The following is a 977,666-nucleotide window of genomic DNA, read 5'->3' on the forward strand; positions in this document are numbered from 1 at the left end:
CATATAACTTGCAAATTTAGAAAAGCACTTATTTCTGAAATACCAGATATTTTAAATTGGGCCCTTGCTAGCTATTATTATACTATGTTACAAATTTACAAATATACATTGATCAGCTTTATTAAACTGGTTAGACTAGTTTAATAAAAATGCTATGTAAACTATATAGTTATATAATTTCTATATAAAATGCTATATTTTTCCCTATAAATTTCTCAATTAAATTAAATTTTTATATTTTTCTAGATTCATAAAGAAAAAAAGTACCTATTCATTGGTGTTGGTTGGTGTGAACAAATAATGCATTTTAAAATAAATAATTTCTAGTTAGTTCAGACTTTGAGGAACCAAGGGATACTTCCAATTCAACTGTCCTTGTTCTTATAGGGGATCTCAGCTTGATAAAATCAACTGGGAGTATCCCATAGTTGTCACAACCCAGGCAAGTGGATTCCTAAAAAATTAGATGACAGCTTGATGGAAGGTTCTAATGAACCTGACTCAGAAGGATGCACTCGTTGATCTTTTTGTCAATAGAGAGGATCTTGTGGGTGAAGTGGAGTTTGGTGGCCATCTTGGCCACAGCGACCATGGAGTGATCAAGTTTCAAATCCCTGTTTATAGAAAGAAAAATGCAGCAAACCCTCAGCTCTGGAGAGGAGGAAAAGAAACTTCAGGCTGTTCATGGAATTAGTAAGTGAAGCCCCCTGAGATAATATTTTTGCATATGCCTATCAGCGCTGGTCACTCTTTAGTTACCTCATAAGGGAACGGGAGCAGAAAATTACTAAAAGTTGGAAATCATGCAGACAAGGCAGAAGGTTAGCTTGGCTGAGCAGATATTTTCTCTTAGAAATAAGGTAGAAAAGGAAGGGATAGGCCAGATGAAAACAAGGTTGGGTGACATGGGAACAATACAGAGATGTTGCTTGCCAGTGTAGGGAGAAAATTTGTGTGAACAAAGCTCATTTGGAGCTGAAGCTGGAAAGAACTGTGGGGAAAAAAAAAAAAAAGAGGTTTTTTTTTTTAAATATATTAATTGCATTGGAGAAATAACATCAGTCCATCACAGAATGGGGTTAGACATGTCACAAACATGAAAAAGGCAGAGATGAAATCTTTGCCTCCATCTTTGACATGAAGGGTCAAGGGAGTCTCAGTGCCCTGAGTTAGAGGACCAAGACTGTGGCATTGATCAACTTCCAGCTGACCCTGAACTTTTGTAGGATCTGCTCCTTCAGTTAGATCCCTACAATCTATGGCATCTGATGGAATTCACCCAAGACTCATCAAAGAGCTGCTGATCTCATCATAAAACCTCTCGGTCATTTTTGAGTGGCTTCAGGAATTCATAGACTTTCCAGCTAACTGGAAGCTGGTGAACATCCCAAGTTTCAAGAAGGTCAGGAAAGAGGACCCCAGAAACTACAGGCCTGTCAGTCTCGTTCAGTGCCCAGTAAAGTCATGAATAAAAATTGTTCTGGGAGGTATTGAAAAACACCTGGACAGCAACTCAGCCATTAGTCACAGCCAGTGTGGCACTGTGAAAGTACTGCTTGTTGAACCTAATTCCCTTTCATGACAGGCTAACTTACCTAGCTGATCCAGGAAAGCCAGCAGGTGTAATCTTTTTGGACTCCAGCAAAGCTTTTGGTGCTGTCTCTCACAGGATTCTTCGGGAGCAAATGCCCAGACACCAAGTGGGTAACTGTGTTATGCGATGGACATCATACAAATATCTCAACTTCATCTAATGAGTGTTCCACTGGATTTTGTGCTTGGGAACTGTTTTTTTATGATGTTAAACCCAAAAATTTTATTCCACTCTATATAATGTTTTATATTTCACTTAAGGTTGTTCAAAATATTTGACTAGAAACTAGAACTGAAATGCCAAAATATCAGTCATATTTTATAATTACTAAAATGTGTACTGAACTTGGTGTGAAATGCTTAGTGATTTCACCTGTTTGCATGCAAATCAATTACACAATTAAAGTAAGCTAATTCCTTTAGGGGTATAAATATTCCTTTAGGGGTATAAATATATTACTCCTCACAGCATTTTAAATTTTTAATTTATATTTTTAATTTATATTCAGCATTTTTTTAACAGCCATTAGTACCCTGGGAAAAACATTTTTATTAAAAGACTTTTTAAGAAATTGCTTAAATGTTAGTTACTAGTTGGCCTGAAATAACCATTTAATATATGATGTACTATTCTAGTTTACAATTGCATTAGGAGTGGGATGCTGAACATCTTTAAGTATTGTTTTCAAACCAATTTTAATTTTCTTGTTGTTGGCAGATATTTACTTTTTACATCTTGCTATGCACATTCTGTGTAATGTACTACAGAAATGGAGTGTTTATTTTGCTGAAGGATAGAAAGAGGTGTGTAGAAAGTAATTTTTTATTTCACATTATGATTCACGTGTGTTATTGATGCTATTTTTTTAATACTGGTATTGACTTTACCATTAGATGACTATACAAATACTTTTTTCTCTTCTGGAATTATTGGTGATTTATTTTATTTTGAAATACTAAAAGAATTTATAAAGGCCATAATAATGCTTTTGTCAGTTGGATTCAGATGATAGTAGAGACAAAACTCAGAGAAGACAAAAAAATTTTTAAGATGTTACAGCAATTAAAGTTATATGTGCCAAAGAATATTTCTAGGCATCAAATGTCAGAAAAAGTCTCAAAAAAGTGTACCGAAAATTTTCAAAAGAAGTTTTCAAATTATCCAATCTATGGATTGATTTTTTTTTACTTTGTAATTCTCAAGAGACATCTGGGAGATGTACTCTGCCTCAACAGCTTTTCCTTCAAAGTAAAAACCCACTTAAATCTGTTGTTTTCAATATGCCAGGATATACTGTGACACTGAACCATTTGTGCAACACTCATTCAAAAGAGTGAAGTCCCAATGTCAAGCAATTTAATTTAGTGAGTCCTGGTGACCTGACTGATGCTTGTATCTACTGTGTTCACAAAAATCTTGCAAGGCAGAGACAATTTTCAAGCAACACCTCTATCTTTTGCACATTATTAGCATGTAGAAGCCTCAGTCAGGGCAGTGGCCCTGCATCTGATTGATGACTAAACTCACAATAAATTATAATCCTCATCTAAGAGGACAGCAAAAATCAGTCCTGTGTAACACGTGGGATAAAAGGCTTCCTGATGTTTTTCTAACAAACTACCAGATGTTTCACTGATCATCAGTGGTATTTAATTTTCTAGTCATCAGTAGGACTCCATAGCTGTGGTGTTGCACTCCACAGTCACCCTGACCTCTTTCCAGTTTGGTGCCAAAATCTTCCCTGCACATGGATCTGCAGGGAGGAGGGTGTAGCAGAAAGAGAAATTAAACAATTCCTCTTGGCCTTTTGCTCTGTGTGGGTATGATTTCCATCCCCAGTGCAGCACTGCAGCTGTTCTGTAATGGGAACAATTTGCTATCAGGACAGCAGCAGGGGATAACAGACAAATGACAATAATAACAGCATGGTATCCTCCCACCTCTGTAGAATAGATAAGAAGGCAGGTTTTTTTCCAGCCCCTTTCTGTTTGGGGCAGTTTATTCAGACAGCTTGTACTGCTTGCAGACAGTTTGAAAGCAGGAGCGACCCAGCTAAAAGTAGGAAGTAATTATTGGATGGTACAGTCAGTAGACTTTAAGGAAGAATGAACTACTGTGATAAATACTAACGTGTTTCCCTAAGTCCATTATAGCACACAAAACATGTTTACCCTCTAGGAAGTTGTCACTTAGGTAGGGATGGGTCAGCATCAACACATCCTCAGTGTTGCTTAGTTGCAGCCTTCCAGATCCCTGCTTTATTTCCTTAGTGCTATAAATATTTTCTGGTAGTACTTACCCTGTTGAATAAGAGAATGGCCCTGTCTTGAGAACGGCCTTATTTTCAATAGTCAGGATTCTGCCTGCCACTCTCACTGTTTTTCTTAACCTTTCCTTGCTCCACTCTGCAGATTTTCTTACAGTTTTTTTTTTTTTTGTTTGTTTGTTTGTTTTTTTGTTTTTTGGATTTTTTTTTTTTTTTTTTTTGTTATTTTTTTTAGCCACCCTACAAACAGTCTCAGGAGTTTAAGTCATGGCTGCACAGATATGCTTCATGGAAGCCAGGCCTTGGTCTCTGGCCCTTCATGAAAGGAAATGTTGAGATTTCAATGAGGATCAATTTGGCAAGCTTTAGTCCTTTTCCCTGCGCTCCATGTCACCCCGTGCCATTTTATAGTTTTCCCTTCAGTGCAATTCTTTTTTTTTAAGCATTTCATTTCATCAATTTCTTCTCCCGTGTTTTCATTTGACTTCGTTCCCTGATTTGGGGATTTTGGTAAATATAATTTTGCAAGATTTTGTCCAGTTCACTTCACACCCCATTGCTCAAAGACTGCTCTCTTCATACCTTTCTACCTCACACCACCCATGTGCTGGGCACTCTGTAAAAGGCTGCATTTCCTGTTCCACTCGGGATTTACAGTCACACGCTTGGAGTTAGGCTTGAAATAAGCACAAAGCCTAGAGTTCCAGGGACACTGCAACTACAAAAGTCATGCCAAAAGGAGCAAGTACTCCAAGTGCCAAGTACTTTTTTCAAAAAAAACAGAGATTGTGGCAACCAGATTTGCAAATAGGAAAGAGTTAACTGCTTCATACCATCTTAAATAAGCAATGGGACATTAGTTCTAATCGACTGCTCACAGGGCTCAGAGGCTGTCCAGTAAAATCAAAACACCATAAGCACAGACCTGAAGTTTCTGGTCGTCCTGGTGCGTTTTCTGATTTATTTCAGACCTCAGTAATGCAAGTTCCTGAGTAATAATCTTGTGTGTTTATTGTTACTTTCTACTTATTTCTGAACAGGTTTTTCTGCAGCCTTAACTGTTTAGGAGTTCCTATGGTAGTTTGTCCAATTGTCCTTGAAAACAGCTTTTCAGGAATTACGTTTGACCGTGGTTTATAAAAAGAAAAGATTTGTAGGAGTAGATAATAGTTTTTATGGCACCATCTGAAGTGACTGGAGAAAACAACAGTCACACAAGTTTGCTTCCATGTTGAAAAGATTGCTTGTTGTATATCTCTTCGAAAACATCAATTTGTTGCAGTAAAGATATAGTCTTCTACTATAAACCTAGTTTTGTTTGTATCCATTAACCTATCATTTCCACATCAAAACAGAGCGTAAAAATTGTTTATGAGTTTTAATTCTGTCTTTTTCTGGTTGACTCCATATTACCTCTTAACCAGAGATATAGTTTATGATATTATTGATGAAGATATAGAGACTATACTTTTTAAATATCCTTGAAATGTTGATATTTTTTAGCAATATTCTTCCATTATATGGGGTTGTTTCCTCATATTCTGAAGGACTCCAAGTAGGAAAACACAGCATTCTTATTTATAGCCCAGGCAGTTATATCAAAAAGAAGCTAAATTACTTTCCCAAGATCCCAGAGTAGACCTTTGGCAAAGCAAGTTTTTATTATTGGTAGTTTTTTTCCATCTTAAAATCACAAAATTATTCTTCCTTTGTAATGGAAACTGACTCAAAAGAAAGATGACATTTTAGAGAAAAGTTGGGAGAGAGGGGAGCAGGGTTTTTAATAATTGCATTGTGTTTTCAGTTTTTTATTTTCTTTTTTTCTCATTTGCAAAACCATTAGATGCCTTTCACTTTTTCTACAATTCCAGTAAAATGCTCCTTTTTCCTGATCAATATTCCCACTCTTTTTTTTCCATTAGCATCATTTTTTAAGATATTTATTTTTATTTTGTCATGATGGTTACAATTAAGACAGTAATTTATCTAGTTGCTTTGATCTATTATACAACTTCTTTTCCTCTGTCTCTGTCTTTTCTAATAAATAATACAGCCCATTTAACACATTTTTCTTGATATTCAAATTTTAATAGGAGTATGCCTATCTTTTAAAAATATTGCAGTTCTTGATGTATTATATACTGGTTTCTTTATATGGTCATTGATTTATAGAAGGGCTTCGTCAAGAACTATATGTAGGTATATTTTGTAACTTTAAAAATTAAAAAAAAAAGAGAAATTCTGTGAAATTATTTTATAGAACTTAACTGAAAAAGGCCCCTAAATATTCTACTCAATATTAAATAATTCAGGCCAAGTAACTTTCTCATTGCTTTTGTTTTGCAAGCTTGTCTGACATCACTGCTACAAATTTTTTGGTCTCTGTAAGCCTTATTTCTTTGATCGCTGACATTTCATCATGCCAGCTTCCTGTTTCAGGACTACAGTTCCTCTCAGTCTATGTTTTTGGTACCCCTATTTTGGAGCATGTGCAACTGTAGTCCGGGAGGGATGGTACAAGGAGGCTGTGCTGTCCGGCAGGTAACGTTGCCCAGGAGGACCTTTCTCAGATCTTCTACTTCCAAGACTTTGAGCAAGTCATTTTATCTCTGTTTTCCAGTCCCATTTGCCTCTCATTTCTTGGCTATATTTGCCTTGGGAAAGGTATTTGTGTCTCATAGTGTGTGATGTAAAGGTACCAATCACAAGTGGGTTTTCTGATGCTGTAATTCCAGTATCAAAAAACACCAATGCTGCACAGAATGAAAGTTTCCCATTCCTTTAGTGGGTGTCTGTGTGCTCCTCAGCTTGTTCTGCACTCCTGGAGCCAGAAAGGGGCTTCCCATTGACTTTAGTGGGAATGATAGTAAAAGGTTTTAAAATCATAGAAAATTCGGGAAGTTAGAAAGAAAAGCTAGCCTTAGTGAGCCCTGGGAAAATGTTAAAAATAGGCCCTGGGAAATGCAGGCTTTGTGTTTGCCAGATCATGTGGAGTTGCACCTGCGTAACCAGTATATGATAAATGATATAATTGTTAGATGTGATGATTGTTTAGTAATTAAATATAATTATAGTTTAATCGTAAGAAGAATCATGAGAAAACTATGTTAGAAGTTTGAGGGGGACCATGAGAAGCCCATGCTTGGACGAAATCAATGTATACAATAGAACAATGTAAGTTTAATAATTCATATGAAAGTTACATAACGATAGAATATAAAAACATGTTCATCCCAAACCCATGTCGGAGTCAGACTTGGGTTTGTACCCCTGACACCCAGAGCTCTTCAATAAAAGCACCTGCATATAATCATTCCATGATTATGTGTTCCTGAACGCCAACAGGAACACATTGAAATGTGTACCAATCCCTGGTAATCACTGTTCAAAAGCAAAAATGCAATGTTAAGAACGGGAATTTTACCCTCTTTTTTTTAATATGCATATTTTTTATTACCTAGTTTTGAATTGTATGTCTGTATGTTAACTAGGTTTAGTCCCATTAATTTGCTGTTTCATAATTTAAAAGGAAACAATTTCATACAAGTTGAAAAATCAAAACTTTTACTGTAAGAAACTCCTCATTCAAAAAGTAAATTGTCCTGTGGTATATGAAGGGATCAATATTGATATGGCGTGGTTTTCTTAATTTCTGATTCACTAAAAAAAACCCCTAATTTTTTCCTCTTTAGTTAGAATTTTTAACCTTCCCTACCTTGTCTTTTGATTGTTGTATTTGAACAGTCTAATTCTGCTGGGAGAGTATTCCTCATTAGCATTTGGAAACTTTCCTCTAGGATCAATAAAGCTCCATTATTTTGATGTTTCACACTGAATTTATGTCTTTAAAGAAATGTGACCAGGGATACATTTGTAAGTCTATCTTTTTGTTTCATTTAGTTCTTTTACCTCTGAGTATTTTAATTCTTTGCTATAGCTTCAAAAAATTCTCTTCAAGTAGGGAGATAGTAGTTACTGTAACATATTTCAAATTTAAAAATAAGTTGATGGAGGCTTTAAGGGTGTCTAGCAACGCTGGTCAATTGACAGCTGATGAACAACCTTGGAGCCCCCTGTTTCAGGCTCTATTTAGCCATACTTACTAGAACATTTCAGGTTTTAGTTTACAATGGGATGAAAACACTTTTTAAACAGCTTAACCAACTATTTATTTATGAAAAAGTATCAAATGGTTTGGAGTTTTTTGCTTTCCAGTACACAGGTCGGCTGTTAGTTCTTAAAAACTGTTGCTGTTATCAGGACCATAATTCAAGTTTTTTGTCACTATGCATGTAAAATTAAGTACCTCTGTACTTGCAAAGTGAGGCAACAAGTGAGGAGTGATCCCGAGGAGTGATCCATGTAATACTGTCTCAAACTGATTAGCTAAGGAGACAGCACTGCACTGCCTTTTACATGTTCATTGGGGGAATGATGGGTTCTGTTTGCTCTAATAACCCACAGGGTCATTTCTAATCAGACTCCTGTGTTGCCTTTGACCAGTGGTTGGTTACCCAGCAGAAGGGACATTCAAATTAAAACAGATTTCAGAATGGGAATACAGCACATCACCTGTACCAAATTCTTATTTTCCTCTTTCTTGTTCCCTTGTCTTTACTTGTGAGTCAACAGATGTGTGTCTGAAGGGAAAGAAGAGCATGACTATTTAATAACTGTTCTGAAACACAGATGGAACCTGAAGGTTTTTATTTTTACCAAGCCAGAGAAGGAAAACATATCAGGTATACTGCATGTGCAATCTCCACTGCAATGAACCCATAATGGATCCTAGCTGTAAACTCTGAATATGCCTAATGGAAGCAATAGTTGGAATCTTAAATAATAAAACAAAGAATTCTTCACTGCTCTTTAATCCCCTCTGGGAAACACAGTTAATTAAAGCTGTTTATTACAACTTGATCAAAAAGCCTAAATTCTATGTGTCCTACATCTAGCTACTACAATATTCTCTGTCATTGAACCCTCACGAGGCCCTGAAGACTTTGACTTGGTAATGCAGCCATCAAAGAGATAGACTAAGTTACTCTTTAGTCAAGCTCTTTGTTTCAAGGTGCAGTACAAAACATGCTCTAGGCTTCCCAAGGCTGCAGTCTATTTCCTCCTTAACATTATTCCAAAAACCTCCTTGCCATACTTAATTTAGCATTTGAATCAAATTAATTATTTTATAACAAGACTGGTGTGGAGGATGTAGGTTTCTTACTGAGCATGGAACATTAATTGAGGCAGTGGAATGCTCTCTTTGAGCAGCTGCTGTTAGCAGTCCTGTGTTCCAAACAGCTGACACAGGCGCACACATGCACACAGATAACTCACAAAACATCAAGATGAAGCAGTTAATTAAGGAGGGGAATGCACAAGCCAAAAAGAAAAGGAAAAAAAAATGAGCTCTTACAGCTGCATTTCTGTCTTAATCATGAAGAAAAAAACATTGCACTACAACAGCTTAACTATCACTACTTTTTTTAAAGAGAAGTGTGATCACTGATGAGTATTTTCTTACTGTACTTGTTAAGTTTTAGCTGTAACCATGATCATTATGAGATTAAGCTTATAAAAACCAAACAAAAAACTCATTTGCCTAGATTTTCTTTGGCTGTACTGACAGTTCATGCTGGAAACAGTAATGATTCAAATCTAATCATATAAAATAAAATAATCGGTGAGTAATTTTAAAATCTTTTGCTGTAAGTTCTCTACAGTGTAAGAAAAGCCTCTATTGAATAATAAACTGGGGCAGGGAGCATCTTACCCGGTGTTACCCTTTTATCTCATAAAATACAATAAAAAATATAAAATACCTAACCCCTAAGCAACTGTTTTTGAAATTCAAGCTAAGAGAATGAGCACATTTCTTAAACCCTTTTTAGTTTTGGCTGAAAGAATAAGTTTTCATTCCACCTAAGAGATTCTTGTGGCTTCTGCTTCTCTCATACAGGGCATTTTATCAGACAGTTTTAAATATCACTTGCTGCCATTTTGCATTGAAGATAAAGCTTGCAAATGATGTCTTAATGTCTTTTCTGATTCACTTTGCCTTTGTTTGAGTCACTGAAAAAGCCAGATGATTTAAGCCATCTTAAATATTTCCCATAGTACCCTTTCTCTTTGGAAAGGGTAAGTGGATTTAATTTCCCATTTTCACAAAAGTGTAAACCTCCCTTGTGAAACAGAAAGTCCTGTTCATATGTTGAAGGCTCTGTAACTGATTTTTTCTATCATGAAATTCCTCCAAAATACAAGCAAGTAAATGGCATAACTGCACGGAAGCAAAAGCAAATATCCCGCTTTTGAAAATAAAGTAACCCCTGAATTCAAGAAGAGCAGACACTAGAATAGCTGTTTCATGCTCTTACATAAGAGTTCCATTTTCTCCCTAACAGCAGCACGATCCCTGACATCTCCACAAAAATGGTTAAGGGACTGCAGGTATGCATCAAACACCATCAGCCCTAATCCACAGCTCTCAGGAAGCTTTCTGCCACCTGGCCAGAAGTGTTTCAGCACCAGAGCTGAGGTCCTCCTTGACACTATTCTCTCACAGTACTGTTTTGAAACATCGAAAGATAAGAAAAGCCTGATTGTAGGGGCAATTGATCTGTCTGCATCTGCCACTCAGAGGGTCTTGTGCAAAAGGCTCAGTAATACACCAGGACTTTCCAAAGAGCAGCAGCCCCTATCCTTCTGCTTCTCTGGAACCAGTGTTACTCCCCTGAGGCTTTTCATGCAATCCAGCTGAAGTGCTTGCTTTGATCCTTCACCCAAGAGCACCTGTGGCTACCTTGGTGCAGATGTTGTGCCTCCTTTGGAAATAAGGCAGTGTTCAATTTTCTCCCCAGTTTGACACCATCCTTCTGTAAGTGCCAGCGACAGGCTGCGAAGTAGAGCCATTCACTTCCTCACTGGGGCTCAGCTGTGTGTTTCAACACACAGGGAAGATGATGTTTGTGGACCAAAACAAACAGATCAGCATCTTAGGGTGAACAGACAGGAAGGGTGGGTTTATATTATCTTTATTTTTAACTTCACTTTACAAGTGTGTTTATCACATTAGCCACAGATTTTATTTTTTTTTTGTTGGCATATATTTGTACCATGATCTGCTAAGACAAATCTCCTAAAATTGCTGTGGTGTAAGTGACTTCTGTGTTGTAAATTATTTTTCATCCCCTCATTTTATTCATATGTAAATACATAGTGTTAGATTATTTAGTGAATTCATATAATCCCTAGGAGACCATAAATGTCTTGTTCTATCCCTGAAGGACATCCAGTAGATATCCTGATTTACTAATATGTCCCCTGACGAAGGGCATTTTAGTTTCAGAGATGTCTTTCTAACTGAATACTTCTTTTACAGATTCATTCCCTTGACATTGCTTACATACAGCAGTTAAACAACAAAGATTTAATCTATATCAAACTATTAAATCCCAGGTAAAAAAAGCAATAAAATAAGAGATTCTACACAATAAATTACAATGAACACAATGAAGAATGTTATAATTCATGATTTTACCTTTACTGAAACACACTTCAGGGTAACTCGATCAGCAAATATTTTGACAATTGCCATCCTCATATAGGACATTCATGCTGGAATGATTAGAGATGGGTAAGAAAGTGAAGATCTTCACCAAAGCCATGAAAGAAAGAAATTCTTCCCAGCAGTTATCATTGGAAAGACTGCTGTGGATGGTCTATGAATCCATATTTAAATTGATCTAGAAAACATATTGGAATTTGTGCTCAGACATCAGATATTTGTAGGTTTATTTCAAGACAATGTGTTATTAATTCTCAATGATTATTGTTATTTTGTGTTATCTTAAGAGCTGGAGAAGTAGAATATAAATTGAAAAAAAAAAGTTTAAAAAAAAAAGAAATGAACATAAGGAAAAAATTTCTCAGGACGGCTTTTCTGGTTTTCTGCTGTTGAGTGCAAATATGTCTGCTCAGAATTAATAATGTAGGCCTAGGTAAGGGATCAAATGCCATCTGCTCCTAGGAATGACTAGAACATGTCAGAAAAACTTGTCAAGAGATTCTCTCTGATCCTCTCCTTTTTTCTCCCAACTCTTTTCTTTTCTTGGTTCCCATCTACTCTATTTTATTTTTCACCACCTTCTATTGCTTGTATATAGGAGCTTATAATAAATGTAGGTAATTTTTTTCTGCTCTATGACAGAGTAAGAAAAGAACACACTCTAATTTCTTCTAAAACAAAGCCCCAATGTGATAAGTTTCTCTGAAAATTATTTTTCTCTACTTCTGTCAATCTTTTCCATAGACTGTAATAGTGTTATTAATGCTAACAGCAATAGTAATGATACTTGTTATTTATCCTACAAAAATGTTGACTGAGTTAGACATAGTTCAAATATTTGCCAACAACTCAGGAAGGGACTAACTTACAATTTCAGTATGAAGGGATGGGCAACAATTTGCTATAGCAAAGAAATTAAAATACGGCAAAGTACAATAAACTGTCAGAGGAGAATCTTATTATTCTCTGTCTATGGCTGTTATCATGGAACAGTCCATATAGACAGCACAGCAAGAGAGAGAATTCAGACACAATATAAGTCAGGGAAGCGATTATCTGAGTATTTAAAAGGAAAATTTCACTAATATACTTGTCTGAACATCCGAAAGGCAGGAAAGCAGCTGGGCATTGATTGACTGCTCACAATTGATATATTGCTCTAGGTGCAATTAAACTTCTCTCAGGCAAGAGCAGAGAGAATGTAAATTGTAATGCAAGATAATAAAGGCCTGAAAAGGCAAGAGAGATGACAATGAAAATACACATATTATTAATGATATGTAGGAAAATTGCAGTCCCTGAAGAAATAACACATAACATCTCAGCAGTAATCTCAGATTGACAAGATGTTGGTGGTGTTCACAGTATCTGTGAAATGAGGGAGAAGAGCTTTCATCAAATGAAATTTAGGAACTTGGTTTGACCACACATGCAAATTTAATCTCAGACTCAGTGAGTCAGACCCAGAAAAGGAGAGGAACTGAATTAATTTCTTCAAGTGAAAAGAATGATGGAAAGGAATCCAGGATTCCAGAAAAAAAAACTCAGTGACCTATTGCAGGCATTTTGGGGATACCTTGAGTAGAATTTAAAGATGTACTTGAAAGCAGATTTAGGATAGGAAGGAAATATGGAACCTAATAGAAAGACAAAATTAACAATAAAATACTGTCTCATGGGCTCAAGGTCATCTAATAGACTAAGGAAAGCAAGGGTGGAATATTGATTCTGAACCTTGCCCAAGAGAAAGTTATGAAAGACATTGAAGACAGACACAGGTTTTGTAATAGGATAAGTTAGCCTATGAAATTTTTTTCCTGACATAAAAGGAAAAAAAAGAGCTTACAAGTTTTCAAATTTACCCACAGGCAGCCAGAAACTATGATTTAAGTCAAAGAAAGAAGGAAACATCATGAAAAAAAAAATAATGCCATTATATATAATCTAATTCTACTGGAATAAAATTTCTACCCATTGTTCCTCCTGCTCCTGACCTTATCTTGTGCCATTCCACAGACACACTCCGTGGTCTATCCTTTACTGAAGATTTTCATGTCCTCTAAAAGAAATAAAGTCATTAGAACAGTTTATAAAGTATGAATCTCAAAAATGTTACCATTTGAAGTAAAAGATATTGTATTTCAATGAGTTTACTATCTCAAATTAAGATGATGTGTCCAATAAATTGCTATTGAAAGCTAAATATTTATTCAACGTCAAGGATGAAGCTGTGAACTTCTGTTTCTAAAAGAGGGTGGTATATATGTATGTCTTCATCTCCCAGTTTTTTCATTATCTTGGAATCTGAAGGGCTAGAAATAGCTTTGTTGATGATTCTGACTTGCTTGCCAAGCCCTACAATGATTATGGCTGCTGAATACCTGGTCTTGTAATATTTCTGGGCAAAATGACTCTATTTCCTGATTATTATTGCAAAGTGTACATTACCTGCAAGTGCTCCAGCCCCATCAACCTTTGTGATCTCCAAAGAACTATCTCTGGTTTAATGATGCTGTTCATGTACTGGGGGACCTAAACCAGATGCAACAGTCAGATGAGGTCTCAAGACTGCTGAGTAGGGTGATCCAATCCCTTTGTTTGCTCTGCTGGCCACACTGCTCCTATTGGTGTTGGTCACCTCAGCTTCCCAGCCTTGGTGATCCAGGGCCTTTTCTGGCTTCCCAGCTGCTCAGTGCCCAACCTGCAGCACGGCCAGGGAGTCTGCATCATCCTTGGGGACTTGCTTGGAGTTCCTTTTGGAACACCTGTTTTGGTCATCCTTAACAGCAGACGTCCTTTCAGTTTGGAGTAGTCTGCAAAACTTTTTAACAGGGGATCATTGCCCCCATGTCCTTCTTAAAAATGTTTGAAACAGGACAGGCCCCAGGACAGAGCATGGTAGTATTCAACTTGCTCCTCACCTCCGGAGTATGTCCCATTAACCTCTACCCTTAAAGCTCAATCATTCCATTTCCTCTATGAGAAGCATTTATAATTTTTTTTTAAACTTACATTCAGTGGTTAAAGACCATTATGCATCCAAACATTTACAAGGTAGGTATCAAGAGATTGGGGTTAGACTCTTTTCAATGGTGTTCAGTGACAGGACTTGGGGCAATGCACACAAACTGAAACATCAGATGTTAATTTGAATATGAGGTAAAAAATCTTTACTTTGGAAGTGACAGAGCACTGGAACAGGCTGAGTTGCTATCCTTTGCAAACTCCTCTAAGTGAATTTGCTTTAGCTGGGGGATTGGGTCAGACGAACTCCAGAGTTTCCTTCTGACTCCAGCCTTTCTGTAATTCTGTGATTTGTCTCATCTTCATTACACCTGTTGGCACTTTTGTCTTCACTTGCATTTTGCTCCAGTTCTTTTTTCCTTAGAGATGTACCAGTGAATCTATTTTTTTTTTTTTCATTTGCAATCTTTTGTCTTCCCTTCTATTCCCACAGCACGTTGTTTTCACTCTTAGGAGACTACATGTTTCTATGTCCCTTGAACAACCTCACAAATGCACAGTGCCAGCAATGAGCTCTGAAGTATCTGTGGCTGAAAAAGTAACTGGGTCTTATAGGACCATGACTACCTCCCCCTTTCCCTACTCCCTTCTCATTGTCTCCTCTTCAAATACATTGGCTGCAAAAGCTTTTCTATTTCTCTTCAAGCCAATCTCTCTGAATGCCTTTAAGCTTGTAGAAGCCCCCAGAATCTTTTCATTCAACGGGTATGATTTGCAGTGATGTGAAAGTAACTCCCCAGACTGTTTCCATCCCTAGTACAGAATGGCCCCAAGCGATGCTGGGCTCTGCTCCCCTGGCTGCTCTGCAGCTCCCAGCCTGAGCGACACTTCCCAGCCATTTACCAGGCCCTCCGTGACCTCGGACATGGGTGTGGTAGCAGATCTTCTTTTAAGTACATCACTGCTACATTGACATTTCCTTAAAGCTATCGGCCTTCTCTCTTTGATGTGGAGATTCAGGATTTCCTTATGTAGCAACTCTAAATCTGTATTGTAAGCAGAGGGCATTAAAGATGCTCTCATGCTCTGTGCATTGAGTTAACAAGGCAGAAGGAAGGGAGGAGGGAAGGGAGGGAAGGAAAAATGGATTTTATATTTTTTCAGCATACTGTGAAAATGCATCCTGGAAATTTTAAGGAAATGAAAATCAGAAGCATCAAACCCCACTTTGGTTAAGGGCTGCATCTCTGCAGTACAGCAAACCAGGCTTATTTGAGCCATAAAAGGTACCTTGGTGAATTCCACTGCTTGCAACATTTTAAACATTTCATATTCAGAGACAAATCTTTTTTGCAAAGGAAACAAATATATTTTTAAGTAACTGTACTTTCAAGCTTGAGAGTATTGTTCAGGGCATTTGAGGAAGAGAAATTACAGCACTAGCAGCAGCTCACGAGAATCACAACAGGCAGTAATGCTAGGATAGCTAGAGCTGTCTCGTTGCTAGGTAGAGGCTGACCATCTTTGTGAAATTGTAAGACATGCCACTTTTAGTTTATATTATTCTAGGCTGCTCATTTCTTCAGGCAATTATAGGGAGAAAATGTCTTAAAAGTAATTGGCTACAAAATTGCTATAGTAAATCCTTTACATAACATTTAATGTTATATCCAACAGGGAAAAGACGGTAAATGTGAAAAAAATTCTGTTATAACAACTACTCCAAATATTTATTTAGACATCACTCATTTAAAGTGTGCATGGAACACAGTGTATAAACCTTTGAAGTTTTCTATTTTTTTTTCTATCAGTCTCATGCACCGGGTAAATGAGCACTGCAAAGATAACCAATTTTAAGACAACAACATTAAAGCCTTAAGACTTTATTCATCGCATAAAAGCAATATAGAAGCAGTCTTTAGTATATTTAGGGAGTTTTTGTTTTAGTTTTTCCTTCAGGCTTTTTTAATTGAAAAGATAATCACACCAATCAATACTTTTTCCTCTATAAACTACTGAGAGCTCTCTATGTTTTCATCAGTGCTACGTTTGCACAGAGAACAGGGAACACAAACAGAAGACACTGCATGTTTACATCACATTGCTTTTTGTGTAATTATTTTTACCTAAGGAAAAAGCTTTTCTGGCAGAAATGCATACATGTGGCTGTAGGTGGCATAGTAGTATAATTCAATGCATTACCTCATGTTACATACTTTGAAGTATATTGTCTTCTCTTTAGAGACAATGGGGGCAACATTTAAAAATGCAAGAGAAATAGGATTCCAGAGTCATTTCCTGCAAGCTCTGTCACAGCTAGCAGAGGACTGGCTGTTTTGCAAACAGTACAAGGGTAGTAGAGGCAGCACATTCTATAGCATGGTCATCACCTTATTATAAATAGTCAATTTCAAAATGTTTTCTTTCAAAAATTAAAGTCAACAAAAGAAGGGACAATTCCATAAGCTACATGCTGAAGGAAGAGCCACCCATGAAAAGTACTTAAAAGAGCAGAAGAAAAGGATGAAGAGTGAAAGGGAGAAACCACTACATTCTGACCATAACATTCTCCTCTCCTGTGCTGTGCACTGGCTGTTGGAAAGGCCTGAGTGTAAACTGCCACAATAGCAAGAGGGAAGAAGAGTCTGGAACTAAGTCAAGTGTGGGAAAGGGGAAGAAAAGGCGTCTCCCATACTTTTTAATATTTGGGTCTTTTGGAATTTTTCAATAAATATGGATTTTTTTTTTTTTTTTTTTTTTTTTTTTTTTTTTTTTTTACTGTTCTTTCTGTTTCCTGCCCCAAACCTTCTGAGGTCAGCCAGAGAGAATGAGTGGCTGGGTGGAGTTTTGGCTGCTACTTGGGGCCAACCCAGGAGGAGAAGGCAGAATGGCCCAAAGCCTGAGCTATGGCAGCTGCAGAGGCATAAAAGAGTGGATGGGAAAATGACAGCTTCTGGCAGTTCCTGATAAGGAAATTCATAGTTGTCATAAGTTTTCTCATGCTGTATCAATGGTAAGGTTTCCTTATAGATATCCTTTGTCCTTAAAATGATGCAGCCCTTTGGACTTAGGTCTCTTCTGTAATTAATCATTGATGACCTAGCAGCCTATTTTGACTTAAATAACTTTGGTTACAGTTATCAATTTTAACTCAGCCTATTAGGTATGCTTTGGACTCACAAACTGTGATTTTCAGCTCCTGGACAGAGGCATATAAAATGACACTTTGTAGCAGTATTTTTGTAGCAGTAAGTATAAAGCTGAATATAATATAGAGAGAGGCCTTGCTGATTGTCATTTGTTGCATCAGATGGCCCTGGTACTCTTCGTGCAGCCACTGCCAGAGGGGGTTTGACTATATGACCTTTAAAAGTCCCTTCCAACCTAAACTATTCTATGATTCTAAAATACCAATAGTAGGATCTGACTGACAACTCTACTAGTAGTGGAAACTGTCTAACAAAAGTATGTGGAAGCAAACCACATCCTTTATGTATTAGTGGATTTTTTTTTAGTTGTCCATTAAAACTATTTTGACCCACAAAAAGAAAGATGTACATATTTTTAAAAGGACATTTAGAACTAGAAGTATTCTTAATTTGCATTTATTTTCAAATAATTTGGAAACTATGGTTATAAACAAACAGAAAAAATGAGCCCAAACCAAAGTATGAACCAAAAAACACAACCTACATATTAATACAAATCAAATTATATTAGTAACCAGACATTTTGATTCCAAAGAAATTTAGAGGAAACAATAAATATTGCTAGAAAAATAGCTGAGTGCAACCAGCATGAATAATCATGCAGAAAACAGTAATAGGTAATGGAAACCAGCTCTCTCGTGCTTATTCTAGAATATCTAAAGAATATTGAGATTATCTACAGCAAATCCCTTATCTGAACATTATAGCAAAATGTATAGAGTGAGATGTGAAAAATGTTCTTCAAATGGTATAAACTCTCAGCAGCCAATAACTATTTGTATCTGTCATAATAATTGAAAGCAGAATCAGCCAGAAAGTCAGCACAAAATCCAGCTGCCACTGCTAGAAAAAAAAAAAAATTGAATACATTATTTTTTCTTGTGCCTGCCAAGTTCAACTCTTTAGCAGTGACCACATCAGTCTTGGAATAGAAAGAGGACTATATAGATTCGAGAGCCTTATAATGTTCTTTCTTATTGACACCTACATAAAGATATTGTCCTAAGCATTCAATATTGTTTCCTGATATTGAAAAGTTGTCTGGAAAATCCCTTATTTTTTACATTTATACACAGTATCCATGTGCATGCTGGGTAGCATTCAGGTATAATAGATTTTGAGTTTTGCAAGTTACATATGATCCTGAGCAATGAAAAATTGTCAGTGCTGTTACTTTCTCTACCTCAACAACTTTTCTACTGCAAAATATGAACAAAACTAAACAAAAATGCAGGTGCATATTTTTCAATCTGATTTAGTTTATAAGGAAAGACTTGGTTTGTTTTTTTTTTCTCTGATTAATCAGTTCCATGTGATTTCTTATGCAGGGTCAGTAACAACATCTGTAGTTGAGGTTGCATACAGGTTCTCATTCCAATGATCACTTTTCAGTGGCTTCTAGTCTTACACAACCATTACCTTTTCTTTTAAAATATGAGTTTCTACTCTCTTTGAAAGGAAACTATCCTGTAGGTGTTGGAAAAGCAGTTCAGCCATTTTTGAGAAACAAGAATACTTTTCTCACATGTTAAAGTAAATGTTTTAAAGAAATTTTCAGCAACTATTTGAGTTTAAAAAAAAAAGTTTACCTTTAATGGCATACCTTCATAAGACTGCATTATGTTCAGGAGCATAGTAGGAATAAAAATAAAGCTTGTTGACTGAATTTTTATGAGACTATGAAAATAGCATTTGCTGAAAAATGAATTGTAATAAACAAATTTCATAAGTTGTTATTTTGTCTATCTCAGCTATCTTGTAGAAACATACAGAATCTACTAATGGGTGAAGGAAAAATTCATATTTTTAAACCCATGCATTCTTCATCTTTCAATAAATTCATCAAGCTCTCAAAGGATGTTGTAATTTACTCATATTGCACCCCAGCCAGCATCTATTCGAGGAATTCTGTGCTAGGAAGACATAAATAGTATTCCTTAGTTTCTGTAAGAGCAGAGATACCCACACCCACTAAAAGATCTAGGCTGGGGAAGACAGGAAGAGCTGTGAGGGAAAAAAATATTGAAAAAAAAGCCCGAACCATAAGCAGTATGCTGTAATTATCTAAAAATTATATATAAACTCAAGGTTATCAGGGTATCATTCTGCCATGCAATTTATTTTAAGACTATATGCCAATGAATATTACTTTGACTGTGATATTTCATGAATCCAGAATAACCAGGACAGTCTCTTGATGCATTTCTTTAAAAGTTTTTCCATATTTTCCAAAACTTTTAAAGGGACTTACAAACCTTACTTAAGCACGGCATTATCTTTTTTAGGAAGACAATAATTTGATCAAAAGTAGTATTTGTCACTCCACCACTGAGAGAAAGCAGAAATATACAGAAGACTGCTTAAGAAGGTAAATGCAATTTATAGACTTCACTCAATAATTACCATTTTTATCCACACATGCTGCAGGAACTATCTGCTTCCTATAAAAATGCACGTTTAGAGATTTCAAGTCAACAAAGTCAACTGCAGTTTATCAAAGTACAGGAATGCATTTGTTCAACCCAAAGTCAACTGAAAGTATTTGTGAAGAAGAAGGAATGGTAGAATGCCTAAGGATGGGGCTCACCTGCTCTGTGGTGGAGGCATGGTCCCAGGTGTGATGGGAATGTGCCTGACAGGTCATGGGACTGCTTTGTGCCCAGCAGATAAACAATCCCTCTTCCTCTGGCTGCTGAATCCAGACCCCATTTTTCCTTGTCAGTTCAAGGTTGTGGTCAAATGGTCCTGTTAAAAAAACTCCAAACACATACACACACCCCCTAAACCACACCAAACCAAACCAAACCAAACCAAACCAAACCAAACCACACCAAACCAAACCAAACCAAACCACACCAAACCAAACCAAACCAAACCACACCAAACCAAACCACACCAAATCACCTCTCTCAGCTTTCTCAGAATGCGTTTTTCCAGATTTTGGTCAGTGTACTGAGCAAAAGTGTAAACAGGAAAGTTTTCATATGTGTGGGACCAGGCATCCAAAAAAAATATATTGATAATGAAGGCCACAGTATTGGGAGCATTTTGCAATCACCATTTGATTATATTAACTTTATTTAAAATGTTCGGGTTCCTTAAATAAAAGTTTTCCTTGCTCAAAATATGTGTCTGTCATATTCATTTCCAAAACAGCTTTCTATTTGCCTGTACATTCTTAAAAAAACCCTATTTTCTCCCAGAAATACATATAATTTATTATATATATATATAATTTAATTTATTTTATTTTATCATACATTGGTATTTATGGAATATATTTGTCAGAAGATAAATAGAGTGAGAGTATTTTGATAATTTATGCAAAGCCTCAGAAACATTCTGTGCCTGCCATGATGACAGAAACACCATCTTTGCCTTTATCTGGACTGCGCATAAACAAATATTATGTGAAGAAATAAACTCCAAGACCACCAGTATTTTAGGAGATGCATATATCTTTTCTTTTAACAGTTGGTAGTTGGGGTAGGCCTTTTTTTAACTGCTTTATTGGGAAGAAAGGGTTAAAAAGTGGAAGACTGGCGAGTCACTTAAGTGACACTGCAGCTGAGAAAAATTCTTGACAAGCCCATGTGAACAGCGGGCCAGTGACCCTCTGGCATGGACAGAGTTTAACAGTGCCACTGTTTTATTCCTCTGCCCAGGTGTTGCTTTGGGGATCCCTCAGCTGTCTTGGTAATGGAATAAATTTACTCTTCACGTTCCAGCCACCAGTTTGTTCTTGTTCCACCTGCCTGTCCCAACTCACCCATGTGGCTCACTAGCCACAGCTCTGCTTGTTTGTTGCTATAAAATATCTTTTTAATGAATCAGAGCTTAGGAATGACAAAGAATAGCCAGTAGCATATCCATTTTCATGCCATTTATCCTGAACAGTACTCTACAGACACTTCAATAACTTTTTCTGCTGGTGATCCATTTGGTTTTGGACTTGAGAAGTGCCATTTGCAGGAGTTCTCAGACTCCATCATGATTATGTTGTCTACGTTTCACACAATAAACAAATCAACAGCATGTAGAAAATGTGCTGCCACTTTTCACAGTCATTTTGAACCCTAACTCTTCACTTTGCTCTTGGAAAAAGTCATGTTCAGCTTCTGAATTTTTGTGGGAATGTCATCAAAATAGCAATTTTTAATGGTGTCTTTTAAATTATTTCAGTGAAAAATCAAGAATGCAGATAGTGCAATAGCTCATGTCTTATTTATTTAGCAATGAAGCTAAGCTGGTTTTTCACTGTTCACATATTCTCACCTCTTACAGAAAAATATTTTCACAGTGAAAGCTAACCTGATTTTTTTCCAGTGATTTGTGTATTCATAAAAAATAATCTCATCATAAAAATACTGTGAATTTGAAACACTAATGTAATGAAGGAGTTTCAGTTGAAACCTTTCTCAGTAGATGCAGCCGTGGTCTGGAGGTCACATACAAAGATCAGTGTCTTTTTGCTCTGAAGGACTTGCATAAGAGCTGGTGTCGCAGTACAAAAGTGTTTTGGAGGAAAGTGTCTCCATTTGTCCTGTGCATTTCAGAACACAAAGCATGAATCACAGCACCTTGAGACCTTGCTTAGTCATGGCAGGTCTGTAACCAGAAGCAACGTAACCGTGTCAGCGTGCCAAACACCGCAGAGAGTGACCTGTGACCCACCTCGGGCAGGCCAATGTCCATCACATTTACAGGGTGTCTGCTGTGGGGCATGAGACCAGACCCCAGGCAGTGACAGTGTGACAGTGACACGACCCTGTGTGAGCAATGCTCAGATCTGGTTCTGCTGGAACCCTGCTGGAGCAGGGGGGCACCTGGGTCTGCCTCCTCAGAGCAGTGCATCTGAAGCTGGGGTCTCTCCCCACGGGCTGGGATGTTGCCTAAGGCAACTCCTGGAGAGCCCAGACCTGACTGGGTGGGTGGTTGTGCATTCTGGGTTACACTTTCTGAAACTCTGGGGGTTGTTAAGTCAATTGGGCAGTACCAGCTCCATTTGTCATCATGAATTCACAGCCAATTGCTGGCAGAGCTTTAATTGGTTTATCTGGTTAAACTGGTTTATAAAATAGATCTCATTTGAGTATATTATTTGTCAGAATTATCTAAGATTTCACAACAGTCAGACAAGACAGACTTTTTAAAATGTTCCAGAAAATGCTGGAAGTGGTCATTTCATTTCCTCTCACAGAACACCTTAACAACACAGTCCTAAATTCTCATGGCAATGCAAGTATACAGATGTCTGTAAAAGCAAAGAACAATGGGAATAAACTCATTCAGAAGAAAATAAGAAAAAAATTGCTAATTTTCTTTCAGCAAGATTATAGTGTGCCAGCCTTGTGGAACTTGTTCTGTATTCACCACCTGAACAGTGGGTACATTGCAAATTGAGTGACTTATTACTTCGGAAAGAAAACTCTAGCCTGTATAATTGTGTTTTTATGAACAGATCTGGGGGTTTTGTTTGCTTTGTTGTTTAAGTTTTTGGTGTTGTGTCCAGATGGAAGTGTGGATTTAACAATGTACACAGTTACTGTCTGAGTGTGGTTAGGCTGGACACAGCTTACAGCATTCATGTTGCTGGCCTGGCAAGTTTGCCATTGAAGAGCCATGACCTTCTGTTTTCTCCTAAGTGCACTTCATAGCCCAGTAGAACTGTGTTCCTCTGCAATTATGCCTGGATTCCTATTATACCCAGCAGGAACTAAAATAAAATTAAATTAGTCATAAAAAATCCCAGAGTTCTTGATGTTTCTTTATTGATTTTTCTCTCCATTCTTCACTTCCTCTGTTCCCACTGCTGATGTGTCCTGACCCCATTTATTTATTAAATATGCCTGATTGTCATGACTAAAATAATATTACTTGAATTTACCCATGTCTCCCTGATGTACTGACATTCATGCTCTACTTCCCCTGTATGGATTCCTTTAATGGGAGATAAAGATTCCATTTTAAGTACTGGTATCTATTACTGTTTTGCCCTTGGCATTGTAAGTCACTAGGTCTCAAGTTTAGTAAAGAAAAATTATGTGAATTTCTGCACACAGATCTTCTGTGTATACAAAACCACAGTGTAGGTGAGTGGGCAACCTAGCCGCCACTGAATCAGCCCAGTTAACATCTCCTGGACCCCTGGCCAAGGGAGGGCTATTCAGTGACTTGGCTTCAAACAAGAACCTGATATCAATTTTGTTTCAACAAGAGGAGACAAGTAACAATGGTGACAGTTTGAACCTGGAGTTTCAGGGGAGAGGATGTAAGTTCACCCTTTTAGAAAGCCAGCTGACAGAAGTCATCTGTTTTCTAATCAGTTTCCTTGAAGGGCTGTGAATGTTGTCTATTTGGACTTCAGCAAGGCCTTTGACACTGTCTCCCGTGGCACACTCCTGGAGAAGCTGGCAGCCCACGGCTTGGACAGGAGCACTCTGTGCTGGGTTAGGAACTGGCTGGATGGGGATGGCCGGGCCCAGAGAGTGATGGAGAATGGTGCTGCATCCAGCTGGGGCAGTCACCAGTGGTGTCCCTCAGGGCTCTGTGCTGGGGCCAGATCTGTTCAGTGTTTTTATTGATGACATGGATGAGGTATTGAGTCTTCCATTAGTAAATTTGCAGACAAGACTAAGCTGGGAGCGTGTGTCCATCTGTTGGAAGGTAGGAGGGCTCTGCAGAGAGACCTGGAATGGTTGGATGGGTGGGCAGAGTCCAGTAAGATGAAGTTTAATAATTCCAAGTGCAGAGTCCTGCATTTTGATCACAATAACCCCTGCAGCGTTACAGGCTGGGGACGGTGTGGCTGGACAGTGCTCAGGTAGAAAGGGACCTGGGAGTGCTGGTCGACAGCCAGCTGAGCATGAGCCAGCAGTGTGCCCTGGTGGCCAAGAAGGCCAATGGCATCCTGGCCTGGATCAGGAATGGTGTGGCCAGCAGGAGCAGGGAGGTCATTCTTCCCCTCTACCTGGCACTGGTGAGGCCACACCTTGAGTGCTGTGTCCAGCTCTGGCCCCTCAGTTTGGGAAGGACATTGAGACACTTGAGCACAGCCAGAGGAGGGCAACAAGGCTGGATGAGGGGCTTGGAACACAAACCCTGTGAGGAACGACTGAGGGAACTGGGGGTGTTTAGCCTGGAGAAAAGGAGACTCAGAGGTGACCTTATCACTCTCCACAACTTCCTGAAAGGTGGCTGTAGTCAGGTGGGGTTGTTCTCTTTCTACAGGCAGCAACTGACAGAACTAGAGAACACAGCTTTAAGTTGCGCCAAGGGAAATATAGGTTGGGTATTACAGAAAGAGCAACAAAGTACTGGAATTGTCTGCCCAGGGAGCTGGTGGAGTCACCATCCCTGGATGTGTTTAAAAAAAAGACTGGAAGTTGCACTCAGTGCCATGGTTTAGTTGAGGTATTAAGGCATGGGTTGGACTCGATGATCTTGAAGCTCTCTAATGATTCTGTGATTCAGTGATCTTTTGTTTCTCTCACTTCATGTTTACCATTCACAGTCATAATGTATTTTTATGATAGTCTCTACGTAATATGAAAGAACTGGCTAAAGGCTATTTTTAATTTTGTTGACTTTTGCCATAATTTTTACAAAGATTTCAAAGAACTTTGAAAGCTTTTTGCAAAGCTTTTCGAGAGCTGAACACAACAGCCTTTTGCCTTTTCAGACAGAGAAATGGGACAACTGTGCCTTTCACTTTGCTTTCTAACTGCAGCATTAACTTTTTGAAGGAAATATCTAGGTTCATGAATCTCCTATCAGGTCCAGAGACAGGATTCTACCTCATATGTCTATCTTTACTAGTCAGATCCCACTGGGTTGTAAAGCTTGCTTTGTGTTTTTCTCAGACCCTTCAGTGGGAGCTGTTTAATTTTCATATGTAACTAAATCAGTAAGACAAAGGGAAAAAATTGTGCATTTGGGGCAAGGGTGGGATGAGGGGAAGGAAGATTTCTACTCTCTGGTTGTTAAGGCATTTACTTATAATGGAGTAGAGAGGGTTTCCAGTACTTATTGCAACAATATGTGATTGCTTTTTGCTAGATATAAATTGCTTAAACAGGAAGTATGGAGGGTACAATTTCATCCACTCTATCATGAAACTGAAGAATGAAAGGGACATACATCTCAGAACAAATAACTTAGTGCTTAAGATATTCTCTTGATCACTTGGAATTAACCACCCCCCTCTAGACAACATAAAGTAAGCTGCTGGGATAATAAAGCCCTAGAACAACAAGCCCCAAGGGAATGCTCATTACCTGTGATTGGAAGACAGTCCAATAAGACAGTGAAGAGAATGCCTCTTCAAGGACTTGCATAATTCAAATAATTGAGTAAGCTGCGATAGCACCATATTTTTTATTATCCTGACTGTTTCACACTTATGTTGGACAGACATTCACAAATAGCAGTTGTTAAAATTTAAAAAAAAAAAAATCTTGAGATCAAATAAATTTTTGTTAACAGGATGGTTAATTAGTGCCCAGATCACAATAAGAGTCTGCATCTTCATCTGGTTTGTATGACACTCCCCAAGCTGCTGTTCTGATAAGTTCTTATAATCCAGTTTGCCCATGGTCCTCCAGTACATGCAATATTTATTTCTACTAATTATCTGAACTAAGTACAAAATACTTCTTAAATGTCCCTTAACTATCTGGAAAAGATGTGACCTTTACTGCCTCCTCAGGAATGGGTTTGTGTGGAAAAGTCTAGGGAGGAGAGAGGGCTACAAGGGTGGCTTCTGTAAGAAGCTGCTGAAAGTTTGCCCCTTACCCAAGAGAGTTAATGCCAGCTGGCTACAAGATGGAACCACTGCTGGCCAGGATTCAACCAATCAGCAAAACATGATGTGTTTAAGAAAGGTAAAACATTTCTGCACAAAAACAATGGCAGCCAGGGAAGAGAGGAGTGAGAATGTGAGAGAGCAACAGCCTTGCAGACACCAAGGTCAGTGAAGCAGGAGGGGCAGGAGGTGCTCCAGGAGCAGGAGCTGGGATTCCTCTGCAGCCCTTGGTGCAGACCACGGTGAGGATGGCTGGCCCCCTGCATCTCATGGAGATCCCTGCTGGAGGAGAGTGTATCCAACTGCAGCCTGGGGTGGACACACAAAAGAGCCTGTGGCCCCATGGAAGAGCTGTGCTGGAGCAGGCTCTGTGGATTAACAGAATAAATAGCCCACACTGGAGTGGGTTTTCTGGCAGGACTTGTGATCCCAGGAGACCCATGGTGGAGCCGGCTGTTCCTGAAAGACTGCACCTCATGGGTGGGATCCACACTGGAGGTGTTAATGAGGAACTGCTGCCCAGGGGAAAGATTCATGTTGGGGAAGATTGTGGAGGACTGTCTCCTGTGGGAGGAGCCCTACAGTGGAGCATGGAAAGATTTGAGGAGTCCTCTCCTAGGGGGCAGGAGCAGAATTATAAGCTTAATTGATCATATCTCCCATTCCTCATCACTCTGTACTGGTGTGAAGGAGTCAGTAGGGAAATCATGAGTGAAACTGAGCTCAGAAGAAGGGAGATGTGGAGAGAATGTGTTTCTTCAATTTGGTTTTTATTTCTCATTTTCCTAGCCTAATTTGATTGGTAATAAGTTCAATTAATTTTCCTGAGTGAGATTTATTTTGCTTGTGGTGGTAACTGGGGAGTGACCTCCCACTGTCCTTACCCATAAGAGTAGCTTGGGTGGGCACCTGTCATCCAGCCACAATCTACAAGATTTTATTGGGTCACTACCTGAGTCTTATTTCTATACAGTTTGATCAATTTTACAGGAGGAAATGCCTAGGAGAGTGTCCAGAGGGAATTGCCATATTCATTACCCAGGGTGCTAAACAATGCATTTAAAAATGCATCCACAAACTCGCTTTGGACAGTCTTGGGAGATTCTCTACACTCTTCATAATTCCAAGATGGAGCGCTTCTTGAAATAATCAGTCAAATACTTCATTTTGTATGTCTTGGAGTTCAGTCAGTGACCTGGTTTCACATCTATCAGCTGTTTCAAGCCAGTCCATTTGCACATCTGTGCACAGAATCTTTGGCATATTCCTGGGCTCCCTAGGGAACTAATGACTTGATACACTGGGTATGAGTATAGTCATAACTCTGATAAAGAGCTACACTTCAGTTCTAACTGTAGAATAACTTGATTTCCATACTCAAGTGTCTCTTAGAACTTAAAGCTTATAAATCTCAAAGCTTTTGCTTCACTAAACTTGCTAGCTTTGGAAACAGAGCAATGACCCTCTGTCAGGGAGAGGATTTAAGCCTAAAAGGCATCCAGTTATATTATGAAACATAAAATTCCATCACTTGTCCTTCAAAACATCTCTCAGAGGTATTTGACTGTGTATTTCTTATAAATGCAGTAAGTACTAGCTGTGATTTTAGTTACCTTTTAGGTAACTTCAAATGTCACTGACACTTTTTTATATCCTTGGCAGGACTCAGTGACACCCTTTTTATAGTAGTTCTGTCAACAAATAGCTTCCTTTTTATCACCATGATATGTTCTTTTGGGTGTCACTTGTTGATAGTTTTCCACTCATCTTCTTGGACACTTTTGAATGGAATAATCAAGCTCACCTTTTTTCTCAGTAACAGGTACATCTTTGAAGATGCAGTTTATTTCCTTTCACCGTTCTTTGCTCTACCAGGGAGCATAGGACCTCAAAAAGGATGCCTGTCTTTGTTTCTCTTGTTCTTGTTTTGTTCTTGTTCAGTGACATGAACAAATAATAGTATGAAAGCCCTAAGGGATAGACACAATCAACAGTATTCAATCTGCAGAGAAAAATCAGTTCAAGAGGACCACAATTGAATTAATGATGCTGCTTACATGATGTACCTAAAGAATCCAGAAGATTTAAAACTTTCAATATCTTCCAATGCATATAAGCCATCAATAGTTGATGTAGCTGACTTCCTTCATAAGGCAATCTGAATGCTACTTCTGAATTCTGAATTAAGTAACCATCAATAAGTGAAACCTGTACTTTTCCTTTCTTACACATTGGATTGTATCATACAGACCTCCTTCCAAAAGGTCCCAAACAAAACACCTTGAATTCTGGTTTAGTAGCTTTGCTAACAGACTTTGTTTTTGTTTTGGGGTTTTTTTTTTGTTTTTTTTGTTTTTTTTTTTTTTTTGCTGTACCACTTTTTATATAGATTTTCTTCTTATATATGAGACAAAAATTTACTCATCTAATTTTACATATGAGACAAAATCTTACTCTGTTTTGATTTTCTTGTATTTCTTCTTTTTTTTTATTATTTCTTGTGGTCTCTTTTCCCTTTAAGTGCCCCCCAGAGATTAGCTGAGTTGGTTAGAGCATGGTGCTAATAATATCAAGGGGGTGAGCTCAATTCCTGTTACAGGCCATTTATTTAAGAACTTGATTATCCTTGTGGGTCTCTTCTAACTCAGAATAATCTGCGAATCCTTATCAACACTTTCTGTGAATGTTTACTTTGCCCATCTCCTGCTTTCTCATATCTGCATTTTCATTTAAAATACCACAGCCATTTATGAAACAAAACTAATTCCATTTGACTGTAGCAGCTTGTATCTGGGATATGTTGGAATTTTTTTTTAATTGGACAATACTGGTATTATTGATTTTCTAATCTGTTTTCTGCAAGAATTTTGCTAACTCTGTCCTCCAAATTTGTATTTGACAGTGTAAGATCACCCCACTGAAAGAGATCTATTGGAACCCAAAGACTCTTAGCACAGATAACCAGGTAGCCATGTCAGGCAATCCTTCTCATAAACTTCTTTTCTGTCCTTCTCATATAGCCATTTTCATTTTGTTCATAATAAGTTTAATTGCCTCCTGTTTGAAAAAGTAACAACACACATGTAGTACTTGTTCTTTATTTTTATTACATTTCTTCTTAGGGCAAAAAAGTAACAAAGCCTGAGGGATTTTAGGATGCATTTATTGGACATTAAAAAGCCAATAGAAAACCAGCACCTGCTTGTGAGTTTTAATTTTCAGTAATTTTGTCTGCCAATTTTCTTTTCTACAAGATGTCATAGCTATTAGGTTTGGCCCAATGCTAATTTAAAGTGTATTATATCCCATTTATTTTTTGAGTTTCATTATACAAATACTGTCTTTAATTTTCTTTTTCTTTTCATAATTCCATTCTGATGGCACCTGCTAACACAGCATTTTCCATTTACAAGACATTCAAAAACATGCAAAAGTGTGTAAAAGTGAAAATATTGCAATTGACATTTGCCATATCAGACATCAACATTTCAATGAAAACTTGTTCACTACCTCAGTAACCATCTTGAATTCATTCTTTTCTCAAGTTTTGTATTGGTGGTTGTTTTATGGTATTATTTTCCTATGATTAATACTAATACATTTTAATTTTGAACAGTATTTAGAAAGCCTCTTCATTTAAATTTTTATTTATTTGAATGATTCATAACAGTTTATCCATAAAAATAATATAATTTGCCACACACTTTACAGCTTTTTCCCTTTCCAAAGCCCAAGGGGATTTCCTTGTAAACATTTGGCTCAAAATGTTTCCTAAGCCATGGAAATTTAATAACTCGTTCATTTTGAGAAAGAGTTCTTGTATTATAAAGTTTCTATCTCTCTCAGACACATCTCTTTTTGCACACTGAGAATTATAACCAAGTGGACTGGTAGAGTTAGAGAAGGAGATTTTTTGGAGGTGATACAAATGAACAGCTGGATTGAAGAGCTGTATTTTCAAATACATGATTCACTTGACTAAGATAAAAGGGCATTTTGGAATTTAAGAATTGAAATTACAAAGAGTTCTGTTACTTACTGTGAGATAGTAATTTTTTAGTGTTTTGTTGGAAAATATGGTGAAATGCTCATACTACATTAAATAGTGCACACTATGCACACTGAAAAAATGTACTACTGTAAAAGATAGACAAGAAAATAAGTTTCAAAAATATGTTGTTTACAAGTTGCTTTAAGGGCTCTTTTAGGGATTATCTGGGGAATTTTTTTGAGATTCAAGAAAAAATTTTAAAAGTTCTTCATCTCCAAATCCTCTAGTTGCTTCCCTTAGTTCAACATTTCAAGGCATCAAAATCACATTATTCAAAGAGCATTTTCTCCTTTATTTGTACTTTTCTGCTGCAGCAGTTAAAAAATCTGATCCCTATTTAGTTCCTACATTAAATTACATAATGTCAGGGAGGTCATTATAAATTGTCTCTGAAACTCCATTTTTCACTGCTTTTCTTAAGAATGGGGTTGTTTTCTTCAAGAACGAATGGAAACAGAGAGTAAAATCAGAACCGAAGAAGGACAGGGAAAGTCAGCTAATTTCCCCTATAGACCCACGATTTAAATGTCTTGAGGAAGTCATGTTGAAAGCTGAAAGAGTCAAAGAACTGATATAATCAGAATATCCTGTAGAACAGGAGCCCAGAGGACTATAAAAGCTGGAAAAAAAAGAAAGTTGCTGGAAAAGAAAATAAGAATGTCAGATCAAGTTTGTATTATTCTTTCTGAAGTGTAGTTACATGATGTGAATCAAATTAATGACAGTTTAAATCTGCAGCATGAAATAAAGATTTCTGAAGGCAGTGAAGCAAACTGAGTGCAATGCTATTATTTCTTGAATTTCTGCACAGAAATATGAGGCACCATAAGACAGATTTAAAACTTCAGAGACTAATTAGATATTCTGTAGAACTTCTCATGCTGCGCTTATTTTTAAAGCATCAGTGTTATACATCTAAGGAATAAAGCAATATCTTTTTTTGTTTGTTTGTTTGAGCTAGGTACACCAATAGCTTTAAACCATCTGGGAAGCAGAAGCACTTGAAGCTAAGATTTCATTGATTCTATGTTTAACCCAGCTTAACTGTTTTCTAATTTTAATGCCAGTAAGAACATTAAGGTTGCAAAATCAAGCACTCAGATTTAGAAAATGTCAGAATTAAGATTGCCCATGCAAATTTTATCTGCTAGACTTTGTGAGCATATAATATAATATATATATACATGTTATAATATAATCTTTAATTTTTTTGATACAATCTTTAGTTCTTCCACAGGACACCTGTCTCACTCAAGGCACATGCTTATACCTTAGAAATTTTTTCAATATTTCTCTTTTCGCTTATCACTCAATATGTGGCTCTGGAGTTTATTTACCACATACTATCTTAACTCTGCATTGAAACATGATTATTAGCATCTTGATTTTTTATGGATTTTATTACCAGAACAGCTGGTACTTATAAAGCATTAATCAATTTGTCTTCACAACTGTATTTTCACAGATTTTTCAGGGTGCGTCCATCTCATTTTGTCCCTTACCTTCTTGTCCTGCCCAGTCATCCAAGCTTTTTTTGCTCTGATTCTCCCCCACACTTAATCCCTTCTGCTCCAGTTTTCTTATCTGCCTCCTCACCACAGTACACTCTCAAGCTACTCGTTCTCCATTCCTTACTCTCTGAGCATCAGCTTGTTTTCTTCTTCCTCTCCAGGCCACACAGCTCTCCTTTGTTCACTGCTTTCTTCTCCATTCCACAGACAACACTCCTCACAGTAGCTCTCCTGGTTCTCTTTGTGAACGTTGTCTTCTGTCGTGGCAGTTTGAAAGCCAGATTCACATTTGGAAAGAAATGTCTTGGCCAAATTCCGCAATGTGAAACAGAAACCATTTTCAGCGAATTTCATTGGCAAATTTTTACCAGACCTCTACAGTTTTTTTAAACACGCATAAGGCAATTTTAGGAAGTGAGAAAATCAGGAAAAAAAAATGAGGACAGCAAAAGACATAATCTGCTGGATGATGGAAGGTGTTCCTGAAATAGCATTAGTACAAACACATACTGTGAGTAGTCCCCTGTCTCAAGACTCACTTGTAGCCCGGCACTTTATGCAGCCCTTCTTCTTTCAGGCTCAGACTGCTTCCAGACATCCAGTGAAACTCAAAGACATTGCCACAAGGAAAGGTAGAATTCCTCAGGTAAGCAGCAATAATTTGTAAAAAAATGTAGCAGTCCTTCAAGCTTTTTCTCAGAAAAATGCACAGGCTTTGATGGATAAATTTTGAATAATTGAATATAGAATAGTTCAGGTTAATGTTGTTAAATTTTGGTGAGTTTATGGCAAGCATAAATACTGAAAATTTTCTAGAAATTTAAACATAGGTGTTATTTCCAAGCCTGCATCTCATGTAAGTCTTAATATGATTTAATGTGTGGAAATATATTAGTTATATAAATCCTTTATAATAAATTCCTGTCAACCATGAATTCTAAGCATTTATGCAGTGGTTTTCTACAGTAGGACCTGTTACAGAAACTGAATAGAATTGAGAGACCAGGACTAGAGAGAAAGTGTGGGAGAGGAAAAAAACAAAAGGAAAAAGAAGAAAGAAAGGGAAGGGAGGGGGGAAGGAAGGAAGGAAGGAAGGAAGGAAGGAAGGAAGGAAGGAAGGAAGGAAGGAAGGAAGGAAGGAAGGAAGGAAGGAAGGAAGGAAGGAAGGAAGGAAGGAAGGAATTAGAAATACAACTGAAATGGTTTTTACCTGTTCTTCCAGTGTTCCCTGAGCATCTACATTGAGCTGACAGGGACAGTACAGATCATGATCAGCCTTGAGTCTGACCCAGTCAGAAATATTTCAGGTGTTACTCAGAAGGTGGGAGGCATGCTATTATTTAGATTCACCAAGGAGTGTTTTGCTGAATAAAAGTCTGGAAGGAACATTAAGCTTTGCAATCAGCCCAGAATGAATTAAATAGCCTTTGCACTGCAGCACCAGACATTGCACATGTGGTTTTTCAGTGATAGGCTCACAAACCAGCGCATTTCAGTTATATGTCTGAATACTTATTTTGTTTAAAAAAAAAAAAAAGGTGAAAGGAAGGATACCATATACTGGCAGTGTTGTTTTCTCTTAGTTCTAATTAGTGGTTGTTTGAGAGCTTCCATCTTAGTCAAAGCTTGGAAGAAGAGCAGGCACATATCACTGGATTATGTGTACAGTACAGAAATTGCAAACTGTAGACTGGATGCTTTAACCCTACCTTGTCATCTGGATGATATTGTCATCTTTACCTGTCCTTCTCTTTTTATTCCAGTGATTTCAAAATGTATTTCTTAGACTGAAAATATTTATACAGGATTAGTGACCTAGGAATCTAAAAAAAACATAGTATAAGAATTATAACACAATTATAAGAACACAATTATAAGCATTTAAAAATAGCTTTACTGTAATAGAAAGATGACTACAGAACAAGAACATAAGACAAGAAGAAGGGAAAAGGTCAGTGTTACCCCCAATATCCAACCTGAGAAATTGGTCATCTTGGAAATTTCAGTCCTTTGTAACTCTGCGAGCAATATGGGAAGGTTTTATTGACGTTTTAAATCTCACAGATATCTTATGAATATAGAATTAACTAAAGATTCATAAGTAATATGCATCTAAATTAATCAAATGAAACTTCTAGAAATTCTTTACTGGCTGACAAAATAATCAAATTCCACCACTATAAATGGCTATTTATCTTTATGGGACAGGACATTACCTGAAAGGGCTCTCTTAGAAAATGAGTGACACTCAGATTAGTAACATTCTCCCTAAGACTTGTCCTGCACTGGGAAAGTTTTTCTTTTCTTTCATGTTTTTGGCCACTGGGTACAGGAAAAGTCTTCCACAAAATTTGCTTGAAACTGACATGATATATTAAAGCTGAACAGTCTTAAAAACATATTACAGGACCACTACAGATCATATCTAAATAATACACCAAAAGAATTTTTCTCTTTACCAATTGAACATATAGATAATCAATGCTCTACATACAAATAATTTTAGTATGAAAACCTGATAGAAAAATATATTTACTGTACACTAAAACTGTGCACTTTAGGAGATCTTGACTGAATTTCTAACCCTTTAACAGAATTTCAATAAAAACTTCTGTGAATTCCCCATTCCAATCTTTTGCTCATTAACTCTGAGCAAATGACACAGAGATCAGAAGAGAATATTAAATTATAAAGGAAGCCACTCTTACAACTTTGTAGTGCCTTATGGAACATGAATAACATTTCAACCGAGTCAGATCTATGAAAGTCACCTTGCACAGGCTAAGCAGCAGGAATAAAACATGAACTACAACCTTTAAAATATAGAGTATCGTTGAAAAATAGCATCCTCTAAGTAATATTTTTGTATTAATATACTTTCCGATATAGGCAGAATGATACTGTTTTAATGTAGCCTTTAAAATTGCAAAGTAATGTGCATAGATATGTCTCAAAGTCTTAAATTTCTTAGTAAAGTTAGACTTAGACTCCTCCCACAGCCTTATGCTGGAAGGAAGTCATGTTAACCAGAACAGTACTTCTGCAAAATTTCTGATGGTCCAAAGTGAGACTGATCCAAGATGTTCTTAATTTCAAAATCAACAAATTTGGGGAAAATATTTTTTTATTCTTCTATAGTAAACCTCAACAATCAATTTAACTATTTAAATAGAAAAAAATATATTGCTTTCTTTGTATTTGCTATGAATTTCACTGTGGTGTTCATTAAGTAGGACTAGCAAAATAAAACCCATTTGCCAAAATAATAATAAAAAACCTCTTTATTGCTAAATGGGCATTAAACATTTCTCCACTTCATTGCTGTGATTTAGATATTCCTTATCTTGTTGCCCTTTCTCACAACACCTTGTCAAGAATGTTTCAGGAATTCCCAATAAATTATTCTTTTTCTTTCCATTTTTCTTTTGAATGCTTCAACTGCTTCCACATTCTCATTGAAGATAAAATAAAAAAGAACAACTTTTTCACCATTAGAGTTAATCATAATAAATAAGCTCAGTTTAGGAACATCAAAAGCATTTTCCCCCAAATTATCAGTCTTATAAACTCTACAGAGTCAAATATATTTTTTCCTTTTGTCCAGTCCTTCATTCTCTAATTTTTATTGCTATTAAGATAGAGTTTATGCAAGCTAAATTAGATCCTAATTTGCACATTCCAAAATTCTATTTTGAAAGACAACCACAAGTTGATATTGCTTCCAATAATAAATAATGTTTACTTTATTTTGGTTTTCAAATATAAATAAATTTGGAACAAATTTCCATTTTTAAATCAAAGTGCATTTGACCAATTTAGTATTAGATTATTTTTTAACACGTTGTATTACATTAGAATCATTTGGCTGACCTTGGAAGTTTTTAGATAAACATATTGCATAAATCTAATAAACTCTGTCAGTAATTTTATCATCAAGAATTATCAATTTTAACAGAAAATCTGAGAGCATCTAAATAAGCATTTTAATTCTGTGCTTCAACTTCTCATTTTAGATCTGGTATTAAATTTTAGATTGTTTTGTAAGTAATATTCTAATCTCATCATATATGGTCTTTAAGTTATTTTCATTAATATTAGGTGGTTTTTTTTGTGTTTTGGAGAAGTTCTTTTCAGTTACTTTGAAACGAAAAAAAAAAAAAAGATGTCCTCAGTTATTCACATTTCCAGTTATCAGCCTTCCAGGACATTTAGAATTATCAACCCCCCAAATCACTAACAAATGTCACCTACATGAAAAATGAAGTAAAATGGAAACAAAAGAAACCAAAATTTTACTGTAAAACATGAAAATCAGCATTTTGTCTTTTTACCTCCTATATGTCATATGTATAAAAAAATGTGTGAAGGGCACTGCTCATCAAGTCTGTTGTTACATTATGATATAGAGTAGGTGTGTTTGTGAAACACTCCAGGGTAGAGATATCTCACATTTGGACAAGAGGAAGAGAGTTTGGACATAATATACACATTGAAAAAAAAAATGATTTATGTAAGACGTTTTATCAGTACAACATGTCTCTGTAAAAATCTTACCTTTAATTTTCTTTCATTTATTCATATCAACAAAACATGTCTGAAGGACAAGTATAATTGTTTTTTCCCTGTCTTAATGGTAACACCGACCAGTTGCTGCTGATTTAAACAGTGTGTCAAGTCCAACACCAGCACAGAAAGAAAAGTCTGTCCTTTCCACAAAGGTTTACACTCGCACTTTAAAACAGAAGATAATCTGTGAAATACTGCTACAAAGTACTTTGTCGAGAATTGCAGAATATTTTTTTTTCCCTACAAATAAATGGTGAAATAAAAGGTTAATAATGAGACGTCTGTTATTATTGGTGATGCTAATTATTTTTATTTTCGTTATATCCACTGCTACTCCTATTGCTACTGCTACTACTATTTAAGCCTATATGTAGCAGCTCACTAAAATAGGCACTAATTGGAGGCAAGGAAATGTTGCACATCCATAGTAACACATTAGCAATAATTTGTGTCCACCTGACCTACAGAAGGAAATGGACTTCTTATATATGGTGTGTCTGTTCTGATGCTAATAGGAAAAACAGAGATTCTGGGTTCTTCAGAAGGAGCAGTATGGCATGAATTGGTCAGTATGCCATGGTTTAAATGTTGACAAAAGGTTTAAATGTTTTGAATATGTAAGTCCATGCTGCTAGTGAGACAGTTTTAGTATCAAGGAGGTTGTATATTTGCACTCAGAGGAGGTAAATTGACATTTATGAAGGTATCTCTTTGTAAAACTGGAGCATACTCACTGGAATAATTTCTGTGGGCAGTAACATTTTAAGTGGACTTTACTCCCTCTGGGTCAGGCAGAGACTTTAATTATCCAGCTGTTAACTTTTCTAGCAGTTATAAACAGACTTCAATTAAATTGTTAGTCAACCTGATAGTGTCTGTCCAGATACATGAGGATAATTTGTTCTCTTTTCTTACTCTGTTCTTCCAGACTTGAGGTCATGAACTGAACCTCATCAACATGAATCCCAGAAGCAGAAAGACTTGTCCTGTGGTAGTGAGTTTCTTTGCTATGGAGGTGTGGTATTGTAAGTTCAAAGTGTCATTGTCCTCATGCCATTATCTAATAAAATTATTGTTTAACCTACAAATTGCTCCTGCTTTTACCTACTTTAAAATAGCATGATTACCTGACTGCTTTATTTGATTTGTTCCTTCTTTTTGTCTGACCTTCACTATAGTAAGCTACAGGAAATACTAATTGCTGTTTAAATAAAAAAAAAAAAAAAACTAATATTTGCTTTTACCCATCTTTCAAACTTGGAAATCTTCTTGAATCTGCAGAGAGTTTATGCAGCTTGGTCTGATGGATTCCAACTGCTGATGACAGAAATTGAGTTATTCCTCAATTTATTGTGAAACCTCTTGCAATACCTGTGTACCTACTGAGCAAAGCTAAGGAATGCTGCTTAAAGAGGTTACTGGTGACTGTGGTGATGCCACTGATATTTCTGGACTGAGAATTTGCAAGCTTACAAACTCCTGCAGGAATAAGTTGGAGAAAGAATAGGTTCTCAAAGAAGGGACTGTTGCAGTCAAAGGAAAGATTATGGATTTATTTCTTCTTTTACGGAAAAACTATTTAACTTTTTTTCGGACATGATTTAGACAATGAACAAGAGCATAAGGAGCAGTAGTGTTTGAAAGAGTAATTTTGTAATTGGTTGAGAAAGGGCTATAATCTTCCAGATCACACCAAATGACAAGAGGTAAAACCCAAGCAGATCTTTCACGGGCTACATCTGACCGAACCAGGGAAACTTCCTGGTCAGGAACAGGTAATAATTAAAAGGTGGGCAAACCCACAGAATCTTATCAGATCTTATGCTGGAGTACATCTATTGCTCTTCAGTCTCCTGGAACCAAGATGAAAGCTCACAGCAGACAGGCAGAAAGGATCTAGGAGAGCAGGAGAAGTGTATGGGCTTTCATGGCAGGCAAAAGTGTAAAGACTTCAAAGGTTTGGGCATGACACAAGCTGAGACAGAAACAGGAGGTGGTCCCCACAGTGGTGGGACAGTCTTTGAGAATCCGATTGTGGAGTGAAACAAGGAAAAAGTGTGTATGATGGATAAAAGCCTGAACGAGCACACCAATTTCTGTGCAAGAGATGCTGATTTGAAGATGAGCACAGCTGCCAGCTTTTGTGCATGTGAACAGTACTCAGAAATTCATTCCTGTGTTAGATATAAGAATTACTGCGTGTATTAGGAAGCACAGTACTAAAAAGGGAAACAAAGTACTCTATTTGAGGTCATAAGTGGATGGGGAAAAAAACATCAAATGAAAATAAATAGGATAAAAATGTCTGAAAACAATCTGAAATGGAAAACGTCTTAACCTTCCTATGGATACATGCAAATAACCAAGAGGTTAATGTTAATTAAGCTTTGTTATAAATTTGGAATATGATAACCTTGTTTAGAATGTCTCAGTAATTACTATGGGACCAATTCTTACTTTCCTAATTGGAGGGAACAATGCTTTTCTCTTGGTTAGGCTAGGTCCTTCACCGTTCTATTTTAACTCAATTATATTTTATTCCAGCTAAAGCAATATATCTGCACTTTTGAATATTTTCATGCAATATTCCTTTGAACATGGGTTTAAGATTAATTGAGATTCATATATACACAAGTAGTCTTGCAGAGACTGAAAAGTGAAGGAAAGTCTACACTATTAAATAATAGAAAGGAAAAGGTATTAAAATTATGAAGCTACATGACACAAAATGCAAGGGACAAGGATTGATCACAGCCTTTATTAATTATGTTCAAGAGAATATTCACCAGCGGCAGCTACTCTTTCCAGCAATATAACTAGCATGGAGAAGAAACAGCAGCTTGAAGTAAAACAGAAATGTTTCTTTCTCTTCTTATTGGGTACCTGTGTTAAGTCACTGCATGAAGAAAACCTTCCAAGAAACCAGAAATGGCAGGAACCTTAAATAAATTAGAAAACTAAGATAACTTAAATCAACTGAAGTAATCCATATTTGTGTATGTTAAATAAAGCACTTTAGAACAAAAGGTGTATAATAGAAAACCACAGTGTTACTTTATGGAAATGCAAAAGTTTGGCTGGCAGTGCTGCTGTAATAAATACATTCCATTCCTCTTCTGGCTGTGGAGCTGTCTTCCTGTGGAGTCTGAGGCACAAATGGGGCAAGGAGGCTGGGGGGAACAATCAGGCCATGAATAAAGGCTGCAGAGTTTGAATCTTCTTTTCTTCCCCCTCAAGGCATCTATTTTTATTTCTCATTTACTTGTCTAGTGCCTCAGAGAAGGTGCAGACAGTATGCTTAGTATATCAAAGCACGATCTGTCTGTGTTTTAATAATTACACTGTCTCTTGTAAAATAACTTTACAGTCGATTGCCGAATTCTGCCTTCAGACAGCTCTGCTTTGCTCCTCCGTGCAGAACCTTCACAGCTTGGTGGGAATGGCTCCAGATCACAGCCATGCCCCTCACTCACTGCAAGAGGGAGCATTAACAACTTCGGAGGTCAAACATGTAATACTTTCTCAGTCTGCTTTAAATGTGAAATCTCAAATAAGGCATTGATCCCGACTCCAAAGAGCATTTTGCAGTCTGAGGGCCAAATTTAATGTAATCTTTCTAATCATTTAGGCACCAGGTTCTCTGACAACAGCAGGGCCCACAACAAATGACAAAGGAGCAAGGGATATTCCCAGTCAAGAAAAAATAATCATTTATTTATGATAAAATAAATAAAAATTAAAAATACATGATGCTCCTATATGCTGGCAGTGTCTTCTTTAGAGCAAACTCTACAGATCCATACTTACAGCAAGAATTTTATCATCATGAGGGCATTGTTTCATTGCTTTCTATATGACGTGTCTACACTAGTTTTTTGCTACCTAAGTAGGGAAAATCAAGGAATTTAGTCGCTGAATTATGATAGCAGATTGTCTCCCAGAGCACTACTCTACAAATGCTGAACAAATTCACTCTGCTATAAAAGCAAGTTATCTTATTTAAATGTATTATCTTTGATGCTGCAGTATTTCAGGAATACAGTCACAGGGAAAGAATTATCATATTGCATTTTTTTGTCAATTTGCAATCTAAGTATTTATGGAAAAGCACGATTTATGCATCATTTGCTCATAAATGTGAAAATAGGAATGAACATTCTTCAAATTAAAAAAAAATGTAGGCAAATTTTCACAGGGCTAGATCATTTCAGTGACATATGCAATGTAAGAAGCAGTTTACATTACTCACAGGACTGAACACTGTGAAGACTGTATAGATTTAGGAAATATCAGGAACATTAATCAACATAATTTTTTTAGGTCTGTTCTTAAGAAAAATAGAGCTAAAATATATTACTTCAGCACTAAGAGCAGATATTATAAGGCACATTAAAAACATTTAAAGAAAAGAATAAAGCAGATTAAAAACTACCCAAACTAACCAAACCCACAAAACAGTGATTTGCTTAAGTCTTTCATCACCTGTCACAGAACAAAAAGATGTTTTTGTGACCAAAACATTAAAAGACAAGAATGCTACCCACATATACTTAATCAGGATAAAACATGGACTTCTTAGAAGCACACGAAGCCTCTTTCTTGTACACTTTTGATTGGGAATATATTAATTATATTACTACAAGCAGAAAGAAGGTGGCTGCTCTGTACTAAGTGCAGAGCATGTTGCATTTTTTCCCTCCAAAAATGCTCATGTGTCACTTTTAGCTCCTAGAGTGATGATCCTCCTTTTTGTCTTCTTAGTGTCACCATAAATTGGTGACAGGATAGTACTAAAAGCTAATAGTAGTCTTTTGAAGTGACACCTGTCACATTTTCTGCATAGCTGTTCCTCTGATTTTTCCCCTAAGGACTGGATTTGACCAACGTAAGCTTTTTGTTCCTCTTTAAATATTCCTAAGATTACTTAGCTTCCTGTATTTGAATGAGTATCTTATATTTGCAGGGTAAGTACCAAATTAGAAAACAGATTGATTTGGATAAAGCCAGTGAAGATAATGTTGCTGAGAACACAGATCCTCAAAAATACCTGTTCTGGGAACAAGAGAGCAGCACAGGAGTCTTGCTGTTCTTTGGGTATTTATAGCAAGTTATTCACAGAGTGTCTTACCAGGGCCCTTTCTCTGTGTTTCTCAAATCCCAGCCGCCAAGGCACTTTCCTGGCTAGCACCAGCCATGCCAGCATTAACTTCCAAACTCTATGACAGCTGGAGCACACACCCAGCATGGTTTTATGTAACCCTACATAACACTGGAAATATATCTAAAGATACAATTTCTGTATCAGTTAAAGACATCAATTCTTGATGTCGTATTTTAGTGTCCCATTAACCTTAACTGCCTTAGTTTCTTTGGGAATTTCCTCTTTGGAGGGGGAAGAAATTTACTGTTAGCTTACATAGATAAGTTCCTGGTATGAGATCTTCAATTTTTTTTGGAGAAGAATCAGCAGAAAACTGGCTGCCAGTTACCTGCCTGCTTTCTCTGTTTCCAGCTTTTCTTCTGTTTCAGCTTTTGCTATTTGTCAGACAATTTTAAAAATCAGGTTACAATTTTAATGTAGTCCAATAAAAGTCATTACATACACACTTTCCTTATGTCAAAAAGCACTATGAAAAATTTTGTACTTGGGAAAAAATTTAGAAAAGACAAAAGAAACAGCAAAAGGAATCAAAATTCAGCCTTTACATTAGACATGCAGAGAAACTGTTGTGAGTGCTCTATGCCAGAGAAAAATGGAACCACGTAAAAAATTTAAAAAAAATTTCTCTAATGATTTTCCCTAATAGTGCTGCAGACTTGCACCTTGCCTTAAACAAGACCTAAGTAGATTTCAGTTGACTAAATCTGACATTATTATTCAAAAACAATGCTAAATGCAAATGACATCTGAATTCTTCCAGCACTTTTGGCTACAGACTTTGTTCTGCACCCCTACGTCCAAGTGCCCTAACCAAGGCATCTTAATTAAGAGGTTAGTGGCTCTAGGCTCCTTTGCAGCCTAGAGAGACAAAGATAGACTTTTCTGGGACAAATTACACCATAGGCAGATGCTATTTTTTATAGTAGACTTTCTTCTATATAAGTTCATTTTGGAAGAGATTCAGATTTTACCACCTGCTAGGTCTTACTAAGCAGGTGGATGTGGATGTCACTGTTGCTTGCTGCTTCTTATTCTGGTCTCAAACACAACTGCTTAGCAATGCTATTGTGGGGGTCTATGCTACAGAGGAGGCAGAAATTTGTATAAAGATAGGATTAAGACTTGAAGGCTTCCTATTAGGTAACTTCAGTAAATTCTCTTTTTTCCTTTCACCTTTTTGAGACAGTCTAATATTTCCCACAATATGGGAGACCACAAGCTCATCTTTAATATTCCCTGGAGGCCAGGTGGGATTGGGCTATTCCAGCACTTAAGGTCTGGATATCCAATCAGAATGTCTAGATATCCAATCAGAGTGTTGATGTCCAATCTTGATACAATCAGCATCAGTGCTTGTCAGGATGAAGGGGAAGGGAATTCTAACCACCAGAAATACTTTTCTTTTTTTTTTTTTTTTTTTTTTTTTTTTTCTGGTGAGATTAACATATTTCAGTGGGGGAGCAGAAAGCACATGTGATTTCTTATGGGACTAGTTTAGTACTCAGTATAGTAGCATGCCAGTCAGTCAATCAGTCTTCTCTTGATGGAAATGAACTTCCTTGGAAGGTTCTGGCTGGGATTGTTTGTGGTGTTTGTTTGCTTTTTAAAATATAATTTTACATAAATATTTTCTATCATTTCATATGAACATGAATTCCACCAGTAATAACTAAACACTCTCTTTAGACTCAGTTTCCTGAGGAGAGGGGAGAGATAAAGGAAAAAGAAGGGCCTCTGTATGACTTCAGTAGTGACACTATCCTCGACAATGGGCAAGGGAAGGGCCGCAAATGTCATTTATCTGGGCTTCTTTAAAGCCTTAGACATGATAGGACATACAACATCCTTCTCTCTAAAATGGATGGTTCAATGATTGGACTGTTAGATGAATAGGAAAATGGTGGACAGCCATTCCAGAGGGTCATGGTCAACAGCTCAGCATCCCAATGGACATCAGTGATAAGTGGTGTCCCTCAGGGGTCTGTACTGGGACCAGTGACATTTCCTATCCTCATTAATGACACAGATGGAAACATTGAGTGCACCCTCAGCGAGTTAGCAAATTACATCAAACTGGGGGTGCAGTTGACACACCTGGATGATGGGATACAATCTGGAGGGCCTGGACAAGCTTGAGAACTGGCCCATGGGAATCTCATGTTGAAAAAAATAAAGGGTAAGGCACTGCACCTGGGTTGGGGCAACCCCTGGTGTAAATTCAGGATGAACAGATCAAGCATAGCCCTGCCCACAAGGACCTGGGGGTGCTGGTGGATTAGAGGCTGCACATGAGCTGGGAATGGGCATTTGCAGCCCAGAATACCAAAGCCATCTTTGGCTGCACCCAAAGCACTGAGGGCAGCAGGGTGAGGAAGGGAATTTTCCCCCTCTGCTCTGTTGGGATTCCACCTGCAGTGCTGCCTCCAGCTCTGGGATCTCTGACTCAGGAAGAACCCAGAGTTGTTGGAGCCAGTCCAGAGGAGGCCAGCAAGATGATCAGAGGGATGGATCACATCTTGGAGAAAAGGCTGAGAGAATTGAGATTGCTCAGCCTGGAGAAGAAAAGGCTTATGGATGACCTGATTATGGCCTTCCAGCATCTGAAGGGAGCCTACAAGAGAAATGGGGCAAAACTCTTTACAAGAGTGGCAGTACAAGGGGGAATGGGTTCAAACTGAAAGGGAGTGGGTTTAGATTAAATATTAGAAAGAAATTCTTTCTTGTGAGGATGGTGAGGCACTGAAACAGTTTACTCACAGAGATTGTGGATGCCCCATCCCTGTAAAATGTTCAAGGCCATGTTCCATGGAGCTTTGAGCAAGTTGGTCTAGCAAAAAGTGTCCCTGCCCATGATTGGAAGTAGATATTTAATATATTAAAGGGATATTTAAGATCCATTCCAACCCAAGCCATTTTAAAATTCAATATTTCTATTATTCTATTTCAGTGTTTGAGCTATATGACTTCTCCTTATGTCCATATCTCTGTAAGCAAGCTGGGTAGAAACCAAGATTGTTTAAAATGTGGTATCAGAATATTCCTTTCTAAGAATTAGAGCACGACTCTCAGAGTTTAAGTTTCAGTACTTATTTGTCAGATAAAAAGTTCTGTTTTAAAGGGTCTGCTTAAAATGAAAAGAAATGAAAATATTAGTAGAAATTTGTAAAAAGTCATGGATATACTGGATGGTAGGATCCGATTATGCCTGGTTTGTTGTGTAGGGTTTTTTTTGTAAATAATTACTGTAATTAATGCTTATTAAGAATCTTTCACATACCTATAAGTTATGCTTTCCTCCTGCTGAAGTACATCAGAGAACCTGAAATGACATTATTTCTTGTGCATCTAAACTAATGGGTATCAAGATATTTTTGGATTCATCTGTATTCAGGGGGATGCAACACTCTCCTCTGTCTGTCTTCCTTTTATAACTGCTATTATAAACTCCTCCACTTTCTTCCTATTTTGAAAAGTTATTAAGGAAAAAAAAGGTTGAGAAGATATTTTCTCTCTTTTTCTCTTTCTTTCTTTCTTTCTTTCTTTCTTTCTTTCTTTCTTTCTTTCTTTCTTTCTTTCTTTCTTTCTTTCTTTCTTTCTTTCTTTCTTTCTTTCTTTCTTTCTTTCTTTCTTTCTTTCTTTCTTTCTTTCTTTCTTTCTTTCTTTCTTTCTTCTTTCTTCTTTCTTTCTTTCTTCTTTCTTTCTTTCTATTCCCCCCCCCCCCCCCACTTCTCTTTCTGTTCCCCCCTTCACTTGTTCATTCATTAATTTTTATCATAGATTAACCAGTCTCTTGAAGGTTTTGGTGCAGTCAGGTAGATTTCTTATATGAAAATACAAAACTGTCTCAATCACTTCACACAGAGCTGCAGCAGTTTGCAGAGCCCTTTGTAAGATCTGGTCTCATTACCCAGAACTCAAACAGCTCATGAGAAAGTCACAGAGGCTTCAGACTCCAGGTTGATGCATAGTGCTGAAAATGAACTTCAGACTTTGTTCTGGTGAATGGTCCCAGGCCAGCAGCTCAACATGCCCACTGACTGAAGAGTTGAACATGTTGCTCTTCTACAGCCAGCTGAGGTAGGTAAATATCGTTTCTGTCCTAAGCAAACAGGGTGAACAGTCAAATTTAATATTCTCCCAGAGCATTTTAATATTAGGGTTTAGCTACAGTGTTAATTGTCAGACTTGTGGGTCACTCTTTCGAGTTGTCTCCTGTCTCATTCCACCCCTGATTCAAGTTCTTCTGTCGCCCAGTAGTGCTTCTGGCCACAGGTAAAAGGCCAGAATTGTCTCATCCTCACAAGCATCTAGAAGTCACAGCCAGGTGAGAGCAAAACCAGGGAGGCTGATGTTTCCCCCATAGCTGAGCATCAGTGCAAGACACTAAGAAAACCTTACCTGAAAATAAATACAAGGTCAAATCTGAAAATCTGAGGCTTCAAAGAGGCAGGAAAGAGATGCAGGAGAAAGAAACGTAGTGTCCTTGTCTAATTCTTTAGGCAATACTCCATACCTTGTCCACTGAAAATCATTCCTACTTCAGTAAATGAGTGGCTGTTCTCCCTTGCATGCACACTTCAGTCCTGAGCTGCTGTTACTTTCCAAGAATATTATAAGAGGTGATCCTTGTGTAGCCTTTACATCAACTAGGAAATGAAAACCTAGAAACCCCTTGGAAACCAAATGTATCACCCTTCAAACACTGGTAACTGCTTGCTATTTAATTATTTTTAGAAGAAAAATCATTATTTATTAAAAGAAGAGGGTAAGAGGAATGATCCCAGATCAGATACTGTAATTCTAATCTGATTTTGATGGGTTTATTTGAATGCATAAATAAAATAGAACTTGCTGAGAAGTGCTTGTAAAATTGTGTTTGTGTTTTTTTCAAAAGGTCAGAAGTCATTAAAAAGAAGAGAGGGAAACTATAACTTATCAAATACTTCACTGAATACAAATCCTTTTAATGTGTTACCTAATAATAAACTGAGAAACAAAAATAGTATAACATGCTAACCTGTAAATCAATTAGTCTTGTTGTGGGGAAAAATAAACAACAGGTATTTTCTTTAAAAAAAAGATAGAAATCAACATTTTGGTGCATTGTGAGAATTATTAAACCCCTTTTTTCTTCCATAATGGAATTCACCTATAGGCGACTTTTCAGGAACTGATTGGCTTCAATTATTCTTTTGAACATCTAAGAAAGACAAACCATAGACATAAAAAGCTTCTGATATTTTGCATATTCATAATACCTTAGTGAATCACCAGGTATGGCAATACTGCTCTCTGAATGCTAATGCAGAGGCAGCAGACAAGTAGAAGGGAAAAGAACATAGAAATAAACCAGATTTTCCCATTTGAATTCACCACTTATTAGTGAACACTTGTATTTTTCTTTTTCCAGTGTTACCACATCCTCTCTTATTTTTTTTATTAAAAAATCTAATTACTTTATCTGCAACACATATATGATAATGTGCCTAATTTCATAGGGTTTTGCATCAACAACGGTCACTACAAAAGTTGTCATTTTAAGTGAAAAAATCAAAGATCTTCCATGATTGCAGACTGATGCTTATGTCTTAAGGGTTACTAGGTATGCATAATAGCATGGTACAACATCCCTTTTTACTCAGTCTAGCAAAGAATGCATGCTCACAGCAGGAAATCTTAATCATCGTTTATCAGAGTAGCAGGTAGCTCTGTTTTCAAAATGTTACCTTCAAAGGACATATATCCAAAACTTTTCTCAGAACCTGTTTCTATTCTACCAAAAAATTAATTAGCCTTTTAGTTTCACTGGATATATTTCAGAATTTTACATGAAAAAGATGAAAAATGTACTTGATCTCTAATAGAGCAACATTTTTACACACAGATGGAAAAGAAAGCCAAGACCTCAAAACAACTCTAAAACAATTGAAATATATTTTTCTGTATATCTGACTGCAGCTGTTGTTTCTGTGATGTTTTGGAGGGACACATGTAAATTCAGGGTCACAGTGTTCACAATTCATGCCCTCAAATAACCTTGCAATTTACTAAGGCTTATTTAGAAGAATTCTCTGGAAGGGCACTGAGTTCCCAGAAGAATATATGTGATGGGTGATGTCAGTGCTATGCTGGGCACTAATTGTGCCATTCTAACACAGGAAGGAGCTATCTCAGCCTCCATATAAACGTGAGGATCCCAGCCAGCACCTGCCTTAAATAGAAAACTCATTTAATATACAACTCAGGCTGCAAAGCTGTTTACTGAAAAGGGTTGTGTTGATGAGCAGGCACTAAGAGCTGTGTAGTTTAATGGAGAAGAGTTTCAACAAGGGTTTAAGGTCTCATTTGCCAGCTGTGGAGCACAAGCCTCTTCCTAACACACATAAGAGTCCTGTAGGTTTGATGGCCCAGTCTTTGCAAGTTCAGATTCCTCACATTCTCCATTCCACAGGGCATCATGAAATGTAATACCCAGCACTTGCACCACAGAAAATTGTGGAATGCTTTACCCAAGATTGTTACTAAAGTGATTAACATGATTCTTTGAGGTGCTGGGAGTCTCCCTGGAAATTTAATCAGAAGCAGAACTAAATTAATGTGTTCTGGTGCTTTGTGTCCTGAGGCTCAGTCATCTCAAGCTGCTCCTGCTGCCCATCTTAGAGCTACTCAGAAATTGATTGTTCTATACGTTAAGTTATGCTTCTTTCTTGGACTTAGAGGAAATTTTGTTCATCCTTTCTAAGTATCTGAGTGACATGATCAAAGAAGTTTATATGAGTGAGGTTTTATATCTGTAAGAAGTTAAGAAGAATTCCACCAAGCTGGATCAGCAGAGCCCTGTGCTCTCAATGCTTCTGGCAATAACAGAAGGAGAAGAAGGGTGGGAAGAGCACTTCCTGCTACTGATTGTGTTTGCATTTCATTTCTCATTGCATTCCCCAGCATCTAGAGTGATTTTAGGGGGTTGAAATGGTAGATCCCTGCCTAGTCCCTTTATTGTCTATTTATTGCTCTGTCTTTCAATGAGTTTATCTAATCCCTTTTGCAACTAGTGATGTTTGCCTTTGCAGCAGCCTACAGCACCAAATAACAGAGATTTATTACATGCTGTGAAAAGAAGTGCCATCTTTTCCATGTCTGAACCTGAATTTCTGCCAGTTTCAGCAGGTGCCTTCAGTCCAAGTTTTGTGAGAATTGACAAATGAATGGTCCAGGACAAACTTTTAAACCTCCACTATATTGCTTCTCAGTTTTGTCCTATATAAACTGAGCACTCTCATTCCTGAGAGTCACTTTGTAAGTCACTGGGTCCCTTTGTGAGGCACTTGCTCCATCCACATGACATTTTTGTCACCATCTTTTGCACTTTATTAATTTCAGATTTAGGTACTACTTCACTGCAAGCAATAGTGTTATCACAGCATCATTTTTGGTAAAATAAGACACTTCCTGGGAATCCCCAGTTATATTTTGAGATTTGTTAACTTTATGTATTTGCGAACTCCAAAGTAGATTTACTGGTTTTGCTACTCAAAGAGTTCTTATTTCAGCTTTCTGTTGGAGAAATGTCAGCTTAGGACAAATCAAATTTTTCTGTGGCAGTATATTACAACTATGCCAGCCATGAAAGTGAACTTACTCCCCAGCCTTTTTCATGCACTAGGAAGGTACAAGCCACTCTGTGTGGGATTCACTGCAGCTAACTTTAGACATCTATAGTTTAGTCGTCTACATCTGAATTAGTCACTTTGGGTTCTCTTTATAGCTGTCAGAGAGAAAAGGCCCTTTAGAGTATGATTCATCTGACCTATTTAGATATCTACTTAAGAATAAGATGAATCATGTCCTATAACTTTTTTCTGCTCCCTTGACTTCAGAGGGAATTAAAATATTGACTTCTGCAAATAGAGTTCATTGCATATATTCCCATCTATGTTATTTTGACACCATTTTTCTAGCAGAAAGTTAGCCTGGGTATCACAGGATGACTCAATTGTTTTAACAAATTTTCAGCTGAGTTCCTGCTAAACTGGAAGCTGCTGCCGCAGCTGCTGTTGCAAGTATGATGCAATCAAGGACCTTCATATCTTTCTTAAGTGGTGGGTCCCAGAGCTGCACAATACTACAGGTGAGGCTGCACAAACACTGAACAGAGCAGGATAATCAACTCTTTGATTAGCTCTTTGATGCATTATATATATATATATATATATATATATATATATATATATATATATATATATATATAGGTAGGGTTTATTCTAGAAAAATTTGGTTGCAATGGAAAGAAGATATGTAGACATTTTGGTTATTATTATCTATAGTAATACAACAAGAGGAAAGTATAAATATAACACTTAAGAAAATATATAAAGAAAAGAAAAAAAAAAACCTCAGGAAATTCTAAGAGATGACACTGGAGATGAAAAGTTATAACTACCTGTGGATCCACAGTGATCCTAGAGATGATGCTATATTTTTGTTGTCCACTGAAGTGGTGGTCTTGATCAGTCATGGGTGGAGGAAGCCAACAAAACATAGATTTTAATGAGTTAGTAAATGTTTGGGCATAGGTGAGAACACCGAGGTGCCTTTATGAACTAGAAACAGAAATAAAAGCTGGTTTATTTTTTCATTTGAATGGAGAATCAGATAATATCCAACTTTGATGAGTTTCAGTGAGTTATATAAAGGATCTTTAGAGCTGGTGGTGATACTGTAATCTGCTAGTACTGGTGCCTACAGAGTGTTGTAGTGCAGCATAATTCTTGCATGTCTTTTCCAAACACTGTATTTTCTCTTCACTCTTGTTATTTAATCTTAAACTGTAAAGTACATTTTATTCTGTTTGTGTACTGCAGCACAGGTCCTGAAAAATCTTTCTATTCAAGGTATCTTCTTCTAAAAAATTTCAGACTCTTCACCCTGGCAAGACAATCTAACAATTCACGTACTTAAATATGCTACGCCTTTGCTTGTCAAATTTTATTCTTTGTTAAATGCTACACCTGAATTTCTTGATCATTTACAGGCTTTATGTTTTTCATTATCTCATTCACAATAGATCTTTTAGGTCCAAACCTTGAAGATCAGTCTGAAGACTTTCTGGTTCTTTCCTTTTCTATGACATGTATTGTTTTTAAATGCATCCTTCCTTTTTATGCATTGGGTGCTGTGCTTCACATTTCTGTACAGGAAATTTCAAGGCTAGCTTTCTCTGCCTGACACAACTGAACACTGCTTAAAAATCATGAATGGCTTCAGAGCCAGCTCATATCTGGATTGAAGCTTAATTCTGACTACCTTCTCTGTTACTTTCGTTCATTTCCTGCAGTAACTGTTTAAAGAACTGTTTCAATCTTCTGTACTTGTCCTCATATTTCCAGAATTATAGTGCTGGTGAGACTTATATTCTTATTTTCAGAATGTCTTAATAGTTTGCTCTATTTATCATTGTTAAGAAATTAGTCAGAAGTGTAATTCCCACCCTTCCTGTTTGGCTCCAATTCTTAGGACAACCTTTGGTTTGGCAATGTGACCTGTAGACTCCCTGGCTAATTTTTGCCCCTTTGTGTTACCTTTAACAATCAGTTTCATGCCCTCTTTTTTCTTGGTTACTTCATGCCTTTTCTATTTCTTGCTTTTTCAGATACAAAGCCTGCAGAATTTGGCCCTAAATCTATATTGAGGATTCCTCTCCCATTCACTCTCATTAAAATCAGTGTTCTGAATGGGTCTATTTATTCACTAGTGTCCTAATTTACTTTTTCCCTCGTTCTCTCTTGTTTAACATTTTCTCCTTTCTTTCGTCACCCCTGTATCTCTAAAAGTTGATTTTCTGTTATTAAGGGACTTGATTTTTCCTAATTTGTCAATGAACTAAAAGATTGTTCAATACTTTCAGATTTCCATTAAATGGAACTCTTTTAAGTTTATATATATAGCACCTAGCACAAAGATTTCCTGCTACATGAAAATATTTCCTAAATACAAAAGAAATAAAAATTTCTTTTTAAATATAAATATAATGTATACAACATTATAAATATAATTTAAATACCAATAACTTTATATTTAAAACAATTTAAATTAAATATTTACACATTAATGTTTCATTATCTGTTATTAACCACAGTAATAATGCGGTATTGCAACTGTTGCAGTCTTTTCTGTCATATATTGTCCTTTATCTATTATTTTGATAATCAGCTCAGAAATTAGCATGAAAGACCAGTGATGTGCAGACAGGTTTATGAACTATGGAACTCTTTTCCCCACCTTCAAGGAAGCTTTTCCAATTATTAACTAGAATAAATGGATATTAATTTTTTCACATTCCCTGTGGAATTCTTGTACAAATTAAGAGTAAACAAAGAAGGAAACTGCCCCTCATCAAAAATATTTAATGTGTCTAACATGTTAGCATGCTCATATACAAGAATCTGGGAGTTCTAAAGTGTAAAATATTGCTCCTCAATAACTGATATTGTATTTCACTGAACAGTAAATGCTAGCCATATTCAAATCATGGCTAACATTTCTCCTTCATCTTTTATCATGATTCAATGAAATGACAATTATCTATGTGTCAGAAATTTCTGCAGATTTAGACTCATGCCAGTATTTAGAGTTTTGCATTCTAATATGGATGAATTTAAGGTAATGCAATGAAACAATGGGGTCAGGCAGAAAGTAACACTTATAGTGAAATAGCATAATAACATTTAACTTGGATTAGACTGGAGTGTCATATCTTGCACCCAAAAGGAGCCTCCTTCAATACTTTTACCAGATTTTGAAGGACAACACACTGTTTTATTTAGCATCCCATCTTTGCTAGTCAGCCAGGGCACTCAGTTATAAATAAATGGAATTAATTCTGGTGAGGAACACATGACACCACCAATTGGAAGATATCAAGAAAATATGAGCTGAACGGCAGCTCTGCTCACTTCACCAGGTTGTCTAGCATTTCAGCAACTTTCAGTGTTTGAAATCTGCTTACAGTCAGGGGAATCTAAGCAAATGTGATACCAGATCTACCAACATTGTGCTATCTCTGATGCTTTCTTCCTGTGGTTTTATTGGAAACTCATTTTACTAAACCTAGATTCAGTTGGGCTGTTTTAATTTGAAGAAAAACCACCCCAATAGAAAACTCACTTGAAAAGATAACATTAAAATATGCTCGGAATTTGGGTTGGAGGTTAGTTACCTATGAAGACTCCCTGGTTTCCTGAATGACCTTTCTTCAACAAGGTTGTGACTGTAAAATGTTTCACTAGTTACTTTTACAATTAAGAATTCCTCTGAAACATGGAGCATGATGAAATTATATTTGGGTAAAACCCACTTCAGTGCTTGTCCCAGTAAAGTCAGAATACTTTAACAATCTTTGTTTGACAAAAATATTTCCACATATGTGCAGTCAAAACAATTGAGAAAGGCATTATGAGGAGATAGCTGTCATGCTGCGCTGTTCCAAGGATGCACTCTGTGAGCAGCGTGCAGTGTGTCCTTAGCCAACTGAAAAAGAATCTCAGCAAGACATCTCCATTGCCTTGATACCAGTGACTAGCATTATATTATGTAACTTTGTCAGTCAAAAGGCATTGTCCATATTCAGTGGAAATGAACTTATTCCTTCATGAGGTGGATTGGGTTCCACTCCAGCTGTCGGGCCATGCAGTGTCCTCTGAGATCCACCCCATGTGTCAATGAGATCTGTGAAAGTTCAGTGAACTACTTTGAAGTCTCATCACTTTCTCCTGTCTAAATACACTTTAGATATTACTGCAGAGATTTTTAATTTACTGACATTATCTGTTTAATTCTCCTGTGTGGCAGTCATGTATGTCAGTGGTACTATCTGATTGTCATATTGATTTGATTTTCAGGTTTGGTGGAACAGCTAGCTGAAAAGATCCTGGTTTTGGTTTCCAGTCATTAAAAATGTGAAAGTACTGCCATGATTCCCTTAAACAGTAACTGATGTTCTGGGGCTTTATCTTTGGAATACTTTTTTTCCCCTTTATTTTCACTGTAACTGTGCTAAAACACTTAACATCAGAAAAAGAAAGCATGGAATATAGGACAAGAACAACACCTACTATCAAGAAACAGTTGCTACCAGCTTTCACAACTTAGAACACAGAATCATTAAAGTTGGAAAATACCTCTAAGATCACCGAGTTCAACCATTAACTGACTCTGACAGGTCCCCCACTAAATTATGTCTCTAAGCACTGCAGGTTTTTTGAACAATTCCCCGGATGATGATTCCACCATTTCCCTGGGCAGCCTGTTCCAATACCTGACCATCCTTTCAGAGGAGAAATTTTTGCTTACATTCAATCTATACATCTCCTGTCACAACTTGAACTATTTTTTCCTTCCCTATCCCTTGCAACTGTCACCCTGTCAAAGAAGGATATCAAACTGATCAAGCAGGACCTGCCTTCCACAAAGCCATGCTGGCTGGGCTGGTGCACATGTCCACGTCTGCCACAAGCAGTTGGGAAGGTTCCTTGAATGTGTCAAAAAACTTTCTTACAAGTGATTGATGAGCCAACAAAGAGACACAATACTGGACCTCATGCTCAGCAACAGGGAAGAGCTGGGTGGAATGTACTGCCCCAAGGCAGCAGTGGCTGCAGTGACTGTGAGATGGTAGAGTTGGAGTTCCTCAGAACATTGAGGAGGGCCCACAGTAAGCTCATTGCCCTGGAATTTAGGAAAGCAGACTATGGGCTTTCCGAGGATCTGCCTGGTAAAGTCCCACGGGATAGGGGTCTGGAAGACAGAGGGCTGCTTGAATTGCAAGGATCATCTCTTCCAAGGTCAAGAACAATGCAAAGCAACAAGGAGGAAATCCGGCAAAAGTGCCAGAAAGCCACCATGGATGGAGAAGGAGCTGCTGTGCAAACTCAGAGTGAAAAGAGTAGCTTACAGGAAACTGGGCATAAAATCCTATCAGGCTTTTCAGAAAACTTGAAACCACACTGGTAGTGCCAAGTGCACTTACCTATGTTAATTGCATGTGAAAGAGGACTTTGCAAATTTATGTTTCCCAAAGTTCCCTCCACAAACCCACTTTCATTTTCCTACCGACTTCATATCCCTTAAAGAATCCCAACCCTTACATGCAAGTGCATCTGGGAGTAAGGCCTGTTGGGATTTTCATTTCCTAGTTTACTGTGACAGGATACATCTTTTTGAATTACACATCCTCCAGGCTAATAAATTTTGATTGCTCTGCATTGTTAGCCATCTGCTCCCAACCCTTGGGATCCCAGTTCAAGATGGAAGTTAAAAGACAACAAACAACCCCCCAGCAGACATAGGGCAACAGAGCTTGTACAGAAAATTAGCAAGCAAGGGAGCTGGTGAAAAGTGTTTGATTGAGACATGCATAGATGTGCACTGGCTTTTCACAAAGTCTGCTGATTTATTAGAAGTAATATAATAGCTATAATTAAAGTTTTATTTCTCTTCTTATTGTAATACACTGTTATCAGACTTTTGTGTATTTACCAATGTATTTTCTATTTCTATTATGAATTTTAAACAGTGGAAAAAAAGGCAAGGAGTGAACCTTAAAACCCAGAAGAGAGAAACATATGGTAAGCTGAACCGTAAAAGGAAACTCTCATATATAATGCCAGCAGTCTCAAAGATCTATATTCCACTGCTTCCAGGAAATAAATTGATCTAAGCAGCAAAATAAAGACATAAATAAACATTGCCAGTGACCAGCCAACTGGATTTAACTCCATTCCCCACCACTCTCCAGGCCCAGCCATGCAGACAGTTTTTGACCCAGCAAACAGTGTGCCTGTTCAAGCTGTGAACAGTCAGTTTCTCTAGGAGAATGCTGCAGGAAATTATGTCAAAAGCTTTTCTGAAGTCCACGTGTACAATATCCACAGCCTTTCCTCATTGACTAAGAGGGTCACTTTGGCACAGAAGGAGATCAGGGTGGTCAAGCAGGACTTGCCTTTTGTAAACTCATCTTGACTGTGCCTGGTCCCCTTGCTGTCCCATATGTGGTAACTAAAAATTGTTTATTTGCTAGATGAGAAATAGCTTTTTGGGAAACATAGGATATTTCATGATGTACCTGTTATGTATTTGCTCATAAGTGAGAGACCTGTAGGAATTTAGTTTGTCAGATATTTTTTATGACTCTAAAAGAATCCCCAGGTGACACTATCTTTTATAAAGAGTAGTTATTACAGTTTTAGCATACTCTCGAGTTTAAAGGAAGTAAGATAATTTTAAAGATATTAAAAGATCATTGTATAGGGTTTATTGTTTGATTATCTAATGTATTCCTTAACCATTTTTGCTCACATTATCCTGCCTAAAATGAAAGAAATGAATAAGGGGCCATGTTTTGCTAGTATACTGCTTGCTAAATAAATAAATAAAAAAATGCAAAAATAAGAGTAGTGATGAGCTATCATTTTTTTTATCACCATGCTCAAGAAAAAAAATCTCTGAAATTGTGTTTTGGTGGTGCCTTTTCTCTCATTGTCAAGAAAACCTATGCCATATAGCAGTGTAGTAGGTTTTAGTAGTTAAGTGATATCTGAAATTTGGGAAGGCTGCCTTTATGATACTTATTTGATTACTTAGATCAAGGAGAAATTTATATGGAATAGGTAAAATTAAGTCTTTAATAAATAAGGCAAAATTCATTTCACAGGTTTCACATTAATAGAAAAATCAGTAATTTAAAACCTGTTTTCTTTTTGGGAGACAACAGTAGCAATTTAAAGAGGAATTGAGGTATGAGTTTTAATAAAACATAGAATTGTATCTGAGAACTGAGTAATAACAAGCCAAAACAAAAATATTTTGATGAATTGATTCAATAGGAAAACCCAATTTGTTTTACAATTGGACACTTTGTTGGGCAATCATATGTAACAACAATGTTCAAGGACACCTCACAAACGCTACTTTTCTTCCATGTTTTGTGTCTTACCTCCCAAAACAGAACAAAACAAAGCAAAACAAACAACTACAGCAAAAAAATCTAAAAAGCAAAAAGCCCAAAAACCTAAAACCCCAAACCCCCCAAAATCCAAAATCAATAAAAAATCCCAAACCCCCCAAAATCCAAAATCAATAAAAAATCCCAAACCCCCCAAAACCACACATACACAAAAAAAAAATAACCAAACAAACAACAAAACCAAAAAGAAACACTTCAAGAGTGTTGTCTAATATTTTTCATGTGGTATAGAAGAGTTAGAGAAATTCATAAATAATTGCTGTAAGCTTTTTCTCAGGATATATTCTTCCTTTGTCCAAAATATTCATACTGTATTTTTTGAGGGTTTTTTCTATTTTTGTCCTCAAAATTTCTGATATCTTCTACCAAACTTTTAAATTATGAATTAGTTAAAAGTAAAATCTTCAGAAAAGAGAGAAAAATTTTCAAATTAACAAGTAGGTTGTTACAAATTTATTTTGTTTTAGAGTGGAACACAGATTCTTGGCTTCTTTTTGTTCTTTCAATCACTTCTGCTGGAAGACTGAAAACAAAAGAAAACAAGAAAATGTGACTGAAAGGCCAATTAAGTAGTTACCAGAGTGATTATTTGGCTGCTTACATTTGATCTACACTGGGTAATCCAAATTACAAGTTATGCCCTTATTCAAGACTATACACATTTAATTGCATTATAACACAGCAGATTTTACTCCCTTTCTATGTTATATAACCAAAAAAAGGCAAAAGAGATGATCTTTCCCTAGGAATCACACTAAACTTTGATCTATGCCCCGAATTGAAAGTCTTAATTAACACTCCTGAAATGGCTTTCCTGCATCTCAGATCCAGAGGACCTTCAGTACACCTGAAGCCTATAACAACAGATAGAACACATTTCTCCTGTGGTCAATATATGGTGCAACTATGAGAAAAAGCAGGATCAAAAATGATAAATGTTACCAAAAAAAAAAAAGAAAGGCAAGAAAATGAATGAGAATGAAATTGAACTTGTCACCTATTATTTAAATATGGATTTTCAGGTCCCATTGAACTATTAATCCTCTCCCCTCCCTCACAACAACGTCAACAATGTCAACAATAACAACAACAACAACAAAAGCCATTTAAGACATTTGAATATCTTATAGAGGATCCGTAGGACACTGGGCATTGCACTATGATCCTATCCCAGCAACAGGGATTTTGAATGTAATGTTATTTTGTGTACATAAAGATGCAAATGCACAACAAAAATGTAATGTGAATGTTTGTTCATCTGCAGGAATATCATTCCATGGAGGGGGTAAAAAAGGGTATGTGAGAAAGTTTCAGGTTTAGCAGCAAAACTGAGCTACATTTCAAACTGTGGACTTCTGCTGAGTTAAAACACAAAAAAAAAAAAAAAAAAAAAAAAAAAAAAAAAAAAAAAAAAAAGAAGACTAAATCTTATTCAACACTAGGAAAAAGTGGGGAATGGTGTCCCAAACATGGATGGACCTTCTTTATATTCTACTGCTGGAGAGGAAGGGCTGGTCCCAGAACAGATGGTTACATTGACCTCATCCTATGGAGGGATCAGTGCCCTCATGTCCATTTAAAAAGCAGTTCAGGCAATCAGACCTCTGCTGGAGTCAGACCTCAAATGCCTGTTTCCATTTGGTGTTTCAGATTAAAAAATGAGATGGGGTCATGAGCATATTCCCTTCTTGCAATGGCCTGTGGAACTGAAACAGCAGTTGATGGCCTTGCAGAAAGTAGAAATTGAATCTTCTTTTTTTTCTCACTCTTCTCAGGACATGCCATAAAAAGAAACAGTGCCAGTGACTTCATAAAATCTCAGAGGAGAGTTTGTTGTTGTCATTTACTTTCTCATGAAAATCTGCACATATATTGTTTGTAGATGACAGCAGAAAAGCTCAGGACAGAATGTCTGATACATAGCTGCTATAAAAACTCTGTCTGCGTCAGCAAGAATGCTTCATGACACTTGGAGAAGTGGAATTTTTGCACATTTTTGTGGATACCACCATAAAATAATCTGATTTTAAAGAATTTGGGAATTTTTCATTATAAATTTTACTCCTGTTATTAAAGAAACAGCAGAGAGAGTGGCTGCACTGTAATAAAAAGAACATAGTATATTTTACACTGTTTTTCTACACTGATAGTTTTATTACATATATTATTGATTCTTTATCTTTCTAAAATGACTCCTTTTTTGGAGAAGCATGTAATGCTTATATTTACTGTTCATGTCCTGTGTCACATTACATGATTTTCTGATTATTCCGTTTTGCTTACAGATGACTTTGAAACCCAGACTGCTCTTTGCTCCTCTGATGTCTGGTTAGCATATATCATAAATACTTGAAAGATCTACACCATTTGCATTTTAGTTTGATATTTTATATTCACATTTACTTAACTAAAGGTCCTATTAATGTTTAAAATCTCAAAGATTTAGACAAGTGGAACAGTTTCATAATACCCACAGATTTATCTTAAATCTTTTCAGTGAAGAACTCAGACATCTTTTTTTATAATATTTGCCCATATTCAGAGACGTTGTATCAAAATTTATTGATCTACTGATATAAGCTAATCTATTCAGACATGATGCTTTTAAATAACAGTAAAGGCAAGTTCAGGACTTGTTTGTTTATTGGCCTAATAGGATAAGTAAATTGCATTATATCTGTATAATTACCACAATATCTTTCAAAAACAAGAAATGCAAAGCATCCAGGTTTAGATGAAGATGATTTGCTAAAGGATTTTGGAGAATGTTCATAGGAGCATGCTGAGCAATCACTATCTGGATGAAAATGTTTTAGTTCAATTATAATTTGCCCAAAATCAACAGACACAAACCCAGACAGAAAATTTGAAGAGCCTGGAAAAGATTTTGAGAAACATGACTTCATGGAATCATATAATGGTTTGTGTTGGGAGGGACCTTAAAGTCTCTGTAGTCAAGCTCCTCCTGCCACGGTCAAGGACAGCTTTCCCTAGATCAGGTTTCACAAACTTTGTCCAGTCTGACTTTGAACACTACCAGGATTCAAGGGGCCACCTCATATTCAGCCTCTCATCCACCAGCTCCCCCAGGTCATTCTTCCAGGGCTGTTTTCCATCTGTTCATCTCCCAGTGCATCCTCATCCATAAGAAACTGGTTTTCTGTTTAATGATCCTTTAGCACATCATATAGATTTCTGTCCATGCTGAAAAAAGTAAAAGCGTGTGTACAAAGAAGATACTTCATACCTGGAACTAACACAGGAGAACTTGAGTCTTTTTGACTAAAACTTCAGTTATATTACCTACATCCATAAGTTCTTGGAAGATCACTGCCTTTTTTAAAAAAAAATTATTTTGCTTGTTCCAAAAAATAAGTAAAATCCACCAGGAGTTGCTGTCTCACTTAAATATACAGTGTTTCATGTTTTTTCAAGGCACATTTGGAGACCTCCATTGAAAGGCTCAGAATCATAACCCGATATTTTATATTGGAGTTAAAGTTTACTGAGAATGAGCTCAAATTTTATATTTCTTGCCTACAGTTATTTTTCAGTTATAAAAGAAGAAATCCTGTGATTACATGTTGTTTGATTTTGCTTTCTTTCTATTTATGTTTTCAAAGAGCTCTGGTGCCAAAACAATTATAAGCAGAAAGTTGAAGTTTGACCTTCATTGAGAAGTACCTTTGCTCCTGTGAAAATTGATTTTGCTTTGACAAAGGGTTTCTACAAATTGCAGTTCTGAAGAGTGAGCAGTTCTTTGTGTAAAACTTTAATATTTTTTGTCTGACATTTGTAGTTAAAGAAATTAATGACAATTATGACATGTGTGCTAAAAGAGTGATGCATTTCCATGTAGCCTTCTCTATTTCAGCCTGTGGTTTCATTGACAGTTTTCTTACAATTCTAGAATCAGATAGTTTTTTTGCTTCTTTATGGCACAAATATAAAATGAGGATGTCAGTTCCTCTCACCTTTGATCTACAGATTTCTAGTCATGCAAGAAAGGTAGAATTTTAGATCTGGAATGTACCACACAAAGTTTCATACAGGTTTTGAGTTTCAAAAAGATTTTCAAAGTCTGTTGCAAGGTTATTTAAATATAACTATCAGTTACACAGGAGTTCAGTACAAATGTACAAAATAAAAATATTTTATCCTCTGAATTACATAATTTTCTAAAATTTATTTTATATATCTTTTAAATAATTCAATTCCTTATCTGCTCCATGAGTGGCAACAAAAATACCTCTGTGAATAAGGAAAAAAATGCCTTCTGGCCTTCTGTTCTTCTGGCCTTCTGTTCTTTCATATGTGTGTAATTGTCATAATAACTAGCATGCTAATGAGTGCCAAAGAGAATATAGATCTGTCTGGGTCTGAAGTGATAGTACTACTTTCACTTGTAAATTTGATATTGAACACTGATATAGAGAATGTGTTTATAGAAACAAATGCCATATATAAATATTAATGAAGAATAGTTCAGCATGAACAGCAGAAAAACAAAATTCACCCTGCCTGCCTTTCTCCCTGACTGACACTAAGAAATGAGAGCTGTAATATTGAAATAGGCTGTCGGAAAGACTAAGGTGTCTTTAATGCTACTTAAAACAGTAGAAAAAAAAAGAAAAAGAGGCAAACACCTGAAGATTGTATTTCAATGAGCTTCACTAAATAATTTTAGTGAATGAAGACTTTATCTGTTTGTTGAGGCTCTACTTATTCAAAGAATCATAGAACCATTGAGTTTGGAAAAAGCTTATAAAATAATGTAGGACAACTCTTAATCCAGCACTACCATGTTCAGCACTAAACCAAATCCCCAAGTTTCACATCCACACATCTTTTGAATACTTCCAGGAATGGTGAATCTGCCACTTCCCTGGACAGCCCATTTCACAGACCATCCTTTAAGTGAAGAAGTGTTTCCTAAGATCCAATCTAAACCTCCCCTGTCACTTGTTACCTGGGAGAAGAGACCAACCCCCACCTGGCCACATCCTCCTTTCGGGTAATTGTAGAGAATGATAAGGTCTCTTCTCATCCTCCTTTTCTCTTGGTTAAACAATCCCAGCTCCATCACCTGATCCTCTTAGGGCTTCTGCTCTAGGCTCTTCTCTGGCCCCATTGTCCTCTTCTGGACATGCCCTAGCCCCTCAATGCCTTTCTTGTAATGAGGGACCCAAAACTGAACACAGGATTTGAGGTGTGGCCTCCTCAGTGCCAAGTACAAGAGATTAAGTTTTGATTTTCAACTACAAAGATCAGTTTTGATTTTCTGAATAAATATCTATTCCAATTTGCAGGAAACAAGCCAGCCCAAGATCCTAAGCTCTAAACATGGTAGGTTTGATCATCAGTGGTTTGGATTAGATTGAAACAGGTAATCATGCAAGACAAACACATAGCAAAAGCTTGATAATTTCAGTGTGTGTAAGTTGTACTTATACTTTTGATTTTCCATATTTTGATGCTCTTGACTTGCCTACATGTATTTTCGAAAAGTAATTTCCTCAGAATCTGATATGGATGTTTATTTAAACAGCTGATAATCTATTTTGCTCAACAAAAGAACAGTCACAGCAGCCTCCAAAAGAAGCTGATTCATTTCTAATAACATGTCAAGAGAAAGCAAAATTCAGTAATAATGCTTGCATATGACTAATACTCATCCAAGAGATATTATTGCAGAATGTTATTCTGAAATACTCTGAATAGCACCACTGACACTACTACTCAGCATTGAGAGCTCAATCAGCTGATGATGGAATAGTAATTCCTTTGATCTGATTAGCACTTAGAGATATGTCTTCCCACCTATGTTTACAAGTAACTCCCTTCTTTTTCATTGATGGGGAAATAAGCCATTAAAAAGTCAAACAGCTAGCTGAAGAACATAGAGGAAAATGCTGCTGGAAGAGGGAGCAGGATCATGAACTGGCTGACTTTGGATGTTCAGACTGCAGCAATTAATTGTGTCCTATTTGATGCACTTTTTTACAAAAAGCCTTGAATACCTGTGTCCAAATATGCACAGTTTAATATTATATAAACTTCCCAGAGCTATTTACTCCATGTGCAGAGAAAAATTCTTCATGGCTTAATCAATGAACCCACTGAGAGAACATGAGAAATTATTAATTGACTTGGTATGTTATATAAAAAATTTTTCAAGGTACATAAAACACAGATTTTTCTTTTTAAAAAAGTTTAAAGACCAGGATGAATTTAGGACAATCAGTTCTAAACAGTAGTGTAGATCTTCCCAAGAGCAAAAATGTTCTCCCATATTCAAGACATCATGTCCTATTATCTTCAAACTTGGAAATAATGTTTCCTGAGGACAGAAACCATGTGCAATCATTAGAAAAAAAAATCACAATGTGAGTGAAAAAGAAAAAAATATTATTTGTTGAGCTTCTGCCACAACCTTTCACAGAATTAGGGCTTCAGGGGCTGCAAGTTTTTATAGGAACTTCTTTTAGACAAGGAAGGCCCTTATTGAAAGTTTAAATTAGAAAATAAATAATTAGAAGAACAAAAAAATTCTAAAAAGGCTACATGCCCTCTACTCAAAAAAAGAACCCAAAAAAACCCCAAAAAAAACCCAAAACACCAAATTAGATATTTCATATTTTATAAGTCTTATACAGATTTCTTCTCTTGGTTTGTCAAGGCATTTTTCTGTCTAAAAATCAATTTGCAAATACTATAACAGCTCCAATGGAATTTTCCTATGGCTGATCTTTCTGATTTGTTGGAATTCAGCAAACATTCACTTGGAAAGCTCCCTCTGAGGCATCTTGCTGTGCAATACTGGAGCTGCTTGCTCAAGGAACCCTGGCAGGTTTCTCTTAGAACAACACAAATTCCCATTGCAAATTCCTTCTCTAATTGGCGCAAAGGAAGAGGACACTGGTGATGTCCTGTGATTTCCTTGCAGTCCTTATGGAAGGCTGGGTCATATCACACAAGATTTACTTACATCAAACAATAACTTCATAGTATCAAGAATATAAAAGTCCATTGAGTGGTGCAGACTTTGTCAACACATGTCACAGCAAGATAAGATAAGATAAGGCTAGGGAACCTAACTTTTTGTGATTTACAATAAATCATTGCTTTTTTTCACTAAATCTTGGAGTGTTTCCAAAAAAAAAAAAAAAAAAATCATTGTCCTGAAAACTCTCAGAATTATTTTAGACATGTAGACTTACCTGAGAATAGCAGATGCACCCTGAGCAGCTTTTTAACAGCAGCACAGACTTTGTGACTGTTTCAAAATTAATTTCAGAAAATCCATGTGAATATCACTGTACTGACAATTTTTGTCCCATCATTGCTCTTTCAACCTTCTCATTCTTTGAGATCTGTGTATCCCAGTAAAATATAGTGAAATATCTAGTCACACTATGTACTTTCCTTTTTGCGATTAATTTGGTTTCTACAGATGAATGACTAAAAGAATGACTAATCTGTCCTTTTACTCTGTTATAATGCAATATTTTTTCTCTCTTAATATGAATTTCTTTGTGATTATTCCATATTTTCATCAATGTAATGGACAGTTACAGTTTGTCCAAGACACATACTTTTTTTTTCACCAAATCCTTTTTAATACTTCTAGTCTTTAATGCTACACCAGCATTTTCTCCCATTCTCTCTCTCTCTCTCTGTCTATTTTATTAAAGCATCCGCATTTTTAATAAGCTTTCTGCAGACTTAACTACCTCTTCCCCCAGGAAATAATTCCTGTTCTTATGCCCCAATGATTTATTTTAGTGTTTCCATGGAATAATCTTGTAGACATTTATTCATGGCCAGTGAAGTCAGTAATGTGTTTTTAACTGCTCCATCCACCCCCATATCAGTGCAGAATATTATTAACACCTGTATTTCTAGTTATGTACATATTTCTTCCACATCAGTTCCACTGCATTGCTCCCTTAGGAACACACTAATAAAGGTAGGGTAGTGTTTACAAATTCTAAGAGGCTTTTCTCATATGAGCTTCCTAGTGATAAGCTAAATAATAAATGGGCATGACCTTTATGAATTTGACTTGGCTGCATTTCCTGAAGAACTCCTATGCTCTTTATTGTGTCCTGATCCTCCATGTCACTCCAACCTGAGCTCCAGCAGATAAAGCAAAGTCGTATGAACTACAAGAGCAGCACCAGACATTGCCTTTCTTACAAATGCCAGACAGAGAAGGTGAGTGAGGTTAATGCCTCCAACTGCAGATTTGAATGAGGCCTTTTAAATAAGTTTGAGCCTGTGATGAACAGCTTGTTGGAATTATTTTTTTTCCTTTGGAAGAAATTTTGATGCAAAACAGAGGGGAGACTTGAAATTTCTGTATTGAAATTTTTCACTTGAGAGAATTCATAAAAATCAGACTACAAACCATTGACTCAGTTGTGATCTTTGCCACAAGACCAGCTCACAGTCCCTTATTCCCCACAAAGTTTTGTACAGGTGTAGTGAATTAATAAATGCAATCCCATCATACATACAATTCTATATCTATCTAACTAAAAACTATAAACTGTTTTTAACCAACATCTATGTATAAAGATATTTTCTACTTACATAATTTCTGTCTACCATATGTTTCATCTTGGCAGTCTTATTTAATTTTAGACTGTGTAGTTTCATAGTTATTGACAAGAAATGATATATATACCTCTTTTTGACTATTTGTTTTTCAAACACACAAATAGCAGAAAACCAAGAAATGTAATAATAATTTGCCTTACCTTTCTGATATTCCTGACAGATAAGAACTTGGGTAGTGTAACCCAGATACCCTACATATAATGCTATAACATTAGTAGAAGTCAGCATTTTGTGAAGACTGATGCATCTCTCAGGGAAGCAACTGACAGACTGTAAACTTGGCTTTTTTTATTATTTAACATACTGTACCTTTGCAGACACATGTCATGTAACAAAGTGTGCTATGCCTTTAACTTCCATCAATAATCAGTCATACACCAAAAATGCCTTTGCTCCTGTCTATATTTCATTAAGCAAGAATCCATTTAACTACAACCGCCTGACAATTATTACAACCCCACAGAACTAGTGCAATAGTCCTTAAAATAACAGGAGTCCTAAATTACTTTTTCCCAGTTTTTTTTTTTTTTTAGTATCTGATGCAGTGTTGTTTTTTGAACTTAATACAAGAATAATGTCAATAACCTGTTGATACTCTAGTTGTGGCTGGGCAATACTTTTCATCAAGGACTTCTCAGATTTCCGTGCTCTGCCCATGCAGGTGCACAAGAAAGCAGGACACAGCACAGCCAGGCCGGGGGACCTGAGCTAGCCAAGGGGACATTCCACACCACAGAACATCGCGCTCACAAACACACTAGCAGGATTGTCTGGGGGTGGTCAGAGATGGACTGGAGATTGGTCAGCAAGAGGTGAGCAGCTGTTTCTCTGGGTGTTTGTTCACCATCATCACCTTTTCATTACAATTTGTATTATTACTATTGTTATTTTGTTGTTTCATTGGTGTATTGGTTTTGTTCCTGTTTTTCTTATCATTACTGTTAGAAATATTATCATTATATTTTATATTATCGTTATATTTTATTTTAAAAATATTATTAGCCCCTCTTAAATCAAGCCACAAGTTTGAATTTTTCTTCTCCAAATCTCTTCCCCACCTGTAATTCATTGCTGGCTCAAATTAAGCCATGAAAAACTTGATTAAGCTAAGAAAGTATATTGATGGTTGAAGAAAAATGAGGAAAATACAAGTGAAATATTCACTTTAAGACTTTTTTCCTCTTTTGCATAGTTTGATACAGAACTGCAAAAGAATAACAATAAATAAATACATAAATAAATGAATAAATAAATAAATTCTGTATGTTTTTTACTTTCCTCTATGTACTCCCTGATAACTCAGTTTTATGCTCTCTTCTCACAGATAGTAGATCTTATACCACCTAGGTTTTTGAGTTCAGGAATAATGTCTATACAATCAAGCTTGACTCAAAAAATAAAGTCCAGATGAGATAAACTTGATGTATTAAAAAGTTCGCTGAGTAATATTTTAAAGAAAATGTCCTTTAGAAGGCAGCATTAAGAAAAATTATCTCAGCTGACAGTTTCCATGGAAGTTTTCAAAATTTGATCAATTGCTAGACTGAAAAAAAAATCTTTGAAAATTGCTTTCTCTTTTATATATATATATATATATATATATATATATATAGTGATTTGAGGAAAATAAAGCCTTTTTCTTAATTTCAAATTTGAATAATTAAATGTTTACAATTAATTAACTCCTTTTAATTAGTATTAAAATGTGTTCTCATTATTAAAAGTAATTTCTTACTGCAAGAAGTTCTGACATGGGGGCAGGGTCGAAAAGAAATGCTGTTACCTATCAGTGACTGGTTTGAGGCTTGTAATAGTATAGACACCTTTTAGTTTCCTCTTTGTTCTGTATGAATCAAGGCAAAAGTACTGATGCCAGTGGTTATACATGGATTTAGAGATGCTGAATATCCCTGCTCTTTTGCAATCAAAAGTCAATACATTTAAAAAGAGCTTCTGAACAGTACAAGCCATAGAACATCATGCAATAATTGTGTTAGTTACCTCAACAATTGATTTGTGGTTCCTCTTTTAAGATGTCAGTGCATTCAGTCCCATTCTATTTTATTCCATCCTTTCTGCCCCATTCTGTTCTGTTCTGGGTTTTTCAGACTGAAAATACATAAAATACCACATACGTTGAGTACTGTTCAGCCCTGATCTGGATGAGTATTTTTTTCCTGGTGTCTTATTTCTCAGAGTAAACTTCACTGATGAGTTTTCAGTCCATTTCTTGCTGCAAAGGCACACAAATCGTAGAAACTAAAACCACCTTTTACACTCCAGGAGGTTGTCTCAGTTTGAAGCTAGTATTTTTACTGAAAATCAAATCTTGGAAAAAGTTTATCACCAAAACAAATATAGTTGCTTGTTCTTTTTGCATGGCAAAACCCTCTGTAATGCAGTTAAAACAGCAAAAGAATGCTTTTGTCAGAACTCAGCACCAGTTTCTTAAGACAATTAATGTACATACATCAAATTAATTCCTTTTATCAGCATGCACATCATACCACATTCTACTACCCCAAATGCAGGAAAAAGTCTCTCTTGTAACAAGTTTAACAAGCACTTGAATAAAGTAGAAAACTTTTCAGTCTAATCTATGTTGGCAGAGAGGCAATGCTCTGACAATGATCAGTTCCTTTCTATGCCAGAAATGTTCAGGAAGAAAATGTGACATTTAGCAACAGAATAATAACCATGGAAATAAAAACTGCATTCACAATTGCATTGCTACTAGAAACTGATCTTCAAAATTATTATAATGTGAAAATAAAGCTAAAACAATAGCCAGCAATTTTATGCAGTATGTCAGCATTCGTCACATATTTTACAACAGTGAATTATTTGAAGTTTAATATTTAAAGTTTCCATAGACTTTTTTGGAAAAAAATAGAAAATTACTCAATAGCAGAAAATTGTTAAATATAATAGTGAAAGAGATTGCAAATCCCAAGAAAAGTTGAAGAATAATTACACTCCAACAAATATTAATTGTGGGTTTTTTTCTTTTAATCAATTAACAATTAGATATCAACTTACAATTCTGGAGCACTGAGTAAATAGTTTAGGCTTTTAAAAATACCAGCAATTTTTGATAGAACTACATCATTTCAAGACATTTACTATGGAAAATAAACACCTAAATAACTGCTAACTTTGGGTGTCTCAATTTTTCCTCATTTTTTTTTTCTAAATCCACCTTATACCAGCAAAAATTAGTAATATTAGTTCCACCATCATAATGTCTCAACTCTTTCATTCTGCTCTGTTCCTGAGAAATCCACATTAAGCAGGGATAACTAAGGTTTCAGCAGCACATGTGAAATCTTGGAGTGTTTTCTTAGAAAGAACGTTCACACCTAATTTCTGCTTTTCCTTCCACCCAGCTTACAAATTAATTCCAATTACAGCTCTGGAGAAGAGATTGCAACACATGACTCATCAATTCAAGAGGTACTGGCAGGCCAACAGAGACATGTCAGGGGTGCTTCTTCTTACAAAAGGGATCCACATGCAAGTGCATAATAAAACAACAGAAAGATTGTAAATGATCCAAAGAATAGCAGAAATATTTTTGAGAATTTCATCTTCACCATGTTTGTCCCCATGACAGCTGAGTAGTCTGTCATGTTAACTGTGTTGATGACCCTTGGGCAAATGTCCCCATTGTATTTAACAGATTGGTTCCCCAATAAACAACCTGAGGTCAGAGGTCTGTTTTCATATCCTACAAATCTGCTCTTGAATTTGTGCTTAATTTTCATTTTCATGGCCAAAACCACAGGACAAATAACAGAGATTAAATTGAAGCAAGTAGATTAATAAAACCAGCTTCATCTCAACAGTATTTATACAAACTGCAAATGCCTATGAATAATTAAGATGTTTTTGAAATCATGTCTAACCAAAATGAAAACAAATCAGCACGAACCGGACTACAGTTCAAGAACATTTAGGGTGTAATCTTTTGGGACTCTGGTCTGTTCCAGAGCACTTTAAACTCTGTTACCTTCGTTCTTTCCTGCTGAGGATAAATCTGATCTCTGACACCAACAGCTGCTCAAAACATTCTGAGCTCATTATTTGCCAGTTTAATCAGTAACATCAATGCGCCACTGGACTCTGTGCAGCCCCACATGTCATGATCCTTTCTTTGTCCCAACCCAAGTCTCTCTAAATGATGCCTTCATCTTCTTCATGTTGTTTTACCACAGGGCTCAATGGGTACAGAGGTCCTCACACTGGCCTTCACAGCACTGACAAATGCTGCCTCAAGGATTAAGGCATTTTTCACAGCAGACTGCAAAGCATTGTCATTCTTTAACCTTCAATCTCTTTTCATGCTTACTCTTCAACTTTTTAGAGCAGTAGGTCATAAAAAAGCTTGAAGCTGAAATACTGCCTTAAGCTGTTTAATTGTGATTTTAATGGGTCATTGTGTTTCAAATTTGCCATGTACATGGACTACAAAAAAGAAGAAAAAAATTCCAGAAATCTCCTCTTGAAAAAAGTTTGCTGTTTCATATGAGGCTATGGTTGGAAGATCTAGCTAGAGAATGGTGGGAAGGAAGTGGCTGAGGAAGTGAGAGACAAAAATGCTCCAATTGGCATAAAGGGTGGCTTTACTCTGGAGAGCACAAGTGGCTCACATGGGGAACCTTTCCTAGGGGAAGAAGAGTGGTTTTTGTCCTAAGCAGAGGATTTCTACATAGTCCTATCAAGAAGCCAAGTTGCTTATATTCTGCTAAGTTGTTACTATGCATCTTGAATAAATTATTCTCTAAAGCACGGAAAAGTATCCCTTGATGCTATTACACAACTCAGAGCTTTTTTCCTTCTATTTCAAAGAAAGGTTTATGAGTCACTCGCATGAAACCACGTTTTTCCAGCTTATTAAGGCTTCATATAAGGAAACTACCGCAAAACAACTAACTGAAAATAGTTAATCTGAATTTACAGGAGAAAAGATACATTTATTTGCCTTCAAGGCTTTACACATTCATCCCAACAAACAATACTTTTTTCAATTGCATATTTCTCATAAAAAATCCATCTAACCAAAACATTTAAATTTCTTCTTCAGCTTTTAATGTTTTATTATATTTACTTAAATACATTTATTTAAATGCATTTCTGTGTATATAAATTGCTTTAATATTGTCTTCCATTCCTATTAATACTTGTGTACTGACAGTACAGCAAGGAAATTATAAGAAAGAAAAAGGGAGGAGTTTGGGTTCTTTTCAGATCAATTTATCACCCAGTCCAAGAAGCAGGAGTTTGGCATGTAGCCTCAATTTCTGTAGAGCCTCACGGATTTCTACATTTTTCTGTGAATACAGAAAATATTTCATTATTCTAGTTAAAACAGCCTTTTTCCCAGAAAGAGGAAGGTTTTCTGTTGAAAATAAACAAAATATTTAACTGATTTTAATTATTATTGGGTGAATGTTATATATTTTTCACCACATAAAAATTATTAATATTCATCATAGTTTATTTTTTCTGTTACTGTAATATAATTTGGCATGGATTGCAGGAAAAAGCCTCATGTTATACTATACGGTGTTATTCCAGATTGAGGATGGGTACAACTCCAAAGGAGTGTCAAAATTACATACTGGAATCAAAATTTGCCTTTTTGGCATTCACAGCTGGATGGATCTTGAAAAGCTTTCACAGCTGACTGAATTCAAGGGCATCCTAACACACAACTTTTTTTTTTTTAAGGGAGATGTTTAGTAACCAATTCTGTAGGTTGAATCAATCTCCCTTTACTGGACACACACTGTGTGATCCTGTTTGGACACTGCATAATGACCTGGGTGCTCTTTTGCCTTTATTGAATGAAATAAACTGCAATTTTCAAGAGCTGTTTCTTCTCTCTCTCCCTCCCTCTTTCCCTCCCTCTCTTTCCATCTTTTCCTTTTGTTCTCATCCAAACAAGCATAATAAGAATGTTGGTCTCTCCGAACACTCTCCATGGTTTGTTGAACTTCTCTTGTAAATACTAAACCCTTTTGTCTTTCTCTATGGGGATTTCCTTGCCTCTAAATTTCTTTCTGCACTTTGAAGTAGTCAAATTATTTTGCAGAAAATTTTTGCCAATGTGCTCTCCCAGTTTACGTATCAAATGTAAAATGCAATTTCCTTTCTTCCATGTAAGTTGTTTGAAGAATCTATTTTGAGGTAAAAATCCAAGTAAATTATATATTTTCTCCAAAACAAAGAAGTAAGAAAATGCCAGCAATTTCTTTATAGCCATTCTTCTAGTCCTAGATTCTGCACGTATATTGGTGTCCCAAAATTTTAGCTGAAGAAACACAAAAATATAAGCAACTCTCCATTTTGTTGTCTCCCAGAAGGACAACAAAAAATATCTTGACATGCCTTTCTTTTTATACACCATCTACTCAGGAGAGACAGGGGAAAAAAGTTCTACTTCCTTTAAAGAGAATTTACAAACTAATGCATGGAGATCCCTGGAAGTTTTCAAGGCCAGATTGGATGGGATTTTGAGCAAACTGACCTAGTGGAAGATGTCTCTGCCCAGGCAGAGGCGTTTAAACTAGATGGTCTTTAAGATTCCATGAAACCCAAATCATCCTGTGATTCCATGATCAGTGGTTGAGGAACGTAAAGGTGTCACCATGTCATTTTTATGAAAATCCTTTGCTAGGATTTTTCTTTCTCCTGAGAAGCTGAGGAGCCTCAGGAAAGAAATGTAAGCAATAACTATCTGCTGCTGTGGAATGCAACAGATGCATCTTTGACTGGTCCATGCTAGGTGTTTCTCCTTAATAACCAATCAAAGATCCAGCTGCATCGACTCTCTGAGCAGTCACAAGCTTTTGTTATTCATACCTTGCTATTCCTCTCCAGCCTTCTGATGAATCCTTTCTCTCTATTCCTTTAGTATAGTTTTAATATAGCATTTTAATGTAATATATGTAATAATATAATAAATAAGCCTTCTGAAAAATGGAGTCAAGATTCTTGTCTCTTCCCTCATCCTGGGACCCTGCACATCCCACTAAAGGAACTGGCTTCTACAAAACTGTGTATAAGAGGTGTCCTTGTAAATTTAAATTCTAGAAGACATGCAGGTGTTTCACAAATAAGAAAGAGCAATAGTAATGCTTCGGTGTATTTGGATAACAGCAGTTGATTGTGTAAGAACTAAAACAAAAGTTAAATTTTGTATGATAAAAAGTATATTAGAAAGTAAAAGTAAGGAAGACAACATCAAACAGTGAAATCTGATGGATGTGTATGGAATTAGCATGGTACATGTCAGAATGTCAGATTCTGTCTTCTAGCATCTCTTTCACCTGGTTCAGGTTTAACAAAGGATTAAATAGATCTTAATTTTATGACCTCCTGACCACAATTTTGTTATGAATCCTTTTATGACACTTTTGGAGTTTTGTTTGGTTGATTGGTTTGTTGGATTCTTTTGCCATCCTACAAGATTGCTTCTGTCATTCCGTTTCTTCTTCCAGACTTCCTACTTTCCACAACAAAGTCTCAGCTTGTCATTTCTGATCAGATTTGTTTTCAATTCACTTCCTTTTGTTCTCCAACACTCAGGCTTGTCCTTCTAAGTGCTCACCAGTCTGATCTTTTGTCTTTTTCTTGGCTGATTCTATGTTCAATTTAATTTGAACTATTACCTTCCTGGTCAGTCCAATTGCTCATTATAGGTCAAAACTATAAACTGGTGGATGGGAAGTTGTAGTGATGCTTTAATACCAGCAACCATGAGTCCATTAAGAAGACCTTGATGGTAAAAAAATAGGCTAAGTGAGAAAGTGCAAGTCTCTGAAGTGGATGTGATGATTTTAGCATTTGACTCAGAAAATTGAACAGAAAATACAATAGAAATATTTCCTCGATTTTGCATTTTTTAAAAAAGCATTATCTCTCTATAATGGGAGATCCAGCCTCCAAATGGGACTAACAGCTCATTCATCAATGTTTCTGTGACACCTGAAAGAAGTTAGCCAAGCAATAATGGCTTAGTGTGGAAACAGCAAGAAAATGTCTGATGGCTATATATCAACAAAACAGAAAAGGTGTATATATATAACTCACTGTTTTCTGTCATTACAGTGAATGGTAGAAAAGCATAAACTTATTTTTAATTAATATTTTTCTTGCTATCTGTGTTTTTATTGATATATAGAATCCAGTTCCAAGATTTCAGTGCAATTTTGTTTTAGTAAATTTTATGAAAAATGTTAACAATTTTTTTTTTGCCTAAATGATGGCATTCTAAAAGCCATTGGGAAAATGTTGGTTCATACTCACTCAAAATTGTGACATTGTTTAATTTTCTGCTGCAAAGAACAGAAAAAAATACTTCTGTTTGCTCCAGTAATAATAAAAAAATAAATTCAATAGGGAACTTGTCTACTGATGCTGCAAGCTTACTTCAAGCTCCTCATCCACGAGAAAGAAAGGCAATAAAAATGCCTTTCACTAGGTCAACACCTTTAACACAAAACAGATAAACACATTCATTTTCTGTCTACCACAGAGCATTTTCTGATGGATCTTTAAACACTGGCGTGTAACATCTTCATGTCCTTAAAACTGTTAAACATTTGGCAGCATGCTATTAGCCCTATGCACGCCAAAAATAGACCTTGTTCTTTCCTTCCTGCTTTCATGCTCACATATTTCAAACAATCAAAGCATATGTAATAATGTTTCAAAGGTTTAGAGTTTAACATAGGATTTTTTTGTTAGCATCCTTCCTTGTATATATTCCTTTCCTCATTTTGCATCCTAAATACAGCAAGAGATGGGTTTGCATTCTGAAAGAACAAAAAAATTACAAAGTTAAGACCAAGCAATATTTTATATTGCTCTTTGGTGACATTTTTCTGTATAAGGACTTAAAACTTCACACTGAAAATGTGCATGTGCATTTATTTTTCGTTTTTACTCTCCATATTTTAGTCTGTATGAGCATTGCTCAGCAATAACTAAAACATCCCCGTGTTCCTAACACTGTTTTGGTCACAAACCCAAGCCATAGCCCCATACAAAGTACTACAGAGAAAATTAACTCTATTATAGTCAACATCAAACAATAGGTTTTAGTTAAATTTTAATGACTGTACAGTAATGTTGCTTTGCTGTGACTCAGACTGTGGGGAGTCACTGCAGTACAAACAAGTCATTGAAGCAGCTGTACAGACCAGAGGATTGTGGGACACTTTAATGCTGAGGACAGTGGACATGCATGGTATCTTTCTGTACTTTCTGAGATCATCTCTATAAAATCCTTTTTCTGATAGGAGAATCTGCTCCCAGGCTGTTTATTTTCCCACCTTGGAAAGTAAGCCTGAGACTGATTTCTATTTTTCAGACATTGAAAGGAAATGCTCAAGAAACTAATTGAGAATATTTGCTACCCCTTGCAACATCTTAAGGTATTGTTTGATTATGCACAAATAATTATTTATCAAGGTAACAGCTAGTAAATTGGCCTTTTAGTATGAGTGTTGGCAGCAAAACACTCCTTCAACATTCACATTTAATTTTCATTTTTATTTCTATTGCCTCTAATAATGGTGAGCTGGTAACAAAAGAGAAAAAAATATTAGTTGTAAAATCAATGCTGTAGAAAATGGATTTCAAGGGACAATCTAAATGCAGTTTTAGATGCAGTTAACATTTGAATGCTGAATTTTCATTACTAAGTGTGATAAAAGTGTGTTAGCTCATACTATCCTATATATAATTAGCCTAGCAGATTATTGAGAAATTGTACAGAGTCTTGTCATCTTTTTTTTTTTTTAAGCTATTGCACTTTAAGTGTAATCTGTCACTCTGTGAGTCTTTCAGTTCTTTAGAATATCCTGATAATCTTGCTATTCTATTCCACATACCTTTGTCATAAATGTCTGTGTGTGTCTGTGCTTATGACAGACCAGAACATCTTCATTGTTATATACCTGATAATCCCAGATTCTTAATGTTTCAGAACTGCTTTGCAGATCTCCTCATAGTTTGTAGTTCCCATATTCTCCACATGTACTCAGTTGGTTCCTTACTCATCTGCTACATCTTTCACACAAAAGGTTGCTAAGAAATTGCTGGAGGGAACACAGCCTTTTCAATTTGCTTTCAGATATGCTTGCAACAAAATCATTGCTAACAATGATCAAGTCTAATATTGACTCCTATCAATATCAAGCGAGGAATCACTATTAGAGGGAATTATGTGTGTGTTTATTAGGAGTAAGTATTCTAAGATTTTAAGACATCTACAAAAAAAATAGTAGGAATTTTATAGTTGTAAGATCACATGTACATTAAGAATGGAAAATCACAGACTTCATGTTTAGGAAAAGGACATTGCCAGGTAGCACTACCACCTCTTGGCTGAGTTCCCCACTGATTTGCTGAAGCTTGAAGTTTTCTTATCCTTAGTCAATGAGGTGATGTCTAAACAACTTTCCAGACGTGACTAAGAGTGAGTTGGGAATAGGGATGTATGATAATACTGGACTTGGACAAATTTTTATTGGGTCTTTTCTTTGTTGGTTTTGTTTGATGTTTGTTTTGTTGTTTTTAGATTTTTTTTATTTGCTTACTAATAAAAAGAGCAAAGTAAGCCATCATCAATATCACACGTAAATGTTGATAACTGATCTGAGACAGGTTACATTAACACATTAGCAATAAAACTACCCACATTTAGGGCATTTACTGAAGTGAAATAAATGACCAAAATAGAAAATAAGTTGGATGCTGTGCAGACAATGTTAATCAATAGGAAGTTAACCAAAGCAGGACTATGATCATACAAAGTCAAATTCAGTAATATAAAAATAATATAATCATAAAATAATATCTTCTTATGATAAAGCACATCCTTTAAAATGGAATCCTACATTTTTATAAACAAGAGAGGTGAGAAATTGTCAAAAATGTGATGGTGTGCCAGGCTGATGTTGGCTGGATATCAGGTGTCAACCAAACTGTTCTATCATTCAGCAGAAAAATGGGAGGGAGAAAATAAGAAAAGAACCCAGCCCTCATAGGTGAAGATAAAGACAGCTTTAAAAACAAAAAGAAAAGTCATGCATGGAAGGAAAGGAAAATTCTGTACCTCCCATCAGCCGGCGATGCCCAGCCACATCCTGAGAAGCAGGACTTCAGCTCTGTAGTGGTTGCTATTTATTGCCGTGGGTCTTCAGGGCAGTCAGGACTTGGTGAAGGGAAGGAGAGATCTTGACTCCATTTCAGAAGGCTGGTTTATTATATTATGATATATATTACATTTAAAAAAAAACACACTATAACTATACTACAAAGAACAGAGAGAGAGATTCATCAGAAGGCGAGACAGGAATAGAAAGGAATGAATAACAAAGTTCTGTGACTCCCAGAGAGTCCAAGAGCTGCTGCCTCCTGGATTGGCCACCAAGTAGAAACATCCCACACTGACCAATGGAGGAAGCACCTGCTGCATTCCACAGCAGCAGATCACAAATTGTTTACACTTGAAGCTGAGGCCCTTCAGCTTCTCAGGAGAAGAAAACCCTAGCAAAGGGATTTTCATAAAATATCATACCTACAGCTATAGAAGGCAAATATCATTGCAGCAAATTTGCACCCCTCTCCTCCTCTTTTCTCAGCATTTGTATCTGAGCAGACATCACATAGTATGGAATACCTCTCTGGTCAGATTGGGCCAGTTTCCCTGGCTGTGTTCACTCCTAGGATCTTTCCCACCCTCAGGTTTTCCCACCCCCTGATGAGGGGGAATGTTGGGGAGCCATTCTTGGTGCTGTGTGAGCCCTGCTCAGCAGTAGCCTAAGCTCTGGTGTGTTATCAACACCCTTCTAGCCACTGATGCAGAGCACAGCACTCTGAGGGCTGCTGTGGGGAAAATCAAGTCCATCTCAGACAGACTCAGTACAGATGAATCCTAATTTTAACAATTATTTTTGTATACATAATGAAGACAATTTCTGTTAAGAGAATGAGGACTCAGAGAAGTAAATCAAAATTCTGAGACGTGATCCCCTCCCAGTTTACAGCTCTGAAACATCTCAGCATAACAATGCCTCACAACAATATTTTCAGAATGAAGTAGAGAATTTTTAGAGAAGCAGTTGAGAGAAATTTGCTCTGAATGCTTCTTCCTAGGCAGGTGTTCCTTCTCCACCCTGTAGAGACAGAAAGAAAACAAACAAAAAAACTTTAAATGAAATCCAAACAAGATAATGATTACTTATTAGCTGCTGTTTACTCACCCTGCAGATAGATGCTTCTATAATCAAAGTCGTTCAGTCCTCATGAGATAATAACAATTAACATTCCTACAGCAGATTAAAAATTTAATTAATTTTTTTTTAAAAGCTGAAATGGTCAAATGGAAAAAGCAAGCTAAACACAAGCACTAAGTACTGCTTTCTGTGATTCAAACTTGGACCCACTGTTTGCCAATCTTTGTTGCTGTGAGATTTGTGGGAAAAAAAGCATGACTGTTTACTTCCTAAATTAACTGTAATTCAATAATTGCCTGGATTAAATGTCTTTTTCTATCACTACTTTATTTCAAACTCAAGATCAAAATAAGCATAATTTTTCTGTTAGGAAAACAGTGAAAGCACTTAAAGTTTTCATCTCTGTAAGTAAAAATACTTTCAAAAATATTAATCTTATTTTATCTTTACAAAATAAACAAATATGTGATATCTAATGTATGTTTTACTTTTTTTCACTATACACAAATGAACCAGAAATAGAGTACAGTTTATTAGGTATGTTATTTGCTTTTTCTTCTTTTTCTCATAATTATTTCCTTTATAATGCTGAGAATAATTTAAGATAATGACATGAATCTCTTGTTTGAGTTGTTCTTCTCTTCTTTCATCTAACCATTTATGTATTCCTGTTTTACGAGCGGATAATGAGAAATAACAAGTAAAGATTTGCAAAGATGTGCAAATACATGAAACACTGTACTGTCAGCCTGCTCAGATACAAGAGGAATATTTTCAAAATTGTAGCTGAAAATATTCAATCTATAATTTTGTATCTGCACAAAAAAATTTGCACATTTTCTTAAGAAAGACTATTTAAAAAAAATGTTGGGGATGAGCACAGAAATGGTATAGAGAGGAATCCTTTAGGTACTCTGCATACTCAGCTGCTGAAGAATTCTCTGTGACTGAAGGATGTTCAGGATTTGAGTGATCAGGTGTGAAGTATGTATGCTTAATTTTGAAGGAAATATTTATGCTTCTGTTTTTTGTTCCAATTTTCCTTTCTCCACTGTGTTAAGCAAGACTTATTTACAGTTTGTCCATGAGGTATATTGAATATTTTCAAATAAGGAAAAAAATTAAATAAAAATACCACGTTTCCTTTTCAAAGTGTCCCATTATTGTCATCTGTGAGATTGGCAGATGCTCCTCAGGTTGTAGAATTTGTATGTAAGGCTCTGTGGGAAAAATCAGATCAGAATAATAAAATAAAATATTTTGTATGTGTTTTTAGTTGTGATAAATTTAATTTTTTCATGGTAGCTGCTTTGGTGCTGTGTTTTGTGAAATAAGGAGGAACATCAGTAAGACTTTTACATTAGACTTCCAGAGGACAGACTTTGGCCTATTCAGGAGACTTTTTCAGAGAATTCCTCGGGAAGCAGCCCTTGAAAACAAAGGAGTCCAGGAAAGTGGGTGTGCTTCAAAACAGAGCTCCTGAAGGCACAGGAACAGACTGTCCCTGTGTGCCAAAAGATGAGCCGACGAGGCAAACATCCAGCCTGGATGGGCAACAAGGTTCTGAAGGAACTTGAGAATAAAAAGAGGATGTATCATCTTTGGAAGGAGGGTCAGGTCTCTCAGGAAGTTTTTAAGGGGCTTGCTAAGGCATGTAGGAAAAAAAATTAGAGAGGCCAAAGGTCAGTTCAAACTCAATTTGGCAACTTTTGTAAAGGATAATAAAAAATGTTTTTACAAATATATTAACAGCAAAAGGAAGGGTAATACCAACCTTTGCTCTCCACTGGATGTAGGAGAGAACTGCAGTATCTGCAGATGAGGAGAAGGCAGAAGTGCTTAACACCTTCTTTGCCTCAGTCTTTAGTGGGAAGATGGCTTGTCCTCAGGACAGCTGTTCTGCTGGGTTGGCAGAGGGTGTCAGGGAGCAGAATGGTCCTTTTTATCTAGGAGAAGGCAGTCAGAGAACTGCTGAGCTGCTTGGATGTTCACAAATCTATGGGACCAGAAGGGATGTCACTGCAAGGGTCTCCAGCCTGGTAATAAGTTACATAGACTCCATGCATTTACAGAAGGCTGATCATTTATTTTTATTAAGAAACCCATTCTTTATGTCTTAGTTTGCTACAGGTAGACCTCTAATTAAAACATCATCACCATTGGCTAATACAGAAACCACCCTTTGGTAAACAAATCTCCATAACACATTCCACATGTTCACAGTACCAGGTGCAGCAAGTTAAGATAAGAATTGTTTCTCATTCTTTTCTCTGCTCTTCTCGCAGACGTTTCTCAGAACAATGCCTGGAAAAGTTGTCTGTTTCTCTCTGTGGCCAGAGAGCTGCTGCCACAATGGGATCCATCCCAGGGTGATGAGGGAGCTGGCAGATGAGCTTGCGAAGCTGCTCCCCATTATTTACCAACAGTCCTGGCTCACTGGTGAGATTCCAAATGACTGGAAGCTGGCCAATGTGACACCCATTCACAAAAAGGGTGGGAAGGAGGATCCTGGTAATGATAGGCCAGTTAGCCTGACCTCAGTACACCTTACCAGGTGATGGAACAGTTCATCTTGAGTGTCATCACACAGCCCTTACAGGATGGCAGGGGTGCCAGATCCAGCCAGCATGGGTTTAGGAGGGGTAGATTATGTTTGACCAACCTGATCTCCTTTTATGACCAAGTAACCTGCCTGGTGGATGCAGGAAAGGCTGTGGATGTTGTGTACCTGGGCTTCAGCAAGGCCTTTGACACTGTCTCCCATGGCACACTCCTGGAGAAGCTGGCAGCCCACGGCTTGGACAGGAGCACTCAGTGCTGGGTTTGGAACTGGCTGGATGGGGATGGCCAGGCCCAGAGAGTGATGGAGAATGGTGCTGCATCCAGCTGGGGCAGTCACCAGTGGTGTCCCTCAGGGCTCTGTGCTGGGGCCAGATCTGTTCAGTATTTTTATTGATGACAGGGATGAGGGTATTGAGTCTTCCATTAGTAAATTTGCAGATGACACTGAGCTGGGAGCGTGTGTCCATCTGTTGGAAGGTTGGAGGGCTCTGCAGAGAGACCTGGAATGGTTGGATGGGTGGGCAGAGTCCAGTAAAATGAAGTTTAATAAGTCCAAGTGCAGAGTCCTGCATTTTGGCCACAATAACCCCTGCAACTCTACAGGCTAGGAACAGTATGGCTGGACAGTGCCCAGGCAGAAAGGGACCTGGGGGATACTGGTTGACAGTCGGCTGAACATGAGCCAGCAGTGTGCCCTGGTGGCCAAGAAGGCCAATGGCATCCTGGCCTGTGTCAGGAATGGTGTGGCCAGCAGGAGCAGGGGGGTCATTCTTCCCCTGTACCCAGCACTGGTGAGGCCACACCTTGAGTGCTGTGTCCAGCTCTGGCCCCTCAGTTTGGGAAGGACATTGAGACACTTGAGCACAGCCAGAGGAGGGCAACAAGGCTGGATGAGGGGCTTGGAACATAAGCCCTGTGAGGAACGACTGAGGGAACTGGGGGTGTTTAGCCTGGAGAAAAGGAGACTCAGAGGTGACCTTATCACTCTCCACAACTTCCTGAAAGGTGGCTGTAGTCAGGTGGGGTTGGTCTCCTTCTGCAGGCAACACTGACAGAACTAGAGGACAGTCTTAAGCTGCACCAAGGGAAATATAGGCTGGATATTAAGAAAAGGTTTTTTACAGAAAGAATGATAAAGTATTGGAATTGTCTGCCCAGGGAGGTGGTGGAGTCACCATCCCTGGATGTGTTTAAGAAAAGACTGGATGTGGCACTGGGTGCCACTGTTTAGTTGAGGTGTTAGGGCTGGATTGGACTTGATAATCTTTAAGGTCTCTTCCAACCTTGATTCTGTGATTATAATTTGATAACATGGATGTTTTAGGTTCTGCTCATGCAGGGTCAAGGCCTTTTCCACTTTTCACACCACCCACAAGTGATCTGGGAGTGCCCAAGAAGCTGGGAGGGTGCAGTGCCAGGTGAGCTGACCCTAGCAGTCCAGCAGGGTATCCCAGACCATACGGCATCATGTTCAACAATAAAAGCTGGGGGAAGGAGAAGAAAGAGGGAGACACATTTGGAATGATGGTGTTTATCTTGCCAAGTCACTCTTTTGCAGGATAGAGCCCAACTTTCCTGGAGATTGTTTAACTGCCTGCCTTTGGGAAGCGGTGAATGAATTGCTGATTTTTCTTTGCTTGTGTGCACAGCTTTTGCTTTACCTGTTAATCTGTCTTTTACGCCACTCATGAATTTTCTCACTTTAATCTTTTCTCTCCTCATCCCACTGAAGAGCAAGCATTGAGCAGCTCTTCTCTGGGGCTGAGCTGCGTACCTGGGGTTAAAACACAAAATATGGTAGGTAAAAATAGCCATTTCACAGGGGACTCCAGAAGAAAATTAAGTACATTTTTAAAATTTTAAGTAAAACTAGAGTATTCCTTTTGGGTATATATAGTTTTTTTAATTGATGGAAAGTTCTGTTATCATAAAATGCCTTATCTATTTTTTATTTCTCTGTTCTTTTTTCTAAAGGAGAAGATAAATCTATCAAACTGTTCCATTATACCTGATTTCTTTTGACTTTTTCTAGGTATATTCTGACATTGATTCTCATGATTAATATCTTTGTCAGGAGCATCACTGCTGTTTTTCTTTGTGTTGCCATCCCTTTCAGCTTTGGCTGTTTATTCTCAACATGCCCCCACTGGTGTGGGGCTCTGAGGAGGCACTCATAGCCGATGTCTAGAAGTTGCTGAGGTGCAAGTGACCTTATCAGCGAGTCAGACTTCACTTGGGAAGTGTTAGGCACCACACTGATTTTTGAAACAGATGTTCAATCACACAGACATGTCGACTGAGATGGAAGATGGAATTGATAATAGATGACTGTCTACCCCTGTGGCATTTCCACTGTGAGAAGATGGCCTGCTTATAACAATATACTGTCTGCATCAGAGCATGATGAAACCAAGAGCACTGAGACACACTCTTATGGTAAAGCTTTACAATTCTTTAAGCCAGAGCTTGCCTCTGTAACACACTATTGAATTTGTACATAAGCACACAGATGACAGAGGCAGAAAGAAATAGAAGGAAACAAATAGATTAATGGAAGAAAATATAACAGGCCATAAAGAAAGCAAAAGCTGAGGTGTTTTGCTGCCGGTATCTCACTTGGTTTTGTTTTGTAATATGATAGGAAGAAGGTTAAGAGTCAGAGAGCTTCAGAGCAGAGGATGGTTGGGGATGGACAACTCCTTAAAGTTTTGTGTGGTTACTGTCTGCAGGAGCAACAAACCTTGCTTCATTTTTGGCACTGAGGGCAGATGGGAATATCAGTGATTTGAGACTGTACACCCTTGTGTAGGTTCTTGCCCTCCTCACCTGCGCGACCCACAAAGGGTCTGCACTCCACAACCTGCTCAGAGAGACTCACTCAGGATGCCAGTTTTGACTGTGCCTGGTCCATGAGATGCTGAGGGAGGCAGTGACCATGGACATGGCTAACAGTGTTTTTGTTCCTACTTTATTAGTAGGAAGATTCCAAGGGCAAACACATGAGGAAGAATTAATTGATCAGTTTTGTCTATGGTATATGTGCTTATCTGTAAAATATGAGGATTGCCTAAATCCATTGAAATAATGGCATTCATGTATTTCTCACACGCACACACGCTGCCCTTACACACCTCCAGAAGAATTGTATTAGTCACTTCATTTATTTCTCAGAAATCTTAATTTCTTTCTGTCTGATTTACAATATTGCCTCAGAGATTGCTCACAGTAAATTTTATACTTCTGTGAAATTCCATGGAGAGAGATTCATTGGAGTACACTCATTCCAATATATTCCCCTGAGAAGAAGCAGACGAATATTTTATTGTGACATCAGTGCCAATTCAGAGTATCCCGCTTTTTCCAAAATACAAGTCAGCTGAATATATGGCTATTTTTTATTTTCTCTATGCAATGTATCAGTTAAATTGTACCATTGGTACTTTCCAAGTGTAACATCTAAGTTCAACCACAAAACCTCACAGCTTTTTAGAAAAGCCCAGCATTGGGAACAACCACTTCCAGAAACCTGGAGCAGTTTTCCTGTCCTGGTTTGAGACTGATGGAAAAGTGTTCTCTGAGTACTAATGTAAGAAGCTCAGGTTAGATGTCACCACTGGTGTTACCTCAAGGAGACTTTGATATGGTTGCTAACAAGATCTAGTTGACTTATGGCTTTACTTTGAAAATTTGGGGTAAATTAATGACAGGATCAAGCATTTAAAAATATAGAGAAAAACTGCTAATTTCCTTTTTCAGAGGAAATTGAAGAAAAATGTTACAAGATCATTTGGATCTTGACGTCACACGAATTGAAGCAAAATTCTTATGCCAAACATGTCAATTTATTTAAGGAAAAAAAGATGACATAACAAGATAATAGTGATAAATGAGAAGCAAAGCCAAGTTAAAAGGCAAGTAAAGATTTTAAGTAAGATAGTGTAATGCCATCTTCAGTTAATCAGTAATATTTCAAAACTGGAATTTTTTTTTATTCAAAGCGAGAAAGACAAAAGTGGAATTATATTAAGTTTGCATATTTTAATTACCTGGTAAATATAACCTTGTCTATACCAGTGCAAGAACAGCATCATTACACCAGAACCCAAATTACTTTTTTTTTTTTTGTTGTTGTTGTTGTTGTTCAAACATTTTACTTATTTCAGGACACCAAATTCTGATTTCAGATATAACACTGTGACTTCAGCAGCTTACTCAAAACAAAAAAAAATTAAAAAGTAAATTATAGTTATTTCTTATTATTCTTTAGCTATGCCATATTAGTCATTGCATGATGATAATTCATATAAATTTAGTCAGATATGCTTTATCAGTACTTTTATACTATGCTTTATCAGTACTTTTATACTTTTTAGCTGGGGATCTATATGTTCTCAGCAGTTAAGGTTAATCTCTGTTCCCTCATCTTTGTTTCTATTAAATATTTATTTTGAATTTCCGAGGCCACGCAGGTGTGGTGGCTAGAATTTATTCAGATTAGTTCATATAAAATATCTTAGTCACTGGGATCACAGAATAATGTAGATTGCAAATGGCATATGATTCAATAGTTTTGTGATGGGTGGATGCCAACCAGTAGTTGAGTTTCTACAGAGCCATTTGCTCTCTCCCTGATCCTTAGCGGGATCAGGGAAGAAAACAGAAAAACAAAAATGAGAAAACTCATGATTTGAGATAAAGATAGATTAATATGTGAAAGGGGGAGACTGAAGGGTAGAGACACCAAACAGATGAAACAAAAGAAATCGGACCAACATCTAGCCAGTCTCCAAGCAATGGCCTCCTTGAAAGTCAAAAAGTCTTTGCTCCAACTCTTTGTGAAGGTGATATCACATGATAGTAAGTGTTCCTTTGGTCAGTTTGGGTTATTTCTCCCAGCTATGTTTCCTGCCAACCTTTTACACACTCATGCTTGATAGGCAGGGAGAAGAGTAAGGAAAAGAGAAAGCCTTGACACTGTGTAAGTACTGTTTGCAAGCATCAAAACACTGATGTGTTACCAACACGGGTTTAGCTGCAAATCCAAAGCATCACAGAGGCTGCTATGAAAGACAACGAGCCCAGCCAGACATAGACCGTGTTTCAGATCCAACAGATTTAATTAAAAACAAATTCATTTTCCATTAATTTATTCAGCTTTAGTGCTCATTTGGCTTTGAGTTTTATATATTGACTCATATCTTTCCACGGGTATATCAAGCCTCTTTCTAAATAGGGCCTATGCAAAGTCATCACAGTCTCTGCTTTGAAGACTGCTTTCAGTTAAAACTAGTCTCATGTTAAAAAAAAAAAAGGTGTGTTGTAAGATTTTGGATTTATCACCAGTTTTTAGAAGGTTCCAAGTACAGCAAAGTGATACAAAGCTTGTCTCTTGGTTATCTAATGGCTGTACTAGCAGAATGTTTAATAAGTACAATTACAACACATAATTGCATAAGAATAGCTGTGTGGGATTAGACAAAAATCTTATATCAGAAACAATACTGAAATGAATAGAATGGAAATAATATTCTATTCTTGCCATATATCCATGAGGGACAAAGAAGAGTTATTAAAAGTGTGGCAATAATTATATGGCATTATTTTCTTTCTACTTGTGTGAACATAATCTTAACAATGTACCCTGCTTAACCAGCATAAGGCAAAAGAATAATGAAGTTTTGTTGATTAATGTGTAGCGTAATCATGGCAATCAACATGAGGTTCCGTTTGTAAGGCATTGCTACTGTCACCATAGTTTCTACTTTTCTGCTTCAGAAGGCAAGATATTAATATTTTTCCATTGTGACTGACAGAGCAACATGTAAATCACATGACTGACACAGAATCTGTTCCAAAAATATTTTTTAAAATTACATTTTCTGTAATCAAATGCACCCAAGCATGGCATGGAGGGTGATTTTTTGTTCATATAAATGCATTTGTCACATAAATGCAAATTGCAGCTATGACTTTCCTAGCTGTGGGATAGTGCACGGCTAGACTTTCCTCACTTAAGTAAATTTTGTTTCCTCTTGTTTAGTGGGAAGCACTACAGGTGTATTGTGTGCAATAACATGGATTTATGCCGATACTTTTTCTTCTAAATGCAAATGTTTCATTCAAAGGGTTCCACTCAAAATAGCCTTTCACCTTTCTCCAGATTTCCAAACCCAGATTGTAATCTCCTCTGATTTAATATTTAAAGGCAAACATATCTTCTACCGTCTCCAAACAAACAAACAGACAGACAAACAACTATTACCATATACAAATTGCTCATTTTCTTCTTTTTTTTTTTTTTCTAGAGGAGATAACATCTGCTTCAAAGATCCTGCAAAAATACCTGCATAGGGTGTTCCCTTTTATTTATAAAACAAATCTTTATCATTCATTGAACTAGGAGAAAGAGATAGTAGTGCTCTTTAGTGTTATTTCAATAGTATTGAATAATATTCTTGGCTTTTTAAATTTGGAAAGCAGTACGATCTTGCAGTGAGTAAACCATTAGCAAAAAGTGCCTAAAAGTAGACATGCAAAGATGATTTGGCAATTCAGTGTTGACAACTCTGATTTATATGTTGCTGTAGAAGCTGGAGGAGGCTAGATATCTCTTTTAAAATCAGAAAAAGAAAATATAAAGGTAGATGACATTTCAAGATGTTATCTAAAGAGATATAATATTTCCTCTTAATTTCCTATAGGGATTATCTTCCAAATCAGATCTTGCTGCACAGCCTTCAGCCTTCCTCTCATCCCATCCTTAAAGTGGTTAAAGCATAAGATGCTTCAAATAGAGGGAGAGCATAACTGGGAAAACTTACTTACATATGAAGCTTGATCTAAACTGGATAAAATCTATTCTTCTGATCATAAATGAATGACTTTTAATTATTTTTTTTACCTAAATATTTATCGGACATGTTCATGTCCTGTCTGAACTACTTGTGAGCTACTGGCTTCAATACCACATTGAGTTAAAAATAATGTAAAGTTGTATTTATTTTCACAACTTTTATTTTTCTGTTTCTTTTTCCTTCGGTTTCAGAACTGCAGAATGAAAAAGGAGGCATTTTTAAATCAATTTTGAAAATATATGCCTGTATATTGAACTGTGTAAATTTGTTTTAAAAGTACTGTGTTACTTTCTATATTTCTAACATTTATCACCAAACTTTTGATCTCATCCACTGCAATATAAAGGCATTCTTATAATTGCATCCATCATTAGAAAAGCGTGATTGTTAATTTTATTTTTTTCTTATACAGTCTAACATGGATTCTTTTCTGACCACTGATGGTCACTGGATTACATGATAACAGTATGGACTTGATAATTTCTCTTATTTGATTCAGCTAATTTAACATTATCAATGTTTACAATTTTTTATGTCATCTCTTGTTATGCATGCTGCTGTGTTTTTACCCCTAGAGAATTTTGACTACCATCCTATTTCTATCTGATTACCATTAGGTCCCCTAGGAGTCTTCATAGCTTTCAATGACTAATCTATATTTTTGTGGTATGCCATCAACTCTTTCTCTAGATTGTCAGCTGTACATTCAACACAATTCTACAATCCTATGTAATTCTTCTTCTAAGGAAAGATTTACTGACTGATGTTTGGGGCTTAGGCACTGCTCTGCTTAACAAAGCCAGAAGTATTCTCGCTGTCACTCATACCAAGTTTCCAGACTAAGTGAAAACCTCTGGAGGCCCTTCCAAAAGCCTCTACCTCACTTGTTTGCTACTTGTCTGCAGCTCTGTGTGAAGCATAACAGTTTCAGGTCTGAGACATGTTCCTTGGCAGCATTCCAGTGACAATTCCATTCCCTACCTCTCCATTCTCAAGACCAGAAGCAGCAAGCAAGTCCTTCACAAACTCTTTATGCTCCCAGTGTATGGGGTGCATCACAACATAAATTATAGGACTGGCCATGGCACCAGACCTTAGAAACCAATTTCATTGCTTTGTTTGACCACAACACTGAACAAGAACTTGTTCTTGAAAAAATAACGTGCTAGAAAGGGATTTTAATTTTGTCCAAACCTTTTTACTCAAAAAAAATTTCAGCCTTAGCAAACAGCAATCATAATTATAATTGAAGACAGAAATGAAATCAAATGCAAGGGTGCAAGGTGTTGCTAAAATGAGTCTCTTTCCTGCATTTAATGAATGATATAGGAAGAACTGCTGTAAGAACCCAAATCACTAAATGCAAATGACTGTACTTGACTGAAAATACTGTAATTTAACTGTAGTCTGATTTCAGTGTTAGTTAAAAAGAATCATATGTTGGTGTGTACATTTTCAACACCCTCATCAATATAAATATGAATGAAGAAAAGCTATGTAATGCCTGTGAAAATCTCTTATTTTACATTCTCCAAAATCCATATTTTCCTCTTATTTCTTATTTGCACATTTCTTGCTTCTGATATAATCCACTGATTTCTTTATTATTTGAGTGTCTATAGACAGTTATTTCTATTCTGATTCTCCCTCCACTGTTTCAAGAGACATTCACTCTTTTTTTTGCTGTTCTGCAAAGGTTTTTTCCTCCTCTTTTTTTTTCCCTGCCATCAATGTATTTGGGGATCTCTTAGTTTCATTTATAAAATATTTTTTCTTATTTAAAAAGATATCAGATTGGATCAGAACCCCCTAATTACTTTCCTTTGCTCTTGCTTCCTTCCTATTTTATTTTTTGTTTAAGGATATGCAATTCTGTTCCAACTTAATTTTTTCTATATACATCTTTAATTAGCTGGTGTTCCAAGTCCAAGAAATTAAATTACCTCATGTTTCATTAAGAAATTTTAATTTGCATTGTTACTTGTCATTCATTATCTTCTGTTGTTTTAAATTCCCCTTTGGAATTGTTATCTCACAAAGTTAAATTTTGCCATGTCTTGTCTCCATACAACACTGAACTCAATACTCAAACCCAGTACTTGACTACATACTCCCAAAATCTACATAACTTGTATTTAAGGACACTCTCCTTTGTGCTCTAAATTATAATAATTCAAGAGGCCTAAGAAACCTGGTCCATGAGCCCCACTCCTCTGTGTATTCTTAAAAATGCAAAGAATAGTAGGCAAAATAAATTGGTTTTGTACATAAGTGGAATGAAAAGGATACAAATAAAAATATATTATGGAAATTTTGGAAAGGGATATGAACAATCAGAATTTGTCTTCTACACAACTGAGCAAAACCTTTTCTATCTTCTCATTATACTTGTAATTGTTCTTCTGTATGAAATAGATCAGTCACACACCCTTCTATGGAAAAAAAAGTTCTTTCCTGTTTTCAGTTTTTTAGTAAAGCAAAATTAATTGTTAAGTACAAGCACTTTTTTTTTCAAGGTTTAAAGAAAAAGAGTATAGCTTGTACATTTTCATCCTATCTAATTTAACTTAAAAACATCTCAGATTTTTTGTAAACACTTTTACCTTAATGATACCTTGAGAGAAACTATGTTGATTATAAACTAAGTAAATCTTTCACTTTATTCAAATCAAGCAGCAATTGATTACACTGCCTTTCTTTTTATAATATAGAAATTTTATCACTTCTGCATGTTTTTCTGCTTTTAAAAATGCTTCTCATTACTTACTTTTAATCAAATACACACTAGTAATAATTTAATGGCTACTGTAGCATTAATGTAACATTAGAGTTGCTGATATTCATGTCAAGACATGGAAATTGAGATTAAGTCTTGTGTTCCCAAATAATCACAGAGACTTCCTGAGATTTCTGACAAAGCCTAATCTAAAATACATAAAACTGGGGTCAAAAAAGCTCGGTTACACAGTTTCAATTTCCACCATATAAAACCTGAGTCTCTTCAAAAATATTAAAACACATCCATTGTTTCCCTGTGCTTTTACCTGGAGTAAGAGTGGCCACCATCTTCAAAAACTAAGCCATAATAGATAGCCAGATAAATATTTCTGATTATCTTGGTTATATGTGTTATATATGATCAATATATTGATTATATTGCTGATATGCATTCTGAAATCCTATCAGCACTGCTGGTTCACATCAGGACTTCTGCTTTTGCTTTAGTGCATCTTGAGACAGAAATATGATCATTTCAGGTAACATGAAACAAAACTTTCCCTGGCTATTAAGATATCTTTTGTAAGTGTTGTGCACCTACATTTCTCCTCTCAAATCCTGTGCAAAAGCTCCACCTAGACCAACAAAATCTAAGGTAAATCACTATGAAATAAATGCACCATATACTTACTTTCTCAGTTTTTCTTGGACCTTTTATAAATATCTCAGCAATACCTGAGCAAATGATTCTCTGAATTCCTGTTTATTTGAAATTTTTGTCAGATTTTTAATTTTTTAAACAAATCCAAGCAAAAATCCAAACTAAAGAAGGCTGCAAATCCTATTTGTCCTATTTCCCTCGACCAAGGTTATCAACAATAGATACCATCAGCAGCTAAAACTGAGAGCATTAACACTGATACCCACATCACTCTGTAGAATGTCAGTATCGCAGAAAGAATCAAAAGACAAATTTGAATGGCTGTGTAAGTGAACTCCCTCTTCAGTAAATGTGGAGCCCAAAGTGTGTTTCAATGTTCAGAAGATAAGCACCAAAGTGTTTATTCACATTTCATAATAGTTTTCCTGCATTCATTAGTGTAAATACATGCAGGGTTGAATTCTCTAATATAAATATTACATTTTTTCATGGATTGCATCAGCCATTGCTCATGTATGTAGTCTTAGCAACATCAGTTAATCAATTGCCTGTATAAACACCCATATGCCCAGCTCTAAACAATTCTGAATGCTCAAAAGAAATGCTTCTACATGAAAAGTTTCGATATTTGATTTTTAAAAATGTAAAAGATTTTTCACAAAAATAAAGGTCTGCTATTAAACAGATGAATTTTGCTGCTGTTATTTATTTCATATCAAGTTTATTAGCTGTCAAAACTGAATTAATTACCCCATAATACCTCTATATGTCTTTTATTGATATTCTAGAATCTGAACAGGGTTTAATAAATGGACCAGAATATATCCAGTAAAAGATATTAACTTTATTTTATTAAATGATAAAAATGTTAGCATTTATTATGCCTCTTGTAAAATCCTATGCATTTTATTCATTCAAATGGAAAAGAAAATCAATATGATTGGAAAATATCTCTAAGTTATGTAATAATATATTTGTTTCTATTTCACATAATATTCTCCTGGTAGATATGTCAATCCATTACAACTTCTAACATTAAGGAAGGTTAAACACCACTTAAATCAGCAGAATGTCAAGGGATGCTCTGGAGTCTCTATCACTGTTTTTTAAGAATATCTTTGACAAACCTGTTAAGAACAGTTTAGGTAGAATTTATCTTGCCTTAGAGCAGAAGGTAGGATGAGATGATCCCTTGAATTTCCTTCCAGTCCTATTTTGGTAATTCCTAGCCAATTCAGCAACATTATTTCTTGCAACAGTAAGTATATTCCAGGAAGTGGAATGACCTATATCAACGATTTCCAAGATCCTTTCCAAAGTCTTTTCTCTTTACTAGGGTTTCATTTGCTTGGAACTGCAGCAAATTAATTTGAAGAACATTTTTATATATGTACATATCCTTGTGTAGCTGTTGGCATTAATTTATTGTTCTCTATACGTTTAGTCTTCCCCTTTGTCTTTCAGATACGGGGAGGACCCACTAGAAAAGAATGTCCACTTACCCCCCTGCGACTTGTCTATGCTCTGGTGCTCAGACTGAAGGTCTGATTGCACTGGGGGTAAGATTTGGTGAGACAGATGCAGTCTCAAAGGAAGGAGGCAACTGGCCCAAGGCTCAATGGCCACTGCTCTTCCCAGGATGTGCTGTTTAAGCTCAGCCATCAGCCTCTCCCCACCTCGGTGGCCCTGATCCCCCATGCAGGGCCTCTCATCGCCTGGAGCTGCAGCATCTGCTCCCCAACACCCAAAATGCCAGGTCATCATTCTATTTTTCATGCAGTGCAGAGAAGTGGGAGGGGAGAAGCAGCTCTAACTCCATTATCTTGCTCTTCGCATAAAAGCTCTAGCACAGTTTGCTGCTCAGTGACAGATTTCTAATCAACCAGAAACTTCAACTGCTCCATTTCTTTTCTATTTTATTCTGCACTAGCATGTTCTTCTCTTCATCTGCCTTACAGAAATGTTTTAATGACACGGTTGCAGTCTAAACATTTCAGACTCACAGAAGTCTACTTTCAACTCGAATGTGGTCTCCTCCTCCCATTTTTTTGGCTTTTTAAAAAAAAATTCATTCCTCTATCAATTAAATGATACTTTGAAACTCTGAGCGGTACTTAGTCATTAAGCTCCACTGACTTTTAATTAAAGGTGGGTGTCTAATTGTCCAGAGTGCAACTGAAAATTGCCCAGAAGCCTTTCTTATATATACACTCATTCCTTTATCACTATCAAATGCCTTCTCCTCGTACAGTAAGTGCGGAACATAATTTTCTCTGAAAAATCCTTAATAATTTTCATCAAAACTAAACAAAAGGCACAAGAGCACAGAGGTCAATGAGACCTTCACACCTCTCCAAATTTCTCTGTCAGTGTACTTTGACATTCATAGAGGGGGTGTGCTCTGCTCATGTATATATCATTGAAAACACTAATTTGATTTGAAGAACGTATATTCAGTCCCATAAAGGGTATAAATCCTCTCAGAAATTATAATAATAATGACTTCAATAGTTTTTTTCCCTACTATCTCAGATCTTCCATTAACCTTAGTAGAAGTACTGTATTTTTATTAAAAGGAAGAAGTGTACCTAAATTCATCATGGACTTTTGAGAAATTATGTTCAGTTCTGTCTTACAGATGATGTTGGAAATATACACTTATTTAGTATGAACATGAAATGACACAAACAAGTTTGGATGAACAGAAAATTGTCTATATTCCTACAAAAAAAAAGAGAAAGAACTAATTTTCTATGCAAAGCTTGAAGGTTTACAGATTATAGAATCCTAGAATCATTTAGATCCAGCCAAGTTGGATCCAGCTTTGGTACCAAGTCCACCCCTAAATTATGTCTCTAAAGTGCACATCTACAGGTTTTTAAAATGCTTCCAGGATGGTGACCCCAACACTCCCCTGGGCAGCCTCTTCCAGTTTTTGCTAATCCTTTTGGTGAATAACTTTTTTCCTAATATCCAGTTTAAATCTCCCCTGGTGCAACATGAGGGTGTTTTTACTTATCCTATCTCTTGCTCCTTGGGAAAAGAGGCTTTCATCCACCTCACAATAACCTCATTTCAAGTAGTTGTAGAGAATAACTTTTCCTTTTTTCCTCAGCTTTCTCAGTGACCCCTCACAGGGCTGCTTCTCTAGATCCTTCACCAGCTTCATTTCTCATCTTTGGATACAATGATAGACCACAGAAAATGAAATTGCTTTATTCAGCAAGGATCACCTAAATGTTTGGAAAAGATCACTGGCAGCTTCTGCAGAGAGTTCCTCCAGTCTTTGAAGAAACCTGTCATTTTCTAATTGCAGCCAAAATAAAGCTGGAGTAGCAATGAAATTCTCAGTGCTCTCTGAGTTCTTTGAGAGACACCAACCAATTCTTCTGTCAGTTATCAAGCTTTGCTTCATATAACCATGATGAAACACAGTTCCTGCAGGAAATAATTACGAAATAAATGCCATGAAGGAAAGGAAGGAAGACTTGTAGAGAAATATCAAAAAGTGTTCCCTGAGTTCAAGATTTAAAAAGATGTCTTGCAAAGAAAGAAACACAACTGTAACCCCAAAAAACCAACTCAAAGCACCACAGGTGCAGTGCCAGGAGTTTATTTATTAGACAATTATTTTTTGCCTGAAATGATTGTAAGAAGCTAATACCACACTAAGCAGTATTAATATTTATTTAATAGCTGTTGTTAGGAAACTTGTTTTTACTGTCGTATATTAGCTTTTCTGCTGCAAGTTGTTGCTTTTCAATGAGAAAAAAAAAAAGTGTTTTCATTAAATTGAGACGGTGGAAAAAATTAAATGTCAAAGAGAAGCAGTAATTGGGAAGACTAAATGATCAAAACAGCCCAAATGTATTAGTGTTTTAATTTTTCTGACAATAGTTTTTCAATGGAATATTTGCCAAATTTCACATAGTCACATATAAGCTTGTTAAGTTAATATTGCAGAAGTTGTGGGGGTTTTGTAAGGGAAAACTGATTTCTGAAAATTTAAATTCTGTGTTCATCATAGTCAAAATAGTGGAAAAAAAATTGCAAAATCCAATTAGTATTAAAAGAACCCAGTATACCTCCTGATCTGTTATTTGCCTATGATGGATTTTACTAGGCATTTATTAATTCTATTCTTCATTTAATTTCCATCTCATCTTACATAAAAATGATGGCTTCTTCATTAACTATTCATTTTTATTTTTATTTTTTTATAAATAAGTGTAGCATTTTTTTTATTAAAAAAGTAGTTTGATAGGTGAAAACAATTGTGATGACCATCTTGAGAATTTCTCTAACCGCATCACTTCCATTGCTGATTTCTTCAGGGCCTACAGACTTCCTGTTTTAAAACTGCTCCCTGAAGCACAAAATCCTTACTTTGTTTTACTGTACAAAGTAAGGTTTTTTGGTTTATTGTACCAAAAGTAATGTCTTGCAATTAAAAGGATGAAAAAAATCAACTGACAGAGCTGCTTTCTTTTGGTGAACAATTTTGTTTGAAACATCTATTTCCCTATAATATAACTGTGAAAACTTACTTCAGTCTAGATAAATATGTATAAAGTAATCAGTCCCCACACTCTATAGAATGTAAAATTAATGGAAAATCTTATGTATTTAAGGGTTTCTTAGAACTTTTTACACTAATATTAAAACGGGATGAATTAAAGTTTAAATTTTTGCAGTACTTCATTTAATTCCTCCCAGATGCCTGGGATTTAACCTTGGTAGGCAGCTCAGCCTCACACCACTCACTTCCTTATGTTGAGACTGGGGAGAGTATTTGAAGCACAGATTTGAGAAAACTTGTGGTTGGAATAAAGACAATTCAATGTGTAAAGCAAGCACTGTATGCACAAGCAAAGCAAAACAGGGATTCATTAAAGTTTCCCATGGGCAGGCAGGTGTTCAGCCATCTCCAGGGAATCCAGGATCCCTGACATATAACTTGGCAAGACAAAACACGGTAACTCTAAACCTCCCCTTTTATATTTCCCTCAGCTTTTATTGTGGAGCACGAGGCCATAGGGTATGGGATGTCCCTTGGGTGTGCAGGGGTCAGCTGTCTCAGCTGTGTCCCCTCCCAGCTCCTTGTGCACCCCAGCCTGCTCTCTGGTGGGTGGGGTGAGGATCAGAAAAAGGCTTTGACTTTTCAGTCAAAATCTGAAAGTACAAGTGCTGTTCAGCAAAAACTGAAACATCCCTGTGAGGTCAACACATCACAAACCCAAAACATAGCACCCCATCAGCTACTATTGAAGAAAAACAGCTCCTTCTTAGCCATAACAATCTACTGCAGCAAATGCAAATATGATTTTTAGCAATTTGTTATCTATTCAGACCTTCCAAAGTTATTTATTTCTTACTGAAATTAATGTACTTCCCGATAGATCTCATCATTTAAAAGAACCACTGTGTGCTTTTCACTTTCCTGGTTTTAGTATGGTTTTGAGCAATGCAAAATGATCTCCTTCTATTTAGAGTATATAATTAAACCCCAGATCAGGTTGTTATGCAGGGTGTTAATGCACAATAAAATTTTCTGCTTATCACTATATTGGGCTAAAATTGTATTGTGGGGAGGTGCACATTTTATTTTGCTTTGAAATCTTGTGTTTTTTAATTTCTACTAATATCCATAAGGTGATCATGCAGCACATGATGTTGGTGTATACTCTTAACAACATAAATTGTGATATTTTTTTAAATTTGTCTTTATCTTAAATAATTAAATTATTAAGTACAGTTTTGAATTTCTTTCTAGAGCTCCTCTTTACCATCCCACTGTATTGGCTCTGTTTTCTACTGCACTTGCCTCTTCCTGTATCTTTTTATTCATTTGAAAGGGGAGAAAAGGCCCACTAAAGGTGGAAGTCAGTAGAGCTGTGCCAGCATTCAAAAGTTTCTATTTCTGATTACAATACGTCTAATTATGTAACAGTGAATCTGCAAAGAAACAATTATTGCTGTTGTTATCATCTATAATGCCTCACATGCTTCTGGTTTTAAGTGATAGCTCTTGACATCCCTGCTTCCACTCCTAATTAGTGTTCCAGATATAATTGAAAAGCTTCATTTCTCTATCAGCACAATATGGAGAGGTTATTGTGAGTAAAAATACTGTTAAATACATTATTGTGTATAATGTACATTTTCACTTTTCTTAGGGCTTGCCGGTAGATTATTTTTTATTCCATTCCTCAATTCTAATGTGCGGGGTGGGATTAACAAAATCATTCTAACCTAACACACTGGTGTAGATCAGAACAAAATACAAAAATACCTCTACTGGGTTTGGTTCTGCTCTCCTCTGCTGGACCCACATCCTGATTCATCTGTTCAGAGCACAGGAAAGGTACAATATGAGCTGGGATATTTAACATGCATACTTTTAAGAAAGCCAAAGTTGCTGCTGACAACTTCATCATGCTTTGGATATTGATGAAACCTGCTTGTACTAGGAGTGTGAAATTAGTTTTCAATTCCTATAGCAAAGTGCCAAAGCAACACAGATGTTCTGTTCAGGAGTCTGGGCTTAATTTTTTTTTTCAGAGAAGTACAGTGTTAATTCTAGTTTACACAATGAAGAGGAAACATCTGTCATATTACACATTTGTTTTAAAGTATATGCTGCGTTTTTTCTTAATGTATTTCCTATAGAACTTGAGATCCAAGGTTTAAGAGAATATACACAAATAATTTTATTGGGTAAGGGTAACATCATAATTTACTGAAGATGAATCCCTAAATATAACTCCTTCCAAGAATTTAGGTGCTAATGGGAAGTACAAGTTTTCTCAGTGGCATCTTAATACATTCCTGTGCACTCTTTTTTTTGTTTTAAATATCACAGCTTTAAAATATTGCTACTGTTTTTCTACTATCATATTTAAAAATTCATTCCCCATTTTCAATACTATGAATAGTTCCTGATCTAAATATTAACCTACTTCCAATTTCTGAATTGCCTGTACCTGTTGCAGGTGTTAGAATTACTTATGAATGCTGTTTTCAAAGGAGACAGCTTATTGGTCAATATTACCTAAATGGCCTGTTATTTCTGGGTCTTAATATCTTTTTTTTTTTTGGTAAGGGGTACTGTGTAAGTAAGAGGGCCTTTAATGTAAAGGCACCATTAGGTGGAGGTGCTGCTCATAATGTGCTGAGTCTGTTAGTTGGAGTGCATCTTAGAAAGGAAATAAATAACTTGATCTGAATATTCTGACCAATTTCCTGCCCGACAGTCTGGACATCTGGGAAAGGTTTCTGTTTCTGAATAAGACTGTTAACAAAACACTACAAAACACAATCTGTCTGTTGGAAATATTCCAATCTCCTTGACTTTTGTCTGTCTACGTTGACCCAGTAGCTCTTCACTCATTCTGATTTTCCTCAAAATAAACATTGAGCATAAGTTAGAATGTAATTTGATCTACCGAGAAACTTTGATGTCAATGACTCCCAGGCACTGCTGATAATCTTTAGTGCTTTAATATGAGTAACAGCTGTGTTACCAAGACTTTGTCTTTTCTTGGGCTTTTGAAGAGTCTGGGAAATAATCAGAACAGATTCTTTTCCACAAGGCAGAGCAGCTTCTTTAAAAAAAAAAAAAGTCATCCTTTTTGTACAATGTTTTTAGGCAGAATAGCTCACAGGAATAGTGTAAAACATGAGTTTATTCTACAGTGCTACTGTTTCATCTATTGTTTCCTCTGACTTCAATGGCTGGGGACGACATAGCTGTCAAAAAATAGCTATGAAAGAAATGCTATTACCAAGCAGCTCAATAGGAAAAGTAATGGTGATCATTTTAACTAAATGGCAATTGTTGACCATTAGTTACCAAAGTCTACGGTGAAAGGATATTATTGATTTAAAATGTATTAAATTACAGGAGTTCAAAATGTTTCTTTTCGTGTCTGCGCTTTGTTCTCCTTGATGTTCTTTGCTCCCTATTTTTTTTTTCCCCTTAAGAAAATCTGAGCTGCCTTTTCACAGAAAGAATGGTAGGGATGGACACAGCAGACCTATTTAATGAGGTAGGTGATACAGTGCATGACATAGTGAGTGTATGAACACTGGAATGCTGTGGATTGCATTTGCTTTTTCTCATTTTCCACTCAGATATCAAACTGAGAAATTTTGATGTCTCAAAGTTTATTCTTTTCCAGTCTGATATAATTAGAGATCCAATTGTTGGAGGTGCAGGGGGAGAGCATCTTTCCAGGAGAGTCATCCTCTGCAATTTGCTTTCATAATTTTAGTGTGATTTTGCTGATATTTGAGTTTCTGTCTGTTTGGGAAGAGGAGTACTCAAGTGTGGGCACGTGAATTTTCCTGCACTAGAGTATTTATCAGGCAGTCAACTGTGGCACACCATGGCTTTGAGTTCTTTATTTGGGATATTAAAATTCAAAAAGCTCATAATGTAGCAGTCCACTTTTTAAGGTGGGCTGGTTCTTTGGAATAGATGGAATCTCCTTTCACTGCAATTCCCATACAGACAGGTCCCATCGAATAGTCTGGCACCCTTTCACCTCCAGTTTGTTCTCTCTTGTGCTAACAAAAGCAGACACTAGTAGACAAATCAATGTAGTTTTGAGTAAAACCTATTTATCATGAGAACTTTTTTTTCTTCAGCCTTTTCTTTGGTCAAAAGTTTTATTGTATTCAAACATATCTCTCTACTGCTCAAAATCTGAGAAGCAGCAGGACAATAAACTGAAAAAATATGGTTCAGCAATTTACCAAAAAAAAAGTAGGAAGTAAAAAGCAGATTTTTTTATATCAATCAAACACATTACAAAGAATTTAATTAAAAGAATTAATTTAGTTAATCTGGCATCTTTCAGCTTTCACATATTTCTCTATATTTATTATGACTTTTAAATGCTTATTTTCTGCCAAATGATTCATAACAGGTTTAGAGAACAAGTTCTGTCATTTTTAATGTAAAATGTTTAGAGAGAAAGTAGTGAAGAAGTACTAAGGGAATGTAAATGGACTTGCTTGTTTGGAGAGTTGTTTAACTAATGAAAGAATCATGTTTTAAATTGGTTGAGTTGAAACAGGCACAAAACATATTGCAGATCTTCTCTGTTCCCAGAAATTTATATTTCCAAGGTAAAATCTCTACATTTTCTTGCCCTACATTTGAAACCCACACAGACATATGAGTAGTGACCTCCAGAGACTCCAGTCATGCTGCAGGACAGAAGATCCTTGATAATGCCACATCATAAGGGTTTGGCACTGTCTGACAACTCAGCCAAGCAGTGTCTGCCTCCCAGTTGGGCAACCACTATAGAGGGTGGCATCCTTACCTGGTTTACTGAAATCTGGGAGTTCATTTCTGATTAGAGTTGACAAAAGCTTGACACAATCAGCAGCACTGGGAATGGAAAAGCAGTTTCTTGAGCATAACAAAGCCTCCAGTTCTTTCCTTTTAACATCATTAAGAGCCCTGAGGATAAATACAGAATGTGAGGGAAGGATAATAAGATCAAAAAGATGGAATCCTCTGCCATCTTTTTCTCTGGCATGAAGCAGGTTTTAACAAAAATAAATTTCAATTACTGATACCAGTACCAGTAGAAATGAGTACGCTTCCATAAAACTGAGAAAATTCACTAAACAGAATGTTCCAAATGCAATCTTCTATTTTAAAAGGACTAATTTTTAAAATATTTTAGAAACATAATGGAGAGAAATCAATATATAGTTGCAGTTTGGATGAAGCCAATACACAATTTCTTTAGAATTATTCATAAAAACATGCAAAATATACAGATAGTCATGTATTTATGGTAGGTGTAAATTTTCAGTCAACTTTTCCAAGACTTTGGCTTAGTGCTGCAAAATGAAATACTTTTCAATCAGTATTTTTTTAAATGAAAACTACTGTGCCAACAATGTCCTTGTCAGTAGGCACTGGCTGACCCTGCTTGAGCAGAAGATTGCAGCAGATGATCTCAAAAGATGCCTTCCAGCCTCAGCAATTCTGCAAATAAATTAACAAGTGCAGTGAAAGGAGATCAAGGAGTTAAAGAACTAATCCTTAAACTCAGCATTATGCCCCTGGATTTGATCTAAAATGAAAGTGCATTTGATATTCACGTACTTGTACTGCTGCCCGTGAAGTAAAACCAACAGACACAGCTGGATGCATAATGAGCATGTGGTGTTTTGCTTCTCCTGACAGGAGCTGGGGCAGTCAATGGTTGAAGCCTTCTGGAGAGCTCTATGTGGATTGATAAGCTGAAGGAAAGGTCAGGGCATATCACGGACTCGCTGCCATGAGTATGCAAATGGACGTGTTTGTTACTAGTGGTGTTTTAGTACGGGCGCCCAAAGATTTCAAGATGTCAGTATTAATCTGTAAAATCATTTGAGTCAAGTTTGTTGCCAGTAAGGATATGATGGAGTAGGGAAGAAATGGCTGGAAGACATTTCCAAGCTAGTACTCTTTAGTACTTGTACTAAAGGTACAGGTGATTGAACCCGATTCTATCTCTAAATACATAGATAGAAGCTTAAGGTAAACCTGTTTGATAAATTCTGCAGGGTACTCTTGCTGGACTACAACCTGCCAAAATTAGTGTGCATTGGTTTTGGAAAAATACGCAATTTAAAAAGGAAATGTCAATAACAATCTTAAAAACAAGCAGTTTTCATTTATACATGTGTGACATGACCAAAAGTCAGATATGAGGCACATGCTTCCAATATCATTGCATATGTGGTTTAATAAAGGATTAGAGAAGAAAACACAGGCCAGAAGAAACTCTTGAACATTAAAGTTAAGTCTCTGTAATAGCAAGCAGCGATAAAATATACATCAATTCAGAATGGTCCATGGTACTAGATTACTTGTGGGGTTTTTTTCAGACATGTCTTCTGTATTATTCACAGACTTGAACAATTAGTTCAGTGTTTGGATTGATGCAGTGAGAAGTAATGTTTTTGACATCCTCCGTGAAAGACTTTTACCTCTGGAGTCCTTTGCTGAAGGAAAACAGAAACTATTCTCTAAGTACAACTCCAAACATTCTTTTTTTTTCAGCAGGCAAAAATACAACCATTTAACAGATGGATATAGTAACCATAATAGGATTTACTCCATGGAGAAAGCAGAATGTCCTATTCTGCAAGCCAATTAGTCTATCTTCACTTATTCTGTGTCTCAGAGGAAGACTTGATTCAGGAATCCAGTTCCCACTTGAGTTTATTTAACTTTGGGCCGTTTTCTAAGGTTTGACCATTCCAGCCTTTAAGATTAACTGATATTATAGGATTATATACCATTGAGGGAAATTTATTATTTCTATCTGTACGCAACTGTTCTATTCCAATTGCAAATGTACTTCATGACAGTAACAAAAAAACCAAAAAAACCCAAACAAATAAAAAACCCAAAAACCTAAGCCCATAGAATTTGCATGGAAAGTGAATGTATTGTTTCTCTAACCAACTGGAGGGAAAAGAGCCCCTCACATTGTTATAGTTTTGAATTTGTGAAAACAGAATAAATAGCTTAGGAGAAAGGGTGGGAACATGAGGGAGTTTAGGATGATAGAATAAAGGCACCTCACCAAAATTCTCACCCCATGACCTGTAGGTCTGTGTCAGGTGAATCTTTGTCAGTGTCTCTTCCCAGTGGACAGAGAGTGAGAATCCAGTCTGAATCAATATTTAAAAGTACACAACACTAAAATGAAGCAAAGTCAGTGCTCACAGGTACTGAAGGATAAACACACACACAAAGCTGTTAAAAAGTATTCCCTAATAATTTTCTTGTCTTAATTCCCTGCCCACCCTTCCACCCCCACCCCACCCCAAACCGTGATGCTTCACTTTCCAGCTTGGGGTCTTAGCCATGCTCTTGCCAAGCTTTTCTTTTCCTTCTCCATTTTAAACCTTTATCTGGTAGCTCTGGGCTTGCCTAGGATTTAACTTTGTCAATGACTTTGATTTAGGGTGGACAAATCTTTGCAGAACCTTCATCATGACAACTTAGATTTTCAGATTGTGGCTCTTTTTTCAGAAGTAAATGGAAGATTTTTTTCTCCCTCAAAATAAATTTTCATGGTCAAAATATAAATGCAGAACCATATATATTCTAAAAAAAAAAAAACAAAAAAACCCCAAACAAAACCAAAATAAACAAACCCCAAAGAAAAATGTGTGGTAACTCTAAGGATAGTGTTTTTATTGATAAGAAATGGTGTGATGCCATTCAAGTGTGGGCATAATATTTTTGAATATCTTTTAATTGGAAAATGTTTGGGGCTTCTTCAGTACATTAAATATTTTGTCATTCCATAAAATTGAATTCTTCATCATAATAACTTATTAATTTTTTCCAACATACAAGCTGCTAAGAAATGTAGGCACTTAAAAGATAAAAGGGGAGATTAATTATTAATACAATGCGTCATCAATATTTGACATTCTACTTAGCATGACTATTATCTACTACAATCTACAGAAAATATTCTCCATGCTCCCACTGCATTGCTTGAGTGCCATATGGCCATGCTTGTTTTTCTTCAAATAATTTTTACATAAACAGCTGGTGAGCTGTTTTCTTTGTAACATGCCACATATTTTTCAAGACAGTTAGGAAGGACTGATGTAACACCAGTGTCTGCAGTGCTTTTGTGTCAGGGTTGTAAGGAACCTCCCATTTATTATTCAAAAATTCCGAGCTCATTCTGTGTTTTGGTTGCTTTTGTGGGAGCCTTTTTTTTTTTTAAGTGACTGCTGAGCAATGTGACTACATTTTCCCACTTTCTGCTGATATAATCTTTGAAATAAGACTGAGTGTAAATGAATGCTTAATCACACAATAGACAGTCAAATTATAAAGTCTTGTGGAAGCTCTTTAATATCCATTTAATTAAAAGTGGTGTTCAGCTAGCCTAGAATTTGACCTCTATCACCTTAGATAAAGGTAAATCTGAGCTGACTGGCAGCACTGGGATTATATCATTTACGTGGTACTCAATTTATCCAATTTACTGTTTTATCCTATGCAATTCTGAGGGAACACTACCATATAAACAATAATAAAAACTAAGAAAAAGATGGATTTTAAATCTTTTCCGTGGGTATCAGCAATGTTTTTTCAAGACTATACGTCAAAGTCTGTTTCACCTAATGATATTAGTTTGCAACAAGCTTTATATGAAATTTAATTTTCCCAATGTATTCTCCTGAAAAGCTTTTCAGCAATCCTTTCTTTCACTTGTAAAGACAAAGTATAAGACTTTTTATTTTATAAGAACATATATGTATAAAAAGAAAATCAAAAATTTTAGAGGCAGGACTAAAGGATAAGAAAATGCCTTACAGATTTTCTTCTAAAGGCTTTCCATTGTTTTCACAAATATAAGGACTGATAAATATTTCATATCTTTTACTAGTGGCCAAAGCAACCATTTGTGAAGAAAACACCACGTGGTAGCCGACAACTGTTGGAAACACTTTATTGAGATTTATGGAGAATATAAAACCTCAGGTGACTCAACTGCTGTCAGAAATGAAGGGTAAGTTTCCCTGCCCCATTCCACAATGTCACAGTGGTTCACATGGCACCAGAAAGATTTCTGGAGGATTACAGAGGGGTAGGACTACACTGAAATGGTTTCTCAATACCAGGGGAAAAAATTAGTTCCTGACAGCAAGGACCTGCAATAAATTCCTCAGTTTGAGGATCTGGTACTTGATTTAGCACTTGTGTAGGTTTTCCTGCATGTTTCTGCAGGAAACATTATCTGCAGATTATCTACATTATCTGCAGATTAAAGCAGTAAACTGATGGATAAATTTGCATGCTCCCAAATTTTACAGGGAATTGCAAGCACTCGGAAACATAAAATAAAATAAAATACTTACCAATAGCAAACAGTTAAAATAAAAAAAGAAGGTACGCTTTGTGGAATGATCAGAAATTCTTGTTTGGGCTTATCTTGTTGGTTTTTTTTCTTTTTTTCTTGGCTGGTAGATTTTTTTGTGTTTTTTTAGGGGTGTGGGTAGGTTGGTTGGTTTGGTTTGGCTTGGTTTTGGTTTGGGGTTTTTTTCCCTATGGACAAGCTGTTGCTCTTACTTGAAAAAGTTTCAATAAAAATATAAATTTATTTCAAGAATTAAAAGTCAATTAGTTAATTTTACCTAAATTTAATAATTTTTAGTTATCATCAGTGACAGATTAAGAAAGTGTCAGACCTGTTTAGGCAGATATTCAACAGCTAGAAGTTATTATTAGGCAGAAGTCATTCAACAGCTAGCTAAAATGAATGAAAGAATGACATATTTATCAATTCCAGAGAGGAAAAATAAATGTCCCCACTGCTATTCTTATTCATCCTGTTCCAAATCCAACATTCCCTGGTAAACACTCTGCACAGAGATCTATATCACTTTTTGCTTATCAAAGAAACTGATTTTCTCTAGACTGGGGCCTGAAGCAGTCCACTATCTCTGCCACCAGATGCTGAACAACTGGTAGACAAAAAGAAGAAAATCTCCTGGATTTCTGTCAAAAAAAAATCTACCAAATAAAAGGAAAAACTGAGTGTATAAATGGCTCATCTCTCCAACTGCATGCATTCCCAAGCAAGTAGAGGAATACCAAAGAGAGGCATGAACACCAGGAAAGACAGGGAATGTCACCATCAGGATGTGACACAGACCCAAATGGACCTTCTGCTCAGTGGGTAAGTGTTTGCAAGTTCAGAGCATAAGGGGGTTGAAGATGCCAACTGCATACTCAACACACATGTTCCAATTTCCTGTATTGTGTAGAACATTGTCATAACAACTCAGTGTAATTATTTTGTCCCATAAAACCGAATATATTCGATAATCTGTTGGCCTATTTCTTTTTTTTTTCATTCCCAAATTACTTACTGCATGTTTGCTATATTTTCTTATTTTTCTTATTGCAATTGTGCAGTAATACTGCCTTAGAGTAGTAATAATGTTTATATGGGAGACCACTTTGCATTTTTGAAATTGCTTTTTATGAGACTGTAACTGTTTTAATCTGGTATTTATATTCTGCTGTTTAACTTGTGTTTGCAAAACGTAGCAGCTTATACCATACCTGTTATAAAGGAATTAGCACTCAAGGGATCAAAAGTCAGTCAAACTCTTTCTTATAGCAGTAATAATAATATTAATAATAGTAATAATAATATTAATAATAAATAAACTTACAATATTTCTTAAGTAATGGAAAATTATGACAAGAAATGTTTGTAGAGGGAATTAGTACAAAAGCACTGAAGAAGTCTCAAAATACTGAGTTTTAGACTGGATGTGATTTGCATCACAAGAAGTAAAGAAATTTATTTATTTAAATTTCATAAAAAAATTTATTTTGGAAAATAAAGAATACTTAAACTTTGAATGTCTGCTGCACCTATACAAGATGTTATATTTTAACAGCTAAGAAGTATTTTGTTTCCTTGAGTCTTTTAGTGAAAACCTAGTTACTCCTGTAAAAAGCAGAAAAAAATGGGGAGGGCATCCTTTAGCTTCAGTTTTAATCAGGGAATATATATTTTAAATGAACCTTTGAATGTACTACTTTTACAAGCCTGTAAACATTCACCTTTTAAACAAGATGTATTCACTTGAATAAATATTTTGACACATCAGTCAGACATTGATTAAATTAGTTCTCTAAATCATCATCTAAATACTTCACTGAAACAGGGTAAAGTGATTACATCTTCCACACAGTAAATTCCCATTTAGTTCCAATACTAAAGGGAAAAAAAATATGTCTTTGAGCTGCAGAATTTGAAGTTAAGGTAAAGATTAAAGGACTCATCACTGAGCTAATCTTCTCTAACCTTGTACTGGCAGGCATTGGAATTGCCCCTATTTAATATTGTTTGAAAAGAGCTCTGGCTTTGATAAGGAACAGCCCATGGTTGTGGGAAAAAAAATATATATTTTCAGAAACAAATAAAAAGGTTCCCTCAATATATCATTGAGTCATTTGTTTGCATTTTTTGTAGTGTGACAGTACTTCAGGACAAGGAGAAGTGCATGTGCACACAAACACCAACACAGAGGTATATATAAGTTCCTCTTTCATTATATGATCAATTTAAATCGTAATATTAGATCACATGACTCAAGATATCTCACTATTTTGCCTCTAAGGATCTTTCATGAAGGTAATTTATAGTTTCCTTGATATTCATGGGACAACTGTTTGTCACAGGCCTTTACACTTGGTCAAAGGCCAGAATAAGTCTCTGAAGGAACATGTCCCATGTCCCTAAGACATTTCAGAATATCTAAGACACATGATTCCATCTAGGATGGCTTTTTAGATCTGATCTTGATAGGAGAGTTCTCCTGTCCAGTAACTTTAAAAATTAATTAATAAATATATAAAATAATTTAATTTCTATTGTAAAGAAAACTGAAGTTGAAAAAAGTAGCAATGATCTTATTTTAAAAAGCTAAAATAATTTTTATTCTGAAAAATTATATCAGATTTAATAATTTAAATCCAAATTTAAATGTTGCTGATGTTCAAAAAATGAGTTAACCAATTTTGCCTCAGAAATGTTTCAATCTGTGCATGTTTTACTTACACCATATGTTTTTGTAGCTGAGAGATATTCAAAATTTAATCAATGTTATAACAGAAAATGAAGTTCTACCAGCTTGTTAGGCAGTAGGAAGTTAAGTTTCTAAAATCTACTCAAAGAAAAGTTTCACATTAAAAAGGTCATATCATGCTATTTGGCTACATTTAATACAAATTCATTTGCGTGCTTTAGGGAAAATCACTGGGTATTCTAAACTTTGCAGAAGCGGGGATTTGACAAAGTAACTGAAGTAATGGCACAGGAAGATTCTCTGATCTGTTGTGCAAGTTGCGATGCTCACTTTTTCATACCCCTTGACCAAAACATTTTTATCCACAATTTCTACTGCAGCAGAGGGTGTTTTGCTGTCTTTTGTGCAGACCACACCAAACAGGCCCCAGGTGACGCCTTCAGGTACCGGTGACTGCCTCTTTGGCTCTCACATGAACTGCTGGAGGAGCAGCTCTGAGGGCAAGGGCTCTGTGCCTGGACCAGGAGTGAACATCCCCAGGCTTCTTGAAGGAAAAAAAAAAAGACAAAACCCACATGGAAATGCTAGACTGTTCTTTTCTATAAACATTTGATTCTTGCAAGGGGGCTTAGGATCATATACATTTTTGACATTGGTGGCAGAAGAAGGCAGCTCTCTTTATCTCAAGATAAAGAGAGGATCTTTGAAAATTAGATGAAATAGGCAAGAAACACCTTGTGATAGGCTCATGAAAACCAAGAGAAGAGAGGCTCTTTTTCTCCTTAGTGAGTAGCACTCCTTCTCAGTCACCTTGTGAGCAAGATGTGTGGAGAGAAAGGCTTGATGGATCAGCTTAGGGCGCCATTATGTGGAGACAAGGCAGGACTGGCCCATCTGTCCTACTATGGCTTTCACAGATTCCTGGAAAATCTTATTTTTAATTTACTCTGTTAGTACCTGTGTATAAAAGAGTTCAGGGAATCAGTCTCTGAACTTAGGGATTTTATGTTTGCAAGGTCATCTCATCAGTGCAGTCAAGAGTCAAAACAGCTGGATAAGCTTTTCTTTATGAGTATTGATCCAACTGATTTAAACGGTCAAAGAAGATGGAAACAACTGCAGCAGAAACCAACAGAAGTTATATGATTAGTGCTATTTTGGACACAAATTGTTCCCTTTTCACAGACCTTCAATACTTCTAGATAGTGCTTTGGGACAATCCCATAGGGCTTACTGTAGAAAAAACAACATCGAACTATATTTCATTTATTTACACTCTTTTAAGTCTAGAGCAATATGCCAGTTGATTTAAGTCTATTTGAGAATCTAGAATTATGCTGTGGTTTTTTATTGGACAAAGGGGCTACTTAATTTTTAAAAAAATCATCTCAGAATTAGCATATCAAAAAACAACAACAACAACAACAAAAAGACCAGGAATTAAATGAATAAAAATTAAAATACAAGACAATATAAACTGTATAAGAATAGAAATTACAGAATCAACTAGGTTGGAAAAGAGCTTTGTGAAGTCTTTTAGCTGTCCTAGAAGGAAAAATAAAGTTTTTAATTAAAATGTCAAATTTATTTTTATTTTTAAGATTGGTTTACATTTTGTGAGTAGTGGAATTTTTTATTTCTGTCTCCAAATATTTTGAGTTCATTCCGAGACAACTAAGAAAAATAACAAAAGTTAAGCACCAGGCTTTTACAAAAAATAAATAGAATAAACAAATAAATAAATACACAAAAATATAAATATAAATATAAATATAAATATAAATATAAATATAAATATAAATATAAATATAAATATAAATATAAATACAAATACAAATATAAATATAAATATAAATATAAATATAAATAAATATAATAAATATATAGAAATATATTTTTAGGGCTATCCTTCATATTCAGAATAAAACAAACACCCATATTCAGAATAAAACAGTTGATTGTCATCTATTCTTTCTGAAGTAATTAGGAGTTTGATTGCTTTTTCCCTGGCCAAAGCCTTGCCAATGGCTGCACTTCTTGTGCAGAAAGATGATTAGAGGGATGGAGCACCTTTCTTATGAGAAAAGGCCCAGAGAGTTGGGGTGGTTGTTCATCCTGGAACATAAAGGAGAGTCTCTTCAAGGAGACTTTATAGCTTCTTACTGTAAGTAAAGTGAGCTGGAGAGGGACTTACAAGGGCATTGGTGACAGGACAAAGAACAATGGCTTTAAGCTGGAAGAAGGCATTCTTAGATTGGATGTAAGGAAGAAGTTTTTACAATGAGGGTGGTAAAACACTGGAGCAGGTTGTCCAGAGTGGTGGATGCCCTGTGCCATGAAACGTGGAAGGTCAGGCTGGACGGGGCTCCAAGCAATCTGACCTAGCTGAAGATGCAGCAATGCTCATTGCAGGGGTGGTGTACTGAGTGACCTCTAAAGATCCCTTCCAACCCAAACTATTCCATGATCCTATGATTGATGGAAGCATTCTCAAGGGTAGTGAGTTAAATATATAAAAACTGGTTTTGTTGTGGCTGAAAGGGAAGATCTATCTTCTTCCTATTTTCTCACTTTTTGAAACATGAGAGATGGAAAGTAATTAATCTAATTGTGAATGTCTACACAGAGACATTCAGTTTTGAACCAGACACCTCAGCTCTGTTATCCATCCTTTTAAAGTCAATGGAGAGACACGATGCTTTTACAGCACAAAACACACAGAGTCATTTAAATACCTATTTTAGATGAAAATAGTCATGCATTATGTCTCTCCACTGCTTACAAAGGGAACCTGAGGAGATTCTTGTAGGTCTTAGCCCCACTTATTCAAATTAGATCAATTATCTATGTGCTAAGTGTGTGCACATGAAATAATATCTTCATGAAGAAACTTTATGGGTAAAAAGAAAGAACCAAGTTGTTATTTCCTTTGAAAAATTCAAACTACTCAGTCGTGTGTGTTAGTTATGACATCAAGAAAGAACTTTTATTATCCTGAATTGTCTTCACTCATTGATGAATATAAATAATCTTAGACGCTGAAGTTGAATTATCACTGTTACTTGCTGGGGCAGCAGGAAGATATGGTGTAAAATGAAATGGGATGTCCTAATGTCCTATTGAGGTAGCAGGAAGAGAACATGATCCCTACTGATATCACAGGCAAGGATTGGTGTGTACACAACTGATACAAGAGGGAACAGGAGAGAGCCTAGCTGAGTTCTTCTTTGTTTCTCTTTTAAGACAGTACTTTATTTTTTCCATTTTCCCTATATCCTTTTCCTTTTTTCATAGGTACATAAATAAGTTTAGCTCTAGTTTAAAAGTAGAGGCTGCAAAGATGTTGGAGGGCTCTATAAACAAGCCAAAGGGAATTGTAGGGATATGGCAAGAGTTCCTGCTGAAATAGGTATATCATCATTTTGGGGTGCATGCTGAAACCCTCACAGAAACAAGACAGAAATAATATCTTCATTCTGACTTCAACTTGTGGGTCATGGGCACAAACTACCTAACAACTGCTCTAGGGAAAAAGAATACTCTAACTGCAGCAGAATGTCATGCAATACATATGCAAATACTTTAATGCTTCCAAAAACCATCATCATCTGTGCCAGTTTCTGTCACTATTCTATATTCCACGCATTTATATTGCCAACACTGCCCCAGGCATCAATGAAAAAACCTTTATTTTGTATGGATAGGGCAAGCTTACCTATATATAGCTAACTTATATATAATTGCAGAGAATGCATACAGCAGTAAATACATATTTTTGTGTTCTAAGATTTAGATAGTTTTTAGTTTCTATTGAAAATCTGAGTAATGTTATTCAGAATAAACAGTGTATATCTTTAACATAAACATATATACACAAACTGACAGATCCCCTTTAATTTAAAAACTGGCACAAGTTGTATTTTCCACCAAAGAGAAAGTTTAAAGTTCTGGGTGGGTTTTGACCCACCACCCACTCAGAGTGGCAAAAACCATGCAGACTTGTAGAAAACATGTAGAATGTTAGGATCTACATAGAACAAATATTTTGCCGTGAACCAGGGAGGTGGGGCTGTATGATGAATAATTAACTTATTCATTTTTTGTCAAATATGAACACTTTATTGTAATTAGAAGAGTAGACGGCAAGATAAACAGTTTTCAGCACATTTTTCATGTTGGATGGGGACTGAATGAGTAGAATTTGACCACAAAGTGAACAACAACAAAAAAGAAATATCAATACTATGACTAAAACTGTGTGAATTGTTTTCTTAAGACAATAAACAACTTCCCCTACAGGTGTGGGAAAGGGGAATATTTCAAACTGAGGCTTAGCAATGACAGGCTATCTACAAAGCTCAAGGAAATCTTGACTAGGAAAAATTTGGTACTTCAGGAGGACAAAATTGCTCTTTAGGGAAAAGAAATTTCAGGCAGGATTTCGTGTACAGATGCTTCTTAGCCAAAGGTGGGATATTGGTTTTATTGCCCAAATTGCAGGGGGACTTTTGTTGTTGTTGCTTACAACATCCTCTAAAAATCAATTTTCTCCATTCCAGTGGAAAGGAAAAATCTGCAGAAATAAGCCACAAGACATGTTTGATACTCCAGGATTTGAATGAAGATACCGTGGAGATATCAGTGGTGATCTTTGCAGGTCAACTGCAGTTGGCACACAGGGGCCCTTTGCTATTAAGGGAATTAAGACACAAATCAATGCCTAAAAATGGTGCCAGTGAAATTACAAAAGAAGGAGAAAAGCTTAGATCCAGAAAACCTCACAGAGAGGTGGAATGTTATGTACCACAAGCAAATCTGGTAATGCTCCAGCAGAAAAGGCTAAGCCACCACTTAAAAGTGACATTTGTGGTTAGTTTATTTAGTCTGAAGGAAGGGAGGGGTGGCCAGCACTTTGCATAATTAGATGTATTTTAAATAGTCCATCTGCAGTCCTTTAAAACTGTGAGAAATATTTGTACGCACAGTCAGCTTCTGACGAATTTCAGGTTGAAATATTTGTTCTTGGGAAAACCACTGTGCTCCTATCTTGGCAATTTATCTGATACAGGCTCTTTGCAATTCATCCATGTAATCGCAGTATAACAGGTGAGAATTAGTGGATCAAAGTGAATTTTTCAAGAACACACAACATATCTTTTGAGAGACATAAAAACAAATTGCCTCTCAGCTTACCACTAGCAGAGATAGCTGCTCTTTATTAACTGCCCAGTGAACCACGTGCAGTATTTAGCAAAGAAAATAAGTTTTTAAAAAATCTCGTTCTTTGAAGCATGAATTAACTATTGTTTGATTTTAATTTCCTGAAACAAATAATTAAATATTGAAATTAAATCTTGAAAAATTCTTACCAGTTTCTGCTGATGTCTTTGTAGTGCAAGCTTAAAAAAAAAAAAAAAAAAAAAAAAAAAAAGAAAAGAAAAGAAAAGAAGAAAGCTTTCCTGGAGTGAATTTTGCATCAAATTTGCTACATAGAAATGCACTTCTAGAAAATTAACATCTCATAGATTTTCTATTGAGAGAAGGACTTTATCTCCAAATAGAACGCCAAACCCCTAAAACCTAAATAAAGAGCAAAACAAATCGACACACAAAAACCCAAACCAAACCAAAATAACCAACCCTCATTTTAACTAAAGACAGGAAAGGAAAACAATCCTAAGGCATATGTCTGTTGATGAAAAAGGAAAAGTAAATAATTCAAAATATCATTTAGAGTTTCCAGTATATGTTCAGTATATATTCAGCATCTGATTTATGGTTTAAATGTTTAATGTGGTATAGTAAGAGTCGAGAGAAAGCTCTGACAACTTCCACATATTTTCAGAGTCTCTGCAGGTATATAAAATAATATGCACGTTCATGTAAAAATATTTTACATTTTCTATGAATTCCTTTGATAATTAAGTGTGGTATGTATTCCTGGGAACAGAAGTTTTAAATCTCTGTCCTTTTAGCTTCAAACCAGCTCTTTATGCTAACAAATGCTAATGGCTTTTAAAAGTGTAAGCTGTAACACTGGATAGAAAATATGTATTTGAAAATTCTCTGGTAGAAAATACCTTACTTGAAAACTGAAATATTTCAGAGAAAAGAAAAAAAATTTTATCAATTTGAAATGAGAAGCATTTTGAAAATTATAATACTTCCTGTAAGATGTACATTTTTAGCCTATTAAATAATATAATATAATAAAAGCATGTAACTGCACAAATGAAGCATAGAAATAATCCTTCTCCTGCCCACAGTCTTCCCCAGAAACAGACCTCCTTTTCCTAACATCTGAAATACAAATGAGAAAAAATAGTTTTTTAAGTCCATCAAGAAGGTCTTCACCAAACCACACTAAGTTAACCATCACAGACATGATTTTTAATGTTACTTATATCCTTCTCTGCTTTTCTTTAATTCTTTTGTGCTGAAATTAAGAAGAAACAAATAAATCATAATGCTATCTTAAAATAAAAGTCCAAACAACAATGAATTTTTTAAAAAGTTTAAAAATTACCCCTGTTCCTGGAGTCATGAATGTGTCAACCTCTGTGTAGATTTCCTATTTCTTCTACTTATCATCATCCCCCTTCCCTGCTGTGCACCCTCACAGATACAACTTCATCAACTGCTCTTTACACCCAAGCTCCTTTCAGAATGCTTCTTTCTATACATCTAAATCAGAAAGATGAGGAAAAAATATATGCAGAGGGCTTTATGGCATGAAAGTGTAATGCTGGAGCCATGCTCAGTACCCAGCATAAGAAGGGCTCAGGAATTCCCTTCTTCCTTCATAGCTGTCACTGGAGGTGAGGTTATCTCCTAGAGAGACATTTCCTCTCTGATTTAAACACTTGAGAAAGTGAGGATCTATTCAACTAGCCAGCATTCCAATCTCAGATTGCTAGATTTAAGGTTTAACTCAAGTCTTCCCTTGCATCTCATCCTATACTCAATATACAGAATCCTGTTATTTCCCTGCTTGTATAGGATGGTGTCAAACCATCAGCCATAAGTGCAAAATACGTATGAGAGGAGAATATAATTTTAAGAGGAGATCGATCTTTAGATCAAGCCTTTTGGGTTTTTTTTCTTCTATCAAAATATCAGAAAGTGCCTGATGGCTTTGCCCTAGAAAGAAGTAGTCTCATGCTGGTATCATGACTACCAGACCATCACCTCCAAATCCTATCTGCATAAAATGTATTCAGGCTTCACTAACCCCATCCTGCATCTCCCCAGGACTTATTTTCTAAATTTCTTCTGAAATTACCTGGTTTTGCATCTCTGCAGTATTAAAGGGTGGAGGAAGGAATACTTGCTAATTCAATGGACTGCAGCTATTATCACGTGCTATTGCAAGGCATACAATGAAATCCTATTTTGGAAGAGCCCATGGATGTCGTTATGATATAATGGAAGGGTGCCAAATGTGTACCTTTAATCCCAATAACTTCTTGGTAAAGAACTGAACACCTGTAAATAGAATTTTATATGAAAAGGAAAAGAAGAAGTAAAAAGGCTTGGTGTAACTTTGCATTAGGATTCAATGAAGCAGTAGATTACAAAAACTCAGAACAAATTAAGGTTATTTAATTACTTCCAAAATTTAAGAAATCTTTAGATATTGAGAAAAATTTTGCAGTATCTTCAGCTGGGACTTAAGAAATTGCAGGACATTTAAAATAAATGAACTGTTTAAATTTTCTGTGCATTCATGTGGAAATCATTACAGTGCTATTTTTGTGATGCAAGACAGTGGAAATTAGGGAAAAGAATTTAAATACAGAAAGAAGATTCAACCAATGCAGTTAAACAAAAAAGAGTTCAAGAGAACGTCCCACGTTACCTTAAAATCAAAGTATGTTTGCTAATTATTAGAAATATAAAGAAGGTGGGATTTGTTTATATCTTGGTTTATATCTGGGTTTTATTTGTGCTTCTTACACTCTGCACTGAGCTAGCAATTAGTACCAGAAGTCAACACAAGTGCTTGAAAATCTACTAATGTTGACTAAAAATGGAAACTGCAACTTTGCGTTTTTAGTGATATTTAGAAATTTCTGGTAATAATGCTAGAAGCTGGGATAGAGAATGAAAATTCCTAGGGGAAAAAAAAGTTACTTGAGAAGAAAATAGGAAAGACACAATTAGTCTTCAAAGAATGCTGTAACGATGGTGATGTGACAGCGAGAGTTTGTTTTCCCTTATTGCCTTCTCTGTGCAAAAAAAATCTAGACTTACCCCTTCTGAACAACTGACCAAAATCATCAGTCTCTGATGTTAATTCCAATTAATTCTGAAGTAAAAACTTTGTCATTGCCTGTTATTAAAAATCTTGGCAGTTTTTTGCAGAATCAGGGTTTTTCTAGTCCTCGCTACACCTGCAAGAAGCTAAGTGCACGAAATCCGCAATGCATCGCTTGCTCATTCTGAAGTGACATCACTTTCTTTTTACTCAGAACAGATGGATAGATAGATAGATAGATAGATAGATAGATAGATAGATAGATAGATAAATGTATATCTTAGGTATTAAAATACCATGGGTTTCAGTTGTTTTCTCTCCTCTGAGATAGCCTGGCATCAGGAATTTTGGCGCCTGCGTTTGGCAAAACAATTCAATGTCTATTTTAGATTTTAAACTAGGTTTTATATTTCATTAATCTTGGGGAAATGAGTTTCTGTCTTTCTCATTCCTAAAATTTGACCAAATCTCCATGCTTCTCTTCCAAGGTAACACTTATCCTCTCTTAAGGAAGCTGAATAAGCCTGGGAAAAAAAGGAGATTTCAAACAAAGTGTAAGGAGTCCGACTCTATCCCAGCTCTCAACATAATTCCTTATGCTGAGTTCTGCTTCTATGCTAATAGCTAGATAGTTACATGCATTTTAAATGCCTTTTTTCTTGAAGAAAAAATCTCTTATCCTGGGTTTGAATTTAAATATGAGCAGAATTAGGTAAGTCAGGTAATTGAGGAGAAATATTTCCCAGGACAGAATGCGTTTTAGGAATGTAGTTTCCAATTTATAAAAATGTGGGATGCAAGAGTTTCCACTTCATAGATTTTAGTGAGTGAATTGAGTCTTTTTTTTTTCTACTTTATTGCCTAAAAATTAATAACCACTTTTCTAAAAAATTGTAATTATTTCCAAATGTGAGGAATTAAAGAGTTTATCTTATGTTTCACTGTTTCAGGTAATGTATATTTAATGTTGAAAAAAAAGTGAGTTAAAAATGCTATTAAAAATTTTTTTTCTGTGATTTGTATCAATTTATATCTGAAAGGAAACTGTATTTTAATTAACATTGTGGAAAAATGATCTAATATTTGATTGTTGATTTTTTTCAATAGAATTTAAAAATATTGTAGAGAAACAAAATGCAAAATACATGTTTTCAAAAAACCTGGAGTACTTAAAATAAAATATTAATGAACTAATTTCTTTTTGAGGTAGCTGGGTTATTTCCACTTTCATCAAAACATAATTCTACAAACATCATGTCTCAGCATTTCTAACCTACTTTTTATTCATGGATCAGGAAAGGAAAGCAAGCTTTCATATTTTGTTTCTTAACAAGATGGTTTAAAGCTAAAAGGAAGCAAAGATCATGTCTTTATCTGCAGAACAGTCTACAGCTTTCAAAGACTGGGTTGTTGTCAAAGACTGGGGTGTTGTCAATGATATTCTTAATTTACACAGTTTATTTTTTCAAAACTACAGTTGCTTAAATGCATTTCTTGAATAATATTTTTATTCAATTTAAAATTTTATCAAGGACATTAGAATAATTTTATACCAAAATACACTTGGCTTGTCATTTCCTTTTTATCTTGACATTTTTAGGGTTTTTTTAAACAAGGAAGTGTGTGTTTAATCGAACAAAAAAAAATATCAGAGGGTTTTCTTTGTATTTCTCTCCACCATGTATATTTCAAACTTTTAATTAGGAATGTTCGCATCGATGAACATGCTGCTTTTTATAATCTGTTATCTTCACTTTTCTATTCTAAAACGGTTCTGTGAATCATTTTCTATTGAATGGAAATTATAGAAAAAAATCCAGAGGATAAAACATGAATTTAACTCCTTGTGTAATAAAGAAAATACTCTGAATTTGCAGGAATACGTTTGCTATTTCATCACAGCAGTGAATAACCCTAATTTCTCTGAAAATATGTCATCTGGATCAAAATAAATGAACGTAAGTTAAAAAAAAAAGTATAAAATTATAGACACCATGTAAATCCATATTGCATCTGAGTGCCAGTCTGGCTATAAATGTGGAGATGGGTAACACTGGAGAACTTCAGGTTTGAGCCCTGCTGTTCACTACCAAGTCCTGCCATCTGTGCTGCAAATGTTGGAGTGAAGCGTGTACGACTCCTCCTGGATGTGCAGAGATGCAGCTGACTGTGGGAGCAGCGCGCAGAGATGTGGCCCAACTCTGTGACATGACGTGTGCCAAAGCAATCCCCACTCCACAGAGCAGCAAGCCACAGATTTGAGGGCTGGAACAGCTTCAGAGCTGCGCACAGGTTTTATCTACTAGGTTCTGGATGCTGGAGTTTTCCAAGATTTTGAAATGCTTTTGACCCACTCACACATCTTGAGTTTTTAGACAGAACATGCATTATCACCACTAGCTCCAGAAACTAATTTACTTCTATGTGTTGTGAAAAAGGAGAATCAGAAATGTACATTTCTGTTTCCCTTTGCATACCTTCATGATAGCACAGATGAATTATCAGCTAAGCTTGAGTCCTGTGCCTGACTAATACTAAAATGTCAGGGATTCATGGAAATGCCAGTGTTCTTTACTCTATTCTTCTGTGCCTCTGTGGTTTAAACATCCTTCTTGCTTTCACACCAAGGATCGTGCGTCTTGACAACAAGAAGACGTAGAAAGGTGGTGAGGTCCTGGAATAGGCATTCCAGAGTCTATCCAGGTCAGGGTACAGGACTAATAAAATCTTGGTGGTTTGTGGTCTGCCATATCCATATGTAGGCCCCACAACTCGTGAAAACACCAGTAATGTTCAAGGAGAAAGACAAGACAGTGCAGACCCTCGTGAAATTAGTCTTCAAAAGCGGAATGTGATATTTACAAAATGTTATAAAATGACTGCAATTTTTTGCATCCCATTCTTTTTAATTCACAGAACTGTCATTTAAATGTAGGTTGATTAGTTCTGACAATTAAATTGCAGCAACACCTTTGGCCAGAAAAACAACTAGGTAAATGCTTACTTGTTTGGCTTTGTTTTTTAGCTCCTGCAACTCTTGTAATGTCTTTAATGGGTAAAAGTATAAAACACAGGTATGTAGTGAATAGTTCTAATAAATCTCATTGGTGAGTAATAGGGATTTAATGTCTTTATAGTGGAATAATTTTTTTCTGCTATTATAATAAATAGGATACAATACAATTGGAATTGTAATCATAGTTTCATTAGCATGATTATAGTTTAGATCTGTCAGTTTTTCCATTTAATAAATAAGTATATATTCATACACATACCTTTATTTTTACCAGTCTACAATTAAGCTCATGAAAATAGCTTCAGATACAAATTTCAGCTGAGTTTTTTTCCTCTGTCTTTTATTGTTGTTCTTGAAATATCATAATTTTGAGCTTACTTTCAGACATTCTGGCAATTTCTATTATGTATAATACAATCTTTAAAATTAAATTAAAACCTCCACATTTTCATTCTGTTCAAGTGATTTGTGTCATTCCAGAACAGTTTTTTAATCTAATTATTGGAAAGTAATTTTTATTGAAAAAGTATTTTCTCATTCTATTAAAAACTTGGTAAAAAAAAAGTAAAATTCACTCCAAGCAATCAACACATGACTTCATTTTGAAAACTTTGTCATGGTTATTAGTGAATCAGATGAATGCTTGTGGATAACACTGACCTTGAATGAGGTGTCATTATAGGACCATAAAGAATAGAAAAAAAATCCCTTATGTGGAAAAACTTCCAAAGAGACTTTGTGGTTATTACATGAGAAAGAAAAAGCCCAAATAATGAATCAAAATTTAAAAAATAAAAAACAAACATTATTAAGAACATGTTTGAAATCATTGTTGTTCACTAGTAGTGTCACTCATCACTGCCAGTGAATGTACAAGTTTTCTCACATGATATCACTAGGCAAAATAATTTGCTGAATTAGAAGTAAATATAATGGAGTCACAATACAGAAAGGGGATTCCTTCTTAAATTTAAGGTAAAAATATATCTGATAATAAAAATGTCTTTTTTATTATTATTATATTTTTATTTTTTAATTTGGAAGCTGGGAAGATTCTTGAGTAAATGCTATATTCAGCACTCCTCTGATATATATTATGAAAGGTGACAACCTCAAAAGCTGTAGGTGGAATGTAATTAGGCTGTATTATCCTCATTTTACAGATGGCAATCTGAGACATATAGCAATCAAAAGCTACATAATGCAGAGATTACAACACAGAACCTTTTTTTTTTTTTTTTCTGGCATACAAGAACTTCCAGCGATTTTATTAAGCATTATTTGTATCTCACTGGGAAAAAAAAAAAAAAAAAGAAGAAAAAGAAACCCCAAAAATAAAACAACAAAAACAAACAAAAAGAACTCTCAATTTTCCCAGTCCTCAGTCCTACACTAAATCCTCCAGCAGTTTATACCGCCTTCAGGTAAGTAGCCTTGTTGCAACCAAACCGCTTTAGGGACACTTTACAGGGGTTTTATGTGTTACACTGTAAATGAGATGATCAACGGGAGTTCCCTCTGGGGTCTGGGTATCCCACAGAGCTGAATTCCTGAGGAGTGAGTAATTGCAGGCTCTTTTCTGTCTGGAGAATCTAGGTGTGAAAAAAGGCAGCTGAAGTGCTTTGTGATTCAGTCAGTAGGGGCAGATGCATTCTGCAGCCTTAATGAGCCGATTGAGGAGGTCTGAAAAGGCCGAGGGGGTATTTCCAGCTGCATTTTTAAGGAAAGAGGGTGCTACAGAACACATGGAACACGAAGTTGTAGTGGACAGCTACACATAGCAGGATTTTGGTTGGAACAGGGTCTTACTTGTTTAAAAAAATCCCAACAAATTAAACACATTTTAAATTCTGGAGGATGCATCTGTGGTTATCGACATCTAAGTCTGGCATTCTGTATGGGGAAGAAAGAATTCTAAAAACATTGAGATAATCTTTCTTAGAATTTCACTGCTAAAGACTTGTGTACGTCCACCCATATTTTTCCTTGTTGTCCAAAGTACATGTTTTTTAGGGTCTTTACAGGAAGGAGAGAAAAAAGGACATAAAAATGCTAAATCTGGTGAATCTGCAGAAGACACTAAGTGTTGCAGATGCTGCTCATAAGTTCATTTCTAAATTCTTCTGACATTCAATCTCCCTAGGTTTTGGATTTTTTTGGTTTTACAAGGAAGGGTTTCCCAGTTTATACAATATTTTGTGGGCAGACAGTTACTGTTCTTTGCTCCATTTCACTCAGAAATATAAATTTGTGCCTGAGCTGCCATTAGAAAGTGTTGCACCCATTAAAAAACACACTTCAAACTCTGTGGTGAATATGTTTTTGCATAGTTCTTTAGAGTTACAGTCCCCATAAATGGCATTTCCTATGTAAATGAAGTATAATAACAGGTTTTCTGCATTCACTGCTGAAATGCAGCCACACTTAGAAGGGAGATGTGGTTCAGCAGCGCACAGCAGAACAGTTCCCATCAGCTGGAATTCAAGGTAGGCTGTGTGTAATTACTTACATTGAAATTTGGTCGACACTGCAGACCTTTTACACCTCTTGTTCTGTAGGACTCACATTATGAAGAGTGCCTGAAGATGATATTAGCACTTCTTTCTTCTTATTGCTAAAAAAGCCAAACAAACAAAAACAAAAAACCAAAGAAACAAACAAAAAACCCAACCCAAACCCAAAAGGTACTAAACTCTTTTTACTCATAGCATAAACTGCCCAATCTAAGAAAAAGCATCATTCTGGCTGCAGCAGGTCCTCTCTGTTCTGCTGAACTGCCACAGAAATTCTGGTATTAACATTGCTCAGTCATAACATTTATGGGAAGAAATACTTTGTTACCATTGGATTATTCTTGAGAAAGTTTTGAGAAGATGAGCAGCGTTTAATGGCAGTCACCTAAAAATGCCTTTTTTGTGCAGTCACACTCAAATCAGTCTGGATCAACTAAAAAAAATTAAAGACGTTTCAAAATCATATCAAAAAGTTTCCTTTTCTTCTAGATTTACTTGAACCTTCATTAGGTATTTAATTTAAATGACATTAATTCAGTCTTCTTACAGTTTGACTGGTGAGCCTACATGTCTGAAGAGGATTGTACAATTCCTAACTCAAAGATTTAGGAGTGCTCCTACATTTTGGGGGTGCTCAGACAAAAGGTCTAATCCACTATTCCAGGTTTTTTTCTCTTTAGCTCCCAAAGTTGTTTTCCCCTCTTTTTTCCTAATTCATCTTTATATATTCCTGGTGCCAAGTTGGCCCTTTTCTAAGCTATCCAGCAGAACCTTTGGGACTGACATGGCCTTACAGTGCTCCTTCAGGCTCAACATCCCACTCAATGATGTCAATCTGAATGTCAAATCTGAACAGGTTTTGGCTATTTTGGGTCCTCCCATGAAAATTTTAGATGATGGCAAGTATACGTTCACAGTCATCCCCAGTGATTGCCCCTTAAACTGGCATTTGTTGTCTGAAAGACAATTGCCTTGGATACTGAACAATAAAAATACTTCTCTCTTTTCCCCTGTCCAACCTATGCCTGCATATGCTTTATTCTTCCATCCCAAAAAAAAGGAAAAAAAACCCCAAGCTTTGCTTATTTCAGTGTTTTTCTTGATTTCTTATAGTCATTTGTATGTACATTAAATCGCACAGTCTTAGCTGAAATTAAATTTTGGTATCGGTAGTAAATTCCCACAAAGAAAAATGTGTGGATACACATTTCTGCTTAGGTGTGTTTATAAATACAGTTAATTATCTTTTTCTGTGTATGAGCATTGTAGTGTCACCAATGGCAGCATAACCTAGAACCAGTGCTGCCAAAATCTGGGGCTACCCTGCACAGATGATGAGACTTCTGTAAGAATTAAACATTTTATGGAAAATATAGGTAAGTAAAGAAATTTTAGAGAGAAGCTTCCAGCAGCTTTTGTGATTCATAATGGACGTTTATATAGTTTTGATTCTAATTTTCAATTTAAAATCTTTGTCTTTTTGAGTTTTTTGATTTGATTTTTTGTTCGTTTTCTTTTATTGCTATTTTAATTTATTAGTTTGAAACATATTTCAGTATGTGGATATAGAATTTGAGTAACATTTGGTAAACACTTATGATCAAACCAGGGGAAAAAACTACATCACTTTTCATTTGTTTTAAAAAATCTCATTTTTAGCCTCTTTTTTAAATTCAGACAGGTCATCCTTAAAGTTTGTCTATTATATTATTGGTATTACCTTCCAAGTGGAGTAATTGCTCCTATGGTGTCATCTTTTTACATCCATTTTCTATCAATGGTAATAAACTGATTTTCGTTCTTTCATATATGTGTTCAGTTTCTAGTCTAAATTTGGTCTTCACAGCTTCCAGCTGGCTTAATTCAGGACCTTAAATAGATGACAAATTAAACTATGCAACTTCAAAAATTACCATTGTTTACTCCATGAATATTTCTGTGACTAATCAAACATTTGATTAAGCTTGATTCAAAACTAACTGTGTTCTGCAGTCCCTGGACAGGGAATGCTATGTCTGTCTTGTATGTTCCTTGCTTTCAGAATTGCCTTTTTTTCTCATTTGAAACCCTACTGGTTTTATGTATTTAAGGTTCCTGCCACAGTTATTCTTCAAAAACAAATAGAAAGAAAATAAGTAATGTTATATTATATATGTAATTAGCATATGTTAATAATATTAATAATTTCTTGCTAATAAATTTTAACAAATGTTGAGTTTCCAGTATGAATTGTGGTTACATATATGATTTTGGGAGATAGAACAGATAATATCCCATTACTAGATTACGTGAATAGTATCCAGATGAATATGTTCTACCAAAATGTCTCTCTTTCATTGGTTTTCTAGCTCAGTAGAATTAAAAATATTAGTCAATGAAATCCAATAATTCCTTCAAAGTTTTTTTTTTTCTGATGCATGTATAAACTGAGACTGTAAGGATATATAAATACTGAAATATGAGAAAGGTGCCCAAATATACCAGTCTGAAGCTGAAAGAAGGTAGCTTTTGTTTTGGTTTTGATGAGGTCAGGAAGAGCCATTGGAAGATTCTTCAAATATTCTTATGACAAGAAATTGATAAAATAAAGTGATTGATGAACACTACAATGTCGATGATCATGTCAACAGTTATTTTTGGTGAAGTGTCTAAGTCTATAAATTATATGTTAGATGCTTGAACTGGGGCTAGAGATGGAGAGAGAAACCTGCACAGTATTTTCTCTCCTTTATAATACATTTTAGATCAGGAACACACAGCTGACTGGCATCAGATTTTGGAGAGCAGGGTGTTCCTTGAGGACTGACTGCAGTATTCATCACAGAGTCCTTGAAACATTCCTCCAAGTGTTTTGTTACAATACTTTGCCTTGAACAGCTTATCTACTCTTTTTTTGTGATGCCTCTTCCACGTTGAATTCTTTTTTCTCTGGAAGTAATTTATAACATTCTGTCAATTTTCTGTCAGACATGATGAAAATGTATTTATTGAGTGTGAACCAAGCTCTACAGACACCACTCTTCAGCAGTCATGTTCATACTGCTCTGAGGTCTTTGACTGGAAAATAAATTGCAGCTATGAAATCCAAATAGATATGTGTGAAAAAGCGTATTTCTGCAACACAGATATTTAGATTAATTTTTGTAGCATTTTAAAAATAAAAATCGGTTTGCTGATACAATATTGAGTAAAGATTTTTTAATCTTCAAATTAATGGAAAATTATAAATAAAGAGGTGCTTACATTTTAATTTGAGATGAGGCAAAATTTCAAATTACATTATCATATTTCTGATATGCATGCAAAATTAATATAGAGTAATTGGGCAAAGAAGTAGGCAGATTTAGAATAAAACTGTGATGAGTTTGAAAGGTCGTTGTATTGTCTTAATTACCAGAGATTTTTTTTCAGATTCAAGAACAATAAATCACAATCCATATATTAAAACAAACAATGAAACAAAGAGACCAACAATCCAGCTGAAAATGTAACAATTCCTTGATTCCTTTATACAGGATGCATAAAAGGGAATGAAGCTACATTCTGTGACTTCAGGCATCTTACTTTACTTCTTTTGACATTCTGCAGTTTATCTGTAACCCAGTGTAACAAGACTGCAATGGAGAAAAAGATGCCTTATCCCCATTATCATTCATGGATATAGAAAATAAAGTGTGTGAATGGTAATGATTATGTATTGCCTAAATATGAAAGAGCTACACTAAAAACTAACTGTATTGATGTATGTAATGCTTATATAAGCATTAAGCTATTTACTCCAAATAATGGTAGATAAGCTTCGTGTCATCAAGGACATAAAGGAATTTTTAGCCATTGCAAAATTAAATAGACCAAGTATAGAAATATTTTCATGACAGTTCTGGGAATCCTGTGTAAGAATTTCCAAACAATGATTTTTATATTAATAGGAAAATTAATAGTGAGTATTGAGAGAAACTTTGTCCTTTCATTGGAGCAGTGAATTAGGCAATTAGAGCTGTTAAAAATTACATAAGATTAACCTCAGAGGAACAGCATCCCAAATCTCAGGTAGAAAGAATAGAAAATATAAGGTATTCTTAAGAACAATTTTTAGTTACCTCTTCGAATATCAGATTAGTTCGTCTGTCACCATAGCTCCTGCATTAACTGCTGCTTAGTGAGTACATCAATAATTGAACCAACACACAGTTTAAAATTCTGAAATACCACTTATATATGCTGTCAATATGATTTCATAATATTTCTATTTTGTGGAGAAATACTCAATTTGCTTTCAGGACTCCTTCGTCCCATTAGATGAAATTTTAGAAACTCTAAATGCAAGACTGATGACATCCTCCTCCCTATGGGTGAAGAGGATGCTCTCAAGGAGGATATTTCTAATGATTGTTGTTCCTACTTGTTTGTAAAGGATTGTATTCTCCTGACTCTGACCTGTTAAGGATTCTCAAAGCAGCTGAATAAATGTGATTAACTGCCTTTATCATTATTTTAAAATCAAGTTCATACTTGTGCTAACACCCCAAAGCACCCAATCAAATGTGATGTTCATAAGATATCATATCTAGAGCTACCTAATATATATTCTTATCTATTTTAAGACAGATCCACTTTAAAGTAAGCAGCAAGTACTCACCTTACACCCACTTACCAGAAGTGGGATCTTGCAGTGAGCATACTGTGTACTGTATAAAATTTTAGTGTAAAAAGTCCTAATTTGTTTTGTTGTTGTAGAAATTCAGTCATTTTCTCAGTGTGAGCATAGTAGATATGTAATGTATGCATCAACTGTTTAATGCTAACAAATGAAGGTAATAATCACTTTGGCTAGTCCTTAAAACTTATTATGTACATTTATTTTTCCTCCTAAATGTAGGCTATTACTGTAAACAGTAATGACCATCTTTTTGGCATTCTGTTATCAATGTACACTATTTAATAAGTACAGATCTACTAAACATGATACATTAAATGGAGACTGTGACTTCATAGCTTCTCAGAATACACCAATAATTCCATTGAAAATAAACATATGCACCTGATTTTTTAAACTCCTGGAAATCTGAGTCTTTTAATAAAATCCCCAATAAGGACAGCGCACAAAAGACAGAGAGAAGTGTTGGACAGGTGCCACTCAACATCCAGGGCTACTACACTACCTAATTAAAGAACAAGAGTTTACAACCAGAAGTTTAAACAAGATCTATTCTCCATACATTTGAGAAGTTGTACCCAGATGCTGCTTGGAGTACAGAGCACACTATTAACAGAGTGTGTTCCAGCTGCAGAACTTAGAAGCGTGCTTATCAGTTTGAAACAGACACTTTTGTAGAAAAGTGAATGCACAAATATTTCTGGTACCTAGCTTATTAGAATTATAATAAAACTAGTCTGTCAGTATTTAATAAGAAAGTGTTTATTTAAAATTCCTATCTTCAAATGCTACAAGTACAAACCAGTGAATCTTCATGAATCTTATGATACAGCTAGCTAAGCATGACTACTATCTTTTATGCCTCAAGTAATGCTGCTGGTGAAATTCAGTGGCTTGACATGGGCCACCCCAAAAGAATCAGTTTTGGAGCTGATGAGATTAAAAATGGTCTCTTGGTTTTGTTCATGCTTCAGAACAATTTTGTGCTTTCCTTGCCATTGTTTTTTAACAATTTTTACCCATGTCTAGCTGAAAGCCGTGAATTTCTGTATAGCTGCTGCTTGACTTGCAGTGTTCTATATCCAAATACCATCCTGGATGAAGGGAGAATGGCAAAATCTCTGCATGGGAGCACTATCACAGAAACATTATGTTTTCCTTTTGTGGTGGTCTAGGACTAAGTTCTATAAACACGGCTTTTCTCTCTGTCATGAGAGACTATAAGTGTTTGGAACACAAGCCGTATGAAGAACGACTTTGGAACACAAGCCGTATGAAGAACGACTGAGGGAGCTGGGGTTGCTCAGCCTGGAGAAAAGGAGACTCAGAGGTGACCTCATCACTCTCTTCAGCTTCCTGAAGGGTGGCTGTGCTGAGCTGGGGTCGCTCTCCTTCTCCGGGCAACAACAGACAGAACAAGAGGACACAGTCTCCAGCTGCACCAAGGGAGATCCAGGCTGGAATTAAGGAGGAAGTTTTTCACAGAAAGAGTGGTCAAAGACTGGAATCATCTACCCAGGGAGGTGGTGGAGTCACCATCCCTGGATGTGCTTAAAAACAGACTGGATGTGGCACTTGCTGCCATGATCTAGTTGAGGTGTTAGAACATGGGTTGGACTCGATGATCTTAAAGGTCTCTTCCAACCTAGAGATTCTGTGATTCTGTGATTCTGTAAAGACTTTTTATTCTTTAGTGGCTGAGGGGTGTTGAGTGTATCATGGCCAAAAGGAAAGAGCTTCCACAGTCTTTTATTAAACTGGGAATGCCAAATTTTCAAAAGTACACAGAAGCAAAATATAGTTTTCTTGGGTAAATATTTATTTGTCTTGGAAGAGATATCTTTCACCATCTAGTAAAGAAGCACGTTCTGGAAAATACAATCCTTTGCTTGTATTGATTTATTTCATGAAGTCTGAGAACAGACTTAAAAATGACTTGATGCTGTTGACTGAAATAAGTAAGTTGCAACTGGTATTACAAATACTGGTGGAACTCAGAAAAATGAAATAACACTGAGGAATCATAAATATGTCATTCAGCCAAGGATGGATATTTCTGGAATTGTGTTGAGTGGGGATTGCTTCATCGTAAAGAAAATGGTTCCTTTTGGAACACTGCCCAGACTCACCTAACTGTATTAACTCCAAGCAGATATTGCTGCATAAATGTCAAGGCAAAATGAGCAATGGTAGACTAGACAGGCCTCTGAGACAACTGTTTTAAATATGAAGTGTTTCCATATCACCACCAAATCTGACTTAAGAGAGAAAATTAGATACTAGGATATCACAGGAAAAAAATTTCATAAATAAAAGTTCAATCAGAAGCATTATCTTGTGTGATTTATAAAAAGGAGCAAGATTGTTTTCCCAAAAATGGACATTTCAAGGGGTTTTCCAAAACATGTAAATGCAATTTAAAATATTAGAAACGTTTTGGAATTTGAACGTCTTCTCTTAAAGTAACTTATGATATATTTTTGAAAGAGACCAAAAACAATATACAGTAAATATGGTTTTCATTTGGGACTTTTTTGTGTTAAATCTGATGGAATGTATCATTCAATTGCAAGGTAGTGAGGGCAGAAATCCCTGCAAAAATCTGTATTCTATCACATACCTTCTAATAATGGAAATCTTTCACACCAATTCCTTCCACAGGGTTTTCCTCAGGTGATGTTTAATGTAGTTTAAGTTATAAGAAAAGTGGTTTTCTTGGTGGACTTCATCTCTGTTCCACTCTATATCCAGGATTGATACAAATATTCAATGTAAGTTACTCTTGCTTCAGATACTTCCATTGATGCAAAACTACACTTTTTGACTCAGGTACAGGAATACAAATCCAAGTTTTTCAACACATTTTGGTTTAGTACGGATTTTACCATAAGTTCTCCTATTTCTCACTTATTGTCATGGTTTAACCCCATCCAGCCACAAAATACCATGCAGCCACTTGTTCACTCTCCTACCAGCAGGATTAGGGAAAGAACTGAAAGAGTAAAAGCTGGAAAACTTGTGGGTTGAGATAAAGACAGCTCAGTAGGAAAAGAAATAGCTGCACACACAAGCAAAGCAAAACAAGAAATTCAGTCACTGCTTCCCATGGGCAGGCAGGTGCTCAGGAAAGCCAGGATCCAACCGTGTAACAGTGACTTGGAAAGACAAAACACCACCCACTCCAAAAGTCCTCCCCTTTCCTCCTTCTTTCCCCACTTTACACACTGAGCATGATGGCCTGGAATATCCATTTGGTCATTGGAGATCACTTGTCCTGGCTGTGTCTCCTCCCAGTTTCCCACCAGCTTGGCAGTACAAAAAGCAGGGAAGGCCTTGGGTCGGTGTAAGCCCTGCTCAGCAGGAACAAAACCATCTTGAATTATCAACCCTGTGTATTGTGTGTACTATCACAAATGCAAAACACACCCCCACGCCAGACACTGAGAAGAAAATTAACTCTACCCCAACCAAAACCAGCACCCTTGTCATGTAGAAAAAGCAGTTCTGTAAAAAGACTGAACAAGAAGAGTAAAAACAAAAAAATTTTGTTCAATTCATCTTAGCTATGTTTTGTTTTAACTTTTTTTCTTAATTTCAAATGAAGGTTGGAATGCAAAAAAAAAACCAACAAAAAACCAAACAAACAAAAAAACCAAACAAACAAAACCAGAAAAAACCCACAACAAACAAAACCAAATATTTATATTTCTGTGTGCATGTATACCTAATTTTTATGTTTATTGGTGTGATATGTACTCTATTACTATGAAAGACAGAAACCTTCTTTAACCTTTATAAACTTTAGTAAAGTAGCAGATCTATATTTTTGTATCACACTCCACACCTATTGCAAATATGGAAAATTAACCACTTAAATTGATTTATTAAATACAATATTCTAAAGTTTAGAAAGTACTGAGATGGCTATTTTTAGGATTGATTTATTAAATATGTCATACTTTTCCATGGTACATAGACTGAATCTTTAGCACCTTAATCTAAAATACTAAGGACACATCAAAAGGAGAGAACATACTGTATAACTATTCATGTGTGTGAAGAAAAATTATTTGTGAAAGTATTTCTTCATGAGACAGGAGAATGTTCTAAGAATAGAAGCAAGAGGTTTATCAGAGCAGAAGCAAGGTCTGAATGCAAAAGTTGCAAACTACCGTAAAACTTCTGAGAATTATAAAAAGTAAAAGGTGTGGGAAAACATGGCACAGAGGGGAAATAAATGTAATAAGAATGGAGGGACAGTTTGATTTATGTCTCTGATGATCAAAAACCTTGCAAGGCAAGAAACCAATTTAATGAATGATGTAGGACTGACAAAGAGCAAATTCACATATAGCAGTAACTAAGGATAAAAGCCTTCTGAAAGAGGAAAAGCTGGTACTAAAGTGGAAACTGAAGGCAACATTGTTTTCTTTTCAATTGAATCTTAAACTGAAGACATTCTCCAGCAGCAAACCCTAACTAATGCTTCAGCTTAGCTATAAACTACAGCATTTCTGGCCAATTTGTTTGGTAATCAATAAGGACAAACCACAAATAAGTAAATCCACTGAACTGCCAGACATTGTTGGTACTAACCACTACTTGCACTCTGTGTTTTGCCATATACCCACAGGTCATTGACTCAAATAGGAGCTTTCATCAAAACTCGGGCATTCTGGTCATGTTGAAGAATTTCCAAGTATTTTAGCATTGCTGAAACATTTCCCAAAACCCCACTTTAAATAATCTTGTCTAAAACTACTTATAATTCATTCTCCAAGATATAGAAAGGAGTTTTGTTGATCTCTGGGAATCTCTCTTCTGCAAGTGTAGAAAACAAGGCCTTTTTTCCTGACTAGTAGCTCTGTCTGGTTTCACCAAGAGCTTTACATGACTAATTGCCTCATCATCAGTCACACCAGTAGCCAAGAGCACAAACCAATGAAAGGAACTCTGTCATATTATTTTCTCTGTCAAACAGTGCATGCCAGGGTAAAATAATAAGATACAATGAGAAGTTACCCTACTCAGATAGCAATTAAATCATATCTCTGCAACTTAGTGAAAAAAAAAATTAAAATAAAACAAATAAGTAACAAAAGTAACAAAAGTAAGTGGTGTGTAGCTAGAGAATAGGTCTACTGACCTCAAAGCTGAGGAGGAGCCAGATGTGGATTCCAGTGAAACATCTGGATCAAGTGACCCTAACCCATGGTACTCCACCAGCAGTAAAAGGTGAGGGATAATTGTGGGTGACTCCCTGCTGCAAAGCACAGAGGAACCTGTCTGCCAGCCTGACCTGTTGTCTAAAGTTTGCTGCTTATGGGTGCCTGGGTCCAAGATGTTGCAGGGAGACTGCTGAAGTGTGTCCAACCCTCTGAATATTATCCCCAGAAGTTTTCTCTTGTGGGCAACAATGGAAAAATCTGGAGAGTTTCCGTAGTGACTGCAGAGCTCTAGGGGCCTAGGTGGTGTTCTCAATCCTGAGGCTGAAGTGGCAAAGCTGATACGGTAGGCCAAAAAATGTTTGTAGACTCTGGAAATTATTTAATAATGAGCATCTGCTTAGGATAAAAATCATTCTATGGCACATGAAGCAGAAGAAGGTCATCAGGAGTAGTCAGCATCATCGGGAGAAGTCATGACTTACCAACCTGAGAAAGTATAACAATGAAATGCCTTGGTGAATATCAGGAGAGCAGTGGATTTGTTCATCTTGATTTCAGTAAGAAATTTGACAGTGTCTCCAAGAAGATCCTCATGGACAGCCTGTTGATGTATGGACTGGCCAAAAAGACAGTGAGGGGGATTGGAAATTAATGGTAGGGCCTAGAGGGTGATGTTCAGTGGCACTAAGTCCAGTTGGAGGCCAGAAATTAGCAATATAGATTGTAGTTCAATCTGGTTCAGCATCTTCCTAAATGATCTGTGTGAGGGCCAGAATGCACCTGCAGTATATTTGCTGCAGACACTAAACTAGGAGGAGTAGATGATATGTCAGAGGGTTGTGCTGCCATCCAGAGGGACCTTGACAGACTGGAGAAATGAGCTGGGCTGTTGGGAACCTCATGCCATTCAACATGGGGAAGTGTAGAGTCCCAAACCTGGGAAGAAAAGAGCCCATACACCAGTATGTGCTGGAGGACAACCAGCTGGAAAGCAATTTTGTACTCCTTTTAACTCTCCTGACTGTTATTTTTTTGTACATCAGAAAAAGAGTATCTAGTAAATTTTAGAAGTACCAAGTCTGGTACACATATTAAGTTCTAAATATCATGTGTGTGGGTCTCTCAATGACAGTTATAGTGTCACAGTAGATCTGAGATTATTTGTAATGCAAAATATTATTATTGTTCAGTATTTGAGAAACAAGCTTGTAGGCTTGAGAAGTGACTTGCAGAATTTCTACAGAGCTATACCCACTACTTTCCTCTATCTTTGCCCTGTCAGCACTCAGTTGTCATGCTTGGATAACCTAAATCTAAATGAAAAGGTCCTCCAATGATCTTGAAAATGTGTCCTGCCAGGCTCTCTTCTGCCTGTTCTATCTCTGTTAGTAGCAGACGAGCATGAAGACAGCACACAGACAGGAAACACTACTGTAACTCTGTTTCTTTGACCAAAGAAAGAGATCTGATACCCTTTGGACCTTGTTCCTATATCTGAGTAAATAAATCTTTATCACTGTTAGCCGTGTCCTCAGTACAGCACTTGCACATGTAGTATCTGATTGCTGAATTTCTCTGCAGAAATCTCATTCAGATCCTTCTTTATGATTCATTTCTGCATACTCACAGTTATAGAATTGCTGTAATTATTCAGGGTGGGCTCTAGGATTTCTGGGGACAGGAGTCACTGTTCAACTACCCTCATTCTCTCTCCGTGGGAAAATGTGCCAGTTATACCAGAGCTCGGCACAGACCCACAGACAAATCTTCACTGCAATGCTCTCACTGCCTCTGTGTGCAACCTCCCCCAAGTTTCCAGTTTTCAAAAGCTGAGTTTTTGATAACTGCTACTTCCAAGAAATTTTATCACAATCTTCCTCTTCAGTTAAGCTCTGCACTTAACAACTTTCATGTAACTGCAATCTGAAAATTGTAACACATCTACTCTAATTCAGTTTATGAATAGGTTTTTCAATGCTTGGCATAACTTATGTCTTCCTAGAGGCAGCAATCCTCTTATTTTTTTATTTTTTTTAATCTAAACTAGGATTTTTACCCTAGAACTAAGACATTTTACTGTAAGAGAGAAAAAGCACTGTCTTTTTTCCCCCTTTCCCCTCAGTCTAGCTGTGGTGTCACTTGTGTCTGCCTAAAGTGACAACAAATTCACTTCATCATACAGTAAGGGTAGCTGCCTTTCTCTATGTTGTGCTATCAGTTTCTGTTAGAGACATGGAATTAGATTCAGTTTTCTAACTAAAAGCACCAGGTACCATTTTAGGTGTCCTATGACCTTCATTTACTGGTCTAGAAATATTATACTTTCTAGAAAATAGTATTTTATGGGTGTTCTGTGACAAAAACAGCAGCTACATGTGCATGCCCCAGGCATTTTGAAGCTTTCAAAATATCGATTGATATGTGCATTTAAGGAACAAGATATTGCCCAATGAGTCATACTCATGATCTCACTCATGGAATTTGCCTTTATGGGACCCCTTGAAATTCCCAATTTCTTTTCAGGTACGGTTACACACCACCTCATCTTCTGTAAGACCAAATTTAAAATTACTAGCCTTGCTCTGCTGGTATTAGTGTGTAATTCTAAGAAATGTATACCTAACTCCACAGAGTTTTAATTTATTTTTAAAAAAATATTTTTCATACTGTTTCCTCCCAACTCATTGAATTGAATATGACAGTGACAAGTTGGTACATGTCTTAATCTGTAGTTCTTTGAAAAATTTTTGAACCTAAAATTCTAAATGTTCTATTCAGATATTATCTGCTTCAGTATAGCACTTCTAGGGAAAAAAAAAACCCACCCTCAAACAAGCAATAGTAGAAAACCCCAAATAAATGCACAATCTCCCCTATTTTGTATGTACAGTATTGTGTTTAGTTCTAGTATCCTGCAGTTAAGAACTTTTTGGAAGGTGAAAACGTAATTGGGAAGTAGCATGCTTCCCTTGCAGTCAACAAAAACAAAGCTACCCTATTCTGCGACAGGCTGACATCTTTGACTTGCTGCTCATTGATTGCATGTGTACAACCTCATTTCAGTTCCACTCAAAATATCTCTACCGTTCACTTGATCTTTCTAATTGCTAAGATGACCTTCATTTTGCTGCTTTTATATACATTATCCACTTCAGCTGGTCTCCTCATTTGAGTTGGTTTTGAGGGTAGGGAGCATGTTCTGTCTCTCATGCATCTGGTGCACTCAATGCTTAAGCAGGAGAAGTTTATTCTTGAAGATAGTATAAATGTGCGTAATTTTTAAAAGATGTTTCTTCACTGCATATTTTTCCACTGTTTTGTGAGGTTTTTCAAAGTCAGTCTGTCTCTCCTAAATTTTTTATGACATTTGTCATATGAAACAAATTTCTTGATAGTCAGTAAATTAATGAAGTCGAGTTTTCTATTAACTTTTGATTCTCTGCTTGTTCTCTTTCCATGCACAGCCACAACACAGCACAAGACACCAAGAGCCAAGGCTAATCCAGGCTGCAAGTCTGTGACTGACTAACATTGAAAATGAACTGATCTTGTACTGTTGGTTGCCATCTTCGTGGCTGAAGACTTTTGCACTGATTCTTACCCACAGATGATTGTTAGTCTAAAATATATATTAGCATATTTTTAATCAGATTAACAGAAATTCTAGACTGAGCAAGACCTTTACTAGTCTTGTCTTTCAGATCTTCCCTTGAGGGCTAAGAAATACCAGTGATGTCATCTTTCTCCACACACCAGCAGATATTGATGCAAAGACATTCACAGTGTTTCTGAATCACTTCCTCTAGCTTCATGTCATCTAAATATTGCAAGGTTCTTTTGTGACATAGGTGGTAAAAAAAGTCAATTCCCTCATTTCCATGATAAATCACAGCTATTTAAACAACAATTACATCTAGCTTTAAAGACTGCAAAAGCTTTTTAAACTTTTTAAACAAGCATTTTTAAACAAGGCTTTTTCAATCAAGAACTGGCTTAGTGAGAACTCTTCCATGTGAAACAAATCTGTGCATAATAATAGTTAAAAATATTAATAATTTTATAAATGAACTGGCTGTTTAAATCTTTCCTGGATATCAGTCTTTTAACCACAATTATTCTTATCAGAGCTATCTGTCTATCTGCTATAAGTGTCTCGTGCCTCAAGAGCAAAGCATCCATACTTCTTCCTTGATATGGGAGCTCTTCCACAGCCATCACCAGAGGGCAATACCCACCAAAGCTCTCACACAGAGGTTGAATGAGGGACCTTCTATGTGTTACCCATGATGTCTGAGTCCATTAGCATGTACATATATAAATATATATCTGTTCCTCCTCACCTGTATGGCCCGGGATGTTGAAGCCCCACTGAGTCCTGTAAACTTACAGGAGGTAATTTCCAGACTGTCTCAATGGGAGTTTGGTCAGTAGCTGGAAGTTCTGACTGAAAGGGATGACATACAATGTCTGAAAACCTTTATACTTGGATTGAACAAATGCAAATAACTGTGGATCAGGAAAGAGAACTCACTGGTTTTGGAGTTCCATAGGACACCTGAGGGCAACGCATGTGGGGTTTTTTTATCCCCCCCACTGCAGAATTAACCTATATCTTTTCTATACTCGCTCATGGAGGATGACAGTGATGAAATCATATCACTGAGATGCTGGTCTGGAGCCAGTGAGACTTATAACTAAAATCCAGAAAATAATAGGAGCAGGAAGTACAAAAGGGAAATGTTTTGTAGAATACAAGAACCAGATAATAATTTTATTCTCAGTTGAGCACTAGGCTTGGCTCTCTCAGGTCTTGCCTAGGCCAAAAACTGAACTTGCAGTATGTGGAAGAGGAAGAGGCACTCTGAGTGTAAAGATGATTGGAGAAATTTGCAGATTTTTTTCTATAAAGATCTCTGTAAAGAGCTCTACCCAAGATACAAGGAAATTTTTATCAGAACTGAATGTCCCAGACACTATGGTGGGGAGGTTGTCATCCATATAATGGAGACAAACCCCTCTATCTGCAAGAGGACAGTGAGAGATGAAGAAATGTGTTTTGAAGGGGAAAGGGCCCTTGTGGGCAGAGGTTCATGGAGAGCTGTGCTGTGGAATGAATTGAAGAAAAAAGTGTGAAAAAAAACAAGTGGGATGGACTTTGCAGTGTGTATGTGGATGGTGTCAGATAGAGCTGTCACTTCATAGAAATCACAGTAACACTCCCAGCAACTTTATTTTGGGAGTGTTCAGGGGTCCTTTCTTGCACAGCTTCATGAAGTGATTCTGCTCATTATGTACATTTATGTTGATAAGAAAAATGGTACCTAGGTACTAGGTTATGTGATAAAAGTCTGATCTCTGTCACACCAAGGCATAAAGGGTACCCCCAGTCACATGTGGGATTATGGATCCTCAGCAACCCCACCTCAGCTAGGCTACCAGATCTGGCAGCTCCTAACAATGAGAATCTGCAGCTGACTCTCATATGTCCAATTATTAATTTAATTTCATCAACTGGTGATGCATGAGATCTACTTCTAGGAATACTAAGGATGATAGGATAGAGCATTATCACCAGTACTGCAAGTAATTAGACACCTCCTAATCTCAGAGTTTGATAAAATTTTGTAGAATATTGACCTCAAACATTAACATTGTATCTTTGAAACCACTGTCAATCCAAAAGACATTTTAGCCAGCACTGGAAAGAACAAATGGATGCTACTGACTGACAAAATACTGAAGCCCAGTAGAGTGCAGCCTATAAAGCCATTTAAAATTAAAAAAAATTGCTGGCCTGCTCCTGTATATTATGTATTGATGGTTTTAAAGTGGATTTACTGAGGCTAAACCATTGTCTCACAAACCCGTAAATGTCTAATGAATCTGGCTTTCAGAAGGCACTGATTGCTGTTTCCAAGGCTACAATAAGACAACAGAAAGAAGTGTACTGCCCTGCTTGAGCCAGTTCTACCTCTGACACCTGACTTCATCTGTCCTTCCACACCCTGAAATTAATTGTAGGATGTTGCTCATCTCACCTGGGTCAAAAGCAAATACAGGCTGTGATGCATGACCTGAACTGTGAAGGCGTGTCAGTCTAAGCTGTGTCAGCTGCATCCCACAACTTGGCACAGAACCTACTAAAAAGTTGAAGAATAGAGAAGTGCTGCTTTTTATTATGGCAAAACTAATTGCAATTGGTAGAAGAAGAGCATGATGAGCAAGGCAAAAATTTAATTAGAAGGTGCTGTATGCCAGATTTACTTTCTTGTCCAGAGTTCCCTTTTCCCATCTTCCTATTTTCTCAACCTTGTGAGGTTTTTCAAGGACACTGACATATGGGGCCCATTTTGCAGGACTGTGAGTCAAAGCTAAAGGCATAAATGAAGTTAGAATTCTGTCAAGTAAATCTTCCAGCTCAGCTAAGGCAGTGGGAAAGCCTCTTGTGCACATCTCTGAATGCTCCAGCATGAGGAAGCAGTTTTGTGGAGAACACAGATTAGATCATGAGATTTCTAATGCTATAGCCTGTGATATTAGGCAATTAAATTTGCTAAAAGCTGACAGTTTCACAAGCTATGAATAAGAAATTCCACTTGCCCACACTGCCACAATATCTGAACAGCCTGTTCTATATATTTCTTGAGTCCTTTGTACTACCAGATGCCATACATATATTATTTTTGAAAAAAATGCATTCTTTTTATAGAGGTGTTTCCCATATTTTGAGTTAATTGCAACACAGCATTCAGCATTTATTTAGAACTTGGTTTAATGTGTTTCCATGCTTTTTATGTATATTGGTTGCTGATTTTTTTAAGGTGTGATAAAGTCTGGGAATATTTTCTTTCTTCATCATGTTGGTTTTAGTACTTTTATTTCTGTATGTATGCAATTAACATGAGATTTGACATATTTTCTTATGTGATGGTTATAACAGACAATGCATGTATCAGCAGAACTAAAATAAGTTTCTGTGAAAAGATATCATAAAATAATAGCATGATATGGCAAAAAATATTCAAAGTTATTGGAAATAAGATGTACTTACCAACCTTTTATTTAAATGCTTCACAAAGGAGGATCCTGTAGCTTAAGAGATGAAATATTTTTTAATATCTTCCTTTGACTCATTTAACCAGATTTTTTTCTCTTATAAAAAGGTTTAATTTTACTCTTCCTGTCTTGATGTAGATATACATTTTCCACCATGCTGCCTAAACTGAGTCAATAGAAATTTTATTAATCTGTTTTAAGTATCACACTTTTGCCTTTCGGCAGCTTTTCCTACAAAAGTATTTATTTTCCCACATAGCACGATTTCATAATTTGATATATGTTAATTGTATCTTCTCCAATTAATTTCTTGGCAGGAATGTGATTTAAGCTAGCAGCATCCATTTTCACTTTATATCTGTGCCATTAGTATAGAATTAATTCAAGAAAAAGCTGTAGACAATGCACAAGTATTTGTATAAAAACAGTTACAATTTTCTAACATTCAAACTCAGAGCTATTTCAATATAATTTTCCTAGAACACTAAAACAGTATTAATAAATTAAATAGCATCATAAATTTCAGTTTTATAAGGATTGAAGTTTAATATAAAATATTAGTATACTATTTAGTATACTATTTATTAATTTGCAGATAATGATTTGGTAAATCATGGAAAAGGAGACTTTTTTCCTTATTTATATGATCATATATTTTTACATTTGAGAAAATAAAATTATATTTATATAATACTGTCGCTTATTTTTACAGTTTAGGCCCTGAAAGCTTTTAATTTGACTCCGTTTAATGCCTTTTGCTTATTTTTTCCCATGACTTTGACACACAATCTGAATTCCTAATAAGGCAATATTATCTAACCAGTAGAACAGAAATACTAAATACAAATATTACTGAGATCTGGTGACTGAACCAACCACTCTTTTCGGAGAATGGAGCCAGGTTCAGTGTTGCCCAGTGACAGAAATGAGAGGAAATAGACTGAAACTAAAAAAAATAAACTGATAATAAGTAAAATAAATAAACTGAAATAAACTGAAACACAGGAGGCTCCACCTAGACATCAGGAAACTCTTTTTGACCGTGAGGATGATCCAACCCTGGCACAGACTGCCCAAGAAGACCGTGAAAGTTGTAGATACCCAAAGATTTTGGGGTATTAAAAAGCATCTGGACACGGCTGTGTGTTGCTGTTGGGTAGTCTTGTTTGGGCTGGGGGATTGCACAACACGACCTCCAGGGATGCTTTTCCAACTCAGCTGTTCCGTGACTCTGTGAGTATGTTGACAGGACATTTTCTTCAAGTGAGATGCAGCATTAGCTTGAATTTGGAGGTCAGTGCCCTCAGACCCTACTTTTCTTACTCTAAAACTGCTGCAAATGTTTTTCTAAAGAAGACAAACTGAATAGAAGTAATTTATAATGGACAAGGAAAATTTAAGGAGTCATTGTGTCTGTCATCAGTTTCGAGGACAGAAAAGGGTAATGTAAAAGCCAGGTGGCTTCTTCTACCTGCAGAGTGCTACATCTTTGTTAAAACCTGCATATCAAAAAGACCAAACTAGTACTGACAAAAAAAACACTTAATACCAATATTAAGGCAAAATTTTTGAGTGTCTAGCTTTGCTGGTTTTGTTTTTTTTTTTTTTTTTTTCTTCTTTTTTCTCCTATGGTAAAGCTCAAGGTTTTAATATTTTGTTACATGGCCAAGAGAATTGAAGGTTTTTGAAAGTATAGGATGCTTCATAATTCCTAACCTAAAAATCTGTTCCAGGTTTCTCTGAGAAACTCAGTAACGAGAGGGCTAGGATGAACTAGTCACAGCCACTTACGTGATTTTCTGTCCTTCAGCACTTTGCAAACTGAGGTAGGTCTTAAAACCATCCCTCAGCTGATATATCCCAAAAATCTCAGTGCTTCCAGGTACTTATCCACTTGCCTTTCCTTTAGTATTCATCATCCTAGCTTAACTGCTTCCTCTTGCTCTCTTTCCTTGTCAGAAATTTCCTGCTAACAATGCAAACATTTTGCTGTAGTATCTTGCCTTTCTCCAAAACATTTAATGATTATTTCTATATTTGAAAGTTTTAAATAATCATTTATAAAACCTTCTGTTCAGCTGAAATCAATTTAATTTGATCTACTTTTTTATGTCAAGCTCATAGCATTTACATTTTCCAGGCAAAAATGGGTCTGGAGTCAGTCTGCAGAGGTTCAATTCTACACATTTGTCCACATCCTTTATTCAGCTTTTTGTTATACTAAGGACTAGGTGGCACAGGCCAACTGTTAAGTTGGCCTTTTCATCCTCATATGAGATGTGAACAAAATTCTCTCTAAACAACTGCAAGAAAAGTTGAGAAACTAAGTAGAAGTTCCAGTGCATGACACTGGAACAGAGGACAGAGAACAGCAAGCTTTTTTGAAGCAATGAGGGGAGACAATGTCATTAACAGAATTCTGTTTAAATAAAAGGCATTGACAAAAACTGAATCTCCATCAGTGGGAACAATGGGAAATCTCCACAAGAGGGGAAACTAATCAGAATTTCCTGCTAATTATAGACTGCATGAAAAAAATGCAGCATAGGCAAATATTTCAGATGATGCGCTAATATGAAATAATATTAAATAAATGAAAATAGTTATTAATTATAATTATAATTATTTATTATTATTAATAAATAACAATGAACTATTATTAGAATGATAAATAAATATTATTATTTATGTTATGTTATAATTAATTATTAATTAAATGAATTTAACAATATTAAATAATATGAAATAATATTAAACTCCTAGGTTTAACAAAAAAATGAGGTGTTGAATTAACACATAGTGGTCCTCTAGAGCTGGATAAAATGACTGTGACTGAAACCTTTGAATTCAGTTTCATCCAACTTGAAACTTAGACTACCCCTACAACATTCATTTACTCCCTTGGAACCATTATACCTTATAAGTCAGGCACATCATTTGGCATAAGAGCCGTTTCAGTTTTAGCTCCCTTTTCCCCTGGTTATAATGACAAGAATATGTGCTAATTGGTGTTAGAGTTTTATTTAAGCTTCACATATTTTAAGATGTCAGTAGAGCCAGTAGTGTTCAAACAAACCCATTATTTTAGAATAATTACCTTCTGTGGTCTCCTATTTGAGATAAAACAGAAGAGAGCACAGCAGGTTATTTTGTGTTTGCAGAGCTTAAGTTAAACAATTAGCTGTTATTGTTGATTGCTCCCTTGGAAATAGCCAGGTACTGTTATCTTATGACACATTTCTACAGTTGTTTTCATGTAGAATGTACCCCATGGCTTCACACCTTGGATAGAGAAAACCTGGTTTTCCACCCGCTCCAATATCATTCCTATTTCAGACTGTAATAGAGAGGCAACATGTGCCAGTACCTGATGTTGTGATGAGCTTTGGAGCAGTTTGTGCATGCCTTCAGGACCTGGAAGATGTAGACATGTAGAGCCAAGAGCCAAAAAGTCTCTCTCTGAAAGCTCTTGTGTGACTGGTCCTGGTGCCATAAGGTACCATGTACATGAAATTGTGGAAATGTTTTCCAATCCTCTCTTTCGTTAGCACTGAAGAGCAGTAAATCTTCACTAAATCATCACAAAATCCTGTGGCTCTGCCTAGAAGGTCTGAAATGGCAAAAAAAGGAAAAAGCCATATTTTCACTGAAATTGTGGTTATATATTTAAATAAAGACAGATCAGAATGCCTTACATATAAAATCAAGTAATTATGTTCATTTGAGGTGGAAAAGGGAAATCTGAAGATGCCTTTAAAAATTTCTGTATGCTAAAGATTTTTCATCATTCTTTGATAAACTTGGGCCTCTTGTGAGGACACCTGTCCCCCACAAAATAACAGACTATATTGTCCTTATATGTATGGAGACATTAATAGAGTTATAGTTACAGAATTACCAAATAATGAAATAATAGACTTTTACCTTCATCAGTTCCTGCCTCTGATGTGGTCATTGTTATTGTTTTTGATGCAGAAAGCTTTATGCTTATGCATATAAATATATATTTTTTTTTCCTAATTGTTTCATATCTCTACAGGAATCTCTGTGGCAGTAACCACCATAGTAGCTGACTCTATCACATTTAATAAAAGATATATCAATTACTACTTTCAATGAAAATCTTGAAAATCAAGAAAATTTCCCATTAAAAAAATATTTTTGCAAAATGTATGTTGAACAAAATAATTCCTTATTAAAAACAATTGGTAAATATTTTTTTTCCTGAAAATAAATGCTGAAACATAAAACACTTTCAGATTCTTGACACATATCCTAAAGAAACAAAACCAAAAAAAAAAAAAAAAAACCAACCCCCTCCCCAAAATTAAAAAGGGTTAAAATTAATCAAATTTTTTAAAAATCCCAACTGGGTCTCAGCTGGTTCTCCTTTCACTTGCTCAGAGTCACAGAAGTTCTGGTAATAGTTAAATTGATTTCCAGGTAAATCTGAAAGGAGACTTTATTTTGCTACTGTTTTTAATTCTGAATGCTGACCTCAGTAGGATAACCATTATTCTTCGCAGCAGTTTCAAGTGGTACTTTCCAGAAGTGAAAGCCTTACACTCTTAACCAATGACATATGACACACCTTATTCAAAGACATTTCTTTGTTTGTTTGCTTGCTTTCAGCATTTTAACACTCCACATCTCTGACAGTTGATGCCGACTTTAGTCCTGCCACGTATTGTCAGAGGAAGACAAACTGTTAGAACACAGATGTCTTCCTCAGATAAGAAGAAAAAAGAGAAAGTAAGAGAAGAAAGATGAAAGGCAGAATTTGCATTTGAATGTTTAATATTTGACAAATCAAAATCACTTTTTTCTTCACTTCTGCCATTTCCCTTCAGATAAGGTTGGACAATTTCCTCTTATTCCCTACCTCAGGTCACTTGTATACATTTTCTTTGAAATGATTGGTAGAATCATTTAATACTACTTAATTTATTTGCTTTGGAATGAAGAAAAACAAAACATAAAATGAAAAAAGGGCATAAAACATGTTATTTTACTAAAAAAAAAAAAAGAACAGCAATTCCAATGTTGTTCCAATTTATTATGCTTTATTACTTCCCCAGCTTTTTAATCTCTGTTATGCTTTATCAAAAGGTAGCACATCTCTACATTTCCTTCTGAGTGATTGAGTCAATTGCAATCTTTCTGCTGACCTCACTTGTGAAAGCTGTAACATTATTTCCTAGTGATCACTTTTATGAGATAAAGAACTTAAATTAAAAATAAAGAGCAGAGGGACAAAATAGCAAACACAAACTTTGATTATTGAATAATTCAAGCTGAAAGGTTTAGAATTTCATGGTCATTTAGAACAGTTTTGGTTCTGTCATAAAACAATTGCGCAGTAAATTTGAAACTATTTTTCTCTTAATATGGATCACATAATAGGTTAGTTGTGGTTTATTTCCTCTTTCTATTTGAAAATGACATTTTGGAAAACATTTGCATATTTTGAAAACAAATGTCATGCTCCCTCTCTGTCACTTTCTCTCTTTTTCTGTCACAATAAACATTTTATAATCACACAAGATATTATTGTATTTCCTGGTGTGTTACTATCACTGCTGGAGTTATTCTCATTTGTCCTTATAAACTCTGCTTGCAAAGTCAAAACAACTGAGAAAAACTCTTATTAATACTGCATCATCTTTACCAATTTTAGTATGAAACTAGTTTTAAAATTTGATTAGGAATCAGTCTAATTACTCATGGTAGAATTGCTCACTTAAAGTGGTTATTTTTGAGCCAATGTGTGTAAGTTCCATTTTCTAGCCTAGGGCTGCCAAATATATCTGGCTGAAGCCAGAAAGCAGGACACTTATGCCTTTGGTTAGTCCAATATTGATAATTCATTCATGTATGCAAAAAAAATGGACAGAAGAAAAGTCTGTTTTCATTTTGGGTTGGTCCTACCAAGAAGTGACTTCTGAGAAATCAAAATGCCACCAAGTAATATAATGGTGTTACAGCTGACTAGCATGAATAATAGCATTTTTTAAATGGTATTTCCAGAAGGCTAATATTTCACAAGTAATTTCCGCAGGAGTTCATGCTGTCACAAAGTGAACTCTAAAATCCATTCTACAAGTGGAAACACACCAGTGATTTCCAGAGTGGTAGGTCAGCCACCACCCTTCATGATAATTCCTTGACCAAGTAATGACTTGTGTACACATTCTTCTTGCACATAAAAACGAAGAGTTTAGATTTCTAAACAACAACAGGACTTTTTTTCTAGCTTTGTTCCGTGCCTCCATATCAAGAAAATATCTCCTTCGTTCCATATTCAAATTTAATTTGTGATACTATGGAGCATTAAAATCCTCTCTGTACTGTGAAAACATTATCCTTTTTTCTTTTTAGCAGGCTTTAAAACAAAATAAAGTGCTAGCATTATGCAGCCAACATGCCCCTTTTCTGCTACCCTAAAATTTCTCTAGTTTATCGAATAGTTCAAAGACTTTAGTTTCATTGATGTCTTGGAATGGTTACCTAGAACAGGGGCTAGACAGAGAATAAAGTAGATATTTATTAAAGGCCTTCACCTTAGGCAGTGCAAAAGCCTCGCAAGGGCTACACCCAAGATAGAGATGGTCACGAGTTTTTCAGACAGGTACAAATTTGGTCTATTTGTATACCAGGGGTTAATTGTCCAACTACAGCTTCAGCTAAGGAAGTCATGTTCCCAAAGTTTGCTCTTCCCCCCATTCACTTTTGTTTCTACTTTTTGGGGCCTGAGGCCGAGGATGTGCTTGGTTGTCAGGCTTAGAAGGGTTGTTTAGTCTGATCAAACCATGAAGAGAGCTTACTGACACTCTCAGTGGAGTTCAGAGTTATACACTAATGCAGTACAGGATCTGAAAAATATACAAGCTAGAAACTTAAGGCATCGTTATAAAATTTTAGGTTTGTAGTAAAACCTCATAACACCTGTATTCCCTGTTTGTGATCTCTTGTCCCTCCAATTCTTTTAATACCAACCACAGAAAAATTATAAAATAGCATGTATGGGTCTGTTCTGCACTTTAGCAGAAGTGGGCTACCACAAAATCACCACTAACAAGTACTTCTGTGATTATACTGATCTGTATCAACCTATTACAAATTAATACGGCATTCAATTATGTAGTCTCAATCAATATTATCCATTAATGAATGACAGCAAAACCAAGGAGGTGTAGACTTTTCTACGACAGCAAAACCCAGAAGGTATATCACAGGTTACCACAAACTTATAATTTGTGAATCCACTTTATCAACAACATAACAGCACATATCCTCATGTGTGTACAGCATGGGAAGTTCCCAGAGACAGAGGCTCAACTTTGGATAAAAATTTAGTCCTTTTCAAATCATTGATATACAAAATGACACAGGACAACAGCACTTGGAACAGTCAATATATGCTGTCCATTTTTATTTTACGCCTGTCATGATGTGTTTTATTCTTTCAGGCCCATTTTATATTCCCAGATTATTTCCACCTTTTCAGAGAAAAAGTTATTATTACAATTTCTGATTTTACACTTTTAGTGGCATCTGAGGGAATCTCTGGTTTCTAGGTTACCCAGCTATATTTTAGAGAGTTCAGTTGTACTATTCAAGTTTCCAGCTCTCAGGCCTAGTCCTGGGCTCACACCATCCAGGTTGGGAGATGACTTCTCTGATGCTGTTTTTCAGTTTACAGTTCCTTCTGTCCAGTACATTTGTCCTTCTGACAGGCCAAATTTAAGGCTGTTTACATCCATCTTACTTTACATATTTAGTGACACCTTCCTATAAGTACATCATTGACCTTCAGTTCAACATTTAAATCAGCATTTTTCACTTCCATGACCTAACATGCAACCTTAGAAAGTCTTGGCAAATAGTGCAAAAACCAATTATTTGAAAATTTAGACCCAAATTTAGTATTTAAATGGTATAATTTATCGCTTTTTTTTTTTGTACTGAAATCTAATTTTTAAAATACAGCATTTCAAAACATATTCCAAGAGTTTTTAATACCTTGTTGTGCAAAAGAGTAGTGTGATTCATTCAGTGTATTCCTTCCTGATATTTGAAGGGTAGGAGGTTGATTACTTGTTTAATGGATCTTCAATCATTCTGCATAGAAAACTTGAGGACATGTTCACTTTGTTGCTATATTAATGTCTTTCAAATGCATCTACTGCTTGTTCTGCACACACCTCCTCCCTGTTCCTTTCAACAAAATTCTGGGTAAACAGGAATTGTTGAGTATATAAAGCCTGTAGCATATTAACAATAAAATGTCTTGCACTGGATGTGAGTGAAAAGGTTCCTCAGAACACCTGAATAATAAGTTTGCTATATTCTATATTCTCTTACATGTGCATGACAGCATCTAACTTCAATTTTTGGTGGAACAATGACTCATGCCAATGATTGTTCTATATTCTTCTCTTACATGTGTTAATGATAAAAAATGTGAGAAGTAACAACACAAAATGTTACTCTTCTATTTCTAATTTGATGACAGGGAAACTAGGTTGGGATTAGAGCCGCAGCCAGAAAAAAATTTGCATTTGGGACAGGGAGAAAAATCTGTCTGGATTAGCAGCAGGGTTATGATGAGGGAAAGCCTCTATTTTTAAGTGTCTATACCTTCCAGCAGCTGAGGTTTTATGAGGACTGGTTTTTTTTATGAGGACCAGTAAGTGGTAGCTTGTCTCCAAAGAGCATGAGTGGTTGAAATGCTTTTGTCATGAACAGAGCTCAGAGAAGCAGGCTGCCAGAGTATCCGTGCTTGAGGGTTTTGAATTATCAAGTCAAGAAAGATGCTGGAATGTCTACTGATGTCTACTGATACACCTGCTCCAGGTTCACCTCAAAAACCATGAAGCTGGGACAATGTGAAGTCAGACAAGGACAGTAGGAAGACACCACAATTAGTGACAACTAATCAATCCTGTGAACTAGAAAGAGAAAGAACTTGAATTTAGCTCTCATAAGGGAGTGATTTTACCATTTGAAGCTATTGCTCTCTGGAATTGCTGTCCAGGTTTGACCAGAAATCCTATTCCTGTGAAGAAAACCTATTAGGAGTGTCAAGCAGACATGCTCGTTGTCAGCAGCTTCTCCTTTGAAAAGACAACACAATCTTAAAAAGAGACATTTCTGTTTTCAAATATCAATAAACTCCCTGCAATTTTCCCCCAAACAAAAAGGAGCATGCAGAATTACAGGGAATGAATGCTCAAGATGGCAGTGTGGTTTTCTTTTCTGAAGAATTTTTTCCCCAGTAGTCACAGAGAATGATGTGGAACATATTTCTCACAAGGTCTACCTGATAATTATACTGCATCCATAACAGTACACACAAATGGTATTGCATTATTCATGTGAAAAGCACATTTCTTGTCTTGCAGAGTACTAGCATTTATTTTAAAATACTATTATTTAAATTATTTATCTCCTGTTGTTATGCTTCATCCTTATTAGTCCACAGAAATAAATCCAAGGACTGTCAGTGACAGTAGCAACACAGCAGCTGAAGAATCAGGAGGCTCATTTTTGATTCAAAAGTATCTTGTCAAACTACTGAATCAATGGAAAAAAAGTCCATGTTTTCATTAATGTCCCTGTTGAACAGAAGGTACCTTGGAACTGAAATTATCTGGCTAGAATTTGACATAAACCTGTGAGTAGACATTTCATTCAGGATTTAAGATCACTAACTAATCTTTTTCCTGCTGAGTCTGGCCCTAATCTTGCATTCTAGGGGTGATGAAGAAGGCTGTTACTCTTCATGTCCTCCCTGGGCAGCTTACACTCTGTAGTTGCCTAAGAAGTTAATAACACGTTGTGCTCTGTCCCAGGGCTGATGCAGAAATTTAACTCTTAGTCACTTGGATCAGAATCCTAGCTGCAGCAATTCAGCACATTTTAATTACACTCAAGCAGCTTTTTATGAGCTATTGACCCAGCATGGATGGGTGTCAAGAGCATAGCGTAGCTAGGTGTCAAGAAAGAGTGATCACACAGAATTAGCCTCTTTATGCTACACATTGGCAGTCTGGGCTAAACATTTATTTATTCTTCTTTTCTATAGTACATTTTGCTCTCTGACGTTTTCACACGTGGACATAACACCGAGAAACTTCAGCCAGCCCACTGATGGAGAATTTTGCAAGCTTTGATTTCTGCCTGCTATGAAGTAAACAATAAGGTCATAACCTGATTCTTATCAGTCTCTTTCTTTTCTTAAGAGATAAAAATCCCACACATTTCCTATCTCATTCATAAAATGTATATTGGAAATTCCCACAAAAATTATCAGAAATATGATTGCATTTGAAAATTAAAAGAAATATATAAAGAAGGCAAAACCTAGCAATGGGAGTAGCATGAAAGACCAACAAACACTTTGTCTGATATTTTGCCCTTTAGAGTTACCGGAGTAAAAGCTAAGCAAAACTTTAAAATTTTATTTCTGTAGTTGATCCTTGTTTAATTAGAGCATGAATTCCAAAATGGCTGAAGATGACAGTGAGACCATGTGTTATTTCATTATATAGTTAGGGATAGTTACAAATTTTATTCCTTTAAAGTTGATTCTACCCTGGAGGAAGACAGAGAATGGCATATTTGTTGCATAGGCAATGTAATTATGGCTACAGCAAATTGCTTGTTTTATAGGTCATGTTTTAAAAAACTATTTCTACCAATTTAGACAATATTTCTGAGAAGTATACTTTTTAATAAGAGCTGGAAATGCTCTAAATGAGAAAGGTTCATCTACGTTAGTATTTTGTCTTGTATCAAATGTACTATTTAAAGCAAATAACTTGGATTTTGCACTCATTTTAGCACATATCACAGAGTAGACTCAGAATGCACTTTTTGGATTTCCTTGGGACACAAGTAAATCAGATGTTTTCCAACAGCCCACATAGAGCAATTCCACTACTCATATCTGTCAAAAGAAGACTAGAAATAGTAGTAAAACACTCTTTAATTGTGATAACATGAATGTCATGTCGTGTCATTAGCACTAACATTTTGTTCTCCAGACAGTTTTATTGGTTGGCACAAATTTTCTTCATTGCCAGATCAGAAGTAAAGCAGACATGCAATTTCTTAATAGACCAGTCTAACTTCAAGGGAAGACTATTGTGTCTTTTGTATGAATACATGTAAGTTTTAGCTATGGTCATCTCCCAGTAACAAAATGGAAAATGTTGATCACTTTTTTTTTCTCTTTATGAGAAATTTGTATATTTGGATAGTAGAGTACTTTGAAATAACTCCCCAGGTTCACTCTAGTGGACTAACCTCCTTTCAAATAATTTCACATTATTTCTCAAAAAAAACCCCCAAACCAAAAACAAACCAACGAGAATAGTGCTGTTGCTATTGCTGGAAGAAATTATTCTTGCTTCTGTAGTCGTAATTCAAACATGTTCATGTAATGGCCAAATTCTTGAAATGTTCCATGCTGATTATGTGTATAAGCATTTCTTTTTTTCTTTTTTTTTTTTTTTTTGAAGAAGAGAAAAGGTTGTGTTGGGTTGAGTTGATCTGGGTTTTTTGTTTGCCTTTCTCGTTTTGGTAATTTTTATTTTCCTGATTTTTATTCTGATTGCTCCATGAATATTCTTTTCTCTCTGTCTTTAAGAAAATATACCTGAAGTCACCAGTCACTGCCAAAAACTGGCATGTCTTTATTTTTAAAAATTCTATTGCTAAGTCCTTTATACTGCTGAGCACAAATGCATCCATCCTTTTGCGCAAACCTTTTATCACTCACACAGTTTCAGACAAAGCCTGGCTAATCCTATAATGTATCTTCTAGTGCTAAACCTAACCTTCTCAAGTTGTAAAAATAATAGTGTTTACTTCTTTTGTAGAATGACGCTTGGAATAGTTTGTTATCCTTAAGAAATTAGGTTTTCCAAAACACCTATTTTGTTATTACTTACAAGAACTAGAGGTCTATTTTTCAGTAATCAAATGCTATTCACACAGAACTGACTTTGAAGTGTTTTGACAGAAAGATAATTGTAAGGGTTTGGCCCACTTGACACCTTGCAGTAATCTGGGCTCTTTTTTTTTAAAGCTGTACTTAATCCAGTCAAAATCCTCTTTGTGTTTTTCAAAATCAAGAAAGAAACATGGAGAAGTCTTTCTCAGGTTTTTTCATCACTCAGAGAATGAGGTTTTCTTCTCAGTAGAAGAGAAGCAATAGCAGATTACCAGCACAAGTGGAAGAATGCTTGAAGAAATGCCTTTTCATCAAAATATGCTGAGGATAAAATATTGAGCTTCAAAAACATGATCCTTAATAAGGTTTAAGAGAGAAAGTGTCTGATGCCCAAACCAAAATCCCTGTGTCACTTCTCATGAAAGAACTGAGTGACAACACTGGGTTTTGGTTGTTTGTTTTTATTAATCTGGGGGTGCACACTTCAAGTATATTCCATTTTTTGAAACATAGCAAAGTTAGTTTGTGTTGGTTTGGTTTATTCTGGGGGGAGGGCAGGGATCAAAACAAAACAAAATATAAAATACTTCTAAACACAAAAGTGTCACACTTTCTTGAAATGGTGAAAGGAAACACAGTTTTCATTCTCCTGCTAGTTCTAATATATGTAATTTATTTAGTGATGTTTTTGATCCATAAATGAAATTTCCATATAAGGATTGGACCATTGGATCAATTTAGATTGCTATCATTTGTTATTCTGCTCCTTAAAATAAGCCATCCTTCACATAAAAAACAAAAAAGAAGAAAGTTTTAGGAGAAAACCAGAGCCTACAGCTGTCCAAAAAACTACAGCAGAGCAAAGCTGAATAACAGACTCTAAACACAAAGGATGGTTAAATTTTCTCTTTCTTTCAGACCTTCAGAAATAAATAAGCATAGTACTAGAGACAATTGCACTGTGATGATTTCATCTGAGTAGCAGACATTTAAGGTTGATATTGCAACAGTAACTCAAAAGATTTAACTCTAATATGATATTGCTGATATGTTATTGCTTTTTTTAAGAAAAGGAAAAATGGTATTGCTTGCTAATAAATATACTTAACAATCACCACAATAGAAATGGTCAGAGTAAATAAAAATGTGATTATCTTTCAACAGATGCAACAACAGACAAACACATAAAACACAGTTCATTGGAGAAAAGTACATTTTCTTCATTGCCAAATCACCTGCAAAACCACAAAACATATTATAAAACAGTTTGTTAAGGTTTTTTTCCAAGGGAAAATTATGATAGCTACTTCTACACCAGCTGTTTGATACCTTCCCTTCTTGCAAATTGATTTAACTGCTCATATGGCTAAATCCTTCTCTTTCCCAAATTTACATATGTAAATTATGAACTTCCCACCCTCAAGTGGCAGCTCTATTTACTTATTATTGTCTTTATAGCATTCAGAGATTGACACAAAAGTGAAGACTCTTCTGGATTTGGTTTCGTAGCGATAAAAAAGAAAATATTTTTTTTCTACTTAAAAGGGCACAGCAACACATGTTGGAAGAACAGAAAGTAACAAAATAAGAGCAGGTTTGAACAGGGAATTGCATTGGCTGTGTAATCATGGGCATTTTTGTCGGCTACTTAAACACACGTACATACATACATATATATATATATATATACGTAGGTGTATGTACATATTTCATTCTTTTTTTGTGATAACTATAATTACATATCATTCATAAGGGCCAAACACGAGCAGAATAATGAGTGGAGATCTCTCTGCAAACAGGGTTTCTCGCAAAATTCACTTTGCACTGAGGAGGTAAGATCATGTGATTCGGGCAGACAGCATTCACCAGAACATTCATTCTAACAAACCTATTTAGGAGACCACATAAACTAGCATTAGAAGCAGAGTTATGATGGATACTACTCGACAGCAAAATTATAGAAGCCAAGATTGTGTAAACCTGTACCTAAGGTTAGCAGGGAAATGGAAGATATAAGTTTAGAGTACTGTGTCCAGTTCTGGGCACCTCACTACAAGAAAGGCATTGAGGGGCTGGAACATGTCCAGAGAAGGGCAGCAGGGCTGAGGAAGTGTCTGGAGCACAGGTCTGATGAGGAGAAACTGAGGGAGCTGCTCATCCTGGAGAAGAGGAGACTCAGGGGAGACTTTATTGCTCTCTGCAACTACCTGGAAAGGTGCTGTGGAGAGATTGGCCTCTCTTTCCAGACAAAAAGAGACAGAGCAAGGGGAAATGGCCTCATGGTAAGACAGTGGAGGTTTAGGTTGGATACATGGGAAAAATTCTACCCTGAAAGAGCGGTTAAGTTTTGGAACAGGCTGCCCACGGTGGTGGTGGAGCCACCACCACTGAAGTGTTAAAAAAATGAGTAGACGTGGCACGTCATGCTATGGTTTAGTGAGTATGATGGTATTCAATCAAAAGTTTGACTTGATGATTTTGGAGGTCTTTTCCAGCCTCAGTGATTCTATGTGGACAGGTGTGAATTGTTCACATGGCTGTTACTGTTTACTGCAAATAAAAACATTCAACTTGCAGAATTACTGTCTTCATGTCTTCATAGTATTCCAGACTTCTGAAGAGTGTATGTGAACCAATGGAGCAGGAGCCAAAAAGATGGATTATCAGGGAAAATTAAGGTGTCAGTAAAGACAAAAGGTACCCTACAAAAATTGTAATCTGATAACTTTTTTTAATAAATACCAACAGTGTTTTCTTTTTTGCAATGTTAAATTTAACTTCCTGAAGAAGTCTCTAGGAGTAGATGTGAAAAGGGAGGGGATGGCTGGGAGGCTTGAGGTTAGGAAGCTAGAGGGTTGGGAGGATTCAAACAGCTGCAGAAACAATATTGAAAGAAATGATCACAACAATATTAGCCTTCTGCTAGCATCAGAGAGAAAGACTGGAGGGAGGACTTATATCAGACATGCAAACGAGACACATATATTAATTAATGAGGACTTTCCTTTTATTTATGAAAATAAAATTATGACATACAGTTGCATTAAGGCAGAAACTACTTCTGATGAAGGCTATGTGGAATTCTCTGTTGTGAAACCAAAGGTTAAGGCTACCTTGTGTGTGTGTAGGAATGCACACAGGCATGTGTACTTCTTTAGTGATCCCATAAATACTTTTTGACTCCAATCTGAGAGTTAGAATGCATGCATTAGCATTTACAGCTGACTGGTTGAAATTTACTGAGATAACTCTAATTATATTTTGTTTAATAACACTTCAGACATGACCTGGGTGTAAACAAATTAGTTCAATTACTTTTACATCTGCACATCCTAGTCCAAAACTGAACACATGAAACAATTGTAATTGGTAGTTTCCCATGCCACTTGGCACAAAAATCTTCTGACAGCTGTATCAGTCAAAAATGCTTTATGGAAGATGTCATTTATTGCCAGTTAAGTATTCTAGGCTTTGTAAAATATTTAGAAGAGCCAAGTAGATGCACTGCAGCATTCACCCACCAGGTCCCTTTTGTTCAAGCATGCAGAGAGAAACTTCCCAAGCAGAGAATACCTAAGTAAGAGCACACAAAAATACACAGAGCTAACGAGACAGTAAACTAAAGATTAATATTGTTTCCCACTGCCAGTGAGATTGCCATGGAGCCTTTGACAGCCAGGAAGTCAGCTGGGAAAGAATTCCCCTGGAGTTCAGAGACTTGGTGATGCCAAACTGCCAACTTTGAATTCTACCTATTTTTTCCACAATATATTTTATGTCTGTATTTTTCCTCTTGAGTCTGTAAGGATTGAAATACATTCTCAGCAACTGGATGTACTTATATTTCTGTGTTTTTCTATTATGCCAGGCTTCAGCATGCACATCTCACACTGCAACTATAATTTTATCACCAAAACTTAGCCACGGTCAAAGAGCCATGTGGCATCAAACGAAACCTTTGATCACCCTGGCCTGAATTATGGGGATAAGGATTGCATCAAGGTTTTTAAGACATCCAGAAAATGGATTTTTGCTGAAAACAATATTTTCTTTAAAAAGAAATTTCCTTTTCTGATATTCTTTGTTGTTTTTACTCGAATTCCAACAAAAACCACCAATTTCCCACTCCTCTCTAAGCAGTAGCTTCTCCATTTCTCAAAAACTTAATACATAAATTTGGAGCACTTTAGCAAGAAACAAGTGAAAAAAAAGTCAATGTTTTTCTGTAGCTGCAAGTTCATTCTGCCTGATATAAAACTTTTACAACTTCCAATCTTTTCCTTCATTTCTAAATTTTTCTGCTAATGTATTTTAAATCCATTAAATCCATCACATTCTGTGTTATGAATAGATTTATGATCTCTTCTACTTTTCATTCTGATTCAATTCTAAGCAGCACATGATGAAAAACATTTAGACAAACCTGTCCACAATCATAGTTTCCTAAACAGGTTAAATGAACTTATGGGCTACATCCTTGTATTTCATCACTTATCTAGACACTTCTGGCCTCTTCTAGCAGTGTTGTCCTGCTATATTGCAATTTACTTTGCTTTATTTCAAATGCTCTTCCCTGGTGTTTTGTGTTTTACTCTTAAAAAAAAAACCAAAACAAAAAACCTGCCTCCCCCAAAAAGCCTCAACAAACCAAAACCAATAAAACAAACAAACAAAGACAGGAAAAAAACAATCACTTCTATGTTCCATTTTCTCTAAATGAAAATATAAAGTTATGTGCACTACAGGGTCAATAAACAAACAAACAAGAAAACCACTTGGATAAAGTAAATTGTTCTTCACTAAAAAAATGAGAAAAAAAGCGTAAAAATTAATATTAAAAGTATATTTACTGCTTCTTTATCAGTAGCAAGTGGTGAGATAAGAGAAACAGGGAAATAGGGAAATACAATGTGAGCCTGTGCATTTTGCCTTCCAAGTGTTGTAAGTAAATGATCTGAAGGAGCAGTTTGTTCTCTCTTGCTGTTTCCCACCTGTGTAGATCTGCATTTCAGCAACAAGTGGACAGTCACAAAGACAACTCACTGAAATATCCCAGGGGAATTTTAAGAAGACTATGACTTCCACAATGACAGAAATGAGAAGCAGTAGAGAAGGAAATGGAACTCCGTGAAAATTAAAATAGACCATCCAAATCTGATTTGTCAAAGTAAGGAAGAATAACGAACTGCCCTCTGTCACTTTTCTAGAAATGTTCTTTCAATGACACAGAGTTTCACAGTCAAAGCATTTGTTCTTTGCTTTAGTCACTTCTTTTAATAATAGTTTTTTGGTGGTTTTTTTAACCAGTCATGAGATACCATCCTCTATCCCAAAAGGTGATTGAAAACAAACAGAAAATTACACAATGCAAAGAAGAGTTTTAGTACCTATGCCAGCTGGAATTATACCATTTTCTCATAGGAAGCTATTTTTCCATCAATTTCTGTTTCAAAATTAATCTACAGGATGCCTTGAGCTATGCTATTAAAATAGTATAAATTATGTCTTGTATGAACACATACACTTATGTATTCATAAGTAAAATTAAAAATTATAAAAATGGGGCACATCATAGTATTAAAAATATTTCCAGACTGAGACTTTGAGGGGTAATTAGGAATGCCTTCATGCTGCTTTTTGACCGCAAACTGGGATGGAGTGAATTCTGACAGTTAAATCCCACAGTGCCAAAGGCTCCAGTAACTTCTGGCTATCTTACAGACAGGCATGAGCATGCACGAAAAGTGTTTTACATATACCCTGCATGCCTGCTGCCTTATTTAAATTTAATTCAGTTCCATTAAATTGAATTAAACACAAATTGCTTACTTTATAAAAGATAATTTATAAGTTGGCTTAAGGATGGGATGAGATGGAAGAGGATTGGTAGGAGAACAGAAACAGGAGGAAAATCAGAACATTCTACTGGCTTTTTGCTGTTCAAAAATTGGCTGCTGGAGACGTAAATGTGTTGGTTTTTTGTATCCTACCTTCAAGCAGAAAAGAAAATAAGTTGTATTCAAAGTAATTTCCACAATGCTTTCTAAAAAAATATTTTATCACAAGTGTATTTTACAGGTTGGTGTGAGTTAGAATGCATTTCATTCATCAACAATAAATCTCAAGGGAATACACTTGCCCACTTTATTCTTGTTTTAAAGTTGTACTGATTTTTGGGTTTTTATTTGTTAGTGGTGGGTTTGAGTTGTTTTTTTTTTTTGTTTCTTTTCATAATATTTTGGCATGGTTTGTATTGTAAAAACAACATTAAAATTAATGGTATATTCTCTCAATTCTTTTTCTTGCACAAAATGCATAATTAGCACTAAACTGAAATTCTTCCAGCTCTGTCAGTAATGTGAAGAATGAGTCTCTCATCACCTGTGTGTTCAATGGCAGGCTGAACAATGAATGTGCTGTGTTTTATTGCTGTTCCAAAAATGGAGTTTGTTAGGGAACTACAAAAGAATTTCAGAGAAACCACATAACTTCTTTTCAAGACTAAGTCCATTGATTGCTTGAGTTTGATTGTGTGTATGCAGCTTAAATTCTTAAATATATTGTTGAGCAGAACAGCAATTCAGAGACATTACATATCATACGTGTTCAGTTTGAAAATGATTAACTGCTTGCAGGTTTTGTAAGAGGCAGCCAATGCAGTTGAACTCTGCTTGGCAAGGGAGAAAACAAAAAAACCTTAATTCAATTATGTTATATTTAGACATTAGAGTAGACTCAAGAAGAGTATCTCCCAAAAGACTCTTTTAACATCTGTGTCCAGGTAGCCCTAGCAGAGAAAATTGCATTGAGAGAGATGTAGTCATTTGAACATTGTCTTAAAGGTTATTCCTGCTGTTTACAGAGTCTCATGGTACCTCTGAGTCTCCAAAAATGTTCCATTCCTTTATTAATGCAATTAAACAGCAAAGGGCTCATTTTACATTTAGGCACTAAGTTTGGATAAAAGGTGGAATTGTTGGCCTGTATTGAAGTGTGAGTAGGAGGGGTGCAGGCCATCATGGGTACCTGCCATTTGCAGCTGTCCAACATCTGCTCACACCATCCAGCCTGCAATCCTTGTGGCACACTCACATTCTCCTCTCTAAATACAAATCTGCGGGTAATTTAAAGAAGCAAGGTTCATTATGACAGATTTCTTGTCCTGGTTTGTCACTGGATCTCACAAAATCAGGTATTTCCATGTGTCAGAATTGATTTTCAGTACAGATAGAGAGTTTGAATATTGTAATTTTCAAATGCTTACAAAAGATATCTGGGAAAAAACAAAGTTTCATTTGCAGCAATATTTAGCGTTAGAAAAGCAAAATTTTATTGCTGATTTCAAAGCAAGTCTCCAAGACCCAACATAAGAACAGAATTTTTCTGACTTTTCTGCTGCTTCATATAATTTACATAACAAATATTTCATAATATAAATTGCTTAACATAGTCACTTATGATATAGACAAAATTTGAGGACAGTTCTTATCACTCGGAGCAAAATAAATCAGTATTAAGCTGTTGGCATGTGACTTATTAATGATGGCAGAGAGATTTTGCAACAATTTATTACTTAGAAAGATTGAGCTGCTTATAAAAAATAATTTTCTAATATAAGGATGCATATTTACATTCCTAAAACCAGTTCTACCTGGGTATCTTCAAATTTTCACTACTTTAAATGTACCTTTTCTATGAGGTGGCCAGTTTTTTGTAAAAGATAGCACAGATCATGAATACTATCTTTGTAAACCTGGTTGAAAAGTTGAACAATGTTCATGACTTGTTTCCAATATTTCACATTTATAGAAACAAAGCAATGTGCCAAACTTACTTACTTCTTACACCTACCCTCCAAACTACTCCTGTAGTCAAATCATTCACATTTTCTCTTCTATAGAAAAGCATTATGGGAGAGAAAAAAGAATCATCAGGATTACAGGAATAAGAGCAGGATAAGATAAAAAGACCCCTTTCCAAATGCTGTGAATGTCCCAGTAGAACACTTCATTAGATTAAATTATTTTTTGGAGGACAATAATTACTTCTGGAAACCTGATTATCTATTAGGCATAATGAGCTTTACATTTTTCTGCCCAGTGTCCAATCACTAAAACTTGGGAACATTTGCTGTGACTTGCTACTCCTGGCAGTATAAGGGACCATATAAAGCTATAAAGGACCACATAAAATGTATTTTCACATCAGGCCATTAAATAATAAATTCTGTTTTTTCCTTGGGTATTCTTAAATTGCTTGTGAGAGAAATAATCAGCTGTTAGAGTATTAATTTGTTGAAGCAATCTCTGAATTATTTGCCTTATTTATTTAATTTGAGCATGGTTAAAATAACAGCATTTAAAAATTAGGATCCAGTATACACAGATTTATAGCTGTCTTCTAATAAATGCACAATTTGCATACAAGATTGTGTATTCTCTAAGCAACTGAGATTCATATTCACTCAGACAAGAACTAAAATACCAGCCTCTTTAAATATGCCACATTAAAAGAAAATGCTGTTGACAGCAATTCCTCCTGTAGCTCAGTATGTGAAATTGTGAAAAGTGACAAAAAAATGATCTCTATGGTGGGCAAAAATTAAATAAAAATGAAATTACATTAAAAAATAAATCCAAGGGAATATTTTAATGAATGTCCTATGAAAACACCAGATCTCTATTTCTTCAATTACGTAAAAGGTTTATCTATTTATGTCTGAGCAATTCTGCAATCACTGAAAACAAGTGGTTTGGCTAATAAAACAATCACCCTTTCTAGATGAGATTTATTCAGTAGTTGTCACTTAATCTGCAAATAAAGCTCCTAGATAGTTATGACGTTGTATCCAATGATATTGAATTACTTCAATAATGATTTTTATCTCCACATCCTTACAGATATTAAAGCTCTTCTCTTTAAACCTTCTCTCCATTATTAGGGGAATAACACTGTGACTGTGATAGTGCACTTTTCAAACTGGGAGCTAGCCATTCAACTATTAATTTTTTGAAAGTGTTCAACATTCTGATTTAGAAAACAATAGATTAGTTTAAAGTGGCTCTTTTTCAAAGCGTAGTTGGGTGATGAAAATCCAACAAACTCATGGTAACACTATGACTTGGAACAAGGCAATGAAGGACAGTTAATTTATTTTCAGATGTTTACTCTGATGCTGGGACCAGGTGCATTTTATTGACATAAAGAGTTATTACACATTTGGGGTTTTTTTTTGTTTGTTTTTGTTTGTTTGTTCATTTTTCAGCAGGGAGGTTAATAAATATTGCACAGCCAGGGTTGAGGGGACTACAATAATTTTCTTCTCAATCAGATTTACTGAGGTTCTGCACCTTGTGTTTAGGTTTCTAGGTGGAAATATCCTGCATATCAATACTCTCCTTACTCCCAGCAGAGATCTAATCATGGTTGTCAATAGATCCTAGAGGAAAATATTCATCTATATACAGGTGGATATCTGAAAAGCCACTTAGCCAAAGGCCTTTTGGATAAACTAGGTACCTCTTTCACTGATAATATCAGAGGCAAAAGGACTGTACCCACTTGTACCCACAAGTGACAATACCTAAATCTAACTTTTCACATGTGAAGGTGAAAGTCAAAGATGAAAGAACTCTGTAATCAGAGGAACCCTTCCTTGTATGAATACCTGAACATCTACAAAGTTTACTCATCACTAATCTAGTGATGGTGCCAGTTAGGATGATACTTCAGTTTTCAGTGGCATTTACATCATTAAACCCTGCAGAAGCAATTTAGAACAAAATTTTGTTTACTACATGTATCTAGAATGTATTATTATGCAATAAGTTATGACACTCAACACAAAGCAAATTGTTTAAAACATTTATCAGTGTGTCATTCACTGTTAAACAAACTAAAAGTATTTGAATATGTAAACACATTATATGATCCATGTTTCACATCTGTCATAGTCAATGATATTTTATTTCCAGTAAAAAATGTGTATTTCCTTTTATGTTTTAATACATGGCAGTAATAATCTTCATAGTCTAGGTAGTTAATTCCCATACATATTTTCGTTCAAATTAATTATGTTGATTTACATTTAGATAATTTCTTTACTTTGGCTGCAATAAACTTTCAATCTAAATTTCAGCATTCTAAATTCTGTTTTGGCAAGTGATAAGGATCTAACACACAGTTTGGTCTGATATTTTTAATCAAGTAATTTAGGACTAAAAATGTACATATTTATAGATAAACTGCTAGTAAATATCTGTTCTTCACAGATGCAACTTCAACACAGGAGATGTTTAGTTTTTTTACTAAAGTTTTTATCCAGCATTTCAGAGCAAGTACTAGAGATTGCTTTTATTATACAAGTGCATCTATTGTTTTGATACAATGTAAGCATTTTAATGAAAATTTATGTATCTTTACCTAGTATATCTTTGTTATTCTTAAAAAGAAATGGAAAATATATTGGAAAGGTTACAGTCAAAAAAAAAGGTCACCGATTTTTCAATTCTAACATGGAATCAATATGAAGTTGAAATCAGGCTGCTATAAAATTTCCTGAGAAACTGTTTTAAGACCTGAAAACATCTGTCTAGAAAAAAAAAGAATTTTGCTCATATAAATTTTTACATGTGTATGTATAATCCTGGAATAGTAGAAGAGGTCATACAAGTAATTTACGTTAACTTAACTCTGCAATTGATGTGTATATGAGGAAAGGAAAAAATAATTTTAATAATTTCATGAAGTTATTATAGAGGGTTTTCTTGCCTGTATTTATTAACAGCTTTGAATAATCAAGGTTTTTCTCAAAATATGGTTTCAAAAGGTTTTTAAAAGTAGATATCAAAATAATGTGCTGGCTTCACTTTAAAAGTTACACAAATGGATTCCTTTCAATATCTTAAGTTTACATTTCATATGTCATGATGCCCACCTCTGTAATTCTCTGAAAACCTCATTATTTTCAAATTAAGCGCACAAAAGAAATGGAGGATTGCTAAATTGGCACGTCTGTGGAAAATCTTGCTTTGAGACCTTATATAGTCAATACATGAGTTATATTTTTTAGTAGTAATGCATGTCTCTTAAAAAAAATAAAGGAAAAGTATTCTTATGTACATATGCCAATATTTATTTTAAACATTTAAAGTATTAGCTGTGACTGTATTCTGAAAATGCCATTCCTGATCAGCCCTCCTTAGCCATGAAGATGTGAAAATTTTGGCAGTCAGATATCTTATTTGTTTGTTTTTCCCTTGCTTTGTGCATTGAGAGAATCCAGTGACCATACAAAGGTGCTTTAAGTCTGTTTTGCTTCATTTCACATTTACCTTATGAAAATCATAAGCTTATGTTTCCATGTGCATGAGTCAGAAGAATATGTAATATGTAGTGCTGCAAATAGTGTAATCTCATGACCAGTATTAGAAGGAAATGTAGTAGAAGGGACCTGAAACTATTATGAATCTTGTGTGTGTGTGTGTGTATGTCTCTGTGTGAGATTATTTTAATATTCTATTTAAAACTAAAGGTAAGTGTTAAAAGACAAAATATGTTGGGATTTTCAAATAATTTTTGGGCTAGTACATGGTAGGAAGGGCTTCTGTTAATACTTAAAATGAAAAGACATCACCTTGAGATATCCATCTTTTCAGTAAGTACTGAATTGCAAGCATTTCTCTTCTACACAAGAATATTATAAGTAATATACATATATATTAGAAGAAATATGCATTTCTATTTCTACTTTTATTCGACAGAATGCATGCCAGTTTTTGCTCTGGAATACCTCATATTTATGCATAAGTCTATTGAATTTTTGAAATTTCTGTATTACATATTCTTATTGTAATATGGCTTCAGATGGAGGAAGATATGATACATTTCTTTTCCCTGATGACGTAATTCACCCAGATGACCAGGCTCTTCAGGCAATATTTTGGTGCCTGACTGAAGTTTACACCTTTTCTTATTCACCACTGGAAGAGATTCAGATGCAATACAGACTACTTTGGTTGTACATCATTGACTATATTGACTTTTCCTTCACCATCCTGTGCAAATGAGTTTAATTTCTAAACATGAATGTTAAATTTGCATTGTAAAATTCTCTGTTCAACAAAAAAAAATCATGTCTCCTTCCTAATCAACAGATTATTAAAATAAATCTTCTCTATAAACTACTTCTTAACTATTTATATTTCTGCTGGAGTTAACTGTTTTCATAAACCTGTCTGAATATTTTCTTAAATCTAAATTCCAAAGACGTGGTCATATAGTCAATATTTTAAATCTTAAATACCACTTGTATCTTGTTCGAACTACATGTTTTTCTCCTTTTTCAGCAAGCTGTTGCAGACTACCAAGCACTTTGAAAATAGCCTATTGCCCTTTGTACTGATCAAGGATATGAAAGAAAAAAAATAAAACCTAAGCTCCCTCAGTTAGTTATGTAAATTTGGATCCCTAGACATGTCAAGTTGATTTAGATAATTATGAAAGTTGATCCCACTTGAGTCACTCAAATATGGTGTAACATTTCAAATTATAAAGCATATGTGAAATACAGTTTATTAAAACAAGAGTTATACTGTATCTTTCTTTCTAATTATGTTTTCCCTGAGATAAAAATATGACTGCAAGTTTAAACCAAGTATTTGCTCTTGGTTTTACAAAGCCATAAGCTTCTGTTTCAAACTTACATCACTTGTCTGTACTTCCATCCAATTATACTTCTAAAATAAATGCATAAGGCAGGGGGTTACTTTTTCACACAGCTCTGGCTGATACAGCTCTGAGAATAGGAATAGACTCGATGTTAGGAAGAATTTCTTACTGTAGGGTTGGTGAGGCTCTGGAACAGCTTTCCCAGAGAAGCTGTGAATGGCCCATTCCTGGAAGTGTTTGAGGCCAGGTTGGACGGGGCTCTGAGCAAGCTGGACTAATGGAGAATTTCTCTGTCCATGTCAGGGCAGTTGAAATTAGATGATCATGGAGGTCTCTTCCACCCCAAACCATTCTGTGATTCTAACCCAGGGGAATTTTTCAATAGTCTGTTCAATACTGAGCTCATTTGAACAGAAAGCGATGCAAAGAGTGAGGGAGCTGAGGCTCTCTCAGCTGGGTGTATCCAGCTCTTGCCACATCCAGCTGGTCTGAGTTGATTTGTCTCTGTTTTAGGCATCTTGCACTGATGAGAAGCACTTTCATCTGTGAAACTCCCTTTCAGCAGGATGCTCCTAGTCCCTTTCCTCCCAATGGCCTCCCTCTGGGAAAGAGTCGGTATAATCATAGAACCATTAAGGTTTGAAAACCCAGCCATCAATGTAATATCAATGACATCCTCACCACTAAATCATGTTCCCAAGTGCCATATTCAAACATTTTTGAACGTTTTCAGGAATGGTGACCCAACCACATCTCTGGGCACTCTGCTCCCATGCTTAACTACTCTTTTAGTGAAGAAATTGTCCCTGATATCCATCCTGAATCTCCTGTAGCACTCCTTGACAACCTTTTGGCTTACTTAGAGTTAAGAGATTTGCACATGGTTTGGTTACTAAATCTAAGTCTATGAGGTTCACCTTAATGACAAAACCATCCTCCTCTCCACAATAATAACCACATTTTCTTTGCTCTAGTTTCTATCAGCTTATGCAGGGGGCAGAAGGTGGTGGCTTATTACACGATATCCAGCTGGCAAAAAGTCAATTATGTGATAGTCAAAACAAATGTGAGTGTTGCAATTGAGACTGAGAAGCACAGAATGGCAGTAAAAATGTTGAGCCCTGCTCTAAAAGGTGACCAACAGGAAAATCCTGTTAAACCTCACTGCAGCAGATAGACCTCACTCTTCTGACTGTGACAGCCATGGGTCTCAGAAATTAACTTTCCACTGGGAACTCACAGGTGACTGGTAGCAGGGTGCATGTCTTTGTAAGGACACTGGCAGGCTGTGCTCTGGACAGCTTGAGCCCAAGGTCTCTGGATTAAATGTTGCTTCAAGACACTCAGTGGAGAAAATCAGCCATACTTACTAGTGAAAACATTATTGTGACAGTTACTGTTGGAGACGTGAAATAATAAGGTAGGACAAGGTACATAATCTGAATATTCCAAATACTAGCATTTCAGCATCTCTCTTCAGTCAAGTTTTCCATATAACTCCTCAGAATATGCTTTCCTTTTCGCTTGCTCAGCAGAGCATTTATTGCTCTCCTTCCTAACTTTCCGTCATATACATATATCAAGAAACTGATAGCTGGTAATTTTCAAAATGGCTTTATTTGGTAAATAATAGTCCTATATTGGAAAAGAAATAAAATTATTCATTTTGCATTAAAAAAATGATGTCAATGGAGATGAGTAGTAAACAATATGTGGCTTGTTTGGATATTATAGCTATTGAGCTTTAAGAATGAAAGGTTTCACATTTTAATTTTATAAAATCTACCCCTCCATATAGAAATGACTTTTTGAATGTATTATGAATTTATGAATGTATATGAATTTATGTACGTATTGCATTGCTGCAATATTCACTCAACACATAGTTTCTATCTTTTTGTTTTCTACATCTCCCTTTCCATTTTGCACTAAGAAAGTTCTATTAATAGATTTGTTAAACATTTGTTGTATATACTAAAATAAACAAGGTACTATTATTAGCACTACTACAATTATGACTAATATATATAAACTTGTCAGATACTTTTTTAACTATGGTGTTAAATTTTATCTACTAAATTGATTATTTAGTTAAGTTATATTATTTATTTATTATTATATGATTATATATTATATTATTGATTATTATTTATTCTTATTTTTGATATATCTTCTTTGAATTGTTGTATGCTTTTATAAATAGATTTTGAGTGATTAGATTACTTAGTGATTAGTTGGCTGGCTTCTTTCAGAAATCTAAACAAAAAAAGGTCTAGAGGAAAGATTGTGTTGCAGTGAAGAGGGAGGTCAACTGAAAGAGGAACGGCAGATTGGTGAACTCAAGATAACCTTGATAGCATTTTTATGTCTACTTTATCAAGTACACCACATTGTAGCAGCTAAATGAAACACGATTTTTCAAAGTAATGCCAGCTGTAAGAAAGACCTCTCCAGGCAGTGTAAGTTTCCATACACACATCTCTCAAAACAGTGCTGTTGCTAAGCTCTTCACATATATTACAGAGTTTTTGTTCTCGGTAAATATGCTTAAGGACACAGTGAAGTGTTTTCATTCCTTGATTATATATAATACAGAAAAACTGTTAAGAAAGAAAAAAAGGAGAGGAGAGAGGAGAGGAGAGGAGAGGAGAGGAGAGGAGAGGAGAGGAGAGGAGAGGAGAGGAGAGGAGAGGAGAGGAGAGGAGAGGAGAGGAGAGGAGAGGAGAGGAGAGGAGAGGAGAGGAGAGGAGAGGAGAGGAGAGACATTTAGATGTTGCAAGAATTGGACAGAAAGTTCAAACTGAATGTCTTGAAAATGCCTTGTGTCCTACCTCCCAGTTGTGGAGATCCTGAAAGCCACATTTTTTCACCTTAATACTCTCAAAAAAAGAAGAAAGTTTTGCTTTTGCTTTTCAGTTAGGATAAAAGAACTTCAGATTTGATAAATTATAGCTAACACACAGAACCTAAATGGATGTTTTGGGGTGCGTGATTAGAAATCAGTGAATTTCAATCTTTTTATACTTTCAGGTAAATTCAAGTAATCCTGACAGCCACATTCATCATCCTGCAGAGCTAGTCTGCAAATGAAGTACATGGGAATGCTTTGTGTAAAGTTCCAGTGTTAGATAGGTACACATTTTTGTAGCCCAGAAATCATATGCCTACATTAGTGTGTAGTGCCGAATAATCATGCCCTGCTTTTTCATGCTGCAAAATTTTCAAACCAAATCCAGTCTGGATCCAGGCAGAGCAATCTCAGATATTTGCAGCATTTCTATGTGGAAGCAACTAAGAAAATGCTTATATACAAATGTCATTTGTAGAACACCTTCCCCACATAAAAAACCCCTTACGTTCCATATTAAAGAAATGCAAAACTCTGAGGAGCAAACCATGGCATCCCTGAATATTAAACTTGAAGCTGAAAGATGTGTATGTGAACCATTTCATCTGTTCCCCAGATTTACTGTTAATTGACATTGAGGATGATGGGCTAGTATTTTAGCCATTCCACTGTTTTCAAAGGCTATCTCAGATTTTGTTTTCTTCCAGAAATATCTCAAATAAACTGAAAGCTCGGGTTGCTGGAAAGAAATTGTGCAGGTGTTTTTCAAAGGATGCACCTTGAATGACACAAGCAAGAGTTGGCTGAGGGAGAATCAGACTTAGGTCTAAGTTTGCCCATCCTGTCTGCTGTCAGTTATTCTGCTGCCCTTCAGTCTTGATGCTCTTTTGGACTGATTTAGCATTTGATAACTGAGTTTATGTTCCAGTTCTGTTATTCTGTCACCTGTTTTTTTAGCTTTGTCCTCTGTTTCTTGATCTTTTTTCCCTGTGTAATCATCTTTGCAAACTTCTGAGCAATCCTTTCCTGCATGACTCCAATATTTTGACAATATTTGTTTCCTCTGAGGATTTCTTGATGGTTTCACTATAGCAAGGAAAAAAAGCAGCCTATGTTACCACACCAGTAGTCTTGCAATCTGCACCATAAAGCTCCTGCAACAATTGTATAGTTAGAAAACTCAAATGTGAAGCCCTAAGTTTTTCTTCTAAATAATCAATGGATAGAGACACTAAGTGAAAGAATGATGACCACAGAATTTATTTTTGGGTGTAGCATTCTAATTCTGGTCAGAATTCTTAAGTAGAAAGAAAAGAAGAAAAAGAAAGATATAATAAATAGAGGAATCCTTTATTGATTTGAACTTCCACTCCCCATAAATATTATTTGCAATAATTACTAGTTCATCCCTGTGAGGTTTTCTCCAAGGTCATTAAAACAGTAATCAAAATAATTTACATGTGTGGCTACAGTGGAGTATCTCATTGCTCCCAGCATTATTAGATGAATGCCCTTTATCTCATTTGAAACCCAAGAAACAGAAAAAGATTTTCCAATTTACTCATTTTTTTTCATGTAAAGGAACTTATATTTGTGATTTTATGGGAAAATACATCAACTGACCCCTACATGGTTCTTATGGAAAGAGGGTATTACTTACCATCTATATGACTACTACTGTTAATGTCTGAGACTGTTGGAGCCTTAAAAATGCACAGTTCATTCTGCAGATGGTGATAGCTCTACTAACACTTCTATTGTTAGTTTGAAAGTCAAGTGATGATATGTGTAGGCGTATGTGTGGGAGCAGTGCAAAGAATTACAAGGATTTTCTCCCACACTAACGATCCACATGGAAAAGAGGGCCTTATGAAACAATGTTCTGTTCCCCTGGTATTTTTAATCAGTCTGATATTTTGTTAGAATAGCATTTTATTACACAGCTTGTCATTTTTCTATCTATGGACTATCTTTTTAAATTAAAAAAAAATCCTCTATGGTTTTTCTTCACAGTTTTATATGTCACGATTTAAAAAAAAAAAAAAAAAAAAAGCTGTGTCAAAGCAGAAAAAATAGCTGGGAAATTCATGATTTATTCTGACACACATGTAATTTACTCTTCTAGTTTTTTTTCATAATTATGCATTTGTTGTACCTGCTAGTAATTGGAATTTCCTTAAAAGACAGTGCCTGTCAGTTTTGCCATCTCTGCAAATTCAGTGGTGGCTGCAAAAGAGGAAATGCATCAGTATTTGATTGTAAACACATCCTTCATGGGACTGTCAGATGAGGATAAGGCAGTTGACCTGGATAACCCAGATGCATACTTTAGCCCCCACAGTTTGATTCCTACAGGGCAATTCCTTTTGATTCCTACAACTCATCCAGGATATTTATTATTAGTTTGGATTTTTATTCTTTCTGGTTACCCACCCAAATTACCTGTTCATTCTCAGGAAAAATTATTTTCTTCCAAGTAGGATATGAATTGTTTCTGTACCATTGTCTTTTTTGTTTTGGTTTTGGTGGTTTTCTGTTTTCTTTTGGTTTTGTTTGTTTGTTTGTTTTGAATTTTTGTTTGGTTTTATACACATGTAGATAAACATATATGTAAGAGTATGTGTTCATATATGCATAAACAAATATTTTGTACACAGACAAGCATATCTATGCACATTCATATCCATGTCTAAATTTTGCATATCTTTTGGCTCTTCTTCAGATATTATATAAACTCAGGCAACAGAAAAAACTACTCCATCCAAATATTTCCTTTTCTTCCTCCTCTGCTTCATTCTTCTACTTTCCTTCCTGGGTCAGGCTGTTTTTTTCTCAACACTCAGAAAAAAAACACCTTATCTGTGCATTTTGAATAATGAGGGCTCAGAAAATCACCCTTGGCTTATCTGTAGTACTCTAATTATTTTGTTCTTTCGATGGCAACTGTGATTATACCTGCTGATAAATGTCCAGCAAAAACTTATGCTCTATTAGAATTAAATAATCCAACTACATACCCCCATGTAAATATATCTATTTTAGATTTATTGAGTCTTTGATTGAAAGGTTTAGTTCAAGTCCATTCAAAATAGTCTTGTCCACACCCCTTACTCTGACATGAAATACATGCTTTACTCCTTTATATGGGAATGTTTTTTGATTTTATTTTTTTCTGAAATCAATGTTCTGTCATTAAAAATAGTTTTCTTTACATTGGTGTTTCTGTTGGAAAACTTTCTGTAGGAAATGTATTGCTCATTTAACCACAAACTTAAAAAATGCAGACAGCTTGCAAATTGCCTTTTACTTGAATGGCCAGAACAAGAGCAGGGTAGGGATCCTCTCCTGGTGCACACCCTAAGTGGCAAAAAGTAACACAGTACTTCAAAATGATGATACACCTCTAAATAATTCACTGTATATTGCATATCCACCCATTTTGTAGACTTTACTGAATCAGGTTTCTGCTGGTACATAGAGATTCTTGGGAATTTTGAATGTGATAAGGGAATTATTTCCCATAAGGGTATTATTTAATTTATTCTCTATACATTTTATTCCCCTACCTGTCTCATTCAGTAGAACTAAATGTCTTTGCATTTTCATAATTAATTTACTACACAATAAAATATATCCACAAGGTTCTATATATTTTCTGACTGAAAAACTTAACCATAATTTTCATTTGCTCCTGCCAATTATAACTTCTAACTTTGCATTTAAATTCACAGTTTGAGTCTTATTTTACATTATTAGTTTTTGTACTGCTATTGACTTGCTGTGTGGATTTGGGAAGGGCTTAGGAAAAAAGAAAAACTGATAGGAAATAATTTTGGGTAGCAGGTTAATAATGCATATATATAAATGATGTGTAGAGGATATGTGGAGACAAGTTAAAATGTGGTCCTACCTGACTATTAGATTAGAATTATATCTAGGCATAGTGTTTGTGGCTTCAAGGTTTTTTTGTGTATGGTTTATTGGATTTTTTAAAATTATTATTGGGAGGGGGATTTTTAAAATGTTTTTTTGGGGGGGAGGTTGTGTTGGGGTTTTTTTGGTTTTTTTTTTTTTTTTTTTTTTTTTTAGTATTTAATTGTAAGGAAAAGAATGCAGTAGAAAAAACAGTGGAATTAAATCTAACTTAAATAATACTTATCAGTTAAATCTGTATTAAAAAGAGTTCCTAAGGGTGCCCATCCTTCAACAATATTCTTGTCAGTAATGTGACAAGACAACCCAACCCAACCTGCATGCTTTGTCTTTTACTGCACAGTGCTGTATTTTTACAGAGGGTGACCAGAGAATAATAACTATTGTGTTTTCTAATCACTTATGAAATTTTGATTGACTTTCTGTTTTCCCCTTTTGTTGATCTAAAAGTAAAGGCATTCAGGGAAAGAGGACCAAAGGACAACGGTGTATGTTCTGAGACATAATTTTATAATTGTCTTCAATCTCCCAATAGTCCACAGCTCAAGTGTTGTAAATAAAACATTTTCATAAGTACTGAGTTATATTTTAGTGTTAAGTTTTAAGGAGAAATAAAAACAAGCAAGTAAAAATCTAAAAAGAAAAATTTTTAAGAAATGTAAAATAGAAGTCATTTCACAAAAAAGATCAACATTCAGGAATATGATATCTTAATAGATCAGAATCCCCTTACAATTAGCATCTTGATTTATTATTCATTATACATTATATATACTTTAGAGATTCTATTGAGGTTCTGTCTCCTGGCACTAAGCACTACTTAAATGCACAGTCATATTAAATTGATTTCTCAGTCTGAAAGTGAGAGTTTAGTCCTCTACATGTACCTGGCTAGAGAGGTGAGAGATGGAAAACATCATCCCCTTCTGCCACTTGCCAGCTGCATGCCAGACTGAAGTGAGAGAGAAACCACTCACAGACTGTGAACAAAGAAAGAGAAGACCAGGCAATAACCCAGTGAAGGCTCAGACACTCTGTTTGAAGGTCTAACCTACATCAGGTAATGGTCTGAGACAGATAATTCAGAATAGCAGAGAGGAACGTGACTGATGTTAGTAAAATTGTTGTTTATCCCTCTGTCTGGCCCAGTGCAAAAGCCAGAATATGAACACTGAAACATGATCCAGACAAAATTGGGGAAATATAGTTGTCTTCTCCTATTTTTCCCACTGCGAAGCAAGGCTTTCTGAGTGTGGGGATTTGAGTAAAAGAAGCCTGTGACACCTCTGAAAAAGTTCAACTACAAGACATTCAATTATTTTTATTCCTGAACCTTGAAGTATTTAACATCTCCTCTGGCTTCAGATGTTTGTCACCTTGTCAAAAATTCCAGAATAAGCAGATAAGGAAAAAGTGTACAATGTTCATCAGATACTTCCTTATGCTATATTAGTTTGTCTGAATTATTTCCAGCTAATATCATACAATTTTTGCCAAATTTTTTATTGATATGCATTTTTTTTCAACTTAAAAGTAGTAGGAAAAGAACTCAGAAAGAAATTACAGGGTTCAGAAAAGTGGCTCAGAAATTCTTGCCAGAAACATCTGGACTTTTTTTTTGTTTTGCCTTGGTTTGATATTCACATATCCTGCAGGTAAAGCAGAACTCAGTTTCATCTCCACTCTTGTGTTTTCTGTTTCTTTGTATTGGTTACAGTTGTTACTTGCTGTTCCTTTGTGAAATGAAAGGGAGTTCTAATACAACAAGTTACAGATGATAAAGCTGTAAAGGCTTAGAACATCAGTTATGGAATACTGCCCTTGATCACAGTTCATTGAAGTTGTCTGATTTTTGATTTTTAGGAAAGAAATATTGAAGAAATTTCACTATTGAATTCTCAGTGAGTTTTGTGATCTGAGTAAAATCGAGTTCTGTTGGTGGTCCTGTTGCCTTCATTTTTGCTTTGCAAATTAGAGTCTCAATACATCAATACATCCTTCTACATTATTCAGTATGATGAGAAAGACAATTTTAATGCTTACACCACCCCATGATTCTGCGTGTAACCTTTACAAATCCTGCCCTTGCCTGCAAAGCAGAGAAGTAAGCTGGGGCCATTGTTTGCATGATTTAGTAATTCTGCTAGTGGCAAATGAGATAGGTAGAGACTTGGTTATTCTGTGAGAGTTGTTTTGTTTCTACAGTTCTAAGAGGAGTGAGAAGATTAAAACAATTTTATTTATTCGATCAGCTGTGAAAATGTTGGATCTTTTGATAATAAAATAATGTGGTGTTTCCACGATTTAGTAAGAACTGTCTTTTGAGATCTAATGCAGAATGCATGTTGGAGATAAAGGTGCAGATGTTCCTATGCTTTTGTTTGGTGTTTGTGTCAGGTTTAGGGATTCCTTTGGTGAGCGAGGACCTTAAGTAACAAAACAATTACAGCAAAGAATTAAAATGTGAACAAGTCTTAGAAGTGCAATGAACAGAGTGAGGGTGTGGATAATGAAGCTTGATTTCTTCCAGTATTTGATCTCCAGATGAGTTCGGTTTTCTTTTCATAAGAGATACAGATGACTTTCATTTCTTTATAATATTTTAATAATTTTTGTTCTATATGTCTGCATTATGATACTTTTAGGACTTGATAGGTAGACACTATGATACAGTTTGATTTTATTTAAATAACTTTGACCTGTTCAAGAGAACCATCAGTCAAAACAAAGCTTTCATGAATGGTTCCGTTTGGAAATACTGTGAATAGACTGAAAATATCAGGGATGCAAATCATATTCTTGTGTGTGTATTTGAGAGCTTTGTGCCAACAGTTACATATAGAAATAATTCTAGCAAGTAGTAAAAGGTGAAAAAGACACCAAAGATCACTCTTTGGTCTTTTGCTTGAATAATAATTACATGTCCTAACAAAGTTCTCCGTTTTCTTCCAACTTAAAGAACAAGTTATGTAAGAGAGTTACACTGGTAAAATACTAGAAAATTTTCTGTCTACTTGAATACCTAGGCTATTACTTGCTGCTGTAGATATTACATATTTTTTTCAATGTATACTTTTATATTAATTCAATTTATGCTTTTAAAAAGTAAATATTTGACAATTATACAAATCTCTGTTTATTACTAATATTCTTGGACATCCAAAAAGTCAAGAAGTAAGGTTTGAGATTTTTTCTAAGTTGAAATCTATAAAAAAATTCCTCTTGTTAAGGTCCAAGACTATAAAAATATCCAGGACATTCTAGGTAATAGGCACAGAACCAACCTCACTCCCTGTGGCATATTAAATTACGAATCTATTAAACTGCAAACTGCCTCCCAAATTCATAACAAATTAACTCTCAATGATATGTCCATTGGCCAACATAAAGGGCATATTTTGCAAGTGAGATGAGACTTTGAAAATATGCTTTTAATTTTTTGTGATGTTGCTTACCTTATAGACAAGATTAGCATAACTTAGCAAAAACATATTGCATAGTCAGTTCAGGGGAGAAAATAGGATACTGAGATGCTAAGTGGAAACAGGTCTTCAAATTCTGTTAGGAATTAAACAAAAAAAACCTAGTATTTTTCACTGCCACATATTTTGCAGTTTCTTGTGATTTTTTTTTTTTTTTTCCCCATTCCCCTGAAGTATCCCTCAAAGTTTTGACTGGATAAGAAAAACAACAAAAAAAACCCCCAAAACCAAACAAATAATAATTAAAAAAAAAAAAAACAAAAAACCTGACCCTGAGTTTATTTTGAAATGAGAAAATATAGTTTTAAATTAGTTCTAAATGCTTAAGAGAAGACTTCAAATTTTGACAAGACCAAAGGCCTATTTTCTGTCTTCCTTAGGCAAGTCAAGGATAATTCCACAAGTGTTAACCAGTATGTACACAGTGTGAGGGAAAAGCATGTCCCTAATCTCCTAAAGGTTCCTGTGAGATTATGAATATAATTTTCTTTAGCCATTACATTTTGTCCCACCCACTATCTGAGTTCTCTGTGGAACTGAGTATGAGGTCCATTTACTCCCCAGTGTATAATTTTAGATGATTAGTTACTCAGGAAAAATATTCAGAAGAAAGAAATCTCAATTTATTTTAGGCAATCAGAGGGGAAAAAAAAAGCTAGAAAGACCAGACAGAATATGAGATATTAGCAGGTGATATAATCAGGTCATCTCTCCCGAGCTTTGGAAATGTTTTTTGAAGCTAATTTTGATTGTAGACACCTTTTTTCCACAACTCTGCTCTTACTGAAGTGCAACAGGCCCTTTCCTTAATGGCTGACATAAACATGGGTTTCTGTCTGATTGGTACAAACACTGTCTGCCTTTTGCTGCACTCACACATGCATGTTCTTTCTTCCTGAGAAGAACACATGCTGAACGCAACATTTTCATACTGCCTTGCTTCACATAAATACCATCAATTTTATACATTACTACTAATTTCATCTAACAATGCATTTTAAAAATTTTGGTTGTTTATTTAAATTGTACGGCTACACTTCTGGGGTTGATTAAAACACACCTGTTCTCAAAAAAGGCAAAGAATCGTAATTACATTTTTCATTGGCAACGCCTGTTCAGCCTCATCAAACAAGCCTAGAAGGGAGATTGTGCTGTATTTTACCTCCTTTTAACAAAGAGATATAGAAGTATTTTGGCATTAGAAAAATGGGAGTTGAATCATTCAAGTAGTGGAATGGTCTTTTAATTGAAATGGTAGGAGCAAGGCATTAAATACATTTTAAGATGTAACTTGGCAAATTCAGGGAGAACAGCGCACATACTTTAGAAGAGATTTTCTGAATGTGGGATATTTCTACTGTGTTGTTACCTTGGACTAGTCCTTAAGTAGTCTCCATTGCATTCACAAGCTATTCAAACTGTTCTTCAGAGTTTTGGTGGTTTTTTGTTGCCTTCTGACAAAGAAGGAATCCTGCTATTATTGATATATGGTGAGGTTTCTTCTTTTCTTGATTTCTTTTTTTTTTTTAAGCTCTTCTTAGGCCTTCACTATTGACTACATTTATATAAGCTGTGAAAAGTTGCTTCTAAAGGGGGTAATTCTCACTAGATCACTTCCATCCTACTCACAAATTTGAATTGGAAGCTAATATCAAATTTGTAGAGTTGAGGTGGACTTTTTTCCTTTTCTCATATTCTTGTCATAGTTCAGGATTTTTCCCATCATTTGGGCATTAAAAATTACCCTTCTCTTAGAAAATATATGTGTGGAAATGTTTGGGTTTTCACCTTTTCACTTTTTCACACCTGTGGCTTTTATAGGTGTGGGGGTTTTTTGTCTTTTATTGGTTATTTTACCTAACTGCTGGTTCTAGAATTTAGTTGCCATTGCTTTAGCTATTTTTACTGCCAAGAATGTTGTATCAAAAACAAACTATGAGCTGTACAGTGGAAATAAACAAAATACTCAAATTTGAACCTATCATCTTCCTTTTTTTCCTTCTAATTCCATATTTAGGAAAAAAAGCTTTTTCTTTTTCAAGAAAGTTAGTAATATGGCTGAGAATGGAAATCTTCACAGAGTGCTGAGAACCTACCACGTTAACATCAACAGGTATTTTATAAAAGCTTTCAATTTAATTTGAAATGGGACTGCAAAGTGGCTCAGATGCTGACATATCCAAATGAATAATTTATTACTCAGTAGGAGAAAGTATTTCAATGGTAGGATGCCAACATGCTGGTATTCACCCAGGAAATCTTTAGCTTAAGCAGTAGATATGTTTAGGCAGGTAAAAAATTATTAATGCAGTTGTAGGAGAGAGAATCCTAGAAATACTTTTTACATTATGCATTTACTTCCAATGGAAGAAACAGAAAGGTTTTTTCAGACCTAAAATAAAGACAGTGAACAAAGAGCATCAAAAATTCTATTGTATTCCTCTAGCAAAATCAACATTTCCTTCATAAAATCTTCTAGGCTTTCTTCCATTTGCAGTGCCTTGACTGACACAGCCAAACAGTATGATTTCAAAACATATCCAAAATTTAGAAAGCTTTTTTTCCGTTGGTGCTAATTAAAAATTTTATAGACACACCTGCATTTAGAATGGAATGGAATGGAATGGAATGGATTGGAATGGAATGGAATGGAAAGGAATAGAATAGAATAGAATAGAATAGAATAGAATAGAATAGAATAGAATAGAATAGAATAGAATAGCTCAGCTGGAAGTGGTCTGCAAGGAACATCTATTCTTGTCCATCTATTCCTGTCCAATCACTTCAGGCACCAAAAGTTAACACATGTTGATGAAGGCATTGCCCAAATGTCTCTTAATCACTGAGAACCATGGGGCATCAAACACCTTCACCAGGAGGCCTGTCACTACTTAACCACTCTCTTCTTGGTAAAGAAATGATTCCTAATGTCCAATCTAAGCATCCTATGATGATGCAGCTTTGAACTAATCCCACATATTCCATCTCTGGAACCCAGGGGAAATAAATCAGCATCTCACTCTCCACTTCCCCTCCTCAGAAAGCTGTAGAGTGCAATGAGGTTACCTCTCAGCCTCCTTTTCCCCAAACTAGGCAACCCCAAAGTCCTTAGCCATGTCTCCTAAGACAAGCCTTCTAAGTCTTCAGCTGCTTCATTCCTTCCCTCCCTCGCTGGGAGGGAAGGATGTAAAAACTTTACATCCTTCTTAAATGCTAGGGCCTGGAACTGCACACAACACTCAAGGTGAGGCCACACCAATGCTGAATACAGCAGAATGTTCCCCTCTTTTGAGCCAGCTGTCAAACAGCACCCATACATCCCTTTTGCAAACTGGAGAAAAAATTAGTTCTTCTTATCTTGATAAGTTTTTTATCTTCTTAACCTGCATGTGTTATAACTAAGCAAATAAGCTAACTCCGGTTATCTAACATCACTTTTGGTTAATAATTCAATCTGTTTGCTGTCAGGATAGAAAGTTCAGATGGGGTTTGCATTTAAAGTTCTGTTAGCTTTTTTTCCCTTCATGTTGCTTAATAAGCTCCAAATTCAAAAAGAAGCCTTATCTGGAATTAGTGGCCTTTGTGGTTTAAAAATAATCCCACTGCACTGAGGGTAGTATATTGATTGCCCTAAGGGAAGATGGAGTGTATGTGCACAGTATAGTCAGATCATTGTACCAAAAGACATAGTTCTTCAGGTCAGGCATACTAGACTGGGAAGCTTAGAAAGATATGGAATTAACACCAGGAAATCTTTCAGAAGCTATAAAGCAGTCTGAAATCAAACAGTACCTTCATCTTGTCAGATCCTCATATCTCAACACAAAAACTGCCATACTAAACTGGCCAGAAAGTTCATTTAAAACTACAAAGGGCTGAAGCAACTGTTTACAAAAAGAAGATGGAAATATTACTGTCCTTCTTGTGTACTGCAGCAATATAAAGCCTGACTACATTTCCCTGGTTTTCATGATTTTATATGCAGCTCTATCCTGTGATAGTCCTTTATTTTGTAAACTGGAGAGCTCTTATCTTTTTTGTCTCTTCTCAGTCAAAACCCATTTCACACTTGATTCTCTTTCCTGTACTATGTCTAGCTGTACTATATCCTTGCTGATATAGAAGAATAATAAATGCCTGGAGAAGAACTGCACAAGGAATGTGATGAATGGATTTATGCAGTGAAACACATAATGGTGGCTTTTATTTCTTCCTTTCCTATTAATTTTTGAGCATCTATCTGTTATTTTGCAAATCTAAGCACAACTGTTCAAACCTTTCCCAACGCAAATAGCTAGTATAGAACCCCTGATTTCACATTACTTTGTTTTAATTACTTCAGGCATTTCATCCCTCACTCAATCACTATTAAAATATCTTTCATAAACTTTCATACTGAATTATTGTTCCTGCTTCCTTGAAAAACACTGTGTCAATTAACTGGGTAACCATCATACTTTTTCCCAGATCACTTAGGGATATGTTGGATAGCACCAACCTCCAAGGATCTCTCCATAAAGTAACCATCTTTTCCAACAGCTTATTTTTCTTCTTTAACCACATATTAATGACTACAGGAAAACTTTATCCCTTCTACCAGAACACCCTCTTTTGCAGAGGTGCTTTTTCAAAATTATTTTTGAAAACCAAGTAGATATATCAACAGTTATCTCTATCTACTTTATCACCTTCTTTATCTAAATTTGCACCATATTTGTGCAGCATAACTCCAGAATCTGTGTTGACTTTCTGCTACATCATACTTAGTCATTTGTTCTCTGTTATAAGTTCAACAGTTTGCTAAGTGCAGATATAGACTTTCCATTTTATAGTTCTCCAAAGCCCTTTTAAAAAATTTGTATCACATTTGCCATTTTCTACTCCTCCAGTACAAAGGACATTTTAAGTGATAAATTACATGCTATAGTTAATAACTCAGCACTTTCATATTTCATTTTCCTTAGAACTCTATGTGAATGCCATCTGGTTCTGGAAGTTTGTTGTTGGTATTCATGTTATTAATTTATTTGAAAACTCTTTTTATTAAAATTTCATATGAGACAGTTCCTGAGCACTGACAACTGCTACAATAAACTTTAATGTGTGATGCTCCTAAACTTTTGTACAGTGAAGTGATTAATTAATTTTAATTTTGTCCTACGGCTTCTTTTTACTCAAACATCCATTATATCAATTTTTGGCCATACAGAATCTTGGAAGATTTCTTGGTTTTGGTATTGGAATTTCTTTGAATACATTATTACAGGTGTTAAATATTTTCCTGACAGAATGTTTCTTAGAGTCCCATTTTCCCTGTTTTAATAAAACACAGTTTAGAGTTAAGTTACAGTTACAGTATTTGTATCCAGTTCCTTTTGCTTAAATAAGCCTTTGTATTTTCAAATGGTCTTTCTCAAATTTGCTTAGGCATGACAGCTTTTTGGTGTCAGTTATAAAAGATTTTTTTTTCAAGAAGAAATACAATTTTAGAATAAAATTCTTATACAGGAGTAGTATTTTCAATACAAGAATTTTATTTCACTAGAATTTCATCCTTCTGGCTGCTTGTTCTATTTTCTTCAGCTTTACAAGCCTATTGTTTTTAACACATTCTTGTATTTCATTTTTTAATATGTTCTTGCATTTCATTTTTTTACCCCTATTTTTTACTTCTTTATTCATATACATATACATAATACATTATGGTATTTTCTCAGGTTAGCTTTTCGCTAATTATTAATTTCTGAGGCATATAAATAAGTAACAAAAGTAAAAACTGAGTGTTGATTCAATACAAACAAAACAAATAAAGGAGAAAAAAAGCTTACAGAAAGCAAAGAACAGACATGTTAGAAAAGACAAACACCCACCAGGATGAAAACAAAGCCAAAATAGAAAGAGATAAACTGCTCCCACATCATAGTCCCAGCCCACACACGATGCTGCGTCTCATCAATTCCTTAACTTAGTGCTTGTCATGCCACATCTGGAGTGCTGCGTTCAGTTTTGGTCCCCACTACACAAAAGAGATGTGGACAGGCTGCAGAGGGTTCAGAGAAGGGCCACAAAGATCCTTGTATCAACATTATACATATTTTCTAATATCCGTTTGCACACTGCCATTGTGATAGCTTCATTCACATGCCAATTATGTGGGGTTTTTTTTAATTACATTTTTCATGTAAATATAGCAGCGAATCATTCATCTGGGAAGCATCCTAGTCTTGCTTGTGATGCAATAAATCCAGTACAGGAACTGCAACATAGACCAAGAACAAACAGCAATCAATAGTCTCACAAAAGCAGTAGGCTGCCTCTTCCTTGTCTTTTTCTGTGACTTTATTTGTCACATACCCTGAGAAGATCGTAGGCAGTAATATGCATTATGCACAAAAAAAAAATTGGAAACAATTGTGAAATAATATTTTAATTTCAACAAAATTAACATAAAATAAAACATAACATGGCTGTAAGATTATGCACTCACATATGCAGATCTGAAAGACCGCTGAACTGAGATTGAGCTTTGTGCCCTAGTTCCTACTTATGTATATATTAAAAAAATATATAGGAAGTGTAATGAATTGCAGACCTCTGTGAATATGACATCTACAGTGTCTTATCTTACCAAGCGATTTGGCATTTTCAAAATTAGAAATATGAAACATGAGTTTTACAGGATTTTAGCATTGTTTGTATTGGTACTCTATTACTTAAAAATCTTCAGCAATTTTATTAGACTGTGCTTTCAAGAGTTAGAAAAAGCATTGAATTAAAAGTCTTTATTTCTGTATTTCTTACTTTTTAAATTATATATTTTTAATTATATTTATTTATTTCAATTACATTATTTTTGCTGGGGTCCATGGTGTGGCACAAAATGTTTGACCATACTGTTTCAAGTACTTGCATACAAAAATGTTTGGGTTACTGGTAAAAAAAAGTGACAAAGTCTGAGTCACCAGTAGTTTGTACAGCAGCTGATGCTGGCCTGCCTTTATCTCCTCAGTCTTTGTGGCACTTGGTTAGCTCCTTCTAACTCTTTCATACCAAGGTATATTGAAATATCACAACTTCAATACTGCACTATTCGAACCTCCTGTCTCAAGCATTCAGTCTACTGAGATTTCTTGCCATTCATGTTTCCAAGGCTGCATCTGTGCCAAAGTTTTCATCCTCTAAGAGAAAAAAAAGCATCTCTTTTGCAATGCCATGGAGTTCAAGTGCCTTCAGAGACTTTTCATGAAGATCTACAGTTTGTAGTACCTAAAGATACTATACTTTTCCCTTTCTTTCTAAACACCTACAAAAAATCTATATGTTCCAAATACACCTTGCCAAATATTCATTTTTAAGAGAGAACTGCTTTATACATTTTTTTTCTGTAAGGTAAAGAAATACCTTTTGTTTGCAAAATGTCATCCCTTTAAAGTATTGCAACTGTACTTTGAGGCAAAACAAACCTAACACTGTCCCTACAAGATTCTTGGATTTGAAAGAGAAAAAATATGCTATTTTTAGGGCAAAGAAATTACATTGCACCATGAAATGTACTATTCTGCTTGCTACCTAGTAGGGTGCCTTTGTAAATGCTGATAAAATGTATTTATTCCAAACATTACTGTTAACAGCTCATTGCCTAACTGAAAATAGTTCTCCACAATAGGTGTCTTTCTGCCCAAATTAAATTCAAGCAATTCATCTGATAAATTCAAAGATAGCACTCCAACCACCTAATGCTAAATTGTATATCAAAGCTATAAGTAGTCTGAATCCATAATGTGCAAGCTGTGAATACTTAATAAAATTATTAGAAGTGAGGAAAGCAACTGCCTTTAACTCATCACATGATAACATACTTGCTATTTAAAGAAAACATATTTACATAATTGCAAGGTAATTAGGGTATTCTTCTTAAATCTGAATGGCCATTGACACATCACAATAATATTTTGGTGGCAGCAATAGGAATCCAAAATTGTGCACCTTGTTATACTGATTATACTATTGTATGAAGGATTCTGTTCTGCAATATGATTATTTTTAACTAAATTGATCTACTTATGAATGAAATAGACAAAACAAAAACCTAATGATTTTTTCATCAGTACCTCTAGGTTTTAAATTTTTATTGCTTTTTTAATTTTATTTTTAAAGAAAAAAAAAAACAACTGTTTTATAAAGCCACAGACTAGCTTTTTCTACTAAAAACTTACAGTTCTACGGCACGTAATGCAGTAGCTAAGTACATATTCCTTACCAGGCTATGTGATTGAAATGTATTTTGTTTTCTTTTCCATAGCATTATTCTGCCCAAAAAATGCTGAACAAAATGTCACATCTCCTAAGGATGAAGTGTGATAGATTTTCCTGGAAATATATATGGTATATGGAAGACACATACAAGTCTTAGAAGATAAAAGTGAGTTACAGTTTTGACACTGTCGTGTCTATGAGACTGAATACTTTGTTAGACTTCTGACAAGCAGAGATATCCTCCCTTGAAAATACAAACCGAGAAGCAGCTGCCACATCAAGTCCCGTGGTGCTAATTTTTTTGAGCAGCAAATGTTTGGAATGTGTTCTTTGACCTTGTCTTTTTTTTTTTTTTTAATTGTCATTATTACTTATTAACTTTGTCACGACTTCACAAGTATATGAAGTTGGTAAAAACTCTGAGACTCATGTTGGAGTCGTATGTGCCTCCACAGTTCTGAGCTCTCCACAAAGTCGTGAAGAGCTACTTAGAGATTTAACAGTCTGTAGCATATTTTAGCTCACACTAAAGGAGATAGCTGGGTCTGGTCTACAATAAAATTATCTGTTTACTGCATCAAAAACATCTCCATTGAACTCTACAGGACCTAGACCACATGAAGACTCTCAGATTGCAAATCAGCTGCCTAGAGGAATTTAATGTTTTCTGAAAGACCCTTGGGAATCCAAGAACTTAATGTGACCCTGACTGGTGTGACTCAGAAACTGAATGAATTTGTACTCTGCTCTAGGGGTAGCTGAATTAGGGCGTGTGAAAAAGGGCACCAGGCACACGAAGACCACACATGCATGGAAGCACACACAGACATCCTGATCTGAGATCTGTGAAACCTAAGTTGTGCCTTCCAGAACCACTCTAGATGCCTTAGATTCTCCCATCTTATTTCCACATGCCACTCCAAAACCAGGTGAAACACTTAGTGATCTGCTAGGGACTCTGTTATCTCCAGGAAAATGCCTTGGACAGCGATGGACTGGGAGTGTCCCTCCAGGCAGCATCAGATCATAGGTGTCCATGCCTAAGTGGACATACGCCGTGGGCTGATTCCCTCTCAACATTGTAGCACCAAGTTCTCCTTATTTTCTCCTTTCTGATAACGTGGTTGAACAGCTTCTGAAAGAATAACTTGTTGGAGAATCTCCTTCACATTGAACATGTATTAAAAGCAAAAAAATCTTTGCTTTTTAATTCTTCCTGTTATCTAGGGTTGTTCTTTCCCAAAAATGACCAAAGTGACATTTAGAAATATTTTCTCAGTTTTTCAGAAGTCAATAACTACAGTGTGCAAACACTCTTCAAATATGCATTTATAGCATGCTAGCAGAAGTCCCTTCAAGTATATAACCCTATGCTTTTCCAAGGTTTTCCTAAACAAAATAGACTGGCTCATTCCCAGGTTGTTGATTTCTCTGTCCTGCACTGGCCGATGCAGGTTCCTGGCTGCATAATTGCAGCTGACAGCAGCTGACCTCTCTGAAGAGTCTGAGCTCTAGAGATAGAAACCTGAACAGTTTCATGAACCTCATCTTGGTTTCTGTGCTAAACAGAAATGTTCATCTTCCATCAACTTGCAGCCAAAATCAGGGCATTAACTAATAATAAGCAATTTGTATGGCTAAGACTCTCAGACATGTTTGAGAGACTTCCATGAAAGTGTAAAAGATTAAATTTTATATTTTGAATAATAGATTTATAGAACAATATTTATAATCTCCTTTTAGAAATCATGCGAAAACATTTGTGTGATTCTTTCCTACAAGAAGCAGAGGAGAAATGCTTTTGACGTAATCTGTGAGTAGGACAGTCCAGTATGCAGAAAATTCTGCTGTGGAGCAGAAAGTCTCCGTACTACTCACTAAATGGCAGACAGAATTCCACTGGTTTTGAGTTACGTTTTTCCATTTAGCTGCTTAAGAGAAAAGCAAATAAGCACAAAACCAAAAGGAAACCAAAATAAAACTGACTTCATTTCAGTCCTCTAGGTAGGGAAAAAAAAAAGGCTTATCCAAGTCCATGAAGCTGCACTGCAGACATTTGGACACATCCTGCATGATGTGCAGAAGTGGCTCTGCAACAGTGAAAATTCCTGGAGTCTTTCCTATTTATTCTGCCAACACTCCTCTAGGACTAATGAGGTAGGACGCAGCAGGGCATGGAATGCTAAGCAGTCTGAGGTATCCATTCACAGGAGAAATACTAAGAGAAATACTTAGACTTTGCAGGCTACATAAACACTAGCTCTGCTTCTAGATAATGTGTAAACTCCATAAATAATTGAGACTGCCCTGAAGAAATCTGTGCGATGCAGGACAGGAGCTACACATATTTAAAAAAAATAAGTCTTCCTGTCTCATGTATTTCACAGTCTTGGTAAAGATAATAGAGATGGGCAAGGGCAGCATGAGTGTGATACATATCTGGCAGGACCTGAAGCATGGAGAATTAAAAAGACCTGGCCAAAATCCACGATGCAGACCAAATGTGTGTACTACAAAGTAGCTAAATCCCATCCTAAAATTTTATTTTCCCTCAGTGATGAAAAATATTCTCCCTCAACCCTTTTCTCATCAGAATTTTTGATACCCTTAGAATTGCTAAAAGGAGCCTTTTGATGGTATTTTAGGCATCTTTGTCTTTTGAGGAAGGTTTGGGATCTGGCGGTTTTGACAGTTTTGTGGTTTTTTTTAAACTTCTCTTGAAGTCCTATGTATGACCATTAACTAAGTCAAAGAGTATCTGGCTTTCAGTGTGAGCTTTGATTTGGGTGGCCAGAGCAACAGGGAACACTGTGCAGCTAAATAAATACCTTTTAGGTTATACTACATTTCATTCATCTGTCTGTAAGTGCTGTGCCTCCATTGTTAATGTAGATGATCATGTTAAATGCAAGAGGTTTTTTCAGAGTATGAACTGATCTTCTACACAAAAAATGCCATTCTTTTGATGACTATTACCACCAAAAATTTCCTTTTACACAATCCTCTACAAAGAATAAAAACTCCTATCATGTTATTTTACAGAATAAGTTTGGCAACAATTTTGCTATGCTGTAACTTGTAATGACCTCGGCTATAATCAAGCTTACAAATTTATAACAAAGTTCAGTGATAAACACTGAAACATTTTCTAAATGCCCCATGCATGAGTTTGAGTGAATAGAATTGAGACTCCTGCTTAGAATCTTTCAATCTCAAATTACTCCCTAATTTAGGCTATCACAGGAAAACAATATTTTACTATTCGTTCCATTGAATAATTATTAATTAACTGCTCTAAACCACTAATATTTCAGCTAATCCACAAAACAGCTTATACTGTTTGTGTGCTTTTACCAGAAATGAACTGGGAATGTCAGTCAAGTCTAGAAAAAACCTACAAAGCTGAATAACCTGCAACAAATCCTTATTTTTCATATTTAATATCATGTAGGCAACATTATTTTGCATGATGTTCTCTACTCAAAGATTGACAAAAGCCTCAGAACAGCACTATAAGAAACCTGCAGAGGATTGTCCATCTATGTTAAAACCCTGACACCATAAAGTAGAATGGCTAAAATCTATATTCTGTTATAAATGTATAGTTAAATACTATAGTACTCCTTTATTTTTAGTATCATTTTATAATAATACCTTTAGCAACAAGTAATAGAAAAAAAGGAAATAAATTGTAGCTTATGAGTGGTTCCAAACCAAATTACTCTGGGAATTAAATGGCACCCAAATATTCAGATCCAAGAGAACACATTTCTCTGGATGTTTTACTGCTTTCATCTTCCTATCCCTTGAAAGTATATGTTGCTCTTATCAGGCAAGGACCTTTTTTCTTCATCTTGAGAAGGTGATGGTTTTTCATCTCAGAAATGGAGCAACTGACCTCTTCTTTATAAAAAAAAAAATTTAAAAAGATTATGAGAATCCATCTCTTAAAAGACACATTTTAAGACTCATTGTTTTCTTAATAGGGCAAGTTATTTTGTCTCAGTCTGCAACTCTCCTTTGAAACATTTTATTGCTGTAAGAAGAGCTGTTGGATAGCATAGGCCAATGAAATTGAAAGGTTCATTCCTGAAAACACTAATTATTAATTAACTTCACACAGAATCATGGAATCCTTGGAAAATACTTCTGAGAACAATGAGTCCAGCCTATAGACCAGACACCAACCTGAAAATTAGAACCATGGCTCTGAGTGCTGCATCCAACCTTTCCTTAAACACCTCCAGGGACGGTGACTCCATCACCTCACTGGCAGCCCAATCCAGTGTCTAAATCACCCTTTCTGTGAAAGAAATGTTTCTAATGTCCAATCTAAACCTCCTCTGGTCCACTTGGAGATTAAGTTCTGTTGCTGCTTGTCTGGGAATATAAACCAGCCCCCACCTGGCTAGAACCTCCTCTTAGGGAGCTGGAGAGACTGAAAAGGTCTCCCTCGAGCTGTCTTTTATTCCAGGCTAAACAAACCCAGCCTCTACAGCCACTCCTCACAGGACTTGTGCTCAAGAATTTTCACCAGCTTCATCATCCTTCTCTGGACTCGCTCCAGCCCTTCAATGTCCTTCCAGAATCCAGGGACCCAGAACAGGACACAGGACTCCAGGTGTGGCCTCAGCAGTACTGAGTACAGGGGGGTGAATCACTTCCCTGGTCCTGCTGGAAACACAATTACTGATACAGCCCAGGATACCAAGCCTGCTACATTTGGAAGAATAGCATTTTTTCTCCTTTTCTTAAAGGGGAAAAAACCAAACAAACAAACCAAAACTAGATGACTATAAGCATGATCAGACTTTTCTTTTAACATTACTTAATTTTCTTCTTTAGTCAAACAACAATCACAATGTTGCAGACAATGATGAAAATTTCCAGCCCAAATTACTCAAAAATTAAGAATTGAATTGTATTCTAAATGTGCATACAGACCAAGAATAAAATTTAGAATAGAACACAATTCAGTTTTGTTCTATTTATTTTATGATCCTCAGATGATCCATGAACTTGTTTTTTTCTCCTCCAGCAGAGTTTCTCCTAACATAAATTCCCAGCTAACAAAAGGTGATGGGAGTGGGCACCATGCCACAGAGTCTTCTGCAAGACATGTGCTGTAAATCAAGATGGGTGTCACTGGCTCCCCACTGAACCTATTTTCAGCTGCAAAGCTGGTCCCATTTCCTCTAATAAAGTAGAACTATGCTAAAACTTGATTGAGGACACCTCGTCTCAAGCTGCACACCACAGACATTGTCTGCAGTTCTGCATCTGGACAATCGTCTCGATACTTACAGCCCCAGGGAAATGTAAATTTAAAATGCAGTCCTAAAATGGCGGAAACGTTAAATGTCCTGTGGGAAATTAGCACCATTTCTACAGATATTGCAATGTATTTTGCAAGGGAGGACATGCCAGGTTAGATAAATGGGAAGACAATACAGTAGAATATAATCAGAGAAATACAATGAAAGTGTAATTGTCAAGATCCACGGGATTTGATTTGTTTTCACTTTTATTTCATTTTTCTGAACAAGATGGTTGGATGTCATTTGCTTGTTTGTTTGTTTCCTGCCATCCTCCAACATTTGAGATGTGACTATCTGCAAAGTATAAATTCAAAACTGTTTCTTGATGCACAACTGTATATTTTGGATACATTTCATTAAAGCTACTGTTCTTAGTTTATTGTATTCAAGTGTCATTTTTTATTAGATTTCACTGGCTTTAGAATTGTTTTTATAGCATAACTTTATTCCAAGTATGCCACAGATGATACAATCATTAAAATGTTTGGCCAAATGCTCTGCTGCCATAAGTATTTTCATGTTTTTGCTCAAGCATATTTGACACAAGTACTTTTTTTTTACATAGTAGAGGAAAATAGTTTAAGGCACTTCTGAGGTAAGAGATAAATTAAACTATTCAAATGCTCCAGAATTAAAATAAGTATGGAAATTTAGTAACCCAGGGTCAACTGATCCATTGTTTTATCAGACAGAAAGAAGGTAAATCATTTGTTAGGAAGAAAAATTAAATGTACATACAGTTGACCAAAATGATAGTGAGATGGATTGTTATTAAAGTGATCCCTTTTAGCCCAATGACATCTTCTAAGGTATTAAATAGTTTAGAACTCCTTCTGAGATCAGGCTGACATAAAATATTCAACATCCATCCACTTCATGCCAAAAATATTTCACTATAATTAGAGTCAGACATATTTAAAATAATTGGTAATATCAGCTTTGCCCAGGAAGGCAAGAGGGCTGGGAGATTTAATAATACTTTCATTGATCTTTGCATATGAGAGTAATCCTCTTTGGAAATGAGGCTGCTAATGCAGGAACGAGCCTTCCTTTTTTCTGGCTGTACACAGATTAACGATTAAATGCTTCTTCACAAAGTACTTCTGGTAAAAAAGAAACTTATGCACTGTGTATGAGTGAGGTAAAAAGAAGCTATCCAGTTAAAAAAAAAAACCCAGGTATATCTGAATACTCACAGGAAAATGCCTATTCCATATGCCTTTTTAATTTTTTTTTTTTTATTTAATGGCACAGGAAAGTTAGTTCAGACAATGTTAAAATTCAGGAAACAGCTGAAAACTGTAATTTCTGAATGAACAAAGTATTCTGGAAAAACAATTTAAATTAAATCAAAACTTTGTTTAAGATAAAAAGCCATTGAAAATTTGATATGCTATTTATTCCTTCATTTGATAAAGATCTGGGTGCCTCCAACATGAATTCTTGAAACTGTCAGAGATTGACACTGGCTTTTTTAGACAATTAAAACTCATGAGATTCTAAGTAGCATTTGAAAGACATCAGACATTCAGTATTTCTTCAAGCAGTAGTTCTAAACCCTGCCAACATGGTGTCTGACTATTTAAAATGTTATGTTTGTAAGAGTAAGTGTAATTTATGAACAAACAACACATCTTGATCTGAGAAATGACAGCACTTCATACACTCACACAAAGACCTGCAGAAAAGCAATTTCAGAATCCAAATGGTGCTGTTGAATAATCACAGACTTATAGAATGGTTTGGGCTATATGGAGCCTTGAAGACCATTTTTTCCAACCTCCCTGCTATGGGCAGGGCCACCTTTCACTAGACCAGGTTGCTCAAACCCCTGTAACCTGGCCTTGAACCCTTCCAGGTCTGGGGCACCAATCACTTCTCTGGGTAACCTGTGCCAGTGTCTCACCACCCTTACAAATTAAGATTTCCTCTCTAACATCCAACGTTAAACTGTCCCCTCTCAGTTCAGAGCCGTCCCCCCTTGTCTATCACTACATGCTCTTGCAAACAATCCCTCTCCAGCCTTTTTGGAAGATCCCTTGTTACTGGAAGGCTGCTAAGAAGTCTCCCTGGAGCCTTCTCTTTTCCAGGCTGAGCAGGGCCCAGAGTCCCAAACTTACAAGAGAGGTGCTCCAGTCCCCAGATTGTCTTCATGGCCCTTCTCTGGACTTGCTGCAGTAAGTCCACATCCTTCTTATGTTGTTAATCTCAGTCATATTAGCCAAATATAGCAAGGAATCAATAGGACAGAGTTTGCAGGAGTCCAACTAGATATGTGAATTCCCATGTATTTACTGTATTTTTTTTTTTAATCTACTAGCAAACACAGTACAACATTTCAACATGTGTATTTTGGAATGGGGTCTAAACTACATTTTAATCATAACTCCTTGAGAGCTGTGGTTTTCTATCTGTACTTTAAACAATAGTATTTCAGTATGCTGTGTAAAGGAAGAAGCGGAAATTTTGGTGTGATCCTTTTGGCTAGCAAAGTGAGAGTTTGAAAATGGAAAGAAAACCAGCCAACCAACCAAGAGAAAATCAAAAAAACCACCCCAAACTAAATAACAAAAAACCCTTATGTATGGAGGTGAAAAGATAAAAATGGTCCTCATTTCAGAAGACACAGACTTCATAAGAGATGCCAAGATGACCTCAAATCTGATCAAAGAAATAAGACTTTGGACTGGGAAAAGTGTGAAACAAGAGAAAAAGGAAATTTCCACAGTCGTGAAGTTCTTATGCTGGCTATGGTTTAGTCATACTGACTTGGATCTGAAGTTCATCACACTCATTGAATATATATTTTCTGAACTTTAAACAGTTTTAATAGAGTTTAAAGTAACTTTTGGCATAAAGAAACAAAATTTAAAGAAACAAGCAAGCACTGACATACACAAGCATTGTTCAGCAAATGCAAAAAAAAAAAAAAATCAATTAAAAATAATGTAAAAATTCCTGATGCAGAGGAGGGGGAAAACACAAAAGTGAAAGAAAACCAATGCTTAATAGAGTTAAGAAAAACCAAAATGCATTTTCAGAGGGAATAAAATCAAATAGAGATTTGGTCCTGTTAGAGAACTAGCAAGCTGTAGATCATAAAATTGAAAGAAGTAAAGCAAAAATCCCTCACTTGTAGTTGAATGAAAATGTGAGTATACATCCATTACAGTTGAAATTATTAATCGCATAAGAAGCTCAGAGTACATATGATGGAAATCCCCTTAGAAAAATGTTAAACATCTATTCTCCATCCAGATTAGGATATAGACTCTGTCAGAAATGAGGCAGTATTGTTACAAAATTTATTACAATTTTTATAGACCTAATATTATAATTAATTAAAATATTTCAAATTAATATTAATTACTTCCAATTTAAACATAGCTAAACCAATAAAGTGTTTTATTATCTAAACCAGCACAGATATGTTGCATAGCCTGGGTGTTTTTAGCTTTTGTAATGGCAGATCTGTACAACTATATGTCAATTGTTTTAATACATATGAAAAATTTTATAAAACAATCAGAAAAATTTGAAAATAGTGGTTGAAAGGCTAAGAATATAAAGCTTGGGATGTCAGATTTAAGAAAATCAACTTATTCTGACTGTTTGAGAGAATATTTGAAGGTGACTTCATTGTGAAAATTACATCTACTTATGAGAAAAATATTCAACCCTTCTGACAAATGCATAGAAATATCTGGACACTGAAATTAGATTAATTGGTCTTGAAAATAAGGCCAAATCATCTTCTTAGCATGGAAAATTTTCTTTACAACCATGTTATTGGAGAATGTGTTAATTACGATAGTTTAAGTTGGCAAGATTTTTTTTAACTATATCTTTTCAGTATATACATATATGACGCAGCCCAGCAGTGAGATATTTATCTTCAGTTCACTACCAGCAATATCCTGATCTTTAGCACTCTTTAGCACATGTACTCATTTTCTTAATTCTATATTTTTATACGTAGTAAATTACTACAAATAAAGCTGCTCTGTCCCTCCCCTCCTCAGCTGGACATGGATGAGAAAATATATTGAAACAATCATATGTCTAGATAAGCACAGGGAGAAATCACTCACCCAGTTACTGTCACAGGCAGTACAAGCCTGCCTTAGAGATATAAAATTAGTTTATTACCAACCAAAATCAGAGCAAGATAATGAGAAGTAAAAGAAATCTTATAACAATTCCCCCCTTTCCCAGCTCTAACTCGTCCCCCAGCAGTGCAGGGAGATGGGAATGGGGGTTATCATCAGTTCATCACAGGTTGTTCCTGCCACTGCTCAAGGAGAAGGGTTCTTCCTCTTCCCCAGTGTGGGGTCCCTCCCACAGTTCTCCATGAACTTCTCCAGCATGAATCCTTCCCACAGGCTGCAGTTCCTCATGAGTAGCTCCAGCTTCCACAGGATGACAAGTCCCACCAGGAAACCTGCTCCAGTGTGGGCTTCTCTCTGCACAGGTCTGCAGATCCCTCTCAGGACCCTGCTCCAGCACGAGTTTCCCATGGATTCATAACCCTCCTTCAGGCGCGCATGTACTCCTGCATGGATCTCCTCCATGGGCTGCCTGTGGATGTCTCCTTCCCTGCAGGAACTCCACAGGCTGCAGGGACAGCTGCTTCACCCTATCCTGCACCACAGCCTGCAGAGGAATCTCTCCCCTGGGCCTGGGCCCCTCCTTGGTGACTGACCTTGGTGTCTGCTGAGTTGAATCTCTCATATATTCTCACTCCACTCTTCTCTGGATGCAATTACTTCTGCACAATAATTTTTTTCACCTTCTTAAATATGTTATTGCAGAGGTGTTACCACCATTGCTGATTGGTCCAGGGTTGGCAGCAGCAGGTTGGTCCATCCTGGATTCATCTGGCCTTGGCTTTCTCCAGCACAGAGGAAGCTTTTGGCAGCTGCTTACAGATGCCACCCCTGTAGTCCCCCTCCTGCTACCAAAAACCTGCCAGACAAACCCAATGCACAATGTAAGAATAAAACTGATGTTTGGATTAGAAGAAGATAATAGTTTTGTGGCTGGCTACCTTGGAAGGCTTTGTCTCCATCAGCAGCACAGACATGATCTGTGCAGATCACCAACTGGAATAATCTGTGCACACCTTATCTCATTTCTTCCTTCTCTCTGTTCTGGTGCCTTTTAAGATTGCAACACTTTATTCTCCCCTGTGCTTCAGAAGTTAAAATTTTTATCTTCTCAAAGACTTTGATTTACCCTAAATTATCATGGATAGCACTGTTATGTGATAAAGAATTCATTGCCATACAAACAAAGCAGGGCAGAGGTTGGAGGGTAACCTGTCACAGCTACAGAAAGTGATCAGCCTCATGGCCAGACACCCTTACCTTGAGGCCAGAGGAAAACCTGCAAATACCTTTAGGATTTAGAGTTGCTGGAGAAGGAACAAGGGAAGTAGATAAGGGGATGAAAGAGATTAGCCGTGTAAGCAGCAGCTGGTTACAGCACTTGAATGGCTGCGCCTTGTGCCTGATCTGTCGTTTCTTCCATTAAATATTAAAAAAAAGGTTTTCTCCTGACATTTCAGTCCGTCATTTCTTCTCATTAAACTTAATTTCTGACTATTTTTCTGGGTGAGCACAGGCTCTCTACCTGTGTGCACAAGACCATGGGAATTTCTGAGTGAAAGCAGCCAGAGTAGTGCCCGAGCTCTCAAGGGCTGTGTGTGATGGGCCACCACTGCATTGTATGACGGTGCAAGATCTAGCTAGTGTCGTTCCTAGAGGAACATTTCCCAAAAGAATTTGAGATAATTTGTCATCAGTCATTCAGTTTGATGAGAAATGTTTGATTGTTATGCATAGGTTCTGTATTTTGCTGAATTAGGACCTGCAAGAGAAATGGCTCATGTTTAAAAAAAAATGCCCTTGATGGAAAAAAGAGAAAAGTATTTGTATTGCCTGCATAAGTTATCAGGCACGGTACAGATGGTGAGGGACTTTGCAGTGCAGATGGGAATGATTCAGAAGATGATAAAAGTGCTAAATCCAAAGCCTAACTCCATCACGGTCTAGGGATAGACATTGTTTCAGGAAAGTTTACATATAAAGTTTACTTTCAGCAAATATGCATACTTGTGGGAGTGAAAGTTAGAGGACAAGAAAATGAAAGCTTTTCCAATGGTAATGGGAATCTTTCTGGTACTAAAATAATAAGTAAGTTAAACATAGTATACAGTTCTTGAGATGCTGTGAAGATGATAATATCAGCAAATGAAACTGCTTTGGGGAACTGTAACCTCAGCAGTGAGTAGTTTAAGGACATCAGGATGAAACTCTACTCAGATCATTAACATGTAAAATCTTCACAACCTGTACCGAGCTGGACAAATCTGCAAGCTAAACACAAAGGTATAATACAGGTATTTCTGAAGCAACAGCTATATCATGTAAAATAATCCTCAAAACAACTAGCAAACTAACACCATCACTTACCTGCAATTTATCAACTGTTTGATTTCTATGACAGTTTATACGAAGGAAAACAACCACACATATTTCATGCCATCAATGTCTTCTAAGATGGCATGCTATTGAAAAAAGCAATACGTGTCTTTTCTTTTCTAAAATCAAAATGAGATCTTTATATAGAAAAGGAAAATACTCTTTCTTAGGTGTTTTTTTAGCCAAGACATACAGCTGCTCTAAGAGAACTAGAAACTTGTAGTTACAAAAATTCTTTCCTAAATTAATTTCCTTTTCTAAACTTTTTTTCCCAGATGTATGGTAATATTACTAGATTTTGGAAAGTTGTGATGACCGTTTTGAATAGTGAAGGTGAAAAATAGGCCAAATACCTTATTCTGGTCAATTCAGTTTTCTTTGGGATGTTCTAAATAGTCAATAAGTAAATATGGCAATATATAAGTAATATTTAATAGCATTATTAAACTCTGCATGGGGATAATAGGAGTGATTAGATTTTCACTATTTTTCTTAAATTTGGTAGCGTGATATGTCTTAGAATTTCTGCTTTATGCACACTTTAAAATTTCCTTGGGTTCTAGTTGATATTTCATTTTGTGCACGAATCTACACTTAGAAAAGGAAGAGCATTTAATTTTCTGGAAACAGGCTTGCAGGTTTTTCTAAATGGCATTCATGTCTAGACAAGGATTTTGCCAAGTTTTTCGTGAGGTTAAAGATTCAGCACTGTGCTGGTTTTGGCTGGTAGAGTTAATTCCCTTCCCAGTGGCTGGTAAGGGGCTGTGTATTGGATTTGTGTTGAGCACAGGGTTGATGATACAGAGATGTTTTTCTTATTGCTGGCAGGGCTTACACAGAGCCAAGGCCTTTTCTGCTTTTCCCACAGCCACGCTGGTGAGGGACTGGGAGTGCCTGGGAGGCTGGGAGGAGACACAGCTGGGACAGGAGACCCCAGCTGAGCACAGGGATATCCCAGACCGTTTGACATCGTGGCTCGGTGTGTAAAGTGGTGAGAAGAAGGAGGAAGGGGGTTATGTTTGGAGTGATGGTGTTTGTCTTCCCAGGTAACTGTCAGGCGTGATGGGGCCCTGCTCTCCCAGGATGGCTGAACCCCTGCCTGCCCTTGGGAAGCAGCTAATGAATTCCTTGTTTCACTTTGCTAGTGACCACAGGTGCTTCTTTCCCTATTTAACTGTCTTTATCTCAACCCACAAGTTTTCCAGCTTTTATGATTCTGATTCTCTCCCTGATCCTGCTGGAGGGGAGTGAGTAAGCAGCTGCCTGGGACTTGGCTGTTGGCTGGGGTTAAACTACAAACACTACAAAGTGCTTCTTATAAATCCTCTCTGCTATTATGGATAAAAATGTTCTGCAGGCAAAACTATCAGTTCTTACAGTAGAATGTCTCCTAGTATTTTTTTTTTTTTTTTTTGGCAAGTAGTGTTTTCTCTGTCAAATTGCTTAGAATTTCTGGTGCACAAATGTCTACTTCTTTCTGGGAACAAGGAGCTATCTCTAAAGTTTATTAGCTCCGGCTCATATATTAATCTCATTTTGAATTATTGAGAAGTGAGAACTAGATATGCAAGCAGAAAATTAAGATAAAAAATAACATTCAACTACAGCATTCTAGGGACTAACACAAAATGTTTTTTTCTTAGAAGCAAATTGTTTTCTATTTGTGGAGATACTTAGAAATCTCTTAAGACAGGAGTTTACATAATCAAAGTGGCTACTTACACAGGCTTAAGTGTATTTAGCACTTACTCATATTCAAAGTGCTTTGAAACATAAAGTAAAAAGCATAGAAAATAGTCCCACAAAATAAAGAAAGACACCATTTACAGTACAGAACTGTAAAAAAGTGGTGTGTAAGGTCAGCTGATGGGCAGAAATTTGACAGTGTCTTTGAAACCTTTTGTTTGAGTATCCTGCCCATGCAGACTCTGTACAAAGCTTTACTCAAGATACAGAGAGAAATTCAAGAATCATATTTTTTCAGAAAGAGTTCAAATATCTTTTAGTTTCATGCTCTTGAAAGTTACAAGTTTCTTACAAGGGTATGGGTGAAAGCCAAAGACTGTGTTAGATTCTTACTCTGTTCTTGTAACCCCATGGAAACCCATGACTGCATAATGCAAAACTGAGAATGGCTGTTTTGTGCTCCTACCCATAAACGCCTTATGAGAAGGCACTGAGGAGCAGAATAAATGAGCTTGCACAGATTTGTGCCAGGCAGGTCTATGGGATTGCCTCGCTGGGACATTTAAGAACCATTGATAATTCACTGGTGGTTTAGCAGTTCTCAGAGCCCACTCTGAGCCCAGGACTTTTCCATGCCTCATGCTCAGCCACTGAGGGGTTGCATGAGCAGCTGGGGGGAAGGAGCGTGGGCAGGGTAGCTGACCCAAACTGGCCAAAGGAATATTCCACACCAGAGAACATGATGCCAAAATCAATCAACAGGAGGAAGTTGTCTGGGAGGGGTTTATTGCTGCTGGGGAATCGGCTGAGCATTAGTCAGTGTGTGGTGAGAAATTGCATTGTTCACCACATGTTTTTCATGGGTTTTAGAAGGGTTTTATTCCTTTCTTTTTCTCTTTTCCATTACAATTATAATTTCACATAAAATAATAATAATTATATTTATTATATTTTAGCTCATTTCAACTATTAAACTGCTCTTAATTCAAGCCATTAGTATTTACTTTTATTTCCACTCAGTATTGGGAATTACTGAGTGGTATCCAGTTGCTGGGTGGGGTTAAACCAACAATGAAATTGGCCCTCTTTGGTGCAGGTTGATGTTTACCTGGTCTTTTTTTGGCAAAACTAATTCTTAGTCAGTCTGCCTTGGGTTTTACTAGTGAATGAGGCTATTTGCCCTATTGAGCTTTGCATTCTCCTTTGCTTGTATTTTTTATGCCTTTTTTTATTTTAATTTTTTTTATTATTTTGTTGAGGTCACTTCAGGTAGCAATGAACCACTTCCCCCATTTTGATATGATCTGTAAGCTGGGTGAGGGTGCACACCATTCTATCACCTAGCTTCTTAACAAACAGCATTTGCTGCAATACATACCCATGATGAAAATAAGCTTTCAACCTGAGCGTTTAGCCAGTTTTGCACCCATTTGTCAGCCTATATTTCACTGAATTGGCCATGAGAATGCTAGTGAAGATCATGCTTAAAGCCTGGCTAAAGGCCTTTTGGTGCAGAGCTCTCAGGCAGGGCCTTTGGAGAAAAAGCTTATTACAATAATATAGATGACAGTGACCCAGACCATCCTTTACTGGAACTGACCTTTATAAAATTATGTGTATGTATTGTGGACAGACCATCTTCACTGTGGAAAATAAATAGAAAATGCATATAAAGATACTTAGAATAATAAAAATAAATATTTCCAGTATCGCAAACTGCACAAGAACCTCCTGTTCATAGCTATGCCAAATTACTAAGAAACAATATACTTGACTATACAAAGAAAAACAGAAGCCTTATTATGCTACTTTTCTTTTAGTAGTGATTCAAAGTTAGAATATATGTTGATAATCTGCTGTTAGAAATTTCATCAGTCAAAAATATTCTCAAAGGGTTAAAGGCAACCATTTGTAGCTATTCTGCAATGCTAGAGTCACAAAGAGGAGACAAAACAGAACAGACTATATATTCCAATAAAAAATGTTTCAGACATTAAGTGTTAAATATGTAGCCCACATCTTTTCTCTGCAATCACGCTGTATTTTATGTCTGCTACATGAAAAACACAGTGGCAAATGTACTAAATGTCTTTATATTCCAAGTAGGTAAATGGTCTGCTTTGTAAGTGAAAATGTGTGTTCATGCTTCACTTACTACAAAATACTGTGCCAGTAGAAAATGAAAGAGGAAATCAAAGAGAAAAGAAATAAAAAACACGGAGAGAAATCATAGAGCTTATGTTGATGAAATAGTCCTGCTAGTTCAAGTTAATGTTATCTTTATGACTGGCAACTTAATAGAAGCAATCAACTCGTTAAATAGCATTTCATTATGTATAACTCATTATCAATGAAACTTTCAATTTCTATTTAAAAAAAATTGGGGCCCCTCTTTGGACTACTGCAAACACTATATTTTCATTTAAGTAGCCTGCATACATGGAAATAGGTCAGTTTATCTCAGTTAGAAATTTCTCTCACATACCTTTAGATTGTTTTAGATTTGTTCTCCTCCCCCTCCCCCCCCAAAAAAAAAAGACAAAACAGTTACACCTGAGCTAGAATAAATAAGAAACAAAATCTGTTTGGTTGGTTATTTTTTTCAAAAATTGAATTTTCCATGGTTACATTAATAATAGAGAGTGAATATAAATAACAGTTACAGGTCATCTTTGCATTATTTCTCTTTGAAAAATAAATTAATACTTTGCAATAAAACACCTAGTAAGAGTTTTGACATAAATCACTCAAACAGCCTGACTCAGGACAAGAAAGATTACACTGGCAAGAAAAGGTTGGGTAAAGCCTGAAATTTCCCCCAAAATGGTGTTTGTGACAGTCAAAGAAAGATAAACCATTAGAGCAAGCAAAAAGACCTCCACAACATCACATGAGAGCAAATAAAGCCAGGACATAGAAATAGAAATAGTCTGAAATAGAAGTACTTGTCTGATAAATCTGAAAAAGAAGAAAAACAACAAACCAACAAACTACAACCATCGGGTTATAGTCAGACTGAAATTTGATTATGGCATATATTAAGTAAGACTGCCCATCATAATCTGTATATAGAAAATTAAAAGCTTGCATGAAATCAAACTTAGAAAAAATATAGCATCTCTGACACTGAAAATCTCTTAAGGCTTTTTTTAATATGGAGAGAAGCCAATGAGATAGGAAACTAATCAGTTGAAAGAGTAAAAATGCATTTATTTATGTTCCAGACTGTCACTGAGAAAACAGAATCTACAAAGCTTATCCGGGATCTATGTGTGTGTAACTCAAGTAATATCAGAAATTCTTTGGAGGACCTTTTCAGATCTTAAAAGGGGATATATAGAATGGAGACAGATTAGAAACCTTGTAAAAGACAGCTGGCACGAGGCATTAAACAAACACTAATGGGAAACACTTTTTCTGCCTTCCAAGTGAACATTAAATAAGGCGAGTTCCGAAATGCCACTTTTGCAATGGACTGGAAACCATTTGCATTGATTCTACAATAGACTGGGAGTATCGAAAAGCTTGCAGTGTTTTAATGATTGTCAGAGGGTTTTACAGAAAAATGTTTTCTCGTGTGTTTGATCGATGGATAGGCCCCTCAAATTCACCATTGCAAGTAGCCATAATTGGCAAATTCAGAGCAGAGTTTATAAAAAAACTGAGTTCCACTGAGCCTAGGAAAATCAGAGCATTTTTGTGTTTGGGTCACTAGTCTAGGAGTGGAAAGAATTCCTGACCTGCTTGGTTTCCTTCTGTGACCTTACCAAATTCACTCAGACCAAATCCATGCAAGGCTATGGGTGGAACTTAAGCATCAAAAGTTTAAATTCTCAAAAATTCTGCTTATTTGATGGCCAAAGACACAAAAAATTTACATAAAACATACTCGAATACCTAAGTTATTCCCTTTTACCTCTGGATACACTCCAAAGTGTCTTAGCTTGGAGAACATTTGAGCTATTTTAGGTACCTAATTTATTTCCTGCTGGAAAAAAAAATTCTCTGAATGACAATACAAAAAAAAAGAGGGGGCTTATGACCTGTTAGGAATTATCAATAATGCAATATGGCAGATACAGAGACTTATGTTAAAAAAGGATTATTTTACATGAAATTCATGCTTGTGCAATGTAACCTTTTACTTATGTTATCCATTCAGCAGATAAACATGAGAAGTCAATGTTTGCAACAGCATTAAATAGTTAATATTTGTCTAGAAAAATAAATGAGGTACACCTGCTGCACCTCACCTCTCACCTCTGAAGACAATTAGGAAATGCACATACAGCACAGAAAAATGGTCCGGTGTTAGCAGTCTTTATGCCAACACATACCAGAAATAACATCAAAAGTTAAAGGCATTTCCAAAGAGAAATTGTAGAGAAATAGGAAGAAAGACTGTTATCCAGTCTGCTTCTGTTTCAGAACCTTGAATTCCCCAACTTTATTTTACCTTCAAAAGGCATCTGCTGCTTGTATGACACATTTATAATAGCAAGAACTTAGCATATCTATTAATCAGTGTCAGTTTTTAGGGAGAAAACTTATCAATGTGTACCACAAATCATCCTTATCAGAAACTATTCTAACAACACTCAGCTATTAAGCAAGATTTAAAGTTATATATATACATGTGTGTGTATATATAAATATATATCTCACATATATATCTATCTATCTTGCATATATATAGAGTTAGGCACGGAATGTCAAGCAGATCAATGATAATTAATTTGCACAGTCTAGGAAATTATATCTATCTACCTCAGCAATCAAAGATTTCTTTAATAATTGCACTGGAACCTGTTTTTCAAGCAATTAGAATTTAGTTGCCAGCAAACATCTTAGATTAAAAGAAATGGCATTTTAAAATTACATGAATAAAAATTAAATGGAAATTAAGACTACCGTTGTCTAATAGGCAATCAGAAACACAGGAAGATACAAATTCCCAGGACTACTAGAATAAGTTTAGTTCTGTATTTCCCAAGTTTTTGCAGTAATTTGAAGTGATATCATGGGAGTGATCTTGTATGTACTAATTACCAGGATTTCCAGTGCCTTCAGTGGAGATGCTGCATGTCCTGTACCTAGGGAGGTGAGTCTATGGGACAAAAAGTTTCCTGTCAATTCCTAGAAGTGTACAAACCAGAGAAGGGACACAAAACCTTTTTCATTCTGATGTTATTTACTGCTGGGGATTTGCAATGCTAGTAGTCAGTGTTGGAAATTTATAATGTGTTGCAATATGTTATCAACGGGTAATTGAGCTTCAATATTATTTATTGATATTAAACTTGACAGTCAAAAGGATAAGCCTCAGATATTATGTTTAATACATTGTCCCACAGGATGCTTTGAAATTTTTTTTAATTTCATGTGCTGTTATTATTAATGCAGCAGACATAAAATTAATAAAAAATCCTAATGAGAATTGGGTGGATTTAGATAATTCTCCAGTGGATTTATTATCTTAGAAAAGTGATGTTCTAAGGCATTTTGATGACTCAAGGGATCATCAACAAAACAGAGTTTCTCTCATATCTTGGTTTCCAAACCATTTCATGTTAGTGCCTGAAGTTAGCATACAATGACTATTCCAGGCCCATAAGAATTGAGCAGTATCCCTGACCCCATTTGAAAAAATATGTCCCCTGAAAAAATGAGAGGTATTAGAAATTTAAGAGTTAGTCTGAGCTCTAAATGAACTATAGTGTTCTGAGGACAAATCTGACTGACAAAAAACAGTCAAGTGATAAGGCAATTTGATTTTCCCAGGCTTTAGTTCCTCTAGATAGCAATTGATCTGCTGCAGGATTTTATTATGAATTAAATTAATTCTGACATTGGATAGACTGATGCTCATTAAGCTTTTATATTTCTATAATTCCCAGTTATGAATTAGAATCTGTATGGAAAAAAAGGCAAAACACTATACATGTTGTAGGAACAAGAAAAATTACCTGCTTTTAGAAGAACTAATTTTACATCATGCTGAACACTTATGCACGTGGCTAACACCAAACACAAAAGAATTAGTCACACACTTAAAAGTTTAGCTGTGAGAAAAGGTTTCCATTGGTGTAGATAGGAAAATAAGTAATTCACAAACATTTAAGGAGAAAAAAATCAAAGTCCTTTATGGATAAGACTGAGATTTTTTTATAGATATAGGTAATACAGACATTTTTATGATAAAGATCAAGTAAGAATCCATCAGTCCCAGTTACTGGTACTGCCCTGAGAGCTGGTTATGAAGGACTTCACATAGAGTAATGGTCACACATTGATTATGGCTGTGTATGATGATCCATAGTAAAGTCTTCAGACCATTACAGATGTATATCATTTGTAAACTCAAACTGTCTAACTGCATATTTGGGGGGTGAAAGAAGGAAATGCAGGAGGGCGCATTTGCAGGGATATGAATAGTAATAGAAGATAAATAATGATTTTTTTCAACGAAGGCCATATACAAAATGAAATTGTAGATCAGGTTAGACCTTAGGTCATCAATATGAGAGAAACCACAGGGTTTCTGATCATGAGATTAAATGGAATTTTTTTTAATGTACATTTCTAGGACATACTACTTCACAAGAAGGTGTTACAGCTCAGGAAAAGCAAGAAATTAATTGAAAAGATGATAAATGACACTAAGAAATATTTACTTATACCCATAGTTTCTCTGGTCAGTCATAAATTGTCAGAAAGAAAGTTTTGTTTCTTCTACTATATCAGCAGAATGATTAGTGTTGGGTACTCATGCCCCATCTCAGCTGATTCAGAATGCCTTTTGTTATGAGTTTAATAAATAACACTCTGAGTATCTTAAAATTTTAATTGTGATTGATACAAACCAGCACCAAATCCATGATTTTTGTATTAAATAGATTTCTGACTATATCGTTCTTTCTGATAATATGTAAAAAACACAGATATAGTCTGTAGTAGATGATCTGTGTCTTCCACCTTAGAAAAATAAGCTTTTCTTTCTAATGACTTAGAGGATAATTATTGACTTAGAAAAAGTTAATTACACAACACCTTTCCTGTTGGGAAAAAAAACAAAACAGTCTCTTTCAAAATGCCAGTAAGACTTTTCCCAAACATGTTCATCAACATAACTCCTCTGAAAGTGACTGACAAACCTGATTTCAGGAAAAGACTTTGAGACAGTTTTTGAGAACATAAAAACAACCCACAAGCAAACCAACCAACCAACCAACCAAAAAACAACCCAGAAACTATAACTCACATGTTTATGAATCATCTGAAGCATTCTGTTCACCTGTTTTATTTATTTATTTAATTTTTTAACTCTCAGAAAACAAGTATGCCTCGGTAGGCGCTAAAATGATCTAGCAGGCTGACACTGCTTGAGCACCGATGGAAGAGATCTGTGCCATGACAAATTTAAATACCAAATAAAATTTAAAAGTCTGCTACAGCATGGAAGGAAATAGACCAAGTGGCTGTTGTGATTAGATCGTTTCGAGAGCAATAGTTAACTTGAAATCTGCCCAGGGATCGACAGCAAAATCTAACTGCTTATGAATTTAGAGTGCAGCTTGGAGGAATAGGAGACTGTCAGTACTAGTCTTAAGCAGCAAAGTTAAAAAAGCCAGTGGAATGCATTCTTTTCAAAGGTTTCATTTTTTGAGGACTTTTGTCACATAGTTCGATAATGGAAAAATGGAGGGTTTTAACATTCTGCTTATCTTGATGGAGAATGGGGGCACTAACAAGGAGCAGGAAAGACTATTCTAAGATGAAAACTGCACAAATATCATGCTATCAAATTTCATGGTGCTCTTCATTTGCTTCACATGTGATAAGCAGAAGAATTGACAAGAAAAATGAAGACACCCACAAAACTGCTGCTCAGAGATACATTGTGGAATTGTTAATATAACACCAAAACCAGAGAGAAATCAAAGAGAAATCAGAAAGAAACCTTTTCTCAGGAATATGTACAATAAAATATTAAATGTTCTTACTCTGTCACCATAATACTTTCTCTAGGACTCTGAGTTGCTCCCTCAGAACAACTAAGTTTTGTCAAAAACTACAACACAAATAATGAGCCAAATCAAGTCTTTAAAAGCCCTCTTTAATTAGGTGAAGCACAACAGCAAATGCTGAATACATGTATTGATAATGTTCATGCTTTGCTTCTTTACAGCTACCTTAGATGTGTGAAAGGTCTATATCCATAAAAATGAAAACATTTATTGTAAGGGGTGAGGTCAAACTGATTGCATTGAGTCCAGAAAACACCCCAGGGGAGAGCTCCAGGGGAAGCCAGGAGAGGGAATAGCATTCCTTTCCTTGGTGTCACTTCCCTTGATTGACTGATGTCTCACCATTCCTGGAATCCTAAGGAGAGAAGGCCCCTCATGTCTGAGACCTTCATCATGAAGTGCTAATTTCTTTATGTCCTCTACTGCAACTCCAATCAGTGTCAGGATACCTCTCTTCATATTCTGCTGACTGGGATTTATGTGCCCTGGTAACCCTTGAAAGATTTTTTGGTTTGCTTTAGTTTTGCTTTCCAGGACAAATACATAAAAGCAGCTGTCTCAGAAGCAAGATATTTTCAAAATACAGGCTAAATGAGGATATCTTTTTTAGACTGTTGGTAATATTTTGTGATTTACTCTACATCCAGCCTGCCAGTGCTCTCTTAGCTTCATTAGAGAATGACAAGTGATTACACCATTACCTTTCTGAAAATAATATCCTACTTTGTTTCTCTCTGAATAGCATAATGCCTTACCTGATGAGAAGGGGAAGTTTAAATGAAGATACTGGTCCTAATTTAAGGATTTGGAGAGTCTAGATTCATAACTGATAATATATCCCCACACAGATAGGGCACACTGCCAACATCTCTTTTGACAGCCTTCAGACTTTGCTCAGTCCAGGGTAAACATTTATTTCCATCTTCTTATCTACAAATACTGTCACAACCATACATGTTCCTGGCTATAGACAGGCAGTCATATGAATCAGATTGACATAATTCAGCTCTGTACCTTCCTTATTAGTCATGAGATCATTGGCCCAGCTGTATCCAGGTACTATATTCAATTCTTATAGGCAGAATGAAAAATTCAGTATAAATTATTCAAGTTCTTTTTTTTTTTTAATATAAAATACTGATTGGTTACAGACAGATCACAGACCCCTTTCACACCTGTATACTGACAATATCTCCAAACCAAGCTGAGGTGAGCTTTGCATTTCTAAGTAGCCATTTCTTTTTATGAATTATTGACATTCTGTCTTATATTTAATAATGCTTCAGGGTATCATTTTCACCTCTTACTGCTTTCTCTATTGTTTTATTTTTTCATGTCACTCTCTCTCTTGTTCTTCCATTTAGTTTTTTGCTACACTGTTTATTATTAGCTTGAAGAACTTTAACAAAATTTATTTCCTCTCCCCTTCACATGTAGTCTCATTTCCTTGTAGTGTTTCTTTTTTGCAATAGTCTAGATGGTGACAGACAAACAAATGTGATTAGCATTACATTAATGGCTGAGCAGAAGTGTGCTAATATAAAATTTGTGGAGTCCAGTGTATAGATTATTTCATTAGAAAGACAGCATTTAAAGAAGGTATTTATGTAGAAGTAGAAGATTTGTCTTTACTCTTCCTATTGTCAATAGCATGATACAGGAATTCAAGGCAAATCATCTTACTGATGCCATGAACTACCATGTATTTTTCATTAGCCAGAAATGGCCTGAATTCAAATCATAGTCCTTAAACATGAAATGATCCCACTTAGGAGTCCAGATGGACTGTGTCTGCTGCCTTCATAGAAACACTGCTGCTGGCTGATGCAAACGTTCAGAAAGATTCCTGGACTGGCTATTGAAAATCTGACATTGCACGTTAGATCTTTGCCCGAAGTGTTCCTACTGCAAACACAGAAAACATAGCCCTACAGGTTATTTGTAGACATGTCTCATGTCTTGCTAAAAATACTGGTATAGACCATGCTAAGCTCTTCAAAATTGTCCTTATTTTCTCACTTCTCTTTCTATTTATTTTCTTGTTTCTTGTCCTTTTCTGTTTCTCCAGCAAACCTTCTTGTTGGTTCTCCATTGTCATATTGTTTCTTTCTCTCATTGTCTCCACATCTGAACTTAAATTGTGGGTTTTTTGACAATCATTGCACAGATTTTTAGTAGAATGAGATTTTACTGAGACATATCACTGTAAACACAACATTAGTTTCTTTCAAGTCATCATCTGGCTATGTCCTTCTTTCCTAAGTCAGCCAGAAAACAGCCTGGTTAAAAGAGGGGGCAAGAAATAAACGAGATCTTTAAGCAAGAAGCATGATTATGTTTAGAAAGAATTTGCCTAGATCCTGGCATAAATACAAATTTTATTCTAAATATTTTTATTTTTCTCATGGAAATAATTCTAAAATTATCAAATTAAACTAATTATTTTTTGCATTACAAAAATTTTCCCTCCCTCCCTCCCTTTCCCCTTTTCCGTCTCCCTTTTCCTTTTCCCCTACCCCCTTTCTCCTTTCCTTTTTCCCCTTTCCCCTACATTTTTCCCTATTTCTGTCTCCCATTCCCCCTCTTTTCCCCCTTTTTTTCCCCATTCCACATTCAGTTGATTCCATTTTTGTACTTTTACCCTTATGCAAAGTTTACAGTGTTGTTCTGTGAGCAGCAGAGCTAACATACTCACTTTTTATCTGGTATTTCCTTCAGCTCTGTGCTAACCTTCCAGTGGGTGAGTTGTGCATCTGATCTAATGAGTGCTCCACACTATTGATGTCTTTCCTTTGTTGTCCTCATGCCCTGTTTGATATCATGGCTTCATGGGGAGTGCAGCTCTGCTTGAATCTTTGCATTTTTTCTGCTGGTGATATTTTGTTAAATGTTCTTCAATGATTTTTAGAATTGCTTTGACTTTGATGGTATTCTGAGGATATCCCTCTCCTTGGCATAGCTGAAAGTTCCGTTTCTTTTTCACCTGCTTTTTCACTTAAGCTTATCACAAGGTTCTGCTTCACTGTTCATCTTACTTCTTAATTTTTCCTTTTTCTACTTAGCAGTGTTGTCAAACATTTTGTCTACATTTGTTAAGGTTTCTGCCAGTTGATCTCTGGCCCTTATATGCTCAGTAGTAGCTTGGACTCTGTGGCCTGCAGCATTTGTCAGCGGGTATATTTTTGGCTCTTTATTCTCCACCTTGTATTATGTGACTGTGTGCTCACTTGGCAAGCTGAAAAGTTTTTGGGCAAAGTCTGAGGAGAGGTTTTAGTCCCAGAGAATGCAACTTGGAAGCAGAAGAAAGAATGAGAAGATTCTGAATTGTTCTAAACAGATTAAGTGCAGGGAAATATGATGATGATGATGATGGTTGTGGTGGTGATAGGTAAAGACATAGTAGGAAGTCAAGCCACACCCTAGTCCGAGAAAATAATTTTGATAAATATATACATCTAATGAACAAGAAAAGTATTTATGAGGTCCAGAAGGTTGAGATTTGGGGTGGGATAAACATGGAATGAAAGTGTAATTCCTGCTACTATTGGTATCATCTCTTCTGCAACACCTGAATTCATCTTTTGTGGGTTACTGGGCAAAAACTTGGCCTCTTCAGTACTAAGACACCCCAAAGCACCAATGTTGCAATGTATTTTCTCATCAGACCAGATTCCCTGGGGAAAGGATTTTGGATAGGTCCATTCTATTTTCTGCCCAGGAAATATTCTACCATGAGTAGTAAAAATTTCTGACTTCACTAGAACCTTGTATAAAACTGACAGGACTCTGTCAATTTATTCAATTCCACCATACATTCAAAATATTTTCCCTTTTTAGCCCCTTTAAAAATGTGGAAATACTCTGCAGCCACCAGTTGCTGTGGAAATATTTTTTTTTCCATAGAATATACCAAAAGACATTGTCTTGATGGTTTATCAGGAGCTGCTGGGTGACTACATGGGAGGTTTTATCTTTCAACTACTGTTACACTTCACAGAACCGCTGCATTTTTCCTTGTGGGTTGTATGTATTAGCCATTACATATTATTCAATTTTTCAGTGATTATCTCTCAAGATATGAGAAAAATCACTTTTTTCCAGGTGCCAAACCCCACAACTCCTACTTTTTAAAATAGAACAGTCACGGTACCTGTATTTTGCAGGTTCCCTTTACCGCCTGTGTCATTAAATCAGCTTTCCTGAATCAGTCCCTTCTGTTTCACAATTCTGGTGAAGGTCTTGTTCTCCTATCTTACTTTTTCATGCCCTTTGGAGAAGAAAAAAATTGTGCTAATACCCTATTTAGGGTTAGGCAGAGTGGAACCTAAACCATTACAAACCTCACTGACCATCTATCTCAGAACTTAGAGAACAAAATAGGAATCATAATTTCATAAAGAGATGCTAAAAATGTCATCAATAGTCCATGAAAGTACGTATTTTCCAAAGTTACTGTGCTTTGATTTGAAAGAGGTGTTTAAAGCATGAGGTTACACACATTACATAACTGCACTGTAGGAACAAATGCATAATACTGTTTTTTTTTTAAACCTGTTTAGCAGAACAAAAATAAAATTATCAAAGAGAAATGAAACAGTTATTGATGCACCTCATTATGATGGTGTTGGCAATTAGTACACTTACAAGAATCTTAGTGCTCGCCATATTCCACAGATAAACACAATGAAATCACATCCATTGGCTGCAAATCAGGTAAGATTACAGAGAGCTTGTTAGGAGAAGAAATACACTAGGAGCAGTATGGAAGTGAAAAATCTTCAGCACCAAAGTGTTAATCACTTTTCTCAAGAGCAGACCCCAAGACAAGGCGAACACTGCCTGTGCTCTGGAATCCTGACAGCTAACTAAGACCAGGCCCTAAAAGAAGGGTACAAATTGCTCAGAAGAAGAATTCAACTAAATATTGGTGGTTTATTATGTATATGAGTCTAAATCATATGTACAGTGCAAGTAAATGAAACAATATGCCAGACCCCTTAGTCCGAGTCTAAACTGTTATGCAGTTGATGGGTCAAAAAGACAAGAACCAGACAATAGTTCTTGAAAAGCTAATACTTGGAAAATTGAGAAATTGGCATCAATGATTCAAATGTAACTCCAGACATCAAAATTTAATGGCACTATTAATAGGAAGATTCAGGTGGAAAGAATATCTTCAAGAACCTGATCGGAGGGTGATTTCTTGGATTTCACCTTTTTAAGTAATTCTATTTATTCATTGGTTTAGTTTTTTGTGTATTTATTTATTGGTTCTGTAGAGAATGCTTTGGGATTTTTTTTCATTGGTTTTGTATTATCTTGGGCTGCTGCTTGAAGATGCCACAACATAAAGGCTGGATGGATTTTGCTTTATGGGCTGGGAGGAAATTGATGTTGGTTAACTAAATCATGCTGTAGTAGTTGTTAGTGTACAACATCACTCCACAGCCATTCAATTTTAGATTTCTAGATATAGGGTTACTGTATGAATGTTTGGTAAAGAGCTGTTATCACAAAGACAGCATTATAATGAAAGTCAGATACTATCATTCCCCTCATCTTTCACTGGCAGTGCAGTGTAACTACTACACTTTTTACTTTGGGAAGAAGTAAGAAGACATTCAATCTTCCTCAATATGTAAAACTGACATGAGTTCAAATGTCACATCACTGCAACTGAGAAAAACTGCAGCAATGATAACAGGGTAATCTGTCTTTGCTTACTTTTTTCTTTAAGTTGTTTTCTTTTACGTTTTGTTTTCATCTTTTTTAAAGCTGATGCTCACAGGTCTTCCAAAAATGAGTTCACTGGACTTATTTTACATGATTACTTTATTACTTACTTTAAGTATAGGCCCAAGTTTGCAAAATGTTTCAGCTTCTTAATAGCTATTTATTTAAAGCACTACAGAGGAGGTTCTCAATTTTAAAAAGAAATCATAACTTTGCATATCACATTGGAAAGATGAAATTGATTTTATTATGATTGAACAACCCATTAGGCATGTGATATGCTAGCTAGCTAGTAATCCAAAAAGAAACTGAATATTTATACATGCTTCATTAAGAAATTATCATTGCAATTTATTTTAACTTTTAAAGGGAGAAAGGAATTTTAGGGAGCAATGTTTACTTAGAATGTATATAGTCATGTCATGTAAAATAGATGGTTCTAGCACTGTGTAATTTTATTATGTTTTTAAATCAATAACATTTATTAATTGACTAATCATATTTGCTCAGCCTTTTAGTCTGCAGTTAATTATTTAAGGCCATGAACAATGTCAAGCCTCATAAACTGTTTTTCAAGTGATAGGTGTAACAAGTATAATAATCAACCTTCTATTTTTTCTTTTATCTTTTCCATTCCCTTTCTTTTAGTTGAAATGACATTCTGTAGTATACGCAGCAGTAAAGTTGTAAGACAAAAGACATTTTGAAACAAGAAAAAAAAATTACCTCTCATATTTAATGCTTAATCATTTCTCAATGGCAATTTGATGGACAGTATTTTGAGTCTCCAAAATTATTGTTTTATTAATAGCAGACGATCAGTTTGGATTCTTTCTTTCACTGAATTTTGAAAGTTTGATCTTTTTAATCAAAACTCATTTTACAGTTGGTCGGAGAAGAGAATGAATCAATGTCTTTTCATTTTCTTTACTTTTTTTAACTGCAAACAATGTTTTTATAACCTTTTTAGAATTATCTAAAGAGTTTGAGGAAAAGTGATACCCCATAGTCATTCCTTTTCTTCCTGCCTGTTTTTTTAACCAGGTTTGCACTGGTTAATAATAGATCTATGTAGTATATGCAGTAACCATTTCACTAATTTTGTAAATATTAAATTTTTATTCAGAAATGTCCCTAAATGTGACAGAAAAGACAAAAAATTATTATCTTCCTTCACTGCGGAAAGTAATTTTTAGAGCTAAATATAAATTCGAGTTTCTTCCATAATGATTTTTGCATTTGCTTCTTGACAGCTTGTTTCTAATTTTGCTGGCAATACTATCATTGCTAGTTTTGATTGATGATCATGCTTTGGGAAGACATTCACAATTTATGTAATGTCCCGTAAGAGAGTACCTCACTGCCAGCACAAAATTGCTGTAATTTAAGACATATCACTTTCAACAACTACATAAGGGTTAAGTACATATAATAAATACTTAGACACCTTCTCAGTCACACTTTTATAAACTTTAAACTGTGTTAATCTGGCATTTACATTAAACATGAAAAAGCATGAATCCAGATTGGTACATGACTACAGACTATGTCTAAAAGAAATATTATTCCTTACACTTACAAGAAATAGTTGTGACTTCTGAATGTCACCAATGGCATCTGGAAAGACTTGACAGAGCTCTTAAGAGGTCAGGTTAGTCCAGATTCTGTGAAAAAGGTGGGAATTCACCTGAAGCCATCCACAGAGTATAAAAAAGGAAAAAAAATAGTGGGGTAAAATGTAGTCTTTTATGTAAGTAAAATAAGGTTTTGAAACAGTAGTATTTGACAAATCACTCCAATGTACTCAGAAAAGATGAAAATGCTTTTTTTTTTTTTTTACTTTGATGTAGAGCAAAATAATATATTACGGAAAATAAAATGCAATTCAGTGCAATGTGGAGGTTTAAGATGCAATTGTAGCAGATAGAAAATAAAGAAAAAGAACCATTTTAGCTGTGAAAAATGAAACATACCTAAATAGTTTTTGATTCCATAGTAGTAAAGCTGTTTGCCATTCTGTGCAAAAGTAAGTGATCAGTGACACAGTCAATGAAACACAAGGAAAAGTCAGACTGGATGGGTAACCACTGGGATTCAACACCTGCTGCCAACCACCACCACACCTGCAGGATGGGGGAGAGAACCAGAGCACTGAAAGTGAGGAAACCTGTGGGTTGTGGTAAGGGCAGTTTAGTAGGGAAAGCGAACGCTGAGCAAAGCAAAACAAGGAGTTCATTCACCTCTTCCCAAGTGCAGGCAGGTGTTCAGCCATTGCCAGGAGTGCAGGGCCTCACCTGGTAATGGTGACTTGGGAAGAAGAGCACCACACTCTGAATATTTGCCCTCCCTCCTTCTTCCCTCCACATACTGAGCATGGTGTCGCCTGATTTGGGGTATCCCCTTTGTCACTTGGGGTCACTGGTCCTGTGTTCTCTCCCAGCTTTTTGTGCACCTCCAGCCTCCTCACTGATGGTGTGGCACAAGGAGCAGAGGAGGCCTTGCTTCTGTGCAAGTAGTGCCCAGTGAGAACAAAAAATACACCTGTTATCAACACTGTTTTCAGAACAAATCCAAACCACTGCCCCATACTGGACACTGTGAAAAAAACACTGCTCCAAGTCATAATCAGCACAGTATCTGAATGGCCCACACAAATTACATGAATATCATCATGGCATGTAAAAGTGGCTTAGACATGCCAGATGATTCATATTGGAAAGAATACTGTAAACTGTCAGTTAACATAAACTGGAGAAACACAAGAGTCTTCAGCATTAATCTAGAAGTTTGTTTAAAATTACTCTGCATATCTAGAAGAAAATATGACAGTACTGTCATAATAGAAAAGACAGATGTGGAAGAAAATATAAACTAATAGTCATAACAGTACAAGTTTTTCCATTATGAGACATCTGCATCTGAAATTGATTGCTTGGTTCTCATTCTAGTTATGGAAAAGTAGTAGACGAAATTAAAATATTTTAGGATCATGTGCCATGAATAAAGGCACAGAGGACCTCCAGAAAATGGGAAGATTGATATTTTTACCACAAAGACAGAGAGGTGCTCAGGCAGGTTATGTTTGAATTTGGTGTTCACTAAAACCTTTTCCTCCTGATTAAACAGGAGCAGATCAATAGGTTAAATAGATGGTTCTGCTGTTCCTCATATTTCTGTTGTATGTGGTTCATGGAGTTTACATTAGATAAAGCTGGATACTTGGGCCAAATGTGCCTATATGCATATGGTCTCAAGTTCTCGGATGAAAACTTATTCAGTAAACCTTTGCTTCTTTGGCTACACACACTTCCACATATCTGCTTAGGAATCACAGTTTCATTTCATCTATTTTATGTGGATAATCAGCACATTATTGCATTTGTGTGTTCGTACCACCTTTACCTTTGTAATCAATATAAGAATAAGATCTGATTTATATTCATGATGTTGCTACTGCTAAACCATATTTCAAAATTGAGTTGTGTGATGGCTGCTGCCCAACCAACTGTCCTTTTTGTTTTGTCAATATCCACAGTGTCAGAGTGGAGTGTTCATCCTTTGACTGCACCAACTAATGCAGAACACTGGATTGCCAGTTTTGTTATGCTTCCAGTTTGAAAAGTAAAACAGAATCTGCTAGTTCTTCCTTTCTAGTGGTTTTACTGAAGAATTGTCCCAGTTGATGCAAAAATGTTTGGTGGTGAGGGAACAGCTCAGGTGCCCTGCCATTAACTGGTTTTTGGCATCCTCCCTTCCAATTTTCAGAGCCTACATTCATTTTCAAATTGAGAGTGGGGAGAGGGGAGAGCTGCTCTTCAGGTGAATTTTACAGCCCATGACTTATCATTAAGTGGCAAACCAGATCTGAGCGGGCAAGTCTGTCTTGGTTGAAGTGATGACCAAGGTCTCTGAGATGGAAGAGCAGTTCCAGGCTTATGAGCAGGAGGCTAGAAGATGCTGAGTGCAGTGCTTGCCCCTTTTATGACACACAAGGACCGCTTCAGGTGGTCAGAGCAGCTCAAGAGCCTTGCTATTGGCATGTGAATAGAGTCTGTGTCACGGTACCCAGTGGCTGTGTGACCATGACCCAACTCACAACTTGATGCCCCCTTGGAACAGGAGGCATATTTGGGTCTTGTGGTGAGATTCCTGCTAGGCTTATTCACAAGGGAATCTGTGCAAAAGATAAAAGCTGCTCTGCAAACGTAACCTGCAAATCAAATGCAGAAAATAGGCATAGGGGGAGGATTCTCTTCAAAACCATAGTATTGCCTCATTTTAAATTGTTAATGTAGAGATGTCTATAAAGCTGTAGAGATTCAGAAGTTACAGGTATATCCTAATCTAGTTCTGTTAACCTTTTTCATTGTAAGACGAAAAAAAAGAAATTTAGAGTAAATGGAAATTGATACATTAAAAACTCATTGTCTTGAGCTATAATTGAGGCCAAGAGCTTAGCAAGATTCAGTGAAGGATTAGACACATGTGGATAATAAGAACATTCACTGTTATTTCACATATATTAATTTTCTTTTTTTTTTTTTTAGACTGGATTTACACTTTAAAAATTCTATTAATTTTAGGGATTATGAAACGTAACCTCTAGGAAGATTATTTCATTCCTGGGCACTACAGAGTTTATTTTTACTCATTCCTTTTATGATTGACAGCCAGAATTGGGGGTTTGACTGGTTACGCATGCAGCGCAGGAAGAGAGTTGATATTCTAACACGCACTTTACTGTGCCAAGGTAACTGTGTCAAGTTTATCAATACTGAAAATTTTGACTGAAAACTGGAACTAAGTTTTGAGACAGACAGAATAGGATGTGAACCTTGCTCTCAATATTCTGAAACAGTTTTTGTATTATTACTCTTCCTCAACCAGCTCACTTACATATAAATTACCCCGGTGGACAAACTAAAAAAGGATGAAAATGCTGCAGTTTCTAACCCTGCAGAGATTGCATTAGCAGGGCATAAATTTCTACCAAATGTTTTGCAGCAGCTTTAAAAAAAACTTTTTTTTTTTAGATATTTTTTTAAAATTTGGTGTGTATAGTTCTCTACCTGAGAACTCTAGATACATTTAAGACATCTCCCTGAAAGCTATACTGCTGGTACATTTATATATATTTTTTATATCCACAGATTAGTTTAATCTATGTAAAAAATTTGGAAATTTAACATTGTCATGAAATAAGCTCCAAGAACAGCAAATTAATGTAGTTAAATTTGGTTCAAGTTGGTCAAAATTTGGGATTTTTTCTTTAGAATGATTGGTCAGGGGTATTCTAATTAATTCAATGGTATTCTACAAGTGTGAAGTCTCTTGTGTATACCTTTTTCAGCTTTTTATTCCTGAATGAAAGACCATAACAGTACTAGAATGATGTTTCATCATGACTTTTAAAGGAGTGAGATACAAACAAAGGTTAGAAGGGATGAATTTGATACTCAATAAAAAAAAAAGAGTGCTGGGAGAGAAAATCAGTCTCTTTTTTCCTTCTTTTGTGGCGATATTGAACAAAAAAAACACATAGTTTTTTGGGAGTCTTTTGTTGTTGTTTTGTTTTGTTTGTTTTGTTTTGTTGTTTTGTTTGTTGTTTTGTTTTGCTGTGGTTTTTTGTTTGGTTTTTTTCTTATTTGTTTTTTTTCCTCTAGAGGAAAAAAAAAACAACTTAGCAACATCGTGTTGTATTTAAGGTGGTAATCTGAAGTGATTTTTTTCTCTCAGTTTTCATATGAATGTTCTAGTTTTACCAATGTCTGCTTCAGGATAATGACTATCTGGAGAGTGGGAACATGTTTTATGAAAGTCATGTTTTGGAGGTTGGGGCATGGAGACAATTTCAAGGATTTACACACTAACACAACTCTATATGTACTTCTTGGTGGGTCTTGATTTTTGAGAACTTGGAAATAAAAACAATAAATACGTGTCTGGTGAGTTTGTTGTTATACTTCTATCGGATGAATCACTGTGTTTTCTTTATGCTACATCATCACTGCAAAGCATTTTTTTTAATTGAAAGTGTATACTTTAATCTAGTGCAAATGAATATACATTATTGGAAAGGACAATGCACAGGCGACAATTCTGCTGTTTAATTTTTCCATTAACCCAGGAATGTGAGAAGTTGGTTCCACAAAATGTCAGAAAACAAAAGGTTATTAAATGATGAAAAACTGGAATGCACAGTGAACCTACTCATATTAAACCATTATCTACAAATATATCAGCAACTTATACTAGGTTTTGTGTGTGAATTTGCTTAGGAAGCACCTTATTTAAAAATGCATGATATCAAATGTAGTCTGAAATATTAAAATTCACAATTTTGACTAAAGAAATAAGGAGAGCAGACATGTTTTGGGGTTGAGGGGTTAGCTGTTTGTGGTTTTTAAATTAAATGTTCAGGTTTTATTAAATAAACCTAAGTAGCCATTCACAGTTATGTCAAAAGTCACATCTGTCTGTAAACCATGAAATCAGACTAGATCTTTTTGCCTATAACATTAAGATTGTAATATTAAGGATCTCTTAATAAAATCCTTTAATTTTAGGTTAGATTAATAAATTGTGAACATTGACTCTGGAACTCAACTTTTGATTAAACCTGAATGCAAACTCATTTAATCCAAGTTTTTAAAGGTTGTCCATCTGGTCTAAGTTTTTAAATCAGTGAAAAGAATTGTTTCCTCAAAGGCTGGTTTTTACCCTCTTAAAGTAGTTTAAATTAAGTGCTGACTGGGTTACCTAGGTAGTCACTTAATCCTAAAGAACTTGCCTAGAATCACCCAATAAACTAATGACAAAGTAAGGATTTAAACAGATTCCCTAAGTTTTAGACTGTTCTTATACATTTAATGGGAACTTTTTTTTCTTGTTTTCTTTTTTTTTAATGCTGCTAGCTGCATAATTACATACTTAGATACACATACATCTTTCTGAAATTGGTTTTAACTTAGAAAGGATTTGTCACCTTTTTTCCCTCATCCAGTGTTATTATGATTTTTTTATGTATTTTGGTTGAGTAATTGGAACTAGGTGATATTTATGAGTGTTTTTATAGGAATTGGAGGAGTATTTTGTGTTTGTAATGTGAATTTATGATTATTGTTATAGGTTTTGAAGTACTGTCCAACAATCCAGTGCATTTCATTTGCCATACATAGAAAGTAATTTAGAGTTGTTAGGTTTTGCTTGGGGTTTATATTTGGGGCTTTTTGGTGTTTTTTGCTTGTTTTAATGTGGCATATTTGCTTGTTTTCTATTTTTAATTATACAAAAGGAAAATTTTCAAATTGGTCTTGTGCAGGACTAACTACTATGTTATCTGTATCTATGCATACTATGTCCTTCAAGACTTCATCATCAAGAAAAAAATTCTTGATTAAAACCTATGTTTCTGGTATTTGCCCAACTTGAACTTGTGGACCACAGCTTATCCATCTGTCATCAACGAAAGAAAAATCAAGATTTTTTGTAATAAAATATCATTTAGTAAGCAAAACCATGGTCTAAGTCAGATTAGAAAATATGCATAGTCATAGATGTTTCTTTCATAATGATTTCTCAAAAAATGGATAAAACATATGCAATGAGATTTCCTGAAATTGTTCAATGTTTTGTTACCAGGTGTTTGGACTTGTACTTTAATTGCCCTTTTGCTGTAGTACTTTTAAGATAGTTCTTTTCCTTTGTACCGTTTTGCCCGGGGGGTTTTGAGCTGATCTGCTGAGCTCTCAACACCCCAGTGTTACACCCCAGAATAGCTCAGCATTCCTTGGGAGGCATAAAAGGAGCAGGAGGCTGATGTGACAGCGTCAGGAACAAAAAAGGTTTAATAAAGGCAAAATAACAAACTCAAACCGATCCAGGTGCCACAGACTTGTGCTCCTGGTGAAGACACCTCACAAAAGCGATTTGGTTTCTTTGTTCTGTCCTTTTCTACTCAATGGCCCAGGCGGGACCTTTTGGCTCATGGCCAATGAGCTGTCCCCAAACTTGAGGTGAAGCCCCAAGGTCCTGTCAGTGACTTTTCCACCTGATCACTGGGAGAAAGTTCTGGGCTCTTTCCTTTTTGGGGGACAGAGGAAGGTTCTATCACTCTGTCCATAGGGGGCACATTCCTACATTCCTTGACACAGGGAAACTGAATCTTTTAGACTCCTCCTATTGTTTATTTACGTACAAAACCATCAGTATATCTTACGCTTTAGAAAAGATATATAAAATCTAAATCACTTCCTCTAAGGGTGTATAATCTATGGAAGATTTTCATGCTGTCTGTACTGTAAAACTACCACTGATTTTTATGAGGATCATTAGGTGCTTTTGAGAATATCATCCAATAGATGCAGTTTCAATGTACTGGATATTTAGTTGACTAAAAGCAAAGTTTTGTGACTCTTGTGCTTGTATCATTAATCCTATACTATCTTATTTTCAATTATCTACTCCCCTTTCTGCAGGAACTTTCATAATGATTAAATGTCCAGAATAAAACATGTCAGATCTTATTATAGGAGAAGAATTTATGGTGAGGGAAATAAAATTACAGTGTGTAAGAAAATAACATAAATTATGCCAATGGTCTTAAATAATCAAAAATCTTATTGAATATTTGGTGTTGCCTCTTAATCAAGACACTAATCTGTAACCAGTTTCCACCATCATCACTATCAAAATGTACTAGAGTTTATTATTATTGTTATTGTTATTTCTGTGTTATGATCACTGCAAAAAATGAAACAGATGCAATTGTTTCTCTGATGTAATTTTGGCCGACACTTGGATAAAAAAACACAGGAAGTGCTAAACAGCATATCAATAAATTAATCCATCAACAAAAATAACAATCTTGCTAACTAGAGTTCAGTTTGGCCAAAAAAACGCACAAAATGAGATGGAAAAAAAAGAGTTTGTTGTACCCATCTGTGACTCTTTAATTTCTTGTTCCTATTTCATAAAAACTTCTCAGGATATAACTGCAAAACTGGAGACTTAGACTGCTTAAATGTTTTGGGAAACTGCTTTCTATTATTTAGGGCTCCTCTATAGTTCTTTTTGTAGTATAATCCATATTTAATTGCAGCACTAAATGTGATGTAAGTATGTTGGAAGGGGCGCACAGCACAAAGAAACAGAGAGAAAATTAGTGAGGTAAAATGAATCAGTGTAAAGAAGGGAAAGCTCAGAGATGTCAGAATGTGGTGATCCTATGGCCTCTAGCTGAGAACCTATTTAAGAGAGAGGCCAATCTGTAAATCTAATCAACATTATTAATGATGATGATGACAATAATAATAGTAGCAATAAAAAGGATGATCCCTGAATGCATAACTGCAATTTTTATTTATATTCTATATAATACCTTTAAAGGAAATAGAATACATGACAACACGAAAAAGACTTTTGGAAGCATATTACTGAAAAATATCCTTTAGTTATAAACAAACCCATATTTCCTAAAGAATTGCATAATCATTAGCACCTCTTTTATGCTCAAACGTTAAAACTGGATAGTAATTTTTTATTTCTGCAGTTGCATTTGGAAAAAAAAAGATATTGGAAAACTTTTCAAAATGCGTTTAAAAAGATGGCTTTGATACATTGATGTAGGTCTGCATGCATTGAATATACAGAACTTCTTGTTTTGCTCTTTGGTGTAATGTTGTGACTTACAGTTGCTAGGCAATAGAAAGCTCAAAATCAAAACAAGATTGGCACAGGCTGTTTTGCAAAAATATTTTTCAGATCTTAGTTTCTGATTTGTCTCTCTTTAATGATTGACAAACTTCTTTCAAATGTGGAATGTACTGGCTGTCATGTGTACAAACCATTCCTTATGGGATGCATAAAATAAAGAATGCATCCATGTATTGCAATAGTTTGCTCAATGCTATTTGACATGTTGGTTTGTTTTCCCCTGATTCAGTGGTCAAAGAAGAGGAACATATCAAATTATCAAATTGTGCCAAAGAGCATCACACAAAGAATTGTTGTCTTGTGTCAGCTTGATGAGACTCCATCATAGTGATATCAAGTCATGATGTGGATTAGAGTAAAATCAAAAACCAAGCATGTTGTAGAATACCAGTAAGCAAAAAACCACAATGTTGTATAAAAAATGAATTACAGTTGAAATATACATATCTAAATTCTAGTGCGGCTGTGCCTTTCTACATTACTCTTGTTTAGGATATGCTGCTGGAAAAGGGTCATGTAAACTGAAAACAGTTGCAAAGCTGGGAAACCTAATCATTCAGTGTGGTCTAATTAGTGCAGGATCTAACAAAACAAAAACCTGTAAAGAAAGAAACTGTGGTAGTTTAGTCTGGAAAAGAGGAATTACAACATGGAGATGATAAAAACAGGTGTAAAGACAAAAGAAAGAAACCACTGCCCATGAGCCCTTCTGAACAGGACAAGCAGTAGCAACATATTTAAGCCAAGAAAGATTTTGAATAAAATATAACAAAATGTTTTTAAGAGTAAGAAGTTAAGCACTTTAATATACTGGCCAAGGCAGTCCACAGAATCTCTTTCAGAAACTCCAAACAGAGAATTAGTCAAGTGCCAGATCTGCCTATATATCTCAATGATTCCTCGATACAGTTCTTAAACACAAATTTTGATTCCTGTGTCATTATATTATGTATTATAAGCTTGAGCTATTTCACCATACATGGGTGTTGATATCAAATAAGTAGTTTCTAACCATCTGCATGTTGGTGATTGTTACTTGTGACCAGTTTAGGCAAAAGCAGAAATGATTGGCTGTCATAAATGTAGTACAATGCCACATTTGATTCTGCTCTAAATTTGTCTTAGAATTCCGTTTATCTGACATCCTTCTGTTTACTTAGGCTCAGCAGATACTAGCTTTCTGGAATAAAATTGTACATGATTTCTATGAGCAGTTAAGTGTGTGAATAAACAGCAGTACAAGTTTCACTGAAATTCTGTTCAAAATCAGCAGATCATTGGAACTGACCTTTTTTCCCCTTGCAAAAGTAAATTCAATGTTCAATTAGATTAGAATCAGACTGGCAAATCCTCAAGGTGAAAGTATATATCTGGTATGTGTCTTTGACAGATAAAATATCTCAGGCAAGAGAATCATAGACTCATAGAATATGCTGAGTGGGAAGGGACCCAAGGGATCATGGAGTGCCACTCCTGGCCCTGCACAGGACATCCCAAGAGTCACACCATGAGCACTGTCCAAACACTTCTTGAACTCAGACTTGGTGCTGTGGCCACTGCACTGAGGAGCCTGTTCCAGTGCTTGATCCTCCTTTGGGTGAAAAACTTTCCCTGATATCCAACCTAAATCTGCCCTGACACAACTTTAGGCCATTGCCTCGAGTCCTATCACTGGCCATGAGAGTGATGAGATTGGTACCTGCCCTTCTGCTTCTCCTCATGAGGATGGTGAAGACCACAATGAGGTCTCCCCTCAGTCTCCTCTTCTCCAGGCTGAACAAGCCAAGTGACCTCAGATGCTCCTTATGAGGAGGACACAGTTGGCCCTCCTGGCTGCCAGGGCATTGCTGACTCATGTTTAGCTTGCCAGTGACCAGAATCCCTTGGTGCCTTTCCACTTTCCAGACTTTCCTTCCCCATCCTCATACACACATCCAGGGCTGCCCCATCCCAGGTACAAAATTCAGCACTCGCCCCTGTTAAGCTTCACACGCTTGCTGATTGCCCATCTCTCTAATTTGTCAAGGTCTCTCTGCAGGGCCTCTCTGCCCTCAAGGGCAGCCCCTCCCAATTTAGTGTTGTTGGCAAATTTAATATTCTTTCAAGTCATGTGTCCAGGTCAATAATGAAACTGTTGAAGAGAAATGGGCCAAGGATGGAGCTCTGCAGAGCCCCACAAGTCACCAGACACCAGCCTGTCATTCACTGTCACTTTCTGTGCTGGATCCACGAGTCAGTTGCCCACCCATCAAATAACACAGTTATGCAGCTGTGTGCTGGACATTTTTTCCAGAAGGATCCTGTGAGAGGCAGTACCAAAAGCTCTGCTGAAGTCCAAAAAGATCACATCTACTGTCTTTCCTAGATCAACTAGATGGATTATGGTGCTGGAGAAGGAAAGCAGGCTCAACAAGCAGGTCTCCCCTCACATGAAGCCATGCTGGTAGTAAGCAGTGAATGCTTTTTTTTTTTTTTTTTAATTACATTTACCAGGGACAAAGTATGAAATGAATAGAAGATAATTAAGGAAATGCTTATTTCTTAGAGGAGGGAAGGACTTTTATGTTCTTTTTTGTATTTAGTGAAATACTCCCCCAAAGTAATACTTGAATTCTGAATAACTGCTATTATAAATACATTTCTGTCTTAGGGTAATTTTTTCAGCCTTTTTCAGGCAGTGTCCAGCTTTGAAAGGGGAACTAACTGTAGGTGAGTTTGGCATGCCAGCGCTCATGCAAATTGTCTGTCAATATCCTGAGTGAACTTTACTCAGTTGCCAGAACGACATTGTCTCCTGAGGCGTCCCCTCCTGTGCTGGGGACCTGGCAGGCAGAAGACATTTCTGCCAGTGCAGGCTGCTTGCCTTCTCGGGCAGCCTCCAGAGGAGTGCTCTGTAGATGGTGTCACTGACTGAGTCTAAGGGCTGGGCTGCATGGGGAAAGACACTCAGAAAAATCATTCTGAATTAGTTATTTAAGTCATATGACTAATTTGTGTTGAACCCCTGATTGGACTGTCTCACTGAAAACTGTAATGGCCTTAATTTGATTTGGCTTGATTTACTTTGGAAGCAATTTGAACTCATTGAATTAAACCCTAGTTAATTTTCATTATGGCTTTCACACAGGGATTTTATGCAGTTTAACTAAACCACCTGTTATTTACTCAGTATGTTAACTGGAATTAACTATCTTGAATTACCTTGTGTAGGAGATATGTAAGTGAAACCAGAAAAAATTATAAGAATTACTTTATTCATTATTTCAGATACTGATTTTACACATGACTTTCCTACCTCCCCCCATCAAATCATCTCACTTATTTACTTGCTTAGAGTTAACTTAAAACTGTTGGGTTGCTTTTGGACCCACAGCTTTATTAAGGAATTCTTTAGAATTTAGCAACAATTCAATAAAAAAAAATTTCCAAATTTTCTGAAAATATTGTTTTTGTTTAAACCTAATTCACAAATTCCTGTTCTTGAGAAAGTTTGATCTCATGTCTAAATGTGATATTGATTCTGATACTCTAAGTTGTAATTACTAGACATGAACATAAAGCAAGTTAATAATAAATTTAGCATATGCATGTTTTTACCTAATCTTCTTTTCGATTCTCCTCTCCTCTCCTCTCCTCTCCTCTCCTCTCCTCTCCTCTCCTCTCCTCTCCTCTCCTCTCCTCTCCTCTCCTCTCCTCTCCTCTCCTCTCCTCTCCTCTCCTCTCCTCTCCTCTCCTCTCCTCTCCTCTCCTCTCTACACATTCATCCATCAATCTCATATCCTTCAGTTTATGATTTTCTGGAAGCTCTCTTGTTTTTTCTTGTCAAATGGCCAGTCTTTGTAATGGCCAAATTTTGTGTGTTTTTTTCTCCTTCCAGAATCAACCAGTGCCTGGAATCACACTATCCAGTATTGTCTCTGGATGGACAATAGGAAAGAAGCTTCCTGGCTCAAGCACCTCCATATATTTCAGGATCCAGAGGAGTCAGGGTGATGCATGACAATGCTTCTGAGGCTTTGACACTTGGCTTTCCTGAAACCTGGAGTTCTGAATCAGTGAAAACTGCTGAAAGTGAGCTCTAACACAAAAGGCAGTGTGCTGGCTTTCTAAAACTAACCCTCAAATGAAGACCTAGAATCTGTTCTTAAGTCTTAGGTTACATTTGCAAGTGTGTGCACATGCTTATGCATTAATAAATCTATAATATATTGGCAGGGCAGAGTTGTTACACTTTTTACTGGAATCTTATACATCTATATAATGAATAAATATTTCTCAGAAATTCTGCTTTGTGCCCATGTCATTACTTGCATCATCAGATCATGCTTACAAAAAAAAGTGTTTTAAACCCGGGTACTTATTATAATCTGGGTTACTTAGTGAGCTTTGGGGACTTTTCTCCACTTAAATAGGGCTTTTGTTAAATGGCAAAATTATTGGTCCTGAAATCATGCATGGCATTTTGAAAAGGCTTGATGAAACGGAGGTGTTCTGAGGTGTTGTTAGCACAGCAAAGGTGTTGTTAACACAGCAAAGCACTGTTATTGTACGATTTATGACCATCAATTTCACATGAAGTTCTGAATTTAATACAGAAGACATTCAAATCTACTGTGCAAAGGATGACTTAAACACTGGTTTGTGGAAAAATGCCCGGAAGTTTGCACAAGGTATCAATAGTCTCCACTGGATGCATTTTTACTCATAAATGCACCCTTGATAATGACCATCCTTCACATCACTCATGGACTGTTTACAGCAAAGGTTTAGCATTGAAAAACCCAGCTGTATCATAGCCAGTTATGGTTATCCTTGCTAGTTAGAACTGCACAAGACACACACATTTGGGCAGCTATTTTCTTTTTGGATTCGAAAATATTTCTGCCAGGACCTCAGGTTTAGTCTAACAGACAAGACTTCCTGATGCTTGCAGAGCTACCCCCTCACTGGTGAAGGGCTGATAAAGATTTTCTGTCATTTGCACTTCCACTCATGAAGAGGAGAGGAACTTTCACACTTGGTCATTGTAGGAAGCCTTCAACTCCCACAGGGGAAGAGCCTATATATGCAGCAAGAAACATAATTTTTATGGATATTCCTGCCAGATTATCTGTTCCAGGGGTTAGAAATAGACAAAGCAATTCAGATTCCTACAGAAAAGATAAGAATGTGTCAATATATAGGAAGTTTCCATGGGGTCAGGGAAAAGATCCTAAGTAGAAAATACATGAAAATTGAATATTGGAGTAAAAGAATATGTGGTTGCAACAGTTTTGCTCTTTTTTTTTTTTTTTTTTTTTTTTATCAGTTAGGCAATTGAAATTAACTGACCCAGGAAAACTTAAGCTATGTAAATCTCTGAAGTGGTAATTTGTTGAAACACATCTTCCCCAGGATTCTGTGATTTTATTCAGCAGAATACAGAGGAACCAGACTTATCACACAAAAAGAGAGTAGGACTAAGTTGAGGTTTATGATCCTCTATGGTTCAGGAATATAACTTAGTTTTCTTGACCATTTGTGCTAGATTGACCCTGGCCAGATGCAGCCAGGTGCCCACCAAAGCCACTCTGTCACTCTCTGTCTCAGCTGGATGGGGAGGAGAAAACAGAGCAATATCTTTGGGGGTCAACATAACAGGGAGAGATCACTCACCACATATCATCATAGGCAAAACAGGCCCAGCTTGGGGAAATTAATCTAATTTATCCCAAATGAAATCAAAGTAAGATAATGAGAAATAAACCCAAATCTTAAAAACACCTTCCTCCCATCCCTCCCTCCCTCTTTCTCAGGCCTAACTTTATTCCCTATTTCTTTGGTCAGTTCATCACACATTGTCCCTGTCTCTTCTTCCTCCTCAGGGGGAAGCTCCTCACACTCTCCCCCTGCTCCCACCCACCACCAAACTCCAAAGCTTTTCCACAACAACCTAATAAATCATTTTGTGTAACACATAGTTGTTTGGAAATGGAAGATAATTTGCTTCTGCATCAGCCTCTGAGCACATTATTGCTAGAGAAAGGAGGGTCCCTCTAGCCTGGGGACCTCACAGCTGCTCATCACACACTCAGCTACTCGGGTTCTGAGGCTGGCAAATGGATTTGTAAAAAGAGGTAGCTGCTTTTTGGGAATAAATCTTACCAGTGTTTCAACTTGAACTCTTTTAATAACCCTCTCTACCTAGAAAGATGACTTCATGTTTGGTTTCTTGACTACCTCATATTGCCTATTTAAAACAAAATGTGATCGTTTATTATATTATACTGTATTATATTATGTAGGAAAGACAACAACATAGCAGTTGAACTCATGGGAAACGGAACATTACAATGAATTGTGATCTTGAACTGTATTATGATTTTATTTTTAAGAGTTGATGAATATCAAAACACCTAATTTATCTGAAATGAAGTATACGCTAATGCACCAAAACATTCATGAGAACATCTGTAACAGCATATCTCTGCTAGGTATATTGTTCTTGATGACTAGCAAATGAAGATTGTACAGAGTTGAAATCAAAAAGAAAAGTTATTTCTATGATATAACTTCCCCTTTCATTAAACCATTCCAAGTGTAATGCTTCTAATTATATTTGCATATTATGACTAAAGAGCAAGATTCATAACTATAATGAGTCAGAGAAAGTTCCTGAAGTGAAGAAGTTATTTTGATTTACACCAGCTTAAGTTGGGCCAGAGGTGCAATTTACAAAAAATCATTGATTACTTTCATCCTACCATCTTAACTGTTGCATATTTTATTGTACTGAAACTTCTTACTGTAACTAGAGTATTAAATTAGAATTTAAATGTTATGATCCATGAAATTTTGTGTATATAAATCAGGAACCTAAACTGAAAGTTTAACAGAAAGATTTATATGCTCACATACTAAATCAGAGCTCTAAAATTTAAGATTTTTAAATAAGTTTTATATGCAGCATACATAAATCAGCACAATATACCTGATTCTGAAAGTATATGTGCATAAATCAAAATTCTGACAGTATACATTAATGAATGTATATATTAATGAATCATGGTAAATAAGTTATACTTAGAAAGGCAATTTTCAACTTTATTTCACAGCAGACAGGCTTGCTTGAAGCAGTTCTTTCTCTCGTACATTTTTGATGCAACAAAAATACCAACTGTGCTCATCGTTCAAGAAAAGAAACTAGCAGTCAAAAAATTAAAACACCAGATATGGATCAAATGTTTTATACACCTAGATTGTCAACTAACATAAAATCAAGGATGTGTAGCAACTGGAGGTCAAGTATTTAGTGCAGCTTAATATAGTTTAAACTGTATAGAAATGCTTTTGGTAGTGTTTCCTTTTAGCTAGGTTATTGTAAAGGCTTGGAAACACCCAGTTAGAAAATGGGATGACTGAGTCTTAGTCAACATTCAGTTCTGTGTTTAGTGTTTTGTTTATGTTGCCACTCCCAAGCCTTTCCCACAGCATGAGTCAAGGAGTAAAACTGTGATAATTTCCCTGTCCACTGAGAATCTACTTCAGTGCAATCTGTTTTGGTGAAATAATGAACCTGCACCTGAGTTAGAAGACAGCTTAATATTTATTTCAGAGATAACATCCTTTAGGACAACACATTATTGCTTTTATTATAGATTTATACCAACATACCAGACAGAACAGAACCTGGCAATGATCAGCTATGCAGCCTTGTCCCTGGGCTGGCTGCTGTTTCATAATCACCAACTCCAAGGACACTTGCCTTCCATGCATTAACTTCTTTGCTCTGACATTCATATATGCATCCTTTCACTCTCAATTTCCCCATCTCAATCCAGTCAAACTTTGCAAGTTAGATAATTCTACAGTCCTTCTGTTTCCTTCTACCCTTTTTAAAATTATTGTTCACACTTACGTATCACCCCAAATTGTTGAACCCAGTTTAGGATTTCAAACAGGAATTGTATGTAATTCAAAAAGTCTGTGAGGGAAAGATCCTGCTTATTGTGGTTTTTGGTAGAATTCTGTCCTCACTGGGGATGCAGCGAGCATCACAAAAAAGTTTTGCATTCACGCTACTCTGTGGGCACAAGGTCATAGAAAGTGTACCAAAGCTTCTTGTCAAGAAAATTCAGTCACTATGGAAACTCTGCTCACCTTAACACTACTCAAGACAAATATAAAACCTGAGCCTTGTTTTGAAAATCATGGATTTACTTCAGAACTACTTACGCTCTGTGACCATCAACACATGGTAGTTGTCATGAGTGTCACTTCTTATCAGATAGGTTCCTTCACCCTTTCTGCATCCCGTGCTCTGTTTTCTTCTTTGACATGAAGAAATACAAATCCTGCAATATTTACACAGCAGTGCCAGTAGAAATCTAAGTAGTAGTCAAGTATAAACTGAAGAGATACGGGGCAGTTATTTGTAACCCCAAAAATCATTGATTACAGTGTGAATTGGATACCCACATAATTGTGTAAATCTGGCCCTTTGGCCCATGGTGGAAAGCAGATACCACATGGTACCTTTTACAGATGGATCATACAAACTGTGCATCTGTGAATAAGTGCCACAGAGGTATTTCAGCTGCCTTTTGCCAGCTGACAAATAGAAATCAAACGCAGATGTTTCAGCGGGAAGAGGGAAAGGGAGGGAGAGAAGTCAATTCTCAAGGAACACATGGAGCCAGCCTAACCCTCTGGTGCATAAGTTAGAAAAGCAGGCATATGTATAACTAGGGAATTTTTCCAGACTCATTTAAAAAGATGTGATGAACTCAATATTGTCAGCAGGAAGTTGAATCCTTCTGTGTATAACATTGGAGCTTGCAGCACTGGAGGTGAATTCACAGAGCACAGTGAATATGAATAGCTTACACAAGATATTTTTATTATACCTAGTTTCATATTTTCTATAAACCTTCCAGGTACTACAGTATTGCTAAAGAGTAGGGGAAATGTGCATTACATTACTTGTTTTCATTTCTGTTATTCTTTGGTCTTTCCACTATATGAAATCAAATTGGAAGACAGCAAAAGAAAACCTTTAAAGAGGAGGTTGAGTTCATAAAAGGGTGATTCACCTGTGTTAATGACTAGAGACAAACATATCATATTTGCATGAATATTCATACATATGTAAAATCTAGAGAAAAAAACACAGTAAAACATGTTAAATAAATATATTCAACAGGGAGAGTCAAGAATTTTGGTATCTTTTTAAAGAAGAAACAGTGGAAGATGTCTTCATATATTTTTGCCTCTGGCAAGAAAAATAGGAACCATATCCTAGGTCATATAGTCCTTTATCTTACATGTGGGGGAATCATTCTTTTTACATTGCTATTTCATATTCAATGCAGCAATACAATTCCTTTTGAGAGTGAGCACAAAGAAAATGAGACAGGGAGGAAGGCCATAATTTCTTTACTGGGAGCACACGAGACTGCTGTACTGACTAATATTTCCTAGGACTTCCTAAGTGCCTTCCTACGGTACAAAAATTATTTCTCTCTTACCACAAGGGGAAAAGTAGGTACACACTCATGAAGGAGTGGTGAAAATGTTAAAGCTATATTCTTTAATTTTTATGGTATCTTTGTGTTTGGATCTACTAAATTCCCAGCCCTGTTGAGCTGCCTTTCAAATCTCAATGACTCTGAACAGGGTATGCCACGACTCTACTCTGACACCACTTTTCCTTTGTTTTCCTTGTTAACAAAAGTTGTGTGACCTCCACGTCAGCTCTTGGGAATCCATGGGCACCTGAACATTCCTTTTCCATACTTAGCCCTTTAACGGTAACTGTGGAATGCCGAAGGGTGTTTGGGAAACCATCTCTACAGACCCATTCCGAGAAAAATTTGTCCTTGATTAAGTTGAAGGCATCTACTGCTGAAATCAAAGCACGCCTGGGTTAATAAGATAAATTTCTAGCAACTTCTGGTCAAAAGGACAGATTGGAACAAGTTCCCTGTAAGCCAAGTCATCACGATAGAAGTTACAATCTTGCAATGGAGATTAGTACATGAGACACATGCAATTCACAAAAGGGAAAAAAAGAAAAAAAGATAGCTACTGTGCTGTGGGAAATATGTACTTGAGTCATAAAAAAACTATCTCTTGAACCACTTTTGCCTGAATTTCCTGTAAAATTCTAATTGCATTACACATATTGAATGTCACATCAACTATTAATTTCTCTTCTGAAAAATATATGTAAATTCTATTCTTTTCCCCAGCTATTTCCAAGGAAAGGCCAAGGCAAGTGGATTAACCTGTATTATCACATAACTACCTGTATCATAACTTTCTTTGGCTTATTTGCTTTCTTTGATAATTCCAACAAAGTAGCTCTTACATTTTGATTGAATTAATGTGAATATGAGAGAAGCAATGTAAGAGCATTATGTGCAGCATAGTATTGTTTTACAAGAGGGTATTATGGACTAGGCCATAGCCCACCAATTTAGATCTTTAATATTTCTATGCTAGTGTGAAGATAAAGTTTGCATAAAATAAATTGAATGGGACTGACACAGTTGCGCTTTCTTTCACATAAAAAAATAGCATTCATCATGTTTTTTGTGGATGTGAATCACAATAAAAATCAAAATGAATGGATGATAAAATATGTTTAGAAATTACAATAAGCATAAGGTGTATGAGTTTTATTTATATGAATGTTCCTTTCCTTGAACAGAGTTAGCTGAGTGATCCAATGTTTTCTGCAACTTTTAACGCCTTTTATTAATTTTTAACCTTTTTTTTTTGCTTGTACACTACCCAAAGGATTTTGTAATTAAAAAAAAAAAAAACAAACCAAGAATATTACCTCACTCCAATACATCTATCTCTTGTACTGGGGAGCCCAGCACTGAATACAGATCTCCAGATGTGTCTCACCAGGGCTGAGTGCAGGACAAGGACCACTCCCTCAGCCTGCTGCTGATGCGCTGCGTCCCTGGCCACAAGGTGAGCACAACAGCTCAGACACTCTCTGCAAGGCCACTGCGACACAGCTCGGCCCCAGCCCCTGGATTCTGCCTCCACTGTCCCCATTTCCTAGGTTCAGACAAGCGGAGAAATGAAAGCAGCATGTCCAGAGCAGTTTGTGTGCTTGTAGAAATTTCAGAAATACTGTAACGAATGGCAGTCGAACGCTAAACAAAGCTTGATGGGGGACACAGTCTGTTGCAGGATCCAGCCATGTTCACTAAAAATCTAGGAGCACCCTGATCCCTGCTGAGAATAAAGCCTGCTACTACAGATGAAACAGCACAGATTCAACAGTATGTATAGCAATTAGCAGGTGCAGCAAACATCAGCTGGTATTTCAACAAGTCCCCTGTGGCTTCAGATTTGGTAGCAACCAGACAAATCTTATTTGTACATTAGTGCTTTGCTCTTTGGGGCGCTAAGTTTGATTTTATATTCTTGTGATGTTTTTACTGTGGAATCATTAGTCCTTTACTCTTGTGAAGAATGGTGGCTCTGATATTTTTGTCAAATTTTGGTAATACTTTTATAAACATCAAAATATTATGAGATTTAGGCCTCAGGAAATCAAATATGTTTTGAATCTGGCTACTGTGATGAAAATGAATGAAAAATATGATTCCAGAGAATAGTTATTTACTAAAAGAAAAACAAAGTAGCTGCATATCTTTCACTTTAATCAGCACATGTTATCTAATTAACATATTCCTTTGTTCTTTAGTCTCTGTAATTGTAGAAGCAGACTTAGATGTACAATCAAGCTCTGTAAAATGCACTGTTTATGCCCTGCTTTCTCAATGTGTTTCCCCCACTTCAACCCCAGTCTCCATACTCCAGTATGGCAATTAATGGCAATTAACATACAGAGCAAGACTCATGCCACCTTCTTGCTGTATCTCAGTCAAACTCCCTTCTCCCCTAGAATAGATGAGAAAGTGAAAGTGTCAAAACAGGTGAAAGACTGTAAACTTCAGATCAAACCTTGACAAGCTTGAGCTGTGGGCCCATGAAGGCCAAAGTCAAGGTCCTGCTTCTGGGTCAGGGCAGCCCCCGATATCAATACAGACTGGGGAAAAAATGGGTTTAGAGCAGCCCTGCAGAGAAGGACTTGGGAGGTTCTGGTGGGTGAAAAACTGGATATGAACTAGCAGTATGTGCTGGCAGCCCATCCCAGACTGCATAAAAAGAAGTGTGGCCAGAAGTCAAGAGAAATGATACCCTCTGCTCTCAAAAGAGAGGGGGTCAAGAGAAACCCCTTCTGCTCTCAAAACCCACATCTAGAGTTCTGATTCCAGTTCAGGAGCTCCCAGTAAAATAATATCATTAATCTGTAAGGGAGAGGACAGGGGAGGGCCACAAAATTGATTTTGGAAATTGATTTTTGACTGGCATCTCTCCTTTGGAGATGCGCAGAGAGAGCTGTGGCTGTTCAGCACGGAGAAGGCTTTGGGGAGACCTTGTCATGGCCTTTAAATATATAAAGAGGGCTCATAAGAAAGGTGGGTAGAAGCTTTTCACCAAGGCCTGTAGTAACAGTACAAGGATTAATGGGATTAGACTAAAAAAGGATAGCTAAAAAGATATAAGAGGGTGGATATAAGGAAGAAATGTTTTCCTGTGGGGAAGGTGAGGCCCTGGCACACATTAGCCAGAGAAGCTGTCAGTGCCCCAACCCTGGAAATGTTCAAGGCCAGGTGGGGCTTTGACCAACCTGGTCTAGTGGAACATGTCCGTGCCTACAGCAGGGAGGTTGGAACTAAATGATTTTTAAGGTCCTTTCCAACCCAAACCATTCTGTGATTCAGTGACACAAGGCTCTAGCTCTTGGTTTAGAGGTGGATAGTTACCCATTACTATGAACAGGAGATTTTCTAGGATGAAACAGAGATGACCTTGAGAAAAATAGATTTAAACAAATAAAACAGATATAAAACACCATCGTACATCTTAAACCAGAATAAGGCAAGCACTGGTTCACAACTGGTCCTGATTCTAGTTTAATTAGAGAAGACTATGGGTAAATGTGTTAATACTGAAGTTTTACCTCTGGCATCGCTAAAAATCCAAAGAGGGAAGAGGACTACCATATTTTGGAATAAATTAAATGGAGCAAATAGAACTAGGATTTAAAGGTAAAATACAGTGTCAAATTTAAGCTAAACATGAAGAAAATAATCTTCTTAACAATAAGAACTTTAAGACAGTGGAATGTTCTCTTGGGGAAAGTGATGGAAAGCTTCTCACTTCAGCAATGCACATGGAAAGGGGTTGTTAAATGTTGTTTGATCTGTGATAGAAAGAAATTGGTGAGTCATTACAATGTTCTTTGAAGTCCTACAGAAGAAGATTTTAAAAAAATCTATGCCTTCCAGTCAAGTGTTGTAGCTGCCTCACTGCTCAGTTCTTGATATGGAGATAACCACAAGAATTTTAAGAACTGATTTTTATGTGATGCCAGTTACCACTAGGATCTGAAACAAAATGTTATGGACGGATGAACAGATTCATGTGGTTTTCCTACCAGCTACCTAAAAAGCCCACCAGGCAGTATAAATTACTCCATCCCACAGCTGCATTTGACCTCCTTTCTGCAATGAAATTGCCCTGGATATGTCTGTTCAGAATGCAGGAAAAGAGCAGCAAGTCAGGTATATATCAACTACCCACATTGGTTATTTAAATAACCTGGCCCAGAACTGCTAGGAGTGAGCACAAACCAGTACAGGTTCCAATAACAGCTGAGGCATTCAGACTCCACAGAGCCTCTGCAGCCCCTTCAGGAGTCTCAGCTGCCCCCTGTCCCCTCCCTGTGGAACACATACTGACTAGATTGCAACAAGGTATTGCTGGTCTTCTTGCAAGCTCTCGCTCTGGCTTCATGGTAAAATTGACTTGAGAGACAATCACAAAATGTTTCCCCCTGCATTTTCTTGAAAGTAAAAAAATAATTAAAAAAAAGTATTTTTGAATCGTTTGCTGAAATTTGGGGTGACTTGGTGAAAAGAAGAGAAACAGGCAGGGGTAAAAAACATTCTTTTTCTCCTGAGAAGAATAAAAGAGATGACAATTCTGGTTTCAAAAGAAATATTTTAACTAACTCACAATTTTAGCTACTTTACTTATGGCCACAAATGTCCATGCTGGTAACCTCAGCACAGTGTGAGAAGTCACACCCTGTTCCCGTGATCATCAATGCAGGGGTGCCTGCACAACCCACTTTTGGCAAATTATCTGTTCTGGTGAGAACCTGAGAGTGTGAGTACTGGGGATGTATAATTATGTGTGCTTTTGTGTATGTGTTGAATACCGAAACCTGATTTTTAGAATATTCACCCTAAACCAATCATGCTCAAGAAGAAAATGATTGTCAGCTGGATTAAATAGTAATGGGGGAATTATAAAGAGGATTTGATACCAAGAAGCAGTCACTGGGAATAGTATAAAAGAAGTATAAAAATTCATAACCCGAGGGAAAGACTGCGGTGGAAAGGACAGAAATGAAACCTGGTTTGGCAGTGACAGAAGTTGCCCTGGGTCATCACAGCCCCTGTCAAGCCCTGTCCCTGTCCCTGTCCCTGCCCAATGCTGGGAAGGTCCTGACTTGGCGAGCGGCTGCTCCTGCAGGTGGGACCCAGTGCAGGTGTGTGCAAACAACCTCTCTGAGCCTTTTCCATCAGTGTCAGGTTCCTGGGGCTTCAACCTCTCCACAGCAGGGCAGCCCCCATGCCTGGATGGGTGGGGGTTACTGGTTACACCCCTGTCTCGGCGGGGGTGTGAACATAATTGCGTGTGTGCACATGTTGTATGAAGATTTTGGGACTAGTTACAGAAGAATGTTTAGGATGCTTGTTTTATTTTTATTGTCATTATTGGTATTATTGTCAGCATTTGTTTCTTTTTCCTTTTGAAAGTGTGTAATATTGCAAATCATCTATTGTATTAGATATGACTCCTGGATGTATTGTTTGTTGATTGACAATTATTTACATGTTCGGAAATCAATAAATGGCTTTGATTCTTTGATTTCATTTAGACTTTGTGAAATTGACAGTTTTTCCTTTGTCTATCAGAAAGCATTCAAAAAATTTCTACTGGCCAAAGGAAAACCTGCAAAAAAACTTTACAAACCCTGCCAGGAGGAGGATCTGGAGAACACACAGGGCAGTCAGCCTGATCTCAGTGTCCAGCAAGGTTATAGATCAGATCATCTTGAGTGTGATGGCATGGCACATACAGGACCACCAAGAGATCAGGCCCAGTCAGCACTGATCTAGGAAAGGCAGGTCCTGCCTGAAAAGCCTGATCTCCTTTTATGACCAGACGATCTGCCTGGTGGATGAAAGGCTGTGGGTTTTGTCTGCCCGGGCTTCAGCAAAGTCTTTGGCAGCCCACAGCTTGGACCGGTGAACTCTTCACTGGGATGAGAACTGTCTGGATGACCAGATCCAGAGAGGGGTGGGAATTTGTGGTACATCCAGTCACTGCCCAGTCCCTAGTGGTGGTTCCCAGGGCTCAGTATCGGGTCCAGTGCTGCTCAGTAATTTTATTGATGATCTGGATAAGGGCATTGAGTATACCCTCAGCAAATTCACAGATGACACACAGCTTGGTGGGAGCGTTGATTTGCTGGAGGGTAGGAAGGCTCTGCAGAGGAACCTGGACAGGCTGAATAGAAGGAAACACCTCCATGGTGTTCAAGAGGACCAGGTGCTGAGTCCTACACTTTGGCCACAGTAAACCCATACAGTGCCACAGTCTGGGGGAAGAGTGGCTGGAAAACTGCAAAGAGGAAAAGAAGCTGGGGATGCTAGACAACAGCTAAACATGAGCCAGGTGTGCCCAGGGGACCAGGGAGGCCGCTGGCACCTGGCCTGGACCAGCAATAGTGTGGCAGCAGGACCAGGGCAGGGATTGTCCCCTGTACTGGGCACTGGTGAGGCCACAGCTCAAATCCTGTGTCCAGTTTTGGGCCTCTCACTACAGGAAAGGCATTGAGGGGCTGGAGTGAGTCCAGAGAAGGGCAGCAGAGCTGGGGAAGGGTCTGGAGCACAGAACTGATGAGGAGCAGCTGAGGGAGCTGGGGGTGTTTGGCCTGGAGAAAAGGAGGCTCTGGGGGGACCTTACTGCTCTCTACAGCTGCCTCAAGCTGTGCTAGGGGTGGTTCAGGCTGGATATCAGGAGGAACTGCTTCATGGAAAGGGTTGTTAAGGAAAGGTTTGTTACACACTGGAATGGGCTTCCCAGGGAGGTGGTGGAGTCACTACCCCTGGAGGTGTTCAAGAAACTACTGGATGTGGCACTTGGTGCCATGGTCTGGGTGACAAGTCCAAAGGTTGGACTCAATGATCTCAAAGGTGTGTTTTCCAATCTAAATGATTCTGTGATTCTATGAAAATTTGAAGATTTAAAAAATACTTTCTTAATGGCACAAACATTAATTTATATCTCTTTATTTTTTCTATCAGTCTCAAAACATGGTGTTGGATTCATAAGATAATTTTACATTACTTTCTCTTTAAAGGTTTTTGAGAATTTTTCATACTGAGTTTTGTGATGGCAAAAACAATCCATCAGATTTTGGCAAAGATACATGTTTACCCACAGACACAACATGAGGCATGTGGTGTTAAAAAACTTCAATATTCTGTTTTATGCATTAAGATAAATTCCTCCCTAAATCAAATGCCAGAGCTGGAAAATCATTTTAAATTCTGTCCTCACAAAAAAAAAAAAAAAAAAAAAGTCTTTCAAAATTTTTTCATTATAATTTTTTTCAGAGTGAAAGTGTAAATCATAATACTTACAAGAGGACACATGAATTTACAAGAAGCCTCTGGACAGTCTCAATAAGTCTAAACTGGCCCTTATTAAATGAAATCTAGTGTCAGTTCACATCATCCTTTGAAATTTTATGCCAAGACTTTGTATGATAAATTGCAACAATATGAAATCATACATATAAATAATTCCACTGGGAAATTCACTTTTACATTTTCTCTGGCTTTTGGCTGTATGTAGTGGTTTTAGAAGATTCTTGTTTGCAAATGATATGGAATAGGAGATGTGTTTGGAAGATATTTTCATATGAAAGAAAAGAAGAAGGAGCTCAAATGACTATAGAAGTCTTTGTGAAATCCCTGCACAAACTGGAAGCACTATCACATCTTCAGGCAATTGTCTTAGGAGCGCCACACTTCTGGTGTGGAAATTAGATACTTATTTGCAAATGAGTCAGTAAGGGAGGTTTCCACAAAAATCATACTCTGTAAAAAAACCCCACCAAACCAATCCTCCCAAAAAACCTCAACAAACTTGAAATTTCTAAAAACTTGTGAGAAGTAATCACCAAGATAGCATTTCAATGCCATCTGTCTAACTTTCCAACACCTGATGCTCACCAGGTTTGAATGAACCCAATGGAATGAGCCCAAGGTTAATCACCCAAAAAATGTGAGCATTTTCTACACCCTTTGTTCAATTTGATATTTTTTTTCCAACTGTGACAAAGTCTTTGAACTCTATCAAATAGTTTTAAATATTATTAATTCTACTAGGCAGCAGAATGCTATCATCCAAACAAACAAGCAAACAGAAAAGATTAAAATAAAAACCACTTATCTTCATTCCAAGATTCAGTATGCTTGTTTTGGAAAGCTGAGGCTTGTTCCACTTCACTAAGAATACTTGGTTCACTGAGATTTATGAATTCAACTGCTTCCAAAAAAAAAATTCAAAATTTCATTTTGTGCAAATGCATATGTTGCAGTACAAATTCTCAATGAAGCCATTTATATTTTTAGTAAAATAAGAACCTGGTAAACGGCCAGAACATGCAGAGGCACCAAATTGTAAGAGTCTGATCCTGTCTCAGATTATTCATGATCAGCTCAGTGTGTATTAATCTAACTGCAAAACAGGAATCCAATAAGATGTTCAGAGGTTTTAGTAAGCAGTCAGAAACTAGAATGGAACAAAGCAATTTTTTTCTTCAGTATTTTTTTTAATTAAAAAAAGCAAAATTTTGTTCCATTTTTTATTAGAATATGAAGCTTTGTTGGAGTTTTTTAAAGATTAAAGCAGAAACTAATTTCTATTTCCTTTATGGGGTGGGGACATATGTGCATATATGTTTTAAATTTGCTTCTCTTCCATTTCTTCACTTTTAATGTGGTCCCTTTTAATTGCTTATCTTAAAATTACATAATAAATCAGATGGGAAGAGGCATCAAGAGCTTTCTAGTCCAGGCCTGTGTTCACAGCATTGTTAGGTATGAGATCAGACCAGGCTTCCTGGACTTCTTGAAAGACCTACAGGAATGGTGACTGCCCAAATTCCTTGGACCACACTTCACTTAACTGCTTGGACCAACCTGGACCTCTGTCCTGCCCACTGCTCCTGATGAGAAGTGCTGATGTCCTTGGCCTGGATGGAGGCAGGTGGCTATTGGGATCCTGCAACCAGCCCAGCTTCCCTGGCACCTTCTCGCACAGCCGCTGCTCCCATCCTGACCATCCTGACAGTCCTCCTAGGCTTGCCTTGGTTGATCAAGGTCTGGTTTTTACTGGCAGAGCCAAGTGGATGCAGGACTCCAGGTGGAGGGATGGTCCCTTCCCTGAGTGTGAGGGTGGCAGTGCTGCTAAAGCAGCCCAGGGAGCTGCCAGGTCGTGCCCTGGCTCGTGTCCCACTGGTGCCAGCTGGAACCCCAGAGCCTTTCCCACAGAGCAGCTCCCCAGCCTGTAGGTCTTTCACTCCTGGGGCAGGACTTGGCATTCCTTGTTGAATTGCATAAGGCCTTTGTGGTCTCATCCCTCCGACCTGGAGCTTTCTCTGAACAGAAATCCTGCCCTTGAATATATCCACTCTTCCTACTGCTCCCTCCTGCTTGATGTCTTTTGCAAATCTGACCTGTGTCCTTTTTGCCACCATCAAGATTGTTGACAGAATTATTAAGCCGGACAGATCCGTTCTTGTTCCCTGTTTTGTTGTTGCACTTTTTTAAAAGTGTTTCCTTAAATATTAAAGTGAGGAAAAAAATATTCATTTCCACCATTATAATGCTTATGGGGTTTTAGATTTTTTGTTAATTCCTTTTTTTTTCCATTTTCTTATTGGTAGTAAAAGGTGAAAAGTAGAATACATGGTAAAAGGGAAAAAAAAAACCTAAAAAGAAAATCTTAACTTGAAAAATTAAAGTTCTTTTCCAAAATATTTACAATGTGAAATACAAGTTGATAGGAGAAGAACCTTGCAAAATAGAAGAGATTTTGCTTTTTTAAAAATAATTTTAAATTACTATTCTTATTTCTTCCAAAATAACATTCCCCTCTGAAAACTACATTTAAATTACACAATTTTAAAAATGCTAGGTTTATACTTACACAGAGTTGATTAAATGGAGCAAGAAACTAGCCACATCCAGAAGAACTGGATACAGTTACTCAGAATCAATGATTGTGATAAAGACAGAAAATCATAATCCAACTAATGAAATATCCTCGATATATTTGTTGGATGAAAATTGCTTTACATACTGTACAGATTGGGGATATGGTCCTGTTGTTATTGCCAAAGAATTAGCACAGAATCAAACAATTATCCAGGCAAGAACGTTACTAAACCTTTTGCAACCAGGGAATGTGCAAGCAATTATTTTATCTCAGTGTGACAGGAGAAAATTACATTTAAACAGCGCTGCCAATAAACACAGCAACCTTTGCTTTTCCAGGATTGGTGCCTCAAGCAAGACCCGAGTGATTCAGACTGGAAAAGTTTCTGAGCATTTTAAAAATTCATTAATCCTGATTATCTGACACCTCCCCTGATAGATAAAAGCCCTAAAAGGATTCCTTAAACCTTTTCTCTGACAGAGCTTTACTTTGAGCTCTGGAATCACAGAACAGGACACTGGGGATACCTGAAAAACACCTGGTCTGGTTGTTTGGTGAAAGCAGGGTCTTAGAACAGATAATCTGTGACCCTGGCAAGACAAGAACAAGCATTTCTGGTGAAGGAGACCACACCAGTTCTCTGTGTAATTTATTCAAATGTTTAATTCTTCCCACAATGAAGATTTATTTAACGTACCTAGACAGAATTTGCCCCTGTGTCCACAGCATTTGGTCCCATGCTTCCTTGTGCAGGAAGTAACTTCTCCTTCTCTGCTGCTACTTTTGAGGTGTTGAAAGGCTGTGATTAGAGCCCCCTCCTGAGTTTTCTCTTCCCTAGGCTGGATGGTCACAATTTTTTCAAACTTTTCTCATACATGTGCTTCACCCATCTTGGGGACCCTGGTTTTTGTCTTTTGAATGGAGGGGGGACCAAAACTGAGAAACCTAAATGTCTGGCATAAATAATCATACTTTATCACCTGCTGCGTAAATTCTTACTGATCCACGCAGCAAAAATAGAGTTTGCTTCAAGGGTTCACAGCTGACCCATATTCAGCTTGCTCCTCACAGCCCTCTAGGTCTTTTCCAAAATATTTACATCCCAGACATCAATCCCCCAGCTGTTACTGCTGCTTGAGGTTATTTCAGCCCAGGTTGGCATTTCTCTTTGTTAAACATCATGCATTCAATGGTTTGCAGATCTTTCAGCTTGTCAAAATATCCCTGTATTATAGCTCTTCCTCCTGAAATGTCTGCTTCTAACCCCAGTTTGGTACCTACCTACCTAGTCACCAAACAGAAGTCAAGACAAGTCACCATTTCCACCTACCCAGCATGGTTCAGATTAGAAAATCTAAAGAAATAAATACTCGCAATAAAAGTCTGCAATCATAAAAAAAAAAAGTAAAAAGAATAAATAAGAACTGTACAATATGTTTGAAGACACAGCATGAAAGTATATGAAGACTATTTGATAGGATCAGATAGAATTTTAGAGCTATGCAATCCATTGTTCTATGTAAACAATAATAGTAGATTAATAATATAGAAAATAGAAGAAAGACACTGGTGAAACATAAAACTCATATTTGTATTCAGTTATAGCACTGTTATGGCAATTAGCCTACCTCGGAAAAATGTACTTACAGAAACCAGGTAATAAATAGGCCATTAAATTAAAGAGAAGGAGAAATGGAGATGCCATGCTTCCTCCAGTTGGTGAAGAAATGGCTGTAAAAATGCCTCTGGCCTTGGGTATGACTGATATGTTAATGAGACTTGGCTGCATTAACTGTGCAAGGCTACCACCCATAACTTTGCTGACGGAAGATGAAGGAATTTACACCAAAGCAAAGCTCTGAGTTCCTGCCTCTGAGCTGGAGAAGTTCATGGTGCCTGGATCAAATGGATGCTGAAGCAGCTGATTCTCAACAGACGCTGTAACATGTTCTGTTTGGAATCAGGAGCTTCAGCAGTGCCCTTGGGATGCCCCACAGCCAAAACAGGCTTTTTAAAAAAATTATTTGTACCTCTATCTTTCAATAAATTGGATTCTATGACATTTATAAGCCAAGAGTATTGTCTCACTGAAATATGGCAGCGAAGAATATATTCAAGCATACAGGAATTAGAAGTCTAAAATTTAGATAATCTGCTTTATTCCAAAACTCCTTCATCTTTGAAAGTTTCTACCTTCTTTCTCAAATGGCTTTAGGAGCTTTCCCTCCAAAAACAGATAACAGGCTCAGAAATATATTTTATATATATAAAAGCTCCAAATTTAAACAAAAAAATTTTGCTTCTCATGAAACATTCAGACATAAAAGCCTTTCAATTTCTTAGACACTTGCATCTCTTGACTAGATTTATGCAGGTGTATCTGGATTATTTTATGTATTTGAACATTTTTTCTACACCTCTAGTACTGTTAAAATTATGCTGAGAAATGTATATGGAATGACAAGTATAAACATAGCCAAATTTTTTATAAATTTTACTTCTGAATTCTCTCCATCATACATTTCCATTCACTGACTTGGCATGTAATTTCCAGTCAGAAAAAAAACTCAAATAAGATTCATTCATTTAATTTCTCAGTCTGCCACTGCCTCACTTTGCCTGGTCTCTCAGACACATAAAAATATTAACAAGAATTTGCTGATTACACAATATAAGTTTTGGTTATTTAATTTACCAGCAGTAACCATACCACCCAGAGTTTACTCCCCAAAATTTCAATTTTTCATTGGGACAGAGTTGCTACATCCAGGTTCTCTCTACTCAGGCAACTGGATACCTAGCAATTTTCTGTGTAAATGTAAATAAATAGCTGTACTTCTAAATGTTGTCTTTTTCAGGCAAGTGTATTACCCACTGGGAACTGTTTTGGCTGGATATACAGATGGTCAAACACAATTTCTAGTTTATTAACTGTACATCAAAATGTATTATGGCAGTGTAGGACAATCCAGGAAAAAGAAAAAGAATGCTTAGAATTACTCACCTTAATATCTTTTTTTCTCTTTCCTGACAGATATTAAGAAAAAGGGAACTCTAGAACCAAGAACACGATTTGATAAATATATTATACTAATTGATTTCAAGATTTCATGTTACTGCTGCTCTTCTTTTTAATCAGCAAAGGAAAGAACGTTTTATGGATAATTATCTCTGGGGGAAATTTTGTTATATGATCCAGTAAAGAAAGAAAACTACACGACTACAGAAAATATTGTTTGGTTGTCATCAATAAACATTCTAAAAAACCTTTGCCATATCTTTAGATTTTCTCATATGGCATGACTATAATTTTTATCTTCAGAGAGATACATCAGAGGGTTATGTTAGCACAGAATGACAGCCATCCTGGGACTTAGGAAACAAAGATTGTGCTCAACTAAGCCAAAAATATTATTCACATGAAAAAATTCCCAAAGCAATGAAGACAAATCCTTGTCTGGAGACAGTGTGCAGTGCAACAACAGCACACTTTGTGATGAGAAAACACAAAGTGTTGATCCTCTAAAAATTTGTGCTCAGCAGTTGTAGAGTCAGAAACTATGCTTAAGCTGTCTTTGGTGAAATGAAATGATGGAGACACTTGAAAGTTCAAAATGTCCAAAATTTAGTAAATAAGCCCTTTTGAAAGTATCCACTCACAGTTAAGCACTGATGACAATACACCCAGAAAGAATGGTGTGATGCCAAGAAAAGGCTGCTCTCAAGGATGTGTCCCTGAGTGCCTGGGAGGAATCTCATGCCAGTGGTTGCTGAGTGTCAGAGGTGGGCAGGGACACTGAACCATGCTCACATTGTTTTAAGCAAACAAAACAATTATTTCAACAAATGTGAAAGAAATTGAGACAGGAACAGGAGTGGATTTAAAAGTGCAATGCTTTAGTATTTCAAATATTCATTTTATTAGAGAAAATCAGAGTGGCCATCCTGCCAAGATTAATGTAGAACCTTGTGGCATTTGTAGTTAGACTAAGCACACAGCACAACCTGTGGAGAAATAACTTTAATAATTTTTGCAACTTTAAGGCTTTTGATAACACACCTTTTCACAACTCACAGAGACTTACTGATGTTATAGATAATGCTGCAACTCAGAAGATCTCTCAGGATTTTCAGATTTTGTGTGTCACAGGTGTGAATAGCAATAAATGAATAATGCAACACTGTTCAGTAGAAAGACTGAAGTAATGAGTCAGCTTAATCTAGGAGATGCTGTTCCCTGGTTTCTCTACAGGGAAAGGAAATGACACTAGAAAATGCAAAAGGGCAAAAAAAGGAAACAAATGTGCATGACAGGTCAGAGACCCAAGGGCCTGGCAGAGTAAGACAGGAAGCTTTGGGCAATGAAGAAGTCTGCACAAGTTTACAGTGATTAACTGAGACAGTGCCTTCACTTCTGGGCTTGGATGTGTTTTTCTGTTGTTGGTTCTAGGGACACACCCTGGGTTCAGGGACATACCCTGTCTTGTCTGCTCACACGGCAGGGACAAAGTCTAGCGCCTCGACTCCTCTCTTCACACTCTATTCTGCATAAGGGAACTCCACTCTTCCTCCAGGCATGCAGTGGCCACAACTGCTGTCAGGGTCAGTGGGAAGCCCAGGATCCCAGGCTGAGCAGTGACTCACATGTCCAGATGCCTGAGGAGCTACCTGCCGTCAGAAGATGGTGCAGCACTGAGACAAGTTACAGGCTCAGTGGTTACATTGGAACCAAAACCAAGCTGAGTGCTGTGGGCTGATCATCCCTACAGCCTAATTTCAAGCACACCCACAAGGCACAATTGTGGCTGAAGTAAACTAGATTTCTGCTGGACAGCTCCTGGCCGTGATCCAGACAAGAGCATGCATCATTAGGGGCCAATGAACTCCACAGACACAGGGGAAAATTGTGCACCAGCTTTGTTTCTTTTTGCTGTATGAGGTTTTCTAATGGTATCTGGTATCTTAGCACACAAATGCATGCCTTTCTTTTGTTTCAACACTCTGCTAAACTGTGATATTATACTCACATTATTGCAGGTATTTTGGACTGAACAAACTACTCACAGGAATTATATATTAGAGCCACGGAGCAGCAGGTGGGGCATTGACTTACAGCTGAACACTGCACACTGTGGACATGTATTACCATGTGTTATCATTCATCTCAGAAAAGAGCAGAATCCTTTTATTTAGGAGTACAACTCCATCCAATGATTCAGATGTGAAGCCAGTTATAGCTCTCAACAGAGTTAATGCTGGGAAAGTGATTATGATGGAGGATTGATTATGATTGAGGATCCTTTTTGGGTTGAGAGCCTGTACCTAAACCATAAATCAGAACATCCTCATGGATGGACTCTACATAAGTAACATTAACTACAGTGAGCTGAGGAAAGCAAGGCAGGATGCTCCACAAAAGCCTGAGGAGTCAGCCCTGGAGTCTCATTGTCATAAAGGGATCAGAAAAATAAAGTTCACATCTAGGAATGGAGCCAGAGGAGCTGCTTACTGATCTAGGTAAACACACTGAGATTTGGTGTATAAAGGCCTGATTCATCAGCTTGTCAAAAATCCAACAGCTTTTATCAGATGGCAAACTTTCAGTTCAATTCCTGCTGCTGAATAACTGGGCATAGATTTGAGGACAGTGGGAAATACAAATAAATATTTAAATAGAACCACTGGAAATCATATACATGCTGCTTTCATAGAATTCTTCCCTGAGTCTGGAATCTCAGCGTTGGCCAGTACTATCACATAGCAAAAATGTCACAGTGTTTTCCAAAAGAAGGGCAGTAAAGCAGCTCCTCAGCTTAAGAGAGCTTCCTACTCAGAAAGGCTGCTGTCTAAGGGTTGTACAGCTTCCCCCTTGGCAGAACTAGTGACAGGAGGGAAAGGTGAAAAAACCTTTTTCCTCTCACCATCTGATACTCAAATATGATCTTCTTTAGTGTTTTATATGGAATTGAGGCTGAGGTATAAGGAAAACTCTGAGAGGCCATTTCCTTTAACGCACACAAAATTCCTTTTCCTTACTGCCCTATCTCTCCTGAAAATATAGCAATGGTGTTCATTTTCATGATAAGTCAGAAGCCTGGGAAAATAAAAAAAAAAAAAAATCATTGCACAAGCTTAACATTATACCCATGTCAGCACACTCCATCTTTCAAATCCCAATACAGCAAAAAAAAAAAAAAAAAATCAGTTATTCATGCACTACAATCAGCATTCAGAAGCTAAAAATTTTTTCTTGAAGTCAGCCATTATATGGCTCTTCTTTATTCAGTTCTCAAGAGGAAAAGAAAAGCCTGTGCGGACAGCAACAATATGTGTTAGGCTGTGTTGAAATTTGGAATTCCTTTGTCGTGCTGTATTAAGTGCAACCATGAGGAAAGAGGAGGTCAAGGGGAAAAAAATCATGCAGGATTCCACAAGGCCACAGCCTCCTCTGCAGCGCTGAAGCTCAGATGGTTGCTGTGAAAAAGCTGTTAGACAAATACACAAAGGGCATTTTAAAACCATTTTAATAATAAAATATATGTCAGAACCATCCTGGAAACTAGACTTCAGCTCAGCGAACTGTGCTTTCATGCATTATACAATGCCAATTGCCATGCAAATAGCTATGAAATAGAGTTAAATATAATTTAGGAGTTCTGTGTTTCATCAAGTTAAGTGTCAGAAAGCACTTGGTGCATTACATTAAAAAAATATCTTATGACAATTAAGGTGAACAGGTACAGGAATGCTGGGGAACAGAGGAGACCACTGAAAGTCTGTTTGGAATTATGGGGCAGAGATTGTCTTCAACTCAAAGATTACCTTCAATTTCAAAAAATTCTCTGGGATCAAAGACACACCTGAATCTTTAAGAACTTCTTAAGACTCTGAGGAGTGAAATACACTAAAGATTTGGAGACTCTTTCCCATAACAACAAAATTTTGAAACTATGTTTTTTAGGTACAAATTACTTTATTATCTGGTTAGATGCAATATAGATTGCATCTTTCAGGATAAAAAATGTAGTATGGATTTATCTCCTCAAAGCAGCATTATCATGATTGTCCAGTCATGCACGCTATCTGTCTGACATTGTGCTTGGCCTCTGCTTTAACTTACACCAGCAACTTCTCTTGCTAGAGGAACCTGCACATGGTAGAGGGACTAATTCACTACCCCTTTGGGCGGCATGAACCTGACTAAAGCAGGCCTGGCACCAGCTTTGCTGTGCCCACGTTTTTCTAAAGACATTTCAGCAGATCTTCGTCCTTAGATGTGCCTCAAAGATCAGTATTTCTGCTCTACATCTGTGTCTTACTAAAAAGACAAAAAGAGCAGAGGACCTGTGTCCACTAAGTGTGAAGATGCTGGAAAGGACTCTCCTGTCAGATAATTCCAGTGTCATAAACCTGCCTAATGCCTTTTGATAGCAAGGAAACCAGTTATTCAAGGTGCCAAGATTTCTTTTTCAGTTGATTCAAAGAAGAAGAAATTTGTTGCAAGTATTTCATGAAATAGTAAAACAATGCTACCAGCGCAGTGGTCACAGAATGACAGAACATGCTGAATTAGAAGGGAACCATCCAGGATCATTGAGTCCAACTCTTGGCCCTGCACAGGACACCCCAAGAATCACACCATATGCCCAAGAGCATTCTCCATATGCTTCCTGAACTCAGTCAGGCTTGGTGGTGCAACCACTTCCCTGGGGAACCTGTTCCGGTGCCCGTCCACTCTCTGGGTGAGGAACCTTTTCTTCATATCCAATCTAAACCTCCCCTGACACAGCTTCAGGCCATTCCCTCGGGTCCTGTCACTGGTCACAGAGCAGAGATCAGTGACTGCCCCACCGGTTCCCCTCATGAGGAAGCGGTAACTGCAGTGAGGTCTCTCCTCAGTCTCCTCACCAGGCTGAACACCCCTCAGCCCCTCCTTGTACAGCTTCCTCTCCAGACCCTTCACCATCCTCATTGCCCTCCTTTGGATGTTCTCTAACAGTTGAATGTCTTTTTTATGTTGTGGTAACCAAAACTGCACACAGGACTTGAGGTGAGCCACACCAGTGCAGAGTAGAGTGGGACATGATGTGCTAATAAAAAAATAACTGGGTGCATACAGATCTGCACTTCTCCTCCTCCTTCCTTGAAAGAGGTTTCCACAGCACTAACTATATCTCTAAGGACAAGTGCACAGTTTTTGCTGCTTGGTTTGGGGATTTGTTTTATGGTTTTTGGATTTTTTTAAAATATATTATGCACAGAGTTTATCTAAAAGAAGAGAGGCAGAACTAAAGGTCACGACTGAATAAGAAAAAGCAACGATACAACTCCTCTCCTTCCTTAATCTCATGGGTCCTAGCAGTCATTAATGGAAAAACACATTCTTGTCTTTTCAGATGCTTTTAAAAGCAAATCATTAGTCAGGCTTGTAGCAAGGTAAGATGAGCGACAGGGTGTTTCTCCTGGCACTTGACAAAGGCTGATGTGGCACATGTCAGGCCTGGAGAGAATTGCAGCTTTGGGCTGCTTTTTGGAGTATAATGGGCACACAGTGTGTTAGGAAAGACTGTTCAAGAAGTTCCTGCTTGCCTGTAATTCAGGCCAAATTCAGCCTCAACTGAATTCTGAGTGAAGCCAGAAACATCTGCTAAAGCTGCCATGGGAACTTTAGTTTGAGAGTAATGTGTGCTGAGTCAGGAGAGAAATAGATGTTCAACAGGTGCCTCATGGAGGCTTTTCCAACATCTTATAAAAAAACTTCCTAAAGACACGTTATGGATAGGAGATTGTGTGATCCCAGAAACACTTAAAACAGTTCTAATAGAGCACAAAGGGTACCACGTAAAGAAGAAATTTCATTTGTTGGAGGTCTTAGGGGAAATGGATCAAAAATACTTAAAGATCACACAGACATGTATTTCAAAGGCAAAGTTCAGGTAAAAAAAAAAACAAAGTATATTACAGGCTTGAATGACACAAAGGATGGTGTTAGAAACACCCAACATTTTCAGAATTCAGGTGATAAAGATGATAGAAATAATTTGATGTAGAGGAAGTCTAAGAACCATCAATATGATGGTAAAGGTTATAGAATAGGGCCAGTCAAATATCTCAATCAGATAACAAGCTATGCAAGAGGCACTGGAGCCTCTTGTACACAAGAAACAAAGAAATTAAATTCAATAGAGCAAGATCTACAATGATATTGGAGGATAGATATATACTGCTGAGTATAGCTTCATTTTTAAGAATAGAATATTGTAAAAATTCAGCTTTTTTAAGTTTAAAAGAACACAACTAAAACAACTAACCTGGAAATGTAATTAGATTGTTAAATGTGGAAATTGTCATAAGCAAAATGAGGAGCTGGAACAAAAATCCCTGAAGTGTTGAGGGTGTGTTGTTGTTGTTCATGCGTAGTTGTATTTGCAGAGACTAGATCTCAAAATTTAATTGAAAATTTTACAGTAAAGAAGTATATGTCTTGACATAAATACAATCTGGAAATAGACCTGGTTTTGACTTCCAACATCCTTTAAGATCTAATTTTAACTAAGCCATTAACTGGTGTGGCAGTTTCTGTCAGACAAAATTGTTTCTTCAGTCTTCATTGCTACATAGCATCAGTACTACATAACAAAGAATATTCATGTCACAGATGAATAACTATGAAATTATTTAAAGATAAAAATCTTTAAATGCCAGATATTACTACTGTAAGCCAAGGGCAGAGATATCTAACAGAAAAGTGGATTGGTAAGTAACAAACCCTGTGGTTTCATCCTCTGATAACAAGGTAGCTGTACAGTCTGTATTTAAAGAAAGCAAATTGTTTTTCACCTTCTTTTTCTGTGAAGAAAATTAAGCAAAAAAAAAAAAAAAAAAAGTTTGTGCTACTTCTTTCTCTATTCACACTCAAATTGAAAATAAGCAGCATTTTAAAAACACCCAGAGAGTGCATTTTTATTTCTGTTCAGCAGATAAGCCATTTGTTGTGAAAGTTTCACTCTGGAAATTGTTATTGCATTCTGCATGTTTTACTCTACAATTTCAGGGAAAAAGATAAACTTATCACCTTAGTTTTTGTTTAGTTTTTTTTTTTTTCCTACTTTAGGATGTCTTTATGTCTCCATCCTGCTTCTTCTCTGTAAACAGTTTCACTGCATTAAATAAGAAAGGACAGGAGAATAAATAAATTTTTCTCTGCCCTTGAAATCACATCGCTTTTAACCTAAAGGAATCTGGGTGTTCCCACTCTGCCCCGAGCAGCTTTAAAAGTGACAGTGGAAGGTGACAACATAAACTGTTACAATAATTCTCTTAGGAGCTGCCTTGCTGCAGATGGATTTGATAGCAATGTGTTTGTCAGACTCTAGCACATCAGCTAAGGACAGTCCTGAGTGCTGATCATAGCAATTGCACCAGTGAGCTGTTTCTCATCTGACCAAATGGCTGTGAATAGGTTTTATTGCTTAATGAAGAGATTATGTTATTAAATACTCTGGCAAGTTTTATTTTACTATTTTATTTTTATATTTTATTTTTCTTTTCTGAAACACTGTATTAATGTGAATGGCAAGTATTCACTGTGTCTGAAAAAATGAAGTAATTGCAAAAGGCCAAGGCCATATCATAATCTCAAATTGAACAATGCTGTTACTACAGATTAGATGCCTGGAAATTATTTGATGTTGAGTAAGAAGCAATATCTTTTTCCTCCTGCCCCCTAGCACAAAATATTGAATAAAAAACATTTAATTAAGGCTATCCTCCAGGCTACTGAATTGTTTCCATTAAATGTCCACCTCTCCTGACTTCTGCTCATTTTGGGAAATTAATTGAAAGCAATTATGTCTTAGAACTGTTTTGTCTTTTTGCTTTAATCAGTCAACTTCTGTGCAGGTCTCCTACCTCTTAATGATGATATTTTATCTTGTAATCAGTGAATGAGATGTTCTTTATATTGATATGTACTTCAAGCTGTGTCTATTTGTTAGTTTTTTGCAAAGTTAAAGAGCATCCTATTTCAATCTGAACAACTCTACATAAAACGTAGAAATGCAAAGCGAGCATTTTGCAGAAGAACTAGCAGAGGTATTATTTGTCTTTACTTAAACATAGTTCAATTTTAGGGTTTTTGTGTGTGTGTGCGTGTGTGTATATACACATATATACATATATATAAAAATACTGCGTGTGCAGGTGGAGAGGAGTTGAGTGAGAACGTCGTGGTTAACCTGTGTCATCCAGGAAAGGACACAACACACTGGTAGTATGTTATGTTATGTTTTGGAGAGGGCTAATACCTACACTTTAGATCTGGTCATTGAAAAATGACAGAGATCTAACTTCTAGTTTCAGATACTATTTTTTCCCCCCAAAACTGAATAACAACCCCATGAGCACTGGCTTTTAATATCTTTATATATTAACATATCATATCTCAAAACCAAGACTCCTTTCACAGAAACGTCCTCGGAGAAAAGGAACATTTCCCTTGGCAAAGTATTAAGTGTCACATCTTTAAGAACACATAGTCTTAATGACTGCACTGGAGTCTCTGAGTTGTACATTTAGATTCAAAACTCAAAAATGCTCTGAAAGTAAGTAATCTTATCAGGCTAGTATTTGAAAGTGCCAGGTGCTCTACCAAGCCTTACCTTTACTTATATTATAGTATTTTTTAGTTGTAAGAACTGAAAAAAATCCCTTTTAAAATATAAAACCAAAGTGAGTGTTAAAAATTATCAGCAAGATTCTAAAGTGCAGCAAGACAGGACAATAGACCTGGCAGTGGAGAACTGTCTCAGATGTTTTAACTGTAGTGCCTAAAAATCACTCAGGTGCAATACACTATTTTTTTAGTGAAAAGAGATCACTACACTGCCAAAAAATATCCCAGATTTTACACCCTAAAGTATTTAAGGATAGACAACACACCAGATGAAGGTTTACTGGAAGCAAGCTGAATGTCCATCCCAAGTACAAATATACCAATAAACCATTATAATATTGATATTTCCTTTGTGATTCAGTGCACATCCCAGCTTAACATTTGCTTAATTTTTGCAGTGTATTTAAGTACATTGCTGAATCAGTGCCTCAAGTAGAATAATTACATTGATGGCATTGTATCAGCTGGAAGCCTGGAGGTTCAGTTTTCCCCAATACTACCCTTTGAAGCCACTGTGCAGGCTTGTTACTGCTAGAGGTACCCAGACCCAGGGGATTTCAGGACACAGCAGGTATTTCCCACCCCCATCTGATTGTTCATATAAGATTCTCAAAAGAGTGGCTGAGAAAGAAGCCCCTTCTAGAAGTTTTGATGGACATGTAGCCTCTAAGAGTAAATTTGGCTGCTGGATCTGATTTCAAATGACTGCATTTAACTGTTACTCTGAGAGAAACTGAAGTCTTTGAAGCCTTCTGTTTCTTGATTTAAAATCAAGGGCACACTCCCACAGAGGGCTCTGTGGTCTCTCACCTGCACTACAGCCAGTTGCTGTCCGTGGATCTGCACATCTGCAGCAGCTGGCCTGGGCCCCACAGTCCCTTCAGCCTCGTGCGTCTCTTGCAGACTGGCACTTGGCATAAGCTCACACCTCTCAGCCAAGCTGGCTTGCTGCTCATCCATGGTCTTGCAGACAGATCACTAACACAGAGTGCACACGCAGTTAAAACTATGAGAAATGGGGTTCAGTGGGAGGATAGGATAAACTGTGCTGCCAGTTACCTGTTTGGGCATCACTAGCTCCTTTTAATCTCCTTTTCCTTTTGTTTTCTCATATTTGCGCCTCTTGTACCTACTTAGCTCCTTCCCCCAAACAATCCTTAAAACCTGCCATAAAAGGTTTTACATGATCCCAAAATACTTTTCCTAGTATTTTCCTTCTCCTCCATAGGCAGGAGTCCAGTTTACCTGATGGTACAAGGAGAGTTTCTTTCTCTGATTCATATTTGTGGGTTATAAACCAGGTTCAGCAGTCCTGGCCCTCTTCATTGATAGTTTTAAGGACAGCTGATTTAGTGTTCTATAATTTTCACCAATTAGCTTTTCACTGATGAGGCTACTGCAAGTCGTCCACCTGTCACTGTTCCCCTGGTCCTTGTGGGGTCTCTCTGATCTGCACAGTTTTTTCTTAGAAAACCTAGGAGTCATGCTCCTTCCCTTCAGTTTTCTTCAGTTTTGGGCCTGGTGGTGGAAGGACTCTTGTACCACAGGCAAACCTTTGCACTTCCTATTTTCACCCATGTTACAGTCAGGACTATAATTTCTAAAATATTTTGTGGAGTGAGTGGAAGGAGGTGACCACAGAAGACACCTCCATGCTGTTTAAAGGTGAAGATACTACTTAGCTGATTTTGATATTCTGCCTGTCTGCCTTTTGTAGCTGGGGACATGCTTTGGTGTCTCCACTGTATACATGGAAGGAGGTGACCACAGAAGACACCTCCATGCTGTTTAAAGGTGAAGATACTACTTAGCTGATTTTGATATTCTGCCTGTCTGCCTTTTGTAGCTGGGGGCATGCTTTGGTGTCTCCACTGTATACATGAGGTGTTTTAGGAACCTGTGTCAGGCAACAGAGTTAGTAGCGCACATGTACTTACAGCCAGAACTATAGGAGTTCAGTAAAAGATACAAGGATCTGAGAAAAGCAAATATTTGTACAATAATAGCACTTTTTGGTGACTAGCCTGGACTAATATCAGGTATTTTGCCTTCAGTCTGACATCAGTTACATTTCCTAAATACCCTCAATCTGGGCACACATATTGTGAGCACCACTTGTGAACTTCAGGAAGGATTTAGGTCAGAGATTAATGTACTTTTGGAAGAAAAGTCATGTTAATCCTTGCGGTATTGTCTATTGATAATATGTTAATCCTTGCAGTATTGTCTGTGGATAATTTAAAGCAGCCAAGAAAAATGAACAAATTTTGCTCTAGGGAGAAAAGCATATAACGACAGCTCCTTTTGTCAGCCACCAACCTACTAGGCTGCTGCTGCAACTGTAGAAAACAAAAAAATATTCTTACTGACCTAGAATGGGAAGACAAGTTTGCTAGTTAAGACAAAGAACCACAGGGGAAAGAAAAAGTCTAGCAAGATGTGGTTTAGTGATATTCTATTGGATGTGCATGCATGTGTTTAATGCTCTCCAGCAGAGGAGAGAAAGCATATATTCCATTTCACTTTGGGGATGGTAGCAGCATCGCAGTGAAAAAAATGCTCTAAGAGTATTTAAGGAGAACGTTTGAAGAGATCTGTTGTGGGATAGAAATACAAAGGATTTTTTCACTGGATAAGATACAACAAAGCATTTTTAAAGATCTCACTTGCAATTCTATAGAGAATTAAATTATATTCTTTTAGATTTTAATTTTTAAGCAACAGAGAATGTGCTGCATAGACATACAAGGGAAAAGCACTGGGTCTGCACTGTTTCCTTTTCCACATTTTCATGGGAATAACCTTAGAACCTGGGAGCTGTTGGACTGCAGGAGAAACCAGATATACAAAAGAAAACTGTGGCTTTTAAGCACTTTTTAAATACAATCTGAAAGTCACAGACTACAATGCTAATGATATTCCAATGCAATTCTAATGATAACTAATACTGTGGTGGCTCTTATTGAGTACTCTTTTCCCCAGCAGTTACTAATAAAACAGGAAGATATTTGAGAAACTAAGGCAACAGAATCACCACAAGGTGCAGAGAGCAGCTGAAAGCTACCAAAAAACCATCAGCAATAACACCATCAGATTCTAGAGATGAGGAAGGGTTGACAGTGCAGCATTAAGCTATGGGATAACTATTCTGTCATGCAAGGGTCCTTTGAAGTTACGAGCATTAGAGCACCAAGGTCACCTTTATAAGCTTTAAATGTTCATCCATACAAGGGCTAGGTTTTCAGCTTCAACCTGCACAGCTTCATAGACAGACTGGAAGCACCTGATTTGGGCTTACTGAGAACTACTTTAAGTTGTGACAATCTATCAGAGAAGGAAATTCTTTTTTCTTTTTTTTTTTGCACCAGTTTGTTAGTAGAAAAAAAAAATACACTTTTGAACATTTACCTGAACTGATAATTTATCTTTTTTTCAGTAGTGTGTGTGTGCATATCTACAAGTTTACCCCAGTAAAATTGTTTAGGTATTTTTATTATTAATAAATCGTATTAGCACAGTTTTTCCTGGTTTGTATACCTACATTGCATAATTTTTAAAGCTGCATTTACCATTAAATGTAAATAATAATCTTTCTAAAAAATTTGAGCTTTAAAAAAGTGAATGATTCCTCCATCTTTTAAATCCCTACTTTGTAACCCACACAATGTAGGGCTTAGATGTTTGCTTTAAGAATGAACACAGGATATCTGCAGATCAATTTTTTATGGTTGTAATCAACTCTGATTCAATGTGAAGTAAAATTTTTCAAAGACTTCAGCTGCTCTCAGTGTATAAGTTAAATGAAATTATTTTCCATTAGATGCAAGCTGCCAAGTTCACTCTTAAGAGGCTATGTATGTCCCAAATAAAAGCTGCTAAAAGGACCCTTTCCTCTCTGCTGCTGCACTGTCCTGAGATTCCTAAATGAACCAATAAATGACAAAAGGCTGTTCACTCAGTGTTAGCACAGGTAGCCCAGTGCACCCAAAAGGCAGTAAGATTAAATCTTAGAATTCCAGTCAGAAGTCAAAAACAGCTGAAGGCTACTTCAGCTTTGAAACTCCTTATGTATGATCTTTCCAGCAGCTGTCCGTAGTGAGGAGGGTTTCCTAGTCTCAGCCACTGCCACAGCTGATGGAAACAAAAGGAACAATATCTGACTTGAACTGCATTCTTTTACACAGAGCCTGCAGTGGAGTTGCTGCTCTGCCACCTCTTGTAAATGTAACTGTGAGCACCATCAAAAGTGATCAATGGCATGAATACAGAGTAATAAAAAGACAGAAGGAAGAAGCAGTACAAAACCTCATCCATTTTACAACAATCTAACATTTCTGACTGCCAGGGATCGATTTTTTTGTTGTCACATTAACACAGGACAACATGTATCAGCTAGCTCATTTCCAGTTTTCTGCTATTAAAACCAGGAATGCTTCCTTGGAATCTATTAGTAAATCTGTCTTCAGTGAGCCAGAAAGGCTCAGCTGAAAAATTTTACTAGAATTAGATTTTTGAAACTGTGGGGCATAAGGTATTCTCTTCCTCTTGAATTCCCAGTTTAATTACATTATACTAGGCATGCTGACAACAGAAAAAGTATATTTTCAATAAACGCTTTAAATCCATACAAAAAAGAGCAGCTCTGGAGAGCTCTGTGGGGCCATAGCCTTTTACATAGTCTTTTAAGGTTACTCCTGTTCATTAGAAAAAACCACTCATGAATAATTAAGGAAAAATGGAAAGAGAATCTATCCTTCCTGTATCCTAGCTGAACATACCAATGCTTTTTGTTGGCGTGTAGTAACCACTGCCTACTGCAATGGATATTTTAGAAATCTGAGTATGTACTTCTGTCATTTGTTGAGTCAGACAGCCAGAATAGATTTTTGAGTTTAGTTTTGACAAAAACTAAACTAACTTCATCAGTTTGTCAGGCAACTATACTTATTCAGTCTTATTTAGGCTGATTTTCATCAGGAGAGCTCTCTGTGCTTTGCTAAAATGAGAAAACAAATCATCAAGTGCAAAAATATGGAAAATGGGATTTTTTTCCTCTTTAAGCTGGGGCATTAGACATTAAGACTGGAGTAGGGAAAGTATAGATTATAACATCTCCTCTGTACTACTCAGTCAGAGTCACTCTTGAGTGCAGGGGACAAGGACCCTTCCTCTCTTTAGGTAGCAAATTGACTTAATTGAAGCTCCACAGAGGCAAATCAAAGCGACTCAATTCAGCAAATTTATCACTCAGAAGGTGGACTATATTGCCCCAAACTGTTCCTTTTGCTTGCAAAAGGACTACATTTGCTACACTATGCTATCAGAAATCTGTGGTGTAGAAGCTGTTGCAGAAGAGTGGAAGTTGCTAATGCAAGTTAGGCTGAGTTTACAGATCCTTTACATCTGGAGAACAGAAACGTGAATCTGTGACACCAACAGGCATCAGCGTGACGTTCAACACTGGCACCACAAGGGAGGTAGTGACTTTTGGCAGCCATCCTGATGAATTCAAGTTTTCTACAAAATTTCTAGATATTTTGGTTTCTGCTTCTGCACGAGCCTGGAAATATGATTCAGCCTTTACAGATGATGACATGTCCCAATCTAGTTCATTCTCAATTCATTTTGGGTTTGCTAAATTAAGTTTTCCCTCTGCAGCCTCTTCAGAGCTCAGTTCAGGAAGATTCTTCCACTTGTTCCTCTTAAAAAAGCAGGAAAAGCAGAAAGCTTGTCTATTTACCTGGCTGTTAAGCTTAATTTGATCACCTCTCTGTTACAGAAAAGAAATTCTTGACATTGTATATTAATGGCAGAACAACTAGTGATGTGAGACATATAGGAACTTTGATCTGTTAGTTTTTCTTTTTCTTTTCTTTTTTTTTTTCATTTTGAATAAATATTTTAGTTCTCAATCAAACCTTTTTGGGCTGACAGATGGACCTGATTTTTCCCCAGTTCACAGCAGGGGAAATGAGGTGATAAAATTATTATACACTGATTGAGAAGAGTGCCGATTAGATTGAAAGGAGACTTAACCACATAATTTTTGAAGAGGTAGTTCCCTTGATGTAGCACCTGTGGAGGGAGTCTCCTTTCCTCTCTTTTTTCTCTTTTTAGGCTTCTTCAGATTTTTTCCTATTGGTTTAATATTAAGGTTTTAAAATCAAGTAATTTAAGATTTTTCTTCCTCTTCATCTTTTTTTCCTCTTCATCCTCTTCATTCATATTTAATTAATACCTGCTCAAAAACTAAGACTTTGCATGATTTGCCCTCACTGAATGCTAGCTTTGACTTTCTCAAAGCAGCAGGCATTGATTAAAGGTGTACATTTAGTTTTGCCCTTTTTTTTGCCAGAAAGGAGTATAGAATACTTCCTTGACTTAGAGAGATGGCTTAAAAAATAGGTGCATCTTACTGTGATTCTGAAATAAAAGTCTGCTTTGCTGCAGGATACTAGAATGCATATGAGAGAGCACTTTCTTGTAATAAGAGCTGGCAGCTGAGCTTTCATTACCTAGTCACAAAAAATGACATCCGGACTGAGACAAAGTCAGACACATAGATGAAGAGAAGTTGAAAATCACTAGATCAGAGATAAAAAATGAGGTAAAACCGTGACCAAGAGGTGACAAATGCCAAAGACAAGGGGAGTAAATTTCCCTGCCAAGGGATATAACCTTGAATAACAAAGAATTCATAATTCTATGGCCTACAGATAATCTGTTTTCTGTATGAGATTAATCATAAATTTATCTGTGTCAAAATGGATAAAAAATATGTGCATCCAAGTCTCAGAGCTCCTACAGTTACACAATGGAGTTCTGCAGTGCCCAGGGGAAACTTTCAGGCCAATATTGCCCGAGGCTAAAATGAAATTAGCAGCATGGGCCTGATAGATCTCCTCCTAAAATAAAGTGGAAGCTTTCTATTCACATTTATGAGAGCTAGATTAGGTCTGATATTTATTTCTGACATCCAGTACACTGACCATCCTCAATATGGCCCTTTTGACACAAATCAAATTCATAACTGAGCTTTTAATTTACAGATAGCGTGACTCCCAAAGCTACCATGAAAAAAGGGTTTCTACCCTTTCTCTACCCTTTTCTATCCAGCCTCATGATCCTAGGTACAAATTGCTTGAAGTAATTCAGACATCAATATTCTGATTCTGTGTCTTTGTCTTTTCCTCTGTCAAATATTGTAGAAATTTATTTTGCAAAGAGGTGCATAATAATAAATTTAAACATTGCACCTTTTAAACTGAATCACACAGTGAGTAATGTGGTTTGAGATAAAATACAAAAGAAGCTGGGGATTAGAGGGAATGATTTTGGATTTATAAGTACACATTTTAGCATGTAACTATGAGTATCAGACCACCCAACAGTTGCATTTATTGCTGGATTTTTTAATCTAAATATGAAAGCACATTAATATTGACACTATATGGACAGAAGAGGCTCCTGTTCTTGCCAAATGTTGCACAAATTATTAGTATTTGTGAGGGATGGTATTTTACAAAGACCCTGTGTGTATTGCCTCTATTCATGTGAATTAGCATTTCACATCCAATAGTAGCCTCTTAACATCCAACCCAATGAAAGCTGGAAAGGGAGCAGATTGCAACTCTTGAGTTTAATGTTTTATTTTAAGGTCTAGTAAAACATTTCTAATGTATTTTTAAAACTCATTGGTATTCTCCTCCTCACAATCAGTGAAACAGTCTGTTGCTAATGTGGAATGAAGTACTGTTTTACCTGCAAAAAAGATGTCATTGCTTTAAACAGGCTTGGCCAAATCAGCTTCTTAAATCTTAACTGTGCAAGGCAAAAGGCTGAAAGATAGTTTATCACTGTCTGCAACAGGTGTGCTACCAGCCAATTTCATTCGTGTTGAGCTGGCATTCACAAATTATCTGCAATAACAGAAAGAGAGTCTTACTTAATTTGTAGTCCAACTAATTGTTTCATGGTCTATGAGCTCAGCATTTCAACAAACAGGAACAAAGCCAAATTCTGTTCAGAAACTACCTGCCTGAAAATAGATACTGTAAGGGATTCAACATACAGTTTTCTGTTTAATTAAAAACAGGACCATTATTTCTGGTATCCCAATTAAAGCTTTTTCTGCCTTAAAATCTTGGGGTGGAAAAAAGTTGCAAAAGTAATGTTTTGAAAACATTAGCAGGTAACTGCAAATCTTAGTGTGAAAATGTCTGCTTTCTACAAAGAGCTGGAGACAAGATGATGACTTTCAGAGGATCAGAAAGAAGGTGTTCTTAAAATAAAATTGGGCCACTTTCATTGACTTATTCACCCAAAGCCTTCGATGATTGTTTCTAATATCATGTTGCAGAGTCTTTCATGTGCCAGTGAATGCTCTGCTGCATTCAATCACCATAATTCAGGCTGACTCAAATGCAGTTGCCAGGTTCAGAACCTGGAACATCCTCTTGAAAGGCAGGGGTTTATTTTTCTTCTATTTTTAAATGCCATCCAAAAAAAAATGATCAGTGTAGGTATTTCTGTTAAATTCTTGTCCAGAAATGCAAGGACAAACACACTAATGAAGGGATCAGGAGGTACATGTGTGATCAGTACAGAATGATCCACTTTTATCTTCTATAGAAAGAACGAACCTGAAAGAGGTCTACAAATTTCTCAGGGAATGTTAGGATAACAAGAGGCCGAAGCACAGGAGCAAGGAAGGGTGAGTGCAGTTATGAGTGCCATTTGTGAAAGTCTTTAAGCAAAGCTGATGGCGCCAGAAAAAAGTGTAACTGCAAGTGTCACTATAAGTGTAACTGCACTTTGTGATTCAGGGTTTACCTCTTGTGGAAAGAGAACATTCCTGATTCAGACCTTGTCCAAAACACAAGTAAATAAGACTATAAAATATACTCCTGAGGATTACAACACAGGCTTGTGCCTCATACTTCCACCAAGTGAAAGTCCTTCAAAAGACAATAAATACAAGCTTATTAAGGGAAATCCTCTGGGGGAGAAAAGTTAGTGTGGCTGTTTGAAAGCTAAACACAAAAACCATATTTCAATATTGCAAAGGTGATTAGGTTAATGGCATTTAGAAGGAATATAGCTAATATTATTTCATAGCTTAGGAAATTCAGACACAGATGATTTTCTTATTTGCATATAAATTACATTAAAAATTGTTTAACCAAGACTTTTGGCCCCATAGAACATGAAATTGAATTAAAGGGGGTTTTGTGGGTTTGGGGGTTTTTAAACAGAGAGGAAGAAATCTCTGGGGGTTTTGTTGTTGTATTTGTTTCTAGATAAAAAACTTAGACTTCATTAGAGTTTTGAAGATTCCATATCAGTAAGACACAAAATGATGTGAATTATTAATTCAGTTCCTCTGTTTTAAGTTTTTCACTTTGGATGTCTGTATCTTTCCACAAGCATCCTTTGCTGCTTAAGCCACACAAATGTGGGTGAGAGAAACTGAATTAAAGGCAGACTTCCCTATGAGAGGATTAGAACCCCTGAATGTGGAGGTGGTCCTTATTAAATAAGCTCCAATTAAGCTCTAAAGGACTGAGTGCACCAAATGGAATAAATGGGGCTCTCAGTTTGCTTTTTATCTGGGAGTTAGCCAATGGCAATGGTAAATGCCTACACACATCTGTCTAGGTGTAACACCTTTGCTTAGCATTGCTGTATGCCTGTGTGTCTGTTCAGCTGAGACACCGCAGTCTTGGACTCTGTGAGCATAGCTTGACATTGTTTGAGAGGAGAGAACATTTCAATTAGATCATGGTTTAATACTTTAAATTATTTGCTTCAGTCAAACTATTTGTAATTTTTGGTGTGTGGCTTTTGGAGCATTGATGCACGGTGGTAATAATTTATTCAAACAGACACATTGATATTAGAAATAGCATCCTGTTACAGCTATGATGACATGGATTTAAAAAAGCATTTACCATCTTTGCCAACCATTATGAAAATTCAGCAATACATTTTCAAGCATAAGACTACTTTCCTGAAATTGTGCAGTTAGTGCTTTGTAATCTCTTATGTGAATATTTCTCTACACAGCTCTCTTCCTCTTGGTTTCACGTCACTTTCTAATCTCTTCCCAGTGAATGTACTTCCTTAGTGAAGTAATAGTCTGCATTATTGTATACCAGTGTACTAGAGATGCAGAATAGAGCCACAGAGAACCACATAAAATTTCTTCCCAATGCAGTTCTGCATCCTTTACCCGCAGCAGAATTCCACATTGTCATGACAGACCTCCTGGGTAGTGGAGCACTATTGCCCAAATCTGAACTCTTTTAAAAACCAAAAATAAATTTCTAGTAACTTTAATGATCACAAACCTGGGAAAAAAATTATTTCACTAAAGGATTCAAAACCTTGTATTTTTTATTTTAACTTCTTACTTATTTGTATTAGTCTCTGCAGTTCCACTGCAGAGAATTTGAAATGCCTCTTTGAAATGCATTTGAAACTATTTTATATGCTGGCCTCTTGCTTGCATATTAGGTTTCAATCAAGAAAATATTTAAGTGTCCTCACCCTAATTAACTGTACCTCGTGTCAAGGGAACTCATTAAACTAAACACTGAATTGTTAGTAATGTTTTTTATAAGTTTAGCTGAGACAACTGTAAAAGAAACCCCAAAACCCTCCTCTTGGACAGAAAGCCCTTTTTTTCAGGTCTACTAAACATGTGTGCAAGGCTTTTTTAGCATTATAATTATTTGTCACTCAGTCAATTCTCACTCTTTTAAAATTAGAGTAGCTTTTTCTGTCTACAGTAATTAAGTCCTTCTCTGACTTAGCACTTCAGACCTTTTTGCTTATACCATCGAAACAGATATTTCAGATTGTTTGGAATATTGAGCATTAGCAAGAGAAAGTTCTTGATTTGCTCTTCATTTGTGCTCCCAGGGCTTTTTCTGTCTTTATTTTTGATTTTTTTAAATATTGTTTCCCTCTCCTTGACACTTTCACAATTTTTCAATATGCTACTTCCAAGGGAAACGCAATAGGTATGGTCTTAATACATTGGGCTTTTTTGGGGGGTTTTGTTTGTTTGTTGTTTTTTTTCCCAATATTAACACTGTGCCATTTGAACTATGCTAAATAGCCTACACGATAGATCCTCCAAAACTATATCAAGCACTAGAGGGATTAATCCCATGAAACATACTCAAGTAGAACAAGTATTAGTTTTCTCCTCATACATAATAAAAAATAATTGGTTTATGTAGACCTACACAAAAACATGACGAGTGGGTTTATGGAGACATTTAGGTAGAAAACCACTACATTATTATTTCCAATTGGTTAAAAAAAATTGACAACACTTCAGTCTCTTCCTCCCTTTAGAAAAATTTCAATCACCTTCAAATAACATGAAGAAGGATACTTTAAAGAAATGTTTCAAGTTTTGTATTCTCCTTCACTCTCAAGGACTTTTTTTCCCCAAAGATAAAAGGTTCTATATAAAGGTAAGGTTGTTTGGACTCACTGGAAATAGATTTCCCATTCCTAATGAAGTCTTGAGTGTAAGAAATGGCTGATAAAAAGGTGATTTTCTTTTTCATTTCTTTCACTTTTGAGATACCCTGAAAACTTTTTGCAAGAACAATGTCTACTAAATACCAAGTAAAACAAAATCATGCAAACTACCAATTCACTCATGTACTGGGGATGTTATTAGAGCTAAAGAGAACTATTTTTTTCTCTGCCATTTACAGAGTTTCCTGAAAATGCACACATGCTACAGGCAAAATGTTAACCTTAGGAAGGTGTTGAGACAACAAGAGAGTGAAAAAACCCAATCCTGCAGCAATTCTAGTGCTGGTGTACCTTTCTTTCTCCCATTTAAAAGACAAAAAGGTTGGGAATATGCCACGAAAACTCTGAATTTACCAATAAGCCTTTCTCCTTCTGTTTTTTGCAACTCGTATTCACTGGTCAGCAAGAAACGAGGTAAAAGGAGAGAATAAAACAGGCACATTCCAGCATCAAAGGGAAGCATCTTCCTGATTCTGAGCATTGCTGGGACTTCAGATGTGCTGCTTAAAATGAGGCTGCAGTGCATTTCCATAGAATCTCTTTTTCTTGTCTACAATAATTAATTACACACAGAAATCCTGCTGTCATTTAATAGAGCAGATTTTAATGCTTCAAGAAAGAAATTTCTTTATATTTTGTACTCATGGAGAAGGTATATGAAGAACATTTGGAAGATTGTGTGATTCTGAAAAGAAATGGTAGGGTTTAAAATATAAAATATTTTTTCTCTTTCCATTTTATAGTCACAAAAAATGTTTTGTGTGACTTATTCACAGAACAGTGAATCTCTTCAAGAGATTCCAAACTGAGGTACAATAAGAACACTTAAGGGCTATAGGTTTTCAGCTTCCTGCAGATAGTCCAAAAGATTTTTTTAGTGACATGTTCAAACTTGATATTTTCAAATAATTTTATTTCAATATGTAATGATTTGAATTACAGCCTGCTAAACCTTACAGTGAGGTAGACTTGCTGGACACATATACAAAGATATTGCTCCAATTTTATTATTTGTTCCTTTCACTCTTTTTTTCTTAAATTATTCACTTCATAAGGGCAAATATAGTCACTTTTGCACAGTGCTATCTATGACATAAACACTCAATGAGATCCCAGTGATGACTGATCTTGAACAAAGTTTAATTTCTTTAAGTATGCATTGGATTGGCTGGTCTATTATTATTATTGTTTTTGTTGTTGCTGTTATTCCATTCTATGTGTCTTTATTAATTGATTACATTCTCTATACATTTTTATTTTATTAAATTAAATCTCCAGCACTCTAGACCTGTGGTCATCATCTTGTCATCCTGTGAGGGTGACTGGGCCCCGGAACAGGCTGCTCAAGAGAGGTTGTGGAGTCTCTGTCACTGGAGATATTCAAAATTCTCTCTGCACTGTCCTGAGCAACCAGCTCTAAGTGGCCCTGCTTGAGCAGGTGCAGGACAAGGTAACCTCCAGAAGCACATTCTGTACTTAGATTTGCTCAGGATTTAACAACTAAAGTTTTTAAACCATTTGGGTTTTTTTAAGAGTTAAAGAATTTGAAGTTTATATATTTGACCTGGGGGAATTATGATTGGATAACGCACAATGAAAGAAGTTCACGTTAGTTAATGGATTTCTGTAGCAGTGCACTTCTTGCTCCCTTACATGCAGAAACTCTGTTGAGGTGAAAAATGGGGAACGATGAGCAGAGTAGATACAGCACATATTATAAAAGGGAAAAGAAGAATCATGAAGGCAAAGTAATTTACAGAAAGAGTCCTCACTATCACGAAGCAGCAGAGACACTGTACACTCACAATAATGCTTTTGCAATAAATCTGGAGTCCCTCAGACAAGGCTTACAAATTTTACACCTATTATGCAATGGTAGAGCCATAGAATGGTTTGGGTTGGAAGGAACTTCAAAGATCATCTAACCTCCCTGTCATGAGCAGGGAGAACTGCCACTAGACCAGGCTACTCTGATTCCCATCCAACCTGGCCTTGAACACTTTAATAGTATTACTTAATGGTATTACTAATTGTTGGGTTTAGTGTTGGTCTGGCAACAATTTCCAATGAAACAAAGAAACACAAAAAAAAAAGTAGAAATGAGCCTTGGTTAAGGGTTCTTAGGAAAATGGGGGCAACATTGAGATTTTTTTAAGGAAAATCACTTAGGAGTGGTTGCTTCCATTATCAGAGTGGGCAGAATAGCCAATGAAACTGAATACCAAAGTCTGAACTAATGACCTTAGATTGCCTTTAAAGATACAAGGAAAATGTATGTCCAGTAAATTGGCCAATAAAGAATCATTGATGAATTTCTGTGAATTTCTGTATTCAGAAATCAAATTTAAGTGCCCAGTTTATGAACAGATGGTCTAAAATTAAACAAATCACTGAATGTGCTGAGTTGGAATTGACCCCACAAGGATCAAAGTCCAGCTCCTGGCCCTGCACAGGACACCCCAAGTGTCACACCCTGTGTCCAAACACTTCTTGAACGCAGGCTTGGAGCTGTGATCATTTCCCTGGGGAGCCTGTTCCAGTGCCCAGTCACTCCCAGGATGAAGAACCTTTTCCTGATACCCAACCTAAACCTCTCCTGACACAACTTCATGCCGTAAAAATCTACCAGTTAGACTAAAAACACGGTCTTAAAGCAAAACTTCTTTGTCCGAGGTGGTTTTGGAGTTATTTTGGATATTCAGAAAAATACTTGAGAATGAAAGGACCAGAAAAGAGTCTTAATAAGCTCACCCATCAAAAATATGTTTATGTAATGAGCAAAAATAATATTTTAAGTACTTGGTCTGTTAAAAAAAAATTTAGTCATGACATTTTCCCCTTTTTTCCACAACCCCCAACATAAATCACAGTGTTCCAATAAAAACACACAGAAAGCAGCAGAGCAGTATCCTTGCTAGCATGTCACAATCCAATGACTGCAAGATTTTCTGCATTTTATCTGACAACAATATGCATTCTCTTTCTTTTATTTCCAGCTTTACTAAATCAAGGGTCTTTTTAGAATAAAGAACAAGGAATGAGAATTATAAACAAAAGCTGATCTTAGATTCTGAGCATAGTTGGATGTTTATACAACGTGACCTGCAGACCAATAGGCAACTAATATTTCACAGTGAGGTGGAGTGTAGAAGCTGTTTCATTTTTCTGTTTTATCTCCTGATATTTTTCTGTTATTTTTTGTTTCCCAGCAGAAATAGTTTCCATACATACATTGTTGATGCACTAGACCAGAAATTTTTTCCAATGGAATATACCCTCATCAGGTAAATATTCATATGACTTAATTAAAGCCAATTTCTGCTTGCTTTATATACAGACCAAAATGAACTTTCTTAGAAAAAAAAATAATTTAGAAACTAACAGTAGACATGCTAAAGTAAAGAATTCATATGTAGTTTTAACATTCTCCTCCATCTGTCATAATGGCATGAAAAAAACAATACCAAATATCCCTCCTTTTGCCTTTCTCATTTTTTTCATTCAAGGATAGCTAAATAAGGAAATATGGAAAGTTGACTACAAATTTACAATTCTTTGGGCTACCATGTAAAGACTTACAGAATTTTCCATCTGTCCTAACAGCTGGAGACTTAGTCAGATCCCTGGCAGGAACTGTAATCTTTCCTTTCTAATTTTTTTTTTCTCTGGTGGAAGATTGAAGAGGTCCATAATTTACCATGATTGCTTTAAGAAACGATGCTGTGTAATGAAACATTCTGGCATATTATTCTTTAAACATGGGAGGAATGGGAAATGTGGAGGGCTAACTTGACTTAATGAGAAATAGTATATAATGACATATCTGAAAATTGCTCCAAGAAATCTTTCAGAAAAACAGAATTATCATATTTTTATGCTAAACATATATGTATATAAGGAAATAGCTATATTTCTCTTTTGTCTTGTTCATTTATGCCTTGATACAAACAAAAAGCACACGAATTTCATCAGCTTTGAGCTGGAAGCTGAATGTTTTTTGTGGGGCCAGGGGGTGGAAGATCAGGCCACGGCAAATATTGCAATTCTGAAAATTAAAAATATATCACAGTTGTGTTTGATTTTTTACAGTACAAATGTATAATTAAGTAATCAAAAATTTCTTTCTATATTTCTATGGAATTATTTTATGTTTTCTCTCTTTCAAGTTAAATAAGAAAGATGAAAAAGGCCACTTGTGAACATTGTGATATTTTGTACCTAAAGTTGCATATCCCTTCTCTGCACTTTGAGTTTCTACAACCTCTATTCCCTGAAATAATGTTTGCCATTATATAATTTCACCAAATGTACAAGAATGTTTTATAGGGTAAATATTTAGTCACGTGAAAGCAGCCAAATCTTGCCTTTAGTAGTTTCCTTTCAGCACAAATATTTGAGAGGCCATTTTGAACATTAGCATTATAAATGTTTTATGGAAATTTTGAGAGAATAGGGGTTCCAACCATTCTTGAAGAAAGAATCTGATGAATAAAGAACCAGAGATTAATTTTTTTTCATAAGCAGAGCAGCATTGTTTTCAAGTTGATAAAAGCACTGGGATGCCTGAACGATCTATTGCTAGTCAGGCTACTTTGTGCTGTACACTTCTACTAAATACAGGTAAACATACCAATTAAAATCCAGGTTAGTGAGGGCAAAGTTTAATTACCTTTCTGCTACAAACTATTTATCTTATACTCACTAAATGATATATTTTATTTTCCTTCCTAAAAGCTTGAGAATGTTATTTATCATATTTACAAATATACAGCAAATACAGGAAGGATCATATTACTTTAGCTGGGAGAAAATATGACATGACAGGCAAGCAATAACACTTCTCTTTTTTTCCCCCTTTTTTTCTTTTCCTTTCCTTGCTTACAAAAGGAGGGGATAAGCTTGTGTATATATACAAACCCTAAAAAGACAATTTTTTAATTTTTAGTGCTTATTTAATTATATTTTTAGTAAAGAACATCTCTTTGTGATTATTTCTGAAGACCTTCCATAATTTTTAAAGAAATTTTCTTCCTAATGTGAGTGAGGAAAAGCCTTTGTATCAATGGATTAAACATCAGGGACTTAGTATCTCCAGTCAGATCGCAGCCTAATTTCATTTAGAATACAACTTCAAGTATCTTTATGAAAAGATGGTGCAGAAATACAAAAATATATTTTACTATGTTCTTAGGAAAAAAAAAATAGTGAAATATTTACCACACATGAACAAACTTAGTGGTATTTCCCCAAACACAAACATTTTTCCCTCAATCCTGTTTGCCTCTCCTATTAGCAAAATAAACTCACATTTTTTGTAGAGGAAACCACTAAAACCACTGGTGTACACTGAATACCCAGGGTCTCATGGTACTGAATTTGAGAGCACCACAGCCATGCTGATCATGCACCAGCTCCCAACATTGCATTGGACGAGGTGTGCATGTATATGTAGTGACAGACATTTTAATTGGGCTAGTTCTAATTAATTCAACCAGTCAGAAAAAAGATATTTCTTGGTTACTGTTTTACATTGCTGGCAGGAAGCACAACTGACACTCATAAATTCAGTGATATGCCATTTTGGAAAACAGCTCAATGTCTAACAGTAGACAAAAAAATAAATAAATGGCATATAGTATTCCATTCTATGCATTTTTTTGCCTATTTTCTGACTTTATTTCAGCCCTTTAACATTAAGCCCATATAATTTAATTTCAAGAAGCATTATAACCAGTTTTGCCCTTGGATATTAGGTGTCCTGTAACTTCAAGTATTCAATATTTGATTAAAAAACCCCAACAAAACAACATATATATATATGCCAAAAAAATACCCAAAAAACCAAACAAAAACCCAAAGTAAGAAATGCTTTAAAAGAACAGCTAAGTCTGTATAGGCTTACTTTGAAGTTTCCTTTATCTTAAATACTTTTATAAAGCTGGGGGAAGATGTGTTATCATAGAAGAGCCCTGAGATAACGGGTAAACAGTCCAGCATACCAAACTTTCATTGTTACATAAAGGTTTATTTACAGTACTTAAAAATTGTTAAAATTTATCCATTAGAAACAAATTAAAATCATTAGGCATTATAACAGACCAAGGAAAGGTCTTCTCTGACAATTTCATATAGATTAAAGCAATGTATTCACATTTCTTAACATTTACTTAATACTTTACCCTGAAGAAAAAGTTTCAATTTTTTAGTCAAGATAAGTTTTTACTTTCCCTATTTGCAGTGTCAGATGAATAATAAAAAATTAAATAATTCAGCAAACAGATAGTTCACTGAAGATACAGAGCTGAGTAAAGCTATTACTTCGATTTGTGTACACCGTGGACTACAGGATGTTTTTCTTCTGTACCTTTGGTAGCATAAGAACTTTTGTGAGTAGTTCAGACAAAATCAAGCAAAATAATCAAATTAGCTATTTGGTATAAAAACTTAGTTGGGTGGTTTTATGTAAATGAGGTTCAAAACTGCTCCTGTGATCCTTCTCCCATCACAGCTGAAGATGATAGGCATATGGATGGTGTTAAAGACTTTAACTGAAGCAGCTGTTTGCAAAATGAGCACCTGTTAATGGCAAAAGGGTAGGTTCTCACCTTCATTATTTTGAAATGTAGAGAGACATGGCTAAACATTTCCAGTGTGCAATGAAAGCTATAAATCTTTAAGTTCTACATTTGTCTCAAATGTGCAAACAGTGCCACAGCTTTTTGACCTCATGCAGAGACTCACGGTGGAATATAAACATTTAAAAGTAAACCAAGTCATTAATTCTATCACAGGTTTTATGTTTCTTTATGTATTTGTATCACAAGTAACAATGTAACATGAGGGAAGTCAAGTCCAAAAATGTCACTGGACTTGGGATGTCTGTCAGCTTTTTATTCACTTAAACTACAGAGCGCAATTCATTTTTGCTGTCCTATCCCATTTTCCTCTGATGCTGAGCTTGCAGCTTTCTGTCTGTGTTGAAAAGAGATGTTCGAGATACCTTGTTTCAGTCAGGTGACAATGCTCAGTCCATGAAGTCTTCAGTGTAACTGACAGCCCCACAAAGTTAAAAAGGCCAAAATGAACCCAAAGGAACACTGAAGCATGATGCTGTGTGCCATGCGGTCTCCTAGATGCAAACAGACTCTGTTGCAGAGCAGGATAAGAAGTGATTATGGAAGATAAATTGAACAACTTTCTTCACACAGAAACACAGCGCTAGAATTTACCAGGAGACTCAAGATCTCCTGCCTTTTGCATTCACAGGTAAAGGTCCAAGATTTAGTGAAAAAAACTCCTCCACTTCTCAGCTTCCACTGAATTTTGAACTTCAGACAAATAAATAAATTTCAGCATTTATAGCAAAAGACAGCAAGTGAGCTTTCCTTCTCAGTCTTGAATAAAACTGCTCAGTAGATACCTAGGGTCTCAAACATGGGTTTACAGTTCAAGTGATATCAAACTTGACTTAAATAATATCTTAGAGAGGGCACTGCAGGCTTTCTTGTCATAAGGAATAACAGATAAGGGAAGATGAGACATGAAGACCAGGATCGGCCTCCATTCCTGGCCTTGCTACCAGCTCTCTGACTGACCACTGGTAAAATGCTTAAACACTCTACAAAATGGGGATAATCTGCTTTACCTCCTAAGGACTAGGAGAAGATAGGTTCTTGCACTCTTTACGCTTTGAAATATGCCATACTGAAAGAAAATTTTGACCCACAGTAATTGATTTGCTCTGTACATACATGTGTATATAGAGAAAAATGCATGCACAAGTGTATTAAACTAACCTCTGAAATATATTCAACTTTTTGGTTTTCAAATAGCTTTTGGGCTTTTAGAAAGAAGCTCCTTTTTTTGTTTGTTTGGGGTTTTTTGTTTTGTTTTTTTTGTGGGAGGGTATTTTTGATTGTTTATAACAAGAGAAATTGAACACGAATGTCACGTAGGCATACATAACAATTTATACTTAGGCTTTAAGGAACAGCCATGTTTTTTACACTCCCTATGTTATGTGTTTGTTTGTTACACAATGACCTGTAGCATTCACAACAGCTGAGGCCAGAACAAAAAGTCTAAACATAGAGAATCTTTCCAATCGAATGTGGTCAAGTTCTTGTGCCCAGCAACATTGTTTTTTTTTCAAAATTTGTTGCGCATTTTTAATGACTACAGATCCCAATAATCTCAGTTTCTGTATCTCAGCAGTTTTAAAACAATGGCTGCTCCAAAACCAAACTTCATTTTCTGCTCTCCTGGTTTCAGTGCTAAGCCAGAGGGAAGACTGCCACCTAATGATCTGAAGGTGAGTGCAGGTTACAGCTGGTATCTTTTGGTTCCAAGTTTTTGCACTCTCCACTGCTGGTAGGCTTAATAGACATCCAGGGGTAAACATCACTTTTATGGTTGGTTGTATTTGCAAACGCAACTGTGGAGCTGCTTGAATTTAAAAAACTGAATGGGGAACAGTGAGCAGCTTTCCATTTGGCTGTCTAATAATAAAGAAGCTTGAAAGCATCTCAGCCTTTGAAAGGTTTTTGAGTGCAGCAGTGAGGCAAAGTTGTCATGGGGAAAAAAATGACAATCCTGAAGTATCCTAGTTTGCTTTGCTAAATTCATGAAGTTGGGCAAGAAAATTATGACAGAAAGGAAGAGCAAATGAATTAGGAAAATATTACAATCTAATAATAGCTTTATAGAGAAAACTTCTCCCATCACAAACCTGAGAATTACTTGGTGGAATGAAAAGATAAATACTTTCATGGTACATTTGAAAAATTGCATGTAAATTGCAAAGTTGTATTCAGTAGGAGTCTTATTTCAATGTATTGAGACATTGCAGGGGGTGTCAGTCACATTAATACATGCCTTGGGTGGTTGAACACTCAAGCATGCCTTGTCTCCCATTGCACCAGAGGAATGTGTTAATGAGTCCATAGAACATAATCCTGTCATATTTTAATGCTATGTTAATTTGAATGGCTGAGGAACAAATCCTGGGGCTAGGAAGATCCACAGCATGGAGCCAAATGAAGCCTCTGGTCACACAGACCTGGTTCTTGTGAGTGAGAAATTTCTAAAGACACCTTAAGGGAGGGGGAGCTTCTGTGTAACTGCCTTACTCTCAGCTCCGTTGTCCTCAGGGATCAGTGATAATAAGACTGCTCTACTGAGGATTATTTGGGGGTGGATTGAGCATGAATTTTTGGCAACCCCGCTGCTTCACAGAAAAGTTGAAGGATTTTTTTATATCTCCTCTTTGTCGTGTGTTCTTAGCCAACAATTCCAAGGGAAAAATGAGGAAAAAAGTATTAAAAGGCCTTTGCTGCTCAGCAGTTCAAATACAGCCTTTTAACAAACGTTACAACTCCTCTTTTCAAAATGTAGTTTATTTTAAATATCCCAAGAATGAGAAGACCCATTCTGGCTTCAGCCTTCCCACAGATCTAGGGCAGGCATGACTGCTTAACTGGGCCAAGAATACCCTAAGTTACCCTGTGCTGGCTGAAGACTGATAAGGATTTGGCTGAATCCCTTTCTTGTAAGCAGAGATTGCCTACTCAGAGCTTACCTGACATGGGGAATACTTGGATGTACATTGGTGACATCAAATTCTTTCATTATTTTGGGTGCACATATAAAGATACTGGTGTCATCCCCCAGCCCTGCTCCTATTCAGATGCTCCCAAGGGAGTTGTAAGCAAATTCAGTGAACCATAAGAGGTATCTGAACAAATTTCAGCTCCATTTTAAATACAGAGAGCCAAACATGGGAGTTTCTGAACAGCACACAGTAATTAGGAAAAAACACCAGAGCAGGAGAGGTGCAAATCATATGATATGTTCTTAAGGATACGGAAGTTTCAGCAATCTCAGGACTCCCAAAGTCAGCTGGAAATTTAGATATCATAGCAATTTGAAGGTTCAGCAGCCTGAGAAGGGAATGGACACAAATATATCTACTCTAAATACAATAAATACAGAAGACCAAATTGCAACATTGTGGTCACTTTGTCTCAGTTATCATGCCACTTCTTCATTCAATAAGGTGGAAGAAGACCTTCCAAACCATGTTCTGAAATAGACCTTGTACTTTATTCAACATGATTCCTGTTAACTTTCTTTTTGACCAGGTGTTCTAAGAAATAATTGATAGACATTGCAAGCAGATGAGCTGTACCCTCACCATACCCCTGTCTCATACTCCTGTTTCACCTCTAATTTTCTATCAGCTTCTCTCACACAGAAAAAAAAAAAAAAAAAAAAAAAAAAAAAAGTGCAGGTTCTCCTAAAAGTGTCCTTTCTACCACTAATTGGTGAAAAATTAGATTGGATTAATATGGAGAAAGAATGTGTGTATGTATGTGCGTTTGTTTGTTCAGAGTCCCAACGGTAAGGAGGAAGTCCTAATTTATAAAAATTTCGAATGTGAGCTGGGAATTTCCTGGATTTCCTTTTTTTCTTTCTAGACCCCTTCTCCTGATAATGAGCACGCCTCTTTTCCAAAAAAGTCATTGTTTCTCTGTTGTCTCCTGTATAACTGAAGAGCCCCTCTCTATCTTAGGCTAAACTTGCCCTATTTACAGTCAAATTATAATTAACCAACCTTTAAAAAAATCAATTAATGATCAAATAGTTGTAACCACAAGAAAAAAAAGAAGTGTATTTGTAAGAGAAAAGGACATTGATTACAATTCAAAGATATCTTAAGCACTTTCAACCACTGCTTGACAAAACAAATGAGCTACAACCTTAGCTCTGATGTCTTTTTTGCTTCAGTGTCCATTAAATTGGAATTTTATTGGCAGACTATAGCTTAGTTAAGAATTTATTCATGCTATGTCATGCTGTCCTTTTGGCAAGGAGAGAAATTTGGGGAAAGATTTTTAATTAAGTTTGGGTTTTTTTTCCTTTTGGCTTTAAGGGACAAAGGTAACATTCCCTTTAAAACCTGAGTTCTTTTCTCTTACATTTACCCATATAAACATCTGAAAATATGGCTGCAGGGAAAAATTGCAGGTACAAGTGTCAAAATTAATAACCTCAAGCAATAAAACTGCTTCAAAGATTGCTGCTTTTTTCAAAATTAAACAATAGCCATATATGCCTTTAGATGCCATTTTATGGAAGCATAATCTCCAGTATAATTCCTTGTTTATATGGGTAGATTTTGATAAGCCAGTCACACCCTTATTGCCTGATAACATCAAGCAGTATTAATCGTCGAAGCTAAATAAATGCTGTGAGCTCAAACCAAAGTCTAGTCTGGAGAAGAGGGAAAAGTAACTTGATAAATATTCCTCATTGTTGAAACTTTCCAATTTTGTTCTCTTGAGCAATTGAAAACTGCAGCACCTTACCAGTTAGAAGAGAGAAAGAGAAATTTATTCTGGTTATGAGTGATTAAAAAAAAAACTAGCTAAAGTGGCATAACCCTGGGGACAAATAATATTTCTTGGTTTTTTTGGATTATGTCCTTGGAAGCAAGCACAAGGGATGCATAAGTTTTTCTCCAGTTCTGGGTCTATTTTCTATCCTCTCTGACTTAAAATCACTCATAGAAGTTAAAACAACTTAAGTTGCAAATTTAGAGGAAATAAGTTGAAGACCCCAAAGAATAATCCCATGCAAAACCAGAAAAACATAATATTTAATACCCACTTTCTGATGTAAACCATCCATTATGTGCTTTATCATCCTTGGGCACAGGTAACTAGAAGAAACCAGTGAAACTGTATCAAACAGCTTTTTCTGGAAAAGAGAGGGACTTGAGCTGTTTCTCTCCATTTGGAGATGCAGTATTCACCTAAAAAAAAAAAAAAAAAGGTGACATTGTTTACCTTTGTTTTCCTGATGATCACTGACAGAGCACAATAGATGCTGGAGCACATTTCAACAGTGAGTTTCCTTAGAAACTTTATTATAATCTTCACTTTATTCTCATTTTTAAAGAAATGAATAGGTTCCTTCTATGAGGCTTTGATCATCATGTCAGATGCAAGCAGAACTTACAAGAAGGGATCTATTTGTGCGTTACAAAGAAGTGCCTTTAGGTTTATTTTTAGAGCTGATGGCTATTAGTCACAATTCCATAACAGCTCTTCAGGTGTTTAGAGATTTCAGGATATTAGTACTGAGTTCCTATTTTGAAAGAGTCATTGAGTGGCTGTGTTTTATGAAGCATCATAAAAACCCAACAAAAAATGTGGTTTTCTTTTTCTACGTTACTAGGTGTATAAAAGGGCTATTCCTGCAAGTGAGCAGGATTTTCTAGCAACCCCTTGGAATCGTTGTATTGCATTCATGGCAACAAAGTTAGGTAATTGTTTTTAATAATCTGCATAAATTTTACTTAAATTTTATTTGCACTGTGGTAACACTTTGGTAACCATTGAAAAATCACTTCTTTTTTTTTTTTTTTTTGTGCAATGTTGTACTTTAGAAATTTACTTCTGCTTATTATTTCATATCGTCTTTACATATTAATGACAGGAGTAACCTCATGCAGACTTAGGCATCTGTCATACACCTTCTATTTCCAAGCTTTTAATCCACTTTCCTGTCTAGTTGTGAGAGTGAAATAGATCCTTCAAAGGTAAGATTCACTTAAGATGTCTACACTGGAAGGACCTGAATAATTCTAAAGCAGTTTCTGTTTCTCCCCCATGCCTATAAAAGCAGTTTGGAGCTCAGGATGATGATGACACTCTGATGATGATGGTGAGAACCTAAAGTTATGGAAGATTAGTTCTGCCCTAATTACCAGAGTCAGCATCACAAATTGCAGTGGCAGAAAATTTGTTTTAATTTGTTACAAAACATTGCAAAGTTGTCTTGGTATTGATTCAGACAAATCTTTGAAACTCAATATGAGTATTCAATTTGTGATCCTCTGACAGAGATCAATATTTTCAAAGTCATTAATGATAGTCAGAACTGTATTTAAAACCAAAGACTGGCTTAAGAATGTTTTACTTTCTCTCTTAAGGGACTGTCTTATATATTACACACACACACACACACACACACACACACACATATATATATATATATATATATATATATATATATATATATATATATATATATATGTATGTATGTATATGCACCCATGTGGAAACACCTGAAACTGTTTCCATCACGGCTGATATCACTTAATCAGATTTTTATTTGTATAGGAGTTGAAGTTTGGCTTGGTTAGGTGTTTGGTTTTGAGGATGTTTTTGGCTTTATTTCCAATCTTTTTCTGGGAATTTTACTATAAGTATTTCAATTTTAAAAATTAATAAATATGCAGTGAGACAGATCTAGAATAATCTCACGGTTACATATTGGTCATTTATTTCACTGGGATTTTTAAAATTTAATGTCAAGCCACACAAAATAAATATGTGAGAGATAGGCCACTGTGGGGAAGAACAGCAGGGAAATGAAATAGGAGAGAGGAAACAAATTACCTGATAAAAACCTCCCAATCTATAATCCTTCAATTAAGTTCAAATCATTCACTGTTGTATCTGTCTGTATCAGCAGGAAGATGCCCCTACTACAAGGTGTGAAAATGTGTGTGATATAGTGTAAAACTAGTGACCAGAGATAGTAAAATTATTGGAAATTTACAGAGTGTTCATTGACCCATGAATTCCAAACCCCTGTCTCCTGAGAAATTACATTGCTTATTAACAGCTTGTAACACCAAACCCTAATAATACATGCAGTTATAAAAGAGATGTACATTTTTTTCATATGTGATTTATGCACTATTTTTTTTTAATGGGGTATTGCTAGTAAGTGTTTTCAGCCTCGTTTGGAATTTTAATTTTCCATAAAATAACTTGACGTAGAAAACATGACAGCAAATAATTCAAAGACATTCTGCTTTTGAACACTAATATTTGAATTTGTCCTTCTACCTGTCAGGTATTCTGTTCAGAACTGAAAATGTGAATTTTCAAAGCAACTTGGTCTAATTTATGATCTTGCTTGTTTTTACTCTCTATTTTCCCTATCTTCATACCATGGCTGGCAACAAAGATTGGAATTTCTTAATTATCCTTACAGATTAGTGTTGAATTAACATTATCAGCTTCTTTTGTCATTTTTGCTTTTTGCTCAGCCTGGGTGTGATTTGATTAAGATGCGGTAGCAGCGGCAGTACTGTGACATGCTGATCTCTGCATGGAAGCAGATGAATGTGAGGTTGGGCAGTTATGATTTCTTCTAGAGCAAATTTGTGCTTCTCAGTGGAATACTTAATTTTGAATTTTATTCCTCAGAAGATGGGGAATCCAGATTCAATGCATTTCCACAAATCCTTGTTACCCCATGGTCGCTATCAGCAGCAAACCTGGATTTCTGAGGCTCTAACATGGCAAAGCAGGAAGCAAGGTTACAGCCATTTTATAGTACCCACAAGTCTGATGTTCCTGGCAACTTTCTACCAGCTAACAATTTTGTTTGAGATGTCCTAGCAATTTTGCATCCTCTGCAGTCATATTTATTTTCTGTAACTGCACATGGGCAATTTTAAATAACCTTTTCTTTTTAGTGGTGAAATAACAGTATACACACAGATGTACATCAAGGTAACAAACCTGCTTTGATTCAAGCATCTCAATAAATCACAGTGGATTCAAGACAAGACCTACTGAATTTCAAGGAAGCCTTCCAGGAGTGCCTTTAAAAATTCTAATAAAACTGTTCTGCATACTACTTGCTGTTAAATATTCAACAATAATAAAATGTATTTTACCATTATGAAGAGCTACAGAAGTATTAACTAACTAAACCTCATGACTCCTACATATAATTCAGATAAATGTATAATTTAATTTCACTCTTCTTAATCATATTAGCTACAATAGTGAACAAGCCTTTTACTAAAGAGTGAAGGATTTGAGAAAGGACCTTGGCTTCCTTGATTTTCTTCACTGATCCCAGAGAAATCACAATTTCCCTACAGCTGTACAATAAAGAGGGAAAAGCTAAAAAGCTTCTTATGCACTGGTTTTTAAAAGTCATTATACAGAAGGACAACAAAGCCAGTACTACCTCAGATGCAACATAAAATTTAGATTTTTTTTAAATCTCAAGGCACAATTTTGTTGTCTGTATATTGCATACTTTACAATGTGACAACACATTTAGATCCATGTTATATACATACTGATATCTGCCACTATAGGCTGTTCTACACTGCAAAAAAAGTATTTTCTGGGAGAATGCACACTGTTCTGAGCACTCAGCAACAGCTGATTCTTTCAAAGGAGGATTCTTTCAGATTCTTTCTGCCATCGAAACCAATGGCTTGATGACACTTTCCCCAAAAGGAAGAACTTAAGCTGACCTCAGTGTATCTATGTCTTAGGCTGGAAATGCAAGATGTGGCTGGGGGTGTGTATTCTATTCCCATCTGTTAGAGGTAGGGCAGTTCTCTTCCGTTAATTGGGCCACCTGCTAAAAACAGGTGGGGCAGTTTTCTTTATCTCTTCCACAACCAATCCTCCCTCCAGGAGATATCTTCTGTTAATGGACCATTGGGTCTCACTGCATGACTGATAAAAATTACATCACCCCATTGTGAGATGCTCCGCCCAGAGGGAGGAGCCAAGCATTCCTACCTGGATATAATCTGAGCCTTGGAACACCAGCGCCAGCCTTTGACTACTAGATTCCCAGAGGAGCAGCTTTCTTCTCCACTGGATTCCCCGAGGAAGACCAGGCCCATCTACACCACCACTGGACCTTCAGAGGAAAACTGCACCCTTCTACAGGATCACTGCCCCAACAGAGCCACACCTGTCACTGCAGGAGGACTGCAGGCTCCATTTAATGGGACTGCTGCCAACACCCTGACCCCAAGGGTGTCAGGCTGTATTCTGACTCTGTCAGTGTTGTTTTGCATTACTGCATTTTTATTTTTATTTTTCTAATAAAGCACTGTTATTCCTACTCCCATATCTTTGCCTGAGAGCCCTTTAATTCAAAATTTCAAAATTATAATAATTTGGAAGGAGAGGTTTTACATTTTCCTTCCTTCCTCAGTGGACACCTGTCTTTTCAAATTGAGACAGTCTACTATTTAAAGTGGGTTTTTTTTTTTTGATTTTTAAAGTTTCGCAAACTTCTATTTTCAAACATAATGTGTCTGCTTATTTTTGTTGTTTTGTTTTAAAAAACAGGATTTCCTGTGAGTACTGACATCCAACACAGAAAGAACTGTGTTGCATTCTGAATATATTTAGATTATATATAACTAAAATACCTGAATATTTAACTATACTGTATGCCCTGGAGAGGGGGTGTAAATTGTGAGTACCTCAAGGACCTCCTGTATTTTTAATCAGCCTAAATTACTCAGAGAAGCATCCTCAAACCTCGATATAGTCCAGTTACATGGACTGAAGGGTCGCAAAAAGTGGGGGAGAATGTTGAGCCCTCCCCTTAGCAACTATATTTCACAGGGGCTGTGCCACCACCACTGATTGTGAATCCTGTTTGTTCCAGTTTTGTGATATAAAAAGAGTGCAGGAGCGTGTCAACAGGACAGATTTTACACACTGGAAATGAGCAAGCCAGAGCGCGACAGAGAGAGATCTTTCATCTTGTCAATGCCTCTTCATCAACATTCAGATCACATTGCCTTCATTTCAGGCCTCGCCACTATCCTCTGCCTTCATTCTTTTTTCTTATTCGGATTCGTCTCTCCTCATGGCTGAAAACAAAACTTTCCCCTTTGCTTTGACAGTTGTCTCTCTTCTTTCACGAAATGATACACCATCACAGTAGGTCTCAAAAGGACCAGCTTGTTGACCCATTAGCAGAAAGAATCCTGGCCTTAGGAAAAAAAAATGGCATTTTAAGATAAAGCAAGGCAAAACTACACATTGAAATGGAAGTTACATTTTTCCCAGGTCCCTTGAAAAAAGTTATATAAAAGTGTTCTTTTAAATCTTAGTAATTGCTGATCCTTGATTTTTCATTGTCTGCAGCTTGCTTTCTGTGCTGTCATAGACCTTCTGTAACAATCATGCTAACATCATTGCATTTATTTTTGCTGCTTATTTCAAGATAATATTTAATGTAAAAAAATAAAGCCAGATGATGAAAATGTTGGACATGGGAAATTTGAATTTTACAGTATGGATATCAAAAGTTAGACAGAATTGTTTACAGATCCACATGAGGAAAAGTTGGCACTCTTACTGAGCTGTGTGAGGCCTCAGATCTGTTGGTGCTGTAAAGTTTTCCTGTAGCTACACAGCATTTCAGGAGGGTACAATACTCTCCTACCAAGGCTCTCTTCTTCTTGTATAGACTTGAAGAAAGATTCAGAGAGAAACAGAACCTCCACACAGCCATAATAAAGCCAATTTCCTTTAACCCCTTTGCTGCCAATAATACAAAGGTCCTGCCATGCTGCCATCACTCACAAACACTTTGTTTAGTCACTTCAGATCTGAGGGGATGTTAGGAAGGTTTCTGTCCTATGAACAGATTTTTTAACCTTCTTCAAATACTAGAAGCTCTATTAGTAAGGTTACAGGTTGTAGGCCATGAATAAATTGATTTTAAAAAACCTAAACAAAATATGTAAAAGTGAGGGGGTTTGTACCATTTTGAAAGGAGTGGTATAATTAATATGGCTCAGTATCATTATTAACAGTGCCTTACAGGTAGAAGTAAAATTGGCCCTGAATTTCCTGCTTTTTCAGGATCTCTTACCTTTCTTCCTGTTGCATTCATAATGCCTGCTTACTTATACCTGTAACATGAGCATTGAATAAATTTGGGAATTCTTACCTGGTAGCAGTTTTTTACTCCCTTTTCACGTAGAAGTAAACACCCATGGAAAATGACAATCCTAAACATTAACCCAGGCAAATGACATTCCTTCCCATTTGTTTCCAGATTCAGTGTCGCATTAATTGTGTATAATATGCATTAACTCTTTCAATAATGCAAACTTTCAAGTTCCATATACCACAAAAGAAAAAAAAAAAAAAAAAAAAAAAAACCACAACAAAAACAACAACAAAAAAAAACATATCCATGAAGATTCGGCAGAAAGACCCATCTAGCCCAATATATCATCTCTAAGAATGACTGGTAAAAGAAACCTAGGAAAAGGGTGAAAGAAACAAGTGAAGCAGACTGTCTTTCTCTGGTGTGCCCTTCTGCCTTGGCTGCACACAGTTTAGGCATTTTCTGGCTGGGAAGTTATAGTCAGATTATTGTTTAATACAAAAGAGAGGCCTCTCCAACAAGAATGTACTTAATCTTTCATAGCTGATTTATACTTTGGCCTTCAACATGTCCTGCGGCAATGAATGAATTATACAATTTACTTATTTGTTATGCATCTGTTTTGAAAATGCCATAGCATAATTTCACTGGCTGTCTTCTCATTCTTGTGTACTGAAAATAGTGGTCCTTACATTGGAAATTTACAGATCTCACATATTTCTCTTTGTATCATCTTTTGCAAACCAAATAGGCCTGCTCTGTTCAGTCATCCTCCACTCCTCTGAGCAAACATGTTCTCTTTGACTACTGCCTTGCTAGTTACTTTGCCTAATACTAATGACCAATTAAGACCCTCTTTTTGAGATGAGATGACCCAATCCTGCATTGTATTCCAGAAAAAAGTTCACTATGGATTTATACTGTGGTATAATGCTTCCTTGCAGCTTTGCTTTCATTTCTTGTCCCAATCATTCTTGATTGATTATTGGAAATTGTTTAATAATAATCTGACATTTTTGAGAAACTTTGATAGTGATGTCGATAGTTTCCTTTGTGAGTACTACAATATTTTTGTGAAACCAAAAATACTTTAAACTATGGTAGTAATAATCATTTTAACACCGTCAGATGCTAAAACATCTCATATGTACTAGAAAAATATCTATAAATTGACTATTTTTCAACTTGTTATTGCTCTACTGACTGGAGTTTTTTTCTGCTAATTCTCATCCTACTGAATCATCTGCTATTATCAATGATGGCAAACTTCATCTTCTAATGAGTTTGAAAATATTTTTTCTCTATGTTAGATGCTGTTAGTGGGTTGATTCTCAACATTTGTCAGGGCTGAGTTGCTACAGCTTTACATTTAATTTACTATATATAATTTCCAATTATTTGGCTGTGATTTTCATGTTGGAAAGAAGGGGTTTATTTTAATTTCTAAGAGACCTTTTACTATTTTTCAGGATCAAGCTAGCCCTTTTATAAGCATCTGATGGGTTCTTTCACCAAGCCTGTAACACGATGTCTTTGAACAGCATCCTTTGCAACAACTAATATTTTGCTCAAGTGTATTTTTTAAAGTTAATTTTACCTAATTTCCATTATATTTATGTATTGCCTCTGTTTACAGTAAAACAATATTTCAGTAAGAGAAGGTGAGATTGTTTTGATATCTATTTGGAAGGATCTGGCAAGATTTGCTTCAGGAATCTGCATACCTCACAATGATTACTGTACAGTGGTACTTAAATAATTGGCTCTTGAACTGGGTCTTGTGCACTGTTAAAAAGCAAAGAGCTGCTTCTCTTCTTGTGAATTGTCTGCTTGGTTGTTCCAAAGAGGAAGGGTTTATTATGTCCTAAACTTAATCACCATGTTCCATCATAACACCCAAGGTGAGGTTTTGTATCACTATCATCTTTAATTTTTTTGCTTGCCTTCAAAATCTTTCTCATCTCCTTTACAGTCATTGTCCCCACCTTAGATAGGGGTCCATAGTACACCTGTATTGATGCGTTCTTCTCAGGTTTTGCAATCAAGACCTGTCATACATGTAATAAAGATGTTGATTTTTCCCTCCCTCTTTCCCCTGCCTGCCCTCACTAAGTTATTCCCCCATGTGCAGCCCAGGTCTGTGTGTAGAGGCCTTGATCTCCCCATGGCATCCAAATAGCAAAATCAAGCCACAAAACATTGACTGCAGATGACTCTAATCACTTATATTAATAACTGGGACAAACCTTTGCAGCTGCTAAATTGATGCATTTTGGGAAGCACAAAATCAAGTTCCTTGCTACGCGCACGTGTGCGTGTAGAGTGGGGAGGCAGAAAATCAACAACACTGAATAATAAACATTTCTTAGGTTAATTAATTTTGACATGTATAGCTTTATATGTAATTGATTCATGAGCTCTGTGAGGTAGATAATTCACACATCTTTGATTTTAGCAATCTCTTATTCTGCTTCATAACTTTCCAAAGGATATTTTTACTCAGGAACATTAAACCAGTTAAATTTTAGTCTGTTCCTGTCAAAGTGGTTTACATCTACACAGGCAATTTCTGGATTTCATTTTGTTTTTGTCAGTTACGCTCTTTGATATATGAAAGTTTAGTACTTAATGTACATCAGGATGAAAGTAGACGTGGTTGTTTGGGAACTTGCTCACATGGAGCTGTATCTGAGTGAGCACCTTACTGCTCCCGGAGTCCTATTGCTTCCCCGGCCTGCATGACTCCACATTTTGGTTGGTCAACCTGCACCAAGGCTGCAGAAGGAATTTCAGTGGTGAGGGAGTGAATGCTTCAACAGACGACTCTGAAGTCAAAGGAACAAAATTTGTATTATGCACCCATTAATGAACTGATGACCACATGATCCCATTTATGCAAACGGGACTGATACCACATCTCACAGCAAGAATGGGCAGGTGCTGACAGACGTCCAGGAGTGCACAGAAATGATATTTCATTAAATTGTGTATAATATCCACACGGATGGGTCGGATGGGGCTGCTGGGGAAGGTCCCTGACACCTGGCCCTGCCACTGCCAGCCATGGCCATCCCACAGGCAGGCAGGAGGCCATGGAAATATCCCTGTCCTGCTGAGGAAAGCTTTCAGCAACAGAAGGGTTCAGTGGCCAGAGTGGGCTGGGCAGGGGAAGCAGCACAGCAGGGAGGGAGCAGCAGCCCATGGGAACTGCTATTCTGGCACATTTTCCACCTTCCAGCAATTTTTAGAATGAAAAAAAGAAAAAAATAATAGACTAATTTTTTTTTTTTTTTTTTTTTTCAGAAAGCAACTGGATGACTCAACAAAGATTTGCTCGTGGTCTCGCTTTTTCCTTTAGGGTTTGGGTGTTGGGTTGTTTAGGGTTTTTTTCAGATCAATTTGTCTCGTAAGTTCTAACACCTTTCACATTTGTGACTAGCATTTTCTCATGATGAGAAGTGAAAATCCCTGTACTGGCAGCTGTCAGAAGTTGGGAGGGGCATTACATGAGAATTGCTTCTGGTTGTCACCAGCCCTGCCTTTTTCACCTGCAGCCATCCAGCCCTCGCCACTGCTGGGACACATTACTGGCTAAAGGAATACTCGGATAATTTGGGTCACTGTTCTTGTGCAACTTTTTTCCAAATAATGCTTGTATTTGAAATCTCCAATGTATGATCTTTGGTTAGACAACAATAGTTCAAGACAGCTGTAACACCTACTCAAGCAATAGGAGTCTTTCTATAGACTTTATAGGAATTGGATGAAATTTATATTACTGAATACTTTAAAACGAAACAGACCCACAAAGGAAAATAATCCCTTATTGCTGCATTCTGTTAGTTCCTTGGGGGAAAAAAATAAAGCAACTCTGAACTAAAACATACAGAATTTTTGAAATGTATGAATGCACCCTATCATTTTACTTTTCTCATCTTGTGATAGAGGACTGTTTAATTAAATAGATGAGGTAAATGTCCTAAGCAGCTTATGGATGGGTACTATCTTCATTTGAGATACTCTAATGAGAGACTAGGGGAACAACAAGTAACCATTTATTCTACAAAATTGAAAATGGGAAAGAGATGAACATTTAATTACCTTTACATTATCCTTTGCTACATTAGGTTAAAGCAATAAGTTGAAGGACAACAAAGCTAATATTTATATTTATATTTATATTTATATTTATATTTATATTTATATTTATATTTATATTTATATTTATATTTATTTATATATGTAAATTTTATTTTCTTTAATCATTAAAATCAATAATCAATAATCAATAATCATGTGTTAAAGCAGTAACAAGATATTTAGCTTTTATGCAATGTCTCTTTTCATCCATAGATTCTGTAATGCTTTGCTCAGGCCACCTACAGCTGATGAGTACCTGACACAGAAGGTTTGTCTCAGCAACAGGGCCCTGGCAGAGCTGGGTACCAGAAATCCTGGGCTGTCTGACACGCTCTGCACAAAGCTGCCAAATTAGTCACCCAAAAATGGTACCAACAAGAAAAGCACGGTACAACTGTAGCATTTGGGACAACACAGCTCAGTAATCAGCACAGCTCACTGTACTTAGGGAAAGGTGTATGTGGTTGTGGTGGGTTGACACTGTCTGGATGCCACCCACCCATCAAAGCATCTCTACTGCTCCCCTCCGCTGACCTCGGTGTCTGCAGAGCTGTTCCTCTCACATGTTCTCACCCTGTTCTTCTCTGGCTGTGATTATAACAGCACAGTAACCTGTTTTTTTCTTCTCAAATAGGTTACCACAGAGGCATTCCCAGCATTCCTGATGGGCTCAGCCTTGGCCAGCAGTGGGTCCATCCTGGAGCTGGCATTGGCTCTGCTGAACATGGAGGAAGCTTCCAGCAGCTTCTCACTGAAGCCACCCCTGTAGCTCTTTCCCCTGCTACCAAAATCTGGCCATGCAAACCCAACAGGGGCTCAGGAAAAGAAAAATATAAGTGCAATTAAAACTATAAACAAGAATTTTTGTGATTAAATCTCTTGATTATTAGATGAGTATTATTCCCTGACTAGATATGTACTTGTTAGAGTCAGGCTCCTCTGTAAAGGAAATTCCTTTCAAAATTTTCACATGACACAAAAGTAGGGATTATTCTTTCTAAAATATCTTCTTTCTTGAACACTCTTGCCTAGATTTATGAAAGGGATGTAATATGCAAGGCACAAGATATAAAGCACTCAAAAAATAAAATGCAATTATATATAATGCAAAATATACAAAATTTAAAAATATAAAATATACACAAGAACTCAAGAACTAGGAAGTTAGTCACATAGCAGATTTCAGGTTTTCCTTTGTTCTCTTTGAAGCATTCAAGGCTACTTAGTCTGCCAGAAGTGGACAAAAAGGGAATCTGTTTCTAATAAGATCAATGCAATTGTGTTTTGAAAAGGGGAAAAGAACAGAAAAAAGCTAGACAAAATGCTGATCTTTTTTCTTTACTGAAACTGTTTAGTAATTAGATTGAGGATGCAGTTTACATGATCAAAGGGCTCGGAAGTAGATTTTTACATGAGCAAGGGTTCTGTTTGGTGTTTTTAGTGGGGGAGTGAAGGCATATTTTGGAAATTGTGATCTCATTACTTTTTAAATCTAAAAACCTATGCTTGTTTTCCATGCTGTCAGATTCATATCATGTCATAGTTCTATTGTATATGCACACTCAGCACGAGAATGTGCAAGTGCTGGTGTTTTGTGTTGCCCTGTTTCTCCCACCGCATTTGTTAAGAAGTGGAAAATAAATACTCAAATGGAAACAATATTTACTACCTAAAATCCACAGGCAGGTAGCAAGAAATCAAGACCTGTCAGTCTTTGGACCCTCTGGACAGATTTGCTGGCAGGGTAAGCATGAGGCCATGAAGTTTTGTAGAACCCCTGGCAGCTAAGGGGATTGTGGATATCAGCTAAGGGGCAGTACCCATTCAAGCAGATTGGATTTACTAACCAAGAGCATTCTGCATGAATTTAACGTTCTTCAGACCCATATACTCTGTCAGTCCTTTCATTTTAGATATGTATTACGTTTAGAAAAGGAAGCTTACTTTTCTGCACTGTTTCACTTAATACACACTAAATGTGACGATCCTTTTGAGGACAAACACCGAGGTATATATGAGGATGTGGTTTGTGCATCCTCCTTCCTTCAAGGGACACAAGGCATCAAGATCATACACACGGTTTAGGTACAAGATACTCTACTCATCCATATTAAACATTTCAGCATGCACTGAATGCCATGGAATTAAAACAGACAAGATTATGCTCTTCTCTTTGGTGAAATTTCTTGAAAACACGAGTCATGATGAGGACAAAGGAGATCCCCTTCTATATTATAAAAATCATACTTATTAAGGGGAGAATGAAGCCAATTAGAGATTAGGTATGTGGCTGAGAAAAAAAATAAATTAAAATCTCTTATGATTGTGCCTATACAACTGCATTGCTGTTCATAGCAATTCAGTAAATGAGAAATGAACAGAATCTAGTTTCTTTAACCCTGGGATAAATTTAACTCAAGAACACAGGTGGTTTGTATTCTGCACATGTGAATGGTCTACAGCTTTTCTGTGTTATTAGTCTGGTTTCAGCCATTTTAGCAATTCCATTGTATTTTGTTCACAGCTTTTGGCTTCCAACCTTTTTCATTTTCCGTTTCTTCTGCCAGACACTTAATCAGCCTCTCTGGGAACTTATGTGGCTCTCATGACCACTGTGTAAGAGCACCTAACAAACATTAACGCCTTTTTATCTTCACTGCACCCTTATAAGCAAGAACAGTGTTAATTCACATTATACAGAGAAGGAACAAAAGGACAGAGACATTACATGACTTGGCTATCAGTGGAAGAGAAATCTGTAAAGCATCAGGAACTGAAGGCAAATGGTTAGGGCTAGCCCAAGCACCTTCTTCCTACTCTCAGCCCTTTGCAGACTATGAGCAGCCTCAAGCATCTGTCACTCTGTCAAGGCACAAGGAAGACTTGGAATTCCCGTAATGGAGGTGCCTGTGCTGGGAGTCTGTTGTCACATCCCCATGGTGAGAAAGCAACTCTCTCAAAGGACAATGGTGAGAATCAAAGTTGGGAACCCCTCTGTCTTTCCCTCTCACTCTGTCAAACAGATAGGATGCCCAGGCTTCTAAATCAAGCACCCAAACCCGCTCTCTAAAGTATATGGTATGAGTCACTTAGCTAACATAAAATGCCCTACACTGATCCACAAAGAGAATCCCATAAAGTTCTCATGTCTCTTTTACCTGCCCACGCATATGGATCACTCATCATAGTAGTATCTGAATGCCTGGATTAACCAGTCACATTAATTTTTTGTTTTAACATTGGATTTTGACTACTGGTTGCTGCACTCATTTCTGGTTTCATCTATTTTTTTATCTGACATGCAGAACGCCATTCTGTTATAAGGCGAGGTGGGGTAGGGTGTGAGCAAGTTCCACAAATTCTGCAACAGTTCCCACCCCTCCTGCAACCCACTGACCCTGCATGGCACATTATCTGCCTATTGATAATCCTTTATCATGTTCTGTAGTAAAACCACATTCTCCCACAGGCCGCTTTTTCTTTTCTCCCTTCTCTTGTAATGTATTGGGGGTTTAATAACCGTAGCAGTTTGGATTCCTCCCTGTGGCCCTACAAGGAGCCAGGATGGATGAAGAGGTAAGTGAATGTTGCCTGGTCTCTTTGCCCTGGTTTTGGAGAGTGTTATTTACAAAGAAATAAACAGATACGTAACTGTACACATTTATCTCACATTGCTCAGCTATTTCCTGCTCCTCCACACACCACCCCATACAATGAGTTGTAAGAGTTCAATCCAGCCTCCAATCCAACCCTGTACCTATGCACAGGCAACTCTATCTCTTCCCTGTGTGTGTGCCTGGAGGGTAAATGCAATGGAAGAAGGGGTGCCTACTCCCCTGCACCTTTGTGCAGGAATGGGAACACATGTATTGAGGGGAGTGTCAGAATTTGAGTTATGTTTTGTAGAACATTTGTTTAGTATAATAAACATCCGCAAATGACTATTTATTTCATGAAGTAATTAACATTCCTAATTAGATGCACCTTGCAGCTGCTGTTAATCTTAATTGGCAATAATGCAGTTACATTTTGATACATATCTTCAGAAGAGTTGCAGAAGAGAAGGGGAAAAAAAAATAAAGACAAAAATCTGAAGGGAAGGAAATAAAACTGTTCCCACACAGTTCAGAGAGTTCGCACAAAGAAGATCCCATGGCAACAGCGAGGCCCACAGTTTGCCTTATAAAAATCCAAGAATAGATAATGTATCATCTCTCCTAAAACACTTCGCTTGGGAAACCGGAGGGGAAGAGGAGGAGAAAAATAAAATAAAGCACAAGAGGTGAAAGCGAAACGGGCTGACCCCCGCGCGTGTTGCGCTCCCCTCCCGGCCGTGCCCCCGGCGCTGCCCCGGCAGGCGCGGAGCGGAGCGGAGCGGAGCGGAGCGGCCCCGGCGCTGCGGACCGAGGCGGCGCGGGGAGGCGGGCGGCGCCGGGGCGGAGGGAGAGAAGGAGGGAGGCCCCGCTATCCAGGAGTTTCTCCAGGATCCCTTCGGAAGGGCCCTCCCCGGCGGCTCCCCCCGCAGAGCGGCGAGTGCGGCGGTGTCCATCGGGTGGCAGTGCCGGCCCCTTCCTGCCGGCCCGGCGGAGGGCGCGTTCAGCCGAGCGAGCGAGCCCGTCTCGTAGGAACACAGGGATCGTTCATGCACTGCAGTTTCTCTCGCCTCTCTCCCTCCCTCTCTTCCTCTGCTTCCGAGGATATTTTGGGTGGATTGTGGTTATCAATCAAGACCTCCTCTTTGCTGATCACTTGTCATTTTCACCGGGGATTAGTATCGTTCAGGGCAAGCGGACAACTGATTTTTTTTTTTTTCTTTCTTCTTTTCCATTTGGAGAATTTCCCACCGAACCTCCCCCCTCCTTTTTTTTTTTTTCCTTTTTTTTTTTTTTTTTTTTTTTTTTTTTTTGGCGCTGCGGTGCGGGTGCTAGGACCCGTCAGGCACCCTCCCCCGGCCCCCCCTCGGAGCTTTTTCCCCACATTCGCCCGGCGCCAGGAAAGGAGCCCCCTCTGGACCGTCGCTCGCCGGATACTTGGTGCGGGCAGCCGGGATCCGGCCCGCGGCGCGGCGCGCTGGGCGCGGAGCTGCCCGCGGGCGGCGCGGGGGCCCCAGGCCGGCCGCCCCCTTCCCCCCGCCCCCCCTCGCCGCACCTGGATGGTTCCTCCCGCCGGCGACGCGGGCACTTTCTGAACTAGGAAGGAAGGGGCGACTCGGGGGGGGGGGTGGGGGGCGCCGAAGTCTGTATGGAATTACCTGCGCCCCCGGCGGAGCTGGCAGCGGTGGATGGATGGGCGCCGCGTCCGCGGCACTCGCGGCCAGCTGAGCCCCAGGAGTAAACACGGGGCTCCTCCGGCCGAGTGCGCAGTGTGGTGACCGGCACTCGCCTCGCTGACTGATCGCACCGGAGGAATATTTCGGGAGACTCCTGTGGGTAAGGTCATTTTATCCAGGCAAAAGCCCAGCATTGCTAAACTTGGTGGCGGGTGACTGAAATGGGCACTTTCGGGATTGCTGCATTACCCTGATGCGAGGGGCTCCAGCCGCTATTGGCAGTTGAGTGAAATAACTGCAGTAGGTCTTCTGGTGATTGCTTTTTGCGATAAATTAAAAAAAAAATCTCCCTCTGTATTTATGCATCTTTTGGATTTGGGAGAGTACTGCAAGAGCAAGGAGTCTTTAATTTTCCCTCTTTTTATTTTTTATTTCCCTGGTTGTAATATGTTTGACTGGAAAGGGTATGTGACAGCAAAGAAGCTCTCTGTGATGGAATCTAATTAATATGAGATCGGATCCCATCCTCTGGTTAAATAGATGTTTCCAACTCTGTGCAGCGTTCTGCTGCATTTCATAGCTGCAATGGAGGTAGAGAAAATCTGCTTTTCAAGTTGTTAAACTTTAAGGTGGTGATCCTTATTGATCGTGGTACCGTGCCCTGGTGCTAAAGGGGTTAAATGCCATTGGTAATTTGGGATTACAACTGTTCCTATAAATCCTGCAAGGAAATTATAGACTGGGGGGTACTAAGGACAAAATCCCCTCAGCTTCATAGTAGAGAAAGACCATAAATGCCACTAGCCTGAAAATATCTCATCCAGCTGCTCTTACAAAATATCTTTTTTACCCAATAACTTACCTACTGAAACCTCGGACCACGTGTATGGGAGTTGGAAGATGTGCAAACAGAGATGCTATCTTCGGTATTTCATACATACATGCATCTGGCTGAGGGACTGTGTGGGAATTCATTCCTGTTACTTGTGGTGTGAAGCGAGACGAGAGAAAAAGGAAAGATCATCTTCTTAAGAACAGAAGCGAGTGAGGGAAGCACTTCAGCCTTTAAAGATTTAAAGGGATCCGAGCAATGCACATTGGTAATCTCTCTCTGCAAAATCAGTTCTGATAAGATGGAATGGGGGAAGGTTGAGGGAATCGATAGTGATGACGTTGTGCAGTGCAATGCACTGCAATGCTAAAGTTACACAGTGTGTGCGAAAATATGTCCCCTCATGTACTGCTGGTGAGTTCATGCATAATGAATGGAAGAAGATATGCAGATCTGTCTGTAGGAAGATGGATGTATTTGTGCAAAGACGGTGATTATGTAACTTGATTACATCAGTGGCATCAGTCTCCGATAGTGGAATAATATTCTCCTATAGCGTATCGATCACTCGCCTTAACTTTGTAGTGCTCCCGGCAGCGAGGGATGGAGACCCGGGCAGAGGAGGGGAGATCCTTGCTCAGCTCCTGACAAGGGGTTTGCCTCTCGCAGGCTGCCTTTTGCATCAGCGTGCTGCTGGCGGAGTTTCCCCGGGACAGGGAGTCCACGGAGGACGAGGAGGAGGAGGAGGAGGGGGAGGCTGCCGAGGCGCTGGTTCAGCCACACCCGGGGAGAGGCTCCCGAAGAGCCCCGGCCGGGCTGCACAATGATCCCATTGAGCGGCCCCGGCTCCTTCGCAAGGTCACACCGCAACCTGGGACTTGGGTGCGTGGCAACAGCTGAGCGGGGGAGGAACAGAACCGAAGTGCAAATGGATCCTCCTCCCGTCCCCTCGCCGTAGCCTAGCTCCGAGCCCGGCGTTCCGCTGACCTCCCTCTCCCCCGGCGCTCCCGGCGGAGCCGGTGCCGCTGCGCCCGGGTGTGTGCGGCGCCCAGCGCTGGCAGCGCGGTGTGCCGTGTCTCTCTCGGTGTGAGCAGCGACTGCTCGCAGCTTTGGCAGGGTGCTGCTCCAGAGTGTTACAATACAGCGTGACTGACGTGAGGAAAAAGTATTGTCAGATACAGCGGCTTCGTACACCTGTTACGTTTGCAGGAACCGAAAAGGGGGTCTTTTAACGCGTCTTAGAAATGAGTGGGTGAAGAGCAAAGGTGTAACAGGAGTCCCACTGGTTTAACTCAGGCTGTTTTAGCAAATTGTCCTCGAAGATAGCAGTGTCAGGATATGCTTTAATGCCCCTTTTAGAATCCTGAATCACTTTTCCTATCTGTTCAGGGGGAGGAGGGGGAAGAGCACTTCTTGAAGATAGATAAGCTCACCAAGGCACTGCTGAGGGCCCATACCTCTAACACATGCATTTTCTGAAAAATGTAAGCCTGATGAAATCTTAACTCAGTTGAAATGAGCGATCTTATCGTCACTGACCTGTGTCCTTCCCCACTTCACTCTGAATCCATTCTAGCAAAATGTCACTAAAATGCTTTTCAGTTAAGAGGAGAGGGCAGAGTGGGTTTTACATCTCTTGATAAACATGATCTTCACATACCTACTAGATTTAATGCACTATCAAACTCACAGTAATTTTACCCTACAGCAGCCTTAAAAATCATTTTTTCCTGCTTCCCTGAAAACATCAGTATTTTAAAGTTGATTCACCATTAGTTCATGACTATATTCATATTTCTGGAGGATAGGTCTGGGCAAGCACTAAAATATCCTGCTAATGCAGTTCAGAGTTTGACATTCATAGAGTATACTGAGTACACTGGGAAAAAAAGGATATGAAGTTAACTCTGTTTCCATCCTTCAGGGGTCAGAATAACACTATGGCAACTCCTATGCATTGCTGCAGCTCTTATAATTTTCAGAAATGTCCATTGCATAGTCTCCCCCCCACAAAATTACAGGCATGCTCTTTCCATTGCTTGCTTCCAGGACCCCTTGTGACACACAGGCTGCATACCTGTACCACCCATCTCGAAGGAAAGCACAATTGTCTCCAGAAGGTGTTATAAAACTGGTGCTGTAGAGGAGTAGGCACTGACAGTGTGGGAATGTATTACATGATACATGTAAAGTGGCATGCAGCATGCAAGGATTTGCAAATTCAGGACAATAGAGAATGGTAAGCAACCGAATTTTATTTATAGATTAATTCTATTGTTGTAGTTAGCCATGCCCACTTGGTAAAAATAGAGGGTTTCAGCTCCAATGCAATATCTCTTCAGTTTGCACCAAATGTAGCTTTTTTGAGAGGAAACTTTCCTTGCTTAAGTAAAGCTGTAAATCACTCGGACAAATGAAGAGAAAATGTGAAGAGAAATATTTACATAAAACATTCCCAGGCTCCAAATCTCAGACCACTGAAAGCAGTGAGAGTTTGGCCACCCACTCCTCGCTATTGCTGGAGAGCTGGCTTTTAAAGAAAACAGCAGTGCATGAAGAATAATCTCAGTGCCTTCCTCTGAAAGAGCAGGCTTCTGGCTGTCATTGTCATAGAAAACAGTAGATTTGTCTTAGTGCTGATAGGAAAATTTGAGACAGGGCAGATCTTAATGAAACTTTTTTACTATTCGGTGATATTCTTGTAATGTATTCAGGGTACTTTCTGTGGCCATTATGTTGAACCCATGCATTAGGAAAGAAACCAAAATAATGGATAATCAACTGAGGTTTTCCTTCAGTGTATTTGCAGTTACAGAGAAGTGTTTGGATATACTTCTGTGTTTCATAACAGCTGTGATATTTAGCGGCTGGGAATCTTTTTATTTTTATAGTTCACGCTGCATGATAATATATGGCAATTGAAACATGAAGCTCTGATTAATATGATTAAAAAGTAGCAACTTATCTAGTGGTGCTGAAGTTGTAAAGTTTAATTATAGACACACCATTTGCACAGCTATAGGTAAGGTTGTATCAGCATTTCTATTGTAAACCTCTATCCTGTTTCTATCTGTTGTATCACGGGTCCACGAAATAAGAAGAATTCACAGTGGAGACCATAATGGCTGGTTTAGGTTACTGTCGTGGCCTGTCAGGTCAGTAATCTGTGTGTTTCTTTAAGTCTTTAAATGAATATCTACAGCAGCACCAAAGCAGCCATTATGCTCTATCAATTCAAGTATATTCTTTTATTTTAAAATGTAATTAAATATGCAGTGATGGACCACAGTGACTTAGTGACTCAGGAGGGATCATTTAACATACCATTTTTTATGCGCTTTCATATAATTTTCATACTCCTAAAACAAAAAACAGATTAAATACAGCAATTTATTCTTTTTGTGACAGCTTAAAATTAATTTGCATTTAGGTGAAAACTCTTTTGGGGGGGTGGGGAGGAAGGGGAGATTAATAAAGATGAAAATTTGTGGGTTTTGAATGTTAATATTCAAGCTTTGCATATTCTCCTGAGGTAGTCACATATGGAACTCCATCCTGCAGGAGGGGAAAGTACTGTGTCATTTGTCACAGCTCTGTAAGACCAGGGCAAGGAAATCAGGCAGTGCTGGCTCTCTGTTTTAACATTGAGTACTCTGTTTTTCTAGGTCTCACTATAGCTGTGTATTATGGGCACTCCTAGGTCAGTTCATGGTGTTATCCAGCACACTGTTTATGCCTCAATAACTGGGTCTGAACAAACAAACCAGGGGTGTCAGTGAGTCTTACTGCTGTATGTGCTTTGAAGTTTCATGTTTGTAGGAACAGCCCACAGACATGATGATCCTTAAACAGTAGTAGCAGCAACTGCAGCATTTACTCACAAAGATTTTTAATTGTGGAATGAAGTAAAAGAAAGGGAGAACATGGAAACATTTGGATTTTTGCCAGTGCAGTAGATATTGTTTCCGTTTTACTTTTTACTTCTGGGAATCGTTTAGGAAATGCTCAGTGTAGCTTATGAAAAGAACTACGGAAAGCTAACTCATGTGCTGAGAAGACCAATACTATCTATACAAATCTATACAATCAGGGGGCAGACAAGAGGTAGTGGTGTCAGAAAGTTTTCTGCTCTCTGGCCCTTTACAGCTGACCACAGTGAATAGAGCATCGTGAAAGAGGAAGGAGATGGAGACATGCAGAATGGGTTAAAAGGGGGCCAGAAAAGCTTGTAAATGTACAGACAGTGGTGAAGCATCTTCTCTTTCTTCTGAGATGGAATATATTTCTGTATTCCTCTTGTCTGTTCTTTACTAGGGATACCCAGCTGCTTAAAGTTATTGCAGTTCCCAACTCCCACTGCTCTTTTCTTTTGCTTTTTTTTTTTTGAAAATCTTTAAAATCTTCAGTGCAAGGGCCATCAACATTTTGTTTTCATGGTTTCACGCCTGTTTCCAGTCAGTCACGCAATGAGATGGTGATCTCTCACTTGAGGTAACTTGAGGTCTTTCTCCATAAAATAATAAATTAATGTCAGGAACATGAGAGAAAGAATGTTTTCTGTTAGATGAAAAGACTGAAGAGGCCAATAATTTTAGAAGAGGCTGATAATTTGCAGAAATCAGACTTTGCTCTGACAAAGTACATACCTTGGAATTTCCAACTAGGATTTCACAGTACTCTTGCAAGACTGACACCAAGGTAGTGCAGCTGCTGTGCTTGGAGTGTCAGTAGCGATTTCTTCTCAATCCCAACCAAAAGTTTAGACTGTTTCAGGGGAAATGAAGTCATAGTAATGTGCATCCATTGTCATGTGCAGGGAAAGGCTTCTTCTGCTGGTTAGGAGTGGGCTTAACCACTCTAAGTTCCCAGTGGGCTTATCCGGCTCTGACCTGTCTGAATGGTCTGAATGTCTGAATTCCCAGACCATTTGCATCTGAGTGAGAATTGCTGTGCCTGAATGGTGTAAGGAACCTGCAAGTACATCTGTGCCCTGCCTACATCCATTCGACGGTGCACCTTTACTGGATTTGACTCTGAGCTCAGATCATATGCCTCAGGGATAATTCCTACACCAAGATGGAAACCTTGGGAAAGAGCCACAATGTCTGCACAGGAATGTGTTTGGCCAGGATGCTTTTGTGTGGCACTGATCCCTGGCAGCAATTTTAGCCCTGTGTCTGTCAGGTTGCTGCTCAGTGCATAGAATTTCAGGAAGGCAGCAGAGCACAGCTGTTACCATACAGCACCTTGGCATTCTGCATCTTTTGACTTTCCTTTAATGCTTTCTGTCTCTTCCCACATTAAAAATTTTTTCCTCCCCACCTCCCCAAACTCTTTTGGTCATTTTAGAATAATATAGTTGGAAATGTATGGCATTTCCTTTTCAGGAAGTTGTGACTGTGATGGAGATATGTATGCTTGTGTACCTCTTTGTCAATAAGATCTGCGTGTTCAGTACACACAGAGTTTTTTTTTAATTCAGCATCTCTTACAGGAGAGACAAGGCCTGTGAACTTTCTCCTAGACATTTCTTTGAGGGATCCCATAGCTGAAAGTGGTGTGCTTGCACCAATGTTGAATCAGGCTGGCTGATTGGTACTCTCTGCACATACATGTTTAGTTATCATAGAATCATAGAACATGCTGAGTTGATAGAGACCCATCAGGATCATTGAGTGCAACTCATTGGCCCTGCACAGGACACCCCAAGAGTCACACCATGTGTCTGAAAACATTGTTCAAATGCTTTTTGGTCTCAGACAGGCTTGGTGCTGTGACCACTTCTCTGAGGAGCCTGTTACATCGCCTGACCACCCTCTGGATGAAAAATGTTTTCCTGATATCCAGCCTAAACTTCCCTTTACGCAACTTTAGGCCATTTCCTTGAGTCCTGTCACTGGTCATGAGAGTAAAGAGATCATCACTGTCACCTCCACTTCCCCTCAGGAGGAAGTTGTCACTGCAGTGAGGTCTCCCCTCAGTCTCCTCCAGGCTGAGCAGACCCAGTGACCTCAGCCCCTTCTCATAAGGGTTCCCCTCCTGACCCTTCACCATCCTTGTAGCCCTGCTTTGGATGTCTCTAATACCTTAATGTACACTTTCAGGGACCATTTCTGTAGCTGGTCACTAGAGGAGAGTTATGTACGTGTACACATGCACAAATACAGGTGGCTATGTATGCCTGTGCATACATATGCCTTCACCTCACGAGTGCACTCACTCAAATACCCAAAGAAAGACTGAGAGCAAGGCATAAAGACGAGATACTGTAGTTATTCCTTATGATAAATGGAGGAAAACAAGCATTATTCAAACAAGCCATGAGACAGTAGCTGGTTTTCAGGGTTGATTTAGTATTTATTTTTTAATGATCTGTAAATGCAGCATATTTGGAGATAACACAAGTCTATTTTGGAATATCAAAGCAGAAGCATACTTTGAAAGGGCTATCGAAGGGCTAAATGGTATCAAATATAATTTTAGAAATCTACGTGGTAAAACTTTGAAAGTTACAATCTAAATGCTTCCTCTATATCTCTCCTAACAGAACAGGACGCTATCAAAAATCTTGCCCATTGTTGTGAAGAAGCTCAACCAGGGTATTTTCTCAGTTTATAGTTGAAGAAAGTTTTTATATGTATTATAAAAGAAATGTAAGACTTTGTGTAGTATTTCTTGTATAACACTTGGAAACTCTTCACTGTCATACTCAGCATGAATAATCCATCTGCCTTTGGTAACTTCTTATCCAGAAACCTATTAGGAAAGAAGAAAAGACCATGGAATGACAGCCAAAAAAAAAATAAAAATGAAGTCTTCCGTATGAAAAGATTCCCATGTGAAGAAAGAGGTGAAGGTTTTATTTATTCAGAAAAAGGAAGATACAATATGGAAGAAGAGATGATGCAGGGAATATTGAAGGCTATGGGAGGATACTTTGGCTTGTCTTATATATTGTTTTCCTGATGGCCAGTAAAATTTAATTGTGGAAAATGTAAAATAAATAAAGGAAAACACTTCTTCATATAGTTCATTCAAATCCTTTGTCTCTTGTGAACAAGGATACAGTGAAGAGAAAGCTCTAGTAGAATAGAATAGCTTGATAAAGACAAAATTTTGAAATGTTGCATCGTAATAGATACCTAGGTAAGAAGATTATCAGGCTATGTAACAGGGGGCTCCCACCTTGCGTACCCCAGCTGTGGTGTAGTCAGTGGATGTATGTGTCCATGATTTCTGAAGTGTTAAAGGATGCTTCTTCCAAAGGGTTTCTTATTGGCTTCCCTTGGAGGTCTCCTGTCTGACTAGATGAACTGTGTTGTTCTGGAGACTACAGTTCTTCCCTCTGTTCATTTTACAAACCCAGCGATTGTAGTACTGCTTAATAAAGATTTATTAATGTTGACTGAACATCCTAATTTTGCTGTTTAAGTCCTCATTACTAAAGTCCTGGTCCAAAACACAGTGATGGAAATGGAACGAGGCCTACTGCACTCTGTCGCTATTGGATCAATCTCCAGCTTTATCATCTAATTTCCCAAATTTTGTCATTTTCTGTGGGAAAAGACCCCCTCATACTGCTTATGTTTAATAGGTTAACACTGATTACAAAAAGAAAATCTTGTAAACTTTACTAAGACCGTTTATACTGTCAATAATATAGTAAGCTTTATTGGATTCTGTTAATTTCCGTCATTAAGGGATATGCAACCCCCATGTTTTGTTCAGTCTCTGAAGGGAATGTCTCATTTCTTACAAGGTTGTTACACCAGTCCTGGTCTCTGGTACTTTCAGTTGCTGTGATGAAAACTCAGAAAGATCTTTAAAATCAATCACTAAAAATATATGCAGTGTTAGTGTACATCCTGAGCTAGTTCTTTCTAAAAAATGGTCAGGTTAATCAAAGTACACATAGGTTTCAGTCTTTATTTAGTTTAAATTATCCTCCTTCATCTTGTTTCTTCAGTACTTTATATGTATAATGATGTGTAATATATTTCTTATATATAATAATGTAAATTCTGTCAAAGGACAGTCACATGGCTCAATGGACAGACACTCTACTTCTGGCTTTTCAATTACAAGGGACCTTCATTAATTACTGTTTTCTCTGCGTTTTGTCCATTTGTAGCATCACTTAGTGCTTAAGACTTCCATATTAGCTAATGCAATGTATGTCTTTTATTTCTTTGGTGTCTGAAATCAGGCCCTTTCACTAGTTCCAAATATTGCTTCCAAATTTTGCTAAATTTGTCCATACTTCAATTTCTTGTCTCTAAACACTGAAAGACATAAACACATTCTGCCTTCATGCCTTTTTAAGTGCTTCATCTATTTATAATATAAACTCTTGGCTTAATATTTCTATTTTATTATCTATGAAGTTGGGCTAGAGAAAAAGTTAATGTCAATTTCTTCCTCCTGCCTCAGTGGAAATTAAATTTTTTGCCAGCCCTTGGAAATCATTGAAAGTATTTCCATTCTTCCAGCCTCCAGAAAATAAGTCATTTCCATTTTGGTTGGAGGGTGGATTTTTTAATATTTTTTATTTATTTAGCACTTAGATTTTGGGAGGATTGAATCAAAAGATGCCATTTTAGACATAAAATTTTAATGAAAACATTTTTTGCTCAGTAGAAAATTAATCAGGGAAGATATTTTCAGAGTACTTAATGCAAGTTCTTAGCAGAACAGGACTCTCGGCTAAGGTCTTTACATGCTAAGTAATACAAATATGAAAATAGTATTGTGAGTCATACTACTGGGGGTGGCTGGGTCAGCTGCCAGTTTCCCAAATACTAATCAGTCTTTTTAATTCGAGATTACTTCACTATTCATCTTCTAATTTTTCCCTGTTGCCTGAATTAATTATATATAAAATACGGATGGTCACGAATCAAAGGTAGCTTGTGCTTTTCCTTTCTGCCAAGGTGCAGGTGTAACCCACCTGGTTAACAGAACACAAATGTTAATAGTGATGGGGCTTTCTGGTTTCGATGCTGGACTTCGACTCTGTGTTGGCTCTTACTCATCAAGTCTTAATCCAGTGCCTGGGGTGTTGTGGGAAGGGCTGCTGTTGGTCTCAGTGTGGAGTGAATTAGATTTGGGAATTTTAAAATCTTAGCAGCGAGGTTCTCTTCTTGCCTGCAGTGCGTTCGCCTGTCGGCGCAGAGCCATCACCTGCTGCATGCTCGCAGGTACTGCTGCCTTCCAGAGAGCAGCTTTCCCACCGGGAAAGCCGGAGCAGGGCAGCTCCTGTTTCTCTGGGAGATAATCCCAGAGGTGAAGGGATCTCGGGTTTCGTACATGAAACCTTTGCTGTTTTTTTCAGGTCTTGTTACTGGAATTGACAAGCCGTGCTCAGTGCCATCCTTTGGGCTAATTCCAGCTGACGGCTCTGGACCAGGGCTGGACCGCAGAGCTCCGCGGTGACGCCGGCGGCATTTCCCCATCTCAGCAGGAATGCCCCAGCCAGCGGGCTCCGTGCCTGGCACAACCTGTCGCCTGGAGACTTGTGGTTTCCATAGCTTTGTTTAATAGAAGACATTTTTGTCTGCTCTGAAGATACTCGTGCTCGCTGATTTGGAATAATATTAAGTGAAGCAAGGGTAAACCGATTTCACACAGAATCTCCTGTCAGAGCTCTGTTTCGTCAAGAATAATGTTAGAGTAACTCCAGCAGAGCTGTTTCATTCGGCTTGCCAGATTGAGTCCAATGTGAACCTTCAACATAGATATTATTGCATTAATTTTAATGAATAAAGATCACAGACTTATTTAATTAACATAGCAAAAACCATTGTCAACAAGCGAAGAAGTTATATTGCACAGCCACTCTAATGCAATCACAAGAGTGTACTTTATGGCTATGAGAATATAATTTTCTTGTTAAAAACCTTTGATGTTTCTTTAAATATATAAAAATACAGGAAATGTGTAAATAAGGTTTGCCAGCCATCTTGAATGCCTCGTGTTAAAATTAGTCTTTTGGCTCTGATTTGTGTTCATTTAGATGGGTTTCAGATAATTCTGGTGTATATATATTATATGTATATAGCATACATGTAAGTAGAGATATGCATGTATAGACATAACTTTTGTTATAAAATCATAGGTGTTAATATTGAAAACATAACCATTATATCAATTTTCATATGTTATTTTTACCATTATTTTAATAATTTTATTTGCATGGTTAAGGACTGTTTAACTCTAGTAATGAACTAGAGTTTTACTTGTGCCTTCCTGCCTGGGCCAACTACATAGAAAATTCTCCTTCAATTTGTTCTTAGGGAATTCAAGAGCACTCTTGGAGGTTTGCCTCCTCCACCAAGACCCACTGTGCAGTCTCACCTGCATGTCTGGTTTAGACCTACACATGTTTTTCTATCCAAGCTCCCTCATGCATTGCTACAGGAGCTGGTTAAGTTTCTAGAGGTCGAGGAGTCAAGGAGGCACCAGCCACCTGAATGGCAGTATCTTGTCATGTGCAAGACAGGATGCTGTCTCTGTGCTAGTCCTGAATTCATAACTCAGAGGGAGTCTGTGTTTCGTAATCGGGGAAGCTGTGGGCAGTGCATCTCATAGTTTGGCAGGAGCTGCTTGCTGTGTAGATGGCTTTAGATTGCTGTTGGTGTCAAGATTTCAGCATATATTTGGTATGTTTAATCCCACACTGATACAGAGTATGAAAACCATTGCTTGAAAGCAATATATAGGTGTGTATATATATATATATATATATATATATATATATATACACATATATATATATATATATATATATACACATATATATATATATATATAAGCCAGACTCTAGTTTATCTAATAATGAAACCTGAATGCAGGAATGCAAATGTATAATGTAGCCCAAAGTGCATCAGGCTGTATCAGTGCCCTCTGAAATATGTAAAAAAGATACTTTATTGCTTATTTGGCAGGGACTGTGGTTCTACAGTCCCCACTTTTACTGTTATTTTTATTGACCTCTCAGAATGCTCCCAAATAAGCTTTCAACCTTATGCTTTGTTTTGATGAATGAATTTTCAACTAGAGACAGTTTACTATAGAATTATCTCGTATTTTTTCTACCAAGATTGGCACAATATTCTTAGCTTAAAAAGAAGTTTTTTTCTTTCTTTACTATTCTTTTACTGGAAATTTAAACTATAAAGGTGATTGTAGGATAGAGGAAAAATACAGTAAAGATATAATGCAATAAAACTATGTTCATATAATAACATTTTTTTTTTTTACCTATTAACTTTATAGTTTGTTTTGAGGATTATCTATGAAGGCTCTAATTAAAAAGAAAAAAATAACTGGCATAACTTCCTCCCAGAAAAAAGGGAAAGGGCACACCAGAAGGAAAAAAAAATTGTAGTTAAATTTAGATACCCATTTATTTAAGTCCATAATTTGTTTTAAAGTACAAATTGTCTTTCTGCTTATCTTAGAAGACAGATAGACCCTCTTACTATTTAAAGCTTATTTTAAAAATAGTTTCATTATGAAGGTGGCACAATTTTTTTCAGTCCTTATCAAAGAATAAAATTAAACAAAATATACTGTCAACCAACACTCACTTTCCTGTAGATGGTCAGAAATTAAGCAGAGATTTAGCAGAAATTAAGCAGAATCACTGATCTCAGTATCAAAATAGTATATGCTTCTAGGCGTTTCCATAAAATTTAGTTTATGGAACTCAAAGGTTTTGTAAAAAGAGTTATGGGAGTTTTACATATGGAATAATTGATTTTAGCAGGAGGTTGTGTTTTGTTGATGTCAGGAATTCTAGCTCACTTTTCTGTTACTTGGTGTGTGTGTGGTGCATGGCTTTCATGGTGAATACACACATGAAACACGATTAATTTATCAGTTCCCATGACTGAATGTCTCTGCACACCTCTTTTATTAGTGAAAAGTACATTTTATTTGAAAACAAAGACATAGAGGAGAAAATATCCTTAAATGGTCCTTTTTTATGTGCTGTGATACACAAATAAATCCATGAATTACCTTCAGCAATGTGGAATTTATTTATCAGATGAGACGTTCTAGCTGTCACCAGTCACTGACAGTGATTGTGACACCCTGCTGCACACATTGCTTACATTGTACAAAAATTCTCTATTTGTGTAGCACGTTGTTCCTGAGATTTCATACCACAGGTGAACAATTAGCTGTATACCTGCCAGTTAAGATAACTGAGCTCTGCAATTAGATTGTGTGGCAGGTTTTGATGAAATCCAGCCTCCTCCCAGAGGCAGATTGTGAGCTGGCAGGGAGCGTGTCGGGTGCCCCAGGTGGGTGGGCACAGGGTGTGCAGGTGGTGCAGCAGGAAGGGTGCTTGGAAGGGCACAGGGAATGGCCAGCAGAGCGCTGCCTTCCCATCTTGTGCAGCCCTGTAGTTACCACGTATCCTGTGCAGCAGCTGCCAGGGATGGGGAAGGCTGCTTCCAGGATGGGTATTAAGGAAAAGCTATGAATACTGAAGACAAGAGAAACACTTGGTGTTGGTCAGTGTCCTTTGGCATGACTTTGGTTTGATCACGTATTTTCTGTTGCATACATCATCCCTAAGGAGTATTCTGCCTCCTTGGCCAATGTCACTCCTTGGTTTAACATCAGCTCCCAAGTGAAGGAGAGCTTGGCTGGGAGGCTGTCCCCCCACTGCTGAACTCTGGGGCCAGCTGGCTGGAAGGGGGACCAGCTTGCACTGGTTTTGGCTGCAATACAGTTCATTTTCTGCAAGTGGTGGAGAGCAGCTCATAGCCACACTGCCTGATGCCTATACCCTCTCAAACAGGTTGCCCAGGACTACAGTATTTGTCATTTTGCTTTGGGTTCCTTCTCAGCCACCTGTGATGGACTCGTTGTCGTAGTTATTACTCTTACAGTTGGTTTTTTTAATGTAGGTTTATGGAGTTATTTTTAGTTTTGTTTGTGTGAAGTACAGCCTCCCCTGCACTGTAGTTTTTCAGACACAAAACTGGTAGATGTTGTGTGTCCTAGGCTACACGCAGGGATAAGCTTAGGGATAGGATGGTATCACAGGACTGACTGTTCACTACAGACCAAACCAACTTGTTACCTTGATGTTAGAGGCAATCTGTGGAGTGAACTGCCTTCCCTCACCTGTTGACTCCAGAGACCAGCAGTGAACTCACGCTGTGCAGTGTAGATGATCCCTGTGAGGAGTTTACTCAAGGGCTGAGCTGCTTGGCAGTGCAGACGTGTTGCCTGACATGGATTCCCAGGAGCAGAATGGGGTGATAGCATTTCTCACCTCCCTGGCACACTAAGGGAACAGACACATTAGAGACTGTGAGATGTGAAGATATGGTAAGATGTGGTGTTTTGTGGTGTGATGAGAGTGCAAATGACAGACTCCTGCCTGAGAAGATGGATGAGTTCCCTTCAGCATTAATATGTGCTGTATCCTCTGAAATGCGAGCTGGTTGTCTCAGGCTCTGCAGTTGTTCCTGGGGATTTTGTTATGCAGATGGTACTTTCTGATTATCACATTTTAAGACTCACACACTCATGAAAGGGAATAGTGAAATGGAGAGGGGTAATCTTACTGAATAAGAAAAGTATATTTATAAACAAACTTTTTTTTTTTTTTCTCCCCGAGATAAATCAGCTCACTCTGGGCCTTACATATTGAAGATCAGTCTGGCTATATCTGATAGCTATGCATCTTTTTTTTTTACTGCCCTTTGAAAAGCCCTGGAACATGACTGACATCACTGACAGGCTATGGAGACAGGTCTATGCAAGGTAATTACAAGGTAATTCTAACTGTGCTCAGCTGAGTACCGTTCCCCCTGCCTATTTCTCTCTATCAGGCTGGTCAGGTGTGTGCCTGCTGCTCTCTGAGTCAGGACTGGGAAGGCAAATGGATCTCCAATGCACGTTCCATTCAGGGCATTGCCCTGTAACACAGATACTCTTCAGAAGCAAGCTACAAAGCTTCTTGGTCTTGTACGCTCCTTTCCACAAATTGTCCTGCCAAAAAAGGGCTGGTGAAACAAAGGTTTGGTGAAATAATCCCATTTGACACAGCCATATTTTCCATTTGTAGGAGAACTGCACTGCATTCAGCACTCAGCAGATCATGTTTGTTCAGCAGATTTCAATTAAAGGTGTTAGTGCTTTTAGAGGCCAAGCTGGACTTCTTCCAGAGCAGATTTTTTATTTTCCACTCCATGCATAGCTCCATGAAATGTCTTTGTACAGACAAAATGTGCATCTGCCTATACCCTTAGAAAGCTTTTGTGATTGAATTGTGGAAGAAATTCTTTTACCTTGCCCTGTCTGAATTGGAAATAGTGTCTGTGTGTGGGAGGAAGCAGACATTGTGGTTTGGGTTTGGATGGGACTAGGGATTTTAATGTTGGTGAAGGAATTCCTGTGATTTATTTCTGTTAAAGGATCGCCCATAATCACACAGTTTCCATTTCTCTGTGTGTTTTGCATGCTCAGAACCCATGCCATAGGGCTTACAAGGGAGAAAAATTGGATTGGGGCAGCTGGGGAGCACAAGGTAATAACAAAACCATATTGGCGGCGCTCTTGACAGCAGCCATCAGCTACCATTTCCTTCTCAAATTTTCGTAGGCATCACAGTGGAGAAGGGATTTGAAGGAACAGAGAATGGAGTTCATTGTCTTTTTAGTCTGCTCAAATGACTGAGGAAGGCTATAAAAGCCACCTCAGGCCTAATTTCGTAGTAGCCAATTCTCACAAATTGTCTATCTGTAGGAAGAGCACAAAGCTTCAGCAATGCCAGGCCACCTGCAGATTTCACTTAAGAAGAACACAGCCCAGTTTTCATTGGACTATCAAAACAATTAACTTGCTCAAAATCACAATGGTTCTGTAAGTTGATTTTAGCTACAGAAGAATAAATTTCTGCAAAAATCTCTACGAGCCTTTCAGAATTCTGTGTCATAAATCACACTCTCATTGGTGAAATCTCAGTTTAGAAAATAGAAATCTAAGTATCACTAATGAGGAGTTAAATGTAATTTTACACAGTATTGAGCGTATTTAAAATATTTGGGCTCTTAGTTTGAATTTGGATTCTGACCTCATATTAATGAGCAAGATTTAATTTGAAGGGTTTTTAATTTTTAATGTCGTTTGTGTCATTTTACTTCCTTAATAATCAGAAGGTCACATGGTACCAAATGAAACACCTTATGACAATCTAAATTGAGTATATCATCATTATTACCTTTATCAGTCAGAAATAATTAATTGAATAGTGTGTATTGCTCATAGATCATGATGTCTGCTTCTGAAAAATGCATTGACCTATAAATTGTCCTCCAGTAGCCATCCCCAGACTAGACAGGAGTTGCCAGAAGAAATTTGTAGAAAGATGTCTTCTGAATGATGTGTGTTTGCACAGTAAAGCTGAGTAAGAAGGCAGCTATTCAAAGCTTGTTTTTAAAGGTTTCCTGTTAGATCCTTTTTTAAGAAATACAGTTTTCTATTTCTAGCGTGAATTAACATAAATCACATATGAGATATATTTAATTTTTTATTTCTGTCTAGTTATTTCCATGTAAGACAGGACACTGTTGGAACATAATACTAACCACCATATGAATTTATAGTTACATGTTCCTGGTGCCACATTAAGTTTTACCCAAATACAGTAAAAATGTTCAGCAGATAATTCCTGTAAAAGCTTATCTTTGTATTTATTTTTAAAGGTTTATTTTACAGCGATTCCTAAACTTTAATTTCCAACTGTTTATCATTTGTTTCTCAGGATATACTCCAGTTTTTAATATATACACCCATTCTTAGGAATAGAGGACAGGGCCTTATTGTTATGCAGTGCCTACTCTCCCTTAAAACAGTTTCCTTTTAGGCTTGTCCTTTTAATCTGTTTTCTGCTTTCAAGGCCAAAATAGTTGCTGGACAGCTCAGATTCAGTGCCCTTTAATTGACATGACTTTTCCTCTGCCTCATGTCCGTTCTCTGATGGTATACAGAAAGAAATCATGACTTCTCTGATATTTATCACAATAAGCAAGCTAAAATATTCTATTCCAATTAGACTCCTGTTCCCCTTGTGTGCTTTAACAGCTGCCTTTGCACTTGTGGCCTGAGTTCTTTTGGAGAATGCTGACCAGAAGCCTCTACATTATGCTAGAGGAAGTCTTGCTGGTGCTGGTGCCATTTGCAGTAGCTCTCCCACACACCTGCCTTCAAAGGCAGATGCTAAATTTGCAGCTTTTCAGTAGTATGTCATTCTGATTTGTCACTTAGGGTACTGTACTTGCTTCATGCACATTTTCTGACGGCTGTGCTTTGCTCTCAGTCTGCGGCTGCCCCAGCTTCTGATGCTTTAACACTCTGACTAAAGCGTGTATTTAGTGCTGAGAATCTGCCTGGAATCTGAACAGTAGCAAAAAGTTCTCTGCTCTTGTAAGTGTCCTTAACAATAGGCTTTCTTCTGGCAATGTGGGGAATGCAATTAATTGTTCCTAAGATGGCTTAAAAATTCATCCTGGTATCAGAAGGATGGAATATTTCAGTGCTACTTAGCATATATTATGCAGGATATCATGGTAGCTACTAGCATATGTAACTTTGAACAGGTAATTCTTGCTCATGGAATCTGAGTGCATTCACTGGATCACCAGAAATAGCGGTGTGTGTGAAGCTCAGACCTCATTGAGTATATCTTATCTTCCCATAACAAGACGCTATATTTCTCATTGGTTCCTACAGTTATCAGATACTATTTAAAAATCCCCTCCTCTCAGCTCTAAAACCATGCCAGAAAATCTGGCATTTTAATGCAAGTCACAAATTCAGCTAAGAAAAATTTTTTTTTTTTTTTTTTATTTCAGGCCTACAGAAGCTTCACATGGCATATATTTAGAGATGCAGTACTCAGATACTTCATAATTAAAAAGTCAAGAAAGGGAAGAACAATCCACTTGGCATAGGAGGAGTACTAGCCTCCAAAAAACCAAAAGGATTCTAGGAAAGTCAAGTGACGGTGAAGTGTAATATCAGCATAATTTTAAGTAATAAACCCCCAGGATTTGGCTAAGTTTAGCTGGGAGTAATGTAAATGAGCCTGTGCAGAGCAATTGCATGTTTAGAGCAATTGCAGAGCAAACCCTGTGTTTAATGTCCTAAATACTTTGTTTGTGGCTCCTCAGCGTTACGGCCTCATCATATACCAAATTTTTGTGAAAAAAGCACTTCAACTTACATGCAATTTAGCTTTACTGAGGACGTAAAATTACAGTATAGCCAGTGTGAAATAGGATCATCAATGATGGTGACATCTGTCAGACACAATAATAAAACTACATTATGAACCCCCAGCCATGATTGTATCATCTCATTTGCATAACCAGTGTTAAAAAATCCAGTTCTGTTAGGCACTTAGCGTTTCAGAATGGCTTTTAAGCACAGAAGTGAGGCTAGGAGGGGGCACCAGATAATTTTAAATTGTAGGATTAAGATGCCAGAAACCATCTGGATAAGCAGCCGTGCCTGCAGTGGTGAATACAGCATGTCCATGGACCACTTCAGTCCCCCCCTAAAATATAGCTATGCCAGGGAGAGTGCTAGCAGGGGAGCACTGGGAATGGCTGCAGATCCAGTATCTGAGCTTTCTTCCTGGCTTGATTTCCTTTTATATTGGTGCAGCCAGGGAGTCTGGCTGACTGCAAAAGTGTCATATACAGTTAGTTTAAAAACTACTTCAGAGCACCAACCCCACACCACTTACACGCCAGAAGTTCCAAGCTAATAACTCCCAACATCCTATAATTAATTAGAATAAAAAAAGCCCTAGAAATTATGATGTGCCACAGAAAGAGAGCAGGAGAAATCAAGGGCATTAAGGGTGTCCTAGTATATATATGGTGCAATGGTGAGAGTACGGACATAAAATCCTTTATTAAAGTAAATTAGGAAGTTTAAAAGAAGAAATTACTGAAGCTATATTATAGGAACAAGTCCCATGTTGCATAAAAATGGTATAATTTTTCTTCATTAATGTGTAAGATGGGAAAGGACAGATAGGAAAAAGCAGTCCAGAAACAATATGTTATTAGCTACATCAGACAAAGGAGAGCCAAATGAGACACATTAGGTGGGGAGCAGCTTCACAGGCTCTTCTGGCTCACCACCGGGCATGTAGTGAAAATTGCTTTTCTTACTAATCTCAGGTATATTTAATCAGCTAGGCAAAGGTGTATTCATCCCGGCACAAGATGTAATAATTGCCCAAGGAAGCAGCAGGAGGAGGAAGGATTGCTTTAAGGCAGTTGCAGAAGTCTGGAGGAGCTAGCCAGGGGTGAAACAGTATTTCCAGAAGAGCAAGGCCACTGATTGTTCAGGGTTATGTCTTCTCCCCATAACCTTAGGTAAAACTGCTTGGCAATTGCTAGTAGTAATACACCTACATCAAATGAGTCTCCCCAGACACCACCTGAAGAAAAATGACAAGAAAGAAATAGATGTTTGTTAAATTATATTTTGGTTTGATTTTACTTTGCATTGCAGAAATTAGTATTGTGCATTTAGTGAAGTTAATAAATGTGAGGTTAATGTATTCAAAACATTTACGCATAATTTTGAATATTTTCAAGGTAAACAGGATACACATTTCTGTATCACTAGAGGAAACAAACTACACGTAGAACATAGGAAATTAGTATGTTTCCCCAAGCAATAATTTTACAATATTCCTTTTCCAGTTTCTGAAAAAGAGGGGATTTATATTGCTCCATGAAGTAAAGTTTAAACCACTCTGTATACAAAAAAAAGTGAAATGTTATATTTTTGATGAAGTATGATGTTCTTTGTACACGAGATTCCAAAGAGAATTCATGCACTTTTCTCTCAAATAATTTCTCCAAAATTCATAAAAAACAAAGAATAGAAGAACAACTGAAAAACGTCTGAAGAACAACTAAAAAAAAAACCCGACAAAAAACCCCAAAGCCATTTAGTTTTGTGCTGTATTGGCCCTGGCTTGGTGCCAAAGCTGTTCTGCCGCTGCCCTCCTGAGCTGGACAGGAAAGAGAAAATAAAATGAAAGGCACATGGCTTGAGAGATAAGGATAGGGAGAGATCACTTACACATTACTGTCGTGGGCAAAACAGGCTCAACTTGTGGAAATTAACTTGATTTATTACTAGGTGAATCAGAGTAGGATGTTGAGCAATAAAACCAAAACCTAGAAAACACCTTCCCCTCACCCCTCTCTTCTTCCTGGGCTCAACTTCATTCCTGATCTCTCTGCCTCATTCCCGCCAGTGACAGGAGGGGACACAGAGTGGGAGCCACAGTCTCTGTTGGTCCTTCCTCCTCACACTCTTATCCTATTCCAGTGTGGAGTCCCTCCCACAAGATACAGTCCTCAATAAGCTTCCTCAACGTGAGTCCTTCCCCTGGGCTGAGTTCTTCACAAACCTCTCCACTGTTGGTCTGTTCCAAGGGGTGCATTCCTTCAGAAGAGGCTGCTCCAGTGTGGGCTTTTCTCTCCATGGGTCCACAGGTCCTGCCAGGAGTCTGCTCCAGCGTGGGCTTCCCACAGGGTCACAGTCTCCCTGGGGCATCCACCTGCTCTGGTGTGGGGTCCCTCAGTGGGCTGCAGGTGGATCCTGGCTCTATCATGACCTCCATGGGCTGCAGGGGCACAGCTGCCTCACCCTGTTCTTCCCCACAGGCTGCAGGGAAATCACTGCTGCAGCACCTGGAACACCTCCTCCCTCTTCTTTTTCACTGACCTTGGTGCCTGCAGGGATATTACTCTCACATATTCTCATTCCTCTCTTTGGCTGCTGTTGCACAGCATATTTTTTCCTTTTCTTAAATATGTTATCCTAGATGTGCTGCTGCTGTCACTGATTGGCTTGGCCTTGGCCAGCAGTGGGTCTGTCTTGTGGCTGGCTGGCTTTGGCTCTGTCAGACATGGGGGAAGCTTCTGGCAGCTTGTCAGAGAAGCCACCCCTGTATCCCCCCCACTACCAAAACCGTGCCACTTAAACCCAATACATCAGGGTTAGAATGAATGTTGCTCTGGGCTGAATGGTAATTAAGGTGAGCATTGGAGAATGTTCTCAATTACATGAGTTGCAGTGGGCTCTGTCTGCCTGAGCACTTTGGTTTGAAGCAGTAGCACAAATCTTGAAGGAAATCTCTTGGTTGTTCCCACTCCCCACATGTCAGTTCAGTTTCCAGGGCAGCTTTTGTATGATGTGAAACAGGTGGCCCTGTAGAACAGAGCACTGCTGGCAGCTCCCGTCCCCCCTGCAGCAGCAGAGTCCAGATCCCCATCAGGCGTGTGTGGGTCGAAGCCCCAGGCTGAACTTCCAGCCAGCCTGGAGCTGGTTCCAAGGACAAGATAAAACCTATTCTGAAGTGCAGTCCACTACACAGTGCAGAAATCAGCACAGTGCAGAAATCAGGGCTCGCATGCCACGTGATCTAATTATTGTCTCACTCTCTTCACCAGGAACTGAATTAGCAAATAACATGGAAAGGGTTTGGTTCGTTTTTTTTTGGTTTTTCAGTTATTTTTAGTTGTTGCTGTTTAAAAGGAGGGGAAAGCCCAATGGTGTGAAACCAGAAGTGAAGAGAAGGTAATTTATGTGGATACTGGTAAATGCATGTAGGCTATCACATGCAGACCAGTAAAATAAAGAGAATTGAGCTGAATGAAGAAACACGTTTACCTTTATGGAAGAAATTAGCTTCCTAGTTAAAAATGAAGATGAGTAAATAAGTACATTTCAACAAGATACTGCCCTGTAGGCTAATCTTTTTTAAGTGCTCAGCCCAGTTTGTTTTTTTTTCTAGAGCTGCAATTGCTCCTGTTAAAACAGGAACATCAGCTGTGGGCATGCACATTCCAGCCTCCTCATCCAGCCCTTCTAGGTTAAAGGAGGTTTCTGCTTCTTCGGATGATCTGTAAATCTGACAACCAAATTTTCTTAAGCGGAATTTGGTTTAGGAATTTGACCCAGTTTTGCAAATAGTTTTAAAAGAGCTGAAATGACACTTTGGCTCAAGAAGAAAAGAAAGAAAAAAAAACCCCAAAAACCTGAAAATAGGAAGAGGAGATTTACACATTTCATAGCACTATTTTGTCAGGTTTTGTAAGAAATGTATTATATAATTCAGCCCTTTAATCCATAACAAGATTAAAAGTAATTGTTTTCCCATGTTCTGCTTTCCTCTGAGGCTGGTTCAGTACATATCCCGTTGTTTGTGTAGTATTGCATTATTTAATAAAATCCTCAGATATTGAACAGCTGTTTGTTGGATTTGACCTGAAACGTTGGAGTTATGGCACTACAAAGACAACAGATTTTGGCAGCTGTAATTTCTGTACAGATGAACTATGATATTTGCAATAATTTGCTGCTTGCAAAATTGTATCTGCTTGTTTTTGTTTCTGACTGTTTTTAAAGTAGCACCATTTATTAGACCTAAGAAATTTTGGAGATTATTATAATGAATTCACATTTATTGCATTATACATTTCATATCCAAATCTGAATTTGGAGTTCTAAATTGGTCTGTTGAATTTAAGAACTAGTTGATAGTCAACGCTGTCTTAATAGCAAATGGTGTCATAATAGTAAAAATACAATGCAGATGTTAAATTTTACATTTTTTTCTGTAAATGTCTGTTGCATTACTTTTTCAAGTGGCACTTCTCCCTGTTATTTTAATTGCAGTAATTGCAAAGTAGAGTCCAGATGGAGTTACTATAATTTAATGCTAAGAATTTATTGACATAAATTCTGTTCACTGCTTGACTCTAAAGCGTTATTTGTCTTAATAAGGTTAGATGATGGTCGTTCCTTTACTGAAGGGAGGAGATGTTAGATTAGGAGCTGGAAGATGGCGACTTGAGGAGAGTTCACCAGCTGCATAGACAAACAAGGCTTACTTTATTATTGCCTTAATAACATCTATTGAGCCCTGAGTACAGAGCAGCTCCTTGGCGCCTCGTTCCCAGTGTGCAGGGCTCCCATTAAGTGCTCTGCTCAGTTACCCTTCATTTCTCCGGCCTGTTTTCCATTGCTTTCCAGCCATCCTCTACTCTCACCAAACAAGTTCCTAAGCAGCTACTATAAAACTCTTCCAAAATATGAAAGCCATCCCGGAGGTGGGTGCGGAGCTGCCAGGACCTTGTGTGAGTAGGCCTGGGTTTAACACTTCATGGCCTCTTGCTGGAAATGAAATTTGCACCCCCATGGAATAGCTCTAGGAGCTAAAAAGTCTGCAAGACTGATTCTTCATGTCTTTCTTTTTGTTTAGTTTTTAAGGAAGATTTTGCATTAGCCAAACTGTGTTTGCGTTAGCCAAAAATAAGTAAATTTAGCTGTATCATAAACTCTTGACCTTTTTTATATTGTCTTCATATATTGCTTAGTACTGTCAGAGTCTTGACACCCTGGTATGATGTATTTCCAAAGAGGAATTTTAACCATCACAACCATTTTAATTACTTAAAAAATGCTAATTCATGGTAACCAAAAAGAAATATTTTTTAAAAAACCCCATATTTTGTACAAAAGTAAGGAACAAAATTGACCTTCATGAAAGTCTTGTAGAACAAGAGTGAAAACATATTTGAGTATTACACAAAATATTCAAAATAGTTCTAATGAATAGATTTTTTTGGTCTTGCTCACAAATGAAAAATATAGAATCTGTGCTTAACTACTTAATAGCCATTCAGAGAAATCTGTACTTGATCAATATTCTAGACGAAGGTTGATTAATATTCATTGTGCTTCACAGTGAGCAATCTAGAAAGAGGTGATGAATCAGTTTGCACTCCTGGAACAAAAGATAACACTGTAGCAGTCTGATCTTAGCCAGACTGTCTCGGGTCATAATTCGTGGTTAACTCTTTTTGATTTTTAGCTGTAACTGAGGTTGATTGTAACTGTTGAGTGGAACGAGGAATTTTGTTGTTGTTCTTACACGTGAAAGAATGATCCAACAGGTTGCCAAGTGCTCTGGCGTTCATGCAAGAAAGCACATGCTCAAGTCCTTAAATGCCTTCACTCAAGCCTTCAGTTGTTCTTGCCGGTTTGAGTTAGGCAAATAAAGAACATTTTTGCTGGAGATATAAATAAATCATCCTAGCATGTTTCTCTGTATATTAGTATACTGGATTAAGCTTGTTTTATTTACTTTGCTGCCTTAGGATGAGCCATTTGACAGAACTGCTCTAGCTTCTTTGATTTTGATTAATCAAGGATGGGGATATTATTGGTGGTTTCCTGTTACTATCACAAAACAGGGCAAGTGACTTGCAATATCTGATCCTGGAGAACATTTTTGTTCGGTATTCGAATTGGAAAGAGCTTGTAGAAGACTTTCTCAAGTAGTTCTTACTGAAGTTGCATTTTATGTTTAAGGTGGTCTGTTTATGCTCTCAAAAATTATTAAAATATATTATTTTATAAGGATTTTTGTATTTGTATAGCTAATGGGAAATGCAATACATCTCCCTTAATGATAGATATGAAAACTAGTGGACACTTAAGTTCTACAAAACTACAAAGTTTATTTTAAATTTTGTTTCCAAGCTCAAAAAGGTACAATTTTCCTGATTTAATCTGTGATGATTTTTTTTCTCTGTGCATTGAAATAGCCCCCATTATCCTGTTATTAAAAACCTGTAATGACACCTGCAATTAGTTGTCCTTGCTGGTTTTATCATCTCTATGCTGCAATAGTTTGCCATACATTTAAATATCTATGTAGATCTGTCTCTTTCCAGAGACAGTGAGGGAGTGAAACAAGGTAATGGAAAGCAAAACAGGAGGTGAAGAAGTGAGGACCGTGCTGTGTGTGCCTCCTTCACTCCACTTGACAGTGTGAGAGAGGAAGGGCTAAGGGCAAACAGTGCTGTGATCTGAGCTGGAAGGAGACCAGGCTCACTCCTCCTCCCACCCAGGCAGGAGCATCCCCAGGAATCCCCAGAGCTCGCTCGTAGCATGACAGATGATGTAGGAAAAGACAGTTTTAATTAAAACAAAAGACAGTGTCTGTCAGATGCATCTATTTATAATTAGGTAAATATGTTCATCTTTCCATTGATGTCGCTGAAAAACTGTGAGGATCATTACCATTAACATGTGAATATCAGCTTGGCTTTCATGTGTTGGCTTGGAGCCAGTTCTGTGGGTTTTTAATGATGCTGCCAAGTTTATAAGGTTCTCTCATGTAACTGAGGTTATTCATGTGGATGGATAAGGGGTTTTATAGGGCCAAGGCCTGCTATCTTTGTGAGCACCCAAGGCCTTCAAAGGAGGTTTAATGGCAGAACTTGCAGACAGTGCCTCCAGCCTGACTGCTTTAACAGTTATTGGTGTAGCTGGTAGTATTTGATAATTAATGGCACTCAGAAAGTGAGAGATTCCTTTTTATTTTATGCAGAAAGAATTTAATATTCAGGTTTTTTATTCAGTGAGTTTCTGTTTGCCTTTCATCAATGGTAAAAGAAAAATATAAAGACAAGAAACAAAAAAGATAGCCGTTCCTTCCTCTCAGTAATTTAACTGGGTTGCAAGCATTAGTGCAACAGTATGGCAGAGAGTTTGTTTGTTTGTTTGTTTGTTTGTTTTATTGTAAACTAGGTTCACAAAACAGCTTAGTTGAAATTCAGTGCAAGTTAGGTTTCTTTTCAGTAGGCCTAAGTTGGTAATACTCAGACTGAAATATATCTGAGTATGAGGACAAACTCTTTGTAGAGAGCCTGTCATGATGGTGCAGCTTATGCACTAGCAATGAAAATAATATTTGAAGAAAGATGATGTTTTCATGTATGTTTTTACTTATGTTTTATTATTGGTACTTTGGAAAATAGGAAAATATATTTAAAAAAAAAAACCCAACCAAACATTTAATTGGGGTGCTCAAGCACTCAAATATGCTCATTTAAAATTTCAAACAAGAAGATGGAAGGGGTCTTCAAAATTTTCTCCATATTATCTTTATTCTACAGTATGTGTTTACAGTTTTTTTAATGAAAATTTATAGCAAAAAAAAAGCAGAACAGGTCAAGATGTCTATGCTGCAACAGAAAAATTCTAGTAACATGCACTAAAATATTAATGAACCATTTATGCTCCATTGGTTCCAAATTTATTGTAAAGCTGCTTGGTAGTTTTTGCTGTCCAGGAATACGCATATTTATCCCACCTTATCTACAAGTTCATGTAAAATTTGATCAATATTTAGCAACTGATTTAAAATATGTACAGGGTTTCATGGACAACAAGGGGCTTCAGCTTTAAAAGGCCTGCAATCATGTAACTTCTACAAGGTATCATACCGACAGTTATGAGGTAAACTATCTCATAATATTTTCCTCGATGTTTATTGATGTTTAGATAAACCTCTTTATTATTCCCATACTTGGATATTAGTGCTTGAGTTTTCAAAGCATGCAGTATGAAATTTATGAGAGTTTATGAAAGGCAGGTCCTTCATGACTAACAGGTCTGTCTCTGTGATATGGTGACACTTGGAGAATGAGGAAAAGGCTGTGGATGTTGCCTAACTAGACTTCAGTAAAGCATTTAAAAGTGTGTCCCACAGCATTCTCCTGGAGAATCTGGCTGTTCATGGCTTGGTTGTGTTCACTGTTGAGTAAGAAAATAGCTGGATGGCAGATCCCAGAGATTGGTGGGGAATGGAATTACATCCAGCTGGGGTTGGTTCCCCAGGGCTCAGCACTGGGGTCACTCCTGTTTAACGTCTTTATCAATCATCTGGACAAGGGGATTGGGACCACCCTCAGTCAGTGTGAAAATAACCCCACACTGGGCAGGAGTGTGGTTCTGTGGAGGGCAGGAAGGCTCTAAAGAGGGATCTGCACAGGCTGGATTGATGGGCCTAGGCCAATTGCGTGAGCTTCAACACTTGGACCTGCACTTGGATCACAAACCCATGAAATATTCCAGGCTTGGGGAAGAGTGGCTGAAAAGCTGCCCAGTGAGAAATGACCTGGGGAGGATGGTCAACAGCTGACTGATTATGAGCTGGAAGGTTGTCCAGAGGGCCAAGAAGGCCAGTGGCATCCTGGCCTGAAACAGTCTGACCAGCAGCACCAGGGCAGGGACCATTTCTTTCTACTCAGCACTCTTGAGGCTGCACATCAAACCCTATGTTCAGTTTTGGGCCCTTCTCTACAAGGAGGACATGGAGGTGCTGGAGTGAGTCCAGAGAAGGGCAGCAGAGCTGGGGAAGCGTCTGGAGCACAGGTCTGATGAGGAGCAGCTGAAGGACTTGGAGGGGTTTAGCCAGGAGAAAAGGAGGCTCAGGGGGACCTTATCACTCTGTACAACTACCTGAAAGGAGGCTGTAGTGAGGTAGGGGTAGTCTCTTCTCCCACATAACAAGGGAAAGGACAAGAGGAAATGGCCTCAAACTGCACCAGTGAATTTTAGATTGGGTTGTAGGAAATACTTCTTCTCTGAAAGGGTTTTCAAGCATTGGAACAGGTGTCCAGGGAAGTGGCTGAGGTACTTCAAGAGTGTGTTCAAGAGGTATCTGGATGTGACACTCAGGGACGTGATTTAGCGATGGATTTGGTAGTGCTGTGTTAACAATTAGGCTTGATAGGTCTTAAGTCTTTTCCAACCTAAATGATTTTGTGAAATGTTACAGTCTAGAGTTTGTTTTACTGTAAAGGAATCTTACATACCAAGCCAAAGTATCATGCAATTGATGATGCGAAGGTTTGGAAAGAGAGAGATGTGTCTCCTGTTAGTGACCTAGGCCCTAGAGTGGTTCTTCAGCTGGAAGATGTGGCATGCAGTTTATCAGAATTTAGACATCTTCTGCTGTTCTTTTACCATGGTATACATTTTTGAATAGGCTCTGGGGTCAAAGAGGCTTTCCCACATCTTCCTAGAAAGTGCCAGAAAATGACGCTGGAACTCCTATGTACCACTTGATATTATATTAATAGAGATAGTGTAAGTAATAGCAGGGATTTGTTCCCCACAGTAGCAAGATAAGACTTTCCTCCAGGTTTCAGGAATTTTAGAAAGAAAATTGGATTCTCAAAGTGCTGTAGTTACACAGATCATGTCAAACTCAAAATAACACAAAACACTAAGATGTTTTCCCTGTGCTGAGACATGCTTAGGTAAGGTGGGAATCAACCTCTCCCAAATGCAAACATTTGTGGACTGTTTTTTTTAGGAGATAATGTAAATTTTATTATTTGCTTACACCTTGTGCATATAGAGGTTGATTTTTGATGTTTGTTTCCATCTCTCACCACTTTTTTAATCAGCTTGCTGTTTATTTTGGGCTTTCTAATTATTTCCCTTATGAAAAATATGTACTTTTCCATGCCAGAACATGACAATTGCAAATATTGAACTATCTTCTTCCAGATAAAACTTCTATTTCAGCATATGTTAACATTTTCCGGTCTGCCATACTCTGTGGCTCATTTAGGTTTCAACATATTAAAATGCCCTGCTTGATGTTTTACACAGGGTAAATATGATTTTTAATGTGGGGACATCAGGCTTTCAGTGCAATTTCTATTGTTTGCTTTAAGGTCTGAGGCTTCATAGAAGTATCAGACCTGACTGTGTGGGAGAGCCAGTGGACCACACACTCCTGTAGAGAACAGCAGCTTTCCAAGGACAGGGTGCCCAGAGTTCAGTAAACACCTTAGAATATCCTCACAGATGTCATCCTCACAGCCATTAGGGCTTGAACTTATAAAAAAATGTATTACAACTATAGGTAAAAAACTCCACTTAGAGAGCTGGCAAGGAGAACATTTTTTTCCCTCTATTGATCAAAGACCTTTTATCAGAAAGGCTTTTTTTCCATGTAGGCATCTAAAAGAGTTATGGCTAGGATCCAGAAAAGTTTATGCTTAGCTTTCTTTGCATTCTGAATCAACATTGGCATATATGTGAGAGTAAATGTGGGTATAGATAGATGGTAAAACTAAAATTATATAAAAATCAATCTATCTACATAGTGTTTGCAGAGACAACATTTGGAAGACAGGTAAAAAATCCTCACAAACTCCATTTTAGCACAGAATTGTGGAGTGGTTTGTTTTGTAAGAGAGCTTCTGGGGTTATCTAGGGCAACTTCATAGGCAGGGACATCTTTAACCTGACTAGGTTGGTCAAAGCCCACCCAACTTCACTTCAAGTCATAGAGTATCAATAGTTTCTCTGGGAAAACTGTCAATGTCTCACTACTCTGATTGTAAAAACAAAAATCATCCTTACAATCTAAATGTGCTCACTTTTAGTTTAAATTTTTTGCCCTTTGTATCTTGTGTTCCAAGAAACACAGAATGGTTGGGGTTGGAAGAGAATTCTGGAGGTCATCTAGTCCAAGCTCCTGCTAGAGCAGATTCTGCTTCTTTATATGCTACAGAAAAGTGAATCTTCTGCAACAGGCCTGACCTTTGTGTTTATGTGTGTCACCTCTGTTGAGTTTTCTGGGATAATTTTGGCTACTTACCACTTCTGCTGGCACTAAAGATTTGGTACAATTCAGGCAAAGCCACATGGTTCCACTCTAAGCCCCTCAAATTAACTTCAGGGTAAGGTACTGTTACTGCAAAAGATAGTAAGAAAGGGAAGGAAAAGTACAGATTAAAGAGATGAGGAGGAGAGGAACAGACTGACTTGCATATTCAGGAATGTATCTGCATAGCTGGCAATTCAAAAAGTCTTATTTCTAGTTTAAATCCAAGAGGTTTTGACCTGAAAATAATTGTTAAGAAAATTATAATCATATTATAATATTTAAATAACTTCTCAGACTAGAGATATCTTTTAACTTGTGAATACAAGCAGCTAATACCTAGTTACATAAAATTAGAAAAAAAGTAAACTACATCTCAGCTGATAGGGATGTTCATCTATTCCCATGGCTACACCTTTCCATACAGAGTTCCAAAGTTTGGGTTAAAGGTGACTCATCTGACTTATGCCCTTCATTATTTTACTATTCCATTTATTAGTTGACTTATCTTTAAAACATTCAAAGCTCAACTTCCCTGTTTTCTCTCAATAAGAATAGTAGTGATGATATCAGTTATTCCCACTTGCAAAGAGTTTTTGAACCTGAGTTTTAGAGAAACTTGCTAGCCAGTATTTTCCAGTATTTTCTCATAACATTTACCTTTTATTGAATAAAATACACATTTTGAGTGGAAAAATTGTCATTGCATCCCCAGGTACTTCCTGCAGTGATTTCCATTGACTGGAGTACATGAGCTTGTGAAAACAGAGATGATCGACTGCACTGAGTCAACAACACACTCATTATACTACCAGATGCTTTTATTTTCACATAGCAAGAGGAGCGTTATGGACCACTGTTTTCTTTTTCTCCCAGAAGGATTTTTCAGTGTACTTATAATTCCAGAAATGAATGCTCTTTTGCATATTTAAAGAAATTCCTGTCAAGACCTTCAGAAATACAGGCTGTGCTACACAGACACGTTCTTTATGAAGGTACCAAACTCTCAGCATTTGTTTTAAGAGGTAATTCTGGGAAAAACCACCAACAACAGCAACAACAAACAAACAACAACACCCCCTCCACACCTTCTCCTCTCACGACAGTAATATATTACCTGATTACTGCTTTTTGTACTCCATCATCCCTCATGTCTCTGTATGAACACAAGTAACACTACCTGAACATCACCCCCGAGAGGTTATTTCTGTGCTTTCTCTGTGTTTACAAACAAAGTGTATTGTTTCCCTCACACATATGTTATTATCTTTCTCTAAGTACCTGCTACAAATCGACTGTAATTTATCAAGTGCCTGTAATGGATGTTGTGTATTTGGATATAGTTGGATTTCTAAAGGTCATGGTTATTACATCCTTGGGAAGCCTATTGTAAAAGTTTATCAAAGCCTTTCAGACCTGCTGATGGGTGTGGGGATATCACCAGATTACTAATGCATTCTTCTTCTGCTGGTCTAGTCAGCAAATGAGAAATGTAAGAAACCTCTGGTACTTTGTACTTCAGGTTAAAGCTAAAGCAAGAAGCACAGAATGAACACGTTCTGAAAAATAGGCTGTATTATTCTGAATGCTAAGAAGAAAACATGTGGATAGAAAAGTTACTGTTTGAATAAAGATACAATATTTTCTCTTTTTTATCTATTCAATGGAAAATTTTTTGTGGTGTCACACATAAACTTTTAAATGTTTACTCATTACTCTTACTATCCTGGATTAAATTCAGCTTTAGTACAAGAAAGGCCATCACATTTAACTAAGGAAGACAGGGAGAAATATAGACTTCCACATCTGTTAGAGAATTTATAGAAGTCATTAGAGCTGTAATAACGTATAATTATATAGTTCTGACTGCAGTCAGAATCAAGACAAGTAAATGCTGGTATGCTAATAGCACTTCCAAAAAAAAAAAAAAAGAAGAAAAAAAAATCCTAGTCTTTTATCTTTTATTACTTTATGCTCATCAAACAGGTCAGACAGTCATGGATGGATGCAACAACAAATGAATGTGTGAAACGTCCCTTTTTGCAGAGTAGCCAAACAACTTGTCTGTGTCACTGTTCACTTGGAAGGAAGAGAATGTGAATGTTTCTAGTATTTGCTAGAAATGGAGCCAAATTCAAAATATGAGCATGAAAAGTACTTTTTATAATGTTTAACCAGAAAGAAGGAAGTGTCACTGCCTTCTTTATCTGTAGAAGGGTCTCAGATTTATGTACTACCAAACTGAAGGCATTTTGGTCTTACACACTGCTGTGTTGCTTGGAGCACTTCAGAGTGGGCTCTGAGATTGGCTGCTAGTGATAGAGGATAAACTATTTACTATTTACTCCTTTCTGCTTGGATCTGAGCTTAATATTGGAGACACACACATGAAGTAGTGTGAGAACTAGCAGCACTAAGAGCAGAGCAGCGACTGCATAGCACCACACAGAAGACGAGTACATTTTAATTTCTTTTTCATGCATCATTTAGTGCTCAAGGCTTTCATTTTGCATATCTCTTAAGTAATCAAGGTGTACAGATAGAAAGGAATTAAGAAATAAATAGAATGAGGCAACGAAAGAAAGAATGAAAGGCAAGCATGAAGGAAAACATAAGTAAGTGAAGTACCAATTGGAACATTGTCACTCTCTTGCACTCATGTCATGTATCCTTGAGTTTCAGACATAATTTGTGTATCTTGTAATGAGGAGGAAGCAGGAAAGAACAGCAGGCAATTACATTCAATCCTTGGGAATTCCAGCTTCTGCCAGTTAACTGGTATGTGAAAGGATTTCTAAGACTGAAAAGCTAACTGGAGGAAGGATCACAGTCAGGTCTGCAGCAGCCTGCCATGGCCTGGGAGTGCCATGCCCTTTCATTGCCTAGGGAATGACCAAAGCAATAGTGCCTTTATTCCTTACAGTAGTCTTGCTAAAAAACTCATCCTTAATCCCCACTGTAATTTTAAGGTACTGTTTAATACAGAAATATAATACTCTAGTGTGACATCATTAGCACTAGCTGTTGTCATCAAACACAAATCTCTTCTGGACTGAGCTCATCAGACCAGAGAACAGATAAATGTAATAGAGACATCATCTCTCTGACCACTGCAATATGTTTAATAGTCCTTTGATTTGTGTTATGTCTCAGAAAGGATCTTTGAAGGTAAAATCCATTTTCCGTCTCCATCAAAGTTTACAAATTTTCTCATCTGTACTTCAGTTGTGTAGACTGAGTTCTAATAAATATTTCTGATTTCTGTGTCATTCATTTTGGAATAAATACACTAAAAGCCATGTATATAATACCACATTAAACCTCTTATTGCAACATTGCATCTTTCTAAGATTTTTCAAAACATTAACCTAGTGGTGAGAAATTGAAAATAGCACAGTACTTCGGAAGAAACAAATGATCTTGAAGCTTATGTTCCTGCCACGGAAAAATTTTGACTGGTATCAAAATTCACAAGACAGACACTTCACCTCAGCTGTAGAGAAAGCAAATTTGATGATAAGAAATCACAGAAGCACAGAACGCTGTTTGTAAGAGACTGGTGGATGTCAATTGCTGGACCTTTGCTCCAGCAGGGTGAGTTGGAGCCATGTCCAGATGGCTTTTTAGTACCTCCAAGGTTGAGGATGCCACAGCCTCCCTGGGGAGCCTGTGCCAGAGCTTCGTCACACTCAGAGTGAAAGGGTTTGGGAGAACCTCCTGTGTTTCATCTTGCTCCTGTTGCATGCCCCTTAAGGAGAACATGACTCACCCAGACACCAACATTCAGGAGATGTATATGATGAGTTTCTTCATGCTTTGCTTCAGGCATTCATATAGAACTAACTTTTCATGTCCCTTCTGCATAGATAAAGGAGCAGGTACCGTGAAGCAAGTGGCTGAGCTTGATCACTCATGTCCTGAATGGTTTCCTGCATTGCAGGATAGTCTGAGTAGTAATTCCTTAGTGGTACCTCTTGAATTTAATCTCCACTGGATTAAACACTCAAGTATTGCTTGTAACAAAACCTGAAATTCTGGGTTTATAGATGTATACCATGGTTAAAAATATTATCCATCATGCCCAGTGTGTCGTATACAGTATATTTTAAACAATATGAGAGTATTGTAGGGAAAAACGGTCAAGAAACACCACAGTTTGGATGATTAAACCAATCCTCGAGCGGGAAAGGATGTAAATTCAGTGTGTCCTCCAGTTTAAGCAGAGATGGGATCAAAGCCTGGTTCTTGCCAATTTTTAACTGCAGCTTCCATATTTCAGCTTTAAAATCTTACCTTAGTTATGGTCCCTAAATCCAAGAGCAGACTAAGAGTAATGTCTTCCTCTTACCTTATCCTGCATGCAAGGCTTAAGAATCAGAACGTATCTTCTTCCATGAGGAAAAAGATCTTCCTCCTCCATTCATATCTTCCTCCGTTCATGAGGAATCTGTTCATTTAAATCAGGTGTGCAGACACTGCTAGGCCAGAGGTGGCCAGGTGGGAAACTCTATAAACTTGGTTTGCAGTGACTGAATATCTTTGTCTTTTTTATCCTGTTTGGTTCTGCCTGTTGGTATGGCACCATCTACCTTCTCTCCAAATACACAGTGCTAAAAGCTTTTCCAGCTCTTGACACCTTCCAGGTCATACCAGCCAGTCTCCAGATGCCAGCTCCAACCTCCTGAACAAAGCATTTGCCAACAATACAGCACGTACCTTGCTTAGTCCCCCTTAGACGTAGAGTTTGATAAGACCGAAACAATGTTCATGAGCTGATCACATACATGTGTACAGCTTATAGGGTCTTGTTTCTTCTTTCTGTGACCTTTATGGCATTTTGTCAGAGTTGACAGAGTTCTTGGCGATATGTTGGTGTAGTTATGTAGATGTATTTGATCTAGCAATTAATGGAAACACATTCTTTTATCTACAAATCACCTACAGTATTGCAATGTCAAATTTTAAACACCTACATTTAAATTTATATTTATGATATATAAGTCTTTTGAGGTTAAACAACTTATATTGTTATGACAGGAAATATTTATTAATAGGCTAACTTTTTGAAAAGGTTCAAAAAAGTCTTGTAACCTTCATGGTGACTGATAAGTTGCCAGTCAGAGCTCTTCCCTTTCCCTCCTTACACTACCCCCACCAATATAATACCTGTTAGAAGCCAGCTAATAAAAAAGGCAATGGATATGGGATTCAGCTCCTGACTTAGATTAGGTACTATATACAAAGCTCTTCTCCAATGACTGTCCCAGTAGAAATGCTGCTAGACCATTACTGAGTCTAGAAATTACGTGGAGCACTGTCCTCTCTGCTCTTCCATACAACTTTCTTTGGGAGCACTGTCAACCCTTTCCTTGACGCTACTTAACATTTGGAAGAGATCATTTTCCTAATGACAAAAATGAAAATTGTCTTACCGTCTATTCAAGAGATGTAACTTCCATAGAAATTGATGGTGTCTTTTTTTTCTGTATAGACATTGCCTCTTGCAGCCTATACTTAAGTGGAGGATCTATGCAATCATTAGAAATATAAGCACAAGGTGAAACAAAAAAGGAGAGCTAGTCTTCATTGTTCCTCAGCTATGAAGCCTACTCTGGGTTCTTCTTATTAATGTCAAGGCTGCAAACTAGAGAAAAGCTGAGTAACAAAAAAGCTATTTAATTTGTTTTGACTGAAAACAGTTCTTTAAATTATTTAATTTCATCCAAGCTGTTTAAGCACTAGTGGAAATAAAACATGCTATGAAAAGCTTCATAATCTTCCAGTTCAGAATAGACAGTAAAGAAGCATCTTCTTCCTTTAAATATGGATATATTAGAGATAGAACACAGGGGGTAGAAACAAAGATCCTGCATTACAAATTTGTTAGGATTAATCATGCCTTTTCTGTGAAAATGTTTTAATGCAGTTAAATGTGAACCAGTTTCAAGCAATTTTGTAGCTATGTGGTTTATGTTAGATAATAAATAAATTATTGTAATTAATGGAGGACTGAACATTTCAGCGCATCTACCTGGGGCCTAACAGACTGAAATATAAGAAATACTCCCCCAGTTTTGTAGGTCAAGGTGTATTCAATCAAGTCAGTAACAGCCCTGGATAATTTTTTTTAACTGTATAATCCTGAGAAATGATTAGTAATCTCTAGGTTCGGAGCATTATCTAACATCTTACAAGCATATAATGCATTTTGTACTTTCAATTGCCTTTGACAAGCACTATTTATGTAGTGGCAAAAATAAATAGTGGCACTATTTATGTAGTGGCTTCTGATTATCTTGCTGTTGTCTTTACTGCTAAGGAGCCATAATGTAATAATTTCTGTTGGAACTATGAGGGTTCTTTTAAGAACTTAAAGTAAAGAATATTCCAAGACACTATTAAAAAAAATGTCCCTGGCCTTATTTTGGAAACTTGGAAAACAAATACAGATTCTAAATGGGATTTTTTGTAAGGTAGTCTTTGAAGTTGCTGTAGAAGTGCTATGGTTTTGAAAGGCTTTTTTTAGCTTCAAATAACTAAGAGTACATCTGTTTAGCACATAATATATCAACATCCTGAAGTAATGTTTTTTTGAAAAAAAGAAGTCATGAAAGAGAAACTGATTGAAAACCAAGGTCACATGTCCAATATTTAAATTTGAATACTATAGAAGTTTCATTAGGATAAAAAATCTTTTTCCTTTTTCTGTTGATATTATCCTACTGGATGAATAAGTTTAGAAAAGAAAAGATAGTGCTTTCCAGTGCTTAAAGGATGGGTAAGGTTCTTGGGGCTTAGAGGAATAGGAACAGAAAGATTCAGTAGGTGGCACTCTTTCCTTTGAATATTTTCAGCACTAAAATCTCTTAAGTTGCTTTTTAAAGTTGGTACCTCTTAAAACGACCTTACAATAAAGATGTACCCTCATGTGGTTGTTCTACATTGGATGAGAGGCTTTAGACAAACCATGCTTGCCCCAACCAATTATTGTATCATAAAATTATACTCTGTTGACTTCCATTTCCTCAGTTGTGTCAGTTGGTTATCATTCCTTTTCCAAAATGTGGAGAATCATTGTTCTCCTTGAAAAAATGGCATTCTCCCACAACAGTTATTGCAAGGAATTTAAGAAACTGCAGGTCCTTGTAACACTATAGTAATGATACCATGTATTGGTTGTTTTTTTGGATCACTGAAGAATGAGTGGATTACAAAAGCTCAGTATTTTTTTTTGGTCTCTATAGGACTTGAACAACCTAGATTCACCCTTTCTTTGGAAAAAAGAAATCACATTTTCTTAGGCAAACAGTGTGTTTGCCTCAAAGTAATCAAAATAAGCTGACATTTAAAGACCTGACAATCACTTCTCAAAACTAACATAAATTCAGGCCTTTTTCACAGACCTGAACTCTTGGTAGACAGTTGTATTCTTATTTAACTAGACAAGCTGTAAAAGACAGTATGAGTATAAACGGAAGATGCTTGGGACTGGTCAAATCAACAACACAAAACTTTAGTGCTGATGCATGTGCTCCCAGAAATGAATGCACATTTACACACATACAGCTTTGAAATACTGCCCACTGCATTTTGTTTTCTCTTGCCTGTTCATCTCAGTTATTTTACTTGTCATGTATTTACTGGTGCTATAAGACACATAGAGCTTTCCTGCACCGGTGCACACTGGGATGAGATGTGACCCAGTGGAGTGCTCCAGGAGGAGCCCAGAAAGAGGTCCCAAGGTACATGAAATGTCAGTACAAACCATAATCAAGCTTCCAGCATGGCTCTTGTGTATCTCCCAGTCTAGCTCTTCTAGTAGTTGCTGGCATTCACAGAGTGAGTGTGGCTGTTGGGCTTATTCATCCATAACAAATCTTTTGCAGACTTGCCATTTCATTCCCTTTTGGTGTTCTTGTGGCTTAACTGAATTACATCTCCAATACTAATAGTGCTAAAGTGAGAATGAGATTTATTATACAGACACTTCACTTTTACTCCTCTAGGCATTGACATAATTCCTCTATTGAAGAGCACTTTTTCTTTAAAATTCATATTTGGAAGATGTCTTCTCATTACTATGATTTGCAGTCTTATAGTTTTATTTCAAGGACAAATGCATACTTTTGTTCAGGCTAATTTTCCAGAGACAATGTGCTTCAAAGTGAGATTTATTCCTTCTCTTATACAATTAGTCTTACTTAACTAAGTTTCCATTTTAAGACCTATTTTCTTCCTTTCATATGAACATTTAAGAGAAGGATTAATTAATTGAATAAATGTAGCAGCTGGGCTAGTCTGTTTTTACTCCTAGTAATTGTTTTACTAGCGGAAAATACCCACTATATGGTCTGTGAGGTACTGAAGGAAAATAGTTGCTTTCATGCTGTAAGAATTCAGTTCAAGATACTTGTAGTGCCTTTCTCTCTACTCTGTACAATGTGATTAGATACCATCTTGGCACTGTCTGGGAAATAGAAAAAGTCAAGGATACAACTGATCAGTTTCTAAGAACTCCTTCACACAATGCTATGGAGCTTTCTTTGATGGATGATTACATTTTGGATAGAGGTTGGGGTGCTGACCTTGGCCTACAGAATTCAATATGATTTAGGGCCTGGATTGGTGGTGCAATCACAGCTGAACTTATTTCCCCTTCTTAAGAAAGGATAAGTTGGTGTCAAGTTATCTTTATTGTTAATCATTATTTTTGAGGGTAAGGAAGAAAACTTAAAATGGGCAAGTTGATGTGTTGATTAACACTCATCTGTTACAAGTTTTGAAATACAACAAAGATGGGGAAAAATACATATAGCACGTTTATGTTGTTTTGGAATAAAAAAAAGACTTTTCTTTCTGTGCTATGTGTGATACTGTCCAGCTTCTGAATATTCACACAGATTATTTACTCATGTAGGAATAAGTGTTGAATTCAAAATGGTCCAATAAGAAATAAGGATCCATATAAAGTTTTGCACCACAGGACACTTTGCTTTCTGTTCTCATAAATACTCCTTTTGCTGGCGTTCTCAACCTTCAAATCCATGAGCAGAAAAACATGAGATATTACACAAGACTAAGCAGGTTACAAGTAACAGTAGTTTAGAATTCTAACAGATAGTATCACACTTCCCAAGTTGAAATACATTCTTATAAAATGTTTAGATTCCAATTTTCAAGGCATTAAAAATATGATGGTGTTTCCTTTACCCCACAGTTTTTTAATATATGGTAAAAATATTTCTTTTACCCAGGAGTTTCATAAATGGGATTTAACCAAGATCAAGCATCAGAGCACTGTCTGTGCTCTTAAAGGAGATTTCAATACATTGCCTTCAAAACATTGGTCTTTGAGTTTGTCATGAGGAATAGCTGGGTTATTATTAAATCCTTCTGTTCATCACAATAAAAAGAAAGCTGAACTTACCTCAGTCTTTCTGTAGATCTTTCAGAGGTTTGAAATTGTAGATTCCCTGGGAATTAAGTAGTGTGTCAAGCATTTTGCACTTCTTAAAACTGCCCCCAGTGATACAGAGGAGCTGGTTATAGTCAAGTCTGCTTTCCTTATGATCACTGTGCATTCATCTAACACTGAGTATTTTACAATCTACCTGCACAGCATTACAAGTGCCAAGAATGTTGAATTGTTATCTTATGTTAGATTTGACAGAAACTTAACATTAACTTCTGCTATTACCCCTGATGCCTAAAATGAGCACCTGCTTAAATCTGTTTGATATGAATAGGTATTCAAGAGTGCATATATTTGACCCTGGAAAAAATAGAGAAATTATTATGAAATGAAGGTGTGCATGTGTCAAACATCTGACATATCATGCCATCAGCTGGAAAAAAAAGAAAAAAAACCAAAAAACTTCGTCCGTGTCTGAGGTATTTTGCTTCACATCAGACAAACGGACACCAAAGAAAGCAACCTTTCATTAGGAATCATCAAAGTTCTGTGTCATCACTAAGACTTCCAGGCTCGCTGAGGAGCTGATCAGCAGTGCAGCCAAGTCACTGAGAAGCCCTCTTGAATAGTTGGCACCAGACCAGGCGAGACACAGAGCTTGGGGAGTTCTGAGTTATTGTTTTTTTTTTAACTAGAAAAACAAAACAACAAAAAGGCCAAATCTGAAAATCAGAATCCAGACTACTGCTTAAAGTGCACTAATCCATATTTTGTTCATGCTTCAAGTTATCCAGAGATAACAAATCTACATGAGAGCTAGCTAAGATTTCCCTTTCTGCAGCTACTTATTTCAGGAACTAAATATTGTTTATAACTTACTTTAAATTCAGAATTTTCAATATTCCTGCATGAAAGAGTGAATTTTTCTGGTTTATATGAATTTTGTGCAAGAAGTTCCACATTATTCCAGATGGGATACTTGATAGGAAAGAGCACTTGGTATTCTTTTTAATTAATCCTTTTAATATCTGATTATCCTTAGCCAGTTGATTTTGAAGTTAAATGTAGAAATTAGCACACAGAGGTTTCACTTCAGAAAACACAAATTCAGCTTTTAATTTAGGTCACTTTATCTCTGCTTCCTTCCTGTGTACTCACTTTCAGAAGACTGGAACATAATGTGACTCAGCTTGACTCTCCTGGCAGTATCTCCTCAACAGAGGTTCAGTGTTAAGAGTGTTAAGACATTAGCAGGTCAGAGCTGATGAGCACTGATGGGGCATGGCAAGCATAAATGTGTCTATCTTAGCTTAAAGTCAGAGTTATTAGTGCTTTGCTTTTTATTAGGATAAGTTCATTCTTTTTCCTATTTATCTGTTGTTCAAATAATTAACTCATAGTGACACTTCTATTTGCTTAATGGCCCTTTTTTGACCTAATTCTAAGTATTTCTGCAAACATTGCCCCTTAGCATGTGTTCCAGATTAGCACGTAAAAGACTTGCTGCAGCTTTTTGCTTTAACACTTTACGAATCAAATGATTAGTTCTGCTTTTAACTGGATTTTTGTCCTCAAAGTGGGTCAGTGTCATCTGCCAACCTAAACTGGTTATATGCAAACACGCATGCACAAAGGCAGGTGCATTTCCATGTCTCTGACTTAGCTACAGAGCAAAGCATTCGGATAATAAAATTGATTTAGAGAGAACATGCTCTTCAGTAGCAGGGATTTAAGCAAATATCCAGCATGTCACTTCTCACGGGCCTTCTCTTCTTCACTTTCCTGACATATGCCTAAAGGAGCGATCAAGAGACAAGTGTCTCTTTGAGGAGAATAGTAGTAAAATGACAAAAGTGAGAAGAGGAAAAAGAGACATCAGATAATACTTCAGATAGAAGCTGAAAAGCTACACAGACTGCAGCAGCACGAAGCAACGTTAGTACATGGTTGCCCTACGTTGAAAAAAAGCTTCAATAGAGCAGTGTCAGCATGAAGTAACAAAACAGAGTTTGCCCAGTAAAGATTTTATGATTTCTTTTTATGATTTCTTTTCACCTTGTCTCAGGGACAGAAGAAAGCACTCTCCAGCTTTTCAAAACTTTTTTGCATCATAAAGAACACTTTTCTTTTTCTATTAGTTAGTTTTCTCATTCTGGAAGATAATGTCAACTAGATTTTTATTTTTTAAATCTTTATTTTCTTTTTCCGTTGTCTTTTTATTACTTAAAAAAAAAAAAACAAAACCAAAACCAAACCCTGATTGTAAAGTTGAAACTCATATTGCCTAAATGCCAAAACTTCATCAATAAAAGCATGTTCATACCAGCACACATAAAATAATTCAAATTTTTCTTAGTAAAGCTTTGAACATTACTTATCTTTTCTTAGTTTTAAAATAATTGAGTTATAGCACTTTGTTTTTTCCTTGGTATTGATCTACTAGCTGATTTTTTACATTTCCTGTGTTTTTGCATATTATCAGAAGATCTACCTAGTTCCATATTCCATATTACATGGCTTATCTGCATGTTCCTTTACATCTGGGCAGCAGGGACACAATGTAAAGAATAATACTTGGCCTAAAACACCCTGCTGTAACAATTCCTCAAATTTCTGTAAAGTACCTGTGGAGTTCTAACAGCTGAGAGTCAGCACAGTGAACCTACTCACTGAAAGCTGGTGCCCTGGGATTTTACAGCACTGCCTCATTGACAATTTACTTTTCAAGATCTCACTAGGTTCACACTATTACTCATTGTTATCACTAGCATGTCACTGTTACTCTGAAAGCTATCCTTCCTGTACTTATATTTTCTACAGGTCTTATTCTTGATTTAGTTATTCACCTTATAATTCCTTATAATAATTAGTATTTCTGTGTTTGTAGAATGCTATGTAAACTGTTTTCATTAAGCCTCTGGTTTTGAAATCAAAATGGGCTAGGGTTGTCTCCAAATATGTTTGAGTGTGCTAATTAAAACAGTTGAAATGCAATGTTCTGAAGTCATAGAATGATAGAGTAGTTTGGGTTGGAAGGGACCAGTGAAGATCATCTGGTTCCATCCCCCCTAACTTTCAAACACTTTCACTAGACCAGGTTGCCCTGAGTCCCATCCAGTCTGGCCTGGGCTGCAAGGGCACATTGCTGGCTCATGCTGAACTTCTTGTCGAGATCAGAAGAAACACATTACCAAAGAATCCCTGTGTAATAATTTTAAGTTCACTTACTAAAAACAATAAATTGAAGGTGTATTTTGACCTCCCCCCTACAGACTGAGGATATATTCATGTAACCACAGTGCTGCTAAAGGATACTTCCAAAACTGCAGTACAAAATCAGCATCACACAAAGCATTTCGTTTCAAAGAGAAGAAAATTCTAAAACATACATGCAGCCTTATTTCAACTGCTTAAGGTTTATTGTGTACGTTCTTCTATGTTCAATCAATTTTGTTCCAGCAGAGAATCTAAGAGATGAGAAAAGCACAGGGAGAAGCTTCTTCACAATCCCTCCTATAGCAATAGTAGCCTAAAATCAGGCTGGAAAAAAAAAAAAAAAGATGATATCCCTAATCCCTGTGCTATGAACATAAATTAAAGAGGAGCTAGGGAGGAAAAGGTATTTTTTACATCCTTTTTTTCCTTTTTACTTAGGAGACTCATTTTTGGAAATAGGCCTTCAAAGACTTTGTTTGCAAGAACAGTAACTGCAGTTTTTAAGGCTATTATAACTTTTTGAATGCGCAAGCTGTATCTCATTTCTTTTGAGCTCAAAGTACTGCTTGTAGAGGCCTTTGCAAACACTTAGTTTCTTCAGGAACAATTTGCCACTGTTAATTTTCTGAAAGACTTAATTTGGAGAAGGTATTTCCCTGTCACTTTCTGCATGCAAGTATTTAAACCTTGTTAGTTTCAGAAATGTTTAAAATACTGGCATAGAAACAGCTGAACTTTTAAGTGTTTCACTGAAACTTACTCCACACCCCTTATTGCCTGGAGGATGTTGTTCAAGTTCAAATTAATTATACTTTAACGTTAAAATAGCTCCTACTCCTACTCTACTTTCCCCCAAGCTGACTTAAAGATAATTTGCATATGAAGATTTTATAGACAATATAGTAAGATTTCCATCCTGGTAAGAGGTCGTATTTATTGACAGTTGTGCTCAACATTCTCTTTGGGTTTTTTTTTATATATGTGATAGGTATATATTGGTGTTTGGTTTTTCAGTGCTTTGTTCTTGTGCAGCTGCAATGGAAGCCTATGATTTTCACACTGAATTTTAGCTTTTTAAGCAGAAGTAAAGATGAAGGGTCTAATTGCTTCAGCACTGTAATTAAGTCTTTCTGGTAGGCATAGATACCTCTCAATCGTAATTCATTGTAAATACATGGATTTATGTTTGATTATTTGTTTGTTTGTTTTTCCTGGTCAGTTAATATATGTAATAAAGAGTAACAGTTTCAAAATATTTAGTTTAGCCAGTCTGAAAGGACTAGCAAATTAAAATCTCATTGGAAGATTGAGGAAAATCCACATTTCTATATGACTGGCTTTAAGTCTTCACAGCCATTGACTCGGACAATCAAACATTGAATGACACCAACTAAGGTGTGACTCTGTTGCAGTCAGCAGCTTTATGATCATATGCATGTAGCCAAGCAGTCATGTGTCTTATGGAATGACCATAAATAATTAATAGAGCTGAAAAGCTGGGCCATGTGTCTCCTCAGATTTGCTTCCTCTCCTCTATTTTCAGCAAAAACAGTCCTTTGCTCAATTTTTCAACATTTTATTCTATTGTGTCTCAGCTCATTAATGTATCACTGGATCTCTTACTTGTGAGGGCTGGCCATTTGCCATTTATCTGAAATGCACTGTATGCACAGACAGACATTATGCTTGGACAACATTAATTTTTTATTTCCTTGCGTTTAGTAAGTTCAATTGTTCAATACACAATCTGAAGAGTTGGTTTTCTTTTTTTTTTGTTTTTTGTTTTTTTCTTAATCTCTATCTGATAGATGAAGTCCATTTACTAAATTTACTCAGTCACAGTATTTTCCAATGGACACTATTTTGGTCCTTCCAGACATATTTACAATCTATTAATTGAGTGTTTGGCACATTCTGCTGATGAATCCACAAAGCACAGTACCCACCTCGCTCAACTGGATTGCTGGCTAGATCAGGTACTGTGGCACCAATATAATCCATCCAGAGCAATCCAGAAACTTTCTTTTCTATTCCACTTAATTCCAAATTCTTCCCTGTGAGGGTGCTGAGTCCCTGGCACAGGTTGCCCAGAAAAGCTGTGGCTGCCCCAGCCCTGGAAGTATCCAAGGCCAGGATGGAGGGGGATTGGAGCAACCTGGTCAAGGGGAAGGTGTCTTTGCCCGTGTCAGGGGGGTGGATGATCTTTAAGGTCCATTCCAACCCAAACCATCCTGGGATTTCATTATTCTATCAAAGGGCAGATCCAGGGATGCCTCAAGGATGCCATCAGAGGCTCACATGTCCTTGAGCTTCCAGCCCCTGGGGATACAGCCCTTGGGTGGGCTCCATGTGGGAGAAAGCACCCAGCCCTGCTCCCTGCCTCAGCCTGGGACCCCAGTGCAGCTGGAAAATGCAGGCATTTAAATCTTGAAATTGTTATGGTTTCTGTCAGAGGATTTGGAATTCCATCCCAGTAAGCTCTCTGAAGTTTTCCTCAGTCCATGGAACATCTGTGTCAATTATAGGCAGCAAATGCTGATGTTGGTCCTGTCATCTCATGGAGTGATCCCACCAGCCACATAGCCATATCACTACTTATGCTAAAGGAGTTGGAGATTGGTTGGTTTGCTTGTTTGTGTTCTGTTTTCAGTTCAATTCTTCATACCAATGTAACCCTCCTATTAAATGGAGAAAAACATCTCTGATTCACTTTGCTTACCGTTGGCCTTTTATGAGAACATCATTGATTTTTAGAAATTTAGCCCAGCATGACCTGAAATGCCACATTCCTCACTCGAGTCTGACTTCTATTACATAAAATACTATTATTTTATGATAACACTACTACATTGGCTCATGTTTTCTTGTTATCATCATTCATAGCTCTGGTCACTCTGAGGTGACAGTGTATGCCTGTGCAAGAGCTGTACTCTGCAGGGACTGCCCTAGTGAGGTGACACTACCAGGCACTAGTGTGGCGAAGAGTTGAAGAGTTTCCTAACTGCTTTCCACCTTGAAAATCAGGTGTTTAATTTGCATCATGAAGGAGGTGGAGTTTATCCACTGAGCAGTGTGACCCTGTTCCATGCTTCTGTGCTGGCTCCTCAAAGTTGCCTTCCTCTGTCCTATTTTACTTTCTCCTTCTCCAGAATTACTCTGACTGCAGCAAGCCCAGCCCTTCTCCCAGTATGACATAGAAACAGATGAAAGGACAGAACTGTGTTTGAGTTCTGTAGGAAGCAGAACAGAACATCCATGCTCTGGGGTCACCACAACCCAATTGGGGTCACCAAACCCCGATTCCTGATTGTAACAACAACCAAGTCAATGAAAGAGGCGTAATAGTCAAAAGCTGTTTTGAATCATTGTCATAATTTACTGAGGATCTATAGAAATAAGAAGTGGATGTGGACTCCCCTGACAGTAACAGTCTGGAAAACAGAGCCTTGCAACTTTAAAACATTGGCCAATTTCCCTTCCTCTAGGTAACTCTCCCCATACTCTCTCATTGTCCTATTTATTTTTAGCCCTTCCATTGACTGCAAATCTCTAACTATAAAATGACATCTGGTCTCTTCATGTTAGGCTATAAGAATGCCTAAGCCTGCCAATAGAGAGAAGATTCACGTGTCTGGTTTTATTGAAAATTTTAAAGAGATTTTTGTCGACACTTCTTGCAACACATTGTTGTTTTTGTCTTTTATTCTTCTGGCTGTTTTCCTTTTCAGACCCTAAGCACCTGCCATTCACCCTGACTCTCCCACATGCTTGGCTAGTCACTTCTTTTTCTTCTTGTTGATTGTCATCCTGCCAGCCCCCAGGGAGAGCTCTGAACCAGATCCCTACCTGCATTTGCTCAGCACCTTATTCCCCATCTGGTGTTGTGAATTCCTGTTTATTTTCTGGACTGCTAGTTGGGACAGAAAAGTGTACCTTTACACCCTGAGGAGGTGTGATTTGACTGCTTGACAGATAGCCATCCCAGTAAAGGTTTGGAAACATGGGCAAGGCAAATATGATTGGTTATACACCATGTGATTTCACTGTGCTAAATTACAGTTGTTGTTAACAAAAAATTGCAATGACAACTTCTAAATTGCCATTGGAAGAACGTTCTTGTAGTATCCTGGTCAGCTGAATCTCAGTAACTGTGCTGACCAAGCCAGAGAGTACTTGCTCCCAAGGTCTTACAGTGTCAAATGAAGCTGGTTGTACTGATGGTCGTGATCTCCATATTCCTCAAGGCACTGTTGTGTCAGCTGCTTTGACAGGGCTGACCCTGACGTTAACCCCAGTGAAATACTGCCACATACCAGCAGTTTGCTTATCCTCATATAATTATCACTACAGAGGCTTACATCTGTAACATCTCCTAAAGAAATAAAAGTAGCATTAGTAGCCATGCTGCAAGCATATGGTGCCTCAGAGCAGCTGGGAAAACACGGTGCTCCAGCTTTCTTGATGGAAAGCACTTTTCCTCTGCCAACTGCATTTTGTAAAACAGTTCAAAGCCTTTTACCAGCTTTCAGGGAGCTGCTTGCCACAGGGAAATGCTTGTGAAAGGAGTGGGCAGGCAGGCACCCAAACAGCAGAAGTCATAAGCTGTCTTGCTACCTCTTCCAGTTTCTACACAAAGTGCTGGGATTATCTGCTGAGAGGAAAAATTACTAAAGGTATTTGGATACAAGTAAGCCCCCTAGATCTATAGGATGGCCAATTCAGATCATCAGATTAACTGAACATTGGCCGTTCAAACATGCATTCTCTAGGAATGGTATTGCTAAATCAGTGTCTTCCTGCCTTACACTTCTTTTGCTGTGGCCCATTGAAATTCTGTGTCTTTTTGGCCCACCTTTCTTCTCTATGGTCAAATACCTCCTGATCCAGTATCTTGACCAGTCTATTTTCATATTGCTAACTTCAGATGTAACACTTAAGCAAATGCCACCCCAGGGTAGGTCCTAAAGGTCAGCTGATTGACTTCTAGGAGCTGCCTTTCACCTTCTCCTCCAAGGGCATTTTTGTACTAGGTTCTATCAAATACTGCATCTGATCTCCCGGTTGTGGCACTGTGTGTTCAACTTCTTGTTCAGGTTATTGCACTTCTCCTTCAGCCTTAGAACCTCAAAACCACAGATCAGCCCAGGTCAGAAAGTCCTCAAAAGTTCATCCGGTCCCATCTTCTGTAGGAAAGAAAGCCTACAAAGAAAGGAAGACTTAAGAAAGGAAGGATATTATGAATATCAAGTCTATCTGTAGAAGATATCCTACAGTAGATAGGGAAAATAGGAATCATTGTAAAAATATTTTCTTAGCTCTGCTCAATATAAAAACCTCTCTCATGGGATGGCCACAACACATTTTATTTTCCCAGCTCAGAACATTAGCATCATATGACAGCTGCTCCTCAAAGAGTAGAATAACCACAAGAAATATAGGATTACCCGTAGCAATGATATGTTCTTTGTGTGTCCTTAGAGTTTGAGGAGGAAGGAGCTGCAGAGACAATATATAATGGACTGACCTCAGCCCCCATTCCCTTTGCCCCTGCACTGCTGCTTGGGGAAGGAGATAAAGACATTGAGAGTGAAGCTGAGCCTTAGAAAAAAGGAGATGTTTTTAGTTTTTGTCTTGATTCTCATTATCCTGCTCCCTTATAAATCAGTAATTCATTCTATTTATTTCTCCCAGCTGAGTTTTGCCCATGATGGTACTTGATAAGAATACGCCAGTCCCTGTATCAACTCACAAGCTTATTGTTGAATATTCTCCCTTAGTTTTGTTGGGTGTGGTGTGATATTGTGGCTTGGTGGACGCTTGTCAGTTAGCCAAGGTTATTCTGCCACACCAGCAAAGAGTGACTTCACAGGAAGTAGGCAAATGTAGGGAGTTTGGACCCCTTTTATTGTAGATTTCAAGTAATTCACCTTTCAGACTCAGTCACAATAAAGTGTATATAACTTATTACAGAGCATCAAACTTAACTTTTGCATGTCCAAAAAAAGATAGACCATTACTTCAATTCCCATGACTGTCATGCAAAAGATAGAAGGGAAAATATTATTTGAAACTGCTGTTCAAAGGAGTCAGTGTTCAACATACATTTAAGCAAGTATGTTAAGAAAAACATGTTCATCTATAATAATTTAGAGCTACTCAAATTCTACAGCTTATCTTACTGCAATAAGTCAGTGGGATTCCCAACAGAAATAGTATTCAGGGTTAATACAGCATAATGAGGAAAAGGTTACTTTACACAGACTAGTGGACATCTCCAGGCAGTTTTCAAAGCAGTTCCCAGTCACCCTGTTAATTACATTCAGCCTTGCTTAACTGTCTCCTGGTTTCAATCATTTAGTGTTTTTTCTCTTGATGAAGTTAATTTCTTTCCTATGTTTGTTAAAACACATATCAGCTAAGTACCACTGATTCAGTTAAATTGCATTGTTACAAAAAACAAGCCTGAAAAATGACCTTCAGAATTCTGGTGAATTTCTGATATCATACACTGTAAAACTACTGGAAAATTTGAATTCAAGTTTTCAGTTTTAAATTTTCTCAGAAATTTAGGAATGATGATATCTTACAGAGTTGTTATACTTGTGAACTAAATGATATTCATGTGGATCTTAATTCAGGGTTTAAAATTAAACACATGGAGTAAGTATTGCAGATCTGGATGCAGCATGGAAAGGAAGAGAAAAAGCAAATGTCTTAGGTAGGTGATTATAAAAGTATTACTGTATAGGAATTATGTCAGAGTAAGGGTCATGGCTATGCAGTGATCTTATGTTAAAATAACTTATTTTTGCAATAAAACTCAAATCTTTTAGGAAAAGGAGAATGGACAGCAGATTAACAGTTTTCGCTGGATGTTTTGTCCACTGTGGAAAGAGTTCTTGCCTATTTGGAGACTTATGGTTTGTTTTAGAGATTAGTTGCTTTGGGATTCCTCTCATGTAAACATAACAACTACTTATTGGAATAAAAATAGAAAGTTATTTGCTGGGGTATTTGGAAATTTTGGTGATGAATGACATATGCTAAAGAGAGATAATACCTGACTCAAGAAAAGTACGGGGAGATAATTACAGCAATCAGGTTCATGGAAGAAAAATGGTGATCAAGAAATGTCTAATGATTGACAAAGATAGATGAGGCACATTGAGAATTCAAAAAAAGTTGCAGCAACTGCTTTGGGGGTTACCCATGTGAACAGAATTTCACTGAAATTAAACGTTTGCAGGGTTACCCTTAAGTGCAGTAGAGTGGAAGGGATAGGTATCCACGGACCACAGTGTTCCACCCCTCTCCCAAAGGCAGGATAAAATTAAGGCAAAGGGGTGTAAAATTAATGGATAGATTCGTGTTCAACAAAGCTTTTTTGTGTGTTTGTGTGGATTTAAGGGTTCTGGAGCACCAGAGCTGAGGGGTCTGGGGTTGTTTAACCTGGACAAAAGGAGGTTCACTGCAGGTCCTTATCACTCCCTTCAACTACAAAAAGGGAAATTGCAGAGAGGTGCAGGGAGGTCTCATCTCTCAAATTACAAGCAATAGGACAAGAGGAAAAGGCCTCGAATTGAGCCAGGAGAGGTTAGGAGTGGGTATTAGGAAAAACCTCTTCACAGAAAATGTTATCAGGCATTGAAAAGAGGCTTCCCAGGGAAGTGGTTGCGTCACCATTCCTGGAGGTATTTAAAAGATGTGTAGGTGAGGCATTAGGGACATGTGTTAGTGGTGGGCTTGGCAATGCTGTGTTTGCAGTTGAACTCCATGATCTTATAGGTCTGTTCCAGCCTAAATTATTCCATGTGCACGTGAAAAGGTACCAAAGGCACAGGAGACCATAGGCAGAATGAATGTGAACTTTAAAAAGCCGTGATACAATGTTGTCCAAAAGGCTTGTGTGCCAGGTATCATATCAAGGATATTATATACCTAGGATAACTTAATGGAGATATATTTCATTCATAGTTCTGAAAAAAAAAAAAATAATGCATTGCACGTGAAAAGAAATAAAGAGTGGCTGGTGAAATGTCAGAAAAATTAATATTATGGTTAACATTTACCCTTTATAAGGAAGGCAAGGAAAGCTGTGTCTCTGTCTCTATCTGGGAGCCTTCTCAGCAAACCCTGGCTGGCCCCAGCCAGCCCACAGCGTGGGGGCAGCCCCCAAAGCGGGCCGACAGCGGGGGAACACTCTCTCGTGCCCGGGGGTGCTGGTGGCTTTCAGGCCATTTGCCTTTGCAGCAGAGAGACTTCTGGAGACAGCGGTAGAAGATAAAAGGCTGACTCTCAGCTGGAGGCCAAACCAAGGTTTATTCAGAGCCCCAGAGGGACCCTGGTCGCCTCAGGGGGGGCCTCTAGCTCAGAGCCCCAAGGGAAATGCAGAGGTTACATTGAAAGATGGGAGGGAATGGAAGGTATATACATTGCTGGACCAATAAAGATCCCCCGGGCATCAGGCCATGGGAATGGACATTTGAGATAACGTATAGGACAGCAGCTGGGGGGCTGACCTTTGGCCCCTGGCAAATCACCCGATGACTTTGTCCCAAAGTTCTGGATATAGGGGACGGGACACCAAGTGATTGACAAGGAAACCAGGGTTTGGGGATGATCTCAGCAAAAGGAAATGCCTAGATAGGCAAAAGGGAAAGGGCACACTCTGGGATATACGTTTGGGAACAATAAGGGAATACAAAATCATGCAATTACAAAGTATTACAAAATATAAATGCACAATACTACAAAGCTGCATCTTTCAGCAAGAAAACTTCGTACTTGAGAATGGGTAAACAAGCATGGTCAGCAACTAAAATACAGGTTACGCTTGGTTATATTCACATCTTAACTCATATGGATATGGAGGGCTCATTTCTGGGCTTCAGGCTTGTCCCCAGTGGGAACTAAGAAAAAGAAAGAAAGTTAGTCTTAGTGTTATTCTTTCAAAGGATTAGTATGTTGCAGGATTTGGGTGTAATTTAAGCTTCTTAACCATGCATATGTCTTCAGTAGATTATAAAAACAAAACTAAATTTCTATTGTCATTATAAGCTATTAATTATAGATTGCAATTCTTCTCACACAGTAATGTGTACGAGTGAAGTCATCTCTGGAGCAGTTTTGTCATAGACTGTTCAAAAAAGCAATGTATGGAGAAGGAGAAGTGGGAGGGAAAGAGATGTCACAGGGCAAGGAGGTGGTAAAAGAGGTGTATGAATTTTATATGACGAAGAATAAATAATGTAACAAATAAGTCTACATGGGGAGAGAAAGGGAGTGAACTGTTGTGAAGAGCACTCATTTCAACAGCGAGATGAATTGCAGCATTTCTAACCATAGGAGTTAGATTCAAATGAAAGCTACAGTGATTAGCTTGCTTTATGGTTTTTTGGGGTTTTTTTGTTTGATTCACTGGAGTTTTGTTTGTTTGTTTTACGTAAACAAAACATTAAAGAAATGTTTGAAGGAATAAATGGAGATTTATAGGAACATATAGCTGTAGACAAGAAAAAAAATAAGCCTAAAGTTCATAGATCTCCTGTTGGTAGAAAGTTTAGAGAAGAAATTGTTGCAAAGGAATTAAAAATCCCATTAATAGCTACATCTAGCTCAAATTGTTCTATGATAAAACCAAACACGTCTACTGCTACAACTGACTGGCTGTGAATAACTCCCTTATACTTTGGTTTCAGCTGGTACCCTGGCAATTCCATGTTTATGAAATCAGATACCTATCATTAAAAAATTTTGACATTTCTATGCAATCATAAAACATCACTGACGAACACACTGTTTATTGTAGAAACAGCATAATAATGGTTTTGGACTGGTACAATGCTATTTGGAGAACACTTCTCAGCAGAAAAAAAATTCCAGTCCTTAAGCTTTTGGGAGGTTCTGAGAATTCAATATTAACAGTAGCTCCAGTCAAGAGATAGATGAGCTCAGTACCTGTCAGGATTAAGCCTGGTTTGCATTTCAAAATTCAAGGTTGGACAAGGTTACTTTTTGTTTTTCTTTTCTTTTCCCTATAACAATAGGGAATAACAACGTAGCACTTCTGAAAGTGCCTCTAAGAAATAGGAAGTAATCTGTTCTGCCTCTGTGAAGACTTTCTCTACATGTGTCATATACTGATAACATTACCTCAAGTAATTATCATTATCTCTGAGCAAGTGTTTTCAAGCATGTGATATCTTTTAATAAGGAAAACATAGTGCATTTTGCATAGAAGAGCTGAAGAGCTGGCAAGATCCAGGTGATATGGTTAACCAAGAAGAGAACTAGGGGAACAGCAGATATATTTGGGATTAAAAAAAAACCAAAAAAACAAAAAAAAAAACCAGAAATTGAATGCCTAAAAGAATACTGCTCCTGAGCACCATTATTGGTTAATAAACATCATCATGTCTCACAGGGGTACTGGAGGGATTTAGCAGTGAGCTGTAGTTGCCCATTGAATGTAACTGTAAAACAGTTCACAGAACTGTAAACCACAGTTCACAGAGTGGAACACATCAATGAATTGACAAAATACCCAATTCACTGTATATATGCATAGCACCTTTTTAAACTTGTTTACTTCACAAAAGCACTGCAACTGTTTACTTTAATTACTTCATTTTCACTTTTGGCATAACTTAAGTTCAACACTCCAGCTGCAAGAATGATTAATGAACCTGCAATTAATTAACATAATGGTATAAAATAATAATGTATAAAATAGTGTGAAAGCACCACAGTGTTTTTTACCATGTTCCACAGATGTCACACTTTCCTGGAAACGTTTTACACCATTGAGAGTTAAATATGAGTTAATTTGTCTTCCTTTGCCTTTTCCAAAGCCAACTAAAAAGTCAGCTGTGCTGTTACAGAACTGTGATTTAGAATTATATAAAGGAGTGCAGCAGCCTTCTGATCTCTCTTTTTCTTCAAAACTATTAGCTGAAATAGCTACAATTTAATTAGAAGAAGAGAATAGTTTAGGGTTTTTTGCCTGTTTATAATCAGGACACAGTGAAAATTTTACTGTCATTAACAAAAAACAATGAGGTTTTTTTGGCTACAATGAGTTATCCTGCCACTTCCATAATTAAGTAACTGATTATTTTTTTTTTAGTCTCTGGGAAGAAAAAAATGGTATTGCTTCTATTTCTTCAATTCTTTGCATGGTCTAAACTTTAGGATGAATCATAAAAGGTTTTCTTCTGGCACTGTTGCTACCTAAATAGCAGTGGGGTGGATGGTACCCCAGCAATGCGCACATTCCATTTACTTTAGCTTTAAAATTATGGATGAGCAAGGAGTTCATTGAAGGATCTCCTTCTCCTTTTGTTGTGTATAATATTAGCAAGTTTGTAAACAAGCCTGTCCCATGCCAGCTTTGTCGTGGTAAGAAAAATCCATTCCTCCAGGCTGAGTGTCAGCCTGAAAACCTGCTGTGAGTTTCTAGTTTGATAAGACACTGGTGAAATCCATAAGGATCCTGCAGTCTCTCCATTGCCTCTGAAAATGTGCTGTGGACTTGCTCCCAACTGCAGGCAGTACTCTGTTTCCCTCAAAAGTGTCCCAGTTCCCTGCAGCAGCAGGGAAAGGGAGGTAGCAGTGCACACATGGTTTTACTTTAGAACCTGAAGCACTTCAGAACTGTCGAAATCTTCAGTACAGGCCAACTGCTCATTGTACCTTCCAGCAGATTTATCCAAAGGGAGGAGGCAAAGTTGCTCTCAGCAAAGCAAACTCTCCTCTCTGGTGCTGGAGCAGAGCAGAAGGAGCAAACCAACAGCCAGTCCTTGGCTGTGCTGCTATTTGCATCTTTCTGTGTAGAGTTAAACATGCAGTAGAGGTACAATGAGCTGTAAGCAAGCAGGTTGTTACAGCAGCTGCTGTACCAGCTTATCTGGATTAAATGGCCAACTCAATAATGCTGGTTGATAAATCACTTTGGAATTTAACCTTCTCACTGCATCTTACAAGACCTGGAATGTCCGTGACACTGTGCAGGTCTGACTTCACCTTTCTAAGAGCGGGCAGGTCCAGAAGCTGACAGCACTGCAGCATTTACCAGGCTCCATTGTGAGCCCACCAGGTTTCCCTGCATAATTGCTTGGAGGCTGCGTGGAACTTAATTTTTATATTCCTACTGGGGTGTGTGTGTCTTAAATTATGAGAAGGTACTTCAAAAATTAGTATTTCAGCGGGAATTGTGTGCTCTGCTCTTGCTCTATCATGTTAAATAATATGTTTAGAGACTTCCTGGTCTCCTGCTTTTCTTTCTAAACATCAGAAAAAAAGAGAATATCAGACAGGTGGAAGTCTCTGGGAGAGAAGGTAAAGGTTTAGGAAGTGCAATGACTCAGGCCTTTCAGAGGCAGGGGAAGGAAAGAATGCATTTCCTCACCTTTATGAATATTTGTTGGATGAAAAAAAAAAAATCTGACAGATAATAGCAAGCCCTCTCCTTGCTTGTCTTTAGCATATCTCTGTGTAAGCTCCCCCTCTCATAACCATTTTGTATTCAATCACAGGAATGACTTTAGTAATGAACAAAGGCTGCACCGCTCCTGTCACTGTCTGCTGATCCTTGTCATCCTCCTGCAGTGTGTGCTGAGCTGCCAAGGTTTAAGATAAAGCTCTATTATTCCAAATCACTGAAATGAGAGTGACACTGTACCAGCAGGAAAATGCACAAGAAGAAATTGTTTTAAACAAGCCTTATCTGTAAGAATTGAGGTTGCAAATCTATCCAGTTGATATCAGTGTAAGTTAGTGAACAGTGCAAAGGGCCTGACTTGAAGCCTTATGGTTGGCCTTATCCCCTTTTGTTGTCAAAGAGGAGCCAGGCAGACTGTAATAACCTTCAGGCTTAGTTTAAAAAAAAAAAAAAAAAAAAAAAGCATCGGAATAGCAGTAAAAATAAGGGGACAATATTCTCCCCCTTCAGGGAATAAAGCTGTCTAGAAAACCATCGGTGAATTATGAACTGATGACTGAGAAAACTCATGATTCCTGACTGACCTGCACAAAAGCCATTGCTTTTAAATTATCTGCTTTACTCCTCCTTCCTTCTTCTCTCCCATCCGGCTCTTACACTCCCAACCAAGTATGTGGAACTGGTAAAAAAAGGTAAAACAGTCTAAATATAATTTCAGAGTTCACTGATTTAGCTTCAGTTGTACCTCTGACTCTTGAAATGTTTTGAGGCTCTGAAAGGAGAAAACAGCATGGAGAGAGCAGCCATCATACTCAAAGGGACAGGATTTGTAAAGTCTAAATGGAAGTCAAACGATGGGTATGAAAATGTGATAATAGCTCTTAAGCTGCAAGGAAAGAAAACTCGTTTTCTTTTCAATAAACTTATCCTTAAAGTGTTACCAATCTGTATGTGGATGGCTTCTTATATAGAAAACACATTTTATATATATAAGAAATGTGTTTTGTGTATATGTGAATTCAATTATTTCCGTTTCCATCAACCACTGCAGGTCAATGCTTTTAGATTCTATGATTCTATATTTTGAGCTGTGGCATGAAATATGCTAAAGAAAATGCTTAGAGCTCATGCACCTCTACCTCTACAAAAATTGGTTTTGCTTCCAGAGACTGAGTAAAATCATAATGCTTTGTATTGCTTTGATCTCTCTGGTGCTGCTTATTCTCATATTACAGGAGAGGAAACTCTGTAGATTTACTATATATTAAAACGCTATGTTTGGAAATGGTGCACAACATAAAACATAAAGTAATTGCTGATATTATTTGCATGTCACTGCTGAATATGGTTGCTTAGTTAGTTAGAGAAACTTTTATCTCCAATTTGTCCTAGAGAGTCATATATGAGAGCCTGGATACAAGTGGTATAAAATTATTTAGATTATCTTGTCAATGAACATCACCTTTAGTAAGGTTGTGCAACAGTCAGTTTAAAGCAAAGAGCTAAGAATTGCCTATGGTTTTAAATTTTGCAGCATCTCCATGCTTTTCAAGCTGAATCTGTAGTTCAGTAAGTGTGCTTTTATCTATAACATATCCTATGTGAAAATGCATATTAGGTTTAATCAGTCTGCATATGCTGCAAAGCTGCTCGTGTTTATAAAGCATTTTTATTCTGACCTCACATGCCTTGTGACTGCAGGAATTGAACAGGAATTCCTTGCAGCTCTTCTTCCCCCCAGGAGGTCTTGAATTGCTTGAAGATATAGGCAAAGACATTTATGGTCACACAGAAATCCTGTAATTGTGTGGTGCCAGAGGGAAGGGAAGAGATACAAACAGTATGGTGGATGCAGAAAAAAATGAGACCTGGAGCAAGTGCTTTTGGGAAGATGGTCAAAAGTAAAGAAGACTAAGAAGCACAGATGACACAGACTAAGCAAGAACTATGGATGTCAGAAAAGGTTAGAGGAGAAGGAAACTATTCTATAAATAGTAAAGCATTGATGCTTGCAAGTAATGGAAATGTGGAGCTGTGAATAGTTTCATTAAAGAGCTGTCATATATACTGGTAAAACTCATGTTGCCACTCCAGTAAATCTCTATTAGAGAAGTCAGCAACTCTGTACTGCTACCTACTACTGCCTTTTTGACATAAAGTCCACTGACCTGATTATTCAAGGTTAGGATGTTTCTGTGTTAACAAAGTCAACATTTCTTCTTTATTTCACCTAAAACAGAGAAAAGGGAATGTAACTTCTATGTCCCTGAGTCTTTTTAAACAATATAAGGGTTTTTGTTTTTTGGTTTTTTTTTACCATGAATAACTAAAATCTTACACTTCTCAAGAATATAGCCAAACATTCAATCTCAATTTGCATCTAGTACCTGTATTCATGATGAAAAACTAGTTCTGTTTCATGTTTCCAAATGATTTTTAGATAAGAGCTAGCATTGTTTTTGCAAGTTCCATTTACACAGAGTTGGAGAGCCTTGCTGCTGAGGTAAGAAGGCCAAGTGCTGTGAGGAGTCTCTAACCTGCCTTCCTGCTCGGGAGCTTTGCAGGGAGTACTCACAGAGAACTCTGGTGGGAGATGGAAGGGAACTGTAGGGAGGCCAGAGAGCTGCAAGTGGTGCTGCTGAAGGTATCTGTATCCTTAGGACACAGAAAACATAATTAGGTTTTACTGGATTTCTCAGAGAGCCATAGATCATCGCTGGGAAATTTAGAGGGTGTTAAGTTTGAATTTAAGTCCACCCATCACACACATTCACCTGCAAGATTAAGGGACATCACAACACTGTGGGTGGTTTTGTTTCTGAGCTGCTCCAAGCTGTTACAGGAGGTGCTGTGGAGGCTTGTTTTCCGAGGGGATATGAGAGTGGAGGAGGTCTTGGGGAATGATGGATCATGCAGACATAAAGCTTAGCACATGAATTTTAAACTCTTGTAGTTGTCTGGAGATAGATTTTCTCCAATGTTTGTCAGAATTCATGCAGGAGCTATTTTTTATTTGCTTCTTGTGCCTGTCAGGGAGAATTGGGGTAAGTACTTTTGTTCTTTGTGATGTTCCTGGTCACAGGAAGAACAGCTGTCATGAATAGAAAAAAATATTTTTCTTCCTTTGCCTTTGTAGAATTGCTTCATGAAAAATATTTACCTCTGAGGAAAGATGCAAATTGTTCATCATGAATCTTAAAAAGAAGCAAAGGCAAACTTTATTTCTCAAAAAACCAGGGAAAATGAGAATTTTGGGAAAACACTGGAAAATATAAGAGTTCTACTGCAACACATGCTACCTTTTAGTTCTTCTGTCTGACTGTATTGATTCTTATTTTTCACCTTTCTGTATACTCACCTTGTATTGCTGTTTCAAGGTGAGGGATTTACTTTCTGTTGAATGCTATATAGCTTTTCCCAGTGAAAGCATTAATTTATTCCACACTAGGGAGACATTGTCTCTTTGGTTTAATTTTCATTGAAATCTTTCGCTGTGTTATCTACACTAATCTGAAAGCTGAGTAAAATCAATGTACACAGAAAATGAAATTATTTATTCAGTGCTTGTTCAATCTTATCAGTCATGTAAAGATTCTAACATACAAAGCAGATCTGTATCTATTTCTTTCTCCTGTTTCCTTTCAAAAACTTTATTCCTATCTCCTTGATACTGTCATTTCATGTATACAGAATGCAGAAAAACATGTTTTGTGTTGGTTTATAGACTCTGCATCCTCACAGAAATAGGTGGAATTCTGGAGATATTAAATTTGTATCAATAACTTTTGTAATAGTGATGTGTTAGAGAATATTTACAACATGCTTGAAAATAATTCTCATTGATACAGTTTTTGATAACATGATAAGTTAATATAATTTTGTGATAACTTCATTTTGTCTTTAGCACACCCTCAGTGTTGCAAAATAAAAACCTATAGAGTCTAGTTCTGTATGCAGGAGACGTTCCCAGTTCCGTTCTAGAAACGTGTACACTTCAAAGAGTGCACATACTGGGACTGACTTACCGATGCTTACCCACTCGTATAATCTTTCCTTGCACAAACAGTCCTGTTGAAGCTAAAACTCCCAGATACAGCACAATTACTCACACGCTTTAAGGTTGCATGGATTTTGACAATTGTATTGTGCCCTCCAGCTAAAGGTTTGCCTTAGCTTCATCTGATAAAACCTTCTAGCTGAGTGCTCCCTGCTGTGAATATACATCTTGAAAGCTGACAAGTGTATGGCTAAAGAGTAGAGAGCCAATTATTAACTGCCACACATTTTTTTTGGAAAAAACAAATCTATCTAGCTTTTAATATTATAACTCTCTTTCCAGTGCTGTTGAGCTTTGCTGTTTACCTCATTTTACAGCATTTTTTCTCAAGGAAGAAATGTCTGATTATAGATTTCTTGCTGATGGCAGAAGAAAGAAGGAAGAAGATGTGAACATTTTCAATAACAGTCTTAACAATGACTTTCGTTGTTGGGGCAAGAACTGAGGTCATATTTGGCACTTAGCCCCAGACTGTTCTGCAACAGTGCTCTATCCCAGAGTAGACCTTACCAAAGAATTCTGCTCTCAAAACTGGAGGCAACTATTTGCAAAACAGCAGTGCCAAAGCTGAATTTTCTACTCTCTCAAGGACAATAGGAGGCTGTCTGCATTTTAGGTTATATTGTGTCATGACTGCTGGGTACCCACTGTACATATACAAACAGGCTGTACACAGAATTTGTCTTCCCTATGATACTAATAATGATAAAACTTTCAAAGTGAATGGTGCACAATCTAGTGCATTATCTGGCTTGGCTTTGCTATGATAGCTGTCATAAATTGATTTTACATGTCAATAGTGGCTATTAGCTAATTGCATAATCTGGCTTTTGGATGTGCTTCACATGCAGCCTTACATTTAAACAAAGCTGCCAGTTGAAGAAGTAATGTAATTTCCTTTTTTAGTTCCCCTCCTTTGAATTACTTAACTACATAACCATATCCTTATCTTCCACTGAATGTAGTTAAATGATTCTTGGAAAATTATTAAGTCAAGGAGTCTTTGGAAAGCAGTTACACTTGTGAATGAGTGAGTGCATGTGTGTGTGAAGCAAAAAGGGAGTGATGCTGAGAGTGGGGGTGTCTTTGTTGTTACTTGAACAAACTGAGTTAATGAGTGTTTTCCTGCAAATACCCAACTCTACAAAGCATTTCCCCTCAGAGTATTATTGTAATAAGCATTGTCCTTGGGGAGCTCCAATTCTCCATGCTGAATTTCTCTCCACGGTACAGTGGGATTTTTGGCAGGAGCTACAAGTAGCATATGGGATCTCAGTATCAGACAGAGATCTACTGCTGATGGAGAAAACCATCGTGCCCTTACCTTGCAAAGATATGTTGTCATGCATAGGAATTATGTTGAACTATCTGAACATCATTCCTGGTTTAGTAAATTCCAAAAGAAGAATACAGAAGTATGTCAGTCAAAATGTTGTATAAGCACAATAATTAGGTCTACTATCTATTTATATTCTGTAAAGTCAGCCTGTAAAATGTCTGTGGTATTTGCATGGCTATTTGAATGAAATGAGTATTTCTTCACAGTAAAATGAGCATGTACCTCTGCTCACACTCTGCCACAGGAATTTCCAGAGCTCCATGCAAGTGAGCAAAATAGGGCAAATTTATACCAGTAACACCATGACCCAAATACTTGCTAAGCTTGTACATGTCACCTCATTAGATGCAAACTTGCTACCGTGGATTTTTACTATCAGCTGGCTGCAGCATATTTTCAGCTGTTTAGCCCATGTGTCTGTTTAGCAGGCTGTATAATTACTGCTGTATGTGTCAAGACTATCCTAAGGTGATAAGATCTTGTTTCCTTACTCCATTTCCCATACAAGGAAAACAAAAGAGCAACTCGTGTTACTTTTCTTACACCGGTGCACATTTGAAACAAGCTTCCTAAAGTGAAATTGCCAGTTAAAAAAAAAAGGGCAATGGTGAAAAAATTGCACTCCTCTGCTCCATGTCACGTGAAACACTGCCAACCTTCTCTTGTCTTTTGCACAAAACTAACTTAGCTTTCTTGGTTTGATAAAGCCCATCTGAATTACTATAGTTGCAATATACTTTCCTCTGTATTTTAGACATATTTTATTACTCCAAACACTTTTTTTGAACATAAATTGACAAATAAATGGAAGCCTTCTAGCTGCTTATTTACTTCATGAAGAGTTTCTTATAATAGAAAATTGACTATAACATGGGAAGAACATTGTATGAGGATAGTTCAACTAAATTGTTTACACACATCAGGTCTCATTCACTTGGATTAATTTATTATTTTTTCAATGTGAATCCTTTATATGTATTAAAAATAATTTGATACAGCTTTTTCTGTCTCATCTGCATTAGACACCTTGTAAAACTTAATTTGCAGAGCATTGTGGCCAGCAGAATTTTTTAAGCAGTCTAGCATATTTCCTTTAAAATAAAAGCCAGCCACAAACATCACCTAAATAGTAGTCCTGTCTTTGTAATGGTTGTGAGATTGAACTCTCTTTGCCTTTAAAACTTCAGTAAATGCCATAGGTCTGCAAGAATAAATTGAGAAAGATTATTTACCTTTACCCTATTATTCCTTCTCTATTTTTATTTTTTTAAAAGAAGATAGGTGTGGCTACTAAATAGTCTTTCTCAGTGCTTTAAGAAGGAATGGATAGAAAATAATGTGACTTTTAAATAAATGTAATTTTCCATGTTTCTACTAAGAAAAATTAGCATCACATTATAAATCTCAGAATATCAGCCTATTTGGTGAGAAATAAATGAAAGAAAATGTTTCATTTTTCAGACTGGGCTTCTGTATGGACAGGATGTTAACTTGTGAATATCTAACATGTTGGACAGAGACACGTGGCACGGGGCAAAGGGCTGAAATAGCTTAAATGCTTGATTCTGTTCCTGGTGAAGCTTTTCTCAACTCAATACCAGGCAGTTAAATACAATTTATAAGCCTCCTACCTCTATGACAAGTATATCCCTTTTGAAGGGATTTTACTCTTTTGGTCCACGTCCATTTCATCAGTATTTCATGGAGCAGCATGATTATTTTGCACTAACCTATAGCACATAAACTACCAGGGATGTCAGTCTGGGCATGGAAATATTTGGGGAGTACAGGAACAATTGTATTTCATTGAAACAAGTTCTGAATAAGATAGCCAGAAATCAAGAAGACAACTGCTAGCCCAGGAACTGGGAAGCAGCTCTTCATTTGCAAAGATCTACTGGAAGTGTGTGTGGTTTATTCCTCTAGGTTAGGAGCAAAAAAAGTTACTGGAGCATCTCATATTCTATTGACCTTCAAAATTACTCAGCCCTCATCAAAAGGTTTTTTAAAAACTGGCAGGGAGGCCTAACTATTTCTTGTCTCCTTGGGACAATACACAAGGAGAGGGGAAAGCAAATCTTTCTCATCGAATTTCCATGTAAATGAAGGAAAAAGGAAAACACTCAAGAAATTTGCTCTATGGCATTCTGTAGAGGAATATATTTATATTGGTGCCTTACCTAGAAGAATGTGTTATCCAGAGGTCACCAAAGAGGTGTCATTGGTGAAACATCTCAACTGCTGTGCCATGCCAACCTCAGTATACTAAAGGCATGATTTTTTACTCCTTTTAATCTGCTGCAGGGGTGTAAAGACATAAGGATCTTCTTTGGGAAAGAAAAAAAGAAGACTTAATGGAATCAGATTGCCTAGAAACTATTTGGTCTTTGAAATGAACTGCTATTGTTAGTGCTGCCATAGAGATTATACTTTTAAAAGACTACTGTTTCTCCTCTGCGTTGCATTTATTTTATTTTATTTTATAATCCTGTGAAAAGAAGCATTTTCAAAAAGTCTGCGGAATGTCATGATTCCAACTGATCTCCTTTGTTTCTGTTATTAGATCAGATTTCTCCAGTCTCAACCTTCTGCAATAGCCCTTGAAAGAGTATGCAGTTGCTAGTATGAAAAGTCAGACATTTTCTGTGTTAGAAGATTATTCTCTACTTTTATGAGGTGTGCATCTTTTAAACATTTGAAATCTGCTGCCAAGTACAGTTCGTCGTGTGAAGATAAATAATGTCATTAAACTAAAAAAAAAAAAAACAACTCTTTAATGATTTGCAGCTATTCAGTGGGCTTAGCAATTTAAACTAACACTTCCTCAGAAAAATCACCACAGTTACTCAAAGTTCTAAGCCCAACAATCGTTTCAAGACAATGTGGCAGCATTCTTTTATAAAGTGGGTCACTGGTGATTCCCTGAAAGCTTAGCCCAGTAATTTTCATATTATTTTTATTGCTATGTCAGAGAAGAAATACAAAATGTGATTTGGGTTGTTAAAACCCGAATGGCATAACATTATTTCAATTTAGCAGGGACTGTCTAGGAATAAGGCATGCTTTGGAGGTCATTCTTAATTCCCTTGATTCCCAGTTGCTGTGAGCTGAGAGATTTATACTTTGCCAGCCCATTGTTTTGCCCTTTGTGATGGTGAAGGAAGAGATAAGCAAATTCTGACTACAGAGTTTTTCTCCAGTTTTTATTGTTTACTGTGTTTTTTACTGCTAAGTATCAGCAAATTAAAGAGACTAGCACTTAGCTCATATACTTTTTTTATTTTACACATGCATAGTAAATAGTTTCTTTATAGAAATAGCCAGAATATATGTAATTTTAATTTTTAATTACAAAGATGTTCAATAAATCTTAAAGCACAGGAAAACAGGGAAACACTTAATGCTAAAATGAATAAGTGATGACTATATATGAACAATTTTATCAGTAATTAAAACTAAATCTTTCTGTCATCCTAAACATGAAACAATTAGCATTTATTCATTTTCATTTTAACAAGCAGAAATAGGGAATAAACGGTTAAGATGTTAAGAAGTTAATAAGTTAAGTTAATAAAAGAAAAAAAATTGTTTTTCTATTGTTCTTATTCTAAATGCAAAAATCTTTCCTAAATTGAGGTCAAAATTTATCAATCAAACATGATTCTAAAAATCCATTTCCATTTGTAGCAGAGAAGGTGTACTCAGAATTATGCCACACATTAAAGATAAGATCAGAGTGCATTCTTGCTGATTCCATGGCACAGCCTGCAAGGAATGATGCACTGTAATGGATATTCCCTGCAAGGCTCAGCATGTCCCTCCTCTTGGGCCCTTTTGTAATTTGATATCTCTTCTTTCCACACACACTTACTAACTTCTAGGATCTTAAAACACATTAGTGTTTAATTGCAATTTTGGTGAATTTATTCTCTTGTCCACTCTGCTGTATCACTCAGAATTTATTAGGCTGATATTAAACACCAAAATTATGGTTACTCTGGCACTTCCTAAAAATATAGATGCAATTGTACACAAAGCATTTACACTTTTGTAACTAATTGATTTGTTTAAAGGGTCAGAGATTGTTCAAAACAACATTTTAGCAGAATTATTCAAAATTTTCCATGTTTACCTTCCTAGAAGTCATATGCCCAAGTACTGAAGCTTGTGAAAGCTTGAAAAGATTTTATTACTGTGACCTTTTCCGGTTCAGATTCCTAAGTGACTCATTATTCTTTGCTTGAAAATAAATGATGCTGTTTGACAAATGTGTTTTTCTATGAAAATGGAATCTCTAGACAGGTTCTCTGAGAGATCAGTACCTTCTTCTGATTTTTTGCCTAAACTTTAAAAATCTGAAGGCATGGTGTCACATCCCTTGCGAAGGTTAATTATTAAATTTTATGAACTCCTTTCAGATTCTCACAAGGGCTTTCAGAAAGCCCTATTATTTCAGAATATATTTAAATAAGTTTCGATTCTATTTTTCAGCCTTTGAATAGGCATGACACTGGAAAATATTTTTGTTCAGGGTTTTGTGTTAGTGGGTTGGTTTTTTTTGTTGTTGTTGTTTGTTTGTTTTGTTGAGTTATTTTTTGGTTTCATTTACCCTTTTCTGTTTAGATGTCAAAGAGTATTTCCACTCTCTTTCCAAGTCTGCCCTTCATGTTCTGGATAGAGTCTGCCCTTATAGAAATCAACAAATTATTTGTTTTTTTATTTGTTAAATAACAAAGAGTATGTTATATTTATCTAGAGCCATACTCAGCAACAGACCTATGAGCTAGTGGCCTGAGAGTACATCTTTGGATCTATATGAGCTGTAATGGGTGAAGAAAATAGTTAGATTTTCAGAAAAACATTAATGTGTACTGTTGATATGTTTAAAGTTTTGTTTCTTTATCAGATTCTTGATTTTAGTGAAGGGTAGCAAACCTGGAAAACAAATGCTTTTGAGAACAATTAATTCCAAAAGGTCATCATGACAAGAAAATAAATTATGAAGAAGTCCTTGAATTTTTATGTCTATGCTCTCATCCAAAGTGAGAGTTTATTCTGGTGGAGTTTACACAGATGATTATCTTCAGAGACTTTGGTCAGCGCTTCCGCTTCTAGGAACAAAACACGAATTCTCATCTTCTTGGAAACAATTTGCCTTTAAGAAAAGGGCAAGGGAAACCAAGAGAGATCTATTAATCCAAATGCTGGTCCCTTCTGAGGGTTCTTCTGAGTAAGATGCTCAGATTTGTTTTTGGAGTGGTGGTGAGAGGATAACTCTTTTCAGTAATCTGGCTCCTTGTCTTGCCTGTTTTGGTAATCAAACCGCGCTGAGAGTAGGATTACAAACTGAAGCCCTTTTGTTTCAGACAATAATCACACAAGCATCATCTGTTGTTAGGGAGATAGTCATCCAGGGAACAGTCATCAAAGATAGCATGATGTCTCTACCAAATTCAAGCCCATAAAGACTGTTCTATTGAAAGCAGAATGATCCCTTCCCATTTTATTTTAAGCTACACTAGCAGCTGCTGTAATACATAAAACAGCTAAATTATTTCAAAACAGCATTAATGAATTTAAATGAGACCTGCAATCTGCTCTTCTTCAGTCCAAACTTTCAACTACTTGGGATGAACAGAGACTACAATTTGAGGGATGTCATTCCTGTTATCTAAAAAAACTCCCATTGGGAATTATATATGTTCACAAATAATGGAGAATTATCCTTGTTGAGAAAACTGTAAACCAAAAAATTCTAGACTAGCAAGAGTCAGGACTTTCTTGGCTGTAATACTGATATTTTCCACAGTGGGGAGACAAAATTATTAGCAAATTGGTGTGGATGACAAAGCAGAGAAGTTAATATGTGGACATCATTGCAAAGCTGCCATTCAATGTACAGTTCCGAGGAAAAGATGCATGAAGCACTCTAGCTAAGGTAAACCTAACAAACAAAATCTTGTATATTTAATTTTGACAATATATTTATTAATAATTCAGTAGGAAATACGTCAGTAAAGGATTAGTCAATTATTACAGCAAAGTTTTTGTAACTTATTTTCATTGTAAATATTGACACGTGCCAATACTTATAACAGCAACAGCTTTAGGTACATGTCACAATCTCTGTTCCCTCTTTAAATACATGTTTATTTTGAGAGACATGGATTTGACAGATGGACCACTTGGTGAAAAAGGACTTGACTGGATGGCCACACTCAAAGGGTTGTGGTTGGCAGTTTGATGTCCAAATGCAAACCAGTGGCAAATGGTGTCCTCAGGGGTCGGAACCGGGACCGAACGAGCTGTTTGACACCTTAGTTAAACACAAACAGCAGGATTGTGTTTAATCAAACCTCAGCAAGTTTGTCAGCCAATGGCACCAAACTGTGTTGTGTGGTCAGTGTGCTGAAGGGCAGGGATGACATCTAGAGAGACCTTGACAGGCTCAAGGGGTGAGTCTGTGCAAACCTTCTGAAGTCCAGCAAGGCCAAGAGTGAAGTCCTGCCCCTGGGTCAGAGCAGCTCAAATACATCCCAAGCATAAACACAGGCTGGGCAGAGAGAATGGACTGAAAGCTTCCCTGAGGAGAAAGACTTGGCGTTGTTGCTTGTTGAGAAGCTCAACATGAGCTGTTACTGTGCACTTGCAGCCCAGAAAGCTAACTGACCTGGGCTGTATCAAGAAAAAGTGTGATCAGCAGGTCAGAGAAAGTGTTTCTATCTCTTTAGTTTTACTTTTTAAAAGAAAAAAAAAACCCATGACTTTTACAGCATTCTGTTTTGGTCAGGTTCATACTACTACAAAATATCTTTAGGCCATATTTATGAAAAATATTTTCCCTCATCTACTTACAAAATGAAAATACTATAGACTTGTCAAACTAGGATTTAGTTTGTTTGGTAAAAGTCTTATTAAGCATACCCTTAAATTCAAGTTCTTTGCTCTGTTGGTTCAGATGCAGTCTTTTAAATTCAGAAACTGCTTCACAAACACTGGATATTTGAGGAGAGCTCTTTTTGTATGTATGGAGTCAGGACCTCTCAGCAAGCTAAAAATGTAATTTTCTTCTGAGGTGACTGTATTATCTGAAGAGAGCTACTTGTTTGTGAACTATACAGACAGTTCATTGCTGCCTGATATCCCAAGATATTAATCCAGAATTAACAAATGCATTGCCCAGTTCCCTAACTTGCTTTGCTGATGCAAAGCTACACTCAGACATTGCAGTACGCCAGGTTAGTCAGCAAGATAAAAGGATGGCATCATGAACTTCATCAGCAAGTTGAACCAAGGGTTCAGTGAGTCCTAGCAGATCGTAGTGATGATGTCTGTAGCTCTGCTTTTATCTCCTTTCTCTCCCACATCATCTGATGCTTCCTTGAAGATTCCTCATTTACAGCAAAAGCGAATAGCACGGCCACACAGTTCAGGGAAATAAATGAATGCTCAGTGCTGCCCCAAAGTCAGGTAGAGGCAATAGTGGAAGTAGAACAACTCAGTAGATGGTTTTCAACCGTAGAATCAAAGCAGGAAAACATTAGGATTTAAAATCTAAGGAAGATTTATGTTCCTTCAATGTGTTTGAAAGACAAATATTTAATAAAGTAAGCATAAGGATGTACCTACACTATAATCTTCATGTTGGATCTGACTCATTTTACTTTAACAAATTAATATTTTCATCTACCTGTGACAATTGAAATTAAATTTCTTTTGGTGGACACCTGTCAAACTGCTGCAGAGTTTCATTATAATAAGTCCCTGTGTTTAAAACTTGAAGAGTCTGAATGGCATCTTGCATTGACTTCTACCATACCTTCTGTTTCATCCAGTGCTAATTAGCCACTTCATTTATAGTGAAGTATTATAACCTGACTTTCCTGCCTTTCACCCTCTCTTTAGAACTCTCTGCAAAGCTCCTAAGTTTGATCCCAGTTGTCCTGTCTTGGGAGAGGCACCAGCAAAGAAAATACAACATTTAGAATTTTTTAACTAGCACAAAATGCATGTACAAGATGAAGGGAACCATAGGCAGGGTGTGATGGAGCAAGACAACATTTTAAGACTCCTATTTGACTGTGCAGTCTTCAGCAGTGCCTCAAGCCTCCATCTGCTCCTCCTCTGATTCTGCTGTATTTGTCCCTGTGCTGTTAAGAGTTCTTTCTCTCAGCTTTCTCCTATAGTTGTTGGGGGTTTTTTTGTTGTTTTTTGGTTTTTTTTTGTTTGTTTGGTTTTTTTTTGTGAGGAGGGCGTGTCTTTGTCTTTTTCTTCAAACAAGTGGTTTTTTTAACTCTGCTTTGTACTTCCAGACATAGGGTGGAGAAAATATAGTTTTTCTTGAATGTGGTCAATACTTTAATTTTCTCAGCTCCGGAGCAGTGTTTCAGATCTTCAGTATATGAGAATATACTGATATTTCTGTGAGGATAGTCCTTCAGAAGACCCTCAGTACAAGTCTTGTCTCAGCTTATGAAGCATGATGGAGGACAGAGTAAAAATAGTGTTAGAAAGAAAGACCCTACTGATTCAGTAGATCAAAGTGAAATTTGGAAATAGGTTTTCCTCAGTGTATACACTCATCTAATTTTTTTATTGGATTTTTATCAGAAGTGATAAAAGTTCATGTTTTTATGTGGTTTGAAAAGATTAAGCCTATACAAGAGTGTAGTGGATTATAAACTTCCATGATACTTTGGTGTTGTTCTAAAGAGCCTTCATTCACTCATGAGCAGCTGCTCTATACGCAGGCCTGTGCAGTGCCATGTGTGCAGATTTGTGGAGGAATTAAACCATGGGTTCAGGCTCCACTACCTGGCCCTGAGAGTGGCCCCATGAGAGGTACCCAGTGCCTGGGACTGCCCTGGTGCCACAGCTGCTCCTGACTGGGACGGGGGGAGCCCTGCCATAGCCCCCGCCCATGGGGACCTGCAGCCCTCATGGTGCCCCCAGTGAGTCTGCTCAGGGCAGAAGACACTGCTTCACACAATTTGTTTAATGTTTTTAAAGTAAAAAATAAATGCAGTGCAGTAAGAGATTTAAATATTATTTTGATGTTCCTTAGCCCTATACTGTCATATATGTTCCTTTAGGCTTTGTGTCATCAAACTGAGAAGGAGGCAATGAGGATTTCTGTCATAATGCAAGCTGGGGTGCTCTGTTCACCATTGAAACCATAGCTTCACCCTACATTAGCTATACAATTAACAAATCATAAAAAAAAATAAAATGAATCCTGTGGCAGCAGCTCTCTGGCCAAAGACAGCAAGACACAACTTCCCAGGCATTGTCCTGGGGAAGGCTCTGAGAAGACCAGGGAAAAAAAAGAATAAACAATTCTTATCTTCACTTGCTGCGCCTGTTGCTGTGAACATGTGGGATGTGTTATGGAGATTTGTTTACCAAAGGGTGGTTTCTTAATTGGCCGATGGTGATGGTGTTTAGATTGAAGGACATTTGGGTCCACGTGTATTGTAACTGTCACAAAGGGCGATGAGTTTCTTAATAAGTATAGTGTAATAAAATAATTGATCAGACTTCTAGAATCATAGAGTCAATACTAATTATTACCTGTCTGGGGGCCTACAGAATCCTGTTTTCAAAAAAAAAAAAGGTGAGGTGTTTTTGTGCAGGAAGCAGCTTTTTTATTAGTTGCCTGAGCTGCAATAAGTAAAAAATTGAGAACCTTTGATTATTCATATCTAATTAAATTTCTTTCATGAATCTCTATGGGCATAAGATTTAGTAGCAGTGCTAAGAATAAGCTTTCCTCTTTCTTTGTAAGTAGGAGTCATAAGCTCCTCATCTACCTCTGCACTCTCTGGACAAAGCAGTTAGCGTTGACAAGCCCTCAAATCAGTAGTGTTGAAAGGGATATATTCTGCCCTGGTAACACTGAGCATAAACCTAATATTTGCTTAAAAATAACCTTACTTTAGGGTTTTTTTGTCAGGGTAAACAGCATCTCCATTTCTCTGGGAATTGTCCTCCACTTAAGCAACTATATGTTTCAGCAAAGTTTTTTGATATTCTGTTCTTTAAGTTTGCAAGAAATTCTAAAACTTGTACACAGAGTTAAACTTAGGGAATTACCTTGCCTGTCCAAAATACATACCTAAAAAAGCACCCTATTCTTGTAGCAAATTAGTTTTTAGATATTGTAGAGTGAAATATCTTGAAATACTGCATATGCTTTTAAGATTTCATTGAAAAAAAAAAAGTTTCAGTGACTATCTGACAGCAGGTACAAAACCCAGAGTACACCAGAGAATGCTAAATGCTTATCATTACTTCTACTTTAAAAGCTGGAAATTAATTGATATGGGACCAAGGCACATTTTAAAAATATATTTATATTACAAATTGAAGTCCATGGAGTTGGTGAATGGTTTGGGGTGGAAAGGACCTTAAAGTTTATCCAACCCTACTTTGGGCAAGGACACTTTACACTGGAACAGGATGCTCCTGTCCAACCTGGCCTGCAGCAGTTCCAGGAATGGGCACTGACGGCTTCTCTGGGCAACCTGCTCCAGTGCCTCAGCACTCTTACAATGAAGAAGTTCAAGTTAGTAGATTGAGACAAGATAATAGTCAAAGCTCTGTCAGTATCTAATGGCTTGTATATAATAGAGCTAAAAGCTTCTTGGTGAACAGCTAATACTTGTTCCATTAGAGCTGTGCTAAGATCCTCAATTGCTGAAACCTCAGGATTTTCTTACTACACGTGTTTTCATTAACTGTTCATTTGCACATAATTACTGACAATGCATGCACATTAAACAGAAAATAGGCTTCTGTCCTAAATGGATCAACCTCAGTGAAGAATGTCCTGACTCCTTTAGCTAGGGCCCCATTGTGTGCAATGATTGCAGCTATTAGGCATCACAAAACAGTAAAGTGTGCACAACTGTGAGCAGGATGTGTAAGGCAATGAATAATGGTCAATGGCTGCAGCAAGGATGTTATCCCTGTATCTTCTGTTTAAATGGGATCTAATGCAGGTCTCTGAGGAACCTCACTCTGAATTGTTATGTTCTCCCTATATTCTCTCCAGGGACACTAAGAATGGAAGTTACTATGGGGGCATTTCAAGCATGATTGTCTCTGCTTGACACGATACCAGCAACTAAAAACCTTTAATTTTACAGATCTTTTATTTCTGATTTTTTTCACTCTTCTAAATTACATTTTATCATAAACCAATGACACTGATGTAATGAGTGTGTTTTCATCTCCTCTAAACTCCCCCCTTCCCTTTTTTTTTTAAGCTCTAGACACCATCATGAGCCCCAGTGCCATAGCAAACAAAGCACACCTCTTCTAGATCCACCTCAGAATTTCTTATCCCAAAATGGTGGGCAAACATCAGCAATGGCAGTATTTATTTTAGGAATGTTTATTGTCTCCAAATAATGTGCAACAGGTGAAACAAAATCAGTATTTCTACCTGTTATGACTGCACTGGTTGCTGAATGAATCCTCATAGTGCCATCATTTGTTTCAAAATGACACATTCTGGGCAGTGGCTGCTGCCAGTACTGGTGAACTGTCTAGGGTTTACACTCTTGCTCTCTCTCTTAAACAACTCTTATACTCCTTTGTTTTCTTCTTTTGAAGAAGTGTTTTCCAGAATGTGGACTTCAGAGACATCCAGCTCTTATTTTCAGAGGACGTTTCATACAATCAAAAGTATGGAATGAAACTATTCTAGCTGTACTCAGTCATTGTGTATAAATGTTAAATGTACTTTTTAAAAGATTTCTAGAGCCTAAAGATAAAGGTTTTACAGTTTTACAATTACCCTGCTCTGTGCACATCTCAGGATGTCAACTTTATTTTAGGAAGTGTAGGCTGACTGGTATTCAGCTTCTAATCTACTGTACTTTTTAGATCCTTTCTTACAGAACCAATACCTAGCCAGCTGTTATTCAACCTCCTTGCATTTGGTTGATTGGATCTTCTTAATTTGACAATTTACATTTGTTTCTCTGGAGTTTTTTTTGTTTTTTTAATATGATTTCTGTGGCCTGTCAGCATAATTTTCAATGCTGTCACTGACCTCCAACAGTTATGTGATTCATCTCACCTTGTTTAATCTGGAAATGTAACAATCAAAATATTTTTCCCATCATGTAAACAGTTATTAAATAATGATGAGCTAACAACAGGAAGTGTAGAAGTCCATTTGATATCTGGCCTTCCAGAGTATTGGCCTTTGGTCATCCTGATGAAACAATGGGAGACTTTTATTACAGAATTGATTTTGGAAGCTGTAGTTCACAATTCTTCATGAGAATAATCTCCTTTATCTAATTGTAAAAGGAAAATTTAAAAAAGAGAAAGTAATGCAACCCCATAAACTGTTTTACTTCTGGTTTACTTAATACCTCTTATAGCTCCTATTAATCTCCTGGCGTTATAATCAATGAAGAGTTAATAAGATTTGTGTGTGTGGTATGAAATTCACTGCCTGTGAAATAAATTTACCTTGCATCTGCATCCACTTCTAATCCCTCAATCAATGTGTGAGCACAACAGCCCCAGGCAACTGGGAGGCAGGAACAGACAGGTGACTGTCACTTCTTGCAGGTCAGAAGTAATCCAAAATACACGGTGTTCCCAGTTCATTTACAGAGGCTGGGCTGGCTGCTATTGGAGAGGGAGTGATCGTGTTCTTTCTCAGTGTTCAGATGGGGAGTATGGACTAGAATCCAAAACCCTGTGTAAATAATAGAAGCATCAACTGTTGTTGCATGTATTTTTTAGAATGTACCAAAAATCTTTTATTTTAGGCATCACTTCTCAAGGAAGTAAAAGCTCAGCAGTGTTATTCTAAAATAGATTTTGTAGTTATGATTTATTGGCATAATAATAGTCAGTCAATAGCATAGATTCATGGGCAAATACACTTATGCTAAGTTTTGAATTCTGCAGAAACTAGATGCATTTCTGGTGAGCTTTTAAAACTTCCTGGGGGCTTTCACAATAGGAGCTGATAAAATTTTATGGAATGCTCCACTTTTATGTTTAGAGTATGATGGGAATCATTCTACCCAGTACAACAGGGCAGAAATTAACAGAATAGTTTTGAATGAGCTACTCATAAACATTTGCTGCATTTATTTTACAAGTTAACATTTTGCTCGTCGCAAACTGTTCCTTTGAAAGCACACAAAGTGTGTGTGTGTGTGTTATGGAAGTACAGCACATGCCCAGGAAATGGAAGCATTATTTTGTAAGTCTTCTTGATTGAAGGAGTTGAACCCACATGTCCCAAATGCCTCATCCAATTATTTTGATGACAGCAATCTCTATAATTTCTGGGGAAAACAAGGTGCTGTGTGGCTGTGCATGCTAAATCTGGGGGCCTGGAAAAAGAAGCAAAAGGAGACAAGTTCTGGCTTAATAGTTTTAACACTTCCATAGGAAAGAAAGGTTCCCAGGGTTACAGTATTTTCTCCTGGTATTTCTGATGTGCATTTCATCCATTTTAAGACAGAAAGTTTTGAATTAGCGGCTTGGAATCCTAAGCCTGATCTACCACAGGTAAGACCAGAGGGATTCTCTGTCCATGAGTATTTGAAATTCCAGTTTTGAAAGGCTACATAAATATTTGTCATGGTGGGAGAAAATATCACTGTTTTCCAGAGAAATTATTTTTGAGAAGTTTTTAATTTTTGATCAATAATCTCAAATCAAGATTTTGAAGAATGTCATTATAATATCTCCCAGCTATGAAAATTGCTAGCAACACCCTAAATATACTGCAATTTAGTTTGTGACCTGATAGTCGTGATACTTATCTTGTGACCTGAATATATGTAAATCTTTACTTGAGTTATATATTCCGTTGTTGTAGTCTGAAATTTTAATTTTGGAACAGCTATTGTTAATTATCAGGATGTTGCAGCATTATGGTAAGATATTATGTATTTCATGAGTTCTTATTGGTAATACGTAATTGGTAAACTGGAAGCTCTGCCTCTTCTAAAACCATCTAAGAGCTTCTTCTTAGTGTTAAACCATAAAATGCAGCTATTAATAAACAGTCCTGTTCAGCAGCTTAAATCTGTAAATGTCTGTGAGGAAGTTAAATGCAGTAGTTATTTAGGCCAGCCACAATGCTTTGTGACCTTGGATCTCAGTACAGGCTGAGATTGCAGCTGAAGGTAAGCAATAGTCATAGAGCTGCTACTTTCCTCTGAAGCAGTGAAGTTTCTCCTGTGTTGGGATTATTAGGTAGCTGGTTGGTGCTAGGGCAGTGAAATAGCAAGTAGAGTTTGGCCAGAAATCAAAGGCATTGAGATATGCTTTTCAAAAATTAGCTAAACAAAGCAAGAAGATCAACACTAAAAATGAAGCAGGGCTAAGGAATGCCATCCCACATGGAATAACGCGTCTGGGCAGTTTCAAAGCTTTGTTCAGTGCAGCTAAATGCTCTGCAATTTTAACAGGAGAAGTTTTAGTCCTGTTTGCAATCCTTTCTTCTTTTTACACTTCTACTCTTCTTCATAATAATAGGTCAGGGCTTATGAAATTGCAATGTGATTGTCAGTAGTGCAGGAAAGCTGACATACATTGGTGGGGTGCAGAACAGAGCAGAAAGAGCTGCTCTGCTATACCTACCACTGGTTTAGTTGCATATCATCAATGCTTGAATTCTTTACAAACCAGTTAAATGGTGATAATATTTGTAGAAATTACTCTGCTTTAAATTATGGTACACAGGGTGATGTATCAAAATGGTAAAGCTACCTTATCCTTGTATGCCTATTTCTCTTCAGCTCCTTGTTCATATTCAAAAGGCAAACTCATCATATGGACTCTTGTCTTTGTCAGGAAGCAACTTTCCTGTGAAATCTCACTCACATACTGAATTGCTGCTACTCAAATGTTTTTATCTGTAATCTTGCTTATAGTGTGCTGATGTCTTAAAAGAATTATATCATAGATAATTGATAAAATAGTGAACTTCCAAAGTGTTTTATCATTATTTCTGTAAGCACAAAACTGTTTTCAATCCATGTATTTTTAAGGGGCAGCAGCAACTCTTCTCAGGTTATTTGTAGTATTAAAATGTGAGAAATTTTCTCCCATTTGAAATGAGCAGGTTTGAGACAGGCATTGGTGAATAGTTGTTCTGGATTTCAGACACTTTTGAGGAGCAAGGTGTCAGGGTGTGGTGAAGGTGGACTGTCCAACCCCAAGAGTGACACTGGCGTAGCCCGTGCCCTCACCCATGGGGTGCAGTTTCACAGTCTTTGAACATGGAGGGTGGGTATGGGGTCTGTCAACAGCCTCTGGAATGGCCTGGTGAGCCACGGCCAGGGGCTCTAGCCAGGAGCAGAAGATGACAGGAGAGAGGGCTGGACGTACCACATGTGCGAGGAATCCATGATGAGATGGGCTGCCTGGAGTGTTGGCAGCATCCAGGTGGGGCCAGAGGTGGAGCTGGAGCCCAGCAGTCCTGCAGTGTCACAGAGGCAGGGACTGACATCCCCAGAATGAGCTTGTCCCTGGCCCAGCAGGGGAGGTGTCAGGCTAGGCTGGGCAGGGACACTCAGGCCCACTACTGATCTCAGGACCTGACAACAGGTTGTCAAAATCTGGTTTGAAGAAGTGTAAAGGGCTTGCCAGTTAGTCTGTGAGAGAGAGGGGATAAATGAAACACTTGTTTCTCCCTTTCCACAGCTCTAAAGTGCAGAGGGAGCTCATATAGTATGAAGTGTAACGCAAAATTACACAACTTTCCTAACATTTCAAATGGCAGGATAGGGCAAGCATTAAATTAGAAACAGGTAATGTGTAAGGCTCTCAGATTACCCTGTGTTAGAAAAATTGTGTTTCCAGTATCAGCTGTGGAAAGCCATTGATGTTGGTGTGATGTAAACTGATAACCTGAGTGATGGTAAGGGAGGGTTATTATTTTGTGTATAAACATTCTGTCAGAAGATCCACAGTGGAGCTTCATCCTCCACATCCTTCTGTCCTTCATCTTGAGGGATAATATCTTTCTCATTAGTAACTCAGATGGATACTGATAGATACTGATGCCTTCAGTTGTAGCTTTCATATTTTCTAGAAACTGTACTGCATTAGTGTGCAACCCTGGGCTTCATATAAAGTTTAGCAAGTTCTCTTCACAGTTTAGTCAGACAAAACAATCCTTTTCCAGCCTGAAAACCAAGGAAACCATTGTAGCTTCGAGCTCAAAAGGAATAAACAATAGAGAATTGAGGAGAGCAGTCTGGGAGGATGGGGCTCCATAACCTGAAGCTGTAATCAGACAGTTGGCCCCAATATGTAAATGGACCAAAACTTATAAAAGTGTGAAAACTCATGACCTGGAGTCCATCTTGGGTCCATCGTGGGTGGAGCCATGGCCAGGCTCTTGTACTGCCCAAGGTGTATTCTTTGAAGGCATTTTAATAAATACTTTAATCCTTTAACACTGTCTAGCCTCTGTTCTAGGTAACCTCTTTAGGCATCACTACTATTCAGGAAATTTTTGGAAATAAATCATTCTTGTAATGTTTATTGATAGGCAAAATACTTTAAAAGTTCTGTTACTGTCTGGAAAAGAACTTGCTTATTTTATCAAGTAACTATTCAGAAAATTTTATGAAGACTGAACTTTTTCAAAAATGCTTTTGTCGTAACATAAGCTCAAACTTAGAGTTAATTTAAGTTACATCTTGTAAATTTATTTTTCAAACATGTTATATAACTGCTACTATTCATAAATTAGAAGATGCAAGAAAAGTACTTATATAGGAAACTAGAGAATCCAGCTGTTCTGCCATGGTTTTGCTGCAAATGGCTAGTCTTTGAAAACTTGACAGAAAAAGGAGTTTGAATTTCACAAACCCATAAAGTGAATATACTTAGATTGGAAAAGGGGTAATATAGCCTCAATTTTTAAAAAGGGAAGTAGAGAGGATCTTGGAAACTATAAGGTGGGCAGTCTCACCCTGGTGCCTGGAAAGATCATGGAGCAGATCCACCTGGAATCTGTGCTAAGGCACATGGAAAATAAGGAGGTGAATGCTGACAGCCAACAAGGCTTCACTAAGGGCAAATCGTGCCTAACAAATTCGAGGGTCTTCTGTGGCAGGTTTACAGTAGTGGTGGCTGGGGGAAGAGCAGTTGATGTCCTCTACCTGAACCTGCGCACAGCATTTGACACTGTCCCACAAGACATCCTTGTCTTTAAAGTGAAGAGACATTAATTTGATGAGTGGACCAGTCAGTGGATAAAGAATTGTCTGCATGGTCTCACTGAAAGAGTTGTGGTCAGTGGCTTGATGTCCAAGTGGGGACCAGTGACAGCTGGCATTCCCTGGGGGAGTGGTACTGGGACCAGCCTTGTTTAATTAACATCTCCATCAGTGACGTGGACATGTCAGCAAGTTTAAGGTCCCTTCCAACTCAAACCATTCTGTGATCTTATGTTTCTGTTATTCTACTGCTATTGTAAATATTTCAGGAGCTCATTTAGTTGCCTGAAAACACAAACATAATTATCCAACAAAATTATACTTGCAGTATTAAAACCTTGTCAGTTTAGGCAGAGGTGGAATTTCATCTTGATACAAGAGCAAGGCTACTAACCCTCAAAAAGCAAAGATACGGAGTGGTCAAGGGACTAACACAAGAGCAGATAAGTGGTGTTAGATATCTTGCATCCCAATATTGTGCCATCAGTTGAGTGATGGTCATCAATGCATACAGATTTGAAAGGAAGGCCTTTTTCTTTATTTGGAAGGGCAGCATTTCAAAATCACACTGACATCTTTGAATTTTTCCTCTTTATCTGACTTTATGTATTTAAGACTATAAATAAACTCTTTTATTTATTATTTTCTACATCTCCCCTTAGAAGTTAAGTAACACAGCAATCATCTTTCAACTATCTTTCTTTAAACATTGCTGTTGAGCTAAACTTTATGACTATTGCCTGTAGGTTTGCTGCCAGGTTGCTGTAATGGTTTTTGTTTGCTGTCCAGAAGAAGAAATTATGGTTTCAAATTTTTCATTAATTTGTCAGCCTAATTTGCATAATGAGAACACATTCCTTATGTGTGCCATTAAATATGCTGGAAACATCAAGTATGTTAGTCCAGTTTGGTTATATTTTTTGTTGAAAAAAAAATTTTCCTTAGTTTCAGATTCTTATTTCTTTACGATCATGAGTTGCGAACTATTATCTACTTCTAATAACAATACAAGATTGTTTTAAACTTAGGCTGATGTATTTTTTGTCTCAAGTAAAGGCTCCCAGAAATGAACAGAGACTTCTCTCCATCCTTTGTTCCCTTACCCTGATATTAAATAACTCCCTGCCTCACTATCCAAGGATTTTCTTTCCTGCTCTATTTGCATCAGCACTCCTGACTGGCTGAGCCACCTTGGTGAATTATCTGGGACTGTGAAGGGCACCCTGCTGACCTGGATCCCACAAGGTCCTATGAGACCATTTGAAAGAGACCATCATCTCCCTTTTGTTTGTCTTTGCTGAATCTGTACTTCCTCTTTTTAGCCCCTGCAGTTCCCCAAAATATGTGTTGCATAGTTTTCAGCTATGTGACTATTTCAGTCTGTGGTTCAGAAGGGCAAGATATCCAACTGTTTCTTCAAAATAGGTTCCTCAAGCAAAGGACATGTTAAATTTCAAGTATCTGCAATCTGCTACAATTTATTTGTCTCGTAATAGAGAAAGCACAATCCAGAAATCTTATTCATCACATAATACAGAAAAAAGGCACGTAGTGAAATATTTAGAAACACATTAAGCAATCTAAACATGCAAAATATGCATGTTTAAAAATATGTTTGCTAGTCCATGTTCTGTTCAATTACTATTGTTGACATTACTTTTTTACATAAGACTAAGAAAATAAATATTCAGCCCATATCCGGATTCCTTTTCATTGTAGAATCATTTTAAATTATTTTATAGGTTTAAGTGATACATGTTTCTTAATGGAAACTTTTGGGAAAAGTAGATTGTTTTTTCATACACAGAGATACATTAAATAATCCTAAATTTCTCCAGATAGATTGCCTGGTTTACTATACCTTGTATGATGGATGGAGTCAATAAAGAGTATCTTTAAAAGAAGGCAATAATGAGCACCAGGTTCAATAGGAAAAGTCATAATGCAGTTAGTTGGAAACCTCTCCAAAGGCTCCACTGAGTTCCTATTCACAATGTGCCCTGCAGGACAGATGCCATATTGGCTTTTGGCTATCTCAGTTTAAAACACTGTCACCGTTCCTTCAACCCTTACTGCTTGCTTAATCTTCTTCTTTCCTTTTTTTTTTTTTTTTTTTATTTTTATTTTTTTTTTTGTCATGAAACACAACATGCTTGAACTTAGGAATGCTTCTTAGCGTGGAGGAACAGGGATGATTTGGAAAGTAAATGCAGTAGCTTATTGGCTTCCTGTTGCTTTTGACTGGTTTTTCATGAGTTCTTCATAATTTGATTGCTGAATCCTTTTGTTTGCAGGGACCCTGGAAAGGACTAATTTTATGGAGTTTTGTATTTGAACAGGTATATTTTCTTTTAGCTACCATTTTTAGAATTGCTAGGGTTGACTTTCTGTTTTAGGTCAGCTCATGACAATGAATTGATGAATTGACACATTTATGAAATCACATTGATTCTGATTTTAATTTTTCCTTGCATTTTAGGAATTTAAACTTTTTTTTTTCTTTTTTTTTTTTCTTTTTTTTTTTTTTCTTTTTTTTTTTTTTTTTCCCCAAGATGTTTGAATTGTGTTCTGGACATACCAAACTGTCCTTTACACCTTGTGAGATCTAATATCATTCTATTCAGGGATTTGTAAAGAGCTGCCACATAAAAGGAGAATATTACTGAACAGGCATTTTTGTCATTACCGCAGAACAGTCATGAAATATCTTGAAGATTTCAGAGGATGTTGCAATATTCTTTTGCTTTTTTCTTATTCTTTGAAGGGCATATGATGGAGAAAGATAATGCAGCAGTTTTTAACATGTATAATAAAACATTCTTCAAAGTTAGAATAGCAGTATGGGAAGAAAAATTGTTTTCAAATAATTAGCCAACCAACATCAGCTAACAGAGAATCATCCCCTTAAAGTTATTTTAAGGGACTGAGCCCATGGAAAATTTCTTACTTCGGTTGAGTTTGATTCAAGTATTGGGAAAGGCCCATAGTAAGTACAATAAGGAAACCAAAATTTTCTTTTCTATTTCCTGCCTTATCAAGGACTGCCTTACTATAGTTAATTTAATGTCTGCTGAGCTGTTTTGGGAAGCATGTGTCTATGTGTATGCATTTTCCTCACAGTGAGTATTTATGACAATTGAAGAGAAAAAAGATTCCTGGCATGTCCCCAGAGATTGTTAGTCTTGATATACAGCTGTATTTCTAGTTCTATCTCAACTGGAAAATTAGATACTTTCTGATGCAAATGCTATGCTATGGCAATTTTGTGTCAAGCAGTGACACCATCGACAGAAAATAATTTTTTAAACAATTATTCATATGCCCAGTTAAAATTTGTGTGCAAAATATTTCTGCAGAAAAATTTTGCATCTTTTCAGTGCTTTGGTTCACACAAACAAACAACCCACTCCTGAAAATTTGAAGTTGTAAATACTACTTAAAGATGAAAAAATATTTCATCTTTGGCATTGTATAAAGAAATAGCAGCCAAAAATCCCTGGTTCTAAAAGACTTTCTTAGTCTACTATTCACCCTTGGACTACAGCAGTCTTGAGCCATTAAGTCATAAGGGTATGTAAAACATGTTAAAATAGATTCAGCTTAAAAAACAGCAATTATAAGTTTATATTTATAAACTTATATTTATATATAACTTATATATATATATTAACTATTTATATATAACTATTTATATATAACTTATATATTTATAAACTTATTTATAAACTTATATTTATATTTGTATTTATATAAGTTTATAAATACCATACATTGTCTTGGCTTTTTAATGGAAGTAACTGAAAATCAGAAAAAAAGAACAACCATAAAAATGACTTTTGTAGATGTATATGTAAACTGTCTATCTAAGTATTGCTTAAAGAAACAGCAGACTTGCTCTGCTCGTTAAAATCAGAATTTCTTAATGTTATTTTAAAAAATAAATAAATTCCAGCTAAGTGACTAGTAAAAGAGTTTCTTCCTTTCAAAATTCATTGCTGAGAGAAGGCTATTTCCAATGCATGAGATATCACACTGTACTTAAGTGTTAAGAATTTGACTTCTCAGAATTATGCCTTTTATTTTGTTTTCTAGTTTAAAATCTACCTATGTTACAGTGTCTAGGCCTGGGGCATACTCATTGCAGCAGTGAAGGCATTTCCTGTTGACTTTGTTGACTTGTTGTGAGATTCCCCTTGGGATGTTCCTTTTATATTTTCTTTTGACTTGCCTATTTTATTTTCACAACCAATTTCACAAGGGTGACATTTTCTAGAACAGTCAATTTATGAGGCATTCACCCGGAACAAGAGATGTTAAATATCTGTTTTGAATCACTCATATGAATAACCTGAGGCAGATTTCCCAACCGCCCAGACAACTTCCAGAGCTGTGAGGCACCAGCTCCAGTAAACCGTTCTTTACTTTGCATTTCCTTTGGTTGAGCTTTTGGTTTTTAAAATGTGGAGAAGACCAGAAATAGTTCTCCTCCTTCACGAAAGGGAGTGTAAACAGAAGAGAAGGGTTGGAAGGCTCTGGGGAGAGCCTATGTAAGATCTGATTTGCTGCTTATATTGCTGTAAGGACGCAGTGGCTGCTGTTGGGAGTCATCCCTCCCTTCTTTTTTCCCTTTGGCAGCAAGTTCTTTCTTGTATTTCCAAAGACAGCAGCAGACTTTACTTTCTAGGGATTTATCACAAGTCATGTAGGCAGCAGCTAGTTTAGCTTATGCCTTTAAGTTGGACCTGAATCTCTGAGAATAAATGCACATGAGAATGTCTTCCATGGTGATAATGCTTAAAATGCAATTCCTGCTATATTATTATAATAATATTCCCTTTATTGGCTTGACAACTTAAATTAGTGATATATGCATGGACCATAAGAAGATTTTCATTTACTGAAGAGTTTCTTATTGATATTATTATATTTACTGAGGCTTGCTTTGATAGAATCAATCTTTGTAGCTGCTCCACAGCTTCCCTACACAAAAATCTATAAATACAAATAAATATGTGCATACACATACATATGCAAATACATGTACAAATTTGAATTTATTCACAGTGATCAGCAATATTATCTTTTGATGTGTGGTCAAAAAGGATGTATTTGGATATGCTTTCACAGTCAGAACGTATTTACTGGATTTGTAATTGCGTAGTAAGATGCTGTGGTTCTTTGGGCAATATTTATTAGTCTCACACAGAGCAAGGAGCTGACTCTTGCTGGTTCCCTGGAGGCTGAAGATATCAGCTGCAGGATTTCCTGCGGCATCAGTTAGTGCAGTGACTGAGAAATGAGATTTTGATTTCAGAAAGCTTGACTGAGGTCTGCAGTAAAATGTGGCATAACACATTGTGGTATCTACTCACTGTGCTCCTGGAAAATTAACCTTTATTGCTAGCTTCTAAATTTCTGAAAATCTGTATTGTTTATAACTGCCAGTGGTCATGCTACAATTTAAATTTTAAGGTTAACTAAAAAATGTTAGTATTACACATAATTTACCTCCTAGCAATCCCATATTTCATATTTAATTTTTAAGTTGCCTAAATTTTCTGAAGTAGCATGTGAATGTAGGCAAATGAGTCTTTCACTGTGATTCTAGAATGCTGAAGCTTGTTAAAGACCATGAATGAACAAGCATTTGTGTATTTCTGTGTGAGTACAAGTGTTGTTATAAAAAATGAGATATACAAACTTGTCAAAATATATTATCTCACTTCCTCATCTTTATCAAATACATAGTAATGAATGTAGTAGATTTGTGCTTAGATTTGAAATGTCAGGAAATGTAAAGCTTTAAAACATATTATGTATGAAGTCATAATTTTTTAAGCAATTCTTCCCATAATGTCCTTTTTATACCCCTGATGTTTCCTATTTCTAACCTGTTCTTTTCTAAGATGAAGATATTTTAAGATACTCATTTCAAAAAATGTCTTGGGTACTCAGTAACCTGATAATCAATGAAAGTGCAAAAGATTCACAGTCTCTTTAGAAATCAAAACTTGTACTATGTGGCACCTTCTGAGAATTTGTTCAGTTGCTGTCCAGTGCTATGATTAATGGAGGTGACTATCAAATCCACATTGGTCCAGTCTGGGTCTTAGTTATAATATTAAAGAACCATTGATCCCAGCCCTTTCTCGTCCCCATTAGACAAGAATATTTTTGTGTAAGCTACTCTAATGAATGTAGATAGCATGGATAGGCTGCTGTCTAGCTTGAATAGGCAGATTTGTCCTCCTTTCCTCTTTCAACACACTGAAATATGAGATATAAGCCCTATCAACTCATCCTGAAGAAAGTTGACAACCATCATGAGCAGATGACATTAATTCCTCTTACTTATATGAGGAATTAACAAAATGTTTAGTCCCTGCTTTCACCAGCAGTTCATACCACTTAATACCCAGAGTAAACAAATAGAAATGCAAATCTTTTATTCACGTGTTGGAGGTGAAGGCTAAAGCACAGTCTGTGCTCTGCTTATCTCCACTGTAGTTCACATTCACTTCTGATTTAGTGCAGTGAATGTGTTAGTTTGAACTTGCACGGGGACTTGCTCACCTCAAAGGAAGTTGCAAGTGGCTATGCTGGTTACTTTGATGTTCTCTTATTTCTCCACTTTCTCTGATCCCAAGATGATCAGATTTTTTTTAAATCAAATGTTCATTTTATTGTGAATCTTCTGCTCAATTTATGGTATTAATAAATGAGAGCAAAACTAATGAAGAAGGGTATTATTTTCTTTTTCATATTTGCGGGTGAAAAGGGTTGTATGATAAAAAGAAATAAAAAGGTGTTTCAGGAGATCTGTTATAAAGTTTTAGCAGGGATCCCATGAATTTTCAATATGTAGACAAAGTTGTAGCTTAAGTTCTAAGGTTAAAGGTAGTGTGTGCCTGTGTTTGTTTTATAATGATTTTGGTTTGCACACTTTTTAAAAGAAAGAGTAAAACACTTTTAGTCCTTTAAATTGCTCATAAAAACTGTATTTAGCTTTTCCAAAATGTCAGTATTATGATTATTTACTTCAAGGTTGTTTCAGCACCAGTGTAAAACCAGTGTTTCTTTCTATTTTTTCTTTTTTTTTTTTTTGGTACTCCAGGAAGCAGCCACGGAAAGACAGAAGATGAAAGCTCCTATTCCCAACTTGATTCTCTTGTATGCTACTCTGACTCAGAGCTTGAAGGTTGTAACCAAAAGGGGATCAGGTAAGTAAATATTTATCTCAGTGGTTATAATGTGGCTTGGAAAGCAGTGCTTGGTGTTTGCAAGCATACACCAGGATGTTGTTATGGTGGTTCGGAATACAGTCAAGAGGATTTCAAATTCTGCAGCAAGAAGAGTTGGCAGCTTCTATGTATTTTTGACTATTGTTTTATGTGGACTTAAAGAAAAAAAAAAATCAGATGTGTAATGTGAAATGAATATAACATTTCACCTGCTGAAGGAAAATTATTCCCAGAACTTTTTAACTTACTTATAAGACTACACTGCAGTCAGTGTTGTTGGCTTAATGGATTTATCTTTTTTTACTATAGACTTTGGAAAATTAAGATCATAGAGTTTGGGTTTAAGCAACAACAAATAGATCAAACACATTAAATTTAATAACCATGACAAGTGCACAGCAAAATGAGTTTTTGAAAGGGATACCTAATACATGGTTGAAGAGTTTAATTCAGCAAAGAAAAATAGTTGGTATTCAGACAGTTGGATTGTTTTGGATTCATTTTTTTTCTCTTTCACCCTGAAATTCTAATTTTACTCTCTTTGGCTTTTCACTGGGTAATGAAAAAAATAAAATTCTACTTCTGCAACCTATCTTGCTATACTGCACTAAAGAAAACAAAATCCTTAATGAAAGCCTTAATTCCTTGTTGGTGGATTAATAAAAGTTTTAATCCCACGTTGACTGAATTAGTTAATTTGTTTTGTTGTTAGTTGTAAGTTTCCTTTTGGCATTGGAGTGTTTTAGGTAGCTTTTGTTGTGCTTGTCCAGAAGGCTGTCTCTGATTTATTTTTGTCTTCTGGTTGGTAGTAGTTGTAAACTGGTGCTAGGAGAGAACACAGCTCTTTATACATTTTTGGCAACATTTAAATTATACCTTACCTGTCCAATGGATTTTATTTGTAACAGCAGAATGAAATAGATTATGTCTCCAATATTTTAGTAGCTGGAAATTTTGATGTGGGCAAGGCAAACACAGAGTACTACTACAAAGTAAGGTATTTCTTAATGAAAATTTGAGAATAAAGTATATTTGGGGTTATTTAAGCTCAAGAAGACTGAAATACACAGACTGTGTGAAGAGCAAAGGATCTAGCAATAGGTTGAAGTGTTTATGAGCTGCTGTAGCCTTGATAGATAATGTAGATATCCTTTGAATATGTCTGGCTAAGATTGTCCTGTTTGATTAAGATTTAATACTTTTAAACTTGAAGTCAAGGCCCCTTAATTCAAATATAGTAAAAACATTATTGATCTTAACGTAAATTTTACAAAGACATCCATTTTTAAGGAACTAAAAAACAGTCCAGCTATCACCTGTTACTTGAAAGTGACAATGGTAACTTGGGTTGTCTTTGCATTTTATTTCTTAACTTTTTGCCTGTATCCTCTTCATGTGATTAACCAATGCAAGAAAAAATGGTAAATATGCAATGAAATTTATTTTTGGGAAAGTAATATAATTGCTGTCCAGCAAAAGAAAAAGCATACTAAATTTTTCAAGATATATACTATTTGTTCTCATCCTGATGCTGTAATAAAAAGGAAAGACAATAATGGAAATCTTTGTATCATATCTCACTGTAGCATGGGATCTTGAGGTTGTTGCATGCTTCTCCTGTGTAAAGCTTCAATTAGATGTATCACCAAGGGGGCAGTTTGTCATACTGTGTGTGCAAAGGAAAAAATCTCTGATTTACTGAAATCTCAGATCCTTCTGCCTTTGGCCATGCTGCTTTGGGATTTAAGTTTTGAGAATTTCTTCAGTGCTAGGTGGAATGTAGTAGTGTGTGATGGTTCTTGGTTTGCTTTTGTTGGTGTTTGGTTTGATTTGGTTTGGCTTGGTTTAGTTTTTTAACATCCCTTGGGTGCTCAGGAGGGCTATTTTTGCAATCCTGAAGGGTTTCTACAAAGCAAACCTTATTTAACAGGAGTTTTAACAAAATAAGAGCGACTTACATGTACTGTGAAAATATAAATGGTTTCCTAATATTAGTGCAACTCATGATTGTGAGTAGGAAAAAATATTGACTTGGAAAGTAGAACTTGAGTTTTATGTGAACATGTTAGCCAGAGGCAGCGGGTGGTGAGGGCATGGTTTAAATCTCTTCAGTCAGTTCCAATTGTGAGTGCTTTTCTTCCTTGAAATGTCACCATGAAAGCAAGGAAAAAAATTAAAAAGTAATATTTTGTACTTATGAGTTGTTATAAATACAGAGTTGCAGTATCCACCTTTTTGAGATATATTGCTTTTCTTTACTTCCTTCTCTATTATAAATTACAAGAATGTAAGTTAAAGAAGTTTACATCAGTATGCTAAATGGTTGTTCTAACTGGGATTTATTCCTTCTAATTCACTTTTGTTAAGCCTGTTTCTGATCACCAAACCTAAAAACACAGAACTTGTGCTATTTATTTATTTATTTATTTATTTATTTATTTATTTATTCAATGCATGTATTTTCAATTATAGTAGATATTTAATATATTTATTAAATATATAATAGAATTTATTTTACATTTATTTTAAATTTTCAGTATTTAATATAAAAAAAAGAGATTTGTCCTTGAAAATATGTCAGTATGGTCAGAGTAATTGACCTGTTTTCTATGTTTATTTATCAGTTCTGCTAAAAAAAATAGTGATTAATAAAATAATGAGTTTGTCAGTCTGGTGGAGATACATTTCCAACAAGTTCCCTGATTTTTCAAGAACTTCAGAAAGTCGTTTTCTAAAAATCCATAGCAATTCTGGCCATCTATTGGCTTTCAGGACTGAAGTTATATCAAGTAATTAGCTATATATATGGAAATATATATAATAGCTAATAGCTATATATGGAAACAATTGGAATCAATATAGTATTCTTGGTTTTGTTTGTTTGAGAAGAGGGTTAAAAAGACTTTACAACAGAAGAAATCTCAGGTTGTGCTGCATTGGATTTGATCTCTGATCATGAGAGCTGTCCTTATACAAAGCACTTAAATTACTTCAAGGTAGTCTTTGAATCTTTCTACCTCTGTGTGCTATGAATCTAATAAATATAATAACATAGGGAATAAAGGGAATAGTGTTAATCAAATATTTATTACAATATACAGAAAACATACTTTAAATTAGTTTGGTCACAGCTTTTCAACTTAACACTGTTTAACTGTTCAACTGTTTAACACTTCATCTTGTATGATTGTCTCTATCTGACAGAAGAGACTTTTTTTCCCAGTTAATGTTTTAAATAAGCTCTGAACAGTTTCAAGTTACTCTTTAATATATGTTGGATTTCTTTTACATTAAGAGCATGTGATGACTGTACTTGTAACATAAGAATGGATAGATGTAGTAAAAATTTCATTACTAAATACAGATGATACAAGAAACTTCTTCCTAATCCGTGTATGCAAAAGACTTAAAAGCACACCTTAACTTTTCCTGTCAGGTAGAGTTGACCATACAACACCTACAGGTTGTAATGCCCTCTCAAGAAAGAAAGAAAGGATTCTTGGCTGTAAGCTTCCCTGTTCCACCCACTAACTTCACAGAGGACATCATGGTTATTAGCTGGGTGTTTCAGGTATTCAGTGAAGTCTCCCTGAACCGTAGAGGTTTCAGAGCCAGCAACAGTAACTGCAAAGAGGAACTTCCTTTTGTGAAATAATGGATCTCAGATAAGATTTGCTAAATGGGAAGCTGACTCTTCCACTAGTTCTCAGCTCCTTTAAATACCTTAAAGCATCTTCCTTCATGAAACAGTTCCTGTCTGATCACAGTGATCTGTTTGATGCAAAGGAAGAATAAATACTTAAAGCCTACATATTTTGATTCATTCAGCACATAGTTTTACAGGAATTGAGTTTCACAAGAATTGAATTAAACTTCAAAAATGTAGAAGATAATGCCTGTTTCTTAGCATGAAACCAAACTACATATAAATTTGTGCTGTGCCTAAAATGTGTGTAGATTTACTTTTTGTGCAGTTCAGTTCAGTCCTTGATAGTATTTTGAGAACTTTATGGTAATGCACTTCTAAATGTTTTCCTTTCAGTGACTTTTCCTGAAATTATCCAGTTTCATAGTTTGAATTAAATTGTTTTTTTTTTGTTTTTTTTTTAGTCATGTGGTTTTACATTCATAGAACTTAGATTTCTAAAAGTCTCTTCTTTACAGGTTGAATGGTATTTGATCACATACTTGTGCTGAACAGAGTTTTGGCTTATGAATTATTTAATATTCATCAAAGAGGAAGTAGGTTAGGAAAGAGAGCCTCATGCTGATGCATATAGACTTTTTTCCCTATAAGACATATGTTAAATGAAATACTTGAACACTGCATTGCCATCTGGTGGTTTTTTCCAAGGATGCTGAGTAGACAAAAGAAAGAAAGGTTTGGGAATTTTTTTTTTTAAACCCACAAATGTGGTAAAAGGGAAAATGTGGAAAAAAAGTATGAAAAGAGACCTCATTACATAAAACAATTATGAGCTGATCAGTTTATTCAGACAGTATTATTGTATTTGCTTTTTTCACGCTCAGATTGCCTGATAACTATCTGGCTGCCTTGTATCAAAGAGGTGAGAGTTGCTATCACTGCCTCCAGTTTTCTGCTTTTCTACAGATTAATCTGCATTATGGGTTAATTAATATTCTGTGTTCAATTCTGCTATTGTGAATAGAAATTTTCTTTTCTAGATCAAATTTATTCTACGATGGAATGATTTAACTGGAAGGAAAATCTTTCCAGTGATGGGTTTTTGGGATATGCATGCGATCCTTCACATCATTATGATGAGAATAAAGTCTAGATATGTATTTTGTTGTGTAGCAGTAGATTGCTTCTCTTTTTAACGTCTAGTATTTTTTGCCTTAGCTATTATTACTCAGTTTGGGTGGTTCTTGTCGTGCTTGAGTGAAAGATCAAAATTATGAAAATAAGGTAGTAAAGACTTTGACACTGAGATGCTATTTTGGAATTTTATTTTTGTACAAGCAAAATATTAATTATAATGAGGTAAAGATTATTCCAGATTTTTTCCTTTTTTCTAAACGTAGTGGAACTCTGAGGGACAGACTGGAAAAATATAATAAAATTTGAAGTAGTTATGCTTTAAGAAACATGAGGTTATATTTTTCAAAATTATTGCCATCCATGATTTTTTAGGATTTATTGCTCATGAAATAATAAGTATATTTTAGATAATTATAACAGTTGTATAAAATAATATCTCTGAATAAAAATACAGTTGCTGTTTTCTGACTTTTTTTTTTTTTAACTGGAAAAGGAACATATCTGTGCAATATCATCCTTAACAGCAACAAAGCCAAGGTTTTACACCTAATGAGGAATGTCATGATGAAAACTCAACAATGTAGTTTAAAAAAAGTAAGGAATATAAGTAAGTCAAGACAGTATGAGAACACTTTGCATCTAGGAAGAGTTTTTGAATTGACTTTACTCATCTGTACTTAATAATTGAACTGTCACTCTTTTATAGAACATATATATATATATATAGTCAGTTTATAAAGACACTTTGAGAAATTGCACATAATTAAGTGCTGAGCCTTAGCAGAGATCTGGTATCCCAGTATTTGAGTATTTGTATTTTTAATTTATTTTTTGTAACCCTTCCAGGTGAGATTTGGTGTCCTAATTATGCAGTACTACATAAATAGTCCTATTCTTAGTATCTCCCTTTCAGTAATTCCATTCTGGTTTTAATTCTGCTTGTGTTTTGGTTGCCTAAGAATTTTTGTTTTGGCTTCTTGTCAAAAAGTAATTAGTTGATGGATGTCATATTGGATCTGGTATGCACTGAATAGTAATAAGAAGGTTCAATAATAAATTAATATACCTGTTGTTCTCTTTCTTATGCAATTTATGAGCAGAACACTCACATAAGCTGTATTCCAGGTACTGTGAGCTTGGAGCAAAGCAATATGTATATAAATAATGCTTCTTGTAAAGCAGAAGAGTTTGTGTCTATTGATATTAATGGCTCCTAGCTGTTGTTTTCACTCCATTACAGAATGTTAATTTCCCATTATTAATTGATGAGACTTGTGGCTTGTTGTGTGGTTATGTAGAAACTGGAATAATATTTAGAGTCTATGTCTATTTGATGTACAAGATTACCTTCCACGAGCAATGGCTTTTAAACTGGAACAATCAAGACTACTGTTATTACTATGAAAACATTTTTCTATCTCTCTGTTTGGGGACAGGAAGAAAAAAATGTAGTGAATATCAGTCCTAAGCAAATATGTGTGTACCTTTCTTATTGCACTGGGGAATGGAAGTATTTTTGCATCATGACCTGATTAAAAAGTGAACCTTGCTTCTTTATGAGGATTGTTTCAAAAAACTCATTTTGAATTGGCATATAAATATGCAACCTAGTTTATGGTTGTAGCTGTGGGGCTGAATGGGGAAAACTCTATGAAATATTTTTCTTTTTGAGGGAGGAGGGACAAAAAGATGAGAGTGAATCTTTACAGTTAAAAACACAATAGAGATGAACAGAAATCCTTGTTTCATTCTTAGGCAACTTTCTTATATCGTGACCTATTAATTGATTCCATATTGATTTTATTAACACTAACATTCTTCAGGTTTTCATCCTAAGAATAAAATATGTTTTCATTTTCTTTTTGAACCTGTTCATTTTTATTTAAAGATGGTTATTCCTCTCCATTTAAATGTGTAGCAGAAATCACTGTTTAATTTTTAATGTTACAACTTCCTCTTCATAGTTGAATAATTAATTAACTGAGTGTATCCACGTTCTTGGAGTTTTTCTAATTACTCTGCAAGATATGGTTGTATGTCAGTGGAGGAGGGAGTTTCTTGCTTTTGTACTTGCACATTTCTTTTAATGATAAAAACCTTCAAAAGCAATACAGTAATGGGGTCAGCTGAGATGAATGATTTCTTGTGCCTGCTGGGAGGGAAGCCTAGATGATCTAGAGATGCAAAGACTGTGTAAATGCTCTGCCTCCTTCTTCAACACTTACACTCTGTTCTGAACTTCTGCTATCTGTCTAATTCTGGAGGGAATTGTGAGGCCTCCCGTAATTAATATAACCCACAGAAAATTTCTGCATCTTGCTATTACTATACGGCACCAGGATGTCAGAAGAGCAATTAATGTCCTTGAGCACCTTATTTAGACATCAAAAGTATGCATATCCCCATCCTGCAGCAATTCTGACAAAGCCACTTACACCAATTTTGGTATGAACCTCAACTTCTTTCTTTGTTTATGAAGGTAAACCTCCATTTGATTATTGGTAGGTGAAAAGGCATGAATTGATGTTTGTTAATCAAGAGATAGTGGAAGAAAGCAGGAGTGAAGAATCAAATTACTTAGTAAATTTCTGCATATTCAGGAAGTTAGACGGGTTCCTTTAGAATATGGTGTTGAAACTGGGGTTTGGTTTTTTTTCTGTTTGCTTGTTTATGCCAACAGTATATGGGAAGCATTAGATTTTTTAAAAAGAATAATCTTTTACAATAGTGCATATTTATTTAGCTACAGAATATTGTATGTGTTGCACTACTATGAAGTAATTTTCAATGTACAGTTTTCATTTGAAAAATGCTGAATAATGTTGCTAGAAAGAAACCAAACAAGTTTTGCTAGTTACCTATGCTTGGGCAAGGGGATGTTTTGGCTGCAATGGTCTCTACTCTGCTTTTATAAGTGAAGGATATTATTCAATATGTCAGATGAACTGGAAATAGGAGGGTGGCAGGGAGACTATACTGTAAAGAAAAAAAAAAGAAAGAAATAAAGCAAGATAATTCTGTTCCACTGGAGGATTTGGGCAGTAAGGAATGATGTCATCTGAAGCATAAATCCTTTGTGACACGTTACTTATTTTGGAGACACTATGAAAGCAGTAACTGTTACTTGTCCTGTGAGCATTTATAAACAGGATGGCTGGCATTTTAAAAATAGTTATATGACCTTTTGTAGTTTCTAGGATCCATCCTGATACTTTTCAGAGTCCTGGGAGATTGTGAATAATACCACAGTATGTGAAAGGACTGTCTGTGTTTTGGCAAAGGGTTTTAGAGAGTGCAATATATATTAAAAAATGACTAATGATAGGAAAGGAAACAAAACAAAATTGGAAGCCAAAAGGACAGTAATAGATATTCTTACATAGTTCAGTCATTGAGTTTTAGTAGCTGCTTAGGATGACTCTTTTCTTCCAGTCCCTGTATTCCCTGGGGAGCCATTAGGGATTGTTTTACTGATTGGCATCTGTTGGTAAACAGCCTGAAAGATTTAAAAGAGCAAGTGACCTTTGATCAGAAATCACTGTTGTAGAAAATTTTATTATTGGAATATTGTCTTGTCAATTAAATGTAGAATAATGACTGTGGAAAATAAGAAGGCAAAAGCCCCTCAAGGACAAGTAATGGCCATCTGATATGTTTCTCTTTTTTATTTAAATGTACTCAATAGTGAAAATTATTAAAATACAAAAATTATAGCCATGAAAATAAATTCTGTCCATTAGAATATAATTTGTTGTTGTACTTAAAGGAAATTAAAACTGATGAAATCTGTCCTATTAAAATATTTCCTGACTTGCTTTTCCTGAAGGCTGGAGGGAGAAAGTGCTGTAAGTGCTATATACACAGGTGTATGGGACCCAACTTAGCATGAAAAGAAGAAGTTGTCTTTTAGATTACAATTCTGAATTCTTCAGACGTTCTTGCTCAGACTTGTTTCAGCTGTTATGGTCTTTACTTCCAAAGCAGGATGCCCAAGGTCTTGTAAGACTTGTATTTTTAATTTCTTTTTTTTTTCCCCAAAGCATTTGTTTTTCAATTATGAGGAGAATTATCAGACTGCAGTAATGGTAAATTACAAGACAGTTTTGTTAGTTGAGAGATGAGTGCTCCTGTGATTTCATCACCTTGCTCTGAAAGCATAAGTCATTTCAGGAAACTGTTGGTTGTACAGATGCAAAGCAGACAGTTGTGCTGAAGTGATCTGAAAATTCATTTAGTGGATTAGCCCACTTCCACAAATAACTCTTTTTCATCCTTGACGAAAAGGAGTAGTTTTTACTCTCTTGAAAATAACAGCAACATACACGGCTTGGTCAGACCAAAAGAGAGCAGCCAGCAGTAAAGCTGTTGTTAATACTATTTTTTAAAAAGTACAAGGCAGACTTGTCTTAAATTCCAAAATTTCTGCTGAATGCCATTGGTGGTGTAACCCAGAGTGAACTCTGAGGCCAAAACAGAGAGAGAGGGAAGAATAATGCAAAATCCCTGTACATGTATGTAGAGATATCTGTGCTGTGAGGGAAGGCTCAGCTCCTGGAGCCTCTAGAGAAGCTGTTAAGCTCTCACACACGTGATTGCTGGGGAGCAGCACAGCCAAGGAGGGAAAACATGGAACAACAGTGTTAACCTCTGAGCTCTTTTTAATCAAACAATCTAAGCCAAGTATGAGAAAGAGTCAAGCTGCCTTTTCTAGAAGTGACTAATGCATAGCTCATGGGTTCACGAGGGGCAGGCCAGCATGGAGGCCAGTCAGTTCATTGTTTTCCTTCTGGAGACTGTGCCAGGCACTTCACACAATCTGAAAAAAAAATACCTTTTTGTATCATATGTTTACTTTTGCCATTGGCACTGTTTTAAATGCAATGTATATTTTTGCTATTTGAGAAAAAAGATAATATTTTAAACTTTGTACTTTTCTAGGAAATTCAATGAGTCAGAAACAAGGAATTCTAGTTCAGTAATAAACATTTTTTGAAACAATTATTCAGCAGAAATGCTAGCTGGTATAAATTTACAAATCTGCACACTTTCATTTTTTTTTTTTTTTTGTGTAGTACTTTCTGTGAATTTTTAGCAAAATGGGACTATTAATGGATGAAGCAGGAAGCATAAGATTAGAGAAAATCTGAAAAAAAATCCCCATGGCAAACCTTGTTTATCAGAAAATACATTTTTATTGTGAGAAGTAGCTGTCATGTCAAGGAGAGAAGGAACAAATCACTTCTGGTGATTAGGAATGGTAAAATAGGATGGCTTATTTTTTTTAAATGATAATATATTTTATCTATACATTTGAAATATATATGATATAACCCACTTAAAAGTAATATGTAAGATTTGAGATTAAGGAAAACACTTCTTATTTTTGTCAAATTTTCAAAGTAAACAGATTTATGGCAAACATATTAATAAATTAATACATGTTATTGGTTCACTTGAAATAACCAGTTACTGCTATCTAAACTTTTTTTTTCTTGTAATTCATAGTTAAATTATTGTAAGTCTTTGCAATGAAATAATGAGATGTTGCAACAATAAACACTTTGGACATGGTGTTATTTAACAACCTTAAAATTTATTCACTAAGAGTTTGCTCAACAGTACATGAAAATGCAAGGTCATTGCCCCCCCAAATTGCATAAAACAAACAAACAAACAAAAACAACAAACAAACAAAAATAAAAACAAAACCATAGTGGACAATTTTCAGGATGTAAGTTTCTGAATCCTAGTGTGATTACACTTTTACAATGCCTAGAGAAACTGATGACCCTCCTTCACAATAAGGCTCCATGAAAAAGCAGCTGTCCTTATCATCTGACTAGTATTGTGCTATCTGTAAATCAGGGAAACTGAAAATAAATGAAATTTTATGCAGATTTAGGTAGGTGGACTGCTTTATTCATTCATGACTGTGTTTCAGTTTATCACTGCTAAGTTATGCACGTGTAAGAAACCTTTGGCCTTTGCATTTCAAAGTAGCTGATACCTATCCATGTACAAAGCCAGCATGTTTTGTGTGTGTCTGGTATTGAAGACAATTGTGTTAAAATGTTAAAATGCAGCTGTTAATTCCAACTCTGCAGTAGATGTTGGATGTAGCATTGCTCAGCATTGCTGTTGAGGATTTTGTGCCCAAGTCCTGAATTACTTTTCCTGATAGAAACAGTTGCAAATGTTAGTAAACCATAGGAACTCCTGGAAGTGAATTGCTTTGACAAGCTGTGCCGTGTGGGAGAGGAATCTGGATAGATTGGATTCATGGGCTGAGGGCAGTCAGATGAGGTTCAAAAAGGCAAAGTGCCAGGTCCTGCATTCGAGGAAGAGTGGCTGGAAAGGTGCCTGAGGGAAAAGGATCTCAGGGTGCTGCTCAACAGCAGCTGGACATGAGCCAGGTGTGCCCAGGGGACCAGGGAGGCCGCTGGCACCTGGCCTGGACCAGCAATAGTGTGGCAGCAGGACCAGGGCAGGGATTGTCCCCTGTACTGGGCACTGCTGAGGCCACAGCTCAAATCCTGTGTCCAGTTTTGGGCCTCTCACTACAGGAAAGGCATTGAGGGGCTGGAGTGAGTCCAGAGAAGGGCAGCAGAGCTGGGGAAGGGTCTGGAGCACAGGTCTGATGAGGAGCAGCTGAGGGAGCTGGGGGTGTTTGGCCTGGAGAAAAGGGGGCTCTGGGGGGACCTTACTGATCTCTACAGCCACCTGAAAGGAGGTGTTGACATGTAGGGGGTCAAGCTGCATCAAGGTTCAGGCTGGAGATAAGGAGCAATTTCTTCACTGAAAGGATGGTGAAGCATTGGGATGGGCTGCCCTGGGAAGTGGTAGAATCACCGTCTCTGGAGGTGTTCAAGAAACTACTGGATGTGGCACTTGGTGTAAAGGTTTATTTGACATGATGATGTTTAGTCCAAGGTTGGACCCAATGTTCTTAGGGGTCTTTTCCAACTTTAATGATTCTATAGTTCTATGTAATTTAAAAGTATCTTATTCTCTAATTATTTACTTGCACCAAAGATGCTTTGTTATACTCTGAGAACCTCTCAGTTCCTTTACTTTTCTACCTGCAACTATTAAAAATAATTTAATTTAATTTAGTTTATGTTTTATTAGGTTGATTTAATTAGTATGCTCAGTGAAATAGCTCTTTATTTTCTCTCCCATTTTCCTGATCCTAATTTCCATGCCAAATTTAATATGAAGGCCTTAAATCTCATCTCTTGGTTAGGGAAAAGGTCAGGCATCAAGTTCCATCACACTCTAGAGAGAAGAATAACGTGTTGTTCACAGTCCTTCACTGCTTTAAGCAATTTTGAATGACCAGTCACATATAAGACTAGTTTTTGTTTACATCTACTTCTGACAAAGAAAACTTCTTTCCTTTTCCCCACTTCTTGAAGACCTCTCCTGCTCTTTTATTGTGCTTGTGGATTGCTTTTGGATTTTTTACTGTAGTTAGTTTTGGTATAAGTAGTACAATGCTGTATATTTTCTTAAAATTTGGGGTGAAATTAGAACACCTGCTGAATAAGTCTCTATTGACTTGCAGTAGCATAATGACATAATCTAAATATTAATAAATAAAGTTGCCTGTATATATGAAATATAAGCAAATATGGAGGCAAATTCCATTACCTGGAATCTACCATTCCAATAACTGCTATGGATTTCCTTTGCTACAGTTGTTAGTAGAATAATATTGAAGTTTCTTTTTTGACCACAACTGAAGATGTTTTTCATATTTATGTGGTTTTGTTGACACAAAGATTTAGTCATGAACTGAAGATGGCTGAGCCAAGTAATAGTTTTGATTTTTTTTTCAGGTTTCTTTTGTAGCATAATTCAGGTTGGAAGAGATCATTGGCTGTCTCAGGTTTAAAGCAGGGTCAGCTCTGACATCAGGCTGGATTGCTCAGGACTTTATCCATGTGAGTCTTTTAAAACCTCCAGGGACAGAACTTCCACAAATTCTCTAGGAAATTGACTGTCTCTTGCCTTCTGCTGCAGGTCTCAAAATAGTCTTATAGCTCAGAATGACCTAATGCATGAATTAGAAACCAAGTCTGGTAGACCCAATATCCTAAGAAAATCTGAAAAAAGGAGAAAAAAATGACAAAATCAGCTAGTTGATAACAGGCTTGGTTATCTGCAGCAAAATAATGAAAACTAATTAATCAAAATAAAAAAATATTTCCTTCCAAAAATCTAAGAAAAGGCTTTATAATGGAATAAAAAGAGGTAATTTAATATTCAATTAATTCAACTTTCTACATGACTTATTTCCATATGTGTGCTTTTCTTTAATCTAAGTTTTTTTCCTTTTCCTTAAGGCAATTTACTGCTTCTTTTAAAGGCAAGAGGAGATTAAGTTCCTGATGTGAACAGAAACCTGATAGGCCCATCCATTTTTTATTTTGTTTACATATAAAGTTATTTAAATTCATTGCAATAACTCCAAAATTTGTTATATGAAAAGAAGGGTTTTTAAAATAAATTGCAGCTCTGATTTCTCTAATATATTAGTGGGTAGAGTAAGACCTTTGAAAGGAACTGTGTGATTGGGAAGAATTCTAGAAAGTGTAGCTGACCCTGTCAATACAACTTCTATCAGAAAACTGTTCAATTGGTATGTATTGAGTCTACTGGAATACAACACTGAAACAATGAATGACACGAATTATTGAGCAAGAAGCTTCGGTTTTCATTAGCTAGCTTGTGACTTTCTGAAAGAGGACAATAATACTTGTTATACTTTGCTCCTTAGGAAAAAAAAAACAAACAAAAAACCCTATCCAAAATAACCACAAAATCAAAACCTTTTTTTTTTGTATGGTTTTAATTCATATTACTCCTTTTAATTGGGATATAGGCACAAAAATTCTAACTCACACAATTTTAAGCATTCAAGAACTTCCAGGATAGTTAGTGATGTCGTCTGTTTCAGATTGGATCAATAGATAATGTTTTCATGGTAAGCACTAAAACATTTGCAGATGAATCTCCTTGACCACAACTGACTTTTCAATATCATTTTAGTATGTAGTTTAAACTTTTTTTTTTCTTTTAAGCTGAAAAGAGCATTTTTTTATTTATTTTCTGAATTGGATATTACAGTATCTAATACTTTCCTCGGGACTCTGCTGAGTATCTATCATGCTCAAGGATGAACCCTTCAAACAGTGGTGAGATTATGCAGGGATTTCTTTGTTTGTTTTCTTTTCCTTCTGATGTTGGCGTCCAAATGGATTAGTGTGTCATGTCGGAAGCTAATCACAGATAATTAAATGGATTCGTATGCAACTGAACACCGAGTGTTAAAGAAGGTTTGAACTGCTTCCACTAAAAAAAAAAAAAAAAAAAAAAAAAAAGGAAGATAGAGCCCTGGCCAGAAGTAAGAGAGGAGACAATTTAATAACCAAAAAAACCCAAACGAAGAGAAAACATAAGTTCTGAATTAATTTTGTTCATGTAACATTCTATTTTCTTCAGCTCCCAACAGAATTATATAGCTGTGTCTGAAAAGATAATTAAAATAAAATACAAATATAATTCTAAACCAGAGTGGTTCATGTTTAACACTGAGACTTCAAACTGGTTTTTACCAGTGTTCAGTTACTGACTTTCTCTTAGTCTTGTCTGCCTGCAGCTAACGTGGGATTATAAAGAGGTGAAGCGCTCTGAAATGAAGGGAGAGCTAATTTGTTTAAAACAAAGTCTGGATGAGGAACTTTAAATTTACCTTGCAATGAATTGCAAGTCCTACACAGTGGCATGAATCTGCTTCATGTATGTGAAAGATCTATGCAATGAACTAGCTGCAGCTGGGGAAATGAAAGTGCAGCATCAGTCTGAAGAGATCTCAAAATGCGATAATTTGGAATCTTCCAGTCAGTTGCATATAACAGTCAAATCCTCCTTATTTAAAGCCAGCTGTGTTAGTTTATTTCAAATGTTGGAAGAACTCGGAAGCATATTTACACTGAACAAGTAAAGGATATAACTTAAATATTGAATTTAATCTAGTTAAGCATGGCAAATATATTCCCACATGAAATATTTTATAAGAAAAATGTTATCTTCCATGAGAACGGTGTATTTATAAAAATATAAATAAAATATTAAATAAAAATATAAAATTCTCAGTCCTTAGTCTACCAAGATAATTTTATACCTTTTAACTAAATGCAATCTAGTCTTCTTTGCCTTTTCGAATGCATTATTTCCTCCTTTCTCGCTACCCTCCCTTTTTTCTACCCACCAATCCAATTTTTTGGTGAGTTTCCATCTTCACTTTTTAGCTGTTATTGAGCTTCTCGCATTGACAGTCTCTGTGATTAGAAAGTACTTCCTCTAGATGCATTTGGAGATCACCGCTCTTGACAATCAAACTCCTCAAAAGTCTTCAGAATATGTTCAGAACAGATGTAAATCTTTTCTGCTTATAGAAGCTCAGTGAGTTTCTGGTGAATTGTACATCACTTTGATCTTTAACACCAGCAGAAGAAACAAAATGGCAAATCACTCAATTATAGTCCTTAGGGGTCAAAGAATTATAGAATTATAGAATGGGTAAGGTTGGAAAGGACCGCATTTGGCCATCTTGTCTACCTCCCTGCTCAAGCAGGGCCATCCCAGGGCACATGGCACAGGATTGCATTCAGCTGGCTCTTGGATATCTCCAGCAAGGGAGACTCCCTAACCTCTCTGCAGAGTCAGTGCACAGCGAAGAAGTTCTTCCTCATATTCAGGCAGAACTTGCTGTGCATCAGTTCCTGCCTGTTGCCTTTTGTCTATTGCTTGGCGCCACTGAGAAGAGCCAGCGAATAAAATTGCCATGCTGCCCCTCAATACCAAGTGAGCATTGCATTAAGGCACCCGTTAAAGTGACCCTTGTGGGTCTGGGATCAGGCTTCACATGACTTTGGGAACAGCTGCAGAGATTATGAGACCTTTTTGCTCGCCCTGTGTCCCATTGAAGGGTGAATGCAAGCTGCCCTTTTCTTCCAGGCTCCTCATCATGTCCACTGCTGAGGAGAATAAGGAAAAACACCATTCCATGTTTCATTGTGTCTGCAGCCTGTAACATCCAGTCAGAACTAAGGACTTTCTGAAAACCATGCTGGATGGCTGTTGTTATCAGGAGGACTTTTGTGATCAAGGAAGGAAATTAGATTTAGATAGTTAATTAAAGTTTCAGAATTCTTTGTTTCTGTCCCATTCCTTTTCAGCAAGTTCTGCTTTGGTTTTCAGAGTGCCACCTTCTGAGTTTAGTGCTCTTTGTGTCTATTTTTTTCCTCTTCTTCCTTCCTTTGTCTGCTCTGTTTCTTTCCTGATGTCTATCTGTACCCATGGCAGCTCCAGCCAAAGGCCCTCACCACATCATTTTCCCCAATTCATGTGCTAAAACAACATTTCATTAAGTGATGAAGGATGGTTGTGAAATGTCATTGTAAGATCTTGCTCCCCTTGGGTTTCAGCCCTTTTAGAGCTTTGCCTTAAAAGGCAGGAACATCTTTTCCTTGATTGAAACTGGAATTCAGGGCTATTGCAGTGTGTGCCACAGATCACAGAGGGGAATTACTGAGGTTACCGGGGTGCTGTTTCTGCCTTGCCTCCCAAGGGAGCTGTGAAAGTGCAGGTGACAAGGTCCCAAAGCTGTGTGGGCTCCCAGAGCAGACAGCAAATGTTAAATGAAATCCGTATGTTGTCATGTGCTCTCATTTGCACCTTCTTTCAGGCAGAGGCATCTCTCCCTAATGGGATCGAAACACCTGCACAGGGTCCCTTCCAGCTGCAAGCATTCCATGATTCTGTCAGCTCCTTGCTTCCCTTTTCTTCTTCTCTCAGCTTCAAGCTGAGAATGTGCTTTATTAAAACTATATTATTTTACATTACAACTATATTAAAGAGATACATACTACATCATACTTCTAACTAGCTACTACTGGAAAACTCGTGACTGTCAGCCGACAGTCCTGACACACACACGTGGATCCAATTGGTCTGTGAATCAAAGCACCATCACCAGAATCCAATCAAGCAATCCCTTCAGGTAAATAATCTTCCAACATATTCCACATGTTCAAAAACACAGGAGCAGCAAATGAGATAAGAATTGTTTTGATTATTCTTTTCTCTGCCTCTCTCCATTCAGAGGGCGTGTGAATAGCACAGCGCTCGATGTTCCCAGAGCCCTGAGAGACTTTGGACACAATCCCACACACCAGCCCGAGCCCCACACTGCAGAGCCGTGGCTTTGGAGGGTGGGCTGTTTGGGAAATGAGCCATGGGCCAGATGGATGCAGCCAGAGCGTTGTGGTCAGTGGCTCTGTTGGAAATTGTACAACTTTTTAAATTTTTAAGTCACATTTGTCATGTGTTTGTTCACCTTTACCAAGGTAGGGGGGAATTGAAGGTTTTCTTCAACAGACTCTTTTAACCAAGGGTTTGCTTTTTGCTGTCTGAGGCCTGATGGGCTTCAGTCAACACAAAGAAGATTCCTAGACTTTGAAAGTTCAGCATTTACAAGTTGGGAATAGCCAAAAGATAGAGAGAACATAAATGGACATTAGCAAACATTAGCCCCTGGTGCAGCTGGAGACACCTGGTTGGAAAACAGATTTGTGTCACCAGCAAACTCGCTGAAGGCAAACTCTGCCCTACCATCCAGAATGGGCAGAACAGGGCAAGAAGAGTGCTTCCAAGGATGGGCAAAAAGGGGAACTTTCCTTAGGGACTGTGAGCAGGAGAGGTGTTCTTCTTCAGCCCACCAAAGACACCAGTGTCAAATTCAGAAGTTTTGTTGGTTTTCATAGAACAAAAGGTTTCTCCTTCTCTCTGTGTTATAGAGTGGTGCTGTTTGCACACTAAGCAGCAGCTGCAAAGAGTTTTGTGAACAGCCCCACATCTCTTCATGTGATAAATAACCCTATTATGGTCACCGGTGGGCACTTGGCTTTGGCTACCAATGGGCCAGTCTTTTTCCCCCAAGAATGAAAGATCATAGAATCTTTGTGTCCAGGAGGCCGAGGTCCACTCCCCTGACTTGTGGTAGAATTACCCTCAGATACTTACATTGATATGGCTCCCTCTATATTTTAAAATAACCTGAGCTTTTTTACAGCTTCTCCCAATAACTGATTCGAACATTGTATTGCCTTTATTAAGCATAGAAAGTGCAGCAGTTAACATTATTTCATGAGATGCCCTAAAGCCATCAAAATTCAGACACCTTTCTGAGTCATGGTGTCATTCTTGCTCTAGGCAAGGAGGTAGCAATTTGCTGCTGGCCTAATTTTACTAGCTCAAAGTTTCCAGTTTCTGCCCTACCTTCTCTTCCTATCTGTGTAGCTTCACTTCTCTGGCCAGGGAAAGCTCATTGATCCAAGTTTTTGACAGACTGAACAAGGAATGAAGGGAGATGTTGCATTGTATTAGTGGTGAGAAAGTATTGTTCAGGGGCAGCTGAGCCCTTTAATTTTCATCTCTCTCCTGTAGGAGCTCTGTTGTTTTTTGGCATTTATCAGTACATATTAGAAACCAACAAACAATAGACCAGTGATGTTAAATGAGTTTTGCTGGTAGTTCAGCTTTTCATGTACACTTTTCATGTGTTTACTTAATGTTTTAAATTTCTAAATTCTAATTTAGACAATTTCTAATCTTTTGGTGTCAGCCAGCTTTCCTTCAGTGTCTTCAAAACAAAAAAAAAAAAAAAGTGAAACTACGGGCTGCTTTAAAAAAAAATAAAATTAAATATCAAATGTCAGAAGTCAGAATTTGACTTCCAGAATTCTCTTTCTGCCGATCAAAGGGGGTTTTTCTAATTGTTTGTTTCTTTATGTATGGCTATACACCTTATAATTTATTTCACTGTGTTGTACTGCACATCTCTGATATTCTGACTGAGAACTTTTGTAAAGTCATATAACATTTCCTAAAATATTTTGGTTCTAGGAGGGATTCTATTATACTACATCACATTTATTTCTGTTCTGTGGAGTGTATGCTTGTGCAATCTAGTCTGAAATAGGTTAGTAGATCAAAAATAATACAATGGTATAACCTGTGTGATTGATGATGGACGGGACTGGCAGGGCAGCAGTCAAGCAGACTGCATGGTATTTGGCATTTCTACAAAATCATTGTGTTAAATTAATAGCCACATCATTTTCAATCCCATAAAATTTGGCTCCACTTTTAAATTTATGTCATGATCACAGGGAGGACTAATTTTCCTTTCTGATGTTTGACTTTTATAAATGTACCATAATTTAAAGCTGTGACAGTGTAGTGTTATATTACTGAGGAATGAAGTTAAGCAACGACCTTTTAGTTGATTTCAGATTTTACAAAATACTCTGAGACAAAATTTAGATATTAAAAGTTACATGTCACATAGCATTTTGGACTCAGGTCTTCTTGATTTAAATATCTCAGATAGAACATGTGTCTCAACTATTTTTGAACCTTTTCCGCCATGGGAGCTCATATGGTAGAGATGCTGTCAATTACCAGCTAAAAAGTTGACTTATAGTAATTTTAAAAAATAGATGTGGCAGTCAATTCCGATTTTGCATTCAACAGATCAGAAAAAGAAAGTTTGAAACATGGATTTTAACTGAAATGGTAAAAACTGTCCTAAACCCAACAGATGTTGTTATAGTATTGAGTTAATTAATGCATTGAGGAAAAAAAATCTTGTTCGATTCCATTTTTAACATAATTCAGAATTCTCTTACTTCTCTGTGGGTTATTTTCAGGATTTGGGGATGTGGACTATTATTATTCTGGAGATAAATTACATAATTTTTAATTTTAAAAAGTTAAGCAGATAGTTTTGTAGCAGATTTCCTTTATGAAGTTGTATTAAACCAGCATAACATAGTTAAGAAGTCTTCCTATTTACCTAAACACTTTCTATTTTGAGAATAGAGTTAAAAATCTCTTGGCATAAAGGCCATGATCCTGTTTTTAGGTCTGAGTGTGATTAACTGTTTTTTAACACATGTGGCTACCATTTATGTGAAAATATTTACACGTTTTGAAAGTTTGGCTTTATTTTGTCAGAGAAAGTTAAAAATTACAGAGAAACATGACTGAGGTCTCAGCAATGGTGGTTTTGTGGAAGCAAGCGTTTATACACTGACATTCAGTTCCACAAGACAGAAGAGAAGCTGTTGAAGAGGAACCTTCTTTACAAGGGAACATGAGAGAGCACCTCTATGGATCTTCAGCCTTAGAGGCTTCTCGACATTCCCTAGGAAATCTAAGCCTCACTGATGGCAGCACCATACACTTCCATGAATGGTTTGAAGCACTTCCCTCCCTTCCTTTCCTCCAATATCTAGTCAGTTGATAAAACTGTCTGCTGGTCTGTGAAGGAGAAACATTTCTTCTTTGATGTATGTGCAGAGCAGAAAACAATGGTCTTTCTTCAAGCTTGTTTTTCATCTTTCCAGGAACAGTATCCCCACTAGAATTTTCTAAAGCATCTAACATTTTTCTCGTTGTACTTAAGAACTCAGAGTGGTCTAATGAAGGTAACATTCTGCTGAGTAATATGATGTAGTATTTAATCTCAGTGTTCCAAGGAAAATAATAGTTTTGTTCTTCTCCTCTGAGCTCCTGACTGCATTACACACTGCTTCACATTTCTTTTCCCCAGGCAGAAACTGACCATTAAATATATTTATGTACCTTTGTCCAGCTACAGTTCTCAGAGTGTGCTTACTATATTATTTTAAAATATTTTCCTTGACTCTAATTATATAATAATATATAACTCTAATAATGCATCCATTACTACTTGCTTAAATGAAGTATGCATAGTGAAGGGAAGATCAAAATCACTGAAAATATCTTATTTTTCATATCAGTTTTTCAAATACTCAGAAGTTGAGGTTAAATTTATGAAATTCATATAATTACCTTCAAATTCAAACTTCTTCAAAAGGTTGAGAAATTAAGTTAATATTTTAATTTCTTTGATTACTGAATTAATCTATCTTTGAAGTAAGCAGACCTACAAAACTGTCTAAAAGCTACATCACAGAATCACTAGGTTGGAAGAGAGCTTCAAGATCATCAAGTCCAACCCATGCCTTTACACCTCAACTAAACCATGGCACTGAGTGCCACATCCAATCTTTTTTTAACCACATCCAGGGATGGTGACTCCACCACCTCCACAGGCAGACCATTCCAGTACTTTATTGCTCTTTCTGTAAAAAATATTTTCCTAATATCCCTTGGTGCAGCTTGAGACTCTCCTCTCATTCTGTCAGTTGCTGCCTGGAGAAAGAGGCCAACCCCACGTGACTAGAACCACCTTTCAGGTAGCTGTAGAAAGTGATAAGGTCACCTCTGAGTCTCCTTTTCTCCAGGCTAAACAACCCCAGCTCCCTCAGTTGTTCCTCACAGGGTTTGTTTTCCAAGCCCCTCATCCAGCCTTGTTGCCCTCCTCTGGCTGTGCTCAAGTGTCTCAATGTCCTTCCCAAACTGAAGGGCCAGAGCTGGACACAGCACTCAAGGTGTGGCCTCACCAGTGCCAGGTACAGGGGAAGGATGACCTCCCTGCTCCTGCTGGCCACACCATTCCTGATCCAGGCCAGGATGCCATTGGCCTTCTTGGCCACCAGGGCACACTGCTGGCTCATGGTCAGCCGGCTGTCACCAGCACCCCCAGGTCCCTTTCCACCTGGGCACTGTCCAGCCACACCGTCCCCAGCCTGTAACATTGCAAGGGTTATTGTGATCAAAATGCAGGACTCTGCACTTGGAATTATTAAACTTCATCTTACTGGACTCTGCCCACCCATCCAACCATTCCAGGTCTCTCTGCAGAGCCCTCCAACCTTCCAACAGATGGACACACGCTCCCAGCTCAGTGTCATCTGCAAATTTACTAATGGAAGACTCAATACCTCATCCATGTCATCAATAAAAATACTGAACAGAACTGGCCCCAGCACAGAGCCCTGAGGGACACCACTGGTGACTGCCCCAGCTGGATGCAGCACCATTCTCCATCACTCTCTGGGCCCGGCCATCCCCATCCAGCCAGTTCCTAACCCAGCACAGAGTGCTCCTGTCCAAGCCGTGGGCTGCCAGCTTCTCCAGGAGTGTGCCGTGGGAGACAGTGTCAAAGGCCTTGCTGAAGTCCAGGTACACAACATCCACAGCCTTTCCTGCATCCACCAGGCGAGTCACCTGGTCATAAAAGGAGATCAGGTTGGTCAAACACAATCCACTCCTCCTAAACCCATGCTGGCTGGGTCTGGCACCCCTGCCATCCTGTAAGGGCTGTGTGATGACACTCAATATGAACTGTTCCATCACCTGGTAAGGTGTACTGAGGTCAGGCTAACTGGCCTATAATTACCAGGATCCTCCTTCCCACCCTTGTTGTGAATGGGTGTCACATTGGCCAGCTTCCAGTCATTTGGAATCTCACCAGTGAGCCAGGACTGCTGGTAAATGATGGAGAGCGGCTTCCCAAGCTCATCTGCCAGCTCCTTCATCACCCTGGGATGGATCCCATCTGGTCCCATAGATTTATGAACATCCAGCAGCTCAGCAGTTCTCTGACTGCCTCCTGCTGGATAACAGGGATCATTCTGCTCCCTGACACCCTCTGCCAACCCAGGAGGACAGTTGTCCTGAGGACAAGCCATCTTCCCACTAAAGACTGAGGCAAAGAAGGCATTAAGCACTTCCACCTTTTCATCTGCAGGTACTGCCTTCCCTCCTGCATCCAATAGAGAGCAAAGGTTGGTCTTACCCTTCCTTTTGCTGTTAATATATTTGTAAAAAACATTTTTATTATCCTTTTTACAAAAGTTGCCAAATTAAGTTTAAACTGAGCTTTGGCCTCCCTAATATTTTTTCCTACATGCCTTAGCAACCGCCTTAAAAACTTCCTGAGAGACCTGACCCTCCTTCCAAAGATGATACATCCTCTTTTTATTCTCAAGTTCCTTCAGAACCTTGTTGCCCATCCAGGCTGGGTGTTTGCCTCATCGGCTCATCTTTTGGCACACAGGGACAGTCTGTTCCTGTGCCTTCAGGAGCTCTGTTTTGAAGCACATCCACCTTTCCTGGACTCCTTTGTTTTCAAGGACTGCTTCCCGAGGAACTCTCTGAAAAAGTCTCCTGAATAGGCCAAAGTCTGTCCTCTGGAAGTCCAATGTAAGAGTCTTACTGATGTTCCTCCTCATTTCACCAAATACCGAGAACTCGGTAATTTCAGGATCACTGTGCCTCAAGCAGCCTCCAGTCACCATATCTCCCTCTAGCCCATCTCTGTTTGCAAACAGCAGGTCTAACATAGTCCTTCCCCTGGTGGGCTCACCCACCAGCTGGGACAAAAGTTGTCCTCCACATATCCTAAGAACTTCCTGGACTGCCTCTTTTCAGCTGTATTAATTTCCCAGTAGATGTCTGTTAGGTTAAAGTCACCTACAAGAACAAGGGCTAGTGATCCTAAAACATACTCCAGCTACTTATGGAATTAGTTGTCCACCTCTTATTCCTGATTGGGTGGTCTATAACAGACTCCCAGTAGGATGTCAGCCTTGTTGGCGTTCCCCTTAATTCCTACCCATAGCATTCAACTTTATCATCATTAGTTTCAATACCCACAGCATCAAAAACTTCCCTAATATAAAGGACCACTCCTCCACTTTTTCTCCCATTCCCTTCTCTTCTGAAGAGCTTGTAGCCATCCAGTGCAGCACTCCAGCCATGTGAGTCATCCCACCACATTTCTGGGATGGTGACTACATCATAGCTCTGCTGTTGCTCCATGGCCTCCAGCTCTTCTTGTTTGTTACCCATGCTGCATGCATTAGTGTATATGCACCTCAGATGGGCTGCTGATTTCACCCCTAACTCAGGCTTTACCATCCTTGGGCCTGCTTGCAGACAGCCCAGCTGCATCCCCTTCAAACCTAGTTTAAAACCCTCTAAGTGAGTTCTGCCAGTTCATGAGCTAAAATCCTTCTGCCCTTAACAGAGCGATGGAACTCATCCCGTTCCAGCAGGCCAGGTGCCAGAAAAGTTGCCCCATGATCAAAGAACCCAAAATTCTGCCCATGACACCAGCCCTTGAGCGACTTGTTCATAATGTGGGCTCTCCTGTTCCTTTCATCATTTGTCTCTGCCACCAAAGGGACTGAGCAGAGCACTACCTGCACTCCTGCCCTATCAACTGCTTGACTCAGTGCCCTAAAGGCCCTTTTAATTGCCCTGATGCTCCTCTTTTCAATCTCATCACTGCCAGCTGGGAGTATCAGCAGTGGGTAATAATCAGGGGGTTGAATCAGCCCAGGGAGTCTCTTAGTACATCTTTCTATCAATGTCAATTTTAAATTCCACACATGAAATAGAAAACAAAACACCTGCAAAAAGTATATTTTCTTTTTCTGAAAAATTGATGCCTATGGTTCTTTCTCTACTCCCAAACGCTGTAAGTAGCTTCTTAAGGTGCTACTATATGTGAAATTCCAATAGATTTGGAAGACCATCCAAATCTATTTGGATTTACAGACCATCCGTATTTCTGTCCCATTTGCATCTTTAGTATAATATTGCCTGACCATGTGTATTTTGGTGTATTGTGGGAGTAACTGCCCAGTCTTTTCTCTCTTTTTGTGAAGAACAAGGATGCTTTTAGTTTAGTCCTGTCCTTTAGAAAGGGAAGCATGTGTTTATGTTCCCAACAAAAATCTTAATTCTGGAAAAAAAAAAAAAAATCAACATCTGAGCACTGATGTAAATAAAGTATACAAATACTTAAATACTTGAAGGCACATACATAGGGATTCATCAGAGAACCACTTGACACAATTTTTTAGTCAGAAGTAAAAAAAAGAAAAAAAATTATTAAATTTGGACACGTTCTGTCACATCCTCAAGAAACCTATTCAGTTGTTGAATGCAGGACACTGCCACTCTAGTTTCCATTAATTTATTGTGAATCTTATTTAATTCTTTAAAATTGTCTTTAGCCAATTTAGCTTCATCACAAGAGCAATGTTCATCTGAATCAGTCCTGTGGGGACGATTTTTTACAGTTAATTAGGCATTCATTAACTACTAGCCCATAGAAAGCAGGATGTTTCTTGGTTAAACTGTTAATCAATAGATTAATCCTGTTCTTCCTGTTTAATTTTGTAGACACTGAAAAATTAATGGAAATATCCTTTCAATCTCATTGGAAAAATACCTAATTTCTAAAATAAATGCTGAAGAGGATATGACAAACATTTTTTTTCTCACTGATGTAAAATAATTATATAAAAAAATCACAGAATTATGTTTTCTTTATTTTTTTTTTCCTTGACTATGCTGACATTATGGAAATTGAGTTTTACTTTATGTGATGTCTGAGTCTACAAGCTATGGCATTTGATTCCATATTCTAGAATGAGTCAGTATTAACACACTCTTTCACATAGGTACATTCCCTTAAAATTATGGAACACTTTTTCAGCTACACAGGTTACTTATATTTCTTAAGATACTCAAGTAAGTTTCAACAATTTCAGCTCTTATTCCTGGCAATTTTTGATTTCAAATGTTTTCTTTTCATTCAACACATGGGGATTTTTAATGTTTATTATGCTATAATGGAAACCAGACTTAGCCTTTTGATTTCTGTTCTCCTTAGAGCTTCAGAGAATTGAAAAGAAAAATAAATCAAGCTTGTTTTAAATGACCAGTCTAGTGTAGATTGATTCTTCTCATTTGAAACAATTTAACAAGGTCTTTCTGACTCTCAAAGAGTTATTATCTCCTGATTACTTGTGAGTCAGACCCTCAGACAAAGGTCTGACATGGCAGTGCTAATCGGAAACTAAATTGTTATATTATGTATTTTAATAAGTGCTAGAGACAAGTCAGTGGAAATTACTGTGATACAGTGATTCAGTGAAAAAAATAGTCTCACCAGAACCCACGGAGTTTTTTAATGGATTAGAATGACATGCAATCCAATGGTGTTCAAGCAGCTGTAATTTCAGCATTCCATGGGGTATTTCAAGGGTTTGTCTGAGATTCAGAGGAAAAAATGATACAAGATATAGACTAGTGAAATGGAATATGCATATTTTTAATTTAATTTGACAATTTACACCAAATTCAGTAAGCTACTTCTTTTTCCTTTAAAGAGTTTTTGATATGAGCGTCAAGGTATTCATAAACATTTATAAAATCTACATTCCAGGGTCATTTTAGTCCACACATTAATGATAAAAGTAATCTGTGTATCTGGTAGAGTAGTTAGAAAAAAAAAAGGAAATTCTATAAAGGATGCTTTAATGTAAATACTTGCTTAATCTTCAAGCAAAGAAGTCTTGCAGTGTGATGTTTGTTGTTTCCAACAGATTTAAGTAATGTAAGATCTCTGTGTAACTCGAGAAACAAAACAATTCTTAGCTCTTTAGCTGTTCATGTTGTAGGGAAATAAGAGATGCTACAGGAAACACAAATAACTTTCTTTTTTTTTAACAATAGAACTGCTTCTTTTTTAAAAAGACTTTCAAAGCTAATAGAAATTGGAGAATGGAATACTGTACCACCTCTACATATTATTCATTAAGGCAAAGAATAATTCAAATCTACAGGAAGAATAAGTCACATTTTGCACCGATTTTTTCTTCATTTATTTTCTATTTCTGAGGTTGTTATATGTTGAGATTATTCATCTTATTTCAAAGTTCCTCTTCTAGAAGTGCAGTTAGTCACACAACTGGCACTACGTAAGCTGTCCACTAATAAATAATAATAATCTGTGCCTCAGATTTAATTTTTTTCTGTAATAATTAATTCTGATTTTGGTCTTCACAATTGAATCTTCGCATACCTGTTAACATGAAAGGTGCTGAAGTCACCTGAGAGAAGCAGAAGAGTTTGCAGAATTTAAAGATTCTGAGGACAAATCAAGACTCTTTATCTCTGGAATGTTTTTTTAATGCTTTTAGGGATCCATAAAGTTGAGTTTGTCACTCTTCTATTTGTCTAATGAAGGATTGTTCCACAGGAATGCTTCGTCTCAAGGATTAAATTTAAAAAAAAAAGTTAAGGAGAACAGGACCGTAAAGCAATTCCTAACTTTTTTTTAGCATTATTATTTTCACAGGGAATTCCTAGAAACAAATAAAGCGATACTGTACCTGTAAAAAAGCATAAGAGCATAAAAGAGCATTAATAATTTTGTGTCAAAATAATATTTTTTTTTTTTTTTTAGTATTAGAATTTCTTATTTTCTTGCCTACAACTGTAAAACTTTCCAATAGTAGTAGGGCAATTCAGGACTTGGCTGACTATGTTTGAATGGAAGCATGTCTTTGGTTTTGCCAGCAAAGAGAGTTCACATTTCAAAGCCAAATTTGTCTTTTTGTCTCTGTGAAAATAAAAGCGTTTGAGAAAAGGAAGGAAACTGAACATTAGGGTAAATACAGTTTAATATGAGCCTTGTACCTGACCTGGAGGTGCCATTTAGCCAGTACAAAGCTGGCAGGACTTACAGTTTCAGGTTTATATTTTTAATGATAAAGATCATTAGGGAAGGGAAGGGAAGGGAAGGGAAGGGAAGGGAAGGGAAGGGAAGGGAAGGGAAGGGATGGGAAGGGAAGGGAAGGGAAGGGAAGGGAAGGGAAGGGAAGGGAAGGGAAGGGAAGGGAAGGGAAGGGAAGGGAAGGGAAGGGAAGGGGAGGGAAGGGGAGGGGAGGGAAGGGGAGGGGAGGGAAGGGAAGGGAAGGGAAGGGAAGGGAAGGGAAGGGAAGGGAAGGGAAGGGAAGGGAAGGGAAGGGAAGGGAAGGGAAGGGAAGGGAAGGGAAGGGAAGGGAAGGGAAGGGAAGGGAAGGGAAGGGAAGGGAAGGGAAGGGAAGGGAAGGGAAGGGAATGTGTGTTAGAAACTGAAGGATTTCTATTAAGGTAGAGAAGATTAGTGGGCAAAAAAAAAAAATACATGCATACGTGAATACTGAGGATAAAAATCTCACAATAGATTGCATGTCTTGTATTAAAGTCATTAAAACCAGTCACTAAATGAAAATATATTAGTTATCCATCTTCTCATCTTTCAGACTGTGAAACAAAGCACTAGAATGGGTTTACATGAGTATTTATCATTACTGTAAAACAAAATTAGATTATTTGGGCTATGAACGCATAATTAATTATTTTCTTCATTTAGCTGATTTATTGTGTTTTTGAGATTAATTTTTGGTAGATGGCAGTGCTCTCAGCTTAAGGGTAAAATTAAGTATCAGAAAGGAAAACTGGAATTTGGATTGTTCTGATTTCCAAATTTTATTCTGGCTGTTATCATTAAAAACATGGTAATCTTTGCCTATTACAAAATTTATGGCAGTTTTCCTTATAAAATTTGGAAATAGATGCATAATGATTTTTTTATAGCTCACAAAATCCCTCCTCTACTGTTCCATTGCTTTGATCAAGGGCACAGTGTGGTCACAATTTCAATTCTCCTGGTTATATCATAATAGTGTACCTGTACTTTCCAAGAGGTTGGTAAGATAAAACTGTGGAAAATACCTGGAGGATAAGTTTTTATTTTTGTTTTTCCACGTGCTCTATCAATTTTCATCAGGTCACAGTAAAGCACAGTGAAAATGCAATTACAGCAAAGACAGATATTTCACAAAGTATCCTCAAACTCCTGAGGAACTGCTGGAGGTGCTGCAATAAAAATATTTATACTCTGTGTTTGTATTAAACCCCAGTTTTCCGAGATTTATGAGCATCAGTAATCAGGAAATAATTTCCTGTAAAAAAACAAGACTTGGGCTTTTTTTTTTTTCATCTTTTGAACGAGTAGAACAATAGTGTGAAGTCTGGTTAAAGGGAGTCTTTATGGATCTCAGCACTGTGCATGAGAGAGGAAACTTGTGGCACTACTGTTTGTTTTGTAGATTTTTGGGGGCAGGTAAGAAGATTGTTTTCATTAGAACCCCAGGCACTCCAAAATCATACAGAAGATTTTCAGATGGTTAATATGATATTCCTTAGCTGATTCTCAAGAAAAAAAGTTCTTTTCAGTTACAGTGTTGACTATATGGATGTTGTCCATAGTGTTGTTGTGTAAATTACTTGGTATACACTTTTCTGAGAATGGAAATATTTCAGATATTTCTATTTATATTCAATGGAAATAAAAATGAAAAGTTGATGCTTTATCATGTTTTAAAATATTTTATTCTGTTATGCTTAATGAATAGTGCCAGAGTAATTTAAAATGTTAGGTAACTTGAAGGTAGGGGAAACTAAGAAAATATTTCTTGGAAAAATTGAAATTCACATCCTCTTTAGCAGCACCTCAAATGACATGTAGCCAATTTGGTGTTGCTACATGATCCTCATAACCTCTCCTGAGGTTTAAAGAATATATCTTAGGAGATTTGCACTGCAAACCCTCACTAATGTAAAAGGCTCTTTGTTCTGCCAGGAAACAGACAATGCATTTTAGCTCAGTTGGAAAATTAATAGCTCAGCAAGATTTGCTTTAAGAAGGTCAAGTATTGTCTAAGATTGTACCTCTCATTCTATGAATACATTTTTCATGGACTGAAAATCATTCCTATATACAGCCTGATACCCTGAGCTAGTTTATAAATAAAGTCACAACCAATACTATTTGAAATCCAGAGTTTTAAATACAATCAGTTCATTCAGGAGATAAATAAGTTTGTCCAGAAATACTTCAGGACTATATCACAGCATCTCCTCACAACAAAAGTTATTCTAGTACAAACTGAATCTTATACATGATAACTAATGCCATTTTTAGCACTTACTTTTGACTTTTTGTCAGGATCAGCATCAGAATCAGTTTTTAAACTGCTCATTGAGACTGAATTCAGAATTTGGCAGTCTCTAAGTACCTTGGATTGCGTGAGATCTGTGCAGTAGTAAATTAGCCTTTCCTGTCCTTTCAGACCTTGTTACTACAATAAGAAATTGACAACCCACGTGTAATTAATAAATAAATAGTGTTTACTTGTGTTTTAAGCTCTTTGTTTCAGAATTTAATGTGTAGTAAGTAAGAACACACTTATGGCATGCAAGAACAGAATAATACAGCATGTAGAGAGCTTGCGTGACCTAATTAAATTATTCAATCATTTGTTAAAATCAAAGGATATGAAGAGGTCTTTATCTTTTTTCATAATTTCCCTGAAATCTGGAAAAAAATAAATCCCATCACTTTACATTTACTGTCAAGCTCTTTGAAAACATTATTTTTATTCCCTAGCTATACATGCATTTAATTAAATCTACCTGTCAGCAGTATTGAAAAGACTGACTTATCGATAAGTGCAGCTGGGATAAAGTTAGAAAAGTGATTACAATGCAGAATCTATCATCTCCTACTACAATTATTAAATCAAGTTAGCAGTTTAGCATACTTTCTCTCTTTTTTTCTCCTGGTTTAAGTAAAAGTAACTTGCTTAATCACTGTTTGTCTAAAGCAGTAATTAACATTTCATTAGGTATTAATAAATCCAGTAATGACCATGGTGGTTTCTTTTCTTAAATGTGGGAAAAAAATATTCTCATGGTGTCACCTTTTCACATCTTCTCATTCTAATTAGAGTGCTGTCATCTTTCATGACAATCAAAATACATTTACTGATTTTTTTTCATCTAGTAGAGCAGAGGCAACAGATTCAGACCAACTTAAAAGTCCTCAATTGATACTTTTATTTTAATAATAAATTTCTAAATGGAATGATTTAAGAGTAACCTGCTCTAGATAACTGTGTGAAATCCCACTAATCGCTGTGAGACCAGACAAAATTTTGTAGTAAAAGATTTGTTTTAGTAAAATCTATTAAATTAAAGCCTGAAGGGGAATATTGCATTATCTGATCTTTCATGGTGCAAATTGTAAAATTCCATGTAGTCACTTTCTGCACTCAGTTGTGTACTTGCATCAAGAGAATGTATTTTTCAGAATTATAACTGCTGTTTTTTCATCTTCTAGTTCTGAAGTTTCAGATTTCAGTGTTTAAGCTTAGACAAGTAGATGTTCAGGTTGTCTTGTTTGCTTGCTTTTATGTTTAAAGAAAGAAAAAAGACAAAAATATTATATCTTGAAATTGCTGAGCTTTGAGGAAAAGAAAAAAGAATGAACTGATGAATCAAGGGACAAAGAAAGTATGGTCTTTATCTTCTAATGCTCCACTAACAAGTTAAAAAGGAGTAAAATAATTTAGAAAGCCACAGCACATGAAAACAAAAAGGGGTTTCAGTTTGGTTTGTTTTCTTGAGAGGACACATTTGCAGATCTTGGTGCCGTCTTGTATAAATAGTAGCAGAAAGTCAAAGTCCATTATGTTGCTTCTTTGTGAATACTTCAGTCAGTAAGCTTTTCAACTAATAATCTGCTGGTTTTTCACATTTGAAAAACAAAAGCATTGTGTTTTAAATTCGAATATGTTTATACATAGGTCAGTATATGAGGATTTGATTTATTGTGGAGCTGTTAATGGGTTAATTTAGGCAGATCTATGGTTTTGCCCTATTTTTCTTGTAGGAAAAAAACAACCCCAATCTTCCTGTAAGTTCAATAGGGTTTTCATACTTGTCACTTGAGAAATCTAAAAAACCTCACCTATTTCTTGTTCTTTACTGTCACATTGTAACCAGTGCTACATCCCCAACTCCAAACCACCTCCTTTAATTATTAAATCAAGTAAAGCAATATACTCAGGAGTTTCTCAAATCCAGGTTTTTTTAGCAGTAGCAGTTACTTTGTTTTCAAACATAGAAAGGGTCAAAATATGTTCTAAACACACATGTAGGATTACCTTTTAATCTAATTATTTTAACTTTAAAAACCTCCAAAGCCTGTTGCACCACTGCTTTAGTGGTGCAAGTTTAATTACTCAAAGGTAAACTCTGCCTTCGTTTGTGTTTTCTGTTGGTGTGAACACAGCTTTAGAGAAGGATGTATGATGCTATTATACACTGAAATAATTCTATCAATAAAGTTTAACCAATTTAATTCAGCTAAGGACCTGAAATTTACCGGTTTAAAATCCCCCAAATTCGCTGGTGGCTCACAGACCCTTACCACATGGGAGACAAAGAGAATTTAACTTCTCTGCAATTACTCAAGGCAGTTCTGTAAACATTACAGTCCAGCTGATTTGGAGGCACTGTCAGAGGGTGTCGGGATGTGACTTCTGGAGCCAAACCGCATACACACGTGCTTGCACCACTGAAGAGGAAGGAGTTGTTACAGGAAACAAGGAACTTGAAACATTCCCCAAAAAATACTGAGCTTCCTCCAGCAGTCACCTTTGCATCAGTTCTCGTTCTCTTCAGCAAGACTGAATGAATTATCTCTCACTCCAGTTAGACCACATTGTATTAGTGTGTGTTTAGTTCCAGACTGTGCTTTCCTCCACGACTTGTGTTTTGAGACAACAGCTGAGAATAGGTGGAGGATCCTTTACCTGGGTCTTTTCTCACTTGTGATTATACTTCTGGCAGTGCTTGAAACTGTGGGATATCCTCCATGGTCCCCTTCTGAGGCTCTCAAATCTTTCAAAATCTGCCATGTGATGATATTTAGGGTTGAGTTAAATTAGATAATGTAACTGAGCTTGTTTAATTTATGTACTCTTTTTCATGAAACGTGCATTAATTCACTCACAAAGGTTGTAATGAATTATTTTGATTATAGCTTCTTAAAGTAACAAGTTGTGAGTGTAACTAAGGTGCCATAAGATGACAAAGTAAATCAACAGTAGTTTTTGTGAGAGAATACAGGCTTAATTTTGTTCAGAACTCACTCCAACAAGTAATTCAAATGGTTGAGAACTGATAATTTTTCTGTCTTTAGTATGTGCTGCAACTGTGGTCTTGGGTAATAATTATTCTTTTTTTGTAAAACAGAACAACTCAGATTTTGACAGTGTTTCAATCAACCCAGAAAGCATAAAATATGCTGCCCAATTATGCTCTGTTTTTGTGTTTGGTGTTTTGGTTTGGGTTTTTTGTTTGTTTTTTTTTTTCTTTTTTTTTTTTTTTAACAGAAGATGACAAAATTATAAGCCCCATGTTCAGCAGAAGTGGTCTTACTCAAAAGTTGCACATGGTGAAAGCTTTTCTGTGAAGAAATGATATTAAAGATAGTTTGATTAATTTTATTCCTACTACACCTGAGATTTCACTGCTCAATAAACTGTACATTTATTGTACTCATAAAGGTATTTGAGGGTTGCTTGGGCCAAATGATAGTGTTGTTACTCAAAAACGTTTGGGTTCTTGAGGATGTTTTGCAGCATGTTTTGTGAAAATTTTCATCTAAAAGGTTGCCAGTGCCATAAGGAGGAATAAACTCTGAATGTTTCAAGCAGGTCTGGGAATTGAAGAGCCTACCTAACCCAGGACCAAATGCATACATACTGACATTATTTGTGAACATATTGCTATAAGTATTTTTTTAATTTTTTTTTTTCAATTTTTGCTCAGGCTCCTCAAAACTAAACTTGATTTCTTACTTTTCCTGCTATGAGGATTAGGTGGGTTAGGTCAATAAGAAGTGGCTCTCTGTGAATGAAACTCAGTGACTGGAAGGATTAACAATATTAGCAATCATTTTGAGGATATTTTAAATAGTCCGTGTAAAACTGTAGAGCTGAATTGACCTGTGCCTTCAACAGATTTACCATAGCCAAATAGAGTTGTTTATCATATGTTATAAATGGGATTTTTTAATAAAGCCTCAATAATATTTTTTGCTAAGGAAGGATGTTTTATGCATTTCTTAAAATGGAAATCAAAGATTTTTTGTTTCATTTTTTTATTTATGGTGGGTCTCAGTTAATAGAATTCCACATTTATGAACATAGTATAATTTGATAATCAAATGACCTTGTAAAAATTTCTTACTCTCCTGTAGGTCCTATTAACAAACGCAGTGCTTAGTTGACTTACCAGCTTGCTTCCCTTTCGTTTTCTTGTGTTACATGAAGTGTCTGTACTTGAAGTGCTGCTGTTTAAACTGAGATGTAATTTATTTTTCCTTCATGCTGAAGGAGCCTCAATATGGAAGGATTTCCCTAAGTAAAATTTTGTTGTGTACCTGTGCTTCGATAAAGCGCTATTTAATAAAATGAATTAATCCCCCCCCAGGAAATGTAACTGGCAAAGTCAAAACAAGGAAACATTTTAGTGTACAAAGACATAGCAGAGATGGACACGCAACTGTGTTTCTTTCAACCCTCTCCTTGTGCTTAGCTGATGAAATAATGCTTTGCCAAAGGCCTGTGCTGCCTGATTTCCATGCTGCTTGATTTTCCACGCTGCCCGAGTCCCTTCTTTGCTCCCTCACTCTCACAGTTAAATGGCAGAGCCACAGCAGGGGGGGCGCTGAGGTGACAGAGTGCCCAGGCAGGAGCCAGAGGTGTTGGCCCTGGAGCTGAAAGCCCAAACAGAGCAGGGATCCTGTCATCTCAGAGAGGGCACAAATAAGAGCTTCTCCTGAAACGCACAAACAAAAAACAAATAGAAGTCACTGACAAGTAATCAAAACTTTTCAGGCTGAAGCAAATCAATTATTCTGGTGATTACTTGTACATACTACCTTCTGATTTTATGTATAAATTTCCCCCCCCTTATATTTAACTATTTGATCTTGATTCATGAAGGTGAAACTTGCTGTAGGTTGACATATTGAAAATTCTAACATTAAGGTATGTTGTACAATGTTTTCTAGAGAAATAAAGAGCTGCCATGCATATTAAATGCCTTGCAAGAATTCCAGGTTTGGCTTTTTTTTTTTGGTCTAGGTAGGCAGCATATACATTTAAATATTATTTTGAGTAATAGCAGGGAGAAAGAACAATGATAAGTTTTAACAAAAGGCATGAATATGCTTCATATGGCCTACCTAGAAAAAATAAACACATTATGGGCAGGTATTTTATCATAAATATTGGCTTCACCCAGCAACCATTTTTTTCAAAAAATATTTATTACTTAGTGTTTGCATTGCAATTTTACAGTAAAAAAATACTCAGGTTACTAAAATGAGTGCTTTAGAAATGTTTTCATCTCCTATGAATAGTCATATCAAATATAACTGTTGGATAATATAATAGAAAAGGTTGTTTATGTAGATCCTGTCTTATATAGATTTTTCGGCTTTTCAGTGTATTATTCCTTAATAACTCATTGCTGCAATCATCTATTGAGCTCTTCCATGTCACAAAGGAATCCCATGGGATTGGAGCCAGTTCAGGAGAACAGTGACAAATGGTGCACTGACTGTGGAAAGCTCCTAGGTAAAACATGAGTTTCATGTTATCCAGTTTCATAACTCTATAGTTAAACATGTCAGGTATTCTCTTGACCTTTCACAACCTAATTTTGAACATTACATGATGATGTAACAAGATAAAAATTGGGACAATACTCTTAGCAGCAGAACTTTCAGATAAAGAAGTCTTTTAAGAAAACCCTGAAACAAATAGCTTTCTTCTAGAAATGCTCCTGGGAAGGTAACAAATACAAGCACATACAGTATTTAAGATGGATTAAAGAGAACCCAGGAATCTCAATGTAACCCTCACATGAGTGTGGTGAAGGCAATTCATATAGAGTATAGTCATTACCAGAGGTTGCCAGAAAGTATGCCAAAAGGGTAAAACTTTCTTCTGGTTCCCTAGTTTTTAGCCCCTTCTCTTGTAATGGAGATGCTGTATCACTTGTGGATGTTTCCTATAATTCAGTATTTCTATTCATATGTGTGTACATTTGTAATTATTAGTATTAGTTGCCATTTAAATATATAGACTGAATAATTCACTGCTCTAAACACTGTATACAAATTCACATCTGAATTTATTAGCAAAGAAATGAATAATTTAAAAGATACAATATGGAAAAAAATGGAAAACTTCTGGAGCTGTATGTGTAACTGGAGAAATACTGAGACAGGGAGAAGGATAAACTGAAGTTTACCTAGTGTGGCATGGAAGTGACTCATAGTTCTGCACATACTATTTTATACCTCCTGATATTAAAAGTGACAAGAATGCTCTACCGAGGAAATTCTCCCCTTAAACAAAATAAACAACTTCATTGTCAGCCACTTACCGAAAGAGAAGTTTTTAGGGATAGGTTTCCTTTTTCTGACATTTTTGCTGTCACCCTTTGGTCACTGCTAGAGGAGGGCCAAGATAATTCGAGACGGAGACCCTCTCCTGTGAGGAAAGGCTGAGAGAACTGGAATTATTCATCTTGGAGAAGGCTTCAAGGGGACATAACTGTGGCCTTCCAGTACCCGAAGGGAGACTACAAGAAACATGGAGACAGACTTTTTACAAGAGTGTGTAGTGACAGGACAAGGGGGAAGTGGCTTCAAACTGGAGCAGAGTAGGTTTAGATGAGCTGTTGGGAAGAAATCCTTTACTGTGGATGTGCTGAGGCACTGGCACAGGTTGCCCAGAGAAGTTGCAGGTGTCTCATCCCTGGAAGTGTTCAAGGCCAGGTTGGGTGTGACTCTGAGCAGCCTTGTCTAGTGAGAGGTACCCCTGTCCACAGCAGGGCGTTTGGAGCTAGATGATCTCATGGGTCCCTTCCAACCCAAGCCACTCTTAAGATTCTATGATTCTGTGAACCAGCACTGCAGAGTCGAGAGTGACAATTTATTGCAATAATTGTTGGAATGGAATAAGGAAATGTGTATCTGAGAACCAGCCTGGGATATAAGGAGACTTGGAGCTGATTGCCTCCTCCTTTTGCTAGGCTGCTGGTGTGAATTATGGCATATCTGGCAATCTAAATGCCGTTTTCCCAAGCTGTTTAAACACCTCAAGTTTGTTGTAATTAGTGGTGGTAAAATATCTTTTAGAAGAATATGATGTTAATTTCCGTTTTTCCCGTGGGTGTTGTGATATTAGGGATAATGGTGCTCCATGAAGAAAATTAAGTTTCAGTGTTTAAACTGGTGAACCAATAGGTGAGACCTTTCTTATTTATATACAGTTAGGAGCTTATTTTCTTTTGGTGTTAGTGGTGGAACAGTTTTTCAGGGCTGTACTCAGGTGCCTAAAAATGAGTGTGTAGCACTGTTGAAGATGCTGTGAGGAATCCAGCTTGGCCTCTAGCTGCCCATGCAAAGCCTTCCTTCACTCCAGCATCACATCTGTCAACCACATGCAAGTGGGAAATTTTGAGTCTCTAAATGTGTGAGCTTCTGCCTGACCATCTGGCATGATGTACTGAAGGAAAAAAAAAAAGTTTGAAATGAACAGAAGTCTGATATTTTCTGTATTATATTGTGTTAAAATTTTAACTGGTCTCGAAGTATCAAATACATCTGGTAGGAAAGTTACCACTGTATTTATATAAGGAGCTGGCATATGTGTGTGTGTGTGTGTGTGTGTGTGTGTGTGTGTGTGTGTGTGTAACTTTAATTTTATATATGTGTGTGTGTGTATAAACTTTTCAGAGTTTAGGATTATGCAATGATTTGCTTGTAAGAGAGTACTCTATAACTTTTTTTTTTCTGACACATGCCTCTTTTTAATGCAGAAAATGTAACTTGTAGATTGATTCATTATTTTGTCGTATAGCAAATATATTATAATGGCCATCAGTCATACTACCCTGAGGGAGATTTTACAAATGCCCTAGAGAATTCAATGTTTCTTCTGCCCTATGCTTTTGTCCCTGATGCCACAGCTAAAGCTGGAGTGGCTTTGGTGATGTAAAGCTGCTGGTGACAAAAGAGATTCTGCCCCACCTGACAGCTCTGGTATCAGCCCTGGCAATTACATGTCCATGCAGAGAGTCACACAGGGTGGCAAATCTGACAGAGGGAAAATGTCCAAAATGAGTTAAAGGTGGGAATAAATGGACAAGGACTGGGAATAAGGAGAAGAAAGATTGCAGGTAGATAATATCAAGCAGTTTGTAAAACTTTGTCTCAAAATACACAGAAACAAAAATTATCTTCTTAGTACAAGCCATACTTCAGTAAACCAGCATTTTTACATGTAATGTCACAGACTAATATCTCTGTACTTTTCTGTTGTCTGAAAGCTTGCATCTTTGGTTAAATGATGGGAGACATAAGGCTAGAGCATGGAACAACTCAAAAACATGCTTCTACAAATCAGAATGAAGAGTATGTACTTTGTTCTAATTATTTCTATATTTCACAAGTGAAACCAGAAATTAATCCAAGTACAGATATAATGTTTGAAACTCAGGCTGTGTTTCCAGTAGGACTTTTTTGTGGTTTTATAGCACAAAAATGAATACTTGGAAGATAACAATTCTGATATTTTCCATTTTATAAAAAATTCTTGATGCAGCTAATAAAAAAAGGAAAATATTTGACTTTTCATCTATCACACTACTCATGAGAAAGTCCAGAGGAGGGCTGTCAAGATGACTAGAACAATGGAGCACCTCTCCTATGAGGAAAGGCTGTGAATGGTTAGCTTTGTTCAGCCAGGAGAAAAGAAGGCTTTGGGGTGACTTCAGAACACCTTCCAGTACCTGAAAAGAGCCTATGAGAAAGATGGAGTGAGACTTTTTACAAGGGCAAGTAGTCACAAGACAAGGGATAATGGCTTGAAATGAAAGAGGGTAGGTTTAAATTAAATATTAGGAAGAAATTCTTAACTGTGAGGGTTGTGAGAAGAGGAAGAGGTTGCCAGAGAGGTTGTGGATGCTATGTCCCTGGAAGTATTCAAGGCCAGGTTGGATAGAACTTTGAGCAACCTGGTCAAATAAAAGGTGCCCCTGTCCATGGCAGAGTCATTGTATCTAAATGGTCTTTAATGTCTCTTTCAACCCAAACTGTTCTATAATCCTATGATCCTATCATTCTGTGTAAGGAACTGTGGTGGTTGACCCTGGCTGGATGGCAGACACCCGCCAAAGCTGCTCTGTCCCTCCTCGCCTCAGCTGGATTGAGGAGAGAAAATGTAGCAAAAGGCTTGTGAGTTGACGTAAAGACACTGAGATCACTCGCCAGGTGCCATCACAGGCAGAACAGACTCAGAGCTGGCAGTCGGTGCATCCCACGTTTGTCTGTGCAGGAATCCCACATCCCTGCCTCTGCAGGGGGAGGACTCCTCCCACTCTCAACCTGCTCCGGTGCAGGGTCTTTCCCATGGGAGTAACTTCTCCATTTCTCCTACACAGTTTTTCCCACACGCTGCAGCTCTTCACAAACTGCTCCACTGTGGGTCTCCCTTGGATCACAAGTCCTACCAGGCAACCTGGTGCGTTGTGAGCTCCTCCCTCCACAGGGACACAGGTCCTGCCTGGAGCCTGCTCCAGTGTGGACTTCCCACGAGTCACAGTCTCCTTCTGGCACAACCCCTGCTCCAGTGTGGGGTCATCCAGGGGCTGTGGTCGCACCTCTGCTTCGCTGTGGGCCTCCATGGGCTGCAGGGGCACAGCTGTCTCACCTGGCCACCACCATGGGCTGCAGGGGCACAGCTGTCTCACCTGGTGACCACCATGGGCTGCAGGGGCACAGCTGTCTCACCCTGGCCACCACCATGGGCTGCAGGGACACAGCTGTCTCACCTGGTCACCACCATGGGCTGCAGGGGCACAGCTGTCTCACCCTGGTCACCACCATGGGCTGCAGGGGAGTCTCTGCTCTGATGCCTCGAGCACCTCCTGGCCCTCCTTCTGCGCTGGCATTGGTGTCTGCAGGGCTGCTGCTCCCGTGTTCCCACACTCCTCTCTTCAGCTGCTGTTGCAGCTTGGCTTTTTCCCCCCTTCCTTGACACAATATCCCAGAGGCACTGCCACCACTGCTGATGGGCTTTGTCTTGGCCTGCAGCAGGTCCATCTTGGAGCCAGTTTCTCTCTTGGACAGCTTCTGGCAGCTTCTCAGAGAAGCCACCACTGCAGTCCCCCACTACCAAACCTTGCCATGCAAACCCAATGCAGCAGTCTCTGCAGGGCCTGTGACTAAACCATTTAGTGGTTCTTGTGGTTGCACAATACTCTTAAATCACAGCGTATTTCCAAAACAATTTACTCAAGGATAATTTAGGTGTATTTCTCTTGAATAATTTTTACTAAAAGTCTACAGTCCTGTCATTTACTCTAATACTCACTTTTAGCCTTTTCATCCATAGATATACTCACATCATCAAGACATTATCCAGCTACATTATTCTAAATCTGTGTATGTTTTTGATTCCCTTAGTTAAATTTTGTTATATATTAAACACAGGAAGGAAGACAATATTTTCACCTAAGAGCTATGGTCTTTGAAAGAAATTATTCAGAAAAGTATTTGTTTATTACTTTTATGTATGGATTTAAAGTTCAAATTCAGCACCTTGAATTTAAAACAGAAATGCACAACACACATTGTTAAAAGAAATGTTGTAGGAAGGATGAAAGATGTAAAGGTCTTTGAAAATATGAAGTGCTACAGAAGAGTACTATTGTGATGGAGAGCAAGTAGACATCAAAGAATAATCCATTGCCCTCTACTACCAGTAGAATTTAATCCAGTTTATTAATATTTGGATTTAAATCATGATAAACAGATGAGAAACATGTAAGTAAATATCTGCACAAGTCTAGATCCATGTAACTTACTAAGGAAAGAAATAATATTAGGTACATGAACTTCTGCATCCTCTGGTCTCTACTTGCAAAATCCATTGCAAAAAGCAATAATTGGTTTTATATACACTATGAATTTAAGACACAATAGCTACCAAATCATAGGTATCCCAGTTTAATGATTGGTAAATAAATAACCAAATTACATGTAATTGAACATGAATATGAGAAATAACTTTCTCAGAAAACATAATTATTAAAAAATAATTTAAAAAAAGAAAAATGAAAACCACTTAAAATTAACACTGTGCTGTTCAGTAACAATGCAAAAACAATCCCCACTGGGTATCCTTTATATCAGAAAGAGGCAATCAGAAGAAAAAATTCAAGTATTAAATTACTGTGAAACCTGAATCACCATAAATAAGATGCATATTAATATATTCTATGATTTCAGATTAAAGTCATTGAACAGAAGCATAGAAGTCAGGGATACTTTATCTCTTTATCTGGCTTTTTTTGTTTTCTTCTTTTTTTTAGCTGAGTCTCTTATGTTTGATGTACAGGGTTGAGGTAGTAGGCAGTAGTCATTCTACAGATAAATTCAAATCAAAACCTGGTTTACTCTTACCAACAATTTATAACAAATTCTGAAGCGTTGATATTTGTGTGACAGAATATTGATTCAATTTTTTTTAATTTGCATATTCCTAATAAAGCTTGTGACATCTAAGATTCTGCTGAACCGTGTGTCTGTACACCTGCATATATAGACATATTTGGTTTCAAATGTTCCTCTCCTAGAATATGACAGTCAAAGCATAAAAAGATTTCCTTGTTGATGTTTGCCATTTTATAGGATCTGTGCTTCTATATTCATCATGCACACAGTCCCTGTATTTTACTTTGAATCCAATCATCTTCTTTTTTCAAAATGTCAAACTGAGCATCTCCAGGATTCATGGAGGGATAAAATGTAGAATACCTGGCAAGCTTACTGTATAAAACAGAACCTAAGAGTGGAACGGCAAATATATGGCTGTCTGAAACGCTACAGAAAAGTATTAAACCAGAAATATTTAGGAAACAAAATATCTTGGATATTTCTACCTTAACTAAATACTTTCCCATTAAAGAAAATAATTAGAAAACTACCGGGGATTAGCCAATTTTTTTTTAAATTTGTAATCATATCTGTTCAGAAGCCCCTATTCAGAGAAGTTTTAACTTCCCAGGGTCGAAGTAGCAGCTGGAGGATTCTGGCTGGGTAAGCACACATTATCTAAAATATCTGCATCATATTCTTCCACTATGAAAGGAAACTACTCTGTAACAAATGGATAAAATTTCAGTTCTACTAGAAATTTACACAAAAGCATTTAAAAATAGAAGGCATAAGTAGAATTTGTTGTTCTTCATTCCAATTAAAAAGATGTAATTAATTTTCCTACAATAAAGAACCCTTCATAACCACCACTTATCCAGCAATAGTGCTGCCATTATTAAAACGAATATTGATGAGTTAGATGAAAACTGTCTACATGTGCAAACAAATGTGATTCATTCCCCCTTTTTTATTGCATTATATTTATGCACTTTGTGTCAGAGGCTTGTGTATTTCAGGCATGTGTTCATCTTGCTTATGCTGCATATTGTTGTACCAAATGATTTTCTTTTTCCATGGTGTTTCTTATGTTGCTTGTGACATGCGAGACAATTATTAGGAATATTTAAGGAAAGGACAACAACTTTTCAATAATATGAAAAATAGTGTTTGGAGTCTTGTGTGAAGTATTATCGTTTTAATGTTTTTGATGCTTCAAGCTTCTGAGTAGAAGGACCTTAATTTTTTGCCTTTTTTTTTTTTTTTAAACCCCAAAAATCTCCTTTTTTCACGATCTATTGTGTCTGTTTTATGTGATGCTTAATATTCCAGTAGACTACAGAGCCAACACATTTACAATTACTCTAGTCACCCTTGGGCATTTTTTGAAGTTGGTGACTGAGGAAGCTTTATAAGTACCATGCTCTGCTGGTGGGATTTAAGCACTAAGCATATTTTGCCTTGAGAAAAAACACTTGCTGCACTTCCTGATTTCAGAAGCAAATTCTGACCTTGTCTTTTATCAACCTCAGAGGAAGATTGGAGCTGCCCAGACCACTGCTTAATGGGGAAAGGAGGCACCAGACTGGGAGTTTAAGAGAAGAATAAACAAGGATGGAGTAAATGAAGTAAAACAACTGCTTTCCTTCCGCATCAGTTAGGATGGTTATGAGTTGCAGTGAACCATTCATCCATGCTTTGTCTTACTTCTGAAGTATGTGTGCAGTTAAAATCAATTTCTAGCTTCACTTCTGGGTGTGACCTTGCAGTGGTGTAGCATGCAATGTTTCCCTTAGTCCAGCACTATCCTATGGAGATCCCTCTGCTGTTTATTTTGCTAAAAATTATTGGGTTTCTTATGTCAGTTCTTTACAGTAAGATCTAAAGGAGTACAGGTATTCCATACATATATATTTACAGAGCAGCCTGTGTAAAACTCAGTTAACTTTCTCAGAAGCAAACTGAAAAAGTCACAGTTGGCTTGTAACACCATTTAATAGGAGCTTGAGGAAATAATGAAAAAAATAATGCAAATATGAATCACTCCAGAGAATACCAATCTGCAATCAGTAATTTTACTGTCAGAACCTAGAGATTACACCAACAGGTACCGTGCAGGCACTAAAATTAGAAACAAATATTACGCCCTTTGAAAAGACACATCAGATCCATAGATTACTCATGGCTGTATTATACAAAATTTACTTGCAGCTTTCTTCAGGGTAATAGAACTGCTGACTCCATATGAAGGCAGTGATTTATTGTTACTCAGACATCTCTAATATTGACTAAATATTATTTTAGTACTATTAATTCCTTTTTAAATCCACAAACTAAAATAATGTAGAATAATTGAAATTCTAAGTTCAGGTAAATTTTTGCTGCTCTACATATAGATAAGCTGCAGAGCCAGTGAATAATGCAAGGAGTGAAATTAGGAAGTCTTGAAAGTCTTCATTTGGTACAGTTTGAATCTCTTTTGCATAATAATTCACTATTCATAATGCTGAAAACTATTACTTTTTTGGATTTGCAACCTTTAAAAATGTAAAAGATATAAGAATGAAGTATGCTTTCAACTTCTGTCATATTTACAGTTATTTGTTGCCTTTTGATGACTTAGCTATACTTAATTTTGAACATAATATAGATAATTAATGCATTAATAATATACATTGAAAATATGATCACAGTCATTCTCTCTGGGTATTTTGTATGACATCAATACTGCAACCTCTGTGTGACTTATCTTAACCCACTTTATGCCTAAAAGCAAACTGGGTTTTTAAAGAAAATATCCATCTGGATTATTCCCTGTGGTGTCTCTGTGTTCGTATGGGTCAGCAGAAATGAATATCAGTGAAAAAGTGGACAGTCATATGTTGATTGCTAAGTGATTAAGATCATGCTAAGTGACAGTTGATATTTATGTGTATTTCTGATTTTAGAAATTTTTTAGCAATTTTAGAAACAAACATTACAAGAATGCTTCCTATATTACAAAATTCTTGTAACAAAGTAAGTTATTTTATTTCAATCAATTTATTAATATTGAAACAAAGTGAAGATTCACTCACGTTAGTAGGAGACCTGTTTGAAATTCTGTGTGAAAGACTGAGTTTCTAAATGTTATAAGTGGCATTCTATGAAAATGTATGTATTTGAGACAGACAACATGTTCTTAGTCTTAGGAGTGTGGAAATTAGAATTTATTTTTTTACAAGAAAATATTTAAACTTCCCTCCTTAATCTTGGTAACTCTACCTGATATAGATAGTTCCAGCAAATATTATGGACTTTGGTTCTCACATTTTTCACTGGTTTCATTCACAAGGACCTCCAAAGACAGCGAAAAACTACATATATGCAGAATTCTAGCCTCAGTAGTTTCTATTTTCTTTTTTTTTCCCATTACCCATTTTGAATTAGGGGAAAGAGGGAGTTGAAGGGAGTAGTAAAAAAAAAATCAGTTGTGTTCTAAAATGTGTGATAAGAGAGATCTTGGGATTGGCTAATTTGTGTCTAATTTATATATAACATTTAAATCATAGGCATGCTATTGAAATAGAGATCTTCAAAACTGTTGTAAATAAGGACATGACAGGAATTACTGCACACTGAGTGTTTCCAAGTGGTTTTCCTATTGCTGTAAAAACTAAGTAATGATTTATTTGTTTCCCTTTTATTCCAAAAAGACAGGAGATGCTATGTAGTTTCAGGCAAAGCACTGAATTAAGGAGTCAATGATTATCAGAGAAATTCTAATAATTTAGCTGTGTGATATGAGTATGCAATCTTTGGTGGTGTCTATGAATTACAAATCCCTTTTGCTTTGTTTTTGGGAAAGGTCTTGCTAGATTAAAACTTAAAAAGAAAAATATGGGAAAAAGGGAGGATGCTGAAGATATTCACACTCTGAGATTGTGTTGCTTTTATTTATTTTCAGTGGAATAATACCTGTGCCTAAAAGCTCCATGATTCTTTCAAGAGTGGTGGAGGGTGTAATTTAAAAATTAGGTTTTCCCTAATTGGGTTTTCCCCTGAACATCTTTTTCTATTCCTTTAGGTCACAGGCCTCTAGAAAGTTCACAAAGCCTTCATTATTAGGCTGTCTTTTCCAAAAATTGGTTTAAGGGGACACATGTTTACCTTCTACTGGACTCTCTTTCCTGAAAGGAAATAAATGTAATTGCTGAATATTTTCCTGCATGCATTGCTAAGTTCCAACTGGGAATCTGAAATTTGTGCACACATTTTCTTGCTGTTCAGCTACACTAGTACTCTAACTAATAGGTAGAGGCTGGCAAGCTCTACCACAAAATGGGAAAGAGCCCTTCAGTACAAGAATGCAAAACCTATTTTCTGACACCGTGTATTCTGAATTAACTTGAGCATATGTTTTAAATTTGTGTAAGTGAAATATCCTGCTGACAATTCTATGCTTTGAAAAGATGATGATGGTGATGATGATGATAATAGTTATTGTTGTTATCATTGTTATAATTTTTATCATTATTATCTAGGACACTTCAGTAGTCGTTGACCCAAGAGGTTAAGATACTAAAAATTATGTACAAAAATAACTTCCATTTCAATTAAACTCTCCTACTGATTACCTGAAGTCATTATAAATATTTTTAATATTCAGTTGAATAAATGAGTAAAACTTTTCTTTTGACTGTAATGTAAGTTACATAAGCTGCAATTTGGGTGTGAATTTTTTGTAACTTTTTCAGTACAAGTCTTTTCTTATGACAAAAAAGGTAGCAAAACCAATTTCCCATGAGAGTAGGGGATAAATTAATGAGCATATGGTGCCTTTTGTTTCCTCAAAGCATCTGTAGTTTTACTTTCAGTTTTACAATTATCTTCACATCATTCTTGATTAGTCATTTTACCTTTGCTGTGATCATGTTGGGAATAAAGAAAGCAAGGCCATGTTCATGATGTCTAAAGAGAGAAGAAAATATAGATTGTTCTGTATTAAAAAAAATGAGAACATTGTCAAACTTATTACAAGGCTGTGGAACAGCCTTGTAGATAGAAAAAAAACCACAAATGTCTTCACACCAAAATCTTAACTAAACGTGCCCTCAGATGCTTATCCTTTCATTTTAGGAAGATTGCATAAAATGATTGAAATGAAAATTGTTACTGTTGCCAGCATATATTTTCATTTCAGTAAAATTATTAACTTTTTTAGTCCTTCTTTCACCTGCACCAGAAAGGTAGAATCATTCTCAGAGATAAATATTAAGAGTTTTAACTCAGGGAACTGCTAAAAAACCCCATTTAACTTGTCATTTATTAAGACCTAAGCTATTTAAATAGATGTTTTAGAATTTACATGTCATTTATTGAAAACAAGTCTGTACATATTTGGGTCAAATGAATAACATTTGTATATTTTAAAAAAATCTATGTTGATAATAGGACACTCAGTATCTTGGCAATGGATTGGTTTTCATGTTAAAGATGGGATTGCCAGAGCATTCTGTAGGTGCTCAGGATAATATCCCTGAAAAACTCTGTAATATGTGAAGTTCTCAAAAAAAGAAGATAAAGAGGATAATCTAATTACTTGCAACAGAGCTGGTAAGTGAGTCAGTATTTCCAGTCCTGAAAAAGTTGATGGTATTGAAATAATGGATTGTTCACAAAGCAAATAAATAAGTTTGAGGTTGTTGATGAACTCATCCAAAAGCAAGGGTTTTCTTCTAAAATCAAAAGTTGAACCAGAATACCTGATAATGTTTTCCAACTTTGATGAATAAAAGGTGTGAAAATTAATTTTGTTTATTCTAGGCAACTGTCTAATATTAAAAAAGATAAGAAACTCAGCAATTCTAGCACTAACCTCTAATGAAATACCAAACTAAAGATTCGGAAAACGTACTGAGCATAACAGTGTTATCTTAGCACATCTGATGAAGGCAAAACATTGCAAGTATTGATAAGTCTTTCCTGTCCTGTTAAACTGTTAAACTGTTAAACTGAAACTTATACCAAATGAAACTTAGTTTAATTTACGTTCCTTTAAGTTCTTTACGAGGCAAGGATCCTTTGAACATCTTATTAGCTTTGTTGATCTCTTCTCTGTTGTCTGTCCACTGTGGTTGCAGGTTTTGGTCCTAACAATTTAATGTCAAATTTCTCTATAAATAGAACATAACTTCCTAAATATTTTTGTTTATTTTTTCCTTCCTCATGATGAAAACTGAGACTTTATAATGTTGTTGGGATGGGGCTGGGAATGTGTGGTTTTCCTGTCATCACAAGAATAAGCAGAATCCAACCAGAAAAAAATGAGGTCTTTCAGTTAGATAAAAAAGCTGCATTATGGTATTTGGACTATTGAAGCAACTGAGATATCTGGGGGGGGCAAATAGTGTGAAATAGCTACATTTTCTGTTGGATAATTTTGCAGTTTTGCATCATAGCAAAATTCACAAATTTCTAACATATTGAAGTAAGAAGAATTCTGGCAAATTTCCAATCCTTAATGTTCTTTTTAGTAAACTCTTTTGACACTACTTCAATTCCTCTTCTGGTCCATATATCAAACGGGCAAGCTCTGCTGTAAATCTTACTAAAATACCCATGTGATTTTATACACACTGTACACTTTAAAAACTTCCTTATTGATGTCTCTCACCTATTTCATACTGTTTCTTCAACTTTATTTAAATACCAAGATTTCTTTCCTCCCTTTCTACTTCTTGCCATAATTTTCCTCCTCATTGCCTTGATTTTTGCCTCTGATTTATCTTGCTTCTCTTTTCTTTGGTAGATTTCTTAGTACGAATCCATTAGAAAACATTCTCCTTCCTTTCTTATGATACTACAAAATATTTGTGAGTACCTCTATTATGTGCAACTCCAAGTAAATGTGACCCTTGATGGAAACATTAATATTAAAAGCTCCTGCATTGTAATTTCACCATGTATTCTCAGCAGAAATTAAACGAACATCTCACATTATCAAGAAATGGCTGAGAATCAAGGAATAAAATACAGTTCTGATATCAGTAATATATTTCCTGTGAGGAAGAAACACATTACATGTGGAACGCACTCTTGGTAATTCAGCTGTCAGGTAATGGTTTTGTTGAGTAACTAGGGAAGAACTGGGGCATGGGGGCAGGGGCAAACTTCGTGTGGTACTATCCTAAGATCCTAGTCAAAGCAGTTAAAAAAACCATTTATGTCCACTAGACTGACTCTGCTACCTTCTGTTTTTCTAGATAATTGTTTTGTAGGCAGAGTTGAGCTCTTCAAACTTGGTGCAGTGAGGATAAATTGCTTCAATGAAAATTCTATTAAAACTGCAGAAAGTTATCTCTAAGATTTTGACACATTTGAGTGGATGAGTGAATACATGAATCTAGTAATCCCTGCTTTAATGAACAACAGTAGAAGTTCAGGAGCCTTCTTTTTGGTCTAGACGACTCAAATGCAGAGAATTGCATTTAAAAGAGTGATAGAATTGTTCACAGCTGTTAATAGTTACTGTCTTACATTAATTTAGGTTGCTGTATAAGCCTTTTCTTTAGAGCTAGTGGAAAATATTTCTTTTGCTGGTTTACCTTTATCCCCAAGCATAAGTAATTTCTGTCTTAAGTAGAATCACATAATGATTAAAATGTTATCTGATTAATGTAGATTAATTAATATAGATAGATCACTCCCTTATGATCACTCCCATATGTTATTTCTCTCACTATACCACACAAATTCAGAATAGTTTTCCCCCACTAAACAAGGTTGCATTTAGTGCATTACTGCCTCTCTACCTCTCTTTTCTTCCTTTCTTGAGAAAGGGGACAGCAGTGCATGGCTTTGTGGTCAGCCCATAAATAACACACTGAAGTTTAGAAGCCTCAAGGTCTCCCCTTTGACCTGAAGTTCTGGCACCTAAATCTAAATAAGTCAATATAAGAAGGTAGACATGCCAGAGTGGTAACATTTGGTGACAGGTGACATTTTCTTTCTGAATAATGTCATGCTTAGCCTTACTGTAGATTATGGTAGCAATATTTATATATAGGAGAAGAAAGCCAAAACCAGCTCAACAAGAAAATATCAGCAAGTAAATGCAAGATTTATTTGCTGAAACAAGTGCCTGAATACTGGTGGTGCATTTTGCTGTGGCAGTATCCTCTAAAGGTGACTGAATACTCAAACCTTTTAGGATGCTACCTGTTGGAAGCAAGTAAAGCAATGCATTTTTGAGGATAAGGGGTAATTGTTAGCTGTTGTTATGTAATATCTATGATGCAAATTACATCAAATTAGTCAAATCATATTTCTTCTCTGTGATGCCATTTTTCCAGCTCTGAGTACATTTTACAAAAGTTAAGAGACTGATGAAAGCAAGGACATAGTTTATATGAAAGTTGGAGGAAAAAAATTTCTTAATTATATTTAGCCAACAAAAGATCTTGGGAGGAAAGTCTGTGAAGACTACTGAGAAAAACTAAGATGACTTAAGTATATATTAAGAAGTATAATCCCAAAATCCCTATCATTCATGGTAATTAGTTGTTGATTGCTGTTCAGTTTTTGACTACTCTCAGATTGTGATCTTATTTTTGTTTTTCAGAAGATTATTTAATGTTTATGAATTTATTTTATTTACAACAATTAGGTTATTGTTAATTTTTATTTTTTTTTTACATGTGCATACATGCTTTACAGATCAGTCATGATAGAGTGATCACAAGAAATTGTTCATAAGAAAACAGAGTCGCCAGACTGTCTGGCAGTCCCTAGAGTGAATGTGGTCACAGCAGAAATTCCCATGAAGCCAGGAATTTAGGGATTTCCTTTGCATTCATCATTAAGGAGCCTGATATAAATTCCATTGTCCAATGAAATAACTGCTGAAGAAATTATTAAGGGAAAAAAATGTAAATGAATTATATATAAGAGCATAAATTGTATATAATAAAATATCTAATATCAGATTCATAGTACTTTTATGTTTTAACACATAATAGAAATTTGTTATAATAGAATATTTTACAAGAAATAGAGTTTAATCATTTAACAGACATATTTTCACTGGAATATTGCAGTTTAATATATTTCTTGTTCAAGTCTAATCATTAAGACTTTCCAGTTGTCTAATTTAGATGTTTTTCAAACTGAATACCCTGCGTGACGATTAAAGAACTTCCTGATATTACCTGACTTGAATTATTTAAGACAAATATTAAAATCTATCTACTATAAATATTTCTTTCAATATTCTCTGGAGTCAATAAAAAGATGCTCCTGGACTTTATTGAGCTACCTATGGAACTGGATTAAACAGGTGAACTCTATTTTCTAAATAATGAAGATCCTGATTTAGGAAAGAATTCCATCAAGTTGCTTTTATATGATTTTGTATCTGTGCCCATGTCATGACATTCCTTCTGGTTTCAAGGACTAGTCCTACAATTTGTCTCCTAATTTAGGATTGAGCTACCCCTCCACTACCTTGTTCTCCTCTCAGTGTTGAGGTGTATTTCAGGAGCCTGTACATTTGTCACCTGCAGCCTGCTCCACGTTGACCACTGACATCACAGGGCCACTATCCCCTGATTGCATTTGGGCAACACAATAATGTTAGTGTGAACCTGTATGTTGAGAAGTGCAGGAGCCTCCAATGCAATTTCAACCATGCACTCATTTTTCTAAGTAAAAGTTGACAAATTTTTAAAGGCTAAATTCAAGTGTGTTGAACATTAGTGTAGTATATTTCAGTGAGTGCGTGTTCAGACCCTTCAAAATCAAATGTGATAAATATAAGAAGTAATTTTACTGGTGAAAAGATCTCAATGAAAATAAATTTTCTATCTTTTTTCATCTTTATAGATATTTGTGAAAGAATTAACATTTTTTATTGATTTCAGTTATTGAAAAAAACACCATCCAACCCATGAAAGAAAGAATCATTTAAGATCATTAAGGAAAAAAAGGAAAAAAAATACTAGGCACGGATGGGTCTGCCAACAGTTTAAATATCCAGGCTTTGTGTCACTTCTTTCCCTTTGTAAGTTGTTTTCTGCATCCTGCTTTGATGTCGATATGCACTGTAATTGAAACTAATATTGACATAGACTTGTACAAAATCAGTATGTCTAACGTGACTACTTAATGGTAATTCAAGGTTCAGTATTACCAGTAAATGAAGTCCTGTGGAGTGTATTCGTTAAACAAGTAGAGATTTCTTTTCCTATAGATTCGCTTGGGCGTTTTTTATTTCATTTGATTGCAGGGTTTTGGTATTTTTAAAACCCAAGTACTTAAATTGTTTTTTTTTTTTCTTAGTTTTCTTGGTTTTCACCATCTGGATATTGACAGCTGGTAGTCACTGTTCTAAAAAGCATTTAGCTGTGGATCCAAAATATAATAGAGACCTCTTGGAAGATTTCTAGACTGTAAAGAGCCTCCAAGATTTTGTAAAACTTCTGAGGTCTGTATTTAGTGATGCCTGTCAAAATGTTTACTTTAGCGTCTTTACCAACATTGATGAACATACAGCATTTAACAAAAGAATTGGATATGTCATGGAATTTCACCATCAGGTGGTATCCATTTCCATACATAAAGGTATACCTGGCAAGCAGCTTCTTACTTTGTTATATTGATGAGTACATACAACATTTTTGTCTCCTTTTATAAGGATACAATGCAGTTTTGCAGCCTGAAATTGGCAAGTATTGTTCCTGGTGCCAAAATGATTTTTAAGAGGAAATGTGTCTTGTACTTTAGAACATTTTGCCATCTCAGATATTGTGTAGATGGGCAATGAGGTGTGTGAAAATGTTGGAGGAAGAAAAATAACAATACTTCTGTTTACCAAAGGGAACTTTTGGGTTTATTCACAATAGTGAATAAACATCTTGTGTTGGTCTCTTCAGCTTGAATTCCAAAGTGCAGTTTAATTATTTTTGTCTCCAACAGACCATTCATTTAATATCAATAATAGCTTTAAGTGTGGCTTGTGCAGCTTTTTATCACAAATAAATGCTGAGAGGACACATGTAAATGATATCTATTGTAATTATTTTTAATATGCTGGACATGATGCTAATGTACAACTTGCTGAGATCAAATATCTGTGCGGCTGAAGAAAGGAAATAGAGCAAACTATTTAGTTTTTCAATACTGCACACTGCTCAGGTTGCTTATTTGTGGGATCTAAGTCTTTAAGGGAATTTTGTACTATGAAAGGTGCAAGGACATTGTACATCTATTGAAAAGATAATGAGGTAATAGTGCTTGAAGTGCTTTCTTAATTCTCAGCATTTTCTGATGTCTTTTTTTTCTTCTTCATTCATCCATGACTCAATTCTCAAACAATCCTATGGAGGCAGTAATGTATTGTCTTGGTTTGACATGACAGGTTTCTGCTAATGAAGTCAGAATCCTGTCTTGAAATGGAAAATGTAAACCCCCTCCCTCTGAATTATTATCATTTTGAAATTAAGGGGCTCTCAGGCAAAGATATGGGAGTAGGAATAACAGCTCTTTATTAGGAAAAATAAAAATAAAAATGCAGTAATGCAAAACAACACTGACAGAGTCAGACTACAACCTGACCCCCTGTTGGTCAGGGGGTTGGTAGCAGTCTAATTGAAATGGCAGCTGCAGTCCTCCTGCAGTGACAGGTGTGGCTCTGTTGGGGCAGTGATCCTGTAGAAGGGTGCAGTTTTCCTCTGAAGGTCCAGTGGTGGTGTAGATGGGCCTGGTCTTCCTCGGGGAATCCAGTGGAGAAGAAAGCTGCTCCTCTGGGAATCCAGTGGTCAAAGGCTGGCTGTGGTGTTCCAAGGCTCAGATTATATCCAGGTAGGAATGCTTGGCTCCTCCCTCTGGGTGGATATCTCACAATGGGATGATGTAATTTTTATCAGTCATGCAGTGAGACTCAATGGTCCATTAACAGAAGATATCTCCTGGAGGGAGGATTGGTTGTGGAAGAGATAAAGAACATTGTCCCACCTGTTTTTAGCAGGTGGCTAAATTAATGGTAGAAAACTGCCCCACCTCTAACAGGTGGCAATAGAATACACACCCCCAGCCACATCTTACAACCTAAGACCTGTACACTTTTTTCTTCTCACTGTCTTGAAATGAAGAATATGTGGGAGTTAGCCATGAACATTTACTTCCTAATAGGTTTGCCTGTATCAGTGAAAAGCATGGTATAATGCTCAAAAAAAAATTTTTTTCCCTTTCAGGTTGCCTAAAAAAATATTTAAAGTATTGTTGATTAACCTAAATATCATAATCATATATTACATCTTTCACAGAAAAGCCGAACTTCCTACATTGCTGGGTTATTGATGACTCAGAACTGGCAGTTGTTTACTGTCATGTACAGATGAGAGCCCACTTCCCAGCAAACAGGGAACTAAAAATAGCCTTTAAAAGGTGCCAGGAATCTTCTACCCAGTGCACTGATGCACCCATCCCTTCAGATATGGCTGATATGAATGAACCCTAAGGCTTACCAGTAAGGCAGAGAAGCAATTTTTTCTTTTTTTTTTTTTTTTCAGGAAAAGTTTAGTGAACTGAGAGTTTTCTCAGGAAGGCTCTTTTGCAGACACCCCGCAGTAGCCTGAAATGAAAATAAAAATGTGAAGAAAATATTACAGCTACAAAGGCATCATGTCTAAAGTGTGTATTTGAAATTGTGTACATTAATTTGAAACCATACCTTAACCAGGATGTCTCATGACTGACTTGTTCTGTCCATGTATACAGGTGTTTCTGAGTGATACTCAGGGTCATGGCCATCCCAGGAAGTGTTCAAAATGTGATTATGGGCATGGAGACATGGTTTAGGGGTGAATGCAAATGGTGCTGAGTTAATGGGGGTACTCGATGATCTTAGAGGTCTTTTCCAACCTTAGTGATCTATGATTCTGTGATTCTGTATTGATCTCTCCTGATTTTGGTTTATTCTAGTCCTTCCATCTTCCTCTTTGGACTCTGGGGAGAGAGAATTCCATCCAGAGGTGGATACTCTCCGGATGAAGTGAGTCTTTCATTAGAGCCTTTATTCATTATGCTACTTGCAGGTCACGTTAGGTACAGATGAATACATGGAAAATACAGACTAGGAAAACGGGAGTCTCAGCAAAGGTGGAAACAGTCAAATCCTGTTAACACAGCAGTAGGTCACTCTGTGTAAGGCTTGCACGTGAGCTATTATGCCTCTATAATAAACTGCAAAGAATCTTCAGCCTGAGGCTTTTCAGGTGGGATGGCAGGTTGAAGAATACAACCAGTGGTGATTATTCCTGTTAACCGTTTCTCTGCTCATGTTGTTAATTTAATGATCTTCCAGTACAGATCACAGTGTTTACTAATATATTATGTAGCAGCTGCAACACTGATACCTAAGAAGACCTTAGGCTTGTAAAGGTTCAAGATCTTGCCCATGTTTGGCTTCAGCTGATGCATACTGCAGCTCATTGATGCTTCATGGATCTGAGCATCTTTATAATGTGAAACACTTGTATGAAAAACTTGATGCAGACTATTATTTTGTGAGAAATTTTAAACTCATTGGAAGAATTTTGTTCTATAAATTAATCTATTTCCTTTATTGCAGAGAAGGCCAATGTGGTAGATTTGTGTGGTAGTACAAAGAGGTACCGACTTGCTGTTCCTCTCTGTTGGATGACAGAGTGTCTGGCAATCTCATGACTGCTGTGGACAAACAAATGTAATGAAATAAAAGTGTATCTGCCTCATGAGAACCTTTGACTTGTTCTCCATACAATTTTGATCTGGTAGAACTCATATGGAAAGAATTAGTTTTGGCTTTAGATTAGGAAAAAGTCAGCATTCCATACTTAACATATGCAGATGGTCTCTTATTGAGTCGTGTTTCAGGTTGTTTTCATTTGGATATAGAATAGGACTTTGTTTAATAAAGTTACAGAGATGTTTAGTAAAAAGGGCTACGTAAGTACTGTGATGAAGCAAATAATAAGAGAGAACCTTTACCAACTGCAGTATTCATAGAGGTTATTGTTTTCCCTAACTTTTCCGTCTCAATCAATTTTCTAGTTTCCTTCTGTGAATTCCCAGCTTTCAAACTGATTACCCTTTGACGTGGCACCCTGTAATTTTGATGCATTTTCCTTATGGTCCTCAGCTTGACATCAAAGCTCTCTGCAACTCCTTCTTTACAAAGCAGTGAACTTCTTGTGTAAAGTGTAAAGGCATAAACTGATGTTATTTTTCATGGAAAATAAATTAACATCTAATTTTGCTTAACTGAGGAAACAAAAATTGAGGGTAAGACAGGGAAAATTTCTCTTTTCAGAAGTACAGATTCTTCCACTTAATTTCTTACAGCCATTTTCTGGACAGGCTTCTTTTACCAGCATGAGCACCTGTTAACTGTTACCAAATTTTCCAGTTCGTTAAGAAAGTTCTTGTGCTACTAATATTAATGTGGATGGAATAATGAATTACCAGTGAGGGGGAGAGCCCCATCCAATAACACTGTGAAAGGAGCTAATGGCTAGAGGCACATCTGTAGTTGAATTCAACTTACGAAGGCAATTTTGTCCCTCAAGAAATCCTAGATATTCTGTATGTGGCTGATTAATACCAATTTTTTTAAAAATATGTCTTCCCATTCTCCTGTGTCCTGTCAGGATAGGTCCTCATTCCAGTAGTTTTCAGTGGCTCCTTGGTTTGCAAAAATTTTGTATACTTCTCTGTATCTCTAAGAAAATTTTGCATTCTTGATATACTTTTGAAACTTCTGGGACTGCTAGGCTTCACTGTCAGCTGCATAGCTCTATTGATCCCATGATTTTCTTATTCTGAGTTGTGCATTTGCACTCAGAGATTATTTCTGAGCACACACCATTACTCTCAAGATGAGAACTGTGCCCTTTTACTCCAGAGGCATTCCCATTTGACCCACAGTGCAGCAGTCAGGATAAAGCAGATGACCTTTCTGGGTATCCTGTCTCACACCTGAAACTAATGCCAAATCAGCACTTACACAATGCATGTTAAACAAACAAATAAAGATCCATTTTTCAGCTCAATGACCTGGCAGTGAGATAAATTTCCACTCAAGGATGTTTCACTAGTGCAAAATGATGGGCAATTCATCCAGAATGTGGAAATTTTGCATTTTGTGCTTTAGAGTTTCATCTCTGTAACTTGGTTGATTTTTTTTAAAAAATCAAAATCGTCGATGTCTACTGTGGGTTTGACTTTTACATAATTTGATAGACTGAAGAAATATTGTGGCTTTTCTGTTCACCATTCCTTCACTGCTGATCAGAGAGGCAAGATGACTTCACTACATATTTTATTCTCACTATTTTCTGCAGAAATGCTGTGAACATTTCTCAGTCACTGCAGTTCTGAAGCTAAGACGGCATCCTAGGATTTCATTAAAAATATTACCTAGGGAAGGAAAGGGTGATTGTTGTGCTTTTCCTATCTTACTGAATACGTGCAAATGGTTTATAAAATACATTGAGAGATTGGTGGTGAGAAAAGCATTACTTTCAATTTCATTTGGTTCTGGAAAAGCAGAAGAATGTAAGCCAAGTTTTTTTCTACTGCCAAGAAAATTCAGTCTTTTTAATAGCCTTTCTAAATGTTTAGTGAATTTATCTTGGTGGCACTACTTATTAACTAAGGCCCAGTGCAGCATGAGCTGAAATAGAATAATTGGTTATTCATTGTAAACATGACTAGTTTTATGTCCATTTTTCACTTCTTCCTGACTGGTGTTTAGTATTTATACTCCAAAGTAATTGGCTCCCTCCCCATCTTTCAGCTGTGGGGTTTGAGGGATTTCTTTTCCAGGGTGAGGTGTGTGTCCTGTATTTAAAGTGTCCACTTTGAGGTTTGTGGAAAACTCCTCTTTGTTTCAAGCAAAAAAAAAAAAAAAAAAAAAAAAAATACAGCAATCAGGTTTCAAACTCAGAGAACTCAGAGTACCAGGCACAGACTTTCCAATGTTTTCTCAGAGATGATAGCTTGCATGGTGAAAAGTGATAAAGGAATGTGTGTTTAATTTGAAAAGCATCTCATAGCAACAGATAAAATAATTGGACACAGAACAGGAACATGCCAAAAGTTAATATTATATTGTGGTGAATTAACCTTGACTGGATGCCAGGTGCCCACCAAGCTGCTCTACCATTCCCCCTCCTCAAATGAACAGGGTGAGAAAATATGACACAAAAGCTCATGAATAAAGGACTGAAAGCGATCACGTATCAGTAACTGTCATGGGTAAAACAGACTTGAAGTGAGAAAATTAATGGAATTTATTGATCATTAGTAAGAGAATAGGATAATAAAAACCAATCTAAAAGTACCTTCCTCCCTCCTTCCCTTCTTACCAGACTCAACTTCACTCTCTATTCCTCCACCTCCTCCGGCCAGGCAGTGCAGGTGACCAGGGAACGGGGGTTGTAGTCAGTTCATCACACATTGTCACTCTTTCCTCCTCAAACTGCCCACTCCACTGCAGTGTCCTTCCCATGGGACACAGTCCTTCACAAACTGCCCCAACAGGAATACTTTCCACAGGATGAATTCCTTCAGGAAGAGGCTGCTTTAGACTGGCTCCCCCATGGGGTCACAAGCCCTGTCAGCAAACCTCTTCTGGGTTTGTGGGCTCCCAGTGTGGGCTCCTCTCTACAGGGCCACGGGTATTCCCAGGAAAACTGCTCCAGTGTGGGCTCTCCACAGGCTACAGCTTCCTGCAGGACACATCTGCCTGCTGTGTCGTGGGGTCCTCTGCAGGCTGCATGTGGATAACTCCTCCACTGAATACTTCTGTGGGCTGCAGGAGAACATCCTTCCTCACCATGGGCTGCAGGGGAATCTCTGCTCCTGGGTGTCTGTAGCACCTCCTGCCCCTCCTTCTTCACTAAAGTCTGCAGGACTACTTCTCTCAGGTATTTTCACACCTCTTTCCCAGCTACATTTGTGTATCATTTTCCCCCCTTCTTTAATGTGTTGTCCCATGGGCGCTATCAGTGTAGCCCATAAGCTCTGCCTTGGCCAGTGATGGATCAGTCCTGGAGCTGTGTGGAATGGCTCTGTTGGACACGGGGGAAGCTTCTGGCATCTTCTCCCAGAATCCAGCCTTGTGGCTCTCCCACTACCAAAAGCTTGCCAAGTGCACCCCGGATATGTACAATGAAAGAATACTGTTCAGAGAAAACCCCCAGCCTAGGTTATACATTCTCCCCTTTCCACCCTCGTGTGTGTCACAAAAGCTTTCTTTATGGTGAAGCAAATTATTTCTAGAGATCAAAATTTCTGTTTCCTGCATTTTTTCTTTTTCTGTTTGAAAGCTAAGAAAAGGTCAGAGAAGGAGAAAGAGCTTGCAAGGTTTAATGGCTGGGTTAAGTATGAACATGATCAGGGTGTTTGGGCTTCTCTCTGGTAAGGATCAAAGAAAACATGCTTTATTTAAATAATAATGCGTACAATGTACTGTTGTAATGTCATTACAATCTAGTGTTAAAACCTTCTTCTTAATGCAGCCGTATGTTTCCCATAATTTAAACATTTAAATAAGGTTATTTTTATTAAACCAAGACGGTAAAGTATCCACTTTTCATATGCATAATATTTTCTCTTTTCTAAAGGAATTTATCAGAGCACGAGGTTTACAGAAATTTACTCAAAAAGTACCATTTCCTACGTGGCAGTAGAAGATGTCTTTGTGAAATGAATGCATTCAAGTTGATTGTTTCTCTTCATTTTGCAGAACAGAAAAACAACAGGCTTGCAGACAGTGTCTAAAATACTAACTCATCTACAACGTATTTTTGAAGTAAGGAGAGCATAGGAAACAAAAGTAACTGGTGAAAAATATGTTCCTTTGCATCTGTCTGTTTTAAGGGAAACTATTTACTAAAAGCTTCTGTTCCCAAAAGGGTACATGGGTTTTACTGTATTATGGTTCAGCTGATGAAGTGCATCACTAGCTGTATTTGGGTTTTCTGTTAATTTTCACTACTCTTTTCTCACAGAGAAGCCTAGTATATTTTTAAAACATTAAACAATGTTTACAACTAGCTTACCTTCATTCATTTATGCATTACAAGCCACCATTTAAATAGGTAGCATGCATCTTTAGTTGGTATAAATTCACTGTCCTTATTGACTGCAATAAACATTTGCAATTTATATCACTAAATGTCTGAACAGTGAGCTTTCCTTCGGTTGTAAACATAGGAAATACTCTGTAATAATAAAAGAGATAGACTGTAAACACAATCAACACTTCCCTTTACTTGTTCAGGAAGAAATATAATCATGAGTTTAAGAGTACATGGTATAACTTACACTTGAAGAACTTGAAGTCCGATGTGTTCTCATAGAAAGCTCAATGATTACAGTTTATTCACTGAAGTAATTGTGAACATGTAATTACTTCTTCCATTGCTAATAATTACCTACCCATTTTACTTAGACATAAAAACAAGACAAAAAAAAATTAAATTAAGGCAGCCTGAAAAAGCAGAAAAATTTATGTTCTTTAGATGTGAACTCTAAAGTAAAATATACAGAGCCAATGGGCCAAAAAATTGCTTTTGCTAAGCAGTTACATAACCCTCATTTCTTATTTTGACTTTCTGTGGAACTCCAGTCAAATGGAAATCTGCATATTTAGCTTTTTTTTTTCTTTTTTTTTTTTTCCTGGTATCCACTTTCTTGCCTAGTATCTCATTATGTTTGTGTGCCTATGCAGAGTGCTGGTTTTTGTATCAGTGATTTCTCTTGTGAATATTGATACCATTACCCATGCATCAAATTGCAGCTGTGAAGATGGAACTTCTAAAGGTATCTATGTAAATAAAAGAGCAAGTCCTCCTGAAAACCTTAGTCTTTGAACAGAACTGTTATCAGCTTTCAACAAATGCCACTGCAGGGAAATATAAAACAGTGCTATGAAAAACAGTGATTGGAGTGTAGGTTCTTTGGGAAAGGGAGTCTTTCTTGGACTACAGAGTTGGAAGGAAGTTAGGATCCACAGCCTGTAGTTTATCTAGATGAGAATATTATTAACTCCCTTTAGCTAGGACCCATTTTTTCTTCCTGAAGAGTGTTTGTTTTCAGACTTGATGCTGTAGATTGGGTGTCTAGGTACTCTCAGAAATAGGTAATTGAACCCCCCAAAAACCCTAAGGCATATTCATGCCACAATCCCTTCTCTTTATTTTGAGTTAAAGGGTGAGGAAGAGAGAAGTCTTCAGTACACTAAAATGTTTAGCCTCTAACTCTCACTGCTCTCTGACAAAGATGTCTTCCAAATCCTTGTCATAAGAGAACTGGCAAACTCTCTGGGTATATTTACTGGGTCGTGCCACAGAAGTGATTACTTTAATACAACAGTAGTGGAGTAGGGATGCCTTCTAACGCTCCAACCCCCTCACCTCCTCCCATGGCAATGGGGCACTGAACACTGTTACTTGTTTTTCATACAAGCATTAAAAAAAAAAACAAAAAACAAACCCACAAAAACCAAAACAACAACAACAACAACAACAAAAACCCAGCATCCTCTCTAAAGCTTTCTTCCCAGGAACACCTGAACTGAAAGCAAGGTTAAGTGTATTAGTTAGTCTGATTTTTGGATTAACCTATTTCCAAGCAATAGTTGCATTGAGTTTATCTATGCAATGACAGTTTACAGTGAAGTATTTATCCTGAAAAATTGAACAAATCATAGACAAACTTTTCATCCTCTGAAATATACTGAAACCTATAAGGTACAGGACTGATTCTGTAAATGTGGTAGTAGTATAGCTCTTCAGAGTAAATAAAAAACAATTATGGGAACCTTTTCAAAAGGTTCATGGCAACTTTTCAGCATTGTTGCTAACTTAAAGAGTATTTTTCAGTATAACTCATGGTAAACACCATGGGATGAATCAATTGTGACAGGCAGGAGAACTGGTTATTGAGATGTCATCAGACTGCTCATAATCACATATTTCCCCTGTGGATTTGTGCTTCAGTTCACATCCTTGAAGTCCATTCACATTTTAATGTAATTAACCTTTGCTGTATCTATTTGGTAGGTTGTATTTGATTACCCTAACTATGTGTATTTTAAAATAAACCTCGTATGATAAACCCAAACTGTATCCAAATCTGTTTCTAGCACCCATTCTTCTCATTCTTCAGAGTAAAAATCCTTGAGACAGCCTAGGTACTTTTCGTATGCCCCAGATTCCTCTTATTTATTCTTGCTTACCTGTTAAAATTCCACAGCTTCACCAGTTATTTGAGTAGTGCCAATCAAGCTGGTGGTTAGGTCCTGCCTCCCTCTTTTACTGGACTTCCTCTCCAAAGTTAAGGAGGAAATCCTAAATGGAACTACAGATTTCGCCCTCCGACATACTTTTAGCTTGTTTAGGTTTATTTTTTAAATTCCTTTTATTTTTATCATCACTGAGGTGGTGAAAAGGCATTTTACAAAAAACGCCTGATCAGAGACAAAACATCGTCAGCAGCAGTAAAAATTATAGAAGGAAAAATAGTAAAAATCCATTTTGAGGCATCTCACCTCACTAAAGACAGCATTTCTGTAGTTCATTTATCACTAGAAGGTGATAATTCTCTATCAAATGTTAACTTCCATTGGAGGAAAAGCAGAGAACAAAGAGAAAATATGCTCAGATTCCAATTTTTTAACTTTCCTTCAATTTTTTTGAGGTTCACTATAAGGTCTCAGTTATGAAGCCAAATCATGCACTCTCTCTGATAAATGCAGCAAGGTTTCACATGTCTTCTGGTCAGGTTTCATTTGTCTGTGATGAAATTTCTGCACTTATTCAGGCAAACTGAAAACATCACTGTTGATTAAGGATTTTTAATCTGAAAATACTGAAACAGGCTTTCATACAGGCTTTCATACTGAAACTGTGTGTATGTGAATTTAAGTGAGGCTTTTGTCACCTGTGAAAGATATCTTGGCTGATAAAAATTGAATGTGTCATGGAAATTAATTTTTATCAGATGAGAAACAAAATGCAAGGATAAAGAAAAAAATAAAATCTATATAGATTTGTTGAAATTATCCTATATTCAAATAATTATTTGTCCCTTTATCTGTAATAAGTTCTCCCTTCATTAGTCTGTCCTTTACTTCTAAAGAAAACTAGGCAAACGTCTTTTTATTCAATACCTCCATTTGTCTTTGACACTAGAATTCTTTTCAAAAAAAGAGAAAGATATCTAAATTTAAGGGGTTTTGACTTAATTTTCTTTGAGGGAGGATTCTGTATGGAATTTGGTAGGTTTCTTTGCAGAAATGACAAGAGACAGTGATCCAAATGACCAGTTTGTACAATATATTCTGGCATCTTTGTTCCTTGTTTATTGTGATACAAAAGAAATTATACGACTTAGAGTTCTACTGAAAATCTGAAATGCCTGTACATGTCACTGGGATTGTCTTCCCATAAAATTATATTGTGACCCAACAGCATTTATCTTCATCAAAGGTAATGCATTTTATATTCTGTATGTACTTTTCATAATGACATACAGAGTCCTAATAAATCTAAAACAGGAGTACCATGAATTTATTTACAATTTTTTATTGTTTAATGTCTTGCCTATTGCTGCTATTAATGTAGTCTGGTTTAAATATTTTGTGCTAAGCCAGTAGTATTTTAATTTGCTATTATTTTTCGTTTTACAGAAACTCTGGCATCTGTTCTGTCCAAGTCCTTTTTCCTTGCACATCTTAGCAGTTTGGAATTAGATCTTACGTGCCATGAAGGAGAAAGTTTCTCTATGTCCAGGTGACTGCTTATGAAAAATAAAAGCCACAAATAAACAAATAAAGAAAAACAAAACCAAAAAATCAGAACCAACCAAACAAAAAAAACCAAAAAACACACAAACCATTTTAATAAGATTCACCTCTAAAAATAGTTAATCAATTCAAAGTTGAGACTCAAAGTCTTGAGCTCTTGCAATAAGCATACCATGACTTTTAAAAAGATGTTCCTGAGGGGTGCCAGTACTGCTCTGTGATCTCTGGGGCATGGAGTATGTCAGTATTGAGAACATCTTATTTTATCATTTTTCATGCCTTAGCAGAGAATAGAGTGCTGGGTGTGGGAATTCTGATGCTTTTGCCACTAACAGAACCCCTAAATCATCAGCATGTCTAAGACAACAAAAACTCCTTAGTCTGGTCACTCAGGTCTACATTTCATCCTTTCAGCAGCTAATGGATTTCTTACAAAACTATTGACTGGCACTGCACAGCTAAGACACTTGAATAATGGACATTTAATGTTAAAATTATGAAACTCAAATTTTAGGTGTTTAAGTTCATTGGCTATCAAAAACTTCAGGCACACAAGCAGTATTAAATCTGAATTCTGTAATTACACATGGTGTTCCTAAGTACAAGTAGATACTCCTGAGACACTGTCAGGTTGCTTGGTTAGCAAAATCTTTAGTTAACCCTGCATATTTCCATGAATTCCAAGGGGAAAAAGATCCTCAAAGATGCAGATGTTCAGTCAATCAAAAATGTTCACAGAAAATTGGAGTAAAACAAGTGTTCCTGGAGGCTGTTGGATAAAGCTCTGCTTCCATCTTATTGTAGTAGATTTCCTGTTCAGTGGAGGCATCCTCATCTTTGGAAATCTTTCAGGAAAGCAGATCCACAACCTCACCATTGTAAAAATTCACTTCTACTCACGTTCTGAACGTGAGAATTTTTTGGTTGTTGCTCTGTTCCTTCCCCTACCCCCAAGAGCTGATCTCAATGAGTGTTCGGGTCTCTGGGGTACATTAGGGTTTGTCTGGGCTGGTTCTTGCGTGGACATGCAGAACTGATCTGTCCTTTTGTGAAATCAGTGCTACTTCCTGTCAGTCTTAATCCATACATAATGTTTATGTATATTTGTGTCCTAATGATTACTGTGGTAAAGAGACAACTTATCCTTCTAAACGCTGTCACTCAGGTTATGCGGTTAGGCTCTTCAGAGAGACTAATTAACCTGAGCAATCTGGCATGAAATTCTGGTTTACTCTGTTTTTAAAAACCTTTAATCAGTGAATAACGAAAACAGCTGTTAGAGGGCAGTTTTATCCTCATTTATTTTGCAAACTGATTCCTCCCTCACTTACTGAGTGATGGTGAAAGAGTTAGTTAAAACAAGTATGACACTGACATTTAAATAATTCTGCAGAATTGATAATTATGTACTTTAAAAAACCCAACAAAACATGCCAACAAACAAAACCTTCTATTCTGCTGGCATTTAGTAATTCTTAACTTTTTTTATTTAAATGACAAAGTTTAAAAGGTATGTTGAACTACTGGGAGAAATTTCAAGAGTGGAAAGTCTCCAAAAATTCATGTCAGAGATCTGTCAGCAGTTTTCTATGATATTAAAAAAAAAAATCCTATAAAACAAGAGGTATAGTTATCCTTACTCCTTCATTTTCAATAACTTTTTTTCTGAAACAAATTTTATTTTTAGTTTTCTATCTGGTTGTTTTGTTGTGCTTTAAACAACATAAACAAAAACAAAAAGGGGTTTTTGTGGCAAAAGAGTACTTTTTCCATTATAGTGGGTATGATTGTTGTGAGAAGGGATCCTTGGTATTCATTGCATCCTCAGAGGAAAGGCTGTCCTGCATTTTGGTATTTCAAAACTGACCAACTGATAATTCTATATGCAGTTAGAGATTTGTTAGGCAGAAGCTGAAACATTTTCGAGTGCTGCAGTTTATTTATTTATTACAGGATATTATTCCAGAATTTAATCAGTTAAACCTTCCTGGTGATGGTGAGTTTTGGGATGATCTACACAGCCTCTATGGAGTCATTTTTTAATGAACAATCAGGCAATTATTTGCTAAGCTTGTCTACATGTCTACAATACAAATCTTTGATAAATTGTGTGGTGGCACCTAATTTTAATAGTAAACCAGTGAAGATTAGAAGAAAGTTTTTTTGGAAATAGGTATGGCATCCGCATTACTACAAAGCAAATTTATTTCAACTACTATTATTGCAGCAAATAGAAAATGAAATTATGCAAATGAATGCTTTAAGTCATCATTCTTTCTAATACCCGCTGACATTAATGCAAATATCCGTGATGTAGGAGGAAAAATCATGAATACTGGAAGTTCCAACCTGGCTGGAAGTAGGAGCTAGAAAACTGGATTAGCTGTCAGGCAAACATTTTTATAGAGTGATTGTTTAACCTTTGGAAGAATGATTGTGGTGGGTTCTCTTTTATAACAAAGATTTCTGCGTGGGTTTCAGGCAGCCAAGGTCAACCTACCACAAGGAGTTTTTTCCTCCTAAAATATTTTCCAGTTTGAATAAAAATAATTTTAAAACTGTCTTCTAACTACTTTTATGCATTTGTTGTGATATTAATGGGCCTTTTTTTGTTTTGGGATTTTTGAACTGTTGATAAACACAGCACAAAAGTATATGGACAGATTTTAGTCCTTCTTGAAACTGAAGTAAGTACAGCACGGTATTACAAAACTACATTTATGCATATCTACCCATTGAAATTTTTTCACACTATGTTAGTTTTTAAAGATAAAATGAATATGATCTTGTTTTGTCTGCTTTGCCTGAGATGCGTAGAAGAGTTTCAGCTGATCTGACAAAACAGCTGATCTATTCCATTTGTGAATGTTCAGTGTGAATATTTTGAATTGTCAAAAATCACTTCTTATTTCTCAATTCAGTCTTTTAATCTTTTTTAAAAGTATACTTATTTTTAAGATACATAATAAATGCTACCCTGATAGTACTTTTTCAAAGCACTGTGATAATCTTACGGACCTTTGGAAATTAAAGCTTTGATTAGAAATATTAGGCTTGAAATAAATCTGCCTTTTGCTATTTATTCTTTTGGATTTTTATCTGGATTCTTTTGATCTGTCTCTCCTTTTTTCATCGTAATCCCTACATTCCTCTGTATTTCCAAATGCAAGAGACTAAATGCATTGTTAGACTTGGGCTAAGAATTTATCCTCTTCCCTGTCACTCCCTTCTTTATCTCTATCTCAGACAGATTAAAGGTCTGTCTTCTTTTTTTCCTTTTCAAAACATTTCACTTCAGGAATTCGGGGTCTGAGATTCAGATAAAACCCTAATGGTTCCAAGTTTTTGGTATTTTTGGTGTTTTAGCTTTGCTATGGTGTGGCAAAGAACATTGGCAAAAAAAGTTTCAGTGCTAAATATAGGACATGCAATCAATTTCTGTAAAAACAAATAGATATTTTGGGGGGAAAAAACTGTGAGCAACTGGCTCAAATCTAGCCCTAAATTTGGGTAACATCTGCAAGCCTGAAACACAGCCTTTCTCTCCTACTCTTATTTATGATCATTTGCTTGGTGATTGTGCCAATGGATATGCAATCACAAATGATCTACCTTTTCTCTGAGTAGATAATTTAAGTGTCTGAGGGATAGCACCTTATCTATATCATATATAAACAGCCCTGTGTCCATTAAGCCAAAAGAATTTTACAAAGTGCTAATCCCAAAGGTGTCTTTCATGCCTGCAGGCAACCGTTTGTGTTTTTTATTTGATGATTGTAAATAGAAGTCTATCCATTCAGTGCTCCTGATTATTTCTTTGTCTTTGGGCAAGGACAAAGAAAAATAATTCACTCTTATAATTCCTTTATGATAGGAAATATGAATTAATTTAAAAATTGAAGTATATTCAAATTTTTCATGGGTTACAATTATATGGGCATACAGTTAAAATATCTCTAAGATTTTTGCATGAGTGTAAAAACTTTCTGTTGGATATATTTTGCACATTGAATCCTGCAGTTGTTCTGAACAGTAAAAAGCTCCTTTAATATAAGATTATAACAGCATACCAGCAGTGTATGTTAATTGGGAGTCTTTCAATCTCATTCACCTTTTATCACGTACTTGACAGTCTATTTTTTTTCTGTATGGGCACTGTTATACCAAAGATTCACAATTTTCTTTTGGTCTTCTGACATTTTGAGTTTATTGATTGGTTTAACATCCCTAAAGATGCGGTGGCACTTCCTCAGATATCTGAGAAAATATATGCATTTATCGCTGTATGTTCCAACATAAAACCTAAAATTTAAATGGAGAAAAACAGTAAGTGATATCTTTGGTTCCACAGCACTGTATATAACCTCAGTTTATTTTGTATTGTGAAGTGGCAATATGGCTTATGAAGCACAGCTTGAGCATGGGAGAGAAGTGTGACTGTCTTTGTCTGATGTGCCAGCAGCCTGCCGCATCTCTCAGGAAAAACCACCAGAGTGGTGGTATCTGTTACTGTTTGTGGGATTAATGCCCCATGCTAATTCCAGCTGTTGCTCAAGCCATTGTGTTCTTGGTAGCAAAATGAGTGCCTCCAGTGCCCAGCTAGGGCAACTGTGTCAACTTGGCATTTAAAAAGTCCTTCTTGAATTATTCAGAAATTTTCTCTCTCTCTCTCTTTCTCTGTGCATCAGAAGTCCCCTTCCTATGTAAATATAGGAGCAGAATAGTGTGAATAGCTGATACATTATGTTATATTATGAAGATGATATGTTGCTTACTGTGACTTAATTCTTTATGTTAAAAGTACTCCTGCTTTTCATTTGCTTGTCCAGGACATTTTCTGGCTTTTCCTGCCTAGGAGCATAGTGTATGCATTGAGACATAAGGAGGATTCTAGTGAAAACACTTTTCATTCTTTCCATTTTGCATCAGTCTGGAGGACTGATCTCATCTGGATGGAAAAGAATCGTGGCATCATCAGCGCTGCTGATTTTTGAGTGCCAGAGGCAGTCAGAGCGACTCAGAGCTGAGACAGTAGGGCTTTTGAGAGCTGCCTCTGGGGCAGAGCCACATGGAGTCTCACAATCACTGCGCTATCAAACACAACAATAAAGCTTCACAATGCCTGTGTGTGAAAATACCAAACTCTGAGAGGGCTGCTTTCTCATACTGATAAGAGCTGTGAGTGGTGCAAAAGTTCAAACTCACAGAGTTGGTTTTATTTTCCTCATGACTGAAATCATAATAACAGATTTCAAATCTCTTATTTAATTCCCAAACCTGGCTGTTTCAGTGATTTCTTCCAGATCTCCCTGTCTTTATCACTGTTGCCTCCAGCAACAGAGGCGCACCTGCCAACATGAGTCAGAAGAAGTTAGCAGTCCAATGCTAATAAGAAGCACTCTATTAATCACCATCTTGCTGACAAGCTTGCGTGTGATGTATCTGTGTGGGCTGCTAGCAGATTAGTACCTTGTGTAAGTATATACATAACACACAAGCCTGGGATTTCATTAATATCTCTAAAATTTCTGTTACAGTAAGGAGTCTCTTCAGTGCAGCTTATTATACCAGACACAGATGTCCTAAACAAAAAACAAGCTAATGAACAAAAAATGCTCTGTTCATCCTTGTATTCTCTTGGTGTTAAGAGATTCTATGTTTTTTACAAACTCTTTTTTGTTTGCTTTTGAAAGCCTTTTTGCAGAACAATTGTTAGTCCTCTAAACAGATAATTCAAAATTTCGTGTGGTGTTTAGGCTTTTTTGTTAATTAAAATGTTTAATTCTATGTACTCTGCAAAGAATTTGGGGTAAGGAATAGCTTTTCCTTCTTCCTCCGTAATATTATCATTCACTTACAAGCGAAAATTGAGAAGCTTCTCTTCCATATTTTTCCTGAGTGATCTGAAAATGTCCTTAGGTCCTGCACTTTTATTTCTTTTTATTCAGCCTTTCCTTTCTTCCTTGCCAACAGGCCTTTTGGCTTTATCTCTTCTCTAATGACAGACATTTTTTTATTTCTCTGGCTATTATCCTTTCCTGAAATTAAACTCTTACTCATTTTGTAGAAGGGAAAATACCAAAAAGAAAATTCCAGAGACATAGGACAGGACTGAATAGCTGCTGGGATTCACTGAGTGCAGAACTCCTACCCCAGTGTGTCACCAACGGGCCAAATGGATTGCCTTTTTCTGGAAAATGATATTTGAAATTGCCAAAACTGGAATGCCACAGTGCTGCATTCTGCTGTGTAGCAAACCCCCCAACATGAAGAAGGTCACTATTGTTCATGCAAGATCCTCTGTGACAAGATTGTGTTTTTCTGGTGGTCCAGAATACAGGTTTAATTATCATGATTTCAGTTACTTCAGTTTCTTAAAATTCCTGTATTTAATCTGTGATTTTAATTTTTTATTTTCATGAAATCCCAGGGTTTACCTTATGGTGTAGCTGAAGAAAACAATAAGGTAGATTCAGCTGCTTTTTAAATTTTATTTTTACATTTAGTATCAAGAATACAACAAAAATTCACTTGGGTTTTTTTTGTTTGTTTTGTTTTTTTTTTTTTTTGTTTTGTTTTTTGTTTTGTTTTTTGTTTGTATTTTGGACTACAAAGCTATATAATGGAACCATTCTTATACCTGTATCCAAGCATCTACAGCTGCTGATAAGAACCCTAGAAGCATATCAGAGGAGAAAATTATTAGTATTTCCCTACAGTAATTAGATATTATTCTAAATATATTTTGAATTAGAGGAAATAACGAGAGAGAAAAACGTGATATTCAAACAGACATGAAAGGAAAGGCTTTCGTAGGAACAAATGAAATGCTTAAATTTTTTATGGATTACACAAACTTGCTTTGATTTTACAGTTTTCTGATGGGATAATATATATTGGGGAAATGACATTGTTGTAGTGCTCTCAAGTGTATGAACTTCATTGTGCTAAGATATACATATATATATATATATATATATATATATATATATATATAAACAAAACAAGCAAATAATCTTATGTGCAACTATGCTAGTAGAAATTATCTTCAGGAAAATATTGTATTTCAGATTTGTATTGGGGAAAAAAGGTATTGAGAGGACTACATTGTGAAGAGAATGGGATGTACAGTAGTCCCTTGATGTGGGGAAATGATTTCTATAGTGAGCTCCACATGTACAGAAGAACTGATGCCTTGACTTGTGATACAAGAATCAGAGCCCTGGGGATCCATCACTGCAGTTGATATTCCACCTGAAGTGATTTCTATTCGGGCAGTTATGGGCTGAGGTGCACTGGCAGAAGAACACCTGATGTGAGCTCTATTTTAAGGAGCAGGCCTATCAAACACCAATAATTTCTTACCCTGTACTAAATCATAGCAAGGGAATCATTTGTTGTGGTCACCTTTGCTGTTATGTGCAGGTTAGATGATGTGTCTGACATTGTTGTGTATGAACTCACAATGTCAGGGAGAAACAAGTAGCCTAGGAACATGTTTAGAATGAATTGTATATTCCTCCAGGATCTTGGTAGGTGGTTCTTTGCTTCTAAGTTGTCTGTTATCAGCCAGGGAAGCACACAAACAAAATCTCACTTTTCAGCGATCAGTAAACTTTAGTTGCCACTTGTCATTTTGCTTCAGTTCATTTTTTTGCATGCACAGTCAACAGAAGCCTTTCCAGGAACGTCAGTGAGGATGTTCTGTGGCAGTCTCCTGCAATGGCAGCAACAGTTCAGCAAAATGTTTGGTGGGCTGCCTCTGCAGAAGAAGCTTCAAAGCAGCTTTGTTACTTATGATAAGCATGTTGAATTCAAAATAGTTTAGGACAACAAAAATATCACCTTGATTATTTGTGAAGATAAAATTGGCTTTCAGGTCTTTGCTAACACTTAATTTTTTATATAAGTTAGCAATTCCAATTAGTGTTTTAGATAAAAAGGACAGATAAGTTTTGAACTTTGTTGTGCTTTTGTGTCAAAACAAAAAAAACAAACAAACAAAGAAAAAAGTTGGGAAGTTTTCCTCACTGGAAAGATAAAATAAAATAAAATAAAATAAAATAAAATAAAAAATAAAATAAAATAAAATAAATTTTGCTTTTAAATAAGATAAATGTCTTTTTTAAAAGGAATGTAATACACTTTATACACTTTCTCTCATTTCTCCATACCTTTTCCATTTCAATCATATTTAGCACAGGCACATGTTCTTTCTGAATCCATGAAAATCAGACTATCAGTCTTTTTGTTTATGTGTTGTTACTCCATATTTTCACTAAATCTAGCGTTTCTGCTTTTTCATTTCTCTATTGTAGGCGCATTCTTCCTCAAATAATAACTTTATTGTGAAAAAATTCTTCTTCATAGAAATACTGGTTAATCTTTGGCCTGTGTTTTCAGTGTACTCAATGTCCATTGTCCAATACAGAAATTATTATTGAATTTTATAACTGTTCTGAAGAAAAATAGATACATATTTATAAGAAAGTGTTTGGCCATTAGGTTTACCTTCTAAAAATTAGGAGTTCATTTGTTATAATAATAAATTTTCTGGACTATTAGTTTGCAATTTAATTGTAAATCCTTCTTAAGGTAAGTAGGTCTCCAAAACCATGGTAAAACACAAGAATCCATGTAACTAAAGGTATTGTATTCTGAAGAAGGAATTGTCATTAAATCTGGTAATACAATTAATTATATTCAGGGAATGGTTAGATACCTATGACCCTGTATATAGAATCATAGAATATTTTGCATTTGAAGGGACCTTAAAGATCATCCTGGTTCCACCCCCCGCCATGGGCAGGGTCACCTTCCTAGGACAGGTCTCTCAAAACCCCATCCAACCTGGCCTTGAACACTTCAGGAGATGGAGAATCCAGAACTTCCCCAGGCAACTTTAAAATTGTAAAATTTTGTCTTTTTGAAGTAAAGATTTGCACCTTGTCATAAGCCACTTTATAATTCAGAAGCTGTCATGGGAGATTAAAGCTATAGTGAGAAAAAAAAATCCATATGTGTTATATCCAATAGAGGACATATATTTTTGTGTAAATTCATATCTGTTATTTATGTGTTTGTGGTTTTAAATTTCTGTAAATATCTAATGTAGGTAGTATGTAGATATGTAAAGATATAATGTAGATAATATGTAATGTAATGTCCTAAGAAAGAGGATCCCATCATGGTAAGTGAAACACCAAAACATGAAAAAAGAAAAGATCAGGTTTCTTGACCAAATAATTTTTCTTTCCCATTAGATTTTTGTGTAAGCTGCATAAGGTTTATCACTTTCTGCACTGTTCTCTCTGCTGTCAGCCCAGCTTCTCCATGGACATCAGCTGTCTCAGTCCTGATGTGCAGGCTGGTGTGGTTGTCTGCCATCGTGAAAGAGTTCATTTGCTTGTCTCCATGATTCTCTTGACTGTATTTTCCTTAAAGTGGGGTGTAGCTCTGTTTAATCCTCATGGTGCTGCTCCATAGTCAAGACTTCTTCTTAAAAGTTATGGTTTGAGTATATAAATCATGTCAACAAAAGAGCAAAAGAGCAAAAGTAATCAGGGACTTGAGTAACTGCATTCTGAAAAACACATAAAGTATTTTAGCTCTAAATCACACTTATTAGTCTACTATTTATGGCTTATAAAATATGGTAAGATTGAGCTTTTTTTTTTTTTTTTCCCCTATCTTTTACTGCAGAATTCTCTATTTAATGAGCTGTGTTAATCTTCACATATAGTATAAGAGGACACAGGTATAGTGTTTGCTCTGACTTCAAAGGCTATCCAAAGAACTTTACCAGATTAAATAGGTTTTATGGTGTAGTGCAGCTGTGCCTGCACTTATTAATATCTCTTGTATATCAATAATATCTCTTATTATTATTTAATTTCAGTAACTAATTTAGAATGCTGGTTTATTGACCAACTTCTGTAGGCAAGTTTTGCTTTTTCTGATACTTCATACAGGAAATGCACACATTTTGAACAAATACTTAACAGTGGTTGGAAGCTGAAAGCTAAAGAAAGAAAAGCGCAATCTAAAAGAAAATAAAGACATAGTCCATTAAAAAGATAATGATTATAAGTTTCACCTGCACCCTCAGGGTTTCAGATGGAAATCCACCTCGATCTTGCTTTATCCGCCCCTGAAACTCAGCCTCTGGCATCCTGCTCTGAGTTTTTCTTTTCCCCACAGGCCCAGCAGTGTTTTGCTGACCTGAGTGTTTATGTTATTAGTATGTAGTAGGATACACTCATACTGAAGTTTTAAAGACCTTGAGTCCAGAGTTATGCCACTGTTAATCCACAGTTGGTACAAATTGAGGCAGCCTGGAGCACACACCTGGCACAGCTGGGACCTGGCTGTGCAGAGCCAGGCAGGCACTCCTCTGGCTGTGCTCTGAGCAAGACATTTCTTCAGAAGATAAAGCTGCTTCCATTTTCCTGCCTACTTTTTCTACTGAATTTACCTTTTTTATCTTGTAGGCTTCCTTTCAAAAAAAATGCATCCCACAATTTCTTCCTAGCTCCTGTGGAAGCAATTCAGGGATGGGAAATACCTCAAAGAAAGCAGAATTTTTCCAATCGTACATGCCCAAGGCTGTTAAGTAAATCTATTATATAACTAGAAGTACAAAGTCCTCTAACTCTTTTAGGGGTGCCTTTGAAAACTACCTCTGGCATTTACTTTCTGTCATTTAGCTGCAGCTCTCCTGGACCAGAGGAAATCCTTTAATAACCTGCATAGCACTAACGGCCTCTCTCTGTGTGGAGTGCTAACTAGTGGATCAAAGAGATGACTTATCTTGCTTGAACTGAAATTGTGTGTAAGGGCATAGTTATTAAGAAAAAGAAAATAAAATGATTTTCTTTCTGATTTTAAGTATTATGTAAATCCAGTTGGTCATTTCAGATGGTCCCTGAAGAAAACAGGGGCAGACAGAAAAATTTTAAGATTCAGGGCTCTACTTTATATTCAGTCCAGTAAAAGGTACATTATTTAAATGATTACTCACCCATGCTTTTCCCACTTACATAATCTCCAAATGCAGGTGATTATAAATCAGGGAAATCTATCTTTCATACACAATTATGCTTGTTATAAATTTTGGTTTTCAAAAAAAAATCCTCATTATGCATGCAAAATTATATTTGGTTTCTGTTATTCTATAAAGGGGGCAGCATTTTCCTTCCTCCTGTTGTCTTAAAGGAGAATATATATGTATAAATACTTATAAGTATACAGTACTTATATATATATATATATATATATATATATGTATGTATGTATGTGTTTGTTTGTTTGTTAGTTTTCTGACTGGTTCTTTGAAGATCCAAAGCAAAGTTGTGCTTTTATGCATTCATACTTTTATCCCCCATTCATTTCCTGGTTTTAGCAGATTTTCCTGACTTGGATACTCTTCATTTTTTTACCAAGTACCATCCTTCCAGTCTTTCACTTTCTGTTTACAGCATTCATTGTCATCACATTTTCAAACTTGAAAAATTTCAATTTAATTTCTGTTCATAGACCTTGAAAAGAATAATTAAGTAATTAAGGGAACATATGGAGAGAGATTATTTTTTTTTCTATACTGTGCTAGAATTCCAACCATTTTCTTCCAGTTGAATAGTCTGTTAGTGTAGAAGAAATCTTAACAATTTTTTTGCATCAAATGAAGAAGAATGCATCTACAGACCTGCATTTCTATACTAACCTCACTGAAATATTACAGTGGTTTGAAAGATGCTTTCTTTATACATATAAAAGAAAGGTGAGCTGTATTTTAAAGGACTGAGTCCTTACTAATGCTAGAGTCATCTATTGACACCCAGTAAAATCCTGCTTAATAGGTATTTGTGTATCTTTTAGAGGATACCTGTGAGAGAAGGAAATAACATTAATCCTCTTGCTGTTTTGGCACACAAAGACAAAAATGACAAATTTCAATTCAGACTTGGGTTTCTGCTAGTGGATCTATTTTTGTGTTAATCTAATATACAAAGCTCTGTGGGTGTGTTAAGTACATCATATCTTCATATACATCAAGATCACTTATGATACTTTAAGCAGTCTTTTTGTTGATGGAATAGACTTTGGAGCTGAATCAGAGTTCAGGATAAAAGAGATCTTTTGAAAATATCTTATATATGGTAATGAACCATGATACAGCAATTTATTTGACTTATTTGTACGTGAAATTGCTGTGACTCAAATTCTCCTAAACTACAACCTCTGTTCTATTAACATGCCAGGGTGTCTTGGAACATGTGGTTTCACTGTTTCTCCTGAGAATTTCTGAGTATAAGAGTAAGTACCTGAAATAAACCACTTTTGTCACTATCTGATTTAAAACTTCAGATAACTCAAGGATTTTTCTTTTATAAGCCTATGAGTTTAACCTCCTTTCCTAACGGGAAAACATGAATAAAACTGCAGATCCCTGTTATCCATACATTTTAGAAGGTTTGGAAAATAATTAATCTTGCAGATTTCTTTCTGTTACAAATTGACATGAAATAAAACCACTATAAATTCCAGAGTGGTACAGGCTTTAGAAACAAATTTAGCAGCACGTAGCAAATTTTAGGTGACTGATAGGTATTTCTTTTTTAATTTCCCTCTTATGGAAGTTATGTAATAAATTATGTTTCATAACTCAGGATGACTGAAAGACTAATTTTAGTTCTGAAGTGTTTTTACATCTAAATTGATCAATAAATTAGATTAATTAATTAATTTCTGCCATCAGGGCCAAGGACTATCAGTGCATGTAACCTTGCTGATGGATAATTTATTAATTTTTCAAACAATAACTTTTTTTAACTCTCTGAATATCCCTTCTGTTTTTGGTGTTTGAAAAGGATGTTGCAAAGAATAACATTTCATCCTATTAGTAAAATGTGGAAGTTCTGTCAGTAACACAGACCAGCACTAACGTGCAAAAAGATGAAAAACTCAGGATAAATGCAATTTATTTCTGAGAGCTGCATAAATTCGGAAGAAGTTTCCTGAAAAATGAACATCATTACATTTTTTCCATATAGCCAAAGTTTTACCTGATCAGAATGAAATTATGTAGGTGAAAACAGTAGACTTACTGACACATGAACAAATATACAGGAATTCTCATTCACTGAATGAGAAATATTTTATGTTTGGTGAAGACTTTTGAAAATATTTAGCTTAAAAGAAGATGTCATTCTCCTGTTCAGAATTTTTGTAAGTCACAATTAATTCTGAATTAAACCCAAACGAACCAGTACCTAAGGAACACCTGGGCTCTTTCCACACCCATCAAACCCTGGAATATGCTAAGCCATCAGAACTTGTAGGAATCATGCCAAGGATTATGCTACAAGTTCCAGCAATTCGGTCTCTGAGGAATAATTCCTTTAAAGAATAAACATATCTTCTAAAATGTCGTGTTCTAATGACAAATACTTACAAGGTAAATTAACCATAGACAACTTGGTAAAAGTCTGAAACAATGCTAGAAGAATCCTCCAGAAATGAAGTGTAGTTCTTCCAATTTGCTCTCTGTATCTCCTCATCTTCAGTTATGTTTCTTTTAAATCCCTCTACATTTGAAATTTAATTAAGTAAATTTAAAAAATGCATGAGAAACCATGTAGAAATTACTTGCCATATATACATTCCAGACTACAGTTTGAGAAATAAAATGAACTTTAGCAGGAAAACAGAATAAAATGCATTATACAGATTTTTTTAATATAAAACCAAAATATATACTCATGTAATCATAATGCCCAAAGTATATTTTCTATATAATGTACCATTTCAGAGTAGTCTTTTATATAATATTTGTATCATATTTATTGCTTCTTCATTTTGCCCCAGTGGTTCAATCACTGACTGCTGAATAAACAAATTACAATATTCCTGAATAAATTACCTTGATTTGGGATTCTTACTGAAAACAGCTCAATTTCACCTGAATCTTCAGTATTTGCTTCTGTTAAGCAAACCCATTAACCTTGGGTTGATAACCCTTCGCTATGCTCATCTGTAAAACCTTTTAGGTAAGTTGATTTATGATTAGTGGTCAGTCTGTTAGATAAAAGTCTTGGTTTGTGTGTTTGCATATCTGTGTTTTCACAGCTGATACAGGGCATATAATTCCATCAGAACAGTTTGGAGTATTGAAAACTGACCAGTTCTTACATACCCAGTCTTCCCTTTCTCATAAATAGGACATTAAAAATGTGAGTAATCTTTATTTCTTTCAACTTACATCTATAAAAGCACCAACTTGAGATTGCTGTGAGATTTATGAGGTTTTGATTATGATTTCTGTAAAGTGTAACTGGTGTCAGTAGAGATAGATGGATTTTTTTTTTTTTTTAGGGATTTGTCTTTGTCAATCAAATGGACACATACAGAAGTAAAAAAAAGTAATAAAAATGAGCTGCTCATTAGCAAAATACTATTCTTACCAATTTCCTCTTTTTGTTATTCTCTCTTCTTTCCTACCCTCTCTTATTATGCTTTATGATTATTAGTGAATTGTTGCCCTTCAATTTCTGGTTAAGAAACCATTTGAAGAATATCAGTGTAAAATTAATACACTAAATATTTCCAAAATGCTTCATTTTTATTCTTAAGACTGTAGGAAGTAGAAAATACATGCATGATGACAGATCTTCCTTTGGCCAAATCTTAGTGAGCAGTTGTGAACTTCTAGGAACCAGTGAATATCAGTAGACTCCAGTGCACCCCATTCAAACCAAAACTTGCCACCTGAGATGCTTTCACCATATTTTGTGTTTAATTTGTTCTTTAGTTGTGACGATAGGGTTTCAAGATAGTTAACTTCAATGCGAAAATCTATTTACATCTCAGAGAATCTTTTACTAATTACACATAGCTTTGGGCAATTTCTCTTGCTTTCTATCAGTGTTTCTTTTCATTTCTATCAACTACTTTAAAAGGTTGGTGTTTGAGTGAGACCTTCACATTCAGGTAATACCTGGCTGAAGTTTATGATGCCACTACAACAAGAGATGAGATTTCTCTTTACTTAAAATGAAAACGAGAAGTGAGAGAGAAGTGCCATGTGTCAGAGTCTGCACTCGGCACTGCATTTCTCTGCATACAGTGCAGCTGTTTGGAATGCTGTGGAAACAAGTGGTCTAAGGTCTGCATGTAGGAGTCTGACTTGCACACCCCCAAAAACCCAGCAAGGGATGAGCTGAATCACGAAATACCTAAATGTCTTTAATGGTCTTGGTCTTGTCATTCCAGAATTCGTCCAATGAATTAAATAGTTGTAGTGAAATGACTCAAGAAAAAAGTATCTGTAATGTGTTCAAAAATCATATAAAGGTGCCTATATTTATTGTAGGGGTACATGATCCCTCTGTTAGTTTAAGGATAAAAACTCTATGGCATTTAAGGCAAAGTTTCCAAAACTTTGGAAACACTCCAAGGCTCTTCTGTTAGATGACCTTCATTAGTACATTTCATGAGAACATAACTAACTTTAGAAAATATTGCACTTTGACAAATTTACTTTTCATATTATGGTAAAGTAATGAGGTTCTCTTTTAACTTGCTAAATTAACACCAATGCTGCACAAAAAATTACAATGGCATGATAAAAGCATTAATTTAGTTTAAGTATTTAAAATATATTTCTCAGAAGTAAGAATAACTATAAAAGTAAATATCATTGCAAAATGAACAGAGCATTTTAAAAGCCTATTGCACATTCTTATATTTTGGAGTCTGAGTGTACTCTGTAATCATACTCCTCAACTGTTCTGCCAAGATTTGCATGCAAAAATCTATTACAGACTTTTTTGTTCCAGTGGAAAAAAAAGGAATGAGAACACATCCATTTATTAGTGATGTTTTTTTTTTTCCCCCTCCTTCTTCTGCCAGTAGTCACAAAACATAGAAAATTCAGTCTAGGAAATAAAAAATCCTTCCATAGATGGCTTTTATTTTTCTCCAAGGAGTTATCTATAGTGCCATGGGTCTTCAGGGCAGTTAGGACTTGGTGAAGGGGAGATCTTGACTCCATTTCAGAAGGCTGGTTTATTATATTATGATATATATTACATTAAAAAGACCACACTATAACTATACTACAAAGAGCAGAGAGAAAGAACTCATCAGAATGTGAGACAAGAATAGAAAGCAATGAATAACAAAGTTCTGTGACTCCCAGAGAGTCCGAGAGCTGCTGCCTCCTGGATTGGCCACCAAGCAGAAACATCCGACACTGAGCAATGGAGGAAGCACCTGCTGCATTCCACAGCAGCAGATCACAAATTGTTCACACTTGAAGCTGAGGCCCTTCAGCTTCTCAGGAGAAGAAAATCCTAGCAAAGGGATTTTCATAAAATATCACAACCACATATCTCCATATTTCTGCAATATTTAAAGTACAGATCATGTAGCTCAGTCTGATCAAGCCCCATGAATTTGGAACAGTCCTTTTCCTATTGCATCCTTGCAGTGCCTGCAATTTAAGCTTTCCCAGCACTGCACATGAGTGTCTCACTGGATGGAATGTGTAAGACAAGGCTCTGTTTGTGTCTTTGTTTCTCTTGCTAGGTCATAGTAAGGAAGGAGGATCTGTCTGTAGCGCAGATTTTTGTAGTTGAATTTTGAAATGAATGAAGATCTGGCCAAGCTGCCTCTGATTCAAATTATATGGAGAAAGAAATAGGTAAAAATTGAAGAAAATAAAGGTGTATTTATTTTCTTCTTTTCTGCCACATTATTAATATGCTTTTTTTTTCCTTCTATGAATTAGCTGCAAAGTGCACTGTATACCCAACATTCACATTTCTAATTAACGAGTGGGATTCTTTTTGTGTTTGAAAATGTGTTTGCTTTCATAGTAGAGACCTCTTGACGGAGTTGCAATATTAACTAAACTGCAAATGTTTTGCCAATTAAGTTGCAAGAAATTGCATGTGGCTCTGCTTTCTAAAATTTTTCAGCATAGTGCTGTTGCAACAGTAAAAAGTTTATTCTCCAATTTCAGGTGTCACAAGCACCAACTTCTTTAACTGGAGGAACTCTTCACACTTGATTTGTTGATAAGTTTGCAGTACTACTCTACTCATCATGGCTTCCAGTTGTTCTGTAGAAAATAATTAGATGTTTGAATTGCATTATGAAAGAAAAAACACAGCCCACAGGTCCTGAACTCTGACAAGACCTTCCCTTACTGGTTCAGGGAGAAAACTACCCCGCTCTGCTGGCCCCCAACCTTACCATTGTGGTTTGGGATGAGCAGTCTTACCTAGACTTGGCTGTTGAATTATCTGAAAAACCTCCACTGGTAATTTAGAGGCATGGGAAAAAAATTGCAAGATCAAATGTTTTATTTAATTATGAGCACTGAAATGTTTGTATTGTTATTCAGATTGGGAAAAATCCTTTTCTGAAAAGGGAAACATTGCATCCTTATAGCTTAAAGTGTATTTTCCTGTCAAAGTTTAAATTTAAGAGTTTGGGTTGTTTTATTTAAGTAAAGTTCATATGCACGTTAAGATTAAGAGAGAGTTTTAAATTGGAAACTAGGAAGATAAGTAGAGGAGCATGGCACTGCTCCTCAGAAGAGTACAGAATCAAATCCTAAACAAATAAATACAAATTTTTAGAGCACATCCACAAGTTTCCTGTATTAATCAATGACTATGATGATGTAGAATTCTTAAGTGCTATCTACATTGTTTTCTGTATTTATCACTATGATTAGTTGTTCATTTTGGAGGTGAGTATTGCCTGAAATAATCTTTTCCAAGTCACAGATTATAGAACTGATGTATCTGTTCTGTTCCCTAACATATGGAAATGCTTAAAGCAATACATTATAACAGAATGCTTCATCTCCAGTGCTTTCAGTTCTACTTGCTCTGTGATTTCTTGAAGCATTCATTAATTAAAGAGGCATAATGCAAATTATTGAATTTCAGACTAAGAACAAAGTAAATGAATGTACCTTTAAAAGGAGAAAAAATGCTATTATTAGAATACTTCTTAGTTTATTTAAATTATTTGCATAGCTATAATTAAGCGATAGTGCACTTCATTTCTGCATTAAAATTAAGTAGAATAAAATTATCACTTTTTAATAACATCCAATTAAATGTCATTAATAAGAATTTAATCACCATGTTTCATATTAGATATAATTAGCTAATGATCTGTAAATCTGTATGAAACACACCTTAACAATATAACACTTTACATAATAAAATAAAATATCTAAGCCCAAGAAGTAATTAGAAGATGTCATATCTGCCATATTTCACTGTCCATGAGAGAAGACAATTAAAGCTCTGATAAAGTATACAATATTAAATTTGACTTGCCCAAAGCCTTCTCTAACATTATTTGTCTTTTATTTGGTACTTTCTATTTAAATTATCCTAATTGTCTTATATTTCTTTTCATTTGTGTTTTGATAATTTGTGGCAGGTAAGGAAATAGTATCTGTTGGGGGTTACTCCATTAAACTATTGCATAAACTATTCTGGAGGAGTTGGCTTCAGTTTTCTTGGTTTATTCTTTACATTAAGAATTTGCCCCAGAGAATTTATTTTATTAAAGTAAAAATTTTCTAGGAGAGAATTTTGTGATTTCTGAGATTAATTTTCTCAGATTCTCTGGGTACAATTTCTGCTCGAAATCAGTGAGAAAAAACCCTTCTGTTTAGTTCATTGCATCGGTGCTACCATAGGATTTCAACTTGGATGACACTATGAGCTAACTACCCTGCAAGTCTTCTGAAGTCCTGTCATACTTTTGGTTTTCCTAGGCATCAAAGAAATCAAAGCCATGCAAACCCTAAGAAACCAAATGCCCGTGCTTTATTACTATTTCCTTTTGAAATAAAAAAAAATATTGATGAAAAACATACTCTTGAAATGTATTTTTTAACTTGCGCCCTCTTAGTTTATTGGATTTTGTCATCTCTATAACTCAGATGTTTAAAAGCTGTCTGAACATGGTCCTGGGCAGTCAGCTCTATGTGTCCCTGCTTCAGGCCCTGCTTGATCTCCTGAGACAGCTTCTGACCTCAGACATTCTGTGATTCTCTGATTGCTTTGGCACCGCCTTGTTATGAATATCTCGTGCACTCTCAGAATTTCAACCTGAGATAAGCACGCTCTGTCAGCCAGCTCTGATTAGATGCTGTGGAGTACCAAGTTAAAACTGAGAATCTTGTTTGCTTTTAATAAGATGCACCTGTCCTTGGAGCTGTCCCATCAAAAGACAGAAGAGCCTTTTATTAAATATATTGCTATTCAGGGCAGACTTTGCAGTGGTATTTCATTTTTAACCTCATCTTTACCTTCTTATATTCTTTGATTTATCTGTCTTTGGAGCCTGAAACAGAAATTGAATCTTTCCTTTGCACATGTTTTAGTATGTCATAAAGTTATAAACCACATTACTTACTTAATAAAGATTTAGAAAAGTAAAATTCATTCATTGATCCAGACATGTCAGACAGTTTTTAAAATGTGCATTGTTATATCACTCATGTCAAACCTTTTTTAGAAGGTCATAGTAATCAAAATCATCCACATTAGTCTTAAAGAAGGAGAGCAATGGTTTTCTGGTACTATAAATGATGGCTAAAAATCCCTGCAATATTTTAAATAATTTAAAATTATTTTTCTATTAAAAATTCTTAAGATTGCTTCTAAATACTGGTACAGTATTGCTTCTAAATGACTGGTATAGCATGAAACTACATTTATGCAGAAAATAATGATCAAATTACTTTTTAAATTTTTCTCTCAGAAAAAAAGCATGCAGTTTCTCCATTAATGCATTGAAAGAAAAATATTTTTTTAATTCATGTAATAGTTTCTCTCATTATAAATGTTTTCTCTGTAACTCCCACATCATAGAAAGTGAAGCCATATAAAACTGAAAATGTACTCTTGAAATTTCACAACTTCACAATAGTTGAATTGGATGTCTGAATGTTCTTTGGGTTCCTGTTCGTTTCATGCTGCATTCCTAACCTAACAAATTTAAATGTTATGCTTTCATAAATGTTACGTTTGGATTCTCAATTACAAAATGTTATATCCTTTGATTTCTCTAAGATCATCAGAAATCTTCTATCACAGAACAAAGGTACAGGTAGCAATTCATTGGAGACCATTGCTAAAGTGGGTGCAAGATGATAAGTGCATGAAAGAGCGCTAATTAAGGGTCCATTAAGGGATATTGAAACCAGAGCTTGTAACCCCTCTCCTAGGGAGCCCTTGAGCTGCCAGTGGCTGGAAGGGCTGCCTGGAGATGTGCTGGGGTAGGGTTGTTCCTGCAGTGGGACACTCCACCAGCTCAGCCTTGCTGTCACGACCTCACCCACGGAGGGAGAAGCCCAGCCCTCAGCCTGCTACTAATCCTGAGCCTGGCTGTTGGGATTCTTCATTTCCAACAGCTGAGAACCTTCGTTCTGTGAAGTCAGGGAACATCCTGTCCTCAAAACATGGCTGTAATCAGCAATCACTCAGTTGAGCGTGTGATGATAATCGTTCACTTTCATCATGGATTTGCAACGAGGTCAGATTTTTTTTCTTCTCAAGGCATTTGAAGGGTGCAATTGTGTGCATTGATTAGGGTAAAACCAGCTTATGTACTCTAAAATGTTTGAGAAAATCTATTAAAGGAAGCATTTCTCTGGTCTGGAATACATCTTTGCCTTCTAAAAATGAAAATGGGGGGGGATACAGACGCCATAATCTATTACTAATTATATAAATGAGGAAGACTGATTTTATATAGCTTTTTATTCACATTTTCAGAAAATTAGAAATGTTTAGTTCCTAGTAAAGTTTAGCTGGGGGAAAAGAAGACAGACATTCATAATTACATGTGTGAGGAAAACCAACATAAGATGGCAAATTGCACAACTTTGGTCCTTTCATTTTGCATTTCATTTGCATGGATGTACTTTTGCCCTTTCGTATGTCTTTCTGAGGCCTGAACTTCTAGTTCCTCACGGGAGATGGAGGATAGGATGTGATGCATGATGCTGTATTTTTCCAAGCCAGAGGAACACTCAGAGGTTTTGGTGCGAGGTGTTTGATTTCAAGTATGAAGAAGCATGTGAGATGGAAGGTGTGAGAATACACCTTAGTACGAGTGGTGGGACATAAGCACTGCTGGCTAAGTCAAAAAGCGGAAGGATATTTGGCAATATCACATTTTCTGCATAGCAATGTGTGTAAATTTGTTTAACATTCAGTGAGAGTTAAGATGTTTCCAGGACATGCAGAATTATCACCCACATTCTCTGCTCTTCAGAGAAATATGGGTGATAAGAGAAGCTCCAGGGATGCCTGTTATTTGTTGATTTTTAGCTGCACAATTAAACCAGCAACATGACTGGTCATCAGGTTTCACTTATTCACCAAATAATTTTGAGAAAACCTTAAGAATTAAAAGATGAGTAAATGTTTAAAAACCAGATACTTTAGACTAATTCAAATAGATGTTTTGGATGCAGATATCCTAACATCCCAGCTGCTCATCAGATGAGACGTATCTCTTGCAATACTGGTAAGGAGGGTATATAATTTCCAGCTTTAGTAACTGGTAGCTGCTGGTAAACACCTTCCTTTTGCAACTGGAATGTTTCAGGATCTAGCTTGATTCTTGTCACTTCAGCAAAATAGTCTTCAATTCTGCCTGAAACAAGACTTTCCAAAAATTATACATCTCTTCCTTATTCTCATTTCCGTGTTCTGGAAGTTTCAACAGAGATTAGTCAGAACTATAAATCACAGGGAAGAATCCATAGGAAAATAATTGTACTGTGTATCCAAAACAGTCTCTCAAAGAGGCAGTTCCAGAGTCAGGTGGAGAAGCAGACTTGTCTTTTCAGTATTCACAATTTGTGACTATTTTGTCTGGGTTTCCTTCATCATTATTCTGAAGGCCACAGCCCCTCAAGTTCATTAATAGCCAATGTTTGAGTTTTTTGAGTAATTTCTGAGTTTATCAGCAATTACTTTAAGACTGTATATAACTACTTATGAGTTAACATAGCAGTCCTAAAAAAAACCCCAAAGTTGATTTATGTGGAAGCCATAAAGTTTTGGTATTTTGTTGTCAATTTCATTAGGTCCTGCAATGCATTTATTACCTGGCAGGTAGTAAATCTTTGCTCAATTCAAACTGTAGGTTCAGACTTCTGCCTTTTCTCCATGCCATATTTATTAAATGCATTTGTTTGTTGCACATTGCCAATTTGGAGTCATGCAATGTTCATTAGGAGTGAGGAATCTATCTGGGAAAAACACTGTCATTTTAGCATTCTTATACGAGTTACTCTCTAGGAAGCAGTTTCTGATGTTGGACGTTAAATACTGCTATAACATGCATTTTTAGTAATCAGATCCATCCAAAACTCTATCTAGGGGATGTTTCTGAGTCATAAAATGCTGATAGCTGACTTTCATTGAAGGTTCCAGTTTAAGTACTGTTAGTTTTTTTTTGAAACCTCAGCTTCTATTTAACAGTATTTTAAAAATAGGAAACTTTGATTTGAAGAATAAAAACTCTGCTAATCTTTGAGAATCATATGTACAATGGAGTTTTCAGATTGTCTATTAACTGGGTGGCAGCTTTATAATAAAATATTAAGACCAGAAGTGAAAAATGACACTAATCTTCAGCACTTGGCCTATGTCAGTCAGGAGAGGTTGCTGTGAAGGAACAGTCTTGCATGACCTTGACTGCTGCATGCCAGGAACATGGCATTAATGTAGTTTGAATTCTGCTTACACCAAACAAGTATTTTTCTTCAAAACACTACTTTTTCCTGAGTCCAGTATTAAATGTTATGTCACTGTTTTATTTCTCCCTATTCAAGTGAATTACATAGATCTTTAACTTTTTTTTTTTCCTACAGCATTTTAAGACAATAACATAGTGCCTTTAAGTAAAAAATCTATCTTTTGTTGTGTGTCTGTTAAATTGATGAAAGGGTTGCAAGCACAGTGTCTGGGGCATTCTTTATTGCTACCCCTACTTATTTTCTTTAGTGTTCCATCATAACTGGTATTACAGGCAATAACAGTCAAAGCAAAGAAATTTTATTGTTTCCTTTGTGTTGCAAGTGTCTGAAGCCTAGCTCTGAAATTCTGTAGTTCCAAAGAAACATTTGTCTCCAGCCTGGGAGGAGGCTTGCTGCTCTAGTTTTCTACTAATAGTGCTAAGTGGTTCATAGTCACTTAAACATAACACCTATTTACCAATAGAAACAGACAGCGTTATTATTAGAAGGAAAGCAACCTTTGACTTTCAGGTAGGTGGACCTTTCCATTTCTGCATAATAGTGAAATTTCCTGGTTTTCCAAGTGATATCTGGAAATACCTCCTCCTGTTTCATGAATTTTGTGACACATTTCAAAAAGAAACCATCCTTTTAGTGAAAAAAAAAGAATTATGGCGTAACATTATCTCAGTAATCCATGCTTGCTATGTATTATTGCAAACTCCCAGTGTATTTTTCCTAACTGACGCCTCTATAGTGTTTAACCCTGTTAAACACTTTCACTAGAGTTTTGTTTTGTTTGGTTGATCTTTTTTTCCTTGGTATCCTATCACTATATTATTAGCTACAGAGAGACTTTGTACAGGACCTGTGGCCTTTTCCAAAGTGGGATATGTGTGGTTGGTTTCCACAAAGTTGGTGTCCTTTCCCAAAGCTTTGTCCATTCTCTGTGTGGACAGATCTTCAGCCCAGAAGCACAGTTGCCACATTCTACCAGCAATACACAGAACTTGCTGAAGCTTGAAAACTTTTGCAAAGCGCTTTAGTGCCGGGGAGCCTTAGAATGCTTTTTGAGATGCAAGAATATTTGTTCATGCTGCTTGCCACATCACACGTTGTATCCGTGAGCTGTGCTCTTGTGGAATCCAGCTGAAAACTTTACATATTTCAATTGCAGAAGGCTTTTCCTGAGTTTTGGATCCTAACAAGTTTACCAACTATATCAAAGCTCAAGGCACATATCCCATGAACTTTGTTGTAGAAGTGGTGGCTTATTTTTCTCAGAACATTTACATATAAAACTTTAAAGGGTTATCTAGAGTTCATGTTATTTTTTTTTTCTGATATATTTTTCCAGATTCTAATTCCAGATTCCAGATGCTAATTCTTCTTCAAAAACTTTGTTGAAAACTGAGAATTTGGCTCTCTAACTTGTATTCGTTGGTCTATTCCTTGCCCTGCTTCTTTTTTTTGTAAATTCTCGGTTTCAGAATCCCTTTATTAATTTGTATGTGTGTTAAAGTTTACTTGTTAAACTTTGCAGTGTAATTTCATTATCAAGTTTTTCAGAGAGTTATTGTCAGAAACACTTATATTTCATTAATATACTTATCCCTCTGGCTTTTCTGCATTGGTCTTTCTATGTTCTCTTTAAATTGAACTGTTTATACAGGAATGGGCACATGGGAAAGAGTACTTCTGACCATAAATTTTGCTGCTCTATGTATGCAGATTATTGATTGAACATGGGTGTTTTATTATTTCTGGGGCAGAATGATTTTTCAGACTTCATATCCTTAATGTAGGTTACTTTTCAATTAGTTTAGGATAAACTAGAAACAAAAGCAGAAGAAATCCCTTGAAGGAAAGTGAATTAACAAGCTAGGCATGAGGTCAAACAGAAAGTAAATGCACAGCTGGGCACTTCAGAACCATTCTGGAGAAACGAGTATAAGCACGCATGGGTGCTCCTATATATTACATAGGCAAAAAACAATAAAAAGAAATCAACCTTGACCCAACAAAGCTTAAATTAAATGGAAGAAAGGGAAGTTAAAAGAAAAACATATGTTGTATTTTTCTTAGGTTATTAGTGTATTTGTTCATCATTAGGCAAATAGAAGTGTATTTTTAAAAAGGTTTTCATAAATAAACTTACCTTTAAGCCTTTGTTCTCATTTCAAAGCCTCCAATATCCTTTTTTAAGCATAATCATTGCTCAAAATATATGCAGTGAATGTTAAAATGACATTTAAAAGCACTAAGTTTTCTTACCTCTAGTCATTGCATAGTGTGTTTAAATTTCAAATTATGTTTAATCAATATTGTACAGTTGTAAAGTTTTTAATGAATTGTGAACTTCTGGAAATTTAATTTTAAGAAGGGAGCTGGAGTATGAGTCATTAAAAAAAGTCCAAACCCCTTAAAAAATCCACAAAGCGAACTAACAGAAAAACCCCAAAAAACAAAAACCCACAAACCAAAGCAAAACAAACAAAAAAAAAATCCACTGCCCAATGAATAAGAACAACCTTAAATTAGAAATTAAGAATTAAAGAGCACTTTGATATTACATGCACATTGAACTGAAAAAGCAATTGATACTTCTTTAGTTGAGAATCTCAGATTCAGTTTAAATCCCCAATATTTGAATCTTCTCGCATTTTGAAAACAAACAAACAAACAAAAAAACCCAAACCAACAAAAAGCACCAAACCACTTTGGAAAATACTGAGTTAAGGAAAGTAATTCCCTGTGGAACTGTCAAGTGGGCATGTTCTTCTTTCCTCTAGGGATTTGCCTGTAATTTATCTGCTGGTTTTACACAGATCTTCGCTGCCTTGGTGAAACAAAGAAGAATTTAGCAATGTTTAGACTCTTATATGTCAAGTATGCTGTCAGAACCTGGTTCTGGCCACCTCTGCTCATATATTGCAGAGCCATATTTATGAGTGATTTCTTTATAGTGTGCAGATGTCTTGGTGCTAGTAAGGAACATTCAAATGCATAAATGTAATAACAACCTCCCCTTTGAGATCAATAGTAGAACTGCAGCTATTTGTAACCCTAGACTGAAAACAGAGTATGAACTCTTAGGGTGAAGACAGAAAATTAATTTTGAGTCACTCTGATGCTTTTTAATTCTCTGATTTTTTTTGTTGTTGTTTTGTTTTCTAAGGATAAAAGATTTGGAAAGCAAAGTCAAATCCATAAAGACTAGCATTAGGCTCTCCCCCTCACACTGATTCTGCCCTGTGTCTGTTTTCTCTTCAAGTTTTACTGTGATTACCATGTAGGTGGCTGCGAATCCCTTCAGTCCAGAGGGGCCAGAGACATATTCCTGGATCACTTATGAATGACTGTTGCTCCTTTGTTTCCATATTGGTATAGCTTGAAAAATGAAAATATTAAATACCAATAACTTTGTAATAAGTCTTCTGTGCTGAAAACACAGATTGTAGTAAGTTTCTTTCTCTGTCTTTAATTAAAATGAAGAACAAAACCCTAGATGATCTATTTTTGAAAGGTCCAGAAAGACTTTACTGAGGATAGAATTAGAGCTGTTATTGTGTTAGAGCATTATGCGCACTGTAAAACTAAAGAGATACAGAAAATAGATGCAGAAATTGATCTCTCATATCTAAATTAGCAGAAAAATAGAAAAAAAAAACAAAAACAAAAAAAACAAAGCAAAAAAAACCCCACCCCAAACCAAACAAAAAACCCCCCAAAAATACAAGGGAAAAAAACCACCAAAAAACCAAAACCAAAAAAAAAAGGAAAAAAAAAAAAATGCACCACAGAACCCCTGATTGCTTGCAATCTAGTTTATGTGTGGGGAATTACAAAGTAGACAAGTTTTACATGACCAAAGCCAAAGAGTGGATTGGTGACACTACTAATAGTGGCTAATAAGGATTCCCTCAAAACTTATTCTTTTAGACTATGTCTTCTCTGGGACATAGAGTAGTGTATTTTTTACAACACTATATAGGTTAAAAGACCTTTTAACATATATCTGGGAATTGAACCAACATCATTCAAAACCTGATTTTAAAAAGTCAGCATGAAAATAGAAAATTATACATTTTTTCTTCCCGGGGGTGAGTTTCCGTAATGAAATTATGATCAAATATACTCTTTTTAAAAGTTTTTTCTTTGGCTTTGCATAATTTTGGGTAAAGTATTCAAATACTGTGGTTATAATCACAGAAAATAATTTCACAGTAGTAGGAAATTCCCTGTAAATTCAGAAAGCTCAAATGCTTGAAATACTGGAATTATGGTAGACAGAGTACACAAATTCCTGTAATTATGGACTTATTCTGAAGAATAAGATCAAGGACTAGATTTGCAAGGAATTCAAACCTTAGGATAAATCCCCAGCAATATATTGTTACCTAGTGTTTAATTGAAAAATGAATTTCTCTTTCTTGTTGCTGATGGTGGGCTACTGGGTAAATTATAAGGAAGGAGAAACATATGAAAGGACGTGTTTTGCACAGCTAAATGAGCTGCAGTGTTGGTGGTACAGAATTAGTATCTTTATCCTTGAAGCAATATGTACACTCTGCTACATAAAAAAAAAAAAAGCCTCACAGATTAAAATATTGATATTTAATAAATGGATCAAAATGCCAGCAAAGAATATGCATCACCATATTTTATCTTTAAATTTATGGTAAACAAAAGGTCAGTTGGCATAATTTTTGTGCCAGATTTATTGCTAACATGCTGTGCTTCTTACAAAATAAATAGAATGTTCCTATCTTTGAGTCCAATTTTGCTTGCAAATCCTTTAAAAAATACTTTATTTCAGTGGGCCTTGCAAATCTCAATATAGGAATTTTGATGTTTCAACTATTTACTCACAGGGACTTTAGAGCTCCTTTATAATTCTTACACAAACAGAAAATTCAAAAAGGAATGATCCATAATACCTGTATAGTTAACAAACAGCCAAGCTCAACCTTTCCCTTCTTTCATTCAGATGTTTAGACATTAATAATTGGAAATCTGGTACTGAAAGTTGTGGAGAGCGATGGGCTACCCATTGACCTGCATTTTGCTCTGTGAAGTAGAAGGACAGAATCACTGATAAATTGTTCATTTATTATTCAGAGTTCCTAATCTTCATTTCTCACATCCTATTCTCTTTGTAGACTAGGTGAAAACTCATGCAACCCTCCATTGTTTTATAAGAAAGTATATCCAAATCAGAAGTCAAATATAAATCATTAAACTGTAAAAATTTTAAGAGAAAACCCGTCAACTTATTTAGCATTTTTTTAAACCTCTCTAAGTGGTTCTGATAATGTTATTTGAGATTTGAAGCCAGATAGTGAAGTTAAGAATTAAGCAAGGATTTCAGACAGGAATTACAAACTTACATTTCACCAAAAAACTTGCTTTGCATAAATGTGTTTCTGTATATGCTAGGATCATTTCTTGGGTCAAAGATGGAATTTGGTAACCTAAGAGTAAAAAAGACTGAGGAGTTGAATGAGAGTAAGTCACATCACAATATTCCACAATCCTTCTCTGTGGTGGTTGCAAAATGGGCTTGGGAGAGGTTCACTCTTCCTTTTTTTCAGCCCCTTCTACTGTGGTTGGGATATTAACAAACCCTGATAACTTCATATAATTGAGTGATATTCCACTAACCAGTTGTAAGTAAAATGTAAGGGCTTTTTAGAGATGCTACTCACTTCAGGGACTTTCTTATTCTTTCAACTGAAAATATGGCAAGAACATCCACACTGAGCTGTTTTTATGCCATGCCTTGAAATACCCACCTGAAAGTTGTTTATATTGTCAGAGGAATTCTTAAGCCTAAACAGTTGACACGGGGAGAAAATTTCTTCTGTTTTGTGTTATTTTCAAAATAAGTTGTCAGTATAAAATGATAGAAGTGTATATTAGTTTATTCTCAAGCAAGTAGATTTTCTCTTTTCCTCAATATAGTTGGTGAATACAGTAATTGCAACTTGAACAAGTAATAGTTAGCAATTCATTCAAAAAAATGGGAAGGAAATCTCTTTTCTGAATAGCAAGATTTTTGAGGCATAAAAGAAAAAGTGCATGCATGCTTGATCTTTTGCTTTTAATTACGCTCTTTTCTTTCTATAAATATATTTCTATTGATACCGGTTTAAACTGTGTGTCATGACACTTCTTCTCCTCCACATTTGCTGTATAATTCATCACCTATGAGGCTAATTATGGGATTCACTATTTTAGCCCTTATTCTCTTGTGAGGAGAATAAATGTTAACACACATTGCTGCTTGGTCTTACTAAGACCAAGATTCAGACAAATCAGGCGGATCACCTTCACAGGTAAAATCTGATTAAAATTATTTTAAATGCTCGAGATAGGAAGTAAACATACATAAATTTAAGCATATTTAAACATATGCAGACTGTCTCATGCAGAATTAAAATTACTTTAGAAAGGCTCTAGTTCATTATTCAACAGAGTGAACTGCAACTGGGCAGCTATTTTAAATAATAAATATCTCATATTTATGAGTAGAGATTGTGGTGCTGATGTGAATGTGGAGGGAGCTGAAGGAAGCAGGACAGAACTCTCAGGATGCATCACACTTTATTCTCCAGTGTCCTGCCTGCACAGCTTAGCTGGGTGGTGAGGCTGAAACAAAGTTATCTCTGCTTCTTGACAGGTAACTATCAACCAGCTGTAAGTTAAACTGAGAATATTTCTTAACATTCATAAGATTTTCCCTTAAAATAGAGTTTTTGTGCCTTAGTTATTAGCACTTCTTTCAGATGTTGTGAAAGATTGTCCAGGTGAAATGGATAGAGTGAGATTGCATATGTGAGAGGCATGATTTAATTTAAAACTTTCTTTCTTGTAGAAAGTAGTATTGTGGTTCTTTTCTGCTTACCACATTATTTAAATGCCTGAAAAGCTCAATATCTTTTCCACAGGTAAAATTCAGCATGAAGTTGAAGAGAAAATATAAGCAGATAAATCTACACTGTCAGGGATTTTTCAGAATCACATGTTTTTTTTTAAAGAACTGAGCTGCTTTTGATGTATCACTTTGGGAAAGTTTAATCCCAGAAAAGACAAGCATGCAAAATTTGAGTTGTTTGAGGTTTTTCTTTCTTCCTCATAGCCCTCATAACAGAAATACTGATATCATGATAAGTGAGCATGTAGTCCAAAATAGCACATTTTGTGTATCAGATTTGTTGAAACATTAGTGTTATAAACATCTAGTGATGAAATAAGAGAGGGGTTCAGGAGTATATTTAAGTGTTCAGTTTTTAAAGCATCTTTAGAAGACTTATTTTTTCTAGAATTATTAAACTATGAAATGGAAATCAGTTTTTTTCCTAGTCTCCAAAAGGTGCTGCATTTTGTTCATTCACATTAAAAGTGCTTTCAGATGATTTTCTGAGAAAGGTTATGAACTGTCATTACATTTTGAGATTTCACATTTTCTATGTGAACTGATTCTAGTAACAGGCAAGTATTTGTGACTCAGCTGCAGACTCCTGTTCCCTAGAGATGCTGTGGTTCCCAGTGGGAGCTGACATAGTTTGAAGGTGGTTGTACCTACAGAGGATTGATCTGGAACATAATAGATAATGTGATTTGTCTGTGGTCCTGGCCACTGCAGGACCACCAACATTATCACTTACACAACTACATCCATATTGCTTGCAAATATTTCTGTATGATGCTGCTCATCCACTCTCATTTATGATGCTTTTATTCTTTAGTTTATCCCAATTCACACTTTTTCTTCCATGGCTGATTTTTCTTCATTTCACTGTTTCAGAAAAAGGGCAATTTCATTTCAATTCTTGCCTTGAAGATATGATCCACTCCCTGAAGTTTTCAGGTTTTGTAGAGACTACTCTGTTCCTTTATCTCTCAGTTTTCCTCGCATGTTTTATCCTTTTTATCCTCTTTATCCTTTTTGGTTGCTGTTCTTTGCATTTTGTCTAACTCTTCTGTGGTTTTTTTTTATAAACTATGCAACCAAGCATCACAGAGTAAAACTTACACTTAATAAAATTCAGGCAAAAAGCTCCAAACACTAAATATCTATAGTCAAGCTTAAGGATACTTAATCTTGCTGGGAATACCAGTCCTCAATACAAATTGATGTGTGTCCATGGCATTTTCAACCCCTGACTTTTAAAGAAATGTATCAAAATGCAGTGAAAGACCTCAGAAGCAAAGTGCAATGTTTTTTTCAAGTGCCTATGCTACTCTGAGACAACATCTTAAGTGAAAATTAATGTGAGAAGGATAGAACAGTGCTGGCATCTATGCTGTGTGGTGAAACCAGTGAGGTACCTTCCTGAGGAGAAATTTTGTTCATTATCACTGCATTTACATGTAAAATACTGTGATGAGATAAGCAGAACACACTCATACATTTCTGACTTTTTTCCCTCCTAATTTAAATGTAGACGTGTTAAATCATTTGCCAGTAGAAACAGAATAAAAGAGCGCCAGTATTTCAGGGTATGTAAATGCTGGCTAAATATTTATCTTGCATGAATATGTTTGATTAGTGTTTCAGTGGAATATACTTACAGCCAAAAAATTATATAGCTTAAAAATTATTTGGGAGGTTTTTGTATCTTTTTGTGCTGCTTTAGGATTTAATGGAAATAGAAGATCTTTATGAAAATATTTTGGGAACCAGCCAAAGGTGTCACTGGATATAAACAAAGTACCAGAAAATTCCACAAAACATTGGCATTTTTCCTGAACTTTAGACAACATTATGTACAATTTTCCTTTTAATTATTATGAAAATTACTGTAAGACTCATTTATAATTATGACATATTTCCATGGGATTTCTTGAGATTTTATGTAAGAAAATAGTTCTTCTCATAGGCAAAACACAGACTGTTATAAGTTGGGCCTACTTTGCTGACCTCACTGGAGATTTTAATGTTAACATTAACAAGATTAAAAAGTGACAGCTGAGTTTTTAACCTTATACTAATTTTCACTTAAGTGACAATATTTTTTTTAGTATTTATAGCTAAATGTATATATGCATATAATTATGTACATTTTGCTTGTAATTATTCTGAAGTATTGGAAGAAATAATGTGAAGCACTTTTTACAATTGAAAATTTTACAGCTTCGTTCTCTGACCCTAAATTGTACCACCTTCCCTGAAATTATGCTCAAATACTGAAAGAAAACTGTTTTATTCATCTTAACAGAACAACAAAAGCCTGAGCCAGGCAAGCAGCAGAGTAAAAATTAGAGTAATACAGAAGAAAAATTCACAAGGTCCACAAGACTTCATCATCAGTAAGCTGAAACACACACATACAGTGTGGAATGCCCGCTTTTTTGCTCACTGTATGCACTAATGGCTTATGAAGACAGTAATTTAAAAAAAAAAATCTGGATTCACAGTGAAAATTTGATATTTGAGGCACTGAAAACAAATACTGAAAACACATATTTTTTAAAAGTGTTATTTGATTGTCAGTATATCTGTTTTTATTACATGTTAGTGTGTTTTAAATTTCATTTTAAAGCCACAATTACTTTTATTTTTTTTGACTAATCTCAACAGATTCCACTGATAGTGAAGATAACGTTAAAGACCTGTAAACTGAGAAAATAGACCAACGACAGCAAATTATATGAAGGTCCCAAAGTGCCTTTCTTATTCTGACAGATGGGGAAGATAAGCAAAAAATATAGAAAGTCTGAAATTAGAAATTTGGTCATTTACATTCCAGACAGGGATTTATAAATTATGGCATCACAGTGGAATAAATATGTAGCCACCTTTTCGTTCCTCCTAAGCCCAAGACAACGTGAGAATAAGGAGTACAGATTTTCCTTCCACTTCATAATCTGAAATATATTCTATATAGTACTATATAATTGGAATTGTCAGTGGGATTTGCAGAATATTAATTACTGCTTTTTAAATTGTTAACCATTAGTGAGTCATAGGACATGTCTACTTGAAATTATTCAACCTGCAAATATTAAATTAAAAAATATAGACTATTAAAATAATGGTAGGGGTAGAGAGAAACCTAATTCCTTTTCTATGGCAACTTGGAATTTACTGACAATAATGGAAATATCTGGAAATTTCCAAGTTTTTCATGACTATTTAAAATGCCTATGGCAGGGTGGTTGTGGGATTTAGGTCAGTTTTTGTGACTAATGTTAATGCTGTAAGGATGAACAGTCTGCTAGACTTGAGGAGAATTTGCTTTATGTTTCATAATTTTTACTTTAGCCAAGGAAATAAAACAAAGGAATTTCTCTTACTCTGATGAGTATTCCAAATATATACATAAAGAAGAAAAAACCCTTTATTTCAGGTCCGTGTACTCCCCTGAATCTGAAATTGACTGATTTAGGTGAAAGCAAAGAAATGAAACTTAACATTTTGTCTCTATGTAAAGCTGATGTGAAGCAAACCTCTTGAGACCCTTCAGATCAGCAGTTATTGATCCAGTAAGCAGCCACGACTGTTCAGATGGGTGCACAGGTTTGACAGGTGTGCAGGGGTAATGTGCAGAGTAAATACCTAAGGAAAATTAAATTTGCTCCGTAATTAAGCTGAACGTTCTCTCCTCACCTTCTTACTTCTCAGTCTCTGGCACAGGGATTAGTGCTTAACTGCTGATTCACCTCAAGGCAGTTTTCACTCATTTGGGACCAAACTGGTGAGCAGATTTCAAGACAAATAACAGGGAACAGATGCAGATTTGCCCCTCTTAAAAGTACTCATTCCAGCAGCTGTTTGTTGGAAAGGTCTGGCACGTGTTACAGGCACTTGAGCCTTGGCAGGGATTTTGTACACGATGTGGCTCTTGCCTTTCCCAGGATGTCACAGTTATTGCCGTGGGTCTTCAGGGCAGTCAGGACTTGGTGAAGGGAAGGAGAGATCTTGACTCCATTTCAGAAGGCTGGTTTATTATATTATGATACATATTACATTAGAAAGACAACACTATAACTATACTATAAAAAACAGAGAGAAAGATTCATCAGAAGGCGAGACAGGAATAGAAAGGAATGAATAACAAAGTTCTGTGACTCCCAGAGAGTCCCAGAGCTGCTGCCTCCTGGATTGGCCACCAAGCAGAAACATCCCACACTGAGCAATGGAGGAAGCACCTGCTGCATCCCACAGCAGCAGATCACAAATTGTTTACACTTGGAGCTGAGGCCCTTCAGCTTCTCAGGAGAAGAAAATCCTAGCAAAGGGATTTTCATAAAATATCTTACCTACAGGAGGTGCTGGTGCAGTGGGAGCCCTGGATGGCTGGAGTGTGACCTTGTGGGGCAGGAAGAGGCTTTCTTTGGGGCAGGCTAAGTCTGGATTCAAGCACCTGAACCAAAAGCAAGTGAAAGGAGGAAGCAGACTCTTCTGTGCTGTATGTAAGAGCCTCCTAGCCTCAGTAAAGGGTAGCATCATGTAGCCAATGTGTTCATATCCTCTCCCTGTGTGTACATAATACTAATGACAATCTGGTGTGTTAGATATCAACACTATTAATAATGAAATATTATTAATTGTAGTTATCTTGCTCTCTTGCTGTACTTTCCCAGTACAATTCTGAATTTTTGCTGCATTTTCTCTCTGTTATCCAAAGCAAAACCCTGCCCATCTCTATAGGGTTACCATGGAGCTCCTTTCCCACAGGAGGGTAAGGTTATATGAGGGTCCTGACTTCTTTCCTGTCTCTTGCATCCACGAATACATCCCTCTGAAATGTGACTGGGAGGGGAAGTCTGTGGGTCCCAGGATAGAGGCAGGGAGGGGTGGAGTGCTGTGAGGGCATGAACAATGTTTAAGGGAGTGGACAGCTCAGGAGTAACCTTGGCCCTTTTCATGGGAAGTGAATTGGAGCAGGTAGATATGGGAGGCATCCTTCAAATCCCACTGGACGGCTGAGAGAGAAACTCTAGCAAAAGGAGGAAAAAGGGTGGAGATGGCAAACAGGAGGGTGGGTCTGAGGGGGAGACCCAAGCAGAGAATGGGACCGAAAGGACTGGGACTGGGGTCAGTGGATGGGCATGGAGTAGTGCCTGGGAGATGTGAACAGCAGCAGAGCTACTGGAGCTGGTTTTGGGAAATCAGATGCAGAAATGGGGCATCTGGCCAGTGAACATGGCTCAAGGAATCTGAGACCAAGCCAGGGTAATGACTGCAAAAGAAAAGGGGAGAAACTTTGAAACAGTTTATCTAGAAAGGTGGTGTTTGGATGAAACATGTAAGCAAAATGCCTGAGTCTGAGGCAAGGAGTGGACACTTGAGTGAAAAGTCAGAAAAAGTAGAAAAAACCTATTTCTATTTGAAGGCAAGTCCACATTTAAGCATTCCTCTGATGTTAGAAAATAGACATATTTTTCAAGCAATGTTTCATTACATAGTTTGGAGACAGTAAATTGCTACTCTTGTCAGTTTCTCTGTTTCATATATCTGTCAATAATAATTTGTATCTTTAGTCAGGATTAATTTGACATATTTTGTCCAACTATTTGCTATTAAAATAATAGAAATTAAATGTATAACATGTACTAAAATAACAGACTAAATGCTGGTTTAGTTAATGTTGTAGAAATACAAGAAGTCATTAGGAAGTTCACAGCTTTGGTTCTGCTTCATTTGCATACTTACTATAAATATTTAATAAAAGCACTAAATTTGTACAGATCTGAGTGGTCAGTTTGGGCTAATTTGAGCTCCTGCATGCAACAGCAAGAATAAATATATTAGGAGGGGGCATTTATATAGTACCTGACTTTAAGGACTGTTGGAGTAGGGAAAAAAAAAAAACAAGAAGAAGAAGAAAAAGGAAATAGTTAAAATAGTTACAGGTTTTGGGGCTTATACTGAAAAAGCATTACCAAGAAAAAAAATAACAATAGAGGTGGTTAAATCATATATTGCTCTGCAGAGCTAGATTTTGTCTCTCCGCCAGAGTTTCTATGTGAATAGCTTCTCAGAACCACCATTTTTCTGTGTAATAATGAATGAGTTTTTATTTTCAAATTTTGAACTTCAGATTTTCAGTCTGATTATTAACCAGTGGGAACATTTCACTGAAAAAATCGAGTGCTTCTCATAAATTTAGACACCTGAAATTAGAAGACACTTCTAATTTTCTTTCTGTGGTTTTATTTCTCTTCTGTAGAATGGGATAGTAATGAACTCTTGTCCCTTAATGGTGCAGAAATTTATTTATTGATAGCTATGTAGAGTCAAAAAATCTGATGAGATATTGCAATTTGCTTGCAGAAAATGATTTGAAGTGTCTAACAATGAAGAGGAAAGAGGATATTGAGTGATTTGTCATTAAACAAATACCACCCATTATAAGATTGAATGCAGCAGGTTTCTAGGGGAAAAAATGATATATTACCATGTCAATACAATATTCATGGGCAAAGGTCTAAGAATATTCAGGACTCAGTTAGTTCAGTAATACTCTGGGGTTTTTGTAGAATAGTTGTTTAGTGTCTAATAAGTGAATCTTTACTCATAGTTTGAGTTCAATGGAGAAAAAATTTAATTTCATTTTTTATGCAGGCACAACTAAAGGCACAGCTCAGCACACACATGTATAGCAGAGGGAACTGCTAATATCTCACTTATACATCCTGAGTCCATTGCCAACCATGGGAAACTTGAAGCAAGTTGGTAGTAAAAGGATTTCATTCCAAGAGATTTTTATTTATTTTTCTTTACTGATTTTAGACACAGGAATTAAACCTTTTATGTTTTAAATAAATAAACAAGATTGCATCCTGGATGCCACTCAGGTAAAAAAAAAAAAACCTTCATTTTTATGTTTTAGGTTTTTCCATTTTTAATTTCTAATTCCAGTAAGAAAAATAGCTACCTTTTTATATCTATCTATCTATCTATCTATCTATCTATCTATCTATCTATCTATCTATCTATCTATCTATCTTTAATATACAGATAGATGGTTATTTTTTTTCATTGGTTACCTACACTGTAGAAAGTACACGTAGTTAAAAATCAGTGGAATGTACTGTGAATATTTGAACTGTATGTTCATTAAAAAAAAAAAAAAAGTCAAGCCTGATTCTGGATTTTTTTTTTTTTTTTTTTTTTTTTAACAACAGCCATTTCAGTTTTAACTGCAGGGAGACTTGCCTTAGCTACATGCTTTCTGTCTCCCTTTTTTCCACTAATCTCACCTGGGATGACTTTTGGCCAGCCTTGGGACCTGGTTTACTGCATCTGAAGTCCATGCTTCACCTGACTTTTCCATTCCTCGCCATCTATATTTGAGTGTGGTCATTTAATGAATTGTTTTTGTTTAACAAAAGATAATACAATAAGTGTTTTGCTTAATTGTGTAGCAGAGAAATTTGTAAGGGTACAGCATTAAGCCCACCATGGAAAGTGACTGGGTCTGAGATACAATGATGGAGACCACAGTCTCAAATGTCACCAAATGGCAAGTGCTTTCATTTTGCCACTGATATGAGGAACATATCGGTGTTCTGTGCAGGAGCAAAACCAATCAACAAATCAAGCCCACAAGCAAAATACAATATAGTTGCTCTATTGTTCAGCAGAGCACTTAGATGCATGATTCAAATCCTTCAGCAAAGGGGTCAGGTGCTAAAGTAACTGGAAAAATCCTTTTCCAAATCGGAATCTAGCTGTCTACTGCCCAAAAGATTCCTCATCCCACTCTGACATACTCTTTCAGAGGAGGCTGTTGGATGTATTGAACTTCCTGCTAAAGGAAAGTCAGCATTTTTCTTTAGAGTTCTGATAATGTCTGGCAAAACTTTACATTTTATTATTAACTGATTTAACTACTGCCTGATTAGGAAAAATTTCTCTAAATATTGAAGTTTTATGTTTTTCTTTTACTGTTTCAAAGATGTTTGAAAGTGATTGTTCACTATTTCTTCTTTTTAAAAAAGTACAGACAGTGCTATTGTTTTTCCAGCAAAATGGTTTGAATTTGTTGAAATAAGACAAAACAGTTACCTGTGTAACTTAAAACATAAAATGTCACTTAAAACATAAATAAATCACATAAATTTATAGGGAGACATTTTTCTATCACTGTTCATAACACATGAAATTTAGCAGAGCGTGTCAGTAACAGCACTGATTTTGGGAATTGTATGTATTCAGCACTTCAATGTTCTGGTTTTTTATTTAAGAGAGAAAAAGAGGAAGAAGAAATGAAGCTAAGAGAATGCCAATTTCTTCACCGCCTTGAGTGCAAAACAGTAATCAGTAATCTCACAATACAAAATTCTATTCGCAAAATATGCGACTGGTTTGAATCTTCTTTTTCTTGTCCTCACCTTATCCATTCATTTCCTTTCACCTAGGAAGCAAAGACCTGAAATAAACTCTTCCTTCCATTTGCATAGTCTGACAGCTTTCAACAATGGGATGACAGGTTTGGTGGGTGAGGGTAGAAGAGTAAGTAACATTTGTCTTGACTTTAGCAAGACTTTTGAGGCTGCCTCTTAGCATCATGATAGGCAGGCTGATGAAGTACGGCTTAAATGAGTGGACAGTGAGGTGGACTGAAATCCAGCTGAATGTCTGTGCCCAGAGTTTTGTGAAGAGTGCTATGATATTCAGAAAAAGAAAGTGCCAAGTCCTGCCCATGGGGTGGAACAACACCAGCCATCAGTGCAAAGCAGGGGTGGCTAGAAGAAAGCTCAGCAAATATTCGATGGGAAGGAATCCCGAGGAAACTAGACTCTTCTCAGTGGTGCCCCCTGACAGGGCAGATGCCAGTGGGCACAAAACAAAACTCCTGAGATTACTTGTGAACACCAGAGGTGATTTATACTGTGAGGATAAATAGTGGGCCAGGTTTCCCAGAGAAGCTGTGTGAAGTCTCCATCCTTGGAGATATTTGAAACCCAGCCCTGGACACAGCCTGGATGCTGCTCTGGGCATGGGGTTGGGCTAAGCGATCCATGGATTTGCCTCGTTGTCTCTGTGAGTCTGTGCCATAGACTTCAGATAAGGCTTGTGTTCTGTCTCTGTCAAAGACTGATCAGAACTGAGGCAGTATTTTGTCCCTTCTTACCCACGATGCTTAATTTTCTGTGCTTTGGGAAGATTACACCTGTGTGCTCTTTGTTTTCTTGTTTTTCTTGTCATGTTCTTGTTGCTTGTCAGAGAAAAAAGTGGTCACAGATTTTCAAATGACAGGAGGCCTAATGAAATGATTGTGTTTGGAGACCCATTGTTGCTTCACTGCCAGTTAGTTCATCTCTCTATTGGGGCCTACGGGGTGAAGACAATGGATTTAATTTTTGTTTGCCTTTGAGTTGGTATACGCACCACGTATGTACCGTGACTTTTTTGAAAAGTAAAGTAAGGTATGCTGTGAATTTTCTTCACTTTCATTATCAAATCAGAAACTTCAGGCACAGAAAAAAATACTGGAGGGAGAAATAGCCAATATCTCTGCATTCACAGTCAGGTGTTGAGTGTGCATTGGGACAGAAACCGAGTGTGCAGACAAGTATGACCCTGTACATCACTTCTTCATTTTTAAGCAGTTTTCCTGAGAGATTTTCTAAGAATGTTTTGTATTTAAAGAAGGAACAATCAAAAGGTTTTCAGACCAGGTGCTAAACAGTTAATGGAATATATTCATTATGTCTTATTTTTAGAAAAACAAATTCAAGGAAAATTTTGCCCAATTATCTGTCATGAATAAGTTGAAAAGCAATCATTATTCTAACCTGCATTTAAAAACTAAGTACATTCATCTCACTTTGTATTCTTAAAAGGATATGAGAATATTCTAGCTCTAGATTTTTTGAAAGCATTGTTTGGTGTGAATTTTGCTTTTTTTTTTTTCTATTTTCACTTTCCCCTTACTTGTCAAGCACAGTAAAGAGGAAAGCTATTAAATTCAGTCATAAATCTTAGAAATACCATTTATACTTGGGCTTCAGGAGTAGTAGGGCATCCATTCTGAGACTAATATCACATGTTTTTGTAGCTGCTATTAAAATGTCAACATTTACTATCAATTACCCCAGAATAATACTTGCAGTATTTCTCAGGAGCTGAAATAAGAAATGGCAGTAGTATTTCAAATAATTTAGTGCGTAAATTGTTAGAAAAATCCACCATAATTGACACTTTCAGGATTCTTGAAAATCATAAAAGGCTAAGGAGGAGTAATCAGAAAAGATCAGATGAAATACACATACAGTAAAAATTCAAGTTATTAACATCTTGATAATTTTGTTGTTTAAAAAATCAGTAAAATGTAATAATTTGTGTTAGAAAAATGATAGGATATTAGGAGATTTAGTTTTCCTTTCTGCTATGTTGCATAAGATTTTGAATTATGGGACACTGCCACTTTTGCAAGATTTTTTTCTAATTTTCTAAGTGTAAGCATTAACATTTACCTGAAAATTATACTTTATGAAGTCATTAAAAAAATCTTTAGTAATATTTTACTGTAACTTAACATTTATTCCAAGGAGATATAGGACACAGGAGATATAAAAAAGAAACTATGTCTTTTTGAAGTCAGTCAGCATTATTCCTACAATTTACTCACAACCACAATTTCTTTGTGATTTATTTTATGTTTAATTTAAACTATTATAACTAGAAGTGAATCTCAAATAGAAATGAGGAAGCCTATTGTGATACACAATTATTCTGAGACACCCCAAAACTCTTTCTCTGAGGAATTGAGACTGTTCATATTAATGTCAGGTATATTATTCTAATCTGATTGCAGTGGAAATGGAATGACGCCCTCATTTTGACAGATCTTAAAAACCTGGTTTTCCACTCTGTCTATAACCAGGCAGTAATTACTGGAGGTCAGAGAAAAGAAAAAATAAAGTTTCTATACAGGCACTTAAACAGTACACAAGGTTTTGTTTGCTTGTTTCTCAAGCTAATAACAAGCATCAGTGTTTACTACAGATTTTTGAACATGGTAGAACTGTTTCATGCCTTCCACTTTTATCTCTGCAAAGATAACACGAACAAACCTTTGCTGTATAATGCGTGAATATTGCCCATTGACTAACATCCGTTTGTGTCATTCAGAATAGAAATGCTTGCTCTTTTTGACGTATGTTCTTCAAGGAATGAGTTTGTCTTGTCCACAAAACTTTACTAAAACACCTGGATGTGCTGTAACTGTTCTGCATGACAAATTGGGGGTGCATGTTTTGCAAGTAATTGCCTTTCTCGTTTGGGCATTACCTTCTTTTTGCATGTTTGTCAGAGTTTCGTACCCTCTGACCAGGTCCTTTAAGATACTCCACATGTGGAGGGATATCTAATTTACCTGTATGAAGACAGTAGATGTTCCATGGGATTTCTGATCTAGCAGGACAGTACAAAATATACCATATAACACAATACAAATCTAAGTTACACTTAGAGAAATACAGCAATATCTACAGTCCAGTCACAAGTCTACAATACTCTCACCATCACCATGCTGAGCATCCCCCCTTGTCAGGAAGGCATATGGGTAGGTTAAGTCAACTCAAGCCTGTGGAGACCTTCAAAATTCCTTTGTTAATTTTTTGGGTTTTATGCTCTTTGCTGGGCTAATCCACAGCTTCTCTTTCTCAGATATTCAATCTCACCTGTGCTAAATTGGCCAGCTCAGGGAGACATTCCCACTCTTCTAATGAGCTCAGGGAGAAACTTTTACAATGCCTGTTGATCCACCCAATGGTTGATAACTGCTTACTAGAAACAAAGGACACCCTCTGGTCCTCTTGGGACTGAGTTGGCTTCTATAGAACAGCTTTGATCAGTCAAACCCTGCACTTTTCTCTGAGCTTCATGGAATGTCTCCTTGCCCATCTCCTCTGTGCCTCCTTCCATTGTAGGGGTTTTTTTGGTCAGTCATAATGCTTTTAGAAAAGGGTCTTGGGTATGAAGATGACAAGGAATTCATATAACACTTTGTAGTGGACTTAAATATCATTTCAGAAACACATTATTCGGTTTCTAAAGTCCAAAACCAGCCATCCTCATTAAATAAAGTTAAATTCTTCAGTTTATTTCTGTAGTACTCATGTATTCTCCAGATCAACAAGACGTTTGAGTTTATGAGCTAAAGTAAAAGGACTTGATATAAAAAACTCCTGTGTTTCTTGAAAATGAAGCTATAAGTTTTATTGCTTTGTCGTGTAAACCTTCTAAATGTCAGTGTACTTCCTTGGTATTTTCAAGAAAGCCCTTATAATCCAGAGATAAGTAGACTAGCTTCTGTTTATGTCAGACCTGTGGACATAATTTGTAGATCCAGAGCAGTTCTTACATGGCTGTTGCCATTTAAGTGATCATTTCCCACATGTCTCCTCAGAACAAGCTTCTGCTGCAATGTAGCCTTTCTCTTTTTCTTTCTCTGTGCACAAAGACATGCACACCCATGCAAGTACACGTATAAAAATAGATGACCCAAAAATCTCTCTACTCTAATTTTTGCTTCAGCTGGACTTGTGTTTGTTGTATGTACTTCGGCTTGATTCATGCATATTATTTCATAAGTAAAAAATTATTTTCATTAGGTAAAAAACACTTAAAAATATTTGTGAATATATTTTATTCTTTCCAAGTGACTTTATAAAAAGAGTGACTTGAAGGAAATGTTCATTTCAGAGCTTTAAGACTTTCCTTTTTGGATAAACAGTTGATAATGTACTGTCCATGAAGATATGCATTAATTACTTGTGAAAGCAAATGTTCTGTTAATACAGTTTCTAACTGCAGAACATCACTGTCTCCATCTGTGTGTGCATGTGCATGTGAGCTTTTCCCTCCTTAAGGTTTCTTGCTATTCTGAAATAATGCAAATTCCCTTTGCTTGTTTGCCAATATGTTTGGTGATATCGAGATATATCAGAATGTCAGTGGCTACTCCTCATTAATAGGATTGGAAGTGGGTTACAAGAAATACTGTCAAAGACACAAACTGGACATGCTAAAAAATGCACATGCCATTTTCAGAACTTGTCTCCAGTGGTGGGATTGTAAAATATTTCATAATTATGAGATTAAATGACTAGCTTATTTCCACTCTGCCATTTCCCCCCTTCCCTTTTTATTAATTTCTCCATCCAATGTTTGTCCAAGCTCCAGAGTTGAGCAGAGGAAAGACAAGAATTAAATAATCAGCCTTCACTCCTATTGTAGGTTTTCTCTTCCTAGTATTTTGCTATGGGTAACTGGAACTTCTAACATATACATTATATATTAGATAGATCACTTATAATATTAGATAACCAGACAACTCAAGACACAGTCTTTGACAAATGCCATAAACAAACAATTTGTCTTTACCAACAAATCACAGATCTTGCATAGGGATGTTCCAAGTTGAAGTGTCTGCTGTTAGAGTTTGTTTGTTAGACCTGTGGCATGGTGATTCTGCTGAAAATAGGTAGAGTTCTACAATATTTCTCTATCAATAGATTCTCTGTGATAAATGCAAAAGAAATGAATACCAGAAAATCTATCATCCATGCAGAAACCTTATTAATTTAATTATCAGGTTAATAAAAACATGTTTTCTGTTGTTTCACATCTTAAATCTCTTTTTATGTATCAGCATCTTCAATATTTTGAATAAAAAATAATTTTTATGCCCTGTTACCCATTGGAAAGTAGAACATCACATCACACTTGTGAATTATTTATGCTTGTGGTAGCAGAATTTTTTATGTTGGTTTCTCTAACTTTGTGATCCTGGAGTAGTCCCAACAATTGCTTGGGGTTTAAATGAACAACATTTGTTCCCCTTGACAAAGGGGTTTTCAAACCTTTGTGAACGAGGGCTCTAAGTATCTCAACCTCAACATCACCACGTTCACTCACTGGAGATCACAGACCTGGATCATGAGAGCCACAGACTTTACAACATTTTAATTTTTTTTTTTTTTTCCCTAGGGTTCAGGGAAAATTTCAGCACTTTCTTTTCATGAGGCTTTCCCCTAATCTTGCTGCAAGGGAGAGTCTAAAAGTCTTAGCTTGAAAGTGAAGTTGTGAAAGAAACAAGATTAGAGAACTGTGCGTGGAAAAAAGTGTGGAACCTGGATGTTTCCATGCAGCACTCTCTGTCAGCCTAATTGCCTGAGAAAAAATTATTATTAAATTGCTGGAGAGCCTGAGGGTTCATGGGTCAAGTGGACCTCAAGGTACCATTTTTGTGAAACAGTAACAGATGGAGGGCATCTCTCTTGGAAAGCAGCCAAAATCATAATGATACTGATGGACAGGGACCTGCTGAGAACAAAGGCCTTGATAGCTGCCTAGGTTTCACAAAATTGCTATTAACAATGCTCTTTTAGGATTAAAAAAAACAAACAAACCAAACAAACAAACAAACAAGCAACAACTATTTTGATGTTGAAATAGAACCTACAAAATCTCTTCCTAAAAAATGTTTATTTGTACTTTTAGAAAAACAAATGATAAATTATTACTGTTGGTAGAGGTAGCTATAATTTTATCAAATTAAAGCCACCTATAACTTTATTATATTTATTTTAATTAATGCTTCCAAGCCCATGATGTTCTTCTAGACACCGACCCAACATGTTAGTAATTTTCAAATAATTTTCAAAAAAAGACCTCCATAGGGTTAACCAATTTACATTTAATACATTTAAATGTTATTTCTTCTCTTTTTTACTTATTTTGTGACCTTGATCTGTCTACCAGACAATATAATGTAATATTGATCTTAATTCTGTAATTTTTTTAAAATTAAAAATACATAATATCTCCATGGCAATGAGATATAGGATGAAAAATTGAAATAATGAGTTGCCTTAAGCTCAATAACCCTTATATATCTTCATTAAAAAACCACTAATAGTGGGATTTGCTTTATAAATATGGATTGAAATGGATGAAGCTAGGCAGTTACTCAGGAAAGAATTTGCATAACAAAGGTACAGCAGTCAAAAGGAAATTCCTGTAAACAGCATCATAAAGTCAGATTTTGGAATATCCTAATTATTTTCTACACTTCATCAGTTCTTTGAAAAATAAACACTTCGTCCTTAATAAGACACCACCTGGGGGATATGACTGACCCTTGTAAAAGTGACAATGTGAAAATGCTGTGGATAGCAGCAGTGACCACGGTGATGACAGTGTATGTCAGTATTCTTTTCCCCTTTTATGTGTCAGTAACACTCCAGAAAAGAAGTTTAAATACTTCTACTCCAAGCAAAAATTTTTGGTAACTAATATTTCTGAAATTTTCTGTATACTGAGCATGATTTTTTGCTATATAACTTCTCTCCATTGTTAGATTAAGTAATCAGTAAAAAGACTTTGTGTTATTTGGTTTGGTTTCTTTTTAATTTGTTTTTTGATGTAGTTTTTATCCAATTCTGATATGCTTATTAAGAGTAAATCCTTTTCTTAGATATACAAATATCCCAATTATTAAGAAAATACCAAGGATAACATAGGGAGTTGTCTTCTTAACTCGATTAATAACAAAGAAGAGTAATTACAAGAGATTGAGGAAAGGGTGTAATCAACAATATTTTTTTTTTAAAACTCTGTGTTGAATTAGTCTGTCTCCTTGTCCTTTGCCTGTAGACGGAGATAAAGTCCCCTAAGACAATTTGTATCCCAGGTACTTCTGTATTTTTGCTACCTTCAGCCTAGAATTAGCCCACCAAAACCTATGAAAATTGCTGTTTTGCAATGAAATCAAATATTAGCACCATCTTTCCCACAGTTTGCTTGTGTGTATTAGTTGTACAGAAGGACACTAAATCACAAATTTGCTACCCTTCTTTAAACTGTACATTTCCATTTTCACACAGTACATCTTCCCCATTTCTGTTTTCCACACCTTTTCACTTAGAGGGAAAACAACTCTTTGGTCTTTGTAATTCAGTCTTTAAGTGTTGTGGTTTGTGGTAATTTATTTACTACTCCTGCTTCTGCTGTGAGTCACTCATGTTTACTCTGGGATTTTTTGATCACTGAAGTTCAGTCACTGTATAAGGAATTTTTAATCTTTGTAGTTAAAATTTTGTTTACTTACTAGCTTGATACTAAACAACTTGAAGCGAATGCAAATTCTCCTAATTTTGATGAACTTTCCATATCCTTTCATGACAAAAAAATTAAGTTACATCCAAAGAATATCAATGGTTTTAGTCACCTTGTTTGCCTTTTTTGTTAGTACTATTCCTTTTCTCTAGGGATAAGAGGTTTGTTGACGTGACAGGTATTATACATTTCTTCATTATACATTGCAAGCTTTTTTTCCCCCTGAACTTGTGTTGATAGGTAAGAGAAAACAGCAAAACCAGCACTCCTAAGCATAAGGAATGCACAGCAGCGTACTAAGGACAATGCTACTAAGTCAAAATCCACCTGGCTATTAAACTTTTAAAAAATGAAACAGCCACTCTCACAGAGAGGAGAGAGAAATAATATTGGAGTTTGAATTCATCGTCACGCTTCACAGGAAAGATTGAAGATATAGCATACATGTATATATATGTATGTATATAGAGAGAGGATATTCTAATGTTGTAAGCTGGAGAGAGGTCCCAGTATCTTTTCCATAAAAAAGCAAAAAGTCATCTGTAAGAAGGCATCCACTTGCATACATATTTAATGTTACCCTGCAGAGACCATGGAAACTTCTCTTCGCTGGTCTGTGATTTTGTGGGGGAATGCTTCAGTGGAACAAAATGCATAAATGCATATCTTGGTGATTTATTCTTCATGAATATGAATACTGAATTACTCTTCAGTACTTCATTATTACAATACCAAGAAATCTTTTCTAACCATGTTGAATACATGAAACAACAAGACTGCCAATGAAAAGAGGTGATGACATTCTGTTTTTTTCACGTTTACCTCTTTTACAAGAATCTATTAATTGCCTCTGTCAGTTGTTAAAATAAGTAAGCAAGATGGCCTCTGCACGTCTATCAGGATGACTGGCCTAATCAGGCTCAGCAAATTCAATGAGTATTTTGCTAAGCTTAATTAAAATTCAGCCCTGCATTTGAGTAAGCCGCAGTGGTTTGGCAGACCTTCAAAGGGCTACACTGCAGCACAACAATAAAAGTGATAAAGGCACACAAGAACAATAAATATAATGCAAATGTTCCCATTATTCACAAATCAGGTATGATATTGCTTCTTTAACTAGTTTCTGTTTTCTGTGGTGATAAAATTCAAATTTTTGCATTTTTCGTTTTCAATCTCTGTGAGTGTTATTCTTAGCCACACACCATTCATGGTTTTAAGTAATTGAAGTGAAATAATTCTAATAATTTAATAACAATATGTAAATTATTGCCAGTAGTGAGAGAATTGTGTGTTTTTCTTTGGTGAAAATTTCAACAGGACTTTTGCTTTGCAGTGGCAAAACTTCAGACCCTTGGGGGGTAACACCTCAGCTCGACCAGTTACTCCTTCAGGTATATTCTTCATTTACATTACTTGGCTGTATGACCTCAGGTCTAGATTTCTCCTAGCATTATGTAAATTGCAGTTCTTCAACATTAGACATGAAATGGAGCATTCCCTGCAGGTGCTTCAGTTTTGATTTTTTAAATTAGATTTGTATACATCACAGACACTTGTTTTCTTTTGTTACAACATTTCTACCATTCTCCACGTATGTTAAATATCTTTGGAATGCTTATTTTTTCACCCCTCATGAAAAAATGTTAGTTAGACTATATTATTTCTTCAGAATTGGAGTTTCTTTTTGAAGAAAATGTTGTTATGCTTCCTTTGAATGGTGTGGGCTCGGCATCACAAATAATTTACAGCTTACTCCTATGTCTTGTGCATCATGATGGGTCCCTTACCCTTGTCCCATCAACTTTGTATCCTGGTATGGGCCACTGACATTTTAATATTTTGTTTTCATTCTTAGCAAACACTACATGAACAGACAATCTTGGCTGAGGATTTTTTTCCTTGAAAAAGTCATTACTTGGAAGAGTTATGTGATTCTCTATCTTTTGCAATAAAGTAGACTAACAACTATGATAACAGAGTTTATAATGGAAAACAAACCCATTTTTCAAAAACTGGAGAAGCAAAAGAGTAGCAATCAGCAAAAACTGAAGCAAATAGCCATTGCTGTTGAACACTGTTACTAAAATCAGATTTTGGTCATAGGAAATAAACATAAGGATTTTTTAGAATGAAAAATGGTAATTCAGAGTTAAACAATGATAGAAACATCACACAGTCAAGTGACACTCCTAGCTAACGATATATTGTGTACTTTGATGTTTAGTATTTGCTAAAATTCATTATCTCTGTAGTGGCTTTTACAATCAGAATCATAATTGTTTTTCAAGATAAATAAAAAACAATTAAATATGTATAAACCATAAGAAAATATACCAAACAATAAGAAAAATTCTTTGTATGATATTAAGAATATTCTCCTTTAAAATAGTTTAACATGTTGCTAAATATACTACTTTCACAACTGAACAGAGAATATAGTGGAGTCCTTATTCATGTGACCTCCCTAAACCTTGACAAAGCACTACAAGTATGAAGCTTCTTCCCATGTCCATGGGAGCAGATGATCTCTCTGCCATTTATTCATTTTCCTTTTCTGCAAATCTAATCTGGACTTTGTTAAATGAAAACCTTTGCTTTCCTTCATCAGGTGTGCAGAGAGCAGATCCTTTACTAGGTAGCTGTTCACCTGTCAGCCACTGGCCATTTGTCCTGCCTCCATTCAGCCTTTCTGTTGTACAGTGATAGAAATGCTTCCAGAACATTTAGGATATTTACAGGTAATGGCAAGAGGAAGAAAAGAAAATTGCACAGCTTATGCTTTTTTAATTTTTTTTTTTGAATTTCCATTATTTTTTTGTTTTGAAGTATGTAAAAATATCTTGTTAAATGAGGAAGATTACTAAGCATACAAGGTGCTGAAAGATTGTGAGTACTGCCTACAAGCTATGACTAAACATTTAATTCATATTAAAAGCCATTCTTTACAATTTATTTTTCCACACATCGTGACTAAGAATACAATGTTATATAAATCTTTATAAATGAGGATTCTTTCTGTTTTCCCCAAATTTCCTTCTAATAGCATGTACAATTAATCACTGTCAGTAAAAGGATCACTTAGAGGCAATTTTTTCTTTCATAAAAGTAAAGACTCAGAAAGAATCAGATTCTTTTCTAAATACTTTCCTCAGTTCTCTTTGTGCTTTGAGAGTGTGACTAACACAATAAATGCTAAAAACTTTCATTCACATAATAAATTAGAATATTATTACAGATCCATTGAAATCTTTTTTAACATTTATTTTAGAAAAGTTTGTAATGGAATTAACGTAGGTCTATAATAACTTATAATTTCCTGTTTCTGTGAGCATTAAAATAAAATTTGGTTGGATGCTCCACTTGGTCCGTAACAAAATGGATTTCAATAAACATTAAATATGCTATAAGAAATTTTTAAAATAATAGGATTCAAAGAAGTTGGAAGATTGTTCAAGTGGCTTGGTAGAGACTTGGCTTTCCCATGTCAGAGTATGGCATGTGAAATTCCAGAGCAAAAATTCTTTGTTCGTACAAATATCTGTCCTTCTAAGTGTGACATTTTTGAGGCTACCTCAAAGTAGGATTTTTATTAAGTAATTTTAACATCAAGACTCTGCCTTTTACAAGCCAAAAGTGAGACACTAGTGAAAATGAGGAACTAAGCTAGATCTAACATATGTGGTTTAACAGTCAGGTATGTACTTGTACGTAATATTTGAACTGAGAGACAGTTGCATTTAATCAGACTTTCCTTGCACGAGTCTGTAGCAGCATCTAAAGAGCAATGCCACGGAACAACTTTCTGGACGATCTTTCTGTATTGATCCTTTCCTTTCTCAAAGCAAGAAAGGCTTTCCAGGTGCTGGCAGCATTCGTCAAAACTGCTGTACGACAGAAATTGTTCCACAGAAATAAACCACAGAAATTATTCTTCTGTTTCCCATTTCAGTGCTCACAGTTGCTTTCTTCTCTTCCCTTCAGTGCTTGAAACAGTTTTCACCTTGTAAAAGTTTTGGGGCACCAATCAGATGTTCAGGGTTTCCACAGTAATTATATAATACAATATATCCCAAAGCACTTTACTAGTTTGTGACTTTTTCGTTGTCTTTGCCTGCTGTCATTAGAACATTAGTAGTGATCCTCTCTAAGTCTTTGGGGTGCAGTTTTGTCTGGGATTGACACATATAACATTTTGCAAATTAGGAAGGAAAAAAACATCATAGAAGTTATGGCTGGATTTTTTAATTTTCATAGGTATCACTTTAATTAATCTGAAGAGACCTTATTAGAAAAACTAAATTGGAAATTAATTAAGAAATGGAGCGGAATTTAAGATTTGTTTGATACCATGCCAAGTCTCTAATCTGACTCAGTGGGCTGGTGTGCAAGTGTCTGTGCCAGGGAATAAGTGAAATTTTACCTTTGGGTCAGAGCTGTAGGGGTAGGTGAACTTCAAATAATAGGGCAGCCACCATCAGTAAATGTCTGCAAGCAGAGTGTCACTCACAGCTGAAATTAGTATAAATCAATCATGAGATTTAGAATTGCAGATATTACAATACTTGGCATTATTAAAATTCACAACAGCAGAGGGCTAAACATTTTAGCCTCCACAGCAGTGCTGTGAGATGATCAACAGAAAACTGTTAATGTAGTAGTTTAATAATAGTTAATATTAGTTGAAGGTTTAAGGAAAAGGTGACAGCTGAAGCACAGAAGCTGAAACTTGCTCCTAGTTGTTTCACTAGAATTTACTGTTAGAACTGCAGTTTTTACTTTGTATTTTGTCTTGTTTCTGAAATTGCAAGATTAGTAACAAACTAAACTCAGAGCTGGACAAAAAAAAAAGAAAAAAGAAGCTGTTCCCAGAGCCCTCACATGTGATATAGGAAAAGCAGAAAGAGTGGGGCACAGGGAAAAGTTCTGGCAGTCAGGACCATGTATATCCATTGTTCGTAAGGGCACTACTGCTACTGCTATGTTCATTTATGTATTTTAAAAATAAAATATGTGGTCATTTTTTGTAGTTGGTATGCAGTTTGTTATCTTGGGTTTGGGTTTTCGAGGTTTGGTTTCTTTGTTTGTTTGGGTTTTGTTTGTTTGGGTTTTTTGGTTTTGTGTGTTTTGTTTGTTTGCTTGTTTGTTGGTTTTGGGTTTTTTTTTTAAGATCTGCATTTACATATGGTTAAAGCAGAAAAGTATTCATGGCACCTAAAAGCACAACAATGGAAAAAACATCAGACAAATATCATGAGTAAAGCAGTAAATACGTGCTTCAAACATTTTGAATATTTCAAGTTCTACGGTTTACTAATATCCACACCAAGGCTTTGGAGTGTCTTTATGCACTTTAGTAAAATCTACATCCCCTCCTAGGATTCTGCTTTATGTGCAGTACTTCATAACTACAACAAATTCCAAGGCAAAAAGAAAGATGAACCCTGTGTTGGTTTGCATACAGCACACATTCACCTCTGTGAATCAGCTTAGCAGGATTTAGGGGCAATTTAAAACTGCACAGGCTGCCTGAGCTACTCCTGCTTATTTGTTTATCATACACCATACAAGCATCTCATAGTCTGCCTGGCTAGCACGCACATAAATACCATGTTCATATCTATCTAATGCCTGTTTAATATGTGTGTGCATCATATTGCATGTCCCTTTAACTGTGCTCATTAGGATTTAATCTACCTTCAGGCACATGATAATTTCCTATGTCTAACTTCTTATTAGAAAGTATTTGTCTTCAAGGTGGAAATTGTCTAAAGCATATTTCAGTATTTAAGTGTTCAGTAGCTGTAAGCCTAAAGATCAGTGTTATTTTAGGAAACAAATCATCTTATTTTACTCCGATATTTATAGATTAAATAATTTAATAATGCTGAAATTTATATTGGTAATTTTCATTCCAGTTCAGACTATAGTAAGAGTTGAGGGGATTGAGCAGGTAAAGATTTTTATATTGCTTTCTTACTCTTCATCTGGTAATGTGGGAAGAAGCATAACAGCATTGTGATTGAATTACTTTTGACTGACAAAAATAGGTCTTTTCATATTTATTCTTTTTAAAAATTAAAACTTTGGCAGTGACCTATGTAAAGCTCATTTCACTTTATGATTTTTTGTTCTGTTATTTTGGGCATTACAAATTTCAGAGCGCAAAAGGGATGAGAAATGTTTTTCACTTAGTTCAGCATGGCTTTAAACTTGGCAACTCTTCTGAAACACATGGGCATATGCAGAAACTTAAGTTATTTTATTATCTTTGAACCCAAGAATATACCAAACTGACTGCATTAATTTATTTGTTCTTGTGCCTTCTACTTATTGATATCATCTCATGTCCGTACACATGAGAAAAATGGTTGGACTGTTAGGTACTAATCCCATAAATTTCTCTTGGTTCAATTATTTAGGCAAAAAATGTTTTCCTAGGAGTTTCTGGGTGACATGAAGTCTGTGGTCCTGTGGGATAAGCAACTAGAGAGTCATAGAAAAAATTACTTTGTCTTCTTACTTTGTTGATCATGAAATTTATGATAAATTATTGTTTTGAAAAATGTGGTTGAAGTGGATTTTGATACATGAGATTAAAATGATGCTAAGAGTGATATCTGAAAACGGTATTTGAACATTTATTTTCCAGTAGTTTCAAAAACTGGTAAGGTGGCATGTATTCCTGTGCTGCTGTGTTTCTGAAGCTATTATTTTCTCTCACACAAGTAAATAAAAAAATTCTTTCTGAGTTACAGGCATGAAGAAAACTATGCCAGTATTGTTTTCCTGCCCCACCCAGTAAAAATGATGTGGCTATAAGATTATATGATAAGATCCATCAATGGATTTCTTTTTTCAGAAGTATTAGTATTACTGTAAAGTGCAAATCCTGACCATCTCCTCAGGTGAAATAGCATCACAAGTCCTTATCTGGAATCAGTCAGGGATAAATGTACACGTAGATGTACAAGGCACTCTGTAAGTGGATCTCTCACTGTTTTAGGCCACTGAGTAACCCTTGCACATAAATGTGATGAACCAGTCATCCCAGTCAGTGTTGATCTAATCCTAAATATTCTTCTTGGTTGGGAAATACAAAAGTCTGTCTTGTGGGTTTGGGAAAAGGAGAGAAAATGACTGTTGGTGATTTGCACAAAGCTACATAGTAAATGAGACAAGGCTGGAGCTTCTGAATCTCTTATTATGAAATCATAATAAATTTTATTAAATTATTGATATTTTAAGTATCATTCTGTTTATATATTTATAAAATAGCTTCTTAAATTTTAAGTTACATGAGTCCTTTAATTGCAGCCTCCTGATATTACTAGCTTGTGCACAATAAAAAAAAAAATGCCAGGCGTATAAACACATGCTTAACTATATCAAATTAACAACTGTCAAGACGTCATTATTAGAAATTAATTTAATATTATGTCTTTGCTGTAGACTTAAAAATTCACATAAGCAAACACTGATTTATATGCTGAACTTCAGATTTTGCTGAGGAAAGTTTCAGGGAAAGGTCTTTCATCCCCTTTTGCCTTCAAATCTTCATCTAGTATTCTGTTCATACTCAATTTTAATTGCCACGTTACAGTTTGCAAAGATGGTATGCAGCTGTAAAATGCTGCACTTTATTGCAGCAAGAGGAATATTTATCTGAACAGATACATTACTGTTACTGTAAAGAATGGGCCTATTTTACTTTATCAGCAGCTGAGGGGAAGGTTAATGGTTGTGATGTATCTTTTACGTTGTCTGTGAAACATGGAGTGCTCTGCACTGTTAAGATTTACAGTGTGGAAGACAAAGCGTGTGCTATTCCGAGCACTCTCTTAACAGGAGACTGTAAACTTGGGAATTAACTTCAAAACCCCTAAATATCTTAAAAAAAAAACATTAAGACTGGAAAAGAAAATAATTTCTTCACATAAATTCGTACTTTTAAGCCTAAGTGCATGGAAAGACTTTATAAATTTTCCAGATGTCCTAAGCAAGCAAAGAATGCAAATGACCAGGATGTTTTCAATATTCATTGTATTTCCATCTGTAGAGCAGCAGGATACAGGAACAAATTCATACCAAAAATGTTTAATTTTTACTGGAGAAAGAGTCTGTACCTTCAATGCATGACCATCCTTTAGCCTGCTATTGGGATGTCCAATCTATTCAGCAAGAAGGGCCACATGGTAGCTTAGGTCTACATGAATGCAGAGATAAATATCAGGGATAAGGAAGATACTCAGCTCTTGAGGTTTCTATCTTTTTTTGTTTGTTTGTTTTTGTGTATCTGAATAACAACAGAATGGTGACACACCATCCCACTGGATGAGGGATGAGTGTCCTTGTGACTGCTAGCTGGACTGCTGTAGGGTCACTGCAGTTCTGGCAGGACAGACTCCAATGCCGTTCAGTACAGGAATAATTAGGACTATGCCCATTAAAGATTATGTATTCTGTACTTGTGAAAGCTAGTGATAGCACATATAGAGTCTGATCACTTGAACACAATTCAGATCTCTCTTTTAGACAACTGAGTCATACGTCACACAGGAATGGTTGAGCATGTTTTTGTTGAGCATGGTTTAGCTGAGGTGTTAGGGTATGGGTTGGACTCAATGATCTTTAAGATCTCTTCCAACCTTGTGATTCTCTGAACTCTGTGAATGTTGGAGTAGCATCATAAACCACCAAAAAGCCAACTGAGAACACTCCCAAATGAGTGTCTTTATCAGAAATATTCAGTAAGGCAGAAATGCGATATTTGTTTTGTCATTTATTTTTTCTAGAGTCTAGATAACTCCTTTGTATGGCTTGAGCTCTCATTTTTGTTTCTGAATGTTTGGGAGAGCTTTTATCCTGCACCTGTGCAAAAAGGCATGCTCTGCACTTCCTCTGTGCAGCTCTCCTGTACTGGAGGAGAAGGGAATTTTCATTAGGTGTGGAAAAGAACATGAAAGACAGTAATTTTCCTGGTAGACCATTCAAATATTTGGAGTTGTCAGTTTTACCTCTTGCTTCCACAGGCATCAGTATATTTATACAAATTTAGTAATTTGGGCCAGGAATCAGATCCCACACCTCCATCCCCCCAGATAAAGAGATAGACCACTGAAAAAAAATGTCTGTTTCTCTGCTGTTTGTAAACCTGATACTGGAGTTCCCTTCAGCAAGCTGACCCACCTTTAATTTCAAGCAGAGGAGTAATACTGACTTCCTCTGTAAGACAATCATAATTAGTGGTTACAAACATTTCCTACAGCTTTGATTTAAAATACAGTTCTATTGGATGCTACAAATTGCCGTAGTACCAGACTGTGTTCTCTTAGGTTAAAAATTTAGGTTCCTGGGTCACATTCTATTTTCTCCCTGATCTAGGATCACAGTATTTCTGAACAAGTTCAAATGTAGAAGGAGCATCAGAACGAGAAGCCACTTTGAAGTTCCTCAGGAAATAGTAATGATATTTAATACTACATACAAAGTTTCAGTGTTAGACAGAGTTAATATCTCAGAATCATATCTGTTAAGGTGTGACTTTAGAAAGACACCTGAGACTGTTCTCAGGATGTAGCAATCATTTTTGCCATATAATTAGCTACCATAAAATGGACTGCTTTTGTTACCTGCAGGGGAGAGCCTGTCTATGGACTTTCAGCTGTGTTAGCAGACAGTTCATGTGCATTGTAGAGTTGGAACCACCACAATATCTCAGTAAATAGTTTTATATATTTTCAGGCTTTGAAATGTAGAACTTTGTTCTGAGAAGTGGAAGGAAGGATATCAACAGGGTTATGTTGATATTGCTATTAGAGTTTGTACATTGAACTCTTTGACTTTCTGTTTCGTAGCTAAGAGAATAATGTTCAACAGATTCACATTATTAAGTTTTCTCTGTTTTAGTTATCCATCCAGAATTTACACTAAAAGACTTGAACTAAAAACTAGGCTTATCTTGATAAAATCTTCCAATGATGACTAATTTTATTTCCTGAAATATACCATGTTTTTATTTTCTTTTAAGCCATTTTTGTCTGATTAGGTTTATGAGATTCTTTTAATTTATTGTACTTTTCAAAATGCCATCAATTATTACAGCTTCAGAGCTTCAGTTTGAGTATTTTTTTGATAGTGTATAGTTCCATGGAAGAAATAAGTGTTTACCTAGTAAAAAATTTGTTATTTTGTTGGTTTTTTTTTAGTACATCAACCAGAGAAAATTAATTGTAGTTCTATGTATTAAAATTATCTTTCCACAAAATGATAAAGGAAAAGATAACTTTCTCCCTTCAGTGAAGCTTTCTCAGTCCACAGGGAAGATATCATTAATTGCCTGCTTTTCTTTCTTCTCATTTGATTATTTCAGATAACCTTCACAGACTTTCCAAACTTTTCAAATGAGAACATTTTTCTTTATAGTAAAGTGTTAAGAACATTAACAACCTTCCATCTGCAATATTTCATAGTCTGTCAGACTTAACAGAGACCTAAAAAAAAAAAAAAAAAAAAAAAAAGATAAATGTTTTGGGATAATTCTGTAATACTTTCCATTTGACATTAAATATCTTTGTGAGAAAGAGATGTAATAGCCAATATTGCTATAAATATATATATATGTGCTAAAAGTAAGGGTGTAAAATATAAGGCTTTTTCTTTAATCAAGTAACCAGACACTGGTTTGTTTATTAAATATATATTTATTTTTTCTCATACACAGCGCTGAAAGGAGGAGGTCAGTGTGGGAAGCAGCTGGGAAATTTGGTTGTAGGTGCAAGTCTGAGATCATAACTTATCTGCTCTTCAGCTTTAGGAAAACTTCATACTTCTTGTGTCTCATTTTTGATAACCTAGGCGATTTAAAAAAAAAAAAAAACAAACCAAAAACTGTGTACTATGCAATTAATGCTGTGTTCATAGAAAAAAGCCAGAATATTTTGGATTGGAAAGGGCCTTTAAAGGTCATCTAGGCCAACCTCCCTGCAATGAGCAGGGACATCTTCAACTAGATCTGGCTGCTCAGAGCCCCTCCAGCCCGACCTAGGAAGTTTCCAGAGATGGGGCATCTACCATCTACCTCTCTGGGTTATCTGAACAATTTGTTCCATTGTGTCACTCACTTCATTGTAAAAGAGTTCATCCTTATAGCTAGTCTGTATCTGCCCTCTTTTAGTTTAAAACCATTACCCCTTTTTAAACAGGTCCAACTAAATTCAACATTTCCAATTTGACTTTGTGGCTCGTCCCATTGTTTTTCTTATTTTGTGGTAGCTAGAAAATGACCTTTCTTTTTATCAGAAGGAAATGAATTATTTAAAGGTTCTGTTGTCCATCTGTGTTGCTTCTGGTGGCATAAAGGCTTCCTTGTCCCCAGGATCAGCTCAGCTGCTCAGAGCATGGTGCTAATAATGCCAGGTTTGTGGGTTCTGTCCCTGTACAGGCCATTCACTTAAGAGCTGGACTTGATGATCCTTGTGGGTCCCTTCCAACTCAGAATATTCTGTGACTCTGTGACATATTCTAATGTATTTACTGCCTCTCTTTCAGGGATCATGTCATCATGGTACTTGTTTGAGAGGAAACTTCCTAGAAACTGTTTGGGGTTTTGTTTGTTTCTCTGTTTTGTATTATTTGTTTGTTTTATTGCTAAATTCAGTCTCAGTTTGTTGAGCTGTTCTCTGGTTTTGCTAGGTGTAGTATCCATATAGCTCAAACTGATGGCAGGTTTCCCAAGCCTTCTTTGTAGTAACTATATTCCAACATATTCCAAGGAATACAATGTCTATGCATTTCTCTCATTCTTGCAGCCAAGCTCAGAACATGCCTTTCCAAGATGAGGGATGATACAAGTAAATCATTTGTGACCCCTGCAGCAATGCCAAAGCTGAAAAAAATCCTGTTGAAGGCTATTAACAGCCATAACATCCTGGATTCATAAATCACCTGGTTCAGTTTTTAGCTGCTTGTTTTTTTTTTTTTACTCCAGCCCTTAAGGAAAGAAGCTGCCACAAAGCAGAGCTGTATAAAGTTTAGGTGTGAATGCCCTAAATTCATTCCATGGCTCCCTGTTCCTGCATCTGTTCCACTTGGTAAGGCTATCTGCAAGCCTCCAGGTGAGAAAACAAGATGATGTAAGTGAAAAGACACATTTGTGTCCTGCCAGCAGCATGAAAAGACCAGCTTTTTAAAAAAAACCAAACAAATAAACAAACAAAAAAGCCAAACCTCGCCCCTCCAAACAACAACAAAACCAACCAGAGATTTCAGTTTAAGTTACAACTTCTAAAAGACAATACAGAATAGAATTTAAATAATGAAAGCTTCTACTAGAATACAGATTTAAATAGTACGCTTAGTTTCTGGGCGCTACATAATTCCCTTCAAGCTAAAGTTATCATAAGCAAGTAGATCTGGAATTAAAATATTAGTAATGAGACCACATTAGGCAACCCAGAACTCCTCACTCTTCACAAATTTGGTTCCCAGCACTGAATTTTGCAATCAAATTAAAGGAATCAAGTTAGGAATCAAATTAAAGGAATCAAGGCAAACTTTGCCTTGCACTTCAGTGGTATCAAAATTTAGGAGCAACAAGGTGTTCCCTTCTAACACTGAGGGGTTTTCCACATCTTGGTGTCATGGAGTCCTTCTAAAGCCCTCATTGTGTTCAGGTTCTATTTCCATTATTCCTTTTACAAAACCTCTCTCAGTGTAATGCTATCAGTGAGAAGAAATATATACCATGAACCTGGGAGAAATAATGAGAATTGATTGTTTGTTTTTTGGATTTGTTTTGGTTTGGTTTTTTGGGTTTTTTGTTTTGTTTTTGTTTGTTTTTTTTATTTTGAGAACATATATTCTGCAGAATTCATACCCACTAAGGTCTAGCTGCTGTATGTAAATTAACTATACTAGTGGTTATTAATGGTTGGAGATACATGTGCCACTGAGGGTTTTCACAGAGCAAGTATTACAGATCTGAAAGGTCCCTAGTTCAAAATGTATGGTTACTTATGCTGAAAATATTTCTAAAGTTTTTTACTTTCCAAAGTGTATTGACCAAAATCATAAGATTGTTTTTTCTCAACTGTTAAACTTTTTAATAATGTCACCAGTCTCATTATTTGAACTGTAGTTATGATCACTATGGAAACTCAGATTTGTGACTCAGTTTTTCAGATTCAAAGGGCTTATTTTATCTAATTTAGGTAAATAAGATGAGATTAACATCTCTCCTGAATAAAAAAAAAAAAAAAAGGCTTTGTGTTTTTTGCTTGCTATCAGAGAAATAGCTAGTGTTTTTTGATTTTTCTCTTTCAGCTATTTCAGTAACCTAATACTAGAAAGACATAGCAAAAAGCTGCCTAAAACAATACAGATGGTTCTATTGAACAAGAGAAAAGCAAGGTCACAATATATTTGTATGCAGACCTTTTTAAAAACATTTAATAAAGGTCAAATTATTTTGAGAGACAGATTACTGAGATAAAAAGATATTTTCCATATGTTGAGCTCTGTTCTGTTCTTCTTGCCTTTCCCTCGTCCCTTTCCTCTTCCTAGTTCCTATTTGGAAGATAAGAACCAAATAAGATTGTAATACTGCTGCTATTGTTTTCACTATGGCAATCCATATCACTATTACCTCAATTTTTCCTTATTCACAAGTCTGAGGACCTAGAATGTGATGTAAACCATCATATAAAGATTTTTCTGCATTTTTTTTTTAAGTTGGTTGTAATATTTAGTTCTGTCTTGTTACAATCCCATAATAGTATCCATATAGCCTTGTCAAGTGATTTCCTGAAGTTCTTCTTTGAGACACTTTTATTCTAGAAGTTATTAATTATGTAATCCAAAAGCATTGCCAAAATTAAACCTTCCTAGCTATTGTAAGGGTGAGATAGTCTTTCTATATCACTGATATCAAAATGCATCTGCTTAATATCAGAACTTACCTCACCCTAAAATTGCACATCTATAGTGCTTCTCTTAAAAAAATAACGAGATACCATTTAAAAACTCAATCTCTATACTTTAATTTGAATTAAGTAAATGAGAATTCAGACGTGTCAATTTTGTGTATTGGAGACATGGGGAAGCTGTTTTAAGGAGAAGTTAACAGCAACATGCAGGGTATGTTCCCAGCAATGGACAAGCAAATTAGGAAAAGAAATGATAAAGATAACCCATCGTTTGCTTTTCTTCATGTCTGCTTTGCTTGGGAGCTTGGAGAAATGTGGGTGTGCATGTGCCTGTAGGGTTTCTTTTTCCTCCTTCCAACTTAAGGTGCTGCCCCTTCTTTCCCTGTAATTGCATGGCTGTTGAACCCAATAGAAAATCGTATAACCCCAATAAGACAATATTTCATTAGGTCCAGATCAGAGAATTGGCAGATTTTGAGGATTTTCTTTTCTGACATCTCTTGATGTCACCCTGAACCTCTAGTGCATTTTTTCAATAATACTTTTAACTAACCCTTTGAAGGAGAAGTATATGAGGACAAAAAGTCTGAAATTGATATAAAACTTCTCTTAAAGGCATACTCAAGCTCAGTTTACTACAACTGCATGTATTTTCTCCTAAACCTATCATACTTCATTGAAAATTTATTTTAATGTTTATGCCACTACTTAGACTATGTAGAATAGGCTAACATTTATCTTGCATTTTTCTTAGGCTTAAATAATTGTGATTATGTAAGAACAAAGATATAGTGATAATACATCATTAAATATTGTATTTTTAATCAAGCGTTGTCTGAGTGTTACAGATTTCAAAAATAGAAAACTAAAAGGAGAAAAATTTAATTAATTGAAGTGTCCATGCATTGGTTAGTGTGGATAGTCTCCAAAATTAAAGAATTATTTTAATGTTTTAGTTAACAGAGACAATTACTCAACTCCCTTACAGAAACAAGGTCTATTGAGAGAAATGGAGAAGTAACACGAAGTGTTCCCACTGGCAGTCAAGCATTCCTTCCATAGGTTTACAAAAACTGTTCATATTTTTAAGATGCAGTTTCAATACAGAAATGTGGGAAATAGCAGGAAAACATGCCTGAGAAATTTTGTGTACAAAATCAAAATCCTGTAGTGCAAAAGGGTGGATTTTGCTCTTGTTACTATGGAATATTAAAAAAAAATAATGCCCCTTAGGTGAATTTCTTGCTGAGGAAGAAGGCTTTCTTAACCTATTCATAGACCTAGAACTGCATAGTTACCTTCCTTACCCTCAATATTACATATGAGGAAAAATGAAAAGGTTTTTCATAGTCCGTGTTCTGTGACAGAAAAAAAAATAAAAAAGGCATTTTCTTTTCAAGCTAAAGTAGTTAATTTATTTATTCTTTCTTTCAATATTGGTTTTAAAGCTATGACTTCTTCAGATAAAGAGATTCAGATTTTTCCTCTACTATCATGTACAGAACATTGAATTTAATTTTTCATCAATTTTAATGTAAAGTACATTAATAATTTAACTATATTTTCTGATTCCTATAAGAAAATCATCAGAACTGTAAATGGTCATCAATGTTGAAATGAATATACAGAGACTGTTCTCATATTGAGTACCAAATTTTCAAGTGATTGTCATTTTTTTAGCAAGAAGTGATTTGCACCTTACAAGGTCTGATTTCTATATCAGATCTTAGAGTTGAGTGTTTTTATGAAGAAAATAGGGGGAAGATTTCAAAACTGGTTTGAGTGCTTGGGGCATAAAGAAAGAAATATAAATTTAGCTAGGGTTTGAGTCCAAGATGCTCACAGCAACTTACTATAGCAGAAGGGGATTTGTAGTAATGTGAGTTCATAATTGTATGGTCTGAAACACATGGGCAGCAGTCAGAAACCTTTGAAGTTCAAGCCAATTCCATGCTTAACATTTGCTGAGCTTTTTATCTTCATGCAACAATGATATTTTTACTAAAACCTACTTTAATCCAATCAGTGCCATTGTTTTCGAGTGTCACTGCTGCCTCATGAGCTTATTTAAACATGTTTTTGGGCAAGGTGAACATTCCAGTGTGCAAAAAAAAATAGCTAAAATACAAAGTTTTTCAGAAGTCATTGAATTAAGAATTAAGAAATGAAGGTTAAGATTACCTAGTTAAAGATTATCTAGTTCCAACCCTCCTGCCATGGGCAGGCACAATTAGCCTGGGCTGCTCAAAGTGCTGTCCAGCCTGGCTTTGAACAGTGATAGGGCTGTGCCAGTGTCTCACCACCCTGACAGCGAAGAATTTCCTCCTAATATTTGATCTATACCTACCCTCTTTCAATTTGAAGCCATTTCCCCTTGTCCTGTCACTACATGCCCCTGTAAAAATCATCTATGGCTGTCTTGTAGCCCCCTTTAGGCGCTGGAAGGTGCTATAAGGTCACCCCAAAGTCCTCAATTCTCTCAGCCTTCCCTCATAGCAGAGGTGCTCGATCCCTCTGATCATCTCTGTGCCTCCTCTGGACTCACTCCAGCAGGGCCCTGTCCCTCCTGTGCTGATAATCCAAGACCTGAATGTACCACTCTGGGTGGGGGTTCAGAATATTGAGATTAAAACCATTTAGAGTGTGGACATTCTTCATGTTTCAAGGTTGGAAGAAAAGACTTTGTTTTGCAGTTCAGCCTGGCATCTTGAATTGATTCAGCTTAATCAATTCATTGAGATAATTTTCCAGCACTGCAGTGTAGAACTATGAAAGGTATTTCTGAGGATTATAGCTGATGTAAGCTTGCAGTTATTTTATCTGAGATCAAGAGACAATTGACAGTACACTATCAGGGTATTTAATGATTTTCTCAAAATTAATTACTTCCTTTTTAATATAAAAAGGTAAACATGGTCATCAATCTGCTGTGAAAGAAACGATTCTGCGTTCAGGTGCTCAGCTACTGAATGAAAAGTGCATTATACCTTTATTTATTTTATGATGCTTTTATTATGCAAATATTACACCAATATATTTCTATAAAATATACTCATATTTAAAGCAAGGGTTTTACTTTTCTTCCTCAGCTGTTAAAAAAACTTGTTAAGGTTCCTTTTCTGGTAGGCTCTCTGTAAAGACAGCATGTTACGCTGAGCCAGCAGAGATTAGACTAAATGAGAACACACTTGCTATTAATTTAACAGGGTTCATTTTCCAAAGCAACTGCTTTATGCATCTGCAAATGGAAAGAAATAGAGCAGCAAACTCCTAACTTTTCCCGCACATATAAAAACTGAAATAGTGAATGTCTTGATTTAAATCATGAAAGAAATATTGTTGTTATTAGTTATAGAACAGAGTACAATGCTCAAAAAAGGGGGAGATGATGGAGGATTTTTGGGTTTTGTATCTGCATAAAAAAATAACTGTTTGCTTTTTTACTTCACAATGTTTTTGTAAATGTTGGAGTGCAAATCACTGGATTGTACCATTCTGTAAACGTCTCCATTAGTGATTGTATGAGGCTAAAACATTCTGTAAGTTTCAGTAGTGCATGTAAAATCTGTTTCTACAGCATGTTCATTCCAGATTCGATCCATTTCCACTTCAAGTCACTAATAATAATTCCACTGACTGGAATGCAACGGGATCACTAGGTTGCATATCAATTGCTGTTGCCCACAAGGCGATTGAGTTTAAAGGCAGGAATAGCCTTTCTAGCAACTGACTTTTAAAACTATCCAAGATAGGTGTGCACTTGAAAGATAAGTACGAAAAAAATTGTCCTTCTCCACATTTCCTGCTTATAATGCAGCTTTTGTGGGTATCGAACAGAGTAATGAAAATATTGTGTGTGGTCATGAATGCTTAATGTAGACTTAACTCTTCAGAATTCTTTTTGTCAGAAAGTATTACATGCCATGAGTTTGGAGCTTTTAAGTTGTATTATACAAACTCAGAAAAACTACTCTTTTCATATGGTAACATTAAAAAAAAAAAATCAGAAAAATCAGGCTACTCAAAAGTTGCATGTCTAGATAGGTCTTGGACAAAATGAAAAGAAGGAAACAGCAGGAGAATAAGGAAGCTACTAATCCAAAAAATATGTGAGATTAAGGTCTTCACAAGGAAGTTAAGTACTCGTGCAAAAGAGATGTCAGAGAGTAATGATACTTCAAAAAGCAATAAAAGATTATCTGATTGTAAAAATTATAATTAATGCATTTTCAGGTCAGACCAGATAAAATAACTTTTTAGTTATTTTTTTCTAGAAATAACAATGAAATACTTGGGTATCTAACCTTGAGATGGCACTAGACTTTTTTTCATTCTGTTCATAGCAACTTTCTGCATGGTATGTTGGATTTTTAATAGAATTTTTCAGCATAAAATCAGAAAACATTTTCAAAATTGTATCTGTATAACATATTTCAAATCTGTGCATTGTTCTTCACGATAAAATTCCATGTGTCTTTTCTCCCTCTTTTGAAGTGTAATCTACTGTAGGGGTAGAATATCTTGTATAGAACAGAGATAATAACCAGCAAAAATAGTGATTCAGCATTGTACAAAAATAAAATTTCGGGTTGCTAATTTGTTACATTTTATTCTGACATTAATATATGTTAATTTCACCCTAGCTATAATCTGACTATCACATTGAGTTATATTTAGAACTTTTTTACCCATTACCTATGAGTCACATATAGAAGTCTCCTGCCAGGAAAATTGGCTGAATAAAAGGAAACCAATATTGTTAAAGGATGCATGTGTGCATATGAATGATGCATTTACATTCTGGAAGAAATTGGTGCTGCAGATTTGTGTTACTAGAAACTGGAATGTGTTACATTCAAGGAAAATGATCTTTATGTATGTTTTACCGTGTGCACTAACTTTATACTGGTTTTGTATACTTATTGCATCTTATTTGTATATAGTATTTGTATGTTCACCTGGAAAATAGAAGTGAACAAAACAGGTGCTTAATATTGCAGTCTTAATATGTTGTACTCCAAAGCTATAGAAAGCAATATGCATGCAATCTATTTCTTTTACAAAATCTATACTATTTTATAAGAAAAAAAAAAAGCTGGAATTTTTAAATTAATTGTGCAGAAGTAGTTTCATGCCTCTTTTTCTGCTTTGCTTGAATATTTGGACTGGGTGTCATAGCTCTGGAAAGGAAACTTGGTAATGAAAATACCTGATTGTACTTTTTTGTCACAGGCAAAGAGGAGAGAGGAAGGATAGAGCTGGGAATCAGCTGTAAGGGTAAAATGCCAAGAGGACATGCATGTCAGGGCTTTCCAAGATCTGTGGGCACTAGAAATGCATTCAGATCTTTCAGTGTTTTGGTTTCAGTGTCAGCTTCTTGGGCTGAGAGGAAGATCTTCCCGCTCAGATCATGGGGTGTGGAAGTGCACACAGCTGCACCACAGGCTGCGTCAAAAGAAAAAGGCAAGTTTGTCTATGTCTATAATTTCAGTTTTAGAGGCTTGTCTGAGCATGACTTCACTGCAGAGGTCCTAAATATCCTATGCCAAGGCTTGTAAGTCACTGAGGCCTCTGCAGCTTCCAACTTAGAAAGTCTCCTGTGTCTGTGAGTTGCACAGTTCTGTGGCATCACTGAAGTGATTATAGCCAATCGCTTCTTTTCTCTGGATCAGCTGCCCCAAATGATATACTGACCTATAAGCAGTTGAAATGTTCATGGTCAAACAAAAATAACTGATCTCAGTTCTCTCTTTGCGACTGACATTTGATTACATGCCATCCCAAGTTTCCTGGATGTAAAGGAGAATCAGAACCCTGCTATTCCCTGTGAAAGACTTGTCTCTCTCAGTGCTACCAACAGGTTCTGCCTGTTCAGCAGAGTGTTATTAAATAGGAAGCTGTGGTGTTATCCCCTTACCCTAACAAACTCACACAAGCTAAAATTGCTTAAATTATCATATCCTAATGTCTGTAGAAATAGCAAAATGAAAGTGTAAATATTTTCCTCAGTCTTTGATATGATTTTTGATGCAGATAATGATGACTCACTTCACCAAATGTTTGGACTTTTGTTTGCTTCTGTCTTACTAAAACGGGCATTTACATGATTTTGTTCAGCCTAAGTAGACCTTTTGTTTAAAATAATATTGAGAGTTGGATCCTTATTGGCAATGAAATAAAAGAGGGAACATCAAATTACCCTTTCCAATTATAAGAGCGTGTGCATACCATTTCAGGCCCCTAACTGACAGCATGGGTGCACATCAGGGAGGCTGGCACGTCTTGGGAATGTGCTCTAGGAATTGGGGCACATGCTTGACTAGAAGAAACTATTCCAGATTGTTGTAAGAAATTTAGAACTTTTCTTAACCTGTGAAAGAAGAAACAGTCTTTTAATATACTGCCTTACTTTACTCTCATATTTAGATAATTGATTTCAATTCCAAATGAAATTCAACATTTTTTCGAAATGGTTCTAAAATTTTTCTTTTCAAATTTGTAACTCTTCCGACACCACACATTTATTGCATGTGGATCATATATTCTTGATGTAGATGATGCTTACTGTGGTATTGTGGCTTTGAGCCTTTGCTCTGGTAACATAGCATTCAAACAGGTGAAAATAGCCAAGAGCTGTTTAACCAATGCTGTGTACTTAAATTGAATAGAATATTCCCCTTTCATTATGGATACTAAAGCTAAATGAAATAACTCAGTGAGGACATCTTATCTTAGAGTAGTGCTAAAGCAGCAATAAATGTTACATCATTAAGTCAATGGCCTTATTTTCCCCACTCACTGTACTTTGATTTGTGTCTTTGGACATTCTTGGGATGAATAGTTTGGCTTCTTTTGCATGAAACTAAATCCAAATCTCTAGTCATGATTTTATGTTCAGTCTGTGAAGCTAGAAGAAACAGTCTAAAGTAAAAGCTGGAAAAATGTATATCAGAGTGACAAGGTACTCTTTTTGCTGTCCACATCAATTTTGGTGGTACATGTGGATGTATAATAAATACTGTATTTATTTTTATAGCATTTAGAAAACAGGAATTTGTGATGTCAAGAAGGCTTGGCTCACATTGTATTTTTTGTATTCTTTGATAAACAAAGCTAGAAATTTGCTAAACTCTGTGTACTTCTGCTTTTATAATTAAATCTGTTCCTGTCCACACAAGCAGTAAAGGAGTAAATACAGTTATTGCATTAGCTAGATATTATTAAGGCAAGTCTCTGATGCATTATTGACACTCTACAAGGTCTTTGGAACTTATGAATTCTTAAATTAGCTTTAGTTATTAGACAAGGCGGTGAAGCAAACATTCCATAATATACTTACAGTCTTTGGAGAGCAGATTCAGCATAAAAGCTTGGATTGAAAACACTGAAATTACTATTTCTTTGAATAATTTTTTTTGGGCTATGCTTGAACATAAATATCACATAGATTTCTATATCTCTGTGGTCAAATCTTCTTAAATATATAAGTAAATTTACAGCCCTGAGTCATACCTTCCATTTTAAACTACTGCAGACACTAAATCTCTCCTTCCTATTTTTTATGGCTCTCATCTTCTGTAAACATGCATATGCACAATTGAACAAGACTGCTGGGTGCCCAGAAACTGTAATGGGCTGTAAGATGTATGGAACTTTAATGAGTCTCTTTGTCATCCTCAGGGTTGTTTAAGCAGGTTTCAAAGTGTTACATATTCCCACTGCCCAACTCTTGGTAATGGAAGTATGACTCTAATGTAATTTCAGTCTCTCTATAGACAGCGGAAAACCAGAATCACTTCCACAATCAAAATGGAAACACTTCCTGCCTCAGGCACCTAGTTCAAGAGGAAAAGCTGTGTCCCCTCCCGCCCTCAAAGTGAAATGTACTTCTAGAACCTGAAAGAAAGAGGAAAAAGTGTGCAGAAGATACATAGACAGGAGCAGTTAGAGAGCTGATAAAGCTGTTTTCATTATCGATTTCCCTTGCTGTTGCAATTCACCAGTCATTGCCATTTTAAATTTTTAAACAACTCTGTTGTGAAGAAAATAGAGGTACACGTCAAGGTGAATTCTTGCCTCTAATGATTTTCACTCTGAAGAAAGAGACAAGGGTAAGTAAAAGCAGCAGCTGATTTTCCATCTAAAATACAGATCCTAATGTGCCTAAAGGTTTGATCTCATTTTCATAGCAGCAGCAATTTTAACAAAAAATGAGGAAAAAAACCCCAATGTTAACACTAATAGGAGAATCAACAGCACAGGATTTTTTGATCTGACAAAACTTTTAATATAGTGTAACTGAAAACATATTTGTGAAGTTGTAAAGAGTTCAGAAACTGGCTTTATTTTGTGCATGACAATAGACCAGTACTTTAAAATAACAGGTACGTAGCTGAAAATGCTGTCTAGGATTAGCTTTGCCTCCTAGAACTCTCTGAAATACCAGAAGGGGGTTCTAACTGTGTTCTAAATATGTGCTACAGTTCTCAGTGACTTGATTTTAGTTTGTTCTAAACCACATTAACAGTAGTACTGTGCTGCATTAAAAGTTCATCTGAATGAAAATGCAGTGCCTGGAAAGGCACAGACTTCACATTTTGTACACCAACCAGCCCCAGTTCTCCTCCCGTTGATGCTGTGGCTTCTCCCTCTGATTTCTTCCAGGTAAATGAAAACCCGTGCACATGAATCTGCTTCAGCATAGAAACACAGCTGTCTTTCTCTGAGACTGTTTTCCTTCCACTTCACAAAAAACAATGCTGTTCTTAGGACCTATTGATGTTCAATTCCATCTTAGAGTTAGTTAAAGAGGGCAGTAATTGCTTTGTGGCAATGAATACTTAAGTGGCTTAATATAGTTATATAGCCATTTCTTCTTATCTCCTGAAACCTGAACCAAAAGTTTCCTTGTAGAATAGCAGAGCTGGAGACAGGGGCAGTGCTGCACACACCATGCTGGGATGCTGTTTTTTCTTATTCAGTCATCTCTTGCTGGCCACTCTGGGAAGGAAACTGGGCCTGATGAGATTCCGATCTGACAGAAGTAATTTCTGTGTTCTTTTATACCTTCAGAATACAGAATATGTCAAATACAGTATAAGCAGCTCTTTCATGAATTGAAAGTCCAGAAATATTTAAGAAAATTCTGCGGCAAAAATATCAGTAATGTCTTCCCACTTTCTCCTGCTCATGGACCTTATGCCTATTCAAAATGCAAAATGCTTAACCATTCTGAAGCTCAATGATGTCTGCAGCACACTGCCTGTTAGTGGCAGAATGTACATTGCATCTGCTCTTCGTTGGAAGGGCCCATTTGATTAGAGTTACTGAAAAGAGGAAAGAGTTAAACCTCTATAAATTGTATTATAATGTTACTTATAAACTTAATTAAAACAATACATAGTTCAGCATCTTGAAGCGATACCTGTTACTTCCTCTGGAAAGTCACTGGAAATCTTCACATATTTTCACTGCAGGGATATTAAAATATGTAAATTTGTCCTTTCAAACAAAAATATATGTTTTAAAGTATAGATTTTTAATTACTGTAGGTCCATGGCTTTTTGTCCCATCTAAAGGCTAGAAAATTCTAATCATTAAAGCAACATACATTTCATAATGCTCATCTCCTAAGAGAAAACCCTGAGGTTTCTCTGAGGAAAGTATTTTTCTCGATTTGTTGGGCTTTACAAATCCCACACAGAGTCCAATAGAAGCCTTGCAATGCCAAGTTGGCAGAGGCTGCAGTATTAGCTACAAGAAGGCTTAAGAAAGAGACTGTCAACATTTCCTCCTACAGACCCTAAATAGCTATGGGACATGAACAGAGCTTTGTATAAAAATGTGCTCTTGTCCAGCAAGTAAAGAAAATCAATTCTGAATTCATGCTATGGCCTGTCATGACAGTGCCTCTGCTCCTCTTCCCTAGGCTTTTCTCTGTAGAATTGCAGCAGGATATAGTCTCGGCCTGCCCTTTTTTAACACTTGCAATTTCAGTCAACTTAAGTGATTTCTAGTAGAAAGACAAGGATTAGTTTTTGAAAGAATAATGTCTTTCTTTCTCTCTCCTTTCCTCTATCATAAATTAAGAAACAGACTGAAAAAAATGCCGGTAGTTAGGAACAGTGAAGTACATTAAGCTTAGAAAGCCTTGGATCATGATTCCACTTCATCATTTGATTTTAGGAATAACTCAAATTCAAAGTCTGTGACATGAGCAAAAACGCTGCTGCTTCTGGCCCGATGGACATAAATCCACGTAGCTGTGCTGCTTTCCTTTTTCCCTTTAAGCAGTCAGTTCTCTCTGTGATGAATGCCTTTGTTTTCTTCCACCTGTCCAGTAGACTGGCTGTTATATATTGCCATGGAACATCATCTCATTTTAAATAGAATTCAAGATTTTCATCTTTGAAAACAAGCCAGTATAATGTCACAATGCAAGATTAGACTTTCAGTCTTTCCTATGACAACTCCCGGTGAAGCAGACGTTCACGAGGCATTATTTTGTTAATTTCTTACATTCTAGAAAATAAAACAGCCACTTGAGAGTAAAGAGCTTTTATGAAATGAATCCTCAAATATTACTTTGGAAGTTGCTGAACTGTTAAACAAAACATAGAGAACAATTAAACTAGGACTGATTCTTTTTTTTTTTGGTTGTCTGTAAGAACACATTTTTTGAACAATATAAGTCTCATTCTGCCATGGTATTTTAACTACCATGTAAATACAAATATTTTATTTCTAGCAGAAATATTTTTTTTTTCTTCACACTACAGAGGAAGAGCTCTCACAAGTTCTAGCTTAATATGGATGTGCCTGTTTTAGGTGCTGATTGTTCTCACCAAATTATCTAAATTTTGTGTCAGAATGACATTTATCCACCATTTGGATTTTATGCATGGTTTATGTGGTTTAACTCATTAGAATAAAGCTTTTTTAAAAAAATTTTGAAAGCATTTTTTTTGCAAAATGACAGTGATATATTGCAGCAAGATGACACTTCTGAAATCAAGCTTCTCTTATGAACTTCTGATGTGATATTTCAAAATTTAGTTTTTCTTTAGACTTAAAATGGTAAATCAAATCTCTGTCTTCTTCATGAGGAAAAAAAACGGCCCTGGGGAGTCTACTTTTGACCTTTCAAATTCTAAATGCTTACATTTTTAGGACTTCTGGAAATAAATAAAAGAAAGCAACATTTCTTGCCCCTCAAAACCCAGCTCCTTCACAACTCAGCTATTGCATTGGTAATAATTGGTAATTTTCAGCAGGTTTTTCTCCATACTCTGGAAATCATTTGTTCTTGGCTCCTTTTACTTTCTAATAATTTCACTTAGGCTTTCATACTCATATTTGATTTTAATAGCGATTGCAATCTGTATAATTTCACTTTTCTTTTTGACACTTCTTTGTAAAGACATTTCATTAGTCTATACTGCATTTAAGATTGACTGGCTGGCACTAGTATTTATTCTGGGGACTCTGTGACACTGAATGTCTGAGGCAGGGATACCATTCTGGAATAAGTTATCTGCCTTCAGGTGTCTACATGAATAACCACAGCTCAGTCCTGTGTTCAGAATTTCATTATCATAAATGGGCACCTGCTAAATTGAATATTTAAAGACTGTCAGGTCTCCTGCCCACCCAGGGACGCCAGATGTGGGGTTTCGCCCCCAGATTGGGGTGACCCCAAAAGATGGAAAAGTCCCTCCTCCAACCCGTGCCTTCGAAGAAAGACTCAGTAGTCTTCTGTTGTCTGTTCTCAAGGTAGTTTATTGTTGGTTATCTAAAAGATTCTTCTCCTGAGCTGCTGTGGCCCGTTCAGCAGGTCAGACAAAGGCACACTGCCCTCCCAGGGGCTGCTGCCATCTTTTATATCACACATTACGTGTTACACGTTTATACTTTTCCCCCAATGCCTGCTATCTATATTGAATGGTGACTTTCTACTCTAAACCAATCTGTGAGTGCCAACATCACCAAAGACATGGAGGCTAGGAAGGAGAAAGAAGGAGGGCAGGGCACACCCAAATCCCTCCATCTTAGAACCCCTGACCCCCATGTACAAAACTTGGACCCCTGCGTACAAGGCTTAAACCCCCTGTACAGCACTCAAAAACCCTTCCTTTCACTTCGTGACTACTTCTACTGCAATACCTGAACTTGTGTGTGTGGCTTGTAATTCTTCATACAGAGTTGGTGATTTGCTCCACGGGCTAAGATCAAAACCCCACGTGTGTCTTTGGCTGCATGCCAGGATCTCAGAGCTCCCTGCCAGCGGCTCTGGCCATCCAGGGCACCCAGAGGGGTGTTCTGGATTCCGACAAAAGACCAACTTCTCTCCTTCTGAAGTGGTCACATTGAGCAGTAGAATGAATCTCTTGCCTCAGGCCAACGCCTGCATTGGCTAGGGGTAGGATTTTCAGGTGGCCACCTGTTGGCATTTGGGGTGCTGGGGTAGCAGAGACTTGCAGCTCTCTGGGTGATGTGAGTGAGGGGTACCTTTCACCTGGCAATTTGTGCATCTGCTCAGGCTCCTGGACCAGGCTTCTGTGTAGGGTTTGCTGGCTACCAGTGCAGTGCTGGACACACTCCTTAATACTGCTGCCCAATGCATCTGTTTAAAGGTATTTTACTAGTCTGAGGTAGAAGCTTCTCATGTTAAACAAGTTTATTCTTCTCCAAGTGAAAGATGTCTGTGACTTGAGAGTTGTAGGAGTACTTAATAGAAGCATGTGCTGAAGCATCTGTAAATGTTGGTTTCTTATGTTTGCATAGGTTTATATTCCCAACTTCATGTTCAAACTGAGGGACTGACTTTTTCGCCTATTTAGTTTTTCTTTTAGCACAAACAGTGAGATACTTGACTAGATCTAGAATACTTTGTATTTTATTTTGCTCTTTATCTATTTCTAAAGGTAAGATGATAAATTACTAACAAAGCCAAGTAAATAAAACAGCTGCAAACCTTTCTAATGGATGCAGAAAGAAATATCTGATTTTATTACAGTAAGAATGAAGTCAGGCTGTGATATTTGAGTTTATGTAAAGATAATAAGAACTGCTGTAAATGTTACTTCAAAAGAAATACAAGATTTATAATGTTATCAGATAAATTTGCTTTTGTTTCCTAGGATGTGCATTGTCTTGAATTACTGGATTGCCAATTTTTATTTTGTGTTGTCAGAAACTGCAAAAACATAACTTTATCAGCAGGGATTGTTTCAGTTGCATTTGCTTTCAGTTAATAAGACCATACTATGTGTGGGTTTGTCTATGTGGGTTTGTCCCCACATCGGATTGTAAATGAAGAATGACAGAGGATAAAAGCCATTTTGTTTTATCATTTTAAAACCAAAATAAAGCTGTGTGATGAATGACAATAAAATATCACACAACTGCCAATGTTACTAATTAGTAAGATTTACAGGGTTTGATATATTCAGCAGTGTGACTTGTGTTTGTGGCTAAAAATGAATGCTAATGATCTGTGTAGTGTTAAAATACAGATACTGCATTGTCAAAAACTGTTATAAATGTAAAGACTCTTTTGTGCAAAATCTTGAGGGAGAAATAAATACAGCTGTAATTCCCAGAAAAATTATTATCTTCTCAGTTATGTGTGCAGAAAACTTGTTCCAAATCAAACTGTGGCTATTTTCATATGTTTATTTTCACATGAGTTTCTTGATCAGGTTTAGAAAATTTTGTACTGATTTTGTTTTCTGTTTCAAGAGAGAATGAGTGAAATTAAGTAAACAAAATAGATGGAAACAAGTGGACATTCAATTTCAATGTTCTTTGAGAATTCTGTATCTGATTATATCTTGTATTTGCTTGTTTATCAAACTTAGGTCCAGCTCTTTTCCTATTGAAATTAATATATCTTCATTCATTGTGCTGGTTATGAGTTTCACATTTCATTTTTCTGGTACTAACTCTATTGAAAATTCACCAACAAATTTGTTTTCTGCAAAAGGAAATTAGCCAAGGAATATTTACTTATTTTTTGAAAATTATTTTTAAACAATAAACACAAGCGTATTTTTAAATGCACATAATAATCATACCTAAAGTACATACATAAAACTATGTATGATAATATTACATTCTTTCCTTTGAGAGAAATAATGCATTTCAATACTTGGTATAGTTCTTCAGCTTTCTAATTTTCTAGAACACAAGTGAGTTTTGGAAGACAAGAAAATGTTAATTTAAAGATACATCTGATGTTTAATCACTCAAAATAAAAACTCCACTTAAGAGGAAAATATAAAGATTTAGGAGAAAGTGATTGAATAGGAAGCTGTTCTAATAGATATAGAGAGGAGAAGGAGAATCTTCAAGTTTAGTCTTTCTTCAGAATTTACATCTCTCCAGTCAAAGAATAAAGGAGAATTAAATGTCAGCTGTATTCACCTGTTTCTCAAACAGTGAGAATTTGCCATTATTGGCAAATTTTAAATATATCCACTGATGTTTTAGCATCAGAATATTCTTGAGCTTTGAGATATTGATTAATGTCTGAGAATGATATTTGTCATATGGCAGTACTTAAGAAAGAATAGCGGTATTCTAAACTTCTCTGAGTCCAGGTTTGTCTGTCTGTAAACTTCATGTAACTTTTGAGGGGAATAATCCCAAGACCACTCAAGATGGAAAGAGGAGGAGTTGACAAGATCTTATTGCAATGTTGCAATGTTTTGGCACTGTGTCCATTTGGGAGAGGAAATGATATTTGAGAGACAAGGGTTGGTAAAAATTGAAGAAACTAAAAGTCCAACTGAAGCTGGGAACTTTACTAAGGAATGTGATGAATAACGTTTAGAGGGAAATGAGGACAAGTCAAGATGGCAAGCATAAAGAAATTTGGGGAAAAAAAGCTATATTGCAAAACTGGAAGACTTTTTAGGTAGGAAATCAATCCAATGCAAGCTACAGGAGCCTGCATAAGAAACTGAAAGATAAGAGGAGGAAGAGAAGGAACTGACATAGCAAAGGATTAGGCTTTAGATAGGGTCACAACTGTAATTTCTACCTGTCAATGAATTTGATGCAGCTCCCTAAAAGCTCATTTGTCTATGACAACTTATTACAGACATATTACTCTGAGAGGAATAAGGACTTTTAAATATAACGTTGGATGTCTGAGAATTAGATTATTCCTTCTTCTTGAAGAATTCTCTTGATTTATTGAGACCAGACCTTTCACTAAATCTGTAATACAGTAGTTTTCTTTTATTTGTTAGAATGAAGCAAAGTAATTTTTAAAAATCTGTATCCTGTAGAAAACGGAGGAAACAACTTTCTTCAACATAATTAGACAGCAGCAACTGCACCTTGAGTTAGGGGACTTGTAAGAGTAAAAAGATACAATGTTCAGATAGTGGAAAGACAACAAAAGTGAGAAATGGAGTTTAGTAGTAACTGTTGCCTCTATGAGAAAGACAGAAAAGAAAGATTTTCCTATTCTTTCCTTTTCCTTTGGAAAGAAAGATTAAACAATACTTGATTACTTTAAAAACTGTGAATATTTATATTTTATGGGAAGAACACCAGTCACCTACTATGCTTCTTGCTAATACCAGTACTCTTTCCAGTACATACTTGGTACTTAGGTATTGCACATGCTGCACTTAGTTCTCTAAAATCTGAACTGTATAGTTTCAAAGCTCTGTTTTTAAGTGGAATTTTGATTAAACAATTTTTTTTTAAATTTCTTTTTCTTGGATAAGCAAAGATGAATCTTTCATTTCAGAGTTATGTCCACCACCTTCTTAGTTATCTGGTGACAAATTCCCATTTTGGTGGTCATGTCTAAATACAGTCAGAACATAGTGAAGCATCAGAATATAGTGAATTATGTGATTTGCAAATGCGTGTCCTTTTTTAAAAGATATATTTCTGTATGGTTATGTTTTCACTGTAAAGTTAATTAATGTTCTTAAGGACAATCAAGATATATCAATCTGTTAGTGTCATACTGAATCTAATAAGTACTGGTTGGCTTTCTTTTTTAAGATCAATTTGAACCTGGGCATGAGATTTTGTAAAACACGTTTTGCAAAACATTGGAAAAGCATCCGTATACTGTATGTTGGCAGAGGAAATGGACATTTTTGAGTGAAATTAAACCAAGTATTTTCATTCCTTGCAGTCTAATTCTCGTGACCCACGTCACTTCTTTTATACTCTCTATTTATTCTAAAGTCAGTTGTTTATAACAGCTTGTTAAAGTCTCTAGTGATTTGCAGAGGATGTTGTGTTTCTGATCCCAGTTTTTGATGCTGGTAGATACTGTATCCATTCATAGAAACTAGTAATTTTTAATTTTTTTCTGAGGTTCTTGTGATGTTTTCTGCATTCTTTGTCACCTCAAGAGTTGCAGGAACTGGAAAACATAGTACACAAAGAAAGTTTTGAATTACAAGTTTCCCTTATATTACTAAATTATAGTATTGCATTCCCTCCTGTAGGCCTATTACCTGGCTTAGGAAGTTATTCTCCATGCATCCCAGGAGTGTTCTGGAATGTTTACAGCTCACTGGGTTACTTGTCCAGCAGATGTTGAGGTGGTTGATGTTCCCCAGCAGGACACGACCCTGTAGCTGGAGCAAGAAGGCTTTGGCCACAGGCTCCCCTTGACTGAGCAGCCTGCAGCAAACTCCAAACACTGGCTTCCTTTTGTTGCCTTGTTCTCTGACTCTTACCCATGAGTTTCCAACCTGCTCATGACTATTCCTTAGGACGTGCTTCCATCTTGATATAGAGTGAAACTTCAGTATTTCAAGGTGTCTAATATATCTAAAGTATAAAGTGTATCTAGAATAAATGTATGGAAGACAAACTTTTAACACAACATTCATCTGTAAGACACTCTTCACAGTTTTTGAAAGTGAGAAACTACCTGGAGGAGAAAAATAAATCTTTGGAAAACTACCTTTGAGTGTAATAGGGCTTTTTATATATACAATATTACTTACAACACTATAAGGTACTAGGGTACATGGGTCAGTTCCAACCATTATGTGGATACTGAATTTGGTGTCAGTATGTGAAGGGAGGAGCTGGATGTAAGCTGATCTCCCTACTCTCTGCTCAGCTGAGGACAGTATGTGACTGTGTGAGCAGAGAGGGCACCAGCAACTGCATTTACCTAACTAAATGAATCATTCTCTCTAGAGCAATGGAGTGGAGGAAAATTACAACATAAACCGTTCTTTAGTCTTGTCCCCAAATACATGGTTGGACAAATACAGGATTATTTCCACTGTCATGGATATTTTTCATCAGATTTTAAAGGTTAGGATGATAGGCAAGCTATTGACTTTCCTTTCAAAATGTAATATGTGTTAAATTATATGTAATTGCTTGGAGTATACAGTAAAGTTATTGCAAGGAAAAATTTGAGCCTTTGGTGATTGCCCAAAAAGCATTTGCTGCTTTTCATGGCAAAGAAGTCTTGATATCAAACCAATTGCCATGCAATTAAAATATTTCTGAAAGAAAATTAATTTCCTCTATTGCAAAGCCTGTCTATACAAAAAAGGACTTGACTGGAATAATTTTATAGTCCTGTAGTTACTGATCCTGGCTGTATTGATCCAGAGAATTGTTGGCTTTCAATTACTTCAGTGGGAGGTAAATGCACTCATGATTTTAAGAGCAGGATATTTGCCAAATGTCATAAATATATAAAAGAGATGTATTGTATATGGAAGCACAAGTTTTTATTGCCAGTCACTTTACCACCTGGACTATTCTAACAGAAAACATGTTCATCCATATAGAAAACTGTCTGCAGACAGCTAAAAACTCTGATATAGTTACTGGGAGAAATCTCCTGTGAATTGAAATATTTATAAGATAGTTGTCCTTTCTAAGGTATTTCCCTCATTCAAGTTACCCTGAAGTTTTTATGTGTATTTTTTTCTTCAAATTTTATTGCTAGCAGAGCAATGGGTATATTGTCTAGATGTCATTTTCTAGAGTCTGAGCATGTACAGAACATTGTTAGCAAGGATCCAGACCCACCCGTCAATCTCAAACATGTGGAATGCTTCTGTTGCCCTTGAGATTGTATTTAATCAGTTACTTGAACTAATGTAATTTTCTTTATTGTTAGATTAAGGTCCACCACTTACAGTTTGAAAGTATTCTAAATAATATTGGAAACTAAAAAAAAAAACATGTTGCTTGAATATGGTTTTCCCATATATTGTTTTAAATATCATCCTACCCACTAAAATGAGCATCTAATAAGAATGATTTACCATTTTCCTTGCATATGAGAATGAATAAAAGATGTCAGGAAAGAAAAGTATCATGAAAGGCAATCAAAACTCTTTTTAAAAACAAGCCTGTGCCATTTTCACCCCCAAAATGACTATTTTCAGTTTACATGCTTGGAACAAGGGTGTACCAGCTCTTCATGAAAATAGTGACTTAGAAATAACTTTTCTCAGCTTCTGTCTTAGACTCAAAAGAATTTGAGAAACTGCAACCACTATTGCTCATACCACTGTCTTGTAGCAAAGATGAAAATAGCATGACTTCACATACTTGTATGTTGTTGATTCATTAGCAGGAAATCATGTCTGTCTACAGAATATCCTGTGCTAATTACTCAAAAAGAAAAAGACAGTTCCCTCCATAACAATGGCAAAGATCCTGTGACTTAAAAATACTTACTCTTTGATGTTAATGTTCATTGCAAGCAAGTTTAACAGAAACTAGCCTTTGACAAGAGTTTCATTGGCTATACCCTACTTTTGTATCCTCTTAAAAAACACAGTGCAAAAAATCAGATATGTCAGGGTTAATATTGGACCAGTGATCCATTTTTACTCTTTATCTCCTATATTTTGTATTAAGGGAAATGACTCATTGCTAATATAAGTCTAAGTGATTTTAACATCTATCCTAGAGGTATTACAGGTGTTTCAGCCTGTTTCATTTATTGGAGCATTTTGCATTTATCTCTCAAGTATCTTCCTTCAAAAGGGATATCTGCTGCATTTCTGCATCATACCCACCATCAATCACTTTGATTAGGGTCTCACTCCACAAACCAAACAGCTTTTCTTCCATGGCAGCCCCATATGTTTGCTGCAGCTGTTACAGTTTCCAGGCAGAATGTGACCATACTCTGTTCAGAGATTGCATCCCTGTCAAAGAGGCAGGAAATTATTCCTCTCTGCTTTGATTTTCCTTGAAGTTGAGTGACTTGAAATCTGCCCTACAGCTAGACTAGGGTTGCCTACAAAAACATACACAAAATTGTGTTACTTTTTTTTTCACAATTCCGAGTCCAAAGAGTGCACAGTGCCAAGGCTTGTTCCCACAGCGCTGATTGAATACCAGGTCAAAGGAGTTTCATTGCTGGAGAGGTTCCACCATGGAGTTTTTAGCCCAGATCCAATGACAGAAGGGTGCTATCATAGCTATGAGTATGAAATGTACTGACATTTATTAATGATTTTGTGGTTTCTAACTCAGGAAGATATTTGTCTTGCACTAGGACAGTATGTAAAGCTACATAATACACTGCACACTGCACTTCAGTACAGAATTAGTACTACCACAATACACTGTACCACAGCACACAGTGCAAAAAATGTACCAGTTAGGAGACCCATCTCTATTTGAAGAAATACTACATATTTCTGTGAAGGGCACCTTAAAGATCCCCAGCTTACTATGATTTAATTACATCTAAGATGAAACAGAGAACTCAGGTTATTAAAACACGTACGTATGAATGAGACTAAAGCTCCCCACCAGTAAGGAGAGATTTTTTTTTTTAAATTCTGATCACTGGCTAAGGCAGTGGTTAGCATTGTAAGAACTTTATTCATCCTAAAAATAAATACACACTTGTCAGCAAGTAGGCATTGCTCTGTCACTTTTCTTTGCATTTCATTACCTGGCTGCAAAAATAAAGATGCACTGGATCATTGCATTTTTGGTGACAAAAAAACCAGTTTGGCATGCCTTAAATATGCTTTTAATGAAATTTGTAATAGTGCACATGTTCTGATGACAGGTATTTTTAAAAGTTCTGTGAGTCCATAAATTCAGTTTGCCAATTAAGGTTGGACACAGATGAATGACTGTAATGTATTTGCTTTGCTAGAGGTGTGAAAAATGGCTTCAAGATCAGACTATCTTACTGTTCACTGATCCTCTATCTCTGTGATTGCACATTACTATTCTGGTTTTAGCAACTCAGTATTGGAGAGAAAAGTTGGTCCTGATGGTACCTAGACACCGTTTCTCTGTGTGTGTGTGACACCATTCTGACTGTAAATAGTTGAGCTGTCACAGCACAGAATTTTCCTGTTTCCCACCAAGAAAGAAAAGCAGGAAGCACATGCAGAATAGCAAAAACACACACCATGGCAGCAATGCAACAACTCTTACAGGAACTAAGACTGTATAAGGAAACTAGCTGAATGAAAAATCCTTCTCACAAAACAAAACAGTATCTAGAATTTTTAATTGATCGATGCGGGTCTTTGTTGGATCATTTTGTTCCCTCCTTCCCAGAAAATGTAAATTTTGGCTGAATATAAAAAAAAAAAGTGTCTTTAAACACTTTTCTTTCTTCTGATGTATAGAAAACAGGCATCTAAAAGCAACAGAAGTATCTGGGTTTTGGTTTTCAATTTCCTGACAAAATGCTTAGCCTTTTCACTGGAGGAAGAAATTTTCTATCCTCACACACCTCCTTCCCTAGTCATTAAGGGCTAAAATGAGAGTTCTTGTTGTTTAAGAGTGGAATAGGAAATGAGAGGAAGGAAAGCATGCTGAAAACAGCAGGGAGGGGAAAAGGCCCATCTGGGGAGTCCCAAAGCACTGGTGCCCAATGGTGCCCTTGGATTTCAAGGGGCTCAAGTCCTGGGTTGAGCCCTTCAGCAGTAATTGCAGTCTGGCAATGTTATCCTGTGTGAACAGCTCATACAATTTCTGGTCCCTCAGGAAGATTAAATGCTTGCAGATCAGTGCTGGCTATAAACCAGTTTGCGTTCCAGATCCAAATGCTGGGATTCCAGCTAAAATTATCCTCCCTCTGTAACTGTGACACAGATGACATTAGGAAGTCAGTTGTGGTTACTGGCTCAGACCTCAAATGCCAACATTTTACAGAGCAGGCCCCTTCCCTAACTCAGATTGCAAAGTGTTTCTAAAGGAGTAGACAGTGCATATTACTTGTTAGCAGAGAATCAAAGTAGCTGTATAGTAAATGTTTTCAGAATGTAATTAATGGTTATTTTGTGTAGGGATCATAAACAGTGAGAAGCATACTGTAGTGTGTATGAATAATTCAGACATCATCAAAAAATCTAATTTTTTTCTGGTAATTTTTGCTAATTAAAAATAGAATTTACCTGTATTTTACTCTATGTGCTGTTACTTAGATATGTTTTACTTGTGGTGAGTCATAATCTAGTCAGAGAATCACACCAAAAAAGGAAAAATTTTCTGCTAGGTTTTCTAGAATGTCAGTAGTCAATGGATGTATATTGAACTCCTGTATTTGTATTTCATTAAATAAAACAGCAAAGCTAATTTAAAGGTAAACTTATGCTCATCTTGTGTGTGCACAAAGACAATCAATCAATATATCTATTCTATCTATTCAATATCTGTTCAACAAAGTGCTTTAGTTGTACTCCTGTTAAGAAGTAGGCAGTCATTTTGTAGTTGGTAAAGCTCTTATAAAGCTTTTCAGACAAGAAACAGGGCATGGTACTGCCCTTCACACACCTGCTGACTAATGTGGTTCTTCATTAGGATAAAATATAAAATATTTTGATTTCTTGTTTTATTGTATGCGTAAATCTGTGTACAAAGTATTGTACTTTGTAACACAATGTTTGAATGTAACCAGCAAAAAATCTAAATTAAGAAGGGAACAATGGGACAGACTGCTTCCAGATCAGACATCACATGTCCTAGATTCAAGAGTGGTGGTTACCATGAAAACTCCACAGGTCTCAAGCACTTGGACCCTGTATCACTTAATACTTGGCAACATTTTATTTCATCTGTTCAAATGAATTCTCAGTAGCTGTAATGAATCCTTTCCTTTCTGGCAGGGAATTATGTGATTCCCTAATATTGACTCAGTTCCCTTGAATTTTCAATGCAAAATCATTGGACATTTGTTAATAGAAGAATTAACATGTACCAAAAAGAAATTGCATCAGGGAGATTATATTTGCTAATAGATTTTTTTTTATGCTATGCTAAATTATATTCTTTCTTTATAAATCTTTATTAAACGCTGCCAATTCAGCATCTTTAACCTGATTGTTTCATTTGCATGCTTTGCCTTTGTGATTGGATTACAGTTTGTTGTACTTTACTCTTCATTATCATCTCTCTGGATGTGCAATTATGCATTATTACTTAATATTCAATTTACCTTGTCCAGTATTTGAGTATAAGGTATTGAGGCGATAATATGCAAAAATATTTTTCTGCTTCTTCAAGCCCTTCTGCAACCCTTCACCTCAGCCTTTGTAACTGTGGAAAAAATTAACTGGCATTAACTTTGGTGCCCAAATTTCAAACATCTTTTAATATATTCTCAAGGACAGCAAATTAGCACAGGGAAACAAATAGTGATAACATATACAAGATTATATCTAATTTTTAATTTAAAATTATTATTATTATTATTATTATTATTATTATTATTATTATTATTATTATTTATATATTTAAATTTGCTTTATAGCAAATAAAAAACCCCAACTTCAAACTTAAAAACCAAATATCTGCTTTTTCTGACTTGCCTTGATATAAATCAATAATTTACTCAATTGCTAGAGTAGAGTGACTTGAGGTATACCTCAGAGAAATAAAGGGAAGAGCTATAAGAGAGATAAAGAACTGGCTAACCAAGAGAATGCAAAATTGTATGTTTAGAGTTCTCTATATAGGGATTAGTAATGAAATTTTTCAAGGATAATTTTTCATATTCATCCTCATTAGTATGCTGATTAATGACATTACAGGAAGAATGACAAATATGCCAAAGGGAGCTTTGGTGATATTGAAGAGAACTGGGGCAGTTCATAGCTAATCATGATACAACCCAAGATCTCATCAGTTAGAGATGACAATTCAGGAAACATCTCTCATTGAATCAGTCTCTTATGGATGACCAAACTGTAAATATCATAAACCTCTGGAAAAATCTGTCCTGATTTTAGTCACTAACAGGACCTCACTTATAGAACTGTTTATATTCTGGTCTCTTAAGTCAGGAAAGAGCAAAATCTCTCTGCAAGTGGTCACATGAACAAGGTAAGGGCAGCAGGTACAAGTTGCACTGGGACAGACTAGCCCAACATAAGAAAGAAATTTTTACAGCAGGAGCAATCAATCAAACAACTTTCCAAGAGATATAGAACCACAGAACGGTTTGGGTTGGGAGCAAATGTTGGAGATCACCTAGTTCTAAACCATCTGCCATGGGCAGGGGCTTGTTCCACTAGAGCAGGTTGCTCAGACCCCAATCCAGCCTGGTCTTGAACACTTCCAAGGGGTGGGCCCTCCACAGCTTTTCTGTTCCAGTGCACACCTTCCTATATCTAGTCTGTACCCAATCTCGTTCAGTTTGAAGCCATTCTGCCTTGTCCTGTCATTATGTGACCTGGTAAATTCTCTTGCCCCATCTTTCCTGTGAGATCCCTTCAGATACTGGAAGGTTGCAGTTCCATCACCCCAAAGCCTGATTTTTTTCTGGGCATGGTAGCGTCTCTACTGCTGCTTTCCACACATGTTACTAATTGACTTCTAATTAGGTACTCCCATGTCAAGACAAAACCCATGGGACATGGCAGAAAAAAATTACTCTATAACAAGATATTTCTCTAAGTCTTGGTCTTCCAGTTTCACCTGAAAGCCATTTCGGTAGAAGAACTGGGCACTGAACAATGTTTGGACAAACTGGAAGAATGGATCTGATTATCTAGTTGAATCTCAAATTTCTGAGCCATATCAGTGAGCCACCTTAGTGAGTCATGTGGCATTGAGATGGTAGCTTGCTTCTTTGTACTTAAAAGGTCCTTCAGTATCTGTTTTAAGATCATTTATTCATGGCTCTGGAAGAAAAAGTATTCATTGCAAGTCAGTTTTAGCAGAAGTACTTGGAACTCCTTTGCAGACTTGATCTCAAAATTATGCCTGAAGATCAGCTCTGGATTTAAATAACAAAGCTGTAAAGTCTGGTATCTTCAGATACGACTACAGCAAGCTGGTAAACATTTAATAGTTTGCAATAAAACTTGTGAGATTAAGCAGCATCATTATGTCTAGCCTTCTGTATCGACTCCTAATGAGTGACTGTCTGAAAGAAATAAGCAAATACAAATTTTAAAAACAGATGCTGACTAGGCAAAGCCATTTTGCAAAACAAGAAACAAAATTTAATCTGAGGATGCTAATTAGACGTAATTTCTGTTCTGAAATATTAAAATTTAGGGAAATATTAAGGAAGGGTTCATCTTTAATTTTTTTTAGTGCAAAGCAAAAAACAGACTGACAGAAAAAATTGGATAAACCCAATTTTTTCCAGCTCATCACTAAAAACATGGATTTGTACAATCACTGATTGGAAAAGCCATCTGTGTTATCTATAACTTTGTGGCATTCAATATTGATAGAACTCTTTGTGACAGACGGGTAGGTATCTTCCCTGAGGTTGTTGTGGCTGATAAAACCCATCACCCTAGTGTTTCAGTTTGGCTTTTACTTTTCTTTCTTTGTAAACCTACTGGGTTTCCTGTCATGGTCTATGGCATTGCTGTAGATGAACATCCTAAATCACTTTTCATAAAACTACTTTAAAACGTGTCTGAACTAAGACTGTTTCTTTCTTTTTCTTTTTCTTTTTTCTTTCTTCTCTTTAAAAATGAGAATCATACACAATTAATCAGGGTATATATGTGTGTGTGTATGTCTATATACATGAATGGAGGCATATGAATCTCTACATATGTTTACAGGACCGGGCACTTTTTCTTCCAAGTTGTTATTGCTAAGCAACCCGTTCCTCCTGCCTGCTGCTCTAATAAAAAGTGTTCTTAACAGAGCTGCATGAAATTGTATTTCTCCCGAAAAACCCTTGTGGTCAATGTTGGAGGGCTTCAGTGATAGATAGGCTTTTTTAAAATCATTAATGGAACATTGTTAGATCTGACACTTTAACAATAATGTTGAGGTATCCCAGGCAATAATTCAACAAGCTCGCTTCAGCTGCATCTTGGTAATTTTAGCAATTTTAAAACCACTTTGAGTGGGTCTAACTTTTATCAGCAGAGTCATCTATGGTTTTTTTGATACCTTGAATGGGTTGATTGTCCTTATTGTATATGGATACATCTAAGTTTGTAATACAAGCTCAATGTCCTATTCAAAGAGTCACTAAAAATATATTATTGTTATATAAACATATTTCCCTATTAAGCTTGTGCTTTAAGGATTTTTCACTTTGTTAACTGTTCCAGCTGTTCTTGGTCCTTCTCCAAAAAAGACTAATCAATCGCCACACAATGCCTGGAGATGCCTCAAAGCATGGAAACTTCAGACTGACAAAACCAGAAGTGTTTAGCAGAACCTCCTTATAAATCTTTCAAATGCTACAGGAAGAGGTAAATAAGTAGTAAAATGACAAGAATATGAAAAAGTCTCCTAGTTATTTTTTAAAATACAGAATCAATATCATCCGCCTCAGGAATTTATATCCAAAATATCAGCTCTTGTCATGTCTCTTGGCTTTTTCAGTGAGACCTGCATTTAGACCCTACACCTGAAACAATACTTTTGTAAATTTATAATCCTTCAAGTGGTCCAATTACAAATCCTCAGTTATCCCTGCACTATGCTCTTGGATTCCTCCTGATCTCTCATAAGGGACCTATTTAGTTGTTCTGTGCAGGATTTTCAGGTCCTTAGCAGACCTGACCTGCTCAAGTGCTATTTTTTATAATCTTTATGAGCTTCTGCTGATTGAGCAGTTTCCACACTACAGGTTTTCAACTGAATAATGTTTACATCCTGAGCTTTTCAAATGAGAAGAGTTCTCCTGGTAGCAACGCTTTGTGACAGGTAGATGATAATAACTTGCACATGAATATTAACATTCTTGGTGTATGAACTAATGTGCCCCCCCTACCACCCTGAGCCCTGCTGCGATGAAGAATAAGTCGCTCAGTGACCGTGGGTGAAATGTTTAATGTCTCCATGCAGCAGCTGTTCTGTATTTAAGAAGGGAATACAGATTGCTTGCGCATTTTTGTACATTGTATTTGGGACTCTGGACCAGAAAGTGCTGCACAAAGGAGCGTTACATCCGCTCTCAGTGCACGTGTAATGGGTTCACCATCGCTGCATGTGGAGAGGAAAGACATTCTGAGCAGCAATTTCAAAGGAAGGTAGTGCATTCATTATGCTTTTAGGGTTTCCATTTACCTGCTACCCAACTGATTTTCTAAATGCCACCATACTGTGATGCCCATGTCATCACCTATTATGAAAAAAAAAAAAAAAGAAAAAAAGCTGTACTTAAGGTTATTCATACTTTTAGCTGCAATTCAAAAACTTCCTGACTGCTTCTTGGATGAAAATCAGGAAAGCTACTCTGGTGGCAGTTAGTAAATACTTAGGAGGAAAGAAAAGAGAAAAATCACCAGAAAGGAGATTTTATAGGCAACATGCAGGAGTTTTTTGCAAGTATGAACTTAAAACATGTCTTTTATCAAAAATAATTTTAAAGTATGCTTTTTGCTTGTTTTTTGATTAAAACAAAAGCATGTGTGAAATTTGTTGTATATTTAGTTGTCTCTCTACTTAGAAACATATACATTTACAAACTTTACACTACACTGTAAGACAGTACACTACAATAGTTGGACTATATTTCAAATGAGAAAGCAGATTTCCTACTGTTTTGAATGGGTTCTTTTAGAAAATAAAGTCAAAATTGTGTATGTGTGTATGGGGGGGGGAAGGGAAGGGTATCATCCTGAGTCTCTGAGGATGTGTACAGTAATTTACTTTTTCAATCACACTTTCAGTAGATATAGGTAATTTTTTAACAATTTTGCCCAGTCATTTAGCCATTATACTTAGCTATATAACATCATAATTCTGTTTTCAATGGAAAAGATTAGCTGCAAGAATGAAAATACCTTTTGACTTGGAAACAATTGTACCAACTACTTATTTGTAAGAGGTGTAGTGATGGCTAAGCCTTGTCCTAAGAAAACATAAAAATCTGTTGTTACAGTGGCAGACAGAAAAATGCAGGCATGAAAGAAAAATGTTCATTTTCAATACCTGAAGAACTCGGTTACTTTTAGGCTTGTGGAATTTAAAAGACTTTATTAAACTTTTCAAGTTTCTTAAAGTATTTAACAAATTTAAGCATTGATACTTAGGGAATTAAAATGTTAACTAAAATGTTAACTAAATTTCCAGTTAGTTAATATTATTCTAATTGTGACTTCCTTAATGTGACTTCCTTAAGGCTTCTTTTCATGCAAGCACTTGGTATACTGTAAAGCACAGAGTTTCTGTCAAGTCTCCCCATTACTGAAATGCCAATATGTGGTGCCCTCCAGTTCAGAGAAAATAGCAAATGCAAGGAAAAAGATACTGGGCATAAGCAATTATATATAACTTTTCTTTCTGAGCATTCCGAGGTCGCTAACCATTGCAGGTTATACATACTGGTCCACCACTGAAGTGCAAAGTGGCAGCTGCTCAGGTGCATAGAGCAGAGTTCCCCTTCTTACACTGCCAAGCACAGAATACTGCAGCCAACTTAAATTGCAAGTGGACCTGGAAAGACAGGAGGTAATTACTCAGGATGTATTGGGAATAACACTTTTATTTCTGTGAAAAGTATTGTGGGATACTTAGTGACCCACATTCTGTCACCTATCTTTCATCTAGATTCATTCACCTCCATCCAGTTGTAAGAACAGGTTTGGGATTTTTGTGGGCTCAAAAGAAAAGCTGTGTCTTCTGTAAATTTAGATTGCATCTTGGTCTTTCTAGCTGCACAAACCCATGAAATTCATCCAGGAAGTCATGAAATTTATCTTGACTTTGGATGTAGAGTCACAACATATAAACTATTCAGGGTAATACTGCTTTATGTTTGGAATTGCATTAGGACTTGTCTACATTAATGCAATTGTGAAAGTTAACCCAAATTGACTAAAGTCGTGAATTCAGAGTATCATTAATTAAAGTAGATTAGTGGATTCACATCCTGAATAAATTGAATTAAACCAAATGCAAGCCCTCCTTAATTCTGAATGAGAGTGTCCAGGCAGGAGTTTAATATAGTTTAACTAATCCATTTTTAAAGATAATTCTGATTGATCTTAATGGGTGTCCATGAAAATGAGGCATACAAAGGTGGATATCTGTATGTGTGGATGAACTCATACAGAAACTCAAAGAAATATAATCAAATTAACAGAATACAACTTCATTCATTTACATTTTCCATTTCAGGAATTATGCTGATTAAAAATTCAAAATCGTAGATGTGGCCGAGATAAAAGAGTTCCATGTTTCCAGCGATATTAGGTTTGTAAAAATAATGAACTTTTAAGGTCAAATTGTATGTAGGAAAACTTTATTCACTTTTGTGTATGGATCTCGTAAAGCCTCCTGCTCCCTTTAATAAATATGTCAGTCTACAGAGGAAACGTGTAATTGTCCATACAGAAAACCTTAAACATGGTAGCATTGCAGACAATAAAACAAACCAGACAAACTTGAACATCATACACACTATTCCCTTCACAAGGCATGCCTGTCCTTAGTGCTGCAGTGACACAAGCTGGGGAAAATAGAAAGCAATAAGGACTTGAGGTTTAAGGGCAAAATAGATTGCAAGACTCTTCACAGCTTGTTTATTTTTAATTTCCCATTTAATTTGCAATATATGTTCCCCTTCTGTCTTCTATTTTCCTCATTGTGCAAATTGTAAATCATGTTCCCAGCCCAATTGGAGGGACTCTTGCATTTCCTTGCGTTAAATGGTCCTTCATACTAATGTGGTGACAGACACAAAATTTGTTATTACAGTTTCTACTTTATGAATAATATTAATTATTATTCATTATAATTATTACCTGTTTGTTCAGAAAACTTTTTCAGCTGAAAAGAAATTGCTGAAGAAGCAAACTGTATATGCTGCACTGTTAAACTAGTCACGGTGTGTGGGGTTTAGAGTGGAGTGAATGATTTTTATTTTTATAATATTTTCTGTTAATCTTCAATTCATTATTCTTCACTGAATCAACACCTTGCAGCAATGAAACAATGGACACAAGAAATTTATTCTAAATTATTGCAAATTTGAGTCATAAATATGGGCCATTTAATGTAAAAATGGAATATTGTCATATGCAAATTGATAAACTACTGAAAATAGGGTGTGTGAAAGAAGGAACACTGATTCTTAGGCCGAATGTTAATATGCTGAACATCTTGATCACTTAATCATTAAAAATAGCTGTAATATGTAATGTTGCTTAATTATTAGAAAAATAACAGTTATATGAAATGTGGAAAGTTTAACACTCAGTAGTGTGAACAATGGAAAAGGTCAGATATCTAATTACTGAGTTTATCATTGCCTGGAAGGATTTGTAGGAACTTTAATGGTAAAATCTGTTTTTATATTGATTTTATGACTGGTCCCAGTTTTTCTTTCTGTATTTGCCAAGTTCCTCACTGGATTTTAGATCTTACTTAGACTTCTTAAGAGAACTGTAATCTCACATTTCAGGGCTAGAATGCCAGTTACATAAAAGTGAGAAATTTGTTAATACTTTCCTTTTTAACAGAATCTGATAGCATACAAATCAATTTCTAGCTTTTAGCCTCTGCAGTACATTTGCTTTAGAATTATATTATATAAACTTTATAAGAGAAGTGTTAAGCTAAAATGAAATTCTGAAGTTTCACCTGTCAGTTTAGAATACTGAAATTTTAGCCATAGTAGCCTAATAATGTCATATTTCTATAAAATTTCTTGAAAATCCAACTCTGTAAGATTGTGTTTGGACTCTGTATATTGGAACAATTGCCATCTTCTATCTCTTGAAATAATGTCTGCGTTGCCTCCTGTCCCCATGCAGGCAAGACTGGATAACAAGCAGTCTTCTCTCTTTGCCCTGATTTCTAAAAGGAAAGGACATGGATTTATGTAGTCCAAAGTGGTCCATAGCTCATGGAAGAATTCAAAATTTTGTGACAACAGATCTGTATTTTCTGTACAAATTCAAAATTCAAGAAACCCTTCCTGCCTTCAGAAGATGACTTTTCGTATTTTTTTTGGTCAGACTGTTTCAAAAACATGGGAAACTGGGCCCTGTATCTATGAACTGGCTAGGCTGACTAGAATCCTTCTTGTACAAGGTCTGAGGAGTGTTATTTCAGCCAGAAAGTCATAACAAGTTGCATGCTAAGTTTTCAGTCAATAGGAAATACTGAATACAGAGTACAAAGTGCATTTGCTTAGTGCCTTTTGCTCTTTGAGGGTCCTCAGTATAGAACTTGTGGATGGGGAAATGCCCTGCATTGTTGGGCTGTCTCTTAGGCACCTTAGTATTCAATTTTAAAAATGGAATGGAGATTATATCTCCATTCTGAACCTCAGTGGGAATTTACTACTGCTTTTCTGTAGAGCCCTGTACCCCTGCTATCATCTGAAAGCTTCTGGGTGCATTGCAGTAACCCACACTGTGGGACCCCTGTGCTCTGCCCTCTGCACTACAGGAGGCTGACACCCATGCCTGCCCCTCTGAGCTGGGGGCTCTAATTCAGCTCTCATGGGTGATTGGGTTTTCAAAAGTCAAGAATGCAAAGTATGGTGTGCCAAAGCCAAGACACACAAAGAAATGTGACACCCGAGTTTTTAGAGTTATCACATTAGAAATCAGTTTTGGAGACTGCAAATTGATTTTATCCAAAAGGTTTAGTATAATCTGCGTTTAAATATGTGCTCTAAATCTTCTATGTGTTGAACTTTTTGGCAAATTCTTCACTTTAGGAAAAAAAATATTTAAAAAATATATGCAGTAATCTGCTGAGTCGTTTAATGTGATGTCATCTCATATAAAGTATAGGTTTGTGTACAGAGATCTATCTCATTAAAAATGGTTAAAACAAGGACAGCAGCTATTTATTTTTTGATGCTTTAAGCATATTAGGAAAGGTTAACCACTTAAAATTGTATTGTTCAGTATGACACAGAATTAGTTTTCTCTTTTGTCCCATTTCCGTTTTCACAAAGAGAAATGACATGAAAGTTTATAAGGGAGATTATGTCAAATAGGCCAAAATTATGTCAAATCTTGATGGCAAATGGAGCCAGAAACTTTCCTCAACAGGAAAAGAAAGGATTCCTTAGAGGTCACAGGGTACTAGGCTAAAATGAAGGCATTGCAGCTAATATCCTGCGTGCTTTGATAGGTGAGGACAATGAAATGGCCCCTGTGAGACAGTCATTAGGCAAAACCATTTGAAGCAGTTTTGTGGTTGCTCTGTCTTACAAAGCAAATTAGACTGCAGCTGCTGAAGGGATTTAGGCAATACAAATATCATCACATTTTTCCCAGTTTTTCTCTTTCAGTTCTGACAAAAAAAAGTCTGCAGATGTACTCAGAAATCTGTCCAGTAGTAATTAGATTAACGTGGCAATTGGACTGTAACTTCATTTATTCATGCAAATGAAGGCTAATCCATTTTTCAACCTTTTTTTTTAATAAATAGAGCAACTTATTTGGTATCAAATTTAGTTGACTCTTTTTTTTTTTCCCCAGGTATTAGATTTTTCAATAGGTGAGAAAGTTTCTTGAGGCTAAAAGGTCATATCATTGCATATGATCACGAGATCTTGTAGTATATTTAGGAAATATATAATAAGCAAGCTCAAATATGAGGGTTAATTTCATCGAATATAATTTGGCATGGCCTTGAGGCACTATTTCCTTTTTGCATTTAATATTATTTATCAAGTAAGAAAAAGCAAAAAAAGTAGAGCAGATAGTGACCTATTTAAATCTTACATATCAAGATTAGATGTACATTTTGTTCCATTTTAATGTTGTATATTTGGCCTAACCTTACAGGTCATGAGTTTCTGGACTGACTTCCCCTTCAATATTGTTAGGATATAATTAGCTGTAATCTTCTATGAGGGTAAATGGTTTTCTTTTTCCTCAACTGATGTGCCTATCTATTCACATGCATGCGTACATGCACATGTACACACACACACAAAACCACATATATTTCAACTCCAGTCGAATAAAAACAGTTTTCAAATTATGTATTGTCACCATCAACACCTGAAGGACAAAAAAGAAAGCTCACCTGCTCTGTGAACATTTTAGGGGCTGTTTGGCTGAAGGATTGTTTTCCACTAAAGTTTGTATTTTGATACATGCATATGCTGTAAAATTCAAATGCCTTCAAACTGCAAATGCAGAAGTCTTGTACGTGCAATGCAAACACTTGAACTTGCAGAAATACCAGAACTGACAAGAAGAACTGCAGGGTAAAATTTGTTTGATGAAATTGAAGAGATTCATATGTTGTGGAAGAATGAAATTTGTGCTGAGCATGTTCTGTGGCTGGAGAAACAAAGACTGACTTCACCTCAACACCGTAGCACAGTTTGATTGCCAGCTGGAAGAACAGTGTTGATAAAGCTTGTAGGATATTTATGTCTAGCAATGTTGAAACAGAGGTGGACATTTAGTAAGTCTGTGATTATCTGTAGTATAAACAAAGATATAGCCTTGCCCTTTTGAAAAGGTCAGGTGCAACATCTCCTAAGATGCTGGGCAAACTTGCAGATCAAGAAAGGGCAAAGAAGGAAGTAGTCAGAGGGAATGTGGGATGCACAACCAGAGATGGTATGTCAGCATGACTGTGTGACCGGGTTAAAACAGGGGAAATAGGCATAAACACAGTAATCTGTTTAATTTGATGAAATTAGAGGAAACCAAGTGATTCGTGTTAATAATAATGTAATGTTCTTTATTTTAAAACTGATTAATCTTGGCTAATCAGGGTAGGTACTAGGATAATTCAGTCAATGATTCAGAGAGGTACAGAGCATGCTGCCACGCTAAGTAAGAGAGAAATGCTCAAGAAGTGTCAGAAGGTGACCAGGTGACAAATTTGTTCCCTAGGTGTTGTTGCTGGCAGTGCACCACTATGTCTACCTTGTTCTTTGGGGGCTGTGGCACCAGGTACACTCTGCAAGACACAGGGCAGGAGTGATCAAGAGCTCATATGAATCAAAGCGATTGAAAGAGAAAGGAAGGTTGAATCTGAGCTTAGAGAATCTGTTTTACTCCATTTCAGTGTCTGCTGAGAACACCAACTGCCTGAAGCCATACTCTGTTAGGTTAGCTGAGCCTTTTCAGCGGTGCCATGCTCCCAAAAAACTGTCAGCAGGGCCTGGCTAAATGCTATCTGCGACAATCATATTAAAATATACACTTTTAGTCTTTTTTTTTTCCCCACTGGGAAGAAAAGACAATGAGGATGCCGGGACTACTTCACTCTACCATGACCTTTAGAACCACAAGCTTTTGTAATAAAAATGTCTTTCCAAGAGTCTTATATCTTAAAACTTTGTGTTGCTATGCTGGAAAAACCCAGTGACAACATAGAGAATTCAGGATTAGAGTTTAAAAAAAAAAAATCAGTGTTTTTAAGTATATCAGAGACATAAAAGTTTTGTTTTAACCAAATGTGTTTTAAAATATGTTGGACAAATCAAAATATTTCATTGGATCTTGATTAATAATTAAATGGAACCCAGCATTTTTCTGTTACCAGTGGGGTTTATTTTTTACTTTTATTCATTATCTTCAATTCAATCTTTCTTTTTCTTTTTCCTGTTTTTTGAATGTCCTGATAAGATTTTCAATGCTTTTTTATTTCTCAACATTTTTTGAAAAGGATAGGTGTCTGCAGTAGTCTTTCCTTATAAGTAGTTCTGGAAAAGTTTCAGAAAGACAAAAATGTTGAACTTCAGTGTTAGGTCCAGGCCTACACACAATCCTGGGACTTACTCAGTGTCCATCCCACATCTCTTATGACCATTAGTAATCACAAATACAGTTATTATTGCCCATAAGAATAGAGAAAAAAATGCATCCAAAGATATATTAGAGCAAAGGAAAAGATTAAAGAAACAAGCAAACAAATCCTTCTTGGCTCACAGAGATAAACACAAAATGTCAAATGGAAAAGATTATATTATAACCCTCCCATGCTGAAATTCCCTTCAAGGCCAACTGTTCTATTTACAGAATAAACTGATCATTATTTCCATTCTGCACTCAACATGAAACACAAGTAGCACGACATTAATTTGCTTTTTGGGATGATTTTTTTTTTGTCAGGTACCCTAGATTTAGGAATTCACTGTTTTGCTGTGACAGTCTCTGATCTAATGACTTTGAGGTACTAACACAACATTCTTCATTTTTCCCATGGTGAGATGAAAAGATTTTATAAGGAAAATAGAAAAAAAACAGTTTTTTTTCTAGATTTTATAAGGAAAATAGAAAAAAACAGTGTCTATAGGAAATAGCCTTATATGTAACATAGTGGGGGTACATGCAGTGAAAGGGGGCTGGTGAGTTCATATGCTGTCATTTCTTTATAGTTCATAAAAGCTTCTACATCTTGGAGTGAAGACTAAAAGTAATTACACCTAAACACAAGTGAGTGCAGGCCTTTCATGTATGTGAAATCCCTGCTATTTTCATAATACATCATTTACTCCTGAACTGTATTTTATGCCAAAATATTCTCAAAGAGTATGCTGTGTAAGGAACAAGCTGAGAGTCAGAAGTGGTGCAAACCAGTACCAAGAGAAAAAAAGCTGACAAGAAACTAGGTATTTTGGAGTTCTAAAGTGGTGTCTTGGGTCTCGCTTGAATTTTGAAAAATACCTCAGCTGCAAAAAGGTGATTTTTGAAGACAGTGAAGATATTAGACTCCCAGTAAGAATTCTAAAAAAACCACATTGCATCAGTGGGAGTTCATGAGCTGAAAATAAGCTAGAAACCTCCATTTAGAGCAGAATTCTCATGAATAGTAAGACCACAAATATATTTTGCCCCTTTCCAATGAAATCTAACCAATTTTCAGTGGAAAAAACATCCTTCTTTCATAAGTGCCTCTAGTACATTTGAAATACCTCTCAGAAAGAACCTCTTGCTAAGACTGATTGCATTTATCTCATATGTAAAGTGCATCTGCAAAAAAAAAGAAAAAAGACAAGAGAGAAAATGACAAGAACTGTCAAAATTAGCAATTTATACATTTCTATTGCTTCATATTTCTGTTTTCCATTTATGTGAGATTAAATATGATATTTAAGTGAAACATAAATACATACCCTGGAAGTAGAATTTTTTAAATATCAAAGTGGGTGTAAAGTCTGGGAATTCATGATGGAAAGTTGCGTGCTTCCTCTTTGAACCATGCCTCCTTCTTTCAGCATTCTGAGTATAGTTCTGCCATTAGTCCTCCTCTATAATCTGAAAGCCATTACCATCTCATAGAAGTTTAATATAGCGGCAAAAAACAGTGTTACAAATTAAAAAGGCAAGGAAGAGATCATTGAATGAAGGATATGTAAAAATTTTTCAAATAAATTTTTAATTGGATAAGAGAAACTAGTCATTCATACAGCCATTTTTTATTTAACTTACTCAATTCAAATCGCAGTTTTTAAGTCCTAAAGCTATGAAAATTAGAACTTTTCTTTTACAGAATGAAAGGCTAATTTTCCTCCACATCACATTTAACTTGGCAGCATAGTTACTGCCTGCTTGAATAAAGAGAAGTAAAAGGATAATTATTTATGTGAAATATTTTTGAACTCAAGTATCATGCAATTATAAATTGCCATTTGGTTTTTTTGGGTTTTTTTTGCAGCTTTCAGTTTCCCATACCTGATCTCATACTCTTTTGGGACAGACATCTTTCCCGGCCTCTTTGTTTAGGGCACTATAAATCTGAGGAACAAAAGAAAAGCTAAGAGAAAATAATGGGTCAAATTTTTATGAGCAATCTCTGTGTTCAGAACAGAGATTAAAAACAGAGATTGAAAACAGAGATTAAGAACAGAGTTAATAAAAAGTAACTAAGATAATGAAATATTTTTGTCTGCATAAATTTCTATGAAACTTGATAGAGTTTACGAAAAAAAGTCTGAAAAATTGCATTTGTCGGAAGTTGGGATTAAATTCTGCATGTTTATTAAATTCTTATGTTAATAAAAGAAAAAATGCTGTGTTTAAGCAAGTTTGTCATAATGAATCATGCTAAAGCAGGGTTCGTGTGTTCTGAGATTGTTGTTCCTTGTATATTACGCCCTAGGAAGCTAAAAAAGTCCCACAAGCTTTTATCTCATCAAGCAGCCTTTGACTTCTCATGGAATGCTCAAAACACATTTGTTAGGGGAAAAGAAACCTTCCAGAAGAAAGCAGAAGACACATACAGTCAACTCACATTTGAACAGAATACATTCCCTACCCTGTATATTTGCTTTTGGTGAGTTCTATTTTTAGGACTTTACCTACCATGAGGGAAATACTTGGCTCCCCTGCTGGACTGCAGTGGTGGTCTCAGAGAAGTGATTCCACTTAAGTGTTTCTTTGACAAGGTCATAAAAGGATTCAAAAGCGCTTGCAAGTAATTGGAAAATATATTTTTAAGGAAAAAAATAGAACTTTTTTATTAGAACTATATATTTCATTTTATTTTATAGTTATTTTACTTTATTTTATGTATAGTTTTATTATAACTATATCTATATGATCAATGTCTATAAATGCACTATGTACATATGTCACTCCCTGAAGTTATCCTCCATTAGTTGTTTGACAGTGACATTCTACAAATTTGAACCATTAGGAGATTACAAAAAGATGGCAAGTTAAGATGGAGGATCACACGTTCAGAAAACTTGAACTGTTCCAAATCATACCAAAACATGAGAATAGTAATCTTCAAGAATCTCCTAGAAACAGAAGTGCCTAGTTATTATCCCTGATACATTAGTTCCCTTCTCTGCTCTCTATTAACCCCCTTCTAGCTGCTCTTCTGCAGCATAACTAACCCTTCATTCAGCTCTACAGGTGTTTGCCCATATCTGAAATTGTTCCCATCCACAAATATATGACAAGAACACTTTTTACCTCCAAAGAAAAAAAGCAGTGCCTGTTTCTCACCATCATGTTAGCAAGGAAATGTTAGCAAGGAACTGGGAGCTATTTTTATCCTTTTCCTGGATGATGAGCATTTCGTTATTTCCCACTTACTCTCATTCCATATATCACAATGCAAAATGGCATTTTCTCAGCTGCATCTGAGGACTCAGTTCCATAGTTTGCTTGGTTATAAGGGAGGGTATCACACCCATTAATTTTGATCATGTAATCACGTGCTCTGCAGCACCTTGCAAAAATACGAATCTCTTGCCATATGAATAAATAGTAAGACTAGCTTCATAAAATTCCTCTTTAATCACTTTTGCAGCGCATTGTGCTACAAAAAAACCCTAAAAAATGTTTTTAAAAAACCTTAAAAACTTTATAAAAGTCTGTAATTTTAATAATTACTGTAAAATTCTCTGTAAAATGCTGTTGACCACAATCGAAGTTGCTCAATCATGTCTTGCCCACTTTTAGAGCAAGACCTCATTAAATTTAAACTTCTAGAAACCAGAATACGAAATATTAAGGCAAGGCACAGATTTATTCTCTAGGACTTGACATATGGATTGACATCTTTCCCCACTATTGTATTACTCAATTACTTATGCTCTTTCCTGCACACCTTCATGGCCAAGCAGCTTCGCTATCCTCTCCTTCCCTGGGCACCACTGGAACCTCAGTTTAGGTGAGAGATCTCTGAGAAGATGGGGTTAGAGAAAACACTGTTCCTTCCTCTGTGTTCTCCTGAAGCAATACTGGGAACAAGAAGAGGTTCAAAGGCTCACAAGCTTCCAATTCTTCCTCTTTTTTGGGGAATCCAGGCTGTCAGAAAGGGGTAAATTTAACACATACAAGCAGTAATAATTTAGCAGCCTCTGCTAAGGGATAGCATGAACTGGTTGTGTTTTCTGGCCAGAAAAACTTATAAAGAAATGTGGAAAATATACAAGGAAATACAAGGAAAAGGCAGTTTTGTTTAAACTGATGGTAACATGTATAATAAATGTTAATATTCAGTGGTGCAACCAGACTGATTGATGGGCTTGCTAGAGACAGAATCCAAGACCTTTTGATCCATTTGGAATAAACATATATTAGGGAACTATATGTGGCCTATTTTGCTTCTGGGTAAAATAGATACAGGGGTTTCACCTTGTATGTTGATATTTTCAATAATTTAGTGAGGACTGAAAAAATATAAACGTGTGTGTCTAGAAGACAAAACCCCAGAAGTAGCATTCAGTACACCAGTGTAAGTGTATTAACATAAGCCTTGAATAAGCCAAATGCAGTCAGGAACAAGCCTGAATTTTAGAACTTTGTCCTAAAATGGTCATGAATTTTGTACTGGACTTACTCATCAGTCTGTCAGATGAGTGTTGACATTTAAGAAAGTAGGGGTGTTCTCCACAGAGTACTACTGAAGAAATATTAGGCAAATGAAACAGAAATTTCATCTTGCCTTGCTATAAACTTTTCATTTCAGGAAGAGATTGTACAGAAGGAATCAGGGGATAACCTCAATTCATGGCAGTTTTTCAACAGAGTTGGTGTGCAATAAATATATTTTCATTTGATTGCTATTATTGTTACATCATTATACAAGGTCTTAAAAAAGGGTTAAGTAAAATCTGGTCTTTTTTTGATGCTTCAATATCTACTATTTTTATACTATTTTAAAAAAATCTTCACCAAATAAAAATGCTTTAGGATTATGTACAGTTTGGAAAGCAAAATATTTGAAAGGATCAGATCACTGCCAGTGCATGCCATATTTTAAAATAGTCACTCAATATCTTTTTTGGAGAGTGGGCCAAATATAGGTACTGACATTTCTTCAGCACAAAATTGTGTTCGGCTGTCATTAACATATATGAACTGCCACAAAATTTCATTGCTTATTTGGCAATTTTGGCAGCAGGGCTGCAGAGAAATCTTTATCCAAGACCATCTTAATTTCTCATTTGTCAAGATGTGTCTTCTCTCAGTTTTTCACTCTATCTGTCAGCTTGCAGCTGTAGACTTATACTTGAGTTCTGCCCTACAGTTCTGTGCACTTATCCTCTCTTTCTTGTGAGTAATGTACAACAACTATTTTGGTGAAGACTGCTTTTTGCTTGTCACAACACAAACTAGAGTGAGGTCTTTTAGAAGGATAGCGATTTTTTGTGAAACAGAGTTCACAAAATTCTCTTTCATCTTCGTGACTAAAATCAGGGACACTGACACTTCTTCATCCCTATTCTTAGTAAATCTGGAGAAAACTCCTAGCTGTTACATAGAACACCATAATTTTATACAAGAAAAAATACCAGTACTCCTGCTGTAAGTGAAGTAAGAGAAGTTATGGAAGAATAGACCAAGGAATTCTCAGGAATTCTCAGATATCTAAAAATTAAAGTACTGGTTTGCAATAGTGGCTTTTACACACACTTTGTGTGTGTCTGTGAGCATGTGCAACAATTTCTCCATAAAGTTGTCTAGAGACAAGAAGAAAATAAACAGTATCCAGACCATGCTTTTAAAGAGTAGAATTTAAGTTGCTATCCATAGTCTTAGAATTGATTTTTTTTTTGAATGAACAAACAGCTCTCCATATTTCGAGTGTCATAGTCTTTGATTCTGTGCTAAAAGAGTTCACATTTCTTCTCTAGTGTATTTGCAGGCTTTCTCTTTTCTATTTTGTAGCTGTTGTTGTTGTTGATGTTGTTCAGCCCACTGGAACTCTCTTATCCCAGGTGAGAAACAGCAAGATATTTTTCTGTCACAGAAGCAGCACTAGATCAAGTTATGAAGAGGTAGCACAGGAATGGAGACCACAGTGAGTTGGTTTAGGATCAGTGAAAAAAAAAAAGATAATATCATTGCAAAGAGAAGTAAAAAGCATTTCTTGAGAATCTTTATTTCTGTAGTAGCTGAATTATAATTTAATCTTTAATTACATGATAATATACTTTTTCTATATGTGAAAGTGAAAAATAGTACAACTTCATCAAATCTTAATGAGTTTACATGAAACCAAGAAATAATATTTCTTAGATGAGCGATCCAGACCTTACAGAATGCAAAAGTCTGCCTTTATCTAAGAAATTCCTTCCATAGGGATTTTATTGAGGATTGCTTTGTTTTTTTTTTCTTCAGAGTATCTAAGCAAATTACTGTTCCAGCAGCTTGTATGAAATACAAGGCTTATGAGCAGGAATGCATAGAAATTCTGATATCAGGAAGAGAATCCTACATGTTCATTTTCCCATAAGCTTTAAAGAAAGGATTCAATGGGATAAATCCCCTTGGTTTTCACAGAGTAACAAAATTTACTGCCCATGGTGTAAGAGAAAAACACAATAGGAGCAGCTCCTGTCAAAGGAGTTTCCAGATACTCTTTTGATCATCTGCTGTCATTCCCCTCCCTCGTGCCTAGCTCTGTCCCACTAGTCTGTATCACTTGTCTCTTTTATTTGTCTCCGTCTCCTCTCCCAAGTTTTCCACCACTGTGGCAAAAAAATGTATGCATTGCAAGGAGCTCCTTCATTCCAACTTTCACCTCTATCTCAAGTCTTAATATTCTGTGGCTGGTGTGTTCTGTGGAGAAATCTGCCTGGTTTGGGTTCACAGCCCCCCTCAGCCTGCAGTCTTCCTATATACTCTAGGTAGTCACACAAAAAGAAGCCTAAAAATTCTCTGCTAAGCCCTCATGATCTGTTTAATTTTGCAGGAAGTGTGTTTTCATTATTCTGTTGTCTTTTCTTTTCTCTCCAAGTTAATTAAAGTTAATTGATTAGTTGGTACTCTGCTATAGCAACTACCCAGCTGGAAAAGCACCAATCTGCAGTGATCATATGTGCAGAGCATGTCTAATTTGTGATCACATGTAGAAAGGCCAGAACTCCTTGTAAACCAGCTTTAACAATGTGTATTTTCCAGGAGAAGCAATAAGGTAGAGTACAACATAGCTACTCACAGGTTCTACCCAGCTTTCTGCAGCAGAGGCATTAAAATCATTAAAATCAGGTGCACAGATGTAGCTTTGTTTCCAGCCAGGCAACTTCAGGAAACCCTCTTCTGTTAAAATCTTTGCTCTGGCTGCTGGCATTTCATATTGCCACCAGTACACCTGGCAGACGCTCTGGTGTATAAGCAATCTGCATGTTTAGGAGGAAAAAAGCCCCAGCTCCCTTTAATAATATTGTGGCAGTGGGAGATGGGTGCTTCCATCAGTCAATGGTGGCAATTGAAATTACACGTTTAGAGTTGTACTTTCAGTACTCTTTGCGTGCTACAATCAAACCTATCCCTCTTTGAAGAGGAATTTGGAGAGGGAATTTGTAAAAATTAGGGCGTTTGTTTCAGTTCATGGCATTTGCAAGTATGTGCAGAGTCCACTGCTCCAGTGACTCATTCTGGAACACACATATTACCAGTCATCCTTATTTACTATATAAGAAAATTTTAAATTGGTTCAAATTGATCTTTAAAATGATGAATATACTGAAAGTGTTGGCTTGATTTGAAATGTCTCCTTATAACTGCATTTTGTAATCAGTTCCAAATTTTTATGTTCTTCTCCTGATTCAAAAATTTGAAAATTCAAATTCCAAGTTATATCTTGCTTAGACAAAAAGTAATTTTCTTGCTATTTGGTTTATTTGAGCAATTGAGTAAAGCAAAAAAAAATACAGAATATCTTCTGCTCATTGAAGTTTCTGTAGAAAGAAGGATTTGCTGTTGTTCAGAATATGGTAGTGAGATACACATGTGTTCACCTCTGTAAAGTTCTTCCAGTGTCTGTCAGAGGGTTAGGGTAAACCTGAGTTTGATGATTTTCACTGAAACTGCATGCTAATGCATTTGCTTTCTGTAGAATGACTTGGTTTTGTACCAAGGGTGAGCTAGAAAATTAATTTTTGAAAGCATGCTTTCCTTATTTTCCCAGAAAATGTAATAGAGTGTATGGTGTGTCTCTGTAACTTATAGGAATGAGAAACTATGAAAGCTGAGGGAACATGTCAATTTATGAATTATTTATTTTAATAAGCTATAGATTCACTTACAATAGCTTTCTAAAATCACAGATTTGTTCCTAAATATTTTCATGTGTATTTAAAGGTGTCATACCTAACCTTATCCAATGCTTACATAAAATCTAATGTATTAGGTAGGTTTAGTTGTGAAAAGATTACTTCCCTATTAAACACAGAAACTTCATCTTATGCTAATGTAATGATTTTGTGGTTAAAAATGTTTACTAACACATTTTTCCTCATTTTCTTTTATATTTTTCTCTAAAGCTTAAAAAGAATATTCAGATTCAAAAGCATATATCACATATGAGCAAATAATTATTAGTAATTTCATCAGATAAGAAGATCACTGGAAAAAAAATTACCTTATCCTTTTCAGCAGTGAACATTAATATTAAAGAGTTTATATTCTTCAAGGCCACTTTCTTTTTAGAAATACTTAGGAACTTACAAAATTTTTCAGGGAAATGCAATTTTTCCAGCCCAAAGAACTAAAGGTCAGACCTCAATTTTACCATAAATAAAGCTTCTGACATCTAAGCAAATGATAAGATAGATCTGAATTCAGATTAAATTTCAAATGATTGTGGTTTATTTATTTAAAGGAAAGTGATAGCAATTAAAATACAATACAAAAAGATATTACTGGAAAGAAAAATCAATATTGCTCCTGTTTACAGAATTGAATGTGAAAAATCATCATTTGGAAAAAAAGCATGTTAATTTGGTAGGAAAGAAATCACTATCACATAGAAACAACACCACCAAAATCAGGTAAATCCCATAATTAAAATAAATTGTATTTATTTAAAAATAACTAAAACATTTCCAAATGTTTTGGATAGAAATCATTAAACATTTGCTCAGGCAATATCTTCTTCAGTTGTTGGGGTTATATGATTTTATATTTGGATGGACATAGTTACATTACCTTTGTTAATCCTGGAGAATGTTATTCAGGTGCATTCTTCATTGGCGGCGACAGAAGAAATCTACTTTCCCTTAACAACTTTATTAATTGGTAGTGGTTCCTGGAACAAGGAACACAAAAGGGACTTTGGCAAATGTCTATTATTGCCAATAGTTTCAATTGTTTTGCTAGGTTTTGTAGAGAACTGTAGCATGTGAAATAGTAAATTAAGATGTGATAGATCTGTGATAAATAAGACCATCAAGATTAATTGATTTGGGAAGATAGCTCTTAGTTGAAAAAGCTCAAAGAATAACTTAAGCAGACATTGTTGACTTAACATGATCAATTCTGACATGGATCCATCATTGTCTGTAAACAGGAATATCTAAGAAACACACACACCTCAATAATGAGTGCGTAAGGAGTGTGGACCCTGCATGAAACTGGCGGGATTTTTTTTTTAACAGTCATTGTCATCAGGTGAATGAATTGAAAGTGAGCAATCTGAAGTGTAGCCCGGTGGTGTCAACACTTGAAGGTAGGGAGATAAAGAAACAAAGGTCAGCAGAGTCACTGACTGTTTCTCTCCCCCTGTTATAAAGCTCAGACCTGGATGGTTTTCTTGCAGGGGAGATGAACCTCACCCAGTGCCTCTGTGTTTTTTACAAGGAGGCAACATTTCATGTAATATTCTGTTCTGTGTGCTGGACCCACATAATTATGTGACATCAAACTCATATGGGAGGCTGCCAATGAGTTGCTGTTCATGTGCTACAAGCCCATAAAGCAAGGAAGGAATTATTAATGAAAGAGGACTTCGCTGCACCTTTCACCTCGTGGAAGGTGTAGCTTCGTGTGTTATCCCCTGGATGCACCCATGGTGGCTGCAATTGGTGGTTAAGTTTTTGTGGACAAAGTATTGACCAAAGAACAAAATCTGCTGGTATGACTGACAGAATTAAATATAACAGGTCCTTGGAGCAATCGTGGACTGCAGTGTAATTCTGTGTCACGACGGAATTTTAGAATAAATGTCATCCTTAAGGGACCATGTCTAATCAATCCCTTACAAACTCACCAGAGTAAAAAAAAAGATGCCTTATAAGTGGGAATAGTGTATGGAATGTCTAGCATCAGTTGAAAAGTCACTGAATAACTTCTTTCTAGAGTGTCATTATTTCATATTTAATATGTAAATGATGATATAAACCAATGATAAATATTTTATTAAGGTATATTACTTGTGTTGTAGTGAATGTACACAGGTGGTATAAAAGGTTAGGTCTTTTTTACTATAATTTATAAAAGAGAGTTGTGAAGACACAGACAAAGTCTGTCAACTAACATTCCACTGTTTAGTGAGTTAAACTTGCATAAGGGCTACTAGGAAGCAATTCTATAATGTAAATATATAGCATTACATTATACACTCCACAGTGCTTTTTCTGGTCTCCAGTTGCCTGCCCAGAAGGGGAAATACTTCTTCTGTGATCCATGTCCTCCAAACACCTCAGCAAATGGAAACAGCATCAAACATTCCTAATCTGTGCGTGAGCAGGTGAACCCCCTCCATCAGATTCAGCCTTGTGTCTGTGTTAACAAGATATGTACCGTGGCTGGCTTATAGGACCATATTTTGCTTATTGTAGGACAATAAAATGCAGGTAAATCATGATCTTTGGTCACTCGTGTTTCAGGTAAACCTAATTTAAAGGTCAAGATAATTACTATTTTCTTTAAAAAGTAAGTAGTATTTTTGGTCACTCCTATTAAACAATGAATGCAAGACAGAAGAAAGACTACATTTTACAGCAGGAGATTAAAAATATATATATTCTGAAAAGGATTTTGGACTGAGTAATAAAAATTTAAGCCTTCCATTCAAAGACTAGTCAATTTAAGGCTAATTTGAAATGCATATACATTCACTAAAATTAAGGTAAGTGGATAGCTGCATTTTTCAGATGAAGTGAAAGAAGGTGAGCAAATAATTCTCATTAAAGCTTAGTAACTGGTCACTTTGGAAAGCAGCCCAGTATTTAACTATGTTGTAGTCATCTAAATCTATGCAAAAACATGACCTTCAGATCTCAGGAACCTTTCCAACTTATTTTGAATCATTACAAAGGAATACCTAATGCATTTCTATTTGCTTTTTATTTTGAAATGTGCTTTTTTTCTGGAATCTTTAGAAACACAAGTATCAATTTTACGAGTTAACAAGTCATGTACAAACAACTATCTGGTCCAGAGAGTACACATCCTTAAAATCATACTGACTTTACAGGTGGAGGAAAGCTTTCTTTTGTGCAACCCAAACACAGCAGCTCACCCCTGACGCCGTGCTGAACTGATTTCCAAATCACATATGAATCGTGATCTGAGCAATTTGCTGTGCTGACAAGCCTTAGGGTCACCCAGGAGAGAAGAGACCACAGAAGTTCTTAACACCACCTTTGCTCAGCCAGGAGCTCCATACAATACTGAATTCAAGTCAGGTCACTCAGGGCTTTGTTTTGTCAGGCCTTGGAAAACCTCCAAGAATGAATATTCCACAACTCCTTTGGATTACCTGAATCATCACTTAATTATCTTCAGAGGGAAATTTTTAAACTTAAATGTGATTGAAATTTCCCGTTTCAGTTTATCACATTTATATGTGATGTAAAATAATAAGACTTCATTTCATTGATAGTTTTATGAATATAAATGATATTTGAAAAAGTAGGGGTTTGTTTGTTTTTTTTTACTGTCTGTGCATTATCTCTTAAGTAAAATGCATCTGTTCTCCCATCCTTGAATGATAGGAAAATGAGGTTTAGGAGAAATTAATGTCATTTATTGATCATTTTCATCACTAGATTTTTTTCAGCGTCCACTTCCTACAAAAAATATATCCAATGCAAAATTGTGATAGAAACTGAGCTTTCCCTGAGATATCTGCGTATATAAAAAAATTGGGGTGTTTTTGTGATATATCATCTTACAACTTTTTCATGAGAAGGACACTTTAATCAATGTATTTTTAAATTACTGAATTTCTATATGCTTATCAGAAGGGTAGGTTGGTATGGTTTGTTCTTCAATGTACATGGATGGCATTTTGTCTACTAAAGCACAGGATGCACTTTCAGGGTTATTATAACTCAAGTAAAAAAGGGCTGAAACCCACATGATAACAATTTTGATAGAGGAACCTCCACTAGATCTGTATGCATTTGAAAAATCTAGTGCATCAGTAAGGAAAAACTTGTTCTTATCTCAATTAGGAAAGTTCTTAGATTATAGTTCTTATAAAGAAGTAGTTTTATTCCCTCTGGAAAAAAAAAAATCCATGCAGAAGGACATTATTTTAGAGATCAGGCATAATGTAGCAGGGGGTGACATCAGAGGAAAGTGTGGCTCATATGAAGGCAGGACTAATGTTTAGAAGAAGAATTTCCTGAGTGTAGGGTGACTGGAGAATAATGCCTTTTTTGCAGATCTTTTCTTTCCTGTGCTCAGGAGGAGACATTGCCTACATTATTAAACTTGATCCTGATGATATATATTGATGTGAAATGCAGTGTACGTGAAATTCTGTGGTAGAATTGTTAAGCATTGCAATTCCTGGTGTGCAAAGTAGAAAGGAATCATGAATTCACATTTTACTCTGCAGTCTGTTTGACAACTACTAACATAATAATTAAGAAAAAAAAATAAAAGAGAGCCCAGGCTGCATACCTTATGTTAGGATATATTTATGATTTCCCTAATACCTAGAGAAAGATGCAACAATCACAATCCTCAAAATCTCACAAAATTTTATAGTGCATTATGCTTTAAAATAACCATCAGATAGACATGGAAATATACAACAAAACAATTACTTGGCCAAGCACAGGAGAGTTTATTTCAAAGAATTGGTGGTATCAGCAAGATAATCGCTGATTTAGTCTTGGCACGTTGTCTCAGATTATCCTGTATAATAATACATTGTATTATTATTGTATAATATTATAATATTATACATGTATAATGTATAATATTATTATTGTATAATATACATGACTGTCCCATGACTGGAGAGTGGAGCCCACTTTGTCTCCTGTATCCCAGCAGCAGCAGTGCCTGTCCCCAGCAGGCTGACAGAGATCAGGGTGCATCATCTGAAGAAAAAACCATAGATTGTTTGTTGGGTTTTTTGAGTATGATGAGGAAATAGGAGCCTATATTTTTTATTTGTTGATTTCTGTTTGTTGAAGGTGGGTTTTAAATTAAGCAATACCTCATAGACCAGAGTGCAAAAAATAGTGACCACTTTCCAACATGGAAATCCTATCCTGCTCTTTGAGTGTCTGTTTCAAATGGGAAAAAAATTGCAGATTGAATTATGAAAGTAAGGATTATAAATCTTTGACATAAGTTCCTCATACTCATTTCCCAGAAGTCATTTAGCATAAGTGCATACTTAAGTGATTGTCTCTTCTTTGGTATATTTTTGAGAGTTTTTGAAGAAGCTTCCCAGATGTTGCTAAAATACACCATCACCTGCAGTTTCTTCTTTGTTTGTGCTAAGGTACCAACCTCTATGCACATATTCTTTCACCTTCCACTAATAATAATAATAGTAATAGTAATAGTAATAATAATAATAATAATAATAATAATAATAATAATAATAATAATAATAATAATAATAATATAATAAAGTAGTTTAGTGACTATTGAGGTTTAAAGGGCTAAATTATAGCATGGCAGACTACCAATTACTTTCATACAGACAGTAGATACAAATGCATTCACCACGATTTTCATTCTGAGCCATAAGTTAAATTTTAGAAAGGAACATTGTAGTCCAAATGCTGAAATTATGTTAGAAGTGAGAAATCAAAGAAATGGTGTCTAATCTTTTCCTTCGTGACATGCTAATCAGTGACTTTTATTAGACACTTAACAGCAAACAGTTACAAGTATTAAATATCAGAAATTCTTGTGCTGGAAACTGCTGCACTGACAGAACTGAGATGGCTCTAACCAAACCTTCACATTTAATCAGTACATTTCTCTGCTTAATAGAGCTTTTTCTCCTACTGTTAGCTTTGTGATGATGAAAAACACATTTTGGTTTTGTGTCAGTACTGGAAATAGTACTTGCAATCATAAAATCTTTTGCCACTCTGCACTGTGCAAGTGATTGAACAAAAAATTCAGTCTGTCAAGCAACAGTCAATAGCCATGGTGGCAGCTGATTTTGTGCTGATCAAGGTTTCTGGAGTGAAAGCTTGTGTTGTCCTGGGAATGCTGATGTCCTCAACTGCCCAGCAAAGTTAAAGATGGGTAGAGTTAAATGTAAGGTAAAATTTATTATACAAGAATGTTTGTTATATGATGACGTTATTTATATAACTTTACATATTTATTTATGTAAGTCATGAGGGCTATGGAATACTACAGTCAATATTAAGGTATATATGCTACATTCTGTGTGGATAGTGGAAGAGGAAGGGATTACATTTTCTTAACCCTTTACCTTCTCTATTTACCATCATTAAATCCCTTACATTGGATTTATAGACATGATTTTTTGACCTTAATCATTCACAATGTTAGGGTTTTATTGGTTGGTTTCTGGGAGTTACCTTGTGAGACAGCAATGCTGTGGCATTGGAAATGCTGTTGTATAAGTTACTGCAGAATAAAACAGCTGCTTTGTTAACATCTTCAAATATAAGCTATTTAATTCTAAGGGATAATTCTGGTTTTCAACTGGAGAAAAACTTGTAAAATTATGTTAGGGAAGATGAGTTCTGGTATTATCACCTGGCACTGCTGAAATACCTTTTCTTCTGTGTTGTAAAATGTAAAGCCTCTGAATTCACAAAGCAACAAACAACCATTTAAAAAGAAATCTTATAAGCATTGGGTTTTTTGGCCTCTACTGTGATGCTTTAAGCACTTTCCCCTATCCAGCATAAACCAATTCAAAACCCATGGTGGCTGACCAGAACATCTAGGATGTCTTTTGTGAGACCATGTCCACCAGACTGTGACTGATATTTCTTAAAGAAAAGGACCTCAATTGATTTGGAAGGAGTTTCTACAGACTCATTTATGACGTGCAGCTTGAGCAGCCTCAGTGCTAAGTTGGCACTTGCAAATAGAACTGGAAAGCTACAGGACACCTGACAAAAAACAATGGTCATTTCTTTTTCTGCAGTAGGCACTTAGGTGTCACGTTGGGTTGTTAGGGCCAAAAAAAAATATCATTCAATCTTTACTAAGGATAAAATGTAATACAAATTTCCTTGGAAATCATCCTTAGCTGAATCAAAACCAGGAAGATGGACTTCTCAATTTTATTTTTGAAAGTAATCAAAACAAAACAGCAATAAAGGAGCCATTCTATAAATACAACAAGGCTGAAAAAACAAGATTCTTCAGGATGGTTCTGGGTGTCTTCTTTCCTTGCTATTTGTTTTGTACTTTTATTTGTTGTGTACTTTTGGCAATGTTTCATGTACATATCTCCAGGGAAAAATTCTTCTACTGTGGGCTCTTCATATTTCCTTGCATATTCTCAGTGAGAACAGGGGAAGTAACTTTTTATAATTTTGCCAAGTTTTATGCTTCCAGTTTCATTAAATTGGGAAAAAAAACCCAACAAACCAACAAACAAACCAAAACATTTCTGCTATGGCACAGAAAATTGTTGCAAGGAGTCAGTACATTCAAGGACAAAATCAAGGCAAGGAATGGCAAGCAGAACATGTGAGAAATGTCACTCAAGCCATTCTTCTGCGTGTGCTCACCCACACACAGGTGGCAGACGTCTGGGGATGCAGAGTGTTGTTCTGGGGCTGGGCTGGGACTGTAGGGATATTTAGAGGGACATGGTCGTCACCACTGGTCTACTCCTGCTCTGCTGCTGAATTAAGGACAAGAATTTAACAGGCTTTTGATTAGAATTATTACATAAAACATATTACATAATTAAATTATTGGAATGGATTTTTGTTTTGTTTAACATAGAAATTCTGCAATTATGTTTAAACTATAAATTTTGAAAAACATAGTTATGTTACTTGTGTCTTGTTACATTCCAGTATGAGCAAAATGGAATTAAAAGTAATGTTCTTAACTTTTATTCATTTTGTTTATCATTGTTTTCCATATTTGTGTTTGGATCTAAATTGAAGTCTTGGATGAAAACATCCTTTTAATGTATAATTTGCCACTTATGGCTGTGTATTTCACTCACCTAATCAAAGTTGTGCTTCCGTATGTTTGAGAATGGTGTCTTGAGAATGCCAAATGGTTTGTTTCCATAAAACTTTAAGTGAATTCAGATTGCCAGGGATCATTATCATTTAACAGTGACTAAGACACATATATTTCTATTTTTATGTGAATGAAACAAGCAGCACTATCCTGCATATGTGGAGTTCTCTAGAGGTTCTCTACAGATCATCATTTCACTGCCTATAATGAAAACTTTGCATCGATGGCTTTTTAAAGAGGTATTTTTGCTTCTTCAAGGTGTTAAGAGAGTAAGGAACAGTATGTCTTGGATTACCATAAACAGGATAAGAGCACACTGAAATTGTACCTTCAAACACTACCTCCAGAGCAATGTGTTTGGAACTTTTATAAGTTCCACAATCATTTAAAAACATAAACCAAAGAAACAAGAAGGAAAATGAGACATTTGTTTAATCTGATTATAACTATGTGGTTTTTTCTATTTAAAAAAAGGGCTCTTATTCCAAGAGAGCAATGGGAAAAGCTGGGGCCTCCTACCCAAAAGGGGAAAGTTCGCAATAATTTTTTTTGTTTTTCTTGAAGTCCAGTCATCAGAATAAGTATATTACCTTTCATTCTAGTTACTGATTATATTAAAACACTTAGAGACATAAAAATAAGTGTGTATATTTTTAAATATTGGCCTAGAATATCAATCACAGACATGACTATATAATAAAAAAGGAAAGTCATAAATCAGCTCTGTCGCATGTCTTGTCAGAATTTAGGACAAAATCTGTCGCAGGAAGCTGGAAGACATTCATAGTTGTTATTTTGGAGCAGTAATATTTTGCCAGAAGGGAAAATGCTTTGCCTCAAATCAGTGTCAAATTTTGCAGCTGAATCCAAAACTTTCTTATGACTAAAGTTTTTGTTTTTCTCAGTTAGTTTCTTGAACTTGTCATTCAGTAGAAAGAATTAAAAGGATGCAAATTCCTCATTGAAGTTCAGAAATTAATTCTAGAACCACATCACCCACTACCATGAAATTACCTAGTAGTCCCTAATATCCCGTGAGCCAAGCAGAAAGGTATTAAGAATAACTATATAACTATATTAAAGCTGTACCTAAAATTTTGTGTATATATATCTCATATATATATATATATATATATATATATATATATATATATATATATATATATGCATAAACACAACATTGTATAATGTATAGGAACATTTGAAAATGAGACATGACTAAAGATAGAATTAAAACCAGTCTCTTAATAAGAAGGAAATAGAGCAAGTAGATGGCAAGATACAGGAAGCAGGTGCGGAGAGGTTGGAAAGACATTGTAATAGTTTGAATTTTCTATTGGGTTGTGTGTAATTGGCAATACCGAGTCAAAAAACAGTTACATCTACTTCAGTACCTCAGTTTTGATCCCAGTGTCTGTGGCAGACAGAGAAGCAACAAGGGGCAACCATATTATTATATTTTTAGGTGTACTCATATGCTCTGTTAGTCAGCTATTACTGTCTTGACTCATTCCTTAACTTAAAGTTTTTTTCTCCCACAAATTAGCAGAAATGTTTGAGCCTATGCAAGCTGAGGCAATCATTTACCCACATGCACAGAGTTCAACTATGAGCAAAGTGATAGCATACCAAATTTCTGTTTTGAAATTCCAGTCTGATGATTTCAGTCCTTTGATTCCATTTTTGTTTTATGACAAGAAGTAAACACTCATTCCTTATTCACCTTCTTATTGGCTTCCATGATTTCACCGACCTCTGTTGCATGCCTGAGGTTCAAAGGTCAGATCTCATTCAGAAGTGTTTGTATATCTTTGAGAATTCTTTCTGCCCTTCTTGCTTCTTTTCAAATCTTATTATTCTTTTGGGATATATGGACCATAAGTATTTTATACTCTCTTCCTTTCCTTATCATTTTTATATGTTTTGGTTTTATTTTTCACTCTTTACCTTTTTTACTCTTTCCTCTTTAGATAATACTTTCATAGAACTCTTCATTATAATTGCAAATCTTTGACTAAGTAGAAAGGGTAAAACCTGATGTTTACTGACTACCAGAAAACTCCTTTTCACTGTTTCCATGAAAAAAAATTCAGGATTGCTTTCTTTAGTGTGCACAATTTCAATGTGTTCAGTATTGGTTTATCCATTGTACTATCATCTTATTCTTCTTCACCTCTTGACACTTTTCCCCAACACTCTGCTCATTTAATAGAAAAAAATGTTCATTTGAGGTTAGGACATGTAAAAATATTCAGTGTTTTAACTCTGACATTGACACATTTGTACCACAGAATATGGTACATCTTATACTCAGTCCTAGAAGACAGTTGTTTGCAAAAAATTAATCCTCACCATTGGCTACCCTTATAGGTATACAATTGTATAGTAGCTGAAGAAAGAAATTCTCCCTATTGTAAGGGAAATTAAAGGAAATAGAAAGCAGATATGACCAGTCTGGCAGCCCATCTAATCTAGTATTTTCTTTCGGGTGCTGTTGCAGATAGTATGGTTTGAAGAGTGCTGCAGCAGACACGTTTGCAACAACCCTTTTGGAGTGTGTATTTCTTTTTGTGTTTGTCTGACTTTACGGCATGAAACAAGAAGCTTCAGTCCTTCATCCTTTAGGTAATTTCCATCTCTCTTCAGGGCACAAGGTAATCTGTAGCTGACAAGGGCACAAAGCCACATTTTAGGGAGGCAGGTTGCTCCATCATTTTCCACACGAGTACATTGCATCTTTCTCTGATGGATGTGGCCCTGGCCCATGTTAGAGACAGAGTGCTGAGCTAATCACTGGACTGCTCCAGCACAGCAGATCCTGTAAGATAACAGATCATCCACAAAGAGTACAGAATTTCCTGTCAATGGTACATAATTCCATCTGAAAACACATGGTAATGCATGCCAAAAAAGCCAATTGACTGTACTTGTAGGTCATTTTATACCTTATCCCTTTGTAAATACACATGCTGATATGAAATTCAGTATATACAATAGAATAACCTGGATTCAAATTGTGCAAGTATTCATGACTTTTTTTTCCCGGAAGGGAAAGTTATAATTTCTTTAATTTTTCAAAAAGCTTTTTTTTTTTTTATGACATAAGCAATTTAAATTGTATTTAGAAATATTTTTCTTCTCTCCATGGAATGGACAAGACAACTCCAGCAGACTGGAATTGCAGATTGCTGTTACTTTTTCTTTAATTTAAAGTGCTGCCCTGATAAGTGAAAAGAATAACTGTTCTTTGTCTACAAAATACTTTCAGCAACCAAATAAAAACTGAGACTGTTTGATTTCCTGCACCATCATGAGTAAATCTCAAGTTTCTGTTCAGTAAATCATTTGACACCTTCTTGACAACTGAAAATGGGAACAATATCTTTCTAAGTCACAGAGGTTGTGTGATGGACTAAAACCAGTAATCACACTAAGTGGTTATCTGATAAAAGGTCTGAGAACAGTGATAATCCTAATCTAGCAGTTTTTCAGTTAAAATCCTCAGCTGCCCCTTAGTTAAGCTGCTTCACAAAAAGAGACATTGATTCACCAGAAAAATCAAATATGTATTGATAGTATGCATGTCTTAGGGGCTCTACTTTGAATAAGATGCAGAGTGTTTGAAGTGTTCTTGAGTCACCTGTTGATTTTAAATATTGTTTTATAGTTTTCATTCTCTTACAGAGTTAGAACCATTAGGTCATTTCATGTAACTGTCCAGAAGCCATATATCAAGGTGCTTTTTCAGGAAATACTTTAAATTTTGTCTGACTAGAGGATGACTTGTGGATATGCTAGCACACATTTTTCAAAAAGACTCTAGTTTGGAATTTAAGCCATATGAAGAGAATGTGCTATTTTCCACGGAATGTGTGTCAATTACAGGAATTGAAGGAAGATTTTTTATTATGTTTTTTTTTTTCCCCTACACAATGTAGAACAACACATCAAACAGACAGACTGAAAATTTTGCAGGAGGAAAAGGTGGCTCACATGGATACCATCAAATTTCATAAAGTTTCCAGTATGGCAAATGAATGAGAGGAAATATCACACAGAATACAGTCTCAGCCTTAAATGACAACATTAAAACAACAAGATAAACTTAGGGTTATATTTTTAAGGATTTTTTTAGTGGATTCAGTCTAGCAGTTCAGTTTCTCTTGTTCTAGAAATAAATATAACTCATAACTTCCAAACCTGAATAACTTCAATTTGAATTGACAAAAATTCAGATAACATGTACCTGAAGAAGTTATTTTGTTCCTATTTCATTCAACAATTCAGGTGTTAATTGTCCCATATATATATATATTTCAAAATATATTATTCCTTAACTCCAAAAAATATCTTCATGCCTCTTGTAGATTAAACTTCAATTTTTTTATAGTTATGAAAGTAGAAAATAATTTAGAAGGCATTTAAGGAAGGTTGGAGCAGTCCAGTTCTGCACTGAACTTCTGAGACTATTTTTCAATGTAGTGTATACTCAATGAAATTATCAACCTTATTTCTACACAGATTTTCCTCTAATTGCCACATGACCGATTCAAAATTTTGAAAAGTATCCTAAATATTAGATAATAGGGTAATTTGAATCAATGCCATTTCCAGATGACATTGCTATATAGACTCAGGTGTCCCTGTGAAGAGCAGTACTAGTGTCCAGTAGATAAGGTATGTCTTTCTTGAGCATGCTGTCACTTAACACATCAGTGCTGATATAATTCTGTGATTTTTTTTTCTGCTGTAAAACGCTGCACACTCACTATGTTAATTATTATCTCAATTGTACATTTTTATAGAACATCCTAGCTTTATTTCTATTTGCTAGTTTTCAGAGTTTTCTGTGACTCTGCTGAAGATATAAATCACAGGACTTTGCTTTCTTATACTGAGTGCACAGAAAAAAGCATATTCAATTCGAGTGTATTCTCACTGTCTTGCACCAAAAGGTATCCTAACTACCAGGCTTACTCAAGTCTTTTCAACCAGCAGTGTGCTCAGAATATAAAAATATTATTTAAATTCCTTTGCAGGTGAAGACATACAACCAAATTTTGCTTTCACCTGCATGTGGTTAAGGACAAAACGTGTGTGTATCTGATATTTCTGTAAAAAAAATGGGGGTCCCTGATGGGATGTTTTCACTGCATAAAGCAGAATAAGCAGCACAGCTTGAGTAAGAAACACACGTCAGATAAAGAAGAAAAACACTGGTGGGTAAGGAAATAAAAACTAAATGTTGTCATGTTTCTTCAGTCCTTTTTCAGAAGCGCTCACCAGAATGGTGGTGGCTCTTAGCAACTATTGCATCAAAGTCTACAGTCAGAAGGGCAGGAATGTTTTCTCATGACAACATGCTGTTAAAGACACAAACTGCAATTCATTATTTTCTAAAATTTCTGACCTTCTAGCAAATAGAACTTTTCAGTTTCATCCACAGTGAGACATTTTCAGCATTAGCAGGTCAAATCCTTGCTTGTTTTGAAGTCAGTGCTCCTGTGACATAAATTTATTTCTCATCATCATCTGAATTTCTCCAAAAATTCAGCTTATAAGCCTGTATAGGTAAATACTGAAATACTTTCTACTGGCTTTTAAACAGCTTTATTGACCTTTTATGCCCTGGATTCATTTCTCTCAATATCTTCCACAGACCGATTTGTAGATTTGTTAATTTTGCATTTGCATGATAGCTCTGGGAAGCTATGCAGAATGCACTCATCGTCCTGATTCTTCCTTCTTTTATCAGAGCATACCAAATTTTCAAGCATTGATGCCATTTTACTCTTTTTATGTTTGTTATTGGAGCTCTTAATGCACTTGGAGGCTTTGAAAAGCTTCACATAATTGTTCTCATTTCTTTTGAGGGTTCCTATACTTTTTGTACATACTTTAGTTCCTCTTCAATGATTTTCTAGGAACTATGAGCTCTTCTCTTATGATTCTTCATGATCACTCATTGTGCTTTCCAGTTTGCCATCTTGGATGAATAAGTACTGCAATTACACTAGTTTGTGTGTGGATATACAAAGGTGTGTTTGTATATGCACATGTATATAGGCATATGCATATGAACAATTATGTATATACACTCATATGGGTATGCATGGCATATATAGAATATGCAGATATAAATGGCATATTTAGGCATATAGGAGGCGCACAGGTCCTAGCTGCCAGAGTGTCTAGGTCAATCAAAATATCACAAAGCATGATTTTCCTTTGGTACTCTTTCTAAGGACTCCAGCTCTTCATGACACTTTCAGAAGTCTAGTGTACAGTGGTATCTGTGCATCGCTGTGACAAAGCACTTTTTTTCTTCTGCAAATTGAAGTTCATTACATTAGTGCTGATGTTCTCTCAGCAGGTGGTCGATGTCAATTATTTTTTTGCTTCTGTGTAATGAAAGCTGCTACATATTCATTTCAATTCTGTTGCAGACCTCTGAAGTTCTGACAAGCTGTGAGCAGTTCTTCTATCAGGTAAACTTATGAACAGCTTCCTAATAGTTGGAATCATCTTGTCCTGACTAACCTGGATTTCTCACAACTTGTCTCTATGTTTGCCTCATACACAGTTGAGGTTGTCCTTTTCCTCTCTCAATTTTTAGAGCTTGTTGAAGAAGACATGCATCCAAACCTCACTTGCTCCCTTGAAACAGCTGTTTCCAAGTGTTGGACAAGGTGATTTTATTTTAGCAGGTGCATGCACAAGATAATTTACATTGATCTGAGATTTGGACTATGTCCACATGAGAAACTTACCTTGCCCTTGTCCAAGCCAGCACGAAGTCTCTAGTCAGATCAAGCTGAGTTCTGTTCCTCTGGAAATAACAGCCTCAAGACAATGTGTCAGTATCAGTCACATGGACACAAAACAGCCTAATCCTGAATCTTGAATAAAGTGCTTCCTGACTACACACTATTCGGATAAAACAAAACAAAACAAAAAGCCCACTCAGAATATGGTATTACATTAAAAATCTCTTCCTAGTCTTCAACCTGCTGCAGTACTGAAATTCCCAGTTTCATTTCCAGGATTTTTCCATAGCTTTGATATATTTTACACACACACACACACAAACACACACACACACGTATAACCCTTAACTCTGAATCTATGGGATTTTTTTAAAAAAAATTTCTAAGTATTCAACAAATTGTCTGAAACAATGGATCTTTTTCAAAGCCTTTGTTTGTCTTATGACTCATTAGAGGGACTCATTGGGCACTCATATTACACTGGCAACTAAATCTGCTGAGAAACATCCAAGTTATGCTCATATAAATCTCCCTAATAGCCAACTAGAGCACTCCCTACACTATGTGCACACAACACTGCCAGGCATAAAGAAAAGACAGTCGAAAAGTTTTACTTTGTGTCCCTTTAGGCAATAAGTCATCAGAATTCATTTTTATGACTGAAGACATAAAGAGTTTAGTGGCTGTGGAGCTGCCTCTGTTTACCGGAATTGGCTTTCTGGACTTGCACAATGCAGTGTGCATTAGGCAGGTAGAAATTTGTTATTGACAGTATAAAAACATCTGTCATGCTGTCAAGTTTACTGAGAGGGAGGCATGGAAGAAAAGATTGTAATCTAGAGATACAATTAGATCTCTGGAAAAAAAAGTTTGAGACGTATAACTTGTTCATTGAGACACAGAATGACCAACTCACACACTGGCTGGGGCAGGAAGGCACCTGTGGAAATCACCTGGTCCAAGCCTCTACTCTGAGCAGAATCAGCAAGAGCAGGGTAGCCAGGAGTGTGTCCACCTGGGGTTTTAATATCTCTAAGTATAGAGACTCCACAGCTTCTCTAGACAACCTTTCTGGGTGTGACCTTCATCCTCTCAAAGAAGATTTTACTTATTTTTATGTCTCATTTGGTGCCCTCTTCCTGGGAAATGTTTGTCCTCTTTACTTTCCCATCAGGGAGTGTGACCCCTCTGAGCGTTCTCTTTTCCAGACTGCCAAGTCACAGCACTTTCAGCCTCTTTTATGCCAGATGCTCCAGTCCTTGAGTCCATTCATTAGAATCCCTCCACTATGTTTACATCTCCCTCATACTGGGAAGCCCAGTTGTGGATCCAGTGCTTCAGATTTGTCTTGCCAGAGTTGAGAAAGAGGATCACTTTCCTCGAGCTGCTATCAACACTTTTTGCGTAAAGCAGCAAAGGGTTCCTTTAGCCTTCTTGGCTGCAAAGGCAAACTGCAGACTCATGTCCAGACTTTGTGTCCACCAGGGCACCCAGGATATTCCCTGCAAACTACTCTCCAGATGGGGCATGCATTGGTACTTGGGTTATTCCTCTCCATGGTCAGGACATGGCCTTTACCGTTGAAGATCTACAAAACTTTTGGCCCATTTCCCCAGCCTTTTGAGGTCCTCCTGAATAATAGGACACCAATCTGGTGCATCAGGCTCGCTTTCAACTATTGCATCATCTGTAAAATCACTGAGGGTGTGCTGTATACCATCGTCTGGATCATTAATTATAATCCTATATGGTATTGGCACTATTACAGTTACCCAAGGGAGAATCTGTGTGATATTGTAGAAATGACATTCATTGCTTATGAAAAAAGTTATAATCAGACATTATATTAGGAACAGCTTTCCTGCCATCTTGACTATCAGATCAAAATGTTTCCATTCATTTTTTGAGTTGTGTTTTTCACTTCATCTATTATTAAGAAAACTCTTCTTCTTTATTGATGAAAAAAGTAATGTTTAAAAAACAAAACCTAACGATTTTTAAGTTATCATGAGATTGATCCTAAACTATGAAAATTTTAAATAATACTGTTCATCTCATTATTTTGGACTTTGTTTCGATTAAGCTAGTTTCAGTTTTCAATACTGAAGTTTTCAGTAGATGGTCATCTAAAAGGCACCTCATTTTCCAATGATAAAGAGATAAGTTATTATAGTTTATGTTAGTCTTCCTTTTCAGACCTCAGTGGTCACTCTATTTTTTAGTTCAGAAGACTTTTGTATTTACTTTGCTCAGTTCTTCAAGAAGTTCAATGATGTTTCAGTAATTAAACTTCATTATGCTACCTGCTAGACCACTTGCTATAAACTAAAATTCAGCTGCTGTCTTCTTGAATGACTTTTATTACTCTTGTGCCCTTGGAAATCGAACATTAGCAAAGATTTCTCCATCAGGGGTGACAATGTGTTAGAACATACGGTGATAAAAAGGAAAGGGATGGCAGACATAAAAGGAAGTGTTTGTATGTCTGTAAATAGTGCTAATACTACATAAGAAAATATTTTAGTAGCAAGCTTCAAGTAAGCCCTGCTCCTTTGACATCCACATGAACCTTTTTTTCCCCCATTGTTTAAACTGTTATTTCATAGGCATGTAGTATCCAAGTGCACAATGTATTGCTGTTTTCTTGTATCCATGACTTATGGCCAGATAAGATCCAACCACTAAAACTGGCAAAACATTTTAGGAAATTGCCACTGTAATGCTTCACATACACTTGATAAGTATAGATCTGCAAACATACTTGAGTCAGCATATAGATCATAAAAAATTAGAATCAGAATTATTAAGGTTGGAAAAGGTCTCAAAGGTCATCGAGTTCAACCAATTAACCAGTTAATATTTATGTTTCTGCTGGCATCTAAAAGAAGAGACTCTGATAATCGTGCTTCTTCAGAACAAGAGGACATTCAGGGTAATCAAGTCTAATTCTTTATAACTCTGGGATATCACACCTTCAGCAACTGGCAAAAGTCCACCTTAGTTTTGTTGTCCACCTGCCCTATAAAATCACATTTCTGTCTTTCTGGCCCCTTGCATCCATTTATTTTTGTGTCAATCAGGTCCTTTAGTTTAAAGAGGAGTTTTCACTTTCTGTTCTTTCTTCTTCCCTTTCTCTGAACCCCTGTCCTTCCCACTCCCTGCCAGAAGGAAATATCACAAGCCACTTTTCCTCATTAGTTTTGTAGCCTTATTATGCCAGATGTAAGTCTTCCAGCCATAGCATCATCCTTCTTCTATTTGATAACTGTTTCTGTTTCATTAATCGATCTCCAAGTCCTCCCCTGGAGTGCCCCAGTGGCTCTGCACATAGGAAATGTGCAGACAGGGGTTTAGCTTTTTGGTTCAAGCAAACAGAAGCAAACATACACTGTAGAATCATTGCTAATATTTATTTTTGTATATTTAGGTTCTTAAAAATTCTTGTAGGCTGTTATCTTCCTGATCTAAGAAGAAAATGAAAAAAGGAAAAGAGGAGAGAGGGAAAAGCTCAGGTTCATAAATTACTGCTGTCTTTTCTCAGAGTAACTGCAGTTTTTTAAAAATTTGTAATTAAATGAAATATCAGTTAATAACAGCACAGTCTACTGTAGTAATGTAGCTCTATTTTCATGGACATTATAACTTCATGTCTTGCTTTTTTCCTGTAAATTATGTGGCAGTCACTCAGCATTTTTTCTGCAAAGTTTAAAAGAAATTTTCAAAAGACAAAATATTCAAAATTCCACTTTTCTTCTAATGTCTAGTTCAGTTCCTTTCCCTCCCTTGTGCCTAAAAATTTGGTCTTTGTCATAGTCTGTGCAATGAGAAAAGCCTGCAGGGCTTGCACAATAATTGTGTTTCCAGGTAGTTTGATAAGATTGTTTTTGGGTGAAACCTCAGGAATACCATTCAGCAATGCCAGCTGAAAGATCTGTCGCAGTTATAAAGGATGTGCATAAATTGTGCAGTGTACTGGCTTCATGTAAGAAAAATAATGAGCTACTTCCATGACACTGTGCACAGCAATGTTTATCAGGCTGTGATTTCTGGATCAATAGATGTTTTTAGGTATTCAGAAAGAGTGCAGCAAGATGTCTTTTTTTTTTCTGATATGGAAGAAATACAGGAACATTGAAATGTAACCTACATTCTGTACAGCGGTAATTGAATTTTGTTTTGGCATTATTTCATATTATGGATGGATTTTTTTTTTGGTGTTTGTTTGCATGTGTGTGCTCGTGCATGCATATACTATATTTCTGTGTTTGTATGGTTCTATATTTTGACAAGGTATCCTGCAAATTTGAAAAGTGTGAAAATCAAAGCAGTTGTTCCTAATTATTCCTTCCATCTCTATCACAGCATGCAAGTGCAGTAATGAAGAAAGTCAAGAGCTGTGCATGCCACCAGCAATATCAATGCTGACGAAGTCGTGCAGCTTGTCTCAGCCCTCATCATTTCTTTCCAGCAGGTCAAGAACTAGTTCAAAAGTAATGATTCTCTTGAATGGCAGTGAATGTGAGAGGATGCCCTTCCAGGCACTGTGCTCATTCTTGACTTTTCCTTTTAGAAAGTTAGAACTAAAGGTATTCCTGCATTCCCAAATTTTTGTGCCAGACTTGAATCACAATGACAGCCATTATGACCAATATTTCTTTCCCTCATTCCTAGGTAGGTGACAAACAAACTTTACCCCAAAAAGTGCTTTTTTTTTGAATTTGAGAAAGGAGTCTATGTTTACATTTCTAATTGGATTGTGAGTTTGGAAAAAGAAAAAAAGTTGCAAAAGTTTATGAGACAAAATTACATCTATAAGACAACAATAAGTATCCTGGCTGACTCCTTCCCTTTACCCTCAATCTCAAATGACTAAAATACATTCTCTTGGACTTCTTCACTCTACTTGTGTATTTATATGAAGGATTATATCGAATTATATAAAGGAAACTTATTCAAGTTCTTAGGGGAAAAGTCCACATAATAATGATAGCATTCATTTTAATTCTGTCTTTTATGCTTTTATGTGTCATATCTACTTTCTTCTGTAGATTGCAGTTTGATGAAGGTAATCCTTCACAATAACTTTGAAGAGATAAAAGGATAAGCCCTTATAATGTACTCCCTGCATTCCTTCACTCTTATATATTGAAGTAGTCAAATCAACATTTAGCTTTTCCTTTAACACTGAATTACTGTTTTAAAATATGCAAAATGGAATACTTGACAATACTGCTATCAAAAATTAAAGCTAACACAGATTCTGGCAAGATTAATCTCTCTCTCAAAAAGGGAAGAATGGGAACAGGAAACATTCCTGCTTCTGAGGTATCCTTTAGATCAGTTCAGCCAAGTCATGCCTCATGCAATGCTATCAAGACCAATAAGACTTATTATAGAGAGACTTAATAAAGTCACTTTGGATAAATTATTCACCAAGAACTTCACAGTTTTTATGGTATTTTAAGACAATGACTTTAAAAATCTCAAAGGCCTGTCAATTTAAAGTATTGATCCAAAGCTTGGAGTTTCAGCTAATTATACACAAAGATCACAGGTTGATTAAGTTTTCAAAACTAGGCTAAAAAGTTAGGTGGATTAATTCAAGTGATATATAACATTAGGGTCAAACTTAAAACACTGTGGAAATGTCCTTTACAGCAATGGCAGCACTTTTGCCTCCTGCCAAAAGTGGGAAGTGTGTATAGTCTGAAGAGAAAAGACATGCATATCAGGAGAATTCAGCAAATTTCCTGGAACTTCAGTCCCCTCTTATGTGTTCATAAATTTAATTTATAACCATATTGCCCTAAAGATATAATTAAATTTTAAATAATTCTGCTGTAATTTCAACCTTTTTACATATTTAACTCTTTTTGCTTTGGGACTGTATCCTTTTGTGAGTGTCAAATACCAAGCATTTAGAAAAATCTATACAGACTGGTTATAGTTAATGAAAGAAACACATAACTTTGTATTTCAAATGCAAAAATAAAACCTAGTTTTGGCACAGTTAAGAGAGGGACAACATAGCATAGAACATTTAGAAAATGCTTCAAATAAACCGAAAACTATCTTACAATCATCTTTTTTTTCAACTTAATTGCAGAGAAAATAGCTTCATTCAGCTTTATTAGTATTTTCAAGAGTCCTATATCCTTTTCAAATATATTTTTAGTGGTCAAAGATAAAATATATTGCATTCTGCTGTTCAGCTACACTGAAATATCCTTGTTAAAGAGAGCCTTCAATAAATGTTACTTTGAAACTGAGCCAGAAAAGTGACAAATCTTTAAGCTACTTTTTTTTTTTTTTTTTGTCTAAAACAAGAAGTGATCAGCTGTTCCACCAACCACTGTCCACTCTTTCCTGAAAACCCTTTTTCAGAAAAGTGTTAAAAATTAGAGGAGGATAAAATAATTTCTAGATAAAATTAGCTTTTTGGTTCAAGCAAACAGAAGCAAACAGAAGGAGAACAAACATGATTTATTATTCTGTTTTGTTCCATATGCACCAATTGCAAACAAATTTAACTGCCGGTGGCCAGAAACCCCAAGGATCTTGTCATGTGTGTTCCTGTTTGTCTCTAATCCTATATTAAATATTGTACTGAGGCCTGCTAACCATTGATAAGCTTTTTTTGCACTGTAAGGTCCTCCAAGATCGCTGTGCCTAAATACCATAAAGACCTGGATTAGGCTTATGCATTGTTCTGGTGGTTTAGATACATCTTAGCCCTCAGTCTTGTCTCTCCAAGGGAGAAAGTCAGCCCGACTGTATATTAATATTGGTATCATTGTAGTGATTAGCTGTTCAAATCTGAAAAAAAAGAAAAAAAAAGTAATTCAGTGCAGTTTTCTGATGCTCATTCTTCACTATCAAAGGAATTTTGTCAAATTTTTAATGGGAAATTTACAAAAAATTGCAGAGTTTCATATCCATAATTTTTTGTGTACAAACCTTTGTAAAGAACTCTACTTTTTTAAACTCTTACAATGCATTGGTTTGGAAACATTGTTTCTTATTTCCTTTGTTTTTTTTCTCAGAGTGAGAACCTTCTGTTTTGCTTAAATATTTATTTCCTCGTTGCCATACCTTTCTGACTTTTTAATGTATGGAACAGAAGTTAGTATAGGGATGGTTTCAGATATTATTTTTTCCTTAGATATGTTTTTAGGGGCAGAAAAAAACCCTAAGAATATGAAACTACATCCAGACTTGAATTTTCAGTGCCATTTTTTGGAGTTATGCATTTTGATTGAGACTGGTCCATACAACCTTCATAGGTACATAAATAGTACGTGCTTTTATGCCATTGATACAAATCATCACAGGACAGACATAGAGACTATTTCCTGGGTGCAAATGGGAGAAGGACTGAATGGCACTACATATTTCTATGTCTGCAGCTTAGAGCATTTTAGATTCCATCTCCAAAACTAGCAGCTGTTGTTTATCCTTCAGTATCTTTTTAATAAAGCTATACTGCTAAATACACAAGAAGTGTGTCCAAGATGTCTTTACTCACTCTTCACTTACATGTGCTGCTGTGTAGATGATTCCAGGATTTCTAAAAGCAGCTGAGTCCAGGGGTATTGTTCTCTGTATTTCAGGATCACTGTTGTTTGAGGCAATTTCCCTAACAAGATAAATACATTTGCTGACATCTGTAAGTGGCTTACTACCAAGTGGGATGTTAGCCTGATTATTCTCTACTGTTTAATAGAATGACAAAGCTCTCTTCACAGCATAAGATTTCCTGACACAAATTTTCTGTTCTTAACCCTTAATAGCACAATGTGCCCCCATAATCATCTACCATGAGTATTTAATAATAGCTGTTTGCTCTTTTGCATAGCCTTATCATATTAGGACCAGAGAAATAAATATTTTATCCAAAGGGCACTCATGTGATATATATCTGTTCAATTTTCTAAACAAGGGGCTATAATGTAATTTTGGAGCCTTATTTTTTCAGCTTTAGAAATACATATGAGAATCTTGTGTGTGTGTGTGTGTGTGTGGGTGTGTGTGTTTCAGATTACAGCAATAACAGCTTATTTTATAACATCTAAATCTTTTCTATTGTGAATTTATTAACGTCAATGCCTTGAAGAATTAGATCTATATAAAAGACCACACTTAGCTTTGAAATTATTTGCTTGAAAACCTACAGGAAGGTATAGCAGGCTAAAAAAACAACCAAAACATAAACAACAAGAAACACGAGTGTTGCTTTTCTTAGTTTTAGCTATCTCAGGAGAGTAAGAGGACAAATTAATATTAAGGAGAATTTCAGAAGCAGCCCACTGACTTTATTCTGGGTAGAAAATAGAAAATATCCCTTCTCTTTTTAAAAATCCCATTTCTGTTTTCAGTCAAAATAGTTTTCTCAATCATTAAATAATTTTTTAAGTTCTCTACATAGTTCAGCAAACATTCCCATCGGCCTAATGAAGTAGGTCGTGGAAGAATAATGCCATTTTTTTTTATGGCACAGTGTAGTAAAACCTAGAACAAATTAATTGCTTTCAAAATGCCGTGCCAGTAGAGAGCTGTGCAGCTCCAAATTCTGAAGTTATATACACATTCATTTGCTTGAAACATGTGTGATAGTAAAGCCAGAAACTTAGTTGGAGTCTAATGTCTCCTCTTTTTTATTGTTTCTTCTTCTTCTTCTTCTTCTTCTTCTTCTTCTTCTTCTTCTTCTTCTTCTTCTTCTTCTTCTTCTTCTTCTTCTTCTTCTTCTTTTCTTTTTTTCTTTTTCTTCTGATAATTATTATGTTTTCCTGTGGGTATTGCCACAGATTTTTTATTTCCTCCAAAATAGGATACGTAATCCTTAAATCTAGACGGCTGAAACAGACAGAAATATATAACCACCAAATCCCCAAATTTAGATTCTCTTACTTAATGGATGTATCGCCTTGAAAAACTTTACCAGCTCTGGTTGATAAAAACTTCTGCTGAGGGACTCGCTGAAATTGGAAGTTTTGTTTTTGGGATTGTCTATTGACAAGCTCGAAAATATTTAGGTTGTTCCTGAGTGAAAGCATGTCTGAAAACACAGAGGAAGCAGAGACAAGCTAAAGCATTGCTGGGTGTCAGTGGAGTGACCTGTCCTTGATCATGCACTGTCTGTGAGCCCTAGTGCTGCAGGTCAACATTTTCAGAACAACATGGCAAACATGTTTTGGCTGGTCTATTTATCCCCCTTTCACTGTGACACTCCTTTAAACTCTTTTATTTTCTTTTCTTCTTTCCTTTTCCTTTTCCTTTTCTTTTTTCTTTCCCTTTTCCTTTTCCCTTTTCCTTTCCCTTTTCCTTTTCCCTTTTCCTTTTCCCTTTTCCTTTTCCCTTTTCCTTTTCCTTTTCCTTTTCCTTTTCCTTTTCCTTTTCCTTTTTTTTTTCCTTTTCCTTTTTTCCCCTTTTCCTTTTCCTTTTTTCCCTTTTCCTTTTCCTTTTCCTTTTCCTTTTCCTTTTCCTTTTCCTTTTCCTTTTCCTTTTTTCCTTTTCTTATGGGAAAAGCCAAAAGTCCTGGAATGAGCTGTGTCAGTCAGCTTGACAATTACTCACAGGGTGTTTTTTTTTATTTCCATCAAATTTCATGTCAACCCAGGCATGTTGCTGACTAAGAACTTGGCTGCACAAACTGAGCTGCTGCAATAACTCACTGCTGCTATTGAAATTCCTGTTGCTCCTTCTGTCTTCACTGGTATCAGCCCTGAAGTCCTGCTTCATTTCTGCCAATTTGACACTACCATTAAAATAAATTCCCACTCAGAAAGACAGGAGGTAAAAATAACTTGAGACTGAAACAAAGAGCCCGGCAACGAGCAGAAAACAGTTCTGCATTCACTTCTGTCACAGCCCTATGAAATTGAAGGGAGAGGGCAGCAGCCTGCCTGTTTTCATGTGACAGTGCTGCACTTTTCTAAGCTGAGAATAGAGAGGTCCTTCTCATTCTCATGACCACCTTAAAAAGAAATTAAAAATGTATTTTTTGTTTTAATGATGAGCACAAAAAATTATTAGACACTTAATAATTATGATACAGGAAAAAAGATAAGGACAATGTGTTCACGTGAGCCTCACACTCTACCCTTCCACATTTACACTCTCAATATTATTGGAATATTTACAGGAAATTTGGGGGCCCATGCTTCCATGTCAAAAGTGCATGTAAAAAAAAAAAAAAAGTAGGTGTATTTTAGAAAGGTAATAAAGCAGAAATTGTACTTGAAAATTCTTAAAATATATAGTTCATCTGTGGGCTACCTCATCGTCACTGACTGAAATAAATTGCTGTTTTGCCTAAAGCTTGTATAATCAGGAAAATCATGATTGTGTTTTCTAAAAAGCTTAGATTCATACTATTTAGGTGGTGATCCATGGAGATTAAAATATTTTCTATATTTAAAAAATGAGTATTTGATTTTTTTTTGTTAAACAGCTTTTACTACAATGCATTGCAATAATACCTACAAATAGGTATTCTTGTGCTGCTGACATTGTGGGTTAACTTACAAGAAAATAGAGACATAGGCTGCACATTAGACTGTGTCTATTCCTATCAAATTGCATGAGTGGATGAACTTTTCTGGTGAAATTCAAAAAGTTCAGAGTTTTGGAACATATGAAGGAGAAAGGAAGAAGATCTTGAAAGAAAGGAACATACATGTGGTATTATTTAGACTTCAGAAATGCAAGTCACAAAAAGTTCACGTGGATTTAATTGAAAGAACTTTTGAGTTATTTGTGCTATTGTCTTTTTGGTCATCTGAGTTTCTGATTAATAGTTTTTCAATAGAAATCTCACATATGTGTGGGCAATTTTTCATAATGAGGGTGGCAAAGTGACTTTGTTTCAAGTTTGAAATTCTTTGAATTCAAAGAGTTCAACCTGAATCTAAAAGAATAGAACCTGCATTTATAAAAAGAATGTCATTCACAAAAAGAGTTGCAGAAAGGAGTCCTCCTAAAGTGTTCTGCTTTTTCCGTAGAATATTTTATCTTGAACATTGGGAAATGTTTACAGATTCTATATTACTTTTTTTTTTTTTCTCTTATTTATGTTGACTACTCATATAGAATATAATTCTACTGAATCAAGAAGCTTGTTTATCAGATGGGCAAGTAGGCACTACTGCACAGAAGTGATAGAATCTGTTCCAATAGATTTTTAGCTCTATCAAGCAATTTCTTTTCTTATATATATGAAAAATGTGAGGTTCCAAAGTCCTGTTATTTCTTGAAAGCAAATAATAATACAATTTCCATCCCTATTCATAAACAGATCCCTCACTCAGATCCACACCACCAGAACTACAACTGGCATCAGTAGCAGCTGTGCATATGTAACTTGGGGAAAGCTTGGTCCTTAATCAAAATCATCTTCTGTGGAAAAAATATCCATTTATGATTATTCAGTTTCTATTTTAGATGAGCCACTCAGTTATCTCTCTTCCTTCAGTAGCTTGTCATAAATTGTAAACCTCCAGTAACTTTGTTGTGTGTTAGTCCATTGCGTTGTCAAATTAATTAATGTATATTTATCTTATTCTGCAAAAATCCATCATATGTTCTAGGCAAGCCTTGCTATTCTGAAAGTTTATATTCTGAGACAATCCAAGCACCAAGCCCTGTAACCCAATAAATACATTATTGGCCTTGCTAATGACAGATTTCAGGCTTCACAGTAGCTCTGCAAATCCTTGGGACTTTTCCGGCTTTGTCAGGATTTCTCTTGGCCCGCTCAGAGCTATGTTTCACAATGTTCAGCTGTGAAAGCAATATTCTAATGACCTATTTTCTAATGGCTATTTCCTAATTTGTTTTACTTTTGCTGAGCTTTTTGAAACCGAGTAGTATAATTTTTTGTATAGGTGGTACTACTAAGTATTTTTTTTTTGTGTGTAGAATGAGCTATTTATGATAATGATGCAGAGTGTAATGGAATAAAAGACTGGGAGTGAAGCAGAGCCCTTAAATGTAGGGGAAGATCATGCCATGTAGAGGGCATACATGGATGGATGATGACAGAGGTGGCATCTGGTGATATGAGGACCCCCAGGGCTGTAAAAAACTCATGAGTGGTCAATTACCTATTGATAGATAAATACTGCCTTCACAGGTGTGTAAAACCAGTTTTTTAGAAGTAACAGGAGAGCAGAGAGCAAGTATGCAAGATAGGAAGGATGTTTGTTTCACATATGGGGAATTAAAATATATTAGGGACAAATAAACCACCATAAAAACCCAACAAAATAATACCCAAACAAAACAAAACAAAAATAAACCAAATCAAAAATTAAACAGCAACAACAACAACAACAACAAACAAACAGAAAAATAAACCATAAGCAAAAAAACAAAAACAAAAAAGCAAAAACAAAACCAAAAAAAAACCCAACCAAGCAAGAGGGAGAAACTATGTTAGAAATACACATTTGACCTGTAATGAGTAGCAAGAAGCTGTTGACATCAACATGATGCACCTTAGAGAAGGACATGGATTGCTGATGCCCCACTGCAGTGTTCCACTGCTATCCTGCTATGGTGCTGCAGACTCTAAGACCTATAGAAGCACTGGAGGGGAAAAAATAGCCCCACAGAAAAGAGTACAAAATCCAAGAAGTTTCTGCATAACAATTAAACCAGTATTATTTTTGAGATTTTCCTCTAAAATAGTTTTCTTTTCTCCTTTTTTTTTCTTTTAATTTCTATCACACAGCTAAATAAATTCATGATACTGTACAAAAGGTGGGAGTTTTTCCTTTTTGTTGAAATAAATATTTTGAACATAACAAATACACCTTAACGTTTTTCAGCAGAGCATGCAGCCCTTGTGCCATCTGCTTGTGCACTTGGGGAATTTCTGAGTCTCAGAGGTACTCCCCATGTGGAACATTTATTTATTCTATTCATATGTGAATTCTCAACAAGTCAATTTAAACAGCACGTATTTTTTCAATGTTTCAAATAGGAACTTTTTTTCTAAGGCATTTAAGAAGAGCATCCGTGCTTTAAGTGCTTGCTCCAAAGGAACAAATACTAGATGACCTGTAACAAGGAAGGAAAGATGGGTTTGTGAAAGGTTAGGTTTTATATTCATTAAATTTAATAATTTGGAAGATCATGGAATATTTTTCCCAGTCAACATCACTGATTTGAGTAGAATCTTCCTAGAACTGTTAAATTTTACAGAGGAACAGAACAATGAGATGACAAACTGAAAATATTTTCCTAGACATTTAACAAAACAAATAATACCTAAAAGGCTGTCAGCCTTTATCCACCCTCAGCAATGATTTTATCTTCACTGTAACGTCCTTAAATCCCATTACTTCCTTTTATCTATCATAACTCAGAAAGTGATCTGTGTTATTCTCCATTAACGCTGGAAACATCGTAAGATGGCTTTTAATAGGAGACTTGGAACATAAAACAACAAAACAAGACATATTTGGATCCTAAATCTCATTCTTAGAGAAGGATGCAGGTCACATGCCTTCCTGCACAATGGGAGGGGGGTAAGAGTGGGGATAACAGAAATTAAAGTCTTGGAAGTGCATCCAGCACCTTCAGCAAGCAGGACTGCAAGGTGCTACCTGCAGCAGTGTTTGAGAGGATGTACAGGTGTGTGCTTGTGGGAAGCTGCCTTCCCAAGGGGGGAAAGGTGGCTCAGGAGGAATGGGCATTGTTCAGGGCGCAATCCAAGGGGCAAAGTGAGCCCCAATGTCTTTACACAGGAGCAGCGAGCAAAACCATGGTAACAGTGCTTGGAAATCACTTTCTGTGATATTTCTTCCTGAATTCATCTTCATTTTTGGAGCCATGTTTTTGAGGATTGACAGTTATTTACTGAGTTATGAATGGCAGCATAAAATTTATGCTGGAGGCAACATTTTGCATCTGCATATGTGAGATCATAGATCATGCACCTCCATTTTCTAGACCAAGCTAATACCCATAATCCTGCCTTTATTTTCTCCTTTACTTTTACAAAAAATAGCTGCTTGAATTTTAGTTGTTACAAAATAAAAGTTTATAAAGTTTATTGGGAAAGATATTTGACACTTCCATGCTTCTGTGGAACATCTAGCTTATTACAAATTTGTTTCTTGCTGCCACAGTATTTTTAAAGGAAAGCCCTCTCAAGTGTCATGAAAATTATTGCTCTTCCTCTTCATAGTATTTCAATCATTATGAATTAAGAAACTTTATTAACTGTCATTCGAATTTCTTCTTATAAATAAAAAATATTCATGCCATTTAGGGCAACACTATTCCGTATTTTTATATATATATATATATATATAGATAGATAGATAGATAGATAGATAGATCATTGTCCTGATCTAAAACTTTACTAGTATTGGTAGAAAATATTGGACCAAGTCCAAGACAGTAAGGATAAATAGGTAGAAATGGAAATGAAACTCATAGAAAATATTAAATATTATCATAATCTATTTCCTATTTGCATTTCTGTCCATCCTCCTTCAGTATTTCTAATGAAAGAAAACACATTGAATATCAAGAGCTGAACAAGGACTGAAATTCATTTTAAGGATAAGGAAAGTGTCATGAAATTGAATAGAACTTTTGCCATCAACATTATTCATAAGGACCATTTGTTGATTAAACTATCTGTTGTACTCTCAGCGTGTCATATCACATCAATCACATATGAATTTAAATTAAAGCCATATTCCAAAAAATAATAATTGCCAAATTGCCACGTGTGCCATCTGAGTGCTAAATTTAAGCTTTTGCAGTACTTCAGCAGCTGCATGAACCTATGAATAATTCATTAACTGTGTGAAATAGTAGATTAGAATTAACTAACTAGTTGCATATTTTAGCTAATGTTTGGAATTGAAGAAATATAACTAGCCAATTCATCAGATACTTCCTAATGAAAAGCAATTATTTTGTGCAACATTTTGGAAGATCTACTTAATCCTTAATATAAACTTCAGGCAAACAGAGAGGAATTGAGCTAAAATTCAAAATTAAAAGAAGAAAAAGAATGTAATAAATGATATGCAGAGGAAGAAAAGGTCTTCAGCTAGATAATGTACAAGTGGCTTGTACGTAGCTCCAGGGATTCTTGTTCTTGTATTCTACAGACAACAGGTGATTTTTTAGGCTTGCTGATGTCCATAATTTTAGATTGAAGGGATAACGATAAGCTTTCTATGCAAATCATTTTATTTTTTTATAACTAGCATTAAAATCCATATTCCCAATTGCCAGAGATATGCTGGCACTGGGTTTGCCTGCTTTATGTGGCCGGTAAGAAACAGAAAATATCTGATGGAAGGAAACTGAAAATTTTTTTGCAGGAATTAGACATTCTTGTTCTCAAACAAACTTGCCAACACATGAACAGCTCATTTTATACCTATGGGCTCAAAAGTTATGTATTTTTAAAGCCAGGGAAATGGGCATAATTTCACATTAAGGTGTGACTGGAATCACATGGTTTTATAGAAACTTCAAACATCTCAAGGTAAATCCTTCATGAGGATCATGAGGTAGTCATTGCAGGATTACTTAAAACTAAACCATATGACAATGTGCATTGTCTAGACATTGCTTGAACTGCAACAGGCTTGGTACCATGACCACTTCCCTGGGGAGTCTGTTCCAGTGAAAAACCTTTGCTTACTGTTCATTTTGAACTTCCCCTGACACACCAAAAATCAAACTGTCTGGTGAAAGGTTTTCCCCTTTCAGGAAACTGCTGGCTTAGGAACCTGCCAGGGTATTTTTCTTCTCATCACAGGGGCAAGTGTGACTCTTGAATATTTTATTGCACTTTATGTTGGCCTCAGGCCTCTGGGTTGGTCCTCTGTAAACTGAGAGCTTAAAGAATTAGTTTGTGGAGCTCATGGACATACGTGATTGCCACTTTTTTGTTTGTTTGTTTTCTTTTTTTAAATATTTCAATAATGGTATTCCTTTTTTAATCTGTGAGAACAAGTACCATAACACATCATGCAAATTTGTGACCAAGACTGCATCGTGACTCTTAAAGGGGAAATAAGAATTAATGGCACCATGTCCTGTGTTTGGAAGAAGAAGTCCCATGGCTGAGCAGCAGTATGGAGCTTCTTTCCTAGATGACCCCTTGCCTGCTTTCTTTGATACCCTCCTTTCATGTTTAAAGCAGGATGGAAAGGAGTTTGTGGTACTGTCTGTAACTTATGTTGTGTAACTTGGGATTTAATGGGTTTTAACTTGCTTTTGTTGTTAACACAGACGCTTACTCGTTCTTAGGGAAATGCAGTTTTTATCCAACTATAATTTTTTTGAATTATTTATAGCAGTCATATCCAGGCCTTCACTTCTGGATTATACTTCTGTCTGCAACCAGTAGAGGATCACTCATCCAGCCTGCTATGAAGGGGTCAGGTCATGCCGAGTAGAATTTAGGAAACTGTCTAATTTAGGATATGACACACAAATCAGTTTCCTTGCTTTAAAATGACTGTCCATAGTAGTAGTAGTAGTAGTAGTAGTAGTAGTAATGATGATATTATTAGTTGTAGTAATTAGTAATTAGTAGTAATGAAGGAAGGAAGTGGGGGGGGGGGGGGGGGGAGAGATAAGAGAGCCATGGGGAATGCTACCAGTATAGTAAAAGCAAGATGGTAATAATACAAAATGATATTACTTTTATTTAGAGTAATATCTGGGTCTTCTGGTATAAAATAATTAAGGTGATGCAATACTCTGATAAAGGGAACTATTTTAAAGAGATGAAGGTACTCCAGCATTGTTTTTATTTGTGTTACAACTGCTTATACATAATTTACCAGGGCTTTGCAATGGCCAGTGCTTTAAAGATATCGAAATGAGAAAACTCCTAGTCCAGGCAAAACACTACGGAGAAATAAGTAAAAGTGAAGAGGCAAAATGAAGTAAAAGTACAGTGGATATTTTAATTAAAAGCAGCGGATGAAGGTGGTGGTTGGTCTGATTAAATGGCAGAACAGTTGGCCTGGCAAAATTTAATTCATTGAGGTTAACAGGAACAAATTTCTACACAGATAACCTACTTTGCTGGCCTCTTATTTTTACTTCAGCTTTTTCCCTCCCTGTCAAGAAGATAATTGAATAAAATATTTAGGGTTTCATAATGCATTACTGTTTCTAACTTCATTTATCAGTGTGATTTTTTTATAGTGTTATCAAGCATGTACATAGGGAGAGATTCCATCACCTAAGCCTGCTTCTATAGTAATTTAAAAAATCTCCCAGTGTGATGTATTTCTCAGGATCTCAAATAATTAGGACAATTGGTCAAATGGCACAGTCCTAATTCCACAGGGGTATATTGCAATTAAGAAAATTCTGCTCTATTAAGGTAATTTCATAGTGACAAAGAGATATATTAGTCTGCATAATTATAATTATGTTTAGCATTAACAATATGCCTTCTACCTTAGGATCTCAAAAAGTTCTTCAGAAGAATTTGTTTTAGACTGTAATACATCTGCTGCTACCTCTGTGTTACAGATAAGGAAAATAAACTACAGAAAGCTAAAATATGTGCAAAAAGTCTGTGTATTAAGCCACTGAGAGAAGCTGATTGAAAAAACTAGAAGCAGTTTTGTCTCTAGTTCACTATTTCTGATGCATTCAAAGGGTTTTGATTTTAGATTGCAAGCTGAGCTGTGTACCTCAGGCATGTGCCCTCGGAGGTCCCCTCGAGAGTGCACACACACAGGGTGTTTGGCTCTGACCAACTTTATGCGTTTCAAGCAGATTAATCCAAATTTGCACATCATAACTTAAATCTGGCAAAAAGTGGAAGAATCATGGCCTACAGACTTGTCTGAGAGGGGTAACAGCTCCAAACTTCTCTTGGAGCAGCAGCTTCCTTTATACCTCCTCCTCAGGTCTTGTCCGAGCCACAGTTGTATCCACACCTTTCACCACATTTCTTTAATGCACGAATCCTCCAATGTAAGGACTTGGAATTATGAAATCATTGGCAATGCTGAGGGAAAACACCACTTCTGACAGATGAAAAGTGTAGAGGAACAAAGACATTACACAATTTTGTATTAGGATTTAAAGATTTATCTTTTCATGTTAAAAAATAGCAACAATCAAACAAAAAAAACTAGATTTCAAATATTTCTGTAAAAACTTTTATTTCCATCTCCAATGCTTATTTCTATATCATCAACTTCCATGTAGCTCCAAATCCCTATAGTATCTTTCAGATATGATGTTTCAGTGCAAATCCACTCTTTTCTTCCTGTAATTTAATTTCAGCTTCCTCCTATATACTTAAAATGTTTATGTTCCATGTTAATAATATTTTTTGGAAAATATATAATCTGTGAAGCAAACACAGAAAATTCCCCCTGTCATATAGGATCTATCTAGATGATAGGGAAAGAGCGTCCATGAGGCTAAAATAAATTCATTAATATTACAGTCATCCCCAAGATGCACTACATGAGTGACATAAAGATCAACTGGGGTTGTGGAGGTAATAAAAAATAAATCAATAGTCCTCATAATCCGCACTTCAAAAGTTTTGCAGCTATTAGATCTTTAAATATGTGTAAAAAAATCAGAGAATCAGAATAAAATTATTAGGAGGAAAAAAGAGAGATTAAATAAAGTTTGGGAAGGTACTATTTTTCATTCAAAAGAAGAAAGGCAAAATAGAAGGATAAAGAATAAATTTCCCATAATGACAGCAGGAAGTCAAGGAGTAATGACCTAAACCAAAAGAAGTTCCAGCTCAAGATGAGGAAGAACTTCTTTGCATTGAGGATACAAGAGCACTGGAACAGCTGCCCAGGGAGGTCATGGAGTCTCCCTCTCTGTAGACATTCAAAACCCACCTGGATGTTCCTGTGCCACCTGCTCCAGGTGACCCTGCCTTCCAGGGGGGTTGGACTGGGTGACCTCCAGAGCTCCCCTCCAGCCATAGTGATTCTGTGATTGTGTGATCACAGCAATTGATAAAAGAAATCCTTTCTAAAGCATTTTCATCACAAAATGTGAAATTCATGGTCACTGTGTCTTATCAGGGATTTAGAAAAATGAGTAATCATTCATATAGAATGAAAAACTCTTTGGTATTAAAACTTATACTATTGATATTGAAATGGGTACTACAACCTATAGGGCATAAGTCAGACTTTCTCTGATTTTGCAGATTTAAGATGAATCTTTCCTCACAGCTACCCTATGTATCTCTAAAACAGAAAACCTTCCTTCAAATCCAGCTTGGAGGTGGGATGAGAAACAATATGCTGTACTGAGCCACTGCCAAGCACTGTGTGCTTTCTGCTACACAGCTCTGGGATGGGGAGGGGGAGGGAGAATAAAAAACCTTGGCTTTGCTGTGGTGTCAAAACAAGTGTTTAGGTCATGTTTTTCCTCTGGTTCAAGGACTCAGGATATAATTATTTGTCACTCTGAACTAACCCTTTGTCCATAAAATATATATTTATGCAAGACACTCACAGATAACTACAGTGCAGAAAAATGCTGCTAGAGCTTCTCCTTCTGTTACTGTCATTTCAAACCTAAGTCCCTTAGTTCAATTCTCTTGTTTCTTTCCAGCTGAACTGTAAAAACATGCCAATGTTGTGATGTGAACAAACAAGGACAAGGAAAACCTTTCTAACATAATTTTACTTGACACCTAAATTATAGTCACGTTGGGTTCAGAAAGTAAAGAATGCAGCAGAAACTGAATGGGTTTCTTTTTTTTTTTTCTTTAGTGCCAGCACATTCTCTGTTGTCATTTTCTGCATATCAAAAAAAGAAAGGTTTTCTTCTGAAATAATGCAAACTAATTAAACTTTTATGTCAAAAATATTTCTCGCTAAAACTACTTTGATCTTACAACTACCTTATTAGATTGAAAAAATAGTCAGTTCTAGTTTATCCCACTAATCTTAATGTTTCTTTGTTAGATTGTCACTATATCTGCTTTCATTTATTTTTCATGTTAGCTGGAAAGCTCACACAATTTTTGATTTGTACAAATAGTCTTCAAAATGAAAACTAATTAGTACCTTTTAATTCTATACAATGAAAACTTTCACTAAATCCAATGCAAAATTGGATTTAATGTTTTATGCAACCTTTTTGCCTTTTTTTATAAAGAAATACAACTTTAGATGGTATTCTACTATTATAATGATAGTATTCTCTATTATAATGATCACTGACCTATCAAAATGCATGCCATCATTTTAAAGCATATCTAACCTGGCATAGAATGCAGACTGACATGAGATGTAAAAAACACATAAGGAAACTGCATTGCTTTCAGACTCTTGTAGATGTCAAATGAATGTAATTTCTAGAGAGATTTTTTTTTTCTTTTATTCTGAGGACCTGAACTGTTCCAAATTCTGTTTCAAGAACCTCGTCCACCTGACCATTGAGGCTAAGGCTGACCACGGCTGGCACACAGGCAGATTAGAGGGAGTGTGGCTGCTTACCTGAATGAAGAACGAGGCATTGCCCCAAGAACCCTAACAGGCACAGACAACCCAATTTATCTGCCTAACATAATATCTGTGGACTTGTCTAAGAAAATCTGACTGACTTACTTTTCTAATTGCTCCAAACTTTCTCCATTTCATCGATTTTCCCTGCCTGAAAAGTGCTGATAAAAGGCCCTCATCCTCGCTGACTGGGAAATGAATAAAAAAGACAGTGCTTCTACTTTTCTTTTCAATATTAATATTAAAGTTTGAGGGATTTTGAAGAAAATTAAATTTAGAGATGATTAGCTAAACCTGCAGCTTTAATTAATCACAGCCTTAATCCATCATAAAGCTTATGCATACATCAAGATTTTAAGCATGTGGACGTGAGTTCACACCAGTGGGTTTTTTTAAGAAAATAAAAATGTCTGAGTAAAGTTTAAAGTGAGTTTTCTGAATTTTTGTGTACTTATATAAAATTTTGAAAAGTTGGATCTTCCATAAAATACAGAAAAATATTCATTTTATTCTGATTTACAGTTGCTGGAAACATCCAAATATTATAAAGGTAGATTAAAAAAACCAAACCAATGAAAAACTCAACAAATCTAAATTATTCTGTTTCAAAGAACTAGAAATATGAAAGGAAAATGGGAAATTCTGCTGATTATACTTTATTGCCTTACAGTGTACTCACAAAAGGGCCTTGATTTAGTGTCTAATACTTATTCTTCAGGCTTCTTATGGAATTCTCATCAAGGCTAGGGTGATATCACCAGGCTGACCAGAGACATGATGATATTCCTCTTTACAAAAAAAAAATAAATGGTTGTCCCTTGTCTACTGAGAAAAAAAAAAAAAGCCTTGACTGATACATCATTGACAACATTTTCTGTTATTATTTATTCCTTTCTGTTTTCTGTGGAAGCCCTTCAGACTCTCTCAGTCCATAAATCATTGGTAATTCTACTGCTTGAAGATACTGGGACAACACAACAAACTCAAAGTCTTTTTATGCAAGGTCTGTAGAATATTTCCTTAGAAACCAGAGAGGTCCACATTAATGAATATCTGTGTTACAGGAAAGATGTGTGGAAAATGCACTAAGTGCACTGATACCTATTTCAGGTATTTTTTTTGCTTTGATTGGTTTGATAAAATACAAGCCATGTGAATCTTTGGATGCTGAATTTCTGACAACCTAATTTTTAGTGTTTGTTTTTGTTTTTGTAATATGCAGACAAGTGGTTGAAGAGCTTTATTAAGCTTTGGAAAGCTGGAAAATTTCTTGGTCAGTCTAGAGGAAGTTGCAGCAGTTTGTAAAAGAAGCAGTTCAAGGAAGAAAATGTGGCCCACAGGGATGAGCTCATTGACACTGCCCCTACAGGGTGGATTAGGTGACATGTTTAAATCCTTTACAGCCCTTTGAGCCTATGAAAGAAGAAAATAAAAAAAATAAAAGAAACAGAAAAGAAGCTTGTGTGGTAATAAAAGTCAAGGAAAAGGGAAAGGTGATAGAGAGGCCACAATATTTAACAGTGAATGATTGATTTTACAAATCAAAGAGTAATGGTATCTTGTTTTCAGAATGTTTAAGTCTCAGTCCTTTGTAAGCAGCCTTTTTCAAGAGGGCTTTGTAGGCAGCTGGCAAGGCCTAGAAGGCCTCTGTGTCAAGAGTATAAAGGTTTCTATTATCTTAGAGCAATTTTTTGCTCTGAAATGGGAAAACCTTTTTATTTGTTTGTTTGTTTTTTTGTTATAATTATGAAGTTCATAGAAGTTATCTGGTTTTGGGTTTTATCTCAAAGCATCTTGTAAACCGAATAGATTGAATATATATCCACAAGTTCAATAGATTCCTATTAGATTATTAAAAAAAGATCTTCCTACCTCACTTCAATATCTTGTGCAGTCTTGGAGGTGCTTTCTTGTCCTCAGAGCCTTAAACTGTGATCTGCTCCTGCACCCTTTGACAGTGCCACTGGAGATCAATCTCCTTGCCCTTTTATGAGGGCACTCCAGTAAAGCAGAACAGGACTCTTGACCTTTAAGACAGTGTTCCAATACTTCTGAAATATGTGGGTGGCACAAAAAGTGCTCAGAAGAATCTCATTTGGGGTTTGGTTTTGTTTCTTTGTTTGGTTGTATTTTTTTTTTTAATGAACACTCCCTATATCAGGGTGTGCTGCATTTCTTAAAAAGTTTGAGGTTCTAAATACTTTTAGAAAAGAAGTGCCACTTCCTTCAGAACCCTGTACAGTACTCTCTGTTCAGGCTTTTGTGATGCAGAGTCAGCAGCATACCATGCACATGGGCTTGCCTCTTTCTCAGCAAAAAAGGCCTTCTGTACCACTTACATACCCCGACCCTCTAAATGTGCTGGATCCTACAGCATGTGCTTTATTCCTCTTCTCCGCAGTGTGTCTGTTGCTTCAGTCACAACAACATTAGAGATCTGCCTTATATTTTCCTATCTTCCCCTTTTTTTTACCCCAAATATATTCTCCTTTTCTAAAATCACAATAACTTTAGTAACATTGAAAGATTTTTTTTTTTTTTTAAGATTTATTGAAAGACTGTTTGTTTGTTTGAAAACTTGATCGACAAGGAGAGTCATTTGAAAGTGCTAGGCACTGAAAGAAGGTGCTTGGGCTTCGTGGCCATGTCTATTCTGTGCAATGTTTACTATGTTACTATGGGGAAATTGTTTATATACATAAAGCACACCACACCATGCTTTCACACATGCTAAAAGCCAAACTCCCACTGCAAGGTTCATAATAGGAATCAAGCTGCTCAAAAAAGGTTTCTTTAACAAGACTCAGACATCATTTGCCTGCTGTGGATTGGCTTAGAGAGAGAACGGGTTACTAGTGCTTTTTGGAGAGAAGCCCTCTTTTGTGGGAATTTCTCACCTCATTTTTTCTTCATGAATCAGACAAATCTGTTACTTTCTCTGAAGTGAAGTGCCAAAGCCACTTTCTGGAGGTCACTTTCTAGGTTGTTGGGGTGCCAGACTGTTGGACGGATCCAGTCAGGGTCATGCAGATCTCTGCTTGCCTTGCGGAGCCTCTGGGAGTTACTGCTTTTGGAAGATTATAACATCACCCTGAGTTGCTCAGGGTACACAAGGAGAGTAATTTATCTTTTGGTATGGAGCAGTGTGCCCTGTCAGTATGTCTGGCACCTCTGCTAGCCAAGGGAGAGATGGGACAGCAGAGAAAGATCCTGACTCCTATCCCACCCTTCACGTTCACTGCTTGAAAACAGGGAGTAGTGCAGAGACTTTGGGATGAAGAAACATAATTGCCTCCATGCACAGTGCCACTCTGCTCACACCTGCGTTACCTGGTCCTGAGTTTGGCTCTCTTTGCCTGGAGAATGTCATGAACCATGGCTGCAGGGCACTCTGCCCCAGGGGAATTTAATTTAAAAAACCCATAGCTGACAGATAGGCACTGATGCAGTGTCATTGCGGGGCTCTTGAAAAGGCAAAGGCTCGAGTTTTCTAGCCCCTTTTTGTGGTTTCAAAACTCATGAGTGTAATAGAGGCTTACCTTTATTGCTACAGGATTACATTTCTGTACTGAAACACAGGTGCGCTCTGGGGCTTCTTTGCTTCCTGACAAATGACTAGGGTTGTTCACAGTAATGGTTAGCTACTGGCCATGCAACACCCTGAATAGATTTCCTTACAGTAATTATAATACTCAGACAAAAAGCTAGACTTTTAAATTACTGAACTGACTTGTTGAAGTGCTGAAGGTAAGACATTGTAGCTATCTGAACAAAATTTTAAGTATGTGCTTGCATTTCTATTTGTAGACTGCTGTATTTTTAATTATATATTTATGGCTTGAAGTGAGTAATGTTTTATATACAGGAGAAATAGTTAATTTGCTTAGATGACTCATACATTAAACCTAACGTCATTGAATTTTACTTCTGCCTCCATTTCCTGGGAAACAAAACTCTCTCCTGTTAAAAATATATATATAAATATACTGAAATAACATCTTACTGAAGTCTGCAACACAGGTGACACTTTGTTACTTCCTTCATCCTCTTAGGAGAAGCACATGGGAAATATTAAGATACAGCAATGCAAACACTTTACATTGACCTCTTTAAAGGAATAAGATCAGTTTACTGCAGGAAAAAACAGCACACAAAAATGTATTTCTATTGAGTCATTTATAAGTCCCCTGCATGTGCTAGACCAGATTGCAGCTCCATTTGCACAGCTATATAGAGAAAATACGCCATACAGTTTTTTTTCAGGTAAAGAAGGCCAAATTTGTTGATCCTACTGCATCATATCTTTGGACTTTCTATTGATTTTCCCATAGAACAACTTCACATGAGAAACAAAGGAAACTAAAATGGATAAAGGCTGGGGCCAGACTGAGAGTAATTGTGAGATTAATTTTTCTTCTTCCAAGAACCCCTGAGAGCCACAGTTGCTCTGGTACTCACAAGGCTCTGCTAAGGCATTACCAGAGATGCCTCCCACCAAAACAAATTTTTCTGGGCAAGATCTCAGTCATCTGTTTTTGATGATGTATTATATAAATGTTCTGTCAAATTTTGGGGCATTTTGTGGGAAACTGTGGCATTTTGGAATGGTGGCTAATATTATACACGAATTTATCCTCTATGAGGATTGTTCAGGGATAACAATCTGAACAGGTGCTTTGTCAAAGTATTAACAGGACACAAAGCTTTGGCCTACTAAAACTAAAGACTTTTGGACTCTGTAGCTCAGGCACATATTGCAAGAGTTCAAAAATGAAGTCTGAATCCTATATTGTTGTCATTTATTATGCTCAAGATACATTAGGTGAACTGTGTATAATGTAATACATCAAAATTACAGGCAATAAAATCTTTGCTATTTTTTCTGTTACATGATACTTGTTCCCATTCCTTTCTTATTTGATAAATTGTTTGATAAATTCTGAAATATTAAGTCTAAATTTTAAAAGTCTCTGTTTTCCAGTGTTAAATATTTGCCCTTGTATACAGAGTTTTTGGAGACACTGTCCAAAAGCATTACACAGAGAACGCATTATTTAATAGACCAAAGGCCAAAATGTTCATGATTCAATATGCCACAGGTCACTACATTTCGAAATGACTGCATATTTCCAAAATGATGCCTAGATCTGTAATATATTTAAGGAACTGACAACACATCTTCTACTTTGCAAAAACACAAAGACTTCAGAAATTCTTTGAATGATGAGCTATGGGGTTTAGGTAGTATATATTTCTTTTGTCATATCCTTGGTGGGAAAGCAGATTTTCAGATTCTCTATCACTGTTTAGCTTTTTTTTTTTTTTTTTTTTTTGCATTTAATATGGTCCATGAGGAGTTCTTCTCACTTTTAGGCCACATTTTTTATTTGTGTTAAAACTCTAAATGACATTTTGATGGGTCCGTAATGAGTCAGATCTTTTTTGTTGTGCCCTATGTATTTTATTCTTTCAAAGGGATAAATGTGGTTGTCTGGCTGCTCTGACATGATATATTTTAGAAATAAATAGTCCTAATATCCCGGTGAGTTACAGTCCCTTCTCTTCCTTCCCTTTGCCAATACAGAGTCTCATGTTCTCGTTGTTGTGTCTGGTTGCTTGCTTGCTTGCTTGCTTGCTACCAGTATGGGCTACTTGTCATATTAATTTGAGGTTTCAGGACCTGAGAGTAGAAGATATTTAGGTCAGTTTTGGACTAGTGTTTACACAAAGATTATGACTTGTGCTATCATTAAATGGCTGTGCTCTTTTTTTCTGCCTTTATTTTTTTTCTAAATACAGGAATTTTTGAAAATCTTCATAGACTATATGAGGGTCCTGAGGGAAACTGAAAGGAAAAGTTTAATGTGAGATTTTTTTTTTTTGTATGCAAAAGAAAATTATGTCTTTTTCAAGATACATCAAAAATGTATTCAATCTTCCAGTCACTGTAAATGCTGCCACATGTATCCATTTGTTATTAATTTTAAACTGCCTCGTGTATTCTGAAGGATTATTATGAGTGACATTAAAAAAAAAGTTACTAAGTTATCAATCTAAAGATACTTGATGGAATCTATACTTACAAAAAAACCTTTAAGCTTTAAAACTTTAAACCCTTTAAATGAGAATATTGTCAACACAGTCCTATTACATTGAGGTGTGTACAAAACTACCTTGTGTTCAGCACATTGTAATAGAATATTTGGCGCAGCAATTGGTATTTTCCATTAGAAATTATTTGCACAAATATGGAAATTATTAGTTTTCATAATGTCCAGGAGATACATTGATTCATGATTACCTAAGGCCAGGTGATCCTTAAACTTCCTCCGCCTCTTGGGACTAAAAATGAATTTGCAATTTTCCACATGACATGAAAAATCACAATACTGTGTCTAAAAGTTATTTCCATTGTAGCTCCATTCCTGCCAGTCCCACCAGGAGTCTGATTAGTGGATTGGGTAAGCTCTGATGCTTTTCTCCAGGGCCTGTGCAAGACGTTGGTGTAAATAGCTACTGACCTTTAGCTGTCAGGTCTCCTGCCCACCCAGGGACACCAGATGTGGGGTTTCACCCCCGGATTGGGGTGACCCCGAAAGAGGGAGAAGTCTCTCCTCCAACCCGTGCCTTTAAAGAAAGACTCAGTAGTCTTCTGCTGTCTGGTCTCAAGGTAGTTTATTGTTGGTTATCTAAAAGATTCTTCTCCTGAGCTGCTGTGGCCCGTTCAGCAGCTCAGACAAAGGCACACTGCCCTCCCAGGGGCTGCTGCCATCTTTTATATCACACATTACGTGTTACATGTTTATACTTTTTCCCCAATGCCTACTATCTATATTGAATGGTGACTTTCTACTCTAAACCAATCTGTGAGTGCCAACATCACCAAAGACATGGAGGCTAGGAAGGAGAAAGAAAGAGGACAGGGCACACCCAAATCCCTCCATCTCAGAACCCCTGACCCCCATGTACAAAACTTGGACCCCTGCGTACAAGGCTTAAACCCCCCTGTACAGCACTCAAAAATCCTTCCTTCCACTTTGTGACTACTTCTACTATACTATCTAAACTTGTGTGTGTGGCTTGTAATTCTCCATACAGAGTTGGTAATTTGCTCCACGGGCTAAGATCCAAACCCCACGTGTGTCTTTGGCTGCTGCCAGGGTCTCAGAGCCCCCTGCCAGCGGCTCTGGCCATCCAGGGCACCCAGAGGGATGTCCTGGGTTCCCACATTTAGCTATGAGCATTCTTTTTGCATCTTATTTACCTAGTTGTCAGATGAAAAAATATGCAAGGGCACTAAAAGGTGCAGCACAAATTGTCTTTAAATTACTTTGACAACACTTGATAATTTCCATTATATCAGTTTTATCAGTCAGTGTCAGCGCACAAGAGCATGAAAGTTCCTGTCCATCATACTCAAGGCTGATGTCCTTTCATCTTGTCACACTTAAGTGATGTAGGTTGACAAGCCCCTGTATGATGAAGAATCCCCATAAAAACCACCGAAAAGGCTGGATAGTGCACCTAGGCTGTGCCTGCAGATCACAGTGTCAAAGGCCCAGTCCTCTTCCACGGTGAGGTGAACTCAGCTTGTAGCATCCTACAGGAAGATTGCTGTGGATAAGGCTTCTAGCTGTCAGAGATGATTAATGAGACAGATAAGAGAACATCCTCCTTTCGACACTAAGGGGCAGACAGAAGAGAATGAAAGAGTGAAGGAAAGCAAAACATTTATATCTGAAAAATAACAAGGGTCAGCAAAGCTCTGGTCTCAAATTAGAGTTGTGTGTTGGTCCATTTGTCCTTGTAACTTGACCTCTTCTATCTGACAAAGGACTTTTAAGGGGAGATGGCAACAAAATGTCCCCTATAGAGAAACAAAAAGGATGAATAGCTTTAGTGGAAAGAAACTCAGTAAGACGAAAGCAGAATGCAAGCAAAAACCCAGAACTAGGTGTTTCTCAGAATGAGCTGTTTTTTTCTTCAGCTCTGAGATGGCTTTGTGGAGACAGAAAAAAGATTAAGGCAAATATCTTCAGCAAGGTTTAATTGAAGAAAAAAAACACATAAAAGTTTAATAACAGAAACAGTATTGCTGAAAATAGTTTATAAAATACATAGCAAGTTCTAACAGTACAGGGGAGTTCATGACCCCCTCCCTCAGCTTCTTGGAGGGGGTGGATCAAAAGAATACAGTCAATATAAATGCCAAAAGTCATGAAGGAACTTCCTGCTAATGCAGATCCACCATTCATGCTGCTAAAGAGAAAGATCATTCCTCATTCACCGAACTTATTCAAATGAATGCTTCTGTTATTAGCAGACAATTTGTAGGCAGAAAATTACTTTTTTAGATGCAAGAGTTTGTCATAATCAGAATCATTGAGTAATTTGCCATCAGTGTAAAATGTATCAGACCTTGCAAGAAACTTGAATGGCAGAGTAAATGAGATGAATTTTCTTGATTTGGGAGTGTGTGGTAATACATTTGTTAAACAGCAAAATTAGTCCTTGAGATGCTGGAATATTTGTACTACAATGTAGAGGGCACTCATATTTTAAGAAAATAAAAATTTTAGATGGGCTTATGTCTCTAAAATACTATCATTTTTATTTATGAAAAAGAGCAATAAATTAATAGAGTAAGAAAAAAATATTTGAAAGCATAAAAATGAAAAGGTTACTGTTGGTAACTTATGAATTGGGTAAAACTCGCATTTATCTGTATTATAGATAATTTGAGACCTTCACTGGAGAACGTGCAGTACTGTCAAAACAACTTAAAATTGAGATTCTTCCAGAAGAGTTTCTTTTTAACATACAACAAATAGCTCCTGATATTGTAATTGCATCATATTTGTTTAGCAAGCTGGTTTCCAAGTGTTTTTTGAGCATGAGTTCTTTCTGTTCATTAAACAGCAGTGTTATATAAGATTAGTGCAGCAGATAAGTAACTCGTATGAAATAACAGCAAAAGCATAGTACATTTTTAAATAAAATGGTGAACTTCAAAACTGAGATGTCACTTACAAGACAGAAAATGTGAATGTACTGTTTTCACAGCTATAATGAAACAGCCTATCAGTGCAAACTGTTTTATATAAATATAGTTGTTACATAGCTTTCATTTTGGTTTGGTTTATCAAATGGATCAGTGTGAAAATACTTTGTGTTATAGACACAGATAACAGAAAACACTTTCAAGGAGAAAAGAAATGAAGCAGTGCTGTTCTTAGCTCCATCTAGTTGTTCCAATTCATCTCAAGAAAAGGAGAGGTTAAGATTTCTTCAGACTGGCCTCATCTCAGGATTTGGAGCCCTCCCACCAAACTCTACCTTTGGAGGAGGGGAGAATCATGGAAGAAACAAATACTTTTACCTGAAACATAAAAGGCATAAAAATATACATGATTTATCTAAACCATGTTTGGAAAAAGGGAAGTATGTTGAAATTCAAGTAGATCTATACTTAAGCAGAAAGATTTAGTAGATAAAAAGCAAAAGACATTTACGTGCCTTATGTTACAAGAGAAAATCTAATATTCTAGTCAGGTTATGTAAAGTAGCCCAAAGGTCTTCATTTGGCACTACACAGAATTGTTTCAATAAGAGGAAAGAGAACATAATACAGAAGGAATACTCATTCTGCAGCACTCATTACATTAATTCAGAATTTTGTTTCAGAAATTGAATCATTAATACCCAAATAACAAAATTAATATCACAAATTCTTCCATGTGCAGAGACAAAAATATCACCTCTTTTTAATGACATTTTTTCAAGAGATTGCACTATTCTCTTCCTCTTTATAATAGAATCATTCCCAAACTTTACAGCAATGGAAATATCCTCAGTTTTGCCTTTTATTTTTAGAAACTTCTGATTTTCTTAATCTTCCCATTTATCTTGGTTTAGGAAAGACAATTTCTTGAAACTCTTATTCTAAGATTCTGATTTAATGAAATGCAAATTCGCTGACCTAAAAGATAATTTTCAATAAGATGAAGTAGGAAATAAACTTTTATTTTACGACTGTGAGTGTAAAACAAGTTACAAATTCCTGAAACCTGGATGAGAGAAGGCCTCTGAGGGGTCAATACAAGAGTCCATATCAAAAAATAGACTTTATTCCTTATTTATCACTTTTACAATAGCCGGGTATCATATCATATTTTAGTTTCAGAAAGAATTACCAGTTGAGAAAACATGAGATAGAAGAGTGATAGGCAGATGGTAATATTCAAATTCTGCATACTAAGATCTTCCTTTCCATAGTGAAGTCAAGAGTCAAGGTCTATCACTCTTGTTTCCACCAGTCTGAGAGAAATCCTAAGAGGACTCATTGTCATGAGCTTCTGATGGGGAGAGGTGAGGACCAGAAGCATCTGGAGGAAGTTCATGCAAGAATGGAGTGACACACAGGAAGTGCAAGAGTTTGGCTACTGCAACTGGGTGTGAAATTGTTCTGGCATGTTAACACCTTTACAGTGAAGCAGAAGAATCACAAAATACACAGCTAGGAGAGAAAATGTGAATATACTTATATTAATGTGGGTTATTTTCTGGACCATTGAAAATTTCTTTTTCACTTCTTATTTCCCAGAGCACATTTTTATTTAATTGAAAGATTAAAGGGACGCAATATTTATTAATAAAAAATTTATAGAAAATATGATGTAGAAACAAACCCACCTAAGAGGTCAACACACCTGGTGGAAAATGCCACTAAGAAGGAGCACTTCTCATCCAGCTTTTTCTTTTTGTTTTTAAAGAAATAAATAAAGACCTTATTTCACCAATAGCCATTTATGGAGAAAAGAAATATAGAAAAAAAAGTAAGGGAGAAAGGTATAGGAAGAGTCAACACCTACAAGCTAGTGCCAAATTCAAACAGTTAACAAGGCCTGTATTTTTTAATACTGAGTTGTTGGAATCCTGGATGCTGAGAATTTTAAACTTCTTGTGCTTAAAGGCACAGACCCACAAGAGAACACTGCATTTGACCTGAGGCCGTGGAACAGGCTTCCAAAATTGACTGATAGCACTGGGATTATGAGTGTGTAGTTGCTCGGAAGTGTGTAATATTACAGGGTGGAAAATGTAGAGTTTGGTGTTTTAGAACATAGAAATAAATATGAAGCAAGATGGAGACATTAGGGTGGAGGCAGGTTGTTCTTCTTTACCTTCTTCCTTCTTCTTCATGGTTTTGGGTGATGTTTTGTAATTGGACAGAAAAGTTTGCATTGTGGGCTTCAGGGGATCAGTTATTGGGTTAAAAAGGAAAATAATCTTGGTGTCATTTCTTAATTGGATAGTTTAGTCTTAAAAGGCCTTGTGACAAGAGATAGTTAGCCATTTTGTGCCTTGATAATGAAAGGCTGCCGAACTCATGGCTTTGAGACTGTTTCACTGATAAGAAAAAATAAACACCTGAGTCCAAACATGAACTACCGTCCCCAGCACCTTCAATCCCGACCTCTAGAAACCCATACTGAGTGTATTTGTCTACCAAGAAACTTCCTAAAAGTTATTAAATTCAGGTGCATCTGCAAATTATTGAAGTGAGATTTGACCAGATATGCAAAGTTCTTTCTTCACTTAATTACCATTAATGTGTGATGCTGCTTTACAGAGGGGGAAAAAGACGGGCACACTTTATGAACTCAACTGGCTGCATTTAAAGTGAAAGCTATATTAATAGTTTTCATTTTGGCAAATTACTACAGAGAACAAAGAAAGACTAATTGTACTCTCCCACATTTTTAGTTCTGGAGAATTCCACTTACTTGCTTCAAGTTTGTCTTCATCCATACCAAAGAATATACTTTGAACTCGATTTGCATGATACCAACTTCCTTTTCCAGTATCTCCAGACGCTTATGATTTTTTTATTTAACATCCTTAACTGGATCTGCGTGTACGTGCTGAGATTTCTATCCAAGGCACACATTTGTATTTCCTTTCCATTAAAACTACAGTTCAGCTGAGAGGTTGATGAACCTGTGCAGGTATGAGCTTAGTCCAAAGTGAAAACAGAATGTGGCTGCAAACTTCCAAATCCTGTAGCTCAGATGCTATCTCTATAACCTCTTATAGTCTTTGTAAAATAGCAAACTATTCTTATGCTTTCATTGCATAAATAATAGAGAAAAGTGTTGGGACAAAAACACATCACAAAAATATAGCTGTGATTATTATCAGTATTTGTTTTACTTATTTTTACGGGCGCACTAGAATTCAAAATTTTTTCTCATTCTTATTCTAATAGAATAACCCATATTAGAATTTCCCATATTGAGTATGAAGATACCATAGATTAAGAATACCTACCAAGACTTCCTACCAAGACTATGTAACCTCTGTTTTGGTTCACGTTAATGGTTTGTTACTGGAGTATGTATTTCACAAGATAAGGAGAAAAAGGATGTGATCTGATTGTGCTCATTCCTCCTGTTGTTGTATTCACTTCTTAGAGGGGAGGTCTTGAAGCAATCTGGCCATTTATGGCCTCAAGGAATATGTGTACATCTTGAATTATCCTGATTATTTATTGTGTTATAGTGACTGTTGTTTATTTTGTACTGACTCAGCTCTCTGGATCTTCTCAGGAATTCTGGAGAGATTCTCATTCAAATAAGCCCAATACTTCATTTAAATCTGTAGGTTTCAAGTTGAGAACTGAAATCTTGGGTAGGATAATTGTGGTGGGAAAATGGGAAGCTATGCATTCAAGAATATTCAAGGTCATTAAAAAAAAAGTGTGAAAAGAAATTGCAGCAACAGAGCATGACAAGATGTAAAAACTTTAATTTATCTGACTGCCTTCTTTCTCACAATGCAGAAAACATGCCCATACTCTTCCTTACACTGTCTTTCCCTAGTGATGTGTTTAGTTAAAGCATTTTAAAGCTTTGAAATAAAGACATGGTCTACTGAATTCTGTGATGCTGTGAGGTGCTCAGTTTTTCACTTAAATAAAACCCCATATATTCTCAGGCTTCTGGATGCATATAACTAAATCAATGCTTAAAAGCCAATAGGTTCTTGGATGCTTTCAATTAAATTTAGTGCATGAAAATAGGTTTTCTTTTCTGGCCAATGCTCACATATGCTCTTAACACAGCATCAGTAATCTTCTTATATGTGTACGTATAAATCAGGAGTGACTCTAATAGTCTTAAGGGCCGTGTACTGGAGAAACATCAGAATGAGACTAGAATCAGGATTCAAAATTCTTTCATGACAGTGACCTAATCAATAATGAATTTGCATTAGCTTTGGAAATGTTAAAGTGACGAAATGCTATCAGACTAATTTATTTTAGCAGATGCATGTGAGTTAGTCACAGGGTCCAGAAATCAAAGTAATGTGCACCTGGGAGCTCTGCTACCAAATGAGCTCATCTAAGTGTGGGATGCAAATAGAGCAAACCTGGTGAACAACTTGTCAGCGTGCAGTCTAGAGCCCTGGAGCCTGTTCTTCACATGGGCCCAAATTTCCTCAACCTAGATTTTTATGAAAGCACATTCTGTATGCAATAAGCTGAGTTCGCCTTGGTATTGATTCAAAACTAGTTTATAAAAGCCAGGAGCCATTCCATTTTAGCCTTTTGAAAATGACTCGAGATTTTGTCCACAGGAATTGGATTTAATGATCTTTATAGCTACTGACACATCAGTCTTTTCAGAATCCTTTCTGTCTGTATAATTAAATTGAAAGCTGGCACCAGGGAACCTCAGGCTCTGTCAGGTAGTATATGTTTTTCCTGGCCTAGAATGTACAGGAAAGACTGTACAGGCAATGAGGTATTGTTCTGCTTCAGTAGATTGGAGGAAAAGAAAGAGAGATTGGTAGTAATCTCTTTGTCCATGGGCTGATTCAGTGTTCCATTCACTAGGCTATTGTTATTGAGGACTCCTGTCTGAGGACTGTTTTCTCTGATATACTTTATTTGCATGTGATTGTTTTCAACAACACGCTATGTTTTTATGTAAATTTAAATCAAATAAGAAAGTCTGCCTTTTTGTTCTGCAGTGAAATTCCCTCCATTTTCCTGTCTTTGTAGCTGTTGGCAGGTCTAATTTGTTAGCTGTGTGACCATACACCATTTACAGTCCAGCTGTCATGTAGATTTATAGCAAGGTTGGCACACTAGAAGACACACAGACTTTTGCTCCTAGAATGCTATTTCTCCATCCTAATTTGTCCGTTTTCTTCAATTATTATTTCTTCATTCCATGCATACAAATATATAGGTGTCTGATCAAGAAATTATCATTTAGAAACGTGAAAACAGCATGGATAGACGTTAATAAAATAATGCCTCCAAATATCTTCAAAATAAAGGCAAAGAAAATTGAGTGATGGCAATGCAGTTGTTTTTAAATAATTTTAATGCAAATTTTCACTGAAGGGGGAAAATGTTTTTTAATGTGATAGAAGAGAATAATTTTTTTCTGATTTATACAAAGTCTTAGTGAAAGTACTTTCCAAAGAGATAGACTAATAGAGCTGGTGGATAATGGAACCAAATTTTTTAAGCATTCTTTGCTGTCAAAAAGTTTAAAAGATGGAAGAGAAGAAAATTCATCTGTATTTTTGGGAAAACAAACTTTATAGCTTCCGTCCAGATTTACATTCAGGTCATTTCAGGATGTCTATGGAAGCATGGAAATCAAGTCACTAAATATTTATAAGATGTTAACAAGCAATAATTACATATAAACATCACGTAGATATTTGTGATGACAAATCTTACATCCCTAGAATTCGATTTGTAGGCTGTTTTTTGAGAATTTACCATGCAATAATTTTCTCTTTTGTACATAAAAAATTTGTGCAGGAAATTCTGTCTTCTAGGAAAGCAGTAAAACTGGACTGTAGTCTTTTAAGCAGGATACTATTTCTAAAATTATGTATATAATGATGCACACATGTGCCATCTGAAGTGCCTGTTCACTTATTTATTCAACTTCTTTTTAATCCTACAGTGTATCTTGTGTATTTTGACTATATTAAGGACCTTGATCATTGAGAACAAAATGCGGCCTGTAATGCCAAAGGCAGAGCATTCATTCTGTTCCCCCACAGAGGAGTTAGTGTGACATGATAAAGAAGGTTATGAACAGCAACAGAAGTTCAAACTCCACTTGGGAAAATTGCTCCCTCTACGCATGCATTTGAGAGTTTTTAGACAACTGACGACTGACTGGAATTTATTGCCTTTCTCTGCCATAGCTGTACTTAACCTGCAATTGGAAATGTCTGGTGGGACCATCCAAACCATGGTAGGTCTTGAAGGTGACACCACACAGAGTGGTGATCTAGAAATGTGCATCCTCTTAAGCATTTCTGAGTAAGTGTTGCTGGAGGAACATGCTAGGAATTAAGTACCTAGTATTTTGTGGGCAGGGGAGGAAAGGTAAAAATTCTTCTCTATTAGAATGACTGAAGTGAGATGCATTGGAAATTGTGCCTCATAAAACTGGTAACACATTGTGATTGTTCTTACTGTTATTTCTTCTGTAAATTATTTCTAGATTTAAATAGTAATTCAGATAAAAACTCTTATGTCAGACAAGTAATTGTTTCTGCTTCCCTAGAGTTGGTCTGAACTACTGCATCTAGTCAGTTGTTCAACAACCACTGCTGTTTCAGGCTTCACACTGAGAATTGACTCTGGTGTGATAAAGCAAAAAACCCACATGTTCTCTTTTCAATGCTCTCCTAATTTTTCCCTTTAGAGCACTCTGAATCTCTTCTTGGCTTTCATTAAGCAGGTCCTTCTTAAACTAAGTAAATAACAATATTTCTTGCTTTGTGGTTACTAGATTGTCCCTTTGGGACCATCAATAACTTAAATTTATGGAAAGGCCTGCAAAAATGCTCAAATTTTATAGAAGCATGATTATTTAATTTTTTATAAGAATGTAGAATTTTATTGATCTTAAACACAATCTGAAGACTCTGTTGTATAATAAAAATGGTTACTAAAGAAGCCTTGTTGTATGCATGACATACTGAAAAAGAGAAAAAGTTCAAGACAGGTGGTTTGCAGTATTTGCTCAAGATAAACACAGTTAAATCATTGAAGATTTCAAGAGATATGCCAAACTCTGCTTAAAATTGCTGTCATATATGCAATTTTATTTAAAGGGGGTTTTTGATTTGATATTTGAGTTTGCGATCTACATTATAATGTACGTAATTTTTTTAATAACAGAAGTCCAAAATATGCTGAGTATTCAACAAGTTCTATTATTTTCTTTGCCCTTTTGAAGGAATTTTCAGTAAAATCAGCTTCACTTTTAAACTCATTTTGTTGCAGAGGCAGGCATCTATTAATTTACACCTAAATTTCACCAGACAGAAGTTCTGTTTATCATCTATGAATATTTAGGTGTTCCACTGCCAGGCTATTCCATTATGAATATCTTCAATCCCATAACTCTTCCCATGACAAAGGAAAGAATAAATACTGGAAAACACGTAATTCACATGTCAAAGCTATTTGGAAGGGTGAGTAAGGGGGGAAATTGTTTTGTGCAGTTACAAATAATGAACAAGAGAGCTGTCCAGAAGAGGAAGAGAGCTGCCCTGCTCCTGTCAGTTTAGGTCTAAAAAGACCTTGGGAGGCCTGGAGATAGTACCAAAAAGAAAGGCCTTTTTCCAAGGTCCAGTGGATGCTTACCTTTTTATTTGTCAACAGTAGAGCAATGTGTTAAAGAGAGTGCTGACTTCTTGTTATTTGAAATCTTTGTTCATGTCTCTTGGAGGTTCTCACTCTCGTCAGATCATTTCCCTCTTCCCCAGCACAAGAACTTTTAATAGGGGACAGACGGACCATCTGTAAAGTAGTTCAAACGTTTTATTCCAGCGAGGAGGAATTTCATATTGTTGTGGTTTCGTGATCTGAGATTCAATGCCTTGACATTTTGTGGATGGATCTAACAAATGGATGTGAGCAAACAGAAGATTAAAAGGCAAAGTCAGGTAATTAATAAAACAGAATATATGCTGCCTCCTTGCTCTAAACCTTTCTAACCAGAGGTAGAGATGTAAACCCTGATTTTATAGATCTAAATATGTATATTTAGTCCTTACTAGACTTAATAGTCTTTTTTCCCCATATTTTGCCTACAATGTTATTCTGTGTGTATATGCATGTGTGTATGCATACGTACAAATATGTATGCATGTGTGTGCATAAATTAAACTTTATCTATCTTTACTAGCCTTTTGCAACTCTTTGAAGATGTGTAATAATCCCAGTGTTCTTCAAAGTGTTGCCAAGGGATCAAAAAACCTCAGAAATCTCAATTCCTTCATCCTTATGGCAGCTAAAGTGAAGGTTATATTGTGTCTTGGTTCTTATCTGTAAAAAGGACTTTTAAACCCCCTTTAACCTCCCTGAAGATGTTTTAACCATCCCAGAATATGGGATAAGGCTTCAAAATGAGACTGTTTTCAGAGCTTTACCTCTTGGAGCTATTAAAAGTAAAACTTAAAGCTCAGGAGAGGAAGCATGTTATCATAAAAGAACTGAGGGCTGACATTTAGTGTGATTTTAGGTCTTTCTCCTCAGAAGTTTAGTCATTTTACTATTGAGCTTAGTGTACTCACACAGGTTACATACTGAGTCCAACTATATGAAGCACAAACTTCTTATTCGACACTTTTGTCATGTAAAGTTGGTGGTTAAAATGCCGGGTAAAAGTCACAAGTCTGTACAACCCATAAGATTTCCACTAATTTCTTATAGGCTTTAAAAATAGCATAATACTCATTCTCCACTCTCATTTTTCAAGGAACATGATATTAGCATGATAAAGATATATCTCTGTCTGGAATTTCTTACTGCATTAAGAAGACATGTAAAAGGAATTTGTCAACATTGTGATGTCACTAATTACTAAAGCAAACTAATGAAGCATTCTGAATGCTGGTAAAGTCCAGAGGATATTTTTTTCTCTCCCATGATCCTCCTACAAAGTAAAGAGATTATAAAAATAAAAAATATATATTTATTTTTAGTGGACTCTCCTAATGCAATCTTTCATATTTACTTCTATTTCTGCTTCTGGAAAAATATGCTTCTAAAAATCATTAATTTCCCTCAGAGTGCAGGGTATGCAGCTATACACCATATTCAGTAAGAATTTTTTTCACAATTGAAGAAGTCTCATAAATTTGGAACTTGCTGTAGGTGGGTAGATTTTGTAAGACATTAGGTACACTCAGTGTCGTGTTCTAACTCAAAATGACATGAAAAATTTATTTAAAGCTCAAGAACCTGTCTAAGTTCTGTGACTTAAAACTGTCACCACTGTAAGTCTTAATTAAAACATGCTTTACTTGTTCATACTGCAAACCCCCAGCCCATAGAATCATGGAATATCCTGGGTTGAAAAGGACCCTCAAGGATCACTGAATCCACCTCCTGGCCCTGCTCAGGGCGGCCCCAAAAATAACACCATGTGCTGAAAGTGTTTTCTGAGAATCTCTTGCAGTCTGTCAAGCTTGTGATCAGTCCCCTGGGGAGCCTGCTCCAGTGCCCAGCCCCACTCTGTCTGATATTTTTAGCCTTTAGTTCAGAAAATTAGTGAAACTTTCTAGGTTGAACCTAAATTGTGCCAACGAATGGTTAAGAAACCTTGCTGTTGTTTCCTACAGAGCTGTGCTGAGTGTGGTGTTTGCAGGAATGCCTCATAGCTTCATGAGCCTGATAAATGTGGCAGGTTGGATGGGACTGGTCCTTAGTGCTGCAGCTCCAGAGAAACAGTCCTGTTAGAGACTTGACTGCTGTATTTCTCCAGCTATGGATGGAGATGATGTGAGCTGCGGTAGTCGCAGAAATGTCTTAAGGGGACTAGAAGAAATGTGTGCTTCCCTTCACTTCGCTTCCCGATGTTGTCTCTCCACAGCTGGGTCAAAGGTTCTCAGCTGAGAAGATAGCAGGAGAGGAAGACAGAGAGAGACAGCAGAAATTATTATTTAATGAGTGTAAGCTTCATAGTCTTCTCCAGGTATTAACAGTTGAGTAACGCACACCTGAGGTCTATAAGCGATAAAATTTGAAAGAAAAACATAAACCAGAAAATCTGAGTTATCACAGGGAAAACAGAAAAGAGAATGCTGAAGAAATTATTTCCAATCATATTGTGCATGGGTATTTTAAATTATGTCTTTCAGTCCTGTGGTCTCAAATTTTATTAGGTCCTCAGAAGAAGCTAATAATTTTCAATACAAGCTGTACTATTTTTTAGCTCCAAAACAGCATTTCCTGTTCACAAGTGACTCTTATCCAAAAGTGTTTCCTAATTCAGTATTTTTGGGTTTGCATATTTGCTGCATATCGTTGACTTTCAGATCAAAGCTGTTTGAATTAGCTCTTGATATTATGAAGTTTTTAAACTGTTTTCCCTGCAGAGAAACCAAGACAAAGTCCTGCTGTGTTCTGACTTGTTTTGCAATGCAGTTTGTTGTACTAACCTAGAACAACTGCTATCATGTTTAATGACTAATATAGAAGCACACACACATTTTTTGTTCAAAGTAGCTTGTGTTCCCTTCCAAGAGTTTGACTTTTCTTCTGGGTTTTCTCTTGAAGAAGGGGAGCTTGATTCAAAATAAATTGTTACGTTCCTCCCTTTGCATGGAAAACTGCAAAACCTTGTGACAGAAATAGATAAAAAGCCAAATTAACCATTCTGTTTCAAATTCAGAACATTTTTCTTTAAATTATGTTCCCACTTTTCTTGTTGCTGTCAGTAATCCTGCACAGTTTAAACTGAGGTCAGAGTTTTGCTTTACCATTCATAAAACATAAGAGGTTCCAGCTGTCTTTCACATCAGCAAATTGGCTATGCAGGGCCATTAGAAATCAACTGGAAAAAAAAATAAAACTAGCTTAGTCATTAAACTGAGTGGATAAATTATAGTTCTATATTTGTCACAATCATTCAGAGGAACAATGTCAAATGCCAATAGACACTTTTTAGAAGTTGAATCACCCCTTTACAACTCGTTTAACTTTTAAAGCAAATTGTGTACTGTTTTAAGGACATCAACTGGTTCAAGGGCTTGTCTGAGTTAAAGCAGCTTAATTGAGTTTCACCATGTTAAACTAAGCAGATACACGGTGCGGGACCTAATTAAGAATGTCCTACATAAGCAGTATCAGATCTTCTCCTTGTATAGTGTCGATCACATCTCGTTGCTTTGGGAAAGAAATAAAATGTTATTATTAGTTGTCACTTAAATAACTCTATAGATTTAGCTCAGCTCGGGGATGCTCAGAAGAATTTTCTTTTAGCTTAGGAATCACCCAGTTCCTGTTAACATTGTTAAAGGTTCTTTATTTGCATGTTGTCCCCATATGGTGTTGCCGAAATGTTTTTCTAAGGTTCCACAGGTGTAGAGGGCACTGCTCAACATCAACAGGCTGTGTCTTTGTGGGTAAAGATCAGGTAGTAGGAAGAGGCAGGGTGAATTTATTTTCCATCTATTTGATGCTGATAGAACTTGAGGTGTAAGTAACCTGACCTATATATCAACCCTTTTCTGTAATTTATAGTAACTGCTCTTTAAAGAGACTCAAGTTTGGAATTCCCAGAAGCTGAAAAATAACAGATAAACTACTTTAAATACTCTGGAACTCATTTAATTTAAATCAAAATAGATTCCTTAAAACTCTACTCTGAAACAATGTTAGCTAAAGGGCTTTCATAAAAGGATTAATTCCATGAGAATTAACTAGCTTGGGCCTAGGTGTTAAGCTCCTAACACTTCCTGAATGGTTAGGGTGAGCTTAAATACCTGCATTCATCAGTAATACCTTGGTTAAATACCAGCTCCATGATGAAGGGCCTTAAAGACACTTCAAAAAGAGAAGTATTTTCTCTTTAATTTTTGTGATAATTAGGTCAGCTTAATTAGAAGAACATTAAATTCCCTGAGAAATTATAAATTTGAGTGATTTTCATAGGCTGTCAAATTGAAAGTTGTTTCTTTTGAAATTTTGTGTTAGAAGCTTTGAAAGCATAAAATGTAGAAATCTGGCAAGAACTTGAAAAAAGACACCGCTAGATAAGACTGAGAAGATGTGTGAGATGAGAAAGTCAATACTCAAGGCTATATTTGCAAGATATCTTTCAAGGGTTTCAAGGGTTATGGAGACTGGAAAGAGTCTTTTGCTTAAATCTTTTAAGCAAAAGTTTGGATCTGCAAACATCTAATAAGAAGACGAAAAATCCTGCAAAATTATTACAGATTAGAAAAACAGAAGAAGAAACAGTGTGTTAAAAGAACAAGAATTCAAAAAAAAAAAAGGTAAAACTGTACTTTATTAAATTGCAGAGAGAATGATCAGTCAAAACAAACAAATGAACTTACTAAAATTTGTCTGAAACTGAAGAGAATTAAGTTTTTCTTTATTAGGAAAAGGTTTTTCACACAGAGATGGATGGGTACTGAAATGGCCTCCCCAGGAATGTGGTGACAGCAACAAGCTGACAGAGCTCAAGAAGCATTTGGATGTTTCCAGGCACATGGGGTGACTCATGGGGTTGTCTTGTGCAAAGCCAGAAGCTGGAGTTGATGATCTTTGTGGGTCCCTTCCAACTCATGACATTCTGTGATGCTGTGTCGTGCACTGAGTGACTTTAGGAGTTGCCATTACATTTGCTGCAATGCCAAGAGCTGTGAATTCCAAATTTCTAGTATGAATTCTGAAGCATTTATGAAAAGTCTTCATCAGTCTGTAATTATTAATTTAATTTAATGAGGTCTTGTAGTATTCTTACTTAAACCATTGCATGAATTCACCAAAATACTCAAAGCAGAGAGTTCAATACTATCAATCAATTTCTTTCAAAGCTTTGTGTTCACTAAGATGTTCAACAAATTGTTATCAAGCTCATTTATGTCATCAAGCCTGAAGAAGAAAGGTTCCATAAATCCTTAGCAGAAGGGTGAAACTTGTATACACATGCAGCATTCTTGTTGTATTTTCTTGCAGTCTCTTCTGAAGTTGAGTTTTGTCTGCTTGAGTGTGTTTGTGTATGTATTTATCAAAGGTGTTAAATGTTTGCTAGTGAAATTATGAAACACTGCTTCTCTGTTGTACAATGAAAGCTGTGATCCTACAAACTGGAGTACAATTGATGAGCCAGTGAGAGATCCATTTGGAAAGAGAGAGAGGGGACAACGTGCAGGGCTTTTCTTGTTCTCTGTGTCAATAATTATTGCAAGAAAGGATATCGATTTACCGACTCCCAGTCATGATCATCAGCCTTGGCTGCACCTTTAGTTATGCAAACAAGTGAAATCATGGGATCATCACTTATTTTTGACTCTCTCAAAAGAACTGAAATAGGGGAAACTTGTCAAAATCAATACATAGAGGCAAGGTAGCTTATTTATATCAAGTGACTCTACTACACCATCTGTGTTTTCTCACACTTATGAAAACTATTGCTGTAGTCAAGCTTGGTGACAAAAAACGTTTTTCCCAGAAAAATGACTGCAAAGCTATTATCTCTGACTTCATTGAAATAATTTCACAGGAACTTTGGCTTTACTATAAGCCTGCCTTCTCATATTTAATATTAATTAATTAATATTAATTCCATTCTTATAAGTATGGAATGATCTGAGGTGAAAGAAGTTTGGTGAAACTAAGATCTTAGGTGTTAGGAGCTTTCAAGGACCATAACTAAGCCATGAAAAGAAAAGAGATAAAAAGGTATTGTAACTTAAGGGCAGATGAAAATCGGTGAGTTCAAGCTTACTGAAAAGTTTGTCTTAAGGTTCCTATAACTATTACTTAAATCAGATGTCACTTCAAAAAATAACTAGAGAAAACAGGAAAAATACTCTCTCATCTCAAGCTGTGAGACAAAATATTTCAGTGTTATTTTTTGACAAATATATTTGATTTATAAAAACTAACTTGATTAGAATTTTACCATTCATGAGTACCATCATAATTTGATGTGAAATTATCACATGTATCAAAACTAAATTGGGTTTTGTATATTTATCCCGTTAACTTCAATTTATGATGCAGACATGAATCATTATAAGCAGTAATAGCGAATAAAAGGTTTAAATTTAGTGATTTTGATGTGGTACAATACATTTTTTCTGTCACTGTTTGGAAAGCCAAAGTAACTCAGGTTCCTTTATTTGTATGTGTTAGCAAATGAAAGCCTAGCCTTGAAAAATCCAGATAAATTTTGTTGTACCTTGTATGGTGAATACATTCTAATGTCCTTTGGTGTATTCTAGGGTATTACAGTTGGACAGTAAACTAATATTTTTTAGCATTATTCCTTAGATCTGATCTCGAAGTTGAATCCTTCCCAATTAAATAATATTCTTGTTTGTTATAATAAAATGTTCCTTGATTATTTTGACTGGCAAATAAGATCTGGGTAACTTCAGTCTTGATTTTATAACTAAAACATTTTTAGCAGTATAGTATTTAATAAGGGGTCAGATTAAATCCAGTGGATCAGTTTTTATGCAGAAAACTTCATATTCCTAGTTTCAATCTGGAAGAAATAATATCATCTTGCACAATTATAAATATGCATTTGATTTTGCAAATAGTAATTTAGAGATAGTTTTATCAAGTCTCTCAGAAGCTAAATGCTTCTATTTTGGCATACAAATTAGCAGTCTCATTTTCTGGAATGGTGGCAGCTGCCAATTTTTAATAGAAATCATTGCATAATTTAAAATGAAATTGAATATTTCCTTTATTGTTTATATCCCCAACTGAAAGCATGACCAGTCATTAAATACCTGGTTCTAAAGCCCACTCAAACTGAAATCAATTAGGAAATTTACTGTGAATTCTGTTGGATGGGAACCTGTTTCTAACAATTTCCAGATTACTTTGTACAGGATGTACAGTCATCTTTCATTTACATCTCTGCTTTACGGCTTTAGTGTGATTTTTGGATCTGGCTTTCACAGTCTAACTGGTCTGAGTGGTTAAAACGTATGGTACATCCTACTCCTCTATTAATGGGGGCATGAATAGCACCCCATTGAGAATTTGGAACTTCAATAAGAGGGTAGTTAATAAGTTTTTGTATGACATCAAACTATTTTTTAATCCATATCAATGAATTGATGTAAGAGTAAATTAACAAACATACCCAGAATTCTCTTCACCTTTTTATAAATAAGTGTGAGACTTTATTATGTAAAAAAAGTTAATCTACTCTCTGCATCTACAGAAATTTGCCATGACCATCTCCTTTCATAACCCTTCATTACAGCTGGCAGCTCCCTGAGCTCACTTTTACTCTTTGTGGGTCAATCCAGGTGGGCATGCCAGGAATCCTGCTATCTGGTTTAATAAAATTAAGTTAGATAATATAAGCCGCAGGGAAAAAATTAATAGAACCTTGTCCAATACCCTGAGCAATGGAAATCTGTCAGAAAGGTTTCACTGAGGGACATTTAAACCGCCAGAATTCAAATTCAAAGTGAGAAACCTTTTTTTTGCCAAACATGCATGGGCAGTAATCACATGCATGTGAAGATGTACAGTAGGAAGCTCCTTTTTATGTTTAGCCTACCTCCCATTTGCACTTTCCTGTCAAAAAATACCAATAGGCATCTCCCTGCATGTTAGAGTAAATATTTAATTTCATGCCATATTCTATTTATTTCTTTTGCTCATTCTGAAGAGAACTGTGTCATGACAAAGGTTTATTTTTTGTGGTTTTTCAAGGGTATAATTGAATATTCTTTGAGAGTAGTGTTGATCTTGGGTTTTGTGTACCTGGCTTGAGCTAACAAGGTAAGGATTTTCTCACAGACAACTGAAGGGATAAAGGAGAGCTTTGTTCCTAAAATTGTACAAAGAGAATCTCTCAGATCTTTAAGCTGAATTCCGTAGGAAGTGCACCAGTTTTGGTGGGATACCTAATAGTGCATATTGGTCACTTTATGGCTCATTTATATAATTCTGTTCATGTTTTTCCTTAAAACCCTGCTTCTCACAAAAATGGGACTCGGAAGTTTGCATTTCAAAGCCAGTTATCAAATTAAAGAAATGGTTCCTGTTTCACTTTTAGAGTTATGAATGAAATAATGACACTCTTTATGAAAGTTAAAAACTATTCTGTATTTTTTTAAAATCTGAAATTATTAAGACTATGAAAACAGGTGAAACTGTGAGTTCTATTAAGCTTCATGGCAAGCCTCCTGCCAGGATAGAGCTTTACTCCAGATTTTTCAGCAGAACAGGCACAATGATTTATTCAGCTATTTGTTTATGTGGATCATTTGCGTTAGTACAGCTTTGGTAATAAAGGTCCTGAGGGTGTAGCACCATTGGAGTGCCTTGAGGTGGTAAGAAGATACAGTTCTTTCATTCTACATGTGAGGAGTGTTTTCTTTGCTAAAGCTTTAATTAAGAAAAAAAAAAAAAAAATTAAAATAATAAAGCAAAAAAAACAAAATGCAAGAAGGTTTTAAATTTCAGTAATAATTGCCTTTTTGTTACAATTGGTGGAGGGTAATTTTCTAATTTCTCAATTCAGTTCATTGACCTCTACATACTAAATAATATGTTAATATTTTAAAATAATGGTAAATCAACTAATTCCAAATGAAACAGAAATTTCATTTCTTTTCATGTGCAACACATTAAAAAGATGTTTACTGTTGTTTTGGTGAAGTAAAAAATATAAGGCTCTATGGAAATCTACAGACAGTGCATGATGATTATTTGTAACATAAACATTGCTAAATTTTTTTAAGGATTTGTTTATAATTTAACCAAATATTTTAATTAATTAAACAGTAGGAATTGAAGTCATTATTTTTTAACACTTTTGGCATGAAATATGTGAACTGTCTCTGCATTTGGGTTTCAGACTTGACTCAGAAGCTGGAGTAAATACAATGGTCTCAGCATGATTTTTCTTGGTGTATTTGTTCTCATTAGATATTTATCACAAACCTCAGGTATCCACAGATCAATCTGTGTTGAACACATAATTTTAAACAATTATTTTTTAGCTAGGAAGTATCAACCAAAATATTTTAATTCACAGAGCCTAATATTACACTACAGGCTAGTGTACTGTGTACTTGGTTTTTTGTTTGTTTATTTGTTTTGTTTTCCTTATAATTGTTATTAGCCACTTATTCTTATGGAAGGAAAAGCTCTACTTAAATACATTATGTCCTGGCTATTGTCAGAGAAACTAAAATGTTTCCCTGAATGTTTAAAGACCCTAGAAGTCACAAATCCTACAAAGCAGAGATCCATTAAGTGATAACTGTAAGTGACATGCTAACCTGACTGAGATTCTGACGCAGAGTAAATATTTGGCAGGGTTGTTTAATAATGATAGCACATAATTTGAGATTAGTAACTTAAGAATTGTAACAGTGATTCTAATGGTGACTGACAATTTCTTTACAGCAGAAGTTTGTTCAGAGCTGTCAGAAAGGCAGAGTTTTTAACTGGTGTTTGTCAGTGGTTACTCACTGAAGCCCCAGCTGTGGCAAGACTCGGTGGTGGAGCACATCAAGTGAAGCATTTTCAGTTGTATAGATTCCTTGAATGTCTTGTTCCAATATTTGGTGAATGACATACTGAAGAAAGTGTCTCTATTGGTTTAATGAGTCACCTGTGACAGGGCAAATTAAACCTGGTAATTTGGAAAGGAGTCTACAGGACTTCTGAATATAATTTAATAAAAAATACTGTATGATGGATGATAAATTTAGTTTTTTGAAATGTTGCTTTTAGCCTCTACTAGAGCTGTGTTTAGAAGCAATATACTGAATACTGGATTTTGGATGAATAAGTATATAGATCTAAGAGTATAATTTCTGTTATAGTCTAGTCTTTATAGATTTAGCTGCTGCTTTGTTTTAAAGTCTTATTCTGGAAAACTGACAGTATCTGTGACATCTAAAATTTCATACCTAGAGATGATTATGTAATTTAAAAAAAAAAAAGCCTCCTAAGATGGTAAAGTTTTGGTGAACTTAGACATAATTTTATGATCAACCAACTCATTAGCAATAATATATATTTCATAAGATAAACAGACATAATTTAAAATATTGTTTACAACAACACTGTAAATTTTTAATTATGTTTGTACTTAAAGACAATATAAATCTTGAATTGTTTCATTAATTTGTGTTAGGATTTTTAAATATGCTTTTTAATGTTATTATGCTTTTGAGGAACTTCAGGTTTACTTTTGAAACACATTGTGCTCAACCTACATTTATATCTGCCTTCTAGATAAATGTTATCTCAGTATATTTTGGCAGTGACAAAGAGCAAATGCAAAGGATTTAAAATTTAACAGTAAATTTATATTCCTAAGTCTTAGCATTTCCTCAGTTTTGATGGCATGGAGGGGAAGAAATTTTTGTTCTCTATTTTGAAAGACTGTATTCCTGGAGATTCCCTAAATAATATTGAATTAAGCAAGCAAAGCCTCTGTATCATAGAATCAATCGTAGTGAATATAGAATAAAGTGAATCAGAATGGACCCATCAGTGTCATCAAGTCAACTCCTGGCCCTGAGCAGGACACCCCAAGAGGCCACTCCATGTCCCTGACCAGTTTTCTTGAGCTCTGTCGGACTTGGTGCTGTGACCCCTTCCCTGGGGAGCCTGTTCCAGTGCCCAGCCACCCTCAGGGTTAAAAACCTTTTCAAAGACAGCAGATAAAACTAGAATGGCGAAGTTACTGATATTTAATATGAGAAAACCAATTGAGAATTCAATAAAATTAAACTTTTTGTCAGCATCTTCAAGCTATTAAAAAAGCAGCGGGATAGTGTGTCTACCCTAAAGTTAGGAATACATTCGTATCACCCCTGCAAGCTTTAATTTCAGGTATCTTTACAAAATGCACTGATTTGGTCAATATCTAAATAATTGATATCTGGCTTACAGAGGCTTCATTTAAGAGAATGATTTATTGTGTAAGTTGTCTTATCTGTGTTTGGTATATAAAATATTGCCTTATGGAACAACTCACCCAGAAGCACCCAGTACTATTAAGCAGAATATAGCATTGAGTTTAAAGGGCAATTCTTATAAAAATACTGTTTTGATTCCAGATTTGGGGTGAGATTTTTTTTTTTTGGTGTGGTTTTGATTTGTTTTGTTTTGTTTTGTTTTGTTTTTTTTTCTGAGTGTCTTGTTTTAGCAATAAAGACATGGTAGAGAAGAAAACATAAATGGGGAAAAAAGGAAAAGTGAGAAATATGAAAAGTTGAGAAAATTGTGAAAGACACTGCTTGGATAGTCAAGCTGTTATAAAATATTCATAAAAGAGGAGCTTCTCTGTTTCATTTGCCATGCCTTATGTTTCATAATGATTTCCATTCCTATGTGATCAAATCGTTTTCTTGAGATGACACAGAGCATCTGATTGAAGAAAAGAAAATGAAAAAAAAAAAAAAAGTAGATTTTAGGCTGTAATAGGAGAGAGCCAGGATTATCTGCTTCACTCAGATAATTGCCAGCTGACACTGCTTGCAATTGCATAGGACTGAATCTTGGAGCATTGGCTAGAATATTACAAGAAGCAAGATCTGGTGCAGGGAGGGAAAGAATATAGCACAGACAATTTAATAACTTTGTTTTGTTTCTGTCTTGAAGAGCTATATGTAACTTTTTCTCTTCCCTATAAGAATAATTTAAAAATACATTGCAACCTTGCACTATAGCTAATCTTTCTAAGTAGTTAGTGATTCTTGTTTAATGATAATATTACTTTAATAAAATAATATATAACATTACTTCCAAGGATGCATTCCATAAATTTATTTCTAATATTAGACTTGGTTTAATTACCAATTTTCATACACTCTGTACTGGCATATTTCAATTAAGAGAATGTTATGTGTCCACACAAAAACATGTAAATATACACACTCATTTAATTAAAAAAGCTCTCTACCTTTAGTCAATTAAGTGTGCTTGGGAAGTGAATAATGTATATCCAGATTATTTGCAACTATTCCTTAGGTTGCAGTTTTAATTTTAATTCTTTATCAGACAGATTTATTGTAAGTTCAATTTGCATTTAAAATATTTTAATCTGCTGACGTGGACTCTAGTTAGATTCTATTATAGATTATATTTCCATAAAGTTTCTGTTATTAAACATAATGGTTTAGGGTTTGGATTGTGGTTTTTTGCTTGCCTTTGAAACACTTAACTCCTGCTGTATTTTTATGTTGTAAGTGTCTAAAACCTGGACTGAGTCCCCATGTTTCAAATATTATTTGTAAATATTTCTGTCAGTTTCCAAGATTTTTTAGCATGTAAAAATTGTGTGTCAAAAATAACATTTTTATATTATAAGCATACTACTTTCAATAAGTAAGAGGATTTGTTGTTATATTGAAAACTTTGCCATCAGTAGCTAAGATATGCGATGAACTTACATGTGTGTGCAGAACCTGTAGGGCTCTTCAGTTCAGTTCAGTTTTCTTAAACAATCACTGAGGCAATAAAGTTCTCCAGTCTTCTTTACATTTTTCCTTTCTTTTTTCTTTTGTTAATCAATGCTTGTGTCTTTTAAAGGAAAATTGCAAGAAAATTGAAAATCAAGGCAGTTTAATTTTCTGTTATATTGGTAATGATAAAATTAACTACTTGTCTGAATCTTCTCTTTCTCAGACAAGTGTGTTTTGGTTTTTTTTTTTTTTTTGGTCACGTCAGTAGCATGGTCTGTATATCATCTTTCTGGTGTCATGGGGAGGAAGGTCCTGAACCCTTGAAAAGTAATAAAGTGGTGACTAATGGGTTTCTGGTAAGCAGACAGCTTTCATGTAGGCAGCAATGCCTAGAAGTGAAAAATTATGCTATAATTTTCTGAATTTTTTTCATGTCGTAGACTTCTAATACTATTTTGGAAATTATGATCATAGAAAATCTCTAACTTTGTTACTCAAACAAGCATTTTAGTTTTTATTGTCAGTGGTACTGATGCCTCAGCTTTTATTTTTTATGTTTTTCAGATTCTATTCTGCTTTAGTGTGTAAATCTAGGCTCTATAGCAGGGCACAGTAAGCTCTCTTTACAGAGCAGGGAGACAAAACAATTCCTTCCCTAGCTGGGGACCCAAGGACAATCGATCCAGATCTCAGGCCCAAGAGCATAAACAACAGTGGACCAAAGAGACAAAAAAAAGAAGGATGGGACTTCACGGGCAAAAGCTGTAATTGGACAATTAACTCCAATATGCCAATGGACCCAAACTTATAAGAGACCCCGTGACCAGTCATCCATTTGTGACCATTTTGGATTCATCTTGGGTGTAGCCCTGGCTGGGCTCTTGTGCTGCCCAAGGTGTATCAGTTGAGGCCTTCTAATAAATACCTGCTTTATTTTTTGGCTCCATCTAGTCTCTATTCTAGGTCAGCCTGCACAAGGCATCAGCACTAGTAGCACATTTGAGAAGGAGGCTCAGAAATTAGAGAGCTGAAAAGACAAACATAAGCAATCAACTTATTACTCAAATTTATTAAAAAAAAGAAAGGCTACATTTTTTTATACACTGACGTTAACCTTCAAAGAGAGGTTTTCTCTCTTTTAAAAGGTTAATAATGTTCTTAATTTAACATTAACACATTTGCTACTCTTTCCTTAAAATATATTAAAAGGATGAATTTTGTAATTTCTGTGACTTCAGCTGTATTAAAAGTGTAGTTCCAGCTTTAAAATTAGAACTATAGCAATGTAGTTTTGTACTTTCATTTATTTGAAATTGCTCCTACAGATGAGATACAATAAAGGCTTTGATTTTACATTTAGTCTTTTCTCTGCAGAATTTGTAAAAGTGTGTAAGGGAAGCTTACATACTTCTCACTGCAAGCAAATTCATTTATCAGGACAAATGATGAATCTCATCTATTTCATGAGATGGCATTGAAAATATGGAAAATTTCTCTTAATAGGATCCATGAAAACAAAGACTTTTTTTTTTAAGGGATGACTTACACCCTTTTTTCCCCATTTATCACAACTGCCATTATTTTTTGAATTTAATACTGAGTCACTTATTCATACTAAAATCATAGCAGGAGAGTGTGGTCATATCAAAGCACCAGTCTTTAGTCACTTCCTTTTTAAATTTTTTTTCCAGTAAACTGGACATTCTTAGTTTTCAGTTGGGCTTATTCAACTGTGTCCTTTGACCTGGAGGTTTTATGCCTTTTCCTAGCTCAAAGAATCTCATTCAAGGTTCCTTCTGCTATTCAGAACATAAGATTTGCCCAGCTGCCCATTGAAAATGTTACTTTCTCTGATTTGCTAAGCAGAGGTACACATATACCAGAGCCTATAGCACAAATCTGCCTATTTGTACAGTCTTGTGAAATTCATGTTTACAGTTTGGATTCTCTTTCGAGTTTCATAATATGCTGTCACCTTTGCACAGCTTGGCAAGGGACGAAATTAATACATAAACTAAGTGTGTGGCACGAAGTACATTTTGTGATTTAATGGGGGGTCTGCAGTCATACCTAGAGAAGATCTTGGACTGTTATGGGTGGTACCAATCCAGTAGTGACTGTGTCAGTTGCTGGAGTTAAAGCAGAAGTCATGATCACATGTGAAATGTTGAGTATCTGGATTTACTTGACAAAGAAGTAATCAGAATACCAGGAGAAAGAAAAGATCACTCCTACAGAAAAGTCACTAACATCGCCAAGTCTTCCGGCACAAACCTCCATCCAGGTTTGTGCAGCATCCATAAGTCTGGTTCCAGCCTAATCCACTTGATCTTGGGCAGGGAAATGCACAGCTGAAACCTAACACGTCCCCACAAGACATTTCCACAGGAAACACTGGAGTTCAGCTCAGGAAGCAAATCTCTGACCTGTCTCTGCTCCCAGCTCTGCAGGGGCTGAGGGTCCCAGGCACACACGGCTGCAGTCCAGCCAGCTCAAAGCAGCTCAGGCACCTGGGCTGTTGAGCAGGAGCTCCCTGAAGGACTGTGTGACTCCAAAGCTGGCTGGCTCCATCAGGCTGCACGTTTGCGGCACTCGCCGAGTTCTCTGAGCTACTTATTTCAGGAAAAAGCAGTAAAATACCTGTTTTGGTAGGGGTTTGATGTGAAAGTAAAATGTAAATTAATACTTACATTTCTAACACGTATTTTTCCAGCAAAATCTGCAGAAAGCTGCTGACAAAAACCAGTTCAATGAGGCTTGTACCAAAAACCTTTCTTTCTGCCTGCAGAGATTCAGTCCTATTTATAAACTCACTCCTTCTTATAAACCCCTTAGTCATTAAACTCTTTTTAGGATTTCTTTGATCAATTCATTATGATTTGAGAAAAATGAAACTATCTTTTTTCAATATGGGGTTTATTTCCACTATAGCTTCCTTAGAATTTCATTTTGAGTGTGTTGCCAGCCTATACTCATCCTGGAGAAAATGTATAAGGTAGTTCAATTAATAATGCAGAAGAAAAATGTTTTTTTTGTGTTTACTAAAATTTAATAAGAGCTTTTTAAATAGCAGTCTTCCGCAAATTCTTCAACATAAAACTAATCAACATTAAGTTTTTGGGGCAGTAAGGCTCTGGGTGTGTTTTCCTGTGGTGATATTTTGATCCATAAATTTTTTTGGCTATAAAATGTTGATAACCTATCTGTCATGTCCTAAGAAATAATTATCTGGTTTTTTGAAGAGAAGTTTGTGCTTCCCTCAAAATGCTAGCTTATCACTCTACTGAATTCAGATGTTCTGCTGTGTAAGGGAAAATCCTGTATATCATCATGCAAACACATCAAGCGTATTTAAAAGCTTGTATATCTTTGGCCATAAATTTTACCACAATGCTCAAGTTCTTCATTTATTCTACAGTTTAAAATACAAGTCAGACACAGATATATTAAATATCCATCTGAGCATCTCTGAAGTTTTGTACTTGTCTCCTCAGTTTCCTCTGAAGTATTATCCTGAAAGGAGCTTTCTGAGAAGTTATTGACACCCACTTGTGGTGTGTAATTAATTTTCTTATTTGCCTGTACCTGTAAGTGAAACAATTAAAGCAGAGAGAGGTCTGCTGCCACTTTCATTGTTGTTCTGTTTGTGTAACAATAGGAGTTTAGAGATTAGTTATTTTGCTTTATAGACTTGTTTAATGATCCTTTTCAAAATAAGATGTGTGCCATTTTTTTTCTATGTTCAAAACAAACTCAAAATAATTAGAACATTAAAAAGTATAACATTTGCATTCTCCTTTTTCTGAAAGTTATATAAAATTGGGATTTGAAAACAATCACTTGATTTAAAAGCCAAATTTGACTTCACTATGATTTTTTTAATAAAAAGCTAAATGTTTAGGAACATTAAAAACACAAAGGTTGAGAGCTAAGAAGTCAAACAAGCAATCAAGAATTTTTCACAAAAGACATTTCTAAAACTTTCCTAACCTGTTTTAATCATTTTCATATTCCCCAATACCTCTTTTCTCCAAACGCAGTGATTGATCAATCATGGGTTTAAATTTTGAATTTTAAGGGATGTTTTTCTTTCCAAGCTGAGCACCACTACTACGACCATTCCTGACACAACAGAACACAATATTAAAATTTCTCCCCAGAAAAAGAAAAAAGTGTTATTAAAACTATCTGAAGAAATCTTTTGATGACGTGCGTGACCCCAGGAAAGACTAAACCATCAAGCCAAGTTTGAAACTCAGATCTTCAGAGAAGATTGTTCAAAGTGTTTTTATTTTTATCACCAGAATTACAAGGTGTTTAGGTATAAAAATATTGTGGTGAGAAAAAATGTCACGGCGTAGAAATTTTAGAATGTATATTTAATTTTTTTTCCTCTCATACTTTACTAACAGCAGTGATTTCAGGTTGAGATTTCAAAGAACATTTTGTTAATACTATGTTTTGGAACCAGAAACTAAAAGCATTTAACTTCAGTTTATGCAACAGTTTTGGACTAGGATGTTACCAACACAGTATGGTGTGAGCAAAGCTTTTAAACCATTGCTCTTTTTTTTTTCTTTTTTTGATGAAAATCTTTTTCAAGCAAAATTTGTGTGATTTCTACCACTACTTATAATAAGACAAGAATTTTTTTTTTCCTTGACATTTTTGAAGAATTATACTGGCAAAACGTCTGGACTTGCAGTTAGCTGAGGATGCATACCATGTGGTATTCTTTCTAAAAACTTCTGAGAGGCAAGGGAGCTCTAAGCAAGTGGGGGATAGACTTACACCTGTAAACAGTTGCTGGATTAAAATGGCAGGCATGAGAGAAGCTTCTCCTTTTAAAACCTACTCAAAGAATTTACAAGAACACATAGAAACTGATTTTTTTTTAATAATTCTGGGCATTATGGCATTAAGTAGGATGGGGGGATGGGGGTTGACTCTGTTTGTTTTAACTCTGTGTTGGCATGCTTTAATGCTTTGAAAATAAAACAAAGAAAATTGGACTTAAGTGAGTTGTAATTAGGAAAAGATTTTCACAATAAGAAAACATGGAAGAAATAACTGTGACTGCAGAGGCTTAGACTGGAATAAACTATAAAATAATATAGTAATATAAGATTACAAAAAAATAAGAGGGAAAATAATGAGATTTTTCTGCCATTGAAGTTTTCATGAAAATAAATATATGGTGTATAAAAATCATGTAAGCAAGTAAACTCCATGCTTGTCACATTGTAGTGGAAGGTGAGATAGAGACTGGAAAGTGATGTCTTTCTTTGCTGAGGAAACTGAGTACTTCTGATGTGCATCCTGCATTCAGAGAACATTTTTCTGCTGAGTTAGAACAGAAAACCACATGACACTCCATTAGGTAATTTCTGGCTGTCTACATCGGTAAAAAGTTGCTATTCATATTTCTTGCCCATTTTTAAAATTCCACTGAAAGCCATGCACCAATTTTGTGTCCTCCAACAAATATGTTCAGTGCAGTCCTACATAACTCCTCTGCAACTCTCTGATGTCATAGCACACACATCCAGACGTCTTTCCCTTACTTTAACATAGAAATTTCAGTTTCTGGAATACAGGGTATTTACTCATGGCTATATATCTGCTCACTTGAAATCTTCCCAGTAGGGATATTTTTGTAGAATATGTTAGAAACAAAAAATCCTCTCAGAACTTCAATCACTGCATTTGGCAACTAATTGAAGCATGCATGTAAAAATAGTGCACTCTGCAAACTTTGTAGTTCTTGGACAGCTGCTTTTTAATTTTCATCATAAAATGTTAGGATTTTGATTTCCTTGGAGTGCAGATATCTGATGCAGACAACATTTTGAAGCACTGATTGGCTGACAGCAGAAAGAGTTTGGTTTAGCCTTTTGACATAGAAGTACTTTCTATGATGATGGGGGAAAGAAACATTTTGTATTAGAGTATTTACTGCTAAAGAAAGCTAATACAAAAATATCTCAGGATTTACTGTCCAAGGAGACTTTGCATTTCAAGACTTTTAAAAATGTTAGGCTTTTATGACAATGATCAGGGTCCCAATTATCATGGGCCCATCTTTCTAGCCTGTCAAGGTTCTTCTGGATGGCATCTTTCCCTCTATGGTATCAGCCACACTACTCAGCTTGGCATCATCTGCAGCCTTCCTGAGTGGGCACTCAATCCCACTGTTTGTTTTCTGACTATAATACTGATTCCAGCATGAATCCCTGGGGCACATCACTCTTTGCTATTCTTTTGCTATTCTGCAGTCAGCAAGCCATTTGACTGAAATCTCTGAGTATGACCATCCAGCCAATTTCTTATCCCCTGAGATCTCCACCCCCCAAACCCACGTCTCTGCAGTTTGGAGACAAGGACGTTGTGTGGCACAGTAGGAAAGGCTTTGCTCAAGTCCAGGTAGATGACATTAGTGTGTCTCCCCTATCCACCAATACTGTAAACCCAGCAGAGAAAACCATCAAATTTGAGAGGCAAATTTTGCCCTCAGTGAAGTCATGAGAGCTGTAACAGATTCCCTCTCTGTTTTCCATGTGTCTTAGCATAGTTACCAGGAGGATCTTTTGCAGGGCTCCAAAGTGAGAGACACTGGTCTGTAGCTCTCTTTCTTGTCTTTTTCATTTTTATAAGATTATAACAAGTCTCACCAAGGCAGTCTGTGAGGGCAAAAAATCTTTAACGCTCTGGATATAATTCTTCATTTCAGAGGAAGTAAAGTAAACCAAATAAATCTTTAGTAAGTTTTATCATTGTGAAACTACATCCAAACAATTTTAAATTGCATCCAAGAAATTTCAAATCTGAATTAAAAAATCAAAGCAATGCAAGAAGTAAATATTTGTCTGAAGTACCTTAAAATGTGTGATGATAGAATAGAATCATGGAATTATTGAGGCTAAAAAAGACCTTTAAGATCAGTGAGTCCAACCATTAATGTAACACTGCCAAGTCCACCACTAAACTATGTCTTTAAGTGCCACATCTACACGTATTTCAGATAACTCCAGGGGCGGGTGACTCCACCACTTCCCAAGGCATCATGTTTGAATGCTCAATCACCCTTTCAAAGGAGAATTTAATTAATAATTAACTTCACCTCCTGTGGAGAAACTTGAGGGCATTCCCTCTCATCCTGTCACTTGTTACCTGGCAGAAAAGACCAGTGCCTTCCTTGCTACCCCCTCCTTTCAAGCACTTGTAGAGTGCTAAGGTCTCCCTTGAGCTTATTTTTCTCCAGATTAAACAACCCCAGTTCCCACAAGACTTGTGCTCCAGAACTTTCACCTGAATGTGACAGAAGAAGAGGAATAGATAAGCTGGTAACTGATGCAGAGTAATAGAATTTAAAACTAAGCCCCTGGGACCACAGCAATTAAAAAATTGGGAAACTATTATTGGTAGTCAAGGAATACAAAAAAGAAGTGGTCAGAAATAATGGAATAAAGATTAAAAAGCGGTGTAGGAAACCACATTGGCTTTGGCAGTCTAACTGCAGTGTAGAGTTGTCACTTAATATCTAAACCAATAAAACGGATGCCAGTGGGAGTTTGCTGTGACTTTCAATGAATATAAAATAAATTTCTAACTAAATAAGTTTGAAATTATAACCTAGTTTTCTCTTTACTTTCTTTAATGTTCTTTAAATATTTTGTGTTCTGAAAGCTGAATTATGGTTCCTTAGCAGAAGCACCATATTCTCGTATTTCAAGAGGTCACCTTTGCAATTCATTAGTATTCAAAAAAGTTGTGTGAAACATTGTACTTAATTTATATGGATGGATGCCCAGTATATTCTAAAAACAAAAGGCTTTCTACAAAGAACCACGAATTCAGCAGGTTTCCGTAGTTTAAGAAAACCCATTCAAATGAGACAAAAGATACAAAAGATACAAATCAAATGCTGCATAAACTAGCTTTAAAATACGCATCAATTTAGACCCAAGAACTTGCATTATTTAATAATATTAAGCTTTACCAGAACATACTCCACTCTAACTTATGTGATTAACTGACAGCTTATTCCCATCTCATATTAGCAAAACACAGGGTGGTTAAGATTTAAGTGCTTATTGATGCTTTGCAGTTGCAGCTGTAGCATGCAGTAAAAATTATATATGACTCTCTCTTTTAAAACATTCTGTCTTGGCAAAAAAAGTGGCAATCTCCTCCATATTTATATTTTATCCATGATAAAAAGACAGTAATCCTATCTGGGCATGAGAAAGCATATAACTGAGCATGCTTAGGAATCCAAACTAGTGATGTTTAGGAATTAGTTCTTAAGGTTCATTTCATTATGAAGCCATAAAGAGCAAAGACCAACTGTTACTCCAAATATGTGGTAATTCAAAACAGATGTTATAGTACCAGGGAGGACTGTACTTCAAATTTGTTTTAATTACTCTTGAGTGCACCTTCTAATGACAAATCTTGTTTTCTGCTCCTCATTCTGAGTAGAAGCCATACCACCTAGTCACTTTTAAATGCATCATTAGGCTGAAATCTTACCGGTTCTAAAATCTCTTAGCCTGAGGCCAAATCAAAGGCCCATGAGCCTTCAAAAAATAAATGTGTGATGAAATAACTTTTTCATCAGAGAAACAACCTTAAGATTTTCCCACATAAAGTATAATTTATTCATACGTCCCAAGTTACATAATCTAGAGAAGAAAGAGATTAAAACCAAAAAATACAGAATACTTGCACCTCATGCCTAAACTGACATACTTCCTTGTGTGCTTTTGACAATTCCTTTTAGACTGATTTATCTTCCTTGATTAGGCTGACTTTGCCTTTCAATTGACTGCTTGCAACTCAGCCTTGAGCAGGTGTCAGGCTGAGGTTTATTTCATGCCCCTCATGAAACAGCACAGCAATGTCATCCTTGACTTTATTTTTTTTTTTTTTAAGAAAAAGGCTTTGCCTTTTTCTTACTTTCCTCATTTGATTCAGTTTTCTATATTAAAGCAGGGTGGTAACATTTAAGTAAGCACATGTATGCAGCATTCATTTCATCATCATGTGCTCAAAGCCGTCAATTTCTACAGAAACATTTTAGTCTTTTCCTAGATATTTGAGCAATTTAGATTAAAAATAAAAGGAAACTAGGTCAAGAACATCTAAATTTAAATAACTGAAATTATATATGCAGCTAATAATGAAAACTGACTGTTGACATCAGTGGAACTGCTATTATTGCTATTGGTAGGGATATTTCTTCTCCTGTCAAGATTAAGATTACTGTTTCATGGGAGAAAAATTTTAAAATAGTAAATTTTCCTTAAAGCTGTAAATATATTGATTGGAGCTGAATGAATTTAAATTAATTTAGACTCCATGACAAATGGAGTTCATTTTTTACGAACCAGAAATGATCTGATGTGATATGCTGGGTTTTTCACACTACACTGAAGCCACTGACATCTCATAAGCATCATAATTAAATCATCAAATTGTTATGACCCCCCAGCACTAGTATTGGGATCAATAGTGTTTAATATCTTCAGCAATGATATAGATAGTGGGATCACCAGTCTGCAGCTGACACTGAGCTGAGTGGTGTGGATGACATTTCTAAAGGGACACAATGCCATCCAAAGGGACCTGGACGAGCTCGAGAAGTGGCCCATGGGAACTTCATGGGGTTCAACAAGACTTGAGCCTGGGTCTGGGCAACCCCTGGGATCCATCCAGGCTGGGGATGAACAAAGTGAGGGCAGCCCTGCTGAGGAGGTTTGGGGGTGTTGGTGGGTGAGGGGCTGGACATGAGCCAGCAGTGTGCTCTTGCAGCCCAGAAAAACAAACTGAGCTGCATCCAAAGCAGCGTGGGCAGCAGGGCAGGGAGGGGATTCTGCCCCTCTGCTCTGCTCTGCTCTGGTAAGACCCCACCTGCAGGGCTGCACCCAGCTCTGGGCTCCCAGCACAGGAAGGACAGGGACTTGTTGGAGAGAATCCAGAGGAGGACACAAAGATGATCAGAGGGCTGGGACATCTCTGCTGTGGAGACAGCCTGATACAGCTGGGATTGTTCAGCCTGGAGAAGGCTGCAGAGAAACCACATTGCAGCTTTTAGTATTTCAAAGAGGCTAAAAAGGGGAGCAACTTTTTAGCAGGGGTAGTGCTTAATGGAGAAGGGATAACAGTTTTAAACCAAAAGAGGTTAGGTTTAAACTAGATATAAAGAAGGGGATTTTTTGCTATGAGACTGGTGAAACTCTGGAACAAGTTGTCCAAAAAAGTAGTAAATGCTCCAAGGTCAGGTTGGACTGGGCTCTTGGCAACCAGTTCTCTTTAGGGATGTCCCTGCTCATTGCAGAGAGGTTGGACCAGACATAACCTCTAAAGTTCCCTTCTAGCACAAAGTATGATATGTCTCTATGATTCTATGATATTTAGAAATGCTAGATGAATAAGAAGTCTTAACAAATTATGAAAATATTCTAAAGCATTCTAAAGAAGAGCTGATTTGTTGTTATTAATTTATAGTGATATTTGACAAAGTAGGTTCAGAGCTAAACTTTTTTTAAAGGAAAACATGAGCATAAAAAGGGAACCCAAATTATCAATACAAATCCTCAGAGTTTCACAATATCAAATGCAAATTTTGCTGATTGTGGATAAATAATGTTTATATATACATAAGCAAATGTAATGTAAGTATTTATACTGATCTTCATGCCATCTTATACAACTATTTCAGTTTTATTCTGGGAGTGGAATCCTGTGTATCTCCCATAACTCATTGTAAATCAAGAGATGTTCGCTCACCTGGGAAACAGCTGTTCACAGCTCTGTGGCTGTTTTCCCAACTGCAGCTCCCATGAACCATAGCAATAACATCTCACACCCAGTGCTTCTGGTTTTCCCTTCATTCACAGAAAAGAATACATTTTCTCTGGAGCAGATAAAAAAGACGTGGAATTATCCTTTGACAAGCACTATTAACTGACTTATTTCATCATATTGTAAAGAAAGGAGATAGGGATTCCAGTCATGAAGGTTGTATTGTGTTTAGTTCCTCTGGCTTTCTCAGATATGGATTGATTTCTACAGAAGCCATGCTGAATGCATTTGTAACAGAAGACTGACACGTGAGACAGCAGATATGACTTCAAGGAATACACTATTGACACATATATCCTAACAGCTAATATATCAACAGTATATTGCAAGATCACAGTTGTCTTGGGTGGGAGGACAGCAGTCAGTTTTGCTATTTCTAGGTCACAGTTGTTGTTCCCACTCAAGTAAGTTTAGAACAGCATCCTAGGAGACACCTTGACAGACTGACTTGACAAACTGCTCCTTGGTGTGGCCTGTCAAAATCAACACAGACCCTGTGGGGCATGAAGAGGCAAAGCCGAGGATGTCCACTTGCCATCACTCAGCTGCTCCATGTCCTGTGTTAGAATTAAGTTCCTTTGCGTAATGCCAGCATCTGCCAAGTAAAGCACTTGAGTCCCACTACCTCTTACCAGCATTTCTACATTCCCACACTTGGGAACTTTCCTAAGGATGACTTAAGAATCTGTTTTGTCCCTGCAGGGGTACCAGGGGAATCAAAATGTAAGAGGAAAAATGTGGAATGCAAAGATACCCTTGATGTCCCTCTCTCCTTCAACTTCTTGAAGGGAAGGTCAGAAATGTGTGGGAATTTATCTTTTTTCAACTTAAATATGCCATTTGCCACTTAGCAAGGGAAGTATTTCAGTGATAATTGTTAGTAAATGAGGAAGTCTATAAACCATAAACATTCAAGAATATGAATAAAAATTATTTGGAAATATGCTAATTCACTTAAATATCAAATCAGGGATGTTCTGTCATGAAATGTAAAATTAGGTTCTCGTGTTGTACATAGAAGTAACACTACTTTAACCCTTTTTTATTTCTAATATGTGATAATTTTAGATATATACCCTCCACCAAGGAGGACTGTTGGAGGTTTCAACCTAAGGGAGTATATTAGTTCTTGGTTTCAGGTCCAGTAAGGAGGAGAAAGAGGAAAAGGATGAGGAAGAGGAGGAGGAGGATAATGATGTCCCTAGAGAAGACCTGGCATGACTGGAACAAGGCTGTATTTCCAGGAGAGAGCCACACTCTCAAATCCCTATGGCAGCAGCCCTGCTGTGCCCAGGCACAGACAGTGACTGTGCAGCTGATGGGTACCAGCAGGTGGAGGCTGCTTCCACCAGTTGTGCCAGGGCCCATGTCAGTGAAGAGAAATTATACTAAAATGAAGGCTTAAAATGAAAGGAGATACATAATTAAAAAGTTGAGACTCCTTATCATCATGTCATTTTAACCTTGTTCCATTAGCAAAAATAAAATAAGTCACTCAAGACCGACTGTATTTGAAAGCATCTATTTTAAACTTGTTCCAAATTGCCTCTGAGCTTATAATAAGCTGTACTGGTTTTTACTGACAGTAATTTCTTTTTACTGTGCTTTCTGTGCTGACATATTGTGATAAACCCTTGTATATTGAGGTAGAGGACTACACTTAGAATGAGTTCCAATTGACAATAATGAAAATATATTAAACAAGTTAATAAATATCCCATTTCCCCATTTTGGCTGAGACTCTTATATTCCAAATCATCACAGGCATTTAAATAGATTGCTGCCCTGCAGACACACCAGAGGCAACTTAAAGAATTGAATAGTTTCTTGCAGCAGTATGAACATTTTTGCTGCTTTCACACGTGGCTCTCAGTAGGGGAAGACATGCAGCTTATTAGCAAACTGACAGAGTTACTGCTCTTTGTGGCTTGGGCCTGGGAGCTCATTGCAGTTCTATGGAACAGTAAATGCCAGATCTTGGTTTAGTTGTGGCTGTTAGAAATCTTTACAAATATTTTCAGGGTGGAGATTCTAGTGGATCTTGTTTGTCGGCTAAGTTTAAAGGCCCTCAAAATTATGCCATAACTGAGAGGTAAAATGGTACCTTGTATCATGACCAGAGCATTCTCCAACAGCTCCTCTGATGAAAACAACTGCATGTTACTTTTTGGAAAAAAGCTGAATACACAGAACCTTTCTCTTAATTTTGACATGGTCCTCAGTGCAGATAAAAATGATAATGTACTTTGTTCAGTAAGGTGCTTGTACAATACCTGTATAATTCAACAAATAAAAGGGCTATAAGATTTGAAATTTAAAATCAACAGGCGAGTTATGCCCTCAGCCTCGGGAGAGGGGGCAGGATAGTTTGATGTTGGAGTTCACACAAGTAGGTAATCTTGAAGGACTGTATGACAATCATTTTATTCAACTTTCTTCTTGTAATAGAAGTTTGCAGGTGCTCTTCTTTACATCAGGGAATTTCACACAGCCCATTGAAAATACCACATAAAACCCCCCAAAACCAAAACAATCAAAAAACCAAAAACAACAACAAAAACAAAACAAACGAACAAACAAAAAAACAACCCAAAAAACAGAAGGAAAAGAAAAAACTTATTGTTCATTCTACATACTAAAATGACAGAGCATCAGAAGACCCATTGCTCTGTCATTGGATTAAAACAGACTGTTGGATTTATTTCAAACCACTTTCTAATTTCATTAAAGTAAGTTCTATGCTTTAAATTGCTGATGCAGTCAGCATTGTTCGAGTAGTATAATATAAATTCTCCAAGCCATTGATGGCATTTTTCTGGTTCCATCTAAAAATCTGGTTCTATCTTGGTTTACTTAATCACTCTTAACTTCTATAAGATAAGTGTGGAAGGTGGGCTCTATTTGTGAAAATTAAGGAAGAGAATGTGACTAAGAAAATTCAGTGAAAGTTACCCTCTTCCATAATTTTGATGAAAGTTCTCTGAAGTTCTCTGGAGCCTGTTATAAATACATGAATCTTCCACGCTTCATTTTTAAAATCTTTCCTCTTGTTTTTCCAAAATTGAAATTCTCAGACTTTGCATGAAACAAAATGTTTTCTAGATAAGGTCTGATTTATGGGACTTCTGAAAATAGTTTCAGGAAGGCAAAATTTGCTATCAGAAGCAACTTAACAAGCAAATATTATTGAGTCTTCCTAACTGTCAGATAGAAGCATAAGTAGCTCTTATTGTTTGTAAAAGGTACAAAACTATTAGTCATCTTACAGCTGGCTTTGGTGCTTTGGATGAAACTAAATTTTTAACAACTTTTCCATCTTGAAAAAGATAAAACCATATTCTTGCATAATTCAAATCATATGTAAGCTGTTCCTCCTGGTACATTTGATCAAAAATCTTGGAGTTAGTAACAGCTATTAAAAAAAATCTATATATTAGCAACAGAATTATCTGACTTCGAAGAGGTAAATTTTTACTTGTCAAATAATTTTCTCAAAGAACAAAAAACTTTGAACAAGATCATATTTAGCTTCTTGGCAAGGGAGAGATTTTAGAAACTGTTTAATATTATTATTAATGGGAACCAACCATTAGTTGATAAAATGTTGTGGAGTACAGCTGTAGTGTAGCAATGATGTCAACATCTCAATGCACTGGCACAGGGTTTCCACCTTGTTTCAGAGTCAAGGAAAACAGTTTAAGGTATTTATGGTGCCATCATGTGGAGACTTCTGAGCATTGAAGAGCTTGAAGTAGAAGAGCTCTGTAACGAGAAAAAGGAAGATGCACCCCAAAATAGCCCTGGTTGAGGGCTTGAGCTATTTGTAGCTTGAGCTATAAACAGGTGCTTGAAATTAAGAAATCCTAGCTCATTTCTGAGTCAAACTTCTGATCTGCCTGCCCTCCTTAGGTATCTTCTCATGACAGTCACACAGTCTACCAGAACTTACATATTTTACTGTAAAGAAAAAAATGCCTGTAAATTTTTTCCCAACAGGAAAATATATAATTTTGTCTCAGACTAGTGTAGATGAGGAAAACAATTACATAGTTAAATAAACATAAATACATATTACATATTTTCTTCATTCATGCTTTGTTCTGGACAGGACAGAGTAGTCTTGGGTTAAAGTTATGCAGAAATACACAGGCTGAAAGATTTTCTGTGAGTATATTAAAAAGACTGGGTCAAAGTTGCAAGTACCCAGGCTCACATAAATGGAGGGAAGCAAGTATGCTTCTTTGTACATAATCTTAAAAAAAACCAGAAAATTTTTATCTAGTAGTAATTTTAATGTCTTTATTTTTTTCCATTTTTTCAAGGACAAAACTCTTTCATCTATCTAGGAAGAGACTGACCTAGGGTCACTTCCTTTTATTTCCCTAGATTCAAGATGGAATATTGTAATAGCTCCTTTTAATTCTATGTAGATTGGCTGCACAAATACTGTGATTCATCATGTGAGCCTATTTATGCTCTTTTATTTTGCTGCGTAGGACAAGTTGTTCTTTATCAGTTCTTTTATGAGCATCCCATTGAATATTTCTATGCATGCAGAACAGTACATTGTTTCCTAGACCTTTTTATTTTTTTTATTTCTCAAGAGAAAAGGGAAAAAAAAATGAGCCCCCTAAATCTGCAGTAGATATTTTCCCACTTTTCTGCTCAAAGCATTTCATTTTCCTTGTCTCTCTTTAGAGAACATAACATTCAGTCCTCTGCTGTTTGCAGTGAAGAAACCTCTTGGTTGCTGCAACTGATGTCTCAACAGCTGGTTGTCAGCTTTTCAGAGCTCTGTATTAATTAATTTTTAAGATAAAAAGTTGTCCTCTCATTTTCAGTCTAGGTTTGAGAATAAGGACTTCTTTTCTTTAAGTGTGCCTGCAAGAAATTGATGCAAGGAATCTAAATGTGGCGGAGGTGCTTTCCTGTAGCACACCTACACTAATGATAAAAAAGTAACCTCTTACACAGACTAATCTGCCTAAGAGTTGATCTGGATAATTTTTAGGCATGTATTTTATGATTTTACACAATTGGGGAAAAGAAAGCCATGTTTTTATCATCAAGTATTTATTTACACATTTTGATTTTTAAAGAGTGATCAGGTATTTAGTTTATGGATACAGTTTGGAAAAGTTCAATTATTGAGGTTTAGACCATGTGAAAAGTCTTGGTAACTAAAATATGTTATCAGGAGGTGAAGATTTATGTAAGACGATGACAGGCAATAATTTTATCTGTCTGAATTTTTAATAAAATTTTGATGGAGTGATAGATGGACCTTAAGAGGACTCTACAGGTATTTCTGTATTTCTTACTGCAAATATGTTTTGCATCAATCTCCAGTCTCTTTTTCTCCGGGGTGTTAATTTTGAAACTTGTAGCCAAAATGCTGAGATAAGAGGTAGTATAGTATGTGGCATTAGAAAATTATTATTGCCTGTGAGGGCAGCTTAGGAAAGGGAGGAATTGTATACAGGCAAAAATAAGTGCAGTAGATAAATTGTGAAGTAAGCTGGCTAAGAAAGTACACGTGATCAGGAAGAAAAAGGAAAGTATGAGAAATTAATAAACCCAACAAGACTGTTGGCTTGGGAAGGAACCTTTGCAAGTAGGTAACCTAGGTCACATCTCAAAATCCTGAACTTGCCAATTTTTTTCCACAGTACATATTATTCTTACATAGAAAGAGAAATGAGCAATGAGTCTAATGGGTCTCTGAGAAGTTACATAGAAAAATTGTTGTAAAGTTACTGCTTAGCCTCTGGGAACAAGGAGAATTGGGAATCTGAGTAACTGTAGTATTTCAGAACTGTAGTACAGACAGTTACTGGCCTGTGTGACTTTATGTCTTGCAGGATTAGCATCCTGGTAAAAATATGGGATTTGTAATCGTTTGTAGTCAGCTGGAGAAGGCAATATTAACATTATGTTTTCTGGCAGTCTGAGACTTGAGGAGGAATGGCAGTTTCCTTTTGACCTTAATTTATGTGCTGATAAAATGAACTTTGGACAGACAAATGTTTTGCCTTTCAAATTAGATTTGCATACTCAGATTTGCATCAGCAACCCAGTTACAAATGCAATGATGAGAAACTTCCAAACTTGCCTTAAAAAAGCCAGTCAAATTTCAGCTCAAGTCAGTGTCTCTTTCAAGCTACTGAAGAAAGATTTAGTAGGTTTTTTACACTGTCTGGAAACTGAAAAAGTTCCTGAAAAAATATAGGGAGAAGCAGGGAAGATTCCTTTTTTCAGGAAATTAAAATTAATTTCCTAAAATATTGCTAATATGAAATTACAAAATTGCAAAATTACATTTATTTTATCAATGCTTTTGCTTGACTTGTGAACAACTGCTAGTGATAAAGCTCATGACCTAAATGGTTTGTAAACCATCAGCTTTACTGAATATGGATAGAAAAATAGAAAAAAAAAATTGGGAGACAAAGGTGTTAAATATTGCTGTTAAAATAAATAATGCAATAAATATTGCTGTTGCATTTTGATATTTGTACTGTGTTAGTACATGCACAGTTGCAGGTGACAGTGGCATGAACATGTACATGAGAGATGGACTTTTAGAGTTGAAAGTCCAAAATATAAAAGAAGGGAATTATTGATAAAAACAAGATATAAGGAGAGCCAAGAAAAAGTTAACAAGTCTGTTTAATATGACACATGACAGTGAAGGTAAATTCAAAGTGTTATGCATGTCAACAAGGTTAACAGACTTTACAGCTCACATATTCCAGACTTTCTCTGTTTTGGAGGCGAGGGAAAAAGAAAACAAACAAAGAAATAAACTAACCAAACCCCAGCAATTTGTTGAGTACATAAGCTGAACAAATACCTTTTTAAAGAAAGATTTATTGTTCAAGTTAAAATTGTGACTGAGCAGTCTGTCAGAGGCTGTCAGGAAGGTTCATCCCAGTCATACCTAGTGAAAGTAAATTCAGAATAACTGCTGAAGTTTATGGGGCTATTCTGGGCTCAGAGCACTAGGAGGTCAGAGATTACAGAAATATATACTGGGATAAGCAGAATTTTTTACAGCACTGAATCTCTTGATAATGGGAAAAGTAACAGCAAAATCATAATAAAATCATAGTAAAACCAAGAACTAATGTGGTTTTTTTCACTTCTTTTAAGGCAAATCTAGGGAGAAACTAAAATACTAATAAGTGGGGGTGTTTCCAGGATTGTTATTATAATTAATATTGGTTATTTGTGTGGTATAGTGTGAGTACATCAGTCTGTTTTCTGACAGAGCACAAATTATGTACAGCTTGATTTGCAGAAATAGATATTCTTTGTGGGTAATAAGAGAGCACTAAGAAGGCCCTTAACCAACGTGATTTTTCAGTTGCAAACCAGTCCTTGATAAAATTTTCCAATCCTATTGAGAGCTGTAGACTGATTTCTAACATTACTGGAACTAAGGAGTGTGAAAATAAAATTGAATTTTAAAAAATTTTGCATGTTACTCAACAATTCTCAGTACTATTTTTTAACCTAGGGTTTCTTTTCACAGAAATATCATTTAATAGGCATTTCATCCTTGGTTTAGTAATAGTTCTCATCTCTATTCCATAAATAATTATTAAAAAATTCTCAGGTTTGACAGAGATATAAAGGGAGTCTTCTATTCTTCGTAATTCTCTGCCTGTGTTCTTATCATAAAGCAGCATTTAATTGTGCCTTCTGAGGTTTTAGCTCTTTTTTTAATCTCAAGAAACTGTTACCAAGTTAAAAGTGTCTTTTCATATTTGTCGTAATAAAAAAAATATGTATCAATAGCAATACTAATTTGAAGTTGTTTGGTAAGACTGCTCATGGAGTGTGATAAGTCATAATCATGGAATCACAATGGTGTCTGCTACAGGCCAGAATCTGGCAGTTGTTAGCATTGTGTACACATGTCCACAGAGGCACTATCCCAGCCCTAAATACCTTGAAAATTCCATGGAGCAAATTGAAAGAAAGCTATGAGAGAACACTTTTCAATATGAAGAACTGATGAAGGGCAGAATTTGCTAAGTTTGTAATAGTTGGACTATACTGAGTGACACCAGTGACATCCTTCTGAAGGTAATAAGATCAAAAGTATCCCTGCTATCCATTGTACTTACCATCTAACATAAAATGTGATTTTTTTATTCTCTGCCCAAATCTTGAGCTTCCTGATTTAATTAGTATTGTCTCACAGCAAGGCACTAATGGTGAATTTTCCTTATGTGAATGTAGATAATTACAAATATATCTTCTGATAATCTCAAAAAGATTGTTTTCACCTTTGAGTTTCATTCTTTATGTGCCAATAACATTATATAATAAAAATTAGTAAACCAGTATACCTAGCATGAAATAACTCCTCTACTTTGCGTTTACCTCCTGTAGTGAATTCTATTATGAAGCTGTCATTTACTGCCTTCCTGTGGCATAAAGAAACCCTTTCTGACTCAGCAGTATCCAAAGATCCTCTGTTTTTTTTAGGCTTAGGACTGAGTAGTGCCTGTCCTAGATCTCACAATAATGTAAACTGGTGGGGGGGGGGGGGAATCAGCATTTGGAGGAGAAAAAGCCGAATATTTTGGTAATAGCATGCTTCTGAACACATGCAGAGGTTGGTGTTATTGAAACAATTGAGAGAGGAGAAGATATATTGATGATTATAATGCAGATGAGAAGTTCAAAAGTGCAGAATAAATGTTGCTTGTGCAGATGTTTGCAGCCTATCCATGGGATTCATGCGTCATGTTTCTAGCAACCCAGCTAGACCTTCACTGCCTGATAGTTCAGTCTTAAAGATGACATTTGTGTGAAGGGGGGAACAACATCTAGAAAGATGTTAAAGACTGTTCTTATCTGTAAATACACATAAAAAGGACTGTCCTATATAGAGCAATTTGTGGTTTTCCCATATATGTGCAGACAATGGAATGTAGGTTAAATCTTTATGACGTTTTGTTTTCCTGTCTAATTTTTATGGCTGTGAAGATGCACGATAATGTTTGCCTAAAAATAAATGTTTGCTCTCATAGACAGGATTTTTTTTGTATAAAATAATATCAATGAACTGGTATCAAGTTCTGTTACACAAGCTGGTCTTTAATTTGCATTGTATTTTCAAGGAGTCACTTAAAGCAAAACATTGCCAGCTGGAAGTACATTTTAATGTAACTTACTATTCACTCTTGCAGTCATTCTTTTTATTCCAGATTGTACCTCATAATGTTATACCAACATTATAATTGAAAAATCTAATGGAAACAATTAGCATCAGAAATGCTTCATGTATAATATGTGCTTGTATTGGTACAGACTGTAGCATAACTTCTTAAAGGAGAACATAAATATTTTTAACTCTGCCCAAATGTGGGCTTTCAAAAAAGAGGTATGGCAGTGCTTTGGGAAAAAAAAAATCATTTTGAGTAATCAATTCTCTTACCTTCATTTCCATCTCCTTCTTTACTAAAATCACAAAACTTGTACTTCTTTTCATTCTTCAAGAATTTATTTACATCTGGAGGCTGACAAGTGAAGCAAGTAAGCTAAAGGCTAAGGTCAGATCAAAAGGTAGATCTAAAGGAACTTTAAAGCTTGACTACATGTCCCCAGCCTAAGCTGGAATTTCTGGTTTAACTATGCATCACAGTATCAGAGCCAGCCTATGATTTCATCACTGTAAATTTTAATCCCAATCACAAGAGTCATTGAATGGTAGAATGAATCATGAAATGGTTTGGAACCAAAGGAGCCTTCAAACACCACCTAGCTCAAACCCCCTGCTATGGGCAGCGACATCTTCCACTCCACCAAATTGCTCAGGGCTCCACCCAAACTGCCTTGAACACTTTCAGGGATAATACATTGATTTCTTTGGGGAACCTGTTCCAGTTTCTCACCACCTCCTGAGTAAAGAGCTTCCTCTTAACATCTAACTCAAATCTTTTCTCTTTGAAGCCATTCCCACCTGTCCTATCACCACATTCCCATGCAAAAAGTCTCTCTCCAGTTCTTTTTTAGGCCCCAACTGCAAGGTTTTTATGAGATCTGCGTGGAGCCTTCTCTTTTCCAGGCTGAACAACCCCAACTCTCTCAGCCTGTCTTCCTAGGAGAGGTGCTCTAGTCCTCTGACCACCTTTGTGGTTCTACCTCTGAATTGCTCCAAAAGGACCATGCCCTTCCTAAGATGAGGACCCCAGAGCTGGGCACAGTGCTCCAGGTAGGGTCTCATCAGAGCAGAGCAGACGAGCAAACCCCCTCCCTCATTTTGCTGCCCAAGTGTTTTTGGATGCAGCCCAGGACACAATTGTCTTTCTTGGCTGTGGTTGTTCACTGTTGGCTCGTGTCCAGCTCCTTGTCCACCTGAACCCCAAGTCCATCTGCACAGGGCGCTCTCAGTGAGTCATTCTCCCAGTCTGTACTCATGTCTGGGATTGCCCTGAGTCAGGTGCAGCACTTGGCCTTGTGGAACCTCATGAAGACAGCCTGGGCCCCCTTACTGAGCTTGTTCAGGTGCCTCTGGATGGCATTCTGTCCTGTTGTGCCAGTTGCACTGCTTAGCTTTGTGTCACCTACAAACCTGCTGAGGGTGGACTCGATCTCATTCTCTGTGTCGTTGACAAAGATACTAGAGAGCATCCATTCCAAGACAGAGCCCTTGGGGAAAGCCCTGGTCTCTGGCCTCTACCTGGAAAAGAAAGATTGATCACAACTCTCTGGCTGCACCCATCCAGACAATTCCTTATGCACCAAATAGTCCATCCTTCAAATCCATTTCTCTCCAGTTTAGAGATATGGATGTCATGTTGGACCATGTCAAAGGCCTTGAAGATGTCTGGGTAGATGACATCAGTCAGTCTTTCCTCATCAACTGTTCCAGTCATTCCACCATAGAACGACTGAAATACCATATACCATTATCCATGGATAAATCATCCTCATAAAGATTCCACCACCTGTCTTAGCTTGAATTATTTCTTCCGTGGTTTTCAACTTTACCAAAAGACCTCACCAATCATCAATTGTTCTGCCATAAGTGGAACACATTAGTACTGAAAGCAATAATGAGGAACAATTGCTCTGGACTTAATTAATCTGTTTGTGACCTCTGTGCTCCTGCTTAGAATAACTGCAAACCACTTACAATCAGCATGCTATAGCAGTTATCCTGTCTGGAATAGTGAAAACAAAATTCAAGTGATCAGAAGAGAAGAACGGGTCCAGAAAACACTAAACAGGCCTGCAAAACTCCTTTTTAGCAGCCTTTTACAGAGAACTTCATTTTCCAGCAAGAGCATTTTGCTGAAGATTGAATGGTGTATTGATATTAGTATAAAATAGGTTAGAGAGAAGCTTAATCCATAATTTAAGTTACTCTCTTAGAGAAAAGGCAAGTAAACTGATGGAGTCATTGAATAACATCTCTACTGGGTGGCAAAGAAAGATCTACTGTAGCTACTTACCTAAAATATCTTTTCCCAGTGGCCCAATTAACTTTATTATAAGACTCTATTTTTTCACCATCAGAAAAGGCTTTTGTGCTCAGAATTACACAGCGACCTTGTTTATATCACAAACTCCAAAATAAGGTGACAATTCTATCATGTATTTCATATAAAACATTTCAAAGAAGAAACTTGAAACTGCAAAATAAAGTAGAAGATTTTAGATAATATGAACTGTGTATTTGGTGTCTTTAAAAAGTGACTAATAGTGTGTTACTTTTCTTGAATGCATATATTTTGAGGGAAAGTGAAGGACCAATAAAATGCAAATGTGAAATTAATTTGTTTTGCAGTTATTTATTTTTAGAAAGCAGAGCAGCCTCCCCAGTTACTTCTCTCTAAATGAAATGAGGAAAAAAAAAAAAAAAAGAAAAGAAAAGCCTGCCATTCCTATGGAGCATTATGATTTCTAGCTGTGTCATTTGATTTTTGGCAGCAGGATTTCCTGAAAACAGCAAAATAAAACAAAACTTTTTTTTTTTTTTTAATTAAATTTTTTTTTGTGGTGGCTAAGAGCTTTAGTAATCATGTGTATCTAATTCCTGATCATATTTCAGAGTGGAGTTTTCTCCATACTCAAAATCAGTGGCACTTGAATGGGTCGGGAGGAAGACTGGGACAACTGGAAAGTTTCATGAATGACTCATCAGAAAACTGTCTGGCCTCCCTGTTGTGGAAGAGCTAGAGGAAATACATTGAGGAAATACACCTTAGAGTACTGTTTGAGTAAAGTACATCCCTATTTGCCTTGATGTTAGGTTCATTGCCACTAGACTTTGTAGGTGCCTGGGAGTAATGCAAAGCTTCAGTAGACCTAAAACAAGGTGCAAAACTCAAAAACCCTTGGAAAGAATGGCATGGCAAGATTTCCAATTAAGTTATACTCAGAGAACTTTATATCAGAGAAAGAGATTATCCAAGTACGTCTGCAGGTCGCAAATTCAAATAAAAATTAAATAAAATGAATAAAATTAACTGTCTCCCAGCTTATGTTATTTTGCTTCAGAACAATTTTTCCAAAGGAAGCCATGAATGAGACCACTGTGAGAAGTCCAAAGCTGAATTTGTGACTTTGCATGCAAACAAAAAGCTGGACCTTACAACAATCAGGTATTTACCAATTAGCTTTTCAGTCCTTTTGGTGGGCTTGCCCAGTAGAGCCATCAGACAAGTAATGACTTTTAAATTACTGGAGATCTTAGAGATTCAAAACCCAGGATTCAGAACCTACAATGGCTCTTTTCAGCCATCTTTCCCACCATTTTTCTCTTTAACCTGCTGCATACACTGGTCTAACAAATATTTAGATTGGGCTTTTTTGCATTTTATTTTTAATTTTCACAAGATTGTCTAAACTAAATAATTTTTATTTTATGACAAAGGAACAATGGAAAAGTCACAGAGTTTTTATTGGCTTTAATGCTTGCATGCAAGGCAATGCATACTGGAAAAAAATCTGCTTTCCATGATAAATATTCATATGCTAAACAGTAAGGTGCCATTGTGAAGATTTCGTTATGCAATCTTGCACAACACCCAGAGAAAAAATAGTTGAGGTTTCAACAAATAATAAAGGCATGGTAAGTTGTTAAAAGAAACTAAGGTGTTTAAAATAACAGTTTGTATAACATAACTGAATTTAGGATTTAAATTCAAGGAGCTGCTGGTAACTTAACTAGAAAACATTCTGCAAAAATATATTACTTTGATATAATTTTTTAATATCTTTGGCAAACACCATAGGGCTTTCAACATAAAGGACAGTGCAAACCTAAACCACATTTGTGTCATTTGAATGATCTTGGTCCATAAATTAAAACTGTAACCACATTAAAATGTGCTTCACAGTAAGTTGATAAAACTAGTAAGGTCCTTCTGAGGGAAAAAGCACTTCTGCCATAGGACACAAAAATATTTTAGAAAATACCTTGTGGTATTCGTAGCTATTTTACCAGCACTTCACAGATTTGCTGAAGTTATTCACAAAGATCTATTCAATGCCTCTAATTTGTGTGAATGTTGTTAATATAAGAACTTGGCTTTTATCCAGTGTTTCTTCCTTCTTTACTTGAACACAATACCATCATCTGAAAAACCCTGTAACAAGCGAAAATATTTAAATATTATTATGAAATGCTGCATTCATTTGTTTCTTTAAATGTGTCAGAACTGATAGAACTGATTTTCAAGATATTGTGACAGCTGTTTCCTGGGAAATATGTGACCCGGTGGCTGAGGTGAAACTGCAATTGCTCTGGTTTCTTTTGGCTGCCTGCAGCTCCCCTTGGGCTATCACAACCCTTCTGTGCTCACATGTAACCATCTCAGAACATCCCTCACCTGAGAGAGGAAGAGGCACTTGAGGAAGGCAATATAAAATGCATTACTATTAATATTTTCAGTTGAAAGCAGTTTATTATTAATTTGTTTTTTTCTTCTGAGTTAAAGAATTGCATGAATTTTTCTATGTTTTCCGGTAAAATAATAAATTGTTGGGAGAGCCTAAGAAGTTTTCAGGGTTCACACGAATTTTTTATTTTTATAATCAATCTGAAGAAAGATTATAGTAAAAATAATAGTCAGACCTATGGAGCTGAGCAGGCACTAGTGCAAAGAAAGCACAGAAGTGCTTCCATGGCACTGCTGAAAGGTTCAGCTCATGATCTTGTTTGACTTACAAGAAAAAAGAGAAATTAAGCTAATAACAATGTTTAAATGCTTCTCTGAAAAGCATTTTTAATTTGAAATTGTCTAAGGGTAGGGTAAATTTCTGAAACATTTCTACATTTCTGATATTAAGGTGATGCCAGCACACTAAGGCTCTTGGGGAAAATGTTTAATAAGGCATTATTTTCAAATGTTCATCTGTAATTTGCCTCGTATGTACTTATCTTTTGAAGAGTTGCTACATCATTTGGAGTCTAATTTTAATCACTGAAGGATGAAATGGGAGAATTTTAATCCTGCTTTAAGTGCTCATTTCAACACAGCATTAACTGTAGTGTTGCTACTGATACCTCTGTAATGTATCTGACAAAAGCAGCTTGGACAAGTTGGATCAATCAATTACTTCAAACTCCACAAATTTTTTTCTTCCAGCCATTTTTTCTTATACTTCATGAGAATCCTGTGGATTTTTCATGACTTAGGTTAAAATGAATAGTAGAGAATGGGTCATGGTGTAACTGTAATAAGAGGATGAAAAAGTAACCAACCTAACATATGTGTGAGACAGCACCAAGAAAGTAAAAGGTTATGTATGAATTGGTGTTTTCCATTTAATGATCTTGGGTTGTTTTTCATGGGTTTTGTTTTGTTTCTTTATTTGGAGGGGCATGTTGGATAGTTGGTTGGTTGTTTGGTTGGTTATTTTCATAGGGTTTTTATGTTTGTTTGTTTGAAATTAATTTTTGTTGTTATTTTTGTTTTGCTTTCTTTTATTTTGGGGTTTGTTTTTCTTTGTTTTTCTTGAGTCTCAGACCAGGGCTTGATTTTTTAAACAATTTCTGGTTTGGCTCTTTTTTTTTTGTCTATGCATGGATGTGTTTGTTTTTTCTGGCAAGTGTTTTTCTTGTTCCTTTTTGAACAAGGGGGAAAGAAGGCCTTCTTTGAAATGAGGAAGTAAATAGAAGAAAATAGAAAAATCTGCTAGCTTTAGTGTTTGTTGCTACCAGATTAGAAGCATCCATAACACTCACTCATACATATACTTACACTTCTGCTTATATAGACACAATGAATTATATGCCAGAGAAAAATGACACAAAATCCTAACTTTCACCAGCAAATTTAATGCATTTGAAAGCATAAAATGAATTGGTTTTCTTACACAATTCCTTTTTTCCCCTAATGAGGTCTGTAAGACATGTGATAGGTAAATCTGAAGTCTGCTGCACTGAGTTTTTCTGAATATGTAATTACATGAAGCTTAGAGGGAGGAAAAAGAGCCCTATTATGAAAGTATGGGCGACTCATGCTGATATAAGGGGTTTTATTGCCGCAACAACAAATGGTTCTCAGGTAGGAATTAATTCCCCTGTATGCTTCCTGACTAAATAATTATTGATGTTTAAGGCATTGAAAGATTTTGAGAGCCTCTATGCTGCAAGATGCTGGCTCATTTCTACCTACCCTGACAAAAGCTTCAGAAAATGGGACTTCTCACTGGCACTTGGGTAGGCACACTAATCCCACTGTGGGTTTCTGTAAGCCAAGGATACAACAGAGGAAGATTAGCTTCTGCCTAGCACATTAAAACTGCAAATACTATTTAAAAACCTGTCCCTGCCTTCGTGTGCTTTGCCATATAAAATCTGCCTCACAACATCTTACCTGCTTGAAATGGTTGAAGGGAAGGTGAAAAAACAGAAAAGAAATACAAGTTGAAAAGAGACTGTTTGGTCTCAGTTTTTCTGACATTTGGCATCGGAAAAACCCTCAGCATGTGGGAGGTCTTATTAATTTTAGTCATCAAATTATTTAATATAAACGTGTGTGCATGTATTTTGGAATCAAGATTGTAATATCCAGAGAAGACCTGCCATGACTACAAAAATCATCATAAAGTGGCACTTGCTGATAGCTGTGCATCCTTCTCTTCCTCTTCTTGATCCAGCATGTGCCCGGGGACCAGGGAGGCCAATGGCACCTGGCCTGGACCAGCAATAGTGTGGCAGCAGGACCAGGGATTGTCCCCTGTACTGGGCACTGGTGAGGCCACAGCTCAAACCTTGTGTCCAGTTTTGGGCCTCTCACTACAAGGAAGGCATTGAGGGGCTGGAGTGAGTCCAGAGAAGGGCAGCAGAGCTGGGGAAGGGCCTGGAGACTCAGTCCCATGAGGAGCAGCTGAGGGAGCTGAGGGTGTTTAATCTGTGAAAGACTCAGGGCAGACCTCGTTGCCTCTGCCTGAAAGGAGGTTACAGCAAAGACAGGAGTCAGCCTTTTCTCCCTGGGAACTAGAGATTGGACGAGACAAAATGGCCTCAAGCTACACCAGGGGAGGTTCAGGCTGGACATGAGGAAGAATTCCTTCCCAGAAATGGTAGATGAGAATTGGAATGGACTGCCCAGGAAAGTAATGGAGTCACTGCCATTGGAGGTGTTCAAGAAATGACATGATGTGGCACTCACTGCTCTGGCCTAATTTACAAGGTTTGTAGAGTCTAGTTGATTGGTCAAGGTTTGGGCTCTATGATAATGCAAGTTTTTCCAATCTTTAATGATTCTATGATTTTTCCTTGTCAGGTTCAGGTCTCCCTGGAGGAGGCCTTAGCAAACCCCCGGAGTGGCAAAAGCTAGACTATAAACATTAATAAAAATGCATATAACTGAGAACAGAACTCAGTAAGGAAAAATATACTTTCAAGTGAATGGAAAGAAATTTGGAAAGGAAAATAAAATAAAAACCAAGTATTTTTTATGTCTCCTGAACTTTAACTGCCAGCATAGTACAGTGGAAGTGATGTCAGTGAATGTATTCAAGGCAGGTAGCTCAGAGTACAGATGCAGAGTGAACAGCAGGCTGAGCTTTGGGGGTGAGGAGCATGAGGAAAGGGGCTGTGAAGGGGTGATGACCCTTTGTTTAACAAATAAATGGCCCAGCACCTGTGGCCCAGCCAGGTGAGGAACACCCAGAGACATGGCAGGAGCCACTGAGCCCCAGACTTTCCAGCATTTAGACTGTGAGGGTGTAGAACCTCAGCGTTTCCTCTGGTCAAGGTCCCTCCTCAGAGGCATCCAGCTCGAGCCTGTCATTTTGTTCCTGCACCATGATTCAATTATTTTAAGGACTGAGGTGTCTGAGATGCTGGTCTGGGAAAACTGGGGTCGAGCTAGTAAGGAAACCTTGTCTGGCTGGGAGTGTGGTCTGTGTCACTGGGAAGGGTCCTTGGTCGAGGTCAGGTGGTGACAGAATGGCTGTCAGAGTGGCAGCTGGATGGTCAGACATGGAAATAGTGGGAGTAGACTGGTTTGTTTTTTCCTTACATGAATATATTCATGGCACAGTGCCTCATCCATTATCTAAAATGTCTTTTTAGTATGTAGGGGAAAAAAGTGCGATTTGAATTATTTCAAGAAAAAAAAATCACTGGTTTGTTTTACTGGATTTATAAACCAATGCTTGGGGGTTTTAAACATTAACTGATTTTATCTCTATAGATACTCTCTTACTGTCCTTTGAGAATCCTGACATATATATCTGGAGTACTTCATCTCATGTGTGAGAGAAGTGGCACTTTTAGTGAATTCCTATAATACATATACATAATGTGCAACTTTGTCTTGCACAACTGCATGTTTTCAGGTGTTTTTTGTTTGGGTTTTTTTTTTTTTTTAAGAGCACTAGATAGTCTGGTAAGATTTTTTTGAATAATTTAGCAGGAGAGAGGTAGTGCTTTTTCAAGACTCATCAGGGAGGGGAAAAGGATATTTTTGACAACTTGTCATCTGAAATTATGAAAATTGAGCTAATCATTCCTGTTTAAAAGTGAAACTGAATACAGATAAAAGCTTGTTTATCTGCTCTGTTAATTTTTTTCTTTGATAGCCAAGTAAGTACCCCAAGCTATAAGTGGTCACTTATCTTTAAGTAAAAAAAGATACTGAAGATGAGGAATGCTCACTGAAGGGACTTCTGAGCACTCAGGAGACAAAAGTAATTGTGTGCTAAGTGTAGGTAATAAGGAAAAGTTATGATATTTTGAGTTTTTTCATCAGCTCACTTAGAACACTATACCTGTAAAATTCAAGCTCTCTGTCAAAGGAGAGAAAATATGATTTGGTATTATCACTCTTTTGTGATGCTTATTCTGCCATACATTTAATATAATGCAGTTTTTAGTATTTAATTATTAATATTGTTAATTATATTGCAATAATCACATACATTGGAGTGCTGTTGCTTTGCAAATGCTACTACAAATTTTGTTTCCTTAGTCAATCGTAAATCTGATTTGCATGAACTGCATGCCTGCAGGAGACCAACAGGAAAAAATAATTTTATACCAAAATATGTATGGGCATGGCTATGTCTACTGTGCAAATAAACATCAATGCTTATAAAGATTTTATTTATTTCTAGTTATGCCTTTGATTGCACACTAATTAATTATAAATAATGATGCTGCAGTGACTTCTCTTTACAACTTAGTTTACTTTACAACAAAGTAAACTTAGTAAAATTTACAACAAAGTTTAACAACTTTACTCTTTGAGAAGAGAGTTAGCACACGTTTGAAATACTCCTTTTCAACAATACATGGACTGCGTCACATTTATAAAAAGGATGAGAAAAGTGCTGAGCAGGTCTAGTTATCAAAGTGAATATCCAGCTGGAAATTGTAATGGCCTTTAAAAGACTTGATCATAGTGGTGAAATTCCATTTCTGATTTTCACAATGGGTACAATGGGTAGCAGGAAGCTGTCTATAACGCTTCACTCACGTTAGTCAGAATTTAGATTCTGAATCCATTTGACCAAATAACCCCTGGAAAATGGCTGGTGAGAGACAGTGAAGAAGTTTTTATGTCTGTTAAATTGTGATTTTTTTTTGCTTTTGCCATCCTATAGTTTGCCTTCCAAAAAAAAAAAAAAAGTTACTATTATACTACTGCTACTACTACTACTACTACTACTACTACTACTACTACTACTACCACTACTACTACTAGTAGTACTAGTACTACTACTACTACTACTGTTAACCTTTACTACTACCATCACTGTTAATCAAAATTAGCAGCTAACATCATCAGTCTCTATTTATATTACATTGATCTACAGGTGGGTGAAAGATAAACTCTTCCTGCAAGAGAAAGGAGCAAGATATTGGAATTATCTTGTAGAAACCTAAATTCAAAATTAATAGAAAATACATGTATGTTGTGTTGCAGTTTTTATGGCATTTAGAGTACATTTTGTGGTTTCTGGTTGTTTTTTAAGTTCAACTCCTTTTCTCAGTTTTTTTCCAAAACCAAAAGACAAATGCCATAATCTTTGTAAGCTTCAGACTCAGTCATCTGGAAGGTCTGGTGAACTGAAGAACCATACAATTATTTAAAGTAGCATCTCCCTCCTTTGCTTGAGACACATCTGTTCAGGTATTTCTTGTTTAGCAGTGATAATGTGGCTGTTGTCCAGCAGTTTAATTAGCACTTGCCTACCTAATCTCTTATAGCAGATATTATTACTGAATTCAGGGATTCTGGAATTCCCATAAATGAGAAAGCAGGCTTAATAATGAAAATCACCATGTTTTTACATTTTATTTGTCTTGGCAAGTACACCTACTGGAACACATATTTTTTTGACTAGCTAAAAAACACAGAGTTCAGAGTTGCAATCCCCGAGTTGTTCACTCTTCAGAAAAACAGAACTGAGCAGGAATTAAAATTGAATGAAAACTGGAGGGGGACTTGCAGAGGAAGATAAAGTGTACAACAGAGCATCATTTTCTAGACAGATGTTAATTTGTTTCTCAGTGGGTGAAACTGATCTGCTGTAATGTATCTGTGTGTATATTTTGAAATGTTTTTGAGCAGAATATCTGTGAAGCAATGGGGGTTGATTTCAGCCCATGGGTTTGTTCAGTTGCCTGGTTTCTTCACATAGGCTAGCTTGCTTGGCTCCAGCTTTACAGCTGCTGAGAGCTGATTTTTCATAACTTACACTCTCTGGAGGTGGGAAAGGGAGGTGGGAAAACTCCTTTTCTATTTTGCTGAAAGGAGGGGAAATATGCTCAGTCAGTGGTGTTCAGAAGCAATGCCACCTTGGTTTTTTGTCTTCCTCTCTAGCCCTGTTTTTGTCAGGGGTGTGGGGAAAAGGAGGACAAAGGATATTGTTCATGACTATGTACGGACTACAAAACCAGGGGATGGAGATATGATTTTCTTTCACTGGCAAACTGGATATCACTGTGTCCTTATAGCAAAAAGTCCTTCAGCAAACATGGGTGTGTGCTCTTCTGTACAAGTGGTGACCCTCTCTTTTAGAAATTGTAGGGCATCTTATCCATGGCTATGTAGCAAAACATTACTTTGTGTTTTCCTACTCATGCTACAGACCCACCACAGTTCATGATCTCATACCACTGGATAAACTGGAAACAATCTTAGTTTCAGTTCATCTCTTGTGCTGTAACTTGTTCTTGTTCATTGGCTTCTACTCAGGGAGATGACCTGTCCCGCCAGCAGAGATGCACAGGACAGGAAGGGTGGGTGCTGCTGTTGCAACCCCATGGTGAGATCTCTCCTCCCAGGATTCAGTGCTCAAGGTCTCCATCTGCAAACATGGGCAATTTAGTCATCACCTAAATTTAACTGTTTAATTTTCACATTCCAGGTTGCCTCCTTGCTAACCTTTCTCTATTGAGTAGTCAAGAAACCAAGTTTCTGTTGGGCAATCAAATTAGATGCCTAAAGTAGACATTCTGAGTAATCGGTACCCAAAATCTCAATTTTCCATATGTTTTACAATATATTAAGTTATAATTCTTAATAATCACCTTGTGGTAAAATGAAGAAAATAGAACGTTATATTTTTGTTTCTTTCTTACAAGAGCATCTCTCCAATCTTTGATATTGTTGTATTGAGATTCCCTACTTCTGTGTGTGTAATTTAGCAATAGATGTAAAATGTCAATAATGGATTATAATGAAGAAATGGGTAATGAAAATTGAATGTAATTGTTCTCTTGGAGTGATCTCAAATCCTGTCAGGCAGCATATACTTGTTTTATTCAAACTGGAGAAAACCTAAAGGAAATAACTGACTATGGTCTGATGTGATCATATTGAATATTGATAAAGATATTGATAAAGTTTTCCTGAAGCCTTTTATTGACATTAATAAATTTGCATTTTTCTTTCGAGAATGCTAGACCCATCTGGCGGCAATTTGTAGCATCTGTAGGTGAAGCAATTATTTTCAGTGCTCCCGTTTTTTAATTCTGCCTTTGAAGTGCTCTGGTTCCAATATTTTTAATGTATCTTCAAAAAATAAACCAGTTTTTGTTAGTATAATTTGATGCTACAAAGAGATTTCTCAGTACTACTACTAATATTCCACACGTTCAAAGGAGAGTGTTCCTTGTACTGCAGTGATCAAGACACATGTTGATGAGTCCAACTGTTTTTTCTCCCCTCCTCCTTTCAGATGAGCATAAGAGATGACCATAAGGTGGCTGTAGGGCTTTCCCAAATTGCTAGTCACAAATATGAGCTAATAAATTAAGTATACTTACACAAAGAAGAGTAGATATAAACTGACCACAGATAAATATAAGATATAAATTAAATATGGGCTGCAAAATACAAGATAGTTTCTAACCAATGAATGATGGAGACTCTGCAGCAATTTCCAGAAGGAGTTTCAGAAAAAAAATTGAAAAAAAAAAAGAAAAGTGGTCCTAACACAAGAATTACTGTAAGAATCTCTATTTCCTCCTTTGATAGATCTGATAGACAACAAGAAACATTGACTCAGAAGACCTGGCCCTGCTTTGCTACTAAAAGTAATGGATAACTTTATAATAGAAGAGAAAAAGTGGGCATTTTTAAATGCTTTCAAAATCTGTACCTGGGTGCACTGTACAATAGTGTTTAGGAGTAGTTTTATTGTGATAAAACTTGATTAATTTCATTTTTGTTTGTGCATAATTAATTTTCTTCAATATTCAGCTTTGGTGGGCACCTTGCATTTGGCTGGGGTTAACCCAGTATATATCACATATTTCCCCATGAAAGGTTATTTTCATTAAGCTCCAGCAGCTCTACATGTTTATTTTAGTGAAATAGTTCTTATGATTTTTCTAATAAAAGATAGAATAATGCATTTATATGCAGATGGATCAAAATACTGACTTATGAAACCTTCAGTTCCTTATTTACTTTTGAATGGTTTTTCATTACTTTATGTTTACTATGTAACTTTTTTGATTCTAACATTTTAGAATTTCATTTCAATGTCTTTTATTCACAGTGGTTAATTCTTTTACTATTTCATTATGTAGCCACCTTTTCAAAAGGGCTTGATTCACAAAGAAGTTAATAATTCTACATCATTGAATGCCTTGATGTAATCTGATATTCTAATGGTCTTTAAAACATACTTTTCACAATAGATCTGCAGGATATTTCACACTGGAAACAAAATATCTGTCACAAAACACTATGAGTTAGTTCTGAAAACTTTTTTTTTCTATTTCCTTCTCAAGAGGTTTATTTGTATCATAATAGGAACAATTTTATATTATTCTAAAAGTTTTCCATAGCAGACTATCAATGCCGTGGTGTGATGTTGGATATGTGTGGCAAAAAAAAAAAAAAAAAATATATATATATATACAAAACAAAACCAAAAGACCACAATCAACAACGAAAACAAAATTAAAAACAACAAAAAAAAGAAAAAAACAGCCAAGCAAACAAAAAAAAAAACAGACAAAAGAATACTTTAAATAGAAAGTATTCATCAAAGATGAATTAAAAACCTTATAAATTAATTCATTTTATAGTGAGGCTGAAAATTTTCAATATGCCTGGAAATCAGAGAACAGCAAAAAAAATACTCTATTTCTAAAATCTACTTGCCAGAGTGAAGCACCCACTCTCTCATGAGTGTTTTGGGCACTTACTGATTTGATCCTTTCTGACAGTTTTACTGTACTTGGCTGCAGTGCAGTGAATTCTGCTCTTTTTTAGACAAATATGTCTTTTAATACCTTTGTGAGTTAGCTGGGCTGTAGTTCATCTGTTGTGCTGTCCCCCTCCAGCAAGATCAGAACAGGAAAAAAATTAAGATAACCAAGAAGAGATGTATACCTGACATCTCTGTAATGGACTAGACACAAAATTTGAATGCCCTTTTTCCCACTAATCAGAAAACACACTCCAGTACAGACAGGAAAGTGATGAGAGGAAAGAAAAAAGACAGTTCTTCAGAGATAACTGGTCTCTTGTTCATGACTAGCTTTATTCCACGGGACTCACGTTGGAGAAGTTTGTGGGGGGTTGTCTTCTGTGGGAGGTACCCCAAGCTGGAGCAGGGGCCAGGCTCCTTTCCATGAGGAGGAAACAGCAGGACGTGTGATCAACTTGTGATGACCCGACCACAGCTCCCACTGCCCGCCTCCTGTGGTTGTGGTATTTTATGAAAATCCCTTTGCTAGGATTTTCTTCTCCTGAGAAGCTGAAGGGCCTCAGCTTCAAGTGTGAACAATTTGTGATCTGCTGCTGTGGGATGCAGCAGGTGCTTCCTCCATTGCTCAGTGTGGGATGTTTCTGCTTGGTGGCCAATCCAGGAGGCAGCAGCTCTCGGACTCTGGGAGTCACAGAACTTTGTTATTCATTCCTTTCTATTCCTGTCTCGCCTTCTGATGAATCTTTCTCTCTGTTTTTTGTAGTATAGTTATAGTGTGGCCTTTTTAATGTAATATATATCATAATATAATAAACCAGCCTTGTGAAATGGAGTCAAGATCTCCCCTTCACCAAGTCCTGACTGCCCAGAAGACCCACAGTAATAATCTCCCTGTGCCACTGTGGGGATGGAGGTAAAGAATTGGGAGTAAAGTTAAGCTCAAGAAGGACAAAGAGGTGGGAGGAAGGTATTTTTTAAAATTTGGTTTGCATCTCATTATCCTACACTTATTTTGATTGGTAATAAATTAATTTTCCCACACGGAGTCTGTTTTGCCTCTGGAAGTATTTGTTGAGTGATCTCTCCCTGTCCTTAGCTCACGAGCTTTTTTGCTATATTTTCTTTTCCCTGTCCAGCTGAGGAGGGAGTTGTAGAGCAGCTTTGGTGGGCACCTGGCATCTGGCTGGGGTTAACCCATCACAGTCCATATGCAGGCACTTGAGTGGCTCCTGACTGAGCATCAAGTCAGGGAACTTCTATATAGAAGGGGAGCTTTCCAACAAAAAGAAAACAGGGATTTTTCCTAGGTAAGGCAAGTCCAGAGGCTGGTAATACAATTTTGTTGAGGAGTGTTCATTTTAAAATCTGGATTTGCTATGAATAGCAATGTTTGACCATTTTGTCATAAACTAAAGATAAAAAAAAATGAAGTCTAGTATATTTTTTATTTCAAGTAGTGATATCTTGCATTAAGTTCTATGTTGTTGTGTAGTAATATGAATATAAAATATAATTATTTGACAGGAAAAAGTGAATATATTTTTGAGTTTAATGTTATCCACTTGTTCTCTTTTCCAGCTTCCATTCCAAAAAGCATTTTTCATTAAGACTGACCCAATTTTGAAGGCACCCTGATTTCAGTGAATTGAACAGATAATTTTGCTGGTTTCTGTAGTTATCTCTTCTTCAAAAAAACTGGTAGTTTTTTAGACGTTATCTCTGTTGTTATCTCTTCTTCTTCAAAAAAAAAAGGTAGTGATAGAGATAGGGTGAGATGCTGAATTGTAGAAAAAAAGGAAAGAAAGTTTAGGTTTCTAATTCAACTTTATGAGGGGGATATAATGCATAAATGGAATAAAATGTGTTTTGACATGTAACCGGTTTAAAATGTGGTTACATACAAAGCTATATAATGTAAGTTTGAACTGTGTGATTTTCTTGATTTTGAGAAGAAACATAGGAAGTATTTTAGAAGATAAAAGAAAAATCCAGAAGGAATCAAGTTTAATGCTTGATTTTTTTTTCTGAGAGATAATATTTTTTGAAAAAAAGAAAATCAGTTCTGCTATGAAGATACTGTGCTAACTCTAAACCAGAGATTAAACCAATGAAGTGTGAAATGGAAGAATTTTAATGACTTTCAGAAAAAAATCTGAGTGTGTCCTTAACTATGGAGTTGCTAATAATATTTTTATAATAACAAAATGTCATATCACCTAGAGTTCATAAATAATCATCTAAAGCAGGCCAAATTAAAAAGGATACCTGGATTTTAATTTTGATCACTCAATTCCTACAACTAAAAATAATCTTTTTATGTCTTTCTTTCTTTCTTTCTTTCTTTCTTTCTTTCTTTCTTTCTTTTTTAATTTAAAAATCTCTTCTGAGGAAACAGAAAACCAGCTTTATGAGGGTGAAGTCTGTGAGAATTTTGGGATTAATATTTACATACCTTATCCTGTTTATTTCCTTTATAATGTGTGAAATAATACAGCATGTGCTATACTGTGAGGTTTAATCACATCAAATTTCACACATACTATACAGTGGTTGTGTTTTAGTTTTGATTTTATTTCCTTACCTGCCCCTCTGGGTTAGTGGCACATTAAAGAACAGATTTGCAATTGCCATTTAAGGAGGCATAAAATCTTGCAGTAGATTTTCTTTTTTCTGTCTTGCTGCTAGTAGGTCTGCGTATTATGATATGATTTTTTTCTAAATAAAAAAAAATTCCTCTAGAAAAGTGTTGGTCTCAATTTCAAAGGTTAGCTGAAAGAAAAAGAGATTCATTTCAACATCCTACACATCAGGGTCATTTGTATTAATCAGCTTTTTCTGTAAAGCTGTAATCTTTTATTCATGTTGGTTGTTTGCTATGGTTAAGCTACCAAAAGAATTAAACCTTTTCATTGGGTACATTTTTTTGCCATTAGAGATCAAGCCTCATTAGAGTACAGTGCTAATTAAGCTGCTGATGACCAGAGTAAGAATTAAGTTTACTTACACTCTACAACATAGCAGTGCAGAAAGCATCTCTCAACTGGAGACAATTGTATTCTCAAAGACAATTTTCCCTTGATATTAAGAAGACTGTGTTGAGGAGAAGCTTGGTAAATACTATTTCTTACTCTGTTGGCAGACGCAAGTGTGAAATGAGACTCAGGTGTCAAATGAGAGACACGTGTGGCTTCTCCTACTGTTTGGCTAATGTGCTGAGAAATACCATGTGGACAGCCAGCCTGAGCTGCTGCAGTGGCACTAATTTATTGCTGTAAAATGGGACAATGAATGGCAGCACTCACAAAACCCCGGGGAAGCTGCGTGAAAGAATGAATGAGGGATTGCCGTAACTGCTCTGACTGCTTTGAGAGGCTGAGCTCGTCTGGAAAGGGGAAGGAGAAGTTCTGTGTTACTTGGAGATGCCCACACTGACAGTTGTGAGCTTTGCAGCTTTCCAGGCTGGAAGCTGTGCGGTCTCATTAGCACAGAGCTGCTCCCAACCTGAAGTACAAAACTTAACAGCTTGTGCACTACTGTGCTAATATTGGGCTGTTTCCTGCCCAGTCAGTGCAGGCCAGGTAAAGTGAGCCAACCTTATCCTGCCTTATAAATATATGTAAGCTCTGTATATGTATACTTCAGTAGATGTATCTTTTTCTTACTCAAGAGAGGAAAAAAAAACCCAACAAGGCAAAAACCAAAACCAAAAATACCTAAACCAAACAAAAACCCTCCAAAAGATCCAAACAAAAAAGAAAAAAAAATGTACATGTGTATATTTGTGTATGTTGTTTTGGTTTGCTCTCCTGGCGTCTTAGTCCTGGTAGGCTGTTGTTCTCCTGCTGTATCCCTATTTCAGGCAGTTAACCTGGTGTCTAAACACAGATTGAAGACACTAGAATGACCCAAGAACTTTTATCCAGAGGAATAAAGGCTGTAGGAAGTCCAAGCAAAATAAATAACTAGATTATCACAAGGGAACTTGTATTCAGGCTAAATTTCTTCCCCACTGCTTCAATTGCTTAGAAATTCAGAAGTCAGTGTTGCATTTTAGACTTTTCTGTATCTTTTTCTATCGGTCTACCAGAAACTGCAGTCCTCTCCAGAAAGAAACAGACCTTAAGTTTAACACATCCTAAAACAGTCAAGCATGTTCATACGTGAACTTTGAGTTGGAAAATTTTCTAAATTGATACGTATTATTTACCCCAGAAGGAAAGTATAGGGGGATAATATGAACTATCACAGGAATTAACTTGTTTGCTATTGTATTCACATGAAAAAACTTGAGTGCTGAGGAGGAACATAACAAAACATGACTAAACAAGGAGCAATATTAGCACTTCTGTTAATGAAAAGCAAAGGAAACTTTATCAAATATGTTGTTTTTCATATATTTTCTCAGTCTTTCAGGATTATCCAGTCTTGGTTTATTCTCATATTGTTGATATACTCTTTTTTCTACTTCATTACCTGTAATTTTATTTCTTTTAGTGCAGAAGAGGAAAAGATGGGAGTACCTTCTTTTTTTTTTTCCTAATAGAAAAAGTTCCTGGTCTTTTTTCTCCGCTCCATCTGGACATATACCCAGAAATTCATGTTTGGTTGTACAGATGAGGGTATCTATATGAGGGTATCTATATCTATTTGTCTACTTCAGTCACGTCTCTTTTCTTCTGACATAAATCTGATCCTATATTTGTACATTCCACGTGTTGCCTTCCTACAGTATTAGCAGAGGGCTGTGACACCAGTGTCCCACAAATTGCACAGCTCCAGATTGCACTCAGATTTTATTCTCATTGGCATTTCTTAAACCGTGCAAGAAAATTCATCATTAATAATTGAATTGTATATTTAAGTGTGCCTAGATGTGCAGAGGAGGACAGTGAAGATACATAGAAAGTGAATCAGTTCTAAAATTGAAAAATCCCTGAAGTTTTAAATAATCACAGATCAAAATCTATTTCAGCTCTGTGACCTTATCTTGAAAAATATACTAGCATTTTCTTTACCTCCGTGCATTAGAGGTAGCAAAGAGACTGTACAGAGATCAAACAGAGTGAAGCATCACTCAATAAAAGTGAGTCTCGGAGGAATATTTGGGTTATAAGGTGCTCTTACAACCATTTCTAATTTCATTGAATTCCTTTGTACAAATGCTCATTTCTTCACCGGCTGGAAAGGTGCAGTGTGAGTTTGCAGGCTGGATTCTTTCAGAAAGGTGTGTGTGCAGAGCAGGATTGTGAGCGCGAGGTGGGTGTGCAAGCAGGGCACCCCTGTGAGTGTGCAAAGAGGCACAGCCCCACTGAGTGTGAGTGTGCACAGCTCACTGCTGTGAGCACCAGTGCGCTGCTGCAGTGGGGTGGGAAGGGTGCAGTGGCAGCAGAGGAGTGTGCAAGGCCCTGTTGTGAGTTTCTGGTGCAGTGCTGCAGCGTGTGAGTGCAAGGCAGTACTGCAGTGTGTGAGTGTGCAAACACTGCTGCAGTGTGAGCCTGCAGGGCCCTGCTGCAGCGTGTGAGTGTGCAAGGCAGTACTGCAGTGTGTGAGTGTGCAAGGACTGCTGCAGTGTGAGCCTGCAGGGCCCTGCTGCAGTGCGTGAGTGTGCAAGGACTGCTGCAATGTGTGAGTGTGCAAGGACTGCTGCAGTGTGAGCCTGCAAGGACTGCTGCAGTGCGTGAGTGTGCAAGGACTGCTGCAATGTGTGAGTGTGCAAAGACTGCTGCAGTGTGAGCCTGCAAGGACTGCTGCAGTGCGTGAGTGTGCAAGGACTGCTGCAATGTGTGAGTGTGCAAAGACTGCTGCAGTGTGAGCCTGTGGGGCACTGCTGCAGCGTGTGAGTGTGCAAGGACTGCTGCAGTGTGAGTCTTTGGGCACTGCTGCAGTGTGTGAGTGTGAAAGGACTGCTGCAGCGTGTGAGTGTGCAAGGACTGCTGCAGTGTGAGTCTTTGGGCACTGCTTCAGTGTATGAGTGTGAAAGGACTGCTGCAGTGTGAGCCTGCAGGGCACCGCTGCAGTATGGGAGTGTGCAAGGACTGCTGCAGTGTGTGAGTGTGCAAGGCAGTACTGCAGTGTGTGAGTGTACAAGGACGGCTGCAGTGTGAGCCTGCAGGGCCCTGCTGCAGTATGGGAGTGTGCAAGGACTGCTGCAGTGTGCATGCAAGAACTGCTGCAGTGTGTGAGTGTGCAAGGACTGCTGCAGTGTGAGCGTGCAGGGCACTGCTGCAGGATGAGCGTACAGGGTGCTACTGCAGTGTGTGAGTGTGCAAGGACTGCTGCAGTGTCTGAGTGTGCAAAGACTGCAGCAGTGCGTGAGTGTACAAGGACCGCCGCAGTCTGTGAGCCTGCAGGGCACTGCTGCAGTGTCTGAGTGTGCAAGGACTGCTGCAGTGTCTGAGTGTACAAGGACTGCTGCAGTGTCTGAGTGTGCAAGGACTGCTGCAGTGTCTGAGTGTACAAGGACTTCTGCAGTGTCTGAGTGTGCAAGGACTGCTGCAGTGTGTGAGTGTATAAGGACCACTGCAGTCTGTGAGCCTGCAGGGCACTGCTGCAGAGTGAGCCTGCAGGGCACTGCTGCAGCGTGTGAGTGTGCAGGGCATCACTGGGAGTGTGCAGGGCACTGTTGTGAGTGTCGGATGTAACAGAGGGGCTGCAATGTCCAGGCCTCTGTGTAAGGATTGAGGAAAAACAAATGATGTCATCAAGGGAGGCTGCTCTTGGCCACCCAGCCAAGACAGTGGCACCAAACATTTTTTGGTAAGGACCCAAGGGATGCCTCCAAATAAACTGCCCTTTTCCTTATGGGGGAATTAAGCTTGTGGGTGTTAATTGGGAAGACCACACAGCTGGTAGAAACAGGTCCGGGAGATTCCTAAAACAGCTGGATGACAGCTTTACAGTACAGGTCAGGGAGCTGCCTCAGAGAGGTGACTTCTGTGATTTGTCACTTGTTCCCAGAGAGGTTCTTGTGGGTGAAATGGTGAATGGTGACCATCTTGGCCACAAAACTGTGCAGCAATTAAATTTGAAATCTCAGTTGTCTTGTCTGCACCTGTCTTGCTCCCAAGATGGACTAAGCACAGAGTGGCATGGTTGGAAAAACATCATGTTTTATTAATGTGTCCATGGCAAAGATGTTATCTCAAAATTTGTTCTTTCCCATAGTGTGCAGGAAGCCAGTCCCCCAGAGAGTGGAAGAATAATCCCCCACAGAGTGGAAGTATTTGATTTATTTTCAGTTCTGCACAGAAAAGGGTGCTGGATGGCAAATCCACAAAGCCAGGACTATCAGTGCTTTTCATTATTTACATATATTAACAAACCAGTTATGTGGTTCTCTATGTATTTAGTATTTATCTTAAATAGTTTAAACGATTCCCTCTTATTTTATGTGAATTAGTGTGCTTGCTCAGTCTTCCTCTTCCCCAGAGTCAGTGGGTTTCTTGGATTTGTGAGCCAGGAGCCAGTGGCCGTGAACAGCTCCTGCCAGAAGCTCCTGTAATCCTGTCAGGGAATTGAGTTTATGAATTTCTCTCTGCCATTGTCTTCCGTTTGGGACAACCCTTGGTGTCTCTCATCTTCCCACTGGGACAGCTCCTGGTATCTCATCTTCCCATTGGTACAGCTTTTGGGTACTCTATTTCCCATTGGGACAGCTCTAGCTAGGGCAAATTGGAGCCATCTAACCTGATCATGAGTCCCAATGCAACTGTAGGAAAAAGCAGTTCCACAATCAAATAAATATTCTTGTGTCTGTCTGTTTAACCAGAATGAAAAATATGTTTTATAATATATCAAAAAAATTGTATTTCAGTTGAAGATGACATATTTTTCTTATTTAAAATGTTTTCAGAATTTCAGCCAAAAATATTTCTATGGTATTCATAGAATCAGGATGCAAAAATGTATTTCAGTATAAGAATGTATTTTGTTTGCTTTATTTAATGAGTTTTAATTTTGAATGTATTCTAGAATATAGCATAAGTAGAGAAAAGGAAGTGCTCTGATGGTTTGATTTTGCCTTTGAAATTCAATGCAGCTAAGCACATCAGTGTGCTTTCCTGATCCACAAAGGTACCTGAGGAAGCTTTTTGTCTAAGTCTTGTGGGATTTGGATTCCTAACTCAATTAAATCCTTTCTATTTCTTTATATTTGCTTCAACCAAAACATTCATACTAAGCCTTAAAGTAAACTTTGGTGAAAGGTGTAAAGTTTTCTTCTCAAACTCAAATATTAGAGATTTAAATTTCTTTTACCTAATGAGATTAAGGTAGTGAACTACTGTATTACTCTGGTGACCTCTTTCTTTTTTGGTCAGCTGTCTCAAGTGGGGCAAACATGTGGCATGTGGATGTGGGAACAGAGGAAATGTCAAAGACAGGAGCAAAGATTTACAAAATTTAATAACTTTCATAAACTTTAGCTTCTTGACTTAATATGGACCCCAAAAAAAAAAAAAGGAAGGAAAATGCCAGATGCTATAATAATATGGGTTCTTCTAAAGCAGAGAAAAAGTGTACAAACAGATTTATAATGACTTTGTAATCCTGGAGCGCAGATTTACTATAGTTAATATTTTCTCTTTAAAGTTCAGTTAATATTGTTGTTTCTTGCTAAGTCTTTAATGAAATTCCTTTTGGCTTAAGCTACCATGCTTGTACTTAGTAACATCTGCAGGAAAAGAGAATACATCATTAAAGCATCTTAAATTAAAAATTAGCTTCTGTTTCATAAGAAAATATTTCTTTGGGCATTTGATGATAAATTATCCCAGTGTTATACATTAGTAGAAGGTTTTCTTGTGGTTTTGGGAAATGAGAATACTTTTTTTTCTTGTTTCCAGAGTCTGTTAGTAGTCCCAGCGTCTTTGGTAGCCATTAAATAATGGGGGGAGGGGGTTTGTATAGAAGAGGATCTACAAACTGACAATGGCTACATTTCTTATCTTTGGTTAATACACATTTCCTAATCCTTATGGTAGTTGGTGCTGTGTTGTGTGCTGGTAGGGAGGTTCAGGGCAATGCCAAGAATTTATTTTTCCTTTCAGTCATTCACACAGAAAATGTTAAAGGGCTCTTGGGACTAAAAAGAAATGCAAAAGAGAAGGAAAATGTGTCCTTCCCAGAAGCTGGATGCTTGTCCACACGTACACAAATCAGAGTACCAGTATCTATTACCAGTGTAATAGATAATGATTTTTTGAAACCAGATTTTTTGAAACTCATTAATATAGGTAATGACATAACAGAATAGACTGTTACAAGGGCAGTAAGTTTTTAAAATGCCACCTGCTGAAGATACAGCCTCGTGGAGGGGGCAGTTTGTGGGGATTTTTCCCCATCTTCAGTCATGATGTGCCCCTGTCTGCTGGCAGCACAATGCTGACCTGTGCTGTGGAGAATCCCTCTGGTCTCCCAGAGCTATGCTGGTCATTCTCAGGCCACCAGGGCGCCCTGACAGCCGTAACCAGGCCACAGAGCCACTGCCCTTGCAGATCTCTCTGCCCTGGGCCTCCTTCCCTCCTCCCAGACTCAGCCTTTCGGTCCAGCTCTGCTCCACTGACCTGCCCCAAAGCATCCGTGGGAAGAAGACATTATTCTCTCTTCAAGTGTTTAAACGTTTCTGGACTGTCTCAAAACTGCTGATGATTACTAAAGCCTTGCCTAGGAGATTCCTAATGGCACCATGCATTTGTATTAGCATATTGATATAAATATTGGCATCATATCCCTGTTCAAGATCACTGCAATTACTAGGTCAATTATTTTCACATGCACACACAGAGTAAATAAAATTGAAGCAGTGATATACACTAAAGATTATTTAAAAAATTCTTCCCAGCTTTGGGAAAAATAAATTACTTTGTCATATTGAGTAAAGAAAAATAAAAACTTCCTAGAACTTCTTTGTGCTCTCTAATGCTATACTGCATTCTAGCTTCTGTTTAATTGCAGTTCTAAACACAAATAGCTGTCTGACACATATATGGCTTTAAATAAATCCATATCTGCAGTTTCAGTCTAGCAAGACTATTTGTAGGCAAGAAACTGCCATCAAAACCACTAGGGGTTGTATGCAGTTAACATATTCTTTCACAAAGAACATTGTTATTTTAAATTCTAGATCCCGGGTTCCATATATTAAATTTCTCACAGTATTTTACGAGTCAAAGTAATGTAGAACAGAATAATAAACAGAAACATGTAATTTTAAAAAATATGTATATTCCTTGTAACATCATGGCCTATTTATACTTAATGATTATATGGTTAGGACTTTTAATCTTTGCAATTTTGAAGTAACAATGATACTTTGATTCAAAGTGTGTTTGAAATAAAGTTTTTCTTTGGGTTTCAGCTTGTTCTGAAGCTCTCACTGCAATTCTTTGCATTTCTGCACAGTATTAGTCACATAGTCATGATAATGCAGCCCAAGAAATTTCCATTAGATAAGTCACAGCAATAAGGTAATTGTACTCTCCTATGCACATGTTGTCATTTGATTAATTTTAATCCTCTTGTGTTTTGAACTAATCCGCTGATATCTCTTATATTTACTGCAAGTGGACAGTTCTCCCATATTCAGCTATCACAGTTCAGCTGATATTCAGCAACTTTGTGATATCAAGTGGTTGAGTTCTTTGTGGAAATAGTTTAGAGGCATACAGTGCAGCTGTTACCTGAGTGCTACTGAAATTCCAACATGAAAATTGATCTTCCTCGTAATCTCCAAAACGAAGCTACTGGTGAACAGAATGTATTTTCAGAAGCAGTTTCAATAACTGAGAGATTATGGAAGAGATGAAATAATTTGCCATCTGCTATGCAACATGATACCCCAATGTGTCCCAGAGATTCTCTTTACTCTGGGAAATCTCCTTTTGAAAGGGAAAAAACCCTACCCTTACATGTGCTTGTTCAGTTTTTAGAAATTAGTTCAACCTCTCCCCAGTTCTCTTCAGGCTGAGTTACTATTTTGTTTCAGTCATTTTGTTTCATCATTCCAGAGGGAGTTGTAAGACCAACATGTACCAGACTTATACTCATGTTGAGATTCTATATCTAAATATATATATGTAATATATATATATATATATATATATATATATATATATATATTTATAAGATTACAAAAAAGTTATACATTATACAGAAATTGTGTGATAGTGAGACTGGGTGGAAGCTGCATTTCAAAATTACAGTATATTGGGGAGGAAAGAAACTTGAGATCTTAAGGTTCAAAAAGGACTGCAGATAATCTGGTATACCCACATAAGGATTTGCTGCTAACAGCACCAAAATTGTGGGTTTGATCCCAATATGGGCCATTTACTTAGGAGCTGAAGTCGATGATCCTTGTGTGTCCCTTCCATCTCAGACCATTCTGCGATTCTGTGAAAGAAACAGAGGCTGGAGAACCACCCTCAAATAAAGTTGTATAGCAAATATAACAAAAAAGAACCAATTCATTTCAGATGGACACAGAAATTAATGCAGTTTAATATCAGGCTTTGGAAACTGATCTAGTAAACAAACTCGTGTTTTGTGGCTGTTGATTGAATTATGCCTCCATCTCTATGCTGTAACTGTAAATGTACAGACAGTGCCTGATCTGGAAATTAATAATTGAAAGAAGGTAGCAGACAGCAGCAAACAGATTAAGAATCTGCATACCAGGTCTGGGTAAGACAGAGTTTTGTTTATTCACAGCAGCCTTTTTGGAGCTGTATTTTGAATTTGTGACTTAAAAAAGCGTTGGTGACACACCAGTGCTGTGACTATTGCTGAGCAGCGCTTGCACCATATGAATTCTCTCTTCCCCATTCTACTCCCCAAGGGTGAGGGACAAGGGATTGAGAGGGCACACTGCTGGGACAACTCTTCCAAATTGACCAAAGGGATATTCCACACCAAATACCGTCATGATCAGAAATCAATTTGGGAGGTTTTGGCTTTTGAGGCAGCCTTGTTCAGACACCAGCTGGGCATTGGTCTGCTTGTGGGAGATAATGAGGGAGTGTTTTTGCATCACTTGTGGGCTTTTTCTCTTCACTTAATAAATGACTTTAACTTGACCAATGAATTTTCTTCTGCTTTTCCTATTCTTTCCCCTGTTCTGTCGCATGTGTCACTCAGTAACTGAGAAGCTGTGTGGGTGCTTGCTGCTGGCCTGGGGTTATCCAGCAGAACCTGAGCAGTCCAGTCCAGCCAGGATACCTTTAAAGTGTGTGTTTACAGAGCTTCCAAATTTATATGACATGGTCATATAAAAACATCAAAAACAGAATAGGAGAGTTTGAAAGATGCAAAAGGGACTGAATAAGCAACTGGGAAAAACTCTTGGTTTAGAGTAGGATCTCAGGATGTGCAGCATTTGCTCCTGCATTGGTTTGTCTTGAGCAGCATTTTTTCTCTAAAAATAGCTTTTGTGGTTTAACATTTTCTACAAAATACTTGTGATAATTAAAAGAATAGCAATAACTCAGACAAAAATTCTATTTAATTTGGCTTGGATTAGGTAAAAGAGATAATGGATGAAAAAACTTCCCACCTGACTGACATAAAGCTATTTTCATGCTTATTCTGTCTCTAAGTAGCCCAATACCTAAGCATATATACTCTGTTTCTTGTTAGTGCAGTATTCTGAAGCTGAGAAACAGTATTTTTAATTAATTTATGGCACAACAGATTTCTTTTTTTGTTATTCCTCTTCCTGTGGATTAATGCATTTGCCAAAATTCCTCAACTACTGTGTCTACCCCTTTCACTATGTACCTGGGGTTGGGAAAAGTGCAATTTTTAGAAACTAACTTCTTTAATAGATGATGATATCAAAATAATTTTTCTGTTTCCCTGAAATGTCATTCAACATCTTTTCCATTACTGGCACCCTCTCCTGACAGCCACTACACAGTTTTAGACTGAGAAAAAAAAAATGTGTTTTTAGCCTAAACCATGGTTTTGCATGAGTTTTCAAGAGAATGAAAAATGCCTTTTCAAAATGAAAATGCTGTATCCAATAGAAGTGTAGTACAGCAATATGTAAAGCTGTAATAGCATTCAGTGCAAAAAGAAATTTAATTGCATATAAAATACCTGATGTTGTCATTTGATAACACTAATGCTAATTTTTTTTTCCAATTTCATACTGGTAGCACTTTGAAAAAACAAAATCTAAGGAGTCTAAGAATAGAACTGACCATTTTCTCTCTCATCTCCATAATGTGTTGTTTCTAAGCTCTGCTTCTTCATTCCTGTCAGAGCTTATTTTTGTATCAAATAAAAGCATACGCAAACCAAAAATAGACAATCTTTGCATGTCTTCATAATGAGAACCCACACTAGAATACCATGTGTTATGTTGGATAGAGTTAATTGGCTCAGGCGCTGTAATGAGTGTGCTGTAAACTATAAAATCTTAATATTTATCTTTTTTTTTATTTTAATGCTAGCTAGTCTAAGCAAAAAGCAGAAAGTAACAAGGATGATAAAGGGCAAAGTAACCCAGAACAGACTGTCATTTTGATGGTAAAATATTGTTGTGGAAATTGTTTTAAAGAAAGTAATCCTGAGTCTTATACATCACTTAATGAACTTTCAAAATGCTGTTTTCTGAGCAGCCAATTAAGGAAAGCCTGTTTTCTTGACCTGCTATGCCTGCTACTTGCCATCCTATCCAAAAATCTTACAGCACGTATACACCATCCTTTGATTTCTCTACCCATCATATTCACTCTCCTGACATACTGCCATCTTATTTCTGCATCCCTTAGTGCCCTCCTTGACAATTTCCCAGCTTTAGGAGCAAGACCTGCTGCTTTCTCCTTTACACACCCACTTATCAGAATATTTTGTGATTTATGATATCACTTCTTTGTCAGGTTGGCAAATGCCTTAATAAAGAACCCCAAAGTAGCTGACAAATAAATAAAAGACACAGCGACATTGCATAATCCTCTGTATATAAAATTCATAACAGAATTACAAACACAGGTGAGCAGGAGAGAGTAAATCTGTTGCTAATTTTTATTTTATTAAATATCATTACATGAAAAACAATTAGGATAATTTGCTATTTCTTTTACAAATGTTTTAGGAGAACTGTTTTTAACTGTCAGCCCTACTTCTTTTAGATTTCTGGAAATCAGATTTTAACCAATCTATTGAAAACATGAAGACCTTTTCTAATCCTGAAAGCTATACATTAAATTGAAGCTTTTGAATGAGACCAGGCTGTAGCAGCAGACCCAGGAGTCATTAACTTTATATTTTTGTCCTTTTCTGCACTGAATTTTTCCTTGAAAATGATACATATGATACCAAAAAATTAAGGAGATGGCCTTCTTAGGAATGTTAAATATTCTGCATGTTGGGTTCCATCCAGGAGATACAGCCTGCAAGACACTTGTGTATTGAGCAGAACTATCTCATCATTAGGAGAGTGATGCAGTGTGGTTTATTTCATACCCTGAAATCACTCAAGGAAATAACTGAGTGGATTATATTTATCCTGGACTCTGTATTGTGCTATTATGTGTAGCAATAACAGGCAGCATATTAAAATAGAGATTAGGGACTACAATCATTCTTTTGGAGGCAGTTCTGAAATTTCAAAGCTGTTGAATCATTCAAGTATATTTCAATTTATGAAACGTGATTGACTGCTTGATGATGTGATGGTATGAATAAAAACATTGAAAAGTATGGAGTCTATTTTTTTCCCCATAGTTGTTTTGAACCACAATAATTGAAGGTGTTGATTTTGTGTCAGTAGCAGTCATAATTAAGAGAAGAAACATTAGATAATTTATTAGGCCAATGCTCTACTTTTGCACAAACAAGAAAAAATCCAGTCAAGGTAGAAATGGACACAGTTACAATATGAAACTGACTACAAATATTCAATCTATTTAATATTAAAAAATCTGAATGAACATTAAACCTTTGTTGCTTTCTGTCCCTATTTACAAAGCCAGTACCTCACACTTAACATGTAAATATGTAACATTTTTAAGGTAGCAGTGTCAATGTAAAAATCAAAAGAACCTCTGAATATATGTTTGGGTCTTTTAAAATGTATTTTTATGTTCTTCAAGGAATCTAGAAATCGGGCTTTTAATTAGTTTTTGATACATCCAAGTTTTTCTAGACTGAAAAAAAGCACGCATGCTCTACGCACCACATGCAGAGTGTGCACAGAAAGTGCTGGTTATGGTGCATGCATGCTATCCTCATCTGAATGTTCACAGTATTATTTTTAAGGACGTGAGAGTCTGTTTTCCTTTTCATTATGTGGTTTTAAGCTTCTGTTTATGTTTCTCAGCTACTGTGGAATTTGGAGCATTTTATGCAGAGATCGACAGTTATGTCCCGAAATATCAGCTATCAGAAAATATCACAGTGTGTCTTATGATGGGAATGATGATTTTCTATTATATCTGACAAAATTGAATTAGCACCTACACATAGATTAACACATTGGCTGAGTGTGAGGATTTTCCTGGAAGATTTTTAAGGTATTAAGCCTTCCAGCTGTAATAAGGTTAACACAGTTCAAAGTGACTTGAATGTCAGTGTTGGCAGTTTAAGTGGTATAATATTTCTGAAAGGAGGAAGAGAAACACTCTCGTGTTCACTTCATCCAAAGACCACTTTGAGAAGAGAACATATGTTTCCTTAAGGTTATCATTAAATGCAACTGCAAAAAAGCACAGAATTACAAAATTATTATTGAGGTTGGAAGACACCTCTGTAGATCATACAGTCCAACCAGAAATGGTTTTTAGCACCATGTCTCTCTGGCTTCTAAATATCTCCAAGAATGGAGAGTTCACAACCTCCTGTGTGAATTTTCAGTAACCCTTACAGAAAAAAAAGTGTTTCCTGGTGTTCAGCAAGAGCCTGCTGTGTTTCAATATGTGCCCATTGCCTCTTGTCCTATTACTGGACACCGGTAGAAAGAGTCTGGCTCTTTGCACTTTCCCTTCAGGTATTTGTATTCATTACTACGATTCCCCCTAAGCCTTCTCTGAGCAGAACAGTCTCAGCTCTCAGCCTGTGCTCATAGCAGGGATGCTCCAGTTCCTTAATCAGCTTTGTGGGCCTTTGTTGGACACTGCAGTCTGTACATATCATTTGTATTCAGGAGCCCAGAGCTGGACACAGCACTCTGGGTGTGGGCTCATTAGTTCTGAATCCAAAACACAGCACTTGTAACAGCTGCTGAAAAGAAATTAACTCTCTCCTAGCTGAATCCAGGACAAGTAGATATTCTCTTAAAACATCTGGTGGGAAATTTTGATGCGGTTTGTGCCAAAAAATGAATAAATACTTCAGTGAATACATAAATAAATCTGATGAACCTTAGCAGGCTTTTCTAGAATCATAGAGTATGCTGAGTTAGAAGGCACCCATCAGATCATGGAGTCCAACTCCTGACCCTGCAGAGGACACCCCAAGAGTCACACCATGCCTGAGAGCACTGTCCAAACCCTTCTTGAACTCTGTCATGCTTGGTGCTGTGACCACTTTCCTGGGCAGCCTGTTCCAGGGCCCAACTGCAGGCTGAAATGCAGTTTCCTGATATCCAACCTAAACCTCCACTGAGACATCTTCATGCCATTTCCTCAAGTCCAGTCACAAGCCATGAGAGTGAAGAAATTGGGACCTGCCCTTCTGTTTCCCTTCGTGAGGATGTTGAAGACCCCAGTGAGGTCTCCCCTTGGTCTTCTCTTCTTCAGACTAAGCAAGACAAGTGACCTCCATACAGTTTCCCCTCCAGTCCTGTCACCATCCTCATGGCCCTCCTTTGGATGCTCTCTAATAGATGTCTTTTCTGTATTGTGGCACCCAAAACTGCCCCCAGCACTTGAGGGGAGGCCCCCCCAGAGCAGAACAGAGCAGAGCAGGACAATCCTCTCCCTTGCTTGGCTGGCCATGCTGTCCCTGATGCCCCCAGGACAGGGATGTCCCTCCTGGCTGCCAGGGCCCTGCTGGCTCAGGCTCAACTTGCCATCAACCAGGAACACCAGGTCCCTCATGAGAAATATCATGCTGAAACAAAGCCAGTGGCATCTACCTTGCAGATTTAATCCCTCATCCAATACAAAGAGCTTGAGTTGGTGTTATTCAGCAGTATATTCTCATGGATTCTGCAAGTTAAAGGAACTGGGAACAATTAGAACTGAGTATCCCAAGAGAGAAGACATAACTTACAAACGAATAATGTAAACCATCCTGTACTAGCTAAATTAAGCAGTGAAAAGCAAGATTACAATCTGATGATAAAGTATGATGAAGAAGTTATTACCTGGTAACTTATATAATGAAATTAACACTGCTTAGAGCTGGCTGTTAATTCATTTTTGGCATTGGGATTTAGAAGCAGAGAGAAATAAAATCAGGTGAGAGAGAATGCTCTTTCAGAGAGTTAAAAATGAAATTATAAAAGATGTAATTGAATCCTGGAATACATGAAAGTTAGTTTCTTTGGTCCTAAGGGGAATTTAATAGTGTAGCTTTGTTTCCATTCACTTCAATTTATGCCTGAGTACAAGTCTTATTAGGGCCTTGTAACAACACTTACTAATCTTTAGGAACTGTTGGGTAGGAAAATTGGAACAGGGACATATCCTTTTCCCTTCCTGGTCGTAAAAGTAAATGCAGGAGGAGACGGTCCAAAGATATATGAAATATCTGTTTGTGTGAATTCTGTTCACAATGCAAATTCACTCTAAATTTTCACTCACTCTCACTCACTTTTGCCCCATCTTTCTAAGTTAGATCAACTTAAGGTATTGCTTATGTAGGGATGTGTGAAAATGTCTGATTCTTTCTTATTTTGCAATATATAAGTATTGTGGCATTACCCAAATACAGGACTCAAAAAATCACTACCTAGTATATTTTTCTCCCAAGTAACAGATCAAAATATTGTCTAAGTTTCAAGTGCAAATACTGCTTTACCTTGCACAGTAGCTGGAATTCTCTGTTAATGTCAGTACAATTCTAGGATGAAAATAGAGCTTTTCAAAAGTTGATTTTCTAGATAGCCGTCTACCTACCTGAGCTCTTTTAAAGTAAATGAAGTGTCAGATTCAAAGACAAAATATTTATATGAGACATAGTATTAAGAAGAAATAAATTGTCCTTTGGATGTACTGATTGCTTTCTACTGGCTGGATTGGGGCCTAGTTAACTAGCTGAGACTGGACACTGGTTTTTTTAGTGTATGAACCTAATGGTGAATTTTCATGGTTGAAATTGCTTTAAAAAATATAAACTTTTCTTAAGGAGGGCATTGTAGAAAATAGCTCATTTCCTTTAGTTGTTTTGGTATTCTTAACTAAAAACACAAGGGACAAGGGTGTGAGATTGGTGGTTTTTGGCCTTGGGGTTTAGTTATGTTACTGGGGTTTGGCATGTCAAATAAATTTAGTTTTGCTTTTTGATGAGCAGTTATTGTGGGACAGTATTGGTAATGGCTGATGTTATTCAACAGGAAAAAAAAAAGAAAACATGAATAACCATAATTTGTAATGTAGTTCTGGAAAGTCAGGAATTCCAACTAAGATCTGTTTAACATGTTCTTGAATAATCCATTAATATTATTGATAGTAATTTTCCTGGAAGTAAATTTTTGTGCATCTGGTCTTATTCTAAAGACAATTTCTTCTCCTCCCTCAAATCTATCCCAAACCTTCATACTATTTGGTTCAGACCACAGATCCTTTTCCTAATATCTTCTGAGGCTTTCACTTACATGGTAAAATTGAAGATATTTGGATTGATGTAAGTTAGATGGTGACACCCTGTGAACCACACGCCCTCTGTGTTGCACTAATTTCACTTCAGCATTTTATAACTGCTCATGCTGGAGTTCCACAAAAGATAAAAGCAATTGCTCAGTTAGTGCTCAGAGATTATCAGCATTTAGCAATATATGTCCTAATAGCTCTGTCCACTATAGACGAGTACAAGACATAAACATCATGAAAATGCAGTTAATTTTTCAGGGATAAAAAGCATACTGCTAGTTCCTCAATGGACTTTCTTTTCAAATGTAATACTTTCCCACAATTAAGACTGCTTTGTCAATAGTGCTTTCCAAAGCCTTTGACAATCTCTTGTCATTTTCTCTTCTCTTGTAGCTGATGGATGCACTGACTGGTCTGTGGATTACAAGAAATATCAAGTTCTAGTGGGAGAACCTGTTCGTATAAAATGTGCACTCTTTTATGGATATATTAGAGCTAATTACTCCCTAGCCCAAAGTGCTGGACTTAGTTTGATGTGGTACAAAAGCTCTGGACCTGGAGATTTTGAGGAACCTATAGCTTTTGATGGAACCAGAATGAGCAAAGAAGAAGACTCCATTTGGTTCAGACCAACAGTGGTACAAGACAGCGGGCTCTATGCATGTGTTATAAGGTACTATATTTTAATATACTGCATTTTAATTGACCAAACATGAAACAAGGCTCTTAATAGTGACACTTTCATGCCAAAGAAAATTTTTCTGTGTTCTTTTTTCTTCTCCTCCTGGCATTCCCTTCCCTGAAGGTTTTTTATGCCTGACTAGAAATTGCCAATGAATATCTTGAACATATTAAACTTGCTTTTGCATAAATTTAGTAGTTTATAACAAAATCTAAAATTTATAAGGTGGTTGGGACTGGATGAATAAGTCATCTGTTCCTTTCTCTGATTCTGGTTTCACTCTTGGAATCACTATCGAGGGTAAAAAAAAATCTTTTTTTTTTACATTCAGATTTAAATTTATGTGGATTTCATTAAGTGATTGAACTGAATTGACTTTTCTTCTGCAAAAAAATTGCTATTTGATGTAAAGTAGCTGCATCAAGAAAAACAGAAGGTGAAATTTCAGCATTTTTACATACATCCTTTAGAGTTACATCTGGCTTAACCTGATAATAGAGGCTGTTTGCCAGATGTCTTCAAAAAAATTTAACCTTCTGATTCATCAAGTTTTATCACCAGAAACTGGACTGGATTCTGCTTTCTGCTTTCTGCAACAGGTTTCAACTTCTTTTTGCATCTTTAATATGGTTTACACAGAGATTTTTTTTTTCCAGCCATTTACAGTATTCCTCTCTATCTGGATAACCATAAACGTGGTCTTGCTACGATAGAGTCAAAAGCAAAGTGTAGAGCAACTGAGTGGTTAGAAAAGGAATGCACAATGCAGCTAGTACAGTGATGCAAGGAAAATGCAGAAATTGTTTTATCAGCAACTAGAAAGGTTTATTGTCTGCCTTTTTTTTTTAATTGGGTTTCTTTTTGGTTGTTTGCTTTTGGTTTTTTGTCTTGGATAGAGGGAGGGGGAGCACAGATTGCTGTCTGGCTTGCGTGTGCTGAAGGAGACTTTTACTAAATAATATGTTTATAAAAACATTATTCTATGAGCTCTTTCTATAACCTGTGAGACATTTCATGCCACATTGCTTGTCCAATAGCATATTCAACATGGTTTTTCTGATGATGATAGTTCTCTTTAGAAAACATAAAAACTTACAAATTAAGCTACTTTGGGAGAATTTTTAGTTATATTTGCATTAATATATGATAAGTGTGTAACAGTAGTCATGAAAATGAAAACAGTTTTGTCAATTATTCCATAATGCTATTTAAAATACCATAATTAATCTCCTCTGTTTATATAAAGAAAACCTTAATTATCCGATACTGCAGTTTCCAGCAAGTAGAGATAAATGATGAATTTAGCTACTCAGACACACTTTATGTTTATCATCTCAACTTGTATTCATGGCTTTTTTAACACGGACTTTTATTTAATCCAGAGGTAGGTAGGACCACGTAATCTTCTTTAAACTACTGTGGTGGTTTGCTACCAGTCAGAAATTAGACACACAAATACACCACTCCTCCTCCCACCACCCCCTTTGGTGAGAGAGGGGCAAAGGCAGAGACTATGGGTTGAGATAACAGTTTGCTGAAAGCAAACAGCAGTGGAGTAAGAAATGCACAGTAATAGCAGTGATATTAATAAATAAATAAAAAGGTGCTTGTTTTGGTTTGAAAAGACAGGTGTCTGCTAAGGAAGGCAGGAGTTTCCCTTGGAATGAAAATGTAACCCCTCTCCCTCCAAATTATTATAATTTTGAAATTAAGGAGCTCTCGGGCAAAGATATGGGAGTAGGAATAACACTTCTTTATTAGGAAAAAAAAAGAAAAATATAAAAATAAAAATACAGTAATACAAAACAACACTGACAGAGTCAGAATATGACCTGACACCCTGCGGGTCAGAGTGTTGGTAGTAGCCCAGTTGAAATGGTGGCTGCAGTCTTCCTGGAGCGACAGATGTGGTTCTGTTGAGGCAGTGATCCTGTACAAGAGTACAGTTTTCCTCTGAAGGTTCAGTGGTGGTATAGATGGGCCTGGTCTTCCTCTGGGAATCCAGTGGAAAAGGCTGCCTGTGGTGTTCCAAGTCTCCAAGATTATATCCAGGTAGGAATGCCTGGCTCCTCCCACTGGGCGGAGCACTTTACAACGGGATGATGTAATTTTATCAGTCATGCAGTGAGACCCAATGGTCCATTAACAGAAGATATTTCCCAGAGGGAGGATTTGTTGTGGAAGAGATAAAGAAAACTGCCCCACCTGGTTTTAACAGGTGGCCCAATTGACAGAAGAGAACTGCCCCACCTCTAACAGATGGGAATAGAATACACACCCCCAGCCACATCTTGCAACCTAAGACAGTGTTTACACTCAAAGGGTGTTCATCACCTTGACCTAGTTCTGCACCGCCACCAGGACAAAGACAAATGGTGGCACTCCCCTTAGGTTGTGCCACGTGGCTTTCCCCACACAAAGATGAGATGGCAGCTGTTCCTGCGTCCAGCACCACGTGCATTTTCCCAGACAAAGACAAGTTGGTGGGAGCTTCCCACAGATGGTTTTCCCTGTGCCTAAGTCCAACACAGTGGAAAATAATGATGGACAAACCTCTGACAGCTGAATTGTTCATGTCTCACTGCGCTGCCACTCTGTTGCTCTGGGCTCAGGTCTTCTTAGCTCGGTTTAGCTGCTGTTTTGTTCCCTGCAGCTGCTTCCCACACCAGCACTGGCACTTTTGACCACCCTGCTCCCTGCAGGCTGATTTTGCTGCTGGTCAGAACCACATCCCAGAGCCACACCTGAGGAACAGGAAGGGATTGGTCATGGTGAACAGAGGATGGGGTCAATCCTAGACATGCCCCCATGATGAAGAGAGGGGTGTCACGTCACAGGGTTGCTTGTTATTTATCATATATGGACAGTGATTTTAGCTGGATAAGTTGCACTAGGAGTTAAAGTAAATATTCATGTGCAGCTCCCAGAAATTACATATATGTTACATAGACCTGGTATAATAGTAAATAATAAGTAGTTTCTGTCAAAAATTCTGCCTTTAAAGTTTCAAAAATAGCTGAAATACTGTTTCTATCAAGAGAACACTTCCTTCATGTATTCTTTTCCTTCCCTGCCTGAAAACATCAATTACAATGTTTCTAGTAGTTGCCCAACATAATATCAGCATAGATCAGTGGAATTGGAGTTCTGTAGTTAGATGTTAATGAATATTTATGTGATTGAGAATCATAGAATCATAGTATCATTTGGGTTGGAAAAGATCTCCAAGATATTTTGGAGTCCAACATTTCCACAAGGAGCTCTACATCAACTAAAACATTGCATAAAGTGCCACATCCAGTTGTTTCTTGAATGCTTCCAGGGATGGCGACTTCATTTCCCTGGGCACTCTGATCCTGTGCTTAACTACCTTTTCAGTGAAGAAATTATTCCTGATGTCCAACCTGAACTTCTCCTGATGCAGCTTGAGGCCATTTCCTCTTGTCCTGTCGCTGGTTGCGACAAACTTTAATTGCAAGGGAGAAAAGGTTGCCTGGGAGAAAAGGCCAGCCCCTACCTGGCTACAACCTCCTTTAGGATAGTTTTAGAGTGATAAGATCTCTCCTGAACCTCCTTTTGACTAAACAATCCCAGATCATTCTGCAATTCCTCATATGATTCACTCTCTAGACCTTTCACCAGCTCCACAGCCCTTCCCTGGACATGCTACAAGCTGCTTAATGTCTCTCTTGCAGTGAGGGGCTCAAAATTGGACATAAGATTTGAGGTATGGCCTCGCCTTTGCTGAGTACAGGGGAACAATCACCGCCCTGCTCCTGCTGGCTGCACTATTGCTGAGAGGCCAGAATGCCATTAGCCTTCTTGGTCACCTGGGCTGTTGACCAGAACTCCAAGATTCTTCCCTGCTAGGTCGCTTTTGAGCCACTGTTTCCCCATCCTCTACCACTGCATAGAGCTGTTGTGACCAAAGTGCAGGACTCACCACTTCACCTTTTTTAACCTAGCCTCAGCCCATTGATCCAGCCTTTCCCAAACTCTCTGCAAAGCCTTTGTACCATTCAGCAGACCAGCATTTCTGCCCAGCTCACTGTCTTCTGCAGAATTACTGAGGGTGCACTCATTGCCGCCTTCTAAACCATCGAAAAAATTTGAACAGAACAGGCCCCAGTAGTGAACCATGGGGAACCCCGCAAGAAATGGCAAACAACTGCACGTAGCACCATTCATCATGACCCTTGGGATCCAGCCATCCAGCCATGATTTATATTTATGAACATGTTTAACGTTTATGAATATTAATTGCTTTGTTAAGCTGTAACATTTAGTGGAGAAAAATGAATATGAACAATTCTTGTTCAGAAACAGAGGAGTGTCTATAAAGAATGCTTAGGATACAGACAAATAGAGAAAACAACAGAAGTTTAAATAAAGCATTACAAATTATATTATAGATGAAAAACCTTCTCCATCTTTAACATACTTAAATTCATTAGGTACTAATTAGTCATAAAAATACTGCCTATAATTAATTTAGTGATATTCAGCTTTGAAGATTCAAAAGCAGATGACAGCAAGGTTCAAACAGGGAATAACAATCTATGGAGATTGTTCAAATCTATTTTCGTCCCCAGTTGGTAGAAAACCTGAGCACCTGCTTCAGTATGCTTAACTGTTTCTGTTGGTAACACACAGTACAAGAATACAGGCTTAATACTATGATTAGATATTTAGATAAATATTATGATATTTATCATAGTATATAGATTGATATTTAGATTAATACTATGATTAGATATTTAGACAAAGAGGTAAAGTCTGAAATAGTGTGAAGTGTACAGAATTTTCTGATGGATGGAAGGAAGGAAGGAAGGAAGGAAGGAAGGAAGGAAGGAAGGAAGGAAGGAAGGAAGGAAGGAAGGAAGGAAGGAAGGAAGGAAGGAAGGAAATCAGATTATTGTCTACTCTTGCATTTAGCTTCATTCCCTTTCCTATAGTCTTTCATGCCTGAAGGTAGAGGCTTCAAATGTAGCAGTATTTCTAACTAATTTTTAAGGTCAGCTATTATTTTTGCTGTTTAGCCATGTTTAAAATATCACTATTCAAATTCATAGCAGTTGCATTTTCTGTTTTTATATTTACACATGTACACGCATCCACACATACAGATATTGCATTGTTGACTCACATAACTTCCCTGCTATATTGTTGTTAGTATATATTTTTATTTGACAAATAAAATACAATGCCATAGAGATATTTTAAATAACAGAATATTAATATTTTCCAGAAAATTTTCAGTTAAAACTTCTTCCAAATTATTTTTAAAAAGCATCACTATCTCAATATAGAATAACTTTTCCCCTGAGAAATGTTAGATTGTTGAACTTATGAAAAAATAGTTCTTCATCATCTGAAAATTAATTTTAGGTTTAGATAACATAAATTTATCTTTTTAGATAGGATGTGTCATCTTCAAATATGAAGTATTGGTTTTTTCTGTAATTTTAAAGATATAATTTTGTCAAATCATGTAAATTATGGCTTAATTAATATAACTATTTAATTGTTAATTTCTGTATAGATAGCTAAAATAATCACAGTAATATGAATGATGATGCACTGTTGTCAACACATAGTTATTCTTTAAATAAATCTGAAATAATAAATGGGAATTTTAAAATAACATGTGTAATTATTTTTAGTGAAAACTCCCTTAGTCAGTCTTCCTTCCTTCCTTCCTTCCTTCCTTCCTTCCTTCCTTCCTTCCTTCCTTCCTTCCTTCCTTCCTTCCTTCCTTCCTTCCTTCCTTCCTTCCTTCCTTCCTTCCTTCCTTCCTTCCTTCCTTCCTTCCTTCCTTCCTTCCTTCCTTCCTTCCTTCCTTCCTTCCTTCCTTCCTTCCATCCTTCCTTCCTCTCTCTCTTTTTCTCTTGCTTTCTCATTTTCTCTTTCTTGCTTTCTTGGTTTCTTTGCCATGAAGGCTAACCATCCACAGTAGGAATGTGCTAAATTACCAATTCAATTTACCAATTCAATTTAAGAAGAACATATATTTTTACATATTTCACGTATTCACAATTGTTGAATTAATTGTCAGAAATCTTGAATGCACAATGTATAAGGAAGTCTTTGCTGTACTGAACGAAATGGTGAGCAAAGAAAAGAAATAGAATCAATTTTTCATAGACCTGGTGGAAGCATCATTTCTTCATCATCTTGAATAATGTAAAACAAGTTTACAAATGGGAATTGCTATTTCTGGGTACCAACAATTTTTGAAATCTGTCTTACCTGATGAGGGCCTTTTTATCCTGCCTATATATGCTTATAAGTATTTTTATTTCTTTAAAGAGTTTTTTTAAAATTATTATTTTAGGAAAAGAGTAAGCATTCATATAATAACTGTATCTCAAATCTCAATCAAAAAAAAACCAAAACAAAAAACAAAAAACAAGAACAAAACAAACACCCTCCCCCCCCCAAAAAAAAAGGGAGAAAGTATCTGAAAATGAAGTCTTAAACCCGTTTGTAATCATGGTGTTCCCTAGATCTGCATGAGATATTTGGTTAGGTTTATATGCATTACTGACAAAGGAATCTGACAATGGATAAGAGAAATAAGCTTTCCCAAAGGAATACCAAGTGAGCTAGCAAGACTCAGAAAGAAGGAAGTCTCAGAAGAGCCTGTTTTTCTATTAATTCCTTTAAGATGGTATCACCACTCATTGTCCTGGGTAACAATGACAGGACACAGCTGCACAGTGATGGCTGCAGAAGTGCTACATTAACACTTGGACTCAAGCATCTGAGAGATCTTTTCCAACCTTAGCAATCCAATGGTTCTGAGAAAACAACAGCTCTGACAGTCACTTGAAATGGTGAGCAAGTTCAGGAGAACCTTGTTCAACACATGAGATGGACTTCCCTTAGTCCCTGCCTTTGTGGTCATTTGGTTTCTAGAGAGCATGGGGGGCAATTAACTGCGTCTTCATTATTTTTACGCTCCATTTGTAAGTTTTGTAAGCTTTTTCCAAGGTCTTTTTGTGAAGATAGTAACCATCATAAAAGGAATGTGGCTCTTATTTTCCTGTGTTTGCTCCATCTCCTTTTCAAATGCAAGCTTGGTAGGCTAGCCAGATATCCATGTAATTTTTGACTGTGATTGAGAGGCTTGGTGAGTTGAAAAAGCCTTCCGGCTAACATTAGGAATTTATACAGGTTGGGTAGCTGGAGCTTACATTAAGTGCTCTGTACAGATGGCAAAAGCAGTTGCTCCTGGAAATAAATGTGGGATTTTCTTGAAGTTAATGCTTGTTAAAAGTCAGGAGACTGAAACCTACTCATTCTCCACTCCCCTGTCCTGACACTGCAGGAGGACATTGGCATCTTCATTGTACATGATAAACACCTTCCACATGTGTTAGGACAAAACAAACACCTAATACCGAGGAGATGAGCAGGTGACTGCAGGGTTCATCTTCTCATTGTGGAGTTGGTACAACTTTTGCATAAAGCTAAATTCCAGGGTGTGTTTGCTATTTGCTTGGCTGAGCGAGAACACAACAATGAAAAACAAGAAAACAAGCATGATGATGAGTAGAAAAAGGAGCAATATAACCCTTATGGTCAGTGGGTGGAGTCATGAATATGTGAGGAGTCTAGATGAGTTAGAACTGAGCAGGTTAGTCCAGGTAATTCTTTTATGTAGGACTTAAAGTTTTCTACAAAGACTTATATTAGTTTTTAGGAGGGCAAAATAGCAAATGCCTATACTTTCACAGAATAGGGGAAGAATGTTGATATTGGAAAATATGAAGAAATTATATTTGACTGAGCAGAAGGGTTAATATTGCATTTTAACGGCTCTGCAGCTCTGAACTTATAGGAGTGGTACAAATAATGCTTGAAGAAAGATTTAAAGAAAAACCTTTTATGTTATATCCAGTTTCTTTTACTGCTAATTCTTTTGTTGTTGAGATATTTGTTTAAATACAGCAGTGTAACAAATAACAGTTTGACTAATTATTCTGCTGTTTTATTAGCAGTTTGTTAGTTTCTCCTTAAGACCACTTTCAGCAAACTAGATTTGCCCTTTGATTGTCAAGGTTCTTCTGCTCACAACTATATTAGTAATTCTGACCAAAAAAGTAACACTTCAGGTCTCATTTCAACAAAATAGTAAAATATGACTGTGATGTTTGATTTTGCATATGTAATTTAAGAGAAGAAAAGCCTAACAGACAGTCAGGTTGCATGACTATGCAATTTTCATAGTAAAAAAAACATAGTTTCTGTTTTGTTAAAGAGTAGGCAGTATTTTGTATGTTTACACTCTGCATCTAACTTCATCCATCTTGGAAAAAGTCCAAAAAACTTGCAACAGAATGGAAGAAGTGGCTTTACAGCTGCTTCTTTAGCAAATGCAGGAGAAGGAGAAAATACAAATAAAGTTAATTCCATATGATAGATATTTAAGTCAAGGATCGATTGTTTTTTTTTCACAATGCTACAAAAAAGGGAAGACAAAGGAAAAGAACTAAAGTTACTTTCACTCATTTTCAATACAGTGGCTTTTAATTTTTCAAATTTTTATAGATTTTTTTTTTGTTTCCTCTTATAGAATTCAAAACAACCAGGTTGTATTGCTACTAGTAACATGGGCAACTTACTTGATCATTTAAATTTGCTCTTAATATCTGATATTGTATTTTGAATCTGCCATGCAAGTGCTTACCTCTTTGTACCTAAGCTATCTGTGTACCTAAGCTATCTTTGTACCTAAGCTATCTGTGGACATCAAATTCAGTTTGAGCACCTAGGTTCTAAAAAGCTGCTTGTCAATTGTTTCCTTTTTTAATTCTCCTTGTTCTCAGGACAGAAGGCAATTTAACTGATGTTAAAATATAGCAAAGATTTGATTCCATTATACGGGGATAGGTGTCTAGTGCAGTTTTAAAGGCTCTAGGAGCATTTCCAGGACACTTCCAAGGGAATGACATACTGACACTAGATCTGGAGGAGGCTGAATGTGGGATACATTTGGGTAAGCCACATGCCACTACTCACCCACTCTAAGGTAAATAAAATGAGCTTTTTGTGGCTTTTAAGCTAAACCATTTTCTAGGCTCCATCAGGCAGACTGACAGCTACAGTAGGAGTTTAGATGTAGCACACAGGTGTATGAATGTAAGTGGATGACAGAACTGAAATGTCTTCAACTGCATTCTACAATAAATTAACTTTGTTTGTTTGTTTCTATCACATACATTGAAATGCAGTGGCTGATATAAAAGTCAAGGGACATACGTCTGTACTTTGTGCTATGACATGAAGCTGGCATTTTAAAATATTAAACTTACTGGATGAGTTTATAATACAAGAAAGTAATGGAATTGAATTAATTTATGATCATATTTTTTTTTCTGAAATGCAAACCTAAAATAGCGATTGATGCTCACAAAATTAATCAAACTGACTTAAAAGCTATCAATACAACAAGTCCTTTAGTAATTAGTTTAGTATTTCCAAGATTTCTGACCAAAAAATATTACAAATCATCCTTTAGAAAAGGGAAAGAAAAGCAGCAGTTGTGAGTCTTTAGTCAGGCTCCCAGAAGTATCAAATATTCGATGATCTCTGGTGAAGAGAGATGATATTTTCATGACTTTTCCAGAAGGTCTCAATCTGAAAGGGGGGTGTGAGCCATGACCCAGAAAGGTTACTAATACAGCAGAGACACTGTAGGGGATTTGCCTACTGACTATTTTCTGCTACCACTATGGTAAGAGTAAATAAAGTTGGGAAGAAGGTGCTGTGTTTCCAGGATATCTTTGGAACAATTCCATTAACACCTACTTCCCACAGCAATTAGATTATTTCCCCCAGGCCAATACTGAGTTAAAGCACTCCTAGAAGCAGTGAGAAGTTTTTCCATGGTTCTTTTTCTGACCCTGAAGAGGTTGTGTGGTTCCCAGCATAAAGAGTGGAAAGGTGAAGGCCTACGCCCCTCTTTCCCTTCTCTTCAATCTTCTCCTCTAAAAAACCAAAAAAAACCCCAAAAAAACCAAAAAACAAAAAAAAACCAAAAAACCAAACAAAAACAAAAAAATCTGGGATATTATCTTTATCTCATTAAAAAAAAAAAAAGAAGAAACATCTTTATCACAAGTCTTCAATCTGAGGCTTAATTATTTGTCTAGGGGTTGGTTGTGCATGCTACGGAAAATTGAGTAAATGTAAGAGGATGTCATGGTGAGAAATTATTTTTAAAAATTGTTGGAGGGGTTTGTTTTATTTTATACCTGTGAGGAAAAGTGTTCAGGAAAATTCAGATACAAATCAGATGGACATTTGGAAACTTGTTATACTCATAACAAAATAAATGAAGGAGAAAACAATGGTAAGGTTAGCAGTGAAATATAAATAGACAGCAATTAAATAGAATTTAATTAATTAATGAATTTATTTCATTGAAGTCTTCTGATACATCTAAGAGATTATTTTTTTTTTTATTTTTGGCCATCCACTAAATAATTTTATAGGAATTCTGGCTCCTAGTCAAAAGCACAAGTAAGCACAGAGTATGGAGGGACCTGGAGGAAAGAAATACTGATACTGATGGTAATGAAATATTGCCTTGGAAATGTAGGGCGTGAAAGAAGCAAGTTACTTGCTGAGTCGGGCAATGTCAAAATAGCAGGTTTTTCAAAGGATTTCTGATGAACATGATTCAATAGTTCATTGTGAAGAGAGTAGAGTACTTGAAGAAGTCATGTGAGATCTCAAAGCGACTCCAGATTTGATGTGCAAGAAGTAATAAAATGACATCTTGTAACACGTAAACCATTTGGATTAAAATACTTCCCATGTTCTATTATCATAAAATCAGAGTTCACATGTAAGCAAGACGTAAATAAAGACCATCTTGCAAAGATGCCATTTCATAATAAATTGTTTCTTCAGTTCCAACAGTGTCTGTAGAATGACTAAAGAGTAACTCTTTTTTATTAAATATATCTTGAATCGATGGTAGTATGAAAAAAATAAATTCACTTTAGTTTTTAAATGTCATCTTTTAAAGCTTACAGGCAGACTTAACAGATAGAACTTATTTGTAACACTGAAAATAATTTGTTCAGATATTCCCACTATAGAGAGAAGCTAATGAAATTTGCATATTTGGTGCATGTTTAGTGTTACCATCTGTCAAAGTAGCATAACCTGGTGGTGCTCATTTCAAAGGTGATGAGAGTGACCAAATAAAATTTATGGCATTTAATTGCAAAAGCTGAGAAGATTATCAAAGGCCGAGGATGTCTCTGTAATCTTCATTCAGCCTTTTAATGTAGTAGGCATTATGATACAGCATTTGAGTGCTAAATTTGGTCTTCATTTAGAAAATTGATCAAGATTAGACAGTGAGAAGGGCTCCTTTTTTCACTTATTGCCTGAGCTAGTTTGTGTATATAAATACACATTCTAATACACACGTACACACGCATCCATAGCTGATCCACTATGCTCAGCATATATATAGATTTGAATATGCAAATATGTGCAATATTTGAAGATATATCTCTTTGTATATAAGATTGAAATCACGGGGGTTGGAAAGAACCTTAAAGATTATCTATTTTCAAGCCTTTGCCATGGGCAGGGACATCTTCCACAAGAGCAGGTTGCTCAGAGCCCCATCTAGCCTGGGCTTGAACACTTCCAGAGATGGGGCATCCACAGCTTCTTTGGGCAACCTGTGCCAGTGCCTCACTACCCCCTGGATGAAGAATTTCTTTCTAGCACATAAACTAGACCTACCCTCTTTTAGCTTAAAACCATTCCTCCTTGTCATATCACTGCCATCTGCCCATGGAAAAAGTCACTCTCCATCTTTTTTGAAGGTCCCTTCAAGGAGACTGCAAAGTCTCCTGAGAGTCTTCTCATTTCCAGGCTGAACTAACAAAGCTCTCTCAGCCTGTCCATAGCATAGGTGCCACAGACCACCTTCATTGCCTTTCTCTAGACCCTCCCCTACCCTCTCTAACCTCTCACATCTCTCTTGTGCTGGAGGGCCCAGCCACACATGGATCTGTAGATGCAGAATATAACAGGATTAATGACTTTCAGGTTCGGGTTCAGAGCTGTTCTCAATCTAGATACCATGAATGCAATTCTTATGTGTTTCAAATAGCAGTCAGTAACCCCCCAGATGTGGTGTGTTATTAAATAAAGAGCACACAGTCAAATACACCCTTGTGGTGGTTGATAATGAGCAGTGACACTCACAGGCAGTTTCTCTATGTGTGACACTACATCTACTGAAATAGCTATTGTTCATGTTATCATCAGCTCTGTTTAAAGCATTACTATTAATATGGTACTTTACAGGCAAAAGTTTAATCAAAATGCATTCAAATTTGTGTGCTTATTATCAGCGCTACATGCTAAAATTAGCTTTGCTAGTAACATCCTTGCTTTTGGCTATAGTTTTCTTGTACTATTTCTCTGTTTGTGGACCCTTGGAAAAGGCAAGGCTTATTAAAAATTAAATTTATTTCAGCATAACATTTTATATTGAGGCAAATGAAAAATAAAATCTCATCTTTTAATGAAAGTATGCTTCCAGAATCCCTTTTCTCTCAATGCTGAGGAAAGAAGGATAAGGTGCATAGACCTCCAGGCCTTGTATCTGCCTTCAGCAGCAGAACAGAGAAGATTCTCAGCCTCAGACACCCCCAGAACCTTCTACTAGAATACAGCCAAGGTATATGTGTGATACACTGTCTTGCAGTATGATTCTGCATAATGCTAATAACAAGTTGTAAAAACCAAAAGATGAGGCTTCTAAACCATCATCTTTGTTTCATTTGCTTCAGGACCCCTGGATAGGCAATATTCCAGGACTGACAGGCATTGGATTTGTCACTATTCTCAGCTGAGCTGGAAAAGAGTGTCTGGAAAATGAGCACTTAAACTAATACTGAAAAAAAAAAAAAAAAAGGCTTTAACTGAGCCACTGTTCTGGCTCCAAGGCATCTGAATCTCATTTGCTTTAGGAGCAGCTCTTTCCACAGCAGGAAAGGGCTTACACTGCTACCAAAGTGCAGAAAATACAAGTACTTTTCAATATAAAACTCTTTCCTCTCAAAGTGTCTGAGTTTTTGACTGAGACTCTGACTTCTTAGTCACTGGAAAATGTCTGATAACTCCAGTGGTACCTGGATTTGCAGTTATACATTTGTATTAAAAGCTTCAGAGCTGTTAAAAACTACAAACACTTTCTTTCCTTCTATCACACTAATGTGTTTTCATTTGAGGTAAAATTCAAGAGTTGCTGGAAATGTCCTGCATAACCATTTAGAGTCTAAACACGAATGTCAGAGTCCTCACAGCACTCACTGAGTACACAGTTAAGCAGCTGGAACTCAGGAATTGAGTCTACATCACTTATCAATGGAGTCAGCTTTTTCAGCTGCTCATACAGTCATTCCAAGTACATGTCATTTAATAGTCATTTTCATTCAGTCAAGGCTTATTTGAGAGGAGTTAATCTGAGGATCAAAAATTTCTGTTAATTTAGCAATGGATAAAACTATCTCTTTAAGAATTGTTTGGCCTAAGTTTTCAGGTTGGGCAGAAAAAGGAAAAATATTTTCCCTGTGAGATTGCAGCCAAATATTCTAGTTTGAAAGGTGAAAGTTTAATGAAAAACCTGGATTGTGAAGTGATAAAACCATATACGACTTTATAAGGAAATGAAATCCTTTGTATTCAGTTCAGGATATGCAGTAAGTCAAACCAGGACCTGCATACTGAGCAGTCAGATAGGAAGAAAGATGAGATCTGAGAACATTTACTGGGGCTTGCACATCCAGAGTACCAAATCTGAAAAGAAAGTGCCTGAGTGGAGGAAAGACTGGGGAAAAAGAAGTTCTCATGCTATTTAAAGATAACATTGTAATATAGGCACACAGGGTGGCAGGATTAAGGAAACTTTAATTACTGCATTCCTTTACATCTAGTTTTTTTACATCACATTTTTTGTTCAGGTATTTAAAATATACAGATTACATGGCAGCAGAGTTATATTATTTTATTTCAATGAGGTGTGCATACCTTCCTAAAATTAATATATTATCTCCCACTCTTCTGTCCTATGAATTTTACCCCAGGCTCCGTAACACTATAGGTAGAAAAGTTATTAATAAATTGTGTGGCTTTACTGCTATACACAATTATATTGAATCCTTGTCAAAAAAATCTCTAAGGTGGCAGTGAGACTTAGTAAGGACACGCACAGCTTTCACGTTTTTAGGCTGTACCATTCTGAGGCTCCCAGGTAAGGAATGAGAGGGCCAAGTGCCCCCAGGCAGGCAGAACTGATGCTGGAGGGCACACTGAGTGTGTGTCCAACCTCCCTGCTGCCCAACACTTGCTGCTACAGGCCAAAACACCCTCTCCCCAAATGGTTTCCTTCACAGCAGTATTGCTTCTGTGCTTGGTAAGTGACAGTTCCTTCTTCTGCAGTGCCAGTGTTGTATTGATCCATTCATCACTTGACGCGAGAAGAAGAATGGCCTCAAACGATGTGAGATCTACTGGACTGTTATGATACACTGACAGTAAATACTCCATTTGTGCTTATTGGAATGGTTAATTTTTCCATTTGGCTCTCAAGTGCTGAAGCCAAAACAGCATGTAGACTCTTTATGGGCCTCAGGAACCCTCTCTCAAATTCAAGCCTGTTCATTATTCAAGAGGTGTTGTATTAGAACAGTTGTCTGGCCTGAAATATTTTCTACTGCTATTAAAAAAAAAAATAAAATCTTCAGCTTTCCCACTACAAATAGTTTTCTGTATCATAGCAGGGTTTTTCGGTTTTGTTTTTTTTGTTTTTTTTTTTTTTTTTTGTTTTGGGTTTTTTGTTTGTTTGTTTTTGTTTGGGATTTTTTTGTGGGAACTTTACTTAGGGAATCATTCTAAAATCATACAGGTCCCAGCATTAAATGTGTTGCTTGCAGGAAGCGTTCAATAGGGAATGAATGAAAACAAGGACTCTGTTAACCTCTCATATTGCTCACCAGAGAGAAAATACCCAGTTGTTAATTAGGGCAATAAACTGACAGTGTATACAACAATGTACAGTTTGTTAGAGTGGTACTTTTAAGCTGTGCTTTCCCACTCTTTATGAGAAAAATACAGCCACACATTAAAATCTTGTGGGTGTTTAGCACGTGAAGAAAATCAGAAAGGCCAAATAAAATTAAATCAGCTACAACAGAAGAATTCGGATTCATGTGTTTATAGTCAAAATAATATGATCAACAAGATCAATCAGTACATGCCATTTCTGTGGACATGATATGGTCTGAAGATATCATTTTTGCCAGGTTTAATGACAGTTACGTTGTGTCAGTGAAAGAGATAAGATGCAATTGCGTATGAGGAAGATGGACGATTCCAGATTTTTTGAAATGTGTTCTTCAAGCACTGAAAGTCTGAGTCCCTCAGTCCCATCAGGGCAGGCATGGCTGGCTGACAGGTGAGATAAGCTGGGCTGGACAGTGGGTGCCTACTGTATCTCACAGAAAAGACTTGACATAAAGTCATTTACACAGGACAGTGGGTGTTGTCTTAGGTGGGATGTGGAGGGTATCCAGCAATGTCTGTCTTCCCTCTACAATGATGGGAGGGGGAATAAATATGTGGATGAGGCTCTGCAGCAGTCTGCAGTGTTATGTCTGTGTATGACACAGAACAGCAGATCCTGCATTAAAATCTCAGCTCTGGGAAGCTACAGAAAATCCAAGTCTCTCCTCTCAAAGTCTCATTTAAATGGTGGCTTTTAATGAGCAATCTGCTTGTGTTTCAGTCCTTTGCAGCCACTGAGAATCTCATTGACATGCACTGCTTACTTTGACCATCATGTTTTGCTCTTTGCTGTTTAGAAAATGCACGAAAGAAATTTAATTTGAGTGACAGAATAACTATTACAGACTCTCAACAGTGAAGAGTGCTAAAGGGGAAGTAATGTTTTTGAGTGAACAGCGACATGATTAATAGAGTTTTGAGCACTTTTCATGTACCAGTATCTAGCTCTTTCTGATTCTTCAATAGTTCTATTTGGAAGACATGTGAGAGTCAAAGTTATGTTTCCTGAAGCACTGTATATCAAATTTGCAGATTTTGCAAGTTATAATGCAAAAATTATATATCTTTGTATAAATCTGAGTCATACAGTGGATGATTTTTCTTTTAAGTGTACGAATAGTCACTGAGAATTTTATGATTAGTTTGATTTTTTTGTCACCAAAAAAAAAAAAAAGTACAATATATTTAGTGCAAGGCACTCAATAATTGTTAGATAAAAATTGGCAAGAAAGTAATTTTTATGTGTTTAAAGTAAATTTGGTGTCACAATACAGATAAAAATCACAATCAAATGTGGGTGATTTGCTTATTGTGTACTACATTCAGAATTGTTGCAGCTTTTTCTTCTATAATCTTTTTAAGTGCATAAAGGGTATATTTATTTCAGTCATTTCAGCTTCATTAATTGGCAAATTACCACTTCAGTTAAAAGTTAGAGGTTGACATGCAGAGCATGTCAAAAAGCTTTATGATCCTAACGAGGTCATGAACTTTCTATGAATCAGTACATTTAGAAAATAAATGGAACTGGAAATTATGCAAAAAAAACTCCATCTTTAAAATGAGTCTAACCTCCAAAGATCACAAATAAAAAAGGATATAATTATTCACATTATTAATATTTACCTAAAATTTCTCTGTTTACCACTGTATCCCTACACAATTTAGTTTTGGGCAGCCCTGCGAGGAACAGAGAGTTGGACTCAATTATTATGTGTCCACTCCAATTTGAGATAATCCATGATACTATGATCACCATGGAATTTTGATCTTGTAGTCTCGAAGATATGTATTTCTCTACAGAGACAATGAAAATGATGCCTCCCCTATTTAAACTTTTACAGCTTAGAGAGCAGGCAGTATGGACAGGCGTGGTTATCTTCTGTCAATCTGACAGGTGAGCTGCTTGATGGGGATAAAATGGCTTCACCTGGAGAACTGCCCAACGTTTTCAAAAAGTAATGTAACATGTTTCCAGTGGTATGTATAAGAAAGAAGGAAGAGGGGAAGATACGTGTTAAGGACTTTTTCTAGAAAATATACATTCTTAACACACAGTGCAATAGATAGACAATTGAAGGTTTTATTAGTTCTTCTATTATGTAGTGCCCTCAGTGAAGAAAGTTTAAGTGGATTGACACAGTTAGAGATCACTGGTTTATCTAATTGTAAGAATTCTGAGCTTTAGAAAACCTAAAAACATATTTTAACTGACTTAATCATGCTTTCAAAACATTTTTAATTTCAGTAAAGAAAGCAAAACAAAAATATCTGGCGAAATGTAGTAAAATATTATGAAAACCACTCTGATCAATACAATGCTGTCTTGAATCCAAGTAAAATCAAGAATGCAATATATAAGGTGTGAAGAAGTGTAGTATAAAACCAGCTATTTAACTAAAACATTCTGTGATCCATGTTTTTCTGCTTTCTTTTATTGTGCAAACACTATTGTATTTGCTACCATTATAAACACAAAACACTAGCAGACAAGCATTTTGCCATTACCTGAATTTTTTTTTTTTAGCTTGAGAAGTTTAAATGTGCAGTCAAGCCTGTAAATACGTAGCTACTTGATTATTATTACATATGCATTTTTTTAAATGAGGAAATATTAAGAGTCAGTTGAAATATGTGCATCAGTTATGCCATGTCCAGCAGAGGTAACTAATGAGCTAAGTTGCATCCAGAATGATATAAGGTTGAGAACCTTGATAGACAACATGCAGAGACAGCTCTACTGTGTTAGCACTGTACATTTGTTTAAACATTTCAATCCCTCCTCTGGCCATTATAGATCTCCTTTTTCTGGGGAAAACATTCAGCTACTCCTGGCAGATTTATAAAAGTGAGACATTTGGCAGATGATAAATTAGATTAGTGTAAACACTGATTTTAATTTTTATAATGTAAGCCTATTCCAAAATGTGGCCATTTAATCCCATCATATATGCATTAAAATTTCTAGAACAGAGAATGCTTCACATGCACAGGATGAGGAACTCTGCCCAGAAATGAGGTGACTGAGAAAAGGTCCATGTAGTCATTTTAAATAATGCTCAGACTTGAACTCGTGTTTTATTTCTGCATCTATTATCCTAAATATGTGACAGAGGACAGGAACATCAAGTAGCATGGCTCAGTGAAAGGCAGGATGAGGTTTTGTGGCAAGCAAGTTAAGCAACATGCACTCAGGCTAGAAAAAATGATTGACTTCTGGCTAGTATAGTCAGAGCCTTTTAATTATTGGTTTGGTGAATTGTTCATTTGCTGGAACATTTAAACAGAATAAAATTATCTTTGTAAAATACATGCTCCACCTCAAACAGAAGTTACATTCCAGTACTAAAGTCATGCAGTTCACAGTGTACTTCAGATAGGTGATTAGACTACAGGGTTATAGTATGACTTCTTTACATGTAAGGAAAAAAAAGAATTGGCAATGGAACTGCGGCTTTTATTCCTCAGGATGCACCATAACACTATTATTTAGAAATAGATCCTTCCCTGAGAAGGAGGCTAAAATAGTTATCAGGAATCTTAACAAGAGGCCTTGACAGACCTGAAGAAAATCATCAGCTTAATGCTGTGAAATAGTTGGGGTTTTCATTGTGCTAAATAAGTGTTTGTAACTGACCCATAGCCTCATTCATGCTTATTCATTCTTCACTGTCCTTTCATTCCATTTTTAATACTGTAGTGAAAGAAGACACGATGTGTGTATGATAACATGTGAATGTCCAGTCATACAAGATAAAAAAAGAAAAAGAATTTATGAACAGCAAAAAAAATGGTTCCAAAGAATTCCAGGACATACAATATAGTTCTTTATGTGCTTTGGACAACTACAGGAATTCTAAGGCAGATTATTGTAAATGTTTATCAGATTTTGAATTTATAATCATTTGTCTAGTCTTGTGTGTTAGTTTGATGGTTACATAATTCACAATATATATGAAAAGACAAGACTGCATAGGTGATTTTGACAAGATGCTCCACTGAATTTAATAGGCAGCCAAGGTGGCCTGTGAATTTTTGAAATGAAACGAATAATGTAAATAAGATGAATGATGTTGATTAATTGCGATTTTATCTGAAAATGAACTTTATTTCCTTTTTTCTGCATGAGAGAGTATGTATGAGGAACAAAATAATGTGAAACTAATTAATAAATCTCATGTATGTATATAGATAAGATTAGATTGTGAAGAACATTGCAGATTACATTGCAGAATTGTGTAACTGCCACCACACATTTAAATCTTGAAAAATAAGAAAAGGAGTGTATGAATAGGGGGAGTTTATTAGATCATGATGTCCATAAGTATTTTATTTTTGTAAGAGCATCACCAGCATCCATGACAGTGAAATGTTCAGACAGCATTCAAGGTTTTTGTGCATTGATTGCATATGATTGAGTTTATTGGCTTTGGTCTAGTATTTAAAGTACTGCCAGAAAAATTTATTGCTTAGCATACACAAGCAACATGAATATTATCTATTCATCTTGCTAATATAGACAAAGCAAATGCTAATGTTCTTGGAGTCAGCAAACTAAAAATCTGAGGTGTTTTAATATATACATGTTGCAGCCTGAATTGCTGTTAGTAAAGGCCAGGGTAAGGAAGCAAAAAGGGCCTTTGCATAATATCCACAGATGTTTTACTCAGCCGTGTGGGGAGATGATCAGGTCCCCAGCACCACAGGAGGAGGGTCTGAGTTTATCAATCTCTGGAGGGCCTGGGGGTGACCCTGGTCTTGGGGCAGCATAAAGATAAGGGCCAATCAGGGAATAGAGAGGGAGTGGCTCAGGGACACAGGAACAGACATAGGAACAAGGGAATGAGCCAGTGGGGTCTAACAGCTTTTTGAGGTAAATTTCTTGTGTCTCCCTAAACCCGGGAATGCCCCTCAGGGTCTCCACAATAAATACAGTTCTTGTGTATTCATGTACGTGCAGAGAAAAGTCAAGATAAGATTGGGCTATCATGATGTATTAATAAAGACAACTACTCTCCTTGAGGAATTGTTTCCTACTGTTAATATATTTCTCATTATAAAAGCTCAAAAATTGTAGTTGTAAATTAAAATTCAAATATAAATAATACAATTTTAAAAAATCATGGAATGCACTATGTAGCACAGTACTTGTAGATCCTTTTGAACGTTATTTTAATGATTCCCTTGCAAGGTCAGAATGATAAGCTTTCTACACCATTGTCTTTTACATTTTTAAAAATTGTGATCAATTGTACCTCCTTGTTGAAACTGGATTCTTCTGACACAGGAATTAATGACTTAATTTCGATGACAAAAGAAGGGGCACCCATCCAAGTCTTGATGCCTCAGCTCCTTGAGTTAGAAGGACAAAAACTAAATAAAATAGCATCTCGTCCTTTCTCATCCAGAAGAGCTGAACTTCTTCCTTGATACCAGAGTGCCCCTAAAAAATATATAAAGCATGTATCATGGAAGTTAGTGCATAAGACATTCTAAGAACAAGCAGTTAATGTTAGGCTTCATTTTTCTTGCAGTTACATTTATAAACTGCTGACATGGAGCTGTTTGCAAGAAGAAGATCCTAATCCACTATAACTAATCCCCGTGGTGGCTGCTGTGTCACACCAAACACTTGTCTCAATGGCAGCCTTGATCTCAAGAGCATAGGGCATAAAAAGGGAATGGATAAGAGTGCTTCCTGACATTCAGACAGAAGTTGTTCTGTTTCTTTTCCTGTGTCAAGGCGCCACTGAAAAAAGCCAGGCTCCATCTTGTTCACACGCTCCCTCTGGTATTTAAATGCATCAGTGAGATCTCCCTGAGACTTCTCTTTTGCCTAGAAAGTCCCAGCTGTCTTTGCATTTCCTTACAGAGGAGGTGCTCCAGTCTCCTAATCAATTCAATGTCCCTTCCAGACTCTCTTGACTGGGGGAAGGCAGAGCTGGACACTGCTCCAGGTGTGGCGCCGCCTCCATCTGCCGGTGGTGCTCCATCTCATGCACTCAAGGATGTCATTGGTGTGTTTTCTGCAAGGGCACACTGCTGGTTCATGTTCAGATTGATGCTCCCCAGGACCCTCTGGCCCTTTGTCCCAAGGCTGCTGGGTGTCTCCCAGCACAATTTTGTATCCAGCATTGCCCCTTCCCAACTGCAGGACTCATCCTTGTTGAGCTAGATGGTAGACCTGATGTGAATAATATTATTATGATATGAACCAGATTATAGACCTGATATGAATAATAAGGTATTCCTGCAGATTGCCCATTTGTTAAAGAAAATAACTAAAAGCTTATAATTGGTCTTCTACCAACTCACTGTTATTTTAGTCTGCAGTTTCCTAATATTTTCTTTAGAGACTGCTTCACTGAGAGGGAGTCAGTTCTTTCTATTCCTCTTCTTTCTCTCTGTCACGAAATCTGAACTCTGTGCCAAAGAATGTGATAAATAGCACCCTATCAATCAATAAGGCCTTCCTGTGCAAATACTTTAATTTTTTTTTCTTCTGTTTATTTAACAATAAAGTTTCAAGCTCTCTTCTGTCAGTAACTAAAATCACTACAGAAGCACAGAAGGTTTTTGAAAAAATGAAACAGGGCCATATAATGTTTGAAAGCTTGATTATCTTTCTTAAATAATGAAGTCTGGTGAAATAATGATCACACTAATAAATCTGCTTGTGCATCAGCAGTGCCTGATCTGAAGTCTGTAACATCTCTGATCTGCTTCCTTCTCTAATTTTTGGTCTGTGTTTCCCAATGGGAACATTCAGTACCTTGCCATAAAGATTTTTGCATGGTGTTTTAAAAGTAGAAAACATGAAAAAGAGAAATTTTGTGTTCAAAGGAACACTAAGAAATTTAGGATTAGTTTAGAAAACTTTTGTTTCAATGGTTCAAGAGAAATCATCTCTAAATTACTAAAACTAATACTAACCAAAGGAAATACCAGTGGAGAAAAGAAAAAGTTTTTGAAATTTTTTTCTCCACATATACAGTTGTGATATTCTTGCTCTATGTGATATTTCAAACTTCTATGATATTATAGCATCTCTTCCTGTGATACAACAATTTTAGAGTTTACTCATTCAGAAGTTTATAATTGCTAAAATTCTAGAAAATGTTGAGAAGGTGAATTAGTTAAAAGCATATTTCAATAGCAAGTTTCAACACACATGGGGTTTTTTTGACAATTAGGAAGTAGTTGAACTTGGTTTTGTCAGTTGACACTTCCATTTCTACCCCAAAAAATCATTGTAATAACTCTTAAGGTATCTTTTAAAATAAGGTAGAAAAGACAGGAAAATATAATGATTTCTTCATTATTTCTCTTTATTATTCATGCTTGCCAGTACATGCTAAAAGATCTGGTTATGAATATTTCAATTGATAAAATTTTAAACCATTTTAAACCAAAAAAATTTTAAACCCATTTTAAAATTTTAAACCCATTTTAAAATTTTAAACCCATTTTTAATTTTAAACCCATTTTAAACAAAAAAAAAAAATAAAGAGAAACATATATTTTATTACTGAATTTTTTGTTTCAGATTAATAAATTTTTAGCCTTATATTCCCCCTTTGACTTTAATGTTACCAGAATGAATTGCTTTATTTCCTAGCTGTCATTTATCTGTCCTCTTGCTATCATTTTTATTTGCCAAAATCTAAATGGTGAACAATGTGCTGTATTAAATGGAGATTTTCAACACAACCACAAGATGGCATTTATCAAATTTCCGCATAACAATTAAATATGAAGAGGAAATGTCAATGTTAAAGCTGTATTTGGAAACCAGAGGATTGTATCTCTGGTTCAAAATAACTCCAGAGAAGAAAGTTGCTGGACCAGCTGAACTACCAGCTGTGGAGAGAGACCATCTTTAAAATGGAGAGAGAGAACGACTTTTAAAATATGTTCCCCTCACAACAACGTGACCCAAAACTAAACTAGTTGTAATTGTTTTTTTCTTTTAGTCACATACAAAAACTCTATTGTTTTTTACCTAATCCTGTATGTTGTATATTTAAATTCCCTACATCACCTTTGAGACAGTGTTTACAAAGGACTCTGAAGGCAGAGTTATGCTCTAGTAATTCCTACTGTAACTTGCAGCTTAATCATGGATACATATGTTCCAAACTAGGATTACATAATAGTTTGAAATATGGTTTTGAGAGAGGAATGTGATATTCAAAGTAAAAATACACTAATTTTAATTATTTATATGTGCCCCTGGAAAATTACAATTTTTAAATTATTTATTTCTGTAACCGAGATTGCACATGCAATAGGTCAGTTTTCCATGACACCTTTCCCCAGAATAGTTTCAGCTGAGCTGAACCTATTAATGGTTTGAGAACTCAAGCTATTTTTTGAGCAAGTGTTTTTTTCACTTTGCCTATAATTCTGGATATGGCTTTCAGACAGAGAAGCAGTTAGTGGATGTAATGAGTTCAGTAACAGATTATTTTGTCCTGTGGCAAAAGCAAGAAGTTTTATTTAAACTTTAGTGCTTGGGTTATTATTCAATTTTAACTTGTTGGTATTTTTAAAATAAGTCAGTTTGTTAAGATGAGATCAATTCTAAAATATTTTTCTCTTCTGTTACTTGCATTTTCTTGTTAATGTATTTCCTCCCATTTTACTTAATGGGTATTCTCCAGTAACACAAGTAACCCAAGTAATCTGCTGCTGCTGCACTGCTGACATAATTTCCTACTGAGAGTGTTTCATTGATTATTTTATTTCTGTTGGTATTTTTGCCATACTGGGGGAAACAGAGGTTTATAGATGTGATAGTCCTGAGCTGTAATTCTCAGTGAGCCTACATCTGGGTGATTGCAGACAAGCCACTTGACCTCAATATGACTCAATTAACCCAGCAGCAAAATTGGGTAAACATCAAAATCTCATTGAAAAGCAGCTGCTGCAGCATCTAAATTAAATTGTCTGAAATTGTATTGTGACAGCATTGCCATTGGGTCTCTAAAGATCTGAATTTTAATTGGTTTTCAGTCATAGCACTACATGAAAATGGCCCTAAAAGGCATGCAAATAATGATGTCTCCATAGTTTTGCAATGACATTGCCTGTATGGTCAATGGAGGCATTTAAATAAATGTATAAAGTGGTTTTTTGCAGTTTTCACAGTTTTTAGCATCATTTATATGTATATCTACTTGCAAAGGACGTGTATTTTTATGATTTTGGATCAGATAGCAGAAATTTCATCTTTGATTCATCATACAACAACCTTAGGAATTTATTGATCTTGAGGGAAACCTAAAAAAAATGAAGATTAAAAGAAGTTATATGAGGTTTTGGAAAATGAATGGCTTAATTTTTGGAAATATTCCATGACAGTCTTTTTTTTTTTTTTCCCGGCAATGGTGGAGTCCACTCTTAGGAAGCCATGCATGCATAGCTGCTGTCTCTCCTGGCAAGCAGTAGTAATGTTTTGACAGGATTTGACTTAATATATTAAGGGAACTTTTTTCAGCATAATGAATTATGATTTTTATCTATCTATCTACCTATCTATCTGTCTATCTATCTACCTATCTATCTGTCTATCTATCTATCTATCTATCTATCCATCCATTGATCTTCAAGCTTATCTTTCTCATGCAGTCCTTTCATAGGATTATAGTTTAATATTTTGGTTGCTATTTTACTCATCATAGTGAAGAACTGAGCTATTCTGTGGTGTTTCACAATCAGCCACTAGAAAAACATTGGCCATTAATACTAATCACTCCCGTATTCTTCTCTGTCACTAAAAATAAATTTTTAAAAAAAGACCTTTAGCTTACTTGGTAAACCCTAAATACAGGTTTAAATCTGAGCTTGTCCTGCAGGACACCTTATTCAAATGCAATGGCTAATAGCAAGCAAAAATACTATTTTTTTCTCATGCTGAAATTTTTAGTGTTCAGTGAAGTCAAACTACTGAACAGTGAGATGCAAACCTGGAATCCTGTTTTCTATTATTTGTATACTATTCATTAGGTGCCACATCAAGAATTTTATCTCCTAATTATCTTTTATTGTGAATTTCTCATGCAATGAATGCACTCATAATTTTTTATCCACATGCAATGCACACCTTAAGTGCCAGTCAGTACAGTGGTGGCTGTATGGACAATGCACCTTTAATACCCTACTTTGTTATTTTTTAATCTATATGTTGTCTTTCTTTTATGACCAGGAACCCCATGGAAGGGATAATTTTGTGAGTCACTTGATAACTTACAGAAAATTTTGTTTCATATAATCAAAAAGAGCTTCTCACTCAATACATTTCCTAAGCACAATCACAATCTGATCTTTATTTCAGTGTAGAAGCAGCTTCATAGAGTAGAATTGCCTCTGTGTATGAAAAACAATTTTATCATTGTTTACTATCAATGGTCTGCTTACCTATATAGCAGCAGAGAGAACAAATTCCTCTTAGTGTTTTAATAAGCAATTAAAATTTCTCATTTTGAAAATCAAAGAAACAGCATACATCTCAGTGTATGTGTTCAATTATTCAATTCCATATTCTGTTCTACTATATTTACTATACTAGGGTAGCCATAGCCAGATGATATTAACAAAATTAAAAGTATACTGCTGATAGGGATTACTAAAGACTCTTCATATTAGCTTTAAAAAAGTTAAATATTTGGCATTTGCTCTCATGCAAATAAACCCCACTGTGATTAAAAAAACGTCTTCAATATAATGGGTAAGTAGAAATCTCAGTGGGAATCTTGAAGAGGACTTTAGTATTGCCAAAAATACCACAGCATGTACTAAATATAGAATCAATTAACACATATTGTTAATTGGACAAGAGCACAACATGAATTTCAAGAATGTATGTCCTGTGTCTGGCAATGCAGACAACGCTTTAGGTAGTCTGAATAAATAAGAATATTTGCTTATGAAATAGTCAGGAAAAAAAAATAAAGCTTTATTTTGGCCTGAGTTAGTTTCTTAGATAAGGCATCTTATGTAGAGCCAAAACACATAGCAGCTCCAAAGGGACACACAATATAGAATTTCTATGGACACTTCTTAGAGCCTTTTACCTTTGATTCTTTTCTGCTCCTGTGTGACTGAAATCACTGTAAGGAGCTAAAAAATTATCCAGAATATGACTCTCCTGAACTGAGAAGTGCATGCAGGGGTGGTTGGGGATGGATTTTTCAGTGGATGGTTGTATAAAAGATGGAGTAGGAAGCAGTTCATTTCCCACCAGTAATAATAGAGCACTTCTTTATACAGCCTGGATCCTATCCCTTTCTGGGAAAATCAATAGGAGTTACAGCCACAAGTGTATGCTCAGAGAAGAATAATAACAGAAGAAACAGTTTTCATGGAGCACAATACACAAGCACACGACTTGATGTATAGAGTAAATTTGATATATATATTGATGACTTCTGAAAAGGGAGACAGCAGCTCAGTCAGCACAAGCTTTTCTAAGGCAGATGACATTCTGTTACTTTGCAGGATATCTCCCAGGGTTTATTTGATCCTAACTATTACTTTCTTCTGTTTCAATGGAAAGATCCAGCATGTAGTCCTCAGGATCTTGTAATGCATATTATTTATGAAAAAGAAAAAAAAGAAAAACAAAAAAAAAATTATATAGTGGACCAAAATGCTTCCGATTTTGTTGCTTATTTTCTAGGCAGTCTGATACAATATATCTCCAATGTTTTATTAATACAAACACATATCCTCTCCATGCAAGACATCTTTAAGAGCTACACTGCACATATATCTCTGTGGATTGGGCAGTTGCATCCCTGGTCTGAGGAGGGCAGGGATATCCAAACAAAATGTAAAATTCAGACTGTGCTAGTGAAGTACATGTACCATCGTCCATGTACCAAATTTCTCCTGGAAGGAATTCACAGGCCAGAGAGGAACACAAGTAGTTAGGAAAAGGATGTGTTTCAATAGGTGTTTCAATTATCTTTGAGATTTCCTAACGTACCAGTCCTTCTGAAATGTGTCCATCTAATAATAGCAGCACTCAAAAGGCTGCTAAAGAGGGTATCAAATCCCCAGTGTAGACTTTAAAAGACTGAGGATGTTGCTTTATAGGCAATCTTTTGATTTAGTTGCTTTTTGGGAGTGGAATATGGATTTCATGGTACAAAATTGTATCCATAGCTCAGCTGCTGTAGTTGTAACACTGAAAAATGCACAGTCATGGAAATACTCAGGAAGGGACAAATAAACCTTACTTTTACCTCATCCTGGTTAAACTTATTCAAGTCCCTCACCTCTCAGATTCTTACTCGTTGTTTTACTGAATTTAATATATTCAATATAAATTATCTACGAACATTAATGTCATTTTTATGCTTATAAAATGTCAGTTTTCTTCTTTATGTGAAATATCAAATTAAATTTTGAAAGGTTTCAGAGTGAGTTTTTAATATTGCTCTTCTGACAATGTCAGTCTTATCTCTTTAATGATTTTTAATAGTCCCCCAGCTATGGAATTTATCCTTACTCTTCTCTGACCAGTTAATAATTCCACATTGTCATATGAAAACGTGCTGACTTTTAAAGCCAGAGTGAGAAGATAACCTTGCATCTACAGGTATAAATTGCTGTTTGTCAAGTTGAAGAGCAGGAAATTTAATATAGAAATGTACAGATCTAGTATCTGATCATGTGAAAACTAATCATGAAGCATAAATAACATAACTACATTACTGTAAAGGAATTTTGAATATTTGATGAAAATTTTATTTGAAAAGATATTACCAACACTGAAACTTTGTAAAGTGGAGTAGTAGAAAAAAGACTAAGTTTTTCAAATCCAAGGAATGGACACAGTGAAATAATGTACATTAAATTCCCATATCCATGTATTATGGGTGTTAAACAGGACCAGACCCAAAGCTTAGCCCTGGGAGCACCCCTGGTGACTGGCTGGCTGAGGCTGTTGTGCTTCCTGAACCTTGTCCACTTGGTCACAACTTTTAATTTTTGTTTCATAATCTGCATTCATGTCTGATTAATTCCATAGCTTAGATTCATGTTCTTGATGTTCCTGTAATCCTAGGTCACTGAAAATATCCACTTTCCCTAGAGAGCACTTCCCTGTGGCAAATCATTGGAAAGGTCTTTACACAGGTAAATAAGGTGTACTTGAGTGGACTAATGGCTAATTAGTCTGGGGTGTTTTTGTTTAGTTGATTTTTTTTTTTGTTTTTTTTTTTTTAATTAATGTGAATATTTCACTTTTCTCAAAGTAATTGCAGAATTATTTTTTTTCCCATGAAAAAGATTTTTCTCTTCAATCCTTGATTTTCTTTGAAAGAGTGTCTGCTTGCAGTCATGAGAGATTGTTTATTATAGTACATCCTGTGTGATTTTGTTTCTGTGTACACAACTGGGGTTTTTTTGGGTGGGTTTTATATTGACATATGGGTTTTTACTCTGTTAGCTTAGACTCTTTTAAGTAACTTTAAGTTCTACTCAGCTTTAGTGTCTGTATTCTTCTGAACAGAATTCAAGAAATAAATATCTGACTGTCAAACTTACACAATGTACTGTACTATGTCTGAAGAATCATATTTTTTGTTGGCACCATATGTAAGAAATTTGAGTAACAGCTGCTGACAAAAGCAATAATTCTTAAAGTGAGGTTTTTTTCTCTCTGCTCTCAAGGCTTTTTTGCTTCATTTCTCTGAAAACAAGAACTTGTACCATCACAGCATTTTCTCCAATGTGATGAGGGAGGTATTTAAAAATGCATTCCACAGAAGTGGGCTGGTTTCAGATGTCTTTGCCACATCTTCTCTGTATCTTTCTCATTTTTAAATCTACTATCTGGAAGTGCAAATCTCTCTTTAACCTATATCTCATGAGATGCTGACTTAATTGTAACTAAAGACCCAGACAAATACATATTTTACTGGCTGTTTCTGAAGCACAGTCTCCACTCCATGTTGCAGCTTATCCCATTCCTGTCTACTCAAAAGATGTAAGTGCCATATGGGTCTTATGCTCAGCAGCAGATCTTCATGGATTTCTTTTGTACACTAATATTGTTTTAGGGGTTTCTTTTTCTGTCCTCAGCTCTTCAGACAAAAATGTTGTTGGGAATTAAGATACTATGCACCAACTTCTGACTACGTGCAATAGGTTCCTTAAGAATGCAATTCCCTAACTCTGTGTCGATGGTAAGAAGATTTCCTTTTTCACTTTGGGGTATTGAAGGCCTCTGAAATGCAGTCTGAGAAGTGGCCTTGAGAGCAGGGCTCGGTGCTGTTTCCATGAGGCAGTGCTGGATAACCCTCCTTGTGGAGCAGCTCCTACTCACCATAGCCATGGCGTTCCCAGGGTTGCACAGACATCACCCAGGAGATTTTATACTCCTCTTTCCAATATCAGCTCTTGTGGGGTGAGCACAGGAGACCTGGAGTCTAAATAAGCCCTTGTGGAGTCACATGGTATGAAGCTGATTATTTCTTAAAGAATTTACTCCACCTTTTCTTCCTCCTCAGACAGAAAAGAAACCAAAAAAAAAAAAATAAAAATCCCAGCCCTGCTACTAACTTATGCAATTATGTGTAAAAAATCCTGTTCACTGTAACTTCTTTAGATCAGGAACTTTTCTGTGACATTTCAAAGATCACTCATCTCAGAGCTGGCCTTCCTCTAGATCGCTCCTCCTGTCAGGCTTTCTGCCCTCTCTGCCTACATTCTGCTTCTCCTTAAGATACAAATGCTTTCAAAAACTTCCTTGAAAGTCCAGGTTTTTCTTTATATTGGTGATCTACCTGTCACCAGTTACAGTCTAAGCACATAAATCTTACTTATTTTTTAAATTTTAGAATAAAAAAGGTAAATTTTCTGAAACAAGAAGTAAAAAAAAAAAAAAGTAACTTTTTGTCCTAAACACTCTTCCTTCTCTTTATGAAAGGTCTATTCTTCTTTTATAGAAGACCTTCAGTCATGTGTTTTCTTCTTGAGTGTTTATACACAACACCTAAAATAGGGAGGCATTCATTTTGACTGGCGAATTTGACGCCACTAGAATACAAATAATACATTACAATCCTAAGGCTTGAACTACGGGAAAAACATATGGGATTTCTCTTAATTTTCAGTATAAAGGAGTTTGTAAGACTGGGTTTAAAACTAATGTGTAAGAGAGAGAGAGAGAAAGATATTTTATAAAAATCTGTGCTCTGTTACATTTATGTCTTTACTGTTGGGTGTCTCTGACCCATTAAAGGGATCATAGAGGCCAGCCTGCTTAGTAAATAGCAGCTGCATCCAAGTTGCTTCAGCTGGCTAGGAAATGAAAGCATCCAAACTTCTGATTCAACCTTTTAGAAATACAGAATGCTATGTCCCATTCAGCCTCCTTCCCTGGGGAGCAGGCCAGATTGTTTGCATGCAGTGTAACACCGCTGCCTCTTGGGAGCGAGGGCAGTAACTGTGCCAGCTCTGCTGTGCACTAATGCTGCTTGGCCTCCTTTTCAGTTACTCCTGTGTACTAATTAGAATATAAGATTAACTTAAATAGAAATTTCAGAGAGAGTTACAATGTATAATAACGACATCAAAGTATGGCTAAGGAGGATTGCTCCCTGTCTTTTGGAGTGATTTCTTTTGAATGATCCATCAATTAAAATTATTTTTGTCCCTTTGTAGATGTTTATTGTTGTTCTTGTTGTTATCATTACTAATACTATACTGACAGCAGGGATGGTTGAAAGTAATTTTGAAAAGCACCAAGTATTCTATTAAAAAATGCATTTTCTAACTATATACTGTTGCATACTGGAGAGGTGGCTCTGTACAGCACCTGCAGCTACTCCTCTATCTCAAGACACATCACCTTTGAGCCAGTATTAGTGTTTTGGAAAGAATTTGAGAATTGAAAACTTGTGTGATTCTGCATTTATTTGTTTGTTCATCGCTTTATGTGACAGATTAAGATAACATTAAACGTGTTTTTGCTATTGCTGCAGTCTAGATTTTAAAAAGACAGGAAGACAAAGTTAAAATGTCAGTAATAGTTAGATGAAGAGAAAGCAGGAACACATCTTTAAAATTAATAGACAACATTAATTACTTCAAATTTAGAAAAGATCTCTGGCTTCAGCCAGCTGTAGACATAGTCCTTTTACAATCCTTCCTATATGAACCCTCAGGTTTGTTCAGACCATTTCTTTTGCAATGCAGTTTTATTCTGGTCTTTCTGAAGACAGCTTTTTGGTCATGCTACATTTTATGGTCTTTTTCTGCTTTTATTATTTAAAAAAACCATGGTGTTGTACATCAAAGTGATGCTCTTGTCTAGTCTCCAAAAGTGATGCTTAAACAAGTAATGCTCTTGCCTACCATGTCATCTTTGTGTTTATTCTGTAACTCTGCAGAAAATCATGCAAATCATGTCTAATTTTTCAAGCTTACAATATGTAATAGCCTATCTAAAACAAAGTCATTTTTTAATATACGAGGGTATTGCTGAGGAGGATGGTATAACTAATAAAATATAATGAGAGAATTAAACGGCAGTAAAAATTAAACTCAAATATTTTATCATAGCTTTGGGATTCAAAATTACTTCCAGTGCCATTAGGAAGTTAATGATTTGCCCTTGTGGTGCATTAAACTTGGCTGGCTGCCATATGCCCACCCAACTTCTCTCTCTCAACAGGATGGGGGGAAAATAAAATGAAAAACTTGTTGGTCAAGATAAAAACAGGGAAATCACTTACCAGTTACCTTCAAAGGAAAATCAGACTTGACGGGGAGGAAATAAAATGTAGAATTGTGAGAAAGAAAGGAAAAACTAAGAACAGCTTCCCCCAGTTTCCTCTTTTCCCAGACCCAACTCTATTCCTCTTTCTCAAGTCCTCTGTCTCATCTCCACCTATCCAGTGTGGCACAGGGGAATGGGAAATGAGGGTTGCTGTCAGTCCATAGCAGTCTATCTTTGCCACTCCTTCCTCACAATTTTACTCTGCTCCACTGTGGGGCCCCTTCCATGGGATAGTCTTTCACGAGGATACCCAGTGTGGGTTCTTCTGTGGGCTGTGGTTCTTCTGGATTTACTCCTCACGGGTCTTTTCCACAGGGTGCAGGCCTTCAGGAACAGATTGATTTAGCATGGTCCCCCATGAAATGCAGCTCCTGCCAGAAAACCTACTTCTGCACAGGATCTCCCCAGGCTGCAGCTTCCTTCATGGATTGTCCACCTGCTCCAGTGTGGGGCCCTCCACAGGTGTAGGTGGATCCAGCGTGATCCTCAGTGAGATGCAGGGAGACAGCCTGTGTCACCATGGTCGTCTGCAGGGGATTCTCTGCTCCAGCACCTAGAGAACATTTTCCTCTTCCTTTTTCAACACTCTTAGAGTCTGCAAGGTTGTTTCTTCCAGTTTTCTCGAAGTCCTCGCCCACAGCAGCTGCACTGTGGATTTTTTTTCTGAAATTCATTCTTAAATAAGCTTTCGTAGGGACATGGCCCGCTTGGCTGCTGAGCTCAGCTGTGTGCTGAGGCAGATCTGTTGGAGGTGGCTGGAGCAGGGTGTGTCTGATGTGGCTCAGCCCTGGTCACTTCTCCACATCTGCAGCCCTCTGCTGCTAACACCTCACCGTACAAACCCAAGAGAGCCCTTCATTTTGTCTGGTTCTTCTAATCTACCTGCCCTTCTCCTAAGCTGTCTGCTGTTTGACACAGTCCCTGCTATTTAGTCTACCTGCATCTTGATTTCACTCCTGCTATTTTCCTGATGTTTCCACCCTGTTTTTACACATGGCTGTTAATAGTTTGTATAAAGATTGAACAAGTGGAGGAAAAAATGGTACAGTCACAAGGATGCTGCAAATAAAGTAGGAAGGTAGCTTTTTCTCTCATGTATTCTTTCTGGCTTTTTCATCCTGTGGTGTGTTAATTTAGAAATAGGGTTGATTTTGGAGGGTAAATGTTTAGGCCTGGATTTAAATTATTTTTGCGATATTTTGTCATATTGCTATTTGTGAGGAGTGGGGAAGTAGTCTTTCTGTTTCAATTCCTCCTCTGCAAAATAACACATTTACACTTCACAGATGATGAGGCAAATGTATTACAGAGTGTGAAACACTTGGCTGCCTTTGGCTGAGGTCACAGGCAAACACCTGTGCAGAAGATGGATGGCATTCTGTGTCAGAAAACTTCTAGTGGCAAAGTGTACCCCACTTAGTTTGGGGGAGATTGCTACTGGTGGTAGCAATCAGATGTCATTGTGACAGCATGTTGTTCATCATTCGAGATGGATGCTTATTGAATTATTTTGTGTGCTACACTCTCTGTGTCTCCATTGGATTGCTGGATTGGTTTCATAGACAAACAGAGAAAAATAAATCTGAATTTTCTTGCTTTTTTTTCTTTGGTGAGATTTCCCTTTAAAGAGGGAAGATGGCTCTGTGAAAACATATCTGGAGTAAAGTGGTTATCAGATATTTGTGTGAGCACAATATCACTTTACTGAATGTTTCTATTTAGTGAATAAAAAAGTTGGTAATTTTTATAATGGTCAAATAGAGCAGCTGTTTCAAAATCCAAACTGAATATTCATAACCTGACTCCCTGCCTGATTTAACTGATTTGAGCTTTCAAAGTCCAACATTTCCTTAGAAGTTGTGCTAGAATTGTAACCAAAAATCTTCCCATGTTCATAAATCATGCAAGCATACATATGGTACATATACAGGCATTATCTTCATGTTAGCTAGATTTTGTTGACAAAAAGAAGATAGACCATTCAACAGATATATAATTTGCTGTCTTCATTGCAGTTTTATAAGAGACACTGTTAAGAAAATGGGTATGACATTTGCATTTCTGCTTAATTGCTCTGGAGTGAATATAAAAAGATAAGAGAGCCAAGAGAGCTTATTAAAACTGAAATGAGGGCAAGTGATAAAAGAATGATATTTTAGTGGTGCTGCAGTCAGATCTGACACTTTCCCCACAAAAACAATCTTATTCAGGGGTACTTTTTGTGAGGGGAGAGGATATAGGGATTATATAACAACTCTTTTCTTTTCTGAGCTACACTTGATATACAGGGCCTCTTCATGCTTGTATTTTAACTTGAAGGCCTCAGTAGCCTAGGGGACATTGAGGGAAATGATGTGACTTTTTATCTGCCCTGAAGTAGCTTCCTTTTTCTCTTTTTTCTTTTCTTTTTTGTTTTCTTTTTTCCCTTTTTCTTTCCCATGTCAGACGTCATGGCATGCCTCATAGCAGCATCCCTGAATTTCAATCCATCCCATGAGATTTAGTAATTGAGAGTAATGTTTGAAAGGATTGAAGCCATGTTTCATAGTCTGAAATGTCAAGTGTTGGGAAACACTAGTCCATACTGGACATATAAATGAGTTAAGTTCACAATGAAATATATAATCATATAGCTAATAACTTACTTATAATGTAAGTACACTGAAAGGTAGAGATAAAGGCATGTAGTAATCATTAAATCAGGGACTTGCTACTTTTTGTTTTAATGACATAATCAAGGCAAAGAAATAATCAATTTCTTTATAAATAAATTTGTAAAAATTCTCCTAGTTTTAAAACATTAAGCATCAATACATAAATGTGCATATGCTGCATGCTGCTGTAGGGACTTCCCTCTGCTTTTCAATATCAAAAAAACATCTTGCTGGCTGAAACCACCACTGATATTTTTACTTGAGACTTGGATCTAGCTGTGCAGGGAGCTACACCAGGGAGGTGTCTTGGAGGAATCTGTGTGCTGGAACAGCAGCCTATCCCTCCTCTGGCTGGGCATTACTGCAGACTGTGGCAAAATTCTGCTTTGTCAACAGAATAAGCCCAGTTCTGCCAAGTGTTCAGCACAGCCTTCAGTCACAAAGTAATGATGAGCTGTCACTGTGCTGATGCAGGAACAGAACTCCATTGCACAGCTTTTCCCCACCAAAAAAAAAAAAAAAAATTCAATTCTGTTCTTTGCAGGGAGTTTCATAACTCCTGACATGAAGCTGTATTAGCTTGCACAAAAATTGAGAAAATCTGCTCAAATAAGTAAAATCTTCTCAAAACAGACTTGCTTTCATGTGTCCAATCTTGCTTCTCTGGAAATGATAGCTTACAAGAAATTAAAAAAGGAGGGACATTCCCCCAGAATTCAAGAACTTTCTGGGACTATCTTATAGATAGTGACATAGCCTCAATTATTTCTAAACCAGTGTAAACACTGGATATTGCTTTTCCTTTGAGAACAAATCTTGTTTGGATAATTGTGTATGCAGATGCTCTGAAGGAAGAATGCACACAAACCCCACAATTTGTGGAAATAATTCATCCTACTAGTTTGGTTTAGGACTGAGCAGGAATAAAGAACAACCAAATATTTTATTTCTGCTGAACCTTTATCTTGCTGCCACAGATAAGATTCATGCACTGGTAGTATTTTTCGGTGCAAGTTTGGTTTTGGTTTGTTTTGGTTTTTTGCAGCTCCTGTGTTTACTGTGAAAGAGTAATATCATTAGTATTCATTGTGAAATAGCTGAAAGACTAAAAACCACCACATATGGAACCAGGAAAGCTATTCTCATACTGTTTTCCTATGAGTATCTTTTACTGTGTGAAGGCAACTGGTTTTATAACTATTTTATTTTAAAAACTAATAGGCTGGGTTGTTTTCGTGGTAAAGGGATCTTGGAGTAACCCTGATGATTATCAGAGCTATCATACATCAAAATTGATGCTTACCTTTATGTTGCAATATATTTGAACATATTTTTGAGTACTGGCCTTCTACATAAAACTCCCATGTTTCAGATATTTTGACTTTAGGAGAAATGAACTAATTCATTTTCTGATTCAGACATACATAAAATGTAGAAAACTTCTATTTATTGTTCCACTTTTGGTAGCATAGCTTTCATTTCTGATGCAATTTACATTCCAATATGCCTATATGTATGCACTTGATTACCAACTGTACTAGAGTCACTGGTATTTTGTGACATGTTCAAAAATTATCTATTTAGAAAATGATTTAATAAAATAACTGAAAACTTGGTAACTTGATGTGAACCCTTAAAGAAGGTGCAAATAAATTCTTAAGAGCCAAATATTCTGTTTTCAACACATTTAATAATAAAAATAATGATATTGTCACTAACACCAGTGAGCAGGAAATTGTAACATGGAAAAATCTGCCCCTGTAGATTGAAGTCTTTAGGGCTTCTGCTATTGTTCTTAATAGTATGGAGATTATCTCATACATTTCAACCTGCAGATGAAGGAAGCAATATTTAATATGAGGGCTTCAAAGTCATGTTCCTCAAAACATTTGTGTCACTTGAGTTTCTTGCATAGTTTAAAAACCACTTTCCTTGGACAGTTTCTCTGGTGTACTACAGTTTGTGCTCTTAAAGAACTCAGCATTTCCCTGTTGCTCTTCATTTTCCAGAAACTGGAAATTGAAATATTTATGAGTTATTTTTATCCTCAAAATAAAAGAGGAAAGGGAAAAATTATATAGAAAGCATCAGTATTGTGGAGTAGCAGTTGCTGATGCATAATTGCAATAGAGGATTTCCCATAACAAGCTCTGTTAAAAAACAAACAACTCCTAAGTGGCTCAGAAAGAAAAAACTTTTCTGATTTTTCTGTGCTTTCAGTCCCTCCTCACAGTCACAGTATACTTTTTTTGGTGACACTTATAATTACTCTATCCTGTTTTTTTTTCCTGGCATTTTTGACAGTTTTTAATTTTTTTTTTTTTTTTTTTTTTTTGGTAGTAGCTCCAAAATGGGTTAGCATAGGAGATAAATATTTCTGGCTTTTTTAACTGAAAACACACAAAAAAATTTTTTGAGAATATTTAGTATTTAAGGAATTTATATTGGTACATTGTCAATATGTTTATAATTATTTATATACTGATGTAAATATAATGCTTACATAGTGTAGATAAAATCATGGTTGAAATATATTAGAATGGGGGTAAAAATGGTAGGTAAAAGGAAATTAAAACTTCAGAGAAAACCTGGTAGAAGAAATACTGCTGTAAACCTGAAGTTTAAGAAAATAGAAATTGTATTTCACATTTTTTAGGAAGATGCAGAAACTGATTAGACATGTGGTGTGCATTTACTTTGGATTATAGAAAGTTTCAGAAAATCATTAGAAAACAGTATTACCAGAATATGAAGCATTCAAAAGTAGTTATGATTACACTCACAAACTGACCACTTTTGCCACAACATTCTATGATTTTGAAATCTTTAGATTAAGTAGCAAAGGAAGGACAGTAAACACTTTATAAAACAATAGTCTTATAGAGAAACCTGATGGGATCTTTGCCAGGAGAGTGACTAAGTGAGCAGAGGAGGGCATTTATAAAGAGAGGCAAGGAAAGACCCAGCTAGGAAAACAAGGGATACTGGGGAGAATCAGTAACTTGTCAAGAAAGTTATCCTGTATGGTCTTTGAGAACTGGCTGATGGTCTTTGTTTTAAAATGAATACACTGATACTTTGTCTGCTGTCACACGTGTAGTGCCAAGTTAGTCACACTCTAGTGCCTAAAGATGATTGTGGAAAACACAAAGGCTCAGTGAGGGGTTAGAGAAGCAGAGATGGGTAATAACTCCCCACGACTTGTAAGCAGGAAACCACACAATCATTTTCCAGTTCCCTCCTGGAAAGGCCTTCAGACTGAAGAGTGTGTGGGGTTTCCTCTAGGATGCAGGGAGAAAATGCATTTTTTGTTTATGCAAAAAATATTGCTGAATGATCTTTTGAAGTGATTTTGAGCATGCATGAATCTTATTTAGGGGGAGGACCAGAGGACCAGAGAGACTAATGTTCTGGAAAGAAATGGAGCAGAATATAAAAGGCAAGAGGATGGTAGGGAAAGGAGATAAAATGCTGTTCAGTGTAAAAATGCTAATGGTAGGTACTCTAGTTTGAGCTATATAATTTGTGCCATCTTTTCATTAAATGGCAGTTCAGTTCAGTTCTCCCTGTGGGTGTGTTGCCTCCACTGAGCAGGGGTTGGTGTATGCTAGTGACCTTTGAGCTGGCCTGGCTGGGGAGCAAAGTTGAGGACCAGCAGCTGATGGGAACTGCAAACCCCATGTGCCAGCGCCAGCAGCTGGGGCAAGCAGTGGTCCTGGGCCAGCTCCTGGGATGAGAGGCTAAAGGCACTCACTGGAAGCATCCACACTGTTCGTGTATGTGTGTACTCCACTAGCTGACTCCTACTTGATCAGCTGGAGGGGAGGAACTGGGACAGCTCTGCAATTCGTTATTTCAGCAAGCTCGGGGCATCGGTGTCTGTGGTGTGTGTGTCTGTGTGAGCAGCCCTGTGAGCTCATGGGTGTGTGTGTGTGTGTCTTTGTGTGTGAGCAGCCCTGTGAGCTCATGTGTGTATGTGTGTTTGTGTGTGTCTGTGTGAGCAGCCCTGTGAGCTCATGGGTGTATGTGTGTTTATGTGTGTGTGTCTTTGTGTGTGAGCAGCCCTGTGATCTCATGTGTGTGTCTGTGTGTTTGTCTTTGTGTGTGTCTTTATGAGCAGCCCTGTGAGCTCGTGTGTATGTGTGTGTATGTGTTTTTGTGTGTGTCTGTGTGAGCAGCCCTGTGAGCTCATGTGTGTGTTTGTGTGTGTGTCTTTGTGTGTAAGCAGCCCTGTGAGCTCATGGGTGTGTTTTTGTGTGTTTGTGTGTGTGTGTGTCTGTGTGAGCAGCCCTGTGAGCTCATCTGTGTGTTTCTGTGTTTGTCTTTGTGTGTGTCTTTATGAGCAGCCCTGTGAGCTCATGTGTGTGTGTGTGGGTGTGTTTGTGTGTTTGTGTGTTTGTGTGCCCACCTGTGGGGTACCTGAGCTCAGCCCAGCTGCTGGATGAACCTGCAGCCTCTCCTCTTCACTCTGGTTGCTGGGTTCACCTGACTCTAACAAAGACATCAAGAGCATAAGCAGAAGTCGTGTTTCTGAACAAACGTCAATAAAATAACGATTCAAATTGCTCTGAATATTAAGTACTTGCAAATTAATTCATCCACATCACGAAAAATGTGACAAAGTATTTAATCAATACAGGAATTCGCAGGTTCTCTTTGTTCTTTCCCAATATGAGGAAAAAAATGTGACTGAAATAGATTGCAGAAACAAAAATAGAAACCAGAGAATGTGGTACAAAAATGACAACATAGGTTTTTTTCTACTCATAAATACTTTATATATTCATTCATTTTCTATGTATTGGAAAACTGGTGGCAGGGTTTTGAGCTGAAGTGTATTTATAAATGGAATTGAACTTTTTTATATAGCTATTCCTATATTTAGATAGTGGGGAATTTGTGGGTGAAGCTAGGTGATGAACAGATGATTGAGGTGCCAGCACCAGCCCAGCTGGAAGCTGTGTCCTGCTATAGGAGGAAGCAGCCAGACAAGCCAAAGTGGAGATTCTGCATTTCTGACAAATGAAGTGGACTTTTCTGTGAGTCCACCACCAAGAAAAAATATGTCTGAGAGAGAGGTGTCTGCTACTATCCCTCCTGCATCTGTAGTGAAAGGTGCTGTGTTAAGACTCTGGCACATGAATGTTACATCACAGTCCAACTGAAAAAGAAGTGACTTTCAATTATCTGAAATGTATTTAAACTTGTTCAGGTTACCTTTTATGTTTGAGATATGAATTAAAATGTGTAAAGCAAACCTCATTTTTGTGAAATGAAAATAGCTTACTCAAGCACACTTGATTTAGGTTAAATTATTCAAAGCTTCTGTGTAGAAAGCTCTCATACATTCACTTTGCTGCTGTTCATATGACTTTGGATTTTCACGTCTGGATGTTCTGGGTGATTCATGCTTCTGAGGATGACACGTAGCAGCAAGCTTGAAAGCTAAATCAAGAAATGAAAATATATAGCAGTAGTGTCTCGCACCTGCCTGTGCCTTGTCCTCTCACTCTGTTTGTTTGGGCAGCCAATGCCTTTGAAACCTTTTCAATCGTCACATCAGAGTTGTTTACTTTGGTAGTAGACAATAACATTGAAATAGTATAATTTCATACACTTGCTGAACATATACTGACCTCTGTCTCTGCTGAAATCTCAAATGTGTTGTGTTGCACTTAGGCTCAGTCACTGGAGATGGAAATGTGACATTAGGAGTGAAAGTCCACAGGTATTGGTTTTATGCTGAGGAAAAGAAAAATTAATTTCTTTGGGGATTCTGTAGAAGAAAGGAATTAATAATTATTTAGCATGCCTTGAAAGCCTTGCAACAAACAGTGCATCCTTCTGGCTGTCCCAGCCTCTCCATTGAAATATTTCCAAAGGTCCTCACATAATGTTAACCTGAAATGGCTCACTGAGTTCTTCTATCTTTTCTGTAAAGATGATTATTTTTCTACAATTTCCCTTCACTGTCTGGACATAATGATGGTGTTTAGTACATTTAAGGGCAGAAATGCAAACTGGATAGAAGCTCTGGAGGCTGAACTGAGAACACTGTCAATGCTGGGCAGAGTTGGTAGCTTGGGTGGGTGAGGTCCTTGCTTGCCCCTGTTTGTCTTCAGGGATGCTGTTGGTATGAGCATAGTGCAAATACTGGTTTATGTTGCCTGAGCTTCCATAATTCTCATCTTCAGCTACTGCCTGAAGGGTATCAGGAGCACATTTTAGAGCTTAAAATTAGATTGAAATAAAAACATTTATTATGTTGTTACTGATCACACTGAAACAATTTCGGAAACTGTTCTGAGGTGAAGCTGTTTGTATGAACACAGTCAAAATGGTTAAAAGCTAAGTTTCCTGTGTCCTTTATGGTCCTCAAATAAAGGACAAATCCAAATTGTGTATATCCCTTTGTTTATTGATCTGTTCCTTCAAATCCTGCTGCATTTGGAAATTCAGGACTTGCTCTGAGGTCTAGAGTTGTATAAATTTCATAAAAATTCTTGCACATTTCTAAATTTCTGCTTTAGTAGCAGCAGTAGCAACTTTTCCAGAGACTGACTTTTCTGCAGAAAGTTGCTTCCTTCTTTTGAGTTCTGGCTCAATCTGCACACAGTAATGCTCTTACTGAGATGTCATACTACTGTCTTCCTTTTAATCCTGTGACTGGTAGGGAAGACTGACTGATATCTGAATTGTTTCTTCTTAGGAAAGTAGGTGTAAAACAAGTATGACTAAAACTGTAGGAGTTAGGTTTTTTTGGCAGGGGGCTGTTTCAGTTTTTTGGGGACAGGGGTTTGGTTTTTATTTTGTTTCTTTGTTTTGTTTATTTTAACAAATGTAGGAATCACAATTCTAGTATTATTTAGGTTGTTGGTTTTTTTTAATCAGAATTGCCGTTAATTCCCATTAGAGAATTTTTGGGAGTCTGGAAAAGTGTCATCAGTGTGCTACGAAACAGCCTTGAACCTACTAAATGTGATGATTTTTTATGTATTCCAGTTTTTACTGGGTAGATATGGGAAAGACTTATGGAGAGATTTTCAAGGGAATCTTATTCATGTACAAATGTCATTCTTCTAATATCTATAATAAATGGTGTAAATGTTGAACATCTCAGTCTTTATCTACTTTTAATGAATAAATTTTCTATTCAGAAAATATCAGACTCACGAAGAGTTAGCAACAGATAAACATCTAATCATTTGGAAACGACAGATACCTTCATGGGATATTCTTTATGCATGTGCTGGACAGCTGAACAGAAAACTAACTTAGCATTTGAGACTGAATGACAGCATCTGTCTTTATCTGAGAACTGTGTGAGGGAACCAGGGAGAAGCCTTTTAGCAGCACTGCATTTTCAATGTTTCCAGTTTTTGTACTGTAAAAAAAGGCATTTGCAAAAGGGAGGATTTGGTGATAAAGACATTCCAGTATTTGTTGACCTTCTGAGTCATCAGGATGTAGTAACACTCAATTGTTCCTGAGCACAGAAGCACAGCTGCTGGAGCAGGCTCCAAAAACTCTGCATTTTTTCTAGTCATTCTCATACCAGCCCTATTTTTTTGTCCTTTTTACTGGGGAAAAGTATGGTTTTTGTTTAACGGTTTCCCTCCATCCCCTGTGGGTGAAAAACAACCTGAGAAAACAGATGTTTCATCAACAAAAATATATAAAACTTTGAAGAAAAGGACTTGGGGGTTCTGGTGAAAAGCAAGCTGAACATGAACGAGCCATGTACCCCTGCAACAAAAAAAGGTGAATTATGAGCTGTGCTGTATTGGTATTGTCAGCACACCAAGGGAGGTGACCCTTCCTCTTTACTCAGCACTGGTGAGACCACTGGAGTTCAGTGTCCAGTTCCAGACTCACTGGTGCAAAAGAAACGTGGAGAGAGTCCAATGAAGAAGCACGAAGCTGATAAAGGAACTGGAGCATCTCTGCTGTGAGCACAGGCTGAGGGAGCTGGGATTCTTTACCCTGGAGAAGGCACAGAGAATCTTGCTGACAGATATACATTTCTGAAGGGAGGGTGCCAGCAGCATGGAGCCAGGCTCTTTTCAGTGTTGCCTGGTTACAGGACCAGAGACAATGGGCACAAACTGGAGCACAGAATATTCCATTTGAACATCAGGAAACATTTTTCACTATGAGAGCAACTGAACCCTGGAACAGGTTGCCCAGGAAGGTTGTGGAGTCTCCATCCTTGGCAATATTCAAAAGCAGTTTGAACATGCTCCTGGACAAGCAGAGCTAAGTGGCTCTTCTTGATCAGGGGGGTTGGACGAGATGACATCCAGAGTTCCCTCCTGATCTCAAACATTTTATGATTCTGTGATTCTATAAATGAAAGAAATGTGAGTAAATGAAATGAAATGAAAGAAATGTGAATAATATAACTCTATTAGCTAGTAATTTTTGAAAGAAGCATTTCTGCTATTCTGGCATATGGCGCTAAGTAAGGATGTAAAAAAATAACTCTTCTTCAGGATCCTTGGTTCCCAAGAAAAAGCAAGTGCCATCGCCTCCTGTATTGAGGACATAGCATACCTAGAGGCATTTCATGCTATGGTATTATCTCCCTACTGCAGTTTGGTGAAAGCTAAAGGGATTTCCATCTGTAAGCGTACACTTTTGCACAGCTCTTCGTACTTCTGTCTCCTCTGGGAATATACAGTGATCTGCTGCAGTGAAAACGTTTAGTATCATTCTGACACATCTCCATTGTAGCACTTTATGACTCACTGGCCCAAAATGCCTTCACTAATGATCCTGGGAAGCCTTACTGAAATGAGGAGCTAATTTAGCACTAATTTTGTTACTAGCACTAAAATATCAAATGTGCAATTAAATTCAGACTAGTGGCAATCCATATTTTACTCACCCTATATGCCCTGTGCAGTACAATGCTTTTTTGATTTACTACAATCCTTTTTAACTACCTCTAACATTTCTACCTGCAATCCATAAGTGCTATTCTCTGCATTTTTGATACCAAATATTTTAATAGAAAGTTATTTTTTAAAATCAAAATTTTCTCATACTAAATAACATATGGGTATACTAAATATATGCTTTTAAAATTTTTATAGTGTCTTTCTTGAGTCATATGTCTCTAGTATTATTTTTACAACCACTGGAATCCCCAGCATACCCACATGACTGGTTGATAGACATGTATGCATAGACATATAGACACATTTTCTCTGTAAGAAATCTTTAACTTCAAATAAATTTTATTTAGGTTTATATTCATATACTGTAGGATTACAGACAGAGTTACATTATAGGAATATTTTTGTATACCTGTACAGTAAGAGTATGCATTTTTCTTTTAATGTATCTGAAAGGAAGCTTTAATGCAAAATAAAATGTTTGATGGGGAAATTAGGGAAATGAGTTAATTATATGTAATTTTGCCTTCCATGTAATTGCCAGTACAAGTTCATAATTAGGTTTATTGTCATAATTTTTTTGAGTATTTTGTACTAAGAAAGTGGAGTTTTATTAAAATGTGGAAATCAATATCAGATTGATTCCAGTTCTTATAAAGAAATGTTTCATTTTGACTTTAAAAAAGACAAGAGATCATACAGAAAAATTGGTAACATAAATGTTTGCACCTTTTTTTTCTAGTTTACCCAAAAAAAAGAAGCCTTAAGGTAATATAAGGATGAGAAAATTAAATTCCCTTTGCAAAGGCTAATTTAATTTAATTTTTATTTTTCAGAACATCAATAAAAGGCCTTTCACATCAGCCACTAGCTCCCTCTTACACAGGGAAAGCATTATTCTAATGCGTTTAGGCTTTGCATTTTGACATTCTCTTTTGACAGGTTTGGAGTGAAGGGGAAACTCAGGATGGCAGTGTGTACCACTTGTGTCAGAAAAAGATAAAATGTGAAGGTTTGGCTTCCAAGGAGGGAAGCAGGCATTAAAACTAAACAATATTTCCTGTTCTTTCTAATTCAAACCTACTGAAACAAGTATCTTGTAGAGTATTGATATTCGAATAGTCCTGGAGGCTCGTGTGCACTGGGTTATTTCATAGTATCATGCACATAATTAGGTGACCCTTGAGGGAAGAAATCAGTGCTTATGTAATTCAATTGAGGTCAAAAGCAGTTTCCAAACTGGGTTGGCCCCCCAGGGTATGGAAGCAGGAGATAATTTCTGAGGCACAGAGGAAAATTCCAGCTGGCTTGTGTCCATCTCCCTCCACTTTTCTTCTCTTTTCCCCAAGCCTGAAGCTCTGCCCCAGCACTTGCAGCTCTGTTGGCTCTGGAAGCTTTGTGGAAAAAGCAATCTGCGATTCCAGATATATGAACCAGTGAGTGTGGGAGTCAGCCCTTCCAGAGCCTGGGGAAAAAAAAAAAACAAACCCAAATAGCAAACAAAACCCAAATCCAATAAAAGGGAATCCTGAATATAAAGTTTGTGAACTGCTGTCCTGAATTAATGCTCCAGAAGCCACTGGGAGAGGGGCAGCGACCTGCTGGGGCCATCAGATCCTGCCACCAAGGGGATGTCAGTGCACAAGAGTAATCCTGGCTGCCCCGTGGTACCCTGGCCTTCCTCCCTCACCACGCTCCCAAGGCCTCAGGCGTGTCCTCAAAAAACCCTGCTGCTATGTAGAGGCTTTAAAAATTTTTGTGTGAAAGTTTAAAAGCTCACAAAGAGCCTTTGGAGCCACAGGCCAAGAGCACGGGCAGATTATCAATAATGTGTTTTTGTTTCTGTCTTGAATGAATTCTTTTCTCTCCAGCTTTCAGGCATCCAAATTACTGTAACAGAAGTTACTTGGACGGAAAAAAGACAAAATTGTGTCTGCAAAATCAAGAAAAACTAATTAATGATGTCAACAAAAGTTATCCCCAGAAATGTGGTGAACCGTTTATATAAAGTGAATATGGACATCACTGGCTAAGTTATCTTATTAAAATTTAAAATAAAACTGCAAAGAAAAGATTTTTCTCAGACTTTCTTTTAAATGTCCAGTTCTGAAGGGGTTGGAAATAAAGTTACTTTTCCAACTCAGTTGGAAATAAAGTTACTTTTCAACTTTGTATGATGAAGAGAAACATAAGAGAGATTTTCTGGCTTCCTGTTTGCTCTCCAGTTTGTTTACTCTGTAAATAGTATAATGGAAAGCACTGGGGTGGACAAGTAACAGGAAGAGTCCCACTTTCCCTTCTGTCATGAATAGGGATGATGAGGGATGCTGCCTGGACAGTACTGAGCTGTATAAATCCATCACTGAGCTCTCTCTGGTGAGGCTGGAGACTGACAATTATCAGAGGTCTTTTTCTGAGGAAAAAAAAAAGCAGTTTTGTAAGCGTAAACCCATCTGCCCCATTTTAGAGATGTATTTATAAAGAAACCATGCTTCAAGTGCTTAATTCTCAAAGCACTTCTTTAAATGTATATGGGAATATTGTAAATATATTTATATTTACAATATAATATATATAATATATAATATAATATATATATTATATATATAAAGCTAAAGCTTAGAGAAGATAGTCTGTGTGTGTTTTCTTGTCAGGTTTCCCCCTTGTGCCTCCTCCTTTTCTCTCTAACAAGTTACCTGTTCATTTAACTTTGTTCTAAAATAAATTTTATTGAAATGGGTTTGATGTCTTAAATAAAAAACACCAAACAGCTTTTTTCTTCCCCTTATTGTATTTTGTACTTTAAGATCTCGTTATTTTAGCACTTGAAAATCTATTGAATAACATATGAAAATGAAAACCTTCACTTTATATATACAAAAAGGTTCTTGCTAACTTTATATTTGTGAACATTTGGGACAGGTCAGATTAGGGATAAATTAATTCAATCATTTGTCACCTCTTCTGATCACCATATTCAGGAAAAAAATAAAGGCAAACAAACAAAAGAAACGCCAAAAAATATCATGTGATAAGTGAGTTAGAGCACAGTTTGGGGAAATAATTTTTGGGGAAAAGAGTCCCCAAATAACAAGCAAAACCCAAATCCAGTTTAAAAGGGAATCCTGCATATGAAGTTTCTGAACTGCTGTCCTGAACAAATACTCCAGAAGCCACTGGGGAGCAGTGACCTGCTGGGGCTAAGTGGCTAACACCAATTTCTAAAATTCCTTAAACTTGTGCTATAGGGTTTTTCTTTTGTTTTATTTGCTACTTATCTGGTCCCTCAAGTAAGAGACATAGGGAAAACTGTTTTACTTCTAACACATGAGCATTTTTTACCCTCTGCCTTATGTGCATGCTGCAGAGGGCTCTGCTGCCACTTTTTCTGCGCCTGAGAGGTTTGACATATTCTGTATCCTTCATGCTCATGTAACCAGCAAACTCAGACCCTCTTTCTTCTTCTTCTTCTTCTTCTTCTTCTTCTTCTTCTTCTTCTTCTTCTTCTTCTTCTTCTTCTTCTTCTTCTTTTCCTTCTTCTTCTTCTTCTTTTCCTTCTTCTTCTTCTTCTTTTCCTTCTTCTTCTTCTTCTTCTTCTTCTTCTTCTTCTTCTTCTTCTTCTTCTTCTTCTTCTTCTTCTTGTTCTTGTTCTTGTTCTTGTTCTTGTTCTTGTTCTTCTTCTTCTTCTTCTTCTTCTTCTTCTTCTTCTTCTTTTCCTTCTTCTTCTTTTTCTTCTTCTTCTTCTTCTTCTTTTCCTTCTTCTTTTCTTTCTTCTTCTTCTTCTTCTTCTTCTTCTTCTTCTTCTTCTTCTTCTTCTTCTTCTTCTTCTCCTCTTCATTCCTACTTGGGGACTTTTTAATTTTCTTTCTCTCTGTACTGTGAGCCCATTATCTTGGTTTTCTTACCTCATGCTGTTTGTGTTGCTCTGCCTTCTGTACCCGCCTCTTTGAGTTTTGTTTCATCCCAGCAGCCTTGGTTTGTGACACAGAGCATGAGATGAGTCAGATTGACAGTGCAGTTAGTATTTAGAATTGAAATAAGGAAGTCTGTGTCACCAGTGGGCATCTGGAATTGGAGGATTTTTTTGATAATGTTTTGAGATTTTGAAAGGTAATTCTGTTGGGGAGCTCAGCTGACAAAAATCCACCCAAATTTTTTTTAGTACCTTGTATCTGACAGTTTCGAAATATCCACTTCAAACAATGAATTTAAACATTCTGAGATATTTCCAAAATGCTTCTCTTCTGGAGCAGGAAGCCTTAGCTGCATCTGCTGAAGGATCTGCTGTTGCGATGGAAACTTGGATGCGCCTCAGACAAAATTCTGTCTCTGGCAATTGACATTGTCACTGTTGCAGAACAGAGTTCTTTAGTGGATCAAAACATTTAATCATAATTTTTGCAAAATTCACTCCGAATAGTGAAGGATGCCTATGCAAAAATTTTACTAACCTTGCTTCTTCAGAGACTGGGAAGACAGTAAAGTGTCCTCCTTTTTTTTTTTCCCCTGCCATGTCCTCCTAGAAATATTTAAATGAGATTCAGTAACATGAACTAAATATGATGCTTAAACATAGGAACAAGGAAATATGATGCTTAAACATAGGAACAAGGAAGGAATTAAAGAGAACATTTAAATGTGAAAACTGTATAGCCAAACAGCTCCCTATATACTGCTTCCTGTCATCTGATAACAGGACACTCCCATCTAGTTAGTTTACTCTTAAACCTCAGAGTTTGATGGATTGTTCAGGACCTGTTTCTAAGTGATGAGTCTTCCAAGAACAAAAAAAAGCATTTTACCAGTTTGGAAAAACAGAATTAAGTGACTTTTTATGATATTTTCAAGACACATGATAAAAAATACATAAAATATTCCAACACCTTAATGGAGAAATTACATAATTTGCACTAATGAAAAGATATTCTTTAAAAAGTGAGTGATTTTCAATTGCATAAACAGGTAAGAATGGGAATTGGCTCTTAACCAGCTTAAATGAAGCAAGAGTGATCCATATTCAGTGGATCCTATCTTTGACTTACATAAAGCTTAAACAACCTTATTTGCTTTATACAGCCAGATTCTCAAACGTGGTAACAAATTATACTTACTTCTTCATTATAAGGAAATGATTTTGTGTTTGATTTCATTACAAGTCCATGAATTAGATAGACAGCAAAGGGTCATTCCATTCAAAAATTTATCTTCCTAAGACTATTCTCTAATTTGATAGTTACTTAGAGGGTTACATTTTCTGTAGAAAATTGTACTCTAGAGTTTTTAAATTAAGTTTTCTTATTCTTTTTTCCCTAAGTATTTCTATCCCCTCTTATTGAACAGAAAAAGGAAACAGATATCAAGAAACTGATTTTGAGATTCTACTATGTCTGATACACATAGGTCCATCATAAATAAGCAATCAGCTCATAGGGGATGAGAATGGTGATGAGGAGGTGAATATTTCTTCTGTGCTCTTTGCAGGATCCCCTGTCAGCAGGCCAGGGGTAAAATTAATTTACAGAACAGTGGGAGAGAAATCTTACACCATCACAGTGTGCTCCTGGGGAGTACTCAACTTTATTCACTCATTTGCTCCCCACCTGGAAACTCAAATGAAAAGGGAAAAAAAAAAATTCAAGCAGTTTTGTCTTTTTGCCTGATTGAATCACAGAGTGGAATGTGGGAAGGCAGACAAAGTTCCATAGGCTCTGCCTGCCTTGCTTATCAGCATCCAGAAGCAGATGTAGCAACAAGTTTCAGGAGAGAACATAAGCTCATGAGGTATGTAGGTAATGCAGAATATTTTGTTCTGGGAGTATGGGCATTGAAGGCCTATGGTCAACAAACTGGCAGTGCCTTAGATTGAAACATTCTTAATTGTAATTAATCACAAGATTAGTTTTAATTAACGTCTGTAAAATGTTGCCACTGCTGGCTGAAGGCATACTCAGTGCTGATGAATATGTGGCTCTTGGTGTTTTGCTCAAGTTCCAATTTATTAGACTGTTCTTTCTATTTTTATTGCATTACAGAAACTCAACTTACTGTATGAAAGTGTCCATTTCGCTGACGGTGGGTGAAAACGACACCGGACTCTGCTACAATTCAAAGATGAAATATTTTGAAAAAGCTGAACTTAGCAAAAGCAAGGAAATCTCATGTCCTGAAATTGAGGATTTTTTATTTCCATTTAGGGAGCCTGAAATTCTATGGTATAAGGTAAGGAATGCAAGAGATTTATTCCTTCAAATGCATATTATGCAATGTTCTTATGATTCTCCTGATCTAAATGTGTTATGGAGCTTGGGTTGTTTTTAATTTTGTCAAGAAAAGACAACAGAACCAATGGTAGAAAAGAATTTACTAATTGAGGAATTCAAATGCTTCCTTTAGTAAACTGTATAAGAAATCTATGTATGCTTTACCTGAATAAATGACTTAATTTTGCAGCATAAAATTCAGCAAATACTACCAAAATTTCTGTTTCTACATAAATATTTAAAGTCATATTTGCAAATATAATTTCATTGTTTTTATCAATAACTTTATTTCAATATTGTGTTATGCTTTCTAGATAATTACTTAAGGGCCAAGTTCTTGCAAGTAGTGTTGCCTATGGGCAGTGCAGTAGAATTAATTATGGTATACAAGACTGTGCTACCTAAAAATTAAAATTTTGTGGCCTGGAAAGATAATGTCCAAATTAACTGATAGCATATCTAAGATAGGAGAGGTATAGCAAACTATTTTCTTATTCTCATCTTGGATTTTGTATCTTTAATAAAATACTTTTTTAGATTAAGAATGCCTCTTTTCTAGGTGCAGAGAGCTTTGATTTTATGATTGTTTTAGAACGAGATATATAGTATCCTTATTTTCCTTATTCTCATATTCTGTTTCTCTACATTTTTAATTATAATATTTTTTAAAAATTGAATTTAAAAAAATAATTCTCCCCTGCAGCCTGAGCTACTGGTAATATAAAAGTCATACATTGCAGACATAAGTGCAATGCTAAATAAGTAAATTAAATACAAGCAACTTAGCAAACCAATGTCAAAATTTAATTCCACCAAAGGAATCAACTCCCTTTTCCAGCCAGAGGTGTAATCAAATCAGGTGATAAAATTAGTGTTAAGCAACATCTAAATTGGCTGAATTTTTACATATTTAGTTTATATACATTTATATCTAGCCTGGGCTCTTGCATAGTCGCATTTACTTTGGGCAGCATTGTCCACAGTGGTCCATTTTAAGTGTAAGAACACAATCCCTGAAGTTTTCTATTCTCTTTAAACAGGAATGCAAGTCAAAGACATGGAGATCAAGTATTGTGTTTAAAAAGGACACTCTTGTCATTCGGGAAGTTAGAGAGGATGACATTGGAAATTACACTTGTGAGCTAAAATATGGATTCTTTGTTGTCAGAAGAACTACGGAGTTGACAGTTACAGGTAACTACAGGCTCTTTCTATCTCTTATATTCAGAAAAAACCCCCACTGAATATTGTGGTTCAAGTTGTGTGGTTTTGAGTCATACCATTTGCACACATCTTTTCTGTGCACCCAGGTATGAATGGTTGACACATTAAAACTGTCCTGAATACTTTGCAGTGGTATCTGTAATACCTTGGCAAGTCTGACTTTTGTTCTGTTCCAAAAGCTTGTGGCCAGATTTTTTTTTTTTTTTTTTTTTTAAGTAGAAAATGTGGTCAGGGAGCAGGTAAATTCAGACAGCATGTCCTCTTGCTGAAAAATAAAAAGTCTATCAAATTCTGTCATGTGATTAAATTACTTGGGACAAAAAAGTAGCTGCAGCAATAACTCCTTGGTACAATCTCTAATTGTCTTTGGAGATGAGAACAGCTGTAGCCACAACCCAAGAGCAGTAGCTCTCTGTCCCAGGGAGACAATTTCAAGTGTTGAGCAGTGCATGATGAGGGACAGGAGCATTTTTCCTCTGTTATTCTCTCCCCACTTTCTCTAGTATATAGTTCAAGAACTTCCTGATCTCAATCATTGGTGGTTACCAATTTATCTATTTTTCATTAGTCTGATTATTTTTTTAATCCATTTAGTCTTGGCTTCAAAAATATTTTGAAGTATTAAGTTGCACATAGTAATTATGTAACATGAATGAACTCTATAATTCAGCAAGCAGCAATTGCATAAGATGCATTCAATATAACCTGCTTTTAAAACTACTACATGAATATTTAAAATCCATTATGGATGAAAACAAAATAGATACTGCAATAACAGCATCCAAAGCAGCAGAACAATATGAAGAATGGTCCATTGAATTTTCAATTCCTCACCAGACCTCTAACCTCCATTTTACAATTATGTAAAACATATAGCAGAAAATACATGTAAGGTAAAAATGGGCTTTTACAATTATAGGATTACAATGGTAGGCAGGGTGCATCATGATCTATGTAATGCTGTGTAGTTCCATGATATATTTCTTAAAAGAAGAAAGAATGAGGATTTTCCTTGCAAATTAGAGCTGAACTATATCCAAAGGGTTGACAAAGAGGTTGAATGTATAAGTTCTTGTACCTTCAAAATATCTAGTAAACCAAGAAAAGTCTTCCAGAATAATTATGTGGGTTGTTCTTGATCCTTTTTTTGTATCCAATATATAAATCTGAGGCACATCAGTAACTTGTAACACACTTACGTTAAGCATTAGGTTGAATTGCAACAGTTTTCTTTAATGGTGAAGTTTTTTTTCTCATTCACTGTATCCTGTTTTCCCTCCACATTAATAGAAATTATGGTCAACTAGGGAATGCAATTTTCCATTGTTGGATGTGTCTGGGAATTTTATTGTTTATGTTGTTTTGGGAGATTCAAGTAATCAATCATATTAATTTAAACTCAATAACCAGGATCTCTTTGTTGTTGTACAACACTGATTTATTTGGTCAGTACAAATAGGCAATTATTGTCGAGTGATTTACCTCACAACAAACATCCATATATTCTGTTTGATTGACTCTGATATAAAGAAAACAGAGAAAGATTCTTCAACTGTGTGATTTATACCAGAATAATGTCAATAATCTCTTGCAATATTTGATACCTGGATTTCAAAAGTACATATTTACTGCATCTTTAAATGATCCTTTTTGGTTGGTGCTCCACTGCACAGCAGTATTTCAACAGGCTCAGACTGACAGAAAAGAAAAAGAAAAAAAAAGCACTGGAACCAGATTCATGCTACTATTTGTAGGAATAGTTAAAAAAATGCAATTCATCACTTGTAGTGTAGGTAGGAGTTCAGTATTTAATGTTTAACTAGACAAAGACAGAAAGAGACTTGGCTGATTTTGATGTGCTAAAAATGAATGAATTCATAGGGAGGGAACATTCCATTTCCACCTCTGCAAACCCCAGCAGATTTAAGGAAAACCTCCAAATTACTAAATTCCTTTGGTAGTACAGTGGGTCTTCATAATATCTTTATAATATTATGTGAATAAACAGAACAAGCAGATAAATTTACTCATGGCACTGATTTTTTTACACCTGTTCCTCACCACCTCTTCTCTCTGGGCAACTGTGGACAGTCACCACTTAGGGATTCCCTTCCTTTCTCCCACACAATGTGTTTTGTCAGAATTGCTGTCTCCTTTAGGGAAACCTGCTGCTCTTACAGACCATTAACTACAGATGCAATTATAAACATGTTCCTTTCAATATTGCTGTTGTATATTCTTGTTATAACCTCCATGCTTTACACTTTAAATATCTGTGTGCCTCATAGTGAAACATGCAATGGCTTGTACTCTGATTTTTCATTAAAGGTGAAAAATAAGAAGGGAATCCACACATTTAGAAGAAGATCAAACTCACTTAATAGGCAGCATCCATCTGATCTAAGTATAGCAGTTCAAAACCCCTAAGCCATGGAAAAATATCACTTCCTTTCTGTTTAAAAAATGAGAAAAGAAATTGCCCCTTCTTAACTTAAATTATAAGCACTGAATGTCACCTTGGGTACACCTTTACAGTATACCTTTAGAGTAACAACTAGTTTGTAGCTTACTATTTTGTTTGTCGTTTTGGGTTTTTTTTTCTTTGATCTTAATGGAAACTTTTTCAAATTTTTTGAAGATCTGTATCTCGCACTGAAATAATCTAAGTGATTTGAATATATTTCTTTATTGTTCTGAGATTGGACCTAGAAATTCCTTGTTTTGCAAAACAAAAACTATACACTGACTATTTTAGCTTGTGACTAATCAAAATACTCACATAAAAAGCATAATTGATATTTTTTTTTGGGTTTTGGTTATGCAATTACACATTCCACAATGGCCTGTAATGTACAAAGTGATTTTATAGTTCAGATTAGTAGGCTTTCTTTTATATGTGGAATTTTAATTAAGGCATTCCTGCTGTCTCTGACATAATTAATTAAGAATGATTTAGCATTGGAAAAGAATCCTATTAGAAAAGTATAGTGTTAATTTAGTCATAGTGCACAACATGGGTCAAAATACTTTCCTTCAGTGATTTATTTCATTTAAATATTAGGTTTAGGATTTTTTTTAACCTATTGTACTAAGGCATTTGCAAACTCTTTCTGCTTTTGAAGGGTTTCCTTCAGGTCAAATGAAGTCCAGCCTCTGTCAGAGGGAAAATACCCATCCCCACTGCAATAACATATAGTGCTCCATCATGAACATCATAAAGCAGACAGACCCCATCAGCCTTGCTGTTGGAACTTTACTTATTCTGTTTTAGTTCTAAATATTAGAATACTTTTTTTCCATTTTGTCATAAGTGAGAAAACCTTATACCTTGCAGATGGAATCAGAGCTAATCAGTAGGTTCTTAATCCTGAAGCCTTTCCTCAGAGACACCCTTTGTTTTCTTTATTCATTGATTAGACCCTGAGAAGTTCCCTTGGAAACAACTCGTGCTGGAATGGGCACAGTTTTAGATTGTTTACAATCAAGTTATAGGAATAATAAATTGTCAGACTAATTTTATTATTATTATTTAAATTCAGCCTGCTTGGTTTAGCAAATTTCTGCAATAATCTTGAAAGCGCTGGTTTATTCTTTTCTGTCTTCAACCCATGATTTTTTTCATCTTTAGGGTTTTTTTTAGGCAATAAAGGAGGAACAAATTTTTTTTCCCATTCAGTTATGCTGTAGTCAACTCTTAGTGCTGGTTAAAGTTGGGGTTATATTGAATAAGCTTTGTCTCTTTTGCTTTCTGACAGATTTATTCCTCATAGGCATAATGGGAAATCTTAAATGACTACATGTATGTATGTATTTTTAGAGCTGAAAAGATCACTGTAAAAAAAATAGTATGAAGAAATAATTATGATTATATAATATACCTAGCCTCTCAGCTCAAAACACGTGGATCTTTTACATACAGCTAATCACCATATATTGTGAATAAAAAACAAAAAAAATGTTCTGAAAGAGGTCATACATGCACACATGCTTTGAAGGTTATAGCCTGCTTTAAGTGAGATGTATTTCAACTCAGTAGGGCAAAATGTTCACCATTTTTTCCCCAAAAAAGTTGGCTTCAATTTCTTCCAGGTGTGCTGCTCTTTCACATTCAGTACATCAGAATGAAGAGAGGTGCTGCCATAAGTATGTTCCACTTTATTTTTAGCAGGTGCTAGGTGAGAAAAGTATTAAAGAACAATGAGAGTTGTTTTCCAAGCATTTAAAGATTTAGCACAGACTCTGCTTGGTTTCTGAAGTTAATGACTGGTATGAACTATATTGAATGTACCCAGTGACTACTTGATTCAGCTGATCCTAATAATTATCAAAGCTGACGTTCATTCCTTTTGTTCATCATTAATTTAATTCCATTCCAGAACATACTCAGGTAGAAATTCTATTTACCATTATTCTGTGCAAAGACTAATAAAATATAAAGCAAACAATAGACTCATTATGAAAGCAGCATGTTCAAAATACTAACCTAGCATTTTAAAATGCATAAAATCCTGTAGGTTAACACAGTTGCAGCTGAAGAATGGGATTTTTTTTTTTTTTTGCAAATTAGAAATGAATAATTTTCTTTTATAGTGCAATCATTTTAATGCACCTGAAAACAAGGATTTAAATTAATTTCCTGTGTGTATTATAGTAATAATAATCAAAACATTATGTTGATGTTAGATAAAATGTTCTCTGTAAATGTTCATTTAACATATTTATTGTAAATGGGTTTACAGGGTCATTCAAAACCAGCCTTATATGAAGACAGCAATGAGCAAAGCTTTATGTATTTTACTTTAAAGGAAGTGAAGGTGATGTAATGTACTCTGTGTTATAAATTGAAATGACTAATTAGAAAAGCAGCTTCAGCACTTTAACAAAGAGATGCATAAGTTAAAGGTAGAAAAAAATCCAGATTTTCAACCTTGCTGCTGGTGACCTTTAGACATTTTTTCCTTTGTCGTTTGCTGCTCACAAAGACCAGTTTTAATTATTAGAGATTATTCCTATCATATTTAGGGTAGAGATAAGATCCTCTCTCTCTACTGAAGATAATTCAAAGTAGGCAAAGCAGGGTGGTCAGATGAATAAAGATCTGATGAATAGTTTGTTCCCTTTGGGTGGTGTGTTTATGTGCTCATCAATCTGGACAATGCCCTATTTCATGCTCAGGATGCTGCTCTCTTTCTGTTGTTTACCAAAAGTGCTCCAGGACATGGCCACTAGTAGTTGATGAAGCAGTCATGACTTCTGCTGGAGTCCTGTACTCCCTGTGGAAAATACAGTGACAGTAAAAGTGAGGGGGATGTTTCAATAGTTGGTAAGAAATAGAAGAAATCTTAGTCCATAATCACAGTGAAGAATTCCACTTAAATTAACAAATTAGATATTATGCAAGAAGTGCAGTGCATTACCATGCATACTGTTGTTAAATTTACAACAATTTTGCTTATTTCTAACCTGATGGCTTTTTAAATTTATACTATTTTTTTCCTGAAGGTTTTTTGTTTTCAATTTTGGCTTTGAGTGTAAAGTTAAGGACTAATGTAAAATAATAAGTCCAAACAAATTTGGTTTTCTATATCAGGTGAGGGGAAAAAAATAGGGAAATGACATTTCCAAAATAGAAGTTTGTTTGTGTGAGTCAATTTCCCTTCCTTCATGAGTCATAAGAGAATACTGAAATAAAAACAATGTGAATGGATGCTGTTACCAGGATCATTGTTTCAGTTTAGTGTAGTGAGTTAGTTGTTAAGATGAATTCTACAGAGAGAAAGAATTTGCAGACAAAAGTTTATCACAAAAATGTGCTAGTAACTACTAAAGACATAAAAGACTTATAAACTTGTAGTTCAATAATACCTCACAAAATTAAATAAATCTGTTGTTAAGGCACCCAAGATGCTTGTTAGGCAACCTTTGAAAAAGTAGATAAATTACACTGAATGTTAATGTTTCACGTTATTGCTACGGAATCAGAAGACTTCATTTTACTTTTCAATTCCCCTAGAGTATGTTAAATCCACCAATACTGTCCTGACTGAGCATTTGTCATTTCCAAAGCTTTTCTTATACTGCTTCAGGTAATTTATATGTACAGTGGAGTTTTCCAGGATGGTACTTTAATAAACCAGAGTATAAAATGTACCAGTACAATAGCATAAGGACCTTGTATTGCCCCCACCCTAAAAACAATCTGTACACATTCTTAAAAACAGTCTATGCACAATTAGACTGATTGAATATTTAGCTTTAAAATGGAGACCATATTTCCAATGCTTTCAGTGTCTTTCAACTGGCTTAGGCAAGTTCTAAACTCAGAGCAACTAAGCAAAATTATATTGGTAATACATATGGTCAGAGAGAAATTCCAGACAATGCATGTACCTGAAATCATTGCAATTGTTTTTAGAAGCAGAAAATTTTTGTTTACAGAAATAAAAGAAAGATACCTCATTTTAACTACAGCAATATCACATGGGGACATGGGTGCTAATAGAATAGTAGCCTCAAAATCATCTAGCAGGTATCTAATATATGTTCCACTATATTAAAAGAGTAACTTCTCTTGAAGAGTATGGACATCCTCCAAAATATTGCCTTCTCCCATTCATCAACCCCCCAAGGAAAAAACGGCTTTTTTTTTGTTCTGTTTTCTCCAAGTATTGATAAATTAGCCAAAATATCATAGTATATAAACAATAGAAAAACTGCATACCAAATTTAAGAAACAAGTTTTACTTGGAATTCTATTATTACAAGTGTGAATCAAGACTGAAATCTTAGTTTTTTCTGAGATTGGCATCCATTTGCCCATTGACTTAAAGAGTCAGTATTTCATCTTTTGACTTTCTGGTTATGAAAGATCAGAACTGACGTAAAATTTAAAAATTGAAATAATTTTTTTTTTAAAAATCCAGCTCTGCAAATCACCCTGATATTTTATTGGCTATTCTCTCATGCAATTTCTTTCAATTAATGAGTGAAACAATTTTAGGAAGGTAATTTAAATATTCTTTCTTCATGCTTTAGTAACAGGCAAAATGCATGGTAGCTGCATAGTGACCCTCCAAAAGAGGATGAACAAGAGATGAAATCTTTTTCTTTTTTTTACCATAATGAAAAGGGAAAAGCTGCCCATCTATTTCTACATGACTGTAAAGTACAGATTTTAATTCTGAAGGTCTGAAACTATAGTTCCTCCCAGTGTACTCACTTTGGTAAACAGTTTGTTTCAGTCCTTACTGGAACAAATTTGGGTTTGTAAAACACCTACTGACTTACTGGAAAAAGAGAACTAAAATTCAACAGTCAAGGAAAATAACTCTAGGGTACTTTATCTGAAAAGTTTAAAAATTAAAAATATGTTAAAGGGAATAGAAATTACTAAATCAAAATGGTGTAATAATTTAACTTCCGATGCTTTACTTATCTATATGAGAGCTTAATATAGGAAAACAATTTCACCAGCTTGTTTTTTTTTTCTCTGTGTGAATGTGATAACACACAATAATTGTTTGAATATGAAAAAGAAATTTGAACCAGCAATGACATTTTTCCATTTCTATAATGCAGTTTTTCCTTTTGCTTTGGAGTATTATATTAACACCCAGAATTAATTGATCCATATAATAAATGGATTAATTTAAAATATTAGATATAACTTCATAGAAATATGACTGAGGAGTGATATAAATCAGTGAATTTCTTCCACATTCTTTAGACAAAGTGAAGATGGAAGAACTAGAGTAGAAAGATGCCTGTGAGTTTTCTCCCTTTCTAAATCATTCTGTTTCACCTCACTGCATTCTTCCCATGTTCAACAAGAGGATTATATTTCTCCAGACACTCGATATGACAACGAACATTTCCAGCCCTTAACAAGCCCTTTGTGGAGCTACTAGTCCCACAGCATAATTTTACTCAAGTTGTGGAAGGTTTATTTATGGTGCATACATGACCTGTTGTGTGCTTTTTTTCCCCTAGAGGTAAGACTCTTCTCGCCTAGGTTTAATATTTATACCCACTGGCATATGAGCTGGCTGCTCCTCCCGGCACTTCTGTGATGTGACTGATATCCTCTTTATGCCAATGTGTGGAACATCAGATGAGCTGAGTTTTACAGAATTCCACTTCCATCTCTTGACAATTCAAGGGCTTTAGTTGACAAACTTAAAAGTAGATTTATAGGCATCTAAATCACATGAATCCTGCTTTAAGGTTTCATGGTTGTTATGGTTATAACTTTTGGGAATGGCAAGCTGGCTCTACATTATATTTTCTTGTTATAAAATAAGTGTAAAATTTCATGTCAGCTTTTCAAAGCCGACAAGTACAAATCTGTGGTAGAAATATTATTTGTTTTTTAAACAAGATGTACAGCTGGGAAAAAAACCACAAGCTTTTGGATATACAAGGCTGTCTTTAAATCTCAGGGGCTTAATATTCCTGTTGGTCTAATAAAATATATATTGCTTTTACCTTGATATGTCTAAAGCAACATTACTGTTATTATTTTTCATGGTTTTAAGTTTTCTTAGGATGGAATCACAGCATGCATTTCTTTAAGCTAGCTGCAGTGTGCAAAATAAGTATAGGGTTTTCTATTAAAATATTTCTGTTTTGATTAATTTTGGCAGTTAGAATAAAATGTGCTGCATGGTATTACTCGTGTAACACTGAGTTTCCCTTTTTCATTTTGTGCTTTATTTGAAAGTGATGACTGTGACTACAAGACAACTGGAAGCTTTCCTTTTATACATCACTATTCTCAATTCAAAATAAACTAAGTATAAAGAAAAATGAGTCCTCTTTGAAAACAAAGGTTTTGGTTTGAGAGCTGCAGTAAACAGAATAAATGTTTTATTATAAAGCAGGTGGATTACAATGCTTCAGTGTGGAGATGGTAAATTTATTTTAAGCTCCTATTTCTGTTCAGTCCTTACACATATCTTCTAACAGGGAACTTTTAATGTTGCTATCAATAGTCTCTAATTCCCAGCTGAGTAAAGAACTGAAGAGAGAGGTGATTTTTGTTTTCTTGTCGCATAGCTCTGCCAGGAAACCTTGTGTCTTCCATGCACATCCAAGTGAGAAATGCAACTTGCCATGAACATCTGGCTCCTTCAGAGCTTTGAGTCTGGCACTAGATCTCGAGCACCATCTGCCTTATGGCTGGACCTGTTTTAACATGAACTGCTTAGACCCTCTGACTCTGCATTTTCACTGAAAGGCTCCTATCTTTGTATGTTGCAGTTGGTACTTGCCTCTCAGTTTGCGATTTCAGTGGCCCAAGCCATTCTCTCTCGAAGCCCTTTGTCCAGCCTGCCCCATGAACGCACAAACCAGCAGCGCATTTTGGGTCTTGGTGCCACATCTAAAAGGTGCAGCAGCAGGAGGTACCCTTGAAGGGCCACACTGCCTCCCCACAAACACTGCTCTGGCTGTTCCTGCCCTCCAGCAGACCACCAATCTGCTCATCCTTCCCTGGGCAAAACACGGAAGAGCCAAATCTTGGGAAGAAAGGCAGCACAAAAATAATCCCCTGAGATGGAGGGAGCGTGGGGCACTGCTCCTGTGGGGCCAAAGTGAGCATCTTCCCCCCTGGCCACAGCCTCCAGCCCAGCAGCCACCCCTCATGCAGCAGCAGAGCCTTGCTGACACCCTGTTTTGAATTTTCAGGCGTTTTGTTCCTTCAAAACAATTCCATTGGTTTTTTTTGGAATTTTTGAGCTAGCGTTCAGAATTCAAAAAGTCACTCATGAATAACGAGGCAAAGGGCAAAAATTGCATTGTGATAAGCTAATTTAAATAGAAATAGGCTCATTCCTGTGTGTGGGTTGCATATACTTTTTCATTATTTTAATTTAATATCTAGATTTTTTATGAGTAAACTCCGTTTTCTGAGGAGCTACTCTGACACCACCAGGAAAAACGAAAAATTGAGGCTAGGTGAGCTGTTTGTCATTTTCATACAGCTAGCCCTGTCTAGAATTTTTGCTTACATTTGAGCAGTGACTGTTTATTAGGATGAATGGGAGGGCAGGAATGGGGATTTAGGAAGAAAAGACACTTGCAAAATGTGGATAATGTGACATTTAGTAGAGATTATGTGATCACAAGAGGAAAAGCATTTATTGTTTTTCCTATTCTCATCAACAAATAAAAACCTGTACACTTAATAGGAAATATCCCTATGCAGCTATTTCTCTTACTAAGAGATGCTCCAAAGACTGAAGAAAAATGCTTGAAAGATCTAGTCTGGCTTTTGAAAAGTCAAGGACATTTCGAAATGCTTTTGCATGTATTTTGTAATGTCTTATTCTAATACATTATAAATGGTAGTTGGCAGATTACATCTCATATTTTCAAAAGCTAATGTCTGTACTGTTCTGCTCTAGACGTCTTCTTGTCTATGTGGTTCAAAAACATCTCTGTGATCTGTCAGAGTAGTTTTGATATGCACACAAAGCTGAGAGAACAAGGATTTATAGACTCCACTCATAAACACATTCAGGTAGAAGTGCCTGCTAGAGGGTGGGCAGAAAGCATAAAGCACTGAAGATGCCTTACTTTAGACTATAGTATAAATAAATTGGAATAAAATATTATAAATTTTAAATAAAATTTATAAATATTATAAATACAATAAAATATTATAAAAACAGGGTCCTGTTTTACTTAATAGTTCCATAAGACACATGATAACTGTCAGTGGTGGTTTTTCCTAATCTGTCCTTTGAAAACAGCAGTTCTTAAAAATGCTTCTTTATTAAAAAAGAAAACTAATCCAAACAAGATAAATTATGGGAGAGTTGGGCCTTGTAGACCAAATTAAAAGACTTTCACGACTCGAAACTTTTCTTTCCATTTCTGAATGTATGGCAAAGTCACTCTTCTAAGAAAACATGAGCTGATCTGGTTCCCTTATTAAACTGAGTGCTTCAGAGTATCAAAGGGCAGAAAACTTGCATTAACTTGATTAAAAATACTATATTCAGTCAACAGAAAAATAACTAATTTACTTTTGGAATTTTAAAAGGATTTTGTAGGCAGAAAGGAGGCTTTTTTAATAAGTTAATTGTTGCAGAATGAATAACTACATGAGTGGAAGGTCCTTGTAGCTCTTGCTCGTGTATATAATGGAAGAGGAAATAAAATTAGTAGAGTAAGAAATGCAATTCTGATTCAAAAACTGAATTGGAGGTGGTCTTAATTCTTGTTAGTTTATGGCAATTGATAACATCTAGTCAAATTAACTGAACTACTGTTAAATTTTCAGGGTGTGGATTGTACCTTCAACATTGTACCTTCAACATTCAAGAATAAAAAGGGTATTTATTCTTTTAGAGGCCTTTTAGCATTATCAACAAGTTAGGATGGAAAAAAAATTGTTTTCTGCCATTTCAGCCATTAAAAAAGAAGCTAACCCAGTGCTAAACCTGTAGTCTGTAAGGGATTTTGAGAAAAGAAAAAAATTTTTGTACTGGATTGGTGGGCTGTTACATTAAAATTTTGAAAGAGGGTGAAAAATGTACTCATCTACAGCTAAGAGACATTTGGTGATATTTTTGCCTATTCTAATAAAAACAATAACCACAATGCTATTAAAATCAGTTTTACCTCTTTTACTTTTAATTATAAATATTCAAGTGTTTTAATTAAACACATGCTCACACCCATTCATTAAATTTGAATGGAGTTTGCAGACTGCCAGTCAAGAGAAAGAAATCTCTTGAGGAGAGGAGAGGAGAGGAGAGGAGAGGAGAGGAGAGGAGAGGAGAGGAGAGGAGAGGAGAGGAGAGGAGAGGAGAGGAGAGGAGAGGAGAGGAGAGGAGAGGAGAGGAGAGGAGAGGAGAGGAGAGGAGAGGAGAGGAGAGGAGAGGAGAGGAGAGGAGAGGAGAGGAGAGGAGAGGAGAGGAGAGGAACACACAGGTTGCTTTTGTGGTTTTTTTTGTTTGGGTTTTTTTTTGTGAGGAGGAAAAAAATCTGTTTTAAAACTGCTTAGCTGCATGTGACCTTTAACAAATTTTGAGTAACACGTCGTTTAAGAAACATATGGAACTTTCTGCCCTGGAAGGAAAATAAACTTTTAACGAGAGAAAGGTGATTTAAAATCCTACTATGTTTTTAGGAAGCTCTTCTATGAAATAGGAGGCAGACTTCTAATTCCTATAGTAATACACCAACTCTTTTTCTGAAATAAGATGATGGAGGTTTTGCTGGGTGCAGGAGAAGAGTAGCTGTGAATTCAAACCAAGGCAGCAGAATAGCTGTGGATAGAGCATTTATTTAAGACAAACATATATTTCTTTCCACTGTGCAATGGGAGCCTGGGAAGACTGCAACACATTTGTGGTGTTCAGGAGAAAATGAATATGCAAATATAGAAGAAGTAAGAGGCTTCCACCAGTAGAGATAGGAAAAATACATGTAGAAAAGACAGTGATTTATTTTTTTCTGCAGGAAGCCCAATGTAAATGCAACTATGATTTTCCCTACTGTGGGATTCTGTACCATTTTTCACAAGATACTATTGACACTAGAGACTGGTGAGGTAGTCAGAAGTTCTGAATATATTTAAATGAATACAGTTGTATCTGTCATCATGAATGGCTGCTATAATCACAGCTTTTAAAACCCGCTGTTGGCTTCAACAGTCCATGGTACAATGGAGCTCTTCAGAACTAGAATAGTTGTTGACATTCTATTAAAGAAAACAATAGAAGTGGAATGAATATGCTTAGATTCCTTTTTACTCTGTACAACTGATTTATAAAAAGAAATAGCAGAGGGAGAGAAAAACAAGACAAACCACAGTGAAAAGTAATTAAAGATATGAATAATTGGGAAGGGTAAAATACTGCTACAGCTATAGTAGAGAATATTTGTCACCATTTAAACTATTAAATGGATTTTTAAAAATTGAATGTCGTTGTATCATAGGGATTGTCATAGCTACCACACTGAATTTTGTTTCTAATTTCTGTTAAAAAATAAGGTTATGTAAGGTTTTTAATTTATCATTTATGTACCAGCAGTCTGTATAGCAACTGTTATACAAGATTTATTCAGCTTAAGCTATAGGTATTTAGATGCTAACTGCTGAAAAATTCAAAGGTGATGGATTTTTGCTTAAATTTTTGCATTAGATATTTCTGTTTAAATTAGCTGGTGATGAATGTACTGTGCCTCAATCTCATTGAAATGATGCTTTCATGAAAGTTTGCTGCCCAAGTTTGTAGAGAATGATACAGCGAAAACATCAGCCAAAACCAAATCTAGACATCCTTTCCTTGTTTAAAAAAATCGTGATTTCCCTCTCCCCCTCCAAAGGGTAGCTCTCAAAATCATTTTAGAACTTGTATGAAACACGTTGAGGAGCTTTGCCTTTACCTGTCAGCTTTGCCTTTACCTGTCATCATGAAATACTTCAACTGCAGCATGCAGCCTTTTCCTGTTTGAAAACCTTTATAACTGTTGTGCTCATTCTAAGGAATATAGAAAGTGAGAGGCTCCAAATTGCCTTTGAAGCTATTACTACATAATCCACTGCATGATGTTCCTTCACTTGCTTTGTTGCTTTTATTCTAGAAATGGCATTATAGCAAAATAAACAACACTGTCAAATATATAAACCTATTTTTCTCTTTCCCTAAGGTTATGTTAGCTACCTATACAAATATTTGAGAGATATCTTTGCATCTTATGCACAAATGGTAAACAATATTAAAATATAAATGCATGAAGAATATTAGAATACGTTTGTATGTTAATGTTTAATATGGCTTTATTATTAAATAATCTGTCACAGCCTGTAAACCCTCCTCCTTCTGCTGCACTGGGTAAAAGCAGAACAGCTTAGCTAGGAAAAATCAGAAATACCTTTAATTTTGTCTGCTAAATTTAAGGTGGGACTTTTGCATCCACATACCAAATTGTTCTTAAATAACCTTGATTGTCCTTTGAGACTTGACCCATATGCTTGGAACTTCACCAAGCATTGTAAACAGGTTAGGGTGCAAGCTGTAAATATTGAAATTGTGAGTCTGAGGCAGCTTGACAACTAGACAAGCATTTAGAATTTTCCTAATCTTTTTTCCATATGTCATCTGTAAGGAAGTATATGGTTACATTAGAAATCAAGCCTATAAAAATTGCTTGCTATCCCCTTGTTTTCTTTCTGGAAGGTTTACCTCTGCCTAATATACCAGGAAAATAACTGAAATTATTTAGAATCTCTTTTTCTTTTCAGAGTCATGAGCCAAGTCTTAATGGTCTATGAAATACGAATGCCTAAGTAAATGAAAAAAAAAAAAAGTAATTGAGAATTTAGACTCTGTGGAAGTGAAGAAATGCGGGAGGAGGAAACGTTAGAGAAGGCAGATATTGCAGCAAATGAGGCTCAAAAACTCTTAATGGTACTAGTGGGAATTTACTATTAGGATGTGCGGCCTGAAAGATCACAATGTTCACAAAGTCTTTTTTCTGAATGACATAATTTTGTCACTTGTATAGTAGTTCCGTCAAATGATGATTTTTGTGTCACTGCTGGAGTCGCTGAAATGTCACCCATGTCTGGCAGTCATTCTTGAAAAACAGGCTTACCCACAAAATAAATAAAACCACATTCTAAACAGCTACTGCAAGACTGCATGACAAGAGCAGTCGGAGGCCAGAGCTTTCTGGGTGTGTTCAGACAGTTCCAGGTTCGGAGATATTTGAAAAAAACAAAACTATAGTTTCATTGCCCATGAATTCAAAGTCTCAGAACTCAAAATCTCTCTTAATCTCTATATCATCTGTACTAGATTCATGAAAAGAGGGACAAAACCACACAAAATTCCTGTTTATAAATTAACAGGCATATCTCATTGGGATTCCTGTCTGACAATGTCTACATCACAGAAAATGCCATTGCAGTCAGCACCATCTTGGGTCATCTCAGAGAAGATGAGACTTGAATGATTTTGGAGGTTGCACTACCAGCCTCACTACTAGGCAGAGTCTCAAAAGTACATCAGAGTACAGGGAGGATGGAGAAACCTCTCTGCTCTGGTTTGTAGATAAAGAATTTGGTTCATGGCATCATGATTCTTTGCCACTCAGGATAAATAACTTCATTTGAAATTAAATGGTCTCTGTCTCGTTTCTAGACATCTTTCAATAGTTTGCCTGCAGCTGATATAGAAACGGAAAAAATAATTCTTGAATGGCAAATCAAGATGTTTACTGAAGTGTTGCCTAGATTCAAATTGGGTTTGTTTGTTTGTTTTTCACACAGAAAAGAAAATTGGATTACCTGACTTAGAATTTCATTTTAATGTATTGATCCCTACTTAAGGAGATACCCAAATTACTCCTAGATGGTGGTCTGCCAGGGGGTCAGCCAGAGTTAGGCTAAACTGCAAATTTTTATGTTGAAGGACTGTGATGTATTCTGCTCAGCTTGTACACTATGTCAGCTTCAATATTTGTTTAACAGCATTTTTAGCTGTTGGACTTGATGAGCTTAAGGATCTTTTCCAACCTAAACAATCCTGTGATACTATGATTCTATGAAAATAGCTGTGGTATTCTCTTATGTCACTACAAGATCCCTTCAGCCCAGCCATATTTTGCAGCCACAGAGTCCAGCAGCTGACAGTATCAGTATTAGTGTGTGCACTAACTCTTGACAATGTCCTGTATAGAATGCTCTTTGCATTTGAAATTCATCATTGCCCTATCAGGATCCCAGACTTCACTCAGTATTCTCTGAATATTTTTCTAACTTCAAATAACATTTTGGAGGTTTAAAATTAAGTTGGAGACAGTTATCATGAAACCAAGTACTTTTGGCTTAAATCGTAGATGATTGTTTTTGAATAGCAATTCACAGGGTAAAAATCAGTATTTGCACTCAGAAAGGCAGTATTACTTCAAATCAAAGAAACAGAACCCCACCAGCTAACAGCAGAAGTTAGTGATAGCCTGTTCTGCCTAACCCAAAATGTGAAAGCAGAACACTTGTACTCTGCTGTCCAAATTTCAAGCCACTGCTTTCAAGTTCAGGGCAGCATTACACTTCTAAAGCTCCTATCTCATCAAAACTGCTGCAAAATTAAACACTGACCTTTGCTCCGAGAGCTGAGGCAGACATTGGAATTTTCCATAATGGTCAGCTGAAATTTCCTGTGCTGCTACCAGTCTCCCTTCCTGCAGGATCTCAGGCTGCCCACAGCCCTGCTCCTTGAAGGGGAGCTGTGTGAAATGCTTTGCAGCAGCACCCACTTGGTAATTGTTTTTCTGTCTAAAGTTTTCAGTGCTTCTAAACCAGGCAACATATCAAACTGGCAGTGAAAACTGCACAATACATGGTTGCCTGTGACTGTCAAACCTCCTGGAGTGGTGTTGGCAGGTAAGAGCTGCTCATTTCTGGCTAATCTAGATTTTTTTTCCAGTGAGTTGAAGACAGGTTGGATGTGGCAGTGTTGGGACCAGTCTTTAGCTTTGTACTCAGTCAAATGCAGAAAATGTTCTCAAGCACATTTTTCAATTTCTTTATTACAAATAGAGGCATGCAACACTTAGTGTGCTTGCCTTCCTGGTCACAAACTCTTCTGATCACATTCTGAGGGACAGAAAAGTCTTCAGATACTCACTTCAGATTCTGTAATTCCAGCTTGGTTCCTAATTTTATTGTGTGCCAAACAGCATTTGGACATCAGAGGAATGCATCAGTCACCCTGAACGATTTATAGGAAGACTTTTTTTTTTTATCTAGCTATTTAAAAAATAAAATGTTTTGAATTAATACTGCTCTGAGTTTCATAATTGCAGACATAGAAAAGCATACTGTGAAACATGTAGAGCTACACAATAGGTAGATGCAATTTTATTTACCCAATATGTATTTTCTGGATACCAATTCAGGCTAAAGTTCCTTCCTGGATTACCATCTTTCATGGAAAACTTTCATTAGCCCCTCAATGACCCTCAGACCATTTTAAGAAATACATTCCCTTCCCCTCACATGGCAATGAAGAGGTGGGTCAAATGGGACTGTCATTCTGCTTCTCCAGGAGGTCAAGACTGAGTGTTAGAAGATGCCTCTATTGCCATTAGTGCTGCTTCACAACAAAAAAAAAATACCCACAGAGCAGGACTAAGCTGTCTTGAAACTCTGACTTTTCTCCATGTAAACCTTTCCTCTCTGACTCTTGCTTATCAAGGAGCTAATATCTTATGAAGTGAAAAATAGGCATGACATTCAAAGAACCATGTGTGTATACATAGGTATGCGCATGATAGGAGGAAGTAAGAATACTAATAGATTGTTCAGACCTGAAACATAATTCCTATAAACACAATTTTTCCCCTAAATTTGACCAAAACTGAAGACTATGTCTTTCCTGGTCATCTCTGGTGCTAGTTATGGAACATCAGGATCTTAATTACCATTTTTGTCAGAAATTCTAACCTTCAGTATATAAACGATATGCCAGTTCTTTCCAGTGGTTCTCCTCACTATAGCGCTGCTGCCTTGTTTAGAGTGACCTCTCAAAAAAAATAAGAATTATGAAAATAAAATTGTTTTGCTCTGTTCTCTTATGATTTCACTGAAATAAATTTCCATGAGTCAGATTAGAGCTGTGTTCACCTGAAGGACCAGAATATAATCAAACTGGAGTAGCACTTTATTGCCTTTAAAAAGAGACTGATCTTTGTTAATTTGCTTCTCAATACCTACTTAAATAAATAAGCTTTTTAAAACATGGCATGAGCTGATTAATTAACAAAAAAAAAAAAAATCCTTTGGAAAGAGACTGTGCAGCAAAATGGCCTTAGAAGGAGATTCCTTTCAAAACAGCTTATCTTTTTAGCCATTTGCAAGTTTCCCATTCTTTGCCAAAAAAAAAAAATTTAAAAAGCAAAAAAAAAAAAAAAATAGAATGACAGAGGGAAAAAAGTATGAAATTGGAGTAAATACATTTTTTTCAACACTTCTGTTCCTTAAAGGAAAAATATTTCTATTTCTGGTCCCTATGCAAACATTATAATAAATGTCATTAACTGTGGAAATATGAAGCAGTAGCAACGGATTGGAGGTAGGAAGGATATTTCCTCTGCATTTGGCATTTAAAACAGGTCTCAGATTGGAAAAAGCTTTTTGATTCTGATAGCTGCAGCTGATATAGAGATATAATCTATTGCTGAAATTGTTTCTAAAAATAATCATTATAACAGAAATTCCAAGAAAGTTTGTTGAGTTTTATGTTCAGGGATTTTTTGTTTGGTTGTTTTCTGTGTTGATTTGTTATTAAAAAAAAAAAATCTATTTGAATTTGACCTAATGCTTTTATTGGAAAACTATGCAGCATGTTTTCCAAGCAGTCTCTTTTCTAATTTCTTTCTGTGAGATATCTTTAACATAGATTCTTTGATATAGATTAAGTATTAATGACAGAGACCAAGAAAGGGGGAAAAAAGGAGCATGAATTTGTGTATAATCTTAGCTTTATTCTCAAAGAAGAGAAATGTACCCTGACAAATATAGGATGGCATTCAAGGCCCCTTTGACAGCAGCTTCTTCTGTTTTACTGTTTCACAGGACCTGAGAAATGATGGTTCTTTCTTCATAGTGAGAGATGGAGGTCGGTAGAGTGTTTCCTCTCTGAAAAGAATTGAATGATGCTGCCACTCAGATGAATGCACATTGGTGTTAGTATCATAGCTTATGGAAGAAAAGCCAATTTTAGGCAGTAGGGCTGTGGTTTGGCAAGTCAAACCCCACTGACACGACTAATTGTCTCCTTATAAACACTGACATTACTGCCCATTATGTGCCAGAATTATGGTCCAAAGCATAATGAGTCCTAGGCCTAATTGAGATTTTAGATTAGGTTTAGCTCGAAGAAGGGAGAAAAAATTCTCATAAATTGCTTTTTTTATTTTGATATCCATGCTACAATTTCCAGCTTCCTTCATGAGGCATTTCTGTCTATCAGAAACTTCACTCTCTGATAAACTTCCCTAAGAAAAAGATTTTATTCATGCAAGAGTATTTAAAGGTCTGTATTGATGTGAGACTGTTTTAGTTGGCACTGGAACTGCCTTATGTTTGCATCCATCAAGTACTTACAGCATATTTGATCCTCTCTGGGGAAATACATCCATGATCCAGCTGACTGGAAGTCCCCATCATCACAGTCTGCTGCCAATCGCTGACATCACTTTGGGCTCTTACTGAATTTTAGTTCCTGAATAACTTTTAATGAGGCATGATATTTCCATTTATTGTGTGCTTTCTATATTCATCTTTTTTTACATTCCTCATTTTTCCTGTTGCCATCCAGTCTTGTCTCTTAGTTAAATCAAAACCAAAGGGTACATTTAGATTTGTTGCAGTGAAAGCACGGATGCGTTCTGCTTTTGCAATGGTATGAGTGCATTAAATAGTGAAAGAAGAAATACAGCAAAACTAGCCCAGCTCTTGCTTTTAAATAACTAATTTATAGGATAAAAATGGATGTATCTTAATACTGAATATCTTTATTAAATTAGTAGTTTCCAGAAGAGTAGGTGTGACATGACTTCCAGACCCAATATATTCTTTTATAAACCCAAATATATAATTATTACTGAGATACTAATTTAGTAATGCTGAAAACTTCTTGAAGATTTTATTTTAGCTTTGTAAAGTTTTCCTGGCATATTTGTCACTCGAAGAGTATTTCGACAAATATAAATAATTTTTTGACATTTTATGAGCACATTTATCGCTTTCTAATTGACAGATATCCTGCTTGCTATGTTTTTAGCATAGATAAGAGTATCTGCGGATTTCTGAATACTTTGAAATAAAACACAAAAAGAAAAAAGAAAAAGAAGTCTTGTGTTGCAGTAGTATCTAAATAAGGAGTGATTTTATCTTATAATGATACTATTGACCAGGGGTACTGCTCTTAGGGCTATAAACAAATAGCATATACAAGTAGTTTTGGATTAAATGTATGTAAAACAAGATGAATGATCAGCTTTCCTTCATGTTCTCTCTCTCGATCCCCGAATACCCAAATAGTTTCAAAAAGCAGAATTGCAACACTGATTCCCCAATAGATAGCAAACCTAGTGAACAAAACATAGATTTGTAGCCTAAGACATGAATTTTTCATTTAAGTAATAAGAGAGTAGTTACTGTGTGTGTTTATGTTTTCTCTTAGACAAATGAAGTTGCTACTGAATTCTGCATGGAAGGCAAATACTGAGAAATTTAAATAGGACACATACTCATACAGAATATGTTTATTATTGGCTGCATATATCATTTAATATTTAAAAGGCCTTTTATCACGTACTGTAACTCATGGAAATAAGCTTTCCTCTTATTTTTAGTCTTGGGAAATGGTTTTCAGTTAGAGTATTCTGGGATTTAATTACAGAACTTTTCAGAAGCTCTTGTTAAAGGTACTAATTCTACCCTGAAAGGGTCCATATATCCACATTTAGTCTATAGTAGTTACATGAGGAGAAATGAAAGAACTGAATGTCATGACCATGACATTTCCCAAGAACACCTTTCAGTCTTCTCTTACTTGGAGTTCAGGGAATTTTTCCACTGCTGTCTGCAATAATAGTCTTTTTCCAAACTCCATTTCACACTTTTTTACAGTTCTATGTACCTTTAAAGCCTCCATAAGACCTTGTAGGAAGCAATTCAACTCTTGCAATCAAGCATTGTGTGAAAAATGGTATTTTTTGCTTGGTTTGAAACTTTTTTCTGTTCATAGTTAGTGACTGATTCTATTCTAAGTTATATTGCTGAAAACCAAGAACAAAGCTGCTTTAACAGTTTTAACAGAGAGGGTTCAAAGAGATGCAATTGTTATGCTGTTGAATATTCTGGTTCTCAAATCTAAAAGTATATTATTTCAAATCTTCCAACTCAATGGTAATGCAAAGGTAATGCATTAGTAACTCAAACCAATGAAAATACTTCATAATTCTCAGTTACCAACTAGGTCTCAAAAATTCTGCACCCTGGGATTTTAAGTTGCTCAAGAAGGATGTAAAGTCAGACTGTGATTGCTTTGGAGTTCTTCAATCCGTCAGTATTTATTACCAGCTTTACTTAGGGTGGTTCTTTATTTTACAGCCCCAGAAGTTTAAGCCTACAGATAAAATAGTGATCGATTTAAAATACCAATTGTGTAAGGCACTCGCCTAGATTTACTCCCAAAGTGTGAAGTTATCTTGAAGTCCCTCAGAAGGACTAAATTTCACAAAAGCACAGACAAATACACACAATGTATGTGGTGGTCAGTACATAGCTTTGTCTCACCTGTTTGTTTATAGCCACTGGGCCAGAAAACCACCAGCGATTGATCTGAGCTGCTCATTTGGGCTCTTGCCACTATCAGGGACGGGCTGATTCACACAGATGTGTCTGTTTCTTACTTACTTCATTAGAGCAGGCTGTATTGGTGACATTATATCCATTCGGGGTCAGCAGAGACCACCAGTCTCTTAGAACTGATGGCAGCTGAGCAGTTATGGATGAGACAAAGAGCAGGCTCGTGGCTGACGTGCTCAGGTGCTCTCAGTTTCCACTGCTGTTTTTCATTCTGACATTTACCTTCTGCGTACCTTCATTTTCCTTTGAAAAGAGGACACAACTGTACTTTCCTTTTCCTGCTTTTCAAACAATATATCTCATTAGATTGTCCTTTTCTTTTTTACTGTGTGTTGAAGTCTCTTGCGAGTGACAATATTCCCTATCGGGTTTGCTGGATTTAAGACACATAATCTTTTTTAAAAAATCATCACTTTTTCAGCTAACCCTTTTTCCTTGTTGCTCCCAATCCAAATTAGTAGGACAGCAAACTAAACACCTAGTTACTCATAACAAATTATTCAGATACCTAAATATCCAAATCCACAAAATAAGCTTTCAATTGCACACATGTAAGGATTTCACATTATTCATCATCAAATGAAGAAAAAATAAATAAAACACTTTTTTTTTTTATTTAATAAAAAATGTCCAATGCATAGTTGTCATCAAGCAAGGCAATAGAGCATCTGGTCCAGCATCTGGTAAAAGTAGAAGAAGTTTTTCTATTTGATCAGATTCTTTCACTCTACCCTTACTGTCATACTTGAATCCATACCAGTGTAAAATAATTGTAGTGCCACCCTGGAGAGATGTAGGCCATGCACTTCTCATGTAGAGGTGCCACAGCACACAAGAATTAAAACCTGATCACATAATTACAAAGATCTTGTCATATAAAATGACTTCTCAGAAAGAATATGTTAGGCCAGGATTTGAAACTGATCAAAAATTTCCTGTGCCTCTGCTGTACAGCACAATTAGGATGAGGAGAATGCTAATAAGAAACACTCCCATCTGGTAATATGTATTTTAACCTCATTAAACACTCAGTGAATGGAGTTAGGCTTATGTCTGAAAATTAAACACTGATGCCTATAAAATATGCTACTTGATGCAGCTAATATTGGAGAATTTCTGTAATGGAAACATTGAATCGAAATGATTTCTAAATAAATCAGTTCTAAATAAATTTTGAGCCAGTAGTAAGAGTTTCAAGGATTAAAAATCTGACATATTTTACTTTTTGACACTACTTATAAATTTATTTTATTCGTTTTGCTGCTGAATTAATATGGCTGCAATAAAAGAATCCATATTTTCTCCTCAGTTTGAATTGATCATATTTTTTGACTGCACCATATCTCTCAGTGTTTTCTGACTACAAAATTGTATACAGTACCAAAACATGCAGAAGCTGTTTTCAGAAGCTCAGAAGGTTTTAAAATCAAAGCTGGTGTTAAGAATGAAGCTCAAATTCATCTCTCTCTTCACTATTTTCCTGTACTCTGCTTATTTGCATGGGATGGAATATTTGATCCATAAAGATGGAGGAGCAGTTTTGAAGACTTGATATAAGCAGAAAATCAAGTATATTTGAAGGTTTCAAAGTGAATCTTTGTCATCTTCCTTGTGAACCTTTACATTTACCATTATCAGTCTTAAAGATGTTTAGAGTTTACCACTTTGTGCTATCCTTTATTTAAATCTAGTTCATCCTTTTTTGTAACAACTGGTTGATTTGTAAAGACTGATTTTTCAGTAGAATGAAAGAAAAGAATTTATTAAACTAAAGATAGTTGACAAAGAGTGTGAATTTTAGTTAGTACTCCTTAATAGTCATCTGGAGACAATGGGATGAGCGCAAAAAACTTAAGTTTTATCAATTTATCTTTGGTTTCTGTGGTTAACCACTGAAGTCATACTTCATATTTCCATCTGCTGTCTTCTGTAAATCTACCCCCTGGAACACTAAACAGTGTTAGTCTTTTAGTGGGTTCAATAAAATCACAAAGACTGAGTTTGGATGCGTGTTTCAGAGAGTCATCCTTACAAGGAAAAGACTGTCTTACAGGTTTTTAGCAACAGTTAATCATTTGCTGAATTCTGTTGAACTCTCATGTGCTGAGATCAGTTAATCTGTATGCATATTTTCCTTTCACTCAATAAAGCATAAAACATTGCCAGGAAAAAAAGATTTTGAGGTTTCTTCTTTCATATTGCCATGTAATTCTATTTCAAAACAGAGTGGATATCATCAGCTGACGCAAAATATTTAGCTTAAGTGCTCCTAACTTGTAAAGCAATAACACACCAGCAGCAGAATCCCACGGAACTCCTCACTGGCTCCCCACCCAGGATTCCTTCTGTGTTTCTGTGCAGCATCTTTTGAATCTCACTGTGCCCATTAACATGCAGCAGCCTTCAGCTCCTTGCACTCCAGCATAAGTAGCCTGGATTTCCAAACTCTTCTCTCTGCTTGTATAGGTCCTGACACGAGATTAGTAAGATTTCTTAAAGATCTACTCCATGTTAAAAATAATAGAAAAATATCCCTTCCCAGTGATTTTGCTGTTTAATTGGTAGGAGAAGCATTTTCTGTCTGACCTGAGTGAAGAGAAAGTTTCCAGAGTGAAAGAGCCTGTTTGGGATTTGAATGATATCAAGATGGCCCTCTTTCTCCCACAATTTTATAGAAGTGCAGAGGTAGTTTGGGGTTGAAAGTATTCCCCAGTATGAAATACAATAAAATGAGATGTGAGCGATGCTGTTATTCTGTTCAGTGTACAATATATTTGATATTTTTAAGCTCCTATGCTACAATTCTCATTGATTATTCAAATGAAGTTGTGATATTATTTTCAGCAGAAGTCAAGTGAATTACGAAGTATTTCCATTATAATAGTGCTATCTTAAATATAATTTAAATATTTTTCCTAACAGTTGATTTATCATTTCATTATGACTACAGTTTATTTTATGTCCTTTTTAAGCTTTACAAGAAAGCTGAAATTTTCAGGTGACTAAAAATAAGAACAAATTATTAGTGCCAAATAGACCTGTGAATTTTGGAGATATTCAGTGAATCCAGTAGCTAAAAATTTGTTTGGATCCATTGTCATGGATGCTTAAGAACATGAGCTGTATTGCCATTTGGAGATGGGAGTTGTGACTCTTTTCTGATGACGCCATCTACAGAAAATTATTTAATTTTTACACAGGCCAATATATCTCTTCCTGTTCTCGCTGAACATGCAGTCTCCAGTAAGGGTCTGTAATTGGTGTGATGGCTTGGGAAATAACAGCAATAAGTCCCAGAGAGTCCTGAAACACTCAGCTCTCCTGCTTATTTCTGAACTGTTTCCATGCCCTCCTGAAACATTAGATTAAGTCATCAGTAGTGGTGCTTGAATTTGCCAAGTGAAATAATTTTTACTGCAGGGAAGAAATTTTCTATAAACATTATAGAAATGTTTAGCAGCAAATTTTCTACTGATAGTTTTCAAATGGTTCATCAATTTTTCCATTGTGTGCTCATTTTCCTTACTCTTAATTTCTTCCTCTTTCTCACTTAACTCCCACACACAGAGAGCTCCACTCTGCAGCACCTGAGGCTGGTGATTGCTCCAAATCCTTCAGTGGAACTTTCTCCCTTTATGTTTTTTTATACTGATGGTAACACTCAGAAGGGCATGAAATGGACACTGGACATTGTTGCTGTAGTTCTGTGACTCTGCATCTTCACATAAATACATTCCCATTGTGCTCAAAGGATTCAGACAGGGCAGCACCCTCTCACCTACTGTGTCTCCAAAAGAGTCTCTGCTGGATCCACCCTGAACCTGAAGGAAAACTTCACGTAGTTGATTCAATTAACCACCTAATTTCCTAAATGCATTTACAGTACTTCTTAGTAGTTTTATGGTAATTAATCCTGACAATATTTTTTTGATAAATACGGTGAAAGAGGCATGACTATAATATTCTTCTTAGATACTTTAGAATACATCAGTACTATTACTTTATAAGAAGCAATTTCATCCCTTGATCATTCATCTCCAAATCAATTTTTTTCTTTCTGGAAATACTGAAAATTCTGGGATTAAATGCAAACAAACTTTAGACTTAGATGAGAAAATTATATAAGTATTTTCATGATTTTATGTATTAAATAATAAATACAAGAATTAAATACAGTAATAAACCCTAAGGTATGATATTATCCATATTTTTTACAGGGACAAACCCATTCATCATTCATTACATATTTTCTTTTACCTCAGGAACAAGTTGGAGAAAAACACATAAACAGTTTAATATATATTGGGACTTAATACCCTTTAAGCCTTTTATTTTTTAAAGGTTTTTTCACTTGCAAAACATGAATTAGATAGGTTTGAATAACTTATTACATATATAATAGCACATACAAATCAGCAGTATCAAAATAATCTCTTCCATTTAGAAGCAAACTGAAAGTAAGCTACAAAATTATGGGAGATTCACAGTAAAATGAGTAATTATGGATAGCATAAATAGAAACTGAATTAAAGAACTTAGTTACGTACAAAATATGTTCACACATTTATTTAGAAAACTCCTTAGTAAATGTTGTGGTGTTTTTACTGACAATGAAAATAAATTTCAGGATGAGTATTTTAGGTGTGGTGCTGCTGTTTTTGGACCATAAAATTAAATTGTAGCTACTTCCCAAATGGATGTGACAGCACAGCTGTACTTCTTTGCTTAAAAAATAAATCTCAGAAAATTAGCTAAAAAATGGGCTTACCAGTTAAAGTGAGACATGACTTCGTAGAGCAAGCCCTGGGAAAGGATTTAATTAAGGATCCAAATTAAGGATCTGAACTATTAAATCGGGATCCTTAAATTAAGGATCCAAATTAAGGATCTTTAGCATCTGACAAATGAGGAGAGGCTGAGGGAGCTGGGACCGCTCAGCCTGGAGAAGAGAGGGCTCAGGGGGGGACTTATACATGCCCATAAATATGTGATTGAGCAGTAAAGACAACAGAGACAGATTATTCTCACTCATGCCCAGAGGCAGATGAGAGGCAATAGACACAAATGGAAAAACAGGAAATTCCACTTCAATATTTAAAAAAAAAAGTGTTCACTGCGAGGGTGGTCGCACACAAGAACAGCTTGCCCAGAGATGTTGTGGAGTCTCCATCCTTGGAGATGTCCAAAACTCAACTCGAGCAACCTGCTGGCATGGTTCCTGCTCTAAGCAGAAGCTTGGACCAGAGATGGCAATCTCCAGAGATGCCTACCAGGCTGATCCAGTCTCTGTATCTTTGAGAATATATCAGTGAACAAAACGTGGTAACATGAATAGATGTGGATAAGAATGAATGCCTCTGTTGAACATTGTTGTGTGCTGTGCTTCTTGCCTCATCCTTTTCATTTATTTACTGGGAGGCCGCTGAGGTCATTGCAAGCAAATACAAAAGGTGGTAGAAAAAGCACAAGAGCTCTGAGTTTACGTTGTATCTTAAAGTTTTATATTCCTTTCTTGCTTGGTGAATTGTTTACCAGCATTAGTAGCCGTCTACAGGAAAAATAGGATGTCAATGTCTTAAAATAATAGGTGTCTGACAGGCTCATTCAGAAAATGTCAAGTTAACTTGACTGTCAATATAATAGCTTCCGGAATTTTGGTGATGCCAGTTGGAAAAAGATAAAGTTATGTCAGTGGTGGCTTTTTGGAGCTTCATTGAAATTACCAATCAGCTGAAATGTCTATTGACTGAAGCACCTTTAATTGTGACAATTATTTAGTCAGCTGATACACAGAAAGGAAGTACATGGCTGAAAAAAAAGTACAGAGATGAGGTTTAATTATTGCCTGGTAGATGCTGACAATCTCTTTTTGCTGCACCATTCTTGTGACAGCTTCGTTGGCCAGCTCATGAGTAAGCAGCTGCTCGTGTGAAAGCCAATGTTCAGCGCACTCACCCTGGGCACTTGCTCTTTGGAACCAGCTTCCAGACTAACTGAGCTGCTGGTCTGGACCTGTGTTCTGGACAGATTCCAGCAAGGGTTTGCAGTCTGCCAAATGTAATTATCCTCTGCACTTTTAATTTGCTGTAATAATCACTTCCGGTTTTATGCAACTGTTGTTAATTGCTTCATTTTATACCAGAGAATGCTGTATTTCAGCAGAAAATGGAATGATTCTTCCCCCTTTTCTTCCCTTTCCCTCCTCCTCTCTGTATATACGTGTGCATATTTATTAACACATTTGGCTCCTCTTATTACAAGCTCCTGCTAAATAAAAATTGTAATATAGCTTATCAGTTATTTATGATGTGTAGTTTGATAATTTTCAGATTCACTGCTTTCTTAAGTATTTCAAAGAGAATGAGAGAGCAGAAAGTAGAATAGCTGATGTCTCAGCTCTCCAGTACAGGAAACCATGGCATTTTGCCCTTACATTCAGTGGTAGAAGTATGTGAAGCACCATACCTGTGCCACAGTTGCAGCATTTTTGTGGATAATGCAAATTGTGTGTTTTGTCACCTCTGTGCCTCACCAGCCACTTCAAAGCCTTTTAAGCCTTTGCTGATGAAACTTATATTTAAAGGGCACTACATTAGCTATACTGCATTAATCTGGGAAACCTATGTACATCTAAAAGTAATTTCAGATAGATTATATTTTAAATACAAGGTAAAATTAAATGTAAAGAACAGAGAGAACATACATATCGACCAATGGTTTGCAGGGGTAAATGTAGGGTAGGCTGGTGGGGAAAAGTAATTGGTCATTTTAAATGAGATTGAAGCCTCCAACACAGATGAATATAAAGAAAATTTACTGTATAGCTTGGGCCTGCAAGTCTGTCCTGAAATTTGCCTCTGTTCTTCCTCCGAAAGATATGATTCACTCACTGAAACCATGTCTTAGCTTGAGCTTCTGATTAAGTGCCCACAATAGAGTCTCTAAAGTAAGAATACTTATTTTACTGGGAAAAAATAATAGAATATGTCAAAATTCACAGTCTTGGGCTGGTTTTTTTTTTATTTGTCTGAAATAACATTGACATCAGGAACCTCATTTAGTTTGCTTTTTCATTGTCTACCGTGAGTCAAATCCCAAATGATATTGAAATGCCTGACTTTAAATTCAATCTGTATTTACTGAGACAGTTGCTTAGACTGAGTTTAATATTAGATACCTATTACATTTGAGTATGTGAGCATAAATGGTTGGGAAAAAAACCTTTTAAATCATTCTTTTATTTTAAAAGAAATTACATATTTTCCAGTAATCTAATATGCCTCTGACAATAACCAAAAGTAGGGGAAAATTATTTTTCTGCCTCCTTGGTAACCTAATCTCATTTATGATTTTGGCCATAGATGTACAGCTAAGGACATCAGAACACTTTAATTCGACATGAACTCAGACGTTTGAAGCTCTTCTGTATTTTGTAAGCATTTCTAATCTGAGTGAAAATATAGAAATAGATGCATCATTTTTCACATTTCTGAAGGTTAAATTTAGATTTTTAGCATCACCCTATTTCAGCAATAGTTATAAATGTGCCTTACTTTCATATGCAGCATAAGTATGCAAGAGAGCTGAACGCTATCTCATTTATGGTGCTAAAAAGAAAATGCCTGGAGCACATTTTGCAATATCAACTAGGCTGAAGGGATTACTTGATTTGAAGAGAGATGTTAAAGTTTGCAGTGTCCTAGTCATGTCAATGAGAAATAACTTTTAGAGCTGAGCTTCAAAGGTAATAAAAAATGTACAAGTTGCCATGCAGTATTAGATATCACTACATACTGTCCAAGATAACCATGAAGAAGCTGCTAAAAATGTTTTGACTTTAAATTCATGTTAAAATTATGCCCCAAATGTTGACTTCTGAACATAAGACAATTGTTATCCTTCTATTTTCTACTATTGAATACTCACCTGCAAGTCTTCTCAAATGATGTTTTATTGTTCTGTGTCATTGCCCTTCTTGTGGCATGTAAAGAAAGTGATGCCATCCAGTGTTGCACGAGTGCTGAGTGTAGCATTAATAAGCTAATGACCTTTATGTAGCTTGCTGATGACATTTGGTGTCAGATTGTTTCCAGTTATCTTGGTTAATGGGTAATTTAGATACAGCATGGAGGAAAATGTCATGCTTTGAATATGGTTTGAAGGCTCAGTGTCTGAACGGGTCTATTCCTCTCTGTCACTGGAATTTATCAAATTTCCGGGTACATGACTTCTCATGACAGCTATTTAAAAAGCTCATTACCACTTAATATAGTTGATATGTAGGAGAAACGCCTCATCCCACAGTTCAGCATCTGTTTGTGAATTAACATATGAAGATATGAGTAATTGTTTTAATGAAAATTTTACCTCAGAACCACTTTCCTCTGAGTTCATTGTGAATATAATTAGGTCTGCCATAGTCTTACCCCTCTGAGACTGAAGATAAAGCGCAGAAAAAAATATTTCTTTGCTATAATCCTTCTGCCTAAAGATGATAGGGAGGCACTGATGAATTTAATGCCATTCGTGTTCTCTGAACTAGAACTCTTTAAATAAAAAAATATCATATAATGTCTTTTTTTAAGAAGAATTTGGGTTTTTGGACAAAGAAGGAATAAATCTTTAAAACAAAGGCATTATAAGGCACCCACTACAACAAATGGAGAAATGCATCTCATATTGTTCAGTTCCATGCAAACAAGGACTTGGTCACGCATTTCATTTAAGCTTTCTGTAGTAATGAATAAAGGAAAATGTCTTCCCCTCTCTGTATGCCAGCTTATACTGGTGGTTTGTAAAACACATTAGCGTGGCAGTAATCGTTAAGAGAATATTTGTCTTCAAATGAGAAGCTGCTGAAAGATTTTAACTTTGGACTTAATTTTATATACATAAGAGATATAGGCGTGGATATATTCCATATATATGAGGCTTTGCTTCTCAAAAACTCTCTCAGGTCTTGGGAAGCAGTAACAAATTTTTAGCACAACTTAGTTAATTAATACTAGCAATGTTGAACTTTGACTGAACCCTGTAGAATGTTCAACAATTTATCTTGTAAAGATACCTTATATGAGAATAAGATTTTCTCAGTATTTGCATCTCTATCTCCATATCTTAATGATGTAGATAACATCAATTGAAATGGAATGGAAATTCCAGTATTAAAATACTGGAGACATTGTCCAAGATGCAAGAATTTCTGGAAGACAAACATTGTGTTACCATAGACGTTCTTTTTTAATGGAGGGAATGTTGAACTCTTGTGAACTTTTTCTAATTCTGGAAGGAGTAATGAAACACAGACTAGAAAAAGAAAATGCAAATGATGAGGAGGGTTTATGGTTTTTTGGTTCTTTTTTTTCTTTTGCAATTGTTTGATATGCACTAAATAAGTGCCTGGTTGTGGTAAAGCACAGGCAGAGCAAAGGATACCTAGATGTACCACAGCTGACTTTCAGAGCTTTGGTGAAACCACATGTATTGAGTACTAATGGGCTTTGAGAGATGGATGAAAACACTTTTTTTTTTTTTTTTTTAATTTGAGGAGTTTATACGGAATAATAATTTAATGGGAGAGAGTTTACTGATTTTTCAAATTAAATTCTTGCTGAAAGCTAAAGCCAACCCAAGTATTCATTTCTCATTGAAGTTCTGTCAGATACTGCCAATGAAACCTTTGGAATTCCCTAGGGTAGCACTTTATACAGTCACCACCAAAAAAAAAACACTTGAAATTTTATGGTTTTGTAAATGTGACAATTCATTACAAACTCCGTTTATGAGAAAAAATGAAAAAATTGGTTTATAGGAAAATGCTGGTGGGTATCAAGTTTTGTCTTATTATGCTTGAAGTCTGCATGGGAAAAGAAAGGGGCCCAACCATTTTGGTTAAAGTTGGATCAGGGCTTTTAACAGGCAACAAAATCTATCACAGTCTGTTGGGTAAACCAAAACAAGAAGCAAAGCAATGAGAAATTAAATTATATGAAAGCAAAGGCCTGATGCTTTTCAGCTGAAGTTTCTATTAAATATTTATTACAGGACAACCTATATATTTGAAGGGTAGAACCCTATTTTTTATCTGTGCTTTTTAAGTTGCTGCTTGAATTGTGGAGAAAAGAATGTTTTGTTTGTTTATCAGTGCACAATAGTGATACAGAAATGAATAACTGAGAAGAAATTAGTAAATATTTCTAAACACAAATTGATAGATATAACTTCCTATGCCGTACATGTTTACTATGTGTTTGTTTCCATTTCAGATTTATCTCGAATTGTTATTTGTGGTTTGTGCAAATATTCCTGAAGAATGCTTCTTTGGTTTGTTGTTTAGATGTGAGCTAACTGATCAGAGATGACTGGTCAGCCAGCCACATCAATTTTTCACTCAGAAACCAGACTAAGTCATTTGGAAGTTGAATGTTCTCTGGAGGCTGAAAAAGCCAATTTCTGCCCATTTTAGTCAATTAAATAAATTGGATGTAGGACCATGATAACTGGCATTACAGAATGGTTGTTCATGCTGAAGTAAAACAATTCAATATAATCAGAGAAATTATTGGTGAAAAAAAAAAAGAGGGGGGTCAGCAGAACTGCTATTTTGACTTTTGGAGTCTGTTTAAAAGACTGTTTGACAAAGTCCCTTTGGAGGTAGTACTGAAGGCTAGAGGAGTCCAGGAAGGCTAGACATTCCTCAAAATGGAAAATTTCAAGGGGCAAGAGTGTCTATGTGCTGAAAGGTGAACCAACAGGCAAGAAGACTGGCTTGGCTGGACAGAAAGATTTGTCTGGACACCAGCTGGAATTCAGGATGCAAAAGGAAGAGAGTTTGCCACCATTGGAGGAAGGGGGAGGCCACTCAGGAGTATTACAATGATGTCAAGAGGTTATGGAGGCATAAAATCAGAAAGGAGGCCAACTAGAAGTTAATTTGGCTATTGTTGTAAAAGGCAGTAAAAATATTTCTATAAATACATTAACAACCAATGGAGAGCTAAGGAGAATCTTCATCCTTTCTGTGTGGAGAGAAACATAATGACAAAATAGTACAAAAAGGCTGATGTGTTTAATGCAAGTCCCACTTGACTCACCTGATCTCTTTCTATGACATGATCCACTTAGGAGGTAAAGGAGAGGCTGTGGATATTAGCCGTGGCTTTGAAAAACACTTTGACTTCATTTCCAACAGCATTCTGCTGGAGAAATTGGCTGCTCATAGCTTGCACAGGTGCCCAGTTTCCTAGGTAAACACTGACTGGATGGCTGAGCCCAGAAACTGGTGGGAGACAGAGTTACATCCAGCAGGAGATGAACACCATGGTCCTCTCCAGAACTCAGCTGTGGGGCCAGTCCTGTGGAATCTTTTTTGGTGATCTGGATGAGGAGATCCAGGGCACCCACAGTCAGTTTGCAGATGACCACAAGTTGGGCAGGAATGTGGGAAGGCTCTGCAGAGGGATCTGAAAAAGCTGGATTGACGGGCTGAAGCAAATTGCATGAGTTTCAACAAGGTCGAATGCTGGATCTGCCCTTGGGTCTCAACAATCCCAGACAATGCTCCAGGTTTGAAGGCGGAGTGGCTGGAAAGCTCCCAAAGGAAAAGGACCTTGGGGTGCTGGTCAACAGCAGCTGAACATGATCCAGGTGTGCCCAGGGGGCCAGGAAGGCCAATGGCACCTGACCTGCACCAGCAATAGTGTGGCAGCAGGACCAGGGCAGGGATTGTCCCCTGTACTGGGCACTGCTGAGGCCACAGCTCAAATCCTGTGTCCAGTTTTGGGCCTCTCACTACAGGAAAGGCATTGAGGGGCTGGAGAGGGTCCAGAGCTGGGGAAGAGTCTGAAGCACAAATGTTAGGAAGGTCCCCTGAGGGAGCTGGGCTTGTTTAGTCTGGAGAAAAGAGGGTTCAGGGGAAACCTTATCACTCTTTACAAGCACCTGAAAGATGATTGTAGCAAGGCAGGGATCAGTCTCTTCTCCCAAGCTTAAAGTAATAGGACAAGAAGAAAAGGTCTCAAGTTGCACCAGGGGAAGTTTATATTGGATATTAGGAAAAAAATTCTTCATTGGAAAGGGAGCATCAAACACTGGGACAAGTTCCCAAGAAACTGGTGGAAATACCATCCCTGGAGACATTTAAAAGATTTGTAGGTGTGGCACATATGTTCAATGGTGAAAACAGTGTTGCTGGGTTAACAGTTGGACTCAATAGTCTTAGTAACCTTTTCCAAACTTAACAATTCTGTGAGTTTACAAAAAAATAAAAACAGAGACAAAAAAAGAGCAGAGCCAGCAAACTTTCATGAATCTATTTCAAAACTATCAGAAGTCTATATTATTAGTCTGGCATGATGATCCATCAAAATTTATCTCATTCAAAATGTCTGCATTGTATTAATTTTTTTAAAAAATTATTTTCTTTAATTTTCTAAGACATTTCTGCATATCTCAGTGATAGAATTGGAATTAGAATTTAGCTGTTGCACTTATAAACGCTTGTCAACTTGGATCCTCTTCATAGTTTACAAAGCCAGATATCTAATAGCTCCATGACACGATGGCCATTCATCAATTTCTTAACCTTTTTATCAAGAATTGCTGAAAATAAATGTATTTTCATAAAGGCTTTAGTATATATTGTCTGATCCATGTTTATGCCATGCAAAGATCATTATGCTTTTATCTATTTCAAAAAAGTAATTCCAAATACCAAATTGCTGTCTCCAAGAAGTCATAGGGGGATGTGTGATCTGTCATGCTCAGGTCATGAGTTTAAATTCACACAGGTCAATTGCATCTGAAGATCATTATTATTTGATATCTTTCTGAGATAAGAAACTTCTACTACAGTAGTTCTGGTAAATAAATAAAGTTTCCATTACTGTTATTCCACAATTTTCATCTTTGAAGTTACTGCATCCATGTCAGAACCTAAAACTCCTTTAGTTTTGCAGTTCTTTATGCAATCTGTCTTCCTGACCCTTGAGTTCCAGACATCTCTGAATAATGTATGGCTTTCCTCTCAAGACCTCAAACTGAGTTAAATGCCCCTGCAGTGTTTTTGATCGATTAGGGGCTGGCATGATCAATGTCACAAGGTAAAGCACATCCCCTTCGTGATTAATGAGTTTCAGGTCTTACACTTGCTTTGGAGGAGCAAAGCACAAAGGTGTAGATTTATGTTTATTCAATAGCTACACTTAAAAAAACTCCAACAAATCAAAATAAAGAACCCAAACAAATGAACAACCAAAAACCCCACCCAAAATAAAGTAAGCAAGCAAAACTTCAACAAACTAAAAAAACTTGAAAAATAATTATGAAAGAAAATATACTTAAAATCCTTTTTTTTATTCCCTTCTACATGATATAATTTTTTAAGTTGTTCAGATGTTGAAGCTAAAAGAATGGGCAATCATTCTTGAAGTCCCAGTTTGTGGCTCAAACAAAATGCAAATTAAAACTGAGTCATTAAAATTAAAGCTGGTTTTGAGCTCATTAAAGAAAAGAATACCATTAATATAAATAAGGGCAATATTTGATTCTTCTGGATCTCTCTTCATCATCTGAAAGGTGTCAAGTTACATACTTAACATATTTCATGTAGAGAAAAGTAACATGATTTATTGCTCTAGTTTGACAACTGATGGTGTAAAGGAAGAACTAACAAGTTGAAACAAGACAGAACTGATGTCCATGTATCCCATCAAAATTGATTATTATAAGAGCTCATTAGTGTAAGAATGCAGCAGCTTTTGTCTATATATGTATTGGTAAATTCTATATAAGTAAAAGTGAGATTTGATAAGGTTCACATATTGTTTCTCATGATTCTCTGCTTGCCACTAACAAAGAGCATAATTTTTTTAATAATTATTTTTATTTTTATTTTTAAATCATAGTTTTTCAAGTCCTTTTTCTTAAAATACCAACAAGTTTTAAAGTCTTAAAACCAACAAGTTTTTATGGAATGGTAATTATTAGGGAATAATCATTCTTTGTTTTATGAACTTTGGTATGACTGTTGTTGAGCATATTTTATGAAGTCTCATTATTCTACTTGTATTAAGTTACTTTGAGAGACATAGACATGCTTTATATAAATTTAATACTTGAAAATAACGCCTTTTTGTTGATGTGTTCCTAAATAAAGAATATTACCCTTGACAAATGTTTCTGAAAACTGAGGTAGAAAAGACTATGAAAGTATTTTTGTGTGCAAATCCAGAACTTATGGAAGGATGTATAACTGTTCAGGGTTTTCTTATTGGTTTCCTAGCACTTAAAAATTGATCAGAAGGCTTTTAATGAACAATTAAACTGCACTTCTTTATGTTTTCCCATTCAAAAGTTGGTTTCTGACAGGCATTACGAAGGGGGTTGAATATTAAATAAAAAAACCTGAAGTGTGGATTCTGTTCAGGAGCCAAATCGAGGATTACAAATTAAAAGACCAGCTGTGAAAACAAGCTGTCATGGAGATAAAAGTTAATTTACATGTACAGCAAAAAACATTTTAAAGAAAGCAATAATTTTCTTAATTTCAACCTTAGAATGATAATAAGTGTAAGTTTTAAGAAATGCCCTCATTGTTTTGCTACACTGAGGTGTTTCAGTCTGGAAATTGCAAGGAAACAGCTGTAATCAGTCATTGGTTTTATATTCAGTTTTCCTGAAAACTCAGAGACTTGTAGGTTAGGTTTCACATACCTCCTGCCTCCATGCTCTATCCCCAGAGACAGTTTCATATACTATGCAAACTACTCAAAAAATTGTAGGGGCAAAATATCAATTGATTCACTAATTATATGTCCCACATAACCTCAATTTAGTTGATCTGATTTTGCACAGGTGGACTCTTCCTTAGCTCGTAGCAGCTGACTAGAATTTAGAAAATAGAAAGATCCATGAACATGTCCTTCAAGAAGGATACACAGGGTTCTTAGTTAAAATTTCTTTTCCTGCCCTGTTGCTGTGAAACATGCATGTGCCTCCTGTACATGTGCCTCAAGCACCAGCTGTGTGATATCAGCCCTTCGTGAATGGTTCCTCTGCTATATTTATGTCTAGGCTGAAATCTCGTGGATTTGTTTTCTCAGAGGCTGCATTAGGTGCCTGGACAGTTGTGCAGTTGTGAATTTAAATCTAGTTACAAGAAATACGGGTCCTCTCTGAGCATGGCTAGTTGACCTGTGTTTTACGGTGCTTTGATGCCAGTCCCCAGAGGGGTGAATTTGGTCAGAGGTGAGCTAAGTGCACACTCACTTGCCCTTTCTGTGGCTTTGCATGGACATCTCATGTAGTACATCATACCATAGTAGAGTGGTAGATTAATTCCTGATACAAATATTTCGGATAATCTTCCAATGCAACGCTCAAATTTTCCATTATTTGAGCCTATTGATATCACACCTCTATGGTACCCTCTGATGACATTAAAAAACCATAGGTGACAACAACTTTCATCACTCTGAAGTAATTTTGTTGCTTCTGGACTATTTCCTTTGATTTCATTAAATGTATCAAGTAATTATGTGTTTTTTTCCTCATTTCACCATTTGCCTTAGTGTTCAAAACTACATCACGACTATAAGCAAAGAAAAAAGAAAACAAAAAAGAACTTACATTTCACTTTATTGTCAGAATATTGGAACTATTTCACTCTATGTGAATGAGAAGAACTCTAGAAAGTAAAAATGCTGCATTCATGTTAGAAAATAGGTGTACTTTTCATGACTATATTAATATCTAATATTTATATCAAAGTAATTGTCATAATGTGACAGTACAGCTCACAGAATACCTATGGACTGTACTTTGCTAGTATTATTTCAATTAAAGTAATTTTTAGATGGCAATTGAGAATTTAATAATAAAGATTCAGAGACATGAATTTATTTAACTAATTCATTTAATTGTGGTTCACAGAAGATCCATTGAGAAAGAGAACTAATCTCTCCCCGTGACTTGTCATGACATTTTGGTATGAAACTTTCCTGTTATACAAAGCATGCACCCAAAAATTATGCATAAAAAATATATAGTTTTCATTTTATAATTCCATTTGGCACAATAGAAGAAGGTCTTGTCCAGACCCCTCTTGACAGGGGTTTGTATAATGAAGCAAAGCTCCTCTTTCCCTAAATACCTTGCAATATAAGTGTGAAAAAAAGAACCCATGATAGCATTATGATTAATACATAAACAATCACAAGAAAAAAATAATTCATTGTTAATTATAAATAGGTAACTGCCCTTGAGGAAATGGAGAGGGAATTACTTTGTGAGCACTTTTCGAAAGGCAAGTGCAAGGTGAATCCTTGATATTGTAGGATAACTGAAAATACTATTGACACACTGTGAAGACTTTTTTTTTTCTCTACTTTCATTTATGATATGATAAAGAGGGGAATCCAACAGAGAAATAAAAAGAAGGAAGTTGTATCATCAAAGTATAAGAGTGAATTATGAATTTGTCCCGTGCACCTTGAATAACTTTTCATTTGGGACAGAAAAAAAAAAAGCACTAAACTAATAAAGGTTAAAATGATAAACATTCATTGTCTTGGTTGTAAAAATAAAACTTGTCAAGATACAGATAACCTAGATATGATGACTTGAGTAAGAAATATGACTTGAGGTTGACATCCAAGAAAAAAGTGTGGATGGATGGAGATGGATAGAGATTATTGGTGACAAGAGCAAGGCAGCAAAAAGGAACAGTGTGAAAAAACATGGTTTAGGCAACTGAAATGAAATTTACACTTGGGCATCCAGTAAAATATTAATCAAAAGTCAAATGGAGATCTTAGCTTTGATATCCTGAATGGAGATTCATGACTCTAACGGGTAACCACCTAAACTCTTTCATAGCTGAAATAGGACACAACTAGGAAGCCATTCCTTCTAAAATAGTCATCTGAAAAAGATCAATGCAAACACTGGGTTTATTTGGGCTTCTTTTTCTGCAATAAATATTAGGAGAGATGAGATTTTCTACTACAGTTATAAGGTCCTAAAGCTACATGTGGTAAATTTTTGGGCAAAAATACAGTTCTAGGATGTGTTGCCATGTAACAATGGAAAGTAAATTTGTTTTCTGTGGAGAGGTTTCATGAAATAAATAATTTAAAAGGAAAATGCACAAGGCCAAGGGGACTCTGGTAACCATGGAGAAAATTATGACAGGATTTGAGATTGTATTTTTATGTTTAGAATGGACTGAAATAGTGATTCAGGTAGGTAAAAAATGAATTTGAGAAAGGATCAAATAGCAGAAGAAAGACAAGGACAGGGGAAAAAAATTGTCTTAAGGAAGCAATTAAATTAAAGAATAAATAAATAAAATGGGGTATTTCTTTTCATGTAATCTGCAGAATGTACGAAGGACTTTGTTTTAGTGGTTTCCAAAAAATATATTGAAACTCAGCTAGGGATAACTATTGTAATATTCTGTGCCCATAATAATTGAAGAGAAAGGCCAAAAAAACATGTTGCTGGAGAGGAACATTGAATGTCCTTATTTTTTAGAGAATGGAGGTGACTTGACCATGTTTGTATGATACGAAAGGGGACAAAGGATGATCAACCCTGTGGGAGAATGGTTTGCAGAAAGTGTCAAGTCTTTTAATAACATTTCCTGTTGATGTTTCTCAGCTAGATGAAACCAGATTTCAGAGCTAGAAGCAATATTTTCTGACACAGTTGGATATTTATTATGCTCTTAGAGTAAAACGCAATTGAGGAGAGTGAAAACTAAAAGAGAAATGTGGGGCATAATTTAGATTGGGCATGATAAGCTGCAGTAGAAAAATTAAATCTCTTCATGTCAGGAAAGGCTTCTGACCACATCTGGAGGAATGGCAGGTGCTGAGGTGAGGAGGGTCTGGAAACAAATTGTCAGCCCAGCACAAACTTAGAATTGCTTGTGGCAAGAGAGAATCCAGCCATTGTTTGTTGAATTACTGAATGAACGTAGATACAAATTCATTGGGTTACACATTAATAGCATGACACCATCGTGGCTAAAACAGCCTCGGAACTCATTAGCTATGGATCACTCCTGAAGCTGCAACCCCCAGATGAAGAACTGCAGCCAAGGACTGGGAGATCAATTGCTTTGGATCACAGTAAGAGGTATCTCACTGTCTCACTGGGAGCAGTGAGCCATCTGTCAGGAGAAACTGGGGAAGGGCATGAAGCTTGGAGGTCCCAGAGAGAGGGAGGGAAGCTGGCAAGGCCACTCAAATGCTGCCGTGGAGAAGGGGAGAGCAGGGGAGAATGAGCCTTGCAGAGCCAGTCTGTGAGCATCTGCTGGTACCAGCGAGGTGAACACCTTCTCCTGGCAGCCTCTGCACACCAGCAGGACACCTGTGGGCTTGCAGGACTGACCAAGAGATGTTGCAGTCCTTTGCAGGTTGAGGTGAACTCAGGAAACTCGGACTGCTCGTCCTAAAGGATCTGGTTGTGCTTGCACTAACCACAACACTACGAAACTAATACTCATCATGATTTTGTGCCACTGAGTTTATTAGAGTTATCCTCTATCAAGTCAGAGTTATTTCAATCACAGATCGTGAAATGTAAGAAAAAGGAGTTGACATAACTTTTATTAGTTATAGCTCTGCTTGCATGTTGCCTTCTATGTAAGCTGTTGTAATTTACTGCATATATGCTTCATATAGAAACATTTTTTGTTCCTTAAACAGCTATAAACTTTTGTCCCCAATATCAGCATTAAGAAGTTTAATATTATTTATTACTTAATATATATATTTTTTTTAATACAAACACTGATTGAGGCAAGCATGACATAAACAGATAATTCTGTATCCCAATGAGAGGTAGAGTGGAAGAAAGCAAAAAAAGGGTAATGTGATGTGTTCTCTTATTTTATCTACAAAACAGAGCAATCCTGTTTATAGGCAAAAAATAATGGTACTGCAAAAAAAAATAGTACTGCAAAAAAATGATAGCACCTTATGAACAGAATTGGATTTGGCAGGTGTTAAAAGGTATAAGACAATGGATTTAAACTTGAAAAAATTTAATGCATTGCTAGGAAAGTGTGTGAATTGACTGTAAAGGAATCAAACTCTTCAAAGAGAAAATATTGTGAGAGTAGGAGAAATGATAGACGAAGCTGAGACTTGGGAAAATCTACCTTTGCCATGGAGCAGGGGTGAAAATAAGGAAGATTTTTTTCCTAGAGTGAAGTCTTAGAAGCTACAGAAAAATTAGTGGTAAAATCAATTTTCATTAAGGTTCTGGTGGCAGATAGGGGGATAACTAAAACACATATTGGGGATAAAGAAATACACACTAACTATGAATCAGAAGTAATGATGAAGAGTGGGAAAGGGAAAGAAGATCAGAGATTCTAGCAGAATCAGGAAAGAAGAGATGCTGACGGACATGACTGGCAAACATAGTGTCAGCTGATGCTCACATGATGCAGTGTGTAGCTGTATGCACACAGTGGTCTTTAAATCGTTTGGCTGCTCCTTGACCTGGGTGATCTGCCATGGTCTGCCTTGGTCTCATGGATCTGTCAGGGACGTGCTAGGCACCAAGCTATTAGCTTGTCTCCACTGCCTTCTGATTTCATTTAAATATATAATAATGATAATAATTTAAAAATCACCAAAAAATATCTTTATGTAATTGATCATCAAAATTGGAAGGATGAGAATTAGTATTTTACTGGTGATGCTCATCTTTTTGTAAAGCAATTTGATATAGTTTATGGGCCCAGAAACTCTGCCTGACTTGGTCTGGTTGTATTGCAGTCTAGTCTATCATACTTGGTTTCTACAAAGACGAATTTTTGAAAAGTTTGAGTGGAAAGAACATATTTGAATAATTTATAGGAGGCACATTCAAGTGTAGAAAAAATGCAACTATCTTCACTGTGCCGATATGTTGAGATTAAAGTGTGCACTTATCTTATTTTCCAGTCAAGTTTTGAGAAAGGACATGAGATTCTGACAAGCAAACACATTTCGTCAAGCTTGCTTTATTCCCTGTTCCTCAACTCCATTCCACCGATCTTCCAACAGATTCCTAAATCAACAGAGCACATTTATTCTGGAAATCACCCCAGAGAACATATGATTACTGAAATGTATTTTTTTCCCTCATATGAAATTTAGACAAAAAATCAGTGAATCAGCATGGTAGCTGTTAACAAGAGATGATGGCAAAATGCATTTTGTACAACAATTTTTCATCATAAACAGTATGTAATATCAGCCTTTTACCAATCCTGCCATAATGCTTTATTATAGTATTTACAACTCCAATAGATAAAAATTGGTATGTACAAATTTCTTTAAACTGAGCTATTTTACAGTCTTTTCCATGGCCATTTGTTACTGATTTAGCTCTTAGCAATTATTAAAAAAAATAGTAAAGTCGCTACATTTTCTTTTGTCAGAGTGGAAGAAAGAAGAAATATGTGTTAGGGAAAGGGATTGAATGCTTAATCTCCACACAGAGAGAGGAAAGGTTAATGAGTACCAGAAAAACTTTCCTAGGAGCACAAGAATATGGACAGATAATGAAAGTATTACTGTGTGTTTCCTTTGAGTCCTTTTAAAAGTAGATGGAGAAGAAAAAAGGACAGAGAAATTCTAGGAGTCTATGTTTCAAGATAAACTGGAAACTTGGAACATATCCAACATATATGGAGAGGATTAGAAAATTACACTTGGGGAAGGCTGAAAATGTTCAGTCTCTGGAAAGTAACTGCGCTAGCGGACCCCAAGGGCAGGACAAGATTTACTGAAAGAAAATGACTAAAAAATGTGTTAGAAATTCAAATCAGGGACTTCAGCTTCCTACAAAAACACAAGGGATTTGCTGTTCTGGAATAGGTATGTCTCATTCCTTATTAAATGCTAATATATATTATATATATATATATATGTATATGTGTATATATATATATGTATATGTATATTGGCAAAACAAGGCAATCAACTGACATTTTGTCTTCATTAATGAGGCATCTTAGCTAACAAAATAGGACTCTCTCTTTTCATTGCCCAGTAAACTTATTGATACAAACAGTTCTTAAAAACTAAGAAAAACCCCATAATCCCCAAAATCTCATAGAATCATAGAAATCCTGAGCTGGAAGGGACTCACAAGGATCATGTCCAAATCCTGGCCCAGCACAACATAACCCCAAGAATGATACCATACCCAAGAGTATTGTTAAAACATTTCTTGTGCTCTGTCAGGCTTGGTGCTGTGACCGCCACCCTGGAGATGCTGTTTCAGTGCCCAGCCGCCCTCTGGGTGAAGAATCTTTTTCTAATACCCAACCTAAACCTCCTCTGACACAGCTTCAGACCATTCCCTTGGGTCCTGTCACTGGCCATAGAGAAAAGATGCCAGTATCTTTTTTGTATTGTGGCACCCAAAACTGCCCCCAGCACTTGAGGTGAGGCCCCCCCAGTGCAGAGCAGAGCAGGACAGTCGCCTCTCTTGCCTGGCTGGTGATGCTGAGCATCATGCCCCCCAGGACAGGGATGTCCCTCCTGGCTGCCAGGGCCCCCTGCTGGCTCACATTCAACTTTCCATCAACCAGGAACTCCAGGTCCCTTTCCACATCACCACTTTCCAGCCTCTCGTTTGTATGTACATGCAGAGTTGCCCTGTCCCAGATGCAGGATGTGGCACCTGGGAGAGGGCAACCATGGGTGTTTCTCAAAAATCCAGCAATGAACTGTGTGGGGTACAGCAAGGATTTTTCTTCTGGCAGACCCAGGTAGAGTGATATAATGTGGGATTTAAAGTCCTCCATGTGGTTATTTGTTGGAGGCTTTCTTCCCCCCACCACAGGAAAACCAAACTCAAATCACCTTCTTTGTCTTTCCAATATTCTTTGTAATTCTGTCTCTTTCTGGCTTTCACCAGAAGCACCAAAATGGAAAGGTGAATTTTTCCTGGAAAGCCTCAAAGAATTTGACACATTATGCTTTTGGTGTGAGCCCTTGCTGGGATCTCCCAAATTCTCTCCCATATGCACACACCCACACTGCACAGGGCAGTTCCAAAGCACCCTGCCAGCTCAGGCTTCATCCAGGCTATATATATTGTGGTCTTTTAGAGTATCCTGCTACTGAATAATTCATTACTCAGTGGTGGCAAACAGTGAATGTTGTTGTCTTTCAAGATCCTTTTAGTTATTTTGAAGTTATTCCCAAGTCCTCTTTAAAAATGCATCTCCTAAATAGGGCATGAACCCATATAAATTTCATTTGGGTTTCAGTCTCCAGCACTAAAGCACTGTGCATTCTTTCACTCTCTCTAGCAGTGGTATTTGGAGTATAAGCATCCTGTCAAAGGCAAAACATCTGCTGGTGGATGAACTATTGTAACCCTGAATGGAGGCTTTAAAGTTACACTTTTAATGTTCTTAAGGCATACTTAAGGCGAGGATGCTATTTCTTTTTTTTTTTCTAGAAGGATTTCTGTGCAATGTGTTGGTAAGCTGCTGTATCGAGAACAAAATTTGCAATATATGCAGATTTTTTTGTGACTTTTTAATGAGGATGGCTGTATCTCAGGATACCTATTTCTAAATGTAAACAAAAAAGGAAATTTTTATGAAATCACAATGGACCTGATGTTACTTAGAAATTTCTCTATCTTATAAAATATTTTGTTTCTCCCATCCTTGAGTTTTGAATGTATTGTACAGCCTAATGTCTGAATTACTTATTAAATCATTTGTTAAATAATGAGCCTTGAAAATTCAGAAAGAGTCATGAGTACTGCAGTCAATGAAAGACTTTATTCTTCAGACTATGAACGAGAAAACAAACTAAATAATGTTACTTCTCAGTTCCCCTGCCCCCTCTTCCATTGCAGAATTACACATCTGCTCTTGGCTGAGTGCTTTATTTAACTCAATCAGGAAACTGTGAAAAAAACTTTTCCAGGTTTATAAAGTTTGAAGGATAGTTTTGATAGACTTAAAGATGAGTCTAAAAAGGTACATTTGCATTTTCTTTCCATTTTTGCAAAGCTAAGTTTATAGTTTTTCATACCTTATGAGTACAATTACAGTTAAATAGCTGAATAACATTAAGTATAAAAATTTATTAATTTAAAAAAATACTTATTTTTAAAAGACAGTTATCATTGCTTTTGTGATTTTCCTATGAACTGATGCACAGCACTTGTGAGGAGTCCAGGTTAAAGTTGTAACTGGCTGCAATAATCTCCAGATGTTGCAGCAAGAACATTTTTTGTTGCATGCCTCTAACATATTGTCCTTCTTCAGATGCCAGAGATGATCATTTCCCGAATAGATTCAACTTGAAACTTGTTGTAAGCAGTCACTTCTGTAATGATACAGCTTGTAATGAGAGAAGATCAAGACATATTTGCATTTTGGCATAAAGTATTTATTATATATAGTCAATATAACAAAAAATCTAGTCCATACTATTCCCTAAATGATGAATTAAGATGATTTGATTTATTTTAAATAAGTTTTCTGAAACAATATTTTGGTGATATTTAATACCTAATAATAGCCAGATCTAGTGAAAACAAGAATATAGAGTGATTAAGCCAGTGCAAATAAAAAATAAAAAACAACTTGAAGTCTAAAGACATATTGGAAGACAGAACGCTATGCCAAATACCATCTTTCCATAGCTTTTGGAAACATTTCACTGCTTTAAAATAATGTTTTCAAATACCTTTTTCTTGTTTAATGTGTTTTTTCCTGCTCATATTTTCAATGGAACACTAGAGTGGTCCATTGGAACCCATCCACGCATTGCTCAGCAAAAGTATTACAATTAATTTAAAGCAGAATAATTTAAAATGCTAAAAATCACTGACAGTCTGAGACAGGTCAGCTAGGAGCTGTGGACAGTCACTGCCACTTGGAACAGGAGTGTGGTGAAAGCCAAAGAGGGCTGCTGGGAAAGTGTGCTGGAGCAGAGGGGAGAAACCCTGCTTGTCAGCAGAATATTGTACACTGGGGTTATTTCAGAGGTTTTCTCTTAAAAGTTAGAGGGTTTGTATTTTTTTTCTCATATATGTCTTACCTTAAACTTGAGTGCATCAATCCAGTAGTTAAATTTATGTATTCAGAAAACTATTTGGTTTTGGGAGCTGATGTTTTGTGAGAGTTGTAACAGTCATGCCTTTAGTGCAGTGCTTATTGGACAAGCAATCAGTTCCATCTCAAAATATCCCCCTTGATAAATTTCTCTTTTTTTCTTCCTGTTCAACACAATGGACTATTCAAGACCTGTAAACCCAGAGCAGAATACGCTATCAGCTTCAAAATAACTACTAGATTAACCGCAGGGGTTTTGATGAGATGGAGGGAAGATTTAGACACTACAGTAAAGTAGTCTCTCTGGAAATAAGGGAAAGTGGTTTCAAGTATTATATGCTGGCTTTTAGATCAGTATTACTTCTTATTTTGCTGTATGCCCATATAATCCAGTATGCACAAAAAGCTTAAATGAACACACGTGTAGTGAGAAATTTTCAAAATAACATTGAAGCTTTTCCCATTGTTTTCTTAATTTACAAAATGTTATGTTTGCCATGAACTGTGGACATTAATTAACATGTTCTGCAGTTCAAGTATATTACAATTAAGGGAGTGGGTTCAGGGGAAATTTTCCCTAAAACTATGTTTCACGTATTAATGAGGGATATTTCTTCTACATGTTTCAGCTATCAACCATCTCACATATAAATAGCTGCTATTTATAAACAACTGATTCTGTTTCTCCTTATTCTCTTCTTTCATTCTGTATCAATTTGTGTATATTATTCTCTGCTCTTTTTTCTCAAATTAGCTTTTAAATTTGATACATTTTTGAACAAATGTATCACTGCAATATTATTACACAATAAACACAGTGAATTAAAGTTATTTAGTGTTTTTTATTTCAGGATTTATATTTATAAAATTTATTTATTTAAGTTTATTTTGATGAAATATAAAGCTATGCAAAATTATATAATAATAAAGTTATTTGCTTGTTTTCTGAATATAAAATAGAAAATCATACATTGATAATTCACTAAGCATGCACTGAACTAAATATTTCATGTAAATACAAATTTCACAGTAGATTTCTATATTTAGACTACAGTACCATGAAGGTTTTCATAATTCTTTATGGTTTGTAAAGGTGTGAAGCAGAAGAGACCCTGATCTGCTCCACTGCAAAATAAATTGCCATTAGTGTTTTTATGCTAAGGTTATTGAACCGTATCTGATCAAGCAGTAACCTAGAGGTGTGAGACACCACATGGAATTATGCTAAAAACTTCCAAAGCATTTTAGCCCAAAGAAAACCAACAAAATGACTTCTAAATGCCACTTACCTAGTTTAAATGCTACACTGATGAGAAAAGGCTTAAAATAAACCTTGAAAAGCTGTGATCTTAAGCAGTCTTCCAACCCAAAGACATCAGTTCCCACCTTACACTGCACATGTTAATGAACAGCAGCTGTAAAACCTGTAAATGGTCTCTGATAGATCTATGGGATCAGAATTGGGCTAATTGTAATTACTGATCCTGTTATTTTTGTTCAGCTGCATTCATATATAAACTACACCTTGATTATTTTAATGATGAGATGAATGCAAAAGGAAAAATGCATGTAAATACACGTGGGAAGGGAGCCACCAAGATAATTAAAAGCATGGAGCACTTCTCCCATGAGGAAAACCTGGTAGAATTTGGATTCTTTAGCCGGGAAAAGAGAAGGCTTAGGGATGACCTACTTGTGGCCTTCCAGTACCTGAAAGGAGTCTACAAGAAAAATGGAGAAAGACTTTTGCGAGGTCCTGCAGTGGCAGGACAAAGGGAATGGCTTTAAGGTGAAACAGTGAGTTTAGATGAGATATTAGGAATAAATTCTTTACTATGGAGGAGACACTGGCACAGTTTGCCCAGAGAAGCTGTGGATGCTCCATCCCTAGAAGGGCTCAAGATCAAGTTGGATGGGGCTCTCAGTAACACCGTCCAGTGAAAGGTGTCCCTGCCCACAGCAGCAGGGCTGGAAGGAGATGATCTTTAAGGTTCCTTCCAACCCAAACCATTCTGTGATTCTATGATTCTATGAAAATATCAATAGTCCCTAAGATTTTGTTTGATGTTGTTAATCTACCAAAATTTAGACAATCTGATGAAGACTGAAAGTGTTTATGGAGTATTTGGTTATATCTCAGATATTCCCGTTCAGATCAATGCAGATTTTTCTATTAAAAAAAAAAAAGTTTAAACTAGGCCATGATTTACACAAACATTTCTATTTACTATTTAAAATAATTTATTATAAATGAACCTACTTGTAATGAACCTAAATGTAATTATTATATATATGCTTAATTTTTTTTGAAGGTACTTTCATGAGAAACACTTGAAAAGGCACTTAAGTAATCTCTCATAGTATCATTTATTCCCTTTTCTGAATTCCACACACAGTCTGGAAGTACAATACACTTTCTCCCAAGTCATCCCCTGCATACAAAACATTTTTCCTAAGCTAATTTAGATGAGTGTGCTTCTATTTAACACATATTTCTTCAAGGCTGCATTAATTGCAAGCACTTCCTTACATATAAAAATGGCTTTAGTCTTTGCTGAATCTCTCTCTGGTCTTATCTCTAACTCTGCAAATTTTCCCCGAAGCTTATATTTCTCTTAGGCCTCTGCCTAAATTCCCAGTAGGACTCACCTCTCATATTTTTACATCATGGTATGCTTGCCAAATTCTTGGTTTTTATACAAAAGAATGACTTATAGGAATTACATGAAGAATTAATTACACAATCACAAGGAGTTTTTCACGTATCTGCCAGCAAATTTGGAAGGACCCTCAAATACTTGTATATAGTGCTAATCAGAGAGCTGGCTATTTATAAATATCACACTTTTAGAAGTGTATCCCTCTGATCATATTATACCTTATTTAATTAATTTTCCTTTTCATATTTAAAATGTATATTTTATTAAGGAACCAAAATACTGGCATCTGATATTCGTACATCAGTATCAACATTTTAAATTACATGTGTTGCCAGAATTTTTAATAAAATAAATAACCACCACTATACAACAGCTTTATCTCTGTATTTTGCTATGTTTTTTTGTCCTTGCCTCTCTTCTCCCAAAATTTTGTATTTTGTATGTAAAGTTATAAGATGTTTTACTTATCTCAAATGAAACAAGTGACAGTTGATTGCAAAAAAGAATTGCTTAAACAACACCCTTGGTATTACATTAATCTAAACAGCTTGCATTTGCAGTTTTTATTACATCCCATTTACTAGTACTTAAATTGAGTCATACTGTGTGGCTTAACTGCCTAAGGAATTAAATAAGAATATTCTAAGATTTGAACTGTATTTCTGAATTTGTGTAAAAATTGCATCCTTATTACTTTTGATTTGAGTACATTTTAGTACACTATGGATTGTAAATGGGGCAACAATCTGAACAGCATCCTCTGTCTATATGGATATGTGGCTATGCGCTGCACAGGAAAAATATAAAACTCAGTATAGAGATAAAATCAATTTTTAATGAGAAGTCAACATTTATAGTGAGTTTTCTGTATTTGTTGCTATTATTAATGAAACTAAATGTCTTTTAAATTATTTCTTTTTACTTGACATTCTATTGCATATGCACTGTTGGATGATTTAATGACTCATGAAACTCTCAAAAATGGAAGCAGGGATATTATAACAAAAGACATCTTCAGTAAATCAGTAAAACATGGATCATTTGTGTTTATGGTTAATGTGTTTGTACAACAAGAACACAGTATCAAAATAAATAAAGATACTAAGGTTATAAGGCTTCTTTTCTTGAACAAATGTTTCCATAGTTTTAAATCCTCACAATGAAAATCTGGAAAGTTTCATCTACAGAAAAATAGAGAGGATGAAGGATTTTTTCAATTGTCAGTACCATAACCTCTTTTAAAGATCAGGCTTAGAGACCAATGTGAAATAGAAGCTCAGGCTTTTCATTTATCGGGTAAAGTGACAGTGCATGGGTGTGTATTTTCACTTTTGTATAGACAACCTAGAGAGCCGCTGGTGGCTTTGCTGAGGTCCTTGCTGCAGGCTGGGCAGAGGAAAGAGACAAGCCTCAGCCCCCAGCACAGCCTGGAGCCAGGGAAAGCAGAACATCCCCTCACTGGAGGGATCTCCTTGGACCAAGGCAGGGAAATACAGACCATTCTGCCATGCAGAAAGGCACAGAAGGATGAAAACTGCCACTGCTATTGCAGCTCTGTATTATATAATGACTTTAGGTTAACTGAAAAAATCTAAAGCTGCTAGTGTTAATCTAATAAAGCAAAGCACTTTTGAGTCTAAAAGTGAGGGAGCTGGAGAGGAATGGGTGGATGTAAGTGCTTTTTGGGAGCTTCATGTATTTGGGTCTAGACATTTACTACAACATTTGTTTATAATTTAAATGTTTAAGTTAAGACAGACATAATTCTCACCATTATGCTTTTTAATTAAAATGTTTTCAAATTTGCTGGCTGTACCTAATTATAAATGGCTGCATCATTACATTTATACTGGAACATATAATTAAAAATTATGTTGTCTGTCTGATAAAGAAGTAAACTTCTCTTGCCACTAATTTAGTATTGTTTCCACATAATTTCTGAACAACCAGTTCAGAATGGATGTGGATTAGAAGTCTAGCATATACAAAATTGACATTACAAAGTAATAAGTTTTTAATACTTCTCTTAATTGGCAGAGGATATTTTATGTAAGAGAAGTGTTGTGGGGAATAAAGCTCTATCAAAGCATTTAATTCCTGGAAATGTAAGAATTTTTGGCCCAAAATAGTCAAAATTTTTTTTTTGTCTGTTTGCTTGTTTGTTTTTAATACTATTTAAATGACGTTTTGCTTTTTTTTTAATATGTGGAGAAGATAATTTTATTTCAAGTGTAAAGAAACACAGTGAAATCTTCTGCCCTGTATTGTGCAAGAGGTCAGACTATATTATGCAAAGTTCTGCTGTCTGGATTTATAGCAGGAATATCTTTAGCCTATAAAATTATTTTTATTAGTTCATTGTTTGGTCATTCAAATCAGGGAAGATGGGCCTAGGTTTTATTCTATATAAAGTTCTTGAAAGGACTGTTGCCTTTTGGAAATACCAACTTTTTCAGTTCTGGAAGTTGTGCTAATCAGTGTCCTCATACCTTAGGAACAGAAATGTCTTTCTCCACTCTCTCTGAAATGCAAAGGTTGCCCCCTGCACTCAGGGGGCTTCGTGGGTGTCAGCAGTTGGATTCTAGGGGAGAATGCAGCAGAAAATTACCAGGGGAGAGATGATCCCTGCCAGGGGAAGGCAACTGCTGCAGATGGCTCTAGAGATCAGAGCAGAGGGATTGAGCTGATCTCTCAATGCACCCGGGCCAAAGCATGCCCATGGAGGAGTAATGTGTTCCATGGTTGCCTGGCAGATGGCCTTTTGCGTTTTGTGCTGCTTACAGCTGTTCTTCTAGATGGGTGCATTTGTACCTGAGCTGGGGTAACCGAGTCTCATGGCACAAAATACCTGGTCTGCTCAAGACTTTGTGTGAGAAGGAGTGAAGCCTTGACCAGGCCTGGGCTGTTGGTGCCTGAGTTTCCTTTACTAGCACAGAATCAAGAAGGAAACCCCTCAACTAATCCTTAAGATGTCAGCAGGCAGATGGAGCCATAACCATCCTAGGCCATCACCATAGTCATAGAAAACATTTCCTAATCTTTCCAAAAATGTCAATGCAATCACAGCTTGATCGACTTATAACAAGTTTTTTTTCAGGTCATTAATTTCCTACAGCCTCCTTAGAAGCTGAGAGGAAGCCAAGAGTATAATTTTTTGTAAGACACTAGGTCAATAAAATTCTACGGGATCTCAGACACGACATGCCAGCTTGTTTGTCTGACCACCTTTCTGAACTCTGAGCTGAAATAGACAACTTTTTTTTTTTTTTCTTTTTTTTTTTTTTTTTTTTTTTTTTTTTAAAGTAAGGAGATACTTATTTAAAGGAATACAAGATTCAAACCACCTATAGAAAGGGTTACCTTGGTTGGGACATTAAGTATTGTGCCTTCAGCCTTCACTTGTTAAATATTACAGTCAGTGAAACTTTCATTTTCATGCAGGGATTTCTTTTTCCACAGCACTTTTTTTTCTCACCAGCTTCAATATTCCCAGGGGAAGGGCAAGCTACAAGAGAAAATTACCTTGCTGAGTATGTAAAATCTGTACATACATGAACAAAGCATCTTCCCTCATCATAGGAATAGCTCTGAAGTTAATCCACAGAAGGATATCATCTGGAGATATACATCAGTCAACTCTGTTATTTTCTGGGGAGGAGTTTGGGTTTTTTTCCAATTGATTTCAGATGGGTAATGAATAATTTACGATTTCAGCAATTTGTTTGGACTGGATCAAAATAAGTGACATATTTCTCTGAAATACACATTTTAGAGTAAATTAAAATTATAGCAGCTATTTTACATCTCAAAACCAGACAGAAAATAAAATGGAAAATCACTGTACTAAGTGTTTGTACTCTTGTCCACATCTAAACCTTTTACAAGCAGCTTTGCACTAATTTATACATTTTTCTATTTGTAAATAAGTCAAAGCTGAAACAAAGTTTCACTTCTGTTTTAATGTTTTAACTTTAATGTCTATTAGTTTACTTGGAAGGTAACAGTTCCTCTCAGTGCCTCAACACGTAAGATAAAGGGAGGCTGTTTGTGTAACTGGGCTTGTCATCTTTCCTGTCACAACTATTGGTTGTGTTTTAGGAAAACGTTTTCCAGCATTTCCTGCCACATCAGCAAACCTTTATTCTGCTCTTGCTGTGGAGTTTCTTCCTATGAGGAAGTGAGAACTCTAATGAAATCTTTATATCTTTAAAGTTCTAAAGTCTCTATCAAAACTTGCTTTGTTCTTTATCCAGTTCCCTTCCTGTCCCCCCTCCCATTTCATCAATGAGTATGTGTGGTTTGACCAAGAAAGTTTGGACCAGGTGATCCTTAAGGGCTTTTTCCAATCTTGTTTTAATAAGCTTGTGAAGTCATGGACTATTTTTTGTGACAGCACTCAAACAAAAATCTGGCGGCCGAGTCCTGCAATATTTACAAAAGGCAGATAAGAATCTCTACAAGAACTTCATCACATCTAAGTGTGGTACCAGTGCTAGCATGATAGAATGTTAACCTGATAGGAACTCCAGAAGAAAATCAGCTCTTTACACCAGTTATTTGCTTAACTTTTGCATTGCTGAAGCTCAATGGCACAAATACCACATTAACTTTAGGGCTTTTTGCTGCAGCTTTAGAGTTTTGTGCCAATGTTGTGTTTCATGAGGTTAATAACACTTTTATTTCACCTGGAGAATGTCTTTCTTTCTTTCTTATTTGCAAGTATTGAGAAGAGCATTATCATTATTCATATACATGTTTAAAAAACTAAACCAGGATTATGTATTTCTGTTAAGTGATTTCCAGCACTAGGGATAATCAAGTTTCTCTCTATTTGAGTCGCATGTATATAGAATATATATGGAAAAAAAGGGGTTTAATTTCTTTATCCAGACTTGATAGCATACATATGAAATCACAAATATGCAGAAAATATTAAAAACTGCCACTCTCTTAACACAGTTTTTTATGCTGTAACTTTGGTGGTGAGAGGTGTTAGGGGAAGGATGACACTAAAAACCTGAACAATTTTGTTTTGGTTTAGGTTTTCTCATTTGAAATTCTTAGAGTGAATTTTAATGCCTGTGATTAATTTTCACCTAAAAATCTTCTTTACAGACCAGCCATTTTCAGAGTCATTCTGGATCTACCACTGTAAGACTCTAAGCTTTTACAGGAGAAAATGCTCTCCTCATGCAGTTCTACAGGCCCATGGAGAATTGTTGAAACAAGCAAATGTTAAGTGTTAATCTTTATTGGTCTGTGAACTTACTCATGCATAACCAGGAAGAGTTCATTTTTTTAATTAAATCACCACCCAATCATTACTTATGTTATCCTCAAAGGAGTGTCAGTGAAAGGGTCAAAGTCTGCTGGACCTCTTGCTGTTCGTTTAAATTAACACATCTTCTGATCACAGGTGTACGTGTTGTGCTAACTTTGAAGATTTCTACATATTAGAAAAATGGGAATTTTTTCTGAATGACAGAATGAGATCAGGATTTCTGGAAAAGCTGGTTTTCTGCAGCCTGTGTTTGTGAGCAATGTGCCCATTATTTTATAGTAGCTGACATCTATGAAAATTCTGGAGCAATAAAATGTCTGTTGCAAATTGCTTTTAAAAAATTATACAGGCTACTTTAATAGTGTCTGAAGAAAAATATATCTTCTTTTATTAGATTGACTATGGCAGAACTAAATAACTGTTTGAAAGCAATCTTGTAGAGGGAAATAAAAGGGAGGACTTTACCTCTGTTCATATACTTCTTAAATTTATAAAAATCACTCTCTGAGAAACTGAAAATTTTTCTTTATTCACATAGCATTCACTTATCCTAGAGGCTTGCCAAACTACATATCAGAGCAAGGATTATTCACTTGCATATATTCTTCTCAGGAAGTATTTTTGAATTTTGTGTTGATTGTTTCCTTTTGAAAGGCATTTTGCAGTGGCTCGTAACTTCCTAATATGTGCCAACCAGAGCTTTTAAGTTCAGGTGATTCATTATGTCTTCTTTGTTAAGGCTGAGAAAAGAATTCCACAAAAACCCTCCAGTTTGTGGGTTTGGTACCATAAAACAGGTTACCATAAGGAATATTTCATCAGTTTACAGTTTGTTTTCAGAGAACAGAGTCAAGGATACACAGGCTTTTGTCCTGAATATCTAAAAAATAATTTATTGTCATTTTGCATTATTTCTCATGGCATTGACACTCTCAACTAACTCAATGATTTCAGAATGTCAAGGATTGTGCTAAAATCATTGCAACCATTCAGTCCCCTTGCTAAAAATGATCAATTTATATACCAGCTTCTTTTACATCTTCAAAGATTCCCTAGAAAAAAAGACTGTGTTGTATGTCTGCTGTCTTCAGTCCTCTTGTACCAATTTTGAATGCGTGTCAGTAAAACAAGGAACCATACACATTATTTTAAGTTTCCATGCAGCAGTGGTTTTACCCTGATTATCTACTGTGTCTGATACTTTGTTAGCATTGCAAAATGTCCTTCCTGCTGCTGTTTCTCATTGCTTCAAATGTGTCTGTATGGAGTGACAGGGCTAAGACCCCCAGATGAAATGGTCAGCTGCAATACAGCAGCATCCCAAGCAGGACATCCTGGAGCCAGGGTGGATCCCACAGGCCTTTTCTCCTGGAGGGCCCTGGGTGATTGAGGGACACTTGGTAGGCCCATGTAAGCTTGGTCTGTGCACAGCTTGGTGCAGCTTGGGATTTATATGAAAAGAAGTTGTCTTTGTGGCCAACAAGAAGTTGTCTTTGTTTGCCCTTCTATTGGCAAAATAGTGTCAATTGAGTGCTGCAGGAGTGTTAAAGCAACCCTGGCTGAGCAAGCTAATTCTGCCCCTCTTAATTATTCAAAAATTACAATACCTTCCCCCGTGAATAGTTTATAATTTTCTTTTCTGGGAATGTAGTGTATGTTTTTACTGACACATCCCCAGCTGTGTCTTTACTTCCAGCCTTATTCTATCTAGAATGGAGTGTGTTTTCACTGTGCACCACATGGCCAGGGAGAGACATCTGTACTTGTCCCATGTGTATTTTAACCAATAAATATATACCCAGGGTTGACATCTGCTCTGTTCCATTGAACTAATTGAGATTATATAACATATTCATGCAAAGGAGTAAGCAAGATAGAATTTTCTGCTTGCAACATATTCATAAATTCCCATCAAAATTGTATAAAGGGTTATCATCTTCCTTAAAAGTCATTAAAGGCAACATTGTCCAGCCAAATTCACATTAAATTTCTGGCCATGGTAGTGCATTTGCTGGTAGAAAACCAGACAAAGTTCTTCAAAATTTCCTTTCAGTCAATTCTGGTGTTTGGCAGTCTCAATTCTGCCTATAGCCTGAGGCAGTCAAGAGACAAAACCCAATAACCAAGTTGTTGAAGCTGAACTGAAGCTTCCAGTTAATAAATTGCAGGTTATCACAGAGGATAAGTAACTAACTAATCCTTTCTAACCAGAATGAAAATAAAAATATAATAGAAAGAATTTGTTGCTGGTCTCATTTAAAAAAGCCCTCCTGTCAGGTACACATTATGGAAACAGCTGTTACTTGCCCCAGTAGTTCATTTACACTCCTCTGCTTAAAAGTTGTAATCTTGCCAAATATTTACTTTTGTATTTTACTTGCTAATTAACTGTCATTGCTGTGAATAGTGTATTTAGTATAAAGAGAATTACATATTCTCTTCCTTATTAGTGTGCTTTAAAGCCACACCAAAAATACCCTGATACTTGGCTGCTGCTTTGTAGTCTTTCAGAAGGAAGTTTGCAGTTTGATTGATTAGCTTCCACCAGCAAAGAGAAGCAGCTGCAGCTCTGAATAAAACTGTGCTAATGAAGATTTCAAAGCGGTGATCAAAAGCAGACTTTGCTCTTTCAATTGTACACTTTTCTGAAGATAAATAATTGTGCTGTTTCAGCAAAATGTGCATATCAAAGCAGCTGAATCATACATTTCAGTGGGAACTTTAAAGCATGTTGAACACATTATGACGGCTAATCTTTGTCACATTTGGTCTGCCAGTTGCAGAAGAGTAGAATGTGATTAACTATTTTTAGCACTGATTCATGTAGTCAATCAAGAGTCTGAATCTGAAGGATTTTCTATATTTGCTCATAGACAACTATATTTATATGAGTGTGAACAGCACATATTGAGATGACTAAGTGTTATCTTCTTCAACATTTTCGGTAAAATGTACAAATCCCATAACTTCATGAAGAATTTTGGTCTGCTGGACAGAGGTAACAAAGCTTTGTCAGGTGTTTGGGCACAATGCCATGGTCTGCCACAATCTTTCTGACAGATTCCCTGAAATAGTCTGACAGAATTTCATTTTTAACATATTTAGGCATCCAAAGACAAAGCCATGAACGTTTAGGAAATTCCATTTGTATGTTCAAGCAAAGGTGAACTGTTCTCAGCTCAGTTAAAAATCTTTGTATTTCTGCACCTTATTCAGAAGGCAAATTTTAATGGCCGTACTCGGTTGTCCAAAGCTGTTTTCAGAGTGCTCAATCACTGAAGCCACCAATCTCACACTAATTCCTCCACTTTCTGAAACACACTTCTGGTCCCTTCTTCACTGAGACAAGACAAAAAATACCTGGGTATTCTTTGCCACACTAAAACTATCAACAATATAAATATTTTTTTTAAAAAAATCAAATAAAACCCATAAACATAAAAAAAACCCCAACTAATTATTTTTAAAAATCCTGCATGGAGTGAGCAGTTGAGCTGAATTACTTGCAATGATATTTCATGTAATTTTTGAGCTTATTTTGTAAATTTAAATGAGGCCAATACACTTTTTAGAACATGCAGCAAAGAACTTCTGGAAGAGCTGCTCAGCTGTCTTGAAAAAAGATTTTTTTTTTCTGTTCAGTGGTTGTTAGTTACTTTTAGTTAAGGGTTTTGTCCATTTAATCAAAAATATCTGGATTTCAGGATTGAAGTGAAGTTTTTCTTGCTATTAAAAATTTTAGTAATAATTTCATATCCATAGTGCAGTACCCCTTTCCTGGTGACTTCTGCACTTGGCTTTAAAAGTGAAGTCTCCATGAAGATCCCCTGGAATCCCTTAAAAAAAATGGTACTCTAAATGATTCAAAATGGTTACAAATGTTACCAAAACAGCATGCCAAACAATATTTTCTTGTTTTGTATCAGTAGTGGTTAATTTGGATGGTATATAGAAAAATCCTGACCTTTCTAAATGCTTATCAGGCTAGTAATAGGAATTATTAGTGCAGCAAATCCTTACTTTTTGTATTTATTATAATGTTCTACATGGCCTTCACAAAAAAAGATTAATTTGTTCTTTCATTCTGTCTTCCTTCTGTTTCTCTGTGTTATATCTTTTTTAACTGAGTTATGATTCAGAAAAATGACATTATTAAATCCTTGTTGCACAAAAGTAATCTTCCTGAACTTCAGTGAATTATTTTACTCACAAAGATAATACCACAAAGACAGACAAGAGAAAGGTCAAACTAAGACAAAACTTCAAATTCTTTTACTATCTGTTAAATTTGATTAATCTATAATATATTCAAAATCACTATCTTTATCTCCATTCCATGTCAAGCCAGAAATTAAGTGGGAAACTTTCCTTCCATTAGTGCTGTTATAAATGCTTAGCCAACTCTGCTTTCCATTCCCTATTATTCTGTATCAAACAATGCTTTCCAATAATTCATACTATTTGGTGAATTTTCAACAGCAATACAAAAATATTTTTTTAGATAAAGTATTTCCAGAATATGCTGGTGGTGTTTTTTGGCCCATAAATTTAGGAGATCAGCCTAAATGTTACCAAAGTGTGCAGACTTGTGAAATAAATTATTAGTATCTGAATACTCCAGAAGCTGAAAAAGGAAGACGGGGCAAGGAATAAACAATAATAAGTGCTAATTAAAAATAAAGTGGTAAAGAAAATTCAATTTCATCTACACCTACTGCAATTTTCATGAAAAGCATGTTCAGTTAAAGTAACTCTGTTATTCTCTTATTTTCTACACTCAAATGCCATTATTTATTGCACTTTTCAAAAATCTTAATTTGAGATCTGTTTAGCTCTTTTAAGGATGCGAGCATAGAAGCATAAACTAAAGCAGTGACATCTCAAATGGAATGCCTTTGATTAATTTATTTGAGGTACATGCCTAATATGTCAGATTCCAACAATATGAGCTGATTTATGATGAGAGTAAAATCAGAAAAATAAAATACCAGGGTGACTCTATGTGTCAGAATTGATCTCAGAGTTATTTATTGAATCATGTATAGATATAGTTATCTATCAGTTACACATACATATGTACATAAATATTTGCTTCTGTTTCATGTTGCAGCTGTCAATTGAAATCATGCATTGCCCTAAAACATAACTCATCATTTAAGGACATATTCATTAGAGCTGTTTTAGAGGTTTTTTTGTCTTGTGATTCTTACAAGGTTTTCCCGGATTACCTCATTATTTCACTTGCTCTTTGCACTCTCTTCACTGTTGATATGATCTTTTTCAATGAAGGTTATTAAAAATGGGCAAATTACATGCTCTACTTGAGAGCTACTTAAACACAACCTCTGTTGAAATCCAGGTAGCTGACAAGTATATCTGCAGTCAAAATGCCCCCACACCAATTAGTTTGAGGAACTTTGCAGAGATGAATTAGCAGCGCAGGTAACGAGGTCAATGGTTTCCACAGGGTTCCCAGAGAGCACATGGTTTACTGATGCCATTTTTGGTTTTTTCCTCATATTCTCTTCTGTTACACTGGAGATTTTTTCTAGGCACATGCATATTCTTATACTTAGAGATCATTCATCAACAAAAACTCTGACCCCCCTAAGAGTAATGTGGGAACCCTTTTGCCATCGCCCAAACTCAAATCTGTGCAAAAGGTATGAGCACAAACAATTTATTTCCTCAAGTAATCTTCAGGAATTATCTATTTAACCCAATTTTACTAATTGAAAACTTGCTTCCAATTACTGCTTGTAAGGTGTTCACACGACAGCTTAGCATGGTAAAAGTGACCTGGGTCTTGTGAAATAGATGTGAATTGAGGCAATATTCAGATTTTAAAATAATCTTAGATGACCAAGTATGATGTTCATTTGACTTTAAAAGCATTTTCTAGATATGAGAAGGTAAAAAGTATATTCAGTGATATGCCTGCTTTCCATCCTTATACTTTCTCCATCAAACTAAAGCTTTTCCCAAAAAAAATCTTTTCTAAAAACAGCACCTTAATATTGAATTAAGATAATATTTTTATTCTACCTCCTTGTTAAGTTAAAAATAGAAAACCTATTTATGTAAGTGGTTGAGAATCCACTTAGTTTCTTTTACTGTTGTCTAAAAAGAAGAGTTTATCACTCTTTTCACATATATGCACTTTAAAATTTCTTTTTCTTTTATCTTTCAAAATACACTGTTCACCTCCAGTTTATTTGCTAAGATAGAATTTTTAAAAACAAGTTGTCTAAGTAACTTGGTGAGAAAATGTTATTATTGCTGCTGCTCATAGGAAAAAAGTTATTTTTCTAAAGTTTCATTCTGTTCATAGGAAAAATTTATTACACTGATGAAGTCACTCTGCATGTCCAGTGAGAATTAAATTTTATACATCTTGAATGCCATAATATTTTTGTCTTTATGGTGAGGACCAAAAATGTCATTACAAAGTCTTCTATAGCAAATAATTCACTTCAGAACCAAAAAAAAAAAGTTTTAAAATAAATGGTACACAACAGATCTGGAAAAAAAATAACAGCTGCTGTAATTCCTATAAAAGAAATAGAAAAATTACACTGCACATCAGAAAGATTTTTCTTTTCAAGGTCTCCAACCCAAGGGCCTATTATCAACCCTCCATTTCCTGTCCCTGAGACACAGGTGTTGCTTCCTTGATTTCACCCTAATCTTGAAACCATTTACTGAGTCATCCCAATTTAGGGAATAAAGGAGAGGGCTCAGTAGAACCCTTTTCTCTCATTTATGGCATGTTCAGTACTACCCTGAGTGTCTGTCCCTCCCTTTTGTGTCTGTCTTTCTGTGAAGCTTAGTGCCAATAACCTACACAAAATCTACATGGGAGAAAAATGATTGTGGGGCAGAAAATACGAACTGTGTAGCACTGCTACATGGAATCTTAGGCCCTTGTGCATCAAGTGCTTTTGCTCATTGCGTGATCAGAATGAGAGTAGGAGCTGGAGTGTTATTCACCATCAGCCAGACACTTGACATGGTGCTGGGAACTGCTTTTTTGTCCCTCTCAGAAAATGCGTCATTAGTTAATTCCAGGGTACAAGAGAACCTTCATTATTATTTATAGTTTCAAATTTCAGACTCAGTAGAGATTTCTTTAATTTCCATACCTTATGATTGCAGTTAGAGAAAAGCACCCCATTATCCTCATTATTCCTGGGCAGACAAAGCTGTAGGAATGCTAATGATCAAAAGCAGAAATCTCACCACATGTCACATAGTATTAATTATATTCTCACTGTCTACATTTCTTTATGTCTTTTATCTTCAGAGATTTTACATTACTAAGATTTTTTTTTTTTTTTTTTTTTTTGTTTTAATAAATGACTTTGTAAATGTGAATCTTGTCTAGGCTGTATTAAACACTTGCTGAAACAGAGCAGGCAGCAGGCCACAGGAAATAAGCTTGCTAGAAAGTTAGTGCCACTGAAATGACTGGAGTTACTTCTTAAAGGAATGTCCATAACTACTGAAGTGAACATGAAAGTAGAGCTGCAGCTAAGCAGAAGACAGATGGAGAAACCAGGATTTCCAGCGAAATTTTGGCTCAGTTCACTCCTCATCTCACTTGCTCTTTCCTGCCTTAGCCTGAGATCCACTCTGCCAGCCACTTCTTGAAAGCTGGGTTCAGCCACCCAGCTGTGCCTCATTTCTGGAGTCTCAGGTGGAGTGATGCTCTGCTTGAAAAAGCTGTGTTGGTATGGTCACGCCCCTGGGGAAAACAGAGCAAAAGATGACAAAGATGACTTTTTTTGCTTCCCCTTCCCAATATCTAATGAGGTGGAATACCTGGGAGAACACAATAGTAAAATATTTCTGCGTTGAAACAAAAAAGAAATTGACTTTTTTTTTTTTGAAAAAGTTCTTTAGGCTTTCCTTACAAGTGATTAAAAAGTATATTATTCCAATATTACTACTTCTGCTAGTTATTATTTTCCAAACCAGTTCTCTTACCCTGACACAGAGCAGGGACTAATGACTAAACAGCCTCTCCCTTTCCACTTCTGCATCCAGGGTCCATGCCAAAAGGGTCTAACATCTCTTGTGTAGTTACCATATGCTGCAGTTTAATCCTGATTCAATGTGACAGCAAGATCCTTTTCCTTCTGTCATGGTATTCTGCCTGCTGATGTCACTTTGTATCCCCATTCCACCTTTCCTCCACAGCAGCTCCCTGAGCTATGCAGGCACAGAGCACGGCTTGCATCCAGCCCTGCAGCTGGAGGAAGGTACAGGTCCTTTCTGCCCTTGTCTGTGGCAGAAGGACATGGCAATGAATTCTGGAGACCATCAGAATTTTTCAGTTATTTTGCAATGCTGTCTTTTTTGATTTTTTTTTTCTTTTTTTTTTTTTCCCAAATCATCTGCTGACAAAATCTACTGGGCATCGAAACAGCATGTCTGATATCTTTGGCTGGTGCCAAATTTGCACTTGTTTCTGGCTGCAGAGCTCATTACCAGACATTTGATAGGAAAAGTGTTTTCCAACAACAGTTTCATTATAAAATATGTTGTCAGAAAATTCCTAGTTACTGATTTTTTTCCTGGCATAAAAACAATAAGGTCAGCATAAGTGCAAGCATGAGAGTACATTTTTTTTTTCTTTTTCTTAGCTCAAAATTTTCTTGACAAATTTCCATTTAAAATTTGTATTTATGCATAAATTACATGGCATTATGACTTAAATAAAGTACAGTGTATCTCTGCATCATGGAGGGAAAACCTCAAGTATATAAGTGAGCACTTAACTGAATTTGTGTCGCATTTGTTCTGAAGGTTTGTTAGGACATGAGCCCAGGCATGTGACATATCTTGGTTTCCAGTATCACTGAAGGCATACTGTATCACCTTGGGTGCATGAATTAAAGTTTCTGCACCTTACCTACAAAGCAATAATTTCATACCTCTTGTGTGAGATAAGGGAATATTGATTTGTGAAGTTCCCTGGTCACAGGGTAACAATGTCTGATTCTGTTTTAAATACGAGCTAGTAATCCCTTTTCTGGTTCTTGTGGGCTCAAACTGTTTGTAGTGAAAGCTCAGCTCTGAGATCCACGTGGAGAAAACACTGGTGACTACCCAGTGCTGTCTCTCTGTTTAACCATCTCTGGCTGGCAGCTCTAAACCTGTCTACAGACCAGAGCTGTAATTTTTAAACTTATCTCTGCCTCCTCCTTTTCCATTTTTCAGGTTGCCTGTTCTCTCCCTTCACCCCTACATCCCCTCTGAACATCTCTTTCACAGCATCTCACAGTGGTTTTGACCCCCTGTGGGTACCCCACTCTCCTCCTCTGCCTTCCCAGCCCCACCTGCCCCCAGCTCCGGGTGCTCTGTGAGTGCCCCACAAACGGTGCTTTATTTCCCTCCTCCCAGCCTCGCAGACACACATGTTGGTGTGCTGCTGCCCTCCCACCACCTCCGTATGCTTTCACAGATGTCTCGTGTCTTCTTTTGGTCCTCTTTAATGTCAGGGAGCACAAACAAATGCAGCATTCTCGCTGCTCTGTGCTTGGAGGGTGGGCCCTGGGAGCCTTTCCTGGGTGTACAGCACCATAAAGAGTTGCTTTTGTTTTTGATGACTTGGGGCTGATAGGAAATTTTGTTTTCCTCTCAGTTCACCTCTTGTTATTCTCACACTGTCAATTATCTAGGAAAGATCATTCCATTCAATCTAAGTACACAAATCTCTGCTAAACAAAGGGAAACTTCACAGATCTTTGGATGGTTGGACAAGGTCTGAATTTTTTCAGTTTACTAAGCGTGTGAATGTATACATAATTTTGAGATTTATTTTTTTTAATTAAGGTTGCAGATTTTTTATACTTAAGAGAGGATTAGTACCTTTGTAGATCATTCTTTTCATGGAATAATTCTGTGTTGTTTGGTTGTGGCTTTCAATTACCAGGGAAAAAAATGTGAACAATACTCTGTATATCCCTCTCAGTAGAATTAATCTCCTGGTTATGAACCTGCTCAAAATGGAAATATTCTTAAAAATCACAAGAAAGGGGACCTTTGTGGTTTGTTGGTTTTTGTGGTTTTTTTGTTGGTTTGGTTTTTTTTTTTTTTCCTTTAAGAAATGAAAGACCAGCCAGTAACTTTTACAAAATATTAACAGAGATGTTTGGGTTTTGTGAAAACAATGATTGCTGTTTATCCTTCATAATTCCTTGATAACCTTTCTCCATTTTAAATGAATTATGTGTCAGAGAAGAGCACTTCAGGAAGGAAATAACGAGCCAGTGCTATCACAGCTCTTCCCCATCACCCTTCCCTCCTTCAGCAGCCTGCAGCATATCCATGTGAAATTTGTATCTTTTTCTCATTCCTTTCCCAGTTTCCACCAAGTATGCACAGGGATGAGAATATGTTCCAGTGTCTTCTTTTGTCCGTGTCGGTGGCAAGTCATGATGGTCTGTCTGGTCAGTGTATCAGATCCTCTAGATCAGCAGAGTTCTGCAGTAAAAAGTGTTGATACTTTCCTTCTTTGCCTCTATCTCTTGTATCTTTAATACCTGTATGGTTAAGTTTACAGTGTGGAAATTATTTTTGTACATCTTGTGTGGTCTGTGGTTAGTTTGGTGGGATTTATGTCTTGGATTTTTTTTTTTTTTAATTTATCGTTGTTGTTGTTGTGTTTACTAAAGGAGGAACTTGCCCAAGAAAATCCAAAAAAAACCATAATGAAATTTAGATTGTACAGACAAGAGACCTAGGAAAATAATTTCTAAACTTAGGAACCCATTGTACCAATTATGTAAATTTTGTACAGTATGGTCATGTTTTATGTAAGTGCAGTAAGAAGGAAATGACTTGAGCAAACCAGCATCTATTCTATTAGTGTCTTTCTACTACATAAAATGCTGTTTGTGTCCTTGTAAATTAGTCTTTAACTGCTGCTGTGTCACAACCATTCACGTTTAATGCTAATGAATCGATAAGAAATGTGAAGGATAGACGAGCCATTCATTCCACTGTTTGCTAAAAGGAAACTGGGAGACTGAGGAGGAGAAACACTGGCAGTCTTTTAAAGTTTATTTCTGAAAGCTCTGAACTGTAAATATAACATTGTGTATTCTCTTCTGGTTTGTGGCTTAGCTTTACTTCCTATAAAAACAACATTAGAGACTTTGCAATTATTTTTTAACACCCTATACAATTACTTTTTGGGGTATTTTTATTTTTTGAATGCACATTCATATGTTGTTCTCATTGCAATATAAACACTTTCCTAATGAGTTTATTTCTATAAAGCATCAAGCTAGTGGTTTAAGGGTAAAATTTTCTCTTCTGAAGACAGTTTTCTAACGTTGAACCTGTTAGCTAGATAAACATATTCGTTGTTGCCATGGTTATCCACAGGGATATAACTAACTTTTCAGCAAAATCCATAAAATCAAAGTGTCTGAAAGTATTGTGGGATTCCACTGGGGACAGATCAATGTCACTGCTTTATAGGAGAATTTCATGGCTGTTATTTACCAAGAGCAATGTAGAATTATCATGAGATAAATTAAACTAGAACTTGAAAAATTGCAGTTCTTGTCAAAAAATTCTGATATTTATGAATTGGAAAAATTTCACTGTTGCATAGTGCAAAAATCCTTCAGTAACATTTCTATTATCTTTAATTAGCCAGAAATCTTTGTTTGGAGTGTTTTGTATAAACCCCATTAAATCCTAATTCCTTTAAATATATTTCCAAATAAATTATTATTTAAGAGACAGTCATCCTGCAGTTAAGTTGAAAAAGATTCATTGACATATTTGTGCACAGCAGATATTTGATAAATATAACATTTGAAGTGAAGAAATTAAATCCATATAAGAAATATGCTGTTCTTCCTGTCATTCCTGTTTTAAATATTGTCTTTCATTTATGGCTTTCCATTACATTTATGCCAGACAAATACTTTGGTTTTGTTTTCCATGACTTCTACATTATGCACAAACAATTTTATTTCCAGAGACTAAAGCGTAAAATTGGCAAAAATAATCTGTTTTTATTTCTTTTGTTCTGATTAGTTAGGGGTGAGCACCTTTAAATTTGTGTCCTGTGATCACAGACCTGAGGAAGAGAAGCAGACATGTTCCAGATGTTATTGAATGACAATCCTATTTTCATGCCACTATAGACTTGTCTCTATTGAGACAAGATACTTCAAAAATACAGAGTATTAAAGCATGCTTGAATGTAGAGGCCTAGGGTTCTACCCATGAGAAATGGTGCTGAGAGAATTCTCAGAAGAATTCTTATGTCCAGGGCATGTCTAATCTGCATTGCTCCAGCTGTGATAAATGAGAAAGATTTAAAAAGTTGCACGTTAAGATAACTCCAATAGATGACTCCAAAATCCAGCTATTAAAGTGGAGAAATCAATCTAATTATACAAACACTTTGAGACTGTTTACCAATAGTTATCAAATTAAAGGAAGGAAAAAGCCCAAATCAACAAACAAGTAACCAAAACTTTTCTTAAAGGAGAGTTATTTAGACAATATGAATTTATGAGTGCTCTAGTAATTCCACTTAAAATGTATAACTTCCTTTTTTTTTAATTTCTATTTTGTTATCAGTTCTCTTTGGCAATACAGCTTCCCAAACTCCACAGCTGCAAAGTAAAAATGATTAAAAGTTCTAAAAAAAATGCAAGATTGGCTCCTCCACATGAATTAGCAGAGTCCTGTTGCACACACTGGCCTTACTACTCTGCTAAGGCAGAAATTTGGTCTTGCTGGACACACTGTACTGGGTTGTGAGCACCACATTATTCTTGTGAGGTATTTTTTGTCTTATAATTGTGTTCATGAGAATATCAGAGAATATGATGTATAAGCACTATGAATTATATGTATATGATGGTATCTATAGCCTTCTAATTCCAATGCCGGTCTAATGAAATCATAAATCCCATTTCTAATATATCATCAATATATGTGTGAAAAAAAACATTTCCATGTGAGAAATCTATAATATTGCATAATTATTCCTATAGGTCCAGGTTCTTGACTAGGTTCTTGACTAAGAAAATGGAATCAACAGGCTGCATTCAAATACAATGTACAGGATGTTTTTAATCTGGTAAAAATCTAATTACTTAAATCTCAGAATTTTCATATTGCTTCTTTCTTTAGAAAACATGATATATTCCCTGTTAAAACCTCTTTGGTATCAAATTTCCTATAAGTTATATTTGATACTATTAAACTACTGCCTACTTGAATCTGGCTCTAAGTATGAAGAAAATAGTCTTGATTTTGTTCTAACTCTTGATTTTCCTGTTATTTTTTAGAAAGTTACTTATGCAGTTTGAGCTCTATTTGGGTTGATCCTGGATATTGTTCTTGCAATTATCTTTCAACCTGAGAGGGTGAAAGAAGAATTGTTTTCATGGTTTTAGTTTTGTTATAGTTTCATGTGACCATGTCTCTCCATCATTCTGTACCTCTTTAGGCTGGCTTTGTGGTTTTTTTCATACAGAAACATGCATGCCGTCCCTTCTTAATTTTCTTGCAGGCTGTCATAAATGTGTAAATGCAATCTCCAGCTTTTGTGGTTATTACTGTGGGTCTTCAGGGCAGTCAGGACTTGGTGAAGCAAAGGAGAGATCTTGACTCCATTTCAGGAGGCTGGTTTATTATATTATGATATATATTACATTAAAAAGACCACGCTATAACTATACTACAAAGAACAGAGAGAAAGATTCATCAGAATGTGAGACAGGAATAGAAAGGAATGAATAACAAAGTTCTGTGACTCCCAGAGAGTCCGAGAGCTGCTGCCTCCTGGATTGGCCACCAAGCAGAAACATCCCACACTGAGCAATGGAGGAAGCACCTGCTGCATCCCACAGCAGCAGATCACAAATTGTTTACACTTGAAGCTGAGGCCCTTCAGCTTCTCAGGAGAAGAAAATCCTAGCAAAGGGATTTTCATAAAATATCACAACCACATGTGGTAACTCAGAGTTTTCATCCTGGTTGTCTTATAGGAACAAGGTGTGTAATTAAAATATAGGCATATTTAGTAGTACTGAGTTCTGATAGCAGTGTTTGTGAGCTGAAAGACATCAGCATGTTTTCTGTGCAAAATATATCTTCCTAGGTTATGAAATTGTGGCAGAATATCCACATATTCTATAAAGGACAGGACAAAACCCAGCAATGTCTGGTGAACACTAAGATCTGATAAACACTGAGAGAAACATTCTGAAAAATACAAGTTGGCCCAAATGTCAATGCTTTCCTGTTGCTAGCTATTTCCATGCTGTTTTGGTGTGTTGCAGTGTAGGACAATACCACATAGGAATATTTGGTCGTAAAACACAAATTAGAAATATATGCAGATGAGCTCTCTAACCTCTTAATCATCATAAAATTGCGACAGTGTAATAGGGACAGTTGAGAGTGTGTGTGTGAATTTATAACAGTATAATCTTTTTTGAAGTGCAGAGCAATCTATCCTCTAAGACTAATTTAAGAAAATTTTGTGCAAATGCACGTAACGGCTTCCAAGCACTTCCATCATGACTAAAATGAAACAAACACTTGTACTGTGAGTCCAATGAATTAGTCAAGCTTTTGTCAGTAAACCTATTAGGAATAAATATTGTTTTATTAAAGGCAAAAACCATTTATTTTGTACATAGGTTTTATTTTATCTTTTAACTTTAGTTTGTATAGCTTTCTTTTTTTGTCTGTTCCACTAAATTTGCTTTGGTCGGGTCCACAAAAGGGCTCCATGATTAAAGCAGAAAATTGTGATTTGGCTTAATAGATTGGGTCAGAATTTTCATAAAGAATTAAGTATTTTCTGTTCTAATTTAGTTTTTTTTTCTAACTAGGCTGCATCAAGACATTTGTTCACACACAAATTAAAAAGTTGAAAGGACCTTATGACTGATGATATGTAATATGTCAGCTTCATTCTTCAGCTTTCTTGTCACATTGGCTTGCCACTCTTTGCGTTCAACCTCTCTACATACTGTTAAGTGAACCACAGCATTTTTGTGAAAAGATTATGTGTCCTAAACTAGTTGTTCCAAACGATGAATAATTTTTGCTCAATTTTTTTTTTGCCATAATCATCTTCAAAATATTGGGGTTTTGGTTGGTTTGGGGTTTTGTTTTGGTTTGGGGTGGGGTTTATGTGGGGTTTTTTTTGCTTACTTAATCTTTTGAGAGCTCATTTCCTTGTGTCAGAGAATGTGACAGGTAAGTGTTTTTCCCAGTTCCTGTAGGGATTGATTTGCTGTGAACACTGCAGGGAAAGAGGAGTTTGTCAATTTTATTTGTTAAAGTTTAGAGATTAAAACACACATGATGAGTTTTTCATCAATTAGTCTAACAAAGGAAACTTTCCCATTTAATTATATAACTACAAAGATTTTACAATTTATCTCTGGCTCTGAATGTGCAATCATTTTTATTGGCCTTTTTCCAGGCCTTCTCAAAACACATAAAGCAGTATTGTCAAAGAGAAGATGGTAATGTCAGTGCCTCAAAGAGAATTTCCATTAGTTCATCCAAACAAATGTAAATCAATGTTATTATTTGCTGCAGCTGAATGTATTCCATACCTGCAGCTCATACTGAAAGAGAAATATTCTTTTATCCTGCTGTATCCTTCAATCAATTTCTCTCATCTGTTATGATTTCCATATCATTCTTAATATTGATTAAGTCTCCTGGAAGGATTTGCTCTTTTCTAAAACATCAACATCAAGCTTTTGTTTCAATTTTCACTCTTCTGTTCATCCTGGGATGCGTGCCCTGATGTGTGTGTTTCAATGAATATTTTAAGTAGGAAACAGGTGAGAATGGTGAAGTACCACAATGGAAACGGGTTACAAACAGACTAAAACAACTGATGCCTCATCACTTTCACATTGCAGAACTACAGAAGTACAGTACTCTTCCACATGGCAATTTTCTTCACATTCAGCAGAAAATTCATGGTTATTGAATAATAATAAAATATAACTCTACATTTAGGCAGAAGATATAAACCCATCAGTTCTGACAGCTAGAAATGGGTCTATAAAACAAAGAAATTAGGAAATTTTGAACATACATTTGAGTAATTTTGAAAAAATTGACTAATATCCATATGGTTCATAAAATCCTATTCAATGCATGATGGCTTCTGAGGGGAGAGATAACATTTATTTCCACTTCACATAGGTTGCAAATATACTCAGTAGTTTTACATTATATTTAAAGAAAAACAAATATATTAAGACAGATTTTTAAAAAAGTCACATATAAGTAGTTTCAGGCCTTTTTAAACCAAGCATTTAAAAGCAATCTGTGTGAGAAAAACTCTGCCTGGTAGAATCTTTGTTTAGCTCCTTATTCCTGTATAAATATTGATTGTTTAAAAAAAAAATCAATAAAATAGCAAAAAAAATAGCAAAGACCAATGGTCTCCCCATTGCTTTTAAGCTATTAAATGTCATTTAGGTATTCCTAAAATACTATATTTTATAGTTATCAAACAAGAGTTACAGTACACATTAAATATTTGTCAATAGCAATTTCCCAAGGATGGAGGGACGAAAACTCCTTCACTGTAAACTAAAATTAGTGTCACTGTGTCTCAGATGCTGCCACTGCTCCAAGTGATGCCCAGTAATTAACAGGACAGGGTTTGGGATCCTGTTATGCTCCAGCCCACATCAGATGTTCCAGTCACATTTCCTGGAATCCTTCTCATACTCCCACTTTCTTCCTGACTAATATGAGTATTGAGCTGCACAGCATCCCCATCTCCTTCATTTCATAGATGGAACTGCTCAGGAACTAAAAGGGAAAGCCATAAAGCACTGACTAGTAGAATTCTACTTGAAAATTGAGAAAAGACATGGCTTAGATTTAGTGGGGAAAAGAGCTAAGGTATGTGAAGGAATGGAGATGTATTTAAATTCTGGCAGCAGTGATACCATTCAAAAGGAAAAATAGGAAATTTCCTGATAAAAATAAATGTAGTGATTCTGGGACATTTGTTTATGCACTCATCATAATTGTGTATTCAGTCTGTGTTGCCATTACAAAGAGGAGGTGATGCAGCTGTCAGCCCTGTGTTGTATCTTAGGATACTCTCTCATTGTATCCCACATTTGTTTATTTATGGAATCAAAGCTTCAAACATATATAGAATGAATTGGTATCTAAGTGGAAATAGAGAGTCACTCCTGTTGTCCATAATGTCATGGACTATGCTAAGATACTTTGCAAATTACAAAAAGTAATTTTTGTTGAGGGCAGAGGTGGTTTTTTTGTTGTTGTGTTTTTTTGGGTTTTTTAACTGAGGTACTTGCAAAATGCAGAATTCAGTGCATCTCATGTTCTTAAAAAAAAACAAAACCAAAAAACTAACACATTATATAAATCTGTATTTTGTGTTCTTTGATTCCTGAGAGGAGAATGGTGCTTTTTATTTGCTTTTTCATTTCACTGGGGTTTATATGAATCTTGATACTGTGTTTGATTACTTCAATTTTATCAGACAATTTGTATCAGTATAATGCATTTCTCATCTAGAAATGAATTAATAGCTTATTGTCATTACAAAGAGAAGGTACAGCACTTTATTTGGATCCTTTATTCTTCACAGATTGACACAGAAGCTAGAATGTGGGTAGGCCTTGATACTGCTGGGGGGGTTGCTTGCTCATTATCTCAACATATTTCTATCAATACCTTCACGAGGGACCCTGCAGGACACATCACACTGCTGGTTTTGGCACACACTCTCTGCTTTTTCTAATTTGAAACTGAAACATGGAATATAATCAAAGTGCCACTTCATCTCTAGGTACCAGTGAATAATATGGGTTACCATAGCTTTAAATTTTGCCTGCTTTTAGGAGCTAATAAATAGTGGAGAACCACCCATCTGGTGCTGTCAGTCCCCTAGAGTATGCCTACATTCTGAAAATAAACCTAGCTTAGGCTAGGTTATTTTGGAAATATACAGATGGAGATTTCCTTGAACTTCCAGCATCTGCAGAAACAGAAAACATGAGTTCTTGTGATTTCAGTCAGTCCATTGAAATAGAAAATACCCACTAAAGTTTATTTTTTCACAGTTAAACAAATTGTGCTGAGGTGCAGAACCAGCAGATGAGTGCCATAATCTGTCACCAGCAGGTGAATTTTACACTGTGAAATAATTTTGTTTGAAAACAAACCTTCCTTTTACATTTTCATACGCTCTCTGTGTTTCCAGGACTTCATAAACATTATTTTTCTAAATGAGTTAATACTGGCTAACTAAATATTACACTGATTAGAAATTAAGTACATCTTGTTTACTGTGTAGGAGATCTTCTCTGTCTCTCCCTACCTGACACTTTTCCTTTTATGTCCTGAGCTGTACTCCAACAGGGTTTAGCAGGTTCTACAGACTGAGGAGGAGACCTCTCAGTCTTGGATTTTCTCTCTCTACACTTTTTTCAGCCTCTTCTGCTCCTCCCTGCACTGCAGTAGGTTCTTTAAATTTGAAGTAAATTTGTTTTGAACCACCCCAGAAAACGATACCCACCAAAATATTCCCGTTATGTGCGCAATGTGACCCTTCTTGGTAGCAACTTCATCAGCTGCAGCCGAGAAACACTATTAAACTATGAGGGTTTTTCCCCACGTATTTCCATTCTGGTCACACTCAGATCTTGCAGCTCCTTTCCCCTCATTGGAGAGCCGTGATGAACTGTGAGCTGCACTAAAGTATCCTGATGGTGTAGCTGACATCAGGGATGGGGCAAAGAAAGCAGGCAATACTGGCTTTTTTTAACGGCAGCACATCACAGTAAAGTGGGTTATGGTTCATCATGGCTGTGGGATGTTATAAATGAAGTAGTAATATAACTTGAAATGGATGGGGGGTTTTATGCATTCTCCAGAAAAAACTATCCAGAGATTATATCCTGCAACCCTTGCTGAAGGTTGTTTTATGGTAAACGAGCTGGGGAGCTTTACAACATAGTTTTAATATAGATAAAATACAATTAAAAAATTTACTATGAAAATAGCTCATTATGTGGTAAACTTTTGCCATAATACCACCATCAATTACTAGCATAAAATTTTATTGTTTAGCTGCAGCAAGAGAAGAGAGCTGTATGAGCATGATGTCCTTAGTTTATCACTACTTCTGAAATTAGTCACTCTTTCCTCCTGAATTCCTCAGCAAGACTTCAGCAGGAGAGGGCTGTAGGAACAAGCTACAGATGCAAAGAAGGCTGGAGAGAACTAATAGTATTTATAAAATTCCATTACATAGTTTCTGTAATAATTTGTTATACTGCAGTGAATTCAGAAATTAAAATTAGAGTTAGGTTCGGTTTTCAAAATGAAATGTAAGTCCATGGGGCAACATAACATGCATAAATATATAGACATGCATACATTGTGATTACCTCTTGCTGAATTTCCAATGTACCATCATGCTTGAGAGATTTTCCTGTAGCTATCATAAAAGTTGTTCTAGGCACGCTCATTCTTTTACTCACTGGCATAGAGATGAGGAAAAGCATTTTAAAAAAAGGTAAGATGGTACAAAATTCAGTGGAATCATCATGGGCAAAATTCTAAAAATGTGTCATAGTTGCTGAATAAAGTCATGACTTGCATCTTCCCTGGTTCCTCTCCTGTACTGTAGATATGTTGTAGGTCTGCACACAGGTTGTAACAAGGTCCAGGTATGATAGGGTCATGCATAAAGTAAAATTTTATGCCTAAACTCAGCCCACAGTTGTAAGTTTTATTTGGATTTTTTAAATTATGACATGAATGAATATCCTTTTCATGAGTCTCAGAAAGAACCTTCAGTTGTAGGAGTACTTCAAAAACAAAGAAATTTTCTGCAATCTCACCATGTTTTCTGCTTGCTTATTGTTCATCTTTAATCTTTCCACCACTCACTTTAGAGTCATGCAGCTTATTCAGTCTTAGGTTTTGTGGTGATGGGAAAAGTCTCTTATGTTTCTGACTTACCATTTCCCCTGTCTTCATTGATTCACGGTGAGTAAAATGGTAAAACTAGCAACATAATCTTGACCAGAACAATATTAGTGAGACTTTTATTAATAAATTTGTCCACTGTAAAGTCAATGAATTTTTTAAAATTATTATTATTTGTCTTCAATTACTCAAATACTGGAATTAATTACATTTGCTAAAGGGGCATAAACAAAACAAAAACCAGCATTCAACAAGTTCCTAAATTAAAAAAAAAATATATGTCAGACAAATGGCAGATGAAAGTACTATTGCCATTATATCTGTCTCTCAGGCAGACGTCAATCCTTCTATCAGTAAAACTGCTGCATAGATTTTTCCTGTTACTTTTCCAATGATCTTGCACTGTTGCATTTTTGCAAGAACAGCTGTCACCGAGGAACAGCCAAGGGGGCACTGGTACTGCTGAAATACCTGTCTTGTGATGAACGTCACAGGTACCTATCCTGTGTCTCCAGACTCTATAATTTCACATTTGGAATCAATAGCCCCAATCCAAGTGGAGCAGCAAAAGCACCAGACAGCTAGAAATACAATTTAGAAATAACTGGGTTGTTTTTTACAAAATTTCCAAAAGACAAATACTGCAATTTAAAAATACTTATTGAGTATTGAGTCTGATTTACTGAGAATTTGGCATGGGAGGCAGATGCCTTTATGAGACATAAACTGACAATTTATAGGCTTTTAGCCAACACAATACATGGTTCATGACACAAGCTCCTGTCACTGTAAGCAGTAAGAAACAAAATATTAATTTTTCATAGCAGTAAATGTGGATTGATAACCTTTATGATAGTCTAAAATTAGGATTGTTATTTCTAATGCTGATGCTGTTCAGTTGAATTCTGAGGGCAATGCTCAGAACTAGAACTAGTTTCAAAATAGGGTTAAAACTTAAAAACCATATGGTAAAAGTAAGTTTTGGTTTGGTGGGGGAATTTGGGAGATTTATGTAGCTTGATCTCCACACAAGGAGTCCCACAATGACAGGAACTTTATTGACTACAAATGTTTGGTGCATGTGGTGACAGTCAAAAAACATCCTGATTTGTTTGGGTTGGACAAAAGCTTGCATACAGACACATCTTTGTACACTCTGTCTAGTCACACTCAGTCCTGTGCCTTCACCTGGGTTAGACAACTCTGACAGTAGCATCCCAATAAATGCAAAACATTGATTTTTCAAATACTTCAGTACATGTGTCTTAGTTCAGATACCACAAGTCATGTGGTCAAAAATGGTTTCACGCTTTCAGGAGTGTAACAGCAGTGATATTTTGCTGAGAGGAAACATGCCAGTGAATTGACATTGATTGCATTGAGAATTATAGTAAAAAATAATTAATAACTCGTTTTTATGATGATTGGAGCATGTGTGAAACGTGCTTCTAGCAGGACTGAATTTAGAATCAGGATGTCTTCTTTTATCTCATCTGTAATCACTTGTTAGACATGATATGATGTACTGAATGTATTACTCTGCAAATAGGTCTAACTATGAATCTTTGCTCTTATTATAAGCATTATTATCAAATAAAATTTCAAATATAATAGCAATTTCAGCCCTATAGAGCACATAGTAGAGAAGGATATCACTCCCCTTCAAATATGTCTGTTACGACAAACTGATTAAACAAATATCCTGGGAAAAGCATCATTAGGTTTTTGAACAGAACTGGTTTCAGTTGTTTTCAGAGAGACTTCAACTTTCTGTCATTCTTCTATTGCAAATCAGAAAATAAACCCACTTAGTAATTTTAAATAGAGGAAAACATGCATAGATCTGTATTTTAATTGTCCCATAACATAGTAATACAACTATGCTCGTAATTGGCCCATTTATAGCACTTAGAAATACTTGAGAATCATTAGATAATTGGTATAGTACTTACCAAGAGCAATAGTACACGAACACATTGAGAGTGTATTGAGCCACTCAGGGATATTTTGCTTTTCAGCACAAGTATATATCTATTTCAGAGTGTATACTCATAAATCCTCCCATTCTTAAAACGAACACTTAATACTTTACTGGAGTCCCTCCATTTCTGAAAATACGTTATTTTTTGTTTGTGTATTTGTAACACTTCCTCAAACTAAAAGGAAATGTTTTTGTTAACCTTCATCTTTCATGTGTACCTTTGTTAGTTTGCCTGTATGGACTGTGGGCCCATCATTTGAATGACCTGAGAAAGGAGGACTCTTAGGGGCCAGGTTTCATTTCTGTTAGCAGAGGTGTTGAGAAGAAGGCACCTTACTAACTCTGGGCTTTGCACTGATGGTTCTGTTCAGACTAAAGCTGAATTGGGCAGCTGGTACACCTAAAACTAAGCCCTAAGCACTGGCATCATGATTGAGTGTCCATGCTGAGCACTGACCCCTCTTGCACAGTCAGATGCATACAAGACAAATGGATGGGACAAGTTTAGAAGAAAAAAATGTTCTATAAGTCTTGTCAAAAGTGAAAACAGGTCCTCAAAAATTGTATTCTGAGGTGGACCAGGGTTTCTTTGGCAATCATGATTTGGTAGCTGGGAGACTTTTGCTTGGGGTCCATGAGGCCACAAACTGGTTAATCCTCAATGACTACTATGGAGAGAAATCTCTTTGGGTTTCTAACAGGAAATTATAGATGGTCACGTTTTTAAAAGCTTCTCATTTCTACTTCCATATATGATAGTTAACAAATACAGAAGGAGCCTATTTATATTAGACTCCTGATGTTATGCAGCAATAGTTTTTTATAAGCAAAATGCAGGAAATCTCTAGATATAATTGCCACATATGATAATGTGACTTCAGCCTATTACTCTTTAAATGACTCATAATTTCTCACTACTTCAACATTTCATTGCTCTTTTCACCGTATCATTCTACAGCATGAGTGTTCAACTGCTTATCTAAAAAGCCATCAAACCCACATCAATGAAGCAGCTCTTATTTTTAACCTGTATGAAGAACTTGAAGTACAGGAACAGATGATTTTTCCCTTTATCAACACTTTTAATACTGTTGACTTTGGAAGAAAAGAAAGCAAAGCGTCTGTACTCATCTCCATTCCATAAGTCATTGTGTGTATAGAAGTCACCACTGTGGTGCTTTTCACAGAGTTCAGATATCATTCTGATTCAATCGAAATCTAAAATAGTTGTTGGATGTCGAATGTTTATTGGATGTTATTCTAAACCACCACTTTTGCATTGTATCTGTGAAAATACTTGAACAATTTTCCCCTAAATTTTCACCATATGGGAACAAGAAGTGTAATGGGGAAAACTGAAAATATAAATAATTATTTTCTAATTCTCTTCAAGTATTTGGAACATTAGGTGGTCATTCAAGGGAACTTCCACAAGCTTTTCAATTCAACTTGCTTGCCTAAGCATAACAACAAGGCATTTAATGGTCATTTGACAAAATAACCTGTAACCACTGAATGACACTGAAATTTTTTTATTGAATGTATTCATTTGGGCTTTAACATAAATTATTGGTGCTTACAATATTGAAAGTGAATATTTCACATTTAAGAATATATACTTGTATTGAATATTTCACATTTAAGAATATATACTTGTAAGTATAGATAATTTTATGGGGTATAAATATAATGCATAGAGTACATTCCAGATACTTCACAGGAGGTGTATTATTACAGCTGTAAGTATGATAGATAAAAAATACAGGGTTGGTTTTAGCAAAAACACACAGGTTTATAAATAATATATGTTCTTTTTCTGATTTTATAAAAAGATTACCTTTGTGGATTCCAGAATATATATTAGAATAGAGTATGGAGGAGAAAAGAATTTTTTAAAATATGTTTATGCCTTACACATTGTCTGAAGTTAAATAGAGGCTGGAACCAGTCTACTCCTTTATTTATCATACCTGACTGTCTGAAGTTGCTTCAAGAGGAAATGTTAAATAATGAATTTCATGATTTATAGAGCCAACCAACTTTACATTAAATTATTGAAATTATCTTCTTTGCAACTGGCGTCACATTAAGCAGAGAAGTGATTGGATTCCAAGTGTTTGCAGCAAAAGCATACATCTTCATCCAATTTGGTTTGGTACTGAGTGCCTAGATGATTTGTGATTAAAAAAAAACAAACAAAAAAAAAACCCAAACAAAGAAACAAACAAACCCAAAAAAACCCACAAAAGCAACCTGCTGATATAATTGCTGACAAACAGTTCAACCATTTAAGTCATGCATAATGTATGTTTTATCAGCTACATGAGACCAGTGGTGGGAGATGGCTTTGAGTTAATTATAAGCACCTTCCTATTGGACTGCGAGAATCAATTTTCTAATTGTATTGTGAAATATAGATTTCTTGCAAAGGAGAATTTCCCTACCTACCTACTTTTATGGTATTACATACATGAATATAATTAATTTTGCAAGACACTTTCATGTTTTTCTATATATATAAATACGTGTAGGTATATAAAATAATTGTTTGCTTAGAGCTGATTGACTTTTTGGAATAAAAAGGAAAGTAGAGCTGTTATCTTTAATTTCTCACATGAAAACTCTTTTAAGATCTCTGAATCTCTTTGGTTACCATGGCAATGGTTATCAGTTTGTCTTTAATATAGGTCATAGTAGTGTTACAAGTGCGTAAATTCGGTCTCCACAGTAAACATAATAAAAACATAATGCTCTTCTTTTAGTTATTCTGAATCTCTCCAAAAGGCTGTATTCAAGACAGATTTCATTAGCAAATGTATTTTTAATCTTTAGCAAAGATCAGAGGTTGCTTGCAACTAATTAGCCGATTAAATGAATGTGATCTCCATGTAGTATACGGCAGCAAATTTGAAAGCAGCAAAGAAGTTAAAATTAAGATATTTGCTATTGTTTTAATCCCAACCTGTTGATGAGTGAACGACAATATCATTTTGCCCGGCTTTTTGATGAGGACATAATGATCTGAAGAACGTCTCATCAAGTTAGAAATACTGTCAGTTATGAATATGGTAATCCTACAAAACTTGGAACGAGCTCCCTTAGCCAGAGCATGTTTAATTCCCCTTTATACAGGGTGACTGGGAGCAGTTTGTGGGGAGTAAACTCTGTAAGAGATTGCTGCTTTAGAGGCTTTACTCTCCTGGCCTTGGGGGAGCAAGGTGCACCTCAGCCTAAGAGTTACTACCCCTCAATTGCAAATAACTGCCCACGTTTAAATGTCTGCGGTACTCCTGTCAGGACTTCTTACCACTGACATTCTCATAACAGTTAGCTGTAGTTCAGGCAGTAGAGAAGAAAACTCTGTCACCAGCCTACCATTAGTTAAGCTGCAACTGCTCACATCAGGGGCACCTGGCAACTGAAATGCCATTTTAGGATTATAGCAGAGAGCTACAGTGTGCTCTTAGCTGAGTGAAATAGTGGGTTGTTTAATATTTGAATGACCTTTTTCAGATTCCTGGGGAAGTTCACTGTGATGAATCAGAACATATAATACTTTCAGCATTTATGATTTCAGGCTAGTAGAGGCGTGACTCCATTTGTTGCTTTGCTTACTTCTGATTCATTTCATATATTATTTGAGAATTATAAGACAGACAAAGTTCTTTCTTTTCTTCTAAAAGAACCCTTACTCCTTAGGAGCACATTTATTTCATGGCCTGGTGACTCAGAGAGGAAAATTTGTAAAGAAAAATGTTGAAACAGCCTTGTATCCCAACCTTAATTCTGTAATCTTCTTTGGAAAAAAAAATTACATTTTAAAAATTTGCTTCGTGTCTTTCACAAGCTTAGGAGGTTAGCATAGCCCTTGTTTGGGACTTAATCCAGAGTGGTTGCAGCACTCCAAACTCTCTCTGGTTCTTCAGAAAATGGGTTAGTTAAGTTGCAGCAAACTGCCCTTGCAAATGTGTTTTTGAATACACATATATACACATGTCTACATATACACATAATCATACATACTGAGCAGTGTGTATGATCTTTATAGATTCCTGTTAAGCCTTCTGAATGAGAGTTCACAGAATCACAGAATCACAGAATTTCTAGGTTGGAAGAGACCTTTAAGATCATCGAGTCCAACCCATGTTCTAACACCTCAACTAGATCATGGCACCAAGTGCCACATCCAGTCTGTTTTTAAACACATCCAGGGATGGTGACTCCACCACCTCCCTGGGCAGATGATTCCAGTATTTGACCACTCTTTCTGTGAAAAACTTCCTCCTTAATTCCAGCCTGTATCTCCCTTGGCGCAGCTTGAGACCGTGTCCTCTTGTTCTGTCTGTGGTTGCCCGGAGAAAGAGACCGACCCCAGCTCAGCACAGCCCCCCTTCAGGAAGCTGCAGAGAGTGATAAGGTCACCTCTGAGTCTCCTTTTCTCCAGGCTAAACAACCCCAGCTCCCTCAGTCGTTCTTCATATAGAGATTGCATTTCAAGATCTGTGGTCAATGGTAGAAGACCATGAATTAGAATTCATATTTGACTCTCTTTCGGAACCAGCTAGTGACCTTTTTGTGATAACCCTTCCTTAAAATATCTGATTAAAAAGCTGTTGTGTCTGTGCCTGCACACCTCTTTACTTTGATTTCTGGTCTGTGCTTCCCCACCACTCCAGTGAAAGTGTGCTACCAGAACAGATATTAGAAGTATTGGTTTGGTTTGGTTTGGTTTGGTCTGAAGTATCATTCATGCTCTAATCTCAGATAGGGTCTCTTTAAAGAAAAAACAGGGCTTACATTTAAGTAACTGACCTCCTGAAGTCTACCTAATATATTTTGGTTTTAAAATATATTTTTCTGGTTTTTAATTATCTATACAACTTTAAGAAAAACTGAAAACACCTGTTCCCAACACACTCGCTGCACACCAGGTAGGGATACTTGCTGATGTTAGCAATTCACAAGTCCTTTCCCTTATATAATCACTTGGTTATTAAAAAAGCAGATGAAAGTACCTACAACTGAGTGCCCCAAGAACTTTTTGTGGATGTGCTGGTGACATTTTCCATCACTGCCATTGCTGTGAGTATCAATGTTAACATGGAATTGGGTTTTATGTCGAACAGGAAGCGCATTAAGATTTTGATCTCCTTTGTTTGTTGTTCTGTTCTTTACTTGCTCTGACTTACTTTTACATTTGCATTTGACATTTCTATCCATAATACCTACGAAATTAGGTTCAAAGTTTTAATACCGACAAGCAGCACTCTGATAAGCTTTCGCATTTCAGTGAAAGAGACAACTTTATTAGGCAGGAGGCTTTTAGCTTGCTCCCTCCCCCCTCCAAGAAGAAAAGACAAAATTCATAAGTGGCAGTTTTGTCTCTCTTCTCTGAGCAACAGAAGAAAGGAAGCCTCGTGTTCAAGATTGTAATCTGTCTACTTAGAAAGGGAGGTTAATCTGATAATATTCTCTGTACCAAAAATTTGTTTGGAGAGGACTTCTTTGCGCTTAGATTAATTGCCTCATGAAGTTAGAGAAATCACATCTTCAATTGCTGCTTAACTTGAAAGACTAAACAGACATGCAAGCTTAATGTACATTCTTGTGCATGTTGAGATTAATAAAGTGCATATGACTAAGGAAAAGTTGCAAATATAGACAGACTGCAACTGGTTTTAATTCAAACAAATAAAGTTTTGACTTGTTCCCCTTGCAGCAATTCCAGATGAGACTAGATCTTCGAATATTACATGAAGAAATTGAATAAATAACTTACTTGATGTAGTTTTATTCTGATGTTCCTGTATTGCTCACGAACTTGCTGTTGCTTACACAGCCCTATACACACATTTATGAATGAGAAGCACATTGACACCAATCACTGTTTGTCCCAGGTGTCTAAATGAGATAAATACTTTCAAAATAAGGTTTTATAAGTCATGCATGAACTTAGCATATATTTTTAGGTAAAATAGAGATTATAGATTCTTATGCAGAAGAATATATGCTGTGAAAAAAAGGTGATTTTTTTTTGTGGAAGTAATAATGCATTCATATGTCATTGCCAATTTTTATAAGAAGATTGAATAATTTTCCTGATTATAATTTTATTTGGAGGAAAGCATAGAGGGAGGTAGAAGGCTATTATTAGTTGCAATGTGTCTGCCTGTGAATCAATAAATACTTCAATCACAAAGAAATCTAGATACTTATATTAGTTTAATGGCAACTTGATCCTGTTTCAGAAAATATAAGTGTAAACAAAACCCCAGGTTAATTTTGCTGCTGAAAAAGCCTATACCTTTGTATGAAAATTCCTAGGGGACATATTTGGTCAATAGCTGGGAAACTTTAAATTGTGGGGCTTAATATATTTTGCTGTTTGTCTGGTTCACGAGATAAATAATTTTACATATTAAATCCTAAATAGATTTAGATTTCAAGCTAGAGAGGTGTTTCAGTTAGTAATGAATTGTTTTTCCAAAGGAAAATGAAGCTTGTGTGTTTTCATAAAAAGAAAGGATACAGGATTTCATAGGAAAGCAGGTGGTATTCAATATACTCATTATATGTCTGGAAAGAAAGATGAAGTAGGAGGTGAAACACATGAAACAATGACACAGGTCACTCTCTGAGGCAGGTTATTCAAGACAATGGAATTATAATTCAGTAAATTAGGAATTTTCTAATTTGATTTGTAAATTGTCTAATTGTATTCACTTTCTTCTGCTTATTTGTGAGGATAATTTGTCATTCTGAATACAGGATGCTCAAAAAGTATTCATTTTCCTAAATATCTATCCTAAGATTTCTCTTCACTTCTATACTACTCCACTCCCTCTCCCCAAATGCTGCTGGACAAACTGCTAGCAGCAGAAATTAAAGTGACTAATTACACTGCATTCTCTGCAGCTCTAGTGTGTTGCAGTGCAGGTAAGAAAAAGGGTTTCTGCAAAAGGAAAAGGGTAAGAAAAAGGGTTTCTGCAAAAGAGTTGTGGCTTCAGGAACCAGGTCACCGACACAGAATGGCTGGGCAGAGGAAGAGCACTCATTCTTGATTGATGTGATGTGAACTTTACCGAAAGCATCCTCCCCAGCCACCCAGCTGAAGGCAAAGACTTCATGCATGCTGCCTCCAGCAAAATGCAAGTGAATTAATCAGGAGACAGTGGGAAGAAACTTGAGGATTAATGTAATTTGGAAAGGGTCATTAAAAAAGTTCTCAGTGATTCACGCAGCATTAAGGAATTATCATGGTCAGAGCGTTGGTGTTTCATAAAACTGGCATACTTTATTCAGCAGTATGCCTATAGTTAAATGTATAAAGTGTTTGAATAAAAAAAAATAAAAAGCAGTTTAAAAGTTTAATCCATCATTTCTGTCAAGAATATATATTTTAAATTTTTGTCGTTAAAATATTCAGAAGAACATGGAATCAGTTCTAAAGTTAAATTAATAAATCATGGTTGTTGAAAATATGCTTTCACTGTTAGAATATGTGGAGTGACAAGGCTATTTCAGGCAAATTCAAGACATCAGATTGTGACCTTTTACTAAACAAGCAGTTCTTGTAATTGTAATTGCCTTGGGCTAGTGAGTGCTACTATTAAATTCATTTTCACAATAAGAGTACACGTATTTGAAAAGATGTGTCATATATCTTGAATGCCCAACTTAAAACAGTTTGGTATGATTACAGCTAATTAAATCAGATGGGAAAACTGTACTTAATCATGTTAATTACTTGAATGAGAAGATACAGAAATTTGTGGATAAAACCTATAGTGTTTCCTATATTCTCATTTTCCACACTGTGAGCTTTTTCTTTTTTGTTAAAGTTTTATATCCTGTATTGTTTACAGTTTGGGGAACCAGGGATCTCTTGATGTTTTTTTTTCTTCATTCTAATATAGAATTATTAATTTATTTTTCATTTATTATGCAAGGATTTTTTTTTGTCAATCTATCTAAGCCAGTGATGCCTACCAAATAAAATTTAAAAAAATAAAAAAAACTTCCATTCTTAGTGAAACAACCAATTTTAGAGGAGGTCCATGATGACGAATTAGTTTGCTCAGTGGATCTGTTAACTACAAATAAAACAGAAGATCATATTACTGCTTTTGCTCCAGCTGGCACATTGTGAGCCTGGTCTCAGATTGGACCAACCACCAGAGGCAGAGCTTGCCCTCTCTAAATCTGTGGGGAAGTTGTAATCACTGCTCATGATTTTAGTCCAAGTCATCTACATCTCTAGAGAGCTGTGGGTCCTGAATACAGGTACAATTTAAAAATCTGTTGAAATTATTTCTGCTGAGAAGTTCAATGATTGAATGTCTAATATGGACAAAAGTGCTGAACAGCAGGAAAATCTTTAAGAAAAATGAATTATTTGAGACGTTACTTTGTTGACATAATTAGTTTAATACTTTATTTATAACCAAATAATTGCCAACAGGAAGGACAGTGTGGGTTTTGCCCATTGTAATTGTCTCAAAACCAGCACTTTTTTCTGCTTATAGACAGAAGATAATAGACAGCCTATTATATTTCCATGAATGCCCTACTTACTTCAGAGGACAGTGTTTATATCTCTACTTATTGTTCCAACTCTTTGCCATCCCAGAATTACAGAAATCTGACATTTTTGTTGTTAATCCCATCTGACCATCAAAAATTTCTCACTTATTTTGAAATAATATAGCCATCCAATATATAGCCATCCAATATATAGCCACCCATCTATGTTTTTCATATTCAATTCCTGTCTTTTTCCATTTGCATATGTCCAAAACACAAGAAATGCACATTAAACCTACTTAAATATCTGGGAAGGATGGGAAATGCAGAAGTTAAAACATATTTGCACACAGACAATGGTTTATGCAGGAGTACAAGAGTAGAATGCTTATTAAGGAGGTAAAATCATCTTGCTAAGTGCATCTTAAGGTGCATTTGCAATAATAAAAGTGCTAGCATGCATAGAAATTATTTCAGAATATCTGATTTTTTTTTAACATCAAAGTAACATTTTCTAAGGCTGATCAATAAAATCTATAGTATGAAATAATTCTTGAGATTAAAAACATATTTTAAATGTTCTTAAGTCTGCTGCCAATGCTCAGCTATTAATAACTTGGCTATCACTTGCAGGCAGCTTTTAGTAAGTCTGTTTTTTACAAAAAATGACAACACTTGGCAGAGAAATTGGCCCTTATTTTCTTTGCAAAAAGTTTAGCAGTGAAAAACCTGTTTCAGAAGAGTTTGGAAGAGTTTCACACTCTCGTGAGTTCCTGTGTCAGAGCTCCAGCATAAGGCTGTTCTCTCATGGGCAAAGCAGAAGTGGATTGGAACTAGAGCAATTTCTTCATCCAAAGTGTCATTCTTCTTCCTTTCTTCATCCAAAGCATCTTTATCAAAGAAAATAAGCAAGATGAAAAGGGAGATTAAAATTTATTAATATAACAAACATTTTTGTTGAAGGTTCCTAGAGCAGGAACTGGTAATTTTGCCCTGTTTTGAGCAGGGGTTTTGGACCAGATGATCTCCAGGTTGCAGTTCTTTGCAGTCTCACCTAGCTGTGATTCTGATATTTCACACAGTGAGTGCACACTTAGAAACTCTTTGAAATACCCACATGCTGATGAGGTATTCTGATTCATTTTTGAATAGGGCCCCTGATATTGAAAAATTTACAATTTTTCAGTGACTCTTTTCAAAAATATTTATTTCATGCAGTCTGTTTTTAATATCTTTACAATATTTGTTTATGAAATATTTTTTTAAAATCTGCCCAACATAACACATGACAATTTTCTATCATGATTTTCTATATACTCTTTATTTTTTTTTTACTTTTCCTTGCATTGTTTTTTTTTGCTCTCTGGTGAATATGGTTTGGTTTGATTTGAAATATGTACCAAGGGTAAATCTTCTCCTTTCCTGCCTTTCTCTTTAAAAAATAAGAAAGTAGGAGCAAAGCCAATATGAATATATCAAGGAACGTTTATTCACTGAGAATCATTTTCCTTCCACATTTGCTCCCTAGTATGAAGTCTTCCCCTGGAATTTGACTATGTAATGGCTCCAGAGTTCTTCTACCCCCAAAATTGTTTCAATTTCTTGCTTGTTGATTTCTGCTAGTTTGAATCTCCCTGGTACTTTAAAGTCAATTCTACTCTCAGAAAGAAATCCCAGAAAAATGTATCTGGCTCAGCATAATTTTTATTATTTTAATTATTTATATTTCTGTTGCTGTCATAAGTAAAATATATTAAGTTCAAATTTATCACTACTCTGGATGAAGAATACCTAATCTGTAGCATATTGATAAATATTTTTAAAATATGCATGAAGGATAAAGATACACATATGAAATAGGTTTGGGACCCCACCAACACTTGATAAATTCATTTCTATCAGAATAAGTAGCAAAGCAATAAAATTTGGGAGTGATTTTCTTTCCTTTCTCTTAATTTTTAGCTCTGAATACACATGATGCACAGTCCTAACACAGAAGGTACCCTCAAGTTTCCTTTTTTTGGGGTGCTTTTTCATTCTTTTAAACCTCCATTGTGGTGGGCTCTGCATTAGCAATCTGTGATTATTTCACTCAATGACTAATTTAAATTAGCACCCTAGAGCCTACCAAGCTTGCCACCATCCTAGCTGAGGTACCATTCCCTGTTACATCTGTTACTGCATGTCCACCAGTAATCAGCTCTGAACAACTACCGTGAGATTACCTGGATTTATTAAACAAAAAGGAAAACTGAACAGAAGGGAAGAAAGCAGAGAAGAATATCATAAACATAGCATTTCTCAAATGGCTTAAAAAAAAGGGATAATAGTTACTTTTTTTTTTTTTTTTTTAAATGGTGTCATTATATTTTTTTCTGAACCAATCAGCTACTTTCAGCGTTTCTGCCCAGGATTATATATTATGAATCAGGCATGAAAAGGACTCGTGGTAGCTTTTGAAGTCCTGGTGAAACCCATTTGCAATCGTAAATCCTATGACATCTTACCTGTATTGTGTATGATACAACACCAGAGACATACTCCATGTGTGCCACTAACAAATGTTACTGATAAATTAAACCTCTGACAGAGGCAATAATATCTGGATCCTCTCTGGATGAAGTAGCATGGAAGAAAACAGCCAATATTGTAATTAGGTATAGCAGAGATGTAATTCAGAAAGAAAATGTTAGAACTTTTCATTATGGTTGACAAGACTGTGACAAGTCTTTTGACTCTTTACACATAAGACAAGTCTGTCTGGTTCTCCTAAATGCCAGATATCTGTGGGGTACAATGGTAATGTGACAGCCAGTGATTTTGAAGTTCCATCTAATCATGAAAATCCATCTGCATATTTTAGTAATTAAAATATAGACCTCGTTATGTTTCCTGTGGGGGTGGTAAGACACTGGAGCAGGTTGCCCAGAGAAGTTGTGGATGCCCTGTTCCCAGAAGGGCTCCGAGTCAAGCTGGATGCAGCTCTGAGCAGCTTGGTCTAGTGGAAGGAGCCTGTGCTGTGTTGAAGGGGGGGTAGAAATAGATGATCCTAGAGATTCCTTCCAACCCATCATGGCTCTATGAATGGAATGTAGGAGCAGAAGGTATCATCTGTTGTTCATTTGACTTAGAAGATCTTTTTTTGTCTTCCTCTGATACCATAGCTTGCTGTCCTGTCTGTGGAGGCCTTGTGTACTAATCTTTATTGCCTAAATATTAATAGGACTGTTTTTATTAATAAAAATCTAAAAGAATTTAATGGAGATGTCAGACTTTTGGACAGACTATTCCCAGTCAGTGCACTACATAGAAAAGATATGGCTGTCACTGCTGGGTAATAACTTTTACTTGCCTTTTTCTCTCCTTAAAAGACCCAGAATCATGTAATATAATAGCTACGACACACAACTGTTTGTGGAAAGAAAATTTGTTCTTTGCTATCAAAATGGAACACAAGGATGAAATATTTCTGAGGAACAATCCCTCAATCAATATAAGAATGAGTATTTTCTCATGGAAACAAATTTTTCCTATTCTCTCTGTAATTTTTATTTGTCATTTGCAAAAATTGATGTACTTCTGATTTGATCTTTTTCTTTCTCTAGTTCCTTGTAAAAACAATTTTCTGTAAGAGTGTTACAGATCCATTTATGGTTCCATTACAGAACCATTTTATGGTTCCACACAAGTTTGGAGGTTTTTGTTATCTTGTACTTGAGGTGACAGCTAATTTTCTGTTTTCACAAGCATGGCATGTCATATATTTTGAGCATTCAGAGAAAAGTCAGCCATACAAACAGAAGCCAAGAGTATTTGTATGCAAAATGGGTTGTGGTGCTACTTTCTACACAGACTCTGCATTCCAGATTTCTTATCCATTTGGAAAGAGTGTAACTTGTCAGAAAATTGCATTTTCTAAAAAAAAGACTTTACAGGCAAGTCACTTGTTTTATGGGGATTTAGATTCCTGCTCCTAGACTTGCACAAGGATTATGGCACCGAGTAGGATTTACAAAAGCATAGGAATTAAACAAAGGGGATCCATAACAAGTTTTTGAGGACTGACATGACAGTTGGGCTCCTAAGTATCTACACCATTTTTGGAAACTGGATGAAAGCTCCTGAATTCCTGGTGACGTGTTGCAGTAAGTACTGTGCAGCGGCATGGAGCTCAAACACTTGAAGCAGCATGGATTTGTTAGCAGTGCACCCTTCCCTTTCTCACCAGCACACAATACTGAACTTTGAAATAGATTATTTTATCACAGACGATGTCCTTATATGTCCTTTCTAATGGGAATCCTCCATATGACTGAATAGTGCCTTGTGGACAAACTCTGAAGGAGATTAGAAAATTCTAACCTATTTAACTAGGCCCATTGCTGAAAAAGTTTGGAGTTTACTTTACACACAGTTAGTATACACACAACTAGGGTGGATATTTTTATGCACCAAACATTAAATATGGTTGTGTAATCACCCGTTCTGGTAACATTTCTGCAGACCAAATGTTTATGATGTCTAATCTCTGTTTGTTGCCAAGTAACCGTATGATATGTGCTAATATAACATCTGCCATACTGGGTTTGTAGACAGAGCTTTATTTAAAGCTTGGCACATTAAACGGACAATATGTGTCAGATATTATTGTTCTCAGGCATGTTCTTCTCCCTCTCCTTACATGGACTGTGTAACATTTTTTGGTTTTCGTGTCCTATGGTAGACTTTGATTTCCTACCATGTTGAGAACCAGAAAAGATTTGTATGGAGATAATGCAAACCTAAAGTCCTCTGTGCCAGGGTGCCTGCTGCTACAATGGAAGGATCTGTACACACAGTGTAGAGCCAGGCACAACATCTGTATGATCAGCTGGAGCTCTACAGTGCAATTTGCATGGCACATCCCCCATCCCACCTGCTGCACAGACACCGAGTACTCAGGATACACGGGGAATTCTCCCGGCTTTCTAAACCTGATTGTACAGTACAAATATTTGCTAAAAATTATATAAAGGGTGGAGGCCTGCTAGAAAGCATCTGCTCAGAATAGGGACAGAGAGCGTGGGCTGCTGAGGGTTATGTCCAGTTGGTTTTAAATCTCCAATAATGGAGACAGTAAAGTGTCTCTGGGCAACCTGTTCCTGTGAGTTACCACCTATGAAGTGAATAATATTTTCTTATGTTTAAGTGGAATTTCCTGTGTTTTGTTGTTTTGTTTTGTTTTTTTTTTTTTTCCTGTGCCATTGCCTCTTATCCTGTCCCTTACCCTGAGAAGAGTATGATTCTGTTATCTTGACTTCAGCCATCATGATTTTTTAGACATGGACAAGATCCCTTTGAGGAATCACTTCTTCAGGCTGAGATGTCTCACTTCTCCTGGTCTCTTCTTGTCTGAAATGCTGCAATCCCTTAGTCATCACTGTGGCCCTTCACTGCCCTAATCCTTGTATGTCGATATCTCTCTTGTGTGGGAGAGTCCAGAGCCGGGCCCAACACTCCAGATGTGTCTCATCACAGCTGAGTAAAGGGGAAGGATCTCCTTCAACCTGCTGGCCTTGCTGTGCTTGATGCAGCCCAGGGTGCTGCTGGTCTTCACTGCTGCAGGAGCTCAGTGCTGGCTCACAGCTAACTTGTGAATCCAAGGTCCTTCCATGACAATCTGATTTTCAGCTGCTCAGCTCCAGGCCTGTATTGAAGTTTGGGTGTATTGCTCCCCTGGGACAGGACTTGGAAATTCACCTTGTTGATTTTCATGAGGCTCCTGTCAGTCAGACTATTTCTCTAGCCTCAAGTTCCCCCTGAGCGGCAGCAGCCCTGCTGGTCGTCGACCATTCTTCCCAGTTTTGTGTTCCATTATCCAGATCACTGAAGGAATGCTCCACCAGCACTGATCCTAGTGGTACAGGCTGCCCCAAAAGCTTTCTGCTGCTCATTGCAGTCCCCTTGGTCCAGCAATTCACTCAGTTTTCAACCCATCTCCCTATCCACATACAAAATCCATTGAGTTTGGTCAGTGAGACCAAAGATTTTCAAGCCTTCCTTAAGTCAAGATAAACAGCATCAGCTGCTCTCTGCAGGCCCACTGAGCCCATCATCTCATCACCAAAGGCCCTCAGGTGGGCTAAGCACAATTTTACTTTTGTAAATCCATGCTGACTATTCTCAATCATCATCTTGTTCTTAATAATCTTGGTAATGGTTTTCAGGACTGTTTGTTCCATCACCTTCTTAGGGATCAAGGGAAAGCTGGCCAGCCTATGCTGCCAAGATACTCTGAAGATTAGGAGTGATATTAGCTTTCTTACAGTCCAAAATCTCCCAACTTAGAAGCAAAGCCCTTGTCTCAATGGAGCAGATGAAAAAAAGCTGCCTAGAGGACAGAAAAAACATGTGCACTCAATGAGAAGTATAAAAAGAAAATAAAAAGTCTTCTTATTCTTCATGAAAGTCTATTTTTTTTTTCAGTTTTTAGGTCACAAGAAATGACAGTATGTCCAAATTCCTAGCAGAGCAAAGACAGATTCAGAAGACTAAATCACTGAAATTACTTGGAGAACAAAGTAATTGTTCTAATCTTACAGGTCTAAGACAGAAACTGAACAGAGAGCATGAGAGCAGGTCACCTCTTAAATCACATGATTTTTAAATAGAGCAACACAATTAAAAGGTTGAATACAAATTCTGAAAGAGAAAACTATATGAAATATGTAAAATCTTTAATTGCAAGGCCTTTAAAAGTCAGCTCACTGGAAGACTTGAAGCGCTCAGGGTGCACAGGGTCGTCTTCTCTTTACAAGGCCTCCTCAGAGGCTGAGAAATCTTACTTTGAAATGTCAGCATTATCAGCAGATTGATATCAGATATAATTATTAAAAAAAATAGAGTATCTAGAATTTGTCTGCAAATATCATGAGCTAGAGTATATCCAAGAACTATCTGCCCTAACTCCAAAAAAAGGAAGAAATAATAAAAGCAAGGCAGGAACAAGTTTCCCAGTATTACCATTCATTTCCTAAAATCATTCTTCTGCTGATGCTGCCTTCAATGAGGTACTTCAAATTGTGGCTGAAAAATCTTCCTGGTGGAAAAAAACCTGGAGACACTGATGAACAGCAGCTGGACATGATCCAGGTGTGCCCAGGGGGCCAGGGAGGCCAATGGCACCTGGCCTGGGCCAGCAATAGTGTGGCAGCAGGACCAGGGCAGGGATTGTCCCCTGTACTGGGCACTGGTGAGGCCACAGCTCAAATCCTGTGTCCAGTTTTGGGCCTCTCACTCCAAGAAAGGCTTTGAGGGGCTGGAGTGAGTCCAGAGAACAGGCATTGGAAGAGAAGGGACTTAAAAGACCTGTAGATGTGGCACCTGGGGACATGGTTTATTGGATTGCACAGTGTTGGATTAGCAGTTGGATTGACAATCTTAAAATCTTTTCCACGTTTCTTCTGGAAAAGATTCTAGAATAATGATTCTAGAAAAATTATTCTAAAACACATCCCATTCCTTAGGTTTGAACTCTAAATCTGAGACAGGGTACACAAACAATAGGCAAAAAAAAAAAATATTAAAGGAAACTGTTGCTAAATTTCAAAAGGATTTTTTTATTAAGTTTGCCTAAATCATTATTATTTATATAAATCTGTTTTGCTTAATGAATATGGCATCTTTTCAGGTGCCTCATTGTTAAGAATCCTCTGTGAGTTTCTATTTGTTTCATAATCCTTATCTAAGAGTTATAAACACACCACTTCCCTAAAGACTCTTCTGAGCAATGTCGAGAGCCAACATGTAGACACAGGAGCAGATTCCCTTACAGGCTCTGACTGCATTGCTGCTGAATGACACACCAGTGAGCTGCTTCATTAAGCTGAAACATCAGAGGAGTTGCTGGTGGAAATGCTCCTTGATACAACATTTAATTATTTTTCTAACAAGAGATTTTATTTTCAAAAAATGCTCTGACAATATATAATCTGACTTTTTGTGGCAACAACATTCTTTATTTTTTTTTTTTTCCCAGATGATCTGATACCTCTAAGACACAAGCGAAGGAAAACATTTAACAGACCATGTAGGTAGACCAGGCTTTAGCACAACATCCTTTTCATAAACCTACACAGGAAATCTCATTTCCATTATCTTGATTTAGGAATCAGTTTTGTACAAAAACAGTGATGTAGTGTAGAGAAACTGCAGGCAAAAGAGAAAAAATATTTTGGATATTTTAGATACTTCAATATTTGTATTTGGCTTTCTGTACTACAGGTCTCTCTTTTGTTTGGGGTTTTTTTGTGGGACATGGGGAATCCTGTCACCATAATTTAAAAAAAAAAATCTTTTCGAATTAAAGCTTTGCTTTATTCCTTCCCTTTTTCTTCATAAGATCAATATATCAATCCCAAATCTGCCACATGGAAAGAGACCAAGAGCATCTCAAGATATTAGGCTGATATTTCACTCAAATGTTTAACTAGATATATTCTTTTGTTCTTTTTGTGTTTCGAGACTGCATTAATATCTGCCATGGCAATCTTTTGATTATTTGTACTTTTTCCATGGAGATGATCTCTGGGAAATGCCACTGTGTGATCAAGAAAACCAACATCTCCTCTGAAGTCATAGCGAGAGCACAAGTGTCACATCAGATTCAATTAGAGATGAGCAGATAATGAAAACCCCAACATCTGGCTGCATTTGCTCTTCTCCAGTATTTACTGTGTTGTTAATCTCAGGGGACTCACAGGCTTAAAACATTTTAAAAGGCTTCTTGGAAATATTCTTCCCATCTTTTAGATTTCATTTTAGTGATATCTCTTCTCCATATGCATCAAGAAAACCTTTGCAATCTCTATTGAATGCAAGTTTAGATGTTTCTGCACTTTCTTTTAGGAAGGGCTGATATTCTATTCAAAGAACAATAAAGGTTTTTATTTTTGAAAAAAAAAAAGTTTATTGAAAAAACTAAAGATTATTGTGAAAAACATCAGAAGAAATGATTAGGTGTAAAAAATAAAAAAACCATTTTCATTTATATGCCGAAAGCAGTAAGGGTGGGGAATAGTTGTTTTGTTTTTTTGGAGTTTTTTTTAATGTGTGGTAAGGAGAAGACAATGAGAAAGACATAAACTGAAAGGAGAGACATTTTTGTCTTGCAATGCAAGATTTATGGGAACATTTCAGAAGATAAAAGCTGATCTTGAGTCAGTCATAGTGGAAATGAAGTCACATTAGACAGCTCATTTACAGTCATATGCCTATGGCTTTGCACACATAACTTCAGTGTCCTTATATGTATCTGCCCTCAGTTTGAACTGCTTGATTCAGCATGCACACAGCGAGGCAGAATATCCTTACAGGGCTGCTCTGCAATTCATGGCATATGTGACTTTAAATGATGCCCTTGTGAATGAAAACCAATCTGAATGTAACTGAGAGCGGAGATTTAAGGTTGTTAAGTCTCAAGCAGGTATAAAGAAATTCCTTCTTATGAAAGACTTTGCCATATATTTAGTTTTTAGAAGGCATTGATGTCTCTATTGATAGGCCTGAATACATAGGACTGTATCTATGTATGGAGAAATAAGGACAAAAACCAGCATCCTTGCATTGCATTACTTTTTTTGCTCAGCTCACATTTACTCTTAGGAATCTCAGAGTTCTCAGTATCAATACTCATCTGGAAAGTGACTGTGTAGATTAATGTTTCAAGACTGTAGCTTCAGGCTGGACATAATTAATTTTATTGCAATCTACTGTAGACTACTGCTACTGCATTACTGCATTTTCTTTTACAGACATTTTTATTAAAACAAAGAAACGAAATATAAAAGTATACGTCAGAGTTTTTCAAGGCACTGCAATTATCAACTGGAAAGCTATAGTTTTTCCTTCTACTATTACAGTTACTTATGATTTCTGAATATGGCCATCGAGGTCAACTTTCATAACTGAGGGCTTTCCAATGACAGCACTTTATTTTCAGAGCCCTCTCATGACACTTTAACATAGCAATCAGAACCCAAACCCATTGTTTTACTCTAGATTCAAACCTTCTCCACTGGTGTTGGCATAAGATAACCATGCTTGACAATGCTTAAATAAATGTTCAGATGAGATAGTTGGAAGGGTGAGTGCACCCCATGCATTTCACAGCCAGGCCCAGGACAGCTCTGGGCACACGTGGAGCTGGCAGCAGCGCTGGCTCTGCTGCAGAATTGTAGAATGGTTTGGGTTGGAAGGGACTTCAGACGTTATCTGGTTTCAGTCCTTCTGCCATGGACAGGGTCACCTTCCACTAGACCAGGTTGCTCAGGGCCCCATCCAGCCAGTTCTTGAACATTTCCAGGGGTGGGGCAGCCACGGATTCCATGGGTAACTTGTTCAGCTTTGCAGTCTGTCAGACCTCCTCTATATCCTCCTGAGCTATCCCTCCCCTGACAGAAGTACCTTGTCTTCACAATTGTCTGTCTATGACAAAATTGGCACAACAAATATAGGAGATAAATAAACACAAGCTCAGAAAATTAGCAAGAAAGTACATGGAAATGATGAATTCTCCTAAGTTTTTAAACACAAACCAAGAGATGGAGTCTTTTTGAACTGTGGGTTAAATTCAAAGAAACAGCACAGACTTCATGAAAAGAATTCCATGTCTCTGATGTCCTTTGATTTCCAAGTATAGGAATATTTTTCCTTTGCATAGCAATGAAATCTTCCCCCTATTTAATCCTGTGCTACAGTTACAATATCTTCCAGGGACAAGTCAGTCATTTTTTCTAAAAATGATCTAAGTTCATAAACATAAGAGGTTTAATCTCATTGCGTTATCTCAAATCTCAGAAAGATCAGAAGGATTTTCATCCTCAGAATGTAATTTTTACTTCAATAAAACATTTGAACCAGAAAAGCTCTAAAATATATATAACTCAGACTGGACAAGTAAGGCAACTATCCCTGTGAATTTTTTGCCTGGAATGAAATGTCCAGACAATAAACTGGCTTTCTGATTTTCAGACAATTCCACAAAACCTGTCTTCCTGTAAGAAGTCAAAACCTTTTGTATTTATTTTCAAGAGAGAATCTGAGAGCTCTTCATAAAACCTAGATCTTCGGAACTACAATTTTTCTATTATAAAGTTTGTGCATTTTGAGGCAGCCCCATTTTGATGCCGAGATTAGTGCCAATTTGATATACAGGTTGAATTAAGATTTCTTCATTGCATGTGTTAAAATCTAACAGTTGGCTGGTCTCTCCAAATGATGGTGTTTTGCACAGAGCAAGCGTATGTACCTATCATGCGACCACATTCATCTGAAGCTAAAGCAGCAGCGTAGGAAGAGGAGCATGGAAGTCAGTGGCTGATGTAAAAATATTATCTTCTGGCTGGTTTCCAGCAGGGTGACTGATTGTGGTGGCTCTCACTTTCATTACCGCAAGAAAAATTGTTCAATATATTTTAAATGTACATCCAATCTGATAGACACGGAATGTGAATTTATCCACTTTTTCTCTGAGCAGGATCAATATGTCTGCAGCTGACTGGTATTTCTGAAGTTGTATATTAATTTTTAATAAATCTTCAGAATTGGTTACTTCACCTTTTTATTTTTTTAGCTTTAGTTTACTTCAAGTTTGACACATATTTGTTTTCAAACCATTCATCAATGATGGTTCAGAAGTCAAACATAAGATGAGCTGTAAATTTGATTTATGATCAAATAGCTTTCCTTTAAAAGGCACTGACCTATCAATCCCCATTGTTTTTAAAGAGGAATATACCAATTTTGATTAAAATGATTTCTTGATTTTAAAGTGGTGGGGGTGGACAGTGCTGGGGGGAGGGGTAGTGCAAGGGTGTTGAAAAACAAAAGCAAAAAAAGACAAAGTGAGAAGGAAAGAGAAAGAAAAAAAAACAGGAGGGAGGAGGGAGAAGTGAATCCATGCGTGAGTAGATAATAATATCCAGGAACTAAGATTCTTGCCAAGAGACTTGAGAATTCCCTCATGCAAGAATAGGAACCCAAGCACTCTGTTCCTCCTGTGTGACAGCCATGTTGATAAGCACTACCTGGTGGGAAGAGGATCTTCTCTTTATATTTTTAAACATATTCAAAGGATTTTTGTTCTTTGCATACAGTACAGAACAGGAAGTACTTTCAAATCATAGATATTTTTGTAGGACATGAAAATTATTGCCTTTGTGCATCTATTTATAAAAAAAAGCATAAAAGGTATTTAACTTATTTAAGAGACCAGATGTAGTTGTGAATTTTATAAATTTTGTTGGGTTCTTGCTATTTAGTAAAATTTTAGAAAGAAAGAATTAAATTATGCTTTTGCTGTTCAATTTAGTAGATAAGTGTAGCTCAACATATCTGTCTGAAAATAATATTGATTTTGAACAGACTCTCAATGGTTTAGTTAAGAAGTCATTCCCCATGATTTTAAGGTTATGAAAAAGTTTATAGGAGATACATAGATCTACTCCAGTGTTTCTAAACTAAATGAAGGTTGCAGTAACTCTGTGTTGTCTATTAATGTTTACTCTCCATAATGGAGAGTGTACACTTGAGAGGTGTAGAGGCTGCCAGAAAAATTCTCATGTCTGCATCAGTCCACTGGAATGAATATGCCAGAACGAACTTACATACGTTTCCAGGCTAAGAAATGGATCAAATAACAGACACTAAAATCCCTGTTTGACTGAGGAAAAGTTTCAGGTCACCTTGGAAAATTTGATATTTAAGCACATATAGTAATTAAAATTCCTTTCCTCAAACTCAATACTCATATTTACAGTATTTCTCTACAGTCTAAAGCTTTGGAATGCAGAGTACCCAAGGATATTTTTACTTTTCTGGACAGGTGAAGGAGTCAGCCCTGGGAAATGTGATTGTTATAGGACAGGCGTAAAACAGTGTGAGGCTGGTAGACATCTAAAGGAATGCAATGCTGGGACACTTTCCCCAGCTTAGAATTTTTAGAGTTACATTTCTTACTAAATATAAACTCTTACTGGTTACAAACACTTTTAAATAAGCATATGACACAATGAACTTCTATTGAGTCTTTGCTTTACTATGGATTAGGGAGGTTTTGTGCTCCTGGGGGATGGGACAGAGTGCTCTCTAAGCAAAATAGGAGGAATGGGTGACAAAGTAGAGAACAGAGATGCTCCTTCAGGAAGCCTTGAAAAGTTGGAGAAAATAATGGAGTCTAATAAAGGCAAAGGCAATGTCTTGGTCTGGAAGTAGAATAATCCCATGCAGCAGAGCAGAACCTGGGACTGAGTGGGAAAACGCTTTGCATGAACGGTCCTGTCAGCCCAGGAGGACAAAAAATTGAGCATGAGTTGGTGAATCCCAACTGCACAGCTCTTGGCAAGACTTTAGCCAGCGTGTCCAGGAGGGTGATCCTTCCCTGTCCTGCAGTGTCTGTGAGGCCACGCCTGGGACACTCAGAAATTTTCAGCTTTTTGTTGTTCAAAAAGACCGATGTACTGAACCAAGTCCAGCACAGGGTCACTGGGTGGCTGGCAGCTGGAACACCCAAAGTGGTAAAATCTGCACCCACAGAGATGTTCAAAATGTGTCTAGATGAGGTCCTGACAACATGCTCAATTGGACCTGCTTCCAACAGGAGGCTGGGTCACTCAGCTTCCAAAGGATCCTTCCATTTACATGCTCCTGTGATTCTGATGCATCAGTTATGTGTCTAATTTATTGTTTTCAGTAGCATTTTATTTTTTCAATTCTGTATGAAATCTAATAAATTAAACTGGATATTAATTTTATAACAACTTCATACTTCTGTTGAAGGATAACTCATCTCCACATTCTGGGCCTTTCCATTTAAAAGTAGAAATCTTCTTAGAGACCTGAGATACAGGATCATAAAAGTAATGTTGATCTTTGCTTAAATTGATAAAAATGCTGGTTTCTAATCTACTTATTCATTGCATTCAGATTAACTCCACAAGTTACTATATCTTTACTTAAAATGAGGCAACTTTGCTCACAGTTTCAAAACAGATTTAGAAAAACAGTGACTCAGAAGACATTATCTGATGAATAGTAATTGAATTGAGAATGACAGAAATGGAAAATTAAATTTAAATTCGTAGTGGATGTTTAAAAAATGGCAATGTGCTGATGAATTGTGAGCCTTTACAGAGAAGTTAAGAAATGGGAATGACTAATTTTACAGTTTAAGAAGAAAATATATTTTGAATCCTTTTCCCTTCCACCCACTTTAGCCTTTAAGAAAAAGAAATAGAGAAAAACAGACAAAAAGAATTAACATTGGTGTAAAGAAAAGTAGCAAGCCAGAGATGATGCCAAAAATCTTTCAGCTCTCTCCAAAGCCCATAGTGCAGAGTGATTTCCCATAGAGACTAGGAGCTGTAAGAAGAATGAACTGAGAGAAGGTTTTTGGACCAAATATACGTGTGTTACCACTCCACTGAATTTTGATTCATTGCTAGGTCTGATGGGTTAACACCTCTGATATCAACTGAGTGGGTTCACACTTTTATCGTATAAATGATAATCTCTGTAAAGCAGACACACGAGTTGATAATGGTTCCATTCTGTAATTGTTGCAAAGTTGAAATTAAGGCTGTATCTTTTAAAGAACGTTGATAATTTTCTAAAAGACCAGAGGAAACATAATGAAGAGAATGCAAATAAACTCTCCTGCTATTCCACTGACAGGAGACGAGTGTGTTTAGTAGATTAAGCCCATACACATATGGGTATGTGTGTGTCAGTAAGAAAAGGAGCATTGATTTTGACAAGTTGAAGGGAACAAATATTCTAGAGCTATATCAAAATGTCAAATGTATTTTAAATCTGCGACAGCCCATAATCTGTGTTAAAAACTGAAGTATGAATTGATGCTGAAGAGCAGAATATCAAAATGTTGCAGGTGACTAGAAAAGTTGGAAATTTCCCATATTTACTACCAGTATTAAAAGGGGGAAAAAATCATTCTTTTTGTTTAATATGCCATGCACTCATCTCTCAGACATAGTAAAAAGTACACTTGCTAACAACAACAAAAGTAGTAATAACAATCAATCAAAAAGTAGTAGTAATAATCAATGTCACTTCTATGAATCAAGTAGGCAGATGTTGTATTTAGCAGAACAGGATGATTTATATACATGCATGGTTTGAACACACTTCAACAACCTTCAGAAGGTCTTTGACCACTGCAAAAATCATTCTATTCCATTATTGCATAAAGTCTACTAATATTATTTCAGAGTAGACCAGAGGGAAAAGAGAAGCCATCGTATTAGGAACCTTGACATTAATTCATAATATCCATTCCTTGGATTTTGAAAACTTATCTAGTACTCCACTTTGTAAAGTTTCAGTGTTGGGAATATCTTTTCAAATAAAATTTTCATCAAATATTCTAAACTGTTTTACAGTAACTTATGTTATTTATCTTTTATTGCCTATACCTTATAGAAAAGTAATTAAACATCACAGCAAACTGAAATTCTGGATAATATTTAAAAAGGGGAAAATTACAATGTCCGTGTGTTTTTGATTTGGGGTTTTTCTTGGCTGGTTGGTTTGGGGGTTTTGCTATAATTTTTGTTTTATTGCTTGGTTGTTTTTTTGGTGGGTTTTCTTTTGTTTGTTTGTTTGTTTTTGTGGGGGTTTAAAGAAATTACTTTTCTAATACAAGGGCCTTTAATTTTGGTGCTATATTTACTGTCTAAGCAAAAACATTTACAGCTACTGAAGGCATGAACATTAATAAAACAAAAGAAAACCAAAGCCTTCTTGAAATAATAGGTATAAAACCAAGTCTAAGTCTATCCAATACTAATCAGAACACTACATATGTGAATTTCTTTCTTTTCTAGCACCACTAACAGATAAACCACCAAAGCTTTTACACCCCTTGGAGAGTAAGCTAACAATTCAGGAGACCCAGTTAGGTAAGTAGCAAACACAACCTCTGTTCAAATTGTATGAAGGAATTTGATGTTTTGATGTATGATGGTAATGTGATGGCATGTTGACATTAATAATTTAATTGAAAAGACATTAGGCACATGTTGATTCCATGCAGAGATGTGCGGCATATCACTGACAAGATTGTTGTTGACAAAAAAATCTTAATAATTAATACTGAATGCTAAGCTTTTGGTGACTGATACTGGGTTTTATCTTGCTGAAAGTCAACAGTGACCAGAGTATCTGATTCATTGGGATTTTGTGATTGAAGTTCTGCTCAGAAGAACTGTGCTTGTTGGCAGCAAAGATATTCCATAATTACAAGGTTTTTCTGGGGAAATCATCCAGCAAACAGTAGTGTTATCATAATGGCATCTGATAATTCTGAATGTATGGATGTTTATGCATAGATGAATGAAGAGAAATTGATGCATGAAGAAAGCATTTTGTTTCACTTCTTCTAGTCTAGTGGATGGTGGGTATAATTGGTCACTTTTGCGACCTCCTACTGCTGCAGAGGTAATGAAGGCTCCAAAACTGAGTGCATGAGTTACTAGATTTTTTTAGGATACAGCAATTCATCTCTTTTGTGGATTGGCAATGAGGGCAACTTGTAAGAAACAAACAGTGTGTTACACTGGAATTATGCTTTGGTGTCAGAACAGTAACCTATTGATAGATTTTCTAGCATGTTGGCTACAGGAGAAAATGGAAACCAATCTGGTGGGAACAAATCTCATCGGAAAAAATATATATAAATCTCACAGAAAAAAATACTGCAAGAAAAGCTCAGTACATTCTGCAACACAACATCAGAAAAAGCAGAAGGCTTGCAAATTAATTCTGACAGTCATTGGCAGAGCATTTTATGGGGATTACCAGCTTATGGATAATAGCGGCCAGAGAATAACTCATATTTTCTTTGATATTAGTAGACTATTACTTTGAATGATTCAGGCTATCCAGGTAAATTTCTGACATGCTGATATACAGGTTTTTTTAGAAATTATTGTATTGAAAAGGAGATGTGTAGCATGTTTCCTTCTAGAGCTACTTTCTGTTGTTCTGAAGGTATTGTTTCTGATACAGTGATTTAGAAAATCTTTCCTGTATGCCAATCCTAAATGATTTTATGTTCTTTGAACACAAGACTAGGGAACAGAGAACAAAGTGACTGCATATTTGTTTTTTAACTAATGTTGCTTACTGAGATATTTTTGATGAAAAAAAGGAAAAAAACAAAAGCATAAGGCAGAACCTTTCTGGGCTTTGATGTTGTCCTACTAAATACAATGCATGGTGAGACTATTTCAAGAAGAGTCCAATTATTAATGGCTAGCTAGAGGTTTTTTGTCTATGAGTTTTAGAATTAATCTCAGTTTTGATTTCTCATAGTTCTGAGAAACATATCAAATAGTTTCAAAAGAGCTGGATTTGAAAAAATACTTTTCAGAAGACTAAATAGCTATTGGTGAATATAAAAGAGTTAACTTGAAAACATCACTTTCAGACACAGATGATGAAAATATCACTTTCATCACACAGATGTCTGTGTGATGTTACAGTACTTAGCCTTATATCAAGAAGATACAAGAATATATTAATTTGTTGTTTAAAAGCCTGTGAAAAACCTGTGAGAACTGGAACAACTGAAAAAAATTGATATTTCCCTAACATGAAAACTGTGTTTTTCTGCTCTTAGATTTAATGTCTTAGTCCTGCTGGATAACCTTCAAAGGTCTATGCTTCCCTGAGGAAAGCTAGTGTTCATTTCTGGGGGTCAGTTCATACCTTGCAGAGATGCAGAATATTTTAATGTTGGAATAATGCCAAGGTTCACTTAGATAGCTGTCAAAGCTAGGAGAATCCTACTCACCTGAGACTTGGGGTAGCCACATTTTGTCACCAGTTTAGACACTGCCAGAAAAGGTTAGTCCTCCAAAATGTATTTGGGATGGTGTGTTTGTCCCTTACTTGGAAAATAAAAGTGTTGGTGGACACTGGAGAAGTGGAATGGGTGATATTCCCATTCCCAAAGTGAAGACAGAGCAATGAGCTAGGAGCTTGGGGCAGTCCAGGATTTCTTTAGCAGGTCACCAGCTGCTGGGGAGCTGGGGCAATCCCTGCTCTCCCGCCACATTTCTGTCCTTGTCACCTCGCAGTCCTCCAGCTGGAGTTGGAAATGAAAGAGATTATGTGTTTGTGTCAGGGAATGCTCTGGGAGGTCACACCTACTTTACAGGGATGTGTGCAGCTCCTGGTGCACATGATGTACTGAAAAGTCAGCGGTGGTGCTTCACCTCCAAATCTTCCCCTGTGGAGCAGTGCTGGGCACACTTCTGAGGAAGACCTCAGCAACAGCAGTGTATTTGTGTTGAAAGAGTTACTGGAGTTCAGTTCTTAAACAGAACACCTAAATGCAGTATCTAACTAGAGGTGTACCCAGCTCCCAAGACATATCTAAGACACATCTTATTCATTTGGCTCCAGCACTGCTGGGTGACAGAAATATGAGGCATAGTGGGCTCTTCTACACACAGCAGTTAAAACTAATGTCATGGGATCACAAACCTGTTGTGTCATTATCTTGCTTAGCTTCATGAAACAACATCAGACCAGGATGTGACTGCAGGGAGGAGTTTCTCTAAGGGGTGACTGATATGGCTGAAGTGAGGCTTGCTAAGGCAAAATCAGACATATCTGTTTATTTCACTGAATAGTAACCAGAAACACACAAGATAGAAGGACGGGATAAAAATTGAAGGCAATTTTAATTTCTCAAATATTTTTCATAGAAAAAAGCATGGGAGAGCTAAGGAATGAAGTACAAAAACAGAGATGAGGAAAGAAAGATTAGTTTCTGGACTTTATGTTCTCTGCTTGCTACTTCACTTCCAACTTTGCAATCAATTACTTAATCCTGTTGCAGGGATAAAAAATGCTAATTACATTCAAGCTTTTCTCCTGTTCAAAAGGCTTTTATGTAGATATGTGACCCCACTATAAATGGCTTCTCTGGAAACAACCTCTCCAGATAAAATATTATGTTAAATACACTCTTCAAAAGAGTGTGTCTTGCAAAGCTTGGAGCTTTAAGAAGAAAAAGAGTGTTTTCAGCTCTGAGCCACTCTTTGGTCTGGCAGCAGCATGAGCCAGAGAGAAAAAAGCAGGCGATGAGCAGGAGGCCAGGGGAGGCAAGGCATGGGAATGAAGAACACAATGACCAAGGAACTGCGTTCCACAATATTCTTCTTCTTACCCTCAACATGCTAACCAAATCAAACTTACAAATCCCTGATAACATGAGACCCTCCTTGTAATAATAACAAAAACACAAACCTGAAAACACTAACGCAGACCTGTTCAGGAAGGATTGAATTAACATTGTTCCTTATATATTAGAAATCCTGAAACGTTGGGTAACTATATTTTTAATTATAGAGTTATGCAGAAGTTATGTATTTATGATAGAAATATATCATATCTGTTAAATGTAAATTTCTTTTTAAAATTATATTCTGGGACTTTTTATTGGTAGCTTCCAAGTCTTTTCAGTTTCACTTTTCAGGTTACAGTGTTTTTCACACCAACACTGTCCAATACCTGCCCCCCTCAAGGAAACAAAGAATATATTATCCTGACTCAAAAGTGTCTGATTTTAGTAACCAGTTGGTTCATATCATGTTGCTAAAGAAGACAAGTGTGATTCCACAATATGGATTTGGATTTGGATCAAAAATTCACAAAATATGAAATAATTATTTTAAAAACCTCACAAGCTAGTTAGCCTCTGTCCTCCCCACTTTTTCAATGTGTCTCCTGGTTCTGCACAAGGCTGTAATTTAATATGCCAAAATTCACCCAGAAAAATAAAGCTATTGTTGGATTATTTTTAGCTAAGTAGGCTTGATGTTAGAAAAGAGAAATAGACAATCAAACAAAAACAAAACAAAACAAAAAAACCCACAAACAATTAAACAAAAAAGGAATAATTTCCAGCACAATATGAATGGACCTAAAAGGTAAGTTTGTACAGGAATCCAAGAGACTTTCCCTGTCATCTGAATAAAGTGAATTTTCTTAAATTGTATCCAACCCAAAACATTGCTTGTGACCAAATACACAGTGAATACCTGTTTTTATCTAGGGCATTATTTTGATAAAATTAAATTAACTACTACATAGTGAATTGGGGATTTCTTCTTTCTCACCCTTCCCTGCACAGATTCAAGAAAAAATTTAATTGAATACTTTTGGTACATTATTTCTAAGGTGGTAACATAATGCAGCTCCCCATCAGGGACAGAGGAATGCTGATGCATTTATAACACTGTATTGCCATAAAAATTTTCCATGGAAATTGACGTTGTTAATGACAAAAGCCATCCTTAACTAGGTTAATCAGTAGATGTATAAATAAATTAACTAAAATAAGATGCAATAATTAGCAATCAGTGACTCCTTTCAGGATGGAAATTGAATTGAAAGAATACTGAGAATTTTCATTTCTACAGATTACATGTAAATGCTCTATTCACTCTGCAACACAAACATATTTTTTTCATTATATGAAGAATTTAAAGTTTATATGCTTACGTCAACTGTCTTTAAACAAAATGGTACCTTTTCTTTTTTGATAATGTGTTTTAATTGGACACTTTTTCTTTGATATATTCTACGATTAGTTTAACATAATATGGGCAACAGTCTCCCATGAGAATAATTAAAACTGTAAATTCAAAATTTACTTCCCTAATGCCATCTAATTTTTAAATATCTATATCTATATCTATATCTATATATCATCTATATATCTATGTGTGTGTGTGTATATATATATATATGTATATATATATATATATATATATATACATATATAAGAGCTTGGATTATCCTTTAAAAAAAAAAAACTTGGGTTCTTTTGAAAAAAAATGAAAATTCAAAAGGCTTTTTTTCTGTTTGAACTATTTATTGCAAAAAGTTACATTTAAACAAATGAATTTTTTAAGAGTTTTTTTTTTGTTGAGAAATTTATAACCTCACTGTTCTGAAATATTTTGGTTTACTATTATATCAATTCCTGGGCTAGACTCATCTAGTTAAACATTAGGAAAAAGCTTTGCTGAAAATCTCACATAGTTAATGACTTAACTGCATTCTAGTTTGTAAAAAGTGAAATATTTGAAAGCTAGTATAAATGGATAAAGGGTATACATGCTATCAGCATATGGAAAAAACATCAAGCAAAACCACAACAAAACCTCAAGCAAACAAACAAAAACAAAAAAAGAAGAAAAGCTAAAAGTGTTTTTGACATTTTTTTCCTACCAAGATATGAATAAAAAAATATAAACCAACCATTCAGGAAAACCTTACACCAGGAAATATTTATCTGACTGAGGCAGAAGTTTGCATTTTGCTGTTAATTTTGCTGTCTTTTTGTCAATGATAATAGTTAGATATGCCAAGCAGTTCAAGCCCTGTTGTTGTGGGCTCTGAGGACCATTGTGGGAGAGACACATTGAAAAATAGAGAGCTTGTGAAATGTCAGAAGCAGCAATGATAACAGCAGCGAGGGGTTTTTAGTCAGTTTAAGCAAATTTACTGAATGTCAGGATTATCTTCTGCTTTTTTATAAATGTGTTCAAACAGGATCATTTGGTTGGAAAGGGAGAAATTATCAAAAAAAAGTTCTCTTTATTTCTCTGAAGCAGTTCTGTTACGCAGTTCAGAACATCAAATTACCTACTTTAGCATGTATGCACCTTTTTTTTTCTATCAAACCAGATGCAACCTGACCAAAACTGCATGCAGACACTTTTACATGTTCCACTTTAAACAGGGAAAATATCTTCAAATTTTGTTCTTGACATTTTCAGCTTTCAAGTTCCAAAGGCAGGAGCATGACATTAAAGTGGGCTCCCAACAAGGGTCTTCACTTAGGAAAAATAAAAAATCTAGTAAACAGGGTGATAACAGAAGTTTTAATCTCTAAAATAAAATTAAAAAAAAAAATTTAAAAAAAGTGTTTTCAAGGTAGCCTAAACTCCCTTCTTAAAACTTTTAACCTTGAGATTGCATTAATCCAACTATTTTGTAGCTGAGACTGTCCATGAAGGTGCTAACACAGTTTACTGAAGGGACAATGCATGAGTCAGAAACTTTCAACTGCACTAAGGAAAAGTTTATGGTTACAGCTCAGTGACAACATGTCAACTGATTTTCCTTTCACTCTTTTTCCTAATTTAATCAAATCCTAAAAGGTTATGGTTAAGATATTTAAAAGAGCATATATATTTTAAAGCCTTCTTTTTCTCTCTTTATGTATTTTTGCGTGTCTGAGAATAAATATATATATGTATATGTATGTATGTATACCTAATCTCTCCATATATTTATATAAAAATATATTTATTTATTTATACAGGGACAAAATTTGATAATGCATTTGTTAAAATTTTATCCCATTTTATCAGTGCTTTCTCTGGGACACATTTATCTGATTTAATGGTGGAAGAGTAAAACTTTTTTATTTATGCTAGGTTATAATCCATTGAGAAATGTCTGCTCTAGAGTGCTATATAGCATGCTGATCTGTGTTAAACATCTAAACAGGATTTAATGAAATCAAGTGTCTGTTCAGTATCTCTGCAGCTATGTCAATTTGATTCTTTATGTACTGACTAGATATATGAGAATATTCCATTTCATATTGCTTGTGCAATACAACCCAGTTTACTTTGATAATATGAGAGCAGATTTTGCATATCAGTTGGATAATCCTGGATAATTTACGACTTAAACAATCAAAAATTCTATGTTCCTTACCCTTGGAGTAAAATATACTCAGATGCAGCAAAACCTTTGTAGGAATATTCTGTGGCAGACAGCAGGACATAAATTATTGTAATCAAGAGCATATTAAGTATGCACAGCAATAAATGCAATTTAGGCATATATAGTACATTATTTAATGTGAAATTATAGTCCTAGAAATACTTTATTTTGTTCATCAAAACATCAGGAATCATATTGCTCTGTGATAATTTTTTGCCAGATTTTTTGCTCCAAGATGTACTTAGTGTTTCTGAATTATATGTAGGGACTTCATTATATATGATGCTGAAAAACAAACAAGTGTTTATTTGCATTAAAAAAAACCCCAATCATACAATGGTGCTGTGCACAAGCATTAAAATGTTAAACAGCAAATGCCAAACTCCAAAGTTTAATATTGTGTACCGTCATTTATAACTGTATTTAAATTAACTCCTCCAGAATATCTTGCCATAGGGACAGAGTTCTCTTGTGAGGAGAGAAGTTAATCATACATAAAGGTCATCTCAAGAATAATTTATTGGTGAAATGACAAACATTAATACAATTTTTATTCAGGAACTTACAGTTTTTACATGAATTATTCTGTTTTCCAGCTCTAGAATAAATGCTTTCCAGCCTTACAGGTAAAGTCAGCATGTGCTCATGCAGTTCAAGGAAGGAGTAGTTTTACATGGAGCTGCATTGAGCACTGGTTTTGTCTTAGACACACTGTGGATTTGTATTAAGATTCAGTGCTGCACACAGGTTTAATTCTGAAAAATCCATCTAAATCTGCATGTAATCTTAATAGCAAAAATTACTGGGGATTCGAGAGTTTGTCAGGTCACCACAAAATAGAAAGTTGTTTGAAGGAACATTAAGTGTCTGGAGGGCTTAAATGCTTTTGATAAACTCTTACAGTTTAGAACATAGTAGTGTGAATATTTTGAAGCAATCAGCTGAACAGGATCTTTTTTAATGTTTGTTAAAATATGAGTAAACCTGAGACTTCAGATTGTGCATTCTGAAGTGCTATTCCTGTCTATTTTAATTGGATATTATGGATGAATACACAGGCTGTATCAACTCAAGATATAACCAACTCATATTTGTAATAAATATCCAATTTTTTACCAATGTAATATTGCATATTTAATATCTGGGGAACTTGAAAATAAAAAAATAATATAGAAATTCAATTTGCTGCCACACAGCATAATTGATAATAAAAAATGAAAATAACTCCAACATTTTACATATGGTACATATGTATTATAAAGCTTTATATAGCATTTTTTTAGTAATGAATGCACGAAGAACAATAGGTCAATGCAGTCCTTTGGTTTAGGATAGGCTTGAGAATATTAGCATAAACATGGTTATTAGTCTAAATTTCATATTCACAATTAAGACTGTCAGTGAGTTCAATGTTCACATGCCAACCATAACTGGTGTCCTGTATCTGTCTGAGAATGCTTTACAGAGTTATAAACAAAAAGTAACACAGCAATATTTTCCACAGTCTGTCCTCTTTTAATTTCTTATTTTTTTGCCTGAGATAAAATTCTGACAATGGATTACTTAGGTACTTTTGTTCTTTTCCCCACAAGAAAGTAAAATATCACCTGAAACAAGAGGTTTATTGAGTACTTAATTTTCATGCCAATCTGAAAGTATACACAAATGAAAGACCAAATGCAGAACACCCCACCCTTGTTTCACTGATCTTGAGACACATGGAGCTAGGAAGTTAAAGGAGAGAGGAGGCATTCAGCTCAGCAAACCCCAAATTTAAATTTACAGGATTTTTTTTTTGTGTTTGTGAGTGTTTACCTGGAGCTCTGCAGCAAATGTCACCTTCTAATGAATCAGTAATTACAGCTGCTTAAAGTGTCCTTCACCTAGTTATGTGCTATATTACCAGTATGCTGGTGTCATTCCAACAGCTGGTTTACAACAACCGAAAATATTGAAAAAGAAATATTAGATGAATTTTCTACTTACCGTGAAATAAAAGGCATCAAGTAACTATTCATGTTCACTACAGAAATAAATGAAGCACATACTTCAGTTAACCACATTAGGCTTATTTAGAAAAATTTATAACAACCGTTGCAAAATTACTTCTCTGTACACTAATGTAATGAATAGATTGGAGATGTGAGGCTGTAGGGTTATAAGTTTAGGTTCTTTCACAGCTTTCAAAGCAATTAATTTGAAGTAATAAATGCTTGTAATTTTTAATCATTCATTCATGGTCAGATTTTCATGAGATATCTAAGAGCATGCATGGTTCATTTCTCCTCATTAAAAATCAAAGGAGGACTAGCTTCTTGGTGCTGATTTTCTATGTTTAGAGATTGATACAAAGATACCCATAGGTTTACAGTAGAGAATTTTTGTGGGGTTTTTATGTGTGGTTTTATCTCCCATAAGTTTATATTAAACAGAGAATTCATCCCACTTAAGTAAAAATTAGAGGATTTCTGTTTGGAAGACCTTTTCAACTCTTAATGAAGATATCCAATACTCATATAAAGCAAGACAACTTAAAAATACAGCAGCAAATTTTATTTTTTTTTACCTTTGTCAAGTGGCAGTTAACATAGCTGATATCTTAGCAACATTATCTAAAGTGCCATTTACAGTCTCCCAATGCTTTGGAAAGGTCAGGCACTTAAAAAAGCTTATAAATGCAAATATTTCCCATTATGTGATACTCAAATCAGTACGAATATTCTCCTTAGCAAAAACAAACAAACAGAAGTTACATTTAGAAAGGCAAAATCCAAGACAAAATATTTTGGAACCTCTGTTAGGGAATAAATTATCTTTAGGGTTTTTTTAGAACGTTCAGAATAATTTACTTACTATAGTGAACACTCATACAAATGCATTACCAACAATAATAGTTCAACCTAGTTTTAATAAAAAACTAAAATGAGGACTAAAATGTTATTGTAGTGTTTACTTGGGGGACATATGCCAGACATAACTCAGTGTATTTAAAAGAATTTTCTGAGAGTTGATGCCCATTACAATTCACTGCCTGAATTTTATTTTACAAACACTCACATCTTTTCTCAGAGTTATCTGGAGAGTTCCTTATATCAGTCTGTCCCTGAGGAAAGGAGGAAACGGAGGTAGAAAATGGAGAGTGGTTTCCAGGGCAGACTGAGCCAGCAGCTCAAGAGGGAAGTGACTGTTCAGGCTGCTGCTTTTACAGCGGAAAGGGTCCTGGGGAGGAGGGAAATTTCACTACTGTTTCCTGCAGTTTCTGGATTTGGAAACCCATTGGTCTTGTTGTTTTCTGTTTAAAATGATTCCGACACAGTCATCTTGAAAGAAAAAATTACCCAAAGAACCCCTACATAAACCCCCTTTTAGGGTAAGATGCACAAAACCCATTAAGACACCCAACTTCTGCTGCTGTCAATACCTTTGTGTTCTTGCTATTTATGCATTATAAAGAATGTTCACTTTTTTCACTTGAGACCTCTGGCTCAAATAGGCTCCTGAAGTAGTCAGTAGAGCCTCTTGAGAGGACACACAGTTTCACCTGGCAGCTATGCCAGCCATTAATGGTGTGGTGTTTCATGATTGCTTCAAAGAGGTGTAAATCTGTGCTGCTCTGACACCTGCCTCCCCTCACACTCCTCCTATTTCATCCAGCTTCAGCACTCTTCCTTACAGGGTAGCAAAGCAATTTAAAGGAAAAGAAACCAATTCAAGCTGGATAACTTTCTATATTGATGGTGACGTGAGTGCAGCAAACCCTCATGCCAATACATGGTGAGATTGGGAATTACAGCCAGGGAGTAAAGGTAGAAGAAGGTGGTTTGGGCTCAAACTGGTTATGAAACTTCACTCTAAGTCTACACTTGGTCACAGTAAGTTCCCAAAAAGTGTCAATTTAGATCAAGAGATGCTTGCATGACATAAATCACATCACACCAGAGTGGAACTGCTTTGCAGCTACCTGCATCTTCCCATCAAGGTGGCTTTGCCAGGACTTTGGCAAACTGACAACTCGTTCTATTCCCTGTATAGGACTTTAGAGTATTTTTTTCACACATCTGGAATGACATACTTGAACTTGAAGTGTGTGAATGACTTCTTTCATGATACTTCTACATAACAGGTGAATGAATGCCGAATTCCAATAATATAATGAAATATGGTTTTCATAAACATTTTACATTGAGCCATTTAACAAGAAGAATTTTATAAGAGAAATGGAAAAGGTGTGGTGTATCACAGAAACTTACAGCCCAGATCTTCTAATGTGTTTACATTTTGACTACTAAATTTGTTGAAATGTAGCTCCATTAATTAAGATGTGTTAATGATTTGCCATGACCATGACAAGGACATCATTATTTTGATATTATTTAAAGATTTATTGAATCACACTGCTACTTAATTGACTATCTGGTATCCAGTTAAAGAAGCTTGAGAGCAAAGCAGACATTTAACTGTGATAAAAAGAAAAAGAGTATTACTCTTACCAACTTTTTAATTAGATGTTAACTTTGTTTATCCATTGTTCTTGCTCCAACTCCTTTTTACTCATCAATATGAGTAACAAGCACATTGGATGATGGTTCTTGTTTTTCTGCAGAAGTGCACATGATAGATTAGTGATACTGAGAGCAACATAGCAAATAATTTTTGATGGTCATACTTACACAGCTTGGAAAAATTGAAAGATCATTTTAATTTAGGAAGATGATACTCAATTTGGTGCATTTTCAGACTCTTAATACTGTCATGTCAGAAGACTTTCGAGCATTTTTTAGTTGTTCCTCTTAGTGGTATGAAAAAAATAAAATTGTTTCTGCATTTGAAACATTGCTTTGTTATGAAAAATGCACTGATTTTAATACAACGTACAACAGTAAGGTTGTTGACTCAACCTTATCTGTACAATACATTGAAAAAGTACAATGCATACAATACATTGGTGTGGTCAATGTAAGGATTGAGTGATATCTTTTTTTTTACTTTTGTCTGACTTGATGTTGCAGGCAATTATCAGTGAAAATTGTTCCAAATTAGTAATATTTAATTAGTAGTGTTTTGAAATTCTTTCACTTTCAGTCAAAACTATATTTTTCCTCAGGAAAATTGATCTGCTGTGTCCTCACTGCTCAAGCCAAACTACCAAAGCCCCATTCTCACTGTGTTTAGTGAGTCTTTGCACGCATCCTTTTTCTTAACTCCATGCAATTAGAAAATAGATTTCCAGCCTGAAGCAGACCAAAAGAGATACCAAGTCAGTATGTCTCCGAGTTTGAGGATCCCCTCTCCTGAACTTTGCTTGTCTTTTAGAAGTGTTATCTTTATTATGGCAAGCTGGTGTCACTGCCTGATCCATCGCCCACCCCTCAGCAGTACCCCTGCCCCTATCTCTGCTTTTGCTTTGTGGCAATCTGCTAACAAGTGTGGGTGTGGACCGACTCCTCTGAGCTGTCATAATATCCCAAGGCATGAGATGTAATTCATGAGGATTTGTGTCCTAAATTTAGTATGATTCATTCTGAATTAACCTAATGGATGAGGAGATACAAAGCGTTGAGCTGCCCATAGCAATTTAGAAGCAGCCCGCAGATGGAAAAATAAAGACTTCAGTTGTTTGAGATGTCTAAAGAGGGAAGCTAGAGCAGGTATTGCTGGTTACTTCAAAGCCACTTAATTTGAGTCTCAAGTGGGACTGACTTGCAGATGAGCTGAGTCTCAGTTCTTGACCCCAGCAGCATTTTCTGAGCTATGGAAGGTAAATCATTGCTGAAGTTTAAGGCTGTGGGGTTTTCTTTGCTTTCCAAAAGGCTCACAGTATGTGTTATCAGTTACCGTGCCACAAATGTTTTGCAATTCCTTGAACCGTGGTACCACATTTATGATTTAAAAACAATATAGAATCCTTACTAAATCATCTAATATCATATTTTTTTACTAAATATGTAACAGCTTTTTCACAGTTACTAATGATTAGTTTATTTATTTATGATCAGTAATTTACCTACCCCCAAATGAATTATCTATCATATAAGCAAACGTGTAGATAAATTTGCCTGTCTTATGAAAAATACAACATGATATTATATTTGAATTAAAACTCTGAGGTTATTTGAAAATTAATTAGGAAACTCAATACAGACAATAATCTAAAAATTGTTACCAGCTGTTCCTGCAGTTCATCTTTTGCAGCACAGAAATACATGCAAATACGTTAAAAGACAAAACTGTTAAAATCTGAGCAAAAGTAAAGCTATTTTTTATAAGTTTTTTTAGAGTCTCAGCTAGAAAAAATGTGCGACTAGAGAGTCTATAGAATGAAAAGCCAATGATACGTATCATAATTTTTATTCCCTAGTAAATTCTATACATAATTTTTTTATGAAGTATATAGAAGGATAAATTATTTTAAAGCCAGCAGTCTCCTTTAAAATTAGTTTTTTTAAAGGGAAAATGTTTGATTGGAATCCACGTATAGCCTATGTATATTATAGGCATAAATGGGACCAGATTACTGTAGCTGTAGATTCTACAGGCTGTATGGAATAACAATAAAATAAAAATCCAAACATTTTCTCATGCAGAGATGAAAACCCATATTCTGCATCATTTTCCTTATGGTGGTAAGCCATAAATGTGTTTTAAAAGACAAGGAGAAGTTGGGTTTTACCAGCTGAGTGTTTTCTAACAGATAAGAAAAAATATTTTTAAACAATTGTTAATTTTTGTGTTTAAACTTAAACAGGGCAAAGACAATAAAAATACAGGGTTTTTTTTCAATAGGTTTCATCCTTCCTCATGTATCTGTGCTACTCAGTTCTGTCTACTTGAAACACTGATCTAAAGAATATTTATTTTGCTCTAAGATTGGAGAAGGAAAAAATGAAAAGAATCAGTCAATGATTACTAACATCAAGACTTGTAAAGATCTGTGCTGCCTCCTTAAAAACATAAGATAATAACAGAAATAGGTGGCTTGAGAGAGCATCTCAAATGTGTAGCTAAAGGAAATAACTTGTTGGCATTAATATTAGAATTTTTTTTCTTTAATGACTAATCCTGGGAAAAAGTGACTGTCAGAATCTACACATTAATTTGATTTAAGTAGAAAATACTGTAAAGAATGTTTAAATTACACGTTTTTCTTAAAATTTCACTTTTAAAAACAAACTGCTTGGAGTCATAATTTAAAAATATGAGGTAGAAGTCTGGCATATGTAATGATAAACTTATCTGAGAAGCATGGTATTGAAAGGCATTGTAAGAGTCTCTCCCATCTCAAACTTCTTCTGATTCTCCAAAGTCAATCATCTTCAGCTGTCTTTCCAATTCAAACTCTTTTAAGTACATAAGATGAGATTCAAGTTTGTGTACCTCTGGATGGAGATAAATGTTTCAGAAGCCTGAGGACAATTGAAACAATTCTGTATTAGGAAAACAATATAACTGGTTCTTTAAAGACTAAAAAAGCACTCTCAATACTTTATGCTGTAGAACGTAATTGCGTGTAGAATGTATCTTCTCTCCTTCCCAGGCTTCACAATCTGGAGGGCTATACACTTTTCCCTTTGGTAATCTTCCTTGCCTGCTGGAGATGGAGACTTTTACACACACTACTGCTACCACCTATTTCCTTCCCATAAAGAGCACAGCCATCAAATGTTTTGTGGATTCCAGTTCTGTTTCTTACTTTTCAAACACAGCTAGCTTTCTCTATTTAGACAGTCTCTACCACCCTTATGATAAATATTTGTCTCTTGTCCTGAATAATTATGACTTTCTAGTCTGGGTTCAGCCCTCTTTTACTGTTACTATTCTCATGAGTTATTCTAATGTAGCTAATGGAAAGGATTACCTGGAATTCAAACACTGTGCCTTTTGCAGAGCTATAATACCTGCCAGCAATGGACTGTTCTCCACGTTTCTATCTGAGAGGCATTTTAAAGAATTCAGTTTCCAATTAGTCTCTGGTTATGCTGCTAGCAGAGGTGGGACAGACACTTCTTGTATCAGTAAAGCAAGAAAGATTTCTGTGAAAAGGCATACTCTGGAACAGCAGAGACTTCACAAGTGGTAGTCCTTGTAATGAAAGGGACTTCTCCTCCTGCTGAAGTTTCACCCAAATACCCTGAGGGTAGAAGAGACTTTCTCCTTCCCCAGTATCTTCCATAAAAGGGACAGTCATTGAACAAAAGAAAGTCATTATCTCAGAAACATCTTCATCCTCCCACATCCTTACCTTAACTCATCAGAAATTCAAGAACTCTGAACTTTGAGAATGTACCTCTGAACATCAAGAATCCTCTAACACTCACTTGTGCATTTCACACATGGCAAATATAGCTAAGACAAGTATCATCCTCTTTCAGACCACTTGTTAATTAAATACATTTATTGATGATGGCCAGACAGGATGAAATGTAAGTGAAATGATGAAAACTTGCTTGATTCACAGTCTCCACATGAATTTCTGTATGTTAACTCACCACAAAGACTGCAAATTTCTTGAGGAAATACTTCTATTCCACTATGTGTGGACTCTGTAGAGCCACACCCAACTAGTCATATCTGGTCATGGCAGCTGCTACCACACCAGCAATAATTGTTTTGCTCTTTCCTTTGAAAGAGCTTTAGATTACAGTTATTGCTCCTTAGGTCCTCATTCTTCAGTGCACACCATGAACCCTGTATTGGTCTAAATCCTGTAAAGGACATTGCCTTCTTCCTCATTCCCTTACCACGCTCTTCCCAAACAAAAAGAGAAACAAAGGCAAAGAAGAGCAAACTTATTCTGTACAGTAAAAGTGTCACTAAAATTAAACTGGATAAATAAAAAGTTCTATACAATCTATTCAATGCCTTTCTTATTAGAGGACATTAGAGGACTGACAGGCATCCCACAGGACTCTACGAGGATGGAAGCTACCAGTGAGCCTTTGTAGTTTTCATTTGATTGGCATCTCTGGATACTGCAAACTCTCTGAGGTTATGGTGTAATCTCAGAATGAGTCCTTGCACTAAGATCCAAAGACATACTGCTTAGCATAGCTTTCATTTAGTATTTCAGCATCTTTTCAAAGAATCAGACCATGTGCTTGGGTGTATCCACCGTCTACCACACTGCCAATTCTAATGGGAAACAAAACAGAGAAGATCCTCCACATGCAAATTTGCAGTAGAATCTGTAATCTCTGTGCAGAGATTACAGATTTCAAAGCAGTGTTTATTAGTACTGTGCTCTACGCTGCTCCCAAATGATCCCATTATTTGTAGGCTGAAGCCTCTTTATGTTTTAACAACACAGAGAACACTGCCTTACTTCTGGAAGGGATTAGATGATAAGTAATTAGTCTGATATGACTGATACTAAAATGCATACTATGGAGTTTAGCCCACCTGATTTTTAATTATCATTGTGATATTTAGAAATAGTCCAATATGGCTGGTCTGTTGTTCTGGTCAAATTTCAGTGAACAACCTAAACACTAGAAATGACTTCAGAGGAATTTGAAGTGTCCTTGAAAGACCTTTCATCAGACAACTGGCTCTGAGAAAGCCAAAAACATACAAGTAGCAATTAGTGCAATAAATAAAAATTAGGTGTAGGTTTACCCGGCATAAAATGAGAGCCTCCACCAAAATGAAAAATCCAGCCTGTTCAAAACCAGAAGCTCAGACATCAGGCAGTTGGAATGCAGGAAGACCACAAAATCTCTACAGGGGTTGAGTTAAAACAAGTAAATACTGGCAAACAGCAGAAAAGGAGGAGGGAATCATGGGGTGAAACATAACCACTTCAGTCCTTTACAGAGAATATCGTTAGGACAACACATGGTGCCTGCGTTGTGGCAGAGGAAAGGGAAATCCACAGACTCTCTCTTTGGGGCACTGGACCATACTACAGGCAGCTAAATGCAGAAAAGAAGGAGGATGGACATTGTGTAGTTGGGTTATGACTCTAATGAAAGGGCAGAAAGAATCTGTCTTGTTCATGAATCCAGGATTACAACAGATATTTAGTGAGAGATTACTTAATAACAAACTACTTAGGTTAATGTCAGCCTGCAAAGCTAATACCGATTTCTTCAGTTTCTTAGATAAAAACTGAAAGAAATAAAAATAAATACTGTTGCAGGAAATATATTAATGTGTGAATTATATTAGTCCATGATGGGTATATAGTTATCTAGTTGTGTTTCTGTTGAATACTTATACATAAAAGCAGATTTCAATTAGTAGGTATCAGAAAATAGGATGCACGTATAAGAAAATAGGAGAAAAACAAAGAAAAAATAGATAAGATGAAGAAAAAAGGTGGTCAGCAAGTGCTCTGCCTTTTGAGAATCATTGATAGGGCACTCTTCTCTTGGCCTTTGAAGCTTTAGCATCTCTATATCCATTTATCTTAACTATTGTTTTCCAGTTTTAAGCTTATTACTGTCACATAAGATTTGTGAGAATGACTGCTCATGACTAAAATCAGCTATGGAAGATGATGTAGATCCTGTCTGAGAGAGCTCTGCACTAGCTTTGACAGGGTGTGCTTGCCCTCTTGTTTCTCTGTACTTCACATGGACCACTGCATTTGTTTCTGTATTGGTCTGTGACAGTCTGTGCCAAATTGTCTCTGTTGCTATCATTTTTTTTCTGTGCTTGCTAGTAAAATCTGTGCAATCATCAAATCCAACTAGAACAGGAATGCCTTTAGAGGCCAGAAGTAGTTTAGAAATTATTATCAGGTAGACAGTCTGTTCCTGACATTTCAGTGTCCACCCCCGCCCCTTTCCATGTATTCAATCACCCACTGATTTACACAAACAGTTCTTAGATAAAGAGAGATTTTGTCAGGCAATTTGTCATGGTGAAAAAGCTTTGATAACCTGAGTCCTGGAACTTCCAGGAGTTAATTCCTCATTAAAGTTTTGGTTCACTTGATTGGTACTGCTGAGAAATGTATATATTTTTTTTTTCTCCAGGAATCATTTGTGTGAATCCAACTCATTAACTCACCAGGCAAGGCTTTTACATGGGGTCTAACTGTAGGCCACCAATATTCATTTTGTAGTCCTCACAGAGAGGCAAAGGCTTGGGTTAATTGGAGAAAAGGAATCACTGTCACCTCCTAAGATAGGCCAGGAGCTGTAGGCACTTCCTCAGCGATACTGATGGTCTACTGCAGTCAAGTGACTTTCCTTTCCCTGCCACACTTCCATTTTCACTGTACACATTCAGGGCTATTCCTTGTCAGAAAAGAGCAGAGAGAGCCATTGCAGAGTTATCAACAACTAATCAGTTCCTTGCATAGAGCTGTCTCTTTCAGGTTAGTGGGGTCATTATTCAGGAGGAGTTTCTGCAGTGTCCCTGTAACAACTTATTTTGAAAAAAATGCTGATGAAAAATTGCCCCACAGCTTGTGGTTTGGTTGCAGCAGAGACACAATGTCAAAGACATGTCAGAATGAGGAACACTAATGCTGCTTATGTCTAAGTATCTAAATAGAATAGGACAACCATGATGAAGTCATATTTTTTAAATCAAAACACATATCTTTAAAGGGGAGGAAACAAGATAATCCTGGTTAAGTAGTCATTTCCTCTTATGCCTCCAAGGTTTGAAAAATGGGAAATATTTTTCCATTAAAAGCTATGGGAGTTAGTGTTGAGAATAGTATATTTACTGATAGCACTCTTCCTGCTTCAGACATAACGGAGTACATAATAATGGGATCTTAGCTTTCCTGGCATTTTCACAGCATATAAAACCACTGGAGTGGTTTTTTTTTTTCCATTTTTTAATTTCTGAAAAGGTTTAGAAAATCTTTTAATGAGTGCAACATTTCAAAGGATTTTTGCATATGTGTGACTCTTACAGATCTCTGTCAAGAGAATACAAGACATGAAAGCTGAATATTTAACAACTCACCTCTTTTCCATTAATCACTGAGTTGTCAGGAAAGCACCTTTATAGGGATAAAGGACTAACATCAGAGCTGTATAGTGCAAAAGCACAGTGGGAATCCTTGGTTATTTCAGTGTGGCTACTTATTGTGGAATATTCTCCAACAGTAAAAAGTTATTTTAAAAAAGCAGTTAGAAAACAAGCTTAAATTAAATATTCATAAATTATTTTAATTTTTAACACATACCTTTTATGATGTCTTGTGCAGGTCTATAGGTAGAACAGCTATCCTATAGTTTGTCCATAATCTGTATTTTCCATGATATTTCATTTTTTTCATATCATGAGCAATAGCAATATGATCTAAGGACAAAAAAATGCAGGGAGGAGAGCAACTTATGTGAACAGTATGTGAAAGATATTTTCTTCTTTAGACAGAATAAAAATCTGAGTCAAAGGAAGATAGAAAACTCACTTATCATGCTGGTGCTGGGAAAACTTGGGACATGAAGCTCTGTTGGTCATGCAGCAAGGAAAGACATTAGAGATGCTGTGGGCATCCTGCTTCCCCATGGAAAAATAACTTACTCTTCACTTTTGTCCCCAGCATTTGAAATAGGGCTTCTCCAGATGCATTGACAAAATTCCTTCCCTTATATAAGAAAACTTAGGGATTTTCTAATTCCTATGTCCTGAATCGTGGGGATATAAATTACTTTTTTGCACCTATTTGAGCAGCAAAGGTAACTCTTTTATATGAGACTCTAGGTTTTAATGTTAAGTAAAAACTTAAGGTCTTCCATGTTTTTGAAAAATTTTTTCTTCATAACCCAAATAAAAGAGTTTGCTTTGAAGCCCCAATTCCATGTGATATGTGCACAAGGATTTTCTTTAAACCCATAAATACTTTCAGGCTGTGTAATGGAAATATTTTCATGAGAACCATATCTAATTTGTGATGAAAGAGTAAAAGAAACTAGGTGGAATACACAGGGAAAGGAATTCCTTGTAGGCTTACCTTAATCTGCCTGTTTCTCTTGCGTATCTCAGGTTGCCATCCCCATGGGTAATCAGGGCTGACCCTCTTTAGTGTCCCCTCATCTCAATCACCACACACAGGATGGCAACACCTCCATCTGTGCCCATGGGAATAATGGAGGCATTTTGTTTAAACATTCCACCTCCACCCAGGAGAGTCTACCTGCTGGTACTCTCACAGAACCTCATGCCTAAGTTTCTCTTCTAATAGCAAATACATCCACCTGCTTTGTAAAGGCCAGACGATCTGTCTGTAGTGTTACCTCTTAGAGTGTCCCGGTAGAGAGAGGTCCAACATGGCCTCTAGTCATGAAAAAAAGCTACAGGAACTGCCTGTCACTCTAAAAGGGTCAACAAATCATAACTTAGCAGTTAATACTGTAATACTGTATTTCAGTTTTTATAGAGGAGCTATGCTTTTAAAGTATTCAACAATTTCATATAGTAAATGATCAGAATCAACAATTGCTCTGTGGTCCATTTTTCCTTCAAAAGTATTTAAATATTTTGCCCCACCTCCTTTTCATCTCTTGATATTTGTGTCAGATTCATAGCTATTTTCTTCCATGGAGTTTGCTGTGCATATGAGCTGCTCAGTGGCAGTGAGGGGTGGATGCTTTCACAATATAGTTCACAGTGTGTTTTTTCATCATCCTGAAGAGATTTCTTTTCTTATCCTACTTCCACTCCTATTGCTTTCTTTGCCTATATGGCTGTTTCTGAAGCTGTTCTTTTATTATTTGTTTTATAGTTTGTCTCAGAAAGCTGTTAAACTAGTGACAAGCAATCTATCAAAAAGGTGATAGCACAGCAATTTTAAATTTGCATTAGCTGAAAGATACCAGACTTACTCATTGCTGAAGCAATTTTGTGACCCAACTATCTTGCATATCATACTCTACCTGCAGGCTGGCCTTTTCCTGTGCCTCTTCACTTCCCCTATATCTAGAGTAGCAATTCTGTCCTTCCCACCCTACCAGGAGCTGGGATCACAAAAGCTAGCTTTGCTCTTTCCCTATTGCTGCAGTAAAGTTGCTCATCACAGAATCACAGAATTTCTAGGTTGGAAGAGACCTTTAAGATCATCGAGTCCAACCCATGTTCCAGCACCTCAACTAGATCATGGCACCAAGTGCCACATCCAGGCTTTTTTTAAACACATCCAGGGATGGTGACTCCACCACCTCCCTGGGCAGATGATTCCAGTATTTGACCACTCTTTCTGTGAAAAACTTCCTCCTTAATTCCAGCCTGGATCTCCCTTGGTGCAGCTTGAGACTGTGTCCTCTTGTTCTGTCTGTTGTTGCTCGGAGAAAGAGACCGACCCCAGCTCAGCACAGCCCCCCTTCAGGAAGCTGAAGAGAGTGACGAGGTCACCTCTGAGTCTCCTTTTCTCCAGGCTGAACAACCCCAGCTCCTTCAGTCGTTCTTCACACGGCTCGTGTTCCAAGCCCCTCTCCAGCCTCGTTGCTCTCCTTTGGACACGCTCGAGCATCTCAACGTCCCTCCTGAACTGAGGGGCCAGAGCTGGACACAGCACTCAAGGTGTGGCCTCACCAGTGCCGGGTACAGGGGAAGAATGACCTCCCTGCTCCTGCTGGCCACACCATTCCTGATCCAGGCCAGGATGACGTTGGCCTTCTTGGCCACCAGGGCACACTGCTGGCTCATGTTCAGCCGGCTGCCACCAGCACCCCCAGGTCCCTTTCCGCCTGAGCACTGTCCAGCCATACTGTTCCCAGCCTGTAATGCTGCAGGGGGTTATTGTGGCCAAAGTGCAGGACTCAGCAACACAAAGGGTGAGATTCTGGGTCCTTAGGTGGTTTGGCTGGAGTGCAGTAACCTGAACAAAGAGAAGGAAAGGAGATAATCCCAGTGCTGTCACAGATTATGACAGAATTTTACCTCTGGAGAATCTTCTGCTCTTAAGGGCATTAAGGATGAGAGAGCCATGGCCTTGGTCATACAATCATTTCCTGACCTACCTTATTCCTTTGTGCAGGAGGTTTGATAATAGATAATGCTGAAGCATTGGTGTTGGTGGGTGGGTGTTTGGTGGGCATGCAAGTCATGAAACATCTCATTGGTAGCATGCTACTACTACCCTGAGCACACCTAAAGCACAAACATGTGCTTGTGCCTTAGTCAGTGTATGTGTGTACCTCAGACTACCCATACAAACTAAAAAAGGACTTAAAAATTATCTAGTGGCTGCTGAGGTTTTTGTGCTTTTTGCACAGGCCGGACTCTATCCTGTGCTGTCCAGTCTGCCCTAAAGTCCAGGTTTGGAGGCTCTTGCACTTGGCACTGAAAAGCTCTGTCAGACAGCTAGAACTTTGTGATTAACAGCCAACTCACCAAAAAATAAGGTCTCACATTTCTAGGTTATACTTTGGCTGTTTTTACTTTCTCCCAGGGTCTTGAATTCCATCTCAAGAAAAGCTGCTTTAAAGGTGTCTCTCTTGTGAAATCTGTCTAAAAGCCATATACTTTTCAGGGCCAGAAGGCAAAATCAAACCTCCTCAGCTCACCTAGTCCAGAGGCAGGGTGCTCAGCCTTATCTTGTGAAAGATTCACAAAGGTGCTTCGAGGGACTGCATCCTCAGTAATCCATAGTAGTGGTCACTGAAAAGCCATTGCAATTACTGGCCTGTGTATTCATGGCCTGAGCAGGGATGCCAAGTGATACCACTGTGGTGTTGTTAAATGTCAAATGGGATGAGATGAGATGAGAGCCAGCACCGAGCATGGGTAGGAACACCTTCATCCACCAGCTGGCAGTGACTCTTATGAACTTTCCCAGTTTGGGATAACTCAAAGAAAATCAAAAGCTAAATCAAAAGTATTAGCAGGTTGACAAAACAGAGAGCTGTGTATTTTTGAACATATTAATTCCTGAATTTAAATATATATATATATATAAGTACACACTTGAAAATTTATTTCTGTAAGGGAACAGTCAGGTTTCAGGTTTCTCACTGAATATTTGAGCTCTTTTTTCCTATGTGTTCTGTTATGAAGAGGTAAAATACACCCCCAACACCACTACCCTCAAACAAAAAAGATGATAATTGTAATTGTTAATTTCCTTTTCAAAGACTAACTTCCAGTGGCTATAAATTAAACTCATATGGGATTCTTTTCAAAAGTTCTCTCACGTCCATGAAACCAGTACTGAGCTGTATTATGAAGAGTCCCATTTGTGAGTGTAGTTAACTGTCCTCTTGTTATTTGCCCTTTTTTTTTCGTTTATCTGTATACTGAGATATACTAAGGCAATTAATTTTCAGCACTTTTTAGGCTACGAGATACCCGAGGTTTTTTTTTTTTTATTTTACCTAATACATTTATTTAAAAGAGGTAAATATTTAAATTACATCTTCATATTGCTGCTTACTGACATGGATTAGGCTTAGAAGATATGTCATGTTTTTGCAGTTGTTATTCAGTACAGTTGAAAAAAAGGACCTATTTCAAAACAGGTTCTCTGTGTTCCCATTTGCATAACTTTCTTGTGTGTCTCTTTCCTAAGCAGTAATAGCTTGTCTTTGAACAGCAGTACAAGGATGGTTCCTGTGTATGTGTTAGCTTACAGTTCACTCACAGCTCACTCACAACTCACTTAAAATTCACTTGCAGTTGCAGTAGTGGCTGATCTTTTACAGGTGCTACCAAGTTGTTCTTGTGAACATTCACAGAGGTAAAATTATTGTATTTGTAAGAAACAAAATGGTGGCTAGAAAAAAATCCCATAGACCTTCTAAAGGAGTTATGCACTTATTGACTTTAAATTGTGAACAACTATGCTCCACATTTTCCCATTGTAGTTATATTTTGGAAATTCACTATAGACCCAGACCAAGGTTTGAAGATCAATGAAATAGATATCCAATCCATTGTGACTACACACCATTACTTTATATGAGAGTGATTTCATGTTTCATTACATTCTATAAAATATGAATTTTAAAATGTAAACAACAACAAAACACCCAACACATCATTTAGCAAATATCAAGTACATTGTACTTCTCAAAATCCATTTGATTTTAAACCTTGTTAAAAAAATTTAAAAATGGATGCTATTATAACAAGTTTTACTTTAAATATAATATGTCGTGAAATACATTGTTTAAATGAATAACAAGAAAATACAGTTTCTTCAAGATAACTGCTTGCTTCCTATTTCTATGTGTTGAAGAATATTTTACAGCAGCAGAGAAAGCTCCTACGTGCACACAATCCTTACATATCTGCTAGCAATACCAGTGCAACTAAAAGTCAGGGGGAAGAAAAGAATATGCCAAAGTTATTAATGGGTCAGGGGGGTAATTTTTCAACAGAAATACTAGAACAGATTAAAGTAAAAAAAAAAAAAAACAAAAAAAACCCCAAAAAAACCCAAAAAAACCACAAACTCATTTGAACAGAATCTACCTAAAGATGACAGAACTCCACCATTGGCCAAACAGGTTAAATTTTCTACTTTCTCTGTATAACTGCAATTAAAGATTAATTAGACTTTAACTGCTGCCTAAGCAGATGTAATAACACATATCACAAGCATGAATTCAAAGCATAGCTCTCAGATACATTTGCTAAATTTGTAAGGTTTATTTTCCTGAGGCGTCTTCTTTTCTTGTAAGCTCATCCCATGCTCTTGATGCATGGAGATAACTGAAAAATTAGTATAAAATCTATGAAGTAAGAATGCATTATTAATGAATCTTTCCCTGCTTGAGTCAGTAGATTTGAAAGCTAAGATAACAGTACCTATTTTGCAGAAAAATTTAAAGCGGTTTCTTTACGCTTTCACTTTTTGAAACACCATATTTCTTTGATTTATAATTATTTACTTAAACATGCAACCATGAGATAGGCACAGTTATGTTACCTGAATAGCATGAATAGAAAGGATAAGTTTCAGTTTTCCAAGGTATAGACAGAGGCAAAACACTTTTGTGTAACCACCTTTTGTGGCCAATTGCATCCATACACAGCCTTATTTCCCCCTGTTTTTGAGACTGAAATACTCTCTCTTGGCTAATAGGAACAGGATTTTCAAAGTTCAAATGTTATCTTGCTGAGTGAAAGGTTATACCGTTATTTCAGTATGAATATATTAATTTTATAAATGAAACTAGCAGAAAATGTGCTAATTACAAATGTAGTTCAAGTGCAGGCAGACATGTGAAAACCTGAGCAGATTATGTGATCTATTAATTCCATTTAAGTATTTTAGCACAATCAGAAATAGACAGGGTAACCTTTGAAACACACATGTACACGTGCTCACATTGTAGCTGTACCCTTTCCAGTATTTGTGACTTTATCTTCACTGATAAAAGCAAACCTTTTACCATGTACCCAAACAAATATCCCGGGACAATGGATGTGTTCCTCCTCAGCAGCAGAGCTGCAGACCAGAGGAGTCACTCGCAGATTACTTTAAGCAGCAAAGCTTAAAACAATTTATAGGTACAAATCCACTGTTCTTCACACAGTGCTGTGGATTTCGATGCACAGATTCTGGCCTCCTATGAACACCCTACTGCTGGATTTGAGAGGTGGAAGATATAAATGGAAGTGTCTGTTAAAATCATCCCTGCCTTTATTCTGGTCCAGGGTTATTGGAGCTGGGTAGCAATGAAACAAGATCAATATCTGGCTTGAATCTTGGCACTGTGCTGCCTCTGCATTTCAGAAAACATCTGATCAATGAATAGGTGGGCCTGAACAACTGGGAATACTTAAGACATTTTTTCTCTTAAAAGAACAAAAAGGGTTTGGATCACCCTTTCTCTGTTTCATGCAAGGGGATTGGAAAGAGTTGATAAACTGTAGTAATAAAGACTGGCAAGAAGGCCAGCAAAACTGAAATAGATTTTATGAGAGTATATTTGTTATACTATCAAGAAATTAGATGTTAACTCTCAAAGAGGAAGAATAATCATGGCTTGTACTCTGGAAACAAATCACGATGCTTAAAGAGGCATAAAGAGAACAAGTTTGAAACAAAAGACAGTTCCTTGTTTTGTTGTTCTTTTCTCAGCTCTAGGCCAGGATCCTTAGAATCATGGAATCATTTAGGATGGAAAAAAGCCCTTCAAAATCACTGAGTCCAAACATTACCCCAGTACTGCCAAATCCACCATTAAAACACACCCCCAAATGCCACATCTACACATCCCCTGGTCCTGCATGTACCATGTGATGACACTCAAGTTGAGCTGCCCCATGATCCTCCTGGCATCGATGTGTGTCTAAGTGGTGTTGTCCTCCAACAAAACACAGGATGAGAAAAGAAAGATCTCTGCTTGCTACTCCGATAACACAGTTTAGCTTTCATATTTCATTATGTCAATTAGGGTCTGAAACTTTCTTTTCATGGGATTTTGGTTTATAAATTTCAGTAATCAATGAAAGTATTTATTCTTCACTTACATTGACTAGATAATAACATAGTTTTGCCACTGAGAATGTGCAGTTTCTTGACATCTCATAAATAATGCACTTTAAAGCTTTTTTTCCAAATTTGAGGTCAAGCTCCATTTTTGTTTAGCATTTAAATGATTATTCATGGTTAATGCTCAAGCACATAATCTCTTTGTAATGTTTTATGGGACAAGCTGTCACTGCAAGGAGGATTGTCTCCTTTTTCACAGTTCAGAAAGAAAGCCACAAATATTAGCACAACAGAGGAGCCCTGGCTGTCTATCTGCCCTCTCATGAAGTGCAGATTAATGTCACAGCTTAGTGTGTGGCCCTCAGAGAAGATGCCAATGCACTGTTTACTCTTGGTCAGTAACTCATTGCATTATTGTAAGAAAAACTCAAATCTCTTTCACCCGCTACTTTGCACATCATCTCTCACCCATCCCTCTTACCAATGGATGTGCTGTGGGCTGTTTCTTCAAAGCTCAGAGGGATTTTGGATATCTCTTTATTCCTCCTTTGTGCAGCTGTTAAGGTGCCTCCTCTCCTTTGTGAGTCAAAAACTTTCCAGAGGCAGCACAGAGCATTTTGAATAATTTCTTACTTTCCATCTATCTCCGAAAATACCTGTTCCTTTTCACTCCTTATTTAGGTAATTTGCCCTTAAATTGCAGATCTATTTATCTATCCTATGTTAATAATCTGAAGACCTACTCCTTTCCAGGACACCTATCCACTCTGGAAAAGACCCTTGGTAATACAGAATGAAGTATAACCTGAGTTTATCACTCCTGCACAGAACTCACAGACATGCCTCCTCCTTCAGCTGGCCTCCTGAAGGAACAGTTAAGCAAGGTTCCAATGGGAAAGGAGCCCTAGAACTGAAATTTGGCCCTGAACAGTGGACTGTAGCTGCCCAAAAGAAAGCCTTAGAGAAACATTTACCATCCCTTTATAACAAAAGAGAGTAACTGAAGGTAAATTCACTTCTTTTGAAAGGGCTCACACCAGCCTCATACTGTGAAAGAACATAAGTAGCACAGGGTGGAAAAGGGTGGAAAATGAGGCACGTGTAAGAATCCAGCAAAGATTCTTCTACCAATGTCAGCTTTGAAATGCAAGAAAAGGAAATTAAAGAAGTGCAGTGTGCAGGAATAGGGACTAAAGCTTAAATTGATCCACCTTTCTTAGAAGCAGTCCATTGGAGTGCTTGACAAACTCTCATTTTAGTATCAAAACCAAGCTGTTCACATAAATTGCACCTTTGAATTAATTTGATTTATGCAGCTTCATGTTCAAATTTCAATTTATACCTTTTGTACATTTCTTCTATTAGCATTGATGCAAGATGGTATATTCAATTTGCTTACAAATTCCAAGCATAAGGAGAGCCTGTTCCCACCATGAAACATGCACAACCCAAACTCATGTTTACAGAACCTTCATTTGTGGAGCAAGGTAGTAATAAACTCTATCAGGCTCTTCAATATTCAAATTTGTCACTTTAAAGAAAAAATCAGGGATCCCTGGCATAGTGTCCAAAGAACAATAAAGAAACAAAGCATGGGCTTTTCCTTTCAGAAGTGAAATTTTCACAACTAAAGCTGTAAAATCTTCAATTCTGTAAAAGCTTTCTGACTAAAAGTTTGAATAAAGAAAAAAACAAGAAAGCATTTTTAGCATCCATGACCCTCTGGAGTACAATAACAATTCCACAGTTTTAAGATACAAGTGGAACTAGATGCAAAAAGCATGGACAATTATGTTCTCTGAATTAGTCAGAGTACCATAGTGTGAGTTAATGGATTATGCTTTTGTATTCAATAACATCTAATAGAGTTTCCACTAAAAGCAGTCAAAATTGGAAGTTAGTTAAACATTTTGGTTGGTGAGGTTTTTTAAATATTAGCAGTAACATGAATACTTAGTATTACATAGATCCTTTGCTTTATATTAGAAATCACTCAAGTAAAATGATACATGCCAATGTAAATAAGGATTTCAATGGCAGTGATGATCATAAATTATACATTTCTTTAACCTTTGCTTCATGTTTTCTGTTGTAAGTCAATTCTATTGATATTTCTATCAAATATGTACTTGGTAATTAAATTAAATTATATTATCAATATTTGAAAAACTACACATAAACTTTGTGCTGCTGACCAGGTGTCTTTATTCTCACACACATCGATATATCAAGTTGTCAGACAACAAATGTTGTGAAAACTCTGTTCCTCCATGAACTCTGCACCCTCACTTGCTGTCTCTGTGTGTTTCTGTGTGCATATATGTTTAAATCTGAAATTTGTGTTGCTTCATAGACTTTGCTTGGTTTGGAGGTTTTTTTAAGAACAGAATTGAGTAAACATTCTAAGCAGTCTAATTACTTGTGGGTCATCTTTGTGGGTTAATGTAGTTGCTTCCTTTACTGCTCTGCACTTATTCTTCTCATCCTCTCCCCATAAGCCTCTACATCTTCATCCAGCCTGGTGTTCCCTTGTGACAACACCTGCTCCTGTAGCACAATGCTTAGCACTCAAGACAACTTCTGCTCTGCTTCCAACACAAGGGTGGTCTTTCTCTTGATAATATTCTCAGGTTGCCCAAATGTTCCTTCCATTCCCCTTAGAGGGACCTCAGAGAACACCAAATGGCATTTTTTAGTTTGTCAAACGAAGTAGTTTGAGGAAATCAGTGAAAAAGAATGAGTGAGAGAAACAATTGCAAAGTGTATTTTATTAGTGTTTTGAAAAGAAAAGTTAAATTCTTTCTCAGCTGTCAAGTTGGACATACCCCTATAGAAACACCTAATAATCTTTTGGCAGATTGTTCCTCCTATATTTATACCAAACTGATAAGCCCATAGGGAGTCAAGGAAGCTCCTTGCTACCTGCTAAGAAGTAGAACTGATTCAACTGCAGTGATCCATCTTTCTATCTCTAAGTCAAACCCTTCCTGTCTGACAAGTGGTGAGAACAACATTTTTTATTACCTGCCATTGGAGGGCGGGGAAATATACATGTGTTTTTGATGGAGTGCTGATAGTACTAGCCAACCATTTTGCAAGCAAAGTCAAATACCAAGCACAATATAAGCTGGACATTAGATGGTCAAGACTTTTATGGCATGCCTTGAAAGTCTTTCCAGACGAAGCATAATACCACTTCCTCCCCCCTCTAAATGGATTCCAGCACTGGTTACTTGGATGTCAGTTATGCCAGCCAGAAATGCAGCCATACGTGACAGTGTAAGTGAGAAGCTCAAATACCTTGCCTTTCAATCCAGAACAATTTTCATCTGGCTGGTGAAGGCTAAGAGCAAAGCAAGTCTCCATCTGCCTCGAAATTTAAGACATTTAAAATCTGGGAAATGGTGAGACTGATCTGAGATGGAATCATCATTTTTATCCTCTGGAGTAGGATGGGATGCACTGGGCACAAGATTCTCTGTTTTCTGATTTGGAATCTGATCCTTTTGTGCTGCCCTTTAAATCCATAATATTACTTGTTTCCTTTGATTTCTCTTGAAAGTCTTAATACCCCATGCTCATTCAAGGACAGCTGGCCCCATCTAGACTTATAGGCTAATCCACATTTGGCCTATTTTAGACCTTTTCTTCTTCTGTCAATGCTTCACTTACAAGGTGCAAGTTATCAAGAAAGAATTTTCAGCTTTCTTTGTGATGTACTTGCTGCTAGAAAGAACTTCTACAAAGCTGTGCTAACATTCTCCTCCAAAATCCATCTCTTTTGCTGTGATAATGTGATGAAATTTGGAAAATAGATAACTGCTGTGAGAATACTGCTGGTTTTAATGCCATCATCTCATTTTCTCCTGCATTTTTGCATCTGCTGATAACAATCTGTTGGCTTTCATCTCAAGTGTATATTATAGATTTAGGAACATCAAGATAAAGGTCAACTGTGAGTGTTGTAGTTTGCAAGGATAATGGTCTGTTACATGCCTGAAATTCTTAGACATTATAATAAATTCAACTATCATAATTTGTCAGAGCCCAGAGGTTATGATTTCTTTCCCCTGTATTTACAGCTAAAAGCTAAAAAATGATAATTCTATTTTATATAATATTTTTCATCAATTAAAGAGGAGATCTGTTTATAACGTTGCAAAGACAGCAACAAGGAAAGCTCATGTCAACTCACAATTGTTTCATTCTGAAAAATCTTTTGTGATGGGGGGGGTCCTATTGCTGCTTTCAAAAAAATTCAACAATATGTCCATTTTTATTCATAGACAGTAAAATACCTTTAAAAGAGACATTAGTAAGGAAACTGAATCAAACAGAACCATGAAGCTCTGTCCATGCTATTTCTGCATGCAAACCTAGAGTACCAGGAATGGCCAAAATGACACCCTCCAAGGTGAAGGGAAAACAAACAATTTTTTTAATTATGATGAAGAAATCTTTAACCAAAAAGTAATGCAATGGTTCTGTCATCTAATAGATTATATCTCTTTTAAAGTGTTTACTCTCTGACAAATTAGGAAAAGAATTTACTATCTCTTGCAGTCTTGTGAGGCAGCAACAATGTCCCAAAAACACTTTCAGAGCCTCAGGCAGAATATATCAAAGTCACCTGCACTCAACCTTTTTAAAATATATATCCTTAGCAATAAATTATTTTGATAATTGGGAAATAATTGAGATTTTATTATTTTACTATCATTCTCATGGCAATGTGAATTTATTATAAGTACATATAGAGAAAGAAAGAGAGAAAGAGAGAGAGAAAGAAAGAAAGAAAGAAAGAAAGAAAGAAAGAAAGAAAGAAAGAAAGAGAAAGAGAAAGAAGAAAGAAAGAAAGAAAGAAAGAAAGAAAGAAAGAAAGAAAGAAAGAAAGAAAGAAAGAAAGAAAAGAAAGAAAGAAAGAAAGAAAGAAAGAAAGAAAGAAAGAAAGAAAGAAAGAAAGAAAGAAAGAAAGAAAGAAAGAAAGAAAGAAAGAAAGAAAGAAAGAAAGAAAGAAAGAAAGAAAGAAAGAAAGAAAGAAAGAAAGAAAGAAAGAATTTTGCAAGATAGCAGTAAGGAAATATTTCAGCGTTTTTTGAAAAGTTCAAAATTTAAAATGATCTACAGAAGACCTTGCAGCTACCTGCTTTTACAGGGTGCACAGAAATCTAAGTGATGTATACAAAATCTGGGGAGGTGTGAATTTGGTAGAGGAATTGAGATTGTTTCTGTTTACATTTATGTAAGATTTCACAAAGCTTGCTAGCAGACTTTAATGAATATTTAGAAAAAAATACGAAAGGCATGAACTCATGTTAAAACTCATTAAATACTTTACAGGTATTTTTCTTGTTATCTGCAATCTTGCCTTTATAGATTACGCTGGTTTTCTTTCAAGTAATTATTACATAATAGACTTTGTAAGGGCTATGCACAAATAACTGAGTGTTTAGAAAGTATTTGTAAAATCCATTAAATTGCCTGTATTTTGCTATCAGTTGTTTATAAAAGTTTGCAATCAAATCAGTAATTCTGGCTTTTCACTATTAATTCTTAACCAGCTAGATGTTACAATCTGCTAAAAGACAACATCTACAAGAGAAATGATAGCTTAGGAAGTCCTAACAGTGTTGGTGATGCTTTCCCTGTGCCTGGGAGATGCTTGGCCCTCCAAGGAGCAAAGGCTGGATCTGTAAGTGTTCTGAAGGGCACCTGGGAATGAGCTCTCCCCAGCTTCAGGATACCCCTTACACTCCAACTCCACGCGTGGTGCTTGACACATTTCCCACAGTGAAGAAGCCTCCACTTCCAGATAAATACAATGACAAGTTTTATATGTTGCTTAAATCCTTACTTTTTCTGGTGGTAATAGTTGAATATCAATGGCTGAATAACAGTTGCATAGCAACTAGCAGCTCTGATCAGGAAGAGGAATATAAACATACTGATTCAGATAATCAGCAAGATCTGAAGCAAGCTGAATGAGCAGTAAGAGAATTAGACATTTGAGAAAACTCACAAAATGAAATACAGGTTAATAAAAATGTGTGGGTTAGAGTAATGGCCATATCTGCAAAAGTTAATGCTGTACAACTGAAAAACAATGGGAAATGTTTATGAAAAAAAATCCATAGCTGCTGTAGTTAAAATATAATTGGAATTTTAGAGAAGTGGATTTTAGAAAATGTCTTCCTCTTCAGTCATCAAGCCACTCATTTAAAGAAAAGATACAAAATAGATATATGGCAGATGATCTCTGGTATTACTAACACTTCGGGATCATCTTTCCTTGAAGCACTTGGAGCAGGTTAATATTTACTGGTCAGTAATGAAATTTTTATATTTTTGTTTCAGAAAAACAACAGTGTATTTCTGAAACCTGTCAAAAAGATTAAACAAAACACCTCCAAACTTTTATCCTTTTTGAAAAGATAGGTCAGTCTCATGATAACCACAGTATCCCTGTTTGCATTCCTGTTGGAACCATCATCCAGGAATCAAGGCCTTCTTGCATTTCTGCTCCATAAGAAAAAGTATTAAGGGCATATCACAATGCCATAACATCCCCTGGAGAAAAAGAGTCAGTCTTAGGATCAGGCAAGAAAACAAGCTATATCTCCTCTAAGTCATACAATCCTCTAATTTCCCTACTCTTGCTTCCCAGAGGGCTAACCCTTTTCACCTTTGTCAGGGAGTAAATATCCTCTGAGATACTCCTGATTCTCAAGGATTCAGAATGTATTTAGTAGTGTTCATGATTATTCTTAAATCTGAAGTCATAGCCTTAAGGAAGTTATGTCTGAAGCATATAAAACCTTCACCTCAGCATTCCCAGACCAAGTGCTCAGCTGAATAATGTGAATTTTAGGCTTCTTCCTGAGGTAAAATAAGGATATCTGTACGTAGTTTGGACCTCAGGCACCTAATCTCTCCAGAAGTGACAGTTATTGTATGTGAAGGAAAATTTTATTTATTGACTTCTGTCCAGTACTCTTCTTAAATGAAAATAACTAACTCTGAACAGAAGTAGAGAACTACATGTTGCAACACTTTCTCCCTCAATTTGTAAAGTCTGCGCTTCTTCAGAGAACAAAAACGCTCATTTAAAACTGAAAGCCTTTACTTAAAGTTTGTCAGACTGGAAGAAAACACCTTATCAATTATGCAAGACCAAGAGATTTGCCCAAGCCAAAAGCACCTCTAGTAACTTCCTTTGAAGCCCTGACAATCCTCTTTCCATTTCCCCTTTGTCACGCAATCCCTGAGGTGGTACTGCAGATTGCAGCCCCACAGCCTGCAACAGAGTGCCCTGATAGTAACATCAAGCATTTTCTGTTCAGCATGTGACTGCTATCAGACACTGATAACATATTTTCCACCTTGCTCACTACTGGCAGGTCCTCAGTCCCCCAGAGACAGGATGGAGTCCAGGATTAGCTCTTTACTCAGGTGTCCTGTTTTTCAAGACAGCAAGTGAAGCTCCTTTAGCAGCAGTTTCCCACAAAGGAGATCTTGCTTGTTAGGAGGAAAAAAAGCCACTGGAAAATTGAGGAAGTCTCAGGACATATATTCGATTTAGCAATGTTTTATGTTTAACAACACGTAGAATAACCAGAGGAGCAACCAAGCTTTCTTTGCGTTCCCAAAGATCAGAGATTTTTCTTTATCTCCTTAAGGTTGTGCACTAAGGATGTGCCCTTCCCATCTATGGAAACAGAGCTGATGTCACTGATTGTCTGGTTTGAGCCAAACAAGTCCTGTCACCCTGTGAACAGGTCACAAACTGGTTAACCCATTCACTGCCAGTGTTACAGGGCAGTTCTCTGGTCTTAATAGAGTTTATGAAGTGATGGGAAAAGAGATCCCCTTTGGAATTGAACATGGGGAAATTATGTTTACAGATGTATTCCTTTCTCTTTTTATTGGCTTTTTGGGGTTTTTTTTCCACGGTGATATAGCTTCCATCTTCTTGGACGTGAAAGTCAATTTATGAGGAAACAGTACAGAAAATCTAATATATTCTTATTGTTCAAGGAATGTTTTAAATAAGGATTTATATAATATTTTCATTTGTTTGTTTTTTACAATGGCGTTATCTAGTTTTGTAATATTTCAATTAATAGTTAGAAAATATTTTTAAATTATATTCTCTGATAAGCACATATGTGCAAATGATAGAGGCAGAACATTTACTCAAACCAGTGTTTATTATCATACATTCATTTTCAGTTAATAAGACCTTTTTATTTCTGTTAAAAATTGTTTTCATAAATCACATTTAAGTACAATGTAAAATTGCTCACTTATATCAAATTGAAAGTCTCTCTTGGCAAATTTTATCTATAATATGTATTTTTTTTCCAAGAGGATTTACACTGTGTGCTTTATGATTATTTTGAAATTTACTAGTTTTTTATGGCATTAGTCATTTAGAAATAAAAATGGAAGAAAATGAATCATTTTATTGTTAGAGATAACTTTCTTCTGTAAAAGTCAGCAGGTTATCTTCCAGTGTTAACATTTTTCAGAAATTCCATATCCTTACACTTAAATACCATGAACACACAAAATAAAAAATGGATGGTATTTTTCCTCTGAGAGTCCCAGAAAGCTGTGATTTGTCACAACACAGATGCATGTAATATCAACTCTCTCACCGTGCACTGGGTATAATTTAGGCTGCCACAGGAATGATGTGTCTGCTTTTGCACACTTCCTGAGATTAAGCACTTTGAGAGCCCTAACATGGTTATATTATAGCTGTTTTTCTAGAGATATATTTATACGTGCACATACATATATATACACTTTATATAAAAACACACATATATACATATGTTTACATACACGTATATATGTATATCTATTTACATACAATGGTGATACAAATCAATAATTATAGCAATAATGATGCTACTGCTACTAGTACTAGTGCTACTGCTACTAGTACTACTGAGGCCATATGAGGTATTACTAAATATAAATATAAAAATAAATATCCTATCGGGAAGAATTCACATAATGTTTCACCCATTCAAAAGTCTTTAAAAGGTGCTATAGAAAAGAAAAATCAGTTTAGGAGCAGTTTAAAGAAGCGTTTTTAAGGCCCATATCCAAGCCTGAAAGAGGCATACTGGAAACTTTAATACAGCCAGCCTAAAAAGCTGATAGAAATTCCCATCTGTGATAAATCTGTGCACCACAGGGACTTCAGTTTACTTTGTCTGCAGTCTGGTTTCTAGTGGGAAGCAAAATTTTTTGGCTCCAGTGTAAAAAACTGATTATTGATATCCTAGTTAGATATTTCTGTGTCCCTACTGGCATTAGGTTTGCAACAGAAAAATCCAAATCTCCTCTCTAAAATTATGTCTCTTCCTGGTCTATTCATTCTGAAGCTTATATATGAGAGATTAAGAGAGGCAAATTCTTTCGATGTGTTCCATTTTCACAAGGAATACTATACTGTATCTTTGTTTAATGTAGATAAAGCAAAACTACTCAGAAAAGCTGTTTCAGCTGTTGAAATGTCCATAATTTTTATTTATTTCTAAATAAAATCGTATGCCGAATGACTTCTGGGATCACATGAGAGGATATTTCTTGTAGTTCTTACTCTCTCAATCTATCAGTAGAGAAGATTAACTGCAATATAACCTGTGTACTAAGGATTGAAGAGAAGGAAAGCTACTCTCATTACAAAGCAAAAACACACATTAGGAAAACCCTTAAACAGCATTATTGGCTGTCAGTCCTTTTTTCTCTAAGTTTGGGATGAATACCCCATCTGTTGGCTGCAGTAGGAGAAGGCTGATTAGGTAATTGTCTTGAACTGCCGTGATGTCTTAGCTGAAATCAGGATGCTGCTCCTGAAATTGGAGAGCACACTTTGTGCTTTTGCCAATTAGAACACAAAGCCATCAAATCCTGCAGCTCTTCTTTGTCAGCTCTTGGGTAAGATATACAGTGCATTCCAACCATAAGCTTACTTTTTGGCATCTCTATATATTTTAAGTTTAGAAGCTTTTATGCTTAGTGGCCTGAAGATCACTGCTGAACATAACATGTTACCATAAAAATCAGTGCAAAGCAGCCAATAACTAAGCTTTTGAAATCAGTGTTAGAATATTTATTCTTAGACACATTCTGCAGAAAACTGAAAGTCTTCTTTCTTTTGCTGTGAACAGGCTTCACTGGGAAAAGAGCTGATAAGGAAACTTAGAAAACAGAGATATTTTGACATTTTGAGGTTAAACTGAAAAGACACTTCCTGGCAGGGAGCACATTTCATGTTCGACAAAGTGTTGCATAAGTACTGACAATTGTCGCCTTTTCCCTTCCTACAAAGTCAGAATGAGTAAAGCTGCTATCATACACACTGAAGGAACTGTGCTCCAGTCTGTAATTCAGCCAGGCTCAGACTTGTTTACTTTTTCACACCTATTTAGGAAGCCATGAATGATTTTAAATACTTCAATAAAATACGTGAATGATATAAAATCTTTAGGCATGAAAAATCTAGCGTGCTCACCATCTTGCATTCAAAACTACTTGGGGGGTCCTACAATTTCTTATATTCTGATACTTACTTTCCTGATCTTTCTGTTGAAGCACGACTGGCAAAATTTACTGCCAAATTTACTGGGGCAGCAAGGGAAGTACATTCACAGATGCAGCCCATACACTTTTCTAAATGCAACTTTAAAAATTATCATAAAGTAATAGTGCTGTACTTTGTATCCCATGATGGATAATTATATTTTATCACATTCACAAGTTGCTGACATCAAAAAAAACCATACTGTGCAAAAGCATGGAGGAACACAGAGGGTTTGGCAAATGTGGTTGCCAAAATGGTGATATCCATTTAGTGTGAAGCCAAGTAACTGGCTTCCATACAGTATGGTTTTCCTCTAACCACAGCCTATGAAGTCAGATCTGTGGCAGAGCTTGACTTCAGGACATATGCTGAAATCATTTCAAAGGGCAGTGAGGGCAGAGGAAAACTTTTTGTCTGTGCACTGTTAACCAAGTGCAGTGTGCCTGTTCCCAATGACCTCTCATAGAGCACCTTTACATGAGCAAAATCAGCGAAAAACTTGAATTAATTTGGCCGTGCTATGGTGAGAAATTTTGAACTGCACTTAAAGCAAAATAGGCTGTAACATAGTGAAAAACAAGAGCACTGAATACAAATCATCTTACTGCTAACTTCAAGGAAAAAAAAAAAAAAAAGCCAGAAGAAACAGCACAGAACATTCTGTACTTGTCATGATCCCTGATTTGTAAATGTCTCATAGCAGAGTTCTGGCAGATGCTTTGTGTAAGAGTGATTGACTCCAGTGAAGTAGTTAGCCCAGCCCAGCCCTCCCTAGTGATCTGAAACTGCTTCTCCTTTGCTGCAGGCTGGGTTCAAGCTCTTGTAATAAATCACGCTGATGCCTATCCCTAGGATATACAGGTTGGACAACGGGGTGTCTCTTCACCTCCTGTTGCAGTTCACTGAAGCTGTTAAAATACTCTGAAGAGTAGCTCATTTGTCACATTGGCCTGGTTAGGAAAAATGCTTTACACAGCTGTCTTACTACTTACCCAAGAAACTCAATGTTTTCTCAGCACTAAAGGCTTCTAGGACTCCTGTGAATTAAAAAAGGGCTACTATAAATATTCCAAAAGTAAGCAATTTGTAGAGAAAATATGTCGACATCCTTCCGATCAACTTGTAAAGTGGAGTCTCATTTTCAATAACTGGATGGAACTTTCCCAGAAATTCCTCAACTAATTGAAACATTCCCTATTTCTACGTGTCTAACTTGCTTTAATACATTTTTGTACGCTAATCTATGACCACTGCTTGAGATGTCTGAGAGGTAGAAACATAGGATCACCAAATAGTTTGGGTTGTAAGCGATCTTAACACTCATCTAGTTCCAACTTTCTTGCAATGGGCAGGGACATCTTGAACTGCACTAGGTAGTGTTGCTCAAAGACCTGTCCCACCTGGCCTTCAACACTTCCACAGATGGGGGTAATACTGCTTTATCACAAACTGTGTGAATATCCTTAATTGCTGGTGAATGCTAAGATTTTATATCAATTTATATAATAATTTATATCAATTACTGTATTTGATAAAAGAAGGAATAACCACTGAGACATACGTGGGACCCAGAAAATTATGAAATAAACCCTATCTTATAAATTCATGTGAAAATAAATATATAAGGAAAAATTAAAATAAAAATATATACAAGCATATAAATAATAGTGACAAATGCTGAAGTTTTCAGAAATTCCATGCAGAAGACACTACTATTCTTAGGTGAATTGGTAATGATTTGTTAATTGGGAATCTTACTTGTTGCATCCTGACTGACTGACTTGTTCATGTGCCATCCGCCTAGACTGGCTCTGGTTGAGCTGCATCTTTCATTGGAAGAGAATTAATAGTCACTGAAATACCAATTGCTTTCTTTTTTAGGGGTTTAGATGCCATCATGTCCGTTAAATCTCAGGAGTTTAGGAGTGAGCCCAGCAAATTAAAGATGGTCTTCCTTTGCATATTAATTTTTTTTGTCTACAAACTGGACAAAAATGAAAAACGTCCATAACATCTTTCAGAAGTCCACTGTTGAAAATAGAGTTGATTGGCGAAGCTTATCTATTTTTTCAAATATAATGATCCAATAGCTGTTAAAATTCTAAATTTTATTCAGGTTTTCCAGGTAGTGAAAAGTGAAGAGCATAAGAAAGATTGGACCTCACATGGGATAGATGACTCTTTTAGGAATTGCACTAGAGCTGATTCTCAGACGAGAGCTGACATTGGGAATGTGTTGACCCTTGAGAATGGTGTCTTCAAAGACAGCAGAAGCAGTGGGCTATAAATTTCAGGATGGAGAGGATTTATTTTTTATTTTAATGCTTTTTGAACAGCTTCTCTGGGAGTCTGAAGAGCCTTGAGTATTTTCTCACACACATAATTTTTAAGTGTTTTTTATTATCTTTCACGCTCTTTATAAAACATCATTTGTGTATTTGCATAGAAGAGGAATGTTAATATTAGATATAATACTAACCACTTTATGGAAAATTGGAAAGGGGCTGTATCATGGAAAAGGCATTCAGTTTTTACACAAGTTACCCAAAGAAAAAAAAAAAAAAAGGTAAAATATAATCTTTAAAAAATCCAGCACAAAACCAAACACACCAAAAACCCCTCTGCAATGGAATTCTTGCCTTGTACAGCTTATATTTCAGCCTGGGCACTTGAGGATTTATAGTCTGTGAAATAAAAGATTTGCGATTTACTAGACCATTTATATTTTGTCTGTAACTTTTGCAGGCTCTCAAAGACCGTGTAACACTTCTGAAACAAGTGTGTAAAATATTACAGAAACAGTAAAGATTGTATTTTTTTCTACTTTCCCCATTGTATCGTACGTTAGAGACTGTGGGCCATTTTCCAGAGCTGGTATTGACAACAGTACATATAAATGAAACCATAATTTGGTAATTTTTTATGTGCGTCTATTACTGAATATTCCCTCTCCCCCCCAACAAGGAGAAAAAATTAAAATAAAAGTGTTGAGGCTATAATTAAAAGCATAATAATATGAGTTATATCTCACTTAAGAAAAAAATCTCTTAGTTCTATGCTATGATGTATTTTTATGTTTGCAAGGAGTAAAGCATCTCTGTGGTGCCACTATCATCTAGAAAAAATTCAGCTCTAACTTGTAAATACTGTTATCTCCATTTTAATGCAGTTTTATTATCTGTAATTGCAGAAATGAATAATTCATTTTCTTCAACACCAAAAAAAATTACTAGAAAAACGATTCCTCTAAGGAGGGTGGTAAAGGCTGATGGCTTTGGTGTGAGGGCCAGAATCCTCTCAGAGTTTATTCCTGTGAGCATCCCAATTTAAGAAAGAGGTTTGGATCATGTTAAAGTTGTCCACAGTAAAGGAGTGGTCACCGAAGTAATATTTATAAACTTTTAGTTGTTGCTCTTTACCCCTGTTCAGTGCCACCCCCTGCTAGATCCTCTAGAATGGTTTAAATTATTTTTACCACCATGTGATGCTTCTATGGTCTTGAATATGGTTTCAAACAGAACAAAGGTTTAATTTAGTGAAAATTAAATATCTCCTAAGCCTTAGGAAAGAACAGTATGTCCCAGGTATGTTCTTGAACCTCACTCTTCACCAGGCATGGGTATGTGTTACTTTCATGGATGAAAATTTCATAATTTTGTCTGCCTTCTTGCCTTTAATTACTAATGACTATAGCATATAAGACTGTCAGAGTGGGTGATTTCATTTACCAGACTTGCTTGTATTCTGTGTAAGTTAATTATTATTTTGACAATACTGCAGCATACTGATTAATGGCAATAAGTGCACTGGAGAGTTTCAAGAGAAGGTATCTGATAAGAACCATCAAAGTGCTTATTTGTCATCTATTTATTTATTCAACCTCAGTAAAAGTAGTTAATTATTCTTTTAGAAATGTTAACTGATTATTTAAAAATACTATGTCTTGTGTAATAAACCCAAAATAATCCCCCCCACCCCGCCTCTGGTTTTTATAACTATTTGTTTTGTGCAGTTTCTCAATTCAATTTGTTTGAAGCAAATTCACTTTATATGAAAGTCTGGTCTCCATTTTGCTAGTGTTGGAGAACCACTTTCAAGTGGCAGAAAATTGTGCCCAAAATTTAGTTTACAGTTGAAAATGCCCAGCAGTCCTCTGGTTTTGTATATATCTTTGTTGATCATGGTTTTAGTTCTGCTTTATTGGTGGTGTTTTGATTTTATTTCCTTTATTTCATTGGAGAAGAAACATTCCAGTCATTCACATCAAATAAACTCTTATCAGTGATGAACCCATAATCAGCCATGGACCTAATTTCTCAACATCTGCCTGAAAGGAGGTTGTATTGAGGTGGGGGCAGATCTCTTTCACCATGCCTGCAGTGAGGGCACCAGAGGAAATGGCTTTAACCTGAGACAGGGGAGATTCAGATTAGATATTAGAAAAATATTTTTTCCTTTTAGGATGGTCAGGCATTGGAATGAACTGCCTAGGGAGGTGTGGAGTCACCATTCCTGGAGGTGCTCAAGAGGTGTCTGCATCTGGTGCTGGGTGATGTGGTTTAAGGGTAGGTAGTGTTGGCTTGACAGTGGGACTGGATGATCTATTATTCTATTCTATTACTCTATGCTTCTATGAGCTGTGACTACATTAGTCAGATTTGCTAAATGTAATACTTTTGAGCTTTGTTTCAAGTTAGTTCTTCAATTAGTGATATTCAGGTTTTCTTTCTGACACTGAATTTTGGCACCTAGACAAGTACATCAATACCTGAAGAGCAGTAAGTACCTAAAGTGGATGATTTATCCCTTCCTGACATTGCTGTAAAGTAATTGGCTGAATTCCCTAAGGAAATATATCATACCCTTCAGTGACTACTGAGCGTCCTTGATTGGCCAGCTTGGGCACTTAAAAGTCAGGTGCTGTAAGCTCTGCATTTCCCATCTAAATGGACCAGTGTAATTCCTGCAAATTACAGGAAGCCCAGAATACAGCTTCTGTATCGAGTCAGGCATAGGTGTAGCAGGATGTGAGTGGGATCTGCTCAACCAATGCTGTAATCATCCTAACACCTCCCATGTGGAGAAGAATTTCCTTCCAATGACCTCCTCTTTTGGGAGCAGTAGGACCTTCAGAGTTTCTCCAGCAGACTCCTGGGACCTGCCCAGGGCTTGGTTTGGCCCTCTTACAAATCCTTTTGCAGAAAGGGCATAAATGATCTAAGTAAGGACTGAGGTTAGGTTGCTTTGCCTAATGGCTAACCTTATTTCTAATTTTGCATATAAGTGGTCAAATATCCTCTGTAGCAAGTTGTGCTTGCTCTGGCTGGGATGCAGTTAACTTTCCTCATAGCAGCTAATGTGTTATGTTTTGGATTATTGTGTAAAACTATGTTGGTTGGTAATATTTTGGTTTTCACTGAACTGTGCTTGCACAGCACTGAGGCTTTCTCTTTTTCCCACTCTGTCTCCTTCCCCCAAGTAAGCAGGCAGGCTGGGAGTGGGTAAGAAGGTGGGAAGGGGCACAGCCTGAGCAGCTGATCCAGACTGGTCAATGGGATATTCAATGCTGTATTAATATCATGCTCAGCATCAAAAAATGAAGTAGAGGAAAAGAAAGGGATTTTCATTTTGGTTTCCAAGGTGGCCTTTGCTCAAAACTGGTTAGGCATCAGTTTGCTTATAGCAGTTGATGAGGGATCTTCTTTGCATTGCTTATTCTTTTTTTTCTTTTTTTTTTTTTCTGTGTCTTTCACTTGAAAAATTGTCTTTGCTTGACTGAAAACTTTTCTTAGTGTTTTTTCTTCCTATTCTCGGCCCTGTCCCTCTGGAGCAGGGACTGAGTGAGCACTGGTGTGGATGCTTGGCTGCTGGTAGTGTCAACCTAACGCAGATCTATCTGGCTCTAGGGATTCCAGATAATGACAGGTCTGATCAAAGTGTTCTAGCCTGAATTTAAAGCTGTTATATGAGTTTTGCTCTGACTTGGAGGGATGCTACTTTCTGTTGCTGGTCACAGTGTTGACTTATTTGCTCCTTCACCTGACCTGTTGCTGTTATGATCCAATTTACTGAAAGATGCCTCTGCCTGAATAAAGGTGCAAATGAGGTCATATGTCAAAGTACAGGGTTTTTAACAGTAAATGTGAGGTAGAGAGATAGAAATAAATGGGGGGGGGAAGTGGCAGAAGTGGGGAGAGAGACAGAGAGGAGACAAACAGAGATCAAGCAGAAGATAATCACCACCTCGTGGGTCCAGGGGGACTGGTTCCTTTCCTGCAGTCTGCCACAGTGGGAATTTTTGTCTGGACGCATTAATTTGGGTGTGCTCACCTCTGTCAGGTCTGGAATTAGGGCCTTCCTGTTACAAGTTCCTCTCTTCTCTGCAGATCTCAAGTTGCTGCTGTGGTGGCTTGTGGCAGGTTCCTTCTGTGGCCCTGGCAGTGTTTCATGCAGTTGTGATCTTTGTCTCTTACAGTTGCTCACTCCCTTTCTTACTGTGCATTCAACTCCAGGGATTGTTCCTCGCTGCTTTCTGCTTTTGCAGTTTACACTTTTAGGGTTTTATTTTTTGCTTTTAGGTTTTTCTCTTCACTTATAAAACTTTCTCAACTCACAACATTTTTTTCTTTTTTGCCTTCCCATTGTCTCCCCTGGCCCACCATAGGGAAGGAGTGAGTGAGCAGTTATACAAATGATGATTAGCTCTGGCCGCCATCAACCCCATGCACAAGCCAAGCCTTTAAATTCAACTGTTGTCAAACAAATAGAATCACAAACTGACATTGCATTCCTTATTTTACACCATATTGATATCGACTAAACCAGTAGGACTCCACAGTTTTTTATCAGAAGGTTCTTTGTGTTTCTCCAACACCAGCATCAATGAGCAAGACTCAAACATTTATGGCAGTGAGACCACGAGCTGGACCTGCACCTCATGGAGCTGGTAGTGTGGCACTGCAAAAGGGCACCCTGCAACATCCAGAGCCAATTCTTAGCAGAGCTCAGAACACAAACACATTTTTTTTCTACTATTCTTGCTGGCTTTTACTTTCTCTGCTTTCACTGCACACCACACTGCAGCATCATAGCAGTTCAGGCCTACAATAAAGAGGAAAGTCAGTTCAGTTTTTTACAACATTTTTTTCTGAAAACCTAAAAATACACACTTACTGCTGCTTTTGCAGATGTTTTGAAATACAAGCAAATATTTGTATTTGTCAATCTGTTTATTTATATTTAGTCTAGAGATATTTTAATTTATTCTGCAATTTTCTCAAAAAAATCATAGTTTTCCCTAAGTATTTAAAATAATTGAATTATCTTAAGTTCTTATTCCACATAACTCAAATGGAAACTGATGATTTCATCAAAAAGAATTGTTAAGAGTGGATTTTATTTGGTTGTTGGTTTTGTTGGGTTTTTTTCCTCTGGTTAATTAAAATTAGATTGTAGTTTAAATTGCTTTGGTACCATGCTAAAGCCATTTGCTATATACTATATAAGAAAAAGTGTCATGCAAGCCAGCATGTGCTGTCAGAAACATTTGATGTTTTTATCAAAGGACAATGGAGGATGACACTAACTCACTAACTGGTTTTTCCATTAAAAAAATATTTGAAATAAGAACAAGTGTCATAGTTTAACCATAGAAAAGGTGTATGAACATGAAGCTTTCTCTTCTTCTTTCTATTAGGTAATTAGGCACACTGAAATGCAACATTCTTGTCAGTCCTCACCTGGAGAAACTCCTGATTTGACATATGTTTTCCAAATTACAACGATATTTAGGAATTTGTAAAAGAAATTTGAGGGAAAAAAATATTCCTTTAATAAGTTTTTATGTGATTGTGTTTAGTTTCTTCTCAAGTAGAAGTATCTTTTTCTCAATATTTTGAAATCATACTTTTTCATAACACAATTGCAAATGCTATTTTTATATTATAAATTAAGACTTAGAAAATGCCACTAGGGAATAAAGCTACAATCACCATTTATTCCATGGCATGTGGCTACTTGTATAGGTATAGCTGTGGTCTTAATTACAAATGGGAATAACTGTAGGAACAGATTGTCAGGGATCTAAATGGATCTGGCAGGGCAGCAAATAATAGATCTCTTGGTTATGGACAGATCAAGAATGCTATTGGGATCTGTAGGTGTGGGATTAGCAGGAAGAATGAAGTGCCAGAGTAAACAGGAATGCCTGTTCCTTCTGCTTCTCTCCTGTCATGTTCCCTTCAATGCATTTCCACCATCCCACATCTGCTTCATTTCTGCGCACTCACATTTCCAGATTATTGAAGTCAATAATCTATACCGACTTTTTCATCACAGGCAGACTGAGAAATTATTTTGCACAGGTGTGACATTGTATTTCCCATATTTCAGGGACAGGAAAATGAGTGAAAGAATGCACAACCTTGATCTCACAACACGGTAGGGAAAGAGCAATATCAGAAGCAAGGAATGAATGCTGTTCTAGATGCCTGATGCCTGCAGCCTTCATAAAACCTCCAGTCTAAACAAGGACAATGCATAAGAATGTGAATTAATTACCTTCCCTGGAAATAAAAACCTTCTCTGATCTAAATAGGGATGAAATATTGTTTTTAGAAGTAATTAGGACATTGTAATCAAGTAAAAAATTGTAATTCACCAACTCCTCAGAATCATCAGTAAAATGCCCACTGAATTTGCTTAGACCACAATTTTCTGTGGGATTCTTGTCCTAAATATTTTTTTAAGAAATTATTACAGTAGACAGTCCAAAGAAATGCTGAGTTTCTTGAAGTCAAAGATAGTGAGAAGAGCAATGCTTTGCCGTGTGTAGGAAACTGAAAGTGAACTTCTGTCATGACAAATACCATGATTGACATTGTGTGACCATCAGTAGGTTAGGTCATCTTTCTTTGCCTCATTTTCCTATTAAGAAAACAGCAATAAAAACGGACCTGTTTTTGAAAGTTTAGAGTTAAGATATGGGTGATATTCTGAAAAGCATGATGAGCACCGTAATAAACTGAGAACATCAAAGGAACTGAAAAACTGAAGCATTATTTTTAGGTTCTTGTTTTTGTCATTTCAGGGATTTGTGTATATGCACACATGTGCATACACAAAATAGGCGATTTGCTGTGTCATTTTAGTTTGAAGTAATATTTTATAACAACAAGATAACAAAAGCAGAAAACCCAACAAAAATAACAATAGCAAAATGCTATTTATTTTCTGCAACTGTGCATATACATCATGAAAAAAGCAGATTTTCTATGGCTGTTTGTATTATATAAATAATAGTTTATTAGTTATGTATTGGAACATATATGTTTATATGATGCAAGTATAGTATGGATTCGGTATGAGCTAGTGCTTTGCTAAAGTCAGATATTTGTAGAGGACGTGATTTCCTGGCAGCTCCAGCTTGTCACCACATTTTCAGCGAGCAATGCAGTGAAGAAGTTGGCAGGAGTAAGATCAGCAAGTGTTCTTACACGATAAGAAGTGTCAGTTGCTCACACTGATCCTTTGAAACAGAAATGCATGGAAAGGATACTGTCAGAATTGGTAGGCTTGAAGTGTGTGACCTGCCTCAACAGCATTTCCCTACAGCACATCTTACCGTAAAGGTTGTAAACATTTAAGGCAATGGGATTTGAGAGAAGTGCTACAGGGTTGCAATTGAGGAAATTTTGGTTTCTGGTCACTGTGCCCTGACACAGGGAAAGTCACTGGGGTGAGTTGTACCTCTATGACATTGCTTATTTTGGTGGACATCCGCTTTGCTCAGGGCAAGCACCTGCCAGATTCCCATAGCACAGAGTCCTGCAGCAGCAGGGCAGGCACCCCTTCAGGAAATGATGTCTTTTTCAGCTGCAGTTCTTAGCCAGACTCCGTGGGAAGTTAGGCTTTCCCCCTGCTTTTCTCAGGAGCCTGGGCTGTACATGTGTACTGGCTAGATTTTATGCTTTCATCTTTCTTGTTCTGCAAAATGTGTGCAGTAAAACAGGGCATGCACTAATGCCAGAACTGCTGGATGTGTACACAGTACAACATGTATTTACACTTTTGAATTCCCAATTTCTCTGAAAAACTTGATTTCTTACAGGCTTAACATGGCTTTTCTTTTTAACTGGGGAAGATTTTTATCTTTTACTCATCCTTCAACCTGATATTTCTGAGTTTAAATAATTCAAGGTCAAGAATATCCTACTTTCCTCAAATCTTTTTAAATTACAGGTATTTTTTGAATAGATAAATGGTATTACCCCTACTTAGATCAAAGTTTCTGTCTAAACTTTTGAGAACCTTTGAATAAAATATTATATAACTATGGGACCAACGGTGTTTTAATAACTTTAGCTGCTTAGGTAGACATATCTTTTTACTCAGCTCAGAACATCTTTCCTATAATAATATTATACATATATATATATAATAATATTATACATATATATATATATTATACATATATATATGTATATTATACATATACATATATAATAATATTATACAACAAACATAAATCAGAAATATGAGCCATGACACAAGAATTTCTCACCAATTATCATCCTCAAAAATGAATAGATAAAAAAGAAAATGCGATATTTTTGAATGGTGTCTTAAATTATATGTCCACAGATATCTGTTCTTACAGTGAAGGTAATTGCACTAATTCTATTCTCCAGCACACTTCCAAATTAATAGTACACATAATTACTGCTGTAGGATATCCCCAAGTTTTATAACATAATTTATCAATTAAAATGTATTTTGAAAAATGTATTTACATTAAAATGTCAGAGCAGTTATTAGGGAGCTGCAGATTTCAGCTTCCCTTGTTGAAATCTTCCTGCTTCAACATTTCTGAATCATTTCGATGATTTAATATGTATATAAGATTATAGACTTCTTATGGGAAGGGTGAATCCCAGAGAAGTGATAATCTTACCCCAGAAACAGTTAATCATGGATAATTTGCACATACTGTTATTATTTATATTTACTGCTGTGATGATGCATGCAAACAAACAAGAATAGCTCCTGATTGTACCAGACAGAAACAAAGTAGAAAAAAAAAAAACTAAATACCAAGAAGGATATGTGCTTTGCATCCAGCAAATTTCAGTCTGGATGAAATACATGCATGGGAAATGAATATTTCACAGAATGTTGTGTAAGCAGAGCTAGAAGAATATTGACATTAATTCCATGCCTGTCAGCAGGGGAAGGAGGAAAAGGGAGAAGGCAAGAACAGGAGAGGAAGGAAAGGAGTGAGAGAGGTGGGAGTGGATCTGGAGCTGTGGGGAGCACCCTGGTGCCTGACTGGCACAGTCAAGCAGGTCCTCTCCCCCAGGCTCCCTGCCACCATGTGATAGCAAGAGAGGTTTCTTGGATGGCAGGCATCACCCCAGAAAAGCTGCCTTCAAAGATTATGGTGCTGCCAGCACTATACTCATCTTCCTTTCTTGCAGGAGATGGAAGCAGGGCAGGAAAGGATGCAAAAATAAAATATTGTGTGTAGCTTTCTCAGCAATCACCTGAACAAATGTGGATTTCTCAAAGTGATCCTCAGCTCAGTCTTTGCATGGTGTTCTGTTCCCTCACCTTGCTTAAGGGATTCACGCCAAATAAATCCATTTCTTCAGTTGTATTTACTGTTTCCTGGCAACCACCCACCTTGGAAAAATAAAACCCTGTGCAATGAGAAAGGATGCAAGGCCATCTTGTATCCCCTCTACCCACCTCTGGCAAGGCTTTCTGTGCTTAATTCCACACGCAGTTGGACAGTCTGTATCTAAGTTACTTTCCTGAGACAATGGTTGTGCAAGTTAGGGGCATTTCAAGTCAGTTTCTTATTTAAACTCTTGAAAGCTTGATCATATGAATAATTCTGATTTATAAAATTAAAGACGTGAAGTTTTCCTTTTCCTTTCATTTTCTCAGCGTGTCCATACAGATGTCCTTTTTCAGAAAGGAAAATGAAACCAATTTTAAAAAGATGGCTTTGTACAAATAGCTTTCTCATATAACATGAGAAAATACGGCAGAAAATTAATTGAAGCATAAAATTAGTGATGACAGAATATTAAACAATAAACAGATTTTGTAATTACTTAAATTCCCATAATGGATTATTTTTATTATATTCCAACAAAGTGCATAGGGGAAACATATGCAGACATTCAACCAGGAGGCCATCCTGCAGAGTTCATGGGGAGTTGACTTGCAAGGGGAGCCAAGTTTTTCACTGCAGTTTGTGTATGTTTGTGCGCAGGTGAGTGAAAGGGTGGGTTTCTCAGTCTCTTATTTCTTTTCCTTTTGTTGTAGTCAAACGTTGTGTATTTCTTGTCCTTTATTATGCAGTTAACTTGTTCTTGGGTGTAGCTAACAAGCACAATTGAAGAATACCTCAAGAAGGTAAAAAAAAAAAGGATGCCAGCAGTGAACCACACCAAAACAAAGATCTTTAGTTCTTTGCTCTCATCTAAAGACAGACTGTAACAAAAGCATGGAGGGCAGCAAATACATATTAGTTCCCCAGTTTATTCTAAACTTCATTAACTTGCACATCAGGGACTTGAGTCCTCGAGTTTAACTTTTTCAGGGAACAAAAAGAGACTAATGCAGCTACACACAACTAGTATAAATCACAGTAAATTGTAAAGAGTAATAATCAGATAACTTCCTGGAACTAGGTGAGGTTCAAAAGCTTAATGACCCACCTAGAAGAAGAAAAAAATTGCATTGAATCACAGAATCACTTAGGTTGGAAATGACCTCTACGATCATCAGGTCCAACCATTAACCCAGCGTTGCCGAGTTCACCCCATAGACCATATTCCCAGGTGCCACAACTACATGTTTTTCTGAACACTTCCTGGGATGCTGACTCCACCACCACCCTGGGCAGCTTTTTGTGATGCCTGACTACCACTTCAGTGAAGAAATTTTCCGCAATATCCAGTCTAAATCTCCCCTGGTGTGGCTTGAGGACATTGCCCTTCAGCCTATCAGTTGGCCCTTGGTGAAGAGACCAATGCCCCCAGCTGTCTGCAAGTCCTTTCAGGCAACTTTAGAGAGCAATAAGATCTCTCCTCAGCCTCCTTCTTCCCAGGCTAAACACCCCCAGCTCCCTCAGCTGCTTCCTTAACTGGCACCGGCCTCAGTGGTGCATCCTTTGTACAGAGATGGAATAATTTATGTTGCAAAAGGCCATCTGAGATCAACCCTAAACATTATGCCACACCATGGAAACAGCACCTACATGGGTGTGTTTGGATACGTGAGTGTCCTGCAGATCCTCAGAGGCCAGCAGTCCTGTGTGGCACAGCACAGTGAGACCTGAGCTGCAGCTGAGAGTTCAAAGAGCCACCGTCTTCCAGAAGGACAGGAAGAAAGCTCAGGGCAAAGAAAGGGAGAAATCCTTCTTCCCAGTTTTTCTAAATATCTTCAATTTTCTTTCCTTTCAAAAGGGGTAGGCTAATAGTAAGAAGACAGTTTAAACTAGCATGCTATTAAGCAATTAAGTTTATGGCAAAAGATATACATTATCATCCTTGCTAGATGATATCTTGCAAGGAGAGGAACAGGGGAGGTGGAAGTTTTGATAATAGCTGGTCTCAGTGATTTGCAGTGGGATTTAGATGTACAAGTCTATTTTAGCTAATACCACAAATATATTGAATTTTTAAAAAAATCAGTAAAGTACTGCAAAACTGTATGTTGAGACAGGAGCAGCAGGAGCTTTTCTTTTAAAAGACCATGTAGACTAATCCTATTTACTGTGGGAAGAAAAGCAAAACTTTGCATGATGTGATATATAAGATCACAAATCATATAGACTAAAATCTATAGCCCTTTTCAATACCAGATGGAGAAGAGGTCATTTAAAATGAAAATGCAACAGATTCAAAACAAGAGCTCCTACTTTATATAACATGTACATAGTCTGTGGGACTCTGTACCATGTAGAACAGTATTCAAACAAATAAAATTCTATGATTTAAAGTCATACTTATATAAGAGTACTAATAGTCTGTGAGATTACCATTAAATAGACTGTTTAGCAAATTATTTCAGTGTACTGGGAGAGCAAGAAATTTTCTCCTCAACTTTTTTTTCTTTCCATTTCTAAAATGGAGACAACAAAGAATCCAGATTTACATTTTAAATTTACTTAAAATTTTCTTATATTCTAGATAGCTACTGAGGTTTTTTGTGTGTGCCTGGGTCAAAAACCCCCACCAGAAGTAACACTGTACTTTCATTTCTTAGAACAATAGAAGAAAGATGTGTGTTTAGGGTAAAATGGAGAACCACACCAAGGGAGGAATCTTACAGACGAAGACGAGATTTCCTCTTGATTAAAGAAATCCATGATTTGTAGTAAGATGGAACTTGATTACTCAGGCAGCTTCCAGATGAGAATGCAGCAAAGCACAAAGTGTCTGACACTGCTTGAAGTAGTTTTTGGGGTTTTTTTTGTTCCTTGCAAAAGGGAGGGACAAATGCACCTTTTCAGTTTGACTCTGATCACTGAAATGAATTAGTTGATTCTGACTCATAAAGCCCCATGATTCTCAAGGAAAAGAGGAGAAAAAACATCACAACAGAGACAAGAAGCCTAAAGAAAGAAAATTTAAAGCTCCAAGGACTGGAATGTTAGACTATTAGAGGAAATACTAAATTTTGGAAAAAGGGAAGCTTGGGAGAGATCTGAATTCCTTAATGACATTATATTGAGGACATATTAATATTTTGCAATGTAGAATGTTGGATCAGAATTTTAAAAAGGAACCATTGTGACTGAATCACAAACTGTTCAACTACATGGAGCTCAAGCTTAAAGTAGAAAAAATTTAGTTTATTAGGGATGAGGAGAGCAGGATGCTCACATGTGTGGACAGAAAAATCAGAAAAAAATAAAGATTTCCACAACTACCAAGAGACATAAATCATATTATGGAAACATTTTTTAATTCTAGAAGGACCAAAGCTCTGTTTCTATCACAAATGTGTTTTATTGTTGCAATAGACAACCTTCTGTTGTCTGTGAAGTAATACATCTTTTTTCCCTTAAGCTCTGGATGATCTTGGATTTCTGTATTTGAGACAGGCCAGGACTAAAACTGATGCACTTTTCTGTTGAAAGAAAACTCACATTATGCTTCTAGTAGCTATCTGTTTTTACAACGTGAATTGCAAAATATTCCCCTTTTATTTTTACTCCAGGTAATGAATGGTGGGAATAATCTGAAAAGCTTGAGATCTCTACCTTATGCTGCATAGAAAAATGTATTCCTCTAGAATAAAAAGATATCAAGGCCTGGATTAAGGAGATCAAATTTTAATGGAGTCAAAATGAATTCTTTTTCCAACACACAGCAGTAGTGTAATTGACAGATGATTATATATCAGCCTTTGCCAAGAATATTGCTAAGCACTTTAAGTCTGGCAAACTCTGTGTTACTTTGTGATTGGTAGAAAAATCTATAATTTTCTCTTGGGGAAAGGCCAAACTTATATCAACTCAAATGTTGCACCATGCTTTTTCCTTCACAAAATTCCAGCTGCACACACTGGATGTGTTCCTAAAATGATGGATTTAATTTATTTTTAATAGAATTGAAAATTTATTTATGGAAACAAGCTGACCAAACTTGACTTCCCAATTCTTAACATTTTTGAAGATGTCAAGATGCTCTTGGCTTCTCCTCTGGATTTCAACTCACAACTGACTTATTAAATCAATGGTAGCAATTCATTATTAAGGATTATAACAAGTCATTGAGCCTCTGGAGCCTTTTCCTCTCACTGAGTCTGAGTCTGAGTAAGTTTCTGCTTGTGCAACCCAAATACTTATACTCTGAAAAGCTTTTAGTCATACGCTCTTGTGATTATTTTGTTTGGCCTAATGGGATATTTGGGATTATGAAATCTTTTTAGGAAGTGTGAACCACTGTAGATGGCAATTGCTTGAACAGTATCTCACATTGCCATATCATGTTTGTAATGTAAGATTATCTATTTACATGTATGCACAAAAGAAACTGCTGAAGTCAATTTTATGAGAACTTAGTATATTTAAATAGTCAGTTTTACTGTGTTATTCAAATAATTAGTTTGCACCCTCCTTTCCAGAAGAAGGTATTGACCATCTCAGGCCAAAAGGCACACAGTTTATCTGAATGGCTTCCTTCATCGACCAAATAATTTTGCAGCAATTTACATTTAAGAAAGAATCAATATCAAATCTCACGAATTTGTTATTTAATGCAAATTTAAATAAGTACTCAAACTTTACTGAATATTCATGCCTCTTTTTTTGTCATTGATCTTTTCCCATTTCCCTCTCTGACAGTTTTGATTCGATGAACTGGGCAGAAACACCCATGAAGTGTAGCAGTCTCATTAGCTTGGGCATGGTCTGAGGGGTTTCTGAAGGCTTGTTCACCCTCATGTGTACAGGCAGGATGATGGAGCTTTGATATTTTTTTTATTCAAACCATAGAAAGATGTCATTTAAGTCATAATTGTGGGCCTTGACCAATTTGACACTGCATGCCTAGAGGGAGTTGCATCTAATCTGCTGTGGAATAGCTGGGTGCCATCTCATCCTCTGATATTTGAGCTGAAAATGCACTGCTGGACCAATGGGCCAATTGCTTCCACTCGAATGAGAAACTGTATAACTGATGCTAACTACAAGGGTACTTTGGGATATTAAAACCAAGAAGAGATAACCATCGGAGGGTACAGTTAATTACAAAGACAAATTAACTGACTGATTATGGCCTACATTTCTTGCTGACGTGCCTGAGTTAGTTATTTTTCACTGATCAAAATAATTAAATTGCAGTTATGCATATATTCAAACATAAGTCATTTACTGTCTCAACGAAAAGGGAGACCAGCTATGTGTTAATCCTTTTCTTTAAATTAAACAGTCTCTTTGCTGTCAGTTGCCATCCTTTAGGACAAATAATCCATGTACTTCATGCAGAAAAATAATCAAAAATGCCTGCATAATTCTTCCTTGAAAAAGAACTTTAGGAATAGTAGTGCAAAAGCTCTTCTGAGACAAAATTGGTAAAGCAGTTAATTTTTAACCAAAGGATAGCTTTTCCCAAAGTACACCCATATTGTGATTATGATCAGATGTGCTTGACTGCAGAGAGTCCAGATCCATATGCCATTAAAAAAACAAGCATAAGTAACCTTTTCTTTTCTAAAAATACTGAAAATGCTTAATTAGGATTGAAGTTGTCTCTGGGGTGACTGTACCTTTGCATATATCCTAAATGACATTTATTACCAAAACCTCCTGCATTCAAATGCAAGAAAAACTGGGGAGCAACCTGAGCTGTGAGCACTGCAAAGGAAGCTCAGTAATGAATCCTGGCAATGAGGCTCTGATCATTGCTCTCATGGCAATTATGCAGTGTACTGAGCAGGACTTCAACTCATAGGGAAAGATGGACAATGAATACTGAATTTTAACCTGCCTTTTAAGACATTCTAAACTAATTTAATTGGGATCACATAATTACTCAAAAGGCAATCTCAAGTGCATTATCATCCTCCTGTGTCAGCCTTCCATGCCTTGTTATCCTGTTAGAGTGTGTCAAAAAATTGTCACAGGAGACTGAATCTTACAGAGGATAATAACCCTACTGCTGCTTCTTCAAGCCTTAAACCTGAGATTTGAAATAATGAGAGGGCTCTGCTGCTAGGAAGAAACCTTTTTTATTTTGGGGGGATTTTTTTTCTTTTTAAGCTAGACCACCCATCACAGGGCTTTAAAAACAATATTTTGAACAGTGGAATCTCCATGGCTTTTGTTCACTGATTTATTATGCATTATTTGCAGAGATATCCAACAGTCCCTTGCTTGCTGAGCTATATATATTCCTAATGATCCCTTTCCATCTCTGTAGAAAAGAAAGAACATGGAAATTATAGTTCTTAGGATGGCATCTCATCTTTTTTTTTTTTTTTTTTACAGAAAGTTTACAAGTAGAATACATTCTGATTTTCTTTTCCCTTTCATTTGAATCCATAATGAAATTTGATAGCACACTGCAGCAATATATGTCTTGGTGTTACTGTTTGTACCATTTGTTACCTAAGAGAGAAAAAGGCAAATGAGCACTACCAACTAAATTCCTTGTTCACTTGTTATTCATGCCCACTCCCAAAAGCTTTGAATTCTACCAAAATGAAGGAATCTGATGGAACAGCTAAGATAAATAATTTTCAGACAAAATCTTCCGTCAAACTTGGCTTTTATGTGTCAAAAAGCAAGATAATAAAATTCTTCTGCCACTGCCATCAGTATTCGGATTGGGAGCTTAATGATGCACAGGGACACTGTCATTGCCACTCTGTCCTCAAAAGTGAATATTAGACTGTCTTTCCTGCATTTATTTTTACTTGGTAATCATTCATTCCACCAGCAGCAACTGCAGCCCTTCCTGAACTGCTCCCTCCCCCATTTCCAGGGGCCATAGGTAACTATGTTTTATCTCCACAAACACTTTAAATTTTAACAGTACTCCCCAGCTGGAAGTCATTGTGGATTCTTAAATTTTACCTGTGAGTTGATTGTTTTGCATTCTTTTGCCAGACCATACAAAGTTCTGCACATGCATGGCGTGGGATTCAGGAAGGAGAAGCATCCCTTTTCATTTTGCTAATTTTCTGGGTGACGCTTTTTAAATCAGCTGAAAGAGAGACAAGCTATTGCTGACAGCAGGCTTGGCTTGAACAAAAGAGATCAATCTACAGCCAGATCAGTCACTGCTGCAAGTGCTCCCAGCAGCATTCATATCTTTTTACTTGAAGTGCTTCCATTTGGAACTGCTATGCGCAGATTTTCTTCCTCTCCACTTTTATCAGCAGTGGTGATTTGATGTCAGGTTTTAAGGACAAGTAAATCAGCACAGAGCAATTTGAAAATGACTGAATTACTCTGCTTCTAGAATTTTTTTCAGACGGAACACCCTAGGTAGTCGGGAACAGTTATAGATCAGATTTAATGTGGTGACTGGGCATAGTTTGATGACCCATAAGTGAGAGTGGATGCACACTAACAAAGCCAGTTCAGCATATAACAGGCTCAGAGATGAGTGAGGGGCAGTATTGGCACACAGTGCCCCATGTACAACGCAGCTGAATCTACCCTTGCTGCACATCCAGAGAAGTACCTCAGTGTGTTTTTGTGACCTGATGTGATGGTGAAAGTTGGCAGAATTTAGGGGCAGAAGTGTTGCAGTATAAATAACCTGTGAGTCATGATGGTATTTCTGGCGTGGTAAGAAGCCACTGGGACCTCCCTAATGCAGAAGGGCTTAGACCACTTAGGAAAGGACAATGGCTTCATGCTATTTTGACTTCTTAGGGGAGGGAAAGGAGAGGAAAATCAGTAGAACACGTGTTTTCCATGGACAGACTACAGAAATGACCAGAGGAGGCCACTATAGGCAGAACCTGATACCATTGTATGTCTATTTATTTTACACTTCTGAGCAAATAGGGTTAATTCATCGCAGTATCTAGAAAAAAATAGCATGTCAGTGATGTGATCAATGGAAATTAGCTACGTTACAATTGAAAAAGAACAAAACCATAACAACCAAACTCAAACTGGTTGACACCATTGCTGGTATTTGCTTCCTGGGCAGTACATGAAGGAAATATTTAATGCTTTATAACTTTGTCAATATATCACCAACACATGTGATGACATTTTAATAAATATCCATTGTATGACAGTGACACAGGCAGCCCCATGTTTTTATGTAAGCAGCAGTAAAAGTTTGGAGCTTTTAATATATAAATAAGTATGTATAACATCCTTCAGTTTGCTGACAACATCCTTCAATTTGATGAAAACTGAAAACTACTACTTTTGGATCAAATTAACCACAAAACAAGAGAGCTGTATGACAATTATTCTATTTAAATAAATTCTGTTTATATTTATTTAAATAAGATTTGAAGAAACTGCAAACCAGTCCAAATTATACTAGTTTAAAATGTTTTAAAATATTTTTACTTTTTAAACACATGAATTTTTAAATCTAAGCAGCAAAATTAATTAAGAAATTATTTCATATTTACAGAATTTTGCTCCATATTTATTCACAAACTCCAACAATTACTAAATGAAATACATCAACAAAAAAGCAAAACTTAAATAAAAACCTGTTGCCTCTCATCCTCATCTTTCATCAAACACAGACTAATTAAAATCTCTATCACCATAAGTTAGAGTTCATTGCATGTAATCATCAGAAAAATGAATATATTTTTCTTTGTTTCTTATTGCTTTGTTTTCTATACTGATTTGTGTTGTGCATTCATTAAACATAATAAACTGGATTGATATGAGCATGTGAAAAAATATTTTGGGGAAAGCTCTTCAAAGGAGCTTTCTATTTTAACAGGTATAACTCAGTGCTCAATTGTTTTTTAGGTATAATGCTCGTAGCAGTAATTATATACTCCTTTATCAACATATTCTTAATTGTCACTCACAGTTATTTACATCTAAATTCAGAAATGGCATTTTACTTACTGCTAGGCAGCTGAGCAGTGTCACTTGTATAATTTATAACAGGACTAATTAAAATGAATGAGTTTTTATAATGGTCTTTTCAGTGTTTAGTGCATGAAGTTTATTAAAATATTCAATGCAACAAAAAGAAAATCCTTATTCAATGTAATAATAGGCATATACACTTAATTCAATGTTAACTTGCTTTCTGTTAAACTGAAAGTAGATTGAAAACTCTTTAATGGCACCATGGTGTTTTTGTTTATCTTCTCAATGTTTTCAAATACTTCTCTGGAGGAATGTCCTCATGGAATCATAGAATGGTTTGGGATAGAATGAGGCCAGGAAGATCATCCAGTTCAAACCCCCCTGGCAGGGATGATTTCAACTGCACCATGTAGCCCAGAGCCCCAAAACAACCTGGCCTTGAATTACCAGCTCTACTTCACCCTCCTGGTTATTCATCCCTGGAACCAAAGCTTTAAAAGGACTTTTTGTGTAATCCAACTTCCTGTGTTTCTTCATTTTTTCTTAGTTGCTAGGGGAAAACAAGGATGTTATTGATATGAATTTCAACACCACGTAGCTGTCATTGTTTTTAATATTTTTTTTTGCTAAATGTCATTTTCAAAAAGTGCTATTGGTTATTTTCTCCAAACTACATAAATGGCTCTTGTCACTTCTTTGCATCCATCTCTGAGGACAATGCATTTCCCCCCTTTATCACAGCCATGAAAAGGCAGGAACAGCATTCATTGTTCAACAAGGTCACCAACTCCTCCACCATAACCAAATGTAGAGGACTATGCTTTAATAAATTACTTGTTACAAATACTCCAAAGATGCATTCTTGCTGTGGGACCATTCTATTAGCACAAAGCATCAAACTAATTAGGAACAGCACACATGCAAATGAAGTTGTTCATCTTAAAGAACTTTGAATAATGCCCCTATGATTAGCAAAGCAATTAAAATAGCAATTCCATGTCATTATGAATCTTTTTTAATAAATTCTGTACACTAGATTTAGTTCATTTTTTAAGTCCTAAATCAAAACATTTATTTGCATTATATTCAAGTATTGTTTCATGGTTACATTATTAGTTCGTGGATTTTTAATTATAACTCCAGCCACTTAATTAAAAAAGTTTTCCACTGCTTCTCATACTTAAAAACAAACATTTACAAGAATACTGTCCTAATATGAAAAAGTGGCTATAGAATGGCTGTATCTTTATGACTCATTTATTCTACCAAGAGAGAGTGTTTGTATTATGAATTTCTATCCAGTGTCTTTCTATGAGAGACAGAAATAGTTCTGAGCTTAAACAGGAAGGAATAAAAATACTTTTTCTGTTCTTGTCCTCTCACTTACTCAGTTTTATGCACAGGTAACAATGCAGTGAATTCAAACCCTTGTTTACTGCTCACTGACCCCAGGGATAAAAACTTTGGGTCTATGGCAAGACAAGTTCACCTCTGTGCTGCCGGTTCTTCTTTTTCAGGACAAACCATTTTCACAGTCATGCAGAAAGATACAAGGTGAGAAGAAGCCAGCCCTTCATCTGTTTGCTAAATCCCCTCTCTGCTCTGTGTATAAATGAGGCCATATGCCTAACACACTGATCTCTTTATTTATCGGTGTTTAAAAAATAAAACCAATTCTATCTTCAGAAAGGGGCTGGTGTAACATTCCTTCCTGCTTTATCTGATATCCTCTCTTCACGTGACTTGTGAGACCTTCTCACGACGAGAAGGAAAAGCTGAAGGTGCTGCACTGAAAGATGCTCTGCGTGGGCAAAGGGTGAATCCTTTTGCTTTGGAATGGCATGAAGCAACCCAAGGTTGGGGAGAACTGCTGGGGAAAGCTCTGCAGAAGAGGTCCAGAGAAGCCACTTTAACATGAGCCAGCAGTGGGCCCTGTGGCAAGGGCAGCCCCAGCACCCTGGGCTGTGTTGGCAGTGGTGGAGGCAGCATGTCTGTGGAAATGATCCTTTCCCTTCCCTGGACATCAGTGAGTGCATCTGGAGTAGCATCCAGCTGCTAAGGAAAAGAGGGAGAGGGGGAGTGCTCTGGACTTCCAGGCAGGACCTCCCAAAGTGGCCTGTGTTCTTTAAGCCATGGAAAGAGAGAGGCTGTGTCCCATTGCATTGCATTTCTCCATCACTGTGATGGCAAATTCACACTGGTACAGATCATCTGGTATGAAAAGGGAATTTCCTCGTGATCTTCTTGTGCTGTCCTAGTTCCCACTCTGCCGACTGTCACTCAGGATGCCCTCTAGGGGACTTCTACAACCAGTGCTGTTTCACTCTCTTAATTTCTGTCAAAAAGGGAGGCAAGTCAGCTTTACACAAAATAGCCCAACCCAAATGCTGAAAGAGTATCTCTATTTTAACTAGACATTAGGATCTACCTTGAATCCCCCGTGAAAAACAGTATTTGAAAAAATGCACAGGGTAGCCAACATTCTGCTCTGGTCATGAAGAGCTCTGTACAAGTTCTTTAGATCAGTAAGTTCCTTTCTTTGCCTTCCAAATCAATATGACTGACTGCTTTTCCTGAAAGCTTTTTCAAAACGCTTTCTATCTCAGAGATTAGTGCACTGTATTGCTCTCCTTTATCCCATGTCCTTAAAGCCAAATGGTTTTCATATAAAAATGGCACTAGCATCTGAGAGCAGTGGAAAAAACGAGCACTGGAACTTTTAGACTCCAAGATACTTCTTCCTTTGCTGACCAAGTTGAAAATTCGTATCATAACAAATAGTTCCTAGCACAGCACATCTTTACATTGAATCAATATGGATGTGTTGGATACTGAAGTGTGCTTTGATCTTATTTTCTTTCCCCCAAAGAAAACTTATAAAGAGTATGATAAATATGTAGCTCTTTTTCAGCTTGTTCTCTAGCTCAGGTGACATGATACACTTTGATAAAGAATGCTGCTCAAGAAATGTGGGAAGGGAAAAAAAAGGAAAGAGGAAGGGAAGGGAAGGGCTAATATGAAGGTGTTGGGGCTTTCAGTTTTGTTGGGTTTTTTCTCTTTTGAAATTTGTTTTTGGAAGGTGAACAAAACCCTAAAACATTTTTGAATATCAGGATTATGCTGGCTGAGCATTTTGGATGAGAATGTGGGTATCTTTATGCCTGTACCCTAAATTCTTCCTCTCTCTCTCTCTCTTCCTTCACAAACTTCTTATTTTAAAAAAGTTCATTTTTGTCTAAACTGACATATCTCTGGGCAGTCTTTCATCTTTGCAAAAAACATTTTGATATTTACCTAACTCTGCTTTAAAGCAACTTATTCTCCTCTTGCAAATGATCTGGTCTGTATAAGGCTCCCAAGGATCCATTTGAATTAATCATGACAGATTAAATCTTACAGAAGTGTAGAAGGTATTTTGGGTGTGGTGCAGAGCAGAAGGAAGGTAAAGGGGTGGGATGACATGAAGACAGTGCCTGTCCCAGCTGCTCATGTGTGAGGGTGACAGGTGAGCTTTGCTTGCTGAGGAGAGCACTGCTTGACCCCAAGCAGGAGGTGAAAGGAGCTGTGTGCAGCATGACTCTCTTCCATTCATAGGAAGGTCGGTCATGGCAGCATTTCTTTGCAAAGAGAAAGTTTTAGATTTTTACTTCTACTGGCTGCTCTGAATGTTTTCACTGGGGAATCCATGCCTAAGGTGTTTCTGAGTTCAGACCAAATGTTTCTGTTTCATCTAGAAACCTTCCAGCGTTACCATCCATGTTCAACTTTCCATGACATCTTCCGAGTCCCAAATTGTTTAGAGAAGAAAAAAGAGGCTTTTACAATGTCAATTATTTCCAAAGTCAAAGGTCTTGGCATAAAAATAAGAACTGGAAGTTTACAACAATTTCTCACATTTTTCAATAAGGAGGAAGGAGGCATACTGCCATTTATAGAAATTTATTGCCAGCATAGTTTTTTTTTTGCTCCAATCTCTCCCCAGATAAGCTACATAACTAAAGGTAAACCCATCAGATTCCCCATTGCTTTTCACTATCTCAAACTTTATAAGCAGAAGACTGCAGAAAAACATTTACCCTTCTTGGAGATGTCATTACTGCTTTCCAGATTGATTCCTACAGCAAAATCAAGAATAATGCAAGAAGTGCTACAATTCAAGCTTTTCAGAAGGTGGCAAACCACCACCAGAGAAAGGAAACTGTAGAAGATGTCAGCCATCTGCTGTTTAACCCAACCAAAAATGTATTTATTGCAATTCTTTCACGAGGGCTGTGTCTTTAGAAGCCAACACAAGTGCATTTGTTGGCAGCAGAAGGCATCCTTTAATTGTAATAGGAAGAGGAAACATTCTTCTTTGCCTGATGACACAGAATTTGGAGAAATGGTATCAACAAACCCAGAAACATCCTAAATGAAGAGCCCAGCTAACAAACACATTGTACTCTCTTGTGTGGCTGACGAGATGTTCTAATATGAATCAGTCAGATGTGAGGTTATAAACAGAAGTCTGCAACACATTCTTTCTGACTGACTCACTGCATTTCATCCAACATGATATTGTCAGAAATCGTGAAAGATGGCAGCAAAATGAAAATCAAATGTGAAAAAGACCTGAAAGAGATGCTCAAAATGCATCTATCTTTATTAAATTTCAAGACTTCAAAGACCTTTATTTCAGTTTCAGTTCAGAAAAAAAATCTGATATTAAGTGATTTATTTATTAAGGTATTAACAGCCCTCTCAAAGCAAGTTAATCACCAAAATGATGGACATATTTTTCAAAAATGGATTTGACTGATGACAACAATTAGCAGCATAATAACATATTTGTTTCAAGTCCAAATTAAAATCACAGATTCAAGAAGCTTCTGTTCTTTGGAAACCTACATAAGTACATCACAAGTATTTTTTGATACTTCTAAAGTCAGAAAATTCAGCAGTTCTCATTGTACTGAAAATGAAGCCAATATTTTCAAATACAGAAAAGCAGGACACATAGAAATATGTCATAGATTAAAACATTATTTAAATGTTTTAATTAAATGTTTTATTTAAAAATAGCCTTAAAGAACAGCATTCCTCTGAAATAGCATTACAAAAAAAAATCAGGTGGATTAGTGTATAACATTTGTGGTACACAATTATACTTAATTTATTCTTTAAATTATTTTTCCCCTTTTGTTTGTCTCACCATAGGAAACTTTTTTTTTTTTTTTTTTTTTTTACTTTCATTGTCTTTTTTTTTTTTTCTCCTGGATGAAGAGGACACTTTGCTTATAGGAAAGTGTGAAAAATTGTTCATTATTATGTTATTAAAAGCATCAGGAAACAAGACAAATTCTGCCCCTGGAAGCTGCATTTCCTACAGTAATAATTTTAAAAATAATTTGAGCTTGTGTTATGAAATTCTGTCTCCACAGAAATATTGCTATTGATGTAAATTGAACCAGGATGTCATCCATAAAGTAATTTCCTTCTTAACAGAAAGGCTGATTTAAATATGGAACTTACAAAAAGCCCAGTAGAAGAACCAGAGTCAAGAGCTGGGTGAAGGAAAAGCAATCTGAGTTCTGATGCTTTTATCAGCATGAAGGGAAGCAAGGGAATCAGGATGCTCTCCAAAGTGGTACCAGTAAAAGCTGATTATCCCATACCACAGTAATGTGTGCACTGTATATGCTGTCAAATTATTTTTACCTGAGTACCTGTGAGTCCCTTGCCATTAGAAAAGCTAGGTGCTGCCATCATTGTAATTCTCTTTCCACGTCTGAAGTGGATCTTTGCACTCATGACTAATGGAAACACAGCACAGATTTTAGTCAAAATCTTTCTATTTGTGAAAGCAAGTAGGACTCTGGTAACCAAGAGATTTTGTTTTTTCTTGCCATAAAGCTACCATTACAATGACAACTTGTGGCTTCTGTTGGCAGCATCAGGTTTCACCCATAGCTTGTTCTTTCCATTGGAGTGTTTTATTCCTGAGAACTGTTGTGGAAGGTGCATTGAAGCAGTGGGGTGGCAGCAGCCTTGTGGTTCTGTCTGTGGTGTGAAGATGAAGTCCATCCCACTGCAAGAAAGGGAGAAAAGATCAAATCAGAAGATACTGAAGATCACAGAATGAGTCTCAGGAAAGCAGGCTGATATCGTGTGTGTGAGACAGCAAAGTTCCTGGATGCCCACAAGCAGTGGCAAGAGAGCAGCAAACCCATGGATACATCTGAACCTGTGCTGAATGTCAGGGTCAGGTGTCCTGTACCTGCCTGGACATGAAGTGCAGAAGATCATAATGCACTTTTTGCATTTGAATACACTTACATTGAGATTGTTTCCAAATTAGCTAATATATTTTCAATTAGCTGCATCTAAAGGCTGTGTAAAACACCACAAGTGCTTTCTCACATAATAAGTTGTTCGGTACATTTTTTAATGTTTCATAAATGTCACTAAGTACCTCTTCCCTTTGATCTGCTTGTTGCTTTAGCTATTTGATAGGAGTGGGTGTGTAATCCTATACCTGAGCCCATATTTTCACCTGTACCATAACTAAAAGTTAAAGCATGAAGTTTGGTGGTTTTTGCTGCAAAGAACATCTGACAATAAGTGGCAACATTTTCTGTTCTACAGCCTACTTTGAAAACTGTTCCTTTAGACAAGCAAAACTTCCTACGTTGCACATTGTTTATGCATATAGATTAGCAACATTTAAGCCTTCCAATGTCTCCACTTATTGTCACCAAATAGGGTACACCTGAATGTGAAATCCATAACACCAAATTTTATTATTATTTGAAAGAAAATGCTATTAAAAGCAAGAGTATTGTTCAATAGCCTATCAAATGAGCAAAATTATAATCACACAAGCTCTGATGCTTATCTGATTCGGCTTTGTTTCCATAGTAACTATAAATAGTTAATTGTAATACTCTTACAAATATTTTTGGCTTTTTCTTTCCTAACAATGGATGCTGGTTGTTTAATGGAGGGCAAAAGTCTGTGCAGGAAGTATTAACAAATTGCTTTATGTTATTCAGAAGTCCAAGCTGATTTATTTATGTAATTAACCTTTATTATAGCTTAATTTATCCTAAGTTAATAATGATAATAAATAGCATTTTGTTGACTACAAGTATCTAGTGGCTTTCCACAGGACATGATTTTATTATCCATCTTGATTAATATCTTAATTTTTGCTGTGGAAGCTGGAATTATTCTCACATGAATGGTTTTTACTGATGATACATAAAACAGGAGAGGGAATTAATATGTGGTAATATTGCCAAAAATAAATAATAAAATTTATAATGAGATGTAGTATTTATGGGAAGATTATAAATTTAGCCTAAAAATATCAGCTTGAAAATAAATGTGAACAAATACACTTCCAGTGAAATAACACATTTTCAGTTCAAGACATGAAGCAAGGTCTGGCAACATCCTGAAATGTATTCCAGGGATCATAATGATGGACAGCAGGTGAAGCCAACCTTCCATGTAATGCAGGTGCTCAGAAGGCTTACAAAACTTTATTCTGATCCTGACAGGAATTATTTCTGTGTCAGCATGGAGCAATGCAGAACTCGCATTCAGTCTAGGATACCTCTCAGGGAAAATGAAACAGAACAGAATCCTGGGATGTTTGGATAAGAAATCCTTAAAAATAGCAGCAAATATTTGTCCTTGGAATTCATTGTGTGATTTTGTATGTTTCCTAGCAGAAATGTTTTGTTTTCTCTGACTAAACCCAAGATCAAGATACCTAACCACAGCAATGCTTATAAGTGTGATTTACATCATTTACTGCAATCAATACTTCCAAAAGAGACCCCACATGGAGCACCTAAAAACTCTACAGGGCTGCAAATTCACCTTTGTCTTTGAAAATGGTTATGTGTTAGCACCATGCAAAACTTTAAATCCAGTGAGAACTGAGGAGCTGGAGGGCTGCACAGCCCCTGGGAATTCATCCAGATTTGACTCTGCTCTAAAAAGCATGAGTCGTGTACTAAGATGCTATTTGCAATTCTGCAAGGAGTTCATGGCTTTGTATAGTTTCATATGAAAAGTGAACTAAAATTTGCCAATCTGTCATAATCTGGCTCTCACAGACGTTCTTCAGCATGCACAAGCAGAACACCAATGAGAAAAAGTCAAAGAAACAAGAACTTAATGTACACTCTTCAGCAAGTGAGGATTTCAGTTTCACACTGCTTTACTAATGAGAAAGCAGCTAATCATTTCTTGCAAATAATTGACAAAAGTCATGAGGAAAGTAAGGAAAATACCCCCAATTTTGTGTTACTGAAACAATTTTTAGTAATTTCTTTAGAAGCATAATATAAAACATTCAGTTCACCTACCAAATGTCACTAGTCCATTGACGGGCAGCAGCTTCTCTTACCTGTGTGAAAATCAGAGGTTTTTTCAGAATATTAAAAAGGCAGCAGTTATACTGAAGAAACACCAGCTGCTGAACAGCCACTTCTTTCTAACGAGCAGTCTGAACACGTGGAGGATGGATCAGGACAAGCCTGTGCATTCTCCTTGGATGTCTAATTTAAGAGAGAAAGCAGAACTAGGAAAGTGATAATGTTCATTCCCAGCAGCTCTTTTGCGTGGCTGTGTGTCCATAAGGTATCTGAAGAAATGGAGATGACTCTCTGTCCAAGGTCTTGACAAGTTTAAAGTCCCACAGAAGCAGAATACGTAAACTACAAACCTGTGGCAGGAACTAACTTTGTCCATTCCACAAAACAAAGTAGAAGAAGGTAGGGAGAAGTATGGTACAAAGGAAAATATGCTTCCCAGATTCCTCATTCACAAGAAGGAAACCTTTATTATGCTGAGAGGATCAGTCTAGCTCTCGTGAAAACAGACAATAATTACAGCAGATGCCAAGAACAATATTTATCACTAGACTATGAATTGTAAAATCATGTTTAAAGTTGATTTGGAGCAAAACCAGTTCAGCCACTGATTCAAACTTTAATTCACATTTACGCAGTTTTCATGTAGCATAATTCATCAAAATTCTGTGAAGACAGAAATGATGCTCTAAAAAAAGCCCTGACAGGAATAACCACTAGTAAATTAGTATCTTTCTGCTTCTTGGGTACCAAAACATGGGTGGTAAAAATATTATAAGAACAAAACCTGAAAATATCTTTTTTGCTTTTGGCTTGCCTACTTACCTGGAGGAGAAGTAATGCTTTCCTTTCAGTTTGACTCTAAACAGAAAGGTTTTAGATACAGAGAAGATATTTAATACTTCAAACCGATTTCTTGTACTGGCATTTTTAGTTTAAAAACTCTTTTTGTCAGAGCTATTCAGCATGTCCTTCAATGTCCAGCTTAGTAAGCATAGAGTTGTTTATGCATTTAATGGCTGATAGTTAAACCCCCTGATTTACCCATGGGGAAATTGGTTTTTAAGCAATTAAGCAATTATTTATAATCACTTTATCTTTTTCTGATTAATTAATTAAAATGTTATAATCAATAAAAATATTAATTCTATCTAGGACTAAATTTTTGTCTATTCAGCTAATGAATTGTTCTATTCCCAGAGTAATACATGCATAATAGCAGATGGCTTTTTGGCTTTTTCCATAGGTACAAGAATTTCTTAACCTGGTTCTGTTTGAAAGGTATTTAGAAGCATTGCTTAAAGGAATCTCTAGCAAAAGTAAAAGATTTCAAAAGAACCTTTACCAGTTCCCAGAGAGCAGTTGGAGGTCACAGGGCACACCCGTCTGAACTTGAGGTTACAAAGTGATTTTGTGGCTCTGAAGCCACGCATGGACTTTGTGTCTCACCTTTAATAAAGGTGAGACTAACAAGGAGGTGGTTAGTGCTATCCATGATAGCAAGAATTTACTGAAATTCTTTGTACAGTTTTCATTTAAAGAATATAAAAAGGATGCCAGCAGTTTGGAAATGATTTATAAAAGACCTCAAAGAATAATATAAGGTTGAAAAACCTGTCTCAACTGTAAAAGACTAAAAAAAAGTTAATCTATTTAACCAAACAAAAAGAAGGTTAAGAGGTGAATTGTTTGTAGTCTGCAGCTGCCCACATGAGGAAAGTATTCTGCTGGTAGAAGGCTCTTTAATCTTGCAGATGAATGGAGAATGAGACCCAGAGGCTAGAATCAGAAGCTTAATAAATTCAAAGTCAAAATGAGGCAGACTTTTCAGCAATAAAATTTAATTAAACTGTGCAAAATATGCTGGAGTTTGTAGTGCATTTTCCAGCATTTAAACTCTGTAAATTAAGATTAGCTGTCATTTTAAATGACGTGCTCAAACACCAGCATGGTGGGCAAAGTGAAGAAATCAGTAGTTTAAGTTTTTGCAGCTGTTCTGCAGGAAATCAGATTTGGATGATTACAATAGTTCCCTCTGAAGAAAAATCCTATGAAACTTCTGAGGCTTATATTCTGTTGTCCTTTCTCCTAGTGAACATTATTTTCCTTTGCAATTAACCTCTTTTGAAGCCATTGGCGCTTCATATCCAATATGTGTAACAGAATCTGGCTCTCGGGAATACTGCTCTGCAACTTCACTCTGGTTTAGCACCAGTAAGGAAAATAACATTTGAATTTGTAAGACATATAGTCCTTAAGTTTATTATGATTGTGATGGAAATAATTGTGCAGTGTTAGCTCATTATTTGCCCACCTCCATTCCACCCTGGCACATCTTTATGCAGGGCCATGAGTGACCTCTGCTCACTGAGAAGAAAGCCCTTGGAGAACTTTTAAGCCTGATTACCCAGGATTCCTCAATCCATGGAAGCATCCTGAGTTCTACTCAGTGAAGCCACTGGAACCTCCTTTTTACAGGGTAACCTTTTCTACACTCTGGACATCAGTGCCACAAGAACTGGCTAGTGACACCTTTTCTGGTCTGTTTACAGTGGACCTGAACATGACTTCCAGAGTAGCGATTCATCTTCTCCAGATAGGAATGCCACATTTCTGCCATGATTATATACACGTATATATATATATATATAAATAGAATTGCACATATGTAATGAGGTTGTTTTGCTGGGACACAAAAGACCTACTCCTTCCATATAAAACATGCATAAAATAAAGAGGGCTTCACAGTGAAGAGGGCTCTGACGTACCTGGTGTGATTTATAGCATCCTCAAAGAAAGTGATTTCAGCATGCTCATGAATTTTCCTTGGTAAATGTATTAGATTAACTGCAACTGAAAAATTATTCACAATAATTGATCAGTGTTATGTAAGTACAGTAGGCCCAATAGATCTTAGGGACTTCTTAGAGAAGTGAGTACTCAAGTGTACACTAACAGAAGGAATGGACACATGGAATCCTGCTTCACCCCCACCACCCCCCACCCCAGGGAAAATAACCCAAACTAGGTGGAAGATGAGTTGGGTCAGAGGACAATATTTATCCTTTATGAGAGCCATTTTTTATGCTCTGGTATGTCCTCTTTTAACTGGCTAAAATAAATCCAGTTGATATTACAGTGTACAAAAATTCTCTTGCAATACATAACTTTCCATGTGCAATAATGGTAATTCTACAGGCAGGTCATTTTCATCAACTAAACTGCAGCATATTCTGTAGTTAAGTATTTAAAACAGACTCCTAAAAAAGGTTAAATTGAATCCACAAATGTCATTTAACTGATTAAAATTTTTCATTGAGCGAATGTGGTGTTCCCTATTTGTGATGAACAAGATGGTATTCCAAATGCTTACCTTCCACTAAAATAAGAAAATTGCATTGTAATTTAGAGGGCAGCTTGCACTCATTTTATGGGACTATTTCCTGAAGGCATAACTAGCAAACTGACACCATGCTTTTGAAATAGCTCATATACTTTCTTGTAAAAAATTGTACTGCACTAATGTTATTAACTTGCCTCTCTGTTTTACACTTGCATTATAATGCTGCTCTATCTAAAGCATGTTATGCAAAAAACAGCACCTAGCCCAAGTCATATACATAGAATATATTCAGGTGTTCAGATTATATATTTTATTCTTAATTTAAGTAATTATTTTAAATTTTATATTTAATTAATAATTCCTTATTTTCATTTCTAAATGCAAAAAGCATAATAATTGCATAAAGATCCAATCCTATTAAACATTTATTGTGCAATTCAACAATAATACCCTAGGATTTTGATATTATTGCATAATTATTTGAAATTATATGAACTCATGTTAAGATGTTTCACACACAAGTGTTTGCAGAAATCTACCCATCAAAATCTTGCATGCCTTCATGGTATAAATTGCCCTCCATAAGGGATGTTTGGATTTAAAATTTCTGCCCCTGTAAGGGTGGTCCTGAGATGGTCAATAGTGTTGTGGTTAAACCCCTTTGGGCAGACAAGCACCACACAGCACCTCACTCACTCCTTCTGCAGTGGGGTGGAACGATAGAAGTGAGAAATCCCGTGGACTGAGATAAAGGCAGTTTGACAAAGCAAACGCCACACACACGAGCAAAGCAAAACAAGGAATTCATTCCCCACTTCCAGTGGGCAGGCAAGGGTTCAGCCATCTGCAGGAAACCTGGGCTCCATCAATGCAGTGGTGCCTAAGAGAGACAAATAGCATAACCCTGAATGCTCCCCTTCCTTCTTGACCCCTCCAGATTTCGTTGCTGGGCATGAGCTCCAATATCCCTGTGGTCATTTGGGTTGTGTCTCAGCTGTGTGTCCTCCCAATTTCTTCTGCAGTACAAGCCTGCTAACAGGAGAATGGTGCAGGAGACAGAGGAGGTCCTGACACTGTGAGCTCAGCTCAGCAACTAAACAACTAAAACAACCCTGTGCTATCAACTCTGATTTCAACACCATTTGAAACCACAGCAACTTATGGGGTGCTGAAAAGAAAGTAAACTTTATCCCAACCAAAACAATGAGAAAATATAGATGTGCCTAAGTTTATAGTAATGGAATAATTAAGTTTAGTAATGCAAATTCTGCAAATACAGTGTCAAATCTGACTTTTATAGACACCTGACCTTTGGTGACAAAAAATTGATTTTCTTAAAAAAAATTATTATGCCATCAAACAATGAAAGATATATCCTTTGAGTTCATTAATGAAGGATAGCATGTCTGTCATTTACCATTTTCATCTACCTGGAAAACAGTCTGGATCTAAAAGCAGATGTTTATTAACAAGACCAGAAAAAAGCTAGAATTGTTCCAGATACACAGTTTTCAAATGTCTCTCAGGCACTATGAGGAGCCCATGGAAAGTCCTGTGCTACAAGTAGTCCTACAAATACCATCTGCATTTGTCCATAGTGGCCATGGTGAAATAAGCAGAAGAGGAAGCTCACCACAACTTCAATACTGGAGTATCAGGTGCTTGCATATGAATGAAATTCCTCCCAGCTAAGTAGAGCTTTTGTGGGAGCTAGCCATATTTCTTACTACAGCTATCTCAGATTACATCCTGCTGCTATGAACATCCCTGTGATTTTTTCTATGACTGTTGCTGGAATGCTGTGCTCTTTACAGCCCCACTTCAGTGTGGGGGCACTTCAGTGCACTCTGCATCCTACCCCTCCAGCTTTTTTAGTGAGCTCTTGTACCTTTGGGGTCACTACAGTCGTCCCAAGCATAGCAAGAGACTCTTTGCCCTTAGTCAGATGCCAGAGCAGCTAGCAATGAGGTATAAGGATCTACAGCAAAATAATATCTTAGCAATTGAAAACAATTTCAATTTAAATGGGTAAAATAAATTTTAGAAAATTTCTGGTTTTAGAAATTTAGAAATTTCTATTCTATATATTTCTAGTCTATATAAAATTATATATTATACTGGAATTGAAATTATTAAAGGAAGCGCTTTTTCAGCTAAAAGGCTTTCTCATTATCTTAGATTTTAAGTATGATTATTGGATTTCCAGCAGAGAGAAGCAGTTGTGAAAAACATTTTGCTACAGTTAGTTAATTCTTCTCCATATGTGCTATATTCAATGTGTCCATTTTAAAACCAAATGAGTCAGCTCTGTCTTCTTTAGAATCTACAGCAAACCTTAGATGTGCCAATTTTGGAGTACACTCATTTCTGTGGGAACATGATTTCCTAATCTTTATTACATATTAAAACTAAAATAATAAAAAATAGAATTTTTCTTAATAGCAGGAAATACACAGGTGGCTGAAGGATTTTTCTTGTTCTTCTTCAGCTCAGCTCTTAAAACTAAAAAATACAATTTTTAGAAGCGTGTTAAGTAGCAAAACCCATGCTTGTAGAATATTATTGGAAGACAATTTGGGATGGCCAACTCATTAACCTCTGAGTACTCATGATACCAGATTGAAAATAAAGTGCCATAAACCAAACCAAACCAAAACAAAACCAAAAATATTTTTAAGAATCTTCTTAAAAACCTAGTTCTGCCTCTTTCAATGGGGTCTGTTACAAGAAGTTAGGCACTGAAAGGTATAGAGGATCTTCAGGCCTTCTATAGGAAGAATTGCAATATTTGAAGTAGCACTTCATTGCTACCTCTGGCAGGAAGCCTCAGCTCTGTTTGAGAGCAGTTACTTGTTTTGGTTACCAAACACATCTGTGACTACACATCTGTGCCCAGAATTCTCTGCCGCACAGTGAAGTCAAGTCCTACAGCATCGAAAGAAAGGAGTGAAAGTCATCTTAAGAAATTAAATAATCTTCCATTTAGGTATTTTCTTCTGATCTATTGACCTGGATGTCCTTTGGAATAAACGCAATTAGTGTCCAAAACATGCCAGATGTATTGCATCTTACAAGTGCTAATTTAACTCCGTTGACCAAGGGTCAGTTAGCTTCGAGGTAGACTGTGCAAATGTAGAATTTGCAAAAGTTAAAGCAAGATCCAGTCCTAGTTATTCCTTTCCTATGAAAGGAATTGAAATTCCATGGCTCTTCTCACGTTTCTCGTTAAGGAATCACAAGCGTGATTAATGCTGGACTCCATCAATGATCTCTCCTCTCTTGTCATGAAGGAATGTTCTAGGCCACTTAAAGAATCATTGTCAAAGGTAGTGGTCAAAGCAGATTTTACCATAAATTTGTGCCTTTAACAGAGTCAATGGCAAAGTTCACTCTATTACTTGCTACATAGTGAAACATGCAAAGGAAAATCAAGTTAGAAGCAATTTAGAATGACTTACATGGAAACCAGGGTTGCAAAAGGGTAAAGGTACAAAAGAGTTGAACAGCACTCAATCATTGACTAATTCAACATTTACAGTGATTTGATAGAGTTTTCTACAATTGCAACAGTGATTTAATTATAGATCTGAGCAGCAAAATTCATACTGTACTAGCTAGAGGGTATTTAAATCAATATATACTTACACATAGACACAGAGCTGTATACATTTAAATGCATAAAGGCATACCTGTTAAAAACTCCCCAATCCATCTTCTCCACTGAGTGGCAGTGCAATTGCTTCTTGCCTCTGTGCCTTTAAACAGATTAATGCCCAATGTAATAGTAATTTGGGGGATATTTTTTTTTATTAGATTACCTAATTACCAAGGTTTTGTTAAATGCGAGTGTAAATGTGAAAAAGTAGTATTATACATGCAAGGTGGTCTTCGGAACAGTGTCATCCCCTGGCTTTTCTCCATACTCTAACATACAAAAGAGTATTCAATAACAAGTATAATACAATGGAAATTAACAAAGTGATTGTGGGGTGCAGCATCTGATTTAGAGTTCCTATTACTGTTGGTAACCATAGGAATAAGGTGCCCCACCAGCACTGATTTCATTCTTCACCCTTTCCAGGACATGGTATATCTTCTCTGTGTCATGAAGAACATGGATTAGAGCTTTCTGTCCATTGTTTCAAGTGTGCTCTAGCAGCTGACACAGGCCATCATGTTGCAGCAGTTTCTTTACCAATGTAAGATTCATTCCAGTGAGGGTGGGCAGTAAATCTTTATATGATGTGCACTTAGATAACAACAGTTGGTAGGTTGTGACATGAGCTGAATAACTAGTTGCTTCCCACCATTCTGGTAAAATTACAGATGTTTGAGTGATTGCTTATGTCTGCAGTGGTGTTGTCTGTAAGGATAGTGCCACAAATAGTTCTCATACAGACACATCTATTTCCGGCGTATACAAGTACAGTTTCAGGAGTTTTTTCAGGATGTATTTCAAAATGACATTTTTTCAGTGTCAAAGACAAATGTCTTAGGCCTTGATGGTATTGCTTTCACAAATAAATCCTTGTTTTTCCCATACAACACATGCATCAACATTGACAATTTAGCATTTGTTCCAGTTTTGTTTGGCTTGTACTCCCTGTTCTATTGGTTAGAACATAGTTCCATCGTGATTTAATCTCAGTGCAATGATCTCCATACAGCCTTCTCTTCTCCAGGCTGAACAGCCCCAAATTTTTCCACCTGCTTCAAAAAGGAGCGGATTCCATCCTCTTATCAATGTCATGGATTGATACTCTGGATTTACTCCAATAGTTCCATGTCTTTCTTACACTGGCAACACCAAAGCTGTACACCCTACTCCGGGTGGGGTCTCACAGGAGCAGAGGAGAGGGGCAGAATCCCTTCCTTTGACATGCTGCCTATGCTGCTTGTGATGCAGCCCGGGATTTGATTTGCTTTCTGAGGTGGGAGTGCTCAGATAGAATTACTGTTGGATATGGTTTATTTTGATGTAGCATCAGCTAACCTCAGGACACCAGCCTGGAAGGCCTCCTGTCACTAACATTTTTGCAGGACATTTGATACTGTCATTGTTCCAAATTCATCTGCTTTAGACTCTGATGCTGCTGGGAAACTTGTGGCAAATAATAGTGCTTATTTCTGTTGTTTGAGCTGTTGATCCTTACATACAGTGTAAGTTTTTGCTCTAGGACTCGTACAGTGTTTTTCTCCCCATCCTCATATTTCCTCATTCTTTTGTGGTCACTTCTCCCAGTAGCAGTTTTGCTGGGACTGAAAGCAACAGGATACAATTGGAAGCTACTACTAATTTAGTATTATAGCTTATTTAAAAAACTATTTCATTACATGAAATTTTGACTGTGTTCATCCGCATCCATTGGGATTAGAAGTGACCTATTACTTTCCGTTGTCACTCGCAGTGAAAGACTGGCAGTTCTTGGGAAAAAAGAAAGGAAAGGGCATGTGATTTCATAGAATTAGATTAGTGCATTTAGAGCTATCATCCCTATTCACTCCGTGCTTCAGTGTTCATATAAATTATGACCTGGATGTTCAAAATCATCTACTTGTGTGTTCTTTGTCTACACTGAGGGGTTACAAAGGTACCTTAAGGGAATGGTAGGGCTGCTTATAGAAAGTCTTGACAGGGTGCACTTTAGGAAAAGTGATAGCATGTTGAATGTGCAAATGTGCAGGTGCTCAAACTATTTAGTGCTTTTAAGTATCGGTGTTTCTGATAATAGATCTGCCTCATCCCATATACATTCAGTACTTCCCTTTGTACCAAAGAGCAAAAAACCTAAAAATATCTAGGGAGACAATGCACAGGTTTTCCTGGCTAAAAGTGATTTCATTCTTAGTCATTTTTCTGAAAGCAATTGTTATAAACCCACTCACATTCCATGCACTAGACCATCAGGGACAGATCTGCAATACAGTCTAATTATAGCTTCTGAATGCCAAAACTGTACTTTGCCCGTATTTAGTTCATATGAAATATAAAACTGTGAGATAACTTTTGTCTCTAATAATTTTCCCCAGAACTATAAGTTTTACTATGTCATTTTTAGCACCATGATTCAAAAAAAAAGCACCACAAAATCTTTGCAGAAGAAAACACTCATATTAGTATTGCAGATTCATTATTTTACATAGCTGAAAAGTAGTTGTTACGTCCTCTCTAACAATATGCAATTTCAGAATGACATCTTTGTCCTCTGATTTAGCTGGAGAATAACCAACACATTTGAAATATATAGTCTTTATGATATTCCTTCATCTAAGTTTCTTTTTTGTGTACTTTTAGCATAAACTCCATGACACCTATCGAGATTTAAGTGTACTCCTTAAGTGTAACTTCCTTTAGAAAAGAGAAATTTTTAAGCTGAGAACAGTTGCCAGTTCATGTCTGACCCATTTAGACATCACAGTAGTGTCTCTCAAACTCGTCTGCTCAGAAGCATGCTGTGTATTAACTGCTGAAACTTGGTGTGCTGTAAGAATATCTTGGAAGTATATCCCTGAAGTGTATGTGATCCATATATCTTTAAATTATTCTAAATAAATGCCATGTCATTTTGAAAACAAACTAATTTACAAAACCAAAAAAATGAGCAGCCAAAGTTATAAAAACAGAAGTGTCAGAAAAAATATTTGGATTATTTCAAAATCAAATCCCTTTAAAGCTGGATGAAGATCTCTCTAGAAATTGACATATACTCACCCTGAATTTCAGGAACTTTTATCTTCTGCCCACTATGCATCTTCAGATTACGTTCATAAGAAAGATGTTTTGGGGAGAATGCTATCTTGCATGTTTATGCCATTTTTATTTAACTTCCAAAATCTTTCCTTGTCACTGAAAATAATGACAGACAGCTTGCCTTGAAGAAGTTTCTTTCCTGGATCATCAGTGGCTCTTAATTGTCTTTAAATGCTAATGTAGTTTGGACAGGATCAGTGCAGACACCTTCTCTCTCTTTCTCAAACCCGCAGGTCATTACCCTCTCAGTAAAATGTTCTTTCTTACCTAGTACTGCAAGACAGATATTTTAATTTGCATTTATTTCCATTTATAAGATTTTATACTTTATCAAATGATATAAAACAACAGTTATGATCATTGCAAACTTCATTTATACAAATAAAGGAGGTTAATACTTTTTCCATTATGAGCTCATACCTGAGACCAGATGTGATTGTAGATTAGTGTCTCTGAACTGATGGCCACATTTATGACAACTGACTCCAACTTTTGCCTTTGAAGAACTTTATAACATGCTCTTTTTTTTTTCCACATACAGTATAAAACCTGGCATAAAGCAAAAGGAAGGTTAGAGAAAAAAATAATGAGTTCTTCTGAGGAAAAAATGCGTGAAAAATCTTTCTAAGCCTTAACATGCTCAAGATATAGATAAACAAGTTTATCACTGGTTACATTACACAATTAATATCAATTTCAAATTTCTAACTGGAGGATGTGTTGCTTCTCCAAAGCACAAAAAAAAAATAAAACAAAAAAAGCAGATAGCTTTGCTTTGATGCCATTTTAGTCAATTTGAATGATGCCTAGAAAACTGCTGTTCATTTTTTGAGGTTTACTAACATTCTTTTTCTCTCTGTTACTGGTGGAATTTGAGTCTGAGGACTGCGACAGCCTGTTTTTCTCTCCTATTTTTGATTCAAAAGCTATTGTATAACTGCCACTACTCGGTGACCTTTTCTTCCTGGCGTGCGAAGTTTCTCTTGCAATGTCTCTTGCTTTACTGCCCTGTGAAATAACACCAGCCAAAACAGTGGGAATGCAAACCTCTTCATGCCATCAGAGAGTACCCACAGGATACTGACAATCTATTTTAAACTCTTTATAATTGTTCACAATTGCAGTTCCTCCAGCATTTGCATGGATTCGTTTCAGAAGAATACCATGTGCCTTTTCCTGAATTAAATTAGTTTAGGTTTAAGAAGTCTTAATTAATTTTATGAAAGTCAATATGCTATAGCCATTACTGGAATACACCATGCCACTAGGCAAGCTGGCAACCAATGTATCCATAACTATCCACACCTTCCATTCTCCTTGTGAGAATGGGAAAATTTTAAAAAGCAAAGAATAATTACCTCCTGTAATCCACCATTCTTGCCAATGTTTTTGGATGTTTTCTAAAGATCTGAAATCTGTTATACTTTTAAATACTACATTTTCCATCCTTTCCCCAGAAGAACATTGCCCATCCCAGAAGAAATGCTAATTTCTTTTTTTCTTTCAACACTCATACGTGTTCTTGTGTAGCCTTTTAAATTGATGGCTTTCTTGCTTTTATGAAGTGCCCTTGTGCCTCCTATGTATCAATTTCACCTTCAGCTGGTTTCCATAAGAGATGCTATATCTGCAGTTAATGTTCTGTTCAAGTACAAATTTACCAGCCTCCATACAATTATACTGTGTTTTATTCTCAAATCAAAGCTGAATAATGGAGAGTGAATTCAATAATCAGAAAGAGGATTGGGAAGGCCTTCAACCCATAAACATCTTTTGGTTTCCTATTAGCATACAACTTGCTGTCAAGAGTCCCACTTCTCTGCTTTGGCTTTTGATCTAAAGTGAAAAGCTGTATTTGTGCCCCTGAATGGTTTAATAATTCTGACAGTTGAAAGAGAGATACAACATACACAATCCTAATGTTTTCCTTCCAGTGTGGGGAATTCTGAGATTTAAGAAGCCGAAAATCACTTTCATACTGGAGTTTATAAACTGAAATCAGAAGCTTGGAGGCAGTGAGTATCTCTACCTTAACAAATAATTTGGTGCAATATCAGCAGTCAAATAGACTGAGCTGGTTTGTGTCAAGGCCTGAATTTTGCAATTTTTTTACATTTTGGAGTTTTATTTCAGAATAGATTCAGGCTTATCCCTGTGACTGCATGCCACCTCCATGTGTGTGGCTCAAAGCTGCCCAAAGGGAGCAGATCTGGTTCACACATGGGGTTCTCTTTGGAAGGAGTGTAATTCAAGCCTTCTTTGTAAACTTTGTGTGTACATGGTAAATAGAGAAAATAGCCTGTAGAACTGCATGGCAGCTCTGAACAGCTTGATGACACGCACAGGAAGAACTTCTCACTGGGCTGTAGATTCATTCATCTTAATACAGTCCCAATGGTATTTATTCACTCTACAGAAAATAACTGAGAACAAGCAGATTTAAATTCTAGGGGAAGAGGAGACTTTCACAAGCTTTGAGACCATGGTGAAGAAAGAATCTACATGCCCTAACAGACACTACAATATTTTCTGAGTTGCAGAACAAGCATGGTTTCTGCTTCAGTTTTACCCTCTGTAGCACTCTATTTGTCCACCATGAAGCCTGGGTGCTGGGTAGAGAGGACTTTGAACTGACTTAGTATGAGCAGTCTCAGCCCCAGTCAATCATGGTAACCTTTAAAACGAAGTTTTTAAACTGTGTGTGGAGAGTGCCAGTAACCACTGAAAGATTTACTTTTATTGCAGTTTTTTGTCAGTCTGGAAGTTATCAGAAGTGCCAAAGATTGCAAGAATACATATACATATGTATATTTATATTTATTTATATTTATATATTTGGCATCCTGACTGTACTGACTGAGCAACCCTTTACTGTGACAACAGTCAAACTGTTTTCTTAGTGCTTGCGTTTTGACTAAAGTTCCAGAACTGATTTCTTTTCCAGCATATTTAAGTTCATGTGTCTCAGAAAAAAAAACCAAAAACCACCAAAACAAAAAAACCCAACAAAAACAAACAAACAAAAACAACTCCAAAAACAAACAAACAAAAAATCAACCAACCAACCAACCAACCTTTCTAGTTAATTGTGCAGAACCTGCTCCATGGAGAGATAACTGACGGTGAGTTTTTAAGTCTCACTCAAAGAGAATGTAAGCAACAGTCATATTTTTATAAGGGGGCAAGCATTACTGCAACGTAAATAGAAGAATCAGCTTCAAGTTCCAACTATTGACTAAGACGAAATTGTGCATTTTGAATAGAACCTGTTAGACAGACAGGGAAGGATTCACTAGCATTTATGTCCATCCTTTCTGCAGTTGCGAGGCCACAGGTCTCCCAAACCCGTTCCACAAAGCACTCTGTGGAGCTGCAATGGCACTTGATGCATATGCAGGGCTCTGGACGGAGCCACAGGCACCATCTCCTGCCATCGTGGAGTGGTCAAATGCTGAAAAGAGCCAAGTACAAATTGCTGTGCACGGATACTTTCATCAGCATGTGATACCCATACCCTTCTCAATTTGATTTAACGCTCCTCGGCAGACAGACAGCAAATGAACTAAGGTCAAGTGCTGATCATGAAGCAGAAATGTAAGACATGGATGTGAAAAAGAGCAAAGTGTCACTTGAGTCACGGAAGTGGTTTAGCTAGTGATTCATGAAAGATAGTTTCATTTAAGCAGGCACGAGGTTATGCTTAGGGCTCTCAACTGTTTCTAAGCATGTGAACACAATAACAGAAAAAGCTGTTGCAATAATCCCTTACATTAAGATCTATTTTAGCTTAATTTTTTTTATCCTAAAAATTTTGTATGTAATAGTTAAAGTGAAAGCCTTTGCTGATGTAGTCATAGAGAACTGAAAAGGACAACTGTTTTTTTAAAATCTCAAATGGAAAGCAAAAGCCACTTTGGCCTAGATCTACAGTACTTTGCTCCAATTGCTTTTAATTTATCCCAATTAGCAGGATTTGCATTTTGTGATTTGTTTGTATAAAAACCTTTGTGACTGATCTTGGATTGAAACAACAGAACCATGGGTCTGAAATCTGAAATGCAACCAATAAAATGGAACATCCTAAGACTTAGTAAGATCAGGGAAGAGGAATCTCAAATAAATAGAAATTTCCTGTACTAAATCCAGGAAAAACACTTTCATTTGTGATGAAGGGGAACAATAGTAAAGCTGCCCTTTGAGCAGCAGGAGATAAATAGAAGAAAAATCTCAAATGAATGCTCCAAAACGTTTATCTATAATGTAACAATAAAATCTTAATAAGACAAAAAAGCAGGGCGCTGTGAAGATTTGTAACTATTAGGATTTCAAATGTGATACAAAAAGTTAAAATAATAAGTTGTTTGAGAAAAACTGGTAGTTGCATTGGACATCATCATCAACATCTCTGCATTTTTTCTGGATACTGAAGAATTCAGGGGAGGATGGAGCAAAAAAAAAGAAACACTTGGCTTTTTTGATAGTACCTTGCTTTTGGAAACACATCTTGCAACTACCTCTCTTTAAAATCTGGGCATTTCTAGGTACCTTCATAAGGAAAATGTCCAAACACTTCCTCTGAAAAGCAGATTTGTTTTAAAAGTGTACTGGATACATGCAATTATCAGACAAAACATGAGTTAGCTATTGCTATTATTTTTTTCTGTCAATGATTAGGTTGTGATAAACATGCAGTGTTTCTCAATAGGCTTCTTAAAATGCTGCACACTGTGATTTTTTTCCATAAGTTTCTTCAGACTAACCTGGTCATGAACCTAATTTGTCTTCCTGGGAAAATCAAGCAATACACAGTACACACAGAGTTTGTTTAGACAAGAGCAGGTAAAAAGAAGGATGTACAAGTATTGCACTAGAAGGATGTACAAGTATTCCCTGATTTTTGTGACAAGATACCTGGTATGTAAGAGGTTCACAAATTAATATTCTGCTCAAGTTCTGATGCTGCACCCACTATCTCATTTTCTCAACACTTACACAGCTTGATAATTTTTGCTCAGTATCTCCTCATAAATTGAAAAATCTCTCCTTACATTTCCTCAGATATTGCAATTTTGTTACTGATATTGAATCTACAAATTAAGATATCTACCTCTGCATACATGCAGAGGCTTCTTGCTATTGCTGTCAATGCAGGTGCAGACAACACAGTAGACTCCAACACATTATTAATCTCATTGTTAATTAGACACCAGGACAAACTAGTCATACCTGCAGCCTTTTTCATGACTCAGGAAAAAAAAAAATTAGATGATCAGTGTTCCTTTTTCTCTGACAGGTGAAATGTGTCATGAGAGGACATTCATTCTTCACTGCCATTTTGGGGGCTCACTAGAAGCTTACCCACAACCGCACATTTCACGCTAAGCATTTTTAGCCATTTCCCAACAATACATTCTTCTGGAATATTCAGTGAGGCCTTTGGTAATTACACTCAGATGTAAAGAAAGCTAAAAAAAACCCCGTTTCATGGCTGAATGGTTTGAGAAAATCTTAAAAAATTTACTTAGATTTGGGATCACTCCTAGTAATTATGCCAACGAGCCTGAAACTCTTATGATAATGTCAATGTACATCTGGTTCAGTGTTCCCTTTCAGATGCCCAAAATACACATAAAGGTTTGTTGGACAGACCATCTGAGTCATGATAACCTGTGTGGTTTCTTCACACTCCAAAATATGTATTTTATCCACCTAAAAGCATCTTTGGAAAAATCACTTCCAGATTGAAGCACGTTGTGCAGAGGTTGTGCACCCTCTCCCCTCTCTTAAGGACAGATGAAGATACAACTTTCCTGCTCTTCTGTGTATTGATCTTTATGAAAGAAGGCAGAGATATAAGGGATACATTCCAATTATTTCAGCATGTTCATGTTGTTTAGCTGTTCTTCATCTAAGGCTTACTTGTTTTAGAGAGAGAGACATTACCAAGGAAAAGATTGATGGAAAAAACTCTATTTCACCAGTGCTTACCATGACATCAATAATGTTCTAAGGTAATGACTGGCAAAAATCAACCAGTTAACAGGAATCTAATCCACAGAAATGTGACTTAACAGCACTGACAAAGTATGCCTGATATGAAACATAAAAGACAACCTTTCCTTTTCTTCTTCATGGGTGGAACTGTGACAGTAACTCATGCAGAGAATTTAGTAATTTTGTTTCTTGAAGAAAACTAGTTTGAATGATTAAAGAAAATTTTTTTAATAAGGTTAAAAAGGACAATATATTCAAGAGAATTATCGTAAATTCCTGGATTTTCTTTTCTCTTGTATGATACCATTTCTCATGGATTTAAACACAGGGGGGATGGATCCCTTTTTGTTACTAGTATTTCACATGTAGTATGTTTTCAATAGTGATATTTTTGGTTTTTATCTGATAATGACAAGCATTTTAGTTACAATATTGAACTGTGCTCTCTTGTGTTTATGTAGAGATCTGAAAATAGATATCTGAATAGATGTATTAACTTAAAATTCAGCTTCATAAAGCAGTGAGTTATTGATTCAGTATCTGCAGCTAGCTCTCCTTTACAGGTAGCATAAACATCTCATTTGTCTTTAATACACAGTTCTTTGTTATGGAAATAAGTCACAGGTGTTCCCAAATTATACTCGTTATGATATATTTTGCTCCTTTGACCCTCCATTTTTTGCAAAATATCATCTATGAAAAAAAGTTAATCAATATTTTATTGACCTATTTCTTATTTCCTGTAAGCAAGTACACATATTTTATACTCTCATATAAAGGAGATTTTAAGATTTCCATGTGCTTTCCCATATATTTTCTGCTTAAATTGATTAAAAACTTATTTTTTATTAGGTATCTCAGCGACAAGCATTGGATTTAAATCCACTGTGTATGGGAGATGTGTACTTTCATTTTTGTCCCTCTATAACACCATCCATACCAAAATGATGCAACGCAAAAGTGTAGCCATTTTTTTAGACCACTTTCTTTTCATGGAATCATAGAGTCACTGAATACTTTGGGTTTGAAGAGACCTTTAAAGGTCATCTAGTCAAACCCCCCTGCAATGAGCAAAGACATCCCCAGCTCAGTCAGGCTGCTCAGAGCTCTGCACAACCTGGCTTTTAGTGTTTCCAGGGCTGGATGGTCATCTTTCACCTCTCTGGGCAATCTGCCCCTGTGTTTCACCACCCTCATTGTCAAAAAATTTCCTCCTTGTATCTTGGGAGCTTGTTCTCTGCTGTTCTAATAGCTGGTTTGATCGAAATATTGATTTTCTCTCTGTGAGGGAACACTAACTCGCTACAGGATCACCACAGTTATTCCTTTACTCTGTATTCAGCTACTGACAGACAAGCATGGGCAGAACAACATGTTGTATTTTCCTGTCCTTTCTTGAACAGATATTTTCTGTTCTGTTCTATTTAGCAAACTGGGAGGAAGGGTGCAGAGCAACAGCCCTGAACTCTGACCAAGACCATCATAACAGTTCTTCAGCTGTGATTTGGTTATAATGAAATGTATAGAAATATGCACATAATGGGCAAATAAATACCCCGAATGGACCCCTTTTTTTTCCCATTCCAATGCACTTATGTAAATTAAAATGGATTTAACAGAAATAAACAGCATATACCCATATGAAACCCTTGTAAATGGGAGCAGAAACAGCCCCAATTTTCTGCTGTTAAATGTTAGCAGTTCCCCATAATTTGTTGCAACACTTAGGAGATTTTCAAGACACACAAGTTCAAACTTAAATATCTCCAGATACATGACCCTTTTTTACAAAATCTGTCCAGAGGGATCTTTCAAGCCCTTTTTACAAGAACTTCTTTCCTCACTGAATCTGTACTTCAGTAAAATAGAAATAATAGCAAAATATTTAGGGAATGTTGAATACCACTAAATTATTAAGTAGGTTAAACAAAATTTTTCATTTCATTCTCTCTTTTTTTTTTAAAAAATAAATATTTTCCATACTTAAAACTCACTAAAAGAAAATCCTTATGAGAGTTCACAAAATTATGGGCAGTGCTAACACTAAATAGAGAGTTGCTTTTTTTTTTTTTTTTTTTTTAATCGTAGGACACTAAGAAAATGAAGATCTAAAATAAAGCTTCATTATGAAAAATGTCGAAGTGAACAATGAAATGATATTTGAACACTCATTTTAAAAAGAAGTTATGTGTTCTGGGGTCTGACACAGCTTAGTCATCACCCAGTACTTTGGATGTTCCTCCTCATTATTGCTCACTGCAGAGGTGCTCTCATTGGTCTCATTACTCGGGCAGTTAATGGCACTGACTGTAAATTGCTCAACAAACACTGATAATATGGAAAAATTTTGAGTCAGTGTGCACTCCACCTAATATGCAGAGCTAAAAATCAGTAACAGGACTTTAAATTCCCTTCTTCATACTTCATTCTGTCACCTTCATTATTTTGAGGTGATAAAGAATGAGCTTTTGAGAATAATGTAAATCGTTTTACATGCAGGCTGAAGTGAAATTTTCAGTTCTCTCAGGACACTTGCTTTGCATAATACACTGATATGAGAAGGGAAAAAAAATGCCAACAAATTGATTGAATTCAATTTTTCCCCAACATCTTTCTTTTATCCTTCAATGAAAAAGAAGGGGAAAAAAGGCTCACAAAGATCCATCCCATGTTGCATTACAAGGACATCAGAAATACTGTTTTAACTGCTCAGCATCATGCCAAGGTTAAAGTCTAACTTTCAACTTGCTCAGCATTAACATTTTGACATTCACTTACCCTGACTGTTCAGAGAAAGATGAATTCATTAGAGATAGGTAAATAATAAAAAAAAAAGTTATTTTCTCTCTAAATTAAGATAATGACACACTTTCATGATGAATTTTCTAAATCATTTTCAGCTTATACTTTCCTCTCTATGGGTTCAATTATCTCTGTCATAAAAAAGAGCTTTTTCATAGACAACCTTTAGCCATTTTTCATGGCCTAATTTAACTATAAAGCTGTTAACATCACATTTCAAAGATGATGATAGATTACCTTTTAACCTATTGGAATTTTTCAGATTAGATATTATAATATTCATAGATATAACCTTAAAAATTAGGAAAAAAAAACCCTGAAAATATAAATATGGCTTTAACCTTGAAACCTGACTGGGTTTCAGAGATGAAGTTCTCATGTCCTACCAGTGCTTTGTCACTGCAAGTTCTGTGATGTCTTGAATTGATTTAGACATGTGAAGGCCAGATTCTTCTGAGACTTTGGTTTGATTCTTTTGTTGTAGCTGATTTTACGACCCATTCCCTCAGGTCTTTCAGATAGTTTTTTTTCCCCCACTATTTACTTTTCCACTAAAATGACTCCTTTCATTTGTTTTGAAAAGGGGATGGAATTTAGTTGCTTTATTACCTTGTTGGTTTTGCTTTGCCAACTTTGCTCTCAAAAGTTAGAGAGTGTGTTTTAACAAAATAGATAGTAACACACACAATTCACTGGATTTCTTTTTGAGTATTGAATAGTAACATTCATCGTAGGGGAACTGTGATGTTTCTGTGATGGAAAAGAATATCTGAATTCAAAAATATAGCTAAGTTACACGTTAGAATTTCAACGAGATGTCTTATATAAACACCTAAAGAGAAAGATTTGTACACCAGCTCTAACAGCCGAGTCTTTTTCCAGGTGACTCATGCTCGTGTGTCAATGACAATCCTCCTTTCACCTGTGGATCATTTTCTCAGAGCACAGGAAAAACAATTTTATAAAGTGATAAAAAGAAAAGAAGCAACTTTTTAATCTATGCCTGTGAAGGTTTCTTTTGAGCTAAGACTTTTGTCAGTTAAGAATGAATTTTACAATTTATCAAGGCAAGCAAGGTAATTTTACCTGCCTGATGTGGTCACTGTGTCAAAGTCCATCCTACTTGCCTCATTAGATTGGATTTCATTATGGCACTTGCTTCAGTGTTTAGGGACAGAGTTCTTTGCCTAATTAGCCTCTCTAGTGCCTTTTTCCTTTTTGGAAAGTCTCACTGTGGCATCAATACAAGGCTGCAGGTATCTGGGGTGTACAGACCAGCAGCATTTACCTGGAACTCACTCAGCTGGCAAACAGGAACACAAAGCAGCAGCAGCAGCAGCAGCACCTCCTGCAGACAAGAGCTGCAACTCTTGCAGACCTTCCCTAATTCAGTTGTAATTAACAGATAGAAAAATGAGGTACCAGGCCACCCAAAAGAGTGTAGCTTCCTTGTGACCATCAGGACTTGTGGCAGGTAGCCCTGTCCCCCCGACCTCATGGCAAAGAATCTCAGCAGCAGCCAAAGCAGCCTGTTGTGCACAGTGGTTCTGTGAGCAGGCTGCCAACTACCTGTCTTCCTTCTATGACTGAAGAATATCATTGCAGCAATGGACAATATTATATGTGATCAAGGGTCTAAGTTAAATTCATTAAGGTAATGAGGGATGGAGTTCAAGATGACAACCTGAAGCATGTCCTTCGTTCAGGATTCTTGGAAGAAATCTAATTTTACTCTGTGAATGTGTCTTCCAGCGAGGTACAGACACACTTGGGGCATGTTTTTACTGTGTTTTTAAAACAAAAATATACCCAGCTAGAATATGCAATTTTTTCCCCATTTAATGTTTCTGGGAGTCACTGGTTTCAGAGTACTACATTGCTGAAATCCAAGTATGCTTGTGAGTTAAGCATATATTGATTTGATTTCCTGAAATTATGTACCCCCACTGCCTACTACTCTGTTCCATTTTAATTTGAGTGTCCTTACCAAAGAAAACTTCCTCTCCTATCTCTTGCTCTGATCACATCACTTGTTCTCAACCCCATTATTGACTGTTTTTCTCCTTTCTGTCATGGTAAAACTATTAATTATTGATGACAAAACCCTGTGCAATTGCACTGATATCTCTATTTCTAGTTTCTTTTCATCATATTTTACTTCTTCTTTTCCCTTTTATTTCTTCTTCTCTTGACTTGACTTAGCTTTCTATCACATTCTTATCCCCCAGCTAAATCAGTCCTTCTTTTTCTGCTGCTCTTTTCCAGCATTCATAGACCACTCCCAAGCTTCGTCTGCCCAGTCATTTCTTGCTGTCATGAACAGCCATCCCATCCAGTACTGCCTAGTGCCTGGAGCAGGCTGTCACTGGAAGCTTTTTAATAAAATGCCTTGGAATACATTTGCTCAACATTGTGTAACCAACCAAGCACAGCACAGAGCTATTTCACCTTAGAATAAGTGCATATAAACGGCTTGGACTGATGTGAATATCGAGTCAAGGCTCAAGATTATAAGGTAAACAGGAGAAACAAATTGCAGTCATTCTCTATTATGCTTGTATCACCTGCTTTCATCTTGATTACACTCCCAGAATTCACATCTGAAAAATTTTAACAGGGCTTTTTAGCAGACCACAGCATCTGACACCTTGAAATCTGGGTAAAGCCAGTGTTTAGCCTAAAAATCCCTGTAGAGCAGTTTTAGTAAAATCTATTTAAGCACTTATACACGTAGCCTGAATACCCAAAGCACCCAAACATAAGGACACTTAAAGGTGGGCACAGACACCTCTTGTCCTAAGCTGCAGAGTGCTCAGCACTTTAGAAAATCAATGCTCTAAGTGGTTCACAGCTAGAATTTAGGAATCTTCTTAAAGGTATCATTTTTATGTTCTTAGCTACCAGGCTTAAAGCAGACCTTTAATGGAAAGTTGCACCTATTTTTCTCAGCTCAACAGTCTGAAAGCTGACAAGGTGAGACATGCTTGTATCCCTGAATAAATTGCCACATGTTTACTTTTAGGAACCTTTAGTTGTCAATATCATTCTCTCCTGAAGTGTTGTGTCATTCATAAGGAGTTCAATATGAGGGCAGGAGGGGGGGGTTGTGGCCCACTTAAATATGGATTTAAGAAACATAAAAAATATTAAAATCTAAATCTTTAACAATGGTCTTTTATGCCTGCTTCTGCAATTGCTGAAATAGAACCAAAGTATGTTTACAGATTCCTGCGCTGAACTATCACACCACCACTGTCACAAATCACATTGCTTTCCAACAATGGGTCACTTCTAGCACTCAAGAATGGAAAGTTGTTTGAAATGAAATATTGCTGTGAATTCACAACAATTTATTTGTTGCCTTTAATATGCTCTTGGGTGACACCTCTCCTTTTTGGCATTTTACAATGTCTTGCTTATTTTTCTTTGCAGTATTACAGAAAAAGGGAAGAATAGCTTTTTTCAAAAGATTTATTTTACAAATATAGAGTGTTTGCACTAAAAATTCAGCTGATGTGCAAGATTTTGGAGTACCTATACATTATACATTTGGCATCTGCATAAATCTTTTTTTTTTAAATGCAAAATGTGTGATGAGATTGTTACTGTTTCTAATGGAGATTTACAAAGCTAGAGAAAGGGAAAGGGAAGCTCAAAAGCTCAGCTCTTGATGTAGAACATTTCTTGTCTCCAGATTCAGTCAACCCAGGATAGTGCCTATCTGATTTGACTGTCAAATATACACAATATATTGCTAAAAGGAATAAGGAATTATTCAAAAAAAGAGTCAATTTTCTTATCTTTTGATCATAGTAGCTATAAATCGAAGACTTTGCTTTTCAAATTAAATCAAATTATTTCAGCTGGCTAAGAATTCTTTTATTTATTCTCTCTTAAAATATAGGTCCTGCTGAGGGTTTTACATATCTGAAGCAAAGATCCCTGTCCCACCTAAACTTTAAAAACATGCAATGCTTTCTTCTTCCTGCTGCCAGATTTTAATCCGGGATGCTATTTTCTTGTTAAATTACAGTATTGGTTTATACCCCAAGGGATATAAAACAAACACCTTGAGCATGATGGAAGAAATCTCATAAACCCTCACTGCAGCATTATGAGAGTTCCTGAATGAGTTCAGAAAAAGAAATTCTCAACCACAGAATTCAGATATAAGACATGGGTTTGTTGCCCATGCTGGGAATTGAAAGGAATCTAAGAAGAGTAAAGGTTACAGACAAAGTATAAAAAGTTTTGATTGATCAAGGACTGATGGCTAAAATGAACCAGTATTTCTCAGTGTTACTGGCTTACTAAAGAGGACTGAAAACTACTAACTATTATGAAATTTGTCAACTCCTCTACCAAAAGCAAAGTTGAAATACCCACTTGGAAAATGTGGCCCAACCCCAAATCCTAATTTTTTCAGAATTTAGGCTTTTTAGCTCCAGGATCTCCTTTCAGAGTTATTTCTATTATGAGGATTTGCTACAAAAGATGTGTCATGGACTTAACATCCCATACCTTGTAGGACCAGATGTCTTGTTGAGCAAAGTCTAATTTGAGACTTATGCTTACAGAAATAATGCATCTGTTTCTACTTAAACATAATGCTGCTGTAAAATGTTAAAAGGCTGCACACCAGCAGCTGATCAGGAGTAAAGAACAAATCTTCTGGTTTCCTTTGCTTCCACACATGTCTTTGCTTTTGCTTTTTTAGTTGCCTTGACACACAAGCTTTTACCTTCTTATTTTCTTCCCCTACTGTCTGGCTGATGGGGAAAAGAAGGGCTTGGTGGGTGCCTGATGTTCATCCAACATCAACCCAGCACAGTCCCTTTTGGTGCCCAACATGGGGCGTGAGGAATTTGAGATAAGGATAGTAACTGGGAGAGGTAACGGGCAAATCATGTACTGAACAATGCTAGAGAGCAGAATGAGGAGTGAGGAATCCTTCCCTGAGGGGGGAAGAGTGGCAGAAACACTGATGAGCTGACCATAGCCCCCATTTGCAGTCCCCCTCCACTGCTGCAAGGAAGAGGCAGAGAAACCTGGAGTGAAGTTCAGCCTGGGAAGAAGGAGGGAATGTGTTCTATAGTTTGGCTTTACTTGTTCTTACTCTACTCTGATTTTATTGTTGATGAGTTAATTTCTCCAAGCCAAGCCTGTTTTGCCCATGATGGTAACTGGTGAGTGGTCTCCCCACCCTTATCTCCACCCATGAACCTTTAGCTATATTTTCTCTTTCCTGTCCAGCTGAGGTGGGGAGTGACAGAGTGACTTGGATGGGAACCTGGAGCCCAGCCAGGGTCAGCCTACCACAATCAATTCAAAGTTCAGACATGCTGCTCGTGGTACCATCACTTCTCACTGGGGCAATAGCCCTGGCTGGGAGGAAGGGCATTTCTCAGGGCACAAGTGCACATGCTAGAGCACGTGTTACAAGATCTGCATGAACAGACCCGGACCAGCCCAGGAACTGGTGTCAGCATCAACAAGTGCATTCAGGGTTGAAGACCTCAAATGCAGACTGCTAAGACAGACCTGTGACACATTTAGGACAAGAGCTGCCATCCCTACACAGCTCTGTCACACTCATACCTCCTCCAGCTGGGAAGTGACACTGTATTCCTGGATTGCATGTTTGCACCTGTTGCTCTGGGGACAGGGAAAGGCTTCTCCTGGTCAACCTGCTGTTCTCAGTTAATGCAACAGAATGGTGTAAAATGCATTATTTTGGCTTCCATTAAGGATCTTTTATTAGGCCTCACCGGTAAAAATATTAAAAAATGAAAATATATTCAGTTTCTATAAGAGATCAAAACCAATAATGAAGTGGTAGATAAATATTTTGCAGAAAAAATATATATATTAAATATATATTTCATGTAAAAGAAATGGACAGAGAAAGAAGAAAGAAAGAATTTCATATCAGTGTGGCCTCAACACAACCATATTTTTATCAGGGAACAAGTTGAAAGAGACCAAGTATCTCAAAGGGGAAAAGCAGCTTTGTTTGAAGCATAAACAGGATTTCTGACCCTCCATAAGTTAATTAAAGTTCAAGGAAAACAAGCCATAAATGGAAAAAAAATTACTTTTTTTGTTCTTAAACGATAGGCATATCTGGCTCACAGAAATGGTGTGATGAGACTGGGACAATTTTGTCAGAGCTTTTGATCTTCAAAAGGAGGTCGTGCCCTCGCCTGCGTGCTGCTTGCAGTGCCAGTTCTGCACTAGAGAGAAGCTGATGGTCATTTCATGAAAGTAAATTTCCATTTCTCCAATACGTAAATTTTTAACAGAATCTGGGAGCAAGCATTTCATAAATAAGAACGCATGAATTAATTCACTTACTCACTTATCTGTCCGCTGCCCTTCTAAAATATTTATTGCTTGAATGAGGTGTCTGGGTGAGCTGCATATCAAAGTTATGGGGCATTACAGGTCTCGTAACATCTTCCTGCCTTTGATGGCTCAATAGCTGCCTCTGCAGGGCAGGATCTGAGCTGGAAAAGGACAGAAAAGCTGCTGACTCACTGTCATGGTTTAACCTCAGCCAGCAGCTCAGCCCTAGGCAGCTGCTGGCACACTCCCCACCAGAGAGACTGGGGAAAGAATCAGAAGCATAAAAGCTGGAGAATTCATGGGTTGAGATAAAGACAGTTTAATATGGAAAGCGAAAGCTGCACGTGCAAGCAAAGCAAAACAAGGAATTAATTCAGTGCTTCCCATGGCTGGGCAGGTGTTCAGCCACCCCAGGAGAGCAGGGCCCCGTGGCAGGTAATGGTGACTGGGGAAGACAAACTCCATCCCTTCAAACATCCTCCCCTCGCTCCTTCTTCTTTACACACTGAGCCAGGATGTCACACGGTCTGGGATATCCCTGTGCTCAGCTGGGGGCTCCTGTCCCAGCTGTGTCTCCTCCCAGCCTCCCATCACACCAGCCTCCTCACCTGTGTGGCTGTGGGAAAAGCAGAAAAGCCTTGGCTCTGTGTAAGCCCTGCCAGCAAACAAATAACAAAAACATCTCTGTGTGATCAACCCTGTGCTCAGCACTAATCCAAACAGCCCCATATTAGCCACTGGGAAGAAAATTAACTCTGCCCAAGTCAAAAGCAGCACACTCACAGCACCTCATTTATAATTAATGAAAATGGCATGTTATCAAACCAGCAGCACATTCTAATGGAGTAGGTTGTGATGAAGAAAATACATCTCTCTGTGACCCATAGAGGAAATGAGTTAGGTCAGAAATACTTTGGAGCAGGTAAGAGTTTTCCTTCCTTAAAACAAGAGGGAAAGGAAAGCTTTTTAGGTCTAAGCTTTGCCAAAGAATCTCTTACCTCAGATTTGAAATTCTGGTGATATGGGAAGCTGCTGGATCTGATTCCCACTTAGTGACTTGTGGCTTTTGATGTTGAAGGGTAGGGAATATGCTGTTCCAGTGCTTATGCACTGCCAACAGAAATGTGGCCATCATCCTGCCCAGCTAACACAGTAAAAATAATAATGATAAAATTGGTGCTACCCTGTTTCCCCTTGTTTTGTTGGGAAAACAAGAAAAAACATATTTTATATTTTTTTTAATATATAAATTGCTGAATTCCTATATGGCCTATTATATGACTAAGAAAAAATAACGCAGTGTTTTAAGCAAACACTGGAAAATGACTGAGGCAGATCAAAATCCTCCCAATTTGTTTAATGTGAACTATCTAATTCTAGCTTGCCTAACAGTTGACATTGTTGCATCTTACTACAAAAATGAATGACAAATTTCCCAACTTTCTGTGTCCACAATGACCAGAACAGGTTTTTTAATTTAATTTTTTAACCTATTCTTAAGAATAGTACTAATTCACTGTAGATGCAATGGAAGTGGAAAAAGGGGAGAAGCTGCTTTGGAAATTTTGCTTTCTAAATATTGTCTAGAAATCTTGCCTTCTGAAGGAGGAATGGACCACTTTGCAAGGATCAGTAATGATCTATTGAGACAAACTATTTTTTTTTTGGTAAGACTGGAAACACATAGAAAATACATTTCCACTTCATTCATTTCCTTTTCTTGGTTAAAAGTTACTGTTAATTCTTGAGTCTCTGTTGTTTATGGAAACTTTGAATCTTAACCTGAAGGTACAGGTGTTGCACATCCTAAGGAAAGGGAGCTGCATTGTGGCTGTTGTCCCTATTTGCTGACAACGTGAGAGAATTAAATCTGATGACCTAAGCCATTTATTTTGTTCTCTTCATGAATTACTCCTGATCCTGATTCTGTTTAATTCAATATGTTCACATGTAATGTGCTTCTTCTTGTCATCTTAATTTGAATCCCTGTATTTTTAAGATTTTATTATCCTTCTTGAGTACTAGGATAATGTTATCTCTTCCATTTTCTAAAAACAAAATTATATAAATGCTAATGAAAAAGTTAGTTTTGCCTTCAAAAATATTAGCAGTCAGGATATATAAAACTTCAGAAACTTGAAAGCATAAGGTAATAAAGACCAAAAGGAAGACCAGAGAGGCAGGAAGAGATGAGAACAAAACTATCCAGAAGATCCCTGATTCATCATGAGAAATTCCTTGTCTGCACATTTGTTCACTTGAAACACCTGTGCTCAGTCTCAAATTTAGAAAATCAAATAAATAAGTACAAGAACCCAAATTTTATACGTGGGAAACTTTAAAAAATGTCTTGTCTATGACACACACACACAAAAAAAAAACCCCCAAAACCAAAACCAAAACCAAAAACTAAAAACAAAAGCACAAACAAACAAACAAAAAACAACTCTACCCAAAGTTGAAACAAATAAAACTGAAAGAAACCCCTGGTAATCTCCATTAAAATAAAAGGAATAGGCATCCCAGACACACGGAGACAGAGGATATAAGTGTGTGTGTGTTTGTGTATTTGTTACATTTCCCTTGGCTCATATCTAAAGCTGATCTCAGCAAATTTTTTTGTCCTTTTTTTGGGTTGTCATTTTGTGGAGTTTTTTCCTACTGGTCCAAAACCAACAAAAGTAAAACCCAAGAGATAACTGAGATTATTTTTGTTTATGTGTGGTTTTGTGGCCGCATATATTAAGCAGAAGTAAAAAATAAGAAAAGTGCAACAATTTATGGACAGCCGTGGAGAGACATTTTTGCCTTTGGTGGATTTGTGTTAGTGATTTTTTTGGTGGATGAGAGAAAGAATTCTAAATGAATCAAAGCACAGAAAATTTTCTTGTTGGAGACAAGAGTAAAGTGATGTGTGGTCAGTGGCACATAAGCAAACAACTGGGCATCAGATTTTTCTTATAACAATAATTTGAAAAGAGTGTTGTTTATAGTTAGATGAACAGCAGCAGTACTGAAGATCTTTGGTTCTATATTATGCATGCATTTGTTAGAACTCAGTAAACTGTGCGTAATCAAATGGTTTGTCAATATTCTAAGAATTGACCTGATACTTGTCTGGTCTTACAGCTTCTCTCTGTCGCTCTTACTAGGCAACACAAATGGAAATACAAGATAGTTTCAAATAATAGTATTTGTCTTATTGATTTACATCTGCAATTAATAAGAATAAATTGTGTCCATTCCAAAAAATAAAATATTGATCATCTTTAAAGATATGCAGTTATTAGCTTTATGGCACCTCAATCCCATTAACAGCTTGCTTAGCTCCACTAATTATAATTCATAACTGCAAAAATAAAATTTGCTGGTAAAGACTCCTGACATATGTTTAGATACATATGAGAATTAATGATGATTTATAAGGTATAGATCATAGAAATAAACATTTTCCTACATGGAAGAGACCAAATATTGCATTTTGAGCTGGATTTGTGATGTAGTCAATTCCTAAATTTGATTTTCACCTTTTCATCTACACTGAATTAATCTCTCCCCTCTCCTAGGAGAAAGAATAATGCAGCAAGATCAAACCAGAGAATATGAGAGCAGAAACATAGAAGATGGAGGTCAAATATGAAGAATTATTAGTTCAGCTAATTAACCAGATGCAACTCCATTTAATTATGCAGAATAAGTAATGTAAAGAATAAAATATCTGTAAATAACTGGGCAAGCCAGTGAGGAAGAAGAAAGCTATTCTTTTTCAGGAGCAAAATCTGTTTTTATAAAGCTGCTGGTGGTTAAAATATTACTTCTCGATATTTTTTGAGGCTGACAGTGTTGATATGTGTTTTTTATAAGTGGCCCTACCTTGACGATGCTCACACTGGAGCAGAGCTCAGGTCCTTGAGGGCATGGTCTCTCCACTGGGAATCAGGCTTCATGTTCTACTTTCAGCAGTCATGGTTGTGTATCACTGACATTAATAATGCAGTTCATATCCATTGTCTCATCTGCATTATATTTCATAAACTTATGCTTGAAAATACCTAAAAGTTTTAATGTCAGTGTGTTATTTTTAAGCAATTTCCTTTTTTCTTTTCTGCACTGGTCAAGGAAAAAAAAGCAAGCATCTGTGAGAGATTAAACTGTGCTGTTTAGTGCACTCTAAAGCCACACTTAAGTCATCTTACAATCATCTTATATTCTTTTTGGCTTGAAAGCAGTAGTAAGATGTTAACAATGTGAAAGGCAGCAGATATAACTACATATTATATCATAGGAAGAGACAATTAGAAAAAGGGTATGAGATGAAGTACCTGCTTAGAAAGCTGTAATTTTGTCTGGTAATTAAACTCAAGTGTTTCATTTTCCCAGTCAGCTCATCAGTGACTCTAGAAAATAAATGACCTGAAATTGAAATCTGTTAGCTGAAACAATAGTAATTAATTACATTTTTCAAGGGACAATATATTCTCAAACCTGTTTCTGGAAAACCTCTTGAGCAATATATACTACAATGTACAGGTGGCAAACTAGGGAAAATAAGAAAAAAAAAGATAACTTAATCTCAATATTCATGAAGCTTCTAGCCAAGCTTACAATCTCACACATTTTTCTTAGAAAACAAAGAATTAGGAATTTTTTCCTGTAGTATGATATGGTTAATAGTTACCACCTTTGCTCATGTGAATGTAAGGCAGTATTCTAAGGATTTGCTGCAGTGTTGTTGCTGTTAATTACATACACAGAGAAATTGGTGATAAAAAGGACCTAGTAGGTCAGAGAGTAATATTTCTTTGCAATGAGGGAATTCTCACAAGAGAACACCCTCTTATGTTTTTCCTCTATATTGGATTTAAGGCTTGAAGTGTTGGGAATTCCCCTTTTGTTCTGGGAAATTAATCGATTCTACTTTTCCTAATTTTTTTCAGGCTAATTTTTCTTCTGATTAATTTCCTTCAGTTGCCTCAAGTTATTGTTTTTACTCCCTGCATGACTATCAATCCCTTCTCAGTTTTTGTTTAGCTACTCTACACATATTAAAATTTTAATCTATTCTTGTATGTCAATCCCTTCAGACCTCTTATATGTTTCAGTATTTTTCTCCATAATCTTTCTGTTCTGCATACTCATTTTATTTATCAATCACCCACAGTGAGTGTTGCGTTTAAAGCCTCTATTATCAACTTAGATATTTTTTTAGAGTGAAGTAAAGACATCTTCCAGAAGAGAACTAACAGTTTTGAATTGTTGAGGTAAAATCCCAACCTGTTTTTTTCCTCCCTGCAGAAAAGGTGCAAAACTGCACCTTTAATGACTACCTCAGGTTGTTTGTGTATTATGATAATGGCCTTAAAAGATGGACTGAAATGAAGCTTTTCATGGTGAGACAGTTGAGAAGCAGACAAGATATGTTTCGCAGCCAACATGGAAGACAAACAAGCCTGCTGCCAACAGCACCTCCCAGGACAGGCCACAGAGACTGCTGTGATAAGAATTACAGATTTTTTACCTTCAACAAAGCTCCACAATAATTTGGATTAATTTGTTCTGGGATGTGGATGATTTTCTTGCTTGCAGCAGCATTAACTTTACTTAGCTATATCAAGTTGGTTACCACAGCTCCCCAGCTGTCCAGGAAAAGCCAGGCAGAAGTTTTCTGCTTAGGCAAGAAGAGTTCAGTATCATCCTTCTACACTAGCCCACCACTCAGGCTCCAAAGTAGCTTTTTTGCTATTTTCAGTAAGCCAGAATACAGAATCCTCCAGAATACAGGACCCCATGTGAGAGTGTTCACAGTGCCCTGATCAAGTACTGATAGGGTTGGGGGTGAGAAACAATATCTCTTATGAAATTACCAAAACTATCAACAAAACAAAACAAAACAAAACAAAACAACCCAAAACCATGATTGAAGATAGAGAATCTTAGGCATTATTCATGGAACACCAGCATTTTATACCTTATTAACAAGATTTTTTTTTCCCCTTGCCATTGGAGATTGCTCAGTCTTGTCCTGTCTTCACCAAATGGTCCATCCCATGAAGATCTGACAGCTCGCGTCACTTGAGAATCCATCAACAGCTTAATGTATGAGAATTATAAACAAATATCAAAGAAATGTCTGTATTACTACCCTATGCCTCCTTAAAAACGTCTTGGCTGGTTATAGACAAAAGCTCACCCATCATTCCCCTATCAAGAACAGTATGGTTTCAAATTTTCAATTCCCTGAAATTAAAAATTTTAGCAGCATAACAGGATAATAGAATAATTAAGGTAGGAAAATGGAAGAAACCAAGATTATATCAAGCTGTTCCTAATCATCAGAGGATATCCTTTTACCTTAAATTACCTCCTAAAATTTCAAGCATTAAGAGAAGAAATCCATTTGTCTGTTAATTGGGCTGCTTTTATAGCTAAAAACCAGTGCTAGAACATCATTCATACTCAAAGTAGACAAAGTTGTGAAATGGCTTGTATGGAAAAGTCCCTAGTGTTTCATGCAGAGAAGTGTCACAAAAAGAGGAACGGTGAAAAAGCAAAGAGTTTGTCTGACACCTGTTTCAAATCAGTGGCTGTGGATAGAATCCAGCTGTCATGAGACAGATTTTCAACACAGGATTCCTAAAGTTTTGGTGAGTCCAGTGCACCAAGATGACACAATTTGTGTGGCACTCAGTGACTGGCAATAATCATACTGACACATGCAGAAGCAGTGTTCCCATCCTTGCAAGCTGTCTAAAGAGCGAAGACAGGATGGCATCAGCAACAGGACTCAAACCCAAGAATAAAAAATGATATCTATGCATAATTCAGTGGACAAGAACATTTCTCTGAATTTCTAAACCAAAACTGTAGTCACAGATTATAATCCAAATTTCCTACAAGATTTCAAAAAATGAGGCATATTAAAACTCCTGAACAGACTTGTAGTGCTGGATTTCCTGTTTATTTATTTATGTATTTCTTTGTATCGTGTTAGTGCCCTGGAACAATTGCACTAGGCAATAGGCAAGTACATTATAGAGATCTTGCCATTTGCCAGGAAAGCTTGGATCATAATGTAAAGCAAGAAGCACACACAGGGAGCTTTGTCACTGAGCTCTCTTTCCAACTGTAGTTCTCAGGGTACATCACAGATCTGCGAGTGAAAACAGAACAGAAAAAGGCACAAAAGAAGCACAGAAAGTACAAGGCTGTGTGATTGTTACAGTATATGAAGAGCTCTGATGAAGAAAACACTTAAACATATTATCTGCTGGTTTATGACATTGTTTTATGAAAATTGTATACAAAAACTATGAAAATATAGGATTCCAAAGTAAAAAATTCATAAAATTCCCTAAAGCAGTTATTAATCTAGTAAGGTCAAAACATATTCTTATCTGCTGGTTTATGACATTGTTTTATGAAAATTGGATACAAAAGCCATGAAAATGTAAGATTCCAAAGTAAAAAAATTCATTAAAATTCCCTAAGGCAGTTATTAATCCAGTAAGGTCATTGAACTTTTAGTTTAGCCAACTGTTGCTTAATCAGTGTCTATATTGACATGAAAGTAATACTTAAAATATTCTAATGATCTGAAATGTCACTGTACAAATTCAGTGCTTTATTCCTCCTTCATTCTTGTTTGAAAGTTTGAAGCTGTCTAAAGACAAAATATTGGCCAATATTCTTTAGCTATCCCTTTACATATGTTAATGCCATGCTGCTATAGCCATGGGAATTTCAGATGCCATTTAGCAGAGCATCTCAATTAAGAATTCACATAACCTTCAGGGTTCTTTCACACCTCACAAAATACAAAATGTTGTACCCCTCATGAGAAAGGCACTTCTTGTTCAAAGGAACTTCACTTGCCAAATAAGAAATGAATTACACTAGGCACATAATTATTTTGAAAAATTATGCAATAATATCAGTCAAATGACAGAGAAGGAACAAGCCATGAACACAACTGTGTAACTAAACAGTCACAACTACATACTGAAATTTCCTCTTAATGAAATATTAGTAATTTGGACATAAAATCTTCATTCGAAATAACTTATAACTTTGCTATGGGAAGTTAATGGGTAAATTAATATAAATTCCTCTTTTTAAATTGCCACATCATAAAAATCCAAACCCATAGAAAACTGCCATGAGAACATATTAGTATTGAATCCCAGTGATTTACTACGGTCATTTGAAAGTTTTTTAACTGTACGTTATTTGCAGACTTTGTTAGCCTCCAGTGACACATAGAAGAAAAATCTGACTTTGATGTTTTAGGTGAATAATTTATTTTCTGCTTTTAGTGTCTTCAAACTATTACCTAGGAAAATCGGATTAAAAAAATCAAATGGGATTAGAGGACAGTTTTTGGCAAAAGTTGAAGTTGAGGAAGTTCATGTTGTGATGAGAGGAAAGAAGATAATTTTGCTTTTTCTGCCTGATGTAGAGAAGATATTTAGTTTCTCCTATGATTTCTTTTAGGCATCTAGGCAGTACATTAGAACAAATTCACTTGGAAACTGGCACAGGATTAAAGCTTCTTTTAAACTGGGAAATTGAACGAAAGCATTTTTTGTTTGGATTTTCTAAGCCTAAGAGTTATCACTGAAAATAAAATAAGTGGAAATTAAATTTTCATCTTTATTTTCACAGTTTTAGGTGCTTTTTAAAAGTATTGCCTTTGTGTTTTTTGAAGGGGAAAAATCCTTAAGTTAGCAGTCTAGCTGCACAGAAGGGTTGAGAGGAAGGAATTTTCTTGAACCTTAGTTCCTTGCAGACAGACTACTGGGGAACAGAGTCCTGCCAAAGTAAAACAGATTCATTATGCTCATTTTGTACAGACATTAATGGCCTCGGATAACAATGAACGAACACCAGAGTAAGATCATGTGTATGCCACCAATTTTGTTTGCTAAAATAGGTATTTGTTCATGTATGTAGCATTGTGAGAGTAGAGAAAAACAAAATCCCATTTCTGATGTAAGGATAAGGAATCAGATAGAAATTTATCTGACAACATAAAATCATCCAAAATTTGCTGCAGTTCATTTTCAGCTGCCTGGCCACATCCAAAGTCAATAGCAGCAAACAAAAACAGCAGTTCACTTTGAACACTGGTTTAGCCTGAACTAACAAGCAAAATTTGCAAGTCTGTTTTTGCACAATTACAAAACTGGATGAGAAAAATTAAAATCAGTCTTAATGAAAAAATGCAAACCACAAAAGCAAATGACAGATTAACTACTTCAAATCAGAGGAAGCGTTTTAAAGGGAAATTTCTATTCATTGATTAAAATTTTTCTGAGAAAGTTTTCGTGCTCATATAAAACAGAAAGTATTGTACAGATCATCTCAAAACTCACTATGACTTTAATAAGGAATTTTCGCACTAATAATTTTTTCATTATTTTTCCCGTTGGAACATTTTTAATTCTAGTATGGTTAAATAGTTGGCTTTGTTTCTAAAGGAGTTTTTGTATTTTTCAGTTTTGATTATAAAATTAGCCTTTTGACGTCCTCTGTGTTGAGCAAGTATTTCTTAACATACTACAGATTTTTATTTTAAAGGATTTGCTTTTCCTAAATGTTACACCTTCTGGTCTATTCTCTCTTCAGCAATTCAGTGGCCCATGTTGCAGCAGTGTAATCACATCCTCCAGATCTTGCAGTTTCTTTTGGAATGTTTTGAAGTTTTTTGTTTACCCAGCTCAAGGACTGCTTAGCACTCTGAGCACTATTTGTCATTTATTGTGATGATCTTTCTTTGGCTAGCACTCACATCCAGCTCCTCATGCCATAGGAGATGAAAGAAGGCATAGGTCTTGCCCAAAAGTTTAAAGACCAAGTAGATGGGCAATGACTGAATAGACATGTTAGATGCAAAAACTATAATAAATTTTCTTTTCTGATGCTCTTAAAAAGGTTCATATCCAGACAACTATGCTAGTCTACTATTTTTCAAGTTCCTGTCACTTCCTTTGCAATACCATTAATCCATCTGGTTAGAGCTTGTGGATGTTCTTTAAGGAGGGATGTCAAGGAGGAATCTGAAAGGAAAGGGAAGAGATGGGGCACGTGTTACATTAACATCTGTGGGGAAAAAAAATGAACTGAAAGAGAAAACTGAGCAGAAAAAAGTGAAAGATTAAATTTAAGATGTAATTAGAAAAATGCCAAATATAAATCCTCAACGGAATATTAGGGTGGTGCAAGGAGTTCTGGTTTTCTCCTTTTCCTGCAGTATGTTTTTGAAAAACTTTTTGGATGGCACATAGAAGGGGCTAGAGAAAGTCAGCCACTCTTGGGATGCAGATATTGCTGTGGTAAAAAGAAGAAGGATTTGTGATTTAGCACCTAAATAAAGCAGCAATTGACAGCAGAGTGTAAGGAAAATAACGATCTGACCTTTGTGGTTGCCATGACTTTTCAGCCCAGGAAGAACAGAGAAGGGATTGTCACAACTGCTGTTCCTCCTAAGCTGTTGACTCAGTCAAAAGGCTCAAACCAGCCATTAGGATAAAATTGGCAGGAAAATGCATGAATACAATGGTGATATATTTCTGGGGTTTGCATCTGTTTTTTCGTAGTTTTGAACTTTACATATACTAAGAATTCTAATAAACCTTCGAAGGCCAATGGCATAATATCACAAGCTTCTTTCAAGTCATTTTCTCCCTTGCTTTACAAAAAAGATTTAAAAAGCTATTCCTGTCATTTTCTCTTTTTTTTTTTTTTTTGCTATTACCACACAGTAAATAAGATACTTGGTTCTGACTCTTTATTATTTGTTGATTTATAGCATATTCTTCACGCACACAAATGCCCTTTTTCAAATAAATCAGAACACAAAACCTAACATGACATAAAACGTAATTGATAAATTGCAAAAATGAAATTACTGAAGAGGCAGCACTGTGGATTGAACCTCTGAGGGACTGAGACATCTGAAAAATGTTAGATTCTGCACTCCAAAGAATATTTCCAGACTGCTTTGCAAATTCATATTATTTAACTCAGAAATTCGGTGAAATAGTCCAGCTTACATACTGAAGGCATGTTGTGAAATCAATAGAATTTAGCTTCAGCAGCAGCTGTAAGATTTGGCCTCTGGACAGTGTAAAAGAACAAGGAAAAAATTATTCAGGAAGAGCATATATTTTATGAGTAGAAACAGCAATGCTAATTGAATTCTACAAAGAGACTATCATTGAAATGTGAAGAGCCTTTGAGCAAATTTATGGCCACATTATGCCTTCTTTTTGCATCCCATTGTGCTCATCTGGCTCATAACTTGGCTTCAAGAGCCAGAGCCTCAGCTGCTATAAAATGGTGTCATTCCACTGAAGACAGAGAAGCTGCACTGATTTATACCAGCTGTGGACCAGGCATGTTTATTCCTTCTATTTTTTCCCGCTGTTTGAATGAAGGTGTAGCCAGAAAAGCTACTATGGTCTAAAGAGCAGATGAATAAACATAGCTGGAAGCATATCCAGCATGGCTATAACATTTCCATTGTTTGAATAAAAAGAGAAGACCTAAACTACAACTGGAAGTCAGATAATCGGACACTCAGAGACCTCCCTCATTCAGAGACCTCCCTCCCTTATTAATTACCTACCATACATACAGGCACATGCACTTAAAACATCATTTTATTTGTAGAAAACCAAACAAAAATGTGACTTTTTTCTGAGCACATTTAGTTCTTGTGTGTTTGGTTTTGTGGTTTTGGTTTGGGTTTTTTGTTTTGTTTTTTTTTGTTTGTTTGTTTGTTTTCTTTCTTTCGTTTTGTTGGGGTTTTTTTCCTAAATCAATGAGTCATCATATAGCTTTCTGAATTTCTGTGTTGATTTTTGAAACTCAAGGTCATAGTTTTATAATAAGTCATATGAAAATGTGAACGGCATGCATTTATGAGCACAGTCTAACCTTGGGTAATACATATTGCCTTCTGAAATCAGAGTTCCCAGTGTTACTACATCCACTCTCCTTTTGTTTGTATCCTGTTTCATATGAATTTAGTGAAAAAGAGTGTCTTAAACTAAAAAATGGAAATGAATATTGCTATTATTTTTCCTTAAGAAAAATTCAGTATTATTTTTCCTCAGTAAAGTCTTTATAATGAAGACTCCTGGACTTATGAATGTACTTTACAGCCTGAATGTTCAGCGTGACTCACTCAAATTTAAGATTTGTGTATTATGCCCAGAGAAAATAAAATAGCGTTTCTTGATGTACTCTCTGCACTCTGATATGTACCTTCAAAGCTGTAGATATACTTAGAACAGCAGCTCTATTCTTGGCTTCTCCACAAATTAACCTGTGAGATCTGTTATGCATCAGAGTGCCTCTGCCTGGACAGACCCTCAGCACGGTGAAGAGGGGCTCCTGATTTCTGGGTGACACATCCCATTCTTTGGTACTCAAAGTTAGGAAATCTAAAAGTGCATCAGAACATTGAAAAAAGAAGGTTTCTAAAAGGCTTTGATGGAAGGTGTCTTGAAATTTCCTGAAGTGACACTTTTGGAATAGCCAAAAGCTGTATTCATATACTGAAGTACCAATTCAGTGACTGGCCTTTTTTTTTTTTTTTTCTGTTTTTTACCTTTAATTTTATCTTCTTTTAAATGCATCTTTTTCCATTGGAACAAGTTAATTAGACAAGACAGTTAAGGATAAGGGTCTAGTTTGTGGCAGGCTGGTTCTTGCCCAAATGAAAGGCTCCAAGAACTTATCATTGGGAGCAGGGGTTCCCTCTTGAAAAGGAAGAGGAAGAAAACAAATATGAAAGAAGTTTTGAAAAATATGAAAAGTATCCTTTTGTGAGGTTTATTGCCTTTAGGTAATTAATAATAATAGGTTAAAAACTATTAGTTGATTAAAACTGATCAGTTAATGAATAATTAATATTTAGGTGGATGTGATTAGTTACTAAATAATTATTAACTGACTAATGATTAATGGTGATTATATATTGATTATAATTATAAATTTAACTTATGTTTCTGCAGTAAAATTATTCATCCCTTTCCCTAAGCATCCATCCCCATAGCATCTAAAGTGCAGATCAATCACATTGCAGGGAAATGAGTTCCTTGTTCTCTTTAGGAATGTATCTCAGTGACTTTACAACTGTTAGGTAAATGGATGGAGCCTTTGCTTTGTCTGTAATATCCATTTGGATACAGTCTCTATAGTTCCTGTTGGATTTTTTTTTTTACCAACCCTTTGCCAACAGGACATGATTGTGCTGTTGAGGTAATGTGCTTTTAATAATCTAAAATGCTACTTTATAACAGACACGTGGAAATGTCCTGTATGTCATGCATTTAGTTTGCCATTCAAGGAAGGAAAAAGGCAATTCCACACAGTATGAAATGACAGCTATTAACAGGGTAACAGATGAGACAGTAAAATGAAGCTTGTAGAATTTTTTCAGGAAAATTCTACGGATCGAGTTGTTCATCATAAAACTCAGTTGGAGTAATAAGGTGTAACTTTTGAGTTTTGAACTCAGCTGCTGTTATGCAAGGACAATGTGAAATTTGAGAAGGAAAAAAATCCATTTTAGGAATTTGGATTAGATCCTTTATAGTCAATATGGCTGGATACCAAGAAAATATGTATATGGCAAGAGAACCTTCAACAGCAAGTGGTGACGCTAAATTAAAAGTACTACATAGTGACATCAAATTTGGACCTGGTTCAACACTGCCTTCACTGAAACTTTTGAATTTTTGCTATTTACCACTCCATCAGCCTCCAGAAACCCAGACCACTGCACCTCTCAGCTCCTCTGTGACCATGATCTGTTCAGTACCCCCAGAGGAATAAAGAGGTGCCAGCCTGGATCACAGATCCCAATTTTACCCCTTTCTAAATTTGGTCATTTTGGTATTACCTCCTTAGGGACTTAAATGCCAGAACCAGACATCTTGCTGTCTCCAGCGACACACACTATACAACTAGGAAGAGACTTTGGCTCATATTTGAGCTCTTCCTAGGGAATCAGAAGCTTAAACATGGTAAAATTATAGTCTGTCATTCAAACCAGGGGTGTTTGCTCAGTGTTCCATGGCCATCGCTGTGTCTGGCACCTCTGGGTGAAGTTTCACCTTACTTCTTGTGTGGAGTCAATGAAAAGCAGCAATGTTCATGTCACTGTAAGCAAGATGATGGCAGCAAGCCCTAGAGCTCTGAACTCCATCCTGTGGGCAAGGCTCTGCTCTGGATCTCTGTCCCCTCAAGTGAGGTCAAAGGCTGATGGCTGAAACTCGTGGGTGCTTCTCCCTGTGCTGCTGAAAACACTGCCTCAAGCTGCACACACAGAACTATCCAGTGTGCATAGGGTGTGCTCACCCATTGCCCTTCTGAAGATGTGCCAGTTCCTTGGTGTATGAAATGGAAAGTGACAGTAGGTTATAAAATTGTGATGGATGATTTAGGTGGCTATATTCAGCTGTAAGCAATAAATGCTGAGCTCGGCAGAAACTACTAAAGGCAAAACTGCAAGTGATTTACTAGCAATTTAAAGCACATGAGATTCGTAATGCATGAGGCCCTCAGGCCCAACACTTCTCTTCAGTAATGGGAAACAATATTTTGGTGGGAAATGGCAAATATGTGCTGCCAAATATGTGGGTAGCCTAGTTTTCTTCATTTCTAAGGGTGGTAGCTATTTGCATCTTATTCAAACTGCAAGTTTATGTTCAAAAAAAAATTTGGCAATATTAATATTCCTTGAATGAGTTTTGACATGAAGGAAAATCAATACTTCAGGATAACTAAAACAGCGCAGTTTTAAAACTTCTGGCCTGTGATTCACATTTCAGCTTACGTTTGATAAAGTTGTGTGAGATTAACTCGATAGTGACCCAATACAAAGCTATCCTTTGAAGGAAAAAATGAAAATGTCATCCATTTCTGCACATGTACCAATACAGGTAAGTAGTTCAAATACTAATTCTCATTTAAGAGGGCAGTGGTGGGTGAGGAGTTGCTGGCATGAAGCTGGATACTGAGATATCACATATTTGGTGTGACAGAGATAAACACCCTTCAGCTGGGGGCTTAGGCTGAAGTTTTCCTAGCATTCCAGTTTTTAAGTTCATGAGACAACCTCCAAAATACTGCTCCATTTTGAGCAGTGAGCCTGTGACAATGATGCAGTGAATGTCACCATGGGTTTAGAGGAGCAGCAGCTCAAGGTAAAATCCCATGTCTTTCTTTTTTCCAAGTATGTGTGACCTAAACAGTGGAATATTGCTGTGGGTCTTCAGGGCAGTCAGGACTTGGTGAAGGGGAGATCTTGACTCCATTTCAGAAGGCTGGTTTATTATATTATGATATATATTATATTAAAAAAGACCACACTATAACTATACTACAAAGAACAGAGAAAAAGATTCATCAGAATGTGAGACAGGAACAGAAAGGAATGAATAACAAAGTTCTGTGACTCCCAGAGAGTCCGAGAGCTGCTGCCTCCTGGATTGGCCACCAAGCAGAAACATCCCACACTGACCAATGGAGGAAGCACCTGCTGCATCCCACAGCAGCAGATCACAAATTGTTTATACTTGAAGCTGAGGCCCTTCAGCTTCTCAGGAGAAGAAAATCCTAGCAAAGGGATTTTCATAAAATATCACAACCACAGTGGAAGGCATAATAAGCCTGCAATCTTACAAGAGCACAGTCTCAGACAAAAGGCACTTCCACTCATCAGAGCTTATCAGGTTCTGCCACTTTTCCTTGGGTTGTTTTCAACATGGTCATGGTTTTTTAACTCATGGGTTAAAACCTCTTCTCTGTCAAAGGCTTAGATGGTAGGTGAGTTCTGCAAACAACCACACGGTGACCTAGTGACTACAAATCCTTCCCTAGTTAGCAAGGATTTGGTGTCTGGTTTCTCCTATGGTACCAATAGCTGAGCAACAGTCAGATAACCCAAGATGGAGATGAATGATTTGTCTTGGCTGGCTCTGAATGCTGCCCTAAATATCCCACATCCTGTCTGTTCCTGTGTCAGCTCTGCCTGCCACACATCTCCCCGCGTGCACCTTTGCAGAAAGGATTGTGTTAGTTATAGAAGAGCTGTTGCAAACATCCCAAATGCCAAAGCTAGTACAAAGGTCCTGAAATACTTCTTCTGGATAGGTAAATGAACAGGTGAAAACTGTATCGTCATCTGTTTTCTAATGAAGATTAAAGCCCAGTAGTAGGAAATGGAATTATGCTTCTATTTTTTTTTTTTAATCTCTGGTTAAGAATTTCCTTCACTGAAAACTTGAACCTTTTTAAACTTTATTTATCACAGCTAAACTATAAAAAATTTTCTATCCAGAAATACAAGTTACTTGACACTACAAATCCTTAGATCGGCAGCATGAGGCAAGAGGAAGTAGAAGCTATGAACCAGATATTTATGCTTTTATCCTGAATCTATTGAAACCATGGCAATACATCAATCATTTCCACTCTGCCAGTGAAACCCCTCCTAACTTGGTCAACAGAAAAGATTAAGATGAAAGGAAAGTCGTAAAAGCACTTTCTGTCTAGTGGCATTGTGCACCCCCACTTAGAACCAAATATCTATACAAGGAGCTGTAACTATTGAGAGGCAGTTTTCATCTCCTACAATGACTTTTCCCCCACATTATTCAATTGGAATTAAAAAATATCAAAATCACAAAAGCTTTCAAGAACTAAAACCTCGAGGTAAATCAAATCAATCAAAACTTTTCACCATAGCTTCTGAGTGGATCTTTTTAAAGTTTTGTTTCCTTTTTTAAGCAAAACTTCCATTTATTTTTCCAGCAGAAGGTTCACCTTTTAAAATGTTGTGTTGGACTTTTTTTATTTGGAGTTATTTAGGAGTGGCAAAATGTTTAGATAACTAAACAAACAAACAAACAAAGATTGAATAGTGAAAGAATAAAATTATTTTTGGATAGCGTTGAAGGTAGAGACATGAAGGATTTTTGATAGTCAAAAATGCTTTAAAAGAAGCAGATCATAGTAGTCAGGTTTTATGGCAATGGATGAGAAAATTTTACAGGATTGCTAGAGAGAAGGCTGATGTAGAAATCACATGAGATGTTGCTCTTCAGGGATTAGGGATGTCCAGAAAGGGCAGATATCACAAATGCTATTGAAGAAAATAATAAGATTTAGGCACATTTATGGCACGAGGAAGAACAAGATCTGGATATGTTCACAATTGCTTTCCTTCTTTCACACACAAACAATTTTCATCAGTCAAGGTGTTTTTTCCCATGTGTGGGTGCAGAAAACAAGTGGTATTTTCATCCATTTCTTCTATTTCTGATTTCCTCATTTTTAGAAGTGTCTAAACAGCCAAATCTTTGAAGACGTAAAGCAATTTTCTTTTGATTTCTTTAATGTAATTGCCCCTTTTACTCTCCCCCTCATCTAAGTTCTGTGGAGGCTTCTTTTTTTTTTTTTTTTTTTTTTTTTTTTTTTTTTTTTTTTTGTCTTTTTCTTTTTCATTTTTTATGAGCAGTGTGTTTACAACATTTTGAATCAAAGGGATTGGGTCCTGGAATACTTGAGATCACCATTCTTCTGAATTTGTACTTCAAAGGAAGTTCAGAAATAGGAAAGGATTTGCAATTTGTGTTCAATAATTGCAGTGGAGCACCTGCTAAGGCAGAATATTAGATTGTTTCATATAGTGACAAATGATTAGACACTGATTTCCAATGACTCTTGTAATGTAAATTGATTTCAGATTACTGTGGAGTCTCTCTTTAGTTGATAGTGATTGTGCAGGCAGCTATGAAAAAGAGTTAGTGTGCTCTAAATCCATGGGCCTTTACTCTGTGTTTAGAGGCTTCAGTAGCACGTTTTTAATGAAGACTGTTGAAGCTGTGACCATATAGAATTTACTTTGAATAAAAAACCTTTTCCACACCAGGAGATTTCATTTTTGTTTCTCCCCATGAGCGATATGGCCACAGTAGTTAGTCACCGTCATTTCACACTCCAGAGCCTGCTGAGAGATAGCAGTCACATTTTTCTTTCCTCTTTCTCTGGACTTCTGCCTGAAGTCTTTCTTCCATGGAACACTCTATTACAAGTTGCTCAGAAACAGCAGGGAAGGAGCCAAAAGAGGCAGTGCCCAAAGAGGAGGGACCCAGGAGTGTGTGCCTGCTTAAAATGTACCTGGTGTTCAGATGAAACTGTGGCATGTGCAGGAACATTTCTGCAAGTGTTTAGACCCAGAGAGACTGTGGTAGCTATTTATCATATTATGTCAATCTATTTCAAACTCCCTGTTATAATAATAGAGAACCAAAAGGAGATCCAGATTGTGATTATAAAGAATCCTTTTTTTAAAAGGACAACAAGAAAGGTAATAACTTTCAAGGAACAGAAATTTTTTACATCTATTTCCCTCAAATCCCCTTTTTGTAGGATAGATATCACGTTCTGCTTTGAATCTTATAAATGACAGTAGGTCTCAAGATTAATGTTTTCAGAAATGTTGTCTTATGTGAATAGTATTTGAATAGACTTTTATCTTTAGGGTGGGATGGGAAGATAGAGGACGATTAAATAGGTTTTTTATAACATTTTTGTCAGTCATTTGCAATGTTTCACACTTTAATAAAGGGCACTTTAAATGCAGACATACTTATAATCTGAAGATTTATCCTGTAGTCACTGAGAGCCATAACTGTCCAAATTAAATATTTCAGAGTAAACTGCATGTAAGCAGATTGTGTCTTTCTCTTTGCCTGTACAACTTCCATTTGTGTGCACATCTAAGCCTAATATTTTTAAAGAAGACTTACTGTATTATGTAATTTATTCTTTTGCTGATAATTACTCTGCAGTCAAGAGAAAAGATTAACTTATAGATTTGGAGGGACTTTGTGATTGGCAAGGACAGTCCCCTTTTACTGTGAAAATCTGTATTAAGTAAGCCCATGCTTAAAACATGAAACTGTATTTCTCACTATTTTCTTGACTTGTACAACTTAAATACGGTTAATGAAAGAACAGTGTGATCTACTTTAGATTACATATTTAATTCTATATATTTTATTACCTGAAATTCTTTTAATTAATCTCATCATCATAAAAGCGAATTTTTACCAAATATTTATCGTTCATCTTTTTTTGGAAAAATTGTGCTACTTTTCAATATTAGATATATGGTATGTCTAACATGGTAAATGGTGATTAAAAACTGTTTTTCACAATTATGTTCCTACTAGATGAATTCAAACGATAATAAAAAAATATGAAAATGCTCATGAATAAAACCTTTTGAGTTGGATTTAAAAATATGGCTTTTTTTTTTTTTTGTCACAGTGCTGGAAATAGCCTGTAATTTTTTTTGTCAAGTATGCTATTCTACTGGATTAACTCTTTTTGGTTTTGTGTATAAAGTTCATTTATTCCTAATTAGCCAATGGTAATGGTCATGAATGAGACTGAGACAGCTCTTGGAAAAGTTTTAGAAACAAATGAAATTATTTTTCCAGAACTTAAAAATGATTGAATTTGAAAAGTCTGATGAAGTCTTAATTACAGAAAATTTCTGCTGGGAAAATTCAAAACAGTGAGATACTTGTGGAAAAAAACAAACAAACAAACAAACAAAACAACAACAAAACATGCAAAGAAACAAAAAAATCCAAACCAAACCAAAACTTTATTCTACCTAAAGAATCTGAATAAGGCAGTAAGAGCAGCGTAAATTTAAGCAAACACATACACCTGTGTACACCTTTATTCTATTTCTATAATTTATGTATCTCCTTTTGATGAATGAGCGTAATGCCTGTAATGAGGACCATTACAAGAAAGGATAAAAATGTGATATGGGTTTTCCCTAATTCTGTGGTATTATTACAATGTTTATCACACCATCACTGAGATGTGGATGGAAATGATCTTCTCCCCCTAGACAGTTTGATCCTAGTTCAATTTGACTCTTAATTATTCACTTTCTATTGTGACCTGTGATTTTTTACCTGATTTATTTTGTGTGAGTGCAGCAGAGAGAGGAGTGGAGTTTAAAGGTAATCCATGTTCTTCACCACAGTGCTGAATCAAAACCACAGTCAGATACAGAACAAGAGTTCATCCCCAGAGTATTTAGACTTGGCCAATGTGAAAGAGTGTTATCCTGTGTCTGTGGTTAATTTTGGCTGTTCCAGAGTTTCACCAGGGGTTATCCTCACAGCACCTTGGAATGGGGAAATATCAGCTGCACATTTGTTTCAGTAAATTACCTCTGTTTATGTGAGAATATGTGAAAGTTCTGATACGTCCTTGGTTACTTCTATGGTTACACTGACAGCTTCTTTGTAAATTTGTTTTCTGGTCAAGACTTTTCTGATGAATTACAGGGCAGAATTCCCAGCATGGCCCTCCAAGTGCCTGGGACATTTCTTCAACCCAGCTTCTGTAATTCTGTAATATGAATCCAAAGTGCTCTGTACATTAAAAAACAAACAAACAAACAAACAAAAAACCAAAAAAAAACCACAAAAAAAAACAGACCACAAAAGAAAAAAAACAAACACACACAAAAAACCAAACAACCAAACAAAAACCCAACAAAAAGCCACAAACAAACAAAGCAACAGACCAAAACAAAACACAAAGCACCAATAAAACCAAAACCACCAAAACAAAACTTTCCATAAACTATAATTCAATCTAGCTCACCTAGTGGGGGTACAGCAGGCATTAGTCATTCATGAGAGCTAGCACTGTTTGAGACTATTACATCTGAATGACAGAGACACATGGAATATGGCAGAAAATAATTTTTTATTTGGAATTCAAGTCAAACTCTAAACACACCATTGTCTTATTGGTTCAGGAGATTTTAACACCTTTTGTCTATTCTTGTGACACTTACAAGCAATTCTCCTGGCTTTATGTAGAATAGAAGTACTAAAACAAAGGTCGAAATGACCTTAACTTAGAATGCTGAAAGCTCAGTAACCTGGATAGAAAATGTTCTGGTACGGCATATTTTGTTCCAGGCCAAAGGATTCATATTCCATTTTAGTTTTGATGCACCACCAAAAAAAATTTTATCAGGTATTTTGTGTTATAGATGGTAGCAGATAAACTTCTGTTTATCTGTTAAAATTTTTACAGTAAACTCCTGTTTACTGTAAAAATTGTTTCATCTGGGGAGATATTTTGTGAAAAAAAAATCAGGAAGGATCTACGGAAAATTTCTCGACTTGTGATCTTTCCAAGTACTTGGGTTCAGTCTGTTGTTTTTAGAATACTGAGAAGTCAAGTAAAATCCATGCAGGCTCCTCCATGATTTCAGGCTCTGTGTAATTCAGTGTCCACACTGCTTTTTATTGACACAAGATGACAGTGACCGTGCAAACATGCCAACTGTCCCTGTCACTGCCACTCAGATGGCGCAGTTCAAAGGAAATTTGAACTCACAGGAGATAACCCAAGTGGAAGGGGCTCGAAGGACTATAAAGTGTTAAGTAGTGTTTACACATCTCACCTCTTGACAGAACTCAGAACTCTTCTCATCTGGAGATGAATACTCCTCCCTTCCCTCTCTGTAAAAAAAAAAGCCATTTTCATGAGGGTAGGAAAGGACAGCTTAGACATGGGAACTTAAAACATTAAAGTCTGTTCTCACAATAATTACCACAGTTCAACCCTTGGGATTTGAATCTGCCATGGATCAATACTTGGCTAAGAAATGTGTGCAGTTTTTAGGGTTGAAATTAGATAACCTTTTCAGGAATATTTGATGTAACAATGATGTCATGCAGCGTCTCATTTTGGAGAAGCCAACTATGCTTTCAGCACAAAATAATAAGCGGCATTTCCTTTCACGTTTTTCAATCCCCTTTGAAAAATCCTTCCTTTGTCAGGGTAGGTCATTTCTCAAATTATTATAAATTAGAGTAAGAAATATTGAATTTTTTTTTAATATGTAAGAAACACCTCTCTTCCTCTCTTGATACTTTCTTACCCTTCTTTAGCCAAAATTCATCTTAATTCACAAATAATTTTGCATCTTTCTTCCTTTCTTCCTTGTGACATAGACATACACTGAAAAAGAATCTCAGTCAAGGCAAAGTGCATTGTGTGAAAGCTTTGTGCACATCTGTGGAAGCAGGCATAGTCATGGTCTGTATAGTATTTTACTGGGAATTCTGTTCCTTGCCATCTCCTGAGTAACTGGGACTACCACAAATCTAAATGAGAGCAAATGAACTCTGTTTGCAAATGTGTCTACAGTGGGTATTTCTGCCTTTTACCCACTCCAGTTTCTTTCGTTTATAAAGAAGTTCCCCTCTTTACCAACAGGATTACAAATTTCACTATATTTTCATCACCGTCCTTGAATAGCTCCAAGCAATTTATATGCATGAACCCTTTAATTGACTTAATATGCCTTTCTTAGGAGGATAAGAATTAGTTATGAAGCATTACTAAAGGGGTCAATTCCCACAATGTTATAGTCTCTGGTTACTCCTCCATTTTATGCATAAAAAAGCAAAGGATTTTCTTACCATCTTTAGTGTGCAGAAACCTTATGTTTTCCATGAAATCAGAAGAGGAAGACAGAATTATTATTTAAACTGAGTTATTACCCATACCCCTGCAAGAAGATATAGATTGCATCCAAGCAAGCCACAGAGGTTATTGGCAAAGCTGGCAAAAGAACCATTGTCCCAACTGTTTTATCAGGCAGCTGGGAAGAGAATGGGAATACATATTGGGCATCCATGAGGGCAAATATTCCTCCTAAAACTCTCCCAAAGGGACTATATTTCAATCTACCAATAAAGGAGATAAATTCTAGAGAATGTTAAAGTGAATTAAAACTAATTTTATAGTATTTAATCAAAAATAATTTATCTCGGCTTCTTTCCAAATCATACAACTTTCTTGCTGGTCTTTTGGCTAGTCTCCAGTAAAATATACTGAGTATGTTAGAAACTATACCCTGCATGAAGGATGTGGCTTGGTAGACTGAAAGGTCTTTTCTGCAGCCACTGTGTTTCCATAACTTCCTTTCAAATTAGCTGGAAATGTTCCTCCCCTGACACCAGAACTAAAATCCTCTCTTGTAAGGTATGAGTTGATTTTGTTTCTCTCTCTTCACAATTAGGCTGAGACTTAATCACCCATCTTGGCTCCCTAAGGAGCTAATGTCATATTTCTTTTCCCAGCTCACCACACTCTTCTTTTGTCTGTGGTCATCACCATGGCATTTGGTGGGGAAGACAGGCAGCACTGGACAGGACTCTTCTTGGTAACACGAGCCAGAAATACAAGAAGCACACCAGTAATTGTTGTGAGCAGTGAAAATTGTTCAGAGACCTATGGAGGAGTGATTGACTCAACCCCTTGTTCTTAGTCCACAAAAACACCCAGATTCCATTTCTCTACTGCTCACCCACTGTAAAAGACTCCAAAGTTATGCATCTTTGCATAGAAAGAGTTATGTGGATTGAACACCTGCATTTATCTCACAGCAATGGGAGCCTTAAATGGATTTATATTTCATCACACCATTACAGCTGCTGAGCTGGGCAGTGCTAATGATGAGGGCCATTTTGCCAGCCATAAACAGATGGAGCATTACTGTGCAAAATGCTGTGGTGCTGTGAGGACAGTGGGTGAAATCCCAGACTAGGATGGGAGTCCTGCTGGCATCCCAGATATTTCTTCTGCAGTCGGTTTCTCACAATATTAGACACCACAGAAGTGTATTAACTGTGTTCAACTGAACAGAAAATACAGACCCAGCCATTTGTATCAGAAAAGTTGTTGTACTATTTAACAACACTGCAGAATACTTTAGGTGGTCTATATAAAGGCACTCTAGAAATACAAAATGCTTTCCATATAAGATGTGAAACTAATAGTTTTGTAAACATAAAAAGATATATTTTTATGTAATTTCCGGATCCAGATTTCTCCAGTGGACTGCAGAAATAGGAAAAAACAGGAAAAAAAAATAGGACCCCCCTTTCATTGTAGGAAAGTTGGACTTGATGGTTTTGGGAGGGTCCTTCCAATACAAAATGCTCTATGATTCTATCAATTAATAAAATACAGGAGACATACCAGTTTTATAGCTTGGAAGCCAGAATAATTTTAATTAGAGGTGAACAGGACAAGTGTTTGTCCTAACTTTGAGATGAATGTTTCCAGTCCTTCACATCATCATCTTCTAGCAAGTATTTATCTAACCAATAAAACTCCATCAGATTAGTGTTAGGGTCCAAATTTATCATTGTTACAATACCACTCACTGGAGTAATTATGCTTAGAGGCAGGATTTTAAAAGATTCATTCAAATAATACCTGAGGCATTAAGCAACACATGAACATCCATGTAAGAACATATACCTATTTCTATATCATATTTTTCATCCAAATTGTAGGATAATGACATGCAATATCAATATAGGACAGAGCAATGACCAGCACTCATTTTTATTCCACATATATTTCCTTCCCTAATATAATGAATTACTTTGCAAAATGTTTTCCCTGATTTGCATCTTTACTACTTCATTGTTTTTTTTTTTTCATTTTATCTCTGCCTTTCTGGTACAAAGCATCCCAAAAGCACTATTTTTACTGCAAGTCAGTAGTCAAACAAGTAAAAAGACATCTGGGATGTTATAACTTAAACTGCAAAGAAATTCCTACTAGAAGCAAGAAGACTTCTAGAAAAAGAATTAAATTTTTGGTGTGTAATGAGCGTGGGAGAGATCATTCTCTTCCCCCGTGGAGGTTATGATGCAATGCCCCCAGCCTATAAACAGTTATGTAAATGCTTAATTTGAAGCATATGAGTCATCTCAGGGCTTACAGGGTGTTAAGCAGTTTCCTCATTGCAGAAGTGCAGCCTAGACAAGAGTGATAACAAGGGTGCTTTGCTAAGGTTTCACTACCAATTTGTTTAGAGCCCTTTCCAGTGCCTAGCCATTCTGATTTTATTTATTCTTTTCCTAATAAGTTGAAAGTAATATTGCCCTACAGATTATACTGAATTTAACTTGACACCCTTTATGTAAATGCATTAATAAATATTCTCCTTTCTTCACACTTCTTCAAGTAGCCTGCCAAAAACAAATGACCTCTTTGAGTAACAGATGAAGAAATAGTCAACCAAAAAATGAGCAATCACAAATGTAACTAGCAGTGCTTGTTATCACGGTGACATTTACTGGCCTCCACCAGAAGGAGGTTCCGTTGCAATTTAAATCCAATTTGCACAGAAGAAGCAGTGTTCATAGACCCACAGCAAGCAATGCATGCTACACTTATAACACCAGTGAGGTCCAGAAATAAATAAGCTCTGGTAAAAAAAGCAGCGCAGATGACCCAATACAGCATTTTACAGCTCTATTGGTTTCAGGATTTTAGCTATTATTTTCTGAATATTGGTTTACTGTGGGACATACTCAGGCCTACCATTGATTCAGCTGATCCTGGGGGGTCTCTGTTGTGGAATCTCATCGACTTGCTGTCCTTGTAGTTGAATTAAACTAAACAGAGGTTTAGAGGACAAATTTCTCTGAGCCCTGGTGGCAGGTAAATTGGAGCAGCAAGTGGCAGTAAGTATCCCAAAGTCCTAAAGAACACATGTAGTAGAGCTGAAACTACACCTAAATGTCAAGGTCAGTAATTTTGGGAAAAAGATAGCCTCATACAGAAAAAATGGGCTTCACAGCATTTTGGTAAATCAAACATCTTAGATCCATGGCAAGTCAGTAAAGATCACCAAGATTACAAAGCCCTGGTCTTAAATACTGATAGTCGTGAGGGATGTTTTCTACCTGACCAATAGAGCTGGAAGTCAGAATTTCCTGTGGGTTACAATTGCCACTTTGGAAGATGCCTTCCTGTCCAACATGGCCACTGTGCCAGTGGTCTTGGTGCATCCTGGGTCTTAAAGTGGTCAACAGGAAGGCAATCTACAATCTACAGCTTTGAGAAGCTCAAGCTGGACTTTCAAGGTCTGTGTTTCCAGGCAGAAAGACAAATAAGACTCCCCGAGGTCATTGCTATGAAGCTTCCCGGATCCCCAGCCCCAAGTAACTGACTCTCCTTAAAAGAATTTTAAAACTCTGGGAAAATAGGTGGTCAAGGTCCAACTGGGTGCCAAACTTCTTCCTGCATCACTTGAATTCATATTCTACAAGTCCTGAGAAAGACCCCAGAATCTTGTTTAGCAGGCCAGCCTTGCTTTTGTGACTATCCTGGTCTAACAGCTCTAAGGTGCTGATCTATTAAAATTAAATAAACTAGCAGACAGGAAAAAAAAATCAATAAAATAAAATGGCAAATCTTTTTTATCAGAAATCCTGTCTCCTGCAAATCTCAGCCTTTCATAACACTGTCTAAGCCACAGAAAATTAATTCTGTTGAACCCAGTGTGTCCACTCTATGAATTATTTATTTATGAACAGTTGATAAATAAAACTGTAAAAAATCCTATCAAAGATTATTTTATTCCTGTCTGACCTATTAAAAAAATTGCCTTTTTAATTTTAAATAATCTATTGGAGCTTTTCATGTTCTCACTTAGTGGAAGGGTGAGCTAGTAGCTCTGCATTTTTTGTCTTAGTGAAAATCTGAGTTTTCAGTTCTTTACATAAACAAGAGCTCATCTGCAATATCTCCTATGGCACCAAGATAAGTTTTTATTCATAAAAGTGACATTTGAGTAACTAATAGCTTTTTAACAGAAATACCTCTACAATGAACATAGAAAGCAGAGGGGTTTTTTTTCCCTGTAAGTCTTCATTTATGAAGAAAATGTCATGTCAACCTTTTTCTTCTGCCTTTTCAACAAATGCTCTTTTCAAACTTAAATTTCATATTCATTCTAATGTGCAACGTGTGCTAATCATATTAGGAATGATTCATTTTATTCAGAATGGCAAACTGGTGCTCTTAGCTAGTTCTTATTAGTAATGCCATTCCTAAAGGTACAGCAGAAGAATCTTTCTCAAGGACGAAGGAAAGTGGCTGTTCTCAGCCAGTTCTCCCACATGTCTTCTGCAGTGTCTTATTTTGTTGACTTTGTCATCTTTTATGATCCCACCTCAAAGTAAGTTCATAATATTTAATGATCTCTTATGTTAGAGATCTGGCAGGTTGCAGACTTCCTCCCTTTATGCGTGAAGACAGAGGTGCAAGGTGAATTTACATGTTAGCAGGGTTCAGGCTGCCTCTTGCCTCTCCTGGGTGCTGGAGATCAAGGCTTGAAGTTGTCTCCAGGCAGGGAGGTTGCAACTGGAGGTTGCAGGACACCATTAGGATGGGGAGGAGGGGTGGGATGAGACAGGTTGGCTGTGGGAACAGGACAACCGGAGTGTCAAGGGCCTTTGTTTTGGGGAGAAAGAACAATATCCTCCTCTTTCAGCTCAGCCTTTTTTGGAACCTGGTTTTAGGCTATTGCATTGTCACTGGGTAGGTGCCCGTAGCCCATCTCTGAGAGGTACCTCATTCCCACCATCCAGCTTTCCATGTACATGCCCCTGAAGAGGTCAGGTCCTAACCTGACAAGCAATCATTTTCTGCTTCTCAGCTACTCCCTCCACACAATACTGACCTAAACATTCAAGATGCAAATAGCTTTTAGAGTTCCTTATTGCAGTATAAGGGGGGAAAATGAGCAGGAAATTGAAAAGTTATTGCTGTTCCTATTGAATTAGCTTTTTCCTCACACTCATCAGGACAGATATTGTTTTTAGAGACTGGCTGAAATGAAATAGAAAAGATACACGACCAAACACCCTTTGTCATCCTATTACCTGCCTTTGACATAAAGAAACTGCTGCCTGCCATCAAAGTCTTGAAAAAAAATCCTCACTTCATCTTTAAATGACAACCTAGACCCGGAGCAATTTTTGCCTCTTTTCCCTCTGCCTTTTATTATTCTCCTCTGTTTTTTTCATGCTTCTTAAATGAGCTCATTATTTATCAATTGAACATTAACATCTTACACTACAAAATGTTTCAGGACAACAATTTATGTAAAGTATAATTTAGCATACTTGCTATCCAAAATCTAATGCATTAAAAAAAAAAAAAATCCTTAACAGTTCTCTCCAAACTTGAGTTTTAGCTATCTTTGCTTATACTGAGACGTGGAGAAAATAAATGATAAAAAGTTGGATGCAAGGCACTCAATTGGATAAAATCACTCTGCTTCTTCTTATACCAATAAATTTACATCTTTTAAACTCTTATATAAATGCATGCTTTCTTTAAAAAGCACATTGCTGAACTCCCATCAGAAGACCTATGTTTTTTTCTTTTTCTTTTTGTATCCAAGTGCTAATGAAGCTTATTTCTGGTCCTATTTTAGATGCACATCCTGCTAGAACAGACAGACTAACTGTTTACAAAGGACAGATATATGGCCTTGCTTTTTATTTTTTGCATTGCTGTAGTTAAAGTCAGTCAAAATTTTCATCATATAACTTGGTTTGCTTTCAGGGACTGTGACACTCATACCTAGATATTTGCCTCTCATGCTATTGAATGGTACAGGTACAGGATGCTGGGGTAGTAGATCTTTGCTCAAATTCAGTATGGATGACTACTTTCTTTCCCACTTCTTGCGTTTGTAGATCAGTGATCCTAAATTACCATTACAGTGCTTTGAAATGTGTTTTTTGCCTCACTGTTCTCACCTCAGATGATCCATATGACTTGCTTAAAGTATGGATTTAAACGACATTGAGAGTGCACACTACACCTATACAGGAAACTTGTTGGATATGTCATCATGCAATACTTACTGCTTAACACCATCCATTTTGGACTGTTTTATAAATCATTTTCATGTCTACATTTATGACACATTTTTAAGGGGATGGATGTCATTTAGGTGGCAAAAGAATGAAAGTAAACACTGTACTAAAAATCCATCAATGTTGTATACTATCCAGTACTTTGTAACAGCATTTGCAAATAATTGCATTGATAAAAATGAAAGCCTGTAGCTGCAATGATATTTTTTTAGAGCTGGTGATGGGCTATGTAGTGCAAGGGTTAACACACCCTCTTCTTCTTCCCCAGACTTGGACTGAATTTCTAGCTCTGAGACAGAAGTGAAAATGGGTTTTGCAAAGTTACTCTGGTCCCCTATGGACAGGTGTCCCCATTAAAAAGCCATCATGCAGCTTGGGGTGCCTGGCAGCCTCAGCTCTGGGGAACAGGGGACAGGGTGAGTGGTGCCACACGCACCTCTGCAGAGACCTGTGCTGGTACAGACACCAGCCTGCCACCTCTCTCCTTGGACATTTTGTATCATAAATATTGCACCATGAATATTTGTCTCTGTTCCTGTAACCAGAAGCTGTCGTACCTTATATATCTATTGTCACTCAAGCCCTGCTTTTAGTCCTTGCTTTGAGACCTCCAGAAACTGTTAAAAGCACAAACAGCATTGTAGACAGTGTTCTGTATTCCCAGAGCTTGAATGGAACAAGGTGAATTTTTCCTTCATTTTCCTTCACTTTTTAGAAATGGAATAAGTCCAAAGCCTCTCAGAACACTTAGAAAATATAAAAAGAAAAGCAAAACAAGAACAAACAAAAAACCAAACAAAAACCACCCAAACATCAATAACAAAACCAAACACAAAACAATAACAAAATACCACAAAACCCACAAACAAACAAACAAACAAACAAAAAAGGGGGAGGGGGGAAACCAAAACAAAAAAGACAACAAGGAGAAATTACAGCATTGGTGGGCATGCAGCACAAGGAGGGTGAGCTGTGCAGATTGTTCAGGAAATCCACAATTATGCAAATAAAGAGGATTAATATCCTGCTTGCTCACCTCAAGCATTTGGCTTCAGACACAGGAGCCCTAAACCTCTCAGAAGTTTTGCTGGCAGGACCCTGTGCTGTGAAACCATGAAAATTACAACTAAAGGAGAATGAAGATGGGCTAGAGAAACAGGGCCCACGTGGCTGCTGCAAGAAGATAAATCCTTTCAGCCTTGCTGCTGTTCAGACTTTCCAGTATTGAAGAGCATCTCCTCTTGGCAAAAATATGCAAGAAACCAAAATAATTTAATGATTAATTGTTCTTGAGAAGGAAGTTATTTTGGGAGAATCACATTTTATGATGCCCAGGACTGTATCTACTTCAAATACAGACAGGGACATGAGGCTCTGCTTCCTCCTGCAGTGCCTCCAGCCTGGCCAGGTCATTTTCTGTTAAAGAGGAACAGCCAACATGAAGCCAGCCCTTGACCAGGTGTTATTTAGGAGTACAAAAGCTCTTCCCCTCTGGCTTGAGTGATACAGGAATAGCTACTCTGTGCAGAGGGAAATGAAGTTCACTGGTCTTCACCCACCAGAGATAAGGGGTTGGGAGCAGTGAGCAGGCTCTGCCATAGAAGAGGAGCTTTCATACAGAGTGAAGACCTGGAGGGTCGACCTGTATGGCCCAGGAATGTGTGGCAGGAATCCTTCCTTTGGCCAGACACATATTTTTCCCTGTGGGAATTCTTCTTGCAACTCAAGTCCTCTGCTCCTCCGAAAGCAGGGTACAGCATCAAGAATTCACCCCTGCTCCCATTTGTAAACTTTTTTTTTCCTTTAAAGTCAGGTAGCACATATGCAGTGCTAGCTGGATTTTTTAATTCCATTTGTGATATTTGTGCAGCTGCCTTCACCAAGCATTGTCTATCAATCTGCAATTCCTTGAGGTATAATCAAAAAACTGCCCGGGTGCCTTTCACGTGGAAAGGAAGCCAATCAATAGCAATAGTGGATCATTCCAGCACGTGTACGGTCCAAGAGTATAGCACATTTGTCACTGAGAAGCAAATGAGTTTCTCCATTTGCATCTTTGTTAACCAGAGGGTTTTGTTCTAATGGATTTTTTTCAGTGTTTTCTTAGGAAACCACTTATTAACTAAAGGTTAATTTCTTAACACATGTAAGAGAAATAGAAAGCCTACACAGTGTAATGACTACTGTGTAAAAGCAGAAAGCCTGGTGCTCTTAGGAACAGCATGCATTTCCATTTTTATGCAATAGAAACATTTGATGTGCTAGGATTTTAAAATTATATGAACAGACACTATTCCATATGATATTTAATTAAATGGCAAATTGTTTCTAAAGTTATGCTAAGAATTAGTATTTTCTCTGTCCATTGCATCATACCTTCTTGATTTAAAGCAGAAGCACATTTAAACTGTGTGTATATGTCTCACTCTTTTTCATTCTTTTCTTCAAGTAGGAAAACCCAGTATGAATGAACATAAAATCCCTTTCTACCATCAGAGGCTTTACTGCAGTAAACTGAAAGTTGGTGCTGATTTTATTTATCTGTTTTATTAGTAATCAGTAGGTTCATTTCATCAGGGCTCCAATTTTCAGTGGTTCTTAATGGCTTTCCTGGTGAAAAATTGAACAGCGTAGTGGTGTCACGTATTTTAGAACCAAACTGAAGTGGTTTGATTTACATAATAGATGTGGGTTTTTTTCAGTTGTATTTATCCTGCCGTGCCCCATTGCTTCATGGGAGCAGTAGTTTTCCCCACTCAAATGTTTGCCAAACTAGTCTGGACCTTTTCCAAATGACATTTTGCATCATATGATCTGATCTGACAGAACAGAATAATTAATGAAAATCTTAGAACTGGTGATGGTCACAGTGTGTGCTGAAGAGAAAAGAGAAAGATCACCAGAGGAAGATAGAGTGTTTAATTATTTTTTATTTGTAAGTTGGAGTCCCAGTTTCCTTAATAAGAGCCCAGGTGTAAGTGACACTGTGCATGCTACTTTCAAAGGCTCTAATTTTATTTTTTTTTGTATCTTCAATATGCATCCCATCTCTACAGCACTTTTTTAGAATACCTCCTTACTCAAATAATTCCCTGCAGTCTACTCAGTCCTAATCAGTGGTAGACTTGCTTGTGAAGAAAGGACAAAGTGAGGAAAAGAATAGTCAGGCTGACCAATGGAAAATAAACCCACAATTTGATATTTAGTATATATGCATGGTTTCAAAATTGAGTATTTGATGTATGCACTCAAACTACCTAATGATGATACAAACACTGCAGTCCCTCTCTCCAAAGCAGTTAAAACGCAGCTATTATAAGACATTCCAGTAAAACATATTTTCTAATGCTGAAAAAGCCACAAGAAGTTGGATTTGTATTTATCCTGAATTGATAAGGCTGATCCTTTAGATTGTTGATGTTTACATTTAAGTGTGATCTGACATTAGGTTGCTTGCAAAGTTTGGCAAAATAAGTATGTCATTTATCACTATCTAGAATCCAGAACATCATCTGCTATTCTTTGTGCAGAACATATTGTGCAGTGCACCTGAGAAGGAGGCTGGGAGAAGGTACTGCTTGTGATGATTTATGAGCAGAGTTTTTTGACATGGACTAGAACCCACCAGAGGCCTAAGCAAACCCACTATAGTCCGTTCAGAAAGAAGAGGAAAAGAGGATTTATTAAAAAAAAAAAAACTCTTCAGAAAGACATTTGAATGCTTTTATCGGTTGGAACAACACTCTTCAGGTAAAAAAAAAAGGCAATTGTATCTACAGTCTTCACAAGCATAATAAAGCAGAAAGGGAGCTGTGCTGTTGTGTGTTATTCAAGCAGTTCCTCAGCAGAACAAGTCTAGCAACAGCTGTGCTCTGACCACCACTGAAGTCCCTCTTTGAGCCTGCTGCTGCTTCACCTCTGGATTCTGTTTGGGCTGGAGAAATATGTAGTGAGAACTGTAATGGCTTGAAATTGTCTTTCCTAACTAGTAGAGAAATTATTCTAGCTTTGTAGTTTCTTGAGGCCCAGAGTCACCTATGGAACTGCAGGAGCTTATAGGTGCTATTGCATTACTTACCAGTAAATATTCTTCATCAGAGGGACTCACATTGAAATTTTTGTTTATTTTTCTTTTTTTTTTATCTCCAAAATGTGAAGGCCTTAAGCAAGAAACCTCTCTGCTTTTGCAGGAGCTTTCCAAAATCTGACATAGAGCGGGACTGTCGGAACTCAGAATGTCCCACAGACATTCTCAGATGTTCCAGACCTGGGTCAGAAGCATCTGAGACCCTGGCATGCAGCCAGAAACCCCTGTGGCCTTGAATCTGACCCATGGAACAGTTTACCAACTTTGCAGGAAGAACAAGAAGTCACAAAAGTTTAGATATTGTAGTAGAAGTAGTCACGGAGTGAAAGGAAGGATTTTTGAGTGCTGTACAGGGGTTTTAAGCCTTGTACTCAGGGGTCCAAGTTTTGTACATGGGGGTCAGGGGTTCTAAGATGGAGGGATTTGGGTGTGCCCTGTCCTCCTTCTTTCTCCTTCCCAGCCTCCATGTCTTTGGTGATGTTGGCACTCACAGATTGGTTTAGAGTAGAAAGTCACCATTCAATATAGATAGTAGGCATTGGGGAAAAAGTATAAACATGTAACACGAAATGTGTGATATAAAAGATGGCAGCAGCCCCTGGGAGGGCAGTGTGCCTTTGTCTGAGCTGCTGAACGGGCTGCTGAAGCAGCTCAGGAGGAGAATCTTTTAGATAAACAACAATAAAAAACCTTGAGACCGGACAGCAGAAGACTGCTGAGTCTTTCTTTGAAGGCACGGGTTGGAGGAGAGACTTTTCCATCTTTCGGGGTCACCCCAATCCGGGGGTGAGACCCGACACGGGACTCCACAAAGCTAAAGACACAAGCCCTTTCTGGAGGTCAGTGACTGCTGAGGGGCAGTGGCAGCCCCAGGTGTGGCACTTGGGGACTCTCTTCAGGCACAGGAAGGAACCACACTGTCCCTTATGGGAGCCCTTTTGGACTCCTATGTGCAATGGGAACTTTGGGCTGTCAGCACAAAGGTTGTTGTTTTTTTTTTACCATGTAACATCATTAAAATGAAAATACCACAATACCAGAATCAAAGGCAGTGTGGTTTAAAGAGATTCCAGAAACAAAACACTGAACAATATAAACCTGTGCATGATATGAACAGATTTAAAGCTCATAAGACACAAATCTGTAAGTGGCAGAAAACACGTGAAGTTTGACATTTAGAGCTACCTCTTCCTCTTTTCTTTTTTTTTTTTTTTTCAATTAGAGATATTTTGTTACATAGGACTTATATCTTATATCTTATCTTATATCTTGTGACTTATATCTAAAAACAGCTAAGCTTTTAAAAACCAAATTATCTTTAGATCTCACAGAGAAGGCACAGTGAAAAAAAGTGTTTATCAATGCATTTTCAAAAAAAAATTAAAAATATTAATTTCTAGAGTAAAAGTTAAGTCAAGCTTGTAAAACAATTGCAGTGGCTTTCCTTTTCTTTAGCAATACTTGCTTCATGCATGTGATAGTTGTCAGCCTCTACTTCTGAAGAGGAAGGCATGAAAAATACTTGCTGAACAGCTAATTTATCAGCCTGACATTACCATCTATCAAGAGGAGAGGCCTGATGTTAGGAAAATCAAGATTATTGGTTCAGGGGTTTTGTTACCTCTTGTGAAATGAGGGCAAGTTTGACAATCTACACACCTGAGAGATGTTCTGGACATTTTGAGCCCCAAGTCACATACATCACTCTGTTTTCTGCAGTCTGCTCTGGGGGTTGCTGTCTTCATTGCCTCTGACAGTCCTGCTGCTGAAGAGCCCATTCATAGCAGAAAGGATTTGGGTTTCTTTTCCTTCACAAGCTACGAAGAAACCCACTACAAAATTTTTGTGGGCATAAGATAATCTTGGATCTCACAGTGTAAGTTTGAGTTCAGCACCTTATAAGGTGTTGCAGACTCCAGCATCTCAGGGCTGATCAGCAGGAACATACAGACACCTCCTTCAGGGGTCCTGCTGCTGAATTGTAATTCAGCAGATGGAAGCCCTGGAAGGCAAAGGGCTTTTCAAGTGGTAATGGATAACTGTGAACAGGTGAATGACTTCAGCTCTATGGTGAACCAGGACTATCAGTTTAGTTAAAAAAAAAAAAATAATGCAGAAAAATCTAATGAAGAAGAATTAGGTTTTTGGTTTTCTTTCCAATTAAAAAAAAAACAACAACAAAAAAGACCAAACAGAAATTGAAAGAAGGGATTTGTTTAATCTCTTCCCTAAACAGTGATAGTTACAAATTCTGTAGAAGTTCAAAAACTACAATCTCTGGTCTTGTTGAGCACCTTCTCCTGATGTTTTTTGTTTTGTTTTTTTTTTTTTTATTGTGGAGGAATGTAGTGTGTACTGTAAGTTTACACCATTGTGGCCTGAAGGACATATTCAAAATGTGATTTAGATCCAATGCAATCAAAATTCCACTCTGCAGCACAGCAAAATATGGACAGGCCTGTTAATGAAGAAATATAGCTGTGTAATCACATTCAGCACTTTGTATGATGCTTGCATGATAACACTTAGTGAATGATTATGTTGAACCCTCTCAAACTTGCATATACTGAACTCAAAATACACAGCATTTGCACATTGTATCTTCACAATTGTTTGGAGGCCAGACCTGATGACTTGCCAAAAACATGAAAAAACTACTACTCGGGGCTGAGATTAGAATATTGCAATTCCCAGGTTACAGTTATGTTTCAGAAAAATAACATCTGGTTTAGCTTGGTTTTGTTTTGGTTGGTTGGTTGTTTATTTTTTCCTAACTCGCTATGTGAAACATGCAGCAGGACGTTTACATTATCTTAAGGGTGCACAAGATATCAAGATGCAAGAATGGAAACTGGAGGGCAGATAGCAGTAGGTGGTGCTTTGGGCATGCAAGGAAGGAATCCAGAGGAATCTCTGCAGTTCACCCTCTTCTGAGAGGATCCTTACAGGTCAAGGGTAGATATTGATCAAGTCACACAGCTGAAAACTATACGGTACCTCATTTTTCTTTTTTTTTTTTTTTTCCTTAATCACATTTGTATGAAGGCTTTCAAATACTGTTGAATTGTTTTAGGACACAAGACTTCTCTGAAAATGAGAGCAGCTTCCACTTACCTGCCCGCTGGCCTTGTCAGATGACATTGGCAAAACAAGTGGGTCATTGACTTGTTTCTGTCAGTGCTGATCTGTAACACCCAGGAACTCACCAGCTCTCACAGCCCTCCACTTGGAAGGCTGATATTTTGGCAGTATTTTTTCTCAAATGTGAATGGAAATAATAGTATTTAATTCCTGTGTGCAAGATTTTGCTGGCATCTGTCTTGACCTTTTATAATTTCATTTCAGACGTTAACATTACAAATAAATGGCATACTTGTGTATGTATTGCCTAGGTATTTCCTGAACATAAGTTGTATAAATGGCTTACATTGCACAGTGAAAGAAAGTCCCACATTTCAGTGCACTTAACATTTTCAGTCTTCTGGTCCTCAATATTACTAGATGTTACCACATGGCTCTCAAACACTTCTATAGTATGTCTCTGAGAAATCTTCTACAAAGAGGTTGCAGAGAATTTTTTATTATTACAGTTGCTGCCAACAAGAAATGGTTGCCCTTCACTGAAGAATCTGTCAAATCAAAGGAGAGGAAGGTGCTCTCGAGCTGTACAGTAACTTGTACGAGCAGCAGTGCCAGTGGAATCTCAACTGACCACACAGGATGGCATTTCAGCAATCTCAAAACGTTCACTATTTTCTAATTACAGCTAGCACGCTCTTAGCAGGCTGATGTTTTTAATGAGAAGTTATTCACTAGGAATTTCCTTCTTTTTTTTTTTTTTTTTTAATAATGTTTGGAAGTTAGACATTGCCCTCTGCTGGGCACAGGCTCCCCTAGCAGTAGTTTGCAAAGCGCCCCAAATGTTGACAATTCGTGAAAATGAACACAAAATCTGTATTGTTCTGCTCAAGATATTTTCTTGTTTCAAGGAGGAACACCTTGTTGTGGTCCCTTCTTGCATTCTGCTCTACTTGGAAGCGTACTGTGCTGCAAAAACGGGTCTGAGTTTGGATGGCAAAGAGCTTCTTACTAATGAAATTTGAACCCAGTTGGCTTGAGCTGAGTGTGACTTTATCACAGTGAGCAGCAGGGGCATGCAGAGCTATACATTCCAATTTTTACAAAATAAACTCAATACTGTAAGAGCATATTCATCAGAAAAAAGGGTGATGGAGAAAAACACAGTTGAATTTACTTCTTATGTGTTCTCTTGCACGTCTTTATTGCATTATTTCACAGTTTAAAAATTTATAATTATACTGAGAAGTCAAAAGTGTTATTTTTCTCTTTTTGCTTTCTTTAAGTTGTTTTGATTTTTCTGTTTGTTGTTTTGAGGGGATACCAATAAAAATAGCAACACTGTAAGTTTCACTTAATAATTCTATTCTGATGCCTTTGGATTTTTCCAGGGTCCATTACAAAATACAAAGCAAAACAAAAAAAAACACAACAAAAAAAAAAAAAAAACCCAAAACAAAACAAAGCAGTTTACACAGGCTGTAACTTGAATTTACATCTTATAGTAAAGGGGACAGAAATAGATGAATTTTCCTAGTAATTTAATTTAAAACATTTAGTAAATTTAAAACGTGAAATTAAAATCCTTCAAAAACAGGCGGTAAAACTGTAGTAATCCAGCATTTACAGAAAAATTTAAGCTGATGGCATAGAAAACATTGTATATCCTTTCATGAAACTTGTATGACTTCCAGATCTCTCCTCTAGTTTTTCTCACTACAGAAAACACATGGAGAGAAACAGTTGCCTAAGGTAAATTGTGAGGGATTTCTATTAATTGATTGACAGGTTGTTTATACCTTAGCTTAAAGATGAAGCAAAGCAGCTCTTGTATTTAATACAAGTTTCATGTTTTCTACAAATCTGCAGACTTTTAAAAGCTGATTGTCCATGCAGAGCAGCTGCTTGGTGCCACAACAGAGATTGTGTCTCCTCACTCCAAAGCTGAACTTCTAGGGAAAAACCCAGCCCCTCCTAAGCACTCACTCACTCACTCTCTCTCATGACAACAGCTCTGGAGTAGAGGCCAAGATGTGCTCCCAAAATACTCTCTCCATTCATAGCGTGGCCCTGCAGTCTGCCTTTATTTACATGTGCCTGCAGCTGGAAGCCTCTTTGCTTCAGCGAGGGAGCTCTGTGCCCTCTGCACGGAGCTGTGAGTCCTGGAGTAACAGACCCCCTCATTAATGGCCACAGTTGGTCATTAGCTGGTCACTGAATCTTCCTTGATGGCCAGCTAATGAACATCCCACTGGCTTCTTGTGAAGATTGGTCAAGATAGACAGTAAAGGTAATTTATAGCTGAAGCCCCAGCATGTAAATGTCCTTCCCGGAATAACTGCAATCAACACAGTACTGCTAAGTGGCATTACTTTCTTCCTAATTTATTTCTCACTTGCAACTATTCCATGTTAAATGGAAACTTCAGATTCTAAACTTAAAGACATGTTTGCGTGTGTTATTTGGGGGGAAAACATCTTTAAGAATTTAATAAAGGAAACAACCTTAATCTTAAAAACTCTTTTTTTTTTTTTTTTGATAAGTTTTGCCCTTGTCAGAAGATGTTTATTTTTAGAAAACAAATCCATGCTCATAATAGTCTATCTGTAAAAGGCTCAGAAGCCCAGTCAGAGCACAAATCATCTCTCAGGGGTACCTGTTAGCTGCAGGAGCCTGGAGAGCTTTGATGGTTCAGCACCTGGGGTGTCTAATCTCTGTGAATCATGGATAAATTGGCCAGAAGTTACAGCCTCTCTAGCTGTGATCTTGCCAGCTCTTAAAAGCTATAAAGTTTCAACCAAGCCTTGTCTTGGTAGGAAAGCCCTGGAAAAAGCCCAAGAAGTGGCAGTGATGCATTAGGTAGCCCTCTGAGTCTGGTGGATATTGCCATAGAGGTTTTCAATTATCACAGAAGCCTGCTTTGGCTTTACATGTGCAGCTACCTTCTTCCATTTCAAGAGTGCACAGATTCCACTGTGGCCAAGACATTCATCATCGTTTTAGGTTTTATATTTTCATTTTCACCAGTTCAAGCATCATAATTGTGACGCAAAGCCAAAACAAAAGCCAACGCCAAAACCGAAACCAAACAACCCCACCCAACCTCCACCCTCCACTTGGTATCTATCTGCAATGCAGCTGCTGTAAGGAGCCAGGTTTGCATGGCAAGGAGCCAAGAAATTGATCATGTTCCACTACAGGTTTTCAAGCACTTGACCCACATTAAGTGATGTCCCCATGCTCATCTCATTCCCTTCAAATGGTTCCAAGATTGCAAAAGTCTTTTCCCCCAGTGATTCCAAATTGCCTTTCTTGAGCCATGAGGAGATTGGAAAATTGAGTTTTCAGGGAGGTATCCTGACCATCTTCCCCGGGGTGTGAAAAGAGGGGCTGTGCTTGTCTTTAGAAAGAGGTGTTTTGTACTCGCTCTAAGAGACTCATATTTGGCAACTTTGCTCTAGAAATGTGAGATTTTAAAATTTCCTATTACTCAGAAATTCCATTTCATACTTTTCGATTATGAATGAGACTCTTATCTCCATCCTAGTTTCAAGAACTAGAATACTCCCATCTCCTTAGAAAGCAAACATTGCTTGCAAAAGGTATGGTTGCAACAAAAGCTTCCTGAAATGACTAAAAGGAAATGAGATCCTAAAGTTCCAAAATAGATTGTGAAAGTAGTAGAAATGCTGTTTGCCTTGATGTTGCACATTTGAAACAGAAACATTTAATTCTGTACCTTTCATGGCATGGATGTGACAGTTCAAACCAGTCATTTATAAGACATTTATTGCCTTAGAAATGTTTATTTATTAGTCATTTATAAGACATTTATTTAATAATTACTTGTCTTCATGTTATACAGAATCCTGCATTTGTTTTCGTGCTAAAAAGTAAATATGAAATTCAAATATTAATGTTGTATGTTTGAGAAAGACCAGGTCCTGACTCAAAACAGTGTATTTTTGAGGAAATTAATTGAACCCAGATGGGCTTATGCCATCTTGGTACAGATATAGTAGTGCTAAAAATGCTTTTCTCTTATTTTTTGTCCAGTAGCTGTAGTCTGTCAGCTTTAAAGTCCAAAAATCAAAAACTGAAAGTGTCAATAAAATAATAATTTGGTCTCAGCAGTAATATAAACTCCATGGAAATGCTCTCTTCAGGAAGGGAAATGACCAGTTCTTAAATCCCAACACTTCCTTAAGTTACTGTGTAATTATCCCCTAAGGAATGCACGTGGCAGTTTAGAAGAGTTGGTGCATGTTGAGACAAATCTCTTTACAGCAGCCAATGGGAGATTTTCAGCTGTGTCTGTCCTCTTGCTTTATCCAGTCTTGCCAACACACAAAAATTGTGCAGGTTGCCATTTCCATCCCTGCATGTGCTCGAGGTAAAGCCCGAAGCCAAGTGGTACAAATGCAATGTAAGGTTCCGTATGAAAATAAACAAAGTGAAGGCATATTAGTTTTTTAAATCCTCATTATAATGATTAAATGAGTAATGCTGTGCATAGATATGAAACTTCTGCTCCCTGCTGCAAGCTCTGCTAATGGTTCTTCCCATTCTAATGGATTATAGTGTTCAGAATTAGTTCACATGAGCTTTTTTCAAGTGTCAGTACTTCAAACTTTCCTGCTGAAGTATAGCAATGAGCACACGTCTTTCTGCCAGATATCCCTTGGGAGTGGAACTCCAAAGGAATATACCAGCCTCTTTGCAGAAACCACTGCAAGGCTGAGCTAACCCACATGTAATTGCACATCTATTTTACCTATCTTTTTATCTTCTTTCAGAGAAAAAAAAATATTTTAAGTTAGCTCCTTTGGAAAAGACATAATCTCTGATATCCTTACCAAACAGAAAATGTATTGAAAAAAAATTTTTACATATAATTTAATTTCACTTTTATTGTATTTATTTTCAGAAAATGTATTGTGTGAAGACAAGCAGATTCTCGTGGTAACTTTCAACAGCAGCTGGAAATTGAGGAACTCTCTGATTATTTTGTTTTTTAAAAAGCAACTGACTTTAAATTTTGAAATAAACATATTTTCTTACATTTTTTGCAACAGGTGGTTCTGCTAATCTAACCTGCAGAGCTTTCTTTGGATACAGTGGAGATGTCAGTCCTTTAATCTACTGGATGAAAGGGGAGAAGTTTATTGAAGATTTGGATGATAATCGAGTCTGGGAAAGTGACATTAGGTAAAAGAAAATGTTTTTTCTCTTTTTTTTCCTCTATATTTTTTGATAGTTAATATTGTACTTTTTATCACACACTAACCAAGGCACATATTGGGTCTGATTTTTTTTTTTTTTTTTTGCAACATCCCTTTGCTTTTTGACTCCACCAGTAGAGAACAGAAAAATGCCCCCCTCAGCCAAATCTGATGTTAGAGACTTGCAAAAGCAGAATAGCTACCCAAAAAGAGCTGCAGTGTCGACCAGCTGGGATTTACCTAGTGACTTTTTCAAAATGTGGCAATCTACAAAAACAATTACGAGGACACTTGGTAAGATGAAATAAAGAAAAATAAATATCTTCAGAAAAATCAGCTTTAAAAAGTATTTTCAAACATGAAACGTTAAATAAATGGTAAAGTTTTACTTCCCTTTTGGAATGTTTTGATTTCTTCATTAAAAAAACCTGAGTTTCCTGGGATGTCATCTGGCCTGTGAGAGCCAAGCATCCTGTTATGTGGGCTGCTTATATCTGCTGAAATACTTTTTTGGAGAGGATCTGGCAATTCATGCCATATACTTCTACTGCTCCTAAAAGTGCTGCCTCATTTAGAAATTAAGGACAAATGTGGATTCGTATTGAGAATTACATGCTTGACATAGCATACTAAATCCTATCCAATATGAAATATCTGCTTGGATCTGAAGAGATTCCTTTTTCATTTATAACTCTGTGTGTGTGAATATCACTGTTCCTATGTATCACAGAAATTAAAACTCAGAAACTCAGGCAAATCTTAGTGTGCATGTCATGGTTTAACCTCAGCCAGCAAGTACATTCCTCACAGCCACTCACTCCCTCCCCTGTTATCCCCCTTCAGGTGGGGAGAAGTACCGGAATAGAACTTGTGGGTTGAAATAAAAACAGTTTAATAATCGAGACAAAATAAGAGATTATAATAGCAGCAATAATGCTAATTATAATAGTAAACATATATTGTTAATAATAATTGTAATTAAAATGAGGCATAGAGGAATTGAACCCAAGAAAAGGAAGTTATGCACAATGCAATCACAATTAGCAAAATCAAGTAGACCGCAGAGACTTTCAAGGTCATCATCTCCAGACACAGGCAAAAAGGAAGTGTGTTTCACCCCAGTGTACTTCAAGTTTACTCTAAAAAAGTCAAGATCAATACAAAAAAGGGCATGTGATAATAAGATCAGCTATATTTTGTGTTCAAAACTTTCCCAAGTCCTTCAGCCAGTGACTTAGCTAGCTGATGACTGACAAAAAAAAGTGACAAGAAACCTGTTACAACTTTCTTGTTTTGTAGAGGGAGGAGCAGAAAAGCTCATTTCCACTTCGTTTGTCAGGCCTAGAATCATTTGCCATTTGCTTTCCTGAGTTCCTGAAACCACTGATGGTCTTGTTAAGAGGGAAAGAAAGTAATGGGAAGACAGGTGGAATTTTACATGAGAAGCCTTTTATTTACATTCTCTATGAGCCAGCGGCACCTGGTGTACCAGCTCTTCCTACTGTTCGATAAAACATTATCAAATTTTATAATGCATTCCAGAAATTATCTCTCCTACCATGGCATGAACATATTGTTCCTGAGTGGCATGTGGAAGAGCCTCAGAAAAAGGACAAATATTGTGTTGGCCCATACTCCTGGTGTGGCTCTAAAACCCCAGAATAACTGTTTTCAGTTTTCTCTCTTCTACCATTCCAAGACTTCATGGATCAGAGTCTCCATCAAAGTGTGCAGTGATATATTATCCATGTGCATATCATTCTTCTTTAAAAAGACAATGAGCTGCAGCTCTCATTAACATTTACAAAGCCAAACCTCCTCATTAGAAGTGAGGAAGAAAAAGGCATGATATAATTAAATTAAGATTGCATCAAACCATAACCCAATTTGAAGCCAGAGAGCTGTGAGTTGTAACTAGCATTATTATGTCATGATTATCTAAAGCTTCACTGTGGTACAAGCAGAACAGCAGCAATCGTTGCTTTTTCCTCAGGGTTCTCAAGGAACATCTCGGCGAACAGGAGGTTTCCATCTCATTGATTCTTGACTCAGTTGAAGAGGCAGACCTAGGAAATTATTCCTGCTACGTCGAGAATGGGAACGGGCGCCGGCATGCCAGTATTCTTCTACACAAAAGGGGTAACTATGCAGCTTCTCTCCATGGAAGGGTAAAGTGTAGGGGTGGTCACTTTGTAGAGATTCCCTCTGATGCAAGCATGAATTTTAGCTTCCTAAGAATTAATAGTCAATGGTTATTTTTCCCCAGGAATTTGCATGACTTGCAAAATAAAAGAGAAAGGATATTGTTAATTATGGCTGTCACTGGAAAAAAATAACAGTAACGCCTTTTAACTAGATCTCTATAAAAGATGCATTTAATAATTCATTAACTTTAAAATTAATGAAGGCTCAATAGAGAAAGGATAGTAGGAAACCACAGGTGATGCAACTGTAATAATTTTCCGTAAGAAAAAGAAATCAAATTTTAGGAGAACCAAAAAAACCCAAACCTTCCACTTCTCTCAGAAATGCCACCTAAACCCCATGCCAGGGGGTTCCTGCATCGCCTGACACGGACATTTTCCTTCCAACACTTTTGTTTAACATCAATATTTCTGAAGTGAAACACAATGACAGACGCTGCTAAGAACCTTCTAAGAACCTGTTTCTCCTCACCACTCACATCCCCATGATCCCAGCCTCCCTAATGGCCACAGCTATCTCCCCCAAGATAATTACGTGGAGATGGAGAATCTCCTGCAAATCAAAGATCCCAGACCCACTTTGTCCGCTTTACATCCCAGAGGGGGCTCCACATCCCTGGCACTGATGCTCCCTACCCTCATGCAGGTTCCTGTTGACTTCAGAAAGCAAAGAATAAGCAGGAGCAGTGTCTGCATTTTGCTGACATTCCTGTGCTTTTTTTAGGTTGTTTGTAAAAGTGAGCAAACCAGGATCTTACTGTGGTGCTGAAGTGCTCGTGGCATCTCAGTCTATATCAAAGCAGTGATATCTACCCTAAATTTAGTTTTAGTTTTTTTAGTTTTATTTTTTAGTTTTTTAGTAGCATGCAAAGTCTGTCTAAACTCAGAAAGAAACCATAAATCAAGATAGTGTTACCAATTTATTTAAACATATTGTTGGGTACCTGCAATTCTATGCATAGAACTTCCTTTGTAGCCATTTTTCTAAACTCTTGTCATTGCTTGTTAAAAAGATGCAGATGTGAATTACCAGATGTTCTGCTTAGCCTGGCATTTCTCATATTTTTTTTTAATTTTCTGAGATGAGAAATTAACTTATTAAGTAGTTGAACCTCAACAATATACCAGCTAGTAGTCATATACTCTGGTTCAGAGACATTTGAACCCAGAGCAAGAGCTTAACCCAAAAAAACCACTGAAATCCAACAGCTTGTTCTAAATAATCAAATTACTTGATGGAATACTGAGAATAAAAATTTTTAAAGCTCAAATTACTTTCAAACCAATATTTATTTGACTGACACCTATTAAGTCACATGCAAAAACTCACTTCCTCCCAAACCACGACAAGTCCTTATTTTCTCTTCCATACAAGCTCCAAGACTGAGAACATGTAAGTCTTCTCTGTTCTGTGACCACCAGATCTCTAATTTAACTCTGTGCATGCATGAATTTTGCAAGAATCTACTTTCCCTGCTCCCTTTCTTAGAGAACTCAGTAAGTCAAACATACCACAGTATGTGGTCTCATGATAACATGCTTAAGAGGGAGTAATCTCAATATTTAATTGCCCTTAAAAATAGTAAAAGGATAAAAATAGCAGAAAAAAAATCCCCAAAAATATTTTTCCTCTCTAAGTAAGGCTGAATCTGAAATAGATCTGGAAGCAAAATCTGTTGTGCCCTCAAAAGACAAAAGGTACCAGATACAAGCCTTCTACACATTTTGCATGTTGACAACTGTTCCAGTGAAATGATAAATTAAGCATGGCAGATAAAAATTTGAGCTAGTCTCTCAGGTCTCCTAGGAAGAGGAGTTTTGCACTGCTTGCTTAGTCTCCTGTATATCACCATGACAACCTTTCAGTTTAGGTTTCCTTGTTTAGATCCATATTTAGCCTCTGCTAGGAATGAGTTACCTGTTTATTAATTTCTGATTTTTTGGCTGACTTAGACCAATTGGGACCTAACAATTAGGTAAATTTGCTTCCTGAACACCAAGATATTTGCAGGTGTAGTAGTTTTGGCTGGTTGTATAGCTAGTGATCCTTTTTTCCAGCAGTGTAAGAGCACAAAAATGATGAATCTGGAATGTTCACTGCATACCTGAAAAAGAAATTATAATCCTTCTTCAACTTCCTGTGTGGGACATTATCACCAGGATCAGAAGGGACAGCAAAGCAGAAAACTCTGCTGCTGAACAAAGAGAGTTCCTGGGAAAAGAGGTATTTAGGCCTAAATGCTGCAGTGGATGTTCAGGTACAAAGTTTAAGCCTTTCAAACACCCTTGCAACTGCTACTTCCCCCAGGTCAGTAGAGTCTCTGTACACTTAAAAGTTCAGGGGGAGATTTTAGACATGCCTACACTTACACAGGCCCTGAAAGCATAAGAAGCCAACAGTCTAAATCACCAGAAAAAGCCTGCATGCATCTTCCTTCATATTCCCACCGGTCAGCCCACCAGGGATGCACTCTCACCCCACAGAATCCCCGAGCAGGCTCCATCAGAGGCTGGTCCTGGCCCAAACCAGAGCCTGGCACATTCACCAGGGAGAAGGGGCTTCTGTTCCTGCCTGATGTGGCACGGGAATGGGAAGCCAGCAGCTCTCCTTTGCTGACTTGAGCTAATTTCAGGAGGGGAGCAGAGCACAGTGCCCCTGGATTCCACCACCACTTGTGCAGGAAAAGTGAACCCAATTTCAGCACCCAGCCCTGGGAAAAGCTGAGGGCCCTGGTACCTCCCTCTAGTGCAAACACCAGTGCTCTGTATCTCAGAGAGCCCAGCTCTCATTTTCTCCTGAACTTCTTTTACTTATTTGACACCAGTGGAGAAAGCCTGTGATCTATGGTTTTCTTCCAGCTAACCATTTTAGAGTCCTACATTTTCTCAGATGCTCTGCATAGGGAGCATTGAACTCAAAGATAAAGGCAGTAGAGCATTTTAACCATGACGATGACAATGCTGTTTCATTTTTTCCCTCATTCATTCCAAATTTTTTTTTAAAAAATAGGAAAAAGAGAGCCATCAGAGATTGCCCAAAAGATTTAACTTTCATCCCTTTCCTCCACCTTCTGACCAAATCCCTGCCACCCTTACAATAATCAAGTTAGGGGGGTTTTTTTGTTTTTTTTTGTGTGGGAAAAAAAAAAATCTATTTGTTATATTCTAAGGTTGATTTTGTTACTTACTGATGGTAGGTGGCATTGATCATCCAGAGCAGTTGCAGGTTAATCTTCAGCCAAGTAGAAGAACCTTCTAGAAATTAATTTTGAGAGTAGTACTGACAGCAGCTAAGCAGAAATTTATTAATGACAGATCACAGATTGCAGATGATATAACAGGTGGATCTCAGATTACAATTACATTTTTTTTCAGAAGTTTTTAATTAAAGACAAACTTATAGACTATCAATGTAGAAGATAAAGATTCAATGCATAAGGAAAAAGACTGCTTTTCTACAATGTTCTGTATTGACAAGTATGACTTTCATGCCGGATCAAATTCTTCATAATCTTATTTTTTCACAGACTGTGTTGTAAATACAGGTTATTATCTAATTATGTGATTATTTTTCTGAAAGTCCTCTCCGTATGTCTTCAAGTAGAACTCTACAGCAAAAATAATCTCAAATTCCATCATGGCATTATTCTTTAAGTGGTATGGATATTATTTTAAAAGCTTAATAATATCACTGGTATTTTTCCTGGGACAGACACCAGAACTAAGGTAATATGCTTTCATGCATTTCTTCAAAGTATCTACTTCCCTTTCTTCCCATTGTCATTTACACAGTATTATCATCTAATTTCCTACCCTTAGCCTCTTTTATGGTTTCAGTTTGTTTTTCTCTGTCAGAGGTGTTCTCAGTGGGCATAGATGAATCTTGTTGACTCTAAGTTAATGAGGGTAGTTAAAACAAGTTTGAGGTTTTTTCCTGTCAAGAAAAAAATATTTTCCCTGAAATAAATTGTTTAGAGAAAGAGTATGTTTAAAATTGCCCATGAAAATAAATGTTTGAAAAACATGCAAGGCAATATTTCCTAGATGGAATGCATCTTGAGGAAAACTACCTTATTTTAAACTCATCATTTCTTAATGCATAAACACTATATTAATATTTCCTGTACAATGTAATAGAAAATTCTGAATAGAAAGTAATTCCAAATTATCCTCATATGGTTATTAATGATAATAGAATGGCTGACAAGCACCTTAAATTGCATTCATTCACACAGTTTGGTTTAGTCTGGTTTATTTCTTACAGACTTGAATGTGTTATATGCATTTTCAGTCAGTTGGACACAATTTCACACATTGGTAGTGATGAGTGACAATTAAGACTTAAAAGAGAAAAGAAACTATTTCTTTTCTAACCTCTGCAAAGAAACACCAGGTGCTATATCTTCTTTTACCAAAAAGCTTCACAATGCTTCTGAAATATCTGAAAGGAAACTCATCATACGAAATATGAGAACAATGAGTTCTATTACAGCCTCTGCTAGCTGGACCTGAGTACTTGTTCACACCAGTGAATCTCTGAGTCTCAGTGGAAGCTAAACTGTTGAAGAACTCCAACCCACTTGGTCAATTCTGGCCTTACTCGAGTCTGTCTTCCACTGTATAAAGCATTCAGTTTTTATTCTGCACTGCAGGAAAGGCTTTTCCAAGACCCTCATCAGGTTTTAGCACTGGAATTGAAATTGGATTGGATGGAAATTGATTTTTCATTCACCTATGGCCATTGAAGAAGCCTTCAGGTTGTCACTTTGCTCAGCAGTGCAAAAGTTCCTTTGCCCAAGAGGTTCATGACACAGGGCCAAAGGTCAAATATCAGCTCCCTTCTTGCCCCAAACCTAACTAAACGTAACTGTCCTTTCACACTCAGCCTCATCTAAAATCAGTCAAGGAATAGAATACTAAAGGCCTCTGCCTGAAAGAAACTTTTCATAAGACCACTCTTTTAATCAGTCAGGTTTTTCTCATCCTTTAGAAAATTAGACTAAGATAACTCCAGTAAAAAAGTTTTTTAAGATTGCTCAGCATGTGCCTAAATCTAACTTTCATCTCACAATTCTTCATGCTGACAATGTGTCAAACAAGTAGGTTTGTTTAACAGGTTACTTTTTAAAACAACTTTTGTACCACTTTTACCACAGTACTTCCTTTTATGTAATGTCTAAGTGCAAGTCTAACCTTGATTGGCGGGGATGAAAATATTTTAAAATAAAATGTCACAAATTGTTCCCATAATCCATGCATAGTTAAATTATTCTTTAATGTTATCTTCAGAAAAAAAAAAAGCAAACAGTATGCTTTATGATCTTACATCCTTGGAACTCAGCACTCAGCTTTTCCCCCATATTTTTAGCACCCCTCGGTGCCTTGTACTTTAACTTCTTTCAGAAATTCTAAGTGAAGTAATATTGTGGGTTTGTCTTATTTCTGTAGTACAATTAACAAATAGAAGTGTCTTGGTTTAGGGTAAATTTGGCAGAAAATTTTCAAAGGGGTTCTTTTAGAAAGCAAATTTAAGCAGCCCTTCCCCCAACTGATTCGGGAAAAGATTTCTTTGGAGAAAAGTGGAAAAAATTTGTTTACTTAGCAGGTAAAATATTCACTAGCACAGAAAATGAACAATATTAAACAATAAAACTTCTTGTCACTTGGAAGAGACGACAAACTCAGAAAGTCCCCTTGTTGGGCTGTAGCTTGGCTCTCTCTGTCTCTTGTCAGTCCCTCTGGCGCTGGAAATGCCGTGGCCCAGGCCAGACCCTGGTGGCCACAGGTGTGAGCTCCTGGTGCTCTTCTGGGTGTCCACTCCAGAGCAGGTTTGAACAATTCTAAGAAAAAGAAAAACCACAGTCTAGGGAAGTTCTCTCTACCTTAGCTAGCTAAAAACTAACTAAAAGCAAAGGAGAGCTCTGTCCTGCCATCTGTCCATGTGGCAGACAGCACAGCCCAGGAGAAGGATGTGGGGGAGCAAGTGCAGTTTCTGCACAAACTCTGCATTTCTCTCCCTTCTTTTTGCTCTTGGAAGCAGTCTGAAAGGTGCAAAACTTATTTTTGGGCTAAACAGATGAATGGGCAGACAAGCATCATAAAGTCACCCCAGGACAAGAAGCTCTCTTAATGAGGAAAATTTCAGGTCATACACAATTCATTAATTTGGGGAAGATTACCAAAGATTACTGCAGTTCCACACCATGACACTTTTTTTCCCTTCAATCTATATCATAAACTGCCTTTAAAATGCATTGTTACATATTCAAATGTAGTAAGCTTCAGTAACATTGCAGCATCTATATTTTCCCAACCTTATCCTCTCTTGAACTAACATACTGTTGGAGATAGTCAGTGTAATTACTCCGCTGCTGGGAACAGGTATCCTGCACTTGTCACCAGAAGTAAAAATGCCATCAGTAAGAATACACTTCTATTATAATAATGTACTATCTCTCTCCTAATAACACTGGAAATCCAGCAGCACCAAGGCTCAGATGTGTTTCCTGCCATACTAATGAACAGATTAACAAGATCCCTGTGTTGCATTTGCACACATACATGCTTATGTATATAAAATCCCAAACATGACTAGTTCTTTTTCATAAGGGAATCAGGAATATAAATTATTTATTCTTATAAAAAAGAAAGAAAGAAAACCAGGTCCCAATAGTTTTAGTAAATAAAATGGAATTATTGAAAGCCACAGCTAAATTCAGCCAGCTTCAGTCAGTTCTGCAGACATCCACAGGCATGGTTGGCCCATGCTGGCAGAAAGCATATCCTTTGTGCTAAGAAATTATTTCATAATCAAGCTAATGAGCAGCCCAAATCTGCTCCTACTGCAATCAGAAGTACTATTGCCCTACAGAATCAATCAGTAATTATTCATAACAGTATCCATATAGGGTATCCATATAGGATATTCACACATATCCATCTAAGTACCTTTAGCACAACCAGATTTTGTTTTGCATTTTGAAACAAGCAAACAAAAGTCCTAAAAGGTAGAGAATCAATTTTATACATACATGTGTTGGATATGTGTCAGCTGTATAAAGCTGTCATTCCATATACTTTGGGAAGACAATTTGTTTTACACCTATGCCATAACAAATTCTGTACTAAGCAGGAAAAAACAAAAGAAAAGAAAACAAAAAAAAAAAAGAGGAAAAAATGCATATTTCTTCATTTTAAAACTGTGAGTATGGGTTTCTTTGTTGCTCGTTTAAACTCTGCCTGCTGTTTACAGCTGATCTCTGAAATGAGACTCAGCCAAGTGTTCCTGTGTTAGCCAGCTTTCTTCTTCCTTTAGAAGACACCTGTTCATAAACAAACCTGCATGTTATAACTGTAGTCCCTGCTCCCCTTCAAAATTATATTATCTTTATGGTTCCTTTAATAATTGAAGTCTGTGAAAGTATACCTAAACAAACTGAGAACTGCCTCTAACCAAGCCCTATCTCTTTGTGAGTTAAATTATCTAAGACAAGCAGAGAATGGAAATCAGTTTAGCCCACAAAGTTGCAAAGATTTATTTATGTGATAACCTGAAGCTCTGTGAATAGTCCTGTTGACTTCAGAGGGATTACTTATAGTCCATGAAGTTGAGCAATCTGCATAAGTGATTGCAAAATTGAAACCTTAGATAGACTGTAATTGGATTTTGAAAAAGGCTCAGAAACTGAATACACAGCTATAAATCACATCTGCTCAAAGTGTTATAAATCACATAAAAAAGAATGTTTGAAGTATAATTCTTTTTCTTAGCAGTTCAGCTGTATGAGGGCTAATTAGTGAATAAAATTAATTTTAAAGTTTTACAGATCATTAAATGTAAAGCCCCTGAAGCATGTCATATAAGTCAAAAGATATGAATCTTTGACAGAACATTTTTATTTACTTTCTTCTTACACCTTCAGTTATAAGTGACCTACCTGCATGACACAGTGAAAGGAAGTTTATCAAATATTAGATCCAGGTGAAGATCAAATATATAACCTACAAATGTGTCCAGTAATTAGGAAGGAAAAGGTATAAAATGACTGCATTTATTACAAGCCATATATGCTTGATATTTGGAGAGGACACATGCTTTGTTTTAATTAGCTGTCTCTTTCACTGAGTTGCTTGGCCAAAGCCTCCTGATAAGGAAAAAAAAATTGTAGTCATTGGTCAAAATGCTTGTAACAAATCTTGTTTTAAATTGAAGCTATTTATTCAGAAACCAATCTAGTACTGCTGCAGCAATCAATGTGTTTTCCTTGGAGTAGAACTACTCCTGAGCTACTGGAAGACTATTGTTAATTGCCTGTAACTAAATGATTGCTGTGCTTCTGGATGTAACTCTCTGGCACTAGCTCGTTTGTTGTGTTTAACAAAACGCCTGTCGCCCTAAGGGGAAGGCGAGTAATTTTCCTTTACTGTTTCCTACATTCAGTCTCAGCTCCTTAAGGGGGGCCAGGTCTGTAATTTGAGCAACACAACACTGGGGCTAGCTTTTAAAAGGTTTGCACTTCTCATATCTTGCTCCTGATGTGGAATTGTGAAGAAATTGAATCTTTTTAGTATGTAGTCACTACAGGAAACTTGAATTTCAGCAGGAAAAACAGATCACACTTCAAAAGGAGTGTAATGCCTGCTGCAGCAACCGTGCTCAAATCACACTGTAAAAGGCAGAATAAAGCAGCAGAAAAAAAATGTTCTTGTGAAGGTAGCCATGAGCTGCAACCTTGCTGCTACTCTAACTTGTCTTTAACAGTGCTTCATCATTGTTGAAACTGCTGGCAGGCACATCACCAACACCCTTGGCACCCACAGAGCATTTTTCAGGAGTAAGCTCTGCTAGGGAGGAGCCAGACCACCTTCCCCAATTCACGTTGGGGAAACTGAGGCACAGAAATGCGAAATGGCTTCAGCCACTTGAGAGGCCAACAGCAGAAGCAGGACTGAGCCTTCTGCTTCTTCCACCTTCAGTTCAGCTCAACACAGAGTAATTGTTCCTAAAACCCTGAGGCATCTCAGAGCCAGCCAGTGGCCTTTTAGGGCACAGTTCAGCATCCTGCAGAAAGACAAACTCAAGGCCTGAAAACAATCAACCTGGTGTGACACTGTGCCCAGGCCAATCCCCCTGCCCTCCATGGTGCTGCATGGATGTGGCTGCTCCCATTTCCAGCACTTCCCATTTCCAGCTCTCCCCACTTCCAGCACTTTGGGGCGAGCTCAGGCCCCTCATGGGCTGGGTGTAAGGATGCAGCAGCCTGCTGGGCTGATCACTGCCCCTCTCTGCCTCTGAACCCCGACAAACTGCACCCAAAACACAGAGTGACCGTGCGCTGATAGGCGCTGTCCAGCACAGAGGGAAGCACAAGCTGGCTCTGTTGGAGCAATAGACCATGAAACTTCCTTTGCAAACAAATCTGTTTAAGAGAGAACCACTTTATCTGTGTACGATCACGATGGCTCAGCAGCAACACATGAAAAGGTAATTGCTTATATGTTTCAGGCTGACTAGAGAATTTTGTTGTTTGCTTTGATGGCCTAATTAAGGACACTTTCATGTGCTTTCAGATAGATTTTACTGAAGCAAACATAAAGGCATAATCTTACTTTATGGGGAAACATATAACTAAGGGGGACTCTGATGGCAAAAGTGATGCAGTGTATTAGTCTGATTTCATGCACAATGACAGAAAACAGATGAATACCTGCAGTTATTTCTTTCCATTTAATATAAAAATCATTTGTTGAGAAAAAAACTTCTGTTTTCCAGTTGTAAAGTTTCTCTTTGCCTTTAGTGAGTCATAACAGCAGGCACATAAATAGAGTACTTTGTGCCTAGCAACCTGAAATATTAAAGCCTTTCTTCTAGTTACCATTGAACAGCTGCATCACCTGTATTACAAAATGATAAACAGGTATAGTAAGCCAGTGCAGAGTAATTTCCATTTCCATTTATATTCAAAAATACTGCATTACTTGTCTATGGAAACCATATTTTATCGAATGTTTTTAATAACATTTCCCTCTCTGGACCAGAAAAGTATTGGGAGTTTGAAATAACCATGCCAGTCTTAAAAATATCTAACACAAAAGAGTTTCCAGCACAGTTTTGGAAAGAATGACATGGAATATAAATGCCTTTTTATTTTATTTTATTACACTTTCAGTGTCTTCTAGAGAGCAATGAAATCTTCTTACAGTTGCCTCATAATAATAAAAAAAGGTGTGTGATTCTCAATAGACGCTGTCAAATAAATGCAATTTTCAATTTTTCCTCTAACCTGTTATTTCTCTAATTGAATTGTGTTGTGCTGGATTATCAAATCTGCACAACCACACACAAGAAAGGTTACTCCAGGTCCACACTGCTTCACTCAGACAGAAGCTGTCCTGAAGAGGACACTGTGAAAATAACACTTGTTCCAGCATAGGTCTTTTATGAAGCAAACTCTGTATCTTAGATTTCCAAAATCTGGTGTTTTATCTCCTCAAAACTGAGTGATTTGGAAAAGCGTGGAACGTCTTCAGACTTGCCATCTAGTGATTTCAAATTACAAAATTGTTAGCAGCTCTCCCCCTACCCTCCTTTTTTGACACTACCAGTTTTCAGTCAATGAGCAAATGAAAAGGAGTGAAGCTCTGTGAGCTTCCTTCGGACTGGGGGAGGCAGAAGTCCATGGTGGCAGATTTCCTTTGGCCTGAAAAGTGGCGCCACTACTGGACACTTGTGGCCACAGCTGACCACACCCTGTCCTCAGGAAAGGAGCTCCGTGGTGAGGATCCCAATCCATCCTGTGAGCAGACAACAGCAGAGACACCAGGGAGTCTGAATGGGAATGTCACAACAGACAAACCAGGACTGTTTGCTGCGTCTGCACATCAGCTAAGCCCAGTGGGGGAAAAGTGAAAATAAAATGCAGACCTCTGGGAAACTGTTAAAAATATCAACATAATTGAGATGTGAGGTTGTAGGGTTCCTCGGACAATGTGTCTTCACATCTCTCCAGTGTTTTGTGAGATTTTTAAATTACTTTTATTTTTATTTTTATTTTGGAAATAATAACAAAATCCTTAATCTTGTCCAGTTTGCCCACATCCTGTTTGTATATGGAATAAGGGAAGAGCTGATTTTGCATTATAGTCCTCAAGAAGGAAACGTTCGCCTTTGCTTTCACCCTAAGTCAAATGGCAACATTTGTCTAGGTAAAGCAAACTGTGATCTATATACAGAAAGAAAAAAGGAAGAGAGTTACAAAATATGTCACATATATGCATGTACTCATAGACACACACACACACACATCCCCAGCAAAATTTACTTTTTAAATAAGCAATTCATATGGTGTATCAGAGGGAAAAAACAGCTTATTGAAGAATAAAAACCCCATCAAGGGCTTCATTCAAGGGCTTTATAATGAAATAAATACATGAATAACCCATCATTCATTATTTTATTTTAATGTTAAACAGAAATGCAAGGTCTGCTGCTAATCTTTCTGTGGTTTGGAATGTGGTTGTTACTGCATTTTGTAATTCTTTGCAGAGCTGATGTACACAGTTGAGCTTGCTGGTGGGCTTGGTGCTATTCTGCTGCTGCTTGTTTGTTTAGTGACTATCTACAAGTGTTACAAGATAGAGATTATGCTCTTCTACAGAAATCATTTTGGAGCTGAAGAACTAGATGGAGGTAAGGCAGATTGTTAGCACATTTCCTACTTTCTAAGAATATCTGTCTTTTATTTCTCTCCACCAAGGCCCAAATTTCATTTCAGTTCAAGATGTGTTAACAACTGCAATTTTAGGTGCTGACTTGACTATACATTCCTCATACAGCACATAAGCACAGTCACTGCTGAGCTGATGTATGTGCTGCTCTCTGGAGCTCCATTAGACATCCATGTCTTTTAGATTTTTATTCCCAACTCTGAATGAGAATTGCCAACATCTGTGCATTAAAGATTTTGACTTCCTGTCAGTACTAAAAGCCAGCTTTCCTTCTCTGTGAGCAAGGGGGTGTTTTCCCTAATTGTGTTCAACAAATAGGTAGAGGTGGAAGTGTATCTCAATTTACTGCTTGTTTAAACTGATCAGTTTCAATAAACTGTACTGAGTGTTTGGGAATGGACCCAGTAGCTCATTTGCTTGAGTTCATTTACTTAATCATTGAGCAGGCTGCAAACGGTCATTAAAGTTGTTCTGTGATTCAAGGATGTCCAGCCTAAACAAAAGTAATCCACAGTATATGCACCAGCTCTGTCAAACTTATACCTGTATTTTCATCTTTACCTTTTTAAGGACTGAAGGAAAAGGTTGTCTTTGCCTCTAGCCTTACTAATCAAAATTGCTGTTCAGCAGCAAACTGGGTTGAGCTGCAGGCTCTGATTAATTAGATTTGGTTTCTTGTGTCAGAGTTCCTGATGTTTTGGGCTACCACTATGTCTTTGGTGGCAGGACCTTTTTTCCTACAGAAATACTAATAAAAGGTTTTTTTACAGGTCAAGATAGTAGCCTGTAGGCAGAAGCCACTGTGATATATTAAAATAAATATGTACTGATAAACAAGTGTTGGCTAAATCTGTCACTGGTAAGGAAAAGAGCAGTTGCAGAATTACAGGTCCTTATATAAGACTTCCATAATAAAATCACTAGGGAATGACCCATTTCTGCCTCCTATCTAAAAATGCACAAGGATTCAAAATAGAAAATGCTCAAAACAACAAGCCAAAGAACATCAGAACATTTTGTAACCTTCTGAGGGATTTACAAAAAGATGCCTTGATGTAGCAGCTCAGTGCAGAAAAAAGTCAGGTTATTCTATTTATTTTACCGAGGAGGAAACTGAGGCCCAGGGGGACTGTGAGTCATGGAGGATTTTGATAGACACCTTTTTTTACAGAAGCTGAGATCCTCTCCTATCCACAAAGCAGCTGCCAGTTTAAATGTGCATCCTTACTTCCATAAATTATGTGAATTTAATAATAGTCACATTACAATGCAGAAATATGCAGAAATAGACACATAAAATAATAACTGTTTAGATAGATTTAATTTAATTTTTTTCTCTCCTAGTATCAGTAATTCATACTTTTATAGTTTTCATTTATCATTTTCTCAAATAACTCCAATTCATTTGAGGAATTACTCTGCCAGGTGTTATACTCTTGCCTCTCTCTCTTGTCCCATCCCAAACATTGGTCACTTGAGAACAGCAATGCTTGAATAATGGATTTTAAACATCAAAAAAAGTTACCTCTAAAGGATACTGTTCTGTGATTCAAAAGGAGGAAAACCAATATCCATTCAGTTTTTCCTTCCGAGAAAAGGTCATTGTTAAAGAAGGTCAAGCATGGATTTTCCTTAGAAGAGCAGGGTAAACACTGATAGCTTAGGTGCTTAACCACAGCAATATAAAAAGAAAAATACTACTTACAAATTCCTAATGAAAACATGTAGCCTCTACCATGTTCAATATGCTGGCAACATGGATAAAACCCATTGTGCTAATGAAGTGACTTCAGCTGCACATTTCACTCTGTCTCTTTCACTTACACTCGTGCAGAAGAAAGAAGATAGAGAGAAAATGTTCCTCAGAAGCCCAAGACGTGGCTTGTGCAGAAATAAATTGCAGACATACACCGAGATCCCTTCCTTTGGTTTCGTTTGTTACTGACAGACACAAAATGCTGAACTCTAAAATCCTATTCTAACCACATCTCCTGCAGTGCAGCAGCAGAGCGCCCACGTTCTATTCATAATTTACACCATGTTCTGTCATATTTCAGGACAGCATGGAGATAAGCAAACATCAAAATATCACTGTCTTTTTTTTTGTATGCATTGTATTGTACCCAGAGAGGATTTGAAACACTTTAAAGGTGAGGTCCAATTAAAATTTTCAGGTGAAAATCTCTTTTAAAATTCAGTGCTTCATTTCTTCCCTGATCAGAGAACAAGCCCTTCAGGATGTCAAATCTCATCACAATTCCTTTTTCCTTTCCAAGCCTTAAACACATCAGTTTTTCTGAGGCTAACTAACATACGCATTTTTGTGGGAGGCATGGGTAAATTGTGAGAAGTATTTGAAAACAAAATGTTTAACCCTTGCAGCTAATGCAACTCAATTTATTACTTTCTGTAGGGATACTGCAGGTTAAAGAAGTGGCTGCAGCTGTTGATTCATCATTTCTCTAACTTACACTGTTGAATTTCCCAGTGTTTTCCCAGCCTAAGGACAAGATTCTCCTTCTGTTTTTCTCTCTCCTGCAGACACTGCAGCTCAGTCCTGGGAATGGGAATTGAAGCCCCCTTTTAAGTTTTTGTGGTTGATTTCTTGCCTTTCCTACTAATTTGGAATACAGTAAAGTTGCTGCTTATCCTCTCACTCCATTCCTGTGCTTTCCAACTGCATGGGAGCTGGCTCCACACCAGGGGATGATGGTGTGATGGTCACCACAATGTGTTCTTCAGTGCAGAGGAGCACAGGGTGCCCCTGTCCAGTCAGGGACCTCACTGTGAATGTCTGACAGCTCCCCCAGTCACAGGAGTGCAGGGGCAAGAGAAACACTCCAGCCCTTGGCAAAGCAGTAGCTTTTTTACCTGCGGGTGTTTGGCATGACCTTGCATCTCTGAGCCATAACTGACCACTACTGGTTTGGTGGCCAGAAACTCCCAAATCTGTTTAAGAAGAAAAATCCAGTTTAAGATCTTTCCGCGTACAGATGATAGCTTGAAGTGCCCTGCAAACAAAGAAATGACCAAAGAAATGTTGTTCTGAAAACAACAGCATTTTCAGAAATAGTATTTCACTGGGAACTTCTAAGGGCTAATCTTTGTCAAATGTCAGGTAACCTTTTTAGCTTTGCAGCTTTAAACTTAAAAGCTTGTTTTAAAAAGTCTTGTCCATAAAGCACACTTTAGGGACTAAAATGATATTGGTGAAAGCCACTTTTAGAAGTGATGATTTCTTCTGTTTTGTTGTACAATGAGCTCCAGCAAAAGGGATTTTATGCCATGTTCATTCTCTGCGTAGCTTTTTAGCAGTGGCTTTTAATGTATTTTTATTTTCCAAGGACCTTGCCTTGCTGTTGTTCCAAGTTTTTAAATGACTTTATGAAAAGAAGTGTTGTACTTTAACTGACAGAGTAAAAATGTAAATAACCATTTACAAGTGCCTGTGATCAACACGTGCCCTGACTTCATTCTAGCTTGCACTCTTAAAAGCTAGTTGTATCAGAAGAGATATTACTACTATATGGAAATCTGCTTTTTATCTAAATATAATCTGACTTCCAGGCACCCTAAAATCAGTGGAAATTTTCCCATTATTTTACCTGGGACAGCTTTCTCCTTTTACTTTTCCTGCTCATCAAATTATGCGAGGAGCAGTCCGCAGGCATGACAGCTACATCAGCCACAGTGAGGGTAGAGAGGAGAGTCACTTCTCTGATCCTGCCTCGGAGAGGATAGGAGGCTCAAAGCAACCAAAACAGCTCATTTTGACCTTCTTTTTTTTTTTTTTTTTTTTTTTTATTTTTTGCCTTTTCAAGATCTGAGAGTTTCCAGGTGCATATGTGAATGCTGTACGCCAGTTTTAATTTACATCATGGATAAATCCAGAAGTCTATGGGTGACAGGCTAAAAGCCATTGGACATGGTCAGATAGGCAAACGTACTCAAAAACATACTCAAAAACCTTCTGCATGTGCTTGTGGTTTAGATGCTAGTTTCAGAGGCAAGACCATGTAGTACAGCTAATAGTAGAAATAGTTTGCAGGCATCTGCTGCTACCATTACCTGGGTAGATTTTTTACCTTTTAAATTGGTGACAGTTTTTTATTGAGGAATTAATAAGCAAAGGTGAACATGATCTTAAAAAAAAAAAAAAAAAAAGAGAGAGAAAATAAGAAATTTTACACTAGGAGGCTGGCAAAAACAAGTAGTAATTGAAGACAAAACCTGACTAAATATATTGTAAAGAGAAGAAGCCAAGCTTTAGGCTCAAGAAAAAATGAAGACTGTAGGCAACTGATCGCTAGAAATTGAGAGTTTTGTTTGAGAGCTGAAATTATGACCTTCACAATGACCCTTGGTGCCTTTAGGTTCCATCAGCTATTTCTAAAATATTGGTCAGGAGCTCATTTTGGTGTCCTCAGCCTTCTTCTCAGCTCTCTGTGCCATGGAAACCTTGTTGAACTGAAGGAAGGCACGGCCCCTGGGCAGCTCTGTTACAGGGAAAGCCTGCTGGGCCCAGGCCTGGGGAGTTTCAGTTCTGGAAGAGGGAAAATGGCTTCTTGTTTGTTTGCTTGTTTGTTTCCCACCACATTGCTGAAATAAAGAAATAAAGCAAAGTGCTCCTAATAAGATTAAAATGTGCCACTGCTGAGCTCCCTCAGTTCCGGAAATCTTGTTTGGATTTGGTACATGACATCTATAATGTTTCTTGGCTGGGCTGTTTGCCCTTTCATGAGAGATGAATTTCTTCTCCTTGCTGAGGGAAAGCAAATCAATGCTCAAATTAGGAGATGGATGAAACTGGTTCTTCCTTGTAGTTCCTGTTGCACCTGGGAGTCCTTATGTAATCATGATTTTGTCCTTGCTGTTATTTAGCTGCAAAAGACTACCAGGGTTCATGGATGAACCTATGGGAATGCCTAGATAATGTCTTATTAACTGTCCAGGACAAGAGCAGGTAAGAAATACTTCTTGGTGGTTCCCTGGGTTTCATCCCAGTGAAACTCTTAAGTAGTGAGGACTGGCAGTGCTTTAAGATTCTTCAGGTTTCTGTGCAACTAAGTTATTAACTTTCAAATATAACTTTTACCGTTGGTTTAAGCACCACCAAAGCACTTGTGTTAATGATTATGCTATGCAGGTATAGCTAGACTGAAATTACTGCTGAAGTTAGTGACTTTGCAATTACTGAATCTTCCCTGGGGATGCACAAAATAAGTTTGCAATAGCAGTCTCACCACTCGTTTATATATTCTTATTGGCTATTGGCAAATTGTGACGATAAGAAATCCTGCTCTATGAATATCAATTCAAAATTCTATTAAAATCACCTTAGAAAAATGCAGCTCTCTTCTTTCTAAACATTACTGGTTACAAAAAGGGATTTTTCTCTTATTTAATTACAATTTTATTGCTAGAAAACTGTTTTTTTTAACTCTTCTTGTTTTTGCTATTTATTTACATCTGAAATACAATTCAAACAATAAAAACTCAATTTATGTCTCCACTTAATATGGGATTTTCTAGATTCTGTACATGAAATGTCCTAATTCAAAGGAAAATTTCTTCTTTTCTCTCTCTTCCTATTTCACAGCATCTAAAGTGCATGTGTAATTTGTGTTATATATCTATATCTATCTATCTATCTATCTATATATATATATATATATATATATATCTTAAAAATAAAATATTACCAAGATCTTCTTTGGATTTAAAACTAAGAGATTAGTTTATGTTATAACCTTATGTTATAGGTAAAAAAGTTCAGATGTAAAGTAGAAAAAACAGAGGCTCTCATAAAATTCAACGTCTCTCACTAGCACAAGAATATGAACTATCACAAGGAATGCTACATTTAAAATTTACTATGCCATGGAAAAAATTGTGTGGGTAGTTCTTAATTTTTATTAACATTAAAAGGGCTTGACATTTAAAAATAATAGAAAATGTTACATCAGCAACAGTAAATAGTATGTAGAAAAGTAGAAGTATTTTGAAAGACCCAGGATTTGAGTGGTTTATTCAACTCAACATTAAATGACATTTTTTTCATTATATTAAGGATAACCACTATCCCAATGTATATATTAAATGTAGCCCCCAAAATAGTGAAGCAAATACAGATTAAGAAATGCCATAATTTTTAAGTAACTACAGTCTCTGAGAAATTTTGAAAGGTTCTATGTAACCTTTCCTGAACATAGCAGGTTTTGTTGTTTTTTTTTAAGACAAAAGTTTCCTGTATCAGTTTGACTCCAGCTCCCTGCAGCATTTGGAAGGATCCAATCTCCTGTTTCCAAAGCTCCCCTTGAAATCCTGAAACACTGAGTTCAATCAGTGCATTGCTCCTAACTCCCATATGAGTATCCGAGTATTTGAGAGGAGAGCACGTGCTCTGCTGAAGGAATCAGCTGTGCAGTTCCCTCTGATCTGGAAGTGGAAGATCTGCCCAGCCTTGCTGGCCACACGGAGCTGTGGAGCACCCTCTGCATGGTCAGCTGCCTCCACTGCACTGAATGTTTCTGAAGGCACTGCAACCTGCTCTGAGGATTTCAGGATGCTCAGGCACATGAGCTGGCTCCATCATCTAGGTCTTAGAGCTGCACTGAAATAAGGTTGATTATGGAGTACAGCATTGTGGGATTCCCCTTGTTTTGATCTCTTAATGTCATGTGCTAAAACGTATCATGCCAGCTAAAAGTTAGAATTTGTCACTGGCTTGAACATGGCTGATAAGAAAAAAAATTTACTCTAGAAAGTTCTTTGGTTTTTTTTTTTTAATTTTTCATGGTGATTTTTCTGTCCCCCATTAGCAGAAATATCTTCAATGTTTAAGTTTAATAAGCCCTCAAAGGCCCAAACTGCAGACTTCTTGCAGTGTAACATGGAAATCATTAGAAAACACATACATCTATAATGCAAATTTGATGTTAAATGTGCTTGGTGGTCCCTGTAGAAGAGGAAGTTTTATCTTTCTTTCTGTGGGCACCAGCTTATCATTTCTTCATGTGTAGCTGTTAAGAGAGCATGCATACAGATGAGTTCTTAGATGTCTGATAGCAATTTACTTACCCAAAGATCCCATTTGCATGTGAAAAAGTAGATGCATATAGAGTCTGGGTTTCATTTTATGCTTACACTGAGCCTTTAAGTGACTGCTGCTGAGAACATCCTTGGAATAACAAGAAGCATTTACAGCTTCATCCCCTAAAAATTTATATCACTTCTGTTGGATTAACATTGTAGAAAGTTACAGGGAGTATGACAGCATACTCTGCATTTAGATGAGTACCAAAAGGACTGGGCAGGATTAAAGAATGCACGTTCCAATGATGCGACAGGTGCTTTGCCTAGAAACCTGGGCCAGGCCACTAAGTGAAGTAATCTTTCCATGTGTTATTAATGAAGATGAGATTTGACCCTCAGTGTTCACCTCTAAGGTCTAGATGAACCTGTGGCTGTGTGTAGCTCCATGACCATCGCTCACTTCCAAACCTCCTTTTCAGCTCCACAGAATGGTTGAATTGATAGGACAGTTTGTAACTCGCAGTCTGTTTTGCCTGGAGTCTTGCAGTACTAGTGGTTTGGGGCTGACTGAAACATTTGTGGACTGAATGCATCACACCTTGAGCACAAGCTGCATTTGACTCATTGTGATGAACTAATCCAGAGCTTCCCCATGCCTGATGCCCGAACACAACTCTGCAGATATACCCCAGACCCCAACCATTCTTTGCCCTACAAAATACTAATAAAACTAGGAGGGGAAGATATTTTCCCTGCAATACAGGATGGTGCAGCTGTAGTTATTGGAGATGCTGGAGCCTCCATGATATAAAAACGTGTACTTTGAAAAAAAACACAAGTGTGATATTTGCATATGCAATAAAAAAACATCATAGTTCAAATAATCCCCTCCAAGTAAGAAGGTGTGTTTGTATCTTAGCAAGCAATACTCAGCCTTTAAAACAGTTGGAATTCTGCATTATTTCTTATTATTTATGTCTTTGAAAAGTGATGTGTTTTCATCTTTACTCAAAGACTTTGAATGGAGCAGCACTCGTCTCAAGCATGTACCATGGTCACGACCATTCATGGGGTGACAATAGAATATGTCATTGCAGCACCAGCATTTTTCAGTTGTAATAATTTCCCCATATATTTCTTGACCTCACTGTGTGCTAACTCTTTTGCATCTGCAGTGTATGTCCCTCTATATCATACTTGATCAAATCAGTCTTATTTTAAAGCATTATCAAAGGCAGAAGGTGCTTGCTGTTATTAAAGGACATGTTTTCATAAATACTCACAAAAAATCCTGGAAACTGTGACCCATAAAAGTCACTGCTTTTCTTTTTCTTAGTTTCTTTTTTTTTTTTTTTTTTTTTTTTGCTGTTGTTTTGGTTGGGTTTTTTGTTTTTCCCTTGTTTTGTTTGGGTTTTTTCCGGTGACTATAACAATGCTATAGATAACATCGCACAAAAGATGCGCAGGGCACAGAATGAGCACAGAATGGCCATTTCATGGGTTTAGAAAGTTTAAAAGTAGTAACAGTACAACAACATTTGTTCTGTCATCTGCAAATGTTAATTAGCATAGTGCACATGGTTCCTCAGAAGGGAGACAGGACTGCTCAAGATTAACACCGCTCCATTAATTTCATTTACACTCTTTCCATCCACCCTACAGCTGGCAGAATTTTCAAAATAATGCTACCAGACTACAAAAAGGTGTAAAATGAAGAAAGGAGCTGCTCAATAAATAAATGAAGTCAGTGCTGACTGAATATAACATTACTTATGACACACAGTGTTTAGAATATTCAGTCAGATCTCTTTTATAAGCACTTGATATTCTGGGTAGTCTGTTCATAATGTTGTCAAGAGAGTTAGAACGATGTTAACATTTCATTACTCTTGTCATTGATTTTCCTCTGCTTTCTTCACAACAAAAGTCAAAACATGACCTCTTATTCCACTGAATTAGTTCCAGAACACTTGGCATTATTGACCTCCTAATGAAAATTAATGGCGGCTCTTTTGATTCAGTCTTTCAAGTAGGCACACCAAGCACATTTAAAACACAGGCATGGTTATTTCTCATGTTGAAGTAACACACTGTTAAGTAATGAAATGTACATTAACGCAACATTAAATTTGCAAATTTAAGTGCACAGAATTCAAGAAATTTAAACTGCATTATCAGGAGATGATACAGGAAAGATTTAAGCTTGGCAATAATTTCAGACCTGGAGAGTTAAAGAGGTTTACAAGGAATGCTATATGTACACTTAGAGCATTTCAGCCTCAGGTCCTAAATTTATAATAAAATTCTAGCAAGACTGAAGTGTTTTTACCATGCAGCAGAGACATTTACACCTTAGCCTAGTCATTTCCATGCTCTTCATTCTCCTTTTATGCTAGAGAAGAATGCAAATTCTTCTCAGTGACTTTTGACTTTTCTGCTCATGAGCTGTCACCCTGCAGTTGAATGGCTTTCCTTCATCCAGATTCTTACATAAACTGACTTCTGTCAATGGATATGGAGCCTTTCTTCCTTGCATCTGTGTAACTCAGGATTATCCCTACCGGGTGAAACAGGAAAGCTGAATGGATGCATATCTGGAGACTGGGTGAAAGCTTGCCATTTTATCTGAACCGTTTCTTCTTCCCGGAAAATTCTCCCAGAAATAATACCTGGGGAAATATCTGGGAAAACTGCTAGAATAAGGAATAAACTAACATAATTTCCCTCTTTCCTTAGACAACAAAGACTATGATGCATATCTATCTTATACCAAAGTGGATCCTGACCAGTGGAATCAAGAAACTGGAGAAGAAGAAAGATTTGCTCTTGAGATTCTACCAGATATGCTGGAAAAGCATTATGGATACAAGTTGTTCATACCAGACAGAGATTTGATTCCCACAGGGAGTAAGTCATGTCTTTATTCTTATGTGATATTGAAGGAGAAAATGAGTGATTGCAGTGATTGTTTTAGTCTTGTTTCTATACCTACTCCTTCAGAATGCCATCTTTTCTCCAATGTCTTAGAGAATGGTGAGGATAAGCCACCAAACATTAATGTGCATTTCCCAGATAAGAGGATTATTATTTAGTAATTGTATTATTTTAATTGTAGGTAAAACAGTACAGAAAGAGGATGCATAAGTAAAGGAAATGAAAGAGACTAACCTTTTTCAGATTTTTTTTTGAGAACTTGCATATCTAGGAATGAATACCATGTTCTTTGTTTTCAGTTCCTTAGATTTTGTTTGGAAAGCTATCCATGATTCTAAGTATTACAGAAATTCATACAGGAAGGAAAAAGCTGTGTTTGGACTAAGGCAATGGTTGAGTAATAACTTCTACACCAGGAAAAAAAGTAGTGAATTCTGTCAGTGTCCACTGTAGACAATTTTATAGTGGATGTACTTGATCATTCTCAGAGACTGAATACTAGAATTGATTCCAGCTGGTACAAGTAGATCTTTTTCGTGTTCCTCTCACATATCTCAACATAAGTGCAGTAATATTTTGTAAGTTGTTGTAACATTCTTCATGACTTCATTGTAACCATATAGACAGTGACTAAGTTCAATACCTTTAATGAAAGATAAAACAATCTAATGGATATTTTTTAAATCTATAGCAAATGAAACACTAATTTACAGGAGATAACAATTTCTATGAATGTGTCTGGCAGGGGCATGAAGGAAAAACAGACTCTAAGCCTACCAAAAACTTGGAGTAACATTTGGGTTTGAGACTGAGGTCCTAAAGCACATGGCTGCTGCTCTGTTGTCTAACTGGGTGACTTTGCCTTTTTAAAGGTAAAAATCATGATGGACATATTTGTTCTAATAGCAATATAGATGACACAAAGCCACAGCTCATGAAGAAATACTCACAATCCATAGCACGTGTGAGAATAGATGTTTTGCAGGATCACAGAATAGCTGAGGTTGGAGGGGGCCTGTGGAGGTCATCTTTTCCAACTTCCCTGTTCAAGCAGGTCCACACAGAGCAGGTTGCTCAAGATCATGTTATACCAGGCCAGCCTGGCACATTTATAAATGATGTTTTTTGCATATTTCAGTGAGATCTTTGGGGAGCAGGATTTGTCTCTGTTCTTTCTCACCAGTTTATGAGAGCAGACTGTTTTCTTAGATTGTTTTTTGAGCAATTGTTTTGTTTTGTAGCCTACATTGAAGATGTGGCAAGATGTGTAGACCAAAGCAAGCGACTGATCATCGTCATGACTCCAAGTTACGTGGTAAGAAGAGGTTGGAGCATCTTTGAACTGGAAACAAGGCTTCGAAATATGTTAGTCACAGGAGAAATCAAAGTGATACTGATTGAATGCAGTGAACTACGAGGAGTTATGAACTACCAGGAGGTTGAGGCCCTAAAGCATACCATCAAGCTCCTCACTGTCATTAAATGGCATGGACCAAAATGCAACAAGTTGAATTCCAAGTTCTGGAAACGTTTACAGTACGAAATGCCTTTTAAGAGGATTGAACCCATGACAAATGAGCAGGTTTTAGATGTCAGTGAGCAGGGGCCCTTTGGGGAACTGCAGACAGTCTCCGCAATTTCCATGGCTGCTGCCACCTCCACTGCTCTTGCCACTGCCCATCCAGACCTGCGCTCCACCTTTCATAACACATACCATTCACAGATGCGCCAGAAACACTATTACCGGAGCTATGAATACGATGTACCTCCTGCTGGCACCCTGCCACTTACCTCAATAGGTAACCAGCACACCTACTGCAACATCCCCATGACACTTATAAACGGGCAGCGGCCGCAGACAAAAACTAACAGGGAGCAGAACCCCGAAGAGGCTCACACAAACAGTGCCATACTGCCCCTCTTGCCACGGGAGACCAGTATATCCAGTGTCATTTGGTGACCGACATGCAAGGGGCTGCCAACCCCCTTGAGTAGGAGCAGAGTCTGCAGTCTGGTGCCTGGAACTACATCCTCGACTGCTGCTGTTAAACATGCATTACAATCGATAACAAACGAGGAAAAACAGGGTCTTGTACATATGTTTTTTGCAATTTCTTTGTAGCATCAGTCTTCCTGTTTTACCCATGTCTCTTCCCATTCACATTTTTGACTTTGTTTTATATGTCATTGGAATTTGTATATTTACATTTTTTTTAAATGGAGAGACTGCTGTATAGATAGGAAATTTTTTGCTTCATTAGTATAGTTTTAGACTTTTTGTTTGTTTGTTTATAACCTCTCTTGGGAATGCTTGGACAAAGCTATGTTGATATCAGAAGCACCATCCATTTTGTTGGCCTGCCTAGCCATGCCTGCTGCAGATCACCTCTTTTGGAGAGTTTTTGTTCTTAGAAGGACCCCACTGCTCGCTGAGAGCTCCAGTTTCATTTCTACTCCTGTAATGTGCACTGCTCCTTCCCTGCCCTTACAAAGACCCCCATTTGGGGTAACACTACAGTCTGACCATCTAACATGTAACTTGGTAGATACCTGTCAAACAAGAGAAAATACCCAATCTGTATCGGTTGCTTCACAGTAGTCACTAGAGTGTGTAGAAACTATAGCTGGTTTGGTTTTTGCTTTCTTGGGTTTGGTTTCTTTCTTAGTTCTTATTTTAAGAATGAGTTGGTTGTATCCCTTTTATAAATATAAAAGCAACCCTATTTTTAACAAGTCCTGGAAAAGTATTAATGTGGTTGTGGATTTTATTTTTTTAAGCACTCTTTTTTTTTTTTCTTTCTCAGCTTTCAAAATCTTGCAAATAACATTTGCAAATGTCAGGCGAGTGAGACGAGTGAGGCAATAGACACTGAAGTGCAGAGTCCTGCTGATATGTACAGTGATGACTTCCAAACCAAAGGGGAATAAAAAAGACAGTATTGTAGATGGTTTGTCACTTTGTATTATAGAAAGTGTTATTTTCAAAAAAAAAAAAAGTAAGAGCAAAACATTATTTTCCTGTGGATTTCAGAGTCCCTTGTATTTTAATGTTCCAAAAACTGTATTTGCTTTAAAATTATATATTCAAGATTAAGAAATCATTTTTTTGATTTGGTTTTAGCTTGTAACAATAAATAAAACTTTATTAATTTCAACATGATTTCAGTAAGAACTCAGGCAGAAAAAAATGACGTGATTACCAGAAATATAACTGTTTTCAGAATAAACTTTATTTATACAAAATTAATATTTAAATCAGACCTGGAAGTATTAAAAACAATTTATTCACTTTAATGAATAAATAAATTAGTTTTATTTTTATGTATGATTCCATCTTTGAGGAGTTGCAAATAATGCATGTACCATGGCTGACAGGGAAGAATAAAAGCTCACCACTGTGTTTACATCCAGACACCTTTGAGACAAATTAAATAAGCACCTTGCTCATATTTATGTTTTAAATAACAGAAAGTCCTTTCTGGTTTTAGAAGGAGAGAGGAGTGGTGCAGTTCTGCAGCATATTCAGGCCAAGCTCTCTGCTAGTCCCTGCTGGCAGAAGCAGAGGAGCTGGAGTAGAGTTACTGGTTGCAGCACACTGTCATAGAGCCACGGGTTTGATTTATCCTGGCAAAATTGTAACTGGTGTCCTGGCAAACAGGACTCAGAGTCTATTTATGTAATTAATTAGTTTTAGGTGTTTTTATGGCAGCTGAATGATATCGGCCAATATAATGGATGTTGTGGGGTTTGCTCGTCATGATTGTCACAACAAGAAAAATAGAGCTTATAATATTTTGGTCTTAATGAGAAGTGATTGGAGAAGCTGCAGTTCGGGGGATGTTTGTGGGAGCAATCCAGAACTGATAGTGTGGGAGGAAATGATTGTGCTTCAGTTGTGAAAGTCAAGAAATCTCAGTATCTGCATAGGAATCCAATAGACCTTTGAGGTGTACACTTTTATTTGCTTAAAATGTTTATTTCTCTGAGATTAAGCTCAAGTCCTTTTCTACAACCTCTTCTTTATATTATAGTGTCTCTGGACATGTGCCAAACATCCACAAAATGGAAATTAGGCTGCCAGGTCACATAAAATTTTAAGAGAACTTTGCATGTTGGCTTTAAGAAAGCTATTATTTATTTGCTCTTACAGACACCAGTCAGGCACTGATGGCATTTTCCTTCATTCGTTTGGATGCCTGTCCTGGTTTTCACTGGGCTGAGGTGGGGGAGAAGGGGAGAGGTTGAATGAGTAGCAGTGGGGTGCTTAATTTCCATCTGGGCTTAAACCACAACAGTCCCGAATACCCCAGGATCCTCTGAAAGCAATGCATTGTTCTTTTCCTCTTTACATGCCCTGGTGTAAAGACTGGGATGTGGAATAAATGTAGGATGTAATTATTTGACCACAATCACATTTAGACAATGGGTAGGTGTTTTCTTAGCCACATGGGAAGTACTTTTCTTTTCTTCTATTTTTAGTGTAGATTTAAGCACTTTGAATGGCATGATTCAGGGATTGACAAATACTATTTGATATTCTCACTACTTAAAGGAAGATTTTCTTATAATGTTTTGTCATAATATTAAATATAAGAAAAACAAACAAACAAACAAAAAAAGAGAAACAAACCACAAAACCTGGAATAAGTGGAGAAGTTGTCTGTGGCTTTAGAAACATTCCTCCTTAGTATTCCTCTTCTGTGAACAGCTCCGTGTGCGGAACAGTGAAGGAAAGTGTTGTGTGTTCACAACTCATGCTCTATGTTTGACAAAACTTCTGTTGGAACGCAAAATAAAATGGAAACAAACAAATAAGCAAACAAACCAAAACCAACAAAAGCTGTCATTGCCCTAGTGCTTACGCTCCATCATTTTTGGTTTTTGACAATGCAGCCTGAAATGTGCATGCAATAACCACATATAAGGTTTAGCCATAAGCAAATAGCACTTTATTTTAAAGAACGCACAGTGTGATGATCAGAAAAACTTACTCTGCCTGGTCAATAACTTTGGGTCTGTATGTGGATTCTATGCACGTGAATTATCCCAGTGTGGTGCTCTGTCTTTCTAAGGCTCTCTCTAATCGTGATAGTCCATGTTATAAAAGGACTCTTGTTGCACAGCTTGTGTAAATTCAGTATATAGGTTCTCCAGAGAGCATATATAGCTGGAAAGAAATGGGAGACTGTACTGAATGCAGCTAATTATTCTGAAGGCAAAATGCATTGCTGGGTCTGATTCTGTTCTCAGTTACAGCACTATGATTTGAGAGTAAATCTAATAAAACTGAATGAGCGCAGGATTGATTTGTGTGGAAGAAGACAATTGGAAAAACGAAGAGAAAAGGAATTCATATTTGCAGTCTGTGACAAGCTGAAAGCTTGGCTGCAAGGAAAGGAACAGCAAAATGCCTTCTGGATTTTAGTGAGGACCCAGTTCTCACCGGGCAGCCAACATCAAATGCTTTCGATATGATCTGTTTCAGAGTTCAATATTGTTAGGCTTAGATGCAAACTAAGATTTTTCTATTTCTGCACAGCTGTGAAAACCATGTGTATTTTACATAATGAGTGATAATCAGTTCCATATTAGTCAGAAAGCTTGTTATACCCGCCTGATCAAAATTCACAGTTTTATTTGGATATTGGGCATTAATGACTCATTTAAATTAGAGATAGAGCAGTGATATTTGGGAAAAGTGGCCTAGTAAAAAGGATTCCCTCATTTTTACACTAAAAAAATAGAAAAGAAAAAAAAAAGAAGAAGAATAAAATGTCAAGCTAGTATCAAGCTAGTAAGCCTAAGGAGAATTTAATTAAAATCCAAAGAAGGAAGGAAAACCACAGTAGTACAGTAAGCTCAAAAATAGAACAATGGCCAATGGAGAATAAAGGGCAAAATACCCACTCTTGCTTTTTGACTGTGTTGTGGTTTCCTTTGTCATGCAAAGCTCTGTACTCTGGCTGACCTACATCAAGCAACTGGCTTTTTGGAGGCCATCCAGACAGATCAGCAACACAAATATGTCCCTGTATGTCTAGTACACTTCTGAATAATTTTGTACTTGTTGACAGTCCAGCACAGAGAGATTTTTTGTTTGTCCTCTATTGTTGTTATAAAGACGATGGCAAAAATCTGTCAGCATTAAAAAAAATTTCTGTAACAGACTTATTTTATTAACTAGAATAACTATATTCCTTCACTCCCACCCCCTATCTGATTTGTTGTTCTTAGGACACATTTTCTAACCCAGCTGAGAAATAGGTTAAAGTGGCTGGCAACAGAAAAAATGTAAGCAACCTCATAAGAATGAGTTTCCTTGTATTATGAGGGTTGCAAGTTCCCTTGCCTTTTTTTTTTTTTAATTTGGATAAGCACATCTCTTCACCTCCTAAATAGCTCACTGAGTTGAGGTTGAAGAACACCATTGTGTCTTTAATTTCAGATTCTGAATTTAGCATGGATACTGAGCTGTTGTTTGTGATGTAATTCTGCAGGGCCATTTTCCTTTGACTCTGTCTCTATCCTCCAAGAAGACGTTGGCAGCATCACACTTCACAAAACAGCCTTAACTTGATGTTCCAAAACTCAGACTTGTTGCCCTGAGGAGCAAAAATGATAAAAATGTTTCAGCTTTTAAGTTTTTCTATTTTTTTTTTTTTTTTTTTTTAACTTCTGCTTATAACAAAGTTTGACTTCTGCTCTGGACTAATAAGCTCTGGGTGTAGGTTTAGGGTCCACAAGGTCATGAAACAGTTAGAGAAGAAATTAAAAAGGTCTGATACTTTATCTGGAAAATATGTCAATTCTGAAGCTGTTCAGATTGCTGAAAAATGAGTATATTTTATTGAGGCTTTTGAAAGGGAAGTATTCAGCTTGTAATTACAGCAAGACTCATCCCAAAAGCTTATCAGCATTCTTAACATTAAATAGCTAATACCTTAAATAACATAATTTCAGAAACATTCAATAGTCAATTCAAATATTGTTATTTGGGGGGACTAAGAGTTACATGATTCTCTAGGATCTAAATGTTAAATAAAATAGATTATCTAGTACTGAGGTTATAGAGAGTACAAACATTTTTCTTGATCACCACTATTAGGAAAATAATTTGAAGAAAAATGCTAGCGCTAAGAATTTGAGGGAGTTATTGATATCTTTTATAAAGACATCTCTTAACCATCAGAACATGTCAAAAGGAACAGACAAATTATGCAAAAATAAAATAGATCTGGTCTTCAACCATCTCCTTCTCTGTTAATCAAATACTAGCTCTCCTTCTGCCCTCCTCAAAAATACAAGCTCATCCAGAATCAATCAATACCTACTGAGCCCATACTCTCAGACTCATTCTGTGACAGATAAAGAAGTGCAAGCCAGAGCAGGCAGCTGCACCGTGTGTCTACGACTGAGAAGCTCCACAGAGGGGAAAGTGTGTTGCTGTGCATGGAGGAGGAGAGCACAGGCCCCTCTGGCCTCGTGTTCAGTCGCTCCTTTGTCAGGTGGGTGCAGAAGGAGCCTCAAGGTATCACCCCTGCCCTACCTGCTGCAGGCAACACGCAGGGAAGGTGGGCAGTAAGTTGCTACTGATGTTAGTGAAAATAAACATGAGAACTATCAGATGTCGAGGGACAGATACCCTGTGACAAAGCAGCTGGAGGAGCAGAAGCGGCTGGCAATATTTCCCATTTGCTCCATGTTCAATGTAAATGCCAACGCCGAGCAGAGGAACAGGTCAGCTTGCTTGGTTAGTGTGCAATCCACTAAATGACAGCTACAGGAAATTGCCTTCTCGGTCAGGTAACACCACACCTGAGCATCCTTGCAGGAATTTCCATCCCATTCCATCCCATCCCATCCTATCCTGTCCCACTCCCTCCTCTCATATCTGCTTACCTTGCAGACTGAAGTACAAGCACTCAAAGCTTGCTGTAAGGCCTCAGATTGGGGTCCACAAAAAAACTCTTTGCAGAGGTGTTTAGGGTGAGTAGATGCCTTGTTTCCTGAGACTTACAGGAGTAAAGCTTTCAGCTGCAAAAAGGCTGTATTTTTTGTTCTCAATACACTATTTTTCACATCCACATAGACTGCTAATATGAAGCAACTATATTGATACTATCCTGATCTCTGAGGTGAGAAGAAAGTCTTAAAAATGTCAGTTATGGGCTCAAGATATTCCACTAAGCTGCAGTCTGCACACACACACTTGAAAAACAAACACAAAGAAAAAAAAAGCAAATTAGCAATGCAATTACTTAATCTTTTTTAACCTGGGTTTAGACTATTCTTTTTCAAGAGAAGGTTGTTTTCTTCTGATATTTTGTAGGAAGTTAAATAAGAGCCTTTTCCAAATTTTCTCTTCATTCTTTGCATGACAGGTAAATCATAGAGAGATTTGTTTAGGAAATCCCATTATTCATTGTAAATTAAAAACAAGTGGCAATGAATTTACAGACACACAAGAAGTTGTTTGCCAAAGTTAATATTCTCTGGTGAACAGCTCACTGCAGCCCTAATTGAGTTCTTAGGAATGTTTCAGCACAAAATTTAAACAATTAGTATTATATGTTTTCCTTCAGCATCACATTAGAACACGGTACATTTGTCATCTTAACACCTAGGCAACTTCCTATGGAACAATTATGTAAATACAAAGCAGTGAGGAGAACAGTGACACAATTGTCTCTACATCTATCTTAGCAAAATAGTTCAGTGACACCAAGCTCCTTCTTTGAGACCACTAACCTCTGCCTACCTCAGCAAAACACATGAATCTGCAAACTGTGCAGACATCTGGGAAAAAATGTTGCAATAATCACTCTCAAATCTTAGTTACATCACAAAAAGCACTTTATGCAATTTTATTCCTGTGCACGAATATTTTAACCATTTAATCATAGAACTGTACAACGAAATAAAATAAGTAGCTCTCAAAAAAGGGAAAGGAAGTCCCAAAAAACTGTTTTTTTTCATAGCAAGGCATTTCCCATGTGCTGCAAGGAGATGACAAACTTGTAACCAAGCCATTGATAGGGATAATGTGACACAGATACATTACTGGGGTGACACAGGGTGGGAGAGGTACAGGGAAGATTTTTATTGGTCACGTCGTGGCCAGGTAGGTTAACACAACTAGCATTCATCTAGTCCTGCTGCCACGGGAAATTACAGATATCTTTTGCCTGGAAACCCAAATTTAGCTGAGACTTCCTGCACCAGCTGTTTGCTATCTGAAGCCATGCCAAATTTCCTATTGTAAATAATGCTGTCAATACAGTTCATCTTTTACTTTCTCCGATTATCTCTTCCCTCTTCTAAACAATAGAGCTTGTGAATAGCTTTCAGTACCACATAGCAAATACTGTTCCTACTTTTTTTTTTCTTTTTCATGTTTTTAATTGTTTGAAGAGTGAGAAGCAGCAGCAAAGATGCTATCTGCTTGAAATGACACTTGCCAAGATGTTCTTTAGAGAATGTTGAAGAAAAATTCCCTTTTAGTCACATTGGGCCCCTTACCAGATATACAACTTTCAAGATATCCCCTCAGACAGCAATCTAGAGCATAAGAAGTTGGACAGAGACTGAGATGCACATGCATATAATTTTCAAGAATGTTTTCATTCCTTGTAGCTCCTTTAATTGTGTTTTTGTTTGCTTGGCCTTGCTTTGCTTTGTTCTGGTTTGTTTTCACAGGGAGACATCAGGACTGAGATACCATTGCACTGCATGAGTGTATTAGGAAGAATGGAGTGGGAGCCCAGAAAACTGGAGTGAAATAGTCATAAACGAGTCTGAAAGTCAGGAGACTTTCAGCACAAATGTGCACATGGCAACTGTTCAAAGAGCAGTTGGTTTTCTTTAGCTCCCACTTCAGTCAGGTCTCCACTTCATAGCCCATCCAAAAAAATAGGTATTTTTAGGGAAAATTGTACTTTCAGGTGCTATTATACCTGGAGTCTCAGGCACAGTGAGTCTGATTCCCCCTGCTCACTGAGAAATGAGCTTCCTTGAAAAGCTGAGGTTTTTCCAGCCTTCTGATTGCTACCTGTTGGCTCTCTAAGGCTCTCCAAAGTATTGAAAAAATAAAATAAAATAAAATAAAATAAAATAAAATAAAATAAAATAAAATAAAATAAAATACTTTAAAGTCAAGGTGAATCTATGGGAACTTACAAAATTATTGGTTATTTCAAATACTTTACTACAACACAGATATCTGCCCCTTCTTCCTGCAACTCTTACGGTTCTTCTGCTCTAGGTAATAATTTGCTATAATTTATTTCACATGTCCTGTAAAAATACGACCTAAGATGTTTTTATATTATTCAGAAAACTCATCAATAATTTTGACATCTTCATTATAAAGGTTTGAAGATTTGTTAATGATACACGTTCAGCATGCTAATACAGTTAAAGAAGGCAGCTGCCCAGTGCTGGGCAGTGGTGAAGCAGCAGCAAGGTAGTGAGTAGAGTATGCTAAAAGACAGAATACTAAACTTAGCTTTTACAGCAAAAGGGATTATCTCCCAGCAATGTATCTAAATATCCCCTGCTGTCATTCATGGCAGTTTTGAGCCAGCTATGGATTTTGCAAGAAGAGCACATTGATCAATTCTGTGCAGTTACTAGTGTCATGATACCTCTGATAATATATAAAATGAAGCAGATGCACCATTTCGTAGGTAAATCTTTTTATTAGCATATTGTGCGTTCCGCACCTTCTTCAGATGACAAGTAAACAAAATGACCAAAAAGATCTTTAACAGAAAGAACATATGTCTACTTCAAATACCAGAAGAAAAATTTCATCACCTGCTCTTTCATAAAAAAAAAAAAAAAAGCTGCAAAGGTAATGCAAATAAAGCAATTTGTCAAGGGGATTTAGTTTCTTTAATTTTATTTATTTCCTTTACTCATCTCAGAAGGAGTTGACTGTCCTCAAGCAGAATGCACAACACGACTCAAGCAGTAACAGCCCCTTCTTGGGAGCCCACTGTTCAAAGTTATAACCTGTATAAGCATCTTGATAAAGGACTTTGTTAATAAAGCTCTCAGCTGGTCCTCTACAATCTGAGGAACCAGCAGAGTGGGATTGCTTTGTAGCTCCTGTTGAATACATGAACATACATTGAAGATATAAATGTCTACTTACCATCTTTAATTTTGCATTGATGGAATGGAGCAAGGAAGTGCCATGCTAGGCTTTGGCACCTTTTATCCTAATTTTCTTAATAGTTGATTAAAGTAAAAAAAAAAAAATACTTCTACCGAAGTCAGCAGAATTACCTGTAGGTCTGTATAACTGGTGCAAAAATAAAGAGCAGAATCAGGCCCAGAATTTGTGAACATGAATTTCTGTCTATTCTACTATTTAATAGAAGTTTTAGCATCATTGCCTTTTCTAAATGTCCATAACTATTGCCATACAAACCATAAATTAACATATGCTTTCTTTTCAAGGTTTTCTTTCAGGCTACAGGTATGATTATCAACTGGAAAATATGTCTCTTCCTTTATACACTTTGTTCAAAATCGTTAAAGTTAAAATATAAGCACTAAAGTTAAGTAGAAATACATCAACCTATATTTATGACTACTGTATATCAAAGATTTTACCTAAAGAGGTTTACTTATATTTATTTTTGAAAAAAATTAGATGGGTCATAGCTAAAAGGAGCTGCATTTTTGTAGGAATACTATACTTACTGCTGAGAAGCAAGAGAGTCGTGATCAAAATGTTACCTAGTTTCAGTGTATGTTACTTTAAAAAGAACATGGTTTATGTTATCCTAACTTTTGGAAAATTCACCAAGCCTGGTATAAGAAAAAAAATAAGACCTTATTGTAATAGCTATAACATATTGAAAATTTTGTATTTTCATCAATTTTATTCTTACAGGAGAAAAGACATCACTCACTCAATATGAATGCTGCACATGTTAGCAATAGAAACATTGATTTTTGTAACTTTGATTGCACTTGCCTTAACTTTTCCACACATATGTACAAACACAAATAACACATAGAGGGGGGGAAAAGAGAATTAAGAGAAATAAAACCCACAAAAGTAGGCAAGTTTTACATTATTTAATGAATAACAACACGTGAGCTTTTTCAATAGAATCCTTGTAAAGAGCACATGATGCCATAAGTTTGTTAAAGCACAAGGTGTACTTTGTCTAAATGAAAAAAAAAACAACAACAAAACAACACAAAACCAAACAAAAAAACCCTTTTGGTGTGACTTTAATTTAAGTTTAAAAAAGTTGGATGTTTAAAAAAAATCTTTATTACTTGCATATGAATATTTTTGTATGATAATATATGAAGAAGGTTTTAAAACAAAACAAACAAAAAAAAAACCACACTTGCTTTATAGTGTGCAAATTTTAGAGGAAAGTAAACAGGGTATGTGTCCAATTTGTAAAACAATGTTCTCCTTTCAAGATTACTCTTTCACTGACTAAATGCAAGGTTATGACAACTTGAAATACTTTTTTTTTGTGAACTGACAAAGAAAAAAATAAAGCAAATGTGAATAATTTGCGTATGCAAAATTTTTTTTTTTTTTTTTTAAAGAAATTTTTGCTGGTAGCAACACAAATTTAGCAGCGTGATAGGGAAAGCTTTGAAGGTACCAGTTCAGTGATTTGACTAGAAGGGCATACTGGGCCAGAGCACCTGTATTGGATAAGCTGGCACAGCTCCCCTGGAGACAAGGGAGCTTCTCCATCTTACACCAGCTGAGAATCTGACCTCTAATACTTTCTTTCTTATTGTTTCCTCTTGTTCTTCTGTTTTATTTCTTAAGGATATTTTCTTTAGGATATGTAATTTTTTTTTTCTGTGTACTCTTTTTTCTTAAAAACTCTAAGGGTTATGGTTGTAATTGTAAAGCAAGAAATGCAGCCTCACAACTCTCTGGGGCAAAGACTTTGTGTGTGGGTGGCACAAACTTGTTAGATTTGTTGCAGCATTGCTCAAGTTTTGTGACAGTTTAGCTCCACTGGAACCACGGGGTGACAGGGGAATAGAATAGCATGGTGGGGAGCAGAGCAACATGGTAGGGAATGCTTTTTAGCACCCCGTGTGTGTGTGTGGTGTGTTTGTGTGAGCATCATGGAAGACCCTGACTGATGCAGAAACTGTGGTGGGACAGAAGGAGCTCAAATCACAGCAATGTTGTCATTGTACCAATGAAAGCCAATAAGAAAATGTCCAAAAGGGCATTACTGAAAACCTGGGTGAATGCTTTTCTTTTTTGAAGTTTGTTGAATATGACATCATGCCTGGGTTAGGACAAATTCCATCCTTGCCTTTCTGAACAGACTGTAAGCTTTCTGGCTCTCTTCTGAAGTGCAGTGGCATAAATCATTATCCAAGGCAATGTGTTTATACCCATGTTACACCACACAATCAAATTGCAATCAGCTTCTTTTTTGCCTTCCTATCAAGACCCTCACCATCAGAAGTCCTGAAAGATGCAAGAAACACTGAACTTGTTTCCACTCTTTTATTATTTTTTAAAGCCGTGATTCTCCTCAGATGCCGGGGAACTGCTCCAAATTTGAACCTCTGTAACACAAGAATTTGGGGCCTTGCAATAAGAGACAGGCACCAGTGCACAGCAGCTCTTACAAAGGTCTATTTTATGTCATAGCTAGAGTTTCAATTGTCTAAAGGGCTGGTGATCTTCTGGCTCCAGAAGCCCAGGCCATAGACCTGTGCCAGGCCTGTGTCTCTGTAGCTCATGAGTATCACAAGACTTTTAAGATGTGACAACTGAATTGGTTCACCTGCAACTCATATTTAAATACATTTTTAATATTACTGCATTTTGCACCTGCAGTCTGAAGTCAAGGTGAACTATATTAAAAAACATTGTTTCTACAGGCAGTCACTCTTTTGAACTTTGTCTGCTTCATCTACTTCTCATGAGATTTTTATCTTTGCTATACAAAATATTAGTAAGATCATTTGAATAAAAGATCATGGTTTCACCAGTATTAACATGATTCATGGGCCTGGTATGGTAGCAGGAAATGCATTTAGCAATCGATCAGACATCATAAGAGTTATGATTATTCAACTACCAGCATGTGACATGCACAGAAATATGGTATCCACTGTAAATTCAAAAAATATTTATGTATATTTAGTTACATTTTTTAAATATTGCTATTTAACAGACATTAATAAAAAATTGAAGAACAGAATTCTCTATTCTCTACTGAATTACTCTGCATTCCTTGCATTTCTTAGACACATGACTGGGACAAGAACAAGAGCAAAAATTTTATTAATTGCTGGTATTGTCTCCCAAAATCATGCGTGTGTGAACAGGCTGGGAAGCCACATAGGGCTGCATGCTTGAAGAGGGACAATCACAGGAAAAAAGTAAGTAAACAAGACTGTTGCTTGAAGAGTGATGGAGTCTTGGTTTCAAAAAGTAAATAAATAAAAAGAAAGAGACAAACAGAAAGAATAAAAGCCCCAACAAGCACTAATATTGATCAAAACATTTAGAATACTTCTGGACATCCTTCTTGGATTCTCCTGACATGTACCACTTATAATAAATTGCATTGAGTGACTAAATTCAATTTTCCCTCTATTTACGAGTACTGATCTCCACCTTTTATTTTTCCCAATGTCCTGGGGTGACTTTATGATGTTGTACCCTGATATCCCCATCATTCCCTTCCAAATTTGTCCCAAACCAGGACATCCAACCCATGTTTTTTTTATTCGGGAGCAGGTTTTCTTCATATTTATTTTATTTTGCATAGATAATTGCATTTTGTGTTTAATTATAAAAAAGTATAATTTAAATACTAAGTTTGTGTTGTTAGGAATTTAGCCTACATATCAATTACTGGATCAGGGAGATCAGAATGTCATTTGAAGCAATACATACAGAACTGAACATTAAATGCTCAGGTATTTACAGTAGCCACTGAAGTGCAAATAAAACTCTTGTTTGCGAGTAAAAAGCTGTTTCCTTTCAACTGGAGAATTTTAAAAGAAGGTATTCTGTTAAACAAGAAACATAAAAGACACCCCGATAGTCATATACTATAAAAGGTGGTGCTGAGAAAAAGAGACATTATGATGCAAGATAGATCAGTAATTGTAGTTTAAGTTTTCAAAATTGCTCCAAAATTGCCCTCACTTCAAATGGACTCATAGATTGTACACAGGTTAGTTTCAAAGCTCGGTGAAAACAAATGTCAAAAGTAAGATGAACAGTAAACATATTTTTCTGCAGAACAGGAACTGCAGTATTGAGAATAATGTGAACAGAGGAGATGAAACAGTAATGTAGAAGTGATGTCCAAATGCATTGTCTAGAGACTGAAAAATAGGCTCCAGAAAACTAGTCAGAGATCTTTAAAGTGTTTTACTTTCCAGTTGCATGCAGAATGGGTTCATTTTTTTTAAATCAATATGCAAACCACAGAATCAAATAGCTATGCTTCTCTGAATGCTGATGAACCCTACCCAGGTCAGTATGTTCTCCCTGCTTATACTGCAGGGAAATAAGCACTGAGCAAGGTAAAGCTAGGACAAAGCCTGGGCCCCTTATGATTGCTTCATACAGCACTCTCATTTCTGTCTTGAGAAATTAGGTGTTGACTGTCTTCAGATTTTGTACTGGCTGTGGCGGAGACAGCTGTCAGAAGCAACACAGCCCAAATAT

General features: G+C 36.5%; 1 protein-coding gene across 7 annotated transcripts; it reads left to right on the top strand.

Annotated features, from left to right (window-relative positions):
- Nucleotides 1–286,648: 286,648 nt before the first annotated feature.
- Nucleotides 286,649–974,511, top strand: IL1RAPL1 (interleukin 1 receptor accessory protein like 1). Of its 7 annotated transcripts, XM_038131495.1 has the most exons (12): nt 286,649–287,667; nt 290,389–290,578; nt 371,673–371,778; nt 654,808–655,087; nt 704,577–704,763; nt 705,845–705,998; nt 805,835–805,909; nt 937,917–938,049; nt 940,057–940,202; nt 951,813–951,956; nt 961,766–961,936; nt 963,205–974,511. In XM_038131495.1, the coding sequence occupies exons 2-12, from the start codon at nt 290,576–290,578 to the stop codon at nt 963,921–963,923; spliced, it is 2,118 nt and encodes a 705-aa protein (XP_037987423.1). In that variant the 5' UTR covers nt 286,649–287,667; nt 290,389–290,575; the 3' UTR covers nt 963,924–974,511. The 7 variants fall into 7 exon arrangements, with proteins under 7 accessions (XP_037987423.1, XP_037987454.1, XP_037987433.1 ...); XM_038131526.1 differs by lacking the exon at nt 654,808–655,087; XM_038131505.1 differs by lacking the exon at nt 290,389–290,578.
- Nucleotides 974,512–977,666: the final 3,155 nt, after the last annotated feature.

The sequence above is a fragment of the Motacilla alba genome, chromosome 1, assembly GCF_015832195.1.
Source record: "Motacilla alba alba isolate MOTALB_02 chromosome 1, Motacilla_alba_V1.0_pri, whole genome shotgun sequence".
NCBI classification, from domain to species: Eukaryota; Metazoa; Chordata; class Aves; order Passeriformes; family Motacillidae; genus Motacilla; species Motacilla alba.

Bases quoted from the DNA above. Each gene is read 5' to 3' on its own strand.
- IL1RAPL1 (XM_038131495.1), top strand. The intron at 705,999-805,834 runs GTAACTACAGGC...TTTCTTTTCTAG, and splicing joins TACGGAGTTGACAGTTACAG to CACCACTAACAGATAAACCA. The intron at 940,203-951,812 runs GTAACTATGCAG...AATTCTTTGCAG, and splicing joins TATTCTTCTACACAAAAGGG to AGCTGATGTACACAGTTGAG.